Source organism: Mustela erminea, chromosome 6 (genome assembly GCF_009829155.1).
Source record: "Mustela erminea isolate mMusErm1 chromosome 6, mMusErm1.Pri, whole genome shotgun sequence".
In the NCBI taxonomy this organism is placed as follows: Eukaryota; Metazoa; Chordata; class Mammalia; order Carnivora; family Mustelidae; genus Mustela; species Mustela erminea.
The window spans coordinates 79,441,806-80,530,611 of NC_045619.1; the positions used below are offsets into that span (position 1 = coordinate 79,441,806).

A 1,088,806-nucleotide genomic window follows, 5' to 3' on the forward strand; every position below is an offset into this window, starting at 1 on the left:
CAATATTAGCATTATATTAATAGAATAATAATGATTAGTACTATAGTTAAGAGTAATCAATATTACAATTAGAAAAAATCTCAATAATATAATTGACACAATTTTAAAAATTGTATAATAATTGATACAGTAATTAGAAAAATAATACAGAAAAATTTGAACAGTAGAATAAACTATGACATTGCTTACTTAAATAAATCTGCCCCAAATTACTGCACAATATGCATTATTGCCTATTAAATCACAGCATCTCATAGAACTCTTCCACTCCCTTGTCAAATGCTATTCAGATGTTAAACGGGAAAAAAAAAATTCAGAACATGTAATTGTGCTTGGCAACTAGGGGTTCATTGTGATTTTAGTGAAAGCAGTATCAATGAAATATTGAGAGTTGCAAGTCATGTTATCATGGACCAATGCTTGAATGAAAGGTGAAGATGAAGAGACCATGAGGATAGCAGTTTCTCTCAGGAAGTTTCTCTCAGAAAATAAGAGGAAGAAGAGTGATTAGTGATGGGTGACAGAGGAGAGACCTATTTTTGTTTTAAACTAGAAGAGGACCTAATGTATCATGCTAAGTGAAATACTTCAGACAGAGAAAGACAAATACCATATGATTTCACTTATATGTGGAACCTAAGAAACAGAACAAACAAGCAGAAAGAGACTCATAAACACAGAGAACAAACTGGTGGTCCCCAGAGGGGAGGGAGATGGAGGGGAATGGGTAAAATATATTTTACAACTTCTAGTCATAAAATAAGAAAGTCACAGGGTGAAAAATACAGTTTAGGAAATACAGTCAATAGTATTGTAATAAGATTATACGGTGACAGCTGGCGACTACACTTATCATGGCTAGCACTGTGTCATGTTTGGAACTGTGGAATCCCTATGGTGTGCACCTGAAACTAATAAAACACTGTACGTTAACTATACTTCAATAAATTTTTAAAAAAATAATACAAAATAAAGTAAAATAGAGAACATTGAACACGGTGTTATTTTGGATGAAGAGAAGGAGCCAGTGGAGAGAGAAAGGAAGGGGAAGGAGAGAGAATAATCTCTGGGGAAAGGTTCTGGAGAATTCAGAGTGAAAAGAAATCAAGAGCAGAGGTTGGGGGACTGGCCTTCAGCATGAGCAGGGAAATCTTTCTCACTAAAGAGTGGGGAGAAGAGATAAAATACATGTAGAGAATGCTTCATCTTAAATAACAAACAAGTATAGAAAATTATTATACACTGCATATTAATATTTACAACTAATTTAAGGTAGAATCAAAAGCATGCTTTTTGATAAGAGATGCTTAAATGTTTTAAATTGCCTTCACATAAAATGCTTTACTCCCTCATGTTTCTTTCTTTTTCTCTCTTTCTTCCTTTCTTTCTTTCTTTCTTTCTTTCTTTCTTTCTTTCTTTCTTTCTTTCTTTTAATGAAGTGAGGAGTGGGTGGGGGTATGAGAAGGATGGGGGAGAAGAGAGGCAAAGAGAATAAAAAATGGTCAAGCAATCCTCAGAAAAAGAAACCTAATAGCAAAATATATATAAAAGAATCCTCATCTGATCTAGTAATCAGATAAATATAAATACTCAAACAATGAAATACTATGTTATACCCCAGCAGATCAGATTTTTCGAAAATTCATGCATCATTGAAGATGTGAATATACTAAAAATTTTATACCTCACCAGTGGTAATTTAAATTGATTTTATTGCTTTGGATAGTATTTTGACAATTTCTGGGGAAGCTGAAGATGAAGGATAAAACATATTATTGTTTACCAGAACCTGCTCCCTCCCTTTAAGAGAGAATTCTACGTCTTCACCCAATTCCCTGTGCCCAGCAATCCTCCCCTGTAGGAAGAGTATATTTCCCTGACCCAATGACTAGGATTTGGTCGTGTGATTTCATTTGGCCAATTGAATATGAGTATATATTCAAGGACATGAGTATTCCTGATCTAAACAGAAGCTTTCAAAAGCATCGCAAGTTTTTGTCAGCCTCCTGCCCTTATTGCTTCTGCCATGAGAGGAGTGTACAGCAGACACGAGCCACCTCCATTCCAACTGCAACAATTTGAATAAAAAATTCTTTGAATTTCTGGAGTAGCTTTAGGGTTATAGAATTTTTTGGTGAAGGATTCTTTTTTTTTTTTTTTTACATAAGGAAAATGAGAACAAAATGCTAACGTATCACACAAGTATGTTTATTATTTAAATGTTCATAAGCTTTTATGATGTTCATATGTTCAAATGTTCATAAGATTTTATAAATGAAAACACTTCTAGAAAATGCTACACATTTTGTATTAATGATTGTAACTGGTTTAAGGCACATAGTGCAAAATACTTCATTTCTGATACAGAGATCCCTAAATGCTTATCTAACCACATTGGCACAAAATTGCTTTAGTACCTTATATGGTACAACACATGTTTGAGGAAAAAAATGTTTGGGGAAAAAATAAATAATAATAGATGGGAAAAAACTTTGTGGGTAAAACTAGTTACTACTATTTACTGGCAAAAATCTATTAGTAGATTCATTTTTTGGTTTACAGAGTAAGTTGCCATAGAAAAATGTCTATGATTCATTTTAAATCACATTATTATATAATATACAAATTATTCACCTGAAAAAATCTCTTACTACCTGAGAACTTGCCCATGAATAGTTAATTTTTTTTTATGTTTTGGCTTAGAGAAACCTCAGATACAAAATAACTTCAGCATCTCTAATAAAAATTTTCCATATATAAACATAATTTTGTCTACCAAAAAAGGATTTTCAAAATTTCAAACATTCCCTTTACTTGATTAATAAAATACAGTACATAACTTTGAGAAAATAGATTTTTAAGAGTAAATATATACATATATGAGTTACAGAGACAGAATATAAACATTATAAAAACAATGTATTGCTCTTATAAGTACAATCAAATTAGAGGTAGGTGTTTTAAGTAAAATTCAACTATATCGTATCTTTTTCTGTGTTATATCTATAAATATTCATATTTAGTATTTAACCCAAGCATATATTTTTAACATAAAGTGTACTGCATTTTTAGGATGATTTTTTTTATTAGAAGCACCATAACCCACAATTTAAAATTGAAAGAAATATAAAACAGGTATCTATGCTGTATCAGTAGAAAGTATAATGGCTATGTACTCTTTTGATGTGACTATGGATTTGCTATTTACCTGCCAGATTCAATGTTTCTAGGTGTTTTAAATAAATTCATTTTCCTAATTTTTACTTGCTCCATTTTAACAAGTAGAATAAACATTCACTGTACTGTACAATACTGAGTAACGATTTATATGTGTGTTTATAGGCATAATGTAACTGTGATCCAGTGCAAGCTATTTGTTAACAACAACATTATTTTTGCATAATTCATTCAAATATCTCTGAATATTATACCATAAATTATTTTTCCCTTTTAAAAAGTTCCTAACTAGAGTCATGTATCTGTTAAGTTTATTTTGAAGGCTTTGGAAAAAGTAAGCAGTGATTTGATTCCCTGATGAGCACCCTGAAAAAAAAAAGCACAGCCATTTTGGAAATGGAAATCCCAGGAAGGGAGGAGTTCAGAAATGAGCACCAGTTATTTGTAGATATTCCAAAGAATATCTCCTCATACTTCCCACTTCTGAATGTTCATACGATTTGAATTGGGAGACCAGTAGTCATGTGAGGAACACATTTCCCACAGAATCCTCCACATCTGCCGAAGACTTTGGTTCCATCCTGAAAATAGGAAGAGGCAGAAATACAGGAAAATTGGGCAAAAGCTGGTATCTGTGTACATAGGCAGAAAAAGCAAATGCTTTAAATCATACAGCAGAAATCATTAGCCAAAGTTTCCTATAACAATTACATTTGAGGTCAAAGATCATACCACTTCAGGATTAGTTGAAATTGGTGGCCATGGGAATCAGATAATCTGAGATTCAGATTAACTACTGATGATGATAAACCACATTATAATTTAGACAATTCATCTCAATCCACGTGTTTTTCCTCCAGGTGTATTTGCTTCAGTGAGGTTGTTAACCTCTCCCAATTTGCTGTCCAATATTTATATGATTTTATAGAAGACTCTCATAGGCTAAATAAGAAATATACAAACTTGCCCTTAACTGTATACAAGTCATATTCTCCCTTGTTAACCTCAAACATCTCATGGAAGCCTTAGAAGCACAGCTTGAAGTATAGTTTGTGATAAAATGGGGGGAGAAAACTGGACTGAAAGCATTTGTAATTTGAATTGTAATTAGAAATTGTGATTAGAAAAGAACTAAGAAGGGAGTTTTCGGGTTTTTTAGTGTGTGTGTGAGTGTGTGTTTGTTTTTGTTTTGTGGGTGGTTTTTTGTTTGTTTTTTTAAGAAAAGCAAAGCTGTTCATTGAGGAATAAGTTGACAAAGACTGGTGAGAGGGGTGGGACAGAAATTCTCTCTTGATTCCTTTCATCCTTGGTCCAAAAGTCAAAGGACTGAAGACAGTTTGATAGGATGAAGCAAAACCAGTCTGAGCTCCTATATGAGCTTCTGAAGAAAGTAAGGGGTTTTTTTTGCTGTTGTTTGTTTGTTTGTTTTGGGGGGATTGTTTTGTTTTTAGTCTAAAGAGGGCAGGCAGAGAAGGAAACTCAGTTCCTAGAACATTTTGGGATAAAGAGTGTTTGAGATTAGGGACTTTTGAAGTTGCCTTTTCTTTCAGAAATTTTTCTTAGCTCTCAAGAATCTAAATAAAGACAGAAGAAGGGAATGGCAGCAAAAATTCCCGTTTATGTACATTGCTATTCCCAGATTGCTTAAGTAAAAACCTAATCTTGGTTAAATGTCCTGGCAAATGCAAAGAAGCTTGCATTTCCGTATGTAAACCTGGATTCCACCAGTCATAGCTTCATACGAGGCCACAAGTTTCAGGAAATACTTTCACGTGCAATATTTTTGATCAAGGTAGACATTCTCAGTAGATTAAATAATTAATTAACCTTTAGAATGGAACTTAAATAGAAGTAAAAGGAGATTATACTAATTATTCATATCTACTGGTGACCTCTTTACAATTAACCAAAAAATATAGAAAAGCTGGATAAATAAGGTAAAAATATTTCTCTTTTACACAGAGACCTGCTCAGAATATACTTTAATTAACTTATTCCTATTCTTCTACCAAAAGGGATTAGACCTAATATGCCAAGAGTTTAAAAATAGCTGTTTGCTCTAAAAGCTGACTTCTTACCCAAATGAGAGAAATAATAAAATTTGTAAATGCTTCATTAATTAAAACTTGGTTTTGTAGTCTTCAGAAATAGAATGTTTTAGTCTATGAATATCAGAAAATTGAATTTCATTACAAATAATATTGATACAAGTATTAAAAAAAAGTCACTTTTATCCCAAGAAAGAAAGACCATAAAACAGAAGGGGCAGGGGCCATGGATGGTACTGATTGATGAGCAATATAGGTGAGAACACTCAGAAAGTAGATCCTGATTTACTAGAGATAGAGTCAAGCTATCTGAGACATGGTCCCTGTGAGTAACAGGAGCCGTCTCAGGAGACATATGTGCAAGTACCCTATACTAACAAAATTACATGTGTCCTACCTGTAAAAGCCCAGTACGATGTTATCTGCATAAAGGCAGAGGAAAATATGCACACAACCATAAAACTAGTCCTGATTTTTATAGAAACTATGAAGAATATATGCCAAATGAAAAATGGCCACCCCATCATTAAATCAAGGCAGTGAGATAAATAAACCAAAAAGCCACTCCTCACTTTGAAACAGTAAAACTAACAAATCTTTAATAATTAAAATACAGCTAACAGCATCACCTCTTCTTGAAATACATGCATTTCAAGTCATTAGCTCTAAACTTGAGCTACATAGAATCTATATGCCCTAGTATTTAATATTTCTGGTTCAAATATTGGTAACCTATACATGAAGTTTATATGCAAATAAGGCCACATATATACATTAATCAAAATGACCCTGGTTTCATGATTTCAAAGATTACTATTATGCCCCATTATATGTAATATGCCTCATCTATGCAATAACTCATTAGGCATTAACTTTATAACTCTAAAGTTAAGATAAGGGACCTTTAATTCTAGTTCACAGTACAGAAGTATTTCAAACAAACATGTTGGTCCAGCAGGACTTACTTGTGATCTGTGTATGATGACAGAGGCATAACTCCCCTGAGCAAGCCACTTTGCTGTGCTAGATATCTTCATTCCAGTTCCTGCCAAGTTAATGCTGAACTGTCCCTAGATTATAAACAAAACAAGACAGATGAAATTCATAAAATATTTAAGAATGCTCAAAAGAAACACCTGAATTTGAATTATATAAGAAAGGTCTGGGGCGCCTGGGTGGCTCAATGGGTTAAAGCCTCTGCCTTCGGCTCAGGTCATGATCTCAGGGTCCTGGAATCGAGCCCTACATTGGGCTCTCTGCTCAGCGGGGAGCCTGCATCCCTCTCTCTCTCTGCCTGCTTCTCTGCTTGCTTGTTATCTCTGTCAAATAAATAAATAAAATCTTTAAAAAAAAAAAAAAAAAAAGAAAGGTCCCAAATTGGTTTTCAAGGGTCTTCCTTTAAAAAATGAAAAAAAAAAAATTTTTTTTGAGAGAGGGAGAGAGAGTGAGCACAGAGTGGGGCAGAGGGAGAGGGAGAGAGAATCTTACGCAGGCTCCATGCCCAGGGCAGAGCAGGAGGAAGGGCTCAATCTCCTGACCCTGAGATCACGACCTGTGCCAAAATCAAGAGTCAGATGCTTAGCTGACTGAGCCACCAGGTGCCCAAAATGAAAGAATACTAATGCAACTTTACTCTAAAGGAAGTGGACCAGCTAATGTTTTTTAAAAATTTATTACAAATATGTCTTCTCAATATGAGATACCTGAATCAATATCATATAATGTGATTTGTGTAAAAATAAATCCGTCTAACCCTAAGACTCTAGGCTTGACTGGCTACAGTTAGTGTTCCTAGAGCAGTAGGCAAGTCTTAACAGAACGGGTGCTCATAGGGACTAGTACCAAACTTAACATTTCTCCAATTTCTATTTTTGACCCCTTCTTGTTCACTTCCCTGATAATAATTCCCCTTTTTAATGTATTTTCTAGAGTCTCTTGTCAATGTGCCATAAAGATATTACTTCTTAACCCCACACACAAAACTACGGAATGTATCATTTATTGTCCCAGCTATTGCATTCTTTTTAAAGTACACAGAATTGTATATGGGATGTGTGATACCACATGATTTACTCACAGTGTGTGAGCCCCCTAGTGGCTTTATGATCTAAGTCTTTTTAAGACACAAGAATCATTTTCATGTCAAAATATTTCAGACTATCTCTGTTAAAAATTAAACTTTAAATGTCTGTTAATTGAGAAAATGTGTGACTAAAATAGGTAAAATTCTGACACATTTATATGATCTTGCAGTACAGAATTACACACTGAAAAAATAATTAACAAATGCTAATTAAGCCTATTGCCAATGTTCAAACATACATAGATTCAGAGTGATAATCTTGGATCACATAACTACATCCCATAGCCTAAGCTTCATGAATCTTGAGGAAGACTGTGATAAAATATAAGGAATTACATTATATTATGTGAAAGAAAATATTACCTAGTCATGAAAGCAAAAGTGAAATAGATTTCAAATATATATATATAGTAAATTTTACTATTGTTAAAACAATTATATTTTGACTTAGTTTAATGCTAAGAAATCCAAGTTATTTCTTAATTAAAATCAAAATAAATTCAAATCCACTTATAGTACAATTTTAATATATGAAGAATTTTCCCTGTAAGAGAAATAATGTTCAGATAAATTCCAAATAAAAATTTCTTATTATATACATCATTTAATTATAAATTTAGAATATGACCTAGATGTTTCATTGCTATATTTTCAAAGTCCAGAATAGGGCTTGGGTACTCAGTGTTTTTGAATGAATTAAGTACAGCATTACAAATATTAAATTTTCATATTACATACATATAAATACACAAATACACATCTAAACCTTTCATACATCATGATAATGAATAACACTGACACTAGAAACAATGGTATTTTGTATTGGTAAATACTTGAAAAATAATTTTAACTACTTCTCTAATACTTGATTAACAACCTGATACCAGTTTTGCGTTGAGTATCTTCATTGATGGGATTTTGATAGGGATTGCATTAAACGTGTAGATTGCTTTAGGTAGCACAGACATTTTCACAATATTTGTTCTTCCAATCCATGAGCATGGAACATTTTGCCATTTCTTTGTGTCTTCCTCCATTTGTTTCATGAGGACTTTATAGTTTTCTGAGTATACATGATTTGCCTCTTTGGTTAGGTTTATTCCTAAGGATCTTATGGTTTTGGGTGCAATTGTAATGTAAGGTAATTCTAATAAGAATTCCACTGGGAATTTTTGTAACTCTAGAGAACTGATTTTAAGATTTATATTAAAAGACAAAGAAATTAAAATAGTTGAAACTATTTTTAAAAAGAAAAAACTTGTAGAACTCACACTACCTTATTTTAGTGCTTATTAAAAAGCTATCATAACCAAGACACTGCTGTGAGAGGGAGGTAGATCAATGGAACAGAACAGTTCAGAAATAAACCTATATTAATAAGTCCACTTGATTTTTGACAAAGGTAGAAAGCTAATTAAATGGAGAAACTACAGTCTTTTTAACAAATGGTTTTTAGACAATTGGATATCTACATATAAAAACCATCAGACTTCACATGAAATTAATTCAAAATCAATCATAGGTCTATAAAACTATACATATTTTCAAAGGAAACATAGGAGAAAATCTTTGTAACTTGGAATTAGTCAAAGAGTTCTTCAGTATGAAACTAATTGCACAAGCCATATAGGAAAAAAATAATATATTATGTGTCATTAAAACTCAAGATTTTTGCTGTGTGAAAGATACTTAAAAGAAAGATAGAGTTCATACCAGTAAAAAAAAATTTGCAGATGTCATATATAACAAAAGACTTGTATCCAGAATATGTAAAGAACTCTTAAAATTAAATAGTAGGAAATGAACAATCCAATACTTAAAATGAGCAAAAGACTCTAAAATACACTTCATCAAAATGGATATGCAGATGACCAATAAGCACATGAAATATATTTAACATCTTTAACCATTAGGTAAATGCAAATTAAAGCCACAGTAAAATTTCACAGAACATGGGGAGGGGAGAGAAAACTTGACAATCCTAAGTGCTAACAGGAAAACAAAGACTGGAACTTAAATCTTCACTGGTGGGAATACAAAGCCACTAGAACTTACATATCTTCACTCTATAAAATGTTTTGGCAGTTTCTTATAAGTTAAACATATATGTGACCCTATAATCCCATTCATAGCATATTTATCCCAGAAAAATTAAAATGTATGTTCACATGAATACCTATACACAAATGTGCATATCAGGTCTGTTCATAAACTCCCAAACTTTAATCAACCCATATCTTCCAAAGAGTGAATGGACAAACTATAGGACAACTGTACAACATCTGTATGATGGAGTAATTTTCTCAGCAATAAAAAAGGAACAAATTGCTGACATCTGAAGCAACACAGATGAATGAATCTCAAAGGTGTTATGTTGAGTGAAGAAAGCCAATCTTCAAAGGTTATATACTGCATGATTCCATTTATATGACATTTCAGAAAAGACAAAACTATAGCACAGAGAAGATCTTGATCAGTGTTTACCAGGAGGTAGGTCCAAAGGAGAAACTGACTCCATGAATGGCATATGAGGGAACTGTCCTATATGCTAATTATGATGCTGATAAAATGAATCTGTACAGGAGAAAAGCAAGATGGTGAAGGAGTAGGAGACCTAAATATCATCAGGTCCCAGGAGTTCTGCTGGATAGTTGTCAAACCATTCTGAACAGCTACAAACTCAACAAAAGAGAGAAGAGAAGAAGAGCAGCAATTCTACAAACAGAAAATTGACTACTTTCTGGAAGGTAGGACGTGCCAAGAAGTGAATCCAAAGCAACATTTGGGAAGATAGACCGTGGGGGAAGTGGCCGGCTCCTGACAAGTGAGAAAGCAGTGGAGCACAAAATCATAACTTTTAGAAGTTGGCTTCCCTAAGGGACCTCTCTCCAAAGGCTAAGTGGGTGGTGGAACTCTCACGGGGACAGTGTGGTTTCAGGATCTGCAGCGTCACAAAAAGACCAAGATGTCTGAGTGTGGCTGAGCTCCTAGGTTTTGGAGCAGGGAAGCCAGCTGCAGAGATGGAGCAGAGGGCTTTTAGGTTGGGGTAAAATTAAACCGTGATCCAAGTCACAGTCGCGCCACTGCTCTTCGGGCAGGAACCCAACAAGCAGCAGATCTGGGGAGACTCACTTTTCTCCTCTGGGAGGAGCAGTGCGGGAGCACACTGCAGGAATCAGCTGAGTTTGGAGACTCCAAATGGGGCTGGGCAGCAGAGATAGAAACATTCAGTCACAGGCCAGGTGAGCTCGGAGTTCGGCTGGAGACCAGGGAGATGGGAGGGATTGATTGCTTCTCTCTGAGGGTGCACTAAGGAGTGGGGTCCCCAAGCTCTTGGCTTCTATGGACCAGAGAGTGGGAGGCCTCCATTTTCATTCCCGTCCTCCAAAACTACAGAAAGTATTCAGGGAACAAAAGTTCCAGAAACCAAAACCAAGCAGATTACATAGCCCGGCCCCTGCAAGGATAGTATAGTTCTGCCTCAAGCAAAGACATTTGAGAATCACTGCGGGGGAGGAGCCCAGACCCTCCAGAAGATCAGCAAGACCATTCAGCCAAGACCAAGTTCACCAATCAATGAGAACTGCAGAATTCCAGACTTAGGGGAAAGCAACACATAGAACTCATGGCTTTTTTCCATGATCCTTAGTTTTTTAAAGTTAAATTTTTTAAATTTTATTTTTTCATTCTATTTTTAAAAAATTTTCTTCACCTACTTTAACTTTTTTTGATTATTTTATCTTATCAATACCTTCTAAAAAAATCTCTTTATGTTTTCATTGTTATGGTCATATTTTATCCCTTCATTGTATTTAACCTTATTTTTTTGTATACATATAGGCTTTTTTTTCTTTAAAATTTTGAGATACAATTTCTTCTAATAGATCAAATTATGCTCTAAATCTATCACATGGCTTTGTTCTCATCTCCAGCCTGATCACATTCTTTCCTTTTTTTAACCACCTTATCAATTCCTTTTTTAGAATATTTTTAAATTTTCATTACAGTCATATTTCATCCCTTCATTGTGTTTACCCTTATTCTTGTATATGTATATAAGTTTTTCTTTCTTTAAAATTTTGGGAGGTAGTTTCTTCTAACAGACCAAAATTACACCCAAAACCAAGTGTGTGGCTCTGTTCTATTCACCAGCCTAATATAAATATATATATATATATATATATATATATATATATATATATATATATATATATTTCTCTTCCCCCTTCTTCTCCCCCTAGTTTAGGGTCTCTTCTGATTTGGTTAGTATATATTTTTCTGGGGTCACTGCTACCCTTTTAGTATTTTGTTCTCTCATTCATCTATTCTTATTTGGATAAAATGGAAAGGTGGAAATCTCACCAAAAAAAAAAAAAAAAAGAAAGAAAGAAAAAGAAAAGAGGTAGTAGCTACAGCTGCGGACCATATCAATATGGACATTATAAATATCTTAGAACTAGAGTTCAGAATGACGATTATCAAGGTGCTAGCTGGGCTCAAAAAAAACCATGAAAGATATTAGAGAATCCCTTTCTGGAGAAACAAAAGAACTAAAATCTAACCAAGCTGAAATTAGAAAAGCTATTAATGAGGTGTAATAAAAGGGCTCTTACTGCTAAGATAAATGAGGGAGAAGAGAGAATTAGTGATAGAGAAGACCAAATGATGGAGAATAAAGAAGCTGAACAAAAGAGAGACAAGCAACTACTAGACCACAAGAGAAGAATTTGAGAGATAAGTGATACCATAAGACAAAATAATATTAGACTAATTGGGACTGCAGAAGAAGAAATAGAGAAAGGGGCAGAAGGTATATGGGAGCAAATTATTGTAGAGAATTTCCCCAATTTGGAGAAGGGAACAAGCATCAAAATCCAGGAGGCACAGAGAATTCACCTCAAAATCAATAAAAATAGGTATACACCCCATGATCTAATAGTAAAACTTACAAGTCTCAGTGACAAAGAGAAAATTTTGAAAGCAGCTTGGGACAAGAGTTCTGTAACATAAAATGGTAGAAATATTAGATTGCCAGGAGACCTATCAACAGAGACGTGGTAGGCCAGAAAGGACTGGCATGATATATTCAGAGCATTAAACAAGAATAATATGCAACCAAGAATACTATATCCACCTAGGTTGTCACTGAAAATAGGAGAGATAAAATGTTTCCAGGACAAACAAAAACTAAAAGAATTTGCAAACACAAAACTAGCCCTACAGGAAATATTGAAAGGGGGCCTGTAGGCAAAGAGAGAGCTTAAAAGTAGTAGAACAGAAAGGAACAGAGACAATATATAGTAACAGTCACCTGACAGGCAATACAATGGTACTAAATTCATATCTCTCAATAGTTACCCTCAATGTAAATGGGCTAAATGCCCCAATCAAAAGACACAGGTTATCAGAATGGATAAAAAACAAACAAACAAACAAACAAACAAACAACAACAACAACAAAATCAATATGCGGTCTACAAGAAACTCATTTTAGACTCAAAGCCACATCCAGATTGAAAGTGAGGGGTTGGAAAACAATATAGCATGTTAATGGACATCAAAAGAAAGCTGGGGTGGCAATCCTCATATCAGATAAATTAGATTTTAAGCCAAAAATATAATAAGAGATGAGGAAGGGCACTATATCATACTCAAAGGGGCCATCCAACAAGATTTAACAATTTTAAATATCTATACCCCTAACGTAGCAACAGCCAATTATATAAACCAATTAATAACAAAATCAAAGAAACACATTGACAATAAATACAACAATAGTAGGGGACTTTCACATCCTTCATCCAAGCAAAACTTCCAAGATCATCCAAGTAAAACATCAACAAGGAAATAAAGGCTTTAAATGACACACTGGACCAGATGGACAACACAGGTATGTTCAGAACATTCCATCCCAAAGCAACAGAATACACATTCTTCTCTAGTGCACATGGAGCATTCTCCAGAATAGATCACATCCTGGGTCACAAATCAGGTCACAACCCGTACTGAAAGATTGGGATCATTCCCTGCATATTTTCAGGCCACAATGCTTTGAAACTAGAACTCAGTCACAGAGGAAAGTTGGAAAGAACTCAACTACATGGAGGCTAAAGAGCATTCTTCTAAGAAGGAAGTTCTTTTCAGTTCAATCAGAAAATTAAAGAAGAATTGAAAAAAATTCATGGAATCAAATTAAAATGAAAACAGAACTATTCAAAAACTTTGAGATGCAGCAAATGTGACCTGAGAGGAAAGTATACAGTGATACAAGCCTTTCTCAAGAAACAAGAAAGGTCTCAAGTATACAAACTAACCCTACATCTAAAGGAGATGGAGGAAGAATAGCAAAGAAAGCCTAAACCCAACATGAGAAGAGAAATCACAAAAATCAGAGCAGAAGTCAACAAAATAGCAGAAAAAATCAACGAAACTAGGAGCTGGTTCTTTGAAAGAATTAATAAGAATGATAAACCCCTGGCCAGACTTAACAAAAAGAAAAGAAAAAGGTCCCAAATTAATAACAACATGAATGAAAGAGGAGAGATAACAACTAACACCAAAGAAATACAAACAATTATAAGAACACAGTATGAGCAACTATACGGCACCAACTTCAACAATCTGAAAGAAATGGATGCATTCTTAGAGATGTATAAACTACCACAACTGAACCAAGAAGAGATAGAAAACCTGAACAGACTCATAACCAGAAAGGAGATTGAAGCAGTCATCAAAAATCTCCAAACAAACAAAAGCCCAGGGCTAGATGGCTTCCCAGGGGAATTCTACCAAACATTTAAAGAACTAATTCCTATTCTCCTGAAACTGTTCCAACAAATAGAAATGGAAGGAAAACTTCCAAACTCATTTTATGAGGCCAGCATCACCTTGATCCCAAAACCAGACAAAGACCCCATCAAAAAGAAGAATTACAGACCAATATCCTTGATGAGCACAGATACAAAAATTCTCACCAAAATACTAGCCAATAGGATCCAACAGTACATTAAAAGGATGATTCACCACAACCAAGTGGATTTATTCCTGGGCTGCAAGGTTGGTTCAACAACCACAAATCAATGTAATACAATACGTTAATAAAAGAAAGAACAAGAACCATATGATAATCTCAATATATGCTGAAAAAGCATTTGACAAAGTACAGGATCCTTTCTTGATCAAAACTCTTCACAGTGGAGGGATAGAGGGTACACACCTTAATATCATCAAAGCCATCTATGAAAAACCCACAATGAATATCATTCTCAAGCGAGAAAATCTGAGATCTTTTCCCCTAAAGTCAAGAACACTGCAGAGATGTGCACTATCACCACTGATATTCAACATAGTACTAGAAGCCCTAGCCTCAGCAATCAGACAACAAAAAGAAATAAAAGGCATCCAAATTGGCAAAGAAGTTATCAACTCTCACTCCTTGCAGGTGATATGATACTTTATGTGGAAAACCCAAAAGACTCCACTCCAAATCTGCTAGAACTTGTACAGGAATTCAGTAAAGTGTCAGGTTATAAAATTAAGGCCCAGAAATCAGTTGCATTTCAATATAACAACAGCAAGACAGAAGAAAGAGAAATTAAGGATTCAATCCCATTTACAACTGCACCCAAAACCATAAGATACCTAGGAATAAACCTAACCAAAGAGACAAATCATCTGTACTCAGAAAACTATAAAGTACTCATGAAAGAAATGGAGGAAGACACAAAGAAACGGGAAATGTTCCATGCTCATGGATTGGAAGAATAAATATTGTGAAAATGTCTATGCTACCTAAAGCAATCTACACGTTTAATGCAATTCCTATCAATATCCCATCAATTTTTTTCAAAGAAATGGAACAAGTAATTTTAAAATTTATATGGAACCAGAAGAAACCTCAAATAGCCAGAGCAATATTGAAAAAGAAAATCAAAGTTGGTGGCATCCCAATTCCGGACTTCAAGCTCTATTACAAAGCTGTCATCATCAAGACAGTATGGTACTGGCACAAAAACAGACACATAGATCAATGGAACAGAACAGAGAGCCCAGAAATGCACCCTCAACACTATGGTCAACTAATCTTTGACAAAGCAGGAAAGAATGTCCAATGGAAAAAAGACAGTCTCTTGAACAAATGGTGTTGGGAAGATTGGACAACCACAGGCAGAAAAATGAAACTGGACCATTTCCTTACACCACACACAAAAACAGACTCCAAATGGATGAAAGACCTCAATGTGAGAAAGGAATACATCCAAATCCTCGAGGAGAACACAGGCAGCAACCTCTTCGACCTCAGCCGCAGCAACATCTTCCTAGGAACATCGCCAATGGCAAGGGAAACAAGGGCAACAATGAACTATTGGGACTTCATCAAGATCAAAAGCTTTTGCACAGCAAAGGAAACAGTCAACAAAACCAAAAGACAACTGACAGAATGGGAGAGGGTATTTGCAAATGACATATCAGATAAAGGGCTAGTATCCAAAATCTATAATGAACTTATCAAACTCAACACCCAAACAAACGATCAACACCCAAACAAATGATCCAATCAAGAAATGGGCAGATGACATGAACAGACATTTCTGCAAAGAAGACATCCAGATGGCCAACAGACACATGAGAAAGTGTTCCACATCACTTGGCATCACGAAAATACAAATCAAAACCACAGTGAGATTATCAACTCACACTAGTCAGAACGGCTAAATTTAATAAGTCAGGAAACAACAGAGGCTGGTGAGGATGCGAAGAAAGGGGAACCCTCCTACACTGTTGGTAGGAATACAAGCTAGTACAGCTACTCTGGAAAACAGCATGGAGTTGCCTCAAAAAGTTGAAAATAGAGCTACCCTACAACCCAGCAATTGCACTACTGGGTATTTACCCTAAAGGTACAAATGTAGTGATCCAAAGGATCACTTGTAACTGCATGTTTATAGCAGCAATGTCCACAATAGCCATATATGAAATAACCTAGATATCCATCAACAGGTGAATGGATAAAGAAGATATGGTGTGTGTGTGTGTGTGTGTGTGTGTGTGTGTGTGTGTGTATAATGCTGTGCAGCCATCAAAAATTAAATCTTGCTATTTGCAACAACATAGGTAGAACTAGAGGGTATTACGCTGAGCAAATAAAGTCAATCAGAGAAAGACAATTATCATACGATCTCTCTGATATGAGGAATTTGAGAGGCGGTGTGGGGAGTTAAAGGGGATAGGGAAGGAAAAAAAATGAAACAAGATGGAATTGCAGGGAGACAAACCATAAAAGACTCTTAACCTCATGAAACAAATTGAGGGTTGCTTGGTGGTGGGGCAGGGTTAGGGATAGTGTTGGTAGGTTACAGACATTGGGGAGGGTATGTGCTATGGTGAGTGTGATGAAATGTGTAAGCCTAATGATTCACAGACCTATAACATGGGACAAATAATACATTATATGTTATAAAAAAGAAGAAAAACTGGAATTCCACACAAAAAAATTAAATATTAAAAAAATTAAAAATAAAAAAATTATCTGTACATATGTTAAAACTGCATACTAAAAAGGGCAATTTTTTCTGTATGTTACAAAAATTTTTTTAAATGTGAATGGGTGTAACATTTTATTTAAAGAATAAATTTTTCAATTCCCTTGCAAATAAAACCCAACAACGTTATATGTAAGGGACACACTTAAAGTGATTCATAAAGGCTAAAATTAAAAGGATGAGCAAGAAATACTCAAGGAAAATGAACATAAACAAAGAATAGGGGCAGCAATCCTAAGAGACAAAGTAGAATTCAAGCCTTAAATCAAGAAAACATGACAAATCAGTACTAGAAACCATAATTTACAATGAAGAAATAACATGTAAACATTATGAATTGAATAACACAGCAACTTTTATGAAGCAAAACCACAGGAGATGCAAGTAGACATAGGCAGAAACCCCCAATAGGAATTTTTAATACACTACTTTTAGTAACAAGACAGATCAAGCAGGGAAAAATAAGGAGAGGGATCATCTAAACAATATAATAAAAAAGGTAAACCTTATGGATATATATCAAACTCTACATTCTTATAGTAAGAAAATATATGTTCAAAACATTTAACTGGCTCTGAATATTCAAAATAATGCTGGCCATGATCTATTGACATTGGCTGAATGTGGTTATTTCTCTTGCTCTTATGTGATCAGTTTTAATCAGAAAACGGCTGAAGAGATACATGATATGTTTTATTGTCAAATTTTTGTGGCTCTTTGAAAAGTACCAAACATTTTACTTTACTTCACTTTTGATGTATGTATTCTAAAGTCACATCACACTCCTTAACTTCATCTTATATTGCAATGTGGCAAAGTTTATTTTCCCTAAGGAGTGCCATATGTATCCATTCTCTTTTTAGCATTCATGTCCCAAAGTGCCCTGTCATATGCAAACACAGAGGATGTGGTTTTGATGAATCCCAAACAAAATAAGTTCTTTCTGTGACATCAAACATCTGGAGAGTATTCATGCAGATGTTGTATAACTTAACACAGGATCTGGTTTATATATTTGACGGAACATCTCTAAGAATACTAGACATTCTGTATTTTTGGTAACAGAAACCTCAGTCGCTTGAATAGAGAATGAATATAGATGGGCAAAGTTCCTGTTGATAATACATACTTATCTATGCCCAATAACATCTAACTTGGGAAATAAAACTCTGCATTCCAGATATCTGGAGAGCTATGTGAGGGAGGCATCTCACCTTGATCAGTAGAGAGGAATATTTTATTACTGTACTGGTTCTTTCTGTGACTTTCTCAAGGACCTTAGGTAGGTTATTAACATGTAATGTCTGTTTCTCCTAAGTATAAAATGGGGTTACCTAGTTTACATCTTTCACAAGATATTATAGGGAGGAAAAGGGGTTACATTGAAACTGGAGAAAAGGATTTAGAAATTAATGGAAATAGCTCTCTTACCTTTTAAAACCCCAATTGTGCTAACACTTCTTATTCCAATTTCATGCTCATCAAGAAATATTCTATTTATAGTAATTAATTTTTTGTTATTTCCCATTAGTAAAGTTAAACAAGATAAAAGTTTTGACTCCACTTGACAGGTATATGATTTACTTGAATATCAGCTCTCTTGTGAATTTTGTTGAGGTCTCACTGACAAGACCTTACTCAATTCAACATGTAATAAAAAGGACTGGATTCCCAGAACTTCGCAACCTTTCCAAAGTAATGGCATCTTTGAGACCCTGTATCAGACTTTCACAACTCTAAGTGGCATTCTCAGTTTACTTCTCTCTAATCACATCAAGTATTTGATGAGAAGGCACAGCTTACAGGAAGGATGGGTTGCTGGACAAAGTTGATCAGTCTTGACATGGGTTGATCACTAAAGAATGAATACTCCCTATTTAATTTCTACTAAATCTCTATTTAAATGGAAGTGTTATTTTAAAAAATCCAAACCTGAATAAAAATTTTGCTGAGAGGGACAAATGGGTGGCTCAGTCAGTTAAACATTGAACTCCTGATTTTGGCTCAGGGCATGATCTTGGGTTGGTTGTACGATCAAGTCCCAAGTCTGGCTCTCAACATAGCAGGGAGTCAGCTTCTCTCCTTGTCTACCTCTCCCCTTCTTGTGCATGCTACTCTCTCTCTTTCTCTCTCTCTCAATCTCTCAATAAATAAATAAATAAATCTTTTAAAAAAATTTGCTGAGAATGTTAAAAATTTTAGATTTCACATCCTTGATTTTAGAAGAGATATCTGAAGAGACAATATTTAAGACTTCAGAGTTGATCAAGATAAGGACAGTCCTAAGAAGATAATTGAATAAAAGATGTGGGTCAGAGAGTCACATTCTGGGAAGCAGACCAATCATCTGACAGACCAATATGAGTGAGGTGGGAAAGGGGAAGAATGGACAGAGATAGAGCTAACCAGCTTCAAAGAGCAAATGATAACTTAAGACTTCCCTGCTGAGTTACCTTTAAAAATATAGCCAAGAGAGGAAACATTTCTGAAATGGCAACTTGAGGACCTCTATGGTCTCACTCTCCAGCAAAACAACCATAACTGGTAAAAATTATAAAATATAACAACTATTTAAGGTCTCTGAAAAAATATCCCAAGGTTATACAACAAATGGAAAACATTAATTCACAAAAATCTGTATCTAGGTAAAAAGAGTGTCTGTGGCATTTGAGCCATGACCTGTCCTCTCCTCCTACCTCAGTAAGATGACAGTTTTACTCTTGATGGGAACACAAGATTCTATTTCCCTAGCTCCCTACTAGGGTTAGGTTTTCTCTTGGGAGGGAAAAACCCCCAGCAATTCTCATCTCACCCAGGTTACAGAAGCTCTATTACAAGCAAGAATGGCTGGGGCTCTGCCACTCAGTCCCTACTCATAGAACAGAAGACCTGCCTCAGGCATGGTAAGCTAAGAACGCAAGACTCAAATCATCCCCGTTCAAAATCACTGCTAAGGCAGAGGTTCTATGCAGAGAAGGGCAAGCCAAGAAGACCAGGGCCTACTGCTATGACTCAACATCCTGCTTAAAAAGTGGTAATGTTACTCTGAGAATTTGGCCCTATCCCTAGATCCACAGAATTGGTGCAATGTTTCTTCCTTAGAAGAGAGTCAAGATGTAAGGACAAATATACCATAGCCTTTTCTAAGAGATATGAGCTTATTTGAGAAAGAACATGGGAAAATTTCAAGCCTATAGATGTTATTGAAAATGAGATTTTAATGGTGTGCAGCTAAGAGGAAAGTGGTGACAACTCAATGAGAGCAAAAAACAAAATGGTAGATAAAACTGAATTTAACAGAGAGATTCAAGGAAAGAGACAGCTAAGAATGGCTCCTTTTGAGGTCTTACCTGACCTCAAAGAACCTGCAATACCACCCTGGCCAAAAGGCTCAAATTTAGTTGAATCAGACCATGGAGTAATTTACTCCTCCATGATGTTATTGAAAGAATAGAACAACCATCCAACAATTAGGTGAAACTAAGAGCTGAACATGGTATCAGTAGATTCAGACCAACTTAAAAACTTAATGGGGAGTTGGGAAAGAGACAGAGATTCCAGCTAAAAACACCATCATTCCAGGAGGATCAGAGTGACTGTGTACATATCCAAGGCTGTGCCCTCCAAGGAGTGATATCAAAGACTACACAGGGAAAACAGATGTCACTGAAATAGTCCAGCCAAGGAACTAAGCAAATAAATAAGCAACCAAGAAACAAGACTTTGGTGGGAGGAGCTGAGATTTAGTGTCCATAGCTACTAAAATACATGATCTAAAATTCCCAGTTTTCAACAAAAAACTGAGATACGCAAAGAAACTGGAAAGGATGACTCAGATTTAGGGGGAAAAGGCATTAGAAACTGCCTGTGAGAGGTTTCAGATGTCTGGCTGAGCAGATAAAGACTTCAAAGCAGCTATTATAAATATGTTCAAAGAACTAAAGAAAACCATCTTTTAAAGAAAGGTATGATAATAATGTCTCATCAAATAGAAAACGTCAATTTAGAGATAGCAGTTACATTTAGAAAAAGAAGAAAAGGACAATTTCAGAGTTGAAATGTACAATAACCAAAAAGACAAACGTCAGTAGAGGGGCTCAAACAGTAGATTGGAGCAGGCAGAAGAAAGAATTGAACAGATATCAATAATGAAGATGCAATCTGAAGAACAGAAAGAAAAAAGAAGAAAAATGAACGGAGCCTCAGATAAATAGAGAATTTAGGTGCAGCCACTAAACGCACCAATGTATGCATAATGGGAATACCAGAAGGAAAGGAGAAAGGAGTAAAGGATATGTTTAAATAAATAATACCTGAAAAATTTCCAAATTTGGTGAAATACATTAATCTACACTTCTAAGAAACTCAATAGATTTTAAGTTTGGCAGATACACAGAGATCCACATCCAAATATATGATACTAAAGATAATGAAAGTCAAAGACAAAGAAAATCTGTACGTATCAAGAGATAAATGACATAAGAACCCCAATAAGATAAATAGCTAACTTCCATGTTTTTATCTAAAATACAGAAGACAACGGGGTGATATATTTAAAGTACTGAAAAATGAAAACTATAAGTTGAGAATTTTATAACAAGCAAATCGATTTTTCAAGATGAAGGCATTTCCAAATAAACAAAACAGAGAAGATTTGTTTATTAATGGTCCCGTTTTACAAGATACGTTAAAGGAAGCTCTTCAAGCTGAAATCAAGTAATACCAATGGGTCAACCAGGAAATTAAAGAAAGATTGAAAAAAATCATGGAAACAAATGAAAATGAAAACATAACTTTTCAAAATCTTTGGGACACAGCAAAGGTGGTCCTGAGAGGAATGTACATAACAATACAAGCCTTTTTCATGAAATCAAGTAATACTAGACATTAATACAAAATTACCAAATAGTATTTATAAAGGTAATTTTGTAGATAATTATAAAAGATGCTGTAGTTGCACATTTCTTTTCCTTTCTTTCCATAACTTATTTTAAAACAATTGTATAAGCCAATAAGTAAATGATTATATTAATGAACTGTAATGTTTATAAATGTAATGTATTTGATAATAATGACAAAAATGGAAGGCAGATGGAAGCAAAGCTGTTTGGGAGTAAAGAAAGGACACCAGCTAATAACTCAAAACCACAGGAAGAAAAGAACCCTAGAAATGTTAACTGTAAAAGTTCACATAAAAACCTATAAATACATAATTTCTCATTATTTCTCTCATATTTTCTAAAAACCATAAAATTATTATAAAAATGTATTGTGGGTTTGCTACATATGTAGATTGTATAACAAACATAACACCACAAAAGGAACAGGAAATAGAGCACATAAAGGAGAAAAGTTTCTATATTTAACTAGAATTAGGTAGTATAAATCTGAAACCAATTCTGATAAGTTAAGATGTATGTTGTAGGGACGCCTGGGTGGCTCAGTTGGTTAAGCCGCTGCCTTCGGCTCAGGTCACGATCCCAGCGTCCTGGAATCGAGTCCCGCATCGGGCTCCTTGCTCCGCAGGGAGCCTGCTTCTCCCTCTGACTCTGCCTTCCACTCTGTCTGCCTGTGCTCGCTCTCGCTCGCTCTCTCTCTGACAAATAAATAAATAAAATCTTAAAAAAAAAAAAAAAGATGTATGTTGTAAACTCTCTAGCAGCAATTAAGAAAGCAATTAATGAAAATGCTTTCTTAATTTAGTTAAATTGAAAAAATTATTAAGGAAATTAAAATGCTATATTCAAAAACATTCAGTTGATAAGAAAAGAAAGCAGTAAAGAAGAAATGGAGGATCAAAAACAACAGGATACAGAAAACAAAGTAAAATGGCAAATATAAATCAAGACATATCAATATCATTAAACAACCCATCAAAGGCAGAGATCCAATGAAGTGCCCTCTATAGGAGATACTCTTAAGATCCAAAGATGTAAATAGGCTAAAAGTAAATGGGATAAAATCATATATCATGAATTATCTGTAAGCTGAGTGACCATTCTAATGTCAGATAAATTAGACTTCTAAAACAAAAAATGCTACTTCAGATAAAGAAGTACATTTTATAATGATAAAAGTATTGATATGTCATGAAATTATGACAACTATAATCATAATCATATATAAAAATTCCAAAGTAGTTAAATAAAACCCAAAGAAAGATTAAAGTGAGAAATAGACAATTCAATAATAATTGCAATGTTTCAGTGAATAGAACAGCTAGGCAGAAGATCAACAAGGAATGGAAAAGCTGAGCAATACTTCAAAACAATTGGGCCTGACAAACATCTATAGAATATTTCATCAACAACAGAATACACATTCTTTCCAAGCAATATTGAACATTTTCCAGAATAGCCATATGCTATGCCATAAGACAAGACTCAATGCATTTAAGAGTATGTATATAGAAAACAAAGTTGTATTTTTCAATCGCAATGGAAAGAACTCAGTGACAGAAGGAAATCTGGGAAATTCATAAATATGTAGGAATCAAACACTACACTGTCAAAGAACCAGTAAGTCAAAGAAGACCTCCCGGGTGATAATGGAAAATACTTTATGATGAATGAAAATGAACACACCACACACCAAAACTCAGAGGATGCAGCAAAATAAACACATAAAAGGAAATTTAAATCAGGAAATGCTTATATTAAAAGAGAAAAAAGACATATCAATAACCTGACCTTCCACCTTAAAACATTGGAAAAAGAGCAAATTAAATCTAAAGCAAGTAGAAATAAAGAAATGATAAAGAATAGTCTGAAAATTGATTAAACAAATAAAAAATAGAGAAAATCAACAAAATCAAGAGTTGGTCTCTTTGTTCCTACGTATAACCCAGTGAAGCTAAACAGGAGGAATGAGAACATTTGAATAGACCAATTACTGGCAATAAAATGGAATCAATTAAAAACAAAAAACAAAAAACAAAAAACCTCCCCCATAACAAAAGACCAGGACCAGGTAGCTTCACAGGTAAATTCTACCAATATTTTTAAGAGTTAAATCCTACCAAATACTGAAAGAGTTAATACCAATTCTTCTCAAACTGTTCCAAAAAAAAAAAAAGGAAGGAAAGCTTCTAAGCTCATTCTATGAGGCCAGTATCACCCTGATACCAAAAACCAAATGGACACCAAATACACACACACACACACACACACACACACACACACACACAGAGAGAGAGAGAGAACAAAAGATCAATATCTCTGACAAACACAGATGCAAAAATCCTCAACAAAACACTAGCAAACTGAATCCAACAATATGTTAAATAAAAATCATTCACCACAATCAAGTGGGATTTGTTCCCAGGATGCCATGGTGGCTCAATGTTCATAAAATAATCAATGTGATACATCAACAAGAGAAAGGATAAAAACCATATGATTATTTTAATAGATGCAGAAAAAGCATTTGACAAAGTACAACATCCACTCATGATTAAAAAAAAAAACCCTCTGCAAATTAAGTCTAGAGGGAATATACTTCAACATAATAAAGACCTTATGTGAAAAATCCACAGCCAACATTATACTTAACAATGAAAATAGAGCTTTTCCCTTAAGACCAGGAATACGACAAGGATGTCCATTCTCACCACTTTTACTCAACATAGTACTGGAAGTCCTAGCCACAGCAATCAGACAACAAAAAAAAATAAAGACATCCAAATTGGTAAGGAAGAAGCAAAACTCTCATTATTTGCAGATGACATGAGACTATAGAAAAGCCTAAATACCCTCCCAAAATATGCTAGAACTGGTAAATGAGTTCAGTAAAGTCATAGGATACAAAATCAATGTACAGAAACTGTTGCATTCCCATATACTAACAATGAAGCAGCAAAGGTGAAATTAAGAAAACAATTCCAATTATGAGTATACCAAAAAAAACAATAGAATATCTAGGAATGAACTTAAGCAAAGAGGTAAAAGACCTAAATCCTGGAAACTATAAACATTGAAGACAATACACACTCAAGGGCTGGGAAAAGAAATATTGTTAAAATGTCTATACTACCCAAAGCAATCTACAGACCTAATACAATCCCTATCAAAATACCAACAGTATTTTTCACAGAACTGGAACAAACAATCTTAAAATTTGTATGAAACCACAAGAAATTTTGAATAGCCAAAGCAATCTTGAGAAAGAGAAACAGAACTGGAGGTATCACAATTCTAAACTTTAAGTTATATCATAAAGCTGTAGTAGTCATAACAGTATGATACTGACGCAAAAAATACTTACATCACTAGAACAAAACAGAAAACCTAATTCATTCAGAAATGAACCAAAGATTATATGTTCAATTAATCTTTGACAGAGGAGGAATGGATATTCAATGGGAAAAAAGACAGTCTCTTCAACAAACGGTATTGGGGAAACAGGACAGCTACATGCAAAAGAGTGAAGCTGAACCACTTTCTTGCATCATACACAAAAATAAACTAAAAATGGATTAATTACCTAAATGTGAGACCTGAAACCATAAAAATCCTTGAAGAGAGCCTAGACAGTAGTTTCTCTGACACTGGCCATAGCAACATTTTTCTAGATATGTCTCCTAAGCCAAGAGGGAAAAAAAAAAAGCAAAAATAATCTATTGGGAGTATATCAAGATAAAAAGATTCTGCACAGCATAGGAAATAGGAAATAGTCAAGAAAACTAAAAGGCAACCTACTGAATTGGAGAAGGTAATTGCAAATGATGTATCTGTTAAAGGGTTAGTATCCAAATCTTAAAAAAAAAAAAAAAAAAAAAAAAAAAAAAGAACTTATATAGGGGCACCTGGGTGGCTCAGACAGTTAAGTGTCTGCCTTTGGCTCAGGTCATGACGCCAGGGTACTGGGATTGAGTTCTGCATCTGGCTTCCTGCTCAGTGGGGAGTCTGCTTCTCTCTCTCCTCTGCCCCTCCCCTCTGCTCTTCTCTTTCTCAATTTCAAATAAATAAATTCTTAAAAAAAAAAAAGAGAGAGAGAGAACATATAACACAACACCAAAAACTCCAAATAATCCAACTACAAAATGGGCAGAAGACATGAACAGACATTTCTCCGAAGAAGAGGTATAGATGGCCAACAGATACATGAAAAGATGCTAATCGTCACTCATCATCAGGGAAATGCAAATCAAAACCATAATGACATATCACCTCATACCTGTCAGAATAGCTAAGATCAACAACAAAAGAAGAAACAGGTGCTGGTGAGGACATGGAGAGAAAGGAACCCTTGTGCACTGTTGGTGAAAAGTCAATCTGGTTCAACCATTATGGAAAACAATATGGAGTTTCCTCAAAAATTTTAAAAAAGAACCACCATATGATCCAGTAATCACATTAGTGGGTTTTTATCCCTAAAATACTAAAAAATTAATTCAAAGGGATACATGCATCCCTATGTTTTTTGTAGAATTATTTACGATAGCTAAATTACAGAAGCAGCCGAAATGTTCATCAAGAGATGAATGGATAGCTGGAGAGAGAGAAGATGGTGGAGGAGTAGCAGACTGAGATGACATCAGGTCTCAGGAGTTCAGCTAGACAGTTATCAAACCATTCAGAACACCTACAAACCCAACAGGAGATCGAAGAGAAGAGCAGCAATTCTAGAAACATAAAATCAACCACTTTCTGAAAGGTAGGAGATGTGGAGAAGTGCATCCAAAGCGATGGGAAGATAGACCATGGGGGGCCGGGGGTCAGCTCCCAGCAAGTGGTAGAGCAATGAAGCACAACATTCGAACTTTTTAAAAGTCTGCTCCACTGAGGGACATTGCTCCAGAGGCTAAGTGGGGTGGAGCTCTCGCAGAGACAGTGTGTTCTCAGGCCCCATGGGGTCACAGAAGGATTGGGGGTGTCTGAGTGTAGCAAAGCTCACAGGCATCAGGATGGAGACCCCAGCTACAGAGATGGAGTGGAGGAGTGAGCTCTCAGCTCAAGGTTACCTAAAACCATGATCTGAGGCACATTTAGACCACTGCTCTTCGAGCAAAGACCCCACAAGTGGCAGATCTGGGGAGACTCACCTTCCTTCTCTGGAGGCAGGAATCTGCTGGGTTTGGAGACTCCAAATGCGGCTGTGCACCAGAGACAGAAATGCTCGGTCACAGGCCAGGAGAGCTCAGAGCATGGCTGGAGGCCAGGAAGACAGGAGTGACTGACGGCTTTTCTCCAAAGGTGCACTGAGGCATGCCACACCCTGAGGTCTGGGCTCCTCCTGGGCTGGAGATTGGGAGACTGACATTATCATTCCCATCCTCCAGAGCTCTAGGGAAAGCATTCAGGGAACAAAAGCTCCCCAGAGAGAACCTGAGCAGATTACTTAACCCTGCCCCAAGCAAGGGCAGGGTGCAATTCTGTGGGCAAAGACATTTGAGAATCACTACAACAGGCCCCTCCCCCAGAAGATCAGCAAGAAATCCAGCCAAGACTAAGCTCACTGATCAAGGAGAACAGTGGAATTCCAGAGGAGGGGAAAGCAAAGCATAAAATTCATGGCTTCTTCCCCATGATTCTTTAGTCTTGCAAAGTTAATTAATTTTTTTGATTTTATTTTTTCTTATTTTAATTTTTCTTAACTTTTCCTCTTTCTTCTTTTAACATTTTAACATTTTTTAACTGGTTTAACTTGACAATACCTTTCTAAGAAAAATGTTTTTAAACCTTCATTATTATAGTCATATTTATGACTATTATAGTCATATTATATTACAGTCATATTTATTATAGTCATATTTTTATTTTATTTATTATATTTTCATTATACTCATATTTTATGACTTCATTGTATCTAATTTTATTTTTTGTATACATACAGGCTTTTTCTTCTAGAAAAATTTGAGATACAATTACTTCTAATAGATCAAAATATAACCTAAATCTAGGATAGGGCTCTGTTCTAGTCTCCAGCTGAGCAAATTCTCTCTACTTCCTTTTTCCTTCTTTTTCCAACCAACTTATATAATCAATTGCTTTTTTAGTATTTTTTTATTTTCATCTTTACAGTCATATTCCATCCCTTCATCATGTTTAACCCTTATTTTTGTATATATATATAAGTTTTTCTTTCTTTAAAATTTCAGAAGCTATTTTCTTCTAAGAGACCAAAACAACCAAAATCAAGTGGGTGCCTCTGTTCTATCCACCAGTATTATATATATATATATATATTTTTTTTTTTAAGTTAAAAAATTTTTTTTTAAACTTCTTTTTACCCCCTTTCTTCTCCTCCTGATTTGGGTTTTTTTCTGATTTGGTTAGCGTACATTTTTCTGGGGTCTTTGCCACCCTTTTAGTATTTTATTCTCTTGTTCATATATTCTTATCTGGATAAAATGAAAAGGTGGAAAAACTCGCCACATACACACAAAAAAAACCCCAAGAAGCAATACCAAAGGCTAGGGACATGATCAGTATGGACAGTGGTAATATGTCAGATCTAGAGTTCAGAATGATGATTCTCAAGGTGCTATCTAGGCTCGAAAAAGACATGAAAGATATTAGAGAAACCCTGTTTGGAGAAATAAAAGCCCTTTCTGGAGAAATAAAATAACTAAAATATAACCAATCTGAAATAAAAAACCTATTAATGAGATACAATAAAAAATGGAGGCTCTTACTGCTAGGATAAATGAAGGAGAAGAGAGAATTAGTGATATAGAAGACCAAATGATGGAGAATAAAAAAGCTAAGCTAAAAAGAGACAAGCAACTACTGGACCACGAGGGGAAAATTCGAGAGATAAGTGATATCATAAGACGAAACAACATTAGAATAATTGGGATTCCAGAAGAAGAGAGAGGGGGGCAGAAGGTATATTGGAGCGAATTATTGTAGAGAATTTTCCTAATATGGCAAATAGAATAAGCATCAAAATCCAGGAGGCACAGAGAACTCCCCTCAAAATCAGTAAGAGTAGGTCCATACCCAGTAACCTAATAATAAAACTTACCAGTCTTAGTGACAAAGAGAAAATCCTGAAAGCAGCATGGGACAAGTCAACAAGACAACAGTAAAAATATTAGATTGACAGCAGACTTATCCACAGAGACCTGGCAGGCCAGAAAGAACTGGCATGATATATTCAGAGCATTAAATAAGAATAATATGCAACCAAGAGTACTATATCCAGCTAGGCTGTCACTGAAAATAGAAGGAGAAATAAAAAGTTTCCAGGACAAACAAAAACTAAAAGAATTTGCAAACACCAAACCAGTCTTACAGGATATGTTGAAAGGGATCCTCTAAGCAAAGAAAAAGCCTAAAAGTAGTAGACCAGAAAGGAACAGAGACAATATACTGTAAGAGTCACCTTACAGGCAATATAATGGCACTAAATTAATATCTCTCAATTGTTACCCTGAATGTAAATGGGCTAAATGCCCCAATCAAAAGACACAAGGTATCAGAATGAATAAAAATACAAAACCTATCAATATACTGTCTATAAGTAACTCATTTTAGACCCACCTCCAGATTTAAAGTGGCAGGGTGGAAAATAATTTACTATGCTAATGGACATCAAAAGAAAGCTGGGGTGGCAATCCTCATATCAGATAAATTAGATTTTAAGCCAAAAAATATAATAAGAGATGAGGAAGGCACTATATCATACTCAAAGGGGCCGTCCAACAAGAAGATCTAACAATTTTAAATATCTATGCCCCAACATAGCAACAGCCAACTATATAAACCAATTAATAACAAAATCAAAGAAGCACATTGACAATAATACAACAATAGTAGGGGACTTTAACACCCCTCTCACTGAAATGGGCAGATCATCCAAGCAAAACATCAACAAGGAAATAAAGGCCTTAAATGACACACTGGACCAGATGGACATCACAAATATTTTCAGAACATTCCATCCCAAAGCAACAGAATGTACATTCTTCTCTAGTGCACATGGAACATGCTCCAGAATAGATCACATCCTGGGTCATAAATCAGGTCGCAACCAGTATCAAAAGATTGGGATCATTCCCTGCATATTTTCAGACTACAATGCTCTGAAGCTAAAACTCAATCACATTATTCTAATGTTGTTTCATCTTATGGTATCACTTATCTCTCGAATTTTCCCCCCGTGGTCCAGTAGTTGCTTGTCTCTTTTTAGCTTAGCTTTTTTATTCTCCATCATTTGGTCTTCTATATCACTAATTCTCTCTTCTCCTTCATTTATCCTAGCAGTAAGAGCCTCCATTTTTTATTGTATCTAATTAATAGGTTTTTTATTTCAGATTGGTTATATTTTAGTTATTTTATTTCTCCAGAAAGGGCTTTTATTTCTCCAATCTTTCTTTTGGGAAAGAACCCAAATACATGGAAGCTAAATAGCATCCTTCTAAAGAAAGAATGGGCCAACCAGGAAATTAAAGAAAAATTGAAAAAATTCATGGAAACAAATGATAATGAAAACACAACAGTTCAAATTCTGTGGGACACAGCAAAGGCAGTCCTAAAGAAAGATCTCAAATATACAACCTAACCCTACACCTAAAGCAGCTGGAGAAAGAACAGCAAAGAAAGCCTAAACCCAGCAGGAGAAGAGAAATCATAAAGATCAGAGCAGAAATCAATGAAATAGAAACCAAAAGAACAGCAGAACAAATCAACGAAACTAGGAGCTGGCTCTTTGAAAGAATTAATAAGATTGCTAAACCACTGGCTGGATTCATCAAAAAGAAAATAGAAAGGACCCAAATAAATAAAATCATGAATGAAAGAGGAGAGTCACAACCAACATCAAAGAAATACAAACAATTATAAGAACATAGTATGAGCAACTATACGGCAGCAAATTCGACAATCTGAAAGAAATGGATGCATTCCTAGAGACGTATAAACTACCACAACTGAACCAGGAAGAGATAGAAAACCTGAACAGACTCATAACCAGTAAGGAGATTGAAGCAGTCATCAAAAATCTCCCAATAAACAAGAACCCAGGGCCAGATGTCTTCCCAGGGGAATTCTACCAAACATTTAAAGAAGAATTAATTCCTATTCTCCTGAAACTGTTCCAAAAAATAGAAATGGAAGGAGGACTCCCAAACTCATTTTATGAGGCCAGCATTACCTTGATCCCAAAACCAGACAAAGACCCCATCAAATAGAAGAATTACAGGGGCACCTGGGTGGCTTAGTGGGTTAAGGCCTCTCCCTTCAGCTCAAGTCATGATTCCAGGGTCCTGGGATCGAGCCCTACTTGGCCTCTCTGCTCATGGGGAGGCTGCTTCCTCCTCTCTCTCTGCCTGCCTCTCTGCCTACCTGTGATCTGTATCTGTTGAATGGATGAATAGAATCTTAAGAAGAAGAAGAAGAAGAAGAAGAAGAAGAAGAAGAAGAAGAAGAAGAAGAAGAAGAAGAAGAAGAAGAATTATTATTATTATTATTACAGACCAATATTCTTGATGAACACAGATGCAAAATTTCTCACCAAAATACTAGCCAATAGGATCCAACAGTACATTAAAAGGATGATTCACCACAACCAAGTGGGATTTATTCCTGGGCTGCAAGGTTGGTTCAACATCCACAAATCAATCAAGGTGATACAATATGTTAATAAAAGAAAGAAAAAGAACCATGTGATACTCTCAATACATGCTGAAAAAGCATTTGACAAAGTACAGGATCCTTTCTTGATCAAAACTCTTCACAGTGGAGGGATAGAGGGTACACACCTTAATATCATCAAAGCCATCTATGAAAAACCCACAATGAATATCATTCTCAAAGGGGAAAATCTGATATCTTTTCCCCTAAAGTCAAGAACACTGCAGAGATGTGCACTATCACCACTGATATTCAACATAGTACTAGAAGCCCTAGCCTCAGCAATCAGACAACAAAAAGAAATAAAAGGCATCCAAATTGGCAAAGAAGTTATCAACTCTCACTCCTTGCAGGTGATATGATACTTTATGTGGAAAACCCCAAAGACTCCACTCCAAATCTGCTAGAACTTGTACAGGAATTCAGTAAAGTGTCAGGTTATAAAATTAAGGCCCAGAAATCAGTTGCATTTCAATATAACAACAGCAAGACAGAAGAAAGAGAAATTAAGGAGTCCATCCCATTTACAATTGCACCCAAAACCATAAGATACCTAGGAATAAACCTAACCAAAGAGACAAATCATCTGTACTCAGAAAACTATAAAGTACTCATGAAAGAAATGGAGGAAGACACAAAGAAATGGGAAATGTTCTATGCTCGTGGATTGGAAGAATAAATATTGTGAAAATGTCTATGCTACCTAAAGCAATCTACACATTTAATGCAATCCCTATCAATATACCATCAATTTTTTTCAAAGAAATGGAACAAGTAATTTTAAAATTTATATGGAACCAGAAGAAACCTCAAATAGCCAGAGCAATGTTGAAAAAGAAAATCAAAGTTGGTGGCTTCCCAATTCCAGACTTCAAGCTCTATTACAAAGCTGTCATCATCAAGACAGTATGGTACTGGCACAAAAACAGACACATAGATCAATGGAACAGAACAGAGAGCCCAGAAATGCACCCTCAACACTATGGTCAACTAATCTTTGACAAAGCAGGAAAGAATGTCCAATGGAAAAAAGACAGTCTCTTGAACAAATGGTGTTGGGAAGATTGGACAACCACAGGCAGAAAAATGAAACTGGACCATTTCCTTATACCTCACACAAAAACAGACTCCAAATGGATGAAAGACCTCAATGTGAGAAAGGAATACATCCAAATCCTTGAGGAGAACACAGGCAGCAACCTCTTTGACCTCAGCCGCAGCAACTTCTTCCTAGGAACATCGCCAAAGGCAAGGGAAACAAGGGCAACAATGAACTATTGGGACTTCATCAAGATCAAAAGCTTTTGCACAGCAAAGGAAACAGTCAACAAAACCAAAAGACAACTGACAGAATGGGAGAGGATGTTTGCAAATGACATATCAGATAAAGGGCTAGTATCCAAAATCTATAATGAACTTATCAAACTCAACACCCAAACAAACGATCAACACCCAAACAAATGATCCAATCCAGAAATGGGCAGATGACACGAACAGACATTTCTGCAAAGAAGACATCCAGATGGCTAACAGACACATGAGAAAGTGCTCCACATCACTTGGCATCAGGGAAATACAAATCAAAACCACAATGAGATACCACTTCATGCCAATCAGAATGGCTAACGTTAACAAGTCAGGAAATGAGAGATGCTGGCGAAGATGCAGAGAAAGAGTAACCCTCCTACACTGTTGGTGGGAAAGCAAGCTGGTGCAGTCACTATAAAAAACAGCATGGAGGTTCCTCAAAAAGTTGAAAATAGAACTGCCCTATGACCCAGCAATCGCATTACTGGGTATTTACCCTAAAGATACAAATGTAGTGATCCGAAGGGGCGTGTGCACCCAAATGTTTATAGCAGTAATGTCTACAATAGTCAAACTATGGAAAGAACCTCGATGTCCATCAGCAGATGTATGGATAAAGAAGATGAGATATATATATACACACACATATATATATATGTATATATATATATATCTCATGTGTGTGTGTATACACATACACTTACATATATATACGTGTATATATATATACAATCATTTGATTGATTGTATATATATTTGACAATATATATTTGACAAGATTTCATTTTTTTGATGGCTGCATAGTATTCCATTGTGTGTATATATGTGTGTGTGTGTATACACTCACACACACACAATGGAATATTATTCATTATATTATTCATTATTATTCATTATTATTCATTTCTTTTGATGGCTGCATAATATTCCATTGTGTGTATATATGTGTGTGTGTATATACACTCACACACACAATGGAATATTATGCAGCCATCAAAAGAAATGAAATCTTGCCATTTGCAAAGACATGAATGGAACTAGAGGGTATTATGCTGAGTGAAATAAGTCAAACAGAGAAAGACAACTATCATATGATCTCCCTGATATGAGGAAGTGGAGATGCAATGGGGAGGTGTTGGTGGGTAGGAAAAGAATAAATGAAACAAGATGGGATCGGGCGGGAGATAAACCATAAGAGACTTTTAATCCCACAAAGCAAACTGAGGGTTGCCAGGGGGAGGGGGATATGCAGAGGGTGGTGGGGTTATGGACATCAGGGAGGAAATGTGTTATGATGAATGGTGTGAAGTGTATAAGCATGATGATTTACAGACCTGTACCCCTGGGGCTAACAATGAGACAAATGGATAAAGAGGAAGTTGTGTACATAAACATATAACACCATGGAATATTATGCAACCATAAAAAGAATAATCTCTTGTCATTTACAACAACATGGATAGATCCAGAGAGTATAATGCTGAGTGAAATAAGTCAGAAAGAGATTAATATGGTTTTATGCATATGTGAAATTTAAGAAACAAAGGAAAAAAGAAACAAACAGAAAAAGAGGCTTTTAACTATAGAGAACAAACTGATGGTTACCAGAGGGGAGTTCGGTGGGGACAATGGGTGAAACAGGTGATGGGAATTAAGAAAACATTTCTCATCATGAGCACTGGGTAATGTATAGAATTGTTGAATCACTATATTGTACACCTGAAAAATAATACTGTAAGTTAACTATACTGGAATTAAAATGTGATAAAAAGAAAAAGAATTAATTCTTCACAAACTCTTCCAAGAAAGTAAAAGAGGAGGGAATACTTCCCAATTCACTTTATAAGGCTGGCATTTCCCTGATATCAAAACTGGAATATGGACCTCACAAGAAAATGATTAGGGCGGTTGTCTTTTATGAAAATAGATGAGAAATTCCCAACAAATCAAGTCAAATCTAGCAACATATAAAAAGAATGATACTACCTGGCCAAATGGGATTTCTCCTAGGAATGCAAGGTTGTTTCAACATACAGTAGTCAACCAGTGTGATACACCGTATCACTACAGTAATGGACAAGAGCCTCAGGATCACCTCAGCACATGCAGAAACATTTAAAAAACCAACACCCTTTCATGATAAAACCACTTAAATTAGGCCTAGAAGGGCACTTCCTTAACTTGACTAAGGCATCTATAACGTTCACAGCTAACACGCTTAATGATGGACTGAATGCTTTCCCCCTAAAACCAGGAATAAAACAAGTGTATCTACTCTCATCACTTTTTTATTTTCTCTCATCACTTTAACATGGCTCTAGAAGTTTTAGACAGGGTAATGAGGCAAGATAAAGAAATAAACAGCATCCATATTGCCAAGGAGGAAGTAAAACTATGTTTATTTGTAGATGACATCACAGTGTATATAGAAAGTCCCAAAGAATCCCGTAAAAAACTACTATAACTAATAAATGAGTTAAAAGTGTTGCAGGATACAAGACCAATTTATAAAAACTACAGGCAAAAATTAGTGATTTATTTGGGTTCCACATCTGGGGGATCTTTTACTGGACAACTCTCTCTTGTCAGAAACCTTCTTTATCTTGAGCTGGAATCTGTTACTCTATTAATGCCTCCTGGAATAACACACTGACCTCATTCCTCTTTCATGGAGCTCTTTAAATAGTTAAAGATAGTTACCATAACTTCACATTCTTTTCCTAGTTACCTTCATTTTCCTTGTGTGACATGATTTAAATGCTCTTCCCCCCCCCCCCCCCGGTTTTTGCCTCCTATTCCTATATAGATTAAAAACTTACCCTTTTCAAACAGAAATTTAAAATCTTTTGGTGTTAATATTATGTTTAGATACTTTATGATCATATGGGGTGGTTTAGAAATTACTCCATAATCTACATGAGTCATATTGAACTCATGATGGTTGAATAAAACACCGAGGTCTTTTTCATATAACATCACCAGTTTCTATTTGCATTTCTGGACCTAAAATTTATAAATTCATTCCAGTTAATTTTTTTCTTATTCATTTGAGCCCATAGTTCTAATGCATTTGGTCTCCTTTAAGTATCTTTGTATAGTATAGAAAATGCCCTCTCTTTTCGACATAAGCATAACTTCTCTGTCACATGATGAAAATAGTGAACGGGAAATCCCAAGAGAGGGCTCTGGCAAACCATCAGCTACTTCTCTTGAGAATATCAATATTATAATTATTACCTCTTACACATGATGTTTCAATTAGTGATGAATCTTCCTAACCATGCTATATTAATCTAGCTTACATGTCTCCATCTTATAATGCTGATGTTCACATAGACTTTATAAAATCTCTTGATGAGAGTAAATTTCTCCTAGAAAGCACACTCTATACTGGAAATCACAGAGATGGCCTAAAGGCTGTGTGCAGAGAATTCTGAAAATAAAATAAAGCAAGAGCAAAGTCATGGAAACACACTATTTCACAAATAACAGTTATTCTGACACTGGTATGGACTCAGACAGCTGATATAACCAATGCTAACAGCAGTGTATGGAGGCCACATGCTTGTGATCCATTCCTTCACTTTGTTATGTACAACCATTTGTTTCCAGGGACCAGCTGGAAAGATTAAAAATGAAAATGCATGGTGGAAGGAAAAATAGGCTCTGAACAATTTGCAATCTGTGTTACTGCACTTTTCAAACAATCCTAAAATTGGCAGAGATGTTTTTCCCCCCAAAATTTATCTATGATCTTTGACATAAAATTCCATATAGGAAATTTACATTTTTCTATTTACTTATGCCTTTTGCAATATTCTGGTCAAGAAAATTCGGAGAAACAGCATCCATTTTTTTTCCACAGTGAGAGAAAAATAAACAAATATGAAATACCTGTGGGCATCTGGCAGCACTATAGCAATCTCCAGCTGTGGCAAATGGCACTGCTTTTCCAAATATTGTTTGGGCAAAAAGAAGATCTGTGACTAAAAAAAATAAATGAAACTTTTTAGCACTGAAGAGTTGCATATTTTCCAATCTTCACAGCAAAACATACAGTCTTCATATTATATTCTTAAATATATTTATATAGTTAATTCTAATTTTTAAGTGAGTATGCTATGCAATTACAGTACACATCAGGTTTTTGATAAATAATTTTTAATACAAAAATGTTTATCTCAAAAGTTGCCCTATAAATTGCAGGTACATGTATAAATTAATCGAGGTTTTAAGAAAATAAATACGTTGTTATATTTTACATTATAGGGAATATCTAAAAGTGGGGTCAGGAGCAAATTATAGAAGGAAAAACATTGAAGGTTAATATATCATGACAAAGCCACACATGAGTGCTTATAGACCATATATGTGATGTGTATATATGAATTCATTTAGGCAACTCAAAAACAAAAGCATCCAACTAAAATATTTGCTATTTTGATTTCTAATATTACTGCATTATATTGCTATTTTCTTTTGAACCTTACTTTTGCCAACATCATTAGCAAAATTTCCCGATTAGCAATAATGCTGGAGATTCTATATGAAGTATCAAAAATAGAGACATGGGCTCAAATACAGGTTGGAAGGAACCCTAAAAGTCAACTGGTCCATTCACTTATTCATGCTTGAATCAAATAATATTCTAACCAACAATCTTCTAGTCAGGGGCTCTCACCTCCGCTAATGTTGTTTCAAATCACTTCACCTTTCAACAAGACTGAAAGATCACTGCATGTCACCATGATGACACCAGTTCCCTACGGGTAATCGTCAAAGGTAGCATTCCTAGAAATATCATATCACCAAGGACACCTTTTCAAGACTAGGAGGCTTTCAGTTATGTGCCAGAGTGGCCTTGTACCAAATCCCGAGAACCAGCTGGGTGTGTCTCTTTCAACATCATGTACAAAAAGCTCGTGTTTGTAGCCTGAAGTTGGCATGGTGAGGATATATATAACCAAGGACATTGATAAATGCTATAAGTCAGACTTTGTTTCCTGGTTGTTAAATGCTGGTTGTTAAACAAGTATCCACACATCACTGCTTCCACTGGAATTTATGGATTAGGCTAAGGCAGAGCAGACACAAATTTCAAGTCAAGCATCCTTTGCTACTATCTCCCCCATCATTACCTGGATACCCCACAGATAGCTCTAACTCAACACCCCCAAACTAAATGCATTATCTTTTTCTCCAAACTTATTTCCTCTGCTGTATTTCCATCTCACTGAACTATGTCACCATCCGCCCTGTTATTTTGGAAAACTTTCCAAATATTTTATGTTGCTAATCCCCATGTTCCTTTTGTCTGAAATCTAACAGAGTGTACCTCTTTAATATTCTCCCTATTCTGAACCATACCCCTATTTTAAGGCCACATCATTTTCTATCTGGATTATTATATTAACTTCTTAACTACGTTCATGGATACCAAGTCTCGTCCTTCTTCTGCTGAAACTTTCCCCCAGTGGTTCTCATAACTTATAAAATCAACTGTGTAGTTAGTACACATTGTTCTTAATGATCTGCTCTCTGGGAACTTCTTTAACAAGCTGTCATCTCCCAACCTTCATTTAATTTATGTTTAGAGAAAAATTGACTTTTTATTTTTTAATGGAACCAAGATGATTCACCTTTCCAGGCTTCTGTTCATGCTGGTCCCTTCTCCTGAAACTACTTTTCTCTACTTCAGTTAATTCAAATTTATCTTCAAGATTTCCTCAAGACAGTTTCTTGAGGAAAGTTAAAGACTTTTTACTCAACAAATATTTATTTAGAATCTATTTTGAATACGATATTATTTTAAGTACTCTAAGAACACAGCAGTGGAAGGAGAAGAGGCTGATGGAATCGGAATCTTACCAGAGTGAGACAGGTAATAAAGTAAATATTACATTATATTAGGGGTGGTACTTGAAAAAAAAAAACAGTAAAAAGAAGGAGAGAAGAAGGGATTTTAGGAGTGGAGAGTGTTACAATACTGAATTGTAGGAATACTACAATTTTAGTAGGCATTATAATCCAGGGGAAAATGGTGTGGATTCAGGTGAAGGTGGTAGCAGTGAGGTAGTGAGAAAGTGATATTTGGTGTCACCTTTAGATATTTTTAGATATTTAAGATATCTGATAGCTTAGACTGCCCCAACAAACCACCATGAGCTGTGGCTTAACCAACATAAATACATTTCTCTAACATCTGGAGTCTGGAAGGGGGATATCACTGGGTCAGTATGGTCATGTTCTGGTGAGGGTTCTCTTCTGGCTTGCAGATGGTCATCCTCCTCACTGTGTCCTCTTTTGGCAGAGAGAGCTCTAGTGTCTTTTCCTCTTTTTATAAGGGCATTCATCCCATCATGAAAGTCCAACCTTCATGATCATACCTAAACCTAATTATCTCCCCATAGCCAAATATCATCACATTGGAGATTAGGGCTTTATCATATGAATGTTGGGAGACTTGATTCAGTCCATAGTAACATGTATGTTAGAGATTCACCTCACAGAATTTGATGATGGACTGCATGTTGGTGTGAGAGAAATGGAGGAGCTAAGATGTCGCTAGATTTTAGCTGGAGTATCTAGATTATATGTGCCATTTCTTGAAATGATAAAAATTTGAGGTAGGAAGAGAGGCTATTGGAAGACATACTGAAAGTAGTTGGGGATATATTGAATTTGATATGCCGATGAGACTTTCATGTGGATTTGCTAGTCAAGAGCTAGATACTGGAGTTTAGAGGAATAGTCCAAATTGGAGATATATATTTGGGTACATCATTTGAAATCTGTAAGTAGAATGAGATTCCCAAAGGGATGACTGTGTCCCAAAGCTCTTCAACATTCAGTGTTATGGAAGATTAAGAGTAAACAGTCGAGCTGAGAAACCGTGAGAAAGACAGTAGAAAGTGGCCAGGACAGGAATCAAGAAAGATGAAAACCAAGAACCTGTCATTTGGATTTCGAGAAATGGAGGTAGAATCAGTAGTTTAAGAGGGAAAGGAAAGTTTGCTGAGGAAATGTTCTCAAATAGGTAAGAAGTGATGAAACTGAAGCACAAAAGAGGGCTGCCTTAGGTGGGAGGGGGAAATCGTTCACCCACAGTAAGCAGGAGAGAAGGAAAAGTCTATAGGTAAAAGTTTGGGAAGTTTGTAAATGGGGTGATGTGGTAGGTTGTGGAAAAGCTCTTCCAGTAGTTTTTATTTTCTCATGAGATAGGAAGCAAGATCATCAGCAATGAGTAGACAAAGTGGAAGTGTTGGAAATTTTAGAAATTTGAAACTAAAGGAGAAGATGTTAGGCATTTAAGGGTGTGGGGGTGGAAATGAACTAGGGAAGGGCAACAGGATTACTCAAACAGCATGTAGCTTAGTAGTCATGCATTTAAGGGGAGATCAGTCAGAAGGGCAGTATATAGGGGGCCACACTCATGTTGCATGTTGCAACTGGATCACAGGGGAAATGTTTAATCAGGACTGGGTTTTCCCCATCCAAACTGGAAGAAAAAAAAGAGAGATCAGGGAGTTGAAAATGTATTGTATTGTATTGTATTGATTTGACATTGTATTCTCAGGGCCCAGCCAAGTGCCAGGCAAATGGTAGAGTTGTTTGATAAAATGACGAAGGGAGTTGAGGGTAATTGGAAGGGGAGGTGAACCATAAGAGACTATGGGCTCTGAAAAACAATCTGAGGACTTTGAAGGGGTGGGGTGTGGGAGGTTGGGGGAACCAGGTGGTGGGTATTAGAGAGGGCACGGATTGCATGGAGCACTGGGTGTGGTGCAAATGAATACTGTTACGCTGAAAAGAAATTTTTAAAAAAGGTATATAACAGCTAAATAAACAGCAAATAAGTTACCAAGTTCCCCCTATGAACTTAGCAATATTACAACATACAGTATTAAATAACAACCAGCATTTACTGAGCATTTCCTATATGCAGGGCACTTACTAGGTATGTTACTAGTATTATCTTTTAATCCTCACCAAAAAGGAAAAAAAAGGAAACAAAGAAGAAAGGAAAAACACCTGAGAGGCAGTTTTTCACTTTATAGAGGAGGAAATTTGGGCTTAAAGAGATATTTCCAAGGTCATGCAACTGGTAAATGGATGCAAAGAATTTACTCCCAGACAGTCTAACTCCAGAGTCGTAAACATAACAGTGAAATGCTTCCCCAGTGCAGTAACAGTGGGTGTTCAGTAAATTATAATTCATCATCATGTGACTGTGATATAGAGATTATGTACTCATGCATTCTATGTCTCAATAATTATTTTGTTTCTTTCTGTAGTCTATGCACCATACTAGGTACTGGTGATTCAATTGAAATTTAGAGTGTCTGCTTCCAAAATGAACTTCTTTGCCTTTTCCTATAGGTATGCAAGTTCTAGGATGGAAGGTTGCCTTATGTTCTGTGTATATTAGGTTCTGTAAATATGTTTTGATTTTACTAAATCTCTGAATTACTTCCTAGAAAGGCAGCAGGTACAGAAGCTGGGATCTGTGGGTGGGACTTTATCCCTCAACACCAACTGTATGAATTCAGACAAGTCATTTAACTTTATAAGTACATCTGAATTTCATCACTAGCAACAGTGTGAGGCAATTCTGCCTTAACTAGTACAGAATTATAAAAAAGATCAAATGAGACAATTTATGGGAAAATACTTGACAAATTGTGAGAAGAAATTAATGTTAGTTATTACCTTAAGCCCTGCAAATGCTTATACAATTATGTTGAGGATATTAACTTCCGTGTCCCTAATGTAATTGGGGATTTTAAGGTAGAGTCTTATATCTTAGAAGGGAAGCATCTTATAACTGTTTTTATGACTACATTTTTATTAAGGGTCCCCATGGCTCATGCTATTGCAAAGGAATTATGTACTTATTAAGATCTTTTTAAAAAATTAAGTAATTATTGCACAATGCTAGGCCCTTCTCTATACCCTGGCTATCACATATGTCAGAATATTGTTAGAATGTCATTAGCAAATACAGACTTTCTGTTTTAGAGATTTGGTACTTACTTTTATTTTTTCTTTTTAAAGATTGTATTTGTCAGAGAGAGAGAGAACAAGCAGGGAGAATGGCAGGCAGAGGGAGAAGCAGGCTCCCCACTGAGCAAGGAGCCCGATGTGGGACTCGATCCCAGGACCCTGGAATCATGACCCGAGCTGAAGGCAGACACTTAACGACTGAGCCACCCAGGTGTCCCAGCACTTACTTTTAATTTGCATGGAATTGAGATCAATTCTTATTTTGCTGAAAACAGTGTATCCAGCAGCCAGGTAGTCATTTTTACACGCACAGTCTTGCCTCCTACTTCCATTAAAAGGGCATTCATATGGATTTTGTAGTCTGAAACAACATTAGAGTATTTTTAGTATTAGATGCAGTAATTCCCCCATCATGTAGATAAATAGTAAACTTCGGAAATGGGAAGATATATTCTTCAGTATTATAGTGTAAGTAAGTTAAATGAGAAAGAAGTTAAAGTCACTCAAGATTAATATATAGTTCTCAATGGGACGTTCAAGAATGGTTTATGGAAAAGAATTCACTATAGTTCTCCTAGTTTTTATTACTGGTATTAATTTCATTTCTATTAAAATATACCTAGCTCTTAAACTCTTCTCTGTTGTTCCACAGCTCACTGTCAGTATTCTTCTTAGTCAATCTCTGAGCACATGTTAATACTCGAGTCTTCAGTATTCAACAGGCATGGACAACACCTGGCTTAGGTCCTACTATATCCACTTGCTCCTAAATTACTTTGTCCCACTTATGAGATACTCAAGTGTCACTCTGAAAGCTGGAAGTTGTAATTCTCTTGATAGAACATAAAAATGCACAGATAAGCCAAAAAAACTCATACCTAACACCATACACTTCAGAAAAGTTGTCTTCTTCACCTTTGGCCAATGTTATATATTCCTTGGGGTTCACCAAGAGCATGTCAGCACAATAGATCTAAAGGGAAAATGCAAACATTTAGACAAGCTTTTTACAGTCAACAGCCAATGTTACAATCAAATGCAGACTGTCTTCAAAATACCTTTATTATCCTTCCATTGATGTTAAGGTAATAGTCACCGTCCTTGGTAATGTTGTTTTTTACTTGGATTTCTTTGCAGCTTGTAAATGTTTTACCTTCAGGGACAAGTGAATACAACTTATTGACAATGAACAAATTACAAACAGATCATGAATTTAGCTCAGTCACACAAATATTAATATACTTTGAAAAAACAAACATCTTGTTATGTGGAACCTATGACTGCTACAAATATTTACTTTCAAATTTTAATTAAAACTTCCAAGGAACACTTAGGTATTAAGTAGATTTTTAAAGTCTATTACTTACAGTCATTGATGTAACATTTCTTTTGAGCATCTGGTTTTAAACGCTTTAAGCATAAGTTACTGGACAAACCACTTTCAGCCATGCATTCTACTCTTCTCTCCATTGTCCCAGCTCCACAAGTCACTGAGCACTGTGAAGAGTACGGTTTGGCAGTGAAGTATGTAATGGATAAAAGGATACTGGGATCATGACCTGAGTCGAAGGCAGATACCTAACTGACTGAGTCACCCAGGCATCCCTTCATATGCATTAATTAATTATTATTAATTAATAATCATGATTATTAATAATGCATTAATTAATAGTTGTTGATTATTAAGACTACAGATCTTTTATCATTGTTATATGCTAAGATTGCAAAGCAATATTCACTTGCTTTCTATCAAATTGGAAATGGAATATAGTGCCAATGACTTTCATTACTCACACATCAGATTTACTTCTTTAATTAACCAATAAATAGTTCTTAAGCATCTAGTCAAAATGCAAGACACTGTGCAAAACTCTCAGAGGAACAGAAATAAGTCATTAGTTATAGTCCCTGCTTATAAGAAGATTATAGCAAGCATAGAAAAAGAAATATTTATACAAGTATCTGATAGTGGTTTTTATAGACAAAAGGGGTAGGAGACAGCTCTGAGATCTAGTTAGATAGCAGATTACCAGGTATCCTACACCTAGAAAATCTCATTCAAAAGGCTTTCAGTTCATAATTACATACTGACCTTGCTCCATTTCCCCACTTTCCAAGTGGCCACATGCAAACAGCTCCTAAAATTGCATTTGTAAACCTGAGGGGAAGGCAGCACAGGACATTCTCGATAGTCTATAGGCCAAAGTTGATGAAGCTTATATTTCTCAGTAGGCCAGATTGCAACGCAATATGTAATCCTTTGTTGGTAACTAAATCCACAGCTACCTGCACACTGAAAAATACACAATTATAAGGGAGAAAAAAAATGTTCTTAAACTTAACTAGGGCCTACTATTTGCCAGGTGCTTAATATATACTAAGCTATATACTCCGCACAATAATCTTATTTATCAGCTTAATTTGCAGATGAATAAACAAATGTTCAGAGGCATTAGGTAACATTTCCAGAGTTGAGCCAATAAATGGAAAGGATGCAGATTCATGCTTGACTGTCTATTTGTAGTGCCTATGTTTTTTGGTTCTGTTTTCCATTACACTGCTAAGAACAGTTTAATTGGATTGAAGCCTTATCTCCCAGTAGGCACAACTTCACAGAAATGGAACATATTAGGAGTTCTTACCTGAAATAAAGAATAGTTATTAGCCTTAACTTACTAGTAACTATATATAAGTTAACATGCATTTATCTTAAAACCTACAATGTGATATATAATACCACTTGACTAAAATAAATAAGTGATGTAGACATAAAGATCCAAAAAAGGGCAAGCAGCTTTTTGCTTCCGGCAATAATGGAGTGACAAGAAATAAGTTGCCTTCTAACCTGAAGCAATAAAAACATCTGGAAAAAATATAACAAACAACGACTTTTCAGACACTGGACATTAGGCAATGAAGTGATACCTGGGAGATGGAAATAAGAAAGTGATCCTATAACTGCTCTAGTCTGCTAGAAACACAGGGGACAGCAGAGTTCTGACCAGTGCACACACATATGTGAAGACACCAAGTGAGGCCAAAGAATGAACCAACCAAAAGATAGAACTTACTGTATCTGGTACTCATATGGGACTAAATATTCCCTGCAGTCAGACTGGAAAACTTCATATACATGGGATAATAGGTAGAGTACTCAGAGGGGTCTTGACAGAGTAGAGGGGAAATAACCTTAGACCAAATAATGCACTGGTCTGACCTAACAAATCTTAAGAATAAGACAAGAAAAGATTACACTGTTTCTACACAAAATAACTTCATTCTAGAATGAAGCTCATAATGTATACATAGGAATAAAAAATATCCAATAGCCAAAAAAAAGTAAAATTCACGTCTAACATGCAATTAGCTGGCATGCAAAGAAGCAGGAAAATATAACCTATAATGAGAAGAAAAATCCACCTATCAACACAGACCAAGAGGGTAAGTGAAAACAACTAAGTAAGGACAAGTGAAAATTCTGTCCTCCAGAAAAGCAATGAGGAAACTGGCAAAATTTGTCAGAATTAACTTTCCCAGAGCCTTAAAAATTAACCAAAGGCTTCAGCAATCCAGGAAGCATTTATTCAAGAAATAAGGCTAACCTATACCCATTATCCCCTCTCTAGCTCCATAGTAGCCTTCAAAATGAATAGTCCTGGCAACATGGTGAAAACCTGCATCCTGGCCACTACAAGAGAGGTGGAACTGGGTTGGACATCCTTCAAAGCCTCCTTCTCATAGGATTGTCATAATTTGAACTGCTTGGTGGTTTTTTAGAAGATCCTACTTGCAAGGCTGTCTTTATTCGACTTGACTTAGAGCTTGCTTGCACCAATGCTAAAAGCCTTTTCACTAGGGGTGTTTGTTGAACCCAATTAAAGGCCACTGTTTAACTTTGCAGCCTCCAGAGCAGGGATAACAGATGGAGCAAAAAATAGGATAGTCAAAAAAGCTTAAAAGGAAAATCTGGGAAATGAAATGTCTACAACAGCTTTGAAAAGCTCCAATATATTCATAGGAACTAAAAGTCTGTGGATATGCATAAGGTTGTGCACAAGTCCAGGACTTCACACATGCTCAGGAAGCACCTGGGAAGAGCCTACACTCTCATCTCTGACTGACATCTAAGCTATGAACAAAAGCAGGACCTTAAGCTTATGGAAGAGTTGTCAACTCCCTGGCTGAGTGTTAAAGGTGCCTCCATTTACAGAGCTTCTTGGCAAAGGTTGGAGATTGTTTCTAGGTAGCTAAGGAAATCAGTATTGAATTATTAGCTCACAATTATATTAATCAAGCAAAACTTCAGTGACTACATGTGACAAAGGATACAGACTTTACAGTGAGTTTAAAAAAACTCACCAAACAAGCAAACAGCAATAACAATACATTCTGGGATGGAGAAAGAACAGAACTGTAACCAAGAGATTGAATTAATAAAAAAAAACAAAAAAACAAAAAAAAACAAAAAAAAACCACTTCACACAAAGAAAAGCCCAGGACCACAGACTTTGTTGGTAAATTCCATCAAATGTTTGAATAGGAATTAGCATTAGCCTTTCTAAATCTCTTCCAAAAGAAAGAAGAGTAAGGGACACTTCCTAATTCATCCTACACAAGGCCATTATATCCCTTATACCAAAACTAGGCAAAGATGGGCGCCTGGGTGGCTCAGTGGGTTAAGCCGCTGCCTTCGGCTCAGGTCATGATCTCAGGGTCCTGGGATCGAGTCCCACATCGGGCTCTCTGCTCAGCAGGGGGCCTGCTTCCCTTCCTCTCTCTCTGCCTGCCTCTCTGCCTACTTGTGATCTCTCTCTGTCAAATAAATAAATAAAATATTTAAAAAAAAAAAAAAAAAAGATGTTACAAGAAAAGAAAACTCTTATGAATGTAAATATAAAAATCCTCGACAAAACACTATCAAAAAATTCCAGAAACTGGGGGGCCTGGGTGGCTCAATGGGTTAAAGCCTCTGCCTTTGGCTCAGGTCATGATCTCAGGGTCTAGGATCGAGCCCCACATCGGGCTCTCTGCTCAGCAGGATGCCTGCTCCTCCCCCCCCGCCCGCCTGCTTCTCTGCCTACAGACAGATCTCTATCTGTCAAATAAATAAATAAAATCTTTTAAAAAATTCCAGAAACAAATAAAAAGTGTTATGTACCATGACCAAGTAAGATTTATTTCAGGAGTACGTAAAATATGTAGGATTGTCAAATGGTGAAACAACTACGGAAAACAGTTTTGAATTTCCTCAAAAAATTAAGCAGTTACCATAATACTCAGAAATTTTACTTCCAGGTAGTTGCCCAAGAGAAATGAAAACATTCATAAAAAAAAAAAAACTTGTACACAAATGTTCTTAATAACATTATTCAGAATACTCAGAAAGCCAATCAACCCAAATATCCATCAACTGATGGATAAACAAAATGTAGCATATCTCTAAAATGGAATAGTATTCATCCATAAAAAGAAACAAATGATGGTTCTATACTACGTCATGGATGAACATTAAAAATACCATGCTAAGTGAAAGAAGCCATATACAGGAGACCACATATTGTATGATCCAGTTTATACGAAATGCCCACAGCAGGAATATCCACAGACGCATAATAAAGGTTAAGTGGTTGTGTGGGGCTCAGGGAAAGAAAGCAATAAGGAGTGACTACTCATGTGTATGGAGTTTCTTCTTGAGGTGATAAAATGTTCTAGCATCAGATCATGGTGATCTAATGGTTCTACAGACCATCATGGTGATATAATAGTTGCACAAACTTAAGAGCACACTAAAATTCTCTCAATCATAAATGCACATACATAGATGTTAGAATTAGCAGAGAAGGACACTAAAAAGTTATTACTAATTGTATATTCAAAAAGTAGAGACACGAAAGAACTAAAAAAAACTGAAATCAAAACTTCTAAAGAGAAATATGACACTGTCTGAGATTAAGAAAATTAGAGAGGATGGGAATTAATGGCAAATCAGACATCACAGAAGATTAGTGGACTGGAAGCTATCTATATGCTGGAATATTATTTAATAATCAAAAGAAATAAGCTAATGATACATACTGCAACCTGACTGAATCTCAAAATACTTAAACTCATCAAAATAATTAGGAGCCACCTGAGTGGCTCAGTCGGTCAAGTGTCTGTCTACAGCTCAGGTTATGATTCCAGAGGTGGGGGACCAAGCCCTACATTGGACACCCTGCTTGGCAGGGAGTCTGCTTCTCCTCTGCCCCTCACCCTACTCAGGCTCTTACTCAGGCTCTCTCTCTTTGTCTTTCTCGCAAATAAATAAATAAAATCTTCAAAAAAATAATCAGACAAAAAATAGTACATACTGTGTGATTTTGTTTATGCAAACTCCAGAAAATGCATAATATAGGGAGGGGTCCCTCACATAGCAAACAGATTAGCTGGCCTATAGTTCGGAGGGAGAGGGGAAGGAAGTATAAGGTAACACAAGGAAAATTTTGGGGGGGATGGAGATCCTCTTGATTTTGAATATAGAAGTGGTTTTATAGGCGTACACACCCATCAAAACTTAGCAAGTTATATATACACTTTCAATATGTGTGGTGTATTGTTTGTCAGTTATACATCAAAACAGCTGTTTTTAAAAAGCAGGCAACTCCTCAGGGCCAGTCTGCCAAACTGTTCTGCTCATTGATTTCACACTTGCCCCAGCTGACGCTTCAGAACTGAACTAGAGTTTAACACACACGTTGCTATTACTGTCTCTACACCATCCACCTGTCAGTGGTTCCATCCCCTAGACTGACAGGCATATCATTATCTGCCCCCATTTTCAAATTTTTTTTTTAAGATTTCATTTATTTATTTGAGAGACAGAGAGAGGGCAGAGACCGAGTGAGCAGAGGGGAGGGGCAGAGGGAAAAGCAGACTCCCCGCTGAGCAGGGAACCCCCCAAAGCGCCATCCCAGGCCTCGAGAATCATGACCTGAGCTGAAGGCAGATGTTTAACCATCTGAGCCACCCACGTGCAGCCCCTCCACCCCCCTACCCCATATTCAAATTTAGACACAGTTTCAACTGCATCAAATTTGAAACTTGGTTGTTTTTTCCAGAAGCAACATTTCTCAACTTTCTTGGCCTTACCTGTGACGAGTCTCCTGTTACCACAATATACCTGCAGGAAGGGTTCTCACACTTTTTGATCGAAAGAGGTCTGGTTGAAGGATCACAGAAACTCTCATTCACTTGAATGTTTTGTGCATTGGTGCACTTCACTTGCCGATGTGTCTCTTTTTTGGTACATGACGATGAACACTAGAAGTGCAATGACAAAATGAACAACGCATTCTTTCAGGCAGTGTCTTTGATACCTTAGGGGTCAGTACTCACGTTCAGCCACTGTCCTGCCACCCACTGGTACTGGTCGCAGTCCTGCTGCCAACATCGCCGCTGAAAATAAGGCCGGGTGGATGGATCACACATTTCATCAGCCACCCTACCAATGCCTCGAAGTCGACAGTACACATCCCTTTGCTGAACTCCAGAGCCACAGGTCACAGAGCACTGCAGAGAGGCCCCCAAAATTGGAACAATTAGCTAACAAATATCGAATCATGTAAACACGACAAAATAGTGCCATAGCCTATTTTCTTGTTTCTTTTCAACATAGCCTGATATTACATCCGGCACTAGAGAGAAAATACATGCAATTAGTATTTTTAAGAGTATGAAGCATCCATACAAATGTGCAAATAAATTTTCTTTATTTTGCAGTATCTACTCAAGCCTTATGGCAACTATTGACAGGTTACATGACAAGTTCTATCAGTCAGTCCATCCCAAAAGATAACTCTCTATTCTGACTTAAACGTGCTTAAGAACTTTTAAACTCGCTGCACAAGGAAACTACTTTGCTACATTGCTTTTAAACATCATTTAAATCCTTAGACTCTCTGTATCATCTCCCTCCAAGGAACAATAATTTCCAAGATTGTGTTATACTCGTCTTTATGCTTGCAGCACAAACTTTGTACAATTTGAGGATCCAAATATTTGCTAATCTGTTGATTCATGACTACCTTCCAATGGACAAGTGCTTGGGAAGCTGGTTGCGTAAACTGTAAACATAGACCATCTTGTTGTCTTAGCCTCCCCAGGTCTCATTTTCCTGATGTGCACAAAGAAGAGTCTGTATCATTTGTAAAATTTCATAGAACACTTCCATACATGTATTCCTGGTAACAGCTCTGCCTCTGACAAGCAGGGCTGAGGACCTGAGGCTCAGAGATGGTAAGTCACTTGCCTGAGCTCCTAACTCTAGTTACAAGATGAAGGTCAGTTCTTTCTGATTTCAGACACTGAGCTGTCACTGTGCTCCCTGAGGTGGGTGGGGAAGGATTTGGTAACCTCTCAGAGCCTTCCCAGCTCTAGAATACAGCGTCCTATTATAAGAGAGCATGGCTACAGCCAAGAGCTATGGTGCCAACACTAATAAAGTGTGGAGAATGCCCAGGGGTATTTATTTAATTTGTAAGTTCGGTTTTCTCTGCTGCTTGTGATTCCAGAAAGGACTGGAAGACCTACTGAGGAATATCTATGGTCTCATCACTGTTTCCTGTGATACCGTAAGGTCCATTGGGGCATCTGGGTGGCTCAGCTGGTTAATCATCTGATTCTTGATTTCTGCTCCAGTCATGATCTCAGGGTCGTGAGATGGAGCCCCACATCGGGCTCTGCACTGAACAGTGAGTCTGTTTGAAGATTCTCTTCTCTTTGCCCCTCCCCTCTTTGTTCTCCCTCTGTCTCTCTGACTCTCTTGAAAATAAATGAATAAATCTTAAAAAAAAAAAATCGGGTCCTTCACCACGTTCTGAATTTCTGAAGGAGCTCAGAACAATGAATTTATTTTTCTACAACAATAAATGTATATCTGCAGAATAAGTATTTACCGTGAGTGAAAAAATATTTAGATCCCACAATAACTAAGAACTTGGTTCACCCTGTAGACTTGAAATCCTTCTACAAACTGTTGTACCATTTTACTCTAAATGCACTTGAAAGTTTAGAATTATAAACAGTATAAGCAGTGGGTATAAGCAGTAATCACTGTCTTGAAAGAGAATTTATATCTATTTTTTAACCTATGAAAAACAGTATTACCTACATAGCTTATACTTACCTTCGTCTAATGCTTAAGCAGTAGAATTTTGCCCCCATGGAGTGTTTTCACAAAAAAACCCAGCTCCATGTGTGGAGAAAACAATAATTTAGTGTGTGTTTTATGCAGGGCATAATATTAAGTAGACTAAAATGTCTGGAGATAGTTTAGCTTATCTGAACCTCTTGTGAAAATATTTAGCCTATAGAATAAGGCTCTTGCAAATATTTTTCAGGGATAATTTCAGAAATATAAGCTATATTTGGAAAACTTCCTGCCTCTAAACCTGAAAAAAAAATTTCCTGGGAAAACATAATTCACAAAACATAGCTTAGCAAGAACTTCTAGAAGACAAATATAATTTTCTAAAATTCAATAAACCACAGTGTTTACTGATCCTCTGACCATAGCACATGTTTAGAAAAATCTGCTATGACCATGGGTAACTACTATTGTGGATCTCTTCCCTAAAAGGAAAAAAAAAATGGATTACTGCTTGGAAGAAAACAAATATCTTTTTGTTTTTCAGTTTTCTTTTTTTAAGAGTATAAAAAAGTAAACTGATACAATTTTAGATTTGAACAAAAAAAGAGAACATATGGCTTAAATGAAATATTTCTTAACCCAATGTCATCAATAGTGTTAACTGCCAGATCCAACAAAAATGTTTCAAATCTTTTCTTAATTTCATGGACACATTCAGCAGCATTAACCTGCTTCTCTTTGTACCCTGTGAGTGCTCTGAACAGTTTCTCCTATGCATCAATTTTCTAAATCTGTTCTCTCTCTCTCTTTTTTTTAAAGATTTTATTTATTTATTTGACAGAGATCTGTCTGTAGGCAGAGAAGCAGGCGGTGGGGGGGAGCAGGCATCCTGCTGAGCAGAGAGCCCGATGAGGGGCTCGATCCTAGGACCCTGGGATCATGACCCAAGCCGAAGGCAGAAGCTTTAACCCACTGAGCCACCCAGATGTCCATAAATCTGTTCTTTTGATATCGACATTTACATTTGCATGTATTTGTAAAAATGTTTTATGTATTTACAGAAATTGCATGTGCTTTCTACATAGGTCAAGGGCACCTCAAATTCAATATTTCCAAAGTAGAATCTCTGCCTGGCCAGGTCCCCCTACAGTGGTGGATGCTGTGAAGACACAGTTACTCACTCCTTAGTTGAGTGACTTACTAGCATGAATTCTCAAGGTACACCTCTAAGTCTAAAACATGTACCCTTATTTAACAGCTTCATAGAACTACATACTTATAAGCATGTTCTGTATCATCTTTTTTAAAAATCCAGATAGCTAATGTAAAGCACCAACACTGCATAATTTAATTCAGACAGGATAATCAGTCAAATATCCTATTTGTATGTAATATACTATAACACTGCAGAGACTGGCACCTAACAGACTGGACAGTGGAATTGGAGAAGGTGAATTTTAGCCAACCCACAGGTACTGTAGCCATTTTAGCTATTGCAGAGCAGACTTAAAGAAATGTTAGAATGTGTGTTGCAAAAATAAGTTCACCAAACTGCTATTTCATAAGCCACTTATAATGCAAATGGGAAGTGTTCTCTCTTTGTGCATTATTTATTAGTTCTTATTAAGATTTAGGTCTTGAGGGGCACTTGGGTGGCTCAGTCATTGGGCGTCTGTCTGCCTTTGGCTCAGGTCATGATCCCAGGTCCTGGGATCAAGCCCTGCATCGGGCTCCCTGTTCATCAGGGCACCTGCTTCTCCCTCTCCCTCTGCCACTCCCTCTGCTTGTGTTCCCTTTCCTGCTGTGTCTCTCTCTGTCAAATAAATAAATAAAATAAAATAAAAAAGATTTAGGTCTTGACAATGGGAGGGTATGTGATATGGTGAGTGTTATGAAGTGTTTAAGCCTGATGATGCACAGACCTGTTCCCCTGGGGCTAATAATACATTATATGTTAATAAAAATAATTTTTAAAAAAGAAATTAATTCTAAAATTGTATGACAAAAATCATCATTCTTAATGGTTCAGCATCTTAAATTCTGGGAAGATCTAGATTAAATTCAAGACATAATTAAGGAAACAAAACCCGTAAGATTAATATTTGAAACAAAAAGTCTTCATTTTAAGATCTTATATATTCTTCATGTTTTATATAATTTAGCCAATTAAAATAAGATGCTACTTTTTTTTTACTTAAAAAAAGATTTTGGTCTTGATTTCCACATAGTTATTTGTAACTGTGGCTTATTTCAAGAGAGTCAATCGTGCAGCAGTAGTATTAGCAATATAGGGCATTTGAAGTTAGAAGTGACTTTAGGAATACATAACTTCAATTTCTCTTCAGTTTTGAAATTCCTTTTATAGCAATAGTAAACGAAAGACCACCAAACCTACCCATTCTTTCCTACCCTCAATCCGCGTACATTCACTACATCCTGAAAGTGGTCATTCCATTTTTGGGTGACCCTAAGGCTAGCGAATACTCAGCTATTCTGAGCTGAAATATTCTTCTTTAAACGTTTACCCATTGTCCAGAATCTGTCCTCCTTCCCAACAGAGAGCAAATCCATATTCACTTTCATGGGAGAAAGTATGAAGGTATAAGGTCTAAAATCGTGGGAGCTGTTTTCTGACCAATAGGAGTTGACCAATAAAATCACAGATATGCCAGTCCAGCACTCTGACCTTATAAAGCTGCTGAGTCAAACTTAAAACCAGTGACATAGTTTTGTTACAGAATGAGGAAATGTCTTGGAATTTAAGCCAGTAATCCTCAGGGCTTTTCCAACTTGCAGTAGGACACAATGGAACTGACAGAACAGTAGTAACCATTTGACTGTACTTCCCTTGGGATTTGGTAAATTTTTCAATGCTTTTCTTAAAGTGTGGGTCTTCTGGAATAGGCACTGCTCCAAAACTCTGAGCAGGATCTGTGCCAAAGATCTGAATGCTATCCCTCATTAACGTAGCCTGATATGTTGCTAGTAATTTCAGCAACTACGTCATATATGATATGATCAACAAAACTCTGTTATGATCCATAAGCTATAAAATCCATATATATCTTACACCCATACAACATACTTTTTAAAAATGTAAATGAGCTTGCAATGAATTCGGTACAACATAGAAATTACATTCCCATCGAAGGCATTACTATGTGTGATGCGATGACAGTCTATAACTGTTGCCTTTAGGTGCCCTCACGAGAGTGGCAATATGTTGCTCAGGAAATATAAGGATGTATAATGATACTAATGAAATAATTACGATAGCAACTATAGTAAGAAAAGCTCAAATGGACCTGTGTTCAAGTGCTTCACCAACAAAACCCACCCCCCGCCAAGACACACTTTTGGTCTATGACCTATACAAGCTACTTAGCTTCTTTAGCTGTTGTTTTCTTTTTTCCAAGCAATGTCAGGAGGTCACTGTCCCTCGTTGCTCCCTTCCTCTTCTTATCTCTTCCCTTTTCTTTTAAAGATAAAGTTATTTCTCCCTTGAAAAGTTTCTTTTTTTTTTTAAGATTTTATTTATTTATTTGACAGACAGAAATCACAAGTAGGCTGAGAGGCAGGCAGAGAGAGAGGAGAAAGCAGGTTCCCTACTGAGCAGAGAGCCCAAGGTGGGGCTTGATCCCAGGACCCTGGGATCATGACCTGAGCCAAAGGCAGAGGCTTTAACCCACTGAGCCACCAGGCACCCCAAAAAGTTTCTTGATACATGCCTTAAACCAGAGTAAGTCATCTCAGCCCACTCAGAGAAAGACCATCAGAAAGAGAGGAGAAAGGAAGGGAGTGAACAGGCAGAAGAGAAATGCAAGAACAGAGCTGCTGGCACCAGTCAGAAGAGATTTGAAAGTATAGATTACTCAGTCCCAGAGCAAAAAAAGGACGTCCTCCCTGTGCTGGGGTTCCAGTCTGTCTCCAAAGCTAGAAACATCACTTAGGAAGAGAGAAGCAGCTCTGGGTTCTTAGTCAGTGGCTATGGGGACTCAATTAAGATTTATTATCTTTTACGTTATAAGAGATATATACATATGTATCAGAAATTTCTGAAAATATGGAAATATGGATTTATGTACTTTGGAAATACAGAAAATATGGAATTATAGAAATAAAAAATCACTTAAAATATTAACATTTAGCATATAGTGTCAAAAAATTTTTTTTCAGGGGCTTTGGGAGAAGGGGGCACTAGCTAATAGATTTGTAAGATTTTGGAACTTCTGTCACCTTTGGTTCCAGCTCTGCTTTTAATCTAATAGAAAGAAAATGATGGGCCTCTGAGAAGAGGAGCCAGGCAAGTGGTTGGTAGCAGGTGACTCTAGATTCCACAGGGTGGAGTGAGGTTCTCTAGGTCATCTTTCTAAGTTGCCCAGCAGATTTGTCATGATCGAGAGGAGGCAAGAATTCTGGACTTTTTCTTTTTTTTTTTCCTAAGCATAAAACTACATTTGGATGGTACTGAACTAAATAGATGGAGTATGAGAAAATGAGGACTCTAGCACCATGTTAGCCTTAAAAACCTGAATATAACGAGAGAAGCTAGTATTCCCAAATAGGTAAAATTAAGTTTAAAAAGTAAACAAACCCTTTCTGGTTTCAGAGAATGGAGGGAGGTGTTTTGTTTTTTTTTTCTTTTTAAATGATTCTAGTATTTACTTTGTCTCTAAAGGTATACATCTGGAGGCAGAGGACAAATGGCCCTCTGTACCAATGTTTGTTTCTGTTTAACAGCAGTCACTAAAATGCATTACTAAATCCTTTCATTGAAAAATGATATCAAATACCAAATTAAGAGTGTTACTTCAAAACTCATTTGAGCACCTCTGTGGTCACAATTTTCTAAATGAGTCTTTCCATTTGAGGTATAATGTAAAATAGTAATAAAATGAAATAATTTTATAGTGAGTGATTATACTAAAGCAATGTTACAATTTATAAAGTCGGAACAAAGTAGCAACCAGTGATTATCTCGTAACTACCTCTGAAATTACACTTCTGCTGAATATATTATTAAATGTAGTGCAGTGACAGCCTGCAATTGTTAACTTCATGTGGGTACTTTTTATAGAATAAATCAAAAGCCAACGACTTCACAAATGGTCATTTGTTTCTGGCAGAGAGTTGAGGACTGTGTGGGTGTATGAAGCTAATTTCTATGACAAGGAAAACCAAGTCAAAGAGAAGAAAGCAGACTCTGTACAAAAGCATCTGTGTTTTTTATAGTCTTTAAATATTCATATCTGTATCTTAGAAACCCCTTAAACATGTTCATGCAAGTGAGTCTTATATAATTTCATACTTGGTGGTAAGCCAAGGCCAATTTGTTAGCACTGATGATTGATTCCCTGTTGTGCGGCTGAAAGTCAAGGGTCAGAAAGCGTCCCCTGTGAATACAGACCATTGCAGCAAGGAAATCCTGGGGAATCAATAGGAATCTGGTGGCCAAGAAGCAAAAAGCCTCTCCCACTTCCACACCCATCCCCTCTTGGTTCGGCTGATGTCAGAATTAGGAAGTCCCTGCCACACGCTGGGTTCAGTGACTTTACAGTGTTTCACCCTTTGGGAGAAAACCACTTTTCACATCTTGGTCCAGATAAAATAAGGCAAACCCTGACCTGAAGCAAAAAATCACAATATGACAAATATATAAATTAAGAGATGGAAAGTGTTTTTTGCAACTAAATCACAATATTCAAAATAAGAAGTGTTCAGCTAGATACTGAGTTAGGTGCTTAGTGAGCAAGTTATCCATCGTCCCTGAGATTTTGTGGCCTGAGACCATGCTGAAGAAGTAGGCATGGGTTAAGTTGTTGACTCACCAATCACAGAAGATAGTTAGACATACAAGGATATTTGAGTTATACTAGAGCTCACACTATATGCAAGTAAATAATGGCAAACATACATATACAGGGGCCATTGTACACCTGGGAACAGATGATGGACTAGACTGGAATGTTTGCAAGGAGATTCAAGAGTTACTTTGAAAGAGAATTGGAAGAACCTGTTGAGTGACTGACTTCAAGGTCAAGAAAGAAAGAGAATGATGCAGTGTTTCTTTCTTAAACAACTTAGTAGGTAGTAGTGGCATTTATAAAATAAAATAAAATAGGTTAAAGAAAATCTTTTAAATCGTAGCCTTTTCTAAAGCCTGAAAAAAATACTTTTATTACTTTACCAAAATTCAGTTTTGAAGCAAATTCTCGAGATATAGGGGTTTTTTTGGTGTGTGTGGGATGAGAAACAAACATGTTTGCTCCCAATTTTCAGCCAAATATGAAGCACTGTTCTCAGCCTGTGAACACTTGACAGAGGCTCTCTCTTCTACAGAGAAATCTGAGATGCTCAATTTGGGAGCATTGCCTTCAGTAACAATGACGTGCTGACACAGTGCCACGCAAAACTGATGCCCTGCCCCACGACTCTAACCTCACAGAGTAAATGATGATGACTTAGGAATTCAGGGGAACCCCACTTCTTCTGGTTCCTCTCTGAACCCCTATCTTTAACAGACATTGGTCCAACATCACACAGAAGCAAGGAAGCTGCATCAGCAGAAGAGAGGTTTTCTTTCCTTCTGAAAACTCTGCTCTTTAAGAAATGGCTAAGCCCATTGAGGTCCTGCTGAGAGCAGCCAGACCATTCTGTGAAGAGCCTGCCCCCATTGAAATCAGGCCCCCAGAAATCACTCTGGTGAAAATTTCCCACTTCATTTATAGCTTTTACCTCTTTGCTACTTCCCAATCTGGTCTTCATTTGACAACCATGATCACATGCATACAACCCCCAATTTAGATTTTGGGCTTACTTCCCCGTGGATGCCAGGGTAGCTATCAGTCATCTTTCATTAACCAAGTTCTCATTCTGGATTTCATGTATATATTGGCTTTATTTTGGCTAAATCTTTCCAAGTCTGTCCACTCTAGCCTTAGACCAGCTCAGGCTCCCTAGCTCTGATGTGTCCCTAACTCTTAAACAACTCCAGTTAGCATCCTGTTTAGAACCTACCAGTCCCTTCTCCAACATGTAACCTTAGTTCAAATCCAAGACTGTGGTGTGGCAACAAGGCAGTCACTAAACATATCATCATCTATACTTTACTTTTAGACTATCTGGAATAATATGATTATCAGTAGCTCCCCATCCCTGATATTCAGTAAAAGAATTTTTTGAAAAGTTTACAGTCACTGGGGCACCTGGGTGGCTCAGTCATTAAGTGTCTGCCTTTGGCTCAGGTCATGATCCCAGGGTCCTGAGATGGAGCCCCATATCAGGCTCCCTGCTCAGCAGGAAGCCTGTTTCTTCCTCTCCTTCTGCCTATCGCTCTGCTAACTTGTGCTCTCTCTCTATCTCTCTGTCAAATAAATAAATAAAATATTTTTTTAAAAGGGAGAAAAAGAAAAGTTCACAGTCACAGAAAAATCAACTAATTCGTTATTAACTATAGACTTAGTAAACGTGTACTGTACATTAATTCAGAGCATAGCGCAAAAAATGTGTAACAGAATAAAACACATTTTAGTGGAGTAAAACCTTCAAGGTTGTTGCAACAGACTTGAGATTTTCTTTTTACATGCAAAAATACGTTTATAATTATAAAACACATCTCATACCTCCTTCCATCTATTGGCTTTCCATGAAGGGCATCTGACAGATCTACAAGCTTTTTGAGTTCGAGGTTTCTGTAAGTGACTGCAGTATTTTTCTTCTATTTTTCCTTGGAATTGGTCAATGCAAAGCACCTCACGATACTTTAAACCTTTACCGCAAGAAGCTGAGCACTGGAAAATAAACAAATATGCTTAATTAATTTTATCTTGACTAATTTATCATCAAAATGTATAAAATGAAGAGTCGAAACATCATTGCTTTGATGTTTTCATTAAGATATAACTTTGGTTCCTCGGATTAGAATTTAAAATCTGTCCATCTGTCCTGGACCATCAATGGAGGTTGATACCATAAGGTATCCATTAATTCCATAAGTAGTACTGACTGTCTACAGTATAGCAAGTATTCTTCTAGTATAGAAATGTTTTAGATCTTTTAAAGGTAAAGACTATCTGAAGCTAACTCCTGTTATCACACATGATTTAATTTTAATTTTGCATGGTCACCACCTATTTTATTTTAACCCCATATTTCCCACATTGCATTTTTTTTTTAATTTTTTTTTTTATTTCCAGCATAACAGTATTCATTATTTTTGCACCACACCCTGTGCTCCATGCAATCCGTGCCCTCTATAATACCCACCACCTGGTACCCCAACCTCCCACCCCCCGTCCCTTCAAAACCCTCAGATTGTTTTTCAGAGTCCATAGTCTCTCATGGTTCACCTCCCCTTCCAATTTCCCCCAACTCCCTTCTCCACTCTAAGTCCCCATGTCCTCCATGCTATTTGTTATGCTCCACAAATAAGTGAAACCATATGCCACATTGCATTTTGATTTAAAAAAATGCAATGGTTTCTTTATGCAGGGATGGAGAAAGAAGAAAAATTATTTTTAAGTGCAATTCAGTTCAGTTTTTTTGTTTTGTTTTGTTTTGTTTTTTATCAATCTGGGAAAAGGTCTCTCTATATTAGCAACCCTCTAATATACTCAGTTTTTTAAAAAAGGAAATTCTCGGGGTGCCTGGGTGGCTCAGTGGGTTAAAGCCTCTGCCTTTGGCTCAGGTCATGATCTCAGAGTCCTGGGATTGAGCCCTGCATCATTCTCTCTGCTCAGCGGGGAGCCTGCTTCCTCCTCTCTCTCTGCTTGTCTTTCTGCCTACTTGTGATCTCTCTCTGTGTCAAATAAATAAATAAAAATTTTTTTTAAAAAAGGAAATTCTCTGTAAAGGTATAAGTGAAATAATAACTTGACTTCATTTTTCAGCCAGGACATTTAATGAGTGAAGCCAGGACAATGTAGTGGGAAGAGCTTGAACTCTGGTATTGAATACCATGTCTGCGTCTTAATATTTGCACAACTCCAGGCACATTTCATTACCAGTCCAAGACTCCACTTCCCCATTTATAAAATGGAGATAGTAAGACCGGTATTACAGCAGATGAGATCAGATTGCAGATGAGATCAAGAATATGAAAGGTCAAATCCAGTCCCATTACAAGTGGTACATCCTCAGTAAATATTAGCTTCCTCTTCTACTGTTGTCCTTTGTATAGTCTCAGGATGTTGGAAATTTTCAATGTGATATATGTACCAAGGAAAAGTTAAGCAAAGACATGGATTCCAGACAACTCCTCTGGTACCTCTGAGACAGCTGTTCACATATGGTTTCATTTAGAAACATATACTGAGTTCAGAGAGCACGAGATAATATATTATACATTTTATCTATCAGTTCAAAGACTATTAGAATATCTAATACAGACTATTAAATGCTTTAAATATTTCAAATAAAAAAATGGTGGGGGTGTAATTTATCTTTTTATATTATCTGCAATACTGTATCTCATTTGTGTAGGCAATTAATTTAATAGTATCTTGATTATTAAGACTTATTACTATATCCCGAACGCTCTCTTTAACACAATCTTACATGTCACTTAGAACATACTTAATTCTGTGAAAATCTCTAAGGGATTTTCATAATTTGTGCATTCTTTCCTATTGACCTTCTCTTCTGGATCTACCCACTTGCTCTACTCTTCCTGACTTGAGTACTTTTCAGTTTCTTGTCTTCCCTGTCTATTTTTCAAAGAGTATGGTATGATTTATACCCAAAAAATCACATATTATTTAGTATCAGGCATATATCATCACAAAGTATATGTACATGTTCACACATGGAAATAATGCTTTTCCCCTTAGGTATATATTATTTTTTCTAATCTTTGTGATCTTTAGAACAGAAGAATATTCACTACTCTTCATGTCAGCCTCTTTTAAAAAGTAAGCATTACTGTGAATATTTAAGATAAACATAGGTGTTCTTATGGAAGATGTAAAAACATTTAGAATCTTATTCATTTTGTGATTATTGAGTTTCTACCATATGCCAAGAGTTGCAGATACAGATTCATTAAACATCTCTTGCTTTTGCCCTTGATTTATTCTCAAAGTACTTATAATTTAAATGACACATACCACCGATTAAATAAATAATACCAAAGTAGAGCATAGATAATATTAAACCCAATAAAGATCAGGAAAAATACACACGACATAAGGACCATTAAAATAATACAATAAAAATTATGGATTTAAGGAATTCTGAAAAGTAGCCATTCTTTTCTGGGATGTTTGATAAGTACTCAAGGAGAAAGTGATATTTAAACTCAGTTTTGAAGAAGTAGGCTTGCTGATGGAAAAAATGGGTGGTCATATATTTGTTTAATATCTCTATATGGACATTGTCCACGTGTCTGTTTTGTAAAATTCTCAGAGTTCTAAGAGTGCCAAGAATCCAAGAATCACACAGTAAGTATGCAGTAAATTATTGATATTTCTGATAATAATGAGCAATTCATTTACAAAACTGTATAATACAAATAGGGGACACTGAAGATCCTCCTTTATAATTGAGCAATATATTTCCTCTCTGAGCAATATCTATGAAGGGAATGTAAACTCACACATTGTAGTACACTGTCAAAGTCAAGATTATTCTTCACAAGACTGAACAGTGTCTCCTACTCTAACTCAGCATCATCTTTCTCTTCTTCATTATTCCAATCTTTAACCAAGACTATTATTAAGCATAATTTTAAACATTTTTTGGTTCCAAAACTGACAGTGGCTCTCTATGATCTTTATTAGCAAATCAAAACTTATATTCTTCCTTGTTTTCTTGGATCCACTAAATTTCAGTCAGCATATCTTTCTGACCTCATGTCTGTTACTTTTCAATATGCAGTGTTGCTCTACTTAGGCATTTCACGTTCACTCAATAAGAGCGCCTAATTTATGTTGTTTCCTTTTACCTCAACTAATCACTTCCCCCGGTGCTTTCTAAATGTGACTTATCCTTAAAGCTCCAAGTCAGTCCCATGTCTAAGGTAAATACATATCAATCTTTCACTTCTCTGAATTCTTCTGAGTCTCACTGTTTTTCTCACTTCATCATTTTCTACTTTTGTCACACACTTTATCTACCCAGACTTCTGGTGATTACCCACATCACCCACAAAATGGCAGGTACAATAAATATTGGCTGATTAATTGATGTTGATCCTTGTTTCAAGCAATTCTTATTTGTTTTTGTTAAAATCTAAAGTAATTTATTAAAACATTTAAAATTCCTTGAAATATATTTATTGCTTTATAAACACAAAGTTTCTCTAGGAAAGTTAGACAAAAAGTACAAAATCAAAGAACTGCAAAGTAAATTATGCCTGGTCACACTTTCAAAGTAGTGCTTCCTTTCCTTCTCTTCTTTTGAAGAGGAGTAAATACATTATTTTATCATGTCTGATGAGTTCCATGTGAGGATTTAAGTAAAAGAGAACATTTAGGCAAAGAATAATATTTTAGTTGGAATGAGGTAGTCATAAAGTAAATAACTAGTGAAATGCTAGCCTCTTTCTCTCACACCACAATACATTCTGATTTGTAAAGATACCACAAAATAGCTCACTTGATAGGATACTCAAACATGAGAATTTTTTTTCTTCTGGCACTCCAGCAATTTTTTTCTTCTATTTTATATTCTGGATACTGTCCTACTCCCTTGAGATTTTATTAACACTATATAGTTTCCAACATTCTTGTCAAGAGAACTCTTAAAAATCACCCCTATTGTCCTTAGTTGACATAGTCTTAAATTCTGAGATATGTTTTCCTGAGTACCATGAAATAGTAGATGTAGGATACAATCCACTTCGGAAGTAGCAACACAAAATACAGATAACCTGAACTGACTATTCCTGTAAATTAGGTAAAGACAAATATCTATGTATGGAAAAGAAAACATGTGAAACAAATGGAGAATTTGCAAGCCCTAAAAATGCAATAGAATCTCCTTGGATGGCACTTTCAGTTCCAAGATGGAATTTTGGAATTAACCATTCTAATAGGATTAACCTGGAGCAAGTCTATTTTTGTTTTTAAAGTTGTGCATAATTCCAGGATAAGATTACTTTTGATATTTGAGGTGTGATTATTTTGTTAAAAATATAACAGAAGAGCAAATTAATTGACAGTTTGTTAAAGATGTTGATTCTAGACACTAAAATTGTTAAAACCAAATAGAGCAATGAATTTTATTTAGCTCCAGTTCTAGGAAATGGAAAACATCACCATCAGATGCACAAAAAGGTACTCAACATCACTAATCATCAGGGAAATGCAAATCAAAACCACAATGAGCTATCACATCATACCTGTTAGGATTATCATCATCAAAAAAAAAAAAAAAAGAGAGAGAGAGAGAGACAGAGAGAGAAATAATTACTCTGGTGTTGATGTAAAGAAAGGGAACCCTTGTGAACTGTTGCTGAGATTGTAAACTGTTACGACTGCTATGGAAAATAGTACCGAGGATTGTCAAAAAATTAAAAATAGAACTACCATATGATCCAATCATTTCTTCTGAGAATTCACCCATAGGAAATGAAAACACAAACTTGAAAAGATATCTGCACCCCTACATTCATAGCAGCAATACTTACAAAAGCCAAGACACGGAAACAACGTAGGTCCATCAATGAATAAATGGATAAAGAAGCTGTGGTATATATATATATAGTATGGGATATTATTCTACCATAAACCTGAAGAAAATCTTGCTATTTGCAACAACATAGATGGATCTCAGGGGAATTATGCTAAGTAAAATAAGTCAGAGAAAGATAAATACCATATGATCACACTTATATGTGGAGTCTTAAAAAAAGAAACAAGTTAGAGATCAGATTTGTGGTTACCAGAGGTGGGTGGGGGAGGTGAATTGGAGAAAGGTGATCAAAGGTACACACTTCATAAGTACTAGGAATAGCATGACTACAGTGAACACTGCCATAATATATATAGGAAATTGTTGAGAGTAAATTCTAAGAGATTACAAGGAAGTTTTTTTTTTTTTATCACATCTGTATGAGATGACAGATGCTAACCAAACTTATGTCAATGATCATTCATAATATGTCAAATCATTATGCTGTGTACCTTAAACTTACACAGTTATGTATATCAAGTATATCCAATAAAACTGGAAAAAATTAGATGAAGTGAATTTTTTCTTTATTTCTAGATATCACATCATCTGTTAGTTATCTGCTGAAAACATAAGCACTCACAACCATGCGGCTGGGTGTCACATCTATCCAATTGTTCATTGTATGGTGATACTTGCTAATTTCCTCAAAGAAGGAACTCTTACTACTAGGTGACAAAAGTGTTCACATAATTTTTTTTGTTTTAGGAAAGCTAAACACACAGAACTGCAATCATTACACATTACAAATCTAAATCCAGAAATCATTCTCTCAAGTGCAACTGGAGAAGCATCAAATTATAATGTACAAAATGGAGTGGCTTTGATTTAAACACAATTATAGCTAAAATATAATCAGGTATTGGAGTGTCTCTTGAAATAATTTAAGAAAATTAGTTGTGTTTGCCTTTGTCTTAAGTGGCATTCCAAATAATCAATGAATTTCTCAATATAGGGACATGTATTATTTATCTTTAGTTTGATCTTTTTCAAAACTGCTATTTGCAACAACATAGATGGATCTCAGGGGAATTATGCTCAGTGAAATAAGTCAGAGAAAGATAAATACCATATGATCACACTTATATGAACTATGTCATGCTTCTGTAGTAAAGTTAAATTTTTTAATGGGAAATTTTGACCATAGCTATTTTTTTTAGGATTTTATTTATTTGACAGAGAGAGACACGGTGAGAGAGGGCAAGTAGAGGGAGTGGGAGAGAAAGAAGCAGGCTCCCCATTAAGCAGGAAGCCCTAGATGCTGGGCTGGATCCCAGGACCCTGGGATCAGGGTCTTGCACCTAGCTATTGCACCTAGCTATTTTGCAGGAGTATTTTTTTAATGCTTTGGTAATTATATGTTAAATGTCTTTATAACAGTATCACAAATCAAGATTTATCTATGAAATGGTATAAGGAAATGATAGTTTCAGATCAAGACAGACCATAAATTAGATATTTTGTGGAGTAAATGACTTGTGCGCATCGATTCATGCATGTATGTTTTATCTATTCCTTTTGATTTTTAAGAAGCCTGTAACATTTTCTAAATAAAATAAAGAGGCTGTCTCTGAACCCCAGGAACAGCATGGTTTTTGAAATCTTCATCAAGCCAGTAACACCTACATAGCTAAGAGAAGAGCCTAATTACAGTAAAATCTTAGATATGAGTTTTATACAATTACTCAGTAATTGGGAGCATGCCCCACATTGGTGGAACCCTCTTTTAAATGGAGTTCTCCTCAGTTATTAAAGAAGTAAAACATTACTCTTAATCTCACAAAACAAAGTGAGGGTTGCTGGGGGGAGAAGGGTTGGGAGAAGTGGGGTGGGGTTATGGACATTGGGGAGGGTATGTGCTATGGTGAGTGCTGTGAAGTGTGTAAACCTGGTGATTCACAGACCTGTACCCCTGGGGATAAAAATATATTATATGTTTATAAAAAAGAAAAAAGAAAAAGGAGTGGAAAAAAAGAAGTAAAACATTAACATAGTTAGAATAAATAGCCAGAATATACTAGAATAGGGTATTCCTGTGTTTAAAAAAAATTTAACAAAATATGCATATTAAGAGTAGGATGTCAACTCTGCAAAATAGTACTGCTACTGTTCCTTTAATGCAATGCACATGTGCACTAAAAAGTAAGATACTAAATCTATCAACAGGGACCCTATTCATACTATTTCCTGAAAGATTATACCTAGAGTTTTAAAGTTAAATGGAGTTTGAAAATTCTTTTTAACCTGTTACAGACCTTCTTTGACTATGCAGCTTTAATAAACCAAGACAGCATTTGGTCCCCAAAATAATCACTACTGAAATAGTTCATACTCTATTTGCCTCTAATTTAAAATTTGCAACTTCAGACATAAAACATTTTTTAAAGTCAGATTCATTTGCAAAAATGTTTTGAGTCCCAACTTAAAGGACAAAGAAATACATTATTAACAAACATATCTAGCAAGCTTTCTTTACATTCACATCATTGGTTAATAATAACATTCTAATTTCTATTTCATGTTCTAAAATACAATTTCTAAATATTTACATATATTGTATATATTTATATATTTATGTATATAATGAATTTATGGTTCAAAGCTAATAGGAGTATCTCATGGGTAATTAATTTGGTTAATTCAATTGGAAGTACTATTTAAAGATAATTTATTATAAGATAATTGTTAATATTTTCTAAATTATGACTTTGGAAAATTTTTGTGATTATTTTCACTTTCAAATATAAAACCTGAAGTAAAAATGCAAGTACTTCACAGAAATTTTCATTTACCATATAATATTATTTTCTGCACACAAAATACTAGAAAATCAGAATGAAAAATCACCTCAGTGAAAGTTAACTAAAATGCTCAATTATTGGATTAGTTTTCTTCAATAATAAGATCTGATGAACAATCACTACAAACATGCTAAAATTTATTTTGCTATGTGAAATAGTAAATGTAATTCTAATTCAAAATGTAAGCACTATCCATAGTAAAAGAAATAGGAAGATTTATCATTAGTTTAAGTCTTGTAATTTATTATTTTAGCTTTCTCATGGTATAGTATAATCGCTTCTTGGCCTTTTGGCTAAGATCAAGTGTAGTATATAATAGTATAGTATAGTTTGGGGGTAATGAACATTTCAGACTTTTCCATAAAATCTGTTTAGCAAGTGGAACTCATCTAAAGAGTTCCTGTTTAGAGTTTTTATTGACTCATTGAGTAACATAAATCTTTGCAATCATAAGGTAACAGGATAAATGTTATTGTCAATATGAGGAATATAAATCTTGACTAATATTGGTAATTCTTTAGGGGCCATTATTGTAAGTTTACTTTTTCTTAATGTCTTTATACAACTCACAACAACTGGGATGTTCCTTTCATAAGACCACATGACACATTCCATGATGAAAACCACCCTTGTCCCCTGGGAGCCTACATCCAGAATCATGAGCCTCTGCCTCCCCGGATGGAACAAAGTAGAAAACTGTTCAGTGCGAGTAGACCATAAAAAGGTTAAAAGATCATAATAATGACTAAAAAAGCATGCCTTTAAAAAAAGAATGACTTTTAAGGCATTGCTATAATAACATTTACAAAATTCTTAAAATCAAGTGCCAGCGGAATAGCAGGATTTACCATTTCAGATTTCTCCAAGTGTTTTTGTGCTGGCTTTGTGAGTGAACAGAAATAAAGCCAAGAAGCTTGCTTTCAAGTAGGGTTATAAAGGTCTGGAAAGGAATATACAAAGAGAATTCTCAGATGAGAAGTAAAAAAAGAGATCTGTGAACGCTTTCACAAGACAAAGTCAGAGTTGAAATCAAAAGAACAGTGTCCATTGAACATATTTATGTCTACTTATCATATGTAATAATAGCTGTGATGCAAGAATATTTTAGGGATTAATTTCTATGAATTTAAGCTAATTTCAAAATTATCTTAATTAGATTAAAAATAAATTCTTTGGGTCAAGTTTCAGGTGGGGTTTCACGGTTTTTACTTTTGGAAGTAGAGGACAGAATAAAAGAGCACAGGATTTGGAATCGGGCACCCAGATTTTAATCTCCGCTGTCATTGGTTGAGCAACCTTGGCCTAGGTGCTTAACCTTGCTGATCTTCAGTTATCTCGTCTGAGACTGGCAATAATAAGACCTGCCTCAGGTAGTTGTGAGATTAAAGGATAACATATGAATAACCTAAAACAGTGCTTGACACAATTCTCTAAATGCATATTAATCTTTCATTCCCCTTTCTTTTTTCTTCCTCTCCTAATCCTGAGGAAATATAAAATGGTGAAAATACAGTCAATGACATGGCTTTCTCTATGAAACGCTTGAATGGAACATAGGGATTGTTCAAGGCTCATACATTCAGATTTCATTCAATGGTGAGATAGAAAGGTAATCACCCCAGTGGAATTCCAGTAAAAGCCTATCTTGTTCTCCATGGGGGAAAAAAATGTGCTTACCTAGATACTGAAAAACACATCAGGTACACCTTAAATTATAGTCACAGTGGGCATAAGGAAGAGAAATTAGACAAATAGACATCTGATTTAAAAAATTAACCAGTTTTGGGACGCCTGGGTGGCTCAGTTGGTTAAGCAGCTGCCTTCAGCTCAGGTCATGATCCCAGAGTCCTGGGATCGAGTCCCACATCAGGCTCCTTGCTTGGCAGGGAGCCTGCTTCTCCCTCTGCCTCTGCTGCCACTCTGTCTGCCTGTGCTCGCTCTCACTCCAAATCTTTAAAAAAAAAAAAAATTAACCAGTTTTAGTTAAAAGTGGTGGGGTGACCACGTGTATTCATTTCCTCTTCGTCATCTTTTTTCATCCTACAAAGTCAGAGTGAGTCAAATACATTTCAATGACTTTGGAAGATCTAAAGAGGAAGACAAACTTGCACCGGCAGAGCCAAGAGGCTCGGCAACAGATGCAAGTGGGGGGGGGGGGCACAGCTCCTCTTCCACACATTAGCAAGATCTACAGCTTATTCTCTGCAGAAATTAAATGGAGGAGCTTTTGAATTGGGAATGCTGAAGGAAAAGTTGTGGAATTCCACACATTGAACTCTTGACCCTTACTTAGTCTCTCTGCCCATATTATTCTTGCTTGCAGACAAGGCATTAGAGGGTCCTTCTCTGAGAAACTGGGTCTCCAAAAGAACAGACCTTCAAGTATTGACTTACAGGGAAAACCAGTTACTAAACTCTCTGCAAATACAGAGTTTCCAATTAATTCTCTAGTACCTTATTTTTAAATAATAATGAGCTGCAGAAAATCATCAACTTTTGAAGAAAATCTTTGGCAGGAAAAACAGAAAACCATTCCCACCATCACCTTAGAGAAAGGGTATGAAAGTTAAAGAGATAATCAAGAATCACTCCTCCAAAAACTGTAATTAATGTAAGAGAGTAAATATTGTCTGATGAAATAAGAATAGGTTACTATGACCTCAAAACAATCAGAAGGCAAGAAAAAGCTTCTGATAATTAAAAACACAACTGAAATAACTCTGGAGATAGTTTAGATATTGACAGTTTCCCACTGAGTAAAACCAAATGACAAAGATAGGAGAATATGAAGAGAATTAAAGGATCAATCCCAGAATCCCAATATCCAACTAGAATGAGTTCAGTAAAGAAAATCATTCCATAGAAATTATAAAAAAAAATTCTGAACACAAGTCTCCTTAATGAAATGGCCTAAAAAATGACTAACAAACTGAATTTTCAACACACAAAGTTGCCTCATCATGAAATATTGGAATGATAGGGATAAGGATACCAAAAGCTTCAGCAGCATAGAGAGAAAGATAAGGGCACATAGCACAGATTGGAATTCAGAATCACCAGACTTCTCAATAAGGAGGTCAAATGCTGGAAGATGATGTCTAAAACATTGCAGGGAAATTTTTTATTTCATTTATGTGGGATTTTAAAAAACAAAACAAAGAAAAAAGATAAAAGAAAATGCAAGGAAAAAAACCCCCACACCAGACTTTTAAATACACAGAACAAAATGGTAGTTGCCAGAGGAAAATGAGTGGGAGACGGGTGTAAGAGACAAAGGGGGTTAAGAGGTACAAACTTCCAATTACAAAATAAGTCACAGAGAAGTATAGCACACTAATTTGAAAAGACGTATGCATCCATATGTTTATTGCAGCATTATTTACAAGCCAAGATATGGAAGCAACCCAAGTGTCCATCCATAGATGAATGGATAAAGATGTTGTGTATGTATACAATGGAATGTTACTCAGCTATAAAAATGAATGAGATCTTGCATTTGCAGCAACATCGATGAACCTAGAGGGTATAATGCTAAGTGCATTAAGTCAGACAGAAAGACAAATACCATATGATTACACTCATATGTGGAATTTATGAAGAAAGAAAAAGCAGACCCCCCCCAAAAAAAAACCCCACTCAAATACAGAGAATTGGTGGTTACCAGAAGGGCAGTGGGTGGGGAGATGTGTGAAATAGATAAAAAGGATTAAGAGAACACTTACTGTTAGGAGCACTGAGTAATGTATGGAATTACTGAATTATATTGCACACCGGAAACTAACACAACACTGTATGCTAATTATACTTCAATAAAAATTGTAGGAAAAAGTTGAGGGAAATTATTCTCAAACTAGAATTCTATAACCATTGAAATTATTAGTCAGATATGAGAATTGATTAAAGACCTTTCCATGTTTGCAAGATGGAAAAATGTTTTCACCTGTTTCTTTCTTTCTTTTTTTTTTTTTTAGGAAGATACATAAAAATGTTTGAGAGAGGAAATTTTGAAAAGAATTACCTGATGCAAGAAAATGCCACCAACATTGAAGATGAGTAAAATGACTTCAATAGGATGAGAGAATGGGACAACAAGGTTAAGTTCATCCAGGCCAGATCAGAGAAGGAAGATTTTATTTTGGAGGAGGGTATCTGTCTGCAAGGTGTCTAGGAAAGAGGAAATATCTGGACATTTAAGAAAAAATGTTCAAGGAGATTTTACATACCTGTTTAGGCACCTGAGAGAAACACTAGTGGTTGGACACTTAAAAAACTAAGCAATATTTTAAATGAAGCTTTTAAAAAAATTATTTATTTATTTGACAGAGAGAGAGATAGCGAGAAAGAGAGGAAAGGAGCAGAGGGAGTGGCAGGCAGAGGCAGAGGGAGAAGCAGGCTCCCTGCTGAGTAAGGATTCCGATGTGGGACTCGATCCCAGAACCTGGGATCATGACCTGAGCTGAAGGCAGATGCTTAACCCACTGAGCCACCCAGGTGCCCCTAAACAAAGCTATTATTAACTCCAGGAAAATTAAAGAGTTGTGTAAAAAGGAACAGTGCACAACAGTATAGACACTGGCATAAGGAGCGCTATTATAACTGAAATTTATTTGGAAGATAGGGTTAGTGGCCTTATATAAGAGAATTAAAATCTCAACCTCTATTAAATGAAGCCAATAGGTAACATTATTTGATGCAACAAGAAATAGCAGGAAAAGCCTATTAATTGGAAATATGGAGGCAAATAGCAGAAAACGGAAGGATTTAAAGATTATTTCTGAGGTAGGAGACTGCAACAGGAAATAGCTTTTTCTTTATCAATATTTTAGCACCATCTCTTAACTATGCACATATGTCCCATCAATAAGACTATTCAAAAACTATAATCAATTATATTTCATTCATTAATGAAGATTAAGGTCAAACTGAAAAGTTGTCTTGAGACAACTAAGTCCACCCTAGGTCCACCTTGTCATGGAGGATGTTATTAGCTACTTTATGAAGACAAGTAAAGTATGCTTCCTGATTTACTTGTGACATAAAGTTGAGAGAACTTATTTAAAAGTCACATCTGGGATCTAAATAAAAACCTGAAACTGAAAAAAAAAAGTCAGGCATGAGAATAAAAAGTAAGTGAGTTGAGGCTATAATAAAAAGAAATAGAATAGAAATCAAAGTTCTACACGCTGGCTTAAAAATATTATCTACTGCTAAGGATAAATAAAATGATTAATGACAGTATCACTTCTAGGTTTATACTGATGTAAGATCAGTATAAGAAAAACTGAGTGACTACTAAAAACAAATTTGATGCAGTATCAAATATATTGGATGCAGCGTTCGCACCAAGGATTGCAATATTCTTTACAACTAGACCATTTTGCTAACAAATGAAATTCTACATGTCACATTTTGAGAACAACAACAAAGGAGATTGGGATGGCTAAAGAATTGAAATAGATATATTTAACCAGGAACACAGAAGAACAGCTATCCTTAAATAGTTGTCCTGTGAAGGAGGAATTTAATACATTCTTACTTCAGTGTATAGAATGAGAATTACAGGTGAATCTTTTATACATACTGGTTTTGGCTCAAAACAAAGAACAATTATATAGTTTTCCTGAAAAGAAGTAGGCTACATTGTGCTGTGGTACAGTCTCCAATTTCAGAAAGATTTGCTAGGCATGGAAACTGTATACTTCAGTGGAGAAACTGAATTTATGCTTTGTGTAGGATATGAACATTGAAATTCTCTCCCAACTTTAAAGATGGGATACATGAAAGAAAAAGAAAGAAAAAAAGAAAGAAAGAAAGAAAGAAAGAAAGAAAGAAAGAAAGAAAGAAAGAAGAAAAAGGAAGGAAGGAAAGAAAGGAAAGACCACAGTGCTTTTCAAGTATTGTAAGAATCACAATTTAACTCTTTAGATATGTATTTAATAGGTTCACTTTAAAAATTTCTATTTGTTTCCTCAAATGAAAAAATGCGATCTTTTTTTTTTTCCTTTAAAGAGAGAGCAAGCTTGGGTGTGGGGGAGAGGGGCAGAGGGAAAGGGAGAAGGAGGGGAGAGAGGGGAAGAGAGTGAGAGAGAGCGAGAGAGAATCTTAAGCAGGTTCCAAGCTCAGCATGGAGCCTGACGTGGGGTCCATCTCACAACACGGAGATCATGACCTGAGTCTAAATCAAGAGTCAGATGCTCAACTGAGTCACCCAGCACCCTAAGAAAATGCAAATTTCTGCATACCTGTATTATGGGGGCATCTTTGGTAGAAGGCAAATAGGTCATTTCTTAGTTCTTTAGAATTATAGGATACACCTCAGTTTTATATATTGTCCCTCTCTTATTATGACATCAGTTACCTGAATGAAATCCTGAAGTTAATACCAGGACTTCAAAATTTTAGTTTCTAAGAAAATAGGCTCCCCAAAGGAAACTGCCTTTTATTATCTTAATCACAGCTACAATTTTTCCAACCAATTTGTCTTTTAAAAAGTTCTCAGAGCTTTCCTAAGCATTAAAAAGTATATAAAAAAATTCCCAATGTATAAGTGAGATTTACTCCCAAGTTTTCTCCATGTTTTGACCTACTAACTATAAAATATTCTCATAGCTTGAGTGCCAAATTTGAAGACAATATTGAATTTCATAAAATGCAAAAAAATCTCCAAAAGCTCTCAATATAAACCATAATCTTAAATGACTTACTCTACCATATCTAAATAAAGGGAATAGCTTAACATGACAAAATTGAATATTAGGATGATTTTCCTGTATGAATTATATGGCAGGAAAAGCAGCTAGACTTTCTACCAAAATATACCCAAACATTAAAGATGTTGAAGAATTATGAGAATTCTAAACTTAAGAACAGAAACCACATCTATGTTTACTGAACAAGTAAGTATATGCCATGTAGAATGAAACATGAGAAAATATATACAAAGATCTTTTAAATATGCAATGTTTCATATGAATGAGATAGTGAATTTTGTTTTACAAAAATAACACAGAAAGGAAAGCTTCATGTAATAGAGATCTTTCTTCAAAATTGTTGTTGTTGTTCTGATACTATGGGGTGCCCTGTGGATCAACAGAGATAAGGGTATCCTCCTGCATTCATCTAAAATTGAGATCTTGCCAATTTCAGCAAAGTAATGCTGGCATGGAGACAGTATTCCATATGAGCTACTGTTTTTGAGCCTGGTCCCCAACACTAAAGAAATGCTTGGGAGTGAGGAAGGAACCATGCCTGATTAATTTCCATACCACTAGGTGTGAAAGTCCTCCAAAAGCCCAGGAATCCACACTAGAGAACTTTCCTTCAGTTGGAAGAATGGGGATTCTCTCTGGTGGCAGAATAGGGAGTCTTTTTTTTTTTTTTTTAATTAATGTGGCAGTATAAATTGACTTTTTTTTTTAAAAAAAAGATTTTATTTATTTGGCAGAGAGTGATCACAATTAGGCAGAGAGGCAAGCAGAGAGAGAGAGAGGAGGAAGCAGGCTCCCTGCTGAGCAGAGAGTCCGATGCGGGACTCCATCCCAGGACCCTGAGATCATGACCTGAGCTGAAGGCAGAGGCTTAACCCACTGAGCCACCCAGGCACCCCTATAAATTGACTTTTTATTCTTCCATTCTTCTAAAAATATAGTATATTACCATTTACAGAGCATAATCTACATTTTAATTCTTACACTATTTTTAATGGTATCCCAAATAGAATGTTATTAATCATAGAAAATGCTTTCTGGTTCTATCTATCAAATATTATATTTGGGTTTATGATTGATAAAATTAATTATAATAAAAAAACTTCCATAAATATATATTTATACCCTGAAAAAAATTACAAGCTAGAAAGAGAAATGATTCTGCTTTGGACAAGCCTTCTTCTGACAATTTTAATGACTATACCAAAGTTACATTCCACAGAAATCTGTTTGATACAATAATTAATTATATTTTAGAACTAATTTATAGTATTTGCTATTAAATAAGATCCCATTAAAATGAATTTGTCTCAAAAATAAATTATGACAATCATCTCCATTTCTTGTGATATGAGTACTGGGTATTATAAGTGATGAATCACTGAATTCTACAACTGAAACGAATATTACATTGTATATTAACTGGAATTGAAATAAAAATTTGAAAAGGAAAAAATAAAAACATTTTATATCTGAAAAAACAAAAGGCATTTATATATGGCTAACTGTTTAGATTCTGTATAGTTCTTACATGTGACTCAAAGATTTTTATCTGATATTTTTAATTTAAATTTTCAAAGGTGGGTACCTGGGTGGCTCAGTGGTTAAGCCTCTGCCTTCAGCTCAGATCATGGTCTTGGGGTCCTGGGATCGAGCCCCGCATCGGGCTCTCTGCTCAGTGGGGAACCTGCTTCCCCTTCTCTCTCTCTGCCTGCCCCTCTGCCTACTTGTGATCTCTGTCAAATAAATAAATAAAATCTTAAAAAAAAATAAATTCTCAAAGGCTTTTTTCATATATAGCTTATATAATTACTAATTATTGTTAATAAATGTATGTATATTTCAAATCTTCATATTAAGAGCCAATTAAAATCAATATTTATCCTAAAATAATAATTTCAATTTGCTTCAATATTGTTTAGTTTGTTTGCTTTTTCATTGCTTTTGCTTACACTTGGTTCTTTCATACTCAGTCATTAAAATCTTTTCCAGATAGCAAGCAAGAGCAGTCCATCTATCAGTATATTGAAGAGCAAGCTGTAAGATATATAAAATGTATGCTTTAAAAACAATAAAACAAAATCTCCGCCTTTCAAGTCAGGACACAGGATATTATGTCCAATATCTTCCATGTCCCTCTCACAATAGCACCCTTCTCCCCCTTTTTCAGGGACTACTGCAACCCTTAATTTTTATTAATTATATCCTTCCTTTTCTAATTTTAAAATTATGTTGTATCTGTAAGGTTTCAAACTAGAAAGGAAAACCACTATGAATATTATGAAATACAAGTTGTGTTACATGAATTAGTCATTACACAACTGTGGGAAGAGATAAGGAAGGAGAAGTGTAAAAAGGATTAGAAAAAAATAACCATGCCTAGTATTAACAAATCAGATCTGGCAGGATGCTAGGCAAGTCCAGCTACTACAGTGGAAGTACAAAGAGGCTTGGTGGAATATTCAAGGGAAGGTTATTGGCTCTTGGGGCTATTGCTTCATATGTAATATGCATGTAAGTTTCCTCCTCCATATCTACTAGTTGCAATATATAAAATCTTTTTTGAAAATATGTAATATTTCTTATCTCATGACCCATTCCTATTGTTCTCCTCCATACCAAGTGCTTTAAGACTTCATTTATTTATTTGTCAGAGAGAGAAAGAGAGCGCACAAGAGTGCATAAGCAGAGGGAAGGGCAGGCAGAAGGAGAGGCAGACTCCCCGCTGAGCAGGGAGCCTGATGTGGGACTCGGGACTTGATCCCAGGATTCTGGGATCATGACCTGAGCAGATGTTTAACGGAGCCACCCAGGTGTCCCACAAAGTGCTTTGTAAATATCACTAACACATAATAGTTACTAGGTAAATATCTACGAAGTTTAACAAATGCACAAAGATTATAAATTCAAAAGCCTGATAATGTCAAGTATGGACAAGGATGTAAAACAATTGGAAGTCTCATTCAACCACCCTCACAAAACAGATATGAAACCCAAACCTGTGCATACACTAAGATTCAACTTCTTTCTACATATTGACAAGATCTCCATGCAAAAAACACGTGAGAAATATTCTTAACAGCATTATTTTCAAGTCTCAAATTTAGAACAATCCCAAATGTTTGTCAAGTGGAGAATCATATAAAACATATTTGCATACTCATAAGTCATACAATTGTATGTTCCCACCAGATTTGCAGTGACAAACTACAGTTACAACATGAATCTCACAGACGTAATATTGTGACTCTCAAATTATCTAAGTTCTATGTATATAAAGTTCAAAGTCTGGCAAACATCTATATTTATGTCTGAATAGGTGTTACCCTTGGAGGGGGATAGGGACTATAATGGGGTACATGGGGGAATTTCTAGGGTGTTGATAGCCTTGGTTTGGGTGCTGACTATACAGATGTGTTCACTTTGGAAAATTCACTGAACTGTACCTTATTTTGCTGGATATCATATTTCCAAAAAATTTTACTTAAAAAAGTCCAGTTCAAATTAATTTTTCTTATACTAGAGTATAACTTGCTTCAGTAGATCTTGTTTCCGGTTGTTCAGTGTGTTATCAGCCTTATATACTACTTGGGTTTTTAGCTCCTTGAAGAAAGAGAATTATTGGATAAGTGATAGTAAGCAAAATACATCGAGCTTCTAGATAATGGGCCCTAATGCTAACCCCCTTACCTATTGTTCCATTTAACTCTAAAAAAAAAAAAAAGTCCTCTTTAGGTAGTCACTGTTTTTATTTCAAGAAAACAAATTCTTAGAAATATTAATTTGCCAAAGTTCCTTCCATGAACTCAAACCTAGGCATTCTACTTCAATATTTACTCTTAACCACAAGATCCAGGATAAACTTAATACGTATATTGCACAGGCTTAAGAATTATGATCTTTCTCCAAATTCTTCTGGTAAGTGAAAGCCTACATTTACATTTCTCTTGGTAAAATAAAGATTATGCTCCCTTATGTGAGACTAGTTAGCGTAAAATCAGTTTATTCACCATCAAACTGTAGTTTGTAATCCTAGTACTCCAGATTAACTTTTGGACTCATTGTGCAAACATAATTGATCTCAAAATCTTCCATGATGACTTTTCTCAACTTTATTCTCTTGACTATAAAGCTCTTGATAGGATGTTCTCTTGTGTATCTTTTCCTTCCATCTCCAAATGCCATTTCACCTCTTGACCAAAAACAGTCCCATCAATACCCCTCCTGGCTGCTTCTACTCAATAATTTGTGTTGTAACTAGAAATATGTGAATAACTGAATGGTCCCTAAAACATTACCCTTAACTTTAAGAAGAGCCCCCTTTGGACCCCCCAACTCTAGTCTGTCATTTTCAGTGTGCTCATACTTTATGAGAATTGCCTAATCATTTTCCTAAAACTCAGCTTTAACACCCACTTCAAAAATTTAATAGTTAATATATATATTCAGAATTTTTTAATTTTTAAAAAACTCTTAAGCATGATTCTTATTAATCCTCCTTGATATGACCCTGTCATAACTTTTTCAAGTTATTTAAATTTCAGTTAACATATAGTGTAACTTTAATTTCAGGTGTAGAATTTAGTGATTCAACACTTACAACACCCAGTGCTCATCAAAAGTGCCCTCCTTAATCCCCATCATCTATTTAACCCATCCCCTACCCACCTCCCTTCTGGTAACCATCTGTTTGATTCCTATAGTTAAGAGTGTGTCTTGATTTTCATCTTTCTCCCCACTTCCCCCATGTTCATTCGTTTTCTTAAATTCCACAGGTGAGTGAAGTCATATGGTATTTGTCTTTCTCTGACTGCCCAAGTTTTATTTCTAACCTTATGCCCACCTGGTGTCTCTCACAAACCAATCTATTAATCAAAATGAACCACTTTTTCCAGCCTCTGGTTTTGCTACAGAATGGTCTTCCACCCCAATTCAAGTTCTATCCACCAAGGCCCATGCAGCCTCCTCCATAAATCCTTTCAAGTTCAGGCAACTAAAGTACACTTTCTTGGACTTTCCATGACATGTTTCTGCCTCGTTACTTGTGTGTATATTTAATTTCCCCTGAACCGTGAATCCTTGGAGGACAACATGTCATTCTTATCTTTAGTTTTCTACCATTCCTAGCCCAGTGCCTGACATAGATAGGCTCTTAATGATCTCGAATGGATCAACGATTTTTTTTTTGAAGTTCAGTGGCTACCATTGCCTTCATAGTTATTTCCAAAGTCTGAGTTTTCCCACTTGCAAAATATCAAAAATCCAGGAAAATCATAAGTTCAGAATGGTCTTAGAGGATCACTTTAGAATTCAGCTGTGTAAAGAATTTATGTGATTTACCAAAAACTTTGCAATATTTCATTTAATTCTCACAAATATATGTATATCATAATATAGGAGACTTATTACAATGGTCATATTACACTCTGATGTGATAAAATACCTTCCTAAACATATTCTACTAGATTTAGGATTGAGCTAAATTGGTGCAGAAATTTAAGAACCATCTTTTAAGAACACTTTTTTCTCAACTTTGTTCTCTTGATAACCAGAAAGCAGATGGTATCTATGAGAATCAATGAGGTAATTCCAATCTCCACTGTTGTTTGACATTTTAGAGAACTAAACTTTTATGCCTCATAGGAAACGATGAGGATCTAAGTCACTGTCTTTCAAAAGTCTTTCTCGGAGGTGGCAAGGTGATTCAGTGGAGCACCAACAACATTTCTTGAAAGAATTTGTTTATATTTTATCTAAAATGAGCTTCAACATAGAGGTTTATATGCTAACCTGACACATGCCATACCTTAGGTATCCTGACCGAGCTCATGACTTTCCCATCCCACTTTGTGTACCAACTGCCATTCATACATACCCACTTAGGAAGATAAATGGATCATAAGTATAGACTCAGTAGTCTAACGAGTTACACAACAAACATTTTTAGTTTCAGGCTCAGTTTTGCTGGTTGTGTTCAAATGATCAAATGGGCTCATGAAGATGAATTGTTCATTTTTCCATTACAAAAAGGAGGCTTGTTCCAAATTTGATTTTTTCTATGAGTGTAATACCTAATACTTTAAAAAACAGACCCATAATTTCTCCTTTAAAGGAGACACTTAAGAGTGGATGGGACAGCAATGATTTTTGGAAACTACTTTTTCTTAGAACATTTTAAAACTCTGGAAGTGTTTCTAGTATTATGTGATTTAGTTACCATAAACAATATGTCAACTATCAAAACTTTCAAATGTGTATTTTGAAAGTTTTGAGGCAAAATTTTGTTTAAATGGCTTCCAAATCTTTCAAAGTCTCATTGAGTTTTAACACTATTTGTTAAAATATATGTAAATATACAAAGTTATACAATACCAAAAAAAACCCCTAAATAATTTGATTAAAAATGGACAGAGGACCAGAATAGACATTTTTCCAAAGATGACACACAGAAGACCAACAGGCATATGAACAGATGTTCACTAGCACTAGTCATAGTAATCATTTTTCAAAAAAATAAAAAGACCACCTTACATTTATCAAAAAGACAAGAAGTAAGTATTGGCAAGTATATGGAGAAAAAGGAGCTCTCGTCTACTGCTGGTGGGATGCAGCAAAACTGATGCAGCCACTGTGGAAAACAGTTTGGGGGGGCCTCAAGAAATTAAAAAGAGAACTACCATGGGGCATGGTTATTCCACTACTAAAATTTTTCCTCCCAAAATGAAAACACTAATTTGAAAGGCCTTTTGTACCTATATCTTTGTTGCAGAATTATTTACAATAACCCATATATAGAAGCAACCTAAGTGTCCACTGATAGATGGATATAGAAGAGGTGGTATATATACACAATGGAATACTACTCAGTCATAAAAAGGATGAGATCTTGCCATTTGTGACAACATGGAGGGACCAGATGGGTATCATGCTAAGTAAAATAAGTCAAGGACAAATAATGGTTTCACTTATACGTGGAATCTTAAAAGTGAACTAACAGAAACAGACTTATAAATATGGAGAACAAACTGGTGGTCACCTGTTGGGGGGAGAGGCAAAATGGGTGAAGGGACGTGGGTAGAGGCTTCCAGTTATGGAATGAGTAAGTCACAGGAATGATAAGTACAGAGTAGGTAACAGTCAGTAGTACTGAAATAGCACTGTATGGTGACAGATGGTAACTATACTCCTGGAGAGCATAGCATAGTGTAGAGAGCTTTAGAATCACTATGTTGTATACCGTAAACTAATGTAATATTGTGTGGTAACTATACACCACTAAAGGAAAACACAGAATTCATTCTAGTAATTTTTAGGAAATGAACATCATGGGAAAATGGAAATTTGTCACACAAGTTTCAATTTTTTTTTTTCCATAATTGGTAACTGAATTTAAAAATCAGTTACTAACCTACAACAGGAACATCCCATGATAAACTTTTCTATATGGAGGTATGTATTTTCATGTGGTAATTTTTTCAGCTATGGAAGCTACTGAAATGACAAATTGGAATAAACCAGATTTGTAAACTGCTAGGACAGTGTTGAACCAAGATTTTCAAAACAAATGAAACACCATCCCATTTGTTTAAAAAAATTCAATTCTAGTCTAATTTAAAGTATACTATTAGTTTCAGGTGTACACTGTAGTGATTCAACACTTCCACACCTCACCCAGTGCTCATCACAGCAAGTGCCCTCCTTGGTCCCCACCATCCTACCACTTTTAAAAAATGAGATTACTATCACAGTTCAGTAAGAAATTACTCATTAAAAATATTTCTTATTCTAATTCACATTTGTATGTTTCATAAATCATATATTAGCTTGTAATGTCTAAATATAAAAAAGGGGACATGCTCAAAACATGTTACTGAGAAATGTTATCTATGATCAAGGGATTAGAAATCAACTATCTAGAAAGTGTCAGAGAGACTCTTTAACAAGAGTAATGCCAAAGTCTTTGTTGTTCCTGTGGTTATATAGGAACTAAAATGGTCTTCTCAGACTGCTGAAAGGTAACAGAAAAACTAGGGTATCTAAATGAGCTAATAATAATGCCTATATATCCTACATAAATAGGATCATCATCAAGTACAGAGATACTGTAGAACACTTGAGAATATGTGGTTATAAAACATCTAAAAATCTATTTCCTGAAATTCTTAAACATTCTCAAGCATTACATCTGGGAAAAGAGAATTACCATAGAAACATGTCCATTTTAATATAGATGTATAAAGAAAAACATGGCATAGCACCATTTCACATTGAGTTTTTTAGATTTAACATTCTAACTTCATTCAATATAACACACTCACAAGTCTCTTTTAGGATATCATCTGTATATTAGCTATTTAATTTTTCCTAGGTTTTACATTTCAAACCTGCAAGGCCCATTTGTATCTCCAAAATTATTTTCATTCCATCATATATCTTGGTCCACATTCTTTTCGGTGAGACATGAAATCCACCTACACAAAGGAGGAAGATGCTGCAATTATGCACAAAACTATTCTAGCACAGGGACTGAGAACACCACTCATCTCTTGCTAGGTTATAATGGAATAGATTCTACTAGTTTGGCCCTTCTAGAAAAATCTACCAGCAGAATTATTGTGTTGTCAAGTACCATCCTCATTACTAATTCTTGGGTAATTACAACCTATTAAGGTCCCAGGGCACAATGCCTAACATGTAGGAAAGGCTCACCTTTGGGAGAGTCAATGACTGTACTGTAGAAAGAGTAACAAATTAATGGAAACATGAGTTTGATACTTACTAATAAGGTGTGTGAAACTATGATAAACTAGGAATAGGTTTCCAGCTTTCACTATGGTTATGTATAACTTTTCCAAACTGAAGAAAATTTATGACTATAAGTAGTTTCACTGAGTTCTACACTCCACAAAGATCTGACAGTTTCTTGAAAACATTTCCCTACACATGACCTTTCCCCTGGGCTGCTCCTGGTCGTAGGAGCAACAAAGTCAGGATCAAGTTTCTTCTGAGTGCATTTCATCCTCAGTGAGAGCTACAGTAGAAGGAGGCTCCCACCACAGAGGTCAGTCCTTCAGTGTTCTTTTGTTACACAAAACTGTGAAGGTGACAAACTACGCATTTACTGGGTATATGTTGCTACCACATGCTCTTTGCTAAAAGAGCTTCTGTTTGTTGCAGTCCATTGCATCATATGAGAGATTTAGTATAGTGCCTACATAAATACATTTTAAAAAGAAACACTTGGGGGAAAGCACTAGAATCTAGTAGATTCAAGTATCAAACTTTCATTTTTTAAAATGAATCTTCTCATTTATGGAGGAAAAAAAATCCTTAATAGAAAAAATATGCTCTTTAGTTCTCTGGGATCATCATTAACCCCAGACCACAAATGACTGCATTCTAGGTAGACCATAAAAGTAGGAAAACAAATCAGCTAAATGAGACTTAATGGGAAAATAGAGAAATTATTATAAGTTTACTTAAAGAGTATTTGCTAGAACAGTTTGATTACATATGTAATGTTCCATAGTATATATGAGACAAGAGAAAAATAAAACTTTTACTCACCTTTTAAAGACTATCTTGGTCATGAGGTTTTACCTTACCAATAAATAAGTTTAGATCATAAATTTTTATTGTTTATAAAATACAAATTTTTCTAGTATTTAAAACTGATAGCTGAACAATAGATCTTATGTTTTTAATCACCAATGTTCCTAATGGATTTAAAACATAATGTTTAAATATTCAAATTATGAAAACATACACTATTCAGCAATTAAATGTTTAATAAGAAATTAATAGTTAGTTAATTTAAGAAAAATAGCACCAAGAGAAAAGAGGCACTCATTACAATACAGGATCTTTCCAGAGACTTAAAACATTTTAGGTATTGATCCAAGTAGTAAAAATACAACATACATATGAATTATGCAAAGCACAAAGTCACAACACATGTCATTAATAAACAAGGGTTAAAATACAGTCATTTCACATTGACTAATCACAAAAATACAGTCATTAAATTAACAGACATAGGTTAAGTTTTATTTCCTTAATCATGTTTATAAATTATTACAAGATTTTCCACAAGATGGAGAAAATTTAAATGTATATTTACAACTTTCTTCCTAGCTACATTTTAATGATTTAACACTTTATAATTCTGCTTTAAAATGAAATGTTTGAGATGTCATGTTGTTCATATATGTATATGTATACATATATACACACATTTGTAATTTTCTAACCTAGTAAGTAGGATCTGCTGAAATTAAAGTTACCCTTGAAAGAACATTAATCTGATATGTTAATAAGAGGTATTCTGAAGTTTGGCTAATATATAGCAACACAAAGAGGTAAAAAGTTATATCTAGTTTTAACAAAAACAAAAAAACACTTCAGATCCCTTAAACCCTTTTAATATAAAAGGCTAATTTAAGGAATAAAATTCTTCATATAGTAACAGAAATCCTGGCACTTTAATATATATGTACTTTATACCTATAAAAAGTGAATAAATAAGTTTGCAAAAACTCTGATATAAACATTGTGATTTTTAAAATTTCACCTTCAATTTACAAAAAAAATTAAAAAAAAGATATTATAGTTCCTCACTAGTGCAAAGACTGATTTATTCAATGAACTCCTTTTGGAATAGGCATGGGTAAACAATGAAGAATTGTGTACTGCTATGTACTATTTTGTAACTGTGGTCATTTTCTTGGTTATTGGTTTTTGTGAGGTTGAAAAAGTTATCTATGCACAGAACTTTACTTAACACTCAGGTTTTTTTTCACTTACAATATCATTTACATACAAAGAGCATGACACAAATATATCGAAATATAGTACTAGATATGTTCCAATACCATATATAAACATTGTGTGACACTGTACACCTTAAACGTACACATTGTTACATGCCAAGTATATCTCAAAACTGGAAAAAAAAAAAACCTGTCTAAATACCCTAGTGAATATTTGGAGAAGGTTAATAGACATTGTAAGGTGTTTTAAAATATTAATTAAAAACACCTAAAATTGACCCCAAATGAATATTTGTAATGCTAAGAGTCTATAACTTTAAGTACATCTTATCCTAGATTTAAAAAGCATCATTATGTTTATTAAATAGAACAGGGGTCAGCAAACTTTTCCCAAAAGAGCCAAATAGTAAATATTTCAGGCTTTAAGGGCTAGTCTCTATTGCAATAATTGTTGTACCCAAAAGCAGCCATAGAAAATACTTTTAAAAATGTGATCACTGTGTTCCAATGAAACTTATTTACAAAAATAGACAACTGGCCAGATTTGGTTCATGGGCCATAGTCTGCTCACCCCTGAAATAGAAAATATGATTGAAATAATTTTAGGTATGTCAGTACCTAGCACAAATGCTTAATGCTTTGTGAATTAATGAAGTGACGAATGAGTAAAAAAATAAAACTTGGCTGTGCTCAGAAACAAATGTCACCACAATCTAATCCTCTAATTAACTGGTCAGGATGCTTCTTTCCTAATTGGGACAAAACTCCAAAAAAGCAATCCATAGCCTTATTAAGAACTAGGCTTGCAAACTAGAGCCAGAAAAACTCAAGACAATGTAACAGAGCTAGTAAAGAGAAAGTGAATTTTCAGTGTAAGATGGCTAACAAAAAAGGGTATCGTTTTATAGTTGAGTTCCTACTCAAATCTCTCCAATCAGACTGTAAACTCCATGGGAGTAAGAAGTAATTCTTTTTTTTTAAATTTCTGTATCACACTGCCTAGGATATACATGATCAATATTTTATTAAGTAAATATGTGAATGCTTTATGCTAAAGTATGTTTTTGTTAGTTCCAACAAAGCCATGCAACAATTTAAGATCCTCCTATAAAGTTATAATTTCCTTTTGTTTTAATATTAGTCACACTGACTACAGAGATCATTTCAGCCTGAACTAGAACTTGACTTACTCACCAAATAGCATGAGTTTGAAACTTAGGTTTACATCACAATATAAAGCTTTGACTTGGGAAAGCAAACCAAATGCTGGCATCAGGGTTGGTTTTAAAGCCAGACTTATAACTATTTTCCAAATAAAGAACTGTTTAACCTTGTAAATTATAACTAGACATCCATTTTTCACCTGGATAAAGTGTACTTGGTTGTTTAGGATTTAAAATATCAAAAGTGACCAAAATGCTAACTTCAACATATTTATATATTAATTATTCTTCAAGGCCTGGATATTTGAAATATACTAAATAAATCAGTCATGAACAACTTATGAATTTTGTCTATGGCTCCAAACAATAAATTAAAACATCCCCAAAACAAAGTAACTCCACAAGGTGAAGAAATATTCATATAAATTACTATATAAATATTTTCCATGATGTATGTAACAAACTGTAAACAATTCACTTTAAATTTCTCTATCTTTTAATATTTTCACATTTCCAAACAAATACTAAGTTTAACAATGGTAAAAAAAAAAAAAGTTTTAAAGAATGTTATTTGCTATAGGATCAGTTACTAGACGTTGACAGACAAAAGCCACATACAGTTATACACTTAAACAAGACACAGCCTTAATTTGCCATTGTAACAAGCACAGTGTTAACATTATATACATATGCATACAGTCAAACATTTACAATTAGAGGACAAGCCAAAGATGTACTGGAGGAAAATATTTCCATGAGAATAGTGCTATGGTTCAATATTCCTTATAAAAAATAAATACATATAAAACTATTATTTATATTACAGTACTTGAAATAGAATGCATTCTTCTTCCAAACTATCAACTTTAATACCACAAGACATGGTGGCCAGTAATCTGCTTAAAACATCAGAAGATAGCATGTACCACAATTTATAAACAAGCAGTTAAAGGAGGCACAGTAAAACAAAACAAATCAGACAAAATATAATAATACTATCGTACCGATTTCCATGGTCCCCGATGCCATGTCACCTCATCAGGGCAAGCATGCACATGACATTGTACCACACTAGGTGGCTTGTTTAAGATTTCACAGTTTTGCTCTTGCGACATTTGGCCATTGGGAAATTGACATATTACGAATCTTGACTTTATGCCTCCTCCACACGTTTGTGTACACTAAAAATAAGAAAATCCAAAACTATGTTGTTTTAAAGACAGTATTATATTGCTTTATTCAATGTTCAATGCATAATGTATTAATGCTAGAATTTTCTTCCTGGTAAAAAAAGCTTTAGTTCTATTATAAAAAACAAACAAAAAAACAAAAACAAAAAACCTAGACAAATTTTTGAGGATTGGTATGTTTCAGTAAGATATCAAGGATCTGCAAAATAGACAAGTCAAATAAAATGGATTCGCTTGAGTAATAAGTATTAACTACATAATTTATGATAGCCTATCAATAGATTACTGGGTAACCACGAAAGCTAGTAAGTTAAACCCAAATTTATAAACAGGGAAAGATGTTCAGTGTGTATTACATGAAAGCAGCATGTGGCAAAGCAGCCTTTGTAATATGAATCTATTTGTGGAATCCATACAAGACCAAAGTCTGGAAGGAAATGTATCAAAGGTTGAAAGTTCTTATCTTATCATAATTTTTCCTATCATTTCAATTTTTACAATGAGCATGCCTAATAAGCTCAGGAGTAAAAATGTCATTTTCATTTTAGAAACTGTCAAAGAACACTTTTTAAATGTACTTGGTATTCATTAGTACCTGGTCAGAAGTGTATCTTTACACAATGATTTCCAAATGCTCTGTGAGAAAATATATTCTAAAAATCATTAAACAAAAATATTTAACTAAAGTAGTTGGTTTATTTTGTCCCTCTAAAGCCAATATAAATCTCTTATTCTTTCTCACGCATAATACAGGTGGAATTAATATTCATGAGAACTACTTTAAAAATGATCTTCAAATCCCCACAGTCTAGAAGAATGCCAATTGAGAACTCTCTGCTTAGAAAAGTTACCACGAGTGGCTCTGTAATAGGATATGAGGATGGTTATATATTAATCTAATTTTCTATCTTTATATCCACCAAATCTTCTAAGGAAAGAATAGACTAATTTTAAAAGAGGCATTAGCGGTCCATAGACATACTGGCTAGCATATTAGATTCTGTTAAAAAATCTGGAGTATTTTCTATTATGTAGGAGTGATTTATACCATGACGGTCTATTAAAAGAACAAGATTTTCCTGAAAATAAAACCTTTCTGTGTAGTATCGTGAAGTAAGGTTATCCCACAGGAACAGTGTGAAGTACTTAACTTTGTCTTCAGAAATTCACCATTGCCCCAAGTTTAGAAAACATGATGACTTACTTCTCCCCAGCTTCCGTAGTTCCACCGTGGACAAGGACCAGAGTCGCAGTGCCGGGTCTCTGGGGGCCTGGAAGCCGTATCACAGTAATGGGCACTCTGTCCATTTTCATCCTGACAGACCACAACCCGGTGCTGAAGACCTCCACCACAGCTGCTGGAACACTGCCAAGGATAGAACACAGACTCTGGGGGCCGCGTCATGAAATTACATAGAGAAGAACATCAGGGTCTGGACTCAGATTCAAACTCCCCCTTTTAACACTCCCCTCACTGGAATAATCTGAATTGAGAAGAATCTGCCCAAAACATTAGCTTATTAGAATTTGCTGATGAATGGTGGAATAGTAAAGTCTGCAAGGGCCAATGCAGCCCTGTCCTAAGGGTTAAGCAGAAAAGAATTAAAAAAAAAAAAAAAGAAGTCTTAACTTTGATATTGTTTTTCTTTGTCTCAACTTTTATATAAAGTAAGAGCTACACTTGTACCTTTTGTAGTTTCATGGTTTTACACCCACTTACTGCACTATTATAGTAATTTTTTAATAAATTAGGTTTGTTTTTTAATAAACATTTGCAGTCTTAACCTCTTAAAAAATTCTTCTGATTATAATGGGCTCTAATCAGATTGTTTTAAAGTGCATTCCTCTGTAATCATAATATCACATTAGTGTATACTTCAACAAGAACTCTGGGGACTTGTCATCTGCATCAAAAATCACTTAATCCTTTTAAGACTGAAACTATTGATCTTCAGATAAATTTAGCATTAAAAGTATTTGGTATCTGTTAAAAGGCTATAATCGAACAAAATCACAGAATTAATATAACTCAATAAAGACAACTTACTGATCCCCACGGTCCTGTTCTCCACTGGTTTCCTCTGATTGATGGATGGACCCCCTGATTTTGAGGATCTTCTGGTTTGTGAGTTAATGGAAAATTTCTGCCTGGAAAATGACTCGGCTGCTCTGAGGAGCTTGGGAAGTGACTGTACATGGGTGGGCAGGCTGCCAGGTTACATTCTTGTTCTATCAAAGGGCGAACTGCAGGGTCACAGTAATTCTCATTAATTGGCTGATGGTAGCTGATGCATAAAACTTGTCGCGTTGTTTTCCCATGGCCACAGGAAGCTGAACACTGATCACAAATTTAGCCAACATTTATAATGTAATAAGTTACATTATGATACTAAATATCAATGACATTTCAACTTGTTCATTTTTTTTTCTCATAAAAATACTTACAGGTGACCAATTCCCAGTTTGCCACTCCCCACAAGGGTTAAAACAAACAGATACTTCAGCAGGTCGGGGTAAATGGGCACAATGGGATTCGTCTGCTATTGCATCATAAGCATCCCGACAGCTTACGTAGCGCGCTTGGTTGCCTTGTCCACAAGACACAGAGCACTTAAAAAAAAAAAAAAAAGTTTACCAAAGTCTTATATGGGACTTCTCTCTTCTAAAACATGAAGTTTCTTTAAAAATAAATAAATAAATAAATAAATAAATAAATAAATAAATAAATCCTATCACTTGGTTTCACTTCTGAGTCCAATAAAGACAGGGCAACGAATGCTCCACTCAGTTCAGATCATATATATGCAATGAGAATAAGATACTACTCAACTTCATGGAATACTAATTATTATTATTTGCTAAAAAGATTCAGGAAACACTTTGTGAGACAATCTTATTTTAAATAACTGTAAACATCTAATAGAGTCAATATGATCCCATAATTAAAATATTCAGAGAATATCTGAAGCTTACTAATATAGCTTCTATATAAGACAAAGCAAAGCATATACCCCAAATTAAAAGCTGATAAAAGCCCAACTTCACATCTACTCTGTATAACCACTTGTGAGATAAATATTATTACCCCCATTTTGTAGATGAGAAAACAAACTTAGAAAACATCAATTTCTTGCCCAGAGACAAAAAGCTCTGGGTAAGTGCAGGATAGAGCAGCATTTAGCCATTAAATTACCTATTTCTGAACCTTATACCACTTCTCCATTAAGCTACGTGGGAATGAATTCATAACATTAATTTGGCTAACCTGAAGCAATCATTTTGTTGATATGTAAAAACCTCCATAATACAAACACTGTACTTTGTTTTGTTTTTTTTTTTTTAAAGATTTTATTTATCTTTTTGGGGGCGAGAGGGCACTAGGGTGGGTATGGGCAGAGGGAGATGACGAGGGCCAAGCACACTCCCCGTTGAGTTGGGAGCCTGATGCGGGGCTCAATCCCAGTACCCCGAGATCATGACCTGAGCTGAAGTCAGACACCTAACCAACTGAGCCACCCAGGCACCCCCAAACACTGTACTTCTTAAAGGAATTCACTTACTGGGGTCCAGGAACCATGTCGCCACTGGGCAATCTTTCCTATGGGAACAGCTGGCAATGAGGTAGCCCCAATTTTAGGAATAACAGGGCAGGGTATGACCATACAGTCCTGTTCAAAAGAAAAATGCATCTCAAAACATCAATGAATTCATCACGCTGATTTATATTAAATTCTTTACTTCATTTCTTCCACATGGCTAATTCAAGAAGAACTGCATAATTACAAATTAGTCATGTAAGCATTTTAATTTTTCAGAAGTATAAGGTACTGTCAAGGGCTACAAATGGAGAGCACAGATCTGAATCCTAAGGTCTGGATCATTCTATTTGATGGTTGAAAAGAAACAGTGCCATAGTCCTTCAAAAATACCACTAAGCTGAAAAATCCTAGGGGTCCCCTAGAACACTACCCTCAGAAAGTTCATTGTACCATAGTCACAATAGATACGATCCTTCTGCAGTGCAAAGAATGAAAACCACAAAGTTCAATGAGTGATTCAGTGGCAGGACTAAACAAATTAACAGAGCTGTGAAGCTGGCAACATTTTAAAAGAGGTAAATTCTCCAACATACACGTGCACAAACATAAAGAAATATGTATGAAATAAGTTCAACAACTGATCCTCCCGTAACAAATCTTTTTGTTCCTAATCCATGAGGAAAAGTCCCTTACCTGTCTGTCACTTGGGCGGCTGGCCCCACGGCACACTCTGTCATCTAACACAGCACTGAGGAGCTCACTGACACATTTAACAGCACGCATCTGATACCCACGTCCACACGTGGCTGTGCACTGCAAGGGTATAGGCATGTATCGAACACCGTTATTCAAAAATTATATCAGCCTAATTTTCTTAATACAGTTAATATACTTTCAGACCTTTTTATTAGTTCTTTACATTGGATTCCATACAAAATTAGCAAATGGAATCAACATACATTTGTTCCAATGTAGACAGATAATACCTAAGTTAAAATGGATAAGAGTTGTCATAACTTTAAGAAGTTATGTAAAAATGTGACTTGAGTCTTCATATTTAGGGAGCTAACATCATTTAGAGGGACTAAATATTTTTCAAAATCTACCTGGTGTATGTAGGTCTTTAAACATGCTAAGTACATTTCAAAGAGAGGAAGAAGGAAGAGCATAAAGTTAAATGGAAGATGGGACAAGGTTTCCCATCCACAGCGGCAACATCCATGGGTTAACATGCTGTCCGTCTTCCTCCAGCCTGATCACTGCTCATCCTACAAATTCCTAGCTGCCTGGTTGGTGAAACTTCTAAACAATGCCTACTCTAAATGCAATAATGCTTATTTAGACAAAGACCATGAAAACATTTATAGCTTAAATGAAGCTGAAAAATAAATATGCAGCATTTTGGTTAACACGTGAGTTCAAAAGCAAAGTTGAACTATTTACCACAGCAAACTTAGCTGCACTGGTAAAATTTCACAGATCAGAGTTTACATTTCAAGACCCTCCCCCCCCCCCCGCCCCGCAAAAAACCAACCCAAATTTAGCTGGCTCCATTAAGAAAGTGAACACACTGCAATTCTGGTGCTACTCGATAGAGATGAATTAAATCAGGAAAACCATTCTCATATACTCACAGAACCCCACGGTCCTACTTGCCAGGAAGCACATGCATGAAGCTCACACGGTCTCAGAGACTCAGGTTTGGTACTGGGATTACAGAGACCATGACTCAAGTGGTCTTCATTCAGCTGACACCACACTTGCCGCTGTTTTGTTCCTTTTCCACATGTAACAAGACACTGAAAGAACACAGTTGATCATTATTTTCAATCTTAGTCAATATAAATACCTAAAAAAAATACACAGTGACCAAGTCACACATTAAAATGCCCATGAAATGGAAGACCATTCCTAACAGCATTTTCCCTTCAGTCCTTCAGAGATATTCACCAGGTAAAATCAGCCACCCCCAATTTGCTGCCCAAATCCCAGTGCAGCATCCATTTGTCCTAGAAATAAAGGTACAAAACTAACCTTAAGTGTGTATCACAGGCTACTGTGGACACGGGGACTTCATGAAAATGGTTAGTGATTAACCACCAATCAATGTTATTGTTAGCCAGACAGCATAAACAATTGAAGAACAAACCGTTAATTTGTTATTGCCTTGATAATACAGTTATTTTACAAAGCAAGAACAAATTACTTTAGACTTAAAGCTTTAAGTTGCAAAGCTTTCCTATGAAATACTGTAACAGTTCTTAGCCTCATCTGTTCAATGTTACCTCACTCCACTCACTAGTAGCCCAACTGGGACAGGAAAATTCATTGCAATTCTCAGTTGTCACCCGTGGAAGCTCTTGGCATTCTCTGTTAGCAAGACGGTGGCCAAAGTTATTTATACAGTAAGATTCTCGAGACCGTTCCCCTCCTCCACAACTCCTGGAACACTGAAATGATGAAAACAAAAACCAATGGTGACAAATGAAAAAAAAATAAGATTTTAACAAGAATATACTTTAGAGTAACAATTATTTAACAAAAAGCGGGGGCAACTTTTTTTTTTTTTTTTAGGTTTTATTTATTTATTTGACAGACAGAGATTACAAGTAGGCAGAGAGGCAGGCAGAGAGAGGAGGACGCAGGCTCCCTGCTCAATCCCAGGACCCTGGGATCATGACCTGAGCCAAAGGCAGAGGCTTTAACACACTGAGCCACCCAGGCGCCGGCGGGGAGGGGCAACTTTCCTTAAGCAATACTGGTTATCTGTACCTGGGACCATTCTGAATAATGCCACCTTGTTAAGACACAGTCACCGTGGCAGGACTCTCGTGTGGCAGGTTTAAGTTGGTCACCACAATAGCGATCATCTACTGGAACAGTCTGTCCTTTATGAATGGAATACCGCATGCAGTGGACATCCAAGGACCTATATCCTTGACCACAATGGGATGAACATTCACTTTTGCCAATGATGTGCCACCTAGAAAAAAAAAGATGTTATTACACTTAGGGATACCAACTCATGCGATTAAAAAAAAAAAAAAGGATTCAGAGAAATTCATACATATGATTCAATTTTGAAAATTCTGTTAGAATTCATTGACAAGCCACTTGAAAATACTTGATGTATCATCAGATAAAAAATTCTGACAGAAGCCCAAACTTTCATTTTTATAGATGAGAAAATGATGCCCAGAGCTGTGTGTCCACATGATATAATGCTTGACTTCTATTAGAAATCATTTTCCTCCCAAAATGAAATTCAACTTATTCTCCAAATATATAAAAATGGAGGTGGTCTGGTTTAAGCCAGAGATGGGAAGGCAGCACTATACCTCATGACTTCACTCTGGCATCTGGTGGTGCTTTTGGAGGTATCCAAGGAACCCCAAGCTTTCCCAAAAGCCTTTAAAAACAACTGGTTTCGATCAAGATTACCTAAGTACTCAGCGGTAGATTTAAACTGAATATATCTGAATCACAATCAGGTAGTGTCTCTCTCTATACAACCACACTAAAGTATTTCATGATCAGGAAATATCTGGGAATCTGACTGTATCAATAAGACCAAGTTTTAAAAGTTGGCAAACTAGGTTTTTGTAAAACATATCATATTTTCTCTTATAATCTATTTTTAGACATTTTTTCAGAGAAAACTTTTTTTTCTGCAAGTAAAAATCTGCTAGTTTTAGCCAAATTATCCCGATTGTAGTGTAGCAATCTATCAGACAACACGAGTGCAACAGTTTAACAGAGCATAGAATTCAAAGTTTGTTTCAATTTCAATTTCCAACAGCATCTGGAGGATTTTACTGTGCTTCACTCCACAGCAATAAATGGATGTGACTTTTTCAAGCAGCTCTTTCACTATGCCTTCAAACAACAACATAAAAATATAAAAATGATCTTCCCTGCTGAATGAGAGGTTCTGGCCATCCCTGAATGTTAATGATCACTTGCTAGAGAGGGTTGTTCTTAGCTTTGCTTTATGACCAATTCTCGCCCCCCCCCCCCCACAACCCCCACCAAAAGACAGGAAATTTAAAAGTGATAGTTCCCTGCTCCAGAATCTAGGATGTTTCTTAATGTTATGGACAAAATATGGATAAGATTGAGAAACCAATTTACTAATTCGTTAATCCTCAAACTTCAGAAATTTATTGGTTTATAAGTTCAAAGGGAATTACACAATTATTCTACAAAATTTACTGTTTCAGATCTTTAAACTATGGATTTTAAGATTAGAGTTTACCCATATATTTTACAGATTTGTTTCCATTTCTGACACAAAGGCCCATATACTGGTATTCATTAAATACTATAAAAAAATTTCAAGTCAGCTGCCAAGTTTCACAATAAATTAGTGAGCCTGAAATTTTATACTGGCAGGGACACATGACAGACATTAATTACATGTCCAGTCTGAGCAGGGGTTGGACTAGATACTTTACATCTTATCTCACTTACTGATTTTGACCTGGTTACATTATACTTACACTGGTTACATGATACATTTTTCTTTTACCTTAGTTCACAGTCTGTATTGCACTTTTCAGTCACAAACAATGGAAGTGGTAGGTGGTCACATCTTTGATCAGACACTACCATGTGATCACTCTTCCGAATGCAGGTAATTTTTCTTCTGTGAAGACCTTGGCCAAAGTCAAATAAAAATTAAAAGGAAGGTTCTTTAAGTAGATGTTCTAGAATTATTTAATTCTGCTAATAGCCTAAAGGATTCAGCTAAGAAAGTAAAAACATTCCAACACAGGATACGGGATACTACTAGCATATTCATTTAGTCAGGAATGACTGTCTGGAATAAGCAAGAGGCATCCGGAAAGACTGAGGAGTCTGCTTAGTAAAGAGACTTAGGGAGGACAGGCCGGATAGTGAATAGAAAGAAATTCATGAGAGCTACCTGGAGTCTTTAGTGGAGAACTGAGTGGTCAGGGTTGGCACTGATGCTGTGTAGTACATTATTAGTTCTTTGTTATTTGCTTCCCTTTTCCCCATAATAGGAGTGCATCTCTCCACTTGCTACAATGTTACTATAACTTCCCCTGAAGGGAATATACTTCCCTGTTCTTTGACTTTGGGCTTATGCCAACCAACTGCAAAAGGGTGTGCTTCCTTCCATATCTAAGCAGAAGCCCTAAAAGCCACTATAAACTTCTGTCCTCCTCACCTTCCCTTTCCCTCCTCTCTAAAACAGCCCTTCCCAGAAGAGGTTGATCTTTTAGCCTGGAATCATGAATGGAAAAGACCCAGAGTAAAAAGATAATTGGTGGTCAGGTTTGAGGGGGCAGGGCGGGGAAGGGATTTTTTAGAGCAGTGGAAGTATTCTGCATGATACTGTAATAGTAGATATGCACAATTACATATTTGTCAAAACCCACAGGATGTATAACACAAATGGTGAATCCTAAGGTAAACTATAGACTCTAGGTAATAATGCAACAAATGTAACAAATGTGCCTCACTCATTCAAGATGTTAAAAGGGAAACAGGAGGGGAGGGTGAAGGAGAGAATGTGTGAATTTTCTCTACCTTCTGCTCAGTTTTTCTATAAACCCAAAACTACTCTAAAATACACTCTTATTTTTTTAAAAATGACATGGATGCAGATACCAAGCTGAGAATAGTCATAGCCAATTAGCAGCTAAAACATAGTAGGACCAGGAAATAAACCTTTGTCTTTCAAAGCCATTGAGATTTCCTGGCTGGCTGTATGCAGCATAACCACAGGGAAAGTAAAATTAAGAAGTGATTATAATGGGCCAGAGCAGACAGAACTTTCCACTTTCTGCAATGAGGAGACAGGAAAAAAGTTTAAGCAGTGACATGATCAAGTTTCTGTTTCATCAAAGTTCAACTGTATACTTTCAGTTAGCTAAACATGAACGTGCATGTTTACCTTTGCTCCTTCCTAAATATCATCTGAAAAAAACATAAGGGATTTTGAAAAGGAATAAACCTAAAAGAACAAAAAGAAAAAGGAAACGCAGTAGGCAAGAAAAGGAAATTCTGAATATGAAAAGTGGATGGAAATAACTAACAGAGCCAAGGAAGCTGAAACATAAGCCTACGGAGGAAACAAGTGAATAATAAACCATTCATGCCAAAGAATCCAAGAAAATCCCAGGGTTGAAAACACCAGGTTCAATGAAGAGATGAATGTGTAAAAGTAAGCCTGAAAAAATGGATAATGGATTGAAAAGTATTTAAGAATAATTAGAATTTTACCTTTCTAGTGGAGAATAGCACTATCCAATAGAATGTGAGCCATGTATATAATTTCACATTTTCTAGTAGTCATGTTAATAAACATAAGTGAAGTATTTCATTTAATGTGTTTAACCTCAAGTATCATTTTACCCTATCAATATAAAAATTGATATTTTTTTCATACCAAGTTCTCAAAATCCATTGTACATTTCACATTTATACTACATTTCAATGGGCTAGCTATATTTGCTAGCAGCTACCATATTGGGCAGCAAAGCTCTAGAGGAACTGAACTTGAAGGCACAGACACAGCTCAGGGAAGTTGGGGAAGCATGGTTCCAAAAATAGGAGAATTAAGAAAAATTCTCCATACTGAATGATGAGAACCAGGCCTACTGGACACTCTTTCCATTTCCCTCTGGCTCCTGGTTTTTATGGTTCCCAAGTCTCCCTGATGACCATTAGAAGATGATTAGATTCCTCTCTTGAGAGGCTCTTTAGCCCCCAAAAGATCAACTGACAATGACCTGTGGGGCTTCTCCTCCAATGATACATGAAAGAGCTACTGAATGATCCAATTACTTTTTTTTTTTTAAAGATTTTATTTACTTATTTGACAGACAGAGATCACAAGTAGGCAGAGAGGGAGGCAGAGAGAGAAGAGGAAGCAGGCTCCCCGCAGAGCAGAGAGCCTGATGTGCAGAGAGCCCGATGTGGGGCTCGATCCCAGGACCCTGGGATCATGACCTGAGATGAAGGAAGAGGCTTTAACCCACTGAACCACCCAGGCACCCCCAATTACTCTTTAATGGGGTCCTACATGACTTGTCTGACCAACACAGAACTTTCAATCTGCATTTTAGGCTTAAATATAAACAAACAGCCAAGGATCAGCAGACATTTCAGGAACTTCACTAACACAACACAAGACCAAAATAAAAACAAAACAGAACTAAAATGAAGCAGATTATATCAGAAGAAAATTTAAAGACTATGATTAATTCTGTCATAGACACAGATATTACACATCTAAGAAACAAAAGCAAGGTGCCAGGAGTAAAAATGTTAATGTGAAGTCAGAAATTAGCAAATAGTGATCAGTCCAGGAGGCTGAATGTCTAAAACATACAAATTTCAGAAAGATGTAAGAGAAAGTTCAATGTGAGGAAATTACTAAAGAAATCATAGGTAAAATTTCTCAAGTCAAAGAATCTGTTTCCAAATGTGAGTGGCATCCTAATGACCTAGGAAAATAGATATCCAATATCAAGGCAAATTGTCCTGAAATTTCATACCACTAGAATTAAAGACAGGAGCTATAAAACTTCCACAATGGAAAGTGTCATGTGGAAACACAGGAAACCAGAAAACAAGACTTTCAACCCTCTAAAGCACAATAATCTTTAGAATTTATTACAAACTACTGATCAAATGTGAGAATAGAATAATGCCATTTTCAGATACGATAGGTCTCAAAAAGACTACTTTTCTTTCTCAGGAATGTCCTGAGGGATATATTCCACCAGTGGGGGAAATAAAAAGAGGAATTCAGGGAATTCAGGGAAATCCAAAACAGGGAATCCAACACAGAAGAGAATCCCCAGAACAATAGTGAAGGGGAAGTTCAAGGTGACAGTCATGTACAAGAATTAAAAGCAACAAAACCAAACTAGAGCAAGAGAAAAGAGGGTCATATTAACAGGAGACTGATTAAAAAGTAAAGGAAAATTGAAACCAATAGATAATGCGCTTGAAAATATTATGATAAAATTTATAGCTCTCACAAAGTTGGGGAACTCATGGGGCACCTAGGTGGCTCAGTCTGTTAAGCATCTGCCTTTGGCTTAGGTCGTGATCCCAGGGTGCAGGGAGCCTGTCCCTCCCTCTCTCTCCCTGCTTGTGCTCTCTGTTGCTATTGCTGTCTCTCCCTCTCTCAAATAAATAAAATCTTAAACAACAACAACACAGTTTGGGAACTCATTACATTCAGTACACAAAACAACGAAACTGAGAGATTTTCATTTTTTATTCAATTTTTTTTTTTTTTTTTTTTTTTTTTTTTTTTTTTTTAGAGAGAGAGAACATGTGCATGCACACAGGATGGGGAAGGGTAGAGGGAAAGAGAATTTTTAGCTGGCTTCATGCCCAGAGCAGAGCCTAATCTGGGGCTTGATCTCATGACCCATGAGATCGTGACCTGTGCTGAAATCAAGATTGGGACACTTAACCAACTGAGCCACCCAGGTGCTCCTGAAGGAATTTCCTTCAACAGCAACTAAAAAGTTACACACAAGGAGGGAGTATAATCCTAGTATACTATGTGACAACTGAACTAATAGTTTTTTCCCCCTCCAGCCTAGAATAGTTTAAGACATCTCTTCCTGGTTCAGACTCCCAAACCATTTCATTAGGTCTTAGCCAACCTTCTATTTGGATCTTGCTATTCTTTACTTGGCATGTTCCCCACATTTTCACATGTTCCTTCACTCACCTGATGTTTGGATTTGTTCTCAGCTCCCCACATCCAATGCCATAGACCAGTGTACCCACTCAGGGCTGGAACACTGTTCCCTGCTCCCAAAATCTCTAGGGTCCTTCTGCCAAGTGAATTTCTCCTCTATTACCAAAGCTTTGTTCCTCCTTCTTCCAGCGTTTATGGGTCAGTCTTGCACCACCAAGGGCAGCCTCCCTCCAGAGACACCATCCCAATGAAAACTTCTGTTGCCACGCAATCATTCTGAGCACCACTATCCCAACATCGCAGGACCAAGCCCATGTTGTTTTCTGAATGGGGCACCACAACTTCTTTGTGACCTTGGGGTCAGTTCGTTAGTCTGTCCCTCATATTGCCATCATGCATGGTCACTGCCTCTGGCTATCCACCTTATCTCAGCTCATTTCCATTCGGTCCTGAGCCCCCTCTCCTCTGGACCACTGCTCCCTTAATTCCCAAAACTTTTCTCCAGTCCCCCTGAGAACTACTTTCGATTGCACCAAACTTCTGTAGCTTCAGATTCAATCTCTCACAAACTGCTCCAACTTTTCTGTGGTTCTCTCTGTGCAGGCCTGGAGCATTGCACTTACTACCTTATACCAAGAAAATCTATTCCTGCTGGTTTTATCCAGTAGAACTTACAACCTGAATGCAAAATTGGGGTCTTAATTCAAAACAAAGTAGTCCCTCAAACTTACTGATCTGAAAAATCTTACACAATTAAATATCCATAATCACAGTTCTTCCAAAGACTCTGGTCTCTTCATTTTCTTTCTCTGCTGTAAATTTCCCTGCTTTTCCACTTGCCACTATGCTCCTTTCAATTATTCAGGCTGACAGGACAAATGTATTTTCTTGTGGTCACAGAAGGAAAATACAAGAATGAAAGGAGTCAGATACCCCAATACTGAAAGGAAGAGATATGTTACTGGAAAGGTGTATGGAAGGGAGTGGGTGAGAGAACACTTACTTCACTGGGAAACAGTAGATCTTAGTACCCCCTCTTCTGTGGTCTCAGTTACCTGCATCAGTCAAGGTCCAGAAAATGATCCACTCCCTAATGTACCATCTGAAGGTCAATAGAGCCTACAGCCTATCCCCGTCACAAAGCCTACTGAATTCACCACACTTCATCTCACCCTGTGGGCATCTTATCAGCTCACATCCTCACTCGAACGGTGAGGACAGGACAACAAACTGAGAGAGACCACACTCACAGACCTTTTATTAAGTACAGGTGACCCTTCAACAACATGGGTATGAACTGTGCAGGTCCACTCACACATGGTTTTCTGATAAATAAACTACAGTACCATAGATGTATTCTGTCTTCTGATTTTAGTATTTTTGTCCTTGAGCTTGCTATATTGTAAAACTACAGCATTGAATACATATAATGTAGAAAATACGTATTAACTGCTTATTATTGGTAAGGCTTCTAGTGAACAGTAGGCTATTAGTAGTTAAGTTCTTGGGGAATTTAAAGTTTATGCAATTTTTTAAAAAAGGTTTATTTATTTATTTGAGTGAGTGAGCGAGTGAGAGTGCATGAGCAGGGGGAGGTGCCGAGAAAGATTGAGAGGGAGAGAGAAACAGACTCCCCAGTGAGCAGGGAGCCTGATATGGGGCTCCAACCCGGGACTCCGGGATCATGACCTGAGCCAAACACAGACACTTAACCGACTGAGCAACTCAGGCATCCCCATATGTGAAATTAATTTTAACTGCATGGGTGGGGGGTTGGTACTCCTAACTCCTATATTGTTCAAGAATCAGCTGTATATGGTTATAATTGTTTGATTTTATTATCAGTTATTGTTAATCTCTTCCTGTGCCTAATTTATAATCATAATACACATGCATAGGAAAAAACACAGTACATATGAGCTTCAAAAGCATCCACAGCTTCAGACAACTACTGGGGGTCTTGGAATGTATCCCCTGCCAATAAGCCGGGGGATGGGGTGTACAGATTATAAGTAAGAGAAACTTCTTCCAACTGCAAGAAAGAATGAGGAAAAAAAACAAAAAAGCAGTAACTGAGAATGTTGGAAAGGGGAGAGAATAATGAGATTGTTAAGTATCAGAAACAATGAAAGGGGGGAAACGTAGAAGAAAAGGGTAGGAAATATTTTTATGTTGGTGTGGTGATGTGTGTGTGTGTAGACAGTTGGGGGACTCCACAGGCAGATACCCCCAAAAGTACTCCAAGTTATACCAGCACCCACAGACAACTTCAGTCTCTCTTACTTAATACCAGTGTACCTTGACACATCTTGGTACAATCTTGCCATGGACCATATGCATCCCATGTGAATAGGTTGCTCTTCTCCTCCACAGGGATACTGAAGGAATATCGCACATCAGGGTTGTATAAATTACCCACACATAAAACCTCAATAGAAATACACAGGAGCATACAATTAATTCATAGAAAGATATTCTTGAAAGACATCATTTTTATGATTAACAAATGCAAAGCCCTGAACCATCAGTTTACGAATAGGCTTAAAAGTAGGTCTTATTAATGACTCCTGAGAATTTACCTGCAAAACAACTTCTTCTTCCAGCCGATCAGTACTATTAATTCTTTCAACTGAGCTGTTTGAACCACTGTATTCAAAAATAGCTCCTTGTATGTGGATTTCTTTTTTTGACATACTTACAACAAAATTTCCATTCAAAAGAAAATTCCCTTGAGTATCAGATAATGCTGTAAAAGAACAGTACTCGTGAAATAATAAAATAGTACAATCAATAATACGAAAAGTACTTTAACTTTTAAAATGCAAATCTTTTCTGAAATTAAAGTAAATGTAAATTATTTTTGAGGAAATAAATTGTATTTTACTATAATGTGTGATCTAATCCATATGAAGGGAAACTACAGCATGTCACCTAAAGATATTAAATTTACCCTATACTTTTCTGAGAATGTCATCTTTCAAGAGGCCTGCAGCTTCAGGAGAAACAGATAGGAAGAGAAAAAACATAAGTCACAGACCCAGAAGACATATCAGCTAAAGCAGTCCTGGTCATCGATGGTGAGGAAATGAATACCAGCCCGACGGCTGCAATATTCCAATATTCTCTTGGAAAAAATATACAAAGCTATGAAATTCTAGGAGTCAATATTCTAAGGAGCCATGCAATGACCATTCTATTCTTTCATATAAATGTCTGGATCTTTTTCATGGAGAGACACTCTGTCATTATTGACACACCCTGAATGACTGCTTTCCAGAATTTCCCAGACAGAAGGAAAGGTTTGTAAAGCATTCTTTTCATATTTGGGCCTAAGTGAAGTTCTTTAAGGCTAAAAGCTAATTTCTGAAAATAAACATAATGAAGCCTATACCTTAGAAGTCTATAATTAATTTTAGATAAAAAGAAAAGAATTTTATTCTAAATATGCATGCAACTTTAACTGAACATAACCTTTGGTTATTTAAAACACTCTTACGGGGAAAAACCAAATTTTCAGAATTTTGTTTAGTATTTTTAAAAGAAGATCCATGGAATAAATCCCACTTGGTCGTGGTGAATAATCTTTTTAATGTACTGTTGAATCCTATTGGCTAGTATTTTGTTGAGTATTTTCGCATCTGTGTTCATCAAGGATATCGGTCTATAGCTCTCTTTTTTGGTGGGATCCTTGTCTGGTTTTAGGATCAAGGTGATGCTGGCCTCATAAAAAGAAGATCCAGCATATAACTCAAGAGGAAACATGTACAGGAAGTCAGAGGACTTAAGCTCAGTATGAACTGAACTGCATGTTTGTTCAAGGGGCTCTTCTTGCCTTCTAAGAATTTACATCAACCACAGACCTCCATGAAATTGCACGAATCACATGTTGGTCGTTTACTAGAAATGTTTACCAAGGTAATTGTCATCTTCTGGTTTTCCAGAATAGCTGTGCTGAAGAATATCAATGTTTGTTGCTCCTGGGGGAATCTTGACAACAACATTATAACCTGCAATATAATTTTATACACGTTAACTTTCATAAGCTGATGGCCCAGAGGCTGTTTTGGCTGAATGACTAAAAACACTGAATAGCACAGACTTAATTTCATTTTATCTTTGAAAAATGATAGTGTTCACTCTTTTTGCATCAATGCATTACCCAATTACTAAGGATTGAAGGAAAAATAGTTGTCTTAAAATACACAGTTTGGGGGCACCTGGGTGGCTCAGCGGGTTAAAGCCTCTGCCTTCGGCTCAGGTCATGATCCCAGGGTCCTGGGATTGAGCCCCTGCATTGGGCTCTATGCTTGTCTGGAGCCTGCTTCCCCCTCTCTTTATGCCTGCTTCTCTGCCTACTTGTGATCTCTTTCTGTCAAATAAATAAAAACTGAAATCTTAAAAAAAAAAAAAAAGAAATACACAGTTTGGGATCCTTAAGGTACAACCATTTCTTCTTCTAAAATTCTAGACTAGAATTGAGACAGAGTGAATATTATAGTTCCCAAGATATTTAGAACACATTCATTTTTTAAATTTTACACTAATACTTTTAGATTGTATACTTCCCACTGCGGGAAAAAAGAGAGGATTTCAAATATTATTCACCAATCCTGAAGATATCAAAATAGTTGCTCATTGTTCCATGTTTACACAGAGAGTCAGTGAACAGCAAAATAATGAAAGTAACATTTTTTTAAGCTTTTATTTTCCAGGGAAAGCAGAATTCCTATAGCTATCCCAAAATTTTACATTATTTTCAAAAGTCTACTAACAAATTGTCATGAGAAAAGTTAAGCATTTATGGGAAGGAAATGAAAACAATATTTCTATTTTATGAGACCAAATTCAACAACACTGGCGGTGCTCAGAAGATGAGGAAATAATTCATATTAAAAAAAAAAAGAATGTTTTCCCTATACTATACTCATTACATAGTTTTCCAAATACTCTGACTTTTCAAGTGCACAATTTTGGTGTAGTGAGTATTCTAAGTTCCCTTTCCTTATTAGTTTTTCCTTCTATTTAATACATGAGTAAAAGGAGTTGCATGGGTTTTTCTTGTACACTAACTTTGATAAATATGGAATGAAATTAAAAGGAAGTTATAAAAAAGATCAAATTTGTAGCTTTGATGTGAGGTTACCTTGTATGTTTTTAGAGTGCTTTATATCCATTTAAGGCATCAACATTTTGAATATAAAGTGATACATGGTCTTCTGATTCTGACTACACTATATGCACATTGGTTTTAAGTCATCAGTCTACAAGAATTTTATGATTTTTTTCAAAATAAAATATTTCTACTATGTCCTATTTATGTCATCTCAGTTAAGGTTTTTGAAGAAAGCAATTCCTAGACCTTACACATGTGAAAGACAAAGCCTACCACCAGGGGGCAGAAATGTGACAAATGCTACAAACAAATGAGTTCAGTATCTTTTTCCATTTGCAAACTGATTATTAATTCCTAATACAATTTTGGCAAGGTTATATATTTGATCCTAATTTGGCACATGTGGCTTCAAATAGAAAAAAATGTTTTTCAGTGACTAGAGCCCAAACTTTGATACATATGCCACTGGTTTTAACAAGGGATCAAATGTGTGTGGCTCTCATGAACTAATGAATCCTAACTATGAAAATCATGTCATGGCTAGCAACTAAGATTCTTAAGCATCACCAGAGTAAAAATGTACTATACTTTTGATACAGATTAAAATATAAATTTTGTGTTTGAAATTATATTGCTTTAATTGAAGCAATTCACACTAACTTAACTCTGTTCAAACTAAAAAATCCATTTTTCATTTTGCAAGAAAGCTTCTAAAGGGCTACATTTGTTACCATACAAAGCATAAGGTTTTCCTAGAAAAGTCTCAGAAAACATCCACTATATTCTCATAAAATTTTTAAAGAAAAATGAAATCATGGCCAAATATCAGTTATAAATATAATCCAGATACTTCCTGAAAAAACAAACATAATAATCCCAAATCATTGAATTAATGGTTTCTTCACCTTTAATCATGTTTAATATTTCAATAAGAAACCTAGCAGATAAGACAGCTTATAGAAAAAAGTGGTTTAAGTGATGAAAAATAATTGAAAGCAAGTTTCCTGAAAAAATTATGAGTATTAGATTTCAGATTACAGGAACATCAATAAAGACACTATTAATTGGGGGGCTATTCAAACATCATTATTAAATAGCACTGGATTTACTCTAATAAACGCACCTACTGTATTTTCAAGAATCAGATTTGCCTTGAGCAGATGAACTCATTAATTCAAGGACACATCTTGTATAATCTTTTTATATTTGGGAATACAAAATATTTTGGTTTTTTATATGTAGGGAAGTTTTACTAATCATTTTGAACTAAGGGTACAGAGAAGGCAAAACAATAAACCATTATTATTCCTTCATTATATACTCCATTATGATATCAAAAAGAAGGGAAAATTGAAAACACACAGCTTACCATAATGAGCACTATTGAAGACACCTGCCATTGTCCTGCATGAAGAATTATCCCCACCACACACTCCACATTTGTCTCTCTTTGCCTTAGAGTTTAACACATGATCACAGCCAGCTTGCTTCAAAATAACAATGATGATAATCAGTATTATAAAAGTGACTAACTATAAGTATGATGCTTTGACAAACTTTTCACAAATATTCTTTCGATTAATGGGAGCTTTGGTACAACAGAATTTTTCAGAATATCTACTGATTTTGTTGTACATGAACATTTTCACACACCTTCGCATCACACAGCTGAAAAAAGTGTTCAACACTGCTGAAGTTTCAACACTGCTGAAAAAAGTGTTCTGCGAAGGGTTATCCACATACCCTCCTGTATCAAAACCACATGGGATGGCATTTAAAAAGGCAGATTCCCAGATTTTCTGAATTAAAAATCCTTGGAGGAAAAACTAGGAATCTGGGACACCTGGGAGGCTCAGGCAGTTAAGCGTCTGCCTTCGGCTCAGGTCATGATCCCAAGGTCCTGGGATCGAGCCCCAATTTGGCTCCCTGCTCAGGGGAGAGTCTGCTTCTCCTTCTCCTCCCCTGCTCTCTCACTTATGTTCTTTCTCAAAGAAAACCTTTCAAAAAACAAAAAACAAAACGCAAAAAGCTAGGAATCTGCATTGAAACAAACATGGACCACAATTCCTATGTCCACTGTCTATTTAAGCCATTCTTTAAAGAACTGTTAATCCAAAGAGACAAAAAGTACGATTAGCTAAGTAACACATTTAAAATAACTTCCAAAAGATGTCTTTCATGATTTTGTAACTCGTGATTTTAGAACTCTGGGAATAAAAAGAGTCCATTTGAAAATTTATTTCTCCAATACTAATAAACAGCCTAGTAAGTTGTGTTTATGTTAAGAATGAATAATTGGATAAAGGTTGACAGGGAACTGTTTGGTTCAGGGGTTTAAAAGAACAAGTGCAGTTCTCCATGCAGATATACTGCAGTAACTCTTAGTTCTTTAGAATACTTCTCTAAAGTTTCATGATCAGGTGAGAAACTTTCATAAGCTTCAGTCTTTTATACACAAGGCAAATATTTCCAAAATGAATTTTAAGCAGATGTTTTCCGAAAGTAATAGGCATCTATAAGTTCAGAAAACCACTGTTTTTCATTGTGTAGGATTCTGTGCTGTTAATTTACACGAAACTTTAATTTTTCAGGCCACTGAGTCCCCTTTTTCTAGTCTCTGGTTCCCTTTGAACACCTCATTGACCTTTGAATGCAAAGCATTTCATCACCAGATAGATGCTTGGTTAAGAGAAAATCGGTACCTTAACCCAAGGAATGAGTTCATAATATTACATTCATATTCTTTATACAGAATTCATTATCCTAGTTCTCAAACTCACCATTGTTAAGAACACCTTCTGCAATGTGTGTGAATTCAAGGCTTCATCCGCTTCTCAGCTAGAATCTGAAGTGGCTGACCTATATCTGATTCTCTCCTAACCCAGTATATTCTGAAGATTCTAACATGCAGATCAAATCACATCTCTCACTCAACTCCAAATCCTTCTAGAGACCTCCAGGACTTCAGAAAAAAGGTGCATTTAACAACTAGTCCCTATCCAACCAGTCCATGAGCATTCTCTGAACCATTTACACACTTCTCCACAGAACACTCCTTCCTCACTATCCCTATGCCACCTTGCTGATGACCCCATAGCCCTGCATTTGAATTGTTCATGTGTCTATCTCCCCTACAAATCTGTGACCACCTCTGTTTTTCCCTCTGCTACAGTCTTTCATCCAGGAGACTAGACCAGTAGCCAACATTTTAGCACGTGTTCAGTGAAGGTCTGAATATGCTCAGGAAGTTAAAGACAAGGATGAAAAGAGGGAGGAAGGAGGGGTGCCTGGGTGGCACAGTCAGTTAAGCACCTGACTCTTGGTTTCAGCTCAGGTCATGATCTCAGGTCATGAGATGGAGCCCAACATCAGAGTCCACATGGCATTTGCTTAGGTTTCTCTCTTCCTCTCCCTACCCCCTCTCAAATAAATAGATGTTATTTTTAAAAAGAGAGAGGGAGAAAGAAAGAAAAGAGGGAAGGGGTAATATCATCACTAACCAACAGGGAGAGGTCACCAGGGAAGGTCACATTTGAAGTAGCCAAAGGACTTTACAACCGTGTGTCCTAAGATTTTCTTTTTAAGAAGCTGATTCTCTGTATGCAAAACAAAATCAAGAAATCTATTTTAATGTTTCATGAATCACTCTTGATGACAGAGAGCTGCCTAGTAACAAGGTCTCCTGACCATATTCCTACCAAAAGGGTGACAGCCCCCAAGGGTACCGCACTGGGATTCACAGGCATGGATTCTGAGGTAACAGAAGTAATACGTGGTTAGAGAAAGAATATTCTGACAGGCACATTAAACGCAAGTTTACTTACCCTACAGAGTCCTTGAACACAGATGTCATTAGTTTCGGTCCCACAAGGAGTACCATCAGCAACCCTATCCTTCAACTGGTAGAAGTTAGTGGTTCCGGCAACCCGACAATAGAGTTTACAGCGATCTTTTATGGCAACTGTAAGAAAAGGTTCAATTTGGGGTGTACAGTAAGACAGCTGTGTGTTCCTAAGTCTCAAGAAATTTTTCCATCAAAAAATATTCTAACTACTTACTCCCACTGTATTTTGGAAGCCACCTCACATTAGGGGAAAGACCATTGATGTTGAAATGTTTACCATCAAAATCAGAGCACTGCTTCTCTCGAAAGTCTTGCTTGCCTTTTGGACATGAATCAGTGTTACATGATCGAAATTTCATCCTGCGGCCCACACAGTACTTTCCTCCGTTTCTTGGCCTAGTCAAATTCATTACATTTTAAAGCACATCAGTACAATGTTCTTTCTGCCGTTTACTTCTAAAACTGTTCCATTCTGTCCCAGGATCCGGAAAACCACCTATGTCCCATTGATACTTTTTTTGTTTAACAGAAGTACGTTACATGGTTCTTAAGCAATTCAATGGCTAATACACTGTAAAAATACTCATTTTCAGGTGGACGCTGTGGCCTAGAGGGCAGCAATGATAACTTATTCATGACTTGGTTAACTCACAGGGAACTAATGATGGGATTTTGTTTCAAAATGTCAAATTAGGGTTTGTTCATTTGGGGAGGTTAATAAAAAACAAAAACAAAAACAAAACCCTAGTGAACCACAGATGATGAAGACGAGACCATGTTAAAGAAATATAAAGGCATCTTTGTTGTGTATATACCACTTATCACTCACTTCAAAGACTTTCATGGTATTAATTTCTACCCACCCATCTCTTTATTTCAACTTATGCTGGAAAATAAAAACTCTTATTGTTGGTATTTTTTAAATATAAAGGCTTCAAGCATAATCCAGAAGATCTGAAATTCAAATGAACTGTGTCATTTCAGAGTGTGTCCTGTCTAGGCATTAGGTTGCTGGGGGGAGGGAGGTTGGGGGAAGGGGAGTGGGGTTATGGACATTGGGGAGGGTATGTGCTATGGTGAGTGTTGTGAAGTGTGTAAACCTGTTGATTCACAGACCTGTACCCTGGGGGATAAAAATATATGTTTATAAAAAATTTTTAAAAAATTCTTTATGGCCTACCAATTTATATATTATAACAATAGATAAAAGTCAAATAGACAAGTCAAAAGCTTATGGAATCCTACATCTTTGTGCTTCAGTACTTAGTCAAGTTAAACACACTTATGCATCTATAACATGAGAAGCAAAGAAAGAAACAATGACATGTCAAATTACATAAAACAGTAAAAAATGGGTAATGAAAATATGTTTTTTATGCAGAAGAGCCAAGACACAGTTAATGGAGCCAGGAATTCCAACGGAAACACAGTAAATACAAAAATGCCATCACAATACTGTCATCTTTACAACTCTTTCTCAAATTTACACTAAATCAGATTTTTAAAAAAAGAAAGTGATCCTATCTTAATTCAGATTCTAAAGATTAAGCTAGCTAATTTTTTTTTCAAGGATTGAATCTACTGAGATAAGGTAATATGGTTTAACATATTCCAGAAGTTAGTTCTAAGTCTCAGAAACTTACAGACTGACCTCCGGTTTAGAAGTGAATGAAACTGATGTTTACTTTCTGGTGCCTTGAGATAATCTTAATTTACAGTGACATAAAAAAGACATACTCGGGGCGATTACAGAGCCTGGTTGTGCTCTTGATTCCACCTCCACATGTTCTTGAACAAGAGCTGTATGGTCCCCATGGTCCCCATTCACCGTCTACAGGACGAGCTTCCATTTCTTTGTTTACGCACAGCCCATGGTGGCAATGCTTTAAAAACAAAAACAAAAACATAAAGTGATTCTTACGTACCCAGTTAGAATATCGGTAATTAGAATAGCATAAATATCCATAAAGAAAATGTACACAACTGAAAGCACAATATTAACTCAGAAATGTGATTCCTTCTGACCCTCTTATAAATATTTTCTGAATATTTGCTAAGTAACTATAAAAAGATTTGTGGAATCAAGAAAGAACAGGAAATTTCCTTGCCTTTGAGATTTTGAGTCCCATTGGCAGAGGGAAGACCTGTTGTATGGGGAAAGTGTAGTAAAATGAAAATTTAAGTGAAGAATACAATATACATCTGTGATTCCGGTTTGCTATGCAAAGATATAGATCACTCTCCCACTCTTTAAGCTAACTTCTTACTTCATCTCATCCAAAGTCTCAATGATCACTTTCATATATTCATCAAGAAAATTGAAATGTACAAAAGAATCTGCTCACTATCTCCTAGTACTCCTGCTATTCCCCCACCTAACAGCACCTGTGCTCAGTACTCAGCCATCCCACCTGTTAGGATTCATAAAAAGTCAAGGATCCTAGGGAAAGTCAATCTCTCTACCTGTGCACATAATCCCAACCCCTCACTGCTCAACAAAGCACTACAACAATTCTCCGATCTTTCCTACATCATCACTGTTTCAGTCTCCGCTAGATCAAAACTAACGAGAAGTGGTCCATGCACTGTTGCCCGTCATTGCAAAGAGTACAGAAGCTGAAAGTTAGCACTTAGAAATGTTCATAGGATTTGATAGTAATTCCATGTTTATCAAAATTAATGTATTTTTTTAAAGATTTTATTTATTTATTTGACAGAGAGAGAGAGAAAGAAAGAGAGGTCACAGAGAGGCAGGCAGAGAGACACGGGGAGGCAGGCTCTACGCCCAGCAGAGAGCCCAATGAGGGGCTCGATCCCAGGCTCCTGAGATCACAACCTGAGCCGAAGCCAGAGGCCCAACCCACTGAGCCACCCACGCGCCCCTATCAAAATTAATTTAAAAGTTGGCTTATATTTGTTCTCATGGTGGCAAAATAGACAACATAAAATGTACCATCTTAACCGTTTTTAAGTGTACAGTTCAGTGGCATTAAAATGCATTCACACATTGTTGTCCAACCATCACCACTATCTATCCACATAACTTTTCATCTTCTCCAACTGAAACTCTATACCCCTGAAACAATGAACTCTCTGCTCTCCCCTCCCTTGGCCCCCAGCCCCTGGCAACCATCATTCTACTTTCTGTTTGTAAGTACTGGACTACTCTAAATATCTAATTAAAATCATGCATTATATGGGGCGCCTGGGTGGCTCAGTTGTTAAGCGTCTGCCTTTGGCTCAGGTCATGATCCCAGTGTCCTGGGAACAAGCCAGGCATGGGACTCTCTGCTCAGCGGGGAGCCTGCTTCTCCCTCTGCCACACCCTCTGCTTATGTTCCCTTTTTTGCTGTGTCTCTCTCTGTCAAATAAATATATAAAATCTTTAAAAAAAATAAAATCATGCATCATTTGTCTTTGGGGGCTTATTTCCCTTAGCATACAGCATAATGTCCTCAAAGTTCATCCATGCTGTAGCATGTGTCAGAATTCCCTTCTTTTTAAGGCTGAATAATATTCCATTCTATGTGTAGATCACGTTTTGTTTATTCATCCATCCACGGATGGCCACTTGGGTGTCTCCCACCTCCTGGCTATTGTGAATAATGTGGATATGAACTGGAGTGTGCAGAGATCTCTTCAAGACTCTGTTTTCTGTTCTTTGGGATATACAGCCAAATGTGGTATACTGCTGCATCAGATAATTCTATTTTTAATTTAAAGATCTGTCACACTGTTTTCCATAGAAAAATCTGGCTTACATTCTGAATGTCTTTTTTTCTTTTTGCTTTTCTAGTCATTGTTGACATTTTATAAAGGTATCAGTTTAAATTATTAGAAATTTGAAAAAAAGACTGGTCCTTTACTAGAGATAATTTGAGAAGTACTCCACTAGATCATTCTCAATATACAAACATACTTATTTCCCCTCTTTATTTTCTAAACATTTATTTAGAGAGAGAGCATGTGCACAAACACAGGGAGGGGCAGAGGGAGAGAAATCCTCAAGCAGACTCTCCAGTAAGCACAGAAGTAGTGCGGGTTCTATCCCAGGACCATGAGACCATGACCTGATTTGAAATCAAGAGTAGGATGCTCAACTGACTGAGCCACCTAAGTGCCCCATCTCTGTTCTTTAAAAACGAAACTCTTAGATCTCCCTTTTCTCACTAGCTACTGTCCTGTTTCTCCTTGAAAGAGCTGTCTGCACCCATTGTCTAAGGCTCAATGCCTGTGCTCTCATGGTCCCACCCGCTGTCTATCTGCTCTTGCGTACATCACCAATGGCCAGTTCTCAATCTTCTTCCTTGATTTAGCAGTATCATTCTTCCCCCCACCCCTTGGTTTCTAGGGCTCCACTTAATGCTAGAACATCCTGGGCTCAGATCTTGACTCATACATAAGCTGCTTATGCATCTTCATATGTCTAACAAACATTGTCTAACAAACATTGCGGACATTCACACCAAAACCCAAACTGCTGACCCCTCAAAATTCTGCTGAGTTGATTTGATTAAGCTAAAAACAGTCATCCTACCTCTAACGGTTCACATTTAATATGTTAGTAAGTGATCTAGTTCATTCAAAAACAAACCGACTGACTTTCAGTCATCACCCCAGTGACCCCAACTCTAGTGTAAGCCATCATCTTCTCTCGTCTCTATCACTGCCATACCTCTCTAAGCAGATCTGCTTCCAACTCACCCCCTATAGTTCAGTCTCAACAGTTATCAGAACTTTTATTTCAACTTTTATTTCAAAAATTAACTCATTAGGTGACTCATCTGCTCAAATCCTTCAATTATTTCAATTCGAATAAATGCAGAGTTCTCACAATGGCTCACAACGCCCTACATGATACTCCTTCACTTACTTCCTGCACATCTCTTTTCACTCCAGCCACAACGTCTTTCCTTGCTCTTCCTTGAACACTCCACCAATACCCAGTTTTTAGGAGCTTACCTGGTGCTTTGCCTGGAGCTCACTCCATAATATCCTCCTTAGCTACTCCCTCATTTTCTTTAAGACAGCTCATTAGGCAACTTCCAGTAAGACCTACTTTGACCACGATGTTTTAAATTGTAATCTGCCCTCTCCTACCACAAAACTTCCAGTCCTTTTCTGGCTCTATTTTTCTTGTTCACAGCACTTATCAGTAGTATTATATTGTTTGTAATACTGTAGTCCCCCCCTAAAATGTAAGCTCCATGAAGGCAGGATTTTTTTCTCTTTTGTTTACTGATATATCCTCATCACTTAGAATAGTGTCTGACATATAGTGGGCCCTTGATAAGTGTTTGTTGAATGAATGAATCCTAAAACCGAGTTTATTAGCAGAAAAAATTCTTTGTTTCTTCTATTAGAACAAATCATTCAAAATGAGAAAGTCGTATTAAAAGTGATAAGAAAAATCTCAGAATAGAATGTACTATGTACTTACATGCAGTAAGCTCTGGGGGCACCTGCAGAAACATTTCAAATAATCCCTGAGCACTATTTCTGATAAATCCACAAATGAAAAGGATATAATGTTATATTGTTTACCATGTACTAAATTAAGTCAGTGTCAGGTAAATTTCATCGTATTTTCATGCAAATGGATTTACCTCCACTTTCAAGTATTTAAAAGATAGTCTATGTAACACAGTCACAAAATAAAGGGACTAAAAGAGAGTGTTAAGGCAAAAAAGAAATAGGAGGGGCGCCTGGGTGGCTCAGTGGGTTAAAGCCTCTGCCTTCGGCTCGGGTCATGATCCCGGGATCCTGGGATCGAGTCCCGCATCAGGCTCTCAGCTCAGCAGGGAGCCTGCTTCCTCCTCTCTCTCTGCCTGACTCTGCCTACTTGTGATCTCTGTCAAATAAATAAATAAAAATCTTAAAAAAAAAAAAGAAATAGGAATTTATTTAAAATTTCTCTTGAATAAAAGACCCACTGAATACTGAAAATGGCTAATGCATAGGAGCTCACTATTTTCAATTATAATATGTTTTATTTAACTCAGTACATCTATTATTTCAACATGCAACTAATACAAAAAGCTAATGAAATATTTTACGTTCTTTTCTGGGAGTGCTAAGTCTTCAAAATTCAGGAACTCACTATTTTCAATTAAAAAAAAATGAATTTATATCTATCTTGATCCCCACATGTTTTTACCCCAAATGCCATTTCTGCTTTTAACCTACACAAGTTTTAAAGAAGGTCCCAGTATCTCAACACATTTACCTTGAATTCCAACAAATCCAAGCTCTTCAAACCACCTCACTGGGGAATTATTCAAATGGCTAGTGAGCCAATGAAAAGATGCTCAAGATTGACGATAATCAGGATAATGCAAACTAAAACCACAACGATATTCCATTTCGCACCTAAAGGCTATTACTATGTTAAAAGATCAACAATATCAAAAATTGTCAAGAAATGCAGAGCAACTGGAACTTTCATACATTGACTGCAAGATGTATAAAATGATACACATATTAAAGATCAAACTCTAAAATTCAGTTGTAGCTTCGAACAATGAACAGAAGTCTGCTAGAATTCTGAAACTAACATAATTGGGTGCTCAACCATTTCAGAGTACTTCAGCTACAGCAAAAATTGCTGAAGTTCCAAACACAACTTCACTATTCAATTAATTTGTCATGTAAGCTATATTCACGGAAAACACACGCACTTCGATGGAACGCATGAGAGACAAGGGCAGTAGCTGGTACAAATGTTTCAATTAACAGCTGGTGAAGCACAAGGTCAGCTAGGGAACCCAACTCAAGTTTCTACCTGTGAAGCTAACGAAGGAGGCAGCACTAGCCACCCCATTCCCAAGCCAGGGGCTCAGCCAGCTGAGAAGGTGCGAACAGAAATATATTCAGTGCAGACAACACTGGCTACCAAGGCCAAGGGAACTTGCCTTCATCCTGAAGCACCAAGTACAAGCTGACTTCATCCTTACATGTTTATTGTGGCGAACCCTATCACTAAGCTGATTTAGATTAATTCATGCTGATGCTAGAATGGTGAAAATGTAGGATGTTCAGGCAATTTTAGGGGTACATTTTAAGACACTGACAACCAATAAATATCTGAAGAAGCCACTTAAAATTATTAATTATACTTAATTGAATTTTATGGGCAAAAATGTATACAATGGTAACATCCTTGAATTTGGGGAAATTGCTGAAATGTTAGGACCTTTATGTCTATCCTTCTTGTTAACAAGTCTATAATATACTTAGATAACTATCCACATAGTTACCTATATATCTTAAACATTCACCTGCTAGATCATGGGTGGAAATAAAGGTAAAATAAAAAATTTAATTCACTTGACTGTGTACTACATCAAACCAACACAGCAACATTGATTCACTAGCAGAGCAAAAGCTGATGAAAAGTGAAGAGCGTTGAAATGCAGAGCAATTCTTATCCTTGGGTAATCTCCTAATACAAGACTCACCCTTGGGGAAAACCTACCATCCCAGGACCACAGTTTGTCCCATCTGCCAGTGGCATGTGCTGAGTGCGACAGCCCTTGTGAACTCCTTCTGCACTCGTGCACCAGAGACGTCTGCATTGCTTCTGCACAGCAACAGAAAGCAGACAAGAGTAAAAGAACACTACGACCATGGAACTGATTTAGTGCAATGCACTGGTTTATACATTCACCTTACATAATTCATGGTTTCCTGTCAGAGCTAGAAATAATGGGCAAAAAAAAAAAAAAACTTTAGAGGTAAACTGACGACTAGAACATAAACACATAAAATGGCAATGTTTCATTTTTAAGACTTTTTAGATTTTCATTATACATTGAACAATGGGAGAGAGAAACTGGAGTGGAAATATTCACAGTTATGGGAGACATTTTTTCTCTTTGCAAGACATTTTTCTAAAGGACTTTTTGTTGTTAAATGTTATTCACAAGGAGTTTCCAAAAGCCTCTTTTGATACGATGATAGAATGTATGAATAATGTGCATAGAAATACTGTATAATGTACACTGGTTTCCTACTTTGTGAATATAATGCATACTTTCAACTTTTGAACAAAGGGTTCTCAAGTTTTCACAAGAAGCAAAATCCACAGAGGTTCACAGGAGCTATACCCAAGATAATTCTCTTCTTCTTTCTGAATTTAAATTGAAAGTTTATTTAGTGTGTAAGTCAGGTAAAAAAAGAAATGTATCTTTAACAAAAAAATTAAGTTAAATCTTCCCTCCTCCATACTGGATATCTAAGAACCTAGTAACATTTTTTATTGTAAGTTTAAGATTTTAAAAACACTATTACTATGTGGAATGTGCTTTGCCTATCTCTGCACTCACTTTTTTGTTACATTCATTCATTCATTCATTCATTCAGTGAGCACTTAGTTTGTGACACCTAGTTTGTGGCAGATCCTGAATTAAACCCTGGGGATACATATTTCAATGAGTGAATGAGGCTGCACTCCTGGTCCAATGATCTCATGACCTAAGAGTGTCTCTAACTTATGAAAAATCCTCAAAGTTATAAAGTAATAAGAGTTTAGTGATAACAGGCCCTAACTTTCATTTCTACAGATTCAAATCTATGTAAATTAAAATGTAGCATACTCTATTATGTTTCTGGGGCCTTTAATATAACTCATTATCAAGACACTTAAATTTTCTCTCCCCACCCCCAAAATAGTTATTTGAATATATTTGAATACAAATATTTGAATGCCTTTAATTTTCAATAAACTCTTGGTGTCTATTTTTTAAATGAGAATACTTCACCCAGGATTTTGTGAGGGTTAATAAAGATAATTTTTAAGTACCTAACACAGTACATGGCATATAATAAGACTAGATAAATTTTAGTTTCCCCTTTTTTAACCCCTTTCTGGCAAAGAGCAAATTTCTCTAAGACTTACAAATTCCCAAGATACATTTAGCTCACCTTCTGTTCAAGAGAATAAATGCACATTTTTGAAATATATTCTAACTGGAACTTCAGAGTTTAAAAAAAAAAAAAAAGGGACAATTTTTCTTACCAAGTAGGGACATACTTGTGATCCAGGACCAAACATAAGTTCACATTGCTTGTTTACATCATATATTAATCCAGGAAGTTGTGAAGACAGATCATATATTCTTCCATTTGGTTTGTCAAGAAGGCATTCCCCATGACCAGTACTGTACCAAGGACCGAAAAGTATTGTGAATATATGTGGATGTAAGGTTCTTTATCACATTTACAGTGTCCTACACTTTCAAAAGGAGTATCACTGTTTTTTTCATAATTTAGAAACCAGTTCTTATCAAAGTCAGGAAGAAAAACCTCGCAATTCACAAAGGACTTTTAAGGTGTTTGTTCTCATTTGAGCCCCACAACTGTTTTGATGAAACAATTCTTAAAAAGAACAATGACAAATTCATCATAATATAATTTATGAATCACTCTACACTTTTGATCTATTTTGTTGCCCAATAGTAATGCCTTCTATTTAATGCTCAAATTGTCAAGATGCTAAAAAAAAGGTTTTCATTTGAGAAAGTACACTATGAGTTCTAAACAACTAAACAAAGGAATTTCAGTAAGAGTTACGTTGTCTCCACTTTAAAGAGGTAGAGGTAGAGTTTACATTTTGGTTCTTCTGCTTCCCAGGATGTATATTAAACTTAACTTCTCTGAGCCTGAGTCTCCTTATTTATATTAACAGTGATACTATTCACCTTGCACGTTTCTATTAGAGTATTTGTATAAAGGACATAGAAAAGTGGTAAATAGCAGAGGAAATGTGTATTACTCCTAGTTTGTAATGCAGTAGCTAGTGTACGGAAACTGAAAATGTTCAACCATTCCAATTGGTTTAAAAGGAGAAAAACCTGTTCCAAAAAAGTAGGAACAATTTGTAGCACTGTCATAATTTTAAAATTTAGAAATTTTTACTGGCTACACAGATATTAAGTTTTGACCAAAAATTAACATATAAACTTAAAAGAACCCTAACATGTATTTTTTAAAATTCCCATTGGAAAGAGTCCTATTAACCCCTTTCAAATATAAGCACATCCACTGATACTGTTAATCAGTATCACAGTTAGCCACTGAACAAAACTATATGCAGTCATGTATAGATCAGCAACTATGTATTATGCTTTTAAATCAATGCCCCATACAAGGATAAGTAATCACTGATCATTTGGGGATGTATTTATGAATCTATATTCCAAACCATGGTTTCATTCATTCCCACAGTTCTCATAAGGAGAGGTAACTATAAACTGTCTAGATTGGAGATTATAAGATGCAAAAGAAATAAGTATTACATTAATACCAAAAAAAAAAAAAAAAATCCCCAGAAAGAGCTTAGCCTTGCCTTTTGGCAACTTTCAGTAATAAGGACAGAAATTCCCTTTAAGTAAAAGTGGGAAGTAAAAAAAAAAAAAAAAAAAAAGAAAATCAGTTACCCATGTGTGTACAAATCTAAAAAAAAAAAAAAAAAAGTGGGAAGTAAAGAAACCTGGTGCGAGATGGAGAGATGAGGCAAGAAAAATCTGGATCTACCTTCCTTCTTCAGACCTAAGAAAATCCTCCAAAAGACTATATAAACATATAGACTCCACATCTCACCGGCTGTACAGAGCTTTTTGGAATGTGCATAGTTTGACTTCAGCTATTGTCTGTCCTTTAAAGACACCTCAATCATGAGCTACTCAAACTCCTCTTGATATATTATCCAGTATCTTCTCAAAAAATGCAAACATACACAAGGAGGCTGTGAATCTCAATAGGGCGCCCCTCAGAAAGGAGTGATCCTAACAGAGTGCCTAAACTGGGGGTGAGGGGGAGAAAAAAAGAAAAAAGAAAAAAAAAGAAAAAGAGAAAGAAAGGAAGGAAGGAAGGAAGGAAGGAAAAAAGAAAAAAGACAGCTAGCTCTGACCTGCCCCACTCCTAAAATACTTTACCAGTGAAACATGTAAACATGTATATAGAACTCTTTCCTTGTTTTTAAAAATGCATTTGTACCAAGTACACTTAAACAGAAAAACTAAACAGAAATGGAACCACTTTAAAAGAACATATAAATTCAAATTCTATAGTCTAATAAATGTCCCATTGTTTAACTACAGTAATATAATTTCAGACTTACTCTAGGAATTCAGTGATATATTTCTGACTACATTTTGACCAGGTCCAAGGACTTGTGTGGTAATTTAAAGTTGGAGCCATTACATGATATTGATGTTTAATTCCAGTTTCCTTACATTTAAAACTATCATCATGTGGAACGTTAAATCTAAAAATAAAAATAAACACTTAAAATAAAGAATATGAAAATATGAATATATTAGTAACAAATCTCTTATTCGTATAAAGTAAAATACAGATAAATCCAATCACATCAAAATGTATACTCTTGATCCCTCCCATAAAGCATTATAAAACCGAGATTATCTTCATGTTTAGAAGCACATGATCTGAGAAACAGTCGATTATAACGTTGATCAGTAGCACAGTCTGCTGATTGGTATGTGAGTCCAAACAACCAAAATATGTGGAGTCTGGCTCACCTCATCATGATACAGATACAGCGTTCACATAAACACTTGCAGGTTTCAGCATGCGTATCCTAAGGGATGTGTGTAGGTAGATTACATAAAATTGATACCACACTAGTTTGTGGATCACAGACAATTTACTACAGTATCAAAACTTCTTTAATCCCTACTTCCTTATCATTCTATAGTATCCATCTGTTTTACATGAAACAGCCTCAGGACTGTTTCTGGTCTATACTCAGTAAGTGATTATTGATCGAACTGGAATAACAAAAACGTTCCTAAAGGGCAACCAAATCTTCCTAAGAGCCATGCTATTAAATAATCAGCTGGAGAGCAGCACAGCCTATGCATTCTTTTGAGGACCTAAGTATGAACTTGTATTTAGAAGGAATGCCGAAACCACCTAGCTCAGCTCTTTGTCCGCTGAGATGTGTACTTAAAGATCAGTCTTTTAATTAAACTACTTACCCATATTCTAAAGACACCTAAACAGTTTTTCAGGAAGAAAATAGATGGCTAAGATGGCAGTCTTTGCAAGAACAGTTTTCCATTATTTAGTAGCCTTGGAAACCAGTGCTTTCCAGATGTTGTGCTAGGTATCTAGAGCCCTCAGGTAAGCTCCTGATTCTATTCTATTCCCATGTCAACAATTTGAGTGTGCCCCTTGCTGACAATCATGACACATAACCGTGCTCAAAGGGAACTGAAGATGCACTAGTTTCATAAAAATGATTTCCACTTGAAGTTATGCCTGCTGAATGCTCTTAATGAAGTAGGGCATGACCAGGAAAGAAAATATAGTCCAACTAACAGAGGAACTCTAGCTTCAATTCCTTATTAGCATACAAACAAGAAATCTCAGGGGTGCTGGGGGGTACACATATGGAATCCCTGTCAGAGGATGAGTTTGTAGGGGTTTCTAACTTTCCATGGGAGCTCTGAGGCTATCACAGGGAATCATGGCCTCCATTCTTAGAGCATAGAACCCCAGTAGAATTTTTAATAATGCAGGAACAGATAGAACCCCTCATTTTTACAAAAAACAAAAAAACCCAAAAATATAAAAAAAAAAAAACAACCAAACAACAACTATGAAGCTGGATAAATAACTTTTAAAAAATCTTTTAATGATTCAGAAATTCCCACATGCCACATTCTCTGCTGGGGCTCTGAGCTGTAAGAGCAAGAGGTGAGCTGGTATTACAAATATTACTGGGAGTTCCCCAGAACCAGAAGGCCCTGCGGGCCCTCCCATAAGATGGAAGAGGACAGTACCTGGTCATGTATGGGATAACAAGGGACAGAGGCCAGAAGAGCTTTTCATGTAATCCAATACAGTAAATGAAATAAAAGAATTCCCAAGTTCTAGTTCTTTGCTTAGTCTGTTCATCTGTGCAGCCTGTCTGACCTAACAGATCACAAAAGAGCCAGAGTTAGCATTTCAGGGATGAGAATTACACTAACAGTATTTTTAAAGACATAAAGCTGCTAATTACTCAATTGAAGATGGAATTTTGGCATTCTGGGCAACGATTAAGAGAAAGCACATTACTGAGGCAGCAGAAGGTACTTACACATGCCCAAGCTCATGAGCTATGGTAAAGGCAGCACTGAGTCCATTTTCTTCACTAATAGAACAGCTCCGTAAAGGATCACACAGGGTACCTAATTCTGCTAAACCTGAAAAATTTCATGTTTTTATTTCAAAATGGGAAACATCAAATCATAAAGGACTAAATTTTTAAGATTTCTTTTATGTTGCGTTAGCCAGCATATTAGTTTCTGATGTCATGTTCAATGATTCATTAGTTGTGTATGACACCCAGTGCTCATCACACGGGCCCTCTTTAATGCCCATCACCTCCTTACCCCCTCCCCCTACCCACCACCCTTCTTAACCCTCAATTTGTTTGACAGAGTCCAGAGTCTCTCATGGTTTGTCTCGCTCTCTGATTTCTTCCCCTTCAGTTTTCCCTTTGTTTCCCTATGGTCCTCCATTTTATTCCTTATGTTCCACATATGAGTGAAACCATATGATAATTATCTTTCTCTGCTTGACTTATTTCACTTAGCATAATCCCCTCCAGTTCCATCCATGTCAGTGCAAGTGGTGGGTGTTCATCCTTTCTGATGGCTGAGTAATAGTCCATTGTATATATGGACCATATCTATAAAGAACTAAATTTTAAAGCATTTACTACTGGTGTTACTCCTTAGAAAGGGAGGCAGAGTTGGCTGTTAGTATCACAAATATCTTCTAAGGTGGAAGAAAAAAGAACAGAATGATTTTTCTGCAGTTGAAAACTTTTTACCAATTCTTGGATTCTTTTACTGAAGAAAACAACCCTAAATATGGGGTGAATAATTGTTTAAAAAAAGGAAGAGAAGAAAAGTATTTGTTATAGGAAGGATGAAATTTTAGGCAACATTAGTGTGGATACTAGAAAAGGAAATAAATGTTTAAATTGGTAACAGAATATAGAAGAAAAGTATAAACTAATGAATTTGCTTTAATAAAGTTTGAGGCAGTATACAATTACGCACCTATAATTGAGTGATTATATGCTAAGTGCATAGAATAGCACCTGGCATCTAATATATGTTAAATAAAATGACTGACATTTAAAGGCACCCAATAATTTTTTTAACTAGAATTTAATTTTTTTATAATTTTTATTTTTTTATAAACATATAATGTATTATTAGCCCCGGGGGTATAGGTCTGTGAGTCACCAGGTTTACACACTTCACAGCACTCATCATAGCACATACCCTCGCCAATGTCCATAACCCCATCCCCCTACCCCTACCCCTCTCCCCACCGCCACCCTCAGTTTGTTTTGTGAGATTAAGAGTCTCCTATGGTTTGTCTCCCTCCTGATCCATCTTGTTTCATTTATTCTTTTCCTACCCCCCAAACTGCCCCCCCACGTTTCATCTCCACTTCCTCCTATCAGGGAGATCATATGATAAAGACACCCAATAATTTTGTCAATATTTTAGAAAATGTATCCTATTAAGATTTATTCACTTTTTAATATAAAGAATGTCATGTAATGTCATTGTGCTGCTGAAAGATAGAGTATGAACTGACCAGACAGCAAAGACAAAAATTACAGCTGATAGAGTCCTTAAAAACAATCCAGAATAACGTGGTGATTCACAGACCTGTACCCCTGGGGATAAAAATATATGTTTATAAAAAATAAAAAATTAATTAAAAAAAAAAAAAAGCCAATCCAGAATAAGACTTTGAAAATAAATGTTCTTTACAACAATCCACTGTCCGTCAACTCAGCTGGCATTCATTTACCTTGATAGCATAGTTTTTATTAGTATTATCCTTCAGTATTTTCTTATAAATTATCTGCTCTCCTAGGGCAACTCCTTTCATAAAAAAGCAGAATTTTTCATATATAACCAGTTGCTTACTGGAAAGTTTTTGCATTTAGAAATTTCTTAATATAGAGCAGACCTGTATTAACTACTGTGCTTTAGCTCTATACTCCCCTGTATTCTTTCATTTGTAGAATTTAAAAGCCTGGACAATTTCCTAGCATTAAGGTAAATTTCCTAACAATGTTGCGCTTTAAAAAAATGTTGAACTGAGGAATCTAAAAATGCTGGAAAAGTTCAGACTAACAAGTTCAATCACCAACACTTTTTTATTCTAATAAATAAACAAACAAAAAAAAAATCTGCTCTCTTTCTGAACCCACAGTCAAAGGGATGGCTTGGGCAAAGGTCCCCCCCAAAAACATTTTCTTAGTTAGAGTCAAGGCCAAAATTGAGCAAGGAAAAAAATAAGATTATTAAACAGTATGCTGTCCCAAGTATGAAAGAATTATTATTTTCCTAAAGTATGACTTCCTACTTATATGTACAATTTTTTTAGTCAATTTTGGTCAATTTTATATTTCTCTGTTAGTAGAACTTAAACTAAACACATTTTTCTTAAATATCTTGCAATTCCCATGCCTTCTTTAATATTTTTAATCTGTTAAATGGCTCAATTCCCAAATATTTATTTTCAGGACCACGAGGATATTTCAAACAAAATATTGACTATTATCACACAAACTTTATGTTTCATGCTTACAGATGAATATATTCCAAGCTAAATGTTTTAATCACATAACAGATCCATGGAAATATGTATTATATATGATTAGAGACCCAACTCAAAAACGCCCAAAAACAGGCAAGAACAACAAATCGAGTGAATATATAACTTTAGGGCACCAGGCAACTAACTGATGGTTTGTGCCTAAATTCACTAAAGCTGATACTGGGTTCTATACAAGTGGTCAGTCAGAGAAGAATATAGCAGTATGGGCCCAAATCTGATACAGGTTCCCTATGTTTGGAAGTTCAAGAAACTTCAGAGAGTCACCCAATCTAGCCATTTTAAAGAATGAAAACCATTTTTCAACATATTTTGCAAAAAGGGTTCACAGACTGTGCAATGATATCTACAAGAGGTAATGCATAGCAAGATACCCAGTAATTTCACCACAGATTTCAAAGGGAAAATAAAATACTAATACTTGTGGTAATGTAAGTTGTGTAGCCTTGGATAAATTATTTATTCTCATCTATGAAACCTAAAGTTGCTCTTACTTCGTAGGTTTGTTGTGAAGATTAAATGAGTTAAATCACATAAAACCTTGCCATAGTGTAAGATACACAGTAAGCACTCAGGTAGATCAGCTATTATTATCATTACCCTAATGAATGATTACAGGGGTACCTGGGTGTCTCACTCTGTTAAGTGTCTGACTAACTTCAAAACGTTAAATTATTCATTAGCATTACATATTAATAGGTACATCAATATTATTAAAGATACAAATCTCAAAAGAAGACATACAAACAGTCAACAAATATAGGGGAAAAATGCTTTATATCACTAATCATCAGGGAAATGTACATCAATGCCACACTCCACACCTGTTAAAATCACTGTCATCAAAAAGAACAGAGATACGGGGCCCCTAGATGGTTCAGTCAGTTAAGCACCTGACTGATTTTGGCTCAGGTCATGATCTCAGGGTTATGAGATCAAGCCCCATGTTGGACTCTGCTCTGGGCATGGAGCCTGCTTAAGATTCTCTCTCTCCCTTTGCTCCTCCCTCGCTCTCCCTCCCCAAAGTGGGGGATATGCTTTCAGGGAAGGAAGAACAAAGCTGGAGGTTTCATAATCCCAGATTTCAAACTATACTACAAAACCACAGTAATCAAAAAACTATGGCATTGGTGTGCATGCGCAAGCGTGCACACGCGCGCATACACACACACACACACACACACACACACACACACACACACAAAAGACATGTAAATCAATAGAACAGGACAGAGCCCAGAAATAAACCCACACTCTTATGGGCAATGCATAAGGAGGCAAGAATATGAAATGGGGAAAAGATAGTGTCTTCAGTAAATGGTGCTAAGAAAACCGGAAAGCTACATGCAAAAGAATGAAACTGGACCACATCCTTACACTATACACAAAAATTCAAAAAGGATTAAAGACCTAAATATGAGATTTGAAAACCATAAAACTCCTAAGTGAAAACACAGGCAATAATCTCTTAAATATTGGCTTTAGCAACATCTTTATGGACATGTCTCCTGAGGCAAGGGAAACAAAAGCAAAAGTAAACTATTGGGGCTACACCAAAATAAAGCTTTTGCTCAGCAAGGGACTCACCATTAGTAAAATGAAAAGGCAACCTCCTGAATAAGATATTTGCAAATGATATATCCAACAGGAATTAATTGTAAAAATATATAAAGAAGTTAACTCAAAAAACAATACAATAAAAAAATGGGCAGATGACCTGAATAGACATTTTTCCAAAGAAGACATAAAGATGACCAACAGATACATGAAAATATGCTCACCATCACTAATCATCAGGGAAATGCAATTGAAAACCATAATGTAGTATCACCTCACACCTCAGTCAAAATGGCTGGTATCAAAAATACAAGAAATGATAGGAGTTGGCGAGAATGTGAAGAAAAGGGAACACTCATGCACTGCTGGTGGAAAGATAAACCAGTACAATCACTGTGGACTGTGGAAAACAATATGGAGGGTCCTCCAAAAATTAACAGAAATACCATATGACCTAGTAATTGTATTACTGGGTATTTACCCAAAGAAAACAAAAATACTAATCCAAAAAGATATGCATACCCCTATGTTTACTGCAGCATTATTTATAATAGCCAAGATATAGAATAATTCATATCTGTTGACAGGTGGTGAATGGATAAATAAGCTCTGGTATATATATATACATTGGAATATTACTCAGTCATAAGTAATAAAATCTTGCCATTTGCAAACACATGGATGAACCTAGAATGTATTATGCTAAGTAAGTAACTCAGAGAAAGAGAAATAGGAAAGGATTTCACTAATATGTGGAATCTGAAAAACAAAATACTCTTCAGTACAGAGAATAAACTAGAAATTGCCAGAAGGGAGATAGATGAGGGAATGGATGAAACACATGAAGAAGGATTAAGAGGTACATACTTCTAGTTATAAAATAAGTTATAGAGATGGTAAGTACACAGTATAGGGAATATAGTCAATAATACTGTAATAATATCTTAAGGGGACAGTGACTACACTTATTGTGATGAGCACTGAGCCCTATAGAATTGTCAAGTCAGTATGTTATACACCTGAAACTAACATCGTCAATTATATTTCAATAAAAAATAAAGGACTGATGGTATGAAAATTCAAGCTAATAAATTTTACTTCTAACAGTGAAATTCCTAGCAAGTGGTACTTTTTAAAAATACATTCATAAAGGGGTGCCTGGGTGGCTCAGTCAGTTAAGTGTCTGCCTTCAGCTCAGGTCTGATCCCAGGGTCCTGGGACCGAGTCCCACATCGGGCTCCTTGCTCAGCAGGGAGCCTGCTTCTCCCTCTGCCTGCCCCTCTCCCTACTTGTTCTCTGCCAAATAAACAAAATCTTAAAAAAAAATACATTTAAGAAGATAAAAAATATAGTCTGATTATCATTGGAAAAATCAGATAGTTAAAAAATTTTCCAAAAAACCCCACAAAACAAAACAAAAAAACCATGAAACAGATGGTTCACTAGGTGGGATCACTTAAGCTTTCAAGATACAGATCATTAAAATATTACATAAATTTTCCAGAGAATAAAAAAAGAAGTATACTCTGACCAGTTCTATAAGATGAATAAAGCCTGGTATCAAAATTAGACAAATATGAGAAAAGATGATTTCACTTCTGAAAATACACCCATGGAATGGAATCTGACTGTGTTAAAAAAAAAAAATCCTCATCAAGATCAGTGTAGCATTCAAAAATCTATAAAAGGAACTTCCTAGTTTAAGTAAATATTCATATCAATGTCTGCAAAAATAAAACCACTTAGGAAAAGAAAGCACATGCCTGGGCTAGGGGGAGTAGGAAGATCCTGAGCTCATTTCCTCCCACAGACCCATCAAGGCTGCAGCTACATGCAGAGGATCTCCCTGACAAACGAAGACTATTGGAACAGCAATTTCAAAGCCAAAGATATTAAGAAAAAGCCATATTAAGAAGAGTAAGAGGGGTACCAATACAGGCCTCCTGGGAATGAAATTCCTAGGAAGGCAACCCATAAGCAGGAGGCATATCACACACAGGTATAGGACTCCTCCCTGAGGAGTGAGGGTTTCAAGCACTGCATCAGTCACTCCCTCCCACCTTGAAGATGTGCACCAGGAAGATGAGTCTCCTTGTCTGGCTTTGAAAATCAGCAGGACTTAACTCCAGGAGAGCTATAGGGTGATAGAAAATGGAGACTCTGCTCTGAAAGGACCCACACGCAAACTCAATTACTCACTCTTAGACCCAACACAGAAGCAGCAGTTTGAAAAGCACCTGAGCCATACATGAAGGAAATTTTGTCTACCAACTTTAGAGCATGTGCCAAATGGGCAGGAATCTGTAGGAACTTTCTCCAGGAACAAAAGCTTTGGTGGGCAACATTTCATAGCCCTCCTTCAGTCTAGCTAGCCTGAACCTGGGAGGCACCAGCTCTGACACTCTCCATCTATCTTGCTGGCAATATCCATGCCACATACACATACCCTCCCCCACATTTCACTATGGACCTAATCCACTCACCCTGACAAGTACTCTCCCAAAGTGGCTCCCACCCAGTGGGCAGCCTTGAAGGTCCAGTGATCTTCCAAAGAGACCCCCATGCCAATGTAGGATGCCAGCCCTTTCCAACAACACACCTACAACAGTTGGAACCAGCCGCACTGCGGTCTAACCATACTGACTCACACAAAACAGCAACGGGTTCCTATCAGCCAACCATACCAGGGGCCAACCCATCCACTGTGTGCCCATAGTCCCAAGCCAGGCATTATAACCATCAAGCTATAGGCTAGCCTCTCCCACTGGTGACCCCCAGCAGTTGTAGACTAAACAGTAGGGTGCATGCACTTCACACAAAGGATACCACCAGGGTACCTAGTTCTATTAACCTGGGGCACTATACTTTTGGGATGCACAGGATGCCTTCTACAAAGGGACAATACCTGTAACACCAGCAGATGCAGCTGATCTACCTAATACACAAACACAGAAAGTCAGACAAAATGAAGAGACAGAATATTTTCCAAGCAAGAGAACAAGACAAAACCTCAGGAAAAGAACAAAATGAAAAGGAGATAAGCAATCTACCAGATAAAGAGTTCAAAGTAATGGTTATCAGACTTCAAAGTAGATGAACTCAGAACTTCAACAAAGAGATAAAAATATAAAAAGGAACCAGTCAAAACTGAAGAATAACTAAAATGAAAAATACAGTAAAGGGATTCAACATATTAGAGGATGAAGAACAAATCAGCAATCTGGAAGACAGGGTAGTGAAACCATCCAAGCTGAACAGCAAAAGAAAACAGAACTTAAAAACTGAGGATAGGTTCTCCGCCATCTTGACTAGGTTAAGGGGTCTCTAAGAAAACATCAAGTGTATGAGTGCTTGCATTTTGGGGTCTCAGAAAGAGAAAGGGGCAGAAAACTTATTTGAAAGAAATAGCAGAAAACTTCCTTACCTGAGGAAGGAAACACATCCAAGTCCATGAAGCATATAGCCTCAAACAAGATGAACCCAAAGAAGTCTACACGCAAACACATACTAATTAAAATGTGTAAAGTTAAAGAATCTTAAGAAGAACAAAAGAAAAACTACTTAACATACAAGGGAACACCCATTAAATTAACAGCTGACTTTTCAGCAAAAACTTTGCAGTCCAGAAGGGAATAACATGATATAGTCAAAGCGCTGAAAGAGAAAAAAATCTACAACCAAGAATAACCTATACCAAACAAGGTTATCATTTAGAATTGAAGGAGAGATAAAGAGTTACCCAGAACAAAAAAATTCCATCACCACTAAACTGACCTTACAAAGTAGTAGTGCAATCACTTATAAAGCTGCTCTGAAGGTTAAAAGACAAAAGTTGTAAAATCAACATGATCTATAGTTAAGGGATATACAAAATGAAAGATTAAAAAAATATGACCTCAAATACATAAAACATGGAGTGTGTGGGAGTAAAATGCAATGAGTTTAGAATGTCCTTGAATTTAAGAAACCAACTTAAAATACTTAAAATATATGTAAAAACTTAAAATATACGTAGGGTGGTTTATAGAAAACTCATGGTAACCATAAACCAAAAACCTATACTAGACAGACACACACACACACACACACACAAAAGAGAAAGGAATCCAAGCATAACACTGAAAGTCATCAAATCACAGGTGAAGAGAGCAAGAAAGGAACAGAGAAGAACTACTACAAAACTAAAAGAAGTTAACAAAATGGCAATAAGTATATACCTATCAAGAATTATCTTAAGTGTAAATAGATTAAGTGCTCCAAAGACATTAGGTGACTGGTTAACAAATAAGACCTATTTATTTGTTGCCTACAAAAGACACTTCTGACCTAAAAACACATACAGACTGAAAGTGAGGAGATGTAAAAACATATTCCATGCAATTGAAAGTTGTGGGGGTGGGGGGCCTAGGGTAGCAATACTTATGAGACAAAATAGGCTTTAAGACAAGGCCTAACTGAATGGGAAGCCATCAGAGAGAAAGATAAACCATGAGAGAGTCTTAAGTATAGGAAACAAACTGAGGGTTGCTGGAGGGGAGTTTGGGTAGGGAACAGGGTAACTGGAGATGGACATTAAGGAGAGGGCACATGAGGTGTGAGCACTGAATGTGTATATGCAACTGATAAATTATTGAGTACTACATCTGAAACTAATGACGTACTATAAATTGGTTAACTGAATTTAAGTAGAGCAAAGACTAATAAAAGACAAAGAAGAATATTATATAATGATAAAGAGGTTGATCTAACAAAAGGATATAATATTTGTAAATATCTGTGCACCCAACATGGGAACACCTAGTACATAATGCAAATATTAACAGACCTAGAGGGAGAAACTGATAGTAATTTGTTAATAGGAGACTTCAACACACTACTTACATCAATGGACTGATCAGACAAAAAACCAGTAAAAAGCAGCTTTCAATGGCACATTAGACCAGATGGACCTAACAGATATACACAGAACATTACATACAAAACCAGAATATACATTCTTTTCAAGTGCACATGGCACATTCTGCAGGATATGTCATATGCTAAGACACAAAACAAGTCTTAACGAATTTAGGGAGCCTGAAATCATAATCAAACATCTTTTCTCAGCATAATGGTATGAACTACTGAACTAAATTACAAGTAAAAAAACTGGGAGAAAACATAAAAATGGGGGCACATGGGCAGCTCAGTCAGTTAAGTACCTGCTTTCAGCTCAGGTCCTGATCCCAGGGTCCTGAGCTTGAGTCCTGGGAACCTGCTTCTCCCTCTGCCTCTGCTTCTCTCACAGTCTTTCATGAATAAATAAATAAAATCTTTTAAAAAAACACACACACAAAAATGGAGGCTAATCAACACACTACTAACCAACCAAAACAATCAACAGGCCAAAGAAATAAAAATCGAAGTAAAAAATACATGGAGAAAAATGAAAACACAATGGTCGAAATTCTTTGGGACACAGCAAAAGCAGTTCTAAAACAGAAGTTCATAGCAATTCAGACCTATCACCTTATGAAAGAAGAAAAATAGTCAAACTATCCAATCTTATACCTAAAAAACTAGAAAAGAACAAAGCCCAAAGTTATAAGGTATAAAATAAAAATCAGACTGAAAATAAATGAAATAGAGACAGAAAAATAGGAAAGGTTAATGAAACCAAGAGCTGGTTCTTTGAAAAGACAAATTTTATAAACCTTTAGCCAGACTCAGAAAAAAAGAGGACCGAATCAGAAATTCAAGAGAGGCTACAACCAATACCACAGATACACAAATGACTTGTAGAAACTACCACAAAAAGATTATAGGCCATAAGCTCGATAACCTACATGAAAGGTATAAATCCCTAGAAACAAACCCACCAAGACTGAATCAGGAAGAAATAGAAAATTTGAATAGACCAATTACCATGATTAAAATAAGTAATCAAAAAACTACCAAACAGAAGACCAGGACCAGATGGCTTCACAGATGAAATTTATCAAATAATTTAAAGTTAACACCTATCTTTTATCAAACTATTCTGAACAAACTGAAGAAGGAGGAACACTTCCAAGTACATTGTATGAGACCACAATTACCCTAATATCAAAACCAAAGACACTACAAAAATAAATTACAGGCCAGTATCCCTGATGAATATAGATAGAAAAATCCTCCACAAAATATTAGCAAACCAAATTTAACAATATATTAAAAAGGATCATTTACCACAAGTGGGATTTTTTTCCCAGAGATGTGAAGATGGATCAGTATCAACAAAACAATCTGATCTTAATAAAACAAAGGATAAAAACCAACTCGATACATGCAGAAAATCATTTGGCAAAATTCAATATTCACTGATGACAGAAACTCAACAAATGGATATACAGGGAACGTACTGCATTATGTTCAAATATGCCACATATGACAAATCCACAGCCAATGTTACATTTAATGGTGAAAAACTGAAAGGTTTTCCTGTAAGATCAGGAAGAAGGCAAGGATGTCCACTTTTATTCAACACAGTACTAGGATTCCTAGCCATGGCACTCAGTCATTTCAAGAAATAAAAGGCATCCAAACTGTAAGGAAAAAAATACAAGTGCCACTATTTGAAGATGGCATGGTGTTATACACAGAAAACCCTAAAGACTCCACCAAAAAGTATTAGACTAACTGAATTTGATAATGTTGTGGATACAAAATTAACATCTAGAAATCTACTGTGTTTCTATAGACTAACAGAGTAGCAGAGAAATTGAGAAAATGATCCCATCTAAAATTGTAAGAAAAATAAAATACCTAGAAATACATTTAACCAAGAGGTGAAATTTAACAAGTAAACCTGTGTTCTGAAAACTATAAAGCACCAATGAAACAAATTGAAAATGACACCTCACACCAGTCAGAATGGCTAAAATCAACAAGTCAGGAAATGACAGATGCTGGCGAGGATGCGGAGAAAGGGGAACCCTCCTACACTGTTGGTGGGAATGCAAGCTGGTGCAACCACTCTGGAAAACAGCATGGAGGTTCCTCAAAATGTTGAAAATAGAACTGCCCTATGACCCAGCAATTGCACTACTGGGTATTTACCCTAAAGATACAAACGTAGTGATCCGAAGGGGCACGTGCACCCAAATGTTTATAGCAACAATGTCCACAATAGCCAAACTATGGAAAGAACCTAGATGTCCATCAACAGATGAATGGATAAAGAAGATGTGGTATATATACACAATGGAATCAGCCATCAAAAGAAATTAAATCTTGCCATTTGCAACAACATGATTGGAACTAGAGCATATCATGCTTAGTGAAATAAGTCAAGCAGAGAAAGACAACTATCATACGATCTCCCTGATATGAGGAAGTGGTGATGCAACATGGGGGCTTAAGTGGGTAGGAGAAGAATTAATGAAACAAGATGGGATTGGGGGGGAGACAAACCATAAGTGACTCTTAATCTCACAAAACAAACTGAGGGTTGCTGGGGGGAGGGGGGTTGGGAGAAGGGGGGTGGGGTTATGGACACTGGGGAGGGTATGTGCTTTGGTGAGTGCTGTGAAGTGTGTAAACCTGGCGATTCACAGACCTGTACCCCTGGGAATAAAAATATATGTTTATAAAAAATAAAAAATAAAAAATAAAAAAAAACTCTTAAAAGCAGTAAATTCTGGAATATCAATCAGTCCATTATTTTTTTTTGGATCTGTCTCCTTAGGCAAGGACAAGAAAAGCAAAAACAACTGGGGCTACATCAAAACTACAAAGCTTTTGCATAGTGAAAACACCATGAATAAAATGAAAAGGCAACCTAATGAATGGAAGAAGATATTTGCAAATAGTACATGGAATCAATAAGGGGTTAATATCCAAAATATTTTTTTAAAACTCCCTAAATAAATAAGTAAATAAACTCCTACAAACAAAACAACAGTCCAATTAAGAATGGGCAAAGGACCTGAATAGACAGTTTTCCAAAGATAACATACAAATGTCCAGACACATGAAAAGATGCTTAGCATCACTAATCATTAGGGAAACGCAAATCAAAACCACAATGAGATATTACCTCACACTAGTCAAAAATGGCTAATATCAAAAAGACAAGAAATAAGTATTGGCAAAGATGTAGAGAAAAGGGAACCCTCATACATTGTCAGCGATCATGTAAATTGGTGCAGACACTATGGAATACAGTATGGAAGGGTTCCCTCATAAAACTAAAATTAGAAATATCATGTGATCCACCAACTCCACTTTGGGGTATTTACCTGAAAACAAAAACACTAATTTGAAAAGATATATGCATTCCTATGTTCACAATAACCAAGATGTGGAAAAATCTGATTGCTAAGACCATCGATAGATGAATGGATAAAGATATGGTATGTAAGTATACAATGGAACATTACTTGACCATGAAGAACGAAATCTTGCCATTTGTGACAACACAGATGAATCTAGAGTATATTTATGTTAACTAAATCAGAGAAATACAAATACCATTTGGTTTTACCTATATGTGGAACCTATAAAACAAATCAACCAACCAATCTGATAAATACAGAGAACAACCTGGTAGTTGCCCATGAAGGTTGGGGGTAGGGGATGGGTGAAATAGGTGAAAGGCATTAAAAGGTACAAGCTTCCATTTATAAAATAAGTCACAGAAATGTAAAGTACAGCATATGGAATAAACTCAATAAAACTGTAATAACTATGGTGATGTATAGTAACTATATAGTGAGCATTTCATAACAAATATTGAATCTCTATAGTGTACAACTAAAACTAATAATGTATGACATTTATACCTCAATTAAGAAAAAGAAGCATTTTTTTAGGGCTCAAAAACTAGTATTAAATTTTCTGCCAAGAACCTATGGCAGATATTCTTTTTTTGGTGTCATAAGTATTGTATCTGATATTCTTTTAAAATTCTGCTTAGACATACAGAAAAGAAAAATAATAGGCTTTCACTATGAAAAGAACATGTGGTGAAAAAAATAGTTTACCAAAATTCTACACAAGGATTAAGATGTAGAATAGCATATTTACCTTTTTTTTGCATATTTTTTTATTTTTTAAATTTCTTTTCAGTGTACCAGAATTCACTGTTTATGCACCACACCCAGTGCTCCATGCAATACATGCCCTCCATAATACCCACTACCAGGCCCACCCAACTTCCTACCCCTCACCCCTTCGAAACCCTCAGATTGTTTTTCAGAGTCCATAGTCTCTCATGGTTCATCTCCCCCTCCAATTTCCCTTAATTCCCTTCTCCTCTCCATCTCCCCCATGTCCTCGGTGTTATTTCTTATGCTCCACAAATAAGTGAAACCATATGATAATTGACTCTCTCTGCTTGACTTATTTCACTCAGCATACTCTCTTCCAGTCCCATCCACGTTGCTACAAAAGTTGGGTATTCATCCTTTCTGATGGAGGCATAATACTCCATAGTGTATATGGATCACATCTTCCTTATCCATTCGTCCGTTGAAGGGCATCTTGGTTCTTTCCACAGTTTGGCGACCATGGCCAATGCTGCTATGAACATTGGTGTACAGATGGCCCTTTTTTCACTACATCTGTATCTTTGGGGTAAATATCCAGTAGCGCAATTGCAGAGTCATAGGGAAGCTCTATTTATATTTCTTAAGGAATCTCCACACTGTTCTCCAAAGTGGCTGCACCAACTTGCATTCCCACCAACAGTGGAAGAGGGTTCCCCTTTCTCCACATCCTCTCCAACACACATTGTTTCCTGTCTTGTTAATTTTGGCCATTCTAACTGGTGTAAGGTGGTATCTCAATGTGGTTTTGATTTGAATCTCCCTGATGGCTAGTGATGATGAACATTTTTTCATGTGTCTAATAGCCATTTGTATGTCTTCATTGGAGAACTGTTTGTTCATGTCTTCTGCCCATTTTTTGACATGATTATGTTTTGTGTGTGTTGAGTTTGAGAAGTTCTTTATAGATCCTGGATATCAGCCTTTTGTCTGTACTGTCATTTGCAAAAATCTTCTCCCATTCCGTAGGTTGCTTCTTTGTTTTATTGACTGATTCTTTTGCTGTGCAGAAGCTTTTGATCTTGATGAAGTCCCAAAAATTAATTTTTGCTTTTGTTTCCTGTGCCTTTGGAGACTTATCTTGAAAGAAGTTGCTGTGGCTGATATCGAAGAGATTACTGCCTATGTTCTCCTCTAGGAATCTGACGGATTCCGGTCTCACGCTGAGGTCTTTTATGCATTTCGACTTTATCTTTGTGTATGGTGTAAGAGAATGGTGGAGTTTCACTCTTCTACATATAGCTGTCCAATTTTTCCAGCACCATTTATTGAAGAGACTGTCTTTTTTCCACTGTATATTTTTTCCTGCTTTGTCGAAGATTATTTGACCACAGAGTTGAGGGTCCACATCCTGGCTCTCTACTCTGTTCCATTGGTCTATGTGTCTGTTTTTATGCCAATACCATCCTGTCTTGGTGATCACAGCTTTGTAGTAAAGCTCGAAATCAGGCAATGTGATGCCACCAGTTGTTTTCTTTTTCAACATTTTCTTAGCAATTCAGGGTCTCTTCTGATTCCATACAAATTTTAGGATTGTTTGCTCCAGCTCTTTAAAAATACTGGTGGAATTTTGATTGGAATGGCATTAAAAGTATAGATTGCTCTAGGTATTATAGACATTTTAAAATGTTTATTCTTCTGATCCATGAGCATGGAATGGTCTTCCATCTTTTTGTGTCTTCTTCAATTTCTTTCATGAGTGTTCTATACTTCCTCAAGTACAGATCCTTTACCTCTTTGGTTAGGTTTATTCTCTGGTATCTTACAGTTCTTGGTGCTATAGTAAATGGAATCAATTCTTTAATTTCCTTTTCTGTGTTTTCATTGTTAATGTATAAGAAAGCAACTGATTTCTGTACACTGACTTTGTATCCTGCCACATTACTGAATTGCTGTATGAGTTCTAGTAGTTTGAGGGTGAAGTCTTTTGGGTTTTCCATATAAAGTGTCATGACAGACATTCTTAATGGTGTAACTTTATAAGTATTCCCTTTAAAATCCAAGGGGAAAGACTACTATCATCTCTTCAATATTTTACTGAGGTTTTTGACTTGCTGTAAGAAAAAAAGGATTGAAAGGAAGGACAACTGCCATAATTCAAATGATAATAATTGCCCACATTGAAAAAATAGATAAATTATCAGGTTTTGAGTGATGAATCGGGTGCCTTGAATTAAAATCAATAAACAAAACAGTCTATTGCATTTCTATCAATCAATATTCTATGCCATTTACAATAAAAAAGTAACAAAATTTGTGTATGACTAGCCTAAAAGAAAACATGTGTTACTGAAAGACATTGAAAAAGACCTACATAAGTGGACAGAGAATTGTTTTATAAGGAATTGAAATGCTGATCTAAAAGAACAAAGGTCTAAGAATAGCCAAAATACTCTTGAGAAAAATAAGAAGTTATATACTCTACCAATTAGTAGGATTTATTATAGGGCTATAAATATTAAAATACAATGGACTCTTAAACATGGGAATTAGGGACACCAACACTGTGCAGCAGAAAATCTGCATATAACTTTTGTCTCCTAAAACTTTAACTACTAATGGCCTACTGCTGACCAGAATGACGAAAGTTGCTAACACATTTTATGTATATATTATATATAGTATTCTTACAATAAAGCTAAAGAAAATGTTAAAAATCATAAATAATTTATAATACTGTACTAAGGAGGGAAAAATCTATGTATTAATCTATGTATAATCTATGTATAATTTGACTTGTGCAGCTGTAAGTGTGTTGTTCAAGGTCAACTGCTAGTGTAGACTTATTATATGGGCTAACTAGGAAAGTAATTGCCTAATGGAATGGAGAAATGATTTGCAGACTCTCCTACAAATATAAATTTTTTATGACACTGCAGATTCTAAGTTAAGGAGGTGAACTTTCAATGTGTGGTCCAAGGAAACTGGTTATCAAAACAGATTTCTTTTATCCAAAATGGTTTAGAAATTTAAAGGTGAAAGGACAAGTTTTTAAATGTTTAAGAAAACAGGATATGTTTAGACTTTGAGTTACATATTCTTTTTTTTTTTTTTTTAAAGATTTTATTTATTTGACAGAGATCACAAGTAGATGGAGAGGCAGGCGGGGTGGGGTGGGGAGAAGCAGGCTCCCCGCTGAGCAGAGAGCCCGATGTGGGACTCGATCCCAGGACCCTGAGACCATGACCTGAGCCGAAGGCAGCGGCTTAACCCACTGAGCCACCCAGGCGCCCCTGAGTTACATATTCTTAAAATATGAAATTGCTACCTATAATTATAAATTCAGTTCTTTTATACAATTTCGCAAAGAATGAAACTAAGCAACAAATTACTGAAAGGTATTTGCAATACGTAGAAACCAAAATGGGTTTAGTATCATGAAGTTATAAATAATATCTAAAAAGCAGTAAGATAGTCCAATTTATTGGTATATGGCTTTTCATAATATCTTCTTACTGTATTTCTGTAGTGGTGTTATTTCTCCTCTCCCATTTGTGATTTATTTGTGTCCTTTTTGATAAGTCTTGCTAGGAGTTTATCAATTCTACTAATTTTTTCAAAGAAACAGCTCCTGGTTTCACTGATCTGTTCTATTGTTTTTTTGTTTCTGTATCATTTATTCTGTTCTAAGTATTTACTTTCTTCTATTAACTCTATGGTTCATTGCTTTTCTAGCTCCTTTAGGTGTAAGGTTAGATTTATTTAAGATTATTCTAATCAGAACTACAATGAGATATCACCTCACACCTGTCAGAATGGCTAAAATTAAAAAACACAGGAAACAACAGGTATTGGCAAGAACACAAATAAAGGGGAACATGTTTGCACTGCTGGTGGGAATGCAATCTGGTACAGCCACTCTAAAGAACAATATGGAAGTTCCTCAAAAAGTTAAAAATAGAACTATCCTAGGATCCAACAATTGCCCTACTAAGTATTTACCCAAAGGATATGAAAATACAAATTCAAAGGGATACATGTACCCTGATGTCTATAGGAGCATTATCTACAATAGCCAAATTATGGAAAGAGCCCAAATGTCCTTCGAATAATGAGTGGATAAAAAAGATGTGATGTGTATATATAGGAGTGAAATTCCATGAACTATAACTACAACGCTCAAAAAGAAGCAACATCAGTTTCTTTTATGAACACATAGATATATAGAACTATTTTTCAATATGGATGAAAGGAACTGGAACATATAAAATTCATGTTATTGGCTACCTCTTGAAGACATGCAAAGGGAGAGAATAAGGACTTAGCAAAGGTCATATGACTATATTAAGTTTTGGTTCTTAACTGTGGTAGTAGATTTATGGCTATTCATTTTATCATTTTGCCTTAAATCTGCATAGAGTTTATGTGTATCTAGTAATTGGCACAGCTCTTATTCTTTAAAATCTATTGAAGCAAAAGCTAATAATGACAATCATTAATCAAGACAATCAAAATAATTACAATGTAAAAGGAAAATAAACATTTTAAACAATTCCGTAAATTATATATTAAAGATTTCTTTGAGAACACACAAGCTGGGGGGAGGGGCAGAGAAAGTTTTAAGCAGACTCCATCTGTGCTGAGCGCAGAGCTGGCTGGAAGGCTCTATCTCACGACCCTGAGATCACAACCTGAGCCAAAACCAAGAGTCAGATGTTTAAGCAACTATGCCACCGAGGCACCTCTATAAGTTATATTTAATTTGCAAAGTAACTTACCCAATGTGTCACATTTCTCTCTAGCTCCACAAATGTCTTCCCTTAAAACAAAAAATTTTGAAGCATTTTCAGAAAAATATATTTTTTTTAATATATTTTTTTTTTCCAGCATAACAGTATTCATTATTTTTGCACCACACCCCGTGCTCCATGCAATCCGTGCCCTCTATAATACCCACCACCTGGTACCCCAACCTCCCACCCCCCGTCCCTTCAAAACCCTCAGATTGTTTTTCAGAGTCCATAGTCTCTCATGGTTCACCTCCCCTTCCAATTTCCCCCAACTCCCTTCTCCACTCTAAGTCCCCATGTCCTCCATGCTATTTGTTATGCTTCACAAATAAGTGAAACCATATGATAATTGACTCTCTCTGCTTGACTTATTTCAGAAAAATATTTTTACAGGTCAAAACAAAGATAAAGAAGCTTGATCTGTGATGTGATTATTACCACAAACTCATTTCTGAATCCAGGACTTATTAAGCTCTCAATGATTTTAAACCTAGGATAACACACCATTTGTATATACCAATAAGCAATAAGTGTTTTAGAAAGGTGACTGCTGAAAAGAGTTGAAGCTTTAACCACGTTTAACAATAAACTTTCTAAGTGTTTACAAACATTGTTGAATGTGGTTAAAGCTTCAACTCTTTTTCACCTCTGCCTTTACTTATGCTGTATGTGTAATGTAGTTTATGCTTTTCTAGATGTTTCAACATCATTATAAGCTTCAGCTCTTATTCTCCACCACAGATAATATTCTCATATACTACCAAATTACTTATTTCTTTTTTTCTTCTGCATTACTTAGTCCCTAAGCATTCAATTTGACAGTTCTCTTGTCTTTCTTTACGGTATCCCTCTTCCAGTCTCCTTTGTCTACCTCCCATCTTTAATTCATTATCTTCAATCTTTGTTGCTTGGCCTCTACTTGCAATCCAGAGAAGAACCATGGACTGATGATATAATATGGTGTATAAAATTACGTCAATTCTGCTTCAGTTCTGAAATTTTACAGCTATTTTACATGGACTAAGTGTTTCACTTCAGAGTTCTAGAAAGCAGAGAATTCAGAGTCTGACCCCTAAGTGGAAGAATTATTTCCTTTTGTCAATCAACCAATCCTAAGATCTAAATATCCTGGTAGCCATCAGTGTTGCTGAAGCGAAGGGATGAATTAACAATATATAGTGGTGCTTGTAAAATGGACAATCATTTTATAATAGCAGGAGTCGTTTTCCTTAAGCAGGTTGAGAAAGACCCTTGTAAATGCAGTTTAGTAATTAAGACATGGATTGAACATCAAAACACAGATTTTTTTTTTAAAGTACAAGAAGTCAAAAGAGGACAACCAATTACATTCAAAGCTCTTCTTTCCAAGTGATTGAAATATCAAGTGGGGAATGAACATAACGTATATTCAGTTCCATAATTATGTTCCTTTGCACTTATTTTTCATAATTCTGTCACTAAATAAGGAAATTATTTTGTTTGGGTCGATCCATTACTCAGCAACCTAACATTGCTAATTTCCTAAGGAATCAACTAGCATTCTGGTCTAAAAGAAAAATGTTTTCATACAATAATATCTTTTCCAGTACAAGTTCTCATAGTGTATTATTAACAAGAAGTAGTGATCATGCAGAAGAGAAAGGGTAAACAATTGCAGTGGGAAGGGTTATTTCTAAAATTGTACCTAGTGATAAGAACAGCAGTGTCATGGTGAGAAGGGTGAGCATCATCAAGAACATTCTGACTTTGTTGCCACAAACAGAAGTTACGCAATGTGGTAGCTGCATTGTAACTGATGACTGGTCCTTCCTATACAAAAAAAAAAAAAAAAAGAGCAATTCAATATTACATTAAAATATCCACAGCCTTTCTTTTTCTCCAGGCTTGGCAGCTTCCTTGCAATTTATCAAACAGTATTTTCAGAAGCAAGTGAAGTGGCATATCTCCCTCATATTTATTCAAAAACATGTTAGCAATACTTAAAACATAATTGAAAGGAGGTCTAGTGAGACGTTTTCAATGTAACCATCCAATACTGAAGATCAAAAAACTTCTAAAAAACTGTATTTTAATTTCTTCAATGACAGGATTATAAAAGAGAATAACTCATTGTTTTTAAACCTTAGGTTTTTAATGTTTTTATTATTGCCTTTCTTTTTATTTCCATCACAATATAAAAAGTTAATCTCACTCCTTTTCAAATCAAGTTTTTAAATGTAAATTTCAGAAGTATCTCGTTTCTAATAACAATTTTGTGATCTATATATGTTACTAGGAGCTAACTACAATTAAAATTACTAACTTCAGGCCTGGTTCTTACCTGTTCATTATGAATTACAACTAATTTTACAATTACTATGTTGATAAGATTTCCAATACTTGAGTCCTTGTAGATTGCTGCAACCTGCAAGGAAAAAAATGTAGGATTATCTGCATTGTAGAATGTTGAGCAGCATTGGAGTTCATTTCTAGTTCTTAATAGAATTGAACTTAATTACTAATATAATGTGTTATAAGAGAATATGTTCTATCTTAGTGTTAAAGTCTTTTTACATATGTTCTAGGATTTTCTAAGACAGTCCTTTAGATATTGTAAATGTAAATTTTGATGTAGTAACTTCTAATTATATCACTTTTTTTAACTGTTAATTATATACACTTTAATTAAAAAGTGTAGGATTAGGTGCCTAAATGAGTTGCTTCTTCTCAAATATAAACTGAAACCAGTCCTAGAACATCTATTCTGATTTAGCTGTGCATCAGAATCTCCTATGGACCTTTCCACAAACCCAGACACCCAGGCTAAATCTCTTATAAATTAAACAGAATCTCTGGGGTTGAGACCTCGGCATCAATTATCTTTTAAATTTCCCCAGTAATTTTTAATGATTCCAACGTGAACCTGACTTTGAGAACCAGTATCTTTAAACCTACTGAGATCAGCCCGTGGATCAGCAGTGTATGTATTCCCTAGAGCTGACTGAAATGCAGAGTTGCAACTACATCAAAAACTAATAATTTATTATATGTTGGCTAACTGAACATAATAAAAATAAAAATTTAAAATTTAAGAATCTAATAAAAAAAAGAAAAGACCTGCAGAATTACAAGACCCCACCCTGTACTAGTGAATCAATCAGTTTGCATTTTAACAAAGTCCTCATGTAACCTGAACACTAACGGCTTGGAAAATATTTTAGATGATTCAGCAGGAACTTCACTTCATTCTGTGTCACAGTCCATAATTTACATAACCATTATTCTCCATAAAAATATGTAAGTTTTACCTATTATTCTGGTAGTTTTACCTACTATTTTCCACAATGGCTGCATATTTCCAATTCTGAGTGTGCTTATAATTTTAATGATTAGTACTACTGGAATCCATGGAAACAGATTCATCCAAAATCACATACGGAACCCTAAAAGAGGTCAGGTCACAGGTCATAACCTGGTCTATAATTATTCAAGACTGAAAAATGCAATTCTATGAGCCCCTCTACATCGGCTCAGTTTGTGATTCCTGGTTAAGGTGCTAATTCACTACATTCATCTCTTCTACTTGTAGCCATCCTAAAGGTTTTCACTGCAGTAGTGGTTTCTTCCACATTCAATGCCTCTGTCTTGCACTCCTTCAGAGACATAATCCCCTCAGGACCTGGCCTTAGTAACATTTTTCTTGATAGGTCTCCTCAGGCAAGGGGAAAAAAGCAAAGCTAAACTACAAGGACTACACCAAAATAAAAAGTTTTTGCACAACCAAGGATAAGAAAAGGCAAGCTACAGGGTGCCTGGGTGGCTCAGTGGGCTAAGCCTCTGCCTTTGGCTCAGGTCATGATCCCAGAGTCCTGGGATCGAGACCTGCATCGGTCTCTCTGCTCGGCAGGGAGCCTGCTTCCTCCTCTGTCTCTCTCTCTCTCTGTCTACTTGTGATCTCTGTCAAATAAATAAATAAAATCTTAAAAAAAAATAAATAAAAGGCAACGTACAAAATAAGACATTTGCAAATGATATATCCAATGGGGATTAGTATCAAAAATATATAAAGAACTTAAAATAAATGAAGTTTTAAAACAATCCAATTAAAATAGAGCAGAGGCCCTGAATAGACCTCTTTCCAAAGATGACACACACTTTGCCAACAGACATATGAAAAGTTGCTCAACATCACTGGCCAGTGAAATGCAAACCAAAACCACAAGATAATACTTTACACCTATCAGGAATGGTTAATATAAAAAACAAAACAAAATAAAACAATAACAAAAAAACCCAAAAACAAACAAACAAACAAAACAAGAAATAAGTGTTGGTGAGGAAGTGGAGAAAAAGGAACCCCTGTGCACCATGGATAGGAATGTAAAGAGGTTGCACCCACTATGGAAAATAGTAGGAAGGCTCCTCAAACAATAAAAATAGGAATATCATATGATCCAGTAATTCCAGTCCTGGGTATTTAGCCAAAGATAGCCCTAATTCAAAAAGTTATATGCACCCGTATATTTATTACACAGCATTATTTACACTAGCCAAGATGCGGAAGCAATCTAAGTGTCCACTGATACATGAACAGTTAAGACACAGTGTCTTTGTAACAAAGTATCACTCAGCCATAAGAATGAGATCTTGCCATTTGTGACAACACAGAGGAAACCTAGAGAGACAACACTAAGTGAAATAAGTCAGACCAAAAAAAAGAGACAAATATGATTTCACTATACGAGGAATCTAAAAAGCGAAACAAAGCATTAACAGACTCAAATACAAAGAGCAAACTGGTGCTTGCTGGAGGAGAGGGGATGGGGGATGGGCAAAATGGGTGAAAGAGAATAGAAGGTACAAGTTTCCAGTTACAGAAGTCATGGGGATGAAAGGTACTGCATAGGGAATACAGTCTATGGCGTTGTAATAGCATTGGATGGTGACAAAAGGTAGCTAAACTGGTAGAGAGCATAGCATAACACAGAGCTGTCGAATCACTCAAATCACTGCTATATACTTTGTCAACAATACCTCAATTTCAAGTTTCTGAAACCTGGACTACCATCTTCTGGACACTACCCAAACCAAGATAAGCCATTTCTTGAGGAGATCCTACTTGTCTCATCTTTTGGATAAATATTCAGCATCTACGTCCTGCTTTGTTGGCTAGCAACTAACTGAGAGATAAGGAAGACATGGGCCCTGACCTTCTGGAGCTTAAAATTTGCTGGAAGTACTAGTAGTGGAGACCTCATTCCATCAGCCCAAGTGGTTTCAATATAATGAGTGACATACACGGCTGCTGCTGCTGCTTCTTTTGCTACATGGAGTACAACCAGAACCAGAGCCAAAAGCATCTCCAGAAATGCTGACACTGTGGGGTCAGCATGGATTTCAACACACATTCTAGCACCTTTTCCGTGGTTTTAGCTGCACAGCCACAAATATTTACAGGTTGGTCTACCAACCGTGTTGCCTTCAGCTCTGACAATAGCATTTTTTGGCAAAAGTGTTGGTCTTGGGAGAGGGGTTGAGAGTAAGTTAAGACAGGGACAATCAAATGGTTGGCAATTTCAAGCACTCAAGTCTGTTAACACTGCAGTATTGCTCACTTGAAAATGAGAGCTGTGGAAAGTTGTTGAGCTGATATTTTCCATGTTACTTAAAAAAAAATACTTTTCCCCCATAGAAAACAAAGTATACACATACTCGTAACTACAGTTATCCTCTGATGCAGTGAATATAAAAGTGGATGCTTTTCTAAGTTAAATTACAAAGTAAATAATACATCTCAAAGGTATGCACAAAGGCTCTTTTCCCCCTTAAAAAACAAATGGTTGTAAAGACTTTTATGTCACAGGAAGCCATGTATTCCCAGTTACTCCACATAGAAAAAAGCTTAAGTATTATGAAGTATCTACACAGCTAATTTCTCTACTCATTGCCCCAAAGATGTTGACCAAAATTGACTATCCAGATATTTTAGTATCAGCTACAAAATACATAGTCTTAAAAATATTGAGTTTCAGAAGGAAACAGATACTGCACCTGAAAAGTAACAGATCTATAAGGAATATGCAGTAAATATATCTATAACGGAATATTACTCAACCATACAAAAGAATGAAATTTTGTCATTTATAATGACATGGATGAAGCTACAGAGTATTATGCTAAGTGAAATAGAACAATCAGATATAAATACCATATGATTTCACTCAAATGTGAAATTTAAGGAACAACGTGGGGGCACCAAGAAACAGACTTTTCACCATAGAGAATAAACTGATGCTACATCCAGAGGGGAGGTAGGTGGGGGAATTAACGAGCACACTTGCTATAATGAGCACCAGGTGCTATATGGAAGCATTGAATCACTATATTGTACACCTGAAACTAATATCACATTGTACATTAACTGGAATTTAAATAAAAACTTAAAAAAAAAAAAACCTTATTCTTCCAGACGTGGAAAATACAAAGGGCTCAACTTAATTCTTCACACACACCTTTCCCCCCAAAACCCTCAGATTAATATTTTGCTTTTATACTAAAATGGTATCCTGAAGTAATTAAGGTTATCCTATTTAATGGTATGAATTTCTTCTTGTATGTGCTGACCATCATCTATGTGCTCATATTCAATATATATATCTCTTTTACTATATTTGGATATTTATTAAGATGCAATGATGTAACAATTCAATTAAACGGAATTATGAAACAGGCAGATGAATGACCAAGGGGCCTGTTTCATTATTCAGAGGATTTTCTAATCGGCATGTACAATGTGTTTCTCTCATCCCCAAACCACCACCCTATATTAGATTGCCACAATGGTAGGATACCATGTTTGCTATTTCTCCATGAATACATTCATAAGTTTATTGGCTTTAGCTCTAACCATTGAATCTATCTCAGGGAATTTCAGCATTCTACCCTAAGTCCTTTTAATTAACTCTTGGTACAAAAATTGCTTTCAGAACCCTGATGTGTTTCATGACATTGCTCTACTATAGTCACTTGACCATGGCCTCAAAGAACTCTTAGGTTGTCAGGAGACCGTGGTTTTAGTTCTAGCTCTATTGCTAGTTACAAGGAAGCTTCTCAATTCAGGAATTTGGCCTATCTACTTTTTGTCTCAATACCTGCAACCATGTTGAGACACAGAACACCCTTGGTCACAATGCCCTAGTGCATTTAATTAGTATTTACCACATGCTATTTGGGGAGGAGTGTGGAGAGCATTTGTTTTAAGGAACAAAATCATTCCACAGTTTGAGAAACGTTTAGTAAAAAAGTTAAGTAGGCATGATACGCTCTAGTTCCATCCATGTTGTCGCAAATGGCAAGATTTCATTTCTTTTGATGGCTGCATAGTATTCCATTGTGTATATATACCACATCTTCTTGATCCATTCATCTGTTGATGGACATCTAGGTTCTTTCCATAGTTTGGCTATTGTGGACATTGCTGCTATAAACATTCAGGTGCATGTGCCCCTTTGGATCACTACGTTTGTATCTTTAGGGTAAATACCCAATAGTGCAATTGCTGGGTCATAGGTACCCCTGGGGATAAAAATATATGTTTATAAAAAATAAAAAATAAAAAAAAAAAAGTTAAGTAGGTATCTTCAGCATCTTGAGAAGTATTATTTCACACACATGCTTGAACATTTTTTCCCCTTCTTGCTATGGAGCATATCACAGTTCTAGTACTCCATTCCACAGACTACACCTTAGAAAACGTTAGACCAGATATCTAAGGTAACCTCTCGTTCTACAGAGCCATGCAATACTGATATATGTAACTATAATCACCACATGTTAGAGGGCTGCATTTTAGAATTTTTATTGATCTAATTAAAATGTATTGAGTCTTCTATTCTTTAAGCATTTTTTTCCCTAGCATATCAGGTTTATGTTTCTTTTATAGATAGATCTCACAAAACAGTAATTCACAGACATTTATCAAAACAGGTAGAGAAGAGGGGCACCTGGGTGGCTCAGTGGGTTAAAGCCTCTGTCTTCAGCTCAGGTCATGATTCCAGGGTCCTGGGATCGAGTCCCACATGGGGCTCTCTGCTCAGCAAGGAGTCTGCTTCCCCCCCCCCACCGCCCGTCCCCGTCCCTCTCTGCCTGCCTCTCCGCCTACTTGTATCTCTGTCTGTCAAATAAATAAATAAATCTGTTTTTAAAATAAGGTAGAGAAGAAATGGTATAAATTCTATTGTTTAAATGTTTCAAGCAAATTCTAGGCAAAATACACTTCATGCAAATCATGAAGTTACTGTCACCATTAACTGACCAACTATTTTGAAGTAATCTGTATATAGAGCTTCAGCAAATTTACATATGATATGCTTACAGGCTATCTTCATTTTTATCATTTTAGCAATTTTTGAGATAACAGACATATTACTTTTAGATATTCAACAATGACTTGATAAATGTATGTATTGTGAAATGATCACCACAAAAAGTTAACATCTACCATATACAGTTATAATTTTTTTTCTTGTGATGAGAGCTTTTCAGATCTACTCTAAACAACTTTCAAATGTAAAATAATCACCATGTCAACCATTCACCATGCTGTGTGTTACACCCCTAGGACTTGTAACTGAAGTTTGTAGCTTTTGACCACTTTCACCTTCAAAATCACCTATATAAAACTGATTTTAACAAAGTGAAGAGATTTTGTTTATAAGGATCTCTACTCTTGTCACATCTTTTCGCTCAAAGTTAGAAAATTACTTTATTACATTCCACTACATGCAAAGTATGTATGTGCAGAGAATTAAACTGAAACATAATAGGTCAACTATACTTCAATTTAAAAAAATTAAAATTAAATAATTAGAACAGAGTTGAAGAAAGGAAAAGCAAACATTAATGGTCATACCTGAAATATAAAAAGTACATTATTAAGTTTTTATTTTAGTATGGTTGAAAATTGTCTACCCTGAATTACATCAATGAAAGCAAGGATATTAAGTCAGTATGATGCAAGTGAGGGTTTTTGTTGATAGATGCCTCTAAGAGCAACTATATTTTAATAAACAGGGCTAATTCCTGATGATCATATGGTGCTCCTTAAATTTACATGATTAAATCTCTAAGAAGGTGAATATTACAAAGTCAAGCCTTTGTGAACCTCTGAACTAGTAAATATCTTCAAGGTCTATTAAATAAGTCACTGAATATCAAAGAGAGTCTGTTGAAGAAGGTAACTCCTCTAGTTGACAAATATGTTGGTAGTTTAACTATATGTAAATGCCATTTTAGTCAAATACTGTCACCCAAATTCTCTAAAGATAAATACTTTTGTATTATCTTTAGATAATAATTTTGTATTAAACACCTCAACATCTCTGAGCATTTAACATAAACTCATTTCATTAGATACGCTATACACAATTCTTTCCAGTTTTCATGCTGAAATCATTTTGAAGAAGATCATTATGCTATTTGTATAGCAACTCTAGTGAATTAAATCACACAACATTTCTGTATCACTGTACACATTTTGTTAAACTGTTGAGTAAAGAAACAGTTTAAGACAGTACAAATGTGTACTTTGTGCAGGACGGTTAAGAGTAGATAGTTCTGTAAATGGTGTATATAATCCATTTGGCTCAGTGTCGAAGCATTCAGCTATTCTCCCTATCTTATCTGGAGCCAACACACACAAACTTTTTGGTGACTTTGAACTTTTCTTTAAGTGGTTCACAATTATACTTCAAGTCTAAATCACATTTTCCTGTCTTTTTCCTAAATTACTATCACCAAGAATATTACCAATATCCTGTGTTTTTGTTTCAATAAATGCAGTTAAGACTTTCTTAAAAAACAGGACAGAATGTGCAGGATCTCAAGGACTCCTTCCTCAACCCGAAACACCTGCGGATACTTACATGGAAACAGCATTCCTCTTACCTCTTCAGAGCAATTTTGGAAATGGAACTCATGAGTGGAGATAAAACAAGTTGAACTAGATTTGACCATCTCTACAAGATGTGGCTAACGGTCCCGGTTTGCCTAGGACTATGGGGTTTCCAGGGACAGGAGTCTTAACATTAAAACTAGGAAAGTCCCAGGGGACACAAGGAGAGTTTGTCACTCTAGGTCACATCCTTTTGTGTGGTTTATATCTGCAAATATCGTTGTGATCATGGTTTTTCCTGTGAACAGTCTTTAACTTTTTATTTAAATTCCAGTAGTTATCATACAGTGTAAAATTAGTTACACATACGGTGTAATCATAGTAATATTAGTTTCAGGTGTACACTATACTGATTCAATACTTCCATACAACACGCAATGCTCATCACAAGTGCCCTTAACACCCATCACCCGGTTCACCCATCCTTCCACCCACTTCCTCTCTAGTAATCAGCAGTTTGTTCTCTACAGTCAGGAGTGTTCCTTGGTTTGGCTCTTTATCCATTCCTTATTTTTGTTTCTTAAATTCCACACATTCTTTTAATGAAAAAGAATGGAGAAAGCATTAAACTTGGTAATTTATAAATCATCTGAAATTTGACCTCTGAAGAGGAAAGAAAGCATATACAAAACCCAAACCACCTCAAAAAAGGGTAAATTTTTCCTCCTATCCATCTACATTGGGAACGCCTCCCTTTTTCCTGACCCTGCTGCGGTCTGTCTCCTTACGAATGAGAGCTCAACACAACCAGTTGACTAGATGACTATTAACATCTCATCTTCAACTGAAATTGGCTCTCCTAGTCGAACTAAGAACCTAGAAAGCGCACACATTGGGCTACTGTTTCAAGCAATCTGAGAAGCTGACTCACTTTCTATGAAGTCAAAAGGTCTGTTTTGCCCTTGATGAACTGTGGCTTTAAAACTCCCATGGGCAACTTCAGTAATCTCCAAGTTGTGTCACAGTATCTTCCAAACAGTAATTATATTGATTTTTATGTGAAATACAGGTAACAAAACTCTTCTGAGAATGCCATTATCACCAAAACTGCGTGTAGCTATTCCAAAATTTTTCCGATAAACATTCTTCTTATTTTCCTTTCCTCCTTCTAGTCCATATTTGCACAGCACAGGTATCAAAGTTGCCCATCACTAAGCAGTCTTCACAATCTGTTGCATTTACAAAATCTAGTATTTTCCCCCTCAGTATCTCTACCCTCCTCCCCACAATTTTCTTAATGAATATCTCCTTTAACCATTTAAAATTACAAAGTTTACCCTCTACTGCTCCATATAATTGATTCAATTTCCTGCATTATCAACGAACATCCTCTGTGTCCGTACTGTCATTAGAATCTCCTCATAATGAGCATGCCACACCCACATGTAGATAATTATACATCTAGAAAATTACACATCTAATTACTTCAGATTCAGAGGTAAAAGCATGTTATCAGGATAAATTTCTATGTATAGCTCTGTTTTCATTTTAAAAATTTCAAGTCAACAAGTGTCCATTTTGTACAATTTCAGAAATCATTTTGAATCATCTGTTTTTTTGGTCTACTTTACAATGTCATGCATTCTGAAAAAAGTATTAATCACTTATTCATTCTATCTTTCATTAACTATAAATGCCTACTTTTTACCAAATACTGTACTTAGACAACATAGGCTATTTATTCTTAGCACATATAATCATAAGAATTTAAGGTGAAATATTATATATAAGGAAAACAATAGGGTCTCGGTGTCTTCAAGTCAAAATGTACTTAAGTGGGCATTTCTAGCTAAGAAAACTTTACAATGGCCAATAGATGTATGCTGGCCAAGCTGTTCAATCAAGTGGGCCTGAATTCCCTACATGTGATTACAGGTACTTCCAGCCATTGTGTGTATTCCAATACCCTAAATCTGTATAAATAAGTCACTATATAATTCATTAACTAAATCAGGAGACTCCTGAGCATGAAATGTGGGTGCTTTTAGTAATTACTCCAAAACAGGCCTAAATCCAGAAATGTCCCAGACAACAGTTTAAGTAGGTGTTTGTATAGGATATATTTGTATAGATCCTTCACTAGGTCTAGAATTCTGTTCCATGGATACTGCCACCACCCCTGCTCAAAAGAGATGTTAATGTCAGATCAGTAACTCTCACAGCTACTGTGATCTTACATTCCAAATTTGCTAAAGCAGCTCTCTCTCAGTAATAGCCTATCTTTTTATCCCCATAAATACATTTATAATTTTGAAGTATCCTTTCTCCCAGGGGCACCTGGGTGGCTCAGTGGGTTAAAGCCGCTGCCTTCAGTTCAGGTCATGATCCCAGGATCCCGGGATCCAGCCCCACAATGGGCTCTCTGCTCGGCAGGGAGCCTGCTCCCCCCCACCCCCGCCTCGCTTGCCTCTCTGCCTACTTTTGATCTCTGTCTGTCAAATAAATAAATAAATAAAATCTTTATAAAATTCTCCCAATGAAATCTTTATAAAATTTCTCCCAATGAAAATGAAAACAATGGTCCAAAGTCTTTGTGATACAGCAAAAATGGTTCTAAGAAGGAAGTTTATAGCAATATATGCCTACCTCAAGAGGCAAGAAAAATGTCAAATGAACAATCTAACCTTAAACCTAAAGGAGCCAGAAAAAGAAACAAAACCCAAAACCAACAGAAAGAAGGAAATAATAAAGATTAGAGCATAAATATAGAATTTTTTTTAAAAAAGCAGAAAAGATCAATAAAGCCAGGAGTTAGTTCTTTGAAGGATCCACAAAATTGATAATCCTCTAGCCAGACTCATCACAAAGAGGACTCAAAGTCCCAAATCTCACAAATGAATGAAATACCAACACCATAGAAATACTAACAGTTGTAAGAGATTATAAAAAATTATATACCAACAAAATGGATAACTTAAATGAATTCCTAAAAACACATAACCTACCAAAACCGAAGCAGGAATAGAAACTTTGAACAGAATGATTCCCAGCAATGAAACTGAATCAGTAATCAAAAAACTCCCAATAGGGGTGCCTGGGTGGCTCAGTGGGTTAAAGCCTCTGTCTTCAGCTCAGGTCATGATCCCAGGGTCCTGGGATCGGGCTCTCTGCTCAGTGGAAAACCTGCTTCCCCCTCTCTCTTTGCCTGCCTCTCTGCCTACTTGTGATCTCTGTCAAATAAATTTAAAAATCTTAAAAAAAAAAAAAAAACCTCCCAATAAGCAAAAGTCCAGGATTAGAAGTCTTCATGGGTGAATTCCAAATATTTAGAGTTTATACCTATTCTCCTCAAACTATTCCGAAAATCAAAGAGGAAGGAAAACTTACAAATTCACTCTATGAGGTTTTCATCCTGATATCAAAACCAGATAAAGATACCACACAAAAAGAGAACTACAGACCAGTGTCTCTGATGAACATAGACGCAAAAATCCTCAACAAAATACTAGTAAACAGAATCCAACAACAACAACAAAAACCATTCACCACAATCAAACAGGGTTTACTCCCTGGATACAAGGGTGGTTCAACATTCGCACATCAATCAATGTGATACACCATATTAATAAGGATAAAAACTACATGATCACTTGAATACATCCAGAAAAAGCATTTGACAAAGTAAAACATCCATTCATGATAACCAAAAAAAACCCACAAAAAACCTTAATAAAGTAGGTTTAGAGAAAACATACCTCAACATAAATAAAGGCCTTATATGAAAAACCCACAGCTGGGAAACCTGGGTGGTTCAGTTGGTTAAGCCCGATGTTGGACTCCCCACTCAGTGGGAAGTCTACTTATCTCTCTCCCTCTGCCCCTCCCCATGCTTGTGTGCTCTCTCTCAAATAAATAAAATCTTAAAAAAAAAAAAAAAAAACAAAAAAAACCCAAAGCCAAAATCATACTCAATGGGAAAAACGAACTTTTCCTCTAAGATCAGGAACATGACAAGGGTATCACACTTTCATTACCTTTATTCAACATAGTACTGGATATCCTAGCCACAGAGATTAGACAACGAACAAAATAAGAGGAATCCAAATTGTTAAGAAGTAAAACTTTCACCACTTGCAGATGTGGTGATACTATACACAGAAAACTCTAAAGACTCCAAAATACTACTAGAACTGAAAAATGAATTCAGTAAAGTCACAGGATACAAAAATCAATGTAAAGAAATTTGTTCCATTTTTATATACCAGTAATGAAGCAGCAGAAAGAGAAAGAAAAGAATCCCATTTACAAGTGTTCTAAAAACAAAATACCTAGGAAGCTTAACCAAAGAGGTGAAAAGCTTATACTCTAAAAACTATAAAACATTGATGAAAATGTTTCAAGAATACCCAAAGAAATGTAAGGCATTCCATGCTCATGGGTTGGAAGAACATTGTTAAAATGTCAATACTACTCAAAGCAATCTACACATTTAATGCAATCCCTATCAAAATGCCAATGGCACTTTTCATAGAGCTAGAACAAGCATCCTAAAATTGTATGGAACCACAAAAGAATAACCAAAGCATCTTAAAAAGAAAAGCAAAGTTAAAGACATCATAATATCAGACTTCAGGTTATATTACAAACTTGTAGTAATTAAAGCATAAAAAATAGACATGTAGATCAACTAAACAGAAAACCCAGAAATACATCCACAACTATATGGTCAATTAATCTTCAACAAAGCAGGAAAGAATATCCAATGGGAATTTCTCCCATTTTTCTCAATGGGGAAAAAAAAAGTCTCTACAAAAAATGGTGTTGGGAAAATTGGATGACTACATGCAAAAGAATGAAACTGGATCACTTTCTCACACCATGCACAAATATAAATAATGGATTAAAGACCTCAACGTGAGACCTGAAACCATAAAAACCCTAGAAGAGAAAACAGACAGCATTTCTCTGGCATCAGCCATAGCAACAGGTTTTTTGTTTGTTTGTTTCTTTGGTTGGTTTTTTTTTTTTTTTTTTTTTAGAGCTGTCTCCTAAAGCAAGGAAAATAAAAGCAAAAATATACTACACACACACACACTAAAAAAAAATACAAAGCTTCTAAAAAAACTTACAAAGCTTCTGCATAGCAAAGGAAACAACAAAATTAAAAAGCAACCTATGGAATGGGAGAAGATAATCTGCAAATGGCATATCCAGTATAAAGAACTGATACAACTCAATACCCTAAAAACAAATAATCCAATTTAAAAATTGGCAGAATATATGAAAAGTATTTCTCAAAAGACATCCAGATGGCCAACACATGAAAAGATGCTCAACATCACTCATCATCAGGGAAATGCAAATCAAAACAAGGCGATATCACCTCATACCTGTCAGAATGGCTAAACTCAAAAACACAAGAAACAAGCGTTGGTGAGGATGTGGAGAAAAAGGAACCCTCTTGCACTGTTCATGGGAAGGCACACTGGTGTAGCCAATGTAAAAAATAGTGTGGAGCCTCCTCAAAAAGTTAATAGAACTACCCTACAATGCAGTAATCACATCACTGGGCATTTATCCAAAAATAGAAAATAAAAGTAATTTAAAGGGATACATGCACCCCTGCTTACTGAAGCATTATTTACAATAGCCAGATTATAGAAGCAGCCCAAGAATCCACAGATAAACAAATGGATAAAGAAGAGGCAGTATATATACATATACAAATGGAATATTATTCAGCCATAAAAAATGAAAACTTGCCATTTGCAACATCATGGATGGAGCTAGAGAGTATAATGCTAAGCAAAATAAGTCAGAGGAAGACAGTATCATATGATCTCACTCACATGTTGAATTTAACAAAACAGCAAGCAAAGGAAAAAAAAAAAAAGAAAAACCAAGAAACAGACCCTTAACAGTAGAAAACTGACAGTTACCAGAGGGGGAGGTGGATGAAGCAGGTGATGGGGATCAAAGAGTACATTTATCACGATGAACACTGAACAATGTATAAAATGGTTGAATCGCTATACTTATTCACCTGAAACTAATATAACATTATATTAACTATGCTAGAATTAAAAACTTAAAAAATAAAGTATCATTTGCCCCAATTTCTGATTTGGTAAGTGTAACAGGAGCAAAATAGCATCCCCTTCCTTCTATGCAGACATAAGAGGGTTTAAAAATCAGATTCAAGGGACAAAAGATCAGTGCTACCAAGATCTTCCCTTTACCAAGGGATAGAAAGTATTCATGCAATGAAGAATAATTCAAGTATTTTCAGTGTTTTCAGAGATTTTCAATTAATGTGAAGAAAACATTAAATATCTTAGAAAGTTTAAATGACAGGTTTACTTACAATTGACATTAGAGTTAGTACATAGTGCTGCAGATTCTGTCCATGATGATGAACCATTTTGGCATCGGCTGTAACCATGACTTCTACATATCTTGGATAGGATAAGAAACGTTTTTTCCTGGAATGTAATGGGCTTCTTTCATCTTCCAAGGATTTATTTTTTGAAGGGTACCCTAGAGCCATTTCCTTCTTTACATTAAGATCTTCGGTCATATTGCTGTTGCGGTGAAGGGGTAAAGTGGTCTGCTTTATTTGACTTTCTAGGGGGAAAAGAGAATATAACGCAGAGCCATTAAATTAGATGGGACTAAAAATATTGCACAAAAATTTAATACATACACATCTGCTTCCAATGTGAGACACAAAGATAAAAAGAAGTTAAACAGTGTTATGCAGCAGTATTATGAGGATTACTATGCCTAGTAATAAAATGTTCATTTTCATAGATTGCCTTAAGAAAAACCAAACTCTAAGTCTTTTTTTTTTTTTTAAAGTTTTATTTATTTATTTATTTGACAGACAGAGATCACAAGTCGGCAGAAAGGCAGGCAGAGAGAGAGGGGGAAGCAAGCTCCCTGCTAAGCAGAGAGCCCGATGCGGGGCTCGACCCCAGGACCCAACATCATGACCTGAGCTGAAGGCAGAGGCTTAACCCACTGAGCCATCCAGGTGCCCTAATTTTTTTTTTTTTTTTTTAAACAGCTATGGCGGTTCGAGTTCATTTATTAACCACTGTGTTCATTTAAAAAAAAAAAAAAAAAAAAAATCAAGGAGTTCCCATTTTTTTTTAAGTAGGCCCTCAAGCAATGATATTTCAATCCATTACAAAGTAATCACATTTTGAAGACAATATGGAAAAGCTTTTCTTAGACTTAAGTGAATATCACCATAGACAGAAAAATCAAACCATAGAACAATGGTGGCTTTTTGAATCCAGAAAGTTAAATGTAGATATAAATTTTATAATACTGGATTATATAAAATATCCAAAAACATGCTTATGTTTAAATACAGCATTCAAATTATTCAACATTAGAGATTATTACAGAGGCGATATTTAAGTCCTATGCATTTATAGAAACTAATTATTTGTGCTATTAGAAAAAAAATTATAAGCAGCATAGGTGCTCGTCCTATGTCCTGTTCCATTTTTTTTCTCTCCTTTTTCTCTTTTTTTCAGACAACTGTTCTGTGGAAGTATTTTCAACGGAAGAGTACACCAAAGAATCAGGTAAGAAAAAAATCAAAGGCCCTGGAAACTACTCAGACTTAGTTTTACTATAAAGATTAGACAAATATAAAACTATTACAAAAATAATTTCCGTTTAAGTAAGCAGCATCCTTATACTTGTAAGAAACAAGAGTATTGTTTCCACAGATTCCCAAACCCTCCTACCTTTTAATATTACTGTGTGCTTAGGTTTTAAAATTCACCTCAGTGAGAAATTCTGAATTTGGCAAACTGAGTGTATGGCCTTAAAATTTTGTCCTAAAATCTTTCTCCTGGGGTGACTCCACCACTAAAATATCCATGACCACTTAATAGATCTTGGAAAAGAGCTCAGACATAATTTATATATTATAAATTATATATATTATATAATATATATAATACTATATATGTATATATACATATATATGTCTGTACATATATATGTCTGTACATATATATGTATATAATTATGTACTATATATATATTGTATAATTATACACAAGTCTCAGAGTTATTAGGAAGAATGTAAATATATGGATTTGTTCATCTACTTTACGTAAACATTGATGCATACTCTAAACCAGGAAACATTTAGAAACTGAAGAGCCAACAGAACATCATAAAGGTTACACTGTAGTAAGAAGACACAAGTACACATATTTAAGGATAAATTTCAGAATAATTTTAAGTGCTTTGAATTAACAATTCAACTTAGAGTCAAAAAAGTGATTCTACCTACCCAAATGGCTTAAATTTGAAAAACCAATAATACCAAGTTTTAGAACAACCACTTTGGAAAACTACTTGGCAATTTCCAAGTTAGACATGTGTCTATGCCACCCCAGCAATTCTACAAGATACATACCTAAGGAAAACATACATCAACAAAAAGATTTATATAAGACTGTGCATAGCAAGACTGGCATATAAATCAATGGAATAGAATACAGAGCCCAGAAGTAAACACCCACATATATGGTCAAATGATCTTCAGCAAGGGTGCCAAGACTACTCTATGAGAAAAGAACGGTCTCAACAAGAGGTGATGGAAAGACTGGAAATCCACATGCAGAAGAATGAAATTGGAGCATTATGAAAACTCACAAATGGATTAAAGACCTCAAACTCCATAAATCCTAAAAGAGAACATGGTAGAAAAGTTTCATGACATTAGATTTGACAAGGATTTTTTGGTTGGATAAGACAGCAAAGCACAGTGAACAAAACAGACAAACAGGAAAGTTTCACAACATTGGATTTGACAAGGATTTTTTGGTTGGATAAGCACAGTCAACAAAACAGACAGCAACAAAACAGACAAACAGGACGACCCCAAGTTTTTAAAATTGTATCAAAGGACACAACAGAGTGAAAAGGCAACCTAATAAATGGGAGACAAGATCTACGAGTCTTTTTTTCCTGAAGAGGAGAACAAAAATGCCTTCCTTGCATCTGTTTTAAAGGCTTTTAGTTCAAGTAACTCCTTTGCCGAAGTGGTATGGATCTTGGATTGGCATATTCTGCCATCACACACCATAAGGTTTCCAAGGAATAAACTAGATAATCCAATGAAAACTACTAGATCAGTACTCAGTAAATGGTAGTTATTACTTTTGTTATTACTAATTATATTAAAAAATTATGTGCTCTTGATGGACACATGTCCTTCAAGTTCACTTCTAAAAAACTGACTGTAACTGCTTTGTTTAGGAAAACAGTTGGCTGCTTTGTTGCTAGGTTTATAAAGTTAAAAAATACCTATTCATACGGTTGTGCTGTGATGCGGCTGAAATTCTGGCAGAAGCTCTGTGTGATTCTGTTTAGCGATCACAGTGCATTATTACCCAAGCCTGCAGCAAGTGGAAAACAAAGTTTTTCATTCTCATTACTTTTGGGGAGTAATTGACAAGTGTTTCATAGTTCCTAGAGCTGAGTTGCATATACCATAATTCCCTAATTTAAACAATTTTTCAGATAAATCTCATAAAACGTGTAGCCTTAGTTTTAGGGTGATGTGAACTATAACAGCACCGGCATTATATTTTGGGGTTTATTATTATTTTTTTTTTATTGAAGACAAATGGCCTTCCATAGCTATTGAGGCATATTTCTACTCTCATAAATGTTGACGTGCCAGGTTCTAGATCATTTGCTTAGCTGATGCTTTGGGAAACCCAAGGGGAAAGCACTAATTAGGCTTTTTCAGGCTGAGGGTCCTATTTGGCTATTTGGCCAGCAGGAAAGCCTTCATTTTTTCATTAGGGAAACTAGTGGCAGCAGAATCTGCCTTGTGATCTCTGTCTGTCAAATAAATAAATAAAATCTTTTAAAAAATACTATTTATGGACTGAAGAATGTAAGCTCCATGAACCCACTGTTCTTTATTTTTTCCCCTGAGCAAGATAATTACATTCTATTGGAAATACAGGAATGGTAGGTATCATAAATCCAACTGAACAAGTGGAGATATAAATATATATATGCATATATATACACACAGGAGGGGGTTTCAAAAGTCTCCAACTCCACAAAAAGAGTCCTATTCAAACATGGGACAAAGAAGTGAATAGACATTTCACCAAAGATAATATATGAATAGCCAATAAGCATGTTGACAGGATATTCAACCTAATTAGAAAAATTCAAATCAAAACTACAGTGAAATATCACTCCACACCAATTAGGATAGCTAGTCTAACTTAAATGTTGGCAAAAATGTGGAGAAATTAGAACGCCTGCATACTACTGCTGGAATTATAAAAATGGTATAACTACTACAGAAAATATAAAGGTGCCTAAAAAGATTACAGGTAGAACTACCATATGATCTAGCAATACTACTTCTAAGTACATATTCAAAAATATAAAAACAGGGTCATGAAGAGATACATGCACACCCATGTTCATTATTCATAATAGCCAAAAGGTAGAAGCAACTCGAATGTCCATGAAAAGATAAATGGATAGTGAAATGTGGCATATACATACTATGGATTATTCAGCCTTAAAGGAAATTCTGTTACATGCTACAATAGGGATGAATCTTGAAGATGTTATTATGCTAAGTAAAATGAGCAGTGACACACACACAAAAAAGGCTATATGATTTCACTTACATGAGGTGTCTAAAATAATTAAAATCATACAAAGTTGAATGGATGGTTAGAAGGGCCTGTCCGTATCTCACTGCCTGAGAAATCTCTTAAAGTCTGCCCAAGCTTGGACCTAAGAAACCGAATATTTCACTGGCTTGGAATAGTAGGTAAAATGGGAACACAATCCAATTAAGGAAGCACTGTGGTCTGAAGTAGTCAGACTGACAAGGAGAGTAAGCATAGAGGGCTCTGTGTAGACTAAAGTAACAACTCCAAATTAGATGGGAAACATTAATGGAAACAATACAGCTATTAATAGGAAATGCAAAAATAAGAAAAAGATAGGTTAATGGGGGAGGGGAAAAGAGTCCCTACAACAAAATTACAAACTTTTCAATCCAAAGATGCAATTCTGGAGGAGTTTTTTTAAAAAGGAAAAAATAGCCCACATCAAGATACCATAGACATTAACAAGTATTTATTATAAGCAACTTGATGGAAACAAATTTATAAATGTTTTCTAGAAAATTCTTGGAGAAACACGACTTATCAAAACTGACCCATAAAGAACTAAAAAGCCTAAAGAACCACATAACTTTTAAAAAATTGAGTCCTCGGGTGCCTGGGGAGCTCAGTCATTAAGCATCTGTCTTCCACTCAGGTCATGATCTCAGAGTCCTCAGATTGAGTCTGCTTCTCCCTCTCCCTTTGCCCCCGCTTCCCACCATTCATGTTCTCCTCTCAATCTATCTCAAATAAACAAAATCTTCGAAAAATAAAAAATAAAAAAAAATTGAGTCCTTATCAATTTTTTCCAAAAATCCAACCTCAAATGGCTTTATCACTAAATACTACTAAATATTTTTTAAAAGGCACTACTTTTTCCAATGTCTAAGAACTGCAAAAAAGAAAACAATTCCAAATTTTCTTCATAAGGTTCTCAGAAGATGCTGTAACAAAATATCTTTATAATCTTGGTTAAAAATTTTAAAAAGGATTCCTTAGGACACACACACAATACTAAGCATAAAAACTATTCATTTGATAAGACTGAACTTGTGTTCACTAAAAAACACCATTATGGAAGAAGATATTTGTAGTATATATAAACAAAGGGCTTATATACAGATTATACAGTTAATCTTAAACCAACAAGAAACAAAAATAAGGGAGACAAATATTTCACAATAGATAAAATCCAAGGGCAATATATGAAATGATGCCCCCCAAACTGATACTCATTAAAATACAAATTAAAACACAATGAAACATTATATGCCCCCCCCAACAAAAAGGCTAAAATGAAAAATATTGGCAATGACATGGCATGGTAATAAAATATGGGGCACCTGCACATCCCTATCCTGCTGATGACACTGAAAATTGGCATATTCAACTTGGAAAAAATTTTCCTAGGGCAGGAGGGAACTGGGATAGATCATATAGCTCAGTGCCAAAGAGATAAAATTGTTTACTTTTAAATACCAGACATAAGTGTATATATAACTACTTAAATATAAGCGTATTACCAAAGAGAAACAGATACCCAGAATTTCCAATTTTAAAGGGAAAAAACCATTGTAAGTAAAGAAATATGGAAAAAGAATCAGAATGTCAATATGAAACACAAACAACACCTAACACCTTCTGCTTACTCTCAGTCAAGTGCTCTTCTGGTAAGTTTACTTATATTAATTCATTTAAACAGCACCATAAGAGATAGGTATTGTTAACTCCAAATTACAGATGAGGAATCTGCAACATAGAGATTAAAAAACTCACAACCGCAATTGATTACCAATGGAACTGCAAATAAAAACAGAAGGAACAAAACTAAATAGACCATTTATCATAATAGCACATTCATCATAATAGCAGGGAACAGTTTAGATCTGCCTATCAAAAACAAAAGTTTCCCAGATATTAGGTCAATAAAATCCAGTCATATGTTAACTAGCACAAACTGGGATTCAAATGCTGGGAATCTGGCTACAGAGTCAGTGGAGTATCACTTTTAGTATCACTAAAAGATACTGTTTGACAATGAAGGTTAAAGGGAAAAAAAATCAGAATTTAGCAAATACAGCATTAGAGATGTCAAAAGTCTTATTTCTATCAGAAATGAAATGGGGGGCGCCTGGGTGGCTCAGTGGGTTAAGCCTCTGCCTTCAGCTCAGGTCATGATCTCAGGGTCCTGGGATTGAGCCCCACATCGGGCTCTCTGCTCAACAGGGAGCCTGCTTCCCCTGCTCTCTCTGCCTGCCTCTCTGCCTATTTGTAATCTCTGTCTGTCAAATAAATAAATAAAATCTTTAAAAAAAATTTAAAAAGAGAAGAGAAGAAATGAAATGGGAATGTTCTATATAACACTTTGCCAAAACAAATGAATTCAGAAGAAATATAATTTCATACTCCATCAACACACAACAGTATGAATGCATCTTGTCACTAAGTTTAAAAAGTGAGAAAAATTAAATAGAACCTACTTCTTGGTGCTTTATAAACTCAATATACACTTTTATAAATACATATGGATATACAGAAAGCAAGATGAGGACATATATGGGATTTAAAATGCTGGGTGCCTCAGATGAGCGGAGGCAGGTGGACAAAATGGGAGGGTAGGTAGGAGTGGAATTATGTGGCTGCATACAGGCTGCTGTCCAAGTCCTGCATTTCATGTTGATTCACAGATTTAAAAAAAAGAATTTAATTAAAAAAATATAAAGACTGCATGCGCACAAAGCAGGGGGAACAACAGGCGAGGAAGAAGCAGACACCCTACTGAGCAGGGAGCCCAATACAGGACTCAATCCCAGGACCCTGGGATCCTGACCTGAGCCAAAGGCACATGCCCAATTGACTGAGCCACCCAGGTGCCCCAATTTTTAAATTAAATTCTTAAATAGTAATATACCAAACTAATAGCTATTAAAATAAAACATCTCTCACTACTATCATGTACTATTGTTTTGGTAATACTACCTAAAGCAGTAAGACAATAAAATGAAATACACAGTATGAATATTAGGAAGAAAGTTTTCACTGTTTATTTAGTATATAAATGGCTTTTATAACTAAAATCCCAAGAGACTCAATTTAAGACTTCTTAAACTAACCTCAACACAGGAATAACTGAATGAGACATTATTCAGCTGTTAAAAAATGAATTAGTTCTGCATGTCTAATATAGAAGGATGTCCATGTGTTTTTAAGTAAAAATTTAATTGTCAGTGATATGTACAGTATAATCTTATTTTTGTAGAAACTTCCAAGGATTCAAGTATTTAGCCATACAAATTTACATAATGAGACAAAAAGGTATGTTAACTATATACCTCAAATTTCTAACACCTCAACATAGAAGGTGGATAGAATTATTTTCTTCTTTCACATCTCTGTGTCCATTAAACTATTACAATAAACTTGTTTTATTGGAACTTTTAACCATGTTTTAAAAACAGCATCTACATGAAGGAAACAAAAGCGAAAATGAACTTTGGGGACTTCATCAAGATCAAAAGCTTCTGCACAGCAAAGGAAATAGTCAACAAAACAAAGAGGCAACCCACGGAATGGGAGAAGATATTTGCAAATGACAGTACAGACAAAAGGTTGATATCTAGGATCTATAAAGAACTCCTCAAACTCAACACACACAAAACAGATAATCACATCCAAAAATGGGCAGAAGATATGAACAGACACTTCTCCAATGAAGACATACAAATGGCTATCAGACACATGAAAAAATGTTCATCATCACTAGCCATCAGGGAGATTCAAATTAAAACCACAATGAGATACTATCTTACACCAGTTAGAATGGCCAAAATTAGCAAGATAGGAAACAACATGTGTTGGAGAGGATGTGGAGAAAGGGGAACCCTCTTCCACTGTTGGTGGGAATGTAAGTTGGTGCAGCCACTTTAGAGAACAATGTGGAGATTCCTTAAGAAATTAAAAATAGAGCTTCCCTATGACCCTGAATTGCTCTACTGGGTATTTACCCCAAAGATACAGATATAGTGAAAAGAAGGGCCATATGTACCCCAATGTTCATAGCAGCGATGGCCACAGTCGCCAAACTGTGGAAAGAACCAAGATGCCCTTCAACGGACGAATGGATAAGGAAGATGTGGTCCATATACTCTATGGAGTATTATGCCTCCATCAGAAAGGATGAATACCCAACTTTTGTAGCAACATGGACGGGACTGGAAGAGATTATGTTGAGTGAAATAGGTCAAGCAGAGAGAGTCAATTATCATATGGTTTCACTTATTTGTGGAGCATAACAAATAACATGGAGGACATGGGGAGTTAGAGAGAAGGGAGTTGAGGGAAATTGGAAGGGGAGGTGAACCATGAGAGACTATGGACTCTGAAAAACAACCTGAGGGGTTTGAAGGGGCGGGGGGTGGGAGGTTGGGGAAACCAGGTGGTGGGTATTAGGGAGGGCACGTATTGCATGGAGCACTGGGTGTGGTGCAAAAACAATGAATACTGTTACACTGAAAAGAAATTAAAAAAAAAAAAAGATATATTTATCATTCAAAAAAAGAAAACAGCATCTACAAATTTTACAGGCTAAAACACTTCATCTCATTACATTTTGATATTCATAATCAAGCAGTGAAACAAATGATAAAATGACCTTTCCAAATATACAAATGGGTATTATTCAAAGCTCCTTTGCCAATTACATCATCTTTATGAAATGCTTATTCTTATTAATGTTCCAAGTCAAATGCTAAAATGATGTGCATCCCTTTTTAATAGCAAGTATATTAGGACCCAAAAATAAATTAAAGCAAACCATATCCATCAAATCAGGAACATCATGCAATGGATTATTTGCCCACTAGAACATAAAATATTTAACTATATCTGTAAATATAACACTTTTTTTTCACAGTATAGTGTATTGTAGAATACAAGGAAATTGTTAAAAAATAATCCCTAACATAAACTACTAAAAAATTTACTGTTAAATATAAACTAGAAATGTAACTAGAAACCCGTAATTCTACATAAACACCTTACTGGCACTTTGTATTCAAATTCTATAAAATAATTCATTTTCTTTTCCTATTCCTAGGTTTGCTCTATTAATATGAGTAATAACTTCCTCATATGCACAACTCTTGCTAAACCAAGCCCTTCCACTGAGTTCTTCCTGTCCTTGTACCCTTTGTATCTGCTCACCAAGCTTTGCCATTTCTCCTTCAAAATTTTCCTTGTTTTGTTCCTACTGTCAACAGGGTCCATGTCTCTAAACTCTTCCAGGTCCTTCACACCTTAAAATATTAGAATCACAAATGCAAAAATAAAGTCTCCAAAAATGGCCCCTCCAGCTTCAATCCCTGTCCCACCCCTTTTATCCTTCATTCACATCCAAAAAATTCATTTTCAGGAGCATCCTATTTATCTCAAATTACCACTGATCCACATGACCATAAGTCCAAGCCCCTACTCACAGCTGGCCACTAAACAATACTGTTTAGCACTACTGGCAAGCTATATAAACTCTTTCAACACTAAGAACACTATAGGGCAATAGGTTATGCCTTGTGTTAAGTGCTCAACAAACGCTCACGGAGAAAAAAAAATTGGGAAAAAGGATGGATAAAAAATTGGGGGAGAAAGGGAAGGAACACACTGAGAGGCAAAAAGTTTGTGAGACCAGAAATTCAAGGGTATGATTAACTCTAATTGTGATGTACAAGAGCAGCAATTCAAAGCTGGAGAGATTGCTTTTGATTTGCCTGAGAGCAAGTGAAATATTCACTTTGGTCTCTACAGAGTTTAGAACTGATACTAATGCTCTGTATTTGACCACATGAACAAATGTTCTACTTCTCCAATAGCATGTAACTGTTTTGAAAATGAGCATAAAAATCCAATGAAGCTTATTCTGGATTATCTGCATTTAAACCACTTGTTCAAGGGCCAAGAGGGTTCCCAGCTCAAATAATTCTGTGTGCCCTAAATAGTTATCATAGCAGATATTGTGAAATCTAACTTATTTCCTCAGGATTTAAACTTTTCTGGATTATATGTCCTATTGTGCCATGCTATGGAGTTTTGTTATTAATCCAACTATGAACAGTAATAAACCCAATAAGCACTAATAAGAAGTAATTTACCATTTACCAGATACTGGTACACTTCACATAAGTTATCCCCTTTATTATTAATTCTGTAAGGTAGGTACTATTAGTATCCTCATTTTGTATGTGAAGAAAGGGGAACACAGGAAGGTTAAAGTCAACTGTCCAGGTAACAGGTAATAAAATATAATTCTGAAACATTTTTTAAAACATTAGTTTTCAATACAAAGACTCATGAAAATCTAGTCTCTACGATTTGTCAATTTTAGAAATCACCACTACCCTTATAGAATTACAGCACATAACTTATAAAGTATTTTATAAAGCTTTATTTCAAAGAGGTTCCCCAGTTAATTAGAACCCCACCTCCTAGTAACAAACGTGCAGATTATGGACTTGCCCATGACTGGCCGAAACTTGAAACATAAAAGAATCATTACATCACTAGGCCTCACTGCATCCCTGAATCAGTTTCAATTACAGTGCACATTTTTAAAACAGACATGTGACACAGGTTACACACAATTTCAGTAGCTACCAATCAGGTGGCATAACAAAGAAATGAATTCAGATTTCCTCAATGTCAATTATTACATTAGAGTTCCAGATCACATGTCTCTTCAAAAGGTCATATGTGGTAATACGTGTAGAATGCTAAGAATTTAGTAACCAGGGTCATAATGGAAAATGCTGTCTCCTACAGGACTAAAAAAGGAACTAGCTAGTCATATTCATGAAAATATGGGGTCTAGTCCTTCTTGAATTACAGAATCAGAGCTGAGTCAAAATTTGAATATAGTCATTTAGCTCTACCGTGCATAGACCTGGGACAGATCCAGTACTGTCCTTTCACTCTAGAGGCTCTGAAAGAAAAAAAGAACACTGGAAACCCCCAAATTACTCCCTATTAATCCCACACCCACCAAGAAATTCTAGTTCCTTTGGCTATGTGGGCTGACAGGATAAAGAGCACGCAGGTCAAGCATTAGAGTAAATACCTTTTCTTCACCTACAGTCTCAAGAAGTCACCCCATGAGTTCACTCCAAAGATGTAGAAGACAGGTTTCCCTAACAAGCTGAATCAGGAGCTGAAAACAGGCACACATTCATTCATAAATTCCAAACCTTTAGGATTATTTTTCTTGGAAAGGAACATGCACCGGTGGTCTCTTTCGAGTTTTTGGCATCCCAATCTCTACACTCAAAGGGTATAGAAAAACTGTGCAACCCTTTGCGTTTTATGAGTGTTTTTTCTACAACTTCAAATCCTGTCCTTTATCAGAAATTCTAAGCCAAGTGGGACTAAGATAAATAAGCCAAATGACACAAGTGTAAGAATACAGAGGGACAACTATGCACATGCCAATATGATATTCCAAACTCCTACCCTATAGCTTCTTGAAGGGATATTTGAAAATCATAGAAGTTAAATTTATACCCTAGCATCTGAAGATGCAAATAAAATAAAACGTTTCATCCCTTAAAGAAAAATCACTTATTCAGAACTCATGTTGAATACTAATCTCTAGTGTGTTTTTTTTGCAAGTGTGGCTGAAGTTAGAATATAGCACAACACTAATAAGACTGACAAGAGTACAGAATTCTACCTTATTAATCTTATCTTCCTACTCAGATGAACCTTCACGCATATCCACTTACCATGTTTTGTTTTGTTTTTTCTGAGAGAAGGGTAAAGAGGAAGAGGGAGAAAGAATCCCAAGTAGGCTCCACACCCAACATGGAGCCCAATGTGGGGCTCAACCTCATGACCCTGAGGTCATGACCTGAGCTGAAATCAAGAGTCAGACACTTAACTGACTAAGCCACCTAACCACTCCACCAGTTACCATGATTTAACGCATACCCTATTAACTTTTGTCCAAACTTTAGAGGAGTTACTCTGGAACTACAAGATTTCCCACATTATTGGACAGTCGGCCTTGTGCCTGTGGAATCATTACAAAAATTCACTGAGGTCATTTTAAGTACTATTCTAATACCTCCGAAAATGCAGTTAAAGTGGGCATTTGCAAATATTATAACCTCTATTTGCTCTACCACAATTCAAGTGTTGGTATAATACTATTTTTCTACACTAGTACTAACTTGTTCAAAATATTTGAGTATTTCCTACTAGTTTGTCTTGAATTTTTTTATAATAAAGTTATAACTCATAAAAATCTAAAAGGTAATCTAACTTTATACTTTAACTCATTCTTGTCAAATGCTACTCTGGCCATTTTAATTTATTCTTCCTAGATCTGTCCTTCCTGAAATAGCTTTTGACTAAAAATAGAATTCTCATGTGAAATAGTCTTTTAATCTTTGATATTTGCTTAAGGGTTTTTTTAAAAAAAAATACTAATGGTATTTTTCAAAGTAATTTTAACATTAAAAAACTTAGGTCTAATTAGAGCCAGACACTGAAAAGTATTAAAAAGTAAAACTCTGAAATCATAATAGTACTTAATATCTGTATTACAGAATTAACTTTTATTCATATTGCTTTTGTCAGCTTTTACTAAGTCTATTAATTTTCATTGGTTCAGGGGACATCAAACTTTGAAGTCACTGATAAACTGAATTCTGATTTTCAAAGAGGTATTTATTTCATGGTACATCTCAGAATTTAATCGATCACTGCATTTTAAAAAGAAGGTTTATTTTGTCAATCTTAACATCAGGATGTTAATCTAACATCTAGGTACATTTATATATATGCAAAAAAAGTTGTAGACTGCAGACTAACAGGTCACCATGAGAGAGTTTTATCCTGTCAGTTTTCTGGCTCTCTTCCAAGAAAGAAAAGCCCAAGAAAGCAGCCTTCTTGGGGTAGGTCCAAAGGTCTGGATATTCTCCACATGAAACAGTGTATCTGTCGCCTGACCTGGCAATGGGCCCAAATCTTACTCCAGCAGTAATGATCTTCACAAAGAGTAGAACACAGGCGGGGACTGGCCAAGAGCATGGACCATGCTGGTGCAGTTTCCCCTGCATTTGTACTCATTGTGAGAACAGTCCAATCTCATGTCTCCAGGTCTTTAAATAGGGCAGCAATACTGAATCAGATTCTAATTGCAAATAATTAAAGTCTTTACTTTCTTTTCATGAGGAATTATCACATGGGTAAGCAGTAGAGAGCCAAAGATTAAAATGTACTTCACTAAGCATTTGCAATTAAATTGTGTTTTGGTAGACCAAAGGAAAACTGTAAAACAAGCTATATGGTTGATTAGTAATCTAAAACTATAGATAGAAAAATTTACATTTATTGCTCTCCACAAGTCTATTGAGTTATTTTCACTTTAGTCAGTACATCTGTAATATTAAGTGAACAAAACAAAAATGATGACATCCTTATATAGCTCACATACCATGGTCCATCATTTTAATCATTCCCTTCAATAGTCCATCTTCTTGCTTTCAGCGCAAGCAAAAAATTACAAACCAAAATGACTCATGAACACACATACAAAAATTCTAAAGAAATTACCAAATCCAGTATGGTAAAAACAAACTGCCGTATCTAGTCAACTTTGTTCAAGAAATTCTAGCCAGTACAATAAAATAAAATGTTGAAAGACTGGAAAGAAATAGCTGTCTACATGATTGTTCATGTACAAACCCAAATCATCAACAGATAAGCTATTAGAATATATGATCGAGGCTGCTGAATATTAACAACAAAAATTGCCTACATTTTTATGTAGAAAAAAATGAATTTTTTTTTAAAGATTTTATTTATTAATTTGACAGAGAGAAATCACAAGTAGATGGAGAGGCAGCCAGAGAGAGAGAGAGAGGGAAGCAGGCTCTCTGCTCAGCAGAGAGCCCGATGCGGACTCGATCCCAGGACTCTGAGATCATGACCTGAGCCGAAGGCAGCGGCTTAACCCACTGAGCCACCCAGGCGCCCGAAAAAAATGAATTTTTAAAATTAAAAATCTCCCCCAATACTCACTGACAAAAAGAGACACAACAGAGGTGCCTGGGTGGCTCAGTGGGTTAAAGCCTCTGCCTTCAGCTCAGGTCACGAGCCCAGGGTCCTGGGATCAAGCCCCGCATCAGGCTCTCTGCTCAGTGGGGAGCCTGCTTCCTCCTCTCTCTCTCTGTGTGCCTCTCTGCCTACTTGTGATCTGTGTATCAAATAAATACATAAATAACTTTTTTAAAAAAGACACACAACACCACTATAAAGATGTATAAACTATTACATGGGAAATAGAGGATATACCATTTGGATGGGTTAGAAGACACACTGTAAAGATATCCCTTCACCAAACTGATCTCTTGATCAATAAAATCCAAAATTCTTTTTCCTTTTGCAGAAACCAACAACCTGATTCTAAAATTTATCTGCAAATACAAAGGGTAAATAGCCAAGACAGCCTTGACCACATTAAGTGCTGCTTCTACCACATTTGAGAACTTAAGAGTTTGTTTTAAATATACTATCATTGTAGCACAATGAATAGACCAATAGAAGTCCAAGATATGTCTGCATATAGGGATACTTTTCTGAAAAATTTGATACATTTTTAAAGTTCCTATGAAGTATCTGTTAACTTTAACAAGATAAAGTTTTTTTTACTATTGCTTTTCAAAGATTTTTTTTTAAGTCCACTATTTTGGGATTTTGACAAAAGTAATAAATTAAACTTATTTTCAGATAGGTCTTTTTATTTAATGCTATATCTCGAAGTTTATCATAGGAGTTTTTTAATGAAGGTTTTCACAACAGGAGTAGTTCCCACCAAAGGCAACCTAAAAATAATTCATCTAAGTCTCTTTATAATACTTAAGTTTAATTCATGTCAAGATTCTTGAATCCATTTCAATTAGCACATTTGAGGTCACCAATCATTTCTACTTTGCAAAATTCAATAATCAGTTTGAAATCTTCATGTTCTTTAAATTCCAACCATTTTGCCAATTAATCTGTCCTAACTTTTTGAGAACTCTTCACATGGTTTGGGGGCACACATTCCTGTCCTCGTACTATCTTCCTGGCCTCTTAAATTTTCCTAGTTTAATACTCCCCTCCCTAAGTGCTGCACACCGGCTTGCCCCACAGTTCAGTTCTTGGACTCTCTCCTCTGTATTCTAGTCTATTCCCTAGGTGCTTTCATCTAGCCTTAGAATATAGGACACTCTTAATTCCTGTTTTTTCAAGTCCAGACCCCCTTACCAACCTTCTAATTTACCTTGTCCTTGTCTCCTTCTGGACATCTAAATGATCGCTCAAACCCAAAATATCCAAAAACCAACCAAACAAACAAACAAACAAAAACTCGTGATATTCGTTCCTAAACCTGTAGTTCCCACAGCCTTCCCCATTCTCAGTAAATGAAAACTCTATCCTTCCATTTGTTCAGGCAAAATTAAAAAAAAAAAAAAGAAAGAAAGAAAGAAAAAGCCAAAACACTACTTAATCTGACCACTCTTACTTTCAACACTCACCCCCAACCCCAGTTGTCAGCTTGACCATCAAAATGTACACTGCATGAGGCTACTTCTAACTTTATGGCTACACTCTACATCCAAGACCTCATCATTGCTCAGCATAACAACTGCAGTATCCTAACCCTCCCTGCCTTTCCCTTGTTCTCCTGGTCTTGTTTCCATTTACCAATCTGCGTGATCCCTTTAAAATGTAGGCTGATCCAATCCCTCTCCTGTTCAAAATCTTTCCAGTATTAGAACAAAATCCTTGTTATGATTTATAATGTCCTATAATGTATTGGGGTGGATTCACCATGAACCAAAAACAGCTCAAACTTCTGGTCTCTTGCTTTAGAAAATCCCTTTCCAAGGCCTTGAAAAGAATCCTAGAGATCTTGCATTCCTAATTTTTCATAAAGCACCCCCCAATCTGTTTAGTCTTCAGGCCCCACAACGTGGATCCACCCATTAAGTACTCAGTCTAGCCTCCCACTACCTCTGTGACTTCATCCCCTACCACCTCCCTCCCTCCCATACTTGTACAGACTGGTTGTGGGACATGTTAAACAGGCCCCCGCACCTTTGTAGCTTCCGTGAAGGAGATACTCAATAAATATTTTACAAATGAAGGAACAAATGAATAAACAAATCCATGTTGGGGCAAGGTTGAGGTCTCAGCCTCCAGAGTTATTAATGCAGAACAAGAAAAGAATCTCCCCTTCGTTTTTTTCTTCACATATACACGTGAAGCAGGGAAAACCTGCATAGGTCTTACCACGGCACTCCTCTTGCCTTCCTTCTGCTCCCAGCCCACCAGGAGGTGGGAAACAGGACAGACTGTTGACCCTACACCATCAATTTTCTTCCCAGCTCAATGCTATGAACTGGGGGCTCCAGGACGAGTAGAGGATATACTAATGAGAATTCAGAAATTTCTATCTGCTGTTGCAAGATCAGATGTTGAAAACCATAACCTGAATATTACCCTTGGCCTTCCGGTTTGTGTTGTCCCCATCCCCCAAATAAAATGCTGAGGAATGTGTGTCCCAAAAAGCCCAGGGAATTATCCCAATTTGCTAGAATAGACACACAATTACTGGATACAGCAATAGAAAAGGGAGTTAACGTAAAACTCTAACCAGTTTCACACTGTTACTGGTCCTTTCACATAGCCTGTATGTTAGTGACTAGTATCTCGGTCCTCCATCCATTCCACTTCTCAGCACAAATGAAGTGTAGCTGTTGATCTACTAATGTCAAGAATATCCTTCATTCTGACTTCCCATGTCTCAGTTATCTGCTTTGGTAGTGCTCAACGTAGCTCAATTTTCCTAACAATAATCACAACTATTCACCTGTTGGTGCACATTCTTGTTTTCTCTACCCAGCATCTATTCCTCTAACAGTCCCCAGTTTCAATGCAGGTACCTAATCCTGCCCCTTCCCCTTACTCAGCCTGTGATTCTAGTTGCATCATCCTGACCCCACAAGCAGGGTGGGTCTGGCTGATTACAGCTCTGCTACCAGTAACAGCAAACGGTCCAGGCCAAGTCAGGTCAAGTAAAGTAACCAGACCCTATACCAGGACCTTAGTTTTAAATACTGGGGTCAAAGGACTCCCAGTACTCACTGGATAGCTGTGTTTAAAGCCCAAATCCCTTAACAAGGCTTACAGATACCTTCATTAGCTTGTTCCTCCTTCCCTTCACAGCAGGGTGTCATCTTGCCATCTCCTGATATCCCACACTTTAGCTCCCGAAGTGGTTCAAGCACTGTCTCCTCTCCAGGCATTTGCACATGCTGTTGCTTCCAATTGGAATACTTTTTACCCTCTCTCTTTCTCTTGACCAACTCCTGCTCACTTTTGGGCCTCGGATAAGAAGGTATTTTTTCAAGTAAGCCTTCTCTGACCTCCCCATCTGAATTACATCTTCGTATGAGGCCCCACATCATCTTCTGAATGAACCTCGTCTTACACACCTGACTGAGCAGAAAGGTTATTTGGGTACTAGTAATTCCTCATCTTTTTGTGCTGCAGTTATTACATATATAATGTATTAGTTCTGTGAAGAACGTAAAAAAGTGGAATAAAATGCCACCTTTTACTTTGAGAACAAACAAAATCTTTAAAAAGGTGGGACAGCAGAGGTATATAACAAATTTAAGAACAATGCAAGACAGTGTTAATTACACGCAGAACAATAGAGCCCCTAAATTGTGAGACACTGCATAGCTCGAGATTCCAGAGACCGCATTCTTAATCTTACAAAATTATAAGCAGGTACATAACCACAAGAAAGTAATTAAGATGCTAATTATAAAACAATTTAATAGCAATTTTCAATAAAGCAAGAGTCTAAGAATGTACTATTAGTGAAAGACCTAAAAATGAAGGACTCCAATCACATTTTTAATCACATTTTTATTTGTATAAATGAAGAACATCCTAAGTATTTAAATCAACTATTTAGACTAAAGCAGGTTTTTTTGTTTGTTTGTTTTTATAAATTTGAAATGGTATGGAAGGAAAAGATTAAGGAAAATTGGCTGAAGACTAACTGGCAATATATGAAACAAGCCAAAGGACATACGAGGTGGTAGATCACTGAAGGGCAAACACTGCCAGGAGGGTAAGTGGAAATGGATCCAGTTCAAGCAGGGGAGACTGACATTGCTGTCAAGGGAAAACTCACAGGAACTTTACCTACCAAGTTGCACTTTACCAAGTTGGTTTCCTAGGAAACCTTACCTAGGAATTTCAAAACAGGAAGTACACTAACCTAAAGCCAAGATGGAAAAGTTCTTCATGGAGGTAGAACAGACAAACAAATGCACAGTATATTTCAAAGGGTTAATAGTCTCAGTCCCTCCTCAGCAGATCTGATAATCAGATGAACCCGAATAGGTTATAGGAGTAAAAACAAAACGAAAACAAACGAAAGAAACTCTTAACCTCGGGAAACTGAGGGTTGCCGGAGGAGAGGAGGATGGGAGGTACGGGGTGGCTGGGCGATGGACGTTGGGGAGGGTATGTGCTACGGTGAGTGCTGTGAAGTGTGTAAGCCTGACGATTCACAGACCTGGACTCCTGAAACAAATAATACATTATACATTAATTAAAACCAAATTTTTTTAATAAAAAAAAAGAACTAAAACCAGCAACAAGTGAGAAGCTCTTATTTTACAAACCATGGAAGGAAATAAAATTCTAACTGATTTAAAGTACTTTGACACAATTATATTCAAGACACTGGCAGATCTTAGTCTCCAATTAGAGGACCATGAAAAGCATTTTTCATAATCTGTATTAGGCAGCTGTATTGCAGAAGATTAACAATTATCAAAACTTTAATGGGTCAAATTTCACAATCCAGGATTTTTCTTTGGGGATAAAACTTGAGAACATTACTAATAAGACTAAAAAATAACTACTTAAGAAAATATCCTAAGGTGTACAAAAGTTAACAAAGCAAAAGGGAGATGTGAATGGCTGAGGCAGATAATCTGTTATCCCAATATACTACTTCTCTAGATAATAGAACTTTAAAAGTAACACTTGCAGGGCGCCTGGGTGGCTCAGTGGGTTAAAGCCTCTGCTTTTGGCTCAGGTCATGGTCTCAGGGTCCTGGGATCGGCCCCAAATCGAACTCTCTGCTCAGAAGCTCTGAACTCTCTGCTTTCTCTCTCTCTCTCTCTCTCTCTGCCTGCCTCTCTGCCTACTTGTGATCTCTCTCTGTGTCAAATAAATAAATCTTTAAAAAAAATTTTTTAAAAAGTAACACTTGCTAGGTTTCCATTATAGCAGGTGTTTCAATTTAAATAAATTTGGACCTCTCCACCACCCAAAAAAAGGCTTCTTTGGTGGGGATGGGTACAGATGGAAAGGGAGGTAGAAGAGAGCGGAGGCTTCAAGATTTAGATGTACTGAATCCAAGTGCCACTGAGACACCCAACACAACAGGAGGAATGGACAACTGTAGGCCCGAGATTTAATCTTAACAAGCTGGAGTTAATATTTGAAGGGTGTATCCTTTAATTAGGGAAGTAGAAAAAAAAAATCATGAAGGCGCCTGGGTGGCTCAGTGGGTTAAGCCGCTGCCTTCGGCTCAGGTCATGATCTCGGGGTCCTGGGATCGAGCCCCGCATCGGGCTCTCTGCTCAGCGGGGAGTCTGCTTCTCCCTCTCTCTGCCTGCCTCTGCCTGCTTCTCTCTCTACCTGCCTCTCTGCCTGCTTGTCATCTCTCTCTGTCAAATAAATAAATAAAAATCTTAAAAAAAAAAAAAAATGGTCTAAGATGGTTGCAACAAAAAGCACTTCTAAAAATTACTTAACTTAGAAGATGGGAGAGTAGTAACCAGCAGGAAGAGATATGGGAAGAAAGAAGCCAAGGTAGAAGCATATTGGGTCAGAGAAGCCAAAGGTATAGGACAAATACATGAAGAGTCAATCAATAGGTTGACTAAGCCTGGGTGGCTTAGTCAGTTGAGTGTCTGACTCTAGATTTAAGCTCACATCATGATTTCAGGGTTTTAAGACTGAGACCCACATCAGGCTCCATGCTCAGGGGGAAACCTGCTTGAGTCTCTCCCTCTGCCCCTCCCCCCACTCAGTACTCTCTCAAATCTAAAAAAGTCAATCAATAGTGAGAAATAGTCCCTAAAAATGCATTAATGGTGAGCTTATTGCTTTTGCCAAGTAGGTCATAAGTCATCTTTGAGAGTAGTTTAAGTAAAGGGTGAGCAGAAGAGTGAGTTCTCTGTAGTTATTTATGGATTTAGAAGCTTGAGCTGACTCTTAAATAAAACACCATTAACAACACCATTTTAAGTTGACTCTTAAAAACACCATTAACAAGTTTATTAGCTCAAAATATTGGCCATGGTCAGAGACCTTGGCCAGAGATTTTATAAACAGGTGGCTAAGCAGCCAAACACAGCTCTTGTGTTTCTTCCCCATCCCCACCCCCCACACAAAAATCTTAGATTTTCAAATTATAAAAATACAAAAGATCTGGTAATACTGGTCCCACATTTCCTGTGCATCTTTTGTCAGAAGCATGACTCTGTGTCCTGGAGTCTCCCTCAGTATCCTATTGACACCTCACTTTACTCATGTCCTGTAACTGCCTGGTCCCTACAGCTGTGAGCTACTGAAGTTAGAAACCTAGACACCTGACCTTTACTGAAACATTAAATTAACCATTTACTACCTACCCTAGGTTAAGACCCAAAAGTAGGGTCTCAAAGCCAGTAGAACGCTTTCCCTGACTCCCAACTTCCCAAGTCAATTGAGGCCCCCAAAGACGTCCATATTCCCCCCAACGGATACGGATTATTTCCCATTTAAAGATTTAATCGGCATGTACATGAAATTTATTAGAATTCTCATATGTTCACAGGAATGTTATCCACATGGATTGCACACAGAACAAGCTATACCATCTCAAAGCTGAGGAAAAAGCTTTAAGGAAATTATCTTCAATTTACCCTTTTTAGTGCACTATACTTGGCATTCAAATCCTCTGCTGACAATTCAGCTGCTGTGACTCAGTCCCTTGGCCTTCAGTCTCTTCTCCTTCAAATCCAAAATTATCTTAAAAAAAAAAAAAAAAAAAGCTGCCTACTGAGCGATACCTTAAAAGATCATAGGAAGTCTCAGCTTTAAAACTGTCTCCTCCATGCCTGCAGGATAGCCTACAAAATCCAACAGTCCCTTCAGTTCCACATCTGTGTGCGTTTGAGCCCTATCTCCCCTACTTCCCATGCTCTTCACAGCCGTCAGGACTCTGACCATGGCCGTGCCATCCGCCTCTTCTCTGCAGGCCCGTTCTAACGTTTATGACTTAAATAATTCCTGATTTGACCTTCAACTGCAGGACCAGACAGCGCAGTGCTTATGTCTGCCAACACACTCGTCTTCACAGGCACACTAAAACCATTAAAAATCATCCAACTACAAACCCCAGTAGGTTTTAGTTTCTGCCCAACAGAGGCCTTGCCCCCCTAATAACTTCCCACCCCTGCAGTAAAAAAGCCTTTTGCCTACTCCTTTCCCCACACTCCTTTCTGCCTCCTAACCAACCCAGATGCTTCCCCCCATGGCTTGTCATGGGGCAGGTCCCCATTGCTGGCAAATTATAAGCAAATGCTTTCAAAGGCAGTTATCTCCATGTCTGTCACTTTACCATCCTTGATCAAAACAAATCCTGGGTACCTTTGTAATGCAAGTCCCCCTCTAGGATCACCGTTTTTATTTTGCTTAGAAAACGCTTAGAAAGCCTTCAGGATGGAGAGTAAGTGGTTTTAAATATCACCCCTTTGGTAAAAACCCAGAGCAGTTGTTCTCAGCCCCTTGAGCTGCATACAATATTGCTTCTAACACAGGGCAGCCTTGGTTGTTTTGTGATTTCTGTTCTTGTGCTCTTTTACCCCCACTGGGCTTTGAGAACCTGAATGAAGAGAATCACTCACGTCTTACCCAGTACAATCCTTGGCACATGTTAGGGACTCAAAGACCAAGAAAGAATAAATGTAGAAAAAACTAGGAAAAGCACAGAAACTTTAAAGCTGGCCAACATCATCTAAAAGCCATTGAATGACATTACATTTTCACTCATGTCAAGTCCCGTTTAATAGAACACGTGTTTTAGGTTCCTAACCCCATGACACAGAGGGACAGAGTTACAGTGGAAGAAAGGGAGCAGGGCTTACTGGGTCTGAGAAACACAGACCCGGTCTGCTCTATTTTGAAGGATAAGCATTAAAACTATACTTCATATCCAGAAGATTACTTCATTCCTGTGAACATTTTCAGAGGTTCCCCATTTTAAGGTTTTAGTTTTGTTAGGGTAGATGGTGGTAGTGTTGCGGGGGTGTTTTGTTTTTGTTTTTGTTTTTTTCAAAACAAGAAAACATTTTAAGTGTAAAACTAACTTGAGGGAGGGGAGGGGAGAGTGGCCGCACCAAAGGGCTGGGAACCTGATTCTTAGAGCAGTGGTACTGTCCCTGGTGCCGCCCCTGGGGGGCAGGGACCATCTGTCCCCAGGTTGGGACAGGGGCTAGTGTTATGAAATGACAATATAAATAGACTTCTAGAAAAGAGGAGGCTGTCCAGGTGCAGTAGTCATATGCAGAGGCTGGGGATAGGTAGGAAGCCCTGACCCCCGTCTCCCCAGCAAGCCACCGAGAGGGGGTGCAGGACTTGGCGAAAAGGCCACTCTTCAGACATTCATGATCAACCCCCACAATGGCTCGGCGGGGGGGGGGGGGGGGGGGGGGGGGGGGGGGGGGGGGGGGGGGGTGCAGGGGGCTGCGCTGTATGTCAGGCAAGGCCTTAAAGACACCCATTCCCAAGCTGGAGGACAGAGCAGCTGGACCGTCTGCATAGGTGTGTGTGCACACATGCGTGCGCACACACACGTGCAAACACATACACACACACACACACACACACACGCCTCTTGTGGTGTTCTCTCCATCCACAGCAGCCCCCACTGCAGATGATTTCCAGTGATAGGGGGGCTGTCTGTCCTTCCTGGAAGACAGGAAGGGTGGGTTTTTTCTGTGCTTTGTAATTTCTACTCAATTTTACTTAAACTATGTCTGAGGTCCACCTGGAAGCCTGGTATCCACAGCAGCCAGGTTTGGTCACCAAATATAATTTGTATGACCTCAGGGCACATGGTGAAATCTGATGTTGAAAACAACCTAATTCATCAAGGCTGAAACTGCTGTGAATGGCAACATTTTAGGGTAATAATGAATTAAGACGATCAACAGACGTATGGAAAAAATGATTTTTCCTTTTCCACTTAACCTTTTTGGTCCATATGCTAAATCTTTAAGCCAACCCATCTGGAGAGGTTCTCATGAATGTTCACCTATAGAATAGAAGATCCCACAAGTATTTCTGAATAGTGTGTGAATCGGGGAAGAAAAAGCCTTTGATAACATTTTACTAATTACATTCACAACTCTCCATTTTTACTAACAAAATGATGATTAGCAGCTAATTATTTAGGCCATTAATTGATTGCTTTGTGATTAAAGATATGTATGTTAATTATACTTAAAATTGAAGGCACTTTAAGAATTGAAAAGAATGGATACTGCCTTCAATGTTTCAGTAATTAAATGTTGTGGAAAAGTAGATTGTGATTAAAAAACAAAATTCTATAGCTTTCTATTTTTTGTGTATTTTTTATAACAAATCTTTAGTATAAAAATTTTTTTAAACAAAAAGACTCTGGCTTTTCTTGTACAATTCTCCTTCTGATAATGAACACCGAGTGTGAATGCAAAACCCTGCATATCATTATGTGAAACATTTATGCATTCAGAGTGTCTACTTGGTGGTTTTCTTCTTAAGAAGCTAAACAATTCATTAAACAAGCTGCTCCCGAATGGTAGATCAGAACAAGCATAAGCTGCCTTCTGTAGAATTCTATTGTGAAGCTGTACCCATTTGTGTTTTCTTTGAAGCCATAAAAATGAAACCCTTATGCTCATATTAAAAGCATAAGAAAGGCATCTATTATGTCAATAGATTTAAAACACGGCCTTAGACACAGTGAGAACCACTCCAAAATGGCACTCTTATAATAGCAAAGGTTAAGAAGTGCATTCCCAGAGAAAACCTTCAAAGGCCTACATATCATTATATCCCAAAACAGATGGCATTGCAGTGTTTGGAACTATAGTTTATGGACACCTACAATCTCAAATAAATCCTTTCTAATCCCACTCCTTTGTCTAGATTTTGTACTTTGATGATAACTGCAGGTGCCTTTCTCCATTCTTCAGAGAATGACAAGGATATGAAGATTCATGTACGTACATGGACACAACTCTTACTGGGACTTCAGTGCACAAATATTTTACCAGCAACAGATTTATACTTTATAGATACCTAGGATTCCTACCTTCTAATCCATTATAAATCTTTAGTTTGAATTTTGTAGGAAAAAAAAATAAAAAATATACATCATGTTGGTAGAAGTAATAAACTCATAAAAGCCATTTTACAAAACAACATGGAATTCTCTACTATCTATGTGTATACTTAGGAGAACCTCAAACACAGTGTATGGGGACAAGAAAATTCACAGCAGCATTGTTTATAATAATCACAAACTGCAAATAACCCAAAAGTTGATCAATAGGAAAATGGTAGATGAACTGTAATGTACTCAACGCTGCAGAGCAATGAAGAATGAACTTCTGTACACACCAACGTAAACCTCAAACACAAGGCTGAGCAAGAGTGAGACAACTATAAAAGGGTTTCTTTACATTTAAAGATGAGAGGGTACAAAATTGAACAACAGGTTATTGTGACTTAGCTTGTTCAATTATCTAAAATTCTGCTAAGAAAAAGCACACTAGTGTGACTAACCAACTGAAGTAAAAAGTTTAGGATTATTTGCTACAAATCTCATACCACATACGTTTTTGGATCTGAATTTAGTTTACAAAATTGCCTACAAACACTTCTAATGGGCCCTTATGGGTCAAGAAAATGTGTTTAAAATATCATACTTAAATATTTAAGGAAGATGTGTCAAATTGTAACTTATGGAAATACTAAAATAGTATAATTTTACCAGAAACTTTTACTTCATAGTTTACCTGAAACTTCACAAGGCTTGTGAGATTGCAGAAAATAATTGCTCTTTAATTCCTGTCTGTATATGAGATGTGGCTTGTTATGATCATCTTCATGTTCGCTCCCATCTGCCTTCATTATAGGTTCTAAGAAATATTCACCATCATGTGCTTTAAAAGTTCCCATCTGAAAACAAAGAAAATAATTAACTCGGTCACCAAGGGAAAGCATGCAGTGCCACAGGTTAAAGTGAGCACACAGAAGCAGGACCTCCAGAAGTCTGTTCACTAAATATCATCCACTGACTAGACCATTTCCTTTCCATGATTCCTTTCACGCTCTTGGGTATGGAGTCATGAAGCCTAGACAGTGTTCTAATAGAGAGGACTGGCATTCCAGGTATAAATAATGGCATAAGTAACGACATCGAAATGGCAAAAAATCTAGCACCTTCTAGTAATAAGAAAGTCTGTTTGGCTTGGTCTATATAAGGCGGCGAGTGAGAAACAAAACTTAAGGTTGTCTAGGGTCAGATAAGAGATATTAAAGGTGATCAATTTAGAATTTGGAAGCAATGAGGAGCCAGTGAGGAGTTTTCACAAAGGCCTACCTTCTGAATTCCAGAATCCACTATCTAACTTGCATTTGAACATCTCCATTTACAAAACTAGTAGAATTCTCAACCTGAATACATCCAAAGCCAAACTCTTGATTTTCAGTCCAAACCACCCTATTCTTCAATGGTCCCTATGTCAGTAAATGGCAACAGTATTATTCCAATGGTTCAGGCCAAAAGATCTTAGAGAAATCAAGAATGGGCTCTTGTGCCCACACTAACATCCCACATTCAGTTCATCTGCAAATCCTGGTGGCTGAACCTTCAAGAAAACTGAAATCCAACCATTTCTGCCAAGTTTTACTACCACATCCATGATCTAACCTCACATTCTGTTTCCTGTGTGAACCAACAACCCTTTAGTCTAGTCTCTATGGAGGAGTCACGGTAATTTCTCAAGTCTAGATCATGTCACTCAAAAAACAAACAAGACTAAGTCATTCAGTAAAAGCCAAAGTCCTTACAATAGTCTATAATGTCCTGAGGTGCCCATCCCTTCCTCCACTGTCCTTCCAAACACACAGGTGACCAACAACTGTGACTTCTCCCACTTCCACCTTAGCTCATTCTAGAGCTCCTGGTGCCTCAGATATTTCTCAGATAGGACAAGGAAATGCCTACCTCAGGACCTCTGCACTTAAACTTCTGCTTCAAGCACTTCTCCCCATTGGCTCTTCTAGCACTTACTTCAGGTTTCTGCTCGACATTCATCACCCTATATAAAATGTCACCCCACCTCCTAGATCTATCCCTTTTACCCAGTTTCATTTTTCTTCAAAGCACTTATCACTACCTCATATTCGTCTGATGCTCTCCACTAAAATATAAGCTCCATGAGAGCAGAGCTTTTGCCTATACTCTTCTTTGAATGCCTCTCATGCCTGCCACATACCAGATGTTGGTGTAAAATGTTAAATTAATGAATAAGACTAAGGATCAACTATTTTTAAAAAGACTATAAAGGTAGGAAGTTTAATTTAGTAATATTGTGTGTTCTAGATGGTGGCCAAAAAAAAAAAAAAAAATACTAACAGTTCTAAGATAAAGGCTGGAAATTTGAAGAGAAGTAACAGAACCTGATTTATAGTGACAGAAATGACATCTGTTGGAAGTGACAGATGACAAGATGCCAATGTCTGAGGAAAGCAGAAAGACAGAGACAGTGAGGGAGAATTTATGAGAGATAATTTTCTGGTAAAAATAGGATTTACCAAAATGACTCCAGAAATGTTAAAACTGCAGACAGACCCAATTCCAAGACCACTGATCATGTCTATTTCCATAAACTATGGTACAGCCATGCAGTAGACTATCCTGTGGTTACAAAGAATAAACATTCCATGTAGTGTACAAAAGACCTCCAATTATTTCTTGGATACTCTTCCAGTGAAAGTATTATAGCCTTGCCTAAAGGCTCTTAAGGATGCATTTTTCTTTTTTTTAGCTTGGAAAGGAACCTGGTAAGAAATTTGCTCTAGCATATCTAATTCTACCAGTTCCCGTTTTCCAACTATAACTAAAAATCACTTATTTTCAATATATAATGAAATTCTACCTCCTTGTGGCTTCCCAGAAAAAATAATTTCAATTATGCTTACCAATAACAAAGAGACTATTTTTGAAACCTGAGTAAACGAACCCATGGAAAAATTGCTTTCCACATTTTTTAAAAAGCATGCTAAAGAAGGGAAATGTGATAGGATCTTGGTAAAAGATAGACACGAGGTGACTTATTACCATCTACAAAACTACTTTGAATACAAAACTACTTTTCCCACACTATGCTGAAGATCTTGGAAATTTTTATATGCTTTTTGGATTAAAAAAAAAAGATCTAATAATGAGGGGTTTTTATCATAACACTCCAGTAAGACTACACAGGGGTCAAACTTGAATTCCCACATGGACAATGAGAATAGCTCTATCTGGAGTCTATCAGAACCTCCTTTTACATTGTGCTAGAACACTGTAGCCTGCTAAGAATATGGCCTTTATAACTGAAAGACTTTTCTTCAACAAGAACCTTATGTTTTAGAATACTTAATTCAAGAATAATTTGTCTTCAAAGTGACTCCTCTGTATTTATCAATGAAGAACTTATGTTACTTCCATCATTTTTTCTATAATCTACTCCATTGCAGAGGACTTTCTGTTCAAGTAAAAGTATTATAGCTTTGCCTAAAGGCTCTTAAGGATGCATTTTTCTTTTTTTTTTTTTAGCTTGGAAAAGAACCTGGTAAGAAATTTGAGGACTTAAAACAGGTGGTTCACAGAATTATATTTAGATGATGCCATATTTTTAGAAACCTATCTGCAGAGGGCCACTGCAATTTGATTCATGAGAAATGCCAATCAAATTCCAAACACTTTCTTTTGAGGACTATTAAAAGCAGCAAAACTAGTTTTCACTTGGGAAAGGGTTTCCCAGTTATTGGAGCAATGATCTATTTGCCGAGCTGTACTGAAAGGCAGTAAGTGATTATACATACAACTGGTTCCAATTTATTCTCATAAGTCAAAATTTTTATGTTTCGAGTATTTTTATATATGTAATTGTTTTTCCAAAATGTGACTTCATATTGTGGCATTTATATATACTTTTTTCCAAATACATGGCAAACACATGTACTATAACCACAACCAATAATGTACTCAGATTTCATTAGAGAAAAAATAAGTAAAATATATAAACTGTTTGGATGCTTTTCCCAAATCATTTACAGTTATCACATTAATATTGGCAACTACAACATTAAAAAATAAAGTCTGAGTGAAGCAATTAGAGCCTCTACTGAGAATTTTAGTAAAAAATTGCTCTCAGCAATTAATAAAATTGGATTTTAATTTCAGGGGTGGATCACCAGTAATTAAGTATTTCAGTCTTCATGGTGGTAGTTATTCATTAGTCATATACTGAGAATCAGTTTAATCTTATTTATAATAGGAACCTGATCAGGAGTCCTGTATTTACACTTACAGAAACTTGGGCCAGTCACTTCACATTGGATTCTCAATTCCATGACTTGTCGAACAAAATAGAAATAAATCCACCCAATTTCTTGAGAAAAGCAATATGCTAAAATGTCAATGATTTTGAAATGGGATGAAAGATTCTCCCCGCAAAACACAGAGGTGAAAACCACCCTTTTCCCTTTAGGTAGACTGTGATTATTATGTAATGAAAGATCATGAAGAGGAATGCAGAGTCATTTTTCTTTGGGATTTTCCATTTGATGCAGAAGGTTTTTCTCCCAGACAGTTTGTTATAACACCACTGATCAAGCCTAGGAAATAGCGTATTACACATAAGCACGCACTGAATGATCAACAGTATGAAAAAAATCTAGTTGTTTCCACAAGCCTGAAGTAGAAAATTCTAAGGTTTTCAAGAAGAGGGGTCTTTTCCTCTAGCAGCATTCCTTATTCCCCTATCCATGGGACAACTCCGGATCTCCAGGAGGAAAGTGAGAGGAGGTAATAAAGAGAAAACGCACTGCCTGTACTTCCCCACCACCGCTCCCCGCCCCCTGAAGAGACCACTCTCACCAATCTTTGCTCATCAGGATCAGGAAAAGGACTGTGAAGTCATCCACCTAAGCCATAGGTAGCCAAGGGAGTCTGATGCAACTAGTGTCCCAGCAACATCAATAACAAGGAATAAATTCTGTAGTATTTCTCTTTCGTGAAGGCAGAGAGGTGTTTTTGAAGCTATAAGAACTCACTAAAAGTGGAGAGAATGGTCAACATTCTTGGGGACCTAGGGAATGGTTCTCAGGACAGACTCTCCGGATTTCTTTCTTTCTTTCTTTCTTTCTTTCTTTCTTTCTTTCTTTTTTTTAAGATTTTATTTATTTATTTGACAGACAGAGATCACAAGAAGGCAGAGAGGCAGGTAACAGGGGGTGGGAGCGGGGGAAGCAGGCTCCCTGCTGAGCAGAGAACCCAATGTGGGGCTCGATCCCAGGACCCTGGGATCATGACCAGAGCCAAAGGCAGAGGCTTTAACCCACTGAGCCGCCCAGGCGACCCCTCTCCCGATTCCTTACAGAAATATCTGGAGACATAAAACCTAAGATCATTAGAACAAGTAAGAACTTGAAAGAAATCATTCAGAACGGTTTTGTAGGTGCATAATGGAAATATTTTCATGATCTATTGTTGAAATACTCTAAGTCAAGGTTACTTGAAAATATGTAGCATCTAGAAGGACATGTGCCTAGGACATACACCTGCCAGACCATGTCATATTTACAGCATGGTTTTGAGTTTCTTACAATTTACAATTAACATATGTACTCTTTGATTATTTAGGCAAATATTCTTCATTTTCATGTCTCCCATTGTATTTTTCCCTAAAGTTCAGCATACACTGTGGTTTTGTTCTACTTTAGTACAGCCGGACTTCTACTGAGCTTATCGGTGAGGTGAGAATCCACTATTTTGCTTTGCAGTAGGAGATTCTGAGCATTCAGATTTAACATAAATGCCTTTTAGACTTTGGCAACTCCTGCAGAAAACTAACTTGAAGCAATTAAGAAAACTCGATCTGCCATCAGAAGTCAACAAAGTTTTTAAGGTATTAAGTCATCAAAGAAACCATAGGCTAAAGAAGCCTTGACTGCTTTAGTTGTAACATAATCCACAGACCCTCAGTTACCTCAACATTCCTGAAAATTCTCCCCATCCCCACTGCCAGAGAGCATCTTCCCAGAAGCTTAGATGAAGCCATGGAGGAGGATGGGCTAGACCCTCCCAGAGAGCAGAACTAGAGGCCTTGGTGACTGGACTTCCCAGAAAGAGGAATCAAGGAAGGGAATCAAGGAACGCTCTTGCCATAGCAGTAGGTCTCCACAGCCCCTCTGCAGAAGAGGTCCAAGGTGGCTATAAATCAGTTACTAAGAGATGACTCTTTTCATAGGAAGTTTAAGGTTAGGGTTGCAATCATGTTGTATATAGGGTTGGGGACAAAGACAGTGCCTCTGCGAGGTTGTCTCCTCGGAGACAAGATGACTATGGTGTGTGGGAAGAGAACAAATGGACATTCATGAATTAAAGGGCAGCCTGTCGTATAGACTGATGGTAAACAACACTATCTATTCTCTCTTCTTCCTGCTCCTATTACTTGCGCCTCATTTTCCAGCCTTTTGCATCTGGGTAGAACCAGGCCTCAGTATAATGTAAATGGAAGTAGTGTGTCACTTTTGGACTAAGGTAATCAAGAGCCAGCATAAATTCATGCTATTCCTGTGGTAATAAAGCATTCATGTAGCTCGTGAATATTCAAATGCCCTTATAATGACATTACTGTACCACCAGTATCTAACAGTGACTAGGATATAATAAATGCTTTCTAAGTATTTGTTGGAAAATAATCCTTCCCCTTAAGAGTAGTATGAATTGACCAGTTTGAGTATATTTTATAGAAAACAGGAAGTAGGAGCCAAACAATAAAGCTTCAGATAACAAGGTGCAATATAACCCCATATGAATGACACTGCTTGGATATCTAAGACTTAACCTATGCACAACTTTTCAGTATTTCAACTGAAATTGCGAAAATAATTTTCTTGCATTGCATGACTGATGTAAAGAACTAGTCAAATTACTTAGCACATTAAAAGCTGCTTTAGCTCATTCATCCATGTATCAAGCATTTCTATGTTCTGTACGGGGTGTTACAATTATCCCCACACTTAAAATCTATAAATAATATAGAAGTATGAGCAGCCACAATTCAATATATGATGTATAAGGAATCGTCCAGGAGTGGAACAAAAGGCAGGCCTGGTCAGCTCAGTTTAGAGAAATCAGGGAAAAAGGAAAGGCTTAAAATTCATGTAAAAGATGAAGAGGGTTTTTTTGTTGTTTTTTTTTGTTTGTTTGTTTTAAGATTTTATTTATTTATTTGACAGAGAGAGAAAGAGCACAAGTAGGCAGAGAGGCAGGCCGAGGGAGAGGGAAGCAGGCTCCCCACTTAACTGACTGAGCCACCCAGGTGCCCTGAATGATGAAGAGTTTAAGAGAAAGGACATTCTAGACAAAGTAAATATAAATCCAAAATATTATAATATATAAGCCTATTCTGGAACCAAACACATGTTTCTAGAATTAGCTCTTACTTGTCACTTGTTCTGTCATTATCTTTCTTGGTTAATGGTCACAGGATCACACAATCATTTAAGTAAGTCAAAAATCATTTTGATCTGCTTTTAGGGTCCAAAATTCTAATGGGCCTTCTACAAAGCTTCTACGAGGCTCTTCAACCCCTGACATGTTGAGTTATTTGTGTAGGCCTGGCTGTTCTATGCACTGGGGAAAGTTTAGCAACATCCATTTCCTCTAGCCAGTATATGCTAAGAACATCCACCACACCCACCCCCAATTATGATGGCCAAAATGGTCTCCAAATACCACCAAGAATCCCAAGGGACAATACTGTCATTAGGTGAGAACCTCTGGTCCACAGCAGCATAGCTTCCATAGGCACCCACTCTCCCCCTTCACTGCTGCAACCACTTTACTTCAAAGGCCCCTTCTTCCCTTCCCATGGTACACTAAAAGAGTGGTCCTTCCGGTGACTCTCAGCCTTCCCTACTCCCTTCACAGTACTGCATTAAGGGAGGCCCCTTCCAGCACAGGAAACCAACCCACCATCCCAGCTCAAGCCTTGCTCTTTCACAGTGAGTCCAGGCCTTAATGTGAGGTCTGCCTTACCCTCCCCTCCCAACCCCCTCCCTTTTCCAGCTACACAGGGCCCTAAGGAATCCCCGACTTCCCATATCCACATGGAGTCATCCTTAAAGGTGCAACTGAGAGTCCTACTTCCAGCACAGGTCTCAATGCCCTTACTCCTTCCTCAAAGTTCACACAGCACTTTCCATATGTCTCTTAACAGCATCCAATAGACTTCAAATGTCTCTGGGCCTGGTGTCAGTATGTGGTGGTCTTGAGAATGCTAAGCATAACTGGCCAAGGACCCCAACTATCAGGGTTTGAAATCCATCACGGTTTGCAGCCCAGCCAGCTCACTCTCAAGTGCTACTCCCACTTAGTAGTGGAGTGTGACAATACTAAGGGTATCCTCATCCTTAGGCAGAAGACTCTTCTCCCAGCCCAAATTGGCTTGGGGCAAGGATTACTGAACCTTGCTTAGACTCCCCAGCAGCCTTGGATGCCTCTACCCAACATTCTTGTCCTCCCTGTTTCAAATTTCACCACTCTATTTTCTCTGGCATGGGCACTTCTCCTAAATAAAATGCTTGCACACACAACCCCCTCTTGTCATCTGCTTCTTGGAGGACCTAGACTAACACCAGAATTTTAAGAAACATAAGAAATTCTTCCTTGTATTGGAGTACTTGGCAGAGTAGATGAATAACTAAGAGGTCCTTGTGACTTTTTCCCACAAAAAGTTATGAATCAGAATGGCCTATGTAATGACCTAGGGCTGTGCTAGTTGTGGGCAAATAGGAAGTTTAGAAAATTTTCCTACAGCAGACAAAAACCAGTAAAGATGCAGATAGGAAATAACCGTAGGGCAACTGAACAAGAAGTCACTAAACCAATTCAGTAATCAGAGCATCAGTGCCTGACATGCTGCAGAATGGTTATGAGAATCTTCAAAAAAGTACACAGCACCATTCCACGTGACTGCATGAGAACACTGTATTAGCCAGATGCAATGTCTGGTTTTATGACATCTGGAAACGGTTTCGTTCAACCAAAAAGATTGCATTGCTTCAAATCCCACCAAGAAATAGTGAAGTTAACAGTCTAGGCAGTGGGGTTAGTCCCTGAGGGCCTTTGGAAGAAGAGAACCCACTGGGTAATAGAAGAAGAGGGTTAGTGGACACTGTTGGGAAAAGCCTCTAATTTATACATGCCATCCTGACAAGTATACACCCAAAATTGAGCTCAGAAAAATACTGACCTCTACATTGGCAACAGTGCTAACATTATGAGAAGATAGAGAAAAGGACCATGAAAACAAAGCTTAAAGTTGGATATAGAGGTATTAAGGCCTGATAACTATACATTCTGTGAGAGTTGAAGCAATGGACTAAAAAAGTTAGGACTTACAGGTAACTTTAGGATTCAGTTCCAATTTCACATCTACTGTAGATTTTAAAAATGAATAAATCTGTTTAGACATGTTTGAATTATGTTATACTTATGAGAAATTAAACAGAAAAGCAGAAGTTATACACATATGAAACAAGACTTCTGACAGACCCTTATCCCCTTCTGGTTTTGGGCCCAAAACACTGAAAGCTACTAATCAAAGTTCAGTGATTTAGTGAAATATGTAAATACCAAGACTTCTAAGAATGGGAAAAAAATAACTATAGAGAAATTAAAGTTTGCATACTTAGGGTTAAAGAAACACTAGCATTCCACTAAATCCAATTGATGTTGAGTGTCAATTTTTTAAAAATGGGTGCATAGAGATATTTCAAAAACGTTTTGGTTTTCATTCCCTTCCTCTAACATAGACATTCCTCAGTAGCCAGCAGAGAGAGGGCAGATGCTACCTGAAGTGGAAGATGGAAGAGGAACTGATCAACTAAACGAGATGTGGAAGGGGAACTTCGTGCATTTCCAGAAGAAAAGGGGCACAGGAGACATAAGAAACAGATGCCAAGATGTCCATGAGCCAACTTCTCCACTGAGGATGAAGATCCTAGAGGCAGAAGACATGCTAGTTTAAGGGAACTGCCAAGAGAAGTGCTTCAGCATGCTAAGTGGGTTTCAGGGAAGGGACCCTTTGCAAGGGACCCCCACAAAGTTAGAGGTGTGGCAGAATGTGGTCAAGGGAAGAACTAAGTCCCCCTTGACTTTCAAATACTACAGAGGGTTTCAGATCCTTAGAGGGTTCTAGAAGGTTACCAAGAGCATCACTATACCACCTTGCATGGTGAAGGTATGGCAGCAGAAGCAAAGTAACTGATAATGGCTGCACAACACAGCAGCAGCCAGATCACATAAGTGGTGTAGCCAGACCTCGCAGGGAGAGGCAGCACCGGTGAGAGCCCAGGACAGATGCCCAGGAGCCTCAATTGAGCAAAGGGGGCCACAAGTTCTTGGGCCTAGAATTCAGATAGAGCAACTGAAGGATCATCACTCTACCTTCCTCCCAAACAATGACCTCAGGACAAACACCACAGCTTGCTGGGGATCAGTTTTCATCAGTAGCCAATGTATGCTTGAATCTAGCAATGTAGGGGACAATAAATATTAACAGGAGAAAAAGAGGAATCACATCCTCATTTCAATATATTCAGGAAAAGTAAGTACAATTATATGCATTTATAATTAAAATCAAACAGAGCAGGAAAAAGAAACGAGGAAAAAAGAACTACTCTAAATTTTAAGTTTGGCTCTAACAGTCCTTCAGTAAACATCAATCTTCATGTTAAATGGACTGGCAGAGGTCAAAGCTAGATCACGGTCACATACACAAAGTCAAACATCAGTCCGGAAGCAAGAAAGAGCAGGGCTAGAAGATTAGCAATAGTAACTTCACAGGCATTATATCAAAGTTGATCTACAAACAATCCAGCTGGTCCAGATTGTTGATACAACAATTTTATCCAAATCTAAAGACTAATCTGAGACTGAGAAGAATTGCATATAATGACAAATGGACTGCAGAACCTACCAGAGGTTCAGCTATTTGAGGACACCATTATTCTAAAGGAAGTTAATGATTGATTCAGTAGCTAGAAGATACACAGTTATAAACATATAGCTAATATCAGTTCTGGTGGAAATATCAAAAGTGAGAAAGTCAAGGAAACGTCACTAATCTCATTAGTAATTTAGACTGCTGATTGGCCATGATCACACTACTAAAAGATACTTAGATCCTGGTAATTGTTGTATTACTGGAAATTTTCTATCTCTACGATGATGGATGTCCTCAATGCAGCCTTACAAAGAAATTAAAACACATAGGTATAAAATAAATTTTCAAGATGTTCAGTCTGATAAGGGCAACAAATCTTTCAAAAGCAAAGTACATACATGAGTCAGATTAATAATGCATACCTTAGACAACTATATCCAAATTGTCACAGTAACAGGTGAGGATAAACTCCAGTCAAGACCTAAAAACATTTCCAACTGTTTCTTGATTTCAAAAAGGGGACACTGAATAATTTGACCTACACCAGCAGTATGCCTCAACATGAGTAGAAATATCACTAATAATGCTTTCCATCTGGAGTGTTTTTCCACACCATGAAATACTAAATCAAGAAAACATTAACCATGACAAATTGTGGTAGTAAATCTAGGTTTTTCCAGATGAGCTAACCATTCTGAAAGGTTCTAGAAAATAATATTTTTCTTTCCTTTGATATAAGTGACTGTGTAAATACTAGTGTTTCTGCCATTCTGGTGTTGCACACTTTCTACATGTAACACAGCAGAGAGGAAGGAAATTGTTCAAGGCATTCCATGTAACTAGAGCTCAAAGTAGCATGAAAAAAAAAAGCAAGGAGACCTTCCAAATGTATTTAGTAATGACCCAAAACTCACACCCAGGAAGACCTCCTACATCAGTTCCTACATCAGTTAACTTAGAGGAAGCATTTCATTTGAATGTTACAACCCAGTAACCAAATTCCTAGTTGTTTCTTCTTGAACAAGTCTTTAATCAGGAGTTAACGAAGTATCTGATTTAACTATTAAAACTGAGGGTTTCATAATCTTGGATGGCAAAGTGTTAGACCTATTTTCACTAACTTCTGATACTTAAGATTTCCTTTAATTATTACTGTAGGTAAAAAACCACAGACATTGTGTAAGTAAGTAAGTAAGTAAGATACCTTTGTATCAGAGTTGACATAGCTATCTGGAGAGTTTATACTCATTATCACTACCACAGTAAATAGACTCCTCCCCAACAGATCACTTAGTGCATTAATGAAGTAATGAAACCTTAAGTGGTAGTATTTGTAACATTTTGATTACTGTTAGTCCTTAACAGGAAGCAAATTAACATTTTACACATTTAAAATATGTTGAGAAATGTCTTAAGTGTCACCAGACTGAAGAAGTTTATGGTTAAGGAGGGAAAAAAAGATTAGAACCTCTGCCTTCAAGGGAGATGAACAAAACACAAAGAACCCACTATTTTATTTCATTTCCTCTCTCCACAGTAAGGTCCACGCCCACCCCTACACAAAATCTCCATTTTTTACTCCTGTCACTCCAATGAACATTTCTCACTTGCTGGCACCAGGTTCTCGCAGATACTGTCAGATATAGTGCCTTTTGAACAGGAGCCGATTCAGTCTCTGTGGCCATCCCCATACTATCAAGAAAGCCAGCTTTTTCCTTTTGAGATTTTCGTTTTACGTATATTTATTTACTCTAAATTCAAGGAACAGATTTAATTCAGGGGAGTCTGCTTAAGTGGTCAGGAGTTGGTGTGTCAGTGAAGTCAACTGACCTCCTGTTGAAAAAGGCACTTCACGTGTGGCACAGGCCCCATAGGACCACTCCCTGATTCACTCGCTCAAGATCTGACATTTTCGGGAGTCTCCCTGCCTTTGCACAGAGGGGTCAGTTTTGCAGCAGGTAGACTACGGATCCTCCAAACCCCTCTCGCCATTGCAAGAAAGAGTGGCCTCCAGCTTGGGTTGATGGAGGTATTAATCCCTCTGATAACCCCACCCCAGCCCCATCTCTGGGGTCACCAACCATCACCTTGGAAAAACCCAACTGACCAACTCCGTTAACACAGCCTGTAACTGGATCCCAGGAAAAATGCCGAGGGGCCCGAGGGCACTTACCAGTCCTCCACAAAGGCTGAAGACCGCTGTGTGATCCTCCCGAGCATTGACCTGGCCTCGGTAGAAGCAGTGACGGAGATCTGGAGGCACCACGCCGCGCTCCGCCCCGCGCGCCGGGGCTCCCAGGTGCACCTCGGTGTAGCCAGCCGCCAGGAAAGCCGCGTCCGCGCTCAGGTTCAGCTGGAAGAGCTGCCCGTAGGCGCTGATCCGGTAGTGGGTCCTGAAAGGCGCGGGCTCCAGAGCCTCCGAGCTGCGCTTCCTCCGGCTGAAGTGGTGGCTCTGAGGGAACACTTCGCCAAACTCGTTGACCCGCGCGGGGGTCACCACTTCGTAGGAGACCAGCGTCCTTACCAGGGCTTCTACAACCAGAGAAACATGGCCACTGAGCTCCCCCTACGCGTTTCCAACTCCACGACCCCCAACTTCAACCAAACGCCCCAGGTCCCAATATACCCGGAGGCGAGACGAATGCACACAAGCTGGCGAGAGCGCGCGCACACACATACACACACACGTGCTCGGCTTTCCCACATCCCGGACTTACTCCAACCTTCCCAAGCAAAGACCCTGACACGCACGGCCCAGAACAAGCCACCTCCTTCTCCCAAACCTCTTTGCTTCCCAGCCGCCAACCGGTGCGGTCCTGGCGCACGCGCCTCTCTGCCCCCACGCGCCCCCACCGCGTGGTCCGGGAAGCGAGACCCGACCCCGCGCGCGCGATTCCTCGAAACCCGGCGCAGCCGCCACCTCTCGGGATGCATGGGGCTGCCTGAGCCCGGAGTCCCGCGAGCCCCTGCAGGACCAGAATCCTCACAACCGGGCTGAGTCACCCACCCCACTCCGCCCGCCTGTCCCACCCGGGCCCCTCGCCCCCACCTCGCTGCTGGAGGCGTCCCGCAGTGACCCTACCTTGCCTGGGGTGGAAGTGAATTTCCCAAGACCTGGTGATGAAGAGCGAGAGCTGGTAGAGCAGCCCCGTCAGCCACTTGGCCACCCGCATGGTTCCACCCGGGGGATCCCAACCGGGGAGGCCAACCCGAGCCGCCGGCCGCCCAGCCCGGCTTCCCCGCGCTCCGCAGCCTCTCCTCCCTCTCGCCCGCCGTGCTCTGCGCCAGCCGCCGCGGCGCCTCAGCAGCCTCCGGAGCAGCAGTCCCGGCCCCGGGCCGGACTCTCTCGCCACACCGCCAGCCTCCGCTCCCTGAGCCGCTGCTTCATTGCACTGCAGCCCCACAGCTCCCGGCTCGCTCTCGGCAGCCTCGCTCCGCTCCCTGCGCCCGCACTGTCCTCAGACGCCTTCTCCCTAAGTCCGGATCAACGCGAGGAAGCAACACAACCTAGCAGGAACGGTGCCAATATAGCCACCCCAGGCCGGGCGAACGCGGGGGAGAGCCCGCCTCTAGGGGCCGGACCCGGCCAATCAGCAGGAGGCGCGGCCCGGGCTCGCCCTCCCGCGTGCAGCCCGCCCCCAACTCCGAGGAGTGCGGTCCCCGCGGGCTCCAGCGCTGGCAGAGCGGCGTGCTATGTCTAGTCCGAGGGCCAGCGGGACATCATTCCGGGACCTGGAAAACCCGAGACTGCTACAAGCTGTGCGAGGTCGAGGTCCAGACAGGTGATAGGTGTGTGAGGTTGTTAGTTCTTACAATGAAATGAAAAGCATCAGCTGGAAAGTTTCTGTTATTTATATTTCACGGTAATTTTAGACTTCTCAATCAAGCAAGATAAAATAAGCTACAGCGGGAAGTTTCTGTAGGCAGGGGATGACTCCAATGAAGCTGAATGACCAGGTCTCATTGGCGAGGGCCCCTGAGTGTTCTAGGAGTTGCTGGGAGTTTAGGAGCATTGTAGGTGCGGAAGGGAATGTGAGGTTGTAGTCAAGCAAGCACTTCTAGGGCTGAATTTCTGGCAGTTGTCTAAGGAAATTCGAGGTGAAAAGGATCTCAGTCTCCACGGTTCCCGTACTTGTGATTTTTTTCCCTTCCAATATTCATCTTTGTACTTATTTTCATATAAAGGGACCCCCAAATTATAGAAACGTCAAGCACCACAAAACTTGTATCTGCATGTCATTTTATGAGACTTTCTGCTGCAGTTTTGCAGTATCAATTGTCTCTTTATGATATCCAAATGACTCCATGTATCCACAATTCTCTACGTCATCCTCAACAATGATTGTAGCGCTGGGTCCCATTATGTCACCTGGTGTCTGTTAAATTCTATAAACCTCATTAGCAGCAGAAAGCAGTTGTCATTCCAGAACTACTTTCTCATTTCTCAAATTCACCTGTTTGACTTGCAGGTTCCATATTGCTTCTCACTGTCATCTGTATGAAAACAAAGGACGAGGAAGAAATCAGATTGTCTTGAAATCCAACCAAGGGGGAGAAAAACTGTAAAAGAAAAAGTAAAGGAATATACAGGTAAATCATCATAAACACAAAGGAATAGACTCTCAATTTAGTTCCTGACTGCCCTTCCTCCTCTGAATTCTAAACAATAAAAATTCTGTTCACTTTGAACTGACCTCTCAAGGCATGCCTCCTTACTTTTGTATCGTACATTTCGTTCAATTGTTGTTCACCATGGATGTGAACAAATCTTGTTCGAGGAAGGAGAGTTTAATTTTACTTTTAGAAATTACCCAGCTCTGTGATGGTAATTCTTCCCCAATCACTCCTCTTCCTTTGTACCCCTTCCTCACAAGTGTCGTTTCTCCCATCACAGAATCATAGGTATCTAATTTCCCCCCTTAGTTAACCATACTGTTCCTCTAAACAAAATGAAAACAGACTTTACCCACACCTGTCTATTTAGTGGTTAACTTGAGTACATTGTAATTTAGAGTCATTTTAATTACATTGCAGCTCTAAGTGTATCTTTACACCAGGAGCCATGCTTTCCTTCATAAAAATAACAGAAAATAGAACTGCACCTGTGTAACTGGCTATCTACACAAGGAAGGCAAAATAAATACTTCATTTCCATTACTATTTGTCACTCAAAGTAGTTTTTGCAGTGGAATATTTGATTTTCAGCCTGTTCTAGTTTTTTGGAAATTCTGTTTTAAAAATAGGACTGTTTCACCTTTTATTAAAGAAATGGGAAGCTGTATGAGGTGCATATTCTATGGTATTATAATCTTTTTTTAAAATTTTATTTATTTATTTGACACAGAGAGAGAGAGAGAGAGAAAGCACAAGTAGGCAGAGAGAGGGGGGAGCAGGCTCCCTGTTGAGCAGAGAGCCCGATGTGGGGCTCAATCCCAGGACCCTGGGATCATGGCCTGAGCTGAAGGCAGAGGCTTTAACCCACTGAGCCACCCAGATGCCCTGGTATTATAATCTTTACTATGCTCAGTCAAGAGTATTATTTCTCTCATTTTGTGGAAGATAAATGTTACATTTTCATATAGTATCTAAGTAACTGAGCTGGGTTTCCACAAATCCTTTCTGGTTTCAATGCCTTTTCAGTATATTAGACTTAACTGTTATGATATTCATATTGTCTCTCTTCCTTCCCCCTTCTCTGCCAATGAAAATGCCATGAGTCAACTAATCTATGCCTTTTCAATCACACAATTTCCTCACATTGATAATTATAGCTACCACTTACGGAATTTCTTTGACATGTAGGTACTATACAAAGGACTTTAGAAAGATTGCCTTGTTTAATTTACACATTCCCTCCACAGAACTCAGAAATTAAGTAATTTACCCAGGTCATATATCAGGTTAGACTCAAATCCCCCTAGTTTCAGATTCCATACTTTTTATAAGAAAATTATACTTTTCATACCAGCTCAATTCTGATGTACTGCAATTGTAACCAGCAACTCAGAAAATGAAAGCCATAGTTACATTAAATGTAATTTTGTTTGATTTGTAATTGTGACAATCATCATTATGAATATAAGCTATGCTGTGAGGTTGGCACAGTGTAGAGAAAATATTTTCAATCTTGCAAAGCAGAAATATTCTTACTATAAGCAAGATAGATCTTGTTTTTATAACTAATTCTACCACAACCATCTGTGTAAAGTTCAACAATTTACCTAAACTCTATAAACCAATTGTAAAATAGAGGTAAAAATAGTAATCTCATGCAACTGTTATGGTGATTAAAAGAGATAATACAGGTTACACACTTGGCATGTTCATGCTGATTATGATTTTTATTACATTATAATATGGAACTGATGTTCATACCAAAAGGAACAGCTAATTGAATAGAAAGTGCTTTTCTAATACTGGTAGGTTGGAAGTAGGTAATCAGTCTTCACTGTGTACCTGAGACTGGGAGTTTCCTGAGAAGCAAGACTTTCTGTGCTAAAACTTGGGAAGTCCTGGGCAAACTGGGATGACTTGGTCATACAAGTTTAGGTTTTTTCAACAGAAGCAGTTTTGGAGCTAGGTGGGTCTTTGTTTTAGGGGGAGGGGAGCTGCCCTATTCAATATAGAATATTTAGCAGCATCCTTGGTGTCTACTCACTCAGTGCCAATAGTCCCCCACCTCTGTTGTGACAACCCCAAACATTTCCAGGCATTGTCAAATGTCCCCTGGGAGCAAAATTGACCTCCCTTGAGAGCCACTGACCTAATAGGGGGATAGAATTGGAAAATGATAAATGCACAGTAGTGGGTTTAGCAGGAAATCCCACAGATGCTGCTCCATTCTTAATTACAAATGGCCGGTTGCTAAGTAGAAATGCTATATATTGTAGCAGGTATGGGAAGTTATCCATCATTATAATTAAAACAGTACAAGCTATGGTCATTATGTCAATTTTTTTTAAAGATTTTATTTATTTGACAGAGAGAGAGATCACAAGTAGGAAGAGAGGCAGGTGGGGCGGGTGGGGAGGGGGGTGGTAAGCAGGCTCCCTGTTGAGCAGAGAGCCGGAATCCAGGCTCGATCCCAGGCCTCTGAGACCACAACCCGAGTCAAAGGCAGAGGCTTAACCCACTGAGCGATCCAGGGGCCCTCATTATGTCAATTTTTAAAGCATTGTTATTTCCAGGTATGCAGAGAAGAATCAAGCTCCTCTTCCCAAGCAATTATTATACTCTGTTCTAATTTTTTATGTAGCCTGCGTTCAGCACCAGATTGTAAAAGTCATGTGAGGAGAGACCACAAACAAGCTGTTTGAAGCAGTATCCCCAGCACTAAATGTGTCCTCTTAGAATAGAAAAAAAGTTATTATTCATTACATAAATAAGTACTAATACTAAAATGTATATAACCTAAAAGAATAGGCAAAGTACCAGACAATCTTACCGTCTGCTTTTAATTAGGATATTTATACCATTAAATTTAATATTATAATTAACATATTTATATTTAAGTCTGTCATCCTGCTATTTATTTTCTAATTGTTCTATTCTTTTTTCTGCCTTCTTTTGGTTTAACTAAATGTGTTCTATCATCTCACTTAATCTGTGTTAGCTATAACTCTTTCCTTATTTGGTGGTTAATCTAGGATTTATAACATACATCTTTAACTCATCTCTGACTACCTTCTAGTATGCAAATTCAATTCCATCCCTCCCAACTTTGGTGCTGTTGTTGTCATCATACATTCAACTTCCGCATATATTACAAATCCTACTTTGCATTGATGTTATTTTTGTTTAAACAGCTATTTCCATCTGGTATCATTTTTGTTCTGCCTGAAAGGCTTTCTTTAACACTTCTTGTAGTGCAGGTTCTACTGGAGATGAGTTTTTTCTGTCTGTCTGTCTGCCTTTCTTTCTTTCTTTCTTAACCATGCTTCTTTTCTTTTTAATTTTTTTTGTATTTTTCTAATTTAAATTCAATTAATTAGCATAGTATGTTATTAGTTTCAGAGGTAGAGTTTAGTGATTCATCAGTTTTACATAATACCAAGTGCTCATTATATCACATGCCCTCCTTAATGTCCATTACTCAGTTACTCATCCCCCCCACCTCCCTGTTTTAAGTTTATTTTTGAAAACTATTTTTTCTGGGTATAGAATTCTAGGTTGAAAGGGTTATTTTCCTTTTACATTTTGAAAGCTGTTGGTCTACTATCTTTTGCATTTTTATAACAAGAAATCAGTCTTCATCTTCTGTATATAAGATATCTTTTGTCATAACTGCTTTTAAGATTTTCTACACTAGTTTCGTTTAATTTATTTATGGTATATCTTAATGTGTGTTTTTTTTAAATATTTCTTATGCTTGGAGTCCATGGAGTTTTGGGAGACTATGAGTTTATTATTCGCATCAAATTTGAAAATTTGGGGTCATTATTTTTTCTTTTTTCCAAATTTTATTTAAATATGCTAGTGAATATATAATGCATTATTTTTTTATAAAAATTATGTATTTTTTTATTTTTCAAATGTAAGTTTTTGTTCCCTCTCTTCTTCAAGGCTCCAGTTATGCATACATGAGACAGCACACAGTTGTCCCATAACTCTCTGAAGCTCTGTTATTGCTTTAAATTCTCTTCTTCCTTTCTGTGTCTCAAATGGATAATTTTTACTGACATCGTCAAATTCACTATTCTTTTCTACTGCAATATATAATTTGTAATTAATTGTATTCGCATTATCTTTCATGTCACACACTGTCATTTTTATCTCTAAAACTTTAGTTTGGGAATTTTTGTATCTTACATGCCTCTACTTAATTTTTGAACATATGGAATGTAGTTATAATCATTCTTTTGATGTCTATTTTAAATATAGGTCAGAGGCACGTGGGTGGTTCAGTGGGTTAAAGCTGCTACCTTCAGTTCAGGTCATGATCCCAGGGTCCTGGGATCGAGCCCCACATCAGGCTCTGCTCTGCAGGGAGCCTGCTTCCTCCTCCTCTCTCTCTCTATCTCTCTCTTTGCCTGTCTCTCTGCCTACTTGTGATCTCTGTGAAATAAATAAATAAAACCTTTAAAAAAATAAAATAAAATAAAATATAGGTCAGTTCTTGGTCAGTTTTGATTAACTGATTTTTTCCCCCTCAGTATTGGTCATACTTTACTGCTTTAAAGCCTAATAATTTTAGATTGGATGAATTTTACCTTTGTGGATGCTGGATAGATTTGTGTTCCTATAAATCCTCTTGAGTTTTGGGCTGAGATGCAGTTAGATTTCTTGGAAATAGATCTTTCCTGTTATTTCTTTTAAAATTTATTAAGCAAGAATGAAGCAATGTCAGTCTAAGCATAATTATTCCCCACTACCAAAGCAAGGCTGCTCTATGTACCTTACCCAATGCTCATTATTAGAGAGCTTTTCCAGTCTGGTTAGTGGAAATGGGCATGAATCCCATCCCTGTAAGAGCCAGAGGCAGAGTTACTTCTAACTCCATTGGGTTATTCTTTCCCTATTCTTGTGGAATTTTTTTCACATGTATGTGCACTAATTTTAAGGCTGAACTATTTCATATTATTTGAGTATAGTGAGAAAATCAACTTAAAAGGTGAATATTGCTGCACACATCAAGATGGTTTACCACCTCCTCCTGGAAATTTCTTTTAAGAAAAGAGAATTCCCAGATCATATACTGATCATGATAATCAAGGAAGGTAGAAGCCACATAAAGGAAGTAAAGAAAATATTCAGAAAGGAGCAAGAGAGCTCAGCAGGGACACATGTCAAGTAACACAGGAAAAGAAAAAAACCAACTTTTTGAAGGTGAGTGGTCACCCTGTTTTGTAAAAACTGTAGTCCTTGTGTGGAACATCAAAGGTTGTGTACATGAGCAGGTCCATTAGTAGAAGTCTTCCTGGGCCATGTTTGGTCCAGAGAAGCAGAGGAAGAAGGCTACGCAAATAATAGCAAAGAGGAACCAGAGCTATAGGAAGCATCCTGTCTCTGTGACAGCAGAGAAAGGGAGTAGCTAGAAGGCTACTCTGTACATCTCAGACCAACAAATAGCAGGTCCAAGAAAATAAAGTGAATTCAAGGATGAGGTGGGTTGTTGTTTTTTTCTGTAAAGGATTATACACAATAAATGCAGTATATAATAAGAAAGAAATTGGGAAAGAGCATCAAACTTATCTACAGATGAAGAAAACACACCAGAAAAATCTTGCAATGGAGCATATAAGAAGTGTGACCATTTTGTTATAAATTATTTTAAAAAAATGAAAAGATTACTTCTGAAGTCAGACCTAACTCAGAAGTATAGGAACCCAGGGAAGATACAGGAAGACAAAGGAAGAAATGAAGTATGATTTAACAGAATCCGAAAAAGAAATAGAGGAGGAAAAGCATCTTAACCAAATTGAAAACAGCATTAGAGAAAATGGACAGTGCGTGTGTAGGGGGAGGGAATATGGAAAAAATGGGAAAAGTGACCACATTGAAATGGAAATAAAGAGAGGAAAGAGGGAAGGAAGGAAGGAAGGAAGGAAGGAAGGGAAGAAGGGTGGGTGGATTTGGGAGAAAAAGAAGTAGAAACGATATGCATGAGAGAGCCACATACACATATTTGGAATAGCCTGTGAAGAAAAAAGAATCAAACAAATAAACAGAAGATGTTTTAAAGTCATAATTCAAGAGTGACTTTGTTGAAATTAAAGACTTAAATCTGTGTATTATAAAGACACAATGAGTACAAAGAATTGACTGAGAATGGTCAACATCAAGACATTTCCTAGTAAAGCTATTGTGCTTTAAAATGAAGCTTTTGTTTCCGTTTTTTTCCCAGTGAAGCAAAATAAATGTTATTTATCGGCATAAAATAAGTAGGTTCTATTTACATTTCTCCACTGCAACATTTTACATCAAATGATAAAGAAAGGAAATTCTTGATAGATATATTCAAAGAAAGAAAATTTGAGACAAGGAGTGTATCCAGCCAAGCTGTCCTTTAAGTACATATTATAAACAAACTGTTTTAAGTACGCGAGAACTCAAAGAATATTTTTCTGGTGACCAAAATGCAGCCAGCCAAAGAATGGGTGAATTATGGCAAAATAATGGAAAAATGAGCTTTGAAGACTTTTAACTTAGAACTAAGACTGATATAAATGTTGAATAACAGAATGGAATGCAAATATTTAGAGTAAAATGAAAAAGAAAGAGAAATAAATGGCAGTTATAAATATATAACTATATATCACAGCAACTGCCTCATGTAGCACAAACTGAGTATTCTAAGAAGACAGGAAAGAACAGTTCAGTAGTAAGAGTTTTTTTTTTTAAATTTTTTATTTTTTATAAACATGTATTTTTATCCCCAGGGGTACAGGTCTGTGAATCAGCACTCACCAAAGCACATACCCTCCCCAATGTCCATAACCCCACCCCGCCTTCTCCCAACCCCCCTCCCCCCAGCAACCCTCAGTTTGTTTTGTAAGATTAAGAGTCACTTATGGTTTGTCTCCCTCCCAATCCCATCTTGTTTCATTTATTCTTCTCCTACCCACTTAAGCCCCCATGTTGCATCACCACTTCCTCATAACAGGGAGATCATATGATAGTTGTCTTTCTCTGCTTGACTTATTTCGCTAAGCATGATACGCTCTAGTTCCATCCATGTTGTCGCAAATGGCAAGATTTCATTTCTTTTGATGGCTGCATAGTATTCCATTGTGTATATATACCACATCTTCTTTAATAGTAAGAGTTTTTAATTCACATCTATCAGTTCACAACAGAGTAAAAGGGCAAGAATGTAAGTGAGAAAACAGAAGACCTATATAATTTAACTAATAAAATAGTTCTGTCTTGAAAATATACCTTTTGTATAAATGTGTAACATTCATAAATTCCAAAAAGTAAAAGTAGACAACATTCTCTGATCACAGTTTAATAAAACTAAAAAATAACAAAAGCAGAAAAATCAAAGTTTGTTATAGAGAAAGTTTTAAAAGTCTTGGGTCAAGTAGAAAAGTGGAAACATGTTGAAGAATTGGTTTAGAAAGTCAGCAATAATAAAAAGCTATATATCTGAATGTACGGGATAGAGATAGAAATTTTAGATCATTTTTTAAAAGGAATGAAAAATTAATTCAGCAAATAATTCAAATATTGGTAAAAGATAGTGGAATAAAGGAATTAATGAAGATACTAACAGAAATGAAAGAATTAGAAAACAACCTATAGGCCTTAAAATTACACTAAAGATAATATGTTTAACTTACCTTGATGGGAAAATTTGTCACAGGAGGAGGAAGATTCAAAGTCCATTTGAGAAGTGAATCTGTAATATGTGAAACTGAAAACAAAAAAGATATTCACATTATCCTAAGGACAAACTTTTGTGATTTGTTTTGTTTTTCGTCATGGGTGGTGAGAGTGAATTTACAATGAAAAGAACTAGACATCTTATTTTCAGTTTATATAGCTGAAAGGAATACAAACATGAAAGGAATATATAGCTGAAAGTAAGTTTTATGATAGTACAAAAAAGTAATGAAATTAATAAATAATAACAAAAGCTGTGTGTGAAACGATGCATCACAGTAACAGTGATGGCATCCTTGGATAGTAGATCACAGCTAATGTCTGTTCTCCATGTTTCTCTACAATGAGCACATATGCCTTAAGTAAGAATAATTAAAATGTGATTTCCTACCTTACAACATACCTAAAAATCAGTTCTAGATGGATTGAAAATCAAAATGTAAAAGATAAAGCAATTGTGTTTTTAAAGAAAACAGGATAACATATCTATGGCCTTGGAGTAGGCAAAACTTTCTTTAGAAGAATATATGTCAACCAAAAATGATAAACTGGATTGTAGTAAGATTAGAAAATTCTGTTCATCAAAAGACATTATTATTATTATTTGTTATTTATTAGAAGAATAAAAAATGTGGAAGAAATTATTTGCGGCGTTTCAGAGGGGAAGGGATTGGGAGATGGGGTCACTGGGTGATGGGTATTAAGGAGGGCACATGTGATGATGAGCACTGGGTGTTAGACGCAACTAATGAATCCCTGAACACTACATCAGCAACTAGTGATGTACTATATGGTGGCTAACTGAACATAATTAAAATTTTTAAATAAAAAATAAGAAAAAATTATTTGGAAGTCATACATATATATCAAAGGATTAGTTTCTAAATAAGAATCATCTTGGAATGATGGTAAATTTAAGAAATTTTGAGGACACAATGAAGAGAGTAGGAAGTGTGAGGAAAATTATTTGTAATACATTTATCTGAAAAAAAATTTGTATCTGGGGCACATTAGGAAATCCTCCATCAAATCAGGAAAAGACAGATGACCAAATAGAAAAAGAGTCAAAAGACTTAAAACTATATTTGATAAAGGAAAATTTCAAAATAGCCCACATAGGAAAATGCATTCAACATGATTGGTTGAGAAGGAAATGCAAATAGAAAACACAGTGAGTGCAACCACACACCGGGAAAATGAATACACTTAAAGATACGGGGAAAAAATGAACAGAAACTATCAGATGGTAACGAGGACTGGGTATAACTGGCGCTCCCAGACATTGCAGGTGGGGGTACAAAGAGCTACCACCACTCCGGAAACAGCTAAGTATATAAATACTGTACAACTCCTGAGCATATCTCCACAAGAAATGCATCCATAAGTTTGGAGAGAGAGATGTACCAGAATGTTCACATAAGCACCATCTCCGTAATAGTCAAAACCTGGAAACTACCCAAAAGCCAATCAATAGTACAACAGATCAGTGAATTGCGGTATATGTACACGATGGAATTCTCACCAGAATGAGAATATACAATCTTACAACAACAGGCAACAACACAAATGAATCTCATAAAAATTATTTTTATAGAAAGACCCAGATCCCCTGCCACACAGGGGAGTACCTACTGCTTGATTCGATCTCTATGGAATACACAAGAGCAGGCAAAACTATTCAATGCTGTTAGAAGTCAAAATAGTGCCTAACCCTTAGGGTGGAGAGAATAGAGATTGAAATAAACATGAATGGACTTTTAAGATGCTGGTAAAATTCTGTTTTTTGACCTGGGTTCTAGTTGTACAGGTAGATTTGGTTTGTGAAAGTTCATATATATATGAACTTCATATATATATCTGCACTCTTATGATGTATATTTTCATATCATAATGCTATGTATCATTTATCTGATATATATGTATATGTATAATACTATATTAAACATTTTAGTTAAAATATTTTACTATAGGGCGCCTGGGTGGCTCAGTGGGTTAAGCTGCTGCCTTCGGCTCAGGTCATGATCTCAGGGTCCTGGGATTGAGTCCCGCATCGGGCTCTCTGCTCAGCGGGGAGCCTGCTTCCTCCTCTCTCTCTGCCTGCCTCTCTGCCTACTTGTAATCTCTCTCTGTCAAAATAAATAAATAAAATCTTTAAAAATATATATATTTTACTATAGAGAAGACCTATGTAGAAAAACTTTAAAAGTATTTCAAGTAATTAAATATTAAAATAATATTTTTAATTAAATATTAAAATAATCTTTTGAAGTAAATATTTAATTCCCCCCCCCCATTAACCCAATAACCAGAGCCTATAACTAGAATCTCATGAGCCAAAAATACCAGGAAAATTATAACAATAAGTATCTTCCATGGCTATCTTCTGTCACTTAACCACATATTGAATTTTTCTTTTAAAAATAAAAAATTATTTGCAGGGGTGCCTGGGTGGCTCAGATGGATAAGTGACTGACTCTTGATTTTGGCTCAGGTCATGATCTCAGGGTGGCAAGTTCAAGCCCTACTTTGGGCTCTGTGCTTGGGAGGAGGGTACTGTTTGCCTGAGATTCTCTCCCCCACTCTCTGCCCCTCCCCCTCTGGCTCTCTCTCTCTCTCTTTCTCTCTTCTCTCTCTCACTCAAATAAATAAGTCTTTAAAAAATGATAGAAATAAAAAATAAAAAAGGAAAGAAAGAGATATATATTTTCATTTAAAGAACATACTTGTATTTAATTAAAATACACTGCTAACTACATGATATTTAGCTCACAAGTTAGAAAAAGAAGAAAAGGAAGGATAGGAAAAGAAGGGAAGAGAGAGGAATAGAGTTCAATACATTTTTCTTGATTTTAAGGGATTCATGAATAATTCATTGGTTTTCTTTTGAACTATGTAGTACTAAGTCTACTCAGGAGAGTGTAGAATTCTGATGAATTTAATTATCATTTTACATTTTATTTGTAACTTCTTGACCTTTTATATTATACTGCATGTTAAGGTCCATAACCTGTTGGTTGTTACAAATATTATAGGATTCCTTGATAGAAGTATTTTTCTGACATAGTGGATTCTCACTGAATATGCCAATTGACTTTCTATTCAGATGTTAATATTTCATGAAAATGAATTATAATTGGAAGAGTCAACTGCTCTAAAAGAAAATGAGTTTTTAAGAGTCAACTGCTCTAAAAGAAAATACGTTTTTCTAAACACTGACACAATTTTTATCTGCTTAAAAAGTCTTTATATTAGAATAAACTTATGTGTCTTGATTCTGAAAATTGGTCTTTTGGCCAAATACTCTTGAAAACAAGTTCTTGATAGTTTATGGTCTAAAATCCATATTAATAAAATGTTTCCTTCTAGGCAAGTACTTAATAAGGAATATATTTTACATTTCATTTTGTTAACAAGATAAAATTCTAGAATCTATTAGGGATAAAAAAGGTCAAAAGAATTATTACCATTTTTTAAAATTCTATGTTAAAGCAAAGATATGCTATACTTAGGAAAAACAAAAATAACTTTCTTTTAAGAAGGTGTTAAATTGAAAATAGACACTGTGGCATTTAACCAGTATAATTTTTTGCCAGGAGAAAATAAATGATAGATCAGAAAACACAGGAGCCAGTCTTGAAGCTGACTCCTTTGACATGATTGACTGCCAAATAAAAATGGAATATCACCAATATGAGGTGAAAATAAGGCAAGGAGCCTTTAGCATTCCAGTGAAGGAAAGGATGGCATCACTCCCAGGGCTAAAGAAGAAAGGAGTGCTCTTTCCAAGGTCCAGTTTGAATTACAAACCTCTGGAAGCAATGGGAGGAGCTAATAATACAGCAATGTTCTAGCTGGGAAGGTGCCTGGAAAGCCATCAGACTAACATGATGATGACTGAGTGGTTTAAATATAAGACTCATGGTGTCTGCAAAGAGCCAAGTAAATGTCTGCACTCAGGAGAATATGACACCAAGCAAAAATTCATCCAGGCTTTTTCATTTCAATATATATTACCTCATTTCTCAAAAAAATATAATTATGTATTTTCTAGAACTACAGACTGCTTAGAGTGATTCTCAAGGACACTGTCACATCAAAGAACAAGTATGTCAAATATTTTAGTCTTGAGGTCTCAAAGTGTTTTCTTACCTAGTTACTGCAAAGACTGTACTGGATAGCTTCTGTAACCATTTACAAGCCTAACATTTTATTTGTCTGTAGTTTTATAATTTAAGATAAAGTATAAAATAGCCAAGATGCACCTGAGAATGGAAGAAACGGTGGGGCGGAAGAAGGTCAATGTAAATACTGACTCTTCATTACAGTGGGAAGGCGGTAAAAATAGATGTTGCACTTTGGGATATAATACAGAAACTTGAAGAAATTTTTTATTCCTTAATGAAACAAGTTATGATTGGGAGTCAAAAGCTGAAACAAATATTCCGGCATCCAAAGGAGACCAGTGAAGCTCAGAGGAATTACATGTAGTCAACCAAGTTCCATAAACAGGGTAGAGAGAAAAATATGCATTGCACAGTTTATTTTGAGATGTTCTATAGAAACAAAATTTATTCAGATCCATCCTTTCACACTGCATATAAATATAGAAAGAATTTTTTTAAGATTTTATTTATTTATTTGACAGAGAGAGAGATCACAAATAGGCAGAGCAGCAGACAAGGAGAGAGGGAAGCAGGATCCCTGCTGAGCAGAAAGCCCAATGCGGGGCTCCATCCCAGGACCCTGAGAGCATCACCTGAACTGAAGGCAGAGGCTTAACCCACTAAGCCACCCAGGAGCCCCGATAGAAAGAATTTTTAAAGTATTAAGGTGATGAAAACTGAAATGAACTCTTAACAGAAACACAATGTCTTCATGACTTCATATATGCACACAAGCAAACTGAGACCAATAATATATTTCATGTCAAGGGATGTAATTTTACAGAAAGCTAAAGTAAGAAAAACACCTTATGAAAAAAGTATAATTCTATAGAGTTTTCCAATTGTTTGCTTTTTCCTAATTCTATTTAAAAGTACAGGAAAAATGGTTGGAAACGTGTACATTTCAGAGCCCAATTATGAGCAATGTCAGTAAGTCACATTATCACTGTATTACCACATATTTTTTAACTCATTGCCCAATTTGCATACTTAATTTCAACTGAGTAGTGAATATATTCAAAACTTAAAATACCTCAAGGCCTCTATTGAGGATCTTAAAATGTTTTGCTAATATTCTGTAAGAAATTTTCAATCTGTTTTCAGGAAAAACACAGGTCCCTTTCACATAACATAGTAAAAACAAAATGTAGTTTTGTTGAATTAATATTATACACTTTTTTGAAACTATGAACATAATCTATTATCTATATCTCTATAATCACATAATCTGCTTGACTAAAATTATTCAACGTATATGATTAGAAGATGAAATGATTTTCAGTCTGACGTAGCTAATTAAGCAAACTCTCAGGAATCTTTCTTCACCCACATGGTTTTAGAGAAATACACGTAAGTCCTACCCTAAGTTTCTTTTCCCTATGAGATGATGCTAAGAACACGCAAAGATTGTGGAACCCAAATTAGAAACATTGCTGAAATGCAAATAATAAGTTATCATCCCTTAACATCATCTTTCTCCATTCTTCTTGAAGGAAAGAAAAATTCGAGCAAGCGCACCAAGCTGCACCCTATGGACTTGGAACTTTGAAAATACCTGGATATTCATTTCCTTGAAGAAATAGAAAATAAGAAATGGTAGGCTAATTTTCTTTTTTCTTTTTTCTTTTTTCAGAAACAGAGAGAGAGTGCGTGCCCGAGTGACAGTGGGGGAGGGGCAGAGGGGGAGGGAGAGAGAACCGTGAGCAGCCTCCATGCCTAGTGCCAAGCCTGATGCAGAGCTCAATCTCATGACTCTGAGATCATGACCTGAGCTGAAATCAAGAATTTGACACAACTGACCAAGCTACCCAGGCGCCCTAATTATCTATTTTTGACAATGGTTTTCCAGGATCTGTATCAGCATTTATTGTGGAGAGCCATCCAGCAGATGCAAGGAGTCATGTAGACGAATATGCCTGAAGATTGAGGAAGTGAGTATGATTGGCTAGGTAGGGTATGGGTGCACTCGTGGCTGACACATGAACAGCACCAGGAGCCAAGAGAGAAACGCATGATTACTGCTTGAGAACAATAGAGCCCTCTGTGGTTACGTAAGGGTCCACGAGGAGACCGCGTGCACGGGGCTGTGATTGGATAGTTGGGCTGGACCGCCTACATGTATATATTGCCAGAACTTGCTTGCAGAAGGGAGTACAAAGAGACGCTAAAAGAAACCCTAATAAAGAAGTTTGCTCCTCATCACGTTTGCGGGTCGTTCTTGCTGGCGAGAGCGACAACTGGTGCCGAAACCCGGGAAACTGTCCGCATCGCAAAACGGAGATTGAGATAGAGCAACGATAAGGTAAGGAGTGCACCTATTTCTGTCTAGTGAGTGACAGGGAAAGTTCCTAGGATTAGGACGATACAAGTAAAAGTTCCCTCGGCAGGGACGATACAAGTAAAAGTTCCCTCGGCAGGGACGATACAAGTAAAAGTTCCCTCGGCAGGGACGATACAAGTAAAAGTTTCCTCGGGATGGGGAACGATCTTAGTAGACGTAGAATGGAAGATCCCCTAAAAGACGTTCTCAAGATGAACGGTACCCCCTTAAAGGCAAAAACAGCCAGGGCCTTTTTAAAAGAAGTAGCAGAGATTGCCCCCTGGTTTATAGAAGAAGGGCTCCTAAATGTGCCACAATGGGAACACCTGGGCGAGGACTTAAAACGCTGCCCCTCTACATCCCCGGGGACTCTCGCCGTGTGGTCCCTGGTGAAAGTATGTTTGCAATCCCCCCGAGAGCCCCTGCAGCGAGCAGTACTACAGGGAGGGGAAGTTTTTTTGCAAGTGAAAGAAGAATCCCGTAAGGGCTCCTCCCGAGACTCTGACTCCGAAAGCGAAAGCTCAGAAGGGATGTCAGAAAGCGAGTTGCAGGAGCTAGGAAAGATAGAGGCAAACAACAAGAAGGAGGAATCTCCCGGTCTCCAGACAGACTTGGAAGCCATGAGGCAACGATTTGAGGATAAAGAGGCGGAATTGCAAAAGGTATTAGGAGAGTTAAGGGTGCAGGGAGAAGTAATGGCGCAGCTGAGAGCAGGGACGGAAGCCACAGTTGTGGCGCAATCGAAATTAAAAACGAAAGTTACGCCGCTTCCGCATTCTAGCTCCACAGCGCCACCCCATGAGTGGCCCCCGCCTTATAAGTCCAACTGCACCAAGACGTGCTATTGTTCGGGCTGCGCCGCGGAAAATTGGAGAGAGGTCCTTGGCCCGGGAAAAGGTTTTTTTCCAGTGTTAGAAGATCAGAATCAGCAGAGGTACCACCAGCCACTAGATTTTAAGTTGGTAAAGCAGCTGAAGGAGGCAGTTAGCGGCTATGGGCCCCAGGCAGCCTTTACGGTCTCCCTTGTGGAGTCGCTGGGAGCACTCCACCTCGCTCCCGAGGATTGGGCCAACTTGGCCAGGGCGGTATTAAGTGGAGGACAATATCTAGAATGGAAAATCCAAAATCAGGACAATTGTCTGGACACAGCACGGAAAAATGCAGCCGCGGGTAACCCGCAATAGAATTTGGAAATGCTGACAGGCACAGGGCCATACCTCGGGGCCCAAATGCAGAGTACATACCCCCCTGCGGTGTATCAACAGATAGCCACGGCGGCCCTCAGGGCTTGGAAGACTCTGAGAGGGGCAGGAGACTTGCAAGGCCAATTATCCAAACCCGACCCGGTGCTTAGGTGGCACCGAGGTTCCCTTTGTGTTTTCCCACAGGATGCGCCTGCTCCACTCTGGGTGCCGGAACGCCTCACCAGGCTGGTGGCCGTGGAACCTGTGGAGGGTGCTGGTGATGGTGATGATAGCGACGATGACTGTCCTGCAGCCTGTTCCCATGAAGGCGGAGCCAGTTCAACTGTGGCCGAGACAAGAGACTGCCCAGCTTCAAGCCCTTCTTCAAATGGCTCAGCATAGAGTGCAATCTTCTCACCCTAACTCATGTTTGTTACTGACGCTTATTTTAATGCAACACGTGTTGGCAATCCAGGGCTCTTTATATTGGGCATACGTCCCCAAAGTTAACTGTTGCTCAGCTTGCTGAAAGCTTTGTGAGCTCTTTATTCTCTCACTTCCCTTCCCTGACGCACGCATGGTATGTTGTAGGAACAATTGTAGGAGTACTAGTGGTGATTGTTCTTTTCATGTGCCTCTTGCCTTGTGCACTTAAAATTATATTCGCAGAAATTTATAAGGTGAGAGCTATTGTACGTAACCACCAATTAATCACTCGCGGTAGGCTCAGAGTTTCACCTTGAATGCCACTCAAGTATCTCTTGGCTCCGTCAGCAATTGGGTTAGTATGTCATAACAATCAGTCTCATTCCTCAAAAACTGGGCAGGCATAGGAGCCCTGATCATGTTGATGATTCTGGCTCAAGTACTCCTTCTAAAATGCATCTATAGAATTGCGCAACAACAGCGGCTATAGCAACGGGCCATGATGGCTCTGGAGGTCGGGACCTCCCCCCAAATATGGCTTAGTATGCTGGATCGGTAGTCAAAGACGGGTAAGACTGATCCCTCACCATAGCAACCTAAGACAGGGGCTCTTCGACCCGGGAGAGTACCCGATGATGGGTAAGCATGTGTGCTGAGGATTGGCAACCTAAGACAGACACGATCCCTGCCATATAAACAAATAAAAAAGGGGGAGCTGTGGAGAGCCATCCAGCAGATGCAAGGAGTCATGTAGACGAATATGCCTGAAGATTGAGGAAGTGAGTATGATTGGCTAGGTAGGGTATGGGTGCGCTCGTGGCTGACACATGAACAGCACCAGGAGCCAAGAGAGAAACGCATGATTACTGCTTGAGAACAATAGAGCCCTCTGTGGTTACGTAAGGGTCCATGAGGAGACCGCGTGCACGGGGCTGTGATTGGATAGTTGGGCTGGACCGCCTACATGTATATATTGCCAGAACTTGCTTGCAGAAGGGAGTACAAAGAGACGCTAAAAGAAACCCTAATAAAGAAGTTTGCTCCTCATCACGTTTGCGGGTTGTTCTTGCTGGCGAGAGCGACAATTTATAACATGGAAATATTTATTAATAATTCTTATTAGCTCTTTGTCTCACTTAATGTAAGCTACAATGAAGGTAGGAGGAGCAGGGTGGGGACCCTGAGCTATGTGTGAAATCATCATGGAAACCACATCTATGGCCAATCAGTGAGAACTGGTAGGCTTGAGTCTCAATTATTATTACAAAGCCCCACATGTGAACTTATTTAAATCCTCTCTTCCGGGGATTAGTTTATTACAACTGGGATTGGAAACAAGTTTTAGGATGGTTCATTTTAACATAGTGTTTTAAAGAATCAGGACAGAAAATTGAGATTTATGAGCCCAAGCATTTCCAGAAGAACGGGAGTAGTCAACCAAGAGGGAGGGCCAAATAGAATGAGGAATGATAAATATGTTATCGGCATTCATGAAAAGGAAATCATTGATGACCTTGCTAGGGCCATTGGTATAAAACTGGAGTAGATGAAAGTGGAATAGAGGCTGAGGAGGCACAGACAGGGACCTCAGACATGCTTTCAAGTCACTGCATTATGAAGAGAGAATGGTCTCTGAGAACTATGTGGTTGAAGAACGGCTTGCGTTTTCTAAACTTTTTAAATTTAAGAGTGTCAGGAGACTATTTAAAACCTGGAGGGATGAAGCCGGTAGAGAGCAGGTAGTTAGGACTGAGAGGAGAAAGGGGACCAAAGATGGGATTCTGGGAAGTGGTGGATGGTTTGGCCTAGGGAAGGAAGACATAACCAGCTGGTAAGAGGGTGGGTTAGAATTCGATAAATACATCAGTGTGGAGGCAGGCAATTGAGGGAATTCTACACTTAGACTTCAAGTTTCCCTGTGATGTAAGTAACTAAGTTACCTTCTAAAAAGGAAGGGCAAGACAGGGGTAAGAATTTTGGGGTAGGTTGAGAAGGTTTGAAGGGTCATTTGGTCCTGCTAAGGCCACGGATGGAGATAGAGAGGGAAATGTTACAGGATGGCCTGGAAGTATGGAGAAGTCCCCTAAGGTTGGAGAAGTTTGAAGTGGTACTAGACTGCTGTTTAGGCCATTTTCCTCAACAGAACCCCACCACCTCATTAAAAAAGATATTGAGAAAAATAAAACGGTGCTTCTAAGGATTCCTGAGATCATGCCACTTAATGGAAACTACATAGCTTTTGCCAGGCTTTAAGATAATTTTAAATTCATGAATATTGAAACTTCCAAGGGGACCCAAGATTTCTCATATTTCTAGGTAATATCATTGTCAGCCTCCTGAAGGCAGTGATCATGTCTTTTTACATTATGTTCCAAGGACCTAACAGGGCCACCCATGTCGCAAACTTAATACATTTTGATAAATATGTATTGAAATCAGTGCTGAACACATGGATTTCTTCAACCGCTATGAAAATAAGGCATGGCCCACCTGTCTTCAGAACCAAAAGAAATCAGCACAAGGTCTAAGTATAAAGTAAGAAGAGCATAGACTACTTACAGGCAAATTGCATGTGGAAAGGCATACATGTACTTTCAATTTGTTATGTTCTCACAGGAATATGAATTTTTTTTAAGATTTTATTTATCTATTTATTTTTAATTTGACAAAGAGAGAGAGATCACAAGTAGGCAGAGAGGCAGGCAGAGGGGGGAAGTAGGCTCCCCCATGGAACAGAGAGCCGGATGTGGGGCTCTATCCGAGGACCTGGGATCATGACCTGAGCCGAAGACAGAGGCTTAACCCACTGAGCCACCCAGGCACCCCAGGAATATGAATTTAAAAGAGACCCAATTACACCTATGAAAAGGAGATCGTTGTAGTTCATTAACGTATCCGGTAGGCAGCAGAAGGACTTAGTAGCCAAACAGAGGGCTGAGTTCAGGAAGTGCAGTGAGCCCAAGTACAAATTGAACAGTCTTCATTGAGGATCCATGAACTTCGTCATAAAACAAGAAATGAGAGTAGTTATTTAACATCAACAGTAATATTCTGGGGTGCTTACTATGTGCCACATTCAGGGACCAGCACTTAGATGAATTTTCTAATCCTCACAACCACCCTTGGAGGCAAGTACTACTCGTGTACTCTGTTTGCACATAAGGAGGAAGGATTCTTGGAGAGGGGGAATACCTAGCTGGAGATAGCAGATCTCATCAGTGGCAGAGCTGATCTAACTCCAGTTCTCTGTCACCAGAGTCCACGCTCTTTCCCGAGCCATCCTCCCCTCCAGCGCAACGCCTTCGGTTGCCCAGTGTGGATACAGAGGCCCAGGGTATAAAGGGAGTATTCATGAACTTTCTTAATGGTCAAACCATAAACTGAACATAGGTGTCTTCATCCCTGGCCCAACAATCTCTTATCTATTCTTGAAAACTCTAAGTCCTGATACATGAATTCCTAGTATTTGAAACTTAACTGCAATCCACTGACTTAATGAACAAAATTCATCCAGTTAAGTGACTGGACCCACTGTCCATCTTAATGCTTCTGACCAAACTGAATCTATTTTAATTCATTGATTACATAGAGAATATATTTTCAATTAAAATATTTGAGAAAAATTTTGTCTTAATACCCCTCACTATTCGCCCTCACTGTGATATGAAAGGAGCAAGAAGCAAAGGCCACTATAACAAGCTTTTGAGAGAATCCTCAAAACAGATAAAAATGACAGTAGCTAAATATGACTATGATAAAGCATTAATCTAAGCCCTTCAAATTTATTAATTCATCTAACGCTCACAGAATCACACCACAGAATATGGGTACAATTAGCATCTGCATTTTCCAGCTGGGAAACATGAAGTACAGAGAGGTCCTCTCACGCATTTAGGAAGCGGCAGACTCCATATTTGGATCGTGGCTTCCTAGATCTACAGCCCACACTCCTGCTGAGAACCTTCTCCTTTATATTCGCATTTACAAATATAAAAGAATGCTAAATAGGACTTTTCTAGTTGTTGTTGTTGTTGTTTTAATTTCAGCTGAGGCCCCAGATCTGAGGTTAATGGATAAAAAGTGCCATGTCTATGATCTAAAGGATACATCATCATGGGAATTTTTTTTTTAAGATTTTATTTATTTATTTGTCAGCGAGGGAGAGGGGAAGAGAGAGAGAGCGAGCACAGGCAGACAGAGTGGCAGGCAGAGGCAGAGGAAGAGACAGGCTCCCCGCCGAGCAAGGAGCCCAATGTGGGACTTGAACCCAGGACGCTGGGATCATGACCTGAGCTGAAGGCAGCTGCTTAACCAACTGAGCCACCCAGGTGTCCCATCATCACAAGACTTATTGATAGGTTTTCCAACTGTTCCAGAAACTGTCACCTCTTGAACAATCTATGGAAGATAAAGCTAGAGATTTATTAGAGAGACATTCCTTCTAGGGCAATTTGTAGGATGATTCCCTAGTGATAGAAGGCAAGGAGAAATCTTTAGATAGAATTGTGAGGTACCATATTCATAGGAAAGTCAACTGGCATCTCATTCCCCGACTAGATGCTTCCTCAACTGCATAAATTCCTTGGCTCATCCTAGGCTAATACAAGAGTGAAGTATGAAAGCCCCTGAGGGCATTAAATGAATTCCTGGAGATCGGAGCTAAGAATCTATGAATCTGACTCTCGCCTGGAGCAGCGTGGAGGTGGTGCGTGGCTACAGTTGCCTTTGTCTGCTAAGTGAGTAGAGAAAAGAGGGCAGTTGTGGAAGCGGCCAGCTTGCATTTCCAGAATTTTGCAGAAGTTGGTTGCACAGAGTTCTGATGGGCCAAGCAAATGTCATTGAAGTAAGTCAGATTTTAGCCTAGGAGAGTCGTCTACCTAACCCATGCTTGAGAAAGTTGTCTGATGGAGGAAGAAGACCCAGCAGGAAAAAACTGTTTGGGGGGGACGCCTGGGTGGCTCAGCGAGTTCAGTGTCCAAGTCTTGATTTTTGGCTCAGGTCATGATCTCGGGGTTATGAGATCGAGCCCTGTGTCAGGCTCAGCATGGAGCCAGCTTAAGATTCTCTCTCTTCCTCTCCCTCTACCCCAACCCCCACATCACTCTCTCTCCCTCTTTAAAAAAGAAAAGAAAAGAAAAAAGAAAATGACTGCTTGGGGTCCACCTGTAGTTGAGAAGTGAGGTGAGAGGCCCAACAAGGACACGTGTGGAATCAGTGTGTGCACAGGCACAGAGGAAGTGAAATCAACAAGACAGACATGCCTGTGATGTTATGAAGTGTCAGCCTGAGCAGTGACCTTGAATGAATCACAGAATTAATTAGGAACTAGAGAAACAACCTCTTGGGGCTGCCGGAAAACACTCTAAAAAGCCACAAGAAGCATATGTAAGTCACTTCATCAGGGAAAGGGGTTTGGATTTTCCTTTTGGCTCCTTATCACTCCTACATCCCAGCCCAGGAGAAACTGCATGTCGAGGGTTAGAGACACTTAATAGATGCCTGTTGAATAAATAATTAACACGCTGGCATCTGTAGAGTCTCTCATTACCAGTCCTTGCAAAACTGCATGTCTAGCAATTCTCACTATATTCCTAATTGTTTTTTCCATCTTCTTTTGTATAATAGACATCTATATCTTCCTCGGCTAAACATGCCTCTTTTCCTTTCTTTCAGCAAATGTAACCTCTTCTTTTGCGAAACTGGTCCTCCCCTGCTTAAACTTTTTGACATCAGCAAGGCTGCCAGTCACAGGCACATGAACCAGGCTCAGCATTCAAAGGGTCCCATTGTTTTAGCAACAAGGATTGTGCAAAGGATTGGCACAAGACTCAAACCTGGTTAATCAGCATTATTCCACAGAAGTGTTACATACAGAAGCAGAAGAGAGGAAGCCTGTCTTTCCTTGGAGTCATGAAACTATCATGTTTTCAGCCCAAGAGCTGAAGCTACCAGCCACGTTCACGGTCACATGGGAAAAGTCAGTTTGAAGGAGAGAATGGAAGCCAGCAAAGACCAGTTTAGGGTTACGTGTGTGTGTGTTCACACACGATAGAGACAGAGAGAAGCAGAGAGAAAAAGCACAAAAGTTTCATGAGGAAAGTAGTAATTACATTTTTCAGTTTAACTTTTATTAGCATTTTCATGCCGTTTAGAGAAAAATTATTTTCACAAATCAAGAGAAAACACAAACACACATAATAGAATACATACTGGGAAGACACCTGTGAATGTCGATCAACAAGGAGCTGATTCAGCCTCACCAGGCTTGCCTATTTGAGATTGTTTGTTTCAACTCTGTCACCGTGTGTGACACTAATGAAGACTCTTGCTTCATAGTCTCTGTGCTAGGAGCTGCATTGTTTTCTGTAACACTCTGGAGTCCCCCATAAATATTTAAAGCATGCCAAGCTTGTTATCTACAAAGGAGATTCTGGGCAAGAAGTGAGCTCAAAGCTCCCTTAGCCCATTAGAATGGGGTGAGAGAGTCATTATAAAATCATAAAGCTTTGTAACATGCAGGCTGACTTCTCCTTATTTTAGAAGTTGTTTTTGATTTTTCTCATATATCTTTCTCTGTGTATCCTGTTTCTGACTAGATGGTCTTGTTTAGTATTTCTAAAGGCGATCACCACACGGATTCTTAAAATCAAAGAACATAAGGCAGAGAGGGAGAAACTGTGGTTGAAAACTGAGCTAAGTCTCAACTGTTAAAGAAAAGTGAATCAAAATTGTCATGACACACCAACAGATTTGAAAGTTGAATTATTCAAGGCGGCAAATTTTCTGGATTCCAGTACTGTGCTGCAAGAATTGGAAACAGATAACAGAGGCACTGTTATATATTTTTCACTTCTAACCCTCTGCTGCCACCACAAAGCACCCCAGTCTCTGTCCCCTTTGTCAGTCGGCAAGAACCTTGCATGGAAAATAACAAGCAAGTCCCTGGTTTTATGTTTCAGCAACAGACACACCTTAGGGTTTCTACAAAGAAGACATTCCATTTAAGTTGTAGCGAATCCATCTGTGTAATAATGTACCAGGTAAGACTTGCTTTTATCCCCCCCTACACACACACACACACACACACACACACACACACACAGGTATAATTGCAAATATAAATACTGAATATAGTAAGGCAGATAGTTTTGGAAAATGTATAAAATTCCCATCATTTTTCTCCAACTTAAAATCTTTAAATTGACATTGCCCACAGTTAGGCTAAGATCACAGAAATGATAGACTCTCCAACTTTAACTTCATTTCAAAGTTTGATACCTCATAAGTCCATATATTTTTTTAAATAATTGCGACATCAACAAAAAACCAAATTAAATGCTCTTTAAGAGACACTCTTCTTTTGTTTGTTTCTTTGTTTTTGTTTTTAATTTTCTACCCCTCACTTTAACAGTACGCATAAGTAGGATTTATTTCTGACGTGAAGGCTGTCCTAGTCTCCGTGATTTGAAGAGTTCTGAGGAGAAGCCCTGCCCACATGCTTATTTTCCTTCTCCTCAAACTCGTTTGTATGAAGTCCCACATCTCTAGAAAGCCACAGTCATGCTGTGGGGAAATTCCTGAAAGAGAGAGGAGGAGGAGAAAAGCTGTAGCGGGTCAGTCACTGCCTAGGAAAGGAACTATCATGGCAACACCCAGCAAAGGAATAACTAAGAGGTGTAATGTCAAAGCAGAGCGGGGATGTTCTTCAGACTCAAACGATATAACATGATAAAGCACTACTACAGAGCCTGGCACACCAAGTTTTGTACAAGTATTTCCTTCCTTCCTCTCTTCCTTGCTGGTTCTCCGTGGAACAGAGAACAAGACTGACATCGGATACCACTCAGACCCCAAAAGATGCATAAATGTCCACATCTCCAACAACAGATTGGAGTTCAGTTAACTTGGTAGGTAACACACATGCAGCAGACTTGTTCTAGACAATGCATGTCTAATAAAATAAGTTTGGAAGGACTAAAAGTTCCCACTATATCTCTCAGCTAAAATTACATACAGATGCTGCTCCGTGCCTGTATTAACTTGTAACTGTGAACAAATTATAAGGTTTTAAGATCACAGAAAGGTTTTTGAAGTTGAAAATAACCACCATTACAGACAAAATAACCTGTCACTTCTTTTAGAGTTCAGGAAAATAAAATGTTGGTAAGAAAATAAAACATTCTGGCTTCGTGCCAGAACATAACATTACACTCTCTCATGTACTTCTAAAGTGCTTATCTTAAGTGTCAGCAAATGGCTGTTTGTTTAAATCCATCTCCCTTAAAAATATTTAAGGTCTTTTCGATTGACAATACAGAATGTCTGTTATGTATAAGATTATATGTTAACTTTGTTCTCAAAGAATAGTATCCAAACTTTTATTTCACCTGAATCAAACTCACATTAACTGTAAAACTCACCCACAAATCAAGGAAAGAAAAATACTTGATGTATTTTGAAAAAGGCAACAGCTGTCTATATTTTAATTCTGCAGTGTGATTGTCTTTTTCCTGGTTTTCATTGTTTGAAACAAACAGCATGCCAAATTTAGAATCTATGTATGATAAGTTAAAAATTCTGTCTACAGGCAGTATATCTTAAAATATCAAAATATATATAAGTTCAGGAAAAAAGGCCTAATTATCATTTTATCCTGAAGTTTTTGAAAGTTCTCATCTAATCATAAAGAATAACTAAAACTGATAGGAAATTTTAAGGAGATTGCTCTCACGCACACTGTGATTAATCAGAAAATATGTGGTATTAGCTCTCAAAGGGGGAAAAAACTAGTTCTCTTGAGATTTCTCATCTGCAGCTGTATTCTATAGAAGTCTAAAATTCATTGAAATGAATTGCCCCAAGGTTCAACCCAAACTTTTTCTTTGAAGGGCACGCTGAGGGTAAACGTTTGAGTCTAATTATTATGCCACTTCAAATACACTCTTTGGTCTGGATCGGTGGAACAGAGTCATCCGCGCATAGGTTCAGCCTCGCAAACGTCTACCCTTCTGACCCTTCCTTAGTTCCTCTTGCTGCATGCCACACTTTTCTGGCTTTTATTCTCCTTGCATCTTTCCAACTTGCATCTTTTCTTTTCAGAGAAAGAAAATTAATATGAAAGAAACTGAACCACAGTACTGAGTGCGTGGGCGTGCGGGCTAGCAAAGAGAATCCAGCACACACGGACTGGAAACTCTATTGTTTGCTTCAAATAATGACTATCAAATAATGATTAATTGTCAGTAGCAATAGAAGGCCTCCTAGGATATGCCAAGATGCCAGAAAATTTCAAGTCTGAGAGTACCTTCTGGAGCATAGCACTGATATACCACCGCGTTTAGCACGAGGATTATCATTTGATCGTGGGTTAGCAGGTCTAATGCTTTTGGCTATTTGGGGGTTGTATTAATTGTTCTACAGGCCAGATCTGGGCTCTACTTTATCCTTAGAATCTGTGTAACCTTGAGCAATTCATGTAAATGACCTGTTCCAAATCCCTTGTTCCCTCATTTGTAAAATAAGGAAGCTGGGCCAAATCAGTTTCTAGCCTATGGGTCAAAAACCCCTTTGGTGCCAGATAAACCAAATGTATAATGGAATATACACTACTATCTATATACTACAGTATATACTATACTACTGTCACACAAACACCTGTAATATAATGTCTTCAAATGTGTGCAGGTACTATCGCTGTGAGTAAAATACAAGCTCATGTAAAGAGCTTACGGAATTCAGAAAACCATTTCGTTACTTTGCATTTTTATTAATCATCCAATAGTAAAATCACAACTGGTATTATGGGAGCAGTCCCCCTAAAATGTTTGGCCACCTCTAAAATTCTAAAAATCCTCGGAAAACAAATTCCATGCAAAATTCTAGAAGGGCTACCGAAATTTTAAAATAGAGCTAGTGGGCCCCTCTCTGTTCCATGGCCTGTTTTCTGCCTCACTAGCCAAGGGTGACCATTACTATGTAGGAGTATGGATTCTAACCAGAATGCCTTCAGACTCCAACTTAAGCTAGGCACACCAAAGACCTTGAAACATGTCTTTTTTCCTTCCCCAGAATTTCCCATGGAGATAGTCTAGCCTGTACCAACCCCAATGTTCTTCTTTGAATGCAATACTTCAGTTGTGAAATTCCATATTAGAAAATAGTTTAGAGAGGCCACATGAAAAATTTCTATTCTTTCAGAATTTTTTTAAAAAGTAGTATTGGGGAAATAAAATACTTGTACAAAGTTAGTCCCAAAAAGATAGGAAAAGCTATTTTCTGTACCTATTGTGTTGCTTTAGACATGATGGATTTTCTCTTCCTTTTTTTTTTCATTAATCTTAAATTAAAATATATGTCTCCCAAATTGCCAAGTGGGCTAAAGTCCTTATCAGTGATAGCAACTGATTAATTATTAAGATAATTGATAATTCTTTCTTTGGTCTATGCATCTGCTGTCTTTATCTCTATTGTCTACATATCCTCATCACCCCCTCGGTGGACTTTTCTCAGGTTTCCGTGCTTCCCAAATCTCAGAGCTCTGGACCCCTCTCAGCAGTGTTCAGAATGCTAATGCTTACCTACTCTCTATATTCTGGTTTCTTCCAGGTAGAGTTCCTATGGTCCCAAACCACCACTTTCCCATCCCCGCTTGATTCCAATCCACTCCCTACTCAACTCTATTCTATTCTGCCATCAGAACTGTTTCTCTAGAATAGATTTACTTCCATTAATAACAGCACCCAAGTTTTTTTTTTTTTAAATCTTCAATTACCAGCCTACAAAGTTTTACAAGGTGAATATGAACCTGACTTTTTAAGCCTCATCTCCAACCAGCTGAATCTTATTATTTGAATGCACCATGATGTTTTTGTGGTGCTACTTATTGTGTCTAGAATATTCTGTCTTCAAAGCCTCCTCACCCCTGTATCCTCTCCTGCCAAGCTTTTATTCATTCTTCAAGATCCAGATTAAACATCCCTCCTATATTTAGCTTTCTCTACTCCTTTTTCCATAACAGAATTGATTGAATCCTCTGCGAGACATTAACTAAATATGTGTGTGTGATATCATACTAGATACTGAAAATACAAACATTTATCATGAGGCAAGTTCTGAGCTTCAGTGAGCAGACTAGTAAAGAATACAATCTGTAAAGAAATAAGTGCTACTTTTGTCAGTTCTAAGACAGAACTCTGTACCCAGTGCAACTGAGCACAAAGAAGAGAGTGGTGAGTTCTATCAGAGAGGAGGGGAAATGGATCAAGAAAGGCATTGGAGAGGGGATAATATTTGCTCTGAATCTTGAAAGAACACTAAATCCAGGGGATAAACAATGATCAAGAGTCTATTCACTCATCCAGTTACCCATTCAACCAACATTTCTTGCGACCATGATATGTCAGGCACTGCTCTAGGTACTGAAAACATAAAGATAAAATAACTCTTTATTTTATAAAAGACAACAAGTGAATAAGCAACTATATCACAAAGGATTTCGTTGACAGCCTCTAAAACAGCCCCCTGTGATAAGGAGAATGATTCCAACTTCATTCAGTATTTGATTCCTGACAGCTTTCATGCCCTGACCTCCTCCCTTCCCTTTTGCTCCATAACAGGGCAAGGATGTAAGAAGCCTTGGCTCTATCATTATTTCTCATGGAAAAGTTCAAACCATCCCAAATCCATTCCTGTGGGAATCCTCACTAAGGTTCCACTCTCCATCACAAGAAAAACCAAAGACACTATCTTCTTCTCTCTTCTTCCAAGACATTCCAGACTGACTTTGGGCCTGCCCTACTTTCTTTAGAAAGACCTACTATGTGAGTAATAAATATTTTTAAGCCATCTTGGTGCATGTGTGGTGTCATCTGTCTTAACACGTGAACCAGTTGCGAGCAGAGGTTTATTACCCTCCACGGGGCAACTACAAAATACCCCCAAGGATCCCAGCCTCCTGGTGTTTATGTTCTTGTGTAATCCCCTCCATGTGAATGTGGGCTGAGCATGACAAATAGAATATACCAAAAGTGACGTATCCTATCACTTTTAAGTAATAGGAGTAAAGTAATCCTGTGCATTTAGATTATAAAGACTATGGTTTCTTCCTTGCTTGTGCTATATTGCTGTCTTCCTCACTCTGATGGAAACCAGCTACCATGTTTTGAGTTACCCTAGGAAGTCCACATATCAAGCAACTGAGGGAGGCCTGTGGTCAATAGTCAAGGAGGAATGGAGGCCCTCAGGACACCAGACTATACGAAACTGAACCTGCCAACAGCAATGTCAGTGAGTTCTGAAATGGACAGTCTCACAATTGATCCTTCAGATGAGACCACTGCTTCGACCAGCAACTTGATTGTAACCATGTAAAAAATACTTGAAATAAAGGACCCAGTTAAGCTATGCCTGGATTTCTGGTCCACATAAAGTGCGATTTAATAAATGTTTATCATTCGGCAATAGCCAAACTATGGAAGGAACCTAGATGTCCATCAGCAAATGAATGGATAAAGAAGATGTGATTTTATATATATATATATCATGCAGCCATCAAAAAAACATGAAATCTTGCCATTTGCAATGATGTCGATGAAACTAGAAGGTATCGTGTTAAGGAAAATAAGTCAATCAGAGAAAGACAATTATCATATGATCTCACTGATAGAGGAACTTGAGACACAAGAGATAGGATCACAGGGGAAGGGAGGGAAAAACGAAATCAGATGAAATCAGAGAGGGAGACAAACCTTAAGAGACTCCGAATCTCGGGAAACAAACTGAGGGTCTCTGGAGTGGAGAGGGGCGGGAGGGATAGGACGACAGGAAGATGGACATCGGGGAGGGTATATGTTGTAATGAGCACTGGGTAAAGTATAAAACTGATGAATGACAGACTTGTACCCCTGAAACACATAATATATTATATGTCAATAAAAAATTAATAATAAATGTTTATCATTTTAAGGCATCGGGTTTCAGGGTAACTTGTTAAACATCAATAGATAACTCCTATAATGGAGTATGGCAGTGATAAAAATATGCGAAGATAGTGTGATACTTTGGGGGGGGGTTGGTTAGGCATGGGTGGCTAACCCAATCTGAACATCATGGTAAAGCACGGAGACTTCAGAATGACGAATTCATGAAATGCAGGTATTTAAAATAACTCAATGTGAGGGGTACCTGGGTGGCTCAGTGGGTTAGCCCTCTGCCTTCGGTTCAGGTCATGATCTCATGGTCCTGGGATTGAGCCCCACATCGGGCTTTCTACTCTGTGAGGAGTCTGCCTCCCCTTCCCCCCGCCCCTGCTTTCTCGCTTTCTCTGCCTGCCTCCCTGCCTGCTTGTGATCTCTGTCAAATAAATAAATAAAATCTTAAAAATAAAATAAAATAACTCAATGTGGCTGAACTAGAAAGTTGGAAAAGGGTTTGTCTCTGGCTGGGCCTGGAAAGATGTACTATAGCAGGATAGGAGAGTGTCTTATAAGGCCATATTAAGGGGCAAAAAGAAGTCATTAAAGAATTCTAAACAGTACAAAAACATGATCATATTTATGTAACCTGAGCCTGTGCTGTTTTCATCCTCAGATTCAGACATGTCTGGGCAGATTTTAAGAGCCAGTGGCCCAGGCCCTCAGTAACTGGCTCGCGTGAGTCGTCAAGAAATATCCTGGGAAATGAGTCAATCTTCAAGAATCAAGGATTCTTGAGAGAAGAAGGATCTCTCAAGAAGGATTCTTCTCTCAAGAATCTGTGAGAGAAGAGAAGTCATTCTAAACACAGCAGTGCAGTATCTTTCACTCTGATTAGCCTTCATTCCAGCCTCTGCGGATTTATGCTTGAGCCCCGAGAAGAAAGAATTGTAGTCATAAGCAGGAAATCCAAAAGGACTATTTCACAAGGTTCCCATGGGACTCAGATCCCAAGACAATACCATCAAATCAACAGCAGGGTAGTCAGTAGATTTGGCAGAAAGAAAGGTACTGGCTGCTTTGCAAGGACATTGGCATCTTAAATACTGGACACCAGCATTGGCAACAGCACCCTGGTAAGGACTCCAGATCTTCCAGAAGGCATTACTTTTTTTTTTTTTTTTTTTTTTAGGAGCTAGAACAAGAGAAAAGAAAAATAATGGACAAAGACAACAACAGCAAAACAAAAACCTAGAAACAAAACAGAACTACTTTAGAGCACACATGAAACATCACTAGCCCTTAGGTGCCCAAATCTGGAGAAGAATTTGAGGAAACTAGAGTTTCTTTGTGGGGGAAGGAGATTTAAAAAAGGAATAATGCTGTTTTTTATTAAACTAGAGTTTCTTGTGGGGGAAGGAGATTTAAAAAAGGAATAATGCTGTTTTTTATTAAACTTTATTCTTTAGACTAGCTTAGACTTACAGAAAAATTGAGTAGCTAGTACAATATTCCCAGATGCCCACTCTCTGCAGTTTCCAAGATAATTGATATCTTACATTACTGTGGAATATCTGTTTATAATTAATGAAACAATATTGATATGATAAATGCTATAGTTTATTCAGATATCCTTAGTGTTTATCTAGTGTCCCTTTTCTGCTCTAAGATTCCATTCAGGAGACCACATTACATTTAGTTGTCATGTGTCCTTAGTCTCTTGGCTGTGACATTACCTCAGACTTCCCTTATTTTCAATGACCTTGATAGTTTCAAGTATATTGTAGGATTCCCCGCTATTGGAATTCTCTGAGGTTTTTCTTTTCTTTTTTTAACTTGTTTTTTAAATTTTTTTCTTCTTTTTAAAAATATTTTTTAGGGGCGACTGGGTGGCTCAGAGGGTTGGGCCTCTGCCTTCGGCTCTGGTCATGGTCTCAGGGTCCTGGGATTAAGCCCCACATCGGGCTCCCTGCTCGGTGGGGAGCCTGCTTCCCCCTCTCTGTCTGCCTGCCTCTCTGCCTACTTGTGATCTTTCTCTCTCTGTGTCAAATAAATACATAAAATATTTTTTAAAAATGAATATATAAAATCTAAAAAATAAAATATTTTTTAAATTGAAATTCAATTAATTAACATATTATGTATTATTGGTTCCAGAGGTAGAGGTCAGTGATTCATCTGTCTTATATAACACCCAGTGCTCATTACATCATATGCCCTCCTTAATAACCATCACCCAGAGGCTCCATTCCTCCACCTTCATCCCTCCAGCAACCTTCAGTTTCTTTTCTAGAGTTAAGAGTCTCTTATAGTCTGTCTCCCTCTTGGTTTCCTCTTGTTTTATTTTTTCCTCTCTTCCTCTATGATCCACTGTTTTGTTTCTTAAATTCCACATATCAGTGAGATTATATGATGACTGTCTTTCTCTGATTGACTTATTTCATTTGGCATAATACCTTCTAGTTCTATCCATGTCATTGCAAATCACAAGATTTCATTTTTGATGGCTGAGTAGTATTCCATTCATTCCATTTATCCATTCATCTGTTAATGGACATCTGGGCTCTTCCCATAATTTGGCTATTGCAGACATTGCTGCTTTTCTCATCCTTTTTGAGGAACCTCCATATTTTCCAGAGAGACTGCACCAGCTTGCATTCCCAGCAATAGAGTAGGTGGATTCTCTCTGGGGTTTTTCATTTGATGAGACTGCATTGTAAGTTTGGGGGAGGAGAGGTACTATTTTGATATTGAAGTTATGCCCATTTTTACCTCTTCACTGCCTTGGCCTGGGAAATGTATAATGTATCACATTTATATTTTGGAAAGATCACTATGGCAGAGAAAATAGAGAGTGGGGACACTAAACCAAGCAGCACAACCAACTTAAAGATGCTTGCAATGATTCAGATAAGATACAATAAAGATCTGAGCTAAAGTAACTGTGGTCTGAAGACTGGATGGGAAAGATATAAGGTATGTTAAGAACTTAGAAATGACAAAACTCTAAAGCCAATTGTATGTGGATGGGAGGAATCTGCAAAATTGACTAGGAAGAAATGGTTCAATATGTGCAAGAAGAACCAGAAAGAGCAGAATACCTAAGGCAAAGGGGGGGAACATCTCAGGAATGTTGAAGTCTAATAAAGAGGGCCAACATGATCTTTGGACTTGGAAATTAACAGGGCTCTTAGGGGCAGCAGCATGATTAGAAGGTCTAGAAAGTGAATTGGATGAAAGGAAATAAAAAATAGTGAATGTCAACATTACTAATTCTAAATATAAAGAAAAGAATCATCAGGGTAGAAGTCAAGAGATACTGAGAATTAGGATATTTAATGATATAAAAGACATGAGCATATTTTTGCAGAAAATGATGTGGAAGAAACCAGTAAAAAAAAAGGGGGGGGATTGAAAATATGGTAAAATAAAAAATAGGTCTGAGAGCAGATGAAAAGATGAGATCACAAATGATCAGAAGCTGCACACAGCAAGTATTTACCTCTCTGTTCCAGGCACTGGGGTCAGGCTTTGATGCATTATTTGCATTAACCCTAACAACACTCTTAGGTGTTTGAGTGTTGCGATTATCCTCATTTTATGGATGAAGAAACTAAAGCATTCAGCAGTGTGAGTCAAGATTTGAACCCAGGAAGATCACCCCCACTTGCTTAATCACCGCTCTATCTTGCTTCTCCAAAGCGTGGGCGGTAGCCTGAAACAGCAGAAGAGGCATCTGTAATATGGAGGGAAAGCTACAAGCGTGGGTGGCTCAGGGTGGTTGCATAACAAATATTTGCAGGATGAATGGAAGAATAACAGCGTGCAGCTATAGATATGTAGCTATAGGGGCAGGAAGGTGAGGGAGGGCACACTTCACAGTACTGTTTACATCACCATCTATGAATGTGTAACACTTCGTACATGAGTGGTAGAACACTTGTCTCATTCCATCACAATTCTGCATTTCACCTCCGTCTCCTCACTTACCTAAAATCTCACTTCTCAGCAAGGAGAGAGGCTGGGGCTGACCTGCCCCTTGAATTCCTTAGACCAGAACTGGGAAAGGCTTCAGAAGGTGTCTGGGGCAAAGAAGGAGCCAAGTTCAATGAAAAGTTGAAATCCAAAAAGCTGAGAATCAAAGTTCCCCCAAAGAGATGGAAGTCGCAGAAACAGGTTTGGAATCCAGAGAGTAGAGGCAAGGATTTGAAATCCTGGAAGTTGATGGGGCGCCTGGGTGGCTCAGTGGGTTAAGCCCCTGCCTTCGGCTCAGGTCATGATCTCAGGGTCCTGGGATGGAGCCCCGCTCGGGTTCTCTGCTCAGCAGGGAGCCTGCTTCCTCCTCTCTCTCTGCCTGTCTCTTTGCCTACTTGTGATCTCTGTCTGTCAAATAAATAAATAAAATCTTTAAAAAAAGAAAAAAGAAAAAAAAAAAAAAGAAATCCTGGAAGCTGAGAACCAGAGAGAGGCCTGGGAAAATGAGCTCAACAGGTGTCAAGTCTGAGTCTGACTTTCAGCTGCCAGTCACAGTGATGGATGGCCAAGCTGGCAAGTGTAAAGGGTTGTGAGGAGTCAATACCTCCAGGGACTGAACATCCTAGGGGCAGGGGATTTGTCTTTTTTTACCTACAATTACGTTCTTAGAGTCTGACACAGTGCCTCTCTATACTAGATAGAGAACATGTTAAAAATACTGAATAGGCCAGAACCCTTATCTATGATTTGAACTAAAATCTTCAGAGTGATTAGTGACTCTTTAAATTATAACATCTGAATTTGAACTTGAGAATTATGCTATAATGTCATTTGAATTTGCAATATGTCCCTACTTTATCATTGGGCATGACTCACACATATAATACATAGTCTTATTTAAGATGATAAATGGTTACCCTTCAAAGGGAACAATAATAGAAACACAATTCATAAATTGATTCATCATTCTTTCTAATTACAGTCATGGCATCCTCAAACATTTTCATTGGAGACATGTGCAACCCAGCTGCCTCTCTTCGGTGTTCCAGTTTCCCCAAGTTTACCAGTTAAATTTGATCAGGGAAGTAGAAACACTATGAACAATTGTAATAAGTAAACTATTATAGGTATTGGGCCTTATGATATTTGGGGAGTTAATGAAAAAGAACAGAATACCATTGGTTCTGCCTCTGGTGGTGGGCTCAAAGTCACTCTAGGTCAAGGTTCTGGTGATCTGCACATGAAGAGGGATGTCTGAGGACAAACTGGTTCCTGAAAGCCATGAATACACTCCATCCCGCGTCGGTCTCTCACGATCTCCAAATGTGAGATGCAGATGACCTGAAGAAAAGAGTCATCTTTTCTCCATAGGGCAGCATACCTGCCTTGTTCAGGACCCTAAAGAAGCTGCAGGAAGACATGGGGGAGCTGGAGACCCCAACAAACTGGGCCAGCAGATTGGCTACAATGTACCAAGCTTCAAAGGTGCCTGAAACTCTTCAACCTTTGGATCATAGTTGCTGCTGCTTTACTTATGTCTCCCAAATCTCCCATAAATCTGTCCTTTGTCGACTGTAAACTAGAACTGTATAGAAAGGGGAAATCTGGGAGATGTAACTTTTGATTAGCTGAGTTGATACAATATAAACAACCATATTAAGTAAGGCTTACATGCTCTGCAAATTTGTGTTTGCACTTCACTCAGGATCTCCCCTGCTGCAAAGCTGTGCAGAATGTTTCCAGGTTGGGGGCAAAGTACTCACATCATCTTGTTTCCACTTGGAGGGTAGGAGCTAAGTCTCCGCTAAAACTGTGGACACCTGGGATCGGTGGAAGTAGGACATAGCACTAGAAGTGACCAGGCCAACACACCCCCTTTTACTTCCACCCACCAACAGGAAACACTAGATGTCAATGTCACCTTCAGTTCCTAGAACAGCCACCCATAGGTCTAGAGAAAGGAGGAAGATTTCAGATTCTTACCTCCACATAGCTCCACATCCAGCTTCTATATCTGCCTATGTCTGCTCCTCCCTCCAAGCCATCAAGGGAACATGACAGTGGGAACACACATTCCTTCAGGGAGAAAACATCCCCCTGCACCTGTCAAGTGTGGTTTGGGCCCCATGGTCCAGACAACATAATAAATAACAGTGGTCAACCTAACACATTTCCAAAACCAGCTGAATGAGTCTTAAATAACACCCCTTGTGAGATGCCAAGATGAAATCAAGTTAGTCTTGTGCAATGTGTAGCCCGGTTATTTTGTTAGCTTTTCCTATAGTAAGATGAAGAAATCAGGTCTGACTTTGTTTCTGCTGCTCTCTACTCTCACTACTGTCTAACTCCGATGTTTAGACAAAAACAAAATTCTCTCTCTCTTCTCTCTTTCCTCTCTCTCTCACACACACACCTCCCAAGAATAATCAAAGCTTTTAGATATTTGGCAGCTTGAAATCAGACTTGGTTTGGGGAAAAGAGAGTTTGTGTCTTCAGTGTTGGATGATCTTGCTAAAAATTACCAAATATTTATCACTAAATAGAACCTCTAACATCTCATCTGAAGCATTTGCTTTCAAATTCATGGCTGTGTCATGGTTTTATCCAAAAACAATAGGTCGGTATTTATCCTACACTGACAAAACTTAAGCTCCACTTCTGTGATTCCCACAGCCTCCATCACCAACAAAAGTCTCTTCTACCAGTGAACTGACAGTCCCACCTCTGGATAGAGAAAAGTTTGACTTTTAAAGAATCCTTCTCTAATTGAAAAAGTTAAAAAGTTCAACCAGACATTTCATTGCCTACACAATGCAACTCCCCACAGAGGTTCATTAGCCTCTCAGAGCCTCAGTTTGTGAAACTGGGGTAATACCTTTCTTAAAAGGTTATTTCAAAAAATGAATGACATTTAATACAATGTTCCTGTGACACATACTTAGCATATATTAAGTAATCAGTAAATAGAAGCTAGTATTATATATTATTCATAAAACTTGATTCACACATAAGTGTACATGTATGTGTACAAACATACATGTGTGTATGAATACATGACCTTATATATTATCTGTTACTTATATCAGGAGAAAATAATTACTCTTTCCATATTGAGCACATATGCAAAAGAAAAAGACTTATCTATATAGAAATGGGAAATGGAGTGAAAGAGGCAGAGAGATATTGGGTGAAGAAAAGTTCATGAAGTAAAACAGACACTCTCATTAAATTAACTTGCAAAATCTCATCCATAATCCAATTTCGAATCTACCAACAGATATTTTAGAAAGCCTATATGACGTCAAGTAAACTGAAATCAACTGCCCTTGACCTTTATTTCTACTATAAAAAAAATTCTAAAGCTTTTGAGGACAGTGAGTTCTAACAATTTTCCAGAGGTTCTTGAAAGAACATATGGTTTTGTATTGTCTAATTTTTCACCTTATTTTAATCTGTTAAATCATAGCATGTGTTTATTATGCTTAAACACACAAAGTTGAAAGGATGTTAATTTTTCCTGGCATTTAATATGCTCCAAATGTTTTTTTATTGTTTTCCTAAAGAGGGCTATTTCAGTAGGGGGTGAATCTCTATACTTACCATGTTTTTCTAATTTAGCAAATTAATACAAATAATAAATCATTGACCCATATTGCTAATGAATTCCCTAATGTGCCCATTACTCACCAAATAATTGCTGAGATCCTACTGTGTGCCAAGTATTGTTCTAGACCCTGGCTAAAGAGAAACAAGTCTCTAGGAGGCCCTGGGTGGTCAGTCAGTTCAGCATCCACCTTTGGCTCAGGTCATGATTCAGGGTCCTTGGATGGAGTCCTGCATTGGGCTGCCTGCTCAGCTGGGAATCTGCTTCTCTCTCCCTCTGCCCCTTCCCACTGCTTGTTCTCTCTCTCAAATAAATAAGTAAAATCTTAAAAGAAAAAAAAAAAGAGGAAAAACATGTCTTAGTTTCTGATTCTAACAGATTTATTAAATCTACTGCGGGGGCAGGCATACATTTTTTCAATCACCATACAATGTGATCAGAAGTAAACACAAAACACTGTATGGTAAGAAAGGAAGTAATAAATATTCTGTATGCAAGGGAAAGAAAGAAATTAGAAAATAACAATATTGTGGAGGTGATATTTTCATTGAGTATTAAAAGAGTGGCTCAGACAGAAATAGTCAAAGAGGATTTTAAGCCGAGAAAACACGATAAGCAGTATCAGGGAGAGCTGAAAGACCATGAAACTTGCTGCTTTAAGACAAGTGATGCCCTGGGGTGGAAGCATTAGCAACAGAAGCAAACAAACACACCAGGTAAACTTGGAAAGGCATTTGGAAGAATTTGGAGTTGGTCCTATCAGAACAGAATCCTTTAAAGGATTTATTTTCAAAATATTGGCTTGGGTCAAAAATTCAGAAAGTGAAAATCAAATGAAATGGTATAGAATGGATGTTTTCCTGTGTATATCTCTTCTTGAATGTTAGCCTGGGCACCACAATATTATACTAGGTTTCCAAACAATTTGGAGCCTATTAAAAAGATCTGCTAATGAACTACATAACAAAGGTACAAAGTCAAGAAATTTTAGCCGATAGAAGTCTGGGAGTAAGCTCAGAATGGAATACACCTTCTGGATCAATATTCTCTTTCTCTGCCATTACACTGTGGAGAGATTTACACCTAAAAGATTCAGGAATCTTCTTCCAGCTTATCCCTCATCAGTAATTATAAGCTATCTATAAAACAATGTTTTTAATGATTCAGTCCTATAAAAATATAAATAAATATTTTTAAATGTATAAGAACAATATATTTCTTTGGCATGAGGGGTAACATCTGCACAGAAAAGACGGAAGAAACAAGGACTCACGATTTCAGGGAGGCCAGGGACTGATTCATTAGAACATGGCAGAAGAAAATCTGTATGTGGAGGTTTATGTTCTGATGCAACATATTTGAATATATAACAAATAATCCCCAATAATATTTAAAACAACCCCAGAAACTAACACTCTCAAAAAAGAAGCAAGAGGATTGAAGGAAGGAATACAAGTCTCAAGTATATTGATTTTCAGGACGTTACCAAGTAGGGATGAAAAGGAGCAGAAGAGATCATGAATTTTTCAAATTCCAATGTCAGGATTTCTGAGAGTTAAAATCAGAATAAGCTTTCATTAATTTCAGTTTTATAGAAAAAATCAAATCTATTTCAACTTAAAACTATTTACATCCATTGGCTTCTACTAATTGTCATAAATACGTTGCATGTAGTTGTTATTAGTCTGTACATTTGAACTTGTATTTTTATTCACTATTTCTCCATGTCCTTATATTCATGCACAGTCATTGCCAATGACTCTAATGTATTCTCATTAGGATCTCTAGTCAGACCAAGGAGGTGAGAAGGAATTTCTACCATCTTCAAATCAAAAATCACTAATGGAATTACATCTGAAAGTACACCAGACCAGGAATTAGGAGACCATATTTTAGTCCCAGTTATACTGTTAATAACCCAAGTAGCTTGCTGTGAACTATTTTACCTCCTTCAGACTTCACTTCCCCAAGTATAAAATGAAATGGTTGTAAGGAAGATCTAGATATCTAGATAATGTTCACTCTTGGACTCATTTCTTTCCTTGTTATGTATCCATTCAACTGAACTTTGCTATTATTTATACTTATTTTTATGATATTTCTATCTATTTATTCGGTCTGTATCCAGTGCTAGAGATACAGCCTCTTGGGATATAATCGTAGTCCTTACTCTCCTGGAATTTATATAGTCATGATAGGAGACAAAGAATAAACCAAAAAGTAGGTGAGATAATTTCATATAGTTATAAAGCTGGTAATATGATTAAGAATATCTGATGAGAAACGGGGATTTAGTTTTCGTACATGTGTACAGATGGAAGTAAAATGCAGAATGTCCTTGGACCCATCATTCATCATATTTGAAGGATGTTTCTTACAATTAAATTACCCACCAGTACAAACAGCAAAAATAAGACACTTACAGACATTTCACATATTGTTCTTTATAGATTTATGCTGCCCAATTTTGGCAAAATACCTTTTATAATATAATTATAATCTGGAACATATAAACAGAATATTAACATAGAAGTAAAAAGATACTAAAGGGAAAAGGAAATGAGAAAGGGGTCATTTAGCTGTCCCCTCTTCGGACACTACCACAGATCAGAAGGTGGATAATATTTGCCATGTCCAGAATGGCAACACAGAGGTAGAATCAAGAAGACTGTGAATCTCAGTTTTCTGTATATGATTTCCCCTGGATTATGGACATCTGATTCAGTTGTTTTCTTTCATTAAATGACAAAAGCTTGGATACACATATCAAAGCTGAAGAAGGCTGCACCTCACACTTGGTCCTGTACAGATGCTGGAAACCTCTAAAACAAATTGACGAGGAAGAGAAGAAATAGCCAAATAGACTATAGACAATAAACTGCTTCTTCCCAAGACCATGAATTAAGACTTCATACTTTAACTAAACAGGAAACCCTTTTTCTTTCATTTCTTTTATTCTGAAATTGGCCCGGAAAAATAACACCCTTATCTACATGTCTAGGACCATTGCTGAGGTGGGGTTGGAAGGAGCCTCTGGAAATTACCTTTAATTTCTGTCTAAGAGAAAAATCTAACTGTGCCTCTAACTTTTCACAAGCAAACTAAGAGATCTCATTGGTTGACTCCCTTGAATTTACTCTGTTGAGTTAGGAAAAAACTTCCCCTCCCTCCCCCCAAAACCCCCAAAAAACCTACCAAGGAGGCTTTCAGGCTTTGGGATGAAGGACTTTCAGCAGGTTCCTGCCACCCTGGTAAGGGATAAATATAAGTGAGGCTAAGATCAGAAACTCCTTAATTCCTGAAATTTGCAGAACCCACTGGTAAAGCAGTAACTGCCCCATAAAACTTTTTAGACTCTGGCCAAGTTTCTTGATAATAGCACAGCCTTTGATTATCTTTTAGCAGAAAAGCGGGAAGTCTGTTGTGGCTGACACCATCTGCTGTATCTGGATTAACACTTCTGGAGAAGCTGAAACTCAGTTACATAAAATCATTAAGCAAGCCGTTTGGCTTGAAAGGGTGACTCCTTCAATGGAGCCTTTCTTTGATTGGTTTGGGCCTTAGGGACCATGGCTCTAAAGTGCATTAAAACTTTGGGAATTATCCTGCTCATAATAATATCCCTGGTGTGTTACTGATAGGGTCCGTGATCAAAGGAGTGAGACTGATACAAAGCAAAGGTCAAGCAAAGCTTTATTTCTCGCCAAGCATCGAGAATCAAACCCACGGGTTGGGGCTGCCTCTTACAGAGAGAGCAACCCCCCCCAGCCTCACAGACTAACTTTTATAGAGCAAAGGCCATGTGGTTTGAGCCTGGCCAAACATAGGTAGCCAATGAGATTGTAACACACAGAGAAAGTTGCATAGTCATGCTAGGTCACACAAGGGTGGCCAATTGAATTGTACAATTCACTCTATAGTAGCCTATGACCTTGGTCAGAATTGGTACCCAAAAAGGCAGGGCCCACATTCTTTGGTAGTTAGGGAGATAGTATGTGCGCTTTACTGATTGGATATCTCTACCTGGCCTGACTAGTCCTTGTATTCTGGGCTCTGTTATCAGGGCCTGGTTGACCATATTGTGCTGGTTTCCCAGACTTGCTTTTAAGTAAGTTCCCAGCGGGGGGAGGGTGGAGAGCAGGGTCAGTTTAAGTTTTACTGCATAAACAATAAAATCACTGTTTAATGGAGATGGAATCGCTCTGGCTAATAGGCTCTTACATTGTATCCTCTCAAAAGCTTCAAAATACAGATTTGAAGCCACTAACTACCAAGCTGATGATCTCCCTGAGACTGGAACAGAGGAGAAATAACAGGAAAGACTGACAGGATTGTGGCCTCAAGTTATGGCTGATGTGTATCAACAGGGATTAACAAAAAACCATCTTGGCCCGTGGCTACCCAGTAAAAGCTATGAGAACCACAGGGTAGCTGAGAGTGACAGTAATGCCTTAGATTTGTATTATACCTCTCAGTTAAATTGAGAGTCTGATCAAAAGCGGGGGAATTGTTAAGAAGAAAACTAAAGGTTTAAAATGGCATTGCTTAGCCCAAGCCACCAAACTCAACACTTAACTCAGTTGCAGTTTTAGCCTCCACCAGTTAAGACTTAATCTCTGGAACTAGAGCGTATCATGCTTAGCGAAATAAGTCAACCCCCAGAGATTAAGTCTTAACTGGTCAGCCAGAAATGTTCTGATCAGCACCAATCAGGTAATCTGTCATATGGGCCCCCTCCATCCCTCAAAGGAATACGACGTAATCCAGCTGATAAAACCCTCTGCCCTTCCGCCTAAGGGAGGGTGACCTTGCCTGGAACAATCCTATCTTTTCTTTTGCTAATAAAATTCTTACTCTACCCTGTTCCCTATAAAAACATTCCATTCTATACAACTCTGCTGAGCTCCCTTCTACTTGCTAGGTGGGATGTTGCCCTATTCAGGTATCACTTAAAAACGCAATTAGATTATTAAAGAAAAAAAAGAAAGAAAGAAAAAGAAAAAGAAAGGGGGAAGAGGGGAGGAGGAGAATATGATGACTAGGAATCCCAGTTTTCCTTATAGTATTTCTCCTGGATTATGGACATCTATATTTCCTTTTTTTTTTTTTTCTTCATTAAATGTAAAACCATTCTGCCTTTGTATTTCATACAAAGGACACAAAGACAATTAATAATTTCTTCAAATCACATCACACCATGTACTGTGATGTGCATACAGAGTTTACAGGTGTGTTTAAAACTAAAACAATCTGTATATTCAAGACAACCAAGCAGAGCTTTGTTAGAATTAATTCTGAAAGCACGCATGTCACCATAGAGTGCCAATTTTTAAAGCAAATAACCAGACTCTGTTTTAAATCATAAAGTCAAGATATCCCTAAAGTCATTTTTATTTCAGCTGATTTGCTAAACAAGTCCTATATTTTCCAAACACATCAATAAGGTAGTTCTAAAAATACTATGCCAGATGGAGTAGAATTTAAAATAACAGACAAGTAGCTCAAATTATGGATGATGGAGGATGTCTTCTTCATTTGTTCACACAGAAGATTTGGAAAATAATGATCAATGTGCCACATGCATACTCCCAGAATTTCAGAGAGGAGTGAATGAGGATCTTCCCTTTACAGAGATATCGTATTGAATAAAAAGCTTTTTTTTTTTTTTTTTAAATAGACCACATTGTATCTCCTTTAAAACATGAATGGCTTGGCCCCAGAATGCTACTCAATGCCAGTTTAGGGCAGAACAGCTGCTTCCTCATCAAGGAGCTCTGGGCAGCACAGTAAAATGGATGGAATCACTTGGCCTTAGCCAGACTGTAACAATGTAACTGCAGAAAAAATCTGCCCAACCTAAAAAGTAACAAAATTATCTGAGAAGGTACTTCAAGTTCAGAACTAAAGATACTACCAGTATTTATTTAGATCTACAATTTCTCTTTCACAGTTGAATATTAAAGTATACATACTGAAACCGTTTTAGATAAGACAGGTTTATTTGTGCGGAAAATATTTTATTTCCAGAGAATACCCATTTTTCAATCTTTCAAAGTGGTAAACATTTTTCAGTGTTTCAAAATAGTCAACAATGACCCACTTGACCCTGAAGAAACAAGGTAAGTAATTTTTAAAACAATTATTTGACAATTATAAATCCTCTCTGAAAAGGAAAGAAAATTTCTTTGAAGATAAAAGGTTCTGGCCATACTAGGCATCCTGAGATATAAAAGGAAAATTTATCCCAACTTAAAACAAAACAAAACAAAAAACTGAGACAGAAGTGTCACCCTGGCGATGTCATAAGGAATATAGAGCATTGTTCTGTGTGCCATTATCCATATGGGCCCATGGCAAGTTTGGTACAACTGTGTCCTAACTCTCAAGCTTTAAAACATGACATTTGTGAGGAAGTCGGTTGTCTTTTCTTTTAGTCTTTTGCTCTTTGCTTGAGGTACACGGGCTGCAGCTGTTATGCCATGAACAAGAGGAATTGGCCTGGATTACTTACAAACTGGCCGTGCTGTTACCAAAGATTGTGAAGAGCTGTCCAGCCACAGAAATTTTATGAAATCGACTATGATTTGCTTACCCAGTGGATCCAGAATTAACTAGTACTCAGTTTTTAGATTAAATATGGGGCATGGGTTTATTTAGCAGACACTATTCACTTTTGCTTCCAATTTGAAAGAATGTCTTTTGCTTTAGTTGTCCTAAGATCTGCCACATTGATGTGAATGGTTATAATTATATGTATGGCAATGATCCTCAGTCTGTGAAAGTAAGAGGCTACAGCGTATTCTTCCCAATTTGGAAGTAAAATAGGTAACAAGATGTCTTTCTATTTTTTTTAAAGATTTTATTTATTTATTTTTACAGACAGAGATCACAAGTAGACAGAGAGGCAGGCAGAGAGAGAGAGGAGGAAGCAGGCTCCCCGCCAAGCAGAGAGCCTGATGCTCGATCCCAGGATCCTGGGATCATGACCTGAGCCGAAGGCAGAGGCTTTAACCTACTGAGCCACCATGTGCCCCACAAGATGTCTTTCTAATCCTAAAATCACAACCGGTTTGTGGGCATGCTTCCAGAACAATAGCAGAGACCTGCCCTCTACCTCTGCATTAAATTTACAGAGCAAACACACACTGAAAGTATTTCTAAAACATGAGAAAAATAAAATTTATTTTAATTCTCAGAGTATAATCACATATTTATTATTGGCTGACACAGTGCACCTTTTCTTACTCCTAGCTCTTTTAAACTACTTTCCCTATCATTTCCCCATTTCTCCATTATCTTCTGAATTATTCTAAACAAACTGCCGATAAGGATTTAATACTAGCTCAGTTTATCTCCATCATTAACGTTCCCTGAAACAGCATTGTTGCTTTTAACTCATAGGCATCCTCATTACTTTTAACATCAATTGTTGCTGTTGGTCAATAAATATGAACTGGTAAATTCTTACAAATGTTTTATGTCCTTAAAATATTTTTGTTAAGTTTTTGAAAACACAGAAGCACCAATGGAGAATGAAAGAAGAATGAGTAAGCCCCAAGTGCTTGAGTAAAAAATGTCAGCTTGCCTGATTGCTGCTTTGACACCTGCTACAGAAATGTTGTGAAGGCTAATGGGATAGCAGCCCACACATGTCACTAGTCTGGGATGGGAGACAAACCAGGTTCACCCTGTCTAGCCCTTCCAAATTTGATTCTGTTGTTTGTGAAGCTCCTGCTGTATATACTTACAGAACAGGAGGCATGTGGTGTTCATTTAAGAGCACAATGGTTTTAAAAGAATCAAAGTATGCATGAGCAAGGGGTATGTGCACCATATACAATCACAATATTTTGTTATTCAACATGTGAAACATGTAAAATAAATCGCTATAGAAATAAAATGCGCGGGGCGCCTGGGTGGCTCAGTGGGTTAAGCCGCTGCCTTCGGCTCAGGTCATGATCTCAGAGTCCTGGGATCGAGTCCCGCATCGGGCTCTCTGCTCAGCGGAGAGCCTGCTTCCCTCTCTCTCTCTGCCTGTCTCTCCATCTACTTGTGATTTCTCTCTGTCAAATAAATAAATAAAATCTTTAAAAAAAAAAAAAGAAATAAAATGCGCATTTTTCTCCAGCTAGCCCATTAATGTTGGTATTCTGGATTTCCGCCTTCAGTCCTCATTAATTCTCAACCTCATACTCTCCATGGGGAGTAGCTTCTTTTTTCATGACTCCAGATGTATCAATAGATGAATGATCTCCAAATCTATATTTTCAACCCAGTCTCCTCACTTGAGCTCCAGACCCATATATGTGCTAAATCTCCCACAACTGTCCTACTTAACATTTCCAAATCTGAATGAATCCTTCTCCCCATATGCTTTTCCTTTAGTGTACTCTGTCTAGTGAATGTCATCGCCATCCATCCAGTTATCAGGAGCAAAACCGGAGAACCTGTTTTCCTCCTCTTCTTCACCTCTCCTGACATCACCAATTCTGGTCATCTGGTTCTTTTCCTATCGATCGCATGACTATCTCATTAGTACAAGCACCGGGGAGCCCTAGATCACAGGAAGTACTAGGTAGAGGCTTAGTACACTTTCAAAAATATGTCTTCACTGCTTGATCACCCGATTCATTAATGTACTTAATAGCTCTAGCATGGGTTTTTAACATTTCATATGTCATTTCTTTAGCAAACTTTCACACCCACCAGTCCACAGTTTTGATAAGAGACTTGCTGCATCACAGAATGACAGTGATCTAATCTACACTAAACACTTTTGCTCTATTTACAACTATAAACACACAGAGATGTATTTTATCAGATGGATCCTTTGGTTGTGGATTTCAGCTTCTTCTGGTTTCTCTGGCTGAGCAAAAATTTACTACAGAGTGCAAGAAGTAATGGGTGATGGACAGAAGAGAGTGTTTGGGCATGTGTACTCTATTTTTCCAGCATCATAAAGTCAGATTTATCTACTACATTCAATGGAGTTTTAGATCTGCCAGATTGTATACAATCTAGAGAAAACAGAAAAAAGAAGTTAATACCAACAAACTTAGTCCTTTTTTTAAATTACTTTTTAATATTTTATCTATGTATTTGACAGAGAGAGAGAGAGAGAGAGACAGAGAGTACAAGCAGGGGAAGCAACAGAGGGAGAAGGAGAAGGAGACTCCCCACTAAGCAGAGAGCCTGATGTGGGGCTTGATCTCGGGACCCTGGGATCATGACCTAAACTGAAGGCAACCTTTTTTTTTTTTTTTTTTTTTTTTTTTGACAGACAGAGATCACAAGTAGGCAGAGAGGCAGGCAGAGACAGAGATGAGGAAGCAGGCTCCCCGATGTGTAGAGAGCCCGATGCAGGGCTCAATCCCAGGACCCAGGGATCATGACCTGAGCCAAAGGCAGAGGCTTTAACCCACTGAGCCACCCAGGTGCCCCTGAAGGCAGCCTCTTAACCAACTGAGCCATGCAGGTTCCCCCAACAAACTTCGTTGTAGATCTACAAAATTTTACCTTGTTAGAGTGGACTCCGCATGTGTTATCTACTTCTTCAACACTCAAAATGTAGGTAGTGTGCATCTCATGTTAGCATTGATGTAATTCTGGAGTTTTTAATCCTGTATTTTTTTTAAAGATTTTTTTTTTTTAATTTGACAGAGAGAGATCACAAATAGGCAGAGAGGCAGGCAGAAAGAGAGAGAGAGGAGGAGGAACCAGACTCCCTGCCAAGCAGAGATAATTTTGTATTTTTTATCAAACTTCCATTGTTCACAATAGATATGTGCAAATCTAGTCCCAGATCTTGAGCCTATCTCCAGTCATAGCCAATAAGCTTTTTTTTCTGGACTGCCTTTGACATTTAACTTTGGTGGTGTTGGGGGAGCATCAGGGGACAATTAAGTGGGTGGGATTAGATCAACCTCACATTCTTTTTATTTAGTCCCAAATGAAAGTGATATTTACACATACTTCAAATAGATAAACTGGCTCCTAGCCTACCAGAGATAAGGGTAACCTGATTAAATGTATTACATTTATTGTTACTCCAAGAGTGGTCTCTGGACCAGCTCTACTGACATAATTGGAAGCTTGTTAGAAATGTCGAATCTAGGGCTCCCACACAGACATAATGCATTGCAATTTATTTTTTAACAAGATCCCTCAGTGATTCTATCACCTTTTGAAGACAGAGAAGCACTACATTGAATTACATTAAGCAAAAGAATTGTATGAAACTGAAGGAAGATTGATCAATCATGACAGTTTAAAGAGGAAATTCTCAGGGAAAATGAGCAGAGTCTATCTCTGTACGGTTTAGGGGGAAGAAAGTCAGTCTTAAAGTACCTGCATTAACAAAGACATCCTTCCATAGGACTTCATCTATGCAAATACTGCCCTAAAAGGAATCTATGCCTGTCACTCAACCTGTCCTAAAGAGGTAGAATAATGAGGAATCATAAAACCATCTATGACCAAAAGACACCTATGGACCAAACAAACATACCCTCTAGCAATGATCAAGGTTCATAAATTCTCTATTCACTCTGTACGATTATTCTTATTTTAGAAAGACTCCTATTTCAGTCCTTTTATCCTTATGGATTCGGGAGAGTCACATTTGATAATCTAATGAATCTTCATTCCAGTTCTGAGCTCTAGTATTAGTTGAGATAAATCTTATACAGCTCTATCTGCCTATAGAACTTGTCATCTTGGCTATATAATAGGTTAGGAAAAACTCAAGCCTTGAACATGTTATAATATTCAGACTTGGCTTCTTATTCTCTTGTTCTTCCTTCCTCCGCAGTGTGCTTTCTTCCTTTTTCATCTTCCCCCTTCCTTCCTCCCTCCCTACCTCCCTTCCTTCCTTTCTTCCTTCCCTCTAATTATTTCTAAGCCATAAATAATAGTATCCCATAAATAACTCTTTGTTGGAACCATTGTGTAATCTACATACTCAGGAAGTATAATATAAGAAATTCCCTTGTGCATTCTTCAAAATTGGCAACTAGTATCCTCAGAAAGCGTGACTGCAATTTTCCTTCTATCTGATGAGATGAGTTGGGATTAAGGAATGCCAAAGGGTTAGTATTGAGTGGTGGAATATCCATGGGCCAAAATCAGTGTAGGAGTTTTAAATAGGGCAAATCTTTGCTTTGGACTCAATGTCCATTCATAAGTAACAGTAGACCTTCTCTTTTGATGACCTAATGGTGGAAATTCCCTGCATCCTGGCCAGCAGTGTAGAAATGTTGCTTCAAGCAAGATTACTGATGACTTTCAGTTATATCACTGCCTATGTAAAGAACTAGCTCAAATAAAAAAAAGAAAAAAGAAAAAGAAAAAAAAAAGGAGGAGGTCACGTGTCTTAAGAGCAAGTAGTATATGAAAGAAAGAGCATTAAACTACAAGTTGGAGACTGAAAGCTAGTCCTGGTTTCCGAGAGGGTGTAGCAATAATAGATGAGTTCCCTCATGTCTTGGGCCCTCATTTCTTCAACTATGAAATGAGAATATTGGATTAGATGATCTTTAATACCTCTTCCAACTCGAACATCCTTTGTTCTGTAATTCATCATGAAAATGACTTCAAAGAAAAAAATGAAAGTGGGGTTTAAATGAAGTAAATGAACAGAAACAGGAGGAACCTAAAGGAGGAGGGGCGGGATGAAATAGTTTCAAACTGTGTGATTTGCATAAATAGAGCTACTTCTTTAGGAACAAATGAGATCGATTTAAGGGACAAATTTCTGCCAGGCTTGTAGTCTTCCAAGTATTCTCAATGAGGTGGTATTTTCCCATTGGCAGATAAGAATGTCTTCTAGTAAGTAAGCTGAATTTCTGCTGTGGGCTTGGGACTCCACAGAATATAAAGTGTGTATTTTCAGGAGATGATGCGGACACCTAGGAGACCTTGTTAGAGACGCAAGAGTTCTCTGTCTGGTTCACAGAAGCTGCTTGGCAGCAAATCCACAAGCCTACTACTTGTCTTTTCTCATCCTTTCTACGTGAATGAGAGGAGCCAAGAAAATAGAACGTATCAGCAAGAGCTCTGTTATTAACTCCAACCCAGGTGCTTAGACTTTGATAGAAAAATTAAGTTTTTAATTGTATAATCCCATTCTTGGAGTCTCAAAAGAATGAGAGTTGAATGGGAAGGATGCCCCTCCTCCCTTTTTTCACTTTCAGTGTAATTAATTATTTTAGAAAAATTATTTCACAACGCTGATTTTAAAACTTTCCCTTTTAACTGCTCTTTCATTTCTGCAGAGCCTGAGCGACTCCCAAAGTTCAAAGATCACAGTTCTTTACAAGGCAGCTCAGTATAACATGATTGTGTTCACACAGAGCAATGAACTACAGTATTTCATGCTCTTTCAGAGTGGTAACGGTTGGCAGGGAAAATTCTTGGTAATCCTTTCCACAGCTGCAAAAAAAAAGGCTCTGTGTATCATATCACTAGACCTCATGGCAATCCAAATGCACAATACCTTAACAAATCTACAAATCTACTCAAAAATTCAAGATGACTAAAGCTTCACACGCTAACATGAAATGATCTTATTTACAGAAAGTGTGTATTAAAGTTGTTTGCAACCTTGCATGAAATATGCACTAAGTTTAACCAGTTTCATCGGACAGTAGTTTATTTGGCTAGGATACACAGTACTGTGTATTGCCAGGAAGACGGCTGTTTAATAAGCGGGAAAAAATGGAGCTCATAAATGTTTGTGGAGGACTGGAATGTTCTACACTACGACTAAATTTCAGTAATGTATTATTTAAAAATTATAACAACACTTTGGAATGTGAAGTGTCTGATGTATTGTGTACCATAAAAACTAAACACAAATACCCTCTGTTTTGAGACAAACCCAGTAGCTTAAGTCGGTCCATTGCCACACAGAGGAGTTAGAAAACAACCAACAGGGAAAATTTCTCCAGAGTCAGCGTTAAAAGGAAATTATTCTGCCATAGCGTTTCTTCAGGATTAGATGTATTTCCAAATGCAAACCATCAGCCAAAAAATAACAACAAAAAATCTAGGGGAAAATTTCAAGTGACACAGAGAGCCTCAACTGGAATTCAAATTCAGTAAATATGCTCAGGGTAAGGGAATGGTTTCAGGGAGCAGCATAACCAGGTTTTCTTGGGTTAGGGCAGGAAATAGAGCATCTCGAAGCATGTCCCATTACTTAAATGCAGGAAAGTACTGACTGGAACAGCTGAGTTTTTTCAAAGCTTTTACCCTTCAGTTAGTCTGGATAAAGTAACTTGTTCTAAAGCTAATTGTAGGCTTCTTTTAAATACAGTGTGAGGGGTCGCCAATTTATGATTCTCTTTTTCGTTTATTGCAAAGATAAAAGTGGGGTATGTGTGTCTATGCGTGTCTGTGTGAGTGTGTCTGTGTGTTTCAGTTGAACGGCTTTTATAAGTTCATGTTCTATACTCCTGGTCTTCTTAGCAGAGATATATCTTTGTTTTATTGGTGTTTCTGGGTATTCTTCATTAAATGCTTAAAGCTACATTATCTTAGTATGTGTTTTAAGTATGTTCACTCTTTGAAGCAACCTTCAACAGAGCTTAAACAGAAAAGACAGGTAATCTGCCCAACGATTTTATAGTCTAATAAAAAATGTTTTTATAAAAAGGCATTAAGAGCCTATTACTGCCACTGTAAGGCCAATGGAAGATAGACACGCAAAGATTAATGGTTCTTTTTTGTTTATTGCAAAGATAAAAGTGGTGTGTGTGGTGTCTGACCCTGGGGTCATGACCTGAGCCAAACGCAGACACTTAACTGACTGAGCCACCTAGACACCCCACCTTTTCTAAAAGGTTTTATTTATTTATTTGAGAGAGTGAGCGAGCTAGAAAGAGAGAGAGAATGACCCATTCTTTTGATGAACATTTAGGCTGTTTCCAGTTTGGAGCATTTACAGATAAAGTTGCTATGAACAGTTATGGAAAGGTTTTTATATGGACATACGCTTCCTTTTTTATTGAGTGTAGTCTTAGGAATTAGAAGACCAGGTCAGTAAAGGGTGCCAAAGCAGGGAGACCTCTTCTCCCTCTCCCACTCCCCCTGCTGGTGTTTCCTTTCAAGCTGTGTCTCTGTCTGTCAAATAAATAAATAAAATCTTTTAAAACAAACAAACATACAAACAAACAAATACATAACCAGGTCATATGGCATGTTTATGTTCATTTAAGGAAAGTGCCAAACAGTTTCAGTGGTTGTACCATTTTACACCCTCCGCTGCAGTAGACGAGAACTTCGTTCTTAGCAACACTTAATGTAGTCCATTTTTAAATATTAGACATTCTAATATGTGGGCTGTGGTATCTCATTGTGGTTTTAATTTGCATTTCTGTAATTAATAATAACTTGGAGCATTCTTCCATCTTCAATTAGGTTGTTTCTCTCCTTATTTACTTGTGAAATGTCTTTGTATATGCTGATTACAATTCTTATCTGATATGTGTGGCAATAATTCCTAGCATTTCTAATTTAGTTTATAGCTTGCTTTTTGATTTTCTTAATTGTGTATTTTGAAGAGCAAGTTTTAAATTGTGATTAAACCCAATGTATCAGTTTTTTTCCTTTATGACTCATGTTCTTGTGTTCTTTTTGTTGTTGTTGTTAAAGATTTTATTTATTTATTTGACAGAGAGAGATCACAAGTAGGCAGGCGGACGGGGTGGGAGCAGGCTCCCTGCTGAGCAAAGAGCCCAATGTGGGGCTCAATTCCAGAACCCTGAGATCATAACCTGAGACGAAGGCAGAGGCTCAACCCACTGAGCCACCCAGACGCCCCATGTTCTTGTGTTTTAATAAAGAAAGATTTGTCTTGGGGGTGTGTGGGTGGCTCAGTGGGTTAAGCATCTTCCTTTGGCTCAGGTCATGATCCCATGGTTTTGGGACTGAGCCCCCTCCCTGCTCAGCAAAGAGCCTGATTCTCTCTTTCCCTTTGCTGCTCCCCCTGCTTGTGTTGCTCTCTCTCTCTCAGTCTGTCAATAAATAAATAAAATCTTTTTTAAAAAATTTGCATCATCCACATTTTCTCCTATGTCTTCTTCTAGAAATTTTATCATTTTAGATTTTGTATTTAGATTGTTTTTGAACTAATATTTATGTATGATGTATATAGTAAGGTTGATTATTTTATCCCATTCAGACAATCCAGCACCATTAGTTGAAAAGACTTTCCCATTGAATTGCCTTGGTACCTTTCTCATAAATCTACTGATTGTGTATATATACCTGTGTTTCTAGACATCTTGTTTAGTTCCATAGATCTTTCACTTCATCGCCAAGAGCAAACTGTAATAGTAAGTCTTAAAATTTAGTAGAATAAATCTTTCAACTTTATTGTTTAATTTATTATTATTGCTTTGTTTATACTAGATCTGCTGCATGTCCATGGAAGCTTTAAGAAAAGTATGTCAATTTCGAGCTAGTACCCGCGCCTGGAATCGGGTCATAACCCCATCCGCGCCTGCCGCCTGCCACTGCCTCTGGACCATGGACCCCCGCAAAGTGAGCGAGCTTCGGGCTTTCGTGAAAATGTGTAAGCAGGATCCGAGCGTTCTGCACATGGAGGAAATGCGTTTCCTGCGGGAGTGGGTGGAGAGCATGGGGGGTAAAATACCACCTGCCACTCATAAAACTAAATCAGAAGACAGTATCAAGGAAGAAAAACCAGATAGTAAGAAGGTGGAGGAAAACATAAAGACAGATGAACCATCAAGTGAGGAGAGTGATCTAGAAATTGACAATGAAGGTGTGATTGAACCAGATACTGATGCCCCTCAAGAAATGGGAGATGAAAATGCAGAGATAACCGAGGAAATGATGGATCAGGCAAATGATAAAGAAGTGGCTGCCATTGATGCCCTAAATGATGGTGAACTACAGAAAGCCATTGACTTGTTCACAGATGCATCAAACTAAATCCTCGCTTGGCCATTCTGTATGCCAAGAGAGCCAGTGTCTTCATCAAATTACAGAAGCCAAATGCTGCCATTCGAGACTGTGACAGAGCTATTGAAATAAATCCTGATTCAGCTCAGCCTCATAAGTGGCGCGGGAAAGCACATAGACTTCTGGGCCATTGGGAAGAAGCAGCACATGATCTTGCCCTTGCTTACAAACTGGATTATGATGAAGATGCTAGTGCGATGCTGAAAGAAGTTCAACCGAGGGCCCAGAAAATTGCTGAACATCGGAGAAAATATGAGCGAAAACGTGAAGAGCGAGAGATCAAAGAAAGAATAGAAAGGGTTAAGAAGGCTCAGGAAGAACATGAGAGAGAGCCCAGAGGGAGGAAGAAGCCAGCAGCTCAGTATGGCTCTTTCCCAGGTGGCTTTCCTGGGGGAATGCCTGGTAATTTTCCTGGAGGAATGCCTGGAATGGCAGGGGGGATGCCTGGGATGGCAGGAATGCCTGGGCTCAATGAAATTCTTAGTGATCCGGAAGTTCTTGCAGCCATGCAGGATCCAGAAGTTATGGTGGCCTTCCAGGATGTGGCCCAGAACCCAGTGAATATGTCAAAATATCAGAGCAACCCAAAGGTTATGAATCTCATCAGTAAATTGTCAGCCAAATTTGGAGGTCAAGCATAATGCCCTTCTGACAAATAAAGCTCTTGCTGAAGGAAAAGCAACTTCGATCACCTAATGGATGTCGCAATAATACAAACCAGTGTACCTCCGACCTTCTCATGAAGAAAGCTGGGGTGCTGTGAAGAGAATCCCTACCCCTCTGCTCCCCATGCAACTGAAACATTCTACAATGGTTTGCCATTAGGGTATTCATTCAGATAATGTTTTTCTACTAGGAACTACAAACTTTAAACACTTTTTAAACCTTAAAAATATTTAAAAACGTATTAAAAGGGTGTGTTAGTCCCTAAAAAAAAAAAAAGAAAAGTATGTCAATTTCTACTAAGCAGCATACTGCAATTTTTATGGGGATTGCACTGATTCTACTGATCAATTTGGGGATCTTAAGGATATTAGTCATGTTAAGAATGTTAAGTCTTCATTATATCTCTTCATTATATCTCTTCATGTGTAGCATTTCTTTAATTTCCCTCAGAAATGTTTGTAGTAGTCTTGGATATTTTCTTTTATGTTTATTCCCAGATATTTTATGGGATTTATTTTGGAGGGGATTGATACTCAGAACAGATCTGTAGATTTTTAAAATTTTGGTTTTCAATTTTTGCTGCAAGTGTATAAGAATACAATTAACTTTTGTATATGAACCTCATATTCAGTGACACTGCTAAAAATTTGTTACTTCTAGTAATTTTCTACATAAATAAAGCATCTGTAAATAGGGAGAGTTTTACCTTTTTTCTTCTTTTTATGCATTTCATTTCTTATTCTCTTTTTTCAATGGCTAGCTCCTTAGTTCAACATTGAACAGAATGATAAAGGCAAGAAATATTCGTTTGTCTCCAGTGCCAAGAAAAATAATTCAATTTTTCACCATTAAATACAATGTTAGATGTAGGCTTTTTTGTTGATACCCTTTATTCATTTGAGAAAGCTCTCTACCATGCCGAGTTTGAGAGACTATCATGAATGTATGTTGAATGTTGTCAAAGACCTCTTCTGCATGTATTAAAGGATATTTTTTCCTTTTTCCCATTAATATAGTGAATTTTACTGATTAATTTTTTAATATTAGTCAATCTTGCATTCCTAGGAAAAGTTCTTTTTGTTCATGATGTCTTATCCTTTTTATGTGTTGTTGGACTTACTTTACTAACATTATTTAAGGATTTTTGTCTGTCTATTCAAAAACACATTAATTGCTTCCAAGTTTTGGCAATTATGAGTAAAGCTGTTATAAACATCCATAGGCATATTTTGTGTGCATAAGTTTCTACTCCTTTAGGTAAATACCAAAAAGTGCAAGTGCTAGATTTTATGGTAAGAAAGTTGAGTATTACAAGAAACTGCCAAAACTGTCTTCCAAACTAGGGTAATTTTGCATTCCCACCAGAAGCAAATGAGTGTTTCTCTTGTTGCTCCACATTCTTGTCAGCATTTGGTGGTGTCGGTGTGCTGGATGTTGACCATTCTAGCACATGTATAGAGGTATCTCATTCTTCTTTTAATTTGCAATTCCCAAATGACATATGATATTGAAAATCCTTTCATATACCTACTTGTCATCTATATATCTACTTTGGTAGTATCTATTCAGGTCTCTTGCCCATTTATAAATTGGGTTATTTTCTTATTGTTAAGTTGTAAGAATTCTTTGTGTATATGGATTACAATGCTTTCTCTTTCAAATGTGTCTTTTGCAAATATATTCTCTTAGTCTGTGGCCTATCTTACAATTCTCTTGATACTGCCTTTTGAAGAGCTGAAGTTTTAATTTTAATGAAGTCCAACTTATCGTTATTTCTTTCATGAATCATGTCTTTGGGGTTTATCTAAAAAGGCACCATCATACCTAAGGTCATCTAGATTTTCTTCTATGTTATGTTTTACAAGATTTATAGTTTTCTATTTTACATTTAGATTTATGATCTATTTGAGACAGTTTTTGTGAAGGGTGTAAGGTCTGTGTCTAGATTCACTTTTCCATGTGGATATCCAGTTATTCCAGCACAATTTGTTGAAAAGACCAACTGCTCCATTCCACTGTCTTTTCTTCTTGGCCAAATATCAGTTGACTGTATTAGTGTAGATCTATGTGCTCTCTATTCTGTTCCATTTATCTATTTGTTTATCCTTCACCATCACTATGCTGTCTTGATTATTACAGCTTTATAGTAAGTGATGAAGTTGGAAATTATCAGTCCTCAAGCTGGATATTCTGATTTTTTTGCCTTTCCATATAAATTTTAGAATCAATCAGTATATATCCACAAAATAACTTGCAGGTGTTTTGATTGGGTATATTGTGATTGTCAAGATCAAATTGGCAAGAACTGACATCTTGACAATGTTTGGTCTTCTTATCCATGAACATGGAATATCTCTCTATTTCTTTAGTTGTCTGATATGTTTCATCAGAGTTTTGTAGTTTTTCTAATATAGATCTTGTACATATTTTGTTAGATTTATACTTAAATATTTCACTTGGGGGATGTTAATGTAATTGTAATGTATTTTTTATCTCAAATTCCACTTGTTAATCGCTGGTATATAGGAGAGTGATTGACTTTTGTACATCAGCCTTGTATCCTACAATTCTGTTATAATTACTCATTAGTTCCAAAAGTTTTTTATCTGTTTGTTTATCAAGTCTTTTGGACTTTCTATATCGATGATCATGTCATCTGCAAACAAAGAGCTGTATTAATTCCACCCCAATCTGAATAGATTTATTTCTTTTTGTATCTTATTGTATTAGTTAGGACTTCCAGTATATACAGAAACATGATATAGTGTTAGAGGAAATTCTTGCTTTGTTCCTGACCCTAGAAGGAATGATTTGAGTTTCTTTTTTTCTTTCTTTCTTTCTTTTTAAAAGATTTTATTTATTTATTTGACAGAGAGAGAGAGATCACAAGTAGGCAGAGAGGCAGGCAGAGAGAGAGGAGGAAGCAGGCTCCCTGCTGAGCAGAGAGCCTGACGTGGGCCTCGATCCCAGGACCCTGAGACCATGACCTGAGCTGAAGGCAGAGGCTTAACCCACTGAGCCACCCAGGCGCCCATATTAATATTAAGTACTTAATATTAAGTACAGTGTTAGCTATAGGTTTTGTTTTGGGCTTGGGTTTTTGCTTTTTTTATTTTTATTTTTATTTTTTTTTAGAGAGAGTGTGAATGGGTGCAGGGGAGGAGAGCAGGAGCAGAGGGAGAGGGAGAGAGACAAAATCTTAAGCAGATTCTGAGCTGAGTGTGGAGCCTGACATAGGGCTTGATCTCACAACCCTGAGATCACAACCCAAGCCTAAATCAAGAGTTGGATGCTTAACTTACTGAGCCACCCAGGCACCAGAACTATAGAGCTTTTTTTTAATGTAGATTTTTTTTTCAAGTTGAGGAAGTTCCCCTCTATTTCTATTTTGCTAACAATGTTTATATGATCCATTGTTGGATTTTACTAAATTCTTTTTTTACATCTATTTATATAATCATGTGATTTTACCTTTTCAATCTGTTAATATGACAGATTCAATTAATGTATCTTCAAACGTTGAACCAGACTTTCATACCTGGGATAAATCACAACTTGCTTGTAGAGTATGTAATCCTTTTTACATATTATTGGATTCAATTTGCTATTATGTTGTTGAGGATTTTTGCACATACATTTGTGAGATATATTGTTCTGTAGTTTTCTTCTCTTGTAATGTCCTTGTCTCTTTTGGTATTAGGGTAAGCTTGGCCTCGTAGAATGAGTTAGCAAGTACTTCTTCTGCTTCCATCCTCTGAAAGAGATTATAGAAACCTAGGATAATTTCTTCCCTAAATGTTTGATAGAATTCACCAGTGAACCTATCTGTGCCTGGTGCTTTCTCTTTTGGAAAGTTATTAATTATTGATTTGACTTATTTAATAGATACAGGTCATATTCAGATTGTCTATTTTTTCTTGTGTGAATTTTGGCAAGTTGCATCTTTCAAAAAATTGGTGTGTTTCAAGTAGGTTATTGAATCAGTGGGCATAGAGCTATTTTTATCATTTTAATGTCCATGAGCACTGTAGTAATGTCCCTTCTTTGACTTCTGATATTAGTTATTATGTTCCTTCTTTTTTTTTCTTAGTCTAATAAGAGTTTTGCTAATCTTATCATCTTTTTAAAAGTACCAGCTTTTGGTTTCATTGATCTTTTTTCTACTGGTTTCCTGTTTTTAGTTTCATTGATTGCTTCTCTAATTTTTATTATTTCTTCTCTTCTGCTTATGCTGGGTTTACCTTGCCCTTCTTTTTTTAGTTTTCTAAGGTGGAAACTTAGATTATTGATTTTAGATCTTTCTTTTTCTTTATCATATACATTTGATGCTATTAATTTCCCTCTGAGCACTGCTTTCATTTACCCCACAAATTTGATAGGTTGTATTTTCATTTTCATTTAGTTCAAAATATCTTTTTTTATTTCCCTTGAAATTTCCTTTTTAGCCCATGTGTTATTTAGAAGCATGGTGTTTTAGCTTCAAGTATTTGAGGATTTTCCTATGTTTCTGTTTTTGATTTCTTTATTAAACTCATTGAGATCTAAGAGCAGAAACTGCATGATTTTTATTCTTTAAATTTGTTAAGTGCTTTTAATGGCCCAGAATATAGTCTGTCTTGGTGAATGTTTCATGTGAGTTTGTAAAGAATGTATGTTCTGCTGTTGTTGGATTAAGTAGTCTATAGATGTTGGTAACATTCCGTTGATTGATTGTATTATTGAGTTCAACTATGTCCTTACTGATTTTCCACCTGGCAGGCATGTCTATATCTGACAGAGAGGTGTTCAAGTTTCCAACTACAATAGTGGATTCATTTATTTTTCCTTGAAGTTCTATCAGTTTTTGTCTAATGTATTTTGATGCTCTGTTGTTAAGTACATAAGTTTCAAGTACTGTCATATCTTCTAGGATACTTGGCTTCCTAATTATTATGTAATTTCCCTCTTTATCCCTGATAACTGTTCTTGCTTTTTAAGGTGGCTCTGTCTGAAATTAATATAATGACTTTCACTTTCTTTGGCTGATGTTAACATGCCATATCTTTCTTCATTCTTTACTTTTTTCCCCCCATTCTTTTAATCTATATGTATCTGTATTTAAAGAGGGCTTATTGCAGATAATATACTGTTGGGTTGTGTTTTTTGATCCACTCTGACAATCTCTGTCAGAGATCTCTTAATTGGTATCCTTAAACAATTGATGAATAAAATGATTAATGGCTGAGGCACCTGGGAGGCTCAGTGGGTTAAGCCTCTGTTTTCAACTCAAGACATGATCTCAGGGTCCTGGGATCAAGCCCCATATTAGCTCCCTGCTCAGCAGGGAGTCTCCTTCTCCCTCTTCCTCTAAACCACCCCCTGCTTGTGTACTTTCTTGGTCTCTCCTTCTTTGTCAAATAAATAAAAATCTTTACAAAATAATAAAGAGATTACTGGAAAATTTTAAATTTTTATTCATCTCAAGTAAGTTTTTATTTACTTATAAAACATGGTTATAATAGCTGCTCAAGGTCTTTGTCTAATAATTCCAATATCTTAGCATTTGCTAATTCTTTTCCCTTGACAATTGTCCACATTTTCTTTGTTAAATGGTGAATAGTTTTCAATTGTACACTGGACATTGTGAATGTTGTGTAGACTCTAGTTCCTGTTATAATCCTCTGGAGCATAATGACTTTTATTTAATAGGTGATCAACGTGTTTAGGTTCAGACTATAAATTCTGTCTTGCCTTTTGTGGGTGGTGGTTCAAATCAATTCTAAAAATACTTTGTCTGCTTGTTTCAGCCTATCAACACACACACAAAAAAGTGATGTTGAGATAGGATTATACACAAAATTAAGGGATCTTCTTTTCTGGCTCTCTTTGCTCTGAGAATCTCTCCTCACTCTCTAGCCTGAAGAGGCTCTTTGCTGGTTTCTCTGCTAGAAAAGACAGGCTTTCTATTGACATTTTACTCTTTCATGTATTCACTGCTAACATGCTGCTCTGTGGCTTGGGCTTACCCTTGGGGCAAAGTGTAAGAGGAAAAATTGAAAATATATACTGTGCATTCACTTTTGATTCCCTTCCTCCAATATTTGTTTACTTTTAAGAGTCTTTAGGTCATCTTTATATATATAGATAAACATAATTTGAAATTAGCAAGAAATATGGGCTATAGTCAGCCTACACTGCCATGCTAGACCCTTATTATTTAAATCAGTGTTTCTCAAACTGTGGGTTTGACAATTTATGGAGCATATAATCAGTTCAGTGGAAACAATCAACAAAACTGAAAGGCAGCTTACTGAATGGGAGAAGATATTTGCAAATGACATATATGATAAAGGGCTAGTATCTAAAATATATACAGAACTTATCAAACTCAACACTCAAAAAACCAAATAATCTAGTTAAGAAATGGGCATAAGATAGAACAGACATTTTTCCACAAAAGACCTCCAGATGGCTAACGGACACATGAAAAGATGCTCAACATCACTCATCATCAGGAAATACAAATCAAAACAATGATGAGATATCACCTCATACTTGTCAGAATGGTTTAAATTAACAACATAGGAAATAAGAGAAGCTGTCAAGGATGTGGAGATGGCCAAGGACGTTGGTGGAATGCAAACTGGTGCAGCCACTCTAGAAAACACTATGGAGGTTCCAAAACCTTCAAAACAGAACTACCCCATGACACAGCAATTTCACTACTAGGTGTTTACCTAAAGGATACAAAAATACAGATTTGGAGGGGTACTGGCACCCCAATGTTTGTAAAAACATTATCAACAATAGCCAAACTGTGAAAAGAGCCCAAGCGCTCATTGTCTGATGAATAGATAAAGAAGATGTGGGAGAGGAGTCAAGATGGCGGAGAAGTAGCAGGCTGAGACTACATCAAGAGTCTTAGCTAGATAGCTTATCTAAAGATTGCAAACACCTACAAATCCAATGGGAGATCGAAGAGAAGAAGAACAGCAATTTGAGAAACAGAAAATCAACCACTTTCTGAAAGGTAGGACCAGCGGAGAAGTGAATCCAAAGCAACAGGAAGATAGACCGCGGCGGGAGGGGAGGGCTCCCGGCAAGTGGCAGAGCATCGGGGCACTAAATCAGGACTTTTAAAAGTCTGTTCTGCTGAGGGACATCGCTCCAGAAGTTAAACCGGGGTGAAGCCCACACAGGGTCAGCGTGGCCTCAGGGCCCTCAGGGTCACAGAAGGATCAGGGGTGTCTGAGTGTTGCAGAGTTGCATTTATTAGAACGGGGAAGCCGGCTACAGAGGCAGAGCTGAGGAGTGAGCTCTCAGCTCGGGGTTACTTTGAACTGATCACAGGCTCTGTGAGCTCCGAGCGCAGCCAGAGGCCAGGGAGACGGGAGTAATTGGGCGCTAAACTCTGAGGGTGCACTGAGAAGTGGGGCCCTGAGCTCTCGGCTCCTCCAGGCCAGAAACTAGGAGGCTGCCATTTTCATTCCCGTCCTCTGGAACTCTACGGAAAGCGCTCAGGGAACAAAATCTCCTGAAAGCAAACCCGAGCTGATTACTCAGACCGGCCTTGGGTAAGGGTGGTGCAATTCCACCTGGGGCAAAGACACTTGAGAATCACTACAATAGGCCCCTCCCCCAGAAGATCAACAAGAAATCCAGCCAGGACCAAGTTCACCTACCAAGGAGTGCAGGTTTAATACCGAAAAGAGCAGCGGAATTCCAGAGGAGGAGAAAACAAAGCACAGAACTCATGGCTTTCTCCCTATGATTCTTTAGTCTTGCAGTTAATTTAATTTTTTTTCAAATTTTTTTCTGCTTCTACTAAATTTTTTTTTAACTTTTACCCTTTTTGGGGCCCCTGGGTGGCTCAGTGGGTTAAGCCGCTGCCTTCGGCTCAGGTCATGATCTCAGGGTCCTGGGATCAAGTACCGCATCGGACTCTCTGCTCAGCAGGGAGCCTGCTTCCCTCTCTCTCTCTCTGCCTGCCTCTCCGTCTACTTGTGATTTCTCTCTGTCAAATAAATAAATAAAATATTAAAAAAAATTGTTAAAAAAAAACGTTTACCCTTTTTTTTAACGTTTTTTAACTAGTTTATCTAATATATATATATTTTCTTTTTTATATTTTTTCTTTATTTTTTTTCTTTTTTAAATTGTTTCTTTTTTTTTCTGAACCTCTTTTAATCCCCTTTCTCCCCCCCACATTTGGGATCTCTTCTGATTTGGTTAAAGCGTATTTTCCTGGGGTATTTGCCACCCTTTTAGTATTTTACTTCCTCCTTCATATACTCTTATATGGACAAAATGACAAGGCAGAAAAATTCACCACAAAAAAAAAAAAAAAAAAAAAAAAAGAACAAGAGGCAGTACCAAAGGCTAGGGACCTAATCAATACAGACATTGGTAATATGTCAGATCTAGAGTTCCGAATGATGATTCTCAAGGTTCTAGCCAGGCTAGAAAAAGACATGGAAGATATTATAGAAACCCTCTCGGGAGATATAAAAGCCCTTTCTGGAGAAATTAAAGAACTAAAATCTAACCAAGTTGAAATCAAAAAAGCTATTAATGAGGTGCAATCAAAAATGGAGGCTCTCACTGCTAGGATAAATGAGGCAGAAGAAAGAATTAGCGATATAGAAGACCAAATGACAGAGAATAAAGAAGCTGAGCAAAAGAAGGACAGACAGCTACTGGACCACGAGGGGAGAATTCGAGAGATAAGTGACACCATAAGACGAAACAACATTAGAATAATTGGGATTCCAGAAGAAGAAGAAAGAGAGGGGGGAGCAGAAGGTATATTGGAGAGAATTATTGGGGAGAATTTCCCCAATATGGCAAAGGGAATAACCATCAAAATCCAGGAGGTGCAGAGAACCCCCCTCAAAATCAACAAGAATAGGTCCACACCTTGTCACCTAATAGTAAAATTTACAAGTCTTAGTGACAAAGAGAAAATCCTGAGAGCAGCCTGGGAAAAGAAGTCTATAACATACAATGGTAAAAATATTAGATTGGCAGCAGACTTATCCACAGAGACCTGGCAGGCCAGAAAGAGCTGGCATGATATATTCAGAGCACTAAACAAGAAAAACATGCAGCCAAGAATACTATATCCAGCTAGGCTATCATTGAAAATAGAAGGAGAGATAAAAAGCTTCCAGGACAAACAAAAACTGAAAGAATTCGCAAACACCAAACCAGCTCTAAAGGAAATATGGAAAGAGGTCCTCTAAGCAAAGGGAGAGCCTAAAAGTAGTAGATCAGAAAGGAACAGAGACAATATACAGTAACAGTCACCTTACAGGCAATACAATGGCACTAAATTCATATCTCTCAATAGTTACCCTAAATGTTAATGGGCTAAATGTCCCAATCAAAAGACACAGGGTATCAGAATGGATAAAAAAACAAAACCCATCTATATGTTGCCTACAAAAAACTCATTTAAGACCTGAAGACACCTCCAGATTTAAAGTGAGGGGGTGGAAAAGAATTTACCATGCTAATGGACATCAGAAGAAAACAGGGGTGGCAATCCTTATATCAGATCAATTAGATTTTAAGCCAACGACTATAATAAGAGATGAGGAAGGACACTATATCATACTCAAAGGATCTGTCCAATAAGAAAATCTAACAATTTTAAATATCTATGCCCCTAACATGGAAGCAGCCAACTATATAAACCAATTAATAACAAAATCTAAGAAACACATCAACAATAATACAATAATAGTAGGAGACTTTAACACTCCCTTCACTGAAATGGACAGATCATCCAAGCAAAATATGAACAAGGAAATAAAGGTCTTAAATGACACACTGGACCAGATGGACATCACAGATATATTCAGAACATTTCATCCCAAAGCAACAGAATACACATTCTTCTCTAGTGCACATGGAACATTCTCCAGAATAGATCACATCCTCGGTCCTAAATCAGGACTCAACCAGTATCAAAAGATTGGGATCATTCCCTGCATATTTTCAGAGCACAATGCTCTGAAGCTAGAACTCAACCACAAAAGGAAGTTTGGAAAGAACCCAAATACATGGAAACTAAACAGCATCCTTCTAAAGAATGAATGGGTCAACCAGGAAATTAAAGAAGAATTGAAAAAAATTCATGGAAACAATGATAATGAAAACACAACGGTTCAAAATCTGTGGGACACAGCAAAGGCAGTCCTGAGAGGAAAATATATAGTGGTACAAGCCTTTCTCAAGAAACAAGAAAGGTCTCAAGTACACAACCTAAACCTACACCTAAAGGAGCTGGAGAAAGAACAAGAAAGAAACCCTAAACCCAGCAGGAGAAGAGAAATCATAAAGATCAGAAATCAATGAAGTAGAAGAGCAGAAATCAATGAAGTAGAAACAACAACAACAAAAAAAAAATAGAAAAAAATCAATGAAACTAGGAGCTGGTTCTTTGTAAGAATTAATAAGATTGATAAACCCCTGGCCAGACTTATCAAAAAGAAAAGAGTAAGGACCCAAATAAATAAAATCATGAATGAAAGAGGAGAGAGATCACAACTAACACCAAAGAAATACAAACAATTATAAGAACATACTATGAGCAAGTCTACGCAAACAAATTTGACAATCTGGAAGAAATGGATACATTCCTAGAGACATATAAACTACCACAACTGAACTGGGAAGAAATAGAAAACCTGAACAGACCCATAACCAGTAAGGAGATTGAAACAGTCATCAAAAATCTCCAAGCAAAAGCCCAGGGCCAGATGCTTCCTGGGGGAATTCTACCAAACATTTAAAGAAGAACTAATTCCTATTCTCCTGAAACTGTTCCAAAAAATAGAAATGGAAGGAAAAACTTCCAAACTCATTTTATGAGGCCAGCATCACCGTGATCCCAAAACCAGACAAGGATCCCTCAAAAAAGAGGACTACAGACCAATATCCTTGATGAACACAGATGCAAAAATTCTCACCAAAATACTAGCCAATAGGATTCAACAGTACATTAAAAGGATGATTCACCACGTGTCGCTCTCGACCCGCAAGAACGACCCGTAGGCGAGGTGAGTGGCAAACTTCTTTATTCACAATCTTCAGCCGGGGACCCCCGACCCAGTCTAAGACCCCCAAGTATATATCCACCAAGTGCGAACTATATCCAATCAGAGTATACCACGACTAACAAAACTACCAATCAGAAGGACTATCTATGTGCATGCATCGTGCTCGTGAGCACGTACGTGACTCCATAGGTTTTCTTTGTTCTACAGATCATGCGCCTTTCCCTTGACTCCTGGTATCTATCAAACGTCACCTGCGAATGCACTCACAGTCCTTGGGTTAATCTCTCACTCCTCCCACTCCTCAGGCCTCGCTTAGTACGTGACTCCCTGCATCTGCTCGCATTCCTTAGGCAAACTATCTACAGCCCTGGCCCCTCATGCCTTGCTTAGTACGTGACTCCTTGCTCCTGCTGCATGGCTCTCCACAGCTCCCCCTTTTTGTATTTTTATATGGCAGGGATCATGCCTGTCTTAGGTCGCCAATCCTCTGCACACATGCTTACCCGTCATCGGGTACTCCCCCTAGCCGAGGAGCCCCTGTCTTAGGTTGCTATGGTGAGGGATCAGTCTTACCCGTCTTTGGCTACCGATCCAGCATTGCCAGCTATAATTTTGAGGGGGAATGGCTAGTCTCTGGAGCCACCATGGCCATGTCTGCCATGTGTTTTAGCAGCAACAGCTTTAAGAACATCAGAGTCACTCTCATTAGGCTTGTTTGTTTTTCCAGCCTGAGGAGGAATAATGTCAAACACTTTCTTATAATACCAGGGTCAGAGGGCACCTATGTGGTGATTAAGGTCGCTCTTTGAGCTTCCCACGATGGACCTGCTGTCGTTTACGCACGATGGCTCTCAACTTGTAAACTTCTACAAGTATAATTTTAGCCGCACACGATAAAAGGCACATAAAAATAACAACCACTACTAGCACACCTATAATAGATCCTATAACATACCATGCATGCGTCAGAGAGGGGAAATGAGACAGGAAGAGGGCTCATAAAGCTTTTAGCAAGCTTGCATTAAAATAAGCGTCAGTAACAAACATGAGTTAGGGTGAGAAGATTGCACTCTATGCTGAGCCATTTGAAGAAGGGCTTGAAGCTGGGCAGTCTCTTGTCTCGACCACAGTTGAACTGGCTCCGCCTTCATGGGAACAGGCTGCAGGACAGTCATCGTCGCTATCATCACCATCACCAGCACCCTCCACAGGTTCCACGGCCACCAGCCTGGTGAGGCGTTCCGGCACCCAGAGTGGAGCAGGCGCATCCTGTGGGAAAACACAAAGGGAACCTCGGTGCCACCCAAGCACCGGGTTGGGTTTGGATAATTGGCCTTGCAAGTCTCCTGCCCCTCTCAGAGTCTTCCAAGCCCTGAGGGCTGCCGTGGCTATCTGTTAATACACCGCAGGGGGGTATGTACTCTGCACTTGGGCCCCGAGATATGGCCCCGTGCCTGTCAGCATTTCCAAATTCCATTGCGGGTTACCCGCGGCTGCAGTTCTCCGTGCTGTGTCCAGACAATTGTCCTGATTTTGGATTTTCCATTCTAGATATTGTCCTCCACTTAATATCGCCCTGGTCAAGTTGGCCCAATCCTCGGGAGCGAGGTAGAGTGCTCCCAGCGACTCCACAAGGGAGACCGTAAAGGCTGCCTGGGGCCCATAGCCGCTAACTGCCTCCTTCAGCTGCTTTACCAACTTAAAATCTAGTGGCTGGTGGTACCTCTGCTGATTCTGATCTTCTAACACTGGAAAAAAACCTTTTCCCGGGCCAAGGACCTCTCTCCAATTCTCCGCGGCGCAGCCCGAACAATAGCACGTCTTGGTGCAGCTGGGCTTATAAGGCGGGGGCCACTCATGGGGTGGCGCTGTGGAGCTAGAATGCGGAAGCGGCGTAACTTTCGTTTTTAATTTCGATTGTGCCACAACTGCGGCTTCCGTCCCTGCTCTCAGCTGCGCCATTACTTCTCCCTGCACCCTTAACTCTCCTAATACCTTTTGCAATTCCGCCTCTTTATCCTCAAATCGTTGCCTCATGGCTTCCAAGTCTGTCTGGAGACCGGGAGATTCCTCCTTCTTGTTGTTTGCCTCTATCTTTCCTAGCTCCTGCAACTCGCTTTCTGACATCCCTTCTGAGCTTTCGCTTTCGGAGTCAGAGTCTCGGGAGGAGCCCTTACGGGATTCTTCTTTCACTTGCAAAAAAACTTCCCCTCCCTGTAGTACTGCTCGCTGCAGGGGCTCTCGGGGGGGATTGCAAACATACTTTCACCAGGGACCACACGGCGAGAGTCCCCGGGGATGTAGAGGGGCAGCGTTTTAAGTCCTCGCCCAGGTGTTCCCATTGTGGCACATTTAGGAGCCCTTCTTCTATAAACCAGGGGGCAATCTCTGCTACTTCTTTTAAAAAGTCACGAGCTGTCTTTGACTTTAAGGGAGTGCCGTTTGCCTTGAGGATGTCTCTTAAGGGGCCCTCCATCCTATATCTAGCAAGTTCGTTTCCCATTCCGGAAATCTTTCGTTACTATAGTCCCTGAGGAGCCTAAATAGCTTTGTCTATGATCGTCCCCAGAGAACATTCCCTGTCCAAAGACAGAAATGGGTGCACCAGTTGTCGCTCTCGACCCGCAAGAACGACCCGTAGGCGAGGTGAGTGGCAAACTTCTTTATTCACAATCTTCAGCCGGGGACCCCCGACCCAGTCTAAGACCCCCAAGTATATATCCACCAAGTGCGAACTATATCCAATCAGAGTATACCACGACTAACAAAACTACCAATCAGAAGGACTATCTATGTGCATGCATCGTGCTCGTGAGCACGTACGTGACTCCATAGGTTTTCTTTGTTCTACAGATCATGCGCCTTTCCCTTGACTCCTGGTATCTATCAAACGTCACCTGCGAATGCACTCACAGTCCTTGGGTTAATCTCTCACTCCTCCCACTCCTCAGGCCTCGCTTAGTACGTGACTCCCTGCATCTGCTCGCATTCCTTAGGCAAACTATCTACAGCCCTGGCCCCTCATGCCTTGCTTAGTACGTGACTCCTTGCTCCTGCTGCATGGCTCTCCACAACCACGACCAAGTGGGATTTATTCCTGGGCTGCAAGGTTGGTTCAACATCCTCAAATCAATCAATGTGATACAACACATTATTAAAAGAAAGAACAAGAACCATATCATACTCTCCATAGATGCTGAAAAAGCATTTGACAAAGTACAGCATCCCTTCCTGATCAAAACTCTTCAAAGTGGAGGGATAGAGGGCACATACCTCAATTATTATCAAAGCCATCTATGAAAAACCCACCGCAAATATCATTCTCAATGGAGAAAAACTTGAAAGCTTTTCCTGTAAGGTCAGGAACACGGCAGGGATGTCCCTTATCACCATTGCTATTCAACATAGTACTAGAAGTCCTAGCCTCAGCAATCAGACAACAAAAGGAAATTAAAGGCATCCAAATCAGCAAAGAAGAAGTCAAACTATCACTCTTCGCAGATGATATGATACTATATGTGGAAAACCCAAAGGACTCCACTCCAAAACTGTTAGAACTTGTACAGGAATTCAGTAAAGTGTCAGGATATAAAATCAATGCACAGAAATCAGTTGCATTTCTCTACAGCAACAACAAGACGGAAGAAAGAGAAATTAAGGAGTCAATCCCATTTATAATTGCACCCAAAACTATAAGATAACTAGGAATAAACCTAACCAAAGAAGCTAAGAATCTATACTCAGAAAACTATAAAGTACTCATGAAAGAAACTGAGGAAGACACAAAGAAATGGAAAAATGTTCCATGCTCCTGGATTGGAAGAACAAATATTGTGAAAATGTCTATGCTACCTAAAGCAATCTACACATTTAATGCAACTCCTATCAAAATCCCATCATTTTTTTTCAAAGAAATGTAACAAATAATCTTAAAATTTATATGGAACAGAAAAGACCTCGAATAGCCAAAGGAATATTGAAAAAGAAAGCCAAAGTTGGTGGCATCACAATTCCAGATTTCAAGCTGTATTACAAAGTGGTCATCATCAAGACAGCATGGTACTGGCACAAAAACAGACAAATAGATCAATGGAACAGAATAGAGAGCCCAGAAATAGACCCTCAACTCTATGGTCAACTAATCTTTGACAAAGCAGGAAAGAATGTCCAATGGAAAAAAGACAGCCTCTTCAATAAATGGTGTTGGGAAAATTGGACAGCCACATGCAGAAAAACGAAACTGGACCATTTCCTTACACCACACACGAAAATAGACTCAAAATGGATGAAGGACCTCAATGTGAGAAAGGAATCCATCAAAATCCTTGAAGAGAACACAGGCAACAACCTCTTCAACCTCAGCTGCAGCAACATCTTCCTAGGAACATCGCCAAAGGTAAGGGAAGCAAGGGCAAAATGAACTATTGGGATTTCATCAAGATCAAAAGCTTTTGCAGAGCAAAGGAAACAGTTAACAAAACCAAAAGACAACTGACAGAATGGGAGAAGATATGTGCAAATGATATATCAGATAAAGGGCTAGTGTCCAAAATCTATAAAGAACTTAGCAAATTGAACACCCAAAGAACAAATAATCCAATCAAGAAATGGGCAGAAGACATGAACAGACATTTCTGAAAAGAAGACATCCAGATGGCCAACAGACACATGAAAAAGTGCTCCACATCCCTCGGCATCAGGGAAATACAAATCAAAACCACAATGAGATATCACCTCACACCACTACTAGTGTGTGAGGTGATCTCTACTTCCCTTTGCTAGAAAGGGTTTTTTCCTTCGTGTTTAGGTAAGGTCAAATTGTGGTCCATATATACTATGGAGTATTATGCCTCCATCAGAATGGCTAAAATTAACAAGTCAGGAAATGACAGATGCTGGCGAGGATGCGAAGAAAGTGGAACCCTCCTACACTGTTGTTGGGAATGCAAGCTGGAGCAACCACTCGAAAATAGCATGGAGGTTCCTCAAAATGTTGAAAATAGAACTACCCTATGATTGCACTACTGGGTATTTACCCTAAAGATACAAACGTAGTGATCCGAAGAGGCACGTGCACCCGAATGTTTATGGCAGCAATGTCCACAATAGCCAAACTATGGAAAGAACCTAGATGTCCATCAACAGATGAATGGATAAAGAAGATGTAGTATATATACACAGTGGAATACTATGCAGCCATCAAAAGAAATGAAATCTTGCCATTTGCGACGATGTGGATGGAACTAGAGGGTATCATGCTTAATGAAATAAGTCAATTGGAGAAAGACAACTATCATATGATCTCCCTGATATGAGGAAGTGGAGATGCAACATTGGGGGTTAAGGGGATAGGAGAAGAATAAATGAAACTAGATGGGATTGGGAAGGAGACAAACCATAAGTGACTCTTAATCTCACAAAACAAATTGAGGGTTGCTGGGGGGAGGGGGTAAGGAAGAGGGGGATGGGGTTATGGACATTGGGGAGGGTATGTGCTATGGTGAGTGCTGTGAAGTGTGTAAACCTGGCGATTCACAGACCTGTACCCCTGGGGATAAAAATATATGTTCATAAAAAATAAAAAATTAAAAAAGAAAAGAAAAAAAAAAGAAGGACCATCTGTACCCCGATGTTTATAGCAGCAATGGCCATGGTCCAAACTGTGGAAAGAACCAAGATGCCCTTCAACGGATGAATGGATAAGGAAGATGTGGTCCATATACACTACGGAGTATTATGCCTCCATCAGAAAGGATGAATACCCAACTTTTGTTGCAACATGGACGGGACTGGAAGAGATTATGCTGAGTGAAATAAGTCAAGCAGAGAGAGTCAATTATCATATGGTTTCACTTATTTGTGGAGCATAACAAATAGCATGGAGGACATAGAAAGATGGAGAGGAGAAGGGAGTTGAGGGAAATTGGAAGGGGGAGAGGAACAATGAGAGAATATAGACTCTGAAAAACCATCTGAGGGTTCTGAAGGGGTGGCGGGTGGGAGGTTGGGGAACCAGGTGGTGGGTATTGTGGAGGGCACAGATTGCATGGAGCACTGGGTGTGGTGCAAAAACAATGAATACTGTCACGCTGAAAATAAATAAATAAATAAATAAATGGGGGAAAAAAGAAGATGTGGTATATATGTGATGGAATATTATTTGGCCATCAAAAACATGAAATCTTGTCAATTGCATAACATGGGTGGAGCTAGAATATATTCTACAAAGCAAAATAAGTCAGTAAGAGAAAGACAAATACTGTATGATTTCACTCATATGTGGAATTTAGGAGAAAAAAACAGATGAATATATGGGAAGGGGGAAAAAAAGAGAGAGGAAAGTAAATCGCAAAATACTCTTAAGAATAGAGATTGAGCTGAGGGTTGATGGAGAGAAGTGACTGTGGGATGAGCTAAAGAACTGGTGGGTTTTAAGGAGGGCACTTGTAATGATGAGTACTTAGTATTATAGGCAAGGGGTGAGTCATTAAATTCTACTGAAGTCAATAATGCACTATATATTAACTAATTAGATTGATTTATTTATTTGTTTATTTAAGTTTTTATTTATTTGACAGAGAGTGAAACAAGTGGGGGAGCAGTGGGAGAGGGATAAGCAGGCTCCCCACTGAGCAGGAAGCCAATCCCAGGACCCTGTGATGATGTCCTGAGCGAAAGGCAGACACTTAACTGACTGAGCCACCCAGGGCCCTGTTAACTAACTAGAATTTAAGTAGAAATTTGAAAAGAAAAAAAAAAATCAGTTCAGTGGATTGTTGTAGTAGTGAATATAGTGAATATAAAATACAAACACCGTATATTTTTAAAAGGTGGCTTGGAGGAGGAAAATATTTTTAATTTAATAGTATATATTATACTAAAATAAGCAATTTGGTACTATATCACATGTTAGACAAATAAGAGGGGGAAAAAAGTCTGTCATTCTTGTCTAGTCTTGTGTGGACAGATTTTATGGGTACTCTTGTGAAAGTGTGACCTCCTCTAATTTACCAGTTCACTGACATCCATGTGATGATATCCGTACCATACCAGAAATCTAAGGAACAGAAATCTGTATTTTCTAGGCAGTGATCAGTAGCAACATGAATGGGAGGCCAAATTAGAGCGAAGAGCAAACAAAAAAGTGATTATAGTGTGTTTTTTTTTCCAGAGCTTGTATTAAAAAACCTCCCCCCTCCAAAATGTACTGGTGGTTTTATACAGATTGTTCATGAAGATGAAAATGCAGAGAGTTTACATCACATCAAGAATGGAAAGCTATAGGGGCGCCTGGGTGGCTCAGTGGGTTAAGCCGCTGCCTTCGGCTCAGGTCATGATCTCAGGGTCCTGGGATCGAGCCCCGCATCGGGCTCTCTGCTCAGCAGGGAGCCTGCTTCCCTCTCTCTCTCTCTCTCTCTCTGCCTGCCTCTCCATCTACTTGTGATTTCTCTCTGTAAAATAAATAAATCAAATCTTTAAAAAAAAAAAAAAGAATGGAAAGCTATAATCACTGTTGTTAAAAATTCTTCTACCACTCCACAATGAAGAGTTTTCTGCTGACCACATTTATCTTTAAGCTGCAGGTCCCTGACATGGTGCCTGGGCCCTTTCTTTCCACAATCCCATATTCTCTTTTCTGACAACCCCATCATCACATTCCTATTTATTTCTTATACAGGACAGTGTTGATTTTCCTGTCTTCAACTTCTTATTTTCAACTTCTTAACTCAGAGCTGATAGTACATCAACATTAAGACCCATTCCATGTATAACTCTACTTCCCTTTGCTAGAAAGGGTTTTTTCCTTCGTGTTTAGGTAAGGTCAAATTGGGGGTCTTGATAGAATAACATGAGTCCTATTTTTGACCCCTAAACTTGGGAAGGGAGTAAAGCAGGCCCATTTGCTTCATGTCCAAGTATCCCCCAGAAGTAGAGGCAGGAGGCTTCAAATGTCTCTAGCAACCTATTGGATAGCCAATAGCTAAGTGGACCAGGGAATTAAATATAATCATATATGTTTTTTCCTATTCTAAATTTTGTTGTAAATATGCTTATTATGAGTAAAAATGGTACTCACCTATTTCTGAGAAAGCACTAATATTGAGATAGAAATATACAGCACAGCTTCCCATTCCAACACAGAGAAGAGATCATTAACTGAATTGCTCCCTGTAACCCACTTCCTCCACTCTGAAAATTTTTCTCAACCCAGCCCTATGGCAGCTAAATGCCCATCAATCCATAGTGAAACAAGAATTCTATCGCACTATTATTGGTCATGGCAAAAACATTCTCAGAAAGTTGTGGTTTTGCCAGTTTTTACAAATAAATTTGTATTCCCATAAAGATAATTGCTAACTGAAAAAATGTCCAATCTAATTCTTTCAAATTTCTGTAGGCATCATTTTCAGCCATAGAAAGAATTAACTAAACATATGTAGCTAGAGAAAAATGTATATTTAGACAAACACAAAGATTCCTTTTAAAGGACAAATATTTCTTTCTAGTCTATTTCTTAAAAAAAAAAAAAAGTACAGATCTGGAAGCAATTTAGTAAATTTACAGCATGTAAATGATAATTAACTTTAGACAGAAATCGTTTGTTTTCTGAAATGAGGTAGATAAACTCAAGGGCAAGATCAGGTTCAAATCTTAATCCCAGAGTTAAGTGAGACAGAAAGAGACCTAGTATGCAATGCCAACTATAAGTACATGCTAGGCTGCTTGAATTGTTGTCTATGTCCACAGGACTATTTTGCAGTAATAAAATCTACACATTTATGGCTTTGACTACACAGAGATTTTATGAATGTGATTATTTTAATTCAATCTGTTCAGCATATTTTTATGAGAGGAATTAGAATTTATATACCTCAAGTTCCAAGCCTGAAAATGTAATATCAAATTCAATTAAAGTTTGTTAATATGAGTATTAGTGAATTTCCTTAATTAAAAATAACACTGATCATGGAGAAAAATGGATGAACTGAAGTCAGAATTAAAATTCTGTTTTAAAAAACAAAACAAGGAGTGCCTGGGTGGCTCAGTTGGTTAAGCGACTGCCTTCGGCTCAGGTCATGATCATGGAGTCCTGGGATCGAGTCCCAGATGGGGCTCCCTGCTCAGCAGGGAGTCTGCTACTCCCATTGACCTCTCTCCTCTCATGCTCTCTTGCTCTCTCTTTCTCAAATAAATAAATAAAATCTTAAAAACCAAACCAAACCAAACAAAAAACTGTGCTTTAGAAAGTCCACTCTATTTAGACTCCCTCTGGGAGGATCTTCTGCTCACAGCTTTTGCTGAATGAATAGTAGACCTTCTGTCTCCCCTCTTTACCCCACAGATGGCTAGACAGGGTCAACAAGTAATTTTAAGGTAACACATAATGAGGTCCACCAGAAGTCTAGATCATTATTTTGTATAAAGTCTCTACACAGAAAGAGGATAGCCAAGCCAATCAAGCTTATCTTGGAAAGCTAAAAATAATAGATATGGCAGAAAATGCCAGTTGGTGGGGAGCTGTGCAGCTGGAAGGTCAGGTGGACCCAAAGGTTAGAACAGCCATTTTGGACCATGAGTAAGATAAGTAACCAAAGGTAAGTTTTGGGAGAGAGATAAAACCTACAAAAGCATAGAGAAGGGGGCGCCTGGGTGGCTCAGTGGGTTAAGCCTCTGCCTTCGGCTCGGGTCATGATCTCAGGGTCCTAGGGTCGAGCCCCGCATCAGGCTCTCTGCTGAGCAGGGAGCCTGCTTCCTTTCCTCTCTCTCTCTGCCTGCCTCTCTGCCTGCTTGTGATCTCTGACAAATGAATAGAATTAAAAAAAAAAAAAAAGGCTTCAACCTCATTAAAAAAAAAAATCATAAAGAAAATGAGGTAACTGAGCAGCATCTAAATTTGAATAGTTTTATCTCTCTCCCTATCAAGCAGTCTGAGATCATTGACTTTTCTGGGGACATCTCTCAAGGATGAGGTTTTGAAAATTACGTCTGTGCAAAAACATACCTGTGTTAGATCAGGTTCAAGACATTTGTCACCACTGGGGACTGCATGGCCACGTCATTCTGGGTGCTAAACATCCAGTGTTCCCAGGAGGCAGCTGCAGCCATCCATGGAGACATCATTCGGGCTACACTTTTCATTGTCCCTTTTCTATCATATTTTTATACTTATCCATCTCCTAAACTTAGAACTTGGCCAGGAGGGTGTCAAAAGTAAAATTCTTTTCTCCTTTTCTGGGCTGCCATCTTCTCATGTCCCCTTAACACATTGCCTTATCAGATAAACATCACCACACTCACTCTTTTCACTCAGCCCAAATACATCATTAAATTATTCCCACCTTAACTCTTATAGCACTGTGTCTTCCTAGTTAAGGCTTTTTTTTTTCCTTCCCTTCTCAGCTGAAATATTTTGTAAGCCTTTAGATGTGTCTGTATATCACATCTCTCATGTAAGTGAATGAATGCTTAAGCAGATGACTGCCAAATCTTTACCTCTAGTCCATCTCTCTCTCTCATCTACTTAACATATATTTCTTACTCTCTACTAAACATCTCCATTTGGAGGTCTCACAGCATCTCAACTCCACATGCTCAAAACAGAATTATTTATCTTTATCTCCAAATCTTTGTTTTCATATCCCATATCTTATTTAATACCAACCTATCAACCATTCTCTCAATCTGGAAATCTAGGAGTCATCCTAAAACAATCACCCAATTCCACACATTGCTTGCTAACTCTTGTCAACTTCACCGTATTAATTAAACTCCACCAACTTTCTCCATGCCTTGTTTTCTACCTGCTGTAATCTTCAGTAATGCCCTCTGGCCTTGATCAGTCATGACTAGTGCAATGTTTTCTAACCTGGATCCCTCTGGTTCCTGCTTTATTCCTTTCCGAGCCATCCTTGAAACAGCCTTCAGGTGATCCTTGTTTGTCACTTTTCTACTAAAAATGATTCAGTGGTTCTCATTTGCATGACCTTCTGGATAGATTCCCTTCCTAGCTCAAGATTTTCATCTTTGGTTTCCAACATGCAGATTATGCTAAACCACTTAACATTATTCAAAATAACCCTTACTATTCCCTCTGCTAGAATTTGCTTTCCAATTTTATGTCCTTTACACTAACCAAGACTTAACCTAAAAGTTATCTCCTCACTGATGGTTTTCCTCATACTTTTTACCTCCCTCTCATTTCTTGTCTTAACACTTTATAAATTACAATTAGGACTATAACCCTGAACACATTGTGTTGTAATCAATTACTATTTACCTGTCTCATGAAAGAGACTGTAAGAACCTTAAAGGTATATTTTTACTTAATTTGAATGTCTGGTGTATAAGTGGAATTCAGTAAATAAGTGTGAAATTAATTGACCTTTCAATTTGTACTATTCTTATCCAAGGTTGACATTGATATTTTGTTACAGATTGAATTGTGTCCCCCTAAAATTCATATACTGAAGTTCTAATGCCTAGACTTCAGAATGTGACCTCATTGGAGACTTTGTCTTTACAAGGGCAATCAAGTTCAAATGAGGTCATTGGGGTAGGCCCTAATCCAAAAAACTGGTGTCTTCATAAAAATTTGGCCAGAGAGACACAAATGGAGGCAAGATGATTTAGAGAGATTAGGGAGAAGATGGCGGCCATCTACAAGCCAAGGTGGGAGGCCTGGAACAGCCCCTTTCCTCAAAGCCCCCTGAAGGAACCAACCCTGTAAATGTCTAGACTTTTTACTTCTAGCCTCCTCAGAACTGTGACACAATAAATTTCTGTTGTTGAAGCCATTTTGTTTGTGGTACTTGGTTTTGGCAGCCCTAGCAAATTAATACATATTGCAGTTCAGGAATTAATTTTTATACAAGTTTGTTTGCTTGTTTTTTATTTGCCATTTTCATTAAATCTTTACTTAAATCTCTTACCTGGACTCTGGACAACCTTCACTGGGCCTGGTGTTGCAATGTTTTATATTAAATATCTATCTCTAAATATCTTTCCAATGTAATAAAATGCAAATACCTGTGTACTCTTGTTATACTTCTATAAAACTTCCAGCGGATCTTGGAAATACTTCATTAAATTTAAATTCATAATTATGTCACCAGAGGCTTACTTTGCATATTCTCTGGCTCTACTACTCTGCACCATATATTACCTTCCTCTTAGATATTTCTTCTCTAACTGGAGTTAGATCAATCAATATGCCATATATAACTTCTCTCTGGACTTACAAACTTTGTAATTCATTCATTTTTCACACCACTGATTGAAACCCTATAGGATTCAACAAATTTGTTCCAAGTGCTGAGGGCAATAAAAGTATAAAGACATCAAATACAGTCCTTGAGCCACAAGAAGCATGAAATCCAGCATAAGAGACGAATTAAGTGTAGAAGATCTTGAAACCATGACACATATGTCCAAAGATGTTTGTAACCCTCAAATACCAGCATATAATCTCATCTCATAGCTAAAATGGCTAACATAAAATACAAGCATTGCAGGGTTCTTTTGACAATTAAATGAAATGAGGTATCACAGAAAGCAGCACTATTGCACAAAGGTGTGTGGCTTCTGTGTTTTGTCTAGACTTTCTCACCTGTCTATGACTCACATCCGCACACTAGCCTTGAAGCACTGACAACACAAAATGATATCTCAGCAAATATTATGTGCCATGGAGTTTTAAGTCTTCTTGAAAATCCTCAGATGCCAAGAACTTACCTTATACAAATGGATACCATTTAAGTAGGAAGGAGGGGTTTAGAGGAAGGAAAAGGCACATTTACTTGAGTCAGAAGTCACCTGATTGAACAAATTAAACTGCTTATTTTTAACAGGAATTTCAGAACTTTTAATATGTGAATGTGAATTGTGAATATTTAAGAAGAGGTATAGTATTATAGAATTTTCTCAATTTATATAATAGAGAAGACCTTTCTTCGCTGATTGACAGAGGGGAACACTGCTGCTCATACAACTAAGCCTGGGAATTCTGGTTATCGAAACAAATTCTAAACTACTGAGCACAGAAACCTTCACATCTTCCTGTTTATGTTTACGTTTTTGTTTTTAAGTAGGCCACACCCCCAGCGTGGAGCCCAGCACAGGACTTAAACTCAGAACCCTAAGAATGAGAATCAAATGCTTAACAAACTGAGCCCCTTAATCATCATCACCCTAACTTGTAACCTGCCCTGCATTTCCACAACTTCACATTTCTTGTCCATGACATTCAACTTGCTTGGTATACACTTTCCTCTTTTCCCTACCTCCTCAACCACTCCCAGCTCACAAGAAACTAGATCTCATCAGTTCTTCACTCAATACACTGAAAAACACATACTTCTTCTTTTTTTTTTTTTCTGAAAACTTCCTCTAATATCCAAATTTATTTCTTATTTCCTCCTCTAGACCCTAATTGAACTTTGAATCTGTCTACATTCTAGTACATTTCGTGGGTAGAAAACTATTAGTTTGTGGCTCTTTTCCTTACCATTTGCAACCTTCCCAGAGGCAAAAACTGAATAATTAAAGTTAAATAGTACAAATATATGGAATTAGGTTTTGACTACAAATTATTGACATCTGATCCAATGTGCAAGGGATATTAGAAAGCTCATAAATGTCTTACCAAACAGCTGGCAATAGGAAGGAGTTGAAGAGAGAAAGAAGCAATGAAAAAGATGATGGAATAAGAGAATTAAGAGAAGCCAAGGATTTGTGGCTCCATCAAAGCAGGTGCAGTAGGTACCAATATTAGAAAAATAAGGCACTTGGTGTCTGAAACATTATTTTCAGAGTTCAAGATTTAGAAGTGAAGGTACAAATGCAACAGACCTGTAGGAAGATTTGGAGAAGCCTCAGAAGCTAATCAGAGAAAATTACAGTAGAGGCAAATTCCAGCCTAATCCCAACTAGAATTCTTCAGGTTATCTACAGCTGGATGGGAAAAAATGGACATGTAAGTCACTGGAGTTGGTGAGATTTCAGTGTGAGAAAAGACTATACATAATCTGTGAACATGAGTAGATTGCAAGAAAGAAGTATATTATGATCTGAATGCTTAAATCACTATTCAAGGGAAGATACGGTCTTAGAAATCAATAGATGGTGTTGCTGATAAGAACAAGACTATAATATAAGGAAATGGCATAAACCTCAAAAAAAGACATACCTGTGACCTTACTGAATTCACTTATCAATCTAGTAGGTTTTGGGGGGTTTTTTTGGTAGAGTCTTTTTTAAAAATAATTTTTATTATTACTTATTTATTTGAAAGAGAGAGAGATCACAAACAGTGGGGAGGAGCAGAGGGAGAAGGAGAAGCAGGCTCCCTGCTGAGCAGGGACCACCCCCCGGCCCAAAGCAGGACTCGGTCCCAGGACCCTGAAATTACGACCTGAGCCAAAGACAGACACTTAACAGACTAAGCCACACAGGAGCCCCTTGGTGGAGTCTTTAAAGTTTTCTATAGATAGTATCATGTCATCTGCTAATAGTGAGTCTTACTTCTTCCTTACCAATTTGGATGACTTTTATTTCTTTTTGTTGTCTGATTGCTGTCACTATATTGAATATAATTAGTGTATTTATTGATGGTGACAAGGAGAATGCTGTTTTCTTTTTTTGGACCTGATGAGTTAGATAGAAAGAAAATAATTCAGTTTTGAAAACTTTCTCACTCAAGGAGACAAAAAGCTTATGTTTCTTTGATGAGGTGAGAAGAGAGGCAATGGAAAGAACATGTGCAAAGATACACAGTAAAATACTAGCAGGTTTGTGTGAGGGACAATGGCAGATTGACTTAGAAGAAGTTGAAAACAATTCATTATTCTGTATCAGAACAAGATTCACAGGTTAATATTTTGTGCCTATAAAAGTATGGTGCAGAATATCAGAGAAAGTATTCACTGGTTAATAATATTTGTTTATAGGGGCATCAGGGTGGCTCAGTTGGTTAAGCATCTGACTTCAGCTCAGGTCATGGTCTTGGGCTTATGGGATGGAGCCCCACATCAGGCTCCGCACTTAGTGGGGAAGTCTGCTCCTTCCTCTTTCTCTCTGTGCTTCTGCCCCTCCCTCTGTTTGTGCTCTCTTCCTCTCTCAAATAAATAAATAAAATCTTTAAAAAGTATTAATATTTGTTTATAAGCTACTGAATTTTATAATGTTTTGAACCTGAAGTACTTGGATCCCTTAGAATATCTGATCTTATTTTAAAAAATCAGTTATAAAAAGCATTTAACTTTAAAAATAGAAATATCAGGGACACCTAGATGGCTCAGTTGGTTAAGTCACTGCCTTCGGCTCAGGTCATGATGCCAGGTCCTGGGATCGAGTCCCACATCGGGCTCCTTGCTCAGCAGGGAGCCTGCTTCTCTCTCTGCCTCTGCCTGCTGGAGCTCGCTCTCTCTCTCTCTCTCTCTCTCTCTCTGACAAGTAAATAAATAAATAAATAAAATCTTAAAAAAAAAAAAAAAGAAATATCATATGATCCAATAATTCTACTACTGGATATTTACCCCCCTAAAAGAAAAAAATTTATTTAAAAAGACATATATGCACCCCTATGTTTACTGCAGCATTATGTATAATAGCCAAGATACAGAAGCAACCCAAGCATTCATCCATAGATGAATGTATAAGGAGGACATGGTGCAAACACATGTGCGTGCGCGCACACACACACACTGGAATATTCAAAGCAATAAAAAATGATGAGACGTGAGCCATTTGTAACAACATGGACTCAACTGGGGGGTATTATGCTAAGTGAAATAAGTCATACTGAGAAAGACAAATACCATATGATCTCACTCATAGGTGGAATCTAAAATAAAACAAATGAATGTGCAAATAAAAAGTAGAATAAGAAAAAATAGAATCAGACCTATTAATACAGAGAACTGATGGTTGCAAGAGGGGAAAGAGATAGGGGGTTGGAAAAAGTGCGTGAAGGGGAGTGGGAGATACAGGCCTCCAATTATGGAAGGAATAAGTCATGGGAATAGACTCAGCGTTAGGAATATAGTCAATGATACTGTAATAGCACTGTATGGAGACAGATGGCAGTTATACTTGCGGTGAGCACAGAATAATGTAGAGAGATGCTGAGTCGCCACGGTGTACACGGAAATTAATGTAACCTGTTTGTCAACCCGACTCAAGTCAAAAAAAAAAAATGTTTAAAGAGCACTTATCATAAATTTAGGAGGGACATTGAAAAATTGGGAAGTGTTCCTGGAAAATGTGATTAGAGTTGAAAAGATCCAGGAATCTATATAATACAAAAAGTGGCTTTGAAGTATGTATGTTTAACGTACAAAAGAAAGGTCTTAAAGGGGGCATAATATTAATTTTTCTGGGAGAGAAATTAGAATTCTGCAGATTCCCAGAAGGTAGAACAAGAATTGATTTGAAGTAGCCTCATTCCTGTAGGCAAATCACGACTTGATATAAAGAAAACCTCTTCACAAGTAGCACTGAATAACAAGTTGGCTGCCTTCTGAAGTAGCTCACGCCCCAAAGAGAGAATTTCTAACAAAACTGCCAAAATATGAGTACCTTATTGCTCGTGATTCCTGCATTGGAAGATGTTTGGATTAGATAACTGCTAAGGTCCTTTCAAACTCAAGCTCTAGGTTCAATAGTAGTGCATGTTCAGAAATCTGTTTCACATTTTAAGCAAAATTAAATAAAGTCAAGGACTTTAAGGAGTAAAATCCATATTTTATAAACTCTATTTTATTTTAGTGAAATGTTTAAGAGGGTTGAAATATCAATACGTTTTGAAAAAAAAAATACTTGGTTTTTAAAACAATGTTGTTGTTGTTGTTTTTAACCATTCCTGTCTCCTAAAAGAATGAAAAACATCAGCCACTGAGGTTTGGTAAGTAGATTTGGGGAGAATCAACTTATGATTCATTTAAATGAATTTAGAGGAGGTTGACTAAGGTTTTCATACTTAATGTCTAGACTAGAAGCTTTAAAACCACACCTGTGTCTTCCCAAGCCTCTGAGAAATTTTGTCTGGTAAGACAGTTTTGTATGAAGAATAAAAAAAAAAAAAAAAACCAACAACAACTCATCACTCACAATACCCACAACTATGAGTCTGGAGATTGGAGATGTAGAAAGCCATCATTGTGTTGGCAACCCGAGTGCTATTTACATATGAGGCCATAAGATCTCCCAAAGAGCTTCAGCCTGTGTGCTGGTACAGAATGCATATTCCAGAAGTAGCTCAGGGAGGGGTTATTGTGGGAAAGAAAAAAAACAAAAAACAAAAATACTGTGAACCATCTGTTAGTTTCCACTCCATAAAATCTCACCACCCTTCCTCATAAATCAATTCCAGGGCCCTGATTTTCTTCTCCCCAGCCACTCCTTAGCATTTTGGATCCTGTCACTCTCCCCACTTAACATTTGAGAAGGAGGGATATCCCAGAAGTAATACTGAGTGCATTCATTGTGTTTTAAGATAAAATGCAATAAAGTTCTCTCAATTTATTTCATTAGGTACATCCTGATTTATTCGTTTACTGGAAAACCGTTCATTACAAGCTTGCCATGACATAGAAATTAATAAAATAATCCCTTCAGTAATTAAGAATGTTGGTAGTAATCTTTAAACTTTGATTTTTAGCAGTTTAACAGTTTCTCTTCATATCAAAGAAGTTGTATTGGTTCTCCTCAACATATAACACAAAGGCTGAGCACTCTGGTTAAAACAGCAATAAGGGGTCTGAGCTCCACCTCCTCTGCCGCCCAGGGCCCTGTCTTTGAATGGCCCATTAGTTCCAGAGGCAGCTCTGTGACTTAACAGATGAGAAAGACATGGAAATAACTACATCAGCACAAGGCAGAAATTGGGAATATAGACAAAGGAAAGATTAAAACCTATTAGGAGTGTTTGGACAGATATCGCACAAGAATTGGCATTTGTACTGCACATGGAAAAGCAAACAGAGTTTTGACCGAAAATGTGAAAAGAAAAAGGTGGGAAGAATGTCGGTGAAGGAAGAATTGGCTCTTAGAAGCAGAAGCCTGTTTTAAGAACAAGTCACAAAAGGCAGACTGTTGGGTTTTGGTGTCCTGACAGGTGTGTCTTTCTCCCTCACTCTAGAAGGATCCTTTGGCTGGGAACGTCACGTAGTACTGCACAGAGTAGGCTCACCGGCCTTACCTCTGTGTTAAATAAGCTTGCTGTCATGAGAGTAAAATGAGACAAGAATATTAAATACAGACAATGTTAATACAACCATACAAGGATATAGTACTAAAATGGCAAAGATCATTCAGGTAATTATTTTAGGTTCCCCAGTTTCCTTTGCTCATCCTTTTCCCATTTCTACTCTCATAGTAGTTGAAATTCCCCCCCAACCTGATGAATCCAAGAGGATAAAAGATTTAACTAGATCACACACTACTCTGGAGCTTGTTGTCTCTCGTATAAAGTGAAGGGATTAGATTAAAAGGTCACAAATACACTCTCAGGTTAAAACACTGATCTGTAAGTATAAATGCAGTCAGCACGTTCTCTCTCATCCTTTCTCCTTTCCCTATTCCCTTTTATTATCTCTCCCTCATACATGCACAATAAAAATGACATATACATTTTAAACAATAATTTTAAAATAACAATTTTAAAAATTACTTTATTTTTAGGCTAGTTTGACATTTTTATCCAGAGGTATTTTGTCTCTAAGTGAATATTGTTACAGAATATGTGTATAGTCTACTGATTAACATAAAAGCATTTCATGCATGCATCATTGTACACATCTGATGTGGCTAAAAAGAGTTTATAATATAAAATGATTAATGTCAAATATGGGCTCACATAACTATTAAACCTGGAAAGAGCATCAGAGATTGCTCTGAGAAAGTAAAGTCTAATACATTCATTATTTCAATGGCCTTTCTAAGGTTCATCAGAACTCTCATTGCCTCCAGGGTTCAGATTCAGAGCAATGTTTAGGTAGTCTCGGGACTTCATTCTATTGGACACTGATTCTCAACTCCCTTGAAGAGGTTCATCTATGGTGATCCTGAAAGTCCATGAGGGACTTGGAAGCTTTCAGAATTAGAATTAACCCAGCCCTCAGACAGACCACTTCCACCCAGAACTCTATCAGTCCAAGTACTCACTCTCCTGGTAGACTAGACCCCACATACTCACAAAAATTTCTGTTACATGCTACTTCTTAATGCTGGATGTTTGGAAGGAAGGTGAGAGCTGAACTATGCAGAAGTGTGTGGACATGCTGATCTAGATGATTCATCTAATTCTAACTGAATTAGAAAAGTCCTGGAAGGTTGGCAAAGCATAGGGAATAATCAGGTGAAACAATCCATACAAACAGAATTCCAAACAACTTTGTATTTCACGCATGTGAGGACATTCATGTTCTCTCAAACATGTTAAGTGTTATTAACTCATTAAAATTATTTGGATAATATCATGATGGAAATAATAGATAAATCAATTGACCTAATTAATAGTAGTTGACCAGACTGTTATTATTACACAAGAAGACATAAAATAATCTATATTATCTTCTATCTATAATCTATATATTATATTGTTATACAAGAAGACATAAGATAATCTATAGAAAATTTCATGAACTTCAGAAAAGCCTTATTTAGTAATGTCTGCACCACTGTAGAAGAGATCATATGAAAATCGTCAAATCAGCAAATCTCAGTAGTCAAAATACTTGTGGATTTCTTAAGTTTTCTGACTCCGGGGGTTTTAACAAACTTTACCATACATTCTGACATTTTGTACATTGGTAATAATATATGTTCCTGGGAGAGAGATTTAAAGTTCACTAGAGCAAAACAAAGAGAGCCTTTCTAATCAAACAAACCACACTATAAACACACTCTTGAAATTAAGCTAAGTGAATTTTATAGAATTGTTGGATTAAACTAGCCTCTAATTATACCAGAACCAATAGTTCTGCAACGATTATATTACGGGTTTGTCAGCATTTCCTTTTAACTCCTTACATTTAGTAATTAATAACTTGATCAGGAAATTTTACTTTCAGCTAAGGCTTGATAAGGGAATGGCCATAATTTATTATGAAATTCATAATAACCACCTCAACTAAAACACAGAAAGCCAAACAGACTTTTCTAGGGATTCAGCTTTTATACCTTTTTCAATGGTATTCATTTCAGATTTGTATTGGATAATTATAGGTTGGTAGTACCTGACACATGTCGTGCTCATGTGTTACTCCTATAAAATGAAGTTTAAACTAACTTCAGAAATAAAGATTTTTCTAAGTTGTCTTTAACATTTTGTATACAGAAATGGTAAGTTAGTCACAGAGTAAAAATGTATTACATACACAGTGATTATAAGGAAAAACAGATGATTGGGGGGCCTGGTGGCTCAGTGGGTTAAGCCCCTGCCTTCAGCTCAGGTCGTGATCTCAGGGTCCTGGGATCGAGCCCCACATCTGACTCCCTGCTCAGCAGGGAACCTGCTTCCTCCTCTCTGCCTGCTTCTCTGCCTACTTGTGATCTCTCTGTCAAATAAATAAATAAAATCTTTAAAGAAAAAAAAAAGAAAAACAGATGATCGATTTCTTATTTCAAAGTCACAACTGATGCACTGTTTATTTGATGAAGAAATTAGCTTTGAAGCTTTTGTTGAAAAAACAACAACACAATCATTTGAAGAAGTCAACACGATATTTGAAACAGATTACTCTAATGTTTAAAGCAGAGCCAATTTTAGACTATAAATGACAGAATTCTTTCAAACTGTTGTGGCTTTCTAGGAAATAGATTTTTTAATTGCCTGTGAATATATGAATAAATTACATATTCTCCCAGGGAACAATTAGAGTGAAGTATTAACTACATGTTTTAAACTGGCTTTAATAAGGATTAGATTAAATATTGAATAATGAAAGAATGGAACTATATCCAAAGGCGAGGGAAATTATTTTCAGCTTCTCTCCTTTAATGCCACCGTGACAGAGAATGTCTTACAGTATGATATTACATACTGCCTTATAGAAATATTAACTGTCTTACAATCATATTTATACCATCCTACAGTAACATTAAGATAGTCACTTAAATATCTCCATCTTATAAATTTTGTGGTTAAATTTTAAACATGGCTTCCCTACGGTCTGAAACCATACAGTTAATTCAGACAATTGAGTGAACCTCCACAAATCATTCACGGAATGTCCCTGGTATATGGAAATGAGATACAGAGTCTGTGCTCTCTTCCCAATGTTTATCCAATGCTTCTTGATCATGTAGTTCAATTACTTTGCAATTTGGGGGATTAATTGAAGATGGTAAAGAGAAAGCCCCAGGAAGATATTGTAAAATACCCCATGCTAAAAAGATTATGTGGTTTAGGCTTGACAAATGTGAAGTGACAACTGCTGGGCTCTTTTGTAGAATCAGATAAAGGAACTGGTTCATCAAGATAAAAAAAAGAATCCTTACCAGGAACCAGCGAGAGGACCATCGTCTACAAAGAAGCAGGGCCAAGCAAAGGATTCACACATATTGCTCTCAGGAGATGAAAGGGAGTGGTTTTTAATTCATTTTATGTAGACCATAGATAAGAAATCTTCTAGATCAAAGCCTAGCAACATAATGGAAACTAGTTGAATACAACTAGGTCTAAAAACATCTGTCAAGGATTTAATGTGCAAAAATGAAATACTGTGGTTGTACTAGATGATCTTTAGAGATTCTTTCAGCTCTATTGTATAATACTATATTATGAAACAAGAACTAAAAGAACCCTTAATGTCTCCCTTGATGCTGGCACTTTATAATAGTGGAAAAAAGTATAACTTGCCAAACTGGGTTATGGCAAATGGTTGGAATACAAATTTTTAAAATTATATGAGAATTTCCAATGCTATATTATTTTCAGGTAAGATATCCTAAGCTATAATGTTTAGATGTCTTAACTATCAAATAAATACTATTTTAATATTAATTGAGTCATTGAGTATATTAATGTTTGTTAACTAAATTTGGACTACTATGCTCTTATCTTTGTAATATGTTCCGTACTGCATTGCAATTGCCTTTTTACACATGTAGCAAGAAATCCTATCAGGGGCATTACCCACAAGACAAAAAGCTGGTAAATTTGTTTTGTGAAGACTGATTTGAGTGGTCTCCCATTGTGATGAAAGTGTTGGGTCCATGGTCCACATTATTCTAGACAAAAGATAAATAGCCTTAAAGAACAGATCGTCCTTTTTCTGTGGAGACTATTCTGTGGAGATATTGTGTGCACAATATCTCCTTTAGGTATATAAATGTTCACCTAGCAGTGTCATGGTCCTGTCTGAAGCATATAATTAAAGGTCTTTTGGTTTTGAGGGATTTTGTTTTTAAAGCTGTCCTACTCAAATGTGGAACAGTTAGTTACCTGTAAGAAGCACCCCAGAATAGCTGTACAACTAAAGGACCCTGGAACTGTACTAGGGAAGAACTGGAGCCTTGGCGAGGGACAAGACCTTTGGACTTGCTGCATAAAGTGCTGCAACATGGGGATAACTTGGAGAATAGCATTTATGGCACATGAAGGGCAGAGTAAGAGTTACAAACGCAGAAGCTTCTAGATGCTAGACGAGTATTTTTCTTGAGTAATGGGCTCTTGTGGGCTCCCTCATATAACAGGGGCAGCTGATTATTTTTGCCATGAGGAAGTGCTTCCACCTAGAATTGCCAGGCTTTCTGATTTTTTTTTCCAGAAACACCCAAAAATTTTAATGTGAAAACTCTGTTTTTAAATGGAGCTTATGAGGGCACCTGGGTGGCTCACACAGTTGGGCATCTGATTTCTGCTCAGGGCATGATCCTGGCATCCTGGGCTCGAGCCCTGCATCAAGCTCCCTGCTCAGCAGGGAGTCTGCTTCTCCCTCTGCCCCTCACCCCATACATGCTCTCTCTCCCTCACTCTCTCTCAAATAAATAAATAAAATCTTTAAAAAAATAAAATAGAGGCACCTGGGTGGCTCAATGGGTTAAAGCCTCTGCCTTCAGCTCAGGTCATGATCCCAGGGTTCTGGGATTGAGCCCTGTATCGGGCTCTCTGCTCAGGGAGCCTGCTTCCCCCTCCCTCTCCGCCTGCTTCTCTGCCTACTCGTGATCTCTGTCAAACAAATAAAAAATTAAATCTTAAAAATAAATGAATAAATAAGTAAATGAAGCCAATGAATTTATGAATTTTAAAAACACTACAAAGATCATAGAAAGCAAATCTATAGGAGTAGATTCAGCTCAGAGTGTTTTGCATGCAATCTCTAGTGCAAATTTAGCACATTTTGGTTACACATGGACTGTCTGCACAACTAGATTGTGACCTCCTGGAGAGAAGGACCTTGTCTTTAATGCACAAAAATATGCCCGGTACCATACCAGGTACTTAACGTGGAGTTTCAATCCACACAAAAGTATTTTCATATATAATATGTGGACACCACTAAACGGTTCACCTGTAGGGAAATTGCAAAAAAGAGTTTTTCGCTAGAAAGAACCTTCTGCTCTCCTGATTTCTGGAGCCCACGGGGTCCTATGGGGTTTTTTTGTTTGTTTGTTTGTTTGTTTGTTTGTTGCTTATTTGGAGTCTTAGACCTAGGTTCAAGTCTGCTGCCCCAGCCAAAGTTTCTTTCTCACCCTATCTCTGTTCTTACCTTATCTTCATTCACACTCTCTGGTTATGGGAAGTGATGGGTTGTGGAACAGACAGACAACAGAGTCTCAGGGGAGGGGTTGGAGTGGAGGGCAATGACACTGCGCTGGGTGAGTCCGCCCTTAGCTTCTGTAGACAGAAATGGAAATAAAAATTCTTTTCCACAAGCTATTCCAGCAAACCATATAGTGCATGTTTGTAAGTCTGATATCAACTGTTAACGATTACCCCGCCTAGGGTCAGGCAGAGAAAGGAGGGAAAATGCCTAGAGATCTTGCCTGGCTCCAAAGTAAGTACAGCATAAACAAACCATTATTAGAAATCTTTCATTTCCTGGCTCCCTAGCAATGGACTCCACCTTGCAGTATGTAAATCTACTGATCAAATTTTCAAACACATTTCCATATTAAATAAGAATGTCTGTAAAGTCTGCTGCTCATTAAAAGTTTTGGCTGCACTTAGAGTTTCCCATTACAATAGGCTACATTGAAATAAAAAGAAGAAATCTATTAACTTGAGGTACAATGATACTTCTTATCATCTCAGAAGTCTGTCTTTGGTGTTTTGGGTTCTTTTTTACCTATCACACAACGCACTCTCCCTAAATAATACTCCTTACTCCTGGGGCTTCAGTTACTATATATATGCTCATGCCAAATATTTGAACCTCTGTCCCATAGACCAAACCACCTACTAGATCACCCTTGACCCACACATACTCACAAGGCTCACTTTTGTACATTTGTCAGAATGCAGTTTGATAGCACTTTCTCTGATGAAACTTTTCTGACCTTCTAAGACTAGATTTGGTATCTTCCCCATGTAATTCTGTTTTATCATTTACTCATTCTTATTGCAGAATTTCCCCCATGTGTCCATTCAAACAATCAATAATTATTAACTACTAGGTTCTTAGAAATATAAAGGTAAGCAAATGCATGCTGTGCAAAGAAGCAGTCTAGTGTAGAAGAAAAATAAATAAGCACCACAAAAAGGAAAAATTACAGTAAGAATAACTACTACAAAAGACCAGCACATTGTGCATTGAGAGAATAAAATATGGGTATGAACTAGTCAGGGAATTAGAGAATAATAGGGAAGTCAGGGATTAGTTAACTGGACAAAAAGGAAAGAAATAATATTATTAGTAGATAGACCAATGTGTTGTGTTCTTAATAAGCTCCATTTTTACCTGCTGGCCTCTCCCATTACACTGGAAACTACTTGGGAGTAGGAACAGTACCTTATTCACAATTATATTGCCAATGTCTATAGAAGGGCCTGGCATATAGTAGATACTTGGTAAATATTTGTTAATTCTAGTCTAGTGAGTCCCCTGACAAAATTCTACAATAGTACTTTAGACCAGAATTTATCGAAGTGTTTCCACAAGTGACCTACTGAGCTCCACTCCAGATCTACTGAAACAGAATTTCTGTGGGTAAAGTATGAAGACATGCATTTTTATTTTATTTTATTTTTTTTTAAAGATTTTATTTATTTATTTGACAGAGAGAGAGATCGCAAGTAAGCAGAGAGTCAGACAGAGAGAGAGAGAGAGAAGCAGGCTCCCTGCTGAGCAAAGAGCCCGATGCGGGGCTCGATCCCAGGACACTGAGATCATGACCTGAGCCGAAGGCAGCGGCTTAATCCACTGAGCCACCCAGGCGCCCCAAGACATGCATTTTTAGAAGCACCCCCTCAAATGGTGTTAAGTACCCTGTTTTTTGATACTTATTAGCCTAAGCCAAGAAAATGGCCACACCAGGCATCTAATTTAAAGCAGGACCTTCTCCAATAGCTGAGGATCCAGACAAAAGGCTGAATTCCCTTGAAAAGGTTGGGCAGGTTGTCAACAGAGTCCCAATCATGTGGGCTACAGATTCCCAACAGAGTTCAATACCGAACAATGAAATGATAAGCCATGACTCCAATCATTAACAACACACTTTTACGGAGGACGTGCAACATAATACTCAGGCTCTTTGCTGAATGATTTGTATGAACTATGTGCTCTTAAATCTCACAGCAACCCTATAACATAGCATTTTATTATCTCCAAATAACAGATAAGGAAACGGGCACAGAAATATTCACTAACTTACCCAAGATCACACAATTAGTGAGGCAGAGTGTTACATAGTCAGGCAATCGGCTGTAATCCAGTAGCTGCAAACATAGAGAACCGTCCAACTACAGTTAAGCTTTGCTTGGGAAAACAGGAACCAGCAAAAAAGGAGATCACCCTGAACTCTCCTGATTATACCTGCATTCCTAGAGGGGGGACCTACGCTAGCTCAGCTTTGCAGAATCAAGGAAAGTGGAACAACATCTAAAGGGTCTGGTTTTCTGAACCCTTCCACGACAGCCCTGTAGCAGTCCTCTCTTTCAAGATGTGTCTCTCTGACTGCCTTTAACACTGACACTGATTGTCAACGATCTCCATGTGGCAGGAATCCAAAGGCTGCCTCCTCCCGATTCCTTACTATTGAACAGTTCCCTGAAGCAGGAAATCAGCTCCATTTGTCCTCTTCCTTCACTCCCCACACCCCTAGCAAAGGAAGCCCGTGTGTAGCCTCTTGGAGCTGAGACTCTTGATCCAGGAGAGAGAGCAACAACCCAGGCCAAGACCAGATCTTTTCTGTGAGCAATATGTGTACACTTGCCAGATAAACAACTCAGAGTGAGGGTCTTGTGCCCCCAGAAGGCCTAGGTCTCTTCAATTCTTCCTTTCCCCACTCAGGTATTCCAGGAGTAAATCAGCAAAACTGCTGATAAGCCCATTTACAACTGAGGGGAAAGGTTCCAGTCTCTCCTTCTTGCTACATCTTTAACCTTTTATAAGTGGTTATCTCACAACACTCCTTGATATCGAAGATTGGAAATAGCCCCTTCCTTTCAACCTCCCTTCATAGACACCACTTTCCCCAAAAGACTAATGATTCCTGTTCTCTCTTTGGACTATTTTTACTTGATCTCCTAGAAGAGGAGGTGAAAGTGGTTACTGGTGATAGGGTCAGCTTCCTAATTTAGTTAAGACCTGCAGGAGAGTGGCTAACCCCAGCTTCTGGAAGCTCCTTGAATATAGGATATAGGGATTTTAGGGTTCTTTCTTCTTACCTTTCGACCTTCACAAAAGATCAAGAGAAACAGGAAACATCTCACTTGACATCCTGTTAGAAGAGTTTATCTTGTGAAAAGTGCCTCTCCATCTTATTATATTCCATTTTTTTTAAAAGATTTTATTTATTTATTGGACAGACAGAGATCACAAGTAGGCAGAGAGGCAGGCAGAGAGAGAAGAAGGGAAGCAGCTCCCTGCTGAGCAGAGAGCCTGACGTGGGACTCGATCCCAGGACCCTAGGATCATGACCTGAGCCTAAGGCAGAGGCCTCAAACCACTGAACCACCCAGGCACCCTATATTCCATTCTTTATCATTGTATGGGAGTCTAGAATTTTATGGTGATAAAGCAAACTGTATAAATTGATATTTTATATTCCCATCTTTATTTTCCCTTCATTTTCTAAATGCCAACCCAACTATGATGATAGATATGTATTACTGGAGAAAAGTTGTACCAAATCTGTTATAGCCAGCAAAGAGCTCTAATTCACACCTGCAATGAGTTTAAATAATAGGCCACTTGCTTGTATTATTCTCACTCTTAATGAACATCAAGGGGGGAAATAGCTCTAATGAAATCAAGTCAAAATAAACAAGAATAAAGCCACGGGGAGTATGGCCTGAAACAGCATTCTATAGGTGGAATGCCTTGGCTTAAGAAAATTACCTCCCTCAAACTCACTTTTCCCTCAAAGTCACTCCTTATCCAGTGATTAATCTATATGGGATACAAGCTCCTTGCTCAAACTCAGGACCACCCTAGATCCAAACCTCCCCCAGGGTTGACTGAGGCCTTCTTTTGGACCACATCATAGCTCAACATTCCCCCCTGTTCAAATCTTGCTTCTGTCACATCCCTTCTTCAGTGTTGATCCTGAGAATACTCTCTAATAAGTATCCTACATGTTCATTTTTTTTGAATTCATGGCAAATCCAACCTGAGATATGGGTAGAGGTCAGAATTAGAGAATTTGGTAATTTTCATATGTTATTCTGTTTCAGTTCTTAATAATATATTAAGAATATATTATTTAAGGAAATATTTTATAATATAAATCAAGATGACAATTTTAGACATTAGTTTCAGGGTCTGAAGAGTATTTGGCTTAGATTTAAATAATCTCAGAAGCAATTATGGGAAATGGAACAATTAGATTATTTTTAATGATAAGCATTCTATATATGATTTATATAATCTGTTAGGTTTTTTAAATATTATCTGGGTGGGGTCACCTGGGTGGCTCAGTGGATTAAGCCTCTGCCTTCAGCTCAGGTCATGATCCCAGGGTCCTGGGATCGAGCCCCGCATCAGCATCTCTGGTCAGCAGAGAACCTGCTTCCTCCTCTCTCTCGGCCTGTATCTCTGCCTACTTGTGATCTATGTCTGTCAAATAAATAAATAAAATCTTAATAAATAAATAAATAAATAAATATCATCTGTGTGATTTTTAAAAAGAAGACATTGTATGGATGTATTCCATAAAATAAATAAGAGGATTCCCCCCCCTTTTATTTTTATTTTATTTCTTTTCAGTGTTCCAAGATTCATTGTTTATGCACCACACCTAGTGCTCCATGCAATACGTGCCCTCCATAAGACCCACTGCCAGGCTGAATTATTTATCGAAGGAAAAATCAGAACATGTAATACGGGCTCAGGAATAAGAGCAGACCCAGTAAACAGTTGCAGATCTATGGGAGGCCAAGACCCATTACAAAAAACCATTGAAAGATCACTACCTTTCTCTATCATTCGATCAAACACACAGTTAGGAAAACAGGCAAATACATTGGAATGATTTCTTTTTCTAGCAACATTTTGCAGGAGATATGTAGGAAGTAAAATACGCTGTATTTAAACACCTTTCTACTTATCCATCGTAAACTTTTATTAACTCAAGCCAAGTAGATGCAAAAGAGTTATTCCAAGGCACAATGAAAACAAATATTTGCAAGTAAAGGCATTGGAATAACAACATATATAGTTGAATTTTCAGAAGATACATTATAAATTTGCCATTATATCATAGAGCAATTTTGTCCAATATCCCAAGAAAAGGAAAAAATTTACTTCACTTATCTGTTAACTTCCAATGTTTAATAATTTCACATATAGACACAGTTGTATAAACTTATAATTGCGTGGATTCTTGGATTTATGTTTAATGGCATTATAAGAAAAACTGATAATTAAACAACTTAAATATAATTTCCTGAAATAGTTTAGGTTTATTCTTACATCCTGGCGGTTGGAATGGCTTTTGGTCAGATGGCATTTTCTTCAGGCACCACCTAGAAATACTTTCTTTGCAAGGAATTGAATCTACCTATTAATTGCATCATTTAAATTTATTTCTCAATTTTTGGAAACAGTTTCCCAAATGTTTTTAAATGATTGTCACCTTTGTAGCACCTAGAGAAACACAAATACTTTCCTATAAAATGTGAAATTTTAACTTCAATACACATTTTAAAATGTAAAGAACCCCTAAAATTAAGACTGCATTATCTACTTTTTTTTTTAAGATTTAATTTATTTATTTGCCAAAGAGAGAGACAGCAAGACAAAGAACACAAGCAGAAGGAGTGGGAAAGGGAGAAGCAGGCTCCCGCTGAGCAGGGAGCCCAATGTGGGGTTCGATCTGAGGACCCTGGGATCATGACCTGAGCCGAAGGCAGATGCTTAATGACTGAGCCATCCAGGCGCCCTGCATTATCTATTTAATATTAATTTTAATGCCCAATTGTGCATTCATTATTCTAATTAAAATAATTTAATTAAGATATGTTTTAAAAATATCACCGTATACTTTGGTTTTATTAAAATATAATGAACAGATTGAACTCTACTTGCACTGCTTATACCTTTGTAATATTTATAGTTTTTTATTAACATATAATGTATTATATGTTTCAGGGGTACAGGTCTGTAATTCATCAGTCCTACATAATACAGAGCACTAAACATAAAACATACCCTCTCCAATGTCTGTCACCCAGGCACCCCATCCCTCCTACCCCCTCCCGCTCCAGCCACCCTCAGTTTGTTTCCTGAGATTAAGTCTCTTATGGTTTGTCTCCCTCTCTGGTTTCATCTTTTTCTCCCTCTCTTGTTTCATTTTTTCCCCCATGATCTTCTGTCTTATTTCTCAAATTCAATCTTTACAAATGTTTAACTTCATTTTTCTAAGATTTTATTTATTCATGAGAGAGAGAGAGAGAGCACAATCAGGGCGAGAGATGGAGAGAAAGGGAGAAGCAGGCTCCCAGCGAGCAGGGGGCCCAGAAGTAGAACTTGATCCCAGGACCCAGCTGGATTCCAGGACCCTGGGATCACGACCTGAACTGAAGGCAGACGCTAAACTGACAGAGCCATCCAGGGACCCCAGTAAGTGCTTAATTTCAAGTGAGACCAAAGGCTTGTTTCTTTAGCTTGAAAGTTAGAGAATACCAAAACAGTAACCAAAAACAATCCAAACTGGAGTTTATTATAGCATCTGATATGTTACAATAAAAAAGAAGAGAACTAGTGCATCATGGCAAAAAATAAGGGCTTTCACTAAACGGCTCTATGAATGTGGGCCATTTGCCTAAGTTCTAAACCTCAGATCTAAAGAAGGGTAGTAGCTCACAGTGGATGGTGAGATTAATCGAGATAATGTAAATAAAACATATAAAATCCCTGGTACAGAGTTAAGATTTTAAAAAATTTAACTATTACCAATATCTGCATTCAAAACACCTGAATTCCTGTTTCTACTGTGAGCTCTAAGTCCTAAGGACGTCTTCAAAGTCCCAGACTTGTATTTTCTTCATGAGTAATATGGGGCATTTATAATCCCTAAATAGTCTTCTGTTCAAGTTTGTTTTGAAGGTTAAATGAGATGGTATATATGAAAGTGCTATGCGAATCATGATGATCCTGTGTGTTCCTACGTGGAGACTGAAAGCTCACTGCCGGAAGCAAACTGTCCAAGGTCGCATTGCTAGCAGTACTAGGGCCGGGATGGGAAACCACATCTTCCGCTCCTGAACCCAGGATTCAGTTCATTTTTTTCATACAGCTGCCACTTATAAAGGTTTTAAGAACTTACTCAGCAGAGGCCAGGGTTGTCCCAGAGCCTGGGACAGGTTTAAGCCAAAAAAAGAAGGGAAGGATCCTCAGCTGCTAGGGTGAGAGGGCACCAGAGTCCAGGGTTAGGACAGTTAATATGCTAACCACTCCTTTTCTAATAATAGTCCTCCCAGTATATTGAATTCAAGGCTCTGAAATCAATCTTTGGCTTTCCCTTCATCACTCCCACTTGTGTTTCCAAATCCCACTACTGCCTCCTCTAAAATGATTCCATTCTCCTCACTTCTTCCCATTCCCGTTGCCACCTTTGATTGCGCTCTTTGGATCCGGGAAACAGCTTGGGGCTGGTATCTCCTCCCTGGGCCACGTCATCCTCAGCACTATTGTGAGCTGAATCTTACAGGAATACCACTTTTCAAATTCAAGAGAGCTGGGATTATTCGCGGGGGTGGGGGCCAGGAGCTGGCTTGCACCAGCTCAGCTAGCAAGAACAGACGGTGAGCCTATCTCTTCTCAACTCTGAATCCCCTGATGTTAATGTTGATAACTTCAAATTGGCTCTGGGGCGTGTATTTATATTACAGATCCCAGTGAATGCTATGAATCAGGATGTATTTTCCCCCCAGAGAGCCAGTTGTACAGGCTTTAGCAGCATGGATGATATCTGACATATTCACTCCTTACAGGGCTTATGGATGGTGTCAAGTGTATAGCAGTGACCAAGGCTAAAGAATTAAGTCGCTCTCCTCCTCAAAAATCTATATGTGCTGTTCACCACAATTCACAGTCTTACTCTGCTGCCTGACTTTCTAGACCTCCCTAATTTGGTCCTTCCCTAGGAAATCAAAACTGTTTTCACTCTTCCGTTCCGTAAGACTCTTTCCACTTAAGCTGGTAAAGCCACCACCAGCACTGGAACAATCTTTGATAGTCTCTGCCTCAGCTCAAGCTCTTCCTCCCACCCGGAAAGCCAATCTCTCCTTCTACTCCTAGTTGTTTAGCCCAGATCAAATTTCACATCTTCCTCAGACTTCCCATCATTCTAAAATCTTCTGGTCTCTATATAGTTAGTCCATTCATTTGGCATTTAATTCTTTTGTATTCTTTCATTCCTGTTAGTTTGGTTTCTGAAGATACATAGCAAACCTCTTAAAGGTAATGTCTATTTTTTTTTTTTTAATTTGTATTCCCCCTACTGAAAATCAGGTAATTTTCAGTGGAACTCAAAAAGCTCATCTAACCCAGTGGTTTCCAAATATTTTTCTGTGGTCTAGTATTGTTCCAATCCAAAACATTTTTCTCAGAGAAATTCTGGACGGCTCCTTTTGAGGCAGTTGCTGCACACCTCCTCCCCCACTGCCAAGCTCACGGTTCTCAGCGTAGGAACCCTTGAGCCTCCTTCATGCAGCCCTCATGGACCAGTCACCCCAACTGTAGGCAAAACCATGGGGCAATCACTGCTCAGACTTTCTCAGTTTTCCCAGAACATTTCAAATAAAATACCTTTTTTTCTATTTTGATCAACATTCCTAAGTGAAATAGCATTTTTTAAACAATCTGTGAAAAAATAAATAGTATAGGAAAAAGCTATGAAAGGAAAGCTGTGGTTAAATAAGATCTACTTTGTGGTACATAATTAAATACAGACTCCCAAACTGACAACTATTTGTGGAAATAATTATATATAGGGATACTATAAGGCTTTATATTATAAATGTGTACATTTTAATAACATTTCCCTTCTCTATGTGTACATGCATGTGTATAAATGTCTTTTCATGGTAAGAACATTCTTCTACAATTAAGTCCTTCCTCCCTTTTTTGCTGTTAAAATGGTCATTTTTTATGAAATGATGAGGGTAGTAGAATATAGTTACTAACGGCTTACTTTACAAAATTTAAAAGTCGATAATAATTTTTTCCTATACTCACCCTCACCAAAACTTTAAGTATGTGTGTGTGTGTATATATATATATACATATATATATTTGCATATATATACATATTTATGTATGTGCAGTAAAGGTTAACTCAGGCCTGGTTTGTCCAAACCCTACATTCGAAGGGTCCTCCTTTGGCTCCTGGGAAATAACCTGTAAGCCCTGAAAATATCCTGCCTAACCAAGTCATCTTGTACATTTGGGCCTTGAACCACACCAGATACTTTCTGATAAAAATGTGACTTATGGTAAGTGCCTATTTTCATTTGTCTAAGACCCTCAGCCATGCTGTCTGAATTTAACTTCTGGAATGGACAGCAGACTGAGTACCTAAGGTCAGTCACAAGGGCAGGCTCCATGACTTTCTGACTCCAAGGCAATCTGACTAACCCCAGTACCAAGCCTGGACATCAAGGATCCCGTGTACTTCCTGGTTGGCCACACGTGTTGCCCCATGTCCTCGCTGGGAGCATTAAGCCCTGCCTGCCGTCTGTGCAACCCCAATGGGAGAGCACAACGGAAAGCTTGAATCGTGTCTCTTCCAGTCTCCACCCTCTGCACCTTTTTCTGCTGCTGATTTTAGTTTGAGTTCTGTGAGTCCTTGTAGCAAATCAATCCCCAATACAACATATATGCGTATGTATGTATGTGTATACACACATTTCAATGGTCATGAAATTCAAAAGCTTGATAAACACTGATCTCAATTCATCCTCCTTCATCCCCACCTTCACACCCTCCTGATTCTACCCTACCTCACCCACCTCATCTTCTACTTCCTTGTCTCCATTTAAAAATGAGGAAACATAGGACCAGGAAGATTAAGTCATTGTCAATACGACATATTTAACTTTAGATAATATAGTTATTATATTTATAATAATTTTAAATTAAATATAGTTAACATTTGTTGAATCCATACTAAGAGGCACTATTCTAAACACTTTTCTTACTTTAACTCATTTAGTCTCCACAAAAATCTGAGGAGGGAGGAATCAATATTTCCATTTTTAAGTGAGAACTCTGAAGTGTTGGATGTTAGATTTGCCAGAGGACACCAGCAGGTAAAGAATATGATCAGGATTTGAGTTGGCTATTCTACGTCTAGACCTCAGTCCTTAACCAGTATGTTACAGTGTCTCAGTGAATGAGAAAATTACTCACTGCAATTACCTCCATCATGTGTTCTGTTCACTTCCTTGGGGTTACTAGCATATATTGTCTTCATCAATGCAGTCAGGCAGTCATTCAAAATTAATGACCCAGACCAAGGAATGTTGGCTTGTACAGCAGGACCAATGTATTTGGCCACATGTGCAATCTGCCATGTGTGCTATGTGAGGGGCACCTCCTGGAGATGTTCAATATGGTGGTCTTATACTGATTCTAACTGGTGGGGAATTAGGCACTCTGAGAAGTTAAAGGCCTAATTCAGGGCAAGACAAGGTTTGTGACAAGGGACTATTAATTCATCTGCAAATAAGGTTCTATTTAGTATACATTTGTTAAATGCTTATGGTGTGTTTGCCCAAGAATCTCAGAGGATCCAAAGAAACGATAATGTTTCTGCCCTTAATACAATCTAATAAGGAAAATGCACCAGTGAGTTACACACTAATCATAAAGCAAAGAACTCACTATAAACACAGATTCTCCAGGTCATCGTTTTTTTACTTAAAATAATGTAATAAATGCAGCATCATTTACTGGGATGCCGCACAAGAAGCAGTTAATAACACAGATTTGAAGGTTTGAATTCCACCTCGATTCTAGAGGCTTTGTGACCTTGGTCATGTTTTTCAACCTCTCAGTTTCCTCATATGTAAAACGTGAATAATAATAATAACAGTATCTACCTCCTATGGGTGTTAGAAAGTTCAAAATGAGTTAACATTTTGGAAATGTTTGGCACAGGTTCTGATACATGGTAAGTGTGAGATAAGGGTCTATTAAGTAAGTATTGTGGTGTTTAGAGATTTTTTTTAAATTCTCAATGGTATGTCTTTCTTAACATATCTCTTGTATTAGAAGACTTTAATCAGTTTGTTGTTTAGGCTCATTTGGGGATGGGATGAAGGAATAAAAGAGAAGGGAAAATAATCTCCATTTATACCATTTCTGTTCCTCACCATCAATAAACAAAAATTTCTTCAGGATGGGGAGTGTCTGGTTTCAAGGAAACTAAACATACTGGACATTCCTCACCTCACAGAAGCAGCCACATGCGAACATTTTATAGACTCTTAACCGATAGGTGATGAAATTAAAGCCGAATTTAAGGGTTAGGTGGGAAAAGTCTTCAATTACAATTCAAATTAAAATGACCTCTACTGAATTAGATGATTTAAGACAAAAAAAACCCTGGAAATTTCAGGTACTCACAAATAACATAAATTCAGTTTGGTTTACTTAATAATTACCTTCTGTATTCCAAGCAGATGGACAGAATTAATCAAAATTCTAAAATGCAGTGCATTTAGATACCCTGCTTATATAGATACAAATATTTTTAGAAATTTGCCTAGAGTCTAGTAGGAAAAAAAGCATTGAAACAAAAGAAAGACTTCTATACTCCTAACGTTGCCCTTAATACCAATTATTTAACAGAGAAAATAAGAACCAAGATACACAAAAATTACTTATTCACCTCTGTAGTATTTAAAGGAGCAACTGACATTTAAATTGTTTAGGTAGTTATATGTATGTTATTCCATAATTATTTACTTTGCAAATAATACAGTAGCTATTTTAACTTTTCTTTTTATCTTTTACCCTATTGATTTACCCTATTCTTATAAAAGGAACTCAGATCTTAGCAATTCATTGACAATATCAAGTTCAATCATAATCTCCTCTCACCTTCAATATAAATCAAAGGTTAAATACACATACTTTACTTTTGTCATGACTCTCTACTTGTTTTGAAATGACCCTTCTGAAATGTGATCCAAATGGCAAACTTCACTGATCTCACCTGAAAGCAACAGAAAATTCTGTGATAAATTGTCCAAGTAATTTTTCAGAAACTCTAAGCAAAATAGATAGCTTTATTTTTTTACAGTATCTATTAAAATATGTAAGTCAAGAAAAAGTGATTCCATGATAGTATTCAAAGTATAAAATGAGTAAAATGGCTTATCCATTTTCTTCTTATACACATAGATTAAAAACAAAAAAATGGAATGATACAAATCACTTGGTTAACCCTAAAGAAAAAAGGAGAGAAAAAGGGAAAACAAAACACAAAATCTTTTAAAGATTTAAGCTAAATACAACAATAATTACCTTACTATAGAAGAAATACATACTTCAATTAAAATTCAAAGATTATTAGAATAGATAAAATAACAACTATATGTTTACAAGATACACATTAAAGCATAAATGCCCCAAAAGTTTTTTTTTTAAGTAGACGGAAATATACCAGGCAACCATTATATATAAGAAGACAATATATTAGGCTATATCATACAGAATAAACTTTAAGGCAGAAGTGGTACTAAAGATAAAAAGAGACATCTCATTATGTGTCAGTCCACTAGAAAGATGTAAAATTCAAATCTGTATGCCCATAGTAATATAGTTTCAAATGCATAAAGCAAAATTTGAAAAAAAACAAAATTTGATGAACATACAAATATGTGATTAGGATGGAAGATTTTAACACACTTCTCTCAGCAATTGACAGAACTAGAATACACACATGCAGTAAGGATGTAGATAATTTGAATAACACAATTATCAACATTGACCTAAATGATGCATGAAGAACATTGTACCCTAAACTTCAGAATACACATTGTTTTTAAGTGTACATAAAATATTTACCAAAATTGACAATATGCTAAGTAACAAAGCAAATCCAAACAAATTTTAAAATACTGATTTCATAGGAGTTCTATACTACAGTAAGATTAAGCTAGAAATCATTACCAAAAAATCATCTTTAAAAACCTCAAATATTTTGAAACTTAGGAAAACACTTTTAAAATAGCTAATGGGTTAAAAAAATACAAAACAAACTGAGGGATGCTGGGGGGAGGGGGTTTGGGAGAAGGGGGTGGGATTATGGACATTGGGGAGGGTATGTGCTTTGGTAAGTGCTGTGAAGTGTGTAAACCTGGTGATTCACAGACCTGTACCCCTGGGGATAAAAATATATGTTTATAAAAAATAAAAAATTAATTAAAAAAAATACATAAATTTGAAAATATTTTAAGTTAGATAATAATGAAAATGTGGTATTTCAAAACTTGTGGGCTGCAAGTAGAACTATGCTTAAAGAAAAAATTATGTCCTTAAATGTTGATTATATCAGAAAAAATAAAGACTTAAAATAAATTATCTAAGTGTAAATCTTAGGAAGTTAGAAAAAACAATAACAAGTTAAATCCAAAGAAAACTGAAGAACGGAAATACTAAAGAGCAGAAACCAATGAAATATAAACAACCCTATAATAGAAAAAAATCAACAAAGCGAAAGTTTGTTCTTTGAAAAGACTAAGAAAATTTATAAATCTCTGTAAAGACTGACCAAGAAAAAAGTAAAAAATATACAAGTTACCAATATGAGGAATGATTTATAGTTTCTACTACTATTTGAAGATAATAAAAATTACTGAAAAATTTGTGCCAATTAATTTGAAATGTTAAGGAAAATTGACACATTTTTAGAAAACACAGCTTATCAACACAGAAAAAAACAGAAACTTTGAATTGTCCTGTTCATTAAATACATATTTCTACCTCTATTAAATAAACTGAATGATAATAAAAATCCTCCCAAAAGAAAAATCTAGTTACCAGTGGCTATTGGTGAATTTTAGCAAATAACTAAGAATCAATATTAATCTTATCCAAACTCATCCTCAGAAGAAGAAATAGGAAATACTTCCCAACTGGATGAAATCTGGTAAGGAAAAACAATAATAGATGTAGGTTTTCAAAATAGTTTGATTCCAACATCAATAAACTTCAGACATAAATACAGCTTTGTAACTCCTAGATATTCTTTTTATCTTGTCCTAATTTTAAACTTTAAACAGAGTTCAAAAGAAGAAGAAGAAGAAGAAGCTGCTTGTTTGTGTAACTTCATTTGTACTAATAAGATAAAGGAATTCAGGTATTCAATAAGTGTTTGTTGATTACCCCTGTTCTCCCTTCTTTTTATCTTCTCTCCTGACAATGGGCTTTCCCCCACTACATACAAACATGCTCAATTGCCTCTTTTCCTCAAAACTTCTCCCTTAACCATGCAATTTCCTCTCTCACCCTACTGCCTTCCTTAAACCATCCAGACTTAAAAAAAATTAACCCTGATCTAATTTTTCACTTCTCCTTTTGTCTATCAGCCTCGACAATCTGATTGTCAACCATACCATTCCACCCAAACTACTTTTAGAAAGGTGACCAACGAACTCCAAACTGACAAATGCAATGTAATCTTCCTAGCCTTTATTTTACCAGAACTTTCTGCTGCATTAACCTGTTCACATGTACTGTTTCTCAAAACTAGTCCCTTGAAAACCTTGACAATAATCCCTTCTGGCTTTCCAATCATTATTTTTCTGCCTCTTTGGATCCTTCCTCCTCTGATCATTTCACATCTTTCCTTCATGGACCCAAGGGGTGTCCAGACTGTTTGAAGTACAGTTTCAAAACAGTGTTTCAGAAATATTTAAAGGGAATGCAGATTTACTGCTTATGTATATGAGGGAGAACTACTTGAATATATTTCTAAATAGACACTATTCAGCTTTTTCACATAGGCAATATTTTTATTTAGCAAAATAATTTGCATATCCATAATTGCTGTGCTAAACCTTTGAAGAAACATTTTACTTTGTAAGTTGGTTGGATATCATCTACTCTTTTACTGCAAATTTGCTTATTACCAAAAATTTAAAGTCTAAATATAAAATGTAATATATGCTAGTATGTTATCAGAAATTCTGATTTAATTAATTTGCTTTAATCTGAATTAGTTAAAATTGCTTCTTATTGTACCTTCCACTGAAACACTTTATTTATTTATTTATTTTTATTAAAGATTTTTATTTATTTATTTGACAGACAGAGATCACAAGTAAGCAGAGAGGCAGGCAGAGAAAGAGAGGAGGAAGCAGGCTCCCTGCTTGAGCAGCGAGCCTGATGCAGGGCTCTATCCCAGGACTGAGATCATGACCTGAGCCAAAGACAGAGGCTTTAACCCACTGAGCCATCCAGGTGCCTCACTGAAACATTTTAAATGACCTGAAATGCATAATGAGTTGTATTACTATCCTTAAAATAAATAACAGTATTGAAAAGAGGAAAGATCACCAAGGCTTCAACCTCATACACAAAACAGAACCTGGGATAGTTTCTTCCTGGAAGCAACTCACAATTAGCCCTTTCAACAGGTGAAGTACGAATGTGGTTATCATCCCGACCAAATAGCCCAAGGCCTTTCCCTGGTTGTCCCTTTGTCCTAAATTAAACTACACACGAATATGCAAGCCAGTAATTACAGAGAAAGTACAGAATATTAACCACAAGAGTTCTAACTGAGATGTTAAAAATTTATGACCTTTCGGGGTGCCTAGTGCATTCTAGTGCATCACAAAATTGGAGAAAACCAACCATGAAAATTCAGGAAATTTATTTTAAACTTCCAAATCTTTCTAAAAATATTTTCTTTTCTTTAAAGATTTTCTCTCTCTCTGTCTCTCCCAGGTGCCCCTCTAAAAATATTTTAAAGACATTGTCTGACAACAGAATATATACTTTATTCTCTAGCTTATCTCTAGTGCTTATGTAAACCTCTCATCAAATAAATATGATTCACTAAGGAATGAAATTTTCTAAATAGGAAAAAATAACTTGGTGAATGGGAAAAACCTGTGTGGAAAGGTTATTCTACCTGAAAAGGAATAGTTCGGGATTTTAAATAAATGTTCATGTTTAAAGGATATAAAGTTATTAAATTGAAATAGACTCTGTAACTCCTTCATTATATTTCAATTCATTCACCAAACATGTGGCCCTTCTTCCAAGTTCTGTCTTCCTATATAAAATGCCCAGCTGCCCTTTAGGTCACTCTGAAGGGGCTGTGAAAGGCAAATATGTGCCCTGGCATGTAACCTGATCCTAAGAAGGAGCTCACTAATCTCTTTTCAGATAACTCTTCATAGAATGAAACATGTTGTAAAAATGCTGGTACCTTCTTTGAAAGGGTCTGCATACTCATAGTTTCAAGACAGAATAAAGGAGGCCATAATAGTGCCTACAATGTCTGACTGAGGTAAATTTGAACATTTACAAGAGGTGTTTGGACTGTCTGTTTCCCATTAATGACAAAACAAAGCACAAGCGGCAGCTACTGACGTTGCCTCCCACCCACCTCCGTTCACCCCTGTCAATCTTAACCTCAACAGATTGTTCTCTTAACTGACACGAACAGAAGTGCTCTGCCATGAAACCCTATCTTTTGACAACGACTTTCCTAGCAGAACCAGGGTAAGATGAATGAGACAGGAAAGAAAACGGAATCAGAGTATCATCTTACTAAGCCTCGTCTTGCCTTCCTTCCATCCGAGGTTTCTTCTCTGGGCCTCAGCACAGAAGAGAATGGCTAATGGCTCCTTTTCATACTCTTTCAACTCCTACACCTTTCTCCCTCCCCATCTTCCCAGTCATGGCTCCAGAAGCCTCTTCAAGGGAAATCTCTGTTTCCCATTAAAATGGACTTTCTTACTTCTTAACTGCCAAAAATCTCAAGTTCTTCCAAAATGGCTACACTGAAGGAACAACTGTAATAAATTAACCCATTCTAATGGAGATGGATAGAAAAGCCTGAAACCACCCTCCACCCCACCCCCCAAAAGAATACATTCTGGCAATATTTTAGAATGGTGGAAGATATTTTTCTGGCCAAGTAAAAAAGGGAAAAAAAATGAGGGGTTAGGTGAAATCTAATCTTCGCCTCCCTTTTTCTCCTCTTATAACACAACTTATATCTTATCTGTTAACTCCTAAGGTGGGCATGCGGTCATTGAAATGTCAAGTACCAGAATTTGGGACCCTGTCTGCAATTTGCTAGGTGTACTTCCTAGAACAAGTCATTAAACTTTAAGCCTTGGGCCCATCAATGGTAAATGAAGTTTATAAAAATATCTAACTCAAAGAATTACGGTACAAATCAGAATGGCTTTTATATAAACCTGAAAAGCATAAAAATGAAAACTTTGGTTTTGCTATGTAAGAGTACTGTCAGAAATCCCACCAATTCCATTGTGTGACTTTAACTTACCAGTCATGATGGTATTTTTTTTCTAGTTTTAATCAATAAACAATCAGATTCTTCACTGCTACATTGTAAAATTTATTGCTGCTTTAGCTCATTACAGTAGATAATCTTTTCCCAATGAACTGTATGTGGTACATTCTTTTTGATAAATAACCAAGCAAGAATAACTAAATGTGAGACCTTGGTGTGTGGCCAACCTGTCATCACCGAAGCCGGGCTTGGCTTGTGTGAAGAGAAGATGGTTGAATTAACAGACAGTCCAGGAGCTGCAATACATTGTCTGTGTGCCAAGTAGGCAGCAAAGAAATTAAAGCTCAGTGGTATAACTTAGCATAGCTGTGGGAAACAAGGAAGAGGTGGAACAGATCCATCAATTTCCAGGAAAGCTATTACAAAAGAGGAGATTAACATTAAAGAAAAGGTTAGAGAGTCATGAGTGAGAAGGAAATCACAAACTGTGATCAAATCTCTTAAGTAATGAAAATAGTGGTCCATGGTTAAGATATAGATCTAAGATATTGATTATGAAAAGACAGATGGCCACAAGTTGACCTTTACTACAACACTTACCATCAAAGTATAATTATACATTTTATTCTAAAGCTTCTAAGAATCTTTTTCTCACTGAATATTAATCTATATTTCTTTGGCAATAAGAAAGTACAATGACTGGCTAGCTCAAGGTCACACAATCCTAGGAAAATCTAAGAAACATATTTCTTACAACCATTTTTGATGTTTCTAAAGAAGATGAAGATAACTTTGTCTCTTTCAAACATCTCTCTTCTTTGGAACACACTCTTCACATTAATTTGGACATCTGTAATCATGCTATACGTTGCCTTTTATCTTTAAAAAAATCTATTATCAGAAAAATGTTCATTTTAAATGTCAAAATAGATGAAAATTTATTTTTGAAATAGGATCTCCTGTACTATTCCTTATTTCCATGATAAAATCACTTATCTTGAAGAGTCATGAACTCTTTTTATAAGAAAATAGTTCATGAGGATTCATGTCATCATCTGTGACCCATTATCTTTCTGAAAACATGCTATAAATGGAATAATACACTGACAACATTGCTTTGACTAGAAGGGATCATTTCAACTACTTTAAAAGGACATAAGGTATAGTGTAAGATTAATGAAAAATATGTGTGTGAATGAGCTTATTATATAGCCTTTTAAAATAAAAATTAGTTCACTGTTTAAACAAAATATATTTTATTTTTATGATATTCTTCTCCCCAACAACTTCAATGTTAACAATCGTTGGTGTGATTTTCTTTTTATTTCAGACTTCAGGTAGATCTTTTAACTGAGACCCAAGGATCTCTTCTGCCTTTACTTTTGTTCTTTGAGCTGTGAATACTGTCATACTTAAGGAAAATGGTCATGTTCTTTAACCACAGAAGTTTAGACTAATGGTTCAGGATAATAAACTAATAAATTAATGATTTACCAAAAATAGTGATTTTTTTCTACCATATGTAAAAAAATACACCTCTTCAGATCTTGAAAATACATAATAGGGGTGCAGGGTGACTCAGTGGGTTAAAGCCTCTGCCTTTGGTCTCAGGGTCCTGGGATTGAGCCCCACATCGGGTGCTCTGCTCGGCGGGGAGCCTGCTTCCCCCTCTCTCTCTGCCTGCCTCTCTGCCTACTTGTGATCTCTGTCTGTCAAACAAATAAATAAATAATAAAATCTTTAAAAAAAAGAAAATACATAATAAATTTGCAGATGTTTCAGGGAGAGAATAAAGCTAGCCCAAGGGATGAAAATGTAAAACATCTGTGAGATATGGACATAATGAACTTGATGACACAGTTTTTTTAAAGAAATGGGATTAAGAACAAAGAAAATGAGTCATGATACCAACTACAGTAAACATGTATAATTCAAGAAATTCCAGGAGATTAGAATAGTGGAAACATAGCCAGATAAAAAGAATGTTAGGCTGTAGTAAAGTTATTGTCCTCTTATGAGGTACAGATTTAAAAATACATCTTAAGGCCAAAGAGAAAAGAAGAAGCACAAACTGAAATTATATTATACATTGTTAAAATCTAGCATATTTGAGATATAACCTTTCCTTTGTGATGATGACATAGAAAATTGTCAATAAAATATGGCAGAGTAGATCAGATGTAGAAATTTCTAAAGATATTTTAATAGTAGTTATTTCACAATGATGACATTATATGTAACTTGTGTCTCTTTATTTTCCCAAGTTTTTTTCTAAAGTTCCTATACAATTTCTCATAATATACATAACTTCTAAAGTATAAGAGTAAAGTTGTCTGGGGGCAAAAGTTTGATAGTATAGGACTTTTTTTTTTTAATAAATCAGTGTCTTTGCTAAATTTATTTTGATATCCAAATTTGAGAGCTAATATAACATTTTTATGTGACTATAGAAGCTGGCCAATTTAAACATTGATTTATTCAGTTTATTCAGTAAATGTTTACTGAGCATGTACTATGTGCCAACTATTATTCTATGTGCTGGGATGCAAAGGTGAACAAATTAGTAGAGATTATATAATGGTGGCAAGAAAGAGATTCCGAACAGGTCAAGTGTAGACAAGTGCTATGGAGAAATGTAAATAGAATGACTTAATATGAAAAATATTTCACAGTAAAGAATAAAGACACAGTGAACAAATGTATGCATATAAACTGTCCTGCTATGTGAAGCAGATGAAGCAAATGGGGAAAGTATGCAAGAGACAATAATGTTTGAAATTGGATAACAAAATGGAAAAAAATACTTTATCTCAGATAATACACACAAATAGTCTCTAACAGAGTCTGGATATATTAATAATCTGAAATAGTATACAGATCAGTTGTGGGGAAAAATCTTTTTTCATATACTTTTTCAATAGCAACACATCTGTACAGAAGGATATCTGTACCGGGGCAGAGTTTATAATAGTGAAAAATGAGAAATAACTTAAACCTCTACAGAAAGGGGGATGGATAAAATGTGGTACACATTTAAGATGAATGCTGCAATAAAAATATATATGTATTTAACTGCATCAATACATTTTATCCCAAAAACATTTTGAGTAAAAAGTAGCCAAACTGCTAAATGACCAGAATAGCTTGTTAACATTTTGTGGCTTACACACACACACACACACACACACACACACACACACCTCAAACAAACAAACAAATGCCACACACTTTCTATAGATATATATCTAGACAGAGGTAAAAGTTTCTTGCAAGTACTAGAAAAATGACAAACTAAACATGGTAGTGACCTTTGGGGAATGTAAGGTGGGCCAGAACTGGCAAGAGAGGTCAAATGGGATTTTAACTTTATCTGTAACACCTTACATTCCAATTTAAACAGTCTATATATCCACACGTGTGGTAGGCTGGAAATGTCCCCCAAAGATATCAGAACCCATTAACGCCATCTTATAAGACAAAGACTTTACAGATATGATTAAATTAAGGATTTTGAGATGAGAAGATCATCCTGGATTATCTGGAAGAGTTTCAAAAGTAATCACAAGTTTGTCTACAAGAGAGGTTGAGGGAGATAGGACACAGACACACAGAGAAGCAAAGTGAAGATGGGGCAGACAGATTTGGAGATGCTGCCTGTGAAGACTGGGGTGATGAGCCACAGGCCAAGGAATGCCAGTATGCACCAGAAACCAGAAGTCAAGAAACAGAGCCATCCTAAGACTGTCCCTGCAAGTGTCATGGCCCAATGAAACTGATTTCTGACCTAGATCCTCTAGAACAATGAAGGGATAAATTCTTGTTGTTTTAAGTCACCCAGTTTGTAGCAATTTGTTACAGCAGCCACAGGAAACTAATACTATCTGCTGCCTATATAGCCTTTTTCAAGAGTACACACAGGGAAAACATTGTTAACAACTATTAGCTCTAGATCATGGGTTGTGGGCAATTATTAATTTCTTTATTTTCTGAATATTTCAAATTTAAAATAAAGGAAAAGGACAACAATAAATATCAGGACAAGGAAAAGGAAAAGGAGAGATATCCTCAGAAATTAAGAATTGGAGCAATTACATAGTTCTACTTTCAGAGCTAAAATTTCTCGATTAGGGTATTAACTATAGCATCTTTGTTTAAAGATTATATACTTCTCTAAAACAGACTGTCACTAATGCAAATGGCCACTCCCTTTAATTTGGTTCATACACAATTTCAAAGCCTTTGGTATCTCTAGAAGAAAATCTAGTTCTCTGGAATACTCTTGGATCTCTTGATTATTTCCAACACCTTGGAATTAGCATTCCACCATTAACTCAGCTTGGCCTAGGGACTACCATATCACAGCAAGTCCTTAGTCTCTTACACAGAATCTAAGGCTTGGGTTAGGTGAATAATCACAAAGAAATGATCAGCGACTATCCACATTTAGTCCATATTAGTAGTCCTAAAACTGGCTCATGCTTATCTGTGAGGATACACCACCTACACTGGTGGCTCTCTAGTTTTAGTTTTATTCTTGCAAAACAGTTCAGCCTCTTGACTTTGCATTTTGATACCACAATCACTTCTTTGCCTTTAAAAGAACAAACAAACCAAATTTATAACGTTTTAGATGTTTCATTTAAGGATTTTGGACTACCAACTGTTCTATTGATCCTAAATTCTTTATTCAAGTATCCAAACACCTTAAATTATGAAGGGCATTTTCCACAGGAAGACAAATAATTACATTACCTTTAGTCTGGACATTTGATCAAGGAGTTTCCTGTTTCATTTGGACAGGAATTTCTATTTAGATTACCAGTCAGATAGATGACCTATCACCTTTTTAATCAAACTAACAACTCTTCAATCACGGTTACAATGAAATCAAAAGAAATACAGGAACATACATTTTATAGGTGGAAAAATGCAGGTCACAACTCAGTAGTGTGAACTGCTCTCAGTAAAAAGGTTCTCATTGTTCAACAAAATAACAAAGTAAATTATAAACCGCACTAAAATTCATTTCAAATGTAACTTTCAGACCTACAGCAGTATGGTGCCTTTCTATAATTTAATTCACAACTTATATTAGATATAAAGATCCTTAAATACTCTTCTATGTTTATTAATTGATAACCCCTTACCTTTCTTTGGCCTCACTGATTCCTTTTTTCCCCCCTGAGGTACTACATCTAGAAAATTTTATGCTCAGTATCAGATTACATAAATTATGTCTCTCTAGCAGTCCTCGTTAGAGTACAAGTACTTTTGTAGTCCCTGACTTGCTAGACCAAGACAATAACTGTGAAAAAGTTCTTCCCTTCTTGAAGATTATCCCTAGACCCACACTGTGGGTCTGAGCTGTGAATTTGGTACAGGAGTGGCCTGCAGGTAGATAGGGTGGTAGAATGAATCTAGCTTGGGTGATTTTCTAAAGGTTTCAACACTCTAGTGTCAAGAGATAAGCCAAGAGTCTGTTTCCCTATCTCTAAACCCTTAACTAATTCTTCATGCCAAGGATCCCGTGTCCTGGTTTTCACTGAAAGGTTGTTTAGAAATCCAGAGATGAAGTGTTTTCTTTTCTAGATGAAATGCTTTAAGTTGTTATTTAAATAAATATTGTTATAATCTAAGTAAAACAGTCATTCAGGTAATTCTTAGCTTTGAAAAAGAATTTAATTTTCAAAGACAAAAGCTCCTTCTTTTTTGTTGAAAAGCTGAACAATTTTCTACTGTGTTTCCTTTTAAGTGGAGGCCTCTCAATAATGTCCAACCCTCAGTAATAAAACTCTGGGGTGAACCCATCAGCTCTGGGTACATCATTATTTTTCAGGATGATTGGTGATTAACAAATGCATTATATCATCAACTTGCATTTAGTAAGTGCCCAAATGAACATAATGTTATGTTGCATGCTGTATGAGGCAAGTTAAACAGACACAATCCCTACCCTCTAGAAGGAAATTATTCATATTTATCAGATAGCAGCATGAAGTAATCCATGGAGCATTGAATGAGAGCACTTTTTATTCATGAGAGTATCACTAACTGATAGATATCCTTTAGGTAACCACTAGAAAAGCAAGAGCAAAAACCAGAGGAATTTTTACTCTTGTCTTTTGCCTATGTATTCAGATAATGACTCTAAATCTCTGCTTCATGTCACTAAGGAACAATCTAGCCACCATAAAATATATTCTAGGGAAATTTCCATTTCATCTATAATAAGCTGGTTTCATTCATTCCATAATAAGCTGGTTATTGCAGAGATTCCCAAAGAGTAGCAAACTTATATTACTTAAAAATAATTTTAGGTGGTACATGAAAGAACATTTTAATAGTAATGTATTTATAAATGTATATTAGAAGTGATTTATATATCACTCTAAATTTTCATTAAAAATTTTGATATAAATTTTCCTTTTAGATATATATAGTTAATTTTATTTATTTATTTATTTATTTTTTAATGTTCAGTTAGCCACTGTATAGTACATCTTTGGTTTTTGGTGCAGTGTTCAATGATTCATTAATGGGTGTTACATGCAATTTTATATTTTTAAAAATGTATTAAATAACATGCAAATATGGAAACAGTCATTAAGTTAGAAAGGAAGAAAATAAACTTTGGGAAACACTAAGAGTATGAGCTTAATGTGGAAATATAAAGATATATTTATATTTTAATAAATACAAAACACCAAAATAGTCTGGTAGGTTTTTCACATAAAATTCTTAAGTTGTGACATCCTGGGTTTTTTTTGTAGAATCATGACCATTAAACTACCATGTAAGAGACTATAAACACACCAACAAAACCTATCAAAACTATTCATCAAATTTTTTTTGAAGTTCTAACCTTTTTTTTTTTTTTAAGATTTCATTCATTTATTATACAGAGAGAAAGATAGCAAGAGCAGGAACACAAGCAGGGGGTAGTGGGAGAGGGAGAACAGGCTTCCCGAGAGGTATTGAGCCCGATGTGGGACTCAATCCCAGGACCCTGGGATCATGACCTGAGCTGAAGGCAGATGTTTAACAACTGAGCCACCCAGGAGCCCCTTTTCATCAATTAACTCATACTTACATACCAATAAAACAGAAGCTATTCCAGTTACAGTAAATAAAATATAATAAAATACTCAGGAATAAATTTGGTTAAAGAAGTGGAATACTTGTGTACTAAAAACTAAAACTAGAAAACATCATTGAGACAAATTAAAGACCTAAAGCATAAAAAGATAGCTTTTGTTCATGGATTGGAAGACTTAATATATTGTCAAGATCCTATACTGGGTGTTGTTAAAGATGAAGAGAATTTGAACCCCCTCTATTGCAGATAGAACTCTAAAAAGGTGCGACCACTTTAGAAAATAGTTTAGCAGTTTCTCAAAAAGTTAAATATAGAGTTACCATATAACCCAGCAATTCCACTCCTAGGTATATACCCAAGAAAACTGAAAGCATATGTCCACACAAACACTTGTAGATGAATATTACAGCAGCGTTATTCACAACAACCGAAAAGAGGAGAATGCCCAAATGTCCATCAACTAAGGAATGGGTAAACAAAAATATGGTATATCCATACAAATAGTATCCATCCATAAAAAGAAATAAAGTTCTGAAACATGACCCAACATGGAAACATGAAATCTTAAAAACATTATGCTAAATCAAAGAAGCCAGGCCGACAGGTCAATATATCAAATACTCAGGAAAAGGCAAATCCATAGAGACAGAAAGTAGGTTAGTTATTGCCAGGGGCTGGAGTGAGGGAGAAATTGGGAATGAGGGCTAATGGATACAGGTTTCTTTGGGGGAATATTCTGGAATTTGACAGTGGCAATGATTGTGTAACTTCATGAATATACTTAAACCCCCTGAATTGTATACTTTAAAAGGATAAAGCTTATCTCAATTTTCAAAAGTATATACTAGTATATACTTTTGAAAAAAGATTTATTTATGGGGCACGTGGGTGGCTCAGTGGATTAAGCCTTTGCCTCCGGCTCAGATCACGATCTCGGGGTCCTGGGATCAGGCCCCACATCGGGCTCTCTGCTCAGCAGGGAGACTGCTTCCCCCTCTCTCTCTCTGCCTGCCTCTCTGCCTACTTGTGATCTCTCTCTCTTTCTGTCAAATAAACCAGCACCTGGTTTGACTGCTGATACTGCCCAACTCCAAGCCCAAGGCAGCCCCAGACTGGCCTCTGAACAGCACAGGACCAAATCCAACCCACAACAGGCAAAGTGGACCACTGCAGCTAACTGGACAGAAGGCAAATGAGGCTCAGCCACAACAGTGCATACAATACACATAGGAGACCCCAGCAAAGTGCCTGGTTCTGGTGAACAAAGGACGCTGTGCTACAGGGCACACAGGGCCTCTTCTTCATAAGGCCACTATTTTCAAGGGGAGTCAATGTAGCCAATTTTCCTAACACAGAACACAAAGAGTCAGAGAAAATGAGGAGACAAAGGCATATGTTCCAAATGAAAGAACAAGATAAAGGCACAGCAAAAGAGCTAAACGACATAAAGATAAGCAATATGCACCATAAAGAATTCAAAGTCATGGTCATTAAGATACCCACTGGACTTGAGAAAAGAGTAGAGGATCTCAGTGAGAGTTTCAACGAAGAGAAATCATAAAAAAAGAATCAATCAGAGATGAAAAACTCAATAGCTGAAATTAATGTGAGTGTGGTTATAGCCATATATATGATAGATAAAGGTTAATATGATAGATAAAAATTAATATCCTTAATATGTGGAGAATTCTTATATATCAGTAAATAAAAGTTGAACATATCAGGGGGAGTAGATAATTTACCCAAAAAAGATACCTACATATGGAATACTTTATAAGTTCTCTCACTGGTAATTAAAGAATGCAATTTAAAAGTGAAAAAAAAATTTAAATTATTTTGCCTGTAATACTGACAATGTTCTAAAATAACTAGCACCTGTCACTGGCAAGTGGCACTGTGGGCAGTAATGCATAATGGTTAAGATACTAGGTTGGGAACCAGATTGCCTGGATCCAACACCCACCTCATATCACCTTTATGATCTTTGGCAAGTTAATATCTCTAAATCTTAGTTTCTACATCTATAAAACAGGACTAATACAACCCCATTAAGGTTATTGTGAGGTGCGGGTTAAATAGTGTCAAATGATTGGAGCAGCTCCTTGTGCATAGTGAGTGTCTACTAAATGTTATAATTTATATTTCCTGACCCTGCCCAGTGACATTATGTGCCACTGTATTGATCTACTAAATCACAATAAATACTTGGGCTTATTTTCCACTGCCTTGTATACACCAGTATAATACATACTTAATTGCGTAATACACATTAATATAATACATGGTATTTGCTGAAGTCCTATATTAACATAAAAAATAAGATAAATTTAAAAAAATAAATTCTCTGGTCATTATTCTTCTTTTGAAAATTTTCCTATTTTTGCACGATTTTTTCCCTAAATGCACTTTAAAATCCCTTTTTTATCTTCAAATTCCAAAGCACAATTATCTGAAAATAAGGCTTAGAATTGTACTTGACTATAGATGAGTATGGACAGAAATGTCATCCTGATAATACTGAGTCTTCCTATACATGCATATCCTATTTCTTCTTATTTATTTTACCTTTTTATCCTCCCACATAAATACATTTAAGCACAATAGTAGAACTTTGTAATTTTATTCATAGAGGCCAGAAAAGAGAAAATTCTATGTGTGTGTGTGTGTGTGTGTGCACGCACATGTATATTTGTGTGTATATATGTATATATTCACAGGTATTCATACATATACACAAACACAATGAATTTATAAAATAAATTCTATAGGAAATTCTAAAAACACATATTTCAATAATATGGGAATAAGCATATCACTTCTAAAAATGACTCCATTAAATGGGGGGAAGATTTACTTAAAATATAATTATGAGTGTATTCAGCTAAAAATTAATCTCAACACTTTATAATTAAACTATGTATACTATTAACCTATCCAGTGTCAAGAAATTACTTGTTTATGAGCTTATGAGGAGCTTATGAGAAGTTCACAGAAGTTATATGTGGCTTAGATTTCATGGCATTTGGATTTCTACTTGAGATATTTTGTTCATATTGACCAATCAATATGTATAGGGTAAAAAAAATATATGTATAGGGTGAATGGACACCATTTAACATGTTTCTTTACAAGATGAATGTTCTTCACTAATCATTTCCCTTCCAGAAAGAGACCTTCTGATCTCTTGTTAGAAAACAAAAGGGCAGCTTCTAACTTCTAGCACATGGACTGAAACAAGCTCCGTAGAAATAGTCTGAAGCCAGGGCCATACTGGCCCAACTTCTAATCCATAAGCCAGGGCTAATGCTTAGCCCTAGAAAGTCCATGTAGTCAAATTGGGGGAACGGGTGAAGTACGATACAATCAATGGCAAAACCTTAAAAAGTACATCTGAAACAATATGGTAGACCAACTAGAGGCTAAAGAAGCTGTGGGTCCTTTCATATGGACAGGCCACCTCTGAAACCCCAAAACGGGCCATATCAACATGATTACACTGTAATCTGTTTCACGGTAATTCTGTTTACACTTCTAATTGAAAAGAGAAAAGAATAGTTTGGGAAGAAGGCTAATTTTATTGCACAGAATGCTAATGACCAATAGATAATACTTGTGCACTACAAACACATGTCGACATTATAAACTCCTGGCTGTGGAGGAAGAGACCAAGAAAGCCTCCCTTGTACTAAAACACAGCTGTTTCCAGAAGCAAAGAAAGGAAAGGAGTGGGCAGTAGATGCCTCAGACTGTCCCCAAGGTTTTATTTTGGTTACATTTCCAAAGCAGGACTGATGAGAAAAATGCTAAGACTGATGAGGAAGCACGACTATTTATTAAATGACATATGCTTGAAATTCACCTTAGAGAATTCAATCTTTTCAAGTATAAAAGCACTAAAAAAGCCTTATGCATCCCTTCATAAAGTATAAACTGAGCAGTGTTTCTGGATGGGGGAAGACAGCATAGCATACTTCTCATATCTTGCAAATGCAGGTGCAAAAAGGGGAGAGAACTGTAGAAAACAAGTGATACAAATAAAGAAGCGAGAAATCAACAAACTTGAAACATTCTTGAACTGATTCTCTTTAAACTTACATAGAAGATAAGTTTCTGAACATTTTTTCTTCATCTTAAATTTATTTATGCACAACGTGCACATATGAAAGAAATCTAGTATCTAACACTGTTACATCCAGTAAGTATTGTGAAGATTTATTCTGCCACATGTTTATGCATTTCTATTCTCTTTGTTGCTAGCACAACTAGCCCCAACTCTCTGTTATATGATGCTCATCAGGATTTCTAGTTCATCTAGTTTGTTTCAATCAAGTGTCATGTCCTCTCCTTTATTTTAGCCACACTCAAAGCAATAATGTAAAAGTAGCAAAGTTCCCCTTTACTAAGGAGCTTTATTTTAATTTCAGATAATTTTGAGCAATTCATTTTCTTTACCTTTGATGTGGTTTGGTTAATAGACAATTAGAAGTTACTTATACTCTTACTATTTACTTATTGTTTCTTGCCTTATTCCAAGTGTATTTCAATTGTAAAGCTGAAGAGATGCATTGTAGGTTTTAATATGTAAACACATTGTGATTTTTTAAAAAATATTTATTTATTCGACAGAGAGATAGAGAGCATGAGTAGGCAGAGTGGCGGGCAGAGAGAGAGGGAGAAGCAGACACCCCACCCAGCAGGTAGCCCGATGTGGGACTCGATCCCAGGACCCTGGGATCATGACCTGAGCTAAAGGCTGCCACTTAACTGACTGAGACACCCACGTGCCCCACATTGTGATTTTTATATTAAAAATTTACAATGACTGGTATTCTCCAATGACTAATCAAAGCAATTAAATATTTCAATCTTCGTTTTCAGAGCTTTCTGAACCTAAAATTCCTCACTTATGGTAGTAGAGAATCCTTACTGCTCTTCAACAGTTCTCTCCTTCTTCCATAATTAAGGACCTTCTGACATTGTAGTCAGACTCATGGATGTGCAGAAAATGAACTACATTTCCTAGTCTCCCTTGTAGCTTGAGGTGGCATATGACTGAATTCTAGCTAATAAAATGTAAACAAAACCTTTCTTTAAGAATAGTTGCTCCCCCGGGGTGCCTTGGTGGCTCAGTGGGTTAAAGTCTCTGCCTTCGGATCGGGTCATGATCCTGGGGCCCTGGGATGGAGCCCCGCATCGGGCTCTCTGCTCAGTGGGGAGCCTGTTTCTCTCTCTCTCTGTCTCTGCCTGCCTCTCTGCCTACTTGTGATTTTTCTGTCACATAAATAAATAAAATCTTAAAAAAAAAAAAAGAGACTAGTTGCTCCCCCTACCCCAAAATAGCTGGCTCTCACCATTTAGTCCTTTCTAGGTCCATTTTTCCCTTCCTGACTTTTAGAATGGGGCTGGAGCAGCCAATCTGGATGACAACTAGACCTTGGAAATAGAAATCTCTGTGTTACAGAACAAGATAGCAGGAATATAGTTTCTGAGGGCTTTGTGGAACAGATCTCCCCTGCAGCACTGCACTGTCCATTTTGGAATTTTACTTGAGATGTAAATAAATTGCTCTCTTATTGGAATCATTGTTATTTTGGATTTCTGTTACCAGTAACTGAATATTACCATGTCTAATGCATGATATTGCACCAGCTAATTTCCCTGGACTTTTGTGTTAAATACTAAGATTCTTCTCTAACACATATGTCCTATTTTTAAAAAAAACAGTATTGAAAAACATTTTTGTACACCATTTACAAGCTTTATAATGGCAATGAATTGCTATTTATGTCTGATATAAAATAATGCATACCTGAATTTATTACAGTTAGCTACAGAAAAAGCGGAAAACATTCTTGTTGGAAAAATTCCTTGGACCTCTTCTGGGAATATAAACTCTTCACATGACATTCTAATCAAGCATAAGTTTTTAGAATCTCTTTGCTATCAATTGGCCAATAATTTATCCCCATCATAACTTTTGAGAAAAGGAACCAGACAGGAGCCTGGTGTGAAAGTTCAGATACCTTGAGAAAATAAAAAATAATAGGGCAGTTTTTCATAGATGGATCCAAACTCTGGAAATGTTAGGCTTCCTTGGGCTAATTTATGACCATGATAGAATTTTATCAATATGAATAAATGAAATAATGAGGTCCAAAATACATCATGAAAAATAAATAGTATGATTAGTTGAGCCATTCATTCATTTATTCAATGGCCATTGATTGGGGCGCCTGGGTGGCTCAGTGGGTTGAGGCCTCTGCCTTCGGATCGGGTCATGATCCTGGGGCCCTGGGATCGAGCCCCGCATCATGCTCTCTGCTCAGTGGGGAGCCTGCTTCCTCCTCTCTCTCTGCCTGCCTCTTAAAATCTTAAAAAAAAAAAAATGACCATTGATTAAATTTCTTCTTTGTATTATTTCCCATGTTGATTTCTTCAAACACATAAATAAGATAACTCTCTGCTAGAACATTACATTCTTAAATGTAAAGAGAAGCACTTGCTTCATCATTATAGTGGAAATTATTATAACTTACACTTTTTAATTGATAGCTAGAAATAAATCAGCTTTACAAAGAGCTGTTAAGCCTAAGGTAGTAGTAGAGTGAGACTATTTAAACCATTATGATTCATTTATCAAATGAAAATTTTAATAGTTGCACTATCATTTCATAATTGTAGATAATTTAGTGTATTAACTCATTTAGCAAGTACGTTGACATGTGGGCACATACGTCTGATTGACTACTCAGTGTTATACTTTATTGAATTACAAATGTTGTGCAATTGAGTTAGACAATATTGCTTCCCTCACACATAATGTGCAAGTTGTAGAATGACTGACCAGGATATCTCACCAGAACTTAGATTGAAACAAGAAAGGATGGCATCTGCAGGGGCAGAATGACGAATTCAACTATAAGAGAGTAAATGTTAAGGCTGTGACTAAAGAAGACCTAAGTAGGCAAAGATCCAAGTTAAGAAAATTAACAAAGGCAGAATGGAGTTGGTAAGCACCTTGGACCCTGATTAAAAGTCAGGTAGATCAGGCATCTAGGAAGACTTGAAACTATGCTAGAAAATTGAGACCAAAGATAAAATTCTGAGCAACACAATCCGGAAACTCCAGCCAAAGAATTTAGCAGTAAGGACTCAGGTTCTGACAAGAAGTCTTAGAGCAGGGGTGCCTGGGTGGCTCAGTGGGTTGAAGCCTCTGCCTTCGGCTCAGGTCATGATCCCGGGGTCTTGGGATCGAGCCCCGTGTAGGGCTCTCTGCTCTGCAGGGAGCCTGCTTTCTCCTCTCTCTGCCTGCCTCTCTGCCTGCCTCTCTGCCTACTTGTGATTTCTCTCTCTCTGTCAAATAAATAAAAAATCTTAAAAAAAAAAAAGAAGTCTTAGAGCAATAGGTGTAAGTAATCAACAGTAAAAATGGGGTTTAGTATTGAGTGAACCTAGAGCTCCCTAGATGTTCAGTCCAGGGCTAGAATTTTTCTCATCACAAGAGTTTGGTGTGAAAATTCTGAAACACTTAGCTGAATGAAAATTTGAGAGAATAAAGAATAATATGAAACTTCTTTATATAGGGATCCAAACTCCAGAGATGTTAGACTTCCTTGAACTAATTTATGAGCATGATAGAGTTTTATCGATACAAGACCATAAATCTTGTCAAATTGGAATCCCTTAAAATCAAGAGGTGGGACAATCTAGTGGAGACCTTAATGTGACATTTTTACTTTGGTAGAATTAAGTATTATTGACTAGTCTTGCATCTTCCCAAGGAAAATGCATAATTTTCATTATTATTGGAAACCTTAAATAAGACATTTGGTTTTAAATGTGAAAATATGGAAGCTTGCCCTTTAGACCCTGGGTCTGATAGCCAAATCCTAAGAGGGAAAACCCAAAAGGCTGACTCACCTTGAATCAAAACAGCCACTGTGGATGTTGCTATGAGAATGGCAATTAGAATACAGAGCTTCCGACATCAACATAGAGAGTGAGAGAAGCACAGGTCTTTTATGATCACCAAAACACACACTGATGCAAAAATCTGTTTATTTATCTTGATACAGGATTGTAGTCTACCTGAGTTTTCATAGAAATTTCTATCTTAACCAAATGTTACCTTCTGAAATTCCATAATCTTTAAAACAAAATAGAATCCTAGTTTTTTATTTAGATTGATAAAAAGAGGCAGAGGTATGGTTGGCTTTCAATCCACATATAGTTAAATAAATGAACTTTCATTAGTGATATTTGTGTGATTACCAACAGATAAATTTCAACTCGCTCTGCCCTCGTGAGCATGGAAGAATAGTAAAGTTTGAACAAACAATAGATAAAGAGATAATACTATGTGAAAATCAAAGAACAAGATTTCCAAAAGAAAAAAAGAAAAAGAAATCTAAAGTGAAGGGATAAAATTACAAATGGGCTTTCAGACAAGCTGTAAGTACTCCAGGCAATGAAGGATGATTGAAGACTTGAATTAAAAACAGATTCAACCAACAAGAAACATATTTTGTAAGGAAGGACAGATGTAATGGCTTGAGGGGAAGAAAGAAAGTAAGCAGTGGGGCAGGGAACATGAAAGAGTGACTCAGCTATGCAGTCACAGAAAGGTGATCAAGAGAAGATGAGGTTAGAAAGTACAAAATGAACAGAGACTGACTTCACAAGTCAAGCAGGAAATTTCAAATTAATTTCAGGGTTCACTTAGACATTGTGAAATGGTAGCTGATCCGTAATTAACCCTATCCTCTTCTTAAAATTCTTGAGATGGGAAGAAGGAAAGTTTGCAAGGAAATGAACAGGGAGAAATTCAAAAGAAATTAACAGCTGTCTACACGTAAGAAAGCCCCAGTAGGAAAAGATTTCAAGCAGGAGACAACTCATCAATCACCCAGCTTAGTACCATCCCTAGGCAAAGTACTGCACTGTGGAAGAATGGCCTTAGCTCCACCTCTTACAACAGCTTCTCATGCTAGCTCTTGGCTTCTTTGAGCAAAAGGATCTTTATTGGGACGCCTGGGTGACTCAGTGGGTTAAGCTGCTGCCTTTGGCTCAGGTCATGATCTCAGGGTCCTGGGATCGAGTCCCGCATCGGGCTCTCTGCTCAGCAGGGAGCCTGCTTCCTCCTCTCTCTCTCTCTGCCTGCCTCTCTACCTACTTGTGATCTCTCTCTGTCAAATAAATAAATAAAATCTTAAAAAAAAACTATATATAAAAAAAGGATCTTTATCTATAAAGTGAAATTAATGACATATATTAAACAGAATATTAGCAGGACTAAATCTAATAAATTGTGGTAAATTGCTATGTTAATGATATTTGTCATTATTGAAAAAAATAGGAGCAGACATTTATTTTAGAGTGTTTTTAATCAGGAGACGAAGTTACTTAGAGCAGTGGTCTTATGCCCCCAAAGAGAATTGTGAGGGAGCAGGAAGTCACCCAAGGCAATCCAGCTAGGGAGCCCATGATTCCAAGATACTTGGCTATCCTGCCTTAGTCCCTGATTTCAGGGAATTTGTGATCTGGTTTAGGGGACTACATGTGGAATGCTGAATAATAAGGCAACAAAAAGACATTATCATAAAGGAACCCATGACCCCATATTAGATTAGTTTTAGAGTCAGGGAGGTTTGTGCTGGAATGTTCTTAGAACACCTCCTAGAAGAGAAAAGACTTGAATAATGCTTATGAGGATTATTTGAACTGGATAATAAGAATGAGGAATAAGAATAGAAGAGAAAAGCAAAATAATGAGGCTTAAAAACTTAAAGCACAAATATCCAGAGTACTGTGCCCATTTATATTAAAGAATTAACTAAAAAATATAATAGAAATTTTAAATGCTGCTTACATTTCATTGAAATGAAAGAAATTGGCTACAAATGATAATGTAGTTCTGACTACATTATTTGACTCTGACATATATAACTCTGACAACAATTCATTATTTATTATTTGAGGGATGGCTAAAATAAATAACTATGTGATACACCTACCAGAGACCAAAAATAATATATCAGGAAATAACCTAGTTAAAAATTATTACTCCCTGACTTTTATACTTATTTCATATTTAAGGTTTAATAAAATTATATTGCTTCAAAAATATAATTGTTTTCATTGACCTTGAAAGAAGTTAGGAAAAGAAAAATGTTATCTTAAGAATTTTTAATGCTATTTGAAAAACTGTTAGACCTTATCACAACCCGGTCTTATGAAGTATAAAAATTGCATTGTATCCTCTCTATTTATTTTGTGGGAACTTTGAAAACACTGAATTGAAACTCAAAGTAGAAACACAAATATAAATATGCAAGAGAAGAGGAATCTGTGCTTAAATTAAAATTAAGCTGACAAAAGGTGCTTTCAGGGAACACAGATCTAGAACAAATTCTCACTCTCTTCATCTGCATTCCTCTTCTTTGGTCTTTTGTCTCCTGCCAGAAGTGCCAAATGTGAATGCTAAGTCTGTTGTGCTAGAAGTGTGAGAATATTGTTCAGGTGGTCCTTGGGCAACTTTTGAGTAAGACCCTACCACATTATCACCAAAACATTTCTTCCATTAAAGCATTTCTTAGGAAAATGCAAATAGTATCTGGCAGGAATAATGCATTCCACTACTAAAACCATGATTAACATTTCATTATCAGCTTAGCTAACTATTTACCTAGTAGGATTTATCTTGAGGATTTATTTGAGGGAACGGGAAGTTAGGGAAGATTTTGGCATGGCTTACGTATTATTTAGGATTCTTTAGTAACAAGCAATAGAAACCAAACCTTGCTGGCATAAGTCAAAAGAAAACAAGAAGACACGAGCAGCTTACAAGCCCTAAAGGAGAGCTGAGAACAAGGTTGGAAAAAGTGGAACCAGACAATCCCAGAAGGTCTTCTGACCCCTTGTGTCCACAACTGCTCAGATATAAACAACAGTCATTACTTCACTCAAGTGTCAATTCCCACAAGAGCAATCGATTTGCCATATTTAAGTAGCTTACCTTACTCTTGACAACACTGGGGAAGATCAGAAGAAGCATTTAGAGGGAAGAATTTGTTTGGTTTCTGTAGGAGAAAACCAAGCACTTGGGTTTCCATCATGTCAGTACTGCACACAACAAAAAAGCTAATTTGAAAAGAACAAATCAGAGAGCCATTAGCAAAGGGAATAGAATCTGGACAGCCAAAAAAAAAAAAAAATCAAACATCAAATGGCTACAATACAGTCTTTATGAACAGTTCCCAAGTGAAGCAGCTGTGGACACCAAAAGGCAGTGTCCCAGAAAGAAATTAGAGCTTTAAATGCACATTGATTCAACACATAAAACACAAGTTATTAAAACAACTCGTCAGTTACTGTTTGAGCAATAGCAAAAATGACTGAATATAGAACATTTTAACCACACACTAAAACCCCATAAAAATGTTATGTCAAATAAAAATAACAGCATTAACAAGAAATTTAATGGCTAGACTGAAAAATACAGTCGGGTAAGAGCACAGGTCCTGGAGTGACCCTGAATAAGCCTCTTAGTCTCAAATGATTCATGTAACTGTGTGTGCCACAAATACTGTTTTCATCCCACAGACAAGCCAAAATTCTTGACAGTGGCAGATGTAACATTTATAAGTTACTGCATAAACTTGAGGTACACATGGGGTCACTCCTCTTTTATTTTTCTAATTAATGGCTTAAACCTCATACTGTCTTTTTAGTATGAAGTTCAGGATCTCCCTTTGGGCTCCTCCTTTCTCCTTTCCAAAATCCCTCTCTAGCCAGTGGGAAAGAGGTTCATTCTGTCTTCTACATGAAGCAGAGAGAAAACTGGTTCTGCCTTTGCTTCTTTCCGTGACACAGCATTCCTGTTGAAAGCTGGTTCAAGAGAATGTCAGACTGAGCATGTCCACTGGTGACATGCACCCCTGTTCAGGCAGCCTCAGGTCATGAAGAGAACATGAGCTCACTCATCCAGGGATAAACCCTACAGAGATTGCCCCACACTTGGTTCCCAAGATTACACAGGGTTGTTTCCATTCTTTACCACATTAAAGACTAAAGACCCAGAACTACTCTCCTTTTTCTCTCGAGATCTGGAAGTGTTTTGCTTTTAAATCCTACAAACTCAAAAGTTCAGATCCCATCTTTTTCCCCCATACAAGGAGTCTTCTCAAAAACTCTCCTTCAGGAATGAAATCTTCAGTGTCTCCTAGGCATGACCAACCCCCCCCCCCCACTTTTGGAGGAGTCTACTTTCAGTGTCTCTCCAATATGATTCACTGGGCTACGGGAAATTCCCCAACTAGTTGTTAGATAATCACTTTTGACTTCCCTATTCTTTGAAATCAAGTCTAAGCACAATTTGCTTTTTCCAACTGTAATGCCAAGGAATCCTCTTCTGGAAGGACAACACGTTAACTCATTTGTGTCAATTCTCTATTTGCTTCTCAATGCATACAGAAGAAAGTCCATGGCCTGTAAGCTCCCTACATGATCGGGCTCACAGTGTTCTGAAGCTTATCTCATACCAGGCAATCCATTGCCCCAGTGACACTAGCCTTCGCTTTCTTCCTTGAATATGCCACACTCATGTCCTGCTCTTGCCTTGGACTTGGCACTCCCTTTGAAGGCTTTCCTATGACTCTTCTTTTTTTTTTTTTTTTTTGGAAGAGTTTTCAGCCGTTTTTTATTCTTTATTCTTAATTAACATATAACATATTATTTGTTTCAGGGGTACAGGTCTGTGATTCACCAGTCTTACACAATTCACAGTGCTCATCATAGCACATACCCTCTCCATTGTCCATCATCCAGCCACCCCATTCCTCCCATCCCCTCCACTCCAGCAACCCTCAGCAATTGCTCTACTGGGTATTTACGCCAAAGACACAAATGTAGTGATCTGAAGGGGTACATGCATCCCAATGTTTATAGCAGCAATGTCCATAATAGCCAAACTATGGAAAGAGCCTAGATGTCCATGAGTAGACAAATGGATAAAGAAGATGTGGTATATACATACAATGGAATATTATGTAGCCATCAAAAAAGAAATCCTGCCATTTGCAATGATGTGGATGGAGCTAGAGGTTATTATGCAAAGTGATGTAAATTAACCAGAGAAAGACAATTATCATATGATCTCACTGATATATGGAATTTGAGAAACAACACAGACGGTCATGAGGGAAGAGAGGAAAAAATGAAATGGGATGAAACTAGGGATGGAGACAAACTATAAGAGACTCTTAATCCTGTGACTCTTCAAATGGCTGGTCTAACTTCACTTCTTGGTTTCAGTGTTACCGCCTCAGAGTCCTCCCCTCAATTCCTTTGCTATAGTCTAATTCCATCAGTCAATTTATTTCTTCTGTAATATCTACCACTTTTATGATTTATCTTTTGTTTATTTTTGTCACCTCCTACCAGAAGTATCCTTCTTCTTGTTCATTGTTATTTGCAATTCCTAGAAGTTCCTGAAACTAGTAGGTAATCAATAAATATTTCTCAAATAAAGTGAACTAATCATAAAAAGTATAGCTTTTATTTTCTTAAGATTTTATTATCTATTTGACAGGCAGAGATCACAAGTAGGCAGAGAGGCAAGAAGAGAGAGGGGGAAGCAGGCTCCCTGCTGAGGGGACCCCGATGCAGGGCTCAATCCCGGGACCCCTGGGACCATGACCTGAGCTGAAGGCAGAGGCTTTAACCCATTGAGACACCCAGGCTCCCCCAAAGTATAGCTTTTTTTAAAATATCTGTCTCTTTATCTGTAAAGATGGAGATAACACCTGTGCTGTGAGGATCAAATAAAAAAAGAGCTTATGAAATCTCTCTGATATGGTACTATTACAAATGTATAATTATAGCTGTACATAATATATTAGAAATAGGGAACTGATAAATCTTTAAGCAGTCACCCGCCAGGCTGTGAGCTCCTCCAGGGCAGGAACTATATCTATTCCTCTTAACACCATGTATTCCATGCTTAGCTCAGTGTTGTCTGCCATGTAAATGAGTTTTTGTTGAATGAATGAATGAAGCAATAAATGAGCACAGCAACTCTTGGCCTCCAGCAAGACTTCCATCTAAAAAGAATAAATTTAGTTGTAGCCCTTAGCAAAGAATTGCATCAATATTATTGTGTTCTAGTCTTCATTTATTCATTCATAAGAATTACTGAGTGCCTACTATGTGCCAGACACTGTGCCAGATGCTGAAAATACAATGATGAAAACAAGCAAATCAACCAACTAACAAATAATGTCCTTGCCCTCAGGGATCTCAAAGTATGATGAGATACTAGTCAAATAATCAGAGAAATAAATGTATATAGTTACAACTAAGATAAATCAAGGGAATGCATTTGAATTACTTACAAAATTATTATGCATAACTATTTAAACCAGATGTAATAAAGTTCTCAGACAGAACATAGATTTTGGTTATTAAGGAAAATAATTTTTGAAGAGAGAGCTGGATCCAGGAATATGTTAAATAAATTTATATTTTTGGTTCAGGTTTATTAAATTAAATTAACTAAAGAATGATTCACATGTTCAATTATCTGTTTTCAGGGGAAATTTCCTCTAACTCACTTTATCTTTCATGTTTCACCCATTTCTGTTCACCTCACCAGCCTTGCCTCTCGCAGCCACCGATCTGTTTTCTGTATCTGTGAGCCTGATTTTTTTTTCTTTTTGATTCCACATATAAAAGAGATCATATAGTTTGTCCTTCTCATGTCACTTAATTTCACTCAGCATAATGCCCTCAAGTCCATCTATGTTGTTAAGTTGTTAAAAATGGCAAGAGTTCATTTTTTTTTATTGCTGAATAATATTCCATTGTATGCACATACCACAGTGTCTTCATTCATCTATTGGTGGACACTTAGATTATTTCTATTTCTTGGTTATTGTAAATAATGTTGCAAAAAAACATGAGAACGCATATATCTTTTCAAATTAGTATCTTCATTTTCCTCAGAAAAATACCCAGAAATTGGGTTGCATGATCATATGATCATTGGTAGTTCTATTTTTAATTTTTTGAGGAAACTCCATAGTGGCTGCACAAATGTGTATTCCCAAAAGAGTGCACAAGGGTTCCCTTTTCTCCATATCTTAGGGAACATTTGTTATTTCTTGTCTTTTTCATCATAACCATTCTAACAGATGAAAAGTGGTATTTCATTGTGGTTTTGATTTGCATTTCCCTGAATAAACAATGTTGAGTATCTTTTTATGTACCTCTTGGCAATCTGTAGGTCTTCTTTAGAAAAGGTGTCTATTCAACCCTTCTGCTCATTTCTAAAGTCAGATTTTTCTTTTTTTGCTATTGAGTTGAGTTCTTTATATATTTTAGGTATTAGCCTCTTATCAGATACATTGGTTGCAAATATTTACTCCCATTTAGTGGTCGCCTTTTCATTTTGTTGATGGTTTCCATTGCTGTGCAGAAACTTTTGAGTATGCTGTAGCTCCACTTATTTATTTTTGTCTTTGGTGTCAGATTGAAAATATCACCACAAAGATCTTTGTCAAGGAGCATACCACTTTTTTTTTTTTTTTGGTTTTATGGTTTTAGGTTTTTAAGCCACTTTGAGTTAACTTTTGTATATAGTGCAAGATAGGGATTGAGTTTCATTCTTTTGCATGTGGCACTCAAGCATTCCCAACATCATTTACTGAGGAGACTTCCTTTTCCTCATTGTATATTCTTAGATCCTTTGTCATAGATTAATTGACTATGTATGCATGGGTTTATTTCTGGGTTCTCTATTCCAACAAAAATATCTATTTATTTCTGTTTCATCACTCTGTGTCTGTTTTTATGCCAATACTACGCTGTCTTAATTAATATAGCTTTGTAATATACTTTAAAATCAGGGCATATGATGTTTCCAGCTTTGGTCTTTCTCAAGATCACTTTGGCTGTTCAGTTTTTTTGTGGGTCCATTCAAATTTTAGGATAATTTGTTCAATTTCTTTGAAAAATTACATTAGAATTTTGATAGTGATCGCATTGGATCTGTAGAGTGCTTTGGATAGTATGGACATAGCAGTGTTGATTCTTCCAATCCATGAGCATGATACATCTTTCCATTTATCTGTAGCTTCTTCCATTTCTTTCACTAACATTTTGTGGCTTCAATATACAGGCCTTTCCTGTCCTTAGTTAAATTTATTCCTAGGTATTTCATTCTTTTTTTTTTAAGAATTTATTTATTTATTTATTTGAGAGAGAGAGAAAGAGAGAGAGGGAGAATGGGAGGGGAAGGACCAGAGGGAGAGGGTGAAGCAGATTCCTCGCTGAGCAGGGAGCCAGATTCGGGGCTCAATCTCAGGACTCCTGGGACCATGACCTGAGCCAAAGGCAGATGCCTGACTGAGCCACCCAGGCACCCCAGTATTTCACTATTTGGTCCAACTATAAATGAGTTGTTCATTTCTCTTTGTGATAGTCTATTAGCATACAGAAATACAACAGGTTTTTGCATATTAATGTATCCTGCAATTTTACAGAACTTACTTATTAGTTATACAGGTTTTTTTATGGCATCTTTAGGGTTTTCTATGTATAATATTATGTCATCTGCAAATAGTGAAAGTTTTACTTCTTCTTCAACAATTTGGATGGCTTTTATTTCTTTTTTTTGTCTTCTATGGCTAGGACTTCCAGTACTATGTTGAATAAAAGTGGTAAAAGTAGACATTCTTGTCTTCTTCCCAATCTTGGAGAAGTTTTCAGCTTTTCACTATTGAGTATGGTTAGCTGTGGTTTGTAATATATGACCTTTATTATTTTGAGGCACTTTACCTCAATACCCACTTTGTTGAGAATGGTATATGTGTTATATACCATTAACCAATGTCATGTATCACATTAACTAACTTGCAGATGTTGAACTATCCTCTATATTCAACCATTAAATTTATGTGTTTTAGGTGAGCCTGTTGCATCCAGCATAAAGGCACAAATGTGATTTACTTTCTGAAAAAAAAAAAAAACTTTTCTGGAATTATGTCAATATAATCATTATATGACATATATTTAGTCTCATTTCTATCACAGATTTGTTTTTTAACTGACAGCTAGTTTCAAAAGCCGAGATGGAGCTAGACACGGAAGAGATTTACTAAGTGCAATGCCTGTGAAAGAGAAAGGTGAGAGGGAGCGAAAGAGGTCAGGAAAAAACTTCAGACTGTGAGACAAGTCTGAAACTTAAGAGGGGAAAGTAAGGACAGTTGGGTAGGAAGAGCCTCAGACTACAGTGCTACTCTGAAAACACTGTGGCTAGTCCTAAGTGGGAGCTTTAGGCAAAACTGCCCATTAGGAGAGTAACTCACTGGGCAGAAATGGCCAGGCTCTAATACTCATGCCATGCTAAGTCACTGGCTGGAGTTGCAAAACAGAACATGTCCTTAGTTCCCCTGCTGAAGCACATCTTAAAGGTGTTACAGCTTGAGGCCAAAGGTTAACTGGATACCTCAAGGCAGGGTCACCCTTAGTGAGTAGCTGAGTGAAAGAGCTCCATGGCTGCCACACAGATTCTATGTTTTATTCAAGTATAATCTACACACAGCGAAATGTATAGATCTTAAGTATACACAGTCTAACAAGTTTTAACAAATTTAGAAATCCATTTACCCCATCCCAAATAAGATACAGAATATTTCCTTCACAAAGAAAAGTTCCCTCAAGCCCTTGGATCCAACCCCCCTTACTTCTGACCCCTGCTACCCGCTTCCCCTCAATACACACCAACCAAGGTAAGCACTGTCCTGATGTTTATTACTGTAGTTTATTTTGCTTGCTTTGAACTTCATATAAATGGAATCATAGCACATTCTCTTGTTTTGTTTCTGGCTTCTCTCATGCAATACAATGTTTTTGATATGTACACATGCTGTTGCATGGATCTTAAAATTTTTATTCCATTGTATGAATATACCACCATTTCTTCACCCGGTTTTCCTTTATAGGCATTTGGGTTGTTTCTAATTATTGGCTATTATAAATGAAGTTACTGAAATGTTTTTGTATATAACATTTTGTAATATTTTGTTGACATAGGTTTTCATCAATTTTTGATATATACTTAGAAGTGGGATTGCTGAGTCCTACAGTAGAGTATGTTTAAATTTATGAGAAACTGCTAGTTTTCCAAAGTATTTGTACAATTTCTCACACAAACAGCTGGCTGTGTTTTGACTGGCATTTAATCTACATACCAACTTAGGGTGAACTTATATCTAAATGATTTGTCTTTCAGGCAATGAATATCATGTCTCCCTCCATCTTCTTAGGTTTTATTTACTTTTCTTTCAGAAATGTTTCATTGTTAATGGCATAGATGACATATAAGTCTTTATTAAATATGTTTGTAAATATTTCATGTTTTTATGCTATTTTAAATAGTATTAAGAATTTCCACTGTTCAATTATTCATTGCTGCTGCATAGAAACAAATTTGATTTTTATACCTTGACCATGTAGTCTGTGAACTGGATAAAACCTCTTCTAAGTTCTAGCTGTTTGTTTTGGTCTATTGGTAGTTCACTTTGTATTTTCTATGTACACTATCAGACTCTCTTCCAAAGATAAAAAATATTTTTTCCCTGTCCAAACTTGATGTATTTAATTTCTTTTCTTTGATTTATTCCTGGACCTGGTGAGGACTTCTAATACATGAAGGAAATGGTGAGTGCAGATATCATTTCCTTTTTTCTGATTCTAGGAGCAACTGTTTAATATTTCACCATTTTCTCTTCAGTATGGACCACACTTTCTTGCTTCATTGAATGTCTTACTTTTAAAAATTCTATTATGTTTATAAAAAATAAAAAATAAAAAAATAAAAAAAATTCTATTCCCAACATTGAGTATAAAGGACCAGTGTTATTTATTTCCCAAACTGTGTAAGTTCTTTCCTTTTTTTGGCTGTTGGGGGGGGGGCAGTAGGGAGGCTGTTTATTCGGATTCTTCCTAGGCTTTGAATTGATCTGAAGCTGGCCCACAGCTTCAGTTAGGTTGAGTTTAAGCACTCTCCAACATGGAAGCTCATATGGCTCTCTGCTAAGCTAGGAAGAACTCATTCATCCTAGTACTCAGTCTGTCAAGCCTTCTAGGCATCCAAGACTCTTTAGTAATTCCACAGAAAAGTATAATTTTTATTTTGTCTCAGATTCTTGTTACCACAAATATGAAGATCTTTTGTTATCTTTTTGCATCTTAACCATTAAGATTGTATTTTATTATTTTCTTTGCATGCAGCCATGTGTGCATGTAGGTGCTTAAATCTTCATATATTTGGAAGAGTTCAATCTTATTCTTCTTATCTTTACTGTCCCTTATTGTATACTGCTCACCATCTTTTTTCTTTCTTTTTTTTAGTGCTTGTTTCAATTTCATCTTCATTTCTCTGATGGCTCTGCTTTTGTCTTCTGCATCCTTCTTGAAATCTGCTAACTCAGATTTCTCCTCCTCTTTTCATCTATTATTTACTATGTTTTCTTTCTCCTTCCATTTCTATTTGTAAACTTCCTTTGTAGAAATTATTGCTTTCCCAAATCCCTATCAAATTACCATTTATTTCTTTCAAAGAAATGGAACAAATAATCCTAAAATTTATATGGAACCAGAAAAGACCTCGAATAGCCAGAGGAATATTGAAAAAGAAAACCAAAGTTGGTGGCATCACAATTCCAGATTTCAAGTTCTAGTATAAAGCTGTAATTATCAAGACAGTATGGTACTGGCACAAAAACAGATACACAGATCAATGAAACAGAATAGAGAGCCCAGAAATGAATCCTCAACTCTATGGTCAACTAGTCTTCAACAAAGTGGGAAAGAATGTCCAATGGAAAAAAGACAGTCTCTTCAACAAACAGTGTTGGGAAAATTGGACAGTCACACACAGAAGAATGAAAGCGGACCATTTCCTTACAACACCCACAAAAAAAGACTCCAAATGGATCAAAGACCTCAATGTGAGAAAGGAATCCATCAAAATCCTTGAGGAGAACACAGGCAGCAACCTCTTCAACCTCAGCCTCAGCAACTTCTTCTTAGAAACATCACCAAAGGCAAGGGAAGCAAGGGCAAAATGAACTATGGAGACTTCATCAAGATCAAAAGCTTTTGCACAGCAAAGGAAACAGTCAACAAAACCAAAAGACAACTGACAGAATAGGAGAAGATATGTGCAAACGACATATCAGATAAAGGGCTAGTATCCAAAATCTATAAAGAACTTATCAAACTCAACACCCAAAAAACAAATGATCCAATCAAGAAATGGGCAGAGGCCATGAACAGACATTCCTGCAAAGAAGGCATCCAGATGGCCAAAAGACAAATGAAAAAGTGCTCCATATCTCTCAGCATCTGGAAAATACAAATCAAAACCACAGTGAGATATCACCTCATACCAGTCAGAATGGCTAAAATTAACAAGTCGGGAAAGATAGATGTTGGAGAGGATGTGGAGGAAGGGGAACCTTCCTACACAGTTGGTAGGAATGCAAGCTCGTGCAACAACTCTGTAAAACAATATGGAGGTTCCTCAAAAAGTTGAAAATAGAGCTACCCTCCAACCCAACAATTGCACTACTAGGTATTTAGTCTAAGGATACAAATGTAGTGATCCAAAGGGGCACATGAACCCAACAGTTTATAGCAGCAATGTACACAATAGCCAAACTATGGAAAGAACTTAGTTGCCCATCAATAGATGAATGGATAAAGATGTGGTATACATATATATATAATGGAATACTATGCAGCCATCAAAAGAAACAAAATCTTGCCATTTGCAATGATGTGGATGGAACATGGAGAGGGTATTATACTAAGCAAAATAAGTCAATCAGAGAAAGACAATTACATGATCTCCCTGATATAAGGAATTTGAGACAGGTTTGGGGGTTGCAGGGAATAGGGAAGGAAAAAATGAAACAAGATGGGATTGGGAAGGAGCCAAACTAAGAGGCTCTTAATCTCACGAAACAAACTGAGGATTGCTTGGTGGGGGGGGGGTGGGTAAGGATAGGGTGGCTGGGTCATGGACTTTGGGGAGATTATGTGCTTTGGTGAGTGCTGTGAAATGTGTAAGCTTGATGATTCACAGACCTGTACCCCTGGGCACATAATACATTATATGTTAATTAAGAAAAAAAAAAGAAATGATTGCTTTTCCAAAGAAAACTGTTAATCACATTTTTTTTCTTTTTTCTTTTTTCCTTTTCTTTGCTTTCTTTTTTAATGTAGACTCCATGTCCAGCTTGGAGTCCAATGCAGGGCTTGAATTCATGACCCTGAGATCAAGAGTTGGACAGTTAAAAAACTGAGCCACCCAGGTGCCCCATAACTTTTATCTTCTTTATGGTCACCTTTTGGTGATCTGTTGATAAATTCTGCACCTCTCTTCCACACGTTTATCTTATAGTATCCTTGTATTGAGGTTGTGCCTAATTTCCTTTTTTACTCACTATTGCATGAGTTGAATCTTCTTGGACCAGTTACTTGGTGGAGATGCAAGGTTAGGACCGAGAAACCAAGATATCTTTCGTGATTTATAACTCGAAGATTCTCCCTTCTACTTTCTCTAAATACAACACATCATTGTTTGCAATGCTTTGTTTAGCCCCAGACCAAGTTCAGAAGGGTTTTTCCACCACTTTGCTTACTCAATTTCTCAGACCCTTCCAAACAAGAGATATAAACTTTTTCTTCAGGGCAGATTCTTTATCTTCAGAAAAAGATTTTTTTCTTTAATGTGTGTGCTTTTGAAATTTGCTATTATTGGACCCATTTGCTATTTTTTTTTTCCACTTCTTGCCATGCAACTTTTGTCCAGGTATCAGCTGCCCTTGGTAGCTCTTATACGTACTTTGTTTATTATATTGTTTGCAGATTTTTTTTTTAAATGTTAACTTCCCTATTGCTTTTATATGATTTCCAGGACAAGGAGGAAAAAGTCCACTTGTACAACCTATTCATATTATAAGTGACCCAAAAGTATTTTAGCCAATACCTAAGTTTAGCTCCTATTTTATAAAGACTTATTGTTTTGTCTACTCTTTTGGATGACATTAAACCCAATTGTAAAAGCAGTAACCAATGACTTAAAATGTTAAGCTCTTTAATTTGTCTAATTAAATACATGTAGAATATTTCCCAATAGCTCCTATAAAGAGAAATCTTGTTCAACTGCAATTACTAGAGCAATTCAGCTAATGATAAAAATACTTTGATTTCTCATCTGGAAAGTGTACCTGATAAAACAAGCATTCTAACACTCCAGAAACAGAGAAAATTGCAGGATAGCCCCTAGCTATTCTTAGAGCATAAGGACATGAAGAATACCTAGTAGAGTTGGATGACCTGGGAGGGGGTTATAAGTATAAAGATATATTTCACTGTGAAATTAGAATACACATTGAAGTTGAACAGTGGCTCCTAGTGAGTTCTCTTTTGCAAACACTAGGCAACCATCAGGACAAAGGTCACAGAAGTATTTTATGAAACCAATGACTTATGACTTTTTGTGGCTATGGAACTGATCAAGTCAGTTGTCAAATGCAGAATGAGAGCACAGGGGCATGAACCAGAAGGAGAGAAAAGTAAAGGTAAAGGATAAGGAAATAAATAAGAGTGTTCATATTTAAGATATTAATGTTTTTTAATATTTTTTTATTTTTCTTATGCATCCTTAAAATGAAGGATGATTAAAGATAATGAGGAATATTCTCTTCATCCTCTTCCCTAATTCCACCTGGTTCTATATAATGTAGTGTTCCCCAAACTTTCCCCCTCATATCTAGGAAATATCTATATCATACCAAAGAGACTGAAGAAAATTTAGGATTATGAATTATTTTAAAAAATTACCTTTCTTTTTATAAATATGATCAGAAAATTAAATTAATACAACCACTAGAGAATATACTATTAAGTTAATATGAAGTTTCAAAATGAAGTATTTTCAAAATTTTAATGAGAAATTTGAGCTTGTTTTCTGACCATAGTATTTCAGTAATGGATTCTGTGTGTGAAATGGCTCTACACACTTCCTAGTCAAAACGTATGATTAAAAAAGTAGTGCTTGTGACGGTGTCTAAAAAATAGCAAGTTTTAATTTTTTTTTTTTACAATCACTCAAAGTTTACAACACTTGACATTATGTTTGAAGAAGTTAGCAGCTCTTTTCTTTAAAAAATCAATATTAAATCTTTTTCATGATAATTCTTGTATTTTTGTCAAATTTTTCTTGTCAGGTATATCAATCTAATCATGAAGGCCTAATTTGTAGAACACACTACAGCAATCACTACAGCAATCACCCTGCACTTCGTTTGGATGTTACAGCTGTTTTTATTATTTTAGTGGCTATTATAGATACTATACCACAAAATTCTAATTTATACAAGACTAAAGTTAATCAATATATTTACCCTTTTTTACAGATAACACAACAACCTTAGACCATTAACTAATTTTAGTTCCCTCCCAGGCTCTGTGTTTTACTATTCTCTTGTAACCCAGAAGGTATTAGAGACATTATCAATTTATAAAGTCAGGATATGTTTATATTTAAACCACATATTCACCACTTTTCTTGTTTATCACTCATTCCTCAATTTTAGGCTTTTGATTTTGGATCCTTTACCCTCTCTCGGAAGTGTTTTTTGTTCTTCTTCCTTTTTTTTTTTTTTTCCTTTTTTTTTTTTGGTTTGGAATTCCTTCCAACCCACCGAGCCACTCAGGTGCCCCATGGAATTCCTTCTAGTGAGTCAGTACTCAGTTGTAAACTTTCCCAGTTGTTTCAACATATTCCATCATTGCTCTGGACAATCAGCTGTCACTCTATTCACTTCTTGAGAATAATCTTTCCCTGGCTGCTTTTAAGAGTTTTCTTTTTATTATTGATGCTCTGCATATTCACTCTGATGTATCTCAATGTGGCTTTCTCTTTACTTACACTGCTTGGGATTCATCAGACTTCTTAAATCCATATTTTAGTATCTTACTAGTTTCACAAAATTCTCAGCCATTACCTATTCAAATGTTGCCTCTACCTTATTCTTTCTCTTTTCCTTCAGATGCCAGTGAAATGTATTTTAAAGTTTCTGTCTTCCATATCTCTGTATTTTTTTTTAAATCTCATTTTTGCTCCATTCTGAGTTCTTTTGAACTACTTTGGTTCACCAGTTTGCTTTTCAATTTTGTGTAATGTTATTAGACTACAATGGGTTTTAAGTTTTGATTATTAAAATTTTCACTTCTAGAAAGTCTGTTGGTTCTTTTACAAATATGCTTAATTGTTTTAGCTTCTAGTTCCTCACACACTTCCAAGCTCGTCTCTTACTTCTTTAAAAAGAATAAATATGAGACCCATGTCTAAAATTCTGAAGTCCTGCATGTCTTTTGTTTCTGTGGGCTCCCATTCATGATGCCTTGCTTTCTTCTGTGATTTGATGTTCACTGTCTTTGAAAATTTACTCAAAACCTGGGATAAAGTGACTTCAAAAGAACACTTGTTTTGGCTTCTATGACATGACTGGAGTCACTCATTTTATTTCAAACCAAGTTCATGGCTTAAGGGTTTCTGGATTCTGTATGAAAAAAGATCTGGTTTCCAGCTCTGGCTCCATGTTTTACCTTTCTCAAGTTTCTTACTTGTACTCAATCTCCATGTCCTCATCCGTAAAACAAAAATAGTAACAATACTTATTCTATAGGTATGTACTAACAAGTTGCAAAGTGCTTAGCAAATAGTGCTCTATTATTGACAGCTATTATCATGATGTCATTTAAAGTGAGTCTTTCCCCAATTTGCCTTAATGTCATAAAGAATTAGAAATGTAGGGGCGCCTGTGTGGCTCAGTCATTAAGCGTCTGCCTTCGGCTCAGGTCATGATCCCAATGTCTGGGACTGAGCCCCTCATCGGGCTCCCTGCTCGGCGAGAACCCTGCTTTTCCCCCTCCCACTTCCCCTGCTTGTGTTCCCTCTCTTGCTGTGTCTGTCTGTGTCAAATAAATAAATAAAATCTTAAAAAAAAAAAGAATTAGAAATGTACAGGTCAATTCAGAGATAGGCAGGAATTAAATATCCACTAGTTAAGCAGATAACTGAGACATTTTACATCAGGAATCAACAGAGCAAAGTAGTTATCATCATGGGCTTTAAAATGAAGGGCTAGGTTAAACTCTCTTTGCAACTTGGAGTTAAGCTACTTAACCTCTTTAAGCCCTAGAAAATTCATTTGTAAAATGAGAACTGTTATACTGCTTGAGAGCTTGTTCTGAGCAATAAAATTCTAAAATGAATTTAGTATTTAAATAAAAAGTAGACATTTTTAGGTAGTAATGACCAAAATGAAACTATTTAAATTATTTTGGCAATTCTGTAAAAGTAGAAAAGCAATCTAATGAGACCCAAGTCTCCTAAACTTTCTGTGAGGGTAAGTAACTATTTTAGAACTTTCCCGAGATTCTTTTTAAAAAACTTTATATATTATAATACATATACTAACAAATTAATGTACTAAGATATGTTTGTGGTATTCATTCAGCATTTTTAACCTATTACATGTTATATACCTATGGGTCCCTGACATAGAAAGATTAATGCTTTGAATAGTTAGTTATAGATGAACCAGATAATTAGTCAAATAAGTATAATGCAATGTGACTATTGGGATAGTACAGACTTAGGCAAGTATTATAAGAACACAGATTTCACAGACAAGATATTTAACCTAAGCAGAAAAGACATTCTGCCAACAGGAATGGGAGGTTGAGATGTATAACATAGGAAAACTTCCTGTATTTGGGAAAGAGCAAACAGAGCTAAAACAAAAGGTATGTTTTATGGAGTAAATAGAAGATGACACTTCAAAGATAATCTGAAGTCATACTGTGCAGATATATATCTGCTATGTTTAGGGATATAGACTTATATTCCATAGATCCTGGGAAGCCACCGAAAGGCTAACTGGCCAAAACACAATGACAGGATCAGATTTCTACTTTTATAAGGTTAAATGACATTAGTACACAGGATGGACTCATCAGAATGAAGAACAGAGGCAGTTGGTTAGAAAATTATGACAATAATGAAAACTAGAGAGAATATGTATATAAAAAAACACAATCATCAAATACTTCACTATGAAATTAAAATTTTCTCTCTCAATGCCTTGGGAGAATGCTCTTTGAATTCGGATTTGGAATAACTGCTTCTCAAATTTTCTAAAATCATTTCTAAATAGGAAAAGTGCTTTGTTATTATTTACATACCATAAAAAATTTATTAGATTTACCTTAAGATTAATTTATTGAAAAAAATGAACCTAAATTACTTTCCTTTTGAAAATTAGATGCAAAAAAATCTATTGTACTATAACCTAAAACACTTAAAAAGGTTTTTGTGTTTTTTTTTTTTTAAATAGAAATAGTCTTCATCTTCTCTTTTTAGAAAAGAACACTAGTCCTTTATGACTAGGGGTGGGGGTGGAAACAATAGTCAGCTAAGATTAAAACCCTATTGTAGTGAAAAGTTCAGAATCCTGACCTAACTAATCTAAGAGAATGCCAGTAGGGCTCATCAGGAAAGGGTGACTTGGAATAAAAGCATAAAGAATTGAATCCCTAACCCTCTCCACTCCCCACCCCCATCCTGCTGCTCGAACACCCTCAGTTAAGGAGTGACCAGTTCTTTGATCTCTTCCCTTTAAAAACAACTAAATAGCTCTTGTTTTGACTCCATAATTAAATTTCTTTCTTGTAACCGGGATTTCATTTCTATATTGGTAACTGAGTTGGGCATTTATTTAAAAAAATTGATAATGAAAGAGACAATTTAATATATCTTATATTTTATAATATTTTCCAAAATACCTCAATTCAAAAAATGTCATGGATGTCCCGGCTTCTTACCAGGAGTACAAGTTCTCTTTAGTAAGACAGGGTCTATGTACACAGGCAGAGTAAATTAGCTCCCGTCTCACAGCAGCTGAGAAAATGAATTGCCTAAGAAGATTAGAGTCATTTTCTTTACTTAAAGATATTCCTGACAACCCACACTGAAATTACACAAGATTAACTCCATTAACACCATTTCCCATTCTTTAAAGTAGTAGCTTTCCAGAAAGCAGCATTTAGACTGAATAGTTCAAAGCATATTTTAAGAGCAGATCTCAAAACGCTTAGAAATGCTAATATAAGTAAGTATCACTGAAGGTTTCAGGATGAGCTGCTGAGAGGTCACATAACATATTACTGGTCTGATGGCAAGCCATACGCGAAATGGAAAGAACTTGCTTGCTCTTCTCCTTGCCATTTAGCCTGCATATCTCTTTTGCAGATAACGAACATTTCAAATCAAATGTTATCTGAAAGAATATAACATGGCTAAAGCCCTCAATAGCAGAGATATTATTTGATTTATTCTGTCTTACCCCCTGGTACCTTATAGAGTGCCTTTAGTTTAGGGGTACTCAAATATTTGTTGATTATTATGTCAGACATTTGGCATTGCTTGGTGACCTATCAAAAATAGGTAAAGCATGGGCGCCTGGGTGGCTCAGTGGGTTAAAGCCTCTGCCTTTGGCTTGGTCATGATCCCACAGTCCTGGGATCGAGCCCCGCATCAGGCTCTCTGCTCTGTGGGGAGCCTGCTTCCTCCTTTCTCTGCCTGCTTGTGATCTCTGTCTGTCAAATAAACAAATAAAATCTTTTAAAAAAAATAGGTAAAGCAGAAGGGCTCATGAAAAACAGACTAAGACAATATCATAAGACCTCAAGTTATCCATAAGACATAACCCTTCCGAAACTGAAAGCAAAGCCCACAGCACAGGCACTAAAACTTTTAAACTATTTGTATTAACTACCATTAGTGCGATTAAACACATAAGACATAAATTTCCTTCTGACAATATGCTGGCATGAGTCACCAGAAGATGCATTCTGAAAATAATGCCATCCTAATCCACTAATTCCCTCACCTTACCCTCTTTGAGCCTTAAGTATTCTTCAGGGCATTTTTTTTTTTTTAATTTACTTATTCTTCAAGATTTTTACTTATTTATCTGAAAGAGAGACAGGGAGAGTGAGAGGGAGCATGAGCTGGGGAGGAAGGGGAGAGGAAGAGGCAGACTCCCCGATGAGCAGGGAGCCCTATGCAGGACTTGATTCAATGACTCTGGGATCACGACCCAAGCCAAAGGCAGACACTTAACCAACTGAGCGACCCCGGAGCCCCTTCTTCAAGGTTTTTAATTGCAAAATTAATACACAAATATATTCTTACTTAAAAATCCAAACACTTCAGAGGTAAATTAAGAAAAAAAACCAAGAAGTCCCATTTCCCTTACTTCCGTATCTTCCTCCAACCTCTTTTTCTATCCTTACTTTAATGCAAGGAAACTTCACTGTTAACCTAGGGCTTCATTTTTTTTTTCTCAGTCTCCTAAAGGTAGTTCCCAGGTGGAAAATATTGAAAACACTGACCTAAATAATTCTTAAAGATCTTAATTTGAATGAATTGCTCAATTCCCAGATTTAGAAAGTTATTTCCATTTGCAAAAATAAATAAATCTAAAAGTATGCTGAATTATAATTATGCTAAGACAGAGTCAGATCAGATCTCAAGAGGAAGTCATTAACCATTCCAATGTAAAACTTTCATCATATAGCACAGTAGCTGATATAGAGAATTTAGGTGCTGGACACTATTGTTAGTGTTTTATGGGGTTTTCTAAAAAAGGAGCAACGCTCTCACTATTCTTTTTCAATATTAATATTGTACCAGGTACCACCTAAAACAACCTCCTATGACCCGCAATAACTTTGTATATCAATATGATACAAGTCCCAAAGTATTCTGGAAAATATTCCAAATAATCAGGGAATTTCCTGATGGATCTCCTCTACTTTCATTTTGGTCTTAGAATCTCACATGGAACCTTGTTTCTCTCAAGACATGCTCCAATATGCCTATTAATCAGTGGAAAGTAATACTGAGTGAGTAAAAATGAAAGTCATTAACAAAAACTTGTTTTCAGAAAGCAAATATTAGGTAGATGAAAACAGTACTGATCTACAAAACATAATCAAGTTTAGCCACATACTATCTTGTTTGACCTTCGATATGTCAGTAAACCACTCAGATATTTTTCCATCTGCAAAATCAGGGAAAATACTACCTACCTAAAGCTTGGGTACATGGATTAAAATGAGAGAAGTGACAAAGTGCCAGTACCACAAACAATAAATGTTGAATTGAAACTTGCGTATGACTTTCAGTTTTGCCTAAGTCAAAAACATCAGTGTTTTTAGCTTAATAAAAAGACCTCAATTTGTTTTACCTTAGTAATCCTGAGGCACTAATGCTTAGTTTCAAAAGCAACCTTGAAAATTAAAACTAGGGGTGCCTGAGTGGCTCAGTGGGATAAACCCTCTGCCTTTGGCTCCAGTCATGGTCCCAGGGTCCTGGGATCGAGCCCCGAATCGGGCTCTCTGCTCAGCAGGCAGCCTGCTTCCTCCTCCTCTCTCTCTGCCTGCTTCTCTATTTGTGATCTCTGTCTGTCAAATAAAAATAAAAATTAAAAAAAAATTAAAACTAATCCAAAGATTATCCTTCTGAAGGCCTGAAATGCCCAGGAAAACTGCAAAATGCTAGGGACTGGTCATCATATGGTCCAAAGTATATTCAAGGTCTAATGCTGAATAAAAATTAACATGTCAAATATTATAGGCATATAAAATAATTTTCCACATCAACAGTATCTGAATACATTTTATAGTGACTTGAAAAAAGTTTAGTGAGTCTGTCCTTATGTATGGCCCAGTATTAAATAGATAAGATATCTAAAATTATAGTGCCATCTACAGGCAAAGAAAATAATATCAATGATAGCACATTTTAAGGCTTTCATATTTTCTAATTGCTACTCAATATTTAAGAGACATCTAGAATTGAATAATTTACATAATTCACTTTCTGATTACATTTGCAGAATATAATTTAGTATATGAAATGGCACATTTTTTTCTAAATTTTTTTACTATGTAATATAGCATTTTATTTTCAATAAATATTAAGATGATAAAGGTAATTTTAAAAATCCAATGGTACTACAAAGTCCAATTTTTGTGTTCTGAGATTTATTATTAAAATATATAATGACAAAAAAGAAACTTATTTTCATATTTTTTTCTTTTCCTTTCCAAACTTGCATCTGTGGATACTTATTTAACAATAACTACATAGCAGGTACTTTTCTAAGCTGCTTTACATCTGTGAACTTGGTAAATCCTCCCAATAATCCTACGAGGTAGGTACATTGCCATTCTCATTTCACAGATTTTGAAACCAAAGCACACAAAGCTTAAGTAACTTGTCTCAAGGCCACATGCCATGTGGCAGAGCCAAGGTTCAAACTTGGGGAGTTTTTCCACAGTAACTATGCTTTTAATCACTATGCCAAAGCGCCTCTCTTTGTAAAAGCTGCTGTCAGTGTGCATACTGCATTTGTAATATCTATGTTTATTTTTGAGCGGCAACACTTTCTCACATACCTGAACTTTTACAATCATTTTTAATAAGTACATATTTTGCTATCAAGTCAATACATCTCATTTTACTTACTTTGTTGTCTAATGCTGGACTTTCAAACTATTTATAATTTCTTTCATTTTATATAAAAATGTTGCAATGAGCAATTTTGCAGTGCATATGACTCTTCCTTCTTTTGAATTTTATTTCCTTATGCTACTATGCCCAAAACAGTTTCACTGACTTGAGTATATAAAAGTGCAACATTACTGACACGTAATACTCTATACTGCTTTTTTAATTTCATCATCATGTTATACCACCAGCATTGAAAGAATGATTGGCTCTTCCTGATCAATATATACCATCCCTCCCAAATTTAACTGATATAAAGTGGTTAAGGATGATTTATGATGTGGGACAAATAATTCAGTCTTCAAATGGGCAAATGTTTTCTCCCTCTAGCAACATAGAAGGTGGAGACAATCCTCTTACCTGTTGCTTAGGAGGTTGTTGTTACCTTGATTCTTTAAGTAAGCCTCAAAAAGAATCAATAACATACCCAAAGTCACTAGCAAGTGTCAGAGCTGGAGTATGAGCCCAAGTGTGTCTGACTCTAAAATCTATGTTTTAGGTAATAGGTAAAAATATCACAGAAAGTCAAGAGGGTCAACGTATACTGAGATAAAGAAATTGTATGAAAAATTTTATTTCAATCTTCACTGAAGATAAGTTATCTCATAAAGGGGTAAGCTACCCTGGGGTAGCTATCATAAACATAGGGATTATATTTCCCTAATGTGTTATTCTGATCAATAATTTCAAAAACAGAAAAGAATGACGATTATAATTAACAAAATGCTTCATTTCTCTTTCTCTCCAACCATATTACAATCTAGTTTCATCTACATTCTAAGCAAGGAGCTAGGGGATATAAACATTACTTCAAAAATGTTTTTTTTCTTCCATGTTATCTTGCCATATTATTTGTTTTGAATAGTCAAGAAAGATTATAAATTTTATAGCACAGAATAAACATCACTGATATATTAGATAATAGAAAGAACATAGGTTTTAGGATCTTGAATTCAGATCCTGCTGCTTACTAGCTATAAGTCCTCTAGAACATCAGCACCAAACTCCCACTTCAGCAGGATGTTTTATAATCACAGGAGATAAAAATTATAAGGCTCCTAGCACATGGAAGGTGCACAGGAAATTTTAGCTTCCTTCCTTTTAAAGAGTGACATATATATGGTTTTATCAAGGGTAGTGGTTCTAAAAGTCATGCTTCATTATCTCCCTCAGACAGACTGTTGCATAACATGAAGCGTCAAGATCGAAAGAGATCAAAAGAGATAAAGTTGCTTCATCAATGTGAGAACCTTCAGTTTTGACATCAGTATCATGTTCTTCCATTAGTTGGTATGAGACATTACGGGGATGTTTCAGTATCTGTCTATAGCATCCTGGAACATTGAGCTTCAGAGTCGGTACTTTAAACCTACATGTCTGTAGTCCATCTCTGCTAAGTACTTCCTGGTACCACTGCCCAACTTTGTTCTTCGGGTACTGAATATTGTATCCAAGCACTGGAAGAACCACCTGTGCAGAAGAAGGACAAAATTACATGAAACGGCCTTCAGAAAAATATATGATCATTGTATCACTAAGATTCGGTATATAAGAAAATCACTGGGGTGCCTGGGTGGCTCAGTTGGTTAAGCGTCTGTCTTCGGTGCGGGTCATGATCTCAGGATCCTGGAGTCCCATGTCAGGTTCCCTGCCCAGCAGGGAGCCTGCTTCTCCCAATCCCTCTGCCACTCCCCCTGCTTGTGCTCCCTCTCCCTCCCTCTCTTTCAAATAAATAAACAAAACCTTAGAAAGAATGAAAGAAAGAGAGAGAGAGAGAGAAAGGAAGGAAGGAAGAAAGGGAGGGGGAGGGAGGGAAGGAGGGACAGAATGAAAGAGAGAGAAAGAAACAGAGTAAGGGAGTCAGTCACTGATATATGATCATTATGTCTCAGGATATAAACAATACAATCAGCCTGAAACATGCTATTAAATTCTACACTACTTTGATTACTTTAAATGCTGCCAGGCAAAGAAAAGAGCTAACTAAAATCAAGAAGGACTCACAACAACCAAGGTAACTAGCTCAAGTCAGATATTATTAGACAAATTATTGTTAATGTAGAAGAGAGGAAACAAGAGGTTTGGGTACATTTAATTAGCCGACAAAGATTTAATCTCAATGTAGTCATATAATCCTAAAAGCATATTGTTTCTATAACAAATAACCCCTACTGCTCGGTGACATAAATGGTATTTTGGTTGATAACTTTATGCTCTTCTTTCTTATTTAGAAACATGAGAGTGAACCAGTAGCACCAAAGAGTGTTTTGCTCAGATCCTTATGAAAAGACACTACAGATTATAGGGCTTTCCTCCTTTGCTGATGATTTTAAACAATACCAAAAGGTAGTCAGAAAAGGGAACAAGGTAAAAAATTCAAATACATACAACATGAGTGGATTTCAAACTTATTATGCTAATTGAGAGAAGCCAGACATAAAAGACCACAAACTATATGATTCCATTTATTTGACATTCTTTCAAGGGCAAAATGATTGGGGCAGAAAATGAATGAGCCGCTCAGGAGTGGGGGCTGGAGCTGGGGGTGGGGGTTGACTAAAAAGGGGCACAGGGAAATTTTAGGGAGAGATGAAAATGTTCTTTATCTCATTTCTCTGGTAGTCACAAGACTGTATGTTTATCAAAACTCTTAGAACAATAAACTGATAAAAGTGATTTTTCTTGTATATAAATTCTACCTGAATTATAAAGTAGTTAAAAGAAAAAGGTGGGAGCAAAGAACCGATCAACATTTTGTCTTTTGGATACAGTATCTACATATAGATCTAAGCGATACCAATTTTTTTTTTAAAGATTTCATTTATTTATTTGACAGAGAGAGATCACAAGCAGGCAGAGAGGCAGGCAGAGAGAGAGAGGGAAGCAGGGTCCCTGCTGAGCAGAGAGTCTCAGGACTCTGAGATCATGACCTGAGCCGAAGGCAGAGGCTTTATCCCACTGCGCCACCCAGGCGCCCTAAGTGATACCGATTTTTAAACAAATTTACCTGATGTATTGCATACGTGTCAGCTGATTCCTCTTCCTCAGTTACTAGATGAACCTATATTTTAAAAACATGACAAAAATATGGATGATTCATTGCCTCAATTTTCCCTGTTATGTATAATTTGACTCCTATGCTGAATAAACATATACCCAAACAAGATTATTTTCACAATTTGTTTCTAGACTACATAAAAATTAGAATGATACTTGCTGTTTGGGCCACTGAGAACTGAAGTTGGAGCACAAAGAGAATGGTGGTAGCGTGACACCCCAAGGCAACATTTCTACCTCATCACCAGCAGCCTTTCCTAACTTACAAAACTGTTGAGCTGAATCAAAAATCTGCCTCTGGGAAACCGCCCCCCATCTCTGTTGCCAACAAGTGCCATAATGCTCTCTGAGAAGTGGTGATTCTCAAAATCTGAAAATACTGAAAAACATGGTCAAGTACAGAAGACCATGTTTTGTGGTTAGAGAGCTCCCTCCAGGTTGATATCAACTGATTTTTTTAATTAGCAAATGTGCTTTGAGTATATGGCTATTCTCCAACTAGGAATTCGTCTAACTTTTTAACTGTCTGACACATTTCTCTATCTTGTTCACAGAGAAGTTAAAAGAAAATCTACCAAGTTACCTGCAGTAAAGGTGTAACTGTTAGTCTAGTAAACCTATCAAGAATCAGATTAGTTTCCTACAATTTTTAACTGTAGATGCACAACATCACATGCCCTATACACCATTTATTAGACACTGTACTGTCTTTTCATTGTCATGTTTTAACATGTTGGGCCTGTAAGTCCTGCCTTTTCTATTTGCAGTACTTAGTAATAAAGTATAAATGATTGGTCCCAAACTACATAAAGACTTTTTTTTTTTCTAATAGAAGGAAACTTAGTAAGATATGAAGGAGAAAAAGTTCTCCTTTCTCCTACAGCTCCAAAAAAAACCAGATACAGTTCTGATCACAAAACTATCCTTGCAAATGTTACTTTGAACAAAGAAGTCTTATAAGACATGTATTTCAGAGCTTATTACCATGTCTTGGCAGAGACTTCTGAAAATCTGAATTAGGAATGGCTAACTTACTAAATAATGTGTAGCCCAGGTAATATTTAAACGAACATGATTTCTGGAATGTGTGAAAAAAAAACATGATTTTTCACAATTTATCCAAAGGGAATCACTGACATCTCTTCCATTCATGAGGTAAAATAAGACCTATAATTCGGCTAGATTTCTTTTTAAAGTTTCAGATTTTATCTCAGTTAAATGACCATTCTTAGTGATTTATGCTCCCCAAGATCACTTTCTTATCTAAATACTCATAAGCCACCCACTAAATGAAACAGTGAAGCAAACATTGGTCACTCTGGCTTGCTTAGTCATTACTCTCTTTTCCGATAGGAGCACCCTCATTTTCAGGGAGCTTCCCTCCTGGTTCTCCAACATGATTTGGGTGATATGGTTCCAGGGAGGATCCTTTGGAACATAGGCTTAGCCGATCACATACTCCAGTCCACAGGAAGTGGTCTTTCCTAGCCAGAGAGACTTAATTCCACGGCCTTTATTCCATTGGGAAGAAAAGTCCTCTTGTCTACAAGTTGTGAGAAATAAGCTTAGAGTTGCTCATAACCATCTTGTCAGCGAAAGAACAAGCCAGACCAAGAATGGCTCTAACAGAGGAAAACATAGTTGGTAGATGAAGAAAATAGAGACAGATTATTTAGGAGTTTGGATATAGCTGTGTCTGAATTAGTCAGAGTCTCCGTTTTGAGAGCCAATGAATTCCTGTCCACTTTCCTTTAAGTTGGTTGGAGGAAGATCTCCATTACTTAAAACCAAAACAAAAACCAACCAATCAAACAAATAAACAAAAACCTTAATTCATACATCCAGACTTCTACTATTAATTCAGATAAAGCTCCCTTTACATGGAGTTCAGAGTCTATGTTTCTTCATTTTTGAAAAATTGGGCCATGTTCTCTCTCTAGATGCTAACACCTTTTCTGTACTCCATGATTTCTCTGGTAGAGATCAACTTGGGCTAGGTCTTTTAATTCTGTTACCTGTGTCATGTAATCTGGGTCTTGATTTTCATTTCTATAAAACAGGAGTTAAAAAAGAGGGTCTCTAAGATCCTCTTCTCATGTAAAATTCAGTGACGTTATGATGTTACATATGAAAGCACTACTCAAATCCCTCCACATTTATAACATCTTTGTAAGACTAACTTGAGATAATGTTCTTTTTGCATTATATTACAAAATAAGCTTCTTTACTTGATTTATGGAATTCAGTTTTATTATTTAAATTGCTTAAACCCACAAAGATAAAAGTACTAGTTGGATAGAGAGGAAATGAAAGAATCAACTTATGTAATATAAATTGTTAAAAGGAAAAAAGCAAGCTTTGAAATTGCAATTATATAAAATCACATTTATATAAAAGAAATACACATATTACACACCCCATATACCATTATTATAAAAAATTGTATTCTTTTTCGTATTTTAAGTTCTGAGCTTTATCTAAGCCCTCTTTTTCTTTCCTCAGTGTTAGCTAATAGAATAAAAATATACTCTCCTATGTATTTATGGGAAAGCATAGAAAAGGTCTAGAAGGACACATGCCAAAAAACAGAGGTTAATTTCTTAGACACAGGAGAGAGAAAGACAGTAAGAGTGATGAGAAGATGACAGCTTCATATGTAAATTTTTGATTTTTCATTTTTAATGATACTATTTTGTGCATTACTTCTGTAATTGTTTAAAATATATTCTTTAAAGGAAAGTTTACTATCTTTGTACCTTTCACTTAATGCCACTGACTATTTTTATTTTACCATTTACAGACATGTGTTAAGACTTAGCCCTGGGCATAGAAGCAGATGATAAGTAAATACAAATAAAAATATAAAATGCATGCTTAGTTCTAAATTGTTTCTCAAATCAAGGCTTCTGAAAATTAATGTTCCCAGTGTGGTAACTACTTTTTGACAACTTTGATTAAATGACACTTACTTTACTATTTGGGAACTGTTCATCAATATCTTCATCCAAACAGACCAAATCACCCTCTACAACTCTTGATCCATAGGTTGCAAGTCTGTAAGATACTGCCTCATTCCAAATTTTGCTGCTATATGCATGAACGTAGAATATGCGCATTGAGTGGGGAAAAGAAAACCATGCCTGGATACAACCCTCCTCCGTCATGCCAAAGCGATGCAACGACTCCAACAGTGCTCTCTCACGAACTTTGAACTCAGGCATCAAGGAAAGTGTGCCTTTAGCATCCTCTGAAATAAAGAGAAAATCAGTGAGTCAGCCACTTTCATTTATAGGCCAGTTATAAAGACTTTTATTATACCTGCTAAATGAGAGGTAATGAACTATGCTCTTCTAAACTTTAATATGAAGATGACGTTTAGCACCAACTATAAACCTGGCTATACCTGAAGAGTTTTTCTGTCTAATAAAGGTCATTAATCATATGGTAATCATATGGTCCATTCTCCATTCACTTTCCCTGCTTTAAAAAAAAAATAGCAGAAAGCACATTAGTATACCTACTTCAAAATGGAGATAAATTAACTTGTAATTATTCAGATTTCTTAAAAAACAAAACAAAACCACTAATAAACCTCTGAGCCTACATATTTTTAAAAAGCTATTATGAACATTTATACAGAATCTTTTGAGTAAGAAACGGCTGGATCCATCAAGGATGCTAACAGGCCTTGCTAATGGGATGCTTTTTAAAATTAAACTAACGAACTCTAATGCAAAGATGCTTATTCAGGTAGGAATCCTCATTTTAATAAATGTACCAGGTGTTTCTTATGCTCACTCAAGTTTAGGAATCACTGTCATAAAGAAATTATATTCTCAGATTTCTAAATAGATAGAAACATGTAAGTCATTTTGAGAGTCAAACCCATGTGGATTGACTGTAGAACCCAAACTCATAACCATTTTCTTTGGTGCTTCCCAGGAAACATTCTGTATTTACACCATGATATTGAGCTAAAATGTCCAAAATGACTGGGCTGAATGGGCAACTAAACCAAAAACAGTGCACAAAGAATTGGATATAACAAATAAACTTTTATGTAGTTTGTTTTTAAGTCTCCTCTAGTTGTAGTGTATACTTTCATTGGTACCAGTGTAGAATTTGAAATTCTTAACTCCTCTGAGGATTTTTTTTTAAAAGATTTTATTTATTTGACAGACAGAGATCACAAGTAGACAGAGAGACAGTCAGAGAGAGAGGAGGAAGCAGGCTCCTCACCAAGCAGAGAGTCCGAGGCAGGGCTTGATCCCAGGACCCAGGACCATGACCCGAGCCTAAGGCAAAGGCTTTAACCCACTGAGCCACCCAGGCACTCCTCCTCTGAGGATTTAGACCAAGAAAAACTAAGAAGCTATTTCTCCCCTCACTCCTACCCCCAAACAAGAGTTAAAAAAGACAAAAGTCCTGGATATCTGACCAAAAATGAGTCTTTGACATGTAATAAAATTATTTAATGTGTAATATATTACAAGCTATTTCTTATCACATTTATGTAGCAAAGCAATAAATACCCTCCTGCTGACATAACATATGTATTGTGTATTTGCATGACTATGTATAGGGTAAAGAAATTTTTAAATACCAGTTTGAAGAAAATATTTCTTTGCTCTATTTACAGGATCATCCAGATCTTCCGGTGTAAGAAATAATTTTATAGCCTCCACCTTTAAAAATCAAGCAAGCAAACATACGTTAAACAAAAATGACAAATTACTTACTTTTTTAAAAAGATACAAATTCTTGGATACCATAAAAGAATAGGCACTTAACAAACAATATTTGAAACTGTAATTTTATCTTCAAGTTTTCAAAAATTAAACAGCACCGTATTTGGAAATATATCTGCACAAAGCAACTTCATACATAGGTTTAAAATATTATGGACTGGAAAAAGTATCCGTCATTTCCATAGTTCTACTTCTGTCATTCTTTACCTCTATCATCAAGCTTAGAATGCAAGTATGAAGGAATCATATAAAACTCCGACTTGACCAACAAAAATTGGGAAGGAAGAAAGCATAGGGAAATGGTGATCCACTAATTTCATTTCTGTTCTCAAGTCTTGGAATTGTCTGATCTTACAAATAATTGCCAAAATCTTTTTTTTTAATTGCCAATTGGGGTGCCTGGGTGGCTCAGTCAGTTAAGCATCTTTCTTTTCTTTTCTTTCTTTTTTCTTTTCTTTCTTTTTCTTTTCTCTTTCTTTCTTTCTTTTTCTTTCTTTCTTGTCAGAGAAAGCGAGCGAGCACAGGCAGATAGAGTGGCAGGCAGAGGCAGGGGAAGAAGCAGGCTCCCTGCCAAGCAAGGAGCCCAATGCAGTCCTCCATCCCAGGCCGCTGGGATCATGACCTGAGCTGAAGGTAGCCACTTAATCTACTGAGCCACCCAGGTGTCCCAAGCATCTGTCTTTAGCTCAGGTCATGAATTCGGGGTCCTGGGATCGAGCCCCGCGTCAGACTCTCTGCTCAGCCGGGAGTCTGCTTCTCTCTCTCTGTGCTCTCCCTCTTCTTTTACCCTCTCTCTCTCAAATAAATAAATAAAATCTTTAAGAAAAGAAAAAGAGGGGCACCTGGGTGGCTCAGTGGGTTAGAGCCGCTACCTTTGGCTCAGGTCATGAGGGTCCTTGGATCGAGCCCCACATCTGGCTCTCTGTTCCATGGGGAGCCTGTTTCCTCCTCTCTCTCTGCCTGCCTCTCTGCCTACTTGTGATCTCTGTCTGTCAAATAAATAAATAAAATCTTTTAAAAAAATTTGCAAAAGAAAGAAAAAGAGTCATGGTTGTTGAAATTTTTATGGGGCACCTGAATGGCTCAGTCAGTTAAATGTCTGCCTTCGGCTTACATCATGATATTAAGGTCCTGGGATCAAGCCCCACATTGGGTTCTCTGCTCAGCAGGGAGTCTGCTTTTCTCTCTCTATCTCTCTCTCTGCCCCTCTGCCCTGCTCATGCTCTCTCTCTCTCTCTCAAATAAAAAAAAAATTGCCAACTTTAATATTTTCTTTTAAAAACTAAATAGATAAAAAGATGCTCCTTTTTTTAATGTCTCTATGAGGTCCTGTATTGCTATTATTATTATTATTATTATTATTATTATTATTATTATTATAGGTCTCCAGCACTATGATTTCTAAGTATATGTTTTAGAATAGGAAAGGATCTTAAGACAGATTATTCAACTTAAAATTATACTCAATCTTACAGTAGTCATTCATTCATTCAAATATATATTCAGAAGCTAATTCATTCAAATAAATATTGCTAAGCATCTGCTATGTGCTAGGCACTGTGCACTGTACTAGGGACAGAGTGTTGAGCAAGAGAGATATGACATTTGTTTACTGGAAAAGATCAAATAAACAATAACAGTAAAATATACTAAAACCTAAGATGGGAAGTCCAAGAGGCTTTGAGGTCACAAGATAAGGAGAATTCAATTTTTCTTGGGAGTGGGATGAAAATTTAAATTGAGATGCAGAGAATGTACAAGTTGGGGCAGGGATGCTTCAAAGGAAAGAAAATATGGCTGTCTAGTTGTGGGGCCAGCCTCTAAGTTGGCCCCCAATGATCTCCACTGGCTGCTACTCTTGCCTACCACAGTCCTCCCCCACACTTATCAGGGTGGGTCTGTGTGCCCATTAAGTGGGATAGAGCCGGAATAAAGATGTCACTTTCCAGATTACATTATAAAAGACATTGAGATTTATGTTATGGTCTTATGGTCTCTCTCACTCTTCTGTGCTCCTGGACTTGTCTCTCAGGGAAGTCATTCCATGAGAAGCCCTATGCTGAGAAACTAAATCTTCCTGCCTACAACCATGGGAGTGTGCTTGAAAGCAGGTTCTCTATGCCCATTCAAATCTCCAAAGACTGCAGCCTGGTTGATAGTGTGACTGCACACCATGTGAGACCCTGATGCACCAACACCCAGTGAGGCTGCTCCCAGATGCCTCACCCTCAGGAACACTGAGACAGTAAATGTCTGTCAATGTAGGCCACTCAGTTTTGGAGTAGTGCGTTACACAGCAACAACTGATAACGCTCTAGCAAACTTTACAAAAATGAGAAGCATGGAATATGAAGTTTAAAAGACAGAAGAGCTTTTGTTTAAATGTTATTTATGAGAAACAGGAATTTTATACAATTTGATGTCATATTTTTGGAACTGTAGGGTGTTAAGTTTTCTCTAAATCCTCTATTAAGTTTTTTTTTTTAAGAATTTGGTGAGTGCTGGCCAATTCTCCATTAAGTCTCAAACAAGTAATAAACACAAGGACACTGCATTCAGTTTGCTTTATTATAACATGATACTAAAAATATAGTAGCGGCTCAAAAGTGTTCAATAATGTAGTATGGTATGTGGTATATGTATGTGTGTGTGTGTGTATATATATATGCATTTATATGATGGGTTAAGAAAGCAAAGGGCTGGCTTATGTAGTAAGTACAACCGACAAAACAAATCAGATCATAGTTTTATTTAAATTCATACCATTTTACTCTTCAGCAAAGCCAGTCCAATCTGGTCGGTGTGAACTTTCCTTCCCATCCCAAATCTCTGTGGTCCATAGTAATTTACAAATCCTTTATTCTACAAATACAAGAAAACCAATTAATTAGAAGAATATTGTGGGGCGCCTGGGTGACTCAGTCAGTTAACTGTCTGCCTTTGGCTCAGGTCATGATCCTGGGGCCCTGGGATCAAGTCCCACAGCCTTCTCCCTGTTCAGTGGGGAGTCTGCTTCTCCCTCTCCCCCTACTTGTGCTCTCTCGCATGCTTACTATCTCAAATAAATAAATAAATAAAATCTTAAAAAAAAAAAAAACTATATTGTTATGGATCGCATACCCGTCTTCCCCCCAAAATTCATATGTTGAAATCTTAACCTCCAGTGAGATGATATTTAGAGGTGAGGACACTGGGACACATGACCTTTTTAATTAGGTCATGAGGATAGAGCTCTCATGAATGGAATTAGTTTCCTTATAAGAAAAGAACATGGAGCTAGCTCCCTTTCTTTCCATCACATGAGAATACAAGAAGAAGATAAGGCTGGTGCCCTGATCTCAGGCTTCCAGCCTCCAGCACTCTAAGAAATAAATTTCTGCTATTTAAAAGTCACCAAGTCTGGTTCTTTGTCATAGACCCAAAGTGACTACAACAAATAAGTATAATTACTGTGTCAGTATATGTAACCAAGTCTTTCTCTTCATATTTATTTTAATAAAAGAATATTATAATCACTGATACACACATAAGAGCCAAATGGTCTGAGAAATGGTATAAAGTTAAAGAATAGAAAGGAGAAAACCAAACAACTAAAAGATAGAAAATAAGACCAACAAAAAAGCTTTAAGAGTATGTCAGCTTTCCGTTCACATTACAGAAGGGATTGTGGGATGCAGGTCTTCCAGTGGTAAACCAGCAAAGTTCCAAAACAAACTGTTTACCTAGGACTGGATCTGATTTTTGCCCTGAAGCTCTTTCTGATTTTGAGATGCTTCTGCTGTCTGGTGAGGCTGGGAGTAAGAAATAAATTTACTTCAAACCCAGCAAGTCTTGGTTCCTTTATACATAACAATTCATTTTTTAGTTATCTCAGTTTCTGAAGGCCTGGGCCAAGACAATGACATGGCATCACTTCCCCAGGAATAGAAAATTGTAAATTACTCTGCAACCTTAAAGACACTGGTCAGGGGATAAACATGCTCTCACAAAGAAAACGCTGGGTCCAGAAAAATAAGAATTTTTCATGCTCACTTTATAAGTATTTCTCATAACAATTTTTATTTCAATTTAGAAAAATAGTATCAAATAATACTCTAGAATAACCAAAAAAGCTTTAAGTACCTCTTCAAATTATTTAGGACTGGATATAACAAAAGTTTACTAGAAGTCAAAGTTAAAACCCTCTAAAACAAAACTTCAAAGACTTCTTATTTGCAGAATTAAAGGAAAGTTGGCTAAAGTTAAAATGATTCTTAATGGAGATTTTATAATAGGCAGTTGTATATTCATAAATTCCAAATGAAAGATGGGTAATAAATGCTATCAGAATCCAGAGAAACTCTCTCTCCTTTGTTTAAGGAATATCATTTAATAACAATTTTTTGAGGTAGGAAAAAGTTTAGGTAGGTCTAGGAAAAAAGGAAAAAACCTATCATATAAAGAATATACAATCACAAATAAATGTGAATTTAGAAAATCTTTCATTGGAAGTCATTTTCCTGACCATAGGCATAATAGTGATTTAAAAACCAGTTTTGCTTATTTGTTTTCCTTTGGAGAAGAATAAAATTGTGTAAAAGGGTCATTGTGGTCAAGATCTTAGATCAGTGTTTCTCAGTGTTAGCTGTAGAGTAAAATCACCTAGGGAGTTTTTAAAAAATACTAATAACCAAAGCTGCATTCCCAAATGTTCCTATTTAATTGGTTCGGGGGTAGGGACTGACTTCTGAGATTGCCTAGAAGCACTCCAGGTTGAGGATTACTAGTTTAGATCAGGGGTTGTCAGACTACTAACGGCCCACAAGTCAAATGTGGCCAACACTTGTTTTTGTAAATAAAGTTTTACTGGGACACAACCATGCTCATTCATTTATGTATCGTCTATGGCTGCTTCCACACAAGGGCAGAAGAGTGGTTGCAACAGAGGCCATATGCTACAAAGCCAAAATTATTTATTATCTGGTTCTTTACAGAGAAAGCTTGCTAACCCATAGTCTAGATGATCAGACTGAAGGTTATGGCATATTGAGATGCCTGGAAAATGTCACTTTTATATTTTAAATAGTTATTATTGTAAGACATAATAAAATGTGTATGATTTACCATTGTATGCATTGAAAAAAAATTCACAATTAGATTGAAAAGAAAAAAAAAAGATTGTGCATAATTCTGTTAAGTAATATAACTATTTACCAAAGAGTTCTGGAAAAAAATCACTGAACAAAATTTCCTCCCAAATTAATCCTTTTGCCTAAAATACTATTCTAGGGGCGCCTGGGTGGCTCAGTGGGTTAAAGCCTCTGCCTTCAACTCAGGTCATGATCCCAAGGTCCTGGGATCGAGCCCACATCAGGCTCTTTGCTCAGCAGGGAGCCTGCTTCCTCCTCTCTCTCAGCCTCCTTCTCTGCCTACTTGTGATCTCTGTCAAATGAATAAATAAAAAATCTAAAATAAATAAATACATAAAATAAAATACTATTCCATATGGCACATGCTAAAAAAACAAACACACAACAAAAAACACCTCTCTTCTTATGCAGATAGATTCCCCCCATAACTCTATTTTTAAAATTACATTAAAGTTTTGTTTTTTAATACGAAAAAGTACTAAGAAGAAAATTAAAAATAAGCCAAAGTGCCCTAATTATCATTTTTTTTAAATAATGACATGCATATAAAAAGAAAAGATACAAAAGAAAAAAGTTTCCCTTTTTGTCTCAACATAAAGATAAGGCCTACAAAGATTTTCCTGTTACACTATTTTAAAATTGAGTTTTCTTACCTTAACATTTTCTATTGCCTCCAAAATTCTTTCTCTCAGGTTTGCAGAGTCATTTATTTGGCGTCTTAAATTTCTGATGATAATATCAAAGTGATTTCCTTTGAGCTGACCGAGTCTAAGGGAATCATCTACAGATCGAATATTAAACACATTCATTCTTTTCTTTTCAATTTCTTTTTCAATATTTCTCAACCTAAAAATGATAAATCATATAGACCTGTTAAATATTACACTTAAAAATTAATATAAGGTTGGGCGCCTGGGTAGCTCAGTGGTTAAAGCCTCTGCCTTCGGCTCAGGTCATGATCCCAGGGTCCTGGGATCGAGCCCCACATCGGGCTCTCTGCTCAGCGGGAAGCCTGCTTTCCTCCTCTCTCTCTGCCTGCCTCTCTGCCTACTTGTGATCTCTGTCTGTCAAATAAATAAATAAAATCTTTTAAAAAATTAATATAAGGTTTAAATGACAGTTGCCAGACAACCACTTTTATCAGAACACTAAAATTTTTTTTGAAATTCAAAAGGTAATGCTATTTCAACAAATGTGCACTAAAAAAAAAATTACTCTAGGCTTATATTCACAAAGTTATTTTATGAACTGAACAATTCAATCATTTATAATCTGCCACTTCTCAAAGTTTTTGTATTAAAACTACCTATATTTTCAGTATACATTTAAGACATAACATTATTTAGAAGATAATCATATTAAGGCAGAATGTGCTGCTCAATAAGCCCTTAATCAATTAATTACTATTGACAGGAGGTTAACATGCTCCTAGTTAATATGCTCCTAGTGAGTTTTTAACCTCACATTTATTTATTTGATGCAATGAGAAAGTAAAGTTCTAGCTTATAAAGTAATGTCAGATTACCTTTCTGGAGTCACTTTTCTAACAACCATTGCTTGATAGGTGATGGCTTTCTTGTCTTTTAGGCCTGCATAACTAAAATCTGAAGGAATCACACCAAGTTTGATAGCTAAAAATCCAAGTGCTTCAAACATTTCCAGATTTTCTTTCCGTAGGGTAAAGGCTGAAACAAACAAAAATCCCAGATTACACACACACACACACACACACACAGAGCTACATCAACTACTTCTTAGTAGACTAATAGATCTAATAGATTAATATAATGAATCAAATTATTAATGTAGCCATTTTTTAACAAGATATAAAATCAGTGTTTTAGATTTCAGCAGTCATTTGAAAAATGCTAATTGGCTCAGAAAATACTTATTGAAAAAACATCTGAATTCCTTAATTTGGCATTTTTATCTGAACTAAGTCTCCCTTTTCAGTCTCTGCATGTATATGCTGTATGACACAGAGAATGTCTCAGAATCTGTGGGTGGATTTAGAGCCTTCCACAGCTTTGTACTTTCGCACATTTGAATCCCTCTGTTTAAAATGTGTTCCTTCCATTTTACTGGCCATACTTGTGTTTATTCTTCATGATCCAACAGCAGCAGCAGTTCTCCCTTAAGTTCTTCCCAGGTTCCCAAGACTGAATGCTCCTAAAGCAGGGATCATGTTTGTTGTCTCAACTGTTATACCCACAGCCTAACACACAGCAAATAATTGCTGAATGGATAAATAAACTCCACAAGGTTGATTACACAAACTTGCATGTCTCCACAAGTTGTCATTATCAATACCATGACACATGCCACCATGCATTATAATTTCTCTCTTTATGTTTGCGCACCCCATAAACTGGGAGTTTCAGGAGTTTCAGAGATAAAAACAGCATTTGCTTTGTGGTAGGTGTTTAAAACAGCGTGGGAGTTAGATTGTGAAGGTAGGGAGAAGGAACAAGCCCAGTACCAACTACCACCAAAGAAATTCCTCAATATGCTGGCCTATATACCTGCCAGCATTGATAGTAACAAAATACCTCAAGTCACCGTTCACCGTATTTACTTATAAGATACATCAAACTACTGCCCTCTTCCCTCAAACCATGAAAACAAATGCAGGTTTTTTTTCTGTAACTGTCATCAGCAGCTACAAGGGTTTCCCTGAAGAGTGAATACTCTAGGAAAGATGAACATTAAACATAAATGTGATTCAGGAAGTAGAAGAATGTGAAATGTATGTATATATCTATCCATCCATTTATGAATAAATAAAATAGCTAAACATAGTATCACATTTTAGAATATCATAAGTTGCTTAAAAGAATGGGGAAGATCTATATATTTATATCTTCATATGAATAATCTCTAAAAACACAAAAATAGGTTAGGGGCGCCTGGGTGGCTCAGTAGGTTAAAGCCTCTGCCTTCGGCTCAGGTCATGATCCCAGGGTCCTGGGATCGAGCCCCGCATCAGTCTCTCTGCTCAGTGGGGAGCCTGCTTCCTCCTCCTCTCTCTCTGCCTGCCTCTCTGCCTACTTGTAATCTCTGTCTGTCAAATAAAATAAATAAAATTAAGAAAAAATAGTAGGTTAAAAAATATACATAGTGCATATAATTTGTGGGAAAAGTTAAAAATCTACAATGCGATGTATATTTTCAATGTTTTAATTTCTACAAGAAAAATATTTTTAACTTAAGTGTTTAAAAATTGTTAAAGTATAAACAAACAGCTATAACTTCTGAAGAATATTCAAGCACTATCCATTACTTTCTAGATTTATTTTTACTACCAGGGCCACTATTTTTTGTACTTTCATACAGCTCCCCAGATTTCTCCAAATTTTCTATTACAGCCATGATAAGTTAAATATACATGATCTCTGTTATTCTTTTTTTTTTTTAGATAAACATATAAAGTATTTTTATCCCCAGGGGTACAGGTCTGTGAATCGCCAGGTTTACACAATTCACAGCACTCACCATAGCACATACCTCCCCAATGTCCATAATAAAACCCCTCCCCCCAGCAACCCTCAGTTTGTTTTGTGAGATTAAGAGTCACTTATGGTTTGTCTCCCTCCCAATCCCATCTTGTTTCATTTATTCTTCTCCTACCCCGCTAATCTGTTATTCGTAAAGAACTGATAAAAGAGGTACAAGAAAGGAGACAATCATATAAGCTAATTCTGTGTGCAAAATCACAATTTGTTCTTTCCACTTTTGGGTATCCTAGCCAAATAAATTCAAATATAAACATCTGATTCCAGGACAGCTGTCTTTATGACTTACTTCAAATAAAATTTTAAAAAAATTTATTCATTTGAGAGAGATACAGAGACAGAGCACAAGCAGGGGGAGAGGCAGAGGGAGAGAGAGAAGCAGACTCCCTGCTGAGCAGGGAACCCAACATGGGGCTCAATCCCAGGACCTGGAGATCATGACCCAAGCCAAAGTCAGATGCTTAACCATCTGAGCCACCCAGGTGCCCCAATAAAATGAAATTAAAATCCCATTCGTAAAATGTAGAGAAATTATAACCTCAAGATATTTCAGCTTTTTGTTTTAAGATTTAATCACAAACTTGAAATAAAATGATTTCAGAAGATGTGCTGGCTAAAGATATAATGGTCAATAAAATAAAAATGATCCTTGCCGTCGAAGCATTTAGTCTTAGGAGGCTGCAAACAATTTGAGGAAGTGTTGCTGTTCTAGGGGTTTGAAGAACGAAAAGAAGTATGGCAAACAATCAAAGCATTAAGATCAAAATATCAAATATTTCAGTATTGGTAGGATTTGTGGGACCCTATTATTTTATGGGGCCTATAATATCCTCCCTTTTCCAAATACATGCCTGTGTAAAGGTGAGTTTTATTCTTTTGATTCAATCAAAACAAAAAATTCCAAAAGACTGAATGCAAGAACAGATATTAGAATTGAGCTGACTTTTATTAAGGCAGATATTAGAAAGATTTGCAGAATTGTAAAATAATACCTCTTGTCACTAATTTTTTAGTTGAAAAAATATGGTTATTTTTCATGTTACTAGTAATAGGTTTCTTTAAACTAGTTCATTATTTTTAGATTTTCTGGGGTTTTTTAATTGAAGTATAACTAACATACAATATTACTTTAGTTTCACATGTACAACATGGTGGTTCAACAATTTCTCTGGTTTAAAAGGTTAGAAATCAATAGGTCATAACCACACAAACAAAAGTTGTTTGGGGTATACAATAACTTATAAGAGCTATACTCTTCAGGTGTCCGAGAACCAAATGTTTGAGAGTCAATTAAGAATAATGTGAAAAAATATAGTAGTCCCTCAAATATATCAAATCTGTGGAACTACACAGAAGTCACTAAAATATCTTAAGAATAAAAGAAATGCAAAATCTGGTGAAGTGCTGCAGCAGGCTGGCTAGGTGTTACAAACTTTTCAAAGTAGAGCAGGAAACTGTTCTACATAGAAGAAGGCCAAGAGACCAATCCATAAAAGTTTTAAAGTTTATGTGTTTGGTAAGTGGAATCTGAAACGTCAAATCTTCCCCGGCCAATGTGGGCATGTCACTTACTAATGGTTAAGCAAGCTCAGCCATGCAGGAAGAAACCTCCAGATTGTCTGAAATTATATAATTTGTTGCTGGTTAACTTCAGTGCATAAGGATTTTTTTAAATTTGGGATTATCTAGAACTTAGAATATTTAGGAGAATCAAATCCATGATTTTGGTATTTGTGTTAATAAATCTGTGTCTTATATATGTGGAATGTTTAAGAGAATGAGACTTACCTAATTCCAATTATAAATGCATATAAATTTATATAATTATAAATTATAAATGTAAATCAAATTATAAATTGATTTAAATTTGTCTTCTTACATTGAAATCTCACTAAATTAGTAAATAACATGGGAATACACAGGAAAACTTAAAGGCCACCAAATTTATACTTTTAATTTATAAGATTTATAACATTTTCTGATTACTTGGAAAAAGCGAAGTGCTTAAAAAAAAGAAAATGAACTATACTAAATTTTAAAATTCAATTTCCACTTCTAGCCATATTGGAATAATCAGTACTAGATACGACCTCCCATTATAAACAGATAGAAAGCTAGACAAAACATATGGAACACCTGTTTGTAGCCACTGGAGAACAGGCAGCACAGAACTATGATTCAAAAAGAAAAGGAAAACAGGAAGTGAGCCTAAAATACTGTGCGTTTTTGTTTCTTTTGCCTACATAGTTTCTAGACCATAGCACAGGGAGGAAGAATCCAGGTAGAACACAGCATTTATGCTGAATTAAAAGGGTTACAGGTTAGAGCTCGGGAAGGCTAAGTGATCAGGAATCCACAGGGCAGAGTTCTAGATAAGATGAAACTCTGTAGGCAGAAGTCCAGAAATCTGCATAGGTGATCCCTTGAGGTATCTGCTTATTAGTGATCTGCACATGCCTAAGATCAACTGCTATATACCATTTATCTAATATTGCATAATAAGTCACCCCAAACCTTAGTGGCTTATAATGTTCACTTATCCCTCATAGTGCCTGTGGGACAGGAATTCAAGAGCACCTTAGTTTGGTGGCTTGAGCTCAGGCTCTCCCATGAAGTTGCAGTTAGATGTTGCTGGGGCTATAGTTATTAAAAAGCCTGACAGGAGCTGGAGAATCTATTTCCAAAGGGACTCACTCTCATGGCTGACAAACTGGTGCTGGCTGCTGACCAGAGGCCTCAGTTCTCCAATGGACTGCCTGGATATCCTCACAGTATATTAGCCAGCTTACCCCACAGTAAGCAAGCCAAGAAATAGGCAAAAAGTAGAATGCTTTTTATGATCTAGCCTTAGATGTTACACACCATCACTTCTGCCATATTCTACTGGCCACAAAAGGCATTTGTGTGAATACCAGAAGAGCACTGAAAATCTACTTGGGGTTGGGGCACCTGGGTGGCTCAGTGGGTTAAGCCGCTGCCTTTGGCTCAGGTCATCATCTCAGGGTCCTGGGATCGAGTCCCACATAGGGCTCTCTGCTCAGCAGGGAGCCTGCTTCCTCCTCTCTCTCTGCCTGCCTCTCTGCCTACTTGTGATCTCTCTCTGTCAAATAAATAAATAAAATCTTAAAAAAAAAAAAAAAGAAAATCTACTTGGGGTTGACAACAATGATCCATCTTCTGGCACTAATACTATTAGTCCCACTACACACACCCCAAATTCAAAATATACTCTCTTTCTGTACTTAATGTACTTAATACCATTAAACTGTACATTTAATAGTGGTTAAAATGGCAAATTCTGTTATGTATATTTTATAACAAAAATAAGTTTTTTTAAAGTGTTCTACTTTTTAGATAGATATATTTGTTAAGAATTTTTTAAAAATATGTTATTTTGTTCTTACAAAAGGTTGGCCTGTGCAAAATATGGGCAAGGCATACTTTACTTTGGTCTTTTTCTTTGTTCTTAGACTTGTAGATACCCCAATATCTCCATACAATTCTCTGGTGAACCATCAATTCCTCCCCTTAATAAATCCACCGAATTATTCATAGTTTTTATAAAACTAATTTAAACTAATGCATTACAAGTTTCCACAATTTTTTAGTTCAACAATTCAAATTAATACAGTGAGAATTTCAAGCAGTATAAAATCTATAACTGCTTAAATCCCTTATCCGCAACTCTCCTTTCCACATTGAAAGCTACTTTTGCTTTTCCTTCAAAATAGATTTATCTGTTACCATTTACTGCATGCCTCATGTGTCAAGTGCTGTCCTAGCAGCTTTCTCATGAATAAGGCAAATCACACACCAGACAAATTTCCAGGACAGAAGACATCCACATTTGAATAATTATATATATTAAAAATTTTCATTAATTATTTCATTTAATAGTTAGAATATCATTGTGAATTTACCATTACCGCATTTTAAAAGTACAACCAAATGTTACAAATTATTAAGTTCCTTGCCCATGGTATTATTATTTTTCATTTTTCCACTTGTGGAAATTAGTCTTAAAGAAATTAAAAATTTCATAGACCTTTTTTATGAACTGAAGTCATAATATAAAATAAAACCCAGAGATTCAAGGTCCAATCTCTTCATTTATACCAGAGTCCCTACATTATATAATCCTGTTTCTGTGCCTCATATAATCTGTGTGAATTTGTGTTGCTGCTTTATCTTAAAAGCATTGCTATATAAGGCCAATATTTCTGATGAACACAGATGCAGAGATCCTGAACAATATCCTAGCAAGCCAAATCCAAAAAAAATTTGGGGAAAAAAAAATCATTCACCAATCAAGTGGGATTTATTTCTGGGTTGCAAGGAGGGTTAAAAATTTGCAAACCAATCAATGTGATACATAACATCAATAAGAAAAACCATGTGATCATTTCAATAGACACAGAAAAAGCATTTGACATAGTACAACATCCATTCATGATAAAAACCCTCAAAAAAGTACGTGTAGAAAGAACACACTTCAACACAAAAAAGGCCATATATGAAAAACCCCCAGCTAACTTCATTTTTCCCCCATTTTATTTTATTTTATTCCAGTGTTCCAAAATTCACTGTTTATGCACCACACCCAGTGCTCCAGGCAATATGTACCCTCCATAATACCCACCACCAGGCTCACCCATTTTTTATGAGAAAGAACTGAGAGCCTTTTCTCTAAGGTCAGGCATGAGACAAGGATGTCCACTCTCACCACCTTTATTCAACATAGTACTAGAAGTCCCAGCCACAGCCATCAAAGACAGAAAGAAATAAAAGGCATCCAAATTAAGGAAGAAGTAAAACCTTCACTATTTGCAGATGGCATGATACTATACATAGAAAACCTGAAAGACTTTATCAAAAACCTGCTAGAACTCATAAATGGATTCACTGAAGTCACGGGATACAAAATGAATGCACAGAAATCTGTAGCATTCCTACGCACTAATAATGAAGCAGTAGAAAGAGAAATTAAGAAAACAATCTCACTGACAATTGCACTAAATAATAAAATTAAAAAAAAAAAAAAGATACCTGTGAATAAACCTAACCGAAGAGGTGAAAGACCTATATTCTGAAAACTATAAAATGCTTTCTTTCTGGAAGAAATTGAAGATGACACAAAGAGATGGAAAGACATCCTGTGTTCATGGACTATAAGAACAAACATTGTTAATATGTCTATACTACAAAGCAATCTGCACATTTAATGAAATCCCTATCAAGATATCAATAGCATTTTTCACAGAACTAATCCTAAAATTTGTATGGAACCACAAATGACCCTGAATAGCCAATGCAATCTTGAAAAACAAAACTGGGGGCATCACAATTCCAGACTTCAAGTTATATTACAAAGCTGTAGCAATCACACCAGTAGGGTACTGACACAAAAACAGACACATAGATCAATGGAATGGAAAAGAAAATCCAGAAATGAACCCACAATTATATGGTCAACTAATCTTCAACAAAGCAGGAAAGCATATCTAATGGGAAAAAGACAATCTCTTCAACAAGTGGTGTTGGGAAAACTGGACAGCTACAAGAAAAAGAATGAAACTGGACCACTTTGTTACACCATACACAAAAATAAATTCAAAATGGATGAAAGACCTAAATGTTAGACCTGGAAGCATAAAAATCCAGGAAAGAGCACAGGCAATAATTCTCTGACACCAACTGTAGCAACTTTTTTTGTAGATAGGTCCCCTCAGGTAAGGGAAACAAAAGCAAAAACAAACTACTGGTACTACGTACAGGCAATACGTACCCTCCATAATACCCACCACCAGGCTCACCCATTTTTTTATGAGAAAGAACCGAGAGCCTTTTCTCAGTTCTCATAATAAAAATCTTCTACACAGCAAAGGAAATAATCAAAAAACTAAAAGGTAACCTATAGAATTGGAGCAGATATTTGCAAATGATATATCTGATAAAGGTTTAGTATCCACAATATATAAACTCAACTTCCAGAAAAAGTTGTTGCTACAATTCAACATCCAGAAAACAAATAATCCAATTTAACAATGTGCAGAAGACACAAACAGACGTTTCTCCAAAGAAGACAAACAGATGCCTGCCGGGGTTGCTCAGTCTGTTAAGCATCCAACTCTTGATCTCTGCTCAGGTGCTGGTCTCAGGGTCATGAGTTGAAGCCCTGCATTAGGCTCCAGCCTGGGTGTGGAAATTATTTAAAAAAAAAAAATGGATTATGGACATTGGGGAAGGTATGTGCTATGGTGAGTGCTGTGAAGTGTGTAAACCTGGCAATTCACAGACCTGTACCCCTAGGGCTAATAACACATTATATGTTAATAAAAAATAAAAAAGTTTTTTTAAAAAAGGGAAGGAAAAAGAAGAAGACAACATACAGCTGGCCAACAGACACATGAAAAGATGAAAGATGTTCACCATCACTTATCATCAGGGAAATGCAAATCAAACTACAATGATATATCACCTCACACCTGTCAGAATAGCTGAAGTCAACAATACAAGAAACAATAGGTGTTGGCAAGCATATGGAGAAAAAGGAACACTCTTGCACTATTAGTACAGCCACTGTGGAAAACAGTATGGAGTTTCCTCAGAGTTAAGAATAAAACTTCCCTATAATCCAGCAATGTCACTACTGGGTATTTACCCAAAGATTACAAAAATACTAATTCAAAGGGATACATGCACCTCTACATTTATAGCTGCATTATTTACAATAGCCAAGTTATGGAAGCAACCCAAGTGTCCACTGATGGATTGATGAATGGATAAACAAGTTGCATATACATAAAATGGAATATTACTCAGCAGGAAAGAAAGAATGAAATCTTGCCATTTGCAATGACATGGATGGTGCTAGAGTAATGCTAAGTGAAATAAGCCAGTCAGAGAAAGACACATACCACATGATTTCACTCATATGTGGAATTTAAGAAACAAATGAGCAAAGGGGGGGAAAAACAGAGAGACAAATGAAGAAACACTCTTAACTACAGAGAACAAACTGCTGGTTACCAGAGGGAAGGTAGGTGATGGGGATGGGTGAAATACGTGATGGGAATTAAGGAGTACACTCATCATGATGAACATTGGGTGATTAAAATAAAAACTTAAAAAATAAATAAAATAATGTGTTTAACCAGGAAAAAAAATTTTAAAGCTTTGCTCTAACTATAAAACAAGACCATCTGAAACACTTCCTATTCTTCATGTAGGATACAGACCAATTAAACCTGATCAGCCAAACTTGTAGAGTAAGATTTCATCAGTTCCTTCCAGGCCTTAGGATTGAATATATCTGCTAAACAGTGATTTTCAAAATGTGGTCCCTGGACTGAGCAGAAAAAGTGTCACCTGGGCATTTCTGAAAGCCCTGCCCCAAACCTTATAAACCAGAAACTCTGAGAATACAGCTCAGAAATCTGTTTAACAAGCCCTTTTCGTGATTTTTAATGCATGTTAAAGCTTGAGAACCTCCTCTCTAAAACAGTGACAAAGAAGGAGCTCCTTGAAACGAGGTTCTCTGCCTTGCATGGTGAAGTTCATTTGTTTAGATAACAAGGTGTTCTCTTCACTTTCCCAAGCACGGCAGACATGCTCTACTTATCTGAGTATTTAATTTTAATTAAAATAACTTCTAAAAAATGAAATCAAGATTTATCTCCCATAAAACTTATTAATCACAAAATAACTCCTTCAACCTTGTACATTTGTGACTATGCTAATTATAAGCATCTGTGTTAACCATACTTTGATCAATAAGGTTAATTCTTAAAATTAGTGTAATTCGAAAGGCTTTATCTTCCACTAAAAACCACACCCAAATATTTTTTCTGACACCCCTCTGGTTAAGTCTATTTAATTCATTTGAAATTATTACTCTTTCACACTATTTTAACTAACTTTATCAAAGAAAATGGTAATGATTTATTACATTACCTGTATATATAACTTTTTGATCCCGGCATTCAAAAAGAGACCTTTTCTTGTGCTTGTGTGTTTTTTCCCGAAATCTTACTGTAATCACTACGTTTGGATTACCAGCATTATAACTAAGTTCGGGGAAAGATTTGGTTTCTACAAGGTTTCCAAACTTTTTGTTGATAAAATGATGGACTGCTTTTCTGTGGTCTTTGTTTGTATCAGGTTTAAAGGTAAATTTGGAATTTTCTTTCTTTGCATCCAAATATTTAAAGAAGTCCGATGCTTCTTCTTCAGATACCAAGTGACAGAGTTCCTTAAACTCAAGATTTGGTTTTACAACAATCTCACTGTTTCTACCAACAGTTATTAAAAAGGGGAATTTCTGCCTAACAGCACTATGCAAAATAGCCCTCTGGTTTTTGTCAAGGATTCTGCCCAGTGAGAATTCAGGAGATGATCCAATTAGCTCAGTTTTAGAATTCCACTTCTCTTTTATATCGCAGGCAAAGTGATTCAGTAATTCATTAGTTTTTTCATCTAACAAGTTGCCTAAAACGTCAACTTTTTCTTCTTCACTTTTGGAAGTTCCATCACTGATAGTATCTTCCTTTTCTGAAGGAGACTGATCATTGTGGTCATCATCAGAGCACCCAGTGAAAGTACTGAATTCTTGGTTCCTTCCCTCTTTAAAGGACACATTTTGAAAATCAAGTTTTGTCTTTTTGGCAAAATTATTTGGCTCAGGTTGTATTTTACTAATCAGCTCACTGGTGGCCTTATTAACTAATTGTCCCTGTTCATCAATCTCTATAACAACAAAGTCACTTGGTAAACTTTTTATAGTGCCATGAAATCCAACATGATCAGTAATGAAACGCAAGGAACTAAACCTGATCCTAAAATCTGTATCCTCTTCCATTCTTAAATAACAATGCCTACAAAAGAAACAAAGAGGCAGTCAGTTACCAGAAAGAAAAGTTATGGATAACAATAAAGAAATATACTTGTAGGATTTTTCTTTCTCCCTTTCAATCATGAGTCCCCTTAAAAGGCATTTGCAACTTATTTCTATATGTCATGTGTATTTTCACTCTTCTATACCAAGATGAATTAACAGGTAAACTTTTCTGTTATAAATGATGATTTGCAACTTCATTCTTCACCCACTCCCAAGTTTCCATCTATATCCCGGATTGAAATGGATCAGTTTCAAGTTTACTTTAAAAATAACCACTTGTAGGCCCACAAAGAGACCAGAACATAGGACTTAAAGTTATTTGTCTAAATCCCATCCTTGAAAATTTCCAGCTAATTCCAGAGAATTTGTGGCTAGATTTTTATATATTAGGGGTTAGAGATGAGAGAAAGGACTAGAAGACAGGAAGAAATAGTCCAAATTGATAGATAAATGAAGTTCTAAAAACCAGCTTGCAACTTGATTATGCTTCAAAACACACTTAAATTAATCCTGAGCCTTAAACTTTCTTGAAAACCTAGTTCCAGACTTTTACAGATACAAACTTTTGATGTTGATCCACAGGAAAATTCCAACCGTCCTACTGGCATCAGAGAGAAGAACACTTCACAAATCTTAAGCAGTAGGTAAGAGAATAATCCTCTGAAAAAGCCTTTATTCACTCTTCACACAGCCCACAGTTACCATACCAGATAGTGCTATATCAAAGATAGAATACCCAGGGACCACATACTATTCACATACTAACGACCTCTCTAGGTAACTCATCATCTTCTGGACCTTCATCCCATTTCTAAAATGTATTCTACTAATCTGAACCAATTTAGTAAAGCGCCCATGCATCGTGTCACATGGAAATCACAGCAAAGTCTCTATATCCTAATTTCCTAGACTACATAAGGATATATTTATTTTCCTCTGTTCCTTAATTTCCTGCATAGCCTCCTCAGTTTCTTGCCGTAACTGAAACCTAGCTATTTCCCCATGAAGTTGCTTCTCTAGTCCTCTCAAGTGAAGGCTATTCTTCCTTTCACACCTACTTAACTTAGGACCTGGAGGAAGTAAATATTTTCTGTTTGCCACTTCTTCAAACTATTTCTCACTCCTCTACCTCCCCCAAATCCCAACGCCTTTGAAGTTCATGCGATCAGATCAGGCTTTGTCATCTGCTATCATCTTCTCTTTGGTCTCCAGACGACTCCTCTTCATTCACAGATGATTTTAACAACTCCCTCAATGTCTTCCCATCCAGCATGACTTCCATGTCCATCCATATGCATCATCTGTTTAACACCGCAGTCCCTCTGTTCCTTGATCTCCACTTCAAGTCACTTTTACTTCATCTTGGTCATAACCTTGACTTTCTCAACACCAAAAATTACATCAAGTTTAAGCGTCTGGCTCTCTGATTACTCTTGCTGTCCTTCCATCATTTAGAAATTCTTACATATTGTGAAGGTCTCGAATCTGCCTCTACTTAACTAGTCCACTATTGCCTATTCTCCACATGGCCAGAACGATAATTTGAAAGGTGAGTTAAATCATATCACAACCCTCTTTAAGACCTCTAATCATATTGATAATGAAATCTAAATTACTTACCCTGGCTTCCAGAGACCGCTAAGATTCTGGACTCTATCTGTTCTCCAAATTTATCTTGTACCCTTTCCCATTACGCACTATACTCCAATTACAATGGCTTTCTTCAATTCCTTGTGTTAACTGTTGCCGCTGATTAAATTAGTAATTCCTCAGTCACAACTCAGAAAGGTTGTCTCTGATATAAAGGAACCAACGGATCACTTTCACCTATGATAACCAGAGAAAGCATAATACAAGGGACCATTTAAGTCCTCCAAACAATTCAAGACATAGAAATAAGGTAGAGACATATCCTAAGTACATACAAACCAAATATGCAATGTGTTAGGCAAAACTAAACAGCCCAGATACATGAACAATAGGACGAAAAGTTTTGTAGTACAGTTCTGGAAAATACAGCTAGGATTAGAACCAAAATGCCAGACAGTGAATGCCCAACCAAGAACTTGGAATGTGTCAAGTGGTCAACATATAGCTACTGGAGGTGTGTGAGTAGAAAAAACGACACAGTCCAAAAAGACGTTACAGTAAGATGAATGACGGCACTGAGCAGATCAATGTGATGAAGTCCAAGAGTTGGAAAGCAGTCATCGAGAGCAGTTTTAGGGCTGTCCTAGTAAAGAATAATGATGTACTCTTTCCCCAGTAGAAGGAAGAGGATATAAAGACCTTCTAAGCTACTGGGTTAGCTAGAACACCTTGGGAAGAACGTAATGTTCAGGGAATTACAACTGAGCATCTTAGTAATACAAAGAGTGGAACTGAGCTGGAGGGAGGCTAGAAGCCCACGTGGAGTTTAACACAAATAGGCAGTATTCCTAGACAGCAGCCTTCTTGACGAGGGTGCGGGGCGGAGACGAGTGGCTGACCCAAGGTTGGGGAATTGTTGGTTGGGGGCAGATTCTGCGGAGATGTTAGAAAGGCAGCAGGTAGCGCTTTTCCCCTCCTGCTCCTCCTTCAAACGCCAACGCTCCACTGCAGTCACGCCTATTGGCTTTCCGCCACCAAGTCGCAGAACTAGTCTCTGGCGGGCTTGCCTTCTGGCGCATCAAAAGTACCCCGAGCACAACCAGTGTCTCCACCTGCTTCTCCCTCCACAGCCCCCGCCTGCCCCAACGCTGATACTAGCTCACGTCGCCTCCCTCTTTCGGGCAAAAAGTCGGGGGTCCCAAGGCTAATCTTGTCATTGCCCCGCACACAGCCCCTATGCAAAGCAAGAAGCTCTATGGGTCTACCTCGCGTCCAAGTTAAGGAATTCCTGGGCACAACGCTGCGCGCATGTCCGGAAGTCCTAAATTACTTCGTCTCCGACAGCGGCGTATTTAAAGGGGCAGGCTCCCACTTAAAGAAGAGCCTTACGCGAGACCTGGAATTTCTCCCGCTGCAGAGCCGCCTGGCGGCGTACAGAGGAGGTACGGGGCGGGGACTGGGGCGGGGACTGGGGCGGGGACTAATATTTTGGGCCCACCCCGTCCTGGTGCTCTCGGAAGCCGGGGTTCTTCCGCAGCCGGCTGAGCGGGGGCGGTGCCCCGGCCGCCCTGGCGCCCCGCTACTGGGCAGGTAAGGAATTCCCGCCTTGCGCGTCTTCTTTACAGGGCGTCCGCGGCCCGCGCTCCGGTCTCCATCCCTGCGCCCCAGAGTTGCTGAAGGACGGTTTCGGAAGAAAAACCGCCTTCTGTCTTCAAAATGAGAAAAGTTAGGAAGTAGGGGGTGTGGGCACAGTTTGCTCCAGGGTGGGTTGGGTGGGTTCCCGCGAGGATCAGTTCATCCGACCTGAGGAGGAAGCCAGGGCTTGGAGAGGCGGCTCCGAGTCCTTCTGGGGCTCAGTCCCACCTCGCGTCAAGGTTTTTCGCAACTCCGGGGCGGTGTGTGGCGGGAACCGGTTTACGAAATGAATTCCTTGCCCTGAGAACCAGGAAGTAAGGCCCGCTCCGGGCCCAGATGCTCGTCGCGTGGAAGGCGGTCTGGGCCTCCGCGAGGTTCCGCGCAGCTTGTCACTCTGGCTTCCACGTTCCCGGAAATCAGAAAGTGGAGAGGGGGGTAAGGATCAATCCGCACATTGTCAGATGGGGAAAGCATTGCCCGACTGCCTGGAGCAGGAGAGACAACACAGGGGTTATAAAGAGACCCTGAGAAAGGGAGAGATCATTTGGGAACCAGAGCTCTGTTACTGCCCGGAAAAAAACCCTGTCTGCCCCAGGAGCCCTAAGAGGAGAGCATATTCAAGTCTGCCTTTTTCCTGTCTGGGGGTAATCCTGGAAAAGATCTGTCAGAAAGTTTCTATGTCTTTTACGCTCTCGTGCTGAACGTGCATTTGTAGTTTGCTTTCTACCTCTACCTCTCCGGGGCAAGCTCCTGATCTTGCGGGCCAGACCTGCTCCATCCACAGCCTTCTCCATCCAAGCACATGTCCAGAATCGTTCAGGCCGGAAACCTTGGCGCAGCCTCCTCACCCTTCATTTCTGCACATGGGATTCTATTTGCTCTTCTCGGGAAACTGCCCAGCATCCTGGGACTGCCCCCTCCCTGCGACCGCTCTGGTCCAAGCCGCCAGCGCCTCCCGCCTGGATCGCTGGTGTCCTCTGCTATTGGTCTCTTCCTGTTTCTCTGCTTGGTCTAGTATCCTTTACTCCCAGCAGCAGCCCCCGTGTCTTTTCTAAGACCTGAGTATAGAGCTTCTCTCTCCTATTCTGGAAGCCTCCGCCGTCCTCTCACTCAGCGGATACACAAAATCAATACAAAAGCTATAAAGCTTTAGGAGACCTGGTGCCTTACCGGTCTCATCTAATCTGCCACTTTCCTGCACCTTCCTCCCCAGACTTACTGTCTCCCTGCTGTTCTCAGTGAACCCACTTAAAGACTTTTATGTTTTTAGTATTCCTTTTACCGAAAACTTCGCCCACAGATATCCCAGTGTCTCACTTTCCCAATTTTTTTTTTAAGATTTTATTTATTTATTTGACAAACAGAGATCACAAGTAGGCAGAGAGGCAGGCAGAGAGAGAGGAAGGGAAGCAGGCTCCCCGCTGAGCAGGGAGCCCTATGTGGGGCTCAATCCCAGGACCCTGAGATCATGTCCTGAGCCAAAGGCAGCGGCTTAACCCACTGAGCCACCCAGGCGCCCAACTTTCCCAATTCTTGAGACCCCTAATCACAGGGGACTTTCACACTGAGGCTTTCTCTGACTACCCTGTTTTAAAATGAAACTCCTCTGTTTATTTTTGTCCACTCCATTCGGCATCATCTAGCCTAGTATAGAGTTTATTGGCTTATTGCCTGTCTTCGTCTATTAGAATATAAGTTCCATGAGTTCGGTTTTTCTTTTTTTCCTTGTTTTCCTAGTGCTTTTTCTCCAAGAACTTGAATCAATATCCAGCACAAAGTGGACACTCAGTAAATATTTGATTTATTTCAATATTCAATATTTCAGAATATTGAAAAACAATGTTTTTATGTTTTTAATACATCCAAACATTATATATATATAAGATTTTATTTATTTATCTGACAGAGATTACAAGTAGACAGAGAGAGAGAGGGAGGGGGAAGCAGGCTCACTGCTGAGCAGAGAGCCCGATGTGGGGCTCAAACCCCGGGACCCTGAGATCATGACCTGAGCCAAAGCCAGAGGCTTTAACCCACTGAGCCACCCAGGCACCCCTATATATATTTTTAATATATCCAAAGCAAGGGCACCTGGGTGGCTCAGTCATTAAGCGTATGCCTTCGGCTTAGGTCCTGATCCCAGGGTCCCGGGGTTGAGCCCCACATTGGGCTCCCTGCTCCACTGGAAGCCTTCTTCTCCCTTTCCCACTCCCTCTGCTTGTGTTCCCTCTCACACTGTCTCTCTCTGTCAAATAAAATCTTTAAAAATATATATATATATGTATACATACATATATATATATATTCCAAAGCATTTTAAATTACTTAGAGTGAATTAAATCCATGCTTGAGAATTATGTATTATTTTTAATATACAGCATACCAACACATATCCTAGTTTGAAAAGGGCAGCCCTATGTAATTTAATAGGTCCAAAAGTGTCACCAGCTTTTGCCCATAATGCTGGTACTGAGTTGTCCAGAAATAAAGATAATGGTTATCTAGCATATTTCACTTAAGAAAGCATGGGAATGTGTATTTTAGGGAGGTTATAAATATATTAAAAATGGTGTGCTTAATAAAATAAGACTGCTGCTACCTGAAAAGCTTAACTATATTCTCAGACCTCTTATTTCTGTTCTGTCAGTAGCCCCTCACTGCTATTCTGAAAACTGAGCTTTAATACAAATCTGCACATTTCTTTTCTTTTAAAAAAAAATGTTATATAAGAATAACTCTGCCATAAAATAATTATTCCAACATTTTAAAAAAAATCACCTAATAAGTGATAGGCGCTTTGCATTTGTTGGTTTAAAATCTTACAGCAAGTCTTAGGTATTATCATCTCTATTTTACAGATTAAAAATACAAGATCCAAGGAAATTCAGTTATTAAGTCTGGTCATAATTGGCTTGTGGAAGAGCTTCATTAGAACCCAGGCCCATGCAAATTCTTCCTCCCCTCTATACTTTCTTCCTCTGATCAGAGTGCTAATGAATCAGTCTTAAAACCTCATTAATTCATTTGACAAAAATCTTTTATTTCCCATTTGGGGCACAGTACTTTGTCTTTTTGAGAACATCTATATGAGTAAGAAGTATTGATTTCCACAAGGAAACTTTTGTTTTAGTATATTTCTCAATTATCATCTTATCTTTGTTCTTGTCTGAGTTGTCTTATTTGAAAATGTGAATGGTCACCATGAGAATTAATGGCATGAGAAAAGTCATGAAGATATTTATTTATTTATTTGTAAGCAATATATCTTTTTCTACTTATATTAATCCTAAGCACACTAATTTTTAAAATTTTAGTTAATTTTATTTTATTTTCAGTGTCCCGAAGTTCATTGTTTATACACCACACCCAGTGCTCCATGCAATACGTGCCCTTTATAATACCCACCACCAGGCTTACCCCTCCACTGTCCCCCTCCAAAACCCTCAGTTCGTTTCTCAGAGTCCACAGTCTCTCGTGGTTTGTCTCCCCCTCCAATTTCTCCCAACTCACTTCTCTTCTCCAACTCCCAGTGTCTTGAATGCTTTGAAAGAAGTGATACATTTCATTTTTTCTCTACAGTAACTTATTTTTTTTATTGCAAATGCAGAAATCAAGTGAAAACAAAACTCTCCTAAAAATCACCATCAAGAGATAATCACAGTTAATGTTTTAGTGCATATTCTTCCAGATTTGTGTGTGGTGACATATGAATGTGTGTTTAAAGTAAAATTTTAAATTCTGAGATTTAGAACTTACAGACATATATAGAAAGAGGAGTTGTCAGAGGCTTTCCTTTTTTTTTTGGTAGCCCTATGCTGTCCCCTCTGCTAGAAATCTGTGTATAGGAAAGGTACTGAATTTATTCCTGGTCCTAAGACAGACTTTTTTTTTTAATTTATTTTTTATTTTCAGCATAACAGTATTCATTATTTTTGCACCACACCCAGTGCTCCATGCAATCCATGCCCTCTATAATACCCACCACCTGGTACCCCGGCCTCCCATCCCCCGCCCCTTCAAAACCCTCAGATTGTTTTTCAGAGTCCATAGTCTCTCATGGTTCACCTCCCCTTCCAAATTCCCCGAACTCCCTTCTCTCTCTAACTCCCCATGTCCTCCATGCTATTTGTTATGCTCCACAAATAAGTGAAACCTTATGATAATTGACTCTCTCTGCTTGACTTATTCACTCAGCATAATCTCTTCCAGTCCCGTCCATGTTGCTACAAAAGTTGGGTATTCGTCCTTTCTGATGGAGGCATAATACTCCATAGTGTATATGGACCACATCTTCCTTATCCATTCGTCCATTGAAGGGCATCTTGGTTCTTTTCACATTTTGGTGATCGTGGCAATTGCTGCTATAAACATTGGGGTACAGATGGCCCTTCTTTTCACTAAGACAGACTTTTTATTCTCAATTTTTTGTAATTTAGTTCTAGCCTTTAGGATTACCAAGCAGTCCTCCTTCTACTAGTTTTGTCAATCACATGGTACTTCTTAAAATGGAGAGAAATCTGAGTAAATAAAGAAAAATAATGTGAATGGAGCCACTGCAAAGTCTATAGGCAGATATAGTTTCTTAATTTAAAAAAAAAAAGTCTTTCTCTCACTCAACACAATATTTTAAGTAGTTACTAAAGCCCAATTTGGTTGGGTCTCTGCTTAGGAGAACACACCATCTAAAAGAGAAGGCAGACACATAAACAATAAAATATGTTAATCATTATACTAGAAGAATGACTGGTGACAGTTTGGAGCAAAAGATATGACTCTCAGGGAAAGCCAACAGTGCCTTTTGCATTGTGCTTAAAGAAATCATAGGCATTTGCCCAGTGACCCTCAAGGTGATTGGGCAGTTCTTTTACCTAGCACTAGGTGACCTCACCTCCTGCTTCACCAAGAAAATAACATTGTGTGGGAGTTCTCCCTCTCCCTTCAAATATGTCTGTATCCAAACCCCTCTTTCTAGATTTGGAAGAAAAATTTTCCTTCAGTTCAAGGCTGACATCTTTACATATACTCTGTTGACTATCCTCAACCAAGCTTAACTCTTAAAACAAATCCTAAACCAGGAGTTTTAAGGGCGTGGTTGGGGTCCCCAAGTCTCTTTCAAGAGATTCATAGAGTCAAAATCACTTATGGGTAAAAGATTCATTCAGAGTACAGAATTCAGAGATTCATTCAGATTTTAATGAAACAAAGTTCATTGATACAGTTTCAGATTTCACATTGCAGCTGTTAGGAAATTCTCTTTTATCAAGTTTCACTATAGTGTCAAAGAGAAGTATCTACTACTTTGTGAAAAGAGTATTAAAATTACATTTCCAACTCTATGGATTTTCTTCATATGTGTCAACCAAATCAGTATAATGCAGCAGAGTAAATGCAAAAGCAGATATGAGAATCCAGTTGTCCTCTATTAAGCTGAATATTAAAGAGATTAGCAAAACTATAAAATAATGTCACTCTTCTTTTTATTTTGGAGAATGTAGTTATTTTTATCAAAATATATTATGTATGCTAACATGTAGTATATTCCTTATTTTTAATCAGTTAGTGAATAAGTAATTTTTAAATTTTTCAGTGTCAATTTCTAATAAGGTAATTATTTGTAGATATAACCAACATAAACAAAAACTCTTTGGATTCTACAGAAATTTTTAATAGTGTAAAGGTCATTGAGACCAAATTTGAGAACTCATACCTTCCCCCTCCTTCCCTTCAAAGCCATATTTCTTAGAAAATGCATTTTTACCATTCACTCACTGAGCCATTAAAACTTTTATTAAGCCACCCACTTCCAAACCTAACACACTCGTCAGTGTTTATTGGCCCTCTCTGGGTCTTATATACCAACTTATCCCCTTTTCTAGAAATCTCTGCTATGCTATTGTCCTAGTTTTCTTCTTACCTCCATGGTTCATCAGTACTTTTTTTTTTTTTTTAAGATTTATTTATTTATTGGGGTACCTGGGTGGCTCAGTGGGTTAAACCTTTGCCTTCAGCTCAGATCATGCTCTAAGGGTCCTGGGATCGAGCCCCACATTGGGCTCTCTGCTCAGCAGGGACCCTGCTTCCCCCTCTCTGCAGGGAGCCTGCTTCTCCCTCTCTGCCTGCCTCTCTGCCTACTTGTGATCTCTCTGTCTCTCCCTGTTAAATAAATAAATAAATATATAAATATATTTTTTAAAAGATTTATTTATTTATTTGTTTATTTGACAGACAGAGATCAAACTCCTTGCCTGGGCGTAATCAATGTTCTTGGTGCTATTCCTACTGCCTGGAATTTCCTTTTAGGTTGATCCTCATTCCTTTTCACTCATCCTTCCAATCTCTCTCCCCACCCAGATCTGTCTTGATATGTTTCCTTCAGACTGCCTTGGCTCCATTCTTACTGGGCCTCCACACCCTGCACACACAACTTGGAACATTTATCAGTCACTGTAATTATTCATATCCTCTGCTGGTCTGAGAAGCTTGAAAATAAAGATTTTTTTCTCTTTTCTGTAGCTCCCATCACTTAGTACAGAGCCTGACATACATTGAACATATGAATAAATGAAAGGAAATGTCTTGTTTTTATATAGAAAAGAGAGTGACCTGAACAGTGCATTGAGTTATTAAAGTAGGGACCTATGGAATGAATTTCGGAGTCAGATATGAGTTCAAGTCCAGCTCTCATTTACTGTCTTTGTGAAGTAAAGATATTAAAATTGCCTTCATCAATGTAAGGACTAAGTGAAATATATGAATCACCTAGCATGGTACTCAACAACAAATTCATTCATTCTTAACTCTTACCAGCAATATGTACAAGTTGCTAATCAGTAGTTATCTATTAATAAATGAAATGGAGTCATGGAGCTTACAGTCTAAAGGGGTAAGCAGATAATAAACAAGCAAATAAATACATGATTACAATTACATTGTGCAGTGGTGAAAGATAATTGGGTTGAAGGCAGATAGACCTACTTAGATGTGGTGGTCAAAGAAGGCCAAAGAGAAGAGAATACAAATATGGAAGCCTACGATACAGGGTGACATTTTGGTTTTTTACTCTTTTATAGCTTCTGAATTTTGTACCACAAAAATATATCCTTTACTCCAAAAATTAATTATGTTACATTTTAAAGATAAAAGTACAGAGGGAATAAGGAGAATAATTGACAGAAGAATATCTGAATCCCTGTCTTGATTAATTAGACGAAAGCTGCCACTTGCTGAGAATGAGAAGCATGGAGGTCAAATAAAACCACATGGAGAGAGGTAAAGGCATGAAACAGTCACTAAGGACAATGAGCAAAGGCAACAGGATTCACAGCAGTATAGGCTACATGGAAAGAGGGTCTCCATAAATTTGTGTTCATACCTTTCTGCTCAGCTATCTAATTCTCTATACCTATATTCAGGAGTGCCTGTGTACAAGTAGAATTGTGAAATGTATCCCTGGCTGTCACTCTCCAGGGTGGAGTGGCAAAAGAAAGAGGGGACTGAGGAAATAAAGGTTTTCTCTGGAGTGTAGTTAAGGTGGTAAACCACAGGGTTTGGCTTAGTAGGGAATGAATTATTATCAGACAGTTCTGTTGGACTCAAAGTGGTAGGAAAAGTTAGTTATTTACCATATCTTTTAGTTATTTCATTGTTTTACTTCTACCCAAGAGTATTGGCAAATGTTTAAATAAATACTGATTGAGAAAAATATCTTTAATTGAAAAATAAATATTTTATGAATAGAACTGATTCCTGAATATCTTCTGAATTTTCAGGAATTTTCTGAAAAGTGAATTTTTCACTTCTTTGTGTAAATTGCACTTCAGAAATATCAGAAAAATAATTCTTCAATTTGTCATGGATAATTATAGGTGGAGAAAAAAAGTAAGACCAGACAACAATTAGACAAATAAACCACAATTTTAATTTCTTCTTAGAATATCAATTAGTTGGGGCGCCTGGATGGCTCAGTGGGTTAAAGCCTCTGCCTTCAGCTTGGGTCATGGTCTCAGGGTCCTGGGATCGAGCCCCACGTCGGGCTCCCTGCTCGGCGGGGAGCCTGCTCCCCTCTTCTTCTGCCGCCTGCCTCTCTGCCTACTTGTGATCTCTGTCAAATAAATCTAAAAAAAAAAAAAAAAAGAATATCAATTAGTGTTCCTTTATTATGGTGTAATCAGTTGCTGACATTTCACATATTGTAGCAAAATGTGATTTATAAGCTTACAGATGTCATCCCTAAAACTACCATAAAATTTTAATGAGAATTTTCCGTATTTTAGGAATAGAAGATGAACAAACCCATAACATCTTCCACATATGTGCGCTGCCTCAATCTTGGACTAATTAGGAAGCTGTCAGATTTTATTGATCCTCAAGAAGGATGGAAGAAGTTAGCGGTAGCTATTAAAAAGCCATCTGGTGATGATAGATACAATCAGTTTCACATAAGGTAACGTATAAAATTCTCTTCCTTTTTAAATTCTTACATCACAATCTAGAATGATTAATAGATATAAATATCATCTAATGTTGCAATTCAGAAAATAAAACTCTCTCAGGGGAAAATAATGCTAATAAGTAACCTCTTTTTTTCCATTTTTGCAATTTTTGGTTCTTTCTCCATTATGTCAGCTAGGCTAGTGTTGTGATCTTGAAAATAAGTTTTTGGGTTAGAATCAAGATTCCCACTTTTGCTCTAGTTTTCTGTTTAGCAAGCTGAGAAATTTCCCTCAGCCTCACACTTGTCACATCCAGATTGAACATAAGGGTATTATAAGAATCTCTAGTAAAAATCTAAGTGTGTAAATTTCTACTTCCCTTGACAGTGTACTTCAAATTGACATTTTAAAGTTGCTTGTAAATATACACATCTGTAAATGGAAGCCTCAGATCTTAGTGAGGATTTTACAACACTGTCTTCAGATGATCTCATTTTCATCTCTGTTTACCTCTGCTTGATTTACTATAAAATGTGTGTACAGATTTTATTTTTGTCAGTGATTTCAACCCAAATTTCAGCCCCAAATCTGTGTTTGGATGTAAGAAGAAAAGACATTAATTTGTGATTTTCAGCATTAACCTGATAAAAATCACAAAGCCTTAACTCCCATCTTAGTCCTTCCAGGAAACATTTCCTCATATGAAGGATAAACATCTTAAATTACTTGAAAGAAATTTAGGTTTCGGAATGCCTGGGTGGCTCAGTCCATTAAGCATCTGCCTTTGACTCGGGTCACGAACCCAGGGTTCTGGGTTCACGTCCCATATTCAGCTTCTTGCTCAGCAGGGAGCCTGCTTTTCCCTCAGCCTGCTACTCCCCCTGCTACTTCCCCCTGTGTTCTCTCTCCCTCTCTCTGTCTGACAAATAAATAAATAAAATCTTAAAAAGAGGCAGATTAAGTTGAAAGCAACTTTCAAAGATAATTTATTGATTACTATTAAAAACTTTTAGAGAATAGCTGAGGCAATGTTGGTGAGGAGAAAAAGCTCTTCTCTACAGAATAATGGTGGCAAATAATTATTGAAAGATTTATAAAAAGTTACCAATTTACAATCACCCATGCAAGACTCATCAGCGTCGCTAATACCACAAGATGAAAAGTTGTTGATGAACAAGATATGCACAGGATTTCGAAGAATTATTCACAGGTTACTTATGAATTATGAAGGGTAAAGGTACTTTTATAAAGAAAAAAAATCTGAAATACACCTCCCAGGATCCTGGGATCATGACCCAAGCCAGAGGCAGAAGCTTAACCCACTGAGCCACCCAGGTGCCCCACTTAACAAACATTTTTAACCTGAATTTAATCATGAGAAAGTAGCCAGACAAGTCTAGACTATGAGACATTCTACAGGGTGTTTAGCTTATACTGTAACATGTATGCATTCACACACACACACACACACACACACACACACACACACACACACACATACACACGGGGAGAGGGAGAAGGCAAAAATACAAGTGTGGCAAAGTGTTATCCACTGGCCAGTTGGTGTATCTAGGTGAAAGGGAAACAGTTTTTCATGGTATTATTCTTACAACTTTTCTGTAAGTTTGAAATTTTGCAACATAAAAAATTTGGAGGCAAAGCAGAAAAAAATTGTTAAGTTTTTAAACGTTACTTTTCAAACGAATTTTTCAAACGAATTTTTGAAGAAGAATGAAAAACTAATCTGTTTTTCCTTTAATGTAATTGAAATATAGTAAGGATCAAAGGAATAATTCTCCAAGTTTATGCATAGTAGTCTGTTTCATGAAGGAGAATGATTTATTAAAAAATCCTATGGCTAGCAGAGTCATAAAACAGGTAGGGAAGTAATTCAGTTTAGTAGGTTGAGAGCACACCCTTATGTCAAGTGAGACAGCTGAATTTGGATCTCAGTTTAAATACTGTGTTTTGGCTGTATGGCTATGGGCTGGTTACTTGACCTCTCCACACCTGGCTTTCTCATTAATAAATGAGTATTGTATCCATAGTATCTTTGAGAATTAAATGAGTTCATGTGGGTGCATCCTGAGCAGGTACTCAGTAAGTATTCAGTGTATGTTAACTTACAGGATCATCACCTTCAGCATCTTTTCCCCTTCTGCCTATCTTCCTGGTTCTCTGTAATTCTTGCTAGTTTTCCTGCTGCCCCTCTCCTTTAATGCTGTAGGAGGTACTGTGGGCGAGGCGGGAGCATGGGGGAATAATTCCTGTTTTCAGTGAAGTCTATTTCATACTAATTTTGGGTTTTTGTCACTTGCTTTTAAGGAGATTTGAAGCATTACTTCAAACTGGAAAAAGCCCCACTTGTGAATTACTGTTTGACTGGGGCACCACAAATTGTACAGTTGGTGATCTTGTGGATCTTTTGATTCAAAATGAGTTTTTTGCCGCAGCAAGTCTTTTGCTACCAGGTAAATGGAGTATGAGTAGGACATCAACAACTAGGGTGGAAAGGCAAGTGGCAGAAATAGGAACATGTCTCCTTACTCTTACTTTTTTCTCCTGGTAGATGAGCCTTACATTTGAGACTGCTTTTCATTCTTTCCACGCTCCCTAACTCATACAAGCACCTTAGACATAAGGCACTGCGGACTTGCCACTAAGGAGATAGAGGCTTCATGATTGGGTCTGAGCCCACCATTCAAGTCAGGGAGTTTTGTGCCAGTAGGAAGTTTAGAAGGCTGGAAATTAGTTTTTTGGGTTTTTGTGGGGGGTTTTTGTGATTTGTGGGAGTGTTTTGTTTTGGGGGTTGGTTTTGTTTGTTTGTTTTAGCTCTTTCTTTTTTTCACCCTCAACTTCTACTCCAATGGGATCTGTGACCGTGATTTCCCTATGTTGTATTCTGTTGGGTCACTGTCTAGATGCCTTCCTCATAACCTTATTTTTTCCCTTTGATGCCGTTTACACTAGTAGTTCTCACTGTTTTGTGTGTAGATTCCTGGCTCTATTCCAGACCTCATAATCAGAATTCTTGACTTGGGTTAAGGCCGATGTTTTTAAACAAACACTTCAGTGCTTCTGATATAGTTGGCTCGTAGATTTTTTTGAAAATACCACCTTACCTTCTCTATTCATCTTTATCCAAAACGTACAAGTTCTTACTAGGTAGCTTCTTGTGTGTGCTATGAGAAAAGGAGGTTTAATCTGTGGAAATGGGAATGACATCAAATGAACTGAGTTCCTAGTTTAACTTTTTCGTAAACACTTTTTCTTATGAAAGGACAATTTGTATCGTACTTCATTTGGCAGATGCTGTTCCCAAAACAGTTAATATACTACCTTCTAATGAAGCTGTAACAGTTCAGCAGAAACAGTTGCCTCTCTGTGGCAAAGACAGGACATTTGTGGTACCTGTGCAGAATCTTGAACAAAATTTTATGCCACCTGACTCCTCAAGTCCAGAAAATCCAAGTTTAGAAGGTAGTGATACACGTAAGTAACATTTGCAGTGCTTTCTGCTAGTGGGTTTGTCATTAAAACCAAAGTTGCTTTGAAATCAATCTCTCCTTTTTTGTGTGCACACTGGCCATAGCTTTTTTTTTTTTAAGATGTTATTTATTTATTTGACAGAGAGCACACAAGCCATGGGAGGGGCAGAGAGAGAGGAAGAAGCAGGCTCCCTGCTAAGCAAGGAGCCGACATGGGGCTCAATCCCAGGACTGTGGGATCATGGCCTGAGCTGAAGGTAGACAGTTAAACGACTGAGCCACCCAGGTGCCCTGGTCATAGCTCTTCTGGGGGTTTTCTTTTTTTCTCTCCTGAGTTACTAAGCACCATCATCATTGTATTAGTCAGTGTGTTATCAGTGAATACAGGCAATAGGACATACAAACAACTGCAGAAGTATGACAAATTGTGTAAATATTTATATAACTTGAAAAGGTCATTTTAGGGGACCTGGATAGGTCAGTCAGTTAAGTGTCTGCCTTCGGCTCAGGTCATGAGCCCAGAATCCTGGGATCCAGTCCTGAATCAGGCTCCCTGCTCAGCGGGGAGTCTGCTTCTCTCTCTGCCTGCCACTCCCTCTGCTTGTGCTTTCTCTCTCTCTGTCAAATAAATAGATAAAATATTAAAAGCAAGCAAGCAAGCACGCAAGAGAGGGTCATTTTATAAAGAAAATAAGTGACTAGAGTTTTGGGTGGAGGATCACCAGGCAGAATTTTCAAGATGAAGCTTAAATTTTTATTTTTAAAAGATAGCTGTACTCTCTCTTATCACACCTGATCCAAAGTTGTAAATATTTGCATATATATGAAATAATCACATTGAAAAAATATTAAGGTTCTTAAAACCAATATCTTTTTTATCAAAGTAGTTTTTTCTTATTTTATTGACATTATAGGTTTTCACAATTTTTCATTTTATGAATTGAAGAATGTCACAAATAACTTTGATGAGAGACCCATTTCTCTTGGTGGCAACAAGATGGGAGAGGGAGGATTTGGAGTTGTATATAAAGGCTTCGTGAACAACAAAACTGTAGCAGTGAAGAAACTTGCAGCGGTAAGTTATATGTTTAGGAGTAAAAAGAATTAAAGGAAAAGTTGCTTCCTGGTGTGCTATACTGTAAGTTTTAAATTAATCTTTGGGAAATATATTATTTCAGTGTGTGTTTTCTTTTAAACATCATTCTAAGTTGGTAGTTCTTAACACTTAAAAAACTGTTGAAAGCTATGGATCCTGTCCCTACAGAAATGTAGTTATGGGCATACACATATGAGTATACATATAATTCCAGAAGATTCACAAAATGAAGTTAAGAAGCCCCGTTCTACATAGTGCTTCATGCATAATCTAGATGAAAATGGGAAGATACTAAGAAAATTTTGTAAAAACAACTTTCTTATGTTACTTTTCTCATTTAAAAATAAGCTTAAAAATATAATAAAAAAGATTTAAAAAATTCTTGTCTAAGTCCTTCATTCCCATTTCTCCTAGACTGTTCACCATGTACTTGATTTGTTATATTATAATTCTGTTATTATATTCTAGAAATATCCATATAATATACATTTATATGATGAAGATAGTCACCTGTTGTCATATATGTTACAAATATTTTGTAGATTTTATTTGTCTTTTTCCCTTCAAATTTGCTTATGTTTTCTGTTACAACAAATGTTTTCTTCAGAATGCTTCTCATATTATTTCATTTTGTTTCTATAGTAACTCAGTGAGGTTTTTATGGTTATATGGCTTATAAGGGTTTTTTTCCTTCCACTAACTAGCCATGGGACTTTGAACAAATCATTCATATTTCTAGTTCTCAGTTATTCTGTAAAATGGGGAGAAAAATGCCTTACATTTTAAAGAAAGCAAGATTAGCCAGGCCATCTTTTGCATCTCCTGATAGCTTTAAGAGCTTTGAGGTTATTGTATTGTATTATATATTCTTTTATTTTTCAGATGGTTGACATTAGTACTGAAGAACTGAGACAGCAGTTTGATCAAGAAATAAAAGTTATGGCAAAGTAAGTTAATTTGACAACATAGTAGAGTGGAAAAGAGCAGCTCAAGGAGTAGGAGACCTGGTTTCTCACCCAGAGTGTGCCATGAACTAGTGATATTTCCAGATATGTAGAATTAAACTAAAGGGTTTAAATGAGAGGAATTGAAGGAATTTTGATTCTGCAAGTCTGTGACTACATATATTCACATGCCTGAAGCTTAAATCTCACTTGTTACTTTACATCAGAGCAAAGTTCCAAAGAATTTCAACTATCTTCCATTATCATCTTTGTGGCTCCCAGAATTCATGAGAAATAAGTTATAGAGGTAAAAAAAAAAATACAGAATTATTGGCCCTTAGATATATTAACAGCCCTAAACCAGGAAAAATTTGTGTGCCAGTATCCTTAGAAGACATGGATGTCTTAAAAGACATTGGCTGTCATCAGGAAGAGTGAGAGAAACAAATCAGGATTCTATTCTGATAATTGTAGTGCAGTGTATTTTATGTGTCTGGTCTCATTTAATTTCATAACAGTTATTATAGCCTCCCCTACCTTTTTTTTTTCCATGATATTTAGAAAAATTATGTAACTTGCCCAAGGCCACATAGCCAGTAAAAAATCAGTTCTGTTTTTCATATCCAGACCTGTATCCCATCCCTACAGAAATGTAGTTATGGACATACACATATGATGCCAGAGCCTGAGCTTTTTTCTTTTTCGTTTTCTTAAATTTATTTATTTTTTACTCCTGAAATGTAATTGACATACAATGTTAATATTAGTTTCAGGTATAACATGCCAACTCAGCAGTTGTATGCATTACTCAGTGTTCACCACAATATGTATAGTCCCCATCTGTCACCTTACAACATTATTGATATGAATCCTGATGAAATTTACCAATTTTATACTCAATTACACTCACTGCTATAAATTACGAATTGTGATTGCTTAACCTCAAGATAGAAATAATAGACTGGAATTAATTCAGTCATAGTAAAAATAATGCACACTGATTTAAAAAAAAAGAAAAGCCTCTTTCTTTTGGGATTTTTTCCCCCTGTCACTCTGCAATCCTAAAAGTAATTTGTTCAAAATAGAGAAATAATAAAAAGCATTTCTTAAATATATCACTCAGAGTGAGCCATGGCTAATATTTTGAGGTACTTGCTTCATGATGTGTGTGTAGCTTTTTTCCCATGTCATTAAAAATAATTTTAAAACATTTTGTTAGTCTATTAGTTTTAATTTACATATATAATCTTATATGCTGAATTAATTATTCAGCATATATGATTATATTTTATGAAACCAGTACCCTCCTAGTTTTGTTTCTAATTTTCAACATTACAAATTAAAGTTCCTTTAAATCTCCTTGTATATAAATCTTTAAATGCAACTCTGCTTATTTTATCAGGTAGAATGCTAAAGAATCACTGGTTCAGAACGTATGAACTTCTTAAAAACTTTCCAAGTACATGTCCAAATGGCCTTATAAATAAATTATGGTAATTTACATGCCTATCAGCAATGTATTACAATTTAAATTTCACTGCTACTTTACCACCATTGAATATTCTTACTGTTTCTTAATAAGTACCAATTTCTGGATCTTACCAGCAGAATGACCCCAGCCAAGTTTCTTAACTATTAGTTTTCTTATCTATAAAATGGGATAATAATAGTGTATACTTCATTAAGTTATTATGAGGATTAAATAAAACAGAGCAGGTAAATCACTTACCACAGTGCCTTCTATATAGTATGAACTCAGGAAATGTTACCTACTTGTTTTTAATATGTGCCACTTAAAAAAAATAAATAAAATGTGCCAGTTTGATGGAAAATAGAGTACTTATTAGTTTTAATTTGCACTTCTTAAAATATTTATGAGGATAGACTGATTTCAATTAAAGTCTCACTTGAAATCATGAAATCCCAGAATTTTATATGATTTTATATCAACAAAGTGAGTAAGCACTTAGATGGAATGCATATCATGTTCGAAGTATATTTCTAGGCTCTTATCTATTTGCTCGTTCAATTCTCACAGTATCCATGTTACATCATAGGGGTTATTATCCACATTTGGTGAAGTTGCTGAGGCTTGGTGAGATGTTAACTTGTTAAGTGTTAATTTGGCCTATAAGTCAAATATCGGGGGCGGGGGGCGGTGGCAAAGCTGAACTTTAAACTTAGGACTTTGCCCAGTTTTCTTTCTACTCTACCACAAATACCTAAGGTTTTGTTATAGTTCAGCTCTCTTTAGTTTTATTCCTTTCGAGTAGATAAAACTCAAATTAGGTCATAAATAATAAGATATCATTAAAGATCAACAATATACAAATTAGATGTAGTTAGAGATCAAATGTCTATAAGTCAGTGCTTTGGATATGTTAGAAAATTCTTGAAAGGGTCGTCATAGCAGTTTCAACAGACTTCTTGAAATCTTTCCTGTAAAACTATCATTGAAAATTGTACTGCACAAAGGTATTTATTAGGCCAATCCTTAACCAAACTATCACAAGTTTCAAAGCTCTAAATTATTGAACTTCAACTATAAAATAGAAACAGTAGGTGTCTGGCTGGCTCAGTTGCTCTAGAAGAGCATTTGATTCTTGACCTTAGGGTTGTGAGTTCAAACCTCATGCTGGGAGTAGAGATTACTTAAATAAATAAAATAGAAAAAGGATTTTTTTCTAATGTTGATCAGTATTGACAAAGAACTACAGAAAATTGTAAATGGCTACAATAAACAAACGTTATAAACATATGTATCATAATATATATAGCATATCATTATTTTATTGTGCTTTTTTTCTGTTAAAGCTCTAAATTGAATAACCTCCAAACAACAGCTGAATATATGTATGTGTCATAATAATTTTGAGTGGCAAATTATTTGTCGTAGGTGTCAACATGAGAACTTAGTAGAACTGCTTGGTTTCTCAAGTGATGGAGATGACCTCTGCTTAGTCTATGTTTATATGCCCAATGGCTCATTGCTAGACAGGCTGTCTTGCTTGGTAAGATATTTGTTCATCAGATTGTTTGGCTTTCTGTTTATGTATTGGAATACTAATATTCATCTTGTTACAAAATTATTTAAACCACATTAATCTTAATATTTTTCCTGCTCTTTGAAAATTATATGGTTGATAGATAAACAGCTGGGATTGCTATTCTGTAAGGTGATAATCTTAAATACAAAATTACCAGTCAAGACAAATCTTTGGAGGTGCTCCTATATATTTTTATTGTCAAATAAAAATGCTGACTCAGACTTGATCTTACTTAGAGATTATTTTTGGACAATTTTTAAAAATTACAATCCCAAATTCTCGGTGATATAATATCATTTTCAGTAGTTGCTTGTAAAAATGTTCTGTTATATATTTTCTATAGATTTCTTATCCTTTTTTTTAATGGGTTGGTTACTTCATAAGGATGATACTCCACCACTCCCTTGGCATATGAGATGCAAGATTGCTCAAGATGCAGCTAATGGCATCAGCTTTTTACATGAAAACCATCATATTCATAGAGACATTAAAAGGTAAATGCTGCTCTAAAAAATGTTTTTGGAAAACCATCTTCGTAGAATAACTTGCTCTCATTCTTTCTATTCAAATTTCATATGCATGTCTTAACTTACAGTACTCCTTGAAAGCTCTTCTCATTAAAACATCTATAATCTCCTTTATTCGAAACCCACGTAGCTATTTTTAGTATTCATCCTACATGATCTTTTTTTGAATAGCATGGCATTTTGTTTCTCTTGACTGCTTTTGCCTTGTCAAAATTATTTTCTGGATCACCACTGTTTTCTGAATCACTGTCATCCTTCATGGGTGCATTTCAATTTTCTTCTTGCATAAATAACCAATATTAATTAAGCACCTACTATGTGCTAGGCACTGTAGATAATATAGTTAGCAAAAGTAGCACTTGTAGTGTTTGAAATCAATCAAATTATCACTAATAATAGAAAATTAATAAGGAGTATATAGTATTTAATGTACAGTATTAGTATAAACAAGAGTTTTCTGAGGAAGTGCTATTTTAGCAGAGATCCAAAGAATGAGTAGGAAATAAGTGGGCACAATTTGAAGGTAACTACAGAAGGTAGGGAGAAAATCATTCTAGACAGAATGGACTGCATTTTTAAGACCAGTATTGAGAGGGAACATGAAAGCATAGATAAATTTTTGGAAGTGAAATGAATACAGTATAACTGAAATGCAGAAATTAAAGGAATGATTGATATAAAATAAAATTATAGAAGTCAACCTGAAACTAAACCTGTAGGATCTAATAGACTAATGTAAGGACTTTAGTTTTATTATAAATGTAATTAGATGCCACTGAAAAATTATAAGAAGAGATGTGGCATCGTGTTTAAGTTTGGAGAAGATCCCTTTGATTTGAGTGTAGAGAACAGTTTGTAGGAAGGGCTAGTTAGGAAGCTATTACAGAAGTTGTGGTGGTAGCAGTTCATTATCAAAAGAAGTGAACAGATTTGAGAGATTAAGATGGCAGGACTGGGTGCTGGGTGTCTCAGTCGGTTACCTTCGGCTCAAGTCATGATCCCTGGGTCCTGGGATAAAGCCCCAAGCAGGGAGCCTGCTTCTTCCTCTCCTTCTGTCCTTCCCCCACTCATGCCCTCTTTCACTTGCTCAGCTCACTCTCTTTTGCTCTCACTCTCTTTCAAATAAATTTTTAAAATCTTGAAAAAAAAAAATAAGATGGGAGGACGTGCTGATATCTTGGCTGCAGAAGGATCAGAAAGAGGGACCTGTCAGGAATGACTCCTGGATTTCTAGCTTCCTGAATTGCATTCTGGGATGATTGTAGCATGATTCACTTACATAGAAAGCACTGGAAGAGGACTAGGTTGACGGTTGAGAATGTGAAATCTCTTTTGTACATGTTGTGTTTAAGATTCTTTTAAGATATGGAAGTGGAGGGGCACCTGGGTGGCTCAGTGGGTTAGTCTCTGCCTTCAGCTCGCGTCGTGATCTTGGGGTCCTGGGATTGAGCCCCACATCGGGCTGTCTACTCAACGGTGGGCCTGCTTTCCCCTCTCTCTGCCTGCCTCCCTGCCTACTTGTGATCTCTCTCTCTCTGTCAAATAAATAAATAAAATTTATAGAAGTAGAAATGTTAGTGTCATATACAGATATGGAGCTGAAAAAGTCTGAGCTAAAGATATAAATTTGTGAATTACATACAGTTGATAAGACCTATTATATGATTGTAGTCTCTTAAGGAGAGATAGAGATTAGGAAAAGTCCCAAGATTTAGTCCTAAGGAACTTTAAGACTTAATGGCCAAATAGAAGAGAATGATTTCAAAAAGGAATCTAAGAAAGTAGGCACAGAAAGTTCAGATGAGAACCTGGTATCTGTGAAAATGAGGAAAGAGAGTATTTCCCAAAACAGACTAGTCAAAAAAAAATGTCAGTTGCTTTTTAGAGGTCAGGGTGAGGACTGAAAAATCACCATTTGGTTAGTGCTCTGAAGAGCATTAGTATCTTTACAGAGCACTACTTCCGCACAGAAACTGGGCAGAATTCAGGATGTATTTGAGGAGAGAGTGGGAGCTAGAGAACTGAAATGTGAGTGTAGACAAGTCTTTTATGGTATTTAGATAGTGAAGGGTGATTACTGGAAATACTGTGTCATTCAGGAAACTTCTTTTAAGATGGCAGAGACTAAAGTGTGCTTTTATGCCTATGGGAAAAGGAAGATGATAAAATAGAAGAGAGAAGTGAAATAATTTATGGAGTGAGGTTCTTGAGAACATAGGAAGGAGTCCAAGTAAAGGGATAAGCCATAGATGAGAGGACAGCACAGTCTCTCATCCCTTACATATTGGTGGATTTCCTCCTGTTATCACCTCCTGTCTCTTCTGTTCCCAGAAAGTGTTCTTGCTGACATTATATTGACTTCACCTGCTATCTATATGTGGGTGACATCAAATCTGTATCATCAGCCTCCGATCCTATATTTTTAGTATCTCCATACCAAAAACACCTTGTCTCTGTGTCCCACAGAAGCCTCTAAGTTAACATACCAGAAATTAAATTCATTTTCTCTTCCAAACCGAAGTCTTCTTCCCATGTTCCCTTCCTGGTCAAATGAAGTCACTATTCCTCCTGTCTCCCGAGCTAAGGACTTTCTCATTCCCTGCATCATACTCATTACAAAGTTCATTGAATGTGCCTCAAAATTCTCAGTTCCTTTTTTTTCTTCCAGTGTTCTTTCTTCATCCAGACTCTCACTATCTCTCACTTGCTTTAATACAAGCTTTTCTGGTCAGTCTTTACCTAGTCTGTTCCACTTCTCAACTATTCACTACTATACCACCAGATTATGTTTTTTAAAAATCAAGTCTAGGGGCACTTGGGAGGCTCAGTGGGTTAAGCGTCTGCCTTCAGCTCAGGCCATGATCCCAAAGGTTGTAGGATTGACCCCCAAGCCGAGCTTCTCACTCAGTGGGCAGTCTTCCTTCTCTCTCTTCCTCTGCCCCTTCCCTGCTTGTGCGTGCTCTCTCACACTCTCTCAAATAAATAAATAAAAATCTTCAAAAAAAAAAAAAATATCAAGGGATGCCTGGGTGGCTCAGTGGGTTAAAGCCTCTGTCTTTGGCTCAGGTCATGATCCCAGGGTCCTGGGATCGAGCCCCGCATCGGCCTCTCTGCTCAGCAGGGAGCCTGCTTTCTCTCTCTCTCTCACACTCTCTCTCTCTCTCTCTACGCCTACCTCTCTGCCTGCTTGTGATCTCTGTCTGTCAAATGAATAAATAAAAATCTTTAAAAAAAAATCAAGTCTAATAGCACGAATTTCTTACTATGAAAACTTCTGCTGGCATCCTGCTCTCACAGGATCAAGTTCATATTCTCTCCATGTTTCATTGGCACCAATTTCTTTCTTTCTTTTTTTTTTAAGATTTTATTTCTTTATTTGACACAGAGAGAGATCACAAGCAGGCAGAGAGGGAGGCAGAGAGAGAGGGGGAAGCAGGTTCTCAGCTAAGCGGAGAGCCCAATGCAGGGCTCAATCCCAGGACCCTGAGATCATGACCTGAGCCAAAGGCAGAGGCTTAACCCATTGAGCCATCTAGGCACCCCTCATTGGCACCAGTTTCTTGAAATTGATCATATGTTTTTATGTTTTCATCACTCTGCACATGTTGCTCTATTTGCCTGAAATGGCTTTTATCCCCTCATTTAACCCTCACCTTGTAACAATTCTTCAAGGCTAAGCACACTGTTCACCCTCTCCTTAGAATTTTCTCCAGTTCTTACAGGCATGTGGTTGTTCCCTCAGTATTTTGTACCTAATATCACCGTTATGGAGTATTTATTGGATTTTTAAAAAATTATTTATGTACCTTTTTCATAGATAAGGTTTGAAAATCCCTCCTCCATGCAAGAATGAGCTTAAATACTATTATACATAGTGATTCCTTGATAAAAATTTTATTGAATGCAACTATGCATGTATGAGCGAATGCTTGTAGTGAATAAATGAAGACCTTTTAACCATGTTCTTTCCTCTTTGCAACATTTCAGATAGTACCAAAAAAAAATAATAATAACACCTGAAACTAATATATTAACTGTTAACTGTTAATGTGTTAACTGTACTGGAATTAAAATTAAAAACTTAAAAAGAAGAATAGAGAAATTAATAATTGAGACACTTTGGTTAGAAATTTGTTTTTAAGTGAGTTGAGAAATATTAGGAAAGGAATAAGAATGGTGCTTTAGGAGACCGAGGGAAATTTTCCCTGTGATAAATTACTTTGAAATAATGAAAATATCTCTCACTGATGTAGACAGTTTTATTTCATTTTTATTCTCCTAAAATTTTTCCTCAAGAAACAAAAAGGGAAAGAAAAAGATCTTTTCTTTCTTTAATCTGAAACTAGATTTATTTGTATGAATTTCAGGTTTTTATGATATGTATTATAAAATGGTATAATCTGTAACTATGTACATATGTTCTGTATGTATATAAATATGAACTGTTTGACTTGCTTGAAAAGAAAAATATTTTTTTTCTTTTCAGTGCAAATATCTTACTAGATAAAGACTTCACAGCCAAAATATCTGACTTTGGGCTTGCACGGGCTTCTGAGAAGTTTTCCCAGACAGTCATGACTAGTAGAATTGTGGGAACAACAGCTTATATGGCACCTGAGGCTCTCCGAGGAGAAATAACACCCAAATCTGATATCTATAGCTTTGGTGTGGTGAGTTTCACATATGTATTTATTAAAAATAATCATTTTGGCTATAACTGTGAAATTGAATTAGAATATTTTGGAATACCTGTCTTGCTTAGCTTTCTTATATAAATGCACGTGTTGTTTACTTTAACCCTAGTTAAATGATAAAATTATAAAAGCTTCTCCAAATCTGTGGAACTTTTTAAAATGGATTTCTGAAGTAACTACAAGAAATAACTTTTTTACTACACTATCCTCATGAAATAGTATGAAGCTTACATAAAATTAGTGCATAAAACAGATGCCTGGGTGGCTCATTTGGTTAAGCATCTGCCTTTGGTTCACGTCATAATACGAGGGCCCCGGGATCAAGTCCCACATGAGGCTCCCTGCTCACTGGGGAGCCTGTTTCTCTGTCTGCCATTCCCCCTGCTTGTGCACATGCTCTCTCTCTCTCTGACAAATAAATAAAAGTCTTTAAAAAAAAAAATAAGTGCATAAAACAAGCCATGTCATACAGCACACCTTTTAATGTCATGTTTTTTTAATGAAATATTTTTTTAAAGATTTATTTATTTATTTGACAGACAGAGATCACAAGTAGGCAGAGCGGCAGGCAGAGAGAGAGGAGGAAGCAGGCTCTCCACTGAGCAGAGGGCCTGTTTTAGGGCTCGATCCCAGGACCCTGGAATCATGACCCAAGCCGAAGGCAGAGGCTTTAACCCACTGAGCATCCAGGCATCCCTAAATGAAATATTTTTAAAAAGACATTCACTTTGACATTTTCTGATATACTGGTCTGTTCCGAATAACTTTTAAGATGGAGTGAGTGGGAGTGGTTGGAGAAATCAAGTTCTACTTCATCTTATTTTTGCGTATATGTTTCCTATATGGAAATTTAACTTCACAGCACTGTGAAAGTAAGGCACAGAATTGTAAGATATGCCTAAAATTTAGAAAATAATATATTCTAAAACCCAGAGAAAATTATTTTTGTGAAGAGTCCCCTGCAAGACAGGAGAAAGAATGTCCAGAACACATATTGAATGGAGCTGATTATTTAATAAGTTGCTAATAGAAAAGTACTGCTTGTGGGGATTGGTAGAACCCAGGGTTTCTGTGAAGAAGTGGTGGTGAGAGAAGACCAACTCATGTCCTTTCTGCTTTTTCTTTTTCTTTTTTTTTTTATATTTTATTTATTTGAGAGAGAGAGAGAGAATGAATGGGGGGAAGAGGGCAAAGGGGGAGAGAGAGAGGCTCTCAAGCCGACTCCCCACTGAGCAAGGAGCCCAGTACGGGGCTCCATCCCAGGACACCGAGATCATAATCGGGACTGAAACCAAGAGTTGAACACTTAATGGACTGAGCCACCCAGGTGTCCGGTCCTTCCTGCTTTAATGCCTAAAAGGCATAATGCATTGTATGGAAATGATTAATCAGATTTCATAATAAAGATCCATATTCTTCAATTTAAAGTTAATTTAAAACAAAAACCACAAAAAGATCCATATTCTTTTCAAATGTTGTCTTGAGTATTATAGTAATGGACTTTTTTTTGTCTTCATAGGTTTTATTAGAAATAATAACTGGACTTCCAGCTGTAGATGAACACCGTGAACCTCAGTTATTGGTAACTGAAAGATTTATTATTTTTTCCAGCCCTTTCTCTTTGCATTTATAATCTAAATTTGTATGGGTAAATTTGGCATCTAGCAATGTCTTTTTCTATTGGCAATCTTTTCATTGACAATTATAAAGTGGCATATGGAAAGAGCATCACATATTTCTAATCTCAGCTCTGCCATGAAGTATTTGTGAAGCTTGGAAAAGTCACATATATTCTATGTGCTGGGTAAAACCGGAATAGAACTATATGACTTTTTTAGGTCTTCTACAGTATATTTTTATTTTGTTTACTTTCAGGGTGATTACTAACAGCTTTTAAGCTCAGAGAGGGAAAACAAAATGGCTTCCATTCAGATTTGTATCAGAATGGAATTGCTAGTAGAATTTTCTATTCATTTCCCTAATGGGATTTTATTTATAAAGTTATGATAGAAAAAAATTTCCTGTGTATTTATTAGGCACTCATTGGCAATTATATAAATAGACGAACTGAATGCTAAAACCATAAGAAAATTGCCTTACCTTTTTTTTTCCTATATAGTAAATTTTAAGAACCTGGAGGGTCTTTTTATAAAAATAAAAAATTTCAGAAACCTTTTATAATGTAAAGATTTCAGAAATATTTACTATCATGAAGGGGTGCCTGGGTGGCTCAGTGGGTTAAGGCCTCTGCCTTCAGCTCAGGTCATGATCCCAGCATCCTGGGATTGAGCCCGCATTGGGCTCTCTGCTCAGCGGGGAGCCTGCATCCTCCTCTCTCTCTCTGCCTGCCTCTCTGACTACTTGTGATCTCTGTCTATCAAATAAATAAATAAAATCTTTTTTTAAAAAAACTATTTACTATCATGAATAAGTTTTTCTTAAAACTAGTATAATAACTATGCTGACTTTATTCTAATTTATGTATTCTAATGAGGCAAACCAGTGAGACAAATTCAGATACTATATGTATAACAGATTATTCCCCTAGAATGGAGATTAGTAAAAGGCGAAAGATTTATGCGATCTGAAGAGAAACCAGAGTGGAGATTAGAAAGTCAAAGGGTATGATATTGTTGCTCAAGGGATGGGTGCCATTTTTCACTTTAAGAAAAGCAATAAGTACGATATCTATATATTATAATATTGTTACTGGTGTCCCTTTCTAATAAATACATTATAAAATCTTCCATTGGGTCACCTGGGTGGCTCACTCAGTTAAGTGTCTGCCTTTGGCTCAGGTCATGATTGCAGGTTTCTGGGATCAAGCCACACATTGGGCTTCCTTATCAGAGGGGCTCCCGCTTCTCCCACTCTCTCTGCCTACTGCTCCCCCTACTCAGGCTCTTTCTGTCTCGCTCTCTGAAAGAAGGAAATAAATAATCTTAAAACAAAACACAACAAAAAACCTTCCGTGGTTCCCTGGATATGCATTAATGCAGTATTACTTGTTATATAACATTTCACATTGAAGTATATTTATACAACATAATATTATTGTGAAAGTTATTATTTGCATAATATCTGGATTTTTTTTATAGTAGTACACAGTGATACTTTGTCCTCATCAAGAAATAAAGTTATCTGTCCCATTGGGTGTTGGGCATCAAGACAGAAGCGTGGGTTGTAGATAGAATTTTGGAGCCATTAGTGTCAGGCATAGATAAAGCTTTGGATATAGATTGGATTATACAGAGAAAGTGTGTGCATTAAAAATACAGGAGGAGAGAGGGAAAGAAAAAGAACTCTGTTTTTTTCTACCTTGTAATTTTTTATATTTTTAAGCAAATCCACCTGTCTAAAGGTCTAAATCCTTTTTCCTGAGACTTATTCCACTTTTAAAATGTTATAAAAGCTTCAAACCTGTGGTTTGAGTAAGTATGAAATCCAGAAAAACACAGAATCCATCTCAGTCTTAAGTTTTACACATGACCACATAATAGTGAAAAATCATAAAACCTTAGGGAAGACTATACTCTTTCACTTATTCTTAACGTGTGAAAGCAGTAGGACTATAAACTAATAAGATATTATCATAAGTATAACCAAAAGGGAATGACCCTTCAAAGTAGCTTTGTATCACTAGATTCAGCCATCACTCAAATGCTTTCAAAATACATTTGGAAGAGTTTCTGGAGAGTTTATAATTGACCTCATATCAATAGTCTTTTTCATATTAGTTTCCGAGGGTTGCTGTAAAAAAATTAACACAAACTGAGACTTAAAGGGACTGACATTTATTCTTTCATAGTTCTGGAAGTAAGAATCAAGTAAGAATCAAGGTGTTGTCAAGGTCCATCCGTATTCCCTCTAGAGGGTCTGGGGGAGACTCTTGCCTCTTCCAGCCTCTAGTGGCTGTTGGATTCCTTGACTTGAGGCCACCTCACTCCAATTTCTGCCTCTCTGGTCACGTTATCTTCCCTGTGTCTGTTTTCTTCTCGTTCTGTCTCTTAGACAGATGCTAGTCATTGAATTTAGGGCCCATGTGGGTAATTTCAGATGACTTTATCTCAAAATGCTTAACTTAATTATATCTGCAATGACCTTTTCTCCAAGTAAAGTCATATTCATAGATTCTGGGGATTAGGACTTGGACATATTGATTTCAGGGCCACTGCTCAACCAACTACATCATCCTTATCCTCATCTTCATCCCACCACATAGTCCTTGCCTCTCTCCCTATATATTACTTTTTTATCATGGCCCTGTCCCCTTTCTCCTTCTGTCTTTTTCACTTCTATTCAATAATTTGAGTACCTATAGAGAAGTTTGCCGATGCAGGGAGGAGGAGTCTGGGTCCAGAAATTGGAATTGCTCTATCAGGAGTACATCAGGAAGCAAATCACTCTAAAAATAAAAAATAAAAAATTTAAAAAGGGGAGCAAATCACCCTGAGCGCCTAGTAAATGTTGCTATTGGGAATATGAGAGCCCTTAACTCAGCAACGTAAATACAAAAATTAGAAGGCAGATGGCTGATAGTATCTAAAAAGTGTGTGTGTATGTATCTATGTATGAATATATGTATAAATAAATAAGTAAATAGGGTTTCTCCTGTATATCTTTAACTCTTACTAAGTTTATAAAAATAGATAGTAAAATGAGTATATGTTATTAGGAAGTAGAATAAATAATTCCATTTACATTCTGATTTCTTTGACTTTTATTTGAAACTCCTGATGAAGTTTTAACATTTGTTTTGGGATGCCTGGGTGGCTCAGCCAGTTAGGTCAGGTCAGGTCATGATCCCAGGGTCCTGGAATCGAGTCCTGTGTCAGGCTCCTCACTCAGCAGGGAGCCTGCTTTTCCCTCTGCCTTGGCCTGCTGTTCCCTCTGCTTGTTCTCTGTCTCTCTCTCTCTCTCTCTTTCTGACAAATAAATAAAATAAAATCTTTTTAAACAATTTTGTTTTAAAGCTAGATATTAAAGAAGAAATTGAAGATGAAGAAAAGACAATTGAAGACTATGTTGATACAAAGATGAATGACACTGATCCCGCTTCCATTGAAGCTATGTACTGCGTTGCTAGTCAATGCTTGCATGAAAAGAAAAACAAGAGACCAGACATTAAGAAGGTACTATTTTTTATATTTATTTAAAAAGTGAAGGAGGTAGGGTTCATCTTTTTTTTCTAAGTTTACATTGCAAACCAATTATTTAATACAGTTTTTTTTTTTTTTTTTTTTGTCTTTCTTTTTGAAAGGTTCAACAGCTGCTGCAAGACATGACAGCTTCTTAAAATTTTACTGGAATAGACTCTTGGGTTTTTTTGTATACACCTGTCTAAACCATTTTTTAAACTAAAATTTTGTTTTTGTAAACGTTCTTTTTTACCTTTAACCAGGCAGCATGGAGCAGTTTAGTGGCTACTAAAGCTTGTATAGAACCCCCAACAAATATACAAGCAAAAGTAGAGCCACGATATCAACCCTAAGCCCTAGCTTTTTAGTGTCACCCTCAGTTCTTGAGTCATCCCTCAGACCTCTCCTCGGAACCTCACCAAACTTGGTTTCAAAACTACAGAATTAGCAACAAGGACGACTGGACCATAGGGTGAAAAGACCCTAGGCCAAAGCCCAGTTCTGCTGCTAATTTGCTGGAGCGCTTTGGGCAATCCCTTCATGGCTTTGAGCCTTGGTTTTTTTTTTTTTTTTCTTACTGGTATCATTAGGCTAAGATCTGTTGTGCTTCCCTGACAGGTAGTCATGAAAATCAAACGAGGCAGCATATGTGCATGCACTTTGTAACATGTAAAGTGATATAAAATTTAAAGTTTATATACAATCCAATTATAGTCATTTGTTTATAGGATCATGTTCAGAGTGTGCTATTTTAAGTAATCATTCACCACTAACCAAACATGCCCTGATGTTAGTTCCATGATGGTATGGTCAACATTAGATTATGTTACCTGGCAAAAATGAAGGAATTTTGCAGATGCTGTTAAGGTGCCTAATCTTCTGACTTTAAGTATCAACATAGAGACTCTGCTGGGTGGGGCTGACCTAATAAGGTGAGTTTTTATAAGAAGCCTGAGAGATTATCCCATGGGCCTTGAAGAAGTAAGCTACCATTTGTAAGAAGGCCACACTGGCTAAGCCCTCAGGATGGCCTTCTAGGCTAAGAGCTACCTTCCAGCTATTAGCCAGCAATAAAAAAAAAAACTAAGACTTGGGTTGTATAACCACAAGAAACTGAATTCTTCTAGAAAAAATAACTGTTTTTCTTCCCATATTTCTGACCCACTGGCTTGCTTGCTAGCCAACTAAAAATTTTAGATTTTTCTCAATATGTTCTATGATAATCAAGCAGGTAAAAGGAACAATTAAATGTTTTGCCTTACTTCTCTGATATATAATTAAGAGAAATATAAGGGCACATTTTAAAGTATTATTGCCATATCCACTTTTTGGTCCTATAGCTGTATAAAATGGCCATACATCTCAGGGATCTGTAGTCCTTTTTATTCACTTTTAAAACAAAGCATACCTCAGAGATATGGACAGTTCAATTCCAGACCACCACAATAAATTGAGTATCACAATGAAGTGAGCCACATAAATTTTTTGGTTTGCCAATGCATATAAAACTTAGGTTTACACTACACTGTAGTCTATTAACTATGCCATAGCATATGTTTAAAAAAGTAATGTGCATACCTTAATTTTAAAATACTTTGCTACTAGAAAATGCTATCATCTGAGCTCACAGGGAGCTTTTTGCTGGTGAAGGGTCTCGCCTCCACATTGATGGCTGCTGACTGATCAGGGCAGTGGTTGCTGAAGACTTGGGTGGCTGTGGCAACTTCTTAAAATGAAGTTTGTCCCATCAAGTGACTCTTCCTTTCACAATCTCCATGTAGCATGCAATGCTGCTTGATAGCATTTAGCTACAGTAGAACTTTTTTCAAAATTTGAGTCAGTCTTTTCATACCCTGCCACTCCTTTATCAACTAAGTTGATGCAGTATTCTAAATGTTATTGTTATTATTTCAACAATCTTCACAGCGTCTTCACCAGGAGTAGATTCCGTCTCAAGAAACTACTTTCTCTACTCATCCCTATGAAGCAACTCTCGTTTGGTAAAGTTTTACCATGAGATTGCAGAAATTTAGTCACGACTTAAGACTCTACTTCTTTTTTTTTTTTTTTTTAAAGATTTTATTTATTTGTCAGAGAGAGAGGGAGAGCGAGCGAGCACAGGCAGACAGAATGGCAGGCAGAGGCAGAGGGAGAAGCAGGCTCCCTGCGGAGCAAGGAACCTGATGTGGGACTCGATCCCAGGACGCTGGGATCATGACTTGAGCCGAAGGCAGCTGCTTAACCAACTGAGCCACCCAGGCGTCCCAAGACTCTACTTCTAATTCTAGTTTTCTTGCTCTTTCTACCACATCTGTAGTTACTTCCTCCACTGAAGTTTTAAACCCCCCAAAATCATCTATGAGTGTTGGAATCAACTTTCTTCATATCAGCAATAAGACTGTTTCTCTTTCTTATCATTCATGTGTTCACTAGAGTAGAACTTTACATTTCCTTCAAGAAATTATTCTTGGGATGCCTGAGTGGCTCAGTGGGTTAAGCCTCTACCTTTGGCTCACATCATGATCTCAGGGTCCTGGGATTGAGCCCCACATCGGGCTCTCTGCTCAGGGGGAGCCTGCTTCCCCTTCTCTCTCTGCCTGCCTCTTTGCCTACTTGTGATCTCTCACTTTGTCAAATAAATATATAAAATCTTAAAAAAAAAATTATTCTTTGCATTCACAACTTAGCTAACTGTTTGGTGCAAGAGTCCTAGTTTTTGGTCTGTATCAGCTTTTGACATGTCTTCCTCACTAAATCATTTCTGTCCTTTGATTTTAAATGAAAGATGTGGGCGCCTGGGTGGCTCAGTGGGTTAGGCCGCTGCCTTCGGCTCAGGTCATGATCTCAGGGTCCTGGGATCGAGCCCCACATCGGGCTCTCTGCTTGGCGGGGAGCCTGCTTCCTCCTCTCTCTCTCTGCCTGCCTCTCTGCCTGCTTGTGATCTCTGTCTGTCAAATAAATAAATAAAATCTTTTAAAAAAATAAAATAAAATGAAAGATGTGACACTTCCTTTCACACTTAGAGGCCATTGTAGGGTTATTAATTTGCCTAATTTCAGTATCGTTGTGTCTCAGGGATTAGGGAGGCCCAAGGAGAAGAAGAGAGATAGGCAAACAGTAGGTCAGTAGAACAGTGAGAGCATACACAACATTTACCAATAAGTTCACCATCTTGTATGGGCACTGTACTTGGTGTTGGTACCTCAAAACAATGACAATTGTAACAGCAAAGGTCACTGACCACAGATCACCATAAGAAATATGCTAATAACAGTTTGAAATATTGCAAGAATTACCAAAATGTGGCACAGAGACACAAAGTGAAGAAATTATTTTGGAAAAATGGTGCTGATACACCTGTTCAACCCAGGGTTACCATAAATCTTCAGTTTATAAAAGCTGCAGGATCTGCAAAGTGAAATAAAATGATTTATGCCTTTAAGTATGTATTTTATTTTTTTCCACTTTACTGTGGTATAATTGACAAAATTATATATAAGTCAGGTGTTCAATGTGATGTTTTAATATATATGTATATATACATTGTGAAATGATTGCCACAAGCTAATTAACACAGTCATGACTTCATGTAGTTACCTTTTTTGACTTTTTTGGTGTGGTGAGCACATTTAAGATCTATTTTCTTAACAAATTTCAGTACACAATACAGTATTATTAAGTATAGTCATCAACCTACACATGAGATCCCCAGAAGTTATCATTTCATAACTAAATGTTTTTATTCTTTGACCAACCTCTGCCCCTACTTCTTTAACTTCTGTACTATGCCACTGTAAGAATGGACATGGATAGAAATGGCTTTTCAATCATTCAAATTCTAATATCTAGAAATGATCAATATGGAGACAATAACAATGAATCTCCAAAATTAATGCTAAGATTTCATTCCTTTAATGAAATTAGGAAAAAATTATCTCGTGAAATACTCTGACCTAAAACAATAATTAACAAATAAAATTTTTAAAAAACAAAATTAATTCAACAATTATTCATTGATTGTTTTCAATTGTCCAGACTCATAAAAGCAATGAACATATAATAACGAATAATACAAAGTCCTTGTTTTTTAGGAGTTTGTTCTCAGGAGAAAGTCTCTGTTAGATGGAGATGAGACACTGAGATGATAATTTACAAGTAAATAAAACAAGATCAGGTAGTGAGAAGTATAAAGGTGGTGGGGATTAAGGAGTGTACTTGTTTTGATGAGAACCAAGTGTTATATAAGTATGTTATTTAAGTGATGAATCATGCTTGTACACCCAAAACAAATATTACACTATGCTAACTAACTGGAATTTAATTAAAATTTTTTAAAAATGTAACTAACATGGTGTAATTATTTTGCAATATACAAGTATATTAAATCACTACATTGTACACCTTAAAAATACACAATATTAAATGTCAACTATTTCTCAATAAAACTGGAAAGGAAAGAATTTAAAAGTTAAGCAAAGACTGGATATGTAGTTCCTCCTCCCCTTTGTAAAATGTCTAAATAATGACAGAACTTTTGTTATAAAGTGAGGTATATCCCCATCACATATTTTAGAAGAAGATTAACACTCTTCTTTATAGTGACAGCACAGTTTGACTATTACTAGTGAGTGGCCTTAAAAATATGTTGAAATGGGGTGCCCGGATGGCTCAGTGGGCTAAGGCCTCTGCCTTTGGCTCAGATCATGATCCCAGGGTCCGGGGATTGAGCCCTGCATCGGGCTCTCTGCTCAGCGGGACGCCTGCTTTCTCCTCTCTCTCTGCCTGCCTCTCTGCCAGCTTGTGATCTCTGTCTGTCAAATAAATAAAATCTTTTTTAAAAATTATTTAAAAAAATATGTTGAAATGTTGACCAATAGCTTAAAAAAAAAGTTAGTATCACTTCCATTAATGCCATTCTTTGGTCAAATACTTTTAAATGAATTCATAAGTTAGTAGAGGAAACATGAAATAGCTTACTCTGTTAACCATACTAGGAAAACCTGCCATACCAAGATTTTATTTATTTATTTATTTATTGCCAATAAAGGTCAATGATAACATCTGCTATTAAACATTCAGGGCTAGAAAATGACAAAGGAGCTCCAAAAATGTGCCTCTCCATAAAAACAATGAAAAAGATGGCAAAAATTGTCAAAATTGACTTTTTTTCAGAACTAGGAAACAGCAACCCAACGAGAATTTACTCAAGAGAAAGGGCTGAATCTCAATAGGAATGACAAGTTTTGTGGCATTTTAACTTGTCCTATTATAATCCCTTATGTCCCAGCCCAGTGGCAGCCTTGAAAAAAAAAGCAGCCCTGCTTTCTGGTACCAGAGGGAGCAGAACAGAGCTGGAGCTCTTTCAAGGCCTCATTCTGAAAGAATTGTAATTGTTTGACCTCTCTTGTGGTTCCTCGGTTAGATGACATCCTAAGTCTTATCTTTATTTCACCTGACTAAAGCTCACTTAGTGCTAAAAGACTTTCTGTGGAATCGTTTGTCAAAAATGTTTACTGGCAAATGTTTTAATGACAGCTGCCTGAGGTGATGAATAACAGGATGTTTCAGTAGGCTAACTAAAAAGCTTAAGAGGAAAAGCTGATGAATAAGATGTTCATTATGGTTTTAAAAATCTCTAATATATTCCTGGGAACCTAGAAAACCATGCGCATGTGCAAGGTCATGCGCATGCTGAAAACAAAAAGACCTGAGAAATCCCTAAGCTCTCACTTCTGGCTGACCTTGTGGCTTTGTGCAAACAAGAAGTGAGGATTAAGACAGGGTCTAAACTGCCTGGTTTAGTGTGGAAGGTGCATCTTCACATGGATTCAGAGCCCTGGCCAATACTCTTCTATTGAGAGATTTATTGACTCCAGATGTTTAGGGAAATTTCTGTCTATTTAGTAGTGATGACTAAACTGAGTAGAGACATCAGTGACCACACATGCAAAAAATAGAGACTTTACAGAATTCATTTATTAAAGTCATTAATCAACAAAAACAATTAGCAACAATAAGTCTTGGGGAGGGAACAGAGTGATTTCCAGAGTTGCAACATTATATTATTTAAAATGAATGGTTTTCAACAAAAACATACCAGACATGCAGAGAAAAAGCAAATTTTGGCCTATACCCAGGAGAAAAAAAGTAGAAACTACCTGAGGAAGCCCAGATGTTTAAAGTACTAGAGAAAGATTTCTATCAGCTATTTTAAATATGTTCAAAGAACTAAAGGAAATCATGTCTAAAGAACCAAAGAAAAGTATAATAATGTCTTACCAAATAGAGAATATCAATAAAAAATTTAAAGTATAAGAAGGGACCAAATAAAAATCCCAATGTTGTAAAGTACAATAACTAAAATGAAAATTCACTAGAAGGACTTATCAGCATATTTGAGCAGCACCACCTCCCCCAAAAATCAATAAACATGAAGATAAATCAATTAAGGAACAGAAAGAAAAGAGAATGAAGAGGCACGAGCAGATCTTTAGAGACCTATGGGACATTGTAAAGTTTACCAAGATACATGTAATGGGAGTCCTAAAAGGAGAGGTGAGAAAATGCTAGAAAGAATATTGGAAGAAAAAATGGAAAAACATTTTCCAAATTTGATGAAAAATATTAATCCAGACATCCAAGAAATTAACAACTACAAGTAGGATAAACTCAAAGAGATTCACACCTTGACATATCATAATCAAGAGCAGGGAATCTTAAAAGCATATTAAAAAAATAGAAGTGACTCAGCAGGCACAAAGGATCCTCAATAAGATTACTAGATACATATTTACTATGGGTTAGGAAACCAGCTAATAAAACTTGTTAAAAAAGAATATAAAATAAAATTAAGGACTTTTTGTTCATGGATTTGATGTTAACAGTTTTGGTTACTTGGGTTTTTAAAAAAATTGTTATTGTTTTTAATTTTATTTTTTCTTTTACCTGTGGATCCTCTTTACCCATTTTTTTCCACCACCTGTCCCATTTCTGGAAACCACGATCTGTTCTCTGTATCTCTGAACTTGCTGAGATATTTTTGTTTATTTTTTTAGAATCCACATGAAAGATTATATAGTATTTTACTTACTTTCTTTTTCTTTTTTTTTTTTTAGGATTTTATTTATTTATTTGACCCAGAGAAACAGAGTGAGATTATAAGCAGGGGGAGCAGCAGGGAGAGAGAGAAACAGACTTTCCACTGATCAGGGAGTCCAATTCAGAACTCTATCCCAGGACCTGAGGTCATGACCTGAGCCAAAAGCAATGGCTTAACTAACTGAGCCACCTAGTCACCTGTATTTGGCTTACTTTATCCGACTTATTTCACTTAGCATAATGCCCTCAAGTTCCACCTATGTTGTTGCAAATAGCAAGATTTCATTATTTTTTATGGCTGAATAATATTCCACTGTCTATATATATCACGACTTATTTATCTATTCATCCCTTGACGATCACTTAACTTGTTTCCATATTTTGACTATTGTAAATAATGCCACAGCCATCATGGAGATGCATTTTTGGTTTTTTGTTGTTGTTCTTTTTTTTTTTTTTAAGTTGGTATTTTTGTTTTCTTCAGATAAATACCCAGAAATGGAATTGCTGGATTATATTGTAGTTCTATTTTTAATTTTTTGAGGTATCTCCATACTGTTTTCCCTAGTTCCACCAATTTACTTTGTCACCAACAGTGCATGAGGGTTCCTTTTTCTCCACCAACACTTATTCTATCTTGTTTTTTTGATTCTTGCCATTCTTACTAGTTGAGGTGACATTTCATTGTGGTTTTCATTGCATTTCTCTGATGATTAATGATGCTCAGCATTTTTCATGTACCTGTTGGCAATCTGTATGTCCTTTTTGGCCAAATTTTTATTCGTATCTTCTACCCATTTTTAAAATTTTTAGTTCCAGTGTAGTTAATATACAATGTTAGATTTCTCAGCTATATAATATAGTGGTCCAAAACTTCCATATATGACACAGTGCTCATCAAGATAAGCATCCTCCTGAGAGCCTGGGTGGCTCAGTTGTTTAAGCAACTGCCTTCAGCTTATCACCATGATCCTGGAGTCCAGGGATGGAGTCCCTCATCAGGCTCCCTGCTTGGTAGGGAGTCTGCTTCTCCCTCTGACCCTCCCCCATCTCATGCGCTCTCTCTCTCATTCTCTCTCTAATAAATAATTAAAATCCTTAAAAAAAAAAAGATAAGTGTCCTCTTTATCCCTGTCACCTTGTGCACCCACCCCCTCCACCCCTCTGGTAACCATATGTTCTCTTTAATTAAGAATCTATTTTTTGGTTTGTCTCTTTTTTCCCCTTTGTTCACTGTTTTGTTTTTTAAATTTCACATATGAATGAAATCGTATAGTATTTGTTTTTCTCTAACTGGTTTATTTGGCTTAGCATTCTACTTTCTAGATCCATGTTGTAGGAGGCAAGATTTCATTTTTTATGGCTGAATAATATTCCAGGGTGTGTATGCATGTGCCTGTGTCTATGTGAAATTATCTTTATCCACTCATGTCTATTCATATCTTCTGCCCATTTTTAATTGTTTTGTTGTTTTGTTTTTGTTATTGATAATTTATGAGTTCTTTATACATTTTGGATATTAACCCCCTATCAGAAATGATTTTCAACTACTTTCTCCCAATTAAGAAGTTGCTTTTTCATTTTGTTGATGATTTCCTTTACTGTACAAAAGCTTTTTCATATGATGTAGTTCTAATAGTTTGTTTTTGCTTTTGTTGCCTTTTTTTTTAATGTCAGATTCAAAATATCATCACCAATACCTATGTCAAGGAACTTAATACCTATGTTTTCTTCTAGGAATTCTATAGTTTAAGGTCTTAATTTCAAGTCTTTGTTTTGAGTTATTTTGTATGTGTTGTAAAGTAGTTGAGTTCAGTTTTATTCTTTTGCATGTGACTGTCGAGTTTCCTCAACAACACTTATTGAAGAGACTGTCTTTTTCCCATTGTACATTCTGCTCTTATGTCATAAATTAATTGACCATATGTACATGGGTTTATTTCTGAGCATCTATTCTGTTGTAGTGATCTGTATGTCTGCTTTTGTTCCAATATCATACTATTTTGATTACTGTAACTCTGTAAAGTAGTTTGAAATCTGGGAGCATGATTCCTCCAGCTTTGTTCTAAGATTGCTCTGGCGATGTGGTTTTCTGTCTTTCCATACAAGTTTTAAAATTATTTGTTCTTTTTCCTTCAAAAAATGTCATCATTATTTTGGTAAACCTGGGTGGCTCAGTGGGTTAAAGCCTCTGCCTTCAGCTCAGTTTATGATCTCAGGGTCCTGGGATTGAGCCCCGCATCGGACTCTCTGCTCAGGAGGGAGCCTCCTTCCTCTCTCCCTCTCTGCCTGCCTCTCTGCCTACTTGTGATCTCTCTCTCTCTCTCTCTGTCAAATAAATAAATAAAATATTTAAAAAAAATTATTTTAATGTCATTATTTTAATAGTAATTTCATTAAATCTGTAGATTGCTTTGGACATTTTGGTTATTATAACAATATTGATTTTTCCAGTCTGTGAGCACGATATATCTTCCCATTGTTGTGTCTTCAATTTCTTTCACTATCATCTTGTAGTTTTCAATATATAGGTTTTCCCATCCTTTGTTAAATTTATTCCTGGGTATTTTATTCTTTTTGATACAGTTGTAAATGGTATTGTTTTCTTTACTGTCTTTCTGAGAGTTCATATCAGTGTATAGAAACACAAGAGATTTTTGTGTATTGATTTTGTATTTTCCTGCAACTTACTTATTTCACTTATTGGTTCTCAGTTTTTTTGCTGGAGTCTTTGGGGTTTTGGGTATATGTAATAGGTCGTCTGCAAACAGTGACAGTTTTACGTCTTTATTTCCAGTTTGGATGCCTTTTATTTCTTTTTCTTATCTAATTGCTCTAGCTAGGACTTCCAGTATTGTGTTGAATAGAAGTGGTGAGAGTGGCCATCTTTCTCATTTCCCTGATTTTAGAAGAAAGGCTTTCAACTTTTCACCGTGGAGTTGATGCTAGCTGTGGGTCTTTATACCCACTTTGTTGAGAGTTTTTATATGTTGGGAGCTTCCATCATTAGCAGATGTTGAACATTGTCATCTATCAAGATGATTTTTATTCTTACTTTTTTTAATGTAGTGTATCACATTCTCTGATTTGCAGATGTTGAACCATCTCTGCGTGCCTGGAATAAATCCTACTTGACCAGTGTATGACCATTTTGATGCATTATTGAATTCAGTTTGTTAGTATTTATTGATGATTTTTATATCTTGTTCATCAGGGTTATTGACCTGAAATGTACTTTTTCTGTGGCATCCTTGTCTGGTTTTGGTATCAGGGTAATGCTAACATGAGTTTGGAAGAGTTCCTTTTAGGGAGAGGATGAGAGGGATTGGTATTAATTCTTTTTTCAATGTATGGTAGAATTCATTAGTGAAACCATCTGGTCCTGGAGTTTTGTTTCATAGAAGGCTTTTGATTAATGGTTCAATCGCCTTACTAATAACTTACTCTTCAAATTTTCTATTTCATCATGATTAGTCTTGGTAGGTTATATGTTTCCAGAAATGTAGCCTTTCATCTACATTGTCCAATTTATATGTGTATATTATTCATAGTAGTCTCATGATTCTCTGTATTTCTATGTAATCAGTTGTAACATCTCCTCTCTTATATCTGATATTATTTATTTGAGTTATCTCTCCTTTTTCTCCTCATGTGTCTGGCTAAAGTGTTGCCAATTTTATTTATCTTTTGAGAGAACCAGATTTGAGTTTCACTGGTCTTTTAATCTTTATTTCATTTATTTCTGCTCTTATCTTTGTTATTTCCTTTCTTCTACTAACTTTGAGTGTCCATGGTTCTTCTCTTTCTAGTCCTTAAGATGTAAAGTTCAGTTGTTTATTTGAGACTTTTCTTATTTCTTGAGATAGACATTTATACTATGAACTTCTCTCCTAGAACAGTTTTTGCTGCATCTCACAAATTTTTGTGTTATATTTCCATTTTCTTTTGTCTCAAGATATTTTTTTATCTATTTATTTCTTCTTTGACCCATTCATTTTTCAGTGGCATGTTGCTTAATTTCTACATAATTGTGATTTTTTCAGTTTTCTTCATGTCATTAATTTCTAGTTTCATACTGTTGTGGTTGGAAAAGATACTTTATATGATTTCAGTCCTCTTAAATTTATTAAGACTTATTTTATGGCCTAACATATAATCTATCTTAGAAAGGTTCTACATGCACTTGAGAAGAATGTGTACTATGATGCTTTTGGATATAATGTTTTATATATATACATATATATAATCTGTTAAATTAATCTAGTATAATGTGTCATGTAAGGCTGATGTTTTCTTACTGATTTTCTGTCTGGATGATCTATCCATTGATGTAAATGGGGTATTAAAATTCCTTACTATTTTTTTTTAATTTTTTATTTTTTATAAACATATATTTTTATCCCCAGGGGTACAGGTCTGTGAATCGCCAGGTTTACACACTTCACAGCACTCACCAAAGCACATACCCTCCCCAATGTCCATAATCACACGCCCTTCTCCCAACCCCCCTCTCCCCAGCAACATTCAGTTTGTTTTGTGAGATTTAAGAGTCACTTATGGTGTGTCTCCCTCCCAATTCCATCTTGTTTCATTAATTCTTCTTCTACCCACTTAAGCCCCCATGTTGCATCACCACTTCCTCATATCAGGGAGATCATATGATAGTTGTCTTTCTCTGTTTGACTTATTTCGCTAAGCATGATATGCTCTAGTTCCATCCATGTTGTCGCAAATGGCAAGATTTCATTTCTTTTGATGGCTGCATAGTATTCCATTGTGTATATATACCACATCTTCTTGATCCATTCATCTGTTGATGGACATCTAGGTTCTTTCCATAGTTTGGCTATTGTGGACATTGCTGCTATAAACATTCGGGTGCACGTGCCCCTTTGGATCACTACGTTTGTATCTTTAGGGTAAATACCCAATAGTGCAATTGCTGGGTCATAGGGCAGTTCTATTTTCAACATTTTGAGGAACCTCCATGCTGTTTTCCAGAGTGGCTGCACCAGCTTGCATTCCCACCAACAGTGTAGGAGGGTTCCCCTTTCTCCGCATCCTCGCCAGCATCTGTCATTTCCTGACTTGTTGATTTTAGCCATTCTGACTGGTGTGAGGTGATATCTCATTGTGGTTTTGATTTGTATTTCCCTGATGCCGAGTGATATGGAGCACTTTTTCATGTGTCTATTGGCCATCTGGATGTCTTCTTTGCAGAAATGTCTGTTCATGTCCTCTGCCCATTTCTTGATTGGATTATTTGTTCTTTGGGTGTTGAGTTTACTAAGTTCTTTATAGATTTTGGACACTAGTCCTTTATCTGATATGTCGTTTGCAAATACCTTCTCCCATTCTGTCAGTTGTCTTTTCATTTTGTTAACTGTTTCCTTTGCTGTGCAAAAGCTTTTGATCTTGATGAAATCCCAATAGTTCATTTTTTCCCTTGCTTCCCTTGCCTTTGGCGATGTTCCTAGGAAGATGTTGCTGCGGCTGAGGTCGAAGAGGTTGCTGCCTGTGTTCTCCTCAAGGATTTTGATGGATTCCTTTCGCACACTGAGGTCCTTCATCCATTTTGAGTCTATTTTCGTGTGTAGTGTAAGGAAATGGTCCAATTTCATTTTTCTGCATGTGGCTGTCCAATTTTCCCAACACCATTTATTAAAGAGGCTGTCTTTTTTCCATTGGACATTCTCTCCTGCTTTGTCAAAGATTAGTTGACCAGAGAGTTGAAGGTCTATTTCTGGGCTCTCTATTCTGTTCCATTGATCTATGTGTCTTTTTTTGTGCCAGTACCATGCTGTCTTAATGATGACAGCTTTGTAATAGAGCTTGAAGTCCAGAATTGTGATGCCACCAACTTTGGCTTTCTTTTTCAATATCCCTTTGGCTATTCGAGGTCTTTTCTGGTTCCATATAAATTTTAGAATTATTTGTTCCATTTCTTTGAAAAAGATGGATGGTACTTTGATAGGAATTTCATTAAATGTGTAGATTGCTTTAGGTAGCATAGACATTTTCACAATATTTATTCTTCCAATCCAGGGTATGGAACATTTTTCCATTTCTTTGTATCTTCCTCAATTTCTTTCATGAGTACTTTATAGTTTTCTGAGTATAGATTCTGTGCCTCTTTGGTTAGGTTTATTCCTAGGTATCTTATGGTTTGGGGTGCAATTGTAAATGGGATTGACTCCTTAATTTCTCTTTCTTCTGTCTTGTTGTTGGTGTAGAGAAATGCAACTGATTTCTGTGCATTGATTTTATATCCTGACACTTTACTGAATTCCTGTACAAGTTCTAGCAGTTTTGGAGTGGAGTCTTTTGAGTTTTCCACATATAGTATCATATCATCTGTGAAGAGTGATAATTTGACTTCTTCTTTGCCGATTTGAATGCCTTTAATTTCCTTTTGTTGTCTGATTGCTGAGGCTAGGACCTCTAGTACTATGTTGAATAGCAGTGGTGATAATGGACATCCCTGCCGTGTTCCTGACCTTAGCGGAAAAGCTTTCAGTTTTTCTCCATTGAGAATGATATTTGCGGTGGGTTTTTCATAGATGGCTTTGATGATATTGAGGTATGTGCCCTCTATCCCTACAGTTTGAAGAGTTTTGATCAGGAAGGGATGCTGTACTTTGTCAAATGCTTTTTCAGCATCTATTGAGAGTATCATATGGTTCTTGTTCTTTCTTTTATTGATGTGTTGTATCACATTGACTGATTTGCGGATGTTGAACCAACCTTGAAGCCCTGGAATAAATCCCACTTGGTCGTGGTGAATAATCCTTTTAATGTACTGTTGAATCCTATTGGCTAGTATTTTGGTGAGAATTTTCGCATCTGTGTTCATCAAGGATATTGGTCTATAGCTCTCTTTTTTGATGGGATCCTTGTCTGGTTTTGGGATCAAAGTGATGCTGGCCTCATAAAATGAGTTTGGAAGTTTTCCTTCCATTTCTATTTTTTGGAACAGTTTCAGGAGAATAGGAATTAGTTCTTCTTTAAATGTTTGGTAGAATTCCCCCGGGAAGCCATCTGGCCCTGGGCTTTTGTTTGTTTGGAGATTTTTAATGACTGTTTCAATCTCCTGACTGGTTATGGGTCTGTTCAGGCTTTCTATTTCTTCCTGGTTCAGTTGTGGTAGTTTATATGTTCCTAGGAATGCATCCATTTCTTCCAGATTGTCAAATTTGTTGGTGTAGAGTTGCTCATAGTATGTTCTTATAATAGTTTGTATTACTCTGGTGTTAGTTGTGATCTCTCCTCTTTCATTCATGATTTTATTTATTTGGGTCCTTTCTCTTTTCTTTTTGATAAGTCGGGCTAGGGGTTTATCAATTTTATTAACTCTTTCAAAGAACCAGTTCCTAGTTTCATTGATTTGTTCTATTGTTTTTTTGGTTTCTATTTCATTGATTTCTGCTCTGATCTTTATGATTTCTCTTCTTCTGCTGGGCTTAGGGTTTCTTTCTTGTTCTTTCTCCAGCTCCTTTAGGTATAGGGTTAGGTTGTGTACCTGAGACCTTTCTTGTTTCTTGAGAAAGGCTTGTACTGCTATATATTTTCCTCTCAGGACTGCCTTTGTTGTGTCCCACAGATTTTGAACCGTTGTATTTTCATTACCATTTGTTTCCATGATCTTTTTCAATTCTTCTTTAATTTCCCGGTTGACCCATTCATTCTTTAGAAGGATGCTGTTTAGTCTCCAGGTTTGGGTTCTTTCCAAACTTCCTTTTGTGGTTGAGTTCTAGCTTTAGAGCATTGTGGTCTGAAAATATGCAGGGAATGATCCCAATCTTTTGATACCGGTTGAGTCCTGATTTAGGACGAGGATGTGATCTATTCTGGAGAATGTTCCATGTGCACTAGAGAAGAATATGTATTCTGTTGCTTTGGGATGAAATGTTCTGAATATATCTGTGATGTCCATCTGGTCCAGTGTGTTGTTTAAGGCCTTTATTTCCTTGCTGATCTTTTGCTTGGATTATCTGTCCATTTCAGTGAGGAGAGTGTTAAAGTCCCCTACTATTATTGTATTATTGTTTATGTGTTTCTTTGATTTTGTTATTAATTTGTTTATATAGTTGGCTGCTCCCACGTTGGGGGCATAGATATTTAAAATTATTAGATCTTCTTGTTGGACAGACCCTTTGAGTATGATATAGTGTCCTTCCTCATCTCTTATTATAGTCTTTGGCTTAAAATCTAATTGATCTGATATAAAGATTGCCACTCCTGCTTTCTTCTGATGTCCATTAGCATGGTAAATTCTTTTCCACCCCCTCACTTTAAATCTGGAGGTGTCTTCGGGCTTAAAATGAGTTTCTTGGAGGCAACATATAGATGGGTTTTTTTTTTTTATCCATTCTGATACCCTATGTCTTTTGACAGGGGCATTTAGCCCATTAACATTCAGGGTAACTATTGAGAGATATGAATTTAGTGCCATTGTATTGCCTGTGAGGTGACTATTACTGTATATGGTCCCTGTTCCTTTCTGATCTACCACTTGTAGGCTTTCTCTTTGCTTAGAGGTCCCCTTTCAATATTTCCCGTAGAGCTGGTTTGGTGTTTGCAAATTCTTTCAGTTTTTGTTTGTCCTGGAAGCTTTTAATCTCTCCTTCTATTTTCAATGATAGCCTAGCTGGATATAGTATTCTTGGCTGCATGTTTTTCTCATTTAGTGTTCTGAAAATATCATGCCAGCTCTTTCTGGCCTGCCAGGTCTCTGTGGATAAGTCAGCTGCCAATCTAATATTTTTACCATTGTATGTTACAGACTTCTTTTCCCGGGCTGCTTTCAGGATTTTCTCTTTGTCACTGAGACTTGTAAATTTTACTATTAGGTGACGGGGTATGGGCCTATTCTTATTGATTTTGAGGGGCATTCTCTGAACCTCCTGAATTTTGATGCTCATTCCCTTTGCCATATTGGGGAAATTCTCCCCAATAATTCTCTCCAGTATACCTTCTGCTCCCCTCTCTCTTTCTTCTTCTTCTGGAATCCCAATTATTCTAATGTTGTTTCGTCTTATGGTGTCACTTATCTCTCGAATTCTCCCCTCATGGTCCAGTAGCTGTTTTTCCCTCTTTTGCTCAGCTTCTTTATTCTCTGTCATTTGGTCTTCTATATCACTAATTCTTTCTTCTGCCTCATTTATCCTAGCAGTGAGAGCCTCCATTTTTGATTGCACCTCATTAATAGCTTTTTTGATTTCAACTTGGTTAGATTTTAGTTCTTTTATTTCTCCAGAAAGGGCTTTTATATCTCCTGAGAGGGTTTCTCTAATATCTTCCATGCCTTTTTCGAGCCCAGCTAGAACCTTGAGAATTGTCATTCTGAACTCTAGATCTGACATATTACCAATGTCTGTATTGATTAGGTCCCTAGCCTTCGGTACTGCCTCTTGTTCTTTTTTTTGTGTTGAATTTTTCCTTCTTGTCATTTTGTCCAGATAAGAGTATATGAAGGAGCAAGTAAAATACTAAAAGGGTGGCAACAACCCCAGGAAAATATGCTTTAACCAAATCAGAAGAGATCCCAAATCGTGAGGGGGGAGAAAGGGGATAAAAAGAGGTTCAAAAAGGAAGAAAAAAAAAAAAGAGAAAAAAAAAAGAAAAAGAAAAAAAGAATTAAAAAAAAGAAATCGAATAAAGAAAAATATAAATAAGAAAATATATATATATTAGATAAACTAGTTTAAAAACGTTAAAAAAGAAAAGGGTAAAAGTTAAAAAAAAATTTTACCAGAAGGCGAGAAAAAAAAAAATGAAAAAGAAAAAAATTAAATTAACTGCAAGACTAAAAAAAAATCACAGGGAGAAAGCCATGAGTTCTGTGCTTTGCTTTCTCCTCCTCTGGAATTCTGCTGCTCTCCTTGGTATTGAAACCGCACTCCTTGGTAGGTGAACTTGGTCTTAGCTGGATTTTTTGTTGATCTTCTGGGGGAGGGGCCTGGTGTAGTGATTCTCAAGTGTCTTTGCCCCAGGCGGAATTGCAGCGCCCTTACCAGGGGCTGGGTTGAGTAATCCGCTCGGGTTTGCTTTCAGGAGCTTTTGATCCCTGAGCGCTTTCCGTAGAGTTCCAGAGGGCCCCTCCTCAGTGCGCCCTCAGAGAACAGCGCCCAGTTACTCCCGTCTGCCTGACCTCCAGCCGTGCTCTGAGCTCACCCAGCCTGCGACCGATTCAAGGTAACCCCGAGCTGTGAGCTCACTGTCGGCTTTGTCTCTGTAGCCGGCTTTCCCGTTCCAATACCCGCAAGCTCTGCAACACTCAGACACCCCCGATCCTTCTGTGACCCTACGGGACCTGAGGCCACGCTGACCTCGCGTGGGCTTCGCCCCGGTTTAGCCTCTGGAGCGATGTCTCTCAGTGGAACAGGCTTTTAATAGTCCTGATTTTCTGCTACGCCGCTTGCCGGGAGCCGGCCCCTCCCCCCAGGGTCTATCTTCCCATCGCTTTGGATTCACGTCTCCGCCAGTCATACCTTTCAGAAAGTGGTTGTTTTTTTGTTTCCAGAATTGCTGTTCTTCTTCTCTTCCATCTGCCGATGGATTTGCAGGTGTTTGCAATCTTTAGATAATCTATCTAGCTGATCTCCTGCTAGCTGAAGTAGTCTCAGCCTGCTACTTCTCCGCCATCTTGACTCCTCCCCAAATTCCTTACTATTTTTGTGTTGCTGTCTATTTCTCCCTTTAGGTCTTTAGGTGCTTCTATGTTGGATGCATAAATATTTACAAATGTTATATCCTCCTGTTGGATTGTTGCTTTTATCATAAATAACATCCATCTTTATCTCTTATTACAGTCTTTGTTTTAAAGTGTATTTTATCTCTTATAAGTAGATCTACCCCAGCTTTCTTTTGGCTTCCATTGACATGCAGTAAGTTTTGCCATCCCTTCACTTTCACTCTGTATACATCCTTAGTCTAAAGTGATTTCTTGTAGGCAGTATATAGATGGGTCTTGTTTTTTTTTTTTTGGTTTTGTTCTGTTTTTATCCACTCAGCCACTCTGTGTCTTATGATTGGAGAGTTTAGTTCATTTACACTTAAATTAATTACTGATAAGTGTGTACTTATTGACACTTTGCTAATTGCTTATTGTCTTCTTTTGTAGTTCCTCTCTGTTCCTTTCTTCTTCCTTTGCTCTTTTGTTTTTCTTTCGTGGTTTGATGACTTTCTTTAGTGGTATACTTATTTTCCTTTCTCTTTATCTTTTGTGTATTTACTATAGGTTTTTGCTTTGTGGTTGCAATGAGGCTTCCGTATAACAACTTGAAACAGTCTATTTTAAATTGAAAAAAACTTAAGTTGGATCCTATTCCCAAGCTCAGCATTTTGTAGTCTCCCTATCCTCCAATGTTTTCTGGTTCTATTTTTTGTTGCTGTTGTTTTGGTTTTCTGTTTTTGTTTTCAACATCTGTTGGTGTTCCATTTTATGTCTTTTTATCTTATGTGTCTCGATTATTGCAATCATAGTTATTTTTTACTGCTTTTATCTTTTAAACTTCATACTAGGTTTCTAAGTGATAATTAATCCACTACCTTTATTATATACAAAACTTTCCAGTGAGATTTATTTTTTCATGTGTTCTTATTACTAATTAGTGCCCTTTCCTTTTTTTTTTTTTAAGAGTTTATTTATTTATTTGACAGAAAGAGACAGCGAGAGAGGGAACACAAGCAGGAGGAGTGGGAGAGGGAGAAGCAGGCTTCCTGCAGTGCAGGGAGCCCGATGCAGGGCTCCATCCCAGGACCCTGAAATCATGACCTGAGCTGAAGGCAGATGCTTAATGAATGAGCCACCCAGGCGCCCCTAAGTAGTGCACTTTCTTTTCAGCTTAAAGTTCCTTTAACATTTCTTATAATTCCAATTTAGTGGTAATGAACTCCTTTAGCTTTTGCTCATCTGAAAAACTCTCTCTCTGCTTCAGTTATGAATGATAACTTTGCCAGGTAGAATATTCTTGGTTGGAAGTTTGTGGGGTTTTTTTCTTCCATCATTTTGAATATATTTTGCCACTCTCTTTTAGCCTACAAAATCTCCGCTGGAAAACCTGCCTATACTCTTGTAGCTGTTCCCTTGTATGTAACAAGTTTTCTCTTGTTGGCTTTAACATTCTTTCTCTATCTTTAAATTTTGATATTTTAATTATAATGTGTCTTGGTATGGGTCTCTTTGGGTTTGTCTTATTTAGAACTTCCTGGGCTTCTGGATCTGGATGTTTATTTCCTTTCCCAGGTTAGGGAAGTTTTCAGCCATTACTTCTTCAAACAGTATTTCTTCCCCTTTCTCTCTTCTCTTTCTAGGACCTCTGTAACGCAAATTATAGTCTGTTTGATGTTGTCCTATAAGCCCCTTAAGTTATCTTCACTTTTTTTTAAAGATTTTGTTCATTTATTTGACAGATAGAGATCACAAGTAGGCAGAGAAACAGGCAGAGAGAGAGAGGAGGAAGCAGGCTCCCTGCTGAGCAGAGAGCCCAATGTGGGGCTCGATCCCAGGATCCTGGGATCATAACCTGAGCTGAAGGCAGAGGCTTTAACCCACTGAGCCACCCAGGCACCCCTTATCTTCACCTTTAAAATTTTTTTTTTCTTTTTGCTGCTCTGATTGCGTGAGTTCCACTGCCTTCTTTTTGAGTTGACCCATCTTTTCTTCTGCTTCATCTATTCTAGTATTGAATCCTTCTAGTGTATTTTTCAGTTTAATAATTGTATCATTCAGCTCTATGATTTCTGTTTTGTACTTTCTTATATTTTCCACCTCTTTGTTGAAATTGTCACTGTGTTCATCCACTCCACTCCCCAGTCTGGCAAGCATTGTTATGACTATTACTTTGAACTCTTTATGAGGCAAATTACTTATCTCTATTTAAGTTTTTTTTTCTCCAGATTTTATTGTTCTTTTATTTTGAACATATTCACCTGTTTCTTCATTTTGCTTAACCCTCTGTTGATTTCCTTTTTTTTTTTTTAATTTTATTTATTTATTTGACAGACAGAAATCACAAGTAGACAGAGAGGCAGGCAGAGAGAGAGGGGTGGGGAAGAAGCAGGCTCCCTGCTGAGCAGAGAGCCCTATGCGGGACTTGATCCCAGGACCGTGAGATCAGGACCTGAGCCAAAGGCAGAGTCTTAACCCACTGAGCCACCCAGGCTCCCCATCTCTGTTGATTTCTAACAGTAGATGAAACAACCATCTCTCTCAGTCAAGGAGTGGACTTATGTAGAAGCCTAACTTTGTCATTCAACCCTGACCCAACTCTTTGTCATCTCTCAAAACTTTGTGCTAATTCAATCAATCAGACTATTATATTTTTAGAAGCTCCTAGTAATTGACAATGTGACAGCACTTGTCAGTTTCCCTAAGAGGAACATCTCAGCATGTAGATTCAGGCTATTTGGAGGCCAGGCCCTCAGGCTGCAGCTTTTAAAAGTATGCAAATATATATTGTGTTATGGGACTATACGTGTAAGTTCACTGCTTAGGCAATCCGGTAGTATCCCCTGGGCAGCAGTCATAAATACTGGGGCTCCAGAGGAGGGAATAATTTCTTTTCTCGGAGATAGTAGTGAGCTGGAGCAAGACAATAGGAAAGCACCAAGATTGTGTTCACAGCCAGTGTTCATTGAGAGCAGCTTTGTAGTTCACTATGTGTGTGATAAACCTGACTCCTGACCCTTAAAGTTCCGGATAAACAGAGGCCTCCTTCACAGAAAGACTGGGGAGTGTGCCTCAGTCTGCTTTCTTTGCAAATGTCCTGGGAATGGCAACCTGCTAAGAACTATCTCTCCAGTTGCCACAGTTCCTTGCGACCCAGGACACAAGACCCCATGCTCAATCAGAGCTGGGCAATTAAGAGGCATCCCCTGGGTGCCAACTACAAAAACGAGAGTGCCAAACATGAAAACCAGATTTAAGTTGGCAGCATAGGACCCTCCCACCGACACATTGAATCTGTAGCTAAATATGGAAAAATTTCCTCTTTAAAAAACCTAAAGGCTGTCTGAATGATGACTGCACATCAGGCAAATATGAAGAAAGGCATGTCAAAACAGTTGGGAGTGGTGGGAACACATCTCACTAAACACCCAACCCCAGCACAGGGATCCACAACCAGGAGAAAGCTCAAAACCCAGAGTTTCTCCACAAAGAGCAAAGGGTTTGAATCCCCATCATGTACCTAACCTTTTAGGGCTTGCATCTTAGAGATGAGCCCCCGAAACATCTAGCTTTGGGAAAAAAAGTCTTATCCCTAGACTTAAAAAAGTCTTATCCCCAGACTCATAGATTGTAGCAATCAGCAAGATAGCTTTTATAGTCCTGTGCATCTGGACTCATCTAACCCAGAACTCAGCTCAAAGGCAGCCAGTTTTACCCACCCAGACTTAAAGTGAAGGTGGCTCACCTGCTTGTAATAAAGCTCTGGCCTGAAGGGCAAGTATCTAATTTAATACATCTTGGAGCCAGCTGGAACATTCTTCAGGGACAGAAACTGGTGGGCACCATCTTTATGCTCTCCCTTTTCTGTGCTTTAGAGCACCAGTATCCCCAGAAGGGGGCTTTAACATGTGTGTGGTACCCTGATCTTTGTGGCTGCTGCCCAGGATACATCTGTGAACTGCTTGGCTCTGGAGGCAGAGGAGCTTGTGTTCCTGGTCCTTTGGTATTGTAATAATTGGTGTCATCCAGAAAAGAGCTCAAATCCTGTCTGGTGCCCTAATCTTTGTGGCTGTTACCAGGGGACACTTAAAGAGTAACTCAAAGCCGTAGAAAGAAATACAAATTTTCTAGTAAATGCAATTACATAGGTAAGTATAAAAGATATCATAAATGTATATTTTGTTTGTGACTCTTTTTCTCCTCTCTTATTTAAAAGACAAGTACAGGGGCACCTGGGTGGCTCAGTGAGTTGGGCCTCTGCCTTCGGCTCAGGTCATGATCCCAGGGGCCTGGGATCAAGTCCCGCATCGGGCTCTCTGCTCAGCAGGGACCCTGCTTCTCCTCATCTCTCTCTCTGTGCCTACTTGTGATCTCTCTCTCTGTCAAATAAATAAATAAAATCTTAAAAAAAAAAAAAAAGACAAGTACAGGGGTGCCTTGGTGGCTCAGTGGGTTAAGCCTCTGCCTTTGCCATAATCTCAGGTCCTGGGATAGAGCCCCGCTTTGGGCTCTCTGCTCAGTGGGGAGTCTGTTTCCCCCTCTCTCTCTGTCTGCTTCTCTGCCTACTTGTGGTCTCTGTCTGTCAAATAAATAAATAAATAAAATCTTTAAAAAAATAAGTACATAAATCAATAATTATAAATCTGTGTTGGTGGTATCCCGTGTATTAGGATGTAATTTGTATGACAATAATGGCACAAAGAAGGGGACAGGGTACAGACCTATACAGAAACTATTGAAATTAAGTTGATATTACTTAAACTAGATTTTTATAAGACGTTAATTGTAGTTCCCAGAGTACCAGTAAGAAAATAACTAAAAATATGGAAAAGAGATGATACGGAGATTAAAATAGTACATGAAAATATATCTATTGGCAGTAATAGGGGAAATGACTATCAAAAATAAGATGACTTGTAGAAAAATAAATAACAAAATAACAGATGTAATTCCTACCTTCTTAGTAATTACATTAAATGTAAATGGATTAAACATTCCAACTAAATGGAAGCATTGGAAAATGAATAAAAATACATGATCCAACTGTATTCTGTCTAAAAAAGACTCACTTTATATGTAAAGATGTGAATAGGTTGAAAGTAAATGGACTTAAAAGATGTACCATGAAAACAGTAACGAAAAAAGCATTGGAGTTACTCTACTAATACCAGACAATATAGATTTTGAGGCTAAAGTTCTTACTGTAGACAAAGAACCTCTTTTTGTAATGCTAAAAGAGTCAACCTATCGGGCGCCTAGGTGGCTCAGAGGGTTAAGCCGCTGCCTTCGGCTCAGGTCATGATCTCAGGGTCCTGGGATCGAGTCCCACATCGGGCTCTCTGCTCAGCAGGGAGCCTGCTTCCTCCTCTCTCTCTCTCTCTGCCTGCCTCTCTGCCTACTTGTGATCTCTCTCTGTCAAATAAATAAATAAAAAATCTTTAAAAAAAAAAAAAGAGTCAACCTATCAAGAAAATATAACAATTATAAACAGATATGCACCTAACAGCAGAATCTTAAAATACATGAAGCAAAACAGACACAATTGAGAAAGAAAATAAATAATTCAACAGCAATTGTTGGAGACTTTAATGCCAAACTTAATGGACAGAACAACTAGGTGAAAGATGACAAGGAAATAGAATACTTAAATCAAATAGACCTCACAGGATCTATAAATCACTATAAATCAAATAGACCTCACAGGATCTATAGAACACTCCATCCAACAAAAGCAAGATATACATTCTTCTAAGCTGAACATGAATAATTCTCTAGGATAAACCATATGTTAGTCCATAAAAGAAGGGTATTATTTTCCTGCACCTGGTGTAACAAAGTACACAATCTTGAAGACTTAAAACAATAGAAATTGCCTCAAAATTTTAGTGGTTAGAAGTCCAAAATCAGTATTGCTGAGCAAAATCAAGATGTGGAAATGGCTGCAACCCCTCCAAAATTTCTAGAGGAAAATCCATTTCTTGCTCCAGCATTGACGGGTTGCCAACATTTTTAGCTGGTGGTATTATCACTTCAATCTCTGCCTCCATCTTAACATTAGCTTCGGTTCTTAATTTTGTAGTCAAAGTTTTTCTGCCTCTCCTTATAAGGATACATGTTATTGTATTTAGGGCCCTCATAGATAATCCAGGATAATTTTCTGATCTCAAAATCCCTACTTTAGTCACATTTGCAAAGACCCACTTACCAAATAAAATAACATTTACCAGTTCCAGTAAATAAGACAAGTCTCAATAAATTTCAAGGGACTGAAATTATACAAAGCTTATACTCCAGCCACAGAAGAATTAAATTAGAAATTAATTAGAAGAATTAAACAAGGAAATTTGGGAAATTCACAAATATTTATACATTAAACAACACATTCCTAAATATCTGATAAGTCAAGAAGAAATCACAAGACAAATTATAAAATGTTTTGAGATGAATGAAAATCACACAACAGGGGCACCTGGCTGGCTTAGTTGGTTGGGCATTTCACTCTCAATTTCAGCTTAGATCATGCTATCAGGGTTGTGAGATCAAGCTCTGTGTTGGGCTCCACTCTGGGCATGGAACCTACTTAGGATTCTCTCTCTCCCTTTATCTCTGCCCACTCCCCACAGCACACTTTCTCTCTCTGTGTGTCTAAAAACACACACAAAATAAAACTTATGGGATGCAGCAAAAGCAGTGCCATGTGTAAGTAGAAAAATCCATATAAAAAGGATTATATACCAAAACCAAGTAGAATTTATCCTGGGAAGGCAAGGTTGGTTCAACATCTAAAAATCAGTAACTACTACACCATTTAAAAAGAATAAGACAAAAACCACATGATTGATCTTATCAATAGATGCAGAAAAAGCATTTCACAACATTCAGTATTCTTTCATGATAAATTCACTCACAAATAAAGAATAGATGGTAACATCCTCAATCTGATAAAGCACATCTATTTAAAAAAAAAAAAACAGAAACAGAACATAATACTTAATGGTGAAAAACTGGAAGCTTTTCCTCTAAGATCAGGAACACAACAAGGATATCCACACTTGCCCTTTCTGTTCAATGTGGTACTGGAGGTTTTAGCTGGACTATCATACAAAACAAAAGAAGAAGTGGGGGAAGGGAGAGGAGGAGGATTGAAGGGGAAGAGAAAAGAAAGGAGGAAGGGAAAAGAAGGGAAAGGAAGAGAAGGAAAGAAAGGAATCCAGTCTGAAAAGAAAGTAAAACTACCTATTTGCTGATGACATGTCTCATTGATGGAAAACTCTAAGGAATCCACATGTGCAAAGGAGAAAAAAAAAAAAAAAACCTAGTAGAGCTAATAAACAAATTTAGCACAGTTGCAGTATACAAGATCAACACATGAAGATGAGTTGTATTTCTATACATTAGCAATGAGCAATCTGAAGACAATTTCACTTATGATAGCATAAAAAATAAAATACTTAGGAATAAATTAATCAAAGAAGTATAAGATTGTACACTAAACTCTACAAATCATTGTTGAAGGAAATTAAAGACAAATGGAAAGACTATGTATGTTTATGGATTATAAGCATTAATGTTAAGATTGTGATATTTTCTAAATGATTTACAGATTCAGTACAATCCTTAGCAAGATCTCAGCTGGTTTCTTTGCAGCAAAGGACAAGTTGATCCTAAAATTCACTTGGAAATGTAAAGGAAAGATAAAGCCAAAATAATCTTTAAAAAAGAAGATCAAAAAAGATTAAAAAAGAGGACTGATACTTCCTAAATTCAAAACTTACTATAATACTACAGTAATCAAGACATTTAGCCATTAATCAAGACAATGTGTTACTGGCATAAAGACAAATAATTGAGAAATTAACTCTTACATATATGGTCAATTGATTTGCAAAGACCATTCAAAGGAAGAAAAAACAGTCATTTTAACAGATAGTGCTGGGACACCTGAACACCTACAAGCAAAAGAGTGAAGCTGGACCCCTACCTCACATCATATACCAAAATTAACTCAAAAATGAATGGAATAGGGGCACCTGGGCGGCTCAGTGGGTTAAAGCCTCTGCCTTCGGCTCAGGTCATAATCCCAGGGTCCTGGGATCGAGCCCCACATTGGGCTCTCTGCTCAGCGGGGAGCCTGCGTCCTCCTCTCTCTCTCTCTTCCTGCCTCTCTGCCTACTTGTGATCTCTGTCTGTCAAATAAATAAATAAAATCTTTAAAAAAAAGATACAAGAAAGTCTAGAAGGTTTATGAAGGAAGTGAAAAGACAATCCATAAAATGGTGTATTTGGGGGAAAAAAAAGAATGGTGTATTTGAAAGTTATGTATGTAATAAGAATCTGTTTACCCAGAACATAGAAAGCACTCCTACAACTCAATTTTAAAAAAGTAACTCAATTGAAAAAGGAGTAAATGTGCTGCATAGAAGTTTCTTCAATATGTACAAATGGTCAATAAGCACACAAAAAGATGTTCACTCCATGTACAGGCCTATTTATAGCTCCTTCCAGAAATGGCAACTACCCCCAGAGAAATAGCAACCTCCAGATACTGGGTACATCTTTTTGGATTTCTAGCTTTCCTAGATCTTGATCTATATCTCTTGCTTACTTTGTGAGTACTCTGACGCCTTCAAGCCAAATTTTTCCCCTAGTTTATGTTAAAGGATAATTCAGATCAAATCTCCTTCTGAGGAAAACTAGGGGAAAAATTCTGCTTAAAGGCATCAGAGTACTCACAAGGTAGTCAAAACATTATTTATTATCTTTTTATTGAGGAAATCGATGCCCCCAAATGTTAAGTAACATCTTCCTAATTAATGTTCATTGTATTAAATTGCAATTGTCAATTCTTCCTTACATACATGCCCTTTGCAATTTGGCTTTGCAATTTTTCTCATCAGGAGGTAGTTTATTTCCCAAGCTCTTAGATCTCGGATGGACTTGTAACTTGCTTTACTCAGGAGAATACACCAAAAGTGATGTTTGTAGCTCCTAGCCTGGGACTTGAGAGTCCTTGGTATTACCCTCTCTCACAACACTGCCACTGCCATTGCCATGACCCCAGATATATGAGAACGTGAGAGGTCAACCAACTGTGCACTTGTGGAAAATGATTGCTGTTGTTTTAAACCACTGAATATTGGGGGTAGTTTATGGTATGGCAGAATACATAACCAATTCAGTCCTTTAGCCTGTAAGTGGCATCACACACACATGCACACAAAAATATGACCCATGTTGTTTAATCCATATAGCTTGATATTGGAAATTAAGAAATAATTTAACCTGCATTCATAGGTTGCCTCTTCCCATTAAGCATCCAGGAACCACAGCCTGACTGAATCCTAGCAAATGCTGATGGTGGTAGAGCAGCACTGACAGTTGAAGAGAGGCTGGTCTTGGCCTTTCCAGAGCAGTCTGCTGAATAGAGACCACCACTGGGGTGAGGGCAAGTTCCTTACTTGCTGCTCTGCAATGAGTTGCTACTAGTCTCTTGTGGCAGAAACCAGGGTGCAGAGGATGAGAGGCTCTCTTAGCGTCGGTGATGCTTGCTTTGGCCAGGATGCAGTGCTGAAAAAACCAGAGCCTTTGGGCTACCCCCACCACTGCTAGGATGCGCTCCTTTCCCCTACTGTCCCAGGAAAGGTAGAATCTTTCCTTCTTTTCTTCATTCCACAAATAAAGTATCCACTGTCTTAGACACTGTTCTCAGCTATGTATGCTGAGGGTGCTACAGTGAATAAAGCCAAGTCCCTTCCCCCTTTGAGCTTGTACTTCAGTGGAGGAGACAAACTACGCATGGATCAGGAACTCCTGAGTGCTTTGAGGAAAAGTAAGACAGAATTAAGGTGAGGATAGGGCGTACAATCTGATTTGGATGGCAGGGAAGACTTCTCTAAGGAGATGACACTTGAGTAGAGTGAAGTAGGAACCACAGGCAGATCCTGGATTAGTGATCTAGTGAGGGGACAGTACATTCAGTGCACCTGAGGCTGCAGCGTTCCCGGCCTGTCATAGGTACAGCAGACAGCTGATGAACTGGAGCCAGCGGACCGAGGTGGAGAGAGCAGTGAACCACGTCATGCAGAATGGGCAACCAACAGTGAAGAACTAGATTTTATTCTGTATGAGATGTTACCTCTATTGATTACTGTATACCAGCACATAGTATTAAAGAAGTTTGTTGACTGAATGGGGAAAAATATAATTGGTATCATAAGGCAAGCTGTACCCAGTCATGGCAACACATGACTCATTCATGAAACAAATGACAAAATAGGGTCCATCATTTTATCAAAATCTCTGTATATAAAGCCCCAGAGCCTATACTTTTTATTAAAAAGAACCTCTCTGGGCGCCTGGGTGGCTCAGTGGGTAAAGCCTCTGCCTTCCTCTTAGGTCATGATCTCAGGGTCCTGGAATCAAGCCGGGCATCCGGCTCTGCTCAGCGGGGAGCCTGCTTCCCCCCCCCCCCCGCCACCCGCTTGCCTTTCTGCCTACTTGTGATCTCTGTGTCAAATAAATAAAATCTTTAAAAAAATGTAAAAAAAAAAAGAAAAAAGAAACTCATCCTTATAATGTATGGCCACGTATGCAAAGAATATATACCAAACTACAATATGTGTCTCAGGCACATTATAGTTCTGAATAGAAGTAATTTAAAGAACTTTTAACTCTAGTTAAGTTTCTAAAATAAGCGCTTTCAAGGACTACTCCCCATCTTTTGTAATTTAGGCTTAGCAAAAGATCAGTCTGGTAGTGAATCCTACACGAGAGTGCATTCAGTATCTGTCGGATGAGTGGCAAGTATCTGAAGAGTACAGCCTCAAGTATGTTGGTCATCCTATTGTACAGGGGGGCTTTTATCGCAGTAGTAACGGTAGAACTCATGGCATTTTCATTATTGCTGCAGCAGTAGGGAAGTTCTAATCTAAATGAAGCACAACTTGCCTAGGTTGCAAAATATTTAAAATCCTTGATTTAGATAGGGGAATTAGCAAATGCATACATCAATGAGATTTCTAACCCATTACCAGATATTGCATTATGCAGAATTATCCAAACATTCAAAAAACCTTATGCTAGAAAAAAACTTAAAACACAATTTAAAGAGAAAAAAATTTATTGCAATATAAAATGCACTTATAAAATGTCCACAGAAGGCATGTAATTCTTCACTGCTATATAAATTTACCTGGAATACTTTGATCACCTTCTAGTGTTATGATGATGTCACCTAAAACATATTGTAAACAATGAGTTATACTCTATAACAAATGCATCACTGATTTTCAGCAATCTTGGTTTAATAATAATTAGTTTTAAGACTATATAATCACATCTATATTCTGGAATGTCCATTTACTTTCATGTAGTGTAGTAGAATTTAGACTATAATTGCACATGAATGGTACAGAAAAACATTCGCCACCAAATTATTTTATACCTTCATGACAGGTTTTACATTCTTTCAGATTGAAAATACAGGCTTCAGCTATTGTCTGCAACACAGCTCTAGGATTCTCATTGCAGTAATTTGTGTGTATGTGTGTCTATGTGGGCACCCATGGAACGGCTTAAAGTGTATCTTTAGTAAACAAGTGCAACATTACTGCCAATTACTTTGCATGTTTAAATATTATAGTCTGATTATTTGTAAACAAACAAAACCCCACACAAATACTCTTAACTCTAGAAAAAAAAATCCTGTCAACCCATTATTCTAATATGCTTTACTTGAACACACATTGAATTTTTGAAAGGTGCATATAGTACCTTAGATAATAAGGTATAAAAATGTGTTTCATATTTTATACTATGAAATGTGCATTTCTAATGTTTTATGCAGCATAAAGTTTTTAGATCAAGATATTCTAAATCCTGGATCCCCACAGTTCATTTAGAAAACTCTCAAAGTTATGGCTCTTGCAGCAGGTTTATCAGATTTAACATGACCAAGTGTTCTATCTTCTTCCCTATTTCAAGTATCCAAAAAAAAAAAAAAAAAAGGCTCAATTTATGTAGGTCGTAACTGAAAATGCAAAGCTTTAAACAGTTAAATGTGTCTTGAAATAAGATATAAATTGAAAAAGTTTCTTAAGTATTTAATTTATATTAGGCTTATAAGTATTAGGACTTTCAGACAATTTTATTAAATCTGAGTATTTCCTCAAAAATAATAAAGAACACAATTTGCCTATTAATATATAGTTCTGGGATTCTGCAGAAAAATCAATCTTGATGTTTAAGGCTTTTCAACATTGTTGACCTTAGTTTTGTTTTCTTTTTAATGATGTTAATTTAATATTCAATCTGAACATAAGTATTTAGCCTCAAACTACTTATAATGAAATGACTTCCTTCTGAAAAGAAAACTTCAAAGCACTAGAAAGAGAATTTATTAAAGCTGTTTAAATGTCTTTCAGTGTCATCAGAAATCCTGCAGTATAGAAAGTATCTGGTACCTTTAAGGATTCAGAATGAAGTGATCTTCTGAAATTCTAATGCCAGTTAAAAAAAACAAAAAAGTCAAATAGAAAAGACTGCTGCAATAAAGCACTGAATCTAAAAGTTGCAGACATGATCCCATCACCTGAGAGCTAAGAACTTCTTCTCAGAGTCAGCAACTTCTCATCTTTACCTAGGCACATTAAGTTCTCAACTGAGAAAATAATCTAACCTGGTCCTTAACATATTCATTAAGTAGTATGAATATTTTAAGGTCTTTCTCCCTTCAAGAAAAAAAACTTGATGTCTCACTAAATAGTAGGAAGGAGTGTATCTTACTTTGAGTCGTTAGACTTTCTGGAATTGGCCCAACTGTATAAAATTTTAAGAAATGTGTAAAGTATGGAATCATTATTACTCTGTGAAAACATTGTGACAAAATTAAACATCACTATGTCGAACCCTTTTCTAGCATTAACTCAAAAATAGAAATCATGAGTCTTCTATAACCTTAATTTTAAAAACACACAGAAGTGAAAAGTGCTATTTTTCAAAAAGTACAATTTTTTCCCTACTATGTATCAACATGGAATGATTTCAGTTCTCCCATACTAAAAGCGGGACTTTTAAAAAACTAGTGTTGTAATGCTTAATATAATGATTTTAATCAGCAGTGGCTTCACTTTCAGCGGGACCCCTAATAAGTCTTCGAATTCCTCTTTTTCCTGCGGGACCTTTCGGTTTAGCAAAACTCTGCTTATGTGCATGCTGCTTTGGGTGTACTTCTTCATAAAGGAAGTCTGCTGTCAACTCATCCCCATTGTCTATTTCGATCTGTAAGAGATGGAATCAGTCAGGTGTGATCCTATATGAAAAAGACAACATTCAAAACTGAATACAAGCAAGGAGCCAGTTTTCAGGTGTGAAAGCTCACAAATACATACATAATACCCATTCTAGCAAGAGAAGAGAGTATCAAGGACCATATGTAAATAGTTTCACTTTCACCTTTGGGGGCGTGCACTAGTTGAATACATAATCAGCAATAATAATTTGCTAACTGGTTCCCTCTTTCTTCTCCTATTTAACTAATGTATAAGAAGCTACCACTATATTCTCAGGTTGTTCTGCTTTGGTACAGTATACATAGTCAAGAAACCTTACTCATCAGCCCCTTTGTTACTTGAGTCACTTGAAATCTAAACAGGGCCAAATCTGGCCTGAATTTAGAGTGTGTTTTACATTTTTAAAGGGATATAAACATAAAATAATAAAATAAACAAGAATATGTAACAAAGACCATATGTGGCATAGTGAAGCCTAGAATAATTTCTATCAGGTCTTCTAGTAGAAAAAGTCAGCCAATCCTTGCTAACCTTAAACTTAAAAAGCTTGAAGGGTTCAGTACCTAATATATTGGTAGTTTTAGGGACCTGTGTTTTAATGAGCTGAAGGCTCAAGAATAAACTGTATCTTTCCCCATGCCTCATTTGCATTTAAGAAAATAAATTTAATAAAATCGGTAGCATAGGTCCCCAAATTCAAATGTTTATGCCCATTCCCTCCTTTCTCAACAACTAGATTCTCATCCATCCATGATTCAGTTATAAATGGAGACTGCAGTTCCTTATTCATAGCAACTGTTGAGACAATCAAAAGTATGTAGCACTAGCAGCACTGTCCAACAGAACTTGCTGCAATATGGAAATGTTCTCTAAATTCTGCACTGTCCAATACAGACAGCAGCCACCAGCCACAAGTAGCTAATGAACACCTGAAATGTGGCTACTGTGATTAAGAAACTGAATTTTAAATTTTACTTAATTTTAATTTAAATTTAAGTAGCCATAGTTGCTTATGGCTACATATTAGAGAGTACAGACCTATAAGGATACTGGAGAAGTAACAGATCACCCTCAAGAACTTAGAGAAGACCCTAACGATTTATGATGAGAACAAGGAAAAAAATACATTCATTAATAAATCATAATACATCACAAACTACATGGAAAAGACAATAAAGATCAAAGAAAACCTGAAATTTAAAAATAGATAGGTAATTTTACCTTTCTAATGACATCCATTTGTAGTTGTCTTTCTACAATTTCTAGCAGAGGGCTCTTGCAGCTAGAATACAGCATCCGTTCTCTTATACTGCATGTGTATCCAGGCATCGAATAAATAAAAACTGTAAGTTAAAATAGTAAATACAATTAGCAATACATTAATTAAAGCAAATACTAAGCCTCACAGAACTGTAAGTCCTCTGAGCAAGAAGTGATAATACGGTGCTAAAAAATCAGTAAGCCAACTGAAAAAAACATGGTAAGACAATATATTATATACCTATGGACTCCAAATAGTCGCCTTCATGGGAATGTTTATACAGGAAGAAATGGTAACGTGCTGAATCCTTGGGAATCCTCTTTGGCAAATCTTTTAGTTCCGTATTTGTTGTGTTGGCCAAAATTATAATCTCATTTTTTATATCTATTTCCTGTCAATAAGAAATACATTCATTAAAACAGATACACAGCAATTTCAAATTTATAATTAAAAAAAAAAAAACCTAGGAAACAAAGGGAAACTTACATAGGATTGACTTTTCATAATGAACACACTGTCGCATAGTTTTAAGAAAATTAATTTACAAAATCAGGACACAATTTTAAATCCATTAAAAATAAACCCTGTATAAGCCATGAGTCACCAGCAACAGCAGCCAGTTCATAATAATCACCACGTATCTCTTACCAATTGCACATAGTTGAGCTGTCTGTTACTTAATTGTTCCAAAGCCTGAAAAGCTTCTCGAGAAATGGGAAATGCTACTCCTTGTAGTGTCTGATGCTTAGTGTCCACACCCACGTCAGTCTGTACCTAAGTATGACAAATTTAATTTAATGAAGTTTTAGCATTTAGCAGTCATACAGCAAAGATAAGAAAACCCAATCTCTATCAAGTGCCATTCCACCCTATCCATTTTAATGTAAGTAAAATTAACACTTTAAATACTATGAACTTAAAAAGCCAAGTAATTTTTCACGTTTGTTCCTGTCTGCTAGCATTCTGTCAACATGCAGAGTGCATGACATATCTTTATGAAATGTTGGGAGTGAACACTTGAGTGAGTATGCAGTGTTAGTGGGGCTTTGAGGGGAGGTTGTTTCTATGTTTGGTTTGGCACATTTGCAATGAACTATGTAAGTTCCTGCAAGTGTCCTCAGATTACACCTTTAATTACAAAATTTTACTTGATAAAATTTATGAACAGTGTGGTATCTATACAATATGTACCAAACTTTACTTTGTTCTGTTAGACAAAATGCAACACAAACACCATGCATTGAATCGAAAGGAGTACGAACAGTATACAAAGACACAACACAGCTCAACAAATTACACTACTGCAGAAGTTCCAGACTTTGTGCTTTCATTACTAGAAGAGTACTTCAAGAAAGCTTTCAATGCACATGTTTTAAGACTTGTATACTCAAATGATAGCTAGTATAGGGTCTCATTTGCAGTGTTGCAACAGAAAGTCAAATAGAAATTTTACTTTAAAAAAAAAACGAATGGAGATTCTACAGCATAAATGATACTGGATAATGAAAACATCATAAAACATATGCAAATGCATACCCCAATACGATCCTCTGGGTTCTGATTGCAAGGAATAAAACAAACTATCAAACTTAAAAAAAAATCACATAAAAATCTTTACTCAAATAACTTGAGTTAAAATAATATAAAGATAGATCCTTGCTATCAGGTTAATATTAAATAATATTCAATCACTTTCCAGACTGATTCCTACTAGTTGGTTACTCAGACTAGGGAATAGTGATTTCTGCTACTTGTTCTTTCCTATAAAATTTCAGTAAAAGTATAGTAGTTATTCTAACTTGTAACTAGAAGAGCTGCAGTAAACACATTAGAAATATGATAAACTATAATACGGATGAAATTTATTGACTCTAATGTAACTGAGCTAAACAAGTACTCAAAAAACCATCTCCCATATATACATACGTATCCATGTAGTGTCCACTGAAGTTCATTTATAGAGCTTCTGGAAATACTAAATAACTCATAGGATTTACATTTTACTCTCTTTAGTCACCAAACAAAATAAGATGATAAAACAATAGAATATAACAAAACAAACCTGCTTCAGCCACTTCATTAGATAGAATTTTTTGCCCTAAATGGGTAACACACATTTTCCCCATTTATTTAGTATTTGAAGTACAAAGTTAAAAAAAGTTGTACTTCAACAGGAAGATTAACTATTCTGATAACATACAAATATAGGAGAAAGCTACTTATGAAATTCATACAAATTTTAATATTTACTTTTAACTTTTTTCCTGAAAATACACTGAGCACATAGTCTTGTCTCTAAACTATACAGAATAAATGCAAGCTACCAGACTTACTTCTCTAGTTACCTCTATATCTATAATTAAAAATATCTTTTCAAACACTTAAAATCTTGCAAGAATATCAAAACTGTAATTTACCTCATTAATTTTAATCTGCCGTAATTCTTCCTCAGCTGCAGTCAAGGGGGCAGGAGAAGACTGTGACACCAAGTACTTTTTATAACCATTTAATGATACATCTTCCTGTAAACAGAAATGGATTGTTACTAGTTATTCCCTAGAATGGATTGTTACTAGTTATTGTTACTAGTTATTCCCTAGAAAATCTCCATGAAGTCACTCTAGGAAAAACAAAATTATTAATTTAACAGAAAAAAATTTTCTTGAAGATTTTATTTATTTATTTGACACAGAGAGAGACAGTGAGAGAGGGAACACAAGCAGGGAGAATGGGAGAGGAAGAAGCAGGCTTCCCACTTGAGCAGGGAGCCAGATGTGGGGCTTGATCCCAAGACCCAGGGATTATGACCGAGCTAAAGGCAGATGCTTAATGACTGAGCCACCCAGGCACCCCAGAAAATATTTTGATTAAAAAATAGTATCAAGAATTTTACTATTTCTTATTTTTCAAAAATTCTCTATTGTATAGGCTTTAAAAAATCTTAAGGGGGAGTATTTACTCATTTCCTAAATTTTTCTAACTTAAATGGGTATGAGTGTGTTGGTGATGATGCCAGTCACATGATGAACTTGGTCATGTTCAAGTCTATAGGACAATTGTAATTAACATTCTGGGGAAATCTGCCTTATAACTATTCAATAATCAACACATTCAGATTCTGAATTCTTTATTATAATAATTTATATAATTTCTCTATAGTTACTCATAGAAAATGATTGTAGCTCTTTTTTTTTTTTTAAGGGTTTTTGATTTTTTTTTTCAAAGATTTTATTTATTTGACAGACATAGATCACAAGTAGGCAGAGAGGCAGGCAGAAAGAGAGGAGGAAGCAGGCTCCCTGCGGAGCAGAGAGCCCGATGTGGGGCTTGATCCCAGGACCCTGGGATCATGCCCTGAGCCAAAGGCAGAGGCTTTAACCCACTGAGCCACCCAGGCGCCCCTGATTGTAGCTCTTATTTAAAAGAATAAAATATTCTAAAAAAGTCTACTTTTTCATTGAAATTTTGTGATTTGAAAGCAGCAAAGGGAGAGGGAGAAGCAGAGTCCACACTGAGCAGGGAGCTGAGGTGGGGCTTGATCCCAGGACCCTAGGATCATGACCTGAACCACTCAGATACCCCACCATATAAATTTGCAACAAATTCTTAATCATAATTTAACTAATAAATGTCAAAAATATCTAAAAATTACCATCTCTTTCAAGGAGTCTCTCGTTCTGAGCCTGTTTCCCTATCCTTAAAATGAAAAGGTTGAACTAAATGGTTAAACTAGATGATCTCTAAGGTATAGTGTAGTTCCTAAAGACTAACGAAAGATATTCCAACCTATTTTAAAAGGATTAGTACATGTTTTAGTCAACTTGCTTATCATATGAAATACAGTAATATTTTCTCTTCTTTTTATGTTTAAAGATTCATTAGTCTGATTTCCTATCAATTACCCATTCCTAGGAGTTCTTATATTCGTTTAATTGCAACATGTAGAATCCACATATATAAAAATATAAGTTTTATACCTTTACTGTTCCAAATACTTCATCTTTAATGTGGCCACCTCCAAACTCCTTTTTCAGAGTTGCTCTTGTTGCTGCATACAACATTTTCTGACGAACCTAGTAAGTTGTGAAAGTTTACTTAGCAGTTTATAGATGAAAACTATTACTACAAGAGAAAGTACTTTCTAAAGGTATTAAAATCTTCAAGCACAATAAACAAACTGTGATAAAGCTGAAGTATATGTGTATAAATAGCCATCATAAAACTTCATCTATTAAGGAGATTTCAATTTATAGTAGGTTGTATTTTACAAAAAGTGGGAAAATAAATTTTTAAAAATTACTTACTTCTCAAAGTATACAATGAGTTCCAGAATTTAAAAAAAACTACTTAAAATACTACTTTATAATATGAGGAACAAAACATCACTTGAAGTAACCTGTATACTGACACTTTACATTCTTAAACAGCTTAAGTAGTAACATCTGATCTTGCAAATCTAGATCAGATGTTACTAATTAAGCTGTTTAAGAATCAAATGTTCATGGCACATGTATGGCATATACCATTCTATGAGGAACACAAAGGTGAAAACTACTACATATAAACTATTATTAAAGAATCTAATAGCAACTGTTGAAAACGATTAAAGGTAACTAACTGCCAACCAATAGAAATATTTTTATAATACTGAATCGTCAAATCCAGTACTCTGCAGCAGTCTGCTAACTTTCTTAAAAGAAATATTTGCGTGGATGCCTATCATTTGAATGGTAGCTATTAAGAATATTTACTATAATATTCAATTAGGTCTCAGAAGTATTCAAAGTATTAATGTCAGAGCATAGTCATTTATATATAATTGCTAAAGATATTTAAATTTAAAATCAGTAATAATTCTATTCATTTGAAAGGCAAGACTTCTGAATCTAAGTACATTATTCCTGATTCCACATTACCAATAGAAGGATTTTCTTCATGATCATTCCCTTCTATGGGAAATAACTATTGCTTCATAACTTCCTCTTGGCCTAGGAATATTTCAGGAAAAAAAAAAAATTCTAGCATTTAATGTTAAACAAGTTACAAAAGAAATTACTTACATGAGAATGATCTGGAGACCAGGCAATGAATATCCATTCATATCCCTGGGCATTCTGAGAATCTAACCTGAATAATATATAGCACGGCTGTTTGTCCTCCAGTAGGGGTAAAACAAAGGAATCATAATCCTTATCCCAGGAATCTGAGGGCTGACTACATGATCCAATCACAAGTTTCTCTATGAAGAACAATTTTTAAAAGATACATGAAATGTTTTAAATGCCAAATGGTAATGAAGAAAAGAATAAGCTAATAATACAGTTATCTCTATTACTATTATTCACATCAAGGAGTTAAAGTAGGGGGCACCTGGATGGCTCAGACAGTTAAGCGGCTGCCTGGAGTGTGACAACGGCTGCCGGGTTGTGATCCCAGGTTCCTGGGCACTGCACCAGCCTCCTTGCTCAGGGAGAAGTCAGCTTCTCCTTCTGCCCCTCTCTCCACCCCCACCGCCCCGCCGACTTGTGATCTCTTACTCTTTCAAATAAATAAATAAAATCTTAAAGAAAAAAAAAAAAAACAGGAAAATTTTATGACTAGCATGGTTAAAATGTTAAAAAACACAAGAAACAAATGATAAAATTTTATTCATATTTTAAAATAGTTGAGTTGGACAGTTGAAGAATAGGTGATTATAGTCTATCTTCCAAAATGTTTATGCTGTAAGTTATCAACAAAATATGTATTATGTGTTATTGTTCAAAGGCAGAATTCCTGAAACACTGAAGTATGCAATAAGAAATATTAAAACCATGTTTAGTGCTTACTTGGCCATGAAGCTACAAATAAAACATTTTGTCCAGAAGCATAAACTGGTGCAGCCATTTGGCAGAATCAAGTAAAACTGTGAATGTTCTCCGCATAGAAAATCTTTTGCACATACGTTCACTGCATTATGTGAGAACAGTAGAAGCTGCAAGTAGCCAAAGTGTTCATCACTAAGAGAATGATGACAGAATATGTGATGAATTATATCTTATTATATTAGATATTATGAAGTGAAACTTAAAAATAGTGAACTGTCGGGGCACCTGGGTGGCTCAGTGGGTTAAGCCTCTGCCTCCGGCTCAGGTCATGATCTCAGGGTCCTGGGATCGAGTCCCACATCAGGCTCTCTGCTCAGCAGGGAGCCTGCTTCCTCCTCTCTCTCTGCCTGCCTCTCTGCCTACTTGTGATCTCTCTCTGTCAAATAAATAAATAAAATCTTTAAAAAAAAAATAATGAACTGTCAAAACTAATTACAAAAATAATGTTTAGAGAAAAAAAGACACAGAATAAGACATCAGTTTATATGAACTTAAAAACTCAAAACAGCACTATCTAGGGATACATTTAAGAACTGCAGAAATATGAAAATTCCTAATATAGTTGCCTCAGGAAGAGGAGGTCAGGAAGTGAAACAGTTTAAATGGGGTGCCCTTATATCACAAAAATATTAAGTCTAAAAAAAGCTGAAGCAAATATGCTAAAACATTAGCAGTTATTAAGAGGAGATGGAAGTATTTGTTGTTTTATTTATTCTTTATAATTTCCTTATTTAAAAATTTTCCTTAAAACAAAAAGTAAGATCAGAAAATGATTTAGGAAAGAATATGATTTTCCTTCTGTAGTGATCCTAGTTAGACAAACTTTTCCATTTTAGTCACTTATCTAGTCAGTTAGGAAGTGACGGCTTTTAAAATTTAGTTCAATATTCCTAAAATAAGCTGCTTTACAGTATATGTTTATTCCTATTAAGTGTGGTAATATGTATTTACAACAACTGCATATTTTTCAAACTACTCTGGTATTTTTAATATATAAGTAGAAAATGAAAAGCAAATTAAGTTTACTTCCAGTTTGTAAAAGAACAAGTTATTCTTCCAAAGCAAAATTATCTCCAGGTATTTAAGAAATTAGACCAGTGGAATATTTTAAGATACTCATTTGTGAGAATATTAATTGTCCAAATTCAAATATAGCCAAATTAAAAGATTCTCCCACCCAATTTCCCTGGTACCGAATGATTTTGAAAGGATCAATTTATGGTTTGTTACATTCCTAGAACTTTGTCCCAAAAACAAGAAAGGGGGAATCATTTCTTCACCACAAACTGCAATCAAGTGGAAAAGACAGAAGCTTGAAATCCTTTGCTTCTACTTCAAAACTAACTTTACTGAGTAACAATTCTAAAGTAATGTTTTTGGGCAGATGGGGAGAGAATCACCTGTTTACTGATTTCCGTTCCAGAGACGGAAGCATTAACATTAGAAATGGATTGTGGTTCAGAAACTGAGACAAAAAGTAAAAGAGGAAGATGTCACACTAAAAAAGCATCTTTCTGTTTCCCTGTCAAGTACAGAATTCAGAGGGTAGGTAGCGGCCGATGGGACATGACCAAATGTATAGGATCCACCTTATCTAAAGGCAAACTCTGAACTTGCTTCACATTAATTAATAGTTCCAATCACTGACAATGTCTTAGGCATTTAAAAATATAACATTCAATAATCTAAGGACAAACAGTATTTAAAAATGTGTAACTAACCATTTTCAATAGATATTTTTAGAAGTCTGTATTTTCCATTTCTTGCTCTGGCAAAGATATCTTTAACATCTTCACTTGCTGTGGAAAAAGATAAAGACAAGTAAACCCATGTTTTATACTTACGGATTAATACTTTCCAATGCTTCTTAAATAAGGAGAAATGAATTGTAATATAAAAAAAATCCTGAGAGCATAGCATCCCCTTTCTATCAGTAATTTAAACTGTAAAACTTGAAGATGTTAACAGTGGACACTATACACAGCTAAGAAACAAATTAAAATAGCTTAAAAGTATATTAATACATTAATTCTGTTTTAGCTAGATAATTCCAAAGCAGAAATAATACTGGGAATTAAAGTATTAAAGTTAGGGGTGTCTGGGTGGCTCATTGGGTTAAAGCCTCTGCCTTCCGCTCAGATCATGATCTCAGGGTCCTGGGATGGAGCCTGCTTCCCCCTCCCTCTCCGCCTGCCTCTCTGTCTACTTATGATCTGTCTGTCAAATAAATAAATAAAATCTTAAAAAAAAAAAGGAAAATATTAAAGTTATTCAAATCTCATAATGAACAAATTACAATTTTAAAAAACACCACTACTGCTTGGTTGAAAATTGTTGAAAACCTTTCATTCTCTTCTAGTCCAATTTCAAAATTATAATAAAGAAATTCATTTTTATATTTTCACATTAAAAACGACAGTAAGTATCAGATATCTTATCCCGATTAAAGAGAAAGTCAATAAAATACATTCAAGCTTATACTTCTGGTAATACTTTTCTAACTCGTATTTCTCAAAAAGCTACAGTTCACTAAGCAAATACATATTTAATAACCCTCCTGTGCCTATTAAAGCTTCAATTTCATTCTGATTTCCCTCTTGGGTTGTACACTGAGAGCAAGAACCACTATTTAAGTAGTGATCGTTGTAAGACTCAAACATGAAAATCAGTAACAACATATTTAAATGTCAAACTAACTCGGACAAACAAAACAGTGTTTTTAGGTTTGAGAGTAGTTTGTTTGTGTTTGTGTGTGCAGGGAGAGCGGTAGGGTGGTCAAAGACTCATAGGAACATGAGTAAATGTTCTTCGGGGGAAAAGATTCGTTGTCTATTAACAGGAAGAGCGTGGGCTTATATTAGCACTCGTTAAGTAATCGCGAGTAACCCCGGGATATATTATTTGATTCTGATGAGGTGAGCGCTTCCAGACTGCCCATTTTCAAACCAGGAAATAATGGAGGTCAGATATAACTGCACATTGAACTGCCTTCACGGGATGACTGAGCCACAAAGACCAGACTTTTCAGTTCCCTGGGGAAGTACCTAAGAGAAAGATCAAAACACCCCGTACTCAGAGTTTCTCAGAACATAAATTCCTGTTTCCACTTTGGAAGAAAATGCGGAAGAATCTGGGAAGCACCTTCACTGGAAATGAAAAAGATTCCAAGATCGTTCGCTTTTTAATCAAAATCTTTAACAACCTCCTTCACAAAGTGAAAGGCAAATTCGCCCGTCTCTCTGCAGCAAGAGGAGCCCAGCCGGCTCCACGGTTCCAGGTCTCCCCTGCCGGATAAAAAGGGGGAAAGTTGGGCTACCATCAGGGGCGGTGGAAGGCACGCCCCCTTCACCCAGGTCTCCTCGGAAACCAATTTCCTTCGCTTCTGCGAAATTTCGGGTCAGTCTGTAACGTGGCGGCGGCCGGGCCGGGCTGGGAGGGACGCAGGCCGGGAGCGCCCGGGACCAGAAAGCTCGGAGAGGCGCAGAGGCCCGCCCGCCCGCGAGCTCGGCTCCCTTCCCCCGGGCCCGACTCCAGCCCTGCTACTCCCGCAGCCCGCCCGGCTCACCCCGGGCCTCCCGGGAGGCCCTTCCCCGCGCGCCGCTCCGGGGGCCGTTACCTTGGATGCCGGTCTGATGGGACATGGCGGCGGCCGCGGGCTCCCGGCTCCGGCGCTAAATGCTGAGAGCGGCCCCGGCCGGCGCCTCCAGGAAGTGGCAGCTCCTCTGCCGGCCGAGGCGCGTCATCAGCCTGCGACCCGCGGCCGCCCCGCCCAGCTAGGCCGACCGCGTCCTCGCGCGGCCCTGCCGCCCCCGCGTCCCCCGCCCCCGCGTCCCCCGCCCCCGCGCGCTCCACGGAGGTTTGCAAATGCATTCCCACCCCCGGAGCTCTTCCCCAGTTGTCTCAGGGGGTCCCTGCCCTGGCACTTGCCGCGGCTTCTCCGGTCCCCACCCCCGTGAGACCCCGCAGAGCCCACAGGTTGGCCCTGCTCTTTGCTGCCTGCCCCCCAGCGACCCTGCCGACTTCGCCGTTCGCTGGTTCAGCGAAAAGATGCTCAAAAATGTAAATGACCATTTTACTGAACATGTATTTTCAATTTTAAAAAGATGTGCACAGTATCTTTCTTGGTTCACTCTTCTGGTAATCTATACAATATAAAGGGTCACTCCTTTCCCCGTTTTTTAAAATGAGTATTAATGTATAGGTGGTCGCCCATCAAAATATCCCACACTTTTAAATTAATCTCAGACTGTTAACTTTTCTTTTTTCAGTTGAGTCCATTAAGAAACCAAGTTTTCCTTTCTCTTCATTCCAAAAAGAGACAGACCTTAAAAGTGAGAAGGTTAGCTGATTTGAATACTCCTTTGGGGTCAATTTTATCCCTGAAAACTATGTTTGGCGCAGTACTTTAGAGTGGCCGTTTGTTCTTGAATTAAGTATTTATTCAGGATTCACTGGGATAAATTTGTAAGATAACAGCAGATATTATTAAAAATTCTTCCCCATTTCTGCTCTTAAGAACGTGTATTTTCCTCCTCTAAGGTAATTTTACACTTTTGTACTACTTTTCTACCACCCCTAGATTATAGTTCCCTCCGTAGAAAACTGGGTCTTTTGTTTTTAGGGACTTGAACTCACGAATATACAAAATTATAATCTGCTTATCAACAAATACTTTCTTCAACCAATAATAGAAATGCAAGTTAACAAAGTCACTCTTCAGATACAATGTATTCTTTGCTAGCTGATAACTATCAGGCTTGCAATTGTTTTTCTCTGCCAGGATCACATCTGCTATGTTCTGTTCCTTGTTATCTAAACTTTGTTTCTCAAACAGATCATCATATTATGGAACAAGTAGAATTTAGTCTGAGTTTTGTAACTTATTTGGATTTAAGAAATCTAGATAGAGTTTCGTTTTAGCCAAATTCTTACTGACAAAACAGTTCTTTCTGATTTTCCAGTTTTGATTGCTTTGTTGAGCAGAGAGAAAATTGCAGAGTTCATCTTCAATTTTTTGACTGATTCACATCTTGGTGACTGGGGAAAATTGCCTAAGAAGTTGGCATTGCTCAAAAGTACTGATAAGAAAAAAATAATGGTCCCATGTGTATGCTTAGAAAAGACCGTGATGTGACTAGTGCTAAAGAATAGGAAAGTACAGTTAAGTTGGATAGGACCACCCTAGAATGCACTAGAAAGTGCTTATTTTTTGGCAGTACAGTACTTTGACTACTGCAAGGGCCTTGGTGCATTGTTTTTCAAAACAGCAGAGTTCCTCTGTACAAAGCGGGGAATCTGAGAAGGGAAAATATTTGCTAAGCTATAAAAAGCATGGCCAAAATGGTAATTTTTCCTGCTCATCGGTGCTTCTACAAATATTTAAATAATTTCCTCTATTTAGCTATTTCTATGTATGTGCAAAGAAAATGGATTTCTAATGCTTTCATAGGATGTTTTATGAAAATATTTCTTGCCCATATTGACTATACACTTAAATTTCACTAATTTATTATGTATGATGTTTATTTCAGATTGGGTTAAAGTTTGATATTGTACTAACTTTGTAGAAATAATATATTGAATCTATACAGTGCTAGTGCTGCATATATTTCACGTAAGTAGCCAAACAGATTGTGGTAGAAATCCTGTTCCTTTGGTTAATCTGTCTTGCTTATATCTTTAATTTGATTGCAGTCATGACTTCTTGCCTTAACTTTTTTAAAAATTGTAATCAAATATATATAACAAAACTTATCATCTTAACTATTTTTTAAGTGTGCAGTTCAGTAGTGTTCAATACATTCACCTTGTGCAACCAATCTCTAGAACTCTTTTCATTTTACAGAATTGAACCTCTGTGTGCATTAAACAGCCCCCTCTTTCAGTACAGCCCCCAGGTCCTGGCCAGCACCATTCCACTTTCTGTCTTTATGATTTTGACTACTCTTAGTACCACATGTAAATAGAATCATACAGCATTTGTGTGTGTGTGTGTGTGTGACTAGCTTATTTCACTTAGCATAATGTCCTCAAGATCTATCCATGTTGTAGCATGGAAAATTTCCTTCCTTTTTAAGTTTGGATAATATTTCATTTATGTATATACATACCTTATTTTGTTTATCTATTCATCTGTCAGTGGGCATCTGCGTTGCTTCTACTTTTTGGCTATAATAAATAATACTTCCATGAACATGAGTGTGCAAACATGTATTTGAGTCCCTGCTTTCACTTCTTTGTGACATATTCCAGAAGTGGAATTGCTAGATTTTTTTTTTTAGATTTTTATTTATTTGACAGAGATCACAAGTAGGCAGAGAGGCAGGCAGAGAGAGAGAGGAGGAAGCAGGCTCCCTCCTGAGCAGAGAGCCCAATGTGGGGCTCGATCCCAGGACCCTGGGATCATGACCTGAGCCGAAGGCAGAGGCTTTAACCCACTGAGCCACCCAGGCGCCCCAGAATTGCTAGATTATGTGGTAATTCTGTTTTAGCATTTTTGACGAAACTCCGTATTATTTTTCCTAAGAGTTACACCACTTTACATTCCCACCAATAGTGTACAAGGGTTCCAGTTTCTCTACATCCTTGCCAACAATTGTCATTTTCTGTTTTCACTTCATTTTCATTTATTTTCATTTTCATTTATTTGTTGGGCATTTGTATATCTTTTTGGAGAAATGTCTAGTCAAGTTCTTTGTCCATTTTAAAATTATGCTGTCTGTTGTTGAGTTGTAGGAGTACTTTATATAGTCTAGATACTAACCCCTTATTAGATATATGATCTGCAAACATTTTTCCCATTTTGTGGGTTTCTTTCTTTTCTTTTTTTTTTTGTAAGATTTTATTTATTTATTCATGAGAGACAGAGCGGGGCGGGCAGAGGAGAAGCAGGCTCCATGTGGAGCAGGGAGCCCAATGATGTGGGACTTGATCCCAGGACCCTGGGATCACGACCTGAGCAGAAAGTAGATGCTTAATGGAATGAGCCACCCCAGGTACCCCTCATTCTGTAGGTTTCTTTTTCATTTTGTTGATTGTATCCTTTGATGCACAGAAGTTTTTTTTTTTTTTTTAAGATTTTATTTATTTATTTGACAGAGAGAGAGAGATCACAAGTAGGCAGAGACAGGCAGAGAGAGAGGAAGCAGGCTCCCCGCTGAGCAGAGAGCGCGGTGGTGCCGGGCTGGATCCCAGGACCCTGAGATCATGACCTGAGATGAAGGCAGAGGCTTAACCCACTGAGCCACCCAGGCGCCCCTGATGCACAGAAATTTTAAATTTTGATGTAGTCCAATACATCTTTTTAAAATTTTTTGTTGCTTTGTTCTCCCTTTAACTTTGGAATATCTTTGCTAATCTTCTGAATATCTTCTAATATCTTCTAACTTTTCTTCCCTAAGCTTTAACTGCTTTATAAAGGTCATCTATACTTTCTATTTACACTTTCTCACCTCTCACTCCTTAAATCCATGGTTTCCAAAGTGTGCTGAGGTGCCCCAGCCACAGTGACAATGCCTGGGGGATACAGTAAATTTTTTTAGGGAAACACGATACTGCTTGCCATCTTTCTGACAACACAAAATATTAGCATGAGATAGTTCAGTTTTTTTTTTAAAGATTTTTTATTTATTTATTTGACAGAAATCACAAGTAGATGGAGAGGCAGGCAGAGAGAGAGAGAGGGAAGCAGGCTCCCTGCCGAGCAGAGAGCCCGATGCGGGACTTGATCCCAGGACCCTGAGATCATGACCTGAGCCGAAGGCAGCGGCTTAACCCACTGAGCCACCCAGGCGCCCCGAGATAGTTCAGTTTTAATGTTAGATAGCTCTACATTCCTTTACATAGTGTCATATCTTTGAAAAGCTGGATTTCTAGTTGTTGCTGTGATAAAAGTCAACAAGGGGTTGAAAATCAATGAGGAACAGGAAATGACAACAGCTGGTGTCAATCTAATTCCAAATTTTAGGAAGTTGTGTAATGTGTGTTAGATACATGCATCCCATTAACAATTGTGATTATTTAAAACTAAAATCAGGGATGCCTGGGTGGCTCAGTTAGTTTAGTGTCTGGCTTTGGCTCAGGTGATGATCCTGAGGTCCTGGGATGGAACCCACCGTTGGGTTCTCTGCTCAGTGGGGAGCCTGCTCCTCTCTCTCCCTCTGCCCCTACCCCTCACTCTCTCTTCCTCAAATAAATAAATAAAATCTTTAAGAAAAAAAGACTAAAATCAAATATTTTTCTTTTAATTTTTATGTATTACTTTTTCAAATAGCTACTAAGTTGCTAGTATGTAAATACTGAATGAGTTTTTTGGAATTAACTACTTAATAAACTGTTCAGTATTTCTTTTGACCTAGGAACACTCAAAAAAAAAAAATTAGTGAGATACAAAAGGACCCATAAACTAGGAAAGTTTGGGACCTTCTGCCTTACCACCTTTGCATGTGGCTTTATTCATATCACTATTGAAACTATTTTCCTTACGATTATTTATTTATTTATTTATTTGATGGACAGAGATCACAAGTAGGCAGAGAGGCAGGCAGAGAGAGAGGAGGAAGCAGGCTCCCCACTGAGCAGAGAGCCCGACAAGGGACTCGATCCCAGGATTCTGGGATTATGACCTGAGCGGAAGGCAGAGGCTTTAACCCACTGAGCTGCCCAGGTGCCCTGAAACTATTTTCTTGAATGTGACCAGTGTCATCCTTCTTAATAACAAAATCAATTACATTTATTCTCAGATGTTTTATTAGCTTCCTGTGGTTGCTGTAACAAATTAGCACAAATTGGGTAGCTTCAAGTAACCAATCTGGAACCCAGAATCCAAAACCAGGTATTGCATGACTTCCAACCATTCAAAGGCTTTAGAGAAGTCTCTTTCCTTATCTCTTCCAGCTTCTGGTAGCTGTTGGAACTCCTTGACTTCTGACTGTATTGTTCCAATCTCTGCGTCTTATGCACTTACCAAATCTCAGTTATTGCCCAAGCTGATTCCTTAAAATCAGTCTCTCTCTCTCTCTCTCTGTCTCTCTCTCTCACCACACATACTTCCCATTGGCTCTATTTCTCTGGAGAATCCTGACTAACGCCCTTTAACTCCGTCCTGTCTTCTTCACCTCACTTTGTTAATGTATGTAAAAAATGAAGTCCTCACATCTTTAGCAAACTAGCCCTCCTCTAGACGTCAGTGTCTCTCTTATATGATATCGCCACTTAAAAGCAGGCCCTTCTAGTCTGTCACAAAACTGCCTCCAGACCTGGGAGGACTTGCTTATATTAACCACATTTCTGGTGTCAGATGTAAAAGTAACATAAATGATGATTAAAATACTTGATTTTAGAACCATGAGGTTCAACTCTTGTATATTCAATCTATACTCAGTAAATCACTCTTCTCAATTACTTAACAGAATTCAATGAAGTATTAAATCGAGTAGGCAACTAATGTTCCTTAAAATAAATTATTTCATCTACCCAGTTCCCTCACTTTTGCCTGTTTCAAATCTTCCTATTCAGCTCTCTTTTCTTTCTCTCTTTCTCTCTTTCTTCCTTCTTTCCTTCCTTCCTTCTTTGCTCTCTGTCTCACTCTTTCTTTCTTTCCTAAATCTTACAGATTCAACTGGTTTTGCTTCTGAAAGCAAAACCCTCCTTTAGGTTTCCTTCTTTGGTCTTGTTACTCTACTCTTCTTACCTTACCTTGTATTATTTTCTCTTTTGGCCCCACATTGACAAATCCATACTCAACTGTCAAGTTCATTTCTTGAAATCCTTTTCTCACTGGCAAGTCCCCTGCATGCTGACTCTCAAAGCCTCCCCACTGCCTACAGAAATTTGGTCCAAGTGATGTGGAGAACATAGGCAAAAGAAAAAAAAAATGAAACTTCCTTAAAATTAACAGCCCATTGACAAGTACTTGAGATAAGCAGAGTGACCTTCCTCAAGGAGCTTTAGCCTCCTCTATGTTAATACTTTGCTAGAGGCAAAAGGCAACCTTAGCTTGACATTAGCCAGAGCTCCATGATCCTGTAAAAAATCCCTTTGGAAACTTCCTGTATCTCCATCACTCTAAAATATATGTTAGCAATTATATTGCAAGCAAATGGCCCATGATATACATCTGAAGGGTCTCATGACTAAGGTTTGTTTTTTTGTTTTTGGCAGAGAGAGAGAGAGAGAGATCACAAGTAGGCAGAGCAACAGGCAGAGAGAGAGAGGGAATCGGGCTCCCTGCTGAGCAGAGAGCCCAATGGTGGGGCTTAATCCCAGGATCCTGAGATCATGACCTGAGCTGAAGGCAGAGACTTAACCAACTGAGCCACCCAGGTGCCTGCTCATGACTGAGCCACCTAGGCGCCCCCTAAGGTTTTACTAGAAAGTAGTAAATGACCTTTTCCTTTTTTTTTTTTTTAAAGATTTTATTTATTTATTTGACAGAGAGATCACAAGTAGGCAGAGAGGCAGGCAGAGAGAGAGAGGAGGAAGCAGGCTCCCGGCTGAGCAGAGAGCCCGACATGGGACTCGATCCCAGGACCCTGAGATCATGACCCGAGCCGAAGGCAGCGGCTTAACCCACTGAGCCACCCAGGCGCCCCTACCTTTTCCTAACAATAGCTAGCTACTTCACGTCCTGGAAACCTTAGAGATTTACTACCTCCCAACTTGAAAGTATATACTATTACTACCCCAGTGCACCTCTTTCTGCCTACAGGCCTTATCCCTGTGCTTTAATAAAACCACCCCTTTTGCACTGGAGATGTCTTAAGAATTCTTCCTTGACTATGTTTGTTCCTAAACCCCAACGTTTCACATCATAAACTCCTCAGCTTGGCACCCAAGACTCTCTGAAATGTCTTTCCCAATTGTGCCCAGTGCTTCAATCGAACTTACGCAATCACTCCTAAAAATGACACTAATACTGTCTTTATCATACTGTTTTCCTAATTTGGAAGACAAATCTCATTCTCCTAGCTATATCCCCAGGTCTTTTTCCGTGGTCTCTGCTTTTCAATCTTGAAGCCATCCTTTGGAACCACACTAACTTCCATGAAGCCTTTCCTCAAGCTCAATTATATATGAAATCTTGTTTCTTCAAATGCCATTAGTATTTTGTGTGTCTATTTTAGCACCCCATTACTCTTTCTTGTGGTCACACATGTACATAAACTTACCCCAGTCATCATATCAGACTATGTAGTCCTTGATATCAGGGGCTTTTTTCCCCTTCTTTTTGCATCTCATATGCATGTAGTACTCCTTCATTCATTTGCTCATTCATTCAAAACATTAAGTGTTCTGGAATTTGGGGTATAATCATGATCATAGTGCTCTGAAAACATTTCTGGAATTTAAAAAGTCTTGATGATTTTGTTTTTCACGTGGGAATTGATGTTGTGAAGTCGCTCATCCTCTGTGAAACTGGGAAATGAGAGTACTGAATGGTTTTCCAAGAGTGCTTTTTTAAGTTACCAAATTGTATGATTCTTTGGTCATTAAAATGATGATATATTCACTCAGTAAAGTTACTGTTTGGGAATGCTGCTAATTTGTTTATGCAATTAAACTGAATTTCCTTTGAAGAATCTTCTTTAAAAAAACTTTATTTTTATGGTAATTATGTTCTTAGAAGTGACTGCTCAAACACTTATTAAAATTGCATCCTCTAACCCTTGCCTCTTTCCTTAAAAATTAACTGATTTAACAGTGACACCTTACTTTTGGCCCTACCAACTGAAGTATTTTTATTTCCTATTATTTATATGTGCGCGTCCTTTGCTCCAGCCACAGATATTTGCCCACTTTTCCTCATCTGTTATGTCTCTGGTCAAAATTAAACATTTGTCAGAGCTGTCATAATAATATAACTTGTATGATGGTTTACAGTTTTCAGTGAATATATGTAGGTTTATTTGAGCACCAACACAATCTCATCTAAAAGGCTGAATGAAATATTAATCAGGTTTTTAATTTTTTAATTCTCAGAGATTTGGAAATTGAGGCATAGAGAGGGGAAGTCAACAAGTTTCAGGGCTACGACAAGTGTTTGTAAGAGACAGAAACCATTTAAGACAATGTATGCACATAACAGGATTTATTATAAGGGTACAGAAAAACTCGGGCACTTGGGTGGCTCAGTTGGTTAAGCAACTGCCTTCAGCTCAGGTCATGATCCTAGAGTCTTGGGATTGAGTCCCATGTCAGGCTTCCAGCTCCATGGGGAGTCTGTTTCTCCCTCTGACCGTCTCCCCTCTCATGCTATCTCTTGCACTCTCTCTCAAATAAATAAAGAAAATCATTTAAAAAAAAAAAAAAAGAAGAAAGAAAGAAAAGAAAAGAAAAAGAAACTCACAGATCCCAGGGCCCTGACGTCATTTTTGCTTCCCTCTTTCTCTCTTCCTTTCTGAATGGGATCTTCCTACCTGTACAGTCAAATGGCAGAACGCGGCCACCATACACGTCCCAAAGTGACAGTCACAGTTGTAGCCATTTGTGGAGATTCAGTAATTGTGTGTAAGTCTGAGTTCCAAATTCCTAGGAGAGCATGTGATGTACCCCGCTGGCTCACATGTCAAATCATCTTTTTTTCTTTTTTTTTAAGATTTTATTTATTTATTTGACAGACAGAGACCACAAGTAGGCTGAGAGGCAGGCAGAGAGAGAGGTGGAAGCAGGCTCCCTGCTGAGCAAAGAGCCCGACGCGGGGCTCAATCCCAAGACCCTGGGATCATGGGCCTGAGCCAAAGGCTTTAACCCACTGAGCCACCCAGGCGCCCCTCAAATCATCTTTGATGGAAATGGCTGGTTCACCCAATATACACACTGCCCCAACAATGAAAGACAATAGCCACTGGAGGGAGATGGATCTTGGGTGTGGGAAACAGGCTTAGATTTCCTACTTTTTACAGTTTGGTAGAACTGGTTCTTAGAACCTAAGTTGTAAGTCACTAACTCTAACATACAGAGAGGCAGTTAAATAACGTAAATGAATGAAGCTGACAGGTGGGAATGGTGTCATCCAGAAAGAGCATAGGCTCCGTCTAAAGAGAGCTGCTACTACTCAACTCTAGCTTACAGATGCTCCTTGGGAATTTGGGCTCAGGATAAACCTTCCGATTTTCAGATAAACTCAGAATTGGGATTTTATGAAAATCTCTATATAAATTGATGGAAGTGAACCATTTCATTATACTTTGTGAGATAAGTATATAATAAAGAGCTGTATTATTTGCTTTAGGCTTTCCTACAGGGTTTCTTCTGTAGGAAAATAAAACCCTATTATAGGAGAAAAAGCCGCATAAAAGCTATATGACCATGAACTAAATTTTTTAACCTTTCTGGACCTTAATTTTGTCTAATGTCAATACCAATGCCTCATGGTTATCATGGAAATCAAGTGAGATATGATTTTTTAAAATCTTTTTAACATGTGTTAGGTGCTCAATATATGTTAGGCTTAAAAACTGTTAGTTAGAATTAAATCCAAAATAATAAAGTGTATTCAAAATTATATGTCATTAGAAACAGAGCAAATAGACTGAATTTCCAAACATCAATAGCAACGATCTAAGGTTGGTTTCTTATATAGGTTCATAAAATCACAATGTCACTGTTAATGGCTATGTCTTATTTAACATTTTCTTAGAGTTATAAAGCATCAAATAAGAAAAATAATTCTTGGTCATTAAAAAATAAATATCAAACATTAAGCAATTTTTATATGAATGTGATTGTAATCTCCAGCAATCTGTAATAAACACCTGGCAAGATTGCTAAAATCTTTAACACAATAGGATGTATCACAGAAGATTCTTTCATTCCAATCAGGCTCTGTGGTGTTTGAATGAGTCACCAAAGAAAGAGAACCAAGAGTTTGGGTTAAAGATCAGTTCAAGCAAATAATATCTCTTTATTACTCTCTCTTGAGTGAAATCTGGGCTGAAGTCATCTTAATAAGTGATGTGCATTTTCTAATGAAGGATACAGGGAATACTGGGTTCAAAAGAGTTGTTGATAATGATAAAGATGCATATTGGAATAGAAGTGCAGGAAGGCACAAAGCAATCAGCTTTTTAATGTACTATTTATAATGGGATTTTCACCCTGGTTTGAAGAAGTGCCTTAGCAACAGAATCTTGAACCTCATTGTCATGATCTCTAAGGTCTTCATTGTGGGTAGGATGGTTTAAATGGCTACTTGGGGATATTTGCAAACCACTTTGAAAATAGACTATTCTCTCTCTTTTCTTGTTTCTCTGTCTTTTCTAGTGATGTTAATTAACACCTAAAAATCTCCTCTAACATTTAAATAGCATGTACAGAACAGCCTCCCTAGTACTAAGTCTACAATGGGGGGCAACTTCCTATGTCTTTTAAGTATTTTTATAGTCACAGCAGAGACACTCTAGCATTTCTACGTTATGGGAATTTAGGACTAGAATCTGCAACCTGATTGGAAAGCAGTGTGAAGGGGACTATGAAGCTAAGCTTACAGAGCAGGGGGGTTTGTGCTTGTGTGTGTGTGTGTGTGTGTGTGTGTGTGTGTGTGTGTGTGTGTGAAATAAATCTGAGAAAACCATTCACATCAAATAATTTGGTCCAGCTGGAGCTAAACAAGTTTATGGAAGAGTTAAAAATCCCTTCAACCTCATCCTAAACTACCTTTTGGAGATGACTGGAAACTGTAGTCAAAGGGTTGAAATAAAAAATAGATTAACCTTTTACTAGGTTAGTACAAGTACTAACAAAGTCATAACAAAGGCTTTAGATTACAGGTTCAATATATGTGTTCTGTTTTTTAGAGGTAGGCTAGATTAGTGTGGTGACCTTTATTTAGGGACTTGCCAATAAAGGAGTTCACTCTTACATTTTACATGTCAATGATGGGAACAGTAGTACAATGAATCCCAGAAAAGGGATTGTTCAAAAGTCATTGAAATAATCATATTGGATCATATGTATTTATAATGCTTTAGTAAAGCTTTTGGTGAGATGGACAGGCACCACACAATATTCTTATTTCTTAACAAGAAAACAGATTTTATTTGCTGTGACAAAGTGCCCAGATAAAAATGGATAAAAATTTACATTTCTACCTGCCTTTCATCCAGATATGGCCATGTGATTAAGTTCTAGCCAATGAAATGGAAAAGCTGTTGAGTGAGTCTTCTGAAAGGTTTCTTAAACCAAGCTAGAGAGCAGCTGAGGACCCTCCTATTTCCTGTTAGAATGAGGATCGGATGGCTGGAGTTCCAGCTGCTGTCTTGGACCTCACACATCCTTGACGGTAAAAGCCACAGGATAGTGTTGGTCCCCGTTCACTGTGGCTCTCTTCTACATGGCTCTCTTCTACCATGTCTGGTGGAAGAAAAATAACTTCCATCCTATTTAAGCTACTATTATTTCTAGTGTCTGCTACTAACAGCCAAATTTATTTCATAAGAGAGACATTTCACTCAGCAAAACTGTTGTATATAAATACATCTTATTACACAGCTCTTTAGTTCATAGAGAGAGCTTGGATAGCAGGTTTGTAAAATGAGAGATGTTGCATTCTTCAGATTGATTTGGTTCTTGAATTTTAGAAAGTAATTACAGAGAATTTGGTTTAAAGGTGAACTGCAGTTGGTTGATATTGTACATTCCCTGTGTGTAACAAGCTAGATAGTGGCAAGGACACATTTTAATACCAGTAACGTGCACCCTGGATTTATTACAGTAAGTAGAAAGTGAAAATATACCAATGAGAGAAATGGCAAATTCTTACTTTTGTGCTACTCAATTGTTAGGTTGGCAAAGGTGTCACGAGTTACTCCAGCCCTTCCATGTACTTTTCATTTCTACCTCCCAGTCTGTCACTCACCCTTGCACTTGGCACTTCTGATCAACCTTGGTAAACCAGTTGACTTTGATCCTATGACTACGCTGGGGTCTCTCATTAAGAAAAAATTGAGTCTGTCACTGCGGATCCCAGATTCAATTCCTTTTGGCTTCAGTTTAGAATTCCTGTGCTTGGAGTCCCAACTCACAGACTCGCATCCCAGTTGACCTCCCAGTAGTACCCTTATCAGCCTTCCGATGATGGTGGGGCTGTGTCATTCAGGTTTTCTGACCCGGTTTTCCTCTTTTACATTCACATCTTAATCCCCCCCTCTCTCTTTTTTCCTTTTCTCTGGAATAACATCACCGCTTATGTCTTCCCACTCTGGTGTGTGTTGTGACCAGCCCCTGTGGGTCTCATCATCCCATTTCCCTTGTCAGGGTTCATTTCCCTTCTGATCAAAGAAGCTCATTCCAAGGCCTCTTACTCGTTGGCTATTGTTTCTTCCTTTCACAGAAAGATAGCACAGACCCAGTTAAATCACAGCTCACTTTCTCTGGCTATAGACTTGGTAAACTCCCATCGACTTTAACTTTGATTCTGTTCTTAAAGTTTGTTTTTCCTCCCCCCCCTTTCCCTCCCTCCTTTTCTTCCTAACTTCCTTCCTTCCTTCCCTCCTTCCCTTCCTTCCTCCCACCACCACGGTCAGTGCCCTGATATTGTCCTTCTAACTATGGCTCGTTAACAGTAAGGTGGAGCAGAGGGGAGAGATCCCCAGGCGTTCTCTGGTCTATTCTTTCTATTGCAGCACATCTCAGATGTTTATCATGGGAGCTGGAGTATATGTTGGAAAGGATACAGATCTTTCTGTTCTACAGCTCAAGTCTAGAGTCAAAATACATTTGAGGTAATGGGTGATGTTAATGAGAAAAATAGCAGCTCAAAGTGAGGCAAATTACCCTTTTAAGAATTCAAAGTCTGCGTGCGTATGTGTATGGGAGGCTGTATTTCCCAAAGGGGAAAGCTCCAGGTTTTACTCTCCCTCTCTGGACTGCCTCCCTGTATGATGCTGAATGTAAGAGGGTAGAAGGGGAAAGAAAAGATGGTAGCTGTGGGGTCATCTTGGAGCAGCCCCATCAGCCCAGAACTGTTGTCGGCACTTCCTTTTGTCCACTGGGTTTTCTCTTTCTGTTCTCCTTAGTGCCATCCTTCTAACCTTAGAGTCATTCTGTGATTTTTTCTGTGGCGTCTCCGGACGGTCTCGCTCCATCCTGCTGGTGGTGGGCCCACCGCTCTGGGGAGATCGTTTCCTGCCTCCTACAGCAGCTCATTTGTCCAGGCTCTCACTCCTTCAGAACACTTGCCAGGTGACTGGAAGCCAATCTGGTAAACTAATTCACAGCAAGGTGTTCATTCATGGACTCGTCAAATATTTATCAAGTCTCTCAGCTCCTAGGCTTGGTGTGGATGACGGACCAAGGCCTCTGGGCTGCGTTATCATCTTGGGCGTTGGGGACAAAACAGTTCTGGGTTTGAAGTTTGCCCTGTCACTTGCTGAATATCATCCTGGACACATTTATTTCACCCTTCTGGAAATCTCAGTTTCCTCATCTGTGAAATGGGGACAAAAATAATGCAGGAGTTTGGGGGTTTTAATGATAATTATATACAGGGGCTAGCTCCTAGAAGGTGTTAAATTAATAGTGACTATTATATTGTTGGTCACCCTTCCCATAGATCATTTATGGTGATCTTTAATGCCTCAACTTTGTAAATTGCCACACCTTAACAATGAATCATTTTGGGACGCCTGGGTGGCTCAGTTGGTTAAGCGGCTGCCTTCGGCTCAGGTCATGATTCCAGCGTCCTGGGATCGAGTCCCACATCGGGCTCCTTGCTCAGCAGGGAGCCTGCTTCTCCCTCTGCCTCTGCCTGCCATTCTGTCTGCCTGTGCTCACTCTCTCCCCCTCTCTCTCTCTGATAAATAAATAAAATCTTTAAAACAAACAAACAAACAAACAAACAAAAAACAATGAATCATTTTAAGTCTTATGACTGAGGCTGTGAGACGTTTGGGGGAGTCAGGGAAATCCTTGTCGTTTCAGACGCTAGAATACACATATGGGCTGCCTGAGGGAGCGAAGCAGAGTGAATTGCTGAACACTTGGGAGAGATGTTCTGAGGATACGCAGAGGTACGTTTTCAAATCAGGCAGTCTGGCTATAAAATACCGGGAAACAGCACTGGCAGATGATGAAGCGAAAAGTAGGTCACTTGTTTGGAGTCAAGGTGTCAGGTAGCATACAAGGTGAAGAGCCCTGAGCCATAAACAGTAACAGGCTGTGAAAATTGCCGCAGGAGCCATAAAGCAAAGGGCTGCCCTCCCCGCACATGCCGGTGGCTAGTGCCGCTGGCTGGACAGCTGTCCATCTGCCCCGCCCTTGCACACAGGCAGAACCACGCCGTCAGCCTTCTGCGGCCGCATCTTGAACATAGAGGACAATGGTAAATCAAGAGATACGTAACCGGTTATGTCCAAGGGCAGGAGGGCCCCGCGAGAGAAAGTGGGAGTACAGCTGTCCATGGATTTTGAACATGTGCTGTGCTTTTCAAATGTTTACGGCTTCAGATTTTAATGTGTCAAATTTCAGCTGGCCAACAAGAAACATCTGCTTGTTTGCAGAGCCTTTTGCATGGAAGAGACATTCCACTATTATAGGATGTTTGGGTGTCATAAGAATTTTTTTAAATACTGGGGCACCTGGGAGGCTCAGTGGGTTAAAGCCTCTGCCTTCGGCTCAGGTCATGATCCCAGGGTCCTGGGTTTGAACCCCGCGTCGGGCTCTCTGCTCAGCAGGGAGCCTGCTTCCTCCTCTCTTTCTGCCTGCTTCTCTGCCTACCTGTGATCTCTGTCTGTCAAATAAATAAATAAAATCTTTAAAAAAAGAAAAAAAAGAATTTTTTTAAACACTGATTTTGTGTGCAAGACATAAAGGTCGTGAGCGGAAAGCCTGGGCTCCCACCTCAGCATATCTGCATTTGAGCAGAAACCTGGGCTAGTCAGCTTGTGGGGGGTGGGAGAGGTAGACAGACACTGCTGGCTTGGCAGGGACAGTGGCCACTGATGTTGGCTCTGCTCCATCACCCTCCATGTCACCCCCATCTCTCCGCTCCACACTTCCTTCCCCTTTATTAATACTCGCCTCCTGCCCACTACCCTTACCAGCCCCAAACTCTGGAGAGATGGTTGAGATAAAAGAGCAGCTGAGCGAGCAGGGGTTTTGGTAAACCTGGAAACAAGGTGCAAAGAAAGAAAAATAGCCAGCCATCAGATGCCAGTGTTTCACTTCAGTTATCTGATCGAAGAATCCGCCAGGTTTCTTAAGCCTCTGAAATTAACTGCGCCATGATTATCACCTTTAAAAAAAGAATGACTTCCCCATATTTATTTAAGGAAATAAATATTCCTTAAAGTGCTATGTTAATATTGCCAAGGTTACTGAAAATAAACTACCTGAGTCCCAAACTATGATGTGATGCTAGTGTTATTTCCTCTGATATATGATATAGATTTGTTTTATACAAAATGTTATAATTAAAATTTCATATGACCTAAAGTCCATGACAAGTTTAGACTAAATTGAAGTTATTAGGAAAGCAGCAGCTATGAAAGAACACAGAAATCTCCTAGCTGCCCTCACTCTTTCAACCGTTGAGGAGCATACTGGATTTTGCAGCCTTTGAGCAGATAAAGGGCTTTTCAAAAGCCCACATTTAAATAAATATAAATACTGGTTCTAATGTGCTCCTATTTAATAAGAATAAATGATGGATTTGAAGAAAAATTCTTATGGTTTTCAACTGTAAGAAAAAACAATTTGGGTAGAAAATGTGCCTTTTCATCTACTCTTAGAAAAGTAATCTTCCTGGAATCTCCATCAAAGGCATTGACCTCATCTGAAAAGATAACAAGCTGCTTAGGGAATATATTCCTGTTAATAAGTCTTAAGTTTATAAGACGTAATGACTGAATATAAAAATTCCCCTTGGGAAAAGAATGAGGATGTTAGGAGATACTCCCCTTGTAGGATTGCAAAGAATGTGTACATTAATTTATTTCCATTTGGTGTCTTGACTTGACAAAAGAAAGATTTGAATTTATGGCTTTAGTGACTGGAATACTGGAAAGATTTTTATAAATTAAGAAAAGATTTTTATGAATTTAAAGAGCAAATAAACACTTCTACTACTTCTGAAAGCAGTGGAAACCATATATTTTGGGTCAACTGACAATGAGCTACATCATTCTTTTGGCTTTTTTTTTTTAAAGCACCTTTATTTTTCAGACTATAAATTATGCTAACATGTGAGCACAGTTACCATAGAGTATTTCCAAGGGGGCAGTCTTCTTTGAAGGGACACAATTGTTCACATTGGTTGATTCTATCCGCGGCAATGCAGAATAAATAAAAATATACTTTTTCCCTAAGCTCAGGCTCAGACTGTGAATTATTTTTTTATTCTCCACTAGCATAACATTTATTTATATGAGCTATATTAATGCAAGCATAAGAACTTTATTCTTTGGAGAGCTTAATTTCATGAACTAAATTTAGAGCCACTTAGTTTATCTCATGAGTGATGGTGCTATTTTGAAAAACAGGGATGCAAGGAGACTTGATGTCCAGTTTTGGCTTATCTTACTTGAAAATGTGTACTTAGTGATAAGAACAGGTGGATGCTTGCTCTTGCTTAGTAGCCTGAAAATATAAGGACAAAGGTTTCTCTTTTCAGGGATGCCTCTCTGGTGAGTGTGTAGGATCTTATGTGTACATTCACAGTGTTACTGGAGAAAAAAAAAAGGACATGGTGATTTTTTTCCTACAAACACTCTAAGACTTGAAGATAAAACTCTATAAATAGATTCTCGTGCCTATCCATGTATGTATGATTGGTTTTAAGTGTTTGAGTGAAGTGAATTTCCTTTGGGGGATAGAAAGTACATAAAAGTAAGTGCTGACATATTCTTTCATTTTGTTAACTGGAAAATAAACTGAACTTTTTTACATAATTTTTTTAAAGATTTTATTTATTTATGTGACACAGAGAGAGCACAAGCAGAGGGAGAGGGAGAAGCAGGCTTCCTTCTCAGCAGGGAGCCCCATGTAGGTTTGCTTCCAGGACCCTGGGGTCACCGCCTGAGCCAAAGGCATATACTTAACTGACTGAGCCACCTAGGCGCCCCTAAAATGAACTTTTTAAAAAAGATTTAATTCATTTATTTGAGAGCGAGGGAGAGTTCACAAATAGGGTGAAAGCAGAGGGAAAAGCAGGCTTCCCCAATGAGTCCCAATGTGGGGCTTAATGTGGGGCTCTGGGATCTCGACCTGAGCAGAAGGCAGATACTCAGCCAACTGAGCCATCTAGGTGTCCAATAAAAAGAACTTTGAAACAAATGTTTGTGTTCTTAATTTACAAGTGATCTGTACTTCTACCCTTTCACCCACCTGCTGTGGCCTTCTCGTACTTTTTAATTTTTAGCTGCTTACCTAAATCTCAACATTTTAATATCACTCTTATGGTCTCAGTTCAGATTTTGACATCTTTTTTAATGGAGTGAGAACCAGAGAATAGAAAAGGCTTGTGTGTGTATAATATTTTACAGGAGCCGCATGCCTTCATAGCATCTCTCCACCTATTACTTACTTCCATCACTTTCTTTTTCCTTCCTTGTCATTTGTGCTCTCAACTGGAAATAGCTCTTAGCATCACATCATTCTAGCAAAGCTGACGGGGTTTCCATAATTCTCTGTGATGTGCTGCATAAATTAAGAACACAGGGTTAACATGAACCCGAAGACCTGGAATTGTAGGGAGATAAACAACATGAGGTCACAGTGTACTGATTAAGTCATTAACTACATGGGGGGAGGAGGGGTTATTGAACCCTCGCTTGATTTTTCACCTAATAACTCACTTTCTGTGGAATAGTGTAGACACAGTCTGTGCCAAGCTTTTACTTGCTTTCTTGTTCCTTAGTCTTGCTAAAGGAAAAAAATAAATGTAGGGCACCTCTGCCTGTCTCTGAGTCTATGTATTGCAGGTTTTTCTGATTTTCAATTCTAAAGGTTGATTGGTGGTAGGCTCCACCGTAAGATGAACTTCCCTATCGTGTTTCCAGAATAGTATTGCATTTCCCCTTATGATATTTCAGAAGGGGTGTCTGACCCAACGGCATTGATTTTCTCAATTATCATAGTCATGACTGGCTGGTTAAGTTGAAATACGCATCATTACAGCACGTATATATCATTATAGCACTTAACTCTGTAGGCTGATGCTGAATTCTGGAAAGAGTTGTAAAGCCATCCTCATCATTTTGCGGTCCCTTTCTCTACGGAAAAGATCTAAGCTTAGATTTCCCAGATAAAGACAGTTGAATAAATACGGTAAAATAAAATTAGAAGAAGAAGGGGAAAAAAAAAGAAAAAGAAAAAGAAAACCTATGATTATCCACTGTGTAATTTTCAGATGTTCTAGCTCTGTAGTTCTCACCAGCATGTAATTAAAGGTGTATTTTCCAAATGGAATCAAGGCAGTGCTGTAGAAAAATATGAAGCAAACCTTCTTTATTCTGCAGACATGCAATTTCATACATCTCACCCACTGTATTGTCCCCATCATCATAAGGGAGCAGGAGGAAGAGCCCTGCTCACTCCAAAATATAAGACAATTTTGTTTGGAACACAGAGACAAATAAATGAGTTAAATCTTCACCAAACTTGTCTCTCTATAAAAAGTACAAAGACACAAAATGAATAAAATTTGCATTCATTACCACTTGATATAAATTATTTAGAACCATAAAATTTTAGAGATTAAATAGAATTATTTTTGTGTGTGTCCAACACTGTTATTTTTCATATGAAGAAATCTTGTACCTTAGTAAAACGACACAGGTACAGGCAGTGAAACTTAGGTGCCCAAAAAGAAGCCATGAAATCTTGAATATCAGTTTTATACCCACAGATGCCTGGAGCTCCTGAAGTTTATAAAAATGCATTGGGGCCCTGAAGGTTTAGAGATTAGTGAACTCATCAAAGATGATACAGATGGCCAGTGGCAGAGCTGACTAAAACCAACCTTTCCTGATTCCTGTTTTCATTCTTTTTTTAATACTTCAAATGAGATTATTTTCAAGGCTCCCGAATTATTAAATAATTGTGTCTCTTTGGGGAAGTAGAGGGATTTGGACCCCTTCTAGAAAGATATATTTTTACAGTATTTTATTGTATTCTGCACATTTCTAGAGTGTCCGCCATGAGGGCATAGAACACCCATTGGGTGAGCTAGCTGTGGGTGTGGCCATGTGGATGTGGGCCTATGATCTTGATTATCTTTTCTCATAGGAACAACTATAAAGAAGTCAAAGGTGATGGACCTCAGTACATTTTTATAAACTTCAGGAGATCTAGCCCCTTCTGGGTATGAAACTGATACTCAAGATTTCAGACTTCTCTGTCAGCACCCAACATTCAGTCCTTGTGCTTACGTGTATTTACTAAGGCATAAATTTTTTTTTTTTTATTTCAGTATTCATTATTTTTGCACCACACCCCGTGCTCCATGCAATCCGTGCCCTCTATAATACCCACCACCTGGTACCCCAACCTCCCACCCCCCGTCCCTTCAAAACCCTCAGATTGTTTTTCAGAGTCCATAGTCTCTCATGGTTCACCTCCCCTTCCAATTTCCCCCAACTCCCTTCTCCACTCTAAGTCCCCATGTCCTCCATGCTATTTGTTATGCTCCACAAATAAGTGAAACCATATGATAATTGACTCTCTCTGCTTGACTTATTTCACTCAGCATAATCTCTTCCAGTCCCATCCATGTTGCTACAAAAGTTGGGTATTCATCCTTTCTGATGGAGGCATAATACTCTATCCCCAGGGGTACAGGTCTGTGAATCACCAGGTTTACACACTTCACAGCACTCACCAAAGCACATACCCTCCCCAATGTCCATAATCCCACCCCCTTCTCCCAAACCCCCTCCCCGCAGCAACCCTCAGTTTGTTTTGTGAGATTAAAAGTCACTTATGGTTTGTCTCCCTCCCAATCCCATCTTGTTTCATTTATTCTTCTCCTACCCACTTAAGCCCCCATGTTGCATCACCACTTCCTCATATCAAGGAGATCATATGATAGTTGTCTTTCTCTGCTTGACTTATTTCGCTAAGCATGATACGCTCTAGTTCCATCCATGTTGTCGCAAATGGCAAGATTTCATTTCTTTTGATGGCTGCATAGTATTCCATTGTGTATATATACCACATCTTCTTGATCCATTCATCTGTTGATGGACATCTAGGTTCTTTCCATAGTTTGGCTATTGTGGACATTGCTGCTATAAACATTCGGGTGCATGTGCCCCTTTGGATCACTACGCTTGTATCCTTAGGGTAAATACCCAATAGTGCAATTGCTGGGTCATAGGGCAGTTCTATTTTCAACATTTTGAGGAACCTCCATGCTGTTTTCCAGAGTGGCTGCACCAGCTTGCATTCCCACCAACAGTGTAGGAGGGTTCCCCTTTCTCCGCATCAGGCATAAATGTGAGTTGGCTTCTATGAAATACCAGTTTCAGGAAAATACTTAGCTCTTGTGTGAGCCCAGATAACCACCCAACACCTGGACCAAAATAAGATTTTTCCTTCCTTCCTTCCTTCCTTCCTTCCTTCCTTCCTTCCTTCCCCCCTTCCCACCCCCCCATCCCTCCCTCTCTCCCTCCCTCCCTTCCAATTTTACTATTAAGTAATCTCTGTACCCAATGTGGGGCTCAAACTCACAACCCTGAGATCAAGAGTCACCTGGTCTACTGATTGAGCCAGCCAGGTGCCTCAAGATTTTTCTTTTCTTACTGTTAAATCTTACCAAATAATGCTCAGGATATAATAAAACCTTCTGTTTTGTAGATTCAAATAAATTCATGATCAGTGCTTTTTTGGTAATGATGTGCTGTAACATGGGTCAGTTATGTAACAAAATTAATGTTAATAATTTTATAAGTGGCTATAGCTTAGTATTTATGACATTCTTATTGGTCCAAGAAGCACTTTATCTTTTTCCATTATGTTTCACAAATATTTTAGGAAAAACATATTTGCTATCATTATGGTTTGGAATTAAGGAAATCTTTTTTTAAAAGATTTTATTTACTTATTTGACACATAGAGAGAGAAAGAGTGCACTCATGCAAGCAGGGAGTGCAGCAGAGGGAGAAGGAGAAGCAGATTCCCCTCTGAGCAAGGAGCCTGACAAGGGGATCAATCCCAGGACCCTGGGGTCATTCACCTGAGCTGAAGGCAGACGTTTGACTGACTGAGCCACCAAGGCGCCCCGGAAGAAATCGTCTTTAAATTCTCTGGATGTAGCTCACTTAAAGGTGATATACCTATTTTGGAACAAGGCATTTATACACAAAGTAACCTATGGATGTACAGAGCAGAACACAAATTAATATAAAGTAAGTCACAAGTGAAATGCCATTAAAACAAGCACTATTTGTGATGGTAAAAGTTATTTTCATAGTGATTGTGTTATATCACCTGTTACACTTGTAAGTTTGTCCGTCTCTAGAGACCACTAGTCTCTAGGTAAAACTAGTGGTTCCATATTGTGTTCTCATAGGGTGCTTATTCGTTAGTGTCTATACTGTAGTATGACGACAGTATGTACCTGTCTTGTCTTTTTCTCTACAGGATGAGCAGGGATGATATTCTCCTAGCTGTTCCCATGGTGGACGGCAAATGATTGTTGAAAGGATGAATTAAATATTGCTTGGAGTAAGTGCCAATTATTGAAATTTGAAAATATATATTTTTTTCTCTATAGAGAATTCTGCTTAATAGCAGTAATTCTAACAATATCAGAACTATTGTATAAACTGAATCCACATAATATGTTTATAAGATCCTGAGTAAAAGTTATGGACCCAGAAGGTGTGATGATGTTTTTCTATTAAAATTGTGGTGAAGTGTAGGAATTTTATTGTAAAAATGTGAGGCCTTGAAGTGCCTGAGTGGCTTAGTCAGTTAAGTGTCAGCCTTGGGCTCAGACTTGGATCTCAGAGTCCTGGGATCCAGCCCCACATCCTGCTCCTTGCTCAGCAAGGAGCCTGCTTCTCCCTCTCCCTCTGCCTGCTGCTCTCCCTGCTTGTGTTCTCTCTCTCTCTGTCAAATAAATAAATAAAATATGTTTTTTAAAATGAGAGGCCTGGGGTGCTTGAGTGATTCAGTGAGTTAAAGCCTCTGCCTTCAGCTCAGGTCATGATCCCAGCACCCTGGGATCGAGCCCCATATCAGGCTCTCTGCTCAGCAGGGGGTCTGCTTCCCTTCCTCACTGTCTTCCTGCCTCTCTGCCTACTTACGATCTCTGTCTGTCAAATAAATAAAATCTTTTTTTTTAAATTTTATTTATTTATCAGAGAGAGAGGGCGGGGGAGAGAGCGAGCACAGGCAGACAAAATGGCAGGCAGAGGCAGAGGGAGAAGCAGGCTCCCTGTCGAGCAAGGAGCCCGATGCGGGACTGGATCCCAGGACGCTGGGATCATGACCTGAGCCGAAGGCAGCTGCTTAACCAACTGAGCCACCCAGGCGTCCCAAATAAATAAAATCTTAAAAAAAAAAAAATAATGTGAGGCCTTTCACTAGACCTCTACTTTCACTAGAATGAAACTTAAAGTTCTATTAAGAAGGAAACAGATGTGCCTGGATATATCAGGTGTGATCTTTCCACTATTTCATTTAATCCTCACTGTGGCCCAGAAGCTATGTACCATCAGCCAAACATTTCAGACAAGGTTATCTGCCTCAGAGCACATAGCAAGGCAGGATTCATACCCAGGGATGTCTAACTCCAAAATGTCTACCTTCTTTCCAGGACACTACACATCTACTCAAGGTAAAAGAGAAGATGATCAAGAAAAGGATAACCACATTCTTTTAGGTAAGGCTGAAAACCATATTGCACAAAATTATGTGGGTTAAAAATTTTTTTTGCATGCTGAGAGTGAATTAATTGGAGTACCTTCCAAATCAGTCTAGGTGCTAGTTTCAGTTGTTTTCCAATTACTGCAGATAAGAAACATTTTGCACCAGCTTTGCATTTTTAAGTGACAAATTACTTACATTCCAATATACATTCTCAGAGCACTAAAACACTAATAAATAGATGTGAATGTCTAACATTGATTTTTCAAAAATAGTGATCAACCCATTAGCTAAGGTTTGCGGATATAAGGGAAACCGAAGCAGTATGAGGAAGTTCATTATTACAGGGAGAGGCGTGCTGCTCAAATTCCTCTCCTCAGATAAACCCATGGAATTCACATTTAGAATCCTGCCCTCCACAGACCTAGGGAAGCATTCTGGTCAAACAAGCCTGTGCGGCTCCCTCCCAAAAAAGGTGATTTCACTGAGGTGAGGAGCTTGCTGGAGCTCATTCTGGGGACTCTGGTGTCCAGTGGAGATGTGGTTGGGGAAGAAACTAGCCCTGTAGAGAGAATGCAACAGGATGGGGATCTGTGCCTGAGAGGCACCTTGGCAGGGGGGAGTGCTGCTCCAGGCTGCACCCGTTCTCTGCATGTGCCCTGAGACGTGGGCAACCCTGTCTCCAAGAAATGGGCTCTGGAACGGCAGGATAAATCCAGCCAACAAAGTGGGGCCTGTCTCACACGGTTTCCCCAAACTATGTGCCATGCTAAGGAGGACTTTGGGATTAATAAGAAAACCACAGACCCACGAGAGAGTCACTTATGCCAGGCTGAGCTACCGCACTGGGTCTTAATATTAACCCAATTGCAGTTTTCAACCTCCTTCAGAAATGTGGTCTTGGGTGGTCAGTCAGGAATTTTCTGGTCAGCACCAATGGGGTAATCTGTCACATGCTCCCTCTCAATACCTCCCCCAAAGGAAGAGGAGGTTATCCACCAGGGAAGACCTCCCTGTCCTGCCCAGTAAGAAAAGATGACTATGCCTGGAACTATCCTTTTCTTTTGTTAAGAATTTCCTTGCTAAAAAAAGAGAGAGAGAGAGAGAGAGAGAAAGAAAGAATTTCCTTGCTTCACCTTCCTTCCTGTAAAAACCTTCCATTTTGTCTAACTCCTCAGAACTCCCTTCCACTTGCTAGGTGGGGTGCTACCTAATTCATGAATGGCTTAATAAAGCCAATTGGATCTTCAGATTTACTCAGCCAGATTTTTGTTCTTTAACAGGATCTGTGACAAGAGAGGCTGGTGTGGAGACTGGGATGCAGGGAGGACATGAGGGAAGCTGAGACGATGAAGCCCTCTGGTAGTGCGCGTCGCTCAAATGCTTTCAGAGGCCATGGCCCAGTGGATAACCTAGAGATCTGCAAAGGGCCTAGTTGGAGCAGCCATTTTGCCATTCAAGAATGTAGGCCCAGCAAGGCCAGGTCTTCACATTTTCATGAGAAGTTACACGTTAAAATTGTTTTAAATCTGAAATGTACTGGTTTTAAAATATTTACAGCTAAATTAAAATATTTCAGTCTTGAGAGAGTCTAAGAAAGTAATCCACAGGCCAAACTGCCCCCTTCCTTCCTCCTCCCATTTGCAGGGTGTGGGACAGCTATTTGGGACTCTGGAGGGAAAGGGCTACCTCATTCCCTCTCAGAGATACCAATTTCATTGGCCTGGGATGGGCCCCAAGCATTCACCTTCCTGTGAAGTCTAGCTTGAACCCTACTGGGTGAGTGAGATGAAGTGATTAGATACGAGGTACCCCTGGGCCATAGGTTTCCCTGGCTGCCTCTTCTACATTCTCCTTACACAAGGTTATCTGTAGAGTCATAACAGCAAAAATTCCCTCTACCTGCATTTCTCCAACTTAAATGTGTGTAAGAATCACTCAGGAGCTTATTAATAACCTGGAGGTTACTAAACCCCACTGAGGGAGATTCTGATTCAGTAAATGGATTCTGAGATTTGCTCTTAACACCCACCTTAGTTTACTGTAACACAGATGGTCTGGAGACCACACTTTGGAAACACTGACTCATCATGGATGCTGTGACTGGCACATCTGTTATTTCAGCTCTAGCTTCTTGCCTAAATTCTAGATCTGTGGCTATAACTACCTACTGTAGGGAAAGCTCTACCATCTTTACCTGGATATCCCAAACTTATCATTGTCTGAATCCAAAGTGTTGTTTTCCTTCAAAGACTGCACACAGACTTCTATTTTTTATTTCACTGGAACACATCATTGTCCATTTAATTGCCCAAGCCAGAAATCTGCGTTTGCAGCTATAGTGGGTGGGGTCTAGCTTGGAGAATGTAGCAGGTACAAGCACGCCTTACCAAGTAGCTGCCTTTCTAGCCAAGTCTTCCCAGGTCTGTCTAGTTATTTTACCTTAGCTTTCTAAGTGGAATCCGGTTCTTCTGGGACAAACCAGTAATAACAGCAGCCTTATTTACTGAGGTTGACTGTATGTCAGGCACTCTTCTAAGCATTTCATATGCTTTAATTCAATTTTTCGTGCTGCCCTTGAATTCCCTGTTGTGTTTTGGCAGGTCAGTAGCCCCTAAACCTAGATCTCTCCCCTGTATTTCCATTTGCCACGGGGCCTCTGCTCTGATCAGAATCGATCATACTGTCTTCCAGCAATGAAACCACCCATCCCACTGCAGACCCCAGGGTCCAAGACCCCTGCTATTGTTTTCTGCTCATGATTCCAGGGATATTGATGGTTGCCAGATTTGGAATCACATACAGTATGTCTCCTTAGCTATGGTAGATAAGGTTGTTGCCTACCCTCAAACAATAGGGTGCTTCTGTCAGAAGGGCACTTGGCGATTGTCTAGTCCAATTTCCTTGCTTTATAGACTTGGAAACTGAGGCCTAGAACCATGAAGTCATTGGTTAAAGGTAAGGGAAGACTGGGAGTTAGAGCTGGGGATCAAACCTGAGTGTTTTGTGTTCAAGTTCAATGCTGGAATGCAAGTCCCATACTAGTGGAGTGACATGATCCTGGCATTTTGGTCCGTGTATTTCCTGTATGTGCCTGCACCTACAATAGTGCTGAGGGTGCAGTAACAGTGAATAGCTATACACAGTTGCATCAGTCTGGGGCTGGTTGGCAATGCAATGACCAGAATACCCTTTGGCATAAAGAACTGTGGTCATATTATAGGACGATAATGTTGAATGCAATACATATACTATTTAGAACCTCTACCGGAAATACAGTGGAGGCAATAGATGAAAGGTTGTGACAGCGAGACCTAACTTCATTATTCTGCCCAAATGTACCATGAAAGAAGCTCACCTTGGCCACTCCTTCCAAAAATTTGACCCTTTTTTTTTTTTTTTGATGCAGTAATTCTACTTACTTTTCTTAAACCTCTCACCATCTCAAATTCTATCATTATGCATTCTGTTTACCATCTGTATAATCACTAGAATGATCTACGTGGGAGCAGGGGCTTTGTGTCTTTCATCACAATAAGGCCAGTACTTGGAAGTGTCTGACCCAGAAGAGCTTCCTGAAAATGATGGTTTTGCCTTTTGGAATGGAAGCTTTAATAACAGGCAACACCCTGGGATTCAGAGCCCGATGAACTCCCACAAAAGAAAACAAGATAAGCACCCAGGGCAAGGCTGGAGTCTGGATGTGAGAGGTTTGGATAATACCATTCGAGGGGATATTTACCAAAAATATTCTTTATCGTTAAGTAAATGACTTCTCCACTGTATTTTGACCCCATATCGAAGGAATAACCCACTACCATAAATAAAATTATAACATTTAGACAGGGGATACTTTCTTATTTATGAATATAAATGGAGTAGATTGAACCGTATCCCCCCAAAAAATTCATGTCCACCCAGAACTTCAGAATTTGATTTCATCTGGAAATAGGGTCTTTGTAGATACAACTAGGTAAGGATCTTGGGATGAAATAATCCTGGATATGGGGTGCATCCTAACTCCGATGACTGGTGTCTCTGTAAGAGAAGGGAGATGGAAGTTTGGACACACAGAGACATGGAAGAGAAGATGATGTGAAGGTGGAGGAAGAGATTGGAGTGAGGCATCTTTTTTTTTTTTTTTTAAGGTTTTATTTATTTATTCGACAGACAGAGATCACACAAGTAAGCAGAGAGGCAGGGAAAGAGAAAGGAAGAAGCAGGCTCCCCGCTGAGCAGAGAGCCCAACTCAGGGTTCCATCCCAGGACCCTGGGATCATGACCTGAGCCAAAGGCAGAGGCTTTAACCCACTGAGCCACCCAGGCGCCCCGGAATGAGGCATCTTTAAGCTGAGAACACCAGAAGCCACCAGAAGCTGGAAGAGGTAAGGAAGTCTTCTCCCCCAGAGCCCTTGGAGCATAGCCCTGCTGGCCCAGGGATTTCACACTTCTGACTCCCCAGAATTGTGAGAAGTTAAGGATTGTAACCCCTAACACCTATGAGTGCTAACTTGGAGCATATGATGCTATCTGTGAAACTCTGTTTTCTGAATGACATCCTAAAACTCAGAGGAGTGGGCCAGGCAGGCCTCCAAGCTGAGCAGCTACAGTGGAGGAGGGGACCCAGACACTGAAAGAAAGCATTCCAAGCCCCCCCACCCATTTCTTCCTAAGAACCAGGGAAGTGGAAGGTGGGAGGACTTGCTCCTTCTAACCCATGAGGGAGGCCGGGGAACAGTCCTTCCAGTCTGTGGATGGGGGGGTGACTGTTTCTCATTTCATGGCTACATGAAAATATGACCGTTCTCTTCAAATACAACAGGAAATCATTTTCATTTCTTATAATTTAAAATTCCTGGTGCCAAGTATTTCTCTGACCTTTCCTTTCCTTCTGCTTTAACCCGTCTCACTACCTCTCCCCACCCCACCCCACCCCCACCCTTTACTGCTAAAAAGGCTGGAATTGCTAAGTCCCTTCTCAACAGCTTGACTTCCCCTACTTCCCCAAATGACATATTTGACTGCCCCCTACCACGCGCTCCTGCGAAGGAACCTTAGCTTTTCTGCTCTTCCCCGCCTCAGCCTCTTCTCTTCAGCCCTTCTCCCTGCTTTCTCTGTTACCCTCTTCCCTGTCTTTTTCTCCTGCTTCAGCATTTCATTGTTGCAAACCTTCCGGGTAAGGAGCACTGTTCTGGGCTGTCACATTTGCCTGGAATTTCTCCTTTCTCCATTTGCTGCTTGTCTAAATTCTCTCTATCCTTCAGTGTTTGCCTCAAGCTTTTTCTTCCAACTGGTCTTCTCCAGTGACTCCTGAGGACAGTTTTATTTCTCCTTTACACATTTCTATAGCTCTTATGGTCAGTAAAATGCATTTGGCCCCAATCATATGTCCCTTATATTACTATTTATGGTGATTAGAAGCCCTTTCTTGTCTGCTCATTTAGATCATGAGTTTCCTGAGGAAGCAGACACACTGTATTTGTCTTTGAAACCTCAGCACCTTGCAGAGCTTTGATGTTCTAGTTACTTTGGATATGTTTATTGATTGGGCAGCATATTTGGTACTTTTAAACGAAATCAGGAGCTCCAGGAAGCCAATATATTTTTGTGTTCCCTCGAATCAAGCCTCCTCCCTTTCGGCTGGGTGTATCAAACCAGTCTAAGTGAGTCTGTTGGAAACAGCTTGAAGAAGGAAAAAGACCATTTGTTTAGGAGAAACCAAGCAGGCAGAAAGGAAAGGTCAGTTCGAAACTGCCCAAAGGCAAATTTGCCATTTAAAACCAGCAGTCACTTTTTTTTTTTAAAGACTTTTATTTGACAGACAGAGATCAGAAGCAGGCAGAGAGGCAGGCAGTGAGAGAGGAGGGAGCAGGCTCTCTGCTGAGCAGAGAGCCTCCTGCGGGGCTCGATCCCAGGACCCTGAGATCATGAACTGAGCCGAAGGCAGAGGCTTTAACCCACTGAGCCACCCAGGCACCCCCAGCAGTCACATTCTTGTGAATGAAATCATCACTAGTTTCAAACCATCACTCCTCCCTGGGAGTGAGGCACTGGTCAGTTTTTAGGGTCTCTGTGTAAGAATGGGTTGTGGGACAGAGGAGAAAACAAGAAGGAACTGAAGGGAGTGGGCAGTGAAACAGTTGCCCCTTTCTATCCTCCCGAGGAAGGGCTCTTTGAAGAGCTTATATTTATGCAGACTCCTTACGACTGTGTGTGAATCAGGGGTGATCTTGGCCACCAAGCAGGTGATGGCTCAACTTTTGCCATGACTGCTAACTCACCCTCTCTTTGCCTGACTTCTTTGCTTTAGAAACTGGACAGAAAAAGCTCTCGGTCCAGCCACTTACAGGATAAAGGGAAGGCTAGGGAACTTGGTCCTTTGGTGAAAGAAATTGTGGGACATGTAGAATATTAGCAAGGCAGAGATGAAATGAAGGCAATGATAGTAAAAAGAACATTTATGGAGAACTTAACATGGGCAGACCAAATGTTAAAAGGGTAACACACATGATTTAATTTCTCTAACAACCTGTGAGGTGCACTACTAATGTACAGAGAGGTTCAGTAATTTGCTTACTATCGCACTGACGCAAGATATGTGGCTGAAACCAGGATTCCGGGGCTCAGGCTCTAACATTCCAAGCAGTAGACAGGCAATGAGCATATTTTCCCAAGAAAAATTCAGGACATGTGGACTAAAATATATTAGTGGAACCGGACATTTGCAATTAGGATTATTGAGGAAAATGCTGGCAATCAAGTCACTGGTTTTCAAATACCAGAAGATAATTATGTTCAAATTTCTATTCTTGCATCCTTGACAATAAGGAAATTATGCTGTTTATATTTGGAGTGTGCAATTAGCATCATCCCTATTGACCTATTGGAAGTTAAAAATAACTTTGCTTAGAGTCCACCAAATCACTGATGAAAGTGTTTCCTAATAGATTCGGTAGAAATTATTGATGCTTCTGGCTATTGCTTGCTTTTGCCATTTAGAGAAGGAAACAGTTTGGTCATAATCATCATTTTCCCCAATTTTTGAAATGTGTATTGAGCTTATATTTTTCTTTTTCAAAAACAGAAGGTAACTCTATTACTAACCTACTGGGATACGTGAGATGAACACATATCATCTCAGGTGGTTACTTCTGATTTCTGCACATTGGTGTCAGATTTTATAAAGGAATTCTGCGTAAAGAAGACCCATGTTTAAGCCTGTCTGCAGGGCTGACAGGCAGGGTTGAGAGGGGGATCTGAGGTTTTGCCATCTCAATTTCTTCCTGAGGCTTCTATCTATACCATTTCTAACACTGTGGGCTAACACTAGAAAAATGGCTAATTTCTGTGAGTAAGCAATCCCTATCTGTGTACCAGACCAATAGATTTTGGCTCTGAGAAGTTTTCTTAGAACACTAATGGGATGAAAGAATAATTTTTATTGACCGCCTATTATGCACTTGAAACTGTATAGGTGTCTTATACACATTAGGACATTTAAATCTCCCAACAGGTCTGTGTGGTTGTGACTCGGATGGAAAGAGATGGAGAATGAGGAGCACAATAGCCTAATCCTGAATGGATCTGTCCTTGAACAGACCAAATGACCTGTGTTCGGCCTCATGTCTACATCCAGATCTAACATTTCACCACCTCAGGGGTGAAGAAAGGGAGATCTAGGGATTCTTACTGAAATGTTATAGGAGCTGTAGCTAGGGTTGTGATGGAACACAATTCACACAAATAATCCCTGTTCTGGGTCTCCTAACTGTGAAACCCACATCCCTTTCCTGGTACATGGGGAGGGACTATAAGATAGAGCTAAACGTGGATTTGCAAGTCTTACTGCAGACCTTCTGATCCTTACTCCACCACTCTGGCTGGTCTCGGGCTCTTGCATGAACTAGTCAGTCTTCATATGTCTCTTTCCTCGAAGGTAAACGTGGGAGTGATACTAGTAACAGTTACCTCCCTGGTCTGTTGCAGATTCAACATTTGGATACATGGAGTGGGACTGATAGAGGAGAAGCCTTCAAAAAGGTAAGCTTTTATCATTACATGCTATGGTGGCAAAGATTAAGTGTAGAGGCTGTTCCCCTGCCTGGTTTGTAAATAGGGCTGGACTGGAGATCCTGGTTGCGTCGCAAAGCAAAGGGCATAAGCTTCTTGGTCAGCGGTAAAAAGGGAGCATGGATGTTGAAGAAAAGCTTGGTCATTTCAATACTCTGCCCTGAAGTGGTCCTGGAGGGTTATAGTCTTTAAATCTTGAGATCGCTCAACTAAGAGCAAAGAATAAGCATTGGTTGAGCTTATTCTAGAATTTATTATTAAAGAAAGTGAGATCATATGTTAAGAAGACAGGGCTCCAAAGAGAGAGTAAACACCATGTAACCGAGGGCAGGCATTTCAGGTCTGATTAACTTAAGTTCATCCTAGTAGACACCACATAAGCCAACTGATTGTGGGGGGAGCTCTCTTTCTCTCAACTAGACAGAAGAGAAGCTGCTGATTGACTTGTGCCCCTCCATCTTCTGAAATACATTATGTTTTACAGCCTTTCAGTGATGAAAAAGGGCCTTCTGTTTTGTTTTCTGTTTTTGGGGGGGGGGTGGTGGTGGTGGTGGTGAACACCCATACACATCAGTATTATGCTGCATAATTTGTGAAGCTTTAATGTTTTCCAGTTTCAACTGACTGAAGACTCCTTGCTTTAAATGAAGATAAAAGGAAAATAAAGCACATGGAGCCCAGGTGAGACAGTTACACAGCTCAATAATCCTTTGGAAAATACTCCTGATGATAATTATAAAAACACAGTAGATGCTTATAGTCTGTGGAATTAGTCTATTATTTCTTGAGCATTACTATAATTCACTACGCTAGGCATTGAGGGTGCAGTGGTGAGTAAGCTTTGTCTCTGCCTTCAAAGAGTTCATAGCTTAGTGGGAGAGAAAAAGACACTGCAAAAAAGTACAGCCAATGTAAGAAGTATCATTGTAAAATGTGCAAAGGGCTTGCAAAGGAAACAGCTCTGTCTGGGAAAGCTTGTGAAAGGTTCACTAAGGAGAATCTCACGACACTAAGAGTTCCATAAGATGATCACAAACTATGACTGTCCTGTGGTTACCTGTGGTCATTCTTAGAAGCTAGAACAGATGTCGAAGCTAGTGAGAAGCCAGGCTGTGGTCTCCCAGTTATGCTTGTGGAGATTAGCTACACTGCAGGACTTGGGAGTGGCCCTCTCTGCCCCATCTCAAAATCTGCTGACATCTCAACTCTCCTCTGGCTACTCAGGGCATTCCTGAATCATGCTGCCATCCAGGAGAGAGGCTGTTTTTCTCCTCATAAGTTTGCTACTGTAGGCATATAGGGATGGTTCCATTTTCCATCTGACAATACCAACTAAGGCTCACTTCCAGTAGCACAGAGATCAGTATACTGGACAGCAGCTTTTAATATATTATAAGCAGCTGGTAAACTGAGGCAGCAGTTGTTATTAGGGGTGGAAGGAATCAAAGGACACACACACACACACACACACACACGCGACAGAAAAAAGGTTACATCAGGAGGACAGGAATTGGTCAAATATGGTGAAAGGTCTTCCTCTGCCATGCTGCAGATAAATCATTTCAGCACTACAGAATGCTAGGCTCCTGAGAGCTTCAAGCTTGGAAAATGCTAAAGATTGCACATATGTGTGCTTCCAGTGTAAGTGTGCATAAAGATGTGTATGTATGAGTGTATGCATGTGCTTATATATATGTCTGTAGATATCTACACATGTGTGTACATATATTTGTCTATTTCTAAGTGTGTATGAATGTGTGCGTGCTTCTAGATGTGTGTGCTAATGTGAGTATATTTGCATAGGTGTGTGTGTGTGTGTGTGTGTGTGTGTGTGTGTGTGTGTCAGGCCGGGCAGGCTGGAAAGTAAGTGTAAGACTTCTCTCGTCCTCGCGGGCGGTCTCTTCCCACCCCACCTCCACACCACCAACTGATAAAAGCAGGAAGGATGCTCTATGACCCGAGACCGCATTAGAAAGTTTGCAGTTCTTTTGAGGCTATTGCACTTGGGAACCTCATTGGTTCCCTGCAGGATGGTGGATTTTATAAGAAGTCTGCAGATTCCCCCAGGACGAAGGGACTGCTGCTGACACGCTAGGCGGTAGCCCGACCGCCCCCCACCCCGCCTCCCCCGCCCCCACCTCCGCCGCTCCCCAAGTGGTCCCCCCGCCTGCAGCCGCCGGCTCTGCAGAGGCGGGCCCGGCCGGGGCGGGCTCGGCTCGGCGCGCGCGGCCCGCGGGCTGGAGTGGGCCCGCGGCGCAGGCGGGAGGGGAGGGAGCGGGGAGGGCGGGGGCGGCGGGAGGCCATGCCTCCAGCTGCGGAGGCTGCCGAACAGCTGGAGCCATCGCGGTCACCTGCGCGGCGCCGTCGCCCTTGCGCTCCGGCTGCCGGGTCCGCGGCCGGCGCACTTTGCGGAGGGCGCCCGGCGTAGGCGGCGGCGAGTGTGGGCCGAGCCGGTATTTATAGCTCGGTGACAGCAGCGGCGGCAGCGACGCCGCCGGCCCGTCTCGCCGCGCTTCCCCAGCGAGGCCGCCGGCGCGGCGGAGGGCTGTGCTCGCCCGGGTCTCCGGTGTTGCGGACACCCCGTGCCCGCGCGGCCCCATCTGGTGAGTACGCGGGCCCGGGCGCTGGGCGCGCCTCCCCCGCCGCTCGGTCCCGCCGCAGCGGAGCCCTGCTCGCCCGGCTGCCTCCTCGTCCCCGCGCGCGGGTGCGGACGCGGCCGCGGCCCCCCCGGCCCCCGATTTCCCCCCGCGCCTCTCCTCGGCTCCCGCGGGTGGCATGCGGCGAGGCAGGGTAAAGTGTCGCGGAGGGGGACGGACGCACCGACCCTTCTGCGCGGGGGCAGTCGAGACTGCTGGCTGGAAGGGGAAGGCTCGCGGTGAGGAACCCTCAAACTCCGGGGCTCCGAGGGGGTAAGGGACGTCGCCAGGACAGACCTTGAACTTTCCTCGCTTCACTGATTCCCGGGATGGGGACACCGTAAGAAGCCCCACGTATGGTTGGTTAACTAAATTAACAGGTTGCCGTTCAGGGGTGTTCGCCTTAAAAACAAAAAACCTAAAGAGAAAACTTGAGTGTTTACTAACTTTATCGTGACTAAATGAAGCTATCTGTCGATTCCTATTTTTGAAAATGCCATAGGCCCGCAAGTGTATTAGACCCATGTGGTAACACTTGGGCTGCCATTATTCATTCTACCCTCTGTGGAACAATGAACTCTGTGTGTGTGTGTGTGTGTGTGTGTGTGTGTGTGTGAGAGAGAGAGAGAGAGAGAGAGAGAGAGAGATGGTAGTAAACATCACATGCTTATTTAGTATTTATGTGCCTAATGAACCAAAAGAAAGAGTATGTTGAATACATGTATTTAACCCTAGTTATAAATGATATATTGTTTGAAATCCATTGAAGGACTTCTAGGAAGAAAAAAGTTCTTCCAATTTATTGAATATAAAGAGTAGTAGAATCTCTGTAAAAAAGTATTTTTGTTGTAGTGATTTTTTTTTTTTTTTGCCATGACATACTTTCTAACACCCCTTGCCCCCTCAATCTGAGTAGTTTTGAAGTAATTATGGATTTTGAAATTTTGGCTCAGGTATTTATCCCCACCCCCATTCCGCCTCCATATGATGATCCTTATGCTCAGAAAGCAATACTTGTCTGTTTTATTTAATTTGTTCCTTTAAACTGCCAACCATTTAAGAAATAATTTCAAATACGAATGAATCTTATTTTATTCATTCATTGTTACTATCTTTGGTGTGTGTTTAGATTCTTTCTCATAAACAGGTATCACTGAAAAGGATGTCTAAACATTTGTAAAGAATTCACTGGTGAATATTTTTCAACTTTATAACATGAAAGGGCTTATAAATACTTTGCCATTTTAATGAAAAGTCAACTAATGTCTTTGTTGGGAGACAACCCCACCTTGCTTCAGCTTCTCTATTTTAAAAAATTGCATGGTTTAGTATTTTGTTATCCCAAAGACTGCAGGTTAAGAACAAAGGAAGAAAATCACTTAAAGGTTGAAACAATGTGAAGAGAAAGTCTAGGAAGTGATTTATGGATGAGATCTTCTAATTTAGCAAGGGTACCACAAATACCATCCTGGTATCTATGCAAAACCACTTATGGTGGTTTCATTGATTGACTTAAAAGGTTGCTTTTTATTTAAAAGGCTGTGTGTCTCTTGCATTGGACTAAAAGCAAGAAGTTCCAACTTTAATTCTGTTATTATTGTTATTTGTATTTTTAAAAACTGTATTAAGCATTCACATTATATAAAATGTTATATGTTACCTCCTTATACCTGCCTTTTCACCTAACATTTCAAGAAAATATAGCAAGACTTATCCTTATCTCAGGGCTGGCCCAGGCAAATATATATTTTGGTTCTCCATCTTTCTGCCTTTTCTCCTTTTGCAGACTTCAGTATCCCATTCCCAGAGTCTGTTCTTACTGGAATGGAATCATCGGTGTTTGTTGTTGTTGTTTTTCCTTACCCAGAGCCGGTCTGTTATCGAACCATGATCCATACATTTTATTTTTTACATTTATTCATTCATCAGCAAGTATTTGTTGCGTGCCTACTAGGTGCAAGTCATCACTTAGTATGGAACTGCTTCCTCATGTACCTACTTCCTTCCCACTGGAACTGCATTCTGTATTTTATACTTCTTAGTGTAGGTATTATAGTAGTTATAGTAGGTATAATAGTAGTTATTAAGAGTATTGACTTTGGGGTCATACAGAGATACTTACGCTGTTTTTGCCAGTTGGCAGCTATATGACCTTGGGCAGATTATAACCTTTCTGAGTCTCTGTTTCTTCACTGGTAAATCCAAAGGGTTGGTGTAAGGACTAATTGAGGTACTGAATGAAAAGTGCTTGCCTAATCCATACGAAGCATGAAAAAATGTTAATTTTTATTGTGTTGTCCATGTCTGCCTCAGTGGTGTTCATCTCAGGAAATGGCAGGTCCATTCTGGCTTTTGTGAGGCCATGTCCACATCCAGTCCATCACATAATTCTTGTCAGCTCTTCCTCTTATTTATTTATTTTAAATTATTTATTTATTTATTTGTCAGAGAGAGAGAGAGAGAGACAGATTGCACAAGCAGGGGGACAGGCAGAAGCAGGCTTCCCACTGAGCAGGGAGCCCAATGTGGGGCTTGATCCCAGGACCCTAGGATCATGAGTGAGCTGAGGGCAGATGCGTAACCACCTGAGCCCCCCAGGCAACCCTCAGCTTTTCCATTTAAATCCATCTAGAAGTTCATACATTTCCAGCCATTACACAGAGTGGCCCCTCTGACCTGTCAGCCACATGTGCCACTCTCTTGGTTCCCATGTCGCACCCGGTGAGAGCCCTCATGCACACGATGGCCTTAGGGCTGGATCCTGACAGGCCACATCACAATGGGATGTTCCCTTGTAGACCTGAGCTCCCTTCCTTCTCCCCTGCCTCTGTCCCTGTCCAGTCACAGTAGTTTCTTTGCTGTTCCTTAAATGCACTAACCTTGCACTCAGCGCAGGTCTTTGCAATTTTTTGTTCTCTGTGTCTATCCCTCCCTACTTCCAGGTCTTTGTTCAAGAGTGAGGCCTTTGCTCAAGAGTGAGGCCTCTTCAAACTTCCCTCCCTCCTGACATTCCCTATTAACTTTCTTCATCAACTTATAATTTTCTAAAAATACTATGTATCTTTTTTTCCCCCCCTGTTTAATGTCTCTTTCCCTCAAAGAGAAAGTAAGATGCAAACAAGGGTGTTGTCTCTTGGTGACCCTCATGTATAGGCCGGTACCTGGCAGAAATAAGCAATCGGTAAATATTGAACAAATGAATGATGAATGTTATCATGGATTCAACAAATCTGGACTATATCACTTTCTAAATATGAACTGGGTAGGTAGCTTAAGCTTTCTGAGCCTTATTTTCAATATTTGTAAAGTAAGGACAGCATTCATCCTTTACCTTGTCCAATTGTAGTAAAAATCCCTTAACTCTGAGAATAACATATATAATATCACCAGTCAATGTAATGTATAGTTGATATTACTTTCATGCTCATTTTTAATGGGAATGACAATGACTCACTCGTATTTTAAATGGCCTTCACAATAGGAAGTACCTGGAAGTGACCAGGCACTTTGCAATGACATCTCCAGTCTTCACTACAATGCTCTGAGGGAAGTACTTTTATTGGAATTTTACTAGTGAAGAAATGCAATCTCAGAGAGCTTAGGGCTTTGCCCAGGATCACAGAGCTGGTAAGTCGCAGTCAGGTAGTACTGGACCATATGCCTCTCCCGACTCTAGGCTGCCTTCTGAAAAACAGATGTTCCTGATTCCTTTGAATCATTCTAATATCATCCTCATGGTGTGATTTTGCTCACTAAAAACACCAAGAGGTAAAATGTGATATAAATATAGGCATCTATCTTTATTTATCTTTTAAGGAATTAGTGTGGAACAGTTTAAAGCTGTGTCTGCCCTTTTGACCTTCAGTTTTAAAAACAGTTATCTAGAGTGTCTAGGTGGCTCAGTAGGTTAAATGTCTGCCTTGGGCTCAGGTCATGATCTCTGGGTCTTGGGATCAAGCCTCTCATATCAGGCTTCCTGCTGAGTAGGGAGTCTGCTTCTCTCTCTCTCTCTCTCCCTTTGCCCCTCCCCACTGCTCATTCTCTCTCTCAAATAGAATCTTTTAAAAAAAAATTGAAAGTGATTATCCTAGGGATTAAATGAAATGATTGTAAAAAGTGTTCTGTGAACTGCAAAGAACTTTGCATATGGTCTATAATACTATACTAGAATTAGATAGTTGAAGTATAATACAGGAAGAATTATAAAAATTCTTTTTCAAAAAATTGGATTCAAGTTGCTTGAAATAAAGTCTACACACTTGGCATAGTCATCTTCAAAAAGCCCTTTAAATAAGAGCTAAGAGGGGTTAGAGATGAATTTTCAGACATAAATACTAAGGAGCTTCAAAAACTTTGGAGATTGATTGATTGATTGATTTCATCTTAAGATAGTGCTCCACAATGGAAGGGATCTGTTCATGGTATCTGGTTAGGTCTTCGTAGATGTTGAGACCTACATTAGCAGACCTGTGCATTCAGCATGCCCTGCTCGGCTAGTGGTAGTGTCTTTTGTGTAGCACATTCATTCCTGAAGGACTTTCCATATGAATCCATACATTTTTAAAAAATGTCAGTGATATACTTCATCTTGATCATACTTGGCATTATGTGAGAGCTGTAGCCTGAGCCAGGGTCCCTGCTGAGAAAAATGAAATTCACCCTTCTGAAAGCCTTCACTATTTTCCTTTCCTTGTAAAGGCCCAAGTGAGTAATGGAGGCACGGTACTCTGTTTTAGTCAAATTATTACAGCACTCATTAGGGCATTTGTAACCCAAGTCTAGGACCTGATTATCTTTTACTTAAAATGTTGAAGGTGCCTATAAATTTAATTTCCCCATGTTCATTATGCCTCATACCAATTTTTCATTTTCTAGGCTCACAGAGAAATTTTTCCCAAACTCTGCTCCAGGTGGTTGTATCACTCTTCAGTTCTGAAACTTTTCACTCTCTAATCTCTATTCAGTAATACACAGAACAACAGGGGTGCCTGGGTGGCTCAGTGGGTTAAGCCTCTGCCTTCGACTCAGGTCATGATCCCAAGGTCCGCATCGGGCTCTCTGCTTAGCAGGGAGCCTGCTTCCCTTCCTCTTTCTCTGCCTGCCTCTGTGCCTGCTTGTGATCTCTGTCTGATAAATAAATAAATAAAATCTTTAAAAAAAATACAGAATAACACTTTTGTATACTCTTCCTTGAATTGGCCACAAATTATGCTTGCCTCTCACAAGATACCTCAGAGGCTCTGTGTGCCAGCCCCCCAGGACTACAGATGTCACTGTCTACCAGAAAGTCTCTCCTCTGTCTTTGCTCAGTGTACTCCCATCCTTAGTAGCCTGATCTTTCCCCCCTTGTTCCTTTGCATTCCTCTCTATTCTGAGCCTTTTTAAAACCAGCTGGGATGCAAGACTTGTAGTAAAATGTGTGGGATTCCAACTGTCTACTATAAATATTAGTTCGTCTAGAGTTAGAAACCGTGACTGATGGCCTGTGGATTATCAGCGCTTGTGTAAAGTTCCAACGCGTATCTTCTTCTTCCATCACTGCTATAATGGGGAGAAGCAGAGGCTTCCAAGATCTTGGTAGCAACATCTACCTAATGATGTCATTACTTAGAAGAGGAAAGTGGATGGGTGGATTAATCCAGCTCTCAAAGTGTCAGTGCTCTCTGTAGGCATAGTTGGAAAATGGCAGAATGAGCCTCCGTGACGCATTGCATAAGAACAAGCAGATCAACTCAACGACTTGTGCCGATGCTCAGAGAAGAAGAACAAAACTCAAGCTATCCTGGGGTCCCTGGGTGGCTTAGTGGGTTAAGCCTCTGCATTCACTCAGGTCATGATCTCAGGGTCCTGGGATCAAGCCCCACGTCAGGCTCTCTGCTCAGCAGGGAGCCTGCTTCCCCCTTCTCTCTATGCCGGTCTCTCTGCCTATCTATGATCTCTGTCTGTCAAATAAATAAATAAAATATTTAAAAAAAAAAAAACAACAAAAAAAACCTCAAGCTATCCTGTCGTCAGTCACATAACCAGTTTTTTTCTGGGCATGTTTGCAAAGTCCACTGGAATAGTATTAGTAGACTCGTTCATCCTCAAGCACAGTCAGTCTTTTCTCTCAGGCATCTCTATTCTGACCGGGCATCTTTCTGACCGACATGTAACGGGCAAGATTTTGGAATTTGTCTTTACATGGGAAGGTGTGGTGTAGAGCGTTAAAGCTACGTGACTTGGATTTGAATCCTGGCTCTGGCGCAGACTCATTTTGTTATTGGGTACAAATTACTACACCCTAGGTCTCAGTTTCAAAAGTTGTAAAATAAGAGTATTTTTTTTTCTTCATTGGGCTGCTATGAAATTTAATACAGTTTGTAAAGCTCATGAGCGTAGTGTCTGATATGTGGTAAATACTCCATAGATGTTAGCCCCAGTGATAATGGTGATAATGCAGAATGTGTGCTAAAATGAGATGTCGTCAGGTGGGAGCACATTGTGGCTGCTGGCTGAGTTAGCATGGCAGTTTTAGGGTCCCAGTGCTTTTCTCTTTTCCTGTGTTAGTGGAAGCTAATGGCAGGTTGCTCTGCCTTCTCATCTCGCCTGAACAGCGAGGAGGCTTTTCTTTCTAAGTGTACCATTCACACCATCCAGTGGATGTTCCTTGATTGCCCCCTTTGAGGCTGGCCCTGTGCTGTGACCCGGAAGTGAACAGCTCTTCCCTGAACAACTTATGACTTAGGAAAGGAAACACACAAAGAAACCCATAATTTTCCTATCATATACTAAGTGCTAAGATAAATCACATTTAGTTAAGATAAAAACTCAGCTATGGTTGCAGAATTGAATTAAAAAAAATTAAAAGCGTTTGCAGACTATCTTGTCCACTGTAGCACAGTCCATTTGAGCAACCTCTGCCCTGGATTATAACACAAGATTCACCGAATGATCATATCGCTTCACGTGAATGCCAGAAGTGGAAACAGTGTTGGGATACCTGGTTCCTAAGGCCGAGATAACTAGGCAGGCTTAGGGTGACTTTGTGGATGAAATCAGAAAGTGGGGATAAGTAGAAGTTTTATTCAAGGTATAATGTGGGTTTTGAAATTTGGGACCCCCCCCCCCCCGGAAGATATCACGTCAGTTTTGGCAATATGAAGCAAGAATAAATATCAGGATGTGTGGCATAAAATTGAAGGGCCAGTAATTCAGCTAGTATCCAAGTCACTGAATCCGTTAGTAGAAATAAAGAACAGGCTACAAACCTGATGGGAAAGTTTTTATTGGAAGAAACATTTCTAGCTTTGTGCTATATTAGAGAGATCAAGGGCTAGGCATGAATTTGGATTCAAATGCTGGTTCTTCCGCTTACTGCATATGTGAATTAAATAAGCAACCACTTTGTTTGCCTACATGTAATTTGTGATGGTAGCATTCATAACATTCCTGTGGGAATTCAGGTCTGTACAAGGGCAGGGTTGTTGCTCAACACTGTAGTTGTCTCTCTTGAAAAATATAAATACTGAAGAGGAGCAGCTGTCTCCAAAATTTTTTGAATGTTCTAATTCAGTTTGGGCATGTGGACATTATGTAGCCCACAAAACAAGATTCTAACATTAAAAATAACAACAATAGGGACGCCTGGGTGGCTCAGTTGGTTAAGCAGCTGCCTTCGGCTCAGGTCATGATCCCAGCGTCCTGGGATCGAGTCCCACATCGGGCTCCTTGCTCCGCAGGGAGCCTGCTTCTCCCTCTGACTCTGCCTTCCACTCTGTCTGCCTGTGCTCGCTCTCGCTCGCTCTCTCTCTGACAAATAAATAAATAAAATCTTTAAAAAAAAAAAATAACAACAATAAAATAAGTGTATGCTAACCTTCCACAAAGCATTGATTAAAAAAAAAATCAGGCTCTTACCAATTCAGTGTTCTAAATCCTGCTGCCTTGCTTGTGTGTGGGCGGGGGGAAGGGAGGTGGTGTGGCAATTGAGCAAGAGTTTCCCACTGGTAAGAGAAGCAACATAGAAACCTGTTTACTACTATTACTACTACTACTACTACTACTACTACTGCTTCTTCTTTTTCGGGAGAAAGAGTGCGTGTGGGGAGGGAGGCATGGGGAGAGGAAGAGGAAGAGAGAGAATCTTAAGCAGACTCTGGACTGACTGAGCATCACCATAGGGGTGGAGGAGGTGGGGGGGGGCTCCATTTCACTCTGAGATCTTGACCCGAGACAAAATCAAGAGTCAGTCACTTAACCACCCAGGCACCCTGAAACCTGTTAATTTCTTAAGTAATACTCCTATCCTGTCTCATGGGCATCTAGGAATTCCTTGCTTCAAGACTCATTGGCCTTGAGATGATTTCTATATATTCTCTTGTGGTAGTGGTCTTTAGATATTTCTAAAATTGTTTCATGAAACCAAACTGACAACCCATTCTGGCATCCTTGCCTAATGAATATCATGAAAATGCGCGATGCTCGTTTTTGTTCTTTACCACTTTGCTGTCTTTGGTGTGAGAGCCAACCACTGCTCTATTGGGTGATGAACCTCACATTAGGAAGAAAATTCTTCCTATAGTCACCATTCCTAAGCTAGCTGAGTTACAGCCCCTGGGGACAGGTATTTCAGAGTATTCATGAAGATCACAAGGGACATGAAATTACTTAAAGGTAAATGAATCCAAGGCACAGTGATTCTTTGTTTTGCTGAGTTACACTGACCATCCTTTTGTGTATTTACATTGCTTTTCTAAAACAGTGAAGACAAGTCTTCATTAACTTAGATTGTGGGTTTAATTGATACTCATCTCCCTAGATTATTGGGCAGGGATTGGGGGGCCTTGGAGCCCATTCTCAGGTCTTCCATTGACTTAAAGTTACTTCAGGCTTGTGGCTGGATCTTTGTGCCTTTAGCCATGTGTAAAATGAGAATATTTATCAATGGGAAATTTATTAGTATCCCAAAGTGCTTGGGATTTGTAAAGGGTTTTTCACTTACATATTTTTTTCCTGGGTTATAGAAGTATACAGAGTATACTGTTGATGTAGAGTTAATATAATCATCCCTGGAGAGGGATATGTCTGCAGAAAGCAGTCAAAGGATGACATCCCTCGGGCTGGGCCCTGGGTCTGCCTTCTAAGGCAGGGAAAATTCCTGGAGTTGACTGGGCTGCTGGACTTCAAGAGGCTCAGATCAGAGCTCTCCTGCTGGCTGACTTTGGGCAAGTTACATAATCTGTGTGAGCCTCAGTTCCCTCCTTGTAAAATGAAATGATGGGAATGATAATGGTAGTATTTCAGAGGGTTGTTATGGTAAAAATGAGATAATGATTGATGTAGGCATCCAACACAGAGCCTGGATGTCACATGCTGTAGGCTCTGTAAGCGTCCTTTTTTTTTTTTTTCTTTTCCTCCTAGTTTTAAACAAATTGAGAAAGAAGAAAAAAGAATTGGCAGACATCAGTGCAATTACCACTTTATTGTTATTTTTTTAATCTCAGCTTTTATTTAGCTTTGTGGCTGCAAACAAAGAGGTATAGCTTAGTCTGAATACCAAAACTAAAACTTACTTTAGTTCACTAAAACTGAATGTCAGAATTGGGTAGACTTAGTAACTTAGCTTAGTCTGAGAATATATCCACCAGATTATTAGGGGATCCAAACTCTGAGGAGAAGGATATGGGCAGAGGAGAATGTTCATTTTTTGTTAATAGGTGCTCAATTTACTCCTACATTGCTTTCATTTTTGAGTGCCTTTATATTAAGATTATAACCTAACAATAGTTATTTAAAAGAGGAAATACATTGTTGTTTTTTTTCTCTGCATTTCCTCCGGAGGTGACCTCTACAGGTCATCTCAGTCATCACCCCACTTTTGGACAGTGTTTTGCCTTCTCATTTCCCTTCTGGCCCTGTTCTTTTGTTCCTCTCCTACCCCACATCCCTGTGTAGTCAGAGATATGATTGGATGGCGGCAAAGGGACAATATTTCTTTCCTTGATCTCACACTTGTCTTGGTGCCATAAGTAAGTGCAGGTAGCATCTTTTTAAATATCTCCTTCTTGAGCTGTTATAAATCTGAACAGATAGGGGGTGGCTGGGTGGCTCAGTGGGTTAAGCCTCTGTGTTCGGCTCAGGTTATGGTCTCAGGGTCCTGGGATTGAGCCCCACATGGGGCTCTCTGCTCAGCGGGGAGTCTGTTTCCTTCTCTGTCTCTGCCTGCCTCTCTGCCTACTTGTGATCGCTCTCTTTCTGTCAAATAAATAAATAATATATATATATATATTATCTTTATATATATATATATTTTTTTAAATCTGAACAGATGATGGGTGGAGAAAGACTATTTGTTTTTCTGCTCTAACCCTATGTATCTTTTCTTCTACAGGTCAACAACGGAATTGAAGTTTTGAAGGATGGGTAAAGACTTTCGTTATTACTTCCAGCATCCCTGGTCTCGCATGATTGTGGCTTACTTAGTGATCTTCTTTAACTTCTTAATATTTGCGGAGGACCCGGTTTCTCATAGCCAAACAGAAGCCAATGTTATTGTTGTTGGAAACTGTTTTTCATTTGTAACAAATAAATACCCTAGAGGAGTTGGCTGGAGAATTCTGAAGGTGCTTCTATGGCTACTGGCCATTCTCATAGGACTAATAGCTGGCAAATTTCTGTTCCATCAACGTTTGTTTGGTAAGTACCCATGAAATGTAATGTTGATAATTATTGAACTCTGTTCTTCAAGATAGAGGTCTGTTATATCTAAAGGCCAATTTAGGATGCATTTTAGTTTGCCCTCCAACCTTAATTTGCGTTGCCCTGTTGGAGCTAGGTTCTTCCGCTAGTCTCTGTTCAATGGTGTACTTTTCTATGGCCCAAGGAAAATTAGCATGACATAAAATTAGTACTAAACCCATTTTCAAAAAATGGCTTTAGAGCTAAAGTCAATGTGTGTGTAATCTTATTTAGAGAAGACGTGAAAATAGCTCTTTTCCCTATATTATAAAGAGTTTGCCTTCATGTCACACCATGTTTTCATTAAAGTAACTTAACCATGGCTTGTATATTTACATTTGTTGTTTATTCTGGGAATTAGAATGGTAACTCTAACTTTTTACCCTCTGGGGGTTTTTTTGAACTTTGGTTTTAGGATGTTTATTTTGAGCCTATTCAACCACAGAACGTTTAGTGCAGAATCCCTTGGTAGCATGCAATAGACAAAGACACTATTAGTTTAAGCTAAGAAAGGTAATTTACTAGAAGGGATATTTCACAGAGACCAAGGATAGAATTCATTTTGATAATTGGGATAAATGGAACCTGGGGCTTGAATTCTTATTTTTTAATTTTTTTAAAAGAATTTATTTGTTTATTTATTTGACAGAGAGATCACAAGTAGGCAGAGAGAGAGGGGGAGACTATTTGTTTTTCTGCTCTAACCCTGATTTGGGGGTGGGTGGGGGCTGCGGTGGCTTGATCCCAGGACCTGGGATCATGACCTGAGCCGAAGGCAGAGGCTTTAACCCACTGAGCCACCCAGGCGCCCCTGAGGCTTGAAATCTACAAGGGTCCTCTTTTTCCCAGTTTCTCTAACTTACCTATTTTATTTTCTGTTCACACTGAATATCAGTTTACATCTGTTCAGAGAGACTGGCTTGACTCTCTTGGTCCCAAAGTTTAGACTCTTGGAAAAGAGGCTGATGTTGACCCAGGTTGAGTGTGTTTTCCGCCTTTCGCCTAATTGATTTTGGCCAGAAGATGGGTGATACTTATCCAACAAATATGCATTGATCACTTATTACATGCCAGAAATATTCTAGAGAGTGAATAAAAAACCAGGGTCTAGGGAAGCCTGGGTGGCTCACTCAGTGAAGTGTCTGCCCTCAGCTCAGGCTATGATCCAAGGGTCCTGGGGTGGCAGCAGGACTAGGGTCCTTGCTCAGCTGGAAGCCTGCTTCTCCCTCTGTCTGCCTCTCCCCTTGTTTGTGCTCTCTTTCTCTCTCTTACAAATAAATAAAATCTTTAGAAAAGTTCTTTAAAAAAAAAAGCAGAGTCAGGGCACAGATTGCATGGAGCACTGGGTGTGGTACAAAAACAATGAATACTGTTATGCTGAAAATAAAATTTAAAAAATTAAAAAAAAAAAGCAGAGTCTATGCCCTCATAACAACTTACATCCCCCAGGATGGAGAAAGACACTAAAAACGTACAGTATGCAAAGAGGTGGTAAGTGCTGGCGGAGGGGGATGGTGGGAAAGAAAGTTTTAAATGCTGCTGGGCCAATTAGAGAACTTAGTAATAAAACATTATAAGATTATAAGATCACAGGTGAAACAGTGTGTTTATTTTCAATCTAGAAGCTTGGTTAGAAACAATGGTTTCTAGAAGTTTGGTTAGATAGCAATGGTTTAAGGAAAAAACAAATTAAAAACATAGATATACACACATAGTATTACTTATATGTTCTTTTAAATTTCTAGTCAAACTATGGTCATCTGTTTCTAGGACATAAATTTATAAAATGTACATATTTTATATATATTATGTATGTACATTGTTTCAAGAAGTTTGGTGAGGAACCGAAAAGAAGTGGGAAATAGCTAAAAATGGAAGAAGGACCAAGGAAAGATTTTGTTGTTGGTGGTGGTGGTGCTGGTGTTGAGGAGTGAGGTTAATTGATCTGCTTGTCGTTTTGGGGGAAAGACATTGAAATGAAGATAAAGATATAGAAGGAGAGCTCTCTGAAGGTTTCTCTGCTTTATTTATTTTATTTTTTTTTAAAGATTTTATTTATTTGAGAGAATGAGTGAGCGCACATGAGGGATGGGGAGGGGCAGAGGGAGAGGGAGAAGCAGGCTCCCCACTGAGGAGGGAGCCCATTTTAGGACCCTGAGATTAGGACCTGAGCCAAAGGCAGATGCTTAACTGACTGAGCCACCCACATGCCCTTCTCTGCTTTATTTATGACTTAGGACCCAGAAATAATGGCCTTAGCGAAGACAGGTGAGAGACCCCAGTTGCTCAGAGATTGTCATGAGAGGGATGAAGGTTTGTATTCTAATACGTACCTTGTGGGGAGGAGGAGTAGACAGGCAGGTGGTGATCTGATCATCTGTATCTCACTATGAAGAAGAGCTAAAGATAAAGGTGTTGGATGATGCAAGGGGTTTAAGAAAGTGGCTAAGGTTTGGAAGAGCCACCCTAGGGAGTGTAGATGCTAGCTGACTAGGGACAAAAAGAAGGGTTACTGATGATCACCGAGGGCTGTTGGGGTTGGCCACTATAAATTGGAATGACATCAGTCTGAACGGCTAAGCAGTTTTCTTTATGAGAGCTCAGTCACCTGGAACAGAATTCCAGAGTGATTCATCTGGGCGGGGACGGCTCAGGCTTGCAGTATTGGAAACAAAGGATAGAAAATAAATGGAGGGTTCTAATAAAAAAGGTATTGTTTTGATTAAAAGGGGTCTGGCTGGGCATGGAAAAGAGGTAAGGAAGATTGATGGTCTGGGAGGAGCCGGCAAGGAATGGAAGAATGGGTGATACTGCACAGGTGAGATGGAAGTAAGAAAAGGGCAGGGATTTATGGATGTGGTGCGATGCCATGTTGTACTGAAGGACAGCCATTCTTCAGTGGTGATTTCTAACTATGGTGTGGCCTTTATGAGTGCCAAGTAAAGTGCAGAGACAGATCATGAGAGAGAGGGTATCTTGGAACTGGGTGTTAGTGAGGCCATCCACCAAACACTGAACAAGCATGGTGTTGTGCATGACATTGATAACGATGGGTGAGGTTAAGGTGAGGGTGAGTGGGGGAGGTTAGTTTCAAAAACTGGTTCAGGAGTGCTGGCAGACAAAACACTAGACGTCTGTTACGTCCAGCAGTGATGGCTGGATGTGTTTGTGATCCATTCGGTAGATTTGCTCAGAGTAGAAAGGTAAGGCAAGCTTGGACAAAATATCCAGTTTAGAGAAAAGTTATCAACTTATATTGAGATTGGTCGAGAATCGTATGGTCAAGGTCATGGTATTAATAATAAGGGCAAATCATTTGATTCTGTAATTTCTACATTTTGTTAAGTTATTCTATTATAAAATCTAATATTTTATACTAAAATCACATTTCATTATTGGCTTATTTTTTAAATTCTCCTGTTGGTATAAATAATTCAGCCCTGAAAAAAATCACTCTGGATTTCAAATGTGTGTTGAGTACTAATTATTTTGAGATAGTGCAAAAGTGTGTCCTTTTTTTTTTTTTCCTGCTTACCATAGGAAAGATTCTGTTATATAGTTAGCTTTATCACTTCTCTTTGGCAATTTCTTTTTTTCTTACTAAAAAATCTATGAAATTATATGGGTTATTAGAGAAGGAATGATAACCTTTTGCAAATCTTGGTGGTAAGTGGAAAAATAACTGGATTCCTGATTGAATTTTCTAGTGAAGTGCAAACTTGTCTTCTATCTCTCGTCATCTCCCTTCATGACCATTATGTCTTCCTTCATTCACAAAATGGTGATCATTTGCTCCTAATAGTTCTGCCCTTCTCCAATTAATTCTGGGTTTTGCTGCTGAATAATTTTTCTACATGGCTAAATGGCTCCTATTACCTACAAAATAAAATCTAAACTCCTTTGATGGATAGCCAAAGCTCTTGATGATTTACTCCTGCCTGACTTCAAAACTGGTCTCTTGACATTCCACAGTTTTTGAATTATTTGCAGGTCCTCACACCTGCTGGGTTCTCTCATGCCTCTGTGTCTTTGTGTATGTACCCCGCTTCTTGCATCATGCTCAAGCCCCTTCTTGTTAACTTGGTTGATTTCTCTTTTTCTCTACATCCAAGTTTAAGCATTATCTCCTCTTTGACACTTTTCCTGACTCCCTCCTGTCAGATGTTGTCTTCTCTCCAGCTCCCACTGTGTCTACTTGCAACAAAGAATGTACAGCAGGGTACTCGGGAACTGACAGCCTTGCAGCGTTATGGAAAAGAATCCAAAATTTAATGCCAGCACAAACATTGTTTTATTGGCTTGGAGTGTGATAAATGTTTCCATCCTTGTTCCCAAATAACTAGCATTAATACATAATTTTTTTTTAAGAGGCCATATTTAAGCCTTTAACAGTTTGCAGGTGCATGCTTGTGGTGAGTGGTGGTGATGGTGTACTGGTGTGTATGTGGGGAGGGGTGAGATTGCTAATTGCAAGCACAGAAATTGCAAGCATGGAAATTGGAGTGGTTTACAAAATAATCAGAATCATTTTGTGAGATCAGCTAAACAGCCTCTTTTTTGTTAATCCTCTGATGAAATGCCAAAAAAAAAGTGTTGAATAGAATGCCCCTCTTTCTTTCATTGCCCCTTTCATTTCATTAACTCGTGAGTCTTCCCTTACTTATTTTATTATGGAAAATCTCTTCCTGGTAGACTCCGGAAGGACAGTGTCTGGAAGGACAACATCTTATGGCCCAATTAGAGCATGCATGAGGAGCAGTGATAAATCTGTGAGCACAGAACTTAATCTAGTTTGTTGGTTAATTTTATTTTTATGAGGCATAAATATTACAATTTTGTGGCTGTTGAGTGTACTGCATGAAATCTCCTCATGATTTATAATTTGTAATGTTAATTATCCCAAACAAAAATGGTGACTCTTGCAAATCAGAAATTGCATGTTATCAGGAACACAAATGATTAAATGCATTTTAGATTACCCCCTCTCACCTTTGCTGTATGATTGCAGTAATGTGAGAGGTTGGTTTTTCTACCTTAGCACTAAACTTTTATGGTTTCAGGCTGATCAAAAATCCCACATTTCCCAAATGTGGAAAATAATTTAGGAACACATGGGAAATCACAATTGATACATTTCAGAAAAATTTCTGTCGGTTTAACACTGAATCTTGTTGAGGTCAGAACTATATTTGGATTTATGAAAGTTGAATTCCATTGGAATAATCTCCCAGAGCCTCTCTCTTCCAATTGATGTAGATGATTTCCATTGTTTAAAAAAATAAGTATAATGCATCCTAGCCTTTTGGAAAATTATACGTTATACATTGGAGAAACCCATGAATAGAGAAATCCAAAGATTTCTGATGATAAGAGTTATATAAAGAAATAAGCTTACTCAAGAAATCCTTTTTATTTGAAATGATTTACAAAGACATATATGCTTAATACAATAGGAATAGAAAAGAAAGACCGCAGAAAAGAGAGAGAATTAAGTATGTTTTGATTTCATGAGGTGTTACCTGGTTGGTGTCAAGCTTTCTTGGAGCCTCGGCAAAAGAAGAACTGTGATCTGTTACATAGCTTTGGATAACAGAAATGGTGGAAATTGCACGTTTCACAAAGGAATCTTTCTTTGCACTAAATTTTGGAATTTCCTTGCTCTAAATTCTGGTAAAGGATTTCTTTTTTCTTTAGTTCGTAGGAGAGTCACTGACTAGTGGCAAAGACAGAAATAGATTTCACATTTTTGTATCTTAAAGCAAACTTTCATAAAAGTTTAGAGGTTAACTTTCAAGCATAAAAGCAATTCTGTGATTTTTTATTTTCTATTTATTTATTCCCTGAAAGTAATTCTGTGAAGTGCAGAGTGATCAGAGTGTAAATATTGCCTTCCAGTTGGATAACTTTATCCAAGCATGAATCTTAGACCATCGAGATTGTGACAAATATATTTCTCAAACAAACCTCTCCTGCTATTTGTCTTCCCTATTTTCTTCTTATTTGCTAATTTGTACAGAGATCCTCTGTTAGTTTCTTAACATGGATGGAGGGCAGGGGTCAGGCTGACTCAGGATGAGCTGAGAGGTATAGGATATGAAAATGATTCAGCACCTGTTAGCATTGCACAGTTCCTTTTTAAAAACAGACATATTTGTGTATACAATTATTTGTAAAATTGTTTCACTAATGTCTGGGTTCCTGGCTATACCAGAAGCCTCAGGAGGGCAGGGCTGATGTTGTGTTGCTTCTCGTTTAACCCTTGGTGCCTGAAACAATGCTGGAACACAGTAATATTTGATAAATTTGAATGAAAAATTAAATTAATCCTCTTTTGTCTTTTACATGTTGCCTTCTTACTGTAAGCTATTGAAGGGTATTCATTTGCTCATTCATAAAATATGAGACATGGTCTCTGCTCTCAAGGAGTTTAAAATCTGGTTAAAGGGACAGGATACATATGCATGAAAAATTAATTACTCTGATAATACAAGGAAGTGCCTATCAAGTATCTAATGAATAGTGAAGACTGTGAGAGCTATGGGAATTCAAGAAAGAGATCATGGTGGGCTGGGAAGGCCAAAGGCAACTTTGCTGCCAATGTGGGATCTAAGCTGAGTCTGAAGCATGAGTGGGTTGAAAATAGATAGGATGCAAAGAATGCATTACAAATTTCAGGTCACGGGGTAGATGGTGTGAGTTGAAGAGATGAAAACAACTTAGCTTTTTTTGGAGTCAGGGAAAACAGAGGAAGTCATGCTCATTTTAAAAGGGAGTGAAAAGTTTGCATTAGGAAGGAGCAGGAAAGGTAGTAGAACGGTGGGTTAAGGCTAAATTCTTCCTTGGGTCTTGAAGTACCAGTCTCATCCTTGGCAATTTATCTATTCCAGTGTGGTCTTTGAGTCAAGGAAAGCATTTGAACGAGATGGGAGATGATGACAAGATTCTCCTGAATCAGAATGAAGCAGAATCTAGTGGGAATTGGAGAGGGGCAGGTTAGGGCCCTAGAGTAGAAAGGAAAGGAGGAAGGTGTTTTTGGAGCCCCTTGCAGCCATTCGGGCCACTCTGGCCTAGGGTTGGGGCATTGGGCAGCAGGATGGGCTCATGCAGAACCTTGTGAAGCTTCAACGATTGATGGGATGGACATGGTGAGAGTAGGGTGAAGTACAGGTAATGAGATTGGGTGAGTGACTTAAGGGAGTGATTATTTTATTTAAAAAAAGAGAGAGAGAAGGGAGTTATTAGGAGAATATACTTAGAGGAGATAATACATTTAGGAAAGGGTGGGATCAGGTAATGAGAACACGGGCAGTGGACCATTTACCTTCAGAGGTGCTCAGAACAGGACAGGACATGTTTGCTGAACTGAATCCAGGCACACACCGTTTTTTTTTATCCAGACCCAGAGACCAGATGTTCTTCAGAATTCAGTGCTGTGCCTGTGTCTGGTAGCTGGCCCTATGAGGTTGAGGAATCACTCCCTTATCAAACACATTGTCAGAACCGTCCCTGGATATATACGTATATTCAAATGAAGTGGTGTAAATAAATAAAGACTATAAACAGCCTCAAATCAGTATAGGTTAGGTTTTGCTGCTAAATGAATTGAGGTTTGGTCAGGTCTTGCCAAGGGATCAGTTACAAAGATCAGAATCTTTGGATTTCAGCATTTCAGAAACTGGGTAATGGACGTATACTTGCATATAAGCCACATTTCATATACATGTTTGGTGCCCCAAAATAGCCAGCTGCAGAGAAATCATGATGTTTTTAGAGACCTGTTATTAAAAAAAAAAAAAAGAAAGAAAAGAAAAAGAATGGTTTGATTGATAACTAGACATCTATAAAAGAAGAATGCATGTTGAAGGGGGATTTTCCTTGTGTTGATATCATGAGAAATATTAATGAATTTGCTATTTTTTTTGTGTACCTAGGTCTGTTTTAGTGTAAATAGGAAGTTCTGAATAAAACATTCTCAGTACATCCAGAAATTTGAAAAGACAAAATCTACGATTTTTTTCTTTATTTTTATTTTAGCAAAAAGGCCGTTTTCCATAAAATACCAAGTAACTCCACAATGTTCTGCCATTTAATGAATTGAATAAAGCTAAATGCTTGTTTTCTGTTGTCTTTGTTTTAAGCCTAATCTGAAATTCTTTTCTTTGTGTTTGAGCGATGCATATGACTTTATCATTTCAAAATAGAAAAGATTCAGACGTCCCAGAAAGTGTGGGCAAGATAGTCATGGTGATACACAGTACCAAAACATGAAGAAACAGATTTAATCATACGTTTATGAAGGAAAAGCACTATTTTAATGTAATGGTATGAATGCCATTACATCGTACACCATTAATGGTATGATAAAACCTCCTTTGTGTTAATTTGGGATCTGAATATCTGAATAGTATAAATGGATCCTCAAATTTATCCTGATAGTTGATAGTACATTAAGAACATCGGTATTTATTACTGCTCAGGGTGATTTCAACAGCTGATTATTTTAAGTATTGTACTCTCACATAAGGACTTCCTTTTGGAGGAATTACTTGAACAAATGCCGTATATGTAGCTAAATGCTACTTAGAGAGAATATCTGTAATTTTAAGGTTTTTTTTTTTTTTTAAAGATTTTATTTATTTATTTGACAGAGAGAAATCACAAGTACACTGAGAGGCAGGCAGAGAGAGAGAGAAGGAAGCAGGCTCCCCGCTGAGCAGAGAGCCCTACGCGGGACTCGATCCCAGGACGCTGAGATCATGACCTTAGCCAAAGGCAGCGGCTTAACCCACTGAGCCACCCAGGCGCCCCTGTAATTTTAAGGTTTTTAAAAAAGATTTTATTTATTTATTTATTTGACAAGCAAAGACCACAAGTAGGCAGAGAGACAGACAGAGAGAGAGGGGGAAGCAGGCTCCCCGCCAAGCAGAAAGCCCAATGCGGGGCTCCATCCCAGGACCTGAGATCATGACCCAAGCCAAAGGCAGAGGCTTTAACCCACTGAGCCACCCAGGTGCCTCTAATTTTAAGTTTTGTCTTCTCAAAATACTGTATTTGATACTTATGATGGTCATTATTCAAATATTTATTACCATCTTCATTCTCAACCAGTGTATACCATGTGCCAGACCCTTCCTTTTTCTTCCACTTGAGTTGTCAACACATAATTCCTTCTTGAAAAGTAAAATAATTTTAGTCAGAAATAACTGCAGAATTCAAGGGAGAAAAAAATGTTATTCCAACGCTTGAGAAAAATAATGAGAGAGAGCAAAAAGCAAAAGCTTTTGATATGAGAGGTTCAGAAAGGTAAGCTGAGAAATGATTGTTATTTAGCATTAAAATAATCCCCAGGGAACACCCTCTTCCCAGGTAGATTTGAGGTCTAAGAGTTGGTGAACTCAGTAGCCCTTTACCAAAAAACTGCTGCTGCTTTGCCACTCTCTCTTCCAAAGCAGGAAAGGAAGGCGGGACTGAAGTCCCAGGCTTGCGGCCATTTCCTCCCACACCTTATTAGGTGTCTTCATTAGTGGGTGGCACGGCCAGTTGCGCAATCATTAGCGCTAAAAGGCAACCAGCCACAGCTTTCCAGCTTTCAGTGCGATAGGATCGTCTGGCGGCTCTGGTTCCCGTAGGACAGAGGATGCAAACACTGTAAAAGGATACCTCAAGGACTTCCCTGAACTAACTCAGCTTGGAGCATTGTAATTAAGCTGTTATTAACCAGGTAGCTTTCTGGATACCTTTTACTGAGCTTGATATAAATGAATCATCAGAGGCTCAGGAACCTTGCCTCACCAGCCCAGGTCATTGCCTCCATTTCCTCTTCTCATTTTCTACCTACGGGAGGTAAAAGTAGAAATTCCTCATGGAAGCGACTATCCAATGGGATGGCAGCAGGCAGAGTCCCCGCTCCTGGTGCTGAGAGAAACCACTTCACTGATGAATGAAATAGAAGTAGACTGTTGACCGCAGGCTAAACAGTATGTAGTCAATAGGGAAGCTAAGAGTGCTTGAGCCCTTGATTCATTTCAAACCATGTTGATAGAAGTGGCTTATTGTTCAAATAAAGGGTCAACAGGCCTAGGTGGGAGAGGATTGTGATGAGAGGACACTGACCAAAGTTTTCTCTGATTCAATTCCTCCTTCCTCCTTCCTTCCTTCCTTCCTTCCTTCCTTCCTTCCTTCCTTCCTTTTTAAGATTTCATTCATTTGACAAGGGGAAGTGGGGTGGGGTGACAGAACAAGCACAAGCTGGGGAAGCGGCAGGCAGGGGAGAAGCATGGTTCCCACCGAGCAGGGAGCCTGATGTGGGGCATGACTTCAGCTGAAGGCAGATGCTCAACTGACTGAGCCACCCAGGCGCTGCTCCCTGGTTTGGTTTCATTTGTCTTTTATTAATTCCTAAAACTAGATTATTTCTTGAAGATAGTTTCACTGGGTTAAAGTATTGCTTGCACCACTTAGGAGGTATGATGAACTAACAAAGATATTAATAATTGCCTTCCTTGGGAGATCTAGATCCAAAGAGTACATGTTGGGAGTGGGAGAGCATAGGAGAAGGTTCTGATTGTAACTGTGTTGCTGTGTTGCTGTGCTGGATTCCGGATAGAAGCAAGGAAAGAAGCAAGGAAAGAAAGGCCGTTAGAAGACCCAGGGGTCCATGGGAGAAGGGCGGGGGAGGTCAGGCTGGAATAAGAACATATAGCCTCTCCAAAGACAAACAATCTGTTTCCAGTAGTGGCCTTCAAGTTGTGTATTGCATTTTGAGTATCGGTGTTGGTCAAAGCAATTCTGCTGTTTTGATTTGTTTCTCTCATGACTGCGGCCCTGACTTATTGTTGACGGTTAGACAGAAATGTGCAGGGTTGATTTGCCTGGCTCCAAGGTCATAGCAATAGCCAGCAGGACAATTGGAACATAAACTGAAGCCTCCTGATTCCCAGACAGGCGCCTTTTCAGCCATCCCAGATGGCAAGCTGGCAGCAGGGGAGCCTGGTCCGCCTCGGGACTGGGTTGTGCTAGGCCACTCCCTACAGCTTCGTTCCACTTTGTGATCGGGGATTTTTATCTGGCACCATCTCCTGCCTGCCCAGCGCTCTCTTTTGGGTAAAGAGTGTCATTTTGTTGACCCTGCAAGCAGTTGTCTAGTTCCAGGACAAAGCCTGTCATTGCCACTGACCCAGAAGATGTCAGCCCAGCGCTGTCTGCCCTTGCAGCCACTGGCGAGCCCACATTCTGTGTTGGGCTTTACTTCTTCCCTCTGATTCAAGAGGAATGTGATTACACATCAACGCTTCCCCAGACTCGTTAAGATCCTTTGCATACCCTTGAGGATATGCCCACTGAAATGGATAGACCAGCTGAGAGTAGACAAGAGAATACACACAGAAACCTGAGGGAGCAGGTCCCCGGAGCCCAGGGAAGTTCATCTTTGCATGGTAAAGTTTTAAACTTTGTATTTCTGCTGCCTCAACATTCCTGCAAGCAGGCTGTGAGTGCCCCACCTAGGTGACCAGGTGGCCCAGTGTGAGAAGGCTGGCACAAGCTGTCCTTCTTGCCCCCCTCCCCTCTGACCTAGAGACATTCAGACACACCAGTGACATCCTCTCACACCTTTGGCTTATGTATTTCTGACCCCCAATAAAGGCACCTGCTTCCTCTTCTTACTCTCTTGGCTCCCCACCTGCTTGGTTGAGTCTGCTCCCTTGGCCCTCCACGGCTCCTTCCCCCCCCCCCCCAGTGTGGCCCCCCTACTGGCCTGCCGTGACTCTCTCCGATTAGTGAGGATAAGAAATGCCATTTTCCTGCCCCTCTCCTGTGTACACTCTGTGGCCAGGCCTGACTGACCATCTCATGAAAGTGTTAGGTCCCCCAATAATGGGTCCGTGATTAGAGGAGCAAGACTCATACAAAGCGAAGGTCAAGCAAAGCTTTATTTCACACCAAGCATCAAGAATCAGACCGAATGTTTGGGGCCGCGCCTCTTACAGAGAGGCTGACACCTCTCTGCTTCTTTTAGCTTTCAAGGGCAAAGGCTATGTGGTTGGGCCTGGCCACACACAGGTGGCCAATGAGATTGTAACACACAGAGAAAGCTGCACAGTCATGCTCGGTCACACATAAGTGACCAATTGAATTATAATTTACCTTAGTAGATATTTGAACCAGCCTATCACCTTGGTCAGAATTGGCGCCCAAAAGGTGCCCAAAGGGCGGGGGCCCATACTCCTTGGTAGCTAGGGAGACAGTATGCGCCCCCCTCCCCACTAATCGGATGTCTCCACCTGGCCTGACCCACCCTTTATTTGGGCTTTGTTACCTGGGACTGGTTTCTGGGACTTGTTTTTAAGTAAGTACCTTGGGGGAGGGGGGGCAGGGACAGTTTAAGGGTTAAACAACAAAGTTATTGTTTAACCGGATGGAAGCGCTCTGGCTAAATAGGTCCTTACAAAAGCATACAGAGCAGTGTTTCTTGCTGTTTCGTGACCTATCCCCTCTCTCTTTTATGTTCTTCCCAATGTATTCCTGTTTGAGCTGTGCCATCACTGACAAATACATTGAGTACCCATCATTTGCAAGGGACCGTGTTAGGCACCATAAACTCTCGTCTTTCAGGAGCTTGTGGTGAGCTAAGATTAGACACACGTATGAAAATACAGCTGTAATAGGACTGTGATGTCAGCATATGATAACTGCCACGTAAGCAGGATGGACAGTCTATTCCGCAGGAGGCAAGAAGTCATTCCCAACAGAAATGGCCAAATGAAACCTCGTGGGAGTTCGTGAGAACTCTAGAACCTCACAGTGCGTGGATTTGGTGGGAGCATCCTTGTTATATTTTCAGCCAGTCTCCCGAGTACCATGGAACTCACCATATCCTAAGAAGTCTGGCTCTGATCACGGTTTCTGCAATAATGCTTGGTTCTGATCCTTAGCTGTGCCTTGCAGCTCCAGGAGAATTCCATTGGTGGGGGGAGGGCATTCCAAGCTGGAGAAATGTCAAGCACACGGTTGTAGGGAAGGAAAGGATGGCTGGTTCCGCGGTAGAGTGGGAGTGGGGCGGTTTCCTGTGTCGGGGGATTTGGGTCTTCTGGAGGCTGGAAACGGAAGCTTCAAGGCAAATCATGGAGGGTCATGAATTTCAGGTGCAGGAGCTTAACATTCATTCTGAAGACAAGAGGAGGCCATGGACCATGTCCCTCTTTTTACATTTTAGATTTATGAAAGTAGTACAAGCTTGTTGTGAACAAAACAGAATAACAACAACAACAAAACAAACCACCCCCAGATTATATGAATGGAGTCAGAGAACTTAAAAGTTTTGGATCACAAGAGTGACAAGATCAAAATGGTATTGTAGGATGATGGATACAGGATGACCGGCTTTGAGATGGGGAGGGCCTCGATCACTTGGGTACACCTGACCTCAAGGGATCAAGGCCCGGTTTAGAAGTGGCATTGAGGATGGAGTGGGGGGGAAGGAAGGAAGCAGGGTGGTGAAGGGAGACCTGATAGTGCCAGCACACTCTTTTCTTTTTAAAATGAACATCTTCATTTTAAGAATTCTGTTCCCTAAGTCCATTTCCATCATTTACTAAACAATAAGGCATATCAATCTATCTCTAAAATTAGAAACTTGAATTATTAGTAGATCATTTAACCTTCTTTTCCAAGTTTGCCAGAAGTAATGAATGTATTATGCTGGTTATTTATTACGCTAAGAGACTTTAAGAAAAAGCAGATTTATGTTCACAATTGTATACCTCAAGTTGCAAAGATATCGATGCCACTGAATTTCCTTTCTGAAGCTTAGTATTTGCCTGAACTTGTTCACTGTTTGGGACCACGCTCACTGACTTGTCTCAATTCATTTCCCAAGTAGAGGAGCCTCAGCACTATAGGACTTGATTTTGGTCACTTAGTAAGTGAAGGCTCCGTGGCTCCAGCATTGAAGAAAACAGAATCCCTGCCCTGACTGAGCTTACACTCTAGTGGGAATAGATGGATAATAAGGAAATACGTGATTATATATTATGGCAGTGGGCAGTAAATGCTATGACAATGAATGAAGGAAGGAAGGAAGGAAGGAAGGAAACAGGAGGACTCTGGGGAGGCATCTGGGAAGTTGTGGGAATTTCCTCTGATAAGGTGACATTTGAGCAAAGACCTGAACATGACGGAGGAGCAGATAGAGCAGCTTTCTGGGGGAAAACGAGAGAGAAACAAGTATAAAATCCCCAAGACAAGAGTATATTTAGTGGTTGATGAACAGCAAAGAGGCCAGTGGCTGGAGCAGAGTAAACAGAAAAGAGAGTAGAGTGGAGATGGATGAGATAGCAGAATTATAGGCATTTTGTTGTAAAAAGCCCTTTCCTTGAAGTAAAGGGAATTAGTGAGAAACAAATTCTTCTGTGTAACTTTAAGAATGTAGTTTCTAGTACAGACATACCCCATTTCTAATTTAGTGAAACCCTTGAGCCCTGCTTCCTAGTTTACTCTGAGGAAAGCACAGTGGATGATTTTCCTTCTGGCAGCTCCTTCGCTCTTCAGAACTCCCATTATGGCTCCTTTATGGGGTGCTCACTCCACCTGCCTCCCTCCAGTGGGATCTGGAAGTGAAGAAAGCTGCTTTTTATGGTGGGTGAGTTATTTGATCATTTTAAAGAGCCTCTACCCTGTGCCTGTCCCCCATCCCTGCCAGCAGAGCTAACTCTGGGATGGTATTTTTAGCAATGGGGGCGGGGAGCTGGCCTGTAGGCAGCAGTTGAGGGGGCGGTCCCAATTGTTTGTTTCTCAGGTTCTGACTCTCAGATTACCCCCATAGGGTAAGAAAAGCATCTTTCTCTAGGGATGAGTAAATGATCTGTCCATTGGAGGGGCGGGCGGGGGGGGGGGTTGTAGAGAGGGAGATTGTGGACCTTCCTGGGTTATTTTTCTTCATTACTCCTGCCATGAGTCTGTTAATTTAGCCATGTGAAAAATGACCCTCTCCATTTATTTCTAGATTGTTCTCTGGCTTCTATTTAGAGCCTAAACAGATTACTGGATTCTATCCCCTCCACTGAATTTTGTGAACACAAGCGCTTACCAATCCAAGCGTTTAAATCAGGACAGAGAATGTACTTAACAGCTGAATTCTTGATGATAGATCCAATTGAATATGAAAGAAGAATATTTTTACTCTTCCTCAGAAAACTCAGCAGGGGGTGGAAGTAGAGCTTTAGATACAATACTCAAACAAGTCTAGATATTTCACCCTTAGATATACAAGAAAGGTTAATAAAATGGATGTTAGGCATTCATTTAAGAGGTATTTCAGGAACACCTGTTCTGTGGGAGGCCCACTTCTAGGCCTCGGGCGGGGGTACAACAGTGAATAGTAAGAATGACAGCAATAACAAAGCACTAAAGGTTTTGCTCTCATAGGTTGTACATTCTGGTGGGGAAAATACAGACAATGCGGTCATTCACTCAGTCCATCAAATGTTTGTCTCACACATCTCTGGAACATAGTGGGATGGTACTTCCCGGTCTTGTGATTAGTTCTGGCTAGTTGGGTGTGAGCAGCGGTGATGTGTGGCATTTTTGAGCTGAAGTATTTAATTTGCACACGTAAGATCCTCTGGCTTCTTGTTCTCTTTTCCTCAGCCATCAGCAGTGCTCTCCCTAGTTGCGGCTGTGGTTGCCCGAGTTCCAGTGTGAAGGTGACGTGGAATAGTTTCCTTACCCCACCCTTAGTGAGCATGTAATTTGAGAAAGAGAGTAGACCTTTGTTGTTGAGATTTTGGAGTTGTCTGTCATTGTGGCATAACCTACCCTACTGAGAAAGAAATAAAAAAACAAAAATAAGACATGATTTCAGATAATGGTATCTTCTGTAAAGAAACTGAGACAGGGACCTGCGACAGTCAATCGGACTGTGACAGAAAATGCCAGAGGTGGGGTGGGGTCAGTGGTGGAGGCTTCTATAAAGTGGGTAATCAGGTTGGCTCCCTTTGAGGAGCTTATTGAGACTAACACCTGAATGATGAGAAGGAACTAGTCAGGTGAAAATCTGGAAGATGTGCCCTATAAATTGAAGGAATAGGAAATTAAAAATCCATGAGTGGTGAAAACATTTGGCACACTTGAGAAACATCAGGGGTGATTTTGGAACTTCTAACCAGAGAGTTTGAAGAAGGAGGATGAAATAGGAGTCACTGAGGGAAGACTTGGTAGGTTGTGGTAAAGAAATTTTATTTTAAGAATAAAACACCCTAGCATTTTGAGCAGAGAAATTATATATGATTTAGGTTTTTATCGTGACTATTTGGGTTGCTCTGGGGGGGAAAAAAAAAAGAAAATAAAAGAAATGGCTGTATGGAGAAAAGAGTGAAAGCAGGAATACTGACTCCTGACTGGTAATTGGGAGATGGCTGTGTTAGTCTTTGGGAGAGGATGTGGTGATTTGATTCAAGATGGCATCACTGGAGATGGAGAGAAGTTGGTGGAATCAGGATGCATTGTGAAGATTGATCCCATGGGATTGGATGATGATTTGGATATGGGTGATAAACAGAGATTTAAGGACGTGTGTGTGTGTGTGTGTGTGTGTGTGTGTATGTGCATGCACAACTAGGTGGATTATGTTGCTATTTATAAAGCACAGAGATTGGGGGAAGAAAAGATTTGGGGATAAAAAAAAAATCAGGTTTTTTTTGTTCACATAGAGGTTGAAATGCCTGTCTATATGCCCATGCTTATTCAGTACAAGATAGGTATGTATGGGGTTCCAGTTCTAGTAATATGAGGTAACTTGTATCAAACTATTCTTTCTGTAGACAAAACTTAGAACCTTTTAGTTCCCTCCCCACAAATGAGACAATTGGCTGAAGGCATTGGAGAATGACCTAAAGAAAAAAGAAACAGGTTGGGGGTGGGTGGGGGAGATGGGCAGGAATTCAGCCCTGATAAAAGGGAGACATTCTGGTGACAGCTTTAACCCTGAGACCAGTCTTCAGCCCATGATGCTCGGGAGCAGCCGTAACTCCAGGAGAAAGTCCGTGCTCTTGATCTGTGGACTCAGAATATGGAGTTCAGGGCTGGCAAAGCTGTTAGAAGGTATTGAGGGAAATCCTGGAGATGACAGGGTCACCACAGAGTGGGGAGATCCAAATTTTATGTATAAATTTAAGTCCTTGCGTGGCTTTCAGTGGCACACTCTTGGGGGGAATTCAAGACGCCCAGAAGAAGCACTAGGTGGAAGTTTTAAAGAGCTGAACAGAAATGTTAGTGGCTTTCTATTGAAATCCCAGACTGGCTGCCCTTTAGAAATAAAGATTATATCCTAGGGCTATGGAATTTGCCTCAGGCCTGAGGATAAAACCAATATAGAGACATTCTAACCAAGGGTAAATTCAAGCCTACACAAGTTCAGAGTGATTAGCAAATAATTTCAGTGCATGGTAAAACAACACAAAAATAACACTTTCCAGGGGAAAGTAACAAAGTACAGTCTCTATAATGTATCATCCATGATGGCCAGTATAAAAACTATACGTGCAAAAAGCCCACAGCAACAACAAAAGCAACCCCCCCCCCCCCAAAAAAAAACCCAGGACAATGTGACACAAAATCCAGAAAAAAGTAGTTACACCTAGGTGATCCAGAAGTCAACTAGCAAACAAGGAATATATATATATTTATTATTATTATTATATTATTATTATTATTTATTAACATATAATGTATTATTAACTTCAGGGGTACAGGCTTGTGAGTCATCAGTCTTACACAATTCACAGCGCTCACTATAGCACATACCCTCCCCAGTGTCCATCACCCAGCCACACTGTCCCTCTGTCCCCACCCCCCAGCAACCCTCAGTTTGTTTCCTGAGATTAAGAGTTGCTTATGGTTTGTCTCCCGCAAACAAGGAATATTTGTTTATCATTTATTCATTTATTTAGAAAGATTTATTTATTTTAGAGAGCAAGAGGCTGAATGTGCAAATGGGAGTTGGAATGAGGGAGAGGGAGAGAATCCTCAAGCAGACTCCCCACTGAGCATGGAGCCCAGTATGGGGCTCTTTCCCAGGACCCTGAGATCATGACCTGAGCCAAAATTAATAGTCGAAGCTTAACCAGCTGAGCCACTCAGGTGCCCTAATGGACAAGGACTATAAAGCAATGTTTGAATATTGCTCAGGGACAAAAAAGGTAATACAAAGCAAGCCAAAAGTAGTTTCGTAGTTGAACTACTGAAAAATCAAAATAAAGAGATGATCTTGAAAGTAGCTAGAGAATAAAGTCACATTTCATACAGGAGGAATGATGATATGCATGATGGCCAACAACTTATCACAAACAATGGAGGTCAGAAAGTATCTTTAAAGTAGGGAAATAAAAATTTCAATCCAAAATTCTATACCCAGAAAACATGTTTTCAAAATGAAGGCAAACTGAAGCCATTTTTCAGATAAATAAGCAAGACACTTATATCCAGTAGATCTGTACCAAAGGAAATCCTAAAAAAAAGTTTCTTCATCTAGAAAGCAGGGAAACCACAGAGATAGTCAAATCTATAAGAATGACTGAAGAGTACTAGGTCATAAGTATGGGGATACATTAAAAGACTACTTTTTCTGTCTTTTAATTTCTTTAAAAAAAAACCCTGAATACCTAAAGGAAAATTTGTATTGTTATATTGTGGGGCTTTATATCATAATGATATATATGACAACAAAAACACAAAGGTTGGAGATAAGTGGAATTTTACTGCTGCAAGATCTGTGTTATACTAAATGACACAATATTAACCTTAAACTGTGATTAGTTAAGGAGACATGTTGCAATCTTTCAGATAATCACTGAAAAATAATACAAAGAAGACAGATGAGAAATCCAAATGGAAAGTAAGTTAGAATACTAAAAATATTCCATTATGCCAAAAGAAGGCAGGAAAATAGGATCAGAGTAACAGTATGGAGATGGGACAAAGGTAAAGCAAAGAGCAGAGTGGTGGATCTAAACCCAAACATCCCTATAATTAAATTATGTGCAAGAAATCTAAACATTTCAGTTAGAAGTCTGAGATTGTCAAACTGAATTAAAAATAGCTTCATCCAACATATACAGTTTATGAGCAATATACTTTAAAGACATAGAACAATTGAAATTAACCAGATGGAAAATGAATGTATCTTATAAGCAGTTAGTGTAACAAAACTGGTGTGAATACATTAATCTCAGACAAAATAACCAAGGTGGACATTTCAAAATAATGAAAGGGGCCAATTCATCTGGAAGATATTAACAACTGTAAATACAAACTTGCCTAACTATAGGGGTTCAGAGCAGCTGAAGCTAAAACTGACAGAATTAAAGAGAAGAAAAAATAAAGCCACAATCACAGTTTTATAATTCATCATTCATCTCTTAATAATTAATAGAACTAAATTAGAAAGAAAAATTAATAAAGATACAGATGATTTTGAAATTTTTAACCACCTTGATTTGATAGTAACAGGATATTAAACCAAAAAACATTAGAATATACATTCTCTTGAAGTGGAACAGAGCATTCACTAAGATAGACCAAGCTTTATCCTTTAAGCAAAAGGGAGAATCAAGAATTCATTTATAGTTGGAATATCTGGAATATAAAAAAAACTAAGTGAATTTGAAAGATAAAATCATGCAGAGTGTGCTCTCTGACCATAAGGATTAAATTAGAAATAAAAAATAAATACACAACACACACACACACACACACGCACGAAATATCTAATATTTGGAAATTTAAAAACCCACTTTTAAATATCTAGGGGTCAAAGAAGAATTAACCAGAAAAATTAGAAAATATTTCTGCTGAATGATGATGAAGACATATCAAAGTATATGGGATGTAGCAAAAGCAGTGCTTCTTATATTTTAAAAGCTTATATTAGAAAAGAAGAAAGGTTTTATTTATTTTTTTAAAGATTTTTAAAATTTATTTGACAGACAGAGATCACAAGTAGGCAGAGAGGCAGGCAGAGAGAGAGGGAGAAGCAGGCTCCCCGCTAAGCAGAGAACCTGATGCGGGGCTCGGTCCCAGGACCCTGGGGTCATGACCTGAGCCGAAGGCAGAGGCTTTAACCCACTGAGCCACTCAGGCACCCTAGAAGAAAGGTTTAAATCATTGCTTTAAGTTCCCATCTTTAGGGGTTAGAAAAAGTAAAGCAAATTGAACCAAAAGTAAGTAGAAAGAAGGAAATAATAAAAAGCCAGGAAAAAAAAGAAAAAATATAGAGAAAATTAACAATTCCAAAGACTAATTTTTTTTAGAAGATCAGTAAGACTACGAATTGCTACTAAGATTGATCAAGAAGCAGAGAGAAAACACAAATCAAGAATGTTAAGAATTCAAGTGGGAATATTGCTATAGATCCTAAATAGGTAAAAGGTCTGGGGAATGTCAATTTATTTATGCCAGTAAATCCCCAAAACCCCAAAAAGAAATAAACATATTTCCTGATAGACCATGTGTTGAATGAAATTGACACAAGAAGAAATCATCTGAATAGCAATCTATATAAATAGAAATTGAATTTTTTATCAAAAATTCTCTCTACAGTAAAATTTCCTGGCTTAATAAAATTCCATTTCTTGTGCTGTTGAGGACTTACAGGTGTTCTCTTCAAAAAGAGGGAAGCAATGATTTATTTATTTATTTAACATTTATATAAGTAGTAGTATTTATTCTATGCCTGGCAGTGGTCCAGCTGCTTTACAGATAACTTTTTTGTCCGACCTGTGTGGTATTAAGGACACGGAGAGATGAAGGAAAATTTCAGGAATGACCATTTCCTACAGTATATGCAATACATTCATCAGAACTGAATATTTCTGGCTGTTTTCTGCCCACTGGTGACACATATTTGTGGTCAGCCAGGAACATGCTTTCAAATGTGTACTCCGATGGCACAAACAATCAGTGTTTTATTCTCATTTTCTTTTTGCATGCAGAATAGAAAAACGATTGTTAAAAACCAGAAATAGGAGGCCCAGCTGGACTTTCTCTTCCGTGTTCTTGCCTCATCATTTTCTGCCTTTCTACCTCCTTCTGTGGGTTCCCTTTCAAGTCTACATGTTAAGTCTTATCTGCTCTTCAAATTTTACTTCTAAGTGTTATCTCCTGTTAACATGCCTTTGTATTAACTCTCCTCATCTCGCCTATCAGAAGGGTTTAGTAAACATTTCTTGAATGGATGCCTTGAATAGATTATGAATCAAGGCAGGTGTCTATTGTGTTAGTTGAAATGAAGAAGCTACTTCCTTGTTCAGTTTCATCCTCACTGGTATCATGGTTTTGTGGCTGCAAATGCACCCTGAATAAAATGTCGGTTGGCTGTCTGCACAATGGTGGCTAGCTAAATGTTTAATACAATGATGTTAGCTATTACAGAGTAATTTTGGGATACTTGAGACTAGATTGACTTGTTATTGATTTGATTTGGTCATTGATATATGCCAACAAGAAGTTAATGTTTCATTAAAGATTAACTGGAGATAATTTTCCCAGGCATTAATGGGGGATTTTTTTCCCCCTGTGTTCAGAGTATAGTACTAGGCCCTATTGGGTCTGCGACAATTTATCCAGGTATTATTCTGATAGAAAAAAAACCCAAGGGTGCCTGGGTGGCTCAGTTGGTTAGGCAACTGCCTTTGGCTCAGGTCATGATCCCGCATCGGGCTCCCAGCTCCATGGGGAGTCTGCTTCTCCCTCTGACCTTATCCCCTTTCATGCTCTCTCTCACTGTCTCTCTCAAATAAATAAATGGAATTAAAAAAAAGAAAAGAAAAGAAAAAAACCCCAAGCCTATCATTTGAGAGCTTTTTGGGTCCTATCTTAATTCCTTGATTCCTTAGTTAACATACCGGTTGATTATGTAGTATGTGGTTGTACTTAATCTTAAATGAGAATTGCCCAAAGTTACCAGTGTGAATGAGTGTGGTAGTCCCTGCTATTTCGGAGAATGAGTTGTGACTAAGGCATTTCAAAACTCCCATCTTCAGAACCACCAGCTACCTACCTCAGCCATAGGCTCATCATTTTCCATTTTTGGCTTATGTCCTGTGGTAATCAAGGATTGGCTTGGAAGCATATTGGCATAGACCCTTGTTATAACCACAAATACTATTCTAAAAATAAATGAAAAAAGTGTCTCTGCCTCTGACAGTAGAAAACCTATGACTAAGACATTGTGTCTGGCCAGTGTGGAACTCAGTGACACAGCAGGTACTAAGAAGTAGAGAAATTATTTTTCGAACATACTTTCTTTTAGGCATCTAATTTGCTAACTCTAGCTGAGAGTTCCAAATACTCTTCATCACAGAGTTTTTGTGTGTGTGTTTTAATATTACCAGAGAATTAGCTTACTCAAGAATGGAAAATCATAAATCATTGTATGACGTACTTTATTGGAAGAGGTTGAGCATAATTCGTTGACAATACCCCAGTTTAAAGGTAATTTTGAACCTTCCCACATTCTAGTTATGACATTTAAGATAGTAATGTGCTTCCCCACTATGCTATCAAGTAGTATGTCTTGCTCCATGATGCAAAGAAATTGTGTCATGAAATAAAATTTAGTCAGTCTTTGAATTCTCAGTATCCTTAATAGCACTATGCATTTCTATAATAACCGCAGATTGTAGCCTACTTTTCTTCTCTTGATTCATTTTTGGCAAAGAGAAGAAAATAAATGATGATACAAAAAAGAGGTTTTACTACATCGGGAAATATCTTGAAATAGAACGTTATAAATCCAGAGTCTAAATGTAAGGGCCATAGTCAATGGGGATGTAGGAAAACCAGTATCAAAAATGTCACAGGAAAGAAAATTTGAGGAAGTGGGTACTCCTTAGAGATAAAAGTCTTAAGAAAGAAAGATGTTGCAAATAGTGAAAGAGTCATTACATGTGGTGATAGTTACAAGAGAGACAACAGTCTGTAGTCAATACTGGCTTCTATTTTATCCTTTTTATTGAAAGATAATCCTTTGTAGATTTGAATTCTCAAAATGTTATCCCACAGTTTAAAACTCAAAGAAAATCTTATTTTTATTTTTAATTAGACTAGTACAGGCACACTTAACAAGTGTTATGCAGCACAGGGATTACTTAAAAAGTTAATTGAGAATCTACTTAAAACCGTTTAACATTTGAGAGTGTGTTTACATTTTACAAATAGATCTGAAATTCTGTTAACTCTAATGTATGATATAAAGGCATCAAGCTCATCCAACATGTTTGCATGTTTACAGCTCTAATGAAGCTCTTCATAATCTTTTTTGGTATTGAAATATAATAGAATACTGAATCTGCTGTTGTTTTTGCTTGCCATGGATATTAGGCAAGATCTGAGGCTTATGATGAGGCAGCATAACATTTGTTAATTTTATGCCATCATAAAAGAAAAAATCTTGCTCCCTTTTCAAAACATTAAAATTCTTTTTTAAAAAAGATTTTATTTATTTATTTGACAGAGAGAGAGAGAGAGATCACAAGTAGGTAGAGAGGTAGGCAAAGAGAGAGAGAGGGAAGCAGGCTCCCCCGCTGAGCAGAGAGCCCGATGCGGGACTTGATCCCAGGACTCTGAGATCATGACTCGAGCTGAAGGCAGTGGCTTAACCCACTGAGCCACCCAGGTGCCCCCTTTTTAAAACTTTAAAGGCTTTTTCTTTCTTTACTGTTTTCACATATTTTTAGTATATCTTTTTTTTCCAGTTAGTTTTTACTTCTTTCCTTTTATTATCATTTACTCAGTTTCATTCTGAGGGCTTATTTCTTACCTTTTATAAGTTGATACTTAAGTTTTTGCTATTTCATTTTTGTATCTTGCATTCTTTTTGTCCTTCCTTAAAGTCATCTGCTTATAGATGTTTTTACTCTCATTTCTTTGTATGCATCCAACCATCTTTTACTCATTTATCATTATAGCCAGTGAGTTATAACTGGTTTTACTGTAGCTTGCTTTTAATCTGAGCTGGAGAACCCATCTGTCTTTTCACTCACTATCCTCTGGTCTTCTCTTTGGCTTCTTTCTTGTCTTTATTTGACTCTTGTTTTCTTGTCCTAGTTCTCCCCACTTTGGTAATTGTTAGTATTTTTCTTTTTGGACTAGTAAAACTAAACTTTCTCATTTCATGACATTGTAGGAGGGAATGAAAATGGAGAGGACAGGCGAACATTCTGCTTTTTTCATCACAAAAATAGGAAGGAATTATGGAACTTTGTCTCTTTTTTCATGGGTAAGAAGTCAAAAAGATTTAAAAACCATGTTGAATCCTGAAAGATGGTCTCATCTAGTCTGTTTTCCTCAATCTTTACTCGTTCTTTTTTGTTTTTAATCTATACAGGTTCTTGGATAGTTGATTCTGCATTCATAGTATTCTTTTAAATTTGACTCGTTCATTAGTTTAAGTATTTTGTTAGCACTTGGCCCACAGTAAATGCTCTGTTCACATCAGTCGAGTTGATTTGAGTTGCTGTTTAATGTACTAGGTTCTTCACCATCTAAATATCTAAGTAACCGTCTAAGGAATCATCTAAATAACACCCAACCTCTTGTTTCTGGAAGGGTAATAGTGATATCAAATTGGAAGCCCATGGGATAGAATGAAGCCAGGTTGACCCTCTTGGGCTCCAGGTAGGAGTTACATTTTCTCACTAGTAAATAACATTTGATACCTGATAAGTTTTTTCTAGTTTCTCAAGTAATAGGAGAGCCCCAAGGGAACTGAATTGATTAATACAAACCGTTATTAATTCTTTTCAGTAAATAACAAGTTAGTTTCAACCATTTAGTAGATGTGAGTTGCCCCATATTATTTTACAAATGATGTGTTTTTAAAAAAATGAAATAAAAATAGTTTCTTCCCAGCATTAAAGAAATTAAGGGGGGAAAATTATTTTCATTTTTTTTCCCCTAAAACCCAGGACAAGGGATTGAAAAGAGTGGTGGGGGATGTGTATATGTGCATGCCTCTGTGTGTGTGCGTGTCTGGTGTGTGGGTGTGTGTATGTGTTAATATGAGTATGTAAAAGGCATCAGAGTCTGGCAGGGTAAGAGGATCAGTGAAAAGGGGGTGCCTGAGCTATACTGGGAACTGGCTGTATTTCCCAGCTCCAGAAGCTACATGTCTTTTGCTATTCTGGGTGCTCAGAACTCTGGACCAAATTTACAAGTTCTGAGAATTTGGAGATCCACGTCTGAGCTTTTGAGATATGTTACTGGTTTATGCCTTCAGTAGCTCAGCAATTCATCTTAGCTTATATGTTTATTTCCATTCTAAAAGTCATGCAGGATCATGTCCAATAAATTTTCTTTCATAAATTAATTTCTCAATCTCTTGATTATTTTCTTTGCCCTTTTCCCTGTCTGTGACTTTGGCTGGATTGATCATCAAGCTGCTTAAAATTCAAAGAATCTAATTTGGGACAGGGCCTAGAACAAAAACACATTGGGCTTGCTTTATTTATTGTTGAAGTGAAGAATGACAAATTATCACTCTGTTACTGGGTTTGGCTAACAATATGCAAGGGAAAAAAAAAATCTGAGGAACTTTTGTCTGGCCTTTATGTTCTGCTTTTTTCTCTTCTGCATTATCTATTACTTACTATTTATTTTTTTTTCCAGAAAGATCTGGGTCCACAAGTCCGATCCACTGCATAACTGGAAAACCCTGGATTTAGTTAGTCCCATATGGAATAATTTGAACAGCTGAAGCTTTTAGTCTGCTCAAACTTGAATACCTTGTGAGAGTAGTTTTGATTGAGTAAAATTGATTGAGTAAAATACTCATTATGTCAGATTTCCTCTCCCTCTCCAAGATGTCACGGGAAGGGGGATAGTCGAAGAGTGTACCTTTTATGGTCTGCATGGTATCCAGTGGCTCATCCTGTCTCCGTGGCTTTGTCCTTTTCATTCTGATTGTTTGTCTTGTTGGCATTTACGGTGAAGATTAGCAGCTAATATCACTCATAACTTGGTTTCCTTTATTTTAGGAGGCGGGGTGGCGTTCCCTGGCTCATCTGGCCTCGGTTCTCATTCAGGAATTTAGCTGATTTTCAGGATGTGCTTTTCAAGGACTACAAAATGGAAAACAAGAGGATGGAGGAGGCATACTTGTTTCTTACCACTTCTGCCTGAAAGTAGCATATATTCTTCTTCTTTTCTGTGGGTGAGAATATTGGAAACTTAAGATCTGAATCTCAATCTTTTACATTGATTCTGCTCAGTAACCTTAGGCAGTTTATGGGACTTTTACAATATACTGGACATGATAATATCTCAGATGCTTGTTAGGAAGATTAAGTTGTATAATTTCAATTGTTTTTTGAGCCACTGACCTGCCCTCTTCATCTCTTAAAGCTCCTCCTACTTTTCCTGTGTCCCCTGTTCTCCTGCCCACTTAGATACCTAGAACACTTTTCATTAAGGTACTGCTTTTTAAAAACAATATGCTTAGTGTAGTGCCTAGTATATACATATACAATTAATACCTATACTTCTCTTGTTTGCTGAATAAACATTGGACAAACAAAAATAAAAATGAAGAAAATTATAATTAATCTTACTAGAGAGAAATAACTTATTAGCATTTTGGCATATTCTTTTTTTCATTATTCTCATCTTTGAAATTATTTTCCAGGGTGCCTGGGTGGCTCAGTGGGTTACAGCCTCTGCCTTCGGCTCAGGTCATGGTCCTGGTGTTGTGGGATTGAGCCCTGCGTCGGGCTCTTTGCTCAGCGGGGAGTCTGCTTCCTCCTCTCTCTTTCTGCCTGCCTCTCTGCCTACTTGTGATCTCTGTCAAATAAGTAAATGAAATCTTTTAAAAAAATTATTTTCCAAAGTATTTAACAAACCCAGTTAGATATTTTCTTTCTTTCTTATTTAGCAATAGTTTATAAGCATCTTTCCTTGACATTAAATATATATTTTCATAATTTTAATACTTAAAAATGCTCAATTCTAGCATAGGCTTAGTGTTCTTCTGTGTCAAAAATAATTTGATAATTTTCTTGAATTTTTGGATGATTCTTATTTTCCCCTTTATAATATGTTTCAAATAATATCCACATACATAAAAAATCTGTTTGCTCCATTATTTTTTTAGAAAAAATTGCTAGAATTGGGATTTCTGAGTCAAAGGATATGCAAATTTTTGACTTGCTATTTATTGCCAATTTGTTCATGAACTTTGATTTTCAAATTGAAAAAATACTAATTTCTTTAAAAGCAGCCATAATCTTTGACCCATTAATTGGAAGAATCTATCCTACAGCAATGAAAGTGGTTTTATATAAACATATATGTAAATATTTATAGGGCTTTACTTGGGGTTCCAAACCCAATTCCAATGTGTGGGGTGGAAGATTTCCTCCCACCAGCAAGCAATTCTTTGGACACCAGCTGGGAGTCCTACCACTCAACTCCATTCTGATAGTGTCTCGCCCAATGTGGTGTTAGATTCCACAGGTTAAGGGTTCAGTCCTAGGAGACTGTGCTCTGCCCCCATCCACTTGGGATGTCAGTGGCAAACCCAAGTCATTACCTGTGATTCTAACCAACTGGCAATAAATCAGAAGTTCCCATGATCCCCACCTTGGGTTCAATTAATTTGCTAGAACAGCTCACAGAACTCACAGAAACATTTTACTTAGTAGATTACTAGTTTATTATAAGAGGATGCGACTCAGGGATAGCCAGGAAGAAGAGATTTGTAGCAAGGCATGAGGAAAGGATGTTGCCCAATGCGGAAGCTCTTTAAACCCAGTCCTTTTGGATTCTTATGGAAGCTTCATTACACAGACATGATTGATTAAATCATTGGCCTTGGGTGATTGAACTCCACCCTGAGGTGGGGGAGTGAGGCCAGTGAAGTGGGACTGAAAGTTTCCATCCTCGAATCCCTTGGTTGGCTTCTCCACAACCAGATCCCTTTTTTTTTTGTTTTTTGTTTTTTGTTTTTTAAGGTGGGATCCAAACATTACTTTATTAACATAACAAAAACACCTTTATTGATCTCAACACTTCAACATTTCAAGGATTGTAGGAGCTCTATGCCAGAAACAGGAACAAAGACCAAGTATATATGTCTTATTATAAATTACAGTATCATAGACTTGTAGCATCAGATAGCTGAGATCAATGTGAATGATCAAAAATAATTAAAATTTTGAATATATGTGGATCATGCATTCTATTTAATATTTGTCACCATTAGAAATATGTCTTTTGACTGTGGTGATATTTATGAGGCTATGTCCAAAGTACAAATTGCAGAATAATGTGCAGGGTATGATTCTGTTCCTGTAAAATGAAAAAGCAAAAAATACACACACACACATACATGATCACGCTTTGTTTTGTATTGTAAGGGCCTATTCAGCCAGAGCGGCCCACCCTGGTTGAACTGCCATTTTGTTGTAAAACTTAAATTGACACACCCCCTCCCAACTTATTTAAAAGCAAGTCTGGGAAACCAGTCCCAGGTAACAAAAGTCCAAATACAAGGGTGGGTCAGGCCAGGTGGAGGTATTCAATCATTGGGGGTGCACACTGTCTCCTAGCTACCAAGGAGTATGGGCACCGCCCTTTGGGCACCTTTTGGGTGCCAATTCTGGAGTAGGTGATAGGCTGGTTTGAATGTTTACTAGGGTAGATTGTAATTCAGCTGGTTGCCTAGCATCACTGTGGAGTTTCCTATGTGTGTTATAATCTCATTGGCCACCTGTGTGTGGCCGGGCCCAACCACATCACATGGCCTTTGCTCTATAAAAGTTAGTCTGGAAAGCAGGGAGTGGTCGTCCTCTCTGTAGGGGTGGCCCCGACTGGTCAGTTTGATAGTTGGTTTGATTCCTGATGCCTGGCGCGAAATAAAGCTTTGTTTGACTTTCGCTTTGTATCGGTCTCGCTCCTTTAATCACGGACCCATTATTGGGGTACCCAATTTTGGGGGGACCCAACAGTATGTATTTTTTTGTTTGAATATCGAATGAGTTGTGAAAGGATATATTATGGTTTTGAAACTGTATCTTAGACACTAAATATGAATAGACTTTTGTATTGTTTCACATGCTACAATGGAGAAGTTTTTTTTTTTTTTTTAAAGTTAATAAAACTAGAGGGAAAAACCCCATTGCCCTTAAAAATCGCTTTAACTTTACTGCAAACTGTTTTCCTAAACTGAAAGGCTTCCTGTAGTCTCCAGAGGAATTTCAGGGCTTTGAAGACAGTGTGCCCTGAAGTCAAGATGACTTTTATAGTTAACGTAATTGGTATATTATTTTACACAAGGTAACAGCTAAGCTATTGGGATTTCTTCAGTTATTCAGAGGTAATCACTCTCAGAAAGGCTGCTGAAAATACAGTCAACTCATATCCTGGCCTGCTTCATGTCAAACAACTGATTTTTTTAGAAGAAGGAATAGAGGTTGAAATAGTAAAAGTGTATCAATTTAGGAAATTGCTTTCAGAAGTATTCTATTATTTTCAGTAGATAAAAGGAAGGAACAACTAAAAATATAGAATCAAATAGGATGGAAATAATAGGATATAGCTAAATGTGTGCTCTTGGTAACTCACTAGATTTATGGAGATTTTGATTGAAATTTGCTTTCTTAAGGCAGTGAGTATTAAAAGGGGGAAAAAAACCCCTCTGTATGTCTTAGACATTTGAAAACCTGGTAGCACAATGCAAAAATCATTTTAAAATGAGAAATTTTAGTAATTTAAGAAACTAAAGTAACTACTTTTTTTAGGAAGGTAAAATCTGTTATTGCTCATGGTAAGATCTTGATGGTTGAAAGGCTCTGAACAGAGATGATGACACAGTAACTTAAATATAGTAGGTGATCAGTTTATAAATATGAACTAATGATATTTTGAAAATATTGAAAAGACATCCTGGGAAGCCATGCTTATTCTTGAATAACCAATAAACAAAACATGTTTGAGTTAAATTGTATAAGCTAATCATAAATGCTTATCATAATGCTGACATGTAAGTAAGTTTGTCAAACATTTACTAGATCAAGGATCTGAACACTATAATGTTAATATTATTTCAAAATGGTTATATTTTAGATGCAGGTATAGTTTATCCGAAGCATCTACTGAAATTATTCTAGTCCTGTAAGAGTCTCCGAATCGAAACTTTACTATAATTTCAGCATGTTAGGAATAAGTGTCGATGCTCACATGTGGAATTTAAGAAACAAAACAGATTAATACAGGGGAAGGAAAGGGAGAATAAAATAAGATGAAAACAGGGAAGCAAACCATAAGGGACTCTTAATCATAGGAAACGAACTGAGGGTTGCTGGAGAGGAGGTGGGTGGGGGATAGGGTAACTGGGTGATGGGCATTAAGGAGGGCACTTGCTGCAATGAACACTGGGTGTTATATAAGACTGATGAATCACTAAATTCTACTCCTGAAACTAATAATTCAATATATATATATATGAACTAAATTGAATTTGTTTTTTCTTTTTTTGAACTAAATTGAATTTAAATAAATATTATAAAATAAACAGTATTTGACATCATGTAGAAAAAAGAATAAGTTAATAAGGCATTGTACTTTTCTAAAACTTTACAGGCAGTTTTTAAAAACATTTTATTTAATGTCAATGATATTGAATGTTGAAATATAAATGAAAAATGTCCATGATGGTTATTGGAGATCACCCTATTTTTCAGTATATAATTCTCTTGCTTCCCACTGGTGAGGTCAGTGGGAGTCCCATATCACTCCAAAGCAGACTTTTCCAAGCTGTCCTAGTGAGGGTCCCAAAGTGTAAATAAATATGGTTTTGTTACTGTGTGCGGTGAGCATATCAGTGTGTATTAGCTGAGAAAGGTGCAGAGAGGTGCAGCTCCTGCAACATTCTCCTTTTGGGTCTGATGTGGGCTGTGGCTTCTCTGCAGAGTTTGGTTTCTAAGTCATCATCTTGTACCCACTTGCTGTGAGGGCCCTGACTCCTATCTGTAGCTTTCATCGGTGTGTATTTTATCAGTATGAACAGTTGAAAACATTCATGTATTCAAGTTATATAACTCAGCAAACTGTTAATTTGTTTCTGCTGCCTTTGGCGTAATCTATCCCCAGGCCTTTCTGTGTTATCTTGAATAATTGAGAGCATGCACACAGAGCCACATTACTACAGAAGTGGCTGCTAAGCTTCCAAGAGGCTCCCTTCACTTGAGCAAGATGGAAAGTGATTCCAGCTGGGTAAGAAAAAAAAAAATACATGAAGGCTGTAATAGACCCTTAGGAAGGCAATCTGTTTCCACCAAGACAGAAGAATGATTCATATGTAAGAAATATAAATGAAAGTTTTCTTTGAGTCATTAAGGGTGTCTGTAATATTTTTATATTTTTCTAGTAGAATTCCCCTCCCTTATTTCTTTATCTTTTATTAGGAGATTTTCTGAGTCTTAGTCTTCTCATTTATGAAATGAAATAATAATACCTGCTTTCAATTTTGCAATTTTTTGAGGATAGAATAGTTAAGGGGTTGTGAAGTTCCCTATAAATCATAAATGTATATGACATTCTAAGACATTATTTTCTTTCTTCATTTTTTTTTACCTTTTCATTAATTTTTATAACTTGAACTACATACTATTATGGAAACAGAACAATATCTAACCAACCATGTTATGTGGTTAGAAGACTTATTGTGAATTCTTACTAACTTGAATTTTTATCCCTTTCATTTTTCCTATGCAGGGAAAAAAAAAAAAATCAGCCTCTCAGTTACTCATATCCAGTTTCAATTGTCTTGCAGAATTAAGTAGGTGAGGCTTTGCTGAAGTGTGGGAAACACTAGGAATTACTGCTGAATGCCAGCTCCTTCTGGGTGTGTGATTCCTAAAGAAAAAGTAATGTTGCCCAGTTTCAGTCAGTGGTGCCACGGAGTGGAACTGGGTGCAGGGGTCCCTGAAACCTGGCCCGCAGACCCGGGGACAATGCTTTTCTCCAGCCGTTTTCCACCTAGCCAGAGTGGTGTGACCTCTGGCCGCCACAGTTTCTCAAAGGGATTGCATTTCACATCTCTCATAAACACATCTTGTAAAAGAAACAAGGTTGTCTTTTAAACTTTTGCTCCTGCTTGACAAGAAAAATAAAACCCAGCCTCCTTTCAGGGCCTTCAGGTTTAGTGAGAGATCAAGCCTTTTATTTTTGTGAAGAATGCTTTTGTATCAATTTCTCTTTTTTCATGTAGAAATTCAATATATTATGAAGAAGGTCAGGATTGATAAATAGGCCATTTATGCTTTTGCTCTCTGTGGTTCTGAAAGTTCTAACTTGCAGAAGTGGTTAAATAGAGAATTCTAAAACCCATAATGATGAGATGCTGATTAAATTCACTTTTTAAATGCTTTTTGAGAAAATCATACAGGTGACATGTACCATCCTTTTTATATATGTGAGAGTTGCAACCTTGGGTCTATTTATACTTTCATATATATTTTATGCTTGCCTCTGTCAGTTACAGGTATTATTAAATAAGGCTGGATTTATTTTGTATCAGTAGGTAACTCTTCAGTTCAAAGATTATTGAGATGAAGAGAATTTAAACCAATTTTTTACATCTGACTCATAGCAAAAACAATTTGTGCATTCTTTTGTGTCATTGGTAAGCATAATAAAAAAATCTACTCACATTTTTGCTTGTATATGTTATGTGACCTAAGAAATATAGGCAGAATGTTGGGGCGCCTGGGTGGCTTAGTGGGTTAAGCCGCTGCCTTCGGCTCAGGTCATGATCTCAGGGTCCTGGGATCGAGTCCCGTATTGAGCTCTCTGCTCAGAGGGAGCCTGCTTCCCTCTCTCTCTCTCTGCCTGCCTCTCTGTCTACTTGTGATTTCTCTCTGTCAAATAAATAAATAAAATCTTAAAAAAAAAAAAGAAATATAGACAGAATGTTTAGTTTATTTTTTTTTAATCAGAAATTAAGTTTGGGGGTGCCTGGGTGGCTCAGTGGGTAAGCCTCTGCCTTTGGCTCAGGTCATGATCTCAGGGTCCTGGGATCGAGCCCCGCATCGGGCTCTCTGCTCAGTGAGAAACCTGCTGTCTCCTCTCTCTCTGCCTGCTTCTCTGTCTACTTGTAATCTCTGTCTGTCAAGTAAATAAATAAATAAATCTTCAAAAAATATATTTAAAAAAAAAAAGAAATTAAGTTTGGTGCTAGGTGAAATAGGCTAGATTTCTCTAGACATACATTGGCCAATACAATAGCCATTAGCCATATGCGGCTCTTAAGCACTTGAAATGAAGCGAGTGTGACTGAGATGTGTTGGATGTCTAAAATGCACACCAAAATGAATACAAAGAAAAAAATGTAAAATAGTTTACTAATTTAATATTTTGCTAATAATATTTGTAGTGACTACATCTGGAGATATTTTGGAGATAATTGATTAAGTAAGATATATTATTAAAATCAATTTCAGTTTTTCTTTAACTTTTTTTTTAAGATTTTATTTATTTATTTGATAGAGAGAGAGATCACAAGCAGGCAGAGAGACGGGGGGTCTGGGGGTGGGAACCAGGCTCCCAGCTGAGCAGAGAGGCCGATGTGAGGCTTCATCCCAGGATCCTGGGATCATGACCTGAGCCGAGGGCAGAGGCTTAACCCACTGAGCCACCCAGGCGCCCCTTTCTTTAACTTTTTAATGTGACTGCTGGAACATTTGAAATTATAGATGAGACTCTAATTATGTTTCTATTGATCAGGTTACCTTACCCCTGATTTTGAGAGCAGTTTACAGAGGTTTGCACCTTACAGAAGCATTCATTTTCATTGTCTCACAAATTTTATTAGAATTACTTCAAGACCTTGCTCATTTCTTAGAGGTTTCATTTGTACAGGCGTGATCTTAAATTCATTTTGGCTCAGTGAACACAAACGCATAGTTTAGCCGTGTATAGAGGGGAAGCTTTTCTTCCTAGGGATAGAGCACCGTCTTGTGGAATGTGCTGAATATAGCACTTTATTCAAATTGAGCGAGCTGTGGGAGATTTTAAGATCTGAGAACAGGCAAACTATTTGATTCACATATTTGGAGAAGAAAACGAAGACTCACAATAAAGATGTTCACTTCTCCGCTCTCATAACCAGAGCTTGTATCAATTCTGGAACGTATTTTTCTTAGGCGATGCTGAGGTTGAAACAGTATAAGAAGACCATTTTGATTTGGTGTGCTTTTTAAAAATACAAAGGTCTCATTCAAGTTTTTGGACAGTTTTTCTTTCTTCTTGAATGTCTCACTAAGGTTTTTTGTATTTCATTATAAAAAGAAGAAGAGTTCTATATTTTTGCCCCTTCCTATGTAAAATTTGAGTGTGTTTAAATTATTGAGTCCATACAAATAAGCTTCATTGGATGAATGAGGAAAAAAGACAGATCAACAGTCATATTACATATTCTCAAGAACTGATTTTATTTTTTTGGAGTCATGCATTTTAAAAAGGGAAACATTTTTGACAGAACTTGGTTCATGTATTTCTTTTTTTTTTTTTTTTTTTTTTTTTTTGTGTGTGTGTGTGTGTGTGTGTTTTTCTTCTTGAGGTGTTATAGGTACATACAAAGGTTAGATATACAATTCAGTATCTCCTTACCACCATACTTCATTTCTAAGCCTGACAAAAATAACTCCCAAATTACTGAGATCTCAATACTGATGACAGAACAGTCTTCTCGTGATCTGGAATTTTAGTAATCAATTCCAGCAAAAGATATAAGCCAACATCCAGCCAATCAGCTAAACAAAATTCTCCAAAGCAATTACTGCCTTTTTCAGGCTGGTTTAAGAAAGAGTAGTTACTTGGGTTGCTCAGTGCTTAAGCGTCTGCCTTCAGTTCAGGTCATGATCCTAGGGTCCTGGGCTGGAGCCTCACAACAGGTTCTGTGCTCAGCAGGGAGCCTGCTTCTCCCTCCCCACTCCCACTGCTTGTGCTCCTTCTCTGGCTGTCTGTGTGTGTGTGTGTTTGTGTGTGTGTGTGTCAAATAAATAAATAATCTTAAAAAAAAGAAAAAGCGTAGTTATGAGAATAGTTATAAGGGAATGGATCAGTTGAATTTCCATTTCACATGGAGACTCTGGCAACCCATTTCTAAAATTCTGTGGCTTTATCTCTATTACCTTCCTTAGAATCCAGCAATAATATGGAAGATAATTCTGATTATGAAAATGTAATACAGAGTCCAGGACAAAACAAATAAAACTAAGGAGTTAGCCATCCACATCTGTCCTAAGAAAGGAAACATGGTAAGATTAGCCTCTTCCATTAGTAAAAGGAGCTCAAATATACCCATACTGGCAGCAAAGAGCGAAAATAATTGTTTAATTCTTATGAAAACATTATTAGTCTATTGCTCATTAGTTAAAAGGCTTTTATGAGTTTCTGTGGGGAGTTTCAGATAGCTATTTAATATTACATTGTATTACTGCTAATTATTTATTAGATAAACAGATTCTGAATAGTCTTAAAAAATCCATTCAAACCCCCTTTCCCAAAAAGTCATTTTGAAAAATTTACAATATTCGTTTTAAGGATAACTATTGCTCAGTTCTCTCTAGCATTTCCAGAAATCGATGCTAGTTTCACTGCCTCTAGTAAAGGCTTCTGTTGATGAGATGATGAGTGATCTTGACCCTGTGTCGTCCCTGAGAGACAGCCATTTCTTTTGGTGGGGAAGTATCTATTCCAGTGGAATCTTCCAAACCACCACCTCAGCCATCTCCCATATTCTTGCTCCGCTCCTACTGTTTCACTTTTCCTATCCCATCCCATTTCTGAAGGCAAAGCAGTGAGCCAGAAAACACGTCATGGATTAGCCGCAAACATAGTCACTTGAGAGCAGGGTGGCCCCATGGCCTCTTTTTGGTGGGAACAATTCAGCTTTGTGTGTACTGGTCCTACTCAAGCCTGGCTCTAAAAGCACATTGTCCGAGATCAAGGTGCCCCACACCCGGGTAGGCTTGTTGTCAACACATGAGCTTCAAGAAGGACAGGATGCAACTTCCCTCCCTACTGTTCCTTTGCTCTTAATAGAGATTAGGGGGCCTCACCTGTTTTTCATGAGGGGTTGAATGGCTGCATCTGAGGTCCATCTCTCCCAAAGCAGCAATCAGCACTAATCCTTGAGACAAAGCTAGACTCCATTACTCAAGAGGAGATTTCTAGGAGAAAATGTTATTTCATGTCTTGTAAATAGCCATTACCTCAGGGAGGGTAATGATTAGTACAAGCTAAGCATAAAGAATATGCTTTTCTTCCTGCTGTATTTCCTGCAGTGCACACAAAACTGATTAAAACAAATTATTATGGGTTGTGATAATGGCATCCTGAAAGATTAAACAGCCAGAGGGCAGACTTTGGTGGCAAATATAGGGGCTTTTATAGGAAATTAACCAAATATGATCTTTAAGAAGGTACACCCAGAGTCTTTGGGTTTGATCTGTTTTGTGGCCATGCCTTTCAGCCAGTGCAAATGTGGGATTCCAGAACAGGGGCCCCTTCTGTAGGAGAGACAAGCCCTCTGACTCCAGCAACTCTGATGTGCTTGTCACCACCACGCCTGGAGGGCAGGAAGGGGCAGCAGAAGTTAAACTTACTAGGGGTCAGAGTGAGGGTGGGGGTTTCTCCATTACCCAGAAAAAGACCAGTGTACTCACAAACGACAGTGATGAGAAGACAGACTCCGTGGACTAGGTATGGAAGCAAAGAGAGTGTGGAATTGCAGATTAGATAGTCCTCTTGGAGATGAGACCATTCTTTTGCAGCCAAGGTCATTTCAGGTGTTGTGGGCTCCTCTCTGCTCTGCACTGCAGACTCTGGTCCCTAAGATGGTTCTGTGTGTCTTTGGATGGCTGGAATGCCAGAGGTAGCCTCTATTTGGAGCCAGCCTATGGAAGAAGAGTAAAGCAGAAGAGATCCTATAGTATAATATGACAGCCTAGATCTAGCAGAAATGCTAAGTTCAAATGCTGGTTCTGCCACTTAATAGATGTGTAGCTTTGAACAATTTGCTTCCTTTCTCGGCATCACCAGTTTCATGTCTGCCAAAGAGACATGATTCCTATCTCAGAGTTTAGTTTTGAGGATTCAGTAAAACATAAAACTCTTCATACCTGGTGTGTTGTAAATGCTCAGTGAGTGCTAAGTTCCTATTATATATGAGATTCTATATGGTATGAGGAATACTTTCTCATACCTTACTGATCATCCATTAGCCATACAGCTATTTTATAATTACATGGAATTTGTTACTAGGAGTCTGCACCATCAGTGCAAATGAATGGCTGCTATGGGAAGGCCATTCTAAACTCATGTCCCGTTGATAATGAATGGAGAGAAGGGCAGTGCTGTTTGTTGAGCTCTTACCATGTACTTTTTTATACATCACCTTGGGTTATTATTACAAGAAACTAATAAGATAGGTATTATTATCTTTTACTTAATTACGAAGAAACTGAAGGTTAAAGAATTTAAAGTTGCCCAAGCTCATGTAATAATTAATTGTGGAACTGGAATATTTTTGTTTAAAAGCAGGGTTTATGTTTTCTCTCATTTTTTTTAATAAAAAAATTGGGGGGTTATCCTATAATAACAACCTGCTGAAATTGTGAAAATAGCAATACATAGATCCATTTACATTTTAATCTTAGAACAACAGGTAAATCTTTCACCTCCCAAGCAACCACTGGACTATGGCTGCTTTGGGTAGGGGGCATGACCTTGGGTGAGGCAACTTTCTTCAGAAAAAGGCCACTCTTGAGAGGGCTGAAAGCTGTCAGCTGGTAACCTTTGCAGCAGCTTGGGACGTAAGTCCACCTGCCTTGAAGGGGAGGATCTGGGATGTGTAGCCCAGCATCTGTGACACCTTCTGTGATATGTAATTCAGAAAAAGGAGGAAAGTAACGTTTAATGTAGGAATATAAACCGAATTTCAGTGTTCTATTTTCAAAGCTGTTAAAAAATAAACTGCAGCTTAATTTTTGGTGTTACCCTTTCAAATACTAGCAGTTCTCTTTGCAACTTCTACACAAAATTGACTGTTTCCACACTTTGGTCTGGATTCTAAGACCACTACTGACAACCTGTCAATAAATCTCCCCTATGTAATGGAAAGTACCTTTTCTCTCCTAGTGCAAGTGAAGATCTGTTTGTAGGTACGGCCATTGTAGGTGGGGTTAAGATAAAAGTAGAGTCTTGTTTTGCTTTTTCATCAGATTTTAGGCCTAAAGATAAGGAATTTATCTAGGGGTTATTTTCTTATGCGTACTATTAAAGAAGGTGTTGATTCAGTTCAGTTCAACTAGGTATCATGTTATATATATATTCTAAAGGTATTTAAAAATTTTTTAAAGATTTTATTTATTTATTTTACACAGAGAGAGAGAGAGAGAGATCACAAGTAGGCAGAGAGGCAGGCAGAGAGAGAGAGAGAGAGAGAGAGAGGAAAGGAAGCAGGCTCCCTGCTGAGCAGAGAGCCCAATTCGGGACTTGAACCCAGGACCCTGGGATCATGACCTGAGCCGAAGGCAGAGGCTTTAACCCACTGAGCCACCCAGGCACCCGGTATTTTAAAATTTTTTGACTTTTTTTAATCTAAAGAAGAAATCTGGGTGGGAAGACAGTGCTTTATCTTTGTTAATCTTTTATTAATTATCTAATGATTTCCCCAGAGAGGTGATCATGGACATTGCCTCTTCTTTTCAAAGACCATCTTCTTCCACACCTTCTACCCTTGTACTTTACTGAGAGAAATGAGGTAATCATATTTGGTGTCTCTCCATTCTGTCTTTCATACTTCAAGACTTGTCTGTTTTTCCTATGATCTTTCTTCTTTCCTGACCATGCGTTGAGTATTTGCTGAGTGCATACCATGTGTTAGGTAGTCTTTTCTGTGCTGGGAACAGGCTAGTGAGTGAAGCACAAATGTCCCTGCCCTCATTGAGTTTACAGAATAACTTGCATTTATATTGTTTATCTTATTTCTATTCTTAAGTCTATCTCCCAGTGTTTTCTTTCAAAAATACCTCTTGAATCTTTAAGATTTCCACCTGATTTTCCAAAATATACTCATAGCCACTTCTTCTAGTATAATTTTCTTATAACCAGACTACCGATACTCTCTGTTTTCCATCATTGTTTAAGAGTAGGCTACATTTAGTGTCTCATCTTCCTTAGTTCTCCTTTATTCTTTAACCTTTTATAACCTAATGTCTTACCTTAAAAGTTTGTAAAAGTTTCCCTTTGGAAAATACACTCACATAATTATCTCTATTGGCTTCAACTGCTACCATCCTATGTCTCTCTTGGACATTGCAGTAGCCTTTTTGCTAATTGCTCTCTTTGGCAATAATTAACTCAGTCTTTAAATCCATCTCATAAACTATTAGTAAAATATCTCTCATGTTGGGAGGTCCCCAAGACCAACCCCAGTTTTGATGATTCACCAGGAAGGCTCCCAAGACTCAGCATACATTAGTAGTCAGTGGATGTGATTATGTTGAAAGGATATAAGGCAAAATCAATAAAGGGAAAATGTACAGGAGCAGGGAGCCAGATGCAGGGCTTGATCCGAGTACCCTAGGATCATGACCTGAGCCGAAGGCAGATGCTTAATGACTGAGCCACCCAGGCGCCCCTGCGGGATGTAGTTCTGATACCTTACTCTTACCTTGAACACATTTTTTATCTTGAACACATCTTATTCCCACTAAAAATTTCTCAAAATTTTCTCTTATATGCTTCATATTTTAATCAGCCTAACTCTTTCGTCATTAGTTAAATATGATAGATTTTCTCACCTCTGTAATTTACTTTATGCTCATGTCTCTTTATGAAAAATAATACAGTTTATCTATCCTTTTGCATCCAAATGTTATCTGTTCTTTGAAACTCCCTTTCCATGAATTCTTCCCTATTTTTTTACTTTGGAACTAATTTCTCTTTTGCGGCTCCACATATTTCACTTCCCTGTTGCTCCCTGAAAATCTAACCCCAAACTTTGTGGCTTAAAATACCAATTTTACTTTATTCATGATTTTGTGGGTCATGAATTCAGGAAGGGCTCAGCCACATAGTTCACTGGATATGCTGTCAACTCGAGTAGCTGAGACTGGAGGGTCGGTTTCTAAGATGACTTCTTCTCTTACAAGTTTGGCACCTCAGTGCTTCTTGGCCTTTTTTCCTCTCCACATGGTACCTTGTCCTTCAGGGCTTTGGTTTCTCACAGCATGACAGCCTCTAATACAAGGCTGAGGACTCCAAGAGAACAAGATGGAGGCTGCCAGTCCTCTTAGAGGTTAGGTCTGGAACTGGCGTACTGTTACTTTCATTGTAGTCTGTTGGCCATCGTATTCACAGGCCAGCCCAAATGCAAGGAAGTGAGGAAAAGGTTTTATTCCTTGTCAAGAGAATGACAGGGGCATACAAAGAGAAAAGGAATTAATGGCAGCCATCTTGGAGATAGCTATCACACCAGGGTACTTTACTCAAATTTCTATTTTCATAGTGTTCCTTCATATTATATGTATTTATGTAGATGCCTAACATCCCTTATTAGATTATAGGTTCTTTATGGGAGGGAATAATCACTGGTTCATCTTTGTATCCCCAGTTTCTAATTGACTCTCTTATACATCACTGATTTTCAATGTCTGCTTCTGGAATAGAATTTACATGGCAATATTTGTAGAAAATATATGCCAAGATGAAAAAATTACTCAGTGCAACAAATCATTATTGACTACCTACTAACTTCAATAGAATGAGTAATTGTAAGGATTGAACATTTCTTACGTTTGAATAGTTTCATAGTTTACAGAGAAATTAAAGTCATTTAACATTTACTGGGCAAAGTTCCTTGATGCATACTGTGGGGGATACAAAAATTAATAACACAATTTTTAACACACATTTTAAAATTTGGTTCTCATAGCAGCCGTCCAAGATGCTGGAGAGAATTTGCCAGCTTCGTATTACAGATGAGGAATAATTGAGGGAGCTTTTGACAGATCTGTACCTATAATTTACTCTCTATTTCCAAGGCAGTAATACTGTTCTGGTCCAATGTTGAGGTCCAATGCTTAGTTTATGACCAGTGTCCTTCGTAATATGGTCATGAACTTACATTACACTAAACTTCCATTTATACCTCTTACTACTCTTCAAGTATTAGATATACTTGTCTTATGAACAGACCCCATTCTCATAATTTTGCTGATACTTCCCCTTATTTATTTATACTTATTAATATTTAATGTTAAAATATTAGTATTGATTGAGGTGCTGCTTTGTGGCTGATACTCTACTAGGCACTAGAGTTACAGAGGCGAGTGGAGAATATTTCATACCCTCAGGCGCTCTCAGCCTAGCAGCAGAGACAGTGTCTTCTAAGTGGGGTCTTAACACCTCTGTCCTTCTTTTTTTCCCCATTTCTTGCTGAAATGGGGGAAATCCTACTCATTTTCAGAGGTTGGTAAAAATGTCCCCTCCTCTACAAATGCATTTTTATTCCTTCTGGTCTCTTATCATTTTTATACGGTAGTTTTCATATTGTTCATAGTTAGTAATTATATAGTTGTCCTCAAGTTCTTTGGTCTCCTACACTGCTGATATTTAGGAAAAAACAAAACAAGTTCAGTCTAGTTTCAAAACCTCCATGTTTTGAAATGCTGATTAAATTATAACAGACACTTTTAGGTTGCTTGAAACAAACTTCTTCTTCTTCTTTTTTTTTTGCCCCAGTCCATCCCTCTCACATAGGCTTTCGGAATTCTGTCTCAGTCTGTTGCCTCCGCTCAAGCTTGGCGGCCATGATCACACCCTGTGACTGACTCCTACTGCAGTTGATTAGCCTCAGAATGTGTGCATGATCCATGGGACGTCAACTTGTTAGCTGAACCACAGCTGATCAGCTTGTCAGATTCTTGAATGAGTTTCTATTAAGACAGGAAAGTTTCAGTTTGTGGTGGTTTTTTTGTTTAGTCCTGTAAATTGTTTTTGAGTCAGGCAACCATATTGGTTTGTGTACAACATTGGACCAGAACAGTATTACTGCCTTGGAAATAGAGAGTAAATTATAGGTACAGATCTGTCAAAAGCTCCCTCAATTATTCCTCATCTGTAATACGAAGCTGGCAAATTCTCTCCAGCATCTTGGACGGCTGCTATGAGAACCAAATTTTAAAATGTGTGTTAAAAATTGTGTTATTAATTTTTGTATCCCCCACAGTATGCATCAAGGAACTTTGCCCAGTAAATGTTAAATGACTTTAATTTCTCTGTAAACTATGAAACTATTCAAACGTAAGAAATGTTCAATCCTTACAATTACTCATTCTATTGAAGTTAGTAGGTAGTCAATAATGATTTGTTGCACTGAGTAATTTTTTCATCTTGGCATATATTTTCTACAAATATTGCCATGTAAATTCTATTCCAGAAGCAGACATTGAAAATCAGTGATGTATAAACTACTCAGGAGAAAAATTGAAAATGAGATTCATTTCGTAGACTCTGAGAGGGTGGCTTTGGTCTGAGTTGCTTCCCACTTGAACATCCTGTAAGACTGAACTTCACGTTCATTCATGAGATTGCCTTTCAGGTTATTAAATAAATCCTCCCTCCCTTGACTATTCTTTTGTAACTTAAAGTGCTTTGATCAAAACATTGCCAGACTCAGTCTTCTCTCAGTTAACATCTTCCTCGGTCTCTTACTGCATTTTTTGGGAAAAGATTTATTTATTTATTTATTTATTTATTTATTTATTTATTTGACAGAGAGAGAGAGAGAGATCACAAGTAGGCAAAAAGGCAGGTAGAGGGGGTGGAGGAAGCAGGCTCCCTGCTGAGCAGAGAGCCCGATGTGGGGCTCGATTCCAGGACCCTGAGATCATGACCTGAGCCTTAGGCAGAGGCTTAACCCACTGAGCCACCCAGACATCCTTCTCACTGCATTTTTTAAACTACTGCCCAGAACTGTATTGTAGAAATGTTTGCTTTCCTTAGCTTTTAAGGCACAAATTATTCTATCTCCCCTCTAACTCGACAGCTCTTCGTGTGCTTGCCTTTCTTTTTAACCTAATAAATACGGGCATATCTTGAGGTTTTGCTCTTAACCTGTTTCCTTTGTCCACACTTTCTTGTCCTTTTCTATTCTCAGTGTATCAGCTGTCATCTCTATGAAGGCAACCTATCAAATATACTTCACACACACACACATACTTCATAATGAAGCTTTGAATTTTCTCCTAAACTGTTTGCCGAATCAGTATCTGAAGCTTAACAAGTCGAAACAGAATCTTTATCTTTCCCTCCAGATGAGTTAATATAGCTACTAGATAATATTTGAAGTACTTCCTCACTCTTCACCTAACGAATCTGAGTCCTCATGACTTTTTAATTTCCTTTTAATGGTGTTATTTTTCTCTTAGTACTATAGCTGTAATTTTTAAAATACCCTTCTGGGTATTTGAACATCAAGCTGGGCTTTCGGGATATATTGATTAATAATAGGCTGTACCTGAGCAATAATGGATAATAATAGACCCTACTTGAACCCCACATTTCTAGACCCGGCCTACGTCTGGCTGTGGGATGGGAAGCCCTTCTCATCTCAACTGTAGTCCACTGTAGCTACCTAGGAGAGAGGAAAATAGTGACACCAGAGTCCTAGGAGTGAGTTGATCTTGTTGGCCTAATGTAGTGTCCCCTTAAACAGTTTTCTGTGGGCGAGAGCTCCATGTGATGTTGGTGTCGGATGACTGACTTCACAATGTCCAGCACAGTGGTTAGTTGTACTCTAAGAGACCGCTCCTCTCACATGATACTGTTCTTGAAATTCAACGCCTGAACTGATTTGGTAGCATTTGCAATAGAACCAGTGAGTTTGATGAGATCTGCAGAAAGTAGGATTGGCTTTAAGGTGAAAGTGGCCTTAAAAGTAGTTGGAAAATAACCTTTCTGACTGATTTCAGAACACCTGGATTCTTACTCGAGCCAAAGAAGAGAGCAATCAGCTTCCGCTTGGCATGGGCTACTATTATTAGCCAATGGGTGTTTGTCTAATATATGTGATATGCAGATAACCAAGCATTGTTGTAAGATCAAAAAGATTTGAGAATGAACCCCTGCCCTCTCCCAAAAGTCCTTTAGACTGTTGAGAATTCATACACACTCTGATTCAACCACGTAGAGCAACTGATGATTTTATGGTTTTGTTTAGACTCATATTGCTTGAGGTCTGGTCCTGAATATATTTAATTAAGAAATCTAAAATACTTCCGTTGGCTTAAACTGAAGACATCCAATAGCAATGAGCCTTGTAAGACAGGAAGTAAAGGTTGGGTTTTCTGGAGCACAGTTTACTGAATATCTTTGCTGATGGTTTCTCAACTTGGACCATCGTGGAAATTTATGATCATAATTTGTGAAAAATTCTGACTTGTCTTCTGGACTGTCAGAGAGATAAACTTATGTTCAGTAGATGTTTGGGGATTTTATTGCGTGCCATGTAAAACGCTGGTAGTCCACATATGCATTTTAAAGTAGCAATGCTAAGCAGCCTTATTTCTTGATCATTCTGAATAAACAGTAATTTACCACATTGTGAATTCAGCATGTAGGAATTATGTGGGGAAATACTGTTTTGTATTTTCTTAACAAGCTAATTCAATTAACAGAAGATATAGATATTTGAAATTCATTTTAGATATGTTTGCCCCACATTTAATTGTTTTTGAAGTGAGGATGTATAAAAAAAAACCTCTCAGCAACTATAAAAAGAACTACTATTTATTGACCACTTGTTCAGTGCCCAGCACAGTGCAAGGTACTTTGCATATATTCCATTTAATTGTGCTCTCTCTTTTTTTTTTTTTAAGATTTTATTTATTTATTTGACAGAGATCACAAGTAGGCAGAGAGGCAGGCAGAGAGAGAGAGGAGGAAGTAGGCTCCCCTTTGAGCAGAGAGCCCAACATAGCACTCTATCCCAGGACCCTAAGATCATGACCTGAGCTGAAGGCAGAGGCTTTAACCCACTGAGCCACCCAGGCGTCCCTTAATTGAATTAGCAGAATCCTTAGACAGAAGAGTGTTTCAGAAAGTAAATGAGTTTCAGAGGCAGTCACAGCTGTATTTGCCATCACATAGGTATGTCACCTTGTACAAACTGCTTTTATCTCCGAAGAGGTTTGTCATAAGGATTCATATATATTCATTTTGTCCTCATAGGTAAATTAATATAAAGGTGGTCAACATTGGTAAGCATTTAGTAAGGGTTTATACTAATTCTTTCTTATTGAACTGATTGGGTATGAGTTGAAGGTGAGTTTGTATTTTGCAATTTGGAGCATACCTACAGTTTTCTCAGTCTATTCTCAAAGTGTCTGATTCTTTTAATTGCAAAAAAAAATCTTCTGTTGGGACTAGACAGCTGGAGATTACTGCAGCATATTACATTTGAATAGGGTAATTAAATACAGTGTTTTTGGGTTTTGGTGTATTTGTTTGTTTACTTGCTAGCTTTTTCCTTAAGAAAAGGAAATCAGCTTAGAAACCTGCTGGGGCAATGTCCTGGGGAGAGGAGCAGGCACCAGGCAGAGGTAAAGAGATGGTAGCATTAAGCACATCTCTTTTGAGAAATCATCACTGTTGATTAAGACATTAAAAGTGTTATAAGTTATTAGACTTGAAGGTACCCTCATGCTTTAAAATTATTTTACATCCTAATTCTTTTTTTAAGGTTATTTTAAAAGCAACAAACACATGCTTAGTCTAGAACATTTAGAAAGCATAGGACCAAATAAAAAACATAGAGCTAGAGATGGAGATAGAGATAGTGGTAGAGAGAAAGATTCGAAAAGGAAAATTCTGCCATTCCACCACTCTTGACAAATCAGAACACAATTTTGTTTTTGTATTCTTCCCATTTTGTTAAGTATTCTAAGATAACATAATTCGTTACATGGTTTCCCATCATATAGATACACTAAAATTTATTGAATCCATTCTGGAAGCTGGAGCTAGACATGCCCTTGAGTAGAAGAGGTTGAAGATGGATGGGATGGGCTGTGGGACCAAGACCAGCTACAGATTTTGGGAGGGAAATCCATTCAGTAAGGTAGTCTGGGGTTTACATAGAGCAAATGTAATAGTTTTTATCAGGACAGAGACCGAGGCACAGAAGGAAGTGAGCAAGGGACCCAGTTAACCATATCTAGAGGATCAGCTGAAGCTTGGTTTCAGGAACAAGGCAGAAGCCTGGTTATTAAGACGTTGCCAAAGAGTTAGTTATCAGAGTTGGACTAATAACAAGGTTGACTCGCTGTCTGGGTGCTCCATATTGAGCTAAAGTTCCCCTCTCATGAAAATGCTATTGGTCCAGGGCCTGTGATAAGACTGGATATCTAGGAGAGATTAAGTGGCTTCCACTGTGGAGAAAGAAGGTGTAGAGGTATGAAGGAATTGAAATCAGACAGATCACAATAGTGTCACCCAAAGGTGACTATCAATGTTTCAGAAGTTGGAGGGATATATAGTGACGCAGAGGAGTCAGTCCTAGATTTAGTGCTATCTAACACTTCCATTAAATCGATAAGTTAGAGAACAAACCTTAATTACTCAAGTGATATTAAATAAAAATAGTAGCTTGCACTTTGGGAAATAAAGTTTTAACGTTATTGTGAAAAACTTGGTAAATGATTAAAACCCGGTGGTAGCTTAGAAAAGACAAATGCACAAAAGTACTTTTAAATAGAAAAACAAATGCTACAAATAAATTATTTCTACTAAATTGCAGACCAAAGGATTGAAAATCTTTATTTTCTGGTTGACCTTTTCTGGAAATCTCATGAGATATTGATGGCATTTTAAAACTGTGACATTAGTAATGTTATTCTTGCCAGTTTTCAAGTCTCCTGAAATTTGCTTGATTTTGTGGACTCCAGTTACATTTAGAACAAGAATAAAATATTTATCAGACCTCTCTTGGTGCTACTTGGCAGATCCTTTTCAGGTTAAGTATTGTATTTTTTTGGCTGCAAGTCAAGGAAAATGGATACCATGAAATTATGAAAAAAGAAAATTTGGTTTCTCTAGTGCTGGATGGGAAAAGGTCACTAAGCATTACTAATTACTGCTTTTGCTGGTGTTTTAATAAGACCTTTTCCAAGAAATTGAGGGTTGCTGGGGGGAGGGGGGTTTGGGGAAGGGGGGTGGGGTTATGGACATTGGGGAGGGTATGTGCTTTGGTGAGTGCTGATTCACAGACCTGTACCCCTGGGGATAAAAATACATGTTTATAAAAAATTAAAAATTAAAAAAAAAAAGAAATTGAGTTTCGAGGACATGAGGTCAGTTGAGTACAAGAGAGAATTATTGACTGTGGAATAGAGAAAAATTCAAATTAGCTAAAAAGACATTGGAGTGAGTCATCCCACTTTTCTGAAATGGGACTATCAATGAGGCAGAAAATTTTATTATAATGATTTTCATGTGTTACATTAATAATCCCTATTCATCATGTGTTACATTGATAACCTATATTCAATCTCATTTAAAATTGTTATCTTATTTGAAAACTATAATCCATTGAAGTTGGCTAGTTCTTCTTTAGATAAAAACAAGATGAAGAGGTTGTGATAAGGGAACATTTACAGCCTGAGATGTGGGCTTTTGAGGACCCTGGACATTAGAGAAAGATGTAAAAATGTCAATATAACTGTACTTAAAAAAAAGGTCTCTGCCAGTGGCTCTTTTTCTTGGAGCTAACTCTGGGCAAGGAACGCTCTTTATCTGGCAGGTCACCTCAGCCTGGGCCATTTATCTGCCTAGCCATGGTTATCTAGTTATCTGACCTCCTGGAACAGGAATCCTGTCCTTTCTCATCTTCCTACACCAAGAGTGCTTAATGCTGCCTCAATGACTCCTTTATGTACTCAAATGCCATCATTCTGATGTCTTAACTTTTTCTTCCACAAAATGAAAGAAAGTCCCATTCTTAACTTTAGTCACTATCATATTTAACGATTGTGCATTCAGAGTATTGTGTTCTATCTAAATGAAAATGTGGTCATTTTGCCAGGTAGTATAATTTAAGAAAAGAAGCACTTTTTTTTTTTTTTTTTTTTGCTAAGATCAGTTTGCCTTAGAAACTTGGCATCTTCAGAGACTAAAAAATTTTTTTTAAATCTTTTCAAAGTCATAAGATAAACCAGATTCTTTAAGTAGCTCACCTAAAGAAATTTTATTTCTTAACAAATTTTTACTTGTAAAATCCTTCCTGATATTAGTGACTTAAATTTTTTTTTAAAAAAGATTTTATTTATTTATTTGACAGAGAAACAGATCACACGTAGGCAGAGAGGCAGGCAGAGAGGGTGGGGGAAGCAGGCTCCCTGATGAGCAGAGAGCCCGATGTGGGCCTCGATCCCAGGACCCTGGGATCATGACCTGAGCCGAAGGCAGAGGCTTTAACCCACTGAGCCACCCAGGTGCCCCTAGTGACTTAAATTTTATCTTCATCTTTCAAATGGGAATTTCTTAGTACTTGCCACCATGTCGAATGTGAGCAGTTTCTTAAAAGATTTGGAAACTGTTCCTTTCTTATGTGAGTAGAATGAGCATTGAAATTAGGGAAAAACTCATGACTTAGTAAAGTATTGGAAACTGTTCCTTTCTTATGTGAGTAGAATGAGCATTGAAATTAGGGAAAAATTCATGACTTAGTAAGGCATTAATTCTTCCTAATCCAAACAGCAGAGCCGACTGGGTTTGAATCACAAGATTTTGTTGACATAGATCTGATTTGGGGTTGCTGAGTCTCTAGAACCTGAAGAAAAATCTCTACCCAGTCCCCAAGGAAGCGTTTGCATTTCAGTTTGATCTGCATATGTTCAACTATGCCCAACTTCAGTCCTGAAGATTGCATGAAGGCATTAGATGGCCTCTAGCAAAAATGTTAAAGTCTATTTCGATATCACCAATTCTAGAGTCCTCACCTTCCCTTTCATAGGTGAATCTTTCTCCTGAGTTCTCTGCCAGCTCTTTTGTATCTACCGATCTTTTGTATCACCCCTGATGAGTGCCTTGGCTTCCATCTCAACGACCCTCTACCTATCTGAAAGAGGAAGAAAAAACAATTCTACAACTAATATTCTCTGTACCCAACAAAAATAACTTCTTTATATCATCATACTGAGCAGACTAGTCCCTTACTGTTACAGTGTCTTCATTCCAAAATAAAATTTGCTCCAACATTTGCATATTAAAAGGTCTTTTTGAGTGTGTGTTTTTGTTCTTGAGATTTCTTATCTCGTAAGTTTTGCCGAGAAAACTTTGAGATGGCAGCTCTGGTTGAAAGGCATTAGGTGATTTTCTTAGTGCTCAAGCTAGAATACCTGAAGATTCCTTGTTCATTCTTTTATCTGCAGTATTCAGCCATTTGAGTTGTTGAGGCACATGGTGGAGGGCTGGTGGGTAGTCTTGATGGGGAAAGGAGAGCAGAAGGTAATTTCCTTTCTCTTCCAGGGAAACCCCACGGATCAAGACTTTCTTCCACTATATTTTCCATTCCATTCCATTAACTGTTAATTTGTGCATGCTTTATAAACCACTTATAATTTTAAAATCTGTCTTATTTGTGTGTGTAAAGGATAATGTCAGAAAACTCCATGTCTGGGCTCTTCGATGTGTACTGTACATGTATTAGAAATAACCTGAAGTGTTCAGATTAGAGGAGAATGATGACTGATTTACTCATGTCATTTAGGAACATAATTGAGGCCTGGGCCAAGAAATTCTTTTTCCATGAACTCCTGATTTGGCTCTGGCAAACCCTTATAGTTTATAGAAAGTAAGTAAACTTAGTGCTGAGCCTGTTTACATTATTTTTCATGACTTCCATCTTATCTTATGACCTTGTGCTCCCAAATTCCCCAAATTTTTGTTTTGCTTTTGCTTAGAACAATGAATCACCGTTTAGTTTTTGGAATTGTCAAATACCTAATATCATTATTCTTTACTCTATTTTTTTATGTTTTGGTTATGATGAGTATGTTCATTTTTACCAAATATTTTTACCAGCGTGCTAAACACGATGCTCTATTTTGCTATTAATAGTTTTCCACCTGTACATTATTTTCTCTATGACATACTTTTTAACTTCTATTTTATTTCTATTACTTTTATTCATAGTTAAGTAATACATGTTAGATGAATTGAATTGTTTAAAAAAAGATGGTAGAATGGAAACTCCATGAGGGCAGGGATTTTTGTCTCCTCTTAGCACTTACAAGAGTACTGGGTACATGGTAGGCACTCAATGAATATCTGTTCAAGGAATGAGGAAAATAAACTGTAATTTTTTTTCCTCCACCTTGGTTAATAATTATCCTTAAGGTACTAGTGCTTGTATTGTGCTTTTCCTTGTGATTTTCAATTAATGAACAGCCTGTAATCTATTGTAAGTCCTCCAAGAAAATTAGTCTCATTATTTTATGTATATGTTTATTTTAACCAAAATAAACTTCACAATTTGAGTATTTTTCTATCGTATTTTTCTGCCATGTTTTTAGATGACTTTAAAATTGAAGGCTCTTCTCCAAAGACTTGTCATCATTGACATTATTCACAGAAAGTGTCCTAGGCTTTGAAACATTCCAAAGGAAACCCCCCCCCCCCCCAAAATGTTTTGAGCAACTAGGAATGTTTCGAAAATTGAAAGCTCCAGCTCAGTGGTTCTTAACCTCATTGAGGCCAACAGTCCTTCTGAGAATTTGGTAGCTATCAAACATCTGACCCTGCCAAATGCGCATACCTACATATAACCCATCACGTTCACTTTTAAGAGATTTATAGGCCCCTGAAAGCTTGTTCATGAACTGTCTGTGGTTCTCGGGCTCCGGTTAGGAAACCTGACTTTAAAGGCATACCCTCTACCCTTTAAATCCTTGAGTTCAGGGTCCAGATCTGGTTTATCCTCTGCCACAAGAAAGTGCTTTATATTTAATAAATATCGATCAAGTGAAACGATGTGTAGTAGTAAAAATGTCATATTGTTTAATGGTTTTATTTTAAACTTTTTACTGTCCACATATTCACATAGGTTGATAAAATTTGTGTTAGGTATCTATCCTGACACATTGTGTTATAAAGAACCTAACTGTGCCCAAACGGAAGGGAGCAAACAGAGTATTTTGATAGGAGGTTGGGGCTATCTTAATGACATTTGCAGGGGAGCTGGACACAGGAGAAAGGAGCTGCAGCAAGTAGAGGTAAATCTGATCCTGTGCAACTGTCATTCTGTTTAAACCCAATATGTTGTTCTCTGGGTTTGAGTCATTCCAATCATTGCCACTGGGTGACATGTTGCCATTATAGCTCTCACTATATTCTTTCTAGAAAATCAGTACAAATTGGATTTATGCAAGGCACAGAATCACACCATATATTTTAATAAAAGAATAAAGGAAAATGTTGGCATCTCCTTTTAATTAAGCACTTCTTTCACTTCCATCATGACAAAAGAAAAATAATTATTTACTTAGAGAAATACAGTTGAGAGCAGCAGCATTACTAGTGACTGAATATTAAATGTATCTTGTCAAGTAGGACAAAAGGTATCATGGGCTTTTCTGTTTATATTAATGCATTTCAGGAGACTTAATTCTCCCATATGTTTTTGGGATGTTCGATACAAATAATCCAAGATGTAAAAAGCAGAAGTGCTTTTTCCAGGGCGCCTGGGTGGCTCAGTGGTTTAATCCTCTGCCTTCAGCTCAGGTCATGATCTCAGGGTCCTGGGATCGAGCCCCACATTGGGCTCTCTGCTCAGCAGGGAGCCTGCTTCTCCCCCTCTCTCTCTGCCTGCCTCTCTGCCTACTTGTGATCTCTCTCTGTCTATCAAATAAATAAATAAAAATCTTAAAAAAAAAAAAAGAAGTGCTTTTTCCTTTCCTTATTTTCTTTGATGTATTCTAGTGTAGACAAAGGATCACAGGAAAGGCTCTGGCCAAATGTAGTCAGTTAAGTGCAAGCCTGATCTACAGCCTGATGTGTAATCAGTGTGTGAGGGGCCAGGGGACATTGAGGGTGGTTGGGGAAAGGATGGGTTTGAAGCGCTTGCTGCTAGGAACATTTATCCATGGAGAACAAATTGTGTTACTAAACTTGCTCTTCTGCTTTGGTTTTGCTTCTCTCCGTCATACTTCCTCCCCCTCTTAGACCTGCAGGTCTCCAGAGAATCTTAGGGCCAATGACCAATCCTCATTTTCCCTCTGGATTATGAGCTCATTTTTTTTCTTCCTTATCTGTGCTCTAAGTCTAATGCGGTGATTGGATGAACTAATTCCTTCATTTCACAAATATTTGTAGAACTCCTACTGTGTGCCAAGCCCTGTGCTAGAAATTCAGTGGAGAACAACACAGACACAGTTCCTGTCATTGGAGAAAGAAGGAGAGAAGGGGGAAAATCCAGGAGTGTTTACTGCATATATGGTGTCCTTATATGGAGGAGGAGGTGAGGGAAAGGAGAGATACTTCTTTGGGATGGGAGGAGATAACCACATTTCACTGTTGCTACTGCAGACATTGCTCCTTTCTTTCCCTCAGCTCTATGCTAAGTAAGCTCTCCTTTTTGGTCCAGAGGAGACTGCTATGGCCATTATGCTCAATAATGGTGGGAAGAGGGTGAAGATGGGTAAGAAAGAAGGGGAGGATAAATACATGGCCACTGCTAACTCATTTCCTCTCCCCGGCTGTATTTTGGGCAACCTGATAATGCTTGTCTCTATGGCCATCAGAAGAGGAGAAGCTTAGAGGGAGAAAAATGCAAGGGAGAGAGGGAGGGATTTCCTGTTCCAGCCATTTGCTCTTCACTGCTAAATGTTTTCAGTGACTTCAGGCCTCCCTCTTGGTTTTCTTAAAAAAAAAAAAATACTGCTTAATTATTAAGCTAAGACAAGAATGTTATGTAGAGTTTAGAAGATGTGGTAAGGTTCAAAAAAGAAAAAATTCTCTTGTAAGTCTGCCATCTTGAGTCTACTGCTGTTACTATTTTGATGTTTTCATATAAATATATATTTAAAAAATATGAACTTATACTCTCTATTCAATATTTATTATGATTCTCCACCCTCCAGTACATTAAGTATCACTTATAAATACATCTTACAGCTGCATGATTTTATCACTTTATTTTATCATGATATTTGGTTGAACATTTAGGATGTTCACAGTATGCTGCCTTTATCTTGCTGTCTACTTCACTCTGATAGGAACATCTTAGTCTGTAAATCTTTCTACACTGTCAGAAAGACAAATACAGCCAACTGTCATTGAGTTACTACTGCCAGAATATGCAGCTGCTGGGTCTAGATGGTGCTCGAGATCTTTCTAGCTCCTGGGGCTAAAAAAATAGACAGTTATCTCTTGGCAACTTTTCTACTGCGTTACTAGACTCATCTATTCCCTAGCATCGAAGCAGCTAACTCATAAGCCAGGTAGATTTACTGAAGAGCTCTGGCTCTTTCTGATTTCTTGTTGGCCTGACATAGATCTAAGCTTCTCCGCTGTTACAGTCTCAGTGTTAGAGGCTGCCCCCCATTGGTGCTCCTCCCTCGGTCCATCCTTCTCTCCTGTGACAGAGCCACGTCAAGGTCTCAGCTTCTTAGAACACCCTTCAAATTCTATGAAATCCTTTAGTTAAGAACTAATGTGCCCAATTGTGGATATGATGGGTTGCATGCAGAGATCAAATCTGAATTATTGATATGGTGATAAAATAATAGTATTTCACCTTGAGCACATAACATGTCAGTCACTTGAGTAAGTGATTTATATAAATCACAACATAATCCTAACAACAGTCCTATGATATGGTAATGTTATTACCCTCATTTGATAGGTAGAAACCCAGGCAAGGAAGGGCTACATAGCTGCCTGTAGGTCACCCCAGTGGGCAGTGGTTAAACCAGGATATAACCTTAGTTGCCTGTCTCCTGAGCCCTCACCCTGATCATCATGCATAGCATAAACATATGGCCACAGTCATTAGCTTAATTTCTTTTTATGTTCCTGGGCTAATATAAAACCAGGGAGGTTTTGTAATTCTCACCTGAATTTTCAAACCAGTTGTTAAATTTATTTCTAATGTTAGGTTTCTTTTGATTTTTATCAGGCAAAAAGAAAGATAAAGGTTTATAAACTTATAGAATGTTGAAGCTGGAGTAATCTCAGCGATGCCCTTGTGCTATCATTTAGTTGTGTAGACTTAGGTTGTAATTTTAGACCTTGCCTGCCTGGTTGAGGTTGATTTAGATTTCTGTTCTGATCTCTATTCCAGTTGCCTGGCCTGTGGCAATGAGTCATCCATGCGGGTTTGTGAGATTGATATCTCCGTGTTCTTCTCTGGTGAATAGGGGGGATCCTTCAGTTTCTATTCCTGCCCCTCCAGATTACTCTTATCATCAAGGACAGAGCCTGTGATAGAACATAACTGTCAGACACACTCACATTATTTGACAAAAATATTGTCTACATACTGCCGTAGGACTCTCAGCACAGTGCCGTGATTATGACTGTTAAGAGGGACATCTTTATGCCTGAATGTTGCTTTCTTTCTTTCTTAAAAAAAAAAAATTAGTGACAGTGCCCTTTTTTTTATGCCTGCTCTGTCTGGTCTAGTCCGATTAAAGCTCATGGTGATTTTTGTGTCATCAGCCATCATATTTTTTTGTTCTACTTGTAGAACATCTCTTGCAAAGATGTTGAATACTTTTTTTTTTTTACTCCTTTTTTAACTTGTCACCAAATTGTTAACAGAGGTTAACAGCAAAGCTTTTCAGTGTTGCATCTGAAAATCACTGCCTAAACAAAAGGTTATTTCACCCTGTTAATCCTTTTGAGTAGTTCATTAATTAATTGGAAGCTACTTCTGATTTTATTTTTCAAGATAAATGCTTCCTGGGCTCTAGACCCTTTCCTTGGGATTTTTTCCTTTCCTTTCCTTTTCCCTTTTTTTTTTTTTTAAAGATCTTTGTTTGTTTGTTTATTTATTTATATAGAGCACGAGCAGGGAGAGGTGCAAAGGAAGAGGGAGTGGGAATCTGAAACAGACTGCACACTGAGCATGGAGCGCGACGTGGGGCGCGATCCCACCCCCCGAGACCATGATCTGAGATGAGACCAAAATTCTAACATTCAACCTACTGAGCCATCCATGCGTTCCCCACCCTCCACCTTTCTTTTTTCTAAAGTTTTTTTTTTTTAAAAGTTTATTTGAAAGTCAAAAATCACAAGTAGGCAGAGAGGCAGGTGGAAGTGTTGAGGGGGGCAGAGCAGACTCCTCATTGAGCAGAGAGCCCGATTCGGGGCTCGATTCCAGGACCCTGAGATCATGACCTGAGCTGAAGACAGAGACTTAACCTGCTGAGCCACCCAGGCGCCCTTCTTTCTTTTTTAAAAACTAATTTAAAGTTTGCCTGATACAAGTGGGTCTTGTTGCCTTTGACTCCATGCCTGCCTTCAAACACTGGGAGTCATCCTACCTTCTAAACTGAGTTTCCTCACTGTCTGCAGTACCTAACACTCAAAACTACTTTAACTTTTTCACCATGTTTCTGAAAGCACTTCCTCAGTCACAATTGACCACCCACACACCCCATCCTTGTTTCTTCTTCATTCTGTTTAGCTTTTATACTATTTAATATTGTTAAACTGTCCTTTGCTTGATATTTTCTTATTTGATTTCCATGATAAACATTATTTACTGTATCTCTCTGTTCTCTCTCTCTCTCTCTTTTTTCTTTTTCTTTTCTTTCTTTCTTCCTTTTTTTTTTTTCTTGGTCTTATTTTACTAGTTCTTTAACTTCCAGTTTCCTACAATTATTAAGTAAGCTGCATGATGGCTGCTTCTATCATTTAAAAATCTCAGTGTGTGTCTCTACCCCTCTTCATTCCCTCTTCTCTTGCTTTATGCTTCTTTTGTTGCCTTTACTAATTCTCAAGATTTCACGGATTAGCTCTGGACTGACGCAGGTGAGTTTATATCTCCAGGTCCATTATATCACTCATAATATTCCATGTCTTCTAGGACCTCTCCATTCCGATATTTCCCTGGAACTCCAGATTCAATCGCAGAGTCCTTCCTCCAAAGCATCCCTCACCCCAACAGTCTCTGCCTCTTCCTCTTTTCTGTTGCTGCCATTACTATTGTCCGATTTCCTGAGCATGAAACTGAAGCTGTTCTCGGCCTGTCCCTCCCTTATACTCAACAGGCTATCAGTTACTAAATTTTACAGATTTTACCCTTTAACTGTCTTTGTACCCCTTCTCCCCTTGTTTTCCATCATGCCAGTTTAAAGCTAGACCATTTAAGCCATTGGGCTATTTGAACAGCATTTAAAGGTTCATTCTTTACAATGTAGATAACTTTGTGTAAGTTTATTTTCTTTTTTTAAAGATTTATCTAATTATTTATTTGAGAAAGATAGAGAGCGAGAGCACGAGAAGAGTGGGAGGAGGGGCACAGGGAGAGAATCTTCAAGCAGACTCCCTCACTGAGTGTGGAGCCCCACGTGGGACTGGATCCCACGTCCATGAGTTCATGACCAAGGGTTGGACGCTGAACCCACCCAGCCACCCAAGCACTCCTGTGTTAAGTTTATTTTCTAAAGCGTAATTCAGAGAGTGCCTCTTCATGGCTGTTACCAGGTCCCCCAGATGCCTACTCCCATGCTCACTATGACCTTTCTTTCTCAACTCTACTGTAGATAGTTCTAAATCTTTGTTTCTCCAGATTTCCAACACTAGAGCATCTCTTGTCAGCAGGGCAGAAAAAAAGTGCAATAGAGTCTTTCTATTGGATCTAACCAGTAAGCCAAATATGTCACATAAACTTCAGCTTCTTTCAACACACTTGCCTAGTCTCTCCTTTTCTTTGGTCTCATGCAATGGATGCTCTTGGTAAGAAGGAACATGAAGTTAGAGATTGGAGCAGTAACTTAATTGTCTGTAAAGGTTGATTATGAATTCCAGTTATTTCTAATTCTTTGTTGGAACTAAAGGACATATTAGAAAATAGGACATCCCTGAAGCCTTCCTAATAGTGATGGAGAGTAGTGCTCCTGGATGGGAAATTAACATGCAGGCAAATCTAGTCCTCATTTGTGCTTTTGGTTTAACTATACTTAATGACGGAAATGTGTGATTTTGTAAGGCAGAGGCATTACAACAGAGAGATACATGGGGTGAATTTATGTTAGCATGACATTTTCTTATTATTGTGTTCTACTTCATCTAGAAATCACCTTTGCATTGAGGTTTCCGTGTTCAGGCCATGCTACTTTGTTAACCTGACCTTTGCCTCATTTTCTTGCATCTTTTTGTCGTAAGTTCCAACAATCTAGGTAGTTTGCATGAGTATAAAAGTTGGGACACATGAAAGTGTCTGGATGGTTGTATTTTGTCTTTTTGTGGAACGTCCGGTTATTTTCGTCAGTGATGTTTTTAAGTCTTGGCAGGACCAATAAGAAGCACCCCTCTTCTCTGCACAAGTTCTACATAAATAAAGAAATGAGATAGAAGTGAAGTTTATGGAGACCAAAATACTATCTCTATTCTGAAAGAATATGTACTGGAGAATGTGGCTTGTATCTACAGGCAAAGGAACACCTTTGTACTAAAAGCCATAATTAAATGGGCTTCCTTAGCCTCAAGCAATACTGCTCTGACACGCCTCCCCCTGAGGAGCAGAGCAGAATTTAGGATGCCCTCCAGAGGAGACTTGATTTCTAGAGAAAAAGTGCTAAACCACACACACCAATTTTCTTCCAAATGATCAGTCACATAAGTCTCTTCTCCCCTGCAAGTGGAGAAAGGTTATGGATAACATAACTGATGGAGCATTCCCTGTTTTCTGAAAGGAAACAACCCGGATTAGGGAATAAACATTCCCCCCAACAGTGTTAATCCTCTTGTGATTATTTGATGATTAGAAAAATGGTATGATCAGTTATAATGGATTTATCCCATCATATTTAATATAAGGAACAGTTGACATTTCAGTTAATGCTTTGTATTTAACAGCTGTCTAAAAATATTTTTTTCTCATGTATTTGTTGTGCAAGCTAGGGTGGTAGCTGGTCACACATAGGCAATTTTATAAATATGACACTGATCCCCAATGTGCCCCTGCAGTAGGTATCACTGTTTTATCTGTTAATGGTAAACCATAGTAGCATCCAGACTGTTACAATAATATTCACCACCAACACATCATAAGTTATGACTTCCCCCAGGCACTGGCAGATAACTATTTCTAAAACGGTACAAGAGCACAATTCAAATGAGATTATATCTGGAATGATTTTCCTGCTGATCCCTCTGAAGTTCCTGGTTTGCATACTTGAATAAATAAAAACTTACAATTTTTCTGTCATGATGACAAGCTAGTATACTCTAAAAGTCATCAATTTCCTTTTGCATTGTAGTTACACGACAATGGATAACAACTGAGGATAGACAGTTCTTTGAATTAAAAGTATTGAGGAATATACCAATATTCTAATGACAGATTTTTCATGCTTTCTTCACAGAAAAGTAAATATCAGTAATATTCAACAGTAAGTCACAGAGAAATATAGTTCTGATGTTTAGCTTGGAAAAATAATTTATACTATATAAATATTAGATACTAGATTATAGCAATCAAGGGACACCTGGATGGCTCCGGTGGTTAAGCCTCCAACTCTTGATTTCTGCTCAGGTTGTGATCTCAGGGTTGTGAGATGGAGCCTTACATCAGGATCTGAGCTGGGCTAGAAGCCTGCTTAAGATCGTCTCTCTCCTTCTGCCCCTGCTGCATACTTCTCTCACTCTCTCTCTCCCCCTTCCTTTCAAATAAATAAATAAATAAATAAATGCCATTGAAAACTATGTTAATCTTTAAGGAAACACTTATAATATAGCCTAGGACACCATAACACTGTATAATTATATTTCACTTATTTTATTTATTTTTAAAAAATATTTTATTTATTTATTTGAGAGAGAGAGAGCAGGCACATACAAGCAGGGGAGGAACAGAGGGAGAGGTAGAAGCAGGCTCCTGCTGAGCAGGGAGCCGGACTCGGCTTCATCCCAGGACCCCAGGATCACAACCTGAGCTGGAAGGCAGATGCTTAACTGACTGAGCCACCCACGCACCGTATAAGTGTCTTTTAAATAGACACATAAGTGTCCTTTTATATAATAGACATATAAGTGTCTTTTAAATAAGAACTAAATAAAATAGAGGATTTGGTTAAGAGTAGCAATTCAAGCATTCTAATGGGTTTTGTATTTTTATCTCTTTTCTGTAAATACAGTTTGTTGGCCATCCAGAGTATGTTGTGGTTCCTTATTTATTTTGCTTGTTTATTCTTTCTATATCTGAGCTAAATTATATGTTTTAGTAGATTAAAACACAGAAGCAATATTGCCTTACAGATGAAAGAACTCTAACATCTAAATTACGATGTACTATTATTCATTTAGTTTGCGTAGACACCAATCATCTAAAATAACTCCTGTATCCATTGTTTTATGAGTAATATAGGCATCAGAACTCTGACCAAAATGATATAAAATATGGTGAAAATATGATGCATATGTGAATTATAGTAGAGATCAAAGGAAAATATCATTAGTGACATTTACTACACAAAGTTTGCCCTTTGAAATTTTTCAGTTATTTCAAAGGCTTTCATGCTGTGAAAGGTAATTTTCACAAAGGCTCTTTTGCTCTGTCATCATAATGTCAAACATCTTATTAAGGTAAAGTAAGTATTTATACTATGAATATTTTACTTTTATTTCTATTTTGTCACTGATCTTTTCTCTAAATATCATATATCATGTTAGATTTTGTTATTTCCATGGTTCATTCTGTTGGCTTTCAGAATAATTACAGAGCCTAGCGTTATTTATTGCTATTTAACAAAACTATCCCAAAATTCAGAGGCTTAAAATAAGCATAAGTGTTTGTGATCTCACAAAGTTTTTCTGGGTGAGGAATTTGGAAGCAACTGAAGCAGTTCTGCCTTGGGATCTCTCATGAGGTTAATGTCAATATATTAGGTAAGACTACAGTCATGTATAGACTTAACCAGAAGGTTCTCTTCCAAGATGGCTCTCTCAAACGGGATGGCAAGCCGGTGCTAGCTGTTCACTGGAGCCCTCAATTCCTCACCATGGAGATTCTTCCATAGGGTAACTTAATTGCCCCAAGTCATGACAGCTGATTCCCCCTAGAATGAGCAATTCAAGAGAGAGAGAACAAAGTGGAAACTGCAATGCCTTTCAAAACCAGGCCTTGGCAGTCACCCTTCACCCATAATATATTGGTCATGTAGACCAGTTGTAATTCACTGTGGGAGTTTACCACATGTGGGATGACTAGCAAAAGGTGAGACTTGGTAGGGGCCATCTTGGAGATTAACTACCATTCTTTATAAAGGCTTAAGCTGCTAAAATAATAATGAACTCTATGAAATCATTCATACTTCAGCTTGTACTTATTTTCACCTAAAAGTGGGAAAAAAAATCTTTTTTGCTCCTCTGAATTGTGTATTTTATTCCTAAATATCCAAAGGGTATGTTCCTATGTCTTGTAGGTCTTAAGGCCTGGATCCATGGGCTGGGCTTCACTGTAATATGTATCATTGTGTGCTTTGGATACAATACTGCTTTGCCTATTTTATTTTATACCCAGCCAGAATACTTTAAGAAAGTAAATTATTGAAAATATTGGAAACTTTTTCTTTCAATTCATCAGACCTGTCTAAATCCCAGCTTTAGGTGTAAACCAGCCACCTGCCACATATGCATAACACAGTGCATGTTAAACATGTATCCCCAGTACTTTCAGCAGTCATGTAAATAATATGTGTGGAAAAGATAATGAAGTTAGAAAATTGTCAACCTTAGAGACTCATTAAATGTATGTTTATAAAAACATATTATGTCTAGAACTTAGTTTCATATATGTTGGATTTATTCAATGCCAGCATGTTAAGGAACCTTTGCTATTTCATTGGAGTAATTCGGTTCAAAACTGGCAGTGTGAAGTTCTTACCAAAACTCAGTAGAAGCACCCAGGGAGCTTTCATCTTTAAACACTTACTGGCATATCGCTCTCATTTATGGATAATTGTTTTTTTCCAACATTTTACGTATAGTGCTATATAACTTGATTCAACACTCTTTTTCCCACTTTCAGCTGGATTGCTTCTTCTAAACTCTTCTTGTATAGAAATTCAGAACTGCAGTGCTTAAGTTGTTTTGAGAAATATTTTCATAAGCAATGAATTTCAGGGTGAGAAAAAATGAGTCACATCTGAATTTCAGGTTCAAGTAAACATAATTCTAGTACATGTTAGTGTCTTCCTTTTTCTTCATTAGTCAAAGATTTCTCTACTTTATAAAATAGTTTTTTTACTTTGTTTATAGTCTATATTTTATTTTTACCTTCAATTCAATTTATCTTTTTGCTCTTACCATCTTTCTTTTGCATTCTGTGAGTTTATTCTCTTGTTCTTCTTCTTAAGTCTGGTATTTCCTTTTATTCAGACTTTCTTTTGTAGTGGCATTGGAATTAGAGAGCAGTTTTTTTTAGATGGGAGATGCTGATTGAATTTTGTTCATTTGTTTTTTCCTTTCATCTTTCTATCCCTATTGTACACTTCCATTTAGTGTGTAAGTCATGCATTCAATGGCCACTCCCTTAGTGGCTACCCTGGTGATTTTACTATGCATATTTAAAAATCTAGCATGTCTCCAGCTAACCAGTGTCTTAATTATTTCCCAAATTCCTTAGAACATTTTAACTAGATCAACCTCCTCTTACTTATATGAAATTGTTGTTCAGTATTCTAGTTTTTTTTTTTAACCCACAAAATAGACATTCACATTTTTATTATTTTATATAAGTGACATTTGTTTAGATTTGATAATGTTGATCAATTTCTTTTCTCACCATTCTTTTTTGTCTCAGGTATATCTATAGAGGTCATTTCTGGAGTCAGGTTTATTTTCCTTGAAGTGCAACCTGTAGAAGGTTTTTAAATAAAAGTATATAGAGGATATACTCTCTCAATTTTTATGCTTTAAAAATTCTTAAAAATCTTTGTGATGGGGGGGTGGGAGGTCAGGGTACCAGGTGGTAGGTATTATAGAGGGCACGGATTGCATGGAGCACTGGGTGTGGTGAAAAAATAATGAATACTGTTTTTCTGAAAATAAAAAAGAAATCTTTGTGACAGTTGTCTTTTAAGTGGAATATTTAGTCTATTTTCACTTATTAATTACCAATATATTTGTGTTTAAATCTAGCATTTTTTTATGTGCTAGCTTTTGGTTTGCCTTATCTTTCCTAAGTTATTTTTTTCCTCCTCTTTGCTTTTCTTTGAATAAATTATTATTTATTTAAATTATATAATTTAATATATTTATATAATAATTATATAATTATAATAATTATATAATAATCAATATATATTATATAAAGATAAATTATAAATTATTAATATTTTTATATATATTTTTTCATTCTATTACTTTGTCAGTTATACATATTTTTATTCTTTTAGTGATTACCCTGGAAAGTAAAACACATAACTAACTTACTGTAGTTTATCTTTAGTTAATATTGCCAAGAATTTACAAGAACTTTACAGCTTTTAACTCTGACTTTTGCTATCTTTTGATCTATTTTTGTCATAAGTTTAAATTCCATGTGTTTTAAATCCTAAAAGATAGTATTATTTTATCTTAATTTTAAGTAACTCTTGGGAGGTATAATTGACATACTATATATATTTAACTATATATAGTTTTATTTATATATGACTATATAGTTTTATAAACTTTTACATATGTACCCATCTGTTGCCACAATCAAGATAAAAGTTTCTGCATGAGCTTTGGTAATCCCTTTCTCCCATCCCTTCACACATTTAGGCAATTACTGTTCTGTTTAGTTTGCATTTTCTAGAAATTTACATAACTGGAATCACATAGTATGTACATATGTAACTTCTATTAAATCTGTGGTTATTAATTTCTGTTGTTATTTTTCAGGTCTAGATATTCCAGTTGATTTTCAAAAATAGTGTTTGGTTCTTTGGTAAAATTCATAATCTCATCTATTTTCTGGACCATATTAATTATAGTTATTTTGACTTCTGTGTCCTAGAACTGCAGTATCTTCATCATCAATGAGTCTGTTTATATTTTTTTCCCCCTCTTGGTTTTTAGTAACTTCTCTTGTCTTGTTTCCTTCTATGCCTTCTTCTTTTTTTTTTTAACTTAAATATCAGAAATAATATGTGAAGACCTTTAGAGGTTCATGATGATCTTCCCTAGGGAAAGTTTAATTTTCTCCTGGTAAGCAGATAGAAATGGGCTTCAAGCTTTCTTTGGGTTGGTCTGTTTCTGGTTGTCCTTACTTCTAGGGTATAGTCCTTCATGTGTCATAACTGATACCCCAGACTTTGCTCACAGTTCTTCTACTACTTCCTGATTTCCATTTTTTGTTTCCTAAGCATCATGAGACTGCTTAAATCTATACTTATTTTTATTCTCTTATCAGCTGTTTGCTTGGTTTGAACTCTAACCTACATAGTTTAGGTGTCAGCAAATGCTCTGTGGGGAATTATGTTAGATGTTTGGGCTCATTTTTTGGGTTTCCCTTTTTCTGATATTTTGATATTTGATTCTTCATGTCTTGTTTATATTGGAAACCCTGAATTTGAATTTCTGTCTGTCTGACCCACTCGGACTGCCTCAAACTCTAAGTCACGGTTTTCCATGTGGTCCCTGTGTCCCACAATGAAAATCAGCAAATCTTCCTAGGGAAAAAGCAGCTCATTTAGTGCATTTTTCTTCCTTCAAGGATCTTGACCCTTTAAGTCTTGGCTGCCTTGTTTGCTCTTTGATGCCTTCAAACAGTTGCCTTCATTATATTGGATATTTGCACTAGGAACATAATTCTAGGTTGATTGTACTTTTAAGCCCTGTTTTATGGCATGCTTTGTTACTGTGGGGAAGTAGTCTGTCAGTATGAATGTTGTTTTGAAGTAATCTGACTTCACTGCCTGATTTTAAGATCTTTATTTTTTAACACAAGTGAGGCCTACAGTTACCCCAGCTCGCTTCCTGGAGAGAGTTTCCCGACTTCCACGCAGGAAGGAAGACATCAGACAGAGGCTGGCATTTCTATGGGTTGAGGAGACAGAGTTGGGTGTGTGGAGAGGCTGAGGCAGAACTCAGAGCCGGTACTAGAGAGGAGAGCAGAGCACAGAGAAGTAATTCCAGAGACCAGCAGATACGCCTTCAGTCTTCAAGTGACGTATGATCAACACATGCATATAAGGGAACCACAATAGCGAGGGAAAGAACTATGCAAAAAGGAGAATGGGGAAAGGGCACTGATGTCCACACAGGCCCTGAGATAGTCTGTGTGCTTACCAAGCAGAGAAGTAAAGCCTTGCCCTTTCTGGTGCCTCAGATAGAATACTCAGAAGCAGGGTAGTGGGGCTACATTAGCCCTACACTAGGCTTCTCTGATGCTGCCTAACCAGGCACTATTTTATATGATTCCATTTTCTCTATTTCCTTAGTATATCAGCTAGCATTTAAAAATATATTTAGTCATTGCCCTAGAGTTTGTAGTATATATTTACGACTAATTCAATCCACTTTCAAATAACACTATACTACTTTATAGGAAGGGTGCTTTGTAATAGCAAAGTAATCCTAATTGTTTCTCCTGTCCCTCTGTCATTGCTGTCCTTCATGTCATATATACATATATACATACAGAAGCATATATATATATACTTCTTGAGATATAGACATACTTGAATACACTGTTGCTATTATTATTTTGACCAGACTTATCTGTTAGATCAATTAAAAGTAAGAGAAAAAAAGCTTTTATTTTAACTTCACTTCTTCTGTCTTTGATACTCATCCTTTCTTGTGTAGTTCTGAGTTTCTGACCTATAGTTATTCCTCTTCTCCAAAGAACTTCTTTTAACATGTCTTTTTTCCTTTAAAAAAAAAAGATTTATTTATTTATGTTAGAGAGAGAGAGCATACGAGCAGGGGGAGGGGGCAGAAGGAGAGGGGAGAGAGAAGCTCAAACAGACTCACTGCTGAGGGCAGAGCCTGATGCGGGGCTGGATCTTATGACCCTGACCTCATGGCCTGAGCTGAAATCAAGAGCTGGATGCTTACCTGACTGAGCTACTACCCAGGCACCCCTTCTTTAAACATTTCTTGCAAGGCTGGATTGCTGACAACAAATTCCACTAGTTTTTACTTGTTTGAGAAAGTCTTTATTTCTTCTTTACTTTTAATGGATAGTTTCACAAAGTATAGAATTCTACGTTAGTGAATTTTTTCTCTCAACATTTAAAATCTTTCCCTCCACTGTCTTTTTGCTTCCATGTTTTTGAGAAGTTAGATGTAGTTCTTATCACTCACTGTTACTCAAAATGGAAGGTTTTCCCTCTGGTTCTTCAAAGTTTTTTTTCTTTGTCTTTGATTTTCTGTAGCTTGAAAATGATATACCTAAATGGAGAATTTTGTTTTGTGCTGCATTTATCCTCCTCACTGTTTCTTGAGCTTCTCAGATCTGTTATTTGATATTGAACATTAATTTAGGGAAATTCTCTGTCACTATTTTTCAAACATTTCTCCTGTTCCTTTTTCTTTTTCTTCTTCTAGTCTTCGTGTTACACATATGTTATATCTTTTCTAGTTGTCCCATAGACTTTGTATATTCTCTTCTACCTTGTTTGGTCTTTTTTCTCTTTAATTTTCACTTTTAGAGATTTCTGTTGAGATGTCTTTAAGTTCAGGGATTCTTTCTTCATCACGTTTAGCCTACTAGTAAGCCCATCAAAAGCATTCTTAATTTCTGTTGCAGTGTTTGTCTCCCACATTTCTTTTTGCTTCTTTCTTAGGAAATCCATCTCTCTGCTTACATTTCCTACCTGTTCTTGCATGCTATCTACTTTATCCATTAGAGCCCTTGGCTTATTAATCATTGTTTTAAATTCCTGGTCTGATAATTCTAACATCATTGCTATGTCAGTTTCCAGTGCTTGCTTTGCCTCTTCAAATGTTGTTTTTTGTTTTCCTTTTAATATTCTTTGTATTTTTGGACAACTAAACGTGAGGTACCAGGTAAGAGGAATGCTTTAGCAATGTGGTGGTGAGGAAGTGGGGGGTGGAGAAGAAGTGTTCGATAGTCCTATGCTTAGGTCTCAGTCTTTAGTGAAACTATACTTCTGGATTATGAACTTCAGAAGTACTTCTTAATACCTCTCTGCCACTTTAATTGTCACTCACTGTTACTCAAAATGGAAGGTTTTCCCTCCGGTTCTTCAAGGTTTTTTTTCTTTGTCTTTGATTTTCTGTAGCTTGAAAATGATATACCTAAATGGAGAATTTTGTTTTGTGCTGCATTTAGGATGGCTAGAGTAGGCTGACATTTTCATCCAGGTCAGAAACCTTGAGAGAGAACCTCAGCAGGTTTCTCCAGTGTTTACTATAGGATCTTGGTTGAGCTTCTAGAGGTAAAAATTACAAAAACATAAGGCCTCCATGACTTTGTCTTCCTGGAAGTTTTTAGCTTCTACACTGAGCCTCTAGCAATTTGTTTATTACAGTTCAAGTTTTCCTACCGCAGCACTGATTCCCAAGGCAATTTTCACTTGCGAGTTTCTGCTCTGGTAAGCTCCTTCTTTTTGCCTGTCTGTCTCTCCAGTCTTGAGGGGCAGTAGTCTGCCCTGTATCCTCATCTCTCTTATAGGTCCTAGGAGAGTTGTTCATTTTAAAATCTCCTCAGCTTGGTACTTGTTATTAGGATGAAGTGGTGATTTCCACGTGTCTTACATATGGAAGTGGAAACCTGTTATGAATTTTTAATATCTTTCTTCAGTAAGTTTAAAAATGAAATGGGAAGAGAAAATAGCAAGTTTGCAAGTACAAGACACCAGTCTGAAAGAGTCAGAGGACTTATGGGAAACTATGAATGAAAACCAAGTTCAAAATAGAAAGGAAGAGTCAAAGAGATCTGGATACATGAAAGCAAATAATAGAAATATTAAATTTTCACCTCTGGCCTGGTTTTGCTTTCCTAGCATTTATGGTTGTGGGAGGACCAGACTCTCTTGTACCCTCTACTCCATATCTGATCAGGAGCTAGTGTCCAAGTCCCGTGGACAGTTACCTGTGATTGATTACAATTGCTTCAAACCATGGATCAGCCAATAGGAGATTAGTCTTGCCAATTCAGTGTTTCCTTTTTACGTGGATTAATAGAATGCCTGAAATTAAATGAAAACTTATTTTAGAAATCTATTATTGATTTTCAAAACTGATATCAATATAATGATGACAAAAATTTGTTAATAATAGTGATTATGTTAATATTTTTAAGAATAGGGAGCTACATTTTCTATCCCATTGCTCATTTGAAGTACAAATTGTGATAATAACTACATCCTCTAAGATTTCAGAACGTATTTTATAAATTTTTTCTTTTTTGATGGGTTTGGATCTTAAAAATGCTATTTAGGGTGATTTCACCTGTACAAGTCTGGAAGATATAAAACAAATTGACTTCATTACAATTAAAGAATTTTATAATATTCAATATGTATATATATTATTAGCTATTTTTTCCTTAATAGGAAAAGTCATAGATAATAATAAATGAATACTTTACTTTCATTTTGGGATCATACTTTTTCATCTTGAGCAATAATAAGCAATTTAGGTCAGTTAATTCTAAGAATGTTCTAAAGGAAAAAGCCATGTTATTACAGTAAAATATTTCAACTCAATAAAATGGAAAGTTTATTACTTTCATTTTCTGTGGAGAATTATTTATGTCAACATGTGTTTATTTAGTAGATATATATTTTACTAAAAGTTTGTAATACATACACTTCTGAAGTTGACGTTACATTCTAGGGATGAAAACACTATTATTTATGCTGGGTATCTAACTAACCATAGTCTTATTATTTTTTATTTTTTTTTAGAACCTCTTTTGAATTACATATTATAATACATACTTGCAGTATTCTATGGGATTATATTTTAATTCTTAATATTTGGTTCTTTCAAATTCAGTGATAACAAACATTTTATGTGTAAGTTCCTACTCTTAATGTGAAGAAAAAGCATCTATTCAACATTTTTTAAATTCTCTTTGTACACTGAATAACAAGACTTGATCTGAATATTAGTAGAATGGCATCCTTAGGGTACAAAAGTTTTATGATCTTGTACTTCATATAATGCTACATTTGTTTAACTAGAACATCCTTTCTCCCTGATGATATTCTGGTGTGTTTTGTTAGGTAATTTTCTTTCTTGATGTTCCATCCATGGATTGTCTTATTTTAGTTATTTTTATTCTGTTGCCATTTTTCAATTAGCAAATTGTAAAAAAAAAAAATTCATATCATGTCATGTCCCTATAAACTAGAAATTAACACAAATCACCCGTGAATATTTCCTATACTTATTTTAGTCTGATTAGAAGTGAAGTTCAGTTAATATTGAAATGCTCTGATCCAGTTTCCTTTTATCCTTTATTGTCTTATTCTAGACATAAGAAATAGGATTTACATCATTGTCAAGTGTTCTCATAAAAAGAGTTAAATATTAACTTGGCCTTTAAGGAATCTTATCAGCGTGTTACTTTATTTATTTGTTTATTCTCATTAGAGAGGCATACGATGATAGAGGAAACATACGATGATAGAGGAAACATAAGGAGCAACATTTCCTCTTTTTCTTTCAGTAGGTAAGGATTTCCCTTTTTTTTTTTCTTTTTTTCTTTTTTTTATTTCCAGCATAACAGTATTCATTATTTTTGCACCACACCCCGTGCTCCATGCAATCCGTGCCCTCTATAATACCCACCACCTGATCCAAAGGGGCACATGCACCCGAATGTTTATAGCAGCAATGTCCACAATAGCCAAACTATGGAAAGAACCTAGATGTCCATCAACAGATGAATGGATCAAGAAGATGTGGTATATATACACAATGGAATACTATGCAGCCATCAAAAGAAATGAAATCTTGCCATTTGCGACAACATGGATGGAACTAGAGCGTATCACGCTTAGCGAAATAAGTCAAGCAGAGAAAGACAACTATCATATGATCTCCCTGATATGAGGAAATGGTGATGCAACATGGGGGCTTAAGTGGGTAGGAGAAGAATCAATGAAACAAGATGGGATTGGGAGGGAGACAAACCATAAGTGACTTTTAATCTCACAAAACAAACTGAGGATTTCCCTTTTTAATTTAAAGTATTTTGAGGGAGCAGACTACAGTAATCTCTCACTGACTAAACAAAACCTACAACCCTAGAGTTGGACAGGATCTTAAAAGTCATGTAATCCAACCCTTTAAACTATACCTGGCTAGAGGCCATTCTTTCTTGTCTGCACTGGAGGGAACTTATTACTTCTTGAAAGAGTACTTCCTATAAATTCTTTCTGGCTATGACTCTAATGAAAATTACTATTTAGAAGAGATCATCTCTGACCTGCTTGTTAAGGCCCGTAGGAAATGGAGGAGTTAGTCAACAGCTGGAGAAGGTAGAGTATTCCAGGCAGGGGTTCAGCATGAGCATAAGAAGCTGAAATCTGTTCGGTGTTGATGGAACTAGAGTGGAGAATAGGCGATGGTGAGAAAGGAGAAGGAAAACTTGGGTCAAATCAAGCAACGCCCTCTATACCACACTGAGGAGCTTGAATTACAATGGGGGAACGATGACCATTGATTTTAAGTGAAGGAACAATGTGACCACAGTTGCATTTCAGTTAGATCTGTTAGCTGTATGGAGCTTGGATAGGGAATGGAAAAGGTTGGAATGAGGAAGACCAGTTATGTTGTTGTAATATTCCCAAAGGGATGTAATGAGAACCCAAATTATGAGAGAAGGGTATGGCTATAAGATCATAAAATAATGTGACTACTGATCAAAATGGCAGGTGTGCAGGAACAAAAGACCAAGAATGGAATTTATCTTAAGTAACGCTGAAAATCACAAAATGGTAAACTCAGAAATCGGATTGGATTTAGGGATAGAAAGGGTCAGATTGGAGGTAGGGGTGGAGATTTGGAATACATTTTTGTATACAAAGTTTGAATTGGCACTAGAACTTTCCAGGGGAGAGTGAGCAGGTGACTCCATCTGAAGCTTCAGAGGAACAGTTTATGCTGGAGATATCAGATATTAAACCCACAGCAGTGGATGAGATCATGTAGTGATACAAGAAAGGTGAAAACTGAGGATGGACCATGGGGAACATCATCATTTATGGGACAAGTAGAGGAAGAGATGCCCAAAAAGGTGACTGAGAATAATCAGGAAAGTAGAAGAAGAACAAGGAATATATGGTATTCAAGAAGCCAAGGAAGTTAGTGTCAAAACAGACAAGCATGAACAAGTGCTCTGTCAGATGCAAACAAGATGTCCTGTAAGTTAACGGGCAATATGTTTCTACTGGATTTGGCAATGTGGGAAACAATTTAACACTTTAACACTTGCCAGAACAATTTCAGTAGAATCTTTGCATTGCAAGTGAGATCTCCGGGAGTGGGCATGATGTGTATTACTTTTTCTTGAAATCTGGAATACAAGGGAGGAAAAATGGATGACAGTTCAAGAACATGGGGTCAAGAAAGCACTGCTTTTAGGATGGGCTTAAGAGGCTTTAGAGGCAGAGGGAAGAGAACCAGGAGAGAGAGAGAGAGAGAGATTCGAAATACAAAGGAGAGAAAGGAAGGCTGATGGACCAAGGCCCCCAAAGTGGGAAGGGTATGGTTTTAAGAAGACACAAGTAGGTCCTTTTGTGAGATGAGCATTGCGTCCTCTGAGAAACAAGGGAAGGAAGTGAGGATAGATAAGCAGATGCATGTGAGTGACCAGGAAGTTGAAGGAAATCATGTTTGGTGGCAGCAATATTTCCTTGTAGTTGGGCCAAGGTCATATTCTGAGAGTGAAAGAGGCTTAGTAGGAGCTATGAGATATAATTTGAAATGGATGCTGGGGAGAATAGGGAAGAGATCGACAAGTACACGGAAAACTATTAAGGTGCAGTACCGCAGTAGCTGCTGAAATTGGCATCGTGATTATGCAGTGGTTTAGTAATCTACTCTTGCAACTTTTTTTCACAGTTCACTGAAATCAGAGAAAGCAAACTCTAGTGTTGAATCAAAGTTGGGGTTTTGCAGGGCAAGCATAAGACAAATATGGGGTGCACAGGAAAGGAGGGTGTTGAGGAAACAGAGTTAGATAGGGAAAGAGAACTTTCATGCTAAATAGAAAGAAGTAGAGCTTAGGAGGTGGCTAATAGATGGCGCAAAAATGTGGAGGAGGTGAAGGTCAAAGAACTGGTGGGTTCCATGTGGCACAGAGGGTGGGTATGATTGCTGGATCTGCAGAGATACAGGATTTTGGCCATATGATAGAATGTTTTTAGTTTTTTTTTGTTCATTTGTACACTGTTGCTGTATATGGTATTGTGTCCCTTCATTATTTAGCAATTGGACAGATATTTATCTAAGACATGCTATCTGCCAGTGCCATGGTGATACCAGTAGGGAAGAAGACAAATATGGTCCTCACTGTGTTGCAGTTATGGATGAATGTGGCACACGCAAGTAGACAATGAATTATACAAAGTCCTGGGTGTTAGGTGTTCTGAGGTTGAGCTGTGTGAGCTTGCCAACAAGCTATATTTTCCCCCGTATTTTACTTGCAGAATTTTCCTTTTGGAAAATGTGTACCCTTTCTTGTGGGCAGGTCTTAATTTTCCTTCTAGAATCTGTCCATCAGAATTTAATTTAATGCAGATATTTTACGATATAGTCTGCTGAGTACTAAGGATATAAAGAAAGACTAGGAAATAAAGATTCCATTTGGACTCTCCCTTTTTTGCCTTCTGGGCCTTTGATCCATTGGTCATCTTATATCTGATAAGGTAATCTTAGCTTCAGTAATAAAAATCTCTAGAATATATAATGAGTGCATCTTAAGTGAATTTCTCACTCATATAAAGCCGAAACATAGCAGGTATCTTTGTTCTAAGCAGTGACTCAAGGACCAGGGATCTTCCGTCTATGGTTCTGCCATTTTCAACAACATTTGCCGTACTTGATTTACATTTGTGCATCAGTGTAGTACTAGGTAATTAACTTAACCTGACTCTAACAATTAGCATATGACATAGACTTTGCTAATCAGTGCTTGTCCTAACTGTGCCAATGGTGATTGGTTCAGAACCCAAACAAGCTCAATGAGGGTGAATCATATAACTTTCCTTAGAACTAGTGGGGCAGAAGCATTACGTTTTCCTCCCTGGACAAAGATGAAAACATATTACTCAGGATGGCTATAGTCATCTTGGGACTACAGAAGGTATGTCTGAACATGTTGGAGGAGCTGGCTATGACGGTACCCCACCTTGAAGAAATCAAGCTGGGAAATGGAGATAAATCCAACCTTGGTTATATTGTTTGAGTGCTGGATCAAACCTTGCTTGAAGTCATTTTGTTTCTTTAGTTAAAGTAAATCTACATTATCTTCTGAACATATATGTTTAGGAGGAGTTTTTTTTTCAAGGAGCAAATATGTTCATTAGAAAATATGAGAAGGCAGTAAATAAAGACTCCTTATAATTTAAGCTGGTTTTTAGTTTTTGTCTTTTCTCTTCTCTTCCTTTCCCCTTTCCCTCCTCCCCCTCCCTTGCTCCCTCCCCTCCTTCCATCCGTTCGTCTGTTTATTCTTTCCTTCCTCCCTCCCTTCCCTCTCTGTTATTTGCAACCAAGAACCTTCGTAATGGCATGCGAATGCCTGCTATTCCAACTTCGACCACTTTTGACCTCAACAAATTAAAAACTTTAATGAGTTGTAGATTACATATTTGTCTTACATTTGTATCCATTACATGCATGCAAATATACATTGTACATATGGCTGGCCACACCATATATAGGAGATTTTGGAGCAGGAGCTTTAATGGATAGTGGTATTAATTTCAGTTTAAAGTCCTCTTGAGGAAAGTGCCACCTTCATTTGTCCTTTTATATTTCCTGGTCAGGGTCTTATGTGGTAATGCCACAGTTTTTCCTCTATATTATATAAATCTTGCTCTGATTCCTCTTACCAAGGTGAGCAGAGAGTATAATACCAGTAATTTATCACCTTACCTTTTTTTTTAATCAGTAAAGTTTCAAATAGTCCTAAGACTATAGGGGTCCTGGAAACAAATCCATCAGTCTGTATTTACCTGTTAATCTGCTTCTTCTAATGCTGCCTGGGTGATGGTCTTTGGCCCACTCTTTGGCACTATGGTACTGTTTAAGATGGTGCTGGTTTGCAACCTTGGGAATTTCTCAAATAAAATCTGACACCTGTCCCAACGCATGGAGGGCAAAGAGAGACCGAAGAAGGAGCCAGGCACCTTCCAGTTGGGAGGTGGCAGTTTTAATAACAAGAGTACACATACAAGGCATGCCTTCAGTGGTCACAAGGCAAGTAAATCTCTATACTTGCTTACCACAGTCTTAAAAATTCATATAGAGGCCTCAACTGAGTTCAGTCGCTTATACCATCTACACAGTTTTCTTTCCTTTTTTTTTAAGATTTATATTTATTTATTTGACAGAGAGAGACACTGTGAGAGAGGGAAAATAGTGGGAGAGGGAGAAGCTGGCTTCCCACTGAGCAGGAACCCGATGTGGGGCTTGATCCCAGGACCCCAGGATCATGACCTGAGCCAAAGGCAGACACTTAATGACTGAGTCACCCAGGTACTCCCCCCCCCCCACCAGTCTGGACAGTTTCAACAACCCATTGCTCTCTCAAGACTGTGCCATTAAAAACAGCTCCCACCATGGGAATGGTGGGGAGAACGTGCATTCCAACGACAGGGGAAAGGATCAGGAGCCTCTGAATGCTTAGGTTGGCTTGAGGGTCACTTGGGGATCATGTTCTCTCGATGACCTCCTCCAACAGCTAGCTGTGTCCTGCCCAGGTTGTTGTGTTCCTAATGGAAGTTGGTGATCACCCCCACTGGTCTTATGCCCTTAGGGTTAGGGTTAGGGTTAGGATTAGGGTTAGGATTAGCTAGCGCTCAGTGTCCATACCGGACTTGGAATGCCATGAGCCTTGGTGTTGGCTTTCACCAGCATCCATGAAATTAAATCCAAATGAGGTTCTGCCACCTTGGAGGCCTAAAATCTGGTATTCTCTCTGAATCTAGAAGTCCTTGCTCTAATGAACCCCTTTCTTTAACAAATTCCCGGGAGTAGGTCTACCCCTATCTCTTGTGTGAAAGCACAGACACTTCTACTTCTTTTCCTCTGGGATTGTTTATTTCTTTATTTTAGGCCTCCTCATGAGAACCACACCTGAGAAAAAGGTACCCAGAACTTAGGACAAAAGTCTGGTTGTGAGGTAGAAAGGAAATATTCCTTTTTATTTTGCCAATGAGAACACGTGGCAAAAATCCCCCAAGAAACCAAACAGTTTCCCCATAATTCTCCCTATTACACTTGCCTTTTATTTTTTTTTTAATTTTTCACTACATATGTGTGGTCATTATATATATATATATATTTTTTTTTAAAGATTGTATTTATTTATTTATTTGACAGACAGAGATCACAGAGATCACAGGTAGGCAGAGAGGCAGGCAGAGAGAGAGAGGGGGGAGGAAGCAGGCTCCCCACAGAGGGGAGAGCCCGATGTAGGGCTCGATCCCAGGACGCTGGGATCATGACCTGAGCTGAAGGCAGAGGCTTTAACCCACTGAGCCACCCAGGCGCCCCGGTCATTATATATTTTTAATATGTTTTTAGATCATTAATCTTGTTAGAATTTTATAACATGTTATTGCCCTTAAAGCCCCTGTATATCTAGGAAAGATTCCGAGATTTTCGGGCACATCACTTGACTTGAACGAGCATTTGTAACAGCCCGTCCCTGTGTCTTCTGACACCTCTACAGGCTTGCGTACTGTCTTACTGCTTCTGCCCGTTCTAAGATTCATTTTCCAATTACCTTGACCTTATCAAATGTGATAATCCCTACAATCCAAGATACATTTTACTAACATAAATATGCACTTATATTCACAAACATATCTATGATTAAAATAAAAGTCACTTATGACCTTGTCAGGAATGTATGTACCTTCTCAGCAATGCCCTTTTTCTCTTGTTGACCTATAAGGACTGTCTTCCCTTATTTACTGAAACTCCTCTAAGGGAAAGTGTGATAAAAATTCTGAATTCTGTGGGATGCCTTGGTGGCTCAGTGGGTTAAGCCTCTGCCTTCTGCTCAGGTCATGATCTCAGGGTCCTGGGATGAGCCCCGCATCGGGCTCTCTGCTCAATAGGGAGCCTGCTTCCTCCTCTCTCTCTCTGCCTGCCTCTCTGCCTACTTGAGATCTCTGTCTGTCAAATAAATAAATAAAATCTTTTAAAAAATTTTGAATTCTGTGACCTACGGAAAAGGTGGCATATAATTTATTATCCAAACCAGAATACTAAGAACGGAAGGGGACATTATTAATAATTATGTCAGGACAACAGTCATAAGCCACTGTTGTCCCAAGCAGACCAAATGTACAGTCATACTACAGGGGCAAAAACAGCCCATTTTTGTGTGACATCTTTAGGTAATGCCGAGGTTCCTGATTTGATTAGCTGGCAAGAGAAGCCACTTAGCCCAGCAGCCAACTGATGGCAATCTATGTCTACGTATTTCAAGCAATAGGATGGACACTCAGTGAGTTAACCTTGAAGGAAGTTATGGGGAATTTTCATAATGTGATTTGACTGAACACTGGAGCCACACCAGTTCTGTCCTTCATATATGGCAGCACTTTTATTATGCGTTGCAAGTGAATTTCAGGCCATGTTAACCTGCCATTTTGTTCTAATGACTCTAATGACTGAAATTAGTGCCAGACAATGAGCTTAGCAATGACAGCATAAATGGTACTGTCACAGTTCCCTTTTTACTAACTTTGTGTTATTTCAGCCAGTGCACAGTTAATCTACTATGTTTTATTTGCAAAGCACTCCTCAATCGCCAGCATTATGATTTGACTTTTAAAGTACATCCATTAGTAATTTTTTTGACATATGCATATGTTGAGAAGGAAATTCACATTTAAATTTCCAAGGAACTCTAATTGCTGATCTTTGCTGTTCTTCAGTCTAAACTGCTGAATTAAATAAATCTTAGTTTGAAGCTGAAAGGACGTGCAGCTAAGGGAACCTTGAACAAAGACAGCCCCCGAGTCTAAAATAAGATCACCTTTTCATCAATCACCCAAACAATGATGGACTTCAAACACCTTCCTGCCTTGCTCTCAGCTGTATCTCTAGAGTACCTAGGACCATGGCTCACATATCATCAGAACACATCCAATATTTTGCTCAACAATGAATAATATTCTTTACAGTATGAGATTTATGGCATGAGATTTTTTACTCTCAGGTATCCTGTGCTTAATATCTGTTTATCACATTCTTGACAATGTACAGTGTGGAGACTTGCAGATCTCTGGTTTTCCAGAACTGTTAATTCAGTTAATCAGCAAGTTCTGTAAAGTTGTAATTTGCTCTGCTAGCGTTGTTTGCTTCAACAGGAGAGCTTTCCACATTTTTCTTCGAGTTAAAATTAACACTCCCCCTGACTTTCAGATTTGCCCTTTGCTTCTCTTGCACAGGCCAAGAAACCAGATGATGTAACCAAATCTCCTTTTTTTTCCCATTCTATTTAAAATTTTGGCTAGGGTAATGTTTCTGGTTTCCAAATGAAAGCTTAAGTGCTATTTTTTTTTTTAAGATTTTATTTATTATTTGACAGACAGAGAGCACAGTAGGCAGAGAGGCAGGCAGAGAGAGGAAGGGAAGCAGGCTCCCTGCTGAGCAGACAGCCAGATGCGGGGCTCGATCCCAGGACCCTGGGATCATGACCTGAGCTGAAGGCAGAGGCTTTAATCCACTGAGCCACCCAGACGCCCCCTAAAGTGCTATTTTAATAAAAGTGAGGTACAAGAAAAACTTTAGTAATTAAATCTTAAAAGATTTCTCTCTATCCTCAGTAACCTACATGAGAGCTACTGTCTATCCCTAGAGAGACAATTTCCAGATGGAAATATGTATGTCTTTTTCATAAATTTGACATATCATGAATAAAAAGGGAATATTTTCTCTAGTGAGAAATTCTATTATAGGATTTCAGGCTTACTTTATTTTAACTGTAGTTTATATGTGTGTATCATCTCCCTTATCATTACTTAGATAACTTTCTCAGGAATGGAAATAAGCCTACTAGACAAAGTTGATCTTAGGAGAAGCCAGGGTGACCTATGTTCATTTGTTTCTTACTCCCACCATTTGTCATCTTTCTCTCCTTTCAGGATAGTAATGCTCTCATTTCTCTTCTCTCCTGTAAATCAAGGAATGTTTCTGCATTAATTCTGATATTAGTAATGTTTATTTTAGTATTCCTTTATACACATTTTCCCTCCTTGAAATATTTGCATTTTAACGTTCTTTCTGATCCTAGCATTTATCTATGTAAAGGGAATTGTAGGCATCAGGGTGGAAATAACCTTTTGCTGGGAGCCACACCAAGCTCTGTAATGTGTACATGCTGCCCCCTCCCCAACCCTTCAACCCACACACTTGTGCACAGACCTGTATGCAGGTGTGGGTGTTTTAGCTGAGGGTGAGGCTGTGTTTGGATCTTATGACAGACAGTGGATTTTTCCTTCTAAGTTTCCACGTACCTTCAACAATTGGGTCTGCCTTGGTTTTGTTTTCTGGTCCCTACTGGGAGCGGGCTTATGGAGACAAAAGGGAATTATGTGGAACTTACGCAATGTCTTTACCATTTGCCCAAAGTAGTTTCAGGATGCCAGAAACCAAAGACACATTAGTGAAACAGGAAGCAGCAGGGGGCCGTGCCCTAATTCCTCTTGTTCTCAGTGCAGCATCATGAATGATCTCTGGACTATCCTAGACTCTCATGTTAGTATTATTTGCTCCAGGATGATATGGAGGCTGTCTTGGATTTCATTCATGATCACTTATTTTTTTTTTTAAGATTTTATTTATTTATTTGACAGAGAGAGATCACAGTAGACAGAGAGGCAGGCAGAGAGAGAGGAGGAAGCAGGCTCCCCGCTGAGCAGAGAGCCCGATGCGGGACTCGATCCCAGGACCCTGAGATCATGACCTGAGCCGAAGGCAGCGGCTTAACCCACTGAGCCACCCAGGCACCCTCATGATCACTTATTGACAAAGGACCAGAAAGGACATTAATAGAGTGGTTTGACCCACAAGGTAATTCTGTGGCAAAGAGCTCAGAATATAGCGAGATAAGAGAGAGTCCGTAAAAGAAAGCAAAGCTGTGTAAATCGTGAGTCATGATGGACACTGATTTCTAATAATATCTTATATTGCAGGTCAGTTGCTCCGGTTAAAAATGTTTCGAGAGGATCATGGCTCATGGATGACAATGTTCTTCAGCACAATTCTGTTTCTCTTCATATTTTCTCACATATACAACACGATTCTTCTAATGGATGGGAACATGGGGTAGGTTATCTTTCCCCTTTCTACTGTGGTGAGTGTTATGTTTGAAACTCGTAAAAATTCAAAGAGAATTTTTTAGTTTGTAGTAGCCTTACTCTTCACAAATATTCTACTGTAAATAAAGAATGATCTGTGCATTTTTCTTCCCTGAGACATTGAGAGTCTTTTCTCTAAGGAGCCTTATAGTGTTCTGTGTGATACTTATCTTGTGTTCCTTCTACTTGAGGACTTCTCTGTGGGGTCGTTTGAGACAGGTGATAATTTCAGTACAGTCCCAGAGAGTATGAGAATCAGAAAATCTTACTGACTTGTCTTACAGTTAGTAAAGCTGGCCTAAGATGAAGGTCTTTAGATTTGCAATCCCATTGCTCTGCAATGCCTGGTTAAATGAAGGTGTTTGATACTGGTGGCATTTTTTTCTTTTTTAACTCTCTTGACAGTTCCAACAGAGAGACCATTGTTATAAATGGGTCGTTTTAAAAGTGGGCCACCCTGTATTAAATCCAGGGTTGTGATCTATACTTATCAAATCACTAATCAAATCACCATGGCACGAAGAGGTGCTAACAAGGAGATTGTGGATTTTTTCTTTTCTTTCTTTCTTTCTTTTTTTGTTTGTTTGTTCAGTAACTTTCTTGGTTTGCTCTTGATAAGTTTTAAGAACAGACTACAAGGAGAATGGCTTAGCTTATAGCACTAAGAATTAGATTTCTGGCAAGAATAAACCACTGTAGATATTGCTGTGTACTGATATAGTTTCTAAGGAATGTTTCCATCTATTCTCCCCAATAGATTGGAAAGCTAGGTAATACCATTTTCTTCTAAATGTAGACGAGGCAAGATTGTCGGTCAGTTCTGGAGTGCAGTTGTTTCGATGTTGTGTATAGATTTTAGCCAGCACTGTTCACTGCTGAGAGGGATAGCTCAATTAACATTTTATTGTTTTTCCCCACCATTAAAGAAAATAAATAGTAAAGGGATAAATTCAGGCATGTGATATTTAGATCAAATGTTCAGGCTTTAAGAAGTTACTGACATGCTTTATTTATGATTATTTCTTACATTTCAAATAATGCCATTTACTGGGTCACTTTTTAAATGGTGGAGTCACAGACCCTAACCCAGGCCAGTCAGGAGAAGCCTCAGCCTTAATGCAGTGCCTGTAGTAATAGAATGGGTAACGGTCCTCTTGGAATTACCCAACACAACTGGAAGTCTGTCAGAGAGGCGTTGTGCACTCAGCACTGGGGCCAGAAGGGCAAGGGACCCATAAAAAACTTGCATTTTTTAAGCACTTGCTTAAAATATTACTTAAAAATAGTATATGAAATATTGGTTCTGCTTGGAAGTTGACTTCCTTTCTCATTCTTTTTTTATTCTTTATATTTGTTGTTGTATGGAGTTACTGAGGTCTTTGCTAACTGGAAGTATTTATTCTGAGAAAGAAGCAGATTTAAAAGTAATAAATTATTTCAATAATAGGTAATCTCTGGCACACTATAAAGCACTCAATAGCTAATAATCAAACCAGTCTTACAGAGGATCTTAAGCACTCAGTACCAGTACTCAGTTAAACCTCACAGTGAGCCCGAGCAATAGGTATTTTTATTACCTCCATTTTTACAGATCAGGAAACTGAGGACCAGAGATGGTCTGTCTCTTGTGTAGAGTGACATTATAATTCGGTCTCTATTTTAGACATTAAACAAGGAGTTGAGCGATTAAGTAGTGAATTCTGGTAATACCTCCTGCTCTCAGGCTGGCATAGAGTTGATTGCTGATTGATTCCGATACTCAATCACTGTGAGTGTATTAGTCTTTCTTTGTATTTTTAATCTTTCAAGCTGTGTTTGAAAATGGAAAGAAGTAGGAGGTATATGCAGGAAATCAGAGAATTTATGTGTGTCTGTCTTAACTAAAATTGAAAGTGATTCTTTTTTATTTTCAGACTGAACATAGTATTCCATGTTCTTACTAACTCTTGAATTCTTCACCAATATGTCTCAGCCTTGTTCAGAAGAATCTTTTCCTGAGAGGACATTTTAATGGGGTCACTTTTTAATTTTTAATCCAAAGCAAGGGACAAGTGGTTTAGTTCTACTAATAAAAAAAATTACATTATCATTTATAAAAGATATATTACCAGCTCTAATGACACGCGCCATTAACTAGTGAGTACTTTAAATAGGGATGTAAATTGGAGGAAAATCAGGTGTTAGAGAAAATGAATACAGCTGTGCTTTTGGGGTTCTTAGGAAACACCTTGTTACCTGAAGCATTTCCTCTCCTTTGTATGGCAAGGAGTGAGTGATGGAGCCAGAGGCTGTGGATAGAATAGGCATGTGGCTATTATGACTGACTAGTGTCGTGACTGGATTGCTGGTGGTGGAGGTGGAGGAGAATCCTGCAATCCTGCATTCTTTTTTTTTTCTTTTTTTAAAGATTTTATTTATTTATTTGACAGGGGCACAGTGAAAGAGGGAACACGAACAGAGGGAACAGGAGAGGGAGAAGAAGGCTTCAGGCTAAGCAGGGAGCCCAACTTGGGGCTCGATCCCAGGACCCTAGGATCGTGACCTGAGCTGAAGGCAGACGCTTAAACGACTGAGCCAACCAGGCACCCCAGAATCCTGGGTTCTTTACAAGGAATTTGATTGGCATCGACGATTCCAATGTGTCCTGGTTTGTGGCTCTTTTAGGATTTCAAAGAGGATTCCCTAGTATGATTTGCTTTTTTCCCCCTTTCCCCCCCAATTTTAGGATTGGTTGTAAATTTAGGTTCAGCTAAGAGTACTTTGATCTCCTTATAGAGAACAAAACCGCTAGATTTGTCTGACTGAACCTCAAAAGTTTTAGCCAGAACCGACTTGATAAGAGTCAAGTTGGCTGCTCCTGGTGTTCTCATTGGAGTGACAAACATGCAGCCATTTTCTTCCACAGTGATGGGATTCTTGGTTAAAAATGATTCTGGGGCGCCTGGCTGACTCAGGGGGTTAAGCCTCTGCCTTTGGCTCAGGTCATGATCTCAGGGTCCTGGGATCGAGCCCCACATCGGGCTCTTTGCTCAGCAGGGAGCCTGCTTCCCCCCACCCCCCTCTGCCTGCCTCTCTGCCTATTTGTGATCTCTCTCTCTGTCAAATAAATAAAATATTTAAAAAAAAATTCTAAAAGACTCCTTCCACTCCCAGGTTTTTTTGTTTTTGTTTTTAAATTTTCTTCCTATTCAGCTAGGTATCTTTTTTTTTTTTTTAATATTTTATTTATTTATTTGACAGACAGAGATTACGTAGGCAGAGAGGCAGGCAGAGAGAGAGGAGGAAGCAGGCTCCTCACAGCAGAGAGCAGAGAGCCCGATGTCAGGCTCAATCCCAGGGATCATGACCCGAGCTGAAGGCAGAGGCTTTAACCCATTGAGCCACCCAGGCGCTCCTTAGCAAGGTATCTTAAGGCCAATCTTTTTTTTTTAAGATTATTTATTTATTTATTTGACAGACAGATCACAAGTAGGCAGAGAGGGAGGCAGAGAGAGGAAGAAGCAGGCTCCCTGCCAAAGCGATGCGATGCGGGACTCAATCCCAGGACCCCGGTATCATGACCTGAGCAGAAAGCAGAGGCTTTAATCCACTGAGCCACCCAGGCGCCCCTCTTAAGGCCAATCTATTCTTAAATCTGTTTGGCAGAAATAAAGAGAGGTATGCTTCAGAGTCCATGGTGTGGTCTTTACTGACTCGACACTGAACAAGTCATATAGGGCTGGGAAGAGTTTCTACCGCAAGTATCATCTTTCTGAAGAACTTCTTGGTCATGGAATTTTCAAAGCATTCATAGTATAAAGCCCTAATTTAAGAAAGGTTTTCCTGGCCTTCTCAAATATCTCAATTCCCCAAAGAATAATATGTGTAATGTGTAAAGAATGAAATGGTAGGAAAGCAAAGCGTATAGGCTCTGGTTATGTTTGTAAAACGATTCTGAAAAGAGCCACTTGATGGCAGCAAAGGGCATGTTTTCAGGCAGATCTGCCTCAGCCCTGTCGCTGAGAGACTTGCTCCTTTTGAAGAGACTCTTGTTCCTTTTGAATTTCGGAAACTTGGGTTGAAATGCATGCCTTCCTAATTGTTAATGGACTTTTTGAAGAATTCTACCTAGTGAGCTCTATAATAAGCACTTATGATGTGCTTGGCCTCTTTTTATGTTCTTAAACAAGTTTAAATAAGAGTATATATAAACACATATATGCACACATTCATATCTGTATGCTTATGGACTTATTCTGGTATTACAAGGATAAATATTGTATTTAGCATGGAGGAAATTAGACACTTGACAGACATAAAATTTCCTCGTGAACTGGAATAAGTTTCCAAAGAGTACATGCTATTTAGGACAGAATATGAAGAATCTGAGGTTTTCCAAGGTTAATGAAAAAGAAAATTTTATTTTTCCTAATACACAGCTTTTTCCAGAGAAGTGTTACAAATATTAATTAATACATCAATATGTGTTAGGTATTGCAGAGGCATAAATTGAGAAATGAGACAAAGTGATTCAGGCAATTTTGAAAATAAGTATTAGTATTCATATTAAGAACCTGCAAAAAAGATGAAGGTACAAATTAGGTGATGGGGTAATGAAAATGGAATGGATTGTCTCTCTCTTCTGTTTTGTTTCTGATCAGTTTTAGTAAGTAAGAACTTCTATGGAGCACACATTAAATTTCTGGGTGTGGTGAGTCTGTTATAAGTGAGTATGCTGTAAGAGTATGCTATAAGTGGCTTAGGGAAGGTGATAGGAAGGAATATTTAAAATAGACCCTTTCTAGGGATGCATGGGTGGCGCAGTCAGTTAAGCGTTTGCCTTTGGCTCAGGTCATGATCCCAGGGTCCTGGAATCAAGTCCCACAATCAGGCTCCTTGCTCAGCGGGGAGCCTGCTTCTCCCTCTGCCTGCTGATCCCCCTGCTTGTGCTCTTTCTCTCCGACAAATAAAAAAAACTAAAAAATAAAATAAAATACAACACAACATGACGCTTTCCATGGGGCACTTGGGTGGCTCAGTCTCTTAAGCGTCTGCCTTCAGCTTAGGTCATGATCCCCAAGTCCTGGGATCAAACCCTCCCTTGGACTCCCTGCTCAGTGGGGAGTCTGCTTCTCTCTCTCTCCCTGTCCCTCTCCCCTTCCCCCTGCTGTGCTTTCTTCCTCTCTCTCTCTGAAATGAATAAAATCTTAAAAAAATAAAATGGATACTTTCCTACAATCTAAAATGCCTGGCTTTTATGTACAGAGGGGGCAGCAAAACCAAGCAAAGATGAATGGGAAAAATAAACAAGCAAGAGACTGGCATAGACTTGTCCATAGGCTGGATGAAATTGTTCAGGCTCTATTGCTTCCTCAGGTGTGTGTGCACAGCTGCCCTAGACCTTACCCCCTGTACGCTTATCCTCATTTTTACTGTTACTCTGGGCCATCCGTGCGTCTACGTGTTCTCTCAGAAAAGACTCTGATTTATAGTTTCAGTTTCTGTTGCCAGAGGTAGAGGTTCCAGCCCATTATTTTTCCCAAAGCTGAGTTACACTTTGATGGAAAATTTCAGGGTGAGATTTCACTCCAGGCAGTACTTTTTTCTTTCCTAAGTTCACTATTTTTAAAACCTGCAATAATGCTTTCAGATTCCTTACTCAAACTTTTCTCTCTCTCTCTCTCTCTCTTTTTAGTCAGTACTAATCTAGAGGTAACAGCCCTGGTGCATGCTTTTTTTTTTTTTCTTTTCTGTTAAAAAGCCATGATCTTTACTTGCTACTGCTCTTGAAGTACAAACTTGGTTGACCTGCTACTGTTGTTTACACTGGTAGCTTCATGCTGAGGAAGGAATGTTTTGCGTGTGTGTTTCTTTGATTTTAAAGGTGCTAAATGTATTTCGGGAAATAGCAAGAAAAAATCCAAATAGTCTTTAGTCATGTTCAGCTATATAGTTTCTGTGTGGCGTAAAATAACAAAATTATTGGTGTCCAAAATTATCCACTGTAGTGGATATAAACTGTAGTAAATGAAACAAGAACCATATTATTTTTCCAAGGGATGAGCATATAGGGATGGGTTAAGGAAGGAGGCCCTGGGCAGGATTCAGAAGCTGGGGTGGGAAGAAATCTTGGCTTAAGTATTCAGGAAGCCAGCAAGTACTTGAGTCGATAGCTGAAAAGCTTGATTGGCTGCTAATACAAGGCTGAATGCAAATTCTGCTGGAGTGGTGCTTTAAATAATTTGTTGGCTTCGTTCTTAATTAGGCTAAACATTGACTTGCTTGTACGATTAATTCACAATAATAGCACAATTAATTACTAAGGCTGGGAGTAAGGGACCGAGCTGGTTGCTGAGAATGGGCTAGTGAGAAAAAAAGCTGGAAATGAATGGCTGGGTTTGGTCAAGGGGGATTACCTGTGGGGTGCTGGAGGGAGGGAGGTTTGGTGAGAGAGAGAGCGGGAGGGTAGGGTAAGGATGGTAGGAGGGGGAGGGTCAGGGCAAAGGAGACGGACACTTATTCAGCCAGAAGCCATATAGCCATAGGACCTCGTTGCTGCTTTTTTAAATTTTTTTTATTTTTAAAAATTATTTTAATTCAATTAATTAACATATAATGTGTAATTAGTTTCAGAGGTTCATGTCTGTGATTCATCAGTCTTCTATAACACCCAGTGTTCATTACATCACACGCCCTCCTCAATGCCCACCACCCAGTTACCCCGTCCCCTACTCTCCTCCCCTCCAGCAGCCCTCAGTTTGTTTCCTAAGAGTCTCTTATAGTTTGTTTCCATCTCTGGTTTCATCTTGTTTTAGTGTGTTGCTTTTGATACTATTGGTTTTACATTACTTGGTTTTGATACTATAAAGGTCAAGTAGCACAGTCCACTCAAGTTATCACAAGTTTACTGTTAGTGTAGTCTGAATCGATGACGTTTTAAAACATTAATGAAAAACGCAATCGATGTTGCATCCTTGTTACTGTGCGGGAATGCATTATTATCTGTACAGAATCAACATTGTTTTGACACACTTGAGAGGAGTGTGTTCCGTGATCATTGTTTTTAGTTATTTCAACTCCCTCATTAAATAGCTTATCAACTTGTTACGGTGGGGACAAAATTCCAAACCGGGAATCAGACTATCTGGATTTTAGCTCCATCTCAGCCACTTACTGGCAAAAATAACTTGGAAAAGTTAGACTGTTTTCTCTTTTTTTTTTTTTTAAAGATTTTATTTATTTGACACAGAGAGATCACAAGCAAGCAGAGAGGCAGGCAGAGAGAGAGAGAGAGAGAGAGAGGGAAGCAGGTTCCCTGCCAAGCAGAGAGCCTGATGCGGGGCTCGATCCCAGGACCCTGAGATCATGACCGGAACCAAAGGCAGAGGCTTAACCCACTGAGCCACCCAGGTGCCCCAGTTTTCTCATTTTTAAAATGAGTTGTTACAGGGTTGTTCCTAGGTTTACTTTCATCGACCTCATCTTCATTATTATTAATCTTGGGGAAATGCATGCTTCTAAGGTGAAGAAACAAACTAAACTTAATCTCGTTTGCCATTGGCTTTGTTTTATATGGAAGGCAATGTGACATAGTAGCAATAGCATGTACTTTCCTCTTGACACTCTTGCTGTATGACCCTAGGTAAGCTTCACTTTCTGAGACTCTTTCCCACTGATGTAAAATGGGGATATTAGTACTATCTTAGGGTTGCTGAGGCAATCAAAGAAGACAAAGAATGCATAGCAGTTGGCAAGGTGCCCACTGTATTGTGAGCTCCCAGTGTTAGTTGCTTTTATAATAATAGAATATGTTTTAGTTTCTCAAGGACTTGAGCTCTCAATAAATATTAATTGTTGTAATAATAACAGTAAGTACTTTGGTCAATATAATGAAATGAAATAATTTATGTCAATGATGTTATTAGATTACTATCATACAACTAGGATAATGATTATCATATTTTATGCAAAATGCCTGAGTAAATGCTTAGCACCAGTAGGTCTTCAGTAAATGTTAATTTCTTAAGCCATAATACATAATACATAGTCTTAAATATACTTGAATCATGGAGTCAAATTAGTATATGGAATACACAGCATCCGGTTCAAGTGCTATGAATGCATCTTTATGAATATACATAAACTGTGGCTTATTTTTCATCAACGAAAAGCAAATACAGAGAGCTAATATATTTCATCAGGATTCAGAAGAGGAAATCAGACATAATATTAAGTTACCAAATGATTATTTGCTAAGTTTGATTTTTTTGAGAAGAGGCAACATTCGGTGGAATTGTGGATAATATCATGGGACTTCATGACGTGGCGGTCATGCCTGTGGGCCTGGGTGTGAGTATCTGTTATTTAGAGACTATATAATAATGAACATCTTTAATTTCCATCTCAATTTCATTTTCCTAGTGGTGAATGTGTAGGAAATAATTACTTTCCAGGCATGAAAAGTTGATATATATGATAGCCTGAAGCTTAAGGTTTATCACAAGTTATATAGTTTAATTTAATAAATTAATATAATAAGAGAGACCCAGCGTGAGCTGAGAATGTGACGTTTCTATGACCAGTCATACTCTTTGTAACCTATTAACCCCACTGTTATTTTTGAGGGACTGATGAAAACCATTGAACAGAACTCTGTGCACGAGGCCTTCCATCATCCCGAAGTTTTCCTGTCACGGTAACGTCCCTTGCAGTGCCTGGTGTACGTACATGGCTCCTGCTGCTCTGGCAGGAGTGTCCGGCACTTCCTTGAGTCTTGCCTCAGGGCAGGAGGATGATGCCTTTCTTGAGGGTAGATATAAGTGACTTGCTTGTGTTTTCGGCATGGAGAAAATCACATTGGAACGGGTTAACTTTCTTTCCTTTTTTTTTTTTTTAAAAGATTTATTTATTTATTTATTTGAAAGAGTGTGAGAGCTAGAGAGATCACAGCGGGAGAGGAAGAAGCAGGCTCCCTGCTGAGTCAGTAGCCCCACACCGGGCTCCATCCTGGGCCTTGAGGATCATGACCTAAGCTGAAGGCATACGCTTAACTAACTGAGCCACCCTAGCGCCCTGGAACTAGTTGTTTTTCTGTTTCAGTTTCCTTTAGGCTGTTGCCAATATACACTCTACTTTTATTTTTTTCCGTAGAGTAGCAATGCACATGAAATACTTGAAAATGTTAGTTACAAAAGACATAGAAGAGCATAATATTTAAGTAACATATTAAATGAACACCCTTACCTAATTGAAAAAAAAATCTTACAATAAAGATTGATAAAATATACAAAAAATATGAGGACAGAAAAGGGTATTGGGTTTTGACTTATATTTTATAGACTACATAGTTTAATCCTTTTTTCCTAAAATGCATATTTTAAAAGATTTAGTGGGATGGTTCTCAGGTTTTTTATGCAAAGTGTAAGATGTTCAGCATCCTGTGTAATAGCAGAAAATATTTATCACATATAAAATACTTCTATTCTTTTAGGAAAAATGTCAATAGACCTCTTTGCTTCAAGGTCATCCATATACTACCTAAATATGCACTTTATTTTTAACTTATTATAAAATATTATTATTGTTAAGGATAAAATACACCAGTGATATATGTAATGAATAATGTTATTATTAAATATATTGTTATACATATATATATAATGTCTGCTGTTAGATACTTAAGTGTATTTCTTAATTAAGCCATTTTACTTTTATTAGAGATTTTGATGTGTAAACTTAAAGCTAAGCATCTAAAATAAATCACTGAGGAGAAAGCTATAAATAACTACACAGAGATAAGTTTTAACAGTATGCATATATTGAACCTTACAGTGACATCTTAATTGAATATGTGGATATATGTAAAACTGATAAGCAATCAGGATTTCATAGGTCTTAAGTGAGCAACAGGTGTGATGTCTCTGTTGGGATGTTAAGTTAATACAAGGCTCATCAAAAGGTGGAGAGCTAAACTACAGAAAGTCAGCTTCTTAGACAATTTAACTATCTGGAGAGGATGGCTTTAATTATCACTTCACTACATCATTGAGGGAGGGTTCGTTTCAGGTCAGTTTATGAAAATTCAATGACCTAAATAAATTAATAAAGAAGCTTGACTTGTGCACCCATTTGGGGGAATTGCTTCTAGAGAATTTACTTTATAGGCTTTGGGAGGTTTTTTTTTTTTTTTTTTTTAAAGATTTTATTTTTTTATTTGACAGAGAGAAATCACAAGTAGATGGAGAGGCAGGCAGAGAGAGAGAGAGAGGGAAGCAGGCTCCCTGCAGAGCAGAGAGCCCGATGCGGGACTCGATCCCAGGACCCTGAGATCATGACCTGAGCCGAAGGCAGCGGCTTAACCCACTGAGCCACCCAGGCGCCCCTTTGGGAGGGTTTTTAATTAAAATTCACAATAGCCCTTTCTCCTTTTCTTTCTTAGGAACAAGGTCTCAGAGCCAGAACCATTGACACTGCTGATCTGTTTGAGATTGACTTTCTTGATTAAAAAAAAAAAGAAGAAAGAAGGAAAATTTTCCAAGTACCTACTTTGGGCACTGATTAGCAGTTATAGTTTAAAAACTCATCTCCTTGAGCTCAAACAAGTAACCAGAGCTGGTTCAGGAAGCCGGTCACAGGCAGACGTTTGTCATAGCCAGACAATCATGATGATGGGTTATGAGGATGAGGGCAGAATCTAGGGCAAGGAGATCCAAGACAAGGTTGACAACCTGGCGTTGCCTGTCATGGGTAGAGACTAAACTCATAGATTACTTAAGAATCAGCAAAAAGATAGAGCTAAAGTCAGGAGTTTTGGAGAATATAATGAACATGGAGGATCTTCTTCCCAGCCTCCTAAATCTTGTGTACAAGGCAAGGGAGTTTATGGACTCTATGTTAAGAGTTACTAGAGTTGGTATCTCAAAATTAGAACATGAAATGGGAGGCTTCAATGATAAGATCTTAAAACTAAGATACACTAGTCAGGATAGGTAAGCATATGTCTTAGTAACAAACAAATCCAAAAATTTCAATGGCTTAAAACAGCAAAATTTATTTTTCAGTCACACTACATTTCGCTGTGAGTCAGCTAGAAGGCTTCACTTCAGCCTCCTCATTCTGAGACCATAACTGAAATAGTGGCTACATTACAATATTGCTAGTTACTCCCTGGGTCTCAGGGGAGTAATTCAGCATTCTGCCTAGAAGTGATCAACTTCTGTTCACAACTTTGATGAGAACGAATTATTTGGCCACAACCAAGCACGAAGGAGCTGGGAACTGCAGTCATCACAGGTACCTAGAATAACACTACTGACTACCACATGCGACCACTCCCACCTCAACTAGGAAGTGTGTTTCTTCCTACGAATGGGATATATAAGATGATATTTACAAAATCACTGTAACTGATGTGACTGAAAAGGAATGCATGAATTTCACATGAAAATCTAAGTCTTATTCAGGTATATACAATGATGATATCAGATGGCCTATCAGGTCATTAAATGGGCAATAATGGATCAGAGGAGAAATCTGTTTGATAACAGGAAGGAATGGTTTCAAGGTATCATTGGATTGATTGGTAGCTAGCAGGCACTGGTTCAGTTCTTGTGTACCTCTAGTATACATTCTGATTTGGTGAATACATCCATTCTTAAGCATCCATTGGTGCTTCTCATGCCATGTCTGTTCTCAACACTGTTCTCAGGAATGTCAACCCTAATTATTAGAAATAAATGAGTTAGTGAGTTGAGGAGAAAAAATACAGGTCAGTGGGGCCTTATGAAGATACAGGTAAATTTATAATAAGTCAGAGGAATTATGAAATGTTTTGGCTTCTCCTGTCTACAAAATTAAGATCAGTCAAGAGCATATTTGGAATTTGATCAATTAGAGTAGAGGATCCAACTGAGGCTGAACTTATGCACTCCTCCTAGTTGCCCTGGCAACAGGCCCCCTTTCCATGTTAGTAATATAATAATGTGAGTGAAGAAATAATTGGAGGTAGAGAAATGTGTTCAAGTCAACTCGTACTTCTGGGAGAGTTAGGGAGGAGTTTGCTGAAGGCAAAGGATGAGGTCATGAGAGGGGAAGAATTTGAATTAAAAAAGAAAAAAATAATAATTAAATTGAGCCTCAGCCTGAAAGCTTCTAGGCATAGCACTGCACATAGCAATGTTTCCTCCCTGACTTTGGTTGAAGGCAGAGTAGATAGTAAATCACATGGTTGCATATCTATGTTATCTCTTCCATTGTAGCCCAGGAAACGCACTGCATTGGGAGACTGTGACTGTATAATTGGCTTGGATTGGAGCCATCTGCTCTGCGGATTGCTCTGCCTGCTCTTACAGCTAGCCAGGACGTTCTCATTTGCCCTGAAGAGTCAAGAGGGAGTCAAAACAGCCTTGCCCATATTTTTCCTGGGAGTTTAGCTTATTTGTTTTTAATGTTGTCCTTAGGTATATTTTATCCTTGCCAAATACATCTTTCAAATTCTGCTCAACAGTCTGAGCCTTTTCTGCTTTTATTAAATACATGTGAAATTTGCACCACTGCTTGGAGAATGGAGAGATTGGGAAGGGTTAGCAATGGGCACTTCCTCGTTCAGGGCCGCTTTGTCCTCCTCTGAACCCTTTCCACTAGCCAAAGAAGAGGATACAAGTTGCTCTCTCGATTCCACTCCCTGTAGCTTCCAAAACAAATCCCCCCAAAGCCAGAGTAGAAATAAAGAGGAAAACCACAAAGTAGCACCTAAAATAGGATGATTTTGTAATTCATCATCGAGACCAGGACCCTTCTGAGAATGAAAAGGAGTGCTATTAATGATAGGAGACAAGGCATAAACTGTTATGTCCTGAGCTATTTGAAACATATGGTTGCCCCACCTGAAATAAGTAGGAGAAAGTAGAGAGACTGTGAAGGAAAGAGGATCATCTGGGCATCTGGAAGAAAGACTTGGCCTTGATGCACACGGGTGATTCCTGGACAGTTGTAACTTGTAGCCAAGTGCCGTCTCTAATAGGACCATGAGATTGTTTTAAGATAAAGGATCTCTTTGTCCTTTTCTCGGGAATAACTTGTATCAGGTTAGACTAGAAGAATGAGTTCCTAGGCAAAAAACAAAGTTTTCCATCCTCAGGAAAGGGCTTCATGATTGACCAGAGAGCAGTTAAGGACTGACTGACCAAAGAAATTCCATTTTCTGCTATTGTTTTAGAAATTTAAAGTAAGTTCCATTTGCTTAAGGCCAACCTATCAAGCTCCACTGTTTTCAGCTCAGATCCCAATTGGAGTAAAGAGGAATCCCCGTCACAGGAGAAAATGACTATAACTGTCTATAGCGGGCAGCCTCTGAGATGGTCCCGATGTCCCTGCATCTGGGTTTCAGGCTCTTGTGCTCCTTTCTCCTTGAGTGTAGGTTGAACCAAGTAGTTAGCTTTTAATGAATTAAAAATAGTAAAGTGATGGGCTCTTATTTCTTTTCTTCCTTTCTTTTTCTTTTCTTTTCTTTCTTTCTTTCTTCCTTTCTTTTTTTTTTTTTTTTTTTTTGAGAGAGCACATGAGAGAGAGAGAGAGCGAGAGCGAGTGCATGTGCAAGTGGCGGGGGGCAGAGGGAGAGGGAGAGGATCCTCAGCAGACTCCATGCCCAGTGCTGAGCCCAATGATCAGATTTATCTGAGATCATGACTTGAACTGAAATCAAGAGTCAGATGTTCAAACTGACTGAGCCACCCAGGTGCCTCAGTGGAGGTTAATTATTTTTTTCTTTTTCTTTCTTTTTTTTTTAAAGATTTTTATTTATTTATTTGACAGAGAGATAGAGATCACAAGTAGGCAGAGAGGCAGGCATAGGGAGAGGGAGAAGCAGGCTCCCTTGCTGGTCAGAAGCCCACTATGTGGCTCTATCCCAGGACCCTGGGATCATGACTCAAGCTGAAGTCAACTGCCTAACTGACTGAGCTACGCAGGAGCCCCTATTATTTCTGAGATTAAACTTTTGTCTTGCTTCCCTTTTCTTCTGTCTCTGTCTCTCTCTCTCTGTGTATTTCTCTCTCTCTCTCTCAGAGTCCTTACTCTGGGGGAAGCAAATTTACCACACCAAGAGTAGTCTTATGGAGAGATCCATGTGGCAAGAAACTATCTCCACACAGTAGCCTACAAGGGCTTGAGGTCTGCCAGCAGTCATGTGAATGAGTTTGCTAACAGGTCCTTCCCAAATCAAGCCTCAGGGAGACTGTAGCCTCTCCCCATATAGTGATTGTAGCCTGTGACCTGACCTCTGAACCAGGGTATACCATTCAGATACCTGACCCACAGAAACTGTGAGATAATAAATGTTTGCTGTTATAAACTGCTACATTTTGGGATAATTTATTCCTTAGCAGTAAATAATTAGTGTACTGTATTTAAATAATGGGTTCTATGTGATGAAAAGCTCAGAAAGAAAAATCCACACATACAGACACACCCAGAATGGCCACAAAACAAATTCCTTTTGTATGCTTTGTAGGAGTTTTTCTTTTCTTTTTTTTAAAGATTTTATTTATTTATTTGACAGACACAGATTACAAATAGGCAGAGAGGCAGGCAGAGAGAGAGGAGAAAGCAGGGTCCCCATGGAGCAGAGAGCCCGGGGGCTTGATCCCCAGACCCTGGGATCATGACCTGAGCCGAAAGCAGAGGCTTTAATCCACTGAGCCACCCAGGCGCCCCTGTAGGAGTTTTTCTTTTGCTCTTCTCCACTTTTTGCATGAATTTTATTTTTTGCTCCATGGTTTTTTTTGTTTGTTTGTTTGTTTGTTTTTTAATCTTCCATGTTGATGTCCATGTTGATGGTGAGGAAACTTTAAAGCTGTCCTAGAAAATATTAACAAGTAATCAGCAGAGAGCCCAGGCTTAGAGACCATATATTGTATTATACAATGGATATTTGAAGAAAGCATTCCTGGTCTTTCTTATGAAAACCAGGAGATTTTCCTGTGGGTTTTCATAAAGAAGACTCTCTAAAATGTAGAGAACAACATCCTTAAAGACATTCCTAACAAATCATAGCAGTGTATGTAACATGAATTTTAATGAGCTGTTCCTAGTCTGTCAATGTTGTTTTTATTTCTAGTCTTAATGACTAATCTAACTGTAGGTAAGGCACCCAAGTAAAACTTAGTAATTTTTGAGGAGAATGTCTTGTATATACGCCCTTTTTAACAACAGCAAGTATGACACCAAAGGCATTTGTCAAATTTCTTCTGCAGATCGTTTGTTGTCTTTTAAGGATGGTTTAAATTTCTGCCTTGTGACCAGAGAAAACATAGTTGATCAGTAGTTTCTTAATTTTTTTAGGTATAGAATTCTATGAATTTTTTTTTTTTTTTTTTTAGTATTTGTTACAGGAAAGGTAAATATTTCACTTGGTGAACCTGCTGAAGGAAGATTATGTTCAGACAACTTCTCATACTCTTTTGACTATAGGGGTAGCTAAAATGCTGTTTGACTTTTCAGTTTCTTTCTTTAGCACAGTACAGATTCTAGAGTCATCAGATTATAGGTGCCATATACCACTTCAATTTAGGAATGATGGTGTAATGCTCTTTTAGTTAGTCATGAGAAAGTACTTGTATTTGAAACTATTTCCAAACTTGGCAGTTTTTACTGTCGCTTGCACATGGGCAAATAATTCTTACTAAAATCACTTAACACTTCCTCATGAGCCGTGTATGATACACTGATTTATGTGTATATCCTTTTGGTAGGAAATGAGCTGGAATTTTATTTCAGGAAGAATTATCTAGAAAGTGGAAATGTAAAAAGATAGGATAAAATCCTCTCAGCGTGTAATGTCACAACATCTCTAATCAAAGAAAGCATAACAGAGCCATAGGAATATCCTTTTACTTTGCAGAATGAAGCAAAAATTCCCTTTAATGTTTCAAAAGAGGGTAGAAGCAAAATATTCTTTGTGATAGATGTCTGTTAGTGTGCAGTGCAGATTTGTTACTCTCTCTTTAAAAATTAATTTTGGACCACACCTCCGTCCTCATATCAAATCCTTGGAGCCATCTGGCTCTCACCTTGTACTTCTTTCATTCTGTCATCTAGCAACGTGGCTCTCTCTCTCTCACTAAGAGGCTTTAGCACCTGTTTCCATCTTACTCTTTGCCACGAGTCTTGACATGAGTCCATGTGGGTCCCAAATCCGCTTGGTCACCTCTGATCTCCTTGTCAGACGACAAATGGATACCTGTCAGTCTTTGTGTGACTTGACCTCTCCCTCCAGCACTTGGCACTTGGCACTTACCACCATTCCTCCCTTCTTGAAACGCTCCTCTGTTCTTGGTTTCTAATTCCATACATGTCCCACCTCTCTTTATTCTCTTGTCCCACGGTCCTGCTCTTCAGTGTTCTTCTGGCTGTCGTCACTTAGGTTTCTAATCAGATTTTCTTATTCTATGAAGCCTCCTGGTGGGAGACCCACCTTCTTGGCTTAAATGACTATTTTTGCATGGGCAGTTCTAAAATGTGTCTATGTATCCTCAATTTTTCTTCTGTGTTTCATGTCATACTAATGTATGTAAATATCTGTAAATATCTATCTGAGTGTTCAACAATACTCAAGCAACATAAATCTGCAGTTGAGCTCATTGCACTCCGCACGGCCCAGCCCTGCTAGCCTCCTCTGTTCCATGCCAGTGAATGGCGCTGTTACCAACCAGCAGCTAAGGCCAGACACTTTGATATTGTTCGTTCTTTCCTTCCTTCCCTTATCTCATACACACAGCAGATCACAAAGTCTCTTTGATTCTACCTGCGAAGGATTTCTCAAATCCATCTACTTAGGCCCGGCCTCACAGCTCCTCTCCTGTTGTTTCTTCCTTGGATTTCTGCGGCAGCTGCCCCTTCGCCTTCATTCTCCACACTGTGGTGATTCCTCTAAAATACAGATGGCCCTGCTTACCAGTCGGCGGTGGATTGTCAATGTCTTCCTAATAAAGCCCAAGTTCTTCCCATGGTTTATAAGGCTCTACAGAATGTGGCTCCACTTACCTTGTTATTCTGCTCTTTTGTTCCCTTTGCCAAAAAACTAAGCTCCATCCAAAGTGAACTTCTTTCATGGATTTGCTTTCTCACCCCTGGGTCTTCAAATAAATCCCTCTACCCCACCACCACTCTCTCTTCCCATTGCTTATCCCCTGGCTAACTCATAGCTCTTCTGGTCTCTGCTTAGCTGCCACTTCCTCTGGGGAAACTTCCCTCATAGTTCAAGGTCAGGAAAAATGCTCTTTGTATATATTCCTGTAATCTCAGGCACGGTCCACATTGTTACATCACCATATTGCATTGTAATTGCCTTTTTACATACACATATATATATATATATATATTTATTATTATTATTATTATTATTATTTTTAAGATTTCATTTATTTATTTGAGAGAGAGTGAGTGTGAGAGAGCACAAGTGATGGAGAGGGAGAAGCAGGCTGTGGGCGGAGCAGGGAGCCTAATGTGGGGCTGGATTCCAGGACCCTGGGATCATGACTGGAGCCAGAGTCAGACACTTAACTGACTGAGCCACCCAGGCGACTCTAAGGGTGACATTTTAAGTGATACTGCAGGGAACCGACCGAATTAACATAATCTTAATTGCCTAAATGGCAACCAGAGATGAATAACTACATGCAGGAAAATCTGGCGATATTTCAGTAGTGTGGTACCACGGCAGGCCGTTACCCCTCAAAAAGGAAGGCTACTGCCCACACCACACATTAGTTAGCTGTGTATTTTGAATGACTTTTCCTGGAGTGATGTTATCTACAGAGCTGCCGTGTTTACTGCCCATGTTTTATTAATTTGTTCTTTAGCTTGGGTCAGCCTTTCAAAACTTTTCAGCTCGCTCATCATACTTGTCAGCATTTCTCTGCTACAGGGAGTTTACAAAGAGGATGAAAATATAAAGCGACTTTACAGCCGGAAGTTGTTACTCCGAGTGAGAGTGGTGGATGCGTGCTCTTTGGACAACATGGAGGTATTTTTTTTATTGCCCACCAGTGCCTTAACATCTACAGTCTGAAGGTGCCAGGTATCGACTTGGCCTGGCAGAATAAGTTTTCCATGTTGGTTCCTGTGTTGCTTTAGCTCCCTGGGTGGGTGAGCATTCCGTTGGCCTACCCGAGGTTCAAACCCCAAGTGCATCCGATAGCCCCGGCTGGCTCTCCTCACTCCAGCGCTGCAGAGGAACCTCTAACTGGCGGGAAGGTGATGCAACCCTTTCAGTCATGATGCGCTGTTGTTGTTGTTAATTTACTTTTCTCCACAGACGTGCCACTCAACACATTAAAAAGTGGTACTTCGGAGCGTATTTACGACTCCAGTGAAACGAGACTGGCCGCCCCTTCGCAGTGGCGTGTAAGTTAGAAATGTCCTGAGCTTCCTGCTGAAGGACTTGGCCTTCAGGTGACCCTGGGTCCTTGGTTTGAGATTAGTTTCCGAGATGGTATTGTTCATACTGAGATATGTCTTTGGGTGCCTCCTTTTTTTAAAGGAACCCACAGGTGAACTTCTTTCCCTATTCCTAAATCAAGTTTATGACTCATTTTATACACCCAATTTTAGTAACTTCCTTCTATTTTATGTAGTGAAGTTTGCTTGAGTAATGAGACATCTGAGAGGCTACCAAGACCGTTTTACATATTTTTTGGGGTCAGTTTAGGTACATTAAAAATTTTCTTATGGATATCACCAGAACTGTACATGACTTAGTCTTTCCATAGGACCATCTTAGTTGTCAGGCAGAAGAAATACAGGCTGGATTCAATTGAATGAAGTATCTTTTACGGTATCCTTCGATCATTTGACTTTAAACCACAGTTGGAAGAGAAGAGGTTCCTTCTGTTGTCATGCTCTGGAGAGATTTGTCTATGTTGTTCTACCTGTTTTTTTTTTTTTTTTTTAAGATTTTATTTATTTATTTGACAGAGAGAGATCACAAGTAGGCAGAGAGGCAGGCAGAGAGAGAGAGAGGAGGAAGCAGGCTCCCTGCTGAGCAGAGAGCCCGATGCAGGACTCGATCCCAGGACCCTGAGATCATGACCTGAGCCGAAGGCAGCGGCTTAACCCACTGAGCCACCCAGGTGCCCCTCTACCTGGTTTTTAACAGAGCTGTGATATCTCACTGTCTTTTGATCTCAGCGTCTAGAGAAGCCCTGATCGTGCATCATTATTTGAGCTCCAGTATTAGAGACTTTAAGTGAAGTTCAGAACTTTAAAATTTGATTTTATTTAGAATACTTTGCATTTTATAAGAGAATATTGACATTACTGTTTACTTAAAATGAAAGAACGTGTAGCTGGGAATTATTCTTTGGAAAGTAAGTTTTGTGGGGGGCTTGCTCTACTTCTGAGTTCTTGATTCTTTATCATATTTTCAAATGAGTGCTTAGTAATGATTAAATGCACATTAGTCTGACCTATATCTGATAGTGGAAGAATGCTCCTTTCTGTTGACTTTGAAGAACACAATTTCTGTTCTTGTTTCTCATTGTCTTCATAATCTACTAACCAAGATGAGCAAAGTTTACGATCTATCCTTTTATTTTACTTCACCTTGCTCTAGATGTACATTTTTGTTGTATTTTCTTCCAGTGATTATGTATTTAATATTATCCCCTCAACTTTGCTACAACATGGAAATAGATCTTTTTATTAAAAACCATAAAGTAGATAATTACATATTTTCTCTTCATATCCTGCCCCCAGCCTTATAGAATTATAATTGACAAAAATTGTATATGTTTAAGGTGTACAATGTGGTGATTTGATAAATGTAAACACTGTGCAATGATTACCACAATCAAGCTAATTAAAGTATCTATGATCTCACATAGCTACCTTTTGTATGCATGTGCGCCCCCTTGTGTCTGGTAAGATCGACTCGCAGCAAATTTTAAGGATACAATACTACTTACTGTTAACTATAATCACATTGCTGTAGGTTAGATCTCTGGACCACATTCCTCTTGTATAACTGAAACTTTGTACTCTTTAATCAACATTTCACCATTTATCCCTCCCCTAGGCCCTGGTTCTACTTTCTGCTTCTATGAGTTCAACTTTTTAAATTCCTCATGTAAGTGAGATCATGTGGTATTTGTCTTACTGTGCCTGACTTTTTTCCCTTATCATTATTTCCTCAAAATTAATCCATGTTGTTACATATGACAAGATTTTCTTCTTTTTAAAGTCTGAATGATATTCTGTTCTATACATATCTCTATCTCTTTATCTACTCGCCACATTTTCTTTATCTGTTTAAACTTTGATAGACATTTAGTTTGTTTCCATATATCTTGGCTACTGTGAATAATGCTGCCATGAATATGAGAGCATAGATATCTCTTTGAGATGATGATTTCTTTCCTTTTGGGTATATACCTGGACACAGGATTACTGGATCATATGGTACTTCTATTTTTAATCTTTTGAGGAACTTGCATACTGTTTTCCATGATCATTGTACCAATTTACATTCCTACTAATAGTGTACAAGCATTCTCTTTTCTCCACATCATGGCCTCTACTTGTTATCTCTTGTCTTTTTGATGACAGCTATTCTAACAGGTGTGGAGTGATATCACATTGTGGTTTTGAGTTACATTTCCCTGATGATTAGTGATGTTGAACATTTTTTTAATACTTGTTGACCATTTGTATGTATTCTTTTGAGATTTGTATCCTTAGTAATATTGACATGTCTGTTAATATGTAATGCTAATGAATAATTTAACTTTTTGAGGGTTAGTCTTATGAAAATGTCGGTGGCTGTCTAAAGCTCAGGAGGGTCAAGGATGTATTAGGAACCAGGATAATGCATAGAACCCATCAAAATCAAAATGCTGTTTAGATTTCACCCTCAACTACTGGACAGCAAATGAATTTGTTGCTGCCTCACAAACGCCCTGCCTTGAGCTACTGCTTGTCTGCTTTGTAACTCATCTTTCCTGTGACCTAGTTCTTAGACTGGTTTTTGTCTTTAAGTTGTCACTATAAAATCTCTAACTGGGCTATGTCCATTATTCCTTTTATTAATCTCAAATCCTATGTTTATTTTTTACTATATTGAAGGGTATGGTCAGGAAGATAAATTATATTTGCTAGGGGAAAAGTAAAACTAGTTCTCTGTGTCCTTGACTGTACGTATTTGTAGTTGTTTTGGGATCAGACAAACTCTGCTTTAGAGTCCTGTCTCTGCCACTTTTTTAACTCTCTCGTCTGAGGCTATAAGAATTACAGATAATACCTATCAAGACCTTACTATTTGCCTACTACTGTTATATGATATATATACATCATTTTACTTATTTCTCATGAAAATCTTAGGAAGAGAGACCACTGACAGTGGTTATGTATTTTGCCAACTGTCCACTGGCTGATAGATGAGGCAGTTGGAATTCAGATGCTGGCTTGATGACTCCACAGAACCTACACTTTTACCTACATTGAGCTTTTTCCACGTATAAAGTGAAAATGGTAATACCTACTTTATAGAATGAGTTTGGTGTGTAATTAATATAGTGTGTGGAAAATGTATTTTTTTTTTTTAAATCAGCCTTTGGGGTACATGGGTGGCTCCCTCGGTTAAGTGTCCGACTCTTGATTTAGGCTCATATCTGATCTCAGGGTCACAAGTTCAAGCCTGGTGTTGGGCTCCACTCTCAGCGTGGAGCCTCCTTTAAAAATAAAAATCAACCTTTATACACCAGATGTTAGCAGACTCTCAGGGTACATTGCATTCTCTGTTAAACAAGGAAGATTTTTGCCAGAAACCCAGTGCCTCTGGAATAGCGATTCATTTTTTTATACTGAAGAAAAGCAGAGAGTGTTATGGTTTTAGGATACCATGAAGAAGCACCTGTTAAAAAGACCAAGAGCCAGATGACCCTTAGCAGCCTCTAATGGTGTGGCACTGGGCTCAAGATCACCCCTGGCCTATCCGCCGGTCAGTGAAGCAGCTCCAAGAGCACCTGGGTGGCTCAACTGGTTAAGCATCTGACTTTGGCTCAGGTCATGATCCTAGGGTCCTGGGATGAAGACCCCGCTAAGCAGGGAGCCTGTTTCTCCCTCCTGGGCTGCCCCTCCGCCAGCTCATGCTCTCTGTCTCTCCCTCTCAAATAAATAAATAAAATCTAAAAAAAAAAAAAAAAAAAAAAAAAGAAGCAGCAGCAGCTCCATACACTAGAGTGGTGGATTGAAAATAACAAGAGTAGAGTTAGGGATAACTCTAAATCATACTCTTAGATTTTACCAGAAAAATATAGGTTGTATTCTTAATAGAAGTTTGTTTAGTAAGGGCTTTTAAAGTTTTAGCTGACTGAAGGCTAAATGGGAATCTCTAATGTGTCATGAGTGCTAAAAGAGCTAATGCCATTATAAAAAGTGTTTTCCAAAATAAGGAAGGGAACGGTACTGCTTTGTAGTATCAGACCAGGTCTAAGATATTTCGATCACTTCCCAGTTCATATGCTAAAAGCTTCATTGGCTGTCTGCTTGCATTTGGTGGCCAGACCTCACTGATAAAGGGTTTTCTGACTCTTTTATGGGAGGAACTGTTAAATCTGGGTTTTAGCCTAGGGAATGTTATCACTATTTTCAAATACTTGAAGAGCTGTCATGTACAATTGTGAGTAGCCTTAATCTGTGTAGTGCCGGAGGACAGAAAAGAGAAAAGATGAATGGATCACAGTTATAGAGAATCGGTCTGGGCTTTACGTAAGAGCTGTTTAACTACTGAAACCGTCTGAAATTAAAGTAACTCTTTTGTCAGTATAGCTGCGAGTCCGTTTCCTGCCATTAACGTGTTCAAGGACCTACCAGAAAAAAAACACTTGTTAGGGAAAATATAGGAGACACTCCTGCTTTGGGTGACTGCTTAAACCTGATGACTTCTAATGTCTCTTCCAAGCCCCAAATTCTTTAATATTACCAAAAAAAAAAGACATAAATGTTTGTGATAAAGCAAAATACTACCCCCTAAAATGAAATCTAAAGAGAAAAACGGGTTCTACTACAGAAATTACCTTTACAAGAGATACTAAATTTTTTATTGTATAAGAAAATTAAATATGCTTTTCATCTCTCAATAGGAAGGTGAATTTATTATTTTAGGAGAAGGCAACAAATGTCAGGAAGACTGGATGTTGGGTCAGCCTAAGTGGTTTCCCTTAGGAATAGAGTAGTGGAAGTCAGATTATCAGAAGGGTGAGTGTGAGTGTGAATGAAGGCATCTAGGCACATGGTTGAATGTTCAGTCACATCAGGTTCTAATGTTTCCATCTGCATGAAAGGGAGGTGTCAGCTGGGCAAACTCATCTTACGCATTGACTTGACAGGTCCTGTCTTTACCAGGTACAGAAAAAGATGGGTCTGACCAAGAACACACACTCTTGTTTTCTAGCCTTTTGCCCTCTAATTAAACACATCGAAATGCATCTTGGATCAAGTTATAGTTAAATCCAGTAGTCTTGTAGTTAATTATTTTAAGACATTTTTATTTTTGTTTAGACCCTATATGTATATTTTATTGCCCAAATTTCTCATGAAGTCCCTTATAACCCATACTTCAAAAAATTCCCTCTTTGGATCATGTTTCTCTGTAAATTAAGGTATCCAGGAAAATCAGTGATAGTCTTTTTAAATGGAAAGTGAACCTATTATAACTTCATTTTTTCTATGTTACCAGAATTATTTTATCTACTTCCCTATATACGCTTGAAAAGTTTTTGAGATGGTATCTTACTATTTTCCCTGTGCTCACACTGGGGATAGGTCTCCATTTCCTTTTAAAAATAATTTGCCTTTTTCTTCAAGAAAAATTACAACCCAGTTGCTCAGTCACAGTCTGTCTAGGGAGTAACCTGAGAATAAAATATTCTTTGTTAATATTAATTAATTAATAAAATTAGTTTTATTTAATTAAATATTTTAAATTTTGATTCAAATATAAAAATTTTTATTTAATTAAATATTTATTAATAATATTTATTTATTAAATATTTATTTAATTAAAATTTTATTTAATTAAATATTTAAAATTTAATTTAAATTTAAAAATAATTAAAGTTAAATTTAATTAATTAATTAATTAAACTTCTTTGTTAATATTGTCAGAAAAGGGAGAGTATTTTTGCATTAGACATAGATATATATTGCTTAAGAGCTCAGTCATCAAGGACTTGAGCTACATGAATTTCCTGGAAAAAGTCCCTTGACTCCCATTTCCCCTGGTGAGGGATTTCCTTAATCTGCCTCTTTGCAAACAGATTAACAAATTATATTAATGTTTTACTACAAGATTGAAGATAACCACGCAGTTGGAAGAGCTACATAGTACATCACCCCAAAATTTAGTGGCTTAAAGCCAACCTACTTAGTGGCTCAAAAACACTGTAGAACATCGCTTTTATTTGCTCCTGGATCTGTGGGTCAGCAGTTGAGGCTGGGTTGGCTGAGTATTCTTTAGCCCCTCTTATGGGGCCATAGTCTGACATGCCTGATGATGGTCTAACTCACGTGTTTGTCTGTTGGTTCCTGCTGTCAGATGGACCACAAGGGCCCAGCAGGCTTGTACAGGTTTGTTGACATGGTGGCAGGGTTCCCAAAGTCACAAGCGGGAGTTCCCAGCAGCAGGAAGGCAAGCCCAACGCACAAGCAGTTTTTAAACTGCTGCGTGTGTCACATTTGTTTATAACGCATCTGCAAACATGTCACAAGGTGATGAGAAGCATGACCTGACCAGCCCTAGATGCAGGCACCTCTGATAAATGAAGAGTCATTACTATGGCCAGCTCTCATATCTGTGTCTGTGTTTAATTCTTTGATACATTTAATTTTGTTTTTGGTCAACGTAATATGAGCATAGACTCTAAATAAAAGGAAAAGAGTGGTGTGGACAGAAAGGAATTACATACACTGAGAGCTCTGGATGTGAAGAACTTCACAAATGTCATCTGATTTAACTTTGTAAACTTGGAGTGAATAGACTGAGAGGCAGGGAGAGTAAGCAACCTGTCCAAGGTCACAGTTAGGAGGTCACACTCTAAGCTAATAAGGATCTCAAAAGCATACAAGAAAAGAAAGAAAGAAAGAAAGAAAGAATGGGGCAGATAATATCAGTAATGGTACATATGAATTAAGGATCAGCACTGTATTTATTTTTATGTGGTGGTTCACAATGCATAAATAAGATTCTTGCAATGGATTTTTTTTTTTTAAAGGCTGCAAGTCACTCCATTACCCATAGGACCTCCCACAAGCTTGTGAAATCAGAATGCTCATAACCAGAGGGTATTGAAAACATACCACTATTTTCCTGCTTCTGATTTATCTGAAAGGTGTACCTTGACTACTGTATTACATTGACATAGTGTTTTAATCAGGTGCTGAGCACCTGACCTTTTCCACCGCAGTTAATCTCTTTTTATCAGCATCTACTAACATTTCTTTGGGACTTAAAGAAAATCATGACCTTAGGAAAGATTTGGTATTCTGGGGTGGAAGAGATTAGAACATAAATTTCCCTTATTGATAGACCCTTTTAGAAACTAATAAAGAGCAAAAGAGGCACCTGAACAGTTTGGATGTAATGCCATGGGTTTGAGCGAAGTATTTGTTACTCAGATTTTGTGACTGAAAGAGGGAAGGGGAAAGCATTCTGGTCACAATCTATCACTATTTCTTTGTTATTCTTATTTCTCTTCAATCATGCAAAATGAAGTGTTCCTTTTAAAATCAGCCCACACACTGTCAGGTCTTCTTTTATTTGGAAAGTGGAACCTTTCTGTAAAATCATGGAGGAGAAAGACTTTTAAGGAAATATCAACAAAGTAGGAGCTGAAATAAATTCCTACCTGACGACTTTATGTGAAGCTTCTCCCTTTGAGATTTTTATTTCATACTTACCCAACATGAATAAAGATTTCAAATTAATAAACTGGGAATCATTTGATAGAAAACAACAGGAGGAAAATGTCCATAAATTCCTACAAATCTCGGCACGCAAGGAATTCACACAGTAACTTGAAATTCTCAGGAGTGTCTTATAGATTGATTAGAGAATTTTTAAAGCAAGTCGTCTTCTATGCTCACCAAGTATGAGCTGAAAAGTTATTTTTAAGTCATTTTCCTGCAAGGAAAACAGCAGGATTCTGCTAGAACCCAAACGCGGGTTAAATTGCAATGAAACGTTGAAAATTATGAGGTCAAAGCTATATACTTACATAAAAATAATTTTTGGGTGAAGAAAAGATGGTATGATTTTTCTAAAATATGACATATTCCAACAAAACACCAAAAGGCAAATTGGCCAAGTTATTTGTCATGATCTATTTTGATAATTGCCCCCAATTTAAGAAATGATAATGAAGACTGTAACCCTTTAGATCATGATAGTTAATCATGATAGTTTTTTATTTTAAAAGTGCTCATGGATGTGCCACGGTGGCAGTCCGTTAAGTGTCAGACGCTTGGTTTTGGCTCAGGTCATGACCTCTGGGTTCTGTCAGGCTCTGCGCTCAATGGGGAGTCTGCTTAAGATTCTTACTCCCTCTCCTGTTGCCCCTCATTCCCTCAGATAAATAATTCTCTAAAAAAATTAAAAAGTGCTAGTGAAATGTAATTGTGGTGTTATTATTTTTTACTGATTTTATTTTCAAATATTGTTTTGTATATAGAGTATTGTTTTGAAAGGAAAGCTGTAGCAACAGCAGTCAGTCTATAATTAACTCCAGATATATTTAAAAAAAATCAAGATGTTAGTAAACAAATGATAGAAACTGAAAGGGAAGGTAATTACAAGAAGGTGACTTTGAAATGAATCAAGATGAACTGAGTCTGCAATCCCAACAAGCTTCCTTGGGGCCACACTGATTGCTGACGTAGGAGGCCCATGCTGGAAGATACACCCCATCAGTGAGAGATCCGGAGAAGACATCTCAAACTCAAAGTTCTGTACTTTGTCCATTTGGTAGCATTTTGCCAACAAAACATTATATTTCCATTACCCTGAATTCCAAGTCGCTGTCCCACTTCTTGTTTTAAGTTGTTATTTTGGGGTCACAAATTTTATTAGAAAAGAATAGAAGCCTTTGAATAAATACTTATTTTAACGGGATCTGAGATATAATACATCAAGAAAAATGACATTTGATTAAAATGGAGAAAATGACTATAAAATTCTTTTTCACGTTATATATGTAATATGTATTACATATTAATTATATGCAGTAATTGTTTAAGTGTTATTTTGTTTAATGTTCCTTGCTAATGTTAAAATGTTAGATGCTTAAAGCAACATTGGTTCATTATAGAAAATTTTAAAATACAAAAACAAAGAAGAAATAAAAATAATCTACAATAGATCTAATCGTGATTAACTTTTTGGGATAAATACACTCAAGATTATTTTCTTTTTCTTTTGCCTTCTCTTTTTGAATGATGGCATAGCATGATATAGAACTAGCAGTAACACTCATGTTCCTTTAGCACTTTGAAGATGTTATTCTGATGTCCTATTGCATATATTGCTACTGAAGTCTTCCTAATTTCATAATTTTTATTCTTTTCTAGACAATGATGCTTTCCCCATTCATCACTGCTTTTAAGATCTCTGTGTTTTGAAGTTCCACATTTCACTACGATATGCCTAACTGGGGATTTCTTTTCATTTATCTTGCTTAGGATTTGGGGGGATTCTCAAATTTTAAAATTAACATCTTTTGTGAATTTGGGGAAATTCTCAACTATTATTTCTTTAGATACTGACTTTTCCTTAGTTCCATACTGTCATTTCTGGAATTTCAGTACAATATAAATTTTACCAATTCATCTCATTCTCTTTTGCTCTTAACTTCTCATTCTACATCGTTTTGTTTCTCTGTGCTGTATTATGTATTATCCACAGGTGTTTCCCAGGTCACTCATTCTCTATCAAAACTCTGAACTGAACTCCTGCCATTTAATCTATCTGTTGAATTATAACTTCAGCTGGTATTCATCATTTCCTTAAGTTTTGTTTTATTTCATTTTGTTGTCAAGTCAGCCTTTTTCATCCTTCTGTGCTATTTGTGGGCTTAATTATGTTACTCCTAAATTCATGTGTTTAAGTCCTAACCCCCAGTACCTCAGAAAGTGACTGTATGTGAGAACCGGGCTTTTAAAGAAGTAATTAAGGTAAAATGAGGTCATATGGTAAAATAAGGTAAAATGAGGTCATAAGGTAAAATGAGGTCAATCCAGTATGACTGGTGTCTTTACAAGAAAAGGAGATTAGGACACCAACTGCGACCACAGGGAGTTGACTATGTGAAAACAAAAGATGGCCACCTGTCGTCAAGGAGAGAGGTCTTAAAAGAAACCAAACCTTGGACTTTGAGCCTCCAGAATTGCTAAAAAAGAAATGTGGTTTAAGCCACCCATTCTGGGGTATTTGTTATGGCAGCCCTAGAAAATGAATATACATGCTAGGATATTTTGGTTTTTGTATGGTTTCTGTTCATTTTAAAATCTCTTACTATTTTGAACATATTTTGATCTACTTCTAGTTCTTCATTTTCATTGTCTTGTATGGCCTGTACATTTGTGAACTGATCTCTCAGTGAGACTTTTAGTTAGTGTCTCTCTCTTCCTCCTTAAAGTGTTCCTATTTTTATTTGTAGGATTCTGAATAGAAAAGATTTAATAACCAGGACTATATTTGAGTCCTTTTTTTCCTAGGAGACTCAGTGGCTAAATTTTCTCTTTTTTTAAATAAAAAAATCTTTATTGTGGTTAAGAACATTTGACATGAAATCTAATCTCGTAGATTTCTTAAGGGTACAATACATTATTGTTGGCTACAGATACTGTGTTGCACGGCAGATTTCTAGAGCTCATTCATCTTGCTTAACTGAAAGTTGATGCTCATTGATTAGCCACTCCCCATAGTCCCTGGCAACCACTGTTCCACTCTTTGATGCTATGAATGTAGCTATTTTAAATACCTCATATAAGTGGAATCCTCAGTATTTGTCTTTCTGTGCCTGACTTATTATATTTACTATAATCTTTAATGTTCATCTGTATTGTTGCATATTGCAGAATTTCCTTCTTTTAAAAGGCTGAATAGTGTTTTATTGCATGTATATACCATACTTCTTTATCTCTTCATCGATTGATGAGCATTTAGGATGCTTCCACATTGTGGTGATTGTGAATAGTGCTACAATGCACGTCAAGGGCTAATATCTTTTCAAGATGCTGATTTCAACTCTTTTGGATAAATATCCAGAAGTGGGATTGCTGGATCATATGGTAGTTTTATCTTTAATATTTTTGAAGAACCTCTGTACTTTTCCACAGTGACTGCACCATTTTTCATTCCCACCAACAATGAGCAAGTGTTCCGGTTTCTCCACATCTTTGTCTGCACCTGGTTTTATTTTATTTATTGATTTATTTTTGCCATCCTGACGCCTGAGAGATAATCTCTCATTTTGCTTTCGATTTTCATTTCCTTGATACTAGTGAGGTTGAACATTTCTTTATATATCTGTTGGCCATTATATGTCTTTCTGGGGGGAAATATCTGGTCACGTCTTTTGCACCTTTTAAAAAACTGAGTTAGTAGTTGCTTTACTATTGAGTTGTAAGAGTTCCTCATATTTTTTTGGAGATTAACTCTTTATCAGATATATGGTTTGCAAATATTTTCTCCCACTCCACAGTCTTCCTTTTCATTCTGCTGATTGTTTCCTGTGCTGTGCAGAAGATTTTTAGTTTGATGTAGTCCCATTTGTTTATTTTTGTATTTGTTGCCTGTACTTCTGCTGTCATGTTCATGAAATCATTGCCAAGACTAATATAATGGTTTTTCCTCTGTTTTCATCCCGGAGTTTTACAGTTTCAGGTATAATGTTTGAGTTTAATTCATCTGAGTTGATTTTTGTTTGTGGTGTAAGATAAGGGTCCAGTTTCATTCTTTTGCATGTAGATATCCCCAGCACCATTTGTTGAAAACACTATCCTTTCCACATTATGTAATCATAGCACACTTGTCAAAGGTCATTTGACTATATATGCATGGATTTGTTTTGGGACTCTCTATTCTGTTATTGGTCTATGTGTCTGTCTTTACACCAGTACCATACTGTTTTATTTATTATTTTTTTTTATTAAAAGATTTTATTTGTTTATTTAAGAGAGACAGCATGAGCAAGGACTGTTTTAATTACTATAGCTTTGTAATGGAAGTTTGATGCCTCTAGCTTTACTTTTTTCCCTTAAGATGGATTTGGCTATTTATGGTCTTTTGTGGTTTCTTATGAATTTTAGAATTTTTTTCTATTTTTCTAAAAAAATGCCATTAGCATTTTGATAGGGGTTGCATTAAATCTGTAAGTTATTTTGGGTAGCGTGAACATTTTAATAGTACTAGTCTTCCAGTTCATGAATAGGGATATCTTTCTGTTTGTTTGTATCTTGTTTCATTCCTTTCATCAGTATTTTGTGGCTTTCAGTATGTAAGTCTTTCACTACCTTAGTTAATTTTATTTATATGTATCTTATTCTTCTTGATGCTATCATAAATGATATTGTTTTCCTAATTTCCTTTTCAGATAGTCAATTTTAGTGTATAATAACGCAACTGATTTCTATATGTTGATTTTATATCCTGCTGCTTTACTGAATTTATTTATTCTGACAGTATTTTTAATGAAGTCTTTAGGGTTTTCTACATACAAATTATGTTACGTGCAAATAGGAACAATTTTACTTCTTTTACAATTTAGATGCCTTTTATTATTTTTTTCTTACATAATTGCTCCATATAGGACTTCCAGTACTAGGCGAAATAGAAGTGGTGAGAGTGGGCATTTTTGCCTTTTTCTTAATGTTAAAGGGAAAGCTTTTGAGTAAGATGTTATTTGTAGGCTTTCCTTTTTTCTTTTTTTTTTCTTTTAAATGTTGTATTATTTATTTGACAGAGAGAGAGAGAGAGCACAAGCAGGCAGAGCAGCAGGCAGAGCAGGGAGCCTGACGCGGGGCTTGATCCCAGGACCCTGGGGTCATGACACGAGCCAAAGGCAGCCACTTAACCAACTGAGCCACGCGGGCACCCCGTGTCAGTTTTTCATATATGACCATTGTTACGTTTAGGTAATCCCTTCTATTCCTAGTTTGTTCAGAGTTTTTATCATGAAAGGGTATTTAGTTTTGTCAAATACTCCTTATTTTGCACCTCTTGAGATAATCGTGTGATTTTTTTTCATCCCTTATTTTGTTTATGTGGTATATCACATTCTTGGTTGGCAGGTTTTTTTTTTTTGTTTCCTGTAGTACTTTGAATATAAATATATTAACCCATTACCTTCTGTTCTGCAGGGTTTCTGTTGAAAAATTTACTGATAGTGTTATAGTGGTTCCATTGTATGTAATAAGTCACTTTCCTCTTGCTGCTTCCAAAGTTCTCTCTTTGTATTTGACTTTTGACAATTTGATCATAAATGTTTTAGTGTGAATTTATTTGGGTTTATCTTTTTTGGGGTTCCATTGAGTTTCCTGGACCTATATGTCTCTTTCTTTCTCTAGACTTGAGATGTTTTCAATCATTATTACTTTGAATAAACTTTCCAGTCCTTTCTCTTTCTTCACTTTCTGGGACTCCATAATATGTAAAACATCGACTTGTTGATATCCTATATGTCCCTTAAACTTATTTCATTCTTTTTTGGTTTCTTTTTCTCCTTTGAATTATTTCTAATAACATATATTTGAGTTTGCTAATTCTTCTTTTTCTTCTAGTTTGTTGTTGAATTTTTCTGGTGAATTCTGTGGTTCAGAGTTTGTGTTCTCAGCTCCATGATTTCTGCTTGGTATTTTAAAAAATTCTATCTCTTTGTTGAGATTGTCACTTTGTTAATTTTTTTTTTTATCTTGACCACAGTGATTATTACAATTATTTTGAATTCTCTGTTAGGTAAATCATATAACTCCTTTTTCTTTAAGGTTGGTTTCTGGAGATGTTTCTTGTTCCTTTGTAATATCTTTGCCTGATTCCTCATTTTTCTTGATGTCTTTGTTGGTGTCTGTAGTAGACAAAGTATGTACCCCTCCCCTCCCAAGGCTTCACAGAGGAGCCTTGTACAGAAATGATCTCCACCAGTCAGCCTGGCCAGAGAGTCAGGGCCTCTGCCCTTGACCTATCAGAACTGTGAAAACTAATAAGATAGAAGCTAATTCTTTAGGCATCCCTGGAGAAGTTGGGGTACTAGACACATGGGTCAACTCTTCCTTTGTCCAAGAGTGATCAAAGAGCTGGGATTTTTCATCCACTAATTGTGTTGAGCAAAGGTAGGATTTATGGTGTCTATCAGCCCAAACTGTCACCTTCATTTTCCTTGAGGCTACTAGACTGTCAGACTTAGTCAGATCTTCAAGGTTGGTAAGACAGATGATAATTCTTTGTGTGGTCCTAGAGAAGTTGGGTCATTAGGCATACAGAGCAACTATTTTCCTTCTCAAGGGGAAACTTAGCTGGGATTTTTCATCCACCTATTCTATGCTAAGCAGCAGGGAGGAACTATGGTGTCTACCGGCCCAAGTCAACATCTCTGTTTTCCCCTGGGTGGCTAATTTGTGCTGGACCAGTCAGATCTCCAATTCAAGACAGAAACCGTTTCTTTGGGGAACCCTTGCTGGACGCATGAACCAATCCCTTTCCTCCCCTGAGTGAAACTTGAGGTTAGAGAGTCTCTGATCATATGGATGGGGACTCTGGCAAGAGGGTGTTTCAGTTCTCCCTACTGTCTTCAGTGAATCTGGTTTCTCATTCTCCCGGCACCCTGAAACCTTTCATTTCATTTCTGGATTTCTCACAAAGGGAATTTTTTCTGTGAATTGTTGCTGAATTGGTATGTTTGTTGGGGGAAGGAGGGTTCAGGGCTTCCTTCTCTGCCTTTTACTGGTGTTACTCTCCTGTTTTCTAGTTGGTTTGTGTCTTGGGAGTCTTGTGTGCCCTAGATGGGTTTTTAAAAAACAATCCAATGTATAAAATTGAATCTCATTTTTTGGAATCTCATTTTAATTTATATTATTATATGTACCAATGAATTAGAACTTTTATATGTATATCAACAATCTGCATTTCTTCTGTTGTAAAGTTAGGGCGAGGGTTTACAGTCATCTCCTGGAAACAAAAAATGAGTGCATTTTTCAGCCTACATTCTGTTCTGATGATTCAGTGTTATCTATTTCTGAGCTTTGTTATATCTGCAAGTTATAAGTCTTTCTTGGCCTCCTCCAGAAAGTTGAAAATTAATATTCATTTCTATATTTGTCAGGAAAACACATGAGGGTTTGAAGGTGGAACGGAATCTTGTTTTCAACTCTGTTTAATACCTACAGTTAATCATAGAAAAGCACTAATTTTAGTTTGTCAGGATATTGTTACCATATACTAATTTTGTAACAAGTAAAATAATATACTCCTTTTTTGTTGAAACTTTTTTGGAATCTTAGATTAAGCCTTAGGAAAGAAACTAGTGCTATGGAAATCACAGACACTTGAACACATTGTGGTAGAAAACTTTTGGTTAAATATCTTCTTATAAAAGGATAAAATAAGATACTTTGTGACAGAGGTCTTTCCAGAAGGAGCATGAGATTCACCTGTAGATTTAAAAAAATATACGAGATGCTTGGCACCATCTGCAAAAAAGGGATTTACATAAGTATATTTGTGTTACTTAATCCATATTTTAGAACTCCTCACAAGATATAGAAGATTGTGATTTATAAAATTTTGCTTATATAAAATGCATATATATTATAAATATATAATATATTTGTAACACACAATTTTCAAATTTTAATGACTAAAATTTGGCAGTGTCATAATTTGTTTTACACTAACATTATAGTGTTTTGTTTGTTGTGGTTTTTCTTTAGGAAACCAGTTTTTAAATTGCTTCAAATTCAAATGGAGGCATTTAGACTTGAGGAAACATGATAGATTATATACTGCACTAGAGGTTCTAGAAAAGATTGCACCAAATATTTAACAATGGCTACCCATGGGAATTGCACGAGGGATAGGTTAATTGGAGGTTGCTCTAAATGATAACTGATATTTTTCAAAGCTATTACAAGTATGTATTTTAGTGTTTGCTAAATATAACACATGAATGAAAAACCACTGCTTTGTAATTACAAGCAACTTTTTTTTTTCCCCCAAATGGAATTTCTCAGCTGGAGATAGGAAATAGATATCACCTTAGGACCCAACTCCAGTTGATAGGTAGTGACTGTGTGGGTGCAGTGTTTTAAATAGGATTCACAGACCCTCTCTATGCTCAGTGGGGAATATCACTTTTCAAAAAATGATGTTTACAGTAGTCAAGGTGAACAGGAGGGGTAGCACCAGTGTTGGGTGTTTATTGACCCTTCTCAAGGTGCTAATAAGATAGCGCATGCTACACCCACTTTCTTATTATCTGGTCATCATAAAATGTTTAAAAAATAGATTCACGCATAGAAACAACCTTATTCCTTTTAGCTATCTTTTCATGTTTCTGGGACAGGTTTTTAGAACTTGTTACTCTTGGGGATATATTTCTATTTTTCATTGTTTTCTAGTCACTGCTCTTGCACAGAACTTACTAGAATGGGAATTAGGCCAAACAGCAGTTTTACACTTATGCCTTCCTGATAACTCACTTGTATTTGACATTTAGTTTTGGTTTCACAGATGTGAGACCTAGAATCTCCTTACTGCTACATTGTCTTTAACGGCAGTGTCAGTCTGCATTCTACAGTTTAGTCTGCCCAGGGCTGATTTCTCCTTCTTTCAACAACCATTTGATATCTGTGAAAGTAGCTCGGATGTAGAAGATTCCAATCCCACAGGTGACCTCTTTTAATTTGGAAATATTTATTTTCCTGGACAATTTTCCTCTCTATCAAGGGATTCTGTACTTAGCTTCTTAAGCCTTCTAGAATGGCAAAGCCCTTTTTAGTGAATTCCAGCTCCATAGAACCTGTTCTTCTATTCCTCCAATTATTATTCATATTTATTATTGTTTGACTTTAAGCCTAAGATTTCAAACAAAAATATGGAATATTTCACCCTAATTTAGAAACCTAGATTTTAAAATCTCTCTTATCTTCAGGATCAGCGGCCTTTTCTGAATCCTAAAGAAGGAGATTTTTAAATTTCTGTGTTATTTCGACATACCTTAAATACAGTACATTTGAATCGGACAGTGGTTGTATTACATACTTGCTCTCAGATAGCATTTTAGGCTGTATCTCCAAAAGGGGAAACCTGCCCTTTGGTAAGATTTAAACTAGTACATAAATCAGAGCCTGGGGATGTGGATGCTGATGTGCCTTAGGAAATATTAATTATAAGAAAATTGATTAAAAAAATTCTTAAAGGTAGTTCTTGGAGTAGAAGGTGTTATAGCCGTGGACCATTATCCCTCAGTCTAGACTGCTAGTATTCCTGGTAGCTCTTAGCCTGCTGCCTGCTTTAAGCCCACATGAGAAATGTGGGTGAACATAGGTATCGAGGGTCAAGTGAATCTGACATCTTTTTTCTTGCAGTTTCAGAAATTAGACTTTAAACCATTTTATTATCCGAAAATGACTTCAAGGTAACTCCACATTTCCTTTTAAAATGCTATCATGAGATATTTCATTATCCTCTGGAGCTTTAGAAGATGAATTTTAGCCCTACTGGCTTTTAATCTAAAAGGCAAGAACATTTAGAAAATGATCCTGTATTTAAATGTTTTTATACCTCACACTCTAAAAGTTTTTGTATAGTTTATGATATCACAGTCCATTCCTCTGAAGTGTACACACTAATAGGATTTGCATGCATCTTTAATTCATTAAAATTTAGTATTTAATGTGGTGGATCTTTGATCCAAGGATCTCAAAACATCTTGCCTGTCTCTATTAGCTCATTATTTTTTCAATATATCCCTGTGAGGTAGTTGTTAAGTATTATTCCATATTTTACAAATGAGGTACAAATGAAACTGAGAGAGGCTTAAGGGACTTGCTTCAAGTCCCAGAGCAAGTTAATAGCAGAAAAGCAATAAAGGCATAGTCCCCTGGCTCCAGAGATTTTCAGCCTTTCCTCAGAATATATCCCTAATTCCACTCTAAAATGTTACATTGTCCATGAAAATTAGCATATTATTACATGCCCAGTGCCTTCAGAAATTAAAATGGACCTAAGAGGAATTTAATGAAATACCTCTTTTTCTCTATTACACTTCGATTAGGTTTCTGGGGAAATATGTGTGATCGAGGTGTCCTTACTGCTCATAAGTAGGTGTTTCTTTTTGTCCAGTCATATAAGGAATGTTGAAAGAGGGGATCAGAATTGTGGTTGTAAGTGTGGTTGAGATTAGCGGTGATTTCCTTACTGATAGAGAATTTTGCAAGCTCAGAGATTTTCCTGTTAATTAGCAGGTTGTTCATCCTTCAGTCACCGAATAATAAAGTCATGAGATGTTAGTGTTATGAGGGACCTTAGGGTTTTCTGCGAGCTTCCACAAAATGTAGGACTTTGCTGCAAAGTATGCTTGGCGAGTCATCACATTATGCTTGAGTGCTTTGGGAGATGGAAAGGTATCTACAAGAATCTTTATTTCCCTGGTGGATGATTATAATAACAAATCCACGAGTATTTATTGAGCCTTATATTTATACTTGGTATACATTTCAAAAAATATAAGATAAGGAAAGAAATCTAAGATAATGTCCCTGACTTTGAAAACCTTGGCCAAGTTAATTTCTATACCTCAGTTTCCTCATCTTATAAAGAGGAATTGACTTGTTTTGAGGATTCCATGAGTCAGGTGTAAAGCATTTAGGAGAGAGCCCACTATGTAGTAAGTGCTCAGTGAATATCCGTTCTTATTACCTACAGACAAGATGAGAGAGAGAGAAAGAAAGAGAAAGGGAGAGGGGAAGAGAGAGTGCTTATCATTCTGCTGCCTCATTTTGTTCTTCACCCCACGGCCTTCAATCAGCCCATCTTCATTTCTCATCTGAAATACTGCTGCAGCCTCCAACATGGTCTCCCTGTTTCCAGTCTCAGCCTTTGCCATCCATTTTTCCATGTTGAAGCAAAGGAGAACTTGAAGTCTGAGCATGTTAATCACGGTCTTAAAATTTATTGCTCTTTACATACTCCACTATGAGCCAATTTATGAGACTGACAACACCCTTGGTGATCCAGCCCCTGACTGCTTTTTCAGGCTTATTTATAGTATGGCCGTCCTTTGACTTATATTCCACAAACTGAAATTAGACAAATGTGCCAGCTCCCCACGGTGTCTCAGGCCTGCATATCTCCCCGTCTGACCTGAGCGCCATCCTACTTCCCATTATCTGACCCTGTTTCACTTCCTTTCCTCAGCCTTTCTTCTACTCATCTGTCATGGTTCAGTTTATACACCTCCTCCAAGAAGTCACTTTGATCCCTAAAGTGCTCTCAGTGACTTTTATTCCTACCTTCCTATTTACCACATAAAATTACAATAATACTTTTGATTCTCTCCACCTCAAAATGAAAAGCCTTGAGATCAGGGACTATATTGTATTGGTCTTTCCCTAGAGTCTAATTCTTAACACATGATAAGTAATAAATGTGTGTTGAATGAACAGCAACAGACAACAATGCAGAATAACTTTCAATAATTGGCTTCAGACAAAGAGTGTAATTAAAGTTACAGAAAGGAGAGGTCATCCCTGACTGTGTAGGCAGAGAGAGAATCAGAAATGGTGGCCTTTGAGCTAGACAGTCTTTTTCTTGATCTTCTTGAAATAAAGGTATTCAGGAAAAACTCTAGGGCATCAATCAGTCCAACTGTAGCTTTTGTGCCACAGTGTAATCCCAACTCAGCCACTTTCTTGCTGTAAGATATTCTACATCTGTAGAATGGATATTATAATAATACCTATCTCTGTACTATATACCTCAGCTAAGTGAACTAAACTTCAACTCTTTCAAGGGGTAGATTAAGCATATATAAGCTGTTTTCATCAACCCAGTGACTGGGAGCACATATATTTGGGGCATAAACACTAGAACCTTGTTTTGAGGGTTCAGGATTGAGTGGAAAGCCCTTGAGAAGATGGAAGGATGAATGGTCTGAGGAGAAAACAGAAAGGAAATGAAAAATTATTCACTATATTATCAGTCTTAGGGAGCAGATACAGAATTCTGCAAGTGAAATTCTTTTTAAAATGCCTGTAGTTAGGAGGATTGAGTGGAAAGCCCTTGAGAAGATGGAAGGATGCATGGTCTGAGGAAAAAACAGAAAGGAAATGAAAAATTATTCACTATATTATCAGTCTTAGGGAGCAGATACAGAATTCTGCAAATGAAATTCTTTTTAAAATGCCTGTAGTTAGGGGTGCCTGGGTGGCATAGCTGATTAAGCGTCTGATTCTTGGTTTCAGCTCAGGTTGTGATCTCAGGGTTGTGAGATCGAGTCCTGTGACAGTCTCTGTGCTCAGTGCGGAGTCTGCTTGGGAATCTTTCTCCTTCTCCCTCTGCCCCTCCTGCTTGCGTGTGTGAGCTCTCTCTCTGTCTCAGATAAAGAAATATTTAAAAAATAAATAAAATGTGTGTAATTAAGACATTTTTTCTTTTAAAACTCTAGTTTTATCATGAGAATGTTGCTTTTACTGTGACAATGTTTTATGACAATGAAGATGTGGATGTGGAATATATTCTTAATTCTGGTGTACTTGGGACCAACCTGGGTCTACTGGGTGGCCTGTGAATATCTTCTGGAATTATCCATGGTTCTGTTACCTGTGATAAATGCTCTAAATATTTTAATGCATTTTCTTACAATGATTTTAGTCTATTGTATGCACTCTAAAGTTGAGATTGTACTCTATATACAATTTTTATCCATTTTCACTTAAATTTTTATAAACATTATTTCAATTGGTTTAAAAAATGCCAGTTTAGTGGACATCTATGGGATTTTCTGCCCACGATCATCCTTTCCACTGTCCTGTCCTCCACTATCTACATGGTTCCTACAGGAGCAGTCATGTCCTTACTTAACCATATCTCATGTGTTGCCCCAGAAGAGAGCAGTTGGCCAAACTTAGCTAACTGAACTGCTTCCCAAGAAAAATTTTGAATGGGGGATCTCTCTGACAGCTGAAGCTGGGAGCTTTCATTGGCTGGCCCTATTTGTAGGTCTTAGTGAGAACCAAGAAATTGAAAGTGCTGAGAGCAGATATGAGAGTCAGAAAAAACAAAAAACAAAAAACAAAAAAACAAAAAACCCAACCCTGTCGGTATCTGTAATTCCATTTGTTCTTGAAACCCAGCTTTTTCTCTAGCTCCTTGTGACTTGTGTTTCACCTTTCTTTGGATGCCGTGAGCTAGTAAATTCTTTTTCTGTTGAAGCTCATTTGAGTTGGGTTTCTGTTGTTTTTTGCGAAATCATCTGCCTAGTTTATTAATCTTGGTAGATTACAGATGAGAGAACTGGGGCCTAGAGAGATTAAATAAGCTGGAAAATGGTAGAACTGTGATGGAGCCCAGAAATATTTGACTCCAAAGCCTGCCCACTCACCATTAGAATTCACACTCCTGGAACACAAGTTTTCTGGGACTTCTCTTTTCATGTGCTTCTCTCCAACAAAAATAGCCAGAGCAGGAGAAATGAGGCAGAGCCACCTGGTTCTTTTAGTTTTAATTTAGTTTAGCTTTTGTCTTTCTTTAGTATACTGACAGAGAACTGAATATGAAACAGTAAAGAGATCTTCTTCCTGCCTTTGAGTTTCTGGGTTTCTGCTTGAAGATTCCCACTTCCTGTACTCTGTGCATACCCTGCCCATAAAACCCAGGGTAGTTCTCCTTTGATTGGGACTAGTTCTCCACTGATTGTTAAAGATGTCTGTATTCTTACTTTTTTCTTTGTGTTTCTCCATTGCTCTCATTGTCCTCAAGAGAATGCTTACATGGAAACTGCTGTGTCATTACGATCGTCATCACTGCCATCATCACGGATAATATTGACCGAGTGACTGTGATGGACCTGGCATGGGTTAGGCATTTGATACTTATCTCATTTAATTTTTACTAGAAGGCTTTGTAGGTGCTTCTACTACTACTTGTTGTATTGATGTCACTATTGTCCCATTTTCCCTATGAAAAGACCGAGCCTTAGAGAGATTACTTTTTTAAGGTCACATACCTGGTAATGGTGCAGCCCAGATTGGCATCCAGTTCTCTTCCCATGGCCTGTGCTCATACCCACTCTAATGGTACTCCTTGCAATGGATTCTGGGATAACCATGGGGCAAGAGAGGAAGACGAGACGGCTGTAATCTTATTAGTGCTGGGGCTGACTGCTAGGCCAGAAGGTTCAGCATGCAGGTCTGTGTTTAAAGGGTTGTGAAATCCAGTAGGTAAGACACAATCTCTGGCAAAAATCCAGCTCAGCTGGGGCAACATACAGGTCATTTTGCAGGTATGATGGTCAAGCGTATGACTTAAATTCCTGCTTGGGAGTTACAGAGACAAGGTCACCCAGACCTTGGCAGAGGGAAAAGTGAGGACGGTGAAGATTGTCCTGGTTCCAGCCAAGAGTATAGCGTCAGGACAGATCTTTAGGGTCAGCCAAGGAAATAAAGAGATACATTAAAAAGATTTATTGTTAGGAATTGGCTCATGTGATTATGAGGATGAGAAGTTCCATGATCTACTTAATGTCTGTGAGCTAAAGAACTAGGAAAGCCTAGTGGCATAAATTCCATCCCATTCCAAAGGCCTGAGAACAAGGAGAACCCAAAGTAGAAGTCCCAGTCCAAGGGCAGGAGAGGACCGCTCTCCTGTTCCAGTCAGTTTGGAGACCAGTCCCCTTCCTCTGCCTTTTTGTTCAGGCCCTCAACCGTTTGAGTGATGTCCACTCTCACTGGGGAGGACCGTCTGCTTTACTCAATCCACCAATCCGAATGCTAATCTTGTTTAGAAACAACCTCACACACATATCCAGAAATGATGTTGAATGTGAGCATCCTATGATCCATTTAAGGTGACACATAAAATTAACCATCACATAGGCCAAGCCCCAGGTATTACAAAGACAAATTTCAGAGTGGACCAGCTAATGAGCAAGACCAAAAATTTGGAGATTAGTTAATTTCTTCTTAACCTCCTGCTTGCTGAATGACTTTTAGCAAATTCTTTTACCTCGCTAAGCTTGCATTCCCTTATCTACAATACAAGGACAACGTCTATCTTATTAGAGCTGAAATGAATGAATAATTTATATCCAATGGCATATTATTTTGAAACATTAAGATAAAAATTCTTTGGCTTGAAGAAGGAAGGAGAGTAAGAAGGGAAATATATCAGTCAGGTTCTCTATAGAAGCAGAATCAGTATGGTGGTAGAATATTAGTATCAATATCAATATATCTATGTATCAATCAAGAAATTGGCTCATGTGATGGTGGGGGTGGCAAGTTTGAAATCTGTAGAGCAGGCTGGTGGACCGGAAGCTCTGTGGGCAAGGGACTGATTTGTTGTCATGGAATAGAGTTTATTCTTCCTGAGGTAAACCACAGTTTTGCTTTATTTTAAAGGTCTTGGCAGTGATTACACGGGGCCCCCACATATTACTGAGACTAATTTACTTAAAGTCAACCGGTTGTAGATGATAATGACATCTACAAAATCCCTTCAGGGCAATACCTAGGTGAGTCTTGGAATAACTAAGCACTGCGGCACAGCCAGGTGGCCATGTAAGACTAACCATCGCTGGAGGTAAGAGGCGAGACACCTGCTGATGACCGCCTCTGCTCACATCTTTATTTCAAACTAGAATTGTTGGACAGTCCATTTCCGTTGTCAAAGCCACCCGGCTTGTGGTTCTTTGTTGTGCCGGGCCCAGGAAACGAATCCAGTCTGTTGTTGATGATTTCAGGTGTGTTTTATTCCACTTGAATGACAGGAAAGGAAAGCAGGGGTTTTCCCCTGTTTCGTTCCCAGGCATCTAAAGTTGTTCTCAACACGTGATAGGCACTCAGTATTTGCTTAGAGCATCAGTGAATGAATAATTGCACATCAGTGACATCCTTGTTACCTGTATCAGGTGTATATTATGGTCTTCTTGTCAAAGATGAGGAAACTGATACCTAAGATTGGGCTGCTCAGAATCATTGCAGAATTTGAACCCAGGTTTTCTGAATTCTGTCTCCGATTAAGGTCAGTGTCTGATATATAACAGTGGCTCTCAAACATTAGTGGGTGCCAGAATCACCTGGAAGACAGGATTTCACTTGTGGAATTTAAGAAACAAAACAGATGTACATGGGGGAGAAAGAGAGAGAGGCAAACCATAACCACAGAGAACAAACTGGGGGTTGCTGGAGGGGAGGTGGGTGGTGGAGGGAATGGGTTAAATGGGTGATGACCATTAAGGAGTATACTTGTGATGTGCACTCAGTATTGTATGTAAGTGATGAATCATACAATTCTACTACTGAAACTAATATTATACTATGTTAACTAACTGGAATTTAAATAAAAACTTAAAAAAAGAAAAAAAAGCAATCACCCACTCTTAAAGAAAAAAAAGAGAGAGAAGAAAGAGAGAGAGAGATAGAGGAAGGAATGACCTGGAAGACTTGTGATGACCCAGATATTGTGATCGAAAAGTTTTGGGGTATAGCCCGAGAATGCCTAATGAATTTCCAGGTGATGACTTTGCTGCTGTTTCTGGAATAACACTTTGAAAACCAGTGTGCTCTGTATACTACAGCTACCTTCCTAACCCTAGATTACTTGGTAAGTGTAAATAGCTCTTTGCATGATCAAACGCTCTGTGACACCACCCAATTCCTTGTGGATCTTTCAAAACCTCGTGGTTAATAATCCAGTATAGCAAGGAAAATGGATCCTTGTATTTCCATTTCTTGCTTACTACTATTTTTCCCCCTTTAATGTTGTGCTTTTATGTTCGTCCTCTTCTTTTCTTCTTTTCTTTGTTCTTCCTCCTCTGAACTTTCTTTATAATCTCCATTTGTTTTATTGCGGTCTCCCCCTCCAATGTTCTGTGATATTCTGTGAAAATAACAATTTAATTAAGCTTAAGGTAAATTACCTTGTATCCAGCCTGAGAACAGCACAAAGCCTGCCATAATTCCTATTATTAACTTCACTTTGGAGGCTTTGATTGTTGAGGGGCATCTGAGAAACCTTAGAAACTCAGTCCAGAAAAAACGAAAAAAAAAAAAAATTGGGTAACTGCAGTAATGTTGTATAAATCAGAGATTTGAGATTTCGGACACAGATGATGAATTTACCATGGAAGGAATTTTTTTTTCCCCCTGGATGTTATTACGAGTATTACTGACCATGAGATCTACCCAGGATAATGCATCAACTAGCACAGGGGAAGCTGTACTTCAAAAAAATGTAGAAAATTCAAATCAGAAAAAGCTGTCTTAAATCACTCATTATTGTACCCATACTGATGTTCTTAATGAAGAGAGAGAAAAAAACAAAGAAAGACTTGAGTTATTCCTTGAAGAACATACTTTTGCATCATGAATAAATGTACAGTGATTAAATTTTGATTTTTAATGCATACATTCATCTCACAATACAGAGAAGTTTTTGCTCAGAGGAATTTTTTGGCTTGTGTTGAAATGACACTTATCACCACTAGAGGGCACTGTGGACAAACATTTGCACCAGAGATCTCTATTGGAGCTCTAATGTGTCTGAATTTAGTTGTACAGGAAGTCCCCTATTACACCTATATACTGATCCAAAATCTTGTTTTCAAAATACTTACTTGGAATTCAACATGCATTTTTCTCAGAGAAATAGAATAAGTAGCAGTATGTTCCTAAGTTTACCTCCATTATTTGCTATATAGAAGTAAACGACAAAAGCAAAAAACCCCAATAAAAATTGAGCAACTCATTTAGATATAGTGGGATTTAGAAATCTGAATGTAGAGGCTATTTTGGGGGGACTGGGGGGACAGCATTAATTCACAGAAGCCTACTTGCTTGAAAATATTGCCAAGTTGCAATCTCCACTTCTTCGAAAACATCAGTGAAAGGAAAACACTCCGTGATGAATGCTCTAGGCATCAGCCCTTTCCTCCCCACTCCCTTGTGTTGTGGATGGGGTGGAGCAGACGGGGTTCTGCCTCCCGCTAAAGCCTGCCTGGCTGCTTTGCTTTCTGATGACCACTCCCTCTGGCCAGTTCTGCTTCCCTGCGTCCTTGCTGCTCAACAGCATTCCTTGCTTCTTTTCCTTTATCTTAAAAGGCAGCCAGATGCCCATCCAGCTGTGTCCTGTGAAAGCATTTTCTCCTGGTTCCAAGCTAGCAAGGGTGATTTCTTTTCTCATCAATCTCCCCAGATCTAGTTTTGGGAATTCACTAGGCTCCCTCCCCAGTTGGGAACAGGACCACCCCCGTGGCTGCTGCTGCCCCTCTGTCCCCCTGCCCTACGAATGGTTGGCCTTTTCTCCTTTGCTTCTCAACTTCCTTCCTCCAAACTTGATGGCTGTTTTTGGAATATCCAATTTTATTTTCTTCCTCTAGGGCTTTCAACTACATTAGTTTACATTTCAATCAATGGGCATTTTGAACTAAACAGGAAACAAAACATGATTTAACGGTGAATTTCTCATCCTAATGACTCACCACCCTGTTCCTTTTCTCTTTAGCTAAGGTTGAAATGAGTTTTCTTTCCTCTCTGCAGAGCTAATGGGGAGGCAGGTGGAGGTGAATGGTGACCAAAATGTCGAAAGGTGTGTGCATGAGAGAGGACTGTCGACCAGAGGGGCTCTTTCTTTCTGGGTGATGAAAAGTAGTGGGTGTGCACCCTGAAACCACAGACCACCCTCATAATTTAGGTTGTATCCGTATCACCTCGGGGGGGCTTGTCAAAAATGCAGATTCCTACACGTGTGAAGTGAGACCCAGGAAAGAGGATTTTTTTAATTTAGTTAATTAATTTTTAAGATTTTGTTTATTTGTTTGTCAGAGGGAGAGAGAGAGTGAGAGCATGAGCAGGGGAAGGGCCAGAGGGAGAAGCAGATTCCCTGCCGAGCAAGGAAACAGACGCAGGACTCAATCTCAGGACCTGGGATCATGACCTCAGCTAAAGGCAGTCACCCAACCAACTGAGCCACCCAGGTGTCCCCAGGGAAGAGCATTTTCAATGAGCATCCAGTGTATAGAGGTATAGAATCACCAAATTATACACTGAAATTAATGTAACATTGTGTGTCAACTATACTCAAATTTCAAACACACAAATAAACATCCTTGATGGTTCTGATGAGGACACACATTGGGAAATTACCCAACAGGTCCTCCATCCTCAGGCCTCCTTCCGGGTGAATATGTTCAGATCTTAGAATGTATCTTTTGTTTATGGGTTTTTGTTTTAAGGCAGCAAATGTGTCATTATCACCAAGGAGGCAGGACAAGGTATTTAGTTGGTTTGTTTGGTGAGGTTATAAAAAAATAATGTTAGTAAAGATGGACTTTGATTTGATCTGCCTGTTGAGAAGTATATATGTAGTATTTCCACCGACACTTTTCACAAAAGAGGAAAGCATTATTCATGAAACCTTCTGTGTGTGTGTTTTTTAGGTAATAAATAATTGAAAGTAAAAGTTGGCATCAATATGCCATGTCAAGCTTTTCTCTTCTTTCTTTCTTTCTTTCTTTCTTTCTTTCTTTCTTTCTTTTCTTTTTTTAAGGGTAATGAGGAGACAGATGGCATTTTTTTTGATAGACGCCAAAAAAAAAACAACAAAAAAACCCACAAAAAAACCCTCCCAAATCTCACAGTTGTGGAAGCAAATCTTATATAATTTCCAAAAACAGAGCCTGGATCCTTCTGCCCTTCCTCTCTAGCTTAGGACAGTCACTCACAGGGGCAGTAGATGTGTATGTTCTGATTGTCATTGGATTGGTTAAGTAGAGGGATTTCTGGTTAAAACCAGAGATTTCTAAGTATGCAGAAAATAAACGTGTGAAAAATGAAAACCAACTATGCCCAGCTGATTAGTAGTGGCTACATTTCAAATACGCAGGGGTTCAAATGGGTAATAGAGACTACACTAACCTACCCTGTTACACACTTCAAAATATTTCATCATTTCAGGGCTTCTAGCCTTTCATGACAGCAAGAGGAACATTGTTACTTCAACAGAATGACGACATTAATTTTGGAAAGATAAAGCAAGTTCTTCAATATGTGTTTTGGCTAGACAAATGATGGCAAGAAAAATCTCCCTGATGCATCATTTTTAAGTCGATTATTGGAAGGACAGAGCTTTGATTTTTTTTCAATGTTCTTTTTAACAACTGACAAGTCAAAGTGCTTCTATCTGCATAAGTCACATACTAATTAGTAATTAACCACCGTTATTTAATTAGACTATCTGGTTGGTGGATCGTGCATTAATCACTCCCAATTTGGTGTACTCCGGCTGCTCGTGGTGACTGGGCCACGCTGCTTGGGTTCGTTTCCTGCTGTGTGATGCAGCTGTGCCCAGACAAAACCTTTTTCTGCTTTTGTCTTCAGTTGAGACCAGAACCATTAAAACGTGTGGAATTTGACTCACTCAACTAGACTTCCAAAATGGTTTCAGAAGGCAAAAATGAGTCTTTGCCAACGGAATAAAAGAACTCTTTTGTTCAAGAGATTCATTATATTTTCTTTTTCTTTCCTGAGCTTTGGATTTTCTCTTAGATCATTTGAAAATGATACGCATGCCTTAAAGGAAAAGTCAAAGTTGTATCTTAGACCTACTGAATTTGCTATGAGGATCTATGCAATAAAAGCTCAAACTCTCAACACTTTTTTAAAGCTTTTGGTGAACATTGTCTATTAGATGAAATATATTTGAAAGCATTTTAGCCAGAAATAACCACAGGTAATTTAGAGAGAGTTGTTTTAATAAAAAAATTAACGTGTCTTAGATTATGAAACTAAACCTTTTTGGCTTTTATTTTACCAGCTGTTACATAAATGAGGAATTCTGTTATTAAGAATTCGTCAAACTGCAAAATGCATCTTGAACAACTCTTAGTATCTTTTTAAAAATTTAATTGCAGTGTAATTGACATGTGATATCCTATTAGTTTCAGGTGTGCATTATAATGATTTGAAATTTTTGTATAATATGAAATGATCATCACAATAAGTTTAGTTACCATCTGCTGCCATAGAATGTTAGAACAATATTATTGACTATAGTCCCTACAATGTACAAGAAATCCTTGTGACTTATTTGTTTCATAACTGGAAGTTTATATTCCCACTCTGGTAATCAACAGTTTGTTTCTTATCCAGGAAGTGCTCTTGATAATTAAGTCTCCACTCTTAAAGTTGCCTTTAACTGTAAGTAGACTTCATCTAAGTCAGTGGTTCTTAGCTCTGGACAGAGCTCAGGGAAGATGATTTATATAATCCAGATTGCCTATGGAGTCTGTTGCTTGTTTAATTGTGTTTCTGTATGAAAGACTGTTGTTTGTGGTAGGGCTTTTATGATAAAGGGTGGCCATATTTTGAACACAGAATTTGAGGCAAGCTCACTTGGCGTGACCAGATTCCTCTTTTCCCCGGAATGTGAAACAGGCGAAAACCTGAGGCAGAGATCATCTTAGGCAAATCTGGAGGGCAATCATGCTTTCCTGAATAACTGGACAAAAACAGTTCCCTTTGTGGGAAGTCCATTCTATTTCCCAAGCATCCTCACCGACAGCTGTTCTGAAAGGGAGACAGTCTAGAAACTGAGGCTTCTGAGAGGGGGTTGGCTCACTTAAATCTGCACAGTAAGTAAATGCTGGACTTAGGGCCAGAACTCAGATCTTTTGCTACCTGGTCCCAGGTTCTCTGCACCATAATTCTCTCCTCCTCCTCCTCCTCCTCCTCCTCCTCGTCATCCTCTTCCCCCCCCCCCTTCTGGATAAAGGTGTTTAGACAAAGGAGTTGAACTTTAATGTGGCCATTATTTCAGATTTTATATAATGTTTTATTTCATAAACTTACTTTTTTATTAATTTTCATTTCTTTAAAATGGCAGGCTAATCATTCAGCCCAAATTGGATTATAAGCTTCTCATAGTTTAAATGTAGTTTATACCTAGATTATGCATACATGTGTGGAAAGTCTTTCCTTTACCTTCATAACTATTGAAAGACGGAATTATCTCTCTGGAACATTTGGAAGTGTTTTAATAAAGGCTCTATGAACGTGAATCATGAATCCCCCAAAACTGCTTTGACCTTTCTCATACAATGTATAATAATCCCTAACTTCAGAAGACAAAAAAAGCTGCTTTGAACAGAATGAGGGTCCTGATTGTTGACACATTGTGATAGAATCTGATTGGTGATAATTCTTCCCTTACCACTCTGTAGCAGTAATGGCATTTCCTTAGAAATTTCTAGTTATTAAGTAAGCATATTAAAAAGAAATTAGGAATTACGAATAGACTGGAATTAAAGAATTCTAGGCCTTTGGTCAAATCCATTGTTCAGCTCTATGATATCTCTGATAAGAGAAACAGCTTAACTCTTTCAATGAAAATAGTAAGGTTCTGTGTTAGCAGTATCCAGATATCATGATCAGTGAGTCCCTATTCACTCAATTTTTCACATCTGTTATATCACATCAACCCCAATCTGACAAGAATCAGCATTCTCAAAGAACATGTGGTGTTACTCTTCATACTGTCCACCTTCTACATGTTCTTCTCTTGGTCAAAAACCAGTGTGATGGATTTGCCAAGTGGTAGGACAGTATACTAGAACTCAGGAACTCATTTTGAACGGAAGACTCTGCGTGTCCAGTCTGTCACTGGCTGCCACCAAGCACTGTAACTTTGGGACATCATTTTGCCCGTCGTTAAGATCGATGGAACTGGCCTAACATTGCCATTATGCTTTTCAACCATAAAGTTTTGTGTAAATATTTAAATAAATATGCTGAAAAGTCTGCACTCACACCAAGGCTCTGAATGTTTATTTAAATCGAGGACTAGGGAGTTTTCACTTAAACTCCAGCCATTTTACAGACATCCTTGGTGTTCTCAATAATCAGGGTATTTTATGGATAAGTTAAGGATTTTCACAGTTTGCCAGCAAACTGTGTAGCAACTAGAACTCAACCCACAATCTCTGCTCCGTTTGGGAGGATGCTGAAAACAGAATGGAGGCTACAATAGATAGAAGTGACAAAATCCAAAATTGTTCTTCACTTTACCCATCAGTTTGTTAAACAAAGAATGCATGCTCTGATTTCTCTTGCCAGCTGAGTTTGGAAATAGAAGCCATAAACTTGCAAAACCCAGCCATTTATTACTTTCTTCTCTGCTACTCGTAGTCAGAAATCAGGGCAGAACCTATCAGCTTATTTGTTAAAAGTGTCAACAGGAGAGAAACTCATGTATTTATTATTCTGTTCTACTGCATACGTCATCTGATGTTGTCTTTAGATTGGAGATTAGTATATTGTGATGTAAATGGACCAAACAGCTGTGTATTAGCTTACGGTGGCTCCTCTGATGTTCACTTCTTCATAGCAAGCTGGATAGTTAGCTGGCACCAAACTGAATTCTTACACATTCAGTTTCTCTATATATAGTTCAAATAAGGCTATGTTTAGCCATTTACTGCCTGCCTACTTTACATAGCCATGAAACAGCTAACCATATATAAGACAGACTCCGGGTATGGAAGACCTCAAGCTCTCCTGCCCTTGGAGCCCTCTGGGCCTGAGACTGCCTCTTTGCTGCTGCACAACATCACCAAAACACATGAGCCACCTTTCCAGTTTCTCCTTCTGCCTCCGAAGGTATCTCCCTGTTCCCCTTCTGAGTGGCGTTGTGGGCCGCTGGCTCTGGAAGTCTGTTGTTTGGGAGGAACTTCCCCTCTTATGTAATTCTTAGTGCCATCCAGTGAAGCTTGTTTTGTGTTACTGCCTCTTGTAGCCCTGCCTTGTGCTTGATCAACCCGCAGTCATCAGGCTTACCACATATGCCTGATAAATACTTGCAAGTGCATGTTTTTAAAATAATGAACCCCGTAGGTTTGCTTTAGACTGGACATGGAGAAAATAAATCTATAAATGGTGTGTTAGTAATTGTTGTTCCTTCGTGATGTGAAATAGTAATTTGGTTGCCTTTTTTTTTTTTTTAAATGTGAGCAATAAAGGCAGCATGATACGGTGAAATAGCAAAGGAGTTAAAATCAGAGACCTTGAGTTTGGGCCTTGGCTATTTATTGCCATGTGACCTTGGGCAGGTTACTTAGCCACCCTGAAGTTCAGTTTCAGAGCTACAAAATAGTGATAATACTACTTACAGTTCTTTTTACTGATCTCACTACAATGTAGAGGTGACAGGACGTAGAACAATTTGGTGAATTGTTTTTTAATATTTTATTTATTTATTTTAGAGAGAGAGAGTGATAGAGTACAGTGGGGAGAGGCAGTGAGAGAAGGAGAGAGAAACTCAAGTTGACTCTACACTGAGCTTGGATCCCAACACGGGGCTCGATCTCATAACCATGAGATCACCACCGGAGCTGAAACGAAGAGTTGGCTGCTTAACCAATCATGCCACCCAGCTGCCCCAAATAAGTTGGTGAGTTCTAAAGCACAGTATAACTGAGATGGTAGACTATCTTCAAGTTCTGGTCTTATTACTTAGGTAAACTGAGGAACCTCTCTGAACCTCGTTTTATCATCAAAAGAGGGTAAAAGTACGACTTGTTTCATAGGGTTGCTCTGAGGCTCAAAATAATTCTCCTTCAAATGTTTCTAGTGCACATAGACATACATATTATATATGTGCTTCAGTGAAAAATGAAGTACAAGAATCAGAGAAGTCCTTCATGAGGATTGTGAGCATATTACAGAGGCAAGATGTTTAGAAGTGGGTGATATACATTTTAAAAAATCCATTAGAACTCTGGGCAATAATTCTTCATTTATGTGAAAAACAACTCTGAAATGTGAATAGTGTGAAATGTTAGAAGGGAATAGTGGAGCATAAAAATACTCTCAAATGATCAAAGTAATTCTCCTATGTTCCATTCTCATGGTTCATATCTATATATTTTTTGCAGCTATTATACTCAAACCACAAAGATATTACTCAAGTATGGAGATGGGTTAAAAAAAAAACGAGACTTCTTGTTTTAATTTAATTTCCAGACAATGAATTACATCAATGAGGTCTGGCATCTAATAAAAAACTACAAATAGAGGAAGCAGATTAATTATCAGACTACAGTTCAGTGGCTCCAGCGTGAGGCTGAATGCTTTTTCTCATGTTGGACTGACGAACCCAGTCCTCTTAATAGAAAAAAAGCAATGACTGTACTTGAACAACAATAAGGTGACTTAGTCTTCTAAAAACTGTTCACAGGAGGACAGGAAGCCCTTTTCAGAAGACTAGCATGGTAATGTGGGATCTGAATACGCAATGAACTGTTGACTTTGGCTCTTTGTGAGCCAGTACGTAATATTGCTAAGTACAGCTATAAGGAGATGTATGCAATTGGTCTGGTGCACTTAATTAAGAGGGTTATAGCAAAGACTGCAGCTGAAATGAACAAGCCAATTGGTGCATCTACTTAGACTCTGTGCTGAGCAACAGAAATGTCTTTGATAGAAAATTCAGTCGAATAAAAATAAGGTGACCTGGACCATGTAGGGGATAAAAATATTATTGCTGGCTAGGCAGATGTGAAAGACAGCACTCTTCAACCTTACGGTGTTTATTCTGGTGATGAATGGTGTAGAGAGCACGGATTGGCCCCATGTACTGATGAGAAGAAAATTATTAGGGAACAAGAACAAGGAGATTATTTAATGTCTCCTTCTATGACGGAGATAGCCATGCTATAAATCTTTTGGGGGGATAAAGAAGGATCCAGCTGAATACATGAAAAGTAGGAAGGAAAAGAGGTAGGGAGGGAGGAAACAACAAATGAGAACGAGTTAAGGGATTGTGATGTTTGAGAGACAAATGTATTGCCTTTGTCCGTTCCTAAATATAGAAAGGATCGCTTAGCTTAGGGACTAGATTTCCAATTACAACCGAAAGGCGATCGAGGGGATCCACCACTTACATAATAGGGCTCACCACACAGTACTTAAATGAGTAAATGACCTCAGGCAAATACCTTGACTTTACTAGGCTTTAGTGGCCTCTTGGATAAAATGGAGATCATAACATTTGAATGGTTGTTTTAAGGAGTAGATGTGGCAGTCAGTGCCTGTAAGGAGTTAACATACAGTGAAGACTCAGTTTTTACCCTCCTGCTCTTCCTCCTCCTCCTCCTCAAATAATAAAGCAGAAGGCAAGTTGGACAGGTCCAGTCCAGGAGTGCTGGGCTGCTGTAAGCCAGGGGTATGCAGCTCTGCGAGTTCATGCAGTACTGAGTTTCATTTAAGGAGTTACCTAAAATCTAGATTTGCTTAGCTTTCCATACATATTCATACTCATCAGCCTTCTCCTTCTGCTAGTACAGAAATAGACGGGGTTTAGACTTTAACTTGTGGATAGTTAGGAAAATAAACTATACGGGTAAATGAAATGGAGAAACGAGTAAATGTTAAGATTGCATTCATCCCATTTAAAGGTAGAAAACAAGAATGCAGAGAGAAATCCCTCTTTTTCCTTTGCTCCATTGATTGCTGTTGAAAGGACTTTTCATGAGTTTGGGAACACATAGTAATAAAATGCTGGGACAATTTGTGAATTCAGATGTTGTATTTTAGGAAGGAAATGTTGCTGGCAGCCTTTTGGAACATCTCATTTTTTATTCCACTAAACTGGTATTAAAGAGTCTTCTTTCCTTGAGAAAACGAGTATTTCTAGAGAGGATTTCTGAAGTTTCAATATGATCACAGATGGTATTTCAAATCTTCCATCAATTGCATATGTGATAGAAGTCCAAATTTAGACTCATTACACAGCTACAATTCTTGGCAAAGAATTTATGAAATTTAGGTCCAGTCAAAGGAATATCCACCCCCTCCTGAAACCATGTGTATATCCCTTTGGAGGAAATTTCAGATGGTCCAGGTCACTTTTCCTTCCCTTTCGAGGATGACTCTGAGAGTGGTTACTTTAGATGTCCACACAAATCAGTGTGGGACCAATAAGCTTTTCTTATGCATTAACATGCATAATAAAACATATTGACTAATTTAAGGTGACCCTACTGTTGTGTGAATTATCACTACATGGTCTTGTGATTATTCTCTTCCACTCAAATGAGACTAGCCTTCTCCTTGGCTTTCTCTTCACTATGGCTGTTTTCTTGAAGTCTGCAGTGATATTATTTTATTTGAATCATGTCCGTATGTCCAAAACAATGGCATAGGCTGTTCCGACTTTATACCCCTGCTGCTTTGATACCCTGCTGCTATATTCCACCTCCCCCAACCCCGCCTCCTGCTGTCTCTTGAATTCCTTGTAAATTTAGACTATGATTAAAACCTGGGCACCCGCTTCATGACTGAGCACATGCTGTCCCATATGCCTCTGTTGCTTTTCCTGAGGTCCCCCACATGTCTCTGCTGATGTGTCACCTTCTCAGAGAGACGTCCCCTGATGTGTTTACATCCCAAAACACTCCACCTGCTACTATTATTTCTTATTTAAACACTGTGGATTTTTTTCATAGCACTTATCAAAATTTATACTTATTTATTATATATTTTACTTCTGTTCTTATCTATTTCTCCTGTGTACTCAGGAGGGGAGACACCATGTCTACCTGGAACGTCTTTGTATCTCTAGATCCTTGATTGGAAAATGCATATTCAATTATGGTCTTGGCCTTTTATTTGAGATAATTTAAAACTTACAAGGAAGTTGCAAAAATAGTACAAAAAACTGTCAAATATCTAGATTTACTATTAACACCTTTGCCGTATTTCTACCATTATTTTCTTTTTGTATAGACACATTATTATGTAGTTACCCTTAAATACATTAGTTGTATTTTCTAGAAATGTCTCCCTCAAGGACATTTTTTTTTATAGATGCAAGACAGTTATAAAGATCAAAACATTTAACATTGATCTGATACTCACGGTTAATCTACAGTCCACATTAAAATTTTGACGACAGCTCCATTACTGTCTGTCATAGCCATGGTTTTACCATTCTAAGACGCAGTGAAGGATCACACGTTGCATTTAGTTGTCACATTGCTGTAGTCTTCCTTTAACATCAAACCATTCCTTAGCCTTCTATGACCTTGACATTTTTAAAGAGGATAGGTCAGTAATAAAATAGAGGATCCCTCAATTTGGGTTTATCTGATGTTTCCTCATGAGTGGGTTCAGAGAGGACATTTTTGTCAGGAATACTACCTGAGAGATGTTTCCTTCTCACTGCTTCACTTGGAGAGGCAGACACATCATGTCGAATCATCACATTTTAGTTTAGTTTCATCTTTCTTTTGAGAACATTTAAATTCTACTTTCCTAGCAAATTTCAATGATATGTATGTTTTCAATAATGGTCTCTATGTTTTTTTACATTGGATCCTCAGACTTTATTCATCTAGCTGAAAGCTTGTACCAGCCCCCAGCCCCTAGCAACCACTGTTCTCTTTTCTGTTCCTGTGGGTTTGATGTATTTTTGTTTGTTTGTTTGTTTTTTAAGATTCTATATATGTAATGGAACCACACGGTATCTGTTTTTCTCCATCTGGTCTATCACACTTCAGTCAAATCTCTTAACAGCGACTGAATGGATAGTAGAGAGTTACATTCTAGGACTTTAGACCTATTGCTTGATCATTAGTCTGCCATACAGGTGGTATTAATGAAACCGTTTGCATACACAGGTGACTTACACAGGAATTCAGATCTTCAGAGCGCTTCTGTTAAGTTTAGATGTTATACATGCTTACCTTCTCTCCATATATATTCGGATCATAAACTTGTTATTTATTAGCAATATGCAGTTTGACAAGATATAGATTGTTGTTTTGTTAAGGTATTATAATATTTGTATCATTCCAATATCTGCAGCACAAGCATGAGGTGAATGAATAAGTGAATGAATGAATGAATGAATGAGTCAATCAATCAATCAGTGTTCAAATTTAGTGTGACTCTTTAACACAGCAGTATTGAAAGCTGATCCTTTGATTACCTGCATGATATGTTCTTGACAGGACTGTAATATATCACAGTGGTAAAGCTTTCTCCCTTAGCTATGGATGAAATAACTGAGGTGCAGGATTGTGAGTGGTTTGCCAAACCTCACAGACATGGTATGGTTGAGATCCACGTTTGTTTTTATTTTTATTTTATTTATTTATTTTTAAAGATTTTATTTATTTATTTGAGAGAGAGACAGTGAGAGAGCGCGTGAGCGAGGAGAAGGTCAGAGGGAGAAGCAGACTCCCCATGGAGCTGGGAGCCCGATGCGGGACTCGATCCCAGGACTCCAGGATCATGACCTGAGCCGAAGGCAGTCGTCCAACCAACGAGCCACCCAGGTGCCCCCACATTTGTTTTTAATAATGGTCTTAGATTTGGGGGTTATTCTCCTAAGGTTTTCAACAGAAAGAATTTTGTAAATATAGAGCATATTTTGACATTAACTTCTGGGTTTCCTGTTTCTCCTTCAAGGATGACTAAGTAGAAGTTAATAAAAATGCTTTTAATGTAATTCTCCTTGATTGGTGACGGGTCATGGACTAGACAGGACTCTGCCAAACGGATGTTACTCATCTCACCTCCAGCTTAAAGATGTTGGTGATTTTCTCAGGAAGGAATCAAAGACCATTCGTGGATTTTGATGTTTTCTTCAGTTCATTTGGATACAGGGTGTATTCTGTTTTTGTGACTTTTTTTTTTTAAGATTTTATTTATTTATTTGACAGGCAGAGATCACAAGTAGGCAGAGAGGCAGGCAGAGAGAGGGAGAAGACGGCTCCCTGCCCAGCAGAGAGCCCGATGTGGGGTGTGATCCCAGGACTCCGAGATCGTGACCCTAGCCAAAAGCAGAGGCTCTAACCCACTGAGCCACTCAGGCACCCCTGTTTTTTCTGATTCTTGTCCACTTTGTCAGCAGCAAAAATAAGGTGTCACTATTATAATATCCATTCATTTCCTGATGCTGTTAATTTCTTAGTGTACTGTGTGCATTTCTGAGAACCTCAACAAAAGAAAGATGAAAAAGATGTGGAAATAGAGAATTCTTTCTTTCTTTAGAAATAGGTTATGCTTCAGAGAGACAGATATTATATCTGAAAAATCCACCTGCCATAGACATCTAGAAGTGTTGGATAAAATACAGTAGACCTCCTCCACCTTAGTAGCTGAGACCATAAGAAAATAAGGGAAATTCACAGAAGCCAAATAATGAGGAGGGAATATTGAAAATAGAGTAGTAAGGAGAGCTGCCCTTGGTTTTAGTGGCCTCACAGGTAAATCAGTAACATTTAGCCTTGCAGGTTTTAGCATTGGTATTAGACATAAGTAGTAGACATAAATAGTATTAAATAATAGTTGTTAAATTAATTCAAATACGTTAAAATTTGTATGTGACTTTAATACAATTAAGTCCATGGTTATTGCTCCTCCAGTCATGTTAGAATTATGCAAATGCAGAATTTGCAATTCTTGGTAGCTCTGTTTAGACTGTGGTCTTGGATTTAATGGTATTGCTAAGAGGATGGGCTCATGTTATATTTTAGTGGTTGAAAACCTACTAGAGCTCATCCACTCAATGAACCAAACTCAAATGAAATTAAAAAAATAAAATTTCAAAACAAATGGTTATTTTAAACATTTTGGAAGCCCAAACTCTCTAGGAAGATAATGATATATCCTAAAGATTTTATTTATTTATTTGACAGACAGAGATCACAAGTAGGCAGAGAGAGAGAAGGGGAAGCAGGCTCCCTGTTGAGCAGAGAGCCTGATGCAGGGCTTGATCCCAGGACCCTGAGATCATGACCTGAGCCGAAGGCAGAGGCTTTAACCCACTGCACCACCCAGGTGCCCCGATATGCCCTTTTTAATAGTAAGGATGCACACCCAGTAACTCTCCGGGTGTTTGGAAAAGTCTGCGTTTTCTCAGTTTTCTCACCTGTAAAAACAAAGGAGTTGAGTAGATGAATGCTCGTGTATTTTCTGATTATAACTTCATTCATTATAAAAATTTAGTATTTATTGAATGTTTACTTTATGCCCAGTGCATGGGCATCTGTAGATTAATAAGATACTGCTCCTACACTCAAGAAACATATAATCTAGTGAGGGAAACAAGCAAATAATTCAGGCAGTGTTATATTTAACTAAAAATATACATAGAATGGACTGATTAAAGAACCTTGGAGCTGGAAGAGCAGTTCGGAGACTTACTAACTAGAGTCTAGACTTTGCCCCGAGTACCGATTCTTCCCATTTGTTGCTGTTCCCTTCATTTAGCGTACTACATTAAAATAGACTCCTTCCAGGGCGCCTGCGTGGCTCAGCAGGTTAAAGCCTCTGCCTTCAGCTCAGGTCATGATCCCAGGGTCCTGGTATCAAGCCCTGTGTCAGGCTCCCTGCTTGGTGGGGAGCCTGCTTCCTCCTCTCTCTCTGCCTGCCTCTCTGTCTACTTGTGATCTCTGTCAAATAAATAAATAAAATCTTTTAAAAAAATAAAATAGACTCCTTCCTTAAAGTCCATATTCTTTATTGTTATACTCAGTCTGGCTTGGATTTTGGATTGGTTTTTACTTGCTGACATGCTATGGTGTTAAGGCTTTGCCATTAGCTAAATAGGCTATGCTTGATAACAAATTCTGAGGGGGACACCCGGGTGAGAGTAGGACCATGCAGTCCCTCTGTGTCATTGTCATTTGATAACAGAGTAAAACAACTGGAATCACACTAGAAGGGGAAGGAGGGCAGCTATGGGATCTACTTCTTTGTGTGTTTTACCAAATGAAAGATATGGCAGGTGTTTTATGACACCATGGGAGAACGTGTCCCAGTCCCTCACACTGTTTTCTAGCTCTTTGCTTTCTGTGGTTTAGCTCCGTGCTGTTCTACTCAGGTTTTGGGGTGCTAATAATGCAGTAGAAAATTTCTAGATCATAGGGAATCATTACAGTTCCCAGAGATGATCATCTCACCACAGCAAAAATACCCTCACCCAAATTGTTATGTATGCTACCCTTTTTAAAGCATCTCTCCCTCTCTCTTTCTATAGATACACACACACACACACACATATATGTAATAAATTATTTCTATTTATATATAGAAATATATATTATATATAAATATATAAAATATATATTATAGATATAAATTTACACATTATATTATGTAAATAATATATGTGTACATTTGTGTATATGTGTATATATGTGTATATTTTATATGTATATAAAATTATATACATATAAATTTATATCTATAACTATATATTATATATTATATACATATATAAAATGAAATTTGTCATGGAGAAAGGAGTATATACAATATATCTTTTCATTATAATGAAAGGACCAACGCTCTGTCCACCACTCAACTTAAGCAAAAGGACATTAGCAGTATCTTGAGGCCCTCCCCGGGCATCTCGTGATCTCCTCCTTCAGCCTCCCTCCAGCGGAAACTCCTATAATGAATTTTGTGTTTATAACCCCTGTTTTTCTTTCTGTTTTATCACATATCCACGCATCTTAATGAGTATATTATTTAGTTTTGCATTTCTGGAAATTAATATAAATCGAACCACACTCACATAATGTACATTTCCAAGACTTGCTTTTTCTCATTCAACTTTATTTTTCTGAAATGTATCAGTGTTGTTTATGACTAAGGTTTCCTCACTTTCACTGTTGTGTTCTATTGAAGGAAAATACCACAAATAATTTATCCTTTCTGTTCTTAGTGGAAATTTTGGGTATTTGCATTTTTTTGCCATCTCAAACACCATTGCTGAGACCATTCTTGTATATGTCTCTTTGTCTACATATGTGCAGAAAACAAATATAATTAGGGGTCCAATTGCTGGTTTATAGGTTATATGCATATTCACTTTGTTAGTTAATGTCACATTATTCTCCTATATACTGCAGATCAGTTCTTACTTACTCATATTCTTTCCAAGAATTTTAAGTTGTTGCCAGTCTGGTAGGTATCGTAATATGGTATCTCATTATAGTTTTGATTTTAATTTCCTTGAGGATAGATCAGGTTGAATATCTTTTCATATGCTTATTGATCTTTCATATTCCTCTTCTGTGGAAGTCATATTCATGTCTTTTTTCCCTCCTTGAGTTCTTTTTATTTTCTTATTAAATTTTTATGAGTTCTTCAAATGCTTTGGATTTAATCTTTTTTCCTAAGTATATGTGTCATGAATGATTTTTCTAAATTTGTGTCTTCTTAGACCTTTCCTTATAAAACGTTTGAAACATATAAAGTAGAGAGAATTGCACCTTGATCCTCAGGTACCCGTTGTCTGGCTACAACTCTATCACTTTCCTGTACTTGTGGTTCCTCTTGTTTCTGCTGCAGCTCTGCCCACTGGACCATGACACTAAACCCTGAGCAAATCTCAGTCTCATAGAATTTCACTGTAGCCTGTTTTTCACTTTGTTGGTTTTTTTTTTTTTTAATGAATACAAATTCTTAATTTTAACATAATTGAATTTTATCAACCTTTTTCCTCCATGGATTGTGTGTTTATGTTTCTTGTGTAAGAAATCCTTCTGTAGGGACGCCTGAGTGGCTCTATTGGTTCAGTGTCTGCCTTAGGCTCAGGTCATGATCCCAGGGTCCTGGGATTGAGTCCTGAGTCTGGCATCGGGCTCCTTGCTCAGCAGGGAGGCTGCTTCTCCCTCCGCCTGTCTCTCCCCCAGCTTGTGCTCTCTCTTTCCACCAAATAAATAAATAAAATTGTAAAATAAAAGAAATGCTTCTGTAAACTGAGATCATGAAGATACTATCATTTTTCTTCTAAATCTCTTAAAGCTTTGTTTTTTCACATTGAAATTCTTATTCCATTTGAAATTAGTTTTCTTGCATGATGTGATATATAGATCCAATTTTGTGTTTTGATTTGTTTTTCAGTAAGGATAACCTTTGTCTAGGGACTAGCAATACTAGGCCTTATCTTTAGGGGACCAGTCTTTAATACCATCTTTGGTGTTTATCAATTTCCCAAATTAGTGAGAATTTGTTTCTGGACTCTGTTCTATCCCTGTGCTAACCATATTATCTGAATTACTATAACTTTATAATGAATTAGTATTAATAAAGTTGGAGCTCTCAACTTTGCTCTTCTTCAGGAGTCTTGACAATTCTTGGACCTTTGCTCTTTCTTGTAAATTTTAGAATTAGAATTAGATGACCAAGTTCTATCAAAAACATCTGATATTTTGACTGGCACTACAACCCATGCACTACAACCCATGTATGAATAAACTTGTGGTTAAGTTATGTCTTTCAAATTTTGAGGTTGTAGTACATGTGTGTGTTCTACTTTTCCAGTCATTTTGTTTTTTCTGGCCTTTAATCTGGTCTTTGATCAAGTTTCTTCTTCTCAGTGAGGTGTTTCCTTTCCACCCTACTTAAAATTATAACCCAACCTTCCCTGGAAACACTTATTTTCATCCCATAGTATTTAACCCATATTACATATTGTTTCTCCTTGATATAATGTAAATGACAGCGTATTTTTATCTGTTTGGTTACTTCCTGGAATAGTGCCTGGCACGTAGTAGGTACTTAGTAAATCAATTTTTATAATTGTTTTCATAAAGATCTTTACATCTTTTGATTTATTCCCTGGCTCAGTGATGTGCTGGTAATGCTTAACAATAGGTCTCTGGGGAAGAAAGGTAGGGGAATAATTCATAGAGTTTGCTCATATCCATGATGTAAATTCTTCTGTTAGGGCCAATTTTAAGCTACAGTGTGAATGCAGAGTTGGAAGGGATGTGGAGTGGCACACCATTGTATGGTATTTCCACCAAACAAACAACAATGGATGTAAATAAACTCAAGAACATAATTAATTATAAAATGTAATAACATAGTTAGATATTTTATTGTTAGTTCATATAATTTAATTTTTAATAATGGTTGTATTTAACACTTGGCTTGCATAATTCTTGAGAATTTAACAATGAACTCTTGTAAACTATACAAGCCAGCTCTAACATACCATTGTCTAAGGTTCTTTATATTTTGTGTGATTGTTCTCAACATCTTTTCTTGCTTTTTAAAATTAAGTTTTCCAACAATTTCTTGCTAGTTATAGGAATGCAATTAAATTTCATGTAATGTTCTTATATCTGGCAAACTGGCTAAAATCTGTTCACAGTTTGAATAATTTATATGTACACTCCTCCAGGTTTCTTTGTAGACCAATCCTATCGTCTGTAAATAATGACAGTTTTATTTCCTCATTTCCAGTCCTTATATATCTTATATCTTATTGCTATGTTATTGCATTGATGTGAACCTCCAGTATAATACTGAATTTTAGTGGTAATGGAAGGCAGTCTTGTCTTACTTCTGATTTTCAATGAATGTTTTTAGATTTTTTAAATATATTCTTTGTTGGACAAAAGTTTTATTCATAGAAAAGAAGTTGTTTCTTCTTTCATATCATAAATTTTATGATATGATTATTCTGTATCTATTGAGATGATCATAATATGATATAACAAAAATGTTCAACTTATCAGGAAATATTTTGTCACATACCTAATAACATGGTATCAAAATATAGAAAACAATGATTAACAAAAGTAAGATGAGAAATGGAAAAATAAGTATACAGAAAAAATAAATGTATGTGAACAAAATAATTAGCTATTTGATCTACTGGAAGAACACAGAGTGCTCTATTTAATAATGTAAGAATAATAGTATTTGGGGTGCGGGCAGGCAGGGAGGGGCAGAGGGAGAGAAAATCTTAAGCAGGCTCCATGCCCAGCATGGAGTCCGAGTCTGGGTTCAGTCTTGATGCGATCATGACTTGAGTTGAAATCAAGAGTTGAAAGCGTAGCCAACTGAACCATCCAAGGATGGACACATAGTATCCTTAAGCCCCCATGGAACATTTACAAAAATTGGCCATTTAATAGGTTGGCTATAAAGTAAGTCTTAGAAAATTTCACAGAGTCTATATTATGCAACAATGTTCTCTGACCATAATTACTACCCCTGAGTAATGTCTTCATATTTACATTTCATTTCACTGAATCTCCTTTCAGATATGTATAATTTGCCCTTCATCTTAGCCATTTTTTTCACATTTAATTATAGTTTTCAGTTCCTAAAATTTTATTAGTTTTTTGGGGGGAAGGGAAATCTGCCAGGATTTAATCATTTATTTTTAATAATCTCTTAAAACCTTTTAAAAATTTTTCTTCAATATTTATTATTTATATTTATTATATTTATTATTTATTATTAAGCATGGTTATTTAAATCAGATTATATCCTCAATACAATGTTGGCAGTCTTAATTTCGTTGTTCTGTTATTTCTGTATTTTGACTGCTTATTTCTTCATGTCCTTGTAATATATACACTTGAACTTAGAGTTCATGGAACTCTATTTGCACAATTCTTTGAAATTTGCATTTAAAGTTCTTTACTGTAGAGAGAAATGACTTTGCTTTATCTCTCACTGTAGCCACTAGCAAGCTTGAATTACTTGATATTAGTGTCTTAGCTTGGGTTTTTTTGACCCCACAAACATTGTGAATTCAGTCCCCAAATCTTTCACTTCCATCTATATTCAAGATCTTCTGCAAGGTGTATTTTATTTTCCAGTTCATTATTTTCTAGAGGGCACCGCTTTTTCAAAATTCTTGCTTTGTTCAGGAGTCTATAGTTTTACAAGCTAATTTTCATAGTCTGTAAGCTTTGTCTCTTACATGATTATAGACTGTAAAACTCAACATGCTAGATCTCAGAGAAAAATCCCAAATTGATCAAGGTATACCATTCATTTATTATATTACTGGATATGGTTGGCTGATGTTTGGTGTAGGATTTTTGCATTTATGACTGCAGGTGACACTGACCTCTAGTATTTCCTTTTTTTGCACCAGTTTCTTGTCAGAATTTAGTATTAAGGTTATGCTGACCTAAAATAAGTTGAGAAAAGTTATTTCTTTATCTTTTCTCTGGAAGTGTTTATATTAAGTTGGCTTTATTTATTTTTTTCTTTGAATATTTGGTGGTATTTTTCAATGAAATATATGGGCTTAAACTTTTGTTGGGAAATTTTTTTAAATTACAAATTTAATTTCTTTAGTAGTTGCAAGACTATTGATTTTTTTCCCTGATATCAGTTTTGTTGTATTATTCTCAAAATATATTAATTTTATTATAATTTCAAATTCATTATCATAAATGTTATAATACTTTCCTATAATTTTAATATGTGCAGATTTTAGAATAATGTCCCTTTTTATTCCTAGCATTATTACTTTTGCTCTCCCTCTTTTATTCTTGATCGTTTTTTTGAAGGGATTATCAATTTTTTTAAAGATTTTATTCATTTTATTTGACAGACAGAGATCACAAGCAGGCAGAGAGGCAGGCAGAGAGAGAGGAAGGAAAGCAGGCTCCCCGCTGAGCAGAGAGCCCGAAATGGGGCTCAATCCCAGAACCCTGGGATCATGACCTGAGCTGAAGGCAGAGGCTTTAACCCACTGAGCCACCCACGCACCCCATCAATTCTTTTTTAAAAATTTTAATAATATGTTTTATTTAATGCAATGTATTAAAAATATTCTTTTCAACAATCAAGAAAAACTTAACTAATGAAATTTTAAAATTATTTTTTTCATATTAAGTCTTCAAAATTAGCAGAGCCATCTCTTTATCTCTCTCTCTCTTTTTAATTAATGTGTAATGTTTTATTTACCCCAGGGGTACAGGTCTGTGATTCATCAGTCTTACACAATTCATAACACCATAGCACACACCCTCCCCAGTGTCTAAAGACCTTAGAGCTTTGTTGGTACTCTTAATTTTTCTTTGTTTTCTGTTTTTTTAATTTCTACTCTCATATTCATTACTTTTCTCTTACCACTTTCTTCACATTTATTTCACTGTTTTGTAACTTTGAGGTAAATATTAAACTCATTAATTTTCAGCTTTTTTCTTTTCTATTACATTAAAGATGATACATATTATACATTTCTATAACAGCTTTAGCTGAATCTGACAAATTTTGGTACGTATGTCACTTACAATTTTTTTTTTTTAGTTATTATGGATCAACACTTTTTCTATTACAGAAAATAGAGGGCAAAAAGAGAGGCCATAACTAAATGAACTGTAAATATTTCAGAGCATGTCCCAACTCCTAGCAAGGTAGTGTGCTCATGGGCTGAGAAAATTTTTAGCCAATTGACCAACAGTGTGAAGTGTATTTGTCATACTAGCTGTCAATGGCTGTGAACATATTAACATTTAGAGCATAGGAAATGTAAATCACACAGCATTCATGATATTTCTTTCATGAAAAAGAAAACTTTCAGAAACAGATAGCATTATAACAAATCAGTACTTAGTAAGAATGGTGTTTAATGCTCTAATGATATTTGTCATTTATATTCTGTACAGCTCTCAGCACATTTTGGATGTTTGCATCCAAATGGCTGGTATTAGAAAATGTGAATTAGATAATGGGCAAGTGCATCTTAGTTTTTTTATTAGGTTTTTAATTTTAATTCCAGTATAGTTAACATATACAATATTGTATTAGTTTCAGGTGTATAACATAGTGATTCTACAATTCTTTTTTTTTTTTTCAACAAAAACATTTTTTACTTGAAGCAGATTTTAGAATACATGGTTCTAAAAGATATATTTAAAAAATTCCATCCAAGAAAAATAGAATACACATTTTCGTCAAGTAAACACAGAGGAATTCCCCTCGTTAAATCACATAAAAAGAGACATAACATGGGGTGCCTGGGTGGCTCAGTGGGTTAAAGCCTCTGCCTTCAGCTCAGGTCATGATCCCAGGGTCCTGGGATCGAGCCCCGCATCCCAGGCTCTCTGCTCAGCAGGGAGCCTGCTTCCCTTTCTCTCTCTGTGCCTGCCTCTGCCTACTTGTGATCTCTGTCTGTCAAATAAAATAAATAAAATCTTTAAAAAAAGAGAGACATAACAAATATTGCAAATTTGAGAAGACTGAAATCATACCTAGTATATTTTTCAATCACAATGGTACAAAACTAAAGATCAACAATAAAATAAAGCTGAAAAATCTACAAGGTAAATATTAAATATTCAATATGTAAATATTAAACAACACTATTACACAAGAAATGGACCAAAGAAGAAACCAAACAACAAATCAAAGTAAGTCTCAAAAGAAAAAGGAAACACAATATTCCAAAACCTTTGAGATGCAACAAAAGCAGATGTTAGAGTGAAATTTTTATTAAATGTTTCTATTAAGAAAAAAAGTTCAAATAAACAACATTACACCACAAGAAATTAGAAAAAGAAGAAACCCAGCTGAAATTTAGTAGAGGTAGAAAATAACAAAGAAAAATCAGAAATAAGTAGAATAGACAGAATAAACAATAGAATAACATTAAAAGCAATGGCCAGTTCTTCCAAATAAATAAACAAAATTGACAATGCTTTAATTATATTGACTAAGGAAAAAAGAAGACTCAAAAACCAAAATGAGAAATGGAAGAGAAAACAATACAATAGATAACCACAGAAATACACAGTATGTTAACAGATTACTATAAACAATTATATTATAGCAAATCAGATAATTAGGGGGAAAAACACAGATAATTCCTAAAATTCACAAATTACCAAGATTGAATCATGAATCTTGAATCTAAAAAATAGGAAATCTTCTTAGACCAGCAAGAGGAACAAAAGTTGAATTAAGAATCACAAGTCGCCCAGCACATAAAAGCCTAATTCATTGAATTCTACCAAATGTTTTTAAAAATAATTAGTGACAGTCTTTATCAAAATCTTACAAATAATGCAATAGAGGGAACACATTCAAAAGTGTTCTGAGACCAGTATTACCCTGACACCAAAACAGGGCAAAAACAATGCATAACAGAAAGTCTAGTTTGTCCAATATAAATATTGTTACTCCAGCTTTCTTTTGACATCCGTTTGTGTGATAAGTATTTCTCTACCCCCTCACTTTCAATCTGCAGGTGTCTTCAGGTCTAAAGTGAGCCTCTTGAGGCAACATATATATGGGTCTTGTTTTTTTAATCCATTCTGATACCTATTTCCTTATTTATGTCCTTATATGTGGTAAGTTACATGTGAGCACAGCAGACAAGTTTATGTGTATTCATGCCTAAGATAATGACAATTTTTCATGAATTGGATATAAATATTTTGATGAGTATTTTTCTGTTTTAAATGATTCATCAAAACATTGTGTTCAAAAATTATATGGCATACAAAGTATTATTTAGACAATGGAAAACATAAAACTGAAACAAAATTTATTTTAAGGAATTCAAACCACTAAAAAACCATAATATTGGGGCATCTGGGTAGCTCAGCCGGTTAATCCTCTGCATTCAGCTCAGGTCATGATCTCAGGGTCCTGAGATCGAGTCTTACATCAGGCTCTCTGCTCGGTAGGAAGCCTGCTTCCCCGCTCTCTCTGCCTATTTGTGATCTCTCTCTCTGTCAAATAAATAAATAAAATCTTTAAAATAAAAAAAAAATAAAAAAACATAATATCCAATGTTTGATCATTAGTGCCCTTCAAATAAAAGGCTGAATTAATGGCTTTTCAACTGTGGAAGGAAAGGCCAGAGGAATTAACTTCAGATTTTGCCACCTTGCAGACAACTTTTCCAGGGTGAATAATGACTGATGCTCAGTGAGTAATAGAGTTTTATTTTATTTGACAAATTTTATAGAAAAGTTAACAATATAGTAAATACTTGATCAACCGGGGGATGGAGGAACTGATAAGGTAAAAAAAAAAAAAAAATCGATCAGTGATTCTCAGTTCTATCGCAGAATGAGAGGGAGAGAGAGGAGTGGGATTAGAGGGGAGGGTCGTGGGGTCACGGGAAACCTCAGAATCCAGCAAAGGGACAAAGCTTCCGGGTCTTGGGGATTCCAGACCACAGCCTTTGTCCGCTATGGGGAACTTTCCCAATGGCAGAGCTTCCAGAGCAGGTGGTAACTTTAAGTGTAACGACACTTAACGTTAGCAGCTTGTAGGCACTGAGAGATCTCTCTGAGCATTTTGTATCGGTTTGTGTCTCTCTGAATTTGATTCTGTCTTTTTCAAGTCTTCTAAAAATCAAACATTGATGAAACCAGTATATTTTGAGGAACTGTGCTCGTTAGGTACGTGATCACAAGGAACTTTCAGGGTGGTAAGAACCATTCAGACATCTATTGCTGATACAGTTCCAAAGAGTGATTTTTTAAAAAAAGAATTTATTTATTTATTTGACAGAGATCACAAGTAGGCAGAGAAGCAGGCAGAGAGAGAAAGGGAAACAGGCTTCCTGATGAGCAGAGAGCCCGATGTGGGGCTCAATCCCAGGACCCTGGGATCATGACCTGAGCCGAAGGCAGAGGCTTTAACCCACTGAGCCACCCAGGTGCTCCTAAAGAGTGATTTTTTTAAGCCATTTTTATCTGTCACCATTTGTTTCACAAAGGATGGCTCATATTCCCTTGAGTTAAGAATTTACATTGGTAAAGACCGAAGATTTAATCTTACTGACAGCCCTGAGGACATTCAAGGGCAATATCACCCTGTCCCAGGAAGTTTAGGACTGAGAGCGATGGCACGTATTAAGGATATTCAAATTGCAACTTCTTCCAAATGAAAATTTATTATTTCATTATTCCTGAGGCTTCATTTATTACGGTCCTTGGGATTTGAGATAATTGAAGACAACAATAATAATCCTTTTATGTGTTATATACTGTGGAGTCCTTTGTTTTGAAGGATTCCCAAGTGTGTCTAAGACTTCATGTAAAGTTCAGGGAGGGGCGCTCAGGAATGGTGAAGGAAATGTACATGGACAGACACCGAGATGCCCTTGATGTCCTGAGGGGAACTTGTAGTCTCAAAATAAGGTAAATCTTGTGGAACGTCAGAGGGATAGCAGACTCTCTCCCCAGCTCACTGTAGCCACCGTAATTTGGTGCTGAAGGGAAGATAATGATAATAATGATGATGAGGACAATAATAATAGATAATATCGATATCTGTCCTAATGAGCAACAGTAGCAACGTCTACGCTATGTATATAGGCAAGAAATGTCAGACTTCCTTTCATTTCTCAAGAATAAATGAATAATGAAATATGTTTAAAGCCTAGAGGTATATCATTAAAAATTTTTGTAAAACTAGGATCTGGTAGAACTAATGTTGTAAGAGTAAAATTGTACATTGTGCATTCTTTCATTAAATATTTCCCCACCCATCAAGTGGTACATCAGGTCATCGTTTAGAGGCTTTGTTTAGATTTGCTGTGATCAAGTTGTTTGATCATGGAGAACATAGCATCTTGACAGAGGAGTTAAGGTGCATAAAATGGTAACCTGAGTGGGGGTGATGGTGAGATAGAGGTGGAGACAGTGCGGAGGCAACAGTCCCCAAATGACTGTGTTCCACATGCATCCTACTTGTTAGTCAAAGTTACTGGAGAAGCAAATGAACCTGACCATATAGTAGCAACTTTAAAAGGAATCATATGTACTTAACCATCATTATACATTTTGTCTATACATATTTATTTGTTTATTATTATTTTTTAAAGATTTATTTATTTATTTATTTGACAGAAAGAGATCACAAGTAGACAGAGAGGCAGGCGCAGAGAGAGAGAGAGAGAGAGAGAGAGAGAAGCAGGCTTCTTGCTGAGCAAAGAGCCTGATGTGGGACTCGATCCCAGGACCCTGAGATCATGACCTGAGCCGAAGGCAGCGGCTTAACCCACTGAGCCACCCAGGCGTCCTATTATTATTATTATTATTAGTGAGAGAGGGAAGAAGGGGCAGATGGAGAGACTGAGAGAGAGAGAATTTGAGAGCAGGCTCCATGCCCAATCAGGAGCTGGATGGAGGGGGCAATCTCACAACCCTGAGATCATGACCTGAGCCAAAACCAAGAGTTGGATCCCCAAAGCAACAGAGCTACCCTGGCACCCCCTGTCAATGTGTTTTTAAAAATCTACACTCAGTTGGCAAGTCAACATGATGCATTAATTAAGGGTGCCATCTCTGCTGTCTAAAACTGAAAGATCTGGATTCAGATACCGGCTGTACTCCTAACAGATGTGCATTGTCGTCAGTTACTTCACTTACCTGAGTTTCCATTTTCTATCAAATACTAAGGTGATAATGATAGTATCTAGCATTCATAGTTACCAGGTGGGTTAATTATGTGTGGCACATAATAAAACTCAATAAATATTAACAATGCTGCTAAAGGTCTGGGAAGATACTAATGATTAGTTTTCTTTGGAATATCGTAAGTGTTTTTTTTCAACAATTCTTTGGGACTGGTTCACCCCTTTCTGCCCTTTTTAGTAAAATAAGGACTATGTCTGATGCCATTTCTGGCATCTTTTAGTTGAAAAATAAATTCATTTGATTACCTCCAGTCCTCCCTGAAGTAGCCTTAGTCCAGGGCTGGGCAATAACCAACCCCCCAGTGTGCTGAAGGCCCCTTTCCTCCTGATCAGGCTGTTTCAGGCAGGCCTTAGGAAAGAGCCATGGATGGCCTCCTGTTTCTCCTCCTGTTTCCTAATTTTCTAGGCTGGCTCTGGCTCCTTCACTGAAGCAGGGAGGTAGGAGCAGGAAATTCGTAATTGACCAAAACCGCCATGATCAGCTCCATTGGGTCTCTTCTGGCCATTGTGGATGCTTCTGTGAGTTCTCTGGAGTCCCTCATGTAGCATTGCCGGGAACATCTCCCCTGTAGCTCCCTTGATGTGGGCTAATGAAATCTCTTCTAACTGGTTACTGGTTACTGTTCCACCATCATTCCCCCACATGCTTCTGGTGTCCCCACTCTGTCCCAAGTTTGCTCTTGGCTAGACACTAAGACCGTTTCTGCTCGTCTCCTCAAACGTGGCTCGTGTCTTATCCAGGGGAAGAAGTCACATACCCATCAGCTCAACACATTGTGCTACTGTGGCCTGTCCACAGGGCAGGGACCTCTCTTGGCAAGGCTGTCAGATCAGGTAGCCTGACAGAGTCACTTCCTCTTTGAATCTCTCAGATGTAGGCCACACCTCAGCCCTAGTGAACCGCCTTAGTTCTAGGAGACAACATGAGTCTCTCTGATGCCGCTGTCCCTGTTCCAGGAACATCACTCTCTGACCCAGGGGACTAGCAAGAGTTTAATCCTCAGCCTCGTCTCTCAGTCTCTCCCCCCCTCCCCCGATAGATGCGGGCATCCAGGTCAGGGTTGCAACAGAGGATCTTTAGAAGGTCTCTGGAACAGTCTCTGATGCCACGTGGGTATTTTTTTTTTTTTTTATAATTCAGTTCTGACACTGTCCAAGTTAGCACAGGCTAAGAGTCTCAGTCCCCCTGACCGTCCTCATTTCAGATGCGAGCTGTAAGCCCTGGCTTCCGGTGCTGCTGGCACTCTGTCCCACCTGCCTACAAAGTCAGGAGTTTTCACAGTCCTTCAGGTTTGAAAATTCAGGAAAATGACAGAAAACTCAGGAAAGCACTACACTTACGAAGCCGATTTTCTCAGGAAACAAACGCTCAAACAGATTGATAGTTAGGCCAGAGTGTGGACGAGTCCTGAGACCAGAGCGTCCATGCCCTCCCCAAGGCAGGCCGCTTACGCAGTGCATCAGGACGTTCCCCAGCCCAAGAAGGGCTCCAAGCCTCACTGTGGAGAGTTACTATCCAAAGTTCTCGTTCTTGTTTTTCCTTATGCATGCTTGAACAACTCGTTGGCCACGTTACTGAAAGTCATCTCTAGTCCCCTACCCTTCCCTGGAGGTTGTAGATTGTGGGGCTGAAAATTCTAACCCTCTAATCACACAGTTGGTTTCTCTGGCAACCAGCCTTTCCATCATGAAGCTGTCTAGCTGCAGTGCCCAGCCCCCCTCCTGTCCCCAGGATTAATTTTGCTATTATAAACTCTGATATGGTCCAAATGGACATTTATGAAAAACAAGGACTTGGGAAATCCAAGGGTTTTTGAAGTTCTGTATCAGGAAGCTGGGACAAAAATCAAAGAAATATATTTTGGGGGCTCATGGGTGACTCAGTCAGTAAGTGTTTGTCTTTGGCTCAGGTCATGGTCCCAGGGTCCTGGGATCAAGCCCCGCATCAGGCTCCCTGCTCAGCAGGAAGCCTGCTTCTCCCTCTCCCACTCCCCTTGCTTGTATTCCCTCTCTTGCTTTGTCTCCCTCTGTCAAATAAATAGAGAAATCTTAAAAAAAAATACTTTTAAAAAAATATACCACCACCTTGGATCTTAGGAGTGGTTGGTACCTGTTGTCTCAGGACCCCAGCCAAAAATGAGACAGAAGGACTCTCAATTCACAGCCAGTTACATGAAATGTTATTTATTTCAAAATCAGTGTTATTTTATTTTTTTGTTTATTAAAGATTTTATTTATTTATTGGAGAGAGATTGAGAGAGTACAAACAGGGGAAGTGGCAGACAGAAAGAGAAGCAGGCTCCCCACTGAGCAAGGAGCCTGGTGCAAGACTCGATCCAGGGCCCTGTGATATGACCTGAGCTGAAGGCAGATGCTTAATCGACTAAGCCACCCAGGCACACTCAATGTTAGTTTAGATAGGACAAGTAAGGCCTTTAAATTTGGGTGGGATAACTTTATTAGTTTTATTATTATTATTTTTTAAAAATTTTATTTATTTATTTGACAGACAGTGATCACAAGCAGGCAGAAAGGCAAGCAGAGAGAGAGGAGGAAGCAGACTCCCCACCGAGGGGAGAGCCTGACTTGGGGGCTCGATCCCAGGATCCTGGGATCATGACCTGAGCCGGAGGCAGAGGCTTTAATCCACTGAGACACCCAGGCACCCCTAGTCTTATTATTTTTAAAAACTTTCTTTATTTAGGGGCACCTGGGTGGCTCAGTGGGTTAAGCCTCTGCCTTCGGCTCAGGTCATGATCCCAGGGTCCTGGGATCGAGCCCCACATCGGGCTCTCTGCGCTGCAGGGAGCCTGCTTCCTCCTCTCTCTCTGCCTGCCTCTCTGCCTACTTGTGATCTCTGTCAGATAAATAAAGAAAAAATCTTAAAAAAAAAAAAAACTTTATTTATTTGACAGAGAGAATACAAGCAGGCAGAGCAGCAAAAGGAGAGAAAGAAGCAGGCTCCCCACTGAGCAGGGAGCCTGATATGAGGCTCGATCCCAGGACTCTGGGATCACGACCTGAGCCAAAGGCAGTTGCGTAACCAACTGAGCCACCCGGGGCACCCGGGTGGCATAACTTTAAATGTTCTTGCAATTTTTTTCACCAAGTTAGGTAATTAGAAGTGAAAGGCAATGATGCATATCAAAGAACTTGTTGAAAAATTGCATCCCTGATAACTAGTGACATATTTTTAATATTTGTTATAAACATCATGAAGGTCTTGCTTTTGGTGAGCTGATTTGAATGGAGGTCCCCTGAATACCAAAGCCTTGAGAGTAATGACATATATTGAGAAAGAGATTTTCCTACTTTGAAAGCTTTGTATTTAGAAAGAATATGTGCCTATAAATCTTAATTGAGGATTGGAAAGGAATAATTTATCTGGTAATTTGTAAATTTTCAAAGATGTCTGAGGGAATTAAAATGCTTTGAATTTGAAGAACATCTTGAGGTCATATTGAAACTTCTGGGAAGTCTGTTCTTTTCCATAATCTGAAAATCGATTTTCTTGCAAATCTCCCTGAATATATGAACAATCGGTTCTGAAGTTCAACTGAACTGTGTCAAAGGGTTGGTTATGATAATTGCAAAAGCTGCATGGAGAGGTTATCTTAAAAGCCATACGGAATATTTCAAAAACGATGTCTAAAAATAAAATTTGAAAACTTTGAAATTCTTTACAATGTTTTAAATATCAGAAGTAATGTGTTGTCACTTGGAGCATAACGTTTCCTTAGCTTTTAGGGTTATGAGTTAGGTTGTGCAATGATTGATGCTTTCTTTATAAAGAGCAATTTAGGTTGTTGAAGTAGACTTTCCCTAATCCCCCCAAAATGTCCGTGCCCCGAAATACCAGCATAGTATGCAGCCTAGCCACAGCCATAAGCTAACTGTAAGATCTTTATCAGAGAGCTCCTTTTTTATAATAGGTGGACAATTAGATGATTTAAATTCAAACCGTTAACATAGGAAACAACTTAGAACAAGGAAAGTATAAATCTGCTGTAGGAACTCTATTGAAAAAAGTTGTTAGGGAGATTTTTATCTTGTAAAAGTTAAGTAGAGACAGGAAAATTTGCATTAGACAAAATTTGCAATAAGTAAAAAAATTTGTAATCTACTGATTTTTTAGATTAATAACATTTTTCATGAAAATAAATACACACTTTGGTGAAGAGTAAATATTTACTGTTGGGAACAGCAATCCGGTCTCAGTGATGCTGTTATCCTTAATGCTTATCTTCTACCACATGCCTAAAATCATTTTGATTGTAACAAAAATCATATAAGTTAATTGTAGAAAATTTAAAAAATATATATGGCTAGTCAAAAATCAACCTTAGGGGGAAAATTGTGAATAAAGCATGGACTCTGGAACAGAAGGCTTGAGTTCAATTTCTGGCATGTCCACCTACTAGCTGTGTGACATCAGGTGGGTTTGCTTCCCTCTCTATGCCTTGATTTTCCTCATTTTGTAAAGTGGTAATAATAATGCCTTTATTATAGGATTTGTATGAAGTTTAAATTAGTCAATACTTTTAAAGTGCTTAGAACAGTGTCTGAAACATATTGTGTGCTGTATAAATGTATTTTATTTTATTTTTTTAAAAGATCTATTTAATTATTGAGGGGGGGATGGACAAAGGGAGGGGCAGAGGGGAAAGGGAGAGAAAAAAAATCTCAAGTGAATTCCTTGCTTAGCATGGAGCCTGATACAGAGCTTGATCTCATGACCCTGAGATCAGACCTGAGCTGAAATCAAGAGTTGATGCTTTACCAACTGAGTTACCCAGGTGCCCCATTATTTTTATTTTTAAAATGTATTTTAAATAAGATATAAACATACCCTTTAAAAAAAAAAGATATTATTTATTGATTTGAGAGAGTACGAGCAGGGCAGAGGGGCAGAGGGAGAGGGAGAGGGAGGGGCAGACTTCCCACTGAGCAGGGAGCCTGATGCGGTACTCAGTTCCAGGACCCTGGGGTCATGACCTGAGCTGAAGGTAGACACTTAACTGACTGAGCCACCCCGGTGTCCTAAACACATCCTCTTTAAGCAAAAGTTTTGTTCTATTGTACATTTTGTTCCTGTTTTTTTCATGTATGTTATAATCATTTTTTTAAATGTCTGTAATATACAATTTTTTTTCAAAAGCTTTGGACAATTCATTGTTTTTTTAAATTTGTTGTTTTTAATCCAAAATTATATGTTATTATACTTTTAGCTTGTTTTTAGCTTTTATTTTTTAAAAGAAAGTCATAATATAATTCATATATATATAAATCCACAGAAGTCATAAGTTTAGGATAAATTGTGAGAAGTGGAATTATAAGATCTATACATGTATACACATTTGTAAGCATTTATTTTTATAAGATAAGAAATTGCTTTTTCTAGCATCCTACTAATTTTCTTCCTAGGATCAGTAAATGAGGATATTGCCACCTTTTTTCAAACCTCTGTTCTCGAACTACTTATTTATACTATATTGGGAAAGGTGGTCCTAATCTCATCTGTCAAGTTAACATTTTAGCTTATATTTTAATCTCTTTCCTAGAGATTGTTTTGAGGTCTTCATTACACTTCCCTGTACAGAGCTGGAAAGAATTCTGTAATGTTAGTAATAATTACAAAGGTTAGGATACAGCTTTGAGAAAGTGTGCAGCAACTTTAGCAGGTAGCAGGAACTTGAACTTGACTGTCTCTTTCATATTTTAACGTAAATGATACTTCAAAAAAAAACTGTGGAAAAGTGGGTGACACAGTAGGAAAAACGAATAATAAGTTGTCTTTCAACCTGGTAACAACAACTGAAACTATGTGTCAGGCACTATGCTAAGTTATATGTTGTATTTACCTTTTAATGCACGTGTGTATGTATATGTGTGCATTTCACATATATATTTTATATAATTTCCAAGGCTTCATAATAACTTATGGGACAAGCTATAATATCCCAATTTTACAGAGAAACTGAGGCAAGAAAAGCTTGATAACGTGCTCATATTTCCATAACCCAAGGTGGTAGAGCCTCAGTTTAAACCCAGGCAGTCTGGCTTCAGACCCTGTGCTCCACACTTTGCCTTTTCAGATGCCTTAATCCAGGAAATCAGAGAAGGAAACTGCCTATTTTGAGTGAGAGGAGAATTTCCTTCAGAAAGTGGAGCTTTCAAACGGACCCTGGGTCACTGTTTCAAGGATTGAGAAATAGCCGGCACATTTAGGTCAGGCTTAATGAGTTGAGTGTGAAGTAAAGAAGGTTTGGGTTCCTCTTAAGGCTGGCAGGAGCTGTTCTGCAGAGCAGACGTGAGCAGGCGCCTACGTGCACAGCGAGGAAATGGATGAAAAAGCTCCGATCAAAGCCAGTCTCACGCCTATGGGCTATCGCTGACTCTGGAGGAAAGCCAGACAGCTTGACCCTACTTGTGCCTAGGACTTTTTGAAGGAAATTACTTTAAATAACGGCTATCTTCCATTTATGTAGCTTAAAGCATTGTAGGTTGCTACTCTTTAATCTAAGGTGGTGGTTGTGTTTCATGACTCCCTGCCCGCATCAGAAGAGCAAGTTGTGCATCTAAATTACTGAGTTGGCTGGGGTGTCTGGGTGGTTCAGTCTGTTAAGTGTCTGTCTTTGGCTCAGGTCATGATCCCAGGGTCCTGAGATCGAGTCCTGCATCAGGCTCCCTGCTCAGGGGGAGTCTGCTTCTCTATCTGCTCACCACCACCTCCCCTACCCACCCTGATCATTCTCATTCTCTCTTGCAAAAATAAAAAAATATTTTTTTAATTAAAAAAGTAAATTACCAAGTTGGTTATGAGTGTTTTCTGAGTGAATCATTTGTTCAGCAAAAATACCCCATTCTCAAGGAACTTCTAGTGGGAGGCAAATAATACACAAACACGCAAGACAGACTAGGAATAAATGCTGTGAGGGGATAATGGCAATATGATTGAGTAACTGTTTTCTGAATCTCCCCCAAACTGCAAGTGTATACCGTTTATGTCCCCGAAAGAGAATAAAAGATTTCCCCCCTAAGTTAGCATGTCCAGGTATATAATGTCACAAATGTTCTGAGAGGAGATTTGCCATAAAAAGTTAAAGCTATAACTAAGTATTTTTGATAAAAATATAGACAGTATGTGGCCAGCTAATAGATTAAAAAAACTAAGGAGTTGTCTCAAAAAATCAACATAAGTTATATGGTAGCATACTTTTCCTGCAATATAAATTATTGAGGACAGCTTAAAGAACACAGTTCAAAGTGCATAGAGATCTAGATTCTGGCCTTAATTCTGACACTGATGAACTGTGTGGTTGTGGGGGGAACCGTATACTTCTTTGTTCCTTGACTTACCTATCTAGAAACAGAAATACAAAGTATATGTCAGGATAAAATCAGATAACAAAACTTGACTACAACTGATTTGTTTTGCATTAAGTGGTGTCTTTATTTTAAGCAGCAGTGCCTGAATCTGGTCTATCTCATGCCCAAATAGGCTTCGATTCACAAAAATCAGAATTTCACCAGTTTTTCCAATTTTATTTAACTGAGGTTATTCCATGTAAAAATCAATCATTGCTGAAACATTTCTTTTATTCCAGTTGGGTTGATAAGAAGCCATTTGAGAGCAGCTGTGTTTCATTATTTATTTTTATTCAATATTTAATTTGGACAAAACCAACACTACAGAGATGTGGGAAATAGAGATGCTCTTTTCTGAAACAATCATCATACTTGTTATTGACATCAGATAGTGGGCAATTTAACTTGCTCAAAATAATATATTAGCCAAGAAGCTCAGCACACTCTATTCAAAAATGAAAGCTCACTTATACAACAAGAGATAGTCAAATCATTATGACAAAATCTGAAACCTGTATTTTCTCGCTGAACATGATCTTCTGTAATCACAATAGAAAGCTATTTCACCAGGTGCTACCCAGGAAGGCACTGGTAGGTGATATTACCTGGATCAGTTTTTCTTTGCTGTGAATGCCAATGAAATCATTTTCTCGGGTTTCTGTATATTTCTGCAGTATCTATTTAAGGATGAACTGAACACTGCTTCTTACTTTCAGGATACTTCTTCTTCAACATTGTCTAAAGCAGGTAACAAATTCATATATGGAAGAAGTAAAAGTTGTCATGGTGATTCAAAAAAAAAAAAAACCACACATAGATACATTCATTCTGAATAGTGTTTCTTCTTTGGCAGGCAAGTGGTTTCTGTAATGTATATATAATTATTGCAGTGAACCGAGGGGTGGATATGAAGCAAGTGTAACCTGAGCTCTGTAGGCTCATATGGCTTCTGCTGTTAAACCCTGTCTGCAGCTCTTTTGTTCACTGTATTGTCAACATATTTTGTACGTTCTCCTCTGTAAACTTTCAGATCAGAGAAACCAACTCTATGAATCAAAGGAGGAAAGGATACATATTAGTTACTCAAAGCAGCTACAATTTAGAACGGAATTAGAATGACAGAGACATTTACAAGAAAATGGATGTATGGCAACCACCTTCTTGTCCCTTGATCAAAATTTCTTTAAAAGAAAATGTATGGGGGCGCCTGGGTGGCTCAGTGGGTTAAGCTGCTGCCTTTGGCTCAGGTCATGATCTCAGGGTCTTAGGATCGAGTCCTGCATCGGGCTCTCTGCTCAGCAGGGAGCCTGCTTCCTCCTCTCTCTCTCTGCCTGCCTCTCTGCCTACTTGTGATCTCTCTCTGTCAAATAAATAAATAAAATCTTTTTTTTTTAAAAAAAGAAAGAAAATGTATGACTAAATAACTGAAAGAATTCCATTGATGTATTTATTTATCTAGCAAATTCCCCATTGTTATAAGGAGAGAAGCTCAGTTTCTGAGAGGATTCTGCAACTATTGTGTTGGCAAATGATTTGCTGTGGTTTAAGAACATGTGGTAACCTCACTCTTTCTTTATGGGGAGGTCCCTACTTTAAAAAAAAAGGTGTAAATGGGTTATGGCATCCATTTTGTAAGTAATTTACAAAAGTTTGCACTATTTTACCTCTTGTCACATTGAAGAAATAAGGCATAATTTTCATTTTGTCAGCAAATCACTGGATGACAGGCAAGTGCCTACATAGTGTATACGGCAACATTCTCTAATGGACTGCGGGTCCCACGTGAGAACTTGCAGTGTGCTCATTAAAATTACAGCAACAGAAAAAGCAGAATAAATTGCCACCAAGTATTTGACTATGACATTTATATGTATTTCTTCTTGACATGCCTATGGGCATGTCACTGTAAATTGTCCATGAGGATTGTAGTGACAGCTTTATGGACTAAAATTAGAGACCTAGCCTCTCACTTGGCTAAATGGTGACAGCCTAAATAAGAAGAACATAGTGAAAATAGCTTATGTGTAGCTGCATAATTCTGTTATGACACATTTTAGGCCTAGACTACCCCAAGTACCTTGGGAACTTGAAACAAAAAATGAGGAAGTGAGTGTCATCAAAAGATTTCCAAATATGATAAATGTGAAGGCTTCTAGCCCTGGGACGATCACACATGAAACAACAGCATCTCCCTGTTAGGAATAATGTGAGGATCAGTGAAAGCTCCTAGCCCAGACACTAGGGTACATGAGAGGCTTCGCAGATACTGAATTTCTCCTTCTCTTCTACAATTCCCCTCTTTTTCCTTTGCAAACCCTGGAAGGAAACTCACATGATGTGCAAAGGGGTGACGTCAACAATAAGCACTACAAACATTCAGAAGGAAAGTTTGCAGCAACTGAAGAACTCAGGGATAGTTGGAACTTGACCCAGTTTATGAAGAAACTTGGAACTTAGATGCAGTTAGGGAAAGGCAGAGTATTCTAGGCAGGCAGGCCTGCAGGAGCAAAGGTGGGCTGCAGGAGTTCAGTTTCTGAGCTCCGATGGAGGAACAATTGAGGTTGGAGGCTGATTATAGAGAGCTTCACCGTGATGTGCCCAGGACACTGAGGGCTTCATTTCTCAGGCACTAGGGAGGTTTGTTGAGTAATTTTGCTTTCTAGGATGATGGCAACATTGACAGAGAAAAGTTTGTCAGGAGGATCAGTTTTCAGAGATAAGACAATGATTTATTTTTAGACATAATGGAGATTTCAAGAGAAAAGGGAGATACAGAAGCATAGGAGAAAGGTTGGGGCTATACATGTCAGAGCCCTAGAGTTGTAAGTTTTCAGAGAGCGAGCGAGCAACAGAGTCATGCACACACAGACACACATACACACAGACAGAAGGCAAGGAGGATGATGTTGAAGCAGAGAAAGTGCAAATTTTTAACTAACTTTGACATATGCTCACATTTAGCAGGTTGGAAGAGGCAAAAACTGTAAAAGATAGAGGAAAAGGAATGGGCACTGAGGAAAAAGGAGAGAATAGCAGAGAAGATTGTCACATGTGCTGGGGGAGGAGGGACTCATTCATCTATGAGGTTCCATCACTGTGTGGTGGATTTAACTCACTTTATTTTCATAACCAACTCAATGAAATGCTATCACCACTTTCTGGCATGGAGAGGGAGGTGTTGGTTATTAAATGGGTTGTGTAGCTTTTAACTGGCACAGTTGGATTTGAACCAAGGATTATCTGGCTTCAGGCTCTGCCTTATGATGATATCCCCAAGCCAAGAGTTCAAAGAGTAAGGTTTACAATGGCTCCAAAAAGACCACACACAGAAAGAAAATTAGACAAAACCATTGGCTTTGGTAATGAAGAGATCTTTGTTGAAGTTCAAGAAAGTCATTTCAGTCTAGTTGAAATAATTCATTGCAGGGAATTAAGGAGAAGTTTGTAGTTAGAAACCAGAGGCAGAGGATATATTCTCTGGAGAAATTGGGCAATGCAAAAGAGAAATATGATGGTGGACCTTTGGTGTCTGGGGTCAGAGGAGATTTTGGGAATGGTACAGAGAGCATTTTAGAACTTTTCTGAAAAAGTGTTAAGAGAAAGCTACTGGAAGTTAACTAGGCTATGTTTTATATTGAAGCAAAAACATTTACTTTGCAAGATAAATGAGGGAGAAGGAGGAAAGCCTGGTCTCAGCACTTTCCAGTGGGAGGATTTCCAAGATATAGTGGCTGAGGTCAAGGAGAGAGACTGAGGAAGAGATGTGTTTAATGCAGATTCTTCTGAGTGAAAACCTACGCTTTGTGTGACATGACACCTGTTACCCTCACACGTTTCAGCAAAACTACAGAATCCAAGATTACTTGGTATGTTTAGTTTTCTTGCAAGATTTATATCAATTTTGGTGAAGTACTGAAACAGTCATCTCCTAAAGAGAAGAGCCCATATTCAGGAGCATTTAATTTGTTGTGCTTGTTTTATATTGCTTTAAGAGAAGATTACTTGAGTTAGTAAATTTATGGGGTAGAGCAGGGGAGCAGCAGGGAGTTAGACAGATAGAGACTGAAGGTGCGGTGCAAGATTAGGTAGACAAAAAATAAGGTTTTCGGTCGTGAATAAGAGGTTGTCCTCTTTTTCTCAGAGGACAGGGAAGAAGAGAGAGAAGCTTGGGAATCATGGAGAACTATTTTAAAGTGAAGTGGTGATTGTGCCTAGGAGAATATGGGGAGAGACACTCAAGACGAGAAGTTATGCCAAGATGATCCCCATCATCTCTTCTGTGTCAGGGGGAGAGTGTCATTTACTTGGATGAGGAAGTCAGGTTGAATGTACGCCTTGGGGAAGGAGAATGTTTTGGCCCATCCAACTGAACAGATGATTAGAATGATTGCCAAGCAGCAGAGAAAGATAGTTTTGAAGGCCATGGCATTACTTTTACACACTTTTCTATCAGTGTTGCCCTTTGGAGTAGAAGTGAATAAAGTCTAGGGATATATTTAGGTAGGAAGGACTACATGCTCCGCCTCAAATTATATCAGGAGTGTCATTGCCAACTTTGTATAAAAGAAGTGGTTAGGTATATGCTAGTTTTCTTTAAAAAGGAAGACCCACTGGGACACCTTGGGGCAGTTGGTTGAGTGTCCGACTCTTGGTTTCAACTCTGGTCATGATCTCATGGTCCTGAGGTCGAGGCTTCTGTTGGGCTTTGTGCTCAGCATGGAACCTGCTTGAGATTTTCTCTCCCTCTCCCTCTACCCTTCCCGCTCATGCTCACTCTGTCTTTGTCTCTCTCTTCCTAAAATAAATAATCTAAAAAAAAAAAAAAAGAAAGGGATATTAACTAAATTTATATGTCTTAGGACATCTAGTTAAAGTATCTGTAGAGGTGTCCATATCATCTTATGACATCTCCATGTTTGTACCCCACAGACTCTATCCACTGTGGAATTATCCAAATGCGAGTAGTATCTATTAATGAGTTCAGTGTTTTGCTTGGGATGGGCTGTCTTAGATGTGTTTTGTGGCATTTCTCTACCTTTTGTCCTTTGTAAGTTGAACTTCCACGTTTTAAGTTCTCCCATGGTGGGAATAGGCATGGGAGCCATGGCTTTAACCAGTTGGTCCTCATCTGCCCTAAACCACAGCTGGACTGGATAGGGGAGGCCCTGACACAGGACAGCTAAGCTGTACTGAGTGACGCAGGACCCAAGGCCTGTCAAGAAAAGATGAACTAAACCAATAGGATTCTCCCTCTGGGGAATCTTATTTGATGAATGAGAAGACAAAAAACTGCAAGTTGGTTACTCAGATGGAAAGGATGTCTTGAAGTCTACTTGTGGCCATAATGGCAGCATAATCATGATTCCAGGTCCAGATTCTAAAAGGGCCTGAAGATGTAATCCTAAAAACAGAATCTTAACAGTTTGTTCTTAAAGCACATTGACCCTGGCTGGTGCCGAAGGAGCCTCATGGGGTCTTCTCTCTGGAACAGTCATGCCAGTTTGCTGGAACTGAAATAGCACCATCCATTTTCTTGCAGAAGGTGCTCAGAAAACTCATAAAGAGACAGTAAGACTGAAAACACAGTTTTCAAGAATCTTTTGTCCTCTTTTTTACTGAAACACAAATAAGTGTCTATTAGTATTTCATCAATACAGAATTCCTTGCATTATGAAGCAAGAAGAAACTTTTAGGACTATGAAAGAATGCTGCAGAGCCATTAAGTCCCTCATTGACAGTTTGTATTTTCTCCATAACCTTGAATGTTTTATTAGCAATGCCAGTTTGCTTTTCAAAGTGCAATCTTATTGCTTAAAGTAACCTCCAATATGTTTGCCAGTTGAAAAAGTTTCTGTGTGGTTAAGTAGGACACAGATTTGTCAATCCTGGCTTTGTTTCTTTACTCTGCATTGTTCTTACTCCATTTCATCCTTAGAAGATGTAATAAAGCCAATTAAAATTATATGCGATTTTCTGACGTTATAAAAGATGCATGACTCCGAGGGAGAAAAGTGGCCAAAGGTGGTTGCTACAGACAACCAACGAAGAGGCTATAAATTAATGGGCTTGCTCCTTTTACATATGTCATTAATCAGGTGGAAGGAGGTAAATTCAAACTATTTCTCAGAAGAAAATCTCTTCTCATTGTAGGGAGATTCTAAATGTATTTGTATGCCAAGGTGAATTTATGGGCCTCTTCAGGGGATCTCCTTGAAGGGATTCCTGAGAAACAATTCTAGAAAGAGACCTATGTCTTCCTGGCTCAAAAAAGAAAACCACAGAGCATGATATGGTTCTCTAAAACGAGAGATCACAAACTTCTGGAGTTGAGCCAAAATTAAGTAGGTCATGGAGGAGAAGGTTTCTCCTGAAAGCCATCAGAACAGTGTGAATCTATTCTGATATTATTTCTGTTTTATTTTCAAAATGTTTAAAGAGTGTCTGCTTAAATACAGATGTTTAAGTTAAACCTTAGTTATGGGCATAATAGATATGTTTTTAAGTGGAAAAAGGTTTGTGAGCTCATGCTAATTTAATATTTCAGCAAGGTTTAAGGCTTGCAATTTAGACCAAAAACCAATTCATGATTCTTCCACTTACTGGTGATAAAGTTACTCGGATTGCAGGCATATTTTGTTAAGTGGCTCTTGGAAGAAGAAATGTGCATGTTCTGTCAGTCTGCTAGTGAGGATTTCTCTACCGTGTTTTGTAGTATCATTTGTATAATGACTCAGGTGATAAGTCTCTTTATGATCGCTTTTTTTTTTAAACAGAGTTTTTCTCCTGAATAATATAATTACCAATGTGATATGATAAGCTACTATTTTTCTTACTGGTTTTAAGCAGTAAGAAGCTTATGCTTAATTTACCACTCGTTTATAATAGCCCTTTTGTTTTCTTTTTGTAAGATGACCTGCAAAAGTAAAGATGAAATTAATATTATCAGACTAAACTATGAACTCTATGAAGAGGTTTCGGCTATCTCAACACTCTCCTCAGTGTCAAGGACAGTTCCTAGAACATATTTAGAGTTCCATACATATTTCTTGAAAAATTGGATAAATAGAGCACTGAGAAATGTATATGTGATTATAGGATTATGTTTTTATTTTGGAAAAAGTAAAACCCCACCCAGTCCCAAATTTTATTTGGTAAAAATCTATGTAAAGTGGTCAGAGTAAAGGGTTTTATAAAAAGTGCTGCATGCAAGTACCTTGGTAGGCAAGAAGGGGAGGAGGTCATATGGAGAGCAACAGAAATGAGATAATGAAGGTGTCTCACTCCTGTGCAGATCAACAAATGCACTTGAAACCCATCCAGATGGAGCAGGGGTTTACTTTAATGTCACGCTTAGAACGTGGTTCCTCTTTCCATGTTAATGATGTTATGAACATCGCATGCAAATGATGTAAATAGTGGATAAGCTTGGAGATTCAAAGAGGATCTTGGGGGAGGGTCAGGTGAGGAGTCTGGCAGGGGTTCAGGGGATAACTACATGAGGTCATGGGGACTGGCCTAGCTTTCTTTCTTTCCTTTTTGTCATTTTTTAAAATCAAATTTAATTACCAACATATAGGACATACTTAGTTTCAGATGTAGTGTTCAATAATTTATCCATTGTGTTGGTCTTAGCTTTAGCGGTGCGAGTGTCCCCAGGCATTTTCTGGACCTGTTTGTAGAGTTGCTGAATTTCCTGCTGACTTGGTGAGCCAGAGGAAACAAGCTAAATGTTTTGAGTTACCTGTGTCACCTGTTCTCTTTTGAAGCCACTGCTAATTGGAGGAAACCCCAGGCCTTGAAGAAAAATGGCCTTTTTTACTTGGTAGGGACTTTCATAAATTGACATAGGTGTCTACTATGGTGGCAGCCAGTTGTCACTGTTAATTATTTTTCTGGATTCTTACCAAGGAGTCTGAGCCCACCCAAAGAGCTTAGGATAAAGTAGAAAGAGGAATAACCATTAAAGTGTTTAGTCTTCATAACTTTTAATTATATTTATTTATGTAATGGTTTACTGTGTGTGTGACTTGTTTAAAAAGTGCCTCAAATCCCTTTTGAAAGTTGTCATGGCATAATCTTTTTTTAAAATGTTGATCTTTTTACAGTTCAGAAAAGTATAAAGCCTCAAGTGTTAAGTCAGTTTTTTGGGTGAGGCTTATAGTTTGCAGGAAATATAGGGATTCATACTAATTTTAAGATTTTAAAAATTTGAGAGGGAGAACACACGTGCATGAGCATGAGTCGGGGGAGGGGTAGAGGCAGAGGGAGAAGGGGAGAGAGAATCTCCAGCAGACTCCCCACTGAGTTCAGAGCTGACCCTAGGTCCATCCCATGACCCTGAGATCTGGACCTGAGCTGAAACCAAGTGTTGGACTGTTAGGAAACCTGGACTGGATCCTGACAGAAGAACCAAGTGGCACTCGTTGGAATACGTTGGAGGTTGAGAGGTTTATTTAACACCAGCATGCTCAGAGAAGAGAGGTCTCCCAAGGTCTGAGTCTTGAGCACAAGCAGGGAGGGTAATTTCTATTTCTGCATACTTGGTACTTTTGGCACACACAGGAAATGGGGTAGGAAAGAAGAACCCAGAAGGGCTTTGAGACAGGGACTGGGATTCCCTTGCTGGTTTGGCTGGCCATCTTAGAGTACAGTTTTTCCCTTATCACTCCCCCTTTTGATGGCCCTTTAAACACCTAGTTTAGAGGGCATCACCATCATCTACTATGGGCCAATAACGCTGCTAATCAGGCTAATATCTGGATGGCGGCTCACCTGGTGACAGTGTTTTCTATGAACTTAGCAATCCATGTTAAGGTCCCTAAGGTTGTCCAATAATCAATAACAATAAAAAGTTTCTGGGATAAAGTCCAATCAGAAGGGGCAGAGGCATAAAGTCTGACTCCTGAGATGAGAGGTATCGTGCCAATGATAGCCAAGGACCACGGTGAACAGATAGATGCCCATCAGTCAGTGGGGTCTCACTGAAGGTGGAGCCGGAGTGGGTCCATAGGGTCTGGTTGGGGTTTCCACTGGTGTGATTTCTCATCTGACTGGTGAGCTTTCTTTACTCTAAAGTGGTGGACCCATGGGTGACACCTGAGACCTTGGGGGCAGCAGGGGTGGTTAGAACAACAGTGTGGGGCCCTGTCCACTGTGGTTTGAGGGCGTCCTTTCTAAAGCTTCCTAGGAGATGAGCCTTAGAGTTTTTCCCAGGGCTTGGAGGTGTTGGAACATTTCTAAGTTTTCAGTCTGTTCAAGGTCTCCTCCAAGACTGCTTATTATGGGGGTGGCCTGCCATAGAGCCTTTGCGGTGAATTATAGCTACGACAATCTTTTAAATCCAGTAGACTAGAATAAACAAGATCAATGACCTCCAACAGTTATGCTTGATAGAAGTATGATGTTCAGGTCCAGCATCAGGGTAGTTGGGTTTTAAGTTTGACAGGTTTTAGGTGTGATTTTAAGCACTGCGCGGTATTTAATAAGGCTGCTTCCATCATCTACTGGGAGCCTCTGGTCTCTTGTCTAGCTTAGGTTAACATTATTCAAAGACAATCAGAACTAGAATTTAACATCCACAAAGGTGTGTTATTGAAACATAATTTTTCCTCTATAATGACCCTCATTTGCAGAGATAGCCAAATAAGACAGATTTGTTTGAAAAACAAGTCCAGTTTTAACAAATGGCATAATTATTTACATAAGCTCAGCAAGACTGATCATACAGATCTTTTAGAATCTGCTTTGTTGGAACTTTCATAAGGGATCTTTATGTCAAACTTTATCAGCCTCTCCAGACCAGAAGCCAAGCCAGGTACTTGCCATCAGACATGCCTGCAATACCTATAGATTTGGGTGGCTTTCTCTTCATGAGGCCCCCAATATGCCCTAAGGCTCCTGCACCTACAGGAAGTGACATTCTTTACTCACCTAGCGAGGCTGCTGGGAACTCTGTAAGCAAGGTGTCAGGCCGGCATTTCCAAGGGGCTTTATGGCTCCACGTTTCATAAAGTCAACCTTAGTTCCTTAGAGCTGTCTGGTCATATCTGAGTCTCCGAATGTCTCTCAAATAAGACATTCCAGTCAAAGCTTTGGTAAAATAACCAATGATTTCAATGGTGTCCTATTACAAGGAGAATAGATTCTTATTGTATTTATGCAAATAAGTATGATTGCCAGAGAAGAAAGAATACTTACTGAGAGCTTTTGAATGTCACAGGGTTCAGGTAGAGAGAAAAGTTAAATGTTTCAATTTGTCCAGAAATGAATACTTAAAGTTTTGCTTAGTTAGTCCTGGAAATTTTTACTCATTTCAGTTTTGATCTTAAAGATACTGATACCAGTTTTTGTCCTAAAAGTCTTTTATATGAACTTCCTTGAAGATGAAACTCATTTTGTAAGAAAATAAGAACAATTGTAAATGACAAAAACTCAGAAGATACTCCCACTGATCCAGTAAGAGAGTTCACCACAATAGGATTGATAAGGAAACTTAGTTACTCTTCGACTCACAACACTCCCATAGTCAGAACAGTGAGTGATGATCTTATATTAGTCATTAAAACTTCAGGAACTGCACATAGTTAAAGCACACACCCAAATGAAACGCAGGGGTTATCATTTGTTTAACAGTACTTCCGGAGTGATTTAGCATACCAGATAAAAGCCCTAATAAGTTAAGAAGACAGTCACTTACAATTTAAATCTTGGGAAGTCTGTTAAAGAAAGTTTTAGAAAGTTTTAAAGCACATGCCTAAATAGGGATGTTCCAGACCCCATAAAGGCAAAACACAGAAACTGGTTTTTCTGGGCAGGCAGAGAGGAAACAACTATTTGCATTTTCTTATCAAGGGCAGACCAACAATTGAAGAACACTTTGTCTTTTTGAACAAAGAGAAAGCACACTTTCAATCTTATACCAATGTACTTTAAAATCCATTCATTTCAATTTTGGTCTGTCCGGAGCGCATCTAAATTCCATTCCAAAAAGTTTTCCCTCCATAAACCTTCTACAACTTTTTTTTGCATTCAGATTTTGTCCCAAGCCAGTTCTTTTATCTTTCTTAAATGTCTCCTACTTTTCCACATACAGAGTTGTTTCCCTTGTTTTCATCAGTCTTAGTTACAGTTAGCAGAATTCTGCACTCTTAGAAACAGTCTTCAGTGAGGACTAAGTAGTAAACAATCGTGAGCTGTTACACCAGAATTCTTTAGACGGCAAATATATGAATCGGTTAAGCATGCTCTCTCCCTTACCCCACCTAGGCTCTACCTGTGAGACCTCTTAAAAGATCTCTGGGAAGTGACCAGTTTCCTCTTCCACCCTGACCTGTGGGCCTGACTGTGTCCTGGGGCCCCAGGCCTTACTGGAATTGACCTCGGGACCAGGTCCTCACCTGCCAAATTTCCTTTGAGTCTGGCGGGAACAGCGGAGCTGGGCTGGTCTGAGGCAACGGGGCAGGAGACTGCCAAAAATGAGGGCGCACCCTCTCCGTTATGATCCCTATTTCCGTCACCACCCAGCTCTTGCCCCAAACCGGTGGCAACAATGGGTCAGTGTGGTTGGGTTTCCCGGTCAGGGAAACAGATGTTCTGGAACCTGGACTGGATCCTGATGGAAGAACCAAGCGGCACTCGGAGACCTTGGAGGATAGGAGGTTTATTGAACACCGGCAGGCTCAGAGGAGGATGGTCTCCCAAGGTCTGAGCCCCAAGCACAAGCAGGGACGGTAATTTATACCCTTCTACTTCCGCATACTTGGTACTTCCCGCGCACACCTGTGCACAGGGAAACCGGGTAGGGAAGAAGAACCCGGAAGGGCTTTGAGACAGGGACTGGAATTCCCTTGCTGGTTAGGTCAGCTGTCTTAAAGTACAGTTTTTCCCTTACTAGCACACTTAACTAACTGAGCCCCCAAGGGATCTCATACTAATTTTAAAAAGTTACAGGTAAGTAAAGGAGTGTTGGGGTGGGGGGATTTTTGTAGTTTGATATGGGTTAGAAGAAAGATCTCACCAAAAGGTAACATTTCAGCAAAAAACTGGCAGAAGAAAGGGAGTGAGCCTGGCAAATATCTAGAGGGAGGAAACTTATAAGCTGAGGAAAGAGTAAAGAGAAAAAGCTTGAGACAGGAATGTGTCCGGTGTGTTGGGTCAAGACCAAAGCACAGGCCAGGTCAGGGAAAGCTGGCAGGAGATGAGGTCAGGGAGTTCACAAGAGGCAGGTTGCATCAGGCTGTTTTGGTCCAGGGAAGACAGACAGCCCTTACCCTGAGTAAGGTTGGTGTCATTGGGAAAGTTTTGAAGTGAAGGAGGGACATGATCAAACTTAAGTTGTAAAAAGGATTATTCCGGCTTCTGTCATTATTTCAGTTAGGAACACAGGGGCGGCAAGCAACAGAATCACTGACAGTAGTTTGCAGGAATCAGAATTGTTTTTTCTTATGTCTGCTTATGATGGAGGTGGTTTCTGGGGTCAGTGTTACCATGAGACCATCACAGAACTAAGCTGTTTCTGTCTTTCTTTCCCACCATCCTTCCCTTGTTGGCTTTTCTCCCTTGTGTTTTTTTACCTCTTGGTTATAGGGTGGCTGGCTGCTGTAGCTCCACGGATCACATCTTTGTTCAAGGCAGAAAGAAAGACAGAAAGGCAACAAACACTTCATTGTATCTACTTGGAAAGATTTACCTGCATGTAATAGGCCATTTGTGCTTGTAAGAAAAAAGGAGTTAAAATGTTTGCTTTCTTAGCTCTCACTTAAGGGGCAGGAAGAGGAGTTGGGGGTGGGTGCTGGCCTAGTAAACCTAAATGTCTGGGAGTTATGATTCCTTCCATCTGTGCAGCTTTTTCAATATACTAGGCTTTCAGGTACATTTTCTCATTTGGGTCCTCTAATGAGCCTTTGGAAGGCAGCAAGGAAAGAATAGCTCCATTTTTGAGATAAGAAGCCCAGAGAAGTAACCTCCTCACAGGTACTTTCATCACAGGGCAGAGACTACAGCAGCTGCCACCTTCATTTATTATTTCCTGGCACCTAACTTGAGACTCATATGAAAAGTCTGGATTCTCTCCCCAGCAGATACATTATTACCATTTGCATCGGCCTCCTTTAGCAATTGAGAGGCTACTGGAAGGCCTTGGAGACTGATTACATTGTTCCTTTTATTTTTCTGGTTCTCTTGAGTTCTGAGCTGCTGGAGGCAATGCAGGAAGCCAGAGTAAAGAAAAGCATTTTTTCTTCTGGGGAGGGAAAGAGGCAGAGTCATCCTACTGGCCTTGGATCTAGTGGGGAGAGTTGCGGAAAATCCATAGTAGAATGTTGCAGAAACATTTAAAATGTGTCAAAAAAGTATATTTTCCTTAGTTTTGCGGATTGCATAATTATTTTATCAAGATCAGAGTTGCCCTTTGCTTTGGTCTAAACCTGTGGCTCTCTACCTACCATTTGCTTAAAGCTGGGTTTCCAAGTAGCTCTGAGAAGCAGAACAGCTGCGCTCCTTGCCAGACAGGCATTTTTTTCCCCCTCCTCTCTCCGAGTGGATGCAGCTGGGAGACGCTTGGGTTGCTTTTTCAGATCCATTTCATGTCCAGGTGCACATTCACCATTCCCTTTCACAAGACTGATGTTGTTTTATCCCGGAGACCTTGGAACCCAAATAATTAATGACCCAAGGCTCCAACTGGGCTATGAAAGAACACAGAGAGGCCCTAAGTTGAGGCAAAAAAGGAATAAGAATGTAAAACATGATGAGGAATGGGAACTTTAAGTTACTTAGGATGCTGGGAACATAAACTACATTTAATCTTTTCAACAATGTGTATGGGATGTTATTACTGTTTTATTACTACTCCTGCATGTCAGATCCATAAAGGGAAATTTAGAGATAATTAAATTACTTAACGTTATAACCACTAAGCAGCAAAATCCAGGATTTTGATCCAAGCATATTCTAGTTACCCAGGTACTGAAAGCTTTCTGTAGTGTCCTGCATGCTCTAGTAAAACTAGGGAAAAATCAGGAAAGGTGATGATATGCTAGGTGGTCTCAGGGACTGAATTCAAAAATGTATCAGATGTGTCATAAACATGGGATCTGTTCTGGGCTAGGGCAAGGTCAGAGTGGTTGGTTCTCAAATTTCTGTGTGCTTAAAAAAAATCATTTAAGGATTTTCTTTTAAAATTTAGGTTCCTGGGGGTGCCTGGGTGGCTCAGTGGGTTGAGCCTCTGCCTTCAGCTCAGGTCATGATCTCAGGGTCCTGGGATCCAGCCCTGCATCGGGCTCTCTGCTCAGCGGGGAGCCTGCTTCCTCCTCTCTCTCTGCCTGCCTCTCTGCCTACTTGTGATCTCTCTCTGTCAAATAAATAAATAAATAAAATCTTAAAAACAAAAATTTAGGTTCCTGGCCTCCAGCCCAGAGGTTCTGAATACATAGGTTTGAGGCAGATTCTGGGAATCTGCATTTTAGTAAGCATCTCGATGAGTTTGATGCAGGTTTCTGCAAGTGACATTTCGGGAAATATTGCTCAAAATTGAAATTCAAGAGTCAGTACTGCACCAGGCGTTCAGGAAGCTTCTGGCTTCACATGCAGGGGTTGGTGGAAAACGGATTGATGCACCATTCATGACTGATGATGAACAGATTTTCTCTAATGGAGACTTTTGCCATTTATTTCAATTTGGCATTTAGAACTTAGAGATGACATAGAATACGAGCAGCCCCCTTTCTAGGTAAGAATACAGAAATTAAAAAAAAAAAGTGGGAGATGTACAGCATGCTTTATTTACTTTCCCCCCTTACTTTGATTCTGTAATTTTTTATTTCCCTCACACAGCCAGACACACTAGAAGAGATTCTCCGAGGAGGCTAAAAATACTGCTCTTGTCACTACAGACTTCCCATCCCCATTGCTACTTGCTTGCTGAATTCTTAGTAGAGAGGACGTCTTTTGTCTTTTGCCTCTTGTCTCTTTCTGACAAGAATTAGGTTCTTGTACTACTTTTGTAATCGGGTCTTGCCTCTCTGGCCAAACCCATCCAATCTACAGTGAGGCCAAATGTTCCGGTTTCCTGGTTGTCATGCAGTTGGGCTCAGGCTGAGCAGGAGTTTTTGTTTTAAACAGGGAGCTCAACCTGCTGATGAAGAGAGCAAAACAAAGGACCCAAGGCTATAGTCCTGAATATAAGTTTGTTCCTTTGTTCAGCAACTGTTTGAATGGCTCTTGTTTGTAAGGTGCTGAGCTGATAAATAATTTGTGATTAAAAGAATTGATTTAGAAAATCACATTGCTTTGGTTTTCTGTTGAAAACCTTTAAAAAATATATTTTTTTAAAGATTTTATTTATTTATCTGACAGAGAGCAAGAGAGCGAATGAAACAGTGGGAGAGGGAGCTGCAGGCCATCCGCTGGGGAGGGAGCCTGATGCCAGACTTGATCCTACCACCCCAGCATCCAGGGTTCACGACCTGAGCCAAAAGCAGCTGCTTAAGGACTGAGCTACCCAGGCACCTTTCTGTTGAAAACCTTTAAAATTTTCTATGTTATAAGCTTACTTAAATATAGGAATAAATAAATCTTTTTGAGCACCTACTATGCCTAGTGCCTGGAAAACGATAATTTTCAGGCTCGGTAAAGAAAGTAACAGAGTGGGAGCATGGACTTCAGTCAGGCTGACCGAGGGCCACATCTTGCTTCTGTTTCCTTTCAGCGGGGTAAATCAATTCAGGCAAGCTACTTTCCTCCTCTGAGCCTCATTTTTAGAAAAATCTATAAAGTATAATTTAAATGATCTTTTTAAAGCTTGAATAACTAAAAAATTTCAAGCATTTGGCACACATTTCATATTTAATACATTTCAATTAATATTATTATTGAGGTTTATTTTCTTAAGATTTTATTTATTTGAGAGCAAGGGAGAGGACAAGCCAAGGGGAAAGGTAGAGAGAGAAGCAGACTCCCCGCCAAGCAGGGAGCCCAATGCGGGGCTCAATCCCAGGACTCTGGGATCCTGACCTGAGCACAAGGCAGAGGCTTAAACGACTGGGCCACCCAGGTGCCCCAGTAATATTATTGAGGCTTCTCGGTTGGCCTGAAGGGCCTGTAGTACAGTGGGGGACACAGATACATCCCTATTTAAAAGCACACTGGAAGAGGGAGCATGGTGAGCCTCAGGTGAGTCAGAACAGCAGAAGTGCCTTGGGCAGCTAAGCCAGGAGAGGTGTTGGGAAGGAACCCCTCGGAAGAGCCAGGGCTGAAGATAAGGTATAGACGTGAGATGAGGTCGCCCTCTGACTGTGTTTGCAAACTGATCTGCAAGGTTCCGTGCTCTATTTTGGGCTACGCAAGTCAAGAAATGTTGAAAATGTAAGTGGCAGAAGAAAAAGGACAATGATTTCTCTAAGGGAAAAGTTAAAGGATATTTGATTATTTAATCTAGGAACATTGTTCGGAATGTTTTTAGTCCTTGAGCCATTTCAGAAAGGCAAAAAAAAAAAAAAGATATATAGATACAGACACACATGCAAAGTAATGAAACTGAGAGTTTGTGTTTTTTATTTTTATTTTTATCTTATTTTTTAAAAGATACTATTCACACATTTATCAGGGCAAGAGAGAGCACAAGCAGGGGGGAGCAGCAGGCAGAGGGAGAAACAGGCTCCCCGCTGAGCAGGTAGTCCAATGCAAGACTCGATCCCAGGACCCTAGGATCATGACATAAGCCAAAGGCAACTGCTTAACTGACTGAACCACTGAGGTGCCCTGGATTTTGTGTTTTTTTGTTTTTTGTTTTTTTTTTAAAGGTTTTATTTATTTATTTGACAGAGAGAGATCACAAGTAGCCAGAGAGGCAGGCAGAGAGAGAGGAGGAAGCAGGCTCCCCACTGAGCAGAGAGCCCGATGTGGGGATCATGACCTGAGCCGAAGGCAGAGGCTTAACCCACTGAGCCACCCGGGCGCCCTGGATTTTGTGTTTTTAATTTTTATTGTCTTTACATATCTAACAGAGGTGTTACAGGAAGTAAGTGTTGATTATACACGAATGAATGAGTTATATGTGAATGAATGTCATTTTCCCGTTTTCTAACTGGTTTTGCAATGCCACAAACAAAAGCAATTTTTGTAAAAAAAACAACTTCCCTGAGTGGGAGGACTGGTAACTTTTGAAGTTTTGCTAGTTGCATTATTGTTATGGTGATTATAAAATCTATCTTTCAGAATGGGGCACTTTTCAGAATAAAAAGGGATTCTTTTTTTTTTTTTTAGATTTTATTTACTTGAGATAGAGAGAGAGAAAGAGAGCATAAGAAAGGGTAGGGTTAGAGAGAGAAGCAGACTCCCTGCTGAGCAGGGAGTTTGATGGGGGTCTTGATCCTGGGACTCCAGGATCATGACCTGAGCCAAAGGCAGTCGCTTAACCAATTGAGCCACCCAGGCACCCTGGGATTCTTTATTAATAAACTGAAACAACAGATGTTTACCTGGGTTGTTCTGAGTAAATAGGGACAAAATGGGGTGGTCTGATTATAGTTTTTATTTATCAAATACCTATCACTAGTTATTTCTTAGGTAATATTGAAAATAAATTTAAAGCTTACAAAGTCTCAATCATGCAAACACTACAAGAAAAGTGTTTAAGAGAAAGAAATGAAAATTAATATTTATTGAATGCTTATTTGCTAGACTTAATCTCTCAATCAGATATAAAGCTCAGAGAGATATGTAAATTCATCAGTTTCATTGCTGGTAAGTAATAGATATAAATGAGGCTTTAATTTCAGATCCGTCTGACTTGGGACTTCATTAGGTCATATATTGACAGTTGTGGTCCAAAGCAGAAAGATATTTCAGAGCCGTGTTTAAGTAAAAGTTGTTATTCTTAGAAAAATTCATAGTGCCTCAGAAATAGCAGGAGAATTTCAGAGGAAGAGGCAAGATTAGACCTTTCCAAGGTTGGACTCTCTCTTCCTGGAATCCTTAAGAATATGGGAACATTCCTTACTTTGAGGTAATTTAGGAAATAAAAATTGGAAAGGGATAAGAACTGTTATTTATGTACACTAATGCATTATTTTCCCTAGTCTCTCTTCTTCACTCCAAAGCTCCATTCAATTTTCTCGGAAATTGAGTGTTTTCAACCTACTTTTGCCTTGTGCTTTTCTATGATGTTACATGATGACTTCTTAAGCTGGTTCAGTGGTAACCTATCTGTAAGAGGCTAGACCTGCGTTACTTTGTGATTGCCATCTTGAACCTGAGCTATGCTCTCCCCTTAGGTTTGGCCAAGACCAGGTACGTGTAAAGGACAATGGGGATATTGCATGGGGAATAGATGAGCTGGTGACCTTGAATGTAGGAGCATAGTGCTGGCTGGAGTCAGACCTCTGTTTTCAAATATGATTCAGGTGTGCAGTAGCTGTGTGGCCTCAGCTTCTTCACTTCTCTGTGCAGGTATGGCTTCCTGGACATGTGACCTGTTTAGTTACACCAGGACCCTGCCCTTGGTTTAATGCTCTTGTGGTACCTATCTTGACATTTGTAATATTTTTGGAACAAGGAGCCCCACATATTCATTTCATACTAGGTCTAGCAAATTATGTAGCAGGACTTATTCTAAGCCTTCTTCATTTGGCAAATAGGGATAGTAATATTTTCTTCATCTTTGGGCACACAGGATTCTCCTTGGAAAGGATATGCCAATGGGAAGGTAGAGTTAGGCAGTGAGCTCAATCTAGACTGGCTCATTCGTTAGAAAGGAAGGTTGAAATTGGCTGATTCATGGTGCCCACCTCTCACAATGTTGTTGACTTAGCTACCTGTAGACCTGTGCCATGGGGTGGGAAGAGGGAAAATCAAAGTGCTCTTTTTAATGAGAATATCTAGGAGACATTAGAAGGATAAGGCAGCCTTGTATGGAACCATGGTCATGCAGTGTGGCATGAAGATAGGGGAGAGGGTTCCTCTACTTCAGCAAAGCTGAGATTTGCTACCACAGTGTTGGTGCTGATATTAACACCATAGCCTGGAAGACTCACATTGGTCAAGTGCGGGTGGCAGTGCCAAGAGTGGTGGTCAGTGAGGTTCCTTTTTAAGTTGTGAGGGACCCAGAGAATCGAGCAGCAGATTGAACCACTCCCACTACCACCACAAAAATGAACTCACATCATTGTGGGAGGAAAACAAGGCCAATGATGAATGCCAGGTGGTTTCTCAGGTACCGTATTAAAAACTCACGTGAGAAATTTCCTGCCCTCTCAGAGAGAGTTGGAATGGAATTTGTAAGGGGAATGATAACAGAGAAAGGTGGGTTGTTGATAAAATTAGGTAAGACCTGTCTCACATAATGAGATAGTGTAGTTCGTCACATCAAGTTTACCTCAACATATTAGCTTCTTTTACTCTTACTAATTAGGAGAAGAAATGGATTTCAGTAATATATAAAGCAACATAACATTCAAGTAAATTATCACACCAAAGGGAAGGAAAAAACAGAACTTAATAAAAATGTTACTAATTCGGGGCGCCTGGGTGGCTCAGTGGGTTGAGCCTCTGCCTTCGGCTCAGGTCATGGTCTCGGCGTCCTGGGATCGAGCCCCACATTGGGCTTTCTGCTCAGCAGGGAGCCTGCTTCCTCCTTTCTCTCTGCCTGCCTCTCTGCCTACTCGTGATCTCTCTCTCTCTGTCAAATAAATAAATAAAATCTTTAAAAAAATGTTACTAATTCATCCCTTCTTTATAAAAAATAATAACGGATTCTTACTGCGATGTTGACAGTTTTTTATTCCTTGCTCACACCTCTCAACTCATGAAATTGAAGGCTTGTTAGTATGCAAATGAAGTATCCTGTTCATGATCCTACATTTATACTGTAGATTTGAATATGGATAGCAAATCAGCACATATCTTCAATTACCCAGAGCTCTTGCATATTTGAGTACTTGGTGTCCACAAGAACATGTTAATTTCTCATTATTCATGGATGGAAGTAGTTGTCCCTTCTGTGGTTGAACTTTGGTGTCATAAAGCCCTTTGAGAGCAGGGAGGAATTAAGAACTGATGGAAGGTTTACTGTAGCAAGTTGCAAGATAGCCCAATGGGAGAGACAAAGACAATGGAAACAAAATCAAACCCACTACCCATATCAGGGAGCTGTGGAGGTAAGGATAGGACTTAAACCATTGATTTGACAGTTTTGGCAAGGTATTAAAAAAAAAAAAAAAGAAAAGAGAAACTAAGAAGCAGATTTCATAGTCTTTATGCCCGCCACAGAGAAGAATTATGCCATTTAACAAGTACTTAGCCCAGGTGTTTTTGCTCCTACCAGCTGGCAACTACAGAATGTAGTACTGTCTTATCCTCACCAGGAGACATTACAACAAGTTCCTGGGGAGTTAACAAATAGAAAATATCCAGGCCTGCTCAGCAGGAACGAAGCTTTAATATTCTTAACCTGCTGAAGGCAGTGGAAAGTGTTCATTAGAACAGTTGCTCAAATGAGTCACATTTATATTGCTTTTCTACCCTGTATTTCTTTCCTGGATCCTACATGGAGGCTGACATTTCCACAGGTGCAACTTGCTGCAAACAGGTCAAGAACTCTGCTCTGAAGTTTAGCAGAATTTAGAGAGCTCTGTTTTCCTTTAACGTTTGAGCCGTCTTAGTTTATAGTCTATGTGAGAATATTTACCACAAAGACCTGTGGGTTTTTTGCTTACTTTTGAACAATCTGAGCTACATTTATTTCTTAGGAAACATAAACAATGGCTTGAACTCTACATTTTCTGGTCCTTTACGTGACCAAACGGATAGAATGGCAGACCTCAGCCCTGAGCGTGGTTAATTCCCTGCATCTTTATGTTGATCTGAAAAGAATGACTCCTGGAAGATTTCATTTTGAAATACCATCTGCTAAATTGCTAAATTATGTTTTAAGCTTTTCCTTTTAAATGAAGGGTTACTTTCTAAGAACAACTTAGAAGCATTTAGATAATTTCTCTCACAGTTGTGACCTTGAGAAAGAGGCAGGATATTTCTGCTTCATGATTTTGGCAGAGTCCTTTAAACTAAACAAATGATTTCAACAGCATAATTTTATTATTCCATTTGCTGCCAGTTCCAGGTTCCCCATACCTACCTTCTATTTTGTTATTCATAGAAAATCTTTTCTTTTCAAAGACATAGCTTTAGAAATTCTCTGATACTGAAATATGTTGTTGTACTTATATTACACAAACTCAAAGAGAAACTTGAGGGAGAAAACACTATTTCCTTGACGTTTCGTATAAGCAAGTGACTCAAAAGAAATATAAAACCGGGAGACAATTCAGAAAGGAAAATTACAGGAATTAAATAATCGTAACTTCTGTGTTGACAAAAACTCAGAAAAAGAGAATGTAATGATCCAAAATGTTTAATTTTAATCATTGGAGCTCCATTTATTTAAAAGACATTTTCGTATTATTGGCACTTTATTTTTCAATGAATGTTTTACAGGAGCAGAGCATGTGCCATTTATCCATACATATTTAAGATCTCACAGAAATATCTAATTTCTTGTAGTAGTTACTAAAATCATATGAAATAATTTAAATTGGATGAGCAAGCTGAGAATAGATGTCACGCAACACACATGAAATAGCCCTTTAACATTCTAGGGAAGGCAGCTCTCCTCGGCCGGCTATTCCATTTCAGCACCACTTTCGACACACAGCTGTTTCCCCCATGTGGATCATTCAGCAGATGAGGGATTGTGGACAACTCAGGGGCCGATGCACAATTGCAGGAACCAAGGGAAGGCACTCTGGACTCAACTTGCAATATATTTGCTTTTACTTGTTTAAATTCCAGTGTTTAAAGGTACATCAAGATATTTTGGATAAGGCAGCTCCAATGAACTCTACATAAGCTTTTATGATAGCAAGGGGAAACATAGGACAAAAGTCTTCATCCTCAGAGAGGTTCTTTTTAAAAGGAATTCAAATTAAATGGAATAAGCGAGTTTTTCTCTAAGTATATTGAGGTTTGGTGATTCTGTCCAAAACACCATCTTAGAACCCTGAAAACCATATGAGAAAGTTCTTTTTTTAATATTGTGCATAAAAACTGTACTTTTTTAGAAAGAGACTTTTCTAAAAGAATATATTCTAAGCTGTGTTCAGTAAACTATGGCTCATGGGCCAAATCCTGTTTATTTGGTATGGTCCATGAGTTACCAACGATTGTCACATTTTTTGTTAAGGTTAACCTTTGTTGAATACTTATCCAGACCAGGTGCTACATGTCTTAACTCATTTCATCTTCACTATACTCTAATGAGGTTGGAATTGTTACACTCTCCATTTATCATCCAGGAAACTGAAACAGAGAGATCCAGGGTCACCCAACTAATAAGTGGCAGAGCCAGGATATGGGCAGTTTGACTCCATAATCCATGCTTTCAGCCAGCATCCTCTATTGCTTCTGAAACATGAACTCCCCAATGAGACATTTATGTCCTTCTCCTACTTGCTTGATCCTTATTCCCTAGCAGCTCTCTCCAAATGTCTTTGGCTTCAAACAAATGAAACTCTTTTCCAGTCTTCTAATCTTTGCAGGCTGTGGATTGTCCGTAAGGTTTGTCCCTCTGACCAGACAGATTTTCTCCCACCTCTGCCTTTCTAAATCCTGTCCACCCGTCAAGAACCAGTCTTTACCAGTAATAACCAACTAGAAGATAAGATGCTACTTATAATAACACCCAAACTTATAGCTACCAGTTAAACAAAGAAGACTTTACAGAATCATAGGCGAAAAGTTGAGCAAATGGACAAATACATTTGAATACATTTTCAAAGGGAAAACACAAAAGAAAAATATTTTGTGACTTGTGAAGATTATATGAAATGTAGATTTCAGTCTGCATAAATCATTGTTGAAACACAGCCGTGCTCCTACATTTATGTATCGTCTGTTACATAAGGCTGCGTTTAGGCTGCAGTAGCAAGGTAGCATTGTTGAAACAGACATCATCCAGCCTGCAAGGCTTCGAGTATTTACTACCTGCCCCTTTGCAGGAAATGTTTGAGAATTTCTGTTCCAAATTGCTTCATTTCTGATTTTGATCTATGATTGCACAATGAAAAAGTGAAGTTTTTGTAGTTAAACTAGATTTTTAAAACTTTTTTTTAAAAAGATTTTATTTATTTATTTGACACAGAGAGAAAGATTTCAAGTAGGCAGAGCAGCAGGCAGAGAGAGAGAGAGAGAGGAGGAAGCGGGCTCCCTGCTGAGCAGAGAGCCCGATGCGGGGCTCGATCCCAGGACCCTGAGATCATGACCTGAGCTGAAGGCAGAGGCTTAACCTACTGAGCCACCCAGGTGCCCTAGACTAGATTTTATGTCATAGTTACTTGTGTACTAACGTTATGAACATATAATCGTAATAGGTATTGTGTTATTTTGCCTTGGCATTTGCATGGCGTGCAGAAGGTTCCCAATAAATATTTTCTGAAGAAATAGATGAATATATGGACACTGAAAGCTGAAAAATATCAGTGTTAAAAGAATAAGCCATTTTAGTCATGTACGTTTTCTTCTGATTTAGTTGAAACTAGTTTTGAAGACTTGTTTAATTTAGTAATATTTGTCATGTCCCTGAAGTAATTCATTGCCATAAATTTGAAAACAATACATTTGTGGAATCACAAATTTGTTTCTGACTTAACTCCTCTAAATGTAATCCTAATTAGATGTGTGGTGTTATAGTATTTCATGTTCCCAGTTCATTTTTTATGGCTCCTTTGTGCCATGCAGTATTAAAAATATATGCAAATCTCTATGATTATTCACACTGAGAAGCAGAAGCTTCTGTGATCGGTAATCATCCATTTACACATAAAGAAATTGATTTGTAAAGAATCAATAATTAGATGGCTTTGGAATATAAATCCGAGATTTCTGCTGTAGAATGGCTTTCTTCTGATTGACTCTTCTTTAAGTTCTGAGTCTAAGACTTCTGTGATTATTGATTATAATTGTTTTTAAATTTAATGACTGCCTTGGGACTTCTTTTGAGACTGGAATAAGTCCAAAATGCAAAACTTCTGACTGAGTTAGTAAACAAATAAATCTAATCTCATCAAGCAGGTTCTTTCCCGGAAGCTGTGTAAATTAGAAACACAGTGTCTCACAATTCCATTAATAAAATCGCATCAACATAATTTAATAAGTCACATATACAACATTAAGGTTTCAGAGCCAAGGCCAGCATTACTGTGAAAGGGAGTCAGTCATAGAGGTCTTAATGAGAGAAACTTAGAAACTGAGTAAATAGAGGTAGCAGAAAAAATTTTCTAGATAAAGAATATTAAAATATCATTTAACTTCTTTTTATGAAATTTTAAACTGTGTATTTGAGATATAAGATCATCTGAGCAAAAATGACCATAACTACTTGTGCATATGTAAAATAGAACAGTTTTCTTAGATTAGACATTAATTCCATATTAATCTTTATTTATACCACTTGATATAAAATCATAATTGTAATCATGCTGTTTACAAGCATGGGTTCTATGGTAATGTAGAAAACTTGAGTAAGAGTTAGAAAAGGATTTAACAATTAAAATTTTTTAGGGGTATCTTAGTCCAAATTCAACATTGTTTCACTAGGAATATGTAAAACTTAAATTGACACTACTGATCACTTTAATGACTGCCTTGTGTATGAAGAAAGTATTTTTTTTTTAAAGATTTTATTTATTTAATTGACAGACAGAGAGGGAACACAAGCCAGAGGGAGTGGAGCAGGTGCTTCCTGCTGAGCAGACGCTTGGGGTGCCTGGGAGGCTCAGTAGTTAAAGGTCTGCCTTCCGCTCAGGTCATGATCCAAAGGTCCTGAGCTCCAGCCCCACAATGGGCTCCCTGCTCAGTGGGAAGCCTGCTTCTCCCTCTCCTCCTCGCCCTGCTTGTATTCTCTCTCTCTCTCTCTGTCACTGTCTCTCCCTCTCTGTCAAGTAAATAAATAAAATCTTTAAAAAAAAAAAAAAAAAGGCAGACGCTTACCAACTGAGCTACCCAGACACCTCTGAAGGAAGTATTTTCTGTAAGTCCTATAGTTAGTGTTTCCAATAGGTTATCCTGTTCCAAGTCAAATCTGTCTATAAAGATACGGCCATAGAACAGATACTATACAATATTTTTCTTATAAACCAAGTAGTAAATATCCTGTTACCTTTCTTCCAGTGGCTTTTCACATTACATATAATCAATAGAATATAACTAGGGAAAATGTGCTACATAAAAAGGGTACTTCTAAAAAGGATGTAAAGGAGAAAAACTGGAATTAATTAAATCATGAAGTAATAACTATGTAACACGATTTTACATGCAACTCTTTAAAGACATTTAAATATAGCAGTTTACAATTACACAATCATGCAGGTAACATGCATGTGTGTTATAAAGCACAACAATATATTATATATTACTATCCAAATCAAGAATGAGAACACTATTAATAGTATCATCTTGGACCCCTTCAGTGATAGCAATTATTTTTAATTGTTTTCATTATCTCTATGCCTTAATTTTAAAAGTTTTATGTATCATAAGCCCTTCCCCCATATTGCTTAATATTGCTTATCTTTGAAATTCTCTTATTTGTTTTATTCATCTCTGCTACTCTCTCTGGCTGTACTTCATTTATTTTTCCCTGTGATAAAATATCCCATTGTGTGCACATACCACAGATTATTTATCTATTGTCCTATCATTATACATTTGAGCAATTTCCAGTTTTCCTCCCTATTTTTTACTGTGCTGCTATGAATATTAGTGTAAACATCTCTGATGCACATTTACAAATATTTTTTAGGGCATATAATGAAGAGTAGATTTCCAAGATCATAGTTTATATGAATGTTCGACTTTACCATATAATGATATATGCTTTTTAAAAATGTTTAGACTAATTTGCTCTGTAACTAGCAACATTCCATTTGATCCATATCCTCACTAGCATTTCATATTGTCCGAGTGCTTAATTTGTGCCAGTCTTCCGGGGCAAATTGATTTCGTTGTAGTCTTAATTTTCATTTCCCTGATTACTAATGAGGGTGAACATCTTTTTTCAATTGAACTATAGTTGACATCTGTGTTACATTAGTTTCAGATGTACAACATATATGCACAACTCTATACATTATGCTACACTCACCACAAGTGTAACTACCATTCATCATACGACACTATTGACTTACCATCAACTGTATACTCTATGTTTTCATCTTTATAACTTATTCATTCCATAAGTGGAAGTCTGTGGTTCCCACTACTCTTTACCTATTTTGCCCATTCCCCACCCCCTGCCCTCTGGCAATACCTAGTTCATTGTCTGTATTCGTGGACCTGTTTCTGCTATTTTTATTTGTTCATTTCATTTTTAGATGCCACATATTAGTGACATTATATGATACTGCCTCTCTCACACTTATTTCACTTAGCATAATACCTTCTAGGTCCATCCATGTTGTCTCAAATGCCAAGCTCTCATTCTTTTTTACGGCTGAGTAATATTCCATTACATATTATAGACATTATATATATAGCATGTTGTCTTTGTCCATTCATCTATCCATAGACACTTAGGTTGCTTTCATAACTTAGCTATTGTAAATAATGCAGTAAACACAGTTGCATATTTCTTTTTTGTTAGTAGATTATTAAAAAAAGTTTTTATTTAAATTCCAGTTAGTTAATACATGGTGTAATATTAGTTTCAGGTGTACAATATAGTGATTCAACACTTCCATACGTTACCCAGTTCTTATCACAAGTGCCTCCTTAATCTCTATTGCCTATTTAACCCATTCCCCCACCCACCTCCCTGCTGGGAACCATCAATTTGTTCTCTATAGTTAAGAGTCTGTTTCTTGGTTTGCATCTCTTTCTTTTCTTCCCCTTTGTTCATTTGTTTTGTTAAATTCCATATATGAGTGAAATCATATGGTATTTGTCCTTCTCTGGCTTATTTCACTTAGTGTAGTACTCTCTACACTCTAGTTCCACTCATGTTGTTGCAAATGGCAAGATTTCATTCTTTTTTATGGCTGAGTAATACTCTGTTTTATATAAATATAAAAATAAAAATATATATATTTATTTGGAGAAAGGGGAACTCTCTTGCACTGTTGGTGGGAATGCAAACTAAATTAGTAGTTTTGTTCTCTAGTAGTGGATTTACTGGGCCATATAGTACTTTTATTTTTAACTTTTTGAGGAACCTCCATACTATTTTCCACAGTGGTTGCACCAACTTTACATTCCCAGCAACAGTTCTTTTTCTTTACATATTGACTGAAACCTGTTATTTTTTTGCTTTATAAAACTATTTGTCCTATCAAATGATTTATATATTTATATATAAACTATATATAAATATAATATATACTATACATATTTATATATCACATATAAATATATAATTAAATATATAAATATATAAAAAACTATTTCTATATAAACTATATATATATGTATATATGATAGCTAGAAATATGTTTCAGTTTTTTAGACCTAGAACTAACAGAGGTCTTTTATCCTAAAGACTTTCAGTTCTAATATATCTATTATTGGGATAAGTTGAGTGCCAAACTTGTCCCTGACACTCTCATTTCATATTAATTAATTATCATTTATATTGTACTTTGACAGGTCTTTCAATATCTATAGAATTTAAAAGTTTGGTATAACTAGTTAAACCATTCCTACCACATCTGCAGGTTTTATTTTTTTAAGCCCTTGTCAGTAGTATATAATTATGCTGTTGTCAGTGGTAACATAATATCAATATAAAAGCTACTTAAACATCATTATTCTAATTATTTAAAATACAACTTTTAAATCCAATTGTGCCCTAAAGTGATATTTGAGCTGTAAGAAGAGACTGTATTATTTGAAGCATGAGCTTTCCCTGTTAGGTGTCTTTCATTCTTTCTTTCATCCATGCAGAAAAGGTCACTATCTGGGTATAATTAGTCACTTCACCTTTTCTACCTGGTGAGACAGCCTGAATTCCCAAGACCTGTCCTTTTCAGGGCTCCTCACTGGTTTCAGGCCCCCATGCTAGGCCTAATTTACTCATCAACTTCATATGTTTACAGGGGCAGAACAGGGACTGTGTTGGATTCCGTGCTGAATATGTTCTTGGACGCTTGCTTCCTGTGTAAGAGAGGACTCTGTGCTGTTGGTATCATCAGACATTTAAACCAACACTCCCTAGACAGGGCGAAAGTCCTTCTTAAGTTCAGTAAGGAAACTTCATATGGGAGAACTTCTCTGAGACCTTTGGTTTTCTGTACCATCTAGTCTTAGCAGACTTTCTGAAATTTATCTTCAGCTAGGATGCTCTGAGGATATAATGATACCAGTCTGACATACAGTAAATGGTCATTAAATGTTACCAATGAAGAAAATAACTTTGATTCTTTTTGTTACAGACCTTTACAAATTTGGCATATATCATGTTTTGCTATTAATTCATAAGGCTTTCTAACTAAACTTCTATTTTAAATGTAAGGAAAGCTCTCGTTTTATAGTTTTTTGGGTGGCTACTGTTGTACTTGTTTTATTTCCCATAATTAGCTGAAAACTAATTTGATAGGGACCCTGTCTCATTTATCTGCGTAGTACCTCAGAAAGTGCTTAACATATAATAAGTGCTCAATAAATATTGTTTTGGTTGAATTAGTAAGTAACCTAGGGCATGTTTATGTTGAAATCACAGATTAAAGAAATATAGTTGGCCAGTAAAACACAATATGTATTCATTTGGACTTATAAATAAAACCCATGAAGCCATTATCATTTCAAGGTGGCTAGTGGTTCTGGGACTCTGTTATAACCACTTTATCTGGTTCACTGTCCCCAGGTTATCTTGGAGAGCTTGTTGTGAGTACACATTCAAAAGTAGATCACCTTCAGCTCTCCCTACAGGGTTCAGAAGGCCATTCTCAACCATGCAGAAAATAGATTGAAAAAAAAAATATTTAGGGGAAAGCGAAATGCTATTTTCTTACCTGTGAATGATAGTTGCTAATAGTAAATCTTAGCCTTTGTATATTACCTCATTAAATCTGTACAATTTTGAGATTATACATTTCCCTTCTTCCTGAAAGAGAGAAGTGATCTTTATTCCCCCGCCTAGCTATTCCTGAATATAAACATTATAAAATGTGTAAAAAGGAGAAAGAGAAGAAATAAAATAGAGCTCCTTCTAAAATAGTAAATGTGGGGCGCATGTGGCTCAGTGGGTTAAGTGTCTGCCTTCAGCTCAGGTCACGATCTTGGGATCCTGGGATGGAGCCCCGCATCGGGCTGTCTGCTCATCAGGGGGTCTGCTTCCTCCCTCCACCTCTGCCTGCCTCTCTGTCTACTTGTGATCTCTTTCTCCCTGTCAAATAAATAAGTAACATCTTTAAAAAAAATAGTGAATGCTTCTAGAGGCAGAGGTTTCAGATAGAGAAAAAGAGAGGGAGAAATATGAAAATTTCCCAAAAGCCATTATAGCATGCCCTTATTCTTAGCCTTTTTCTTTGTCAGGATTAATTTTACTAAAAGTGGCTTTATTCTAGTCTTTTCTTTGGATCCTAAAATGATCTCTCAACTTATTCTGTAGTATGGAGTTTTAAGTTGCATAATTTTTTTGCCTTTACCAAGGTTTTCTGCTGTAAGTCATGTAAGAACAATTTATTCCCAGCTATCAGTTTTAACAGAGCATGACCTGGAAAACTAACAATGGAAAATGGAGCTATTTTCTGCCATAGATTTTATTTCAGTAGGATATTGAATGTTTAAAATGCTTTGGCTCAGGAGTCCTAGCTATCGCTTCCAGCTTTTGATTCCTGCCTACATCCTCTTTCGGTCCTGTTTTCTATTCCAGAGCTAGGTTTGGGTTCCAGACTGGCTTCGGACTCAGATTCCATTCAGATCCAGACCTAGCTGACTCCCTCTGCTTCTGGCTCAAATCCCAAACAAAAATCTGTCTGGATCGATCAGAGATTCAGACGGTTAAAGGCCACTTACAAGCAGTGGTCCTGTATCTTTGAGATTTTTGTGAATTCTCACAATATTAAACAAAACAGTGAAGCCCAATTTTAAAAGATTTTCTTTTTTTTTTCATTATAATGCATGAACGTAGTATATGAGGCCAAACAATGCTTATGGGTTATTATTACAACAATCAGGGTAAACTACCAAGTCTTGTTTCCCAAGGCCAACAAACTTTTATTTCATTTTTATTAAATTAATATTTATTATTATCATGGCTTTATAAATAATACTGATTGCTGACACAGACGAATTCCCCTAATTCTTTTTGCCTTTTTCTGTGCCACACAGAACATTTAAGTTCTACATTATGTCTAATTATATTACTAATTTTACCGAAAAAAGCTCAGTGAGAATTTCAGTCAACATATTGTAGTTCTCTATATAATACTCTAATGTTCACTATTTCAAGGTTTTTTTTTTTTTTAAGATTTTTATTTATTTATTTATTTGACAGACAGAGATCACAAGTAGGCAGAGAGGCAGGCAGAGAGAGAGGAAGGGAAGCAGGCTCTCTGCTGAACAGAGAGCCCGATGCCGGGCTCGATCCCAGGACCCTGGGATCATGACCCGAGCCGAAGGCAGAGGCTTTAACCCACTGAGCCACCCAGGCGCCCCTATTTCAAGGTTTTTTGAGCAAGAAATGTGTTGGGACTTTTCTCTGGTGTACCTTACAGCAATATGCTCAACAAAAGTACTCAATAACCACCTTAATTGATACGACAGAAGTTGAAATGTTTTTCTTTTCCACTTGTATTATTATTGTTATTATTTTAAGATTTTATTTGAGAGAGAGAGAGAGAGAGAGCATGAGAGGGGAGAAGGTCAGAGGGAGAAGCAGACTCCCCATGGATCTGGGACCCTGATGTGGGACTCGATCCTGGGACTCTGGGATCATGACCTGAGCCAAAGGCAGTCGCTTAACCAACTGAGCCACCCAGGCGCCCCCACTTGTATTATTTTTAAACTTGTAAGTGTGTAACATTAAAAGATAAGCACCCAAGTGTGTATCATTTAAAAATATTTCTCTCTGCTTCTATAATCTACACGTACACTTACCAAAGGAACAAATGATGCATACTTTATTTGCTTAAAAAATGCATTTAAGGAGATCTACACTTATATGATAAAACAGTAGTTCTCAAGTGTTTTGCTATCTGGACCACTTTACACTCTTAGCAATTATCAAGGACCCCAAAGATTTACATTGGAAAATTCAGGAAAACCTCAATGAGCACAAGCGCACAATTCTACCAGCTGATGCAGTGATGACATCATCATACATCACTCAGCCTCTGAAAAAAACTCCTCTGTACACTTGAGTTAATCAGAAGGAAAAATCAAACAGCAGGTGATTTTTGTTATAAAAATAATTTTGTTGTTGCAGAACTAAAAAGTTCTCCATCCCTCCAGGGCATCCAGACATCACTTTAGGAACTGCTGTATAAAACATGAAGTTGTAATAAAATGAAATATGTGTAGAGTTGCTTGAAGTTCACAATATGGTTTCACATATGTTTTCTATTCGACGGCCCCGATAACGCTGTGAGTTTATGATTATGTCGTTTTATAGGTAGGAAAAAAATATACTCAGGGAAATTAAGTGATTGGCTCAAGGGAACTCCACTAGTAAAATTAAACTCAAACCTTCTGATGACAAAGCCCATGATTTTTATATTATAACCTATTCCTCCATACCTGCCCAACCTGAAAGTTCTCCATGAAACCAGGTTAGTCAAGCAAAATCTAGTTTTCTCTCAGCCTCCAGGGTACATGATTGGTTTGAATGACAACTGAGATCTCCATTTACCCTTTGCATGGTGCTGTGGAGTCCAATCCAGTTCTGAAAGTTGAATGTGGTACCAGGGGAATCTGCAGTCTTGGAGGTCACTCTTCGTTGGATCCTTGGTCATTGTGATCTACCTATCATGAACTCTCTAATTCTGCCTTGGAATGGGGCTTTATTCTTTGGCAAAGCATGGTGGACCCAGATGGTTTGCAGCTGGAGTGGACCACTCAGGGTGCTGGGTACCTGGACAGACTTGCCAAGCCTCTCCTAGGGCAAATCGTTACCCCCAGCGCTAGACTAAAATGGCCAATAGCCAGGAGCAAAAATATCAAATATTGTTTGCCTGGGAGCTGGCCCTGGTGTATTTGTCTCTTTGGAGGACTGTACTTTCTGTACTGTCTTTAAGCTTTAACCATTGGGCAAATCAAAATGATAGCCTGTATACCCTGTAAATCAAAAAGGACAGGGTCAAAGACCATTCTTTATCTCTGTTCCTGCTCAGAGCTTTGATTCTTCAAGTATTAAACATGAAGAAAATGTGGATTACAGGTATAAGGGACACAAGTATGTGGTGTGTTAAGAAACTATAACTAACAAAGGTAAATTTTCTTTGAAATGAGTGGAAAGGGAAGATGAATTTATAAAGATGAATAAAAAGCTCTTTGACTATCTTCTTTGCTCTGCAGTAAACTGATCTAAGTTAAATGCAGTAGAAGGATGGCTTTATTGAGATAAAAAATGGTAATATTTGGAAATGGTATCTTTCATTGTTTTACTTCTCTGATAAAAGCAAAACAAAGCCAACAAAAGAATAGCCATCACAACAGAGCTCTCGTCTGACTGACGAGAAAGTCTTCATTCCTTCTTTTGGTGTTTAAGGTGCTTTTTCATTCTGTGTCCAGATCAAGACTACCATTTCCATGGGATTCAGAAAACCATCGCTCCTACCACCTTATGCCAAGTTGGCCCCCACGGATTTCCAGCTCTGCACTTCTGCTCATATGGTCCTTTTCTTTGTATAGCAGTTTCTCCTTTAGCTTTCCTTGAGTGGGGGTTGGTGAAACTTTTCAGTAATGACAGTAAATGTTTTAGGTTCGGTGGTCTAGAAGGTTTTAAAAATCTTAAAAAAAAGAAAAAAAAAACAAATAAATGGTATCTATTCAGGTATTCATATATTTGTAATTGAGTTCAGTATTTTTTAAGGACCAGAAAAACACTGAACTATTTTACTTCCATTCTCTTGCTGTTTTGGTTCTATACTAATTCTTTTTTTTTAAAGATTTTATTTATTTTATTTTATTTTATTTTATTTATTTGACAGACATAGATCACAAGTAGGCAGAGAGGCAGACAGAGAGAGAGGAGGAAGCAGGCTCCCCACGGAGCAGAGAGCCTGATGTGGGGCTCGATCCCAGGACCCTGGGATCATGACCTGAGCCAAAGACAGAAGCTTTAACCCACTGAGCCACCCAGGTGCCCCTCTATACTAATTCTTGATGTTGTGTTTGTGTGTTGGCTCTTCGCTACGTGCAGGCATCAGCCCACGCTGGGATGTAGAGCATTACATCTCCATGTTAAGATATATTAAAGATCAGGATAAATGCTTTAATGTGTATCCTCAGAAAAGGTTTTATGAGTTATTTGTTGACAGAATGGCTATGATGAGATCTTTTACTTAGCCTGCCAACACAGAACTCATTTCTTAGGAGAACAAAGTACTCTAGGTTGGCCTCCTGATAGAAAGCCTGCTGAGTTTTACCATTTAATAAAATAGAGTACACAGTGTAATTTGTACAATGTCAGACTTCAAAGAACAATTTATAACAATAATGTTTCTATTTACAGCCTGCCACTAAGGAAGGGACAATAAAATGTCAGGTTTGACAATGTCCACTGATTGATATTAAGGTCAGAAGGGGAAACATTTGTTTCCAGCATTGCAGTCAGTAGGCACAATAGAGGGCAGAATACAATCAACTTTGCATTCTCTTCAAGATTCAAGGCTTTGGGAAGGACAGCAGTCTAGATGTTATATTTACTCGAGAGAAACTGGAGTAGAAAAACAGAAACACCCCAAAATTCCACGTTGCCTGTTGTTTTTCTCCCCCACCCCTTCTTTCTGTTTGCCTGGAAAAAATTCTGATAAGTGCAGTTGAGTCATCAGATTTTATTCGTGCTGTGTTGTAACCACCTATTTGGCTATGTTAGCTCTTCTTGCAAATACTACACCCGCATTTTCTGGTGACATAGATGGGGTCTGAGAAGATTAATTATAAGCCATGAGATTTGTAGAACTGACGAGGGAGCGCAGAACAGTCCCCGGTGACGCAGGGAGAGACTCAGCTCAGATGCCTCCTCTTGGAATATGAATTAGTATGATTCACAGGTACAGAAAGTGGTTATGCTGATCACAGTGAAGAATCTGATATGCGCCAGCTGTTTATCTTTATAATAAAATAACACAGAGCTAAGTATAGAAATACGTCGTTCTTGTGCCTGTGTGTGGGATTAAAGGCTGCACTTGTGTAGGCATTTTTTTTTTTCAGCTCCATTTATTTTTATTTATTTATTTATTTATTTATTTATTTTTAAAATTTTATTTATTTTTATTTCCAGCATAACAGTATAGGCATTTATTACATTCTAGATTCTTCACATGTTGATGAAGTCATAGGGTTTCCAAAAGTATATTTCTCACTCTCACCTGTCAAGATGTTGCGTTCTCAAAGCAAACTGGTGAGCTGCTGAGCTCTGTACCGTGGACTGTGGACCAGGTACCAAGCAGGGCGTGAGACCTAGAACTGGGGGTTTTCCTGGAACTTGTGATGTGGGATGAGAGCAATTTGCCTAGGAGGTGGAGGGTGATGTGCGTTAATGCTTCCTTATGTCGATACTATTACTTTAGGGTTATCTAGGGGACACCCAGGGAAATTGAACTAGCATCACCTCTCGCCCCACACATGGGAGTGTGATGGTGCTGATGGAACAGGAGGGGGATTTGGGGCAGGAAAGTTCCTTTGAAGCAGTGGCATTTTAATGGCAATCTGAAGGACAATAAAAAATGAGACTGAGATGGGGGTGAGCAGGGAGGGCAAGTGCTACGGGGAGAGGGAGACTGTCTGTGAAATTTCCAGATGAGTGTAACTAAATTCTGGATCTGCAGGAACACTGGGAGGGCTTGCAGCTGGATGAGGCTAAACTGTTTTTGTTTTTTGTTTCTTTTAAAGAAAGAATAACGCAACACAATTTCTCACATTATTCAAGTTAAATTACATATCCCCAGCTCCCTGCAGCATAAAGCCAACGACTCTTTCCTTTCTCACTTTGGCATTTCTAATTATGATCACTTTCGTTCTATCCCATTTTTAAAATTAATACCATAATTGTATAGCGTTTTTAAGTTTATAAAATGTTTACATATATTTACAAATGTTCTCCCATTCAGAAGAATCACAAAATCCAGGATACTTCTCATAGGGGATAGAGTTTGTCAGCATAAATCTCAAAGTTTTGTTTTAGGCTAATTCTAATGTTTGCAATAAAATCAGGCATTAACAGAAATCATTTTTGATTTCCAAACCAACCATAGGAAGTTCCTTTTTTTTTTTTTTTCTGGGAAGGTATAAATCAGCCTTGTCATTGGGAATTACCTTTTATCTCTGAGTATGATCTTTTCAGAAATGCCATTTCTTTGGCGATTGATTTTACCTGTTGGCTATTCGTCTGTCTTCTTTGGAGAAAAATATATTCAAGTTCTTTATCTATTTCCCCTGAGTTTTATTGAGATATAATAGATATGTGACATTGTGTAAATTAAGGCATACAACATATTGTTTTGATACACTTATATTAAAAAATGATTACCACTATAACATTAGAGTTGGCCCATTTTTTAAATCAGATTATTTTTTTGCTATTGAACTGTAGGAGTTCCTTTTATATCTTGAATGGTAGCTCCTTCTGAGCGATGCAGTTTCCCATTTTGTCAGTTGCCTTTTCAGCTTATTGACTGCTCACTTTGCAGAAACTTTTTAGTTTGACGTAGTTTCCATTTTCTATTTTTGTTTTCGTTGCTGGTGCTTTTAAATGTCATATTCAAGAAATCATTGCCAAAACCAATGTTAGGAAGATTTTTTTTCCCCCTGTGTTTCTTCTAAGAACTTTACAGTTTCAGGTCTTACATTTAAGAGTTAATCCATTTTGAGTTGATGTTTATGTTTAGTGTTTTGTTTCTTTTTTAAGACTTTATTTAGTTAGTTGACAGAGGGATAGAGAGCAGAAGTAGGGAAGCAGCAGGGAGAAGGGGAAGCAGGCTCCCTGCTGGGCAGGGAGCCTGATGCAGGGCTCTGTTCCAGGACTCTGGGATCAAGACCTGAGCTGAAGGCAGAGGCTTAACCCACTGAGCCACCCAGGTGCCGTAGTGTTTATGCACAGTGTTAAGATAAGGGTCCAATTTTTTTCTCTCTCGTTTTTTCTCTCTCCCTTCCTTTCTTTCCCCTTCCTTCCCTTTTCCTTTTTTTCCTCTCTCTCTCTCTTTTCTTCTTTCTTTCCCTCTCTCTCTTTTTCATGCAGTTATCCAGTTTTCCTAACACCATTTGTTGAAGAGACTACTACCCTTTGCCTATTATGTATTCTTGGCACCCTTGTTGAAAATCAGTTGGCCATATATGTGGATTTATTTCTGGGTTCTCTATTCTGTTCCATTTGTCTGTGTATCTATCTGCTTTATGCCAGTGCCATACTATGAATCTATAGTGAGATATCACCTCACACCAGTTAGAGGGCCATTATCAAAAAACAAAAAAATCTTAAGTGTTGATCAGTATGTGAAAAAATTGGGACCCTTGTGCACTATTGATGGAAATGTAAAATGGTGCAGCTGCTTTGGAAAACAGTATGGAAGTTTCTCAAAAAATTAAAAATAGAATTACCATATGATCCAGCAATATACTTCTGGATATATATCTTAAAAAACTGAAATCAGGGGTGCCTGGGTGGCTCAGTTGGTTAAGTATCCGTCTTTGGCTCAGGTCATGATCTCAGGATCCTGGGATCAAGACCTACATTGCTCCACTCAGCTGAGAGCCTACTTCCTTCTCTCTCTCTGCCTACTGTGATTGCTGTCTCTCTGTCAAATAAATAAATAAAATCTTTTTAAAAAATCGAAATCAGGATCGCCAAGAGATTACTTGTACTCTCATGGTCATTGCGGAATTGGCCACAACAGCCAAGATATGGAAGCAAAGTAAATGTTCGTTGATGGATGAAATGGATAAAGAAAACAGGGTGTATACATACAACGGCATATTATTCAGCCTTAAAAAATAGGAAATCCTATCTTAGTCACAACATGGATGGACCTTGAGGGCATTATGCTAAGTGAAATAAGCTAGCCGAGGAAGGATAAATACTGCATGATTCCAATAATCAAACCCATAGAAGCAGAAAATAAAATGATGACTGCCAGAGGCTGGGGGCAGGGAAAATGAGAGTTGGTATTCAGTAGGTACAAAATTTCAGTTATGCAGGAAGAAAAGGTATTAGAGATCTGCTGTAGAACATGTGCTTCCAGTTAATGATAATGTACTGCCCACTGAAAGATTCGTTAATGTGCTCTATAATAATATGCTATATAAAATGCTGTATAATAACAAAGAAGAAATGTCACTTATTACTTTATCTTGAGACAGAGCCATCTGAGGGACAGAAAGGTGGAACACGTGTGAGAGAATTGATTCTTCTTGAAAGAAGGCATAGAGACTGGATGACCACTTAAGTTTCCTCCAGCTACGGGTTTCTGTGACATAACAATAGCTCTGTTTGAAGAACTATTAACTGGTTTGCATTACCAGGGTGCATGATTTAGGAATGTTGTTGTTAGTATAGGGATGACTTAGTAATGTTAATTTACTAACAGAGTAGATTAAAGTACGAATGGTGGTCTTTAAAAAGCTTATGGCTAAAAAAAATCAAGGAGAAAGAAAAGCAAAGCATAGAAGGCTCTACTTTCACTGTGTCACTTATGATATATTGCAGTCCTTGTTTGATACATGACTGTAATAAAGCATTGCCATTCAATTAGAGTAAGTTAACTTTAAAATTAATATTGTGCCTATGCTTGATTCCATTTAAAGAGCTGGAGAAAGGAAAGAGGATTTGGAACCATTCACTATGCATTAGCTTCAATGACAGAATATAAATCATAGTAAGTCATGGGCCTCTGTCCAGTTCTGATCTCTGCGAGGTGTAGGTCAATGTCAAACTTTCAAAGTGTGTGCCTCAGTTAGAATGGCATGCATTTCATAATTAGATGGAAGTGAGTAGAATGGATTGGAGGTTGTAATCCGGACCTTTGGAAAAATTTTGACAGTTTACTCAGGAGCCTGCATTTCTTAATAGTAATGGTTCCTAAATTTTTATTTTGGCTGGCTTGCTAAATATATAGAAAACCCTAGGAGGAGTGATGAAGGAAATGCATCAGTGAAAAATATTAAAAAATTGTTTTCAACATTTCTAGCACAAGGAACAAGTCCAGATGGTTGATAAAAGAGCATAAATCAATTGATAGGAACATCATTTTAATTTTTTCTTTCATGTTCGATATTTAAGTCTTCCCATTCCTGGTATGAAGATACATCAAGAATTCTGTTACTGGGGAGCCTGGGTGGCTCAGTGGGTTGAGCGACTGCCTTTGGCTCAGGTCATGATCTCAGTGTCCTGGGATCGAGCCCCACATCGGGCTCTCTGCACAGCGGGAAGCCTGCTTCCTCTTCTCTCTCTCTCTTTCTCTCTGCCTGCCTCTCTGCCTACTTGTGCTCTCTCCCTCTCTGTCAAATAAATAAATAAAATCTTAAAAAAAAAAAAAAAAGATTTCTGTTACTACTAAGAAAACCTATTTGGGGGGGCATCCATGTCGATCTTTCTCAAAATTCACTCATTATCAATTAATGAACAGAACAAATGAGGGTAATAACATACACCTGTGTGTAGGTGAATTGGTGTGGGGGGTTACTCAACTAAAGAGAGAAGGAAGAAAAAGAATTAAAATTTCAAAAGTTTCTATTGCATGCCCAGGACTGTTAGACACCTAATTTATATGCAACTAATAAATGTTGTTTGTTTGAAGGTATGTGACATTGTTTCATAGCTACATACCATGCCATTTTTAAAAATTATTTTTAAAAAAATTTTCAAAAGATTTTATTTATTTGTTTGACAGAAAGAGAGATCACAAGTAGGCAGAGAGAGATGGTGAAGTAGGCTCCCTAGCAAGCAAAGAGCCGTATGTGGGGCTCAATCCCAGTCGTGATCTGAACCTAAGGCAGAGCGTTAACCCACTGAGCCACCCAGCCACCCCACCACTGCAGTTTAAGATCAACCTTGTGGGCGCCTGGGTGGCTCAGTGGGTTAAGCCGCTGCCTTCGGCTCGGGTCGTGATCTCGGGGTCCTGGGATCGAGTCCCGCATCGGGCTCTCTGCTCAGCAGGGAGCCTGCTTCCTCCTCTCTGCCTGCCTCTCTGTCTACTTGTGATCTCTCTGTCAAATAAATAAATAAAATATTAAAAAAAAAAAAAAGATCAACCTTGTGATCTTACAGGCCAGTTAATTAGTTACTGAATTGCCATGCTGATTAATTTTTTTTTTTAGAGGCTGGGGTCAAGGCAAAAAACACATTGTTCTGGTATTAAGGGATTCACTACACTACTACAGTTTATTCTTTCTGCTTCTGTAATGTGATAAGCAGTATAAAGAAAAGAGCATTTGTCTGTGTTGTATACAAATACGTCCCCCCATGCAACAAATTTTGCACAAAGATATACCAGCATTTTAATGAGAATCTGATCTTGAGGCATTAACATTTTTATTTGTCTTATTTAGTTTAATATTTCTACATTTTTTGGCTTTTTGTGTGTGAAATCTTCAAAACAGACATTTCCTTTGCAGTAACATTGAGAAAAATAAGTAAATTCATTCAGTGTCAAGGATTGGGAAGTCATCTTGCATGAAGTTCATGTTGAAGATGGTTTTGAATGAGGGGATAGGTGATTTGTAGATAGAGATGTGTTGGGACTATGTAGAGGTATGTTGGATAGTGAGGGAGAAATATAAATTATTTCTTGTAAGCACCATGGAATGGAGGTTGCACAGTGAGTATGTCATTACAAGAGTGGAAAGGAGAAATGAAAGTGGGCTTTTAGATTCAAAAGAAGACTGAAGAGAAAAAGTCATAGAGATGAAGAAAGAGAGAAGAAAAGGCTCAATTCACAGTTGTCATTTACTTTCAGTTTAAGGATTAATTTCCATGAGTCAGAGAAGGCTTCTAGATCCTCACCAGTGGCTAAATTGGAATTATATCAACTAGAAATAAAATAATCTGGAATAGGTAAAAATGATTGTTGCTGGTGATTGGGGACAGTTCAAATGTACATCCATAATGAATTTTGAAATAAGGAATAGAAGACATCCCTCCTGAGATTCCATGTTTAATATATTAGAGCAGAGATGGGTAAAGTCAGCTTTAGTATAAAATGGCCCCTGGGCCAGCAGGTTCTATAATAACCTGATTGAATATTCATGCATTTGAAAATAGAATATGCATTGGTCAGCTTTGCAAACATAGAAAAAGATGAGTTGAGTTCATTCAGCCAACAGATATATATTGAATATCTACCAGGTACCAAACATGGGTCACAGTAATGAACAAGATAGACAATATCTGTGATCCCCTCAGAGAATATACAGTCCCAGAGGTAAATGTTGGCATGATGTGGCTGCACATTGCCTAGGAGAGAGAATATGAGTGAAACCATTTTTCATTGCCCAGAGCATCTCTCCTTTGAAGATAGAGGCAGCAGCTATTTTTGTTATTATTAAAGAATTGCATCAACTAGCTAATGTCTCTTTCTCAGCCCATGCTAACCATACAAGTTTCTGATCATAATTTGGATTCTCAGATGTGTCTGCCTATTGGGAAAGAAAAATACTCTAGTCAAGTGAGTATGAGGACTTTGGTCCTTGTAATGTTTATGTTTCTCTTTTTAAATATGGCCATTAGCTTTCCATGTTTTAAATCAGTCTGCTATGAGTCCATCCCTGGAGGGATGGATTCCTTCCCAGAATGCTGTCAAAATCAGGTTTTCCAGTCTCGAAGGCTAGACACCAGATCCTATACCGCCATCACTCTCTGAGTCCCTTGAGAGGCAGCCATCTCAGCCTCTTGGTGACAACAGAGTCTCTGGTTATTCTTGTTCTGTCTTAAACTTTCTGGAGGGAATGGATCTTATTCAATTCCTTCAAAGAATATTGAGCATGGATCTGAGAGATGCTGCTTTTAAGGCAGTGGTGGAACAGACAAGCTGTTCTTTTTTTGGTTCCTCATGGTCATTCCCTATGTCATTCTTTGATCTCATCCTATCCCAGACACCTTCTGCCTCAGGCAGGGCTGGCAAAGGGCCAGCCCATCATCTACTGGGATAGCTTTCTACTGTTGAGGGGAGGAAGCAGTCTCATGATGTGTTAATTTGCTTTTGACATCTGGTTCTAGTCCATCTGTTCAGAAGTCTGCTCCTAATAGTTGGGTTACTGGCAAGGCCATTCTCTGGCCTAAAAACAATAACAAAAAGTCACTTTTCTAAAGAGACCTTAAGAAGAGCAGTAGCTACTGATTCTCTAACAAAATCAGTCTTCTTTTGGTATCAGCATTTCTCTTTTCTTATTTTTAATAATGCTTCAGCACAAAATACTTAAATAGGTTTCTGACTGATGATTAATAACCTATTTTTACCATTGCCCTATGCAGGTCCCAGTGAAATTTTGCTTTTCATGCCCCAAATAGAATTACAGTTCACAGTGGATTTGGTTGAAGAGATTAGTATTTTTTTTAATTTAGGGTAGAAATGGCAAAGTCATAGAGTGAACATTTTCCTTAGGATGCTGTAAGTACTTGGGCATGTAGTTGCTTAATTACTTTGCCATCACTTAGGTTTGCAAAAAACAAACAGACAATGACAAAACAGAATGTCTAAAACTTGAAAACAGTGTTTTCAAATTAACAGAACAACCCTGTTTCCAGATAAAATGTGGTGAACCTGATAAAATTAGAAATAGTGTAACTAAAGTCAGGATGGACAGGGGAGTTGGGGAGAGTCCTAGCTTAGAACTTCATAAAATGCAGTTTCGAAATCTTGAGGTTCAGATTCCAATGTCAAATGTTATTGCTGAAGAGGAGAATGAGGAAGAAACAATGACTGTTTTGCCATATTTATATGGAAGAACAGTTTGTGCAAATGAAAAACGTCCACCAAGACAAACTGGATATTAGTAAAAAGGCTAAAATGGGCCTAGAAGGCCCAGGAAATTGGGAGCCTCGTGGAAGTGGGGACATTAAGAACAATGACCTGATACCGTGTTGATGGGAACACTATTACAGATTGCAGAACATCAAAATCAGCCCGAAAAAAGGTTTTATGAGGTGTTTAAATTGTGTTAATATTTGAGTGATTCTTCTTTGGTGAAGGAATCAGGTGTATCCGAACTCTGGAGATGGTGACAAAGTTTAATTCAATTCATTTATTGCCTACAGTGAGCCAAACACAGGGCCAGGAATTTTTTATAATATGTTGTGTACTGAAAATAGTGCTGAAGCTAAAAACAAAAACTATGGGTTATTTCATGCCCCATAAACATGCCCGATAGAAATCACTAACATTCCATTACCCGCTAATATGCGAGACAATGATATATAGTGACCGATATTGTTAGAATTGGGATTTATTCTTCCTATTGGTAATGCCTATTATTTTCTTTTCCGTGGATTGTACTCATAGAGAGTTTGGACTATATATACATATCTTTGCATGCAGAGACGAACAAATTCCATTTAAATATTCTAATTGTCTCCTAAATACTACACATAATAATGTTTAGAGACTTCATATCATGGGAATATTTAATGCCAGATTCACTCTCTTTTTAGCTAAGGCTCACTCATTGCCAAGTGCCCATGTGTTTTCACCCATAAAAGTGTAATGCTTGATGGTACTTTGCTCTTATTCTGCTTATTCTGTTCGAAGTATAACATCCTTCAATGCAAAACTCTTCTGCCTCTTCAATTTCCTTCAAATTTATCTCATTCTTCACCATCACCATAAAACTTCTAGACGGAGGAGTTTTTATCTGTGGATATTTACTTCTCAATGCACTGCAGTTTGTCTTCTGCTCCCAGTGCTTTGGAAGGGCAGCTCTGATAGCATCATCCATCGTGAGTGACCAAACACTGATTCTGGGGCTTCCTTGCAGTCCTCTGTTGCTGCTTGTGCACTCTTGAGGGGTGGGTGCCATTTGCTGCAGGGGACACTTTTCCCATTCACCCTTCTAGCTTCTTCCTTTCCACCTCTTTCACAGGCTCCGCTTCCTCTGTTCTTTAATGGCCCCTGAATGTGGACCCAAATCTTCCATTTTCATAGCTTTTGCCTCAGTTTGGAACTCATCACTTCTTACCTGGTCCATTCAAAGGAACTCTCAATATTTTCACATATTCTTTTTTTTTTTTTTTAAGATTTTATTTATTTATTTGACAGAGATCACAAGCATGCAGAGAGGCAGGCAGAGAGAGAGGAAGGGAAGCAGATTCCCTGATGAGCAGAGATCCTGATGCGGGGCTCAATCCCAGGACCCTGGGATCATGACCTGAGCGAAGGTAGAGGCTTAACCCACTGAGCCACCCAGGCACCGATATTTTCACATATTCTTGAGTGTAAACCTCTCCCACACACTCCAGATCACACTATATACTATGGCCAGAGTAGTCACCCATGAAAACAAGCCTGATCCTGCTCTTGATTGCTTAAAACATCCCTTGCCCAATAGATACAATTTACAAATTCTTGTCATGACACATGAGCACCATCAGAGTCTGGCTTCCATTTTTTGTTCCTGCCTCATGTCCCTCCTGTGTCCTCTCTGTACCAAGCGGGCCAGCTGCCTCTTAAAAGGTGCTGCTGTCCACCTGCATGTTTTTTTCCTCTTGTCTAGAGGTTTCCAACAGGTTTAATCTCGTTATGTCCTCCCCCATCATGCTACAACAGGGGTAACTGCAACGTCTGTATTAAGGGGAGACTGAAGTTCAAAGCAAATAAGGCTGGTGTCACTGCTGAATCTCCCGCAAGCATAAGATGATCTATACACATGCATCGTGGTTCTTGTTATTAGATCACTCTGAGGTGGGCTCGGGGGATTTGCAGAGATGCTCAGGAAACCGGTAAAGATAATTAAAAGTTTAGAAAATTAGAACCATGAAAAAACAGAGAAAGGAAGGATTATTCATCCAGGAGAAAAAAAAGCCTGAGGGGAGTTATAAGCAAGAAAAATGATTTCTTAGAGGATAGACTCAGACCATCCTCCATTAATATTGAGAAGAAAACACAGCAAAGCATGTAGGATTTATATTTGCCATAAGGAACATTTCCCAGATAAGGGATTGGCTATCTAGAATAGTTTATTCATGAAACTTTCAAAATTTATCTATAGATCTAAAAAGATATATTTTCTTCTGTCTAGCCAATTTAGGTATGGAGCGGCCTGAATGCAGAGAAGTGAATTGGGTGATTTCTTGCCATCCTGTTTTTCTCAGTGTGTCAGTCTATCTTTCAGTGGCTCTTTTTGCCTCTATTCATCTCTCTGAATGTCTCTCTCTGGCTTTTCATCTCTTGGTCTCACTATTCCTGTTTCTCTCTCTGTTTTTCTTTCTCCTTGTTCTCTCCTCTTTCTCCCACCAGCCTCCCACGCTTCTGCCCCATCCTCCTGGCCCCAATATGCCGTGTAAACGAAAGCTTTGCTTTCAGTCCAAATTACTGCAATTCTACCTTTCTTTTCTCTAGTTCATTGGATCTTTTGGTTGGCATTGCAACTATCTGGGATTAGAGGCAGGTGTCTAATTCTATAAGGAGTTGAGGACAGAAAGGTTCAGTGATCACTTCCTTTTTTTTTTTTTTAAGATTTTATTTATTTATTTGTCAGAGAGCGTGAGCATAGGCAGAGAGGCAGGCAGAGGGAGAAGCGGGCTCCCTGCTGAGCAAGAAGCACGATGTGGGACTCAATCCCAGGATGCTGGGATCATGACCTGAGCCGAAGGCAGACGCTTAACCAACTGAGCCACCCAGGTGTTTCAGTGATCACTTCCTTTAATATTATTATTTTCTCGGATCATCGTTCTCCTGCAGTACAATTTTCTCAGCACATGCCATATACTGTTGCTTTTGAGGAGAATTTTTCCTATGACTTGTGGACAACACGTTTTCCCAGAGAAATGTGAAGTTCCTTCATTACTGGATATGAGCAGTGCAAGCAAAAGGATGTTTACCAGTAGCACGGCTCTGAGGAGCGAGGAGCCCCGCAGAGTGCCCTGCCCACCTTTGAGGGATACCTTTGCAGTTTCCATTTCTGACCATTGAGTTTAGTTGATTATAGTTTGTTTGTATAGTATCTTCCTATTTACCTGTGCACGTCCCCGCCTTTCTCCTGTTGCTGGTGGCAGCCATGTTTGTCTTTCATTACCATTGTTTCAAATTTCTCCTCTGTGATGTTTCTTTCTTCTTTTCATTTCTTTTTAATTTTCAGCCTTTTGGGCAGGTTTCATTTTTATTTTTGTGGTGATAGGGTATTCATGGATGCAGCCTACTCTAGCATCCTATCACTTGGCAGGCAGTGGGATCCCACCTGCTGCTGGAATCAACCCAGACATGAGGTGACGGATGTTAGAGTTTGTATTATTTGTAAGAAAGTAATTTGGTTGAACCGATGCAACCATATTTTTTGTCTTCCTGAGCAGGTATAATATATCACCCTTAACTTTTTTTTTGTTTAAAGTTTGTATTTATTTATTGGAGAGAGAGAAAGCATGCATGAGCAGAGGGAGAGAGAGAAGCAGACTCCCTGCTGAGCCATATGAGGCTCCATCCCAGAGCCCTGAGGTCATGACCTGAGTTAAAGGTAGATGCTCAGCTGACTGAACCATCCAGGTGCCCTCATCCTTAACTTTTTATCTGGTGGTTACTAGATTTCTGCTGAAGCATTTTAAAAGATAACAGGTAATTTAATTTTGTTTCTTATTTTTTTTCACTAACTCACATGTCATAGTTGAAGAGAACAATCTAGTGTCCATTATCATGAGTTCATTATGACCCACCAAACACCAGCACCTCAACTTTGCTCTATAAATTCTACTAAGAAGTGTAAAATTGGCATTTCTCTTGGGGGGCACAGGAGAGGGAATCAAGGTAAGAGAAAGGACCAGTGGTCACTATAAGGGGGATATGGAGTTGTCAACTTATAAATGTTTACCCTTCCCTACCATTCCAGCAGGGGCTATACTAAATGGAAACTGCCTTGGAAAGCTTATTTGGAACTGAGTATAAGTAATCTTTCTGTAAAGTAGACTCATTACTTAGTATATTGCCTGTGACAGCAAAATAAAGTCGCTTAAGGGGTACCTGGGTGACTCAGTCGGTTGAGCGGCCTACTCTTGATTTCAGCTCAGGTCATGATCTCAGGGTTGTGAGACTGAGCTCTGTATCAGGCTCCCTGCTCAGTGCAGAGTCTGCCTGAGATTCTCTCCCTCTGCTCCACCCCACCCCCACTCTCATGCACTCTCTCTCAAAATAAATAAAAAATTAATTATTTAATTAATTAAGTCTTTTTTTTTTTAGATTTTTTTTATTTATTCATTTGACAGATAGAGATCATAAGTAGGCAGAGAGGCAGACAGAGAAAGAGGAGGAAGTAGGCTCCCAGCCAAGCAGAGAGCTGGATGTGGGGCTCGATCCTATGACCCTGGGATCATGACCTGAGCTGAAGGCAGAGGCTTTAACCCACTGAGCCACCCAGGTGCCCCAAGTCATTTAAATCATAGCTTTGAGTTCCCTCCTCTCATTTTCTTCCTTTATTATTATTTTCTTTAGTTATTTTGAGCACAGTCAATACAGTTACACTTATATTGTTTAAAAGTCTTTAATTAAGAGGCACATAGGGTTTTTTTTTTTGGTTGTTGTTCTGTCACAAATATTTACTAAGCCCATGCCATTTGTGAGGCTCTAACTAATTACCTGCTCTATTAATTCATTTCAGCCTCACTAAGTATTTTTTATGTGGACTAAAAGCTGAGTTCTAATTGTCATGTACAGTGAGTATGTATTGCCTTGGCTTTTGAGATTGCTTAGTCTCTTCCATAGAAATGTAGTCTTTCCTCCGGCAGAGTTTATACAGTACTTGTTATTCTGAAATCTTTTTTCTTTTTTTGTGCTATTTTACTACTAACATTGAATTCATAATCTAAGGGATCTTCCTTCAGATGGCAAACGGGATGAATGATTGCTTGGCTGTCCGTCAGTGAAGTTAATGATGGTATAATACAACAGCAACAATGGCTGCACTAGACATTTATTGAGTATTTTTTAGGGGTCAGGCAAGAAAAGTTGAATAAACTTTCCCCAAATGGTAGGGCAAGGATTTGAACCTGGGTTTGCATGACATGGTGTTCAGAATGTTAACAGCTACAAAAAATTAGTAAGATAAATTTAAGAAATAGATTAGAAATGTTTATAATTCAGAAAATATCAGAAATTCAAAAACTCTTAGGACATCTGCCAATTTATAGTCTCTTTAAGAAAAATTAATATTAAAATTAAAGTTAACCTTTATAAAAACTGTCTTCTCTACTTTGCAGACAGATGGCTATCTATGAAACATGTTTTCCCCATGTTTTGGAGAAGTAGTATGCAATCATTGTAGGATGGGGTTTCCAAAAGTTGCTTATGCCTGATGCTGGATCAATTTAATAACATGGCAAAAGAACCATTAAGGTCTGACCTGGCTTTTAGGGATCAAATAGTCCCTTTTGATATTTTTTTTTAATGGTTTATGAATGTCATTACTATATTGTACTATTTTTTTTATTAACATATAATGTAGTATTTGTTTCAAGGGTACAGGTCTGTGAATCATCAGTCTTACACAATTCTCAACACTCACCATAGCACATATTGTCCCCAATGTCCATCACCAGGCCACCCTATCCCTCCCAACCCCCCTCCCTTCCAGCAACCCTCAGTTTGTTTCCTGAGATTAAGAGTCTCTTATGGTTTGTCTCCTTATCTGGTTTCATCTTGTTTCATTTTTTCCACCCTTCCCCTAGGATCATCTGTCCTGTTTCTCAATTCCTCATATTCATGAGATCATATGATAATTGTCTTTCTCTGATTGACTTACTTTGCTCTGCATAATACCCTCTAGCTCCATCCACATCATGGCAAATGGCAAGATTTCATTTCTTTCGATGGCTGCATAGTATTCCATTGTATATATATATACCACTTCTTCTTTATCCATTCATCTATTGATGGACATCTAGGCTCTTCCCATAGTTTGGCTATTGTGGACATTGCAGCTATAAACATCAAGGTGCACATGCCCCTTCGGATCACTACATTTATATCTTTAGGGTAAATAACCAGTAGTGTGATTGCTGGGTCATAGGGTAGCTCTATTTTTAACTTTTGGAGGAAACCCCATACTATTTTCCAGGTTGGCTGCACCAGCTTGCATTCCCACCAACAAACAATATAGGAGGTTTCCCCTTTCTCCGCATCCTCGCCAACATCTGATGTTATCTGACTGGTTGATTTTAGCCATTCTGACTGGTATGAGGTGGTATCTCACTGTAGTTTTGATTTGTATTTCCCTAATGCCAAGTGATGTTGAGTAATTTTTCATGTGTCTGTTGGCCATCTGGATGTCTTCTTTGCAGAAATGTTTGTTTATGTCTTCTGCCCATTTCTAGATTGGGTCATTTGTTCTTTGGATGTTGAGTTTGTTAAGTTCTTTATAGATTTTGGATCCTAGCCCTTTATCTGATATGTCATTTGCAAATATCTTCTCCCATTCTGTCAGTTGTCTTTCAGTTTTGTTGACTGTTTCCTTTGCTGTGCAAAAGCTTTTGATCTTGATGAAGTCCCAATAGTTCATTTTTGCCCTTGTTTCCCTTGCCTTTGGTGATGTTACTAGGAAAAAGTTGCTACAGCTGAAGTCGAAGAGGTTGCTACCTGTGTTCTCCTCAAGGATTTTGATGGATTCCTGTCTCACGTTGAGGCCTTTCATCCATTTTGAGTCTAACTTTCTGTGTGGTATAAGGAAATGGTCAAGTTTCATTCTTCTGTGGGTGACTGTCCAATTTTCCCAACACCGTTTGTTGAAGAGGCTGTCTTTTTTCCATTGGACATTCTTTCTTGCTAAGTCAAAGATTAGTTGACCCTAGAGTTGCAGGTCCATTTCTTGGCTCTCTATTCTGTTCCATTGATCTATGTGTCTGTTTTTGTGCCGATACTATACTATCTTTGATGATTACAGCTTTGTAATAGAGTTGAAGTCTGGAATTGTGATGCCTCCAGCTTTGGTTTTCTTTTTCAGCATTTCTCTGGCTATACAGGGTCTTTTCTGATTCCATATAAATTTTTTAAGATTATTTGTTCTTTGAAAAAAGTTGATGGTATTTTGATAGGGATTGCGTTAAGTGTGTAGATTGCTCTAGGTAGCATACACATTTTCACAGTATTTGTTCTTCCAATCCATGAGCATGGAACATTTTTCCATTTCTTTATGTCTTCCTCCATTTCCTTCATGAGAACTCTATCGTTTTCTGAGTACAGATTCTTTGCCTCTTTGGTTAGATTTGTTCATTGGATTTATGGCTTTGGTTTGTTGTTTTTCATTCTGATGCCTTTATTTATTTGCAGTAAAATAAATAAAATCTTCTTAACAGTTTAGAATAGACTGACCCTTCTTTCACAGATATGTTGAACTATGATCAGTGTACCCTTCGAATAGATTTGAAAAGGGACAGTTACTTATTCAATAAATACTTGTGCCAAAGGAAATGTGTATTTAGTCAAACTATTGTAAAGAAAAATGCCAACTCTCACTTCTGTGTTTCCTTCTTATACCTATGCATAATGGCAGCCAGGAATGAGGTCATTGCTGGTATTGCAAGTAAGTGGCCAGGGAAATTATACTGCATTGTAGCAAAATATAAACTACAGTTCAGTGGCTCACCTCTGCATTTAGGTCTGTATTTTAGCATAGTAATGGGTGAATGGTCAGACTCAGGGGTACTGAACCCAGACCTCAAGGGAACTTTCTCTGTACAGCCTGGAGTAGTTAGTTGCACATATGCCTAAATCAGGCCTAGCAATCTGCTTGACCAAAGAAACCATTCCCACATCCACTTCCGGTTTGCAAAGTAGCCTCTGGAAAGTAATTTTTTCTCTCTGCTTTGTTTTCCTCATCTGGTCAGCGAGGTTAATTGTACGGAGCGCTAACCTCCATCTCAGCAGGTCTCTGAGATTAATAAAGTGATATTCACTGAGCATCATAGATGTTGAAAAGTCACTGCCTGAGTTTTATAGAAGTATAAGGGGTAGAGGTGAGGAACACTTTATTCTTCTGTATACTTAGGTAATCAACACTACTGTTTTTTATAAAAAGGCTGCTACTTCCAGATTTCCTACATATGGACTCTGTATTCTAGACATGCTAGTTTATTGATTATATAAAAGAATCTGAACCTAGCCATGGATAAAACATGTATATAGTCTTCAATTCACTGTAGAATTTTCTTTTAAAAACTTTATTCTGAATGGATTTTCAGAACAAGCCCATAAATCACATATTTTCTTGCCTTAAAGAGCTATATACATAAACTGTTGCAGGGTTGGCAAATATCTAGCGTATGTGTTACCCGCGCCTTGTTCTGCACACAGAGCAAACATTGCTGATTCATTATAATCCTCTTCTCTCTTGAGTAAAGACAAAACCTCAGACTTCTCCACAACCCAGCGTCTCAGGCAGCTATCACCAATCAGTTGGTGGGCATGAATTCAATAAATTAAATCCTCTGTCATTCCTGAGCAACTCCGCCTTTCTGATTTACAGATAAAGAATCCTAAGTCCTGATATTATATATATGTTTTTTAACTGAAGTCATGCAGCTTGTTCTTTTGGGTGTCATATAAACTAAAACCCAGATGGACATGTTCCCACTCCAGTTTCATTATGTGACACCTGGCTGTTTTTTTTTGAGTCTATAATTTTTGAGTCTGGCTGCGTTCATCATATTCTATATATTCTTCATATTTCTCATTGAATTTCATTGAATTGATTCTCATTGAATCTCGTGCATTTCATCATTGATTAAGTAATATTTATTGAGCAACTACTATGCCTGAGTTACTATCCCCTCTGCCAATCAACTTAGAGTTACATAGAAAAAGCAAATCATGTATGGAAATAGCTATGCGCGCTAGTATTTGCCTCTATTCAACCACTGAATGTTGTGGCTGAGGTCAGGCGTGATCTAAATAACATATATATTGCAGTTCTTAATTTTTTTTTAAAGATTTTATTTATTTATTTGACAGATAGAGATCACAGAGAAGCAGGCAGAGAGAGAGAGAGGAAGGGAAACAGGCTCCCTGCCGAGCAGAGAGCCCGATGCGGGGCTCGATTCCAGGACCCCGAGACCACGACCCGAGCCGAAGGCAGAGGCCCAACCCACTAAGCCACCCAGGAGCTCCCAGTTCTTAATTTTTTACTCCACTTAACCATTTTCTACTATCAATCATTTCCTCTTTCTTGAATTTCTTATTATATTCCATTTTCTTGAGTTTCTTGTTGTCTTTCATTATAATACTCTCCTGATTCCCCCCACCCCCCATCTCTGGAGCTGTTCTCTTTTTAAACGGGGTGTTTTTATTTTTCCTTCTTCCGATTCCTTTGTGGTCCGCGTTCTTCATATTCTGACCTTTTTTTTTTCCTCTTTGTGAATTTTACCCGCTTTCATAACTGCAAACTGCAAACTTCACCTCGAACCTAAGCATTCTCGCATCTTCATCCCACCCCTGGTATCGACCCATATATTCCCCTCCTTGCTGGATGTGTCTGTAGTGTCCGTCCCACAGGCACATAGATCTCAACTTTTCCTAAACCCGTATTTTGTATTTTCTTCAAATCTGCTCCTCTTCACGTTTTCCCTAGTTAGGTGAATGGCGTCACCACCCACTCAGTTGCTGCCGCAGAAATACAGGAGTTTCTCTGGACTCCCCCATCCTTTTTCTTCCTGCCCTCATCTTAGGAGTAGAAAATTCTGTCGTCCTCCTCTTTTAGTTACTAACTTTGACTGTGTCTTCACCTCCTCGTCGCTGTGGCTGGTTCCTTCGTCAAGGCCTTGTCTTTCACCTGACTCCTCACGTAGCGTCCTAACTGGTCTAACTTCATCTCCTGTGGCCCTATCAATCAAGTCTCCATGCTGCTGTCAGCTTCGTTTTAATAAAACACAAACTGCACATCTGACACACAAGCCTGGGATCGCTGAAAGCTCCTCTTGACACTCAGGATTACACGTGATCCCTTTCCCCATCCAGGAACTTCCTGCCTCCATCTCCGGCTTCGTCCCTCATCACTCTGATCCTGTCCGTCAATTAACCCCTCGGTGTTGGAGGATTTTGAGCCCCCAAATGCATCACAGTCTCTCGCCTTGTTATTCTTGCATATATTGTTTCTTCTACCCGAAATTCCCACGACTCCTCTTATCTTTGCTAAAATTACTCATCCATTACATTTTCAATTCTGATGCCATTTCCACAATGAAGCCTTCCTTGTTCCACGGTATACTTTTAAGAAGAAGTTGTCACATTTTCTGCATGGCATTGTACTTGTCTTCTTTTATCATTACCTCTCTGTCTCCATGCCTTTCACTACTCATAGCACACATTGATTGAATCAATTGTGCCCTGATTGGCTCTGTCCCCAGGGTCTACCCATTCTGCCCTAGAGCCTCTGGACACACTGTTATAGTTCCTCCGCGGGACTTTGTCAGTGCTTTGGCAAGTGATAAATAAAACGCAGTACTTTGATCCTGAAGTCATCAGGGATTTTGAGATGAAACTAGGATATATCTTTCTTTGGCTTAGTGAAGGAGAGAGAAACAAGAGAATTATAGAATGACCTCATACTTATTTTAGAGAATCATTTTAATAACATCTATGCTGGGCATGTAAGTTGTCTGTGTTTTCATCTCTGTAGTCAGCCATTACTGTTCACTTTACCATGATATATGTCAGAATGATAGTATTTGACTCTTCAAGTCAAAATCTGTTAATCAGCAACACTCCTTACTGTATCTATGTGTTCTAGATTTATTGGAATGTGCCAATTATCAGTTCTCTTATCTGTACATCATTTTAAAACGTATTTTTATAAACCATGGTCTATCCAGTTATCTGTCATCCCTGTAATCTTCTGCTACATTTTATCCTTACACATGTAATTGCTTTATTTAGAAAATATGTATACTAAAATATATAAGGAGGAAATTGTAGCACTTGTTCCTGAGTGATGGAATGGTCAGATGACCTTGCTCCTCCAATTTTTAATGCTTCTCATATTTTATTTTAAAATTTTTTTAATTTAAATTCAATTAATTAACATATACTGTATTATCAGAGGTAGAGTTCAGCGATTCACCAGTCGCACATAACACCCAGTGCTCATTATATCACGTGCGCGTAAATGTCCACCACCCAGTTAGCTCATCCCTCCCCCCTCCCCTCCAGCAACCCTGAGTTTGTTTCCTATAGTTAAGAATCTCTTATGGTTTGTCTCCCTAATTCTGTCATATTTTATTTTTCCCTCCCTTGCCCTGTGACCCTCTGTTTTCTTTCTTAACTTCCACATAGGAGTGAAATCATAAGATAATTGTCTTTCTCTGATTGACTCATTTCACTTAATGCTTTTCATATTCCAATGGTGAACAGTTTTTTTTTTTTAACTTTTACCATTTAAAATTTTTTTAAAAGGGGAAAAAAGCAATAAAATAAAAGGAACGCATGTTTATAGAAAACAATAGAATTTCATATTCAGGCCAGGCCTTTTCTCATTGACTAATGACCCAGATTTCTGTTTAAGAGAATGCCATTAATTTATTTAACGAACAAAGTTTATGAAGTGCCCCAGTTCAACTAGAAGGGAAAGTACTGTGGTTGATGAGACAGAAAAACCCAACTCGGCTTTAGAAGGGAGGGGACGTGGAAAAGGAAGAGGAAGTGATATTAGAGCATTCTTTCAAAAGACGAGCAAGCACCGATTGCTGAAGAAGCTAGAGGAAGGTATCCAGGCACTGGAAACTGGATCGCACAGAACCACACACACATCGAGAAGCTCGGGGTGCTCGGGTTGCCTGACCATTGCTTACATGTGTGACATGGAGAAGGGGAGAAAGATTGCATGCCGTGTTGTTTGTTGATCCATAGATTTTCAGAGGAATTGGTAAAGGAAGTAAAACGTTGTTTTTCCTAGTTAGCTCTTCAAATCTGTGTAATAGCTGATTTCACTGCAATTAGTACAAGAGATAGTTTTTCCTTAGTCTTTATTTCCCAGGTATCAGGAATGTTTCGTTTCTCTGAACTTGTCACAGTTTATTTGTATGACACTCATTGGACAAATCTTGGTATATCTTTGTGTTGTCATAAGTAGTTTTATCTCCATCTGTGATTTTAAAAACACAGTCCATGCATTTGATTCTTCCTGTCTCAGGCACCATTTGGGAATTATGATGCCACCATTAACAAAGAGACTTTCTTAAATAACCTGAAATCGTAGTAAGCGGCTCATTGTAGCTCGTAAACCATGTTCCACAGTGGGATACTTGGGGGACGCTGGCTCCGGAGTGCACAAGCGCAGTTCGGGGAGGGTGACGTGGGCTTATTATGCTCCACTTTGAATGCGGTGTGTGCCAGCCACATCACCTTATGATTACAGCTCATTTCAACCAGAAGGTCTCTAAATAAATTCTGGTTTTGTTAATCAACAAAGGTATAATTATGTCATCATCTGCTGTAGGCTTTTAAATCAATGATTCTGAAGCAGATTGTTCTTTGATATTTCCATCACTTTTTCATGAGCTTGCCTAGGGAATGTGGGTAGTTAAAAGTTGAGCAACCTGGGCTGACTTCTGATGCCTCCTGACGGCAGGATGTTTATGGTTTTTCTGGATGAGATTGACTGTTGATCTGGTGAGAACCCCATCTAATGAGTACATGAGGACCCTCTTTTGGAAGTCGGGAGGCTGTGACTATTTCTTTTTCATGAGCCCCAGCTTTGACCAGTCCTCATCTATTCAAATGTACTTAATTGTGTCATTTTGGTATGTATAATTCTCAGAGTGCTTATGATTCTTAGAGCACATTCTGCTTCCCATAGCACATTCTGCTTTTTAGAGGTCCTTTGTAGTGACTTCTGAGACCCTCTGTGGCTCACTGTGGCAACTCTTGCCCCTAATTGCCTTCCAGACACCAGGGGCAGTGTGTGTCAGCTTTAGCTGCCACAGTGGTTCCTAAATTTGGCCGTGTGCTAGCATCACCAGGGGGTTTAAAAGAATACTGATGCCTGTGCCCCACACCAGCTTAAGTCAGAATCTCTTGGGAAGGGGACCAGGCAATGGTGTGTCTTAAAAGATCCCCCCCGCCTCAACACTAAGTTGAGTGCGTCTACTAAGGAACCAAGACTGAGATGAGCAGAGTGTGGATCAGGACTGAGATTGGGCAGGGCGTGCTCACCTTTGGGCAATGGGGAATGGGGCTGAGGTGTCTGGGAAGCTGCCTTGAGGAAGGGGGGAATGGAAATTCTAATAGACTCCTTCAAGGAAGTAGCCATCTAGACAGAGGGATAGAGTCTGTCTACCCCTGGAGGGCTTGAAGAGAGGAAACTCAGAGCAGGGGGTAGAACATGGGGCCTAGAATGACTGCCATGTCATTCCCTTATGCCGTGGAGCAGGCAGAGCCACACTGTAAACAGATTAGGATGGGGGAAAAAAGGGACAACTCAGCTAAATAGACAACAAAAACTCCAAATTAGTAGACGTTTAGTTCTCCTGCTCACTGTCTTCTGTTCTCATGTTGAATACTGCTGATTTGGACGTGGATTGTTGGACAAACCAAGGCCACTGAAAACCTCATTAGAGCAATGTTAAGTAAAAGGCTCCGTCTCCCTGGTTTTCCTCGCGCTGCGCATTCATACCTTGACTGTAACAACCAGGTATTTTTCAGTAGGCTCAGACACCATGGTGTATCCAGGGGCCTCCCTTAGGCCTGCTCTTCTGTCCATTTTCAGCACTGCTGGTACTCCCTTGCTCCAGCTCCAGGACCTGGATGAAAAGCTAACTATGCCTGTAACCCGAGGGTCTGCTTTTCAGCTCAGGAGCTGCTACCAGCTTCCCTCGTGTCTGCCTCTGGACATTGTCTGATTCTGTACCCTGGTGCCCACGTTTCTATTCAGTAACCTCCCTGGATTTGGTGATTGGATTTTTTTTTTTCAACTGGCTGAGCTGCTCTAAATAAGCCTCAGATATCTGCGGAGGCTCAGAGTTGGGATCCCAGTTCACACTCTGATTGCTCAGGTCCCCCTCCTGGCTTCTGGTTGCTGGAACATGTACAGGCAGCCATTGTTGAGAAGTCCAGGGTTGTGTCCCCATCCCTATCTCCTGCCATGTAACACACCTGTTCACAAGTAATGAGTCACCACAATTAAAGATCTTATTAAGGTGTCTAAAAGTACATTTTTGAATTTGAGTGAACCTAAACTTTGTATCGAATATATGCATTTCTGTCTATAGACTGAGCATTAATATGCACAATACTCAGTTTGGTTTGATAGCAACTTCCAGTTCTTCCTCACACATCTGGTTAAGAAGGTTGTGTTCCTCCAGAATGCAGAATTTCTCTCCCTTTCTCTTTAGGTTCAGCAAGTGTTCACTCCCCACCTACAGCATCAAGTGCTACCTTAAATCCTTCTACCTGTGTTTATGTAATTTCTTGAAGCTATCAGGATTCCAGAGATGGTTTCTGATCTTCAAAGTTCTGGCTGCTGATGGTTTCATCTGTTGTCAAACATTGTGCAGTGTTTCCCACAAGCCGATTACGGCTTAGGACAGGCAGTGTGCTAGCTCTAGGCTTTGCAAGGGGTGGTCTCTACAAGGGAGAGTCTATTTTTAATGAAAAAAAAAATAGGTCATTTGATAAAAATATCCAGTCAAACCATGATCTCTTCATTCAGGAGGAGTTAAAAGTGAATACTTTGGGGCTTCAAAGGAGTGCTTCTTTGGTTGGATGTGGATTTACCTGTTAACATTTGGCTGTAAAAATAATGGCAGGAAGTTGATATTTGACAGCAAAAATAATTCTAGTGTAAGTAAGAACTTCAGAAAAGAGCCAGAAGAAAAAGAGAGCTTACAGAGCCTTGTGTTGAATCAACAAAACAAATCTCATTAGAGACGAAGGTACCAGGTATAGATTCATGGAAATGGAATTAAAACTTCAGAAGTGCTGTAAAATCCCACAGTTTGAATTATAGAATATTAAGGTACAGCTAAATCAGTATTGACTTCTGAATTATACTATTGATGAGAAGCATCATCTGTATTTGATGAGGAACTATTTTGCATGTTGTGATGTGTATGTGAGTGCATGTGTGTGTGTTTGTGTGTGTGTGTGTGTGTGTGTGTGTAGGAAAGTGGAGCAAAGTTACAGGAATTCTGTGTTAAATTCTAAAATTAGAACTGTAGGGATTTTTAAATGTTGTATTAGATTCTGATGAGAGCTGCATGTTTTGAGGTAAAAGCAAGTCTATCTTTAAATGTCAGTCAGGAGTTCGGCTTCTGTGATGGTTTGTTTTACTTGTCAATCTGCCTGGCTGTAGGTTCTAGCTGTTTAATCAAACACCAATCTAGAGGTTACTGTGAAGGTCTTTTGAGATGTGGTTAACATCTAAAATCAGTTGACTTTAAGTAAAGGAGCTTGCTGTTGTTCTTATGGGTGGACCCCATCTGATCAGTTGAAAAGACTGCAGAGCAAAAACAGCTTTACTGGAGAAAGAAAAATATATATATATATTCTTCCTAAAGACTGCAGCATCAGCTCCTGTCCAAGAAATTCCAGCCTGCCAGCCTATCCAGCAGCCTGCACACCTGCCAGGCCTCGCTGTTGCATAAACCCATTTCTTGAAAGAAATCTCTTTATTTAACGTGTATGTGTGTGCATCTGTCTGTCTCTCTACCTGTCTGTCTACCTATCCATCATCTCCTACTGGTTCTGTTTCTCTGGGGAACTCTCACTGACAACAGCTTCCTAAATGGAAAGTGTTTTGAAAATGTCACATGGGTGATATCCAGGAAGATGCTGGGATAGAGTGGGCTCTGTTGTTGTGATGCTCCCATTTCCGTGATGTTTTATAAAACCAACCTCGTTGAGGCTGTGCAGAGCCTCCCTGACACAGCCGCTGCCCGCCCCCCGCCCTCCCCTGGCCTCCCTTGCTGTCTCTGCCCTTGCTGCTCCCTTTCACATGCATGATACCTTCAGCCCTCTTTGCCTTTGTGCATCGGTTGCCTTCTACTTCAGACACGTTTTCTCTCCTCTGTCCCTTGTCTGTGAAGCCTGCCATTGTCCCTGCCCCCCTGTTCACACCAGAAGACCCAGGGGTCTCTCATCTCTGCCTGTCCTGTCCTTAAGAGCATTGGCCACATCGGGCTCCGTTGATTGGTTTGTGTGTCTTTTTTCATTTGCTAAATGGTAGTCACCACGTCTTATTCATCTTTGTATTCCCGGCACCTAGCACTGTTCCTGGCATAGAGGAGGTGTTCAATCAATATTGGTGAAAGACTGAATAAATAGCTCACCCTCGCCTTCAAGTTAGGGTGCTGATGACTGGGAGGTTTCTTAAGAGGCTTTTCTTTTAAGGGGTTGGTATATTCCTTGGACTTGAGGCTCCTAAAGAGAAACCCCCAAACAGAACTTTAATTCATACCCAAGGCTATGCTCTCAGTATTTGGTGGTGGGGTGAAGTTGGTGGTGTGGGGGATGACATATATGCTAAGCAGATTTAAGCCTATCCTGCAGAAACCTCTGGCATCACATGTTGGTGGGATGAATGCTTCACACACTCAGAATTCAGTTTGGGGCCGATTGATTTTAACCTTTCTAATGAACGGCTGTTCCTAGTCTCCCTTTCGAGGTTTTATCCACCCAGTTGGTCTTAAACTTGGTGCCTTTCCTAGTACCCTGGGGTCACTGGGATCCATTTTAAGTACCAGCCATAGAGAAAGCTCCACCACAGGGTTCGTCTACTGTACCTGTGTCTTGCTGCCACACAGTGTCGCTGTTGAAGTTTGTACCTATATAGTTGCCTGTCTGTCCAGCAGGGGTGCCCTCCCTGGCCCAGACCATGCATAGGCCAGGAGCGTGTCCCTTTCTCCAGAATGGCTGGCTTCAGAAGAACTCCCACCAGTCAGACTGAAACCAGCTCTCCTACCCGTGCGGCTGAGTGCACAGGCCCATGTTGGCTGCTTGGCCACCCACTTTCCTTACAGTTTTGTTTGGAGGTCTCATCATTCTTCCTTACCACTGGGTCTGACCTCAGGTCTTGCTGACAAGCCTCTACACTCCCCTGCGCTGGGGACCAGCTGTGCATGTCAGGAGGCTTGGAGAGCTTTGCTAGAGTCACAGTTTTTTACACTCCCCACTTCCCTTGCCCAGCTATGTTCTTGTCTTAACCCAGGGAGCCACTGGGGGATTACCTGAGTGATTCTTCGTGCATCCGAGGGAACAACTGCTGTGAGGTGACTTTCTGCTTCACGCCTTGAAATAAATGAAGCAGATAGAAATTTTTATGGGACTTCCAAATGACACTTGATTTAGTCTCTACCCTGTCAAGCATTTTGTATGTAAAAATGGTAGTCTTTGCACTGGGTGAGGCAGTATCATCACTTTTCCATAAAGCGATACCAAGAAGTATGAGTAGGTAAGAAGCAGAAAGATGTTTAAAGATGTTAAAGATTCAATAGCTCATGGAAGCAACTCAAGCCATCTAAATTCCAAATGCGAATTGTCCATAGGCTTTAAAACAGGGCTAAATTACATTGTAGGCCCTCTGTGCCCTTCACTACATCATTAATTTTCAGCTTCCTCTTTTATTATTCCTTTACATTGTCCTTGTTCAAGCCAGGCTCTTTCACTAATTGCACTGCTCTAACACACGCGGCTTGATCACCCTTCAGGCGTCTTCTGCTGTTCCTCTGCTCCCTTTTGCGGCACCCTCTAATCCACGTTATGGATGCTGGGCTGATTTTTTGCTATCCCAGTGTTTCTCCTAGAAGAGGACAGTAATGAAGGGCGCATAGGTGGCCCAGTTGGTAAAGTGTCTGACTCTTGATTTTGGCTCAAGTCACCGTCTCAGGGTTGTGAGGTCAAGTCCTACATCAGGCTCTTCACTGGGCATAGAGTCTGCTTAAGATTCTCCCTTTTCTTCTTCCTTCCTAAATTAATTAATTAATTAATTAAGTTATAGTTTTAAAAAAATGACAGTAGTAGCTACCATTTTTTTTAAGTTTTTGTTTTGTTTTGTTTGTTTGTTTTTAAAGATTTTATTTATTTGTCAGAGAGAGAGAGGGAGTGAGAGCGAGCACAGGCAGACAGAATGGCAGGCAGAGGCAGAGGGAGAAGCAGGCTCCCTGCGAGCAAGGAGCCCGATGTGGGACTCGATCCCAGGACGCTGGGATCATGATCTGAGCCAAAGCCAGCTGCTTAACCAACTGAGCCACCCAGGCGTCCCTGTTTGTTTGTTTTAAGAGAGAGAAATAGAGCATGGAGGGGAAGGGGCAAAGGGAGAGGAGAAGCAGGTTCCCCATTGAGCCGGGAGTCCTAGCCCTGAGGAGGAAGCCTGATGTAGGGTTAAGTCGCAGGACCCTGGGATCATGACCTGAGCCAAAGGCAGATGCTTAACCAAGTGAGCCACTGAAGCACCCCAAGAGCCACCATTTCTTACGTCTCTTCTATAATAATGATTATTTTTGTCATTTAAAAAATACAGAAATAACATACCTACACAAAAGTACATAGGACACATACGTACAGCTTAATTTTCGCATAGTGAGTTGTAATAAGGTATTTTTACATGAACACCCGTGTTCTCACCATTCCCGTTAAGCACCAGTGCTGTTGCCATCATCCCAGATGACCTGTAGCTGTCTTTCCTGATGATAAACCCCTCTATCCTGCCCTCCCTCCGGTGTAACCACTCTCTCACTTTGATACCCTTCACTCTTGCTCCTAATACCTCCCCAGTGACTACAGTTTAGCTTTGCTGTTTCTGAGCTTCATATACTTGTAACCATACAGTATGCTCTCCTTTTTGTCTGGCTTCATTTATGTCATGGTTTCTGAGATCCATCCAGGCTTTGTATCAGAGTGGTTTGTTTTCATTGTTGAATAGTCTCTATTGTATGATAAATCCATGATGTATTTATCTTTTCTTCTGTTGATAGATATTCAGGCTGTTTCCAGTTTGAGGCTCTTATAAATAACAATGCTATAAATATCTCCGCACATCTCTCTTGGTGCCCGTGTATACATCGGGGCCTGGAATTTTCCAGTGGGAAAGTTTCTAATTATAAATTCAATTTCGTGGATAGGTATAGATTGATTTTTTAGTGCTTTTTGTTCCTATGTAGCTTTTGGTAATTCATAAGTGTTTTTCTAGAAATTTGCTTTTATCTAAATTTTTAAAATATACGCTCACTCTCTTTAATCTCTGCAGGTTCTGTAATGATGCCCCTTTATCATTTCTGATGTTGGTTGTTGATGCCTTCTTTCTTGGAATTTTTTTTCTTTTTTAAGATTTTATTTATGTTTTTGACAGAGATCACAAGTAGGCCGAGAGGCAGGTAGAGAGAGAAGAGGAAGTAGGCTCCCCACTGAGCAGAGAGTCTGATGTGGGGCTCGATCCCAGGACCTTGAGATCATGACCTGAAGGCAGAGGCTTTAACCTAGGGAGCCACACAGGCGCTCCCTTTCTTGGAATTTTGATCATTCTTGTTAGAGAGTAGTCAATTTTAGGTCTTTTCACAGGACCAACTTTGTTTATCCTCTCTATATTGTATATTTCTGTTTTCTTACTGTTTGTTTAATTAAATTCTATTTTTCTTTTTTTTTTTTCCTCTCTAATTTGGGAAGACTTTTAATTCATTAGTTTATTTAGCAGTTCTTCTTTTCTAATATGTTAAAATTAAACATTTAAGCATTGCTTTAGTTGTATCTCACAATATTTTCATTACTATCCAGTTCCAAATATTTTCTGTTTCCCACTGAGATTTCTGTTTTCACTCACATGTGATTTGGACACGTGTCTCTTGGTTTCCAAAGATCTTGGGGCGCCTGGGTGGCTCAGTGGGTTAAGCCGCTGCCTTCGGCTCAGGTCATGATCTCAGGGTCCTGGGATCGAGTCCCGCATCGGGCTCCCTGCTCAGCGGAGAGCCTGCTTCCCTCTCTCTCTCTCTGCCTGCCTCTCTGCCTACTTGTGATCTCTCTCTGTCAAATAAATAAATAAAATCTTAAAAAAAAAAAAAAAAAAAAAAACAAAGATCTGGGGGTTGTCAAGTTGTGTTTTTATTATTGATTTCTAATGTAGTTATATTATGGTCAAAGACTATCCTATGTAAGACTCAGTCATTTAAAAGTTTTTGAGACTTGCTTTGTGGCATTGTTTATGGTCAATATTTCTAAATGTTCCTATTGTATTAAAATAATGTACATTCTGTAGTTGTGTTAGTCTTTTATGTATATCCATTAGATAGAATTGGCTAATTCTCTCATTCAAATCCTTTATGTCCTTACTGATTTTTTTTTGTCTGCTGATGTCATTGGTTATTGAGAGAAATATGTCACTATCTCCTATTACCTGTGTGAATTTGTCTACTTTTTCTTACCCCTTGTCAAATTATTATGTTTCTCTATTGTATGGGCACATCGTATCTTCCTGATGAGATGAACCTTTTGTTATTAGTAAGATTCCCTTTTAATCCATAATAGTATGTTTTGCCTTTAAAATTTGATATAATCAGTTATACAAGCTATACATTTTACATAAATAATAGCTATATATTTCTTTTTGTTATTGTTTGCATGCTATCTTTTTCAACTTAATTTTTTTTTACTATCTTACTTTCAACCTTTAAGTAGCCTTAGTTTTAGATTTCTTTTTTATGACAGCATATATTTAAATTTTGACTTTGGCAGTATGAAAAATATCTTTATTCTATCCTCACACTTTTCCTCTACTTTCTGCATTGTCTTTTCCCTCTGGGTGCCTCATTTTTGTTTAGTTTTGACCTTTTTTTTTTTTTCTTGCTGGAGATTTTTCTCAAATATATGGTTATGTCCAATCTCTGCTCATTTTTAAGAGGAGACAAGAAGAAGATGATTAGAAAGTCTCTGTGCACAGATAAGCTTAAGACAGGAAATTCTTGAGGAAGGGGGTTGTCATTGGTGAGTATTTAGTAATTCACTGGGGGACCAAAATTGTTAATAAGGTTTTGGGGGAGGGCAAGGCTGATCTTTGAGTCTTCAACCCAGACAAACAGCATTGTGGGTAATGGGACTCACAGTTATATAATTTATAATGTTATATGCAATGTATAAAATACAAATATTAATTATAATATTATATACAAACTTATATTTTTACAGCTCCTATTTTTAACTAAAGTATATAACTCTTTGCCTGAATTTCTGCAGATAGCATATGTCTATCTTCAGTAGGTGGGGTGAAAGTCATTTCCCGGTTTTATTGGCTGAGGGATGGTACCTGGTAATCTAACTCCTCCTCATGCAGGATTTCCAGCTTCTGTTTTCAGTTCTGTCCTTCCCCTCTCTCCCCTTCTGAAACACTGAGCCTTCTGTTCTTGAGTATTGTTGAGGTTCAGATGCAGAATTTAGCTCCCTCCTTAATGCACATCCCAGAAGGATTTAATCATATAGAAAAAGTTAAAACTATATTCATTGCCATTCCTTAATTGTCTTTCCAAAATTTTATTAAATTTTCTTTTCTGTCATCTCTTTTTCTACTCTGCAGATTTGATTCTTTTATCCCTAGACAGTACCTTCTGGAGAGGGGAAAGCTATCTTCTCACATGTAACCCTGCCTCTGGACTGCTGTGATGTGGGGCACCAAAGGAGGCTCCTGGGAAATAAGGTCTTAAGTTAGATGTCCCTGTTGAAGCAGGGACATCTGGTTCAAGGACAATGGGCAGGTGTTGAAATGTAGGGAATCATTATAAACAAAGCACAACATATTTTATTCCTCGCTCTATCTGAATCCAAAGGTATGGGGCTATTGTACATGAGCAAATGAAAGTTAAAAGAGGTATTTCTCCATCACCTCTGTGGGTAATTGAGGTTGTAAGGAATCAGCTGCACTGTGGATATTGGCGTCTGGTGGCATAGACATAGTGTAGTAATGTGCACGTATTGGTGATTGACCTCAAAATTGGTGAAAGTGACATAGGTCACCGTAATAGAACCTGCAGCAATATCTTCCTTGCCATTGGCACAGAAATCAGTATCTTTGGACTTTGGCACACTGTGACAACATGCATTTCAGTAGCAGACACTTGAGTAGGCATCAGTAGAAGAGAGGATATCTTTGGAACCATCTTCAGCAGTATTAATTTTAAAATAGCACCATGATAGCTGAAAGTACTAGTTTCAGAAGCACAGATTCAACTTTGTGCAAACTCACTGAATTATTTGGGAGGAACTTGATGGGCCTAAAATGTTCACAAGGTGGGTGGAAATTTGGCTTTATTTCCACCCTCCCCCCGACAGGCTTTATTTCCACCCTCCCCCCCACGAAGCTATCGAGACGTCAGCCTCGTGGTTGTAGCTGAGGGTTACCCATAGGGAGAGGTGTGAGTGCTGGGTCACAGCTCTCCCCAGTATCCTTACAGCTTTGAACGTCTCTCCCCATAGGCTGTGTGGGCAAGGCTTGAGGTGCCTGACTTGAGTCTTGACAGAATGCGCAGCAATTCCTCCTGCAGCAAGGGGGCCCCAGGCAGCCAGGTGGGGAGCCTCCCCGTCCAAGGGAGACCACCACGAGGCCATGCCTCATCCGAGTGCATAGCTTGTAAAGCACACATTGCAAAGCAGAGCATGAAATTCTTTATTGTGAAATCAAATGAAGCTATATAATTAACAAAATTGCAGAGCAAATTTATGGAGCAATAAGAATCATGTCATTTCTAATTTGAAGGGCATTTGATAATACTTAGGCATTGTTAGGGTAAAGAAATGCCCATGGGCTCAGCTCTTCCACAGAGGGTCTAAGTGTGGAGCTGGCTATGGGTGAAAGGTGTGCATCCGAGAGTACTGGACACCTGGAAAATTTGTGAATCCCAACTCTGCTACCCCACGTCATTCATACCATTGGCAAACTCACTTCCAGGGCTCCCTCTAACAAGCTCCTGTGAAACCCTCTCCAGCTCTTTATTTTACACCAAGTCAGGTTTGCTTCATTGGATCTTTTTGTTACCTTCTGGTGACACCTTATAGCAGCCCTATAAAAATCTTTGATATGTCAGAAATGTAGCCTCCACTCTCTCTAAGCCACACTTTATCCATCTTTATTTTGTCTTTTGTCAACACTTTCTATTTCAAAATCAGGTTCCTTTCAGGCCAGCAAGCTAAGAGACATCACCTTTTTATCTAGCTTTTTATCTATGAACCACACAGCTTCTCCCCCATTTATTGTCTGTTTGGCACTCTCCTAGTGTGCCCCGCATCTCATGAAATGGAGACACATTCTAACAGATTGGTTTTATCTAGAGCCTGTGTGCCCATTTCTTACCTGGTGCTGTTCGGAAATCCAGCACAGTTATGAATTTTGTACGTGTGAATCGTACACTGAGATTTAAACTGAAGTCTCCCTGTTGTCTTAGGCAGTGGGGTAGAGAGTGGGTGCAATGTATTTATCCTTGTTCTTCTTAGGAGTCTTTTGAAAATGAGTATCAGTTTTTCAGCTACTGGTGACTCTTTTTTTCTAGCCAGTTTAATGGCTTCCCTTTCTCAAAGGTTTTATAAGATTCTTGTATTGTTTAAATTGAACTAAAGATTCTAAAGTACATTTTTAGGCTGGCAAATGATTTTTTTTTCCCCTTGGCAAATGATTACAACTCTTTTCATTGCAGTGAGTGAAAACTCAATCCAGTGAGCTTAGGAACAATGATGGGAGGCAGTAATTACTAGAAATTAACAGGAGGTATCTCATGGAATCTCATGGTTTGTGGAAAATGGTGGAATTAGACCCCCACCCCCCCACCTATGGTCTGTTATCTTTCTTTTTTCCTCCTTTGAGTGAATCAATGTACCTCTATCTTCTGTCTGTCTCAATCCCTGCTTCTCTCTTTCTGCAGACTTGAGTTTCCCAGTGCACAGGACAGAATGCAGACACATTCCTTCCCCCCCCATCCCCTCCGCAGTCAACCTTGTAGATAAAGATTTCCTTCTTTTTATCTTTGAATTTTGGTTCTTAATTACCAGAAAAGGAAAAAAAAATAGGTCACTGTCAGAGTTGGATATTATTGTATACATGTGTCCATAGGCTTACTCCTGGAACCCTGACTGAGAAAGGGTGGTTGTAGGAGAGAAGAAATTATTAGACAAGAAATACTGGATGATAATGTAGAAAGTGACCACTTAGCTCTGAGGTGCTATTCCTTTCCCTCGGAAAATTATGAGCTTATATGTGTCAGGCTCATGGTCTAGCATATAGTGAGACATCAGTAATTTTTTGTTTGGTGAGTAAATGAAAAGAAATAAGGTAGATGCTTATCTAATATAAATTCACATGCTGCAAGAAGGGTTCTTGGTTGGGAAAATAGCCCCCACCCCCTTTTCTATACCTAGAGCCTTAAAATGTCTTCAACAAGAATGGGAAATAGATGATTGGGAAATAGTGTTATGTAGCCAGCTATGGGGAAGAGAATGAGAAGTGGTTGAATTCACAACCCAAAAAGGAGGAGGAGAAAGAGAAGGAGAAGGGGAGGAGGAGAGGGAGGGGAAAGAGAAGAGAAAGGAAAATAATTATTATACTATCACAAAGCAATTATGCTTTGAATTTGAAAATTTCGTAGGGAGTAGAAAGACAGTCTCATTTTTCATGTTTATTTTATTACACACAGTGGAAAAATTATAGTTTCTGCCAAAAGTTAATTATTGTATTTATGTCCCAGTGTTTTCATTCCATTATTTCTTATCTATTTTGACCTTTTAACAGCCCTGAACACTTACCTTCATTGAAAAACATCCATTAAAATTGAACTTGCTTTTGGTTCTTCTTTGAGCAGCATCAAAATCTTAGCAGAATTTATAAGTTATTTTATGCCTCCCTAATTAGTTTGGAAGGAAGCATCATTATGTAGGATAAATTAATTAATGCCATTCTGGCTCAGCTTGTAATTCACTTTACAATTCAGATATATTTTATCTGAATAGTTATAAACACATTGAATGTTATTTAACATTAAAATGTGATCAAGTTAGATATGAAATTAATTTTAAGTAATATGTGGCTCTCTGGATTCCCATGAGGATTTTTTGACGTTCTTTTAACAAAAAGTTCAGGATTTTACATTTTTATTCTTCCTGTTGTTTTTCCAGTGACTTTGGTAAAGGTGCATTAAGTGTCTTGGCTGTGTTTAATTCATTAAAAGTAGAAGATAAGCCCATTTTGGGCATCCAATTTGATTGCATATTCCTGGAGTATTTGTGAAGATGAGGAGAAAAAAAGTGAAGTAAGATAAAAAAAACTTGGAGTATAACCACAAAAATTCTGTAACTTTAAAATTAGTTTTGAGACTTTATTATTTTATAGTCTGGTAAACTTCTAAATTTTGACTTCAAAGAACAAACAACAAATGTAGCTTGGCAGTATCCATTTGAAGGGCAGTGAGACAAATTTGTTTTCTTTTTTCAGATGAATAAAGTAAGTGTATTTTCCTATATAGCTCTTGTATTTTTTGGGCCAGCAAAAAGCTACATATCAATATCTAGTCTCATTTAAAAGGATTCTTTTATTTATTTACTTACTATAGTTTGGCATCTTTCTGTTAAATTTTTATTGAGGTATATTTGATACATAACATATTAGTGTCAGGTATGCAACATAATGATGTGATATTTGTATATACTGCAAAATGATGACCACAATAAGCTTAGTTAACATTTATCACCATATATAGTTATAATTTTTTTTTCTTGTGGTGAGAATTTTTAAGGTCTACACTCTTGGAGTGTCTAGGTGGCTCAGTGGGTTGAGCATCTGCCTTTGGCTCAGGTCATTATCCCTGGCTCCTGTGTTGGGGTTGAGGTTCCTGCTCAGTGGAGAGTCTGCTTTTTCCTCTCCCCCTTTAGCTCCTCCTATCCCCCCTCCCCCTGCCCCTTGTGCTCTCTTGCTCTCTCAAATAAATAAAATCTTTTTTTAAAAAAAGATCTATACTCTTAGTAACTTTCAAATATCCAATTCAGTATTATTAAGTATAGTTACCATACTGTATGTTACAACTCCATAGCTTATTTATTTTTTATATATTTTTTAAAATTTTAATTCTGGTATAATTAACAGAGTGTTATATTAGTTTCAGGTGTACAATATAGTGATTCAGGAATTCTATACATTACTCAGGGTCCATCATGATAAGTATATTCTTTAATCCCCATCATGTATTTCACCCAGCTCCCTCCACCTTCCTTTCCTCTGGTAACTATCAGTCTGTTCTTTATATTTAAAAGTCTTTTATCTGGTTCGTCTCTTCTTTCTTTGCTCATTTGTTTTGTTTCTTAAATTCCACATATAAGTGAAATTATATGCTGTTTGTCTTTCTCTGACTGATTTATTTTTTTTAATTTATTATACTCTCTGGATCCATCAGTGTTTTCACAAATGGCAAGATTTCATGCTTTGTTGTGGCTTAGTAATATTCCACATCTTCTTTGTCCATTCATCTATGAATGGACACTTGGGCTACTTCCTCAATTTGGCCATTGTAGATACTGTTACATTAAACATAGTTTGTGCATGTATTTTTTTTTTGAACTAGTGTTTTCATATTCTTTGAATAAATGTCCAGTAGTGGAATTACTGGATCAGGTGGTAATTCCATTTTTAATTTAAAAGGATTCTTTTAAATAATAAGATTCTATAGATAGCATGCAGAGATTTTATAGTGTTTTGCTTGGGCGCCTGGGTGGCTCAGTGGGTTAAGCCGCTGCCTTCGGCTCAGGTGATGATCTCAGGGTCCTGGGATCGAGTCCCACATCGGGCTCTCTGCTCAGCAGGGAATCTGCTTCCTCCTCTCTCTCTCTGCCTGCCTCTCTGCCTACTTGTGATCTCTCTCTGTCAAATTAAAAAAAAAAATCTTTATAGTATTTTGCTTTTTTTTCCACTATTAGTCAACTAAATTACATTCAAGTTAATTTACAATGTGTAATTGCAGAAAGTCAAGGATGTATTCTTCATTTTGATTTGATTATATTCTTGCCTCTAGATTTTTATTCTAGAAGAGGTAATAAAATGATACAATGATATTCTATTCTTTATTAGAACATCATAATTACATAGCCTACTCATCTTTGATATTTCTTTTTGGTTTATGTTATATTACAGATTCTTTCTTTTTAATCTCTTATCCTCTTGTCCTCTTCTTAGTTTGGCACTGGTGTCAGATGATCTAAATAATTATAAATGAACCAATTGACCACTTAATTCATTTAAGTATCTACTACAACCCTAAGTTGTATTATAAGCTGGGAAAAAATTTACCTGCTTGGCCAAACGAAACATGTTCTTTTTAAAAAAAAAAAATATTTTATGGGACGCCTGGGTGGCTCAGTTGTTTAAGCAGCTGCCTTCGGGTCAGGTCATGATCCCAGCGCCCTGGGATCGAGTCCCATATCGGGCTCCTTGCTCGGCAGGGAGCCTGCTTCTCCCTTGGCCTCTGCCTGCCTCTCAGTCTGCCTGTGCTCACTCGCTCTCTCTCCCTCTATCTCTGACAAATAAATAAATAAAATCTTTAAATAAATAAATAAATAAATAAATAGAAATAAAAAAATATTTTATTTATTTGTAAGATAGAGATGACATTAGGTAGAGAAGCAGGCAGAGAGAGCGGGGGAAGCAGACTCCTTGTTGAACAGAGAGCTCAATGTGGGACTTAGTCGCAGGACCCTGGGATCATGAGCTGAGCCAAAGGCAGAGGCTTAACCTACTGAGCCACCCAGGCGCCCAATGAAACATGATCTTTATCCTTGATGAGCTAAGTCTTGTGGGAGACAGGGGCAATGGGAGAAAATCATTAAAATTCTTGAGGAAGGTGATTTGATACTGATATATATTGAAAGTGTTATGGTAATACTAGGGAAGGGGTGGTTTTCAGGGGTAATGGCAGGAGATTTCTCAGTGGCCAGGTTGAGTTAGTGATCTCAGTCCAGAACAAAGAGGATGGCATTCCAAACAAAGAACACTGAACACAAAGATAATAAGGTTTACAAAAAAAAAAAAAAAAAGGATACTAAGGCACATTATAGAGTAGTGGGGTGTTTGATTTCATGGTGAGGTAGGGGATCTAATAAAATGAGGTTGTGACATGAAGAGAAACTTGTCTGAAGGAAAGCATGGCTTGGCAGAGTGGATAGTCTTCTTACCCATGCTCTACTCAGGACTGTTTTATTTCACAAAGTGGGAGCCAGTAGGCTAGAGGTCTGCCATGTTTTATATGCCTATTATGAAATTGTGCTAGAAACTTTACGTTCTTATCTCAAAAATGTAAGAATCTTAATCTTCAGGAGAACTGTGTGCGAAATTGATGTTTTCATCCCCACTCTACAGATAAGGGAATGAGTTGGTCATTTCTCCTGGGTCATAAAGTGGGAGGGGTAGTTTGCAAACCCAGGACTTTCTGGTTCTAGGACTCCTTCTTTTGGTATAATGTTTTCCTTGCCCAGGGGTCACTACAGTGGCAATACACAGTCTGAAATAAGAGGAAGACAGTCACAGAGAAATAGGAGGCCATTGCTTTAATTTAGATTACAGAGGTTTTTGAAGAAGATTAAGATGTTGGTAGTAGTGATGACAGGAAAAACAACATAGATTTGAAAGCCTTTCAGAAGTAATCGTAGTGATTAATCAAATGTTAGGAGTAAAGGAGGGGAATTGCTGATATCCTGAGGTTTCTATATTGAGTACAGATGAGTTTCGCTGAACGGGCTGAAGCAAAGCAAGGGATGAAAGGATTGGTTGATGTATGGAGACTTTATTCACAGGCAGGGTGAGTTTGTTCAGTGAAAATGCTATCTGCAATCTTCTTACGCATGTCTTTCTTACAAAAATGAGAAGGTAGATATGGCTGAAGTTGGGAAGTTTGAAATAGTATTTTATCTGTAAGTGTTGTTAGGTTCAGATGTGATTTTAATTATTCCAGGCTAGTTGTAATCATCGTCTGCAGGATTTTGACATTCCAATGCATCTTGCTTCATAAGTTCATACCCCAGGTCTTTCCTGGAAGGTTCATACACATGTATTGAGTTCTGTCAAAGCCTTTCAATAAGGAAGAACTAAGAAGTTTGAGCAAAAATACTAAAATGTGGTTATTTAGATAGTAGTTCACTAAATGACTCGATTAAAGGCTGTTAATCATTTCATCACAAACAGAAAAAGATTGGGAAAATATTAATATAATAAATCTAGGTTTAATTCCTGGTGCTCTGTAGTGACAAATTTTTTTCTTCAATGTCATTAAGAGTACTTAAAATTTTTGCTTTAGTTTCATTGTGTTTAATGCAGGACTGTACTCCTGTAAGTCAACTCCTTATCCATGATTTACTTGTGTATGAAGCCCCCAATCTTGTTTATGTTGCCCAAACGTGGCTGGGAGAGACAGCTGTGACATTATGAATCCAGCTGGCCACAGATGGATCTTTAGTGAAGCATGACTCCATATTGGTTTGGTGATCTATGTTTACTGCCTCCTGTTAAACTTTCAGAGACTCAACTCCTAAATCACCTGGCATTGACTACATTCACGTACACATAAGTAATAGATTGAAGTGAACTGGAACTTTTGTTGCTAGTGATCAAGTCTGTCACCTATAAGATCAATTTACTAGATTATAATTTTATGGACTGTTTAGCCCACGTTAGAATCCGATTAGTTTATGCCCATTTAGCACATGGTTTTCATCAGGTACAATAGTCTTGATAGCTTTTCAGGCTGTTTTGATAATGATGAACATTTCCAAGACCCTGTATGCTGAAGTCTCCACACATCTGTTATGGATTCGACAGTTAAACTCGAGATCTCAAGAAAAAATAAAAACCAAAGTCACATCCTGTAAAGAAATTCATTTAGAATTTTTAAAGAAGGTATCAAAGATTGGTATTTACCAGGAAGGCTGATAGAACTGCAAGATTTTCTAGATCTATTCATAGTGGAAATAACTAGCTAAAATAGAAAACAAACAAAAGATGTATGAATAGTTGAAATAATTAGTTAAAACTCCAAACAAAACTAAAACATTAATAGTGCCTCTAGCAAATAATATTTAATTCTAAATCACTCCCCAAAACATTGGGTATGATGCTGCACAACAACTGGCTAACATTGCTGATATAAATGTATGCCCCCTCTGTCCTTTATAGCCAGAACAGACACTATCGTTAGTGTTAATGGGTAGGCAAATCAATGAACTAGCACTTGCAAATTTTTGTGACAGGTTGCATATTTGTAATTCTGTATGTTTGTCTAAAGCAGGAAAAGTTGGAATACCTACTACCTTTTATATATCACTCTTCACTTTTATATTCATAAAGTTATTTCATAAATTGTCTATGCTATCTCATCTTCATTGTTACCATAGCATTCAGTACTCACCACATGCCCGCAGTTCAAATCTTAGTTTACTATGGTTTCTGTGATTTAATATACATAGATCTATCCATACCATATAGAAAACAATATGAATAACTTGGTTTGCTTTGTTAATTCATACAGTAAGCCAATGTTTATTGATCACATACTATATGCAGAAAGTGCTCTAAGTGCTAGGGAAATCAACAGTGAAAAGAATGGCCAAAATAGCTCCCTGTCCTCCTGGAGCTTATTATCTAGTTTTAGACACTGTTTTTCTCTTGATTTTTGGTAGTATGGCCCTGTTTCTTGACATCCTAGTAATATTTCATTGAATGATGTTTGGTATATATAAGAATGTGTAGAGGAAAAAAAAAAGAATGTGTAGAGGATCTAGATGATATTTTATTCTTCTGGAAAATGTTCATTCTTTCCTCTGTTAGGTGGGATGAACAGAAGCTGATCACCTTAATGCAGTCATGGGATGGAGTGGGTAAGGACTGATTCAGTTTCAGTATGGACCCATCCATCTCTGGTTTTCTCTCGCTTCCCACCCTTCTGTGTGTTCTCTTGGGCCGTTCCTTCTGGCAGGCTCTGAAATTATCAGTAGTCCTCTCAACATGGTGAAATTGCCAAACCTCTGCTATGCTTCTCAGAGACTCTCTGCTTAGTCTCTTGGCCCCCCCACACCCCCCAAACATAATTCATAATTTGGCAAATGTCTTGAAAGTAACCCCAGCTGTGTATCATGCTTCATTCCACACCCCTCGAAGATGAGGATCTCAGCTCCTTAAGTTCCTAATGTTTGTCTCTCCAGTTCGCTGAGAGGGCCCCTGCCCTGGCAAAGCCCAGATTTTCATCCGCTTGCCTTGCATGCAGATTGCATGCAGCTGAAGTCCCCAGAGAAAATAGAACTAACTTTTCCACAATTCCCTCTAAGTCTAGTATCTTGAATTTTTTCTAGTTTTCATGGCTTAATCAGCTCTCAGGTTGTTTTAAGCAGATTTTGAGGGGCAATTTCTGTATTTTATTTATATGTTTTAGTTGTTCTTGGCTGGATCATTAATCTCTTGCAAACTTATCCATTTTATACCTGTTTTTAGGTACTGAAATTAGAGAATGAGGTCTTCTTTTAGACATATCTATGTTACCACAAGAACGGTACCCTGCAATTTCCATCCTAGCTCAAGGTATTCCAGAACTAATTGGCAAAGTAGGCAGGTGGGGATGTGTCATTGAACACATACTTCAAAATGTCACTGAAAGAGCTGGACAGTTACTAGAGCTAATACTCTGAAGTACGCTGAGTTCACTGCCCAAGAACTGTTCACCAGTAGTGATACTGAAGGGAGTAAGAACAAGCTGTCCAAGTTAACTTAGGGGCTTTCACATGGAGGCTGCTCAGATTGGTGAACTCGGTGGGAGTCCAATACGTGAGGGTAGCTCTTATGAGCTGCAGCTTCTGCATGCTACTCTTGATTCTGTTATGAATTATCCTGAAAGGAAATAATTCTCCATCTTCATAGTCTACTAAAATACTGGGAAGTAGATATTCTTTGTGTTTTTTTTTTTTTTTTTTTATATCTCACTAACCCTTGTAGGAAGAAGATATAGAAAGCATAGTAGTTAAGTGTCTGAATTTGGGAGTCAATCAAATTTAGATTCAAGCCTTGTCCATTTACTAGATGCTTGACCTTGAGAAAATTGCAAAAACTCTCCAACGCCTCAGTGCCTTATCTGTGAAGCAGGAATAATGATACATCTCATTGCACTGACATGAAAGCTCTTGGAGACATTGTACTTAAAAGTGCTTATAATGATCTCTGGAATGTTGTAAACCAGCAGTTTATGGTAGCTATAATTATTTTAGTTATTATGAAAACCTATGGAATAGAGACTTAGAATTTTGAGGTGAGAGCTTAGGATTTTTATAAAGATCTTCTAAGGTAGGTGAATGAAACTTGTGGGAAAAAAAAGTTTTTCTAAGAGTTCATAAGTTTATTTTTGTTAGTAAGTTAAACTACTTAAATATTTGTTTATTTTATAGATAACAAACCTATAAGAAAGAACTCTAGAAAAAAAAACAACTGAATTGGGATGATTTACCTCTCAGTGACTTCAAAAAAGTATTTCTTCGTAGTTTCATTAAATAACAAACATATCATTTTCAGCTGTATTTTGTATTAAATTTTATACTAAATTTGTATTAATTTTGTATTGATCTAAGAAGAATCAAGGTTAACTAATAGTCTAAATTGTACAGGTGTTATCACGTTTAAGAAAAGGAACAAAATTCAATGTAAAAAAATTTGAGTGAAAAAAACTTGGAGAGAGAGAGAAAGAGAGAAAGAAATTTGATTCCTAATTACCATTCATTAGTTATGTGGTATTGATTGGGCAACTTAAGTGATCTCCCTGTGTCCCAGTTTTCCTGGAAAAATTGTACAATGAGAAAATAATACTAGGATTTTCTTGGATATCAAATGAGGGAAAGGAAATGAACATTACATGCGATAAGCATAATCTTGTTCTTGTATTTAATGATCAATTGTGCCTTTGAATCTCTCTTTGGGTCATGAAGACCATGAAGCAGAAGAATTTGTGACATAAAAAGAGATGATATTAAATCTGGTTATTGGTATTTAATAATTTAAACCACATGTTTTTGAATGAAATTTTACATTTCTTTATTGTGTGGAAATTTTCTCAAATGAACATTTTTTGACCATCGTTCAGGTATGATATTATATCCAAAGCCTAGTCCCAGTACCTCTTCAATGGTTCTGAGTCAACAGAACTGGAGGAAAAACAAGCTTTTCTCTTCCCTTTCAAGTTACTGTGATACAGGAATTGTTTCCACTCTCTGCATACCTGAGTGAGCATGAAATGATGCCGTTACTGAGTATTTCTGTTTGATTTTTCAAAAACTGTTGTCAGTCTTACAGCTTGAAAATGAAATGCACTTGGTAATTGGTATAGCCACAGTCAGTCTTCAGATCTAATTGGAACTGACCCAGACACCCTCAGAAGTCTTCCTAGCCTTTCAGATCTGTAAGCATATGTGATGCGACAAAGGCAGGAGAGCATGTTGAAAGGGGGGGGGGAGTCCCTTTGCGTGTTGTTGAACCAGAAGTCTTTGATACGGCTCTCTCAGTCTGGACAATGTCTTGTGTGTTTGTTTCCACAGAGCATATATCATTACAGACTATATGGGCATCCGAAATGAAAGTTTCATGAAATTAGCTGCAGTAGGGACCTGGATGGGGGACTTTGTCACAGCCTGGATGGTAAGAAATTTTAACTTCACCCATTTCAAACATTTGATGGAGGAAAATGTTCATAATGTTGGATAGACACTGCTTTTGATGGGTTTAGAGTAAAAGAGTTACTTCTCTCTTGAGTGGGACAAATTCACGAGTACAGATAAATTTAGAGATTATTTGCAATATCTGTTTACCTTAGGGGAAAAAATTCATGCAATTATCATATTAATGACGGCTGCCCACCAGGAAGTATTTGTTTATGACATAAATACCTATGTATCTATCTGTATACATATGAGCATACCAACATACACACATTAATGACATTAACAGAAACTTCCTTGTGATGTTCTAAATAATTTTGTGAAGATTGTTGTTTTTGACCTGTGCAAGTTTCAGGTAAGGAATATTGTCTGGCCTGTCTCAGAAGACCATATGAAAGATTTTTAACAGCTGTTTTTATTTTTAAAAATTTCTTTTTCACAACACATCTTTTACAATTTTATTCATATTGTTTTATTTTTATTTAATTTTTTTATTTGAATACTGGTGACACCCAGTTAACATTAGTTTCAGGTGTACAACATAATGAATCATCATCTCTGTACGTTATGCTATGCTCACCACAACCGTAGTTAGGGCTTTTCAAATAGTTTTCTACATTTATTTTCCTCATTGAACCTACAAAATTAACTTTGCATTGCTAGTATTTATTATTTTAAGCCTACAACAAATAGACAAACCATATTTCATGCTGAGTTCATCTGCCAAGAGAGTAACTTCCTGTTTCATTTAACATTTTTTGGGGGGCACCGGGGTGGCTCTGTGGGTTAAGCATCTGCCTTCATCTCAGGTCATGATTCCAGTGTCCTGGGATCGAGCCCTGCATCAGGCTCCCTGCTCAATGGGGAGCTTGCTTCTCCCCTGGCTGCCATTCCCCCTGCTTGCGCTCTCTCTCCCTCTCTCTCTGTGTCAAATAAGTAAAATCTTTAAAGCATTTTTTAAATTTAGGTATAGTTAACACAGTGTTATATTAGTTTCAGGTGTACAATGTAGTGACTCCACAATTTTATACATTTCTCAGTGCTCATCAAGATAAATGTATTCTTAATCTCCTTTGTCTGTTTCACCCCCCACCCACCCACCTACCTCTCCTCCAGCAACCACCAATTCGTTCTCTGTATTTAAGGGTCTGCTTTCTTGTTTGTCTGTTTGTTTGCTTTTGTTTTTATTTCAAGTTTTTATTTAAATTCTAGTTAGTTAACATACAGTGTAATTTAGTTTCAGGAGTGGGGTGCCTGGGTGGCTCAGTGGGTTAAAGCTTCTGCCTTTGGCTCAGATCATGATCTCAGGGTCCTGGGATTGAGCCCTGCCTCAGGCTCTCTGCTCAGCAGGGAGCCTGCTTCTCCCTGTCTCTCTGCCTCTCTGCCTACTTGTGATCAGACTGTCAAATAAATAAATAGAATCTTTAAAAAAATATATATTAGTTTCAGGAGTAGAATTTAGTTGTTCATCACTTACATCTCACACCCAGTGCTCATCACCCATTTAGTGCCCCCCGCCACATCACCTCCATCAATCCTCAGTTTGTTCTCTGTATTAAAGGTCTGGGTTTTTATTTGTCTCTTGTTTCTTAAATTACACATGTGAATGAAATCTTATGATTTGTCTTTCTCTATCTGACTTACTTTGCTTAGCATTATATCCTCTAGGTCCATTGATGTTTTTGCAAATGACAAGATTTCATTCTTTTTTATGGCTGAGTAATATTCCATGGTATATACATGCCATGTCTTCTTTACCCCCCAAAAACCAAAACACTAATTCAAAAAGATGTATGCACTTCTATGTTTATTGCAGTGTTATTTACAATAGCCAAGATATGGGAGCAACCCAAGTGTCCATTAACAGATGCGTACCTCTGTTTTAACCATTGGATTAATGAAGTACAGTATGTAGCTTGAAAGTTCTAGGTCCTATGAGTTTATAAGAGAATCTCAGAGTACAAAGAGCATAACTCTCATAAAAATGGAACATGTTAACGTTTGTTGACACCTCTCATAGGTGTAGTTAATCGTAATTGGCTTTATTCATCTTCACTTGAAAATGAGAGGACCTACCAAAGGTGAGGGTGCCCTACCGAAACAAGACTTGCAGGGACATGCCCCTATAAATAGTGTCCCAAGGAACAATTGTTGCAACTGTTACTGCCCTTTCTGTGGATAGCTTTGTCTTACCTGTGGATACTTTTGTGTCTTACCTAGAACAAATATTTTCAGGAGACAGGAAACAGTTATATCTTTCCTGCTACTACTGTGATCATCCTCTAAAAATATTAAGGAACTACCAAGGGGTTTTTGTAGCTCATTTTTGAGCCTCCTCCCATACCTGTTAAGTTTTAGAATGTTAATAGAACAAAGTACCAAATGGATCCCATTCCATTAACTTTAAAATCTAGTTTTGAAAACTGATTTATTTTATTTGTAATCAACTAGATAATAAACCAAATGTCAGGGAACATGGCTGACTCAGTAGGTAGTACATGCGACTTTTGATCTCACGGTTGTGAGTTTAAGCCTTATGTTGGACACAGAGCTTATTTAAAAAAAATGCAGAAAATTCTTCAGAAAAAAAAAAAGCCAGATATTAAGAGCAGGCTGCCTCATGTCACAAATTTCTGTTTCCATTGGGAAAAACTATTTAGAAGGAAAATTATGTCCCTTCTAAAACTATTTCCCTTTTAGAAGGGAAAGTAGAAGGAAAATTTTAAACATGTGTTTTCCATGAAATATAAGGTGATACCTTTTGAAAAATTTCTGCACTAACTGGGATTGTGATATTCTTTTCTACTGCATTTTATGGTGAATCTGCTTAATAAAATGGGAAAGAGAATTCAGAAATTTGGATTCTCTGACCTTGTTACATCTGGCTTGATCTTCCACAAATAATAATGCAATCCACTGAGCCCCAGTTTTCACATTTCTTTAAGGGGGCTAATAGTTGTTATCCATGTTATAGGTTTTCTATGAAGATGAAGTATGTGGTCCCGTGATGCTGGCAATGCGAGGGAGATATAAGTGCTGTATTGCAGCTGTTCATGTTTTTCCCAGCTTATCCCGGGCCTTTGGTCCAGTTTCTAGACCAAGGTCTGGAGTTTTCTCCAGTCACCCGTGTTAGAACACACTAAGGCAATATGATCCATTTCTTCCTGACTTCCATGCAACTCTGCGCCTGATCAAAGTCAGGGGAGAAGCACCAGACCAGCAAGCCCTAGGACCTTACGCTACAGTTTTCAGGCTTAAGTCCGCCATTTGATCCAGAAATTATTTTCTTTCCCGTGACGACATCATTATTTGTTTGTGGCCCAATTCTATCTAAACCCTCCCAGACTTTCCCTCAAGACAGTGTTTCTAATACCATATGTGGCTCTGCCTCTATTTATTAGTTTTATTTTTTTAATTGGGATTTCTTCTTTCTTTTGAATTATAAGGTGGGGTCCAATTTCTAGGACAGCCTTGAGAGGAAAACGCCTGGGGCACCTTCGACCAAAGACCTTTACCTTTTCTAACTGGATTTCTACTGTGGACTCATCTGCCCTACTCTTGTGGCTTAGCAGAATACAAATAATTCCACAGTTCAGCTGTGGCTTTTCTCTCCCTCTGAGGTCTGGCTGACCTTCATAGTTTTTCCTAAATCTACTACTGTAATGCCTTCTATTTTTGCTAGCTAACCTGGTAACTTTTTACCTTTTTCAATGCTGTAGATTACTGTGATCAATACTTCCAGTACCACCGAGGTAGGACAGGACTGAGAATCAAGAAAACTGTGTTTGAGGTTTAACCCAGCAGTGTGATCTTAAGTCACTTCACCTTCTGGGGCCTCCCATGTTTTTCTTTGTGTAAACGGAGAGAGAATCAATCCAAAGTCCTTTTCTGCTTATGTTATATGAAATATTGACCTTTCCCTGTTAGACACAGAGATAGAAATGGCAAAAGAAACACAGTGCCCTTCTGATTTGAAAGTACAGTCACACAGGGAGGCTTCCCAGAGCACATCATTTCTATTCCCATTTTTATTCACCGACTAGGTGGTAAGTTTCCATATAAATATTTATATGTCTACATATGTGTGCATTGATAACATTTTAAAAAATAATAGTTTTCCTCATGAGAGGAGTCTGAGGAGCTTTGACCTTCATTTGTCTATAGAATTCTCATCATGAAGTGAATATCAATGATGAAGGTGACTGTCATGGAAAAGTAAGTGACTATTTACATTTCCAATAAAAGTGTGCCTTTTAATGTATTTCTGAAATGGAGAATTTTTCTTTTATGGAAATAGTTCAGAACTTCCCCATGGTTTTAAAAGGCATACTGGGACTGATACATTCCCCAGGCATAGCTGATCTCAACTAGTCTCACAACTGTCTTTGCCCCTCACACTACAGAGCATCAGACTCTAGTAGGTTCAATTTCCTGGGCCATCCTGACTATTCTTAACTCTGCGGGATGCTTCATGCAGAGGGCAAAAAAAAAAAAAAAAAAAAAAACCAAAAACCAAAAACCAAACAAACAAAAAACAAACATTATCAGGGTTAAAGTTACTTTTTTTTGTCAAATAGATTTTTTTTTAAAAAACTTAGAAAAAAGTAATACTTAAAGTGATGGGTGGTATCCTTCAGCACTGAGCTGTCCATTCATGTCGACAGGAGCAGAGAAGAGCTCTGTCATGAAATTTGCCCACACTCTGTCATTGAACAAGGAACAGAGGTGTTGGCCCGTCCCACAGCACATTTCTCTCGTTTTACCATCCCTCCTTCAGAAGGGATCACAGGTTCTACTCAGGTCTAAGATGACAGGTGAGGCTGAGGACATCAAGATGGCGTTTGCTTCTCCTTCTCATTTACTACCAGAAGGAAAAAATCACTTCCTGTCTCTCTATACCTTTTCCCCAGCCCCTGCTTCTTCCTGCTCTAGTGGCTTTTCTGTTACAGCTATAAAAGGTAACCTGGCTGATGATAGTGATAGGGATATCAGAGTCCGGGTTTGAGGTTCATGGTTGTGGGTAGGGGAGGAAGGGTACACATGAGGTGAAGTTGAGTTGTGACCTAAAGATGATGATAATATGATAAAAACTGAAGTCATAAAGCATTTTTTCATCATAAAACCAAATATGATATATATCAAATCCTAATACTCATGGGACTTAGTTAGCCTCAACATATTTTTGAAAGGATTATCTGTGGACTTCTTTGCATGTGTGTGCTACTACTAGCTAATCTTCCACCATAAAGAGATGTCATTCATACAAAAAACAATTTCATTGTTTGCCAGTTGGATTTACCTTTCTTTCACATTTTTATAGTGACTATTTCTTTAAAAACTGTGTATGATTTTAAGAGATTTTATTTTTTCTTTTTGAAATTCAGAGCTCCATTAGAGCTAGACAAATGTAGTCAATATGTTCATGTGGAAATGCCTTTGGATTGATAAAATATAGCCCTGGTAGTTGGATTATAACAAGAAATAAAATTTTAATATTTGCTTAATTTTCTCTATTGATCTCTCAAGAATATAATTTTTAGAGAAAGAAAGCATTTTTTTAAAGATTTTTTTATTTACTTGACAGAGATCACAAGTAGGCAGAGAGGTGAGCAGAGAGAGAGGAAAAAGCAGACTCCCCACGGAGCAGAGAGCCCGATTCGGGGCTCGACCCCAGGACCCTGGGACCATGACCTGAGCCAAAGGCAGAGGCTTTAACCCACTGAGCCACTTAGGTGCCCCAAGAAAGAAAGCATTTTTAAAGATATATTTCACCCTTCTATTTTAATTGTGCCTGTTTCCTGTGTAAATACTGTATGATCCCTCTAAATATTTGATTTTGATTTTGCCTTCCTATTTTTCACACGTTTTCTATGTCTTCAGAGATTGTGTAATTCATATTTATATTGCTATTACCTTTGTTCCAAAAGACTGTTAATTTAAGAGGTAAAGCTGAAAACCCTTCCTGACTGGAAACTTCCTGAGGGAAGTTCCAGCACCACTTGTGGCACTCACCACAGTACCTGGTGTGAAATAGATGCTTTAGAAATCTTCACTGAAGAATAAAGAGGTCCTAAGAGTACATATGCATTAAGTTCCATTTCTTTTTTCTTGTTTCCTTCTTGCTCCCTTTTGCGACCCAGTGTCATGAAATGGACATTCTAGAATGCTGAAAAGGTGGAGGGAGAACTAGATAGTTCAGAGTCTTCCCATGCCCCTGCCCCTGCCCCTCTAAGCTTGCTAAGCCTATTTCCATAGCCAGGAGGACATATGCTTGTAAACACCCTTGGATGGAAGTAATAGATTGTTGGTGTCATTATCCCCAAATTGTGATGTATTCTTTGGGTCTAAAGGGTGTTCGTAGATAACATGAAGATGGAGTTCCAGAGATCTTGCCAGAGGGTTCCTTTAGTGGTCATAACTGCTGTCAGTGGTATAGTTTTGCTCCTGGCTCTGGGGATGGAAGGAAGCTAGGTTGAGATATATCCCTTCAGCCACTTAAGCAGAGAGCCATTACCACATAAGACAGAAATTGGTTAGACTTCAGTGGACAGAGGCAGAAAAATTAAAGAATAGTGCATGCTTGAGAATAATTTCTACTCCTGAATTAGTATTTATTTATAAATCTGGAATAGAATAGAGGGAGAGAATGTTTCTGCAGCTCTGAGAGTAAAATATTCCTTCTGACTTAAAGTTAGAAAATATGAAATAACATTTTTAATTATATATACATACTAACTTAAAATCTGGCAAGAGTTTGTGTTGGTGTCCTGTGCTCATTGCTTATTTTTTATTACTATTTCATGCTTACTACGGGAGGGTTGTGATTATCTCTGTTATTTTCATATCACCAAATTAATAATAGTTTATTTAGTTTAATATTGTCTATTATAAACCTTCCCTTATTTTGTGGACTGCTGTGCAGATGTGAACATTGTCAGTGAACAATAGTTTATAGTATAACTGACATCATATCTAGCTTATTTTTCTGTCTGGAATTGAGCTTGGCAATTCATATTATGATCAATGCCAGTTTTCTAATTATTTCTCTTCCACTTATATCAAAATGGCGGAGTAAAAAGCACAATTGAATTGATTTAGTATCTGAAATAAGGTAGCAATAAAAGCTCTGCTGAATTTAAATAATGGAAAAGGATTTATACCGTGATAGACAGACTAGAAGGATCAGAGTTAGCAAACTCATTGAGCAAGTATATATGACAAATAGAAGGACACAAATGAGATATTTAACCAGGGGAGCTGGACTCAAGAACCTGACATTACTCTGAGTTTTTATCATTTGTTCTCTTTCTCTGCCTGTTTGTTGGAGCTAGTTCATGACCTCAGTTATCTTTATGATTGGTTAACCACATATTTGATAAGTCTATAGTTTTCATTTCATTATTTTGTATAGTGCAAGCAGAAACTGGATCAATAATTTAATGAGGTCATAATTTATTCTATCTAGAAAGATTCTGTGTTGAATGAGAATCCCAGTAAAAGAGCATGCATCACAGATTTGGGGGCACAAGATTTGTTGAGGAAGAGTGCTTCAGAGAACCCTGTAGGGAGATGAGAGAAGCAGGAGAGAGGTGGGTAAGGAGGCAAGGAAAGGTGTGGTCAATATGGTTGCAGAGAAAATCTCCCTTTGGCCTAGTACACTGGGTGGGTGTTGTGTTCTTGGGGAATGGAGTGTACCAGTAGTGCAGAGAATCTGGGAAGGGCATCAACACAGACAAACCCAAAGGACAGTAGATTTAATAGTACTTGTAACTGTCAAAAATCATTGCCAGTTCATTTGGCCATTTGATCGAAACAGCATAAGAGGAGAATTATTTTTTACATTTCCTTTTTATCCATTAGAAAATTTAGAACCAAATATGGTCATTTTACTTTTGCACGTATAAATATTTTAATGTCTCTATAAATATTTTAGCATTGTGTTTCATGTTCCTTCAAAATAATAAGTTCTCACTAAAAAATTAATAAGACAGGAGAGTCTAACCTATTTTCAGAGAGCATCACAAATGGTGATCAAGGATCTTTTAATTTTCAGGACCCTTGGATTTTTAAAGTATTAACAATCTGGCAGGAAATAAAGAATTTCTGAGCGAAATAGGTTGTAGCACAGAGATGTTTAATAATAGGAGCACAAATTCGGGCTCTCCTCCAACTCTTCTAAATTCAATGTCTATAGAAAATTCCATAATATGTTATAGGTATATTATATGTAATTTATATTCATTTATTAAAAATTTATGGACTATTTTATTCTAAGCATGAAAGGCATCTATGGAAGTGTACTGAATTGAACTGCAGTAAGATAGGAAGACACGATGGCCATCACTCACAGAGACGTTCCCATAGAGGCAGGACACGTTCCCTGTTCATCTTTCCCATTCCCAATGCAGTTTCAGCATCTTTCTGTTCCATTATGCTTTATTTCTATTACTTGGTTTATACTTCCTCGAGGCAGGTGAGGAAAAAAGGGTTGTCCACACATTCTTTATGATTTTCCTAACGTAATACTCAACACTTTTAAAGCACCATTGATCATTTTCCTGAAGTTTAAATAAAAGCCAGGAAACATTGGTATTTATTTTTCCTTTGGAAGTCATCGTACAATGGAATGAATATTGTTTGCTAATATCAGCATCGATTAGAATCTCAGAAAAGAAGCTATGTACTTTTTGTTTTTTGGTAAAAGTGATTTTATAAGTAGTCGGATTAGTTCCCTTATAATTTTTTAAAAACTTTTATGTTTTAAAAGAAGTGCCTCTTCTTGTGGGCTATTGCTATTTCTGTGTGTTCGTGGGCATGTGTGTAAGTTTTCAGTTAGTTTCCAAAGTCTTCAATGCTTTCAACTACTATAGTATCCTGCCAAGCTGAATAATCTTCTTAGGAATATTTAATCACAGATCTTAATAAGATGTGGAATATAGACAGAGAGTTTGTTTGATACTTTTCCCCCAGTGTGTCAATAAAATTTGTTGAATTTTGTCATTAGTTTGGGCAAGGGGAGTGTGTCTCTTTTTAGGTGCTAAGTGATAGTACATCACATCCCGGCCAAACTGTTACTTTAAAATTTTAGAAAACTCAGCTATTTATTCCTATTTGCTTTTGACCAATATAGGTAATTGAAAGCATCTTATTTCTGGGACTAGAAGAAAACAAAAGAATAGCTTTGTATTATGCTATCATTAAGAGATACTGTAGGAACACCTGGGTGGCTCAGTTGGTTAGGGGTCTGCATTAGGCTCGGGTCATGATCTCACGGTCCTTGGGATCAAGCCCTACATCTGCTCAGTGGGGAGTCTGCTTCTCCCTTTCATTTTCCCTCTGCGCGCGCTCTCTCTCTCTCTCTCTCTCTCTCAAATAAATAAATAAAAGAGAGACTGCAGTTCTTGGCTATTTAAGCGCAAAGTTTTGTTTATATGAAATTGCTATCCTTTAGCAATTGTTTGCCCCAAGGATTTTTAGAGCAGTAAAGATTTTTATATTCACAGTGTATGTTGCATTTGTAGTTAAATGTTCTATAAACATCAAAAAGAAATTTATAGCAATGAAGCGCCTAGTACTTACATTTCATTGCTTTAAGGAAATTATTACATCATGTTTCAAGAAATTGAAGTATTTAAGTGAGCGGGGCAATATTTTGATAATGAATGGTTAAGTAAAATCATGTTTGGCATATATTTTTCTCTGTGCTTACATATCTGAAGGCTGATTTGGGAAAACAAATAAACAAACAAACAAACAAACTCCCTTTTTGCCCTGGCTGGCAAAATATGTTAGGTTTATCCCAGACCTGGGCCTGGCTCCCTCCAGTATCCTTCTCTAGTCTCTCTAGTTGCTCACTGAACATCTTTAGTAGCTTGGTGAACATGGTGTATTGCACAAGGTAAGTAGTCAATCAAACATATGATGGTAATGGCACTGAAAAGCTAGGCAGAATATCAAATAGATGCCTTTGATGTTTCCAAACATATCAAATACAACCGATGACTAGGTCCACATCAGTAGTTTCTTTTAATACTCTAGACCAGAGCTCACTGAAAGAAAGTTAGGACACTGCATGTGCCAACTTAAAAATTCCAAATTGTTCTTGACTTCTAAGCAGAGGATATATGAGAAATAATGCCTAAATGAGTCAGGCGCTTGAGATGAAATAGGGAACCTGGAGAGAAACCATCTGTTTTCACTGAAAAGAATAGCACCTCTCATAAAGGTTTTAAAATACATCATAAAAGATACCGTGAAACTGTAGCTATTGAAGAAAAATGAAACCTAATAATTTTCAAGTTCTGACTACTTTTTTCTTTGACTTGTGTTATAATTATCCTAATTTCTATTTGGCATTTTCAGTTTCAACTAGAGATGATAGAATCAATAGAGGATTTTTGGCAAATCTAAGTGTAGATTTTAAAAAATGCTTTTTATTTTGCTTCAGCAGAAAATTAGCAAAATGAACCAATTTTCTGCCTAAGTAGGTGCTAGATATCGAAACTCATTCCTTCATTCATTGAATGAATATTTGTTTATATAGTGACCTTACAGTTTATGATAAGAGTTTATTATTCAGTTCTTCTGAGTATTAAAAAAGGATTAAATATAATTAAAATTGTAAAATTGTTGAAATTTATTTACTAATCAGATTGATTTTATTATATTGATACAGATAAAAAATATCTTTTTCAAGACCATTTAAAATTCATTTTTTTCTAAAATATGAAAATAACATATATCCATGTATATTAAAACAAATTTTTTAAAAAATTATTTTGATTTTATAAACACTGAAAAAGAGAGCATACTAATTATTCTTGGTACCTGTTAATATACTGTAGGTTTTTAGCCTTATAAGGTAATGTCATTGGTATCTGTCTGAAAATGTTGACACTTCTAATTGACTATGTCTGGAGATCATAATATTTTTGAGAAAATACTTTCTTTAGTCTCAAAGGACCTCTGAAGCTCATAGCATATTCTATTAAAATGGGAGATTGTACAAATTCATTTCAGTACGATTTTAGTCCAGATACTTCCTCAGATACCATCTTTTTGCTTCCATTCAAATGACTTTTTTTTCCACAAACTTATTTTCTACATAATACAACTCATCAAGTAAGTTGTCTCTGTCATTTTTTAATATTTTACCCAATTTTGACGCTACAAAGTTACAGACCCATAGTTGTCCAGGATCCTTCTGAGGGTCTCACTCACATACCCATGAAATCTATTCACTTAATAAATAACAGAGCAAGCTCCTACAGAATAACAACAGATACATGAGAGATAAACATTATGACACATTAAATAAGGTAAAAGCGGTTATAGTATCATTGCATTTAAAGTAACCCTCCTCTTCCTGAGGGAACCTCCTTCAGGCCTTGCCTCAACCAGCCCCTCACAAGACTCACCGGGCTGTCAGGGGCTCGTGCCGAGCCGTATGGAGTTGCTGTCCTACATCCTTTGGTCTACTCATGTCTTCCCAAATTGCTTTCAGCAGCCTGAGTCATCTTTGTGAGGTTTTAATGAGTGACAGTAGCTTTCTGTGTTCAAGTGGCATAAATAATAAATACTGGAGTTGCAAATTCAAATGCCCGGAGGGCCAAACCCGCCTAGTAAAAGTGTGAAACATCTGGCCTGAGATAAAAGGTGTATATGGGGTGCAGGGGGGAGCTGTGTTGAATCAGAGAGCCTATTCCCTATGAAGAGGTATCCAGATTCATTTGATTAAAAAAAGAAAGAAAGAAAGAAAGAAAAATACCAGGAACGTGAAATAGGTTGTACTTTCAGCACTAACTCTGCTCACTGGTCCTGTGTTTTCATGCTTCATAAACAGGGAGCATTCAGCTGGACACTGACACTGGTCAGGAATGTGGAAAGGTCAGTGTGAGGACCGTACCTGGGGCACTTGCTGTTCTGGAATATCTGCATCACACCTCCTAAACCTGTGTGTCCTCTGCAGGGTTGGTCCTCCCTGTTTGTTACAACCTCTGACACGCCGGGGAGCCCGTGCTCTAATCACAGCTGTTAGGACAACCAGAGCCCTTGTTCCGCTTCGGCCGTATTCCACCCAAACAGTTAAAGCGCAAGGGGGAAAAAACAAAAAACAAAACAAAACAAAAAACACACGCAAAAAAAAACCCTCAAAACCAAAAACAAACCCAAAACACCTCACCCTGTTTTCATAACACTTTCTGGAGTGTTAACGATGTGCTTGTTATTGCAGGCAGGTTGGCCACAGCCAGCGTGGGTGCAGAGAGCCCTAACACTCATGCTGTATTTGTTGACTGACTGGCTGGCTGTGCTTTTTCATAGGGAAATGATGTGCGGATGAAGACTTAATGACCATGTGTGTGGAAATCTTTTTTTTTTTTTTAAAGATTTTTTTGTTTATGTATTTGACAGAGATCACAAGTAAGCAGAGAGAGAGGGGGAAGCAGGCTCCCCGCTGAGCAGAGAGCCTGATGAGGGGCTCGATCCCAGGACCCTGAGATCATGACCTGAGCCGAAGGCAGAGGCTTAACCCACTGAGCCACCCAGGCGCCCCTGTGTGTAGAAATCTTAAACGAATATAAGTATCATTAAAGCGCCAGTGTGTATTGAGCTCTTAGTTTCTTTATAGGCACAATGAACCAAACTTACTACTTAGTGGGTTGCCCCCACTTGCTTTCCTGAATTTCATAAGGCATTTCCCCCCCAAATTTGTTTTTTTTAATTATTTAATTATTTATTGTTTATTATTTATTAACATAATGTATTATTAGCCCCAGGGGTACAGGTCTGTGAATCGCCAGGTTTACACACTTCACAGCACTCACCATAGCACATACCCTTCCCCAATGTCCATAACCCCACCACCCTCTCCCGACCCCCCTCCCCCTGGCAACCCTCAGTTTGTTTTGTGACATTAAGGGTTTGGCTCCCTCCTGATCCCATCTTGTTTCATTTTTTCCTTCCCTACCCCCCACCCCCCCCCCACATTGCCTCTCAAATTCGTCATATCAGGAAGATCATATGACAATTGTCTTTCTCTGATTGATTTATTTCGCTAAGCATAATACCCTCTAGTTCCATCCGCATCTTTGCAAATGTCAAGATTTCTTTTCTTTTGATGGTTGCATAGTATTCCACTGTATATGTATACCACATCTTCTTTATCCATTCTTCTTTTGATGGACATCTAGGTTCCCAAATTCGTTTTTACATTGGAATGACCTGGGGAGGTTCAAAAACAACTGTGTCAGACTCCCATCTGGCTTGTTTGGAGCCTGGGTGTTGGAATTTTTGGAAGGTTTACAGAGCTTCTAATACACGGGCAAGTTTGGGACCATTTCTCTCAGGTGGTTTTAGGAAGTTAAGCTTGGGAATATTATGATGTATGTGATGGGGTCAGAAGCATCCAGTATCAAAGCTGAAGGCAAATCCCGAGGAGGAATCTTTTGGCGCTGGGAGACTGCACACAAAAAGAAGCAGGAATGAAGGCAAAGAAGGATGAAAGGGGGCCTGTGGCTTCCACAGGACTTGCACACAGCACCGGGGCCATGCAAGTGTTCAGTAAAGTTTCCCTTGGCCCCAGTGCCAAGTCCAGAACCTAAGTTAGGTTCCTTACAGAGCATCTTTGACTGTGGCTTTCTTCTAATACTTAACAACAGATTCCGCTGAAAGAATGCCAGCCTTGCTATAAAGCTGACCGCTTTATGTCTGGGCCTGGGCTCTAATTATGCAATTAAATGCCTCTCCCATTATCCGGACAAGTAAGTCCTCCCCTCCTTCTAGCTCATAATGCAGAGAGCAGCTTATCATTTTGCCTATTTGAATATAGTGTCATTTCCATAGACTTCCTTCCAGCCAGCCATCCCTCCCACCAGCAAATGTCCCTCTCCCCTAGTTCTCCATGTGCTTTAACTGGATTCTTTCCCTCTCATTGAATGTTAGTAAGTATTGCCATTCGCCCAGGGGGTGGCTTACTTTTCATAATTACTACTTAGACAATGAGGCTGTGAACTGCTGTGAGATAAAAGATAGAGCATGTGAAATTATGACTATTAATATTGTTAGTGTTACTTAATTTAAAAAATTACAGTGTTGCATAAATGGGAACATCTTAAAATACAGTTTGCAATTTGCATTTTCTGAATGAAGAATTTTTACTAATTTTAACATCTTTTTATTTTCATTATGCTGTCATTCCCACATGAATATGAACTAACACCAAGATTTTATATTCACTATTTTTCATAGCAAACTCTTTAGGTGAGATTTTTTTTTTTTTTTTAATGAGGCTTCTTTTTTTTAAGTGAGGTCAGTTTTAAGTAGGTCACTCTAAATTATAAATATCCCTGATGTTAATGTTATGTCACTTGCCAGAATTTTCACTGCTTATATGTTAAGTGATGAAAAATTATGTTAAGTAAGAAGAATTCACAATGAAAAGTTGTATTATTTAAGGAAAACTTACATGTCAACTATGCTTCCCAAAAGATGAATAGACCTTCTTGAGTGTATAAATAATAGCGCCTATTTACTAAAATGTGTCTAAAAAGTAGTGTTGAAAAATGCTGAATCTTAAAATCTTGACACAAAGTAGGTAAATTTGAGTTTTTAAATGCTGTTCAACTTTGTCTCAAAATTTTTCCCTTCTGATGGGCACTGAGTTCCAAATATTATTAAAGTTTCTCTACCACTATTAGAGGCAAAAATAAGACCCGAATTTCAATAGTTTTCTCACCAGATGCTTTTAGTCCTATTTATTTTAGTAAAGTCCAAGAGACAGATGTGGGTGAAAGACTAATTTTTTATTCTCCAAAATAGATTGTATGCAGGAAAACATGAAGGGGGTAGAGTTTGGGCTAAAGACAGCATTCAGGATGCTGACTTGGGAGCAGATGAGTGAAGATGACATTTTCCTAGTCAATGACAATTATCAGGAGTCTCTCATCTGCTTTTCCTGCTGCATTTTCACAAGTTCATTGACTTGTCTATGAAAGTAAAGCTTGGAGTCAATTAAGGTACGACAACAAAGGAATTCAATAGCAAACCCAGGTAATCATAAGATAAGGTAAATGTAAATTTTAATTTGGAAGTTTGAGAAAACAGCTGCACAAGAACAACTTTTGATGCGAAGTGGATCTTGACAGAAGCTCAGATCCCTGATATTTCAGTCCTGTTCATTTGTCAACATAAAGGCGAGATAGAGTCTTATGGGATTAGGCATACTCCGTGGCTAAAAATATAGTCTGACATTTCTTGAATGCTCTTGACAAGACTCCACATAAAATTATATTAGTATTCTTTCCAACCAAGAGAAGATTTTTAAGGGAGGCTGTGTTCTTTTATTCAAATTCAAATTTAATCCTTGGTTGCCATGGCATCCTAAAAAAATTAATCATATATTGTTGCATTTTAAATGTTGGGTATAGGGTGTTTTAGTAGAGATGGAAAACAATAAACCTTAGAAATGTTCTTGTAAAAATTAAATTGCATTTTGGAACTTTTAAAAAAAGTAACAAGGCCTACCAAAAGCCAATTACAGAGATCCCACACAATAGGAAAAGTGATCATTGACCATGCTGTCAATAGCTGTCAGTGTCTGCCCTGCTCTTTGGCACCCTCGCTGTGGTGCAGCTGGCTGACAGATTGTAGCTAATGTGCAAGTGGAGAAGAAAGGTGGTGTGGAGGACCAAGGGTCGCATAATACAAGATGCCAGCAGCCTGAGAGACTGGAGTATTGCATGTGTGTGACGTGTGTGACGGCTGGTGCCGGTCAGAGGGAGGGATCTGCAGAGAAATCCTGTGGTCACTGGGATGATTGGGATGGGGGGTGGGGGGTAAATGGAAAACACTGAATGGAGTGAGAATTGGATGGAATTGTGCAGGTCCTGGGATGACACTTGAGCATGAGAATGGCAAGCGAAAATCATTGTTCATCACCAAATACTGTAGCTAGAGTAATGGAAGGCTGGTACCTGTAAAGCTCCAGAAAGTTAAGTGCTTCTTTTCCAATGCAATGTCTGTGACTGCCTTAACATCCCCCTGCCTTCCCTTTTCCTTCCCTTCGAGAAACATCCTTTGCCAGCTTCTCGGACTTTAGCTCTTGCTCTGTTTACTTGCAGGAAAAACAGACTGCAGTGTCCAATCATATTATTTACTCTTCAAAACCTTTTTAAAACAAAACAAAACCAAAAACAACTGCAGATGGTTTTGTTCTCCAAAACAAACGCAAAGGTGCAAATGGTTAATCAGGCTGAAACAGAGAGCTGCACTTTTGAAAGCTTACCACATGCCAGCCCTACTTTTGAGGTTAGCATTTTTTTTTTTCCTGAAGTGTGGGTCCATAATTTTTAATGAAGGCTTTGCCCACTCATGCTTGAAATTCATGGGTGTAATGTGCAGCCAGATAATAACAAGATTTGGTGTCAAACTGTGAGGCCTATAATTTCTGCATGCCTGTGAATTAGCACTCGATACCCTAAAATATATTTCCTGTTCTCTCTGAACATAGCGGTCAGAGTAAAAACGCTGACAAAATTGTTATTAATTGCTTTGTAGCGTTGTTGGAATCATCAACATAATGAACTTAATTGGGATGGTTCTTGAGGTACTGAAAGTAACTTGAAAAAGGAATCGAAGTTATCAGGTGCCTGGTGAGAAACAAAGTGCTGATGTGGAAATGACAGAGCGGGCACAGAAACAAATGGAAGCAATTTAGGGTAATGCTTCTCTCCACCCAGGCTCCTAGTTGCAAATCAGAGAGCAGATGAAAGCACCAAAGCCCTGGCCAAAGGAAGGCAGGGAGAAGTGGCAGATTGTAAATTAGCAGGACCCTTCCACTAACCTGGAAACAACATGGCGTTTCCGGAAGAGTGTTCCAAGGATAAAAATAAGTACGGAGAATGTGTAGATGTCCAAGCTACCCCCTGGAGGATGGCTCACGCATTCGTAAGCAGCGTTAACTCTTTTGAATCTCCAGATCAATTAAGTGGCAATTTACTGAGCATATGAATTACTTTGCTTGTGTATTCAGTAAATTACATATGTGTTTAGAAATACATATATGCATAAATATATACTTATTTATATAATTCATATATAGAAAAGTATATATAAAAATCCAGGTTTTTCCACTTTTCCCTCTCCTTTTAAAAATTTTATTTTAAAAGACTTTATTTGAGAAAGAAAGAGAGCATGAGTTTAGGGGAGGAACAGAAGGAGAGGGAGAAGCAGGCTCTCTGCTGAGCAGAGTGTCCCAATGATGGGGAGGAAAAGCTCCATCCCAGGCTCTGAGACCATGACCTGAGCTGAAGGCAGACGCTTAATTGACTGAACCACCCAGATGCCCCTCAAAAATTTTGTTTTAAAAAACAAATACTAAAAGGAAATAATTGGTTACTGTGCAAAATAATCCATCTATGAAGCTTATTTAAGAAAGAATGCTATCGGTTTTATTTAAAAGTTTGAATTGTACATGACTTTCTAGGAAAACAACTATTGAATAATGTTGAATTTCATTATACTGTTGTGAAAATTGAGTAATATTGGTAATTTAAAGAAATTATTGTTGCCGACCTATTAACATTAATATATAAAATTTATTGACCTCGTGTGCCAGAACCTTTTCTAAATGTTTTTAATCTATTCATTTATTTAGACCCAGTGCAGTTAGATGTATTTTCTATTATTCCCATTTTATAGTTGGAGAAACAGAGGCATTGTTTGCAAAGGATTACCTAGATACTAAGATACTGTAACGAAGAGTTTTCGTGAGCCTTGGGTAATGGGATTATTATGGATATGGGGTAACACTTCATTATTTGACACCAAAAATAGATTTTTTCCCTACTTAATATTTAATATAAATGCACCTTACTTAGTCCCTGGAAGTTGGTGACTGTAACTGTGTGTTGATAAAAACATTTCTGAAGTTTGTTGCATGTGTCCCTATCTGAATAAACAAAAATGTAAGTTAATCTTTTACTTATTGTGAAAATTACCATGAAAATGATACTGAATTTGCCTAGAGCTGGGTTCAAATTTCAGTTCTGTTACTTAAGAATTATATGACCTGAAACTTAGTTTCTATATTAGTGAGTTTCTACTTACCTCTTTGTAAATTACTTAGCATGAAATGTGGATTATGGTAGGCTATCATAAATGCTAGCCATCATTATTATTTTTATTGCTCCCATTTCCTTAAAAAGAAAGTGAAGCTAATGGGATAATGTCTCCTTTATAGTGGCTTTGTGAATTAAATCAATAGAGTTGTGTAGGCTGATAGTCTAAACCTGTATGTGTGCGTGACACATCTTACACAATGCTTAGTAGTTAACATTCAATAAGCACATAGATTAAATGAGTTAATGCAGTCAGAGCACTTAGAAAAATGCCTGGCACACAGAAGCTTTTGTTATATGATACAACTATTATGATGACTAGGTATCATTTAGTTTCCATTCTTTCCTTTGTTGTGCTGTTTCAGTTATTCCTTATTCTTGCTGATTTATGGCTATGGTAGATGTATTCATTTATTAATTTGTATTGACCGCCCCCTTGTGCCAGGTGATGTGTTAGATCCTGATCACCAAGATCCATAATTCAGGAAGGTGAGGGAAGTGGTGAGATCTGCTACACGTGTTGGTCTGAGGCATCTGTGTAACACCGGGGTAGAGGAATACAGTCCCCAGTTGGATGTGGAAATTCAGTTGGGCTCCATACAATGATTTGGGAATCATCAGAATTTATCTATTACTTGAGACTACTAAAGAGAGCTTAAAAAATAAGGGTATGCTGTATTGGTGTTCTAGAAAACATAGACATTCTAGAGAACTACATGTAAAAATAACTAAAATATGGGGTGCCTCAGTGGCTCAGTGGGTTAAAGCCTCTGCCTTCAGAGTCCTGGGATCTAGCCCCACATCGGGCTCTCTGCTCAGAGGGAGCCTGCTTCTCTTTCTCTCTCTCTGCCTGCCTCTCTGCCTACTTGTGATCTCTGACTGTCAAATAAATAAATAAAATCTTAAAAAAAATAAACCTAAAAAATGAAATTGACAACGAGTAGTCAAAGTCATAAGAAGGGAACTGTGGCAACTTTGGGTGCTGCATGTGGACAGGGCATTTGTAGTCCACCCCGACCTTCAAATGCCCATTTACTTCTATTGAGTTGATACTGTGTTTTTTCTATAGGCCTTCATACAAACTTTGGGGTGCATGCTGCTGCCTGGTCCTACTTTCCCCACTTCTAGGATTCCTCTGAATGAAGCAATCTGAATTCTTTCCAGGAGTGGCAGTTGGCATCCTGCCCTCAGGTTGCATTTTTTCTCCTTTCCCAGAACTGAATGGTGTTGGACAAAAGAACTCATCTCTGATCTTTTCCATTACAACTCCTCCCTCCTCCGTCATTCGACCTGTCTCTTAGCTCTTCAGGATCTGACCAAATGCACACCCATGAACTGGCTGCTTGGGCTGCCTTATTCCAGAAGCTTAGGTTGCCAAAACTTGACTGCTTTCACAAGTTGCCACTGTATCTTCTCCTTTTCTTCTTTCTTCTTTCCAAATGTATTTGTTTACGACAGCATGAAGTTCCAGTGATTGAATATCTGAATGAGGTTATGATAGTTCCCAAACGGAATGAAGACCCATCATGCAATGGCCCTTGCACTCGTTCCCCTGAAAATATTTCTGATATTACCTTGTCTCCATTTTATAAAGATAGACTAATGTGCATTGAGTTGTGTGGCCTTCTGCCTGGGTGTTACATACTTCCCTTTCTCAAAATTAATTACCGACTCAAAGATAAGGATCCAAATAGCTTCTTCCAAGTGATTTTGGACCCTAGGAAAATTTTCACTGAAAAATCTACACTGATCAGTGTATTTTGACTGGTCAACAGCATTGGGTAAATGCCTGTGGGTAAATCCTACAATAATAGCTCGTGGAGCAAAGACCCTTCCTAGCCAAGCTCAGCCCTCTTTCTTTGGTTCACTTGAATGTCTGTTGAATAAGGCATTTGCCACTTGAAGAAATGCGCTGGAAAACTTTAGCAATGGCATGCTGCAAAGCTCACATATTTATTCTTTAGAAGAAAGAGAACAATTTAGCAAATTCATAATGTTAGCATTTTAACAGAAATCGAGATACCAGCCACATTTAAGAAATAAGATTAAAATTCTTCAGCAGTGAGAGTTCATTTTTAAATAGCTCACAAAATCTTTTCATATACTCTTAATAACTTCTGCCTGCAAGACAATTTCATGACATAACATTTAGAGACATAGAGGACTTAAAAATTCTCTAAAATCTTTTTTTTTTCAAGACGATTTCTACATTTATCTAGCAGTAGTGCAGAGTTTCTGTCTTTAGTTAAGACTGCATTTCTGAAATGATCTGTTATTGAAGTTACAAAAAGATAATAGAATCAGCCAGTAAATAAATTCTTATCTTTTCATGCTTTGCCTTTGAAGCAATAGGTAAATTTGTGACACTTTGAAAGTACTAAAAAGATTCTTGATACTCATCAGTTTTATTTGTGAGAATTTATAGCTTTGAACATGAAATGAGAAAAACTGGCCATATTTTACTTAAGCCAGAATGTTAATTGGAAAAACTATTTCATGGACTCCTCCCAGAATGGAATAGGAAATGGTTAGCATCATCCAGTTGTAGTAATTTCAAGCATTGTTGGTTGTCATTGATTAGCCCATATTCGGAAGATTTCTAGGTAGCATCCTGATTACTTTCTATGTTTGAAGACAAAGATATCTAATCTTCTAGTGGCATTTTGAATTACTGAATCCAGTCATCATAATACGCCAAGTCAACCGGATTTTTTCTTTAATATTCTCTTGTCGTTTGGCATCAAGCCCTAAATTGGAACAACTTCTTGCTTTTCCCCCTTCTCAGACAGAGGGATCCCAAGTTATTGAACTGGCTCCCAGGGATACTGAGGGCATGGGGCAGGAGCTGGAGAGGGATTGGGCATAATGTCTTCTCTATCCCCAGTGGTCCTTGAATGAGTGGAATACACACAATGGAATGAGAGAGATCAGAGAGATAGGACTAAAGAGCCAAAATATAAACCAGAGCCATGGAACCAGACCACTCTGAGAGACTGGACAAAAATCCTGTCAAAAGCCACAGGATGGAAATACAGAGAAAGAGTTTTGAAATGAAGAGAATAACCTAGGAACATGCCTTAATCTCTAAAGCATAATGGGTAGATTTCTGAATTAGGGGGCTGCCAATCTTAGATTTGTTGGGGTGGACAGTTGAAGCAGAAGATATGAACACAGTCACCCTGTCAATATTCTGAGAATTGCTTAAACCATGGTTGGATGGTATATTTTAACCATATTCATAGTTAGTAGCACTAACACCTGTAGTTGAAAGAAAGGAAATAAATCGAGGGTCGCCTGGGTGGCTCAGTGGGTTAAGCCTCTACCTTCAGTTCAGGTTACAATCTCAGGGTCCTGGGATTGAGCCCTGCATTGGACGCTCTGCTCAGCAGGGAACCTGCTTCCCCCTCCCTCTCCCTACCTGTGGTCTCTCTCTCTCTGTGTCAAATAAATAAATAAAATCTTTTTTTAAAAAAGCACTAATCTATAGAAATAAATGTCTTTAGGAAGAATAAACATTCTGGGGAAGTAATTTTGGTGGAAGAGATGAAGTTGTGCTCAGACCAGTTAGGCCAAAATCAACCTGAATTTCTTGACAATGAACAGTCTTTGAGGGAAAGCCAGCCTGAGCATTAAAAATGTTTGTAGTTTAGCAAGTTCAGTTTTTATTGGGTGAATTACAAAAGACTGCTCTGTCTCTAAATGGATGAATCAAAATTTCTAAAATAAACATGTTTTACTTCTTAAGTGGTCATGCTGCTATAAGCCTTGCAGTTAAAAGATTATATTTATTAGCCCTCTAGTCAAACTCTTATGTTACCACAAATTTAACCATTTTGCAGAATCTTTCCCATTGGATGAATAAGAGAAATTTCAGCACAGAATTCTCTAAGTGCTCTGTCTTTGAAATTAGCCTCCCTACCTGAATTTACAAGGCTTCTTATCAAATATGAAAATAGCTTAAAATATAACCAGAGACTGTCAAGATTTAAAGCCTGTAATTTTTTGTTCCAAGCTAGTATTGTAGGTAGCCCACTGAAGCTCCAACTAAATGTTTGTTGAATGCATGCTTTTTTTAAATAAAGATTGTCATATCTCTCGTAAGCTTTTTGCATCTTTCTTCTACTTCAGTTTCCCAGAAGTTTGGGATCCATACAATAAAGTAGCTCCTGCAGTACTTTTTTTTTTCCTGCATGTATTTTTGTCTAAAATTACATGCAGTCGAGTGTATTTTATTGTGCTAGGTATTCATTTGTGCATATCATAGTGAATATCTCCATAGTTGGTTCTCTGGTCAAATTCTTGAGCATAACGATACTGAGTGCATTGCAGTCCTTTCGGATGTATAGAACTTGTCTGACAAATTCAGGTTTTCAGATGCCTAGGCACACCCCTCTTGGCCCAATGGTATTTGAGATTGGAAGTGTAGACAAAATATAAACTGAGGAATTGAATTATTGGGGCTCTGATTTTCAGCTCTGCCACTTCTGATCTGTGGGGCACTGAGTAAGTTAAACAGCTTCTTTGAGTCTTAGTTTCTTCCCCAGAAGAGTAATGAAAATGACATATCCATGTACATGTTTCAGAGCTTGCCTTACATAATACAGGCCTGGTCTGTGTAATACAGATGTATAGCTCAGAGCTTTGCACAGTCAGAACTAAAATAAAGTTATTTACTCTTGAAAGTTCCAAACAGTTCTTTTATTTCCCCAATTCTTATATTAAGTTAGCCCAGGTTAAAAAAAGAAGAAAAAGAAAAATTTTAGACCCTGCAGAGTTGATGATCTGCCTTGGGGAAATTACTCCTTATGGCTATTTTCCCCCCAAAACATTTTATTTGTATAAGAGACATATGGGTGTTATTGAACTAATGGAAAAGAAAAAAGAAAAATTCACTCCTTGTGCCCACCACCCCGAGAAAACCATTGTTAGCACCTTATTTATTTTTTTAAAGAATTTCATGCATTTGTACATTATTATAATTACATTTCAACATTATATTCTAAATTCCATCAGTTAGCATAATAACATGAGCATTTACTCACTGTTGTTAAAATCCTTTCAATGGCTACATTATTACTCTGTGTGATTGTAAAGTAGTTCAATTAACCATTCTTTCATTATTAAGCACTTAGGCTCTTCCTACTGTTGTATTATTCTAAATAAGAATGTCTATAAGAAATGAAACTTTTTTACTTTTTTCAAATTATTTTCTTGGTAAAAAATTCCTCAAATTAGACCTTTGGAACCAAAAACTATGTATTTTATTTTTTTTATTGTGATGTTATATATGCAAGATCAAATTTAACATTTTAACCATTTTAAAAAATATTTTATTTATTTGACAGAGAGAGACACAGTGAGAGAGGAAATACAAGCAGAGCAAGTGGGAGAGGGAGAAGCAGGCTTACTGCTGAGCAGGGAGCCTGATGCAGGGCTTGATCCCAGGGCCCTGGGATCATGCCTGAGCTGAAGACAGACGCTTAATTACTGAGCCACATAGGCGCCCCCATTTTAACCGTTGTTAAGTGTACAGTTCAGTGACATTAATCATTCGTAGTCTTGTAGAACTACCACTAATCTCCACAACGTCTTCATCTTTCCAAAATGAACCTCTATATCCATTAAATAATATCTTCCCATTGTCTCCCCCACCCAGCACCTGGCAAGTGCCATTCTAATTTCTGTTTCTAGCAATTTTTAAAAAATATTTTATTTATTTATTTGAGAGGTAGAGAGAGACAATGAAAGAGAGAGAGCATGAGAGTAGAGAGGTCAGTGGGAGAAGCAGACTTCCTGCTGAGCAGGGAGCCCGATGATCCCAGGACCCTGGTATCATGACCTGAGCCGAAGGCAGTTGCTTAACCAACTGAGCCACCCAGGCGCTCCTGTCTCTATCAATTTGACTACTCTAAATATTTAGTATAAGAGGAACCATACTTTTTTTTTTTATTACTAGCTTTTTATTACTAGCACGATGTCCTCATGGTTCATTCCTGTGGCAGCGTGTGCCAGAATTTTCCTCCTTTTCAAGGCCAAATAATATTCCATGGTGTGTATATACCACATGTTGTGGAGACATTTCATCCATCAATGGATATTTGGATTGTTTCCACTTTTTGGCTATTATGAATATGCATCTATGAGTATTGACATACAAATCTTTCTTCCAGTTTCTGCTTTTAGTTCTTTTTCCAGAAGTAGAATTACTAGATCATATGGCAATTCTGTTTTGTTTTTTGAGTCACAGCTGTACTGTTTTCTACAGTGGACATGCTATTTTACTTCCCACTAGGAATTCACAAAGGTTCCATTCTCACCAGCAGTTTTTATTTTCACTTGTTGTTGTTAGTGAATGTCATCCTATTGCATGTGAAAAGATATTTCTTGTGGTTTTTATTTTCTTTTCCCTAATGATTAGTGATGTTGAATGTCTTTTCCTGTGCTTATTGGCCATCTGTAGATCTTATTTGGAGAAATGTCTGTTTAAGTCCTTTGACCATTTTTAATCAGATCGTTTGTTTTTTGTTGTTGAGTTGTAGGAGGTCTTTATATATTATGGATATCAAATATATGAGTTGAAAATATTCGCTCCCATTCATGGGTTGCCTTTTCTCTGTTGACAGTGTCCTTTGATACACAAAATCTTCATTTTGATGAATTCTTGTTTATCTGTTTTTATTTTTGTTACCTGTGCTTTAGATGTCATATCCAAGAAATCACTGCCAAAGCCAATGTCACAAAGATTTTCCACATGTTTTCCAGTAAAAGTTTTATAATTTAAGTTCTTCTGTGTTTAGTCTTTGATCCATCATGAGTTCACTTTTTTTCTTAATGAGTGAACTTTTATATATATTATAAGCTAAAGGGTCCAAATTCATTCTTTCATATAAAGTTTTACCAATACTCTTTGTTGAAAACACTCTTTTCTGTGTTGCTTGGTCTTGGCACCCTTGCTGAATGAAAATCATTTGACCATATAGGTGAAGGTTTATTTCTAAATTATTTATTCTGTTCTGTCAGTCTCTGTTTCTTTATGGCAGTACCACACTGTTTTAATTATTGCCGCTTTGTACTAATTTTTGAAATCAGGGAATGTGAGACCTCCAGCTTTATTTTTCTTCTTAAGGTAAACTTTTTTTTTTTTTTAAGCCTGAATTTTCTATGTAGATATATGCACATTCATTTTAGGCCAGCTAAGTCTAAAGAACCAAGTAAGGTTTTTTCCTACTTTCTGAAGGGAGAACAAGAGAATTTTATACCTGGATGGATCAATGCTCTCTTTTCCCTGTGACTTAATTTAAGTTTTAAACTTTTTCTTTTGAAATAATTTTGGACTGATAAAATAGTTGCAAAAATAATACAGAGGGGTTTTTTTTTTGTACCCTCCAGACTCCTTCTCCTAATGTTAATGTCTTATATAACCACAATTCAATTAAGTGAACCAGAAAGTTGATGCTGGCATAATACTATTAGCTAAATACAGACCTTATTCAAATTGCATCAGTTTTTCTGCCAATGTCTTTTTCTGTCTCAAGATCTGATCTGCAATCCCACATTTTCTCTTCATAATTGGTAAAAATCTTGGGAGGAAATAACTTTGAGACCACACAAATGTACTATTTTTCCTCAAGCTATTGCCCACTAATTTTAGCATTCATTAGTGGATCTTGCCTAAAAGAGTAGTTACCATGGTTTTGCCCATTGATGACTTTTGCATTTCTCTCATTCCTTCTACGTTTATTGATAAACTTCTTTTAAAAGGAAGTCCTATCCTTCCTTCCTCATTTATTTATTTAGACATATTTTTAATCCTTTTAATACAGTTAAATCAATTCCTACTTTATTTCTCCTGGGTTAAGCTTTTTAACAATAGTATTTAATATTATAATGAAAATGTTCTGTTTGTTTAGTGGGCCAACATGTCACCTCAGGAGACTGTTGCTGACTACCCTAAGTTAGAATCCCCCAATTCCTCTCTATTTTACAAACCGAGAACTATGATAGAGTTTATCATAGGGATGATAACTTAGAGGGGATAGTCACAGACAACATTCTGAGACAGTAGCATTTTTGCTGAGACCAGGAGTAAGGAGCCAGGCAAAGAAAAAGGGGAGGGAAGATTGTTTCTGTAGAGGGAATAGTATACTCAAAGTCCTGAGACAGCTAAGAGGTTGATATTCAGGAAACTCAAGGGAGGCCAGTGGTGCATAGAGGGCAAGGCAAAGACGCTAGGGAGATGAGGCAGCTTCTCAGGTACTTGGACAGTAAGATGTTAACATATCTTTTGAGAGAACATAATTTAACCCAGAACACTGTCTCTCTCTATATATTGTTTTACTTTTGCGCACCTACCTGTATGGTAGGCTTTTGGGTAATTTTCAAAATCTTTCTTATGGTTAAATGTCCCCTTTTAAAGCAGCTTGTTCTTCTTTTATCAATGTGATACTTTCATGTATTTTGCTTAGGATATAAATTAGAGTCGTTTTCATAATGGATTTTTATAGTTGGACCATTTGCCATATGTTCAGTTTGAACTGCTTTGTTTTGAGTTAGAATGTGTGTTTTTTCATCCATTTGTGAAATGTGTATAATTTCATGATTTTTGTTTGACATTTATTCTTTGATCGACCAGGACACTAGGATTTTTCCTGTTATTATTGATAATTTATTTATTTATTTATTTATTTACTATTTTTCTGCTTTTATTTAAATTATAGTTATTTAAGATACAATGTAATATTAGTTTCAGTTGTACAATATAGTGATTCAGCATTTCCATATAATACCATATAATACCAGATGCTCATCACAAGTGCCCTCCTTAATCCCTATTACCTATTTCACCTATCCCCACACCCACCTTCGCTCTGGTAACCATCAGTTTGTTCTCTATAGTTAAGAATCTGTCCTTGGTTTGCATCTCTCTCTCTCTTTTTTTTCCCTTCTTTGATCATTTGTTCTGTTTCTTAAATTCCACACAGAAGTGAAATCATATAGTATTTATATTTCTCTGACTTATGTTTCTTAGGATAATACTGTCTAGTTCCATTCATGTCATTGCAAATGGCAAGATTTCATTCTTTTCATGTCTGAGTAATATTCCATGGTGTCTGTGTGTATATATATCCTCTTTACCCACTCATTAGTTGATGGACACTTGGGCTGTTGCCATAATTTACCTATTATAGACAACACTAGTATAAACATCACGGTGCAAGAGTGGTTCAATATTTGCACATCAATTGGCATTTATTTATAGTGGTAAAAGAAATGTTTAATGTTCAAGAAAATTCAGAAAGGTTCAGAGAGCAAACTATTTTCTATATATCTATGACTCGCTTCTAACATTTGGTTTATTTACTTTCAGACTTTTGTCCCTGCAAATATTTTGACCATAAAAATTGGATCTCTGTATACAATTCACAGAATCTCATTTTTCTTGACATTATGATCTCAGCATGTTATTGAACACAGTTTGTAAATATTTTTAGACTGCCAAATATATCAGCGTGTGGATATACTTTAATAAAGGAGTCAGAGAATAATGACCCACAGGCTAAATCCAGCCTACTTTTTGTTTTTATAAATAAAGTTTTATTGGAACACAGCCACACATTTGTTTGCCTATTGTGTGTGGCTGCTTTTATGCTACACTGGCAGAGTTGAGAAGTTGTGACAGAGACTGTATAGACCAAAAACCTTAAAATATTTATTATCCAATTCTTTCCAGAACAAGTCTGTCAAACTCTGCTCTAATACACTCCACTGTTCCTTGAGTTTGAGCTTTAGGTAGTTGACTTTGCTTTAATATATAATATGGCAATACAATTTTGTTTATTGTAGTTTTTCTTTATCTTGAGCTTTCTTAGACCAAAGTTTGGATGCCCTTAGGGTAGTCATTCATTCATTCATGTATTCATTCATTTCTTCCTTCATTCAAGAAAAATATTGAACTAGGGCTGTGTTAGTTTCTGGGAATACACTTATGAACAAGATACATGTGGCTCTTCCCTTCATGGAGTTTACAATTAGGTAAGGACAACAAATATATTAAAATATATAAAAACAAATATATTAAAATATATGCTAAGCATTTTGATAAACATTTGATAAACATTTTGATAAGCATTATATTTAATGAGATTATCACATTAAGTAAAGAATGAATGAAGAATGAAAATCAGTCAGTGGTTTGAGGAGTGGCATTGACAGCAGGAACCATAGAGTCTCCTGGAGAAGGAACAGAATTTTTTTTTTAAAGATCTTATTTATTTGTGTGTGTGAGAGAGAGAGAGAGCACAAGCAGGCAGAGTGGCAGGCAAAGGAGAGAAGCAGGGTCCCTGCTGAACAAGGAGCCCAATGTGGGACTTAATCCCAGGACCCTGGGATTATGACCTGAGCCGAAGGCAGTGGCTTAACCAATTTAACCGACTGAGCCACCCAGGCATCCCAAAGGAACAGAATGTTTGAAGATTTAATGAGGAAAAGACTCAGAGAAGTATAAGGACCATAAAGTCATACAGTTCTGGCTAAAAGAGTCGTAAGGGGGAGATAGAGCTAGAGAAGTTGAAGGGTTTTAAAGATTTTTTTTTTTTTTTTTAAACCATGGTAAATATTTTAAATTCTAAGGGTATAAGAAACTACTAAAGCAGATTTGCCCATTACTTGGACTGGAAAATGGGGAATGTTTTGGTGAAGGTAAAGAGTTGATGCAGAAATACCCATTAAGAGTTCAGGCCAGAGAAGATGGAGCTCATACCAAGCTTGATTGTGGTGGTTCTGGTGGAGACAGAAAGAAGGGAAGATTATCTGAGATATTTTGGAGGTTAGATTGGCAAGATTTTCTGCTAATTAGTAGGTGGGCTTGTGAAGCTGGGTAGACTTCAGTGTCATTCGCTGAGATGGGAAGCATTGGAGAAGGAGTTTGTTGGGAGTGGGGATACTGAACTTGAGATGACTGAAATGTGCACAAAAATAAATGTCAAATGAGAGGTGAGAGGGACCATCCCAGGCCTGATGACCCATAGCTCAGGCAAGAGTGCAGTGTTGATACATATTCTGACATCTGTGGCTGACAGATGATCAGAGACATTGTGGGTGTCAGTGAGTTCACCTGAACATAGATTGTAATGTGACATGAAAATGATGGCCTGGGATAAAGATCCAAGGAATGCCACCACGTTTGTCAGACAGAGGAACTAGAGCAATAAACGGTAGATTAATAAGGATTGACAACACCAGTGGGAGCAAATCAGAAGAATAATATTCATCAAATGGCAGGGAATTGTAAAAAGGAAGGAGTGGCCAACAGAGACAAATACTGCTGAGAATCATGCAAGCAAAATAGTAGAAACGTGATTATTGGTTTGATTGACATGAATGGTCTTTAGTACATGTACAAAATGAGTTCAGTAGCGTTACAATACAGAAATGATTTGGAGGTAGCTGGGTTAAATCAGAGGTTGAAGATAAAGAATAGCGAGTGTGGATTATTTAAGAGGTTTGTGAAATATAGATAAGGTAGAAGCTCAAAGGAGAGATATGGCTAAGGAGAGGTTTTTCTTTGTTTGTTTTGTTTTGTTTTTGTCTGTTTGATTTTTAAGAAAAAAAAGCTTAATCTTTTACATGTTTCTAATTGTCTTCTCAAACATTGTTACTAATATTTGCTTCTACCATTGATATATGAAAGTGCTTGCCTCACTCAGGGCTAACTAGAACAGAACATTACCATTTGTAGTAGAATTTAAGTTCTTCTGGAGCAGGGCTTTTTAAAAATCACTTTTGTTTTTTTCATACCCAGTGAACAGTGCTCAGCAAATAGGTGCTCAGCATATCTGTGGAACGGACAAACAAGTGAAGAAATTACACTTCTTTGTTAAATTGTGATGTGTAAATGGTATCTCATTATTCCCGAAGTGTGGAAGTCTTTATTAACTAGTAATCTCAAAACAAACAAACAAACAAGCAAAAAACAACACATATACACTAGTAATCTCATGCATGGGGATCCCCGTTAAGCCAAGAACTCCTCAGTTGAAAGAGCTATGATTTGTTAATCCATGGGTCTCTGTCACCTTGTACGCTTTAGCATTTCGTAGACTCCCACACGTCTTCGTATGGAATGTTGATGCCTTACATATGGGGGAAAGAAGAGAACTCAAGTAACTTAAGCTAGAGTCCTAGAAACACTGGGCAGAGAGCTTGTTTCCAGCTCTTTAAATTTGGATCTACTAAACCAAAAGGAATTGTTTTTTATTTTGAAAGTCATCCTGAACATGTCTAGGTGGCTCAGTCAGTTAAGAGTCTGACTCTTGGTTTCTGCTCAGGTCATCATCTCAGGGTGGTGAGATCCAGCTCTATGTGGGACTCCAAACTCAGTGCAGGGTCTTCTTAAGATTCTCTCCCTCTCCCCTGCCCCTTCACCCTCGCTCTCGCTCTCTCTCTTTCTAAAATAAATAAGTAAGTCTTTAATAGATAAATATATAATAGTGCATGAAGATTAGAATCTGGTGGTCTTCACTTTACTGTGGCCATTCCATTGTCTGCATTATGAGGTTACCCCAGTACTTGAATTCCAGCTGGTAGTAGAGAGAATGCTGTGTAATGGTCTCAAGATAATTAATATACTGCTCTCAGAATTTTATAGAACAACACAGGAAGAGAATGACAGTTAGGAATATAGGAAAATAACAACTCAGGACTGGTGCATTGTGATAGAAAACTAGCTCAGAAAAAAAAGGGGCAAAGCTTTGTGCAACTTGTAAAACACTTAATGTAGTTCTGTTACTCATGTTGACAAACTGCTATCCTAGCTGCAGATCATCTCAGATTAACAAACACTAGGCTACAAACTATGAAAGAGATACAAGTGACATTTTCAGCATAAAGCTCCAGACCATTGCTTACGAGTTTCTTGTAGAGGAGTTCTATTTATAGTGCAATGCAGACCAGTTTAGGAGAGAAACGCTGCTTTAGAACAGAGAGATGCACACCTATTGGGGGCTAAATGGTCAAATACTGAAATCTGCAAACTTGGCTAGATGAAAAATTAGTCCAGGCAAAATATTATTGAATATTGATCTTCTTTTTCTTCTTTACACAAAAGATATACTGGTATAGCTTATTTTAGGCTCAATGCAAAATGAAAAATCTCTTTGCAGTCTTATCACCTGACTTTTAAGAGCAATCTACTCTTTTACACACATAATCACAAACCTGGACTGTAATTGAGATAGTGTTTATTTATTTATAGTATATTTGTGTTCTGTCTCTGCTGTGGCTTTGCTTCTTCAGGAAGTGTGAAGCAGAGTGTTGCAGATTTAATTATGGTGGTGAGGTGGGTATGATCAGGCTACAATCCCTCACATTTCATCTTTTTCTTAGATCTCTGCCTCACCTGATTCACCATGCCTTAGGAAAGTGATTAATAATTCAGTCTTCACAGCTTATAACATGGGGATTGATTAGGGTATGAATTGATTAAAATTTATAACTACAAATCATCCATTTAATTACTTTCTCAGTTTTGAAAAATAATGGAATGATTATCTTATTAATTTCAATGATCACTGACTTGTTCTCTCTACCAGCTTTGCCCTAGAATGGGCTTGGACAGCTGCAATGGTGGAGATCTTATTACCTCCTGAGAAAGTCCATTCCGGCTCCTGAAAAGTCTATTTGAAAGTTTTTTCTGGTAGTGACCCAAAATCACTTCTCTTGAGCTTACATTTTGTGATTTGTTGTTCCAGACATTGCACCCATATAAGCTATTATGTACTTGTGAAGATACATAACATAATTCATGTAAATATTTTCTTCTTGGGGTATGCCTGTATAGCTTAAGTCATTTCTCAATTGATTTCTTCAATCTCCCAGTCATTATTTTATTGCTATTTCTCTTAAAATGTAGATTCCAAAGAAGAATTCATTACTCTGACTTTGGCCTGATCAACACAGAAAAGAGCTATGTTATGATTTCTTATGTTTTAGATACATTATTAATTTAGCCCAAAATTACATGTGTTTTTTATAATCACATCAATTTATTGATCCAAGTGGAATGTACTGACAACTATCCTTTTTCAAATAAGCTAAGCCATACCTCTCCCATTCTGTATCTAATTTATTTACTGGCTATGATGATAGAAATTAACCCTATTTGATTTTTTTAATTTAACCTTATTTAATCTTAACCTGATTTCATCTTAACATCTAAGATCCAGCCTATTTCTGCATTCTTTTAATATTTACTTTCTTTACATTCTTTTAATATATATTTTTATCTTTTTGTCTCATCTAGTCTACTTATCTCTGCCAGTTTCCTGCTACCTGCAGGTTTGAAGCTCAGAACTCTGTATCGCCCAATTCATTGACTGATATATTAAACCTCAGCATTCCCACTAGGTGGGCATCATTTCATTAATCACACTCTTTGGATAAGGTCATTCAACCAATTTCAAATCTGTAAATATCATGTTGCAGGTAAGAGCAGGGAGCAGGGGTTGAAAAGTCAGAAACAGTAGACACACAATTCCCGAACCTACCCCATAAAAGATTTAATATTGTCATTACCCTTGCTAAATTACGCAATTTTGGTTTTCTTACCTTTAAAAGGATTTAACATCTGCCTCTCAGAGTCTGGGAAGCACTTTAGATGGAACGGAATGCGAAGTTGCTCAGCATAATGCCTGGCACATAATCAGTACGCAGTTAATACTGGCTATCGTCCCCATGGTGTTATTTAGGTAAACACTAGAGGAAATAACAGCCTCAAGATTTTTGGGCTGTACAGCCGTCTGATGTGGACTGTTCTGGTTGACAGGTAGCTTCTTTCCATGTTGTGAAACAGAGACCCAGGCTCTATTTATCTGGGAGCTCAGCCAAGACTTAAAACTCTCAGTGTCTTTTTTATTTATGTGGAAGAACATGAAAGAAGGGTAGAGAAGGCTTATCCATTTCATAACCACCATCTCTTAGAAGTGACGTGACATCAACTCATATTCCATTGAGCCTCACCAAGCTGCAAGGAGGGCTCAGGAAGTGTGGTCCTGGCTGGGTAGCCACTTCCCAGAGTAAGCTCAGTACTTGGGAAATGAGAACACACACACTGTTCACCATCTCTGCCACAGTTGTCATTGTCATTGTCATCAATATTCCCTCATTAAACCATATGTGGTTCATGTCCTTCCGTCTTGTCAGCAACAATGACAAAGAACTGTCTGACATTTCACCATGTCCTTTCTACATGCTAAAAGGTTTTGAAGCATCATAAAATTATAATAAAATTATTATGTAATAATGTATACAATAATACTATAATAAAATTATAATAAAAACCCAGAAAAAAGCCTGATAGATAATTCAGGCATATACTCCCTGATAGGCTTGGACTTTTCTTGAACTTCAGCAACTGGCTGAAGGTCTCTCATAGCCTGGGTGTAGTGACAGGCAAAAGGATGAGGATTTGGCCAGTGGCACCTCCATCTTATGCACAGAGAGAAGTTCATTTGCTGTATAGTTGAACAAAAACCCCAAGTCCTTTTTAATCCAGATTGTTCATTTAAAGTAACTTCCTAGGGGTGCCTGGGTTGCTCAGTGATCTGAGTGTCCAGCTCTTGGTTTTGGCTTAGGTCATGATCTCATGGGTCATGGGATGGAGCCCCTCATAGGGCTCCATGCTCAGCCAGAGAGATTCTCTCTCTCCTTCTCTCTCTGCCCCTCTCCCTGCTCGCTCTGTCACTCTCTCTCATATAAGTCAATATTTAAAAAAATAAAATATTGAGGTCCTTCATCCATTTTGAGTCTATTTTCGTGTGTGGTGTAAGGAAATGGTCCAATTTCATTTTTCTGCATGTGGCTGTCCAATTTTCCCAACACCATTTATTGAAGAGGCTGTCTTTTTTCCATTGGACATTCTTTCCTGCTTTGTCGAAGATGAGTTGACCGTAGAGTTGAGGGTCTATTTCTGGGCTCTCTATTCTGTTTCATTGATCTATGTGTCTGTTTTTGTGCCAGTACCATGCTGTCTTGATGATGACAGCTTTGTAATAGAGCTTGAAGTCCGGAATTGTGATGCCACCAACGTTGGCTTTCTTTTTCAATATCCCTTTGGCTATTCGAGGTCTTCTCTGGTTCCATATAAATTTTAGAATTATTTGTTCCATTTCTTTGAAAAAGATGGATGGTACTTTGATAGGAATTGCATTAAATGTGTAGATTGCTTTAGGCAGCATAGACATTTTCACAATATTTATTCTTCCAATCCAGGAGCATGGAACATTTTTCCATTTCTTTGTGTCTTCCTCAATTTCTTTCATGAGTACTTTATAGTTTTCTGAGTATAGATTCTGTGCCTCTTTGGTTAGGTTTATTCCTAGGTATCTTATGGTTTGGGGTGCAATTGTAAATGGGATTGACTCCTTAATTTCTCTTTCTTCTGTCTTGCTGTTGGTGTAGAGAAATGCAACTGATTTCTGTGCATTGATTTTATATCCTGACACTTTACTGAATTCCTGTATAAGTTCTAGCAGTTTTGGAGTGGAGTCTTTTGGGTTTTCCACATATAGTATCATATCATCTGCGAAGAGTGACAATTTGACTTCTTCTTTGCCGATTTGGATGCCTTTAATTTCCTTTTGTTGTCTGATTGCTGAGGCTAGGACTTCTAGTACTATGTTGAATAGCAGTGGTGATAATGGACATCCCTGCCGTGTTCCTGACCTTAGCGGAAAAGCTTTCAGTTTTTCTCCATTGAGAATGGTATTTGCGGTGGGTTTTTCATAGATGGCTTTGATGATATTGAGGTATGTGCCCTCTATCCCTACTGTTTGAAGAGTTTTGATCAGGAAGGGATGCTGTACCAGTCAGAATGGCTAAAATCAACAAGTCAGGAAATGACAGATGCTGGCGAGGATGCGGAGAAAGGGGAACCCTCCTACACTGTTGGTGGGAATACAAGCTGGTGCAGCCACTCTGGAAAACAGCATGGAGGTTCCTCAAAATGTTGAAAATAGAACTGCCCTATGACCCAGCAATTGCACTATTGGGTATTTACCCTAAAGATACAAACGTAGTGGTCCAAAGGGGCACGTGCACCCGAATGTTTATAGCAGCAATGTCCACAATAGCCAAACTATGGAAAGAACCTAGATGTCCATCAACAGATGAATGGATCAAGAAGATGTGGTATATATACACAATGGAATACTATGCAGCCATCAAAAGAAATGAAATCTTGCCATTTGCGACAACATGGATGGAACTAGAGCGTATCATGCTTAGCGAAATAAGTCAAGCAGAGAAAGACAACTATCCTATGATCTCCCTGATATGAGGAAGTGGTGATGCAACATGGGGGCTTAAGTGGGTAGGAGAAGAATCAATGAAACAAGATGGGATTGGGAGGGAGACAAACCATAGTGACTCTTAATCTTAAAAAACAAACTGAGGGTTGCTGGGGGGAGGGGGGTTGGGAGAGGGGGGGTGGGGTTATGGACATTGGGGAGGGTATGTGCTTTGGTGAGTGCTGTGAAGTGTGTAAACCTGGCGATTCACAGACCTGTACCCCTGGGGATAAAAATACATGTTTATGAAAAAAAAATTAAAAAAATAAATTAATTAATTAAAAAAAATTTTAAAATAAAATAAAATAAAATAACCTTCTAGATCAATTAGTTGCCTTTCCTATCTTAGTATATACCTTTAATTCTTTTCCCATTTTAGGATATTAAACTTCTTCCACAGGCATCATCATAACCATTTATAACTATCAACTCTTTTCTTATGTTTTTTCATATATATATATATTCATTCATGTAGGTTATAGAACACTCAGAAATGTGCAAAAAAAAAAAAAGCAAATCACTTCCAATAATCCTTAGCTAGAGATAATAGTTTCCTTTTTAGTGCATTTCTAATATCTTTCCCATTAATTGTATTTATTAATAACTATTTTACATTATTTGGGGAGTATATACATATACCTTTGTTCATTCAGGCATTCCTATTATTGGATACATGTCCATATGATTGTTGCATGTGCCCCAGTACCCTTTGGTGCAATCTTAGTGAACTGATCTTTCAATCTTGCCTACTTACTCACTTTGCATAATTGTTCATTGAGGGTACTTACATTAGGTGATGTGAAACTGAGCATGATTCATTGTAAAGCACTGAAATATAACTAAAGGCTTGTGCTTAAGATGTTTTTGCCTGGTGCCTGGTGCCCCAAACATTGTCTCTATAATTGTTTTGATGTAAACATAAGTTGAATGGCCCTCCCTGGGAAGTGCTATGCTGAAAACTTTACTAAGGGTTAAAAATAAGATCAAAGGCAGGCCAGATAAGAAATAAAGTCACAAAGAATTAACATATAACCGAGTAGTGTGCTCAGAGAAGGGAGAAGGAAGGTGGTGTGGGGCTGGCCCATCTGTTTGGATTTGATGTTGGCACATAGGGAGTGAGCCTCCTTTGACAGAATACCCTCCTTCTCAGTGGGTTCAGGACACTGCCTAACTATTTCCTTCACACTCAGCAAAATCCTTCTAAGCCCAAGACCTAAAGCATGCATCCTTGTGATGGGTGGAATTCTACAAGTGCCTGCCTGCCAGGTGTCCCGGTTATTCAGTCAAACACTAATGGAGGTTCTGCTTGAAAGAACTTTCCCAGTGAAATGAAAGTTAATAATCATCTGACCTTAAAAAAAGGAAGTTGATGTTTGGTTATATGGGTGGCTCCAGTGTAATCACATGAATCTCTAAAAGCGACATAAAAAGGGCAGGAGAGTCGTTCAGGAAGATGTAGTAGGAGAGACAATGCAGAAGGAGAGCTCAGAGAAATTTAAAGCCTGAGAAGGGAGACCCTTCCTTCGGGACGCTTTCCTTGATTTGGTTCATCATGGTGTGGATGACCCTGCCCTGGGCTGCCATAACCGTACCTCTAGCATTGAATTCATACGCTATTCATCATTGATTTATTTGTGTTCCTCTTCGAAAGGCTTAAATAAGACTTTTGATAACAGTTCCCATCTTGTCTGACTTTGCATCTTCGGTGACTGTTACAGTGCCTAGCACGTATCGTCATGCAAAACAGATTGCTGACCTGATGATTGAAGGAGCAGTGGTTCCCAGCAGAGGCCATTAGCTGGACCAAAATGTTTAATCACAAAAATTGGATAACTGTTTCCTTTTTGCCAATTTTTTAAAAAATATTTTATTTATTTATTTGACAGAGAGAGAAATCACAAGTAGGCAGAGAGGCAGGCAGAGAGAGAGAGAGGAGAAAGCAGGCTCCCCACTGAGCAGAGACCCCCGATGTGGGGCTCGATCCCAGGACCCTGAGACCATGACCTGAGCCAAAGGCAGAGGCTTAACACTCTGAGCCACCCAGGGGCCCTTCCTTTTTGACAATTTATAGAGAAGGTACAGTGATTAAAGTCTTCCAATTTTAAGTTGGATCCTAATAAACTATTTTTCAGACTTTGACCACTGGCTTTTGCTTGCCCTCTGGGAAGAGCTAATTCAAAAGACCACAAGAGAAAATAATTATCAACAATTCAAAAACTTAGGAAAGATAAGGCAATCAATATTGCTCTAAAAGGATTATTTTTTTCATGAACTCATGTTTGTAGTTGTGAATTCATATATATAACTTAGTCCTGTATTACTAGTTGGTAAAATTATTTCTAGTTAACATGACACAAATATTGCACTGGATATTATTTTAGATTTCATCATGACTTCTTTGCACTTTATTTTCTGAATCAGGGTAAAGGATTTGTTTTCTGTGAATTCATGGATTTGGGGTTATTTGTTTAATGGTTTGCCCACTTTTGTCTAACATGATGCAGAGCAGAAAAAAATCTGGCTAATGTTTGAGATAAAGAGGTTCATTAGATCTCATATTTGTTCCCAGACCTACCTAATACATGTGTATGAGCTCCTGCTTTCTTACAGTGTTATTATTAGTGAATTTTCTCACATACCACCTACCACTTGCTCTAAGACAAAGCAGCACTTTTATAACAGTTCACTAGAATGTTCTGCTGTAGTCTGAGACAAGAAGTGATACATATCCAACAGGAACTCCTAAGGGCATTTCAGCAGGCAGAATGCAGAAAGATCAGCAGATGATTTGACTAGAATCTCTGCCAAAACCTCCACTTTTGTGAAAAGGCCCTTTGGGAGTCATGATAATGAGGTGTGGTTAGAATTTTGACATCTGCTTTTGTAGATATCTTGGGAAGCCATATCCCTTCCCATACCAATCCTGACAGCTGAGTCAAGGAACCCCTGTCGACTTGCCTTCCCACTGAACCTTATGCCTCAGTGAAAGTAATCAGAGCATTTTATCCTTCAGAGATGGAGGGTTGGCAAGCCAAGAAAGGTTAGTTGAGAGAAAATGGTATCCTTCCCTCTCCAACTTGTTTGTTTAATTGATAGCCAACTTTGTGAATTCTCTCTGAGTTGTAAGATGCACATGGAAACACAGAGTGGGAGGCAAGCACGTGTGAATTGCTTACCGCCAAACATCCCCATATGTTGTGTCATTTTCCTGTGGAATGAGGTAGGTAAAAATGAGAATGATTTACTATCATAATAGCCCATTTTAGTAAGGAACATATGTTTTAAAAAACCCAGTGGTATTCAGAACTCTGCTCAGTTTAACATAATTTCAAGTAGCCACATTTTATGTCTAAAAGGTCTCATTTTCTAGAAGGGCTACCTTGACATTCTTCACTGTATAATGATTTTGAGGAAGAAAACCAAAAGGAATGAAAGTCATAAATTTGTTTAAAAATTAGATAATAAGGGCACTAGAAAAGCAAAATTCATTTCACCTCTAATCTCCCAAGGCATCGTTACTCTGTGCATCTGCGCTCAATGGTTTGGAAGCACATTAAATTTTCAGTTCATGAGAGTGTAGTTGGTGGTGGTTCTTGGGTGAACTGAAGGAGTCACCCTATTTTTAAGCACGCCTAACTTACTCCTCAGGAGGGATTTGAACACTGAGAGAACCTGGGAGGGCATATAAATAATCTTATACTAAGCAAGCAGTGATTTTATATTTAGACACCCTCCTTATTTAATTCTCAAGGCAGTCACATTTTCTAGTACATATTAGTTTCTTGCACAGATGGACTCCCACTAGGGACACTTCTTAGGACTATTTAATGTATATGCACTTTTTTAAAAAAACTGTATCCAGACTTTCATATTTGCATATTTAGTTCCCCTGTATCAGTCTATTGCAGATAGACAGAGGTAAGTAGGGAAAAAACAAGATCATCACGATCTTTATTATTTTCTTCCATACCTGTGATCTATGTTTGTCACAGCAGAATTCTTAGTTTCCTATTTTTTTTAAAAAAACGTATACTATTTTATGGTATATCCTATAAGACTAATTTTGACTGTGTAGTTTTTATATGATGTCCTTTATAACGAATGATGTTTGCTTAATATTCATTTGTTCATTCAATCATTTATAAAATATTTGAAAGTCTCTGGAGGGCAACAGCAATATATTTTAGTGCTTGGCATTTAGGAGTGTTTTTTTGAATTGATACTATACAGCAAAGACAGTGTCTGAGAGATGGAATTCAGATTGAATACAGTGGGAGCTGTAACGTGGAGGAACTTGTGGTCTAACAGGGGAGTGGATATGCTGTGCTTGTGCTGGGTCCTGAGTTGTAAAAAGAACAGAATCAAGCAGAGAAGTGGGCAGCTTCTCAATCAAAGTAGTGTGTATTAATATTTGAGGATCAATCATCTTCTGCCTTTAGATAACCCCATTTGACCACTGGTATTTGTTTTCGGAGACGGCTGCTTCATGTAAGGGGTATGATATACAAGTATTGAGCAGAGATACCCTGTGTAAGATCCTAACTGACTCATACGGGGCTCTAACCAATGATTTACTTAGCATCGATCTGTCTATCCACAAGGTGTAGGGAAGAATCAATATAGCCAACTTTCTATTTCAAGAGGCAACTGATGAAATTAAGTCCTTTTTTTAGGTGGATCTGAGAATGGCTTAAGAGATGAAGTGAAAGAATCCAGCCTGGAATCTGGGGGGAGAAGATGTACATAAAACCTCCTCCAGGACATGTTCAAAAGGGGGCTGTATAGAATCCAGTAAAATAATTCGGGAAACCTTATGAGGAAGGAAGGCATCTAGCCAGGCTTTCAGGTTTCCATTAAATCACCTGGCTGATGTGAGCTACTTACATCTCCCTATTGGATTTTACTTACTCCTGATTTGGGTTTATAGGCCTGCAGCTCTGCTTCCTATTTTAATGACTCTGATCATCTTCCATTTGAACATCAAGTAAATGACTTTGGCTTTGCTTTTCTGTTTACCCTTTGCTGCTAATCCTGATTGATTTTTCCTTATTGTTTTTCGTACCATTTCAGTCTTACTATATCTTATTGATTAATGGATTCAAAGGCCCCTTAACTCGATAAAGAGAATAGGAGAGTATTGGCAGATGACAGGGGTTTCTAGAACAACTCAGCCCTACTGTGCCATTCCTGGGGGCCAGAGGGCTAAAGAACTCCTCATCAGGCTTGGCCAATTACTTCTTGACTCTTGTCTTCAAGGTCAGTGGTTAAATAGAGGGGACCAGTAGACATTAGAGACGAGCCTCCTTCCTCCTGCTGCTCTGTTTTGTCCGTAGCATCTCCCACCTGCTGTCCATTTTGCTCAAATGTCACCTTCTCAATGAAGCCTGTTGTTACCACCTCAGGTACAATTGCAGCCGTCCCTGTTTTGCTACTCCCTTCCCCTGGCTGTCCCATCTGTCTTGCCATGTTCAATTTTTTGTCTTTTTTCCATGTCATTTATCATCTTATAACATACTGTGTAACTTATGTATTACATTTACTATTCTTCCATGAGCATGTAGGTACCGTAATTTTTACTTGTTTTCATTGATGTAGCCCAAGAATCTAGAATTGTGCTTTAGCACATCGATCATTCTTAATAGATGTTTATTGACTACACGAGTGAATGACTCTCACGTCCACTTCATTGCCATAATTAGGAAAGGACTTACATTATTCTTAATATTTATTTCAAATATCTATTTTCTGGGAATCTTCGATCAAGTGTATTGCAGAAAATGGTATTTCTCTGTACAGTATCAAAGGATTAGTTATCACTGTGAAAAAAATGAAGACTTGTGAGAATGGCTTTGATGGGCTAGAGATGCTTAGAGAATGTTAGATTTGCTTGTGTATAATCTAGTCTGGGAAATAAAAGTGTTTATCTCAGCCTCATGTTATCATCAACATGAATTTTATTAACTTGTTTGTGATGTACAAAAGGATGTGATGGCATGGAATAACTGAAAAGAAAAAGAAAAGAACATCGTCTTGCTGTTCTTGCACACCAACAAAATTCTCAGTAACTTGTAATGCTTATGGATCTTTTGTGCAAAGGGAGGAGGGAAAAAGATTCAGGAACCTTAAACAGGCAAAGAGAAGCAATGATATACTGCTAGTCTTCAACACTTAAGGAAAGAACTTAGAAGTGCTGTCAAAATTAACTTGTCTGCATCATTATAAGGGAATATAGAAGTGATTTTAGAAAAATTAGATTTATTTTATAAATAAAAATCCCAAGTTTAAATTATTCCTTCTGAATTCTTGGAAACTATGTGCTAGCTGAGTTGGCTCCAAATGTGTGAAATTCTGGAGTTGCCTGTTTTTAAGAGAATAGCAACCAGGCATGATTATTTGACAGGAGGTTCACAGGCCTATTCCAAAAGCTGATTAAATCCCTCAATTAAATGAGAGATGACAAACAGGACCAGCTGTAGACTGAGGACTGGTCCACATCAGCTGTGCATGCAGCGTGAACTATAGAAGTGTCCATCTAGGGAAAGTAATAGTAACAAAAGTGGCTAGTCAAAATAAAACATTTAATAAAATAGACTCTCCGCTTTTATGATGACCTAACACACTAAAAATATAACATTGAAAACGCTAAGATTTTGGAAAAAGCAACTTTGGATTTGGAGAGTGGTTAATTTTACATGGAATGTTCTTGTTGATTTTCCTATGCTATTAAGCCACATGAATATCAAGCAAAAATAATGGTTCTTCAAATCATGATTCTCAGTGAAGGGTATGCGGTAAATCACTTATAGGACATCGGAAAAAATACCAGCTCCTGGGCTCTCCTTCAGGCAAGTGGGATCCCATATCCTGTGGTGAGGCTCAGCAGCTGTCAGAGGCATATAACTCAGGTGGTTCTGAGGCCTGTTGCTAGCATCTAATTACTAAAGAAAGGAATATATGGCACAGGAAACAGATGACAACTAATTGTTTCAATTAAACACTCCTGAGATGTATAGCTTTTTTTTTTTTTTTAATTTATTTGACAGAGAGAGAGAGAACTAATAAGTAGGCAGAAAGGCAGGCAGAGGGGGAGGGGGAAGCAGGCTCCCCGCAGAGCAGAGAGCCTGATGTGGGGCTGGATCCCAGGACCCGAGCCAAAGGCAGAGGCCTAACCCACTGAGCCACCCAGGCGCCCCTGTATAGCTCTTTAGTTACAATTCTAAAATCTCAAAAAGCTTTAAAAAACAACAACAGCAACAAACCAAAAAACCAAACAGCAGAAGATTTTATAACTCTTTTGTGGCAGAACCTGCCCTACCCTTATTCAGTTTTTGGCAAAACCCTATCTGAACTGACACAAGGTTCTTTGTGCTCTTTGTTTAATCTGACAAGTGTGACAAGTGATGTATTTGTTACAGAAGCACGAATATGTTTTATTATGGAGGTGTTACCTGAGAAACTGTAATGTACTATTATGTTCTGCATCTAGAATCTGTAGAATTTTAAATCCCCCATCTGGCTCCAGTAGATTTTGGATGAGAGATAGTAGAGACAGAGACAGTAGACCTGTAGTAATGGCTTCAGTTGACATTTTGGTCCTGTTCTGCATCAAACTGATTTGAGTACATTCTACTGCCCTGTTTCTAGATTCCTTGAGGGCAGAATCTTGATATGCTCATTTTATACAATAATAACCTTACATATTGGATCATCTAAAATAATATCTCCCCAGGTCTGTTACAAGATGCACCAGAACCAATAGGATGTATGGATATATATAGATAGGTAAGAGAATTATTAATGGGAATTGGCCTGCACTATTATGGAAGCTGAGAAAGCCAGCAATCCTGGAAAGCTGGTGGTATAATTCAGTCCCCCTCTGAAAGCCTAAGAACTAGAGAGGGTGTCAAGTTCAAATCCAAAAGCCTGAGAACGGAGTGGGAATGTTTAATGTCAAATACCTGCAAACCAGAAGCACCAATGTCCAAGGACAAAAAATTCCAGATGAAGCAAAAAAAAGCAAAGCTGCCCTTCTTCTGCCTTTTAATTCTATTTGGGGCCTCCAGCATGGATGATACCCAACAGTTCATGGGCAATATTCTTAATTCAGTCTACCAATTCTAATGATACTCTCTTCTGAAAACACCCTATAGACTTACTCATAAATAATGCCCTTAGCCCAGCCAAGTTGACACATAAAATGAACCATCAGAAAGCCCATAACAGTGTTGTGAGGAACATAGGATTTACCATCCCAAATAGAAGGTGAACAGTCTGAGGCAAGTCAATGAACAGAGCTTAGTGGAAGGCCAGAGAGTTAGTTCTCAGTATTTAGTAAATGGAACATGGCTTTCAACTGAGTTAAACTAATAACGTAATTTTTTTTCTCTAAGTGAAGGAATATATCAGTGTGTCGTGGTTAAAAAAGCTTTAAAAAGGAAAATATTGGGGCACCTGGGTGGCTCAGTCGTTAAGCATCTGCCTTCGGCTCAGGTCATGATCCTGGGGTCCTGGGATCGAGCCCCACATTGGGTTTCCTGCTCGGCGGGAAGCCTGCTTCTCCCTCTCCCACTCCTCCTGCTGTGTTCCCTCTCTTGCTGTGTCTCTCTCTGTCAAATAAATAAATGCAATCTTTAAAAAAAAAAAAGGAAAATATTTAATCAATACATATAAACTATAAAAACAACTTTGAAACCCATGACCAAACATGAAAGACTCAAGGAATGCACATTTTATTTATGGTTTTATAATTAGAGTCGGCTTTAAGCATAAAGATAAATGTATAAGGTAAGATTTATACTGAATTTTGATTCTAAAGCATTGCTTCCTAATTTTCCAGATTTAACACAGCAATCACCCTCATTTTTTATAAACATTGCTCGAATAGCAAATACTCAGTCTTAGAGGAGTAGACTAGTAGAGGGAGCACATTTGGGAGAGAAGAACACAGGATGATCGCATGTTAACTTCATTTCCTCTCCAGCTATGGGGCCTTCAGCAACAGAGCCAGGGGACCTCACAGAGCACCCAAGAAGGTTCCCTACCCCCAAAGCTTGGCTTCCTGCTTACTGCTCTGACTACGTAGTCTTTCAGATCATATGAGATGCCCAGTGTTTCCAGTATTTTTATAAGAGAATTGTCGTTTTCCAAGCACAAGTGTACCTGAGGAAAAGGATTAGGAACACAATGATCTGGGAGGGGCACTTGGGTGGTGCAGCTGGTTAAGCATCGGACTCTTGGTTTGGGCTCAGGTCATGATTTCAGGGTCTTGAGATCAAGCCCCATGTCATGCTCTGGGCTCAGTACTTGTTATGCTTAAGTTTCTTTTTCCCTCTCGCCCTGCCCTTCCACCCTCCTCCCCCCACCAATTCTCTCTCTCTCAGATAAATAAATAAATCTTTAAAAATAAAAAATAAAAAAGAATACAGTGACCTAGTTTGGCCATAGTGCTGCATTGCTCTGTATAAGACATGAAACTTATCTGTGTCTGCTTTCTTCACCATTTGTTAAATGAAGATTGTCAATCTTGTCCAACACAGAATTACTATGGGTATGTAGGAACTGATGTTTCTAAGAGTGCTTTGATAATTATTGTATATTCCATGTAGTGAAGTATCGGTTGAATGCATTGAGTGAATGAAATATGTCTTCAACAAAAAATTCTGAAAATAGATTATGAATTGCAAGTTGGAGTAAAACATCATACATATTAATGAAGTAGACACACAGTGCACTGGCCAAGAGTTTGGACTTTGGAATCAGGCAAGTCTGCATTTAGTCTGCATCCTGGCTCTACCATCCTGGCTCTACCTCAGACCAGTGATCAAAGCACCTCCAAACTATGTGCTCCTGTTCTATAAAACCAGTAACATGATAATGCCTAGATTTTGGAGAAAAAACACATTAATTGGTTGTCAGTAAAAACATGTTAAGCTCCCAAAGATAGGAAGTGAAAAGTTGATTATCCTTTCTCTGCTTCTGGTTAATTAAAAGTGGAAACGAGGTATGTGTGGGAAGGGGAGGCATTTCTCAAGGGCAACCAGATTCTGTATGTGCAGATTTAAAAACAAACCAGAGAATCTAGGGGGTTTACTAGGCTGTGCACATTTGAAAATTATCAAATATCTTTATTCTTTCTAGAATTAATTATTTCTAGACATTAATCATGCCTTCCTAGGGACAATGATGAAAACTTGAATTCATTGTTAACACATTGTGTTCTCTACAATGCTAGAGTGGGGGTGACAGAAATAACTGGGAATGTTGTAAACTAGGAAAAGTCAACAGCAACCAGTATACCACCTCCCAGTCCAAAATACCTTGGCTATATAATTAAAAAAAAAAAAATCCAACAGATAATAAAAAACAGCAATCTTCTAAAAACCATGATCTTTTTAGGGAAGTAAAGAATATCTTGATATAAAAAACTGAATGTGACTCAAACCCATAGTAAGGAGTGGGGCTTGACAGGATTCAGGGTATCTGCCGGTGTTTAGTCCCCTAAAACTCTTGTTTTATTCTTGTGTGAGAGAAAGGAGACAAAATTGAGGGCCCAGATAAGATGTGTGGTCAGATCATAAATAGTAAACATAAAGCCAGGAACCCTGAAAAGCTACATTCTCGGTGAGAATGCTTAATGGGAAAAAATTGCCCAAATAGGGAAGCACTTTAGAAACTTGGTTATCTCGTCATGAGGCTTTGGAGAGAAGGGGAAATGAAGTCTCCCCGCTGAGAATTTTAGCCATAAGGTGTACTTCAAGTGGGTGGAAGGCCCCCAACTCTCACTACCTGCAGGTTTTTTAAAAGCCTACATTAAGAATTTATTTTAAAGTGATCCCAAGTTAGATGTTTCCTTATGCCCTTCACAGAACCAAGCATAAATTCTCTCTGGAGGAGCACATTAACAAATCAGTCCTTAAAACATCTCCACAAATCAAATGCCAATAAACATAATCGCATAACAAAAGAAAAATTACAAAACACACAAGAAACAAGTATCATGAGTAACAGCAGTAAATATAACTGACAGAATTAGACTACTACAAAGACTTCCGTTTTTAGAATTATCCAGGTAGAAGATAAAATATTTTCAAATAATGTATTCAAATAAAGAAAGAGGGGAATTGAAAATGTAAGTGAGGAATGAAAGAATGGGTTATTTGAAAATGTTCCTCTAAATAATAGTTTTATTTTTCAGAAATAAAACTATATAATAATCAAAAGGAAGAATTTAGTTGTTGGGGTGAAGAGCATATTAGAGAATTTAGTAAACTCTAAAATACACCTGAAATACATATTCTGAGACTGATAGACAGGGAAATAGAAAGTAACTAAAAGAATGTAAGAGACATGAAGTGAGCGGTTACACTGCTCATCTCATCAAAGTTCCAGAAGGTGAAAATAGGATGGGAGAGAAGCAATATTTGAAGGGGCGGGGGGGAAGGCTTAGAATTTTCCTTCACTGTTGAAATGCATGAATCTTCATCTTCCAAAATCACAATAAATTCAGAATAGGAAAAAAAAATCATACCTAGACAAATGCGATGAAACTACCTATTATCAAAGGAAAAATAAAGTCAAAGGTAGCAAGAGAACAAAACAAGAGATGAGAGTTCATTTCTAACAGTGGAGGTCAGGAGAATAATATCTTCCATTCTCTAAAAGAAAGTCATCTTGTAAAAGTACACCCCATGAAACCTCTTTTGCAATGATAAGAGCCAAGTCTCAATTTTCTGAAAAGTAAAACAAATTTTTTCGCGAACAGACCCTCACAGAAGAAAACTTTTCACAGCAACATTATTAAAAAAAAAAATGCAATCTGAGATTCAAGAAGGGATTTGTGAACAAAAAATGTTTCATATGTTCTTAAATACAAGCAAAAATTAACTAAATTAAACAGTAACCATCATGATTTCTTTGTTAAACATAAGTGTTAATAAAAGCCAGATGGATCTAAAATTCTGGAAAAATGTACATAAGTTGGGAAGGGTTGATGAAAATTCAGTCACTGATTTCTTTGAATTGTTTGGGAGTAGAGTGATGGTATTAAATCAGTAGATTTTACTAATTTATGTGTGCAGAGGAAAATTCCTAAGGCAGTTTCCTAGGGAATAAAATGAAGATTTTAGCATCCAAAACAATAGAGAAGAGAGGAATGAAATAGCAAATAAAAAGTCAATCAATATGAAAGGAGGCAAAATTGAAAGAAAAAAAAAGATTCAGCAACCGAAGATATAAAATGAAGAGGTAGAAATAAATTATTTTGGCAAGCACAATTATTGTAACCTTCCTGTCAGAGGACAAAGATGGAGAGATTAGCTTAAAGTAATTCCATCTCTGTGCTTTGCATTAGTTTTCTATTGCTATGTAACAAATTACCACAAATGGAGCTTAAAACAAGACCCACTGAAGTAGAAATCCGTGTGGGCTGCACTGGGTTTTCTGCTTCAGATCTCGTAAGTGAAATCAAAGTACTGGCTCTTATGTGGACTGTGTGGGGAAGAACACACTTCCAGGCTCATTCAGCTTGTTGGCAGAATTCAACATTCCAAAATGTTCCTTTTGTTTATAGGGCAGAGGTCCCTATTTCCTTGCCCCAGCCACTCTCAGATCCCTTCAAATAAGGGGTGGGGGGTAAACCTAGAAGAGGAGGCTACCCCTTGCAATGAATCTCACTCATGTTTCAAATCTATCTGATTTCTTCTGTTACTTTTAAACAGCTCACACGACTAAATTTGGTCCATAATATTCTTTTTGTGGGTGCCCGGGTGGCTTAGTCAGTTAAGCATCTGCCTTTGGCTCAGGTTATGATCCCAGGGGCCTGGGATCCAGTTCCTGGAATCCAGTCTGCTTCTCCCTCTGCCTCTCTCTCTCTGTCTCTCATGAATAAATAAATACAATCTTTTAAAAATAGAGTTATTTTTGCCATAAAACATAATCATGGGAGTATAGCTCATGATAGGCATGGGTTCTGCCCAGATCTAAAAGGGAAGCCATTACACAAGGCCAGGGATGATTGGGGATCATTCTTTGAATTCTGCTTATCACATGCTGTTTTCAGGAGTCACGTCCAAAACAGAAAGAGAAAATTTAAAAGTAAAAGAATGAGAAACATAGACTAAGGCAACAGTATCCAAACAAAATTGAACTAGTTACATTGCTGTGAAGCAAAATGGATTTTGTCATGGGGGGAATAAAACATTTTTAAGGTTAAAGAGAGTTACTAAATTACGATGAAAAAACTCAGTTCACCAGGAGGGTGTATAACAATTTTAAACTTCATGTGTCCTGTAATAAACCTTCAAATTTATAAAGGATAAATGGACAGAACTTGATATTTGGTAAATCCACCACCATAGTGTTTAGGTTAAAAAAGAAGTCCTGAAAATGAATAGGTAAACAGTCAGCATTAAGAACTTAGGAGCAAAAAAAAAAATCCAGGAAAATCCATCAGAGTAAAGAAGAAAATGAAGATAGCAGAAATTGTTATAGAGAGGATTAAAATATTTAAAAAATTTGGAAAGCCTAATAAAATTGACAAAACTTTGTAAGATTAACCAAGATTAAAAGATAGAAGTTATAAATAAATCATAAGAAAAATGAAAAAGAAATTATCAATGAAAATGCAATGGAGATCGAAGATATAACTATATGCTTCACTCTAGATAAAGCTCAGAAAAATGAGCAAAAAGCATACTGTATTATTATCTTTAACTACAAATACACAAATGAGTGATATATATATCACTAATCAAAATTTTATTGTGCTTATGATTATATCCAGATTTAACCAGAAAGAAAAATAAGGGAATGGGAATTCTAAATACAAGATTTAGAGTTGTGGTTACCTCTTGTAGGGATAGATGGGGTAATTTGACTGCAGGCAATTAACAGAGGGCTTAAAAGCCTTTGCTTTGCTCTCATTTTTTTCCAAGTTAGGTAGTGGGAACATGCTCTACCATTTACTTTTCTTCTTTATTCCTTACATATACATTATGTGCCCTTTGGTATATATAACATCTTAAAGAATTTTAATGAATATGTAGCTACATCTGATATATTAACAAACAACAAAAAAGTTTAATTAAAATGCCCTCGATTTAATTTTTAAAGCACATGCCTGATCTAAAATCAATATTTTACTTGTATTTGAAATGAAAATATGAAGTTTTATTTTTAGACACTCAGTGCATGATAAGTAGGATTTCTTTTTTTTTTTTTTTAATTTTTTATTTGTTATAAACATATATTTTTATCCCGAGGGGTACAGGTCTGTGAATCACCAGGTTTAAACACTTCACAGCACTCACCAAAGCACATACCCTCCCCAATGTCCATAATCCCACCCCCTTCTCCCAAACCCCCTCCCCCCAGCAACACTCAGTTTGTTTTGTGAGATGAAGAGTCACTTATGGTTTGTCTCCCTCCCAATCCCATCTTGTTTCATTGATTCTTCTCCTACCCACTTAAGCCCCCATGTTGCATCACCACTTCCTCATATCAGGGAGATCATATGATAGTTGTCTTTCTCTGCTTGACTTATTTCGCTAAGCATGATACGCTCTAGTTCCATCCATGTTGTCGCAAATGGCAAGATTTCATTTCTTTTGATGGCTGCATAGTATTCCATTGTGTATATATACCACATATTCTTGATCCATTCATCTGTTGATGGACATCTAGGTTCTTTCCATAGTTTGGCTATTGTGGACATTGCTGCTATAAACATTCGGGTGCATGTGCCCCTTTGGATCACTACGTTTGTATCCTTAGGGTAAATACCCAATAGTGCAATTGCTGGGTCATAGGGCAGTTCTATTTTCAACATTTTGAGGAACCTCCATGCTGTTTTCCAGAGTGGCTGCACCAGCTTGCATTCCCACCAACGGTATAGGAGGGTTCCCCTTTCTCCACATCCTCGCCAGCATCTGTCATTTCCTGACTTGTTTATTTTAGCCATTCTGACTGGTGTGAGGTGATATCTCATTGTGGTTTTGATTTTATTTCCCTGATGCCGAGTGAGATGGAGCACTTTTTCATGTGTCTGTTGGCCATCTGGATGTCTTCTTTGCAGAAATGTCTGTTCATGTCCTCTGCCCATTTCTTGATTGGATTATTTGTTCTTTGGGTGTTGAGTTTGCTAAGTTCTTTATAGATTCTGGACACTAGTCCTTTATCTGATATGTCGTTTGCAAATATCTTCTCCCATTCTGCCAGTTGTCTTTTGGTTTTGTTAACTGTTTCCTTTGCTGTGCAAAAGCTTTTGATCTTGATGAAATCCCAATAGTTCATTTTTGCCCTTGCTTCCCTTGCCTTTGGCGTTGTTCCTAGGAAGATGTTGCTGCGGCTGAGGTCGAAGAGGTTGCTGCCTGTGTTCTTCTCAAGGATTTTGATGGATTCCTTTCGCACATTGAGGTCCTTCATCCATTTTGAGTCTATTTTTGTGTGCGGTGTAAGGAAATGGTCCAATTTCATTTTTCTGCATGTGGCTGTCCAATTTTCCCAGCACCATTTATTGAAGAGGCTGTCTTTTTTCCATTGGACATTCTTTCCTGCTTTGTCGAAGATGAGTTGACCGTAGAGTTGAGGGTCTATTTCTGGGCTCTCTATTCTGTTTCATTGATCTATGTGTCTGTTTTTGTGCCAGTACCATGCTGTCTTGATGATGACAGCTTTGTAATAGAGCTTGAAGTCCGGAATTGTGATGCCACCAACGTTGGCTTTCTTTTTCAATATCCCTTTGGCTATTCGAGGTCTTCTCTGGTTCCATATAAATTTTAGAATTATTTGTTCCATTTCTTTGAAAAAGATGGATGGTACTTTGATAGGAATTGCATTAAATGTGTAGATTGCTTTAGGCAGCATAGACATTTTCACAATATTTATTCTTCCAATCCAGGAGCATGGAACATTTTTCCATTTCTTTGTGTCTTCCTCAATTTCTTTCATGAGTACTTTATAGTTTTCTGAGTATAGATTCTGTGCCTCTTTGGTTAGGTTTATTCCTAGGTATCTTATGGTTTGGGGTGCAATTGTAAATGGGATTGACTCCTTAATTTCTCTTTCTTCTGTCTTGCTGTTGGTGTAGAGAAATGCAACTGATTTCTGTGCATTGATTTTATATCCTGACACTTTACTGAATTCCTGTATAAGTTCTAGCAGTTTTGGAGTGGAGTCTTTTGGGTTTTCCACATATAGTATCATATCATCTGCGAAGAGTGATAATTTGACTTCTTCTTTGCTGATTTGGATGCCTTTAATTTCCTTTTGTTGTCTGATTGCTGAGGCTAGGACCTCTAGTACTATGTTGAATAGCAGTGGTGATAATGGACATCCCTGCCGTGTTCCTGACCTTAGCGGAAAAGCTTTCAGTTTTTCTCCATTGAGAATGATATCTGCGGTGGGTTTTTCATAGATGGCTTTGATGATATTGAGGTATGTGCCCTCTATCCCTACACTTTGAAGAGTTTTGATCAGGAAGGGATGCTGTACTTTGTCAAATGCTTTTTCAGCATCTATTGAGAGTATCATATGGTTCTTGTTCTTTCTTTTATTGATGTGTTGTATCACATTGACTGATTTGCGGATGTTGAACCAACCTTGCAGCCCTGGAATAAATCCCACTTGGTCATGGTGAATCATCCTTTTAATGTACTGTTGAATCCTATTGGCTAGTATTTTGTTGAGTATTTTCGCATCTGTGTTCATCAAGGATATTGGTCTATAGCTCTCTTTTTTGATGGGATCCTTGTCTGGTTTTGGGATCAAGGTGATGCTGGCCTCATAAAATGAGTTTGGAAGTTTTACTTCCATTTCTATTTTTTGGAACAGTTTCAGGAGAATAGGAATTAGTTCTTCTTTAAATGCTTGGTAGAATTCCCCCGGGAAGCCATCTGGCCCTGGGCTTTTGTTTGTTCGGAGATTTTTAATGACTGTTTCAATCTCCTTACTGGTTATGGGTCTGTTCAGGCTTTCTATTTCTTCCTGGTTCAGTTGTGGTAGTTTATATGTTTCTAGGAATGCATCCATTTCTTCCAGATTGTCAAATTTATTGGCGTAGAGTTGCTCATAGTATGTTCTTATAATAGTTTGTATTACTTTGGTGTTAGTTGTGATCTCTCCTCTTTCATTCATGATTTTATTTATTTGGGTCCTTTCTCTTTTCTTTTTGGTAAGTCGGGCCAGGGGTTTATCAATTTTATTAATTCTTTCAAAGAACCAGCTCCTAGTTTCGTTGATTTGTTCTATTGTTTTTTTGCTTTCTATTTCATTGATTTCTGCTCTGATCTTTATGACTTCTCTTCTCCTGCTGGGCTTAGGGTTTCTTTCTTCTTCTTTCTCCAGCTCCTTTAGGTGTAGGGTTAGGTTGTGTACCTGAGACCTTTCTTGTTTCTTGAGAAAGGCTTGTACCGCTATATATTTTCCTCTCAGGACTGCCTTTGTTGTGTCCCACAGATTTTGAACCGTTGTATTTTCATTATCATTTGCTTCCATGATTTTTTTCAATTCTTCTTTAATTTCCCGGTTGACCCATTCATTCTTTAGAAGGATGCTGTTTAGTCTCCATGTATTTGGGTACTTTCCAAACTTCCTTTTGTGGTTGAGTTCTAGCTTTAGAGCATTGTGGTCTGAAAATATGCAGGGAATGATCCCAATCTTTTGATACCGGTTGAGTCCTGATTTAGGACCGAGGATGTGATCTATTCTGGAGAATGTTCCATGTGCACTAGAGAAGAATGTGTATTCTGTTGCTTTGGGATGAAATATTCTGAATATATCTGTGATGTCCATCTGGTCCAGTGTGTCGTTTAAGGCCTTTATTTCCTTGCTGATCTTTTGCTTGGATGATCTGTCCATTTCAGTGAGGGGAGTGTTAAAGTCCCCTACTATTATTGTATTATTGTTGATGTGTTTCTTTGATTTTGTTATTAATTGGTTTATATAGTTGGCTGCTCCCACGTTGGGGGCATAGATATTTAAAATTGTTAAATCTTCTTGTTGGACAGACCCTTTGAGTATGATATAGTGTCCTTCCTCATCTCTTATTATAGTCTTTGGCTTAAAATCTAATTGATCTGATATAAGGATTGCCACTCCTGCTTTCTTCTGATGTCCATTAGCATGGTAAATTCTTTTCCACCCCCTCACTTTAAATCTGGAGGTGTCGGGCGCCTGGGTGGCTCAGTGGGTTAAGCCGCTGCCTTCGGCTCAGGTCATGATCTCAGAGTCCTGGGATCGAGTCCCGCATCGGGCTCTCTGCTCAGCAGGGAGCCTGCTTCCTCCTCTCTCTCTCTCTGCCTGCCTCTCTGCCTACTTGTGATCTCTCTCTGTCAAATAAATAAATAAAATCTTTAAAAAAAAAAAAAAATCTGGAGGTGTCTTCGGGCTTAAAATGAGTTTCTTGGAGGCAACATATAGATGGGTTTTGTTTTTTTATCCATTCTGATACCCTGTGTCTTTTGACAGGGGCATTTAGCCCATTAACATTCAGGGTAACTATTGAGAGATATGAATTTAGTGCCATTGTATTGCCTGTAAGTTGACTGTTACTGTATATGGTCTCTGTTCCTTTCTGATCTACCACTTGAAGGCTCTCTCTTTGCTTAGAGGACCCCTTTCAATATTTCCTGTAGAGCTGGTTTGGTATTTGCAAATTCTTTCAGTTTTTGTTTGTCCTGGAAGCTTTTAATCTCTCCTTCTATTTTCAATGATAGCCTAGCTGGATATAGTATTCTTGGCTGCATGTTTTTCTCGTTTAGTGCTCTGAAAATATCATGCCAGCTCTTTCTGGCCTGCCAGGTCTCTGTGGATAAGTCAGCTGCCAATCTAATATTTTTACCATTGTATGTTACAGACTTCTTTTCCCGGGCTGCTTTCAGGATTTTCTCTTTGTCACTGAGACTTGTAAATTTTACTATTAGGTGACGGGGTGTGGGCCTATTCCTATTGATTTTGAGGGGCGTTCTCTGAACCTCCTGAATTTTGATGCTCGTTCCCTTTGCCATATTGGGGAAATTCTCCCCAATAATTCTCTCCAGTATACCTTCTGCTCCCCTCTCTCTTTCTTCTTCTTCTGGAATCCCAATTATTCTAATGTTGTTTCGTCTTATGGTGTCACTTATCTCTCGAATTCTCCCCTCGTGGTCCAGTAGCTGTTTGTCCCTCTTTTGCTCAGCTTCTTTATTCTCTGTCATTTGGTCTTCTATATCACTAATTCTTTCTTCTGCCTCATTTATCCTAGCAGTGAGAGCCTCCATTTTTGATTGCACCTCATTAATAGCTTTTTTTATTTCAACTTGGTTAGATTTTAGTTCTTTTATTTCTCCAGAAAGGGCTTTTATATCTCTCGAGAGGGTTTCTCTAATATCTTCCATGCCTTTTTCGAGCCCGGCTAGAACCTTGAGAATTGTCATTCTGAACTCTAGATCTGACATATTACCAATGTCTGTATTGATTAGGTCCCTAGCCTTCGGTACTGCCTCTTGTTCTTTTTTTTGTGTTGAATTTTTCCGTCTTGTCATTTTGTCCAGATAAGAGTATATGAAGGGGCAAGTAAAATACTAAGAGGGTGGCAACAACCCCAGGAAAAAATGCTTTAACCAAATTAGAAGAGATCCAAAATCGTGAGGGGGGAGAAAGGGGATAAAAAGAGGTTCAAAAAGGAAGAAAGAAAAAAAAAGAAAAAAGAAAAAAAAAGAATTAAAAAAAAAAAAGGAAAACACCTAAGAAAAATGTAAAAAAGAAAAAATATATATATTAGATAAACTAGTAAAAAATCGTTAAAAAAGAAAAAGGTAACAGTTAAAAAAAAAAATTTTACCCGAAGGCGAGAAAAAAAAAAATGAAAAAGAAAAAAATTAAATTAACTGCAAGACTCAAAAAGAATCACAGGGAAAAAGCCATGAGTTCCGTGCTTGGCTTTCTCCTCCTCTGGAATTCTGCTGCTCTCCTTGGTATTGAAACCGCAGTCCTTGGTAGGTGAACTTGGTCTCGGCTGGATTTCTTGTTGATCTTCTGGGGGAGGGGCCTGTTGTAGTGATTCTCAAGTGTCTTTGCCCCAGGCGGAATTACACCGCCCTTACCCGGGGCCGGGGTGAGTAATCCGCTCGGGTTTGCTTTCAGGAGCTTTTGTTCCCTGAGCGCTTTCCGTAGAGTTCCAGAGGACGGGAATACAAATGGTGGCCTCCTGGTCTCCGGCCCGGAGGAGCCGAGAGCCCAGGGCCGCACTCCTCAGTGCGCCCTCAGAGAGCAGCGCCCAGTTACTCCCGTCTGCCTGACCTCCGGCCGCGCTCCGAGCTCTCCGAGCCTGCGACCAGTTCAAGGTAACACCGAGCTGTGAGCTTACTGTCGGCTCTGTCTCTGTAGCCGGCTTTCCCGTTCTAATACCCGCAAGGTCTGCGACACTCAGACACCCCTGATCCTTCTGTGACCCTGCGGGACCTGAGGCCACGCTGACCCCGCGTGGGCTTCGCCCCGGTTTAGCCTCTGGAGCGATGTCCCTCAGCGGAACAGACTTTTAAAAGTCCTGATTTTGTGCGCCGTTGCTCCGCCGCTTGCCGGGAGCCGGCCCCTCCCCCCGGGGTCTATCTTCCCGTCGCTTTGGATTCACTTCTCCGCCGGTCCTACCTTTCAGAAAGTGGTTGTTTTTCTGTTTCCAGAATTGCTGTTCTTCTTCTCTTCGATCTGCCGATGGATTTTCAGGTGTTTGCAATCTTTAGATAAGCTATCTAGCTGATCTCCGGCTAGCTGAAGCAGTCTCAGCCTGCTACTTCTCCGCCATCTTGACTCCTCCCTGGAATCCCAATTATTCTAATGTTGTTTCATCTTATGGTGTCACTTATCTCTCGAATTCTCCCCTCGTGGTCTAGTAGCTGTTTGTCCCTCTTTTGCTCAGCTTCTTTATTCTCTGTCATTTGGTCTTCTATATCACTAATTCTTTCTTCTGCCTCATTTATCCTAGCAGTGAGAGCCTCCATTTTTGATTGCACCTCATTAATAGCTTTTTTGATTTCAACTTGGTTAGATTTTAGTTCTTTTATTTCTCCAGAAAGGGCTTTTATATCTCTCGAGGGGGTTTCTCTAATATCTTCCATGCCTTTTTCGAGCCCGGCTAGAACCTTGAGAATTGTCATTCTGAACTCTAGATCTGACATATTACCAATGTCTGTATTGATTAGGTCCGTAGCCTTCGGTACTGTCTCTTGTTCTTTTTTTTGTGTTGAATTTTTCCGTCTTGTCATTTTGTCCAGATAAGAGTATATGAAGGAGCAAGTAAAATACTAAAAGGGTGGCAAAGACCCCAGGAAAATATGCTTTAACCAAATTAGAAGAGATCCCAAATCGTGAGGGCGTAGAAAGGGGATAAAAAGAGGTTCAAAAAGGAATAAAGAAAAAAGAAAGAAAAAAGAAAAAAGAAAAAAAAAAAAGAAAAGAAAAGAATTAAAAAAAAGAAAACAAATAAGAAAAATATAAAAAAGAAAAATATATATATTGGATAAACTAGTTAAAAAACGTTAAGAAAGAAAAAGGTAAAAGTTAAAAAAAAAATTACCAGAAGGCGAGAAAAAAAACAAAAAATGAAAAAGAAAAAAATCAAATTAACTGCAAGACTAAAAAAAATCACAGGGAAAAAGCCATGAGTTCCATGCTTTGCTTTCTCCTCCTCTGGAATTCTGCTGCTCTCCTTGGTATTGAAACCACACTCCTTGGTAGGTGAACTTGGTCGGGGCTGGATTTCTTGTTGATCTTCTGGGGGAGGGGCCTGTTGTAGTGATTCTCAAGTGTCTTTGCCCCAGGCGGAATTGCACCACCCTTAACAGGGGCCGGGGTGACTAATCCGCTCGGGTTTGCTTTCAGGAGCTTTTGTTCCCTGAGCGCTTTCCGTAGAGTTCCGGAGGATGGGAATACAAATGGCGGCCTCCTGGTCTCCAGCCCGGAGGAGCCGAGAGCCCAGGGCCCCACTCCTCAGTGCGCCCTCAGAGAACAGCGGCCAGTTACTCCCGTCTGCCTGACCTCCGGCTGCGCTCCGAGCTCACCGAGCCTGCGACCGGTTCAAGATAACACCGAGCTGTGAGCTTACTGTCGGCTCTGTCTCTGTAGCCGGCTTTCCCGTTCCAATACCCGCAAGCTCTGCGACACTCAATCACCCCCGATCCTTCTGTGACCCTGCGGGACCTGAGGCCACGCTGACCCCGCGTGGGCTTTGCCCCGGTTTAGCCTCAGGAGTGATGTCCCTCAGCGGAACAGACTTTTAAAAGTCCTGATTTTGTGCGCCGTTGCTCCGCCGCTTGCCCAGGAGCCGGCCCCTCCCCCCGGGGTCTATCTTCCCGTCGCTTTGGATTCACTTCTCCGCCGGTCCTACCTTTCAGAAAGTGGTTGTTTTTCTGTTTCCAGAATTGCTGTTCTTCTTCTCTTCGATCTGCCGATGGATTTTCAGGTGTTTGCAATCTTTAGATAGGCTATCTAGCTGATCTCCGGCTAGCTGAAGTAGTCTCAGCCTGCTACTTCTCCGCCATCTTGACTCCGCCTCTCGATAAGTAGGATTTCTTATTGGAAAGATACACATTCAGGTTATTGCTTTCAAATTTCTAAGATTGTTATTATGTCACCCAAATACTCAGTGCATAACATTGTAATTATGTGTCTTCAGGCAACAGTAGAACATAAAGTAATGCTTGCTTAACTTAAAAGCCATGTTACTTGGTGGTTGCCTTACTTTATTATCTTTCAGATTCTGAAAGCGGAACACAGTTGCTTATGTCAGGTGGACGATTATCATCCTTTTCTTTGACTTACTAACAGTAGGAATGGCAACCCAGTTGAACTTCTTTTCATTCCACTGGCCTATCTAGCTTTGTCTTTGTTACCTTGTAGAGTCGTCTGAAACATTTTTCAGAAATGGTGTTATATAAGCAGTATGGTGGGCTTCATAGTGATGCTGAGTCTGGGAGACTGAGCTGCCTCTTTTGACTATCATTAAGACATGCATGGAGTAGGCATTTCACTCAGAAAACTGAAATGCTAGAATCCTTAAGCGGAGATTGAGTTTCCTTTTGAGGAATGTTTGCTCTTAATGTGTTCCAAGGGCTCCTTGGTGGATAATGGTCCTTTTAATAACATTTCTAAAAACATCCTTTATTTATCTCCCTATTGGTTCGCCCTCCATTCATATATCCTGTCACAAAGCCTTCAAATTATGGTACATTTTTATAATTAATTTCTCTAGTACCAGTCACTTACTTAACAAGACAGAGAAGGTATGCATGCTGAAAACTACTCATTCTTTCAAGCCACAAGCCAAAAATAAATGCTCAGCAGTGTAATACTGGGCTACCGTCATTTGGTAATTTGGCCACCCATAAAGAATAGCATGTCAGAAGGGGGTATAAATATTTTTCTGCTGGCTTTTTGCTCAGCAAAATCAGTAATCTCATTCTTTCTATTTATTCTAAATTATAATTCAATGTGGTGGAAAACAAATTGTGCTGGGGGATGTCGTAGTTATTTTGCATTTGTTAACACACTATTTGAAACTCTGCAGACCTTGCCTGGGAAAGTACTTTTTGATTGTGTATATTTCTGTATTCAGGTGATTCAGGTGTCTTTTTCTAAATGCTTCTATATTCTGAGACATGCCCAATTTCCTTACTTAATAATAAAACAGTCCAGGACTCATTGTAAATCAGTAGGGATCCAGCAATAAGGTGCAATACATCACAAAGGCAGTGCAGGCTATCATTGGAGATAATAAGCAGGTGCATTAATATTCATGCTTTATGAAACCCTGGTTGTGCTTCTAAAAAGCTGTAGAATATATTCCGGGTTTAATGTTCACTAGTAGATGTTTGCCAGTGATTTTCAGATACTTCTTGTAGCAATCCATTCAAGGCATACCTAGGTAATTTAGAAAACTTCCTCCATGGTTTCCATTTACTTAATTGCATACTCAGCTAATGTTCCTTACTGAGTGTGCATAATCCTTTCTGGTAGGACCTTGGGTCTTTCTTTGTCTCAGTGGGAGGTGCTGTTGTGTGAGACTGATTGTATATGCATGCCTGTGTATGTGGTATAATGTGTGTGTTGGGGGTTGGGAGTCAGCGAAAGGGAACAAGCTACATGCATTGCCCTCTACAGCATAATACCTCCCTAGTGGGGAAGAAATCCAATTTATATTTGTTTTTACATAGACTGACCTAAGACAGGGGATAAGAAAATAATGCTGTGCTCCAGGGATGCAAAGGTACCAATGCGTAAGGGTTCACAGGCTGAGCACTGCGCAACTCCTAAGGCTGCCATACACCATCCTCCTCTATATGGAAGTGTACTACTTTCCAGTCTTTATGTGATTCATATGTGTCCTTATTTGATTCATCTATAAATACATTTACAGTAAAGCAGATATACATGTGGATAATGTAAGTATGCATCTTAGGCTTAATATTTCTCTTGTTTGAAATTATATTTGGTTTCTTTATTCTTCCAGGAGTTGACAAAGACCATCTCTACCTCTTCTTAGAATCTTAACTACACATGCCTGTGTCTTCCTACCTTTCCAGGCAATGAAGGGATGGGCTTGGGAGGAGCAGGAATACTCTACCATCCGTGTACTCCTCCTCCACCTCCTCATCCTGTCACCACTACCACCGCCATACCTGTTAGCATCATCATCACCACTAACCGCTAGAGAGGCTTTAAATGCAGAATGAGGGAAGAGCTACTTGGAGTGTGCTATTTATCTGAGCCTTCCCCCCCCACCCCCGGTCTGTTCTCTATTCTGTGCTCCTCCTGATTCCTGTTTGTTCACTCATTCATCCATTTATCGTTTGATTCATCCTCTCATTCAGTAAATGTTGACTGAGAGCTTGCAGTATATCAGATATAATGCTAAATGACGGGGACAGAGTGTGAACAAAATGGACAGGATGCCTGCCATCTTGGAGCTTATACTCTGGAAGTGAGTGAATTAGCAGGCTTAATTCAGCTAGATCTTTTGCATTTTAAAGAATCCCACTTTATGTTCAGGGCATAGTTGCTAAACTTGGGATCTTTTACTTTCTCCCTATTCTATATGAAGAATTTATACAATATCAGCTTCTGTCTTATGTAATATCAGCCTTTCCTTTGGGAAAGACAATCTAAAACAAGGTTAATTACAAACTGATTTTGATGCATGGATCTAGAGTTTCAAGAATACGAATCTCTCAATTCCTTCATTCCGGCAGGCCTTTTTGCATTGCTGTTTGGCAATAGAACATATTTGCATTAGAAGATGCCAAGATTCTATAAGAAAAAGGTAGGATCCCAAAAAAGATGAGTTTAAAAAAAAAAAATCCACAAGAAGCTTTGCTTATGACCATATGTCGGGTTTGTTACTGTGTGACCATTCCGAAAAAGTAGGATGGCTCTTCCATCCCAAATTTGTTTAGATGTTAAGAATGAAGATGTCCCATTTGCACCAAGAAGATGTGAAAAGATTTATTCCTCACATAGGTAAGGTTCTGGGGAGAGCGTGGTAGATTCAGAAAGAGATTCAGAAATCCCTAAGTCAGGTACAGAGATTGACTTGGGTTTTTATTGTGGACGTTGGGTGGGGCCAGGCTGAGGGTTCCTGTGCAGGGTTTAAACTTTCTGCTGGTACAAAGGAAGGAGCTCCAGGATTTTCTTATCAGCTTTCTCAGGTGTGGGACAGAAGGAGAAGAAGGGGCGGTGAGACTTAAAAGCTGTTAGCAGTTGAAAATTTCAACAACAACAAAAAAATGGAGCTTCATAAATAGAGAACATACTAGTGATTGCCAGAAGGGAGTGAGGTGGGGGATAGGCAAAATAAGTAAAAAGATTAATAAGTACAGACTTTTAGTTATAAAAAGGTCATGGGAATGAGAAGTACAGCATAGGGAATATAGTCAATATTGTAATAACTTTGTTATAACTTTACAAGCGGTAACGACACTTTTTGTGGGAAGCATTTTGTAATGGCACGCTTGTCAAATCATGATGTTGGAACTAATATATTATATGTCAACCATACTTCATTTAAGAAGAAAAAAATTTAAAAAGAAAAAAGAAAGAAAAAACCCTATAGCCAAAAAGAATGGAGTCATACTTCCTATAATTATGATAATGTTGGAAGGCGTTTGGAAAATAGAGCTGCAGTGTGGATACGGACTTATTATTAATCTGCTTTGGAGCGAAGCAGCGAAGTGAACAACGGGAAGAAGTGGTGGAGCTCCGCTCACCGTCTTCCCCTCCCCACCAGCTCAAGTGCTGACGTGGTTTTGCGTCGTTGGCTTGTGACCCATGGCTCATAACCCTTCGCCAGCGCTCATGCTCTTCATAGCGATAAACGGTCTCTCCTCTTGGCCTGGGTATGTAAAGAGGCGCGCATTTCGATGTTGGCTTTGGCTGCTGGTAAATGAATGTATTCTGAACCATAATTTTGGGAAGGAGCAAAACTCTTCAAACATAAAGCCTGCTTTTACAAATTAAAAGAACTTTGTCATTTTCTACCTTGTCCCTAATGAAACCCCTTAGGGAGTGTCAAAGCACAAACCAGAATATGGGTTTGGTTGGTATTGAAAACTTGGTGTTAATTGCCTATTTGTACTCGGTAAGTGCCCAGTACTGGCTAATAATTCTATCTAAATAATTTTTCTGTCATGTACCTGTGTATGTCTCAATGATATTCAAATGACAGTGGCCTCAGCAAAGTCAGGAAAAGAATACTGCGGCAAGGGGCAGTATGTCACTAATAGTCTCAATTAACTTTCTTCTCTTCCTTTTTTTTTTTAATTAATTTATTTATTTGAAAGAGAAAGCGACAGAGAGAGAGAGAGAGAGAGAGAGAGCACAAGCAGGGGGAGCCGCAGAGGGAGAAACAGGCTCCCCGCTGAGCAGGGAGCCCGACACAGGGCTTCATCTGTGGACCCTGGGATCATAACCTCAGCCGAAGACAGATGCTTAACCTACTGAGTCACCGAGGTGCCCCTCAATTAACATTCTTAAATGGACAAGGAACTAAAAAACAAAGATATCTTGGTCATGATAACAGTTATACAAGGACCTTTATCCAAGTGTTTAAAAAGTAATTATAGAAATGCATGAAAATCATCTGTTGCTGATGGCACATTTTGCTGTAATTTTCATGAGACAGAAGACATCATCAAATTTGAAAACCATTATGCCTATTATATTTAGGAGACGAAAATTCTACCTACTAAATACCCTTAGAGAATACTTAACATTCCACTGGCTAAATACTTTTCACATCTCACTTATATACTAAATATAGGTAGCCAGATAACCTAATTAAATTTTATATTATGACATATGTTGAATATAAAGCAAAACTTTCCTTCAAATCCTCTCAGAAAATCTGAAACTGCCTTATGTTCAAATTCCTGCAAATTTTATATTATGTTTAATTATTTTATTTTTAACAAAGTTGTATTTGGGAAAGACAGTCTAAAACAAGGTTAATTACAAAAGGTTAATGATTTTGAATGTTGTTTAGGTCATTTGATAGGTAATAACTTAAAAAAGAGACAATATCACAGATGTAATTATTTTTGCTGATATGGCCTCAAAATTGCCAAATATATGTGTCACACAAATAAGCCATTTAGTAATCATTTCATATTAGCAATATAGACTTTTCATTTTAGAGTAGGAAGATTTTGGCAACCAACCAAAAGAACATGGAGTGTAAGAGTCAGAGATGCTAACTTTATCTTAAATAAGAGTAAATCATATCTTTAACTCTGAAGCATGATTTGTGATTACAGACTGCCAAATGTAGTGACTGTCAACTAAGTTTCAAGACAATGCGAAGAGAAGATACGGTGTCTACTGATCTCGGGCAAAATTGGCAAAGCACAGTTCTCCAACGCAGGTGGCACTCCCTCAGAGGCCTGGAGCAATAGGGGTGGGGAGTGATGATTGAGGGCCCTGCCCTGCCCCCAATATGAACCTCTTGCAAAATGCTAGTCCAGAAAAACTCACATCATTCACTTGGTAATCAATTTCAAAGAAAACAGCACGAGAATTTTGTCTCTAAGAACAATAGAGGAAGAAAATAACAAGAAAGTCCAGTAACAGGTGAAGAACACTTCACCAGAGAAATGGTACTGTGAACCAGAGGAAAATTATGATTAAAAAAAAAAAAAAACACTACAGTGAATCAAAAAAATTGGTGAAGTCATTGTCTTCAAAAGCAGTAATACAAGAATTCAGAGAAGATGCTGTGAGACAATAGAAGATGAAATGAGATGGTAGGCTCAGGAAAGAAATGCAGAAGAAAGAAAATTAGAGAGATACATGTCAAATTGGACTTTCTGCAAGCATTAATTGACACACTGAAAATCACAGTAGGGGACATGAGTGAGTGAGGGGAATTAAAAGTTAGAAAGGGGGAGCCTGGGTGACCTAGTTGATTAAGTGTCTGCCTTTGGCTGAGGTCATGATCCCAGGGTCCTGGGCTTGAGTCCCACATCGGGCTCCCTGCTTCTTCTTCCTCTCATCCCTGCTCATGCTCTTCTCTTTAGATCTCCCTCTCTCAAATAAATAAATAAATATTTTTTAAAAAAGTTGGAAAAGGAACACAGAGAAAACCAGTATCTGTAGAATTATTCTTCTAAAGAATAGAACTAAAATAATGGAAAAGAAAAATAATAGTTAAAGATTTTTTTTTAAGATTTTATTTATGTATTTGACAGACAGAGATCATAAGTAGGCAGAGAGGCACAGAGAGAGAGAGGAGGAAGCAGGCCCCCTGCTGAGCAGGGAGCCTGCCATGGGGCTCGATCCCAGGATGCTGGGATCATGATCTGAGCTGAAGGCAGTTGCTTAACCCACTGAGCCACCCAGGCACCCATAGTTAAAGATTCTAAAAAGACTTAACAGAGTAAGAAAGACTTGAATCTTTAGACTGAATGGGCTAATTGTGCCTGGAAAAGTGACAGACCACAATCAATAAACAGCAAAATTACTGCACTTAAGATAGAAAAAGGTTAACTGGACATCTAAGCAATGAAAAACAATTCATGTATAAAGATGAAAAAAAAATCCAGTTTTCAGGTTTTTTTCAGATTTCTCCATGGCATCACCATGGTATTAAGAAAGAGAGTCATGCCTTTAATTCTAAGGTTAAAAATAAAGTGATTCATTAATTTTATACTCAGGCTAATTATTAGTTAAATATAAGAAATTAAACAGTTGTTTCTAATCTACGTTATTCTCATGACCCTTCCTGAAGAATATGTTGTAGAACAAAGTGTAAGCATTGGAAGCAGTGGAAAAACTCCAGCAGAAGTACTGGAAAAGATCATTGAGTCTATTTAATTGTTGGACCAGGTTAAAAGAAATGTCTAGTTTCTTTTTTTTTTTTTTAAAGATTTTATTTATTTATTTGACATACAGAGATCACAAGCAGGCAGAGAGGCAGGCAGAGAGAGAGAGGAGGAAGCAGGCTCCCCGCCAAGCAGAGAGCACGATGCGGGACTCGATCCCAGGACCCCGAGATCATGACCTGAGCCGAAGGCAGCAGCTTAACCCACTGAGCCACCCAGGCACCCCAGAAATGTCTAGTTTCTGATTATAAACCCGAACATAGAAGAAGTCCCAGACCCCAACAATGCAGAAATGATGTATAGTGTAAGAAAGTACAGTATTCTGATATTCTCATTTTTATAGATGAGGGAAGAAGATACCATTTAAAGATGATGAGTAAAATAGGATCTGAGGTACTCAAAGAGTCAAAAAGTTAATGGTAAAATAACGTAAGTATAATAAGGTGACTGAGGGTAAGAAGGCAGAGGGAGAAGTAGAAGCTCATCTGTGAATAAAAATCTAAATAAATAATGCATACGTTAGGTGAAGTTTAATTATAAAGGTAATTAGAACAATATAGAAACATTTATATTTTAGTGGAATGCACATAGTAAATGTATGGTGAGAGAAGAAAAAACAAATTATTTATCTATTTTAAATTAAAATTTATTTTTTATTAACTATAGTCTAGAAGGGCTTCTTTGATCTTTAATACTTATTTTCAATTTTATGAACAATTTCAGGGTTGTCTTAAAATTTAAGAAAACTTCTGTCAAGTTTCTTGCATATGTGATCTGAAGGATTTAGAAGAATTTTCCAGAGACTAGCTCTGGCTCTGTAGTTGAAACCATAGCTATATCTGTACTGATATATGATGATGTTCAAGATATATTGTTAAATAGAAAGAAGTTGCTGGGGTGCCTGGGTGGCTCAGTCATTAAGCACCTGCCTTCGGCTCGGGTCATGATCCCGGGGTCCTGGGATCGAGCCCCACATCAGGCTCCCTGCTCAGTGGCAATCTTGCTTCTCCCTCTTCTGCTCCCCCTGCTTGTGTTCCCTGTCTCAGTGTCAAGTAAATAAATAAAATATTAAAAAAAATATATCCTGCTTCTCCCTCTCCCGCTCCCCCTGCTTGTGTTCCCCCTCTCAAGTAAATAAATAAAACCTTTTAAAAAAAGGAAAAGTTGCAAAATACCATGCAAAATTATATGTATGTGTTTGCGCATCAGTATCCTTACTGTGTGTGCTAGTGTATTAAGAGAGTTGCACTTATTTCTCTTAAATGATTCTCTGCTCCACAACAACAATCTCAAGGGTGGCACCATGCAGCCACAGTCATCGTCACTGTGTTATGACCTTTTCTCTCTTATTAGATCAATATCTCTCATTAATATCACATGCTTAACATAACGCTATATCAAATGAGACTATAGATACAGTATGTAGTGCCCATATGTGAGTAGTCTATAATTAGGCCAAGAATATAAAATGGGCAACACTGGAGAATGATACAGATGGAAATCAGCACTCAGTTATGTCCCACGCATCCTCTGGGAAACCTTCTCAGATTATTGCAACCTTTGGCAATAGGTTTGATTTTTCACAACCATTTCAAGCTGTGACATATTTTAACATCATGCTGTATCTTTATCATTTCTAAGAGTTCAGTACATGATAACCTGGTCTTTATGGATGAGATGAGACTGATCGTCAAGCCCTTTGACTGTAAATCCAATTATGTAACACAGTCCTGTGAAGCAAAGTGATTAGGTAGAAGTTCTAGATAACAGCAAAACACCAATAATTCTTAGAACACCTGCTCACATCTGTTGTGTGTCCATACATGATAAATAATGATGAATACGAAATGGAGGTACAGAGAGGTTAATTACTTTGTCCCAAATGGAAAAAGAGTAAGAAACAAAACTCGAAGTCATCCAGGCAGGCTGGCTTCAGAGCTGGTGCCCGGGAGAGTCCGTTAAGTGTGTGACCCTGGATGGGTTATTTCATCTCGCTGATTTCTCTTTCTCCATTGGTGGATGGTGGAAAATAATGACTCACTTTGTAAAATCACTATGACAGTTGTTAAGAAAAGTACCTCTGGGAGCTTTGTAATCCATGAAGTTCTCTGGCAAATGTATGCTGTTACTGTTGTCATTGCTGCCTTCATGCTTCCATTTTTCCCCCACGTCACATCAGCTCAACTCATGAGGGAGCAAAGTTTCCACTTAGATTCTTGTAGAGATAAATTGCTTTTGCAGTCACTTACTGACTTTTAAATCTCAACATTCATGTTCTTACTCAGATTGCACAATACCTATGCCCTAGAACAGCTTATATTTTACTGAAAAAATCACCCGACAAGATGTAATATAATCAGGCTATAATGAAGTTCTGGATTTTGTGCACATACTCCCTAGGCAGGAAGGGGAAAGGCAAGGACTGTGGCACTCAGAGAGTTAAACAAATTTCTCCCAGTTTAGAAAGAAAGACCTGGGATTTTGAATTCTAGTTATCCTCCTGTGGGAGAAGCATCAACAAGTTTCGTATTGTATTTATGCTACACAGCAACCTTTGTGCATGGTCTTTAGTCCTGCCTTTCCTGCATCTTTTCCCACAAAGACTGTCCTTGACCAACACCAGAAATGAATTTGATTTCTCTAATGCAGAAGGTAATTGGATTTTTCTTTATTGAATGCATCCCTTTAATGACTGTCTCTGCTCCTGCCAATTTAGCTGCAAGTGACCTGACATTGATCTGATGATATGACTTAAAATAAAGAGTTGGAACTGGAGGTGAAAAAGACCAGCTGTCTGGAATCAGGAAAAAAGAAAGAAAGGAAAAGTGTGCTGCTTTTTTTGTTTGTTTTTGCCTCATCTTGCCATTTTCCCGAGAAAATCCTTTATCCTTGAATGTCATTTTTACAAAACATGCTGCTGTAATAATTGGTCATACAGCAGCAGATTGCCTTCTTCTAGAAAATATAATAAGTATTTCCCAGAAAGTGCCCTGGAGAAAACATTGAAAATTGAATAAAATCCACCCAGTAATCATTCTGTTCCTTGGAAATATTTATTACCATGTAGACTGTTTCTGGAACAGGGTAAATATTGCTGAACAGAATTAATTAAATCTTTTAGGAAGCTGGTGAAACATGAAATATTTATTTAAGTATTTATTTACTTAACCTTGAGGTTTTGTAAAAATAAAGCTTGACACAAGAGTTGCTATTGAAGAAAGTTACAAAGGAGTAGTGGATGAAACTGTTGTTTGGAAGAATAACAATTCCTTTCTCAAGGGAAGTTATGATTTAAAACACTTTTTATACCCAAGAATATATGGAATTTAAATTTTTTTACTTTTGCCTTGTTTCACTTTTTAGTAACAGCGTAACTCACTTGATTCATGCTTAATTTTTATTATATCATCTTCCCTTTGTTCTGACAATACCATGAATTTTCTTTGATCAATGATACAATGCATGGGCGTTAGAGTGAGAAAATAAACACTTGTAAATTTAAATTGTGAAGAAGAAAATAAATGAGAAAGTCATAAATTTCTTCCTAAAAAGGAGTGAAATCAATGTTTTTCCCTTTTGAATTTTTAATGTTAGTTGTACACACAATTATCAATATAATTAACAATTTCAAGAAATTAATTGAGTTTGTACTAAAACCATTTGTGACATTTGTTGAATTTGAAGTTTCAAAGCCACATCACACAAAATTATTATAAGCCCTATGTTAGAGCTGGTACAAATCTGCAGTGTTACTTGGTGAAGAGCAGTGAACTTCCTTTGGTTCTCATCAACCAAGAGAAACATGGGAGCTCCAGACTAAGATATTATGTTGAGAAAGAATATAAAGAAGAATTAAGAGTGAGTGTTTCCTGGAGACTGGGCTCCTTAACCTCTGCTCAGACTGCATTTTAAATGAGCATGTTGAAGCCCTGGCATATTTCCAGAGGCCATTTCTGGGCTGCTGTGTAGCACAACAAAATGGGCTTGCTTGAGAATTGATGTGCCTTCCACAGAAAGTCCAGTAGGATTGAAGGGGTCATTGATCCAGAAAGACTCCCCACTGAATAAAAATCTTTCATCATAAATGATTAAATTTCACCCATTGCAAGTCAGGCCATTGTTGGAAGTTATACTTAAGTGCAATATTAACACCTTAAGAGCAAGAGAGAGGTATATTTTAATGGATGTAAGAATTCTTCCTTACTCAATTCTCTAAGGAAGGAGAATTCTTCCTTACTCAATTTATACTCATTCTGTATAAATTTTCTTAATTTTGAATTGGCTTTGGTTGTTTGAATGTGAACATTATTAAATGCAAATCCAATTAGTAACACTATTTTCTTCTCTTGAAGAAAAGAAAAAAGTGTATGTGTGTGATTGTATGTACCCATATCCAAATACATTTTCTTTTATGAGAAGAAAGAAGGAAATTCATTCTGCATCCCATCAGGCTTTAAAAAATGATTTTATAATAGGTTACCTATTTATGATACTTTGGACATTTTTTGAAACCATTAGTATGGGATGTGGTCAATGAGCAATTTATTTTGTTTATGCATTTTCAAAAATAAGCATTTATATAAAATCATTTTGTCATTTATTCTTTAAGCAAATATTATAAAAGAACCTTAGACATTGAAAGGGATATAGAGACAAATATTCACCTTCAAGGATTTTAAAGCCTAGTAGAGAGAACAAATGTACCTAATAAATAAAAAGTTGAAAGCAGTGAGCCACATAGAAGGAGGGATCCAGAGCTATGGTTGGAGGGGACAGTGAAGACATCACAGTGTGTGATGGTGATGTGACTTTGTCTAGACCTCAGAAGATGGGCAGAATCTGTGCATCTGAGAAAGAGAGGTAGAATATTTTTGGAAGAAATAGAACTGCAAATGGTGTGGAGGTGGGGGAATGCTAAGCTATTAAAACAAATAGTTTATAAAACTGGGTCAAGTCCCATACCTCACACCATAGAAAGAAAAAATGGAGAGAAGGGAAGACAATATTTTGACTAGCGATTTAGGTAAAAATCTAGACTGAGAAAGAAATATTTGGATTTTGGAGTTTTGAATTTAGACAATAAATACCAATAACTATGGTATTTTATTATTTATGTTTTGTTTCTTTGAAGAGGTCAATAGTATCTTAAAGATGCCTTCTTATATAAGGTAATCTTGATTGATTTTTTAAAAAAATCTCAGTAGTTGACATGTTGAATCATCTTAAATATGCTCATTCACTATGTAAAGTCAAATGAAAAAACTAAAATTAAAACTAATTAAAAACTAAAATTCTTAATTGAAAGAAGTCTATTCTTAATTTTATCTCTGCATATAGTCTAGCATTAAACTACAAACATTTTATTCTCAATAAAGTGCAAATTATATGAATATTTAAACCTACATGTAGGATTTCTGAAAGTGCTAAATAAGTTTGTTTTGTTGCTTCAGGTCACTGATATGATGCTTCAGGACAAACCTTACCCTGATTGGGGAAAATCCGCAAGAGCTTTCTGGAAGAAAGGAAATGTTAGGATCATTTTATTCTGGTAAGAAATTGTTTCATTTATTTATTTTTGCCTTGCATGATTCACAAAAGACTTGAGTTGGACGTAGTTTTTTTTTTTTTTTAAAGATACACAGAATTCTGTGTAGAGAGGCATTTCCAGTGGATACTGTGTTCCATTAAGATGATTAAAACCATCATGCTGCTGATTATATGAATTACTTTCTGCTTACACATTGTTGCATATACACATTTACAAGAGATACATTTGCTAATATAGTAATACATATTTTACCAGAGGTAAGTAGGTTTTTGATTCAGCAAAAACAAGCTGTAATTTTCGTCAATGAAATCTGCTATAAAAATGTCTCCAGTAAATTCTAAATTTCCAGTATATTTGACAGGATGTAATTTTGCTTTGAAGGAGTTACACAGAGAGGAAACCTCTTTACAAATCACATCTGGCTCATTGGCATTTCTTCTTTATGTAATTTCTTTTAGCTCTCCAGCCCAATCATTGCAATTAAAAAATAATCCATGTCTTATAGAACTTTATTTTTCATTGAGTCACCACTATTTATGTGTATTTGAACAAGTTTAGACAGGAAAGATACGAATAAGGAGTCAGCAAGAAGGGCACTTTGCATGGCTGGGTGATACTGCCCAACTACAGAGTCAACCAGATGTATGAAAAGGTGTGTACTAACGCACAGAGGGGCTGGGGTTGATGATAACTTGTGCCAGCTACATTCCATCCTGTTTCCCTGCCTTTTGAAATGATAGGAAAAATATTTTGTTTGTTCTTGGATTTAATTCTGGGCCTTGACTTCTTTTTTCCTGTACAAGCTACAGAAGTCAGGGGGCAGAATATACACTCTAAGCTATCTTTGTGGTTTAACACTGTAATTAAATTTTGGTAGAGTTATACGGCATTTTGAACTCAATTCTTAGAAGGTAAACAAAAGTAGATTTCAAGTAGTGTTGTAAAAATGAATATGATTTTGTGGATGTTTATTTATACCTTGTCTCTATGAGTCAAGTGTGGCCTATTTTTATGGCACATTTAACCTTCATATTCTTTTTTCCCTGCGTGTCATCTCCCCATGAAGCTTGTCTGAATAATATACAATATAATAATTATAGAAAATATTTATTGAGGATATGTTTTGCTGCAGGCACTATGCTAAGTATTTAACATTCTATTTATTTATTCATTTAATCCTGACAACCCTGTAAGGTAGGCACTGTTCTTGGGAGCATAGGTCTCTATCTCCAGAGACCCAGTGTTTAATCATTACACGAGACTACCTCTAGAACAAAGGATACATCAGTGTGCAAATTTCCACATGATTAACCTTACTCCTGTTTTAGGTTATGGTGCTATATTGAGAAAACGAGATTCTGGGCAGTGATTCCACCCTATAGAATTCTCTATAGAGGGTGTAGGAATCATAATTTTAAAAAAAGTAGATGTTAATATTAAAAGCACTTATGAACTATCTTGAAACAATATTAACTTACTATAGTTACATAAATTTTATTTTGAATAATGCATCTTCAAAGGCAGCCTGCTGATTATTGTTCAGTATGGAAAGTTACTCAGGTCACATTTGTACTATTTGTGAAAGTGAGCCATGTCTATAGTAATCTGAAGGCCCTCTGATTTTTGTTATTAGCTACTCTTAATTGCAATTGCTGATTCAGTGGAGAGGAATCCATACCGGATTTTTCCTTAAGCATCTTAGTGTGTGTTCCTTGAACATTATTACTCAGGTCTACCATCCCTTTTATATAAATGGGCTTATTTTTGACCTGTGTGATAACATCATTCCAAATGATGACCTAAAGAATATTTTAAGTATTATAAGAATAATTTAATTAGCCACTGGCAAATAGATAATATGCTTGAATGTAGAACAATTCTATTCCAAAAATTCACACTTATTCTTGTAGTCATTTTTTTGGTAAGTTATCAATTATTAATAATATGGGAGATGGTTTTTCATTGTTATATTTCAAAAGTAGTATTTCAAATCAGGGAGAACATAAAATAACTGGAGGAAAATTTAAATGCTACTCTAAAAATATATTTCCTATTTTATCCATTTCTATACAGTTAGATTAACTTGTCAACAGTTCTCAGGGTTTTAAAAAAGGAAAATCTGATGCAAAAAGTTGAATATGGAAATTATGTGGGAAGCAACACAATTTTCTGTTTTGTTCATACTTTTTGGTTAAAAGAGATTTAGCAAGTATAAAGGGCATTTGTTTTCTTAGCTCTAAGAGATAACGTACAGAAATCATTGGCAAGGTTTCAGATGAAACAAAAGATAGTATTTACAAAGTATGTGTTACTCAGTCAAAAAAGTGCTGTTTTCTTTTGGTGTTGCCCCAGTTAAGGGAAGAGAGATTAGTGTGAAAAACGTATGCTGGAGAAGAAATTTTGCAAAGAAAAGCTTTCTTAAGTTGCAGTGTGATTCTGTGTAGCAGTTTCAACAGTACAACATGCAATTTTGTTCTAGTAAACTTACCTTTTACCAACGTGTAGCTGCTTTAACTCACATGTGTCTGTCAGGAACTATTTCCCTTGCAACTGTGTGGCTGAGTTCTTCCTTGATTCCTGTGACAGATGTCTCTATATTGAAGAAAATGGTTCTTACTTCTATCTCTAATTGTGCCAAGATAACGCTGCTATAACACATGGGCCTTTAATGCTGGGCGTGAGACTAAATTGTCTTTGTATATGAAAATACTAAATGGGGGCACCTGGGTGGCTCAGTCGGTTAAGCGGTTAAGCCTTTGGCTCAGGTCATGATTCTAGGGTCCAGCGGTCAGGTTCCTTGCTCAGTGGACAGCCTCCTTCTCCCTCTCTTCCCTGCTCCTGCTCTCTCTCACTGTCTCTCAAATAAGTAAATAAAATCTTTAAAAAATGAAATGAAAATACTAAATGGAAGAGGGAAGAATATTTATAGAACTTCCCTTCTGAAATCACTCTCCCAGCCCTTTTGATAATTAAGAAGAATAAAGACCCAAGAATTTAAACTCTAGGTTAATTCCATATGCTGTTTCTGTTTTCTAGAGGGGCCATGAAAAACATTTCCACTCTCTTGTATCTGGAGCCAATATATACATAAACAAAGATATAAAAAAGTGAGAAATATGCACCTGAAACTCACATAACATTGTGTATGAACTATAATCAATAAAAAAATTAAAATATATTAAAATCAAGTAATATGTTTATACTAGCTTCTATTTTCCCATTTTATTTATTCCTTTGTGGCACAGTTTGTATGCTTTTTATGGGAAGCATCTTGGGATAATATTTCCCAGCAACTTAACTTTAAAAAGAAAATTAGGGAGACACCACTCTGTGATTAGTAGACCAACAGGTAAAAGGAGAGATTGGGAAATCTGGTCTTCATTTGAGCTTCACAAATACTCCAGTTCTTTTTTTTTTTTTTTTTTAAAGATTTTATTTATTTATTTGACAGAGAGAAATCACAAGTAGTCAGAGAGGTAGGTAGAGAGAGAGGAGGAAGCAGGCTCCCTGCCGAGCAGAGAGCCCGATTCAGGGCTCGATCCCAGAACTCTGGGATCATGACCTGAGCCAAAGGCAGAGGCTTTAACCCATTGAGCCACCCAGGCGCTCCCACAAATACTCCAGTTCTTTGCCTTCCAGACACAGGAGAGGATTGCACTTTTCTGCCGCCCCCCCCCCCCCCCCCGCCGTCCCATCCATATCACTTGCTTTGACCAATTAAAGTGTGAGTGAAAGTGGCATATGTCACAGCTAGGTAGAAACTTTCTTCTTTTTCTTCTTTCTTGTCTTCTTCTTCTTTTCTTTTTTTTAATTTTTAATTTTTTATAAACATATAATATATTTTTATCCCCAGGGGTACAGGTCTGTGAATTGCCAGGTTTACACACTTCACAGCACTCACCAAAGCACATACCCTCCCCAATGTCCATAACCCTATACCCCTTCTCCAAACCCCCCTCCCCCCAGCAACCCTCAGTTTGTTTTGTGAGATTAAGAGTCACTTATGATTTGTCTCCCTCCCAGTCTCATCTTGTCTTCTTCTTAAGTAGGCTCTAGGCTTAGCATGGAGCCCAATGGAGGGCTTGAACCCATGACTATGAATTCAAGAGTCAGGTCTTAACTAACTGAGCGACCCAAGCACACTTAGGTAGCATTTAATTGCCAAAGAGAAGCACTAAAGGGAGCTCTTTTGTCAGTAGCAAAAATGGAAGTCTACATCTAGTTGGAGCCCTCATCATTTAGGGAACCAAGCATAAACCAAGAATTCTTAACAACACCGTGGTCATATAGTGTGAGAAATAATCTTTTGCAAATATTAAGCCCCTGAGATGTGGGGGATTGTTTGAAACTGCATCCTGCTGCGTACAGAAATTGATCCTAGGAGCAGAGTGTTGCCATAACAGAAGGCTGGAATTTTTATCTTAAGGGCTGGACAGCAAATGGCAAACAAAACGAAACAGAACCACTGATGATAGAAGCTGGAAAAATGATAACCCAGTTGTTATAGTGGCAAACATTTGTTAACACTGTGGTCTGCAATTACTTCAATGCTCTAGGAGAACCTGATAATGATTTTTAAAATCATTTAATGGTTTAAAAAATCATTTTTTAAATGATTAATGATTTTTAAAGATTTTATTTATTTTATCAGAGAGATGGAGAGAGACCACAAGTAGACAAAGAGTCAGGCAGAGGGAGAGGGAGAAGCAGGCTCTCTGCCGAGCAGGGAGCCCGAGGCGGGGCTTGATCCCAGGACCCCGGGATCATGACCAAAGCCAAAGGCAGCTGCTCAACCGACTGAGCCATGCACCCCTATATTTTAAAAGCTACTTTATCTAGTGCTATAATGGTTTGGGTGGACATCTCTTCATCATGACTATTGTAATCCTTAACTGTGAGAATGTGAAACAAATGTAGCCACTGCTGTGTGTCCTGTTTTGAAGATCACAGTCATTAGTAAAGTCTAACAAAATTGTTTAGCTTTCACCAGACAAGGGCTAATCAAGAAATAATTATTATCTTAATATACATGGTCTGGGAGTGTCACATGATAATCATCAAACGACAATCAAATATAGTAAAGTAATAAAAAGACCTAAGAATCAGGGGAAAGGTCAGTCAGAAAGGATTTAGCAATAGCTCTCTAGTATCCGAGTACAGGGATGCCTGGTATGATGACTGCAAGTTTCCTTTCTTTGTTCTTCAAAAGGAATGTGTTTTGTTATTCTGTGTGATCCTTTTCAGTTCTGTCATGTTATTTTCTATCATAAGATTAAAATATTGAAGAGAGAGTAATTCTGTTTGCTTTGCTCCAGAGGGCAGAATAGGGACTGCTATAGTTTGAATGTTTGTGTCCTTCCAAAATTCATATTTTGAAACCTTAATGCCCAAATGATGATACTAGAAGGTGAGGTCTTCGGAAGGTGCTTGAGTCATGAGGGTAGATTCTTCATGAATGGGATTAGTGCCTTTATAATAAAGGTTCCAGAGAGATTCCTAGCCCCCCCATCACGTAAAGACAGAGGAAGTATTGGCTGTGAACCAAGAAGAGCACCTCACCAAATGAAACCGTGCTGGTGCCTTGACTTTAAACTTCCCAACCTCCAGAACTGTGAGAGATTCATGTCTGTTCTTTATAAGGCAGCTAGTCTATGGTATCTGTTGTAGCAGCCCAAGCAGACTAGGATATAGGCTAATGAACGTAAGTCACGTGGATGTAGATTTAGATTCATGTCTGAAAGAATTCATGTCTGGAAGAATGGGAGCCTCTCAATGCTAAGTGAACTTACCTGATGAAATGCTGGATTTCCTGTCAGTGGAAGTATTTCAGCAAAAACTACCCTATCCATTAGGGATACAGTAGAAGGATTTTCACATTCAATGAGAAAAAAAAGTAAATCACTTCTCAATTTTCATCCAACTTAAAGATCCTATGACTCTACATGCTTAACTAGAAAAGTATTACTCTTTTTTGGCTTTATAATGAGAGGGTACTAATTTTAATTTACTATGCTCTGTATAATTCCATCATAGTTATGAGGAAAAATTTTACATCAGACAATAATTCATGAAAGGTTCTGGGGGAACTATAGTATGCAAAACTTTTTTTGACTCACTTCCCAAATAATAAATTAGCCTGTGTCTTTTCTCTGGATGAATTTTGTCTTGTAGCCTTCAGCTTTCCTTCCATTTCAACATGTCTTGTGAAACGGTTGTCTAAATTTAATTAAAAACTGCCTCTGTAACTGAGAAAAAGCAGGACATTTCTAGCCTAAATCAGGTAACTGTACCTATTGAACCAGTCACCTTAATTTTAAACACCACACAAAGTTAACAGTCTCCATTTAAGTCTGGCTTCTAAGCAGAGAGATACAAGTTTTCTGCTTCTGGATAAAAAGGTGATTGATGTTGCATTACTGTCTTGTCACATTACTGTCATATTATTTGGAGGTTTTTCATTTAAAAAGTAAATTCTCTGTTTATGCCTGAAAGTTTTAGCTCTTAGGCATCTATTTATATCTGGACATTACACAGTCCCATGCCCCTCCAGACTTAATTGTGCTGAATTAAGAGCAAGTCTGTTTTTATTAACTTATTTAAATCAATACTTATTAAGTGCTGAATGCAATGTGCAATAGCAGTTAGAAGCACAAACTCTAGAGCCAGCTGCCTAACTTTCAATCCCGGCTTTCCTACTTCCTATTGTGTATTAGTCATTATTTTGTTTTAACTGGTGTTATGAGTGCTGTTACTCAGCACCAGGTGCTCTCCGTGGTGCTGAGAATACAATTCTGAAAGAAAATAAGGACTCTTGACAGCATAATTTTCTGTCTGATGAGAAATACAGGGTGTGAGGGGCCAGGCAATGCCAGCTGTGGGTGTGGGTGCTGTGATGTGGGGCTTAGAGAGCTCCAGGGGTGATTTTGTAAAGGAACTAGAGCCTAAGTGTAATCCTAGGATCAGCAGGCCTCAGATGGGAGGAAACATGGTGATTGGATATGGGAGTGAGGCAAAAGGAAAATTCAAGTGTAGCTTTGAGTATTTAGACTTGAGCAACTGAACAGATGGTGATACTGTTCACTGAGATAGGACCTTGTGGTAGGGGAGTAAGTGAGATTTGCATGTTGAGCTTGATACACTAATTGGGATATCTTATAGAATATAGTCAGTGGTATTATAATAGCACTGTATGGTAACAGATGGTAGCTATCCTTGTGGTGGGCATAGAATAATGTTGTGCATTTGCCAAATCACTATGTTGTATACCTGAAACCAATGTAACATTGTGTGTAAACTCTACTTCAACTAGAAGAGAGAGAGAGAGATACTTAGTAGAGAGTTCTTTGTATGGATCTGAACATGAAGACCGAGGGATTGAGATCCAAGACAGAAATATTACTAAAATTTGTGTTTCAATTTATATTTTCACTCTCACCTAGATATTGTTATCTACATGTATCTGGTTATTGAAAGAATGTGAGTTGATGTTGAGTAATAATAAAAGATCTGTGATATAACCTGTAGAGCTCTTTTATCTGGGAACAGGCAGAAGAAGGATCTATAAAGAAGACAGAGAAAGAGAGGACAGGAAGAATGAAAAATAGGGAAAGTATGTATTAGAGAGGCCAGGATAAGATCAAAATACAGAGCATCTATAGGATTTTGCTGGTGACCTCCGCAAGAATGGTTTTCTGGAATGTTTCCAGACCTGTACTGGATTGAGCTGTGATTAGAAGAGGAAGAAGTAGTACAGGGGTTATTGTCAGGAGGCAAGAGAGAAGATTGGAGGGATGTCTATATATTTAGAAATGAATATATTCCTTATGAAAAAAATTAAATATTTGCTGGTTTGCTGTTTATTGGTTTGTCTTGTTCAGAGCATATTCCTTTTTAAAAGAGAGCTCATTTCAAATTATTGTCTGCACAGATATTGAACTAGAGCCTTTTAAATTAAATTAATTCTGTGGTAAAAATTTACCATGTATGTAATTTTCATTCTTTAGTTGAATAAATAGTTCATAAGGTTTTAAATTAAAATTCCTCTAAAATTTTAAAAGAACTGTACTAAAGTCAAAATGATGATTAAATTCTCTACATATTTTTGCCTATATCACAGTTCTTTACTTTGTATTTAAATTCAATTTAGTTAAAATACAATGTATTATTGGTTTTAGAGGTAGAATTTAGTGATTCATCAGTTTCACGTAATACCCAGTTCTCATTACATCAGGTACCTTCCTTAAGTCCCATCACCCAATTACCCCCATCCCCCACCCTCCACTCCTCCAGTAACCCTCAGTCTGTTCCCTAAAGTGAAAGAGTCTCTCGTGGTTTGCCTCCCTCTCTGTTTTTATCTTATTTTATTTTTCCTTCCCTTCCCCTATGTTCATCTGTTTTGTTTCTTAAATTCACATATGAGTTAAATCATATTGCATTTGTCTTTCTCTGACTGACTTATTTCACTTAGCATAATACCCTCTAGTTCCATCCATGTCATTGCACATGGCAAGATTTCATTTTCTTTATGGCTGAGTAATATTCCATTGTATAGAAATATCACATCTTCTTTATCCATTCATCTGTTGATGAACATCTGGGCTCTTTCACTCATTTGAGTATTGGAGACATTGCTGTTATCAACATTGGTGTGCATGTGCCTCTTCAGATTACTACACTTGTATCTTTAGAGTATATAATTAATAGTGCAATTGCTGGGTCATAGGGTAGAATAATTTTAACTTTTTGAGGAACCTCCATGCTGTTTTCCAGAGTGGCTGTACCATCTTGCATTCCCATCAGCAGTGTAAGAGGGTTCCCCTTTTTCCGCATCCTCACCAACATCTGTTGTTTCCTTACTTGTTAATTTTAGCCATTTTGACCAGTGTGAGGTGGTATCTCATTGTGGTTTTGATTTGTATTTCCCTTATTCTGAGTGATGTTGAGCATTTTTTCATGGGTCTGTTGGTCATTTGCATGTCTTCTTTGGAGGGATGTCTGTTCATATCTTCTGCCCATTTCTTGACTGGGTTTTTTTTTTTTGCGTGTATGTGATTTTGGATGCTGAGTTTGATAAGTTCTTTGTAGATATCATAGTTCTTGAGAGCAGGAATAACATCTTACTTATTATTTTCCTAGGACTTAACACAGTATCTGACACACAACAAGCATTAAGTACATTCTTGTTGAATTAATTACTTTGGTGAGGACCTTCAAAACTGGCATACTCCACCATATTTCTGAAAAATTCTTCAGATAAAAGACTTCATTAAAACAATGAAACAGTAATTAAGTATTTTAACTTTATGATCAACTGATGCTTTACAAGAAAATATATAATGCTTATGAGTTATTTTTTTCTGAAAATTTTTAAGAAATATTAATTTCAGTACTTCAAAAATCATTTTGGTTTCAAATCACATGCGTTCTCTGTAACTAGAAAGTCCATTAAAACACTGTGAGCTGTGTAACTGCAGTGACACAATATCAGCCCCAACTGACCATGAAGGTTTTTATCTTAGGATCTTCTCCTTATTTCTTAAAGGTAAGTGAGGTTTAAGGAAAAAGAATTAAATAAGTTGGTCTTAAATTGCTTAATAGGACCTCTCTATGATAGAGCTTATTCCAATTGCTAAGACCTGAAATAGTAACATTGAGCCCAAGAGTAATCCTTGGATTTATGAATTTTTGAAAGAAAATTGCCCTTCAATAAAGGCTTAGAAAGACTGTATAGTTTTTCTTTGTAACAAGAATTGGTTGGATAGTTATTCCTCTTTAGTCTTAAATCTGCTGGTTGAATGGAGTACTCCCGTGAGCCATACAGCCTAAGTCATACTTATTAAGTTTCTAAAGTGTAGGTCATGATTCCAAAAAACTCCCTTGAGTTTGCACATAATAGTATAAATGTACAAAATTAAACTGGAAACAATAAATTCTAGAGGAAAGTAGGCAGCATTTAACCAAGTATAGTGACTTCGACTCATTTGTGAGAATCTCTGCCTGTCTTCATTTTTTCTCATGAAGCATGGGCCCCCCCTCCATCTCTAGTAGACTAAAAATGCAAGTCTTCCATAGTAACAAAACTCCAGATATCCTACAACTTGATCTGTTAGAAAGCCCAGACATTGGGTCCCTGGGTGGCTCAGTTGGTTAAGTTATCTGCCTGTGGGTCAGGTCATGATCTCAAGGTCCTGTGACTGAGTCCTGTGTTGGGCTCCCTGCTTGGTGGGGAGTCTGCTTCTCTCTCTGCCTCTGTCCGTCCCTCCTGCTTGTGATCTCTCTCTCTCTCTCTCTCTCACTTTCTCAAATAAATATAAAACCTTAAAAAAAATAAAAAAGAAAAAAGCCCAGACATTTTCATTCTTGCAGTTTCCTCACATCTTCCAGGATCCATTGGTGGTGTACTGTGAAGTATTCGTCTTCATTCTGCAAATATTTATAAAGTGGCCACAATGCATAAATAAATGCATTGTGAATAAAATGCTGCTACGATCATGTATTTTGATGGCATAGAAATCCTCCTTTAAAAAAAGTGTTTTTGTGTGTGTGCTTTGATCAAAACCTACCTAGTAGAATTAAGAATTTTATTCAGGTCATAATTATATCAGAATAGCTATCATTCTTTACTTAAATCACTCTAGTTAAAATTGGCTATCACCTTTTTGCATAATGACTGAGGAGCAACAAAGTCTCAGTATCACCAAGGTGTAGCTGGTTGTTTAGAACCCATGATTCACTGTGGTTCATATCTGCTTCCGAGATTGGCTACCCACAAACTTAAATTTGTGGTACACTCGTCACTGTTGGAAGCTCACATCTGATTGGTTTTTGAACCAGAATTGCCAATAAATAATACTCTCATGATCTCTGCAGGACAATTCTGTCACCATAATCAAGTGGAAGTGAGTCATTGTTTATTTTGTGAGCCATTGATCAAAATGAAGGGAGATGAAGACTCCAGGAGAGGGCTCATCCAAGACAAGTTGAGGATTGTGACAGTTCTCATGAATGTGTGGTTTCTTTCAGGGACCAGACCACTACTGCTGTTGGTATCCCTGTCTACTATAAACTCCACCAGCAGTGCTGGTTCCATAATGCCAGCTCTTACTTTCAGAATATCCTGTTCTTACCTTCTCCCCCCAACCCCCGCCACCCCTGGCCAAAGACCCTTGTACTTTCTCTCTTTTTAGAAGAAGGGATGGATTGAAGATTGAAATGTTTTGATGTTTGTTTTTAGTGCCCAAAAGAAGCTATAAAACTCAACATCTAAAAAACAAATAATCCAATTAAAAAATGGACAGATGACATGAATAGACATTTTTCTAAAGAAGACATCCAGAAGGCCAACAGACACATAAAAAGATGCTCAACATCACTCTCATCAGGGAAATACAAATCAAAATTACGTAGCAAACTGAATCCAATAATACATTTTAAAAAATCATTCACCACAACCAAGTGGGATTTATTCCTGGGATGCAAGGGTGGTTCAATATTTGCAAAGCCATCCATGTGATATATCACATCAACAAAAAAGGATAAAAAACAATCATCTCAATCGATGCAGAAAAAACATTTGGCAAAGTACAACATCCAGTCAGGATAAAAACACTCAAAGTAGGTTTAGAGGGAACATGCATCAACATAATAAAGGCTATATATATATATATATATATATATATATATATGCCCACAGCTAACATCATACACATTGGTATAAAACTGAGAACTTTTCCCCCAAGGTTAGGAACAAAACAAAGGTGTCCTCTCTCACCACTTTCATTCAACATAGTACTGGAACAAAATTTTCAGTTGAAACTAATATATGGACAGTGTTCATTTAGAGTCAGAATGACTCTTGTATTTCTTAAGCCACATGTCAGAAAATGGAACAGAGTCCTCAAGAGGTAAAATAGGAATTTATAGGTAGGAGACGTGTGTTACATAAAATATATATTATTGACTGAGTGTTGTCTGCCGAAAATTCATATGTTAAAACCTAATCCCCATTGTAATGCTGTTTGGAGGGGGTGCCTTTGAGAGGTGGTTAGGTCATGAGAGTGGAGCTCCCATATTGATGCTCTTACAAAAGATGCAACGAAGAGCTCCTTCACCCCTTCCACCCTATAAGGACACAGTGAGAAGACAGCTGGCAGTGAACCAGAAAGCAGGCTCTCACCAGATACTGAATCTTCTGGTGCCTTGATCTTGGATTTCCAAGACTCCAGAACTGAGAGAAATAAAAGTCTGTTGTTTATAAGGTACCCAGTCTGTGGCATTTTATTATAGCAGCCCAAACAGCCTAAGACAGCACTTTCAGCAAAAATAATACTTTAAATATTCTACTGATTTGATCTACAAATCTAATATTTTATTTTGAAATGTTTCCAACTTACAAAGATGTTGTAAGACTAGTACAAAGAATTCCCATAGACCTTTTATCTATGTTCCCCAACTGACAAATTTTTAAGACATTTGCTTTAGTCATTCTCTCTCTCTCTCTCTCTCATTTACTATACAGTTAGATAAGTATAGTGTATCAATATTAATTTCCTGATTCTGATAATTGGTCTGTAGTCATGTGAGATAATGCCCTTCTTTTAGGAAAGAATAAAGATTTCATTGTATCCCCTAACTCTTTTTTTTAGGAAAGAGTAAATACTTTGTTGTATTTTCTAAAAAAAGGACATTTTGTTACATAAACAGTCCAATTGTCACAATCAGGAGATTAATATTGCTATAATACTTTTTTTAAAAAGATTTTATTTATTTATTTGACAGATCACAAGCAGGCAGAGAGGCAGTCAGAGAGAGAAGAGGAAGCAGGCTCCCTGCTGAGCAGAGAGCCCGATGCAGGACTCCATCCCAGGACCCTGAGATCATGACCTGAGCTGAAGGCAGAGGCTTTAACCCACTGAGCCACCCAGGCATCCATTATTGCTATAATACTTTAATTCACAGCCTTATTCAAAGCTTGTTCATTGTCTCAAAATGTTCTTAATGGGACAAATAACAAAAAAGACAAAAAATAAAAATAATTTTGTTTTGTTTTGTTTTCATCTGATTCAGTACTCAGAAGCATTTGTGTTTGGTTTTGAGGCTTCTTTAATCTAGAACAGAAAACTTACCTTTCATGAAGGCCTTTTCAAGATATGTAGTCTTTTGCAGGTACTAAAATAAACTCTTTTCATTCAATGATGAAGATTTATTAAAACTCTTCCAAGATTTCATGAGCCTTAGACAACACATCATATAGGATGAATATTTTCCTATAATACAGGCATTTAGGAACTGAAGATATTCTTAGCATAACACATTTTCAATTTGACTCAGTGAACTTTTGAAAAGTAAATGTTGCGCTCTCCCAGTCTTCTTTAAACCTGTCCTTCTATTTGTTTTATGTAGTTCAGAATCAGAAATACTCTAAACCAGCATTCAGTAAGCTCCAAAAATAGACTCCACTGGGCTAGAATTGCAGAGGATGGAGTAAACCTGTGTCATGGTCCCAGCTCCCAAGAACCATGCAAATGAGTTGGGCAAGTTAAACTCACATAAATACAATGAATGGCAGATATCCTGGGATGGTTCGTGAACAAAGATTAAATTGTCTCCTACTGACCATGAGTTCCATGTGGAAATGGGACATTTCCAAAGAGGATTAGGGTAGTCATGGAAGCATTCATGGAGGAAGTTGGATTTCAAGGCCCTTGAAGGAAGGAGAGGCCAAAAAGAACCACAGAGAAGCAGAACCAGGACCCTCAGGAGACGGCAGGTCCAGCAAGAAGCAACAAGAGTACTCTTACAGGAAGACTCCAACAGCTTGTGTTTTCAGGTCCAGTGGGTACCTGACAACAAGAAATCCCTTTCCTAGATATTAAGCATCTTACCACAGGGCTGAGTTTCAAAGCGGGAATTGCCCACAGTTCTTAGAGTCACTGGGGTTCTGAGCAAGTGGGTTACACATAAGGACTTACCTGCTTTTGAGGTAACTGCCAAAAGCCTGCTGATCATAACCAGGCTCAGACTCAGAACTAAACAAGTGATAGTGTCCGCTGAATGGGATTCAGCTAGAACTGAGGCAAAGATACATTAAGTCCCCTTATCTCCAACAAGAAACAAAAATTGACAGGTTAGGTTCTTCTTTCCAGCCATGCCCCAATAAAGTCTGCATTTTCGTGGTTTTCTTACCACACTTTCTATGATGACTTGTAGGAAGAGATGATGTTTTGTTTTGCTCAGTATTCCCAGGTATTAGTAGCTATTTAGTAAGTATTTAATAAATATTTGTTCAATTGCTGGTGCCAGAGTAAATGAGTATAATCTTTGAACAAAAAGAAATTGAGAATACATAAATATCATAAGCACACAGATATTCTATATACAGGTCTGTAATCTTCTACTATCTCCTCACATCAGTCATCTGAACAATTTTGGGGACTTCTTACCTTTTTCTATTTGTTGCTCTGCCTGATTCTTTGTGGTTCAGGCCACCTTATTTCTGGTTATAATGGAGTCCTTTGTGAATATGGTGCAATGCTAGAGTTATCTTTCCAGGATAGGTCTGAGTTGCTGACATACTATGGTGATCAATCCAGGATTGATTCCACTCTCCAAGTACCTATTACTCTACCCAAAGTATTAGATACGAACAATATGGGAGCCTAACCTAATGTAAGGATTAGCACTAGCTTCGAGTCCTTTCTCTGTGATACTCAGCCATATTATTTTTCAGTCATTGCCTCACTATTGAAATAACCCTATGATTCTATTCCATAATGACTACTGTTTATTGAGTACTCTCTGTGTGCTGAGGACTGGGCCCTTCACAGTCCTTGTTTTATTTAATCCATACCGCCAAGGTAATCATTATTATCTGCATTTTAGAGATGAAAGCCTGTGGCTGAAAGCAATTGCATAGCTGGTGAACAACAGAGCTGGAATTTGGTGGGTGGGGGGCAGGCTGATTTCAGAGCCTGCACCATACTGCACAGAGTGACCTCATTTATTCCAAGATTTTAAGACACATAATACATTTAACAATGATTAGTTTTATTTCTCACATATATATTTGCTGTAATCCTTTTTCCGCCTTGCAAATGGATTTGGGTTGACTAAAGAAAGACATAAAGTGCAAAAATCCTTTGACTATAACTACTTATGTTCTAATATCCTTATATTATTGGCAAAGAAATTGAAACAAAGTCAGTTCAGTGACCTACCCAAGGTCACAAAATTAATTAATGTCTCTATGGCAATGAATGCTCAGGGCTTTTGGCTCCTGGTTTAATATTCTTTCTACTGTATACATTGCCTCTCTATATTCTTTTTAAAAAATCAATATAATTCAAACTAAAAGAATTTGCTGATGATTGGATATGTTGAGATAACAGCTCTTGTAAGCCAATAGCAATGATCAGAACATTCTGTGTAGTTTAAATTGATGTAATTGTATATCATTTTCTCTCAATTACAGGAATTAGGCAAGAAAAAGATGTACAGTATATAGTTTAATATGCCAATAAAGCATGATGTATTAACAGAACCTTCACTTAAGTTCTCATATGAAAAGCCAGTTGCTATTTTTCTTGTTTTATCTTCAGAAATTTCAAGGACTTGATTTCTTTAAAACATATTTGCAAGCTGAGAATAAAGATTACAGTTGATGTCCTAAAAGCTGGCACTAACAACCACAACAAAACCCCAGCGTTTTACCTGGGGACACTAGAACTGAAAAAAAATATTAAATATTACAGTTAGTCAAAGAAGGACTCTACTCCTGGGAAAACAGTGAGTTCAACATTCTTGCAGAAAATATCTGTCAGAGAGAGAATATTCCAGCATTGATTGTAAGAATAGATTAGGTGATACCTAAAGTCTTTGCATTCGAAAATTCTGTGATTCTGGATAGACTATTTTCTTGTCTAAGGTTATCTATGTGTTTGGACAAGGCATGAATTGCTCAGAATAATGAATAAAGCAACTCAAATTAACATCCTAAGGAAATGTAAGTTTGAGCATGCTGATTTTATGGAATGCTATCCAGACATTAGGAGCTGTGCTTTGGCAGGATATTTAATGACATGAGAGATGGAAGAAAAAAATACATTGATCTAAGTAACTTTGGGAAACAGTGTTTTGACTGGGAGTTGAAAGACTGAAAACAAAGGCAACGAGACATAAACAATTGTATTGTAGTTGGTAAAATTATTTCTCAGGAGGCTATAGGTTAGCAATTCTGAGTCTACTTTATATATATATATATATACTGGGTTGATCAATGAATAAATGAATGCACGGGGGAGTGGAAGCCAGGTTTCTCACTGTGGGAAGGGAGGACACAGATAACCAGGGAGGTGGGGCTAGCTTCAGTGAACAATGTGGTAGTAGATTAGAGTCAGAAATATCAACATAAACTCATGTTTAGCTTAAGATGGAGACAAATGGGTATTAACATAATTTTAGATATTGCATATATGTAGGTTGGAATACATACACATATTTCCTAGTTTTGTGTGTTGAGAAGGCTTAGAATGACAGTGTGGTAGTGGGAGCCCAAATCTTGGTTTCTAATGTTGTTCTTCAATAAAAGGAACCAGGGTACTTGGGACAGATAACTGATTCTAGGTCTGGGACAAAGAATAGAGAAAATGATCCTGGGATATGTTGTTATACCAGAAAGTAAAGAAGTGTTCAAAAACCAAATGATGGCAGCATGTCACTCAATAGTCAACTTGAAAGAGCGCCCAGTGGTCAAACTTTGAATAATTTGGTCAGCAACAAAATAAATGAAAAAGTACTAGATTATAACTCATAGTATCAAATAAATATCCATGAGTCCACCCTGAGAGAAGGAAATGACTGAATAGAGAAGAAGAAAGAAAGCTCCTGTAGAAGAATTCTAAATAATTTATATAGATACTCCTCTCTTCAAGATAGTGAAACTCAACTCCTTAACTCCTCATTTCTTGAGGAAGAATATGGACTAAATTTTGTGACTTTCTCTCAAAGAATAGGAAGTAATACAATAGTATGGAAAGGAGGTTAAAAAAAAAAAGGAACATTATATTGGAGAAATCTGGCAAATGTCCTTCCAGCTGTGTGTTCAAACTTAACATCATCAGTGATAAATCATGTTGCTAGCATGTAGATTAAGACCCCATACATCTATAAAATGCTATTATTATATGAACATTTTATATCTACTTGGGCTCAATTTATGAAATACTGTATTCTCAATACATTGGGAAGAGAGAAGAAAAAGCCGTCTATTCAAATCCTTTTCTAACAGCTTGACGGGCTTTCTCCCAAATTTTTTAGTAAACTCCACTTACTTAGCGGAGGATATTTTGTTGTTGCTTACACCCAGATAGACCTCAAAGTTGTAGCAACACATCCTTTCTATGGCCAGTGCTCTAGCCTTATAATGAGATTCTAACTATGGATTTTCCTGTTTTATTTCCTGACACATTCCTATTTCAATGTAGCGGTATCTCAAATATTTTTACATATAGTTACATAATATATATTTTATATGTGTATTATATACATTTAAACACAGAAATATAATATATAGCAGACATGCAAACAACTTAGAACATACTGTGTTCTGTCACTGATCATGTCTTCCTTACTTTTAGCTACCAGGATTTGGAAGTGTAGAAGATCATCACCAAATTTTAAATGAGGTCTGTGAGGTTTTGGGTATAAAAGGTCACTTTTGGAGGGCTTAATCTTTTGAAGGTGTCTATTTTGGGTTCATACTGGGCTTTTTAGATTTCCCCTCTGCCACCTGTTCTCTTGACTCTCTTGATAATGATGGAAGAGAGGAAACTGTCTTTGCTGATTTCCATGTGGAGTGGCTGGTTCAGCCTTATCTGTAGACAGTGATAGCTGAGGTGCAGTTGACCCTCTCTGACGTTTTAAGTCCTATTCTGATTATGAATTTCATTTGTGCGCCCTCCTCTTTCCCCGCTTGAGCCTCAACAGGCCCTTTTTGATGATTCCAGGCCTGTGCTGTTCTCTGCAGGAGGTATTGGGAGCTGGTTTAATCTCTTGCATCTAGCTGCAATCCTCCACAAATGCCCTAAAGCCTTGACATCATTCTTTTGTAGAAAGACCTGCCACCTCCCCCGTGTTCCAGCCAGAGAAGCCCTGATATGCTTCAGGGACTTCATGTTTATCTGGTCATTTTTACACGTTACCACTGTCCCCTTAAATTGATTGTCTGCTTCCTCTTGCCAGTTGGCCATGTCCTTTCAGAAGATGAGGACTTCCTGAGAAGCGATCCCATCACTCTAGCTGTCAGCACAACTACCCCAAATCTTACTTTGGACTATTTATAAATCTTGGTGTTCACTCGTCTTTTTTGGTAAATGTTTTTTCCCCCATCCCCTAGCCCTTATAGCTTCCCTTCTTTCTTAAGGAGAACCTCATTATGATTCCATATGTATCTGCTTTTGCCTTGGTTTTTCTTATACACACATGCACACACACACGTACAACACCCATGTATGTGCACACACACATGCACACTCAGTAGCACATAAACCCCCCCGGTATACTTACACACACATGTGCATGCGAACTTATTGAATGGATCACAATCCTTGGTTCATGATACCTTGAATATTGATCCATGTGAGACCATCTTTTATCTATACATCTCTGTCAGTCTTAGACTTTATAGATTTCAGTCATTGTTAATCTGCCTGAGAATCCACAGAGCACAAATACTTTAAATTCTTTTGTTCCATCTACCTCAAATCTACATATTCATTGATAGTCCTTCTCTACCCCCTTTATCCACACTAAGACCAGTACAAAGGGGAGCCACAAATGAATCATGATTTCTTAAAACTATATATTGTTTATCGAAGTCTTAATCTGAAAAGGAATTAGCTTTGGCAAAATCTCAAGTGTCTGAAAGCACGGGAAGTAGGATTTGGAATTTACTGGGAGGTTCATTTTTGCCAATGAAACTCTAGGCAAATAATTGTGATTCCCCAATTCTTTTTACTGTGAAGCCAGTCTCGCCTCTAAATATTCTTTTTGTAACCAAACCATGCCAGAGGCAATGCAACTTGCTATGATAAATCAATGAGTGCAGCTGTCATTGTAGGGCAAATGGAGAATTTCAAAAAAGCTCTATAACTTTGTTCTCCCCGGGCCCACTTCATTTCTGTCTTTCTTGGTCCTCCTCTTATCACATCTCCCAAAGCTGTCTTCTGGAAGCTTGAAGCAGAGCAGCCACCTATACAACCGACCTTACAATTTCTCCTACGTTCCTAACGTTGGAATGCTGAGCTCAGTACTCCAAGATAAGCATGATTTATTCATATTTGTAGCTTTGGTAAGGTAGAGGCACTACATGCTGTCTTTTGTTCGTATAGGATTTTCGTGTGTCTTTTTGTGGAGTGGTAAATGTGGGGTAGAGAAGGGAACAACGACTCTATGTCAAAGGAAATACTGTGTATGTTTAATCCAATTGAGAAAGAACACACTACTTTAGGTTTCCCCTCACACTTCAAAAATACGGCTGGCTGGGATTTTCTTGTAATATACCATGAAGTAACTTAGTACTTAATGAAATGAAATTTGAGTATCACGGAGAGGAAATAAACAACAGGCCAAAAACCTGCCACGAAACTACATTAAAATGTACTTGGCGTACGTTTGAATTACCCCAGTTGCATTGCAAAAATAGTGCATTGATAGAGTTGCTGGAATTAAAAGAACAGAATGTTGCCAAGGTTGAAACTATCAAAGACAATTTAGTGTGTGCTTTTTTTGGTCCCCTGTGAATAAATGAGCTGATTTTTCCCCTTTTGGCATAAGACACTAAGATGATACAGATATAGATATAGATATATCATATCATTTTCAACTAGATCCTAATTTTGCATCTATATTATATGCACACTTATTTGTTTCCATTAAGGCAATTTTAATATATATACCTTTTTTGCTGACTTTACCATGGTATAACTTTTCTATGCAAAATATTACAGTGCTAACCTCAGACCTCTGGGGTTAATGAATTGGACACTGAGCATCATTTCTTTTCTTTTCTTTCTTTTTTTTTTTTTAAGATTTTATTTATTTATTTGACAGACAGAGACACAAGTAGGCAGAGAGGCAGGCAGAGAGAGAAAGCAGGTCCCTGCTGGGCAGAGAGCCTGATGCGGGGCTCCATCCCAGGACCCTGGGATTATGACCTGAGCTGAAGGCAGAGGCTTTAACCCACTGAGCCACCCAGGGCCCCCCCCGAGCATCATTTCTTGTTGTGAGTCTGCCCTTGCTATAGAAGACTCCAGTTAAGCTTTCCTTGATTATTTGCATTTTAGGGATGTTCTTTAATAAAATTGTACCCACTGTGAGTTAAAGTTACTAGACTGGTTTAGGGGAAAAAGGAAGGATAGTAACATCTTTGAGATTCACTACTAAAATTGCTGCTTTAAATATATTGTCACACCTAACTTTTATAAAACCCAATGAGCTATTATATACAGGAAGAAACAGGGGCTTACCTAACTACTATTATAAAAGCAGTTTTAAACACTCATACACGTCTGTTTTACCTCATCATACTGCTTAAAGATTCTACATTTACCTAACACTCTAAATGTTTAGTGAAAGAAAAAGAAAAAAAAAAACCCAAACCCCAATGTGGCCTCCTGTAGGAAGCACCCACCAACAGTTCATAAAGGTTTTTATCCTTTGGGGGAACTACCCCAATTACCTGAAGTTATATATATGTATATATAACTCTCTCCCTATATACATATAAAATTAATACACATATTGATAGAGCAATATTTATAATGTACATTATTTATAATATATGATAAATGTATAAATATAATACAAATTTCATATACATGTTAAGAACTGAATATGATCTCCCAGACTTCGTATATTGAATTTCTGACCCCCTAGTACCTCAAAATGTGAATATACTTGGAATTAGGGTCATTAATGAGGTAATTAAATTAAATTTAGATCATTAGTGTGGGGCATAATTCCCAATATGATTAATGTCCTAATTAGAAGAGGAAATGAAGACACAGACACATACAGAGGGAAAGTCATGTGATGACCCAGGGAGAAGACAAAGGAGAGAGACCTCAGAAGAAATCATCTCTGCCAGTACCTTGGTCTGAGACTTCTAGCCTCCAGATTTAAGAGAAAATTTTTTTGTTTTTTAAACCACCCACTCAATGGTACTTTGTTATGGCAGCTCTAGCAAATGAATATACTCATATAATATAACAAAAGTCAGTGCAACTAATCTCAACCCCCAAATAATTAATGTTTTTTTATAATAAAGAGTTATTTTTGACATTATTCTTAGTAATATATTTTTGGATATGTCTCCATGTCTCCTCAGGCAAGGAAACCAAAAGCAAAAATAGACAAATGGGACTATATCAAACTAAAAAGCTTTTGCACAGTGGAAAAACCATCAACAAAATGAAAAGGCAACTTACTGAGTGGAAGAAGATTCTTGCAAATAATATATCCAATAAGGAATTGATATTTAAAATATATGAAGAAAACATACAATTCAATAAAAGAAAACCAATTAAGAAATAGGGATAGGACCTAAATAGACATTTTTCCAATTTTCGTATATACACTGCCAAAGTGAGCACTAAATAGACATTTTTCCAAAAAAAAAAATACTGATCACCAACAGAACATGAAAAGATAGCGTCACTAGTTATCAGGGAAAGGCAAAGCAGCCACAATGAGATGTCACCTCATACCCATCAGAATGGCTGTTATCAAAAAGATGAAAAATAAGAAGGTTATTGGGAGAAGAAGGAACACTTTTGTACTGGTAGTGGGCATGTAAGTTGGTGGAGCCATTATGGAAAACAGTATGGGGATTCCTCAAAAAATTAAAAATAGAAATACCATATGGTCCAGCAATTCTACTTCTGGGAATTTATCAAAGAAAACAAAAACAATAATTTGAAAAGATATGTGTACCCTTATTTTCACCGAAGCATTATTTACAATAGCCAAGATATGGAAACAAACTAAGTATATACTGATAGATGAATGGATTAAAAAAATGTGGCCTAGTGGTGGGTATTAAGGAGGGCATGTATTGCATGGACCACTGAGTGTGGTGCATTAACAATGAATTTTAGAACACTGAAAAAAAATCTAAAAAATGTGGGGCTGGGGGGGTGAGTGTAATGGAATATTACTCAGCCATAAAAAATGAAATCTTTCCATTTGCAACAACATGGGTGGATGTGAGGTCATTATATTAAATGAAGGAAGTCAGACAGAGAAAGACAAATGTCATGCCATTTCACTTATATGTAGAATCTAAAAAAAACCACACAAATGAACAAACAAAATAGAAACACTCATACATACAGAGAAGTCTGGTGGTTGCTAGAGTGATCGGGAGTGGAAGGATGGGCAAAATAGATAAAGAGGATTAAGAAGTACATACTTCTATTTATAGAATAAATAAGTCATGGGTATGTAATGCACAGCACAAGGAATATAGTCAATAATCATGTAATAGCTTTGTATGGTGACAGATGGTAACTAGACCTAATTATGATGATAATTTTACAATGTATGAAAGTATCAAATCACTATGCTGTATACCTGAAACTAGTATCATAGGTCAATTATAATTCAATAAAGAAGAAAAATAATAATAGTTAAATAATACAATGTGGTACCATGGATTTTACAAAGGCAATTGCTAGGACCTTGATACCTTTTGTTCTTTACATGTTAGAACAAATATCCCACATATTCAATATTTGCATTACAGAGTCACAGCCATAGTTGATTTGTAGAAACATGACCCTGGGGGCACTTTATTATTTGCAGCCATGAAAGAAAAGATTCAGTCATGTTTAGTCTGTTGCACTTACATGAAAACAAGAACTATATTATTAGATTTTAGAAATATTTGCAAAGTTGGAAGAAAATGGGCTTTCAAGTTAGCTAGAAATTCTGTTTACTAAAACAGCTTTTACTGTCTAATCATATGTTAAGATGGAGCAGACTTGTCTGAAAACATACCTCATACTTTTATATTTGGACAATACTAATTTACATACTCTGCATTTCCAGTGTGCTTTATGATCTATAAAGGATCTCTTCGAGTACTGTCTCCTCTTCTGTGAAGACTTCCTGGGCTCTGCCAGTAGATTCAGCACCATTTGATCTCATGTCACTCAGCTCTCCTGTTATAGCTTGACCTGCACTGTAATGTAGTGTGTTTACTTATACCTTGATCTTCTCAAAGGCAGCAACTAAGCCTATTCCATTCCCAGGACCCAGCAGCTCCTGAAACACAGCAGGTGTCCAGTCAATGTTTGTGTACCTTCTTATGCTGTGCCTTCCCAGAATAATATTTTTAGAGCTGAAGAACCAGATCCAGAAGGTTTAATTGACAAGTAGGGCTAGGTAGAGATACAAAACCTGGAAGTTCTTGTGAGGGAGGAGGTGATACGGCCGTGTTGGTGGGAAGTTAGAGGCTAGAGTATCTTAGGTGTTGACATTTTGTTTTCATGGAGATGGAAAGCCATGAACAGTTTTAAGCAGATACATGATATGATTTCATTTACATTTTTAAAGATTGCTCTGTCTGCTGAAGGAAGCATGGAGACTAATTAGGAGGACATTGGAATCTCCCATGAGAAAGAGGTTTGTGGCATGGACTTTGATGAAAACAGATGAGTTGAAAAGATACAGAATTCTCTATCTGCCTGTCTCTCTGCCTACTTCTGCCTACTTGTGATTTCTCTCTCTGTCAAATAAATAAATAAATAAATAATCTTTTAGAAAAGTGGGGTGGGTGCCTGGGTGGCTCAGTGGGTTAAGCCTCTGCCTTCAGCTCAGGTCATGATCCCAGTGTCCTGGGATCGTGCCCCACATCAGGCTCTCTGCTCCGCAGGGAACCTGCTTCTCCCTCTCTATCTGCCTGCCTGTCTGCCTACTTCTGCCTCTTGTGATTTCTCTCTCTATGAAATAAATAAATAAAAGATCTAAAAAAAAAAAAAGAAAAAGAAAAGAAAAGATGTAGGTTGATTCTACATATATTTTCGGAGGAAAACACATAGAATTTGTTGATGTCTTGGACATGATGGGGCTATTGTCTAAGGTGACAAATAGTTATTTATTACCTGTTGTGTGTTGGTCACTACTTTAGAAACTGAACATATATGAGAAAAAACAGGTAAGGTGCCTCCTGTCAGGACCTGCAGTTACATTCTGATGGGGTTTTACAGCTGAAAACAAACAAAAAGCCCATGATGATTTTTACCATAAAGAAGATAAAGCACAGTGGTAACCCATAGGGGACATTTTAAATTGTGTGGCCAGGGAAATGCCTATGGGTACTTAATTAGAGAGCTGAATGACAAGGAACTGGTCATAGGAAGTTGTAGGAGAAAGGGTTACATGCAGGGAAAGTGGTTAATGCAAAAGCCCTGAGGTGGGAACAAGCTTAACATGTTCCAAGAATACAAACAAAACCTGTGTAGCTTGTAGGAAGTGAACAAATTGGAAGGTCACTTGAGATTAAGTAGATCCTAGAGGCAGAGCGTGCAAGCTGTTGTGTAGAACCACCAGAAGGACTGTAGTGGGAAGCCATTATGAAATTATAGTCTGTTTTTAAAAGTATTGGCTCTAGTGAGTGTGTAAATGGATTACAGAAAGACAATTTGAAGAACAATGATCTGGGTAAGACATGGTGTTGGCTTGGGCCAAAATGGTATTCTTAGAGGTGGCGATGTACACATAGATTCAGATTATGCCTTGAAGGGAAAAACGGAAGAGTAAGAGATAGAGATGATCAAAGATGACTTATAACTTGGGGACTTGATCACCTAGAATTGGAATATTGGCAGAGGAGTAAGTATGGAGATGAGAATCAAGGGTTCTCTTTGGACAGGTGTCTGTTAAACACCCAAATTATTATGTCAAATAGGCTGATTATCACAGAAAGAAACGGGGGGGGAAGGTATGACTTCCAAAGGTTCTAGTTTGAGCAATGAAATATTAAATGTTAAGTTGAGATGCCTATTAAGCATAATATTAAAGATACTAGTGAAACATCCTCAGTTAATTAAGATTGTTTACTGTTAGACAAATCAATACCAAACCAAAAGAAAACCCAACTGTATATATGAGAAAGTAAATTCATACGGCCATGACTTCCCATTGGTTTAGAGATTATCACAGTTCCTAGTACATGGCTGCTTGTGAGGGTCATGTGCTCACTGAGCCCAGATGGATGTACAAACTAGAGGAAAAAACACAGAGCATAGGTCATGCACAATGCACAGAGATTCTGAGGTAACTCACTTCTGAACCTCCATTTTCCACCTTTATATAAACCATCTCTTGGCTGCCTCTAATCCCTTAGAGCTTTTCCCTCAAATTTCCATCTTTGCTTTGTAAATCTGGTGAAGACAATAGATAAGCCACATTTCCACTGATTCCACTGTTTAAGATACCCTTTGGGAACCATAATTAAAGCCCTTAACACTTAACAAGTGTTAACTTTAAATACATCGGAAGAAAATTTCTTGTAGATTACATGTGTAGACTTTAGGGAAAAAGGTTATTCTTTATTCCAAAACTTTTAATATAGAACTACATTCAACACATAAATCAACAGAAATATTTACTTATTAAAATAACATAAGTCAAGTTAACTTTACGCTTAAAAAAAATCCTTTGTTCTTGGGGAAGGTATGTGCTATGGTGAGTGCTGTGAAGTGTGTAAACCTGGCGATTCACAGACCTGTACCCTTGGGGATAATAATACATTATATGTTAATAAAAAATTAAAAAAAAATTTTTTTAAAGATTTTATTTATTTATTTGACAGAGAGAGATCACAAATAGGCAAAGAGGCAGGCAGAGAGAGAGAGGAGGAAGCAGGCTCCCTGCTGAGCAGAGAGCCCGATGCGGGACTCGATCCCAGGACCCTGAGATCATGACCTGAGCCGAAGGCAGCGGCTTAACCCACTGAGCCACCCAGGCGCCCCTAAAAATTTTTTTAAAAAGAAAAAATGCTTTGTTCAATTTTGTAAGATATTTAACTCTGTAGCCACAGTCCTGATATATTTGCTAATAGTTGCATTCCTATACGTTATCTAAAAATATTCTATTATCCTTATTACAGATTCAGATTCAGTTTCACAGCCCTTGTTATGACCTGAGTTGGGTATTTTTATATTATCTCACTTAACCAGCACATGGGCTCTGTGAAGTAGTATTGTTACCCAGCTTTGTGCGTGAGGAAACCAGCTGGGAGTGGTTCACGACTTGCTCAGTATCATGTAGCTCATGAGTGGAGGAGCTGACACCCATTCCCTTCTCTCTCTCTCTTTTTTTTAAATATTTTATTTATTTATTTGATAGAGAGTGAGAGAGAGAATGACAGGGGAGAAGGTCAGAGGGAGAAGCAGACTCCTCATGGAGCTGGGAACCTGATGCGGGACTCGATCCCGGGATTCCAGGATCATGACCTGAGCCAAAGGCAGTCACTCAACCAACTGGGCCACCCAGGTGCCCACCCATTCCCTTCTCTTAAATCATGGCCAAGTTAGTTTGCTTTAAAAGTTAATTTTGCCACCTTGCCCTACTACAGTATCTACTTTTGCAGCTTGCTGTTTATGCCATTGACTGAATCACATGTTATGACTTTACAGAAATGGTTCCTTTTATTCACTAAAAATTTCATATCTCCAGAACATAAAGTGTAAAGCAAATGATGGCTCCGAATTCTCATCTCCATCGTGGCTTTGACCTGAGCTTCCAATTTATGGAAGTTTCATGAACAGCAGGGTCCCTGTTATGCTCATGTATTCTCAGTGCCCAGAGCAGCATATACTAAATAAATACATACCAGATGGATGATAAACCTGTATTCTTTATTGGATATTTCATCTTGACTGTCCCAGAAGCTCCCAAAAGCAACTCATTATTTTCCCCGCAATTCTGCTCTTTCCTCCAAGTCCTGAAAATTCTTCCTTTTCATAAATGTGGAATCTGTCTGTTACTTGCTCTTCTCTCTGCTTTCTCCCAGTTCATACTGTCATCCTCTCTCTCCTAAAATACCACAACAGCTGCTAACTTACCTTCCAGCCTGCATTCTTGTCCCATCTTATCCCATTATTCACTCAAAAGCCAGAATAAAATGCCTACCTCATTTAAAAAGTCTTTTGATGTTTCCCCCTTGATATGGTTCTTATGGTAACTTCCAAAAATTTAAATAGAATTTCAAAGTCAATAGTAAGAAACTTCTGCTTGGCTTGTTAGCTTCATCCCTCATGACTTCCCACCCGTAACTCGCTTGACACTCTTTGCTCTAGCCTTAAAGAATGTCTTTGATTCCTGCATGGCCTGACACTATCACCTGCCTGTCGGTATTCAAATTTTACCTGCTCTGCCTGGAGCACTTAAGTTTTTTGTTTTGTTTTGGTTTGGTTTTTTTAAGGTGGCTCAGTCGGTTAAGTATTCCACTCTTGATTTCAGCTCAGGTCATGAGATCTAACCTCAAACCCTGCCCCCCGTCCCCTGCCCCCAGTCTGTAAGCTCAGCATGGAGTCTGCTTAAGATTCCTTCTCTCTTGGAAGAAGTCAAGATGGCGGAAAAGTAGCAGGCTGAGGCTATATCAGGTAGCAGGAGATCAGCTAGATAGCTTATCTAAACATTGCAAACACCTACAAATCCAATGGGAGATCGAAGAGAGGAAGAACAGGAATTCTAAAAACAGAAAATCGGCCACTTTCTGAAAGGTAGGACTGGCAGAGAAGTGAATCCAAATCGACGGGAAGATAGACCGCGGTTGGGGGAGGGCCCGGCTCCCGGCAAGTGGCGGAGCAACTGAGCACAGAATGGGGACTTTTAAAAGTCTATTCTGCAGAGGGGCATCGCTTCAGATGCAAAACTGGGGTGAAACCCACGCGGGGTCAGCGTGGCCCCAGATCTCGCAGGGTCACGGAAGGATCAGGGATGTCTGAGTGTCACAGAACTTGCAGGTATTAGAACGGGGAAGCTGGCTACAGAGACAGAGCCGAGGAGTAAGCTCTCAGGTCGGGGTTATCTTGAACCAGTCGCAGCCTGGGTGAGCTCTGAGCGCGGCTGGAGGCCAGGGAGACGGGAGTTATTGGGCACTATTCTCTGAGGGCACACTGAGGAGTGGGGCCCCGGGCTCTCAGGTCCTCTGGGCCAGAGATTGGAAGGCCGCCATTTTCATTCCCATTGACCAGAACTCTATGGAAAGTGTTCAGGGAACAAAAGTTCCTGAAAGCAAACCCAAGCAGATTACTCAACACGGCCCCTGGTAAGGGCGGTGCAATTCCGCCTGGGGCAAAGAAACTTGAGAATCACTACAACAGGCCCCTCCCCCAGAAGATCAACAAGAAATCCAGCCAGGACCAAGTTCATCTACCAAGGAGTGCAGGTTCAATACCAAAGAGAGCAGTGGAATGCCAGAGGAGGAGAAAGCAAGGCACTGAACTCATGGCTTTCTCCCCATGATTCATTAGTCTTGCAGTTAATTTAATTTGTTTTTTTTTTTTAATTTTTTTTCAATTTTTTAAAAATCTTTTTCTTCTGCTAATTTTTTTTAACTTTTTCCCTTTTCTTTTTTAACGTTTTTAAACTAGTTTATCTAATATATATTTTTTTTCTTTATTCGTTTTTTTTTTTTAAATTGCTTCTTTTTTTTCCTGAAACTCTTTTTATCCCCTTTCTCCCCCCAACGATTTGGGGTCTCTTCTGATTTGGTTAAAGCATATTTTCCTGGGGTCTTTGCCACCCTTTTAGTATTTTACTTGATCCTTCATATACTCTTATCTGGACAAAATGACAAAGTGGAAAAATTCACCACGAAAAAAAGAACAAGAGACAGTACCAAAGGCTAGGGACCTAATCAATACAGACATTGGTAATATGTCAGATCTAGAGTTCAGAATGACAATTCTCAAGGTTCTAGCCGGGCTTGAAAAAGGCATGGAAGATATTAGAGAAACCCTCTCGGGAGATATAAAAGCCCTTTCTGGAGAAATAAAAGAACTAAAATCTAACCAAGTTGAAATCAAAAAAGCTATTAATGAGGTGCAATAAAAAAAATGGAGGCTCTCACTGCTAGGATAAATGAGGCAGAAGAAAGAATTAACGATGTAGAAGACTAAATGACAGAGAATAAAGAAGCTGAGCAAAAGAGGGACAAACAGCTACTGGACCACGAGGGGAGAATTCAAGAGATAAGTGACACCATGAGACGAAACAACATTAGAATAATTGCGATTCCAGAAGAAGAAGAAAGAGAGAGGGGAGCAGAAGGTATATTGGAGAGAATTTCTCTAATATGGCAAAGGCAACAAGCATCAAAATCCAGGAGGCACAGAGAATCCCCCTCAAAATCAACAAGAATAGGTCCACACCCCATCATCTAATAGTAAAATTTACAAGTCTTAGTGACAAAGAGAAAATCCTGAAAGCAGCCCGGGAAAAGAAGTCTGTAACATACAATTGTAAAAATATTAGATTGGCAGCAGACTTATCCACAGAGACCTGGCAGGCCAGAAAGAACTGGCATGATATATTCAGAGCACTAAACGAGAAAAACATGCAGCCAAGAATACTATATCCAGCTAGGATATCATTGAAAATAGAAGGAAAGATTAAAAGCTTCCAGGACAAACAAAAACTGAAAGAATTTGCAAACACCAAACCAGCTCTACAGGAAATATTGAAAGGGGTTCTCTAAGCAAAGAGAGAGCCTAAAACTAGTAGATCAGAAAGGACCAGAGACAATATACAGTAACAATCACCTCACAGGCAATACAATGGCACTAAATTCATATGTCTCAATAGTTACCCTGAATGTAAATGGGCTAATTCCCCCAATCAAAAGACACAGGGTATCAGAATGGATAAAAAAAAACAAAACCCATCTATATGTTACCTACAAGAAACTCATTTTAGACCCGAAGACACCTCCAGATTTTAAAGTGAGGGGGTGGAAAACAGTTTACCATGCTAATGGACATCAGAAGAAAGCAGGGGTGGCAATCCTTATAGCAAATCAATTAGATTTTAAGCCAAAGACTATAATAAGAGATGAGGAAGGACACTATATCATACTCAAAGGATCTGTCAAACAAGAAGATCTAACAATTTTAAATATCTATGCCCCTAACATGGGAGCAGCCAACTATATAAACCAATTAATAACAGAATCAAAGAAACACATCAACAATAATACAATAATAGTAGGGGACTTTAACACTCCCCTCACTGAAATGGACAGATCATCCAGGCAAAAGATCAACAAGGAAATAAAGTCCTTAAATGACACACTGGGCCAGATGGACATCACAGATCTATTCAGAACATTCCATCCCAAAGCAACAGAATACACATTCTTCTCTGGTGCACATGGAACATTCTCCAGAATAGATCACATCCTGGGTCCTAAATCAGGTCTCAATGGTATCAAAAGATTGGGATCATTCCCTGTATATTTTCAGACCACAATGCTCTAAAGCTAGAACTCAACCACAAAAGGAAGTTTGGAAAGAACCCAAATATATGGAGACTAAACAGCATCCTTCTAAAGAATGAATGGGTCAACCAGGAAATTAAAGAAGAATTGAAAAAATTCATGGAAGCAAATGATAATGAAAACATAACAGATCAAAATCTGTGGGATACAGCAAAGGCAGTCCTGAGAGGAAAATATATAGTGGTACAAGCCTTTCTCAAGAAATAAGAAAGGTCTCAATTACACAACCTAACCCTACACCTAAAGGAGCTGGAGAAAGAACAAGAAAGAAACCCTAAACCCAGCAGGAGAAGAGAAATTATAAAGATCAGAGTAGAAATCAATGAAATAGAAACCAAAAAAACACAATAGAACAAATCAACAAAAGTAGGAGCTGATTCCTTGAAAGAATTAATAAGATTGATAAACCCATGGCCAGGCTTATCAAAAAAGAAAAGAGAAAGGACCCAAATAAATAAAATAATGAATGAAAGAGGAGAGATCACAACTAACACCAAAGAAATACAAACAATTATAAGAACATACTATGAGCAACTCTATGCCAACAAATTTGACAATCTGGAAGAAATGGATGCATTCCTAGAGACATATAAACTACCACAACTGAATCAGGAAGAAATAGAAAACCTGAACAGACCCATAACCAGTAAGGAGATTGAAACGGTTATCAAAAATCTCCAAACAAACAAAAGCCCAGGACCAGACGGCTTCCCGGGGGAATTCTACCAAACATTTAAAGAAGAACTAATTCCTATTCTCCTGAAACTGTACCAAAAAATAGAAATGGAAGGAAAACTTCCAAACTCATTTTATGAGGCCAGCATCACCTTGATCCCAAAACCAGACAAGGATCCCAACAAAAAAGAGAACTACAGACCAATATCCTTGATGAACACAGATGCGAAAATTCTCACCAAAATACTAGCCAATAGGATTCAACAGTACACTAAAAGGATTATTCACCACGACCAAGTGGGATTTATTCCAGGGCTGCAAGTTTGGTTCAACATCTGCAAATCAATCGATGTGATTCAATGTATTAATAAAAGAAAGAACAAGAACCATGTGATACTCTCAATAGATGCTGAAAAAGCATTTGACAAAGTACTGCATCCCTTCCTGATCAAAACTCTTCAAAGTGTAGGGATAGAGGGCACATACCTCAATATCATCAAAGCCATCTATGAAAAACCCACCGCAAATATCATTCTCAATGGAGAAAAACTGAAAGCTTTTCCACTAAGGTCAGGAACACGGCAGGGATGTCCATTATCACCACTGCTATTCAACATAGTACTAGAAGTCCTAGCCTCAGCAATCAGACAACAAAAGGAAATTAAAGGCATCCAAATCGGCAAAGAAGAAGTCAAACTATCACTCTTCGCAGATGATATGATACTATATGTGGAAAACCCATAAGACTCCACTCCAAAACTGCTAGAACTTGTACAGGAATTTAGCAAAGTGTCAGGATATAAAATCAATGCACAAAAATCAGTTGCATTTCTCTACACCAACAACAAGACAGAAGAAAGAGAAATTAAGGAGTCAATCCCATTTACAATTGCACCCCAAACCATAAGATACCTAGGAATAAACCTAACCAAAGAGGTGAAGAATCTGTACTCAGAAAACTATAAAGTACTCATGAAAGAAATTGAGGAAGACACAAAGAAATGGAAAAATGTTCCATGCTCCTGGATTGGAAGAATAAATATTGTGCAAATGTCTGTGCTACCTAAAGCAATCTACACATTTAATGCAATTCCTCTAAAAATACCATCCTTTTTTTTTTTTCAAAGAAATGGAACAAATATCCCTAAGATTTATATGGAACCAGAAAAGACCTCGAATAGCCAAAGGAATATTGAAAAAGAAAGCCAAAGTTGGTGGCATCAAAATTCTGGACTTCAAGCTCTATTACAAAGCTGTCATCATCAAGACAGCATGGTACTGGCACAAAAACAGACACATAGATCAATGGAACAGAATAGAGAGCCCAGAAATAGACCCTCAACTCTATGGTCAACTAATCTTCGACAAAGCAGGAAAGAATGTCCAATGGAAAAAAGACAGCCTCTTCAATAAATGGTGTTGGGAAAATTGGACAGCCACATGCAGAAAAATGAAATTGGACCATTTCCTTACACCACACACAAAAATAGACTCAAAATGGATAAAGGACCTCAATATGAGAAAGGAATCCATCAAAATCCTTGAGGAGAACACAGGCAGCAACTTCTTCGACCTCAGCTGCAGCAACATCTTCCTAGGAACATCGCCAAAGGCAAGGGAAGCAAGGGCAAAAATGAACTATTGGGATTTCCTCAAGATCAAAAGCTTTTGCACAGCAAAGGAAACAGTTAACAAAACCAAAAGATAATTGACAGAATGGGAAATGATATTTGCAAATGACATATCAGATAAAGGACTAGTGTCCAAAATCTATAAAGAACTTAGCAAACTCAACACCCAAAGAACAAACAATCCAGTCAAGAAATGGACAGAAGACATGAACAGACATTTCTGCAAAGAAGACATCCAGATGGCCAACAGACACATGAAAAAGTGCTCCACATCACTTGGCATCAGGAAAATACAAATCAAAACCACAATGAGATATCACCTCACACCAGTCAGAATGGCTAAAATTAACAAGTCAGGAACTGACAGATGCTGGCAAGGATGTGGAGAAAGGGGAACCCTCCTACACTGTTGGTGGGAATGCAAGCTGGTGCAACCACTCTGGAAAACAGCTTGGAGGTTCCTCAAAATGTTGAAAATAGAACTGCCCTATGACCCAGCAATTGCACTACTGGGTATTTACCCTAAAGATACAAACGTAGTGATCCGAAGGGGCACGTGCACCCGAATGTTTATAGCAGCAATGTCCACAATAGCCAAACTATGGAAAGAACCTAGATGTCCATCAACAGATGAATGGATAAAGAAGAAGTGGTATATATACACAATGGAATACTATGCAACCGTCAAAAGAAATGAAATCTTGCCATTTGTGATGATGTGGATGGAACTAGAGGGTATCATGCTTAGAGAAATAAGTCAATCAGAGAACGACAACTATGATATGATCTCCCTGATATGAGAAAGTGGAGTAGCAACATGGGGGGTTGGGGGTAGGAGAAGAATAAATGAAAAAAGATGGGATTGGGAGGGAGACAAACCATAAGCAACTCTTAATCTCACAAAACAAACTGAGGGTTGCTGGGGGGAGGGGGTTTGGGAGAGGGTGGTGGGTTTATGGATATTGGCAACAGTATGTGCTATGGTGAGTGCTGTGAAGTGTGTAGACCTGGTGATTCACAGATCTGTACCCCTGGGGAGAAAAATACATTATATGTTTATAAAAAAATTAAAAAAAGAAAAATTAAAAAAAGAAAAAAGATTCTTTCTCTCTCTGCCTCTACCTCCATATACTCTAATATAATAAATAAATAAATAAATAATAAATAAAACCTTAAAAATTTTTTTTAGATTGTGAAATAAAACAGAAGAGAAAAAGACTTAAACATCATATATTATATAATGAGTAATTATAAGATGAAAACCTGTGTATCTTCCATTTAGTCAAGAAAGAAAATCCCACCAACATCCCTGATGCCTTCCAATGTCTGCTTTACATTCTACCTTTCCCATCTTTCCACCATGGCCAAGCTAACCACTATTCAGACTTTGTGGTGATTTTTTCCTTGCTTTTCTGAATAGTCTTACCAATTTTACATGAATTACTAAACAATGTGTTTTAGTTCTTCCTCTTTTAAAAATTGAGATAATTATACTCTGTATTTCCTTCTTTCTGTCCCAGTTGTGTTTGCAAGGTTTACACATGCCGTAATGAGTATCTCTAATCATGTCAGTGTATCAGCTTCCCCAATGAAAGTGGCATTTTGACTGTAATTTTACTGAAACTATAGATCAATTTGTCAATGATTTACATTTTAACAATTTGAATTTGCCAATTTTTTTTTTTTAAAGATTTTATTTATTTGACAGAGAGAGATTACATGTAGGCAGAGAGGCAGGCAGAGAGAAAGAGGAGGAAGCAGGCTCCCTGCTGAGCAGAGAGTCCGATGTGGGACTCGATCCCAGGACCCTGGGATCATGACCTGAGCTAAAGGCAGTGGCTTAACCCACTGAGCCACCCAGGTGCCCCTGAATTTGCCAATTTTTGAATATGGGTATGTTTCCCTTTATTTAGCTCTTCCTTAATGTTTCTCAATGAATTTTATAATTTTCCTAATAGGTGTGCTATTTGATATATTACTAGGCACTTGGCATTTGGGGATACTATTGCAAATTATGATCTTTTTTATCATTTCATTTTGTAACTTTTGCTAGTACATAAAAATAAAAAAAGACTTTATATGTTGATCTTGTATCAGCAAGCTTAGCTTAGTCATTCTTCTACTAATATTTCTGATTTACATACAGTCTAAGTTTAATTACTAATCATATTTCCTGTCAATAATTGCAGTTTTATTTTTACTTTTTTCAGTTCTTATGCATTTTATGTTCTTTTTTTTTTTTTTTTTTCCTCACTGTGATGGCTGAAACCATCAATCAACACTTAATTAGAAGTAAGGAGAGTTAAGTTGTTTCTGATTTCATAATATCTTTTTTAAGTGTGATATTTGCAGTGGGTTTATTTGTAGTTTGTCTTTATAAGCTTAATAACTTTCTTTCCATCCTTAGTTTGCTTAGAGAGTTTTATTATGTATGGGTGTTGAATTTTATAAAATGATTCTCTTCCTCTGTGGAGATAATTATACAATCATATATTTCAACTAATTCAGTGATAACATTAATTGGTCTTTTTCTTTCTTTTTTTTTTTTCAATCCTCAGGTGTACAGAATTAGATTAATTATAATTCTTGATTCAGGACACTATCTCTAGTTCATGCATGCTCACATTATGTATCACTCAGTTATTTTAGTTAGCTATTTTTAATACCATATTAAGTATGTGTCTCACTATCATGAAAAGCAATAGCTTTATCACTTATAATAACTGACATTTACTCACATGGCCAGCTTCCATTTCATTCCTGCCTACCCTAGCAAAAGTAATTCTGTGTCTTTCATTTTCTTTTTAAAACATTTATTATATTTTTCTTTTTTATTTGTATTTGTGAAAAGGATAGCATGGTGGCATTTACCTTTTCACATAATATTATATTGCTGAAATTTACCCATGTTACTGCATGAACTTATAATTCATTTGTTTTGACTACTACCTAGAATTTAGGTGTGAATATAACACAATTGTGTGAATATAACACAATTTATTTGTTTATTCTCACTTTAGAACATTTGGGATGCTTCCAAGTTTTTGTCATTATTAACAAGTTTTTATGAACATTCTTATGTGTTGATTAATTTGCTTAATATTAAAATAACCTGCATAATCTGGCATCAACAACTTAGAAATGCCTTTACGTTTCCTGTGGTGCTGGATTCAATTGCTAATATTTCTTTAGATTTTTCTGAAGGTTTCTAAAGGCATCTAGGTTAATATGCAATATTAGTCTGCATTTTTTTTTTCTTACACTTCCCTTTCTGTATATATTCAAGTTATGATGGCAACATAGACTAAATTAGGAATTGCATACTCTTTTTCTGTTTTCAGGAAGCATTTGTATAAAACTGGAATTACTTATTTACTGAGTTTGGCAGAACTCAATGAAGACATTTGAATTTAGAGATTTTTCTGTGAGAATATTTTCTTTTAATAAATGATTCATTTTCTTTAGTTGTAATAGGATGATTTATAGTCACATTTTAATTTTTTTCATTTTATTTTATTTTATTTCCTTTCAGTGTTCCAGAATTCATTGTTTATGCACTACACCCAGTGCTCCATGTAATACCCACCACCAGGCTCACCCAACCTCCCACCCCTTCCTCTCCAAAACCCTCAGTTTATTTCTCAGAGTCCACAGTCTGTCATGGTTCATCTCCCCATCTGATTTCCCCCAACTCATTTCTCCTATCCAACTCCCAGTGTCCTCTCTGTTATTCCTTATGCTCCACAAGTAAGAGAAACCATATGATAATTGACTCTCTCTCTGCTTGACTTATTTCACTCAGCATAATCTCCTCCAGTCCCATCCAAGTTAATACAAAAGTTGGGCATTCATCCTTTCTGATGGAGGCATGATACTCCATTGTATATATGGACCATATCTTCTTTATCCATTCGTCTGATGAAGAGCATCTTGGTTCTTTCCACAGTTTGGCAATTGTGGCCATTGCTTCTATGAACATTGGAGTACATATGGCCGTTCTTTTCGCTACATCAGTATCTTTGGGGGTAAATACCTAGTAGTGCAGTTGCAAGGTTATAGGGAAGCTCTATTTTTAATTTCTTAAGGAATCTCCACAGTTTTCCAAAGTGGCTGCACCAACTTGCATTCCCACCAACAGTGTAAGAGGGTTTCCCTTTCTCCCCATCCTCTCCAACACTTGTTGTTCATTGTCTTGTTAATTTTGGCTATTCTAACTGGTGTAAGGTGGTATCTCAGTGGGGTTTTGATTTGAATCTCCCTGATGGTTAGTGATGATGAACATTTTTTCATGTGCCTCTTAGCTACTTGTATGTCTTCCTTGGAGAAGTGTCTGTTCATGTCTTCTGCCCATTTTTTGACATGAGTATCTGTTTTGTATGTGTTGAGTTTGAGGAGTTCTTTATAGATCTTGGATATCAGCCCTTTGTCTGTACTGTCATTTGTGAATATCTTCTCCCATTCCATGGGTTATCTCTTTTGGGTTTTCCGTATAAACTATCATGTCGTCTGTGAAGAGAGAGAGTTTGACTTCTTCATTGCCAATTTGAATACCTTTTATTTATTTTTGTTGTCTGATTGCTATTGCTAGGATTCTAGTACTATGCTGAACCCCATTTTAATTTTTATCTTAAGTTGTTTTGGTAAATTATAGCTTTCTTAGCATTTATCCAGTTTTTTCTGTGTTTTTAAAAAATTTGTTTTAAGATTTTATTTAGTTGTGTGTGTGAGAGAGAGAGAGAATGAGCTAGAGAGAGTATGAGCAAGGATAGGGGCAGAAGAAGAGGCAGACTCTCTGCTGAGCAGAGAGCCCAACTCAGGACTCCATCCTGGGACTTTGGGATCATGACTCAAGCTGAAGGCAGATGCTTAACGGACTGAGGCACCCAGGTGCCCTGTGTTTTCAGATTTATTGGTATAAATTTATTCTCAGTCTTCTCTTGGTATCTTTAAAATCTTCAGCGTTTGGGCACCTGGGTGGCTCAGTGGGTTAAAGCCTCTGCCTTCAGCTCAGGTCATGGTCTCAGGATCCTGGGATCAAGCCCCGCATCAGGCTCTCTGCTCAGCAGGAGCCTGCTTCCCTCTCTCTCTCTCTGCCTGCCTCTCTACCTTCTTGTGATCTCTGTCAAATAAATAAATAAAATCTTTAAAAAAAAATCTTGAAGGTTTATAGCCCTGGTTCATTTTTCATTCCTGAGATTAGTGCTTTTTTCTTTATCTTTCTTTATAGTTTTTCAATTTTATTTCGTCTTTTTGAACTGTGTTGACCCTCTCAATTGTAATTTCTTTTGTTGAATTCTGTTTGTATTTTTTCATTGTTTTCTCTATCTTGCTTAAATATGTATTTGGTATTTTGCAAATATATATTCTTTAGATCAAGTTTATTCGTTGTTCAGTTCTTCCATACTTTTACTGATATTTTTGTCTCCTTTTTTCAATTACTAAGAGCCAATATTTAATTACATTTAAAAAATGATTATAGAGTCTATTTCCTTGTATTGTGCTAATAATTCATTTTAATATTTTGAGGAAATTTTAATGGTGCATATAATTTTTACATTATTATATATGTATGTTATATATAGGTTTACACCATATATATGTGGTGTTATATAGAGGTTTTCTATTTCTGGAAATGCTTTTTGCCTTTACAATTTGCTTTTCTCATAATAGTATAGAAACAACTGGTCTCTTTTATTGTCATAGATACATTTTTTTCCCATTTGTTTCCTTTCAAGAATTTAGTATCTTTATGTTTTAGATGCCTCTTTTAAGTGCACATAAATTTTTAAGAACACATCTAAACTTTTCTTTTTGAGTAGAGCATTCGATTCATGAACATTTAATGTAAATGCTGATAAATTTATATCAGCTGATAAATGCTGATATAAATAACTTACATTAACCATCTAAATTTGTGCTTTAATTTTTACCCTTATTGCCTTTTTTGGTTGGATCAGTATTTTTTCACCATTTATTTTCCCCTGTAATTATGGAAGTTATAAACTCAGCTTTAACAGAGTGTTACTATAAGAATTTTAAGAAATACATCCTATCAACATCTAATATTCGTATCTTTACTCTTCCCCATTTGCTTTATTTTCTTTATTCTTCTCATCATCAATTAAGTGATTTTATTATGTTAAATTCTTCATATTTCCAGTTATTTAGTTCTCTTTTTTTAATTAAGGTTTTCTTTTATTTTAATTCCATTATAGTTAACACAGTGTTACATTAGTTTTAGGTGTACAGCATAGTGATTCAACAGTTCTATACATTACCCAGTGCTCAGTAGGATAAGTGCACTATTTAATCCCCATTACCTGTTTCACCCATTCCGCAAACCCAATTCCCCTCTGGTAGCCATCAGTTTGTTCTCTATAGTTAAGAGTCTCTTGGTTTGTCTCTGCCACTGTTTTGTTTTGTTTTTTTTCCCTTCCTGTGCTCATTTGTTTTGTTTCTTAAATTCCACATATGATGTGGTATTTATATTTCTCTGACTGATTTCACTTAGCTCTCTTTAATCTGTTCATACCATTTTTACTTTCAGTCATTTTTTTTTAAAGATTTTATTTATTTGACAGAGAGAAATCACAAATAGATGGAGAGGCAGGCAGAGAGATAGAGGGAAGCAGGCTCCCTGCTGAGCAGAGAGCCCGATGTGGGGCTCGATCCCAGGACCCTGAGATCATGACCCAAGCCGAAGGCAGCGGCTTAACCCACTGAGCCACCCAGGCGCCCTCAGTCATTATTTTTATTTATAGAATATCTATTTGATTTTTTTCCCCAAATGTGCCTTGTCATTTAAATAATTGTTTTGCTCCCTCTTGTAATTTTAAAACTTGAGATATATTTTTTTACTTTTATTTCTTAGAACATAATAAACATAGTTGTTTAATGGCCTATGTCTGATAATTCTAATATTTTAATATTTTGAGAGACTGTGTTGTTTCTGCTGATTCTCACTCTTAATATCTTATTTCCTTGCATATCCTGGGCATCGCTAGCTCTATAATAGGCAGTTTGTATATGAAAATACATTATAGAAATAATTTGAGACTTAAGGTGATGGTTTTATTCTTCAGAGTGATTTTGTTTGTTTCTTCTGCTGTGTGCTTCCAATCTTTCTCAGTACACTTCAAGCCTTCACGTATCATAAACTACCCAGAATGAAGTAATAAATCTGGGATAAGAGTTCATGCAAAGGCTATTTTTTTGAAAGTTGACCCTGTCATAAGAGTGTGGCCTTTCATGTGCCCAACTTAATGCCAGGGCTGATTTAGCAGGGTCCCCCCACTTTTGGGGGACTGGGCTTTCATCTTGAATCACCAACTGCTCAAGGTTTTCAATTCAGAATTCACTGGCAGACTTCTTCTAAGCAATACCATCTTTACCTAATTCTGAAACCTGAAAGTACATCTGCCTAGAACAGTCACTCTTCATCTGCTTAAGTTTTCTTACTCCTTAGGACTCGGTTTAGACATTTTTCTAGTAAAGCCTTCCTAAGACTTCAGATATTGTCTAACTGGCTTTCTTTGCTCTCATAGACTCTTCTTCCTCTATTATAGCACACATTCTACATTGTAATTTATACTTGCTTATCTACACCCATTGGTTGACAAGCTCCTTGAAGACAGGAACTATAATGATTTTTTATCATTTAATCATTATCCAGTACAATTCATGGCATACAGTAGACATTAAATAGGTATCTGATGAATAAATGAATGAACATTCTATAACCTCAGGAAACAGACGAAACAATACAAGTTGAAAATAAGGTCATGCATTTTAAATATACTCATACAGAAATATTATTTCTGTATATATTGAAACTCTACCAAACAAAACAGTAATGTCTGCAGATGTTTATAGAGCGCTGATGTATGCAGAATGCTATACTGTAAATAGGGCACTGAAACTTATCTACGGGCTGGTGAGACAAAAACCAGCCTTGAATGTAATTCTTTATATATGGTCATGGGTTTTACTTCACCAGGGGAACATGCTTAAACTTTCACATTGCTTTAAAAAACAAAAGTGAAGAAATTACAGATAAGAAGCAATGTGCATGTTTTGTTGCATAGCAGTTTTAAGAGAGGTTCAAAGAAGTGGAGGACGAGCAAGAGGGTTAAGGGAGTATATCTGCAAAGAATGTAAGTGCTTGGGCGCCTGGGTGGCTCAGTGGGTTAAGCCGCTGCCTTCGGCTCAGGTCATGATCTCGGGGTCCTGGGATCGAGTCCCGCATCGGGCTCTCTGCTCAGCAGGAGCCTGCTTCCTCCTCTCTCTCTCTCTGCCTGCCTCTCTGCCTACTCGTGATCTCTCTCTGTCAAATAAATAAATAAAATCTTTAAAAAAAAAAAAAAAAAGAATGTAAGTGCTTAAGGTGGGGAGTCTTAAATAGATTATTGTGTCTCAAATTGCCAATATAGTTGTACATAATAGTAACACTCAATAAGCATTTATAGAAGAGAGACAGGAAAGAAGGAGAGAAGGAGGAAGCAAGCAAGCAATGGGTTTCCTTTTTCTTAGATCTAGGCTTTTAATATATATATAACTATAAAAACTCAACCCGATTACAACTCTGTTCTCAGTAGTCAGTCTTATAATAGCTAAAGACAGAAGTATGATTTCCTACTTATCTCTGAAATTCGATCCTGGATCCTACTGACATATTCAACGGGTTTCAATTTGATTAGACTATCTTTTAAGACAGGTGCACTCAACTGATCATCGTACAGCACATGCAATCTTATTTCTGAATCATTCTTTTGTCCTAGATACTGTGTTTCTTTTAATTCTATCTGAAGCTAGATTATTTTGATAGTCCAAATTGAGCTGAATATCAGAAACATCTACATTAATATAGGCCTCCCATTTTTTAACACTAGTGTAGGATTTTAAATTTGCCCCTGTTAAATGTATTTCCTTATTTATTTCTAGTTTTAGACTATTTTTTCCAGCTTGCTGTGATCTTCTTGAGTCATAATTTTTGTCATTCAAATTTTATATTTCTCAACCTTTTATTAGCCACAAATTTTATAGGCAAATTTTCTTAATGTGTTTTTCTTTAAATAGTCAATAAAATGAACAGAGTAAGATTGAACACAGACCTGGCAACCTGCCACTGTTTCTCTCCTCCATACCTCCAGGCAGGCATCATGGCTCTTGCTATTTATTACTTTTGGGGAATGGTAATTCAACAAGCTACAACTCTACCTCTAAACATAAGAAATTCTCAGCAGTTTTTATCAGATACATTGAAATTAAGATGCTCCCTGAAACAGCATTACTCTCACTTATCAAAATTAAACTCCTCATCAGAACAGGAATTGTTAATTTGTATGACTTCTTCTTGAAACCATCTTGGCTCTTAGTGATTTCCATACTTACCCTAATAGTCCTAATCTGTTCAGTAATCCATTATAGAAGTTTTCCAATTGGTGGCATTAAATTTATCAGCATATTGTCTTCAAAGGTGTAAAATGTGACTTTGGAAATTGAAACATTTGATACTCTTCACACTTTTAGTTTTTTTTTTTCCCCTCCATAAGTTTATCATAGCAAGTCAACAACATCAGTAGAGCTTATCTTCCAGATGTTTAATAACTTAGGATATATCCATACACAGATACACACACACACGTGCACGCACAAGTGTACATGTACACACTTGGAACTGAGGACAAATATAAAAGAGATAGTTGCTCTTTTACACTTTGGCTCTGCAGGTGTCTGAGATAGAACTTCACATGCCTTTGTCAAAATTTTAGTTTTAAAGATTGCTATCAATTCACAAAAGACATAAACCAAGTAGACACTGATAATTTCCGCTTTCCATCTGATAAAACAACATTCTTTCATTTTATTTAAGTAATATATTGAAATTATTTTGAATGGGAAATGCATTCATGTGAAGGAAATTCAAGTTAAGGGAAAATATCTATTGTGGGCAAAAATGAATCCTCCTCTATATTAGGATCATGTTTAACTAAGAATAGCAGAGCTTGAAAAGTATGCAGGTGTGGGTGGTCACAGGCTATATCATGGCTGTATGATTTGCAGAATCCCACCTTCCTTAGATAATTTGCTGCACTGCTGTTTTTGGCGTTCTAACTCATAGGCCAAGATAGATGTTGGAAATCCAGTTTGAATCTTCACATTCCAGCCTATGGGAAGGAGGAAAGGAGTAATTAAGAATATCCGTCTCTCTTCTTTTGAATACGCTTCCCAGAAGTTTGCACACATGACTTACCTTTAATGGCCCAAATCTAGCTGTATGGCTACTCTTGCTTTGGCTGCCAAGTGTTTGTATCTCTATGGAAGAAGGCAGGGGGGGAGGAGGACAGATTATAACAAATGATGGCTTTTGCTAGCCTCTCCTCCCGTCATCTCCCACTCAGTTCCCCTCCCCAGAAACTAGTGCTATGTTTTGTATCATTTCAGACATGATATGTGTGTATACATTTATGTATTCATGTGTATATTTTATTGCTTTTTATTTATTCAAATGTTATGGAACCGTTATAGACACTATTCTGCACAATCTTTTTTTTTTTTCATTTTATTTTATTTCTTTTCAGTGTTCCAAAATGTATTGTTTATGTACCACACCCAGTGGTCCATGCAATATGCGCCCTCCATAATACCCCCCACCAGGCTCACCCATGCCCCCATCCCCCCCCCAAACCCTCAGTTTGTTGTACAATTCTTTTTTTTTTTTAAATAATGTATTTTGGAGATCTTTCCTCATTGCACAGGTGAACTATAATTTATGTAGCCACTCTCTTATTGTTACACATTTACTTGTTTTCAACTGTTTACAGTGAACATTTTTTACATGTATTATTTCACATCTGTATGAAGCTGAGTCTATGTTGTAATTATTGGGTAAAAGGGAATGTGTATTTTTAATGTTGATAGGTGTTAATAAATTGCTTTTCTTTTAAGTTGTACCAAATTGTACTATCACTAGTAATGCATGGGATTATTTCATAACTTCTTTTATCAGACACATTTACCAATAGAATATATTATCAACGTTTTCAGTCCTTGCTTTTGATAGATTAAAAAAGTGGTGATCGTTTGTAGTCTTGGTTTGTATTTTTCTCATTCTGTGTAATATTGATAATTTTTTTAATTTGGCAATGATGGGCTTTTTTCTTTTTTGGCATGCTAAGTATTTTATTTTTATGTAGTTGAACTTACTGATCTTTGTGTTTGTGGCTTCCAGGATTTGTATTATAATTAGAAATTCTCTTCTTCTCTGAGATTATGGGGGGGGGACCCAAACCGGTTTGTTTAGTGTTTTTGTCTTCCTCTGGTAGTTTTATGACTTCATTTCTTTGTGTTTAAGCCTTTGATTTATCTAAAATTTCTTTTGCTTTAGAGTTTAAGGTAAATCTCCCACTTTTTTTCTTAAAGTTGGAAATCTACTAGTCTTATCATCACTTGTTAAATGTGCCATCATTTCTTCCACAAACTTGAAATGCCATAATCATCAAATACTAATCTCTAGACTTTTTAGTTTTCCTTAGTGATGCATAGTTTTCATCCTCTACCAGTACTAAATTGTTTTAGTTACTGAAATTTTGTAATACATTTTAGTATCTGGAATAATTGTCCCCACTCTTTTTTTCTTTCATTTTCAGAAGTTTTTGGCTATCTATTTGAATTGTATTTATTTTGGAGGGAGGAGACTAAATTGTCCTGTGCTCATTTCTCTGTGTTTGCACTATTGATTTATTTATTTTCAAGTTTTTGTTTAAGTTCTAATTAGTTAACACATGCAGTAAAATTGGTTTCAGATACAGAATTTAGTGAATCATCACTTAAAACCGTCAGTGCTCTTCACAAGCGAATTTATGTTACTTAAAAAATTCTGTTGACATTTTTGTTAAGCTCAAATTCTCTTCTTTTTTTCCCGATTTGCATTCTGCTGTTTATTTTTATGTTATTTTTTCAAATTCTCTTACCAGCAGTTCTATCTCTTCCTTGATGTCTTGCTTCACAAATAGTATAGAAATCCCCTGCCTTTTGTATTTCTTTAACATTTTTCTCAAGTTTCATCTAATCATGTTTTTCTGATTGATTCTAGATAATTTCAGAAATTAAAAGTGTTTAATATTCTCGTGACCATCTTTGGTTTGGAATCCATCTTGTATCTTTTTGTCCATTATCTTCTCAATGATGGTGTTATTGGGTTTAGTTCAGATTAGAACTAACATCTTCACAAAAGTATATAGAATATACAGAAATGGGCTTCTAGGTATATCTTCTATGACCTAAGGTCAGGCTCAATTGATCGTAAAGCTATGCCTGAGAAACCCTTGAGAACACTCAATGAGTTATTATAATCTAAGAGTTTACATCTTTCTCAGGTTTAAGAAGAGTAGATTAAATATAATTATGAATGAAACCAAGCCATTTATTCTTTAAATTTAATTATTTAAGGAAAACAGTTTTGGGGGAAACTAAGAAAGAACTGCTGAGAAATCTGGATGGTGTAGTAAGAGGATTAATGATGGTTCATTAAATAGAATTATTTAAGTCTATCAAATGGATATTAGAATAATTAATTGTTAATAATTAATTAAGTGGACATTAGAATAATTGATAGAGGAAAAAAGGTGGTAGGATCGGGAAAACAGGACTCCCAGTAATCTCAAATTAACTTTCATTCTTAAATGGGTAGTGACCAGTACAATGTACATAGAATTCATCTAACTCTGTATGTGCAGAGTCTAAACAAGTATTAATGCATCCTTTTGTAGAGACTGCCTTTACTCATTCTATATTAGGCTGGAACATTAAGAATTTCGAGAGGTGTCTGGGTGGCTCAGTCGGCTAAGTGTCTGCCTTTAGCTCAGGTCATGATCTCAGAGTCCTGGGATCAAGCCCCGCATCGGACTCCCTGCTCAGTGGAGAGCTGCTTCTACTTCTCCTGCCCCTCCGTCCTTCTCCCATATCCTCTCTGTTTCTCTTTCTCAAATAAATAAGAAAATCTTAAAAAAAAAAAAAGAGTCATAATTTGATCACAGTCAATAGAGTAACAAAGAAGTAAAGAAATGTGAGAATTATCAGGTCAGTTTCCCAAGCTGAATCACATTAAGTTATCTATCTATCTATCTATCTATCTATCTATGTAATAGTCTCATTATTTCGTTATATTTTATCTTAATGACCTATGTATAAACGTAGAAGTTTTACTTTGGTTTTAGGGTAATGTATACTTCACCATTTTAAGACTGTTTGTAAAGGATCTTAAGAAATATTTAGCTTCCCCCCCACCTTGAGTAGAACTAAATAATAAGATATTCTGAGTTTTAGCCTTCTGTAAAAGAATGCGAGAAATTTATGTTTTCTTACGATAAATACATTTATCGTATGAAGAAGAGCTGGAAGCTGCCAGAATAAGATATTAATATATCCATAATGTTTATTCTCTTAAAAAAAAAAAAAACAGCTGGCTGTCACATTGAAAAAATCTATTTTTGCTGCTTTTTTCCAGCTTCTGTAACTTAGTTTGCTGCACACTGTGTTTTAAAAAGCCAATTCAGATAAGATGTTTAGTGTCATCATTTAGACATGCCATTTTCTCCTGCTACAAGAAATTTAAGTGACAGCAATATAGTTTGAACAATTTCTGAAAACGCACTTTTTCTTTTTAATCTATACACAAACTCAATTAGTGTTCAGGTCAGTAAGTGGGAAGGCATTTATAGAATCAATCATTTTGGGTTAAGGAGTAGACACCCTGCAAGCTTACTAATGGAATGGAAATAATGCCCTGGAACCTCTCCAAACAGTAACAGTCTCAATGGAGCAATTAAATATGTATGAAGAATGTTTGCTGAGAAGTTCAAACACATCAACCTGGGGTTTATATTTTTGGTTTAATTTATTCAGCACCTTCCAGTGAGCTGATGCTTGTTGGTCTAAAAACATTTCTGAGCCTTGGGTCCACTGCACTCTACACAGAGCATTTACTGACAATTACTCAGACACAAGGGTTGCTTTTAACCATCTCAAGAAGTACAGGGGAAAGGGGGAGAATGGGAGTTTGGGATTAGCATTGAGGTAGCCAACACTGCCTCATTAATAAATTCGGCACTACTAAGAGTATGTCAGACAGTCTTCAGCCCATTTAATGGAAAGTATCAGCATTAGCAAACTCCCATGTCTCCTCACAGCAGTGGTATTTAGATCCTCAAATTACAATTCACTTAAGTTATTGCTATCATCTGTATCTTTAGATCATTACTTTTCCTCACAAAGAGAAGTCTATGTGGTAGTGACTAGCTACACTTTTTAGGCCATTAGCGAAAAATGGAGCTATTATAATATTACTGATTAAATCAACTATAAAAGAGTGCTTTGGTAAAAAGAGACAGTTTTTTGCAGAGGGGGGAGGGATGGGGTGGAAGGGTGGGTGATTTCTTTCGTAAGTGTAAAATAAATGAACACACGTTGGATGCCAAATTTTACAAAAAGTATTTTTGGGGAAAAAGAAAAGCACAACAGAATGAAAAGGTAAGATTTTCTTCTATGCTCTAATCTCCTATTAATGACAGAAAACATAAAGACATCTAATAGAGGTGGTTTTCTGTCTGTTTTTCTGGGGGTCTGCGTTTAAGCATTTGTGGGACACTTCTCATTATCTCTCAGAGAACACACTTACTCAGTATTATCGTAGGCTGAAGTCTGCGGGAGATGGAATTCTCAAACAACTAGAATCTATATAATGTGCAAAATACCCGAAGAGGGTCAAGATTTTGAGAGGGCTCTCAGTGACATGATTGCACTGGTAGATGTCCCAACACTTCCCCCATTACATCTAATCTCATCCTAGGAAGCAGTGGCGTTATGGGGCTGAGAGCCGGTACTCCGGAGTGAATGACAATTCTGATGGATGCACTACAAAACCCAGGCATTCATCTTTGAAATAGATTTACAACATTATTAAAGGAAAAGGCTGAAGCATCACCATAATTTAACTGGATATAAAATGAAAACAGGCCTTCTCAAATGGAAACCTGAAATCCCAGGGAGGCATTTAAAAGGTGGTTACTGACAGATCTGTCATGGCCAATTTATGAGCTGTGAAAGCTCCGTGCTTTCAAAGCTTCCTTCAGGACACCGGCATTTAAGGCTCATAAGGCCATCGGTTGGATGCTCTCCTTATCCTGAGGAAATCCTGAGGGTGGTTGTAAGATGATAGATTTGGCTCCCCAGAGACCTGGCATTTAATCGTCTGTGATAGTAACATGAGGCCAGGTGTGGTTTGACCAGTGTCCTGGATCACCGAGGAAACGTTTTACAGCTCACTCCTTCAGAGGGAAGGTAGAGTTTTAAAAACTATATATTACTTTGTAACGTTGGTCACAGAATAATTGGAAATAATGAGTAATCTCATTAGCTGACCCCGGACATACCAGCAGTCCTAATGGATCTTCTAGGTGGCCGCAGGAAATGGTACTCGGGTCAAGTGCAAATTTCTGAGGCTACAAACAAGTAGATAAAGTAAAGCGCCCAGCAGTATTAGGGTCCTGCAATGCCGGTTGGGTTAGATCACTCTCCGAGACATTTACTCTCAGCAGTAATACCCTAACTTCACCCTCACCGCCCCTGCTTCTAGCCTCTTCAATTACAGGAAAGAAAGGAAAAAGTAATAACCCAGAGGCTTCTCGGCATAGTGCTTGGAGCTTTAGAGCATCTGGCCCAACCCCCATTTCCTGTTTTCCATCCCTCAGCATATGTAAACTCCATGTGACCCTCCTTAGTCTTCTCCTAAGTCCACAAACTCAGTTCGCATTCCTCTCCGGTGACTTAAGCCATGTTCCAACCTGGCTTAGATGGCCTTCGTCCCTTTACCACCTATTAAACTTCAACCATATCCAAAGATTCAGCTTAAATGCCATTTTTTATGAAGTCATTCCCCATCCCTATTATATATTCAGGATTCCGTCTCTTTGTTTTCCCATTGCATGGTTTATTCTTACGTGATAGAATTATTTCCTCCTATTGGAGTTTGAGGTTTGCATGGACTTGATATACACCCAGGGTGGAATCCGTTTCCCAGCTAAATGACCTGGAGCACCCTGTTTAACCCTCCGAGCCTCAGGATTTTTTTTTTCCTCCACAGGGTTGTGGGAAGCACCTAACAGTGTCTGACACAGAGTGGGTAATTAAAATGCATTCAAGAAACGTCAGGCCCACCGTCCAAAAAAAAAAAAAAAGTCATTGTTCCTCAACAAAATGAGAACAATAAAGATTAAGAAGTAAGATTTTTTTGTTGTTTATAGTAATTACTCAGCAAAAAGAAAAAGGGGGAGGAGGAGGAGAGGGAGAAAGAGGGAAAAAAAGTAATTCTCTCTAATTAACCCTCTAAAAACATTACTGATGTGTGAAATACAAATGTCTAAGAACCAGTGCATTTTTTGAACTTATGTTTTAAAATGAAATGTGTCTAACACTACTTTCTTACTTTTTATAAAACTCCCTGTCAAAACACAGGAAAGGAATAAACAAGTGAGAATATTTTTGATTGTTTTTATTGAGATATAATTGACATAACATTATGTAAATTTGAGGTAGACAATGCATTGGTTGGATATATTTGTATATTGCAATATGGTTACTTTTTCAAATGGTTAATCCGTTATTAATGAAAAGGATATGTGTCTTGGGGCACCTGGGTGGCTCAGTGGGTTAAAGCCTCTGCCTTTGGCTCAGGTCATGATCCCAGGGTCCTGGGATCGAGCCCCGCATCGGGCTCTCTGCTCATCAGGGAGCCTGCTTCCTCCCCTCTCTCTCTGCCTACTTGTGATCTCTGTCAAATAAATAAATAAAAATCTTTAAAAAAAAAAAAAGGGGGGGAGATATGTGTCTTTTGGGGGAGGATTTATTTGACCTGATTTATTTTTTCTAATTATGCAGTTAAAATTAAAACATTCTGGTATTGGCCTGAGAATCAAAAGGCAGAACAAAGTATCAAGCAGATAGTGCTGAATTTTTAAAATTTATTTTATTTCTTTTCAGTATAACAGAATTCATTGTTTATGCACCACACCCAGTGCTCCATGCAATACGCACCCTCCATAATACCCACCACGAGGCTCATTTGTCTGTTGAAGGGCATCTTGGTTCTTTCCACAGTCTGGTGACTGTGGCCATTGTTCCTAAGAACACTGGGGTACAGATGGCCCTTCTTTTCACTACATCAGTGTCTTTGGGGTAAATAACCAGTAGTGCACTATTTGGAGAGGATGTTCAGGATAATCAACTTAAAATATGGGCTCCTATGATTTATGCAAAGTTCACCCTGCCCTAAGGACATATCTCAAGGTGCTAAGTGGCCGTCCACGGAACACTCTGAAGCCAGCACCGTGAGCATTTCAAGAGATGGGGGAAAAGCTGGAAATGGGGGACGAGCCAGATGCTCTGTTAAACACTGTGCTACAGAGGCCTGCAGGTTTTTTTCCCTATGAATAATGAGGCAGGGGTTGGTGATGGTGGGGTGGGGATAGATTTACATGAGCCTCCCCAAATTGAAAGCTCTAAAGGCAGAGTTGCTGATTTTCAGATGTTAGTTGTAAAGAGCTGCTATTCCCACAGGCAAATCTAAGTGGTCTGCTCCAGGAGATTAAAGGCCGGGAATGCTTGATTGGCTTGATGGAATCCACAGGCAAATTGGTATTCCCTAGGTGCTTGTATGCTTACTTCATGCCTTTCTCATGGCATCTCTCTGAGGCTGATGTTGTTATTTACACGGTGCACTTAGAAATTTGGGGCATAGAGAGATTAGGTAATTTGTTTAAGGCCACCCGCTAGTAAGTAGAAGATCCACAGATACCAGGTGTGACCTCAGAACGTGCACAAAAGCCACCATGCTCTTATACACACACCTCCAATACACACAAACACACAGAAAAAAATCAAAGAAACATCACAAAAGCATGAAGAAAGATTTTCTTGTCAATAGAGGAGCTTGGAAAAATATGTTTTTTGAAAAAAGTCACGTTTGACTCTCATTTCTTCCCATTTTCCCCATTTGATTGAAAAAAAAAGGCAGGCCAAGGAACTCAAAGCAATAATAAGCACTATGAAACACTATGAAACAAAGAAAAAGAAATGTAGATGAAAGTGGCATACGAATAGGGTCATCTGGGTGTCTCAGTCGGTTGCCTTTGAGTAGTTGACTCTTGGTTTCAGGTCTGGTCATGATCTCGTGGTCCTGGGATCGAGCCTCCACCATTGTCCATCAGGTTCCACACTCAGCCCAAAATCTGAGATACTCTCTCTCCTTCTTTCTCTGCCCCTGCCCGCTTTCACGTGCTTTTTCTTTCTCTCTCTCAAATAAATGAATTAATCTTTAAAATAAAATGATATTTGAATAATTAAGTACAGTCAGAACTGTAACAGATTTCTAATCATAAAAGGGAAAAGAATCACAAATGGAAAGATTGATATATTGACTACATAATATATATATGCATATTCTTTTTTTAAAAGATTTTATGTATTATTTATTTGACAGAGAGATAGAAAGAGAGCACAAGTAGGCAGAGCAGCAGGCAGAGGAAGAGGGGAGAAACAGGCTCTCCACTGATGTGGGGCTCCATCCCAAGTCCTTGGGATCAAGACCTGAGCCGAGGGCAGCTGCTTAACTGACTGAGCCACCCAGGCACCCCATATACATAGATAGAAAAATTACAAAAATTTATTGAACGGCACGCTAGGAAAATATTTCTTATCAATCAGTATGAAAAGGAGAAGATTAATATTCTCAGTAAGGAATTAGCTAGAAAAACACGGAAAATAGACAAGATTATAAAAATGCATATAAATGACTACTAGACTAATAAAATTAACAAGTTCATTACTGATCATAAAGAGTCAAATGAAAACTACAAAATACTATTTTCACCTGTCAAATTGGCCTGGATTTTAAACCCTTCTGTTGGGTAATGAGAATAGACATTCTCATACGCTGCTATGACTATGACTGTAATTCGAGTCAATATTCAAAGAAGTAAATTTTATCTATAGAAATTACTCATAAAGTAGTCATATGCTTTTTTTTGGTAATTCTTCTGCTTCTAGGAGTATGGCTTATGAAAGTACTAGATGTTGTGTAAGATCTAGAATGCCCTAAGATATTAGAAACAACTCCGTGTCAGATAATAAATCCAAATAGGTTAAATAAATTTGTGTTGTGGAATATCATAGGGCTATTTGAGATAGTGTTTTTGAAGGATATTAAAGTTTTCTGATAACCCATCATAATTTAACTAGTTAAGTGAAAAAGCAAAATACAAACTTGGACATGGCAGAAGCACAGTTTCATAACATACACAAGCCACACACTTGAACATACATATGCAAACATGCCTAGCTATGGAGAAAATACTGCAATGAAATACAACCAAAGAATAGAAAATGCTGGTAGGAAAATCGTCAAATTACCATAGGAGTAATTTTATTTTCTACATACTTCTCCTTAATTTTCTATGAACATTTAAAAAGTAATTTTGAAATGGGGGCACCAAGGTGGCTCAGTCCGTTAAGTGTCTGCCTTCAGCTCAGGTCATGATATCCCAGTCCTGGGATCCAGCCCCACATCAGGCTCCCTAATGTAGGGGAGCTCTCCCTCTACTCCTGCTGGTGTGCTCTCTCTCTCACTCACTCTCTCTCAAATAAGTAAAATCTTTAAAAAAAAATTTTGAAATGGAAAAGAAGTTTTGAAAAACAGCCCTCTCCTATTTCAGAGTAAGGCTACATCACTATACACTGATGAAAGCCATGGATTGTTGGTCTGTGAAGTGAGCGGTTAGTCACCTGATTTAGAGAGCCAATCCAGACAAGCCCTTAGATCCCTAAGGGCATTTTATGGAATTATTTATATCAGTAATTTTTTTAAAAGATTTTATTTATTTATTTGACAGAGAAAGATCGCAAGTAGGCAGAGAGGTAGGCAGAGAGAAAGAGAGGGAAGCAGGCTCCCTGCTGAACAGAGACACCCCCCCACGCGATGTGGGGCTCCATCCCAGGACCCTGAGATCATGACCTGAGCTGAAGGCAGAGGCTTAACCCACTGAGCCACCCAGGCGCCCTTGGAATTATTTATATCAGTAATTTTTAATTCCAGTTATATTACCAGAAACACTAGTTAGGGACATCATTTGTGGTCAGCAGTTTTGGAAAAACTTTTTAAATATACACACATTCACACATACTATATGTACACACATCTATACATACATAAACACTTACAAAGATGTATATATAATTTGTATTTACCTAAACATATATGAATTTTATATGTAAAGGTATGTACATGTATAACAATGACAAACATATTTTAAAAGGAATAGAACAATTTTCCTGAATGTTTTATTACATTTCTGTCTTTTTAAAAATTGTAACCATATGTAGCCCATAGTACTTAAAGCTCTGTTGGTCAGATACATGAAATTTCATTACTATACTTAAACTGGTTGGTATTGAATGTGGACCTAAAATGTCATGTTTTAACCTTTTAGATATGAAAAAGTGAAGAAATATTCAATCTCATATTTCAATAAAGCTAAATTTCATTTTCAGCCTCAACTCATTATGATTTGATCAGAATCACAGATGAAATTACTCTTATAAATAATACATGGGTATTTCATCTGGATTTTGATGTAGATTTATACAATGTGGAATTTTACTGCCTTATATTACTATGCATTCTTGGATTTTATACCAAAAGTTATGGCCAGTAATAATATAATGCATTAGAATTTAGCATGATGTCATGAATCCCCAAAAGAATTTACAGATACAATTAAAAGTATAAAATAACATGAGCTTTTATTTTACTTGATTCCTGCTTCTGAAAATGCCATTTTTGTGATAATAAAAGAAATGTTTCTATTAAAAAATCAATGCCTTTGAAGAATTTTCATTATCTTAAAAAATTCACAATTGTTTCTACATGCTATTGATTGTACCAGTCCCAGTACGTGATGATAATTTGTTTGGTGTTCAGCCTTTCTCAAAAGGGTTTACAGCTTGGACATTATTTAGATAAATAGCCCATTCTACTCCTAGTCCCTACCCTTCTCCAGGCCTATAAATGGTTCCCTGCTGCCCCGAGCAAAGGACCTCTATCCAAAACCTTTCCTCGCATAAAGGAGAAAGGATTCATGAGATACGTATTATACACCAGATGCTTCTGCATATGCTACTTCACTGGATCCTCAAATAGCCCATAGAGTAGGCCACATCACGGGCAAAGAAAAGAGATGCAAATAGAGGATATTGCACACCAGTGAGAATTTTTGTCTTTCCCAAATCAGCGACTCCAACCCAGAGACCACATGACCCATGTTTCTACTGGGTGAGAAAAAACGTATCACTCAGGAGAAACTTTTCTATTTCCCCAGAACAGAGAGATAATAGGAAATAAGGAGAAAATCCATAAGAAAACATGGTGTTTCTATTTTAAATAGAGTATGTACTGTGCACATATATTCTGGGATTAAGCCAAAATTATTTCTGCCACGATTGTTCCCATCTCATTGCTGTTCAGTAATAACTGTTAGTTTTCATAGTCTTTTTTAGAACAGTTTCAACCCTGTTTTTTTATAATAAGCAGATTCAGAAAACCTGGAGATTATTTAGATTTGCTACTTCTATGGAAAGATAAAACATAATTGGAAATGGAGAAATGTTGCTCAAAGGGAACAAAGATTCAGTTATGAAGAAGGAATAAATGCTGGGGGGAGGGGTTGTCTAAGGCACAGCATGATGACCAGGGTTAATGATATTGTTTCGTATACCTGAAATTTTCCAAGAGGACAGATCTTTTTAGAAATTTTTTAAAGTTTTTAATTTAAAGTTTTAATTTAGTTTTTAATTTAAAGTTTTAAAATTTAATTTAAAGTGTTAATATACAGTGTTATATTGGTTTCAGATGTACATTATAGTGATTCAGCCATTCCATACAGCTCCCAGTGCTAATCACAAGTCCCCTCCTTAATCCCCATCTCCTGTTTTCACCCAGCTCCGCACACACTTCCCCTCTGGTAAGCATTGTTTGTCCTCTACACTTAAGAGTCTGTTTCTTTTCTCTCTCACTCTCTCCTACTCTTTTCCCCTTTCCTCTTTTCTTTCTCCCTTAAATTCCACATATGAGTGAAATCATATGGTATCTGTCTTCCTCTGACTTATTTCTCTTAGCATTTATACTCTCTAGCTCCATCCATGCCATTGCAAATGGCAAGATTTCATTCTTTTTATAACTGAATAATATTCATATTCATACACATACATATATATGTATGTATATTTGTATGTGTGTATATATATATATATATATATATACACACACACACACCACATCTTCTTTCTCCATTCATCAGTTGATGGACACTTGATCTGCTTCCATTTCTTGGGTATTGTGAATAGTGCTGGTATAAACATAGCAGAGTGTGTATCCCTTTGAATTTGTGTTTTTGTATTCATTAGGTAAATACTCAGTAATGCAATTGCTGGATTGTAAGGTAGTTCTATTTTTAACTTTTTAAAGAAATTCCATACTGTTTTGCACATCAGCTACATCATTCTCGTTCCCACAACAGTGCATGAGTAATCCCTTTTTCTCCACATCTTCACCAACACCTATAGTTTTCTGAGTTTTTGATTTTAGCCATTTTGACAGGTGTGAAGTGTTACCTCATTGTGGTTTTGATTTGCATTTCCCTGATGCTGAGTGATGTTGAACATCTCTTCATGTGTCTATGAGCCAACTGGATGTCTTTGGAGGAATGTCTGTTCACGTCTTCTGCACATTTTTTAATTAGATTTTTTTTTTGGTGTTGGGTTTGGTCAGTTCTTTATATATTTGGGATACTAACCCTTTATCAGTTATATCATTTGTAAATATCTTCTCCCATTTCGTAGGTTGTCTTTGGTTTTGTTGACTGTTTCCTTTGTCGTGCAGCAACTTTTTATTTTGATGTGGTCCCAATAGTTTATTTTTGCTTTTGTTTCCCTTGCCTCAGGAGACCTATCTAGAAAATAGTCACTATGGCTCATGTCGCAGAAGTTGCTGCTGGTGTTCTAGAGAATAGATCTTATATGTTCTCAACAAATACACATAAAAAGATAACTATGTGAAGTAATGGATATGTTAATTAGTTTGATTGTGGTAATCATTTCACAATGTGTATGTATGTCAAGACATCACATTGTACACCCCAAATATAAGTAATTTGTCAACTATACCTCAGTAAAATTGAAAAAAATTTTTTAAAAATTAATAAATTACACTATATATAAAAAATAATTTGGAATATTACTTTTTCATGACAGAAACTTAATTGCCTTTTTTCTAGGAATTGTCTTATCTCATCTTAGTTTCAAATTCAACTCCATAGGTACAAAACATCAAGGAGGCATTTATGAACAAGATACATCTGTGGCATAATATTTGATGCTAGACAATACAAACCCTTACAAAGCATAAGAGAATCCCCCTACTCATTTCATTAGGTTTTAAGTGTATGTGTTCATATTCTTGCTTTCACTTAGTTCTCGTTACCTTTGGCAATAACTCTCTATAATATGTGAACACACATGGCCTCTCTGAATAATGGCTTTCCTATTTCTTTCAATAGTTTGAAAGACTTGAAGCTCATATGGCTGATTATGAAGTTTAATTCACTTATGAAAAAAAAATTTTCCTTCTTCCCTGATGACATATGGTGTGTATTCTAGGGAAATATTTTTAACATTAAAACATCACCAGGGAAAAAAAAGATTAGAGTGTTTTGACATTTCTTTTATTTAAACCCTTACAGGAGAAAAAAAATCAACCTTGTTAGATGAAAGAATCTATATTTATTCAAACTCTTTTGAAGAAACATTAAAGATGGGTTCAAAACATTTGTAATTACATTTTACCTTGGAAAGCTTTTCATAATTCAACAGTCAAGGTTTCTTTTAAGGCTTCTCAATGGAGAAGATAGATTTCCTTGGGAATCACGTCTAAAACTAAGAGTATCAGCAAATGGGTAATAGTGGCTGTGCCCCAAGCTCCTGGAACACTGAGATGAATATTCAACAATTAGCCCACTCATCCAAATCTTTCTTCAGGATGCATTTTCCAGTGAGGGAGCCACCAGCTTCCTCTGGCTACTGAGCAGGTATACTATGACTAGTCTGAACTGAGATGTTCAGTAAATGTAAAGTACACAACAGATTTCCAGGATTTAGTAAGAGAAAAAAGAACATAAAATATCATAAGTCCATATCGATCCTATGTTATAATGATAATATTTTAGATATACTGGGCTGAATATATTATTTAAATGAAATTATTTTCACTTCTTAAAAATGTGACTACTAGAGAGTTAAATTTTACATATGTGGCTCAAATGTATGATTTATGTTCTATTTCCATCTTTGTGTATAAAACATTTAAAAAATGTGCTTCACTTTTCATAGTGGCACCCATTGTTCCCTATAATGTTTCCAAGTCATTGTTTTTTACAAAGTTACCTGTCAGGTGGAGCTGCTTTCTTAATAGACTGAGCTGGCTCTCAGTGGTGAGGTGCCCAGCCTGGTCTTAAGTGCTCTAGCTACATATTACAGCAACTGCAATATGAATCCCTACAGTGTGCTAGGTGAGTTAGGTAAATTATCTCATGTACCCTTGACAACATGCCGTGATGTAGTTATTGGACCGCAGTAACTACATCACGTAGTTGTAGTCGTAGTTGTGTAGTTACAGGTTTAAGATTATGAAACTGAATCTCAGATGGCTGGAGTGACTATATGGCTGAGTCAGGATTCTAAAGAGTTTGTCCATGTTTTTTTTCACTGTGCAACTTCCTTTCTTCTATCTCAAGGCCTTCTAAGAAATCCGTCAAAATACTGACTTCTAGTAGGGAGTGATATCAAAGTATACTGATCTTTGGGGGTGATACGATTCCCAAATTAGAATGATGAATCATGATGAGGATGATTGTGGATAACAGTTAAACGTAAGATTTCTTCAAGCTCAGGTGCTCTACAATCACTTTGCCATTAAAGAGGTATCTAAGGACCCATACATCATGGCATTTACTGAAATGGGCACTTTAGATATTTCTGTGCACACTTATCGTTACGATGATCACATAACAACACTGGCAATATTAAAAAAATAGCATTGCCCTCTTGGAACTAAAATTATTTCTTTGAATTAGAGAAAACCCATTTGAAACTAAATATATATACTAAAAACTCGTTATTAAATTGTTTATATCCTGAACCATATTTAGTACCAGTAATATTTGATGAGTTGAACAATGAAATCCATTACTCTATGAAATAGTGTTTTTTAGGAATGAAGTTTCTTCTCTTGAAAAACTTCCATGCGAATGATTAAGGAAGTACGTGATATTTGAGGACATTTAAAACATTGTGTTGAAACCTACACTGACTAGGTTATGCTGATTTGTTCCAGTGGCCAACATTGGCTATGGGCATCTTTCCCTATTACTCCCAAGCTAAGGTGGGAACTAGTGGTTGCCATAGTTCCTTCTATGACACATAGCTGTTCTGTCCAGAAGCCACCAAAATAATCCCACAAATATCCGTGAGTTAGAGAAAGGTCACAAACTTGTCCTTGAGAAGTTGTGCAAGATTGTGCCTTAAAGGTTCATTTCTGATCTTCTGACTTGTCTCCTGGTTTTTCTTGGTCCTGCCTCTGTCATCCGGTGCACATGTGTAAGGACTCCTTTAATGTTAGTTGAGAAACCAGGTGATTTCAAAAGAAGTTGTATCTAAAGGCTACTGTAATTCATACTTACCAAAAAATAAATTCCTGGTAATAAAGAACTTTCCACTTTTTAGGCATTTTCTGATATCCTCTATCTTTAAGCCACTGGCCATATCATCTATTATTATCGCCTATAGTAAATACAAAAACAAAAAATGTGGATAGTATCTGTTACTTAGTATTGGAGGAAAATACTATTCAGAGTGAAATTATTTTAAACCTGCCTGCTTTGATGATTATGATTTGCCATGACAACATGTACTTCGGGCTATGTAAGTTCAGAAGAAAAAAGACAAATATCTCTTCATGGGTAGAGATTAGTTTCGTTTGATTTTGTTATTTTAAAGCATCTTCTATCCCTCCTGACCCCCCACTAGTTTTGCAGTGAGAATCCATATGTAAATCATGGATCCTGGCAGCAGGAGGAGAGGCAGATGGGCTTAAATCTTGAGGTTAAGCATCTTAATCAGACTCCACAAGTAAAAAGAGGGAGAAAAAAAATTTAACAAGCTGCTTTAAAAATGTTCTAGTTTGTAATTAGGAATTGCATATTAGACTTTCTATAGCATATTTGTTCTTCTACTAGTATCTTCATTAATTAAATAAATGGGATTCATAATTTGTCTTGGAATTTTCATGTATTTTTTTAACAGTAAGTATATAGAAGTGACAGGAATGTACAGGTCAATCTAAAAATATCAATTAAAAAAGCAGAACTACTAATGATCATTTATGGAGCACCTCTTATGTTATAGGCACTTTGCATGATAGAAGGGGAAGATATTATCTCTGTCTCACAGACGAAGATGCTAAGGCTCAAAGAAGGTTAATTACTTGCTTATTATTATAGAATTAGTAAATGGCAGAGTTGCCTGAATGGCATAGGTGTGCCTAACTCAAGAATTAATCTTCCATGCTGTTTGATTCAAGCTGTAATGTGGAAGAAAGTGCAAAAAACCTGACATTTTTATGTATATATTAGCACCCAAACTCTGATTTTTGGTATAATAGCCTTTTGGTATCAGTTAGGATTTGTTTGTTTGGTACTGCATTTACTAAAAAGTTTATGTTTTTTTAAAAAATCTTGATGTCACAGGTGCTTAAGAGTAGTACTGTTATGGGGAGAAGTCGTATTTTAAGAAAAAGGCTTAAGGAAGCAGCCAGACTTAATACTAGAAAGACAGATGGAAGGTACTGTGGTGTTCAGTAAGTCCTGTCGTTGATATTGTGACATTCAGCTGCTAGAGAAAACCATTGTTTTTTCAGTTGAGTGGTGAATTGAGAAGTAGGAGTTTCTGAGAAACCTTGACATGTGCTAGCATTTTGAATGGAGTTTGGAACAAAGCATTAGAACAAAACTCAATTAAAAGCAAGTCAGAAAGCTTCTGCAGATGAAGTTCTGGAGTAGCTCTTTCTTTGCTTTGCACCCTGTAAAATTCATCTGACTTTAATTCTCTATTGATTTTGGTACAAATGACAAGATAATGGCCTTTGTTCAGATTTGGAAAATTACCCTTTTAATGAAATGGAATGTAAACAGCCGATGTTTTTGCTATTAAAAGAAAATCTATGTGGGCTTTATGTAAAAGAAAAACCTGTAAGGATTACCATAGGTGTGAGCCAAATTCTCCAGTGTTTTTCTTGAACATTTTTATGCAAAAAATAAGCACCGTTAAAAGGAGAAAAAAGTGTTATACTGATTATATTCAACATTCTAAAATTTAAATAGTACCACAGTTTTTTAGTATAAACACACTATGCAATATGTGTGTATGTATGTATGTGTATTACAGTTTCTAGAAATTTATGAATGTGTATATATATTCATTTGTTTCAGGAAACTATAATATAGAAACAAAAAAGAAACTTGCTTTCCTTTGGCAGGGAGTAGAAAGCTGGACTGGGGAGTTATAATGTGACCAGGAATCTTTTGTTCATTCAGTGTAGAATCAGAAGAACAGAGAAATCTGTTCCTTCCTGTTGATTCCACCAATGCACATATTTGAGAGAAATAAAGGAGGTGTCTTGTTTGAGGTACAAAAGAAATTGTTCAATGTGAATACCTTCATAGGAGGCCACCAGAGTAAAATTTTCACATGGTTTGTGTTCCATATTGTATAATTTTATGGCAGTTAAATTAATATGATATACCACTATTTTCATGGCATGAGATCCATTTTTATATTGCTGTCTTACTAAATGAAGCAATTACCTTTAAGAATGGAAGCTAGGTAGAAAAAGTCTCTTGACCAAAATTGTGTTAATCCCTGCTCTATTTTTTTATGTAATGATTCCTTATTGAAATTGTGCTTTTTATAAGGCTTTGTCACAGAGAGGGAGTAGCATTTATAACTTCACACTTTAAATAAGCTGGTGTTTGAAATAGATAACACATTCATTTGGGAAAGTTAATGATATGGTAAAATAAATAGAGAGTTGCTTTTACCTATAACCTAAAGCTTTTTTTTCTTAAAAAGATTGTTTTTAAGTTTCTATTTAAATCCCAGTTAGTTAACCTACAGTATAATATTAGTTTCAGGTATACGATACAGTGACTAAACACTTCCATACAACACCCCATGCTCATCACAAGTGCCCTCCTTAATCCCCATCACCTATTTCACCCACCCCCCCCCACCTCCCCTCTAATAACCATTATTTTGTTCTCTTCAGTTAAGAGTCTGATTCTTAGCTCGGTCCCTATTAAGCCTCTGCTTTCAGCTCAGGTCATGGTCCCAGAGTCCTGAGATCTAGCCCAACATCGGGCTCCCTGCTCAGTGGGGAGCCTATTTTTCCCCTCCCTCTCCCTCTGCTGCTCCCCCTGCTTGTGCTCGCTCCCTCTCTCTGTGTCAAATAAATAAATAAATCTTCTTTTAAAAAGTCTGTTTCTTGGTTTGCCTCCCTCTCGCTTTTATCCCCTTTGATTTGTTTCTAAAATTTCACTCCCAAATGAGTGCAATCATATGGTATTTGTCTTTTTCTGACTGACTTCACTTAGCATAATACTCTGTAGCTCCATCTGAGCCATTGTAAATGGCAAGATTTCATTCTTTTTTGAATGAAATCTTGAGCAATACTCATTATATATATTATATACCTCTTCTTTATTCATCAGGCGAAGGACAACTGTTTCCCTAATTTGGCTATTGTAAACAATGCTACTATAAACCTTGGGTGCATACCCCATCTAAGTAGTACTTTCTGTATTTCTTGGGTAAACGCCTAGTAGTGCAATTGCTGGATCATAGAGTAGTAGTTCTATTTTCAACTTTTTGAGGACTCTCCATATGGTCTCCCACAGTGACTTCACCAGTTTGCATTCTCACCAAGAGTGCAAGAGGGTTCCCTTTTCTCCTCATCCTCAGCAACACCTGTGGTTTATTGTTTGATTGATTTTAGCCCTTCTGACCAGTGTGAGGTGATATCTCATTGCAGTTTTGATTTGCATTTCTCTAATAATGAGTGATGTTCAGCATCTTTTCATGTGTCTGGTGGCCATCTATATGTCTTCTTTGGGAAAATATCTATTCATGTCCTCTGCACATTTTTTAATTGGATTATTCCTTTTAAAAACCTAATGTCTCCTGTATATTTGTTTAATCCAATTCCTTATTCCACTTAGAAAAACATGGATTCTGTTCTGCATTTATGATTTTAACCATTTCTTGCATGATGTAGCACCTTTAAACCATCTTCATAAGAGGGTTGTCCTTAGAGATAATTAGCCATCTAATTGACCTGTCATCAGTGATGCTATACTTCCCTTGGAAATATTTGTCATTATCTCTCTCATATGGAAAAACATTACTGTACATGAAAAGTGTAAATAGAAAATGCACATTTTCCTACACCCGCTAAAACAAAATAGAATAATCAAGCCATATTCTTTTAGTCCCTAATTTATTTCAGTGAAGGTGCATTTATATCCTGGGGGATCACATTAACATTTTCAAAGTAATGGAATTGTTTAATGTTTTACAACAATTCAACTCAATGATTAGAATCCCTGTTCTAGGCTGTAAAATGTTGGCTACTCAATTTCATGGCTTTCCAATGAATTTAAAGAGTCCTCAGTACACCTGCAAATATGTTCAGATTACCTACATAACAATGTGTGTGTGTGTGTATGTGTGTGTGTGTGTGTGTGTGTGTGTGTGTGGTAAAACCCTCAGTTTAACAGGTGAATAGGCGATAACCTATTTTTTTCTGAATACATTTTTTTTCATGTGTTTATTTGTTCATTATTTTAATCTCTGTTGTCTACCTTAAAAAACTCCCACTAATTGGAAATTCCAAATCCTTTCTCAGTATGCTCTTTTACCTCCCTGATTTTTAAAAAATATTTTATTTACTTATTAGAGAGAGAGAGAGCGAGAGAGAGAACAGACATGCACACTAGCAGGGGGATGGGAAAAGGGAGAGGGAGGGAGAGACTCTCAAGCAGACTCCCTGCTGAGTATGGAACCCAACATGGGGCTTGATCTCATGACCCTAAGATCATGACCTGAGCTGAAATCAAGAGTTGGGCTTTTGATCAACTGAACCACACAGGCACCCCACATTCTTGATTTTATAATTATTAATCAAGCTTCACCTTATGGCACTTATTTTCCTCATCAAGCCCAAATATGAACATTGTGCTGTTATTTTCAGAATGATCTATCAGCAGTGCTCTCTCTCTGAGTATGTGTTCATCTTAACTCAAAGGATCGAAAGACACTGGAGACAATGTTCCTGAAAGAAGGGTACATGTTGGGGGAGGTCGTTTAGAAAGCTACTGAGAGATCCCTTAACAAGAATGACATGGTTGGGAAATGTAAAAGGAGGCATAAGGAGAGTGGAGATGTCCCACTTAATTGCTGCAAGGGAAGAACATGACAGCATGCGCAATCCTTGTTATTTAAATAGCACGTGCATTTATATGTATCAGAAGGACCCAACTACTCAGAGAACCAAAGAAATTGTATAAAACAGATGTTTTGCTAGATACCACAAAACCAACAAAGAAGAGAAAAATACGAAGATGTGGTTTGACTACATAAAAATAATGTTGAATTTCATCATGTATATGGATGCTTGCTAAGAGAACCAAAATAAATAATAACAATAACTAGTATACACTGAAGCTAGTCACATTTTAAGCATTCTGTAAACATTGCCACATTTAATCCTCCCAAAACCCTTACTGAATTCCAGTTAGATAATGTAAGTTGTCCCCGAAGTGACAGACTGGAATTAGAAACCAGGCAGTATGACTCCAGAATGTGTGCTATGGGGATAGTAGATGATAAACAAATGAAAAACAAAGAAGCAAAAGAAAAATATCAGCTGTTTAAAGATTGCTTGTTGAGAAATAAAATAGAAGGATAGGGAAAAGGGCATAGGTGACTATTTTTTTTTATTAATTTTTTATTTTTTATAAACATATATTTTTATCCCCAGGGGTACAGGTCTGTGAATCACCAGGTTTACACATTTCACAGCACTCACCAAAGCACATACCCTCCCCAATGTCCATAACCCCACCCCCCTTCTCCCAACCCCCCTCCCCCCAGCAACCCTCAGTTTGTTTTGTGAGATTAAGAGTCACTTATGGTTTGTCTCCCTCCCAATTCCATCTTGTTTCATTGATTCTTCTTCTACCCACTTAAGCCCCCATGTTGCATCACCACTTCCCCATATCAGGGAGATCATATGAGAGTTGTCTTTCTCTGATTGACTTATTTTGCTAAGCATGATACGCTCTAGGTGACTATTTTTGACTAGGAGTTGGGAGAACCCTTCCCTGAGGTTTAAGCTGAGCACTGTTTGACAAGAAGTCTGCAAGGCACTGATGAGAACAGCAAATGCAAAGGCAGGAATGGGCTTAGAGGGAACCAGGAACAAAGGAAAGGCCAGATCAAAAATGATTGGAGGGGGGACTCTCAGTTTTTTTTTTACATTGATCTATATGTCTGTCCTTAATGCTATCAGTCCTTTGCATATGCATATGAAATTTAGGATCAGCTTGTCAATTCTGCCAACCATAGCTGGAGTTTTGATGGGGATTGCATTGAATATGCATATTAATTTGAGGAGTATTTTTATTTTGACAATACTGTCTTTCAGTCTATGAGCATGAAATGCCTTATGTTCATTTAGGCCTTCTTTAATTTTTTCCAGCAATGTTTTGTAGTTTTCAGAGCACAAGTCTTGGACTTGTAAACTTTATTCCTATTTTATTCTTTTTGATGCTATAATAAGTGACATTTTTCTTAATTTCGTTATCAAATTGTTTATTGCTAGTGTATAGAAAAACAATTGAGTTTTGTATGGTGATCTTATATCCTGCAACCTTGCTGAATCATTAGTTCTAATAATTGTCTATCTAATAATTGTCTAAGTGTTTGTATGCATATGTTTGTGTTCTTTCAAATTTCTATGTAAAAGATCATATCATTTATAAATGAAGGGTTTTATTTCTTCCTTTCCAGTTTGGATTCCTTTTGTTCATTTCTCCTGCCTAATTACCTAGTTAGAATCTAGTACAGTGTTGAATATGTTTTAAGAGTGGTCATTCTTGTCTTTTTTTCTGCTATTAATAAGAAAGTTTTCAGTTTTCATCATTAAGTATGATTATAGGTGTGGGGTTTTTCATAGATAGCTTTTATCAGTTAAGGAAGTTTCCTTCTGTTGTTTGAATGTTTTCTTCATGAAATGATGTTGAGTTTTGCAGTTGGTTTTGCCAAATGATTTTTCTCTATTAAGATGATAATGTGATTTCTTGGGGTCCAGTTTTCTGTTAACATGGTACATTATATGGACATTTTCACATGTTAAACAAATTTTTACATTCTTGGGATAAGTTCTATTTGATCATTGTATATTGTCTTTTCTATGTTGCTGGATTCTGTTAGCTAATATTTCTCTCAGGCTTTTTTCATGTATATTCTTAAGAAATGTGGTCTTGTAATTTTCTGTGGTCTTGATATTTTTGTTTGATTTTGATATTAGAGTAGGCCAGCTTCATGGAATGAGTTGTGATGTATTCCCTTCCCTTATATATTTGAAGTAGAGTGTAAAGGATTGATATTAATTTTTTCCTTTCAGTAGTGGGAAGACTGTACTAGTAAAGTCATCTGGACATGAGCTTTCTTTGTGGAGAAATTTTAATTACTAATTCCATCTCTTTACTTGTTATAGGTCTATTTAGATTTTTTTTTAAAGATTTTATTTATTTATTTGACAGAGACCACAAGTAGGTAGAGAGACAGGCAGAGAGAGAGGAGGAAGCAGGCTCCCTGCTGTGCAGAGAGCCCCATGTGGGGCTCGATCCTAGGACCCTGAGACCATGACCTGAGCCAAAGGCAGAGGCTTAACCCACTGAGCCACCCAGGTACCCCTCTGTTTACCTTTTCTATAGCCTCTTGATTGAGTTTCAAAGGTTGTGTTTTTCTAGGAAGATGTCCATTTCATCTAGGTTATCTGTTTCCTTGGTATTTTAGTTGTTTAGAGCATTCCCTTATAATCTTTTGTGTTTTGGAAAGGTCAGTACTAATGTCTCCTTTTTCATTATTAATTTTAGTAATTTGAGTCTTCATTTTTTTCAATCTTGGTCAATCTAGTTAAAGATTTATAAATTTTATTGATCCTTTCAAAAACATCAGTTTTTTATTTTGTTAGTTTTCTATATTGTTTTTCTACTCTCAGTTTATTTCTGTTCTGATCTTTATTATTTCTGTTGAGCAAACTGGCATCTGTTGCTTATCACCAGCAACGTATCACCACAACTGCCTATTACCCGTAGAAGTCTGTCTACTGTCTACTGCTTCTTGGTATCAGAGTTGCTAAGGAAAATACATTGTAGTGAAGTAGAGTACTCACATTCAGGAGACAGAGTGAGATCAGCTTCAGTAGTGGGCATAGGTCTTCTCCTCTATCGCCAGTCGGTTCCTCCCAGCAGCTTTTGGTCTCCATGCACCCATCCTGTGCTCTAGAAAGAAAGACTCTGTCCCCTCACTTCAGGGAACAGATATAATAATGGGGCTGGACAAAAAAAGTGGAGTTGGACAGATGTCATATTACACACATGCTTAAGAAGAACAAAGGGTCTGAAACAGGTAAGATATTCCCATACAGGAGCTGTAGTCCCACAAAGACTCCTCGTAAGGAAGTGTTCTAGGCCCAAGGCCCATTTTTATGCAGTTGTGTGGGGGTCTGTGAGATTCAGAAGACTGCATGCACAGCAAAGTCATTCCCAACAATTTCATTTGTTATGGGCTTTGGTTCTAGCTTGCTTTTCTTCTTACTTCTTAAGATGTAAGGTTAAGTTACTTATTTGAGATCTTCTTTTTCAATGTAACTATTTACAGCTCTTTCTCTCCAAACAGAGCATCCCATACATTTTGATTTACTGTGCTTTTGTTTCATTCACTTAAAAATATTTTCTAATTTCCTTGCAATTTATTCTTTGACAGATTGGTGTTTAGGAGTATATTGTTTAATTTCCACATATTTGTGATTTTCCCAAATTTCCTTTTCCATTGTAGTCAGACAACACACTTATTTCAAATCTTAAATTTATTGAGGTTTGGGGACACCTGGGTGGCTCAGTCGGTTAAGTGTATGTCTTTGGCTCAGGCCATGATCCAAGGCTCCTGGGATGGAGTCCCATGTCCCGATGAATCCCGTGTTGGGCTCCTTGCTTATCAGGAAGCCTGATTCTCCCTCTACCTGCTGTTTCCCCTGCTTGGTGCTCTCTCTTTCTCTCTCCCTCTCCCTCTCTCTCTCTCTCTCTGATAAATCAATTGATCAGTTAATCAATCTTTAAATTTATTGAGGCTTGGTTTATGGCTTAACATATGGTCTGTTCTGCAGAATGTTTTATGTGTACTTGAAAATATTGCATATTCTGCTTTTGGTAGGTGGAGTATTCTAAACATGTCTGTTAAGTCCATTTAATTTGTAGTATTGTTCAAGTCTTCTATTTGCTTCTATTGTTCAATTCACTGTTGAAAGTGGGGTATTGACGTTTCCAAGTATTGTTGTTGAATTATCTATTTCTCCTTTTAATTCTATCAGTTTGTTGTATTTTGTGGCTCTGTTAGGTTTTGTCTTGTTTTGTTTTATAAAGATTTATTTATTTGACAGACAGAGATCACAAGTAGACAGAGAGGCAGGCAGAGAGAGAGGAAGCAGGCTCCCTGCTGAGCAGAGAGCCCGATGCTGGTCTCAATCCCAGGACCCTGAGATCATGACCCGAGCCGAAGGCAGAGGCTCAACCCACTGAGCCACTGAGGTGCCCCTGTTGTTACATTTATATGCGTTTATAGTTGTATACATTCTTGATGTTTTGGCCCTTTTATCATTATACAATCTATTTCTCTTAAGATCTATTTGTCTGATATTAATATAGTCACTCCAACTCTCTTTGGGTTACATTTTGCCTGATGTATCCTTTTTTATACTTTTACTTTCAAACTATTCATTTCTTAGAATCTAAAGTGCTTCTCTTGTAGGTACTATATATATTTTAAAATCCATTCTGTCATCCTCTGCCTCTGATTTTTAGTATTTAATCTGTTTATGTTTAATGTAATCAGAAATATGGTAGGAATTATGTCTGCTATTTTGCTAATTGTTTTCTACATGTAGTATGTGTTTTTGTACCTATATTTTTCCATAATTACCTTCTTTTACATTATATGTATATATATATAATGTAAAAGAAGGTTTACGGTACACTAGAATATATCTATCTATCTATCTATCTATCTATCTATATATATATATATTTTTTTTTAATTCTCTTACTTACTAAATTCTCTTAAAAAGTCATTTAATAGTCATTTCCCTGGCAGTTACAACCGACATTCTAACTTAAAGCAATCTAGCTTGGATTAATACCAACTTAATTATCTTTCATGTAGAAGAATTTTTAATTTTAATGAAGTGAAACTTATTAATTCTTTTTTTCATAGATTGTGCCTTTGGTCTTTCACCTAAAACCTCATTGCCATAAATAAAATCTTATAAAAAAAAAAAAAGAGGGGGGCACCTGGGTGGCTCAGTGGGTTAAGCCTCTGCCTTTGGCTCAAGTCATGATCTCAGGGTCCTGGGATGGAACCCCACATTCGGCTCTCTGCCTACTTTTATTTTTCTTTTCTTTCTTTCTTTTTCTTTTCTTTTTTTTTTTTTTAAGCATTTAGGCTTATAGTACATTTTGAATTAATTTTTTGTTTTCACAAAAATGTCCTCACAGCCTATGTTTTCAGCATAAGGCCACTGTCTAGATTTTTTGTTGTCATTGTATGTGAATGCCCATTTATTCTGACATCATCTTAAAAAGACTATATTTTCTCCATTGGATTGTCTTTGGTCCTTTGTTGAAGATCATCTGACTATATTTATGTGGGTCTATTTCTGGGCTATTTTGTTCCATTAATCTATTAGTCTAAGTCATTCACTAATACCACACTATCTTGATTATTATAACTTTATAGAAGACTTGAATTTAGGTAGTGTCAGTTATCTAATTTTATTCCTCTTTATCTTTTTGGCTGGCTGTTCTGAATCTTTTCACATTCTATAATAAACTCTTGAATCAGTTTGTTGATATACACAAAGTATCTTGCTAGAATTTTGATTAGGATTTTGTTGAACCTATTAATCAATGTGGATAAAACTCCCACCTTAACAATATTGATTCTTTCTATTCATGAACATGAAATATTTTTCCATTTATTAGATATCATTTTTTTTCATCTCTGTAGTTTTCCTCATATAGCTTTTGTACATACTGTATACATATTGATAGAATTGTGCTTCAATAGGAGTGTTTATTTTTCACTCACTATTATCCATTTAAATGTTTGTGGTGCCTGGGCTGCCTGTGTGGTGCAGTTAGTTGAGCCTCTGACTCTTGGTTTCAGCTCAGGTTGTGATCTCAGGGTAGTGATCTCAGGGTTCTGGGATTGAGCCCTGTGCTCTCTCTCCCTCTCTCTCTCTCAAATAAATAAATAAATCTTAAAAAAATAAATATTTGTGGTATTTTATCATTAAGAAAGATTATGTAGATATTTTATCTATTTGTGTTTGGTACTTCTATTTGATATTTAATATATACAATTTCTATATTTAGTATATTTAATAACAGGTTGTTAGAGGAAGATGTTAAGTTGCATTCAAGTACTTTTTTGCTCTGCATGAAGATATTCTTTATCCTTTGGCCTGTTCATCAATGAAGATCCAGGGAAGAAATCAGGCCCCATTTTTTTTTCTTAATTACGCAAAATATCATATATATGGAAGAATTCATTAGATATATATAACTATATATTATAGCTGTTATATATACAGTGCAATAACCAGGTCAAGATAAAGACATACATAGGGGCGCCTGGGTGGCTCAGTGGGTTAAAGCCTCTGCCTTCGGCTCGGGTCATGATTCCAGGGTCCTGGGATTGAGCCCCACATTGGGCTCTCTGCTCAGTAGGGAGCCTGCTTCCTCCTCTCTCTCTCTCTCTCTGCCTGCCTCTCTGCCTACTTGTGATCTGTATTTGTCAAATAAATAAATAAAATATTAGAAAAAAGATAAAGACATACATAAGATAGGGACCCCAAAAAAATCCTAAGTCATAGTTCTTTGCTTCCTTAAGGTAACCAGAATTTATGCTTTATCTTAATAATTTACTTGGATTTCTTTATAGCCTTACCAACTACACATGCATTCCTAAATAATATATTATGGATTACCAATTTTTGAATTTTACATAAACGTACACTGTTTTATATCTTGCTTTTTTTAGTCAACAATACATTTGTGAATTTCTTCCATGTTGTTAGTTTACCTGTAGGTTATTCATTTTCATTACTGTAAATATTTCTTTGGATTAGTACAAGGCAATTTATATATCTATTGTATTAGTATTATTTCCAGCGTTTTTGTTGTTAACATGATCAGTGATGCTGGAAATGTTCTAGTGTGCATGATTAGAGCTTCTCAAGAACATATATCCAAAAGTGGCTTGTTGTGTAGGTGTGCCATCAATTTTGTTACATAATACTATACAGTTTTCCAAACTGGTTGTAACAGTTTAAACACCTAACTTTCAGCAGGTGATAATGTTCCTCATCAATACTTAGTATTGTCAGACACTTTTGTCAAATTAATAGGTGTGTGGAGATATTTATTTGGTGTCTTAAATTTTAATTTAAGAACTCTAATGGTATGAGCATCATTTCATATTGAAATTGGCCATAGATTTTTTGTTTTGTTTGTTTTGTTTTTATTTTTTTTTTTACTATCTTTATCAGATTCATTAATTACATTCGGAAATGCTATCTTATGTCATACAATAATAATTTTAGGGAGGTCTGATATCTAAGACAAGTTTTCTTATGTCTCTAATTGTATGGCTTTTAAAGGAGGGGGGCTTGTAAGTTTGTTTTGTGATTTTTTTTAAATCACCGTATAAGTAATACATGAACATGACAAAAACAAAAACTCAAGTAACAATGAAACATGTAAAATGGAAAAGAAATTATTACTATTCCTAGTCTCACTTTCCAGAATGACCCCTTAAAACTCTTCCTGCATTTAGTTCTGTTTTTTGTAATCCTAAATAATTTCAATACTCTAATTTCTTTATTTATAAGTTTAAACAGTAACTCTTAACTACAAACTATCAAAGATGGGAAATTTACTCTCTTAAACTAACTCTGTTGCCTCTCCCAGACGGCTCTTTGCAGCCTTAACTTTTGTTTCTTCTAATTCTTACTTTAAATAATAACCCTATATTTCTTTTACCTCTTCTCCCTCACCGTCCAAGCTATCAGCTATATTATTTTTACATTTTTGAGGTTATTACTAAGTATACATTCTATTCTTGGAATTGTAATAGCCTTCCACATTTCATCTATTGATATAGCACAATATTTGTAAACTCATGAATGGTTTTTAAATCATATGTTACATTTTTTTAAATTGAATTCAATAAGGAATCAAATAAAAATAAGGATTTACAAAGCAGTTAAGGTGATGACATTAAATTTGGTCGAGTGGAAAAGCATGTAACCAGTGCCAAGGTCAGATAGATTTTTTTTGTTTTCATATTCAATCAGTGTCCAGAGTCAAGGATAGCAAGAGAAGAGAATGAAGTGAAACCTACTAACCTATTTTCACTGAATTTCCCTTCCTCCTTTTAAACATGCCATCTCCTTGCTTGGAGCATCTCTAGAATGTCAGGGTAATGAAGGCCTCTCTACTGAACATTAGTGTGCTCTGAACACACAAATGAACTGAACACAGTACAGTACACAATTCTGAACACAGAACAGTACACAATTATACTGAACACATTGTGTGTGCCTGCTCCTGCTCCCTTCGCTCTGTGTCACATAGGCGAAATCTAGTATCTTTTTCATGAAATTCATCCAAATCTCTATCTCATTGGCGCCTGCGTGGCTCAGTTGGTTAAGCATCTGCCTTATGCTTGGGTCATGATCCCAGTGTTCTGGGATCAAATCCTGCATCGGGCCCCTTGCTCAGCAGGAAGTCTGCTTCTCCCTCAGTCTCCCTCTGCTGTGCTCCTGTTCTCTCTCTCTCTGACAAATAAATAAATAAACCCTTTAAAAAAAAAAACCTCTATCTCATATTCTCATTGCGATTATAGACTTATTTCCTTTTATAGCTCCTCAGTAAAACATTAATAGTATTTGGAGTGGTTAACAAAAATATTCATCATCTTAAAGTAAAAGGTTTTTATCTTTCAATATTCAGAAAACTGTCTAAAAACTTAATTTGGCTGGGATTTAATATTTACTTAAAATCCTTTCATGCATCCCTACAAACGAGGCTTTTACTAGAAAAATTAAAAATCGTATGTTTTTCCTAACAAGTATGCACACTTAAGAATTTGAGATTTGGCATAAGCATGAATAGGGGTCTAAACATGGCTTATTTTGAAAAGCAGAAATGGATTAAGGCTATTGTAAAAGATAGATTCAGACGCCTTTTAGGAGCAAGAGTAATACAGTTAAATACCAAGAAGTAGGAATTTTTTTAAAAAACTATTTTTCTTCGGTTTTCTTTTCACATTATTTTCTTCTCTCTCTATATTACACTATTTTTCAGATAAGCTTCAATTCCAGGGCAGGCTTCCCCAGGTCCCCCTCTTACACACATTTCACTTCCCCTTAGTAATAGCCCTGCTGGGGTCTAGTAGGGGAATTATATAGAAAGAAAGAGTCTCTTCCAACCAGTATCAACATTATAGCCTCTCCTATCCCATAATGAGCAATTTGAACCACTATCACAAAGGTGAGAAACTTCGATGTTTTGTTATTTCTTTTGAAGGTTCCCATCCAATATTACTATAATAAAACTTACCAGACTCACCCCTTGTTAATCAAGCATGCACTTAAGTTCATGTGGCATCACCAATGTCAGAGGAATTGTGCACCAAAAAAGGGTTTAAAAATCTTACAATGAAAATGAGGAAAAAGAGGATGCAGTCTTTGACCTTCTAAAATCCCTAAACTGGAAAGAAAGGCAAATGTGACTCAGAGACCCTATTCTCAGTTAAGGAAGCAGGGGATGTTAGTGAGCTGGGTGACTAAACTCTAGGAATGAGGCAACAACTGGGTTAATTTCCAACTTTGAACTGAGTTTGACTCATCTAAATTTTATATTAAAAAACAAAACCCTCCGCTGGAATACTACCTAACAGAGACTGGCAACACCCAGATCTTTTAAATGTTCTCAAAATTAATTTTAATATGATAATTTTTGAAAACAACTTCACTCAGGTGATGGGTGATATTCTCTAAGTCCCCATTGTCACCAGGTCAGATATTTCTGTGCCAGCACCAGCTCACACCCAGTGGTGAGTGGGTGGTCTTTTTATCATTTAGTGCTACCAAACAAAACAGAGAAAAGGATAACTAATGATAAATCAGTTTGTGTGTTTTTTACACATCACCTCTAATTAAAAAAAAAAAAAAAGACATTAGTCTTATAATTTGAAAGAAAATGTCCCCAACTACTTATGAGTGATAAAATTTGTAGTAACTTTATCATTGAATGCTTGTTGAATACTTTGGAGAAAGAAAACTAAAGGATGACTGAATTATTGTCTTTGAAATTCAATAAGCTCGGGCACCCTGGGAGGCTCAGTCAGTTAAGCGTTTGCTTTCAGCTCAGGTCATGATCCCAGGGTCATGATCTGGGATTTGGCCCCCAGTGGGGTCCCTGCTGAGCAGGGAGGCTACTTCTCCCTTTGTCCCTTCCTCCTGCTCATGATCTCTCTTTCAAATAAATAAGTAAAACCTTTAAAATAAATAAACATAACATTATTTCAAATGTTCAGTGTTATTTCACATACATTACTTTATTCAATCCTCACAACATCATAGATAGGTAAGTCATAATAACAGTTTTCCAAACAAGCTAAGAGCTTAGCATTGGCGTCAGAGAGAGTTGAACTTACATCTAAGTCCTGTATTTAATAGCTTTGTGATCTTGGACAGGTAAATAATCTTTCAAAGTCTATATTCCTTATGCAAAATGAAGCAATTAATGTTATTTATCTCATAGGATTGGTTTGAGAATTGAGTGTATGAACATAATAATGTAATTATAACCCCCTGATATGTTTTAATTATCATCATCACCTATTTCTTTTTCATTGTCTCCTAGTCATTATCATTATTTCAGAGATCAAGAAATTGAGCCTGAGAGAGTAACTGTCCTTTCCAAGTACACATGAGTAAGTAGTATGAGCCACAATTAGAGACCAGTTCCTTTCTTTCTTTTGACAGGGTCTTCTTTTTAAATATATGAAGAGTTTTTCTCAATGAATAGATCTTGACTCATAATCTTCTGGGGCTATGGTAGTTAAATTTAACTAAGAGAAATTACATCTGGGTATTAGGTGGCATTTAAATATGCTTGGATGCACTTTCAAAGTGTCATTCTTTCTTGTTGAATTTTAAGAAAAGACATAGGCGCAGGCTTCCCTGTATAATTATTTATGCACGTGGAGACAAGTAGCTGGAGCAAATTTTCTTTTAAGGCTAATTTTGGTTTTCTAATTCAGTGAGCATTTTCCGGTGAATAGACTTTCCACAGAAGCCTAGGTTTATTTTCCAGTTTGGATGGATAATGATTTTAGTTGATCTTAATTATCTTAGATATCAAGAGCTAAACATTTTTTTTATAGCTGGCTTGGAAATCTTTCCAATAAGCAATTATCTTAAGGTCCCAAGAATTCTTAGTTTCTAGACCTATATTATTTTTCTGTTGCTGCATAACAAATTACCACAAACTTAGTATCTACCCCCCACTTATTGCCTTAAAGTTCTGTAAGTCAGACATCTGCCAAGATATGGCTAGATTCACTGCTCAGGCTTAAATCAAGTTGCCAGCTGGCTGCATTCTCATCTAGAGCATAGGGCCATTTCCCAAACTCCTTCTGTTGTTGACAGAATTTAGTTCCTTATAGCTACGGGACTGAGGTTCCCATTTTCTTGCTGTGTCTGTCGGGATTGCTCTCAGCTACTAGAGATGCCTCATATTCTTGTCCCCTAACCCCCTCCATGTCACCAATAGAAAACCTCCCTCTCACATTTCATATCTCGTCAACTGTCTCTACTTCTCCCAACCAAAGAAAACTCTGCTTTTAAAGTGTTTCCATGATTAGGTTAGGTCCACCCAGATAATACCCCTTTTGAGTAACCCAAGGTCAACTTAGTAATCTTAATTAAATCTTCAAAATTTTTTCTTGAAATATAAGCGAACATAATCACAAGAGAGATATCTTAACATAGCCATAGGTTCTGCCCAATCCCATGGGGAGAAGATTATATGGGGCAAGAATCATTGGCCACCATCTTAGAATTTTACCTACCATAAGAGCCTGAGGATGTGGGACAAATAAACATAGGCTTCTGAAACTATCTGAATATCTGTCTCATCTCATCAACTTTTGTTCTCAAACCGACTCTCTCCCCAACTTTCTCTTCCCATAATTGTCCTCCAAGTTCAGCATAAATTTCATTAACTTTACTTTGAAATATATTTTGTATGTTTTCTCTGCATGCTTATAATTTAGTTATAGCCATATTATCCATGCATTACTGCAATAATCTACTTTCTACTCTTTCTTGATCTGAGCTCTTGTGTCTTTCCAGGACTGAAACCATCCTGCAAAACTATGTCTATGAAGGATATACTAATTTAAGGACAATCAATAGGGTTTCTTTTCTATAGCATCAAATCAAACCTTTATTGGAAACTTTTAAGGCCATTAACAATATGGTCTCACCTATAAACCACCAGCCTTATTTGTGCTTCCTACCCAACCCATATTCCCTATTTTTTGCCCTATCTAGACTGGTTTCTGCATTGCCTCACAATACATTATGATTCCTAACAGTTTTTTCCTCTACCTAAGATGATCCTTTGTCTTAAACTTTTTTTTCTCTTCCCTCAAGGCAAGAAGTAATTCTAGTGCCACCTTAAGACTTTTCTTTATTCCTGATTATAGTTTGATATATGATATATGATAGCCTTCTCTCCTTAATTAGATTAGAGCTTATTTCCCTAATTGTGTTATAAAGTACTCAAGGGTAGATATATTCGTATCTTAGAATTTTGTGCTGATATGTACTTGTCCCTCAAAATATACATCCTGATTACTTTTTCTTAATAAAGAAATGATTAAGTCAAAGTCAAAATCTATTACTGAGAAATATATGTCTACAAAACAAGTGGATTTAAAGTGGCTGCTCTCTGTTCATAAAACATACCAGAAAATTGGAGCATTAAATATCTTTGCTTGAGATATTTAGGTAAACTCCAGTGATACTGCCAATTACTTGGCTAATTGCCACCAAGTGGTTTTAAACTGAATTATATAAATAATGCCTCAATTTTCTCTTTTTTTGCTAATAGAGATCCTAGGAGCAGAACACACATTAGGTCCATATCTCAGTTTACAGAAAAATATCTGAAATTATATTTACATCCAATTTTGCAATTTTCAGAAGACTCTTGTTTTGAAGAAAGGAATGCCTTTAACAATAGTCCATCTTTAATCTTTATCTCCTAAAACCTCCATGTGGTATTTGTAATTTTTGGCCATCAATTCATTATTGAAATTATCTTTCTCTTTGGCTTCTATAATATTGTTTTCTTCTGGATCTCTTTATATATCACTTCATATATCTCTGGCCTTACCAGTCTCCACCCTTCTCTAGATACACCATAAAAATAGGTGATTTTCAAGATTCTGTTCTTGATATTCCTATTATCTTTTTCATTTTTATGTTTTTACCTGAAAAATCATATTCATCTCTGTGATTTTAACAGTTACTTATATTTTAACATTCACTTGTAATTCAGGACGTGACTTTTCTTTGGCTCAGATTCCTATCCCCAACTATAGATATCCTGTAGCCTCTTCAACTCAACGGTGTGTTTGAAACAGAATTCATAATATTTCATTTCTGCTTTCTTTCATATTTCTCACTTCAGTTAATGGCATCACAGTCCTCTTAGTCACTCAGTTTAGAAACTGCAAACATCTGCCACTTTTCCCCCATGCTTCACTACCCACGCACCGCCATTTCCACATTGTTTCAAATTGGTCTTTTGCCTACAATAGTCTTTCCACTGTAGAAACCTATTCATCTTTTGGGTCTAATTTCATTAACCCTCCCAGCTTCTCTGCACACCTGAACAAATGATTCCATATTCCTGCAGACTTCCATAGCATCATGGTTCGTAACTTTGGATATAATTGTCTCATATATATAAGCATCCTTCAACTTGCAACAAATTCCTTAAAAGCAGATTGTTCCTCTGTCCCTTCAACTTAGCTCTGTGCCTTTGGCACAATAAATGCTGAACACTTGTTTCTTAAATTCTCTGTGTCCCTGCATGCATTACAATATAACTTTATTATTCAAAAAACAATAACCTTTTCTCAATCTTATACATTACCTGAAGTAGCATTTTCTGTCAAGGGACTTTCTAAATTCTTGATGAAACTACACTCTCTCTATAGCTTCAAAATTCTTCGGCGGGTTGACCAGACAATGTTGATGATATGCTTTGTAATGCTGGTAATTAACTACTAATTAAATTAAATTTACAAGTTAGTCCTTTGTTCACTAGTGCTGGCATGTTCTTCCCATTTTTGAGAGAGGCAGTGTTTTGTTTTTTTTCCAGTTTGTCCTGAATTATTCTTATAAATGAAAGATTCTTCACAAATTTCTAAGAGAAACTAACGATATATCTGCAGTAATAAAACTTTAGTTAATTTTCAAAATCCCTTCCTTTAGAATTCAAGACTGAAGTATGTCTCTTATCAGTCTTAATACTAATATTTTGATCTTCCATTGTGACATGACATTACTTCCTTTAAATATTTTTGTACAACTTTAGGGAATTTTTCTGTTCCTATTTTCTATTTTCATCTTCTTTCATAAGGAAAGCATTTTATTTTCATAGTATCTGCTTTTCTAGTCATTGTATCACATGTTTATGATAATTGGAAAGATTATTTTTCTTCCAAGGGTACTTGTAGAGAGTTCTGGAAGCATTCCTCCCAATGGACAGTCTCCTGATGATATATCCTTTTTCAGAGATATTTGAGATGATGCTCAAAATATAGTCAGGCCTTGGTTTTGACTTATGTAAACATCTTAGCTTCAACAAAGTCACAAAATTTTACTCAAACCTTTATATTAACCTCATATCTAAATACATCCTATTTTTAAAACCAAAGAAAGCATACTTTCATCCTACTCATCCCTACTTGACAAGACCGTAGTCTGTCTTATTTTTTTAAAGCAAATCTAACAACAGGAGAAGATACAAGTTGACATGTTAAGTTTAACATTTCTGCTTTGTATTTGTAAAAGTCAAAATACGCTTGGAGTATCATAGCTATCATTTTATTTTTCATTAGCCAATAGTGAGTGTCATTCTTCCTGGCATTAGCTGTAGTTGATGTGTCTATATCTGTAGTCTTACCTTTATTATCATTTTCATTACTGAACTGGTAGTAATATTTTATACCCAGGGCAACAATTACTAAAGTATGTCTCATATGTTGTCCTCTATTAAACTGATGAATAATTTCATATGTATAAGATAATTCACTAGTAAGAAAAAATTGCACTGGTGATTTCCTAAGAGACACAGAAGATTAACATGCCCATTTGGTTTATCCATCCTAATTTTTGTTTGTTTGTTTGTTGGGTTTTTTTGGTATTGCATTGGCTTCTTTCTTTAGAAGCTCCACAAACACTGGAAGAAATGCTATCAATTGCAGTAACATTTGAGCTTGGTGAAGGGTGAGGAACAAGCATTATCTTCTCCAGGTTAAATAAATTCACTTATTTATTCAATTGTATTTTAAGGGTCAATAATATGCCAGTCCTTGGTAATAAGTAGTAAACAATACATCCCATATCCTCCACCTTATAGTCTGCTTAATATTATTTTCCTAAAACATATGTTCTACTCAACACCTTAAAGTGTCTTAAAGTATGAGGTACAAATGTCTTCTCCTGAACAAGACTACCTATGCTTTATATCAATAGCATACTTTCAAGTACCTCTGGGTAAACTGACATCACTCAGACATAGTAGAAGAATTCAAGCCACTAAAAATATGTCCACCTCTTATAACTAGATCACTGATCCCCAGGATCCTGCATAAACTGCAGTGGTTTGACATTGCAGAAATCCAAGGGGCATTGTTTATATTATTTAGGCTGTCAGGACACTGCGCACATAAATTAAAATCTGCATGGCCAAATTCTCCAACCCAGATCCATCTTTTTCAGGCTACTTCTTTCTTGGCCTTTCAGGAACAAGAGTTGCTAGATTATTGCGCATCTCTATCTGTTGGCACTTTCTGAGCTCCTGTTGTGGTCAGAATCAGGGCACTTCTCTTCATAGAATAACAGAGAGATATGAAGATAAATAATACATAAATGTTTGACTTAATGGACAATGTTAGAGTCTAATAATTTCCTTTGCAGACTCCAGATCCCAACAAAAACAAGTTGAGTTAATAACTGCATCTCCTTTTTCAGGGATTCTATCTTAACAAATATGTTCAGTTTGGCCAAGAATGGACAGTGACACTTACTTAAAAAAAGCCATATGGAGACTCTGTGCTCTTTTACTAGGTCACTTAGCACACTTTACATTTGTATTCCGTGGTGCTTCCTGATCTCAAGAATAGGAGACCAGAAGGACACTAAACCATTCATTTCCTTATCAACTTCCTAAAGAGAAGACTTCACTTCATTGCTTGGCTGCAGTTGTGAGTAAACTTACACATTTCAGGATGGGAACTGGCCCGAGGATCCAAGTGGTGATGGTCTTGTATCATTGCAGGGGGTGGGGTCCCTGGGTGGCACAGTAGGTTAAGTGCCTGACTCTTGGCTCAGTCTTAGCTCAGTCATGCAATCTCAGAAGGGTGAGATGGAACCCCACGTTGGGCTCCATGCTCAGAGTGGAGTCTGCTTCAGGTTCTCTTCTTTCTCCCTCTGTCCCTCCTACTCATGCATTCTCTCTCTCTCTCTCTCCCTCTGTCTAAAATAAATAAATCTGTTAAAAAAAAAAGAGGAATTGCACTGGCAATATTGATAATTAAAACAAGCAAAATGAAAGGCATTGGCATTCTCTCATGGCCATCTGTGACTTCTTTGTGCTGGTACTTAGTGTTCAGAGGGGAACTGGATGTTTGAATTGGCTCTCAGTTTTGCATGAAACGTGAAGAAAAGCATTTTTCTACTAATACCTGCTTGTATTTTTTCCTCTCTAAACAATGTGGTTAGAAGTATAATATTAAATCATTTTAAATTCCATTTCTATGCCACATTTCATTTCATATATTTAACACCTTGAAATGTAATACCTTAATTGTGACATTACATTTACTATCTTGAGCCAAGCATTCTTTTTTTGTAGTGGTAACCTTAAACCTTTAATTTTTAATAGGATTCCCAGACTTTTATTTTGCTATGAGAAATAATGAAACATGATCTGACTTGTTTTAGTTAAGTTTCAACATTTTGTAAAAAGAAATAGAAGTGATTTTTATTTCCTTTTAGATGTTACAATAATTGTGCAGTATGATCAGAAATGCATGTAATATTCATGACCAGAATAAAAGATTATAGACATTTTAGGGTATGAATATAACAAATATATTAAAACACAGAAATCATAATTATGTTGAATCACATGTAATGCTATCTTTAGTAGTATAAAACATGGTCAAATTTTGGCAAGTTTATTTGGCTCAACGTATATTAGGAGATTTTCTATATTCCTGCTGCCTAGTTTTATTAAGATAAAATGGTGTGATAGTAACTCTAAGTGTATTAGACCTTAGAAGCATACGTAAGTTCTTCTGTGTTTTCACTTAATGCCAGCTTTCAGGCTATTTGACTATGCAATAAGTGTATCTTAAAATGGTTATGAATAGAAGAAGAAAAATAATATTAACTAATTTAGTTACTTAAAATCAAAGTTCAGTAATTTTAAAAACACAGAAATTATGGTGAAGAAGTCGTTAGGACTATGATTTAAACCATGTTTGGGGGATTATCTGTATTTACTTACACGTTCTACTCTGTCTCTTATCACCAAATATAATGGATATTTGAGTAGGATGTAAAAAGAGTATGTTTTCAAATAAGATCAAGATGATATTATATTTTTTAGAATATCTGTAGATTTTTAGCTAAAGAAAGAAAGGGCTTTGCTATAGGCTGAGTCCTTCTTGGGCTCAGTAGTTGGTCATCACAGTTGTCATTGGCAGTCTGTGTGACATGAGCAAATCCCTTAACCTCTGTGGAAACATTTTTTTTGGTGCACTTTACCAATGACTCTTAGTGTACACATAAAATTTATACTTCCTTGCCAATAATTTGGTGGTTCCCAGGAGCCCACTCAGAGGCTGGCAACCATTGGATTACAAAAGCTCTGTTAACCCTTCTTGGTTTCACATTCTAACTCTTCTTTTGTTGCTGCTGTAAGAGTTGTTTGTTTGTTTGTTTGTTTTATTAATTTATTTTTAGAGAGAGAGTGTAAGAGAGAGGATGAGTGGGAGAGGCAGAGGGAGAAAGAGACAGAATCTCAAGCAGGCACCTCCCTGAGCAGGGAGCCCAATGCCAAGCTTGATATCATGACCTTGAGATGATGATCTGATCTGAAATCAAGAGCCAGATGCTTAACCAACCCCATCACCCAGCTCCCCCTACTTTTTAAAAGACTCTTATCAATCTAAAAGGAATCAACAATTGAGGAAAAGCAAACAAACTAGAAATCTGAAAACATGAAATTGAGACTAACCACTCAAGCTGATAATTATGTATGAGTTCTTTTCATTTGACTGGTAGCCAGAAACCAGAGACAGTGAAATTGATGAGCCAGTGTGTCCTACTGGTGTTGGCTGTAGTGTGAAAGGAAATAATCCAGATAATTGTTTAATTGGATGCTACTTAAAAGAGAAGCTGGAACTCCCCAAGAATCATGGTCCAGAGTAAACATCTTTTCAATCATATTGGTTAAATAAAAACCCAAGGATGTTGTATTGATGGCCAGCATTTATGAGGTTCCATACTGAAAATATTCCTTTTAACTATTCCCTGCCAGTTCTTGTCAGTCTCTGTCAGTTTTACTTTTCAATGTTAAGTATTTTGGGATGATAATTTTCCAATATTTTACTTGTAGTGGAAAAAGAAAATAAATCAAATCCTTAGCTACACAGTTACAGAAGGATAATATTCAAGAGCTTCCTATGAGAGGCAATTCATACAAAGGTGACACAGATCATCATAAGTCAGCCTGGATGAGAATCATTTTATATCATTTATATTTTACATTTTGTTACTTATAAAGTCTGTAACCCAGGTGAATTTTCTGTGACTCAGTTTCTGCACTTGTAAATTGGGGGTGGTGATAATAGGATTGTAGTAAGGATTATACAAGTTAATTTGTGTAAAGTGCTTATACCAATGCCTGGCAATTATAAGTGGCACATAATGCTAATAATGTTTGCTACCATTACTGTTTCTTTTGTAGCAGTTTCACGTAAAAAAAAAAAAAAAAAGTGTTTTTGTATATTCTAACTGAGTCATGACTCTTTTTAAAACCGGTGTTCTGACTGAATTATCACGGAATGGTAAAGTCTACAAGTCTTCTTTACCAGAAGCGACTGAGAAAAACAAACCATGTGCAATACATTTCCTTCTATAGCTCTATCTAGAGAGGGGGCTAAATATCATATTGGAGGTGGAACAACCAATTAATGTATTTCAGTCACTCTTTTTCCTTTCTTTTTTCCATTTGCTTGAGACTTTATTTTAAGGGCTCTCTCTCTGAGCAGTATGCCTTCATATTTAATGATTGCTATTTTAATTCTTTTCATAGTAGTAAATATTAAATATCAGGCAGAATACTTCCTTTAATTTCCATTTGGAGTAATAAAATATTACCAGTAACTTTTTCCTTGATATCTGTAGCAATACTCTGTCAAAGCAGAAGTACTTCATAAAGCCAGGAAAACATCTATGAAAAGTGCTTAGAGTATTATATATTGGATAATTGAAAATATATCAAATAAAACAAATATCCAAGAGATGAACTTGGGAAGCTTTCACACAACGGGCATGATATATTCCAAGTACCAAAAAGTATTAATGATTAATTTTAATGATTGTATTCACAATGAGATTATTAGCATGAATAAGAATAACTCTTTTGTAAATCTTGAAAGAGATGAGGTTTCCGATAGCTTAGCAAACACTTATTCCAAACTTCCAGACTTTGACACCTAAAAATGTGCCTGTGAATATTTAATTTTATATTACCAGTTTATATATTTAGACTAATGGAGTAACTAATTAAGACTAATTAGAGTATGAACTCCTGTGTAATCAACTGTCCTCACAAAATGAGATCCAGGTATATCTCAGGAAAAGTACAGGGGTGATATTAAAAATATTAAACTGTAGATTTCTGGAGAAGGTGGTGGAGTAGGAGGATCGTAAGCTCAGTTCATCTTATGGATATAACTAGATAACACCCACCTCAGTGTAAGTAACCCAGAAAATGACCTGAAGACTGGCAGAACAGACTCCACAACTAAATATAGAGAAGAAGCCACGTCAAAGAGGATAGAAAGGGTGGAGATGTGGTCTGGGGCCAAAGGGACCTAAGAGGGAGTGACACAAGGGACATGGTGAAGGGAGAGGAGCAGATGCTCACACCAAGCACCCCAAGCACCAGGGATCCAATTGGGGAAGACAAATTTCTATAACATTTGTCTTTGAAAATCAGAGGGGCCTAACAATCAGTAGGACTTAAGATCTGGAACATTAAAAATCAGTGGTCTAGGCTCTGGGAGGACAAGGAGGGCAGAGTCCCCACCTGTAAAGAGACAGTACAACAAACAGTCCTGCTGAGATATAGCAGAGCCTGGGGTACACAGGCAGGGGATTTATTTACTAATCTCAGAGCATGTTCTGGAAGGACAGGGATCTTTGGGAGACTCCTCTAGGAAAAAAAGAACTGTTGGGTACCATTTCCTTCCATGGTCCCCCAGCCTAGATATATGGACACTTTCAGGAACCAGCACAAAGCAACACTCTCCACCTAGCTTCCTAATAGTGCCTACCACCCATGCTCACATCTGTGGATCTGACCCCTCTAACCCAGTTGGCCTAGCAGGAGTTTACCCTGATGGCTACAGGTCCCCTTGCTCAGTAGATGAGGATGGACTTTGGTGGCACCACATGTCATGCCTCCTCCAACATGCCTTTGGTCACAGCCCATTCAAACTGATGCCACAAGATTGGCAGTAGGCAAACAGCCCCCCAAAAGCCAATACCACTCCAAAGTCTCCTACCACAAGGAGAGGAGAAGATAACCATATATATTAATCTAACTATAGGCCCTTCCACCAGTGAAAGTTTCTCAAAGGACAGCACAAGTAAAGCACCCTATAGTTCAGTGCTACTGCATTTCTGGCAAATGCCTGATCTGACTTAACTCCAGCCCAAGGCTGGCCCACCAAAAACACAGAGACCCAACCCTGCCCACAATAGACAAAGAGAGCCATTGCAGATGAATGAATTGAAGGCAGATGTGGCTCAGCTAAAACAGTAGGGCCCATGCAGCATGCACAGAGGATACCCCTGAAGTTCTAGGTTCTGGTGAACAAGGAACACTGCACAGCAGGGCAAGACCTCTTCCTCATAAGGCCACTAAACTCAAGTGCAGGAGATATAACTGACTGCTAACACACAGAAGCAGACAGAGTGTTAGACAATATGAGGAGACAGAGGAATAAGTCTCAAATGAAAGGACAGGACAGAATCACAGCAAAAGAGCTAGACAAAATGAAGATAAATAGTAATAAAGTAATGGTCATAAAGATATTTGCTGGATTTGAGAAAAGAATGGAAGACCTCATTGAGATCTTCAACAAAGAGATAAAAAACATAAAAAAAAATTTTTTTTAAAGAGATAGAAAATATCAAAAAGAACCAGTCGCAGATGAAAGACTCAGTAACTGAAATTAAAAATACATTACATAGAATAAATAGTAAGCTAGAGCAAAAGAATGGATCAGTGGCCTTGAGGACAGAGTAATAAAAAGAAATCAAGTTGAACAAGAAGACAAAAAATAATAACAGATGAAAATAGACTTAGGGAACTCAACAACACTATCAGGTGTAATAACATTTGCATTATAAGAAACTAGAAGAAAAAGAGAGAGTAGGAAGAAGAAAATTTATTTGAAGAGATAATAGCCAAAAAGTTCACAAATCTAGGGAAGGAAACAGATATCTAAATCCAGGAGACACAGAGAGCCACTAAAATAATCAGCCCAAGAAGGTCCAATACCAATAGTCATTAAGATGACAAAAGGTAGTGAGCAATAGAGAATTTTAAAAGCAGCAGGAGAAAAAAAAAAAAAAAAGTCACATATTTCAAAGGAAACCCCATAAAGTTTTCAGCTGATTTTTCAGCAAAAACTTTGTAGGACAGATGGGAATGGCATAATATACTCAAAGTGTTGAGAGGGAAAAACCTGCAACCAAGAATAGTCTATCCAACAATGCCATCATTCAGAATAGAAGGAAAGATAAAGAATTACCCAAACAAAAGTTAAAGGAATTAATGAGCACCAAATCTGACCTACAAGAAATATTAAATATTTGTCTGTCAAATAAATAAATAAAATCTTTAAAAAAACCCAGAAAAGTAGGAAACACTAAAGCATTTGAATTAAGTATATCTATAAAAATCAGTCAAGAGAATCACAAAATAAAAGGATGTAAAATAGTACACAGTATACCTAAACATGGAGGGGAGAGGAGTAAAGAATGAGTTCAAATTTAAGTGACCCTCAATTTAATATAGGCTTCTAGATGCATAAGATTTTATATATAAACCTAATGGTAGCCACAAATTAAAAAACATCAATATGATAGATATGCAAAAAATGAAGAGAAAGGAATCTAAGTATATCACCAAAGAAAGCCAGCAAACTGTGAGAGAAGAGAACAAGAGAAGGAAGGAACAGAGAAGAAGTACAAAAACAGGGAATGAAATGCAATAAGTACATACCCATCAATAGTTACTTGGAATGTGAATGACCTAAGTGTTCTAAACAAAAGACATGGGTAATGGAATGGATAAAAAAGCAAGAACTATCCATAAGCTGCCTACAAGGCAATGCGGATTGAAAATGAGAGAAGGAAAATAATTTATCATGCAAATGAAAGTCAAACTTCACTATTTGCAGATGACATGATACTGTATAAGGAAAACTCTAATAACTTCACCAAAGCACTACCAGAACTGATAAATGAGTTCAGTAAGCTTGCAGGATACAAAATAAATATATAGAAATCTGTTGCATTTTTGCACTAATAATGAAGAGGCAACAGGGAAATTAAGAAAATCTCATTTACAAATGTACCAAAAATTAAAATACTTAGGAATAAACTTAACCAAGGAAGTGAAAGACCTATACTCTGAAAACTGAAGAGAACGCAAAAATTAGAAAGATATTCCATGCTCATGGATTGGAAGAACAAATATTGTTAAAATGATCATACTACCCAAAGCAATGTACAGACAGATTTAATGCAATCCTTATCAAAATACTAACAGCATCTTTCACAGAATAAGAACAAAGAGTCCCAAAATTTATATGGAACTACAGAAGACCCCAAATAGCCAAAACAATCTTGTAAAAGAACAAAATGGGAGGTGTCACAATCCCAGATATCAAGATACACTACAACACTAATGTAATCAAAATAGTATGGTACTGGCACACACACACAAAAAATGACACATAAATCAATGGAACACAATAGAGAGCCCAGAAATAAACCCAAGATTATATGGTCAATTAATCTTGGGCAAAGGAGGTAAGTATATGCAATGGAAAAAAGAGAAGTCTCTTCAACAGTTGGTGTTGGGAAAACGGGAGAGCTACATGGAAAAGAATGAAACTGGACTACTTTCTTACACCATATACAAAAATAAACTCAAAACGGATTAAAGACCTAAATGTGAGACCTGAAGTCATAAAAATTCTAGAAGAGAACACAGGCAGTAACTTCTCTGACATTGACTATAGGAACATTTTTCTGGATATGTCTCCTGAGGCAAGGAAAACAAAAGCAAAAATATACTGTTGGGACTACATAAAAATAAAAAGCTTTTCCACAGCAAAGGAAATAATCAACAAAACTAAAGGACAACCTATTGAGTGGGAAAAGATATTCACAAATGACATATCTGATAAAGGATTAGTATCCAGAATATATAAAGAACTGATAAAATTCAACACCGAAATCCCCCAAATAATCTAATTATAAATGGGCAGAAGAAATGAAAAGACATTTCTCCAAAGAAGACATACAGATGGCTAACATGCATGAAGAGAGGCTAGACATCACTCATCTCAGGGAAATGCAAATCAAAATGACAATGAGCTGTCACCTCATTCTTGTCAGAATGGCTAAAATAAAAAATTCAAGAAACAACAAATGTTGATGAGGATATGGAGAAAAAGGAACCCAGGCTCACTGTTGGTGGAAATGAAAGCTGGTACAGTGAACGTGGAAAACAGTATGGACAGTCCTCAAAAAAATTGAAAATAGAATTTCCATATGATCCAGGATTACTTGTTATTTACCCTAAGAATACAAAAACACTAATTCCAAAAGATATGTGCACCTCTGTGTTTATTGCAGCATTATTTACAATAGTCAAATCTCAGAAGCAACCCAAATGTCCACTGATTGATGAATGGATAAAGAAGAGGTGGTTTATACCTATACAATGGAACATTACTTAATCATTATAAAAACAAAACAAAACAAAACCCTTGCCATTAGAAACAACATTTATGGATATAGACAGTGTAATGCTAAGTGAAATGTCAGTGAGAGAAAGATACATACCATAAGATTTCACTTGTGGAATTTTAAAAACAAAACAAATAAAATAAAGAGACAAACCAAAAAAGAGACTCTAAACTAGAACAAACTGATGGTTATCAGAGGGGAGATCAGTGGGGGAATGGGTGAAATGGGTGAAGAGGATTAAGAAGACAGTTATCATGATGAGCACTGCATAAAGTATAGAATTGTTGAATCGCTATAAGGTACACCTGAAACTAACATAACCCTGTATAGTAACTATAGCGGAAATTAAAAAAAAAAAAAAAAAAAAAAAAAGAGGCAGATCCAACTGGAATGTCTTTCTGGGCACTTATTCCTTTCACAATGTCTGATTCTTGGATGAAATTCTGGTGATAGAGAAGCCATCTCATCCTGATAAGGGTGAAAGTCTTATTAAGAACAGAGGAGAAGGATGATAAAAGGCGCATTGTTCTGACTGATAACTAGGGCCAGTATATGCTATTCAGAGATATCTTATTTCATGAAATATATAAACTTTTTACTTACTTAGGAGAAAGACAAAAAACAAAAAACAAAAACAAAAATTGACTTAACCTGGAGAGAAATTTGTTTAAAATCCCTTTATTCTTATGTTTTACTATATAGTATTTGCTATTTCTTTCTATTGAATTATAATAGTTATTTAGGATTCCTCCCATGCTTAATTAACCCATTTGGATTTTTGGAAATGATCAAAGGTATTCTAAATGGTAGCTGAGATGATCTGTAATTTATATTTTGGAGATCATGTGCGAAATTATTTTGATAGTTTGCAATTTAATAAAATTAGTAAATTGTATTAGAAATTTTTATTTTTCAAAAATTTTTAAATATATCTTTACTATTTATGGGGGAGTGGGAAATCTAAGAGGGGGTCCATTATTTTCATTCTATCAAAGTAGAACTTGTTACAAAATAAGTTGTGAAAAGGAAACTCAGTATTTAGGTTTAGAAATCTGCTTTGTTCAACTTAAAAGTGGTGGTCTAGGGTGGTCCATATTACTCTCTTTTTGTATCAATTATTATCAGACATCAGAGGGCAAAACAGTTAATTTCCAAAATGGGTTTGTGTTCTTCTAAGGTGTTATTTCACCTCCATATATTTTTTTTCCATTTTTCTTTTCTTCTCTCTTTTTTTAATTTCCTTTTTCCCCTTTCCTTTTCTTCTTTTTTTTTTCCTTCCTTTCCTTCTTTCCTTCCTTCCTTCCTTCCTTCCTTCCTTCCTTCCTTCCTTCCTTCTTTCCTTTCTTTCAATAAAGATTATTTTGGAAATAATTTCTCTTTTTATTTTCTCTTTTACAATTCAAACATGATCAGGTATGTTCAGGGCGGCATAGCCATGGATTTCTCATTATAGTTCCAAACAATATCCAGATACCAATATAGCTCTGCAAGCAGAAGCTAAACTACATTATAGGCAATTCTCTGGCAGATTAATTTTTTGCATTTTCACTTACTTTTCACATTACACATTTCAGATTTACTTTGAATGTCAATATTAAAGACGAATTTGAGGAGCTCCTGGATGGCTTAGTTAAGCATCTGCCTTCGGCTTAGGTCATGATCCCAGGGTCCTGAGATGGAGTCCCACGGTGGGCTCTCTGTTCAGCAGTGAACCTGTTTCTCCTTCTGCCTTCTGCTTCCCCTGCTTGTGCTCTCTCTGTCAAATACATAAATAAAATCTTTTAAAAAATAAAGAATAAAGCCTAATTTAAGGACCTGATTTTTATAAAAATCTTAATTGTTACAACTCCCAAAAACATTTGTTGAATTCCATATGATATAATTATATAAGATTGTATGGGGGTTAGAAAGATAAGAGATAAGGTTGGGCCCCTAGTATCTTATAACAAGGAATGGGTAATCAAACATGGTATGACCTGGACAGGTCACTAGGTCGTCTATGACCCAAGACCTATGAGGAGAAATGGCTACACTGTTGGCATGTAAGAGTGTTCTATGAACTCCTCAGGCTGTGAGGATTATGATGGGACTGGTCTAACTAACCCTTTCTTTTATAGGATAATAATAGAATTCTAAGACTCAACTCAGTCACTCACCATCTGCCTTACGCTCTTGCATAGGCTTGTCTGCTACCTTCAGTAAATGAGACACATGTAATGAGAGCTACACACCAGTGTTCTCTTGGGGACACATATTGCACTAGCCAAGGTCATTTGTAATATTGTTGCGGATAATTATTTGTTCTATATTCATTATCTTAATATTCTTAAGGGAAAATCTTGGGGTGGATGTTATCATACCTTTTTTTCATTGCTTTTGGAATAAAGCACTTCATTTACTTCTTTGTTCACCTTCATTTTGGCAAACATGCCTTGGCAAAGGGTACTTGGCAAAGGGTAGGCACTGGATTCAGCACAGATCGCATGCAGCCTTCCCTGTCTACGTCATTAGGTCTAATGTTCTGTAATGAACGTCTTGTTCCTTGCAGGACCGTTCTCTTTACTCTGACTTCTGTGGTGGTACTTGTTATTACAACAGACTGGATCAGCTGGGATAAGCTGAATCGAGGTTTTTTGCCCAGCGATGAAGTTTCCAGAGCGTTCCTGGCCTCTTTTATCTTGGTCTTTGACCTCCTTATTGTAATGCAGGTAAGTGTTTTCATGTTTCCCTTCTCTCCCTAAAGCCGCTCTATGCTTTGTTACCAATATAACTACCGCTGTATGTATGCAGAGTGAAAACTCTACAAAGCTAAAGAAGTGCAGAGTTTACAGTTGCTATTGATGGGGTCTTCTCTGGCCATGGTTTCATCAGTTTTACTGGGAGGATATGCCAGCTGGGGTTTTATGAAAGGAGCACCAAAAATCCATTGTATGAACACTGCAAGGTGGGCCCTGAGAAACCGTACAGCATGGTGATGTTTTCTGCCAAGGCTTCAAAACAAGGCAGAACAACAACAAAAAACCCTGTCATTTAGTAAATGAAAAGCTACAGAGATGAGGATGATATAAAGCCAGCAAAGCAGGGATAAGCAATTGCCAGAGCAACTCAGGGTTTTATAGCAGTTGAAATGGAATGATGTAAAAATGCTTTTTCTGGTTATGGAAATTATCACTTTCTTTCGGTACGCACTAGGGATCATTCCATTTTCATGTAAACAATATTTCTGCCCTGCTCAGCACCAGACTGTTTGTACAATAGCATTCCTCTAACCACTGCTACTTGGGTGATCTGCCATGGATGCTTTGGGGTCTTAGGACCCCCAAATGGAGGAATGTTCCTTTGCATGAGGCTGAAAGAAACATTAACTATTTCTTGGCACTTTATCTCGTTCATTAAATGTCCATTCATTGGCTAGACTTCTTATTGGTTTTAGGAAGCAATTTGAGGTTTTCCCCTCTGAGGCATTGTAAGTTACCAGGACAAAGGCCACAGTCACTGAAGGGAAGGTAAACACTGTTGTGTTCCAAATTTATGTGAGATTTCACAAGATGACAGATTGGTTTTCTCATTTCTAGAGGCAAAGAAGTGATATTCTTAGTATCTTAAAAGAGAATAACAGTTTTGTTTTGGTTTTGTTTTGGTTTTTTTGCTATATAATATAGCCCAGGTATTACGTTCAAGATGGTTCCTAGAGTATATTGCTATTTTAGTGGATAACAATTTAAAATATGTTATCAATTTAAAACATTACATGAAATTGAATGTCTCACCTAAAAATTGATTTTTTAAAAAATTTTCTGTGGGCTAGTTTAGCATAGTGGACAAATTAAGAAAGCATGGTAGTTTCCATATCTGTCTCTTACTTGCCATACGATGTCCTCTGGATATTCATAAAATCAAATTTGAAACACTAATGCAATAATGCATGATGCATTACTTGTTTAGAGGCTGTTCTTATCTTCTTTCATCTAATACTCCTAAATGATACACTTCCTGGTGTGAAGTATCTGCTTTGGTCAAATGGCCTAGTCAAAGGTATTAGTAGCCAAGTAGACCATCGTCTTTTAGATTTTTTTTTTAATTTGTATATGTGAGAGAATACATTTCCTGACTTTGTAGCACTGTCTGTCACCTTCTACCCTCTTTTACATCGTTTTAATTATTGTTCCAATAAGGTCACTAAAATCAGAGACTCGAGAGGGAAAATGTAACATTGCAATTTACAGGTGTTATGGACTCAGTCAAAAAGTACTTAGTAAAGAGGGCTAGAAGAAAGGAAGGATAGTCCGGATTTATGCAGGCAGAGTCAGCAGGACTGGGAAGGGGAAGGCGTTCTAGATGAAAGAAGGGACATGAACATGTGGAGTCAGTCAAGTGCTCAAGTGTTCAGAGAGTAGCTCGAGCACTGAGTGACCGGAAACAGAGTTCGTGCTGAGGAACATATCAGTTTGGACCATTTTGGCTGCAAGTAACAAATAACCCTGCCAAGCTAGCTCTATCAAAAGGAGAATGTATCACTGCAATGGAAGGATGTCCTACAGAATTAAACAGGAGGGACGCAGTTCCTTTTTAGGGACACATGAAAGCAGAGACCAAAGTGTACCAGGGAACCTAGACCTAGCTTTTGGTCTCCATCCCCCACCTCACCCCGCGCTTGTTTTTTTTTAACTTCTGTTTTGTTTTCTTCTCTTATTCTAAAGCAGCATTTTGAGCTTCCCAGTTCACATGGAAGAAAGTGGCTACAGCAGCACCTCAGAGGGAGACCACTCTCTAGTTGTCAGGCTTAATTTCACATTCCTGGGGAAAGTACTGCAAGGACTAGATCACACCCACCAGTGAAATGACTGGGCGTGAGTCCACGGAAGAGCAGAGAGACACTGGGCCTTAAAAGCCAAATTAGTTGATGTCTAATATGAGGAAGAGTCCAAAAGGAGGCCCAAGAGGTAGGGCCCTTAACTCTTTTCCTCTGTCCTTCAGTACTGAGTCAGCTGGCCAGGCCAGTAGATTTCTCTTTTGCTCTGTCTCTTGTAGCATAATCCTTTCTTCTCGTTTCTCTACTTCTATTCGGTTCTGACTCCTCTCTACAACTGTAAAATAACCTCCTGTGGATACTTCTGCTTCCAGAGGTCCCCTTGTCCCATACGCTCTATGAGGCTCAGCCTCATAAACTTCCAATCTCAAATGCCATTCTGTCCATGCCTCTTCTCAGCCACAGTGACTCCACATTGTCTAAGGATAAAGTACAGACCCCAAGAGTGTGCACTCAGTGCCTCCCTGATCTGGCTCTAGCTGTGCTTCTCTCACCTGTCTCCTAGGTTCTAGCTCTACCACAGACGAAAGGGCTTGTTGTTTGGCCCCTGACCACAGCACACTTACTCCAGATGTCTTTTTCTCTCCAAATGTGTTTCCTTCTGCTCTGTTCACCTAGACCCTGCCATTGAGCACCGTGCCAGTTCCCTCTCATGAAAACCTTGTAATCACTTCCTCCGTGGAATTCCTGCAGCACCTTTTACCTGGACTACAAATCACTACATCACATTTTTCCTGCTCTGTGGAGCAGGAACTGTAGCTTATAACTATATATCCCTGGAGTCTCCCTACCAGAGTCTCACATGGGCAGCAGTATGCCCAGAGTAATAACTGCTTGCTGAGGATAAAGAAGTGACATTTGAGCACTGAGTCTCATGCAAACTCTGTCCCCCTTTGGGAGCATCATGTTGAAATTTTGGGAACTAGTGCATGAGCATTTAAGAAAGAGAATGAATTTTAGGAAGCAAAGCCTTGGAAGATATATATGTTCAAGATATTTAAAAATATTTATTACAAATATCCTAACAAGTCCAAAACAAACTAAACTGTGATCTGCTTTACTCTAGATTCACATATTTCAGACAAAAGAAAAATAGAAAAGTAGAAAAATTAGTGGAAATGGAGGGAATAATTTTATTAAAAGATTTTTTTCTCACTAGACTTATTTAAGTGACTTAAAAGCAATAGACTTTTCTAAAACTAGAAAAATTCAACTTACACTATCAAAAGATATTTAGTTTGGGGTTAAAAAAGAAAAGAAACCTTTAGAAAATGGCACTACTTCTGTAAAGATTTTACCCTAACATAGTAGGTCAATTCTGAAAACTTGTAGAAAAAGTATAGTTATTTTTATGACTATTAAGTAGGATTTTTCTATATTTATCATAAAAATCATTTGTTGTGTCACATTTTTCTGTAGTCTTAGTAAAACCACTAGAACTAAAGCATAAATAGATGCTAGTAAAATATAATATGTGACTCATATAAATCACACATTTCTACAGAACATGAGAATTGTAAAAATTCTTCTCTCTGAGGAAATCTTATCTCAAATTCTGTTTAATATTTATAATTTTGCCTTTGATTTTTTATTCCTTTAGTTCATTGCATAAGTACCTAATTTGCAGTTATGTCCCATCCATTGATCTCTTGTTAGATTGAAGAAAAGATATACCTAAATTATGTAATAGTTAAAAATGTAATGTACTGTAATCAAAGGGGAAAAAAAGGTGTCCTAGGAGTCCACCTACTCAAAAGAGAGAGAGAGAGAGGAAGAGGTCAGTGTAGACAGAATAGTAGGACAAAACTTCAAAGAAGAGATGACAGTAGAAGGATAGGCAGCTGAAGTTTGAAAAGACAAAACAAAAAGACAATTTTCTCCAGCAAAGAGTAGTATTATAATCACCACAGTAAGAATTTAGTTTTGATACGTTACGTTCAGAAAACATTGATGAATTCTATTTTTTATTTTTTGAGGAACCTCTGTACTGTTTTCCAGAGTGGCTGCACCAGTTTGCATTCCCACCAACAGTGCATGAGGGTTCCTTTTTTTCCCACATCCTCACCAACACTTGTTATTCCTTGTCTTTTTTATTCTATCCATTCTAATAGGCGTAAGGTGATATCTTACTGTGGCTTTGATTCACATTTCCCTGATGATTATTGAAATTAAAAATAGAAATATCATATCTGATAATTCCACTATAGGTATTACCCAAAGAGAATGAAAACACTAATTTGAAACGATATACGTACTTCTATGTTTATTGCAGCATTATTTACAATATCCAAGATATGGAAGAACCCCAATGTCTACCTATAGATGAATGGATAAAGAATGTGTGTTGTATTTTATGGACTATTACTCAGCCTTGAAAACAAAATGAGAGCTTGCCATTGCAACATCATGAATAGACTTAAGTGAAATAAGTCAGACAGAGAAAGACAAATATCCTATGATTTCATTTTATATATGGAATCTGAGAAACAAAACTAAGGGGAAAAAACCAAAAAGTAGAATTAGACCTGCAAATACAGAGAACAAGCTGATGGCTGTCAGAAAGGAGGAGATGGAGATGGGCAAAATGGATGAAGCAGAGTGGACGATACAGCCTTCCAGTTATAGAATAAGTAAGTAACAGGAATAAAAAGAACAGCATAGGTAAATATATTCAATATTGTAATAACATTGTATGGTGACAGATGGTAGCTATACTTGTGATGAGAATAGTATAATGTAGAGAGTTGTTGAATCACTATGTTGTATACCTGAAAGTAATGTAACATTGTGTGTCAACTGTACTCAAGTTAAAAAAAAAAATAGCCAAACCCATAGAAACAAAGAGTAGAATGGTGGTTGCCAGGTGTTGAGGAAAATAGGGAGAGGTTGATAAAAAGGTACAAACTTTCAGGTATGAGTAAGTTCAGAGGATGTAATGTACAGTATGGTGACTGTAATTAAAAATACTGTCTTGTATCCTTGCAGTTTACTAAGAGAATACATATTAAGCATTTTCATGAAAAAAGTAACTACATGAGGTAATGGAAATGTTGATTAACTTGATGGTGAGACTCATTTCAGAATGTATATATATAAAATTATCATATTGTACAGTTTAAGTACATTCTAATTTTATCAATTTCACCTTAATAAAATTGGAAAAATACTGTTTAAAGAATGAAATAAAAAAGTAAACAAAACATTTACAAATTCATTCCTACTGTACATCACATCAGGTGCTGGAGACTCAGGACAGAGGGAAAGGAAAAAAAGATTAATGATACAGTCCACAGGAGTTTGTTATCACAAAGGAATTCATAATCTAATAGAATAAATATAAGTAGATATTTTAGGAATTGTTTTTAGAAGAACTTTTTATTGAGGTAAAAAGCAAATATTACTACTTTTGTCACTTTTAAAATTCATCTCCCCTACCCTCCTAAGATTTAGTTGCTGTTATGAAGGCTTTAAAATAAAGGAACTTTGTCTTGATAATATAAAGAACATTCTGTGCTTTTTAACTAGATAGGAAGAAAGAGAATGAGAGAAGGAAGAGAAGGACTAGTTGGGGGGTTTGGGGAAGGGGAGCTAGGGAGGAGGAGAGATGTGGAGCCAGAAAGATGGGTATAAGTGGGGATAACTTGAGGACCCAGTAAAATTCTCCAGTGTGGATGGATGGGTAGAGAGAGGTGGGATTAATCAATGGTAATGATCATGGAGACTGATCAAGGGTTATATCTCTTGTTAAGTTTCCATGCAGTCTTTGTCTCTCCTAAATATTTTACATAATTAAACCCTAGGGGATTAATGCAGGGAATATTAAAAGCTGTTGAGTTTTACAACTGAATCAGTGTAGTCTAGCATTAAGATAGCATCTGCTGAACAGAGTGCCCAGGAGGCAGAGGAAGCTGTGAGAAGCTAAGTTTCTGGGAATTTATAGGTAAGTACAGAAAGGTGTTGCCTTGAACCTCTTCTCTTTAGCATCCTCTCCTCTAGAAAGTTTCTCCTCATCACCTACTGTTATGTGTGCCTTTTAGATTTATGTATACAAATAGGTACATAATATAAAACATACATATATAGTATCAGCTTCATGTGCTTCAAGGAGATGAAAGAAGTTTTCTAGAAGAGAGACTTTTAAAGAGAAGAAGAAGATTCAAGGATTGTATTTTGGTGAATCCTCACACTGTTGATAAATCTTTTCAATACTTCTCTTTCTTGTAATTTACCTACCTACCTGCCTAGTACCTTCATATTTATTTACTTACATATTTCCTGTAACATGTGAGCTGCTCAAGGAGAAAAACATGTTTTTTCAATTTTTTCACTCCCACAGCTAGCCCTTGTTCAATGCATTACAGTTTTACCATATTTTTTGAATGAAAGAATAAATAAATGAATGATTGCAGCATTATTTCAGAAAAACCAAATAACATGATATTTTTCAAGAAGCAAAATATTTACCAACAGCAGGAGAATGAGCCATCAATAATATTAGATTAGGTCATTTTCACTGAATTATGATTTTACTATAATTAAATATCCAAATAAAAATCTCAATGAATTGTTCAGTTAAGTGTTAAAAAGGACTCTTTGGTCTAGTTGAAAAGCACTTAGAGAAAAGCGATATTTCCTGAAAAGTAATTCCTAATGCACTGAAAAAATAATTATGAAAATTGCATCCTAGAAACATTTCACCTTGTAACATCCAAAATGTGTTTGTTTTTTGTTTCATGCATGGTTCTCAGAAGTAGGTCAACTAGTTTAATAGAAGACATGATGACTTTTGGCAGACTTTATTTTAAAACTCCAATCACCTGACTTTAGTTGGGCACTGCTTTTGAGGTCATAGCTATTGAAAGTGGAATCAGTCACTTTAGAACATAGGGCAGAGCAACAAGCATGAACCTATTTTAATTAAATAGCAATGGTATTTTGACAAGTTGGCATATATTTTCTGGATAAGCTGTTCTGACTGATTTTATTTATAGGCTACTTAGAAGGAAAGGGCTGTTTAAATGTCTGGCCACCGGTTTTAATATGGTCTTCAGTTTGGGAATACTTTATCTAACTTTTTCCAAAGTATTTTAAACACTTTTTTGCAATTATTTTCCATCTCCATTTTTCTTACTCAAGGGTTACACTCCTCCTTGAAAACACAGTAATGGCAATCTCTGTTGTCAGTCCCACATGATACCATGGAATAATACCTGGATTAACCATAAATGCCTACTGTCTTCATGATATGTGCCTAAGAGGCTGAATCTTTGTTTTATTTACTGTCAACATTTTGTACTAATGACATCACCTGACCTAGTGGGAAGACAGATAATCTGAGGGGAATCTCAATATATTATTATTTTTTAAATATTTTATTTATTTATTTGACAGAGACAGTGAGTGAGAAAGGGAACACAAGCAGTTGGAGAGGGACAAGGTTTCCCATAGGCTTCCTGCTGATCAGGGAGCCCAGTGTGGGGCTCCATCCCAGGACACTGGGATCATGACCTGAACCAAAGGCAGACGCTTAAGGACTGAGCCACCCAGGCTCCCCCAATATATTATTTATTGGTAGTCCCCATGACTAACCTCCAAGGAGTAGAAAGACTTCTTATGGTAAGTCATGTCCACATAGTGTGGGGGAGTCCAGCTAAATGGGCAGTCTACAGAAGGTACCAGAGAACAGTTCTTAGCAGGTGACCTATGGTGTTAAGAAAATTTGGCAGAAGGTAAAAGATAAACTGGAAGCACAGGGGTTACCAGGCAGACAAATTTTAGAATCCAATCATGGGTACTGGAGGGACAAACACACTCTCTTGAAAATGAAGCTAATAGTCTTGTTAACATATGATATAGATCACAGTTTTGAAACAGGCAGCAAGTTCTATGAAGGATTATTGTGAGTACGAGAGATCACTCAAGTCTTTAAGGATAATTTGGGAAGAATGTAGCTTGAAGGAATTATAAGATTTGGTTAAGCAAGTGGAAAATAGAGACATTCAAGTTTCATCTCAGTATAAATGCTTCAGTCCCTGAGGTATTTTTTTAAAGAGAGATAGAACATGATTAAAAAACTGGCAAAAGATAAATTCTATACTGTTGCACATGAGCAGTAATTTTTTCAAAGCCACGTGGAAGCAGCAAGATATAACTCCTTGAAATTCATATTTTTCTAATGGATGCCTCATTGTCCTCAGGTGCTATGGAATTATCAGTACTTGATCATCACCCTGAAAGAACATTCCAGCCCTAACCCTTACGCCCATTTTTGCATGTGTATCATGGTTGGCCCTGGAAGTCATACGTAGCAGTTACCACTTGTCATTGTACCACTTGTGTCTGATTAAAAAGTACAGTGTTGAAGACATACATTCCACCATCTTACCAGGCTTCCAGCACCTCTGGGGCAGTTTTCAAACTCAGAGTGTGGTTATACCTCAGATCAGAGTTGTATAGGTGACTATATATATATATATATATATATATGCTAATATATATGTTATATATATATAGCATATATACTGTGTATAGTATATATGCTAAACATAACGGACATTCATGTCAAATATCCTGTTCCCAGATGAGATGGGCTAATACTCTGTAGCTATTTTTTTTTTTTTAAGATTTATTTACTTATTTGAGAGAGAAACAGGGGGAGAGGGAGACAGAAACTCTTAACAGCAGTGGGACTGTGGTTAAGTCACTTTATCTCTAGATATCCATACTGTCATCTATAGCATGACAATGTTTCATATTCCATATTACAGGATGTTTATGACAGGCAAATTAAAAATGCAGTTGGAAGATGATATTTTCATATACCTAAATTACATTATTTAGATAGAATGAAACAGATTAATTTAGTTGAAAAAAGTCTCAGGGTTATGCTTTGAATTACAACAAATCATTCAGGATTGTTTTGATTTTAGCTAAGGAAAAATTTAATAATGTGATAATGGAGTCTGCATAACAACGTGCTGCAGCAATGATCTGCAAAGACAGATACACATTACGGGAGTGATTCCCACCCTTACCTGATGAGAACAATCACCAGTATTCTTACAAAGATGTGAATTCTCTGGCTACAGGAACACTGTCAGAAGTTTCTGGTTTAGTAAGTGTGCAGTGTTGCCTGGGAATTACTAGGCATAACAAAGTGATTCTTGGGACCATGCATTAGAGTCAGCTGTATGCTGGTTAAAAATGCAGATTCTTGGGTCTTCCTTTTAGATCTAGACATATTAGAATCATTAGGGAATTTGAGTTGTGAGTATTCATCTTTATTTAGCCCAAATGCAATTTCTCTGAAACTCTCTATTCTAAGGTAATACGCTGGTAACAAGTGAATGTTATTACCTTGATTCAGATGGCTATAAATAAGAGAACCCCAACAAAATTACAAATTGCCAGATGGTACTGGGAAATTATTATAGTTGATGATGTTTGGGGAATTGTTCAGAATTATGCATTGTCCTATAAAATGACATCATTCCTGTGGTGAGTATAGTGAAAGCTAAACAATTAAAACCAAACACATACCTGCTGCCTTTTTCTCTAATTTTTGATGAAAATATATTTTATAAATATCTCTTTGCAGAAAAATGTCTTTATGTCTGAGGTGCTCATCATTGATTCAATCTTTGTTAGATTTCAGTAGCTGAGTGCTGAACATTTATTTGCAAGTTGAATAAGATCTAAAATATAAGAATATCATGAAACCAAAGAGGTCTCTGTTTTAGAATGATGATTTTATACATAAAAATAATGTGTCTGGGAAAAACTTAAAATCAGTTATTTATAATCTTTGTCATTTTGTCACATTCCTTCTGAAGGTGATGCCAAGATATTAACCTTTTTAAAAAAGATTTTATTTATTTATTTGAGGGAGAGAGAGCACAAGAAAGGGGAGCAGCAGGCAGAGGGAGAGGCAAACTCCCCTATGAGCAGCGAGCTTGACTTGGGACTGGATCCCAGCACCCTGAGATCATGAGCTGAGCCAAAGGCAGATGCTTAACCGGCTGAGCCACCCAGGTGCCCTGTCCTCTTTTTGTTGTTGTTAAGGAATAGAATAGAATAGTAGATCTGTATACAAAATTAAAAACTCAGAGACATAGGAGAGTATGCCTGTCCATGAAGTAGGACAATAGGAGCCAGGGGTCAGAAGGATTGTTAGTTGGGGAGAAAAAAAGAAAAAGACAGAGAGGTGACAGCAGCCACCACTAACAGAACTTGAAAGAAAGAGAGAGAGTGTGTGTTTTATTTTGTTTTGTTGAAATTTTTTCTCTATCATATGCAATGTTATATTCTACATGCAACTTCCTAACAAAATTTCAATTAAAAAATTCTCCAATCCTTTTGGCATTATTTTCCTTTAGTCCTATCCTCCTTATTTGATTCAAGATGGTTTTCTGGACAAGGTCATTCTGGACATCTGCCCTATTCTCCCTTATCTTTTCATCTGCTTTCATGGCTTCTAGTCTTCCTTGTAGGCTGGTGTTTCTCAAGTCCAAACGCTTCTTCTGAATTTTTCACCTAGATATCTAATTGCCAAGTGGCTATTTCCGCCTAGACATTCCATGGCTTCTCTGGTTCATCGTTTTTAAAACCAATCTATCATGATATTTCTAAAAAATAAAAAAATTAAAAATTAAAAAAAAATTGCAAATAAAAAAAATAAATAAAAAAAAAAAAAAAAAAAAAAAAACAATCTATCATGACTTTAATCCTCTCAATCACTCAAGCCAAAAACCTGGGTCATATCCCGGATTTCTCTCTCTCATCTGTCTTGCAGTCCATTGCCAGGCTTATACATTCTTCTAACTAAGTATCTCTTAAACCTGTTCCTCCTTTAGAACCTAATACATTCAACTTAATTCAGGCTACCATCATCTTTTACTTATATGAGTATAATACCTTTTCTCTTCTTTAGTCCTACATCATTTGTCCAGAGTAATCTTTTTAACATGAAAATTTAATCTTCACAATTCTTCAGATAGAAATTCCTTTGCATGCCTTACTAGCCCTGCTGTTATCTAGCCTGTGGCTATCTGCTGGCTTTCTCCTGGCCATCATCCTCCATTCTTTCCCCTACTTCTACCCCTTACATCTCAAATTAAAATTAAAATTCTGAAATACCTGTTGGTTACTCAAGTCATAATGACTTTCTTCATGGTGTAGGCCTTTGCACTGGCAATAAATGAGTGTGCTTGGCTCTCCTCAGCCATCATTCAGCCTCCAGCTTAAATGCTCCCCTTTCTGTGAAGCCTCACGGCCTCTCTCAGACAAACTTTAGTGCTTCTTTTCCTACATGTTCATAACGATGTTTATAAATGTCCATTATGGTTTTTCCCCCACTACTTTGCATTTGTTTGTTCAAAGTATATAACCATCTTACTGAAAAGTTGTAAATCTTGGAATAGTTCAGGTCAAATGCAGAGAATATTCAACATATTTTGGCTAAACTTAGACCAGCACCTGGACCTGTATCTGACAGGTTATTGGGACCCCACAATTGTATTTCACATGAAAGATTTTATGAGAGTCCCAAACAGGAGCAATTTTATTTTTTTACACTGAGGGATCCATGTACTTATATGAGCTACTTATTAAAAATTTCCTATGTGAGAATCATATTTATATTGATCAGACACTGGCAAGTTTGCTTTTAGAGGCCTTATTTAAGGTCCGGTTGACATTAGACAACTTACGAATTAAATTTGGGATAGGCTGTCTAAATGTTTGTCATCGAATTCAGTTTTCTTTGTATTTTGCAAAGCACAAGCATCATAAACCCAGAGCAGAGTCTTTGTTCTGAGTCGTCCTTATCTTTCCCTGAGCCTCATTTTTGCTGAAGTAAATTCCCCTCGTTGAAACTGGTGTCCTCCATGACTGCTGTTAGTGTGCCTCTTTCAGACTGTTGCCACAGAGGCTCAAAGAGTGGTCAAATTTGGGGCTAGGATTGCTCCTCCTTGTCCTGTGAAATGGGTAAGAAAATTCTGATTGCAGAGTCATGAGGAAGAGATTCTGAGCATGGCAGACTCTGTTGTATTTTTCTTAATACCTGGAAAAAGGAAAAAAGAAAGAATATTACGACAGAGCTTTGACTTGCCTTGTCACCACCTACTAAGAGAGATGAGGACTCTCCCCCAGAGAGGTATTTCCTTCTTAAAGGAGGGACAGAGGACCATAATCACTGACTTCACATTAGGAATTAAAAATTCTATTATTATGGGTAAGACTGAATGGATAAGATTTTAAAAGCCAATAATCTTAAGTTCAGTCATATAGAGTTTGTGATGCTTTATTAATTTATAAAAATAACAACCATCTATTTCTAACTGCAAACTACTCAATAATAACACTAGCATGTAACAGGTCTTGATAGAGAATCACTCAAAGGTTTGAGCTGAGTAGCAGATGTGCCTTTAAGTATATATTTACTCTATTTTTAGAATAAAATAATAAAAAGTTATAGTTTCTTTTGATGAAGAGAGGAAGAATATTTGTAGGGCTTACCAGTATAAATGAAAGAACATAAAACAGGGATTATCTCAAAATGAGATTTTCCACCTGGAAAAATCTCTAGCCATATGACCTGGGGAGATAATGAACTAAAACAAGGACATAATGTGATTAGAATAAAATGAGTGATTTATATCAGACAAGCCTTGTCATAGAGAAGACACAGAAGTTATCATTCTTCAGCATGGTCTAGACGTTAGTTCTGTCTGAGTTTGCATAGTTAGACTTTCTGAAATGTTTTCTATTTGACCTCTAGGGTTCCCAATTCAATGTGTATTTTGTGAGATTGACCCAGTGAGTCAAATATTTAAATGAATAATGGAACTTTAAAAAAAAAATTATTGATTCCCAGAGTTATGGTATGTTAGGCACCCTCACTATATCTGTTCAAATTCATGGGAGGCTGCATTTCGCTGAGAAAACAGCTTTCTTTTTCTTTTTTTAATAAAGATTTTATTTATTTATTTAACATACAGAGATGACAAGTAGGCAGAGAGGTAGGCCGAGAGAGAGGAGGAAACAGGCTCCTTGCTGAGCAGAGAGCCCAATGCGGGTCTTGATCCCAGGACCCTGGGATCATGACCCTAGCTGAAGGCAGAGGCTTTAACCCACTGTGCCACTGAGGGGCCCCAGAAAACAGCTTTCTGATCCCTCATCTCTCAGAATAAATCTGATATGTTTTTGAGTGTCTTAGAAAATGATTCCCAAATCTGAATAGACTGTAACTTGCTTATAAGGTCAGAAAGAGTAGATCATCACCACCAAACTTGAAGGGCAAGGGCCAGTGTAAATATTTTTCTTTTGAAATGTGTTTTCAAGCTATGATCTATGAAAGGAACTTGCAAATGTAACTGGGGTACAACTATAGTCCCATGATGCACAGGAACCTATAGGGACATATTCGTTAGAGTCAACCTGCCAGAAAATTGTGACAATATAAACATCCCCAGCAATGACTAAAAACACCTGCTGTGGTCGGGAGAATAATGCCCCCCACCCCAAAATACCCACATCCAAATCCCTGGAACCTGTAAATATAGGAAAGTGACATGGCAAAGGGAAATTAAGGTTGTTAGTCAGTTGACCCTAAAATATACAGATTATTCTGGGTTATCCAGGAGGACCTGATGTAATTATAAGAGTTTTTAAGAGAGGAATGGAAGGGCAGAGGCAGACAAGAGGTGGCAGCATGACTAGGCTGGCTTTGAAGGCAGACCAGGAGAACTGTAAGTCTAGAAGTGTAGGTGACATCCAGAATCACAAAATGGAAAGAGAAACAGATTCTGTCTTTGAGCTCCAGAAGGAATGCCAGCCACCCTGCCACCACCTTGATTTTAGTTCAGTGAGACTCACTTTGAACACCTGACCTCTAGAACTAAGTTAAAAAATTCATATCGTCTAAGGCGGTGGTAATTTGTTACAGTAGTAACAAATTAAGTTGGTGGTAATTTGTTACAGCAGTAACAGGAAACAAATACATCCAAGTTTCTCCACATCTTTGTTTACATGGGATATTATTGAGCTTTACATCTTCTCTAGCCCAACAGTCAAAAATATGTTATTGGTTGGGGTGTCTGGGTGGCTCCGTCAGTTGAGTGTCTGCCTTTGGCTTGGTCATGATCTCAGGGTCCTGGGATGGAGCCCCGCAGGCTCAGTACTCAGCAGGGAGTCTGCTTGTCTTTCTGCCCCTCCCCCACTGATAAATAAATAAAATCTTTAAAGATATATCCAATTGGTCTTTAATTTTTCATGATTTGTTAAGTTGAGTTTATTTCCTTCTGCTAGATCCTTGATGAATATTAAAATTTTATTGTGAACATCCATCTTATGGACTGAACCTATTTCATTTTTGAAGTTCTAGGTTTTTTGTTTTTGTTTTTTCCTTATCACTTTGACCATTAAGTATCATTTTTGCTCTTGGTGTTTAACACATTAAGAAAAGAACTTACAAAGTTTTTACCAGGAGTTTATGGTGACTTCTTATAGAAATAAAACAGCTTTTCAACATTGCTAGAGATTATCACAAGCTTTCTTTTTAGTATGTTTTCAGCTTTAAACTATTAATGTGTAAGGGGCTATTTAGCCAGAGCGATTCCATCTTGGCTGAACAGCCATTTTGTAGTTTATGCAGTAAAACTTAAACTGAATCTGCACCACCCTCCCAGGGGATTTACTTAAAAGCAAGTCTGGGAAACCAGTCCCAGGTAACAGAGCCCAAATACAAGGGCAGGTCAGGCCAGATGGAGACATCCAATCAGTGGATGCACACATACTGTCTCCCTAGCTACCAAAGAGTGTGGGCCCTGCCTTTTGGGCGCTTTGGGGTACCAATTCTGACCAAGGTGATAGGCTAGTTCAAATGGCTACTATGCGGTGAATTGTAATTCAATTGGCCACCCATGTGTGACCTAGCATGACTGTGCAGCTTTCTCTGTGTGTTACAATCTCATTGGCCACTTGTGTATGGCCAGGCTCAACCACATGGCCTTTGCCCTTTACAAGTTAGTCTGTAAGGCTGGGAGCGGTCGCCCTGTCTGTAAGAGGCAGCCCTGAACGGTCGATTTGATTCTTTTTTTTTTTTTTAATTTTTAATTTTTAATTTTTTATAAACATATACTATATTTTTATCCTCAGGTCGGTTTGATTCTTGATGCTTGGAGCGAAATAAAGCTTTGCTTGACCTTCGCTTTGTATCAGTCTTGCTCCTTTGATCACAGACCTAACAAATGGAATAAACTATGAGAATAGGCTTCTTACCTTGACCCATTCTTAGATCACTAGAGTATATCGCACTTTGTGATAGTTCATTGTTGTTTAATAAACTGCTGAATTCAGTTTTGCATGTATATTTATGAAAGAGATACATGCATCCTTTTACTCCTGCTCATTTGCATCATGGTTATGTTAGTCCTAGAAATGAATGGAAAGCCTCCGTCTTTGCTGTGCTCTGTAATCATTTCAATGTATAGGAGCTATTTGTGGAACACTCTGCATGCTCCATGCCTTGTTACACATCCTCTTTCCCTACCCCATTTTATACTATGTCAGTAAATTCAAAGGTATTTAGAAAGAAAAGGAAATTAATTATATTACCTCAAACTGCTATTTTGAGGTTGCAACTCCCCTCATCTCTTAAAATCAGATTTTTTTTGGATCTGGAAACCATTTCTCTAATTGTAGATGGAAAGGGAGGAAGATACAAGAAAGGCTGTCCTTGGAGAGTAGGCACCAGAGATTCTGACTGCCTTCCATTTCATTAGATTTCCTTTTCTATAATGTTTTATTGTTATTACTATTACCATCATTATGATTATGCCTTATACGAAACCTGTTTACACCATACCAAATTATAAATATATTGCTTATTCACATTTTATGATATCAGCTTGGACTGTGTTAACACAAATGTCCAAGACAAAAGAAGTAATACCCCCATGTCACTCTGTATTGAACAGAACATTTAAGCAGAATTGTGTTGAGTTTAGATTATCACATTAAAAATGCACTGGCTTTCTAAATTACAAAAGCATTACAAGTTCTCCCAAAAACAAATTGGAAAGTGCAGAACAGAAGGAAGAATAAAGATTATTTACAGTGTGATAATCCAGATAAATTCATCAGTACATATGAACTTTATGCACATAATTGCATATGTATTTTTGCAAAACCAGAATTATCCTCTATATCATTACTGTTTTATTTCCTGCTTTTTCACTTCTCAATATAGTATTAAATAAAGTTTTTCATGTCATGAAATACTCTTTCACAAGGTTATTTTAGTGAATGTGTTATAATTTAATCTGTGACGTGATTATGGTATAACATTACCTGCCCATAGAACATTGTGAAATATTTGTTCCATTTTATTACTGTTTATGGTGCTGCAATGACCATGATACAATGATTATTTTCTTGAGATGAATTCCCAGAAGTTGAACTGATAACTTAAAAGGGTTGTGCATTATAAAAACTTCTCATATACTTAGCCAAATTTCCCTCTAGAGGTTGTTTTATATATCATTCCACAGTAAGTATAGGAAAATGACCATTCCCCTTACCAGCAAAGAATCTTGGATTTGCCTTAATAGTTTCCAATTTGATTAGCTAAAAAAACTTTTTCATTTTGATATGCATTTCTTTAAATACACATAACCATAATCACTAGCTCAACAACTTTTTCAAAATTTGCATTTCTTTTTGGCTTTTAGCAAGATAATACAGAGTAGTACATTATGCAAGCATCTCAGGGGCGGGGAGGTTCTGCATAGCATAGTAGCATAGCAAACTATAAACAAGTCATCGTGCAGTGAGTCAATGACTATCCACACTAAATGGGACACACAGAAACCATCAGTATCCTTTCTCATATCAGGTTTTCATCACCAAATTAGTGCAGGTCAGATTAGGTTTTGCTGCTGTATGAATACTAGAAAAGTCTTATTTTCAGAGCTCTCCTACTTTAAAATGAGGACAAGCGATGGTGGACAAGTGGTGAGGTTGGTAACTGTTGTTCTTAAGTCTGTTGGCTGTTTATACTTACTCATTTTGTGAATTGGTTTTTCATATCCTTCACTCAATTTTTTATTAGGATGTTTAATATTTTCCTCTTTGCACATTGAATATACTCTCTCTCTTCCTGTTACAGATGTTATAAACATTTGTTCTGAGTTTTATTTGTTACTAAGATTGTTTATAACAGCTGTTGTCAAACTTGAGTCTTCCAAAGAGTAACTGTGTGTGTGTGTGTGTGTGTGTGTGTGTGTGTGTGTGTGTGTGTGGAGTAGCTGTGCATGTGTGCATGCTTGGGTATCTACCTGCCTGTTTCATGCAAAGTCCTGAACGCTGTCCTTGGAACATTTGATATAAAAGGTCATGGTAGCTATTACCGGTCATCATACCGACGGCAGCTAACTCTTGTGAGCAGAGTATAACATATAGACTTGTCTAGTCACTATATTATACACATGGTGTTATATATTTTATTGTGTATTGAAACTAATATAACATTGTGCATCAACTGTATGTCAAAAAAACAAATATACATTCTAATATATATAGTGGTAATGGTTGCATCACTTTGGAGTAAATTAAAAACCATGAAGTTTACAATTTGAGTGTATGAATTCTATCTCAATAAAGCTGCTAACAGAAAACGAAAAGGTCTAGGTAGAATTCTGAAATCTGAATTTTCTTAGAAAGCCCAAATGTGATTCTAATTCAGGTCGTCCGAGATTCACATTTTGGCTTATGGTGGGTTTTTATTTAACATGTAGTTGTTTTTGATTTATCTGGTAAAACCTGTCTGTCCTTTGTGATTTCTGTCTTTTATGTTAAGCTGGGGATACTGTGTTTCGAAAGAGGCATTGAAAAGCCGGAGAGCATGTACGAAGGCCAATAAACAGAATGTCCAGAGACCCAGAAAGAATGACAAAGGAATGATGAAGGAAAGGGGCATGTTTAGCGTAAAGCCTAGACTTTGAGGAGGAATGTGCTAGCTCTTGTCCTCCGTCAAGTGGAAAGACAATGCAACTATTCTCCTTTGCACCAGAAAGCTGAACTGGGAACACTGTGATGAAATTCAGAGCATCACATGCATCTTCCACGTGAAGTTTCCTTTATAAAACATATCTGATCATGACACTTCTCAGTTTGGAATCCTTTGTGGCTTGTGTTGTCTTTAGGCAAACGCTCCATGTCCTGTGAGGTCGCTCACAATCCAAGCCTCATTTGGCAGCCCCCCTCCCTCCACACTTCTCACCTGATGTGCTACCCAAGTGAATAGCTTCTTACCTCTCAAAAATGCGACAAGTTCACGCATTTTTCCTCCTTCTCATATTTGAGTTTCACAGTCTATGTGATCTGCTCAAGTCCCCTGTCCTATGGGCTGAACCATATGTTGAGCTCTGGTCAGGGAGTCCTTGCAAGTCTGTTTCTGTCATGATCCTCTCTCTCAGATGTCACCAATGGAACATTCCTTATCCAGAAAATAAGCCACTGAAAAGCCCGATGATGTATTTATATGCATTTATATATAGCAATACCTAGTTAATATTTATTAGTCATAGGCAAGGACCTAGAGCCACAAAGATGAGTAAAATATACATCTTCTCTTCTAAGAGCTTCAACATCTCAGAAAAGATGAATTAATGAAAATTAAGTGGGAAAGTTTAGTGAATATTTAAAAATTGGAGAGGGGATCAGAACTACATAATTCACATTTCAGTGGTTATGGAAATTCGGGTGAATTTATAATGCATTCAGACATAAAACTATATTTAAGAGGATAAATAAAAGGAAAAGAATTTAACCTGCTGGAGTTACATAGAGGAGTAGCAGCATTGTTTTCTGAACCGAATGCATAATTTTTGCCAAGATGATTAAGTGGAAAATGTTTATGCTTCCGTTGAAAATTTGATTGGTGTTATACAGCATGTTAACTGAAAGACATGCTCATTTTTACTTGGTTAGGAATCCTGAAAATGTTCAATAAAGTGGCTGTATGTTTTTGCATAACAAAAGGGAACGCACGTTCCTGAATGTCTCAGGATAATGAGCCTGTTCCGTATTTTAGCATCTGCTATATTTATATTTCACTGCGGTCATTAGCGGTTACTTTTCCCTTCCACTGTCTAGAAAGAAGACATTTTTTTTCCTTTTTGTTACACTCCCATTTGAAGGAGGAGTTGTGTTTTTTTCCAGTAGCACATGATTCAAGTGTATTGCATTTGGAGTCATTCCTTTCAGACCCCAGTGTGCCATGCAGCTGGAGTTCTGGGTCAGGAAGAACTCCACAGCTGCCTAGGTCAGAAGCCCCCAGTATTTTAGTCCCATCCCCCACCACTCCCAGGGCAGACTAGCGAGCTGTCACGGAATGCCCGTTAAGGAAAATGCATTCCTCAACATCACACACACAGCAAGTGAAATGGCCAGACCTAGGCCCGAACTTGTGTGACAGGTTACAAATGTGTTTTTCTCTGTGGAGCAGTGAGTCAGCTAAGTAATTTCTAAATAGTACACTCGTCATCCAAGTGCAGTTTGACGTTATCTCTAGGTGATCAGAACTCTGCGCTTTTTCTCGTGGTGATTAATAACACTTTTATTTTCTCCCTGTGGAACATCAAGAGTGTTGATACTAATTGTATTAGCTAAGGCTGATTTCCTTTGCAAGATCTAAAACAGTGCACAATCCATGAGGCTGAGCTCCTTGAAGGAACGAGCCATCATATTTATCTTAGTATCACCACCGTTTGGCCAGCATGTTGCAGCAAGAGTTTCCATAAATGTGCACTGAGTTGAATTAACTTCATTTACCATGGATGGATTTCAGCACTAATAACGTTCTCAGTTCTATTTAGAGTTTGAAGCTTTAAGAAGCAATGCATTTCATTCTGCCCGTAAGTAAACAACTCCATGAAAGATATATTAGCTCTTCTAGTCCATTCATTCCGCTACTTTTGGAAAACTGTTGTCACTGACTAGACACTGCAACAAATTCTAGCCAGGCAGAGCAAAAGTTGTAATTTATAACTAAACGATGTCTTTGGCTGGGATGTGGGCCAATTTTTCCCAATGTTCACCTTAAATATTTCCAACAAATTTTTTTCTAAAGAATTCTAGAATCTTCCTGTAGCAGAAAGGTCGTCTCATTTCCGGGGAAGTCAGAGACCCTTAAAACTCCCACTGAAGTGAGGTAAAGGGAAGGTCAGAAATAGTTGTCAAAAGATAGAGTATACAAATAAAAATGTCTTCTGCTCTATCAATGACATCTCATGTCAGTGACTCTTGAAATTAGGTGAGTTGCTTAAGGAATTTAGGGAACTGATATAATGTCAGAAATAAGAAAACATCCCTTGATATCTCAAGACAAAATTGTATGTCTAGAATCTTAGCCTCCACAGACCTACCACAGGGGCCACTGAAGGGGGAGGCAGAAGCCATAAAAAGGGGAGTGAATGGAACAGAACTGTCCATCTCAATGAGAACACCTTTCATTTCATTGCAGGGTCCTATAAAATATTTCTCAGAATTCCGCTGTTGAAAATCTTTTGAATGCTACACTTCTGGAACAGTGGCACAAATATAATATTAAATTACATAGGAAGAAGTGTAAGGGTTCTGAGAATTGAACTGCAAACATACAGAATAGCGGCTTAGTAGCAATAGGCAGGAAACATCTTATTTGTCCATATGACTGCCAGAAACACCCCCCCAAAAACAAACAAAAACCCAAAACTAGTGAGAACTTGGGTGTATTAAAAGGAACACAGAATTTAAGGTATTGGAGATGATCATTCATCTCTAGTCTAATCTGATCAGTTCTACTTACCTAAAACTTTTCAGAAAGATGCACATAATTTTCAGGAGAAATTGTCCAGTATAGTTGAGGAGTGATAAAAAATTTGGAAAAAAAGTTCTCAAAGGACTTAAGATAATTACCCTAAAATACTAAAACATTGGTATAAGACAGAGATTTTTGTGTTAAGGGACAAGGCCCTGAACTTTATTAGGAGGTGAAAATGAAGTTTTCAGAGTTTAGATCATGAGAAAAAGGACAAGAAACTCATGATAGGTATGAGTCATATTTGTTTATATATATTACCTATGATATATATATTACTGTGACAAAATGTAGATAACATAAAATTTACCATTTTAACCATTTTTAAGTATAGCTGACCCTTGACCAACATGGAGGGTGGGCGGTTAGGAGCACTGACCCTCTGCGGCAACAATCCGCAGATAACTTTGACTCCCCCAGACTACTAGCAGGAACCTTGAGCGATCACTTTGCTGCAGTACACAAGTTACTGGAGGCGCAGACTGCTCACACAAAGATGATCAGTGTCATAAGGCATTTTAAGTGTATTCTTGCAACATCCGTTCACCCCAAAGGCAATAATATGTAGCTACAAATTTTATCTTCATTTTTTAAATTCAGTTAATTAACACATAATGTGTTATTAGTTTCAGAGGTAGAGTTCAGTGATTCATCAATCTTAATATAACTCCCAGAGCTCATTACATCACGTGCCCTCTTTAATGCCCATCGCCCAGCTACCCCATCCCCCAGCCCCCTCCCTCCAGCAACTCTCAGTTTGTTTCCTATGATCAAGTGTCTCACAGCTTGTCTCCCGCTCTGACAGTGTGTAGTATATGCTATGGTTAATTTATGCAGTTATGATTTAATACTGCCTCTTTACACTTGTTCTCATTGCTCTCAACTGTGAATGGTGCCGTGTACGGTCTGTGTCTGTGTGTGTAAGTTTTGATAAATTTTAAGTTTTTATAATAGATTTATGTATATTTTATGGTAGTAAGTGATAAAACAGACTAGTATCTACATATATTTTATGGATTATGACATACCTAACTTTTTCTTAATGTTCTTGATATTTCTAGGATATATAATTTATCTGTGCGTTCTTTCAAATTGTCGCATATCTCAAAAATTTTTCCAATATATTTATTTTTTAAAATCTGCATACAACTGGACCTGCACAGCTCAAGCCTGTCAGCTGTGTCCAGGGCTATGGCATTAAGGCCGTTCAGATTGTTTTGCAATTGACAAAGACTCTGTCTTTGACCAGACCTTAGTCAGGCCTCTCTGAGTGCTCCTCTTGACTTGGCCTCCCTCTTGGGCCTTGTCCTCTAGGCTCCTTAGCTCAGTTGTGACAAAACCCTGCTAAGTCGGTTTAGAGAGCCTGCCCCACACCCTTGATATCTGATCACTTTGACCTGCCTTCCGCAGGAGTCCTGTTAAGTTGATGTAGTATGAATTGATCTTTGATGTGTCCTCTTAATAAGATCCCACCCACCCACCAACCAAATCCCTCACCCCCACCACTCTGCTTGTTAACGATAAATCCCCAGTTTTCTTCCCTTATTCAGATTTGAGCTCGCTCACTCTCCTTTGTTGCTATGGTGTTGACACCCATTGCCATCGTCCTGAATAAAGTCCTTACCATTTTAACAAGAAGGCAGTTGGGGGAAATTGGAGGAGGAGATGAACCATGAGAGACTGTGGACTCTGAGAACAAACTGAGGGTTTTGGAGGGGAAGGAGGTGGAAGGTTGGGTGAGCCTGGTGGTGGGTATTAAGGAGGACATGTATTGCATGGAGCACTGGGGGTGGTATATAAACAATGAATTCTGGAACACTGAAAAGAATTTTAAAAATAAATAAAAATTTAGTAAATAATAAATATACCCTAAAAAAACCCAAATGCTATTATGATTTTAACAAGAGTTTTTTTTTTCTTAATATAATTATCACCACCATCCATCTCCAGAATTTTTCATCTTGAAGAACAAAACACCTCTGTACTCAGTAAACAAAAGCTCCCTATTCCCCCCCCTCCCCAGGCCCCTGACAACAAACATTTTACATCTGTTTCTGGGAATTTGACCACCCCATCTACCTCGCTTAAGTAGAATCATGTGGTACGATCCTTTTTGTGGCTGACTTATATACCACCTAGCACAGTATCTTCAGGTTTCATCCATGTTGTAGCATGACAGAAATTCCTTCTTTTTTAAGACTGAATAATATTCCAACCATGTGGATATACCCATTTTGTTCATCTACTCAAATGTCAATGGTCACTTGGGTTGCTTGCACCTTGCCGCTATTGTAAATAACACTGCTATGAACATGGAGCTACCAGTACATGTCTGAGTGTGTGCTTTCAGTCCTTTTGTGTATATACTCAAAAGGAGAATTGCCAGATCATATGGTAACTCTGCTTTTAACTTTTTGAGAAACTATCATACAATTTTTCTTAGTGACGGCACCATTTTACAATACCAATCATGTACAAGGGTTGCAATTTCCTACATTCTCCCCAACACTTGTTATTTTCTGAATTTTTTAGATCACACCCATCCTAATGGATATGAAGTGGTACCTCATTATTGTTTTGCTCTTATTGTCTTAATGATGAGTCATACTTGTTTTGTTTTTGTTTTTGTTTTTGAAGTATGAACTTTTTATATTAGTTGAAAGAAAGCCTTTATTTCTGACTGAGTTATTTGGAGCCCTGCCTCCTAATAACTGCAGGAGGCCTATAACCTCCTAAATTCCCATGCTGTCAGGTAGCTTTTCCGATAGAAGTACAATATGAAACACATATATAATTTTAAGTTTTATAGTAGCCACATTTAAAAGAAAAAGAAATATGTAAAATTAGTTTTAGCATTTTATTTAATATAATATATCAAAATAGTATCATTTTAACTTATAATCAATATCAAAATTTTAAGGGGGTATTTATATTCTTGTTTCATACTAAATTGTTACTGTGCATTTTCTGCTTATAGCACATCTCAATTCTGACTATCCACATTTCAAGGGCTCAATAGTTACAACCATGTTAGATGGGTCTAAGATCTTGATTGTGATTAATCACTCAACAATGCTATGAGAAATCTTAAGGCAAAAACAGCCAATCATTATTACATAATTTACTGAAATCCTGGTAGCTTGTGAGTGGATGAGGACATTTTGCTGCCATGCCACCATCCACCTATTGGCCACATGTATACAGACACCATACATGGAAGGACACCTCCTTATGGGTAGCAGCATCAAGAGGGTCCCACCATTTTGTTACATTTTACTATAAGGTGATAGTATTGTTTTATACTATTTTATATTTTTTAAAAACTTACAGTATTTCAGCTAAACTAGAAGTGATAAAACATTGTTTGGATAGTCTGTGAGCCTCACCACAAATGCTTTGATTCTCCACCAACCAATATATATGAATAAAGTTTGGAATCACACCATTCATGAATTGGTCAGTTTCTATATGGGTGACCACTTGAATAGTTGATAATGGCCTTTAAATTAGCTGTATTATTTCTCCTATCAGGATGCTTTAAAAAAATTTTTTCTTCTCTTTTTTTTTCCCCCATCAGATGGGGAATCACATAAGTAGTACCATTTAAATACTTTGATCATCTGTCTTTTTAATCTCCTCAGAAGCCAAGGCACTGTAATATAAACAAAGCCTGATGGGTGCAAATCAGAAATTGTCACATGAGATATTAGATCCTCTGAGATCCTTGTCTGCTTTAATAACAGTGACGTTTCATAAGCCAAGAGTCATCTTCAGCTCCAGCCTATCGCTAATAACCATAAGTTCAAGCTCATTTCAGTGTTTCTTAGAGTTTCCTATTTATTCATCTCTGTAGAGCTTGCATGCTGAAGAGGTAAAGAACTTTCAAAAAAATTAAGAAGGAAACCCTTGTCAGGTTAAGCTTAAACGTTGACAGCTTGAATCACAAGGTAATTGTTCATGAATTAGTGATGCGGTGAGCTTCATTGAAATTTAATGGACAGTATTGATCTTTCTTTTTTTTTTTTTTTTTTTTGTATTTTTTTTTTTTTATTTCCAGCATAACAGTATTCATTATTTTTGCACCACACCCCGTGCTCCATGCAATCCGTGCCCTCTATAATACCCACCACCTGGTACCCCAACCTCCCACCCCCCGTCCCTTCAAAACCCTCAGATTGTTTTTCAGAGTCCATAGTCTCTCATGGTTCACCTCGCCTTCCAATTTTCCCCAACTCCCTTCTCCACTCTAAGTCCCCATGTCCTCCATGCTATTTGTTATGCTCCACAAATAAGTGAAACCATATGATAATTGACTCTCTCTGCTTGACTTATTTCACTCAGCATAATCTCTTCCAGTCCCGTCCATGTTGCTACAAAAGTTGGGTATTCATCCTTTCTGATGGAGGCATAATACTCTATCCCCAGGGTACAGGTCTGTGAATCACCAGGTTTACACACTTCACAGCACTCACCAAAGCACATACCCTCCCCAATGTCCATAATCCCACCCCCTTCTCCCAAACCCCCTCCCCCCAGCAACCCTCAGTTTGTTTTGTGAGATTAAAAGTCACTTATGGTTTGTCTCCCTCCCAATCCCATCTTGTTTCATTTATTCTTCTCCTACCCACTTAAGCCCCCATGTTGCATCACCACTTCCTCATATCAGGGAGATCATAGGATAGTTGTCTTTCTCTGCTTGACTTATTTCGCTAAGCATGATACGCTCTAGTTCCATCCATGTTGTCGCAAATGGCAAGATTTCATTTCTTTTGATGGCTGCATAGTATTCCATTGTGTATATATACCACATCTTCTTGATCCATTCATCTGTTGATGGACATCTAGGTTCTTTCCATAGTTTGGCTATTGTGGACATTGCTGCTATAAACATTCGGGTGCACGTGCCCCTTTGGATCACTACGTTTGTATCTTTAGGGTAAATACCCAATAGTGCAATTGCTGGGTCATAGGGCAGTTCTATTTTCAACATTTTGAGGAACCTCCATGCTGTTTTCCAGAGTGGCTGCACCAGCTTGTATTCCCACCAACAGTGTAGGAGGGTTCCCCTTTCTCCGCATCCTCGCCAGCATCTGTCATTTCCTGACTTGTTGATTTTAGCCATTCTGACTGGTGTGAGGTGATATCTCATTGTGGTTTTGATTTGTATTTCCCTGATGCCGAGTGATATGGAGCACTTTTTCATGTGTCTGTTGGCCATCTGGATGTCTTCTTTGCAGAAATGTCTGTTCATGTCCTCTGCCCATTTCTTGATTGGATTATTTGTTCTTTGGGTGTTGAGTTTGCTAAGTTCTTTATAGATTCTGGACACTAGTCCTTTATCTGATATGTCGTTTGCAAATATCTTCTCCCATTCTGTCAGTTGTCTTTTGATTTTGTTAACTGTTTCCTTTGCTGTGCAAAAGCTTTTGATCTTGATGAAATCCCAATAGTTCATTTTTGCCCTTGCTTCCCTTGCCTTTGGCGTTGTTCCTAGGAAGATGTTGCTGCGGCTGAGGTCAAAGAGGTTGCTGCCTGTGTTCTTCTCAAGGATTTTGATGGATTCCTTTCGCACATTGAGGTCCTTCATCCATTTTGAGTCTATTTTTGTGTGTGGTGTAAGGAAATGGTCCAATTTCATTTTTCTGCATGTGGCTGTCCAATTTTCCCAGCACCATTTATTGAAGAGGCTGTCTTTTTTCCATTGGACATTCTTTCCTGCTTTGTTGAAGATTAGTTGACCATAGAGTTGAGGGTCTATTTCTGGGCTCTCTATTCTGTTCCATTGATCTACGTGTCTGTTTTTGTGCCAGTACCATGCTGTCTTGATGACGACAGCTTTGTAATAGAGCTTGAAGTCCGGAATTGTGATGCCACCAACGTTGGCTTTCTTTTTCAATATCCCTTTGGCTATTCGAGGTCTTTTCTGGTTCCATATAAATTTTAGCATTATTTGTTCCATTTCTTTGAAAAAGATGGATGGTACTTTGATAGGAATTGCATTAAATGTGTAGATTGCTTTAGGTAGCATAGACATTTTCACAATATTTATTCTTCCAATCCAAGAGCATGGAACATTTTTCCATTTCTTTGTGTCTTCCTCAATTTCTTTCATGAGTACTTTATAGTTTTCTGAGTATAGATTCTGTGTCTCTTTGGTTAGGTTTATTCCTAGGTATCTTATGGTTTTGGGTGCAATTGTAAATGGGATTGACTCCTTAATTTCTCTTTCTTCTGTCTTGCTGTTGGTGTAGAGAAATGCAACTGATTTCTGTGCATTGATTTTATATCCTGACACTTTACTGAATTCCTGTATAAGTTCTAGCAGTTTTGGAGTGGAGTCTTTTGGGTTTTCCACATATAGTATCATATCATCTGCGAAGAGTGATAATTTGACTTCTTCTTTGCCTATTTGGATGCCTTTAATTTCCTTTTGTTGTCTGATTGCTGAGGCTAGGACCTCTAGTACTATGTTGAATAGCAGTGGTGATAATGGACATCCCTGCCGTGTTCCTGACCTTAGCGGAAAAGCTTTCAGTTTTTCTCCATTGAGAATGATATTTGCGGTGGGTTTTTCATAGATGGCTTTGATGATATTGAGGTATGTGCCCTCTATCCCTACACTTTGAAGAGTTTTGATCAGGAAGGGATGCTGTACTTTGTCAAATGCTTTTTCAGCATCTATTGAGAGTATCATATGGTTCTTGTTCTTTCTTTTATTGATGTGTTGTATCACATTGACTGATTTGCGGATGTTGAACCAACCTTGCAGCCCTGGAATAAATCCCACTTGGTCGTGGTGAATAATCTTTTTAATGTACTGTTGAATCCTATTGGCTAGTATTTTGTTGAGTATTTTCGCATCTGTGTTCATCAAGGATATCGGTCTATAGCTCTCTTTTTTGGTGGGATCCTTGTCCGGTTTTGGGATCAAGGTGATGTTGGCCTCATAAAATGAGTTTGGAAGTTTTCCTTCCATTTCTATTTTTTGGAACAGTTTCAGGAGAATAGGAATTAGTTCTTCTTTAAATGTTTGGTAGAATTCCCCCGGGAAGCCGTCTGGCCCTGGGCTTTTGTTTGTTTGGAGATTTTTAATGACTGTTTCAATCTCCTTACTGGTTATGGGTCTGTTCAGGCTTTCTATTTCTTCCTGGTTCAGTTGTGGTAGTTTATATGTTTCTAGGAATGCATCCATTTCTTCCAGATTGTCAAATTTATTGGCATAGAGTTGCTCATAGTATGTTCTTATAATAGTTTGTATTTCTTTGGTGTTAGTTGTGATCTCTCCTCTTTCATTCATGATTTTATTTATTTGGGTCCTTGCTCTTTTCCTTTTGATAAGTCGGGCCAGGGGTTTATCAATTTTATTAATTCTTTCAAAGAACCTGCTCCTAGTTTCGTTGATTTGTTCTATTGTTTTTTTGGTTTCTATTTCATTGATTTCTGCTCTGATCTTTATGATTTCTCTCCTCCTGCTGGGCTTAGGGTTTCTTTCTTGTTCTTTCTCCAGCTCCTTTAGGTGTAGGGTTAGGTTGTGTACCTGAGACCTTTCTTGTTTCTTGAGAAAGGCTTGTACCACTATATATTTTCCTCTCAGGACTGCCTTTGTTGTGTCCCACAGATTTTGAACCGTTGTATTTTCATTATCATTTGTTTCCATGATTTTTTTCAATTCTTCTTTAATTTCCCGGTTGACCCATTCATTCTTTAGAAGGATGCTGTTTAGTCTCCATGTATTTGGGTTCTTTCCAAACTTCCTTTTGTGGTTGAGTTCTAGCTTTAGAGCATTGTGGTCTGAAAATATGCAGGGAATGATCCCAATCTTTTGATACCGGTGAGTCCTGATTTAGGACCGAGGATGTGATCTATTCTGGAGAATGTTCCATGTGCACTAGAGAAGAATGTGTATTCTGTTGCTTTGGGATGAAATATTCTGAATATATCTGTGATGTCCATCTGGTCCAGTGTGTCGTTTAAGGCCTTTATTTCCTTGCTGATCTTTTGCTTGGATGATCTGTCCATTTCAGTGAGGGGAGTGTTAAAGTCCCCTACTATTGTTGATGTGTTTCTTTGATTTTGTTATTAATTGGTTTATATAGTTGGCTGCTCCCATGTTGGGGGCATAGATATTTAAAATTGTTAAATCTTCTTGTTGGACAGACCCTTTGAGTATGATATAGTGTCCTTCCTCATCTCTTATTATAGTCTTTGGCTTAAAATCTAATTGATCTGATATAAGGATTGCCACTCCTGCTTTCTTCTGATGTCCATTAGCATGGTAAATTCTTTTCCACCCCCTCACTTTAAATCTGGAGGTGTCTTCGGGCTTAAAATGAGTTTCTTGGAGGCAACATATAGATGGGTTTTGTTTTTTTATCCATTCTGATACCCTGTGTCTTTTGACAGGGGCATTTAGCCCATTAACATTCAGGGTAACTATTGAGATATATGAATTTAGTGCCATTGTATTGCCTGTAAGGTGACTGTTACTGTATATGGTCTCTGTTCCTTTCTGATCTACCACTTGTAGGCTCTCTCTTTGCTTAGAGGACCCCTTTCAATATTTCCTGTAGAGCTGGTTTGGTATTTGCAAATTCTTTCAGTTTTTGTTTGTCCTGGAAGCTTTTAAACTCTCCTTCTATTTTCAATGATAGCCTAGCTGGATATAGTATTCTTGGCCGCATGTTTTTCTCGTTTAGTGCTCTGAAAATATCATGCCAGCTCTTTCTGGCCTGCCAGGTCTCTGTGGATAAGTCAGCTGCCAATCTAATATTTTTACCATTGTATGTTACAGACTTCTTTTCCCGGGCTGCTTTCAGGATTTTCTCTTTGTCACTGAGACTTGTAAATTTTACTATCAGGTGACGGGGTGTGGGCCTATTCTTATTGATTTTGAGGGGCGTTCTCTGAACCTCCTGAATTTTGATGCTCGTTCCCTTTGCCATATTGGGGAAATTCTCCCCAATAATTCTTTCTAGTATACCTTCTGCTCCCCTCTCTCTTTCTTCTTCTTCTGGAATCCCAATTATTCTAATGTTGTTTCGTCTTATGGTGTCACTTATCTCTCGAATTCTCCCCTCGTGGTCTAGTAGCTGTTTGTCCCTCTTTTGCTCAGCTTCTTTATTCTCTGTCATTTGGTCTTCTATATCACTAATTCTTTCTTCTGCCTCATTTATCCTAGCAGCGAGAGCCTCCATTTTTGATTGCACCTCATTAATAGCTTTTTTGATTTCAACTTGGTTAGATTTTAGTTCTTTTATTTCTCCAGAAAGGGCTTTTATATCTCTCGAGAGGGTTTCTCTAATATCTTCCATGCCTTTTTCGAACCCGGCTAGAACTTTGAGAATTGTCATTCTGAACTCTAGATCTGACATATTACCAATGTCTGTATTGATTAGGTCCCTAGCCTTCGGTACTGCCTCTTGTTCTTTTTTTTGTGTTGAATTTTTCCGTCTTGTCATTTTGTCCAGATAAGAGTATATGAAGGGGCAAGTAAAATACTAAAAGGGTGGCAACAACCCCAGGAAAAAATGCTTTAACCAAATTAGAAGAGATCCAAAATCGTGAGGGGGGAGAAAGGGGATAAAAAGAGGTTCAAAAAGGAAGAAAGAAAAACACAAGAAAAAAGAAAAAAAAAAAAGAAAAGAAAAGAATTTAAAAAAAAGGAAAACACTAAGAAAAATGTAAAAAAGAAAAAACATATATATTAGATAAACTAGTAAAAAATCGTTAAAAAAGAAAAAGGTAACAGTTAAAAAAAAAAAAAATTTTTACCCGAAGGCGAGGAAAAAAAAAACAAAAAATGAAAAAGAAAAAAATTAAATTAACTGCAAGACTAAAAAAAAAAATCACAGGGAAAAAGCCATGAGTTCCTTGCTTGGCTTTCTCCTCCTCTGGAATTCTGCTGCTCTCCTTGGTATTGAAACCGCACTCCTTGGTAGGTGAACTTGGTCTCGGCTGGATTTCTTGTTGATCTTCTGGGGGAGGGGCCTGTTGTAGTGATTCTCAAGTGTCTCTGCCCCAGGCGGAATGACACCGCCCTTACCCAGGGCCGGGGTGAGTAATCCGCTCGGGTTTGCTTTCAGGAGCTTTTGTTCCCTGAGCGCTTTCCGTAGAGTTCCGGAGGACGGGAATACAAATGGCGGCCTCCTTGTCTCCAGCCGGGAGGAGCTGAGAGCCCAGGGCCGCACTCCTCAGTGCGCCCTCAGAGAACAGCGCCCAGTTACTCCTGTCTGCCTGACCTCCCGCCGCGCTCCGAGCTCACTGAGCCTGCAACCAGTTCAAGGTAACACCGAGCTGTGAGCTTACTGTCGGCTCTGTCTCTGTAGCCGGCTTTCCCGTTCCAATACCCGCAAGGTCTGCGACACTCAGACACTCCTGATCCTTCTGTGACCCTGCGGGACCTGAGGCCACGCTGAACCCGCGTGGGCTTCGCCCCGGTTTAGCCTCTGGAGCGATGTCCCTCAGCGGAACAGACTTTTAAAAGTCCTGATTTTGTTGGCCGTTGCTCCGCCGCTTGCCGGGAGCCGGCCCCTCCCCCCGGGGTCTATCTTCCCGTCGCTTTGGATTCACTTCTCCGCCGGTCCTACCTTTCAGAAAGTGGTTGTTTTTCTGTTTCCAGAATTGCTGTTCTTCTTCTCTTCGATCTGCCGATGGATTTTCAGATGTTTGCAATCTTTAGATAAGCTATCTAAGTGATCTCCGGCTAGCTGAAGCAGTCTCAGCCTGCTACTTCTCTGCCATCTTGACTCCTCCCTCTTATCTTTCTAAGCTTACTATAGAATTTAACCATTTTTAATTGCTCAGAGTGTCAGATACCCCCTTTTTGCACTGGATTTCCCCTTCCAACTATGAAGTAGCTACCGGGGGACTAAATCCTTGCCTGGTGTCACTCTAGTTAGTCCCTCAGGGCACCAAGCTTCCTGGCAGTGCTCAGTGACACTTGCTAACCCGCTGACTGATGGGAAAAGTTGAATTCTTATCACCGTGAGCACATGGATTCTACCTATGATGCCAAAAATAAATTTAGCTAATTAAAATAATAAATATTTATTCAATAATTATGTGAGTGGATGCCAAATACCAACTCTGAGCTAGAGGTATCACATTTATTAATTAATTTATCACATAAATCAGGCGCGTTTAAATGGAATAGCCATTTTTCCATTATATGTGTGTAAACAGAGGCCCAGAGAGGACGTGTCTTGACAGTGTCACGTAACAGCTCTGGCACACTGGATACGTTATGTAACAGGGCCTCAGTTTTCCCTATTTGTGCGATGGGAGCAATAACACTGGCGCTAAGTGTTGCTGTACAAAATAAATTACATAGTGTTTTATTTTAATCTTACTTTATTCTTTTTACTTTGCAGGAATGGAATGAGTTTGTGCAAAGCATTTCACTTTTGATTAGAAGGTGAAAAAATCTTCGCTTAGATTAATGAAGCCAGTCTTCACTGAGTTAGAGCAGATTGCCCTGTATCAGACAAAAAACTGGGCCAAATGAAACAAAACTAAACTAAACTAAAAAACCTAAATAGGCTTATTTAAGGTTAACTTTCAGTATTTTACAATATGACCACTGATAAAAGTGTTCCATAGATCGTGTTGTAATCTAAATTAAAAGTTATAACATTATTAATGTTTGAAGTTTTCAAGCACTCACATAATCCTATGACATTCTTTTAGGCAGAACCAACTTTCAGCTAGGGGCTTATAAAAACAAATTAAATGAACTGCACACATACATAAAAATATTGAATCATATCTGCTATGGAAGTACTAATATTCAGTTTAGAAGATTTTAATTTCTAGTCAACCGTGTGTGTGTGTGTGTGTGTGTGTATGTGTGTACCATTTTAACATGTACCAGAAGATTTAAAATATCTAAAATATCTGTAAGTTTGAAATATCTTTAACTTTAAAATAATTTTATATAAAAACTACACTTATTCAGTTGCAACTGATATGAAGAGATTTAAATTTAAAAAATTTTAAAAATAAAGAAAAAAGAAATTTAAAACATTAAGTATAAAATGATTTCGTTCAGAGACTTCACTCTTTCATACTCTGTTCATTTGAGAGAGAGCAGAGAGAACAGAAAGAACACGGGCAGGAGTAAGGGCAGGCAGAGGGAGAAGCAGGCTCCCCGCTGAGCAGCAAGCCCTACCCGGGACTTGATTCCAGGACCCTGGGATCAGGACCTGAGCCAAAGGCAGACACTTAACCGACTGAGCCACCCAGGCATCCTGAGATTTAAGATGGCTTTGTCCATAGACAGTTTCTTATCACATTACATATTTTTATTACAACTGATAAGAGTGAAAGACTATTTAGAGAGTGTTTCTTAATATTCCAAACTGATAAACCACAACTGTGTTGTCCAAACTGCCCAGACAACTGGCACATCTCTCACTTCTCTGACACTGCGGTGTTCTTCCCAGAAGTGTCTTGAATCAGCCACTTCATGTTTCTTGCTTCAGATTGTATGATATAAGTGTAATTTATTTCATAAGTACTTCTTGAATACCAACAATATACCAGGCTCTAGGCATGAAATATGGTGGAGAAAAATGGCATTACCCTTTTGGAACCTAGATCTGGTGGCAGAAGCAGATATTAATCAATGAATCATAGAAAAATAAACAAGTACAGGATGTGGTGATTTGTCTTATGGAGAAGTACAGGGACATATGAGAACATTGAAAGGGGGACCTGGCATAATCCAGGGAGCTTGGTTAGATATCCCTTCTCTGACCAATCAACCAGAGGGGGATGGAGGGAAAGAACTCGGGCGTTGAATACATATAAGCTTTAGTTTCAAATCTGCCTTCTGAGGTAAGATGCCTGTTCTGAGGTAAGCTGTTGTAGCTCTCTGAAATCTAAGTTTCCTGACTTATAAAAGAACTTTATTGTATTTACTTCAATAGACTTTTGAAAGACTATAAAATAGATTTGTTAGTGACTGGCACATACTGGGTATTTAGCAAATAATATTGCCCTTTCTCTATATTGCTTCTTTGATGACAAACTTTGACTTAATGCTAATAACATTGCATTTTTCTTCTTAAGTATTGTTCCAAATTCTACCCAGGTCAAAGAAAAGTAATTATAATACAGAATTGTATCTGCTGTACAAATACTGATATTCAATTTAGGGCATTTTATTTCTAGTCAAGTGTTTGACCAGTAATGTAATTAAGGGAATGGATTCATTGACTTTGGGAAAATAGCATGTGTTATGCTTAGCATTAGCTTGGCTGAGTAAAGCCATGTGATTTAATGGAAAATGTACAAAACTAAGAGTTGAGAGTACGTGATTGTAATTGTGCTTAAAAAGTTATGGTGCACCTCTGGGCCTCATAAGAATCCTAAATCCCTTTTAGCTCAGTCATTTGGGGAAGCTGGAAAATGAGGTTAGTGCCCATTACACATGGTTGACTTTTATTCTTTCTGGTATTCATAGCTTAAGGGCCACCTCCTTTGAGAAAACTGCCCCGGCTCCCTGAAAGTTGGGTTATGTGTCAGTCCCCTGGGCACCATTAAAAAAGAACCCTGCAACTCTTCGTCAAATGTCTGTGCATAGAATTTGCTGAACTGTGATCTCCATGAGGAGTGACACAGTGCCCACCTCACTGCTCAGCCCTTGGCCTGGTGCTTGACACTCAATAATACTATTTAGGGAATATGTGGTTCATCATCTAAGACAGAAAAAGACCAGTTACGTTCTCACCACTGTTCTGAAAAAGCATGTAGACTGAACTTCCACTGGGAGGACATTTTAATTAAGGAAGGAGAGCAGTACTAAAACACAAACCAAAAAACCCAAAACATATCAGAAGGGCATCATAAAATGATGTATTGTCTATAAACTCTTCAGGACACCAGAGATGGTCATGGGAGATTTTGAGGTTTTGAAGGCTAGAAGGGAGTTCATTAAGTGAGAAGGGAACAGACACAACAATGGGGAACATTATGAGTTAGATATGGAACAGAGTGTGGATTGGGACTTGGAAAGAGTAACGGAGTCCATGTGGTTTGCCATGGGAACTCACACTGGGTAGTCCTGGTAAGACTAAAGTCAGACCGTGGAGGTCCTTGAAAAGCAAGAGGAGTGTAGACTTGATGAGGTTGAAAATGTGAAGAAATTGGTGGTGTTGAACATGAAACCCACATGCTCAGAATACAGTTCCTAGAAATTTAGGAGAGATTGTAGCAAATGAACAGAGTATGAAAGAGGGAAGTCTCTGAACGAAATCATTTTATATTTAATGTTTTAAATTTCTTTTTTCTTTATAAATTTTTCTCACCATAGTACATATTCTCCCCAATGTCCGTCACCAGCCACCCCATCCCTTCCACCTCCCTCCCCTCCAGCAACCCTCAGTTTGTTTCCTGAGATTAAGAGTCTCTATGGTTTGTCTCCCTCTCTGGTTTCATCTTGTTTCATTTTTCCCTCCTTTCCTCTATGATCCTCTGTCTCGTTTCTCAAATTCAGTGAGATCATGTGATAATTGTCTTTCTCTGATTGACTTATTTTGCTCAGCATAATGCCCTCTAGTTCTATCCATGTCGTTGCAAATGGCAAGATTTTGGGTTTTGATGGCTGCATTATATGTGTGTATATACACACGCACGCACACACACACACACACATCTTCTTTATCTGTTCATTTGTAGATGGACATCTAGGTTCTTTCCATAGTTTGGCTATTGTGGACATTGCTGCTATAAACATTCGGGTGCACATGCCCCTTCGGATCACTACATTTGTATCTTTAGGGTAAATACCCAGTAGTGTGATTGCTGGATCATAGGGTAGTTCTATTTTCAACTTTTTGAGGAACCTCCATACTGGATCCCATTTCTTTCTTTTTTTTTTTTTTTAAGATTTTATTTATTATTTATTTGATAGACAGAAATCAAAAGTAGGCATAAAGGCAGGCAGAGAGAGAGGAAGGGAAGCAGGCTCCCTGCTGAGCAGAGAGCCAAATTGGGGCTCCATCCCAGAATCCTGGGATCATGACCTGAGCCTAAGACAGAGGCTTTAACCCACTGAGCCATCCACGCACTCCCTGTTTTCCATTTCTAACCCATGCTCATTTCTTCTATCTCATTGCTCACCAGAACAGTTCAATCAGGAAGGTTAGTATTCACAGAGGTAGAAGAAGGTGCTCCAAGAATTTAAATGGTGTGTTCAGTGTCGACTAGTTCATTAATGACAGAGCCAGAATTAAAGGGTTCAGTTCCTGAATTTCAAATCTCTATTCTTAAAGTTAAAACTAAAAGTTATCAAGTGGTAACAATAGTTCAGGTTTTTTTTAGTATATTGTTTAAGAACAATATACCATAATTCTGTTGAAAAGGTATAGATTTTTGTGGATGAGGGTGTTTTGCTTTTGGGTTAAAAATATATGCGTGTTTGTAAACCTACACACTAGCATTAATGAAGAGCATTAGTCAGATTTTTCTGGATAAATTGAAGTTCATAATACCCATGTGTCATAATACTCTAACAGTAATATGTGTTCATTCAGCTTTTGTGTCAAAAACCAGAAGCAACGCTTGCCATTCAAACTGCATACTATATACAATAAAAGGAAAATATTCGAAGAGATAGAACAAGAAATTGAGATTTATTAGAGAGGCGGGTTTTTCTACAAAAGAGACATGATATGTATTCTGTAAATAGAGCAAACTTAGACTATGGCAGTTAACGTGTTTCACTTGATTTTTTGAGTGCTGTTGGTTGATTCATACTCTTTGGCCATAGAATAATATATGTGATCATTTATTGCTAAATGCTTCTGGAGGATGCTGTGTAGCATGGAGTTCAAGAAGACAGATTCTAAGGTCAGATTTGCTGGAGTAAAATCTTGGTCCTTCCATTAACTAATTTGTTATCTTATGCATGTTTCCTAACCTCTGTAAGTCTTACTGTCTTTGTCTAGAAAATGTGGATAATAATAACTAAGTGAAATTTATCTATGATTCTTTTAAAGTAGGGAAGGTTAAAGAAGTGATTTGATGGCAAAGAATAAAATGTTTGCATGCTAGCAAAACCACCATTAAGGATATATCTTATACAAAGATACAGACATACATTTCCTTTTTGCCATGAAATACTAATTTATATTCTAGAACATGTCTAATCCATTAAGGTTCTAACTCTTCACTATAGAGGTGTTAGCATTAGGTTTACAGGAAAATGGAATGCAAGCATTTATGACATTTTACTGATTTTTAGTGGCCTCTGGTGATTAATGGAGCTTTATTGGAAACCAGAAACAAGTAATTCCTGGATTCCTGGTTTTATATTTTAAAGCAATTCATTAGGCATTGAGAAAATGCCTGAAATTGCATTTTAAAAGCTTTTATTTTTAAACCAAAGATTTTTTTCCAAATAAACTCTTTATCTAAGACATGTTATCAGTCAGAGTAAGTACTTTTTAATGTTTAAATCTTGAATTTTCTTCTTTGCTCTTCCTTTCCTCTAGTGCTATAATCTGCATCTGTTACAAAGTTATTGTTCTGAACAATGAGAGTAAACCACCAATAGGACACATTGTTGGCTGATAAGGGTGGGATTATGAAGTCAGACACGGAAAAAGCTAAACTGACCTTTTAAAATATTATTTGAACCTCAGTGACTTCAGTAACTTCTATTCCTTTCTGCTGTGCATAGTATTTCTTTGGAGTTGGGAAAACTTACAGGAAAAACCTGGTGGAGTCTAGCTGGGCAAGAACGTGGCAGAGCAGCTGTAAGGGTATAAAGAGATCCAAGGAGAGGAGGGGGTGATCCTGTGTCCAGTGAGTCATGTCCTACGTCCTTCAGAGACATCCCCTGCTGTAGACTGAACTCCTGATTACATTCTTTCTTAACAGAGGATCAATCATACAGATGTCTGAGAAGAAAACTAAAGAATGTGTCTTCTACTGAGCAGAGGACAGCCAGCCTTGCAAGAGATCCTTAGGGGTCAGTTTACAGCTTTTGTAATCCGTTCTGACAGACACACTTCAGCTGCAGATAATCTCCTCGCCCGTGGATGCACTGAATGCATCGGTTCTATTTCCCTTTGGTCCTAAATGATTGTTAAATTACTTGTTAGTCTAGCTTGTAATTAATAGTGTTTTAGACTTGATGAAATACGGCATTTTTCTTACCAAGAGGGATTGAGGTTGGATTGACTCCATGGCAATTCTCTCAATCTCTGTCCATATAGATAGATAGATAGATAGATAGATAGATAATACATAGAGATATAATAGCATATATTATGTATATTATATTCAATATTATATATTCAGTATTACTGGTATTTTAAATTTCCTTAAATTAATCATGTATATGAATATGCTCCATGTGTATACATACCCCAATCACCATGACTTTTTTTGAACCTGACACTTATACATTTAAATGCATATGCAAAATTAGTCATAAACAGCTGAGCCAGATATTAATATATAGAGTATACTATATATATTATAGTATTTATACAATATACTCTATACTATACATTATACACACACACACACACACACACATATTAGAGGATACTATATATGTGTGTGCCTCTGTGTGTGTGTATATACACAGACATATATTATACACATATGCATTCAAAGTATTTTGGCATTAATTGAATTAAGGGATCCAGAATACTTTGGGCAAAAATGTATAAATCAAATATTGATAAAAGTAAGTGTAGTCTTAACAGTTTTTCTTTTCTCTGAAAACCATAGAACAGAGAAAGCAGTAGTGAATGATTCTGAACCATTGACTTATGGTATGGAATGATGACTGAATATTTAAAGTAGAAGGAGAAGCACTATTTCTGAATTTCAAGAATATTGAAGGCTTTATATAAGACCTGAAGTTTGCAAAACTTGTCTCTAAAATATTTTTATGAGAAGTATTTTTTTCTAAGTTCATTAAAAAAGAATTTTTTTTGAAAGCAGATCTTGACCTTCTAGGCAATTGATGAATTATTGGAGAAGTTTAACACAATGTCCTTATTTAAATTAAGGTAAAGATATTGGGATAAGTATGAGTATAATTTGGTGATTCAGAGCTGATTGAAGATCTTACAAAAAAAATGCTCTCAAAAAGTCAATGTCAGTCTATAAAGTGATTTCTAAAAGCTTTTATTTTCAATCCTGTCTTGTTTAACTTTTTCATTTTTAACAATTACATAAATTGTATTGTGATCAAACTTAAACATACAGCAAAGATGGAAGGTATAGACAATACACTGAATAACAAAAACTCTAGGCTATGTCTAAGAAGATGCAGTGTGACAGAAATAAAGTGTGGGTCCTAGTCTCTAAACAGACACACATACACACACAGATGGTGAGAATCAGCCTAAAACTAACATGTACAAAATATTTTTTAAAATAGTAGGTGAATGGTGGTTGTCCATTGACTATAAATTTGCTATTAGAGCAGGAAGCCAAGGAAACTGAAGAAGAAAAAAAAAAAACACATAAAATCAGAACTGAAAAGAGTAAGCAACCATGGCTATGGAGGAAATTAAGGGAAAATTTCAAAAGCATTTTGAAAACATTATGAAATATATTTGTGTACACAAACACATTTCAAAAGCTAACAATGTTGATGCTGAAATATTAGAATTCTCAATATATTCTCTTTCAACTTAGAAACAAGATAAGGGTGTTCTATCCAAGTTGACTACAGATCTCAGAAACCATTCTAGCTAGTTTAACTAGGAAGGGCCATAGGGGAGAATTGATTATGAGATTGTTGAAAGTTTCTGGAGCAGAGTATGGGCTTAGCTTCCAGGTACATCTCCTAAATAGCTGCCCCCCACCCCCCCACCCACCCCCCCGCCGCCCCATGTGATCATGAAACCAGGGAACCTGGCAGCCACTGCCCCAACTACTAGCTCCCACGACCACACCATCTCAGCTCTGACCTAGAGTAGCAGAATGAATGCCCTTTCTCCTGCTTCTCTTTAAAACTGGGAATTAAGCAGCTCTGGCTGGCTGAGAAAACCCACAACTTCTATGATGATGCTCCTGGTTTGTAGAATCAACAGATCAGAGGCACAGCCTCTTGCCTCACCTCCTCCCTCCAAATAACACAAGGAGGTACCTGCTTTGTGTGAGCTAGATTACAGGAGCAGTCAAACTTGAAGGAAACCTGGAAGACGTCTTGATTTTCCAGCTCTAGCAAGCCAGAGGCCATTCTAAAAGGAAAATGAAATGGCTGTGATTAAAGTTATCTAAGACATCTGCCATCTTATTACCCCAGTGCTCTGGAAGAAGCAGCCAATGGAATTAAACAAATCTAAAGTAGGAAGCAAAATTACCATATTTGCAGCCAATATGGTCATATACTTAAGAAAGCAAGAGAATCAGCACAAACACTATTATAAAAAATTAGGTTTCAGAAAGATACCTGGTTTAAAAATTAATATATATATATATATATATATATATAAACAGTAACTAATTAGAAAATACAATGAAAGAAGTCATTCTGTTTACAAAAACAATGATAAAACAGATGTACCAGTGACATATAGGAAGAAAAATATGTAGGTTTTATGTAAAAAAGCCCTTGAAATTTCCTACTAGAGTATATAAGAAAAAAACAGATATAAAGACATACTTTGCTTTAAGTAGGAAGATTCAGTATTACCAATATTTTAATTTCCCTAAATTAATGTATATGAATATCTATGTGTCATATATTCTATGTATATATATACATAGAATGTATCTATGTATCGAATATATATCGAAATCAACATGACTTTGTTTGAACCTGACAATTCTACACTTAAATCCATACACAAAATTACTTATGAGTATCTGAGCCAGATAGTAAAATATATCATGAAGCCACAACTAAAATAGTTTCTGCATTAAGAAGAAATAGAAGTTCACTGGTTTAGGGTCGAGATCCAAAATGCATCTAAAATACATATAGAAATAATTTAATGTGGGTGCCTGGGCAGCTCAGTGGGTCAAGCATCAGCCTTCAGGTCGGGTCAGGATCCCAGGTTCCTGGGATTGAGTCCAGGGGTGGGGGTGGGGTGCTGCTCAGTGGGGAGTCTGCTTCTCTTTCTGCCCCTCCCCCCTGCTTGTGTGGAGACTCTCTCTCTCTCAAAAATAAATATATAAAGTCTTTTTTAAAAAAGAAATAATATGATGTAAAATGAGGGTGGTATTTCATATCAGTGGAGAAAAGACATTATTCAATAACTATTGAGAGAACTGGCTATGTATTTGGGAAAAAAAAATGAAGTTGAATCACAACTTAATTGCTTACACCAGAATCAGTTCTAGATGAAGCAAATATAAGAAGGTGAAAAATGAGTAAAGAATATGAAGAGACCGTTGATAAATATAAATGAGTAATAGACTTATCAAAGGAGGTTCAACCTTATGTATAATTTAAGAAAAACCAAAGTAAAAATGGTATCATTTTTTTTTTAATCTATCAAGTCTAAATGCTGTAAGACTGTCTATAAACACTGTGATGTGGCTGTGCTCTCTACTTTTCTGGAAAGGTTAGCCAGCATCACCACAGCTGTTTTCAGTAACATCTGGGAGCCCACCTGCTCCCTTTGTAACCAGTTTCTAGCTATAGACATCCTTTCCTGTTAAAAATGTATGAGACTTGAGAAAGAAACTTCTCAGCCTTTCATCCCTATCCATCTAATTACTTAACTATACACATAAAGACTTTGTTTTCAGAAAAAATGCCTACTAATTGCCTTTGCAAGAGCTGGGTGGGTGGTGGTGATGGAGGACAGGAAAGAATTGGTTGTGGCATTATAGGCATCTATCTGCCTAGAGGCATGTTTGAATTTCTGACCATGTGGACATTTTCATATTTTAAAAGAAGTATAGTAGAACAGAGTTGGTGTTAGTCATGCTCTGCCTTGAGGTGGTGAACTGGTCCTGGGATTGGGTTCAGATGTAGGTACTACCTCCTGAGAGAGCTCTGTGAACCGGCTAGAACATGTTAGGAGAAATAGCTGTGGCATGAAGGGTATTTGCAACCACATCAGAACAAGCACCTGAATGGGATATATCAGTGGATAAAGAGGATCAAAATTATAGCAGTATCCACAGTAAGAATCTGGAAAAGGTATTAAAACATTGGCTCCAAGCTCAAGGGATATGACTGAATCAAGGAGGACATTAAAGAAAATCACTTGGAAAAAAAAAAAAAAAAGGAAAAAGGAAATCATTTGCGATTGAGGAAAGAAGGGAATGCTAAGCAGCAGGTCTCCAGGGAGGCTGCCATGGGCAAGGAGTGAATTCTTTCTTCGAGAGAGCTGTTCCAAACTCAGCCTGTTGTCAGGTTGCATAAGGGAAATGAAGATAGAGATTAAGCTCAGGGCTTCGTAGAGGCTATTGTAATCCTTACTTGTACTCACTGTTCTGAAGAGTCCACAGATATTTGAAAAGACAAAAAAAGAATAGTTCTATATAATTTTTTAAAAAAATTTTAAATAGGTTGTAAAGTCAGCCACCGACTTTCTTTAGAACTATCCTGGGGTACCAACCAAAGCTAATCATTTGTCACTTCTAAAGGCCACAGGACCACTTTTTATTACCTTTTCGATTTGGCTTTGCTTTCTGCTTTTTTCTAAAGGTTAGCCAGATTTACCACATCTCAGCTTCCAGGAAAACCTAGGGAATCACTTCCCTCTTTTCAGCCGGCTTGATGGATTCCAGGCAACTGTTTCTAGATTGCAAGAATAGAAGTGACCTTGGGATGAAGGTGGTAAAGCAACTTTGATCTGACCTTTCCTTTCTCCAGACCACCAAGTCCTGAAAGTGAATGTTTAATACCCCTGGGAAGATTTCTGGCCTCCATTCCAAACAATTACTGAACTAATCTAAATTACACAAACACAGACCATTTATCAAGGTCAGCCTGCAACGATTTGCATATCTAGGCAAAGTGTTCCCAGTACAGAGGGTGAACTGAGGATAAATAAAACAGAAATGAGGTGCTGATTAGTCAAAAAAAAAAAAAAAAGACTCATTAACTATCTAACAATGGGAGAGTTTGCAGATCAGTTAACTGAACAGTTATTGTTTTAGTAATACAAGATAAAAAGGCGTTTTTCTTCTTTTGTAATGACTCACCTAAGAACAGACCCCTTTGTAAATGACATCTGACAAAGGATTTTAGCATTTCCGTTGACAAATAAGGTTAGAAGTGGAGGGAAAGAGGCCTAGCCAGCCTGGTGGAAGGGATGATGGAGAGAAGACTTCCAACCCCGAGACCAGATCCAACCTGCCCCTTCAGGCCTTATTTCCTAACGGTAAGCATATTTGCAGTAAGCAAATACCCTAAAACTTAGGGGCCCCCAAAAGACTGCCCTCCCATTCCACATACTCAACTGAAAGATTTCTATCAAAAGTGAGTATCAAATAAGCCTCTCCCCCAAAGGGAAATAATGTATGATTCCACTCACATGAGGTGCCTGGAGTAATCAAATTCATAGAGACAAAAAGTAGAATCGTGGTTGCCAGGGGCTAGGGGGAGGAGAGTGGGGAGATGTTGTTTTATTGGGGACAGAGTTTTAGATCCAGCGGAGGAACAACGTTCTGGAGATGGATGGTGATGAGGTTGTACAACAGTGTGTATTGTTAACTTACTGCACTTTACTGTAAATTGTTACTTACTGCAACTGAACTATATACTTAAAACCGGTTAAGATAGTAAATTTTGCTCCACAACTTAAAATAAGCAAAAAAGTTAAGATCAATAACATATTTATAAAGAAGTAACTATTACAGTGATCATCTGAAAAAATCCACAGTTTTGGGGGTGCCAGGTGGCTCAGTTGGTTAAGTGATTGCCTTTGGCCCAGGTCATGATCCTTGGGTCCTGGAATCAAGCCCCAAATCAGGCTCCCCCAGCTCTTCAGGGACTCTGCTTCTACATCTCCCTCTGTCTGACACTCCACCTGCTTGTGCTCTCTCTGTCTGTCAAATAAATAAATAAAACCTTTGAAAAAAAAAAATAGCATATAGTAGGGGCTTCTGAGTTGCTCGGTTGGTAAAGTGTCTGCCTTCGGCTCAGGTCATGATCCCAGGATCCTGGGATTGAGCCCCATGTCAGGCTCCCTGCTCAGCTGATAGTCTGCTTCTCCCTCTCCCTCTGACCCTCCTCTGCTCATTCTCTCTCTCTTTCTCAAATAAATAAATACAGTGTTTTAAAAAATCCCCAATTTTGTATCTGCCATATGACAGTCTCCTCTAGAATATTATTTTTAGTCAAAGAAGCTTGACATTAGGTTTATCATCCTTGACTCTGTTTGCCAAAGTCAACCAGGAAGTCAGGGCCGTACCCACAGGTCACGAGTTCAGAGGACTGGATGGGGTCAGGCAAGGGAGGGCATCTTGAAGGGGTAAAGGTGTTTGCCTTGGTCCATGCTGAACAGAAGAGTGATGAGGGGGGTAAATATTAAAGTAGATCTTATAATAGTAGGTCTTATAAAGTGGTCTAATAATAGAAGTAAGTAGGAAGAAGCAGGCTTGCATTAAAAAAAAACCCACACTACAACATTGCTGAACTATGGATAACTTATTAATGCTACCTGAGAACTATAAATTATGATGAAAACCAAATGTCTACTGCTTTGCATATTTTTAATAAGAGAAGCACAGCACAATTTTCACATCCTCAAAGGAAAGCCAACCAGGAGTATGTTCTTTACTGAGTAAAGAGCAAAAGAGTTCCCACCAGCTTCATAGGCAAGCAACCAATGCTGTCACACAGGCTTCCACACTCAGAAGGGCCCTGCACTTGGTTTCAGGCTGTGCTGGGTTCTCTTGAAATCTCTAATGCTTTTTGAACAATGTCTCACTTTGTGCCGAGTCCTGCAAATTATGTAGCCAGACCTACTGACATTAGTCAGAACATCAAACTACTGCCTAGGTTAAAATATGAGGGCAAAATAAGGAGGTGGATTTGATAGCCGAATGTGGGCAGATAAGGTATATTTTAAAAAGGACCTGGGGTTGATACTGACCACCCAGAGTGTAGGAACCTGGTGGAATCAAAGAAGGAACCTAGATAGGGCAATGTGTGGTATTATATGAATATGGGACTCAAAGTGTGACTGTGGGTAAACTGCTAGGGAGAGAGTTCTCTGGTCAGCCGGTGTCACTACACCATCTTGAAATTGCATGTGCACATTATTTCTACCTTTCTACTCATGCCATCATTGCTGCATGGAGGAGATCCTGATTAAAAAAAGCCAAGGTTCTGTCTCCTATTCCCGAGCAAGTTGGCTTAGGATTGCAGGGTCTCCCATACCTCCCACCTGGATGTCTTATTGCTTAGGGGTAAACCCAGAAAGAAGTGCATTAGACCAGTCATGAGGCATTAGACCAGAGAGTTCAGATAACTGGATATTGGAAAGGGGAATGGGATTTCTGAGCTGCAGACAGGACTTAGGAGCAGAAGGGAGAGAGTAGGGCTCCCTCGGTGGGATGGCATGATACAAAGGAAGATCAATCCGCTGTGTAAGAAGGACTGTTGTCTCCGCAGAATTGTCTGAGCTAAGGTGTCTGGAAGGAATCTCGGGGGAATTCTGTTAGTTCTGAATTTTGGTTCACATCTCCGGGGCCCAGTGAATATTCCTGTTGGTCTCTTTTAGGGGAAAGAGCAGCACCCTGATGGCAGGCTGAGCTGAATTCAGTGCCTGGAATTGTCATGTAGTAGATAGGACACCTTAAGTAGGTTACTTTACCTTTCTGAGCTGAGTTTACATTTCCTCGTGTTATAAGACAGATAAAACATTCATTCATATTGTTACTGTGAAGATTAAATATGCTAAGTATAGAGCACAAAATATATCCTAACTGACTCATATCCATTATTAATAACATCAGTTTTATGATTATTATTCAGATAACGAGAACTAAAGACCTATCAAACAAAGGAGCACAGATGTCTATAGGAGTTAAGGTGAACAGAAAGATAATTGCTATTCATTTATACAGTCAACATATCATTATTTATTTATTTTCAGGTTGTTATTTTCTGTGGACAGATGTAATTAATTATGCATTTTAAGACTGAAAATATATCTAAATAGTAGCCTTACTACTGTTAGGTTCTCTTTTATATGGCAATGCAAATAAGATGACAATTAGGACAATGTAACTTCTCCTCCACTAAGATTATTCATTTCTTTTCTAGAGAAACAGAGTATTTTATAGCTAAAGGGGACCATACAGATCATCTACTAATGTTTTTTCTTTACCAAGTGAAGAAATTGAGATCTTTGAAACTGTCTTTTCAAGTATTGGATCATTTTTCCCTAAAATTTTATCAGTTCAATGAAAATAGAATTATTTTATTTTTTCATTTGTTATCTTTAAATAAGTTAACTGAAATCATTTCTATGTAAGTCTTAGCTAGGAAACAAGACTTTTCTTATTTGTTCCTACTGCTCTCCTCTTATTATGCTCCTGAAATGATTATTTTGGACAAATGCTTGGTAGCACATTTCATTTATCAATGGCATGCTGCTTTAGTAATGGTGTGTATCACTTTGCAATATTCTACAAATACGGATCTAAATGAATTTACCTGCACAGCATTTCATTCCTGCATAGTAATGCCTAGTCTGTGTCTGTCATTCATAAAACAGGTAAGCAGGGTTGTCTGTCATCTTCCTTCAAAATAGAGTGTAGCCATTCAGAATCTCTGCTCCAAAGTACACAGACAACATGGAGTACACAAAGTGCACACGGGTCTGTCTCCCTTTCTCCTCTCTCTCTGTCCGTCTCTCTTCATTGTCCCTCTATCTCTCTTCTTTGTCCATCTCTCTCCCTATCTGTCTCTCCCTTTGTCCATCTCTCTCTCTTTCTCTCTGTCCATCTCTCCCTTGGTCTATCTCGCGCTCTTGCTCTCTTCTTCCTCATAATAGGGAAAGTACTTAGTCTCTCTGTCTCCTAGACTCTTGCACACACTGCGCTCACTCGGTGGTTGGAGGCAGCAGGACACGCTCAGTTCCTTGTTTCACAGACGGCGTCACTTTAGCATACGTTGCTGGATTGTTCCTCGTGTCAGATGCAGCCTGACCAATTCCCTTCAGAACACAACTTGAATCAACAGAGTGATTTCAGAGTTGAGTGCTTACTCTGTAGTTGACAATCTCTATGGATTTTAACTGATGAGCTTTCCAATGCAGGCGAAAAGATGCCATAGGCCAAGTATAAGCAAATTCTTCAGCTCACTGAAGAGGCATAATGGTGGTCCCTTTGCAAATGGTTGTATGAAGTAAGCAGATCATTGAAAAGAATGCCCCTCTGAGGTATGCCATGCGAGAAGAGATCATCTTTCAGTGCCACTGAATCAATGCTTTTTTTCTGATAAGGACAGTGATTTGCTATTTGTTTAGATAATTCACTATAATTTATTTATAAATCTTCTCCATCTTGATTTTATCCAGCTGTCTTTGTAGACACATATGCACACACATGCACACACAAATTATTAAAAAAGGGAATTTTCTTTCATTGTGTAATCTTGCAATTAAATCATTACTACCTATTTCATGATCTTTATTCCATGGCAAATAGTCTTCTAAATTAAAAGTTTGAAATTTTTCCCACAGGTAACAGATTCTGGAAGGATTTCAAAAACCATATATTTTAAACCTCTACTTAGGCTACAAAGATGTAGAAATAAATTTGAGCTCCAGAAAATTCACAGCCTGTGATAGGACCATAAAAATCTCAGGTGTGTTCCCAAGAATACTCTTCAGTTACTTAAGGACACTTAAGGACACTTAAGTTTTAAATATTTATAAACAAAAAAAAGTTTAGTTTCTGTGAATTATTCCTACCTTTCAATATAACCTCATAGTTTTGATGGTATTTGTGTGTTCTGTTATTTAGGAAGATCTCTCACATTATAAATCTCAAATTTTCCATATATGAACACAACAGAGTTGTGGAGACAAAATCACTGAGATAATTGGCTAATTTTCTTATATTTAGCTCTGTTCCCAGAAGAATTTAAGGTGGTAGCAATCTTCAATTAAGATACTTAGTTCCCTCTTAGGGCACTTGCATTTTGCTTAATAATAAAGGTGATTATTTTCTCTTTTTTTTTCCTCTATTTTTAAAAATTTCTATTCTATTTCTCTATTTTTAAAAATGTTAATTCCATTGTAGTTAACATAAGAATGTTATATTCGTTTTGGGTGTTCAATATAGTGAATCAGCAGTTCCATATATGACTAAGTGCTTAATGAGGTAAGTGTCCTTTTAATTTCACCCATTCACCACCTACTTTCCCTCTGGTCACCATCTGTTTGTTCTCTGCAGTTAAGATTTTGTTTTTCTGTTTCTCTCTTTTGTTTTCCTTTTTTTTTTTCTTTCTTTTCATTGATTTGATTTCTTAAATTCCACATATGCGTGAAATCATACGGTATTTGTCTTTCTCTGACAGGCTTATTTGGTTTAGTGTCATATTTTCTAGATTGACTCATGTTATTGCAAATGGCAAGATTTCATTCTTTTTTATGACCAAATAATATTTCATTGTGTATATAGAAACACACACACACACACACACACATACACACCACCTCTTCTTTATTTATCTATTAGTAGACATTTGGTCTGCTTCCACACTTTGGCTATTGTAAATAATGCTGCAATAAAGATAGGGGTACCTATGTCCCTTCAATTTACTGTTTTCATATTCTTTGGGTAGATACTCAGTAGTATGATTCCTAGATCATAAAGCGATTCCACTTTTTAACTATATATAAACTACACTGTTTCCCACAGTGGCTACACTGGCTTACATTTCCACCATCAGTGCATGAGGGTTCCCATTTTTCCACATCCTCACCAACACTTGTTGTTTCTTAAGTTTTTGATTTTAGCCATTCTGACAGATGTGAGGTTATAAAGCATTGTGACTTTGATTTACGTTTCCCTGGTGATGACTGATGTTGAGCATCTTTTCATGTGTCTGTTGGCCACCTGGATGTCTTCTTTGGAGAAATGTCTGTTCGTGTCTTCTGCCCATTTCTTGATTAGATTATTTGTTCTTTGGGTGTGGAGTTTAATAAGTTCTTTATAGATTTTGGATAGTAGCCCTTTATCAGATATGTCATTTGCAGAAATCGTCTCCCATTCAGTAGGTGTCTCTTTGTTTTGTTGATTGTTTCATTTTATTTTGATACAGTCCCAATAATTTATTTTTGCTTTTGTTTCCCTTGTCTCAGAAGACGTATCTAGAGAGAAGTTGCTAGGGCCAATGTCTGAGAAATTACTTCCTGTGCTCTTTTCTAGAATTTTTATGGTTTCAGGTCTCACATTTAGGTCTTTAATTCATCTTGAGTTTATTTTTGTGTATGGTGTAAGAAAGTGGTCCAGTTTCTTTCTTTTGCATGTAGTTGTCAAACAGGTGATTTTCTTATAAGAGTTAGCAATCATGGGATCAAAGTGAGAAGACAATTGTTTTTATTTTTACTTTTTTAAAAAGATTTATTTATTTATTTGACAGACAGAGATCTGTCAGAGAGAGGCAGGGAGGCAGGCAGAGAGAGAGGAAGGGAAGCAGCCCCCCACCCCCACCCCGAGCAGAGAGCCTGATGCAGGGCTCCATCCCAGGACACTGGGATCTTGACCTGAGCCGAAGGCAGAGGCTTTAACCCACTGAGCCACCCAGACGCCCCGAGAAGACAATGTTTTTAAAAAGTCAGAGAAACAGCCAAAGACCATTAACATTCTCTACCATCAGAATTTTTCCTGTAAATTTTTCTTTACTCAGACTTATAGCAATGGTTTCAGATTGGGCTACCATTAGAATTTCCTGAGCTTTTAAAAAACTCTGAGTCTCACTATAGAGCAGTTGAAGTAATCCTGACTCATGGAACTCCATGAGTCAGGAGTGAGCACCATAACTTAGAGGGGTTTGTTTATGCTTTAGTAAGAGTGTCGTACACAAATAATGACCATACAGTCATGGAAAGTACTTGACCTATCTTCCAGTTGGACTCCTACCTGGACATTGTGATTAAAAAAAGAAGAGGAAACTTTGGGAGTAGACTGTGTTTCACTTCAAGAGGCTATAGAAACTGTTTTTTTACTGAGATTATCTTAACAGCAACACTATTTAACACAAAGAACACCACTGAGGCCAACTTTAAAACAGAACAGATCAGATGAGTTCTTAGTGCCTCGGAGGTGATGGCATTAACTACTACAATTTCAGTATTGTACACCTGAAACTAATATCATACTGTATGTTAACTATAGTGGAATTAGAATAAAATACAATAAAATAAAAATATTACTGTAGTTTTAGAAACTTAAAAAACTTTGTTTTTGTCTTTGGATTAGGAACAGGGGCATTTGTAACTTTGGGCTGATGGCCAGAGGATCAATTCAGGATCAAGAAAACCCCAAGGCACAGATGGGAGATTGAGGGTAAAGACTTGGAGCCAAAAGAATGGAGCTCTTCTCCCACCAGCATTTATTTTTTTTTTCTATAAAATGGACTTTTATCTTAGCCTTCAGAAGTATTGCTTTTGTTAGAAAGCTGATTCCTTTTTACCCTAGTCTGTATCTCCAGCTTTAGAGTTCTGGTTCAGTGAAATAATTAAAGCAATGTTCTTTGTTGGAAGTCTTTTCCAATCACAGTGAGTACTGCAATGACATTATTACTATTATTGCTGCTGCTTCTGTTGTTGTTATTTTATTATTAATTAAGCATGGATTTTTAACAGAGATCCGCTGGTATAAGAGTCTGAACAAACTGCATTTTTGCTCCTCTTAAAATATTACAGACTGATATCAATGATACATCTTATCATTTTCAAAGCCTTAAATCATAAATTATGATGGAATGTATAGTGTAGCTTCAAACTTTTACAAACCTATGTTTAATTTTTTTCTGTGAAAATTAATAGATATAGATCAATTTAACACATTTTGGGGGGTTTCTGTTACACAAATTATTTTCTGTTATTTAAACAAATAATAAGGAAATTTCTTCATTACAACCACATTATTAAAAGAAATACTTGTTTTTTCTTTCTACTTGTTTAGTAAAAGATGAATGAGGTAATTATTTTAACATCTACAAGAACTTGAATCAAGTTGAGTGTTCTAGCAGAATTCTTAATGGAGGAAATTAGGCCTCCCTAGTGCATGTTGGTTTAAACAGCACAAGCTGCTCCTTTCTGAGCACTGGTGCCGTCCCTCCATTATGAATCACAGCGTGGCCATTGACATTCCTGTCAGATCAACTTCAGAGTGCTGCTTGCTGGTCTGTGTCACTCCATGTGAGAACACAGTCTGGAATCTGCATGTTTGGTTCCTGGAGAAATGCTGAACATTCTTCTGGAAGTAGCATCCTCCTCTCCCCGAGGGCTTAATCTGTCAATTTTTCCTAGTTTAGAAAAAGGCAGCTGCCTCATGGAATAGATTCTCTCACTTTCTCACTCACTCACCCATTCTTCCAACAGTTTCTGTATTCTCTTACTGTGTTCTCAACACGGTATCAGGTGCTAAGAACATAATAGATGAACAGACATAGTATCTGCCTTAAAGTTATTACAATCTAGTGGAGGAGAAAGACAAAGTCAAGCTTGCCATGTGCAGAGTACACCTCATTCAGCCAGGAAAACAAAGATGCCTTCTTGGCATCCCAAGAAGGACACGAGGATCTCTTCATCTGTCTATGGAAGGATGAAATACAGCATGGGTAGAGAAAGCCAGTCAGTGGGTTCTGTTTTTCCCTGACCTAGTCCTTATCTAAAACATATGCCCCATCATTGATATTTTTGTTAAAATTCTCAAAATTATTTTCTGTCTCCTATAAAAACAGTTTATTGCTGGGACTAGCCTATCTTCCTTAGGAAAGACATGCCTGGCACTGGTTTTTTATGCATTCAAGTCCTGTAAGTAAAATCTGATTCTGATACAAAAATAGGATTTGAGTTGCACAGAAAAAAATTAATTCTCTATAGCTTTTTAATTTCTTTATAGCTTTTTAATAAAATTTTTAAGTTTACATCAAACTCTTGCACCTGTCAAAATCCAAGTGAGTTATAGCAATTAGAATGAAGTTTAGAGCATTTTTGACAACTTATCCCAAGTGATGTCTGAAAACTGAACTGCTTTTAAGATGACAATCCTGTTCTCTACACAGCATTGGCATTGGTAGATATATCGCCGTGGCATAAAGAAGCTGAAATTGCATTTCCCAGCAATTGCCCTCAGTAAAGCCTTTTCTGCATTGGGGTCAGATAGGAGACTGGTGAACAGATTTATCTTCCTTTCATTTTTATTCACTTTTCATGCCTTTTTCTCTCTTGTTTCTTCTTCAAGGAAGACATACATGCATGGTAACGACAAGTTGTAAAAAAATTTTTTTTTCACTGAAAATAAAGTGCTTTTAATTTGGAGACAGTTTTTAGTAGTATTAAGCTGTAAAGATAATTAGTCATAGGAAGAAATTTTTATGTTTTCTCAATTCTTTTGAAAATTCCATGCAGAACCATAATCATTGGGAAAAGAATGCAACAGAATTAATCTGGCCAGCATACTTATATAATTTTATTAGTATTAAAAATATTAAAATCAGCAGACCCAAAGTAAATGGATATATGGTGCTCTTTTATTATTATTTCCAAAGGCTGAGGTAACTAAAATTTCATGCATGATGTCGTAAAAATTAAATGGGGCACAATAATTTGAAAAATGAGTTTTTTTCTTATACAAGTTGGCTTTTTCAGCTCCATGTATTTGTGTAGAAATCACTCTCTCTCCTGGTTGATATTATTTTAGAATGATCAAATTTCTGTTTGAATTTAATAGTGACACAGTGTTTTGAACTTTTCAGAATGAAAGTCTGAGACATAAAGAGCTTTAGTTCTGTTTGATTTGACTATTCCTTTTCATTGGCTTTTGAAAGTTTTGTAGACTCTGTTCTGGTTAGTCCAACTCGAGGTATACGGCATTACCCATAATCACCCAATCTGTATTGAACCTGGAGTCGGATATAATCAAACATGTATGGAGAGCCCTGGAAGATTGGTCTGTCAAGATTCCATTTGCATGATGGAAAGAGGAATATTTTGGGAAATAATCCATCCTACAGGAATAGAGTGTTGACATAAAGAAGCTTCATAGAAGTAGCCTATATATAACACCAGAAGACCGAGGTATCTAGAACAGAAAGAATGAGGATAGATCATCCTTGTACCAGACCCAGAGGGGAAGCAGAACTAGAAACCTCTTCAGCAGCAGTTAGCTGGGGGCAAAACCAGCAGCTGTAACAGAGGAGGGAAAGGTTAATGAGAATCCTCCGTGACTTTCCAGTATGTTCCTAGCAGGCTGATGGACATTGTCCTCTGTAGTCAATATCTGTTGTGAGTCAGAAAAGAAAAAAAATAAAGGAAAAGGCAGATACTACTTGGTAAAGAGAGAACTGAGGGTTTTTTTTGTTTGTTTTTGTTTTATTTTATTTTTTATAAACATATGTTTTTATCCCCAGGGGTACAGGTCTGTGAATCACCAGGTTTACACACTTCACAGCACTCACCAAAGCACATACCCTCCCCAATGTCCATAATCCCACCCCCTTCTCCCAAACCCCCTCCCCCCAGCAACCCTCAGTTTGTTTTGTGAGATTAAAAGTCACTTATGGTTTGTCTCCCTCCCAATCCCATCTTGTTTCATTGATTCTTCTCCTACCCACTTAAGCCCCCATGTTGCATCACCACTTCCTCATATCAGGGAGATCATATGATAGTTGTCTTTCTCTGCTTGACTTATTTCGCTAAGCATGATACGCTCTAGTTCCATCCATGTTGTCGCAAATGGCAAGATTTCATTTCTTTTGATGGCTGCATAGTATTCCATTGTGTATATATACCACATCTTCTTGATCCATTCATCTGTTGATGGACATCTAGGTTTTTCCATAGTTTGGCTATTGTGGACATTGCTGCTATAAACATTCGGATGCACGTGCCCCTTTGGATCACTACGTTTGTATCTTTAGGGTAAATACCCAATAGTGCAATTGCTGGGTCATAGGGCAGTTCTATTTTCAACATTTTGAGGAACCTCCATGCTGTTTTCCAGAGTGGCTGCACCAGCTTGCATTCCCACCAACAGTGTAGGAGGGTTCCCCTTTCTTCGCATCCTCGCCAGCATCTGTCATTTCCTGACTTGTTGATTTTAGCCATTCTGACTGGTGTGAGGTGATATCTCACTGTGGTTTTGATTTGTATTTCCCTGATGCCGAGTGATACGGAGCACTTTTTCATGTGTCTGTTGGCCATCTGGATGTCTTCTTTGCAGAAATGTCTGTTCATGTCCTCTGCCCATTTCTTGATTGGATTATTTGTTCTTTGGGTGTTGAGTTTGCTAAGTTCTTTATAGATTCTGGACACTAGTCCTTTATCTGATATGTCGTTTGCAAATATCTTCTTCCATTCTGTCAGTTGTCTTTTGATTTTGTTAACTGTTTCCTTTGCTGTGCAAAAGCTTTTGATCTTGATGAAATCCCAATAGTTCATTTTTGCCCTTGCTTCCCTTGCCTTTGGCGTTGTTCCTAGGAAGATGTTGCTGCGGCTGAGGTCAAAGAGGTTGCTGCCTGTGTTCTCCTCAAGGATTTTGATGGATTCCTTTCGCACATTGAGGTCCTTCATCCATTTTGAGTCTATTTTTGTGTGCGGTGTAAGGAAATGGTCCAATTTCATTTTTCTGCATGTGGCTGTCCAATTTTCCCAGCACCATTTATTGAAGAGGCTGTCTTTTTTCCATTGGACATTCTTTCCTGCTTTGTCGAAGATTAGTTGACCATAGAGTTGAGGGTCTATTTCTGGGCTCTCTATTCTGTTCCATTGATCTATGTGTCTGTTTTTGTGCCAGTACCATGCTGTCTTGATGACGACAGCTTTGTAATAGAGCTTGAAGTCCGGAATTGTGATGCCACCAACGTTGGCTTTCTTTTTCAATATCCCTTTGGCTATTCGAGGTCTTTTCTGGTTCCATATAAATTTTAGCATTATTTGTTCCATTTCTTTGAAAAAGATGGATGGTACTTTGATAGGAATTGCATTAAATGTGTAGATTGCTTTAGGTAGCATAGACATTTTCACAATATTTATTCTTCCAATCCAGGAGCATGGAACATTTTTCCATTTCTTTGTGTCTTCCTCAATTTCTTTCATGAGTACTTTATAGTTTTCTGAGTATAGATTCTGTGTCTCTTTGGTTAGGTTTATTCCTAGGTATCTTATGGTTTTGGGTGCAATTGTAAATGGGATTGACTCCTTAATTTCTCTTTCTTCTGTCTTGCTGTTGGTGTAGAGAAATGCAACTGATTTCTGTGCATTGATTTTATATCCTGACACTTTACTGAATTCCTGTATAAGTTCTAGCAGTTTTGGAGTGGAGTCTTTTGGCCTTTCCACATATAGTATCATATCATCTGCGAAGAGTGATAATTTGACTTCTTCTTTGCCAATTTGGATGCCTTTAATTTCCTTTTGTTGTCTGATTGCTGAGGCTAGGACCTCTAGTACTATGTTGAATAGCAGTGGTGATAATGGACATCCCTGCCGTGTTCCTGACCTTAGCGGAAAAGCTTTCAGTTTTTCTCCATTGAGAATGATATTTGCGGTGGGTTTTTCATAGATGGCTTTGATGATATTGAGGTATGTGCCCTCTATCCCTACACTTTGAAGAGTTTTGATCAGGAAGGGATGCTGTACTTTGTCAAATGCTTTTTCAGCATCTATTGAGAGTATCATATGGTTCTTGTTCTTTCTTTTATTGATGTGTTGTATCACATTGACTGATTTGCGGATGTTGAACCAACCTTGCAGCCCTGGAATAAATCCCACTTGGTCGTGGTGAATAATCTTTTTAATGTACTGTTGAATCCTATTGGCTAGTATTTTGTTGAGTATTTTCGCATCTGTGTTCATCAAGGATATCGGTCTATAGCTCTCTTTTTTGGTGGGATCCTTGTCTGGTTTTGGGATCAAGGTGATGCTGGCCTCATAAAATGAGTTTGGAAGTTTTCCTTCCATTTCTATTTTTTGGAACAGTTTCAGGAGAATAGGAATTAGTTCTTCTTTAAATGTTTGGTAGAATTCCCCCGGGAAGCCGTCTGGCCCTGGGCTTTTGTTTGTTTGGAGATTTTTAATGACTGTTTCAATCTCCTTACTGGTTATGGGTCTGTTCAGGCTTTCTATTTCTTCCTGGTTCAGTTGTGGTAGTTTATATGTTTCTAGGAATGCATCCATTTCTTCCAGATTGTCAAATTTATTGGCGTAGAGTTGCTCATAGTATGTTCTTATAATAGTTTGTATTTCTTTGGTGTTAGTTGTGATCTCTCCTCTTTCATTCATGATTTTATTTATTTGGGTCCTTTCTCTTTTCTTTTTGATAAGTCGGGCCAGGGGTTTATCAGTTTTATTAATTCTTTCAAAGAACCAGCTCCTCGTTTCGTTGATTTGTTCTATTGTTTTTTTGGTTTCTATTTCATTGATTTCTGCTCTGATCTTTATGATTTCTCTTCTCCTGCTGGGCTTAGGGTTTCTTTCTTGTTCTTTCTCCAGCTCCTTTAGGTGTAGGGTTAGGTTGTGTACCTGAGACCTTTCTTGTTTCTTGAGAAAGGCTTGTACCGCTATATATTTTCCTCTCAGGACTGCCTTTGTTGTGTCCCACAGATTTTGAACCGTTGTATTTTCATTATCATTTGTTTCCATGATTTTTTTCAATTCTTCTTTAATTTCCTGGTTGACCCATTCATTCTTTAGAAGGATGCTGTTTAGTCTCCATGTATTTGGGTTCTTTCCAAACTTCCTTTTGTGGTTGAGTTCTAGCTTTAGAGCATTGTGGTCTGAAAATATGCAGGGAATGATCCCAATCTTTTGATACCGGTTGAGTCCTGATTTAGGACCGAGGATGTGATCTATTCTGGAGAATGTTCCATGTGCACTAGAGAAGAATGTGTATTCTGTTGCTTTGGGATGAAATATTCTGAATATATCTGTGATGTCCATCTGGTCCAGTGTGTCGTTTAAGGCCTTTATTTCCTTGCTGATCTTTTGCTTGGATGATCTGTCCATTTCAGTGAGGGGAGTGTTAAAGTCCCCTACTATTGTTGATGTGTTTGTTTGATTTTGTTATTAATTGGTTTATATAGTTGGCTGCTCCCACGTTGGGGGCATAGATATTTAAAATTGTTAAATCTTCTTGTTGGACAGACCCTTTGAGTATGATATAGTGTCCTTCCTCATCTCTTATTATAGTCTTTGGCTTAAAATCTAATTGATCTGATATAAGGATTGCCACTCCTGCTTTCTTCTGATGTCCATTAGCATGGTAAATTCTTTTCCACCCCCTCACTTTAAATCTGGAGGTGTCTTCGGGCTTAAAATGAGTTTCTTGGAGGCAACATATGGATGGGTTTTGTTTTTTTATCCATTCTGATACCCTGTGTCTTTTGACAGGGGCATTTAGCCCATTAACATTCAGGGTAACTATTGAGAGATATGAATTTAGTGCCATTGTATTGCCTGTAAGGTGACTGTTACTGTATATGGTCTCTGTTCCTTTCTGATCTACCACTTGTAGGCTCTCTCTTTGCTTAGAGGACCCCTTTCAATATTTCCTGTAGAGCTGGTTTGGTATTTGCAAATTCTTTCAGTTTTTGTTTGTCCTGGAAGCTTTTAATCTCTCCTTCTATTTTCAATGATAGCCTAGCTGGATATAGTATTCTTGGCTGCATGTTTTTCTCGTTTAGTGCTCTGAAAATATCATGCCAGCTCTTTCTGGCCTGCCAGGTCTCTGTGGATAAGTCAGCTGCCAATCTAATATTTTTACCATTGTATGTTACAGACTTCTTTTCCCGGGCTGCTTTCAGGATTTTCTCTTTGTCACTGAGACTTGTAAATTTTACTATTAGGTGACGGGGTGTGGGTCTATTCTTATTGATTTTGAGGGGCGTTCTCTGAACCTCCTGAATTTTGATGCTCGTTCCCTTCACCATATTGGGGAAATTCTCCCCAATAATTCTCTACAGTATACCTTCTGCTCCCCTCTCTCTTTCTTCTTCTTCTGGAATCCCAATTATTCTAATGTTGTTTCGTCTTATGGTGTCACTTATCTCTCGAATTCTCCCCTCATGGTCCAGTGACACAGAAGTGTCATAATCTTTGTGTCCCCAGAACCTTGCAGGGCATTGACACAGTGGCTACAGAGTAAGTGTGACTGACTTGACAGAATGAAAAAGCATAGTGGAATGACTGAGGACACATAGTGTCAGAAAGCAAAAGGACATGAGGACAGAGTGTGGCTAAATGTAAAATAGAACATTCTAAGTGTCAGAGCTTTTTTAGGAAGTAGCAATATAACTTCTCTAGAAATGCTCACAGAGTAGTTGACCGCTTGTCAGAAGCTGGACAAAGGGTTCATGTATAAGGTAATTCAGTCAGAAATGAGTATGCTTATAGGTATAAAACCCCTTAGGTCACCTTAGGATTTCTAGTAATCAGTAATATCTACCTTTTAACACTGGCTTTTTAAGTTTATTTCCCATAAATAAGTGGGAATGTATTCAGATGGAACTAAACAGCGAAAGGAGGAGTGATATATCAAATAGATATAAATGACTACCATAATTTTTAGAATATTGCACATTAAACCACAAATACCCTGTTTCTAAGATTGAGAACCCCTGGGGATTTGCATGGCGGTACTCTCCGGTATAGGGAGCAAATTCCTCCCGCTCTGGGAATCCTGACTTCTAGTTTGGCATTAAGGGACATTGCCCAGCCTGTACTTGGAGTTAGTCCAACACTGTCTGCGTCTGCTAAAATGTAACTCTAATATCCTCTGGGTTTTATAATAACATAAATAATAATAATGCATTGTTTTTATATAGCACCCACCTCTAAGGAGCATAAAGTGTTGCATGGACATTATCTTATTAAATCTCACAGCACACTGGGGTCATTGAGAGAACACAGGTGATATTATATCCCTTTTGAACCCAGAGCTGAAATGGAATTACTTCAACCAAAAGTAAATAAAAGTAAGATTGAATAAAAGCAAGATTTATAAGAGGATATAAGGTTAGAGTTTAAAGGAAGAAATTGACTATGTTGGAATTAAAGAGAGATATAAACCGCCCCCAAAAAAAGAACTTGCTCAGAAATGGAAAAGTGACTGGAGTGTGCATATAAATATTTGTATGTACAAAAATAATATATGAATACTTCAGAAATTTGAAAAGCAAGAGATTTTTAACCATCTGTAATTTTACACCCTAACAGAACAAATTTGGTGTATTATCTCCATGTCTTTTGCTAGCTTTTATTTTGTTTTGTTTACGGTGTGTCTGCTCTTCCACTTGAATTATAGTGCATATTCAATTCTGTATTATGTATTTTTTGCTTAACAATGTATCATAAAGTTTGCATAATTATAATTCTGAGGAGTTATATAATTTTCTGTGGAATGATATACCATAATTTGCTTCCTTCTTCTATCACAGGGTTGTTTCCACTTTTTCACCTTAATAAATAACAATACAGTGAAATCTGTCTTTATGCCTAGGATTTTTCATTTTGTAAATTATTTCCTTAGCACAGAAGATTTTTGGATGTAGAGTTATCAGATTAATATGGATGTGTAAGTACATTAAATCATGACTGTATAAACATGCTCCCAAATCAACATGTAAATGAAAAAAAGAAATAATAAGAAAATAACTTTATCTAAAGACCAACTGTATTGAGAGGTTGCTAGAGCAGCTCTTAAAGAGCAAAAAAGCAAACAATTTTTTTGTCTATGAAACAACTGGCTTGCTCTTATTTTCCATCACATTTTCATTTAATTCAATTACTTTGACAGTGTGAAGCCAGATAAAAAAGAAAAAGTTGAATCTAAGAGAAAACACAAATTCATATCAGATGTGGAAAAGCAGATTTGCTTAAACAGCATATAATTTCTCTGCCCTCTTAATTTTAATGTACATGGTTGAATGTTCTTATAATTAAGAAAGTGTGTGTGTGTGTGTGTGTGTGTGTGTGTATAACAATACTTGAAGTCCTGTTCAAGAAGGTAATGAAATTTTCTTATTATTTATAGGGGCATTGGGAAAAATGGTATGTGCATAACTATTTTCTGTGGTGAATTGTTATATGGTTATCTGATTTATGCCATAGTCATTTACCAAAGTAATTACCTCAAGAGTCAAGGATAAAAAAATATTGGCTTTGGTTAAAGTAAACATTAAAAAATATTGATGTGTGATGTAAATACTGACCAAGGAAACTACCTGGCTAATGTTACTCCAAATGGCATTCAATCTAAATGATGACTAGAGTTTGAAGTCAATAGTAGCTTAAATATGAAAAGACATGCAGCCTTAACCATGAACTTAGGAATCTTGAGGATTTAATCACTTTTCTCAATAATATTCTTGCTGATCTTAGGTCAAATGCCCATTTGTATCTGTTTTATGGTGGAAAGCCATGTTGCAAATTGCCTCAGGGTAAAGTGGGACACACAAAAAAAACGTTTTTGCTAGCTCTCAGAAATTTTGCAAACCATTCCCACTTTTATTGTTGAGCAGTGGTATTCAGATGATATGCATTGAGCATTGTGGCAGTTCTTTAGGTTGCATTTTCTATATTACTACATATTCAGTAAGCAGGGCCTATCTTGGGGAAATAGGACTGAAGTCAAAATGTTGTAAGAAAAGTCCATCTGTGAAAGATGATCTTGAGATAACCTAAACCTAGATAAACCAAAGTTACTGGGAAAAGTTCATTTGTTCTGTGTTTAAAACCAACAACTCCACAAATTATAGCAAAGACAAGCTTTATCTCCTATTCCTACAGCAGGGTGATGACCTACATACTCTCAACAGCCTGTGGTCACTGTAAAACTCACAGTTTGAATGAGGGACTACTTTTCCAGTAGGTCCATGGGAACCTGCCGTATGCCTGTGTTACTGTCCTTCCACATTACCCTTTAGGTACTGTTTAACTGTTTACCTCTTCTGTTAAAGGGTAAGTTTCTTGGAAGCAGGAAGTGTTTAGTATTCAGGGCCTTGTACAGTTTCTGGCAGATTGTAAGCACTTAGTAAATATTGATGAATAATCAAACAATTGAGTTTTTTGGTTTTTTGTTTTTGTTTTTTTCTTCCTACTATGTATTCAGCATTGTGTCAAGGACTGGGTATACCTTTAAGGAGCATATAATCATGATGTAAATGTGAAAAGTTGATGAGCACCACGCAGTAGTTTGTCACTGAGCTATAACAGAAGAGTCTTTGGTGCTAGCACTGAGGAAAAAAGCCAGAAAGAGATACATATACCAAAACTGTGACACCGTGTTGTTTAAGTGATTGACGGGTGGGCATGATCATACAAAGTAATCCAGAAGTACCCAAGTCTGCTTCCACCATTATTTGATGCTTGTCCAATTTAATTACTCAGCTATAAGCTCCAAGAAGTCCGGGTGTACTTGAGTTTTTTTCACCATTGTATTCCTAGGGCCTAGAAGAATACATGAAAGAGATAATTGAGTACTTGCTTCACTCAGTAGTCTCTGGTGTATGACTGGATCATTCCCACCCACAGTTGTCAGCTCAGGTGTTAACCTCTACCAAGATACCTCCTCAAGTGCCCCCTCTGTTATTCTTTCTCAATCCCTAATTTACTTCTTTAGCAACAATTATTACCACTCATTTAACTTATTAATTCTTTTATCTTTGTTCCCACTAGATGAAAGCAACTTGATGGTGGGGACTCTCTGTTGATCTAGTTTGGCCCCTGTGGCCTCCATAGCATGTATCACAGCACCTGGTCCTTTCACTGAAGAGGTTCTATCCTTATAAAGAGATCCTTGCTAATCTATCTAAACCAGTCATCCTGGTTTATTTTTTTTACTACTAATCATTTTTCTGACATTAGTCTGATTATATTTTTATCCTACATTCAAGCTGTGAATGCCACAAAGGCAGAGCCTGGAATCTGATCTACCGGGTTCACTGAGATATCGCCAATGCTTAGAAGAGGGACTGACACCAACAAATGTTGAGTCTACAGATTTTTAGCAAATAAAAGACAATAGCTTAAAAAGGAAAGACAAGATAAGTTTTCTTTGAAAAAGGTAAAGAAATTAGCTATTAGCCAGGAAGCCAAAACAGGTATTAGTTTAGAAATGTTGGTGATAGAAGCAACATCTAGTTTCAGTGGAAAATTCTAACTGGAGATCAGGGTAGTTGAGGGTATGAAGAAGAAACAAAGTAACAATTGTGGGCAAACATCTCTATGTAGTTCAGTAGTTTCTTTTGGGGCTTGATGGCAGAGACACAAGAAACTGTGGTGAAACCAAGACAGTAAAAGTCATTTTGAACAAGGACATTGTAAATTCCTACTCACCTTCATGAGTGCAGCAGAAAGAACACTGGGTGTATATGGGGCTGGACAGAGCCTACAAGTGGCTCCTACTCTTTCACTTATTAGCTGTATTATAGTGGGCAAGTCAGGCACCTTCTCTGCACCCCAGTTTCCACAATGGCAAAATGGAGAAAATAAAAAGTCCCTCATAAATTTTTTAAAAATAAAATAAGGAAATGTATGTAAACCGCTATGCTTGGTACAGAGATTATTTCATTTAGCTCACTGAATGGTGGCTGTTGTCATAACTGTTCATCAGTTATAGCGCCTGGGGAGAGATGTGGCAAGCAAAATATTTAGTAATATTAATAAATGGAAATTTATTTCCTTTCACTGAAATAACTTTAGAGGACATCTCTTTATTTTGGATTATCACATGAGTAACCTACTGACCATGCTATATACTTGTCAGTGAGGGCATGCTGAATGATAAACCATTGACTTGAAAGAGAAAAATTCTTAAAAATTGTTAATTATAATATTCTTTCACATCGTATGTCATCAAGGCTTGGGAAGTACAAATGAAGAAATCTTTCACTGATTCTGAATTAAGTGGCATTACTTGCAGGTGCTTTTCATGAAAATAGCTTAACATTGTTCATATGTACTCTTCCCAAGAAAGAGATGTAAAGAAATACCAATTTCTGGCCAAGACAATCAGGTATCTGAATTAAAAGGCAAATGATATGTGATTAGTAGAAATTTTTAGTCTGTATATCACTGTTAAAGAGTGCATTTACTATTTAAAAGAGAAATGCAGTATTAAAAGTATAGATATCTGAGTTAGTACTGGGATGGAATTTAGTCAGCAAATCACTTCTTTATAAAACAATTTGGAAACTTTATTCAGAAAATTAATTTCTGAACATAGTCTATCACCTGAATGGTTTCATAATGATGTTTATTTGCCAACTTCTTCTCTAGTGAGAGGTAATGAATCAAGTGTACTTGGGTTTATATAAGAAAAATAACATATTAATTGATTTATGTATATATGTTGCACATATCCATAAAGGAAAGCCTTTGGCAACTGGCAAATGTAATAATTTCACATTTACCTATGACTCACCAAGTATAATCCAATGCTTGAAGGCAAAATCTTATGTTTTTATGTTTAGTTTCTATGATTGCTTTCAGATAGCTTTTCTGTGCATTAAAAGTCAATTTTCAGAACCATAGGCTTACCAATTTTTATGAATAAAAATTTTATGAGATATTACCCTGAGGTAGCATATAATCATTTTCTGATAATTTTTAACACCTTCCCAAAGTCCACTGTTACTTTGTTTCCATATATGCTTGAGGATATTGCTTGGAACATTTCTAAATATGACACATTTCATTAGAAATCTGACGTATTACACAGAGATACGAAGCTCTAACCTCATAATGTTACAATGTACTTGCTAATATTGATTACACTGGCATTCTATTTAAGATCAAATATGAAAAAGGGCTTTGAATAAAATTACTAATAATGTTATATTTATGGAAATTGTGTCATCTTCTACTGATCATAATTGTGAACCAAGAAGAATTAGTCCATGAAGTAAGGGGTTCCCAGTAACACAATAACTTGAAACAGTTCATTGATGCACAGAACAAGGAAAAGTTGTTATAAAAGAGTTTGTGAGATTGCTATGCAAAAATACATATATTATCCTTATAGTTCTCATTCCTGTGTTTCAGCTCTGCCTCATCACCTACATAGTATAAAAGTTTATCATTTAATGATATGCGCAGCCACAGTATGTGAGGAGCACAAATCTTACCTTCATACAAGTTCCAAAGGAACATAAAAGTTGTCTTTTTAGGAAGTTGCAAAGTTTGATAGCCATCACTAGTGGGCACTAAATCATCCCCCAATCCATCCTGTTTTCCCATGCAGTGATATAGGAGTCTGCCATCAGAGTGCCTAAGCACTGAAAAATAGCTGTGAATAATAGCCTCAGGTGAGAAAACTGAAGTGCAGAGAGGTTGGGGAGATAGTATTCATTACTAGAAATATTCTAAGTTTAGAGCCAAATCTATGCATTGGCAATAAAAATTCTAAGATGGTCATAAACCATCTAGAGTTAAATGTACATCTCAGCCTGCACACTTTGCAGGCTTTGTCAATGACTTGCAGGGTAAACATAGACCCACCACCATGCCTTTACTTTGCCATGGAAGTTAGGTAGCAAAATAATTCTTGGAAAATATTATTTCAAGATAAGCAGCAACATACCAATAAAAGGAAACTTTTCATTACAAATATAAGTTAGCATGAAACAGGAACACATATTAGCATGACAGTTGGCTTTTAGGCGGGAAGACAATTGTGACATTAGAGCCTGATGGGGAAAAAAGGCATGGAAAAGTTTGATATGCTGTACAAAAATGTCTTTGGGGTCAGACTGACCTAGGTACAAATCATTTTGGTGTCAACCGTGCAGTATTGGGCAAGCTACTTGACTGTTTTCTGATCCTCAGTTTACTTCCATGTAAAATGAGAAAAAGCCCACCTACCATATATATTTGTAGGTGGTTCAGAGTGGATCAGATACTTGACATAACGTAAGCTCATGACAAATGTTGGTTTGGGTAGTCTGAACAGAATATGAAAATTTAGTTGATCTCAACAGGTGTTTTCTTTCTCCTAAATTAAGAGTTCTCAATTAGGGGGATGTAATGAAAGATAATTCACAAGTTACTGATTAAATTATATCTGTCTCTCTCTCTCTACCATTAATCCATTGGGTAACATGGGTGGAGTCTTGCAACCTCTCTGCCTCTCATTGCCTATAACTGTAAAAGAAAGGTTAGCCTATTTCTTTATTACTGCCATTTGATATATTTTGAGAATAGATGCTTTGCATATAGTAGGCATTGAATAACTGCTGAATTAGCTGAATAATAGTGTGATGCCATTCTATGGGGGACTTGAATGGGCTAGTGAGAACTTCTGCAAGAAATGTAGACTTACCATTCTCTATCTTCCTCTAGAGCTCAGAGGTCCTGTCATGATCAACAACCCTGTAGTTACTTTTCAGTCTTCCCACTTGATATTTTAGGTTCATTCAACAGAATTAATTACTACTTCCTTCTTGAAATGCTTTCCACCTGGCTTTTAGGATTCTAGGAGGCCACTTCCTCTTATTTTTCTTTTTTTTTATGATTTTATTTATTTATTTGACAGACAGAGATCACAAGTAGGCAGAGAGGCAGGCAGAGAGAGAGGAAGGGAAGTAAGGCTCCCTGCGGAGCAGAGAGCCCAATGTGGGGCTCGATCCCAGGACCCTGGGATCATGACCTGAGCCGAAGGCAGAGGCTTTAACCCACTGAGCCACCCAGGTGCCCCTCTCTTGTTTTTCTTGTCATGTATGCCATTCCTTTTCAGTTTTCTTTACTGGCCTCTCCTCTTCCAAATTCTGAATGGTGGAGTGCCTCAATGATAAGTCCCTGGCAAGTATCCTCTTTTCCTGGCTTCGTATACTCTCTTTCCAGGTGATTTTATTCAGTTTTGTGGCTTTAGGTCAGTGCACTGCTGAGTCCCACATCTATATCTCCAGTTTTTGCCTCTCCCATAAGCTCCCAACTACCTACACAATACCCCCATTTGGATGTCTAATAGTAGCATGTCCTGAATAAATCTCTGGATTTCTTACCCACTTCCCTATCTTCTACAGGTGTATCGGTTCCTCAATCTTTCCTCACCCAGTGAATGCTACTGGTTGTTCTCACAACTGGTAAATTCATGTTTAGTTGGTAATATCTTTAAAATACCTGCTGATCTGAATACTGGATCACACTCGTTTACCCACCATCAACTCACAGCTAAACTATTGTTCTGGTGTCCTAACTGGTATTTATTCATCCAATAGCCAGCCCACCACATTCCACATCACTCAAATGCCCACCAACCACCCTAAGCTTGCTGTTTCTTGAGCACACCCATCTCATTTCCCCCTTAGGGTCTTTGCATTTGCTGCTGGTTCTAGCTGATCAGCTTCTCCTTCAGAACTTTGCAGGACTTCTTCTTTCATACCAATCAGTACTCCATACAAATGTCACCCTCAACAGAGAACGAACTGAGTCACTTGATGGAGGGAGGCTAGTGAGGAATGGGCTAAATGGGTGATGCGTATTAAAGAGGGCACTTGTGGTGGTGAGTATTGGGTGTTGTATATAAGTGATGAGTCAGTGAATTCTACTTCTGAAGCCAATATTGGATTATATATTAACTGAAAAAATTAAAACAAAAACAAAAACCAAAAAACAAAAGTCTTCCTTGAAGAAGTTTCCTTTTGACTAACTAAAGTAGTTAACACCCACCCCGAACTCACCATTCTTCATCCCCCAACTCTGCTGGATTTCCTTCAAAGTACTGATTAACTATTTGACATCACATTATAATGCAACTTGCTGATTGACAGGTCTCCCAACTAGAATGTATGCTGTTAGACATTCCTGACAAAAAAAGAATAATAGTCATAGAAATGAACCCATTGCAAGAAATCCTACAAGTAATTTACCTTAACCACCCACCTGATATTTAGATCAACTTCACACTCTCTATTTGTGAAGTGAACATTTTTATATTGAGTTACATTTACCCACTGATCTCCACTATTACTGTTTCTTTTTGCACAGAGAAAAATGACCTCAATAATAAATAAAAATTTTACCAAGGACAGTAATATCTATTCCTTTGACAGCATGCAATTAATTTTTCTCTATAGCCCATAGAAAGAATTAGTCATTCAGACAACTGCATGTGACCATTGCTGGCAGCTTGCACAGAGTCAGAACAGATATTGGAGCGGTGACATTTTGTACCAAATGTGCAAATACAATAAAGCACAGAGTAAGCAAAGGGCTATGTGCTATTGAACTGCAGCCAGTATCTGAAAAATAACATGAAAGTGTGTTGTCTAAGAACTTCCTTCCACTAGATTTCCCTCTTCCCTTACAAGGAGAAAAGGAGTTATTAGGAGCTCTCCTTTAAGTAAAAAAATACGCCCATCTATTATGTAGTTAATATTCATTGTTCTTAAGAAGTGCAAAGCAAGTCATGTTCTTTGGTAACTGATGGAAGATTTCATCCAAAAGGACTTATTACCGAGTTATAACAATTTGCTTCTTTAGACCATGCGCTAACTTTGGTTATCAGCAAGTTGTCTAGGCAAGGGGTTTGGTTCTTTCCATCCCCCCACAGAGGAGTCTCTAAGAAGTCAAGTACTCTCTCTTGTGTACTGGTGAACTCTATTGCCCTAGTGAGGGATATTGATTTCCCATTATTCCTAGATGCCACATGATGCATTTCTAGTAGCTGTAAACAGTTGCAAGACTGATTTTTATTTTGTCCTTCATCACATCAGTCTGCCAAAGCCAGACCTCTGTTAATGAGGCCCCATGCATTTCATCAGACACCCTTTCATCTTGGTGCTTAAAGGCTTTCAAAGGGTATAGACTTAATAAAGCTTTGGAAAACTAACTGCTGTTTTGCCAGAACCTCATAGTGGAGTCCTTTAAAAGTAACAAAAACTATACTTACTTCTCAAATCTACTCTGGGATTGACTTATTTGCCTTTTCTACCTGCATTAAACCATCATTTCTATCTCACTGAAGTGTGTTGGCTTTAAAATTAGCCTGGAAAATTCTTATTGGCCTTTGGAAGTAAGGAAGATCATCGATGAAGAAAATACATTAAATAACATTACAAAATAGGCCCTTAGGATAAATTAGATTGTTTGGGCAACACTTTGAGAGTTAATTGGTATCTTTGAATATCCAAAAACACATGAAAGAGTCAAGTTCTTTAAACATTTTAAGTAAGGGTCTACAGTCTGACTTGGGATTTGTTCTAGCGATGAATGAGATCTGCCATCTCCATCTACTGCTTGTTGACAAAAGCTTACTTCAACCAGAAAGCCAAGATTTTTCCTTAAAGATTTTAAATTTTTAAAATAGCCTCCTGAAAGAAAACTTCAAAATGTTATAGAATTCATTTGCCCTTGAGGGGAAAAATAGTAACTATTAAGAGAAAATGAAGGAAAAACATAAAAGAGAAAGGTATTTGTCAAAGGGCATCTGAGTAACCTTCTGGTATTTCACTTTTGTTCATCACCCACCATGGGAAATGACCCTCTACCCTGCTTTGTTTAATCACATGTTGGTTTATATTCAGTTTTTTGGTTCTTGGACTAGATTGGATGTGTCTCATGAGTTTCTTTAATTTACTAAATATAAATACGATAACTTAAAAGAGTATCTTGGATCATCGCAACAAGCGTTTTTGGTAACTCCCCAAACATTAACTCATCTCATATGTACATTTGACAACTTTCTTTCTGTAATTATCCGCTGTCTCCTGTCTTCTGGGATCTTTGGCAAATGGTTTAATCTTTGGGTTACCCTCCATATGACTGAACTATACCTAGTTTATAGGGAAAGAAAAACAACCAATTTTTTGTTCATAATAATGAGTCTCAGATTGATGTGTAATATTATTCACAAAAACAGGTACTTCTTGTGTTGCCTCTGTTTACCTAAATCCATTCTGTGTTACCATTTACATGAAGCCAAAAAGGGGACTCTTGTGCATGTTTAACTTTCAGAGAGTTACATTCATCAGTTCAACAAATTTTTGAGTTCTCACTAGATGCTAAACACTATTTCAGGTCTGGGGAATAGACCAGTGAACAAAGAGGGGAAAACTTCTGTAAGCTCCCTAGAGCTTATGTTCCAATGGGAGAGGCAGGCATGGAAAAAACAAACAAAATTTACTATATGTCAGTGTTTTCAAGGATTTACTCAGCCACTCAACCTAGTGATACCACAGCAATTTTGCCAATTAGAAGAACGATAGAATTGAAAGAAATCAGACACCTGAGATTCTTAATAAGAAACCATAATATCGCCCAGACAGGAGTACAATTCTTCAGGCCACCATGGCTCACTGTTACCTAAAATCCTATTGCTGGGACGCTTGCTAACATAGAAAAGCTAAGGACATTTACCAGCTGGGGACATTTTTGGTCAACTGATATTCTGATATTCATGGGACTAAATCTGTTTTTGAAATAGGAGAAACAGAGATTAACAAACAGAAAACAGAGCATATCTGTAGTTTGCTTTTGAAAGCATTTTAAACTAAATCTAATGCTTCTAAAGAGGAAATATATAACTTACTCCATTGAAAACTGTTGCTACTTTTTATTAACATTTAAAAATCTATAGTCAGTTCTATTCTAAATAGTTATCAATACTCTTCAGTAAAATATAACCTAATCTATCTCTTAATTTCCTAAAAAAACAGGTGACCAATATTTGCCCCCCCCGCAAAATATAACTTTTGTCCTGATACTGTGGCTTTAGTTTTGTGGGGTAGAGCAATCAGTGTTATTACATTTTTATCCTCTAGCGCTTTTCTATATAGAAATGAGGTCTCTTCATTTGATTTGGAAAATTGAATGCTAGTTGGGGAATTCAAAACATTGTTGGTTTCAAGCTTGAGTTCCTCCACATAGTACCAACTTCTTTTTCTTGGCCCCAAGGTATGCGTCTCAATGAGAAAACACGAGGGAATGGTGAATCCAGCATATCCCAGACCATTTTGCCTATGTACTGAATGCTGCCTTAAAATTCTGTCCAAATGTGGTCCATGAATGATAGGGCTGCATTTGGACAGAATCAGATTTGGACGCCTTAGTCCAAATTACATGTCCAAATGCGATTTTTATTGCTATAGGCAGAGTAAGCCATAGTATATAAGAAATAAGCTTAAATATATACCATGGCACAGCTCATTTATACTGATATGGGAAATATGCCCATCTGAATGTAAATTAACTATTTCTTATATGAAGCAATATACAAAGTTGGAAGTCTGTTCATCACCATGAACTGAGAAGAACTGGAGTAGCATGTTATACTATGATACTATGACCTGATATGCTGAAATAATTCTCACCTCACTGAACCACAAATGTGACAGACTTCTATAGTGATTGTTAGACTTAATAACAGAAAGAAGGCCACTTTGAATTACTAAATATTGATAACATTTCTTGAAGAACAAAGTAATGCACATTTCATAATAGGCACAGTATTAACTTATATCTACTGTGATCTTAGTAGCTAAACACATCTTGCCTTGTCATTCTCTTAACATTTTGATCTTGTTCAAAATACATATTTTACATTTATGTAGCAAGAAAGAAAGCCATGATTCTCATGACATTTGTATCCAAGCTTTTCACCAGGAACTGGAACCAGCTTCACATGTGATTCTGAAAACAGACCCATCTGCTTCCTCTGCTTCACTCGCAGGATAAACTTGACCTCGGGATCATGTGGGGAAACCAGCCATGGTTGTTGGCCATTTCCCTCTCTCTTTCCTCTGTCTCCAGCCCCTGCTCACTGCTGTCTAAGCATTATCTCATCTTCCCAAGGAGCCTGTGAAGTTACTATATTTAACCCCAATTTTTAGATGAAGAGTCTGACACCTAGGGAGATTCAGAACTCCATCCCCTTCCCCTTTTACCTCCTTTAAGTAAATACCTGGGGTGTCATCAGCCTCAGATACCCCTGTCCATGAAGACAAGCTTTGCACTTCCTGCAAATGGAAGCATTTATTATTAGCATTCCAATCTAAGCCAAGTGTGGTCAGAGTTTACACTAACCCAATAATGAGTCTGGAGAAGTATGCAGAGTAGGAATTGAAGTACTAACACTGGAGTAACAGAGAGAGAAGGAGGGGGACAGGGAGTCCAAGACTAAGGAAAACCAAAATATGGTGATTATAAAAAAATAATGTAGAACAGATAACTCTAAGAGAATGTAGTGTCTTTTTTTTTTTTATTATTATTAATCCTCTTTCCAAAAACTTTTCTTACTAGACACCAGCTACTTCTGTCACACATTCCCCCAAACTCCCTAAACTGATGACCTCTTTAACAGGGAAAAAAAGAAGAAAAAAAAGTAACACCATTCTCCAGATAAGGAGCAAGACTTTCTCTTCTTATTTGCCTGCACTCTATTTCCTTAATTCATCTTTCTTTCTCCAACTATAGGTGGGAAATCATTGAGGAACTATTTTTTCGTGAATCAAGTTTTTATCTCATTCTACGAGAAATCTCTAGAGATCACTTTCAAACTAAAACCAATTTCATACCTAGTAGAAAAATTTCATTTCATGGAATAAAAAGCTAAATGAGAATAGTCCAAGAATATATTTCCAAAAAGAAGGTACACTAAGTATACTTGCCCAATTACTACCAAGAAGTATTCTCTTTTGTAAACCAAGAAATAAAAAAAGAGAATTGCTCTGTTGGTAATGCTTTGTGTTATCTAGGGCAAGTGAAAGACACTCTGGTTATCAGTCCTTTTATGTGTCAAGCATAATTTTTCATGGGAGATGTCAGTTATATTTTAACAAAAGACCAAATTCAATTCCAATTCTCTTATTTATTTATTTATTTATTTGACAGAGAGAGATCACAAGTAGGCAGAGAGGCAGGCAGAGAGAGAGAAGAGGGCAAGCAGGCTCCCCGCTGAGCAGAGAGCCCGATATGGGACTCGATCTCAGGACCCTGAGATCATGACCTGAGCCGAAGGCAGAGGCTTAATCCACTGAGCCCCCAATTCCAATTCTCTTACCAAGAATATTTCAAGTAACATAAGAAGAACAAGGTATTGATGAAAAATAAAGGAAAATGCATTTTTATTTTTATTTTTTTATTTTTAAAGATTTTATTATTTATTTGATAGAGATTACAAGTAGTCAGAGAGGCAGGCAGAGAGAAAGGAGGAAGCAGGCTCCCTGCGGAGCAGAGAGCCCAATGTGAGGCTCGATCCCAGGACCCTGAGATCATGACCTGAGCTGAAGGCAGAGGCTTTAACCCACTGAGACACCTAGGCGCCCCAAGGAAAATGCATTTTTAAAAAATGCAATAATTTACGAGTATTACTGCCAATTTTTTTCCTACTAATATTTTAAATCAAAATGTTCTAAATTATCCAGCTTATGTTTTGAGTTTTCTGAATTTTCCAAATTACATGTCTAATTTACTGCTGAGGTCTGAAAAACAAGGAGAGGTGAGGCCAACTAGTTATCTGCAATAGAAAAAGATGATGTGGTATCATTTCATTTTTCTTTTTGTGTCTTTAAGAATTTCTTATTAGCAGTTTGGAGTGATCCATAGATCATGAAATTAACAGACATTGAAAAGTTACCTGGTTACCATCACTTTCATAGGTTCCTTTCCTCTGAAACCTATTCCCCCTTGGTCAGAATTCTCAGCAGATAGGGTAGTGGTGAGGTGCCAAGGTGGCTCAATGGATTATGTCTCTGACTCTTGATTTCCACTCAGGTCATGATCTCAGGGTCATGAGATCGAGTCCGTGTTGGGCTTCTTGCTGGGCAAGGGGCCTGCTTGAGATTCTCTTCCTCTCCCTCTGCCCCCTCCGTCCCCCCACCTGCTGCTTTCTCTCTCTCTCAAAAAATGAAAAAAAAAAAAAAAAAGTAAATAAATAATTAATTAATAAGGGGAGTGGAATGGACATGGACACTCCTATGATGTTCAGGCACTTTATCATTGGCACATCTGTATCAACTGAATATACAGAAGTCTTGGAGAAACTTACTTTTTAAATTGAAATAATATATTGAAATCTGAAATCCGTATTTCATCACTTTTTCAATAATATTTTTAAAAGAAGTTCACTAAATATAGGACTGATAATTTAGTGATTATTTAGTTATTAAAAGCAGAAATATGTGTATTAATGCCTGTGGATCCACCACAAATGTTTTTTCATATTTAGTCTTTTTTTTTTTTTCTTTACATGCTAGCTGTGAACTTTGGTGCTGTACCCAAAAGCGAAGAGCAGATGAGACACCTAAAAATATCCTCATTTGCAACTGTTTCCCTTCCTTATGAGAAGGAGGGTCATCCCTCCTGATCTTGCCTTATAACAAGAAAATAACTAAGACAATTTGGGAATTAATTCATTGTTCATCTCTCATGCTAGCATGTCAGGCCCTCCATCATTTTGGTTCAAATTGATGCTAAATTACAAGAGAACAGAACAGGAGTCTTTGGCATTTTTCCACTCCATGTAGTTACTAGCAGAGATGATTAATAAAAGTCCCTTGGATATGACTTGAGAAACTTAAGTGAATTAGACCCTCTTTACTTTGTCTTCTTACACAAAACACAGTATCATGGGGTTCATATTTTTTAAAGGTAGTGAAACAAAATATAACAGAATTACCACATATTATAAAATATGGATCACTTCCTTCTTATAAAAATTTAAGATCAGTTTTCCAGAATGAAAGAGATAAACACGTATAGATGCAAATCAATTCTATATTGGTTTCTTACTACAACATTAAAGAGAAAATCTGAGGATGTAAGTTATGACTTAATTTTGATTTTGAATGCACACAACTACCTAATGTACATAAAATAACCATCACAGAATGAAACAGATACATCTAACAGCTTGCTGCATTTAAATGATTTTAAAATAAGTGCTTATAAAAAGTCAATTTTGGTATTTTGCTGCTTAGGAATGAAACAAATCACAAATATGTCTTTATGTTGATCTTCTTTGACAGGACTGGGAATTCCCACATTTTATGGGAGATGTTGATGTAAATCTTCCTGGATTACACACTCCCCACATGCAGTTCAAGATTCCTTTCTTCCAAAAGATCTTCAAGGAGGAATATCGTATTCACATAACAGGTATGCTGTAACTTTATTTTTTTTTTTTTAAGATTTTATTTGACGGACAGAGATCACAAGAAGGCAGAGAGGCAGGCAGAGAGAGAGAGGGAATCAGGCTCCCCGCTGAGCAGAGAGCCCGATGTGGGGCTTGATTCCAGGACCCTGAGATGGGTCAGAATTGAGATCGTGACCTAAGCCGAAGGCAGAGGCTTTAACCCACTGAGCCATCCAGGTGCCCCTATGCTGTAACTTTAAACAAGATGGGATTGGGAGGGAGACAAACCATAAGTGACTCTTAATCTCACAAAACAAACTGAGGGTCGCTGGGGGGAGGGGGTTTGGGAGAAGGGGGTGGGATTATGGACATTGGGGAGGGTATGTGCTTTGGTGAGTGTTGTGAAGTGTGTAAACCTGGTGATTCACAGACCTGTACCCCTGGGGATAAAAATATATGTTTATAAAAAATAAAAAATTAAAATAAAAAACAAAAAAAAAACCCACGATTTGACTGTCTCCTACTTAGGGTAATACTAGCTGTTATTTAAAAAACAAACAAACAACAACAACAGCAAAAAAACATTTTAGAGGCATGCATACATGTAGTTTTATTTCTCACTTAATAGTGCAAGGTGGTCCTGGATTAGTTGGGGTTTGCAAACTATCATTCTGGGACTTAGGCTACTAGGGGCTTTTCAACATCCAGCAGGCAAATGGGAATGTCGAGAATGGAGAAGAGGATGAAGAAGGCCTATCTTTTTCTTAATCGCCTTGACATAGGGAAAAGACATGTGCCCTCCAGTCGCTTTTCATTGGCAGTAATTCATCAGATAGCCCCGCTTAGAGTCAAGGAGGAAATATGGTCCCCAGCTGGACAGCCACTTCGGTTGACATCTACTGTACTTGCATTTGCTGTTCTCGCAGGAGGCCATGGTTTCAGCATGGATAGTTAGCTAGTCTGCCACGCTCCAGACATTTGTCCACCTTGGTTTTCTTCATTCGATTGCTTGCTTTCTCACAACATACAGCTTAGTATGTTTTTTCACCATTAACACCCTTTACACTGTGTTCCTCAATTCCTGCTGAGATTGGAAGAGTGGTACCCTAGAGTACCAATCAGACCCTATGCCTTTAGGGGTTAGGCCACTTCTCATTTGATCAAAACCTCCTTCTGTGGCAGAGCTCATGTTTCTCTCGGGTATGTCTCTTGCAGATCCTCAGACTGGTAAGGATCTTTCATTTGCAGAGATGCCCTTTTTTTGAAATGGCTCTGATATGATTTATCATAATATTCCTTCATGACATCTCAGTCATTCTCATCTGAAAAAGGTCTTCCTAAAGTTATGTTTTATACCTTTTTTCCCCTAACCAGAAGCAGACAGCCAAACGATCACATAAAGGATGGTGTTAGTTCCCAAGCTGTTCAAATGCACGAAGTGAATGTGTGCATGTGTGTTTGTGTGTGTGTGTGTGTGTGTGTGTGTGTGTGTTAAGGACAATGGCTTAGGATCCCACACCTGCTAAAATAAAAACTGCTGAAGAAATCTGTGCTTACCCTACCGTCTGTGCTGCTGAGTAAAAATAGCCCAAGCACAGAAAACGTGAACATCTGAGTCCTGCAAAAAACCTTTGCTTCCCAACTTGAAGGCTGGTTTTCGCTTTGAGCATGAAGCGACCTTCCTAAATTGGAGAATGAGCTCATGAATAGGGAAGATGCAGCAGGTTTCTTTTCCTATTTAAAATGAATGAGACCCATCTATTAAATTCACTGGGTAAATCAATCAATTTGAGTTCAGGTCACATAGTGTGGTTTCAGAGTCCCCACTTAATCTCTGAAGCATGCTACCCTCTCGGACTTCTCAAACAGCTCTCACACACATGGCATCATCGTATCCCTCTGGGTGGGCTTTTGCCTGGACCATCTGTTCCTGCAATCAGCTCTTGTCCCAGGCCATCATGGCACTAATATTGTCTCTGAATGAATATGGGAACCCTCGTCAAAAATATACTGCTGCAGTGCACAGTATCAGGTTAAAGGGGGGCTGAGTATTCCTATTCTGAATATTCAGAATAGGAACGCATTGGTAAGAAGAAAAAAAACACCCAAGCTATTAAAAATATTTAATTTGGGGCTATTTGGCAGGGCTTAGTCATATATGCTATCATTTATGGATAGGGACAGGTTCAGGTTCTGTGGTGCCCAGAGTTTACCCAATTTGGAATGCTCTAAGAATATAAAAGCAAAATTATGACTAAAAATTATTTTAAGTGCCTTGGAAGAAGGACATGCTTACAGGAGTCCTTAAAGCTTCAGGGTAATTAGCTTATAGGAGATAAAGGCTCCTATGCAGTTGAGCTAAAACCTTTATTCTTACAAGTATTGTTTTCTAGAAACTTAAAAAGGAAGAAGACTGGCTAAGCTCTTGTAATGGAGACTGCACATTAATAAAGTGTGTGAGAAGGTGGAAATATATTGTAGTTAAGGTTTTGATGCAGTGTTTGCCAAATGATGCTGATAATTATATCATTCAAGATATGTATCTATAGATTACACATATTTGGGCCTGATTCCTAATAGCTCCAACTCAAGAAGTCTGGGCAGAGGCCAGGGAATGGGACTTTGGAAGAGCGCTCCTAGGTGATGGTTATTGGAAACTGCTCCTAGGTGCTGGAGAGCCACAGGGGAAGCCAATAGAGTACAGCGGGGCCATGGGGTGAAGAGTTCCACCATAAACAATTTAAACCCCATTTTGTGGTAGGATGATTGTGTGCCTCTCCAGATCTGTGTTAAAAAATTCTAGGAAAATGGTGGCAGGTTTGGAGGCTGAAGAAAGTCTGGACTGTTCCCCTCTCATTTTGTTCTGTTACTCTCTTAAGTCTGTTAATCCCTGAATATGTGGCTGGGGACACCCTCCAGTAGCAGCTAGTCTCCTGTGAATGGCCTCTTTATCTGACTTTGTAAGATAGTTGTTTCTGAGGAAACCTAGATAAAATTTCCAAAAACATGGTACATGTTGCACTGTAATATGCTCAGTTGTCAGTAGCCTACAAATTTCCAAGTCACCTACAAACTCTGAACAAGCTAACTTGATCAGCTCCTCCAAGTTCTGCTGCTTTTTGTATGGAAACTCAATGCTTTTCTTGATGAGTAAATACAGTATTATCACTGGGTTATTAAGCATGAAACTCTTTATATTCATCAGTGGTTCTCAAATTTTAGTGTGTAGGAGAATCACCTGGAGAGTTTGTTAAAAAGATCCATTAGCCTCATCTCCAGAGCTGGATGCCTGAGATAGGAGGTGCAGCCTGGAGGCTGGGATCCAGGCTTCTCTTAAACGTTGCCAGTTGATGCCTCTGCATGATTCCAGAGGACCTCTCTTTGAGAAACACTGCTGATGAGAAATACTTTCTACAGTCAAAATTCCTCTCATCCCAGCTTTTATGTTCATATGCAACTCAAAAATCAGAAGCCACAGGACAGAATGAAAATTCAAATAGAAATGAGGTGTTAGTGAGAAAGGCACAAGATAGAGTCCTGCTAGGAGATGGAAAGTCAAAGCTGGGACCAAGAAAAGAGGTCCCAAAGCAGAGTATGTCAGGAAGCATCTGGGTGACCACAGAGGAAGCCAGAGTCAGGGGTAGGAAGAGATCCTGTGGATCCCCAGACAGCTCCAACTGGCGCTTTCTCTGCCTTTGTTTGTTCTGTACTAGAAGGGTCTGTGCAAAGACTGGTAGGGCTTCCCCAATTCAAGATGGCTCCACCATGGCCTCAACTATCATTCCTCTGTGTTCTGGAAATAATAGTTCTGTGCATGCTGAGAAAATGGAAAATGGTGCCTGGATTTTAGCTCCAACACTGACTGTTGGTATGGCCCTTGTCAAGCTTCTTAACCTCTTAGAGGCTCAGATCTCTCATCTGTTAAATGGGAACAGTAAGGTACTTGACCATGGGGTTGTGAAATTTAATATGTACAAGGCACTTAAAACACTGCCATTTGGTAAGCACTAGGTAAACTCTCACTACCTTTACCTGAAGCTTTTGCTCTCAGAGTCCTTCCAGAGTTTGTTTTCCTATTTAATTCAAAAATATTAGGTAGCCTAAGAGGAGGCTCTTTTATTATTTATCCACTATTCTGATTCTCTACTGTTATCTACTGAGTCAAGAAGAAGGCTAAGAAAGGAAAAAAAAAAAATCTCTCTTCCAATGAAGAGCTCTGTATGTAGAGGGTTATCTGACACTGATGAGTTCCCATTGACATTTTAAAAATATTTAGGATTTGCGTATTTTCTAATCCTGATTCCATGCTAGTTTTATTTATGCATTTCAGAAATGACTTGAATTGTTGCATCTGTTTAGCTCATCTGGATCCCCCTTGACAGATGGTTTGCTGCAGTGTGTATGAGCTTTCATTTTATAAGCTGGGCTGCAGCTTATAAAAATAAATCATCTCTATCCAAGGGTGTGTTAAAATATTTTTTTCTGGGAATTTTGACTTCAGTAACAAAGGGGATAAATTGTTAATGATTAGGTCACATCAGTGCTTTTAGCCCAAGCTCATTGTTCTTCTCTTAAACATAAATGCTAAATGTAACCATGTAATTATCTCCTCTGGCCTCTTCCCTTTTACCTATGAGGTGAGTGCAAGGATGGATTCAAAATGTGATGTACTAAGTCTCTGGAGGCGAGAGAGGAATGGCCTCTCAATTCACTCTCGGAAGCTCCTCTGAGTCCTATTAATGCCAATCCCGGTGGAAGCTCTGCCATCTGTCATCCCAGCCAGACAAAGGAAGTGTCCCATTGGTGGCCATCATCTGAGTAAATTAGGAGGGGGTTGGGGGAAAGGCCAGAAGGAAGGCCTGTGCATCTGTGAGGAGAGAACTCACACTGTTGGCACGATGATGCCCACGGGAACCCTTTCGGCAAAAATGGAAAATGTAGAAGTAAACAAACCTCCATTGCGTCTGTGTTCTATTTCAGTTTCCTGAGTGGTGTGAGGGCACAGGTGTTTTACAATGGCAAGAGTGTGGAAAATAATGAATAAAACCCTCCGTTTTATTTCCATAGGTGTATGATTTTTGGCAAATGAGTTCCCAGAGATTGTTTTTTAAAGAGCTCTCCTGTGCCAGTCGGATCGTGGGAAGTGCTGGGGAGGGCAGACCAGTGGTTCATCCAGAATATTCTGTCTGACAAAATTAACAAGGGGCTTGTTAAACAGGGAAGTATGATGCATCCTGCTCACTGTGACAATCTCCAAAGATCATGAATTTATCCAAAGTACACAAAGACCTCTTGCTTTTCTCTCAGTTGTGAATTTTTCTAAACCTTTCCTGAAGCAGTTTCTATTTTCAACACATTTATACAGCTCTAAGAGTTAACTATGTTTATTTCTACATGAAGCAGCAATTCCCCATATTTGATTTGTCCAGAACTCATCTTCTTCAAGGCCATGGATGCTTTGCCTGAAGGCTGTCAGCCCTTTCTGTCCCTGAGCTGGTCTGTCATGTACAAACCGAGGTGTCCTGTCTTCATTTGTGCATATAAGAGTATTTTTGTTATAAAACTCACACTCTTCAGGAATAGTCTTTACAGTTAGAAGAGAGCCTTGAAATATATAGTGAATTACAATCTTTAAGATATGAACATTTTCCCACCCAATCCCAAGTGACTCTTAATCTCACAAAACAAACTGAGGGTTGCTGGGGGAGGGGGTTTGGGAGAAGGCGGTGGGATTATGAACACTGGGGAGGGTATGTGCTTTGGTGAGTGCTGTGAAGTGTGTAAACCTGGTGATTCACAGACCTGTACCCCTGGGGATAAAAACATATGTTTATAAAAAATAAAAAATTAAAAAAAAAAAGATATGAACATTTTCTTTTCCCAATTTTCCAGATTATATCTGATTTTAGCAGTATCCTAAAATTCACCAGGTCATTGTGACACATATATTTGATTTGGAAGACTATAACTTCTTGTTATTTGTCTGGACACATTATCTCAGCGTTTGCCTATTGGTTAATGGACATTTTCTGCATTAATACGTGTCTAAGCTAGGATCTGAGGAATACAGAAATAAACAAGATACAATTCCTAATCTCAAGAAAGTCAGAGTCTAATAGTAACCTAATTCAGTATAATCCCATGGCTTTCCCCTCTCCTTGTATCATCGCAAGTTTCTACCCCTACTCATCATGTTGGATTATGTCCCACTTAGGAAATGACAATGACAAGAGAGGCACTTAGAGGAGGTATATTCATTTGCTTTTAAGTCTTAAGATGAAGCTTTACTAACTCAAATAGCTCCTATTAATTCATAAATTTTTTAGTAAGTATCTTCAATTTACTAAATGTTCTCCTTATGACCCAAGCACTAATGTGGCTTCCAGATATCCCTAAATTACCTAGGGGTTACTTGAAGAGATGCTAACTTGGTGAGCCCTGTTTTCACTGCTCATGTCTGGAATGAAAAGACATTGAATATGGCCAAGAAGCCTGTTAGAGCAAACTGTTATTTCTGTAATTATCTAACATTTATCTATTTCAAGGACGTGTTTGCTTGCGGTCCCATAATGGATATTAAAAGGCTTTGTGTATTAAAAGATACATTTCATGTATCTGCAACAGAGGCCAGAGTCTGGCCAAGCGGTGGCACTAATTCAGTAGGAAGGTGCCCACAGCACAATTCAATCTCAATGCTAACTGGCAACCCTACTGGGTTAAATAAAATTATAACTGCAAATCTGAATAATGAGAGGCTTCTTATATGATGGAACTATCAGTACTTTATACTCTTTTATCCTTAGTTGAAAAAATTATATTTTCCCCCAAATTGTTGTCATTTCCTATGCTAAGTGATGGTGATATTTAAAGAAGAATCCTTTTAAAACCAACTAGCCCAGGATCTATAATCTCCCACAATGTAAAAACATAAAATTACCATTATAATATCATTTTTGACAATCAATAGGATTCATTAAAGGCACAAAATACAAGAGAGAGGTAATCCCACCAACACCATGCAGTGATTTCTCATTAAAGGAGACAGTGAGCTATTTCAACAAGGAGATTAATAGAAATAATGTATGGATTCTTACCCTCCCTTCTTGCTGATTTACATTATGCTATGTAGTTGAAACAACAGGAGGAAATGCAAAATCTCTCCTGTGATTAATGCTGAAATACTAAACCTCTTGTTATGGTTGATTGTACATTCACAACAACACACTTGGGAAATGGCAAGAGAGCATTTCTGTTCTTTTCCTTTTTGTGTCTGATATCCGTTCCATGTGGGTTGTTTCAGGGACTCAAAATTATTTTTTTATGGAAAACAGTGTTTCTCAGAATATACAATTTTTAAAGGAAAGCTTTCTCTGCATGAAAATTGTGTATTCCATCTTTTTTGCCCTAATGCTGAGATTTCCTGGCTCACCATAAAACGTTAAGTTTTAGGTGATGTTTATCTCACTGGATTCACCAAAGAGATTTTTAGGGCTGGGGAGAAACCTGAAAGATCGATAGCTCAAACCCCTCACTTGATAAACGAGAACAGTGACACTGAGTTGTCTCCCATGATTTCGCTTTCCAGTTTGCCACATCTCATAGGGCAAAAGTAATTTTTTAAAGAGGAGAAAGCATTACAAAATTAACAGAACTCTGTGTGGGAAAATAGAAGGAAGGATATTAGCTAAAGATGAACATCATTCCTCTGTGCAAATGCATAAACGGGCCAGCAGTTTATGTCATGTGGGCTAGAAACAATCAAAAAGTAAGAAGAGCCATTTCTTCCGCATTTTACTAGCTTCAAGTTTCAGCTGACTAGCTTTGACGGGAGTGGGAGGGGTATAGACAGTGCCTCATCCACAGAAGAAAAGAAATAGGATGTCAGTAGGGAACCTGCCTCACTCTGTCCTCTCCCCTCTGCACTTTCCACCCTGACCTGGCCTTGTCTGTGGAGGGGACCCTATTGAAGACACTATTACCTGTACTTTAGCTTCAAAATCTATGTATATAATAAATGACCTATTCCCAGGATCATTCTCCTGCAAGTTGTAGACAAATTACCAATTGCTAAGAAGTTTCTTTCTTTCTTTCTTTCTTTCTTTCTTTCTTTCTTTCTTTCTTTCTTTCTTTCTTTTTTTAAGATTTTATCTATTTATTTGACAGAGAGAGATCACAAGTAGGCAGAGAGGCAGGCAGAGAGAGAGGGGGAAGCAGGCTCCCTGCAGAGCAGAGAGCCCAATGCGGGGCTCAATCCCAGGACCCTGAGGCCACGAACCAAGCTGAAAGAGAGGCTCAGCCCACTGAGCCACCCAAGCGCCCCTGCTAAGAATTTTCAATGTGTTAAATGTGCTGATTCACAAAGCATGTTTACATGTAACTACACACTGTGTCCTCTTAGATAACTGGTTCAGTTATATCTACCCAGCAATGTCAGTGCTCAGTGATTCCTGCTATTTTATCCAAAGTGAGACATTTGATCACTTTTAGGATATATCTTTGTTATACGTATGGTGACTAACACAACAATTAAAAAAAAAACCCTTACATGTTCTTCTCTCCCTATCACCAAGATCCTATATTAACTGAAGACACAGAAGAAATAAATTATAGAAATAACACTTTTTTTGGCAAACTTAATATATTTTAGAGAACTTATTCAAATGTAACTTCTCATTTTATCCTCACAATCATCCTTTGAGGTAGTTATGTTGATATTATTCTCTATTTCACTGCATAAAAAATTGAATTCACATAGCTAATAGGGGTATATGGATTTGGGGGAAGAGGACAGAATCATAGAACGAGAAGTCATCTGGTTCAGTTTCCTCAATTTGAAAATAAAACTACTGAGGTCTGGAGAGGTTGAACAGGTAACTCAAGGTTGTATTATTTAACTTGAGTGTCAGGATGAGATTCATCTGCTGATTTCTAGTCTGCAGTTTTTTGTGACTGTGATTCTCCCTCTCCCAAATCGGTAAAGATGTGTCAGAGAAGGGAGAAGATACCCAATAACTGACATCCAGCAACACTTTTTAAATTTGCTCTTCTTCCATCTCATCTAAATATCCAGACTCCAGGTCATGTGAGAATAACATAAAGTGACTCTTTAGTGTTAACATGTAGTGGTCAAACTCACTCAGCACCATTCAACTTGTGGGAGGAAAATAATACATAAAGTTTGAGGAAGAGGTCCTCCTATCCTCAGGGTTTCTTTTTAATTTATTCAGTGTACATTCACTGCAGTTCTTATACTCTGATTTTCTTTTTTTCCTTGTCTGTTAACATTCTCTAAGCATCTGTTCCCACCAGAACAGCACCTTACTCCAAGCTCACTGAGCATTCCTTTCTTCTCCCTGATTCTGTGATGCTGCTTATCACGGTTTCTGATACCGGGTTACCCTAGATACAGGGACCACTTTATGAGGGACTGCCCTATTCATGAGTTAATAAAAGTGACCTAGAGAGTACGGGTTTCTCCGAGGGACCTTTGTGAGTCAGGAAGGCGATGGTCGGTCATACAGATTCAAGGACAGTCTGGCTTCACAGCACATGCAGCTTATAGCAAGATGAAAAGTATGAATCTCGTGCAACAGGGAAGCACCTGAAGCCCCTCTCTCAGGTTGCTTTCCATCATGGAAGCTACCAACTCTTACCTCCTTAATACTGGATGGGAATCTCAGAACTTTTTCAATTCACTTGTCTCTCGTTCCTCTCCTGCTTTCTCTTCCTACAGTATTCTCCATTATCTTCTCTCTCTCCTTTCACCCTGTTCATATCACCTCATTCCCATATGCTGTTTTATCTGCAGCATAATAAAAATGCAAACTGAAAGAAATGCACCATTTTCCAGACTGTTCTCTATCCTTTTCTTTCAGGGACCAAATGAATTGCTACTCCCTCCAAAATCCTTCCTGCAGAGACTTCGACGGCCCTCAGTTTTTATTCCGTTTCCCCAACATCTTTGGTGTTTATAGTTCATATCACTCACCTGGCACCTCTTCACTGTGGCCTCTTTTTATCATTTATCTGTTGATGCCCTGTTCTGTTTCCCCAACAAGACTATGAGTTCTTCCCTGGAAGGCAGAAAGGTTTGTGCTCAGCAGCTACTAAGGCATCCCACAACAGAGACTAATATGAGCACAATAAATGTTCGATAATGATGCTCTCCTTTATGTTTGACTGAATTTCTCTGGCTTGAGCATTCTTTACTTCTTTTATGGTTGATGCTTAGTAAGAGTCTGTTTTAGTTTTGTATATGACTCCAGGAGAACAGGAGTGGTTAGAACTTAACAGTGCCAGATGTTATAGTTTATCATATATGGAAACAACATTCCCAGTGTTTCAATTTACCTTCTAGAGAGATATGTGAAATAAATCATGCCAGCAAGAGTTTCCACTACAAAGATTGTAATAATTGTAGGGTTGACAATTTCAGGACAGGCAGAGTTATAATTTCCAGTCAGCAAGTTTACATAAATTCTCCTGATGGAGAAGAATGGTACCTTCCCAAGCAAATGCATTATCATGGCTTAGGCAAGGCTTTGATGTTAATAATAGTAACAATTACTGAGTTTCTTTTATGTACCAGGCACTCTGTTTAGCATCTAATAATCTTATGAAATACTAACACTAATAGCTTTAATAAGTATAGTATTTTCTGCATGTAAATAAACTGAGGTTTAGGAAATTTAAACAACTAACCCAAGATCACAAAGCTAGTAAATTTTGGAGCCAGGATTAAAACTCTTCAGTTTTGTATATAGTAGCAATGTAAATGTGTAAAAATGATGATAAAACACTTTCCTAAACTCTTCACAAAGTTATATTTTTATATAGCTATACATTGTTAGAATACATATTGCAGAATTCATTTTTACCATTCTTGGTTTAAGAAGTTTGCCCAAGATTCTCTCTCTCTCGTTTGAATACAAAATAAAATAATTTTGACATTATATATATATACATACATATATGTATATATGTATATGTATGTATGTATATATATGTATGTATGTGTATATATATATATAATATTTATAACTAAGCTTTTAGAACCTGTTATATGTATCACCTAATTTGCTATAGCAAACCTCTGAGGTGAGTACTACTATGTTATGATACACTTGATACTGTAAAGTTTGCAATAAATTGTGTTTATAATAAAAATTATGATGGAATCTAGTATCCCTTGAAAGTTTCCCCACAGTCTTTTCATTTGCAGATGTAAATTTATTTTAAAATTCATCATCATTAGATAATATGTCTCTAAACAATGTCTTATTTGTATGAAAATTTTAAATACTACAAAGAAATTATAGTAGTTTAACAACCTCTCCCAATCCTGTCTTCTAAAGCAGTTTGTCAGCTTTGGTTGTATTTATATGTCTGATAAATGGATTCTGTTCAATGAGAATTTAATGCAATTATTTTAAAGTCTTGAATGCTCAAGAATTATTGATCTGAATCACATCAACTAATGGTTTAATCAACAGGTCACCTACAAACAGCAATGTGAAATCAATTGATATATTTGCAGTGTTTGCACTGTAAAATGATTTATTTTTTGCCTACACATAATTATAAAACTGTAAGAGATGTTCAATCATATGTTAGACTTGTCTGTGAATGTCATTAGAACTTTGTTTTTAAACATTAACTGAAATGTTCTAGAGAATAACCTATATAGAATCAAATTTGAGTACAGCTGTGGTGCCTATCAAACAAGGAGGCTTAATCTAGTTAGTGTATGTAGCATAAATTATTGACTCTAGGACCCACAGTCACATTTTCATGTGTCTAGAATACAATCAGGAAATATCTTTTGCCAATTCACTTAATGGCAGCATAGCCATCTTGAAAAATTGCTAACAGGCCTAAAACGTTAACAATTTATACTTGTATGCCATTGTCTCCATTTTATTGGAGAAAGCCCTATTGCAATTTTATAGGTCTTTGACTAATATGAAGTATTTTTTTTTTTAATGCAGGTAAATGGTTTAACTATGGAATTATCTTTCTTGTCTTGATTTTGGATCTTAATATGTGGAAGAACCAGATATTTTATAAGCCTCACGAATATGGACAGTACATTGGCCCAGGGCAGAAGATATATACAGTGAAAGACTCAGAAAGTTTAAAGGATTTGAACAGAACCAAACTTTCATGGGAATGGAGGTCCAATCACACTAACCCTCAGACTAATAAGACATATGTTGAGGGAGATATGTTCTTACACAGCAGGTTCATAGGGGCTAGCCTTGATGTCAAGTGTCTAGCTTTTGTTCCAAGTTTGATAGCTTTTGTGTGGTTTGGATTCTTCATTTGGTTCTTTGGACGGTTTCTGAAAAATGAGCAAGGCATGGAGAATCAAGACAAAACTTACACTCGCATGAAAAGAAAATCACCATCAGAACATAGCAAGGACATGGGATTCACTCGAGAAAACACACAGGCCTCAGTGGAAGACCCACTGAATGACCCTCCCTTGGTCTGCATCAGGTCCGACTTCAACGAGATTGTCTACAAGTCTTCCCAGCTCACGTCAGAAAACTTAAGCTCGCACTTGAATGAATCTACCAGTGCAACAGAAGCTGATCCAGACCCAACGACTTCGAAAAGTACACCTACGAACTAGATTCACTTACTTGGAAATAGCACAAAAAGCAACCTTGAGTATAACTTTAAAAAAGTTAGTCTTTCCTTTTGTAAATGTAAAGTTTACGTAGTGTTAGGTGAAGAAACACAAACAATGCCACAACGGTGCTCAACATGCTTTTTCTAGGACTCATTGTTTTCTATTTGTATTATAATACACGTGCCTACTTATATCTAACAGTCCTCTAGAGATTGCTTTTCACAATTGCACAAGCTATTTACTGACTTTACAGCATAGTAGAAGATTAGCTGATTACCCGTGTATCTGATGTTCAACCATAGTGGTGCCTTGAGACATTAAACTGTTTTTAACTGTACCAGAACTGAAGTGTGGAACAGTCCTCGAACCTACTTCACATGGGGTTTTTTGTATACTATTACTTTGATCTACACTTGAAGTCTTAGCAGGAAACAGATATAGCCAAGACATGGCTTAGGAAGTATCTCTTGTTTCCTATTCAGCAGTGGAGTTTGTGACTTTGACAGTGGGATTGCATAGAGGCCTGGTGATTACCTTTGAATTTGTTTTGGCTATCTGCCAAATACAAATACTGATTCAAAATTCAGTACTAGGAGAACGATAATCCAGCATGGGTCACTACTTGTGAAATGTGGCTTTCTCCAACCAGTAATTGCAATTAGATGATAATACCTAATTATGTTTTCCTAATTAAAGATAAATTGCTACTTGATTAAAAATCCTGCCCTTCACCTATGAGAACAAAGGTTAAGAGGCACAGTTGGGTGAACTCTCAAATTTATTGGCATTTACACAAAGCACTAGAAAACCAAGGAACTAAAGTTTTAATCATGTGAGGGTTGTACAGCCTACTATCTACAATATTTGTACATCTTTCTGTAAATATGGCTCTGGACAAGGAAAATTGAAAAACATATGCCAACCCTGAATAAGGGAACTCCTCTAAAAATCATGCAGCAGAACCTTGTGAGGTAGAAAAAGATGTGCATGAAACAATCTATTCAGTAGCTTGTTTTGTGTGTGCATTTTTTGTGTTTTTTTTTAAGAATTAAACATCATACATTAATAAATACAAATTATATATCAGTAATTATGTGATGTAGTTTTTTGTTTGTAATAAAGGGATTCACTTGTATCTTAGTTTAACAGTGGCTCACTTAATTTTTTTTTAACTTGATGCCAGATGAGTTAAAAAATGGAATATACCCATGTGCTTTTAATTTTGTTCCATAAATTGTGATTACATGTTCATGAGTGGTTAAGGGGAGAACATTTTAAGGCAAAATTATTTTTCTGTCATATACTGACATAGCTGTATTTTGTCTCTATGATTTTTAAAATACCTGTTTTGATCTGCTTTTAAGCTTGCAGCATGCTGAATTTAGCATGCATAACAGAAATATGCATTTATCTGTCACTTGAGAGCCAGCTTTAATAAACATCTTCCTACAACTGTTTACTAAGCAATTGGAACCATGCCCCTGCTGTTTCTTTTACCTTTAATAGCCATGCCTGGTGCTGCTTAGAATCATAAATATCTCTGACACTAAAGATGCAGAGCTCAAGCTCAGCATGGTAACCTTTTGACCACACTGTCCCAAGAAACTTACCATGTTATTGCTTATATATGGTAACATTGGGCATTACCAAATTTGCATAGTATAAAACATTCGACTATTTTTTAAAATTTTATTTATTTGACAGGGAGAAAGAGAGCAAGATCACAAGGAGGCAGAGAGGCAGGCAGATGGGCAGGGAAAAGTAGGCTCCCTGCTGAGCAGAGATTCCTCATGTGGGACTCAGTCCCAGGACCCTGAGACCATGACCTGAGCCAAAGGCGGAGGCTTAACCCACTGAGCCACCCAGGTGCCCCAAAACATTCAACTTTTGACTCTAGGACAAGTAAATAATACCACCTAGGACTCTCTCTCTATGTATTTTATTCTTAAAGTCTTGTGGAATGTAGAAGGAAGTATTTAGAAAGCAGGTGTCCATAATCAGTATGCAGTCCTTATAAAAATATTAAAAATTTTTAGGTGGGTATTAAGGAAAAAGTGGTTCAATGATATAATCTAATTAGCAGAAAATGGGGGAAAAAACCCTAGAGCATTATGCTTTTGTGTTTCTAGGGATTGACTAGAAAAGCTGGCTATCAGCTGATATGAAAATATATCATTAAAGTTTCCCTAAGTTTTAGTAAAAAATAGAATAATTTGCAGTAAAGGCATTTTTTTTCCAGCAATGGAATTTTAATGGCATTTAATTACATTTAAACAAGATCCAAATCTTTGATGGCTTCCAATAGTTATGTATACCAATCTTGACATATTTATCTACCCATGGGCCTCCTTCCTTCTTTTGCTACCTCTTTTGGATAACATATCACATCAGCACTTATACCAGCTATGGACAAGCAAATAAAATGAAATGAAAGTCAAAACCACATGTACTTATATTTAGTCTTGAATCCTGAGTCATATACCAACAGACTATGATGCTACAGAGCTTTTTGAATACTAGACCTTTTGGACTATCAAGGGCATTACCGAAAAAAAGTATAGTAACCCAGGAAATGAAGAGCTAACAAAAGGATTAAAAAATCACTAATCACAGATTCTAAAGAAAGCATAACAAATGTGATGCCTTAATTGCACTGATGCTTAAGGACTATAAACAATTACATTTCTACTGTTCAATAATTACAGTATTTTCTTTCAAGCAGTATAGAATTTGCACTAATTTGACACAGTTTTAGTATCCTGCATTATAGAGTACTTCATTAGTAGTTTAAATGGAAAATTAAATAAACACTATGAATTTATGCCTGATAATATATGCCTAGACATAAATCTCATCACCACATGCCTGTTTACATTATATAACCATACTTAGTTATTTCATACTCTCCCCATGCTGGCCACTTACATGCTTGCTTATCTTTTAGCACAGCTAAGATCACCAGTGAATCCTATTAGAAATGTTAAGAATTATTTCTTTTGCCCAAAGAGTCAGCCAGGCACAAAATCTCCTTACTTTTATAGCATCAGATTTCACAACAAATAATTCCCACAAGCACTACTTGTTGACAGGACGTCAAAGAAGTTGTGCAACACAGACGCTCAGAGTTGAGGATGGGGAGTCAATACCACTGTCCCATCTCACAACTGGATCCCCTAAGCAATTTTGGTACATTATTTGCCTACCCTGTGGATCCCCAACATAACCCAATATGAAACTTGGGAAAGGTAATGCTAATAAATTACCCTTAGCAGTCTGTCCCTGTCACCTAAGACCTCAGCACCCCATCATTGCTTATCACTGTCTTCACTCTGAACTGATCCCTATTTTAAATTAAAACTCTTGGCTTTGCAGCCACAATCTGGGTATTGTGCTTTTATTGGTTTCTTCCCGCTCAGACTGTGATGGCTCACTACTCTATCCAGCCTGACTTCTTCCAGCTTTGCCCCTCATAATTCAACTCTAACCTATATTAGCTATCCCTGCCATTAAATGGGGAGAGCAGGTCAATCAGTTTTGCAACAGGCAAACTGGCACTTTTTTCATTTATCCAAATTTTTATTTTTAAACATATTTATGTGCATAGGGTTATGATTAATGGGAACTGATATAGATAAGAGAATCAAGGCCATAAACATTTGGCTTTCTACCACTGAGACTGGACTAGAACTGAATTATAATCAGAACTAGAGAAGTTTAGATGTGGTATTTATTGCTCACAAGTCACTCTTGTTGAAGCTAAGTGGAAAAAGAGGTACATATTTATAATGGAAAGAGGTTAGGCAGATGGTAGAACATATAATGCAAGCCGCTGCCATGAAGTCTTGGAAATGGAAAATGGCAGTTTGAGTGTGAATGGTGTTTAAAACCATGGGCAGAGGATGAAGGCCTATGGAACTTTAGCATAAAGTTATCGTGAGTCCAAAACTCCTACCTAATGGGAGTCCTAACAGGACTCAAGAACAGATGTTCAACATATCTGAGGGGGTTACACAAAAAGGTTGGCTGGTTGATTGGTTTCTCAAACATTCTAGCACTCACATTGCTCTGTGTCTGCCCCAAGGAGAATGGTGAGACCTAGGAGAAGGGACATGGGGCCCATGAAGCAAAGAACAGAGGTAGGTATGGGTGGGGAGGGCAACATGAGAAAACAAGACAAAAACCAACATGTAACATTATAAAAACTGGAACATCCTTGAGGGAAGAACAAAGGTGGGGGCAAAGTCTGTAAACATTTTATCAGCATATAAAAGCTGACATCTTATAAACAAAAATGTCTTCTAGATGCTATGATAGACATTCTGAACAATTTCAGTGAGAAACAAAATTAGTGTTATTCCTAATTTAATATGTGTAATATACCACAGGTATTATTTTTTAATAGTTTTGTTATTATGTTAGTCACCATACAGTACATAATTAGTTTTTGATGTAGTGTTCCATGATTCATTGTTTGTGTATAACACCCAGTGCTCCATGTAATACATACCCTCCTTAATACTCATCACCGGGCTAACCCAATCCAGCACCCTCAACCCCTCTAAAACTCAGTTTGATTCCTGGAATCCATAGTCTCTCATGGTTTCTCTCCCCTTCTGATTTCCCCCCTTCCATTTCCCCCCTTCCATTTCCATTTCTCCTAAAGTCCTCCATGCTTCCTTATGTTCAACAAATAAATGAAACCATATCATAATCATCTTTCTCTGACTTATTTCACATAGGATAATCTCCTCCAGTTCCATCCATGTTGATGCAAATGGTGGGTATTCAACCTTTCTGATGGCTGAGGAATATTCCATTGTATATATGGACCACATCATCTTTATCCATTCATCTGTTGAAGAGCACATCAGTTCTTTCCACAGGTAGGATATTGTGGACATTGCTACTATGAACATTGGGTGCATATGGCCCTTCTTTTTAATACATCTTTATCTTTGGGGTGAATACCCAGTAGTGCAATTGCTGAGTCACAGAATAGATCTATTTTTAACATCTTGAGGAACCTTCACACCATTTTCCAAAGTGGCTGTACCAACTTGCATTACCACCAAGAGTACAAGAGGATTCCCCTTTCTCCACAACCTCTACAATGTTTGTTGTTTCTTGTCAATTTTTGCCATTCTAACTGGTGTAAGGTGGTATCTCAATGTGGGTTTGATTTGAATTTCCCTGATGGCTAATAATGTTGAACATTTTTCATGTGTCTGTTAGCCATTTGTATGTCTTCTTTGGAGAAGAGTCTGTTCATGTCTTCTGCCCATTTTTTGACGTGATTATCAGTTTTTTGGGTGTTGAGTTTGAGGAGTTCTTTATGGATCTTGGATATCAGCCCTAGTGTCATTTGTGAATAGCTTCTCTCATTCTGTGGGTTGCCTCTTTGTTTTGTTGATTGTTTCCTTTGCTTGCAGAAGCTTTTGATCTTGATGAAGTCCCAAAAGTTCATTTCACTTTTGTTTCCTTTGCCTTTGGAGACCTTGAAAGAACTTCTTGAAAGAAGTTGCTGTAGCCAATGTCGAAGAGGTTACTGCCCATGCTCTCCTCTAGGATTTGGATGGATTCCTGTCTCACATTGAGGTCTTTCATCCATTTTGAGTGTATCTCTGTCTATGATGTAAGAGAATGGTCGAGTTTCATTCTTCTATACCTAGCTGTCCAATTTTCCCAACACCATTTATCGAAGAGACTGTCTTTTTTCCACTGGATATTTTTTTCTGCTTTGTTGAAGATTTTTGACCAGAGAATTGAGGGTCCATACTGGGCTCTCTACTCTGTTCTATTGGTCTATGTGTCTGTTTTTGTACCAGTACCATGGTGTCTTGGTGATCACAGCTTTGTAATAAATATTGAAATCGGGCAACGTGACGCCCCCAGCTTTGTTTTTCTCTTTCAACATTTCCTTAGCGATTTGGGGTCTTCTCTGGTTCCATATGAATTTTAGGATTGTTTGTTCCAGCATTGCTATGGTACTGAAAGTGTAGATTGCTCTGGGCAGTATAGATATGTTAACAATGTTTATTCTTCTGATCCATGAGCATGGAATGCTTTTCCATCTTTTTGTGTCTTCTTCGGTTTCTTTCATGAGTGTTCTGTAGTTTCTCAAGTACAGATCCTTTGCCTCTTTGGTTAGGTTTATTCCCAAGTATCTTATGGTTCTTGGTGCTATAGTAAATGGAATCAGTTTTCTAATTTCCCCTTCTATAGTTTCATTGTTAGTATATAAGAAAGCAACTGATTTCTGTGCACTGATTTTGTATCCTGCCACATTAGTGAATTGCTGTATGAGCTCTAGTAATTTAGGGGTGGAGTCTTTTGGGTTTTCTATATAAAGTATCATGTCATCTGCAAATAGAGAGAGTTTGACGACGACTTTGCCAATTCAAATACCTTTTATTTCTTTTTGTTTTCTGATTGCTATTGCTAGGATTTCTAGTACTATGTTGAACAATAGTGGTGAGAGTGTTGTGTTCCTGATCTTAAAAGGCTCTCAGCTTTTCCCCATTGAGAATGATATTTGCTGTGGGCTTTTCATAGATGGATTTTATGAAATTGAGGAATGTTCCCTCTACCCCTACACTCTAAAGAGTTTTAATCTGGAAAGCATGCTGTATTTTGTCAATTGTTCTGCAACAATTGAGAGAACCTTGTGGTTCTTGTCTCTTCTCTTATTTATGTGTTCTATCACATTGATTCATTTGTGAATGTTGAACCTTGCAGCCCAGGGATAAATCCCACCTGGTCGTGTTGAATAATTATTTTAATATACTGTTGGATCCTATTAGTTAGGATCTTGTTGAGAATTTTGGCATCCATATTCATCAGGGATATTGGTCTGAAATTCCCCTTTTTGATGGGGTCTTTGCCTGATTTGGGGATTAAGATAATGCTGGCCTCATCAAATGAATTTGGAAGTTTTCCTTCTATTTTTTGAAACAGCTTCGGCAGAATAGGTATTATTTTTTCTCTGAATGGTTGGTAGAATTTCCCAGAGAATCCATAAGGTCCCTGACTCTTATTTTTTGGGAGGTTTTTGATCACTGCTTTAATCTCCTTATTGGTTATTGGTCTATTCAGGTTGTCAATTTATTCCTGTGTTAGTCTTGTAGTTTATAGGTTTCCAGGAAGGCATCCATTTCTTCCAGGTTGCTTAATTTACTGGCACATAGTTGTTGATAATAATTCCTAATTATTGTTTCTATTTCCTTGGTGTTAGTCGTGATTTCTCCCCTTTCATTCATAATTTTATTAATTTGGGTCCTTTCTCTTTTCTTTTGGATAAATCTGGCCAGTGGTTTATTGATCTTAGTAATTCTTTCAAAGAACAAGCTTCTAGAGATGCCTGTGTGGCTCAGTAGGTTAAGCTGCTGCCTTCAGCTCAGGTCATGATCCCTGGGTCCTGGGATCGAGTTCCACATCGGGATCCTTGCTCATCAGGGAGCCTGCTTCTCTCTCTGCTTCTGCCTGCCACTCTGCCTGCTTGTGCTCTCTCTGTCTCTCTCTCTCTCTGATAAGTAAATAAATAAATAAAAACCTTAAAAAAAAAAAAAAGCAAGCTTCCAGTTTCATTGATCTGCTCTACTGTATTTCTGGTTTCTAATTCATTGGTCTCTTCTGTAATCTTAATTATCTCTCTTCTTCTGCATGGCTTTGGCTTCATTTGTGGCTTTTTCTCCAGTTCTTTAAGGTGTAAAGTTAGTTGATGAATTCAGGATTTTTCTATTTTTTTGAGTGAGGCCTGGATGGCTATGTATTTCCTCCCTAGGACCACCTTTGCCATATCCCATAGGTTTTGGGACCAATGTCTTTTTGTTCTCATTGGTTTTCATGAATTGTTTAAGTTGTTCTTTGATTTCTTAGTTGACCCAAACATTCTTAAGCAGGATGGTCTTTAGCTTCCAAGTGTTTGAATTTCTTCCATGTTTTTTCTTGTGATTGAGTTCCAGTTTCAAAGCATTATGGTCTGAGAATATACAGGGAATAATCTCAAACTTTTGGTATTGGTTGAGACCTGATTTGTGACCCAGTATATGGTCTATTCTGGAGAAAGTTCCATGTGTGTTTGAGAAGAATGACTATTCTGTTGTTTTAGGGTGGAATGATGCAGTGTGTCATTCAAAGGTCTTGTTTCTTTGTTAATTTTCTGCTTAGATGATCTGTCTATTGTTGAGAGTGGAGTGTTTAGGTCTCCTACTATCAGCATGTTATTAACAATACTTCTCTTTATTTTGGTTAACAATTGGCTTATGTAGCTGGCTGCTCCCATGCTGGGGGCATAGTTATTTATAATTGTTAGATCCTCTTGTTGGATAGACCCTTTAACTATGATATAATGCCCTTCTGTATCTCTAACTACAGTCTTTGGCTTAAAATCTAATATGTCTGATATGAGAATTGCTACCCCAACTCTCTTTTGAGGTCGCTGGCATGAAAAATTGTTCTCCTTCCTTTTACTTTCAGACTGGATGTATCCTTAGGTTCAAAATGAGTCTCTTGCAGACAGAATATGGATGGGTCATGTCTTTTTATCCAATCTGTAACCCTGTGCCATTTAGGTCATTCATGTTTAGAGTGATTACTGAAAGATATGATTTTATTGCCATCATGTTGCTTGTGAAGTCTTTGTTTCTATAAATGTTCTCTGTAAATTTCTGTTCTATATCACTCTTGGGGTCTTTCACCTTTTAAAGGACCCCTCCCCCTCAATATTTCTTGCAGGGCCTGCTTGGTGGTCACATACTCTTTCAGTTTCTACTGGTCTTGGAAGCTTCTTGTCCCTCCATCCATTCTGATTGATAGCCTGCTGGATAAAGTATCCTTGGCTGGATGTTCTTCTCATTTAGTACCCTGAATAGGACTTGTCAATCCTTTCTGGCTTGCCAGGTCTCTGCAGACAGGTCTGATGTTATTCTGAGGTTCCTCCCTCTATATGTAAGAAATCTCTTCCCCCTTGCACTTTCAAGATTGTTTCCTTGGATCTAAGATTTGCAAATTGTGTCATCGCATCAGTCTGTTCTCATTGATCTTGGGAGGGGTCCTCTCTGCCTCTTGGACATGAATGCTCGCTTCCTTCCTCAGATTAGGGAAATTCTCAGCTACTATTTGTTCAAATATATCTTCTAGACTTCTCTCTCTCCACAGCCTCATGGATCCCAAGAATTCTGGCTTGCAACCTTTCATTGAGTCACTAATCTCTCTCAGTTTGATTCCTTGGGTTTTAATTTGGTTTTCCCATGCCACCTCAATTTCCTTCTTCTCTATCATCTTATCCTCTATATCACTAATTCGTTCTTCTGCGTCGTTTACGCTAGCAGTCAGAGCATCCAGTTTAGACTGTATTTCATTCATAGCATTTACAATTTCAGCCTGATTAGATCTCATTTCTGCCCTTAGAGATTCTATATTATCATTAATATCGCCTAGATATCACCTTGATAATTGCTACTCTGAAGTCCATTTCTGACATCTTGGTTATATCCATATCCATTAATTCTGTGGCAGAGGCCACAGCCACTGAATCTTTCCTTTGTTGGGCGTTCCTCCTCTTAATCATTCTGTTGAGGGATGGTTAAGGGAAGGTAAAGAATCCAAATTATTGACGGCAACCCAAGCATGATGCACTTATTTTATAGGGGCCTTAGGGTTGTTGGCCTCTTGTTCTTCCAGCCTGTCCTCTAGGGGATGGGCCTGCCATGTTGTTACTCAGGCAACCCTATTTGGGCATTTTGCCCTGCTCCATGGGTGGGTGGGTCGGGGAATGGGCTCAATGAAAACCGGTTTGGGGGGCTTTTGTTTTCTGGTGGCTTTCCCAGGCAGCTTTCCACTTCTCTTCCTAGAGTCAGAGCAGAAGTGACCATTTGCAAACCTCTGTCTCAGAACAGAGAGATCACTGTTTGTTCTTCACTGAGCTCCCCAGGCCACAATGTCTCCATTTCTGTCTGTGCTACCGAAACTGCAGCATCCTGGGTTGTGTGCCTCATGGCAGGACTCCCAGCCCTCGCTTCCAGGTCTGGGCACATCTTTGTCCTTTGTGCTTCTAAAACTGCAAGCTGCCAGTTTGCACGTGTGCCCCCGAGCTCCAGGTTTCAGCCTTGAGGGGCTGCCCTAAAGTACTTTCCCCACTGCTATTAGTCTGCGAGTCTGTGCCCAGTCCCCAATGTGGGAGGCTTTTGTGGTCTGGCACAGGATCCTGGAGGCTCCCTCCCCCTTCTGTTATCTTCTGATATCTGCCTGCAGAATCATGGTTCCCTGCTTCATACCCCAAGACCACCACTGGAGATATTCTGTTTGTAGAGATCCAAATATATCTCCTTATATCTCAGGCTGATTTTGTGGGTGTTCAGGATGGTCTGGTAGATATCCAGCTCAATTTAGGGGACCAGCTCAATCCCAGGACCCTGGGATCATGACCTGAGCTAAAGGCAGACGATTAATGGCTGAGCCACCCAGGTGCCCCTAAATTATCACATTTAATTCTCACATTAACCACTGAAGGTAAATATGGTTAATTTTACTTAACAGATGAGAAAAACTAAGATGCAGATAGGTTTATTAATTTGTCCATGGTCAAAAGGCTGGCAAATAGACTTAAGATTTGAACTTAGATTTATTTAATTCCAAAGCCCCATTAATTCCCATTATAATCTTCATTAAGATCCATTCAAACTATAGTATCCCTTTCAAACAGGATCTTTTGGTGAGGATGATCTGAAGAACATTGTAAAACTGTTCAGTTGCTTGATTTCTAGTAACTCTTTTCTCTCAAGAATATGAGCCAAATAATTTCTAACAGGTGTCTGGATGGAATTTACAAGTTATATCTTATGACTGAAACAGATAAGGTTGAATTAAATGACAGAGCATTCAGTTCATTGCCAAGTGTTCTGATTTAAACTACATTTATAAACCCACAACACAGACTTTTCCTGACACAATTTCCAGCATTGGAATTGGTTTATTTCATGACTTCACTTTTCCTGGGGGAGGGGAAAGAACTGATCTCTTTTGGACACACCCCATGTAAATGTCAAGGTGGGGGATAGGAAAGAATATTAAAACAAGGAAAAAAATGATTCGTTAATGGATAGATTGATTTTTAAAGCATAATTTGAATAGGGGCTCTAGAAATGACTATATTTTGAAGAAACCATCCAAATTTTATTATTTTTAAAAACCATCATCAAGGTGAGCAAACTGTATTGTGATAGGACAAGCACTGATTCTGTAAACATGTCCCTTGAACACTATAAACCTTAGTTTCTTATCCTCCAAACAGAGGTTTGAAGAGGGTGAACTAAAACTCTATGTGAAAGAATTCTGAAAACTGCAGTGATTTGTGCAGATCTGAGGTAATATAACAGGTGTGGACACCCATCCCCTCAGTGTCCACCTTTCAAAGGAACCTACTTGGTTTGCCTTCAGCATCAGCTCTGGGCTGATGCTACCATTGAACACGGTTAGGCTATTTGCTCCCAATTTTCTCTCTTCTGAGCTCTACAAACTACAATGTTAACACATTTCACTTTTAACAGGAGTTCAGATTCCTTAGTTTAAAGCAAGTGGCTAAGTTGTCTGAAATCAATGGTGGTAATCCCTTGGAGATGCTGGGCCAAACTTATTCCTCAAGGTTTTCTCTGCTCTAGCGTTCTTAAATTATTTCTTTCCTTTTATGATTGCTTTGGCAGCTTCTCTTATCGGGACTCTCTCATTGTGCCAGTAATCCACCACCTTTCAAAAATCCTGAAGTGTCTTCAGCATTTCAAAGAAAGCCGACAGGCACACCTGAGCCCTGCACTTCTAGATCTTCCCAGCTGTATTTGGATGCAGTCAAGAAAGCCACTTCTAAATCAGGGTGCCACTCCAGTCTTGACTTTTAGGAAGAACCTACCTTCCTATACCATGGAATCCAGGCAACACCTCAGCCATATCATGGTCATTTCAACAATGACATATTAAAACAGTATTGTGGTTTTCCATTCAGAGTATAGACTAATTTGCTTTGAATACCTTATTTTATCTGGATAGTCCAGGTGACTTCAACCTAACCACCCAGGAAAATGTCTGCACTAAAAAATAGTCACTCTTGACTGAACCAAAATGTGTAAGGTGAGACAAAGAGCAATAATCAATTCAGGAAAGATAACTCTAACAATCACTATTCATATTTTATAATGATTAAATTACTATAAAATTGCCTTTGAACAAATTAAAATGTTCTTGAATTTGAAGAGCAATATTTAGAGTTTTCAATATGCCAGAAAACTGGGAGGTTCTTGTCAATTGCATATCCAGTGGTCTCTTTCCGGTGGAGACAGACTGTATCCACTTTGTGTCTCATCAGTCTATTCTCTTGTCATTATTACTGCCATGAAGAAATCTCCTCATCTCTTCCCAGGATAACTGCAGTGTGGTCTTAACTGATCTTCCTGACTTTCACCTGTATCCAATGCAATCCATTTTCTATATTTTTATCAGAACAGTCTCTCTAGGGTCTAAATCTGAATGTGTAACTTTCAGTTACCACTTATTGCTCACCAGTGGTGTTTTATTTTTTTGTTTAAAGATTTTATTTATTTACTTGAGAGAGAGAGGGAGAGCATGAGTAGGGTGAGGGGTGGAGGGAGAAGCAGACTCCCAACTGAGCAGGGAGCCTGATGGACATGGGGCTTGATCCGGGGACCCTGGGACGATGACCTGAGCCGAGGGCAGATGTTTAATCAAATGAGCCACCCAGGCATCCCTCACCAGTATTTGTAATAATATTGTCTACTACTTCAAATTCCCAGTAGCTTCACAATAAAATTTCTTTACTTGCTCATGTTGCAATTAAATTGGGCATCCCTTGGGTGGCTTTCCATACAGTAACTTGAGGTTTCAGACATATTCCATTTAAGTGGGTCCTTGACTCTGGGATCTTGGTCTTCTGTATATCCAGCTGGCCGATGAGGAAGGAAAGAAGGTGAGGAAGATCCTATAGGAAGTTTTAGGAACATATATGGAAGTGACATATATCACTTTTTGCATTCTCCTGGGCAAAATTCTGTTGCAGGGTCTAATTGCAAATGATGGCAGAAAATGTCATTCAGCTCTGTGCACATAAAGGACAGGGAACAATTTGGGGAATTTCTAGTCAGGGAAGTATTTACAAAATATATACCTAATCAGGTCTCACACCTGGAAGATCCAGCTCAGTGGTTTGAGGGTGGAACTAAAGCTGAGCTGAGTTTTGATTCTTCTTGGTGATTTCCTAACAAACATCAATCCTGATAAAATGCTGAATCCTGTCTCATACTTAAGACCCTCTGACTTCTTTTCTGCTTTTTTTTTCCCCCATGTCCAATGGGTCTAATCATCAAGCCATGTTTAACTACTCACTGCTCTTCTAATGAGCTACTACACCATTTCACTCTGCTTTTGCTCATATCTTCTGTTCTGAATCCCCCTTTTCTGCCATGATCCCCAGGATAAACTCAAGTAGCACCTCTTTTAATAAGTCTTTCTTCACGTTCCACAGTAGAACTCACTGCTCCTCTACTGTGTGCCTATATGACCTACATTTTATCTATTCTAGTATCTTTAACATTCTATTCCTCTATATATTTACATGTCTGTATCTTTTATTAGACAACAATGTGCTTGATTCTGCCTATAAGGACAACTTGAGGTTGCGAGAGGAATTATACATTAATTGCATCATACTTTCTAACTCAATAAAATTTAAATGAATATGTATATAAAGAGTGAGGCAATGTATTTAGAATTGTCTCATTTATGTAGCATGACATGCTCAAATTCTCTGATCTCTGCCATGATGAACATTGTAGGGGAATGCCCTGTGACAAATCGGTTAAGTTAGGTAGAAAACAGGATCATTACTTACATTCTGTATGGCGAATGAGGAAAATATTAATCGGGGTTCTCCACAGGGTCAGAACCAATAGGATGTGTAGATACAGATATAGGAGATGCAAATATATATAGATATAGATGAAGGTTTATTATGAGGAACTGTCTCATGAGATAATGGAGGCAAAGAAGTTCCACATCTGTCCTCTGCAAACTATAAATTCAGGAAATTCAGTCTTAGTCTGAAGGCCTAGAAACCAAGGGAGCCAATGATATAAATGCCAATCCAAGGACTGAAGAAAATGACATTTCCCAGCTCAACAGTGAGGCAGGGGAAAAAGGACCAAATTCCACCTTCCTTTGCCTTTTGTCCTTTTCAGGCCTTCAGTGGATCGGATGATACACAATCATATTGGGAGGGCAGTCTATTTTACTGAGCTCACTAATTCTCATGCAAATCTCATGCAGAAACAAGCTCCCCAAGACACACACAGATACACTGTTTAATCTGGATACCCATAGCCCACTCAAGTTGAAATATAAAACTAACCATTGACAAGGGGTATGGATAGCAAATTTTTTAAAAATCTCATTAAAAAGAAAGGCCACAATCGAGCCAGAAAAAATGTATCCAAATTCTTCCTCAAGTATGAGAGTCTCAAGACAGGTACTAAGAGCCAAACCAGCACAAAGCATGAGAGATAATTTTAAGAAGAGGAGCAAATCAGAGTGGCAGCTGGAAGTCCACCAGTCTCATTCCTGAGAAGGGATGTTATATCCTTGCCCAACTGTTCAGCTACTTCTACTACATATTTGCATTGACTGGGTAGACAGTTACATAATCACGGATTGTGTATCCTGAGATACCAGACTTTCAGGAAAAAAAAAATACTACTTCATTCTACATAATTTTGTGAGGTTGCAGCTCTACGAGCGACGACTCCAAGTGCTCAGTGAATCACAGGCAAGACTGAACAGAGTGAAGAGAGATGATGCAACTGCTTTGCAAGATTTTACGTGTTTTCTGAAAGCCAAAATTGGAAAATAAACGCAAGTCGGGAACTCTAAAATTCAAATACTGTGATTATAGCTGTACTTCTGTAACTTGTATCTCTACATTCCTTAGAAGCCTATTTACACATTGAAAACATCAATTATTCCTCCCATTTGAACTACATAGTTCTTGTAATCAATTGCTTTGAGTCAATGTTTAGAATTATTCATGAAAGAGTTATATTTTAATGGCATTTGATGAGAACCAGCAGCAGCATCCATTAATTTGATTAGTTTTGTATGGGTTGAAAGAGAAAGCTGGCACATAGCCCTAAGTGAATCAATAGTGTGGGATCTAAGTGTGAGTATCCAAGCCAGCTTCACCAGCCTGGAATCCAGCACAGAATGGTGACTGAGGGGGGGGGCAAAAATGAGGGAAGACATGTCTCCTGTCCTCTCTACCTCCTTGCCTTTTTGTCATCAGTCACATCTTACCTCAAGGCAGTCTAGTAAGCTATTTTCCCACTCCATCCCACCCTCAGCCCTACTCTCTGCTGATCCTTTCTGAAGGGAAGAACAGAGACATCTTTTTTTTTTTTTTTGAAACCTAAGTTTTTAAATATGCATCACAGCCCAAGCCCCAAAACAGAGTAATAAATCTGGACATTGAGGAAACCAGGAACCAGGGCCAAAGATTTAATTTCTCTGTATGGTTCATCCACTTGAAAAGGTCAAGGAATAGCTGTCCAAGAAGGAAGAAAATGCTCTTTATCCAAGTGATCCAGTGGGAGGAGTGGGGTGGGGGAGATAGCAGACACTGCTGAGCTGTCAAGGTACTATCATGGTTCCAGAGGAACCTGATGAATTTGAAGCAAAAAACATTCCTAGAGGAGGCCCAAAGGAGGAGCACAGTGACAGCCGAGCTGAGGAATTGAGGAATTTGTATTTTGTGGGCCACTGGGCTTCCATTTAAGTGGTGCGGGATTCAGGGCAGGATCCCAACAGAGAAGGACTGCAGACAAGAGAACAAGGTGTATTGTAGCCCCGCCCACCAGACACACCATATGGGGCAAAGTAACAGGTAAATACCCACCAAACTCCACAAACAGGAACACGTCTTACTACTAAGGATGGGGCTCTAGAGACTTTGCTGGATTTTGGTAGAGGTCACTGGTGACTAAACAAAGCTGAACCTATAGATATAATAATGTTCTTATGTTCCCCCCAGGCCCCGCAAAAAGAAAAGAATTGAAATAATGACAGAAAACAATGCCTTGCTAAGGCAGGAAAGATAGCATTTGCTTTTACAACAGGATACTTTCAAAAAACAAAACAAAACAAAAGCAAGCACAGAAATCATTTCAGTACTTCCCATAACATAATTAAATGGTTATTTGTGTGAACATATGTTTAAAGTATATTTCTTTCTCTAGTTCTATAGGCTCACTCCTATCTCTCTGCTCCTCCTCTCAGATGGGAGAGGTGGCCAGACGTCTGACTGTTGACCACAATGAGGACTCTGTATTTTCTTCCAAAGATAATGAGAAACTTCTGAAGAATTTTAAGTAGGAAATGGTACCATTAGATATAGTGTATTTCTAAAAAAAAAAAAACACTGACCAAAAAAAATAGATGTCAAGACCACATCAATACAGTAAGATAATTAAATCAATTTAGCTTTGACTTTGGTGTCTTTAGGTCCCCTCTCCACAACTGGACAATATTACTCACCACTTGCTTGAATGAGGATGACACACAAAACAGGCCCTGTTTCAACTGGGGTTTTAGTTTTGTGTGCTCACTGGAGGTAATAGGGAAATGGTGGCAAATGTGGGTGGGGCCATCCAATACAAGGACCTCAGTAAAGGCTTCTATAACTCAGATCTTTGTGTGGACTGAAAGATTATCTGCAAATCTGCAAAAAGATTTCAATTCATATAATGAAGTGAAATAGGTACTGTTCTTTAAAAGTTAACCTAAGCCTAGATATAAGGAAATAGGTATGTCTGGGTTTACATATACAGTTGACATATAAAAAGTAGAAAGGTATTCCTGTGTTTCAGTTCCAGATCTGGGCCACTGCCTTAAAACAAAACAAAACAAAACAAAAACTTACTTCCGTAAATATTTATTAAAAAAAAAAAACAAAAAAAAACAAATCAGCAACAATACCAACAACACCAACAAGTACCAATACTTCATGACTTGTGGTAAATGTGAGTGTGAAGATGTGCCTCCCAGATCACCTGCGAAGGACCTGCTGCCCAGCCGCAGAGGACATAGTCAGAGGTCACCTCCAGCTCTCAGCACCTCAGAGTCAACCTCAGCTACAAAAAGCTAAACTGCCCAGGGACACACCTTTCTTGGAGCAACACAAACACATTATGTTCTATCTTAATCAGGAAAGAGTATCGAAAACCATTTATATTCACATGGATCAAACAAAAATATTTGTTTATAGTGTTTTCCAGGAGTATCTTTATATCAAAACACAGTCCAAAGAAATCCAGATCATCTGGGCATCCTACAGAATGTAACACTTATTCATTTTATCAATGAAACTGTGTTTATAGGGGCCAAGGAGCAAGAAATGGCTAGCATACAGAAGATCTTGGTAAGAAATATGTGTCCCATAGGGTAGGATATGGGCGCTGAAAAAATTCAGAGGCTCGACATAGTCATACATTTTTTAGGGATCCATTGGCTAAGAACATACTGAAACTTCCCCTCCAAATTAATGTATCTTGTACAACCTACCATAGAAAAGGGAAACATGATGATGAACTGGCTACATTCCACATATAGGTATGCAGCTCCTGGCCATATAGCAGGCAATTAAAAGGATCCAAGCCTAGAACAGTAGAGGACTCTGTAGCAGGTCCAACACGAGGGGCAAGCAATTCTGCCACCATGTGGACCATAAGATCTAAAGACCCTATAGTATTATTGGAGGTATCAGTGGTGAGAAAAGATACTGAGTGGAGTTTGTGACATGCCCCACCGAGAGGATCTTAACCCAAGCCCCTGTGTTTCTGGAGCAAGACTATGCCCTCTGCAGCAGAGAATTATACTGTTTTTTGTTTGTTTGTTTGTTTTTGTTTTTGTTTTGTTTTATTAAATTGATTTATTTATTTTCAGAAAAGACAGTATTATTTTTTCACCACACCCAGTGCTCCATGCAATCCGTGCCCTCTATAATACCCACCACCTGTTACCCCGACCTCCCACACCCCCACCACTTCAAACCCCTCAGATTGTTTTTCAGAGTCTATAATCTCTCATGATTCACCTCCCCTTCCAATTTACCCCAACTCCCTTCTCCTCTCTAACATCCCTTGTTCTCCAGGATATTTGTTATGCTCCACAAATAAGTGAAACCATATGATAATTAACTCTCTCTGCTTGACTTATTTCACTGAGCATAATCTCTTCCAGTCCCGTCCATGTTGCTACAAAAGTTGGGTATTCGTCCTTTCTGATGGAGGCATAATACTCTTTGAAAAACAGCCCCTGACATGGTACTAGTCCCTGGCAGAGATGGGTCACCTCACTGTGCTGTGCCACATGACCATGTAACTCAATTGCTCCCTATGGGCTGGGTGCTGTCAATCCCAGTCATAAGGATGGGAAGGTCGAGTTCATTGTTAGATTAAAGTGGTACATCTGGTATCAAGCATAAGTAGGACCAGAGAGCACACATAAGCTACATGATTAGGTAGGCCAGATCTCCCCATGACATCTACTATGGACTGAATGGACTAAAACTCCTATGTTGAAGCCTAACCTCCGTTATGATGGTACTTGGAGGTGGGGATTTGTGGAGGTGATTAAAATGAAGTTTATATGGAATTTGGGGAATGGAGCCCCTATGAGGGAATATGCGCCTTTATGAGATAAAAAATCCAGAGCTCAATTTCTCTGCCATCTGAAGATCTAAAGAGAAGATGGCTGTCTATGAACCAGAAACTAACCCTCACCACATATCAGATATGCTGGCACCTTGTTCTTAGACCTCCAGAAATGTGAGAAATAAATATTTGTTGCTGAAGCTAACCAGTCTACGTTTGCTTGTTATAGCAGCCTGTACTAAGATAGTATCCATCTCTACTATAATAGTATACGTCCTCTTACTCATACCTTTGAACATATAGCAGATACCAAATGAATGAGTAATAGAGAAGGGAAAACAACAAAATAAGCTTGGTTTATGGATGGCTTGGCTTGGTATATAAGTATCAGCTGAAAGTGGACAGCAACTCTACTATGGCTCATTCAGGGATGGCCTTAAAAACATCGGAAAGAGAAATTCTTCCTAATGGTCAGTGCTTTGGTTGGTTTACCTGGTTATATACCTTGTGTGGAAAGAAAAGTCACGCAAGGTTGGAATATATATGGACTTACAGATTGCAGCAAGTGGCCTGGTAGGCTAGACAGAGGTTGTAGGGCATATGAATGTACATGAAGGGCATGAACACAAAGTGTGAAGGTCTTTGTGTCATGTCCATGCTCATTACACAAGAGGAATTAACTAGGTAGACAAAATGACTCAGCAGTTGATGTCAGTCTCTACCACTGGACGCTCTAGGCAAAACAACAACAACAACAAAAATATGACATATTCTGCCTTTGCTTTCTATGTTCTTGTGTTTCTGTTTTCAGGGAATTGCTGAGGCTGATGAGTCATCATGGCCAAAAAATTAAGTAGGAATATACAAGAACAGGCAGGCTGAATTGGCAGCCTCTACATGAAGAAACCAGAGCTACCCACTGAAAACACATCATGTTGTAAAGGATGTTTTGTCTATCATAATCCAGAGAGATTTTTCAGCAAAATCAGTTAACTTATGCTCGTTAAGACAGCAAAAACAATCTGTCAACCTGACCCTCTCCGCCATCTTTCTGTGAGCCTTGGGGCTGTCCAAAAGCTATGGGGAGACCTGCCTGCCTGACAGCTGATTAGTAGACTACTTCAGTGAGCTGTGCCATGAATAGAATTTTTAAATAAGCGAGTAAGCTCTTTCCCCATTGTGTCTAGGTGCTATAAGACATCCTAAGGATATTGGGATACTTTTAAAAAGATCACATTAATTAAGAAATACTGGATCAGATGTCTTCTTGCATCTAAAAACATGTTTATTGCAGCATCTTGAGACCAAAAAGCCAAATATACAAGATTAGCAGAGGAACAAAGAAAACAGATCCACAAACACAGTCCTGTTTTCACTGCACTATTAATATTACCCTTGTTAAACAGATACAGAAAAAATCTGATCATCCATGACAGGTGGGAATTCATTTATCCTAGAATCATAAGGGCTGATGTGGCAGTGGGTGGATATTCCTTACTTGGTGATTAGGCAAGCCCTCCTCATAGATACCTCTTCCAGTGTGGTCATTTGAAGAAATGACAAGCAATACTTCCACGGGAACCAAATCTGATACTGAATTTTCTCCAAAGGTAGATGAGGGAAAACCCACCAGGGCATGCTTTCTGAGGTTTTCTTTTCCAAGTAGTATATTATGGGGCTTTTATTTTGTTTTGCAAAACAAAGTTCCACACCAAAACAGTCACTACACTAAAACCAAAGACTGGCATAGACACTTTATCATTCCAAGATTCTAAGAATCTATTAAAGACAAGGCTTGTGTGAGTGCGTGTCCCCTCCCCTCCAGGAGGGAAACATTTTAGTACATGTGCTAAGAAGATGACTGGAGTTTCTGAATATACAATGTTTCATGGGCAAGATAGTAACAGATTAAATGTAATGATATTCTTGCATATGCTGCCATGAAACATGTCTGATTAATAGGATTATTGGTCCCTCGATGGCAAAAAAGAAAAAAACAAACAAACACAATGTAGATAAAGTTCTTTATCTTAAATAGCACCTTCAATAAATATATACCAAATGGATGAATAATAAATGGATGGATGGATGGATGGATAAATACAATGTAAGTGGTGTGTCAGTTTTGCCTAATATATGTTTATCCCTTTTATCTTCCCAACTAATTTCTTAAAACTTGCTTGCTCCTATTATCTAGAATCCAGTAACACCTCCCTGAGGTATTCTCTCTTCAACTATTACCCCTAAAGACTGCTCCATGTGCATTGAGAGAAATGGCAAACCTGCCTACTCCATTATCCTTATTCTCCTTCATTGCCATATTTCTTCACTGGTTGCTGTTGGAATTGGTTCCTCTTGGCCACAGGGGTTATTGCACACTGCTGAGATGACCCTTAAGAATGTATAGTTCTTGGGGCATCTGGGTGGCTCAGTGGGTCAAGCCTCTGCCTTCAGCTCAGGTCATGATCTCAGGGTCCTGGGATCGAGCCCCGCATCAGGCTCTCTGCTCAGCGGGGGGCCTGCATTTTCCCCACCCCCCTGCCTGCCTCTCTGCCTACTTGTGATCTCTGTCAAACAAATAAATAAAATCTTAAAAAAAAAAAAAAAAGAATGTATAGTCCTTAAAAGAAGAAGCTTCAAGAGAAATATCCCATCCTTAAATTCCCAAGATAAAAATCTTTTGGCCATTGTCTATAGAAAGCATATAATGCAGTGGGCAAGTTGCTGGGTCCTCAGAATCCTCTAGCCTTGGCATCACAATGGACTGCAAACAGCCCTGCCTCCAAAGCATTTTTTACCTCAGTGTTGAGTCTAGACTCTCTATTTATGTATTGTTGACACCTCCTTGAGGCCCTTTTTCTTTCCTACCAAATGATTAGCGAAAATCAGGAATTCATCATAGATTTTCCGATAATACTGAATCTCAAAAAAGGTGATAGAGGATCCCCCTCCCCCCAGGAGGCTTCTTATCCCCATACTTACTATCCTCTACATTTCAAGATGCATTGAGAAGAACTTCCCTTGTCAGGCTACCAAGTGTAGTCCCTCTTCCTCAAGGGAAATCAGCCTTACCTTCATACAACTAAGAACTATTCCACCAACTTACCTAAACACAGAAGGCCTGCTGCAAGGTAAACTGATGCATCTACCCAAAATAGAAAATGCAGAAGCTAGCTCCTTACTATAATAATTTTGAATTCACTCTCACCCAATACTGCACTGGCAATGATAATAGTTAACATGTACGCAAGTACTTTACTGTGTGCCAGGCCCTTTGTTAAGCCCTTCACTTGCATCAGGTCACTTGAACACCACATAATCTCTATGATAAACACAGTTACTATTTCCACATAACAAATTAAGAAACTGAGATCAAGAGCAGTTCAGGAACTTGGACAACTTTGCAGAACCAGTAAGGGAGATTCAAATGAGAGGCAACTAATTTATAGATAAATAAATCATCTAGATACATAAATTATACATATATATGGATGCATAAATATATGTATAGATACAAAAATACATCTAATTGATAGATACATGAATGAAACATGTATATGCTATATGCCTATACTTCATATAAGCGGTAGGGTGGGAAGATAGCAGGAGGCATGGAAGGGAGAGATCAGAGAGAGGATTCTAGTGCAGTCAGCTCATTCTGTCTTTTTGCCTATGCTATTGTGGTCTTTTGTCATGGCTCTATAAACCGTAATTATTTTTCATACTTTCCTCCCTCCCCATAAAGAATTTCATAAAATTTTATGTGAGGAAGTCTTGGCCTCACTGAATCAAATTTGATTACAAAAATCTTGTATGCTTCTATTTTTTTGTAGAATTCTCTGAGACTTAACACACTTAAAATTCATACATGTTGGAATGTGATGTGTCTTTGGCCAGTCTTTGCTCTGATGTGATCTTACCTTTTTATTCCTTTGAAAACCCAATTTTCTCAAATGCAGATCCCAAGAAAAAAGGCTGCAAAAAACTGCTTTTAGCTTGTGCTATATGCTTCTCTTGGTAGAGGATTTTACCTGATACCAAAGAAAAGCAAAAAAAAAAAAAAAGTAAATTTGAAAAGAGATTGTTTTTAATGATCAAAAATTATGGACAGCTATAGGTTTTATAGAATGTTAGGATTTACATAAGCAAATTATTCTTCTTTCCTCAAAACCATTCCTGTCCTCATATTCCAGATCTTGGTATCACAATATATGAAATTTACTTTAAAATACTTCAGTGTGGACAGTGTGATGCAAATGTATGTTTGCTTAAAGTACCTTCCAGGGCAGTAAGTTGTCCTGATATAAACTGTCATCTCTTGGGTGGTCATCTAGAAGTTAAGTTTAGATCAGAAAGGCCACAACTCCAAAGTATCTTTTATAGTGTTCTAGCTATGCTGATCTCTGATTTGATGTTACTGTATTATATAATGAATGCCGGAAATGAGCTTTCATTGGTGAAAATAATAATATTTAAGTTATGGGGATATTGTAATGACTTTTCCCATTTTTGCAGAAACCCAGAATAAAAGCCTAGCAAATCCTGTGTCCCATACTCTTAGAGAGGGCGCTGGAGACTTAGTCCCTAGAGGACCCTCAGGGTCCAGCCACTGGATCAGAGGATTCTGACGGTTACTAGAAAGGTGACCACATCCTGCCTCTAAAACAGTGTTTAACTTGCCTCAGATAGGCATTTCATACAAGTTGCAGTAAGTCACCTACGAGAGGAGAGAGAGATGGGCTATCATTAAGATTACAAGAGAAGTTGTATGTGCCATTTTATGCCTGCTTAGAAAATGTCTAAGTGTCTAAGTGTGTGGCAGAATTTAAGATCTGCTTTCATTATAACACTTTACCCTTACTGCATAATTAACAGCTAACCTTCATCGTCTCAATATTTAAAGAATACATATATCTGTAAAGGTACCTAAAGGGGGTACTTCATCAAATTGGGATGGAATTAAACTAAGTATCAGTTACAAAAAGGGATCTGGAAATCCAAACAGATTTGGAGATTAAAAAAAAGAACAAAAAAAAGGAAAACACATGGGTCCAAAAGGAAGTCTCAAGAGATAATTTAAGAATATTTTGAACTACGTGAAAATGAAAGTTGAACTCATTAAAAAAATTTTCTTTAGAATTTTTTTTAAGATTTTATTTATTTATTTGATAGAGATCACAAGTACGCAGAGAAGTAGGCAGAGAGAGAGGGGGGAAACAGGCTCCCTGCTGAGCAGAGAGCCCAACTCGGGGCTCTGGGATCATGACCTGAGCTGAAGGCAGAGGCTTTAACCCACTGAGCCACCCAGGTGCCCCTCATTAAAAATTTTAGTAATGCAGCATAAGCAGTGCTTGAGGGAAAATTGTGGCATTAAATGCATATATATGAGAAGAAGGATCATCTAAATACAATCATCTAAACTTTCTTAAGAAACTACAGAAGGAAGATCAATTTAGACATAAAGCAAAAAGAAAGAATAACAAAATAACAAAAATAAAACAGACATTAATGATAATGCAAATGGGAAATTAATAGGCAAGCCAATAAAAACCAAATGCTGGTTCTTTGAAAAGAACAATAAAATTGATAAACTTCCAGTTAGACTAGCCAAGAAAAAATTAGAAAAGACATAAATCACCACTGTTGGATATGAAAGAGGAATCATCATTACTACTATTGTGGATATCAAAAGGATAATAAAGGAACATTATGAACAATATTATGCCCATAAATTTGATAACATAGATAAGGTTGACTAAGTCTTTAAAGAAACAAACTGCCTAAGTCACACAAGGGTAAATAAATAATTTTAATGGGCTCATATCTGTTAAAGAAACTGAGCCAATAATTAAAAACCTTCCAAAACAGAAAGCACCAGGCCCAGATGGTTTTAATAGTGAATTCTACCAAAAATCAAGAAAGAAATTTTATCAATTCTCTACAGTATTCATCCAGAAAACAGAAGCCAAGGAAACTTTCATATTTTTTTTCCCATGAGGCCAGCATTACTGCCAAAATGCCAAAACCAATTTTAAGACATTAAAAATAGGAGACAAACCATAAGTGACTCTTAATCTTACAAAACAAACTGAGGGTTGCTGGGGGAAGGGGGGTTGGGAGAAGGGGGGTTGGGGTTATGGACATTGGGAGGGTATGTGCTTTGGTGAGTGCTGTGAAGTGTGTAAACCTGGCGATTCACAGACCTGTACCCCTGGGGATAAAAATACATGTTTATTAAAAAATAAAAAATTTAAAAAAAAATAAAAAAATAAAAAAATAGGAAAACTACAAATTACAGACCAGTATTTTTCATGAACAGAGATGCAAACAATATTAGCAAGTCAACTCCAATGATGTACACAAAGAATTATACACTATGAACAAGTGGGATTTGTCCCAGGTATGCAATGCTGATTCAACATTAGAAAATGAAACAATGTAATCTGCCACACTAATAGGCTAAAGGAAAACATCATGGCATCATATCAGTTGATGCAAAAAAAGCACTTGACAAAATCCAATGTTCGTTCATGGTTAAAACTCTCAGCAAATGAGGATGAGAGAGGAATTTCCTTAACCTGACAGAATATTTACAAGAAAATCTACAGGTAAAATCATACTTAACCTTAAGAAACAAGAGGCTTTTGCCCTAAGATTAAGAACAAGATGAGCATGTCCCCTCTCCCTACTTCTATTCAACATCATAGTGGAAGCTCTTGCTAGTGCAGTAAGATAAGAAATGGAAATTAAATCTATAAAATCTGAGAAATTAAATTTTGTTTGCAGATAACATAATTATCCCAAAAGACTTGATTAAAAAAAACAAAACAACAACAACAAAAAAACTGCTCCTAGAACAAATAACCATTTTTAACAAGGTTGAAGGATAATCAGTCAATATGTAAAAGTCAGTTGTTTTTCTATATAACAGTAATAAACACTTGGAATTTAAAATAAAAATCACACTATCATTTACAATAGCTCATGGAAAATGAAATACTAAGGTATATGGAAAATTTAAAAATTTTAAATCTTAAAAAAATATGTCAAGGATCTACACATAGAAAACTACAAATCTCTGATAAAAGAGCCAAAGAAGATATAAGTAAATGAAGCAATATCCCATAGATATTGCTAAGATGTCAGTTCTTCCCAACTTGATACACAGATCCAAATTAATTTTAATCAAAATCTCAGCAATCTATTTTATGAATATTAACAAAATGATTCTAAAGTTTGTGTGGCGAGACAAAAGAATTAAAATAGCCTCATAATACTGAATAGGAAGAAAAAATTTGGAAGACTTCAAGTTACTGAACTGCAAGACTTACTACAAAGCTTTTTTGGCTAATCATGATGTCATAGTAGTTGGGGAAAGACAGACACATGGATCAATGTAACAGAGTAGAGACCCCAGAAATAACCCCCCCGCAAAAGCCAACTGATCTTTGAGAAAGGAGCTAAGGGAATTCAATTCAATAGTCTTTTCAACAAATAGTGCTGGAAAATTTTGACATTCATATGCAAAAAAATGAATCTAGACCCAACCCATACACTATTTATAGAAGACAACTCAAAATGGATCGTAGACCTACATGTAAAGCTTCTTGAAGAAAACAGGAAAAAATCTAGGTGACCTTGGGTTTGGCAATAATTTTTAAACACTAATGCTAAAAATATAATCCATGAAAGAAAAAAGTAGTGAGAGTTTGTTAAAATTAAAAACTTCTGCACTGTGAAATACATTGTTAAGAGTGAAAAGCCATAGACAGAAAAAAAAAATATCTGCAAAACACAAATCTATCAAAAGACTGGTATCAAAATATACAAAGAACTCTTAAAATTCAAAAATAACAAACAACTGACTTAAAAAATGGACAAAACATCTCAGCAGACACCTGATATACACCTACATAACTGTATATATCTAGAAGATAAACACATGGCAAACAACTTATGAAAAGGTGCTTAGCATTGTTTTTCATTAGGGAATTAAAAATTAAAACAACTGTGAGATAACACTTACATATCTATTATAATGGTTAAAACTCAAAAGTATAATACCAAATGCTGAGGATGAGGAGCAACAGAAACTCTCATTCATTACTGGTGGGAATGCACAATAGTACAGCCTCTTGGGAAGACAGTTTGGCAGTTTCTTATAGAACTAAACATAGTCTTACCATATGTTCCAGACATCACATTGCTAGCTATTTATCCAACTGATTTGAAAACTTAGATCCACACAAAAACCTATACACAGATATTTATAGCACTTTTATTTGTAATTCCAACAACTGGAAGCAACTAAGATATCCTCAATAGGTGAATGTACGAACAATCTGTGGTGTATTCATGGAGTATGCGTTATAAAAATCTATGATAAAAATAAATGAGCTACATGCCACCAAAAACATATGGATGAATCTTAAGTGCATACTGATAAGTGAAAGAAGATGGTCTGAAAAGGCCACATACTGTATGATTCAAACGTTTTTAATACTTGACATTTTGGGACAAAGTAAAATTATAGAGATGGTAAAAGATCAGTGATTGCCAAGGATTCAAATAAGGGTGGAAAAATGAATAGGCAAAGCACAGGAGATTTTTAGGGCAGTGGAACTATTCTGTATGATACTGTAATGATGGATATATGACACTATGTACTTGTCAAAACCCACAGAATTTTACAGCATAAAGAGTGAATCTTAATGTATGCAAATTTAAAAATATATTATTTAGGCATTTGGGAGATCCCAAGAAAGAATATAGACTGTGACAGGAGAATATAATTATATTAAAATATATGAAACAACCTCACTGAAGGGGGTGATGGGGAAATGTGCTACCGTAAATAACTTTGGTAATGGAATTGCATATAAACATTGTATCCCACAAGGTTAGGGTTTCAACAAATTTGATACAGCTATACTATATATATTGGAATAAAACAATCAAGTAAATAGATGGCAGATGGTATAAGCTAGGTTACTCTCTACTGGAGTGGGAATTTACAAATAAGCAAGGGAAAGAGGCTAGAATGATCCATATACTAATAGGTTAGAATTGGAGAGAGCCGTATGCACTCAGTTTAATTTAATATAGTTACTGAAGGTAACATACAGAAATATTTATATATATAAATATTTATATAATAATATAATAGTAATATGTATTATATTATATATAATATAATAGTATATATAGTATATATAATTTATAATTTTATATATAATTTTATAATATAATTTATATATAATTTTATAATATAATTTATATAATTTTATAATATAATTCATATAATAAATATATATTATATATATTTTATATATATATACATATTTCTGTATCTATATAGAAAAAATATATATGTGGGTAAGTATACATGCATACATATCTTGGCTCTGTCAACTGAGGACCTAACTAAATGATGCCCCAGTAACAGTAAGCATGCTTAGTACCTAAGTCATGATTTTTAATACCATTCTCTTATAAAAGGAACTAAGTCTCCTTAGTAAAATGGCTGGTTCTAGGACTGCAGGCAGAAAATATACAAGATTAGCCTGGAGCATCTGGTAGTATCAAAAAATAACGAAGTGCTCAAAAACAAACAAACAACAGTAAACACACACACACACACACACACACACATTGATGAGGTATGTCAAAATGACACACAGCCAACTGAAAAACCTCCCAAATGGCTAAAGCTGGAACAATGCAAGCAAAATAATAATAATATATTAATAGTAATAATAAAGAAGTATTGAATTATAGCCCAAAGCATTAAATCTATGAATACATGCTGATAGAAATAAATAACTGAATGACTCGGTAAAAGGGGGGAGAAGGAAAAACAACTACCATGAAAAGGAATTTACAATAATTTATGTAGACACTCCACTTTAAGGAAAGGAGGAGCATAACTCCTCACTCCTTCAATGTGGGCTGTATATAGAAACTTCCTTCTAAAGATTATAGCATGGAAAGGAAGAAAAAAAAAAAAAAGGTAACTTAACAGTGGTGAAAGTTGACAAAACTTACCCAGCCTGGTGATCAAGATCAACATAAGCAGTCATAAAGCTTGTGAGAGGATATGCCCTTGATATGATATGATGAAAATGATGCTTCATCTCTGTGGTCTTCCTTTCCAGACCTATAATGGCACTTTAACCATGAGAAAAACATCAGACAAATTCCAATAGAGGGGAACTCTATCCAATCAGTCTTCCTCCAAATTACCAAGGTCATCAAAAATAAGGTGAAGTCTGAGGAAATGCCACAGCCAAGATGAGCCTAAGAAGACAAGACAATTAAATGTAATGTGGTTTCCTGAATCAGAAAAGGGACATTAGATAAAAACGAAGGAAATCTGAATCAGTATGGATGTTAGTTGATAACATACTGATACTGGTTCATTAATTATAACAAATATACAATACTAATGCAATATGTTAATAATAGAAAAAACTTTGTACAGGAAGGTATATGGCAACTCTGTGTTTTTTGCTCAATTTTTCTGTAAATCTAAAACTGCTCTACAAAATAAAGTCTATTGGGGTGCTGGGTGGCTCAGTGGATTAAAGCCTCTGCCTTCAGCTCAGGTCATGATCCCAGGGTCCTGGAATCAAGCCTCTCTGCTCAGAAGGGAGCCTGCTTCCTCCCCCACCCCAGCCCCCTGCCTCTCTGCCTACTTGTGATCTCTCTCTGTCAAATAAATAAATGAAATATTAAAAAACAAAAACAAAATAAAGTCTATTAAGCAAAAAATGTGAGTGGCTCAGATGTTAAGCCTCTGCCTTCAGCTCAGGTCATGATACCAGAGTCCTGGGATCAAGCCCCGATTCAAGCTCCCTGCTCAGCGGGCAGCCTGTTTCTCCCTCTCCCACTTCTCCTGCTTGTGTTCCCTCTCTCGCTGTCTCTCTCTGTCAAATAAATAAATAAAATAAAATTTTAAAAAATAAAAAAAAAATGGGATATACACACACACACACGTACACATACACGCAATGGAATATTATTCAGCCTTATAAAAGAAGGAAATGCTGCTACTTCCAACAACATGTATGAAACTTGAGGGCATTATGCTAAATGAGGTAAATCAGACAGAGAAAGACAAATACTTTATGATCTCACTTAGATGTGGAATCTCAAGAAGCCAAACTCATTGAAACAAAGGACCTAATGGTGGTTCTTAGGTGTGGTACATAAGGGATAGGGAAAATGGATGAGGGTGGTCAAAGGGTACAAACCCACTAGGTATAAGACAAAGTCCTGGGGATGTAATACACAGCACGATGACAGTAGTTAACATACTGTACCATGTATTTGAAAGTTGCTAAGAGAGTAGATTTTAGAAGTTCATAACCACTAAAGAGAAATTGTAACTACACAAGCTGATGGATGTATTAGCTAATCTTATTGTGTTAATCATTTCACAATATATACATATATAAAATCACTACATTGCACAACTTAAATTTACACAATGTTATATGTCAATCATATCCCAATAAAACTGAAAAAATTTTTAAATAAAAAGATTTTAAATAAATAGAAATTAAAGCTTCCAGCAGCCTAAAAGTAATAGAATCATGTTTCCACAGATATAGTTCACTTAGACCTAACATTTCTCCTGCTAGTCATTTAGCTCATATAAAAATAAATACTTATTTGATAAAATGCATTGCTCACATTATTATAATTTGTAATTATATGTCATCTTTTATGCAAGAGCTCAAAGGATTTTACAATTAAAAAGTACCTGCAGGACACATGGGTGGCTCAGTCCATGAAGTGGCTGATTCTTCATTTTGGCTCATAATCTGAGGGTCGTAAGACCCTGAGTGGAGCTCCACACTCAGCATGGAATCTGCTTAGGATTCTCTCTCTCTCTCTCTCTAAAATAAATAAATGATTTTTTTTTAAAAAGCCTACTTGTAATCTCTAAGTGTATAGTTTAATGATATATGCCATTGTAAGTAAATTAATAATAAAAGAAAAGTAAAAAGTAAACACGCTCAGCTCACTCTGTGTGCAACACAAATTAGGGCTCACTCTGATGACAGTCATCATGATGAACATTGAAACTTTCAGAAATAGTAAATGGCCCTGACCACTTCCATTTCCTGAGACTTCTGGATATTAAGAAATAAAGACAGACCAAAATAGAGCTACTCTAAATTATGTGGTCCAAAAAATTTGTCTACTAGTTCTTAAACAAAATGCTGCAAATAGAAAAATACACATATTCGTACATATGGTCAATATAAATGTCCTGTTTATCAGATAGTGATGGACTTTCTAGTAATTTGTAGTTAACCACCATATAACTATAAAGCTATATGATGAATACCTTCTCCCACACTTCTTGGTTTTATTCTCTGACCATATATAATAATAATCGCCCCTAACACTCACTGAACGCTTACTATGTTCCACCTATTAAAACCTTCCCAATAGCTGTGAGCTAGATATAGATATTACTATAATCTCATTTCACAGGTAAGGAAATTAAGGCATGGAGAGATGACAGTGTCCTCCAGGTGTCACAGCTGGCAAGGGTGGACCTGGGATCTGAACCTGGTGGTCTGTGTGTATAACCTCATAGTCCACAGACCTCTGCCTCTATGCAGGTGGGTAAAATCATCTGGGAAGAATGAGGATGGGTCTAAAATTAGGGCTTTTTTTGGGCATGTCAGATCCCCATCCCTCCAACCAGCACAGTTTCTGCAGAGTAGGCCCATCTAGTGGGACCACCTAAAGGAGTGGAGGCACTCCTCTGTCCCAGCACCCTGCATCTGCCTCCAGAGAAAATGCTATTTGGATTTGCTCTCAGTGGACACATGAATAATTCACATCTGTGACCTAGTGTGGAAGCTGGTGTGAGCTATTTCTTTCTACCTAGCAACTCCAGGAGACCTATAAATTCGGTTCAAGACCTCTTGCGGCACAGCTCTCTGGTGAGATGCACTCAGTGAGGATGATCTGATGCGAGTTATGCAAATACCACTCCTCTAGGATGACTGTGCCAGGGAGCCAAACTTCAAATTCCCTTCCTGGCAAGAGACCTGGCCATCACCTGTTCCTGAGACTCTTGGCTCAGGTTACTGTCAGTCTGCCCTCGCCTTCAACTAGCCCATTGACAAATGCTGCTTCCCAATTACCACACTGTTTATTAAGAAGCTTCATTAAACTCTTAAGACAGAACTAAGAGAATTGGGCCTTTTACAGGAAGAAAAAAGTATTCCAATAGCTTTTATTTAGGGAGAACAATATGAGTTTCCCTCTCTTTTTTAAAAAAAAGATTTTATTTATTGATTTGAGAGGGTGAGAGGGTGACAGAGTGGTGAGTGGGGGTGGGGTGGAGGTTAGATGGTAAGGCGTAGCAGACTCTCCTGCTGAACAGGGAGCCCAAAGTGTGGCTCAACCCCAGGACCCTGGGATCATGACCTGAGTTGAAGGCAGAGGCTTAACCGACTGAGCCATCCAGGTACCCAAATAACATGATTTTCTATATTAAAAAATAAGCAAATACAAGAAAATCCCAGCAGTTTCACTCACATAATAAAACCACCTACTATCTCCATTGCTAACATGACTTTTACTTTCATTTTAGCTGTGAAAGACATATTGCTGCTTCTGAGTTATGTGATGGTAGACAATCTACTTAACTGTTGGTACTTTGGTTTCCTCATCTACAGAAATGGATTAATAACATATACTTCATAGAATTATCGTGAAGATTAGTAAGTTTATACAAGCAATTACTGTGGCCACCTTGATTATTACCCATGTGGAACTGAAGTCAAGCAATTTACTCGGGACAGATTATTCAAATGAATTTCTAACTATATGTATACTGTTCAGGCCAGTTCATTTTGTCCCTCCTTATCATCTATGCCCTTTTTACTGATGATCCCTAATTCTACTTTTCCAAAATGTCTCTCCTGAACTGTAGATTTGAATATGTAACTATCTACTAAATATATACATGTGGACTCCAAAAGCACTTCATATTTAGTGTATTTAAAATTTTCCCATAGACCTTCCTATTATATTAATAATTTAATTTAAAAATGTTTTTTATAAAGTGTGGAGTGAGTTTTAAGTTTTAAAGTTTTAAACAGTTGTACAAGCTAATTCTAATCTACTTCCTTAGGGGGGTTTAGTTAGTATTTGAAGTACCTCCTAAGAAATCAAGCTCCAAGGATGGTTACTAAACATCTGAATTTCCATTATCAAAATCTAAGACCCTAGAGTATGTAATTAGCCTAAGGGATACTGCAACCTTTAAAATTGTTTTTAATCACTAAAGAAATGAATGTGTAAGAAAGATGACCCATTAGAAATGTTCTACACTCTCCACTATCCTTCCACAAACATGAAACGAGAATCCAACAAGAGCCTGAGGCTAGCCAGCCAATGTTTCTGCATTCCCCCAGTCCACAAACCACTTGGTAACCTAACCAGTCTAGATGCTTCTCTCAGAAAGTCCCAGAATCTTTCCCCTGAGCCTTTTCTACAAGGTGCTAGTTGGGTGACTGGTATAAAGTATGGTACTGTTTTTGTGCCTTCTTGCTAATTGTGTTTGGGCTTTGGGCCTGAGTAGAATTTGGCCTAAAACTTGCTTTCAGGATAAGATGCCATCTGATAGCAATGTTGTGGGGAAGAGAAAGCACAGACAACTCCCACCTCGGCTCCATCAGAGGCTACCATGTTTACCAAATACTCTGGCATCTTCTGATTTGTCAAATTGGCTTTAGAGGAGCGCCTGGGTGGCTCAGTGGGTTAAGCCTCTGCCTTCGGCTCAGGTCATGATCTCACGGTCCTGGGATTGAGCCCCACATCGGGCTCTCTGCTCAGTAGGGAGCCTGCTTCCCCCTCTCTCTCTGCCTGCCTCTCTGCCTACTTGTGATCTCTCTATCAAATAAATAAATAAAATCTTTTTTAAAAAAGGAAATGATATATGTCATTTCTTTAAAAAAAATTTGGCTTTAGAGCAATTTGCATCAATTTTCTATTTGATGGCTGGCCCTACAGTTCACCTGCTCAAGTCATAAATGTAGGAGTGATTCTAGATTACTTGCTTTCCTTGAGCTCACTTATCTAGTGAGTCCACATACTTACAGTCTATCCAGCACATATCTTCAACTACATCCTCATTCTTATTCTTGGAACTCTAGAAGCACTTTCCAACTTCCCTTCCCCCTCATCTTGTCATAACTTCCAACACATCCACATTATAGTCACACTAGTGTATTCACACATGTAACCTTATTCTACTGCCTAAAAGCTTTCAAAGGTTTGGATTATCAACATGGTAAATAAAGTTTAAATACTTTGCTGAAATCCATCATTTTGTCTTCTGCCTTGGACAGTATCTATTCTGGTCAGAGCTCACTGTTACTTTCTAGACTTGGAGAACCCCATGTCATTCATTTCTGTATCATCAACACTCAGAAAATGGAGAATGTTCCGTGCACATTTGCTAGAAGAAGGAGAATCACAGTAGTTGCTTGAATAACTATTTAAAATGAAACTGAATATAACAGCTGACATTTCTTGAGTAATTACTATGTGCCAGAGACTATTCATGAGCTCTTCACATAAATTAATTCATTCAGTTCTCACAAGAACAATATAAGGTAGTATTATAATTATGCCATTTTTACAAAAGTGAACACTGAAGCACAGAGAGGTTAAATAACTAGCCCCAAACCACACAGCTTATAATCCACAGAACCAGGACTCAAACTGAAGCAGTCAGGCCCCAGAGGTACTATATCTAACCATTACACTCTGCAGTCTCTGAGATGGATGAAACTGTTGGTTAACAGAATTTTGAATCAGATACTTTACAATTCTGCACCTCATGTTCATCTGTAAAAGGAAGGTAATTGTGCCTGGCTCATAGCACCACTGTGAGGACCAGATGAGATAATCCTATGCATCTCACTTATACTTGAGTGACTTAGGATGTGGCAATATGCTCTTCCCTCTGGAATGTTCCTCCAGATGCCCACATGGTCAGCTCTCTCTTTACCTGCAAGTTTTTGCTCAGATGCCACTTTCTCAGTAAGTCCAAACCCAAGAATCCTATTTTATTTTTTAATTTTTTAAATTTTTAAATTTTTTTAAAAGTTTGTTTTTTTGACAGAGATCACAAATAGGCAGAGAGGCAGACGGGGTGGGGCGTAGAGCGGCTGGCTCCCCGCTGAGCAGAGAGCCTGACACAGGACTCGGTCCCAGGACCCTGAGATCATGACCTGAGCTGAAGGCAGAGGTTTAACCCACTGAGCCACCCAGGCACCACCCCCGAAGTATCCTATTTTAAATGACTGCTCTCACTTTCTACAATCTTGATTCTTATCCTTCTCTATTCTGTTCCTCTTTCCATACCACCTAGCATCTTCTAGCATACTATATAGTTTACTTAATTACTGTGTGTTATTCGTTGTCTGTCTTTCCTAGCTGGACTATAAATCCCTTAAGGGCAGGGATTTTTATCTGGTTTATCCAGAGATTTAGCCAAACTGCCTAGAACAGTGACTAGTTTGGAGAGGCACTCAATCAATATTTTTTGAATAAATGAAATTTCTTTTCCTTCCCCTCTTTTCATAAATGTTAGCCCCATTTCATCCCCCCAAACTCACTTACCCTTCATTTACTCAAGGAAACCTTCTCTGGCAAGCTCATTACACCCCTAATCCAAAACTATGGTCCCCTTGTACGTTTTCTCCCTAGCACTAAGTACAAATTTATCAATGTTTATGTTTGTGAGTACTTGATTAATGTGTGTTTTCCCAGAAGATGATAATGTATGTGAAGATGGGAACTGCTTTGCTTACTATTTTATCCTCAGGCCAAGCACAGTGGCTGGTACGTGATAGACCTTAAATGTGAACTTACAGAAGTAAATACCCGCTTCATTTCAGTCTGCAAGAAATGGGTAAGTGCCATATGAACTCCTCATATGGATATGTTATTGTCATATGCCACTTGAATATACTTTGCAAGTTTGCCTGCTTATAATGGTTAATTTTATGTGTCAACTCAACGGGGACATTGGGTGTCCAGATATTTGGTCAAATACCGTTCTGGGTATTTCTGGGAGAGTATTTTTGGATGAGATTAACATTTAAATTGGTAAGCTGAGTAAAACAGATTGCCCATCCTAATGTTGGGGGGCTCATTCAGTTCATTGAAGGACAAAATTGAATACACCTGGTTCTTAGGCCTTTGGACCCAGACGATACCCACACTGTCAGTTCTACTAGGTCTCTATGTTTTCAACTGCAGATCCTGGGACTTGTCAGCCTCCATAATACTGTGCCAATTTCTTATACTAAATATCTTTTTGGTTCTGTTTCTCTGAGGAACCCTGACTAATACAACTATTTTATCTGGCTTCATACTCACAATCTTGGAGTACAAGTAGTACAGATGGTTTTATGTGAAATCACACATCTTCAATATGGCCAAACCAGAAATAGAAACCAAGTCTTCTGACTCTACAAAGTCCTTTTAGTTTCAGGGTAATATACTACCTGCTAGCAAGACTCTTGAATGGCAATTATAAAGGCCTTGTCTTTTTCAAATGTGCTTCTGCTGCGATATTTCTCTATAATCAGATCCTAGAGACCTCCTGAATGATATCTTTCAATTAAAAGTGCGTGTATATGTATATAATTTGAATTTTGTGGACATAAAAATGCAAAATAGTATTTCAGTAGTCACTGCAGGAATGAGTGAGGAAAAAATAGTCATGTATGTGTACCTGTATAGGTCAAATTTAACCCTGAAAACGTGAAATGTATAGCAGATTTTGAAAGCAAATTTGATAAACTCTCAATCAACAGATCACAAAAATGTCACCTCCTATATGAAGCCTTATGTGATGGTTAATTTTATGTGTCAACTTCACTGGGCTATGAGATGCCCAGATAACCGGCGAAACACTATTTATGGGAATGTCTGTGAGCATTTCTAGAAGAGATTAGCATTTGGATGGTACACTAAGGAGAGAAGATCACCTTCAACAATGTGGGTGGATATTGCCAGTCCAATAAGGGTCTGACTAGAACAAAAAAGGCGAAGAAAGGGTGAATTTTCTCTGTCTGAGCTTGGATATCGATCTCCTCCTACCCTGAGTCATTGGCACTGGGCCTGTAGAGTTGGCAAGACTTACACCATCAGCTTTCTTGGGCTTCCCGCTTCCAGACAGCACATCACCTAGACTTCTTGGCCTCCATAATCACATGAGCCAATTCCTATAATAAATAAACAAACAAAAAATAAATTCTATTTGCTCTGTTTCTCTGGAGAACCTTGACTTATATACTTAATCAATGTGCTCCCCAGAAAAAGCCACTTCTTTTGCTCTTATGGAAAAATACAATTCTCTTATATGAATTATCATATACTATTGCAATGACTTCTCTACCTGACCTTCTCTCCCCTAGACTGAGGGTTTGGTTTGGTTTTGTCTTGTTTTTATTTGCTTGTTCATTTTTGTGGGGTTTTGTTTGTTTGTTTTGTTTTGCTTTACTTTGGGTTTTTTTTTTTTTTTTTTTGAAAGCAGGGATAATCTCAAGCCCTGAACATAGTACCCACCGAATTCTAGTTGTTCTTTAGTCTCATGTACATCCACCAAATGCCCTGTTGCCCCTCCTCCCATCAAAGCACTTTGCCTTCCTTTTCAAGGAACATTCAGAGAAAATTTTAAAAAGAAGATATTTATCAGCCTCAACATTTTCTGACCTCCAACTGACACCACCTTAACCAAAAATAACTAGACATTTGTCACTTTTTCTTGTTTCCTTGATGACATTGAGGTGAAAGGGGCACAGTTCCTTGACCTTGCCCCGGAAAGCTGACAGGAGGAAAATGCCTACCAATCCACAACCACCCAAGTTTATGCTAAAAACTTCCTCTAGTGCCGTTCAGGAAGAGAAGATTTCTGATGAATTTCTGCTGCCCAATTCATGCACAGAGAAATAAAGAACAGCAGCCAGTGTAATTAGCAAGCAGATCTTCCAGCAACAGGATTTACACCTGGACATAAACATGTTCATTGAGGTTAGGATGAAGATTTGCTAAGGCAAATGCTTTTTGAAAAACTGTAAAGCTAATGATCTTGCACTGACAGCATAACCTTGAGCTTACTGCCAAATAGAATGCCAAGTGTAAACACTTAATGGAAAAAAACAGGTGATGATAATGGTCTTTCTTGTGACCCCCCAGATGAGTGACTCTTTGAGTGCTTTAGAGGTCAGTAGAAATACTTCTCTATTTGCTGCTAATTTTTCATGCAGTTTTATGTATTTTATGATCTGACTTGATACGGATGAGAAGCACTTCATCAATCAGTGCAAGATGTAATAATTGCTTCTCTTCCTCCAATTTCTTATCCCTGGAAGTGGAAATAATCATCCCTTAGCTGCAGTAGGGGCCAGCTATTATTTTAAAATATTGATGAGGGACATAGGTAAAATCATTAGGGCTCATTCTATGGATTAGGGACATTTATAGAATTTATCATGTATCAGAGTGGGGAACTGAAGCCCTGTGAAGGTAGATGAACACACACTACCCATCATCTGAAGTTCCAGTAACCAAACTTCTCTGTTAACTGGAAGAATTGCACTGCGGAAGAAACACAGGTTATAGAAAGGACTTGAGAATGAATTCTGTTCTCCAACCTCAAACAGACAAACCACTCTGAACTCCCATTTGCCTTATCTCAAAAAAAGGTGGATAATAATTTAGGGATTTTAGAATTGTTATGAGGATAAAATGAGTATACATGAAACTGATTTGTACAGTGTCTGGAACAAAGAGGTCAATAAATTTTATGGAGCAAATGGGAAACAAGAAGCATCTATCCATGTTTTAAATTAAACAATATCCATATTATAAGTTTTTCTTCCTTTCCTCTTTGCTTCCGCAACATCCAATTCCTTCCCCACATTGAGGGAACTCTCCTTTTGCATACATGTGATGAAATGACCACTTTAATTATTACAGAAGCCAAAATGGGGAAATAAACTCTCTATTTACATCCAGAAAATGATTAACAGACATATCACTATATATTTCAGTTATTTTTTATATTTTTTGTTATTCCCTGCATATTCCCCAATATCATAAGCTTCATAAGGGAAAGCATTTTTTTTCACTAGTATATCCCCAGAACCCTACTTAAGATGCAAAAAGATGATTAATAAATGCCAGTTAAATGAATTTGACATTTCTATTCAAAATATTGAATCATGAACAAATAATGCAAAAATTAAGAAAGACTTAAAATTCACTCTAACTGGTAGACAACACCAATCTAAATGTTCAGTGGAGGCACTCAGCAGAGATAATGTCAGCGGAGCCACTGAGCACTAGCAGAGGAGGCATCATGACAGACTCTTCTTGACTTCCAGCCTCCAGAGCCCTGTTTGTTCCTGCCTGCTTTCCAAGACTACCTTTGCAGATTCCCCTTAATCTTGTGAGCTTCTCAATACTTTTCTATAAATTCATTTATTGATTAAAATAGATCTGGTTTCTGTTGTTTGCTACCATGTGACTAATACTGAATTTGTTTATTTGGTGCCTAGAGAACAGGAGTTGCTAAGATCAGTTAGTGGCAACATTAAGACAGATTCAATCCCAATTTGATGGTGTCACATATGAATTAGCCACTTGTGTGCTTAATCATCAACTAAATGACTGGGATGACAATTAGCTGCATTAGATCCATGCTCCTCTAACTCTAATAACCACAAATTCAACTATCACATAGACATCACTGTTGAATACCTGTGAACAATGCCTAGAATCAGAGAGAATTCTTCACTTTAAAAAGGTAACACTAGATAAGACTTTTCTTTAGACCATAAAAAGCACTAAGGAAAAAATTATTTAAACTTCTATTTTTTAAAATATAATTTTAAAAATGAAAAACCAAGCAACAATGGGAGAAAATTTCTAAAAAATTACTTCTATCAAGAATATATAAACATGTATCAAAATAAATGCATATAAATATAAAGAATATGTGAAAATTCTTACAACTCAAAGATAAACAAGCAAATAATTTTTTTTAAATGAGCAAAAGACTGTAATAGAACTTTACAAAAGAAAATATAAGAATAGCAGTAAGTACATGAAAAGATATTCATTATTAGTCATCAGGGAAATGCAAAATAAACTCCCATAGGTTTCTGATGAGAGCATAAATCATACAACCACTTTCAAAAACATGGTTTCAATTTTTACAAAGATAAACAATATTTACTATAAAACCTACCTCTTCTACTCTTAGGCATTTACACAAAATCAATAAAAGCATATGTCTGCAAAATAATACACTTAAATATTCACTGCAGCTATATCCAAAGTAGCCCAAACTGGAAACAGCCAAATGGTCTGTCAACAGGAGAATGGATAAACAAATTTTAGTATATTTGATGGAATACTACTCAGCAATAAAAAAGAAACTACTGATACATGAAACATGGATGAATTTCAAACATTTAGCGGAGTGAAATATATCAAACTCAAGAATTTGTACTACAGAGGGGGAGGAGCAAGATGGCAGAGGAGTAGGAGACCTAAATGTCATCAGATCCCAGAATATCATCAGATAACCAGCTAGATAGTTATCAAACCATTCTGAACACCTACAAACTCAACAAGAAATCAAAGAGAAGATCAGCAGCACTTCTAGGAACAGAAAAACCACCAGTTTCTGGAAGGTAGGACCTGCGGAGAAGTGAATCTGAGGCTATATATGGGAAGAGAGACCATGGGAGGAGGGGTTGGCTCCTGGCAAGTGGTAGAGAAGCAGAGCACAAAAATCAGAACTTTTAGAAGTCTGCTTCACTGTGAGACATCACTTCATAGGCTAAGTGGGTGGAGGTTAAGGGGTGGAGCCCTCATGGGGACAATGTGGTCTCAGGACCTGTGGGGTCACAAAAAGACCAGGGGTGTCTGAATGTGGCAGAGCTCCCAGGTATTGGAGCAGGCAAGCTGGCTACAGAAATGGAGCCAAGGAGTGGGCTCTCAGCTCGGAGTTACCTTAAACTGTGATCCAAGGCACATTCAGGCTACTGCTCTTCCAGCAGGAACCACAAAAGTGGCAGATCTGGGGACACCCCCTCCTTCCTCCTCTGGGAGGATTGCCATGGGAGCACACTGCAGGAATCTGCTGGGTTTGGAGTATCCAAATGGGCCTATATGCCAGAGACAGAAACACTCAGTCACAGGTCGGGTGAGAATGGAGTGCAGTCAGAGACCAGGGAGACAGGAGGAACTGACTGCTTTTCTCTGAAGGCGCATTGAGGAGTGGGGCCCTGAGGTCTTTGTTCCTTTGGAGCAGAGACTGGTAGGCCACCATTTTCATTCTCATCCTCCAAAGCTGTACAGAAAGCATTCAGGGAACAAAAGCTACTGCGAGCAGATTGCTTAGCCTGGCTCTGGCAATGGCAGAGCAATTCCACCTCGGGCAAAGACATTTGAGACATTTGAGAATCACTGCAACAGGCCCCTCCCACAGAAGAATAACAAGAACATCCAGCCAAGACCAAGTTCACCAATCAATGAGAACTGTAGAACTCCAGAGCTAGGGGAAAGCAACACATGGAATTCATGTCTTTTTCCCCATGATTCTTTAGTCTTTCAAAGTTAAATTTTTTTTATTTTATTTTTTCTTATTCTATTTTTAAAATTCTTCCTCTTTCTTATTTTAATGTTTCTTAACTATTTTATCTTATCAGTACCTTTAAAAAATCTTTTGAAATTTTCATTATTATAGTCATATTCTATCCTTTCACTATATTTAACCTTATTTTTTGTGTACATATAGATTTTTTCTTTCTTCAAAATTCTGCAATACAGTTTCTTCTAATAGATCAAAATATACCCTAAATCTAGTGTACAACTTCGTTCTAATCTCCAGCCTGATCATGTTCTTTCCTCTTCTTTTTTTTCCAACCAATTTTTTATCTTATCAATTCCTTTTTTAGAATCTTTTTAAATTTTCAATTTTATAGTTTTATTCCATCCCTTCATTGTATTTACCCTGATTTTTGTATATATATGTTTTTCTTTCTTTAAAATTTTGGGAGGTAGTTTCTTCTAACAGACCAAAATACACCCAAAATCAAGTGTGTGGCTCTGTTCTATTCACCAGTCTAATATATATGTATGCATGTGTATGTGTGTGTGTGTGTGGGGGGGATGTATATATATTTTTTTATTTTTTAATTTTCTTCCCCCATTCTTCTCCCCCTGGTTTCAGGTCTCTTCTGATCTGGTTAGTGTATATTTCTGGGGTTGTTGCTACCCTTTTAGTCTTTTGTTCTCTCATTCATCTATTCTTATCTGGATAAAATGACAAGGTAGAAAAACTCACCACAAAAGAAGAACAAGAGGCAGCACCAATGGCTAGGGATCTAATCAATATAGATATTGGTAATATGTCAGAAGTAGAGTTCAGAATGATGATTATCAAGGTGCTAGGTGGGCTCAAAAAAAGCATGGAAGATACTAGAGAATCCCTTTCTGGAGAAATAAAAGAACAAAAATCTAACCAAGTTGAAATTTAAAAAACTATTAATGAGGTGCAATAAAAATGGAGACTCTTACTGCTAGGATAAATGAGGAGAAGAGAGAACTAGTGATATAGAAGACTGAATGATGGAGAATAAAGAAGCTGAGCAAAAGAGAGACAAACAACTACTGGACCATGAGGGGATAATTTGAGAGATAAGTGATACCATTAGATGAAACAAAATTAGAATAACTGGGATCCCAGAAGAAGAAAGAGTGAGGGGGCAGAAGGTGGATTGGAGCAAATTATAGCAGAGCATTTCCCTAATCTGGTAAAGGGAACAAGCATCAAAATCCAGGAGGCACAGAGAACTTCCCCTCAAAATCAATAAAAATAGGTCCACACCTCGTCACCTAATAGTAAAACTTACAAGTCTCAGTGACAAAAAAAAAATCCTGAAAGCAGCTTGGGACAAGAGGTTTGTAACATATGATGGTAGAGATATTACACTGGCAGCAAACCTACACACAGAGACATGGCAGGCCAGAAAGGACTAGCGTGATATATTCAGAGCACTAAATGAGAAAAATATGCCACCAAGAATACTATATCCAGCTAGGCTGTCATTGAAAATAGAAGGAGAGATAAAAATCTTCCGGGACAAACAAAAACTAAAAGAATTTGCAAACACCAAACCAGCCCTACAGGAAATATTGCAAGGGGTCCTCTAAGCAAAGAGAGAACCTAAAAGTAAAAGTAAAAGAGCCTAAAAGTAAAGTGAGGGGTAGAAAACAATTTACCATGCTAATGGACATCAAAAGAAAGCTGGGGTGGCAATCCTATTATCAGATAAATTAGATTTTAATCCAAGGGCTATAATAAGAGATGAGGAAGGATACTACATCATACTTAAATGGTCTATCCAACAAGAAGATCTAACAAATTTAAATATCTATGCTCCTAACATGGGAGCAGCCAATTATATAAACCCATTAATAACAAAATCAAAGAAACACATCAATAATAATACAATAATAGTAGGGGACGTTAACATCCCCCTTACTGAAATAAACAGATCATCTAAGCAAAAGATCAACAAGGAAATAAAGGCCAATGATGAGATACTTTATGTGGAAAATCCAAAAGGCTCCATTCCAAAACTTCTAGAACTCATAGGATTTCAGTAGTGTCAGGATATAAAATCAATGCACAGAAATCAGTTGCATTTCTATACACCAACAGCAAGACAGAAGAAAAAGAAATTAAGGAGTTGATCCCATTTACAATTGCACCCAAAACCATAAGATACCTAGGAATAAACCTAACCAAAGAGGCAAAGAATCTGTACTCAGAAAACTATAAAGTACTCATAAAAGAAATGGAGGAAGACACAAAGAAATGGAAAAATGTTCCATGCTCCTGGATTGGAAGAACAAATATTGTGAAAAATGTCTATGCTACCTAAAGCAATCTACACATTTAATGCAACCCCTATCAAAATACCATCAATTTTTTCAAAGAAAGGAAACAAATAATCCTAAAATTTATATGGAGCCACTAAAGACCCCAAATAGCCAGAGGAATGTTGAAAAACAAAACCAAAGTGGGCGACATCACAATTCTAGACTTCAAGCTCTATTATAAAGTTGTAATCAAGATAGTATGGTACTGGCACAAAAACAGACACAAAGATCAATGGAACAGAATAGAGAGCCCAGAAATGGACCCGTAACTTTAGGGTCAACTAATCTTCAACAAAGCAGGAAAAAATGTCCAATGGAAAAAAGACACTTTCTTCAACAAATGGTGTTGGGAAAACAGGACAGCCACATGCAGAATAAAAGTGGACCATTTCTTTACACCACACACAAAGTTAGACTCAAAATGGATGAAAGGTCTCAATGTGAGACAGGAATCCATCAAAATCCTTGAGGAGAACACAGGCAGCAACCTCTCTGACTTCAGCCGCAGCAATTTCTTCCTAGAAACATACCAAAGATAAGGGAAACAAGGGCAGAAATGAACTATTGGGACTTCAACAAGATCGAAAGCTTTTGCACAGCAATGGACACAGTCAACAAAACGAAAAGACAACTGACAGAATGGGAGAAGATATTTGCAAATGATGTATTAGATAAAGGGCTAGTATCCAAAATCTATAAAGAACTTATGAAACTCAACACCCAAAGATCAAATAATCTTATCAAGAAATGGGCAGAAGACTTGAACAGACATTTCTGCAAAGAGGACATCCAAATGGCCAACAGACACATGAAAAAGTGCTCAATATCAAACGGCATCAGGGCAATACAAATCAAAACCACAGTGAGGGGCACCTGGGTGCCTCAGTGGGTTAAGCCTATGCCTTTGGCTCAGGTCATGATCTCAGGGTCCTAGGATCAAGCCCCGCATCTGCCTAGTTGTGATCTCTCTCTGACAAATAAATAATAAATAATTTTTAAAAATCTTAAAAAAAAAAAAAACCACAGTGAGATACCCCTTCACACTAGTCAGAATGGCTAAAATGAACAAGTCAGGAGATGATGGGTGTTGGCAAGGATGCAGAGAAAAGGGAACCCTTCTAAACCATTGGTGGAAATGCAAGCTTGTGCAGCCACTCTGGAAAAGAGTATGAAGTTCCTCAAAAAGTTGAAAATAGAGCTACCCTAAAACCCAGCAATCATACTACTGGTTATTTACCCTAAAGATACAAATGTGGTCTGAAGGGGCATGTGCACCTTAATGTTTATAGCAGCAATGTCCACAATAGCCAAACTATGGAAAGAACCTAGATGTCCATCAACGGATGAATGGATAAAGAGGAGGTGATATATATATACAATGGAATACTATGCAGCCAACAAAAAATTAAATCTTACCATTTGCAATGATTTGGATGGAACTAGAGGGTATTATGTTAAGTGAAATAAGTCAATCAGAGAAAGATAATTACCATATGATCTCTCTGATATGAGGAATTTGAGGAGGGTCGTGGGTGGTAGGGAGGAAAAAAAAATGAAACAAGATGGGATCAGGAGGGGGACAAGAGACTCTTAATCTCAGGAAACAAAGTGCGGGTTGCTGGGGGGTGGGAGGAAGTGATGGGCTGGCTGGGTGATGGACACTGGGGATGGTATGTGCTATGGTTAGTGCTGTGAATTGTGTAGGACTGATGATTCACAAACCTCTACCCCTGAAGCAAATAATACATTATATATTAATTAAAAATAAATTAATTTTTTAAAAAAGATTTTGTACTACAAGATTTATTCTAGCCTAGAATTGGCAAAATTATCTCTAGGGATGGAAGCCAGATTAGTCATTGCCTGATGTAGAAATTGGTGGGGCGAGTGGGACTGACTGCAAAAGGCACAGCAGAAATCTCTATGATGATGGAAATAGTCTGTATCTTGATTGGATTAGTGGTGAGATAGGTTATACATTTGTCAATCTCAAACTCCAAGTTTATAGTGCATGTATTTTATGAAATGTAAATTATACCTCAATAAGGATGATAAAACAGATGATTGATAATTTGAGTACACAAAGCATGAGGCATCTGATAGAAAGTTAAACAGAAATAAAGAAAGGAAAAATTATTTTCACCTGGAGAAGTTAGACAAATCCTCATGGAAGAAATAGGGTTTGTAGTGGAGGTTCGGGGTCTAGATGGCATTTCAATAAAGATAGAGGGAGGAGCACAGACACAGTGGGTAAATCTGGTGGCAAAGAATCAGATATGGCTGGAGTGCATGTTGCATTCATTCATTAATACAGCATTTTTGAATTATTTTATTGATGGCCTGCTATAACCAGACACTACCTTCATAGACAAAGTCTCTACTTTTATCAAGCTTACATTCTCATATGGAGAGACATATGAAAAAGAAATACACTTAGAATATATCAGTCCTGCAAGATAAAGCTGGGTAAAGTGGAGAGGGACTCCAGGCACAGGGGATGGGATAGACAAGATAATCAGCAAAGGTCTCTCTGAAAGGGTGACCTTTGAGCAGAATCACGAATAAAGTGCACTGTAGAAATCTGGAGAAATCACACCGCAGACAGAAGGAACAAATAATGTAAAGTTAATGCAAAGGCCTTAACAACGGAGCCTATTTGTTCATTCACAACCCTCTCAGAAGCTTTCCTGCTATAATCTGAAACCAGCTCTCTGACGTGGAGCAGAGGGAGGGATCTAAGGAAGAGGCCATTCCAGGTTGATAGCTTATTTAAAAATAAGCAAAGGCAACTTATATACGAGGTTTGTCTTAGGTGCCAAAAAGGCAAGTGGAACTCCCCTTTACCTGCCTGCCACATCCTAAAAGTTTTTTTTTTTTTCAAAGATCTTATTTATTTATTTGACAGACAGAGATCACAGGTAGGCAGAGAGGCAAGCAGAGAGAGAGGAGGAAGCAGGCTCTCTGCTCAGCAGAGCCCGATGCGGGGTTCAATCCCAGGACCCTGGGATCATGACCTGAGCCGAAGGCAGAGGCTTTAACCCACTGAGCCACCCAGGCACCCCCACATTCTAAAAGTTTATAAAGAGGCCTTAACTGGGTTTAGTCCCATATACTGTGCAGGTGTTTTCAATACCACATCATTACCTCAAGCTATGTCCTCAAAGCTGAATCTGGGAGCAGGAAAAGAAAGCAAGAACCCACATTCCAAGGGCAGGGGAAGGACTGAGGAGACTGGGTGCAGCTCACGGGTCAATCAGCTGTCACATCTCTTCAGTGACCTCTCCCAATACCAGTATATTTGAGAGCCTGCCAGGAGCAAGGAAAGATGAGATTTAGTGGTTCCAGGGCAGCAACAAGGGGGAGCATGTCAAGAAATCTGGAAAATAATAGCAATGGTAGGGGAGAAGCAGAATTCATAGGGCTTCTCATTACTGCATAATACAAACTAGCTGGAGCTCATTAAACTTTGATTTTTGATTTAACAGTTCTGGAGATAGGGCCTGAGATTTTGCATTTCTTACAAGCTCACAGATAATACAATGCTTGCTGGTTCACAGATCATTTTTTTTTTAAGATTTTATTTATTAAAAAAAATATTTAAAAAAAAGATTTTATTTATTTATTTGACAGAGAGAGATCACAAGTAGGCGGGGGGGGGGGGGGGCGGGGAGCAGGCTTCCTGCTGAGCAGAGAGCCCGATGTGGAGCTCTATCCCAGGACCCTGAGACCATGACCAGAGGCTTAACCCACTGAGCCACCCAGGCACTCCAACCGCTCACTTTTTAAGTAGAAAGAGGGCAGGACATCAGAGGATACTTTAAGTAGTAGCATCATCTGCCACTGTCTCTAGGGTATCAAAGGCAGAGCTGAGGAAAACAGAAAGCTATTTAAGTACATTCAAGAGATCATAATGATTTGGACTAGAATGGCTATGGAGGAGGTTACCAGAATGGTTGAATTTTTTTATATATCTTAGAAATGAAGCCAAAAGGACTTTTGCTGACAAACTAAATTTGTCGTGTGGCTGTAAGAAAGTGGTCAAGGAAGACTCCAAGGATTTGGTCCTAGCACAAGGAGTATTATATGAATCAGAAAAAAGGGCCAAAGTTGAGATAAAAATTCAGAGGCAGCAAAGACAGAGATGACACCTCATACCACAAGAAGAGGTGAGATAATGGAGTGTAGAGGCATGGCCTGCCCTGAGCAGGATGTACACTGAAGTTTAGAAGTCAGGAGATAAGGTAGAACAATTATATACCAGTGAGGTATGAGCATCAAGAGTGGCATCCCAGAAGCCATATCAATGATAGTTTTTCAAGTAAAAAGTGTTCAGTTTGTAGACTCTACCAAGTGATTGAGTAAGATGGAGACTGAGAATGGTCCCTGGATGTAGCAAAGTCATGGCCACAAGTGACGTTGACAAGTTTTTTTTGTTTGTTTGTTTGTTTTGTTTTGTTTTCCTGGAATGACTATGAAAGCATGATTAAACTGAGTTTTAAAATGGAGAAAGGAGGGAGTGGAAATAGTGAGTGTCCTATAGAAATCCCACTCTTTAGTGGAGCTCTGGTATAAGGGAGAACAGAAAATAAAATACGGCTGGAATGGAAAGGAGGGTCCCAGGAAGAACTTTTTATGATAGGAATTACTACATGCTATGTGTTGATAGACATAACTTAGGAGAGAGAAAGATAATAGATAATTGTTGAGTTAGGTCCTTGAAGAGGTGAAAGAGTGGATCATTCAGAACACAAGTGGAGAGTGGCCTCAGAGTCAGTAACAGCTGGGAGGGCCAAGGATATGGCTTTAGATCTAATTGAAGTAGGTAGATAGGGTGTGAGCTTATGGATATTCTCATTGGTTCAGTGTTTTCAATAAAAGAAAAAGCAAGGTTATCAGCTAAGAGAGAAGAAAAAGTGCTAGAGGTCTGAGAGAGAGGATAAGTGGTGACATAATCATCTCGGAGGATGGGAGAAAGCTGTTACTGGGGAAATGTTACCAGATTGGCAGGCAACACATAGGTCAGTTTTGTATTTCAAGGGAGAAAAGTCAACGTGATCTTGTCTTTTTTCCAGCCAGGCACATAAACTTTTCAATTGTAGACTGAGAATAAGCAGAGAGTTGGAGTGAAACAGGTTCCTGCCAGACAGATATGATGCAGAGAGAGAAAGACACAGGAGACAAGAGTATATGAAAAGAAAAATTAAAGTGATGGGATATGGAATCTAATCATGTAAGAAGGAGAGAGAAAACATAAAAAACTGAGAGATCATGTGAAAGTGATCATTTGGATTGCACATCTCCGTGAATACAGGCACAGAGGTTTTGAAATTTAGATAACAGAGAAAGCTGAGTGAGGAGGCTATAATCAGAAAGAAGGGTTGAAACTCATATTATGAAGGTTGTGCAGTTATCACATTAACGTGTCCCAGGATTTTCTATGAGAGAGTGTGTGGCTTACGTTCTGATGAAGATGCAACCATTGCACAAGAGGAGGTTAAGGAACTGAAAGGCCAAGTTATTGGAGGGATCATTTATATGAGCCCCGACACTTAGGACTAGCTGTAGAAAACTCTTCTGTTTGGTTGAGAATTTCCCAGTCTTAGCAGTGAAAGTCTTGTCCAGGGTTGTACAGATGTAAAGAAGAAGAACTGGTTTAGAAACAGCCGCAAAGAGCAAGAAGAACACTTAATCTTTCCTTAGTCTGAGAGCACTTCACAGGAAGTAGTAACTTGAGGGGAAACCTCAATCAGAGCATGAAGATCAAGTGAATATTCAGAGATGAGGATGACCATGGAAGGTGTTGGTCATTTGATGAGGACTGACCATAAGCATAGAGCAGAATAATTTAACAAGATGGGGCTAGAAATGTGGATAAAGACAATCAAGGAAAACCAAAAATTAAGGAGTTATGTTTTAAAGCAGTGTAAGGGAATATGAAATAAAATTCAAAATCAATCACTTAAAAAAAGTTTAAAAAATTAAAGAGTCAATTGTTATAGAGGATTTTGGAAAAAAAGAGGTGCCATTTAAAAATGACCATAGACACAGGAGATTATCCCACAGCAGAGTTCATTCTTAACTTAAAGAAAAAGGTATTATTTCTTAAACTATTGCCATCTTTAGGGGGAAAAGATGAAAAGCTCTTTAATTTCCCTTACTATTAAATCTGATAACTTGAGTCCAAAAATTTAAACTAATATTATATCTATAGACATAGAGGAATTAAGAAATTAATTTTCTTTCCTTCTAAGAGGGTCATGTGTTTGGGAGGTAGTAATACAAAATGAGTTTATCTTCAAACATGTTTATCATGAAAGGGGTAGGTAAGTAAATAACACAAAATGCACATGTGCATTCCAGGTTTACATGTTAATACATACTCGAAGGACACTTGCCTAACTTTTTCATTTTGGTTTATCTTTCCTTCTATTTCTCAAAATAAATTCAAGGTTTTCTTATGTTCAGGCATTCAAGACCATACATTTTCTGAATATAAGTTAATACCTGTAAGTTTCATGTGATGTGTTCTTCTAATTCTTGCTTTCTAATTGGTATATCCACAAACAACTTTTATTTTCTCCGAGTTATTTAGGAGAATGTGTCTTAATACCCAGAGAGGTAAGTCGTTTTTCAGCTCTCTTTTTTTTTTTATTCTGAGTAGGAAAAAAAAAAAAAAAAGGCAACCTAAAAATATAGTAGTCTTTCAAAATGTTTAAGGCTTTGTGTATTCTTGTGTGTATCTGTTTGTGCCCTATGCTCGCACATGGCTGATTTTGTAAATATTCCCATCTATATAACAAAACATGAATATGTTCTTTCAAAGGCATAATCTCTGCTGATTGAATTATTCTAAACTACAATTCCTACTTACTTTTGGTTTATGATATGTCTAGTTTTCAAAAAGCTATATTAAAATCTCCCATTATAGCTATATTTTTATATTTTCTATGAACCTCTAATAAAAGTTTTTTTTTTAATTTGGTTGCCATACAGTTGTTGCATATGATATATACTGTTTTATCTTTGTAAACTCTGTATTTATTTAAAATATCTTTCCTGTTTAGGGCTTTTAGCCTTAAAATCTTCCTTAACTAATATTGATATTACCAGTGTTGACTCTCCTTATATTATTTTATTTTTCATATTTTATTACTTTGTCTTTAGGGTATTTCCTATAAGCAGGATATACCTAGGTATATTTTTTAACCCAGGTGACTACTCCTGTTTTCAAATGAAATAGATGAGCCTAGTCCCATCCATCTTAACAAGAGCAGCATGCTCTCCTTTCAAGGGCAGCTATCTGGAGTGAGGCAAAATCTAGAGTATTAGTGTCCTATTTCTGTAAGAAATTACCACAAACTTGATGACTTAAAAAAACAAACAAACAAACACATGTTTATTATCTTAGAGTTCTGTTGGTTAAAAGTCTGACACAGGCTTCAAAGTCCAAAATCAAGGTGTCAGTGGTGTTGTATTCCTTTCTGGAGGCTCTACAGAAGAATCTGATTCTTTACTTACATTCCAGTTTCTGCAGGACTCTGACATTCCTTGGCTCATGACCCCTTACTTCTTCAAAGCCAGCAATGTTGCATATATCTAGCCATTTGTCTGCGTAAGGGCCTGCTTAGCCAGAGCGAGTCATTTTGTTGTTTATGCAGTAAACTTAGATTAACCCTGCTCCCCCACCCCTGAGGAACTTACTTAGAAACAAGTCTGGGAAACCAGTAAAATATGACTGACCAGCCCCATAACAGAGTCCATATACCAGGATGTGTCAGGTCAGGGGGAGGTAACAGAGCCCAGAATACAAGGATGAGTCAAGCCAGGTGGAGACATCCAACTAGGAAAGCACCTCCCTAACCACCCAAGAATGTGGGCCCTGCCTTTTGAGCGCCTTTTGGGTGCCAATTCTGACCAGAGTGATAGGCTAGTTCAAATAGCTACTACAGGGTGAATTATAATTCAGTTGGCCACCTGTGTGTGGCCAGGCTCAACCACATGGCCTTTACTCTACAAAAGTTAGTCTGTGAGGCTGGAAGGGGTTGCCTCTTTGCAAGACACGGCCCTAGCCAGTCAGTTTGATACTCGATGCTTGGCACAAAATAAAGCTTTGCTTGACCTTCACTTTGTATCAGTCTCTCTCCTTTGACCATGGACCCAACATTGGGGGCTCTTCTGCAATCAAATGACAAGAACTAAGCCAGCATCAGAATTTCTGGGAAAAGCCTCTGGAGGTAAGACCTCAAAGCCCGTTCTTTGAGTTCCTGTCTGTCTGTCTGGTTGCAGAGCTCCAGGGTAAAGCCCACCGGAGAGAAGCTAGATGCAGCACTGCTCTCCAGGGCTGGAGTGGATGCAGGGACGCCTCATGCCTCCAGGGGGAGGGGATCGCCAGGGGGTATGGGCCCTTCCAGGTGGTCAGGGGAACTGCCAGGGGGTGTGAATCCCCCCAGGCAGTCAGGGGACCGAGAAAATCCTTACCAGCAGGTGTTTGCAGGGAACTGAGAAAATCCCCACCGGCCACTGTGATTGTCTTTGTCTTATCCTTTATTGTCTGTTGTGTTTAAAGAAATGGGGCAAGCAGAGAGTAAGGGGACTCTGACTTTTATCTCTCTGTTCCTCCTAATAGATGTGGGGCTTCTCCCTTACTCATTTCTTGTGTTAATGACTATAACTGGAGACAATTGTGGTTAGTCTAACTCAAGACAGACACTTTAAGGAACATTCCCAAGCAGCTGCCAAAACCACCTTTGGTCAGGGAAAGTCCTTGCTTTCTCTGGCCCAATGTGGACTGCCTAGCCCCTTCCCCTTGCTGGCGGAAAAGCATGGCATCTGCTCCTCTCTTGGAGCTGATGAGCTCTAAAACTGGGAACCCTTTCTCTGCCTTCTAGCAGCACTTTGTTCTTCTGTCTCCCCCTTCTGTTTCTGCACCAACTTGGGTGTGACCTGCATCTAGACCATCCTCGGTGCTTCCTGCACCATGGCTCCTTCTCTCCTCACTGTCGGGAAACCAGAAGAGCACCTCCTCGACCTTACATCTCCCACTCCGGATCTTCCCACCCATGTCTCAGGTAAACATTTGAAGTGGAGTGGGCCCAGGTGGAACGTAAATCAGTATTTGATCTAAGTTAAGTTTGTTGGTTTAATTAAGATAAACATGTTTTTGAAGTTACAGCAGTAAAAGTGAAACTTCAATCAAAGTTTACTTAAGGTCAAATAAGCTTGTGTTATTTGTGTTAAAATCTATTAGCAAAGAGATGACTGAACTGGTGGTTAATTGTCTCAAAGTTTTAATGGGTAATTGTTAAAGTAGCTTTCAAAGTCTTTGGTAACCTAAAACTTTAAAGTTTTGGTTGGATGACAAATGGAATTAAATTATGGACATCTAGGTCTTAATCAAAAAGGATAAAATGCTAATTCATTAATTACTGGATGTAGGTTTGTGCTTTTGACTTGTTACTGCAAAGAAACTAAGAATATTTAAATCTATTGGTAAACATGTTTTATGCTTAACTGATTGATAAATTTGCCATCTAAAGAATTCTGTTGTAACAGCTCACAATTGGTTTATATTTAGTCTTCACCAGAGATTAAGGTGTTTCTAAGAGTAAAAAATTCTTCTAAGTGTAACTAATACTGATGGAAATAAGGGAAACAACTCTGTATGTAGGAAGTAGGAGATATGTAAGAAAGAGATAAGGAATGGGAATACATTTTGTTAAAAGTAAGAGAAGGTAATTTTGTCCTAAATGAAATAGTTGTTTGGAAGAAAATGACTTGGGACAAAACCTGAATGTAAAGGAAAATTATAGAAGGTTTGTGAAGGAAAATCTTCAGGAGAAAAATAAAATTTTAGATATGGTCAGAATGGACTAAGAAAAAAAAAAAAGAGAGAGAGAGAGAGACCAGATGCCTGATCCTGTTTGAATAAGAAAAGAAAAACAGCCCCCAAGATGATTTAGCACTCTCCTGACATACCTCCACATAGATTATAGTTCCAAGTGAAAGGGCCATTTGGCCTTGAGAGATTGGGAAAGCGCTCTGGCCTTGAGAGACTGCAAAAACACCCTGTTACCATCCTCCATTGCCTGTACCCATAGAAACTCACTCTGAACCCTGTCAGGTACTCAGTCTTTGGGAATGATCCCACTGAGTCCGCTAGCATTAATAAAACTGTGTTCTCCCATCTCTCTGTGTGCCATTTGGGTTTCCTTGGTCACCTCAGATTTTCCACAACATTTGGTTCCCTGACCGGGAATCCCAACCGGGCTGGCCCATTGTGCCACCAGTGTGAGACAGGAGACAGGCCGTGGAGGGCAAATGGAGCACCTGCCCTAGGGTTTAGGCACACCTCCCTGATTTCAGCGGACCCAAGTCTGGGCCCTCCTGGACAGCTGCGGCTCACCTCCAACCTGCTGAACCAATAACAGAAGGCCAGGGACAATTGACTGAATCCACCCGAGGACCAGGAAAGCCCCAGGGCCACTGTCTGAGCCAAACCCATTCGTAAAGAATGGAAGGGGAGAGTGATCACCTCCCATTAGCCAAGGATACCCGGGGGGTGGGCTGTCTAACCTGTTTGAATCTGAAGAGTGCCTGTGTGAATCTGTCTGTATGGCTCCACCGCTTCAGCTACAGAGTCTGAGTGGGCTGCACCCTGAGTCTCGCGGGACATCATAGGGCATAATGGTCATCTACTCCATGGAGTAGTCTGGTCCGGGACTTATATGCACAGACCTTAGCTAAGACACTCCTAAGTTGCTGCGAGGGACATGAGCAGGACAGTATCTGTAAGATCCCCCTCCCTTCTGCCTGCGACATCATTCACAATGGGAGGGAAACCCAGTAAACTCACTATTTTAAGACTGCATGCTTAAGAATTTAAAAAAAGGAAAGACACTGGTATAGAAATGCTGGTTTTCTCTCTGTTTAAAAGGGCAACGTTTTCTTAGGTTAATTGATCTGTTATGGTTTTCTCTTTGCCTGCCCAGAAAACCCAGTTTCTATGTTTTGTTTTATAAGGTGTTTAACATCCCTAATTATGTTTAGGCATGTGTTTTAAAACTTTCTAAGCTTTTAGCAATTGTTGACAAGATTTAAATTGTAAATGAGATCTCTTTTACTCATAAGGCTTTTCCTTGGTATACAACGTTACTCAGTAAGTACTGCTAGACCAATAATATACTTTGGGTTACATTTGGGTAAGTGCTGTAACTACTCTAAGGGTTCTATACATTTCCTAAAGTTTTAATGTTTTGATAGGGTCATCACCTGGTAATTTAACCATATCTACTCTGAGTTCTTGTCAGTAATTGTTTTAATTCTCTTGTAAAATGAATTCCACCTTAAAGAAAATTCATATGGGAAACTTTCAGGACAAATACATCTTTGATATGTTGAAATCCTAGAACTGAAATGGGTAAAAATTTCCAGAAGTAGAAACTGCATTCAGACTAAGCCAAAATTAGTAACATGGGACTAGATAAACTAAAAGATTATAATGTTGTGTCTCTTAATGTTTTGTCTTATTTTAAACATTACTAGTTCTGTAATGTTTACTCTTCCAGACTAAGGAAACTTTTTCTTAAGTTATCCATAACTTACAGAGATGTAAAAGTTTTCATTTGTAAACAAATCAAGGCATTCAACTTTTCTATCTAAACCCTCTGAAACTCAAGAGTTCTCAGCAAATATTCTTTCTTCCATGGCAATCAGTCATTTGCAGAAGCTCAATAAAAATCTGTTCTCCTTGTAACAGGACATCATTGGAAACACTGGTTATTTTACCAAGGCTTTGACTGGAATGTCATATTTGAAAAAGACTCAGATATGACCAGACAGCTTTAAGGAACTAAGGTTGACTTTATAAAACCTGGAGCCCTAAAGCCCTTTGGAACTGTTGGCCTGATACCTTGCTTACAGGGTTCCCAGCAGCCTCACCAGGTGAGTAATGGATATCACTTCCTGGCAGGTGCAGGGACCTCAGGATACTTTGGGCACTTCAGGAAGAGGAATTCACCCAAATCGACAGGTATTGCAGGCATGTCTGATGGCAAGTATGTGCCTTGGCTTCTGGCCTGGGGAGGCTACTAAAAGTTCAACCTAGAGATTCCTTATAAGAAGTTCCAGCAAAGCAGATTATAAAAGATCTATATGATCACTCACTCTTCTTGCTGAGCTTATGTAAATAATTAGGCCAAGTTTGTTAAAACTGGACTTGTTTTTCAAATGAATTAGTCCTGATTTGGCTATCTCTGGAAATGAGGGTTATTTTAGAGAGAAAAAATATGCTTTAGTAACAAACCTTTATGGATGTTAAATTCTAGATTTGGTTGTCTTTAAATGTCTGTTTACCTAAACTAGACAACTTGAGATAAACTTCAGAGAAGTTGTACGATAGCTTGTTTAGACAATCCTGCCTTGCCAGTCAGTCAGCCCCAGATATAAGGAGGGATCTTCAGAAAATTGAAGGATTTTAAGGGAAAAACCTGACTGAGTTAGTGGGAATAGCAGAAATAGCCTCTGAGGACTAGGAGTCATACTTGTGAAGGACAAGAGCTCTCTTACAGACTCTGTAGGAAAAAGTTATCAGGTGTCAGCAAAAAAACAAAACAAAAAAAAAGCACAGCTTTTTCAGAGCCACGCCACTTATTTTGGCTTTGACCTCCATGACGGAGTACATTCACTAAGTCCAGGAAAGAGGTGATCACCCGATACCCCCACCCCACCATGCCCCCAAAAAGTGAGAGAGTTTCTTGAGACAGTGGGCCACTACAGGCCGTGGGCTCTAATTAGAAACTACATTGTGCCTACAGAGCCCAGAGCTCCGGACAAGTAGAGAAAATGAACTGGACTCTTAAAAAGACCTTGACAGAGCTAATTCTGGAGACTGGCGGTGGATGGGTGGATCTCCTTCCTTTCACCCTCCTCAGGGCATGATGTACACCCTACTTAAACAAAGTGACCCCATTTGAAATAATGTTTGGGAAACACCCCACCTGCTCTGCCCTCGGCTACAAGAAGTTGCCCTACCAAAAATGACTGATCAGTCTTTACTCCAGTCACTGCAGGCATTACAGTCTGTCTAACCCATGCAGGGATCCGAACTGCCCACACTGAGATGGAGACAGAGGTGGAACCACGTCCTTACCAACCCGGGGACTTGGTTTGGATGTGCTGCCGCCAAGTGGAAAACTTGGAGCCTCACTGGAAGGGACCATTTACTGTCATCCTGACCACCCCCATGGCAGTAAAAGTAGAAGGCATCAAGGCCTGGATTCATGTGGGTCACGTCAAATGAGCTGAGGACAAGGACACCCCCCAGAGATGGAAGCCGTTGCCGATGGACCCCACCGATTGTGGACTAAAGCTAAGACTCAAAAGACTATGAGTTCATTGTTGCTCCTATTGTTACCTGTTGTGTAAGAGCTGAGTCACCTCATAAGACAGAAAAGTATAGGTGAAAAATTAGATGAATGGAATTGGGAGAAGTGGAAAAGGTTATACAAAGCGGTGAATGGCCAACTCATCAGCCGACTGTGCAATTTAATGTAACCTTATGCCAACTGGCACCCATTAATCCCTGTTTAGATGTCTTACAGTTTTACATGTGCCCTAACACTGGGCTTCCCCAATGTGGTGGGGGGAAGGGCCTGGGGGCTCACCAGAGTACTATTGTGCACAATAGGGATACTATAAAAATCTGTTCAACTGGTCTCCATGGATGACTTCCCAATTATCAGCAATTGCAGGCCCCCTGGTTTTATGATTACTAATGTTACTTTTTGGCCCCTGCATTATAAACGCTGTAATGTCATTTGTACAAAAGAAAATTAGAGTGATAAAAATGTTATCATACTTGCTCAATATAACCCCTTACAACAGAAGAACATAGAACTGGTTGAAAAGTCAAGGATTTGACTAATATCCAAAGAAAAGGGGGGAATGTAAGGGCCTACTTAGCCAGAGCGAGTCATTTTGTTGTTTATGCAGTAAACTTAGATTAACCCTGCTCCTCCACCCCCGGAGGAACTTACTTAGAAACAAGTCTGGGAAACCAATAAAATATGACTGACCAGCCCCTGATAACAGAGCCCATATACCAGGATGTGTCAAGACAGGGGAAGGTAACAGAGCCCAGAATACAAGGATGAATCAAACCAGGTGGAGACATCCAATCAGGAAAGCACCTCCCTAACCACCCAAGAATGTGGGCCCTGCCTTTTGGGTGCCAATTCTGACCAGAGTGATAGGCTAGTTCAAATAACTACTATAGGGTGAATTGTAATTCAGTTGGCCACCTGTGTGTGGCCAGGCTCAACTACATGGCCTTTACTCTATAAAAGTTAGTCTGTGAGGCTGGAAGGGGTTGCCTCTTTGCAAGACACGGCCCTGGCCAGTCAGTTTGATTCTCAATGCTTGGCGTGAAATAAAGCTTTGCTTTACCTTCGCTTTGTTATCAGTCTCGCTCTTTTGACCATGGACCCAACAGTGTGTATTTAAACTTCCCACTGATCATACCTGGGAAAGTTTTGTGGAAAGGAATTCATATGCTTAGATTGGGCCCACCCAGGTAATCTAGAATAATTTTCACACTTCAAGGTTTATAACTTAATCCCATTTGCAAATTCCTTTTTGCCATGAGACATTGCACATTCATAGATTCCAGGGATTAGAACACAGACATCTTTGAGGATCCATTGTTTTCCCCACCACATACTCCCCACCCCCATCAAATTCCTCGGGCTTGTCCTGATTGCAGTGTATCCCTTCTTTTTAATGATCATTATTTAGCATTCTCCTAATGTTAACTTAGATTTAACTATGCAAAATGCAGAACTATTCACTTATAACGAGTGGCTCTCTTTTTACACTTCTCCTACCTTGAAATTCCTGTTCTGATTCATTTATTATGTCTATTCTTGAGTGTTAGAGTATTAATGTGGCACAGTCTTTGAATTTACTATCAAATATCTTTCTTCCTAACCACGGGAGAATATCATGCCCAGATAAGGGATTCCTAGGCTGGAGTCTTTTCTTCTCAACAGTGTGCAGGTTTTATTCTAGTATGTCTAATTTTATTGCTGCTACTGAGAAGTCTGATACAAAACTGTTTATCCTGGGGCGCCTGAGTGGCTCAGTGGGTTAAAGCCTCTGCCTTCAGCTCGGGTCATGATCTCAGGGTCCTGGGATGGAGCCCCACATAGGGCACTCTGCTCAGCAGGGAGCCTGCTTCCCACCCCCCACCCCGCCCACCCTCCAGCCTGCCTCTCTGCCTACCTGTGATCTCTGTCAAATAAATAAATTAAATCTTTAAAAAAAAAAACTGTTTATCCTTTGTAAGCAATTTTCATTCATATTGGAAACTTAGGAGTTTTTCTCTTATTCTTAAGTGTTCAGAAATTTCACAAACATGTGTAGGAATTTGTGATCTTTTATTTTCAGTCATTCCTTTCTGGATCTCAATAAGACTCTCTAGTCTGCAAATTCAAGAAATTCTTTAACTCAGGTAAATTTTCTTCTACTTTTCATTTCTTATAGTCTCTTGTCTATATATTCCTTTTAGCTCTTCTGGAATTGCCACTGTGTGTAAGTTGGATCTATTAGCTCTATCTTCAAGTTTTTCATGCATTCCTGATTTTTTAATGCATTTTTATTTTTCCTCTTTATTTTGAAATATTTCTTCTGCTTAATCTTTTGACCTTCCATTTTGGGTTTCAGTAGTGAAAATTCTTTTCTTTAATTCATTTGGTAAATATTTTAAGTTGAAAGTTAGTCCTTTGAGGAACTCAACTGAATGTCCTTAAGGATTGTAGTTTTCCTTAGAGGTGTTTTCATATTGTGCTGTGCACACATAGGTTTATTTACCGTGGGACTCAGGGGCTCAGTACTTCTGGTACTCCTTGAGCAGCAGCTCCCCTCCCTGTGTGCTGTTGAGTGTATAGCAGTTTCACTGCTATGGGCTAATATGGAAAGTTGCCAGCTCTCTGTTGGGGCCAGGAAAAACACTCTGCTCCATTGTCTGTGAAGGTGTTAAGTTTACTAGTCTTGAGCTTCAGGGTAGAAAGAGCTCAGCCCACAAAGGAACTCCCAGGGAGTGCCTCTAAAAACAAGAATCTCATCATGACAAGAACAATCAAGCTGAATGGTACCACTGCTATTTTATTTTTGAGTCTATGAATCTCTGTGGGACAATCTCAATCCAGAATCCCAATTTTCTCTCTCTAAAATGGAAACAAGTTTCCTGAGAGAAGGAAAATTATGTATGTGGAATGCAAAAATAAAGTTAAATGCCATGTAAAAAACATATGTAATTGATAGATTAATATGTTTCCATATCTTCCTCTTCTTCACAGATTAAAACTTAAGAAACATTTAATAATCTTCAGTTTGAGCCAGGTAAAGCTATGAACTTTCATATATATTCATTTATTTTATTTTCATAAAAAGATCCATGAGCAGGTATCATTCTTTAGGGATAAAAATGTTGCTCAGAGAGATTTTAATAAGCTTTAATAAAATCCTGCAAAGTTGTAGAATCAGAATTTACACTCATATCTTTTGATTCCAGGTCCAATGTGGTTTCCACTATTCCAAAGATTTTCCATTATAATGCAACACTATGTCCTCAGGCTTTATGGAATGTCGACTCAAGAACTGTCCATTCTAACAGCATTTATAGGAAGGCCTGGGTGGCTCAGTCAGTTAAGTGTCTGCCTTTGGCTGGGGTCATGATCCTGGATACAGAGTCCTGCATCAGACTCCTTGCTCAGCAAGAAGTCTGCTACTCTCTCTGCCTGCTCTGCTTGCCACTCCCCCTGCTTGTGCTTTCTCTCTCTCTCTCTCCCTCAAATAAAGAAATAAAAATCTAAAAAAAAAAAAAGAAACAAAAAAGAAAAGAAAGAAAGAAAAGAAAAAAATAAATTCTAATAGCATTTATGTATCTTTTGCAAGTCATATCCTCTCTTATTTAATGACTCATGCCGTAAGTCCATTCTTGAATTTAGTTTATGGAAAAAGCTTCTCTACTGACAAATTTAAATGTTTTCTTCTGTCAGAAAGTCAGTGCTTCATAACTCTCACATCTCTTTTCTTTACAGGAATTTTAATTCACCAAAATTAAGAACTAATCATGGTAATCAAATTATCCTGAGTACCTAGTAACACTGGATCCCTTTATGTCTGAAATTTAAAAGGCTGTCTTCTGTTTGTAACTTTTTTCCTTGAAAGCATCATTTTGAATGATAAATAATTTAGAATACATAAATGCAGCAAGTCCACAATGAATAAAAATGAGTTTCAACTTTGTGCATTTTTTTTTTACAGATATTTTAAGGTATTCTAAGCCCAAAGAGTTAGAGAACAGTTGGGTTAGCCAAATAACCTGGGGCAATTTGGGACATGGATAAGGAGTAAGACAAAGAGATAGCTAAACTGCTTTTCTTAAGAAATTAAAGAAAATATGGACTTTGAGGAAAGATGGCAGAGTAGGAAGATCCTAAGTTCATCTCCTTTCACAGATACAACTAGATAATGCTCACTTCAGTGTAAGTAAACCACAAAATGACCCAAAGGCTTATAGACTGACTCTCCATAGCTATATGTAGAGAAGAGGCCACATCAAAGAGTGTAGGAAGGAAAGAGACAGGGTCAGGAACTAAAAGGACTTGTGGGACTGCCTGGGGAGGAAGGAATGCTACAGGCACAGAGAAGGGAGAGAAATAGATGCTCACATCAGAAACCTTAATGAACCTGCATGGGGAAGATGAATCCCCATACTATCTGGCTTTTAAAAAACAAGAGATTAATTTTATGACTTCTTACAATCAGCAGGGTTTAACAATTAGAACTTTAAAAATCACAAGGCTGGGCTCTGGGAGATCCAGAATGATAGGAAATGGAGTCCCCAAACTTAAAAGGAAAGCTTCCAAATTCGTTCTACAAGGCCAGTGTTACCCTGATACCAAAACCAAATATATTACTATGAAAAAAAGAGAACTAGGGGTAGTACCTCTCATGAACATAGATACAAAAACCCTCAACAAAATATTAGCAAACTGAATCCAACCGCAAATTTTAAAAAATCATTCACCATGATCAAGTGGGATTTATATTCCAGAAGTGGAAGTGTGGTTCAATATCTGTAATTCAATCAACATGATATATCACATCAATAAGAGAAAGGATAAAAATCATGATTGTTTCTATAGATGTAGAAAAAGCATTTGACAAAGTACAACATTCATTCATGATAAAAATCCTCAACAAAGTAGGTTTAGAGTTAACATACTGCAACAAAATAAAGGCCATATATGAAAAACCCACAGCTAACATCATACTCGATGGTGAAAAACAGAGCTTTTCTGCTAAGATAAAAAATAAGACAAGGATGTCAATTCTCAACACTTATATTCAACATAGTACTACAAGTCTTAGCTGCAGCAATCAGACAAGAAAAAAAAATACGCATTCAAATTGGTAAGAAAAAAATTCAACTTTCATTATTTGCAGATGACATGGTACTACATACAGAAAACCCTAAAAACTCCACCAAAAAAAAAAATCTACTGGCACTGATAAGTGAATCTGGTAAGGCTGCAGGATACAGGGGCACCTGGGTGGCTTAGTGGGTTAAGCCTCTATGGTCTCAGGGTCCTGGGATCGAGCCCCACATCAGGCTCTCTGTTTAGCAGGGAGTCTGCTTCCCCCTCTCTCTCTGCCTGCCTCTCTGCCTACTTGTGATCTCTCTCTCTGTCAAATAAATAAACGAAAATCTTAAAAAAAAAAAAAAGGCTGCAGGATACAAAATCAATATACAGAAATATGTTGCATTTTATACACTAATAATGTACAGAAATAGAAATTAAGAAAACAATCCCATTTATTATTGCACCAAAAGTAATAAAATACCTAGAAATAAACTTAATCAAGGAGGTGAAAGACCTATACTCTGAAAACTAGATAGCACTGATAAAAGAAACTGAAGATGACACAAAGGAATGGAAAGACATTCCATGCTCATAGATTGGATGAACAAAAATTGTTAACATGTCCATCCCTGCCCAAGCAATCTATAGATTTAATGCAATCCTTATGAAAATACTAACAGCATTTTTCATAGAACTAGAACAAATGATCCTAGAATTTGTACGGAACCACAAAAAAACCTGAATAGCCAAAACAATCTTAAAAAAGAAGAACAAAACTGGAAGTATCACAATCCCAGAGATGAAAATATACTACAAAGCTGCAGTAACCAAAATAGTGGTATGGGAGCAAAAATGGACATATAGATCAAAAGAACAGAAGGAAATACCCCAGAAATAAATCTGAGTTTAATGGTCAATTAATCTTTGACAAAGGAGCCAAGAATATGCAATGAGAAAAAAAGAGTCTCTTCAACAAAAGGTGTTGGGAAAACTGGACAGCTACATGCAAAATAATGAGATGGGACCACCTTCTCACACCATACATAAATATTAACACAAAATGGATTAAAGACCTAAATGTGAGACCTGAAACCATAAAAATCTTAGAAGACAGCATAGGCAGTAATTCCTCTAACATCAGCCATAGCAACAGTTTTTAGATATGTCTCCTGAGGCAAGGGAAACAAAAGCAAAAATTAACTATTGGAACTACATCAAAATAAAAAGGTGCAAAGGAAAGGAAATAACAGTACTAAAAGACAACCTCCTGACTGTAAGAAGATGTTTGCAAAGGACTTATCTAATAAATAGTATCCAAAACATAAAAAGAACTTATACAACTCAACACCAAAAAGCAAAAAAAAATAAATAAATAAATAAAAAATGAGCAGAAAACACGAACAGACATTTCTCCAAAGAAGACATGCACATGCTTAACAGACACATGAAAAGATGCTCAACATCGCTCATCTGGGAAATGCAAATCAAAACCACAATGAAATAACACCTCACACCTGTTAGAATGACTAAATTCAAAAACTCAAGAAACAACAAGGGTTGGTGAGAATGTGGAGAAAAAGGAACCTTCATGCATTATTGGTGGTGCTGCAGCCACTACAGAAGGTGATATAGAGGTTCCTCAAAAAATTAGAAATAGAACTACCTATGATCCAGGAATCTTAATACTGGGTATTTAGTCAAAGAATGTGAAAACCCTAATTTGAAAAGATATATGCACCCTTATGTTTATTGCAGCATTATTTACCATAGCCAAACTGAAAGTAGCCCAAATGTCCTTCAGTAGAAGAATGACTAAAGAAGAGGTTATATACATACCATGGTGTGTGTGTGTATATATATATATATATATATACACACATAAAATGAAATATTTTTCAGCCATAAAAAAGAATGCAATCTTGCCATTTGCAACAGTATGGATGGAGCTAGACAATATAATGCTATGTGAAATAAGTCAGTCAGAGAAAGATAAACAGCATATGACTTCACTCATATGTAGAATTTAAGAAACAAAACAATTAATAAAGGAAAAACAAGAGATAAACCAAAAAACAGAGTCCTAACTATAGAGAACAAACTGATGGTTACCAGAGGGGAAGTGGATGGAGGGATACATGAAATAGGTGAAGGGAATTAAGAATACACTGGTTGTGATGAGTAGTGAGCAATGTACAGAATTTTTGAATCATTATATTGTACACCCAAAAATAACACTGTATGTTAACTATACTGGAATTAAAATTTAACAAAAAAGTAAGGAAAATGTGGGCCTGGAAGTAAGTCAAAGAAAAAAGACAAGGAAGAGACTGAATGTGAGGGAAATCAGTATGGCAAACCCTGGGAATGTAGACCTTAGGTAGAACAGATGGCCAGCAAAAATCCGTTAGGGAACCTCACACACATGTCCAGTCTAATAACCCTTGATGCAAAGCTTAGGAACTGACACAGGGTGTGCACTCTCCAGTTGACCTCTTTTAACTTCTCCTCAGATGCTGTCCCTAGACTTATATACCCTTGGCCTTTTTACTACTGGAATCCTATCAAGACAGCTATAGCCCAGCTACCATCCACAGCATCCACCAAGAATATGGCAACTCATGCCTCACTGCCTCTGCTCCCTTTGCCTTCTCTTTTATCCCTGCAAACACAGGCTGTTCTTTCTTCTAGTTTACCTTGAGGCTTTTCCAAACACAAAGCAAGTAGCCATTAACATATACCTCCAACTTCAGATGATGGCTTGTTCAGCTCCCCCAAGAACTCTCTTATGGTATTTTGTTGGTCCTCAAGACCCACAATTCTACAGTTCTGATGATTTCCATCTAAAGAATAAAATCCCTCTCCGTATACATCCCCAACTTTAACTGAAAATTTGGCTAAGGCCCTTTTCTTTCTTCAAGTAGAGGACAGGAGTGGTCCATAGTGAAGGAAGGAGAGAATCCAATCATTCCCTCTGTTATTTTACAACTAATTCTTCAATTCTTGTTTCGAATCGGCTGGAATGTTTCATAAGGATTCATGGTCACAGAATAGTTCTTCTCCCTTTAAGTATATTCAGCATGGATGTCTCAGCACTTCTCATTAGACTTTGGGGGGAAACGATCACCCACTGTCTTCACAAGCCCCATTTATCAAACTGTTTCCTTAAGAACAGACTCTGAGACTCTGAGACTTGCCTATAGGAGGGTATCATAGAGTGTACTGCAGATCTACACCTGTGAGGGTTGAGTGAAGCTAGACTGGACACAGGGAGATGTTAAACTGTGAAAAAGCTGCAACAAAACTCTCACCCAATCCTAAAGGGAGCACTGGGGAGGGCACTTTAGGGTTGCCCCAGACTGGACGAAGGCTTTGAACACTGCAGGAAAGCGACACATTTTTGGGGAAGGACGGGCAGTAGTGATGGAAGAATAAGTTACTAATCAATTCAATACAGTCTTTTTGCCCATTTATCTTTGACTCACCTTTGTCAATGACAATTTGCCATGTCATTCCACATATTTTTTTACTGCAGAAAACAAAAAATTTATTTGCTCAAGTGAATGCCACACTGACTTCCTTAAACCTTAGAGTTACAAATGGAAAATAAGTGGAAAAGGTGACATCAAAGTCAGAAGAGACCATTAGTCAATGGCCATGTTTTCCAAATCATTAGGGATATCATTCAATCTAACAGACACAACCAAAGGGTACACTTCCCTTGACCATCACAGAAACTTTGAATTTATTACCTCTGCTTTTTCTAATTAGACCTCTGGAGACCTGAACAAATAACACAATCAATTGGAACTTGGAGTGGAAACTAGTTCTCAAAGGGCAGTATTGCATTTTCTGTCAAGGGCTACTCATTATTCCTAATTTAAAAATCTACACCCCATTTGCAATGTCTGCATTGGCATAGACTACACCAAAGAAATGAGCTTCACTGAAACTTAACTATTTTTCCCCACAGTACATCTAATACATATTCACTTTAAAAGGTAATCTTACTCAAATGATTTCCAGTACTGGTACTTTATATTTAAATTGCAAGAATGCTTTCAAATCTATTATGTGATTTTGGGCAAATCACTTTCCTTCTCATTGTCTTACTTTTTGTATTATAAGAGGCAGGGAGAGGCAGGAAAATTAATAACTATTCTATGAAAATCAGATTTGTTCTAAAGATGAAAAGAGTTAAAACAAGCAATCAAACATTAAATTATTCAAATGTACAGTGATTTTCTCAAAGACAGCATTGTATGATATACAAACTGATTATGCATTGGGATTATTTATAGTATTTATTATTATTATGTGTTAGGCACCATACTGTACATCATTAGTTTTTTATGTAGTGGTCTATGACTCATTGTTTGTGTATAATACCCAGTGCTCCAAGCAATACATGCTTTCCTTAATACCCATCATCAGGCCCACCAAAGCCCCCCACCCCTCTCCCCTCTAAAACCCTCAGTTTGTTTCCCGGAGTCCATAGTCTCTCAAGTCTCTCATGGTTTTTCTCCTCCTCTGATTTATCACCCTTCATTTTTCCCTTGCTTCTCCTAATGTCCTCCATGCTATTCCAAAAATAAGTGAAACCATATGATAACTGACTTTCTCTGCTTGACTTATTTCACTTAGCATAATCTCCTCCAGTTCCATCCACGTTGATGCAAAAGTTGGGTATTTATCCTATAGTATTTATTTAAAATGAAATTACTGGGCCCATATTACAAAAGATTCTGATTCAGTAGTTCTGGGATAGGGCCCCAGAAATCAGCATTTATAACAAGTACCAAGAAAACCGAGATGGAAGTGGTTCAGAGTCACATACGCAAAGATACTTAGAGTAGCATAATTATGGTGACCATGTTCCCTTCCTCATTCTGCTGGTGACTAGCATATGGCCATGGCCAATGTCACTCAATGGTCTTCAGCCTCGGTCTTATCACATGTTCATCTGTGATTAAAAGGATATTATTTTAAAACAATGTATTAAGAAACAAAAAAGATATTCTTTATAAGATGAAAATTACTCTGTAAATAATCATTTGTAGAACTTTATGACCTCACTCCTAGAGAAAGGAAGTTTAGTGGGAATGAGCAGAGATGTGGTTAAAATGATACAGCTCTGCAAAGTTTAAGCGAAAGACAGACACTAAGGAAATATGCATGGTACTCTTCTTGTAAAGGTGAAAATGAATAGTGACGCAAAGAACTCAAGTCTGGTTCTTCTGAAACCCACTGACTCTCAGTGGTGTTCTTTTTAATGACATTTTGGATCATACTATTACTATTTCTGGATAGGAGTTACAATTTTTAATAAGGATGCCTCTTAACCATAAGTGACATAAAAAAAGAGTTTTTCCTCCAAGGCAATTTTCTAGTAGAATGTTCTTGATTTTAGGAAGTAGCAATAGCTCTATATCCACCAGAATATACACATGAATTAATTATGCTTAAGTGCGCAAAGTGGCTTCCAGCTTTGATTAAATCAACTCTACAGTATTCCTTTCTCTAACAATCAACAAAATCAAGGTGGTTACAATTCGGGCTCCCTTAACAGGTACTTAAAATGAAAAAGAGACATACTAACCTTGTGGAAAGTGTTAAGATTTCTCTTTCTTCACTCATCACCATCACCTGGCTGCAGGTGATGAACAGCTTTTCTTTACTTAGGCAGTCTTAATATTTATTAAGCACATTCTTCTATAGAAATCTCTATGGAATTCAACTTGGCTGGAAAGCGTGGTTATATATACATTCATGGCACACTCAGGAAGAACTTAAAGCGCCACTAGATCTAACCTTGAGAAGTTCTGCAAGACTGCCAATTGCTGCTTGTAAACTGTACAGCTTGAAATAGGAAAAACATGTATTTTTCTGTCAGGAAGATGCAAAGCTTCAGTGAAACTCTTCCTGGGCTTATCCATCTCACTGCTGTTAAAAATAAGCTATTGATTTTCCTCACACCATACAATCTGTTGAAGAAAACTAGCAGAGGTACAAGCCCAGTAAGAAGTAGGCTAAGGTTATTATGCTAGAAAAATGAGATGTTGGAAAAGTTTTGACAACATGTAGAACTAATTAGTAAGCACTGCTCAGAACGCAAAGCAAGCTACCAGTATACGAAACCTTTAAAGGTTTGTATCTCAAATCTCTTCTTAAGTTATTCTGTCATTAAGCCCAAACCTGGACTAGCATGCTAACTATTAATAGTGCCTCCTCTGCAAATAAATGACATCCTTGAAGACATATTCTCCCAGAAAACCACTGAAGACAGTTGGATCATTTCAGGGGCACTAACGTATTACTCATTAGAAGAAAACAGTATCATGAGACAGAAGAAAAATAAAGTAAATATAAAGTGACTTTTGGGCCTAAAAATATCACATTAAAAATTGGACCATTATCTTTCTCTTCACCCAAATCAGGAAATTCTCTATATATCAAAAATCCAAAGGTACCTTGAAGAGTTATTTTACTGTGAGTTTGGAGACAGTGGGGGCACAAGGCAGCTCTTCTCTGTAGCCCATGATGAATTTGTTCTGTAAGGCAATGAAGGGTGGATTGCCCATTTGTATTTCCTGCTATAGAGTAGTAGGGACACAGCAGCTTCACTAGCAAATCAAAACAGTGAACATCTGGAGTGGAAACACCTCAGGGGTGTCTGATGACACTGCTCATCTCTGCCCTCTGTGGTAGTAATCATTATGTCAGTGAAGAAGAGGACAGAGTAGCCAAGAAATATTTCTCAAAGGCTCTTGGAATGATATGGATGACTCTTGGAATTAAGGTGATCTGTTAAGAACGGAGAACTGATTCTACTGTTGGAATTTTAATTTTCAGTTCCAGGCTGGTGTACCAGGCATCACATTCCTAGTGTATAACTTCAGTCTTCACTGGTACTTAGGTCCTCGGTCTTAGTACTATGTGGCTGCTAAATGAATAGGCTCTGATATTCTATCTCCTCTGATGACTACTCTAATAATAGTAATATAATGCTTTAAAGTGTTCAAAGCCAACTCCTCCAAGTGACTCAAGAGTGAGAATAAAGTTTGGGTTCTAGGGAGAGTTCAGGGAACCTAGAAGGAAAGAGTCATGGACTTCCACTTTAATCCTTGGTTCTAAATCAGACTAAGAAATTCAGTGCTTTCAAGCAAGCATCTCCAGCTCTCAGTATATGCTGATAATTTTACTTAGTTTCCCCCCACTATCCCAGAGTACCCTCAGGAACCCAAGAGAAGGAAGAGAAAAATTCAATGACATACAAATCAGCATTGATGGAATCCTTTCTTCCACCATTGCATCAGGCCTGGCCCCTGCAAAACCTTAAAAAGTTCATTCTTGAAGAACCAGCAGAAGGAAACTGCAACCAACTTCAGAGCAGTCTCAAAAGGAGCCTCACTAGGCTCTTATCCTTATTTTATAGAAGTGATAAAATTGTATATGCAAAAATAACCTTTCCTTAATGTTCATACATTACAACGAGTATCCAACAAAACATTTTTAAATTATCACATTAAAAAGAAAAATAAAAAATACACGTTTTCACTAATTGGAAGGGGGTAGTGAAAATTGTTACATACTTTTTTTGTTCAAGGAAGAGGGGTACAGTATCCAAGCTTACAATTTTCTCCATATTCTCTTAGTATTTGCCATCTTACAGATAAGAATATTAAAAATAAAAGCTACTTCACAACCAATAATGCTAAAACCAGGCTTCTATCCCCAGAATTATCTTCCTCATTTTGAGGGGGAGGGCCATTTTGGAATTCTAATCTGACTCCCACTCAAACTCTTTACCCTCAATGAATATGACTATCAAGCATTGAGTTGCTCTCCTCTGAAATTGCTATTGTTTTCATTTTTTGAACTAAACATCAGAATATCAATTGACCTTTCAGTTCTATGAATCTATAAATACATTCTTATTTTATAGCAAGGATTTCATCTTAGTCCAATCTATGTCTAGTGCTGACATTCTGATATGTCTGGAGTACTTTGGTATGGCCCTGACCCAAGTCTATTATCACAGGGTCTGAGAAGCCTCCTGGGAAAGTGTTCATCTACAGGGAAGAAGGTAGCAGATATGACACACTTACAACAAAAGCTTTATCACTGAAAGAGAATGAGAATTTTGAGTACAACACAGTGGCTGTCACGAAAATCCATCTCCAGCCTGGATGCATGTCCAGAAAGAGCGAAAATGATCTAAAAACCCAAAGAGCAGTTTCACATAAGAGCACCAGAAATGGTCTATAAGCAGCACTTCTTGGGGACCCCTCCAACAAATTATAACATGAAGGGAAGAGAAGAGTTCTACCTCCTGCCCATTTCCCTGCTATGGGCTTAAATGCTTTGGCAATGATGCCTGTGGGAGCAGTGGCAGAGCTTACTAGTACATTATGGTGCACAAAGGGATCTTTGGAACCTAATGCAGAAATAGTAGAATCCCAATGGGGCACAATTATTCACAAGAATACTTAAGACAGCCCTTTGAGTTTCCTAGAAATACTTGGTTGTGAATATTGCAGGACCTGGGGAACTTGAATCCATAAGTGGGTACAAGAACCAATGAAATTTATTTAAAGATTTTATTTATTTATTTATTTAGTTAGTTAGTTAGTTAATTTGAGAGAGAGAGAGATTGCACATGTGCCTCTGGGAACAGGGTAGCCTGGGCAGAGGGGTCCGAGAGGCAGATTGGGAGGGAGAGGGACAAGCAGTCTGCATGCTGAGCCTGAGCACAGAGCCTGGCTCAGGGCTTGATCATGACCTGAGCTGAAAAATCAAGAGTAACTTGCCTAACAGACTGAGCCACCCAGGAGGCCCAAAATTTACTTATAACTTTTCTATTTGTTTTTATCATCATGAATAAGATATTATAACTTTATAAATAATAACTTCCTTCCAAGCTTGAGATGTCTTGAAAATGCAGACTAGATTTTACCCTGCTTCGGCTTCTGTCATTTGAGTATACAGGACTATGTAGGATGGAATGGGGATGAGAGAGGACCTTTAAGTAGGCAGCACATTCCTGTGCCACTGCTGGTCTGCAAACTCAGCAGCTTCCTGGGTGAAATCTGAAACTGGACCTGAACACAGAAGGCAAGGAGACCACAGAAAGAAGCAAGCCATTCCAGATTAGTAGCTTGCAGGTTCCATGAGCAACAGACTTCCCGTGGGTGGCCACAAGAGGAGTAGATCTCCACACCTGCCTGCCAAAATCTTAAAGTTTATACAGAGATGGTAACTGGGTTCTGTCATGTATTCAGTCCAGATGGTCTGAAAAACATCTTGTTTTCTCAAGGTTGTGTCCTTAAAAATGATTACGACTGTGAGAATGGTGGGCAGACTGTACGTTTCAAAGATGGAAAGATGAAAAGTCTCTGATTGCCTGTGTCCAAATCACAAGTCAACAGTTCATGTCTCCTATATGACCTCCTCCAACAAGATAAAGTCCTACCTAAGGTTATTTAATAACAATGTAGTTGTAATTGATGCAATTATATGCAGCTGCCTATATCCACTACTTGTCAATGCAATTCTAGAGTTCTATCACATCTGCAGTTCCTATGCCTCGTTTTTCTACTAGGGTTTTAGCCAGTTGTAGAAATGAGAGTAAAATGTAAATATGACTGTAAAGCAATAGATAGAAGCCTAATTCAAAATATTCCATCTCTGCTAATCTATTACCAAGTAAATCAGTCGACATATTTATTTTTATTGCTTCTCTAAGGGAAAATTTATTGCTTCTCTAAGGGAATGTCTCTGGTATTTTTATATATGTTATGTATATATTTGTATAATATAGACATATATATAGTGTACATACATGAAAAATTATATATCTAGCTTATATGTACATATTTAAATATAGTTTATTTATATATACATGCACATATATTTTAATAAGTGTTTTAAATCATATGCTCCATTTTCTATATCAGCTCTTCAATAGCTAACTATATATGACGCCTCAGAAATCTTTCCCTGCAATATTTATTGTCAGGTTTTTGGGGTTTTTTTTTTTGTTGTTGTTGTTTTTACTGAGTGAGCCACTTTTGTCCCAGGTTAATGGAAACCTATTGTCCTAATGATTATTTTTTAAATTCATAGATCTATCAAGTTAGGAAATGTTATCATTTTCAGAAAGGTTAGACGAAAAGATACAGAAATCATGTGATTATTAAAGGAAATGGCTTTGGGTATTTCAAAAATAAAATAATGCTTAGTTCTGGACATTTACACAAGTACAAATGCAAAATTCTATTGGGCAAAGTGACCTTAGTTCACCATAGGTACATTAACCAAAATCACAAGTCAAAGTTTCATCTAGATTGTGTGACCCTTTCGTCCAAGTTCATGGGAAAAGCATTAGATAAGGACCCAGGTCATACAGGAGACATAAAAAGAAGTTTTGACCTAGTGCCAAAAATAAACATTTGCAGGCAAAATTAGACAGTGAGAGGACCATTTAAAATATTTTGAGTTTTTTGGATTGGGTTTCAGAGGGTTCTGTGTTTGGAGAGCAGTACTGGTGAGCATTTAAGTTTATCTAACATAGAGATGCTGGTGTTTTCTTAGTCTCTGAATATAGAGAACAGAGCATGGAATGGAGAGGGAAAGAGAGTATTTTCAGGCAGACCAGATTCTCCCATATGTTCATGTGGCATAATCATGACATATTTAATAACTATTTTGCTCTATAAGTTTTTGGCACATAAAATAGGTTAATACTGGCAAATGCATTGTAATACTAGCAAGTCCATGACTTAGCAACTATTGAACTGGAGTTTGATTATTTGCTTTTCTGAGACCTAGTTTCCCATCTGCAAAACGGAAAAAATAGTTATCTCCCAAAATCTTTGAATTATGAGGATAAATGAGAAAATGTTTATTCAAGTTCTGTAAGAAGGTAAAATATTCTTGGTAAAAATTATTTAGCAAACATTTGATTAGTGTGTCCCCACAGAAAAATAAAGGTCCAGGACCCATTGCAAAGTAGCAGTTAGGAAGGAAATGAGGAGAGGGAAGTAGATGGAAAGAGAGGAAAAAAGAAGGAAGGAAGCAAGAAAGGGAGGAAAGGAAAAAGAGTAAATCAGCTCATCTAGTAGGGCGGTTTATGAACATGTTTTGAATATGTTTTCTCTCAAAAACAAAAACAGATGAAGCGGAATTTAGTCAAGTTGGTTCTTATAAATAGGCATACTGCTATCCACTAATAAAGGCCCAATTTGAAAGCTGAAGCTAAATAAAACATAAGAAAATTCTATTAATTCATTTGTCATTAGTTTAGAATTTTTAAAACAAGCAGAGGAAAAGCTAGTTTATAGTTTTATTTTAGTCTCTGTGAATAGATCATACTAAGAAAATTAATAATAAATACAAATAAGGTTCAGGTGGGAAAGAAGTTTAAACCTCTTGAGAATAAACTTTTCAAGATGCCCTCAGGCCCATTAGCAATATCATTTACATATAAATAATTGATGCCTAATTATGAATCATTTTTATCTGTTCAAAGGTAGGTCCCAAAGGGCTGCTGGTAAGCAGTGCTTTGTTTGACTAGTTCCAATTATTGTATTAATCAAAATTTAATTGGACAACCAAGCTCAGTTTCAATTACTTAATTAATTAACTAACATAAAAGAAAACCGACAGTAAAAACAGTACAATTTTACAATTAAGACTACTAATATCAGATTAGCTCTGTCAAGGAATGTAAAGTATCACGGTGTTAATGCAGTTGTTTTCATGTTTATTATTTACCTTCTATTGATATCACTTACTTACATAACTTACTTTTATATTTTGGCCCTTCAATTCTCAAATCTTTCACATTTTGTGTGAAATCCTCCAACTTCCTGTTCTCTGTCAAATCACAAGATTGACCTGTTTGTCTTTAGTTTCCACATCCAAGCTCAAGGTGAGTATATTCAACCAGCTTATTCACGAATATTTGAACTTCAAGATGCACTGCTCTGGTCTAGTGATTTACAATAGAGAGACAGAGACATTGTGACTTCCTGATGATAGCCCTGGTATTCAGATAGAAGAACTCACATGAGGAATGTGATTTGTTTCCACAGCATTTTCCTAGCCTATTTAACTTTCCAAATCTCCTTCATACTTAGAAAATGTGCTTGGCCCACAATGTCGCTTTACTTGAGAGCATTAGGGATTCCTGGAAAGGATCTAGAGAGTATGTAAGGCAAGTAGATTTGAAAATTTTCAGTTCTTTCTTGGCTTTTAATTAAAGCTTCTGATCTTTTAAAATGGTGGGAATAGTGTTGTGTTGTATCTGTGGCCTCGTTATCAACAGCTGCTAATTCATCTGAGCAGAAGTCTCACTGTGATATTTTGCTTTGGTCATGGAGGGAAGAGGGGTTAAGTAAGAGAAAGGGATTCTCATCCAGGTACTAGGTGCTCAACACTGGGAAGAGAAGTGGTGGAGTGGAAACTGGGACTCAGAGTGACCTTCCATTGCAGTTTCTGGACCACCACTATCCCAACCAGTACAGAAGAAAACTCTGCTACCATAATGTCAACTCATTCTTGCCCCCTTCTCATATTCACTGCCCCAGCATATGGTCACTTCTTGTTGCCATGAAGCTCTAATTTGAGGACCCATTCCAAATGTGTCTGTGCAGTAGAACAAATAAAAAAAACTCTCAAGTGAGTGTTAGAAAGTTTGGGAAAGTTTTTAGAGGAAAAGTACATCATGCAGTTGCTGGGAGTGCACACCACACTAGGAGAACAGGCTTTCTTTTTCAACTTTTGCTGCCCCCTCCCAGCATCCTTTATCACATGTGATACAGCTCAGGGTTCTGATAAATGTTTGATGAAGTAATGCATAAATAATCTTAAAGTCACCACAGAAAGAAGCCTTGTCCCTAGGGTCAGATTTGCCAGGCCACAGCGTTCTATTTCTCTCTTCTGTCTGTTCACAAATCTTGTTGTCAAGGGGAGTCTCTGTGGAAACTGCTTGAGTTACCACATTGTTAGCTCTTACATTTTATCGCAACCAAGATGAAAACAGATTCACAGGGAAATAAGACTGACTTGCATGAAAGTTTAAATGTATTCTGTATCAGTCTGAAACTGAGAAGGCATTTGGCTGAACTCTGGAGGTATAGAATCTGATATTTCATTAACATTTCCTGGTAGCTTTCAAAATGTTACCCAGCACTAAGGCAACAACCCAGGATTCCTGCTATGGTTAATTTAAAATCTGCCAAAGCCAATGGTCACTCTTTTAAATTTAGAAAAAAAGCATTAAGTCAGTTCAACATTGTGATTTTCAAGACTTTAGCATCCAGTAATGATGAAGCAGGTAATTTGGACCAGCACTGAGGACTGTCATTGCAGGCATCTAGGAAATATGAACACAAGATAAAGCTTGAAGACTCGGAGAGATGACAAGCAATGAAGAATATAAGGCCAAGACTGGAGAGAGAAAGAGACTCCTCCCTTAATGGTTGGTTTTGCCCTGAGGACTTTTGCTGATCCTGGTGAGGCAGCTAGAGACTAAACAGAATTTTCATAACCTTAAAGAGGTAGGGAGCTACAGATGGAGTTTGGTAAACCAACTGTGTGTTGGTCCTGACCCCAAAATGCTATACCTGAGGAGAAAGGATGACGTAGAAGTGTATCAGTCTCTTTCTGACTATAGTCTGATTTCAAATTATCCAGATCCCCCAGAAAATCTCAATATAAAATTGGATTAAAATGATCCCTGAATGCTGATGTTCCCAGGTACATGTAGAAGAAAATAAAAATTGTCCTGGAGGAATATATTATTGTTTTATGCTTCAAATTATTTCTAGAAGAGTTTTTTTAAACTAAAGTCATGCCAAGTCAGTGAAATAACAAAACCCACAAGGGAATAAGACATGACAAACTAACAGAAAAGAATAGACAACAGGAACATCTACAGGCTCAGATGGTATATGGTAATTACCGAATGCCTTGGATTTTTTTAAAAAGTAATTTAATATTAATTTCATTTCAACAGTCATTGAGTATACTCAATGTCTTGAGTATACTCAGTCATTGAGTATACTCAAACACTACTATAGAGAAATTGAAGAACATAAATACCAAGAGGACACAGTTCCTATTTTCGGAGAATTTACAGTGATTATACAAAATGTATATGCATTTTTTTCATCTTTTATTTAGTAAGTACCTTTGTGGAGGGACTATTAGTCCCTAAGGAATAAAAAAAAGGAAGAGAAAAAGAAAAAGGCCGTTTCTATTCCCATTAAGCTTCCATGCAAGTGTGGGAGAGAGACATTTGTCAAGGAGTGTCAATAATAAGTGTAAAACCAGCCTGTACTTCTCTAAAAAGAGAGACAAATACTGCTAAAGGTAAATATTATAAATAGGGAGAACTGATTGAGGTGAGAGAGGAGGAAGCTCTCCTGAGAAAGTGATGATTGGGCTGTGGAAAAGGGCAGAATTTCACTGGTTTTATTTCTAAAACGACAACTTAAGTACATGTCTCCTTAACTTAAAACCTTTAGCAATTCTGCATCCACTATAAGGTCTGTGTAACAGGCTTCTTGAATGGACTGAATCAGACGGTACAACCGATTTTCGGTTCAGATACAGAAACCAATCCAGTCCAGTCTGAATTAGAACTTTAGCTTAGCGTCCAATTCACAGCAAGGGTGTCCTGCAATAAGGACGGGGATGGGGAACATGGTCATGTTCTTCTATTTTCCTGATTTCTCCTTATTCTGTTGCTTTATTTTAAGGATTTGGACTAGTGAAAACGGACAAAGAAGAAAAATGGAGAACAGTCATTTAATCAGATATGGGGATATATAATTTTCTGAACCACCAATAAGCATCTAAACGCTGGTTCTCTTGTGAAGCACATTTTTGTGGACTCTTTGGAGGTATCCCCACATTGTACTATTCGTGCAGTGGAAGAAATATTCTCTGATGAGCCTGCTGTGAACCATTCCACACTCCTACCAACAGCTGTTGCCCCAGTAACAACCCACTGTTTTATTTTTTTAATTAACATATAATGTATTATTTGCTTCAGGGGTACAGGTCTCTGAATCATCAGTCTTACACAATTACAGCACTCACCATAGCACATACCCTCTGTGTCTTATCCCTGTGGCAACCTGACCCTTGGTGGTCTTCTGTGAGGCACACTTGGCCACAATGATGCTGAGAATGGACACTGTCTTGATGGTCCCTTCACTCCCACTCTTGGTGCCTGCATAAGAAGCTCTGCCCAGCTTCTTACCTTAAGGATTCTCTGGTCAGGAAATATATACAGCCTCTAGGACTGTGTATGCTTCCCAAGGATTCTCTCCACAATGGCAGTTCCACTGGAAGGGTTAGCAAGTTTCTGTGGCTGAATGAGCATCAATATAGGGATGAAATGCTGGCCTCTTTGCTTTGCATATTCTCAGCCTCTCTGATGGTCTCTCATTCAGTCATTCTCTGTCTCTCTGGGGAAGGAAGGAAGAAATGAAAAGTAGAGATCCTCTAAGTCTGAGATCACCACCTCTATCAATTATCTCTTCAACAAAGTGAGTTCTTATACAAACCAGAAAGAGGGCTGGAGAAAAGAGAAGGCCTACTTTGGACTCATTTAATAAGATCTAAGATCTAATGAGGTTCTGTCACTTCTATTAAAAGTAATTGCCCTTAATTTGGGGGCATTAGACAAATTTAGAGAGAACATGAATTGCATTCAACATCCAGTCATATCAGATTTTCTAGTTATGACTCAAGAAACTCATAATACTACTCCTGAAGACCTCTCCCATCACTCCCCACACTTCCACACGCCACGTATTCTCGACAACTTGAAATATCTCAAATATGGCTTGCTTTTCCATGCTTCCCCTATACTATTGCCACCTCTGCTTGAAGTCTGTATTATTTCTTTCTATGTATCTATCATGGTAATATTAAACTGAAGAATAGTTATTGAATTCAGTCAAAACTTATTGACTATCTCCTAAGACATGAGAATTTCTGCCCTATTGGAGTTTCAAATTTCATTCCCAATAGTCTAGGAACTCCATGAGGGCAGAAGATGTATCTTATTTACTGCACATTTCTAGATATAAACTCTTAAACACTCTTAAGTACTGAATGGTAAGTGAATGAGCTAGTGAAGCAGATGTTATAAAAGGAAGGATATATATGTAAAGCAAGGACAGTGGGAACACAAAAGAGAAAGGGATTCCTACTAAAAGCATTAGGGAAGCCTTTTAGAGAAATTGATTATTTCTTCTAGGTTTTGAAGAAAGGTGCTATGGGTGGAATTATGTTCCCTAAAGAAATTATGTTGAAGTTCTAACCTCCAGCACCTCAAAATGTGTTATTTAGCTATGGGGTCATCACATATGTAATTAGTTAAGATGAGGCCATACTGGAGTATGAACACCAAATCACTATTACTGATGTCCTTTTGAAAAGACAGAATTTGGACGCAGGCAGGCTTACAGGGAAAACACCATGTAAAGATGAAGGCAGAAATCAGGGCAAAGCCACAGAGGCTAAGAAACACCAAAGAGAGCTGGTAGACCACCAGAGCCTAGGAAAAGAGACATGGAACAGATTCTTCCTTAGGTACCTCAGAAGAAATTAACCCTGAGGACACTTGATTTTAGTCATGTAGTCTCTAAAACTGTGAGACAACAAATTTCTGTCATTAAGACACCTGGTTTATGATATTTTTTTACAGCACCCTAGCAAACTAATACAGAGGGGAAAGACTTAATCAGGTAAATATAGAGATACATAATACACCTTGAACAAAACCTAGAGTGGAAAGATAGCTGAGTGTATCATGGAGCAGTTGATAGTCCTCAGGAGTGGAATGGATGTTGCATGGGACAGGGGGGCAAATACATGGCAGAAGTGAAGATTCTATCAGAAGTCTGGAGCCCAGCTCATGGAAGATTTTGACTATCATGCTGAAAAGCTTAGGATTTTTTTTTTTTAAAGATAATAGGGACATTTTACACATTTTGAATTGGAGAGGCTCTTAGTCATGACTCATTCATTCATTTAATCAACAAGTACTGAATGACTAAAACATTTTTCTAGGCATTAAGGATACAGTAGGAGAGAGACAATAAATGTATAAAACAAACAAGTACATGATTAAGATAACCGTTGTGGAGGGAAAAGACAGGGTAATAAGTGGGGGAAAGATATAGCAAGTAATGTTATCAATTGAAGAAAAATAAAACAGGATGAGGAGACAGTTCCATAGAGAAGAAGGGGACATAGAGAAGGACATTATTTGAGGGGTGGTCAGGGGAGGTGTCTCTGATAAGTGGCATCTGAGATCAGCAGGAAGTAGGGAGCAAGCTGGGTGGCATTCAGAATATTAGCAGTCCTAGCCCCAGGAATAGGGGTGGGAGTAGTTGGTATTTTTTTAATGGTGTTTGAGAGAACAAGGGAGCCACTGCAGCTGTTATGCCACGAGCAGAGTGGAGAGCTGGAAGTCAGAGAGTTTGGGAGGAAATGAGAGATAACAGGAAGTAATGATGAGCAATAATAAGCGTTTGCAAAATACTTGGTTCTTTTCTCCTGGGATTGTACCTGAAAAGGTATGGCCATCCCAAACTGACCACTGTGAATACAGTAAAGACCCAGAGGTACGGTGCCTGCCCTGGAGTGGTCAAGGAGTTGTGCCCCCACTCTACGTGCTACTGCACAGCCATAAGCATACCCAAAGAAAGGGAGGGTCTGATGACATATCCAGCTTTTCCAGGGAACAAAAGCAATTTCAATATTGTTGGGTATGTGGATAGTGCTTCTCAATGTAAATGCTGGGTTTTTCACCTCAGAAAAATGATGAATTATTGAAAAGCATTCAGCTTGATTCTTTTTTTCCCGCAATACATATTTTCTTAAAGCATTTAAAGCGTAGAACCCAGGAAACTTTGCCAAATTTTATGTATAGAAAATGTTCTTAACATCTTAAAAGTCAAGTCAACAATAGAGATGACTGAATATTTACATAATTAGAAAGCTTGGTCAGAATTTAAATAAATCATTATAGGCACTGTCCCTGAGGAAAGCCCTAAAGCCCCACCTAGGTCCAAATTAATGCAAAGGGAAGAATGGCACCAAATAACATACCAAACTGCAGCTGTCAGAATTACTCAGACCTCAGTCAATAACCTGGCCAATTTTAAATTACAGAAAAGCTGTACTTTGTAGGTATCCATGCCTATCACTCAATTAACATTTACAAACAAAAATGAATTCTCACAGCTCTTTGGTGAGGCTTGAAATATTTTACTTTTTTCTATTTGAAGGAAAAGAAATTTGCAAGAGTCACTTCAAAGATTTTTTTTTTTTTAATGATTGCATAAAAATCCAGGATAAAGCAGAAAATTGAACTTGGTCCTGTGCTCTGGTTGAGAGGACAATACTCATTTCCAGCTTTCTGGAGGTTTACATTCTAGCCATTGTGTGAAGACTGACAAACCTTATCTAAATTGCCATTTTTCAAAAGCTTGCTGCAAATGTGGGAGGGGAAAATTGTTGCCCTCCCAACTCTCACCCTTACATAAATAGAACACAGTCTCATTAGGATTTAATTTTAGATTCATTGGAAAGGACTCGAGTCTCACCTCCGAAGTTTTTATCTAACCAGACATAAAATATACCTATGGGGAATTAGAAAACATTTTTGGAAAAAAAAATGAAAAAAAAACAAAGAAACCCAACAACTGTAAATACTTCTTGGGTCTAAAGTCAGCTTCTCTTTTTCTTTTCATTATTCTCTTAAATAGGAAAAGCAAATAATTCTAAACTCTTCATGACCATCTCTCTCTTCTACCTGGAAGCAGAATTTATCAGTTTGAATTAGAAAGATGGTACAATTGGGAAGGATCTTACAGTTTATCTTGTTTAACCCCTTCACTTTAAGGAGCACTGCCCAAGGGACTAAATCACTTGCTCTAGGAAAAAAAGCATGGCCCTGAAATTAAATACAATTTGAGATCCAGATTTGAAGCCTTTGGTTCAAAATGAAAAATTTAAGCTCTTAGGGACTGAACCAAACTTCAGAATCCCAGTTCTGGCTTGCTACAGTATCACAATCTGCATAAAGCAGGATAATAATGCCTCCAAAAGATCAGGTTGAAAATGTGTTTGGAATGGAAGTACTTAATAAATGTTAGCTATTATTATTATTAAGAAATAGTTTTCAGCTGCCTGTGAACATGAGACCACTCTTACATGCCTCCATATTTATGATATAAATATCCTCCAAAGCTTAGAGCCTTGACAAGAACAACTGCTTAACTATAAAGCCACTCAGAGATTTAAAAACACTGAGAATATAAGGTAACTATCCAACTCCATCATCCTTTACTGACACTAAAATAAAAATACCTGACATCTCAGACAGCCTTTGCTGGCCTATCTGAAGGGTACATGCAATTGTGGTTAGATTATGTAGCCAAGAGCTTTGCCAGGGAATTAGGCAACTCACCATGTGCATGCTCAGGAAACCTGGATGGAACTGTTCCTCAGCTTTCATCGAGGCTGTGGTCTGAACTGGATGTAAGGTAAAGCCTGATGTATACAAACACGGCAAATATTGCACCCTATTCTTCAATTCTTGCTGAATTATGTCCAGTGTAGGATCCCTGGCTGCAGAAGGAGGAAGAAGGAAGAAAAGGGAGCCTCTTCCTCATTCTGGACATCCTTCCTCCTTTCCATTCTTTAGATTTTGGGTGGTTTTTCCCTTTCACAGCATACATAAAGACATTTATTAGGTGGGGCACCTGAGTGGCTCAGTGGGTTGAGCCTCTGCCTTCAGCTCGGGTCATGATCCCAGCTCGGGTCCTGGGATCAAGCCACACGTTGGGCTCTCTGCTCAGCAGGGAACCTGCTTGCCCCTCTGTCTTTGCCTGCCTTTCTGCCTACTTGTGATCTGTCAAATAAATAAATAAAATCTTTAAAAAATAAAAAAGACATTTATTAAGTATTCATGGACTAAGAGTCTGTCCCTGTGCAAGACTATGAATTCAATAAGAACAGAAAACCACGTTTGCTCTTTCTCCACGTCTAGCATGATGCCTGACAGAGAGCAGACCTCCAGGAAATGTTGAATAAATGAATGCATACATGCCTTCTCTCTGCTGAGAATAAATGGAGTAGGTTCCGATCCTCTCTTAGCAGACAAGGAATGGAAGTGAATTGGAGGAAAGTGAACTAATACTTATCAGGTATCCCTATTGTTTTGTGCATTTTTACATGCTACTTGAGGAAAGTAGTACTTCACAAAAGGCAGGCAAGAAAATAAAGACCAGCTGCTTGTCTGACTAACAGCCACGTGCATTCCACTTCAAGTACATTAAATTTGTTTCCTGCTTACTTTTCCTACTGTTCATCTGGGAGTGCTCAAATTTGGAGTCATTTTAGTTAAGTACTAATTAACCAATTAGCAACTGTCAACTCCCCCCACCCCCCGCCGCTTTTTGAAGCTCTCCAAGACTCACGGCTTCTTTTCTGTTACGTTTCTGTCTAGGAACTGGCTTATGTACAGAGAAATCCTATCTTTGTAAATGAAATACATGTAGAAAATTCTTCCTGTTTTCTCCTACTTCCTAAAATCACAGGCCCTTGACCATGTCCCAAGGTCCTTGTCCCTCTTGAAGGTGATAGTATTTGCTCACCTCAAAATCCTACCTACCTCATCCAGAGGAAAAAATAAAGGTCTGGCTAGACTGTTTAAGGAAATAAGAGTTGGAGAGGAAGAAACACAATTTATAGTTTCTGTTCTGTTTATATTTTATGATACATTTATTGTGCTGATAATCATAAACTTAACTCAAAAATGACTGAGCTGAAATAAAAGTGGCTGCAGCCAGTGAGGGGAGCACAGAGCAGAGTACCTGTTTGAAGTATCCCATTTCTTGGCTCACACCAGACAGATCAGCGTTCTAGAGACTCTGCCACCTACTAGTTCTATAACACTGAACAAGTTATATAACTTCATTTGTAAAATAAGGATAATAACTGTGGCAATTAAATTAGATAATGCAAATAAATTGCTTTTCACAGTGCCTGCCTGGTACATAGCTAAATTCCAAAGAAAAAGCTCTTATAAGTATTCATTCAACAAATACTGAGCATTGCTTACAGCAGGCATAATATTCAATGCTGGGGACACACTTTTTCTTCTTTAGATTTTAAGGCCATTAAGGTATAGAGTTATTTTGAGAATGAAGTACTCTCATCATTGAGATTATTTCCCATATGTGTATTTACCATATAAAGCTCCCATCCCCACCTTTGGACAGGACTCACAGGACTCAAAGACAAACTGGAGTTTGAACTAGATTAACCAGTCAATCTAGGAGTGTAGAAAGTCTGATGGATTCATCAGGATAAAGTGAAATTAGGCCAGAACAATACCTAAATAAAATGGGAAACTGTTGATTATTCACAATAGTTTCTTTTGCTATCTAACATAGGAACACCATTCTGATTATGGAGACTCCCTCACGGACTAAAAGTTCAGGATCTTCCACTGGGCAAATAGAAGGAGTCAGATACTCTCTCTCCTCACCCTTCAGCAACTGGCATGTGACTTGGTCTACAACAGTCAGATGCTCTCACATTGGCCTTTGAATCTTGAAAGAACTGGGAAAAAAGACAAGGACAATTGGCATTACATTTCCAGAAGCAGGGTTGTGAGTCTGATGAAGGCTGTCTGGAGTGTCCATAATGATGGCAGCTATACAGAAGCTCTAGCTGGACTGACCTGTGACTGGGCCAGGCTGTGTTTTTGCCATCAGGGCTTCTTGATTCTGGCCTGTTTTCAAAGGCTGGTTCTTGTTCTTTTCAAGGATTCTGTAAGATTCCAATCAATTTGTGCTTAAGGTGGCTAAAGCTGATTTCTGTTACTTATAACCCCAAATCCCAACTGAAACACTCTCTTTCTTTCCTTTGACTGAGTACACGAAACAGATAACTCGTGGCACCTCTGCTCTAATCTGAAGCTGAGGAACACTGCCTTTCCCGTCAGCAGTGTGCACTTAACTGGCTGCAGGAGATGCTTCTGAAGAATGCTGGGAGAAAGAAAAGATAGACTAGGGATATTGGGTATTTCCTAAGACCTACCTCGATGTCTTTTAGACCGTGAGTTCAGAGCAGTAATTTTATGTTCATGTCAGCTCTGATGACTTTGGCCCACAAACATGACTCTCCTCAAAAACACACACACTCCCACACCAGGAAAGGTCTCCAGGAAATATTCTATTTAGTTATTAATACATTTAGATCTTAAAGTATAATAAATAAAGATGAAAACTTAAATTATATAAATTGATAGCAAGTGACAACCATTGGTAGACGCCATATTTTAATTTTTACAGCCTTAATCTTTATTCAACTCTGTATAATGGAGGAACACCAGACTATGAATTTTAATCCCTCAAAGGCATAGGTCAGTCCCTTTTGTTTTTTTTAACCTTTTTTTTCTTAAAGATTTTATTCATTTACCTGACAGAGAGAGATCACAAGTAGGCAGAGAGGCAGGCAGAGAGAGAGAGGAGGAAGCAGGCTCCCTGCTAAGCAGAGAGCCTGATGCAGGGCTTGATCTCAGGACCCTGGGATCATGACCTGAGCTGAAGGCAGAGGCTTTAACCCACTGAGCCACCCAGGCGCCCCTAGGTCAGTGCCTTTTAAGAGTGATAGGGTGAGAGAGCTGAAGGGCTCTATGCAGCCTACTCAGCCTGCTCTTTGTGAACCATTATATCCTCAAGAGATTTCCATAAGTGCCTGTGAGAGAGAACATAGCTTAAACCTTATCAGCTATCCCATCCATTCTCAAAGAGGTAGTATGTTGTGAGGGAAACAGAGTTGAGTATTTATAATATAATCTAAGTTCAGTTACTGCCCCAACTTCCATCAGATAAAGAGGTTTGCTCATCCATATCTAAAGGTCACCTGTAGCTTCAGTTTTATCAGTGATCATTCAATACTTGAGCAGTTGAAATTAAGAACAGGGCTCAGAAAAGGAGTTAGGAAACAGAGAGGGGAAGAAAAATGAGGACATTGGTGAAGAGAAAGAGTGTCAGTGTGCTGCCTAGCAGAGCAGAGGCAGGCAGGAAGTGTTTGGAGAATGGAACTAAACCCAAACAGAAAAGCTGGGAAATGGCATTTTCAATTTTAGTTCTCACCTACTTCCTGTCCTCAGCGGGAAGATTCCCTGGGCCATGTTGCTTGAGTAGAAGTGTGGCTGAAGCTGGAACTGTACCATTTCAATCCTTTATCCCAAGGAGGTTCCAAATAAGCTCGTGGGCTTCTCTGAGCCCAACTTGACCACATGAGATAAACTGGAAAGGAAGGACAGGCAGACTGACATGGTGTGCATCCAGGCTCTCCCACTGAAAAGATGAATGAACCTTAGCAAGTTATATATGTTCCCTAAAGCTTTAGTTTCCTCGTCTGTAATAAAAGGGTGGAGAGTAACAATATTTTCTTTACACTGCCTAGTGTTGCAAAGAGAGCAATCAGCAGCCAACAGTATTATAATCACTGCTATTTCTATCCTTAACTATTGTCACATCTGTCTTGAGGAACCATGAGAGGCCAAAGGACTTCTTAGTATTCTTAGTATTATGGTGTGAAGACATTTTCAGAAGGGTTGACTAGTCTTCAAATTGTATGCAGGAAGTGCATCCTGAAAGAATGCTCCAGCTCACCTCTAAAGACAGGTATGTACCACTGAGTGGTGTTACATAGGTTACTTTCCTAACACAGACCCAGGAGAAATGAAGAGATTCTTTTAAAGTGTTTTGTGGGAGATATTAAATGAGATAGCATCTGAGAGACACTTAGAAGGGTTCTGGAGGCAAGGCTACATGAATGCAGTCTCCTTCCACTCCTGAGCAAATCTAAGCTGTTTAATTCTTCAGCTCCACGCAGCTGCTGGAACCTACTGGCAAGTAGATATAAGTGAAGCCTTGAATTCTGCTGGGTTCTGAGGAAGAAACTGCAAGGGGCTTCCTCTCCTGTGCCTGGGCAAGTAATCAGTTAACAGCATTGAGCCCAAGGGTCAGAACTCCAACTGGTAAACACAGGCAAGATCTATGCACAGATCTGTAGGACAAGGCCAGGGCCAATCTTGTATTACTAGAAAAGTACAAATGGAACTTCCAAATGAACAAGGAGCAAAAGATGGAATGAATAGCAAATTAAATAAAACAGCAATAATTTTTAAAAGAAATAAAGCATATGGCTTTTATGGTATTGAGGTATGTTCCCTCTATCCCTACACTGCAGAGACAACGTGGATGAACTAGAGGGTATGATGCCAAGCAAAATAAGTCAATCAGAGAAAGACAATTATCATATAGTTTCATTCATATGTGGAAGTTAAGAAACAAGACAGAGGATCATAGGGGGAGGGAGGGAAGAATGAAATCAGACAAAATCAGAGAGAGAGACAAACCATAAGAGACACTTAACAATAGGAAACAAACAGAGGGTTGCTGGAGGGGACGGGGATTGGGGGATTGGCATTAAGGAGGGCACATCATGTGATGAGCTCCGTGTGTTATAATAACTCTACATTTGATAGATAGAGTATAATAGAGTATAATAGATAGATAGCGTGTATTAACTCTACATTTAAAACAAAAAAAAAGGAATAAAGCAAACTGTGAGATAAAATAACCAATAAACTTAAAAGGAAGGTATAAAATTGGTACATTATTTATTATGCTATGTAAGTGAAGGATTTAAAGAAACAGATTGTATTGAAAGCAAAACAAAAAAGATTTTTATATTATTTATGGGTAATCTGCACAAAATAAAGTACTAATAAAATTATTTTATAAGAAAGAAGGCAGACAGGCAAAGAAACACCAGGCAAATGCAAACCAAAAGAAAGCAGAAAGAGCAATATTAAAATCACTCAAATGGGATTTAAGGTGAAAGGCACTAAAAAGGTGAAAGAAGAACATTATCACGGAGTTCCAGCAGGAAAGGATTAAGAGAATGGAGTAAATGCAATATCTGGATAGATGACAGGAATTTTCCAAAACCGATGAAAGATTGATACCTTATTCACTTATTACCTATATCTATAGCACTTATTCAAGAATTTTAGGAATCCCATAAGTAGTAAACCATATCACACCAAAACTACTTAAAAACAAAGACAAGACAGAAGCATTTAGCCAGACAGAACCCTATTCTGGCTGTCTTAATACAGCAGAAAAGTGACAGTTGGCAGAAGACAATGGAATGGTATCCTTCACAAAAGAAAATAACCAAAAAATGGGAGGTGAGAGAGAATGAAGATTAAAAGTTCTAAGGTTGTAATGCTGCTAGGGGGGAAGTGGGGAAAAGTTATCATTGTTATTATGCTATAATGAGTTTCCTCACTGGAGATAAAAGGAAAAAACAAGTGCCTGCTGCTTACTAGGAATATATAGTAGACCTAAGATTGAAAACACAGGGTAGGAAAAAGATCTGCAACACAAACCCTTCAACAACAGTGAAGGGATGCCCATCAGACAATGTGAAATTGTAAGGAAAGGGGCATTATTAAAGATGAGGAGAGGGGCGCCTGGGTGGCTCAGTGGGTAGAGCCGCTGCCTTCGCCTCGGGTCATGGTTTCGGGGTCCTGGGATGGAGCCCCGCATAGGGCTCTCTGCTCAGCAGGGAGCCTGCTTTCCCCTCTCTCTCTGCCTCCTGCTTTGCCTACCTGTGATCTCTCCCTCTCTGTCTAATAAATAAATAAAAATCTTTAAATTAAAAAAAAATAAAATAAAAGATGAGGAGAGACATTCCGTAAGGACAGGTATTAATCTACCAGTAATATATAATAATGCCAAGTGTATATGAATCTGTAATAATGTTAGGACACACCACTGCCATTCCTGGTAGAGAACTTGGCTGGACCCCACTAAATAGGAACTTTGGATGGAAGCAGGGTCAGGATTAGGGTATGGAAATTTACTGCTAGAGGTCTCTGGTCCTCTATGCCCCTAACATGAGTTATTTTGATATCTGGGCAGTGGCTAAAGTTTACTATTATTGTGTTGATAGTTTTCAAACTGTAGTTAGAAACCTACAGTGGAGGCTAAGAAACCCTGGGTGCTGACCTATACGAGGTAGCAGAATTTTAAAATGTAACCAAATCCTCTGATTTCTGGTGAAAAATATGGCTCAAAGTTAAGGAGATTTACACAAAGATATCATCCTTGTCTTACTTACTTACCAACTTACCAACTTACATTCTAGGGATGACCGACCTATAAAAGTAACAAAAATACAAGGTTATGATAAATGTTATAAGAAAGCAGAAGTGGGCACCTGGGTGACTCAGTGGGTTAAGCATCTACATTTGTCTCAGGTCATGATCCCAGGGCCCTAGTATGGAGCCCCACATGGGCTCCCTGCTCAGCAGGAAGTGTATTTCTCCCCTTCTCTTTGCCCCTCCCCACCACTCATGTTCTCTAATAAATAAATAAAATCTTAAAAGGAAAAAAAAAAAAAGAGGGGTGCCTGGGTGGCTCAGTTGGTTATGCAACTGCTTTTGGCTCAGGTCATGAACCTGGAGTCCCAGGATCAAGTCCCACATTGGGCTACATACTCAACAGGGAGTCTGCTTCTCCCTCAGACCCTCCCCCTTCTCATTCTCTCTCTCGCTCTCTCAATAAGTAAATAAAATCTTTTTTTTTAATATTTAATAATTAAAAAAAAGAATGGAGAAGCAAAAGTATATAGAGCTTAGGATGCTAAGTATCATAAAGAGTTACAAACAAAGGCAAAGCTAAAGTATGAAAAAATAAATTCAAAGCCTCTAATTCCAATCCCAGGTGAAAGAAACCCAGGATTTTATTACACATCCAGTGTTGGAACTGCCATGAGGTTAAAATGCAGTAACATCAAATCTCCATGGGTCCTATTAGTCAGGGCATCACACACCCTTGATCCTTGCATTTAAGTACAGTTGGAGATCTATTCTTTAAGTAATGGATTAACAAAAGAAATACACAGAAGATCAAAATGTAAAAAGTGGGAAAGTCTCTGTGAGTCCCTCACTTCATGCAGCTTTCCATGGGAACAGTCTTGCTTGGTGGAGTAGTCAGTTTCTACATTCTCTGCTGAGCCTTCAGGACGTGTGCATCTCTTTAGAGGGGATGAAGACACAGGTCTCCCACTGCCTTCAGAGCACTGCCATGGTGAGTCATCCCCCAAAAAAAGCCCCAAAAAGAATGCAATTGAGGGGTGCCTGGGTGGCTCAGTGGGTTAGGCCGCTGCCTTTGGCTCAGGTCATGATCTCAGGGTCCTGGGATCGAGTCCCGCATCGGGCTCTCTGCTCAGCAGGGAGCCTGCTTCCCTCCCTCTCTCTCTCTGCCTGCCTCTCTGTCTACTTGTAATCTCTCTCTGTCAAATAAATAAATAAAATCTTTTAAAAAAAATGCAATTGAGACAAGCTGCAGCTTCCCAAATAGCATCTTACAAGCCCCTCCATGTAAAAACTGCAGAGCAGAAATCTAAAGGAAGTACAGGAGAGCCCAGAAAATAACTGATAGAATAATTATTCTACTTAATTACCATGGTACCTGATGTAAACTAGGCTCAATGACCCCAATAGCTCCCTTTTTCCATCTATCTGAATATCAATCAAGCCAACAGCTCTCAGTTTAAGACGTAGCATTATTTCCTGCAGAAATGGTAAGCCAACCAGAAGTAGTAATTGTTTGTACAAGTTATGTCCAGTATTAGATCAAAACAAAACTAAGTTCTTTGTAGTATAACTTCTTAATTCTGGATACTATTCTTTGCTTGCCCAGGGAGGACAGAGATTTGGGTGAAGAATCAGAAAAGACTGTCAATGTTTATTGTATATCCATGTGTCTATGGAGGGAAAAATGGATTAAAAAATTGGCTTAGTTACCCAAGCAAGATAGTTTCAAAGCCATGGGATCTGGTGTAGCTGTGCCCTGACAAATTGAGGGCATACTCTATGCCAGGCACTGACAATCTACTGGGGATAGAACTATGAACAAAACAAAGTTCCTAACCTCAGAAACTTAACTTCTAGTTGAAAACACACAATAATTATAAACTGTAATATATAGTATGTTGGGAGAGGACCAATACCATAAAGAAGGAATAGAGTGGCGTATGAGATTGGGAGTGTCAAAGAGTAAGGGAATTGCTATTTTCTATGTAGGTGGTCAGAAAAGGCCCTAGTCCCAAAGTGATATCAGAGGAGAAACATGAGGAAATGAGAGAACAAGGCGGCATGCTCCCTGGAGGACCCGCAGGGGACCAGAAATCCGCAGAGGGCCCAGTAAGTGAAAATGAAGTGAAACATGCTCAGCATGTCAGTGACCAGCCGGGAGGTCCCTCTGACTTCGGGGGCTAGCCAGGGCAGCAGTGAAGGGGCCAAACAGTAAGGATCGGTAAGAGATAATGTCAGAAAAGGAGTGGGAGGGCACCTGGGTGGCTCAGTGGGTTAAGCCGCTGCCTTTGGCTCAGGTAATGATCTCAGGGTCCTGGGATCGAGTCCCGCATCGGGCTCTCTGCTCAGCAGGGAGCCTGCTTCCTCCTCTCTCTCTCTCTCTGCCTGCCTCTCTGCCTACTTGTGATCTCTGTCAAATAAATAAATAAAATCTTTAAAAAAAAAAAAAAAGAAAAGGAGTGGGAGATGGAAGATTACAAAAAGTCTTATCGTCCATGGTAGGAACTTTAGCTCCTCTCTTGAATGAATCCTTTGGAAGACTGTGAATGCAGCAGTGCCTTACATTTTAAAATGATCATCCAAATTGCCCTATGGAAGTTAGACAAAAGTGGGACAAAAGTTGAAGTTGGGAGACCAGAAATGTTTAAGGATATTGCAACAATCCCAGCAAGAGGTGATGGTCGCTTAATACCACATTAATGACAATGTACTGTGGGCACTCAACAGAAATGGGATGAGCCTCCATTCATACTTTAGTGCAGTTGTCAAGACTGATATCCAACCACTTGTGCGCACATGCGTGCACACACACACACATACACACACACACACACATGTCCCCCCAAAGGGGCATGAAAGGTTTATTATTCATACAACATGGCTTTTTGGAAAGAACAGGACACACCTCCTACGATGGCCCCAAAATGGCCTGAGAGAACAGTAAAAGAGGCACTTGGGGTTCTGTGGTGCTTAGTAAGTGGGGCTAGATGGAGAGTTTCCACACTGTTTGAACCTACCTCTGGTGTCCAAGATAGGAGCACTTGGGGCTTTCTCATCAGTTTTCCTGGATATGGGGCAGAAAGGGTGAGGGAACAGTGAGGCTTAAAAACTGTAAACAAATACCCAAAATGGAGTCAGATTCTTCATTACGTAATGGTAGAAATGTTAAGAAATGATCAGATTCTGGAATTATCTTTAGGACTGAGGTGTTAATATTTACACCTGGAATGAAACTTGGGGTGTCAGCATTAGACAGAAGTTAGGGATGATTCCCACTCTCACTATATTTTGGCAAACACAAATTTTAAAAAACTAAAAAATCAATAATAAAGTTGTATTATTTGTTCATGTGGTTTTCCCTCCTATCTCTATATTGAAGGTTTTATTTAAATATAAAGACCGTGTCCTTTATTTGTCTTTAATCTTCTTTCACCTCCCCAATCACTTTTTCTGGAAATCAGGACAATGTTCTGCCAGCAGGAATATTAAAAAATATGTATTTGTTGAAAAGATTTACAATGATATATTATTAGAGTATTATGTTGACTTAAAGCTACATGCTACCTTGCTTAGCACTCAAGTCAAACACTGACTTTAAATGATATTCTCTTAAATATTCCAAATTAAAAACAGGAATTTTATATCATTATTTATCACAGATACACTTAAATATCCAGAGTACAGTAAAGAATCTTTTACTTACAACTTTTATTTCAAAAGTGACCTTTTATTATTTTATAGCTAATTAAGGAGGCAGCTGTGTTATAATAAAAACGTCCTAAAATAGGAACCTAGAATTCTTGGTTTTATTCCCATTTTTGCCATAAAGCAGGGAAATGTGTGGTCCTGGACACATCAGTTCTCTTTTCTGAACCTCATCAGTGAAATGAGGAAACAGGATTCAATAATTCTCAGGGTTATTCTTCCAGTGACACTATGTAAGTGCTGACAGCAAATGTGAAAGTTTCAAGAACACCTGAACAATTGCATGGATTCACACAATTAATTGGAACAAAACCCTTCACCTTTGTCTTGTCATGTACAAGTGAAATGGTTTTATGGTTGGAGAAATGCAGAGGAAACATGTAGTTCCCAAGTTAGAATATTTTATGAGAACTATTTTTAAATGTTTTTTAATGACCACGTATGTCTCATAGAAAATAAGAAAAATACTGAACAGTATAGAGAATATTTAATGAAAATTAACAGAATGGATTGGGTTCTACATTCCTGATCTCTAGAGATTTAGAAAGAATAAATTCAATAAACCTATGTTATTAGAATTTAACTTTCAAATGCTTTACAAACCTATAGTCAAGTGTTTTACAGGTTCTTCTTTTTTTTTTTTAAGATTTTATTTATTTATTTGACAGAGATACAAGTAGGCAAAGAGGCAGGCAGAGAGAGAGAGGGAAGCAGGCTCCCTGCTGAGCAGAGAGCCCAATGCAGGGCTCCATCCCAGGACCCTAGGATCATGACCTGAGCCAAAGACAGAGGCTTTAACCCACTGAGCCATCCAGGAGCCCACAGGTTATTCTTTTAAAACAAATGCAAACTACCCAAAATCATGTTGGCCCTAGATTATTAATCTCAAATATAGAAGTATTATTCAATATAAAACTGTCAAAGTTATGACTGTAGGTTAGATATCCCCTATCAAAAGAAAAGAAAATTTTACATGTAATTTAAAAAAATAAGTTAAAGTTTGGAAAACTATGGCTAAAAATCATATGAAGCTATAATTCAACCTTGTCCTTTTGACAACTAAGGATGAGCTTTCAGAACTGATATAAACTGATTTAGAAAACAAAGTTCTGGGGTTCCTGGGTGGCTCAGTGGGTTAAAGCCTCTGCCTTCAGCTCAGGTCATGATCCTAGGGTCCTGGGATCAAGCCCCACGTCAGGCTCTCTGCTCAGCAGGGAACCTGCTTCCTCCTCTCTCTCTGCTTACTTGCGTCTGTCAAAAAAATAAATAAAAATTTAAAAAGAAAAGAAAAGAAAAGAAAAAAATAAACAAAGTTCTGTCTCAGAGACAGTACCACTCACTTCCGTGGAAATTGCTCTTAAATGTCTCCAGTGGTCATGTGCTGTATCCAGTTCTCTGTTCTATGAAAAGAATCTCAACCTTCATTTTGCTCAATGCCTGAAAAATTTGTAATTACTTTTGTAATTCAGTTTCCAATTCAAGACCTATTATGTCTTGCATTTTAGTTGTTCTTCATGGACCTATATGTGGTAGTACAGAAAGGCCGTGGCTGCTCATCTTTGTATGCCTAGAATCTTGCACAGTTCTTAGCATGTGAGAAGATTTCAGCAAATGTTTGCTGTATTAATCAATGGGTTCCATCTAAAATCAGTGATTGGAAACTGAACCAGTAAAATAAAATCTAGTCATTTGCTAAGTGATTTAAATTTAGTGATTAGAAACACTAAGTGGGGTTATAGAAGAGCTACTTCAATATTTACTAAAATGGAAGATATTTTTGCCTAAGAGAAAAGACTGGGAAATTTTCAGCAAATCTGAGCACAAAAATGGCATGTCTCATGGAATTAGGAAAGAATCAGTGCAGGCTGGAAGACATGTTAGAGACAGGTGAGTATCAGTCCTGTATTATGGCTAGGAGTTTCTGTAGTTTTATACAATATTCTTAGAAAAAAAGATATCCCATGCTATTTGTATTTTATTCTTCTTCAATTTTATCTACCTTAGAATCACTGGCAATTCTTAAAAATTCCAACTTCAACTGTGCTTAAGGTTAATAAATTAAGATATTTTTTTCTATTATTGGATCACAGTTTAAAGAGTGAATAGCAACAATGACAATGGAAGTGAGGGAACCCTAGGGGATAGATACAGGTCATGGAGTTAGACAAAATATTGCTTGGAGATCCATGTCCCAGAGCTGCCCTCTGTTCAAACCTTGGGAATTCCATAGTTTATAAGGATCACCAAGTGGGGCTGACACAAATGAAATAAAATTTCCCCATAGCAGAGCTTATCTCAGTTTGTGTAATAACCTACCTCTTCTTACAGCTCTTATACCTTCATGGCCACCACCAATCACCAGCACTACCAACATTTCTGGGGCCAACCTTGACCTTAAGCAAGAGGGATGTTCATACTAGCCCAGAACTCTGAGGTTCAATTTTAAGTCACATAATGAAAATCTGACTCTAAATGTGACTATTAATTTTGATAGCTTAGATTTTGTTCAATGCTGTGTTCTAAGACATAGATTCTACTTCAGCACCCAGTTAATTGTTAAGGGACCTGGAAAACCAAAGTATTGCAATGCTAGGTTTGGCTTTCTGATGGAAGGTAGCAGTGTTTCTAGGACATAACTCAAGGGAATGACAGATAAATTCACTCAGAGCAACATCTAAGTCAGAAACATCACAGAGAAGCCTTCCCAGTTGGCAAAGGATAGAAGTATGAATCATGGTATTCAGAGATTTAGGTTGGCAAGCAAAATTCCTAAGTATTTGGGTTCTATGCTTGTTTCTAAACCTTGGACACTTTTTTGGTTTGTTTGTTTGTTTTTGCCTGAATATACCATTCTAGCCCTGAGGCAAGACAAGACTCTGGAAGCTTTACCTTCATAAGAAGCAATAAATAACTCCTTTAGACCTGTATTAGGCTAATTCATTATTCAAGAGATCTTTATTGCTTATTTATTGAATTCGTTATATAAGTGATTGCTAGACACTGTGGTAGGCATTGTGATAGTAGCATTAAAAAAAAAAGGAAAAACAAGCAAAATTGTCTGCCCTTTTGAAGTTTATATTCTGATGGCTTTCTTTCTCCATCTACTGCATGCATGATACCAGCCCTCCCAGAAAGAGTCTGTGGTTGCAGCCTAAGGCTAGTCTCCACCTACAGGAGTAGGGGTTAAAGGGCTTACTGTGATCCCTGGTCCTTTGATGTGTGTGTGTTGTGTTGGGGGGAAGGGTGGAGTTGAGTAGCTGTGGGCAATTATATTTGCTGTCCAAATATCAATCAAGGAAACTCAATAGAATCTTGATGCCTTTAATGAATCTTCTCATGAACACATTCCTATATGATGAGAAAATAAGTTCCTAAGAGGTACAAATGATGCTGGTCTAGAACTGCCTACTGTAAAATGCTATTGTTGATGTCATATTTTTTATTAGTCAAAGCTTAAAGAAACAAACATTTTGGGTTTTTTTAAGCAGAAACTGACATGATGCAGAGAATTAGATGCTTGCAGAATACCTGGAAGTTGTAGAAGTAGTAGTTTCCTTTTGGGCCTTCAGGAACAGTCCTAGACAACAGATCATCACTGGAACTATGCCAGGAAGAAGGGGCACCACTACTGTCTCTGAAACTGCCACTGTTCCACACAGAAAACCGGATGATGGACACTGAAATATTATGTGAGAAAACCCATGAACACAATCATGCTTGAGAGAAGAAACAAACAATGGGCTGGGGTTGGGTTGGGGGGCGTATGGGGGGGGCACATGGGGGATTGGGCAGAGAAAGATGGCTTACACTTTGCTTTTGCTTTCTAAATTTTCTGCAAGTGCATCTAAATAGTGAAATTATTTTTCAGTGAAATTATTCTAAATAGTGAAATAATAGTGAAATTATTTTTAGCTGCAAGAGAATCTAAGAAGACAAAATGGAGGCTGAGTGATCCAATTCATAATATCTAACATACTGCTTAACCTCCAAGGTAAATCTATGAAAGAACACTCCTGGGTCTTCACCATACCTAATGAATCAGTTTCTGGGCACAAAAACTGACATATTAACAAATACTTATCCTGAGTGCATCTTATGCTTAGGAACATTTGGGAAACAATTAGAATGATCAGAATGAGATGTTGGATATGTAGTCATGTTATGCATATTCAGAAATTTTTTTTAATAAGGAATTTTTTTAAAAGAATATTAAGCCATGCTTATATATAATTTAATTGGAAGAACATGACTATACTCTGAATCGGAAAGTGAAATGCTTATCACCTTAGGTGATTGTTCACTTTACATGCCAAATGGAAAAAAGAAATCTCTGCTCAGTGTTTTGTTCTCTCTACTTCCTCATGTAATTGGGACAAATATTGACAGTTTGGTGGCTGCATTTTATTACAGGAGTTTGCCTAGTGCTTTCAGGGGATATTTCAAAGTAATGTCCCATGCAAACCTCCAAATTTATTCTTTTCTAGTTTGTAAGCAAGGAAGAACAGTTTAGCATCATCCCAAAGAAAGAGAAATTTCTCATTTAGGTGAGCAAAAATGCATTTTCTTTCTTCATCTAAGCAACAACCTCCGTTAAACAAATGATTGCATGCGGCTTCTGATGATTTATTGATTTAAATGTATTAAATTGCTCAATTCAAAAATAAGCGGGTATTTATAATTCGAAGTGAAACATCAAATCAACCTTGCATATAACCCTGCTCACAGTGCCTTCCTTAAACAATGTTGGCTGGATTAATGAAAGATGAATTCCCTGTGCTGATTTACTTTGCTAAAATAATGACTCTGTAGCCATTTCCTAAAGCGACTTAAGTATTTCCCAGAAATAGTCATGGTTTCTGAGGTTTCTTTAAATGTGAACTTCAATCATATAATTAAGAGATTGTTTCAGCCATAGTAACACTGGCTGGTCTAACAAACAACTCACAAATCTTGGTGGCTTACCACAATAAAGGGTGATTTCTCATTCATGTCATGATCCAGTTGAGGATTCAGTGGTGAGCATTCCACATTAGTGATTAGGAATCCAGCCTCCTTGCATCTAATGACTCTACCATTTTCAAAACAGGGTCAGAAAATATTCTCTGTAAAGTGTCAGACATTAAATATTTTAGGCTTTGCCAGTCAAGAGGAAAAATCGAAGATATTATCTAGATTAATTATATAACGAGAGAAAACAAATTTCAACAAATGTTATTTTGGTGAAATTCAAAATACAGTAACTAAGTACATACGTACAAGTCTTAGTAATACAAGTCTACTAATAAAAAAAATTATTTTGTTGGGGGTTATACTTTTGCTTAATGGAGGTTTAAAATCAGTTTCCCTATTATCAAAATGTTGCAAATGCTTATCAATTAATGCTGAACTGTAATGAGATTTGTTTTCATATTTCATCCTCTCACATGGATAAGTTTTGCCAATGCAGATATCAATCCATAAATGTTTTATTTTAATTGACCATTTTCTACTTTTAGAAGGCATTTTCAGGATACTATCACATTTTTCTCTTGCCTTTAACCTGTCATTACACAGAAGACTAATCACGTGTGAAGAAGATCAGAAGGAAGCTCCTCAATTGAATGATTATATGGATTTTGAAATACGGAAATTTCTTTTGCATTTTCCTGGAGATACCAAAAAACATTGTTGGAATAGTAGTTTGAGCTGGTAAAACACATCACTGCAAATTTCTGTGGGATTGGAGATTTTGGCATTTTGTCTGTTTCAAATTTTTATTTAAATTCTAGTTAGTTAACATATTGGTTTCAGGAGTAGAATTTAGTGATTCATCACTTACATATAACAGTGCTCAACACAAGTGACCTCCTTAACACCCACCACCCATTTAGCCCATCCCCTGCTCCCCTCCCCTCCATCAACCCTCAGCTTGTTTTCTATAATTAAGAGTCTCCTAAGATTTGCTTTCTTCTTTTTCCCCCTTCCCCTGTGTTTATCTGTTTTGTTTCTTAAATTCCATATATAAGTGAAATCATATGATATTTGTCTTTGTTTGACTGACTTATTTCATTTAGCATAATACACTCTAGCTCTATCCATATTACTGCAAATGGGAAGATTTCATTCATTTTGATGGCTGAGTAACAGTCCATTTCTTTATCCATTCATTAGTTGATAGACATTTGGGTTCTTCCCATAATTTAGCTATTGCTGATAATGCTGCTATAAATATTGGGGTACATGTGCCCCTTTGGATCAGTATATTTGTATCCTCTGGATAAATACCTAGTAGTGCATTTGCTAGATCTCAGAGTAGTTCTCACTTTTTGAGAAACTCCATACCACTTCCCAGAGTGGCTACACCAGTCTGCATTCCCATCAACAGAGAAAGAGGGTTCCCCTCTCTCTGCATCCTCAGCAATATCTGTTCTTTCTCGTGCTCTTGTTCATTTTAGCCATTCTGACAATTGTTAGGTGGGTATCCCATTGTGGTTTTCATTTGTATTTCCCTGATGATGAGTGATATTGAGCATCTTTTCATGTTTGTTGGCCATCTGGCTGGCTTTTTGGGAAAAATGTCTACTCATGTCTTCTGCCATTCCCTAATTTGATTATTTGTTTTCTGGGTATTGGTTTTGGTAAGTTCTTTATGGATTTTGGATACTAACCCTTTATTAGATATGTCATTTACAAATATCTTCTCTCATTTCATAGGCTATCTTTCAGTTTTATTGATAGTTCTTTTCCTGTGCAGAAGCTTTTTATCTTGATTAAGTCCCAATAGTTCATTTTTGCTTTTGTTTCCCTTGACTCAGAAGATGCATCTAGTAAGAAGCTGCTATAGCTTATGTCAAAGAGGTTGCTGCCTGTGTTCTCCTCTAGGATTTTGTTGGTTTTCTGTCTCACTTTAGGTATTTCATCCATTTTGATTGATTTTTGTGTATGTGTAACAAAGTTGTGCAGTTTCATTATTCTCCAGTTTTCCCAACACCATTTGTTGCAGGGACAGTCTTTTTCCCGTTAGATATTCTTTCCTGCTTTGTCAAAGATTAGTTGACTATACAGTTGTGGGTTCATTTATGGATTTTCTGTCTCATTGATCTGTGTGTTGTTTAGTGCCAGTACCATACTGTCTTGATGACTATAATTTGTAATAATGCAGTCTAAAATGGAAATTATGATTTTTGTTTTAAATTTATAGCACAGAAAGTACATAAAACAGCTTGATATCACTTGTGACTCAAACAACATTAGTTGTTATAGAAATGACTTTATGCAGTGTTTTCCACATATAAAGGCCACTTTGCCTTGAAATTTATGTTGAATTCATTAAACATTATCAATACCATAGAAAAGTTGACTTCCGGGATGCCTGGGTGACTCAGTTGGTTAAGTGTCTGTCTTCAGCTCAGGTGGATCTCAGGGTCCACCTGCATCAGACTCCTTGCTCAGGAGAGAGTCTGTTTCTCCCTCTCCCTCTACACTCTCCTTGTGTTCTTTCCCAAGTAAATAAATAAATAAAATCTTAAAAAAAAAAAAAAAAAAGGAAGCTGACTTCCAAAGTTATTCAGTATATCATAACAGTGGCTGAGTACAGTTTTCCTTGTTCAGAAAATTTTCCACCTTTGACTCTATTGTTTTGACAATACTAAACTAAACACTGCTAAACCATCAAACTGCTACAGAAGGGCAGGTCAGGATATCCAGCTTCTGTTGTTTATAAAAATTCATGAAGCTGATGATGGATAGATCCATGAGATCAAATGAAGTACATTGTTGGCACTTCTGTTCTAATAACACATGATAGATTCAAATATTTTCTGCAAAATCCCTGCTCATGAATAACATAATGAACAACCACGGGCTTTAAATACCTCATTTTTTTCACTGCTTTTGTGAATTTGTCCAACTTAGCCTCTCTCCATTCCATACATACTTTTACCATATCAGTTGTAATACATCTTAGCAGATACCACTTCAGATTGTGCTAATGTTTTCCAGTGTCTTCGGAAATGTGTTCACCTGCGGTTTGTCCACTCAGATGATTCAGTAATTTTAAACTTGGCAACAAATAAACAACTGAGTAGCAAAGGTAACATTTACCCTTCAAGAACCAAAATAAACCACTTAAAATTATATGCCTTATTTTTTTAGTCAACTATCAATGTTGTTCCCAATATCCTCAATGATATGAGCAACTATTCTCATGAGAAGCATAATAGTTCTTTTGTTTTTGTTTTTTTAAAGATTTTATTTATTTATTTGTCAGAGAGTGAGCGAGTGAGAGCGAGCACAGGCAGACAGAGCGGAAGGCAGAGGCAGAGGGAGAAGAAGGCTCCCTGCGGAGAAAGGAGCCCGATGTGGGACTCGATCCCAGGATGCCGGGATCATGACCTGAGCCGAAGGCAGCTGCTTAACCAACTGAGCCACCCAGGCGTCCCGAGAAGCATAATAGTTTTGAATTCATTTTCTCTGGACACATTTCTTCAGCTTCTAAAACACAATTTAGTTAACTACATCAGTAAACAGCTCTCTTTGTGTGGCTAGCAAATGAGCCACAGGGAAATTTACTTAGGTTTTTAGCCTCGTTGTTTTTGTTTTACTTTTGTGAAGAAAGTGTATGTAATAAGATACTTTGTTTTTTATTTTATTTTTCTGGACATCGCTTTCCTGTCACTTGGAAATATTTTAATGAATATAGGAACATCGATGCATATTGCATTTTTTCCTTTTTGCTGCTCTAACAAAACAGCATAAACTTAGTAACTTAACACATCATGAATTGATTATCTTACATTCTTGGGTTAGAAATCTAAAGGGAGTCTTACTGAGATAAAATCAAGATGTTGGTGGGGCTGTGTTCCTTCTGGAAGATGGAGTGGACAGTATGTTTCCCTGTCTTTCCTAGCTTCTGCAGGATTCCTGAATTCCTTGGCTCATGGTCCCCAGCCAGCAATCTCATGACTCCAATTTCTGCTTTCTTCGTCCCACCACTTCTTCTAACTTTGACTGTCCTGCTTCCTTTTTTGTAAGGGCCACTGTGGTTACATTAGGACCACTAGGTTAATAATTGTCCTAATGTCTTCCTGCAATGGTAAGATTCTGAACCAAATAGTTAGAACTATAGGTCGCCGTTATGGGGGATTTTTAATGAAATAGTTTAAAATATTCCTTATATTCCTAATATGAAGGGTGATTTTATGTCATGGTTTTATAAATTGTTTTATAAAATGGAAATTGTTCCTAATGGTGTTTCAATATTTGTCCTGATACAAAGTAAGTTATTACTTTGCACTAGCTGGCTTGGCCACTGAAAGAATACTGTATTGCCAAGGAAACAATCTTATTTCTTTAGATAACAAAGTTACATTTTACCAAGTTCTTCGCTTCTGTTCATTGATTTCTAATTGAGTTTATGGCTCAGGCTGGGAATTGAGAAGTTATTTGTAGTAGGATAGGTAAACCAGCATATTATATAAAATGCACTGGGTTTAAAAACCGCTTTGTTTTAAAAAAATTTTAAATCCCTCTTTACAAACACTAAAGTAAAAAATATGTCCTTCTGGGTTGTAAACAAGTGGTAGCAGTAGTAGAGTATTGTATAGTGAATGTTAAATAAAAGCCCAAATGTTAAATAAATGCACATTCTTCCCAAATGTGCAGAAAATAGAATTTGGTTAATTTGTGGACTCATCTTTATTTTTGTGCTTAATACTTTAAAAGATAAGATTCCTGGAATAGATTAGTATATTCTGTTAAAGACTTACAGTGATCCATTTTGCTTACACTGCTGTATCACAAAGGACTCATCCAGGGACCATGACCTGCCAGTGTGAGTATATATTTACAGAAACAAAAGAAACAAAACATCCATTGGGATATAAGGTAGCAGTCACAAACTGAAGACTGCAGGTCACTGAGGTGCATACCCTGATTCTAAAAGTTGGTTACAGTGGGGGGCACCTGGGTGGCTCAGAAGGTTAAAGCTTCTCCCTTAGGCTCAGGTCATGATCTCAGGGTCCTGGGATCGAGCCCCACATCCAGCTCTCTGCTCAGTGGGAGCCTGTGTTGGTTACAGTGGGTCTTACAGCTTTTGTGAAACGATTTATTCAGACTGCTGCACTCTTCATTTGATGTAATGAAATGCCATTAACCTACTTATTTGTAAATAAAGTTCTGTATCTAGATTAAATTTTTTTTAAATCTCTCTCCCTCTCAAGATCCTTAATTTCATTGCATCTATAAAATCCTTTTTGACATGTAAAGTAACATCCACAGGTTCGAGAAATGAGGATGTGCAAATCTTTGGGGGAGGAGGAGGTATTCTTTTGCCTACCACAGCTAGGTTATTGTATAAAAACACAGTGCTTTGCCAGCTAATTGATAACAGAATAATCCTCACTCCATTTTGCCTTAAAAGTATACCATTTGAAGTTCATTTTTCTCTTCATTTCTTGTTTTGACTTGATGAGTATGCACTAAAAGTAAAAAAAATGAAATGTCACAGTACAATGGTATGCACAGCACTCAAAGTGCTGTCCAGGTTTATCTCCATCGCTGCAGTGTACACTGCACTGAGTCAACAGGGTGCAGCAATGAGAGTGCCACACATACGGTCTCTGTTGCAACTAGTCAAGTCTGCCACTGAAATGCAAAAGCAGACATAGACGATATGGAAGTGAACGTGAACATGGATGTGTTCCAATAAAATTTTATGATATTTCAATTCAAATTTTATATAACTTTGAATGCTGTGAAATATTCTTATCCTGTTTTGTTTTGTTTTTTTTTAAATAATAAGATGCCATTTCAGTTCATGGCTTGTACAAAAGTAGGCAGTGAGCCAGATTTGGCCTGTGGGCTGTGGTTTTCTAACTTTCTTCTAGGTTCTCAGAATCCTCTATTGCAGGAGCTTATGTGGGGTGTGTCTGGTATTATACTACTTTATTTCTGCCAAATTCCATTAGCCAGAACTCAATTACCTGGCCATATCTAATCAGGTTGGAAAAGGTACTTCTTTTTTTTTTTTTTTAATGTATTTATTTGACAGAGAGAGAGAGATCACAAGTAGGCAGAGAGGCAGGCAGAGAGAGAGAAAGGAAGCAGGCTCCCCTCTGAGCAGAGAGCCCGATGTAGGACTCGATCCCAGGATCCTGAGATCATGACCTGAGCCGAAGGCAGAGGCTTAAACCACTGAGCCACCCAGGCGTCCCGGAAAAGGTACTTCTTCTGTGAGTCCAAGACAGGGGAACACTGATATTGGTGAATATTAGCATTTCTACGACAGCCTGCTGTTTTCAGTAACCATGTTATCCTCTTTTTCCACATATAGATTACACTCACTTCTAAAGTTCATTTCAAAGTCCAGAGTCTCAGATAATGCATGTTCTTTCCAATATAGCAGATATAGTTCCTCAGAGCCCTGTGACCTATGAACTTAGTATCTGTCTCTGGCATCCACCATAATAAATAGTTCCATATGGAAAAAGTTAAAAAGCAAATATAATAGTTATTGGTCAGGGGTAATGCAGCTAGGTAAACATTATGAACGCTCCCAACCTTGAGAACAGGAGAACAAAGACTTCTTTCCCGAGTCTGCTCTTAGTAAGGAACTCTTGCACATTATTCTCTCCGGCCCTTTGACTCTACCCTTTGCAAGGTTCTTCCTTATGCTCCTAGGCATAGCTGAAGTGTGTTGTGCCTTCCTTGGGGATGCAGAGCTGACAGCCCACTGTCTTTCTAGAGACTATTTTAATGCTTTCTAATTACAAACTCTCTTGGAGTACCCTCGTGGTTTTATGTGCCATGCAATTTCCTCATGAACAATGCTTAAAATTTATTTGCTTGCAATATGTACCATGTGCCTACAACCACATCCAAAGATGCTTTCCAGACATTGGTCTCAAATCAGCTTGATTTTACCAATTCCTCTACTTGTTTTTTCTTAATAGTGGCTAAAAAGGACATTCATGTGATGTTTGCTGAAACTCTTAGTCACTTTGTTCAACAAAAGTTTTCTGGTTACTCAAGAACTTTCCCAATCACATCCCTTACTGTTTGGGACCTAGGGGCTGCAGACATTTCCAACCCTTTAATGGCCACATTTTTAGTTTTAGTTTGTTTTTTTTTTTCCCCCTTTGTTTCTTCTATTCTCTCTCACTTTTACTTGCAAAGTGAAGTGAGAGAGAACTAAGAACTAAGAACTAAGTGAAAGAAGTGAGAGAGAACTAAGAACTAAGAACTAAGCCTAGGAAAGAGTTGGCCACTTTTACTTGCAAAGTGGCCAACTCTTTCCTAGGCTTAGTTCTTTCTTGTAATACTTGCCCAGTGCAGACAACACTAGTGAGGAGGATACACTATTACTAACACTGCACTACTAACATTATTTTTTAACCTATTTCATTAGAGGTATCTAGCAATAAGCACATGGTCTACCTACCAAATTATTCCTGGCAACAGATTGTGGTAAACATCTTTTTCATTACATAACACTTTCCTAATTTTCAGTCTGCTGACCACCTTCCTACTGCTAAGCCACAGTGTTTAATTTCCACTGGAAAATGTAGGTATTAGTCAGCCTAAGTGCTGCAGCAAACAACTTAAAATCTCAGTAGCTTAAAATAATTAAGTTTTATTTTTCTTTCATGCCATGATCTGATTTGGTATTCACTGGGCAGCTGTCTGTGCAGTCATTCAGACTCTAGTGTTTGGGAAGAGATCTGAGTGAACAATTTAAGATTCCAAACCTAAAGATTCTGAGGAGACACTACAAGGAATGACACAGGAATTTATGTATAAGAGAGGCATTTAAACAATTTAGGAAAAAGTAAACCAAATTATTAGATCCCGATGAGGAACAAGAGTGGCTGGATGCCAAGTTGCAGAGAACGGGCCAAAGCTTTTAACTATCTCCTCAGATTCTCCTGTAACTAGTATTAAGAAAGGCCAATCAGCTGATCTGTTTATATTGGCCTCAGGAGTAGAATTCAAAAGGAAACCAGAGTGATGTAGCCCTCACCCTCCCAAGAGCATCGTAGCAGGAATTGAGCAGGACCTAGGGAGGGAGAGTACCAACTCTAAATGTAGGAGCGGTCACTCCTTTCTTGTACTGATCATTATGCTCAGTGTAACCTTGGAAGTTGGTTTAAAAGTTAGGAACAACTTTTGTTTTCTTTTGGAACTCACAAACTCACTTATATAAGGTTTATTGTGTATTTCGTTCTACGGTGAACTTTCTTGGTTTAATTCATTTCCCCCAAGTCACTAGTCTCAGTGACTACACACATACAAACATCCATCCATCCAGACAACACTGTGTATTACCATCAGCAAGAACTCACTGGTGTGGTGACCTTCCCCTCTCCGGGGCTGGCGCACAGCAGAGGGACATTCACGGGAACGAAACCGCTCTCCCAGCTCAGCAGAGCGCCCCTCGCCTCTCGCCGGACCCCTGGGCTCCGTGTGGAGGGGGCTGTAGGTGGGGGGGGGCTCTGGCCCGACCTCGCCCTCCCGCCCTCTGCCTCAGGGCTTCTGTGGCCGGGGGTTCTCCGCCCTGAGGCCACTCTCACTCACCTCTTGGCGGTGGCCGTGAGTGGCCTCCCTGTGACGGGGAGGGTCCTTGGCCGTGTGGGGTGTGGCACCAGGCCCTCCAAGGTGCCCCGGGGCGCTCCAGGTTGTTCCTCGAGCTTCCGAGGCCCAGCAGCAGCTGTTTCCGGTTCCCGGCGGCCTCCGGGTCACGGAGCAGGTGGAGGAGGAAAGGGAGGAGCTCGTAAAGCAGGCACGGCCATCCCCTCCGCGGGCCGGGCCTCTTGTTACCACGCACACCTGCACACGGGGGTGGGAGATTTCGTGGTAGGCGGAGGCGGGGACGCCGCTCTAGGCCACCTGAGGCTGACCGTCGTGCGGCGGCAAACTGTGTGTGCCCCGGCTCTAGCTTTCCGGAAACGCCAGATCTTCCGACCAATATGCGTGCGCGCTCCGCAGGGTTTTGACTAGCACTGTGAGGCGCAGGCGCATGCGCCCACTGGCCTTCGTCCCGCCAAAGCTCGGGATGCTCTCTGTTTGCCCAGGCGGCACCCCCTCCCCACCCCCTCCGGCAAAGCCCTGGGCTCTGTTCTGCTTTGCCACCTTATGGGGGATGATTGGTGGAGGTGACGCACCCTTGGTGAGAAAGTCTTTGCTGGTCTTTGAAGATGGGGTTTCCTCAGGGGTACCAGTCCACTCAGCAGTGGCCACCCATGCAACTATGGTTGGGTGAGGGCAGAACCCCTCTCCTTCGCAGAAGGGGTCCAGAGGCCCTGGCAGTGGGGCTGAGAGCTACTCTTAAAAATAGTAATAACAGGGACGCCTGGGTGGCTCAGTTGGTTAAGCAGCTGCCTTCGGCTCAGGTCATGATCCCAGCGTCCAGGGATTGAGTCCCACGTCGGGCTCCTGCTCAGCAGGGAGCCTGCTTTTGCCTTCCATTCTGTCTGCCTGTGCTCGCTCTCTCCCCCTCTCTCTCTCTCTGATAAATAAATAAAATCTTTAAAAAAAAATAGTAATAACAAGAACAACAACAACAAAGCGCTGTGTTAGGGATATATACCCTTTTTTTTTTTTTTCTTTTTTTAGAAAGGGAGCCTCACTAAAATTCAGTCAGTTAAGTGATAGAACAGGGATGTGAACTCCGGTCCAACACATTCTTGGTTTTTAAACAACTTTCAGATCGTTCAGAGTATTTAGGAGAATTTTGGATAACTGGTCTTGATACCCCTCTAATAACCATAAGACACATATCTTTGAGGACATAGACTAAAAAAACAAATGCCTGCAAAGCCTGGCTTTTCTGTGAATTGGAGTAAAGGCTTGAGGTCCAATATTGTCCCACCAGGATGGAGAATGGACCACTTTAGAGGACAGTGGAGACAAGTGGCTGTAAATCGATGATATTTTCTGAGAGTTTGATATAAGGACATAAATGGTTCATTTGCTACAAAGGAAGCAAATTATGATGCTATTTCTATTTTAGGTTTTATGAAATCTAAATCTATTCCTTTCTTACAGTTTTGGTGGTAGGAATCAGGTTGTTTTGCAATCTTGCTCAAACTTTTCTGAACTAATGCCTTATATTTCTCTGCAGAGCTTTGGCTAAAGAAACACTCAGGAGACCTCCCTCTGAACCAGATATAATGTATCCAAAGCAGCTAGGACAAGACTGGACTTCCCAGATCCCTGGTGAGCCAGATTTTGCAGCTGCCTCCAGGCTCTGCAGGAAAATTTATGTGTTTGAATAATAATGTATGCAAGGGGCTCTGGAAGAGAAATGTAGAGAATATGACATTTATCCACTAATGGGTAAGGATTGACTCATTTTTGGAATCTGAATAAATGAATATCTCCTGGGAAGAAAATTCAACAGGTTAATTGGTAGCAAACTAGTGGTTTTAGGTTGCTCTTACTGGCTTTTTGTAAAACAACAACAAAAAAATTACTGGTGAAGTCTGACCAGCCTCTTTGGAGAATAATAATATTACAAAAATAGGTAATTCTTATTGCATACTTACATTATGTTAAACACTGTATTAAGTACTCATGAATAACCATGAACTCCTTACAAAAGCCCTACAAGGTAGGCAACATTGTTAATTCCATTATATAGGAGAGCATACTTAGCCTTCCGGTCCTGTAGAAGATATCTGAGCCAGCCTCTCTGGGTTCTGAAGTGGCAAATCTGTGCAGCCCCAGGGATTAGGGATATACTCACGTTCCCCTACATCTCATATAAAAGAAAATCCTAGGTGCTGGGTTTGGTTGGCTCTGTCCTTTATGCCTGCTGAACCCTGAGATTCCATTTCTGGAGACTTACGGTCTTAATATGTACAGCATTAAGACATTTACAGATCTTTAGAAAAGCAGAGGCTCTTCTGTGGATATGGCCCCTCAGCTTTAATTGGTTTAGGGTGAACAGGCAGAAGGTTTGGGGGCCAATGGAAGAGGAGGGCAAATTTCACTGGATTGGGCAGGAAGGCTACGTGTAGATGAGAATTTGCAAATGTAGGTCTCCCTCAGACTGGATTTCCTAAAATGCTTTTCAGATTCTGATCATTAATTTCCTCTATGTTTACATATAAGAAATAGAACTAAAAGTCTATTTAGGGCAACAAAATTCTTGAACACCCAATAGGCTTTGTATGTTGCTGTTGGAGGTTCCCCATGGTATCTATAACAGAGGTTGACAAACTATGGCCTGTGGGCCAATATGACTTGCCACTGACTTCTGCCAATGTAATTTTATTGGAACAGAGCTATATTCATTCATTTTATATTTTATATGCAAAATTCAGTATTTATATATTAGGTCTACAATAGCAGAGTTGAGTAGTTAAAACAGAGGATGTATGCCTAAAATACTTTCTAGCCCATAGGCGGGGCTTTGGACTCAAACCCACTTTTCACCAACTCTCTGGACCCCATGTGAACTTCTTTTTTTCCCTCCTTTAGTCTAAGACCTGAGTTAGAAGCCAGCTATAGGCACAGTCAGCCCCAAGATGGAGAGACCAGAACCTCCCCACTTCACCTCCTTCCACAGGCACAGCAAGTCCTCAGATAAACACAGAACAACTCCTAAAAGAAATCCAGAAAAGAGCTGAGCAAGTCCTGCACCTGCATCACTCACACTGAAAAAGATAGGAAAGGCTGAAATACACTCACCATAAACCTCACCCATGCCAGTGCCATGTAGTTAAGAGGAAGTGCCAACTCCCACTTCCTCCCTGAGGAGCAAAAGGATTGGTCTGCCCATCAAGCTCCCCAACTTTTAAGACTCCCACCTGAGGGGTAGATACTCCAAACACTTAGCTCTGAAAATGAATGGGGCTTATATGCATTAAAACAGAAAACTTCTCAAGAGGACTCACTGAGGCTATCTACCCAAAGCTCAGAACAGAGTGAGCAGGCCGATTGCCCTTCTCCCAGTCTTTCATGGAAAGAGGCCTATTTGCGTATGTTAGAAGCTACTATTTCAGGATCTTTCTTCTAATTTAACATGCATCTAGTGACTGACTGTCATCCTTCCTTGAGACCAGAAAAAACAGTGGACATCACCTCTGCCCTGTCCCTTGAGCCCACCCCAAATTGTCAATATATTCCTGGAAGAAACTCACACACATCTGGCACCCCCACATTTGTGGCTGCCACCCAAGGGACAGATGCCTAGATCATCTGACTCTGAGAGCCACAGGACTGTATCCCCACAGGACTGTATCCCCACAGGACTGTAGCAAACAAAGAAACATTTTATTTATTGTTGTTTAGTTTTGTTTTTAATATTTTACTTATTTATTTGACTGAGAGAGAGATCACAGGTAGGCAGAGAGGCAAGCCTAGAGAGGAGGGAAACAGGCTCCCTGCTAACAGGCTCCCTGCCGAGCAGAGAGCCCTATGTGGGGCTCCATCTGAGGACCCTCAGATCATGACCCGAGCCAAAGGCAGAGGCTTAACCCACTGAACCACCCAGATACCGCAAAGAAACAAGTCTTAACCAGCTATCCTCCCAGGATTCAGCAGAGAAGGAGCAGACAGAGATGCCCATCTCCCATTCTTTCTCTGAAAGAGGACTATTTGCATACTTCAAAAGCTTCTCCCTTAGAGTCAGGCTTCTAGTTTAGCATTCACTAAGGGATGACTGTGATCCTCCCCAGAGATGAGAAAAGTCTATGGAAACTTCTATATCTCTCCCCTGCCCTTTTCCTCTGGCCCACTCCAAGGGTCAGTATCTCTTTGGAAGGAACCTGGACACTTGTCTGGTACCCCTGCTTTTGTGACTACCATTTAGGTAACAGGCTTTTGGATCACCTAGCTCTTATAGCCAAGATAGCTTGGATTTACATGTCTCACAGACTGTAGCAAAGAAAGACACAGTTAATAACAGGTCCAAGACCACCCAACCTCCCAAAAAGGAAAACATCAGGAAACAGATGGCTTCTCAGGTGATTTCTACCAAACATTAAAAAAAAAAAAAAAAAAAAAAAAAAAATCGATCCTTTTCAAACTCTTCCAAAATTTAGTAAGGACGACTTCTCAACTCATTTTATGAGGCCAGCACTATCCTGATACAACATCAGGAAAAGACAGTACAGAAAGGAAAATTACAAGCTAATATCCCTGATGAACATAGATACAAAAATCTTCAACACAGTATTAACAAACCAGATTCAAAAGTACCTTACAAGGACCACACACCATGAGCGAGTTGGCTTTTTTTTTTTTTTTCAGGGAAGCAAAGGATGGTTCAACATACACAAATGATTCCGGAGTTCTGGGATCGAGTCCCGCATCGGGCTCCCAGCTCCATGGGGAGTCTGCTTCTCCCTCTGACCTTCCCCCCTCTCATGCTCTCTCTCACTGTCCCTCTCTCAAATAAATAAATAAAAATCTTTAAAAAAAAAAAGACACATAAAACCTATGATCATGTTAAATGGCGCAGAGAATTCATTTGACAAAATTCAACATCCATTCATAATAAAAACTTTCAACAAACTGGATATGGAAGGAATGTATCTCAATATAATAAGGGCCATATAGGATAAGCCCACAGCTAACATCATATTTCATGATGAAAAGCTGAACACTTTTCCTCTGGATCAGGACCCAAAGAAGGATGTCCACTCTTGCCACTTTTATTCAACATAGTATTGGACGGCCTATCTAGAGCAGTTAGACAAGAAAAAGAAATAAAAGATATCTAAACTGGAAAGGAAAAAGTAAAATTGTTTCTGTCTCTTATCTATAAACTCCAAAGATTCCACCAAAAACCTGTTAGAACTAATAAGTGAATTCAGTAAAATTTCATGATAAAAAATCAATATGCAAAAATCAATTATGTTTCTATACCCTAACAATGAACTATCAGAAAGAGTAATTAAGAAAATAATATCATAATCACATCAAAAAGAGTAAAATACCTAGGAATAAATTTAACCAAGGAGATGAAACACCTATACATTGAAAACTCTAAGACTTTAGTGAAAGAAATCAAAGATGAACATAAATGAAAAGATATTCCATGCTCATGGATTAGAAAAATTAACATTGTTAAAATGTCCACACTACCCAAAGCAGTATACAGAATCAATGCAATTCCTATCAAAATTCCACTGACATTTTTTATGGAAATTGAAGAAACAATCCAAAAACTATAGGAACCACAAAACCCCACACATAGCCAAAACAGTCTAGAGAAAGAACTGGAAGCATCACACTCCTTTTTTCAAGCTATATTACAAAGCTGTGGAAATGAAAACAGTATGGTATAGACATAAAAACAGAGAGTAGAAAAGTGGTTGGCAGGGCTGTGGAAGGGGGGAAATAGGGAAAGGTCAGTCAAAGGGTACAAACTTTCATAAGATGAATAAGGTCTGGGCGCCTGGGTGGCTCAGTGGGTTAAGCCATTGCCTTCGGCTCAGGTCATGATCTCAGGGTCCTGGGATCGAGTCCCGCATCGGGCTCTCTGCTCAGCAGGGAGCCTGCTTCCCTCTCTCTCTCTCTGCCTGCCTCTCTGCCTACTTGTGATCTCTCTCTATCAAATAAATAAATAAAATCTTTAAAAAAAAAGATGAATAAGGTCTGAAGATATAATATGTTAACATGGTGACTATAGTTGATGATACTGTAATGTGTAATTGAAATTTCCTAAGAGAATAGGACTTAAAAGTTCTCACCGAATATATACAAATATATGTATATATTTATATATGAAATATATTAATATATTAAATTTATATTACTTTAATATGATGATGAATGTGTAATTAACCAGATGTCAGGACTCTTTTCAAACATATGTCTAATCATCCTGATGTATACTTCAAATATAGTATAATTTTGTTTGTTATACTTCAATAAAGCTGGAAAAAATCTACAGCATAAAAATATTAATAGGGATTCTATTCTACACTAGTGACTGTACTGAGTAGAATTTTTAAAAATGAATAAGACATGAATCCTGCCTTCAGATATGTTCTGTAGCATGAACAAATTAATGCAAGTGAGAGGTAATCAGGAGTAGGAGGAGGATGAAAACATCTTACTGGAAATGGATCAAGAGAATAAGGATTTAACATCTGATCTAAATTTTTCCAGACAAATGATGTTTGTTAAGAAGAAAAGTAAAAGCTCTTCTACCTTATGGAAATAAAGCATATGAAAGGAAGAATTGAGGGGCGCCTTAGTGGCTCAGTTGGTTAGGCGTCTGCCTTTCGCTCAGGTCATGATCTAGGGGATCCTAGGATCCCGGGATCCTAGGAGCTCCCTGCTCCCAGTCTGCTTCTTCCTCTGCCTTTCACCCCTGCTCCTGCTCTTTCCCTCTCTATCTCAAATAAATAAATAATCTTTAAAAGAGGAAAAAAAGGAAGAATTGGAAAAAGGAGAAGTTACTAACTAAGAGGCTTCCACAGTATTCATTGCTTCCATTGCTCAGTCCCATCCCTACGATCCTACCGCTGCACCCAAGTTAACAGCAAAGAGTCGAAGGCTTGGGGCAGACCGCTTTTATGGTCTTTTCCCCCTCAGGGTAATGTCAGTGATGTTATCAAACAGAAAAAGTTAATCGCATGGAGAGTAACTTTTTTAAAATAAGTAATTTTTAAGGGGCACCTGGGTGGCTCAGTGGGTTAAAGCCGCTGACTTCAGCTCAGGTCATGACTCCCAGAGTTCTGGGATCGAGCCCCATATTGGGTTCTTTGCTCGGCAGGGAGCCTGCTTCCTTCTGTCTCTCTGCCTACTTGTGATCTCTGTCTGTCAAATAAATAAATAAAATCTTTTAAAAAAAAGTAATTTTTAAAAAACACTTCATGTATTTTTTAAAACAGTTCATGTTTGCTAAAAATTTAAAAAAAAAAAAGCAGTTTTCCATAAAGGGGGAAAAAAAAAGGTAAAAACGAAACTCAGAGTTGGTTAACATATGTCACAAACAGAACAAAAACGAATGTTCAGAAAACATGGGTTAAACGTGCCAGTTGCAAAAACTCTTGTCATTATTGTTACTCATCACTTAATGAGGTTTGCTACTGTGTCCTGCTCTATGTCAAGTGAGAATTTAACCAACGAGATACAATTCTGTTTCTGTTGGCTTGACTTTGCAGTCAAAATGATTCAAATTACGAAAATAAAATCAAGTTGTTTTATTCATAACAAGGCACAGTTATCTTCCTTTGGCATATCATTTAGAATGATGAGATGATGCACGAAGTCCTACACTGAGAAATGTATTTACTATGGACGAAAAGCCCAAATTACTAGAAAAATTCAATTTGCAGTGGGAAATACATGCTACTGGATTCTTTATGGAATAGTAATATGCCACCAAATAGAATCCGATTTTACACAGCATTGACTATGCTGTTAGAAAGATGATTCTGTAAACACATTTGGGAGAATGCAATTTGAATATAAATGTTCTCTTAGTTAGCATTCTGAAGTTTTTATGAATTTCAAATATATCAAAAGAGATCACTTGGTGAATTTGGAGAAAATTTTTATTCTTTGTAAGATAGAAAAGTCCAGTGAAGGAGCCCCAGTTTATGTTCTCATTTTCTTAACCAAGTGTGTCTTTGGCTAAAGAAATTTCTCCTGGAGCGGAAGCCTTGAACAGACACTTCTCTGAAGAAGATATACAAATGGGGCGCCTGGGTGGCTCAGTGGGTTAATCCTCTGCCTTCGGCTCAAGTCATGGTCTCAGGGTCCGGGGATGGAGCCCTGCATCAGGCTCTCTGCTCAGCCGGGAGCCTGCTTACCCCTCTCTCTCTGCCTGCCTCTCTGCCTACCTGTGATCTCTGTCTGTCAAATAAATAATGAAATCTTAAAAAAAAAAAAAAAGCCAACAGACGTATGAAAAAAATGCTCCACATCACTAGGGAAATAAAAGTCAAAACCACAGTGCGATACCACTTTACACCAGTTAGAATAGCAAAAATTAATGAGACAGGAAACAACAAATGTTGACGAGGATGTGGAAAAAGGGGAAACCTCTTACATTGTTGGTGAGAACGCAAGCTGGTACAGCCACTCTGGAAAACAGTGTGGAGATTCCTGAAGATGTTAAAAATAGAGCTACCCAACAATGCAGCAATTGCACTACTAGACATTTACCCCAAAGATACAGATGTAGTGAAAAAAAGGAGCATATGCCCCCCAGTGTTCATAGCAGCAATGTCCACAATAGCCCAACTATGGAAGGAGCTGAGATGCCCTTCAACAGATGAATGGATAAAGATGTGATTCATATATACATGGAATATTACTCAGCCATCAGAACGGATGAATACCCGGGGCTCCTGGGTGGCTCAGTGGGTTAAGCTGCTGCCTTCGGCTCAGGTCATGATCTCAGAGTCCTGGGATCGAGCCCCACGTCGGGCTCTCTGCTCAGCGGGGAGCCTGCTTCCCTTCCTCTCTCTCTGCCTGCCTCTCTGCCTACTTGTGATCTCTGTCAAATAAATGAGTAAAATATTAAAAAGAAAGAAAGAAAGAAAGAAAGAAAGAAAGGATGAATACCCACCATTTGCATCAACATGGATGGAATTGGAGGAGATTATGCTAAGTGAAATAAGTCAAGAAGAAAAAGACAAATTTGGTTTCAGTATGTGGAACATAACGAATAGTGTGGAGAACAACAGGGAAGGGAGAGAAAACTAAATGGGAAGAAGTCAGAGAGGGAGACAAACCATGAGAGACTCTGGACCCTGGGAAACAAACTGAGGGTTACAAAAAGGAAGGAGGTGGGGGCATGGAGTAACCAGGTGATGGATATTAAGGAGGGCATGTGTGGTAATGAGCACTGGATATTGAACGCTACATCAAAAACAATGATACACTATTGTTATGAACACCACAACAAAAACAAATGATGTACTATTTGTTGGCTAACTGAACATAATAATAATTTAAAAAAGAAATTTCTCCTGGATTGTGTTGTTTGACTTAAATTGGAGAAATTTGATAGTAGAAGTAGAGGGTTCTAGAAGGATATTTGAAGAGGAGCTTGTCAGTATGGCCCAGTGAGTAGAAATAGGACCAACATCATGTAAATTAATTTGAAATTTAAGGAAAATAGATTTCAGCTGATGTTCAGAAGAAAAATAGAATATTTTAAAAATTGAATGCGTGGTTTCTGGAGGTGGTGATTATCCCATTGCTGGATGTGTACAAGGAGCTAATTGCAATATAATAATCCGATGAAATATAAGAGGTTATAAAAATAACCATCTATGATAACATACTGAAATTCTTTACAATAAAAATTAAAATAAACTAAAAATAACATTGAGGAAGGCATTGAAAAATATGTCAAAGGATTTCTAACAATTAAACATGGCTATCTAATTCTAACTTACAAGAAAAATATCAAAGCACAAGAGTTATATGAACAAGAACATAAGGAGAAAATGACTGTACTACCTACATTTAACCTTATAGTTATTTAAGGAAATTCAAATTAAAATAGTAATGTATTATTTTACACCTATAAAAGTAGTGAAGGACTAAAATTAAATTGGTAAGGTAGGATAGATTCATTTTAAAATAATCCTATATGGCCAGTGGAATTGTTCATTGGTACGGACTTTAGACAAACAATAAAATAAGCAAACCACATCATTAGAATTGTTCATAACTTGCTTCATTAAATATACTCCTGATAATACAGCCTACGGATAACTTACATGGTATGAATTATAGTAGCATCTATAATTATAAAAAAGTTAGAAGGAAATAAACTACATTTCTAACATATCAATGAAATATTTACAGGTTATTAACGTTTTATGAACATGTAATAATATAAAATTGTTTACAATAAAATGCCACACCAAAGGCAGAAAATGATACTGTGACTCAGCAATGTAAAATATGTAAGCATGTGAGCAGAGAGCAAACAAAAATAAAAACAACAGCAAAGGTGATGAGATCATCTTGCTTTTTTTTTTTCTTACTATTTGTGTTTAGAGGAGTTGTATTGTATTTAAATAAATTATTAGAAAAAGAAACCTTTTAGGCTACATATAATTGTTTATTTTTTAGTATATATGCTGCCAAAGAAAGCACACTACATATAATTGTCTAAAGCCTAGCTTCCACAAATCTTATGACTTCCATATGTATCTGTCAAAAATTAAATGGCTTACACACACGCAAAAACAGATAATCACATCAAAAAATGGGCAGAAGACATGAACACACACTTCTCCAAAGAAGACATACAAATGGCTAAATAGACACATGAAAAAATGTTCATCATCATTAGCAATCAGGGAGATTCAAATCAAAACCACATTGAGATACCACCTTACATCAGTTAGAATGGCCAAAATTAACAAAACAGTAAACAACGTGTGTTTGAGAGGATATGGAGAAAGGGGAACCCTCTTAAACTGTTGGTGGGAATGCAAGTTGGTGCAGCCACTTTGGAAAACAGTGTGGAGATTCCTCAAAAAATTAAAAATAGGGCGCCTGGGTGGCTCAGTGGGTTAAGCCGCTGCCTTCGGCTCAGGTCATGATCTCAGGGTCCTGGGATCGAATCCCGCATCGGGCTCTCTGCTCAGTGGGGAGCCTGCTTCCTCCTCTCTCTGCCTCTCTGCCTACTTGTGATCTCTCTCTGTCAAATAAATAAATAAAATCTTAAAAAAAAATTAAAAATAGAGCCACCCTATGACCCTGCAATTGCACTACTGGGTATTTACCCCAAAAATACAGATGTAGTGAAAAGAAGGGCCATCTGTACCCTAGTGTTCATAACAAGAAAGGCCACAGTTGCCAAACTGTGGAAAGAGCCAAGATGCCCTTCAATGGATGAGGGGATAAAGAAGATATGGTCCATATATACAATGGAGTTTTATGCCTCCATCAGAAAGGATGAATGCCTAACTTTTGTATCAACATGGATGGGACTGGAAGAGATTATGCTGAGTGAAATAAGTCAAGCAGAGAGAGTCAATTATCCTATGGTTTCACTTACTTGTGGAGCATAAGGAATAACACGGAGGACATTGGGAGATGGAGAGGAGAAGTGAGTTTGGGAAATCAGAGGGGGAGACCAACCATGAGAGACTGTGGACTCTGAGAAACAAACTGAGGGTTTTGGAGGGGTAGGGGGTGGGGGTTTGGGTGAGCCTGGTGGTGGGTATTATGGAGGGCACGTATTGCATGGAGCACTGGGTGAGGTGCATAAACAATGAATTTTGGAACACTGAAAAGAAATAGATTAAGTTAAATGAAAAAAATTAAATGGCTTAGTTTGAGGAATAGAAATGTAAATTCTATTTAAGTTAATCAATCTGTAAATTCGTTTATCTGAATGCCAGCAATAGACAACATTATTTAAAATATCTGGAGTATATAGAATGTAATGATAAACAAATATTGCCAACACAGTTATGTACCCTGTATATTTGGCACTACTTTTCTACCTCTCAGAGACAACCACTATCCTAGTTTGATGTTTATCATTCCCATTCACTTTAAAAATACTTTGTGCATAGATATATTCTTACACAATACACAGTTTTGAATATTTTAAAATTTTATATAAATATTGTGTGTTATGTGTGCATTTTCTGCATTTTGATTTTTTCTACACATTGTTTCTGAGATTCATCCATGTCATTATATGTAGTTCTTATTCATTTTCATGTTCTAAAGTATTCCAAAATATAAACATTGTGCATTTGGTTTATCAGTCATTCTACTGATTTACATTAGAATGGTTCTTAGAATTTTGTTATTGCGGATAATACTACTACAAATATCTGTTACACGTCTTTTTATACATGTGTGTGAAAATTTCCATTGAATGGTACCATTCCAATAGAACTTCCTTTAATGTTAGAACTATTATTGTGCTGTCCAGTATAGTAGACTATACAATAGTCATAGAGTGGCTATTGAGCACTTGGAATGTGTTCATGCAACTGAGGAAGTGAACTTTAATTTAATTTAATTTAATTAATTTAAATTTAAATAGCCACAAATGACTAGTGGCTACTGTATTGGACAGTGCAGCTCTAGATCACATACTTCAGAGTACATGCTGGATCATAAGGGGTGTATATCCTCAACTTCAGGTATTGCAAAAATGTTTGGAGATGTGTATAATGTATGCTGCCACTGCTAGTGTGCAGGAGCTCCTGTTGTTTCATATTCATATCAATGGTTGTAGCTATCCTACCTTTTTACTTTTTGAAAGAGAGAGCAAGAGAGATCACATGCACATGTGTGACCAAAGGGGAGGAGCCCAGGGAGAGGGAGAGAGAGAGAATCTTAAGCAGACACCATACCCGGTGTGGTGCCCCATACAGGGTCAACCTCATGACCCTGAGATCATGACCTGAGCTGAAATCAAGAGTCAGTCACTTAACTAATTGAGCCACCCAGCTGCCCCATGTGCTATCCTTACTTTTTTTGGGGGGGGGGGTGGTTATTTTTAAATTAAAAAAAAAATTTTTATAAACATATAATGTATTTTTAGCCCCAGGAGTACAGGTCTGTGAATCATCAGGTTTATACACTTTGCAGCACTCACCATAGCACACACCCCTGTCAATGTCCATAACCCCACCACCCTCCCCTTATACAGGAGCAACCCTACCCCCAGCAACATTAAGTTTGTTCTGCGAGATTAAGAGTCTCTTATGGTTTGTGTCCCTCCCGATCCCATCTTGTTTCATATATTCTTTCCCTACCCTCCAAACCCCCCACGTTGCATCTCCACTTCCTCATATCAGGGAGATCATATGATAGTTGTCTTTCTCTGATTGACTTATTTCGCTAAGCTTAATACCCTCTAGTTCCATCCACGTCATCGCAAATGGCAAGATTTCATTTCTTTTGATGGCTACATAGTGTTCCATTGTATATATATATACCACATCTTCATTATCCATTCATCTGTTGATGGACATCTAGATTCTTTCCATAGCCATTCTTCATTCATTCATTTTTTAGCCATTCTGACTAGTGTGAGGTGGTATCTCATTGTGGTTTTCATTTGTATTTCCTTGATGCCGAGAGATATGGAGCACTTTTTCATGTCTCTTTTGGCCATCTTTGGATGTCTTCTTTGCAGAAATGTCTGTTCATGTCTGTTCATGTCCTCTGCCCATTTCTTGATTGGATTATTTGTTCTTTGGGTGTTGAGTTTGTTAAGCTCTGTATAGATTTTTGGATACTAGCCCTTTATTTGATATGTCATTTGTAAATATTTTCTCCCATTCTGTCAGTTGTCTTTTGGTTTTGTTAACTGTTTCCTTTGCTGTGCAAAAGCTTTTGATCTTGATGAAATTCCAATACTTCATTGTTGCCCTTGCTTCCCTTGCCTTTGGCGATGTTCCTAGGAAGAGGTCGAAGAGGTTGCTGCTTGTGTTCTCCTCAAGGATTTGGATAGATTAATTTCTCACATTGAGGTCCTTCATCCATTTTGAGTCTATTTTCATGTATGGTGTAAGGAAATGGTTCAATTTCATTTTTCTGCATGTGGCTATCCAATTTTCCCAACACCATTTGTTGAAGAGGCATTTTTTCCATTGGACATTCTTTCCTGCTTTGTCAAAGATTAGTTGACCATAGAGTTGAGGGTCTATTTCTGGGCTCTCTATTCTGTTCCATTGATCTATGTGTCTGTTTTTGTGCCAGTACCTCACTGTCTTGATGATGACCACTTTGTAATAGAGCTTGAAGTCCGGAATTGTGATGCCACCAACTTTGGCTTTCTTTTTCAATATTCCTTTGGCTATTCGAGGTCTTTTCTGGTTCCATATAAATTTTAGGATTATTTGTTCCATTTCTTTGAAAAAAAAAATGGATGGTATTTTGATAGAGATTACATTAAACGTGTAGATTGCTTTAGGTAGCATAGACATTTTCACAATATTTATTCTTCCAATCCAGGAGCATGGAACATTTTTTATATTTCTTTGTGTCTTCCTCAGTTTCTTTCATGAGTACTTTATAGTTTTCTGAGTATAGATTCTTTGCCTTTTTGTTTAGGTTAATTCCTAGGTATATCATGATTTTGGGTGTAATTGTAAATGGGATTGACTCCTTAATTTCTCTTTCCTCTGTCTTGTTGTTGGTGAAAGAAATGCAACTGATTTCTGTGCATTGATTTTATATCCTGACACTTTACTGAATTCCTGTATAAGTTCTATCAGTTTTATAGTGGAGTCTTTCGGGTTTTCCACAGATAGTATCATATCATCTGCAAAGAGCGAGAGTTTGACTTCTTCTTTGCTGATTTGGATGCCTTTAATTTCTTTTTGACTTCTTCTTTGCTGATTTGGATGCCTTTAATTTATTTTTGTTGTCTGATTGCTGAGGCTAGGACTTCAAGTACTACATTGAATGGCAGTGGTGATAATGGACATCCCTGCCATGTTCCTGACATTAGCGGAAAAGCTTTCAGTTTTTCTCCATTGAGAATGATATTTGCGGGGGGTTTTCTATAGATGGCTTTGATAATATTGAGGTATGTGCCCTCTATCCTTACACTTTGAAGAGTTTTGATCAGGAAGGGATGCAGTACTTTGTCAGATGCTTTATCAGCATCTATTGAGAGTATCATATGGTTCTTCTTCTTTCTTTTATTAATGTGTTGTATCACATTGATTGATTTGCAGATGTTGAACCAACCTTGCAGCCTGAAATAAATCCCACTTGGTCGCAGTGAATCATCCTTTTAATGTTCTGTTGGATTCTACTGGCTAGTATTTTGGTGAGAATTTTTGCATCTGTGTTCATCAAGGATATTGGTCTGTAGTTCTCTTTTTTGATGGGATCCTTGTCTGGTTTGGGGATCAAAGTGATGCTGGCCTCATAAAATGAGTTTGGAAGTTTTCCTGCTGTTTTTATTTTTTGAAACAGTTTCAGGAGAATAGGAATTAATTCTTCTTTAAATGTTTGGTAGAACTCCCCTGGGAAGCTGTCTGGCTCTGGGCTTTTGTTTGTTTGGAGATTTTTGATAACCATTTCAATCTCCTTACTGGTTATGGGTCTGTTCAGGTTTTCTATTTCTTCCTGGTTCAGTTGTGGTAGTTTATATGTCTCTAGGAATGCATCCATTTCTTCCAGATTGTCAAATTTGTTGGCGTAGAGTTGCTCATAGTATGTTCTTAATAATTGTTTGTGTTTCTTTGGTGTTGGTTGTGATCTCTCCTCTTTCATTCTTGATTTTATTTATTTGGGTCTCTTTTCATTTTGATAAGTCTGGCCAGGGGTTTATCAATCTCATTAATTCTTTCAAAGAACCAGTTCCTAGTTTCGTTGATTTGTTCTATTGTTTATTTTGGTTTCTATTTCATTGATTTCTGCTCTGATCTTTATTATGTCTCCTCTCCTGCTGGGTTTAGGTTTTCTTTGTTGTTCTTTCTCCAGCTCCTTTAGGAGAACCTCTTGTAGGGTTAGGTTGTGTATTTGAGACCATTTTTGTTTCTTGAGAAAGGTTTGTATCACTATATATTTTCCTCTCAGGACTGCCTTTGCTGTGTGCCACAGATTTTGAACAGTTGTGTTTTCATTATCATTTGTTTCCATGAATTTTTTCAATTCTTCTTTAATTTCCTGGTTGATCCATTCATTCTTTAGAAGAATGCTGTTTAGTCTCCATGGATTTGGGTTCTTTCCAAATTTCCTCCTGTGATTGAGTTCTACCTTCAGAGCATTGTGGTCTGAAAATATGCAAGGAATGATCCCAATCTTTTGATACTGGTTGAGACCTGATTTATGACCCAGGATGTGATCTATTCTGGAGAATGTTCCATGTGCACTAGAGAAGAATGTATATTCTGTTGCTTTGGGATGGAATGTTCTGAATAGATCTGTGATGTCCATCTGGTCCAATGTGTCATTTAAGGCCTTTATTTCCTTCTTGACCTTTTGCTTGGATGATCTGTCCATTTCAGTGAGGGGAGTGTTAAAGTTCCCTACTATTACTGTGTTATTGTTGATGTGTTTCTTTGATTTTGTTATTAATTGGTTTATATAGTTGGCTGTTCCAACATTAGGGGCATAGATATTTAGAATTGTTAGAGCTTCTTGTTGGACAGACCCTTTGGTGTCTTTCCTCATCTCTTATTATAGTCTTTGGCTTAAAATCTAATTGATCTTATATAAGAATTGCCACCCCAGCTTTCTTCTGATGTCCATGTGCATGGTAAATTGTTTTCCACCCCCTCACTTTAAATCTGGAGGTGTCTTCGGGTCTAAAATGAGTTTCTTGTAGGCAGATTATTGATGGGTTTTGGTTTTTATCCATTCTGATACCCTGTGTCTTCTGGTTGGGGCATTTAGCTCATTTACATTCAGGGTAACTATTGAGAGATATAAATTTAGTGCCATTGTATTGCCTGTAAAGTGACTATTACTGTATATTGTCTCTGTTCCTTTCTGATCTACTACTTTTAGGATCTCTCTTTGCTTAGAGGACCCCTTACAATATTTTCTGTAGAGCTGGTTTGGTGTTTGCTAATTCTTTCAGTTTTGGTTTGTCCTGGAAGATTTTTATCTCTCTTTCTATTTTCAGTGATAGCCTAGCTGGATATAGTATTCTTGGCTGCATGTTTTTCTTGTTTAGTGCTTTGAATATATCATGCCAGTTCTTTCTGGCCTGTCAGGTCTCTGTGGATAAGTCCGCTGCTGATCTAGTATTTTTACCATTGTAGGTTACAGACTTCTTTTCCTGGGCTGCTTTTAGGATTTTTTCTTTGTCACTAAGACTTGTAAATTTTACTATTAGGTGATAGGGTGTGGACCTATTCTTATTGATTTTGAGGGGGTGTTCTCTGCACCTCCTGGATTTTGATGCTTGTTCCCTTTGCCATATTAGGGAAATTCTCTACAATAATTCTCTCCAATAGACCTTCTGCTCCCCTCTCTCTTTCTTCTTCTTCTGGAATCCCAATTATTCTAATGTTGTTTCATCTTATGGTGTCACTTATCTCTCAAATTCTTCCCTCATGGTACAGTATATGTTTTTCTCTCTTTTGCTCAGCTTCTTTATCCTCTGTCATTTGGTCTTCTATAACACTAATTCTTTCTTCTGCCTCATTTATCATCCATTTTTGATTGCACCTCATTAATAGCTTTTTTTGAGTTCAACTTGGTTAGAGTTTAGTTCTTTTATTTCTCCAGAAAGGGCTTTTATCTCTCTGGAGAGGGTTTCTCTAATATCTTCCATGCTTTTTTTGAGCCTGGCTAGAACCTTGAGAATAATCATTCTGAACTCTAGATCTGACATATTACCAATGTCCGTATTGATTAGGTCTGTAGCCTTCGGCACTGCCTCTTGTTTTTTTTGTTGTTGTTGTTGTTTTGTTTTGTTTTTGTTTTTTGTTTTTTGTTTTTTTTTTTGTGGTGAGTTTTTCTGCCTTGTCATTTTGTCCAGATAAGAATATATGAAGGAGTAAATAAAATACTAAAAGGGTGGCAAAGACCCCAAGAAAATGTGCTTTAACCAAATCAGAAGAGACCCCAAATCATGGGGGGGTTGGGGGGGGGAGAAGGGTGATAAAAGGAAGTTCAGAAAAAAAAAATAGAAAAAGAAAACAAATTAAAAAAATATATAAAAAAGAAAAAAATATATATATTAGAGTGGTGTCTAGAACAGGGTCACCCACTTAATCTGGGGAGTATTTTGGTCTTTTAGAAGAAACTACCTCCCAAAATGTTAAAGAATGAAAAACATATATAAGGGTAAACACAATAAAGGGATGGAATATGCCTATAAAGATGAAAAAAAATTTAATGTCTAAAAAAGTAGTTGATAAAGTAAGTTGGTTGGGAGAATAAAGAAAAAGAAAGTGGAGAGAATTTGCTCAGGCTGGAGACTAGAACAAGCCCGGAGCTAGATTTAGGGTATATTTTGATCTATTAGAAGAAGTTGTACTCCAAATTTTTTAGAAGAAAAAACCCTATGTGTATACAAAAAATAAAGTTAGAAACATTGAAGGATAAAATATGACTATAATAATGAAGGTATAAAAAAGATTATTTTTTTATGAAAGGTATTGTTAAGATAAACTAGTTAAAAATGTTAAAAGAGGAAAGGGTAAAAGTTAAAAAAAATTTGACAGAAGGAAAAAATGAAAAAAAAATTGATTAACTTCAAGACTAAAGAATCATGGGGGGAAAGCCATGAATTCCATGCTTTGCTTTCTCCTCCTCTGGAATTCCACTCTTCTCCTTCGTAAGTGAACTTGGTCTTGGCTGGATTTCTTGTTGATCTTCTGGGGTAGGGACCTGTTGTAGTGATTCTCAAGTGTCTTTTCCCCAGGTGGAATTGCACCGCTCTTATCAGGGGCCAGGCTAAGTAATACACTCGGGTTCGCTTTCGGGAGCTTTTGTTCCCTGAATGCTTTCTGTAGAGTTCCGGAGGACAGGAATGAAAATGGCGGCCTCCCAATCTCTGGCCCAGAGGAGCCGAGAGCTCGGGGTCCCACTCCTCAGTATGCCTTCAGAGCAAAGTGCTCAATCACTCTCACATCTCCCTGGCCTCTGGCTGCGCTCCAAGCTCACCCAGCCTATGACCAAGCATCTCTGTCTCTGGCACACAGCTCTGCCTGGAGTCTCTGAACCCCGCAGATTCCTGAGCTCCCCCAGGGGGTATCTCCCTGGTTCTTGTGGGGACCTCACTCAGAGTAGTAGCCTATGCCACAGATTAGGGTTCAAGGTAACCCCGAGTTGAGAGCTCACTCCTCGGCTCCGTCTCTGTAGCCGGCTTCCCCACCCTAATACCTGTGAGCTCTGGGACACTCAGACACCCTCTATCCTCCTGTGACCCCACGGGACCTGGGACCACGCTGACTCCGCGTGGGCTTCACCCCGGTTTAGCCTTTGGAGTGATGTTCCTCCATGGAGCAGACTTTTAAAAGTCCTGATTTTGTGCTCCATTGTTCCGCCACTTGCCCGGAGCTGGCCTCTCCCCCCGTGGTCTATCTTCCCATTGCTTTGGATTCATTTCTCTGCCGGTCCTACTTTTCAGAAAGTGGTTGATTTTCTGTTTCTAGAATTGCTGCTCTTCTCTTCGATCTCCTGTTGGATTTGTAGGTGTTCACAATGGCTTGATAAGCTATCTAGCTGATCTCCTGCTACCTGATGTCATCTCAGTTTGCTACTTCTCCACCATATTGACTCCTCCCGCTGTCTTTACTTTTTAACTTTATCAAATTTTTATTGAATTTTGTTATTTGGTTTGAATATAAACTTACCTAATTACTAGGGAACCCAAGGAGATTTTCATATTTATTAGTAATTTGGGGGTGCCCTTGCTTGTGAAATACCTATGTGTGTCTTCTGTTCATTTTCCTTGGATACTTTGTACTTTTCTTCTTTTTAGGAGTGTGTGTGTGTGTGCTCTGGTTACCAGTCCTTTGTGATTATATATAATGCCAATATTTTTTCCAGTATATGGCCTATCTTTTCATTGATTTCAAGTAACATAATTTAACTATAAATTTATGATAGATGTCTTTTGAGTCTATTTTAAAATATTTTGAGGTCAAAGGCATTCGCCTAAAATTTCATTTGTGTTGCTTTTTATATTAGGTCTTTAATCACCATGGAGTTAATTTGTATGCAATAAGGATATGTTTTTGTTCTTCTGTAGCCAATTTCCACAGGCTTACATCGGCAGTGTAACCTCTGTCATACATCAAGTATCCATATGAGTTTGGGGTGTTTTCTGAGGTCTTGATGCTATTATATACATCCTTCACCTATCTTATTTATTTTTATAGTAATACTCTTAATTTCTAGAGATTTATACTCTCTTGACGTATTGTAGAACAAGTCTCTCCTACCCTTAAAATATTCTTGGCCATTTGAGGCACTTGGATGTCTTAGTCTGTTGAATGTCAAACTGTTGATTTCAGCTCAGGTCATGATCTCGGGGTCCTGGGATTGAGCCCCACATCAGTTTTTGTGCTCCTTAGCAGGGAGTCTGCTTGAGATTTTCTCTCTCCCTTTTTTCCCTGCCCCTCCCCTCCCCAACTTATGCACATGCTCCCTCTCTCAGAAATAAATAAATAAATAAATAAATAAATATTACATTTCAAAACCATTTTCTTGGCCACTCATTTTTCTGTGACAGCTTAGGGTCAACTAAAAAGAGCTGGTTTGTTTGTGGTTTTTATTTTTTATATATTTTTTTCTCATTAGAACTGGTGGGGAGAATTGTCCATTTAAAGATATTTAAGTTTCCTATCCATTTTTTCATTTAGTTGGATCTTCTTTAATTTTAAATTCCATTGGTTCTTACTTCTCACCCTTGTCATTACCATCCTAGTCCAAATCATTACCATCTTGTCTGAAATTCTTCACTATGAACACACCTCGTGTTTCCACACTTAGCACAGCTCACCCTTCCTGCAACTCCCCTATCTATTCTCCACACAGGAGCAAAAGTGATCCTTTTAACTGTCAGCCCAATTATTTCACAGCTATGCTCAAAATTCTCTTAATAGCTCCCATCTCCTTAAGAATAAAATACAAATCTCCAACCTTGGCCCAGGTGGATCTATGTGATCTAGTCACCAGTCACTCTGACCTCATCTTCTGAATCAGCTCGGTTGCTCCTCTCGAGACACATATAAGCATGCACCATCTTAGATGAGTCCACACAGTTCTCCCTGTCTGTAATTCTCTCCCTTCAGGAACACAGACGGCTCACCCCCTTACTCCATTCAAGTATTTGCTCCAATGTCACTTTACACAGAGAGGACTTCTGCACACCATATCTTAACTATCACCCCTATCCACTTCACGACCCCAACCCAGCTTAATTTTTCTTCATAGCACTTATCCCCACCTGACATAGCATCTATGTATTTGTTAATGTTCTCCCCTCACCATTAGAATGTGAATTCCATAAGAAGGCAATATGCCCGTGAATGCTTGCGTTCTGTACATACTTTATCTACTGTGATGCTGCTCTGTGTGCTCCCGCTCTTTAGTGCTCGGACTCTCCACACAATGCCTAGAATAGTGTCTGATATATGGTGGGCCATCCACAATTATTTGTTCAGTGTGGTTTTATATCTTCTCCATAAGGCCATGCATCTCTTTCGGTAGACTTATTCCTGGATTCTTTATATATTTTTTTGAAAATTATATTTTCTGTTTTTTTTTTCCCTACTTACAGTTGTGTGTTTGTAAAAGAGAAAAAAATTATTCAAAAATAAACTGGGTATCATTTCAACTTCTGCATATAGTCACACTTAATCCAAAGTAGGGTTTTGTTTGTTTGTTTGTTTGTTTTTAAAGCACCTAGCACTAGAGATAATTGGGAGAACATGTTCTAAATAGTATTTTGGTGGTGACGATAACATATTTATGCCATTTTTCATTCAAAATAAAGAATTTCAGAATCTGCTGTGTAACCAATCCCTACAAAAGATTTGATTTAATCACAAAACAAAGACCAAAGGTTTGAAGGAAGTAGTCCCAGCCTCCTGGCAAATACAAGGTATACATAGGAAATTGCAACTCAGATGATTTTACTCAAAACTCCTCTAATGGTTCTATTCTTTGTCACTTTATTTCATCAGAGATCCAGAATCACTATAGCTTAAGGCGCTCTGCCTTTCTACCTGCAGGTCTATTAAGTAAGGGCAATTACTCTGCAAAGAGGTGACAATTCCTTTATGGAAGATATTGAACTCTAGGGCAGAAAACAGTGCATCAATAATGAAAGGTCAGTACGAACACAATGAGCCAACTTCAGAGCAACAAAGGGACTGCCGAGGGTGAGTGTCCAGGCACCTCCGTGAATAAAGTGTATATAGAGCATGAGCATTCACTTATTGCCTTCAGGTATCCTTTTGGCAAGAATCTCTCTGAGATCAATTTACTATTGGACCACTAACACTCTACATTTTAAAATATAAAGACAAAACATCTTGTTCTAAAAAAAAGTTGGTCTCATCAATGCTTGAGTGCTAGGTCAACAGTACTACAGCCCCACACAGGTCTGTGGGATCCACTAACCTGCAGAGGAACTCCAAACTAGTCAGCAACATGGAGCTTTGATAGATGCGGTAACGCTTAGTGAACCGCAGCTGATATTCTTCTATTCAGTACATGTAACCTCAGCTTTGTGCAACTGAATAACTTCTGCTACTCTGATAGTCGGAGTATTGATTGCTGTTTTAGAGAGCTTTGATATACCATTCATTTTTTTAAAGGCAATTATAAGATATTTCAACTTTGGCTATAGATAACCAAGTTAGTGGGAGGATGAAAGAATTCCATGATATTGCAGTGTAATCGAACAAACCCATGGCTCTCTTTACCAGCATATAAGGCAAAGGGAAAAAGCAAAATGGCAGTCTTCTGAAAAAGGAGATAAATAATAAGGATTGCCATACGTTACTTCCCAAAGGATTGCATTTAAATATTCTTGTGCTTTTCTTCTCAGAAAAGGGAAAATGAGGGAAATGTAAAAACAAAAATTGTCACCAAGAGCTGCTCTTAAAAAAGCCAAGTACCCCCAAAGTAAATTCATGCTTCTTCTAAATTCATGGAAAGTTCTCACTTTCTTATACTATCGGCATAATTCAACGACGGCATTTTGCCAATTATTTCCAGAGTAAGAAGTAGGGCATTAACCACCTCTTTTTCAAGGAACAAAGTTCTTAAGAAGCAATTGATTACTGCTTGTTGAGGTAAATAGTCATTCTCCTGGGATCTACATTTTATGGTATAAACCTTGAAGGGAAAAAATTCAATCTGAACACATTCATTGCTTTAATAGTCCTTGGAAGAACATAATCTTATTTTTTCCTTCTTTTCAGTGTTATAAGAGTTTTCTTTCATTTAGCAGTCTATAGAATCCAGGGGTCTTCAAACCACCCAACTCCTCAGAGCCCTACAAAGGTTTATAACAAATTGGGAATATACAATTCCAGCCTTGCTTCTTCTTCCAAAAGTCATAAAATATCTAAATGATGCATATATATGAGTATATGGATGGAGATGTTCTGTGTATATACATTACACACATACCTGCATGCACACACTTTCCTTACTCTCCTCATTAATGCAAATAAAATACA

General features: G+C 37.7%; 5 protein-coding genes, 2 long non-coding RNA genes and 2 pseudogenes across 18 annotated transcripts; 5 read left to right on the forward strand and 4 right to left on the reverse strand.

The window, feature by feature from the left end:
• Window positions 1-3,059: 3,059 nt before the first annotated feature.
• On the reverse strand, window positions 3,060-193,830 carry ADAMTS20 (ADAM metallopeptidase with thrombospondin type 1 motif 20). Its single transcript, XM_032347934.1, has 39 exons — window positions 193,387-193,830; window positions 192,478-192,836; window positions 180,087-180,249; window positions 154,596-154,855; window positions 140,681-140,764; window positions 140,045-140,169; window positions 138,349-138,389; window positions 120,457-120,562; window positions 118,471-118,617; window positions 116,368-116,509; window positions 114,826-114,930; window positions 109,089-109,234; window positions 107,566-107,747; window positions 107,332-107,468; window positions 104,877-104,994; window positions 102,306-102,401; window positions 100,974-101,140; window positions 100,693-100,822; window positions 94,231-94,357; window positions 92,475-92,685; window positions 91,988-92,152; window positions 91,337-91,501; window positions 90,396-90,515; window positions 89,724-89,831; window positions 88,609-88,773; window positions 88,211-88,501; window positions 87,368-87,529; window positions 85,978-86,154; window positions 58,487-58,654; window positions 49,112-49,285; window positions 48,866-49,036; window positions 43,830-44,030; window positions 43,105-43,234; window positions 42,796-42,890; window positions 42,616-42,710; window positions 41,965-42,098; window positions 36,629-36,720; window positions 6,191-6,295; window positions 3,060-3,758 (listed from the first exon to the last, which is right to left on the reverse strand). The coding sequence occupies exons 1-39, from the start codon at window positions 193,475-193,477 to the stop codon at window positions 3,669-3,671; spliced, it is 5,745 nt and encodes a 1,914-aa protein (XP_032203825.1). The 5' UTR covers window positions 193,478-193,830; the 3' UTR covers window positions 3,060-3,668.
• LOC116594517 lies at window positions 66,608-66,747 on the forward strand (annotated as a pseudogene).
• Window positions 193,831-246,682: 52,852 nt separating the features above from the next.
• On the forward strand, window positions 246,683-248,128 carry LOC116593653 (annotated as a pseudogene).
• A 90,240-nt stretch (window positions 248,129-338,368) lies between these two features.
• On the reverse strand, window positions 338,369-366,161 carry PUS7L (pseudouridine synthase 7 like). Of its 5 annotated transcripts, none has more exons than XM_032347937.1 (9): window positions 366,024-366,161; window positions 362,226-363,145; window positions 352,286-352,445; window positions 351,414-351,606; window positions 348,395-348,493; window positions 345,487-345,568; window positions 343,853-344,130; window positions 340,834-340,887; window positions 338,369-339,296 (listed from the first exon to the last, which is right to left on the reverse strand). In XM_032347937.1, exons 2-9 carry the CDS (start codon window positions 363,127-363,129, stop codon window positions 338,970-338,972), a joined length of 2,097 nt encoding a protein of 698 aa, XP_032203828.1. In that variant the 5' UTR covers window positions 363,130-363,145; window positions 366,024-366,161; the 3' UTR covers window positions 338,369-338,969. The 5 variants fall into 5 exon arrangements, with proteins under 5 accessions (XP_032203828.1, XP_032203827.1, XP_032203831.1 ...); XM_032347936.1 differs by having other exon boundaries at window positions 364,789-366,161; XM_032347940.1 differs by lacking the exon at window positions 362,226-363,145.
• An 80-nt stretch (window positions 366,162-366,241) lies between these two features.
• Window positions 366,242-393,929, forward strand: IRAK4 (interleukin 1 receptor associated kinase 4). 5 transcript variants are annotated; one of them, XM_032347941.1, is made up of 12 exons: window positions 366,242-366,348; window positions 374,667-374,836; window positions 377,151-377,296; window positions 378,135-378,317; window positions 379,228-379,388; window positions 380,292-380,356; window positions 383,250-383,364; window positions 383,785-383,894; window positions 388,414-388,597; window positions 390,141-390,203; window positions 393,595-393,753; window positions 393,882-393,929. In XM_032347941.1, the coding sequence occupies exons 2-12, from the start codon at window positions 374,676-374,678 to the stop codon at window positions 393,915-393,917; spliced, it is 1,383 nt and encodes a 460-aa protein (XP_032203832.1). In that variant the 5' UTR covers window positions 366,242-366,348; window positions 374,667-374,675; the 3' UTR covers window positions 393,918-393,929. The 5 variants fall into 5 exon arrangements, with proteins under 5 accessions (XP_032203832.1, XP_032203833.1, XP_032203834.1 ...); XM_032347942.1 differs by lacking the exon at window positions 366,242-366,348 and adding an exon at window positions 366,757-366,828; XM_032347943.1 differs by lacking the exon at window positions 366,242-366,348 and adding an exon at window positions 367,151-367,379.
• A 30,690-nt stretch (window positions 393,930-424,619) lies between these two features.
• Window positions 424,620-435,693, reverse strand: TWF1 (twinfilin actin binding protein 1). Of its 2 annotated transcripts, XM_032347949.1 has the most exons (9): window positions 435,563-435,692; window positions 433,668-433,745; window positions 431,140-431,318; window positions 430,057-430,152; window positions 428,497-428,601; window positions 426,728-426,853; window positions 426,320-426,470; window positions 426,040-426,161; window positions 424,620-424,807 (listed from the first exon to the last, which is right to left on the reverse strand). In XM_032347949.1, exons 1-9 carry the CDS (start codon window positions 435,585-435,587, stop codon window positions 424,637-424,639), a joined length of 1,053 nt encoding a protein of 350 aa, XP_032203840.1. In that variant the 5' UTR covers window positions 435,588-435,692; the 3' UTR covers window positions 424,620-424,636. The 2 variants fall into 2 exon arrangements, with proteins under 2 accessions (XP_032203840.1, XP_032203841.1); XM_032347950.1 differs by lacking the exon at window positions 433,668-433,745 and having other exon boundaries at window positions 435,563-435,693.
• Window positions 435,694-457,137: 21,444 nt separating this feature from the next.
• On the forward strand, window positions 457,138-460,259 carry LOC116593660. The gene is made up of 4 exons (XR_004286922.1): window positions 457,138-457,289; window positions 457,525-457,608; window positions 458,705-458,770; window positions 460,038-460,259. It is a non-coding gene; the product is annotated as an uncharacterized LOC116593660 (long non-coding RNA).
• Window positions 460,260-469,090: 8,831 nt separating this feature from the next.
• On the forward strand, window positions 469,091-961,284 carry TMEM117 (transmembrane protein 117). 3 transcript variants are annotated; one of them, XM_032347946.1, is made up of 8 exons: window positions 469,091-469,427; window positions 479,833-480,137; window positions 558,809-558,941; window positions 711,668-711,767; window positions 782,035-782,132; window positions 872,759-872,918; window positions 946,960-947,089; window positions 959,054-961,284. In XM_032347946.1, the coding sequence occupies exons 2-8, from the start codon at window positions 479,861-479,863 to the stop codon at window positions 959,698-959,700; spliced, it is 1,545 nt and encodes a 514-aa protein (XP_032203837.1). In that variant the 5' UTR covers window positions 469,091-469,427; window positions 479,833-479,860; the 3' UTR covers window positions 959,701-961,284. The 3 variants fall into 3 exon arrangements, with proteins under 3 accessions (XP_032203837.1, XP_032203838.1, XP_032203839.1); XM_032347947.1 differs by lacking the exon at window positions 469,091-469,427 and adding an exon at window positions 469,525-469,733 and having other exon boundaries at window positions 959,054-959,700; XM_032347948.1 differs by lacking the exons at window positions 469,091-469,427; window positions 479,833-480,137 and adding an exon at window positions 549,080-549,099 and having other exon boundaries at window positions 959,054-961,281.
• Window positions 961,285-1,037,243: 75,959 nt separating this feature from the next.
• Window positions 1,037,244-1,065,462, reverse strand: LOC116592404. The gene is made up of 4 exons (XR_004286481.1): window positions 1,065,312-1,065,462; window positions 1,056,723-1,056,862; window positions 1,045,030-1,045,185; window positions 1,037,244-1,037,310 (listed from the first exon to the last, which is right to left on the reverse strand). It is a non-coding gene; the product is annotated as an uncharacterized LOC116592404 (long non-coding RNA).
• Between the last annotated feature and the right edge of the window lie 23,344 nt (window positions 1,065,463-1,088,806).

Excerpts from the sequence above, each read along its gene's own strand:
- ADAMTS20 (XM_032347934.1), bottom strand. The coding sequence starts at position 193,477 with ATGCGGGTGGCCAAGTGGCTGACGGGGCTGCTCTACCAGCTCTCGCTC. Across the intron at positions 154,856-180,086 it reads CAAGCCTTGTGAAGTTTCAG|AAAGTCAAATAAAGCAGACC; the intron begins GTAAACTATGAA and ends TTTTCCCCCTAG. Across the intron at positions 94,358-100,692 it reads TTGTACCAAGATGTGTCAAG|GTCTTCACAGAAGAAAAATT; the intron begins GTACACTGGTAT and ends ACTTTGGCCAAG.
- PUS7L (XM_032347937.1), bottom strand. The coding sequence starts at position 363,129 with ATGGAAGAGGATACAGATTTTAGGATCAGGTTTAGTTCCTTGCGTTTC. Across the intron at positions 351,607-352,285 it reads AGAAAAGTGACTCCAGAAAG|GTTGAGAAATATTGAAAAAG; the intron begins GTAATCTGACAT and ends TATCATTTTTAG. Across the intron at positions 348,494-351,413 it reads AGGCAATAGAAAATGTTAAG|AATAAAGGATTTGTAAATTA; the intron begins GTAAGAAAACTC and ends TTGTATTTGTAG.
- IRAK4 (XM_032347941.1), top strand. The coding sequence starts at position 374,676 with ATGAACAAACCCATAACATCTTCCACATATGTGCGCTGCCTCAATCTT. Across the intron at positions 377,297-378,134 it reads AGCAAGTCTTTTGCTACCAG|ATGCTGTTCCCAAAACAGTT; the intron begins GTAAATGGAGTA and ends TTCATTTGGCAG. Across the intron at positions 383,365-383,784 it reads TAGACAGGCTGTCTTGCTTG|GATGATACTCCACCACTCCC; the intron begins GTAAGATATTTG and ends TTACTTCATAAG.
- TWF1 (XM_032347949.1), bottom strand. The coding sequence starts at position 435,587 with ATGTCCCATCAGACCGGCATCCAAG. Across the intron at positions 428,602-430,056 it reads AAGTATTTGGAACAGTAAAG|GAAGATGTATCATTAAATGG; the intron begins GTATAAAACTTA and ends TTCTGTTTACAG. Across the intron at positions 426,854-428,496 it reads GGCAGATTAAAATTAATGAG|GTACAGACTGACGTGGGTGT; the intron begins GTAAATTACAGT and ends TGTCATACTTAG.
- TMEM117 (XM_032347946.1), top strand. The coding sequence starts at position 479,861 with ATGGGTAAAGACTTTCGTTATTACTTCCAGCATCCCTGGTCTCGCATG. Across the intron at positions 558,942-711,667 it reads CTAATGGATGGGAACATGGG|AGCATATATCATTACAGACT; the intron begins GTAGGTTATCTT and ends TTGTTTCCACAG. Across the intron at positions 947,090-959,053 it reads ATATCGTATTCACATAACAG|GTAAATGGTTTAACTATGGA; the intron begins GTATGCTGTAAC and ends TTTTTAATGCAG.